The sequence below is a fragment of the Mobula birostris genome, chromosome 2 (genome assembly GCF_030028105.1).
Source record: "Mobula birostris isolate sMobBir1 chromosome 2, sMobBir1.hap1, whole genome shotgun sequence".
Taxonomy (NCBI): Eukaryota; Metazoa; Chordata; class Chondrichthyes; order Myliobatiformes; family Myliobatidae; genus Mobula; species Mobula birostris.
The window spans coordinates 168,652,227-169,563,945 of record NC_092371.1 but is presented as its reverse complement, the minus strand read 5'-3'; the positions used below and the strand labels follow the sequence as shown (position 1 = coordinate 169,563,945).

At 40.8% G+C, this 911,719-nt stretch overlaps 5 protein-coding genes and 1 long non-coding RNA gene across 13 annotated transcripts; 2 read left to right on the top strand and 4 right to left on the bottom strand.

The window, feature by feature from the left end:
- Positions 1-14,500: 14,500 nt before the first annotated feature.
- ntpcr (nucleoside-triphosphatase, cancer-related) lies at positions 14,501-29,078 on the bottom strand. Its single transcript, XM_072278198.1, has 5 exons — positions 28,945-29,078; positions 16,810-16,972; positions 16,611-16,716; positions 15,568-15,777; positions 14,501-15,110 (listed from the first exon to the last, which is right to left on the bottom strand). Exons 1-5 carry the CDS (start codon positions 28,976-28,978, stop codon positions 15,030-15,032), a joined length of 594 nt encoding a protein of 197 aa, XP_072134299.1. The 5' UTR covers positions 28,979-29,078; the 3' UTR covers positions 14,501-15,029.
- A 30,702-nt stretch (positions 29,079-59,780) lies between these two features.
- map10 (microtubule associated protein 10) lies at positions 59,781-64,582 on the bottom strand. The gene has a single exon (XM_072278183.1). It carries the CDS (start codon positions 64,338-64,340, stop codon positions 61,575-61,577), a length of 2,766 nt encoding a protein of 921 aa, XP_072134284.1. The 5' UTR covers positions 64,341-64,582; the 3' UTR covers positions 59,781-61,574.
- A 267-nt stretch (positions 64,583-64,849) lies between these two features.
- Positions 64,850-565,744, top strand: sipa1l2 (signal induced proliferation associated 1 like 2). 2 transcript variants are annotated; one of them, XM_072251068.1, is made up of 22 exons: positions 64,850-65,061; positions 114,229-114,368; positions 198,968-200,891; positions 241,610-241,743; positions 252,460-252,648; positions 305,385-305,559; positions 308,023-308,126; positions 327,971-328,128; positions 339,939-340,515; positions 400,361-400,635; positions 442,831-443,088; positions 463,645-463,797; positions 475,349-475,428; positions 477,459-477,556; positions 479,676-480,073; positions 489,601-489,825; positions 493,123-493,285; positions 519,309-519,528; positions 524,132-524,263; positions 538,460-538,583; positions 563,072-563,153; positions 564,710-565,744. In XM_072251068.1, exons 3-22 carry the CDS (start codon positions 199,382-199,384, stop codon positions 564,854-564,856), a joined length of 5,202 nt encoding a protein of 1,733 aa, XP_072107169.1. In that variant the 5' UTR covers positions 64,850-65,061; positions 114,229-114,368; positions 198,968-199,381; the 3' UTR covers positions 564,857-565,744. The 2 variants fall into 2 exon arrangements, with proteins under 2 accessions (XP_072107169.1, XP_072107168.1); XM_072251067.1 differs by having other exon boundaries at positions 475,349-475,455.
- disc1 (DISC1 scaffold protein) lies at positions 546,200-749,230 on the bottom strand. Of its 6 annotated transcripts, none has more exons than XR_011884993.1 (15): positions 748,955-749,229; positions 736,485-737,521; positions 732,875-732,944; positions 729,081-729,237; positions 719,814-719,934; positions 717,616-717,848; positions 715,137-715,191; positions 709,667-709,769; positions 689,567-689,755; positions 649,809-649,869; positions 648,873-649,131; positions 644,949-644,993; positions 585,820-585,943; positions 566,933-567,054; positions 546,200-546,314 (listed from the first exon to the last, which is right to left on the bottom strand). XR_011884993.1 is itself a non-coding variant. In XM_072251070.1 (14 exons), the coding sequence occupies exons 1-14, from the start codon at positions 749,067-749,069 to the stop codon at positions 629,594-629,596; spliced, it is 2,679 nt and encodes an 892-aa protein (XP_072107171.1). In that variant the 5' UTR covers positions 749,070-749,228; the 3' UTR covers positions 625,506-629,593. The 6 variants fall into 6 exon arrangements, 3 of the variants coding, with proteins under 3 accessions (XP_072107170.1, XP_072107171.1, XP_072107172.1); XR_011884992.1 differs by lacking the exons at positions 546,200-546,314; positions 566,933-567,054; positions 585,820-585,943 and adding exons at positions 625,511-625,577; positions 628,085-629,707; positions 637,362-637,481 and having other exon boundaries at positions 748,955-749,228; XM_072251070.1 differs by lacking the exons at positions 546,200-546,314; positions 566,933-567,054; positions 585,820-585,943 and adding exons at positions 625,506-629,707; positions 637,362-637,481 and having other exon boundaries at positions 748,955-749,228.
- Positions 649,980-658,257, top strand: LOC140193911 (uncharacterized). 2 transcript variants are annotated; one of them, XR_011884996.1, is made up of 3 exons: positions 649,980-650,117; positions 654,199-654,302; positions 658,137-658,257. It is a non-coding gene; the product is annotated as an uncharacterized lncRNA (long non-coding RNA). The 2 variants fall into 2 exon arrangements; XR_011884995.1 differs by lacking the exon at positions 658,137-658,257 and adding an exon at positions 655,808-656,444.
- A 25,429-nt stretch (positions 749,231-774,659) lies between the features above and the next one.
- Positions 774,660-856,080, bottom strand: tsnax (translin-associated factor X). Its single transcript, XM_072251066.1, has 6 exons — positions 855,764-856,080; positions 850,316-850,420; positions 846,939-847,053; positions 836,704-836,834; positions 789,528-789,655; positions 774,660-775,833 (listed from the first exon to the last, which is right to left on the bottom strand). Exons 1-6 carry the CDS (start codon positions 855,774-855,776, stop codon positions 775,447-775,449), a joined length of 879 nt encoding a protein of 292 aa, XP_072107167.1. The 5' UTR covers positions 855,777-856,080; the 3' UTR covers positions 774,660-775,446.
- Positions 856,081-911,719: the final 55,639 nt, after the last annotated feature.

Genomic DNA, 911,719 nt, shown 5'->3' with positions numbered 1-911,719 from the left:
GATATGATGTGAAGGGTGGCAATTTTTGTACTTGTACACAAAAATATAAATAACAGAAAACATCATATAACCAATTGTCACTCAGTTCTGGAGAAATTTTTGGAATTAATATTTGTGAAGTCAGTGATCAGATATGAAAAAATTCAATTTTGTCATAATTACAGTGTAAAAAATTACTTGTGAACAAAAACATTGAATTTCCTAAATTTACCAATTCACCAAATGCATCTAGATAGCTTGCCAAATATGGCCATGTAATTTATATATGCTGGATTAATGAGAGCACAGTAGGCGCTCTGGCGATGTAATGACCACTTTTAGAACTGATTCAATTAGTACATTTGTTCCAGGGAAAACATCCTGCCTGCCAGTGATACCAGTGCACAGATTTTCAAATAAATTTCACCTTATATTTTTTTGTAGCTATTACAACTAATGGTGCTCAAGGGAGATTGGCTATGTGGATCAAAGTACAGCTTGAGAACAGAAAGTATAAAGGAACAACGATTTTTCTTTTTGCATTTGTGTGTGGTGTTGTGGTCCAAGGATTACATTTTCAACTTGCATAATGATTTCAACATGTTCTTGGGAGGATGGCATGGAAATTTACTGTTGATCCTTTAGCAGCATGTGGAAACTATAAGAAGGAATGCTGGAGGACAAGGATAGGATAGCAGATAGCTGACAGATGTAATTGAATTCATAGAAGTGGGAAACTTATCCTAAATGTAAGACCTGTAGATGTCCAGAACTGGGCTGCAGCACAATGTTACCCGAGCTCTAATTTTAAAAAGCCAAAATGAAATAAAGACAATTAAGATTGGAATGTTTTAATGTATTGAATGCTGAAATAAGAAATAAAATTACCTTTAGTTATTAAACTGTCATAAACACACACTGGAACTTTTGGACAGATTTCAAAAGCAAGCAAGTTAGGATATAGCTTTTATCATTTAGACTGTCCCTGGGACTCTGCGTCCATTTCTGGGCACCAGATCTTAGAAAGGACGTCAAGGCTTTAGAGATGGTGAAATGACAAGAAACTAGGTGGCAGCGTTCTAAATCATGAAAATTTTGATCAATATAAAGGAAAAACTTTGAGTGACTGGATTGCTAGCCGAGAACACGGACGTTTACACAGTAAAAAGTAAAGGTCTGGAATAGCTTGTGTGAAAGGGTGCTGGAAGCACATTCAACAAAAAAAGGACAGGATATGATTGAAAAGTAAAAAGAATGCACTGCAGATACAAAGTGCAACTTAATTATGGAGATATGGGGAGATAACGTAGTAAAATGGACTGCTTCAGTTATAGCTAACTGTAATGGAAGTATAAAAGACTAAGCGCTCTTAATGCTGTATTTTCTGGCTGTGGGAAGGATATAAATATACTGTATCTGCTGAGTATACTACTTCTCAGAGATCAGTGGAGGGTGTGGCAAATGATTTTGCATTGACTGCTTGACTCCTTACTGAAACCAATTTCCATCTCCACAGTTATGCTCCCCCTTCCAGTGTGGTCATTTCTCATCGTTTATTCATTAACAGCATTATTTGCCCACTACTATGCCTATAAAAACAACTTTCTTTATATGGTGCTTTTAAAGTAGAAGCAGGTCCCAAGAGACTGAACAGAAGCATGATAGTAGAGCAATTCAACTTTCCTCAGGATTTTGGCTGATAAAAATTGATACCAATCTTATTCATTTGGCAAAATTATATTGTAGAACTGTAAAAAACTATGTCAGCTTATATTGTGTATCATGTGATGCACTGTGAAACAGACAAGTCACTTTCTGCTGGTGAATTAATACATTATTTCAAAGCACTGCATATAGCAACATAAATCAAAGTTGCTGGTGAACGCAGCAGGCCAGGCAGCATCTCTAGGAAGAGGTACAGTCGACGTTTCAGGCTGAGACCCTTTGTCAGGACTGACGAAGGGTCTCAGCCTGAAACGTCGACTGTACCTCTTCCTAGAGATGCTGCCTGGCCTGCTGTGTTCACCAGCAACTTTGATGTGTTTTGCTTGAATTTCCAGCATCTGCAGAATTCCTGTTGTTAGCAACATAAATGTTTGGAGTAAATATAAATGCTTGTATGTAATGCTTGGAGAGCAGAGAAAATTTACAAGGATGTTGCTGGGACTTCAGCACCTGAGTTTTTGGAAAAGGTTTTTTTTCCCTTTAAAAAAAGTTTTAAATCTTTTTTATTATTATTAAAGATCAACAAAAAATACATTAAGGTAATCAAGTCAGTATGTCAATAGGTACAATGAAGAATTAAATTAGCAAATAACTGATTAACAAAGCTAAGCAATATATCAATAATAAGAAGAAAAAATAAAGTGTTAAGAATATTTTTTGAAAGAAAAAAGAAAGAAAAGAAAAAGAACCCCTACTAACTAAAAAAAAACCCCGAAAAAAAACCCCATTGGGAGCACAACCCCGGAGCTCTACGTCATATAAGCTTCCATAAAAGAAAAATATCAATCCGCCAACTCAAATCCATTTAAACAAAAATTGGAAGGAAACTATATTAATTAACTCAAATCAAATGATTGATGTCTTTTGAGAAACTAGTAGCTAAATACTGTCTCTTCTATTCACATTTCCTGCAATATCTTCAGGTCAGACACTTCTTACAAGAATATTTAAGTAATTTTCCATATATACAGGGTTCTGACCTGTTAGATATTATTTTAAAAATGAACCCTTTAATGGAAGGTTTTATTGGGAAAATTTATAATTTATTGTTACAACAGCACAATTACCCTTTGCTTAAGATTAAGCAAGATTGGGAGAGAGAGCTTAACATGACCTTGATAACAGAGGATTGGTTGCGGATTTTGAAGTTGGTTAACTCTTCTTTGATCTGTGTCAGTCACTCTTTAATTCAATTTAAAATTATACGTCATTACTATTTGACAAAAGAGAGACTGTCTAAAATGTTTCCTAATGTTGATAGTGTGATAGATGTAAAACTGAGACAGCTATATTGACACACATGTTTTGGTCGTGTTCTGTATTGAAACATTTTTGGAAGTCTATTTTCTCTACAATTTCTAAAGTTTTAAAAATTAATTTACAACCTAATAAATTGACAGTTTCGTTTGGTATAATCCCTCAATATATTCATGGTATTTCTCTATCAGACCAATATGCAATTGCATTCGCAGACACGAGGAAATCTGCAGATGCTGGAAATTCAAGCAACACACACATAAGAGTTGCTGGTGAATGCAGCAGGCCAGGCAGCATCTATAGGAAGAGGTACAGTTGACATTTCGGGCCGGGACCCTTTGTCAGGACTAACTGAAAGAAGAGATAGTAAGAGATTTGAAAGTGGGAGGGGGAGATCCGAAATGATAGGAGAAGACAGGAGGGGAAGGGATGGATCTAAGAGCTGGAAAGTTGATTGGTAAAAGGGATACCAGGCTCTCCTATCATTTTGTAGATCCACCCCTCCCCTCCTCTCTTCTCCTATCATTTCGGTGGCCACACATTTTAATTCCACCTTCCATTCCCATTCTGATATGTCTATCCACAGCCTCCTCTACTGTCAAGATGAAGCCACGCTCAGGTTGGAGGAACAACACTTTATATTCTGTCTGGGTAGCCTCCAACCTGATGGCATGAACATCGACTTCTCTAACTTCCGCTAATGCCCCTTCTCCCCTTCACACCCCATCGCTTATTTATTTATTTAATATATCATATATTTTTTATTTCCCCCTCCTTTTTTTTCTCTTTTTCTCCTCTGTCCCTCTCACTATAACTCCTTGCCTGCTCTCCACCCTCCGGGTGCCCCTCCCCCCTTCTCTTTCTCCCCAGGCTTCTCGTCCCATGATCCTCTCCCTTCTCCAGCTCTTAGATCCACCCCTCCCCTCCTGTCTTCTCCTATCATTTCAGATTTCCCCCTCCCTCTCCCACTTTCAAATCTCTTACTATCTCTTCTTTCAGTTAGTCCTGACGAAGGGTCCCGGCCCAAAACGTTGACTCTACCTGTTCCTATAGATGCTGCCTGGCCTGCTGCATTCACCAGCATTTTTTGTGTGTGTTGCTTGTAATTGCATTCGTTACGTTATTGGCCGGAAGGGCTATTTTGTTGAAATGGAAAGATGCTTCTGCTCCCACTTTGATACAATGGTTCTCTCAGGTGATGCTATGTCTTAGTTTGGAGAAAATCAGAAGTCGAACTTTTGATCTTCGAATTGATTTCGAGTAAAGATGGGGTTCATTTGCCCGCTACTATCATTTGATTTGAGTTAATTAATAGGAAAAGGTTGAATAGGTTAGTACTTTACTCCCTAGAACGTATAAGGTAGAGGGGAGATTTGATAGAGATATACAAAATTATGAGGGGTAAGTTAAATATATGCAGGCTTCTTTCCCCTGAGATTGGGTGAGACTACAACTAGAGGCCATGGGTAAGGGGTAAAAGGTGAAATCTTTAAGGGGAACATCAGGGAGAACTTCTTCATTCAGAGGGTCATAAGAATGTGGAATAAGCTGCCAGGGCAAGTGGTCGATTCTGTTTTGATTTCAATACTTAAGAAAAATTTGGGTAGGTGCATAGTTGAGAGAAGTATGGAGGGCTGTGGCCCAGGTGCAAGTCGATGGGACTCGGCATGTTTATGGTTCAGCACAGACTAGATGAATCAAAGGGCTTGTTTCTGTGTTGCAGTATTCTGTGTCTATCTGAAATCGCTTTGCATGATACAAAAACAAAACACCTAATGTTTAATCGAGCAATTCTTCAGTAATTTTGCTCTAACTTTCTATCTGTGTTTAACAACAAGCAACTTGATAAATTATAAACACAAGAGATTCTGCAGATGCTGGATAAGTGATAAGATTCTTGTTGAATTCTGATAATGAGTTGCTATGGTACACTATGCAATTATATCAGTTAATCCTATTAGCCTTTTGCACTGTATTAGAATACAGAACAAGTTTAAAATCTGGCAATTTGAAAGATGGTCTGAATGCAAGCAATTAGCTCAAGGATGCCGTAACAGGTTTCAAATGCGAGGAATGTTGAAATCATTGACTATTTGTGCTAATCACTGTTACAGAAAAGTTACGAGTACCAGATGCTGAGTCATTGCATAGAAAATGTTGTTTTTTGTTTGTTATCATTCCTTCTAAAGTTGATCATAAAATTAACTTTTTAACTGCTTGATGGTAAATATTTTGGCTTGTTGCAGGAAGCATGTTTTGCTATATGATGGTACCAAATTACCACTTGAAATTAGTCATTATTGGTTGTAAAACTTTGACTAATTGCCTTTCCAAGGGTCATTAGAACTGCTTACAATATACTCTGCTTGGAATAATAGCAGTACTGTATATTATTGTGTCCTACTTGTTTTGAATGTAATACATTTATGCATTGCAATTTTACTTCTTGCAATATGAATCTTCTTGGAATATAATAATTATTTCTTTGAAATGTTGAAATGCAATTTTAATGTAAAACCAAAAATGATACATTTACTGTTATCCTTACAAAGATAGAAATGAAAGTTAAGAACTCTCCATTTCATAGTCTAATGATGCCTAGAAAAAAAAATTAATTGTGCTTTAGACTATTCACAGTTTCCCATATTAAATATAAGTGCATGAGGTTGCCTATGAAATATGCTAACCATAGGCTTATAAATTTACTGCCTTGTTAGGTTAAGTGCAAATTGAAGGCATGAAAATGTTTTAGAATTGAAAATAATGTAATGTTTAGAAAGATGATAAAAATGTAAAGAAAACTGCACTAAGGCTATATTCCTGAACCAAGTGTACACTCGTACACATACACATGGAAATATGCAATTTTAATATCAGATTTTGAACTTTATGCTAACTTAAAATGTATATACTTGTAGTGTTAATTCAATTGTCTTGGTATGTATGGGTACTTTAAATATTGGAGCATGATTCAGTATGGAATATTATTTCAGAAAATTAAAGTGCAATTTTTACTTTGTTTGCTGAAAGGATCATTATTTGTATATGAACACTACAGATATTGCTTTAACTTTTGGAGGTAGAGCAATTTTAATGTATTACTTAGAGATTTCTTTATAAATCTATCAAGGCAAAATTATTTTAGTGCCAAATGATGCTGTGGGTGAGGTTAGACTTTATCCTGACACCTCTCTCCCTTATCTCGATCTCTCTGTCTCCATCTCTGGAGACAAACTGTCCACTGATATTTTTTAGAGACCTACTGATTCTCATGACTATTTTGACTGTACCTCTTCCCACCCTGTCTCCTGTAAAAATGCCATTTCATTTCTTCAGTTCCTTCACCTCCATTGCATCTGTTCCCAGGATGAGGCTTTCCTTTCTAGGACATCAAAGATTGCCTCCTTCTTCAAAGAACAGGCTTACGCTTCTTCTGCCATTGATGCTGTCCTCACCCGCATCTCCACTATTTCTTAGGCATCCGCACTCACCCCATCTTCCTTCCACAACAGGAATAAAGTTCCTCTTGTCCGTAGCAACCACTCCATGAGCCTCCGGATCATTCCCCACAACTTCTTCCATCTTTAACAGGACGACCACAAAACACAACTTCACCTCCCTCTCCTCACCCAACATTCCGCTTTCCACAGGGATTCCTCCCTCCATGATTCTCTTGTCCATTCATCCCTTCACTCTAATGTCCCTGCTGCCACTTAACCCTGTAAGCGGCAGAAGTGCTACACCCGCCCATTCACCTACCCCCTCACTGCTATTCAGGACCCCAAACAGTCCTTCCAGATGAGGCAACACTTCACTTGCAAATATGTTGGGGCTGTCTCCTGTATCCAGTGCTCCTGATGTGGCCTCTTCTACATCAGAGACCCAACATAGATTGGAGGACTGCTTTGTCAAGCACCCCTGCTCCATCTGCAAAAAGCAGGATTTTCTGGAAGCCAACAGTTTAAATTCCTATCCCTATTCCTATTCTGACGTGTCAGTCGATGGCCTCCTCTTATACAGTGATGAGGCCACTCTTAGGTGGGAGAAGCAACACCTCATATTCCATCTGGGTAGCCTCCAACTTATACTAATTTTCCTCCTCCTCCTTCTCCCTGTTCCCTCTTCTTCAATTCACCACCTGGGCCTCTTACCTTTTCTCCTCACCTGCCTATTACATTTCTCTGGTGCATTTTCTCCTTCCCTTTCTCCCATGATCTACTCGCCTGTCCTATCAGATTCCTCCTTCTCCAGCCTTTTACTTTTCCACCTATTACCTCCCAGCTTCTTACTTCATTCCCCCCCCCCCAACCCACCTGGCTTCACCTATCATCTTCTACTTTGTCCTCCTTCCTCTCTCCCACCTTCCTATTCTGGGATCTTCCCCTTTCCTTTCCAGTCTTGAAGGGTAACAGATTGAAATAAGACTGCTTACTCAATTACAGAGATGGTGCCGTTTCCATAGTTGGGACAGCAGCACAGATGCAGCAGAAGTGTTCCTGTGCAGGTCTGTAGCGGAGCTTGACAAAGCAACCAGTTTTCAGTGGGAGTCTTTGATTGGATAGTGGCACAGACATAGTAGAAGTGTTCCCACACTGGTCGGCGAGAACAGGCAGAGGTGAGGTAAGTAGGTAAGTTTACTTTTTATTTCTTTTTCTATTTAACTCCTAAAAGAATAGGGGGTACATCTGCAAAGCTAGGGTTCTGTTCTGGGTGTCAGATGTGGAATTTCCAGGAGACTTCCAGCCTCCCCGTGGCCACACCTGCACCGGATGCATTGAGATGCAGCTCCTTAGAGACAGTGTTGAGGAACTGGAACTACAGCTTGAGAACCTTCGGCTTGTTAGGGAAAGTGAGGAGGTGATAGACAGGAGCTGCAGGGATGTAGTCTGCAGGAGACAGATAAATGAGTGACTGCCAGGAGAGGGAAGGGAGAACATTAGATAGTGGAGAGCACCCCTGTGGTCATCCCCCTCAACAACAAGAACTCCATTTTGAGTACTGTTGGAGGGAGGAGGGACCTACCTGGGGGAATCAGCAGCGGCCATGACTCTTGCACTGAGTGTGGCCCTATGGCTCAGAAGCTTAGGAAACTGAAGAGGATGACAGCAGTAATAGGGGATTCTGTAGTCAGGGGGACATATAGGCAATTCTATGGATGTGAAAAAGAAACACAGATGGTAGTTGCCTCCCAGGTGCCAAGGTCCGCATGTTTCTGAATGCCTCCACCATATCCTGAAAAGGGAGGGTGAGCAGCCAGAATTTGTGGTACAAACTGGTACCAACAACATAGGTGGAAAAAGAGAGGAGATCCTGAATACAGAATACAGGGAGTTAGGAAGGAAGTTGGGATGCAGGACCTCAAGGGTAGTAATCTTGGGATTGCTGCCTGTGCCATGCAACAGTGAGGATAGGAATTGAATGAGGTGGCAGATAAATGCATGGCTTTGGAATTGGAGCAGGAGGCAGGGATTCAGATTTCTGGATGATGGGGACCTCAATAACTCTACTGGCTGTTTTTTATAGACCACCCAATAGTAACAGGGACATCAAGGAGCAGATAGGGAGACAGATTCTGGAACGGTGCAATAATAACAGGATTGTTGTGATGGAAGATATTAATTTCCCCAATATTAATTGGCATTGCCCTAGAGCAAGGGGTTTAGATAGGGTGGAGTTTGTTAAGTGTGTTCAGGAAGGTTTCCTGACACAAGATGTAAATAAGCCTACAAGAGGAGAGGCTGTACTTGATCTGCTATTGGGAAATGAGCCTGGTCAGGTGTCAGGTTTCTCAGTGGGAGAGCATTTTGGAGATAGTGATCACAATTCTATCTCCTTTACCATAGCATTGGAGAGGGATAGGAACAGACAAGTCAGGAAAATGTTTAATTGGAGTAAGGGGAAATATGAAGCTATCAGGCAGGAACTCGGAAGCATAAATTGGGAGCAGATGTTCTCAGGGAAATAGAACATAGAACATAGAATAGTACAGCACAGTACAGGCCCTTCGGCCCACAATGTTGTACCGATCCTTAAACCCTGCATCCCATATAACCCCCCACCTTAAATTCTTCCATATATGTATGGCAGAAATGTGGCAAGTGTTCAGGGATATTTGTGTGACGTTCTGCATGGGTACGTTCCAATGAGACAGGGAAAGGATGGTAGGGTACAGGAACCATGGTGTACAAAGGCTTTTGAAAATCTAGTCAAGAAGAAAAGAAAAGCTTACAAAAGGTTCAAAAAACTAGGTAATGATAGAGATCTAGAAAATTACAAAGCTAGCAGGAAGGAGCTTAAGAATGAAATTAGGAGAACTAGAAGGGGCCGTGAGAAGGCCTTGGCGAGCAGGATTAAGGAAAACCCCAAGGCATTCTACAAGTATGTGAAGAGCAAGAGGATAAGATGTGAGAAAATAGGACCAATCAAGTGTGACAGTGGAAAAGTGTGTATGGAACTGGAGGAGGTAGCGGAGGTACTTAATGAATACTTTGCTTCAGTATTCACTATGGAAAAGGATTTTGGCAATTGTAGGGATGATTTGCAGTGGACTGAAAAGCTTGAGCATATAAACATTAAGGAAGAGGATGTGCTGGAGCTTTTGGAAAGCATCAAGTTCGATAATTTACCGGGACCAGATGAGCTATACCCCAGACTACTGTGGGAGGTGAGGGAGGAGATTGCTGAGCCTCTGGCAATGATCTTTGCATCATCAATGGGGATGGGATAAGTTCTGGAGGATTGGAGGGTGGCAGATGTTGTTCCCTTATTCAAGAAAAGGAGTAGAGATTGCCCAAGGAATTATAGACCAGTGAGTCTTACTTCAGTGGTTGGTAAGTTGATGGAGAGGCAGGATTTATGAACATTTGGAGAGGCATAATATGATTAGGAATAGTTAGCATGGCTTTGTCAAAGGCAGGTCGTGCCTTACAAGCCTGACTGGATTTTTTGAGGCTATGGCTAAACACATATGAAGGTAGAGCAGTAGATGTAGTGTGTATGGATTTTAGCAAGGCATTTGATGAGGTACCCCATGCAAGGCTTATTGAGAAAGTAAGGTGGAGGCATGGGATCCAAGGGGACATTGCTTTGTGGATCCAGAATTGGCTTGCCCACAGAAGGCAAAGAGTGGTTGTAGATGGGTCATATTCTTTATGGAGGTCAGTGACCAGTGGTGTGCCTCAGGGATCTGTTCTGGGACCCTTACTCTTCGTGATTTTTATAAATGACCTAGATGAGGAAGTGAGGGATAGGTTAGTAAATTTGCTGATGACACAAAGGTTGGGGGTGTTGTGGATAGTGTGGAGGGCTGTCAGAGGTTACAGCGGAACATCGATAGGATGCAAGACTGGGCTGAGAAGTGGCAGATGGAGTTCAACCCAGATAAGTGTGAGGTGGTTCATTTTGGTAGGTTAAATATGATGGCAGAATGTAGTATTAATGGTAAGACTCTTGGCAGTGTGAAGGAGCAGAGGGATCTTGGGGTCCTGTCCATAGGACACTCAAAGCTGTTGCACAGGTTGACTCTGTGGTTAAGAAGGCGTATGGTGCATTGGCCTTCATCAACCATGGGATTGAGCTCAAGAGCCGAGAGGTAATGTTACAGCTATATAGCACCCTGGTCAGACCCCAGTTGGAGTACTGTGCTCAGATCTGGTCACCTCACTACAGGAAGGATGTGGAAACTATAGAAAGGGTGCAGAGGAGACTTACAAGGATGTTGCCTGGATTGGGGAGCATGCCTTATGAGAATAGGTTGAGTGAAGCTGGCCTTTTTTCCTTGGAGCGATGGAGAATGAGAGGTGACCTGATAGAGATTGAAAAGGATGATGAGAGGCAGTGATCATGTGGATAGTCAGAGGCTTTTTCCCAGGGCTGAAATGGCTAATACGAGAGGACACAGTTTTAAGGTGCTTGGAAGTGGATACAGAGATGTTGGGGTAAGTTTTTACGCACAGAGTGTTGAGTGTGTCGAATGGGCTGCCAGGAACAGTGGTGGAGGCAGAAACAACAGGTTCTTTTAAGAGAGTCTTGGATAGGTACACAACGCTTAGAAAAATAGAGCGCTATGGGTAACTCTAGGTAATTTCTAAAGTAAGTATATGTTTGGAACAGCATTGTGGGCCGAAGGACCTGTATTGTGCTGTAGGTTTTCTGTTTCTATGAGAAAACAACAAGCAGAGTGGACAAAGGAGGGGCAGTGGATGTCACTTACTTGGATTTTCAGAAGGTGTTTGATAAAGTGTCACAAATGAGGCTACTTAACAAGATAAAAACCTATGGCATTATAGGAAAGATACTGGCATGTATAGAGGAATGGCTGACAGGCAGGAGGCAGTGAGTGGGAATAAAGGGGGCCTTTGCTGGTTGGCTGCTGGTGAGTAGTGGTGTTCCTCCAAGGTCAGTGGGACCACTACTTTTCACACTGTTCATCAATGATTTAGATTATAGAATTGATGGCTTTGTGGAAAAGTTTGCAGATGATATGACAGGTGGAAGGGTAGGTAGTGCGGAGGAAGCAATACAATTGCAGCATGACTTACACAAATTAGAAGAATGGGCAAAAAAGTGGCAGATGGAATACAGAGTTGGGAAATGTATGATAATGGATTTTGGTAAAAGTAACAAACGTGCAGACTAATCAGAGGTGCAAAGGGACTTTGGAGTCCTCGTGCAAGACTCTCAGAAGATTAATTTACAGGTTGAGTCTATGGTAAAGAAGGCAAATACAATATTGGCATTTATTTCAAGGGGAATAGATTATAAAAACAAGGAGATAATGATGAGGTTTTATAAGACACTAGCCAGGCCACACTTAAGAGTATAGTCAAGAGCTTTAGGCCCCATATCTCAGAAGGTATGTATTGTCATTGGAAAGTCCAGAGGAGGTTCACAAGGATGATTCCAGGAACGGAGGGGTTAACATACGAGGAGCATTTTACAGCTTTGGGCCTGTATTCATGAGAATTTGAAGAATGTGGGGATCTCAATGAATCCTACCCAATGTTGAAAAGACTAGATAAAGTGGATGTGGAGAGGATGTTTTCTATGGTGGGAGTGTCCAGAACACAACCTCAAAATTGAGGGGCGACCCTTTAGGCCAAGACTGTGAGTATATTTAAAGCAAAAATTGAGAATTTCCTGATTGGTCAGGGCATCAAAGGCTATGGCGAGAAGGCAGATGTATCAGGTTGAGTGGGATCCAGGATCAGCCATGATGGAATGGTGGGGCAGACTCGATGGGCTGAATGGCCTTACTCTGCTCCTATGTCTTCTGCTGCCTGACCTGATTTCCTCCAGCATTTTCTGTGTGCTACCCTGGATTTCCAGCATCTCTTGCATTTTGCATTTTATTTGGTCAGTAGGTAGTATATACAGAAGATTCAGATTCTGTACAGGTATTCATCATTACATCACTATCATGCAGTAAAGTGTAATTTAATTTTGACCTCCATCTCCATACCACTTAGCCTTTGCAGACATCCTTTCTTTGATAGAACTTCCTTTAAAACTTAACTACAAAATATGAGCATTATTTGGGGATAGGGTATTTGATTCACTTTTTTTTTTATCATCCCAGATAAAAAAAGAACTAGGTTTAAACCTGTAACAGTATGAAGACTTAACCTGCCATCAGTATAAAATGAACTGGCTGACTCCTTAGTTAATTTACTGAAGTATTCACACTCAACACCCATGATAGGATACCTGCACTAACTTAGGACTTTCCTGTTCTATCTGACAGAGAGTACATTCATCATATTGCAGACTACTATCGCTGATAGGTTCTTTATTCCAACATTGTAAGCACTTATATCACTCCAATGTGGGAGGGTTTACTGCTTTTCGGTGTGATTTCCTGGTTCCATTTGTTTTCACATGGTCCATAGGCTTCACATTTCAGTTAAGGTGGGCAGGACAGGTCTTTCTTCTGCACAAAAAGTAATGGTTGCCTCTGTCTATGGTGGTGGCAGTGGAGGCAAAATTCAAGAATGTTTAATGCTATTTCCAATGCACAAGTGCAAAGGAGAATGAAATAATTGTTACTCTGAATCCGATACAGCACAAAAAATTTTAAAAAACACAATAAATACAGTACTGTGCAAAAGTCTTAAGCACATATATATAGCTAGGGTGCCTATGATTTTTGGACAGTATTGTATTTGGCAACGTGGAGCAGAAAGCAAGTTTGTAAATCTGGCAGGAGCAAATGATGTTGGGAATGGCAGGATGCAGCACTGTGGAAGAGATGTGGGACAGATGGAAGAGGAGTACCGGGGCAGGGGGTGACACAAATGCAGACACACCCAGCTCTGAGACACCGTGCAAGGTCACTTGATTCCAGACAATTGGTTTACTGATCATTACAGAATGTCTCTCTGGTGCTTCCCGCTCCCTTCCCTTTTTCCCAAACATGATTCCCTCCTCCCTGCCCAGTTCCCACTCTCAGTCCACAATTGTGAACCATTATCAGACTCAGCTTTATCATCACTCGCATATATCATGAAATTTATGGGTGTTTTGTAGCAATACAGTGTAATACATAAATTTACTACAATACTGTGTAAAGTCTTAGGCAGGCTAGCTCTGTATACATTGTTAAGACTTTTGCACAGTACTGTATAAACATGCAACCTTTTACATTCCATGCATCAATTTTTTCACACACGAGTTCAGATGCGATTTTTTTCACGCACAAGTTGTTACAAGAATTGAAAGAGGGTACAAGAGTTGTATGGCATATCTGAACTCATGAGTGAAAAAATTGACGCATGGAATGTAAAAGGTTGGCCACCCCAATCTAGATTGATTAATTGTATGTCCATAAGGTGACACTAAGGACAGATGTGTCTGTACTAAAGTGATTCTAACAAGAAATGGTAAAGTAGTGGTGGTGCAGGGTGTTGGGGGGGTGTATGACTGCCTGGGAAAGTAACCATTTTAGAGTCTGGTGGTCATAGCATGGATGCTAAGTAGCCTCTTCCCTGATGGGAGAGGGATAAACAGTCCATGAGCTGGGTGTTAAGATGTTACTGGCCCTTTTCTGACACCTTTCTGTACATATCTCCTTGATGGCAGATGGGCTGGTGCTAATGATACACCGGACCATTGTACAGCATTATGACAGAGGAATTTAACAGGCTCTTATATAGGCACATGAGTATGGCGAGATTGAAAGGATACGGAGTGTAGGTAGAAACAATTAGATGTCATTAGTTTAATTAGTTTGGCACACCAGTGTAAGGCAAAGGGCCAATTCCTAATATATTATGTTCTAATCAGCCCTCTTGACCAATGCCTAGGGTTTGATGATGTTATAATAACTACAATTTTTCTTTGCAATTGTATCTCACTAAGTATAAAAATATAATGAAGATCTGGAATTTTACTAAATAGCAACATTTACAGAACAATTAAAGAGTGATTTTTGGTTTGCTTTTGTCTTATAGGATTATAAATTTCAATAGATTAACAATAGAGCAAAACCAAAACATATGCAGAATCAAACAGATATTTTAAATCAATAACTCAAACTACAAACTTTTGTACTTCCAGGAATTTATTCAAGATTGGGTGGAGGGAGCAACCTTAATACAGTATTCAAACAAGTTTCATTACCAAGACAAAAATAATTACCAGAGATACTGAAAACAAATGAACTTTCTAACATTTAGAAAATCTTCATTTTTAAATAATTTCCTGTTGAAGGACTAGCAATGCTCTCCCACAAACATATTCAGCACACTTTGAGATCCTTCACTATACAAAAAAGCAAATGCCAACACATTCTTCTAAGTATTCAGTGCAAAATTAAACACACACATAAATCAGGGGGTAAGTAAAAACAACCACTTTTATATACAAGAGCAAATTATCATATTATCTTGGAAACTGAAAGAGCAAGTTGAAGTATTTGAAATCCATAATCATTACTGAAGGTTGCTTTGAAAAAAAAAACAAAAATATCTAAAGCATAAAACAAAACTAAGGCCCATCAACACCTGTGCTGTTTACAGAGCACATACATCGTATAATTATCACAATCCAAATCTCAGATTCTTGATAACTCTTCAGTCTCCATTCAGCTTTCTGCAGTCTTGCACCGTTGCAATAATCTCTTTAACAATACTGTTCCTATTATCCTTTGTAATCTGGAAATAAAAAATAATGTTTAGTAGTTTTTTTATATATATATATATATATTACACTCTAAATTATTTTAAAACCTGGGAGTACATATGGAAAAGTTTGTATTAATCAAAATTTCTAGTAGTTATGTACTCCAGCATAGAGGTATATTTTGAAAATACTTATATTTTACTGCTTATTATTCAATAGTTTCCACAATACTGAAATCTGTCAGCTTTGCTATTAACCTACAGGAACTACAGAGAAAGAAGCACATTAGAGAGTTACCCTGTTAATCTATTGATTTCTCTGATGGCACTAACAATGTTCATATTTCCAAATAGAAAAATAGAGGGCTATAGGTAAGCCTAGTAATTTCTAAGGTAGCAACATGTTCAGCACAACTTTGTGGGCTGAAGGGCCTGTATTGTGCTGTATGTATTCTATGTTTCTATGAAATGTCAATATTCAAGTACTTACATTGAAGATTTTAACATCTCTTCTGCTTCTGATTTCTTCCACAAGTCCCAAAGGTTTTCCCTTAGGGACCGGAATAGTTCCAAGTATAGTGGCACCAGTTCCATCTAGGATTTGACGTACACCCTGGATAAAGGATTGACTAAAGAGCTCCATTTTCCCTATCTCGTCTATCACATATACCTTTTTTTCTTTGTCATCTTTGCCATTAACCTACAGGAATTATAGAGAAAGAAGCACATTAGAGTGTTACCCTGTTAACCTATTGATTTCTCTAATGGCACTAACAATGTTCATATTTCCAAATAGCAATTTTTTCTAACTGTCACAACTAGTCAGTAACGTCTTCTACTTTAATCTGAATCTTCATGAGAGTGAATTTATAAAGATTAGCTGTATTTATCATGTGCATATCAAAACATACAGTAGTGAAATGCGTCATCTGTGTCGAAGATGTACTGGGGGCAGCCTGCAAATATTGCCATGCTTCCAGCACCAACAAAACACTAACCCTAACTCATACGTCTTTGAAATGTAGGAAGAAACCAGAGCACCAGGCGGAAACCCACACGATCGGGGAGAATGTACAAATTCTTCTACAGACGACTGATGGAATTAAACACTGATCTTACAGCTGGCACAATAAAGTGTTAAGTGTTGCACCTCCACATAGTTAAAGATTAAAGAGATTAGCTTTATTTATCACATGTACATTGAAACATACAGTGAAATGCGTTGTTTGGGTCAGACCAAGCATATGCTGCGGACAGCCTGCTTCTGGCATCAACACATCATGCTGATAACTTACTGTCTTTAAGTCTTTGGTATGTGGGAGGAAACCAGAGCACCTGAGAAAACCCGCGCAGTCACAAGTAGAATGTACAAACTCCTAACAGTCAGCAACAGAAATTGAACCTTGGTCGCTGATGCTGTAAAGCATTATGCTAACCCCTACACTACCACGCTGCCCTCTTTCCCTTCGCTGCAACTGACGGGAAACAAATCCAGTAGCAGTGAATTATTCAAGATCAAAACTCACCACCTACTTTTGTGAGAAGTGGGAGAGCCAGGCACTCAAAGGATGGAATATCTACTACATATTGACCAACTCTGCACTCGCATCTTCCACTGCTCAAAGTACCTGTATCATCCCTTGGGGACAAGAAATCACAACTTTTAAAACTGAGTAAGCACGTTACCCCTTAGAAAAAACTTCAAAGATTTGTAGAATGAAAACAATTTTACCTAGTTCTGGACAAAGTTCCTCGCTCACCAGATACTGTAACAACATCAAATCCAATTCTTCTTCCATTTTTCCTGACTTCTTCAGTATAAAATCCATCAATAGGAACCCCATAAGATTTCAAGACATCTATGGTTTTGTGAATTAAGGTTGTTTTACCAACACCTAATGAAACATCAAACAGCATCTTCAGGTTAAATTGAATACATAACTAGTATTAGATGTGAAGTAGACTTTGTGGATTAAATTTAGACCATATGACATAGAACAGAATTAGGTCTGCTATGCCATTCCATCATAGCTGATTTATCAATCCTCTCAACCCCTTTCTCCAGCCTTCCCCATACCCCCCTCCCCCTGTAGCCTTTGCTGCCCTGACACCCATGAGACAGTCCTTGTCGGAGGATCAGAGGTAGAGGGTCAACAACTTTAAATTCCTTCGTTTTATCATTTCCGAGTGCTTGACCTGGGCCCAGTACATAAGTACAATTATGAAGAAAGCACAGCAACACCTCTACTTCCTTAGGAGTTTAACTCTGACAAACTTCTTCAGGTTTGTGGTGGACAGTATGTTGACTGACAACATCTACACAGAGCCTTGCCACAGGAAACCAGCATCCATCATCAGGCCATGCTCTCTTCTTGCTGCTGCCATCAGGAAGAAGGTACAGGAGCCTCTGGATTCACACCACCAGGTTTAAGAACAGTTATGACCCCTCAACTATCAGGTTCTTGAACCAAAGGGCATAACTTCACTCAATTTCACTGACCCCATCATTGAAATGTTCCACAACCTATGGACTCACTTTCAAGGACTCTTCATCTCATGTTCTTGATAATTATCACTTATTTATTTATTATAATTATTAGTAATTCTTTCTTTTTATATTTGCAAAATGTGTTGTCTTTTGCACACCGGTTGAACGCCCAAGTTGATTCGATTATGGTTATTATTCTAATATGGATTTATTGAGTATGTCCACAAGAAAATGAATATCAGGATTGTGAATGGTGACATATATGTACTTTGATATTAAATTCTTTTGGACTTTGAACTTTGACTAATCAAGAACCTATTAACCTAAACTTTAAATATACCCAATGACTTAACCTCCACAACTGTCTGTGGTGATGAATTCCAGATTCACCACCCTCTGGCTAAAGAAATACCTCCTCATTTGAGTTCTAAAAGGACAGCCTTCTATTCTTAGACTGTGCCCTTTGATCGTAAACTCCCCTCCTAAAGGAAACATCCTTTCCACATCCATTCCATAAGGTCTTTTCATTATTCAATAGGTTTCATTGAGATTTCCCCTCATTCTTCTAAAATTTTTACTGCATTTCTCATTCTTTAGATTTTCCTCTCCCTTGGCAACATCCCCAGTCCTTGGAAAACATTGTGTACTCAATGCCATTCTATAATTAAGTAGTTTTTTCCCCTTTTTTTTCAGTAACAGTGGTTTCTCCAGCACTCAATACCTTCCTTAGTGGCTCTGTGACATAAAGAATTCATCACATGAAAGCTTGTTTCCGTGAGAACACTAAATATAACACTGACACAGTTATTACAATTTCTGGTCGTGGTTTTTGAAAAGAAAAATCACACAAATTACAAGTGGATCATTTCCAATGAATAAAAATTAAACCTTCCTTAAAAAGGCAATAAGCTTTTACAGTCCACTCCATCATACATTAAACAATAAAATAATTAGCCGAGTTTAAAACATCAAAGATAAACATTAGCACCATTTCAATCATAGAGCACCTTCAAAGGAAAAGGTACATCCTGTAAAATACGCTATGACTAACATTTCCCTAATTAAAACCGAAAAGTACACTTTATTCTCCCAATTTCTCAAATAATTTACAGGATTCAAACAGCTAGCAGTGTATAAATACAGCATCAGGTTAACTAACTGCAAAAGAAATCCTTAGGTATAGATTTTCATTGATTTTTTAAAATCTTGCAGTGTATATTTTATAGTTAGATGTAAAGAAACTTACGACATTATTCACTCTCCAGATGTTTTACTAGTCTTACTAAGCTTTGCTTGCCAGTCTATTGTTTTTCTTTGGATCTGTATAAATTTTTGATTACACACAAGTAAAGAATCATGGGACAATTATGCGATATGTAAACAACATTTCTTTTTATTTATGATGAATAGTATCTTTTCAGGATTTTGAATATTTCTTACATATTCACTACCATGCTGTAGAAACTATAAAATCCTGAAACAAGTTTGATCAGCTAAGGAAATACATTCTCAGGGATTAGCCATATAACTGATTTCCTTACTTTTATTCCTTCAATAATAACTTGCACATACAGTACACAGACACAAACTGCTGGAGGAACTCAGCATGCCAGACAGCATCTAGGAAAAGAGTACAGTCAGCGTTTCAGGCCGACATTGACTATACTCTTGTCCTAGACGCTGCCTGGCCTGCTGAGTTCATCCAGCATTTTGTGTGAGTTACTCAGATTTCCAGCAACTGCAGATTTTCTCTTGTTTGTAATTGGAATACAGTACTTTTAATAGTGAAATATCTGAAAAATATGTAATGGGATTTTTACCAAAGTTTGAGACAAGCCACATCTTCCTCACTCAAAGATGTCGCATGTTTCAAACATTGGTACTCCTGCCACCAATCGTCGCAGCGCCATCGCCTGAGTGGACAAAGTCAGAGTAGTGATCTTAAAGCTTTAGCTCTTTGAGGCTTCCGCAGAGAGAAGCTTCACTCAGAGAAAACACAGGAAAGAAAAGCTCAAGTTTTTTTCCTTCCCTCCTTTATATTTGCTCAGCTAGGACAGTAGAGATGTCAGGCAGAATAGTAAGATGTTCCTCTTGCGGGATGTGGGAAGGCAGTGAGACCTCCAGTATCCCTAATCACTACAACTGCTAGAAGTGCAGCCAGCTGCGGCTTCTAACAAATTGCATTATGGAGCTGGAGCTGGAACTGGATGAACTGCTAATCATTCAGAAAGCTGAAGGGGTGATAGATTGGACAAATAGAGAGGCAACTACAGCCGAGGTGCAGGACACAGGAAACTGGGTGAAGAAGCCAATGCATAGCCCCCATGACCATCCGCCTCAACAACAGGTACATTACTGTGGAAACTGTCAGGAGAGGAGTCACTGTGGTCGGATCTCTGGCACTGAGTTTGCCTTTGTGACCCAGCAGGGAAGGGGGGGTATAAGCACAGAGTGGTGACAGGGGATTCGTTAGCTATGGAACAGACAGGCATGAGGTTCTGTGAGCAAGGATGAGATTCCCAGATGGTATGTTGCCTCCCAGATGCCAAGTCCGGGATATCTTGGATTGAGTCCTCAGCATTCTTAAGTGGGAGGATGAACAGCCAGAAGTCATGCTCCATGTAGCTACCAACGAGAGGGGTAGGACGAGTGACGAGGTTCTGCATAGGAAGTTCAGGGTGCTAGGTGCTAAGTTAAAGGACAGGACCTCCAGGGTTATGATCTCAGCATTGCTACCCATGCCACGTGCTAGTGAGGCTCAAATTTAATACGTGGTTAAGGAGCTGGTGTAGGAGGGAGGGCATAAGATTTTTGGGTCACTGAGCTCTCTTCCAAGGAAGGTGGGACCTGTACAGAAGGGGCAATTTCCACCTGAACTGAGGGGGACTAATATCCTAGCAAGGTTTATTAATGCTGCACAGTGGAGTTTAAACTAGAGTTGCAGGTGGTGGGAACCAGAGTGCCAGAACAATTAGTGGAAAGGTTGTGGAGGCAGATGTTAAAACCTCAGACAAAGTTAGGACTCAAAAGGTTAAGCATGGTGTGACCCGTGTCCTGAGCTGCCTGTACTTCAATGCAGGAAATATCTTAGAAAAGGTGGATAATAGTGCTGAAGATGAGGTACACTTTGACCACTGGGACCTGAGGAGTGCCGGATTAGTGAAAATGCCGAATTACAGAAGGATCGCATTAAGCATAATCAGTGCCGGATTATCGAAGGAACCGGATTACAGGTCGTCAGATTAGTGAAAGTCGACCTGTAGTTGGTTTACAAAGAGAGGCAATGTCCAGTTTGGAGAGGCTGTTGATAGGGCAAAATTGCAGTCAACAAGATGAGTTGCAATGTAAAGGACAGATAAAATCGAAAAGGGTGAATACAGGACCGATGGTGATGTATCTGAATGCACGCAGTATTTTAAAAAAAGGTAGATGAACTTGCAGCACAGATCTAGATCGGCAGGTATGATGTTGTAGGCATCACTGAATCATAGCTGAAAGATTATAGCTAGGAGCTTAATGTCCAAGGCTACACATCGTATCAAAAGGCTAGACAGTAAGGCAGATCTGTTGGTAAAAAAATGAATTCAGATAATTAGAAAGAGGTGACAGAGGGCTGGAAGATGTTGAATCATTGTGGATAGAGCTAAGGAAATGCAAAGGTAAAAAGACCCTGATGGGGTTTGCATACGGACCCCAAACAGTAGTAAGGATGTGGTTTACAAATTACAACGGGAGATAGAAAATGCATGCCAGAAAGGCAATATTACAACAGTCATGGGGGAATTTCAATATGTAGTTAGATTGGGAAAATCAGGTTGGTGGTAGATTACAGGAGGGGGAATTTCTAGAGTGCCTATGAAATGGCTTTTTAGAGCAGCTCGTGGTTGAGTCCATGGGAGGATCAGCTATTCTGGATTGGGTGTTGTGCAATGAACCAGAATTGATTAAAAGAACTTAAGGTAAAAGAACCCTTAGGGTGTTCATAATGTATCGTAATATGATTGATTTCACCCTGAAATTTGAGGAGGAGAAGCTAAAGTCAGATGTATCAGTGTAACAGTGGAGAAATGGGAATTACAGAGGCATGAGAGGAAGAGTTGGCCAGAATTGATTGGAAAAGAACAGTAGCAGGGATGATAGCAGAGCAGCAATGGCTTGAATTTCTAGAAGCAATTCGGAAGGCACAGGATATATATACATCCCAAAAAGGAAAAAGTATTTTAAAGGAAAGATGACACAACCATTAATAACAGAAGGAGTCAAAGCCAACATAAAAGCCAAAGAGAGGGTATGTAATGGAACAAAAAATAGTGGGAAGTTAGAAGATTGGGAAGCTTTCAAATACGAACAGAAGGCAACTAAAAAATCATTAAGAAGGTAAAGGAGGAATACAAAAGTAAGCTAGGCAATAATATTACTGAAGATACCAAAAATTTCTTCAGATGTATATATAGTGTAGCAGAGTGACGAGTGTGGATATCGCACCACTAGAAAACAATGCCGGAGAGGTAATAATGGGGACAAGAAAATGGCAGACGAACTGATTCAAGTATTTTGCATCAGTCTTCACTGTAGAAGACACTAGCAGTATGGAGGAAGTTCCAGGAGTCAGGGGTCATGAAATTACCATAACTAGAGAGAAGGTGAGATTACATTATTAGATTATGAGAACACTCAGTCCTCTTTTATTGTCATTTAGAAATGCATACATACATTAAGAAATGATACAATGTTCCTCCAGAGTGATATCACAGAAAACAGGACAAACCAAAGACTAACACTGACAGAACCACATAATTATAACATATAGTTACAGCAGAGCAAAACAATACCATAATTTGATAAAGAACAGACCATGGGCCTGGTAAAAAAAAGTCTCAAATCCCGATTGACTCCCAAGTCCCCGATAGCAGGCGTCAAAGGGAGAAACTCCCTGCCATAAGCCTCCAAGGCACCGACAACTGCTGATGCCTTGGAAGCAGCCGACCACAGCCAACACCGAGTCCGTCCATCCAAAAATTTCGAGCCCCTCCCACACAGCCTGCCGAACACCTTTGACCTAGCCCCGGCTGCCGAAACAAGCAACTCTGAGGATTCGGGGCCTTCTGCTCCGGAGATTCCGGTTACCATACAGTAGCAGCGGCAGCGAAGCCGGCATTTCAGAAGTTTCTCCAGATGTTCCTCCGTACTCTCACGTCTGTCTCCATCAAATCAGAATTGTGCACGGTACCCTACTTGACAGATAACAGATATCATTCACCGAAGAGGCCGCGTGTACTGCGTTGCGCCGCTACCTTCTCCTCCTCCTCCTTGGGAAACTGAAAAATTTGAAGGTAGATGGCACCTGGACCAGATGGTGTACACCACAGGGTTCTGAAAGAGGTGGCTGAAGAGATCATGGAGGCATCAGTAATGACCTTTCAAGAATCACTAGATTCTGGAATGGTTCTGGAAAATTCCAAATGTCACTCCACTCTTCAAGAAGGGACAGAGGAAGAAGAAAGGAAACTAAGTACAGTTAATCTGATCTCAGTGATTGGGAAGATGTTGAAGTCGATTATTAAGGATAAGATCTCAGGGTACTTGGAGGCACATGATAAAGTAGGCCATAGTCAGCATGGTTTTTTCAAGGGAAAATCTTGCCTGACTAATCTGTTGAAAATATAACAAGCAGAATAGACAAAGTAGAGTCAGGTGATGCTTTATACCTGGATTTTCAGAAGGCCTTTGACAAGGTGCCACACGAGGCTACTTTACAAGCTAGGAGCACATGGTATTATAAGAAAGATCCTAGTGTGGATAAAGCATTAGCTAATTGGCAGGAGACAAGGCGTAGGAATAAAGGGAGTCTTTTCTGGCTGGCTGCCAGTGACTAGTGGTGTTCCACAGGAGGGTCTGTGTTGGGACTGATTCTTTCTATGTTATATGTCAATGATTTGGATGATGAAATTGATGGCTTTGTTGAAAATTTTGCAGATGATGTAAAGATAGGTTGAGGGGCAGGTAGTTTTGAGGAAGTAGAGAGACTACAGGAGACAGATTAGGAGAATGGGCAAAGAAATGGCAGATGGAATCCAGCATCAAGAAGTGTATGGTCATGCAATTTGGTAGCAGAAATGAAAGGGTTGACTATTTTCTAAATGGAGAGAAAATACAAAAAACTGAAGCACAAAGGGACCTGGGAGTCCTTGTGCAGGATTCCCTAAAGGTTAATTTGCAGGCTGAGTCTGTGATGAGGAAGGCAAATGCAATGTTAGCATTCATTTCAAGAGGACTAGAATGTAATCTTGAAACTTGAGGCATCACTTGGAGTATTGTGAGCAGGTTTGGGCCCTTTATTTTAGGAATAATGTGCTGAAGCTGGAGAATATTCCAGGATTGAATGGCTTGTCATATGAAAAGCGTTTCGTGGCTCTGTGCCTCTATTCACTAGAATTCAGAAGAATGAGGGGTGACCTCACTGAAGGCTATCAAGTGGTGAAAAACCTTGACAGAGTTGATATGGAGAGGATGTTTCCTATAGTGGGAGAGTCTATGATCAAAGGACACAACCTCAGAATAGAGGGGCGTCCATTTTGAACAGAAATGAGGAGGAATTTCTTTAGCCAGAGAGTGGTGAATCTGTGGAATTCTTTGCCACAGGCAGCTGTGGATGCCAAGTCTTTACATTTATTTAAGGCAGAAGTTGATAAGATTCTTGCCTGATCAGGGCATGAAGGGATATGGGGAAAAGGAGGAGATTGGGGCTGAGAGAAAAATTAGATCAGCCATGATGAAATGGCAGAGCAGATGCGATGGGCCAAATAGCCTAATTCAGCTCCTATATCTCATGATCTTATGTTACATTTCTTCAATTGTTCACTGTTAAAAGTACTGTGTTCTGTAGGTCCAAGTTATTATGAAAGGAAAAAAAGAGCAGTTTGGTCAAAATGGTTGATTTTAAGGAGCAACTTAAAGATGAAAGGATGCAAAGTGATTTGACGAAGGGATTTTAGAGCTTTGGGGCTTAGGTAGCTAAGGGCGCAAACACAAGTACTGAAGTTATTAAAATTAAATATATACACGAGCCTAGATTTGAAGAAGTACCAAAGTTATTAAAATTAAATATATACACGAGCCTAGATTTGAAGAAGTGATCTTAAAACTCGCGGAACGGAGTTAGGGAGTTCCAGATCACAATTTCAACTATGTATTATCAGCATGTACTTCCAATTCCATCCTGCTGTTGGTATCTGCACATCTTTTAACGGAACAATGTAACTAACGTGACAGTAAGGTATTACATCGATTCCATTATACAAGTGGTTAAAGGCATTTAAAATGGAAACGTGAAACAAGAGTAGAATGAATGTATTTGACATCTGGACTGAATCATATTCCCAGCCCAAACACTCACTTGAATATTATATTTGGTTTTTGACTTAGACCATAAGACCTTAAGACTTAGGAGCAGAAATGGGCCATCTGGCCATCGAGTCTGCTCTGCCATTCAGTCATGGCTGATCCCCTTTTTCTTCCTCCTCAACCCCAGTTCCCAGCCTTCACCCCGTAACCTTCGATGCCATGTCCAATCAAGAACCTATCAGTCTCTGCCTTAAATACACTCAACGACCTAGCCTCCACAGCTGCATGTGGCAACAAATTCACCACCCTCTGGCTAAAGAAATTTCTTGCATCTCTCTTTTGAAAGGGCGCCCCTCTATCCTGAGGCTGTGCTCTCTTGCCCTAGACACTCCGACCATGGGAAACAACTTTTCCACATCTACTCTGTCTAGGCCTTTCAACATTCGAAAGGCTTCAATGAGAACCCCCCTCATCCTTCCGAACTCCAGCAAAAACAGTCCCAGAGCTATCAAACGTTCCTCGTATAATAACTCTTTCATTCCTGGAATCATCCTTGTGAACCTCTTCTGGACCCTCCCCAACGCCAGCACATCTTTTCTACGATGAGCAACCCAAAACTGTTCACAATACTCAAGGTGAGGCCTCACCAGTGCCTTATAAAGCCTCAGCATCACATCCTTGCTCCCGTATTCGAGACCTCTTGAAATTAATGCTAACATGGCATTTGCCTTCCTCACCACCAACTCAACCTGCACATTAACCTTCGGGATGTTCTGCACAAGGACTCTCAAGTCCCTCTGCATCTCAGATTTTTGGATTTTCTCTTTGTTTAGAAAATAGTCTACACGTTTATTTCTACTACCAAAGTGCATGACCATGCATTTTCCAACATCGTATTTCATTTTCACTTTCTTGCCCATTCTCCTTATCTAAGTCTTTCTGCATCCTACCTGTTTCCTCAACACTACCTGCCCTCCACCAATCTTCATATCATCTGCAAACTTGGCAACAAGCCCATCTATTCCATCAGCTAAATCATTTATATAGAGCATAAAAAGAAGTGGTCTCAACACTGACCCCTGCGGAATTCCACTAGTCAGACACCCAACCAGAAAAGGATCCTTTTATTCCCATCAGCCATTGCTCTAACCATGTAAGTAACTTTCCTGTAATACCATGGGCTTTTAACTTGGTAAGCAGCCTCATGTGTCGCACCTCGTCAAAGGCCTTCTGAAAGTCCAAATATACAACACCCACTGCATCCCTTTTATCTATCCTACGTGTAATCTCCTCAAAGAATTCCAACAGGTTCATCAGGCAGGATTTTCCCTGAAGCAAACCATGCTGACTTTGTAGTATCTTGTCCTGTGTCACCAAGTACTCCATCACCTCATCCTTAACAATGGACTCTGACTTCTTCCCAACCACTGAGGTCAGGCTAACTGGTCTATAACTTCCTTTCTGCTGCCTTCCTCCTTTCTTAAAGAGCACAGTAACATTTGCAATTTTCCAGTCCTCTGGCACCATGCTAGAGTCCAATGATTTTTGAAAGATCATTTCTAATGCCACCACCATCTCTAACGCTACCTCCTTCAGAACCCTAGGGTGCAGTTCCTCTGGTCCAGGTGACTTATGTACCTTTAGGTCTTTCAGCCTTTTGACCACCTTCTCTTGTAACAGTAACTGCACCCAATTCTCTTCCCCACACACTAACAACAGACTTCTAACAAAATAGATTTATGACATTTAAAGAGTTGCTACGTTTCCTGAAATAATGCATGATAATCTGATTAAAAGTGTGCATGCCTGCACAAAAACAACTGTAAATATAATTTATTCCATTTTTGTTTTGCTTTTTCAGGATGCAGGCAGAAATTGCCAGGGCTCTAGCAGAGATATTTTAATCACCCTGAGTGACAGGAGAGAAACCAGAGGATTGGAGGATAGCTAATGTTGTTTTGCTGTTTAAGAAAAGCTCTAAGCATAAACCAGGAAATTATAGGCCAGTGAGTTTGACATCAGTAGTGGGAAAGTTATTGGGGGGTTATTCCAAGGGACCAGATACATAAGTATTTGGATAGACACGGACTGATAAGTATAGTCAACACGGCTTCATGGTTGGTAGGTCATGTCTAACCAACCTTAATAGTTTTTGGAAGAAGTTGCCAGGAAAGTGGATAAAAGCAAGTCAGTGAATGTTGTCCACATGGACCTTAGCAAGGCCTTTGACAGAGTCCTGCATGGAAGATTGGTCAAGAAAGTTCAGTCGCTCAGTATTCAAGATGAGGTAGTTAATTGGATTAGACATTTGTCTTTGTGGGAGAAGCCAGAGAATGGTAGTAGACAGTTCCCTCTCTGACTGAAAGCCTGTGACTAGTACAGTGCCACAGGGAATGGTACTGGGTACATTGTTGTTTGTCATCTATATCAATGATCTGGATGATAAGGTGGTCAGTGGATCAGCAAATTTGCAGATGACACCAAGATTGTGGGTGCAGTGGACAGTGAGGAAGGCTATCATAGCTTGCTAACAGATCTGGATCAGCTGGAAAATAGGGCAGAAAATTGGCAGATGGAATTTAATGCAAACAAGTGCGAGGTGTTGCACTTTAGTAGGACCAACAAGGTTAGGTGTTATACAAGTGAACGATACGGCACTGAGGAGTGTGGGAGAACAACAGTATCTGGGAATGCAGGCCAACAATTTGTTGAAATTAGCATCACAGGTAGATAGGGTCGTCAAAAAAGTTTTTGGCACATTGGCCTTCATGTACTGAGTGCAGGAGATAGGATGTTATGTTGAAGTTGTATAAGGCGTGGGTGAGGCGTAATTTGGAGTATTGTGTGCAGTCTTGGTCACCTACCTACAGGAAAGATGTAAATAAGGTTGAAGGAGTACAAAAAAAATTACAAGGACGTTGCCAGGTCTGGAGGACCTGAGTTATAAGGAAAGATTGAATAGGTTACGACTTATGGGAACATCATGGGAAACTTCTTCACTCGGGATCGTGAGAGTGGGGAACAAGCTGCCAGCACAAGTGGTGCATTGAGCTTAATTTCAACATTTAAGCAAAGTTTGGATAGGTACATAGATGGCGGGGGTACGGAGGGCTATAGTCCCAGTGCAGGTCGATGTGAGTAGGCAGTTTAAATGGTTTCAGCATAGACTAGTTAGGCCAAAGGACCTTTTTCTGTGTTGTACGATGTGGACAATGATATGTAGGCTTTTATATGCAAAGCCTGCATTTTCTGTTCATTCGTAAGTGCCCTTTAAAACATGCAGTCAAATCAGAATAGACACGTGGTGAAAATGGAGTTAGAAGAGGGAAGAAAAATCTCTTCATATATACGTACATAAAAAAATAAAGTTTCATTTATCCTAGCATCTGCAGACTTTCCCTTGTTTTTCACTTATCCTCCCAATGTTTGTTTAAGTAGTTTCCTTTCTTGTCATATGCACCAATTAAATTCCTAGCTCATGTGAAACAGTAAACACTATACATAGTAAATAATAAACAATAATTACAGCAACAAGCGAACAACAGAATGGTGCAAGATAGTACTGTAATGCAAAAACAAATGCTTACGTGACGACAGATACTCCCCCCCTCCCCCAAAAAAACCTCGTGGAAAAGCAAATCGGTAAGATTAGCTATGACAAAGTGGAGCAAGTTCCGCCCTCTTCTCCTGGGATTATAACACTTGGGTTAAACTGAGTTTATCTCAATCTGTTCTCAAACAAGGGCTCTACTACAAATAGTATTGCCCGAGGTATGGAAAATGTTACCCAAGCTCGAATCTGGCGACATGGGTAATAATGTCATAAATATTACTCCCCCGCGTTCAAATTAAGTAAATTGATGATGTCTTGAAATGGGACGAAAATCACTACCGAGCCTGCTTGCATCAAAGACCCACGATCAGTAATAGAAAAGGGCTAGAAAAGGTACGGATTGGGAGCAGGCCGCTGCTCTGTTGTTTTCTTACACCAGACACGAACTGGAGCGCCGGGACTCGCTTTAAAGCGGAAAGTACCTGGCGGGCCCGTCAGGAAAACGTGGCGTCCCATCACCGGCACCCACCGTCACCTGGCCAACGACCGCGCAACGTCACCGAGCACCGCGCTGTCACCTGACTCCCGAGTCCGGCGTCTGACGTCACCCAACATGGTGGGACGGAGGTGATGGGGAGGGGGAGGGGAGTGCGCGTGCGCAGTTGTGGTCGCCAGCTTGGCCGCCAAAACTGCATGTGGTTGTAGTGCGTGCTTTACCCTGTAATGTATTACCAACGGGTCTCTCCACATCAATAGCTGTCTCATTCTTTCCCCCACACCGATCAGAATCAGGTTTAATATCACTGATATATATCACATATATGTCACACCGATCAGAATCAGGTTTAATATCACTGATTAATATCACATATATGTCATGAAGTGTATTATTTTGTGGCAGCTATACAGTGCAATACATAAAAAACCTGTAAGTGCCTTATGTTGATGGGAAAGACGTGGGCTGGAATGTCCGTTTCTCTCCATAGGTGCTACGTTACCTGCTGAGTTCCCCCAGCGTGTTGTGTGTTGGGACCAGAATCATTGACTACTTCAGGTATTTCAGACTAAGGAGCTGGTGGTAGACCTGAGGAGAGCTAAGGTACTGGTGACCCCTGTTTCCATCCAGGGGGTCAGTGTGGACATGGTGGAGGATTACAAATACCTGGGGGTACGAATTGACAATAAATTGGGCTGGTCAAAGAACACTGTGGCTGTCTACAAGAAGGGTCAGAGCCATCTCTATTTCCTGAGGAGACTGAGGTCCTTTAACATCTGTTGGACGATGCTGAGGATGTTCTACGAGTCTGTGGTGGCCAGTGCTATCATGTTTGCTGTTGTGTGCTGGGGCAGCAGGCTGAGGGTAGCAGACACCAACAGAATCAACAAACTCATTCGTAAGGCCAGTGATGTTGAGGGGATGGAACTGGACTCTCTCACGGTGGTGTCTGAAAAGAGGATCCTGTCCAAGTTGCATGCCATCTTGGACAGTGTTTCCCATCCACTACATAATGTACTGGTGGGCACAGGAGTACATTCAGCCAGAGACTCATTCCACCAAGATGCAACACAGAGCATCATAGGAGGTCATTCCTGCCTGTGGCCATCAAACTTTACAACTCCTCCCTTGGAGGGTCAGACACCCTGAGGCAATAGGCTGGTCCTGGACTTATTTCCTGGCATAATTTACATATTACTATTTAACTATTTATGGTTTTATTACTATTTAATTATTTCTGGTGCAACTGTAATGAAAACCAATTTCCCCCCGGATCAATAAAGTATGACTATGACTATAATTACTCCCCCTTTCCAGCCATGCTGGTAGGCCAAATCAAATGTAGTGAGGAATCAGCACATAGGAGGGAGATTGAAAATCTGGCTGAGTGGTGCTACAGCGACAACCTCTTACTCAATGTCAGCAAGACCATGGAGCTGATTATTGATCGCAGGAGGTGGCAACCTGAGGTCCATGAGCCTGTCCTCATGGGAGAATCAAATAGGCAGAGGGTCAATAACTTTAAATTGTGGAGTGTTATATTTTCAGAGTACCTGCTCTGGGCCTAGCATATAACTACAATTATGAAGAAAGCACGCCGGCGCTTCTACTTTCTTAGGAGTTTGCGAAGGTTTGGCATGCCAACTAAAACTGACAAATATCTACGGCTGTGTAGTGGAGAATATATTGACTGGCTGACTCATAGCCTGGTATGGAAATGCCAGTGCCCTTGAATGGAAAACCCAACAAAAAAGTGGTGGGTATGGCCCATTCCATCATGAGTAAAACCATTGAGCACATCTACATGAAGTGTTGTCACAGGAAAACATCATCCACCATCAGGTCCTCCACCACCCAGGTCATATTCCCTTTTTGCTGCTACCATCAAGAAGATACTACAGGAGACTCAGTACTCATGCCACCAGGTTCAGCGGCAGTTATTACCACTCAACCATCAGGCTCTTGAACCAAAGGCAATAACTTCACTTGCCACATCATTGAGATGTTCCCACAACCTGTGAACTCACTTGGTGACATATACACTGTGTACATCGATAACAAATTTACTTTGAACTTTGAACATTCTCTTCTGCACACTATCCACTCTTGCCATGAAGGGCATATCCAAGGAAAGCCAAATGTCACCAAGATGTAGGACCACTTCCCCAGCAGCTGATCGTGGGAGATCCTGTACAAAAACACAAATTAAGTTGATCAACATACAAGAGACCAGTGATGATTCGATCTGGAGCTGATTTAGTGCAATAGACCTGCGCTGTCAGGATCTCAATGCTGCAAGTTTCTGCAACTCCAGAAATCTGATTAAAATTGAGAAAGGTTAGTGTGTCCTTTGCTGAGGGAGACCAATCAATGTTGTCAGGTTGCCTAAATTCTTAGAAGGTTTTATGATTAATAACCCTTCAAACCCAGTGAATAAACTACTGTATAATCCTTACAGTAAATTCATAAAGACTATAAGACATAAGAGTGAATTAGGCCATTTACCTTCAAGTCTGTTCTGTCATTTGCTGATTTATTTTCCTTCTCAACCCCATTACCATGCCTTCTCTCTGTAACTATTGACAGCCTTACTAAGTAAGAACCTGTCAACCTTCACTTTAAATATACTCAAAGAGCTCAGCCATCCAGCATTGAATTCCAGATTCATCACGCTTGGCTAAAGAAATTCTCCTCATCTCTCTTCTAATGGGATTTTCTTTTATTCTGAGAATGTGCTGTCTGATCCTAGATTCTCTCACTATTGGAAATATCCTCTCCATATCCAACGTATCTATATTCAGTAGATTTCAATGAGATCCCCCTCATTCTTCTGAACTCCAGCGAATACTGGTTCAGAGCTATCAAATGCTCCTCATGCATTAACCCTTTCATTGCTAGGATCATTCTTGTAGACCTCCTCTGGACCCTTTCCAATGCTGGCACATCCTCTCTTAGATATGGGATCCAAAACTCTTCACTGTACTCCAAATGTAGTCTAACCAAAGCTGTATAAGTGAGATTAATTACAGTTTATAAAAATTCACAACTCTCAAAAATTGAAATTCTGTTCAAATATGCAATATTCAAAGTTAAAAGTACATTTATTATCAAAATATGTATATGTCACCATATACTACCCTGAGATTTGCTTTCTTGCAGGTGTTCACAGTAGAACAAAGAAATACAATAGAATAAATGAAAAACTACACACAAAGACTGGCAAACAACCAACATGCAAAAGAAGACAAACTGTAAATACCAAAAAAGATAAATAATAATAATAATAAACAAGTAAATAATTAATGCTGAGCACATGAGTTGTTGAGTCCTTGAAAGTGAAAGTGAGTTGAAATTGAGAATTGTAACCAGTTCTTAATTTTATTGGCCAATTTATTCTTAAAAGAGATTAGCCATCTGTAAAAAGCCTGTCTAGCATGCTGTTCATACAGATCAATTCATTACACAGTACATTGAGGCAATGCAAGGGAAAACCATAAAAGAAGGCAGGATAAAGTGTTGCAGATTCAGAAAAAGAGCAGTGCAGGTAAACATAAGATACAGGTTCGTAACAAGGTAGATTGTGAGGTAATGAGTCCACCTTGTACTAGGGAATCATTCAATAGTCTTATAGCCATGGGGTAGAAACGGTCTTTCACCTAGTGGTACATGCCTTCAAGCTTTTGTATCTTCTGCACAATGGAAAAGAGGGAGAAGAGAGAATGGCCAGGACGGGTGGTCTTTGATTCTGCTGGTTGCTTTATCAGGCAGTGAGAAGTGTAGACAGAGTTCATGTGTTCTCTGTCCTTTGGTCTGCATTGTCCAGTTGATCAGGAACTGAGATTGGAGGCAAATTTGAATGTATAGCTTGAAGTTTTTTTTTTGAAATTCATGACAGTCAAGTATTAAATACAAAGTATGTCAGTTGTAATAAACCAGATTCTGATTCTGAACTATTACATATCATTCTCTTCATACTATTTACCTGTTTTTCATTTTTTAAATCTCTTTGAAATTAACTTTTGTATGGTCAACCATGACTGAATACACTTACTAATTTTTCCTTTGAACAAAATTCTATTATGGACATTAATTTCTAAAGTTCCTTTTGCCTTTACTTTCCTTTTGGCCAGATTGTGTTGAAAGTTAGCTCTCTTTTCTTTGCAAGGAACTTTATAGAGCTCTGCTCCTTTGAACCATATCTGATTTGTTTCCCACACTCTCTTTAAACTCACTGATGTCTTGTCACCCACACTCCCTTTAAGTTTATTCACTGGAATATGTTTCATTGCTCTGTGTAGGTTTTAAATAAAAGTGAATTATATCTGTGATGATAGTCGAAAAGATCTTCTAGTCAAGCAGATCTAAAGTCCCAAGAAAACCCCATTAAATGATATTTAGCATATTCTGTTCCCTCATCCTCTTTGCCAAATACATTATCTCATACTTCTCTGAATTGATTTCCATTCACCAAATTGTGTCTGCCCATTGACAGCTTCCTGCAATTCTGAAACTGCTAATTTCATCAACAAGCTTCTTAGTTATGATCCCTACATTTAATTGATAAATGTTCACAAAAGGGAAGAGATCTGTTATTAAGTGCTTCAGAGCCAACTATGCACAGCTCTCCAGTCACTATAACTCCCTGCCTTTGCTTTCTTCTATTGAGCCAACTCATAATACAACTCACCTGAGCAACGCACACAAAATGCTGGAGGAACTCAGCAGGTCAAGCAGCACCTCTGGAAATTAATAAAGAGTGGACATTTCAGTCTGAGACTCTTTTTCAGGACTCGAAAGGAAGGGGGAAGATGTCAGAATAAGGGGGTGGAGGAAGGGGAAGGAGGATAGTTAGAAGGTGATAGATGAAGCCAGATGGGTAGGAAAAGTAAAGGGCTAATGAGAAAGGAATCTGATAGGAGAGAAGAGTGGACCATAGGAGAAAGGGAAGGAGGAGGTGACCCAGGGGGAGGTGATAGGTGGATAAGAAGAGGTAAGAGGCCAGAGTGGGAAACAGAAGAAGAGGGGAGGGGGAAGGAACTTTATTTTGTCAGAAGAAGAAATCAATATTCGTGCAATCAGGTGGGAGGCTACCCAGATGGAATGTAAAGTGCTGCTCCTCCACCCTGAGGGTGGCCACATTGCGGAACTAGAGGAGGCCATTGACTGACTTAGCGGAACAGGAACGTGAATCGGATTTAAAGTGTTTGGCCTCTGGAAAGTTCTGCTTTTGTCAGACAGAGTGTAGGTTCTTGATGAAGCAGTCCCCCAATTTACGATGTGTCTCACCAATGTAGAGGAGGCCACATTGGGAGCACCCGACACAATAGACGACCCCAGGAGATTCGCAGGTGAAGTGTTGCCTCACCTGGAAGAACTGTTTGGGGCCCTGAATGGAGGTGAGGGAGGAAATAAATGGGCTGCTTGCAGGAATAAGTGCCGGGAGGGAGATTAGTTGTGAGGGACAAATGGACAAGGGAATCACAGGGAATAAAAAGCGAATAAAAAAAGTGAGGGAAGGGGAAGGGGGATAGCTAGAAAGTGATAGGTGATGCCGGGTGGGTGGGGGAGGGGGTGAGTAAGAAGCTGGGAGATGATGAGTAGAAAAGGCAAAGAGCTGGAGAAGAAAGAACCTGATAGGAGAGGAAAGTGGATTATGGGAGAAAGGGAAGGAGGAGGGACATCGGGGGGGAAGTGATAGGTCGGCGAGGAAAAGAAGTAAGACGCCAGAGTGGGGAAATGAAGAAGAGGGAAGGAGGAAGGGGAAAGAAACAACTGGAAGTTGGAGGAATCAATGTTAATGCCATCAGGTTGGAGACAGAATATGAGGTTTTGCTCCTCCAACCTGAGAGTGAACTCTCCACTCTCCCTTATATCCTATGGTTGCTTTTGGATCGGGACTACAGAGCGTCGTGGGAGCTGAATTCCGAAGGAAGGCAGTTTTTTAAAAAACTTCGAGTGCAAGAAGGACAAGACTGCGCAGGTGCGTAATGTCAACAGAACAGCACAGAGAGTTTAAAAAGGAGACCACCCTATACAGCAGGCAGCGGAGTGAGTGGGAGCAGAGTGTAGGACTTTGGCTTCAACGGGCTTCGGCGGTAAACGGGAAGAGGTGAGAGCGCAGCACCAACTTATTTTTTCTCCTCCCCCCATTTCGCGAATCGGCCCGCACAGACAGGAACAGCAGGTGTCATACAGCTAACGGTACGAGCTAACGGTTTAAAAAAGTTTGCTTGTTTGGTGAGGTAAATGGGTGAATAGACTTATGTTTGCTGTTTCATTTCTGTAGAATTAGATAGCATGCCTACAGGGTTAGTGCTTTGTTCAGGGTGTCAGATGTGGGAATCCTGGGAGACCTCCAGCCTCCCTGATGGCCACATCTGCGCCAGGTGCACCGAGATGCAGCTCCCCAGAGACCGTGTTAGGAATCTGGAGCTGCAGCTTGATGACCTACTGCTTATCAGGGAAAGTGAAGGGGTGATAGACAGGAGCTACAGGGAGGTAGTCATTCCTAGGCTACAGGGGTCAGAAAACTGGGTCACTGTCAAGAGAGGGAAGGGAAATGCCCGGATAGTGGAGAGCACACCTGTGGTTGTCCCCCTCAGCAACAAACATCTTGTTCTGGATGCTGTTGAGGGGGATGACCTGACAGGGGATGCCACGGTGACCGGGTCTCTGGCACTGAGCCTGGCGCTGTTGTGCAGGAGGGAAGGAGGGAGAAGAGGAATGCGGTAGTCGTAGGGGATTCCATAGTCAGGGGAACGGACAGGAGATTCTGTGAGCCTGACAGAGATACCCACATGGTGTGTTGCCTCCCAGGTGCCAGGGTACGGGATGTCTCGGATCGGGTCCTGAATATTCTGAAGGGGGACGGTGAGCAGCCAGTTGTCTTTGTACATGTTGGTACCAATGACATAGATAGGACAAAGGAGGAGGTTCTGAAGAGAGATTTCCAGGAATTAGGAAGGAAGCTGAAAAGCAGGACCTCCAGGGTAGTAATCTCGGGATTGCTACCTGTGCCACGTGCTAGCGAGGGCAAGAATAGTAGGATCAGGCAGATGAATGCGTGGCTGAGAGACTGGTGTAGGGGGCAGGGCTTCAGATTCTTGGATAATTGGGATCTCTTCTGGGGGAAGTATGACCTGTTCAAAAAGGACAGGTTACACTTGAACCCGAAGGGGACCAATATCCTGGCGGGAAAGTTTAATAGAGCTGTTAGGGAGGGATTAAACTAATTTGGCAGGGGGATGGGAACCAGAATGACAGAGCGGAGGAAGGGGAAAACAGAAATAAATCTAAGATAGTGAGCAGTAAAGATGTCAGGAAAGACAGGCAGGTGATGGGGCAAATTTGTAGCCATTGGGATGAGTTGCAGTGCAATAAAGTTGCAGTGAAATCAAAGCGAAAAGTATCAAATACTGGTCTTAAGGTGTTATACTTAAATGCACGCAGCATAAGGAATAAGGTGGATGATCTTGTCGTACAGCTAAAGATTGGCAGGTGTGATATTGTGGCCATCACTGAGAACTGGCTAAAGGATGCATGTCTCTGGGAGCTGAACATCCAGGGATACACGGTGTATTGGAAGGATAGGAAGGTAGGCAGAGGGGGAGGCGTGGCTTTATTGGTAAGAAATGATATTAAATCATTAGAAAGAGGTGATATAGGATCGGAAGGTGCAGGATCTTTATGGGTTGAGCTAAGAAGTAGCAGGGGTAAAAGGACCCTGATGGCAGTTATTTATAGGCCTCCAAACAGCTGCAGGGATGTGGACTACAAATTACAACTGGAAATAGAAAAGGCTTGTCAGAAGGTTTGTCATGCTGCACACTACATGTTACTATGCATTTTGAATTATATTTTATGAATTTATTTATGGTAATATTTTGTTTTATCTGCTGTGTGTGATACTATACATGTTTTAAGGATGCACTGTGGTCCGGAGGAACATTGTTTTGTTTGGTCTTATATAGGAACAGTCAGATTACAATAAGCTTGAACTTGAACTTCCAAGACTGAGATACCCTACCAAAATAGGGCAAACTGATGTCAATCCACAATCACTGTAATTGTGTGCTGACACCTGTTTCCATACTTTGAGCTAATTTCTCGACTTCTCATATTGGTACCTAATAATGCAGCTTATGCCTTCATTCCTGTGATCTGGGTATTGTAACAGTATCTAGAATATGTAGTTATTCAGTGGCATGATTTATATCGTTCTTATAATATGAAAGCTGTTATGTGTCCCACTTATTCCTACTAGCCTAATTTGTTGTCTGACATGAAGAGACAGTGAGGCAGAGGTTTAATAGCCTCAGTAACTAGGATTCTGAAACATTACAGGATTATTCTAGCAAACTGCTTATGTATTCATTGTTATGGCTTTTATAGCATGGAATAAATTGTAGCAAGCATTTTGTTCATGTTACCATAAACCTGATGTATCTGTATATTTCTCACATCACATTGTATAGAGAAGGTTAAAATGCAGAAATGGGCTTTAATCTGGAAGTTTTCATCACATAAAGTGAAGTGATCATTAAAAGAACCTCAACTGCCATTCCTGGTAAGTCCATTAAAATAATGAACCCGGCTAGTAGTGCAGCAGTTGAGTTATTTCTCTTAATTACTGGTTTAGCTTCACTTGTAATATGGTACCACATATAATAATCAAGAACAGAATTAGCAGTTACCTGGCATAGTTTGGACTGATTAGTGAAAGCCAGCATGGATTTGCAAAAAAAACAAATCAAGTCTAACCAGCTTTGTAGAGTTATTGTTTTAATGCAGTAATAGAATGAATTAATGAGGAAATACAATCAGCATGGACCCCCAAAAGGCATTTGGAAAGCACCCATAAAATAAGTAAGCTTGTCATCAAGACTGAAGACTATAAAAGATTTGGTAGCAGCATGGATAGAAAATTGACTAGGTAATAGGAAACAAATAAGACATTCCCCAGGTTTCAGCAGGGTTCCATTCCTGAGAACTATTCATAACCCAAAATATATGTTGGAATTGCTGAAGGTAGCATAGCAGGGGTGGCATGGTAGTGTAACAGTTAGTGTAATGGTTTACAATGCCAGCTGTAAAAGCAAGGTTGAGTTTCTGCCGCCAACTGTAAAGAGTTTGCACGTTTTCCCATGACCACATGACTTTCCTCCGAGTGCTCTGGTTTCCTCCCTCATTCCAAAGATGTACAAATTAGGATTAGTAAATTATAGGCCTGCTATGTTGGCTTCGGAAGTGTATCAACAGATGCAGGCTGCCCCAAGCACAATTCTCATTGATTTGATTTGAAGCAAACAAAGCAGTTCTTTTTCTGTTTCAATGTACATGTGACAAGTAAAGCTAATCTTTATCTTTAGAAACAGTTTGTGGAAGGGAATCACAGAAACAGTTGTGATGGTAGAGCGAGCATGTGCAGAAAGAGCAGCCGCTAACCAGTCTCACTGACTTAATGAGTGAGCCTATTCAGTGCTCACAGCTCTACTTGAATCAAACCAGCCCCAATTTTTGTAGCTCTGTTCCAATCTGACAGAAACTGCCCTGTAAGTCCCAGCAAATTCATCCCCATCCATTCCACCAGTCTCCCACAAGCTCATTTGTACATATTATGTACTCATAAGTTGGGTGTTCATAACCTGAGAAGGACCTGTAGTTCTGCTTGGTGTGTCACGTTGGAGAGAGTAGTTCATAAGTTCTTACAAGATGCATTGCTTTTTATCATGTATATCGATGAAATAAATTTGGATTTGCAGGACACGGTTTCCAAATTTTTCAGAAGGGACTATGGGGAGGTTAAGTGTTGACTTCAAGAAGATACAGATAGGTTGGTGGAATGGACAGGTAGGTAGGTGGTTGATGAAAGTTGATACAATGAAAGGTAAAGAATTGCATCTTGCTTGGAAGAATGCAAAACAACATAAATTGGAGGGCAAAATTCTAAAGGGCTACGATTACAGAGAGATGTAAGTATTTGTATAATTTGTTAAAACTAGCAGGACAGGTTGAGAAAGTAATTTTAAGAAGCACATGGGATCCTGGACTTTATAAAGACTATAAAAACAAAGCAATCTTGATGAATATTTATAAAACACAAAGTTTGCCATAATCAGAATATTGTGTTGATTTTAGAGTGTCACACTTTGGGAAAAATGTAAAGGCTTTAAAGAAGTACTGAAGAGACTTACTAAAATGATTCCAGGGATTAAGGACTTTAGTTATGTAGATAGAATGATAAATCTGGGGTTGTTTTCCTTGGTATTGGGGAGATAGCAAGGGGATCATAGTTAGGTAGTGGTAAAATGTTCCAATTAGAGCAGCTAACTAGAATTAGGAAACTTTGAAAGAAAATAATTGGTAAAATTAAAATCTTACCCAAGTAGGTACTTATTTTACACAGCTAATGGCTAGGTATGGAATGCACTATTGAGGTAGTGATGTAGCCAAATTCAGTCCACCAGTCAAAATGAAGCTAATAAGTACTGTATCTGAAATGAATTGATGTTTGGCACAGAGGTGTATGGATAACTGGAGTGCTCTTGTGTAGAACTCGAATATGGTTGATGGTCCAAGTAGCCTCCTTTCATGCTCTAACCGCTCAGTGATTATATGATAAGCAGCAACTGCTCTGAGCATTTTCTAAGTTGAAAGAAAGGGACATTGTTGTGAAAAGATAATCAGCAGGGAATCTAAGATGTTTATGAATGATCTGCATTTTTGCTCTGTCTCTGACCTTGAACTGGTTGCTATGGATACTCTTCAACTGTTTCCTTTATCAGTCATTACCTTTTATTCACAGAATTCACATTTTCACAGGGAACATTGGCATGCTTTACATAATTCCTTTTAACAACTGATTTTTCAAGACATGGTGTTCCCTACCCTTTAACTTTTTGGTATAAAAGCACAAATCCCTCAATAGTTAAAGCAGATTTATACAGATTTTCTCTGCTTTCCCTAGCTCTTCACAATTTCCTCAATGTTTATCCTAATTTTATGTTGTATTCTTAATTCATATTTCATTAAGTCTGCAGTGAGACAATAAATTGACCTGCCTGAGCTGATAACTACATGAGCCTCCTTATCTGTCTTTATCCTTGTCATTTTTTTCTCCCCCGTACTGAACTAGCTTCTCCTAAATCTAAACTATCTGTTTCAACTGATTTTTATGGGTATAGCACATAGCACATTTTTATTACTATTTGCTCTCCTCAGAGATTTGTCCTGAATTTTCTAAGGTTTGACATTGAAAGCCTTTTGAAAATCAAAATATATTAAATATAGCAGATTATTCTTGTCTACTCTTTCTATTATGTCTTTGCAGAATTTAATAATTCATGGAATTCAATCATAACCATTCTTTTTGAAATACATGCTGGCTACATTTCATGATATTTTTGTTTCAATTACATCTTTGAATAAGGAATCCATTAGTTTTCTTATCATCTCCGTAAAGCTAGTGGGTCTATCGTTTCCTGAACATTTTCTGTCTCCATTTTCTAAGTGTCTGATTAGCATTGGCTATCCTCCAATCCTCTGGTACTTCTCCCTCATCACATTAAAAAATTTATTTATGTCATCGTATTTCAGTTAACTTTCCTCAAACTTACAATATTTGTGGATTTGGTCCATCCACGTCAGGGCTTTTATGTCCTCATTAGTTTCAAGTTTGTAAATTATTTATTGCCCTTTCTACCTTAAATGCTTTATATTTTTGATCTCTTATAATGTCACCTGTTAGACATCCTTTAAATACCAAGCTGAGATATCTTTTCAATATTTATGCAATATTCTTCCCATTATCTGTGAGTTTAGCTTGCCACCTGAAACACATCCTGACTTTTCTTGCCTTGTTGCATTTGTTATTTCATTTCATGTTCTATTATAATTTAACCTTGTAGTTTTTTTTATGCCTTTTTATATACTTTGTAAATCTCTTCATATTTCCTTTTGTCATTTTCACATAGGTACTCAGTATTCTGCCTTTATCCTGTTATTTATTCATGGTGTACCATTGTTGACTAGTTTGTCTTTCATTTAGACCATTTCCTTTGAAATTCATAGATAATTATTTTTAATATGTACCACTGCTGTCCTATCACTATTTTATTTCTGGTTTGAATTCCCTGATTCTTCTTCTTCTGAATTAGCTTGTTTACAATTTAAAATGCCAGAAGAACTCAGCAGGTCAGGTCAAGAGATATCCTTCCCATAGATGCTGCCTGACTGGCTGAGTTCCTCAAGCATTTTTGTATGTGTTACTCAGGATTTCCAGTATGTGCAGAATCTCTTGTGTTATTGTCTACAATCTATGATTTTATCTGATCTTCATTATGTATGTCTTTACCATCATTGCTTAAACGTTTACAATGTTGTGATTGCTGTAATCTGCACTTAACTATTCTTGTCCATATCCTTTACAAGAATCAAGCATGATACTCTTTTTAAAAAAATTAGGTAGCTATTTTAAAATTTTATTTGTTCATTTTACAGAATCTGATCCATGCCATACTGCAAGATCATTTCTAATAGCCTTGGAGAACCAGTTGTAGACACCTTCTAGAGTAGCTGCAGGCTCTTTGGTGACGCTACGCCCGCAATGCATTCAATAGGAAATTCCAAGGAATAGACCCAGCAAATATGAAGGCATGGTGACATGTTTACAAGGTGGGATCATGTGCAAATTGGAGTGGAATGTTCAGGTGATGATGTTCACCTGCACTTGAAGCCCTTGTCCTTCTTGGTGGTAGAGATCCTGGTTTTGGGAGATGCCGCCAGAATAACCTTGGTACAAAACTGCATTTTGCTGTTGGGCCACACCAAAGCCACAATGCACTGCTGGTGGACAGAATGAATGTTTAGGTTAGTATGTAGGATCCAAAGGGCTGTTACATCCATAGAACATTACAGCACAGTACAGGTCTTTTGGCCACGATGTTGTGCCGACCTTTCAACTTACTGTTATTCTGCCCAGTCCCATTGACCTGCACCCGGACAATAGCCCTCCATACCCCTCCCATCCATGTACTCATCCAAACTTCTCTTCAATGTAACAATTGAACACACATCAACCACTTCTGTACCACATTTGTACCACTCTCTGAGTAAAGGAATCCCCCCTCAGGCTTCCCTTCAACTTTCACCCTGGTGTGTATTTAATATTTCAGCAATATTTGACTAATGAAGAAGAAAAAGAAAGCCCTTAACTCTGAGTGGAGTCATTGGGACGCTGTCATGACTGCGTTTTTTTTTAAGCAGGCTTTCTTATTTTTATGAGACTGAGTTGCTAGCTCGACGCTCAACCCAGCACGATGGAAAACGTGCAAGAGACTGGCTGGATTCGAACTCGGGAGCCTTTGCTCTGAAGTCCGGCACTGATGCCACTACACCACCAGCCGGCTAATATTCGACTAATATTGTAAATATATTGTTTTATTAAGCATTCTTTGTTGATTAAATAATTCATTAAGGGTTATATGTAAAACTACGTGAATTGTATACTTCATTATACCACGACGTTATTCAAGAGTAAGAAATCCTTCACAGCAGTTAAATCTTTAGGCCAGAATGGGACATCTTAAAATTTACCATGCTGTTGATGTCTATATAGTAGTTGCACTATATAGTATACTGTGTATGCATCTCAACTTATACCAGATAAGTTGAGATACATTCTATATTGAGTTGGAGTTTATAGCTAAGCAGGAAGGGGTGTTGTGTATTTAATATTTAAGCAATATTTGAGAAATATTGTAAAAATATGTTTGATTAAGTATTCTTTGTTGATTAAATAATTCATTAGGAGTTATATGTAAAAATCTGTGGTTTGCATATGTCATGACACCACCATGGTATATGTGCGGGCCTCATTTAAAGTAAAAACAAAGCTAAACTTGCATTCCGGACTCCCTTGTTTTTCTTCCAAATAACTTTTAGGCTTTGGAGTTACAAAACATAACACACACTTAACCTATGACCTCTGGTTCTAGAGTGACTTTGTGGTAGTGGTAACTTTGACAGGCACTGGTAAAGCATGACCACCAGATTCCTGTAGATTATAAAAGTACCAGTTGTCCAAGCAAATGAAGTCTTAATTCAAGACCCTAAATTCAACAGCATAAATATCGAATATGTTGGTCTCATAGATCAGGACCCTAAAATATAGATCATCCATACAAATTTCCAAACTGATGAAAAAAAAATCCCTCAACGTAAACACGAGGAATTCTGCAGATGCTGGAAATTCAAGCAACACACATCAAAGTTGCTGGTGAACGCAGCAGGCCAGGCAGCATCTCTAGGAAGAGGTACAGTCGACATTTCGGGCCGAGACCCTTCGTCAGGACTAACTGAAGGAAGAGCTAGTAAGAGACTTGAAAGTGGGAGGGGGAGGGGGAGGGGGAGATCCAAAATGATAGGAGAAGACAGGAGGGGGAGGGATGGAGCCAAGAGCTGGACAGGTGATAGGCAAAAGGGATATGAGAGGATCATGGGACAGGAGGCCCAGGGAAAAGGAAAAGGGGGAGGGGGGAAAACCCAGAGGATGGGCAAGGGGTATAGTCAGAGGGACAGAGGGAGAAAGAGCAGAGAGAGAGGGAAAATGTGTACATATAAATAAATAACGGATGGGGTACGAGGGGGAGGTGGGGCATTAGCGAAAGTTAGAGAAGTCAATGTTCATGCTATCAGGTTGGAGGCTTCCCAGACGGAATATAAGGTGTTGTTCCTCAAACCTGGGTGTGGCTTCATCTTTACAGTAGAGGGGGCCGTGGGTGGACATATCAGAATGGGAATGGGATGTGGAATTAAAACGTGTGGCCACTGGGAGATCCTGCTTTCTCTGGCGGACAGAGCGCAGGTGTTCAGCAAAACGATCTCCCAGTCTGTGCTGGGTCTCGCCAATAAATAGAAGGCCACCTTCGGGAGCACCGGACGCAGTATATCACCCCAGCCGACTCACAGGTGAAGTGTTGCCTCACCTGGAAGGACTGTTTGGGGCCCTGAATAGTGGGAAGGGAGGAAGTGTAAGGGCATGTGTAGCACTTGTTCCGCTTACAGGGATAAGTGCCAGGAGGGGAACAGTGGGGAGGGATGGGGGGGAACGAATGGACAAGGGAGTCGCGTAGGGAGCGATCCCTGCGGAAAGCGGGGGGGGGGTGTAAGGGAAAGATGTGCTTAGTGGTGGGATCCCGTTGGAGGTGGTGGAAGTTACGGAGAATAATATGTTGGGCCCGGAGGCTGGTGGGGTGGTAGGTGAGGGAAAAAAATCCCTCATCAAGGTTACTATGAACAAACCTTTTCACAGATGCAGGTAGCTCTGAGGTGTTAGTATAGGTACATTTTGTTGCCAGATTTTCAACCTCTCAAAAGCCTTTCTGTCAGAAGTGTTTTCCAGGAAACTCATGGATCCAAGTAATATTGTGAAGGCAAATTAATATCCTGTCATTTAGCAATTAATACTTTGAAATTGACAGTCCTCCTGTCCCATCCATGGTTTCAAGCACAAAGTCTAATATCCTGTAGTTAAATACTGAAGTTGGTGGTTGGAGCAGTTTCTGGACAGTCTGTCAATTTCTCTGGTTTTAAACACTGACTGCTCCCAAAAGCATGTGCTCATGCACGTAAAATTCAACCCATTGTCTTCATCTAAATGCATTCCTTTCCAACGAAGTGTTTGTTATGTTTCCATTGTCTCTAATTAGTGCAGCCAGGTTACCATCCCCCCTTCCTTCCCTAACTTTTCTAAATCGTTACATCCTATCATATTTAACTTCAATCCTGCTCTCTAGTTAGTTCTGTTGCAGTTATTTCTACTGCATATTTTTACTTTCAAGGTTCTGCTTGCTTTATTTTTGTCCTGAACTATTATCTCCTTTACCCTGCCACACAGAAACCCAGTGTATGCATTGGATGACTTTTTCTTCTCTGCTAGTAAATTAAATTAAATTTATTTTTCATAGTCCAAACATTGCACACATTTTTGTTAGTTTTCCAAATCATTCAGATTTTCAGAATTTTTGGACAATATAATGTACAGCTACTTTTCAATGAGCAAATGGGGAAACAATTGTGACATTAAAATTATTTCCCTTTTCACTGTTGGTTGAAGTTATCGCTTCCAGAATGTTGAGGATGTAAGAATGTCAAAGGCTGTAAGTGGTATCTTGTGCAGTTCACATTCAATTGCTTTGCACTGGTAGCAGGAATCTGGCTGCAACATGGCTTCAATAAATTCTGCCCTAAAGGGGCTGCCAGCGTCGCACTGAATGATTACATACCTCACGTCCCCGAGTGGTTGAGCTACCTTATGGCAGAGGCGTTTCTTTCAACCTACTGAATTCTGATATCAAATTCTTCTTTCTATATTGATTTTAAAGGATAGTAGGATGGGGAAACTATAATAGAATTATTTATTCCTGAGGCTAGACAAATCTATATAGAACTTTCAATTAAAAGTAATTCTAATAGTCTCCTCTCCAGCATTCCAGAAGATTAAATCAAAAATAAAAGTTAATAGGTTTGTAAATATTTTAAAAAGCGTAGAAGCCAATGCAGAAGATTTCCATATGACAATTTTAATCCCTTGGGTTATTTGGGTTTAAAATGAAATAGTTCCCTATCAATTATTAATACAATAATACCATGAAATCTAAATAGTGGCTGTGCAATTTTCCTGTTGTCAAAACGACATTCAAAGTGGAAAACATAATGGACCAGTTTTAGCAATTTTATACACTATATGTAAGACTATCTTCATTAACATAGAAAAACACACACACACACACACATGCACACACACAGAGTTGAAGCCACAGGGAACAAGACAGCTAACATTTTTGAAGAGGGGACTGGAAGCAGGTAATTAAAACCAGAGGGAGTTATTTTTCTCTTTGACTGGTAGTGATAGCTCTTTACTTACTTACACTTAGATATAGAGCGAACAATAAATGATAACTGTTTTTAGTAAACAAAGCTATAACTGTCCACAGAAATATTAACATGGATATTTGCATAACAGAATACCTAATTAACAATTAAAATTTGATGTCTATTCACTTCAAAATACAAATTTGTTAAAAGTCTCCTTTTTAACTTTTTATATTGGCTGAAAGAGATGGATCATTCAGGTTGATAAAACACATCAACACATCAGATTCAGGTTTATTATCACTGATGTATGTAATGAAATTTGTTGTTTTGTGGCAGCAGTACATTGCAATCCATAAAAATTACCATAAGTAATAATGGACAGACAGACAGACCGAAAGAGGAATAGTGAATTCATGTTCACGGGTTTGGAATCAGGCGAGGATAACTTCAAACTCCATTACCTATGAACTGATGATATAATCTACAGACTCACTTCCAAGGACTCTTTACAACTCATGTTCTCAGTATTATCTTTACTTGCATAATATTTGTCTTTATTTGCACTTTGGTTGTTAGCCAATCTTTGTCTGCTTATGTATTTTTTTTGTAAATTCTATTTTTTTCCTGTAAATACCTGCAAGAAAATGAATCTTAAGGTAGTATATGGTAATATACAGTATATGTACTTCCATAATAAACTTACTTTGAACTTTGAGGTTTATCATTGACACATCTAGTGAAATTTGCAAGACATGAAAAAAAGTTAAATTACAATAAATAAATAAATAATGCAAAAAAGAGGTGGTGTTCTTGGGTTCATGGGCTGTTCAGCAATCTGATAAGCAGAAGAGATTCTTCAGATGCTGGAAATCCAGAGTATAGCACAGACAAAATGATGGAAGAACTCAGCAGGTCAGGTAACATCAATAGAAAGGAATAAAGAATCAGCATTCTGGGCCTACTTCAGGACCAAACACATTTTCCAGTGTGTTAGTTGTGAAGGCAAAAGATGCATTTCACTGTATGTTTCGATGTACACATGATAAATAAACTTGAATCTTGATTCTTGATGGGTTGAATGACCAACTTCTCCAACTTTTTAGATTGTGCAGTGACTCTATTTGTTTCAGGATCATGTTGACGTAGGAAAAATTACCTTGAACTACAGTAGTCAGGCAAAATATGTATCTGCTCCTATCCCATCAACTGCAAATAAAACATCGACAGTAGGGTTTTACAAAACATCTTTTATTTGCAAAAGTAAGCTTGAGGTAACTGTGAAATTGGCTCAATTCCTTGCAGCAAGGTTCCACATGTTGATACGGTCACCCTGCCACAAGATCATCAAATTCATGGTAACAAACAAGCTTTGCCATAAAAAAAGCTTAAATCATTGCTTTTGAAATGACATGTGTCCAGTTTTATATGATATGATAGTTGAATCACAACCAGAAAACATCCATCATTCTATCCTTGCAGTTGAAACTCTGACTTCTGGCAGACAACGCAGGAAGATGTCATTATATCTCTGAATACCATTCTTCAAGGAGATTTTGATGTTGTCATGGCACATTAGCAACTGTCTTCTCACAGATTACCAGAATCCCTGTGGCACAAGAAAGTGATGGTGACTCAGTAAAGCACAGATCTGCTTTTCAACATTAAGATGATTAGTTACAGAAGGAAGATAAGACGGGAAAATGTCATGGAAATATTTTTTTTAATATACTTACTCACTTGTGGGTGATGCTAGCTAAATCATCATTAATTGTTTGAGAAGGTGGTATGGGACTGCCTACTGACCTGAATGTGACCTAAACTGATAAGAATGCAATGATTCTTCACTGCCCTCTGGAAAGGCCCAGTAAGTCACTCAGTTCATGGAACATTTTGACATTCATATACTGTAGCAATGATCAAGATAGGCAACTTTCGCCGTAATGAATGCTCGTATGGAATGTAGCACCACACCATAACGTAGCAATTAGCATAATGTTTTACAACATCAGTAATTGTGATCAGAACAACCCAAAGAAACGTTCAAAATTATGAGAGGCATAGATACAGTACACAGTATGGAAATGCCAATGCCCTTGTATGGAAAAACCTACAAAAAGAAGTGGATATCACACAGTCCATCACGAGCAATGTCCTCCCAACCATTGAGCATATCTACATGGAGTGCTGTTGCAGGGAAAGCAACATCCATCATCAAGGATCCCCATGACCTATGCTCTCTTCTTGCTGCAGCCATCAGGAAGAAGGTAAAGGAGCCTCAGGACTCGCACCACCAGGTTCAAGAACAGTTATTACTACACGACTATCAGACTCTTGAACCAGAGGGGAGAACTTCACTTGCCTCAGCACTGAACTGTTTCACAACCTATGGACTCATTTTCAAGAACTCTTCATTGTATGTTTTTGATATTTATTGCTTATTTATTGTTTATGTATGTATGTATTTCTCTTTTCGTGTTTGCACAGTTTGTTGTCTGTTGCACACTGGTTGTTTGTCCATCATATTGGGTGCAGTCTTTCATTGATTTTATTGTGTTTCTTTGATTTACCGTTCATGTTCACAAGAAAACTAAGCTAAGGGTTTTATATGGTGACGTATATGTACTTTGCTAATAAATTTACTTTGAACTTTGGTAACAATCTTTTCCTGAAGGTAGTGGAGTCCACAACTAGGCAATATAGATTTCAAGTGAGAGGAAGAAGACTTAAAAGGAACCTGAGGGGCAACATTTTATGCAAAGAGTTGAAGAATGTATGGAATGAGATGCCAGAGGAAGTGGTTAAAGCAGGTACAATACTATCATTTAAGAAGCACTTGGGTAAGTACATTGAGGGGAGGGGCCAGGAAGGATATGGGCAGAATGCAAGAAATTGGGACTAGCTTGTTGGATAACATCATTGTAGTGTATATGGATTCCAGCAAGGCATTTGATAAGGTACCGCATGCAAGGCTTATTGAGACAGTAAGGAAGCAAAGGATCCAAGAGGACATTGCTTTGTGGATCCAGAACTGGCTTGCCCACAGAAGGCAAAGAGTGGTTGTAGATGGGTCATATTCTGTATGGAGGTCGGTGCCAGTGGTGTGCCTCAAGGATCTGCTCTGGGACCTCTACTCTTCGTGATTTTTATAAATAACCTGGATGAGGAAGTGGAGGGATGGGTAAGTAAGTTTGCTGATGACATGAACGTTGGAGGTGTTGTGGATAGTGTGGAGGGCTGTCAGAGGTTACAGTGGGACATTGATAGGATGCAAAACTGGGCTGAGAAGTGGCAGATGGAGTTCAATCCAGGTAAGTGTGAAGTGGTTCATTTTGGTAGGTCAAATATGATGGCAGAATATAGTATTAATGGTAAGACTCTTGGCAGTGTGGAGGATCAGAGGGATCTTGGGGTCCGAGTCCATAGGACACTCAAAGCAGCTGCGCAGGTTGACGCTGTGGTTAAGAAAGCATATGGTGTATTGGCCTTCATTAATCGTGGAATTGAATTTAGGAGCCGAGAGGTAATGTTGCAGATATATAGGACCCTGGTTAGACCCCACTTGGAGTACTGTGCTCAGTTCTGGTCGCCTCACTACAGGAAGGATGTGGAAACTATGGAAAGGGTGCAGAGGAGATTAACAAGGATGTTGCCTGGATTGGGGAGCATGCCTTATGAAAACCGATTAAGTGAACTCGGCCTTTTCTCCTTGGAGTGATGGAGGATGAGAGGTAACCTGATAGAGGTGTACAAGATAATGAGAGGCATTGATCGTGTGGGTAGTCAGAGGCTTTTTCCCAGGGCTGAAATGACTGCCACAAGAGGACACAGGTTTAAGGTGCTGGGGAGTAGGTACAGAGGAGATGTCAGGGGTAAGTTTTTTACTCAGAGAGTGGTGAGTACGTGGAATGGGCTGTCGGCAATGGTGGTGGAGTCAGATACAACAGGCTCTTTTAACAGACTTCTGGATACGTACATGGAGCTTAGAAAAATAGAGGGCTATGGGGAAGTATAGTAATTTTTAAGATATGGACATGTTCGGCACAACTTTGTGGGCTGAAGGGCCTGTATTGTGCTGTACGTTTTCTATGTTTCTAAACATGGTTGACAAGGACTCATTGGGCCGAAGGGCATATACCTGTGCTATGTTGCTCTGTGACTCTATGATTCACTGTAAGTTTGAAATTACCTGTAAGATTCAAGATTGATTAATGTAATTTCTAGTACACAAAGGTAAAGGACAACAAAATAATTGTTAATATAGAGCAACACACATAAAAGTTGCTGGTGAACGCAGCAGGCCAGGCAGCATCTATAGGAAGAGGTACAGTCCACATTTTGGGCCGAGACTAAGACCCTTCATCAGGACTAACTGAAAGAAGAGATAGTAAGAGATTTGAAAGTGGGAGGGGGAGCGAGAGATCCGAAATGATAGGAAAAGACAGGAGGGGGAGGGATGAAGCTAAGAGCTGGAAAGTTGATTGGCAAAAGGGATATGAAAGGATCATGGGACATACACATATCTTGCAAACCCTTCAGTAGTTGCATAGGCACCTGAAGAGCAGACTATCTGTTGGATGGAAGTGACCAACAACTCTGATAGAGGCAGATGCCAAGTTTTTAAGCTCACCAGTGGGAGGTGGTGCTTTAGCACTGCTGGCCCACCACCTCGAGGGAGTCTTGATCATAAGCGGGTGTAAACTCCTGAAGACAGGTGGCAGATCAACTGATGATCCCACTGGTGACAGCACAGGACAGTTAACATCTTAGTCCACGTGTATTTTTTAACTCTAATGTAATCTTCATTCCCCCTCCCCCACCCACCTACCTTCCCCCTCATAAGGCTTCACCTATCACCTTCCAGCTTGTACTCGTTTCCCTTCCCCCATCTTCTTATTCAAAGTTCAAAGTTCAAATTAATTATGCAAAGGCATATATTATATACAACCTTGAGATTCATCTTCTTGTAGGCAGCCACAAGACAAAGAAACGCAATAGAAGCCACAAAACAAAAACACAACAAGTATCGACAAACATCCAAAGTGCGAAAAATATCAAGAGATTGTGCAAATAATAAAAATGATAAACAAATAATACACAGACCATTATGCAGGGTCCCCAAAAGTGAGTCCACAGCCACGGAGCCAGTTCTGTACTGAGACAAGTGCCGATAGCTGCAGAGTCAATTCAGCACTGAGGTGAGTAAAGCCTCATGTTTTCTGGCTTATTTCCCCTCCTTTCCAGTCCTGATGAAAGGTCTCAGCCTGAAACATAGACCCTTTATTCCTTTCACAGACACTACCTGACCTGCTGAGTTCCTCCAACATTTTGTGCGTTACTCAAGATTTCCAGCATCTGCCTCGTGTTTAAGATATTGTAATGGTCCCTGGTTTCAATCATTAATGTCAATAGAACCAGATATTATACCTGGTTGTTTTTAGAACTCATATTCAAATATTGCAGGAAATGTATTATAACCAATCCATTACAGAGATGACTATATATTCAGAAAAAGTTAATAATTGTATTTCATTTGTTACCTTTTTCCCATTATAGCTTATAATCACTTAGATGCACATCTATCTTTCTTAGCTGAAGCAATAATATGTCTTCTTTTTATATTTCACCCAATAATTACTCACTCCCATTTTGACACTGGTAATGGACTTTTTATTGCACTTTCTTCTATAGGCTTTTCCCTTCAAGGTGCCACTTGCTCCCAATCCAATTTCCTCTCCCTGACTTGAATTAAGCAGACAGGGCAGTCAATGTTCCAGACATTACCAGAACTACCTTAGCTCCATGATTGAAGAACAAATTGAGATAATCAGTCAATTTTTTTTGCCATTTCTCTTACCCGAAAGGCAAATATTGTAATGGAATCATTCACTTGCATGGAGCATTTCATTTAACAGCTGGGATTCAAATCTCCAGCTGGAAATCTGCCATATATCTGTTTAAAATATTGGGCCACTTATCATTTATAGTATTATTTTTTCCCCTCACTCTTACATGCTGGAAATGCAATTAATTCTGGTGATAAAGGCGCATTGGTTTAATGATGATTTTCACAATTTTATCATTATGAAAATACTAAAACGCACTCCGCAGGTATGGACTCACATCCAGAAACTCTGCAATTCACGTTCCAAGTGTTCTTATTTACTTTTTTTCACTATTTGTGCAACTTGATCGAGGTGCTTCGGTGCAGAGCTAGCTCTGTGGTCGTGGCCTGCAGTCATGGACTGACTGACTGACTCATCGGCTCCTGGACTGGCTTCACTCATCTCAGCAGCATGCGGAGTGGACTCACTTTTGGGGACTCTGCAGTTTGTTGATTAATATTCTATGTGTTACTTGTTTGCTTTGTGTTATTTCCACAATTTGCATGTTGGGTGTTTGATGGTCTTTGTTTTGTGGCTGCCTGCAGGAAAACAAATCTCAAGGTTGAATACTGTTTACATACTTTGAAAATAAATGTTCTTTGAAACTTTAACTGTAATTATTGAATTAATACAGTATAATATCACAACATCAATCAAAGCACACTACTCAGCACCAGAAGCAAGTAGCTTCAGGAGTTTATGCAGGGCAAATCTCATTCATGATATTATAATTGTAACCACGGCCTCTGATGTTTGGGATTGATAATAGATGCTACGTCCTCGGTGTCTTAAGTCAATACAGGAGCCAGGGCAGTACAACATAGAGAGCAAGCTGTTGCCCATGCAGCAGACTCCCCCTCCCCACGCAGCTGATGAATCCAAAGAAACAGCAGAGACCGATACAATTTGGACCAGCAGTGTCACAGGAGTTGCCAGTAAGCATTGAACTCAATGTAGGACGGCCTTAGGGACTCCTGATTTTCCTCAGGGTTTACTCCGGAAGCATTCCCCATAAGTGTGTGTAGTCACAAGACAGCGGAGGTTTGAGGTCAGAGTTTTCCTTCTCCAAAAAAGAGGAAGTTTCCTTAATGAAACAAAAAGAGTGTAAAAGGGCTTTAAATGATCTGGATGATGGAATTTTGTGGTCATGTTAGTGGATGATACAAAGGTAGGTTGAGGAGGAAACAAAGATTCTGCAGAAGGACTTTGAACAAATTAGGAGAATGAGCAAAGAAGTGGCAGCTGGAATATGGTGCAGGGAAGTGTTTGGTCACACATTTCGGTAGGAGGAATAAACATGTAGACTATTTTCTAAACATGGAGCAAATTCAGAAATTGAAGGTGCAAAGCAGAGGTTAATAGATTCTTGAATAGTAAGGGCATTAAAGTTTACACAGAGAAGGCTGGAGAATGGGTTAAGAAGGGAAAAAAATCAGCTATGATTTATTTTGGAGCAGACCAGACAGGCTGGGTGGCCTAATTATGCTCCTATGCCTTATAATACTGTATTATGAAACATAGGAGAAATTATTTCAGCATGTATTAGAAATCCTGATGATCTTTATCAAATATTTTTACAACTGATTTATGGCAATAATGCTATAGTGCATTAATTCTATAGAGTATCTTTTAAAAATTTCAACCCAAAACATAACTGGAAACAACAACATGAAAATTAATACACAGATACAGTACAAGAAATAGTGGACAGTGTCAGCTGAGAATTTGCGATATTCTTCAGGCATGACTTGGTTAAATTAGTAGCTGTATGTTGCACAGGTCTTGAAAGGGGGGAGTCTGTACTTCAGTCTATGCTTACTGGCCTCACTACTATGCAGCTACACTGAATCATAGATTTTTGACTTCTAAGGGAATTGAATATGTATGTTTGTAATTGTAACAAGAAATGTTTTGGTTGTGTTAGACTAGTGATAATGAATGTAGGAGCTCTGCCTTACTCATCTTAAGTGAAATGCAAGCAAATTGAAAACATAGTCTTGTTTGTCTAACTGTCAGGCAGAAAAGTTTAATTGGATATCTTTTGTTTTCCTCAATTATATTTTCCTCCCTTTTGCTTTTTATCAATACCTATGTTTCTTCTAATTCACAACTACTATTATTGAGAAGAAATGGTGCATTGAGATTACGTTGTAAAATGGACAGTTTATAGACTTGTGTTGTTTTTTTTAAAAAGAGAATCTTTCCTCCTTCTGACATCACGCATGAATGCAAGGCTAGCAGCATGTTACTATTCCCAGAGGGTGGGTCTATAATGATTTTTTAAATAACATACATGAACTGCCGGAAGAATTCAGCAAATCAGGCAGCAGCTATGAAGGGGAATAAGGAGTTGACATTTTAGGGATGACCTATTTTTTAGAAATCCATGCTAGCTGTTCCTGGTCAAATAGAAATATCCAGTGAGAAGGGATCCACCAATCATAGTTCGGAAATAGGTATTGATTCGCCAAATAAAGATTCAAATCTTCCTTTGGAGAACAAAAAGAGCACTCTGCTCTTCCTGGCTGGCAAGATTCCCAGAAAAACCCCTTGGAACCAAAGGATCCCATATTCATCTTCCCTTGTAACATGCAGCTGTTTTTTAAATGTTCAGTGGGATTTTTTCTCATAAATGTTTGACTTCAGAAAGGCATACATGCATGTGTTGCAATCATTGGCATAAAAATGGTGACATACCTATACATGGCAGGTTACATGTTTCTAGATATATCTTTACCCATCTCTTCAGATGTTTGTTGTCATCCGTCTGTTTCAAAGGACAATGGGTGATGATGATCATCACAAACCTGCGCAGAAGGAATGGAGATCCTGAGATGTCTAGTTGTCAAGATCCCCCTCTTGGCCTCACCAGTGTAGTCCAAAGGAAAACTTATGAAGCAATATGTTTGGCACCAGCTTGGCTGCAGGAGCTGCTGGAAGGATGTTCAATGATGTCAAGCCGCCTTAGGGCTCCACTCTGGTTTTGCTGTCGGGGTTTTCTCCTGTAGACTTCTTCTGTCCTGAGGCTGCACACAAAGCAGTGAGGCTGTTTACCTACTGCTTGGGATCTGATTCACAAGCACCAGGACATGTCCTTGTGCTGGTGGGCCTGCGTGCTACATGTGCAGGGGCCAGACCTCCTCCCTGTCCTCTGAAGTTCAGCCTGCATCTGAAAGGAGTCAAGTTTCCATGTGTTGCCAGCGAGCAGGCTCCACACGAGGCTTGCTGTTGGAGAAGCTATGTATTGGCAGGCAGAGACTTACACATTCAGCTCTCCTTTTCATAACACTGCTAGCCAGTGGTGGAAGCTGAAAGGGAAAGCAACAAGCATTACCCACTCCACGACCACACTTCTCGTGATTTTTATTAATGACCTGGATGTGGGGGTAGAAGGGTGGGTTGGCAAATTTGCAGATGACGCAAAGGTTGGTGGTGTTGTAGATAGTGTAGAGGATTGTCGAAGATTGCAGAGAGACACTGCTAGGATGCAGAAGTGGGCTGAAAGGTGGCAGATGGAGTTCAGCCCGGAGTGTGGGGTGGTACACTTTGGAAGGACAAACTCCAAGGCAGAGTAGAAAGTAAATGGCAGGATACTTGGTAGTGTGGAGGAGCAGAGGGATCTGGGGGTACATGTCCACAGATCCCTGAAAGTTGCCTCACAGGTATATAGGGTAGTTAAGAAAGCTTATGGAGTGATAACTTTCATAAGTTGAGGGATAGAGATTAAGAGTCGCGATGTAATGATGCAGCTCTATAAAACTCTGGTTAGGCCACACTTGGAGTACTGTGTCCAGTTCTGGTCGGCTCACTATAGGAAGGATGTGGAAGCATTGGAAAGGGTACAGAGGAGATTTACCAGGATGCTGCCTGGTTTAGAGAGTATGAATTATGATCAGAGATTAAGGGATCTAGGGCTTTACTCTTTGGAGAGGAGGAGGATGAGAGGAGACATGATAGAGGTATACAAGATATTAAGAGGAATAGATAAAGTGGATACCAAGCGCCTCTTCCCCAGGGCATCACTGCTCGATACAAGAGGACAGGGCTTTAAGGTAAGGGGTAGGAAGTTTAAGCGGGATATTAGAGGAAGGTTTGTTACTCAGAGAGTGGTTGGTGCGTGGAATGCACTGCCTGAGTCAGTGGTGGAGGCAGATACACTAGTGAAATTTAAACAACTACTAGACAAGTATATGGAGGAACTTAAGGTGGGGAGGGGTTATATGGAAGGCAGGGTTTGAGGGTCGGCACAACGTTGTGGGTCGAAGGGCCTGTACTGTGCTGTACTATTCTATGTTTCTATGTTCTATGTTCTAGACGCATCACAACAACCATTTGTTGTCATGACTATTATCAATATGTAAATGGTGTCTGGGCTTGTAGGCACTTTTATCCATAAAGTATGCTGTCTGTAAGGACTTTTGTACGTTCTCCCCGTGATCGCTTGAGTTTCTTACGTGCTCCTGTTTCCTCCCACATTCCAAAGACGTACGGGTTAGGGTTAGTAAGCTGGGGCATGCTACCTGCTGAATTTAATCTTTCATCTGAAAAGATCTGTAAATCTCAAAGTATTGCATTTGCCTTTTCTGAAATATATTGTTTGACCATTGGAGGAAAGGGTGGTTCACTTCACTTGGGCCTGAATGCCTAAGTGAATACTTATATATATAATTTCTTAAAATGTTATAGTTTATTTTATGTATGGCCCTGTGCTGCTGTCACAAAACAACAAATTTCACGATATATATCCGTGACAATATACCTGATTTCGATTGCTGAGGTTAAATTAACTGGAAAGCAGTCATTGTTCAAACTGGTGCATTATGACCAACACAAAAGTACATTCTCCTTCAGTGGATGGAGAGAGCTTGAGGATCATTTTACCTTGAAGTGTTGTACTTCTTGTTTGGTGGGCATAAATGATGCCCTTAGTTCTGAAGATTCACTAAGCAAGTGATTTAACATCACTCTTTGAAGAACCATGTGGAGGTTGTAAATTAAAAAAAAACAGATACATAGTTTTCTTCTGATGCTGAAGCATAATTAATACTACATCTAAAATTAATGAGCTATATACATAATTCAATCTGCAGATTATAGAAGCAAAACCATTGACCTCTTTTGGACAATGGGCTCAGGTATTAAAGCATCTGCAGGTGAATCTTTTTTCCTCTAAACCTTTAAAAAAAAAACAAGTGATACTTCCTGTTTCTGTTTGCTTGACACACCTAGTTTGTGAAATGGTACCCACGTACTTAAGAAGGTACTACAGGGTCAGATGCAACAACAGATAAAGTTAGCAAGAACATACATTTATTCTCTTTTTTAAAGTTAAGTATAATACCAAATATTATCTCCAGACTTTCTGAGATTGTTTTAATGAATATCTGCAAATACTGTAACTTAAAGTCACCATGTTTTATTCAGAATGTCCTCAGGCTATAAATTTTGAAGACACACACTTCATGAAACGCAATAATCTATCCATAAAAATCCTGAATGAATGCACAGAGGGAAAATGCAATACATTAAGTCCCAAGTTCTGTAACTTATCACAATATATAAGAACTGTTGTGCAGTTTGCTTTTCTGAAATGAGTTTCTATTTGTGCCTTCACACCAATCGCTCAGATAATCAACCAAACAGAAAATCAGACACGAGGCACCGTGTGTATAATAAACTGAAAGTGATGGACTGTAAAAGAATGTATTATCACATGTCGAATGTCTTCCATGGTACATTTGGAATTTCTGCTGCGGAATAGGGTGACATTTCTGGGACTATAATAGCAAGGAGCACATCTGGCAATTACTAACACATTTCACAGAATTCTGCAGCTGCTTGTTGACAAAAATGTTAATATCTGTGTTTGCTACTCCAACTTAAAATAACAACGATAATCGGCACACACTTATTTCTTCATTTAAAGATGATTTGAAAGAAAACTAGAACAGACATTTATCATAAAAGTGTAAAAATGACGTTTGCTATAAACTCAGGACTAAGAATTTCAAGTAAATGAATATTGTGGCATGATAAACCTACATTTGCAAAATTTTGGGGATTGCAAATGTTAACCAGCAGGAAATTGAATGAGTTCAGTTTAATATCAGAGAAAATTTGAACTCATCCAATAAAAGATTTGAGGCCATATTAATCCTTGATTGCGCCACTATGAGTGACTCCTTTCAAGTTAAGGTCTACCTCTCTCAGGATTACTAATTGTAGTTGTTCTTGTTTCTACCGTGGAGTGTTTTACGTTAAACTATTTTAACATATGTGTTGCTTCATTCACAGATTCACCTTCTACAACTGACACCTCCACTTTGATAAGTATCAGGCATGCCATCAATGAACAAGAATGACTCTTGTTGCTCAATTAGGGGTATTTCCTTGACATCGGTATATATCATATACAACAAGTAGAAGTCCATATCAGGGTGAAATCAGGTAGCATTACAACACTGACAATGCATCAGAAGTACTTCATTAGTTGTGAAATTCTGAGTTCAAGAAGGTCTCGAAGGAGGCTATGTAAATATATCTTTCCCTGAGGATGTTAAAATTGTGAGTTTTACTGTTCAATGAAAAGCAATAACTTGAGGTTTGCCAAATCTCACCATATGAATGTCATCATAAAATGAAATATTCTCCTTTGATTGTCCTAAGTAGATTGACCAGAAATAACATATTGTTACTATACAGCATATATAATTTACAGCATGTTAATACTTACTTACTGAGCACATTCCAGCTTTTTGTTAACTGTTGTGAAAATTAAATGTTCCTTTCCTAGATTAAATAATTATGAAAAGTTTTTTATTATCTACTCTAATAATTTAATAATTGATGTTAGGTAACAAATTCTCTCCATATATTTTAATGCAAAGTTGCTTGAGATCTTTTTACACTACACTAAGATCAACATTCAAGTCTCTGCTGTTGTATAGTTAAATTATAAAGAAAAACTCAGAGGTTAATTGTTGGTGTGTTTAGATAGATGAGATGCATAGGAATTTCTTAATGGGCTGATTTGATTCACGTTGAACATCAATATCATTATTTGTCCCAGAGAATGTTTCAAGAGCCACTGCTAATGGTGCGAGAGCAAAATGGGTAAGTAAGTGGTATATAAAAAAGTAATCAGGTACAGTATATGTCCCTCTTCCCTAGATCCCTACCCATGTCACATCACTTGTGACCTCCAATTTGAAAAGGAGCTCAGGCAGAAATATATTAAGCTTTTTGAAGACAGTGCAATTTTTAATTGGATGTCAAAATATTTTGATAGTATAAGTTGTAATACCCATATTGTAATATTGATACAGTATATCTACCAGAACCACATTTTCTTCAGAAGCAGTAAAGGTTTCCACTGCATCAAACTGCAAGTTGTCAGTAATCAATACACGAACATCTATTTAGGTGCCAACAAATTGGTTCTGGAATTTGCTGCTGAGAAGAGATGGCTTGTGTAAAGTGCCAGTGACCCAGGTTCAATTCCACTGCTGTGAGGAGTTTGTATGTTCTCCCCATGATCATGTGGGTTTTCTCTGATGCTCCAATTTCCTCGCACATTCAACAAGATGTACAGGTTAATTGGTCACGTGGGTATAATTGTGCGGCACATACTTGTTGGACCAGAAGGGTCTGTTATCACACTGAATTTCTAAGTAAGTAAATGCAATCATGGTTCAGGACACCAAATGTAACCAGGACACAAAATGCAACCACCACTTCAGACGCCAGCCGCTGTCATGAAAAACAGTCTGATAATCAGACACATTAAGGATATTGGAAGTACCTGCTTGTACCAGCACAATGAAAATGAAAGAATATTTGTACTGATCTAGAGTTTCCGTTATGCTAAGTTGCCACGTATTAAACATTTGAAAAGGGTTATAGTGCGGCCAGACATGCAATTGTAAAATGACAATAAAATTACTTAAAAGTGTGTTCTGATATATTCAAACAAAAAGATAAAAGCTTACAAATCCTGTAAATCTGAAAATAAACATGAAACTATACACTAAGTCTAAATTTGTAAAGCAAAAGGTGAGATAGCTTTATTCACAATTGTATTCAGTTGATAAGAGCATAGTTTGGCTGTAATCATTCGTAAAAATACTATTTACACTTGAAGTATTAACATCTTTTTATCATGAACACAAAAACCAAAAAGAATTTCTGTTATTTTTATTGCATTTCATGTTATCCACAAAAATTGATTTCTCAGACAATTTTTGATACTTTCCCCAATCTACTGAAGTTATGCTGCCTGATATCACAATTCATTTTCAGTAGAAATTGCTAATTAAATTCTTTGGTAATGGGGACGTATGCGATACATATGACTCAAAGGTCAGCTTCGAATGGTGGGAGGAAGTGGAGAGAAAAATACAAGAGTCAGAATTTAGGTTATTGCAACATCTTAGTATTTGCTGTACTTACAGGTTATGGAAAAATTAAACATGAGGATACTATTTAATGTAGCTTGAACTTCTGAATAACTGTTTAGATAGTTCATTATGAACCAGAATGATACACAAGTGAGACATTATGTGGAACACAGCCTACTTGGAAGAGTTTGGATAAGATAAAGTTCATTGAGAGTGAGTGATAAAATGACGACTAGTCCAGAGAATAGAAGGATTAAATCTGAAAGCTTGATGAAAACATGTAAGGAGAATCCAGGACCACCAAATAAACTGAGTTAGGAGCAGAAGCAAGTGATGGAAATAAGAGAAATTTGTGTCAATGACACTAAAAGCCTGAGGCCATCTTGGCTCTGGGCCTGTATTTACCTGTTTAGTAGAATGAGGGGAGAACATTCGTTGAAAACTATTGAATATTGGAAGGCCTAGATTGAATAAACGTGATGAGGATGTTTCCTATAGTGGGGGAGTCTAGGACCAGAGGACACAGCTTCAGAATAGATGTCCCTTTAGAAAAGAGATGAGGAGGGTGGTGAATCTGTGGAATTCACTGTCACAGGTGGCTGTGGAAGCCAGGGCAATGGGTATATTTGAAGTAGAGGTTGATAGGTTCCTGATTAATGTGTCGAAGGTTATGGGGGCAAGGCAGGAAAATGGGGTTGAGTGGGATAATAAATCAGCCATGATTGAATAGCCTAATTCTGTTCCTATGTCTTATAGTCTTAAGGATGCAAAGTTTGATTCAGCTGGAATAGATCAAAGCTCAAAGTAAATTTATGATCGAAGTATATATGTCACCATATACAACCCTGAGATTCATTGTGGCAGAAGAGAGGAATGGAGTTGCAGAGAATTTGTGATGGGTGTGAAAACAATTGCTTTTCTTTCTCCAGTTGTAGAATTTTATGTTTAGGGTGGTTGTGAAACAAAGGTTTTACAACATAAGGAATAGCAGGCTCAAGAAAAATGCTGGCAGACATAGGCGGGGCTTGTTAACATGCAGTTCGAACCCAATCAAACAAGTAATGCTTGCAGGGGGCAGCACGTAGAGGATGAAATGAAGGGGCCCTCAGGAGAATTGAGGTCCAAGATTGGAAAGAGCAGGAATTGTTATAAATATTAATGCTACAATTGAATAAGTAGAAAACAAGGAAAGCATAAGAGTGGACAATGGAGGAAAGCATTTAAGAAGGAGGGTATTGTTTCCTGCATCAAAGTAGTCACAGAGGTTGAGAAATAGAATACTTTCAGATGAAGTCTGAGAATTCAATCTAGTATGAATTTAGTCACATACTGTACATGATACATAGTATATTTGCAGATAAAATGTTCCCAAGCATAACTGAAATATAACAAGTTAGAAGACACTTTTATGTTGCTGAGTACACATTCACATTCGTGGAAATCTCAAGAACTATGGTGATAGATCATAAAGTATATCCAGGAAGCTTGTTGGCTACTAGTTCAGAAATATGTCTGCATTCATTAACTATTCCTGTGCTTCCCAATTCACTAATTTCATCTGTTTGAATATCCTTTGCAGTTATGCCAAGTCCACTGCAGACGAGATCAAACTCACTGGATGGTGCGTAAGAGCTCACCTGAGATGTCCCCAAAGACTGGCTCTCCTCCAGTAACCTGTGACCATTCCTTGAACTTGAAAGTTGAAGGACCTCAGGGTTAGCTCGATTGATGTCAAATCCAGAATCTGACTGAATAATTGACTTAAGTTGTTTCTCAGTCTCTTGTTTGTTTGATGGGTTCAGTATTTTTTTCGGTTGATTTTCCTCTGTCAAGCTGGTTGCTTCTTCAGATAGATTTGAGGTTGTTGAAGACAATGTCATTCTCTGATGGTGACTACTCACAAGACTTGTACCTTTTAATGACTGAATTGGAGATTGCTTAGACAGTACCAGCAGTGGGACTGAATCATCTTCTGTCTCACTTTGAGCTGCCCCCTGATTGTCACTGGAATATTTGGAAAGGCTCGAATCCAATTCGTTGTTAGAATATCTGTGCTTCACCTTAATAGTTTCAGCTTCTGGACTGCTACCTAAAGTATCTGCATATCTATTTGTAGGTTCAGGACTGGTAAAATCTTCTGAGTTGCCAGTTGGTTCAGGGCTTGTGAAGTCCTCTGAATACTTGGGTTCATCACAACTACTGTAAGCAATCTGTGCATCAACATTTTCAACTATTATTGGATCACTAGTAATGCCAGGATTCATATTTGGAACATCCACTGCTTTACAATAAATCTCATTCACACTGTGGTCAGAATCATGGTTGATTATTTCAGGCAGTCTGACTTTTATATCTTTTTGGTAAAGGTTCCTGTCATTAGCCATCTGTAAATCTGAAATCTCCACATTGTAATCTAGTGGGCCTGGAAGTCGAACAGATGTCTTTCCTGTTCTAGTGGCGCTTCCCCGTCTCAAAGTTGCTTCAAAGCTATTGTTATCCATAAGCTTTCCATTTCTCTGGACATTTGAAGGATAAGCAGTGTCAGGTTTGATGCTGCTTTGAATCAATGTTTCAGCGTTTACTTTAGCTCTGCCACCAGAAAGTTGTTGGCCTTTTTGAAGAGTTGAAGAACTCCTTTCCCCTTTGCCTTCACGACATTTTTGACCAATCTTCTGTTTCAGTTGTTTCAATTGTCTTCTTCTGGACAACTCTTTCTGTTCATGCACTATCAACATGCCTGGATTTGTCTGTTGGAGCCTTAACCGTAATGTATTTGTTAACCCATACATCAACTTTCTTTTGGGATGTTCCAAATCTTTCTTTGCATTACATCGCCTTGGGTTATTTTCTTTATCAAAGTTTCTAGGAGATACAGGTTGCTTTTGAACTTCTTTCTGCTGCTTAAAATGTGAATTAGATTGTTGTATTGTTGATTTGGTTGGTTCATAAAATTCCAGTGAATCATGCTTCAAATTACTATAAAGCCAAGCAAGCTGAGGATGAACGACGAGAGGAATCTGCTGAGGTAACTGCTCATGATGTAGCAAAGAAAGTTCTAGTAGGAGTGCGTTCAGCAGAGGCAACTGTCTGATGGTATTACATGCATCAGAATTGGCAGGACTCTTTTGAACTTGTTTTTTTAATGTACCTGTTGCTTCTGAGTGACCTTTGGGCAACTTAAAATCACTTTGGTTCATGTGGAACAATTCTTCACTTTCATCTGAATCCAGCTCCTCAAGAAGAGCTGACTCTTCCTCAGGCTCCATTGTTTTCCACATTTCAGAGACCTTCTCTTTGGGCCCTTCCTTTGATTGGCTGTAGTACATAGGGGGTGGACAAAAAACATTGTCCACTTTGATATCCACAGTAGGTTCGAATTTCAGAACCTGTTGTTTAATCTTAGATGCTGCTTTTGCTAATGTGTTCAGCTTATGTTCCCCCTTTAAAACAGAAATAATAACAGGCTCTTTGATCTGTTCAAACTGTCTACCTTCAACAGCCTGGTCACCAGACATGTGGTTGGGGTACTTTTCAGAGTCAGTCGGAATGTGTCCAGTGCCTTGATCTGCCACCTTCTCATTCTCCCCTTGTTCTGGCACCTGTCCTTCACTGGGCAGGTGTGCAAAGTCCGTGTTTTGCATTTCAGCCTTCAGGACCTGGTTTTCTGGAATATGCGGCAGCAAACCAACTCCCAAACTCATAAGTCTATATCCTGCCGATATTTGGCCAATCTTGACACCCATCAGATTATAAAGAGGGTACAGGCCCCTCTTCCCTTGCATGGATGGTGTTGTAATGCCGCGTCCCTCTACATCCAATCTGATTTTCTCCACGGCATTCGCCATCGAGATCAGGCAACTTGCCACCAATTTGGGTACTTGCTGTGACACGTCTAGTAGCATGGCGTACAGAGGGGTGTTGGTCAGATGGCGGTGAAGGGTTGACATCCCCATCTTGAACAGGCAGGACTTGCCTTTATTGAAAGTGATGCCAGTGCGGGCCCCCGTTCGCACGGGTGCCTGTCTCTCCTGCCCACGCTCCCAGCTCCGCCGCAGGGCTTCCGCTCGCTGCGGCTCGGTCTGGTGGACCAAGAGGGTGGGGAAGTCCAGCAGTCTGAAGGCCACCGCCAGCAAAGGGCCGGGCTTAGGTTGGGTTTCAGGTCCAACGTTCACGTAGTCCACTAATAGTTCCAGGGAGAACAGCGTCTCCACTTTGGCGGCTGTATCCATGTTAGTTGCTTTGCCCCTGGTGGCACCGGCGTTGGCAGAACCGGTCCCTACAAACGGATTACATCGGACACCTTGGCAACACCGCACTACAAGTGAACGCGGTACTTTCAGCGCAATGAAGTCTGGGGGCTGTAGTCCTTCAGCGATGTTACCTTCATCTCTCTTTTGACTCCAACTCCCATCCTGCCTCTGGACTTCATCTTGTCCATTTGAGCAAAAGGAGTGGACGCGTGGACGGTGGCAGACGTTTGACCAAGAGAAAACCGTGGGTGGTGTCTCGTTACAGACATGTAGGATAGACCAATGCCGTGAGGGACAAAGCCGGCGGTTGACCAATGGGAGAGCACCAAAGCCAAAGGACAGCGAATAAAAAAAAGGAGTACTGACCAAAGGCAGCCAATAGGGAGGAGGGCAGGGCTAACGGTGGCCAATGGGTGGAGAGAAGGACCAAATTTCATCCAATCGAGGAAGAGTGAGGGGCCCAGAACAGCCAATGGGAGGAAGGAAGAGCCGGCGGGCGAGGGGGTGGAACATTGGTCGCCAGGTTGTGTTGAGGTGCGGGAGAATGTGAAAAGTTTCCAGCCTGCTGGCCGCAAGAGGTGGTGCTGCGAACCTGGCTTGCGAGCGGTAGCGGGATCTTTGATTCACTGTCTGTCCCATGGTGTGGATTGTGCAGAAGGTCTCCTCGCGTGCACATGCGGCTCGGCCCCGCGGCTGTCAGGTAAGAGAGGCGGTGGTAGTGGAGGGGGAGTGAGGAGCCCTGGGCTTGTTGACAAGTTGAAGGTCGTAGAGTCGGTGCTGGGTCTCAGGCTGTCCGTTAGTACACTTGCAGACCGTTGGAAGTATTTCCCTCCTTCACGCCATCCTGCTCTCCGACACAACTCGGACCCTCCCTCACCCCCACCATTTTAGTGCACCCCCCCGGCCCATCTTCAGCCCAAACTAACCACCGCCCACTCCCGAAAAATGCCCTCTCTTTCAATCCTTTCACCTCCCTTCTCTCAAATATCTGCCGAAATACCTCAGAACATGTTTGTACATCTCGTCTGCGCCTGCCATTCTTTAGTTGCCTCCCTGGCAAGGGATGCGACTTTCCTCTCTTTCCCCGAACCGTTCACCAATGCAACCCCCGTCTGAAAAATGCTTTCCTTTCTTCACACCCCCTTATCTCCCGGATCTGAGATAAAATTCCTAGCAATCATGTCTAATCCTTCTCGCCCCAAAAAATTGTTCAAATTCCGCCTCCCACCCCCATCTCCTCTCAAAAGGCAGTTCGCACCCTCCCCCACTGCAAAAATATCATTAGCAGATCAGCCTCCTCCTCTTCCCCCAAGGCAGGATAACAACCCGTCGTCTTGCGGGTGGTTGTGTTCTTGGTGAAGCCGAATGGGCTGCATGTTGCGATCGCGGGACCTTTCCGTGAAGCCGGCAGGCTTTGGGGTCAGGTGCTACTCTCGGTTCCGCAAGCAGACCGCAGCCGGCCAATTATGTTGTGTGTAAAATACTCCTCCTTTCTACTCTAAATGAAATCAAACTGGGAATGAACAAAAGGGTTTGTGCCCCGTTCTCTAAATCCAGAAGATTTGGGCTCCCCTCAATTACCTTCAAACTTCAGGATTTTGAGAATAAAAATCAAGTATATCATTGATTGTGTATGTGCAATAATATATTTAATTCGATGCCATTGTTCAAGGCGCGTGTACTACGGAGTTCTACTGAGAACCTAATTGCGCGTCCCTGTTTCTCTGGAAGTTGTAGCGATCGGTTGATTTGTTGTGGAATTGGATTTGTTGATTTCTTTTCTGTCTTCTAACTTTATCCGCTAGATGGCTTTGCATGACACAATGGTCAAGGATTTTGGGTTCACTTTGTACGGAAACACTTCCTACATATTTATTTGGTCTGAGCTGTTTACTTTTTTTTGAAGATTTTTAATATATTGCTTATATGTGTAAATCTACAATGAAGCTATGGCCATTTTCTGAAAGTTAGTTTCAATTATAAATGTTTTTGCAGCTCTAAGAGACGGGAAAGAATAAAACGAGCGCTGCAGTGCATTTCGTGTTGTTGATCAATACCCTCATCAAGTTTACCAGCTGTTTCAGTGAAAATATTAATATCGTATATCATCTTCACTGTTGTTTACTGGGATATATCAGTCTCCACAGTTAACTCATTGTAATATCTGGGACGAAAATATCCTCTTCCAGCTCGAAATTATAACGCTGTCACTGACTAAGAACAATGTAGTCGATTATTTTGGTTGTTCATTTACAATTTACACAAACAATGGCTCTGGAGGAAAATTTTAAAAAATCTAAGAATACAATGTGCCTGATTTCTGAGGTGTGTGATTTCGGAAATTGTGTTCGGCTCTTTCATTCTATGCAGTTACTACTGGCAGTGTTTGTCATGGTAACATTACAGAAGGTTTTTGCCTTCATAGAAGGGTATTGGTTAATAACCTTGTTTCTTGTGATTGATCACCTATTGTGATCATGTGTAATAAATTGGTAGGCATGAATTATGAGTTGAATATGAAAACTATTGCAGTGCTTTAGGTACTCTAAATAGTTTACCATCTGTATATATGACATTTGACATAGTTGTGCAAAAATTATTCTAGATAGAAGCAAATTACTTTATAATATTGTAATAAGGTTTTGTCCACTTTGGAGTGAATACATTTAACAAATTGCATTGCTGGAACCAAAATATTTGACACAATTTATACATGAACACGTGTAGCATGAAGGTAAATGGTCAGTCTCTGGAAGACAATGTAAATTGTTTGATTACTGACATTTTTGAACACGCTAAATAAAAAGGCACTCAAATATCAAAACTGTTCTTACATTAAAGAAAAAAACATTTATGTGACCTTGTTATTGTCTGGTAAAGCTGGTCTTACTGTGTGATGCTTCCTTATTTTAATACAACAGCTGTTGAAAAATTATTCCCAAGTGCTGAAGGCGAAAAGGTTATCCTTGATGTTCTGCTGGCCTAAGTAAGCTCAGTCTTTTGGATTTAGAAGTTGTCAGGGCAACGGTTGATTATCTCCAGTCTTCAATTGCTTCCATTCATTGAGTGTCTTGCTCAACAGCAGAGTTGCCAACGATGAGATCTATGACGATGGCTGTGTAAATGTGCCCTGTGACTAAAGAAATTCTTTCATTTGGTAGTATTGAAAAGTGATCTCAATTTTGCTTTATTTGAGTAAAATGTTTATGGTTAATGGTTCAATTTTTAAAAATGGCTAAAATAGTTCTTTCAACCCTGGGTACAGTAGAAAGTTTCTCCAGGCTTGGATTGTTCAAAGTAAGTATATTATCAAAGTACAGTATGTACCCTTAGATTAATTTTCTTGTGGGTATTCTCAGTAGATACAAAGAAGTACAATGGGTTCAGTGAAAAAAATGGACAAACAACTACTGAGCAAAAGAAGGTAAATGGTGCAAATAAAATAATAATAACTAATACTGGGAACATGAGTTGTGGAGTCTTTGAAAGTGAGTCCATAGGTTGTGGAATCAGTTCAGTGTGAAAGTGAGTGAAGTTATCCATGCTCGTTGCAGGGTAATAACTGTTCCTGAACCTGGTGTGTGGGACTAAGGCTCCTGTACTTCCTATCCACTGGCAGTAGCAAGAAGAGAGGAAGAGAGCATGGCCTGGAGTGTAGAGGTCTTTGAGGGATGTTGCTTTCTTGTGGCAGTGTTCCTTGTAGATGTGTTGAATGATGGAGTGGGGAGAGGGATTTTCCTGTGATGGACTGGACTGTATCCACTACTTTTTGTAGATGGTATCGTACTGCTTAATTTTTTCCTGAATAGCATGGGCACTGACTGAGCTTGTAACTGAATGAAACCTGTGATCTGAAGGAACTAATTGTATGCTGTGTATCAGAGCAAACCGAACAGACTGTTTTGCTACCAAGTCTAAACAATTATAAAAGTACATCAAAGAAAGAATGAGTATAACCTGTCCTCTTACTTAAGTGCAGGGTAGTGAATCATTGTAGAGTGCTGCAACTTAAACTGTAATTTTTAGTCATTGAGTAAGTCAGAGGGTGATTGGCAATGCAGATCGAAATTATGAAAAGCTGCTAGTTACTGAAATGAGTATTTTTGAAAGTTGTGGTAATGAATAAAGAATGTAACAAACTTTTTAATTGTCTAAAACTAAATAAAATTTTACACAACTGCAGTTTGATTTATGAAGTGAATAGACTGTGTTTCTTTGGAAGTAAGCTCTTTAGTTTTTAACTAAATTGAGTCCGACCTTTGATCATTCTATGATCAAAAGCAGAGTATCATGTGCGTAAAAGTGCTGATGATGCATTGGGAGTTTTTTTTTAATGTTCTTGCCTGAATCTGACTTAATAGATTTTCTAAAATAAATTATTTTCTTTTTATAGATGTGGGGATAATTATATTAGAAGAAAAATGTAGTTCTCAAGTATTTAGTTAAAATGACAGAGTGAAAGTGTAAACTGATGTCGGTATAAATTAAATTGAAGAACCACAGAAGATTAATGTTGGATCAATAGTTTTGTGATCAGTCAGATTTTGGTCAGGTTGGGGTATTTCAAAAAACATTCAAATGCAGCTGCCTTAAATATTAAATTTGTTTTCTTCCCTCCCTGGCCCCACCTAATTCCTAAGCTTTAATAATTATTATATATATTCAACTGTTGTATCTGATTCTAATTAGATAAATAAATTGTTCTTTCCCATAAACTTGGTGTGGATCTTTCTGAAATCATTCTGATTTAATCACTTATTCCCAAATGTGCTTGTTTTGAGATCAAAAATCTTGTGCAGTAATAATATAGAGCTTGGAAGGAGGGTTTTTCATTTATGTGGTGGCTCAAATGAATGATAGCTTCCCTATACACTGAAAATAGACCTAATGCATTATATATTATTTAAAAAAATCTATAAACAGAAGTTTTAAAATGTTATTGCTAAAACATCAAAGGATATACACTTCCAATCCTAAATGTTTGACATTTTTCATGAATTAGAATAATCCTTCCAAACCTCCAACTCATAGATCTGGTTTAAAAAAAGTTTTTGGTGTTTTGGTTAAAGACCTTTATTTGGTGAGAGGAAGAATGTGACATTGTACTTTTAAAAAGTCCAACTCTGGATCTTGTTCCCTCATTTCATTCCTAATTACCTTCAGAACATTTAAATAACTCTATCTATGCCTGCTAATGATCTTAAGCCTCTGGGATAATCATTGAAGCAGAGGCATCATTCTGCTGGATTGTGAGACCAGTTGTTGATGGATTGTGTGAACCATTTCAAAAAACTTGTACGTGAGGTCATCCCTATTCAGATTTCAGTGCAGTTGCAGTGTGCACATTGTGCTAATTTTATGCTGATGAGTTAATCATTAGGAGGGAGCTGAGCTTTTCCCAAGTGGGAACCAGCAGTCATTATGATACCTTCAATATTTTTTGGCTGGTATGTTGCTTGTTCCTTGAATGGGGGTAGGAATTTTAGAGAAGTTGCAGATGGTTTGGTCATGGTTTTTACTCCACCAATCCGAGAAGGCATTTGTACACTTTGGCTTATCCTGGAACACTGTTAGAATTTGCAGTTAATTAGCTGAATCAGGGTTTCATGTTGAAATGTGTCATGGGCAGATTGGAATAAAATGGTCCACTGCATTATACTTGCACAAATGATGATTAGCGAAATGTATTTGGGATGGGGGGGCAGTGGGAAGTAGATGGAGGGGAAAACTTAAACAGAAGAGATTCTGCAGATGCTGGAAATGGAGCAACACACACAAAATGCTGAAGGACCACAGCAAGTCAGGCAGCATCTGTGGGGGAAAGAAACAGTTGGTTCAGACTTTCAAGATATTGTTAAGGAAAAGGGGACTTTTCCTATTGAGAGGAGGGGACAAAAAGTAGCAGTGGGTCACTACAGGGAAAAAGAGTTTTGGCCAGCGGCCAACCTGGGCATCTGAGGTTTTGAGAGGAGGCAGACTTCAATTAGGTTCACTGCCCCAGTACAAAAGGCAGCAGCGGGTAGCTACAGCATAACAAGAGCCTTGACCAGTGACCAATTGGCATCTGGGATTGATTAGCAAGAGTAAGTTGATGGGAGGTGGGGCAAGCACAGCAGCTGTCCTCTGAGTGGACAGAGTCAAGAGTGGTGATCTTAAGGCTTAAGCTCTTTGAGGCTTTAGTGAAGAGAGGCATCAGTCAGAGAAAGCAAAGGAAAGAAAAGCTCAAGGTTTTTTTTTTCCCTTCTTTATATCTGGGATGTGGGAAGGCAGTGAGACCTCTGGTGTCCCTGATGACTACAACTGCAAGAAGTGTATCCAGCTGCAGCTTCTAACAAACTGTGTTAAGGAGTTGGAGCTGGAACTGCATGAATCTGAATCATCTAGGAGGCTGTGGGGGTGATAGATAGAACATGTAGAGAGGTAGTAACACTCAAGGTGCAGGACACAGGAAACTGGGTGACAGTCAGGAAAGGAAAAGAGGTTATGAAATCAGGGCAGAGTACTCCTATGGCCACCCCCCTCATCAATAGGTACATTAAATATTATTTTGGATACCATTTGGGGAGATGACCTAACAGAGGAAAGTCACAGTGCACTGAGTCTGCCCCTGACTCAGCAGGGAAGTGAGAAGAAGAGACACACTGTGGTGATAGGTGATTTGTTAGGGGAATGGACAGGAGGGTCTGTGCTTGAAAATGACAATCCTGGATGGTATTTTGCCTCCATATGCTAGTGGCCAGTGAGGCCAGAATTAGGAAGATTATACAGTTTAATACGTAGCTAAGGAATTGGTGTAGGAGGGAGGGCATAAGAATTTTGGATCATTGGGCTTTCTTCCAGGGAAGGGAGATTCTGTACAGAAGGGATGGCTTGCACCTGAACTGGATGGGTCTAATATCCAAGCAGGAAGGTTTGTTAATGCGGGAAGGTGGGGATTGGGAATATCTGGTTGGTGCTGGATTCCAGGAGGGGAACTTTCTGGAGTGCCCTCGAGATTGCCTTTTAGAGCAGCTTGTGGTTGATCCCAGCAGACGACCAGCTATTCTGCAGTGGCTGTTGAATAATGAACCAGAATTGATTAGAGGGCTTTAGGTAAAAGAACCCTTTGGTGAAAGTGATCATAGTATGATCAAATTAACCTTGAAATTTGAGAAGGAGAAGGTAAGGTCAGACGTATCAGTATTACAGTGGAGTAATGGGAATTGCAGAGGCATGAAAGAGGAGATGGCCAGAAATGATTGGGGAAAAAGAACTGCCAGGTATGGCGGTGGAGCAGCAGTGGCTAGAACTTCCAGAAGCAATTTGGAAGGCACAGGATATATACACCCCAAAGAGGAAGAAGTATTCTAAAGGAAAGATGATATAACTGTGGCTAACAATGAAGTTTCAGGGTACTTGGAGATATATGATAAAATAACCTGTAATCAGCATCATTTCCTCATGGGGAAATCTTGCCTGACAAATCTGTTGGAATTCTTTGGAGAAGTATCAAGCAGGATAGATAAAAGAGAATCTGTTGATGTCGTGTACTTGGATTTTCAGAAGGATTTTGAAAAGTTGCCACAACGTGAGGATGTTTATCAAGCTACAAGCCCATGGTGTTACAAGAAAGATTCTAGCATGGATAAAGCAGTGACTGATTGGCAGGAAGCAAAGAGTGGGAATAAAGCGAGCCTTTTCTGGTTGGCTGCCAGTGACTAGTGGTGTTCCACAGGGGTCTGTGTAGGGACTGATTCTCTTACATTTGTATGTTGATGGTTTGAACGGAATTGATGGTTTGTTGCAAAGTTTGCAGATGATGTGAGGATAAGTGGAGAGGCAGGTAGTTTTGAGGAAATAGAGCAGCTACAGAGTGGCTTAGATTGGGAAAATGGGCAAAGAAATGGCAAATGGAATACAGTGTCAGGAAGTGCATGGTCAGGAAGTTTGGTAGAAGGAATGAAAGAGTCAACTAGTTTCGAAATGGAGAGAAAATACTAAAAGCTGAGGCGCAAAATGACATGGGGGTCCTTGTGCAGGGTTCATTAAATATTAATTTGCAGCTTGAGTCTGTGGTAAGGAAGGCAAATGAAATGTTAGCATTCATTTCAAGGGGACTAAAACCAAGCATGTAATGTTGAAATTTTATAAAGTATTGGTGAGGCCTCACTTAGAGTATTGTGAGCAGTTTTGGGCCCCTTATCTCAGAAAGGATGTGCTGAAACTGGAGAGGGTTCAAAGGAGGTTCACAAAAATGATTCCAGGATTGAATGGCTTGTCATGTGAAGAGTATTTGATGGCTCTGGGCCTGTATTCATTAGAATTCAGAAGAATGAGGGGTGACCTGATTGAAACCTATCGAATGTTGAAAGGCCTTGGTGGAATGGATGTGGAAATGGTGGGAGAGCCTAAGACCAGAGGACACAGCCTCAGAATAGAGGGCTGTCCTTTTAGAACAGAGATGAGGAAGAAGTTCTTTAGCCAGAGAATGGTGAATATGTGAAATTCTTTGGCACAGGCAGCTGTGGAGGCCAAGTCATTATGTATATTTAAAGCAGAGATTGATAGATTTTTGATTGGTCAGGGCATGAAGAGATATGGGGAGAAAGCAGGAGACTGGGGCTGAGAGGAAAATTGGATCAGTTACGATGAAATGGCAGAGCAGACTTGATGGACCAAATGGCCTAATTCTGCTCCTGTACCTTATGGTTTTATACTCTTAAATTGTTTTTATCTAAGGTGGAAATTCCTAGGGATTAGAGGAGCAAATTGTTCATTGAACGCATGGGGAATATTTTATTTTACTCACAGATGCACGCAGTATTCTGTGTAACACTGTTAATTGCTGAATGTAAAGTTAAAGCTTGAAGCAAATATTTACCCTCTTGTTGTATGATTTTAAAATGCTTTGAGTGCATAGATATATTGATCTTTAAGCATGTTTGTATTTAACATTTTTAGAGGCATCACCAATTCAGTACAGGAACTTTTACATAGATCTAAATAGTTAAATCTGCTACTTCTCTTCCTAATTGTTCAGTGTCTTGGTTTGAACTTTGAGCTTTGAAAAAGTAGCTCTCAAAGATTGCTTCATAAACCTGTTTTTATTCCCCCCTTTGGTCACCACCTGATATTTCTTTCATGGCTTGTTGTCTGATTTTTTTTTTAACATATCTCATAACACTCCCATGAAATGCCTTGTATATCTTTGCTATGTTAACTATGAAAGGATGGAAATTCAAACTAACTTGGAATTGTGTTGTTTGAGATTAATTTTGATCATCAGTTAGTAGGACTTAATTTTTTCAAAGTTTGTCTCCTTGCATAAATTTATTATTTAGCTAAAACATTTTATCAAATGTTAGGAAAAACTTGTGGATCAAATGCATATGTTTAACCAAACTATTCCCAGTTTTGTGAGAGTTCATTATTTTAAGACAATTCTATTTCTATTGAAGACACTGAGAAGTTTGATATTTAGTGAGGACAGTACATTTTGGGCTGCTGGGCTGCTGGTCTGCTTTTGTTTTGCTGATTCAGAGGAGCTGTTACAATTTGACTGAGGATGAGGAACTTATCTTGGTTACACTGCCTTCAAAATTTCTGGTAGAAGGAGACAAAATGTTATACTCCTATAGTTATCTCCTGTGGAACTGCTTATTTGTGCATCATGACTACAGCTACCACCTCGTTTGAATCTGATTTGAAGTCTTACAAGCTCCATGGCAGATAAACCAAGGTAGCTTTGCCAGTAAAATCTTTTTATTCAGGGCTGTGGATTTTCCCATGCTACTACTCAGCCACTATACCAATATACCGTAAAGGTTTTCTGTGTATTTGTAGAATGATTTCTGATCTACCCCCTCCAGCCTGCACACCTGAGTTACCATTTCTGGTGGGTTTGACCTAGTCCTGGGACTAAATGTACAGTACCTGTAAATTGAAGTGGAGGAGCTTGAAACATAGTCCAACTTGCTGATGGTCTTAGGCTGTTGCTTGACTAGCTTGTGGGATAGCTTTTTCAGTTTGGGTACCTAACCCCTGATGTTTGTGACTTTGTCATGTTTAGAACATAGAAGACTTACAAAACTTTGATCTACAATATTTTCCCAACCCTTTAACCTATTCCAAGATCAATCTGACCCTTCCCTCCCACATCGCCCTTCATTTTTCTTTCATCCATAGACTTATCTGAGAGTTTCTTATATGCCCCTAATGTGTCTGCTTCTACCACCACCCCAACAACATATTCTATGCACTTGCCAATGTGTTTAAAAAGAAAAATATTACTTTGGAAATCTTCCTCCCTTTTTTTTCCTCCAAGCTTCTTAAAGTTAAGCCCCCTCATGTTAGCCATTTCTGACTTGGGGACTCTATCAAGTCACCTCTCATCATCCTTCACTCCAAAAAGAAAGGCCCTGGCTCTCTCACCCTATGCTCATTAGACATGCACTCTGGTAAACCTCCTCTGCATCCTTTTTAAAGCTTTGAAAATTTTGAATTTAATGCCTTGGTTAATGCCATGTTGTTGGTCCAGTTGTGTTTTATCATTAAAAATGTTGTAATAACTGTATAACTGAGGCCACTTCACAGTCTATTGAAGAGCCAAAATTTATGAAGTTGCAGATAGTGTAGAGGTCTTGGGTAAAGAAATGGACATTGGTGAACTAGATGTTTTTTTTGCCATGAGCTAGTAGTTTTCATGATTACCAATATTACATCTAATTGGAATATTCCCTTCTCCCAAATCCTAGATTTTCAAAACTATTTTTGAAAATAGTTTCAAAATATGAAATTGTGGTACTATTTTCTTTACACCAATCCTCTTGAAATAAAAACTAGTTTTCCATTAAGAGGTGGGGAGAGGGGAAGAAACACATTGTTTTCTGAAATAAAACCATTTTATGATACAGATGCCTAGAAATTCAATATTGTAGTGCTTCTTTTCCGATATTATTTGCAGTAAATCATTTCTGGATCCAGCTGTGCCAGTTGTGAAATTTGATGTGACATTTCCAGTCACTAGTTACTCTTGCATTCCCCCCATCACCATTATAACTCTTGTATGAAGAACAGACAGATGACATCATCCCCTGTGCAGCACTCCTTTTGGTGGGGGACAGCAGCAACATGAGGAGGATTGGGTGATGATTAAGGCAATTGGGTTATTTAGAATGACTTTATAGGAGTGAGACCATATTCTCTTTGGACAAAATAGCTTGAATATCCTTGCAACGGTTTTGCCTAAATTGTCAGTTACCCACTCCTCTCAGTGCTGTTGTTTCTCCACCTTCCTTATTACTTCATGATGCCACCCTCTAGCCTTTCTTCTTGAATGCAGCAGGCCAGGCAGCATCTCTAGGAGGAGGTCCTGACGAAGGGTCTCGGCCCAAAACGTCGACTGTACCTCTTCCTAGAGATGCTGCCTGGCCTGCTGTGTTCACCAGCAACTTTGATATGTGTTGCTTGAATTTCCAGTATCTGCAGAATTTCTCTTGTTAGCCTTTCTTCTTGTTATTTCTCTTCCCTGGATGAACACTGGAGAGTTTCTGTAACCTGGTGACAGTGGTGCAGTAGTCAACACTAGTTTATTGTAGCTTCTTATTGCTGTGAGTTCTCTAACTCTTCCCTCTCCTGCACCCTTCCCTACAGAAAAATTCACCTCGTGTTTCTCTTTTATCCTAATAAAGTTCAAAGTACATAAATGTCACCATATATAACCCTGTGATTTTTTTTTCTTGAGGAGGTCAATCAGCTTATTAAGTCAATGTTCACTTTCTGAATAATTCCATTGATCCTTCCTCACCAACATCTCCCCCACATTTCTCTATAACCTGGTGCCCATCCACTCCATATTAGTTCTCTTACCACTCCCCTAGTAATTAGCAGTAACCAATTTACTTACTAACCTGCAGATTAAAGATTAGTTTTATTGGTCATATGTATGTGTACATCAAAATATGTAGTGAAATACATTGTTTGTATCAATGACCAACACAGTCCAAGATGCACTGGCGGCAGCCCACAAGTGGCACCATGCTTCCAGCGGCAACATAGCATACCCACAATTTACTAACACTAACTCATCCATTTTTAGAATGTGGGAACAAACCAGAGTTCACGAAGACAACCCACGTGGTCATGGAGAGATTGCTAACTTCTTGAGGGTGGCAGGAATCGAACCCCGATCTTACAGTTGACACATGAAGCATTTTGCTAATTGCAGTGCTACTGTACCTCACCAAATGCTTTTGGAATATTGGCAGAAACAGGGTCCTGTCTAACCAATCTTAAGAGTTTTTTGAGGAGGTTTTGAGGAAGTTTGGTGTAGGAAAGGCTGTGGATGTTGTCAAAGCCCTTGCTGAAGGCCACATAGACAGTTCCACGTGGTAGGCTGGTCTGGAAGGGTATGTTGCTTGGCATTCAGGATGGTAAAATTGGATTCTGTATTGTCTTGGTGAGAGAAGATGGAGTATGGTGGGATGGTTGTGTCTGACTCGACGCCTGTGACTGGCGGTATGCCACGGATCGGTGCTGAGTCTGATGTTTATCATTTATATTAATGATTTAGATGATAATGTAGTAAACTGGATTAGCAAATTTGTGAGGAAGGTGGTCAAAGCTTGTAGTGTAATTTGGACCAGCTGGGAAAGTGTGCTGAAAAATGGTACATGGAATTTGATACATAGTGGTGTGGGGTGTTACACTTTGACAGAACAAACCAGGCTGGGAGGAACACACATAAAAGTTGCTGGTGAACGCAGCAGGCCAGGCAGCATCTCTAGGAAGAGGTACAGTCAACGTTTTGGGCCGAGACCCTTCGTCAGGGTGGGAGGAGTTAGTGTGAGGCACTGGAGTAGAATAGGGAGATCTGGGATTGTAAATCTATGGTCCTTTGAAAGTGCTGTTGCAGGTAGCTAGGGTCATGGGGAGAACTTTTGGCACATTGTCCTTCATAGATCAGAGCATTGAACGTAGAAGTTAGGATGCAGTCTTGGGGCATTGCTAAAGCTAAATTTGGAGTATTGTATGATGTTCAGGTCACTATATGCAGGAAAAATATCAGTGCACTGAGTTCAGAGAAAATTTTATTTCGAGTTACAGGACAGTAACAGGTCCTTCTAGCCCAGTGAGCTCACACCACCCAATTACCCCCATTTGACCATTTAACCTACTAATCTATACATGTTTTGGAATGTGGGAGGAAGCCCACGCAATAATGGGGAGAACATACAAACTCCTTACGGACAACAGCAGGAATTGAACCTGGATCACTGGTGCTGAATTGGTGTCATCCTACTATGCCCCCCCCCCCCCCCGCCCCCAACGTTTGCAGCAATGTTGCCAGAACTTGAGGATCTGAGTTAAGGAGCAGTTAAGAAGACTGGGACTTTACTTCCTCGTTAGGCAACACAGTCAGCATGGACCTGGAGGGCTAAAGGGTCTGTTTGCATGCTGTATAACCCAGGAAAAACCCATGTGGTCACAGGGCGCGCATGCAGATTTTCTGCCAATAGCCTCAGAGGTCACTGTTGAACTTTCATTGGAGCTGAAGCACCGGTGTGTCCTCAGTAACGTCTCACTCCTCAGTAACACACACACTGCCTCCTTCACTACACTACCATTCAGGGCTCCAAACAGTCCTTCCAGTTGAGGCGACATTTCACCTGCGAGTCTGTTGGGGTCATCTACTGTATCTGGTGCTCCTGGTGTCGTCTCCTGTATATCATGAGATCTGACGTAGGTTGGTCTCTACTGTTGCGATGAGGCTAGGCTAGACTCCGGTTGGAGGAACAACACCTTGCATCCCGTCTGGGTAGCCTCCAACCTGATGGCATGAAGATCGATTTATCAGACTTCCCATAATGCCCCCTCCATCACCAATCCCCATTTCCATTTCCCCTCTCTCACCTTATCTCCTTACCTGCTCATAACCTCCCTCTGGTGCTCCTCCCTCTTCCTTTTCTTTCATGTCTTTCGGTCCTCTCCTATCAGATTCCTCCTTCTGCAGTCCTTTATCTCTTACACTGATTGACCTTCCAGATCTTTACTTCACCCCTCCTCCTCTCCTGGTTTCATCTATCACCTACTACCTTGTACTTCTTCCTCCCCTACCCCAACCTTACTCGAACTTCTCATCTTTTTTTCTCCAGTTCTGATGAAGGGTCTCGGCCCAAAGTATTGACAGTTTACTCTTTTTCATAGATGCTGCCTGACCTGCTGAGTTCGTCCAGCATTTTGTGTGTGTTGCTCGGATTTCCAGCATCTGGAGATTTTCTCTTGTTTCTAAATTATAGACTGAAAATGTCTCTTGTTCTCTAACCTGCAAGCTTTCCTAATGAAATGTATTAAACCTGGGGTCCAGATTATGTTTACTTAAAAGTCTTAGACTTCCAACTTCAAAAAGCACACATTCTTAAACAAATTTAACAGCAGAATAATACCTGGTGCAAAACACTTTATTGCCAGTATAGTACTCCTTTTCATCCAGTTTACCATGAGAAACATCATAATAGATCGCAAACAACAGGAATTCTGCAGATGCTGGAAATTCAAGCAACACACATCAAAGTTGCTGGTGAACGCAGCAGGCCAGGCAGCATCTCTAGGAAGAGGTGCAGTCGACGTTTCAGGCTGAGACCCTTCGTCAAGACTAACTGAAGGAAGAGTGAGTAAGGGATTTGAAAGTTGGAGGGGGAGGGGGAGATCCAAAATGATAGGAGAAGACAGGAGGGGGAGGGATGGAGCCAAGAGCTGGACAGGTGATAGGCAAAAGGGGATAGGAGAGGATCATGGGACAGGAGGGCCGGGAAGAAAGACTGGGGGGGGGGGGACACCCAGAGGATGGGCAAGAGGTATATTCAGAGGGACAGAGGGAGAAAAAGGAGAATGAGAGAAAGAATGTGTGCATAAAAATAAGTAACAGATGGGGTACGAGGGGGAGGTGGGGCCTAGCGGAAGTTAGAGAAGTCGATGTTCATGTCATCAGGTTGGAGGCTACCCAGACGGAATATAAGGTGTTGTTCCTCCAACCTGAGTGTGGCTTCATCTTTACAGTAGAGGAGGCCGTGGATAGACATGTCAGAATGGGAATGGGATGTGGAATGATAGACATTTCAGAATGGGATCTCTTGTTTATGGTACAGTACCTTTTTCAGCTATCTATTTAATTTCATGCAATGTTGCAATTTAACCATGTGGTTCTAGAGATTGAGACTGCCCTTGATATGGATATAATTAATCTGCATAAAGTAATCTGTAATTTGTAGTTAATCTTGTTGCTGTAGATCCTTGAATATCCAAGTACAGTAAAGGACAATGTGCAAGTGATACCCCACTGTGAGTCATGTAGCAAATAGCACAGCATACATTAGGTTGGCTAAAGGTGTACTGTTTGGGAAATGTGAACATGATGTAGAGTAATTATTGGGCGGCAATGTAACCTTGGGAGGGTGAAACATGTGTCTTCAATGCCTTCTATTCAGCAGTAAAGAAGGCCGTTATTAAATTAGACAGTTTTGATCTGGTGTAACTGTTGACTCTAGCAATGAACATTTGAATAATCATTGTTTGAGATTTAGTTTAAGATTAAGTTTTGTTACATTGCTGTTTTCTATAGATAATTAGAGGTAAATTGAAAGGCTGTAACTTGATTATTGCGAGCCCAGATTATAAAGTACTTAAGTTTGGTTCTTGTTGAATGTTCAATTGTAGAGCTATTTATAGTGTAATTATACCATGATATTTGAGTAGAGATAAAAGCAATTTCCCTTTGACTATGAAGCTACTGTGCTTGGTGACATATTTACCACATCTATCCTTGCCAGTGTGATAATGCATAATAACTAGGGGATTCTGGTTCTATTCACTCCAGATTCTTTTCCATGCGGTTCCTGGTGTGGAATATATTTGTTATTTTAGGCTCTCTGCAGCATTGAAAATTTTGGAGAAGGAAGACACTGAAATAGTTATGAATGCAAATTTGTGTTGAGATTGCTTTGGTAGCCTCAGCATTCCATGTACAGGTTCTAAAAGAAAATCTGCATCATCCAGCACTGTTGTGAGGCCCAACCAAAATTTAAGGAACAGCACATTGAGTTCTGTTAGCGCATGTTGTAGCCTTTCAGGCTCCACATTGAATTCTGTAACTGTAGTCAATGAACTCTTTCTTACTATCTATATCAGTCTTGCCATTTCTACCAGTCATGCATCTGCAGCTTTGGCTCTGTTTTTCTCTCCTCCATCAGTTCAGTCTGGCTTGCTGTTCATGTGCCACAGCCTAGCTATTAGCAACCTGTAATGGACAAAGAAGTATAATGTGCTTCTAACTTCCACATGATGTAACCTTGGTCTCACCCTATCAGAGTTATTCCCATTTATTCTACTTCACCACCTCCTGTACTGCTGTTTTCTTTCTCAGTTTTGATGAAGGGAGATGTGAGATTGTAGATGCTGAATCTGGAATGTAAACATTGCTGGAAGAACTCAGCAGGTCAAGCAGAACCTGTGAATATAAAGGGATTGTCAGTGTTTTTCCTTTCAAGGAAGTCCCTTTAGAACAGATTAAGAGGAATTTCTTTAGCTAGAGAGTGGTGAATCTGTAGAATTCATTGCCACAGACAGCTGTGGAGGCCAAGTCATTGGGTATAGAGTGGATTCCAGTTAATTGGAACACATTGGGACCAGGACATTTTAGCCCAATTAAGTGGCTGCCCCAACTAGCTGAAGTTTCATGGAATAGTTAAAAAGTTATTTTTTAAAAAATTAAGTATTTAAAGGAAATGTAGAACAACTTGCAACACTACCAATACTACTCCAGTACTATAAAACTGTATTAGTTCCTGATACTTATTGATGTATTCATCTACAAGGGGTTCTTTTGACTGTAAATGTACAAAATCAAGACAGAGCTGGTACAGATAATGGTCTGCTTTCTACAATACTGTCGTCTATTGTATCCTACAAATCTTCATTTTTATTGTAACGTTCAAGATGATTGTCAATACCTTCAAATTTCTCATAGCTCCTCATTTGTTGAAGCAGTGAAATCATTTCATTTTCACTCTTAGCCATTTCTGGCATCTCCATTGCTGAATGCTTGAAAACACAGTGAGCAAAACAGTTCTGCGTTGTCTTGCTGCATGCTTTTTGAACATGAACACACATAACTGATGCTGTTTAAAAATTGTTTTGCTCTAAGCACGGTGTAGTGTCTAATGGCTATTCAAGCGCATGTGAATGACGCTAATTGGAAACTGTTTGGCAACAGTCTCCTGCCCCATTTAAGTAGCGTTGAGTCCCATTTTAATAAAAAAAAGGAAGGGAGCCCTGGCTGTTTTCTTGATAAGTTTTTGTTCTTTAAGAGTTGTCCCAAATAAGCAACTACCCCAGTTATGGTCCAAATAACCAGAATCAGCTAGACTAAGGGCTTCTCGGGCAATCTGAGCATAGTTGAATTCTTCGCTCGTCAGTGATCTTGAAGCAAATGCAATCAGACTTTCAGATTCGTCTTTTGTAGTGTGTGACAGAATGGCACCGATGCTATAAGGGGACGCATTGCACACCAGTCTAATGGGCTGAGATGGGTCATCATGGGTGAGTAGTCCATCTGATGTTGTTAGTCTCTTTGTTTCCTTAAATGCTCTTTCACATCTTTCTGACTGCTCCCACTTTGCTCCAGTCTTCAATATTGCATTCAATGGGTGTAGCACTGTAGCAAGATTATGAAGAAACCTGTGGTAGTAGTTTACAAGGCCCAAGTATGACCTGAGTTGTGACTCATTTCCGGTTTGGGTGCCTGCAGCACTGCTTCAGTCCTCTCTTGTGCCCTGTGTCAGAAGCATATGGACATCTGGGGTGGCATGGTAGCACAACACTTCATAGTATAGATGACCTGGGTTCAGTTCCCTCTGCTGCCTGTAAGGAGTTTGTACGTTCACTCCATAACCTTGTGGGTTTCCTTTGCGTGCTCTGGTTTCCTCCCTCAGTCCAAAAATGTACAGTTGGTAGTTTAATTGGCCATTGTAACATTGTCCTGTGATTGGGCTCAGGGGATTTCTGTGCAGTGTGGCTCGAAAGGCTGGAAGGGCATATTCCATGGTGTATCTAAATAAATAGGTAAGCCATGCTTGTCAATGACATGTCCACAATATGAGATTTCATTCTTGAAAAACTCACATTTGTCTCTTTGTGCATAGACTATACTCACTCAGCCTGCTAAGTACTTTACCAAGGTTCTGGAGGTGCTCGTCATCATTCTTGCCAGTCATGATGATGTCACCTAGGTGATATTGTGTTCCTGGGATATCTTGCAGCACTTGGTCCGTTGCTGTTTGACAAATTGCTGGAGCTGCTGTGAGACCAAAGATGAGATGATTATACTGGACCAGTCCCTTGTGAACTGTGATTGTGAGGTATTTCCTGCTTTACCTCTCAATCTTCATTTGCAGATAGGCTTGTGACAAATCAATCTTACAAAACCTCTCCCTGCCTGCTGAAGACGCAAAAATGTCTTTTATGCGTGGTAGGAAATGCCGCGTGGCAGGAAATGCCGCGTGGCACAGTATGCAGCACAGGGACTTCACCTTGAAGTCCCCATATATTGGAACAGCTGCAGCCTTCCCTTTCTTGATCACCGGTTCAATGGGCATGGCGGTAGCCTCTTTTGAGTGCTTTGATTATGCATCCCAGATACAAGCCTGTCCCTTTAATGCCTCAGAAGGTCCATCTCTAAAGTCACAGTACTAGGAAAGTTTGCACAGTTCTGCAATGTATTCAGAAATGCTTTCATGTTTTGACTGATTCCTTTTGTGAAATCTAAATCTCTTAGCTATTACTTGCGGTATTGGGTTCGTGATTTTGTAAAATTGCAACACTTTTGTCAAAGGTCTTGCTGGCTTTTCAGGAATTATTAAGTTGAGTAAGAGACTGTATGTTCTAGCATCCATTAAGTTAACCTCACCTTATCCACATTGTTAACAGTACAAAACATTCGACCTTTCCTATATACAATTCCCAGTCCTCTTTAGCACTATCAAATTTGTCAACTTTCCCAACTAAGGCCATCGTCATGTTCTTTTTACTTTAGCTTTGCTATTTGTGTGTTTCTCATTGTGTACTGTGCATTGTTACTCATGCACCTTTTCTAGCATCCATAACCATCTTCACCATATTGGTTCAGTTCACTCTTCCCTGTCCCTGTCTCTCTCCCTTCCTCCAAATTCTGTTGTCTTGTAACTTTTGGTACGGTTTGTGATATCTGCTAACATTCAGGTTTGTACTCATCGCCAATTTGTTGTGTGTCTACAACTACATATCAAACAGAGACAGATTTGGAGGAGAAGTTAACTGGTATAATCACTTTGCAGAGAGAGCAACAAATCAATGCACATGCATAAGTTGTCGGTGAATAATTAGTGCTAAGAGGAGTCCTCACATTATAGTCTCCTGTGTTTGTTAGTTTTCCACTGTTAAAGAATGGGTTGGGAATATGGCAAAAATATGTAGTTGGAGTCATGGTGTATGGAAACAGGCCCTTCAGCGCAAACACTTTACTCTGAACAAGTTTCTCATCTAAGTTAGTCTCATTTATCTGCATATAGTCCATATCACTCTGAAATTTTCTTATCCATGTACCTGTCCAAGTACTATTTAAGTATGGTTAATGTACCTGCTTCAGCCAATTCCTCTGGCAGCTTCTTCTGTATAGGGACTACCCTCTGAGTGGAAAAGATGCCCCTTATCCAGGTTTCACCCTAAACCTATATCCTCAAGTTCTTGATTTTTCCCAATTCTGGAAAAAAAGGCTGTGCAGACAGCCTATCAATGCCCCTCATGATTTTATACAATCTTATAATATAACCCTCTTTCTCCTATGTTTCACTGAATGAAGTCCCACCCTACTCAACCTTTCCCCTTTACAATTTCCGTGGGTACCAACAATATCCTTCCAAACATGAGGAAATCTGCAGATGCTGGAAATTCAAGCAACACACATCAAAGTTGCTGGTGAACACAGCAGGCCAGGCAGCATCTCTAGGAAGAGGTACAGTCGACGTTTTGGGCCGAGACCCTTCGTCAGGACTAACTGAAGGAAGAGCTAGTAAGAGACTTGAAAGTGGGAGGGGGAGGGGGAGATCCAAAATGATAGGAGAAGACAGGAGGGGGAGGGATGGAGCCAAGAGTTGGACAGTTGATTGGCAAAAGGGATATGAGAGGATCATGGGACAGGAGGCCTAGGGAGAAAGAAAAGTGTGGGGGGGAAACAGAGGATGGGCAAGGGGTATAGTGAGAGGGACAGATGGAGATAAAGGAGAGTGAGAAAAAGTATGTGTGTATATAAATAAATAACGGATGGGGTACGAGGGGGAGGTGAGGCATTAGCGGAAGTTTGAGAAGTCAATGTTCTTGCCATCAGGTTGGAGGCTACCCAGACAGAATATAAGGTGTAGTTCCTCCAACCTGAGAGACGGAATATATTCCATCTGGGTAGCCTCCAACCTGATGGCATGAGCATTGACTTCTCTAACTTCCGCTAATGCCCCACCTCCCCCTCGTACCCCATCTGTTACTTATTTATATACATTTTCTTTTTCTCTCTCTCTCTGTTTTCTCCCTCCGTCCCTCTCACTATACCCCTTGCCCATCTTCTGGGTTTTTCCCCCCTCCCCCTTTTCTTTCTCCCTAAGCCTCTTGCCCCATGATCCTCTCATATCCCTTTTGCCAATCAACTGTCCAGCTCTTGGCTCCATCCCTCCCCATCCTGTCTTCTCCTATCATTTTGGATCTCCCCCTCCCTCTCCCCCTCCCACTTTCAAATCTCTTACTAGCTCTTCCTTCAGTTAGTCCTGACGAAGGGTCTCGGCCCGAAACATCACCTGTACCTCTTCCTAGAGATGCCGCCTGGCCTGCTGCGTTCACCAGCAACTTTTGAGTATTCTTCCAAGTTTCTTTTGCACTCTTCCTAGCTTAAACGATATCTTACCTATCATGGGATGATCAAAACTGCATACAATATTGTAAATGTAGCATTTTGTACAACATAACATTCCAGCTCTATACTCAGTGTTATGATGAAGGTCAGCATGCCAGAAGTCAGCTTCACCACCATATATACCAGTGGAGCCACTTACACAGAACCACCTACTTGTACTTCTCGGTCTCTCTGTTTTACTATGTCCCACAGCCCTACCATAAACTCCGCAAGTCATGCCCTGATCTGTCTGCTAAAGTGCAATACCACCTCCTTATGTGAATTCGAACTCCATTTGCCATTCCTCAGCTCACTTTTTTTCTGCTAATGGACATGTCTCTGTGATTCCTGATAACCATGCCTTATGCATTCTTGTCCAGGTCATTGATATAGATAACAAATGGCAAAGGGCCTAGCATGAATCACTGGGGAATAGCATGAGTCATGGACTTTCTACTATCGGCATCTGCTTCCCACTATGAAGCCAATCGAGTATCCAATTGGATTGCTGTCCTTGGATCTCATATATTCAAACTTTCCATATCAGCTAACCACACAAAACCTTATCAAAGGACTTATTGAAGTCCATATAGACTGCATTTACCACTCTGCTCTCATCAATCTTCTTGGTTACTCCTTTTAAAAAAAAAACTCAAGCCGACATAGTCTCGTGCAAACAAAAAAGCAATGCTGAGTATCCTTAACCGCTGAGTATCCTTAACCGACCAATGTCTTTCCAAAGCTTGTTTATCGTACTTACTGGTTTATAGTTCCCAGATTGTTACTTACAGTCCTTCTTGAATAAATGTACAGCATTAAGTACCCTCTTTCGCACTTCTTCTGTCACTAACTATGATGCATATATTTCAGCTAGAGCTTCTGCAATGCCTTCTCTAGCTTTTCAGTGTTTTTTATATACCTGATCACACCCTGGAGATTAATCTGTCTTCATTGTTTTAAGACATCCAGCACCTCTTCTGCTGTAGTATGAATTATCCCCATTAACTATGTCAGATTCCAAAGTCCTCATGTCCATCTTCACAGTAAAAACAGAGAAGTATTCATTGAGGACCTAGCTGTCTCTTAATTTTCCACATGAAGATGTCTACTTTGGTCTTTGAGGGGACGTGCTCTCTCCAGTTGCTCTTTTTTCCCCTTAAATATACTTATTAAAATGTCTTTGGTTTCATGTTAATCATCTTTGCCAAAACTATTTCATGCCCCCTTTTTAGCTTTCTGATATCCTTAAGTATACTCCTGCATCTCTTATACCCTGGGGATTGACTTGATTTGAGCTGCCTGTGTCTGACCCATGTCTCTTTTTTCTAATTTCCTGACCAAAACCTTGGTATCCCTTGTCATCCAGGGTTTCCTACCCTTCACTCAACAGTACCTTGTGTAGTTCTTGAATTCTCATTATTTCACTTTTAAAATTCTTACAATTGTACCTTTGGGTCTATTTAAAGCAGAGTTTGATATGTTCTTGATTAGTGAGGATGTCTTAAAGGTTACTAGGAGAAGGCAGGAGAATAGGGTTGAGAGGGAAGATAAATCAGCCATGATTGAATAGCAGTGCGTTATGTTCCTGTGCCCTATGTTCTTTGCTTGCAAATGATCTCTGGTCCAATCAACTTCTGCAAGTTCCTGTCTTAAATTTCTCCAGGTCACCAATTCTTGTTTCTTCTCTTTCCTCATCACACCCCTTCCCCCACCCGGCCATAAATAGATAGCAAAAGGCATTGGACTCTTCATCCCATCTCATTCAATAAGATCATGGTTCATTTTCCATTTTGGTGCAACTTTCTTGTATTAACTCTATATCCCATGGTTTCCTAAATGTTTAGCCTTTACCTGTAGGTAAGACTGTTTTGTTAACAATGGGAATACTGTGCTGTAATCCTGCACAGTCTAATTAATCATACCTAATTTGTGATAGCACATCAGAAGAGAGATGTGAAACCACAATGGGTGTTGAATCCTTTTTATGGAAATTTATATTCCTTGAAGCACATTCATCACTGTTCTATTTTTTAAAATATCTAATTTTCATTTAATATTCTCTTCACATCCTAATTTCTGGATTTGAATAGTGTAGTTATTCTCTTTCTCAACCCATATTGCCACAAAGGTCTGGAAAATGTTTCATGAAAATTAATATATTTATGATACAGTTTTGTAAATTGATTATTGTAACTAATGATTTCAATTAAGGGGTGAGGTAACAATGTTTTATAAAAGCTTAAATTGAAAAATTCAAAGTTAATTTATTATCAAAGTACATATATGTCACCATATACAACCATGAGATTGATTTTCTTGTGGGCATACACAGTAAATTCAAGAAACACAATAGAATTAATGAAAGACCACACCCAACAGGAACAACCGATGCGCAAAAGACAGCAAACTGAATATACAAAGAAAATAAATAAATGAATAAGCAATACATATTGAGAACTTGAGATGAAGAGTCTTTGAAAGTGAATCCATAGGTTGTGGGAACAATTCAGTGAGAAGTTGAATGAAGTTACCCCCTCTGAGTGTTGATAACTGTTCCTGAATCTGGTGTTGCGGGTCCTGAGGCTCGTGTGCTACCTTCCTGCTGACAGCAGTGAGAAGGAAGCATGCATGGCCTTGATGGTTAGTTCCTTGATGATGGATGCAGCTTTCTTATGACAGTGGTCCATATAGATGCGCTCAATAGCGGGGAGGGCCTTATATATGATTTACTCGGCTGTATCCACTAATTTGTAGGATTTTCTGTTCAAGGGGATTAGTGTTTCCATACCAGGCTGTGATGCAACCAGTCAACATATTCAACAGCACTGTCGAAGTTTTAGAAATCATGCATAAATTTCACAAATCTTCAAAAACCACTAAGGAAGTAGAGCCACAGTGATGCCTTCTTCTTAATGGCATTTATGTACTGGGCCCAGGACAGATTATCTAAAATAATAACACCAAGGACTTTAAAGTTGCTGACCCTCTCCACTTCTGATCTCCTGATGAAGACTGGTTCATGCACCTCTGGTTTCTTCCTCTTGAAGTCAATGATCAGCTCCTTGACATTGAGTGAGAGGTTATTGTTGTAGCATCACTCAGCCAGATTTTCAGTCTCCGTCCTATATGCTGAAGTGTAATGTTAACATATGAACAATTTAAGTAAGATCCGTGTTCTGAATAATTTGAAGTAATAAGGAATTAATGTTCTACCCTTCATGCACAGGGTGCTCTTGTGGAAGATAACCTGCCCAGTTGATCTAGATCTCAGCAAGCTGCTGCTTGAATGCACTAGGTAGGGTGAATAATTCCAAACTGTTGGTGTTTAATTACTGCAATTACTTTGTGACTTTAACCATTAATTAGTTCATGACTTGAAGGAGTCAAGCACATTTGTACACAATTGCACTTCAGTGGCAGAACTGTGCTTGGATTACATGATAAAATGCTTCCACTCTTGTTAACGTTTCTGTTTAACCATAATACTGAGTGAGTAGGGATTTTTCTCATTGAACGTGGTGATCAGAAATGGCACAGGATTTGCTTATTGAGACTTGGGATTATTTCTTTACCAGATAAGTCATTCTAGTTTTTTTAAAAATAGTGTTTACTGCCGTGTTGCCCAGTCTCTTCCTTTTATCTTTGATACTTTGGACAAGTTGTATTGCACGTAGCTCCATTTTGACCCTTCAGTGAAAACTAATGTATATTTATTGCATTTTAAGTATACATTCTGCGTAGATTATTGAACAACGTTCTTGAGGGATCCTGTTTTGTTACTCTAGTTGTTGGATCTGATGATATTGTAATCCAGAGGTTCTTTGGAAGTGAAGTGTGAGGCATAAAACAACTTGGTTGTTACAGCTATTTATTGAGTGTTAAAAGAATGATCAAAGAAAGGAAAAGACAATGAAGTCCTGGTTATCTTAAAAACTAGCTAAAGAATTCTAGTGATAAGGACTAACAACCTATGAAATAATTGGGTTCAGTGGCATGACAAGCTGTTGAGAAACTTCTAGAAAAATACAGAATCGGCTAAACTATAAATACTGGAAATTCACTGAACATTTACACATAGGCGATTATATAAAAATTGTAAGCAAGCATTGGAAAATTAAACTACAAGGAAAATACAAAAATAATAATGCTACACCCTAATCCAATTCATCTAACCATACACTATTATGGAAAATCGTAACCCACTTCCTACCTGGGATATGCCTGATTTTTGTTCTGCATTTACTCAAAATCACCCTGCTTTTGGAGAAACACACAATCACTCAATTTTGGAGAAGCTGAGTTAGGTGATTCTTGTGAAGATGCATGTTGATTGAATATTAATTCCTTCTAGTGGGAATTGAACAAAATCCGTGGTTTTGGCTAGATAAACAACAATTTATTTTTTAAATTATTGAGTATGTTAAGGTTAAGCACTTTAATCTTGTGTTGTTAATTATTCAATAGTAATAGTTCTGTTTTCTTTGAGCAATGTTAAGTACAATAAACTTACAGTCTCTCTTTTGATATTGAAAGATCTATTGTGAGTAGGTCTTTTCATGAAGCCTATATACCTGGTAATTGTTCCTTTGAAGTTGAGGTGCTTTAAGTCACAACACTACATTAGGTAACTTTTTTTTCGTGTTACTAATTTATCAGTGGCATTCTGGATGAAAACTTATTTCCTGTTTCTTTGCATCCTCCATTATTTTCTCTGGAATACAGCTGAATGGTTAATTCATCTGTCAGGGCAGCCTTGCTATGTGAACTTGTCTAGTTATTTATTCATTCACTTGCCTAATAGTGTCTTGGCATGATAAAACTGGGTATCATGCCTACCACATTGATTCAATTGCAAAATAATTTTTTACAGAGCATGTTTTGGGACAACCTGAGATTTTGCAATTCTATATAAATGTAAATACATTCTTTAAAAATAGTTTGTCAATGTGATTTGTTAAAATGTTCTAAAGCTGAGCATAACTTGTGAACTATAGTATTTCTTCACTTCTCCATAACAACAGATCAAATAGTGAACATGGTTATAAGTTTCTGACCGATACTTTGTTTCTCCTGCTTTGGCGCAGCAAATTTCAGTGATCCAAATTCTGAATTAGAATTGTTCCTAACATGCCCACCCCAACTAAACCCACCTGTAAATGGTCAGAGAATTTTCATCCTGATTTTTCAATGTGCTTGTGTGATGATTATGTGGCATTTCTGGAAAGACGAAACACTTCACTCTGATATTACAGTTGGATGGTAAATGTGAGACAAATTGTTATAAAGGATCTTCAAAATTCCACTATAATATAAATTTGGTGCGACCAACATTGTATCTGCAATCTGACATTTATCATTTCCCTTGGTATAGATAAAAAAGAATGAAAATACTTGAGTACCAATTTAAAATTGGAGCACTCTGAAAATGGGTCATTTGAAATTGTTCTCTGTACTGTCTTCTGGCTTTAAAAATTCCTCTGTTGTGTTTGAGTGCTAAAACAGTATGTGTGGTATTCTGCTACTGTTAACCAGATTTCCAAATCTTCCAAAGCATTGTCAATTTCCTCAGCATAGCAGTGTGCTCTTTTTAAAACTTCAGCATGCTCACAGATTGATGTTATGCATTATTGCACAGATGAAACCTTGGGAGTTGAGCATCACATGTATCACTGCTAGACCACAAAACCTGATCTATTTTTCCTCTGGGTGACTGGTTCTTGCTGTATCAGGAAATAAGGTAGAATGTGCTTCCAGGTTCTTCACTGACGAACCTGTATTGATTGAAGATTACCCACAGTAGGGATGTCCTGTTTGTAAGGGGCTGTTCAATGATACAGTTAAGTAAATCTGGTAAATCTGCACAGGAGACCTCTGCGTTGTCATGTTACTAGGACTCTAGAAAATTGGCAGAACAATTTCAGATGTAGTATTTCTAGTTAATTGGGCCATCAATTAATCAGGGCAGCAGCTTATTTGGGGCAACTCTTAAAGAACAGTAACTAATGGAGAAAATAGCTTGGAATCCCTTTGTTTATTTGGTACACAATGCTGCTTAATTGGGATAGGTGATTATTGCCAGTTTCTAATTAGTATCAGTCACGTGTACTTGTGTACCCATTAGGTGCTACACCGTATTTAGAGCGAACAGTTTTTAAATAGTATCAGTTGCATGTGCTTATGTTCAAAAATCAATGACTTTTGTCATTGATAGTTGTCAAGTAATAAGCAGTAAGACAATTCAAAAATGTTTTGCTCGCTGTGGTTAAAGCATTCAAACTTGGAGATGCCAGAAACAGGAGTGAAAATTAAACAATTTCACTGCTTTAACAAGTTGGGAACTATGAAGAATTTAATGGATTTGAAGGTATCGACAATCATCTTGAATGTTACAATGAAGATGACGATTTAAGGGATGCAAACATCGACTGCATTGTGTGTAGCTAGTCCATTATCTGCACTAGGTTTCTATGCTGATTTTGTTCATTTACAGTTAAAAAAAAGTGTACACTGGATGAATTTCTCTGTCTAATACGCAGGAACTAATACACAATTTTATAGTACTGTAGTAATATTGGCAGTGTTATAATTTGTTCTGTATTTCATTGAAATACATTGTTACTCAGTTTGTCCTTTTTATATCATTTTAACTATTTCTATGAAACCATGGCTAATAGGTTCAGCCGTTTAATTGAGCCAAAATTACTGGTACTGATGCATCCCAATTAACCATAATCTACCGTAGATGCAGATAAGTGCTTGGCAGACTTAACACCTCTTAATAATATTTATAGCCTTTGGGTTTGGCTAATTTCACAATGCTGTTGTAAAATCAGCTAAGTAGTTTTTCTCCCACATACTGTATTTGCCACTTGCTCAAGAATATTGATACTAACTTTTCAATCTTACAATCACCTATTTTCCACTTGCATTCTTGTTTGCCAAACCCATTATCTTTGCTCACTGTTCCATGAATATAGCTTCCCCTTCTTACTAGCTCAGCCACTGACTACAGGCTTTGCTCAAACACACTTTGCACTCTAAATACTCACCGTGGCACATAATCTACAGAGGGTTTTGCTGTGCAGAAGCTGAGTATGTGAAAAGGATTGTAATATTTTCTTATTCTAAAGCCAGTAATAATAAAATCTATAACTCTGCCATGGAATGAGGCAATGTTTCTATAAGTAGAGTTACTTCCCATTCATTTTAGTTGGCTTTAAAAATCGGACAATCCCCTTCAGTGTCTTGCACTACAGGGTGTCAGACAACATAAGGGCATTGCATTCTTCATATCTTTTCATTTGTGAAATATCTATCACACAGTGGTACTCATTTATATATCTCCTTTTAAGCACATCTTTACAGAAATATGTTATCTTCTTTGGCGATAGATTATTATGCCATTATAAAACAAAGTGTAAGCTTTCTTCTGCAAAAGTTAGTGAATAGAAAGTGGCGATCTTTGAGGGATTTTACACTGCCTTCCAATGATGCCACAGGACTAATGTGCATTTTTTTCCTCAACTGAAAGATTTACCATTTGCATGTGATGCTTGAGCATGCTATTACATTTAGATGGGATTAGTAAATGCCCTTATGACCTCATTGATTAATCCTGCTGTTTTGCAGTGCATAGAAAACAGCAGATGATTATGCAGTATGAATGTCTGGCTGGTGGGGACTGGAGTGATGTAGGCAGTGAATCTCATTTTATTAAGACCCTTGTTATGGTCTTCGCTAAGCTCCCAGTAGTGCTTTACTTGTAGTGCTGTTCAAATGCATTTTCTGGAGCTTTTAGGAATGAGAAGCTTGCTACCTCATTATGTATATCCATCTTTTGGAGTAGTGCAGTCTCTGAAAGCTAGGTTGACCATCTTAAACCGAAGTTGGGGCATACAGTAGGGTGGGGGGAAAAGGGCCCCATGCCTGCATGGCTGATACTTCATTGCCATTTTCCTGCACAAGCTCCATATCTATTGAATCCCTCCTTGAATACCCAGAAACCTATTGAACTCTGTCTTGAATATATTCAGCAAATGAACCTTCATAGTCCTGTCTGGTGGAGAATTAAAATGATTCACTGGTTGTAGAAATTTCTTCCCGCCCCAGTTGTGAATGACCAACCTCTTTTAAGACTGTGACCTTTGCTTGCAGGAATTGATATCATCCATTTATGTAGTTAGTGTAGTACGAATTATATGTTTCTTAGTTATCTTCTCATTCTTGTAAACTCGGAGAGTTGACCCATTCTGCTAAATCTTTCCTCTTAAGACAAATATCACCCCCTAGTCCTGGACATCAATCTGTTGAACCTTCACTGTACTCCCTCTTGAAAATACATCATTGCTACCTTCTTGTACTCATCCTCTCACAGTGGAAGGTTGACTGGTTGATTTCTTAATGAACCTATATTTGAATTAACTTTATTTCTTACATCCTTCACATACACGAATAAAAATCTTTACTTTATGTCTCTGTCTGAATGTGCAATGTGCAAATTATAGTAATCTGTAATAAATAGTATGTACTGTAAGATACAACAAAACAGTCAATGTAGCTTAGAAATACAATTGTGTCAGCGTCATTTAATCAGCCTGATGCCCTGGTGGAAGAAGCTGTCCTGGAGCCTTTTGGTCCTGGCTTTAATGCTGCAGTACAGTTTCCTGGATGGTAGCAGCTGGAATAGTTTGTAGCTGGGGTGTCTCCAGTCCCCACTGATCCTTTGGGACCTTTTTACGCATTTGTCACTGTAAATGTCCTGAATAGTGGGAAGTTCACACCCACAGATGCGCTGGGCTGTTCGCACCACTCTCTTGTCCTGCGATTGAGGGAAGTACAGTTCCCATACCAGGCAGTGATGCAGTCAGTCAGGATGCTCTCAATTGTGTCCCTATAGAAAATCCTTAGGATTTGGGGGCCCATACCAAACTTCTTCAACTGTCCGAGGTGAAAGAGGCGCCGTTGTGCCTTTTTCACCACATAACCTGTATGTACAGACCACGTGAAATCCTTGGTGATGTTTATGCCAAGGAACCTAATCCTGTTCACCCTCTCAACCCCAAATCCATTGATGTCAATAGGGGCTAGTCTGCCTCCATTCCTCCTGTAGTCCACAGCCAGCCCCTTTGTTTTTGCAACATTGAGGGAGAGGTTGTTTTCTTGCCACCACTGTGTAGTCTGCCTCATTATTATTTAAGATAAGGCCAATCAATGTAGTATCATCTGCAAATATAATTAGCAGATTGAAGCTGTGGGTGATGACACAGTCCTGGGTGCACAGTGAGTAAAGGAGATTGCTTAGGACACAGCCCTTGGGGGGGCTCCTGTGTTGAAGGGCAGAGGTGAGGGAGCCTACTCTTGCCACCTGCTGGTGATCTGACAGGAAGTCCAGGATCCAGCTGCATAAGGCAGGGTGAACGCTGAGGTCTCTGAGCTTCTTGTCAAGCCTGGAGGGAGTTATGTTATTGAATGCTGAACTGTAGTCCAAGTACAGCATTCTCACATAAGCAATCCTCTCCTCCAGGTGTGTAGAGCTTTGGCTATTGTGACATCCCTCAATCGGTTGTGTCAGTAGGCAAATTGTAGGGGTCCAGTGTGGACGGTAGCATGCTTCAGATATAGTCCTTGACTGGCCTCTCAAAGCATTTGCTTATTATTGAAGTGACAGGACGCCAGTCATTCAGACCATGTTATCTTGGTCTTTTTAGGTACAGGGACAATGGTGGATATTTTGAAACAGGAGGGCACTCTACACTGGGAGAGATTGAAAATGTCTGCGCACACACACTGCGCATATTCCGAGTACCTGCCCTGGGATGCCGTCCGATCCTGCAGCCTTGACCCAAATCAAATCACATCAGGTTTGAGTGATTGTTTATTGATCTGTGTAGATGGAAATTTAGATATGGTTATGGATCCCGAAACACGCTGTATGGATAGCATTTAGTGATGAACTCTTCTGTGTCTCTTTTCATTGATCCTGCTCATGCCTGTGGTGTCTTTGTGTCTTCCAGCAACAGAGTGATACATTGGAAATAACTTAATGTGCCATAATATCACTGCCTGATGACTCTGACATTGGTCATCATGAAGTGTTTTGGGAAGCTGGTAATGGCACACATTAATTCCAGCCTCCCAGACAATCTCAACCTACTGCAGTTCACCTATAGGTCTTATGCTGACACCATTTCCCTGATCTTACTCTTATCTCTGGAGCATCTGGGTGATAAAATAGATTGTTTATTAACTACAACTCTGCTTTCAATTCTACAATTCCAAGCAAACTGATCCCCAAGCTCCTAGACCTAGGATATAAACCTCCCTTTGCAGCTGGATCTTTGGTCTCTTGATCAACTGACCATAATCAGTAAGGGTAGGCAGCAACAATTCTGTCACAATTATACTCTACAATGAGGTCCCACAAGGCTGTTTCTTCCGCTCCTACTCGACTCCCTATACACTCTCAACTGCTCGATCTACAAGTTTGCAGATGATACTGTTGTGAGCAGCACCTCAAATAATGATAATTCAGAGTACAGGAAGGAGGTAGAGAGCCAAGTTACATGTGTCATGATAACAATCTTTTCCTCAGTGCCAGCAAAACAAAAGAGCTGGTTACTCACTTCAGTAAAGAGGGTGGTGCAATGCTCCTGTTTATATCAACTTCTCTGAAGTTGAGCATTTTAGATTCATAAGATTGAACCCCCCCCCCCCCCCCCCATTAGCTTGTTTAGTACAACCAGATTGATGCCACTGCCAAGAAAGCTCACCAGCACCTCTGCTTCTCAGGAGGCTGAAGAAATTTGGCATGTTCCTTTGAAACGTCAACAATTTTTACTCAATGATCCACAGAAATCCTCCTATCCTGATGCATCACAGCTTGGTAAATGCGGAGAGTCGTGGATATAGTTCAGTACATTATGGAAACTCTGTTTATAATGCAAAGCAGCCTGCATAATCAAAGGCCCCACCTACCCACATTCTTTCTTCTCCTCTTTTTTTATAAAGGATACAAAAGCCTGAAAGCATGTACTACCAGGTTCAAGGACTGCTTCTCTTCTGCTGTAATAAAAATGTTTCCCTAGCATGATAAACTGGAGTCTTGATCTCAATATATCTCATTATGACCTTACACTCTATTGACTACCTGCACTGCAAGTTCTCTGCAACACTTATCTTACATTCTGTTGTTGAGGTGCCACAGTAGGATAGCCATTAGCACAGCACTATCACATCTTGAGGCATTGGAGTTTGGATTTAATTTCTGATACCGTCTGTAAGGAGTTTGGATATCCTCCCCGTTAATGTGTGGATTTCCTCTGGGTGCTCCGATTTCCTCCCATGTCCCAAAGACCTGCCGGTGGTAAGTTAATTGTCCTGTGATTAGGCTAGGGTTAAATAGGTAGTTTGCTGGGTAGTTTGGCTCATTGGACTGGAAGGGCCTGTTCTATGTTGCACCTCTAAATAAATAAATACAATAGTTTAACCTTGTACTATCTCAATATACTGTTATGAGTTGATCTGTACGAACAGTATGCAAGTTAAGTTTTTCACATGTACATGTGGCAATAATTAATTTACTGAATTGACCAGTTTACTAATGTGATGCTGTTGCTTGAGGTCTAAAGCAAGCCTGGAATTAAATGTGTGCAGTAAACCTGCAGAGTGCTGTAGAGCAGCTTGCAAAGAATGTTCACTGTGTGATACCCCTTTAAACAGCAGAGCTCCAGAGAAAGAGAGCTAGAAAATATGACTGGTCCTTGGTGTTAAATAGGCAAGTGGATGAGATGCCTTCACAGAAGAGAAGACAGTTCAAGGAAACAAAAGGAAGATATTTCAAAGGTGCTTCTGTGTCTCTTTCATTTCCCTCCAATACAGTAATCTTGACCTCAGTCCTCAATGACGGTCTTCATGGACTGCACATTTACTAACAAGATGCTGGATAGAGTGGGTCTTATCGCTCTGCATTTTAACGTGGCTTGGAGTCTCTCACCCCCCCCCCCCACTCGCTTCCAGCCATGGTGATGAACCTTTGTCTGTTTAAAGGTGCCGTATTTGCTTGCTTGAGAGTTAAGTCCCGCTGAGTCCATCGTAAGATCATGAAATCAGTCGATCATTAAGTCGCTTTAAAAGTACGTTGCTTAAAGGCAAATTGCATGCTGTAGGTTGCAGTGAGAGTAATTCAAAAGAAATATGTTTTGTGTGTGTTGCTTAAAAGTACATTATCCTTTTAGGTTTTAATCCATACAAAGTTAAAAGGATAAAGTAGGAACTATCCAGCAATAAACAGTGGTAATAGATTACTTAAATGTCAATATTAAGGTTCATGATTGACTATTCATCCTCTCTGATATTCACATTATTTAAACCACATTCCTTTCCTCTGGTGAAAAAATAACCTGGGTCTGCCAACCACCAATATAAATGTAAACCAGCCCTCAAAGATGTCTTACAGGCCACATAGAAATAAGATACTGGTTGTTAGCTTGAGACATTCTTGCTATATGAAAATCCATCACTCCAAATAAGTAAGACCATAAGACAGAGGAGTGGAATTAATCCATTCAGCCCAACAAGTCTGCTCTGCCAGTTCATCACGGCTGATTTATTTTCCTTCTCTCTCTCATTCTTTATTTGTATTAATAAATATTTAAGCTACCTAAGTTAAGTTTGACTTAAACTTCCAAAAGGACCCATTTTCAATGTTTCCTCAATAAGATTATTAGTATATTGTCAAATTTGAAACATTTCACTAGGTGTACTGAATTCTACTCATTTTTAAAATAAGCCTATATAGTTTTCCCTAAATTAAATAGGTGAAAACGCCATTCTAAATGAAGAAGAAACAGCAGAGCAGAGCTGAAGGACCCAGAATCATTACATCAGGGCCTCGGGCTACATGCACAATAGCTCAGAGCCCTGTGCATTACATGGTTCCAGTTCAATCCATCCTTTCTAAATAGCCCCAAATTAAAAAAAGGTTACTATCCCCAAAACAATGGACAATTTTATAAAATTCTATTTCCTTCCTACAATACAGTAAATATCCTGTAAACAAGTACAATTTCCACCAGCTACAACAAATCATTTTATGGGTAGACAGGAAAAGCTCAGGAATTAAAACATTTGCCTCCTCATTTTTAAGAGAACAAATGTTGGGTTCTATATCCTGATTTGCAGGTGGCTTCACAATACCACTGATCAAAACTTAACAGCCACGTAAGTCACACATTTCCTGGCTGAGGAACATATTGACATCTGTGCTAATAGTGAAAAGCATTCTTTATTTTCAATGATGCCCTATGATTCTTGCATAGAGAATCATTCTCTTATGGCTTCATTGTGCTCACATTCAAAGCAACAAGCTACCTTTAGCAAAAAAAAACATAACTCTCTTGTATCATAAGAAATCAGATCCTTTGCGTTATAATTTAAATACCAAAGAGAATTTTACTGCATGATTTCCTATGATTTTCACACAAATAGCAATTCACTCAATCTTCTTTACTCACCGTCCTACTTTTTCCATCTATCTTTTCATCTCTCCATAAATGACAGGCACTTCACCATTCCTCACTGTCATTTTATGCCTGCATTTTTTGTAGATAGTCAAAGGCTTAAGGAATATAGCACCACTGGATTCTTACTCAATATTGCAAGTGTTCATGAAGCGGTGTTGATCTTGGGATGCCTCAAATGGCAGTGGTATGCTAAAGGGAGCAAAGTAAAGGAAGGTTTGAATAAATTATTTCTTCATATCTGTGATCCTTGGTTTAATCATTTGTCTTTAAGGGTGGCAATTTATAGTCCTTCGACTGGGGAGAGTTGGAAGAACAGAACAAAGTTACAGGAGGCCAGGTATAATGGAAAAAGCCACCTTCAGAGATGCATGGGCTCTGTTGGCCCTTCTAAGGACAGCAGAGGGACAGGATGACTAGAGAAAGTGAAAGCCCTAATGAAGTGGGCAGGAGAAAGAAGAGGAAAATCTCATGCAAACTGAAGTGTAAATGGGTTAGGGGTAGCAGGGAGGGATTGGGCAGAAGTCTAATTCAGTAATTCAATGTATGTTAGTACTCAAGCTTAATACAGGTAAAGGCCTATCTACAAATCCTTTCAGAGATATGGCACTGCAAAAGTCATATTTTAACAATTTTAGTAATGCATATTTTGAGCTTTCACTGTTAATGACACTATTGGAATTCATTAAATTACTGAAATGACTTCAACGTTATTTCATCATCTTACTTAGTGCCACTAGGGATACATTTAGTTCATAACTATATGTTCAGTCCTTTTGTTTCAAATTGCATGGACAATTTCTGTTGTGATTCTTGCTGCTTGCATTTAATTTGGGTGTAATATATTTCTGCTTTCCTATTTCCCAAAAACAAGGTTAAATAAGATTGCATGAAAATATATTTTTACTGTTGATCAAGTCTCAGTAGTTATCCAGTGAATGACAAGATCAAATTGCTGTAGAGGGAACTGGACCGTTGTTAGAGATTGGAGATGCCAGTTTTCAGGCGGAATGTTAATCAGAAAACACCCCCAATTCCAGGTGGCAATAAAAGATTCCATTATCCTGCAGCAGAAAGCTCTCCTCACATCCTAGGCCAATAATCCCCACCATTAAAACATCACTAAACTGGCAGTCAGATTTTGCGCTTTACAAGTGTGTTTCCATCTCCATGTAATTGGTTGAATAGCATTTTAGGAATTCTTGAAGTACTGAAAGATTAAGATAGAATCATAACTTTATGACAGATAAAAATTATAACCATAATTGATTTACTGTTGGCAAGTGCCGGAGGTAATATTCAACAGAAGAATTCATGACATCCCTCTGTACCTCCAAATCTCCACAAAGGTTCAGAAAGGATTAACTCTCCATTACAAATGACTAAACTAGAGGGCAGGAATGTACAGAAATAATTTATTCAAACCTTCCTTTCTTTGGCTGTATCAGGTTTATAATACACCTTTCAGTTGTCACGTTCAATACAGGAGGTGTGTACAATTGTACTCCTGTCTCAAATCTCAAATCGGTGTTCTAACTTTGAAAGGTCATTTAACATTCAAACAGAAACAGCTTTCAACATCCTGAATGCACTCACACAGGACACATTCACTCTTCAGCCCTCAAAGTACTGCAGGTTTTAAAACTGCACAGCCAGATTCAATGTCTACAAGTAGTATTTCTACTTTCAATTGTGCAATTGAACAATTAGTTACAATTTGTATTGTATGCAGTTTTGCAGCAGCTGTAATGAACATAGCAACTGTTGATGGGGAATGTGATCAAAATTTAGTCTATCTGGAAAAACCTGGCAGGAGATTGATACACAGAAGTTTATTCAAGTTCCCATATCTTGCATCCTATGCAAGGGTGCTGCCTCATGTTGAAGTTGAAGAAGTTAGTCATTTGCGTTTGGTAATTCTGGCCATATTTGAAAACAAATTAGCATGTTTTTATATAGAACTCTTCACAATCTCAGATATTCCTAATGTGCTTTACAGCCTAAAAAGTACTTCCATGCTAATCAATATTCTAGTGCAAATTTAACCCATAAATAGTATATGTTTGTAACCAGAAAATTTATCTTTTATTGATAGCGATGACAAGAGTATAGTTGACATTTCAGGCTAAGATCCTTCAGCAGCTTCTGCTGAAGGGTCTTGACCCGAAACGTCGACTGTACTTTTTTGCATAGATGCTGCCTGGCCTTCTAAGTTCCTCCAGCATTTTGTGTGTTGGGATTTCCAGAATCTGCAGATTTTCTGTTGTTTGATATTGTGCTTTTAACTAACATGACTTGCCTGAGAAAAAGCTTAGTGATGAATACTTCAGAATATCTGGAACAGGAACAGATGCAGTCATGTTCTGCTTCTCTACTCATCACGCCTTCTCCTGCCCATCACCTCCCTCTGGTGCTCTTCCACCTTCCCTTTCTCTCATAATCCACTACTCTCCTCTCCAATTCCTTCTTCAGCCTTTCACCCCTTCCACCATCCACTGCAGCAGCTCATTTCATCCCCTCTCCTCTACCAACTCACTTTCCCCCTCGCCTGGTTTCACTTTTCATCTGCCAGCTTGTATTCTTCCAGCTCCTCACCATTTTATTCTGGCTTTTCCCTACTTCCTTTCTGGTCTGAAATATCAACTGTTTATTCTCCTTCGTATATGTTGCCTGACTCGCTGAGAACTTTGTGTGTTGTTCAAGATTCCCAGCATCTGTAATGTCTCCTATACCTAAGAAATACTTCTATTTGTTGGGGAGGTGTTAGGGGAAAAAGTATTGGTAATGCAGTATTTACTGTTACCTAGATGACAATGAGAAGTGGTGAGGGTGGAGTGCTTTGACAGCTATGCCTTCTCTTTGAAATAGTAATTGGAATCCTGCTGTTAGAGAAGGAGCTTACAGGACTGCTTTGAATCAATGGACTGGATCATATTCAGGGATTCATCTTTGGATCTGAATGAATATGCCACAATCATCACTGACTTCATCAAGATTCCATAGCTGCCTGAAAGTGGCTACATAGGTTGATAGGATGGTTAAGAAGGTGTATGGCATACTTGCCTTTATTAGTTGAGGCATTGAGTTCAAAAGTCAGGAAGTTATGTTGCAGCTTTATAAATGTCCTGTTAGGCTGCATCTAGAGTTTTGCATACAGTTCTGGTCACACAATAATAGAAAGAATGTTGAAGCTTTGGAGAGTGTGCAGAAGAGGTTTACCAGGATGTTGCCTGGATTAGAGGGCATGTACTGTAAAGAGGTTGAACAATAAATTTCACAAGGTGTCAGTGGTAACAAATCTGATTCTGGAAGCGGGGGGGGGTGCGGTGGGAGATGTGATTAGCTTTTTATCACTAGTGCAGATTTCATTAGGTCATACAAAATTTTGGAAGAATTTAACAGATGACTGACAAAGGGCTGTTTCCTTGAAACATAGAACCAAGAATTGTTGGGATATTTTGCCCAAGGTAAGTATTGGGCACAGCACTATAGTAAAGCAATGAGTGCATTACCTTACAGGGCCAGCAACTGGGTTCAGTTCCTGCCGCTATCTGGAAGGAGTTTGTATGTTCTCCCCATGACTGCATGGGTTTCCTCTAGGTGCTCTGGTTTTCTCCCATGGTCCAAAGACGTGCCGGCTAGTAGGTTAATTAATCACATGGGTGTAATTGGGTGATGCAGGCTTGTTAGGCCAGAGCAGCCTGTTACTATGCTGAATCTCTGAATAAATAAAAAGCTGACCACTTATCACCTGACTGGAGCAATTTCTTTAAAGGATTTCAGAATCATTGGATAATTTCTCTACCAAAGGGGCTGTAGTTGTTCAGTCACTGAATATATATGGCTGTGCCTGATTGTTCTTTTGAGAATAAAGGAACCTTTCAATTTGAAGTTTATTATCATTCAACTGCATGCATGTATACTACCAAATGAAACATCATTCCGCAAAACCAAGGTGCACAGCTCAGTGAATATAACTCACACACAACACTTAAAGTAGCATTTCCACAATGTTTGATAAAACAGTATTTTTACTTTGTTTGTTAGCTATTACTATTGAGCTGGTTGGCCATGATAACTAACTTTTGATCTAATGTGAAAGTACTTGATCAACATTCCACTGAATGTCACTAATGGAGTAAGGGACAAAGTAGAATGTGCTGCACAGAGCTGAATCTCGCAATATAACGTGTATATGTTACATGGGTGAACTAACTTCCCTTTTGTAGTCAATCCAGAATGACTAAATATGGATTAGACAGTGTGCCGAACAGATTTGCCTCTTTTTCTGGAGTATGTAAAAATTGTGTAATGCCTGGTATATCTGCCTATCTGATATAAATTATTTGGCGTGAGCTTGGACATTTTTATAAAATATGGCTGAAAGTTCAACCAGCAAAATCATTTTTTATCTAAAAGCTACTATTGTACTGTAGAAGTATATACAGTGCATTCTGGTTAATTGGGACAAATCAGGACCAGTATGTTTTAGCCTAATTAAGCAGCTGCCCCAATAAGTCGAAGTGTCACGGAAATAGTTAAAAACGTATTTAAAAAAAAAGACAAACTATTGTCTAACTGAGTAACAAGTTATGTATTTAAATAAAATACAGAACAAATGAGAACACCACCAGAACCTCTATTATAAAACTGTATAATTTCATAATACCGTAGTTATCAATGGAGGAATTCATCTGATTTACGCTGCCATGTATCAGTGTCCATAAAGGGGTAGCACCTCTGGTGAAGGAGCTTGTTGTGTCTGTTCTGGGCAGCTTACTCACCTTTGGTCCCCATCGGACATTCAGCTGTCAACCTGTGACAATGGCTACACCCTGGTACACTCCTTTGACAGTGGGCTAAACCAGGTTAGGGTAGCCGGTGGGCCACGTACCCCAGTGAAATAGGGACATGTCTGTTTTAGCATGTGAAATCAGCTCTGGTGGACTGGGCAGATGAGCTGAACATTGAGATCCAACGGCCAAGAAGGTGGTTCTGCAATACTTTCAGAATTGATAAGGCACTGAAGAAGTCATGGTTATCCACTGCAACCAAAGAAGACTCCACCTTGTTACAACTACTCGTACCACTGGAGTCAGCCTTCTAAGATTGAGAAAGTGGAGCTGTCCCAGTGCAATAGCTTTCCTACTTCAAAAACTCTCCTGCACAGATTTCACAGCCATGATTGGATATGATGGACAACCAACAAGCTGCCATGTTCTTTTGATTGACTGTAAATGAACAAAATCAGCACAGACACCTTAGTGCAGATAATAGACTGCCTTCATACAATGTTTTAGACCAGTGCATCCTCTAAATCTTAGTTTTCATTGTAACATTCAAGATGATTGTCAATACCTTCAAGTTCTTTATCATTCCTAACTTGTTGAAGTAGTGAAATTGTTTCATTTTTCACTCCCGGTTGTTTCTGGCATCTCCAAATCTGAATGCTTGAAACTGCTGTGAACAAAACAATTCTAAATTGTCTTGCTGCTTATTTCTCGCTATCAGTGACAAAAATCACTGCTTTTGAACACAAACACATGCAAATTGTGCTATTTAAAAACTGTTTACTTTCCGTGGTAGTCCAACAGCCACACAAGTTCATGCTACTGATGCTAGTTATAAACTGTTCAGCAACAGTCTCCTGTCCCAGAGAAGCGGCATAGTGTTCCAAATAACCAAATGGTCGTGTTCTCCACTTAGTTTTTGTTCTTTAAGAATTCTCCCAAATATGTGGCTCCCCTAATTAACCAACAGCCTAATTAGCCGGAATCCATTGTATTGAATTTGTGAAGTTCTCTATTGTAGCTGATTATTTAAAACCAGTAAAGTTTACTTGGCATAATCTATCAAATGTATTCATTCACCGAATTTTTATAACATGCTTCAAAATGTTTGTGAACAGATTGTACACTTCATACTATTTGAGTTAATGGACTATTTTATCATTCAAAATAACTGCCAATGCTCCTGTGACTTGTATTGCATGGCACTGACACAGCACAGCATGCCAGGCACAAGCAAAGGAGTGAAGTTTCATATTCCTCCTGTGTCCCTATTTGAAATACTTAAATATACAATTTGAAGAATGATTGAGGGTTGACCTGCCAAAAGAGAAGCATTCTGTTTGTGTGCAAAGCAGTGCTAATACAAGATATTTGCTTTAAAATGTAACGCAGAGTTGAGAATTATCTTTTCTGAATATGAATGTATGAAAGTCATGACCACAGTAAATAACAAGTTGATGCATTTAAGGAAAATTGAGATGGGTGTATTAGAGAGAAAGGAATAGAACTGGCAGTTGATAAGATTGGACAGAGAAATGTGGAAAAATGATTAAGCAACACACACAAGATGATGGAGGATCTCAGTGGGTTTGGCAGTATCTATGGAGGGGAAATAAACAGTTGTCATTTCAGGCTTCAGTAGTACTGAAAAGGAAGGGGATGGAAGACAGATTCAAAATGGAAAGAAGCTTGTGTCCAACATAGCAATACTAAGTGAGAAGTCTTGTATCATATATGAAAAATTGTAAATAGCTAAGTGTTGCATTGATTATTTATATTTTTATGAATTGGAGATTTCAAAGTTCATGGTAAATTTATAATCAGAGTATGTACAAGTCACCCTAGATTAATTTTATTGCAGGCATTTACAGGGTTGTATATGGTGATGTGTATGTATTTTGTCAGGCTCGCTAGTTAGATATTTGTATGTCATGTCGTAACGAGAGGACTGTACAACCTAATTTTCAGCCAAAGCTATGCGAGTCAAATGATTTGTCTCAAAACAAATTGGAGAGCTCAGTAATACCACAAAGGGCTGGTGCGTTTTCGCGGTTTCAGTGAGGCACTGTCATCGGACTCTAATGAGGGATGAAATGACCTTTTTTTTTCCTAATTGGAATAACAGCTGCAGCTGTACAGTCTATTAAACATAGTTGCAAAATATAATGTGCATGTGCAGATGGTGCTCTAGCAATGCAAGAATTTGCACTGTTTTGCTGTTTTTCTTATGTATTCAAATAATGAGAAAGATAGCATTCATTCTGTGATGGTGATAAGGCAGATCTTGCCTACAGATTAACTCTGTATGTCGTTGAGCTAGCACTATTTTTGTTTCTTCATTGTGGACCAGACATTCCACCTCTCCCGGAAGTTCCGGGAGTCTCCCGCGTATTGATAGTGGCTCCCTGATGCCCGTAAATTATATACAATATCCTGGAAATCAATTTTTTTGAGAGCGCGAGAGAGAGTGCGCCATGGCAGAGTGTTCCAAAAAAAAAACGTACGTCACCCTAGACTACACTAAAGTGTACCCCTGCCTAATAGGGGTCAACAATAATGACAGTGTTGCTCACTGCACTGTTTGCAACAGTGACTTTTCTATTGCCCATGGTGGGTTAAGACTGTAAAAGACATGTTGAGGTGAGTTTAATGAGTGTCATTCATTCATTAGCATAGCTAACGTTATTTAAACTAGCGGGCTAGCTGCTAAGGAGCTATTCTATTGCAGACATCCCACCTCTCCAGGAAGTTCTGGGAGTCTCCCGCAAATTGATGGTGCGACCTCCCTGAAATGAGTTTTTTCAGGGTGGGATGTCTGTTGTGGACCATCCAGTTCACTGCTTAGTTTGTGGAAACTGCCAGTATAAATGATCTTGAGGAATTCGGGGCACAATGTAAAATTTGTAAATTTAGCTGATTGATTAGGAAAGAAACAAAAACTACAAATTCTGATCTGGTGGCCTGAAACATTAACATATTCTCTCACCCATAGATGCAGCCTGACTGCTGAGTACTTTCAGTTCATTTTTATTTCAGTTTTCTAGCATGTGCCGTTTTTAATTCCCAGGCATAAATTCTGCTTGGCATTGATTGATTTCAGCAGGTTATTTGATCTTAGACCAGATAGTGCTTGCCTTCTGTCTTTGTATTTATTTATTTATGAGTGTGGATTAGGCCCTTCAGGCCCAACAAAGCACCAACCAGCAACCCACCAATTTAATGCTAGCCTAATCACAGGACAATTTAGAATGACCAATTAACCAACTAACTGGTACGCCTTTGGACTGTGGGAGGAAGCTGAAGCACCTGGAGGAAATGCACACAGCCGTGGGGAGAGCAGGCAGCATCAGGAATTGGAACTCCAAATCTGAAATGCTCCAAGCTGTAATAGTGTTGCGCTCACTGCTACACTACTGGGGCGCTCTGTTGACTGGCACCCAGTATTAACTTGGTATGTACTGTGTGCATAGAATAAAATTATAACAAAGCCATTTATAATGTGTGTATTTTAATTAGTGTATCAGTGTTTTCCCATCTCCTTATTACTGTACAACATCCCCATCCCTGCTCTAGCTACATTTTGTTCCTAAAATCTTAACTGAACTTGTGAAATTCCTTCCTAGGGCCTCTCAGACTTAACCTGTAGCATCTTTACTGTAGTAAAATGTTTCCATTCTACATTTTATTCCCAAAAAGTATCATGGAGACGTTTTCAAAGGTGCTATGTAAATTCACATTATAGTGCTGTCTTGTTGAATAAATGCAAAGTGAAGTTGAAATATGGGGACCAAAGCAAAACTCACTGGATGGCAAAGGAAACAAAAAGAATGGATGCAGCTGAATAATCCAAATGAGAACAAACAGACTTTCGCAAACTGAAAGGGAGGTGAATAGGAAAATAAAATTGGGCAAAGAGCAAAATGTGAACAGAATTAATGCAAAAAAAACTTTCAAAAAATTTCCCCATCCACTTGAATAGAAAGTGGATAATTGGGGGAGGGGTGAAATTTAATGACGATCCAACAGAATAATCTAATTAATGTTGCATTGCAGGGCCACAATGTTTTAAATGAGCCTTTATCTCAGAAACAGAATGTTGCTGGTAGAGGTTAAGAGATGAAAATTGATGAGGTTTTAGAAAGGCTGGGTGTGCTTGGATAAACCATTCACCTGGTCTGTGTGGGTTGATTATGGATGGCTGATGGAACTGGGGATGGAGATTGTAATAGGGCTGCTGTAAACTCCCAGTAGTCCCTGCATTATGGATAAGTTGTTCGGAAACTGGAGATTTACAGTTATGACATCCTTGTTTAAATTTTTTTAGTTGATGTAATGGCGAAGTTTGAGGAAGGAGATGGATTGTTTCACCTTTATATCTATGTAGAATGGATGGTTAGCAAAATTGAGGCTGGTGGAGTAAATGGATTAACTGGAGTAACAATTAGAAAAAAGTGATTGGAGGATGAATCAGAAAACAATGTTCCAGCCCTGTATTAATTAATTTGGGTGCGGATGTTAAAATTTGCAGGTGGCATCAAGCATGGAGGTATAGCAGACAGTGAGGAGGATAGCAATGGACTGCATAAAGATGCAAACTGATGGATAGGCAAACAAATGGCAGAGAAATTGTAGTATAGAAGTGCAAACTGTATTTTGGCAAAAAATGAGAGACTAAACAAGCTTAATGAGCCTATTGGTCATCAAGCATCTATTTACAGTAATTCAGTCTGTTAATATTTCTCACAGTTACCTAAATCACCAGCACACTCACACACCCATACACATATATGAGATTCTACCGTGTGTGTGTGTTCACTCTCACTCACTCTGCAGATGAGGATTGAATGTGGGTCACTAACTGTGATGCAGCTCCAATAACTGTGACACCATTCCTTGACAAGTACACTGACTTCTCAAAGGATCCAGCATTGTTCTTACTGAACAGCTTGCTGTGGAATGAGCTACCAGAGAAGTGGTTGAGGTTGATACAATAACATTTAAAAGATGGCTAGGTGAAAAGGAAAGTTTGAGGGATATCGGTCAAATGCAGGTATATAGGGCTGGTCTAAATGGGCACCTCTGTAAACACAAAGCTAAGGGGCCTGTTTCCATGGTGTATGACTCAATGGTGCTGATTATATGTGGCAACTGTACTGATGTAGCAATTACTGTAAGCTGAAAGTAGATGCTGTTTTCTTTGTGATAGATCTGTTTAAATACTACTTGCAATTCACAGCAGAATAGGCCATTCAGACTAACTGGTCCATGGTCCTTTTATCTCCTCTTTAACCACCTTAACCTGCAGTATATACCAGACACTTATTTTGAAAGAATAATGTGGCTTTGTATGAGACTTTAACACTGTTACTGTGAAATTGCAAGGGGCATGGTAGCATAGCAGATAGTGAAACGTTTTACAGCACCAGCAATCACCGATCAGGGTTCAACTCCCACCACTATCTGTAAGGAGTTTGTACATTCTCTCTGTGAACTCATGGGTTTCCTCCGGGTGCTTCAGTTTCCTCCCACATTCCAAAGATGTATGCTTAGGGTTAGTAAGTTGTGGGCACGCTATGTTGATGCTGGTAGCAGAGCAACACTTGTGAGCTGCCCCCAGCACAATCCTTGAACTGTATTGGTCATTGATGCAAAGGACGCATTTCACTCTGTGTTTAGATGTATATGTGACAAATAATTCGAAGAAGGAAGTCTGAGAGTCGGAGTGGGAATGCGGAGGAAGACGTCTTTGAATTTTTCGTTTTTTTTTCCGTCGGCGTTCAGAGAAGTGGGACTGTGCAGGCATGTGACGTCGGGCAGTAAAGCGCGGAAGATTTAAAAGGAACAGAGCCTCATACAGCGGGCAGCGTAGTTTGTGGGCTGCGGAGTGAGCCGGGAGCAGAGTGAAGGCTTAAGGGCTTCGGCTCAACGGGCTTAGGCGGAAACAGGTGAGGCGAGGAAGATTTGGTATTCATTTTTTGTTGTTATTTGAGGAGAGGGGCAGTATGAGTGTGAGGGCAGTTTGTTGTTCTCGGTGCCGGCTGTGGGAGGCCCTGGAGTCTTCAAGCCTCCTGGACGTCCACATCTGCGCCAGGTGCGCTGAGATGCAGCTCCTAAGGGACCACATTAGGGAACTGGAGCTGCAGCTCCATGACCTTCTTCTGGTCAGGGAGAGTGAGGAGTTGATAGAGAGGAGTTACAGGCAGGTGGTCACACTGGGGCCATGGGAGGCAGACCAGTAGGTCACGGTTAGGAGGGGGAAGGGGAAGAGTCAGGTAATAGAGAGTACCCCGGTGACTGTGCCCCTTGACAATAAGTACTCCTGTTTCAGTACTGTTGGGGGGGGACAGCTTACCTGGGGGAAGCGACAGTGGCCGTGCCTCCGGCACAGAGTCCGGCCCTGTAGCTCAGAAGGGTAGGGAAAGGAAGAGGAGGACAGTTGTAATAGGGGATTCGATAGTAAGGGGGTCCGACAGGCGATTCTGTGGACGCAGTCCAGAGACCCAGATGGTAGTTTGCCTCCCTGGTGCCAGGGTCCGGGATATTTCTGATCGTGTCCAAGATATCCTGAAGTGGGAGGGTGAGGAGCCAGAGGTCGTGGTACATATAGGTACCAGTGACATAGGTAGGAAAAGGGAAGAGGTCCTGAAAGGAGAATATAGGAAGCTAGGATGGGAGTTGAGAAAAAGGACCGCAAAGGTGGTAATCTCGGGATTACTGTCTGTGCCACGCGACAGTGAGAGTAGGAATGCAATGAGGTGGAGGATAAATGCATGGCTGAAGGATTGGAGCAGGGTGCAGGGATTCAAGTTTTTTGGATCATTGGGACCTCTTTTGGCACAGGCGTGACCTGTACAAAAAGGACGGGTTACACTTGAATCCTAGAGAGACCAATATCCTGGCAGGGAGATCAGCTAGGGCTACTGAGGTGACTTTAAACTAGAATGGTTGGAGGGTGGGAATCAAATTAAAGAGGCTAGGTGAGAGGAGGTTAGTTCACAACAGGGGGGATGGGAACCAGTGCAGAGAGACAGAGGGGTGTAAAATGAGGGTAGAAGCAAAAAGTAGTAAGGTGAAAAGTAAAAGTGGCAGGCCGACAAATCCAGGGCAAGCACCAAAAAGGGCCACTTTTCAACATAATTGTATAAGGGCTAAGAGAGTTGTAAAAGCGCGCCTGAAGGCTTTGTGTGTCAATGCAAGGAGCATTCGTAACAAGGTGGATGAATTAAAAGTGCAGATTGTTATTAATGAATATGATATAGTTGGGATCACAGAGACATGGCTCCAGGGTGACCAAGGATGGGAGCTCAACATTCAGGTATATTCAATATTCAGGAGGGATAGACATGAAAGAAAAGGAGGTGGGGTGGCATTGCTGGTTAGAGAGGAGATTAACGCAATAGAAAGGAAGGACATAAGCCGGGAAGATGTGGAATCGATATGGGTAGAGCTGCATAACACTAAGGGGCAGAAAACGCTGGTGGGAGTTGTGTACAGGCCACCTAACAGTAGTAGTGAGGTTGGGGATGGCATTAAACAGGAAATTAGAAATGTGTGCAATAAAGGAACAGCAGTTATAATGGGTGACTTCAATCTACATGTAGATTGGGTGAACCAAATTGGTAAGGGTGCTGAGGAAGAGGAATTCTTGGAATGTATGCGGGATGGTTTTTTGAACCAACATGTCGAGGAACCAACGAGAGAGCAGGCTATTCTAGACTGGGTATTGAGCAATGAGGAAGGGTTAATTAGCAATCTTGTCATGAGAGGCTCCTTGGGTAAGAGTGACCATAATATGGTGGAATTCTTCATTAAGATGGAATTCTTCATTAAGATGGAGAGTGACATAGTTAATTCAGAAACAAAGGTTCTGAACTTAAAGAAGGTATGAGACGTGAATTAGCTAAGATAGGCTGGCAAATGACACTTAAAGGGTTGACGGTGGATATGCAATGGCAAGCATTTAAAGATCGCATGGATGAACTACAACAATTGTTCATCCCAGTTTGGCAAAAGAATAAATCAAGGAAGGTAGTGCACCTGTGGCTGACAAGGGAAATTAGGGATAGTATCAATTCCAAAGAAGAAGCATACAAATTAGCCAGAAAAAGTGGCTCAGCTAGGACTGGGAGAAATTCAGAGTTCAGCAGAGGAGGACAAGGGGGTTAATTAGGAAGGGGAAAAAAGATTATGAGAGAAAACTGGCAGGGAACATAAAAACTGACTGTAAAAGCTTTTATAGATATGTGAAAAGAAAAAGATTGGTTAAGACAAATGTAGGTCCCCTACAGATAGAAACAGGTGAATTGGTTATGGGGAGCAAGGACATGGCAGACCAAATGAATAATTACTTTGGTTCTGTCTTCACTAAGGAGGACATAAATAATCTTCCAGAAATAGTAGTGGACAGAGGGTCCAGTGAGATGGAGGAACTGAGGGAAATACATGTTAGTAGGGAAGTGGTATTAGGTAAATTGAAGGGATTAAAGGCAGATAAATCCCCAGGGCCAGATGGTCTGCATTCCAGAGTGCTTAAGGAAGTAGCCCAAGAAATAGTGGATGCATTAGTGATAATTTTTCAAAACTCTTTAGATTCTGGACTAGTTCCTGAGGATTGGAGGGTGGCTAATGTAACCCCACTTTTTAAAAAAGGAGGGAGAGAGAAACCAGGGAATTATAGACCAGTTAGCCTAACATTGGTGGTGGGGAAACTGCTAGAGTCAGTTATCAAAGATGTGATAACAGCACATTTGGAAAGCGGTGAAATCATCGGACAAAGTCAGCATGGATTTGTGGAAGGAAAATCATGCCTGACAAATCTCATAGAATTTTTTGAGGATGTAACTAGTAGAGTGGATAGGGGAGAACCAGTGGATGTGGTATATTTGGATTTTCAAAGGGCTTTTGACAAGGTCCCACACAGGAGATTAGTGTGCAAACTTAAAGCACACGGTATTGGGGGTAAGGTATTGATGTGGATAGAGAATTGGTTGGCAGACAGGAAGCAAAGAGTGGGAATAAACGAGACCTTTTCAGAATGGCAGGCAGTGACTAGTGGGGTACTGCAAGGCTCAGTGCTGGGACCCCAGTTGTTTACAATATATATTAATGACTTGGATGAGGGAATTAAATGCAGCATCTCCAAGATTGCGGATGACATGAAGCTGGGCGTCAGTGTTAGCTGTGAGGAGGATGCTAAGAGGGTGCAGGGTGACTTGGATAGGTTAGGTGAGTGGGCAAATTCATGGCAGATGCAATTTAATGTGGATAAATGTGAAGTTATCCACTTTGGTGACAAAAACAGGAAAACAGATTATCATCTGAATGGTGGCCAATTAGGAAAGGGGAGGTGCAATGAGACCTGGGTGTCATTATACACCAGTCATTGAAAGTGGGCATGCAGGTACAGCAGGCGGTGAAAAAGGCGAATGGTATGCTGGCATTTATAGCAAGAGGATTCGAGTACAGGAGCAGGGAGGTACTACTGCAGTTGTACAAGGCCTTGGTGAGACCACACCTGGAGTATTGTGTGCAGTTTTGGTCCCCTAATCTGAGGAAAGACATCCTTGCCATAGAGGGAGTACAAAGAAGGTTCACCAGATTGATTCCTGGGATGGCAGGACTTTCATATGATGAAAGACTGGATGAACTAGGCTTATACTCGTTGGAATTTAGAAGATTGAATCCTAAAAGGATTGGACAGGCTAGATGCAGGAAGATTGTTCCCGATGTTGGGGAAGTCCAGAATGAGGGGTCACAGTTTAAAGATAAAGGGGAAGCCTTTTATGACCGAGAAGAGGAAAAACTTCTTCACACAGAGAGTGGTGAATCTGTGGAATTCTCTGCCACAGGAAACAGTTGAGGCCAATTCATTGGCTATATTTAAGAGGGAGTTAGATATGGCCTTTGTGGCTAAAGGGATCAGGGGGTATGGAGGGAAGGCTGGTGCAGAGTTCTGAGTTGGATGATCAGCCATGATCATACTGAATGGCAGTGCAGGCTTGAAGGGCCGAATGGCCTACTCCTGCACCTATTTTCTATGTTTCTATGTAAATAATGCTAATCTAATCTTACAGTCAGACAATCTACCTCATTAAAGGCACTATATAAATGAAGCTGTTCATCCATCCATATGTAGTTATAATACTAGCAGCATTTTTTTCCCCTATGTTTTGATTTCCTGAGCTTTCTGCTAAGTTTCCCTTTGACATTTTTAATCTGCATATTTCTGAGAATTGCATTCAATTCTTTCAATTTTATACTTGCTCTCACTAGTTAACAGTTCAAGTTGGAAGCATTGTTGCATCATTGGAATTGCTGTAGATGTGCACAGATTTTAAATGAAAATCTTTTAAGTAACAACTATTTGTCAAGTTTTATACAAAAGTGGAAATTGCAGGGTTTTGATGTAAAGTTGAGGTCTTCCATGAATACTACCTCACAACTTTTTTTATTTTCGTACTGCTTATTTAATTTAACTATTAAAAATATATATATTTACAGTAATTAAGTTTTTCCCTCTTATGTATTGTTCTGCACTGCTGTCGCAAGACAACAAATTTCACAATATATGCTGGCAATATTAAATCTGATTCTGATTCCTTTCTTTGCAGGGCTTATGCAAGTAGTGTTGCTACTTCCCTGGTGATCGAGACAGAATTATGACTTGTGCCTCCACTTTCAAGGAAACTGCTTCATCATGGACTATGGAAGGTGAAATCTGAACTGGTTTTCTGTGATTTCAGGTGAACAGGTGAGTACCTAGTGAGCAGCAAAAGCCATGTATGCTCCTGCTGCTGGCACCAATTGTTAATATTCCTCTTCTTTGTTCATTTGCTCTGAAGAGTCATTGAAAATGAGTCTCCAAACAAGATTGAAGTGTATTGCCTGAGCAGAAGTACAAAATATCCAGAGTGTTGATCTTTAATTTGTCTCTTTTACATTAACTTGGCAGTATCTTGGGAGATAAACAGAAATACATCTTCTGAATTCAGTTATTATGGTATCTTTGTTCATTAAATAAGACATAAATAGTTTTGTCCTTGTCTTTAAAAGAAAGTTACAAACTTCTTACTGAACTAGTGCTGCTGTCACTAGCAGTAAATTCAAAAGATCTGATACAACCTTTTGATGGGTGAATAGTTTGAAATAAAATGATATGAATAATAAAGATCTTTCTGTCTCAGCAAGTGTTTTTTTTAAATCATCCACACAGTCTATTCTGGTATAGACTGTGTGAACAGCATCCTGTACTATAGTAAATCCCTCAAGCACTTCATTGAGTGTGATAGAAAATTGATCAAATGTGAGGGCAAAGATTGGCAGTAAATAGTTATTTTTCAGACTGGATGACAATGTAGTGTTTCCATCTCTTAGATTTTTGTTTTTGTTTTTTTTATTTTACCTTTACTTCCAAGGTAAAATTTTAAAGGTTTGCAATAGCACAAAGCTTGGAGTGAAATGAACAACAGTGTTTAGTAGCAGAGTGGAAGAGAACATGGATGGACATTCTGAAATGTGGTAACTTAATTTTTCTTGTAAAGAGACATTGCAATGATATACTGTATATTGGTAGAATGAATAAGAAGATGCAGTGAAAGGTAGATTGTAAATTTTCTATGGGTGTTCACTTAAAGGACAAGCAGTTAGGTACTTACATAAACCACCAAAGGTAGCAGGAGAAGTTGATAAGAATGCATTTTATTAAAAGAGTAAACGAATACAACAAGATATAGATCAGATACAGATATGGGCAGAGAAGTGGCGAGGAGTTTAATCCAGGTAAATGTAAGGTTTTGCACTTTGTATATGAAAGGGGAAAATATACAGTTAATAGTAGGCCTCTTCATAGCATTGAGGCACAGAGGGATCTTGATGTCAAGGTGCATAATTCATTAAAAGAGGCTATGCGATTGGATAAAGTGGTAAGGAAGTCATGGGGCATGCTTGCCTTCATTGGTTGGAGCCTTGAGTGTAATAGTAAGGAAGTCATGCTGTAGCTTCAGTCAGACCACACTTGTATTATTGTATGTAGGTCTGATTGTCCCATTATATGAAGAATGTGGAGGGGGTTTGCCATAATGCTGCCTGAATTAGAGGATATGAGCTATAAGGTAAGGTTAGACAACCTTTGGTATTGTTCTCTCTTGAGCATCAGAGTCTGAGGGCAGGCATGATCGAGGTTTCTAAAATTATGAGAGGCTTAGATAGGATAACCAGTCAGAATCTTTTCCACAGTGTAGTAATGTTGAAAGCATTTAAGTTTGGGGGAGGAGGGAAGGCATTGGGAGTTTAAAGATGACATGAAGGGCAAGGTAGGTACCTGATGTGGATTACCAAAGGCAGGGGTAGTAGTGTACACAGGCAGTTGGGTAGAGTTTAAGAGGCTTTTAGACAAATACGTGAATATGAAGGGAATGGAGGGATACATATGATATACAGGAGGACACAGTATAAATTGGCAGCAAGATTGGCCAAATGGCTGTAGTGTTCCAGAGGTTTTAAAATTTCAACCTCATTTTGGGTGTTATAAATAGAAGGTATTGTACAAATTGAAGCTATAAAATGCTACCAAACTCTCAGCTAGTGTGTTTTGAGCAATTCTGATCATCAGACACTGGGTAGTAATGTTAAAGTATAGCAACTACAAAAGCTGAAATTGTTCTCCTTGTAAATAGTCATAGTCATAGTCATACTTTATTGATCCTGGGGGAAGTTGGTTTTCGTTAAAGTTGTACCATAAATAATAAATAGTAATAGAACCATAAATAGTTAAATAGTAATATGTAAATTATGCCAGTAAATTATGAAATAAGTCCAGAACCAGCCTATCGGCACAGGGTGTCTGACCTTCCAAGGGAGGAGTTGTAAAGTTTGATGGCCACAGGCAGGAATGACTTCCTATGACGCTCTGTGTTGCATCTCGGTGGAATGAGTCTCTGGCTGAATGTACTCCTGTGCCCACCCAGTACATTATGTAGTGGATGGGAGACATTGACCAAGATGGCATGCAACTTAGACAGCATCCTCTTTTCAGACACCACTGTGAGAGAGTCCAGTTCCATCCCCACAACATCACTGGCCTTACGAATAAGTTTGTTGATTCTGTTGGTGTCTGCTACCCTCAGCCTGCTGCCCCAGCACACAACAGCAAACATGATAGCACTGGCCACCACAGACTTGTAGAACATCCTCAGCATCGTCCGACAGATGTTAAAGGACCTCAGTCTCCTCAGGAAATAGAGATGGCTCTGACCCTTCTTGTAGACAGCCTCAGTGTTCTTTGACCAGTCCAGTTTATTGTCAATTTGTATCCCCAGGTATTTGTAATCCTCCACCATGTCCACACTGACCCCCTGGATGAAAACAGGGGTCACTGGTACCTTAGCTCTCCTCAGATCTACTACCAGCTCCTTAGTCTTTTTCACCTTAAGCTGCAGATAATTCTGCTCACACCATGTGACAAAGTTTCCTACAGTAGCCCTGTACTCGACCTCTTCTCCCTTGCTGATACATTCAACTATGGCAGAATCATCCGAAAACTTCTGAAGATGACAAGACTCTGTGCAGTAGTTGAAGTCTGAGGTGTAAATGGTGAAGCGAAAAGGAGACAAGACAGTCCCCTGTGGAGCCCCAGTGCTGCTGATCACTCTGTCGGACACAGTGTTGCAAGCACACGTACTGTGGTCTGCCAGTCAGGTAATCAAGAATCCATGACACCAGGGAAGCATCCACCTGCATCGCTGTCAGCTTCTCCCCCAGCAGAGCAGGGCGGATGGTGTTGAGCGCACTGGAGAAGTCAAAAAACATGACCCTCACAGTGCTCACTGGCTTGTCCAGGAGGGCGTAGACACGGTTCAGCAGGTAGACGATGGCATCCTCAACTCCTAGTTGGGGCTGGTAGGCGAACTGGAGGGGATCTAAGTGTGGCCTGACCATAGGCCAGAGCAGCTCCAGAACAAGTCTCTCCAGGGTCTTCATGATGTGGGAGGTCAATGCCACCGGTCTGTAGTCATTGAGGCCGCTGGGGCACGGCATCTTCGGCACAGGGACGAGACAGGACATCTTCCACAGTACAGGAACCCTCCGGAGCCTCAGGCTCAGGTTGAAGATATGGTGAAGTACTCCACATAGCTGAGGGGCACAGGCTTTGAGCACCGTGGTACTGACACCATCCGGTCCTGCAGCCTTGTTTGGGCTGAGACGTTTCAGCTGTCTTCTCACCTGTTCAGCCGTGAAGCCCACCGTGGTGGTTTTGTGTGGGGGAGGGGTATAGTCATGAGAGCAGGGTGGGGGACTGTGAGGAGGGGTAGGAGGGGAGAGTGGAATATGTGTTGGTTGGGGGCCGACAACAGATGGCTCATGTGGGGGATGGGCAGGGGTCACATGTTTCAAGAAGATTTGACAAAGGTATGGAAAATCATGAATGCTTTGATAGTATAGACAAAGGAAAAATGTTTCACTACTTAATGGTCCAGGAATTGAAGTTTATTTGCAGTGATGCCAGGAACAACATGAGAATATTTCTTTAAGGTAATGAGTAGCATTTTTGGGTTTAGAACATAGAACAGTACAGCACAGTACAGGCCCTTCGGCAAACAATGTTGTGCAGACCCTTAAACCCTGCTTCTCATATAACACCCCACCTTAAATTCCTCCGTATACCTGTCTAGTAGTCTCTTAACTTTCACTTGTGTATCTGCCTCCACCACTGACTCAGGCAGTGCATTCCACGCACCAACCACTCTCTGAGTAAAAAACTTCCTCTAATATCCCCCTTGAACTTCCCACCCCTTACCTTAAAGCCATGTCCTCTTGTATTGAGCAGTGGTGCCCTGGGGAAGAGGTGCTAGCTATCCACTCGATCTATTCCTCTTAATATCTTGTATACCTCTATCATGTCTCCCCTCAACCTCCTTCTCTCCAAAGAGTAAAGCCCTAGTTCCCTTAATCTCTGATCATAATGCATACTCTCTAAACTAGGCAGCATCCTGGTAAATTTCCTCGGTACCCTTTCCAATGTTTCCACATCCTTCCTATAGTGAGGCGACCAGAACTGGACACAGTACTCCCAAGTGTGGCCTAACCAGAGTTTTACCACCACGGTGGTAAAACTGTTTCTAAAACGGTAGTTCCAGCACAAACATTAATTAGCTTTGTAAGAACTGGCATGTAGAAATATAACCTTTGTTCTGGGTGATTATACAATAGTTGTCATCCTTAACTGATTAAAAGCAAATACAGTTGAACAAGTTTAATATTTGTTTAGACTCTTAATCCTATCATTCTAACCAGCCATGATGTGTTATTTACTGCTCAAGAATTAAGAATGTATCTGTGTTCTGGCCTCTAGAGGCACAGTTTGTTTTGTATGAACATCATTTCCTGTTCGTAAGCTGCTTTTTAAAATATCATTTCCTGCATGGGTTAATTTGGATTTCGACTTGAAGCATACAGTGTATAAAGACATCCATCTCTACCGCCTCTTTATTTGCCCTTGAAACAGCAATATCTTTTTATGAGTAAGTTCTCATTTAAAAACCCTGAAGACAGCTTCTGGCTTGGGTGACTTTTGAGAAGATGATTTTTAGCTCCCTGCTTAGCTTTGTACACACACACTGCGAGGGCAGTAGAAAATGGGTATTGACAGTTTCAACAGTTACAATGCTTACTGTGAAATATCATAGTTTATTATTGTTGGTTTATTAATGTCACATGAACCAATACAGTGAGAAATTTTAGTTTTGCATGCACCATCCATACAGATCATTTCATTACATCAGTGTGTTGAAATAGTACAAAGGCAAACAGTAACAATGCAGAATAAAAGTTTACAGGGAAAGTGCAGGCAGGTGATAGGTACAAGGGCGTAATAAGGTTGATTGTGAGGGCTATGTAAATCCAAGTTACTCTGAAGAGTACTCCGTAAATAAGGATAATGTAGAAATTCTTTGACACAGAAGGAAGCCTTTCTTGCCAAAAGAGCTACCTACCTAATGTTGCCTCACTAACCGAAATACGCAGGCAGGTGCTAGCTCTTTAAGTACACACTTCACAGATGTGGGGAGGAATGTTGTTCTACTGTATTTTCAAGCAGCATCTTCCAGACACCCACCACATTCTGGATGGAAAAATTTTCACACCTCTTGTCTAATCCTCGGCCAGTAATTTAAAATCAATACCTTTTGTTTATTTTTACCTTTTTCTAGCAAAGGAAAAGGATTAATTCTCTGTAGTGCCACTCAGAATTCTATGCATCTTAATGAATTGTCTCCTTAATCTCATCTGTTCCTGAAAAGAAAACACTAGTTTATATCAAAGTTCTGATCTTACAATTCCCTCAGTTTCCTTGTAAATCTGCATTCTCTCCAGTGCAAGTGCCTTTCTTCTGACTAGAAAATCAGTATCAGGTTTAATATCACTGGCACTTGTTCTGAAATTTGCTGTTTTGTAGACTAGAGTTGTGGTCTAACTGGAGTTATATACAGTTCTAGTATAACTATCTTAGTGCTTGGAATTTGTGCCTTCAGCAGTAAAGGAAAGCCATTCTATTTGTCTTGTGCATCTTACTGATCTGCACTTGCTGTCTGTTAAGTATCTGGGCACACAAATCCAAGGTCTTTTTGTACCTCCATGCCATTCAGCATTGCACCATTGTACATCTCCTTGTCTTGTATCTTGACAAATGCATTTCCTGACATTCTGGATTAGATGCCACTTTTCAGCCAACTAACTAGACCAGTTATATTCTCACTAAGTTTAAAAACTTTCCTCCTCACTGTTGACAACACATCTAAATTTTGTACCATCTGGTAAAATTCCTTATTAGCCTCCTTGCATTGAAGTAAGGACTGAGCACCGAGTCCCATGCATTCCCATTAGTGACAGCTGTGGAAGCTGACTCTTTGGTTCACCTTGTCCGTGCCGACCAAACCTGCATGGACAAGCTGGTCCCGCTTGCCTGCATTTGGCCCATATACCTCAACCTTTCCTGTTTTATGAACCTGTCCAAATGTCTTCAATGTCATAACTGCATCTACTCTAACACTTCCTCTGGCAGTTCATTCCATATACTCACCACTTCTGCATGGGAAAAATCACCCTTCAGGTCCCTCTGATCTTAAGCCTATGCTGTCTAGTTTAGCATAGCCCTGCCCTCAGGATGGCTCTTTGGCTATTCACTTTATCTGTGTTCCTCTGGATTTTATAAAACTATGAGATCACCCCTAAACTCCAGGGAAGATACTCCTAGTCTGTTCAGCCTCTCCATATAACTAAAGACCTTATTTCCGATAATATTCTCATAAATCTTCTTGTTTACCCTTTCCAGTTAAATGACATTATCCTTCCTGTTGTTGAGTACCCAGAACTGCATGCATTACTCCAAATATGGCCTTATTACGGCCGTATCAGGCCGCAAAGCACTCCAGCGGGTGGTGAAAACTGCCCAGCGGATTATTGGCACCCAATTGCCCACCATTGAGAACATCTACCATAAAAGCTGCCTGGGCAGGGCGAAAAGCATATTCAAGGATACATCTCACCCTAACCATGCACTTTTTACTCTCTTCCCATATGGTAGGCGCTACAGGAGCCTCTGCTCCCGCACCAGCAGCCTCAGGAAGAGCTTCTTCCCTGAGGCTGTGACCCTGATCAACCTCACATCACAGCGCTAAGCGGTATTGCATCCATATCGTACTGTCTCAGTACTTTTATATTTGTGTGCTGTAGCACTTTTTATTCGCAGTTATTTTGTAAATAATACTATTCTTTTGCACTTCTGGTCAGATGCTAATTGCATTTCATTGACTTTGTATCTGTACTCGGCACAATGACAATAAAGTTGAATCTAATCTAATCTAATTATGGTCTTGTATAACTTTTATGTGATGTCCCAATTCCTGTACTCTGTGTTCTGAGCAATGAAGCAAGCATGACAAACACTGCTGTCACCACCCTGTCCACCTGTGTCACTGTTGGATCCTTTTGGATTTTAATGTTGACTTTGTGAATTTGTGAAAATCTCTGCTTAATTCCCTGAGAACTATAGGGAAAGTGTTGTCCATGTCAAGTATCCACAAAAAACCAGCCAGGTTAGTGATATTCAGCCTTCTCTTAAAGCCATACTTACTAATTACTGTCAATCTCTTTGAAGGTCAATTTATGCCTTGGAATTGATTCCAATAATTAGTTCACCACTGAAGTTATCCTAACTGGTCTATAATGACACTTTGTTCTTTCCTCCTTTTTTAAACCTATGTGTTTGTTAGCAGTCCTCCAATATTCTGCCACAAATGCAGTAGCCAGGGAGGATTGAAATCTTGTGTTCAGGTAATGAAGACTTGGAAGGAGGGAGATTTAAGGAGCTATTTGATGCAATGATTGAAAATTATGATGAGTAGGAAAGTAAATGAAAAGTTTCCCTGATAGGTTTAGAACACAGGGACGTAAATCTCCCATATATAATTTAATACATTTATAATGGGATAATCTTTTTTTTAAAACACTGATTACAAAACTGTGGAAAACACTGATTGCAGCAGAAGCTATGTGAATATTTTTAACTTTTTATGACATTGAGGGGCATGTATTAAAACAAGATAGGAACACAGCAGACATGGGATCACCAATGTTGATAATGTGTACAATTAGCCAAACAATTTTTTTTTATATGTTAGTTACTATTCTTGAGAAATCCAGGATATCCTTTGTTCTTTCACTGCAAAACATGAGAAATAGGATCAGAAGTAGGCCATGTGGTCTCTTGACTGCTATACCATTCAACATGTTTGTGGGTGAACTTCAACCTCAAAACCTAATGTCCTGCCATATCTGAATATGATTCCTATAATATCCCAAAATATATCAATACCAGTTTTAAATAGAATCAATGCCTGAAGCTCCAGATCTTGGGTAGATGATTTCAAAGATTTATCATCCTTTGAAGACATTGCTTCCCATTTCAATTCCCACTTTGAAAGTATTAATGATGCATTTGCAGTTGAAGGCATTTATAAACTCATATGTCTTTACTGTTCTTGTCCAAACTCTGGAGTGCCAGCAATCATGTAAAGGTAGAATGTTTCAAAAAAAAAGGGAGAGAATGAATGCATCAAATCAAAATGTACTTACCAGCATGAGAGGGTAATCAGCAAGTATGCACATAGTCTGAGCAGTACTGTTTTCTCCAGTGGTTAAAGGCCTGTGGTGCTGCACACAAACTAACAAAAAATCTGTCTCTTGCCTGTCTGCGTCTGTCCTTGTTGTGTTCTGGAGAAGTGCAGTGCATAGTGGGTTTATGTTACGAGAGAAGTCCAACTGCTGATAATTGCAGACGGTATCCTGTTTGGGAAGGGTTTCGAGTGGAATACTTCAAGCTAAAGTAGGCTGCTTAAGCTCCGTGAACAAAAAGGCATGAATAAATATTATCTTTTCTATCCACAATCATTTGCTTTGCATTTGATTCAGTCCAATGGAAAGGAGGAAGGAGGCAGACACCCAAGCGAGACTGTGTTTTGGCAGCTGGCAAGGATATGACCGTATTTTAAAAAAAAGTGAGAAGCAGCACAGGCAAATGGAGCAAGTATCAGGCAGACCTCAAAGTCATCATTTGAAGACAAAAATTTCACAACAATTAACTGGGTTTCACCAGCTGAATGAAGAGGACGGTGAGCTATTTCAGAGAAGTGTTTCCATATTCTGGAAATACAGGTGAAAGTTAATGCTTACAGTTTCAACTTAAATCACAGTAGTTCAGAATAGCAGTTATGGAGAGGAGTCTGCACATGAAGAATATTCCTGCTGCATTGCTAACTATAAGGAAGATTATTGCGGCACAGAACATAAAGGCCACACATATTTTCGGGAATCTTCTACAAGGATGATTCTTGATGATGTTTACCAGGATGCTGTCTGGATTAGAGAGCACATCTGATGAGGAAAGACTGAGTGAGCGAGGGCCTTTCTCTTTGGAGCAAAGAAGGATGAGAGGTGACTTGATAGAGGTGCATAGGATGATAAGAGGTATAGATAGAGTGGATAGCCAGAGACTTTTCCCAGGGCAGAAATGGGTAATATGAGAAGACATAACTTTAAAGTGATTGGAGGGAAGTTTTGAGGGGGGGTTGTCAGAATAGTGTTTCTTTTTTATATTGGTGGGTGCATGAAATACTCAGCTGGGTTGGTGGTAGAAGTGGATACATTAAGGGCTTTTACGAGACTTTTAGATAGGCACATGGTTGAAAGAACAATGGAGAGCTATGTGGGCAGGAAGGCTTAAAATGATCTGGGACTTAAACTTAAAAGGTTAGCACAATATCATGGGCTGAAGGGCCAATATTGTGTGTTGTGTATTTAATATTTCAGTAAAATTGTTAATATTATTTGATTAAGCATTCATTGTTGTTTACATAATTCATTATGGGTTATATGTAAAAGTATATGAATGGCATATGTCACTATATCTTGTACGCGCTTTTCTAAAGTAAAATGAGCTAAGGACACGTGATCCCTGAGTTCGTGTTTTTCTTTTGATTAGTTTTATGTTTTGGAGTTGCATAACTGTGCTGTGTTTTATTATGTTATATGTTTTTAAGAAATCTTTAAGGGCCCTCAAGAAAGATTAATATGTTGCATTTGTTGAATCTGAGAATGCCCAAATGCAAACTTAGGTTGTACAGGCCAAAACCACATGCAGAGTCACCAAGGTAGATTACTAGGCTTGAGTGGGAGCATATCAATATTGTTATGGATTCCCAATATACATAAATGACATTGATATAAGTGGATTATGGTTGCTGTTGACATGGTGTCACCTGAGCAAAGCAGAACTGACTTGAGGGTGTTTTGTCAAAGACCAGAAGAGAAACAGTGTCAAAATCTGCAAAATGAAGCCTCAAAAGGAAATTGGTGAAGAGGACCAGAATAAGAATAGGAGAGCTTGAGCTTGATATAGCATGGAGTACAGGAAACACAAGAGTCAAGTCTGGGAGGTAGAGTGCTTTGGGTGTGGAGGGTTCTACAGGAGTTTATAAAGGCAAGTGTTTGCAGTGATTTCAAACAGATGTTGCATACGACTGCTGATCCAAGGTAAGAAGGTGGTGCAGGTCAAAGGAAAGCAGCAGAGGTGTCTGGAGCCTGGAATGTGTCAAGGGGTTGACATCATGTGCAGATTCAAGATACAAGATTGTTTAATGTAATTTCCTGTACACGTGTACAATGCATTGTTGAATGTAATTAGAGTTAAAACTTTATTTTTGTGTTGACTTGCGTTGATTGTAGAATTAAAGGTCCTCCTCCATTAACTGGCACAAAAGAGGAGTTGAGGCCAGTGTAAATTTGTCATGATTGTGTCCAATATTGAGAGTTAGCTTGAGGAGACTGGTGACTACTATTTTTTTCTTGTGTGTTCCTTTGCATTCTTTTATAGCTATCTGATGCACATTAATTCAAAAAAAGATAAAATCCATGTTTCTAAGACCAATACTCGGAAGTGTGATTTAACAACATATGGTAAACATTAAAGAGCTAAGGGTAATATTTTTTTGACAATTTGGCTAAATGTCAATTAGAAGGTGGTGATTTAGCTTCTTGAAATATCGGCTTCCTCACCAGGTCCCATATGTTCAGACTCTATTCACTGTTATATGATAACCTGATTCCTGATGAATATTTGATTAAATACCTGAATCTTTCTTTACACCTCCTCTTCGCACCATTCTGTTATCATTTTTCACAATGATACATGTTTTGACAGGGTTTCGTCGTAATTGTATTTTACTGGATAAATCAATACGTTCTATTTCAAGCATCCTTGTTATCATACAGCAGAAGCATGTTAATAGGAGCATTTTGTTTAAAAAGTATTAGTCCGGACCTTCATTTGTGACCTTGTATTTATAATATTAACAGTATTTGTATGCAGGCTATGTTTAACATCTGTAGAGTGCTCCTATTTAAAGGCACTTGTGTAATCTTGGCTTTGTTCAGACAAAACAAATTGAACAAAATATGTAATAGGTTCCTTAACTTCAGTTTGTTTTGTTTTTCTTTCCCTTTCTATCAATGGATCATTATTTACTGCACTGTCCCTTTAGTTTTTAATCCACCAACAGTGTCTAGTTACACAAGGTGTAAAGGTGCTGCTGATCCTGCAATTGTTTTCAATAGAATGATCCAGAAGCTCCTGCAAAGACCATGTAGCAATTAATCTAAAAATATTAACAAATGGAAATGCCCACTTGATTTGTACACTTCCTTCCTTGCGTCCTTAACTCCTGGTGGAGTCGTCGGGGCGCTGTCATGACAAGCTTTGCACCAGTCTGTTCCATCTGTTGCGGTTGTGTGCCAGAGCCTGGGTCACCGCAGATGTTTTCTCTGTCCATTCTTTAATGTTGTCCATCCATCTTTTCCTCTGTTTACCTCTCCTTCTTTTCCCCTCCACAGTTCCTTGTAGAACGGTCTTTGCAAGGCCACTGGATCTTGTTACGTGGCCGTACCATCTCAGCTTTCTTTTCTTCACTGTTGTGAGAAGGTCTTCATGGGAGCCAGTGTGGTGCTGGATGGTCTTGCGGACCTGCTCATTTGTGATGTGGTCCAAGTATGAGATGCCCAAGCTGTTGCAATAGCATCTCATTTCCAATGCCTGTATCTTCCTCTGTAGCTCTGCTGTGAGCGTCCATGTCTCACATGCGTACAGGAAGATGGAGAATACCAATGCACACAGGAGTCTGATCTTGTACTTCATGGTGATGTTGCTGTCCTTCCATATTGTCTTGAGTTTGGATAGTACAGTCATTGTCTGTACGGTTCTTGCCAGGACTTCTGGTCTTGATCCTTCATCACTGATGATTGACCCCAGGTACTTGAACTGCTGCACTGTCTCAAGTTTCCGACCATGGACTGAGATGTCTGTTGTGATGGCACCGTTGGCATTTGCCATAAGCTTGGTTTTCTCAGCACTTATTTTCCATTCCAAACTTTGTGGAGGCTCTGCCAAGGTGGCTGACCAGGTTGGCCAGTTCATCCTCTTTTCCTGCAAGTCCATCAATGTCATCAGCAAATCTTAGGTTTGTGATGTTCCTCCCTCCGATGCTGACTGTGCCCACATGATCTTCAAGGGCAACACTCATGATTCATTCCAGGAAGAAGTGAGGGAGAGGAGGCAGCCCTGACAGACTCCTACAGAGATATGGAACCACTCCCTGATGGTGCCCTGAGCGAGTACTGCACTGGTTGCCTTGGCGTAAAGCTGATGGATTGTATGAATCAGCTTCTGCCCCATGTCGAATTTCTTCATGGTGGCCCATAAGGCATCATGCCAGACTCTGTCAAACGCCGTCTTGAAGTCTATGAAGACGTGGTAGAACTCTCTCTGGTGCTGAAGGTGTTCCTCAAAGAGGGTGCAGAGGTTGAAAATCTGCTCAGTGGTGCTTCTGCCCTTACAGAAGCTCGCTTGTTCCTCGGCAATGATGTCTTCTGCCTGAGGTCTCAGTCTGTTCAAGATGATTCTGAGCATTACCTTGCTTACATGGCTGATCAAACTGATCGTATGGTAATTCTGGCAAAGCTGGAGATTGCCTTTCTTGATTTGCACACTGCATGTTAAAAGATTAGCTTTATTTGTTACATATATATATATCGAAACATACAGTGAAATACATTGTTTGCATCAATGACCAACACAGTTCAAGGATTATGCTGGGACAGCCCACAAGTGTCAGCCCAGTTCCGGTGCCTACATAGCATACCCACAACTTACAAACTCTGACGGTACGTCTTTGTAATATAGGTGGAAGCTGGAGAACTTGAAAGAAACCCACGTGGTCATGGGGAGAACGTACATGCTCCTTACAAGCAGCATCAGGAATTGGACCTGAATCGGTGATTGCAGGCTCTGTAAAGTGTTGCGCTAACCACTACCATGTAGAAAAATGTGTAGGATTGAGCACCAGGTTGTCTTCCTTGTCTGTTGCACAAGTGTGGACAGTTAATGTGCTATCAGTCCTAGTACACTAGGTTACTTTGTTTTTTTTAATTGCTCATTGTCTGGCCTGTGGGGTGCAATTATGTTGCTGTGGAGCAGTCAAGCTGACTCACCTCTGACTCGTGCTGTGTTTATAAAAACAAACGTGAAAAGTGAGTCGAAGGAAAATGAATAATTGGAGAGAAAAAAATCAATTAATCCATTTATATCTGGCTTGCTAATTTGATGGTTCTGTGTCAGTTATCTAGCAATTATGTCTCACTACTAAGATTTTTCTATGTTCTTGGCAGAGACATGTTGTCCTCCAGTTACAATAAATCTGCTACAGAAAAACATACAATATTACCTATAAATATTAGAGCTTCCCAATCATGATGCTAAAGATTTGTGGAGAACGAAATATTTCTATGCAATCACCAGAGTCTTTTATCCTCTCTGTGATGGATATGCTCATTAATCACAACTGAATGGGTTTTTAGTTGAATCCTGCATAATGAGCCACTGACTTAATTTTGCTAGAGCTCGCTCGTAGAAAAAGATAAGCACAGATTTGTCTTTGAAAATATTGCAGTTAGAGAGGGAACTGATGATACTGTTTAAATTTACTTGCTGGAAGCTGATTGCATAGATTCTTAATTTTTTTTCAGTTTTCTTAGATATCTGCATAGTATTTAACTTAAATGGGCTTTTGTCAGGTGGACTTTGTACAAAATTTTGCAATCGCCTTTTTACTACTTGGCCAGTCCCTCAGGTTTCCCAGTTTGAGAACCAGAATTGTTTATTATCACTGATTTGTACGTTGTGAACTTTGTTGTTTTCCAGTAGTAGTACAGTGCAAAGACATAAACTTACTACAAATTACAAATAAAATTCTATAAAAAAACAGAAGAAGTTCATGGGTTCATTGACCATTCAGAAATCTCATAGTGGATGGAAAGAAGCTGTTTCTCAATCATTGAGTGTTCGTCTTCAGTCTCCTGCATCTCTTCTCTGATGGTAATAAAGAGAAGAGGGCATATACGGATGGTGAGGATCCTTCGTGTTGGATCATGCCTTCCTGACCCACCACCTCTTGAAGATGTTCATGATAGTGGGGGAGTTGTGCCTGTGATCAATCTAGCAACATCTGCAGTCTCTTACAATCTTGTGCATTGACAACTCCATACCAGGCTATGATACAATCATTTTGAATGCTCTCCACTAAACATTTAGAAATTTACAAGAGTCTTTGGTGACATACCAAATCAACATAAACTCCTAACAAAGTAGAACTGCTGATGTGGCACCTTTGTGACTGCATCATTGTGTTAGGCCCAGGACAGATTCTCTGAGATGTTAACGTCCAGGAGCTTGAAGTTGCTCACCCTTTCCACTGCTGACCATTCAAAGAAGACTGGCATTTCCTCCTGATTTCTCCTTTTTGAAGTCTATAAACAGTTCGATGGTGTTGTTGATGTTTGTAGTGATGTTGTTGATGTTGATAGTGAAATTGTCATTGTGACATCACTCAACCAGCTGATCTATCACATGCCTCCTTGTCACCTTTTGAGATTCTGCCAGTGGTCAGTGGTGTCATTGGTGAATCTGACTTGGGTGGGGTGGAGTGGGGGGGGTGGGGGAGGGAAGAAAAATCTTGTGTCTTCAATCAGTAACCCCTGTATTTATTTTTCAGATTGTATCCCTAGATCTAGAATCTCCCACAAGGAGGAACATTATTTCTACATTCATCCTATTATTATCCCTCAGAATCTTTTATGTTCATGAAAACCCTTCTTCCTCCCTGAACTCCAGTGGAGTCCTACTTTTACTTTTCAGGCAAGCTGCCCATTTTGGCCATTAATCTAATTAACCATTCTGCTGGAACAAACAAGTTCACATTTTCCCAACATTGTTTATTTGCTGGACTTTTTCTTCTCTTTTCACTATTTTTTCCCCATATATTCTACTGTTTCTGAGGAACTGTGTGCTTGAGGGAATGTGTAGGGCACAGTGGTGAAATAATTAGCAGTGCTGCATCATAGCTCGAGGCACCTGGATTTGATCCTGGTTTAGAGTGCAGTTCATGCAGAATTAGCTTATTTTCTCTGTGACCATGTGGGCTTCTGTGGATGCTCTAGTCTTGGATATCTCAAAAATATGATTGTAGGTTAATTGGCCATGATAAATGGCTCCCTTGCTGTAGATTAATAAGTAATCAAAGGGGTAGATGGTGGCACGTAAGAAGAAGTGAGCTGCAGGGTTGCAGACAAGTACGAAGCAAGCAGTGAAGGGATTACTTGGTGCAGGCATGGAGGGATTCATCAGGTCAGGTAAGATATCTGGGCACTGGGCCTTTTGGGCAGAACTGGCTTTGGTCTGAGTCATTAGTCGGAACTTAAGTTGCTGCTGTCATTGTTGAAGCCTCTCGGTGCCACAATTTCTTTCAAGGAGCACTCTACGAATGACAACAATCTACTCATTGCTGGAAAATGTTGTTTTTCAATGCACCTTGGAAGTTTTGTACCCTGTGGAGCTCAAGTCTAATCTCCAGTATATTAATCAACTGTGGCCATACATAGAAGAATCAAAGTATTTTCAATTTATAGTACATTTTAATAAGTGATTAAAACCTGAGGGAATGGTGTTTCAGATCACCATTATGTGATAAAAATTGCACTATTTCCTTTTTACTTAAAATTTGCAAGTTTACTAAAGGGTTGATCGATCAAACATTGTCAGCCAGTAATCATGTTTTGTTTCTCGCACAATGATCTTTTTGATTGCTGGAGGATGGTAGTGTGCCAAACTAATTAATGAGAATTCAAAAATTAAAGTTTAACAGCATTTTTAAACATGATCATTATACTAGTGAGACAACTGTGATTTAATGAAGAAGGAAGTGGCCCAGAATTTGCATTTGTAACAATGGCAAAATAGTCAGCATTTGCTGCTGCTGCTCTTTAGAATTGACAACAACTTTTGACATCTGCTCACGTGTAATTAAATGCAGAACTCCAGAAATTTTTGTAGAGATGCCCTGCACCTCCGTGGGCTGAACCCTTTGCGGTATTTGCACATGCATTCTGCAAAGGATCAATCATTCTCGTCGTGAACTTCAATATTTTGTGGCACTCACAGAACATTTCAATGCATATTATATTATATCTATCTAGACAAGATGAAACTATGCTTTTGATTTCTCTGGTCTGATAAAGCAAATAGTTATAAGGGTTGTGTCATCTTTGCTGTCCCCATCCACTCGAAATAATATACTAAAATCAGTTTTAATTTTTGATCATCTCTGTTTCCACGGTAATCCCATATGCAAGTTTCTGTCTTATTTTGTTTTCAATAGTGATTTAAAAAGTGCATTATAATTCTAGTTTATTGTCTATGGATTCTTTAATCGAATGGGATGCTCAACCTGGATACCCTGTGCACGGTCCAGACTGGAAGGTTAGTAGAATGGAGGGATGGGAGAGGGGTGTAATCTGTGTTTGAGAGCACATTTAATCTTTCAGGGCGCCTTTATTGGCCTTTAAATCCATGAAATTCTGGCTGTTGATTTAGAATAGAAATCCGTCTGATATATTAAGTATGGTCTATGAACACCACCTCACTTTTTTGCTGTCCTTTTGCAGTATTTATTTTTATATACTTTTTATAATTTGTGATAATATTTTTCTGTATTGCACTCAATGTTCTCGCTAACATTTTTTACAGCTGTGTGGACCAACTATTGCTCTGAGCGTGAAATTTCCATGGCCTGAAAACTGCATGGCTCTTTAAATGGCTTTTTTTGTAATATGCATACTATGAATATTTAGGATGGAATTTGAAAAATCACATTTTTAAATTTTTAATTAAAGGGATAATGAAATACGGTACAACAAAGAAAGTCGTTAACGTTTTGTAAACTATTTCTCATCTGTCTTTATTACAAATCCATTGTCCATAAACACTGTTCAGATTAATTTCACATCCAGATGAAATATGCATCTTAATCCTCATTAGATCATCCAAATGTTCCACTTCTACTGTTTCTGGATTTGCATTTGATTGAATTCATCAGGGTAAATCCAAGGTTGCAGTCAGCACTAGAAGCTTGAAATGTTTCAACGATGTCAACAAGGATTGACAGTTCTTCAAATTCTTTATTTCTAAACAAAGTTGAAAACATAGTTCAAAATATCAGCAGATGTCTTAATTGAACCAATCTTAACTTTTTCAGAAATGACAAATTTGAAATCACAGTATCGCTGGATATTTTTGAGGTAATGCTTTCATTGTAGTTCATGGTAGTAGCTGAGTAAGAAAATTCCTGCTGCGCGGCAACAAAGGCTACGTGCGCGGGAGCATCTCAGTTACTGCGTGGCTGTGCACCCGCACAGTTTAGAGGGAACAGTGATTGCACTGTAATACTGCTACAAAAAGCAACAAATTTCACAACATATGTCAGTGATTTAAAAAAAACCTGATTCTGATTCAAAGGTGATCAGGGCCACATTATGTATTAAGCAACTTCAAACTTCAAAGATTTTTTTCAAGTTTCACAGAAGAAACTAGACTAACAATCTCTTTTAACAGCAATTAATGTTGCCCATATGGCACATCCATAATAAATATTCACATGCAGTGCTGGGAGTTAATCCGTACCAAGAGATAGCATGTGTTTTTGCTGCTTTGCATAGTAAGTGTCTGCTGCCAAAGCAACGGTGGTTTCCAGTGGAGTCTTTCAAGTTAAACTATGTATTTTTGACAATGCCAACACCTTCTTGTTGTTTTTGTTTATCATTAGAAACCAGTGTCTTGTAGCTCAATGTGCATCACCCAGTGTTGCCTTGTATTTACGCATCAGCATTTCATTTACAGACTGTACTAACTCTTTGGTTTCCTTTCCTAGTTAAGACCAAGCAATCTAAGTTTCTCAGGGAAGATTTAAAAGGAAGTTTGAGTCAAAATATTGCTTCAAAATGAACTTTGCTTTACTTCTGCCCTTTTCTGTTCCCTGATTTTTTTTTTCATTAATTGACATCCTTGGCACTGTGACTGAAATATTGCCAAAGTAGCAGTGAATGTTTTGAAACAGTGTCGAAGGAAAGAGAACACCAGTTATTTCCAGTTGACTTTCCAGTCCTCGAGATGACCTTGTCTTTCCTCTGCAGGAGTTGAGCAGCTGCCACACCAGAGAAACCTCTACCAATAGCAGGAATTATCAGGCAGTTGACGCACGGATGTACCTATTTAGATCGCTTCTGCCCAGTGAGTATCTGGTCAGTGGCCTTGAGCAACAATCCAGATTTTCAGCTAAATCTCATTTCTGTTCTCCTGACCCGAGTATATATCAATCATAAAGCATAGAAGAAACAACATAGAGCATAGAGTATGGAACAGTACAACACGGAACAGGCCCTTCAGCCCACAATATTGTGCCAAACCCAGTAAATTAGTATTCAAATTGCCAGCTACGTGAATCCCTTGTCCCTGTACAATGTCTTCACCCTTCCATTTTCCTCACAATCATATGCCTATTTAAACAGCTCTTAAATCATATCACATGATCAGGCAATATGAAGAAAAAATGGATATCAGAGAGCATGTTTGGTGTTCTAATTATCATATGGCATTCTATGTGTTTAATTTTAAATAAATGCCAATGAAAATTGCAAATTCTATCTCTAGTATTTAAAAGAAAAAACAACCCCAACTCATCTCTGTTCTAAAGGGATATCCTTCTATTCTGAGGCTATGCCCTTTGGTCCTGGGCTACTGCTGATCTCCTGGGATTTTCACGCACAACAGTCTCTAGAATTTACAGAGAATAATGCAAAAAACAAAAAAAAAACATCCATTGAGTGGCAGTTCTGTGGGGGAGAATCGCCTTGTTAATGAGAGGTCAGAGGAGAATGACCAGACTGTCTTAAGCTGACAGGAAGATGACAGTAACTCAAATAATCACACATTACAACAGTAGTGTGCAGAAGAGCATCTCTGAATGCACAACATGTTGAACCTTGATGTGGATGGGCTAAAGCAGCAGAAGACCACAAATGGGGTATCTAATAAAGGGGCCACTGAATGTATACTGTGAAGGGCATTGTGTTACAGTGGGGAAAAGTTAGCAGAGGACCTTGGCCTTGAATATGTTAACTGCAAATTGGTGTGATTGACTCTGAAATACACTTTTGAAATGCCCTGTCAAGCCACTCATTTGTACTATTGCTGCTCCTTTGAAGGACGCTTGCAGTGCCTTCAGAACAAGGACTGCTTTGTTTGAGGCCCTTGACATCACTGCAAAGGGCAATTAGGGATGGACAGTAAATGCTGGTCTTGTCAGCAATACCCAAGATTTACAAAAACTGAGAATATTAAATACATTTCAAGTCAAGTCTCTTTCATAGTTGTAAGAATATGACAAAATTTGCAACTTGTCATAGTTCCCAATAGAGGGAAGAGTTTATTCTGCACAGTATATATTGATGTAGCTTCCGATTCTTTATCAAAATGCTGTGGAAGGAGAGTGTTCTTGCTTCTACAGTTACTTTTCTATCTGTTATGTAACCGGCAACAATGAATATCGATTGAGACAGGTTATATAAAAACAACCAAACATTTATTAAACATGGATAAACAATAAAACACAAACAAAAAAAACCTTAACCAGAAGTTAACTGCTATGCAGCCGTTCAACAAATCGTCACTCGGCACTGGTTCTTAAAGTGTTAAATGCGAAAACAGTTCTTAAAACGGTAAAGTCAGATATAGTTCTTAAAATGGTAAATTTGAAAGTCCAACAGATTTATACGTTCAATTGGGAGAGACTTCTCTGGAGAAGGATTTCTTCATAGACGAGACTTTCCTGTTGGTTCTGTCCAAAGGATTCATGATGCAGGAAATAAGCAGTTTAAAACAACTGACCTTAAATTCTAGAGAGCACCTTGCATGAACTCTTTTCTCTTTTGACAAGAGTTATCTTCGTTGCAGGTCACTACTCCTTCAACGAAGACTCAATAAGGTCGATCCTTTGTTAAACTGCCAGTTGACGCCGACTCATCTCAATCCTTCGGGTCCTGTACTTCAATAAAGTCTTCACTCTCCAGTACTACTGCTGGAATAAGGTACATCAACACATCTAGCAAAAATTACCAGTCCAGCACTATTGTACCTTGCAACAGAATGTAACACTCCGTTTTAAAAATGAAACTGTGTCATAAAAGCAAATATGCAACAGAAACGGAGGCACATCAACGTTCTAGCTGGAAAATTAAAAACTAAAAACTAACTGCATCATCTGAGGTCTTCCCTTATATACCCGTGGTGCACATGTCATCACGTGACCTCACATCGGCGGGAAAATTACATCAGCTGACCTCCAAAAGACCATTACATCATTCTCACAAAAAAAAATCTCAGATCTCCTTGAGGTATGTAACATATCATAAACATGCCAATTGTTTTTCTTCACTTTTTAGACTTATAAAGATATTGCTGCTCATTCTGACTGGTCACACCACAGCCTGGTATACAGGCAACAATGCACAGGATCAGAAGAAGCTTCAGAGGGTTGTAGACTCAGCTAGTTTGATCACAGGCGCAACCTTCACCTAGCTTCAGTGACTTCTTGTACATCTAGATCTTCAATTTCCTCACTTGCAGACCTCAGTCGGTTTTGATTGTCATCAGTCACCATCAGTACAGTCGCACCAGTGCCATAGTTAAGTTTGCTGACTTTTTGTTGATCGAATCAAAGATGATGATGAATCAGACATAAGAGGGAGATTGAAAATCTGGCTGAATGGTGCCACGATAACAACCTCTCACTCAATGTCAGCTAAACCAACAAGCTGGTTATTGCCTACAGGAGGAAGAAACCAGAGGTCTAAAAGCCAGTCCTCAGGGGATCTGAATTGGAGGGGTTCAGCAACCTTAAGTTCCTCAGCATTATCATTTCAGAGTACTTGAGCCTGGATCCAGCACATAAATGCTATTATGAAGAAGGCATGTTCTTTGATGTTTGCAAAGATTTAGCATCTAAAGCTTCCATAGATGTGTGTTGGCACATACTGACTGGCTGCATCACCAGTATGGAGTCATTAATGCCCTTGAACAGAAAAGCCTGCAAAAAGTAGTGGACAGAGCTCAGTCCATCATGGGTCTAAATGAGGGTTTAAACTAATTTGGCAGGGTATAGGAACTGGAATGATGAGCATTTGATATACAAGTACATGTAGTGCGTAGTGAGACTGAGGAAGGGCAGACAGATGATAGGGCAAAATTGCAGTCAGTGGGATGAGGTGAAGTGTAACATGGGGCCAAAATAGAAAAGGGTGATGAATACAGGACTGAAGGTGTTGGTAGATGATCTTGTATCGCAGTTAGAAATTGGCAAGTACAATGTTGTGGCATTGTTGAGTCATGGCTGAAAGATCATAGTTGAGAGCTTAACATTCAAGATACATAAAACCATAGACCATAAGACAAAGGAGCAGAAGCCGGCCATTCGGCCCATCGAGTCTGCTCTGACATTTTATCATGAGCTGATCCATTCTCCCATTTAGTCCTACTGCTCCGCCTTCTCACCATAACCTTTGATGCCCTGGCTACTCAGATACCTATCAATCTCTGCCTTAAATACACCCAATGACTTGGCCTCCACTGCTGCCCATGGCAACAAATTCCATAGATTCACCACCCTCTGATTAAAAAAATTTCTTCGCATTTCTGTTCTGAATGAGTGCCCTTCAATCCTTAAGTCATGCCCTCTCGTACTGGACTCCCCCATCATGGGAAACAACTTTGCCACATCCACTCTGTCCATGCCTTTCAACATTCAAAATGTTTCTATGAGGTCTCCCCTCATTCTTCTAAACTCCAAGGAATACAGTCCAAGAGCAGACAAACGTTCCTCATACGTTAACCCTCTCATTCCCAGAATCATTCTAGTGAATCTTCTCTGTACCCTCTCCAAAGTCAGCACATCCTTTCTTAAATAAGGAGACCAAAACTGCCCACAGTACTCCAAGTGAGGTCTCACCAGCGCCTTATAGAGCCTCAACATCACATCCCTGCTCCTATACTCTATTCCTCTAGAAATGAATGCCAACATTGCATTTGCCTTCTTCACTACCAACTCAACCTGGAGGTTAACCTTAAGGGTATCCTGTACGATGGCTCCCAAGTCCCGTTGCATCTCAGAACTTTGAATTCTTTCCCCATTTAAATAATAGTCTGCCCGTTTATTTCTTCTGCCAAAGTGCATAGCCAAACACTTTCCAACATTGTATTTCATTTCCCACTTCTTTGCCCATTCTTCCAATCTATCCAAGTCTCTCTGCAGACTCTCTGTTTCCTCAGCACTACCGGCCCCTCCACCTATCTTCGTATCGTCAGCAAACTTAGCCACAAAGCCATCTATTCCATAATCCAAATCATTGATGTACAATGTAAAAAGAAGCGGCCCCAACATGGACCCCTGTGGAACACCACTGGTAACTGGCAGCCAACCAGAATAGGATCCCTTTATTCCCACTCTCTGTTTCCTGCCAATCAGCCAATGCTCTATCCACGTATGTAACTTTCCTGTAATTCCATGGGCTCTTACCTTGTTAAGTAGCCTCATGTATGGCACCTTGTCAAAGGCCTTCTGAAAATCCAAATATACAACATCCACTGCATCTCCCTTGTCTAGCCTACTGGTAATTTCCTCAAAAAAATTGCAATAGGTTTGTCAGGCAGGATTTTCCTTTAAGGAATCCATGCTGAGTTCTGCCTATCTTGTCATATGCCTCCAGGTACTCCATAACCTCATCCTTGACAATTGACTCCAACAGCTTCCCACCCACTGATGTCAAGCTAACAGGTCTATAATTTCCTTTTTGCTTCCTTGCCCCCTTCTTAAATAGCAGAGTGACATTTGCAATCTTCTAATCCTCTGGAACCATGCCAGAATCTATCAACTTTTGAAAGATCATCGCTAATGCCTCCGCAATCTCTACAGCTACTTACTTCAGAACACGCGGGTGCATTCCATCTGGTCCGGGAGATTTATCTACCTTTAGACTATTCAGCTTCCCAAGTACTTTCTCTGTCGTAATTGTGACTGTGCACACTTCTCTTCCCTGCCACCCTTGAGTGTCCAGTATACTGCTGATGTCTTCCTCAGTGAAGACTGATGCAAAATACTCGTTCAGTTCCCATTACAATTTCTCCAGCATCATTTTCTATCGGTCCTATATCTACTCTCACCGGAGTGACAAAGGAAATCAAAGACAACATAAAAGAAAAAGAGAGAATGTATAATATAGTAGAAGTTAGAGGATTGGGAAGCATATTGTATTGAAAGGACAGTCAAGTACACAGAGGGGGTTCAGTGGCTTTGTGGGTAAAAAATGAAATTAACTCCTTAGAATGAGGTGACATAGGATTGGAAAAATGTAGTATCCATGTGAGTAGAGTTAACAAACTGTAAGGGTAGAAAGACCCTGATGGGAGTTGTATACAAACCTCTGAACAGTAGCTAGGATATGCACTACAAATTACAACAGGAGATAGAAAAGATATGTTAAAAGTGCAGTGTTATAATAGCGAGGGAATGAATTTCAATATGCAAGTAGACTGAGAAAATCAGGTCAGTGCTGGATCCCAAGCGAGAAAATTTGTAGAATGCCGACGAGATGGCTTTTTAGAGCAGCTTGTGGTAGAGTACACTAAGGGAAAGGCTATTCTGAATTGGGTACTGTGTATTGAATCAAATTTGATTAGGAAACTTAGGGTAAAGGAAACCTTGGGAGGCGGTGATTATAATATGATAGAATTCACCCTGAGTCTGAGGGAAATAAGCTGAAATCGGATGTATTATTTTTACAGTGGAGACAATGGAATTATAGAGACATGAGAGAGGAGCTGGCCAAAGTTAATTGGAAGAGGGTACTAGCACAGATGATTCCAGAACAGCAATGACCAGGAAGGTGCAGGGTAGATGCATCCCAAAGATGAAGAAGCGTTCTAAATGGTGGATGAGGTCACTATGAATGACAAAGGAAATCAAAGCCAACATAAAAGAAAAAGAGAGGACGTATGATATAGTAGAAGTTAGAGGATTGGGAAGCTTTTAAAAACAAATAGACGGCAAGTAAAAAACCATAAGGAGAGAAAAGATGAAATATGAACATAAGCTAGCCAATACTATTAAGAAGGATAACAAAAGTTTATATGAAGAGTAAAAGAGAGGCAAACGTGAATATCTGATTGCTGGAAAATGATGCTGGAGAGGTAGTAATGGGGGACAAAGAAATGGTGTACAAATGTAATAAGTATTGTGTCTGTATTCTCTGTGGAAGACACTAGCAGTATGCCAGAAATTCGAGTGTGTTATGGGGCAAAAGTAAGTGTAGTTGTTATTACTAAAGAAGTTTGTGTGAAGCTGAAAGGTTTGGAGGTAGATAAGTCATCTGGACCTAATGTTTACACCCCAGGGTTCTGTAAGAGGTAGCTGAAGAGATTGTGAAGGCATTAGGAATGATCTTTCAAGAATCACTAGATTTTGGAATGGTTCCAAAGGATTGGAAAATTGCAAATGTTCACTCCACTCTTTCAGAAGGGAGGAAGGCTGAAGAAAAGAAATCAAAGGTCAGTTAGCCTGACTTCAGTGGTTGGGAAGATGTTGAAGTCCATTATTAAGGATGAGGTTTCAGGGTACTTGGTGGTTGTGGTTGGCATCAGTCTTTCTCGAAGGATAATGGGTGATGATAATCATTGCAAGCTTGGGCGGAAGGTATAGAGATCCTGAGATGCCCAATCATCAAGATCCCCCTCTTGGTCTCCAAAGAAAATCTTATGAAGCAATATGTTTGGCACCAGCTTGGCTGCAGGAGTTGCCGGAAGGATGTTCAATAACGTCCAGCCGCCTTAAGGGCTCCAATCTGGGTTTAATCCCATAGCCTTCGTCTCTCCAGAGACTGCCCACAAGGCAGTGGGGCATCTACCCAAAGCTGGGGATCTTGTTCATGAGCACTAGGATGCGTCCACACACTGGTGCGTCTGTGTGCTATGTCTGCAGGGGCCAGACCTCTTCCCCATCCTCTGTAGTTCAGCCCGAGTCCAAAAGGAGTTAAGTTTCCATGTGTCGCCAGCAAGGAGGCTCTGCATGAGGCTTGCTGTTGAAGAGGCTATGTACTGACAAGGAGAGACTTGCATATTCAGTTTTCCTTTTCGCAAGACAGCGGTGAAAGCTGAAAGTGAGAGCGACGAGCACTACCCACTACATTACCACACTAGATGCATCACAACGACCATTTTGGCACTAAGGTACTTGGAGATTCATGATAAAACAGGCCAAAGTCATCATGGTTTCCTGAGGGGGAAATCTTTCCTGACAAATCTGTTGGAATTCTTTGAGGAAATAACAGACAAGATGGACAAAAAAAACATTGGATGTTGCTTACTTTGATTTTCAGATGGCCTTTGACAAGGTGCTGCACATGAGGCTGCTTAAGACGATAAGCCACCATGATATTACAGGGAAGTTTTTAGGATGGATAGAGGATTAGCTGGTTGGCAGGAGACAAAGAGTGAGAACAATAGGATCCTTTTCTGGCTGGCTGCTTGTAAGTAGTGATATTCTACAGAGGTCAGTGTTGGGACTGCTTCTTTTCATATTGTATCTCAATGATTTGGATGATGGAGCTGATGGCCTAATAGCCAAGTTTGAGGAAGATACAAAGATAGGTGGAAGGGCAGGTAGTGTTGTGGAAGCAGGGAGTCTGCAGAAGGACTTTAGACAGATTGAGAGAATGACAAGGAAGTGACAGATGGAGTGTAGTGTAGGGAAGTGTATGTTCATGTACTTAGGTAGAAGGAATAAAGGTGTTTCTCTATAATTATTGCGAATGCCTGCAAGAAAATGGATCTCAGGTTAGTATATAGAGACATATATGTACTTTGATAATAAATTTACTCTTTGAACTTTGAATATCCACACTCAATATTTTAGGAACAGCTTCTTCCCATCTGCTATCAGATTTCTAAACAGTCAATTTAACAACACTACCTTGCTTTTCATTTTTTGCAGTATTTATATTTGGAACTTACTGTAATTTTTGGCTTGCACTGAATGGCTGCCATGAAGCAATAGGTTTTACAGCATATATCAATGATAATAAACCTGATTCTGAATCTAAAGAATGATGTACATATTGCAGTTCACATTTTCAGAACTTGTATAATTTTCATTATTTTCAAATTGAAATCCTATATTTTAATATCAGAATAGAACCAGGCCAGATATGTTGCCCTATGAATTTTTGGAAAGATAAAAGACTCCACAGATTGATTTTGAAATCGTATGCACAGTCACAAAATTGTAAATTTGGATTCTAGCTTTTACCAGCAGCTTCTTTCGCTTGTACCCGCTGTCATTTGATGTTTCTTCACTTGTCCAAACTATTGGTTTGTTTCAGACAATCAGTTGATTCTTTTATATTAACCAGAAAAGTCGAATGTTATGGTCCTTTACATATGTTAATTGTAAGCAGTTGGTCCTTTTTGTTTGACCATAGGTGGAAGAAATGGGGATTATAGATCAGCTGCTTGGATTTTCACTAATTGATTCCCAACGGTAGTCAAACTTTTCTTTTCACAACCCTGGGAATGTTCAGCGTTTGCACTTCCAAAGAAAACTTCACTGTCAGCACTAAATCATGCTGACAATATGTACAGGAAAAGTGGTGTACGGTGTAATGTTTTCAGAAATGAATACCATTGAGTCACACTAAGTGACACAAGGAACGCAAAAATGCAGGCAGATAATTCAGGAGACCCCTGAGAGCATCTTAGTCTCTAACTAGTGTTCAATTCTGAATATAGATAGAAGAGTTTCCCTGTGAGTGAAGCCAGAGCTAATAAAAAAGCACTAGAGAGAATATACTGGTGATAGTTAGCCTTCAAAGAAAGAATACACAAGTTTGAAAGAAATATATTCCCTTTTTAAAGCACAAAACCCCAAAAGGAAAAGTGATTGATCTGAGGCTGAGCAAACAAATTAAAGAAATTTATAAAGTTGCCAGAAGCAGCAGTAACTGAGAACTGAATGCCAACATGCAGGTATGGCAAGTGAATAGGAGGACAAATTATGTCTGAGTCTTTATTGAGGCAAGGATTTCATTACAGGAATAAATAAGCCTTATTACAGTTGTATGAGGCTTTGGTGGGACCTAATGTGTACAATTTTGGTTGCTTTGACCATGAGATCTTATATTTGCCATAGAGGGAATACATTGAAGATTCTTAGGTTGCTTCCAAAGATGATGATGGGTTTACTAAATGAGAGGTTCAGTAGAAGAGGTGTGTACGTTTTAGAGGGCTGAGAGAAGATTTCAATAAAGCTGATAAAATTCAAGTATTTTGATAGGCAAGATGTGGGAAAATTTTTCCCCGGTGAGTTTTGGACTAGAATCATAGTCATACAAAAAACTAAGTCATAGAGTAATAAAGCATGGGAACAGGCCCTCAGCCCAACTGCTCTGTGCCAATCACAACTTCCTCCCTGGTTGTCCCAGTGACTTGCATTTAGCCTATAACCCTCCAAGCCCTTTCCTCCCTTCCATGTACTCATCCAAATGCCTCTTAAATGTTGCAATTGTACCACCTCTCGATCACTTCCTCTGCTAGCTCATGCCAAATATTTTCTGCCTTCAATGTAAAGAAATTACATCTCAGGTCTGTTTTAAATCTTTCTCTACTTATTTTGTATCTACACCTTCTAGTTTTGGATTCCCCAACTCTGGTAAAAAGACTTTGACTGCCCCCCTCATAATTTTATGAATTTGAGGTCACTCCTCATTCTCCTGCAGTTGAGGGAATAAAGATCCAGAAAGACCAACCTCTCCCTATAATTTAGGTCCTCTAGTCCAGCAGGGTATAATCTGAGAATAAAAGTGACCTACTTAGGATGGAAATGAGGAGAAATGTGTTTAATTGGAGGGTGATGAATGTTTGGAATTCTTGACCCCGGATAACTGGAAAATTACCTTATGTCATTCAAAATAGAGATCAAGAAGTTTATGGACATTTAGGGAATCAAGAGATATGGGGATATCTGTTTCTTATGTTTCCATTGATGGGTCAGCTGTACTAGCAAGTATACAGAAAATTAAAAGTTCTATCATTATATGGGTTTTTGTCCCTGGAGAAACATTCCTGAAGTCACAGATGTAATTCTAGGACTGTCTGTTGTATCACACTGTCGAGAGGGTCAAGAATGTTACTCATTAAGACCATAATACAAAGAAGTGCAATTAGACGATTTGGCCCAATGAATCTGCTCCACCATTAAAGAAATTCCTTCTCATCTGTGTTGTAAAGGAATGTCCTTCTGTTCTGAAGGTCTCTCCTTTCATTTTAGACTCCCCACAATTGCATCCTTTCATTTTAGACTCTCCTGACAATTTTCCTGTCTACTGTCTCAAGGCCTTTCATTAATTAGCTGCAGGAATTTTTTGAGGGAGAGGGTAAAAAGACAAAAGATAGTTTTAGTGACATAGACCATAGAAATTTATAGCAAGGAAAAAAATGTTTGTGACTGGTGGACTTTATCACATCTCTGCTAGATCATTATAAAGCTAACCTCACTGTCATGGCCTTTACTCATGGAAATACACTGTTCACTGCTTCAAATACTCATGCCATTTTTTAAATCTTGAAAAGTAACTGTGTCTCAGTCACTTGTGTGTCAAAGCAACCTGTCCTTGTGTAAATCACATTTAATCTGGTTGCTGTGTGGCCATGTAAAATTAATGATCCATTGTTACTGATTCCATGGCCAGAGGAAATTGTCTTTCCAAAGTCATTCAATCAAATCTCCTTGTGCTATTTAAAACTTGTGCAATGTCCTGTATGCCTTCTCTGCAGAAATAGTAGCTGTATTAGGATCTTGAGTCTCACAGCATTATTGTATTCAGCCTCATTTTGGAAACACCAATGATTTGATATGTTTATCCCTTTGTATGTGTACTAGATACTCTTAAATATAACTTGATGCATTTTTAAAAATTCTATTATCATTACCCAGGTATTTTAAATTCTGATAATAGCATGCACTTTTAGTGAATTGTGTCTGTGGGTACTAGTAATGCATTCAAAGTAAATCCATTCTCAAAATATGTATACAGTGCCTTGTAAAAGTATTCAGCCCCAGTCCCTTTATTCACATAAATAAGTATTACAAACAGGGATTTTGATTAATTTAACTGAGATTTTTTATTTGTGAATCGCATGCTCCATTTTTCACAGTGAAACCCAAAAGACAGGGAAAATTGTAAGGCATGACAAACTAAAAATTCAAAAACTGAAACATCAGCAGTTCAAAAATATTCATCTTCCTTTCCTCAGTTGGTTGAACTACCTCTTGCATCTGTTTCAGCCAGTAATGTTTTTGGATAAGTCTCTGTTAGCTTTGCACAATGTGAAGGAGCAAGATTTGTGTATTCTTTCATTTGAAGCCACTCCATGGCACTGTGCTTTGGGTTGTTCTCCTGCTGAAAGACTAACTTTGTTCCCAGTTTAAGCTTTCTGGCAGAGGCTAGCGGGTTTTTTTTTATCCAGGATATCTCTGTATTTAGCAGCATTCATCTTCCCATCAATCCTGACCAGATTTGCAGTCCCTACTGCTAAAAAGTATCCCCATAGCATGATGCAACTTCCACCATACTTTATTGTAGGAATGGTGTTATCAGGCTGTTATGTGGTATTAGATTTGTACCACATGTACTGCTTAGTGTTGAGACCAAAAAGTTCCACTTTAGTCTCATCCATGCACAAGACCTCCTTCTACATCTTTACAGTATCTTCTGAGTAACACTTTGCAAAGTGTTTATGGGCAAGGGTATGTTTTTTTTTAAAGCTAGGGCTTCTTTCTTGCCACTCTTCCATAAATACCCTTTGTGCAAGGCTTTGGAGATTGTGGAGCCATGAACTTCATCTCCAGTTGCAGCCACTGACTTCTGCAGCCCACTCAGAGTGACTGTTGGCATCAGAGTAGCTTCTCATACAAGTGCCATTCTTCTCCGGCAACTAAATTTAGAGAGGCGGCATGACCCAGGCAGGTGGCTATGGTTTCATATTTTTTCCACTTTTTAACGATGGATTTCACTGAGCTCCGAGGTATGTTCAGTGCCTTTGAGATGATCTTATGCTCTTCCCCAAGTTTGTGCTCTCTATTATCACTGGCGAGAAGGGACAGTAAAACTTTATTTTTAGTGCAATCACTCCAGACCATTTTGTGCTACAACCTATTGAGGCTCTTGTCACTGACATTTTTTTTTGAATTTGCTTCTTCTATCATTAAATGTTGGCCACTGCCGAGTCACTAACTGATTCTGTAAAGAACCTGGTTGTATTATTAATCACTATAGAAGAAAGCATTTATAAAAGATGTTGTGTAGTGCTGGTGGTTACTTTTGGTAAATCCTATTAAAATTGTTCAGATTTGTGTCAGTCTGTAATGTTGCAGAGTGCTTTTGAACAATGACTGCTGATTATCCTAGTATTTTCTATTTTTCAAGCTTGATTTAGGTTTCTTATAACACGTGGTTACCTCAGAGTTACTGATATTACTTGAAGCAGAAGGTCTAACGTGCAGCTTCCACTCTCCAACTCCTTGAAGCACCTATTGTCCCATCTATCCCGAGCCCTGGCAAGATGTTTCTTGAAGGGCTTTTCACTTTGGAGCGAAGGAGGATGGGAGGTCACTGGATAGAGGTGTGCAAAGTCATAAGAGACATAAATAGAGTAGACAGCCGGAGACGACCCCCGCCGCCCCCCAGGGTGGGAATGGCTAATATGAGGGGGCTTAATTTTAAGGTGATTCAAGGTAAGTGTTTTTTACACAGTGGTGAGTGCGTGGAATGTGCTACAGGGGTGGTGGTAGTGGTAGAGGCAGAGGCAGATACATTAGGGGCATCTAAGAAACTCTTGGATAGGCACATGGATGATAGACAAATGGAGGGCTATGTGGGAGGGAGGGGTTAGATTGATCTTTGAGTACATTAAAAGGTCGACACAACATTATGTATGGAAGGACCTGTACTGTGATGTATTGTTCCATGTTTTATAATAAAGACAAAATTGTAAAATTGTTTATATTAGTAACTGCAATATACAGTGTCTTATAAAACTATTCAGCCCACAAACCCTTTGTTCACATAAATGAGTATTACAAACAGGGATGTTGATCGATTTAACTGAGAATTTTTATTTGTGAATCAGATGCGGCTTTTTTTCACAATAGAGCCGCAAAAAACAGGAAAAATTGTTAAGCATGAAAACTAAAAATTCAAAACGTCTGCAGTTCAAAAGTATTCATCCCTCTTTGCTCAGTACTTAGCTGAACCACATCTTGCAGCTATAACAGCCGGTAGTCTTTTTGGATAAGTCTCTGTTAGCTTTGCACAACATGATGGAGCAAGATTGGTCCATTCCTCTTTGCAAAATTGCTCAAGCTGCCAAATCAGTTGAGGAATGGCGGTGGACAGCAATCTTGTGGTCTTGCCAAAGATGTTCTGTTGAATGAAGGTAAGGACTCTGGCCAGTCCAGGACATCAATATTTGAAGCCACTCCATGGTTGCTCTGGCAGCACAATTTGAGTTCTTGTCCTGCTGAAGGACTATCTTCCTCCTCAGTTTAAGCTTTCTGGCAAAGGCTAGAAGGTTTTTATCTACATATACTGCTTAGTGTTTAGACCAAAAAGTTCCACTTTAGTCTCGCCCACCACAAAACCTTTTTCCACATCTGAACAGTATTCTCTAAGTGACGCTTTGCAAAGTCTTTACAGGAAAGCGTATGCTTCCTTGTCACTCTTCCTTAAATACCCTTTTTGTGCACAGCCTTAGAGATTGTGGAGCCATGAACTTCGTACCCAGTTGCTGCCACTGACTGCAGCTCACTCAGAGTAACAGTAGCCTCTCTTACAACTGCCATTCTTCTTATTTTGGTTTGGTCTGTTGTAAATCCACTATAATGTTGGACCTTACAAAACATTTATTTAAGTGATCCTCCAACTTTTTACATCAACAAATTGAGTAAGGTGGTCATGTAATAAATAGTATTGCAGCATAGGAATGTTAGTGTTATAATTAAAGGGGATAAATACCTTATCAGCCTCTCAAATTTTGGTTTTTAATTTTCAGTAAGTTGTTGACAGGTTTTTGATTTTTTTTTTCTTTTGATTTGACATGATGCACAATGTTTTGTAATTAGCTTAAAAATCTTACAACTTATGCAATGTCCTGTGTGCCTTCTCCACAGAAATATTATCTGTGTCAGGATCTTGAGTCTTAAGGCATCATTGTATTCAGCTAGAGAGTGGTTGTAGATGGTTGCGGCTGACTGGAGGCCTGTTACTAGTGCTGTGCCTCAGGGGTCTGTGTTGGGTCCATTGTTGTTTGTCATCTCTGTCAATGACCTGGATGATAACATGGTGAACTGGATCGGCAAATTTGCAGATGACACCAAGATTGGGAGTGTGGTGGATAGTGAGGAGACTATCAAAGCTTTGCAGCAAGATTTGGATCAGCTAGAAAAATGGGCTGAGAAATGACAGGTTTGGAATTTAGTACAGATTGGTGTGAGGTATTGCACTTTGGGAGGACAAATCAAGTTAGGTCTTACACAGCGACCAGTTGGGCACTGAGGTATGTGTGGTATGACAGAGGGATCTGGGAATACAGATCCATAATTCCTTATAAGTGGCAACACAGGTAGTTAGGGTTGCAAAGAAAGCTTTTGGCACATTGTCTTTCATAAATCAATGAATTAAATACAGGAGTTGGGATGTTACCTTGAAATTGTATAAGACATTGGTGAGGCCTAAGTTGGAGTATTGTGTGCAGTTTTGATCACCTGTCTACAGGAAAAATGCCAATAAGTGCAGAGGAAATTTACAAGGATGTAGCCACAACTTGAGGATCTGAGTTATAGGGAAAGGTTGCGTAGGTTAGGACTTTATTCCACAGAATATTAAAGATTGAGGGGAGATTTGATAGAGGTATGCAAAAATAATGAGTGTAGATAGGGTAAATGCCAGCAGACTTTTCCATTGAGATTGAGTAGGATTATACTTCGCGAGATGTAGGACAGCTGGTTCAGCAAGAAGGCCGATGAAATCCAGGGCTATGCAGACAGCCATGACATAAAGCGCTTCTATGATGCGCTTAAGGCTGTATACGGACCCGAGTCCTCCGGCTCCTCACCTCTCCTCAACGCAGATGAGACGCAGCTGCTGACAGAGAAGAAGCAGATTCTGGATCGGTGGGCTGAGCACTTTAACAACGTCCTTAACCGCCCTGCCGACATCAACGACGAGGCCATTGCCCGCCTGCCCCAGGTAGAGATCGACAAGAACCTCAACACCCTCTCCACAGTAGATGAAGTCAGGAAGGCAGTGAAGCAACTCTCCTGTGGCAAAGCGCCAGGACCCGAGGCAATCCCTGCTGAAGTATACAAAGCAGGAGGCCCTGTCATGATGGAAAAGCTGACTGTTCTCTTCTAGTCCATGTGGAAAAAGGGACAGGTCCCGCAACAGCTGAAAGATGCCAGCATAGCCCACATCTACAAGAGGAAAGGCAACCGCCAGTCTTGCGACAACCACCAAGGCATCTCCCTCTTGTCCATTGCGGGGAAGATTCTGGCCCGCGTCCTGCTCAACAGCCTTCTCCAACATCTTGAGCAAGGTCTGCTCCCAGAAAGCCAGTGCAGCTTCCGTGCTGAACGTGGGACCGCGGATATGATGTTTGCTGCGCGCCAACTCCAGGAAAAATGCCAGGAACAACACAGCGACCTCTTCGTGACCTTTGTCGATCTAACCAAGGCTTTCGATACGGTCAGCAGAGAAGGCTTGTGGAAGATCATGGAGAAGTTTGGCTGCCCCAGCAAGTTCATCACAATCGTCTGGCAGTTCCACAACGGTATGATGGTGAAAGTTCTGGATGACGGCGACGAGTCGGAGGCCTTCCCAGTGACAAATGGCGTCAAACAAGGCTGCGTTCTTGCCCCGACTCTGTTCAGTATGGTATTCTCTGTCATGCTGACAGATGCCTTCTGTAACTACGAAGAAGGAATCCACGTCAGATACAGGACTGACGGCAGGTTGTTCAACCTTAGGTGCCTGCAGGCAGTTACAAAGGTGCGAGAGACTGTCATCAGAGACTTGTTGTTTGCTGATGACTGCGCACTCAACGCCAGCACAGAGCAGGAGATGCAGCGTGAAATGGACTACTCCTCACAAGCCTGCGACAACTTCGGACTCACTATCAGCACCAAAAAGACCGAAGTTATGTACCAGCCTGCCCCAGGAAAGCCATACCAGGAGCCGCGCATCACGGTGAAGGGCCAGAACCTCCAGGCAGTCGACAACTTCACCTACCTGGGCAGCATACTCTCTCGCGCAGTGAATATAGACAATGAGGTCAGCAACAGGATTGCAAAAGCCAGCGCTGCCTTTGGGAGACTCCGTGAGAACGTCTGGGAGCGGAGAGGACTCAGCCTTACCACCAAGCTGAAGGTCTACTGTGCAGTGGTCCTTACCACCCTCCTTTACGCCAGCGAGACCTGGACCGTCTACAGCAGACACGCCAAACAACTCAACCACTTTCACCTGAGCTGTCTCCGCAGACTCCTCCACATCAGGTGGCAGGACAAAGTCCCCAACACGGAAATCCTGGAACGAGCTGGGCTCCGCAGCGTCTACACCCTCCTGCTGAAAGCCCAAGCCAGGTGGGCTGGACATGTGGTCAGAATGCCAGACAGCCGATTGCCTAAGCAGTTGCTGTACGGAGAACTGTGGCAGGGCAAGCGCTCAGTCGGGGGGCCAGAAGAAACGTTACAAAGACTGCCTCAAAGCGTCCCTCAAAGGCCTGGGTGTCGACATCAACACCTGGGAGACGCTTGCCCTCGACCGTCCAGCTTGGCGCAACAAGATCACCACAGGAGCCCGTGCAGCTGAAGTCAGGCGCATCATCGAGGTGCAACGAAAGCGTGCTGTGCGCAAGGCCCGAGCAGCATCCACTGCCACGACAGCACCCACCCACTTGTGTCCCACATGTGGGCGAGCCTTCAGGGCCCGGATTGGCCTCATCAGTCGCCTCCGGACCCACAGCCACCAATCTCCCATTTGGCTTTGAAGCCATGGTCATCTTCGACTACGAAGGACGAACAACAATTAGAGGTCATGGGTTAAGGGTGAAAGATGAAATATTTAAGGTGAACATGAGGAGGATCTTCTTCACTGAAAGGGTGGTGAGAGTGTGGAATGAGCTGCCGGCACAAGTGGTGCATATGGGGTTGATTTCAACATTTTAGAAAAAATTTGGATAGGTAGATGGATGTGAGGGTATGGAGGTTCTATGGTGTTTGTGCAGGTTGATGGACTAGGCAGGTTAATGGCTCATCACAGGCAAGATGTGCCAAGTGGGCTGTTTCTGTGCTGCATTGTTCTAAGACTTTGAGTATCAAATTAATTTGTTTATTAAGATGTGAAATGCTAGCTCTGGTAGTAACATGGAGGAGTCACATTGCTGATTCTCATTGTCTGAGATCTGCAGTTGTGAGGAAAGAATGGAGAGGTTAGGACACTTTAACTGGAGAGATAGTGTCAGAAATGAACTACAGTATCTGAGTTGGTATCATAAATCGTGGGAGGTGAGACTTGAGGACAGATGGAAACTAGCTGGTAATTTTGCTGTTATTGTGAAATTCACCAAATACTACAGGACTCCCAGAGTAATGGAGGTGAAAACATTGTCAGTTAAGGAATAATTACATGATGCAGTGAGAGAGAAAGTCTTTCTGAATGGCTGAATTAAGATGGACAAACAGCCTCCCCTCCGAATACCTTTCTAATGTTGTGCTTTTATTTGCACTTGGAACTTCAATTTGCCTGAAGCAAATACTTTCATCATCTTAAAACTTAAAAAAAATTAAAATTTCCATGACATGATTTCCTCTTTGGTGTCTTCTTTTTTGCTTTCATTATCCCCTTCACTCATGCCCAATCAATTTTTCCATGTTCTTTATCTTGGGAATTGTAGGGAGTGGAAGATTTGAATTGTTTTGGCATGTTAACTCACTCACCATCCTCTCTATTCCCTTCTCATATCCATCAAATGAGATTTAAACACTTCTGCATGTGTTGCTCGTCGGTTTGTTAGCTAAGATATACTGTCATAGATTATGTCTTTAAAACTGCTTTGATGTATTAAAAATAAGGCAAACTTATTTTCTGCTGTTGCCAGAATGGTTGCAAAGATGTCCATGCCTACTTCCAATCTGTTCTGCAAGTAGAAGAATGAATATTATAGGAAACTCTGTGTAAAAAGCTGTAAGAAACAAGACTACAGAAACAAAAGGTGAAAACTTTAAAGATTATTGAGTAATTGAGGTAAAAGTTTAATGACAGAGACAAATAGAAAATAAAACAGCTTTGACCAGCAACCAATCTGGACGTTGGAGGTATGAGAGGAGGAAAATTCACTCAGGTCCGTTGCCGGAATAGAAAAAGGAGCAGTGGGTCGCAGTGGTGTAATAGAGTTTGATCAGTGACCAGTTGCATTTGAGACTGATTAACAGGAGGAAATTAAAGGAAGGCAGGGGCAAGTGCAGTGGCCGTCGTCGAGTGGACAGAGTCAGAGTGGTGATCTTGAAGCTTTAGCTCTTTAAGGCTTCAGTACAGTGAGATTTCACTTCAGCTGCATCCAACTATAAGACCTTCTTCCACATCTTTGCAGTATCTTCTAAGTGGCACTTTGCAAAATGTTTACGGGCAAGGATATGCTTTTTTTTAGTCAGGGATTCCTTGTCACTCTTCCATAAATCCCTTTTTGTGCAGGGCCCTTAGAGTTATGAATTTCATCTCCAGTTGCTGCCATTGACTGCAGCCCACTCAGTGTAACTGTGGGTGTCTCAATAGCTTCTTTTATAAGTGCCGTTCTTTTCTGGCGACTAAGTTTAGAGGGACAGCCTGACATAGGCAGTGTGGTTGTGATTTCACACTTTTTCCACTTTTTCATGAGGGACTGCACTGAACTCCGAGGTAGTGTCGGTGTCTTTGAGATAGTCTTGTACTATTTCCCCAGATTTGTACTTTTCTATTATCATTTTCCTGACTACTTAATGCCATTTTGTCTTCATTTTGGTTTGGTCTGTTGAAAATCTACCATATTGTTGGACCTTACAGAGAGAGGTGGTACTTATTCAGGTGTTCCTTCAATATTCTACATGAAATTGGGTGAGTTGGTAAGGTAATATACTATATTGCACTGGAGGAAGCATTAGTGTAGTAATTACAAAGGGGAGGAATATATTTCAGCCTCTCAATTTTGGTTTTTAATTTTTAGTAAATTGTTGAACTTATCTTTTAATTTAACATGATGCACAAGGTTTTTTTTTAATCTTAGACCAGATGGTGCTTGCCTTCTGTTTTTGTGTGTGTGTGTTTATTTGTTTATCTGTCTGCCTGTCCATCTGTGTATCCATTGTAGGACAAGCCTTACTGGCCCAATGAGCTGTGCCGCCAGCAACCCATCTATTTAACACTAGCCTAATCACAGGATAATTTCTGATGACCAATTAACTTACTAACTGGTATGTCTTTGCACTGTAGGATGAAACCAGAACACCCGGAAAAAACCCATGCATTCACGGGGAGAACGTGCAAACTTACAGACAGCACCAGAATTGAACAAAGAATTCAGGCCCGAGGTGCAATGGTGCTAACTAATACACTACTGTGGCGCTATATTCAGAGGTCAGAATGGATGTGGAGTTCAGGCAGTCACACTTGTGATCTGTACAAACATGTTCCACAAAGCTGTGTTCCAATCTTTTGTTTTGTTGAGGTTTCTTCACTTACAGGGGAAAACACATTGTGAGCTTCAGATTCAATACACCAAATTGTAAGTGCAAGTAAATTGCTGTGTTGTGTGGGGAAAGGAAGACCTAAAAGGACAGGTGTATCTTCTGTTGTTATGTGGGAAATTGCTGTGAGAAGATTGTTTAGTGGAGATGTGAAGGGAGCAGTCCTTTAAAATGCAGAAAAGAGTAGAGAATTCTAGATTGTCCGGTTGAACTGAGGATTGAGAAACTTGAGAAAATGTGAAATGAGATTTTTGCATTCTATACACGAAGCAGCACCAGTATAGTTTTCAGTGTTCTGGAGAAAGAAGTGAGTGACCTGAAATGGATTGAGATGAAATTTGTTAACACATATATTTACTTTTCTCTTTGGATTGAAGGAAGATGAGAAGTGACTTGATAGAGGTATATATGATGATAGGAGACACATAGATAGAATGGAAATGGCAAATGCTAGGGGGCGTAATTATAAGGTGATTGGAGGAAAGTATAGGAGGGATGTTAGAGGTAAGTTTTTTTACACAGAGTGCCTTGTGCATGGAATACAATGTCAGTGGTGGTGGTAGAGGCAGAGACATTTGGGATATTTAAGAGATTCTTAGATGGCTACGTGGATGAATGAAAAATGAAGGGGCTATATTGGAGGGAAAGGTTAAACTGGATTTGAAGTAGATTAAAAGGTTATGTTCTAGTTCTATCCCATGAGGGAATGGACATAGCACTAACAAAGTAAATGGAATTAATGACAAGCTTGAATAGGTGGGAGGGATGTGAGGTCCGTCAGTATGATCATGGCTGATTTACCCCAGGCCTCAACTTCTCTATGCCAACTTTCCAGAGCCCTCAATCGCCCAATCTTTCAAAAATTATTTGCATTTTAAATGTGTGTACAGGGCTAGCCAGCATTATTCACTGTGGTGGAGAATTTTAGCAATTTCCTCTGAACTCAAACACCTCTCAATCATTTGACTTTTTTAAAAAAAAAAATCAGTTTGTTTTTATTTTTTCTCTACCAAGAGGATTTCCATATTTCTGTGACATCTGTATTTCATCTGCCACATACTCAGCCATACTCTCAAACCTGCTATAATTCCCCTGTAGTCCCTTTACAGTCTACCCCTGCTGCCACCAGCTTTGCATCATCAACAAACCTGGCCACATTACACTTAATCCCCTCAACTAAATTGATAATAAAGATTGTGAACAGCTGGGCCCTCAACACTGATCCTTAAAGCACCCCACTGGTCACTAGTTCCCAAGCTGAACATGACCTGTTTATTCCTTATGTTGTCTGTCTGTTAATTATCCCCCAGTCCACACCAGTAGCAAATGAGTTCCTCCAGCATTTGCACTTCCTTGTGCCTCGCACCAGTATTTTATTCCCAAATTCTGTGTTCTAATCTTGCTTAATGGCCACTTGTGTGAAGGCCTTCTGAAGGACAAAGTACATCACATCTACTGGTTCACCTTGCCTTTTCTACATTTTACAACTTTAAGATAAAGATTTGTCAAATGGTTTTTCTTTCCTAAATCCATAATGAGTCTTGCAACCTTAGTATATCTTTTAGCTAGGCTGTTACAACATCGAGATTCAAGCTTATTTGTCACATGTACATCTAAAGATACAGCAAAATATGTTGCTTATGTTGATAACCTACACATCCGAGGGTGGCCTGGGGCTGTCAGCAAGTGCCGCCATCCTTAAACAAGTCCTCGCATAAAACTATGGCTCCTGCAGGGTTGCTTCATCAGAATCAGAATCGAGTTTAATATCACTGGCATATGTCATGAAATATGTTGTTTTGCAGCAGCAGTAGATTGCAATATATAATTATATAAAAAACTATAAATCGCAAAAGAAAATAAATAATAAATTTTAAGTAAGTAGTTGAAAGAAAGCAAAAAAGGAAAAAACAATGAGGTGGTGTACATGGGATCATTGTTCATTCAGAAATCTGATGGTGGTGGGGAAGAAGCTGTTCCTGAAATGTTGAGTGTGTGTCTTCAGGCTCCTGTATTTCCTCCTTGATGGTAGCAATGGGAAGAAGGCATGTCCTGGGTAATGAAGATGTCCTCGATGCTGGGAGGTTAGTGCCCATAATGGAGCTGGCTGAGTTTGCAACTTTCTGCAGCTTTTTCCCATCCTGTGCAGTGATCCCTCCATTACAGACGGTGATGCAACCAGTTAGTACACCTGTAGAAATTTCCACAGTGTGACACATCTGGTCACACTTGCTAAATTCCCTTCACCCTCAAAGAGTGTCACCGGTATGTTTCTTCTTTGGCATAAAGATAAAGAAAAGTCCAGTTTATATTCCTGATCTTTCATGAACTATCCAGTGTTTGGGGAGATGGGAGTGTTATTGTGTCTCAGCATGTTGACTGCCAGCAGTATGGTAATTGGAATCCTGCCAATTTATCAATGCTCATCACTACAGTGAATCACTGATCAGTGTCGCTAGCATAGTTTGTCCTTGAATCTCTTAGTGTTTCCTATTTCTCTCCATTAGTCCATGTTTTTTCCCCCAACATGAGCAAAAGATACTCTATTCTATTGTGGCTGCACTGAGACAGTACTGCTAACAGGAGTCTGAATTGGAAGTGAGGAAATCTATTGATTTGCTCTGTTTGTAGTGCCAGCTTGTCATTTCAATAAGCAGTTATGAAAAAAGGTTCTACCCAGTCTACTAAACAACCTGGTTATACATTGACACATATTCTTTGTTTTCAGATTCTGCTTTCTGAAATACACTCAGTGGCCACTTTATTAGGTACAGGAGTGGAACCCGATGTTGTAACCTGCTGTAGCCCAATTACTTCAAAGTTCGACGTGTTGTGCGTTCAGGGTTGCTCTTCTGCACACCACTGTTGTAACACATGGTTATTTGAATTACTGTTGCTTTCTGACTGCTTGAAGCAGTTTGACCATTCTCCCCTGACCTCTCGTCCCAGAACTGCAGCTTACTGGATTTTTTTTTGCTTTTCGCACCATTCTCTGTAAACTCTAGAGACAGTTGTGTATGAATATCCCAGGAGATCAGCAGTTTCTTATCTACTCAAAACACCCCATCTGGCGCCAAGAACCATTCAACGATCAAAGTCACCTCAGTCACATTCCTTTCCCATTCTGATGTTTGGTCTGAACAACAACTGAACCTCTTGACCATGTTTGCATGCTTTTGTGCATTAAGTTGCTGCCATGTGATTGGCTGATTAGATATTTGTATTAATGGGCAGGTGTACATGTGTGTCTAATAAAGTGGCCACTTTGTATATATTGTTGTTAAAACAGAATTCAGGTTAAGATTTATTTATCACACGTACATTGAAACATACAGTGAAATGCATTGTTTGTGTTAACAACCAACACATGCAAAGATGTGCTGGGATAGCCCACAAATGTTGCTACACATTTTGATGCCAACATAATGTTCCCTCAAACAGTAGCTATCTGTTTGGTAAAACAGATACTGTAGTCCTTTACCCTTTGCACATTATGAATAACTTTTGTTTATTTGAATCTATAAAACACAACACTATGGTAATTAAGTGTGATCTTAAAGCAAAGATATAAAATAAAATCAGGGACTATAGCATAAATAAGTGACAAATAATGGCCAATGGTGTTATTAGTAAGTGTCCAGGGATTAGATCAAGGAATTAGATGAGCTCCAGAAAAATGGGATGCGACAATCCAGAGGAATATGCAGGAGTTTTGTTTGAAATCAAAGTTAGCATAGCCATTCAATTACTAAGAATGTCCTCCCATCAAAAGATATGCAGCTATTACTTACTGACAACAGCAATATAGAAATATTGCTCTAATTTTCCTTGCATAAAAAAGATCAAGGCTGATTAGTTAAAATATGATAGCCAGATTAATGTGTACTGAGGGGGGAATAAAAAGCTCAATTTTAACATGTATTCTTCAAGAGTACTGCATAATCTCTGCCAACCACTTCAATTTAACATATGTCTGGTAAAGTAGTGAAATGGAACTGGAACTACCAGGCTCCTACAGTTTCTCATCTGCACCATTAATGAAGATTCAGAAAACCACTGGCCCCAATTTTTTGGACAATAGAGGTGAACTCGACCTCACAATCTACCTCGTTGTGGCCCTCATATCTTAGTGCAGTGCAGGCAGACAATATGTATGTAATTACAACACTATATTCTGCATCCTGCAAATTGCTTTTTCCTTCTACTATGTTGACGTATATATGTTTTGGAATTATCTGTATGGATGGCATACATAAAATGTTCCTTTCGCTATATTTTGGTACACGTGACAATATTCAACCAATTACCAGTTAGTGAGCTGCAAACTACATAAACTCACTGGCTACCTACCTGCAATTCCCTCTCTTATCTGAAACGGGCATTAACTTCTGCCCAGGGTCTTTGTGATCATGAGTATCACATTCTACACATAGTATTATCTTAACAACCAGTTAAGCTATTACCAGCTGTGAGAGATTGAATGTTTATGAATCTGTGTCACTGCTAGAAAAATCTGCAGAGGATTATGGACTCAGTAAAGAAATATCACATCTCGCTCTTAAATGGCCAACCACTGATCCTGTACTATATGCTATAAAAACTATATTTGGGAAAAAAAGAGAAACAATAATACCACTAAATTCACTTCTCCCCAGCAATACTCTTTCGCAGACAAGAATGCTCTTAGAGGGTGCAGTAAAGTGAAGGTCACTTTATTTTAATCTCTAATTCCACTGCAGAAAAGTCTTCTAATTTTCTGCTTGATGGAACAGTAACTATGAGGTAAGGCAAGCAAAACTACATACTCACCAGTGATTGTATGTCCTCGTACTGTACAGGTTAGCTTTTCTGCCAATTTCTTGCCTGATGCTGACAACTGCAGTCTGTGGTCAAAGCCAAGATGTTATGCTTCTCATTTCTATCCACTAATCCGCTGGCTCTTCTTCTGATGGCCCACAGTACAAAGATCACCAGAGAACCTGGGCAGGATTCTGAACCGTGAAAGCAGTGAACAGATGAAAAGTAATTGTGTGATTGTGTGGTGTTTCTCATACAATGTAAGTCTTGAGTATTGTAACATTGCTGTAATTCACTATCAGCTCTCATAAGTGTGTACATATCCACTCCACCCAGTCTGTCTTAAGAGAGCTTGTTCTACCACAAGCATCCAAAGTTAGTTAGGATCTGTATTTTTTTGCAGTTTAGAAGAATGAAGGGTGATCTTATTAAAACGTACAAGATCCTAAAGGGGCATAACTGGGTGAATATTGGGAAATTTCCACTTGTGAAACATCCTAAACAAGGAGAAACAGTGATAAGATAATAAGGCCTCTCATTTTAAAAATAAGGTGCACAGGATTTTATTTTCTAGATGATGAACCTCTGGACTTCTCTACCCCAGAAGGCTATGGGGACTAAGCCATTCCAGGTATTGAAGAGAAGAGGTTTTTTTTTTGAAATATTGGAGAATTGGGTATATGAAACTGGCTCAATCAAATTGATTTACAGGGCAGGCTTAAAGGCCTACTCTTGCTCCTATTCTCTTGTGTTCTGTGTAGTAATTAATCACATAGCTGCTGCATCTTAGCACAGGTTTATTTTTGTGCTATAGGTAAAACAGAACATGAAGGGAAAATGCAGCAAGTCAGGCAGCATCTGGGGAAAAAGAAACAGTTAATGTTTTGAAAAATTTAGATTTTCAAATAATTTTTGTGACATTGTACTTCAAAAAAACCTGAAATCTTAAGTATTAGCAAGAGACTCATTAGATGAAAAAATAAGTGTGTGGCTGATAACCAGAGTAATGTCTTAAGTAGCATGTATTCCAGTAGCTAACATTATATTCCTACTGCACTTCAAACTGCTGCTTGAACAAGGAAGGGATTTCCCAGGAGGGTATTGATCATAGACTTTAGTTTACATTTCCATCTCAGTTTTTGCTCTTGCATGTATAGTCCTGCCAAGAACAGCAAATAAACCTTTGTCACTTACAAGTGCCTCTGGGTTTAGAAGCACACTGCAAGATTGAAACAGATACAAATGAAGCCCCACAGATCTTGCCTTTGTGTAGAGTTAAAATCATTGGACCACAGAATCAAATACAATGGGCAACAGCTGAATTAACCATGTGCAAATGGAACTTCCCCAGGGAGGAATGTGCCATTGATTATTCCACTACAGCTGTTAAAACACAAGTGAGGGAGTGTGTGTGCTGGTAGTGAGTGAAATAACCTCCTGTTATACAGACAACCCACCAAAGCTCTAAACTATTGTCCAAAAATTATTTAAAAATAAAACAAACCCTTTAAATAATAGCAAGCACCTCACTTCTAGAAAACTTTGCATGGATGTTACAAACTGCACTCGGGGCCTATTTTGTAGATACACCTGCTCATTTATGCAAATCTAATCAGCGAATCATGTGGCAGCAACTCAATGCATAAAAGCATGTAGACATAGTCAAGAGGTTCAGTTGTTGTTCAGACTAAATATCACAATGGGGAAGAAATGTGACTTAAGTGACTGTTTAATGATTGTTGCTGCCAGACAGGTGGTTTGAGTATCTCAGGGACTGCTGATTTCCTGGGATTTTCACACACAACAGTCTTGAGAGTTTACAGAAAATGGTGGGATAAACAAAACAAAACATCTAGTGAGGGGTAGTTCTGTGGGTGATGTTAATAAGGGAAGTCAGAGAAGAATGACCAGACTGGTTCAATCTGACAGTAACTCAATAAGCATGTGTTACATTGATGGTCTGCAAAACAGCATCTCTGAATGCACAGCACATGGAATCTTGAAGTGGGTGGGCTGTACCAAGTTCCAATCCTGTGCCCAATGAGTGTATGTTTCTTTCCATAAAGTTTCTTTGAATTGTGTATTAAATTTCACATCTTATTTTAGTCAGCCACGAACAAGATTTTAATTCATTCTAAATTCAGTTATTGTTTCCCCCCCCCCTTAGTTAACAAGGAAGGTAAAGCTCTGTAATATGCAGTACAGAATGCAAAGATATAATGACATTGCAGCATTTTGCAATGTTAAAGTGAATCTCTGTAAATGTGCACACAGTGAAACTGCTATTTGAGTTGAGTAAGGCAGAGTGATAAGGCTGCATTGACATTGCACTTTTAATGTAATAAATGACTCCCAAGGTGCGTTATCAAATTACATGTTTGATGCGGAATGGGACAAGGAGATAGTGAGCAGTTTATATGGATTTTAAGGGGTGTTCAGGAGTATCATGTGGGATAGACGTGGTTGGTAATAAAAATCCAGAGCTGTGGGCAGCTGAAAACACAGCTGTCAAAGATGAAGCTGTTAAATTTTAGAAGGTCTGAAATGGATAAACATAGAAATCTGAGGTTGGAAGTTGGAAGAAGATGGTTTAGGAAGAGACTTGATTTAGAGAAATTTGAAATCTCGGATGGAATTTTTCCAGTTGGGGTGCTGCTGAACTAGGAAGCCTGTGTAATGAACCAGCATAATGAACTGGTTGTGAGTTAGGATGCAGGCAGCAAAGGCTTGGTTGATCTGAACATTCAAATTCAGATTTAATTGATTATCAAAGTAAATACCACAAACAAGAAAAAATCTGCAGATGCTGGAAATCCAAGCAACACACTTGAAGGAACTTAGCAGGCCAGGCAGCGTCTATGTAAAAGTGTAATGACTTTTCAGGGTGAGACCCTTCATCAGGACTGGGAAGGAAAGGGGAAGATACCAGAATAAAAAGGTGGAGGGAGAGGAAGGAGGATAGTTAGAAGGTGGGTGAAGCCTATTAAGGTAAAAGGCTGGAGAAGAAGGAATCTGATGAGAGAGAAGAGTGGGCCAGGGAAGAAAGGGAAGAAGGATGCAGGACTGAAAAATACAGATCTGAATTATACAGGACTGAAAGTATTGTATTTGAATGCACACAGTATATGAAATAAGTTAGATGATCTTGCAGCGTAGTTAGAGATTGGCAAGTATAACATTGTGGGTATCACGGAGTCGTGGTTGAAAGAAGATTATAGTTGGGAGCTTAGTATCCGAGGATACATTATTAGTCCAAAGGACAGGCAGATAGGCAGAAGAGGAGGATGGCTCTGCTGGTAAAAAATGAAATTGAATCTTTAGAAAGAGGTGTCATAGGATCAGAAGATGTAGAATCCATCTGGGTAGAGTTAAACTGCAAGGGTAAGAAGACCTTGATGGGAGTTACTTACTGGCCTCCGAACAGTAGCCAGAATGTGGTCTTCAAATTAGATAGAAAAAGCGTGTTAAAAAGGCAATGTTACATTAGTCAGTGAGGATTTCAATATGCAGATAGATTGGGAAAATCAAATTGATGCTGGATCCCAAGAGAGACAATTTGTGGAGTGCCTCCAAGATGGCTTTTTAGAGCATCTTGTGGTTGAGCCCACTAGTGGATCAGCAATTTTGGATTTGGTGTTGTGTTATGAACCTGATATGATTAGGGAGCTTAAGGTAAAGGAACACTTAGGGAATAGTGATCATAATATGATAGAATTTACCCTGCACTTTGAGAGGGCAAATCGAAAGTTAGTGTGTGGAGTAAAGGGAATTATCAGAGGCATGAGCAAGGACCTGGCTGGGGTTGATTGGTAGAGGACACTAGTAGGGTGACGGCAGTGCAGCAGTGGCTGGAGTTTCTGGGAACAATTCAGAAGGTGCAGGTTAGATATGTATCAAAGAAGAGGAAATATTCAAAAGCAGGATGTGACTGACGGGAAGTTATAGCTAACATGAAAGCAAAAGAGAGGGCATATGATAGAGCAAAAATTAGTGGTAGGTTGGAGGGTTGGGAAATTTCTTAACAACTATCAGGAAGCAACAAAAAGCCATGGGGGGGGGGGGGAGATGAAATATGCAGTTAAGTTAGCCAATAATATAAAAAAATTACACCAAAAGTTTTTTCAATATATAGAGGGTAAAAGAGGCAGGAGTTGATACTGGACTGCTGGAAAATGACTTTGAAGAGGTAGTAACACACATCAAAGTTGCTGGTGAATGCAGTAGGCCAGGCAGCATCTCTAGGAAGAGGTACAGTGGACGTTTTGGGCCGAGACCCTTCGTTAGGACCCATGTCCTGACGAAGGGTCTGGGCCCGAAACGTCGACTCTCCCTCTTCCTAGAGATGCTGCCTGGCCTACTGCATTCACCAGCAACTTTGATGTGTGTTGCCTGAATTTCCAGCATCTGCAGAATTCCTCGTGTTGAAGAGATAGTAATGGGGAACAAGGAAATAGCAGATGAACTATATCATTCTTCACTGTGGAAGCACTATTAGTACACTGAAAGTTTGGGAATGTCAAGGGGCAGAAGTGAGTGAATTGCCATTACTAGGGAGAAGGTGCTTGGGAAACTGGAAGGTCTGAAGGGAGATAAGTCACCTGGACCAGATGGGTTACACGAAATGGTTCTGAAAGAGGTTGCTGAAGATATTGTGGAGACATTAGTAATGACCTTTCAAGAATCAGTAGATTCAGGCATGGTTCCAGAAGACAGGAACATTGCAAATGTCACTCCACTCTTCAAGAAGGGAGACAGGCAGAGTGAAAGGAAATTATAGGCCAGTTAGCCTGACTTAAGTGGTTGCAAAGATGTTTGAGTCAATTGTTCAGGATGAGATTTCAGAGTACTTGAAGGCACATGATTAAATAGGGTGTAGTCACCATGGTTTCCTTAAGGGAAAATCTTGCCTGACAAAATCTCTTGGAATTCTCTGAAGAAATAACAAGCAGGATAGACAAAGGAGAATTGGATGTTGTGTACATGGATTTTCAAAAGGACTTTGACAAGGTGCTGCACATGAGGCTGCCAAAAAGAACTCAGGATATTACAGGAAAGATAGTAGTATGGGTAGAGCATTGGCTGATTGGCAGGAGGCAGAGTGGGAATAAAGTGATCCTTTTCAGGTTGGCTTCCGGTGACTAGTGGTATTCTGCAGGGGTCCATGTTAGGACCCCTGCAGAACTTAATAGCTTTGTGGCCAAGTTTGCTATCAATATGAGGATAGGTGGAGGTATTATTGAGGAAACAGAAGGACTTAGACTGATTAGGAGAATAGGCAAAGAGGTGGTAGATGGAATACTGTGTCGGGGAGTGTATGTTCATGCACTTTGGTAAAAGGAATAAAAGACCATAAGGCAAAGGAGCAGAAGTCGGCCATTCGGCCGATCATGTCTGCTCCGCCATTCTATCATGTGCTGATCCAATCTCCCACTTAATCCCACTCCCCGCCTTCTCACCATAACCTTTGATGCCCTGGCTACTCAGATACCTATCAATCTCTGCCTTAATTACACCCAATGACTTGGCCTCCACTGCCGCCTGTGGCAACAAATTCCATAGATTCACCACCCTCTGGCTGAAAAAATTTCTTCGCATCTCTGTTCTGAATGGGCGCCCTTCAATCCTTAAGTCATACCCTCTCGTACTAGACCTCCCCCACCATGGGAAACAACTTTGCCACATCCACTCTGTCCATGCCTTTCAACATTGGAAATGTTTCTGTGAGGTCCCCTCTCATTCTTCTAAACTCCAAGGGGTACAGTCCAAGAGCAGTCAAATGTTCCTCATATGTTAACCTTCTCATTCCCGGAATCATTCTAGTGAATCTTCTCTGAACCCTCTCCAACGTCAGCACATCCTTTCTTAAATAAGGAGCCTGAAACTGCCCACAGTACTCTAAGTGAGGTCTTACTAGTGCCTTATAGAGCCTCAACATCACATCCCTGCTCCTATACTGTATTCCTCTAGAAATGAATGCCAACATTGCATTCGCCTTCTTCACTACTGACTCAACCTGGAGGTTAAACTTAAGCGTATCCTGCATGAGGACTCCCAAGTCCCGTTGCATCTCAGAACTTTGAATTCTCTCCCCATTTAAATAATAGTCTGCCTGTTTATTTCTTCTACCAAAGTGCATAACCATACACTTTCCAACATTGTATTTCATTTGCCACTTCTTTGCCCATTCTTCCAATCTATCCAAGTCTCTCTGTAGACTGTTTCCTCAGCACTACCGGCCCCTCCACCTATCTTTGTATCATCAGCAAACTTAGCCACAAAGCGATCTATTCCATAATCCAAATCGTTGATGTACAATGTAAAAAGAAGCGGCCCCAACATAGACCCCTGTGGAACACTGCTGGTAACTGGCAGCCAACCAGAATAGGATCCCTTTATTCCCACTCTCTGTTTCCTGCCAATCAGCCAACACTCCATCCACATATGTAACTTTCCCGTAATTCCATGGGCTCTTATCTTGTTTAGCAGCCTCACGTGCAGCATCTTGTCAAAGGCCTTCTGAAAATCCAAATACACAACATCCACTGCATCTCCCTTGTCTAACCTACATGTAATTTTCTCAAAAAAAAATTGCAATAGGTTTGTCAGGCAGGATTTTCCTTTAAGGAAACCATGCTGAGTTCTGCCTATCTTGTCATATGCCTCCAGGTACTCCATAACCTCATCCTTGACAATCGACTCCAACAACTTCCCACCCACTGATGTCAAGCTAACAGGTCTATAATTTCCTTTTTGCTTCCTTGCCCCCTTCTTAAATAGCAGAGTGACATTTGCAATCTTCCAGTCCTCCGGAACCATGCCAGAATCTATTGACTTTTGAAAGATCGTTGCCAATGCCTCCGCAATCTCCACAGCTACTTCCTTCAGAACACGAGGGTGTATTCCATCTGGTCCAGCAGATTTATCTACCCTTAGACTATTCAACTTCCTCTGTCGTAATTGTGACTGCGCACACTTCTCTTCCCTGACACCCTTGAGTGTCCGGCATACCACTGATGCCTTCCTCAGTGAAGGCTGATGCAAAATACTCGTTCAGTTCCTCCGCCATCTCCTTATCTCCCATTACAATTTCTCCAGCATCATTTTCTATCGGTCCTATATCTACTCTCACCTGTCTTTTACTCTTTATATACAGTCGGCCTTCCTTATCTATGAGGGATTGGTTCCAGGACCCCTTGCGGATACAAAAAAATGCGGATGCTCAAGTCCCTTATTCAACTTGTCTCAATGCGGTGGACCTCAGGACCCAGTGGAACCCCGGACCTTATTTAACCTGTCTCAGTGTGGTGGACATTAGGACCTGGCAGTGGAGCTGTGAATCCGCAGTGTTTCTGTTCACGAAAATAACCACGATCACTACTGAAAATAAAGTGGAAATAATAAAGCGATCGGAAAGAGGTGAGACGCCATCGTTCATTGGAAAAGTGTTAGGCTACAGTCGGTCAACGATTGGAACAATTTTAAAGGATGAAGTGAGAAAGGCCCTGCCCTGATGAAAGCTACAATTATTACTAAGCAACGCAGTTGTTTAATTATTGGGTTTTGGGTTTTTGATCCTCCACATCAACCAGCCATGGATGGAGAGCACGCTCAGGAATGGTCTGTCACTGGATTGAACTCGGGAAGTTCTGTTCCCAAGCCTGGCGCTGAAACATACATTTCTTATGTGTTTTATATGCTTAGAAAGATAAAATATATACTATATACTAAGACAAATGTTTGACTAACTGATGCTAAATAATACCGGATGTACCTGTTCCGACTTACTTAGTAAGAGAACTTCTGTTTTTTTTCCGATCTTGATCCATGATAACCTACGCACATCCTCCCGTATACTTTAAATCATCTCTAGTTTACATATAATACCTAATACAATGTAAATGCTATGTAAAATAGTTGTTATACTGCATTGTTTAGGGAATAATGACAAGAAAAAAAAGCCTGTAATGCTCGAACAAGTGCTGGAAGAACACTTCTGGGTTTTCTTGATTCGCGGTTTGGTTGAATTCGCACATGCAGAACTCGCGGATAAGGAGGGCCGACTGTACTTGAGAAAGCTTTTAGTATCCTCTTTGATATTATTTGCTAGCTTCCTTTCATAGTTCATCTTTTCCCTCTTAATGACCTTCTTAGTTTCCTTTTGCAAGCTTTTAAAAACTTCCCAATCTCTGACTTCCCACTAATTTTTGCTTCCTTGTATGCCCTCTCCTTTGCTTTAACTTTGGCTTTGACTTCTCTTGTTAGCCACGGTTGCATCCTTTTTCCATTAGAAAATCTTTTCTTTTTTGGAATATATCTGTCTTGCACCTTCCTCACTTCTCGCGTAAACTCCAGCCACTGCTGCTCTGCTGTCCTTCCCGCCAGTGTCCCTTTCCAGTCGACTTGGCCGGTTCCTCTCTCATGCCACTGTAATTTCCTTTACTCCAGTGAAATACTGACACATCGGATTTCAGCTTCTCTTTCTCAAATTTCACAGTGAACTCAATCATGTTATGATCACTGCCTCCTAAGGGTTCCTTCACCTCAATCTCGCTAATCATCTCTGGTTCATTACACAATACCCAGTCCAGTACAGCCGATGTCCTAGTGGGCTCAACAACAAGCTGTTCTAAAAAGCCATCTCGCAGACATTCTACAAATTCTCTCTCTTGAGATCCAGTGCCGACCTGATTTTCCCAATCCACTCACATGTTAAAATCTCCCACAATTATTATAACACTGCCCTTCTGACAAGCCTTTTCTACTTCCTGTTGTAATTTGTAGTCCACATCACGGCAACTCTTAGGAGGCCTGTATATAACTGCCATCAGGGTCCTTTTACCCCTGCGTTTTCTTAGCTCAGCCCATAAAGATTCTGCACCTTCAGATCCTATATCACCTCTTTCTAATGATTTAATATCATTTCTTACCAATAAAGCCACGCCACCCCCTCTGCCTATCTTCCTATCCTTCCGATACACCGTGTATCCTTGGACGTTCAGCTCCCAGAGACATGCATCCTTTAGCCACGTCTCCATGATGGCCACAATATCAAACCTGCCAATCTGTAGCTGTATGACAAGATCATCCACCTTATTCCTTATGCTACATGCATTTAAGTATAACACCTTAAGTCTAGTATTTGGTACCTTTTGCTTTGATTGCACTGCAACTCATCCCAATGGCTGCAAATTTGCCTCATCCCCTGCCTGTCCTTTGTGACATCTTTACTGCTCAATATCTTAGATTTATTTCTGTTTTCCCCTCCTCCACTGTATCATTCCGGTTCTCATCCCCCTGCCAAATTAGTTTAAACCCTCCCTAACAGCTCTATTAAACCTTCCCGCCAGGATATTGGTCCCCTTCAGGTTCAGGTGTAATCCATCCTTTTTGAACAGGTCATACTTCCCCCAAAGAGATCCCAGTGATCCAAGAATCTGAAGCCCTACCCCCTGCACCAGTCTCTCAGCCACGCATTCATCTGCCTGATCCTACTATTCTTGCTCTCACTAACACGTGGCACAGGTAGCAATCCTGAGATTACTACCCTGGAGGTCCTGCTTCTCAGCTTCCTTCCTAACTCCCAGAAATCTCTCTTCAGGACCTCCTCCCTTTTCCTATCTGTGTCATTGGTACCAATATATACCAAGACAGCTGGCTGCTCGTCCTCTCCCTTCAGAATATTCTGGAGCCGATCCGAGACACAGATTATTTTCTAAATGGGAAGAAAATTCAAAAATTTGAAGTGCATAGGAACTTGGGAGTCCTTGTACAGGGATCCCTAAAATTCATTTGTAGGTTGAGTCAGTGGTGAGGAAGGCAAATGCAACATTAGCATTTGTTTCAAGAGTACTAGAATACCAAAGTAAGGATGTAATATTGAGACTGTATTAGGGACTGGTGAGGCCTCACTTGGAATATTGTGAGCAGTTTTTGGGCACCTTACCTAAGAAAAGATAGGCTGACATTGGAGAGGCTTCAGAGGAGGTTCACAAGAATGATTTGGGAATGAAAGGGTTATTTTATGAGCAGCAAACAAAAGCTCTGGGCCTGTACTCACTGGAATTTTAAAGAATGAGGAAGGCTCTCATTGAAGCCTATTGAATATTTAAAGACTGAGATAGAGGGATGTGAAGCGGATGTTTCTGTTGGTGGGGGTGTCAAGGACCAGAGGGCACAGCCTCAAAATATAGATACATCCATCTAGAACAGAGATGAGGAATTTCTTCACCAGAATGTGGTGAATTGATGCCACAAGCAGCGAACACCGATCAGGCAACACACAAAATGCTGGAGGAACTCAGCAGGCCAGGCAGCATCTATGGAAAATAGTCCAGTGAATGTTTCGGCCGAGATCCTTCATCAGGGCTTGGCCCGTAACGTCGACTGTACTTTTTATCATAGATGTTGCTTGGCCTGCTGAGTTCCTTCGGCATTTTGTGTGTGTTGCTTGGATCCAGCATCTGCAAGTTTTCACTTGTTTGTGAACACTGATTGGGGTTTGATTCAATTCATCTGTAAGGGGTCCGTACGTTCTCCCCATGGGTTTCTCTGGGTGCTCCAGTTTTCTCCCACATTCTAAAGACGTACAGTTAGGGTTAGGGCTAGTCAGTCTATGTCAGCGCCGGAAGCATGGTGACACTTGTGGGGCTGCCTTCAGCACAATCCTTACTAATATAATTTGATGTAAATGACATATTTCACTGTGTTTTGATGTTTCATGTGACAAATAATCAAATCTAATCAATGATCTTCAATCCTCCCTGTCACTGTAAAGACGTTACACTCCATGTAAAGGCACAAGCTTCTTCATAAAGCCATTAAAAGAGTTAACATACTGTTGTTATTTGCCCCAAACTGTTGTCGTCTTGTGTCAAAAGCAATTAGATCCTGATCCTGATTTCCTTAGTCTTCTCCCAAGAAGAATGGGACTAGATATTAAGTTTTCAAAAAAGCAGGCTGTTACCATGTATTAGCAGAAGCTTCATTCATGGACTCTTCATGTAAATGTCAGATCGCATAAGCAGAGTCAAAAAGTTGAATATTTGAAGTTACCACACTGAGCAGCTTGGGTCTGGGGAATTGACTCTTTTATTCTGTGCCTCATTAAACCTTGTGTATGAGGCCCCATTGAGTTCAAAAAGGAATTGTAAGGGGAAGGATTAGGAGGCAAAGGGGAAGTTAGTTTTAATTATTTCTTTTTTTTTAGAATAATTTACATTTTTTAGTTAAGTTTATATTTTAGATGATTTACTTTTTAAGTATTTAAATACAATTTAAATGTCTGGTTTTTACAAACCATTAAAAGTCAGTTGCAGTTTTTTTCAGTTTGCTTCCACTACTGTCAGCTTTCAACGGCTTATGGAGATGATTCACATATGGAGTCCCTACACTCTGCAGCTGTTACTGTTCAAGCTTGCTGGTGGAGTCCTGGATGCAGAGGATCACAAGCTGATTCTTTTGTATCCAAATAAGTGTGGGGAGTAGTTCAATATCACCTCGAGATCACAGTTGGATGTGGTGACAGTGATTAGCAATCCTTGAACTGGTAACTGGGTTAGCAAGATCCAACCTATGATTCCTCAAAAGGAGAATTAATGAAATCACTTGTCCAAGAGGCTTGTAGCTGAATAATAATACCAGCTAAGTTTGAGAGATGATGCCTTAGAGAAATGCTTTGAGATAGCAATCTTAATTTTATGTGGAATAAAAATGAAAATACTGGATGTATTCAGCAGGTTAGAAACAGGGAGTTGATGCTTCAAATGAATAACCTTTAGTTTATAACTGAGAAATGTTAGAAATCCAAGTTTGTTTTAAGTTGTTCTGAAGAAGCAATCTGTGTCAAGAAAGTGGAGTCTAAGGAGAGTTTGAATGACACAAATAGTGATAGGTTCTGGCTGAGAGGAGGTGGTGTGTGTAAGTGCCGGATAGGGATGTTTACCGAAGGAAATAAATGAAAATACAGAAGAAAGAAAAAGAAGAAAACAGTGCTGGAACTGAGAGACTCAAACCAGAGAAGAAAAACTCAGGGAGGGGGGAATAGGAAATCTAAAGAGTGCTGAGAGTACTCAGCAGGTCACGAGGCAGATGTAGAGTGATGCTGCTTACAGTTTAAATTGTGGATCAACAATGATAAACTAAACTTAAAACGAGGATGTCACTTGCAAAATTTTGTATGGCATCTTATTTACAAAATGTACTGTGCCATAATTTGGCTCAAGTAATGTGTGATATTATTTTCTTTTTTGATATCATGGGAATATTTATGTCCAGTAAAGAGGGAAGAGAAACTCTTAACTTCGTACAAAAGTACTTCCATCTACTCTGTGTGTCTGGGATTGCTTTCTAGATTGTTAAACTGAACAGTGCAGCACAGGATCAGGCCCTGCGCCAACCATGATGCCAATTTAAGTTGCATGTATGTTTACAAGTGGTCCTTTTCCCTTCAATGTCTGCCTGTTCATGTGTATGTTTAAATGCCTTTAAAATGTCCTAAAGATTTGATCTCGTAACTAGGGTGAAAGTTATTGCTTGACACCTGACTTCTTCCTTACAGTCCAAAAACTCTTTATTTTGACATTGAATATATTTCATCTACAGCCCTATATGGATGGAGAATTGCTAAGCTTCATAACCCTCTGAGAGAAGAAGTAACTCACCTATATCCTCAGGGTATGCCTATCCTTCATCAAGGGAAACTCTGGCTATGTCCACACTACGCTAGATAATTTTGAAAATGCCTTTTCTCTTCGTTTTGACCTTCCATCCACACTGAAATGGTGTTTTCAGCCCCCGATAATGGAGATTTTCAAAAACGGTCTTCAGAGTGAATAAATCTGAAAACGCCTAATATCCATTGCAGTGTGTATGGGATAACCGGAGCTTTTTAAAACAGCTGTCATAACGTGCCGGAACAAATGGCGGCAGTGCGGCATTTCATTGTTTTCTTCTTCTTATTACTATTACTACTTTATTGTCACCAAACAATTGATACTAGAGCGTACAATCATCACAGCGATATTTGATTCTGCGCTTCGCAGAATCTAACAATTTCAGAACAGATGGCAATGAGACTGAAGCCAGAAGAGTTAGAAATGTACTCACCAAGTACTTTGACCCATAGCTTACTGAATAAATAGGTATATTCACTTTGCCCTGTTTTCTGTCCTTGCTTGTATGAAGGTGGTTTACCTATTTATGCAAGTACTTCTCTGACAATAGATGTGTAACAGCCTAATGTAACATTGTATGGAAATACAGGATAACACTGATGCAGACATGTTTTATACATTTAACAAGGTGCTTTATTAATGCAACAGAGTTGGTCAGTTTTTCAATGTTTGTCGTCAGCCGGGTCATACTGTCCGTGAACTCCCTGTTGGTTGCCTCCATACACTCCAGCATTTGTCTTTATTTTGTTTTAAGTCCTCCTGCGTGAGAGCCAAGAGCAATTCCTTTTAAGTTTTTCTACTCTGTAACTGTTGAAATAATATCAAAAATATCTTTCCAGAATTTTTCCCAGAGAGGGCAGGACCAGAACATATGAGTCAAAGAAGCCACATCAGAGTGACATCTGTCACAAATAGGGTTTATATGGGAATAAAAATGAGCTAATTTATCTTTAGACATGTGGGCCCTATGCATTACCTTAAGTTGTATCAGTGTATGTTTAGCACAAATAGAGGAAGCGCTAACTAATTGAAACATTTTTTCCCATTTCTCTATAGGTAGAGGAAGTTGAAGTTTTCTTTCCCATTCATTTTTAATTTTATCAGATATACCTGGCTGTAATTTCATAATTATATCATAAATAGTTGCTATTAATCCCTTATGATAAGGTTTTCCTGAGGAGACTGAGGTCCTTTAACATCTGCCGGACGATGCTGAGGATGTTCTACGAGTCTGTGGTGGCCAGTGCGATCATGTTTGCTGTTGTGTGCTGGGGCGGCAGGCTGAGGGTAGCAGGCAGCAACAGAATTAACAAACTCATTCGTAAGGCCAGTGATGTTGTGGGGATGGAACTGGACTCTCTCACGGTGGTGCCTGAAGAGAGGTTGCTGTCCAAGTTGCATGCCATCTTGGACAATGTCTCCCATCCACTACATAATGTACTGGTTGGGCACAGGAGGACATTCAGCCAGAGACTCATTCCACTGAGATGCAACACTGAGCGTCATAGGAAGTCATTCCTGCCTGTGGCCATCAAACTTTACATCTCCTGCCTTGGAGGGTCAGAAACCCTGAGCCAATAGGCTGGTCCTGGACTTATTTCCTGGCATAATTTACATATTACTATTTAACTATTTATGGTTTGATTACTATTTAATTATTTATGGTTTGCAACTGTAACAAAAACCAATTTCCCCCGGGATCAATAAAGTATGACTATGACTATTTAAACCTAAAATTTTATCCGTGATATCATTAGGGTGTGAAATCGGAAAGGTGGGCAGTGTGGTATTTAAAAAGTTTCTTATTTGAAAATATCTAAAAAAAGAAAAAAAAATGGGATCTGGGCAAATTATATTTATTATATAAATGTTCAAAAGACATGAAACAGTTATTCAGAAGTAAGTCATGGAAACATGTTATACCTTTCATTTTCCATATCAGAAAGGCTTGATCCATATCCGAGGGTTGGAAAAAAAAATTGGATATAATAGGGCTTGATAATATAAATTTGTTCAAACCAAAAAATTTACGAAATTGGAACCATATTCGCAATGCATGTTTAACTATCGGATTAACCATTTGTTTATTCAACTTAGAGAATACTAAAGGAAGTGAAGTTCCTAAGACGGAAACCAAAGAGAACCCTTGTACAGAGTAACCTTCAAGGTTTACTCATTGTGGTCTTGGAATTATATCCCAATCTTGTGACCAAAATATTAAATATCAAATATTAATTGCCCAGTAATAGAATCTTAGATTCGGCAATGCTAAAACCACTATCTTTCTTGGACTTCTGTAAATATTTTTTTACTTAACCTGGGATTTTTATTCTGCCATATATAAGAGGAAATTTTAGAATTAATAGTATCAAAAAAAGATTTAGGAATAAAATTGGTATTGCTTGGAGTAGATATAAAAATTTAGGTAGAATAATCATTTTAATAGCATTGATTCGGCCAATCAATGATAGAGACAATGGGGACCATTTAGTAATCAGTTGTTTAACCTGACTAATTAACGGTAAAAGATTGAGCTTGAATAAGTCCTTATGTTTCTTAGCAATTTTAACCCCCAAATAAGTAAAATAGTTAGTAATCAATCTGAATGGTGAACATCTATAAATGGGAACCCGTATATTTAATGGAAAAAGTTCACTCTTGCCAAGATTCAATTTGTAACCAGAAAAACTGCTAAACTGAGCAAGCAGAGATAATACTGTCGGAATGGATTTCTCAGGGTTAGAAATATATAACAGCAAATCATCTGCATATAGTGATAATTTATGTATCTCATTCCCACAGGTAATACCAAATATATTAGGAGAGTCACGAATAGCAATAGCTAATGGTTCCATGGCAATATCAAATAATAATGGACTAAGAGGGCAACCCTGCCGAGTACCACAGAATAACTGAAAAAAGGGAGATCTTTGATTATTAGTAAATACCGAAGCCAAAGGAGTAGGGTATATCAATTTAATCCAAGATATAAATATCAGACTAAAATTAAATTTTTCAAGCGTATTAAACAAATATGTCCATTCGACTCTATCAAAAGCTTTCTCAGCGTACAGTGAAATGATGCATTCTGGAGTTCTAGGTGAAGAAGTATAAACAATATTCATTAATCTCCTGATATTAAAGAAGGAGTAACGATTTTTAATAAATCCAGTCTGATCAACAGAAATAATTTGAGGCAATACATTCTCTGATCTCGTTACCAATATTTTAGAAAAAATCTTAGAATCCACATTCAGCAAGGGTATAGGCCTATAAGATGCACATTCAGTAGGATCCTTATCTTTTTTTAAGAATTAGGGAAATAGAAGCTCGATAAAAAGATTGTGGTAGTTTACCTATAGATACTGCATCCCTAAAGATTCTACATAACCAAGCAGAAAGTATAGTAGAGAAAAATTTTTTTAAAATTGTACTGTATAACGGTCTGGGCCAGGTGCTTTACCTGAATTCATCAAAGAAATAGCATTTTTTTTAAAATTTCTTCTATCGTAATAAGTACATCTAGTTTTAACATTCATTGAGTGATAATTTTGGAATATTCAATTTCTTTAAAAATTCATGCATTGTAGTGGAGTCATCAGGAAATTCTGATGGGTATAGAGAGGTACCTCTGACGTCTCTATACCATGTCAACCTCTTAAGCACACTTGAAATCTTAAGAAAATCTCAATGGGATCACCTTTCATTCTTGTACATCAGACAAGTTAGAACCAAAGAAATTGCCATGACAATGAAGGAGGCCATTTGGTCCATTGTGTTTGTGCCTTTACTGAAAGAGATGATCCTACCTTCTAGCATGAGGCCTTTCATTCTGCAGGTCATGGTTCTTTGTACATTTCCTAATGCATTTTAAATGTATCCTTACCTACCACTACACAAGCCTCTGAATCCAATGCCGCATTCTCCATAACTTCCACCATCTTCAACAGGATCCTACCACTAAACACATTCCACCCCCACCACTCTCCTTTTTCTGCAGGGATTGTTTGCTACATGATTCCCTTATCCACTTATCCCTCTCTACAGATTTCCCTGTTGGCACTTACCTCTGCAAATTGGACAAGTGCTACACCTTCCCCTACTCCCTTTCCCTCACCACCATTCGTGGCCCAAACAGTCCATCCTGGACAGGCGACACTTCTCTTGCGAGTCTGCTGGGGATTATTTACTGTATCTGGCGCTCCCTTTGCGACCTCCTCTCCATCAGTGAGACCACTTTGTTGAATATATTTGCTCAGTCTGCCACAACAGGTGAGATTTCCTGGTCATCATCCATTTTAATTCTACTTCTCATTCCCTTTTTAACATGTCAGTCCATGGTCTGTTTATGGTCCTGATGAGGCCATTCTCAGGTTGGAGAAGCAGCAGCTCAAATTCTGTCTGGGTAGCCTCCAACCTGTTCGCATGAACATTGATTTAGATTTAGATTATGAGGACACTCAGTAGTCGTTTATTGTCATTTAGAAATGCATACATGCATTAAGAAATGATACAATGTTCCTCCAGATATCACAGAAAAACAGGACAAACTAAAGACTAACACTGACAGAACCACATAATTATAACATATAGTTACAGTAGTGCAGAGCAATACCATAATTTGATAAAGAGCAGACCATGAACACGGTTTAAAAAAAAAGTCTCAAAGTCCCGATCGATTCCCGATAGTCCCCGATAGCAGGCGGCAAAAGGGGAGAAACTCCCTGCCATAAACCTCCAGGCACTGACAACTGTTGATGCATTGGAGGCACCTGACCACAGCCGACTCTGAGTCCGTCCGTCTGAAAACTTAGAGCCTCCGATCAGCCCCTCCGATACAGCCTCCCGAGCACCATCCTCTACCGAGCGTCTTCGACCTCGCCCCAGCCGCCGAAACAAGCAAAGCCCAGGATACGGTGCCTTCTCCGGAGATTCCGGACCACACAGTAGCAGCAGCAGCAGCGAAGCAGGCATTTCAGAAGTTTATCCAGATGTTCCTCCGTGCTCTCATGTCTATCTTCGTCAAATCAGAATTGTGCATGGTACCCTAATTGACACATAACAGATATCATTCAACGGAGTGGCCGCATGTGCTGCATCGCGCCGCCATTTTCTCCTCCTCTTAACTAGATTTCTCTAACTTCCAGTAATTTCTCCCCTCCCTATTCTAACTCTCCTCTTATCTCTTCTCCTGCCCATCGTTTCCCTCTGGTGCTCCACCTTCTTTCCTTTGTACTGTGGTCCACTGTCCTCTCCTGTCAAATTTCAATAGGAGGGTCTCGGTCTAAACCTACTGTTCATTTCTCTCCATAAATGCTGCCTGATCTGCTGAGTTTCTCCAGCATTTTATGTTTGTGTTGCTCTGGATTTCCAGCATCTGCAGAATATCTTGTGTTTATATCATGTTTTTAAGCCTCTGTCACATGTCATACCCTGTCAAGACAGTGTGGTTGAGACGTCAATCACTTTTAGATGATTTTTTTTCCCCAGCCTCTCCCTCTAATCCTTCTAATTAATTACTTTAAATCTATATTCCTTTCTTTAGCATCACTGCTAAGGTAAATTGATCCTTCCTGTTAACTGCAGGCACCCTATCATTTTATGCACTTCATTAAAGTTTTTCATGAACCTTCTCCTTTTGGAAAAGGAACAGTATTAGTTTATCTAATCTTTGCTGGTATCTACATTTCCCCTCTTCTGCCAATACCTTTTATAAATTTCTACTGAAAACAAGCTCTTAATCTTAGGAATTGATCACAAACTTTTTTGTCGCTGCTGCCAAGGTAATTATATCCTTAAATAACGATAATAAAATCATACATTGTATTTCCGGCTGGTCTTCCCAAAACCCTGCTGCAAGGGTGGCTAGGTTTATCCACTTTAGCACTCCATCCTAATTCCAATAAAGGCCAATGTTTTATTTACCTTCCGTATTACTTGTGCTAAGTGTTGGCCTTCTGCATTACCACTCAGGGTGACTATTCAGGGTGTCTGTCCTAACCATGTATACATTTCTTGAATGTAAGATCCAACTCTCTCTGAACATTATATCTCTAATGAACTAAACAATATTAAGCTTTACCATTTCCCTATCAAAGTAAATAATATCTCATTTCCCCTGATTATATTCTACCTGTAATTTATTGCCCAATAAATTGGGACGGCACAGTAGCACAGTGATAGGCGCGTTGTTTTTGCAGCGCCAGTGACCCGGTTCAATTCCTGCCGCAGTCTATAAGGAGTTTGTACATTCTCCCCGTGATCACATGGATTTCCTTCTGGTGCTCTGGATTTCCACCCACATTCTTAAGACGTGGGTTAGTAGATTGATTGGTCACATGGGTGTAATTGGGCTGGGAGGGCCTGTTGCCATGTGGTATCTCTAAATAAAATAAGTTTAGCCTTTTCTGTCCTTGGTAGATTTTATGTGTCCTCTATTTTGGAGTTTGGAGTTCAATTGCAGCACTGTTCTGTAAGGAGTGTCTGTATGTCCTCCCCGTGGAATGTGTGGGTATTCTGTAGGTCCTCCGGTTTCCTCCCGGTCCTCCGGTTTCCTCCCACAGTCCAAAGATATACTTGTTAGTAGGTTAATTGGTCATTGTAAATTCTCCTGTGGTTAGGTTAAAGTTAATTGGGTTTGTTGGGAGTTGTGGTGCAGGTAGGAAAACCTACTCTGTGCTGTATTGTGGAATAAAGTATAACTTCTCACCTCTTGTCAGTGAACTTGAATTCATCACACTCCTCCCCCTTGTTTAAGTCAGGTAGATTGTAAGTAATTGAGATACCAGCACTGATCACTGAGGCACTCCATTTGCCAAACTCAAAATGACTTCACTATCTCTACTGTTTCCTTTAAGTTAATTGACTCTTTATTTTTTTTTAAATAAATAGTATTCAACTCCCATGAGTTCTCTTCTGCAGAAGCATTTTGTGTGAATAAAGGCCATTTCTCATTATTTAGTCTTGATTTAAACTTAAAGCAATTTTCACTCTTATTTGCTTTTTTAGGATTCCACTTCTGTCTTCCCAATTTGTTGTTGCAGATATTCTCTGTTTCTCTGTCCCACCTTGCAATGATTTCTGTCCTTCCTTTCCTTGTCACTTGACCTCCACAATTTCCCTCTCATTTTAAAGATGAAAGAAGGCTCTTAGTACCTTGTTAAATCAGTGTTAGGGGCAAGTAAAAAATAAACCTTTGAAGAGCATTTTCGTCTTTGGATCCTACAGGGTGCCATTAACTTAATGATGGGTTGCTTTTCAAGGAATAATAAACCCAACATAGTTTTATTAACAGATTTTATCTGCAGAGGGAAGTTGGAATAAATAGTTATTGAAAGATTTATTTGTTAATCATGTTACATCAAAACATGCAGTGAGATGCGTCATTTACATTAACAACAAACAGAATTTGAGATTGTGCTGCTGCTGCCTGCAAGTGTCACTACACATTTCAGTGCCAGCATGGCATGCCCACAATATCTAGCCGAACAACATGCAGCTAACCTATGAAAAGTTATTGATGATATAAGAGAAAAGAAATGGTATTATCTTTGGAGGAAAGATCTGGATAGGTTATTTAAGGAAGCTTGCTGAGCTAGAAGACAGTGACAGCGTTTAAAAAAAGTAAGTAATCTAATTTCAGGTATGATAAATTCTCAAGTCTTATTTGGTTCCCTTCAAACATATTAAGACATTTGGGAAGGGACAATTGAGACATTCTCAAGCACTTATAAAAAGTCATTACCTAGTGAGACGGTGCCAAAAGACTGGAGGACAACTAATATATTTATAAAGCAACTTGGAGCAAGTACAGGGAACTACAGACTACTTAGCCTATCAGTGACAGGAGGGGTTATGGAATCTTTACTCAGTGTTATAGATAGACATCTAGAAATTGAAAATATAATTAAGAACAGGCAATATTAATCCTAAACCTTTGTGGAATATTAATCTCAAATTCTTTGTGGAAGTAACTGAGGGTCTGGGTCATAAAGTTGATGTAATAAAGAATGATTGATTTTTAAAAGCACTTCTGTGAAATACAACATATCGTACAAATGACTAAGGTCAGAGCATCTGGAATATGGCAAGCAGCAGATGGATAGAATACTGGTTACAAAACAGAACATAATTCAGTTGTGCAGGGTCATTACTCAAAGTGGTCCATATGGTTTGATATTGTTTCACAATGTATAAACAATTTGGATACAAATCTACAATTTTGATATTTACAATCATTCACAAAGTTTGGGACAGCATGAGAGGTATTGCTGAATGTTGGCTTAAATAACACTGACAGGAAGGCTTGGGTTTAGATAGCAAATTTCACAACTTTCCAATAGCTGAAAATAGATTGCATTTTGAAGTACAGCCCCTGTTGTAATGTAGGAACAGCAGCATCTTGTGTCCAGAGAAGGTTCCCTCAAATAGCCACATGATGTAACCAAGCAACACACACACAAAATGCTGGAGGAACTCAGCAGGCCAAGCAGCATCTATGGAAAAGGGTACTGTTGATTTTTTCGGCCAACACCCTTCAGCAGGATTGGAGAAAAAAATATCTGGCCTACTGAGTTCCTCTAGCATTTTGTGTGTGTTGCTTGGATTTCCAGCATCTGCAGATTTCCTCTTATGCATAATATAACCAGATATTTGTAATGATGAGAGCTGAGAAATAGATATCGACCACAACTCTCAGGGTAATCCCTCCCACCCACCTACCCTCCTGTTCCTTGTCAAACAGAGAGCAGATAGACCCTTAATTTAACATCTCATCTGTAAGAAAATGCCTTCAACAATGTGGCATTTCCTCAGTATTGAACTGGATTATCTGTCTAGATAGTTGTTCTGGAAACACTGGAGTGCTCTTGAGTTTGTAATCTTCTGAACCAAGAAGCAGGAACCAGAAAAGCTCCACAGAGGAAGATTCTTTAATTACAAGGCCATCAATAAGTTCATTTAATAAACTTGCATAATGGACATAAAATGGAAACTGTATAATTTAATTTGGATATGAATTGGTGTGCTTTCACAGGGGATGGTGGGGCCTACATATTCTGTGAAAGACAATAGTCTAAACAAGGTGGAGGAATGAAGTTCACCTAGATATCTGAAAGTAGTGACAAGCAGGCTAACAAGGACATAAATAATCCAAACCAAGCACTGCTGTCATTTCAGGAGCAATAGAATTGAACCTTTGAGAACTTGTATTAAATTTCTATAGAACCTTGGATTCCGTAAGATGAAAGTATTTTCCTGTACTGACAACTTGCAGTAATGTTACACCAACTATTATTTCCCATAATAATTCACTAGTAACAAAGCTTCACTTGTGAGGACTGGGGATGAAACATCATCTCCTCCTGTTACAGGTTATAATCAAATAGGATAGAGAAGAATCGGAATTTCCAAGGCAATGCACAATGATCTGGAATGAACATAAATGTGCTTCTTTCTAGGAATAAAAGCTGGCAATATATATTTGAACTTCTAGATGCCAAGGTCTTGTAGAATTACATGATATCTTTAACTTTTTTGCATTATGGCCAGTTTTCTTAGAATTGTACTAGTTTTAGACTGCAGAACTGCACTACAGCCACATATTCTGATATTTGTGGAGACCTGGAGTTGGAATTAAATCATTTTTGATGTTTTATAAACAAAAGCTAGTATCCAAAAGAGCTTTAGGATTTTCCTTTTTAAAAACTTGTTTCTAATTGTATGATTATGGAAATGACTTAATTATAATATTACTTTCCCAAACTTAGGAAAATAATTTAAGTAGATATTATTATTTTCTGTACAGATATCAATGTACACAGAAAATAATAATAGAATTGGATAGAATTAACAGTTGTATGAAAGGAAAATCGTATCTGATAAATCTTGGTGGGTGTTTGTTGTAGATCAGCTGAGAGGAAACAAACGGATGTGGGCAATTGGGCTTCCCAAATGCCCTCGATAAGGTGTCCTACAAGAGATTATTGAATAAAGTTATGTTGGATTGGGGGTAATAAACTAAGATGGATTGAGGATTAGTTACCAGATGGAAAAACAGAAGGAGTAAATAGGTATTTTTTAAAATTAGGCTATGACTAATGAGGCACCACAGTGAGAATTTCAAAATCTGTATCATTGATTTGGATGAGGGGCTTAAGTGTCCTGTATCCAGGTTGTTGGTCATAAAAGATTGTGTGGTAATACGGCTTGTGAGATAGATGCAATGGAAAAGTCTCATATAGAAACATTAAGTGAATGGAAGAATTTATTGTATTTTGAATGTACAGTAACTTTAAAAAATGTGAAGACATCCAATTTGAGCATTTTTAAATGGTGAGAGATTGAGAATCATTAGTATTCAGAGGGACTTGTGTATCCTAATACATAAACTCTAGGAAGTTATACAGGTAAAATAAGCATTTGGGAAGTGAAATAGCATGTTAGCTTTATTGTAACAGGATTTGAATACAAGGGTTGAGGTGTATTGCTTCAAATACATAGTGTCCTGATGAAACTGTATCAGGCATATTTTCACAGATCACATCATCTTACTTCTTCAAGAGGAAGACTCAACTAATCTAACCCCCTAAGCATTCACTCCCTCCATTACAAGTGCAACATGGCTGCAATGTGTATCCTCCACAAAATAGACTGTAGGTATTTTCTAGCAGAACCTTCCAAACCCACAATTGATAACAAGTACAAAGTTGGCACAGGAATAGTAATGCCTACAGATTCTCCAAAATGTACCCCAGTCACATTTGGAACTATATTATCATTCTTTCACAATCAATGGGTCCAAATCCCAACAGAATCAAGTGTACAATCCTAAATAGGGGTTTATCTTTTTTTAAAAAAAAGGGCTCACTGAGGGAAATTAGAGCATAATGACAGTGATGACCCCCTCCCAAATGAATAAGAAAAGGCTTTTTTGTAGGTGGAAGTACACCACTGATAGTTCTTCAAAAAGTTCAAAGAGTATGGGTAACCAAGACTAGTTTTCTTTTAGAATTGCTTTTCATGTTAAATGCTTTTGTTGGATATTTGATCTCCATGTTTAAGTTTTACATTTTGATCATTTTGCCAGGAATGTATTGTGTTTGCTGGGTCCATCATATCTTCTCAATTATGCTTGAATATGTACAGCAGTAGTTTGTTTTCAGTCTTCCGTTACTTTGTCAAAGATGATCAATTTTTTAATGCAATATCTTTCAGCACACTTGAATAAATATCACTTATTTCTGGGGATTTGATTAAACTGTCTTAAATATCATCACTCACCACCAAAGTAATTGATTTTGCTTTTGTTGTCTTTAGATATGAGATGTTGCTTTTTCTGCTCAGTAATCTGGAGAAAGTATTCATTCAAAATCTTTAAATTTCAGAGTCAGTAGTTTAATGCCTTTTTATTCCAATTATGATTTAATTTTCATCTATTTATCCATCACGTAATTTATCGTCCAATTCTAATTGCTCCTGACTTGCAAAGCTAACGCAATGAGGCTGTTGAGAATTGACCATAATCCAACTTCTGGTTTAAGATGGTGATGAAGCTCAGCGACTGCTTCACGAGCCAGACAAACAAAGGAAACAACTAAATACTTTTTCTGCTAAATGATCACTGCAAACAATAGGCTGTAACTTCCCTGTCAGAGTCGAGTTTTTGAACCGCCTGTACAACCTGACATTTTTACAGTGGGAGCTGAAGACTGGAAAGTCCAGGATGCTTGCAACATGGCATGTACAGGCTGAATGGAGATGGTGGGTTCCAGGCTGGAGGGTGTGGAATGAGCCAGTGTTTGGCTGGTGCAGAGTTGGAGGCAATTCAATTCAGCAGAACCGAGGCGAGGAGAGTGGAGATGATGCAGAATCAAGATGGTGGGGCCCGGACCTGCACCTGAGAGCGAGGAAAGACCTGAGGTTTGATCGATTTAAGTGCTGAGCAGAATTGAAAAGTTGGGTACAGGCCGAATTGAGGTGAGGGGCACTGGCCTGAGAGTGCATTGAAGTGGCAGGGTCCAGGTCCGAGAGCAAAATCTGGACAACTTAAGCACTGGCCAGATTGAAAAGGACAGGGTGTCAGGAATAGGCCGATTCATATTGCTGCTCTGTGAGTTTTACTTGACTTTGCACTGAACTTCTGCTAGTTGCTCAGTGAGGTTTTCTCATCTCTTTACCAAACTGTGACTGTGGCCTGCAACAACCACACTGTGGACTCCATTTTTGTGAACTGAATGCTATTTGCTCACTATTATTGTCTGCACATTGGGCGTTTGACAGTCTTCTTTCATTTTAATGGGTTCTGTTGGGTTTCTTTGTTTTGTAGCTGCCTATAAGAAGATAAAGCTCAAGGTTGTATAAAATATACATACCTCGATAGTAAATGTACTTTGACTTCGACTTTTGACTTTGGCTTGATATAGCAAGAAAAATTAAGATCAGCATGTTTCCTTTCCTGAAGTGGAAACAAGACTGCATTTTCTCATTCATTGCTCATATTGATACCAGAGTTTGCCTGCTTTTTCTACACAGAACTTTTGGTGCCTTGTGCTAGTGTTGTGGGCCAATGCAGGCAGCAGCATCTTCCTGCTCTGGCTCCATATCAGTGGACTCCCTGTTGTGGTGGGATTCAATGGGACAGTGCAAGCTCCATACAGAATCTGGGCAACTACAGAGTTGCAGCAACACAGCAAAGTTGCTGGTGAACGCAGCAGGCCAGGCAGCATCTCTAGGAAGAGGTACAGTCGACGTTTCGGGCCGAGACCCTTCGTCAGGACTAACTGAAAGAAGGGCTAGTAAGAGGTTTGAGAGGGGGAGGGGGGAGATCCAAAATGATAGGAGAAGACAGGAGGGGGAGGGATGGAGCCAAGAGCTGGACAGGTGATTGGTAAAAGGGATACGAGAGGATCATGGAACAGGAGGCCTAGGGAGAAAGAAAGGGGGAGGGGGGGGAACCCAGAGAATGGGCAAGGAGTATAATGAGAGGGACAGAGAGAGAAAAAGGAGAGAGAGGAAAAAAATTACTAATAATAAATAAATAACGGATGGGGTACGAAGGGGAGGTGGGGCATTAACGGAAGTTAGAGAAGTCGATGTTCATGCCATCAGCTTGGAGGCTACCCAGACGGAATGTCCTAGAATTTTATCTACTTCTGATATCGGGTGAATAGTTTCCTGTGGTCTATCTATACCTCTCATAATTTTACACACCTTAACCTCCTCCACTCCAGGGAGTACAGTCACAAGACTCCCCAGTCTCTCATCATAACCTTCCATCCCAATCAACTTCCTGGTTAATCTCAACATCTTTCCAGCACCATCAAATCTTCCCTAGAGCGCAGTTACCAAAATTGCACACTGTACTCCTGTCTGATCAATGTTTAATAAAGTTGGAGCCTAAATACCATCTTGTACTTGCTACCCTGACTAATTAAGGTCAGTATCTGATATGGCTTTCAAAACACAACATCTGCCTGTGCTACAGCCTTCAAGGGTTTTCATACGTCAAGGTCCCTCTGTTCCTCAATACTTCCTAGGACCTTGCTATTCATGGTTTATGTCCTAGCTTTATTAGTGCTCCCAGAATGCTGTAGCTCATGTTTATCTGGAATCAGCTCCATCTACAATTTTCAGCCTATATCACTCTTTAGCCTAAAACTATCCTCCACATTATCAACAACACCATCAATCTTTCTGTCAGAATCAGAATCAGGTTGTGACATGAAATTTGTTAACTTAGCAGCAGCAATTCAATGCAATACATAATGTAAAAGAAAAAAACCCAAAATATAATAATAATAAAAAATAAGTAAATCAATTACCGTATACGTATATTGAATAGATTAAAAATTGTGCAAAAAACAGTAATAATATATACTAAAAAAGTGAGGTAGTGTCCAAGGGTTCAATGTCCATTTAGGAATCGGATGGCAGAGTGGAAGAAGCTGTTCCTGAATCATCTGTAAACTTACTGATCATGTTTCTTGTATCCACTCGACAATCATTCGCATATATTACAAACAGCCAGAGACCCAGCACTGGCCTCTGTGGAACATCACTGTCCACCAAGATCCAATCAACCCTCCATCATCGTCTTCTTCACAGAGTTATCAGGGAGATGCTGCTATTTATAACTGTTGAAAACGTGCTTCTGGAGTGGCACCATTTTGTCTGCACAGAATTCAACCAAATGTAAAAATTGCATTAAGGATCAAATTGTAAGTATATGTCCAGCAAGATTTCAACATTAGAGGAAAATAAGTCACAGGAGATTTAGTGAGACAGAGAAATCTAAGGGTTGGTAAAGTTGTAGGAAAGCAATTTATTAAACTGGGATATCAACAGCTATGAGAATCCAGTACAACAAAGTATGTTTTAACTAATATTTCATCAGTTCTCTGCTGTTTCAACTTGTAAGGGGCTATTTACATCCACGTACTTATCTAAAATTCTCTTAAATGTTGAAATCAAACCTGCATCCACCACTTCTGCAGCAAATTGTTTCACACTCTCACCACACTCATGAGTGAAGTTCCCTGTCTAGACTGGCTGTATAGAGGCCTTCTAGGATCATTGGGCACCACAGAAGCTACAAAGCATCTTAGACAAAGATCGTTGTATTTTAATTTGATGATAATATAAATATAAAGAAATTTGTATAGATATGTGAATATACCTTGACTTTTTTTTAAAACTGAAGTATACCTTGCGCTTTTTAAAAGCAACCTAGCAATATCACTCAAGCTTAACTGCACATGCAATTGAGAAAATACAAGAATTTTAAAAGATTTAATTAAAGTTTCAGATTATATGTGAGAAGAGTAAATATAGACAGCAACTTTCAAGAGATTATTACAGTTTGATGACTTTATTACAATTGAGATATGTTTTATAGCAATAGAGATTAACTTTATTTGTCATGGTGTATATCGAAACATACAGTGAAATGTGTTGTTTGCGTCAACAGCCATCACAGTCCAAGATGTGCTGGGGACAGTCCACAAGTGTTGCCATGATCTGATGCCAAATAGCATGCAGATTATTAACCCTAACTTGTACGTTTTTGGAATATGGGAGGAATCTGGGGCACCCATAAGGATAGCCATGCAGTCATGGGGAGAACATACTGTACAAATTCCTTAAAATAGTGGCAGGAATTGAATTCCAATCTTATAACTGGTGCTATAAAAGTTATAGGTGGTACACAAACTGTTACGCCACTGAGCCACCCTAACTGTGAATGAAATATCATCAAAGTGAAACAACTATGGAGTATTATTAATTACTGCTATTAGAAGCTTTTTACATAATCCCTTCCTGCAGTCTCAATCAGCTGGAGGTCTTCTGCTGTTCATGGACCAGTTTGGAGCATAAAATCCTTGGGGGAAACTCGAGGCACTGTAGATGCTGGAATGTGGACCAACACACAAATAAAGTATTATTTATGTGTCATAAATCAAAGTATTTGATACAGCAGTTGGAGTGTTATGTTGAATTGGTGAGGCCTAATTTGAGTGTAGTTCCAGTCACTTACCTACAGGAAAAATATCAATAAGACTGAACAAGCACAAAGAAAATTTACAAGGAGGTTGCTGTGACTTAAGGGCCTGGGTTAGAGGGAAAGGCTGAATAAGTTAGGAATTTATTACCTGGAGTGTAGGAGAGTGGCGGGAGATTTGAGAGAGAATTAAAATTTTGAGGGTTACAGATAGGGTAAATGCAAGTACGCTTTTTCCACTAAGCTTGAGTAAGACTAGAACTAGAGATCATGGGTTAAGAGTGAATGGTGAAATGTTTAAGGGGAACATAAGGGGAACTTCGCTCAGAGGGTGGTGAGGGTGTAGAACGAGTTGCAGTAGAAGTGGTGGGTGCAGGATCGATTTCAACATAAAGAGAAGTTAAGATAAGTACATGGATGGGATAGGTATGGAGGGCTACGGTCCAGCTGCAGGTCGATGGGACTAGGCAGAATAATAGTTCAGTGTGGACTAGATGGCCAAAGGGCCTGTTTCCGTACTGTACTGTCCTATCTCTATCTTTTGATCAAACAGTCTGCTGGATGAATTCAGTGGGCTGAGCAGCATTGGTGGAAGGAGATCAATTGTCAATGTTCCGGATCAAAATTCTGCACTGGGAGGGTTTTGACCCAGAACATTGACAATTTTTTTCACCCCACAAGTTCTTGGTAGAGTTTGGTCTGTCAGAATAGGAGGAACTATGTAGTAGTTCCTAGTTCTCTAGTGAAGAGCCAGCTCATTGAGAGTGGGCGATTGGCAGTTCAATAATCTGCAAGGACTGCTGGTTCACCTTCCTTCCAACCAAAAACAAAGGCTTACTTCTCCACATGCTTGTGCTGTACTCTTTCAACTGTTCCTTGTCTTTGACTAGACTTCTTATTCCTTAAACCATGCTAGCTTGAACTTTTTTTTTTGTTGTTTCTTCACTTATTTGCCTTTTTTAAGGAGAATACTCTTCAATATCTTTAACCAAGTTACAAACTTGGCATTAGAATGCCTTGTGATTCATATTTGAGAAAAAAATGAAATTGGATGACTCAGTACGATTATATGAAACAATAGCAGTAATTTTTAGTTTATTTTAGCTGAAAAATTAAACTATTCAGTTGGATGATTTCTCTCATGACAAATCTATTAATATATTTATTTGCTTATAACCTGAAATTGTAAATTGGCATTTTCTGTACTGACAAAATAACAGTTTTAGAAACTGCTATAAGGGCAAAATGATTAAGGGACAAATATTTTCCATATTAGAAGCAGAGTCAAATCACCTGTGAGACATATCCCAAACCAAATTTAAATGAATAACATTACTTTTTTGCCTTGAGCTGGAGAGCTAACATGCAATCTGCTGCCTTTTCTCTGAGATTCACTCAGTATAACACCAGCTGCCTTCAGAGCCACTTCAGCAGAATGCAGGGTGACACGACTGATTTACCCTAGGCGGGCATCTCCAGCAGCATCAGCTGTTGGTTGGCAGGACTCCCCAGCCCAAATGAACCAGATTGCCAAACCATGCTATAAAATTTTTGTGCATCCCTCTGACACAATTTCCGTGGATTTATAAAATAACCACATGAACAGAGCAGCAAATGTTATTTGGTTCCAGCCTCCTGCATTTGCTGCCTCTTTTGTCTTCAAATGGTATCATTTATTAATTTGGAAAGTTGACTTTTAGTATCTTTTCATTGCTATCTATGAATGGAAATCTCCCAGTCTTTTTGTGTACGATGGCAATAGTCATGTCACTTCTTAGATCTTTGTTCGAGGTATTAGTTCTGCTCCAGCATTTAACAACACTCTTCTAAGGGCATATAAGGTAAGACAAGTATGTTATAAAAGAAAACCATTCCTTAGAATATAAGGAACAGAAATAGTTGTATATTATGACCCAACTCCTCAGAATTATAGGGAAATTGTTAAAATGTGACTCTGTCTGATCTTATAGATATAAAACTTCCCATGGTACTAGTCAAAAGAAATTCTATAAGAAATCACAGTGGGATTAGTCCATTTGGTCCTGGATACCTCATTGACTTTATCTCTGAATACAGCTCTGTAACAGCCTAACAAACTCATGCTATGCATTTACACCCATGTAACCAATTACCCTACTAACCTGTACATCTTTGGAATGTGGGAGGAAACTGGAGCACCCAGAGGAAACCCACACAGTCACAGGGAGAGCATACACACTCCTTATAGACAGCGATAGAATTGAACCAAGGTCACTAACGCACTAATAGAGGTATGCTAATTGTACCATGCCATGCCGCCCTGCAACATCGCATTCTTGCAGTGACCCCATTTCCTTTGATTGCTTTAATATCCAAACACAGTACCACTCCGATATTCCGCTATCTCACTATTTAGAAATCTAGATAGTTTGGCACCAGGATGAGTGGTATTACCCTTCCACCCATTGACATCCTCAGCACTCCGCTTCCTGCCCTGCTTTAAAAGTTGCCAGGTTCACTAGAAGATTTATCTTAATACTGTAAAGTCATAAAAATGAGATAATTCAAAGTGTGCTGGTGTATTAGAACAAAGAACATAGAAATCTACAGCACATTACAGGCCCTTTGGCCCCACAATGTTGTGCTAACCATGTAACCTACCGTTAATAGGAACAATATGCAATAATCCGGAATATCTGCCTGTCCAGCAGTGCTCAAGTCACAAGCATGCCAGATTAATGGAATTTTTTTTGTACCTTGATTATATTCAGTGACTGAAGGTTCCAAACATTTGCAGTCTCTAGATAAATAAAGTTCTTCATTTTATCCTGAGTGGCAGAGCCCATTTTTCGAAACTGGCAGCTCTCTGTTTTAGAATTTGCAGCCAGGAGTGATATCATCCCTGCATACACCATCTCGAAACTCTGTAATAATTATGTAGATTTCAATGAGTTTACCTCTGTCTTCTAAACTCTGGAACTTGTAGACTCATTTACTCATGGGAGAATTCCCATCTTCATTCCAGAGATCATTCTGGCAAATTAAAAGTTCTAAGTAAATAATTATCGAAGTGCATTTATATGTCACCATATATTCTGAGATTAATTTTCTTGTGGGCATATTCAGTAAGTCCAAGAATCATAATAAAATCAATGAAAGACCACACCCAACATGGCAGACAAAGAACCGATGTTAAAAAGCCAACAAACTGCAAATACAAAAGAAAATAATAATAAATAAATAAATAAACAAATAAGCAATAAATAAATATTGAGAACATGAGATGAAGAGTCCTTGAAAGTGGGTCCACTTTGAAAATCTTTGCAAGTATATACAACTTTAGTTTGGAAGATTAGTTCCATGCACCACTTTCAATGTGTAATCTCATCCAAACCTGATATAGTTGTGGCTGGATTCTTTAATTTTGTATTCAGTTCCTCTTGCAATAAAGAGCAGCATGCAATTTTCCTTCAGAATTGCTTGTTGTACCTGCATATTAATTTTTAGTGATTTGTGTGCAAGCGACCCAGCTGGTGGCATAGTGGCATCAGCGCCAGACTTTGGAACTTCCTGAGTTCGAATCCAGCCAGCTCCCCTGCACGCTTTCCATCCGTGCTGGGTTATGAGCTGGTGATCTCTTTGGAAACTCAGCCGGCAGAAGGCAATGGCAAACCTCTGCTGTAACTTGCCTCGTGCGCGGTTCCCCGCTACCTCAGAGAGGCGTGGAGGGAAATTGTCTGCTAACTGGAGAAACTCCAGATGCGGCATACCTTTCCTTGTTTGCAAGCACATAAAGTTCTTTCCAAACACCAATACCTTTCATTCTCTGATCGTTTAAAAATTACTTAGCATTTTTTATTTTGTTGCTATAAAACTGAAGCCCACATTTTTTGCATTATATTCCATCTGACATATCCTCATCTATTTACTTAGCCTGTGTATATCACAAAAGCCACTCCATTATCTTAACAGCTCTCACTGCCGTCAACTTACTACCATCAGCAAACTTGGATATTTATTCCTTTCATCGTTATCAGTAAATTGCTAATAGAAGGGGGCCTGTCAGTCGCAATCTCCCAATACAAAATTTATTCCAGTTGTTTTCCCTTTTGAGTCCTTGTCAATAGTAATCAGTCAACTAACACCAATAACAGATAATCCACATTTTTTTTGTGTGGGTGATTACACTTCAAATTTGCATTGGTGGTAGACTGTTTTACTTAGTAAGTAAAGCTAGTTACCACTTAGAACTTGGTACATGTCATGAAAGAGACAATATAGATGTGAGTGTCGTTTTTTAGGTAAATTTAGGAATGTTTGCCTTTGAGTTAAGTTCTTCTGTAACAGATACCAAGTGCAGGACATTTTGACAGTGAAATTTAATTGGATGAAGGGGAACTGGATCTGCTATCAGGGAATGTGACAAGGCAGGTGACAGCAGTTTGTGTAGGGGAACACTTTACATCCAGTGACCACAGTTTCATTAGTTTTAAGGTAAATATGCAAAAAAAAAATGTCTAGTTCGCCAGTTGAGATTCTAAATTGGAGAAAGGCTAATTTTGATGGTATCAGGAAATGATCTGGCAAGTGTACATTGGGACAGGCTATTTTCTGGCAAAGGTGTACTTGCAAATTGGGAGGCCTTCAAAAGTGAAGTTTTGAGAGTACAAAGCTTTTATATGCTGTCAGAATAAAAGGTAAAGGGAACAAGTGTAGGGAACTTTGGTTTTCAAGAGATATTGAGGCCCTGGTTAAGAGAAAAAGGGAGGTGCATGGCAGATATAGGCAAATAGGAACAAATGAGGTGCTTATGGAGTACAGGAAATGCAAGAGAACACTTAAGAAAGAAATCAGAAGGACTACAAAAAGGCATGAAGTTGTGCTAGGAGACAAGGTGAAGGAGAGTCCTAAGCTATTCTACAGGTATGTTAAGAGCAAAAGGATTTGCAAGGGACAAAATTGGTCCTCTGGAAGTCCAGAATGGCAATCCATGTGCGGCGCCAAAGCAGGTGGGGAGTCTTAAATGTATTCTTTGCATCTGTATTTAATCGGGAGGCAGATACGGAGTCTATAGAAGTGAGGCATAGTGGCATCAACTTCATGGATTCTATACAGATTATAGAGGAGGAGATGTTTACTACCCAGAGGCAAATCAGGGTGGATAAATCCCCAGGGCCTAATAAGGTGCTCCCTCGGACTCTATGGGAGACAAGTGCAGAAATTGGTGAGGCCCTAGCAGAGGTAACTTAAAACATCCAAAGTGACAGGGGAGGTGCTAGAGGATTGGGAGATGGCCAGTGTTGTTCTGCTGTTTAAAAAAAGTCTCTAAACGGAAACCAGGAAATTATAGGCCGGTGAATCTGACATCATTTGTGGGAAAGTTATTGGAAGTTATTCTAAGTGACCAGATATATAAGTATTTGGAGAAACATAGGCACGGTAGGTCATGTCTGACCATCTCAGAATTTTTCGAGAAAGTGACCAGGAAAGTAGATGAAGGCAAGGCAGTGGATGTTGTCTGCATGGACTTCAGTAAGACATTCGACAACGTCCTGCATGGGAGACAGGTCAATTGTTTGGCATTCTGAATGAGGTAATAATTGGATTAGACATTGGCTTTGTGGGAGAAGTCAGAGTGTGGTAGTAGTGTGTTGCCTCTCTGGCTGGAAGCCTATGACTAGTGGTCTGCTGTGTTGTTTGCATCTGTACCTGAACTGGATGATAATGTGGTTAACTGGTTCAGCAGATTTGGGGATGACACCAAAGTTGGGAATGTAGTGGACAGTGAGGAAGACTATTATGGCTTGCAGAGGGATCTGCATCAGTTGGAAAAATGGACTGAAAAATGGCAGATGGGACAATGCAGACAAGTGCAAAGTTTTGCACTTTGATAGGACCAACCAGAGAAGGTCACACAGTGAACGGTAGGGCATTGAGGAGTGTGATAGAAAAAAGGAATCTGGGATACAGGTCCATAATTCATTGAAAGTGGCATCACAGGTAGATGGGGTCGTAAAGGAAGCTTTTGACACATTGGCTTTCACAAATCAATGTATTGAGTACAGAAGATGGAATATTATGGTGAAGTTGTAGAAGATGTTGATGAGGCCTATTTAGGGGTATTGTGTGCAATTTTGGTTGCCTACCTACAGGAAAGAAGGTTGCAGAGAAAATTTATAAGGATGTTGCCAGGACTGGAGAGCTGAGTTATAAGGAACGATTGAATAGGTTAGGACTGTATTCTTTAGAGCATAGAAGATTGAGAGGAGATTTGATAGAGGTATACAAAATTATGAGGGGTATAGATCGGGTAAATGCAAGCAGGCCTTTTCCACTGAGGTTGGGTGGGATTACAACCAAAGGTCATGGCTTAAGGGTGAAAGGTGAGAAGCTTAAGGGGAACATAAAGGGAAACTTCACTCGGGTGGTTGTGAAAGTATGGAATGCGCCACCAAGATATGTAGTCCATGCGAGCTTAGTTTCAATGTTTAAGAGAAATTTGGATAGGTACATGAATTGTAGGGATATGGAGGTCTATTGTCCTGATGCAGGTTGATGGGAGGAGACAGTTTAAATGGTTTTGGCATAGACTAGATGGGCTGAAGTGCCTGTTTCTGTGCTGTACTTCCCTATGACTCTAAATCACCAAACACACAAACTCCATTTGCAGTACTGAGTAGGGCGTAAACAGTGCAGTAAGGCCAGTTCAAAGTAAATATATTATCAAAGAACCTATATGTCACGGTATACTACAATGAGACTACATACAATATAAAGATATACAACAGAATCAATGAAAAACTGCACACAAAAACTGACAAACAGCCAATGTGCAAAAGACGATGCACTTTGCAAATGTAAAGAAAAGTAAAAATAAATACATACATAAATACATGCATACTGACACTACTAGTGGCGCAACAGACCCAGTTCCCTGTTGTAAACTTGCTGCTTATCTTACCATTTATAGAAATTGCTTTCCACCCCACAACTCTACTTTTACTTAACTGTGCATGTAATTTTTAAAAAATTGGCAAATTCCCCTTTTTGTATTTTAAGACAGAAGAAACAGAATGGTGTTTAACAGCATTGGAGAAACCTTATCACAATTGTAAATTTCATAGCAACTTGACATTTGAAGTATAACAGTTCTATAAAACAGCAGATTGGATGTTTGCTGAGAAAATAAGAACCCCACAGTGCAAGCTGGTTTGTTTCAAATTACAAGATGACAATGTTTGAAAATGGTGTTAAATGACACAATACTAATGTGAGATGTGGTTTGTTTTATATTTTCTGCCAGGCATATGCAATCAAAATGCACTGTATTCTAGCTTAATAAAATATTGCACCTGCATTTTCACTGTTGAAAAAAGGTAGTTTTCTTTTTGTCAAGAATAATGTGAGCTGCCTTAATGACTATCACCTGGTAGCACTCATCTACAGTGATGAAATGCTTTGAGAGGTTGGTCATGACTAGACTGAACTCCTGCCTCAGCAAGGACCTGGACCCATTGCAATTTGCCTATCGCCACAATAGATCAGCGGCAGATGCAATCTCAATGGCTCTTCACACGGCCTTGGACCATCTGGACAACACAAACACCTCTGTCAGGATGCTGTTCATTGACTATAGCTCAGCATTTAACACCATCATTCCCACAATCCTGATTGAGAAGTTGCAGAACCTGAGCCTCTGTAACTCCCTCTGCAATTGGATCCTCGACTTCCTAACTGGAAGACCGCAATCTGCGCAAATTGGTGATAACATCTCCTCCTCACTGATGATCAACACTAGTGCACCTCAGGGGTGTGGGCTTAGCCCACTGCTCTACTTTCTGTATACACATGACTGTGTGGCTAGGCATGGCTCAAATACCATCTATAAATTTGCTGAGGATACAACCATTGTTGGTAGAATCTCAGATGGTGATGAGAGGGCGTACAGGAGCGAGATACGGAGTGGTGTCACAGCAACAACCTGGCGTTCAATATCAGTAAGATGAAAGGGCTGATTGTGGACTTCAGGAAGGGTAAGACGATGAAACACACACCAATCCTCATAGAGGGATGAGAAGTGGAGAGAGTGAGCAGCTTCAAGTTCCTGGGTGTCAAGATCTCTGAGGATCTAACCTTGTCCCAACCTATCAATGCAGTTATAAGGAAGGCAAGACAGTAACTATACTTCATTAGGAGTTTGAAGAGATTTGGTATGTCAACAGATCTACTCAAAAACTTCTATAGATGTACTGTGAAGAGCATTCTGACAGGCTGCATCACTGTCTGGTATGGGGCAGGGCTACTGCACAGGACCGAAAAAAGCTGCGGAGGGTTGTAAATTTAGTTGGCTCCATCTTGGGTACTAGCTTTCAAAGTACTCAGGACATCTTCAAAGAGTGGTGTCTCAGAAAGGTAGCGTCCACTATTAAGGACCTCCAGAACCCAGGGCATGCCCTTTTCTCACTGTTACATCAGGTAGGAGGTACAGAAGTCTGAAGGCACACACTCAGCGATTCAGGAACAGCTTCTTCCCCTCTACCATCCGGTCCTAAATGGACATTGAATCCTTGAACACTACCTCATTTTAAAAATATTTACTTTTTACATTTTTGCACGATTTTAAATCTTCCAATATACATATACAGTTCTGTATTTAGTTATTTTTTATTCAATATTATGCATTGCATTGAACTGCTGATAAATTACATATTTCAGAACACATGCCGGTGATAATAAACCTGATTCTGATTGTGATTCCAATAATAGTTGAGGTCATAGAAATTTAGTAAGTATGTAGTGGTCTGCCATTTGACAAGAAAACTCATTTTGGAATATGTGGCTAAGTCAGTTTACTTCTTAAGAGTCATAAATGCATTGTTAATTTTCTCTCTGTACAATGCCCTGTGGACAACATTAAAGATGTTACTGGCTTCACCTGATCTGATGTATATTGTATCACCTGAAATTGCTTTGTTTATATCTGTATTTTCCTGTTTTCTCGGATCTGACACAGTTCAGTTAGAGCTGGCTAGACCAATTTGGTATGTGAAAACTGGGACTTATTCAATACAGCAGCTTCTTATCCAAGCAACACACATCAAACTTGCTGGTGAACGCAGCAGACCAGGCAGCATCTGTAGGAAGAGGTGCAGTCGACGTTTCAGGCCGAGACCCTTCGTCAGGACTAACTGAAGGAAGAGTGAGTAAGGGATTTGAAAGTTGGAGGGGGAGGGGGAGATCCAAAATGATAGGAGAAGACAGGAGGGGGAGGGATAGAGCCAAGAGCTGGACATGTGATAGGCAAAAGGGGATACAAGAGGATCATGGGACAGGAAGTCCGGGAAGAAAGACAAGGGGGGGGGACCCAGAGGATGGGCAAGAGGTATATTCAGAGGGACAGAGGGAGAAAAAGGAGAGTGAGAGAAAGAATGTGTGCATAAAAATAAGTAACAGATGGGGTACAAGGGGGAGATGGGGCCTTAGCAGAAGTTAGAGAAGTCGATGTTCATGCCACCAGGTTGGAGGCTACCCAGACGGAATATAAGGTGTTGTTCCTCCAACCTGAGTGTGGCTTCATCTTTACAGTAGAGGAGGCCGTGGATAGACATGTCAGAATGGGATGTGGACCGTGGATAGACATGTCAGAATGGGAATGGGATGTGGTCCGTGGATAGACCTGACGCGGACTGGGAGACCGCTTTGCTGAACATCTACGCTCTGTCCGCCAGAGAAAGCAGGATCTCCCAGTGGCCACACATTTTTATTCCACATCCCATTCCCATTTACAGATTTTGCTTCCTGAATACCTTTAGGTGTATCTTATGAATTTTGGGCTACTGACCATGAAATTTCCCTATCACGCACCATTTTTTGAAATCACTTATGTTTATTATTTCCATTCATAATTCAAGTCAATTAAAATGTTGCCAACAATGTAAGCTGGAAGGTTTCCTATCTTGTCCAGGCATACTTAGGCGACACGGTTGCTGCATGTCAGGACAGGTTTTAGTAAATAGTTATTGGGTTCAGGACTATAAGGGTGGAATTTGCTATCACCAGGCACAAAAATTTCTATGAAAGATTTTGATATTTGAGACAGATGCTTCCCAGAATAACTGATGCCAAGATTAAGGAAAGAATTTTTGTTGGTCCACAAATCAAACAGGTCATCAATGGCAGGCAATTTGAAGAATTTCTAGTGGGACCGGAGAAAATCACATGGAAGGCATTCAAGAAAGTTGTCGAAATTTTTCTCGGCATCTACAGAGCATCAGACTACATGCAGCTGGTTGAAAGCATACTTCAAGCATATAAAACCATGAAATGCAACATGTCACCAAAGATTCATTTTCTGCATTCCCATTTAGACTTCTTCCCTGCAAATCTTGGTGCTGTTAGTGACGAGCATGGTGAAAGATCATTGTGGTCATGGAGAAAAGATACCAGGGCAACTGCAATCCATCAATACTGGCAAATTATTGTTGGACACTTAAGCGAGAAGCCTCAGACACTGAGTACAAATGAAAATCATTAACAAAATATTTTTAACTTAGTTGAACTATTGCATCAGTACCTTTATGCAATTAAACATATTATATTCAAAAAAAGTTAATTTGTTGTTTCTCCAAATTCCAACGTGATACAAGTAGTCTGAAATTTGTGTTCATCTTCAAGCAGTCTATCACAAACAAAAAAAATTCTGAGGAAGCAACACTTCTGAAAAAAATCTGTTGTCCAGTGTTATATGATGTGGTTTAAATTAGAAGCACAGGCCTATCGGAATGCTGGAGAATATAGGGGTGAGGCAAGACATAAAACGATTTGAAAATGGACACGATAATTTTAAATTAACACCAATACACGTTGAAGTATACAAGCAGCAGATATTGAAATACCTGATGTTTTAAATGGTGTAATTAGGGTGGGGTGGTTTGCCAAAGATTCATAATAAAATCATAAACTGAAGCAGGGCAGAATCACCTGCATCTGGGAGTAGTTTTAACGTTGAGACAGATAAATGGCCTAAGGCTTATCTTAGGATCAAAGATGACACCAAAATTACTGAGCTAATTGTTTAATTTGACTGATGCTTCATAAGAAACAAGACTTAAAGAATATGTGCTGCTAAACTTTTACCATTTTTATGTGTTTCTGTTACTCTTCAGAATGTTGGTTTTAAAATGGAGCTGCTTTTAATGGCCATAACTATGTCTACCTTTAAAATTGGTTGTAGAGTGTTGAAGGCAGAGTGAAAAAAACCTCAAATCAAAATGTAGTGCACTGTTACCTTGAATTGTGTTGATCATCTGGTTTGGTGTGTACACCTGATGATATTTGTTATTGCAGTTACTAAAGTGGCTGAAAAATATTTAGATAATTAAGAGAACTAAATAATATGCTTTGTAAGGAGGACATTTGGGACTAAAATACAGTATGTGCGGCTGGAGTTAATAAGCTACACGACTTGATTTGACCCAGTTTGCTTGAATTATTGTGCCCTGTGTGAATTTTCTTACTTAAAAAAACACAAAGTAATTTGGAATTTTTTTTTGCTAAATTTTAATCTTCTGAAAGAGAGGTAAATATTTGTTCTTGGCAATATTTGTTAATTGAAAAGCAACCTGATGTGTTGAAACATGTAGAAAATGCTAGAGGAGCTCAGCTGATCAGGCAGTATCTACGGAAATGAATAAACGGTCAACGTCTGAGGCCAAATGTTTCGGGAAAGATGTAAATAAGATTGAAAGAGTACAGAGAAAATTTACAAGGATGTTGCTGGGACTTGAGGACCTGAGTTATAGGTAAAGGCCATATAGGTTAGGACTTTATTCCCTGGAGAATAGGAGAATGAGAGGAGATTTGATGGAGGTATATAAAATTATGAAGGATATAGATTGAGTTAATGCAAGCAGGCTTGTTCCACTAAGGTTCAGTGAGACAAGAACTAAAGGTCATAGGTTAAGGATGAAAGGTGAAATAGTTGAGGGGAACAACTCAGGGTGGTGCACATGTGGAACAAGCTGCCAGTGGAAGTGGATGTGGGGTTGATTGCAATATTTAAGTGAAGATTGGGTTAAGTGGATGGATAGGATGGGTGTGTAGGGTTATGGTCAAGGTGGAGATCAATGAGACTATACAGGATAACTGTTCAGCATTGACTAGATGGGCCAAAGGGCTTGTTGCTGTGCTGTAGTACCATATGATTCTTCTGGCATTCCAAGTCACTCAGAGAACCAGTCAAGTGATACTCAATGCATTTTAACTGTACATAACCAGATACTGTAGATTCTTCTTGCATAAATGAAGATTCAGATTCTGGAATATATGAATCTAGTCAGCTTGTTACCAAATAATAATTATGTTGTGTTATATTTGACAATATAATCTGCTTGGAGTCACCAAAATTATTATAGTGCTTATCAAGCTGAGCCAAAGATGGGGTAAGCCATTTTGTACTGACAGGAGGATGAATTTTTGGTGAATCTTTGGAGTAATCGATCCCATAGATGTAGATTACCCAGCCAGCTTCTCCTAATTTCCTGCATTGAGCCCATATAACTCCAGGCCCTACTCTTCCATTTCCCTATTTGAGTGCTTCTTAAATTATACTAATGTACCTGTCTTTATCACTTCCTCTGCAGCTTATTCCATATACTTGCCTACCTCTGCATGAAAAATTTTCCCTCCGGTGCTTTTTAAAAATTTTCCCCTCTTACCCTAAATTGCTCTCTCCTAGTTTTGGACTCCCCTACCTTGAGGAACGGACTGTTATCATCCACATTAACTATGCCTCTCATAATTTTAAATATTTTTTATAAGGTCACCCTTATTCTCCTGCATTCCAAGGATCTGACTTGGCCAACCTATCCCTGTAGCTCAGGCCCTCTAGTCCTGACAACATCCTTGTAAATCTTTTCTGTACTCTTTACAGCTTAGTCACATATTTCCTATAAAAGAGTGAGCTGGTGTCAGCATAAAGTTAGAATGAATATGATTGAGGATCTTTCAGGATATTTGGCATTGCTAGGCCAGCATGAATGCCCTGAGACACAAGAGATTCTGCAGATGCCCAAAACATCAGTTGTTTATTTATCTACATAGATGCTGCCTGAGTTCCTCCAGCTTTTTGTGTGTGCTGCTCATGTGTGTCCTCAGACTGTCTTCGATTGTTATCCTAAACACTCCTGTGGAAACATTTTGAATCAGTGGTAAAGAAAATAGTACCAAAGAAGAAAATGTCAAATTATGCTGATGTTTTTTCTCTGTGTTCATAGTTTTCCTTTCAGCCTTGGTGGTTTTTTTCTCAAATTCTACCAATAGTTTTCAATAATAATGCCAACTCTTATCAAGGCTTGTGTATAGCTTAAATATCGTTAATTATGAAGAGTTTTAAAATATTACTAATAGTGAATTGCAGCCTGGAAACTCAGATTCAATTTCCAGTTTTCTGTAAATCAGTAGTTGCATATTTTGGCTTAAATTGTGTTTTTTTTAATTTCCCATGCAATTACTAATGATAATTTTATCTGTGTTTGTTTTGCAGATTCTTAATCAAAATCCACTTCTGAAACACTGGTGTAGCCCATCTCTGCATTGAGTCGCTGCCTCACTGCACGTTTTGATGCTATTGAGTTATTTGCAATTTGACAAACTGAACACTGATGCAAATAGGATACAGGATGCACAACTCTGACTGCAATTTTCCTTGATTTAATCCAGGTGCTGTTAGAATAATTCAGTGGTGAAGATGGTACACCTGAATGTTCAAATTCTGCAACAATATAGCTCTCTTCAAATTACAAATTAAATTTTTTATCTAAGTACATATGTGTCACAAAATACAACCCTGAGATTCATTTTCTTGTGGGCATTCCTCCCAGTGTTTATACATTGTTAGCACTTCACAACATTGACTGTATGGTGAAGTAGACTAGTGCCATGGTTGCTTGGTTTCTGGATGGATATGAATGACAAAAAGCTAGCACACGAAGAACAGCTTTGTTCCAGTGGTGCTCCAGGATTCTCGGTGGAATCTGTTAGAAGTATGCAGTCCGATGATTTATTTGCTAGGAAATACAAAGTCTTTAATGGTAACATGGGACCTCCCATTCCTTCTGGTACACCCTGCAAGTCAGACAGCAGTAGCCAGGTTAATGGAACACCTGCTGTACCGAAGATGGGTGTTAGGGCAAGGATCTCTGAGTGGCCTCCAAAGAAAGAATTTTCGAAGGAGGGAACAAATAGTAATCTGATGTCGTGGGATAGTAGATCATTGGCCAGTTATGATACCGTAACCATGATGCGAGCCAGTCAGAATGGACAGAATGATCAAACTATTGAAGGTCTAGCTGAAGAAACCACAGATATTACTGAGGACTTGGAATTTGCAGACACTGGATATATTTTTGGAGACCTCTTCACTCGGTCCCCACAAAGGGGACTTCACCCAATAAGACAGAGAAGCAACAGTGATGTTACGATTAGTGACATAGATTCTGAAGACATTCTTGATCAGAATGCAGTAAATCCTAACACAGGTGCTGCTCTTCATCGTGAGTATGGAAGCACTTCTTCAATTGACCGCCAAGGTATCACCGGTGACAGTTTTTTTGCCATGCTTAGAGGATACAGAAATGAGACTGTAGAACCAAGGAGCCCTGGCCCACTTGGGTTTAGTGACCTGTTGTGCTCAGACTCTGGAGTTTCGCCGAGCCTGCAGGCAGCAGCTCGTATTTCTCGAGCTGAATTTGTCAGAATTTCTGGATTTGATTATATTGATAGCCCACTTTTCTTTTGTAAGGACAAGGATAAGTCGTTCAAACGTAGGTTGAAACCTGAAACAATGGAGACATCTCTTTTTCGAAAATTGAGAACTGCGAAAAGTGAACATGATTCATTAAAGTTCTCTTTTGAGCAAGAAGAAAACAGATTGGAGAAAAACAGTCAATTGTGGATGTGTCATAAGTGCTTTGCACACTATGATGTCCAGAGCATCTTGTTTAATGTGAATGAAGCAATGGCAAACAGGGCTAACGTGGGGCAAAGAAAAAATACGACCACTGGGGCTTCTGCTGCTTCACAGCATCCGGTCCCGGGAGGTTACTCCACTAATTGTGAGTCACCTACAGGCAGCAAGGAGGAGCTGAATTCAAAGGACAGCCTGGATTCTGACGAAGGAGATGGCAAAAGCAATAACTTGGCTTTGGCTTGCCCTTACTTCAGGAATGAGATTGGAGGGGAAGGGGAGAGACGCATTGCACTTTCCAGGGCCAACTCCTGTTCATTTACTTGCAGTGAAAGTTGCTCCTTTGAATCTTCACTCAGCTCACATTGCACTAATGCAGGAGTGTCTGTTCTAGAGGTACCAAGAGAAAACCAAGCAATCCATCGAGAGAAAGTGAAGAGATACATCATTGAGCATATTGATCTTGGAGCATATTATTATCGCAAATACTTCTATGGAAAAGGTAAGAGGCATTTTGTTTTCAGGGTTGTCAGCTTTTACAGTATTTGACCTATTACTGAAAAGTTCACGTCCTTTAGTTATATTTATTGCTTCCACTTTCTTAATTCTTCCCAAGTTGGAGGTCCGCACTTGTCTTTGACTTCCTTTCATTCTGTTTCATATCCAATTTTTTTTGTATCTGTTCGTATTTCCTTTCCCTTCTTTGCTGTGATTTTTAAAAAGAGGGCATCATTAAATTAAAGCCATTTCAAGAAGTGACATCAGATGATGTTATTGGTAAAGGATGATAGAAATGATCAAGGAACACGCACAAAATGCTGGAGGAACTCAGCAGGCCAGGTAGCATCTATAAAAAAAAAAAGTACATTCAACATTTTGGGCTGAGACTGTTCGGCAGGACTGGAGAAAAAGGATGAGGAATAGAATCTACTCCTCATCTTTTTTTCTCCAGTCCTGCAGAAACATCAACTGTACTTTTTTTTACAGATGCTACCTAGCTTGCTGAATTCCTCCAACTTTTTGTGTATGTTGCTTGGATTTCCAGCATCTGCAGATTTTTTCTTGTATTTGTTAGAAATTATCAAGTTCTTTTTTCCCCAGTCTGCCCCAACCTAACCCACCATTAGAAAAATGAGGAATTTTCAGATGCTGGGTTCAACTGAAACTTCCAAGCTTGAGATGTGTAATTTTTTTCTAGTTGGATAAAGTGGTTAGAGATTAAAGCTAAACATGCATATATCTGCATTGAGGTCAGATCAATCATGATGTAATTGGATAGATGAACCGAAATAGTGCTGCTCTTAATGGCTGAGTAATAGTATTTAAAAGCTAATTAGCAAAAGTGTCATGACTTACCCACAAAGTTGTTCTCGCTAAATTTTAAAACACTTTTTTTCCTTTTAACTTTTTTTTTAAGAGCATATCTGGCAGAGCGGCCTTCCTGCTGTTTTGGAGTAGATCACATGCATTTCACAAGTATGTAGAATCAATGGGTGGGTGGTAAACTAGTGGTGAAGGTGGGTGGTGGGTGGGTGGATTACCAGTGGTGAAGGTGAAATATGATCTACTGAAGATGAAAATTAACTTGGTGGTTCAATTACCAATGAAGATTAAAAAATTTGCCTTTTTAGATAGAGTAAATCCCCATCAGTCCTGGAGTTTAGGCCTGAGGATCATTGAGTACCTCCTCTTCATCTGTGGGGATTTGCATTAAACTTTCATATAACACTTCACTGAATTCCCGAACTATGATGTTGAGATATGTCATGGTGGCCTCTGTGACTGTCCTGATGACTCTTTTCTTTGCAGCCCCCTTAATGCCAAGGAGAGAGTAGGTCCTGCAGAGCAACTAACCAGCAAAACTACACTCCACCTCTAAAGGCTCATGTTATGCGCTCTATCCCTGTCTCTGGCACTGCTCTACCAACTCTTGGTATTTAGTTTTCGTAGGTTTAAAGACTTCCTCAATCTGATCTTCCCAAGACACTGTCAGTTCTACCATGACAGTGGATCTGCTTTGAGGTTTCGGACAATGACCATGGCAGGCCTCAGTGATGATGATGCTGTTATGCCAGGGAACTTTAATTGTTTCCCAAGATCAGCTTTTAGTTGCCAGTCAGATACTGTGGCAAGCAAGCCTGTTGGTGATCTGGGCTAAGGCTGTGGTTGGTCTCCAGCTTTGACAAAAGCTATGAACTTTCTAGGTTGGTGGAGGTGCTTACTGTTGTTAATGGCTGAGGAGATATTTTCTGCCACCTGGTCATGGTGCCACTGGTAGTGGCCTTCTCCCAGGACTTTTGGGCAGCTTTTGAGGATGTGTTGAAAGGTCCCTCTGCCATGGCAGAGAAGACATTATGGTGCTTCACTCTTGCCCCAGTCATGAACTTGATGCACTGGGGTTCTACCTGCCAGATCTTGGACCAGGAGATCTTTAGCTTCAGCACACCTTCCAACCTTGTCTAAGTTCCCTGCCACCCTGTTCCTGCCATCCTGGTGGTACGCACTTCCTCGACAGCTGCTCACACCTCTTCCTTTTGGGTCTGTCTCTGCCCTGGTCCTTGTCAGAGCAGATGGAACAGAAGCTGTTCAGCCCCACCTCACCAGATGCCATTGTCCCTACTGTAATCCTATGCCTCAGATGTGACTTGGTCATCTCCACTGCTTCCTTGGCCTTCCACATTCTGCCTGTCTGTACCTCAGTGCCTGCTGCCGAGACTTTGGGGTTGTTTGAAATTCTGTCAGAGTCATAGAGAAGTATAGCATTGAAGCAGGTCCTTCGGCCCATCTAGTCCATGCTGAAAGCATTTAAATTGCCTACTTCCATTGACCTGCACCAGGACCATAGTCCTGCATACCTCTGCCATCCATGTACTTATCCAAATTTCTCTTCACATTGAAATCGAGCACGTATGCACCACTTGTGCTCCAGCTCATTCCACATTCTCAGTCCTAACCTGTTCAGTCTTTCCTTATAATTCAGGTCTTCCAGACCCAGCAACATCCTTGTAAATTTTCTCTGTACTCTTTCAACCTTGTTTACATCTTTCATGTAGGTAGGTGATCAAAACTGCTCACAATACTCCAAATTAGCCTCACCAGTGTCTTGTACAACTTCAATATAACATCTCATCTCCTATATCAGTGCATTGATCTGTGAAAGCCAATATGCCCAATGTTTTCTTTACAACCCTGGCTACCTGTGATGCCACCTTCAATGAATTATGGACCTGTATTCCCAAATCGCTTTGTTCTCCCACACTTCATGTAGTCCATGTAGACAACATTCACTGCCTTGTCTTCATATACTTTCCTGGTAACTTCTTCAAAGAACTCTAAGCTTGATTAGACATGACTTATCATGCACAAAGCCGTGCTGACTATCCTTAGTCAGTCCATATCTATCCAAATATTTGTATTTCTGGCCCCTTAGAATACCTTCTGATAACTTTTCCACAACTGTCTCACTGACCTATAATTTCCTGGTTTATGTTTTGAGCCTTTATTAAGCAGTGGAACAACATTGGCTCGTCTCCAGCTTTTGGGTACCTTTCCTGTACAGGGTCCATGAAGTTGATGCTGCTTTGCCTCTCTTCCATAGACTCTGTTTCCATCTCCTGAGTAAAACAGATGCAAAAAAAATTAAGATCTCTCCCATCTGTTTTGACTTCATACATGGATTACCATTCTGATCTTCTAGAGGACAAATCTTGTCCCTTGCAATCCTTTTGATCCCTTAGGATTCTCCCTCATGTTGTCTGCTGGAGCAACTTTATGCCTTCTTTTAGCTGATTTTTTCCAGTGTTGTCTTGTATTTCTTATAGACAACAAGCACCTCATTTGTGCCTACCTGCCTATACCGACCATGCATTTCCTTTTTTCTCTTAACCAGGGCCTTAATATCCCTTGAAAACCAAGGCACCCTACACTTGTTATTTTTACCTGTTATTCTGACAGACATGTATAAGCTTTGTACTTTCAAAACTTCACCTTTGAAGGCATTCCACTTACCAAGTACATCTTTGACTGAGAACAGCCTGTCCCAATCCACACTTCCCAGATCACTTTTGATACCATCAAAGTTGGCCTTACTCCAATTTAAGATTTCAACCTGTGGAACCAGACCTATTATTTTTCATATTTACTTTGAAATTAATGGCCTTGTGGTCACTAGTTGCAAAGTGTTCCCCTACACAAGCTTCTGTCACCTAACCTGTCTTATTCCCTTTTAGGAGATCCAGTATTGCACGCTCTGTTGTTGTGACTTCTATGTACTGATGAAGGAAACTTCTCTGAACACATTTGACAAACTCTATCCCACCTAGTCCTTTTACAGTATGGGATTCCCAGTAAATACGTGGAAAGTTAACATCACCTACTATAATAACTTTGTATTTGTTGTAACAGTCTGTGATCTCATTACAAATTTCTTCCTCTAAATCCCTAGGACTGTTGGGTGGTCAGTCCGTCCTGACAGAGCGCTGTCGTGACATTTTCCTGACAGGTAATGCCACCCCTCCTCCTTTAATCCCTCCCACTCTGTGATGTCTAAAACAATGGAACCCCAGAATATTGAGCTGTCAGTCCTGCCCCTCCTGCAACCAAGTCTCACTAATGACTGCAATATCATAATTCCAGGTGTTGATCCATGCCTTGAGCTCAACCGCCTTTCCTATGATACTTCTTGCATTAAAATATACTCAGCTCAGGACACTAGTCACACCATCCTCAATCTTTTGATTCCTAACTTTGTCTGAAGTCTTACCAATATCTGTCTCCACAACCTCTCCATTAACTGTTCTGGCACTTTGGTTCCTATCCCCTTGCAACTCTAGTTTAAACCCCACCATGCAGCATTAGCAAACCTTCTAGCTAGAATATTAGTCCCCCTCTAGTTCAGGTACAAACCTCCCCTTCTGTACAGATCCCAACTTTCCTGAAACAGAGCCCAATGATCCAAAAATTTTATGCCTTTCTTCGTACACCACCTCCTTAGCCACATGTTAAGCTGTATAATCTTACTAGTTCTGGCCTCACTAGTACGTGGCATGGGTAGTAATCCTGAGATCATAACCCTGGAAGTCCTGTGCTTTAAATTAGCATTTAACTCCCTGAACTCCCTACCCATGTCATTGGTACCTACATGGACCATGACCTATGCTGTTCCCCCTCCCATCTGAGTAAGCTGAAGACTACAACAGGAATTCTCATGTGCGGGAAACAATGAATTCCTTGTTCATATTTCTGCAGGAGGCTGATTTAGAATACTGATGAAAAGAATTCAAAGAATTCTTTGTTTTTATTTAGTACATATATTGCTACATAGAAAAGCTAGATAAACAAGATAAGGCAAGGTCAGAAGGAAGACAAGAACTACTCAAATCAATCCTCCTGAAGACAATTCAAGCATTTCCCAAGTTTAAATATTTTAAATTCATATTCTAGACAACATGAACTCTTTTCTCCTGAATGTCACCCTTGTTTACAATTCCTCGTGCTCAAATACTTAGACGTCAGGTTCTCAACTATATTGAGGCAGTTTCTCAGTGCTTATCTAGTGCTATAGCATGGTGTAGGCCTTTCTGGTCCTTCAAACAACACCATCCCAGCCCCGATTAACCGTAACGTAATGTGAGGTTGTCCACTTTGGTGGTAAGAATAGGAAAACAGATTATTATCTGAATGGTGGCCGATTAGGAAAAGGGGAGGTGCAACGAGACCTGGGTGTCATTATACACCAGTCATTGAAAGTAGGCATGCAGGTACAGCAGGCGGTGAAAAAGGCGAATGGTATGCTGGCATTCATAGCAAGAGGATTCAAGTACAGGAGCAGGGAGGTACTACTGCAGTTGTATAAGGCCTTGGTGAGACCACACCTGGAGTATTGTGTGCAGTTTTGGTCCCCTAATCTGAGGAAAGACATTCTTGCCATAGAGGCAGTACAAAGGAGGTTCACCACATTGATTTCTGGGATGGCAGGACTTTCATATGATGAAAGACTGGATCGACTAGGCTTATACTCGCTGGAATTTAGAGGATTGAGGGGAGTTCTTATTGAAACGTATAAAATCCTAAAGGGATTGGACAGGCTAGATGCAGGAGGATTGTTCCCGATGTTGGGGAAGTCCAGAACAAGGGGTCACAGTTTGATGATAAAGGGGAAGCCTTTTAGGACAGAGATTAGGAAAAACTTCTTCACACAGAGAGTGGTGAATCTGTGGAATTCTCTGCCACAGGAAACAGTTGAGGCCAGTTCATTGGCTATATTTAAGAGGGAGTTAGATATGGCCCTTGTGGCTAAAGGGATCAGGGGGTATGGAGAGAAGGCAGGTACAGGGTCCTGAGTTGGATGATCAGCCATGATCATACTGAATGGCGGTGCAGGCTCGAAGGGCTGAATGGCCTACTCCTGAACCTATTTTCTATGTTTCTAATCACAGGACATTTTAAAATGACCAGTGAACCTATCCAGTTCATCTTTGGACAGTGGGAGGAAACCACTTATCTGCTTTCTTCTTCAATCCATCTGCAACCACTTTACCCCATTCTCAGCATTCAGCTGGTGGCTCAGTACAATTTAATACACTGTTAGTGAGTTTGCCAGCTTGTGCTGTACTAAATAAAAACATAAAGACAATGTTCAGTACTTAAAGCTGGCTAGCTTTTGAAAATGGAGAAACATGATAATTCACAATAGATTTTAAGATAAACTAGTGAAGAGAGAAGGAAGTGCCTTTAATAGTTGATTGATAGCCAAGGAAGCTGCAAAATTATCACTGTCTTGGTGGATTAATCTGACTGAGTATTTTATAATAGAAAAATTCTTAATATACAGTAGGTAAATTCAACCTTCAGTTTTGTTTCAAAACCTCCCGAGGGAATAAGTTGGATTCTAACAGTGAAGGACACACCTTCAGTACTTGTGCTTAAGATATGTTAGGATATTCTAGATGCAGCTGAACTCAATGTATAAATTATGTGCTGGGAAATTTTACATATACTAAATCCAGTGATATGATTGAAAGTTTCAACTGTTAGGGAAAGTAAAGTCCAAATAAGAATGTTCTGATTGATCCAACTTTTAAAAAAAAACAACTGCCAAAGACTTCAATAGATAAATATAATTTTTAAATCTAATTTTTATTCATTTTCATTCCAGCTTAAATATATATTGCATTTCAGTTTTGAAAACTGCTGAACGATGTGATTGGCTTTACGAGGTTGAAAAGCTACAAGGTTTTCCCATTAGAGCATGTGGACATTGCATTTTTCACTTTTTGTCACACATGTCGGAGGACAAAAGTAAACTTCCTGTCCAGAAGGTTTACATTCTAAGTAGCATTTAATGTTTGTACAGAAAGTACATACATCCATGTGTGAAATATGATGGAAGGTGTGAAAGATGAGATGGAGTTAGCTCCAGGATTCTCTGTGGAATTTGTAGGAGTAGGCAGTTGTATTTGCTATATTTCCTTATAATAGAACTGCACTAAGTTTTTTTGTTCCAGGGTAAAATAAATTGAGAGAAATATTTTTGGTAGTAATTATCAACAAAGTATGTGTAATTTACTGGCTTAAGTGACTACAAAAAAAATCTTTAACAAAATATTTACAGAAGAACATTGTAATTCTTCATCCTATTCTGGGAATGTTCTTTAAAATAAATGTTTATTAATTTAACATTGAATTAAAACCCCAAGGCAAGATCCTTAAACTGTTCCTTACCAACTTTGTGACCTCTTGCTACAATGGCCTGTTAATTGTTTGGATCTGGTGGAGTGAAAATTGTTTTCTCCTGAGTATGAGCCAGAAATGAATTAAAAGCATTTTTTTATTCCAGATTTGAAATGATGCAGAGGTACAATCATAATTTACTCTCTTTTCCATCCCACCCCCCCATCACACCTCTAATCTTTGCTGCGTCATTAACATTCCCTCTGACCTTCCCCTCTCCGAGGCAAAATGTTCTGTCCTCAGCAAGGACCTTACCCTTCTCCCCCTTCATCCACACCTCAGTGAGTTCTGCATCTCCCACAAGGCCGAGCTCTTCTTCCATCGCCTCTGTCTCCAAGCCCATCCCTTTGGCAAGAATTCCACACCCATACTGTTGACCCTTCTCCCGTACCCAACCCTCCTCCTCTTCTTGGCCACCCAGCTGTGGTTCTCTGCCTGCTCCAGATCTTTTCATCTCATAATTGCCAACAAAACGTTAACCAGCTGAACTTAAGCATTCCTCACTCCTCTTCAAACCTTATCCCCTCCGAACGCAGCACCCTCTACTCTCTCCACACCAGTCCCAACCTTACCATAAAACTCGCAGAAAAAGGGGGCTCTGCTGTGGTATGGCAGATTGACTACCTTACTGAGGCCAGGCGGCAACTCTCAGATACCCCCTTATACCTACACCTTGAAGAAGACCTCATCGGACAATCAGAAAGCTATCTCCAACACCATCGGTGACCTCATCCACTGCCACCAAACTCACAGTTCCCTTACCCTGAACTGCTCGTTTCTACCTCTTACTCAGAACCACAGACCTGACTGTCCAGGTAAGCTTATTGTCTTTGCCTGCTCCTGCCCCACTGAACTTGTGTCCTCGTACCTCAACTCCATTCTATCCCCCTGGGTTCAGTCCCTTCCCTCCTATAACAACGACATGTTATTCTCATGTTCTCCATCTCCTCAGTAATTTTCAATTCCCTGGCCCTGACTCTGTCATTTTCACTATGGATGTCCAGTGTCTATGCACTTCTCTTCCACCATCAAGAAGGCCTTAAAGCTCTCCTGAACAAGAGAAAATCTGCAGATGCTGGAAATCCAAGTAACACACACAAAATGCAGGAGGAACTCTGCAGGCCAGGCAGCAACCATAGAAAATAATACAGTTGACGTTTCAGGCTGAAACCTGCTGTACTTTTTTCTATGGATGCTGCCCGGCCTGCTGAGTTCCTCCAGCATTTTGTGCGTGTTGCTTAAAGCTCTCCACTTCTTTCTTAATAAAAGAACCAACTAATTCCCCTCCACCACCACCCTCCTCCGTCTGGCTGAACTGGTCATCACCCTCAACGACATTTCGTTCGGCTCCTCCCATTTTCTCTAGACAAGGGGTAGCCATGGGCAACCGCAAGGGCCCTAGCAAAGCCTGCCTCTTCACTGGCTATGTAGAATAGTCCATGTTCCAAGCCTTCCCCGGTTAATGCTTCCCAACTCTTCCTCCAGTACATTGATGACTGCATAGGCATTGTTTCATGCACCCATTCTGAGCTGGTCAGTTTCATCAGCTTTGGCTCCATCTTCCACCCTGCCCTTAAGTTCACTTGGTCTATTTCTGACACCTCCCTCCCCTTTCTCAGTATTTCTGTCTCCATCTCTGAAGACAAACTGTCAACTGACATCTTTTATAAACCTGATTCCCACTGTAATCTTGACTATACCTCTTCCCACACTATTATAAAAATGCTATTCCCTTTTTTTTCAGTTCCTTCATCTCTGTCACATCTGTTCCCAGAATGTGGCTTACTTTTGCAGTGCATTAGAGATGTCCTCCTTCTTCAAAGAGTAGGATTTCCCTTCCACCACTACTGATGTTGTCATCACCCACATCCCTATTTCCTGAAAATGGTGCACATCCCTTCTTCCCTCCGCCTTACCAACCATCCCATGAGCCTGCACATCCAACACACCATCCACTGCAATTTCTGCCATCTCCAAAGGGTTCCTATGACTAAACATATCTTTACTTGCCACCACCCCCCTCCCCACTTTTCGCAGGAATTGTTCCTTCAGTGATTCCCTTGTTTATTCATCCCTCTTGACTAATCTCCCTCTCAGTACTTATCCCTGTAAGCGGTCTAAGTGCTACACCTGCCCATTCACCTCCTCCCTCACCTCCATTCAGAGCCCCAACCAGTTCTTCCAGATGAGATAACACATCCCCTGCGAATCTGCTAGGGTCATCTATCGCGTCCGGTGCTCCTGCTGTGGCCTCCTCAACACTGGTAAGGCCAGTCGTAAATCGTCGAACACCTCTGCTCCATCCGCCAAAAGTGGAACTTCCTGGTGGCCAAATATTTTAATTCTGATTCCCATTCCCATTCCGAAATGTTAGTTGATGGCCATGCCGTGCTGAGACCACTTTCAGAGTGGAGGAGAAACACCTTATATTCTGTCTGGGTAGCCTGCAACCTGGTAGTGTGAATTTTGATTTCTCCTTCTGGTAAAAGAAAAATCTATCCCCCTCTCCTCTTCTTCCCCGCTTTGCCCTCATGCCTCCTCTCACCTGCCTATCACCTCCCCCTGGGCACACCCCCCTACCTTCTATGTTCCACACTCCTCTCCTCTAGGATTCCTCCCTCTCCAGTTTTTTTAAATCTTTTCTGCAGGCCTTGCCTTGCCTGTCACCTTCTAGCTATCCACCTTCCTCTCTCCCCACCTTTTTATTCTGGCATCTTCCCCATTCCTTTCCGGTCCTGAGGAAGGGTCTCTGCTTGAAACATCGACTGTTTACTCTTTTCCATAGATGCTGCCTGACCTGCTGAGTTACTCCAGCATTTGTGTGTGTTGCTTTTCATAATTTACAGTTGCATTTAATTAGGCAATCTCATTCCAATAGTAGATTTCAGGATTCTAAATTCTTGGTCTATCTGTTGGTGTTTGATACATATAAGTTACTGCAAGAAGAGACCTCTTCTATGTGTTACCAGAAAGTGTAATTATAGGATTTAAATAGTAACTGGAAACTGTGCTAAAACTAGTATTTCCTTCCAACAGATTGCACTGAGATTTTCAGAATCAGGTTTAATGTTACTGGCGTATGTTGTGAAATTTGTTATGCGGCAGCAGTCCATTGCAATACTTAAAACTGTAAATTACAGTACTGTAAATTACAGTTTTATTTTGAATACTTATATATTTAAATGCTACGTTAAATAAGTAGTGCAAAAAGAGAAGAAAATACGAAGTCGTGAGGTAGTGTTCATAGGTTCAATGTCCATCAGAAATCTGATGGCTGAAGGGAAGAAGGTATTCCTGAAACACTGAGCGTGTGCCTTCAGGCTCCTGTACCTCCTCCCTAATATAGCAATGAGAAGAGGACATGTTCTGCGGAGGCTAATGCCCATGATGGAGCTGGCTGAGCTTACAACTTTCTGCAGCATATTTTGATCCTGTACAGGTCTAGGATAGATCTTCACAGATGTTGACATGCAGGAAATTGCTCACCCTTTCCACTTCTGATCCCTCAATGAGGACTGTTGTGTGCTCCCTTGTCATACCCTTCCTGATGTCTACAATCAATTCTTTGGTCTTATTGACTTTGACTTTGAGTTCAAGGTTGTTGCTATGACACCAGTCAACTAGCTGATCTATCTCGCTCCTGTATGCCTCACATCACCATCTGAAATTCTGCTAACAATACTTGTGTTGTTACCAAATTTATAGATGGCATTTGAGCTGTGCCAAGTCACATAGTCATTGGTATAGAGAGAGTAGAGCAGTGGACTAAGCGCACATCCTTGAGGTGTGCCAGTGTTGATTATCAGCGAGGTGGAGATGTTATTTCTGATCTGCACAGACTGTGATCTTCTGGTCAGGAAGATTGAGGATCCAGCTGCAGAACAAGGTACAGAGACCCAGGATTTGGAGCTTTTTGATCAGAACTATAGGAATGATTGTGTTAAATGCTGAGCTGTAGTCAATAAACTGGAGCCCGACGTAAGTATTTATTTTGTACAGCTGATCCAAGGCCACATTAGGAGCCAATGAGGTCACATCTGGTGTAGACCTATTGTGCGATAGGCAAATTACAGTGGGTCTAGATCCTCGCCTAGGCAGGAGTTGTTTCTAGACATAACCAATCTTTCAAAGCACTTAAGTGTGAGTACTGAGAGACGATAATCATTAAGGCAGCTCACCCTGCTCTGTGTGGGCACTGGCATGATTGTTGTAATCTTGAAGCAGGTGGGAACTTGAAACAAAGAGATTGAAAATGTTTTTGAACGCACCCGCCAGCTTGTTGGCACAGGTTTTCATAGCCCTACCAGGTACACCATCAGGGCCTGTTACCTTGCAAGGGTTCACCCGCTTGAAAGACGTTCTGACGTCAGCCTCTGAGACAGAGATCACAGGATCATCAGATGCTACTAGGATCCTCGTAGCTGTAGCTCTTATTCTTCCTTTCAAAGCATGCATAAAAGTTGTTGAGCTCATTTGGGAGTGAATCTTCACTACCATTCATGGTTAGGTTTTGGTTTGCAGGCAGTATTGTCTCCAATTCTGCCTCTAGCCTCAATTGGAATTGTTCTTTTGCTCTTGAGATAGCCCTCCGTAAATCATACCTGGCCTTTTATAGTGCAGGATCACCAGATTTGAATGCCACATATCTAGCCTTATATCTGGATAAAACAAAAGAAAATTTAGACATAAACATAGTTTGAAATTTTCAGGTTAAAGAAGTTTTTTTTAAAGTAGAAAATCGTTCCTAAAGGCTGACCTGAAAAATTTAATTTGTTTTAGTAGAGTAGAATACCATGTGGCTATAAGTGTCAACCATATGTCTTTTACACTTTCATTCATTTTATTTTAATAATGCTGCACATGGTTTTTAAATTGTTGCTACATCTGTTTGTGTGATAATCTTCAGGGGCATGGTGTGGTGAAAATAGTTGTAAAAGGACATGGAAATGGGTAATACACAAAATGTGTGGGGTGAAAGAAAATGAAGATATGATCACAAATATAAAGCAAAACCTGAAAAAATATAACATTGTTATTATCACTTTTGATTTAGTTGTACTTAATAAGGAAGTCAAGGCAGTTGTGATCATCTTTTACTTTAACAACTTAAATATATAATTTTGCTGAATACTTTTTTACGTTCCTTTTTGGATTTAGGCATCTCTGGCCTGACCCACATTTATAAACAGGAGATTCTGCAGATGTTGGAAATCCAGAGCAACACACACAAAATATTCGAGGAACTCAGCAGGTCAGGCGACATCTTTGGAAGGAATTAAACAGTTGACATTTCAGGCCAATGCTTTTCATTAGCACCTGATGAAGAGTCTCAGCCTGAAATGTTGACTGTTTCAGAATCAGAATCAGGTTTATTAGCATGTGACTGAATTTTGTTAACTTAGTAGAAGTAGTTCAGTGCAATACATAATATAGAAAAATAATAATAATAAATCTTAATCAATATACTTTATACAGCATACATATATTAAATAGATTAAAAATCCTGCAAAAAATAGAAATACTAAATCTTTAAAAAAAAAAGTGAGGTAGCGTCCAAGGGTTCAATGTTCATTGAGGAATTGGATGGCAGAGGGGAAGAAACTGTTCCTGAATCACCAAGTGTGTGCCTTCAGGCTTCTGTACCTCCTTCCCGATGGTAACAGTGAGAAAGGGACATGCCCTGGGTGCTAGAGATCCTTAATAATGGATGCTGCTTTCTGAGACACCGCTCCTTGAAGATGTCCTGAGTACTTTGTAGGCTAGTGCCCAAGATGAAGCTGACTAAATTTACAACCCTTTGCAGCTTCTTTCAGTCTTCTGCAGTAGCCTTGCCCCATACCAGACAGTGATGCAGCCTGTCAGAATGCTCTTCACAGTACATCTATAGAAGTTTTTGAGTGTATTTGTTGACATACCAAATCTCTTCAAACTCCTAATAAAGTATAGCCGCTGTCTTGCCTTCTTTGTAACTGCATCGATATGTTGGGACCAGGTTAGATCCTCGGAGATCTTGACAGAGATTTATTCCCTTCAATAGATGCTGACCAACATTTACATGCCCTTGAGATGGTAGTGTGTGTTAGTGCCTTGATTGTCTGCGTTTCTTCAGGTTAAGAAAGCACCGTTGGGCTGGGAATTCCAGGATTCAGACCTGCAGTGATGGCACCGGTGATATATTTACAAATGTGCACTGTGTGCAACTAGGAGAGATCCCCACTGGTGCTGATGTTCAAATCTTTCTGCTTGTCTTGCCTTTATTTGTTGTATGTAGATGGCATGGCTTTGGAATCTGCCGGCACAGTGGTGTGGACAGATTACACTGCATCTTGCAAATGGTACACACTGTAATCTCTAATCAACAGTGTTGGAAGTGAATATTTAGGTTGTTGATCAGGCTACTTTCACTTTGAGGCTAAAGTGATTAAAGATTAACTTTTATTTGTCACATGCACATTGAAACATACAGCGAAATGCATCGTTTGCGTCAACGACCAACACTCTGAGGGTGTGCTGGGGGCAGCCCACGAGTGCTGCCATGCTTCCAGCACCAACATCTTGAGAGTTGATGGAGCTGCACTTTTGCTTTATGCTTTGTAGGTACCAAAAGATTTTGGGTGTCAGCAGGTGAATTCTTGCCTTCTCCACTTTACCATAGGATACCAACTGATGACCTATTCTTCTACCCAGTATGCAATGTATATGCGGCTGGTCTAGTTGAATTTCTGGTCAATGGTGACGAATAAAAAAAAATATGATTTGAAATAAAAATAAAACATGAAGTTCAAAAGCTAGAAATAAGTAGCTCCTGAGCTGAAATGAGATGGTAGATACAGTACTAAAGTTGATATGAATGCTCACTGTTAAAGTATCCAATACTGAGCCTTGTGATCAATGGACTGAATTCAAAATGGTCAGATATGTCAATGTTTGTGTTTGGCTGGTATATATCTCCTTCGAATCACTAGCATCCTAAGTGACAGGTATGAATTTGAATTATATTTTTCTAATTCTGGTTTAACACTTGGCTGAATGATTATGATAATGAAGGGTCATAAATATTTTAAAAATTCTTGAACTTTTTAAAAAATATGTAGTATTAATTGCTACATAACTAGACATTGTCTTGTTACCCTTTTTCAGGACAGGTTTTTAAACTCTGAACAATGCCCCCAGTGTTTAAGATAGTCATTAAAACAGTTACCCATTTTCTATGAAATTTTCTTCAGCTTTCACTCTTGTTAGAAATCAGCTTGTACAAATTCTTTTATTGTGTGTGTGTGGCTACAAATTTCTCTGGTTTTAGAAACACAAATCTGGTGTTAACTGAACTGTGCTAGTAGGAATCAAAACATTGTGTACTGATAACTGGAATATATTGGCACAAAATTATGTAAAGTTAATATATTGCAAAAGAGTCTTGTGGTTATCTTCCTAGAATAGGCTCTCAAGCCTTGCTGTTCTTGGATATGGTCAGGGGGTGGGTGGTCGGTGTATGATACACATACATTCATATTGTCTCGCTCACACAAAGCAAGGCAGTGGGGAAACAAATTATTTACTGGTGGCTTGGCCTGCAGGATCGGGTGTGCTAATGGAATCAGGATGAAAAGGAATCATTACAGCATTATGTATAAAAGATGACAGTCTGCTTTGCCAGGAACTTTGCGCAAATCACTGTGCAGAGGCTGCTTGTGAGGACTGACTGTTGGCTATTCAGCACTGATGTGTGGATCTCTGACCTGCACCCTGGCCAACACAATTGAGTGTCTTGGAAGCTTCTCTCTTCCCTCCACTCCCCCCTTTGTTTATCTATACAGCTTTTTCCAGCCCAGAGGGCTTTCCATAATAAGTTCAACAGTTGACCCTAGAGGTTGATACTATAGAAAAGGGAGCTAAGCAGACATATAAAGATGGGAGGTGGCAACTTCCATCTCATTCCAACTGGAGGAGGGGGACCAAGGATGTGGGTATATTCTGTCAACACAAAGCAGCTACTGTTGATCCCTGGCATTGTTGATGCTCACTGTAACAGCTAGGGTGCAGCACTGAGCAGTATCACAGACCCACCCATCAATGGCCTTCAGTGGTAGCCACTCCAAACTGATACCTGGGCACTTCATTGATGGGAAAAGATAAAAACAATGTAAAGGATGTAAAACCCATGTTGGATTTGCTTTTCGTTGTAACAGATATTTAGTTGCATGTGCAATATATTGCATGAAGTATTAGATTAACTACATAGAAATTCCAATCAGAGTTATCTTAGAGAGCACTAATTTGTTGAGAGCATCTTTTCGCCCTTATAGTTCCAGTGACCTAGCTTTAATCCTGCCATCCAGGGCTACTTGTGCACTTTAGGATTGTGCCAACTTTGCACAATCTCTCAGTGACTTCAATTTCCTGCCACTTTTTAGATGTGCAAGTTGTAAATTAACAGGTACCAGCTCCCCTCCATAGATTCTGTCTTTACTTCTTACTGCCTCAGTAAATCAGAATCTGGGTACTGTAATTATCACCGGCTTTTGTCATACAATGCAATACATGATTAAACTAGAAAGAAAAAATATAAATAAGTAAATCAATTACAGTAAGTATGTATATGCATATTAAATAGATTAAAAATAGTGCAGAAATAATGTATTTTTTAAAAAAGTGAGGTAGTGATCATGGGTTCAATGTCCATTTAGGAATTGTATGACAGAGGGGAAGAAGCTGTTCCTATATCGCTGAGAGTGTGCCTTCAGGCTTCTGTACCTTCTTCCCGATGGTAACAATGAGAAGAGGGCATGTGCTGGGTGATGAGGATCCTTAATAATGGACACCGCCTTTCTGAGGCACTGCTTCTTGAAGTTGCCTTGGATACTGTGGAGACTAGTACCCAAGATGAAGCTGACTAATTTAATAATTTTCTGTAGCTTCTTTCAGTCCTGTGCAGTAGTCCCCACACCACCCTCATGCCTAATAATGATATAGCCAGTCAGAATGCTCTCCATGGTACATCACTAATGAAACATAGCTGCTGTCTTGCCTTCTTTATAGTAGCATCGATATGTTGGGACCAGGTTAGATCCTCAGAGATCTTGATACCCAGGAACGTGAAATTGCTCACTCTCTCCACTTCTGATCCCTGTATGAGGATTGGTTTGTATTCCCTTGTCTTGGCCTTCCTGAAGTCCACAATCAGCTCTTTCATTATACTGACATTGAGTGGAAGTTTGTTGCTACAACACCACTCACCTAGCTGGTATATCTTGCTCCTGTATACCCTCTCATCTCTATCTGTTGTATCATCAGCAAATTTATAGATGGTATTTGAGCTATGTCTCAATGGCCAAGCAGGGCCAGTGGACTAATTGGGAGAGCCTGGAAAAGAGGAAACTTAGCTGGCGTGACATCTGGGAGATGGAGGGATCTCAGCTAAGTTTTGTCATCAGAGCCACTTATGACCTCCTACCCACACCCCAGAACCTGAACCAGCGATGGGGAGAAGACCCTGCTTACTTTCTTTGTCAAGAACCTGCATCACTAAGGCACATTTTAACAGGATGCACCACGAGCCTCACCCAGGGGCAGTACACTTGGTGGCATAACCAAGTTCTCAGACAGCTGGCATCAATCTTAGAACAGAGGCAAATCACCACAAATGCTCTCCCACAAACATCGGCAGGAAATGTCCACGTCACACGATTTGTACCAGCAGGCCAACCTCCAGAGCACCATATAACATGAAAAGATGTAAGCATTCTGCAGGTTGCTCGGGATTGGAAAATGGGCGTGGACTTGGGGGAAAAAAAGCTTGTGTTTCCCCCAGACATTGCGGTTACAACACTCCGGCCAGACCTGGTCCTGTGGTCCACAACAGCCAAGCTGGCATATATTGTGGAATTGACAGTACCATGGGAAGATGGTGTCGAAGAAGCTTATGAGAGGAAAAAGACCAAGTACTCTGAACTGGCAACTGAAGCTGTCCAGAATGGCTGGAAGACCAAGATTTTCCCTGTAGAAGTGGGACGCATGGGATTCGTTGCTACATCTATGACCAGTCTATTGAAGAAGATGGGGGTGAGGGGTCACTCCCTCCAACAAGCAATCAAGTCCTTGTCAAAAGCAGCAATTGCATTTGGATTAAAAGGAAAGACAACAACTGGGCTGCGTGATGAAGACAGGAGGGTATGGAACTGAGGGGGTGTATCTGGGACGCCAGGTAGCACCGTTGAGCCCTCTGGAGACGTCGTGGGCTTATCAACGAAACATCAAAGAAGGAGAGTGCCCACCTGATGACCCAGATGAGGTACCTACCCTCCCTCCTTGTCACCACTCCAAGCCCACCGCCAACATCGAGAGTGCCAATTTACCACGGGGATTGAAACATCAAGTCCTAGTAGCTCTACTATACTACTATACCTAGCCACAGTCATGGGTATAGAGGGAGTAGAGCTTTGGGCTAAGCACACACCCCAGAGGTGTGCCAGTGTTGATTGTCAGCAAGGAGGAGAATTATCAGCAATCTGCACAGATTGTGGTCTTCCGGTTAGAAAGTCAAGGACCCAATTGCAGAGGGAGGTACAGAGGCCCAAGTTCTGTAGTTTATCGATCAGGGTCAAGCAGCCAGCATGATCAAAATCTTCATCCACCCCAGAGATTCTCTCTTCATCCTTCTCCCATCAAGCAGAAGGTACAAAAGCCTGAAAGTACGTGCCACCAGACCCAAGGACAGATTCTACCCACTATTATAAGACTACTGAATGGTTCCCCAGTGCGATAAGATGGACTAAATCTACCATGTTATGATCTTGCACCTTACTGTCTGACTGCATTACACTATTGATTTACCTTGTGCTACCTTAATACACTCTGATTTGTTCTGTATCAACAGATGCTTTTCACTGTACCTCCGTCCATGTGTCAATAATAAACCAATGCCAATTAGCCACTGCAAATTGCCCAAGTGTGTATGCTCAGATTCAGATTCATTTTATTTATCACCTGCACATCAAAACAGACACTGAAATGCATCATTTGTGTTAACAACCAAGGCACTTAAGAAATGTGTCGGGGGCAGCTCATAAGTGCTGAACTCTGGGGATAGTTGAGGGGAATATTGAGTTAACTAAAATAGAATTAGTATTGGATTAGTGTATTAGTGTAAGTGAGTGACGATTTGTGCAGATTCAATGTGTTGTAGGACCTGTTTCCATGCCATGTTACTCTATGACTGTTTCTCTTTATCTGTTGTTTGTACCTATTGTGATTTCCAAGGACAAAATCGTTTATAAGTAAAGCTGGATCTCTGTATTCCCTCTGAAGCCTTTGCATCTCTCCTAAAGCATGGCGACAATTAGAATTCAGCTTTTGGATTTGCTCTCCCTGTATGCACATGAAAAGACATTTCCCATATTCTGAGATTTATGTAATTATTGGTCTATATATTAGTTTCCTTCAGTTTTTAGCTGTTTTCTTTCTTGTGGAAGATTGGTGGGGAGGGTAATCTGTTAATTTTTCGTGTGTGGGGGTGGGATTAGGGTTTGGTGCTACTGTCACTATTCTTTAAGTGAGAGGTCGGGGATTGTTATGTGTAGACGGGTCGTTGATTGTTATTATAACTGTCTTTTGCTGTGGGTGAGGGGGATATTTTGGGGTCTGCGAGTTTTGTTTTTCTTTTTTGTGCCGTTGGGGGGAGTCGATAACTTTTTTTTCATCAAACACATGGTCTTTCTGTGCTTAATGGCTATGTGGAGTAGACAAATATCAATATTGTATTGTACATGCATACTTTGATAATAAAATGAACCTTTGAAACTTTGTATTTTGAGATACCCACTTGATTAAAAATTGCCAAGAGATAGCAGTTGTATTTTCTCAAAAGAGGTGAGATGCCACAATGTTGTAGATTTTGCTCAACTGATTTCTCCTGATAATATGGTGTGATCTGCACTTCAAGAACATTGAGTTTGTTAGATCTTTAGCTGTATAATTCGTCTTTTATCTCTCAGGTTCTCGTCTTTATCACAGTGGGGAATGTTATTTTATAGCATCTGCTTTATATGAATGTTTGCAGTGACTATTTAGTATGTCACTGCTTGTGAGATTTTGCTCACAGTAAATGAGCGTAACTGATCTCATCCAGAAAAATATTTCCAAGGATGTTGTAATGTATGCAGCTGAACTTCTCCACATTACCACACTGACCATCACAGGTTGCAGCTTTTATACAGAAATAAAATGGATTCCGCAATTGTTATACCGTTACGTGCTGCATGTAGTTGTATTGTGATCACTGAGTTGAGGGGTTGTCAATTAGTGGGTCCTCAGGTGGCTGTAGAGGCCAGTCTGGGATCCACATATTCTGGTGCAGTGTGGGCAAGAATAAATAGTGGCAGTGGTTAGTGGTTGTGTCTTTTGGTTGTTCTGTCTCTCCTTTTGCTGCTGCTGCTTGTTCAGTGCAAGACAGTGGTGGTTATTCTCATGTAGTGCTGCTCGTTGAACAGATTTCTTCAAGGTGTATCTATTAAGTTCAGCGTCTTCGCAGTTTTTAGATGTAATGTTAAACTTCTTTAGGCTGACTTTGATGTTATCTTTGAAGTGTTTCAAGTTCAAATTCAGGTTTAGTTTATTGTCATTTAGCTGTACACTGCCAAATGAGACAACATTCCTCTGGTCCAAGATGCAACAACACAGTACATATAACTCACACACATAACACATAAAGCAATATTACATCTGGTAAATTAATGAATGACAGTGTAACACATAATGAGACCTGGAAGGTGGCAGGGAGTTCGCTAATCTTATGGCCCAGGAAAAGAAGCTGTTTCCCATCCTAACAATTCTTGTCCTAATGCTGCTGTACCTCCTGCCTAATGATAGTGGGGCGGGGCAGGGAGGTGGGAGTCAGAGATTGTTGGACAGATGGGAGGGATCATTGACAATGCTAAGCACCCTGTGTATGCAGCACTCCTGGTAAGTATCACTGATGTGTGGAAGATGATTCTCTCAGCAGTTCTTGCAATTCTTTGTAGTGACTTGCAATTCCCATACCTGATGGTAATGTAACTGGTCAGGACTCTTGTGTGCAGTACAATGGGTACAGTAACAGTGCTACTGACACAATGTTAAAAATGAAATACACATTTTAAATAAATTCATTCATTCTACAAGTTAGTGTAATTGACAAAAAGCAGGTTAGCTGCACTTGTTTTTAGAAACGCAAACACGACGAATTCTGCAGATGCTGGAAATTCAAGCAACTTTGATGTGTGTAGCTGCACTTGTTGATGATTGGATTTAAATGAAAAGTGACAGAGCTGCAAAATTAGTGGATCATATCAAAGCTTTGCAGTCCTGTTGCATCTAGTCATAAATAGTGCTGGACAATTAAGTAGCTGACAAGAGAAGGAAGCTCTGAGATAACCCTCATCTTATCAACGTCCGGCATGTGAATGACAAACACGGGCAGGCATGTTTAGCCATTTATCCAGAACGGCTGTGTGGATAGTCTAACAAAGTTCAAAGTCAAGCACCTCTAGCATATCCTTGGGTGTGTTGGTTGTAAATGCAAATGATGCATTTCGCTGTATGCTTCAAAGTATGTGTGATAAATTTACTTCAGATTCGGATTTATTTATCATCAAGTATGTATATGTCACCGTATACTACCTTGAGATTCATTTTGTTACAGGCATTCACAGTAGAACAAAGAAATACAACAGAATCAATGAAAAACACATAAAGACTGAGAAACAACCAAAGGGAAAAAGGAGACAAATATGCAAATTAAAATAATACTGAGAATGTGGCTTCCTATTAAGGTAGCAACTAAGAAACTGTGACATGGCTTCCTGCTAAGTTGTAAGAGAACATAACTTTGGGTGATCTCAGTTAACAGTTATGAGAACTGGATATAATAAAGACCATGGAGCTATGGAAACAAACAATATCCTACTAATACAGAAAAGATACAAAAGATCAGTCTACATCTCTGACCTAGCTATTCCAGTACATTTACAATAAGGGCACTTAACTGACAATGTGAACGGCTCCTTAACACAAATCATAAATCCAGTCTGCCTAATTACTGCTCATTCGAACATCTCTTTCAATCTTCAGTAAAATGAAGGAAGGTTGCTTCAAAATTGATATTAAGTGGCACTTCCAGACCAGTAATTTAACCAGGACATTTGGCACCAGACCGCTCAACCTTGTTCAAGCACACATTAAAAAGCTGAGCTAGAGAATAAGGTGAGAACAATGCCTGTTGATTTCTGGGCAAAGGCTGACTGAGTTTAGCATCAATAAGCTCTTTAAAAATCTTCAGTTTAGTGAAAATACTCCAAATACTGGGAAGCATTTTCACATACAAAAGACAATGATCTGTTAGACAGATTGCTCTCTGTTTACCTTAAGACCAGAAGATACGGAATTAGGCCTTTTGGCCTGCCGAATCTGCTCTGCCATTTCATCATGGCTGATCCAATTTTCCTCTCAGCCCCAATCTCCTGCCTTCTCCCCATATCCCTTCATGCCCAAACCAATCAAGAATCTATCAACCTCTGCTTTTAATATACATGAAGGCTTGGCCTCCACAGCTGCCTGTGGCAAATAATTCCACAGATTCGCTACTCTATGGCTAAAGAAATTCCTCCTCATCTCTGTTCTAAAACGACACCCTTCTATTCTGAAGCTGTGTCTTCTGGTCTTAGACTCTCCCTCCATTGGAAACATCCTCTCCAAATCCACTGTATCAAGGCCTTTCACCATTTGTTAGGTTTTGAAGATGTCATTCCTCATGCTTCTGAATTCTAATGAATACAGGCCCAGAGCCATCAAATGCTCTTCGTATGACAAGCCTCAATCCTGGAATCATTTTCGTGAACCTCCTTTGAACATTCTGCAGTTTCAGCACATCCTTTCTGAGATAAAGGGCCCAAACTTGCTCGCAATACTCCAAGTGAGGCCTCACCAGTGCTTTATAAAGTTTCAACATTACATCCTTGCTTTTATAGAAACATAGAAAGCATAGAAAACCTACAGCACAATACAGGTCCTTCAGCCCACAATGCTGTGCCGAACGTGTACTTACTTTAGAAATTACCTAGGGTTATCCATAGCCCTTTATTTTTCTAAGAAACTTTCTATCCAGGAGTCTCTTAAAAGACCCTATTGTATCCGCTTCCACCACCGTTGCCAGCAGCCCATTCCACGCACTCACCACTCTCTGCGGGGAAAAAAAACTTACCCCTGACATCTCCTCTGTACCTACTTCCAAAGAAGAAACTATGTCTTCTCATGTTAGTCATTTCAGCCCTGGGAAAAAGCCTGTGACTATCCACACGATCACCTCGTCCACCGTCACTCTAAGGAGAAAAGGCCAAGTTCACTCAACCTATTCTCGTAAGGCATGCTCGCCAATCCAGGCAACATCCTTTAAATCTCCTCTGCACCTTTTTTATAGTTTCCATATCCTTCCTGTAGTGAGGTGACCAGAACTGAACACAGTTCTCCAAGTGGGGTCTGACCAGGGTCCTATATAGCTGTAATATTATGTTCTAGTCCTCTTGAAATAAATGTTAACATTGCATTTGCCTTCCTCACCACAGACTCAACTGCAAGTTAACCTTCAGAGAACCTACACAAGGACTCCCAACTCCCTTGCACTTCAGTTTTTTGTATTTTCTCTCCATTTAGAAAATAGTCAACCCTTTGATTTCTTCTACCAAAGTGCATGACCATACACTTCACAATATTATATTCCATCTGCCATTTCTTGCACATTCTCCTAATCTGTCTTAAGTCCTTCTGTGGTGCCTCTACTTCCTTAAAACCTGACATCAGTTAGCCTGAATTCTGTGGTTGGGATGTTGGTGGAATCGATTGTTAGGGATGAGATTATGGAGTACCTGAAGGCACATGACAAGATAGGCCAAAGACAGTATGGTTTCCTGAAAGGAAAATCCTGCCTGACTAACCTGCTGCAATTTTTTGAGGAAATTACAAGCTGGGTAGACAAAGGAGATGCAGTGGATGTGGTGTACTTGGATTTTCAGAAGGCCTTTGACAAGGTGCCGCACATGAGGTTGCTTAGCAAGTTAAGAGCCCGTGGAATTATAGGGAAGTTACTAGCATGGGTGGAACATTGGCTGATGGAATAAAGGAATCCTATTCTGGTTGGCTTCCGGTTACCAGTGGAGTTTCACAGGGTCAGTGTTGGGACGGCTGCTTTTTACAATGTATGTCAATGATTTGAACGATGGGGTTAATAGATTTGTGGTTAAGTTTGCCGATGATACAAAGATGGGTGGAGTTGTGGGCAGGGGCGTATCTACGGAAAATAGCGCCTATGGCAAGCACTGAAATTGCACCCCGTCCAAACATCTGACACCCATCTTTTAGATAACTTTGCCATAATATCAGCTGAAAAATACAAGTCAAGCTCGTTAATCTTTTAATTAACAAATTATGGCACTACTTGAAAATTATAACTGCACCTTCCTGGCTTTCACGGATGCAAATTGGTCTATGATGTGATCAAAGTCAGTTTTTTCCAGTTTCTTCTCTTACTACACTCAGCAGGGCAAGATCACGGAGTCTGCCTTGATCCATGGAGGCTCTCAAATATGAAAGTATTTGAGAGGCTCTCAAAACTTGCTGAATGATCTCTCACAACTGGCGATGGAAACTGAGATGGTTAGCATTATCTGAATAGCAATGCGAAGATTGGGGAAGACACTGTCATCTCCATACTGAACAATAAATTCAAGAAGCTCTTCAGGCCTTGATATTTTCATGTTGACCCACCTTGATAGCAACATTCTGCAATCCAAAATTTCTTCATATAGCTGCTGTCCATCAACATCAGAGCTGTACAATTCGCCCAAATTTTCACACTTCTTCTTTAGACGCCGTAACACAGTCCCTCGACATCGAGAAGGCACCCAAACTTGGCGTCAGTGTTGTGCAAACAAGCGAACCTTTCATCCATTTCTCTGTGAAGATGGTTGAGTGTTCCCTTCATGACTCTTTCCATTTCCTCCTTAGCTGTTAACCCAGCGTCTCTCGAGTTCTCATCAGCCATTCATTTCTTTAGTCTCTGATGTCTTTCAACTTCAATATTCCATTCTTGACAGAGACCGACTCCTTCTTCGAGTGACTCACTGACCAACACTTCTCTTTCATCATAAAAATGATCTCGGAGGGCTTTCAAATCCAGGGCAGCATCGTAGAAGTTGATACTAGGATTCTGCAGCCTCTTTTGAATGCGGTCAATGCGAATGAGTACTTTGTTCCAAAATCCTAGCAAAATCAGAAAATCGTAACTCAACATGCGGTTGTACAGCTGCCTTGTGTAAGTTCTTGTTTCACTGGTCTCATTTTCATTGTCTATCACATCCTGGAGAACTTGAAGTATCTCCTCAAGGTACTTGTTGACAGGCTTCACTGCTTCTGCCCTGCACTCCACTTGGTTTCAGACTCCAACTTAAAAACCACAGGCACGGTGTTTTTGAGTTTTTCCCAGTGCTGTTTTGAATGAGAGAAAAACACGTAGAGGTTCCAAAAAAATGTACCATCATTGCATCATGCTTGGCTGCATGTACACCCACCAAGTTGAATGAGTGATTGTCACAATTCACAAACACTGCCAGGTTGTTTTTCTCACTTATTCTTTGATGAACACCACTTCTGTGTCCAGCCATCACAGCAGCATTATCATAGCACTGTGACCGACAATCTTGTAGCCCTATTTTGTCCTTCTCTAGCTGTTTCAAGATGCCTTCAACCAAGCTCTCAGCATCCTTCTGGCTTATCTGGATAAAACCAAGGAAGGACTCTCTGACACGGACTGTTTTCCTCTCAAAATCAACTTCCACATACCTCACTACTTCTGACAACTGCTCACGGTGTGCCTGATCAGGAGTCGAGTCGAACAGGAGACTATAGTGCTTGGCTTTACGAAGGCTTCTCAGTAAACTCTGGCGAACAGTGGATGCCATCATGTGGATGTATTCATTCTGGACACCTGGGGAAAGGTAAGACGTGGATCCAGGATGACTTTCCAAATGAGTGACGTCTTCTTTTATGACAGGGTCAAAGATGGCCAGTAGTTTCAGTAAGTCAAGGAAATTTCCCACATTGGAGTCATCGACTAGCTGAAGTGACTCTCTGTGTCCTCGCAAAGCCAGGTCCTGAGTCACAAGGAATTTTATGCAGTGAAGGATTCTCGTCAAGATATCACACCACTTCTGCTTTTCCTTCTCAACCTATGTCAGTAATCCCTCTGTTTCCAGCTAAATTTCTTTCCACTGTGTGAAGCATTCCCGATGATTCTGGACATTTTCATGAACACCAATCCTTTCAGGTGCTTTCCACTGGTTGAATCCACTTTCCTGCTCCAATGAGGATTGATGGTCTGACAGGGAATAGAGAAGACAACAGATACAAAATGCAAACTTTTTAGAAGGGGGAATAGACCAGCCATGAGAGAGTCACTTCCTCACCACGACCACTTCCCAATTTCCTCTTGAATTAAGTTTTGTTCATTGAGTGGTTATTTGTTGGTAGGAAAGGCCCCTCATTGTTCTGGAAATACTTCGAACTCAGCTTTATTATTTCTGTTCTCACGCGTCAGGCAGAATTGCTTTTCCTTTATCCTTGTCGAACTTCAGAAGTCCAATGTCATGCTGTTCAATCACTTCTGGTATGACAGTTCGAGGCTCTTTGACAGCATCCACTTCACTAGGTTCAGAGTCGTCAGGTTCAATCTCGTCAGGTAAAATCTCATCAATAAACTCAACATCACCACCAGCACCATCATCTTCCCCTCCTGTCATATCCACGTTCTCTGTGGCAGCCTCACTCTCGTCATACTTGGATTTATCTGACTTTACTTCCTCCTCGGCTTTTGATGCATTTGTACTTGATTCATCTTCGGGTTCTAGCAAACTTGTAGCAAGTGCAGGCGACTCGATGGAATATGAAGAACTACTTGTTCCGGGCTTTTAAAGAAGGGCATGAAGAACTTGCTCGACTTATTGGCTTCCTCCACCTCCAACTTTCGTCTCTTCCGTCCTTCAGCTCCACTTTCCTTCTTCGTGAAGAAACGTTTCATGGTCTTCTTACACAATGCTCTGAAATAAGGCCATCCTAGTGCTTCTCACCCATGATAATCAAAGACATATCATACCTCTGAAGAAAATTGTTTTTTCACTCTCCGAGGATGGTTTGTCTGACTTTAATAGAAACTGCTCAGTGGCGCCCCCCTTCAAATGGTGCTCAGGGCACGTGCCATACCTGCCAGACCTTAGATACGCCACTGGTTGTGGGTAGTATTGAGGAAACAGACAGCCTGTAGAGAGTGCAGTCGACGTTTCAGGCCGAGACCCTTCGTCAGGACAAATAGGTTGAAATAGTGAAGAAGGCAAATGCAATGTTGGCATTCATTTCTAGAGGTATAGAATATAAGAGCAGGGATGTGATGTTGAGGCTCTGTAAGACACTCGTGTGACTACATTTGGAGTATTGTGTGCAGTTTTGGGCTCCTTATTTTAGAAAGGATATACTGATATTCGAGAGGGTTCAGAGAAGATTCATGAGAATGATTCTAGGAATGAAAGGGTTACTGTATGAGGAATGTCTGGCAGCTCTTGGACTGTATTCCCTGGAGTTCAGGAGAATGGGGGGGGGATCTCATAGAAACATTCCGAATTTTAAAAGGCCTGAACAGATTAGATATGACAAAGTTATTTCCATGGTAGGGGAGTCTAGAACAAGAGGGCATGACTTCAGGATTGAAGGACATCAATTTAGAACAATTTAGATGTGGAGAAATTACTTTAATCAGAGGGTGGTAAGTCTGTGGAATTTGTTGCCACGAGTGGCTGTGGAGGCCAAGTCATTGGGTGCAGTTAAGGCAGAGACAGATAGGTTCTTGATTAGCCAGGGTATCAAAGGGTATGGGGAAAAGGCAGGAGAATGGGGATGACGGGAAGAATTGGATCAGCCCATGATTGAATGGCAGAGCAGACTTGGTGGGCTGAATGGCCTACTTCTGCTCATATATCTTATGGTCTAAACCTATTTGCCTCTCCAGCTATCTTCACATCATCTGCAAACTTTGCAACAAAACCATCAATCCCATCCTCCAAATCATTGACATATAACGTAAAAAGAATCTGTTCCAACACAGATCCCTGTGGTACACTTCTTGTTACTGGCAGCCAGCCAGAAAAGGGTCCCTTTAATCCAACTTTTTGCCTCCCGTCTATCAGCCACTGTTTTATCCACCCAGAAGGGCGATGCTCCAACACAATTCAAGTCCGTTTCATTGCCATGCCATCTCAGCCATCATCCTGAACATTCACTCTCTTCTGCCTCATGAATACTGTGTACAATTAACAAAGTGCTCAGCATCTACTGAACTGGGCAATTCTGACAGTACCATCATAAACTATAGAGGAGAGGAAACTGCAAAATTATGAGAGGCATCGTTTGGATAGATGATCAGAATCTTTTCTCTGGGGAAATTGTCAAATATTAGAAGGCACGCCTTTAATCAAGTCAAGTCAAGTCAGTTTTTATTGTCATTTCGACCATAACTGCTGGCACAGTGCACAGTAAAAATGAGACAACGTTTTTCAGGACCATGGTGCTACATGAAACAACACACTGAACTACGTAAAACAGCACAAAAACTACACTGAACTATGTAAAACAACACAAAAACTACACTTGACTACAGACCTACCCAGGACTGCACAAAGTATGCAGAACAGTGCAGGCACTACAATAAATAATAAACAAGACAATAGGCACAGCGGAGGGCAGTAGGTTGGTAGTCCGATGGCTGGGGGGGAAAACCGTAACATAAATAAACAGCTGAACGGCGGCATCCAGGATCATGTCCGTTTCTGTACTCCTGCCGAGTATTTCGTTGGAGTCGGATGTAGTCCAATTTAATGTCCATTGGAGAGCAGAATGGACGGGAGAGCTGGCCGGCTAGGGCTTGCTTTCTTCCTGGCATGGACTCCTGCCTGCTCGCTTCGCTTCTGGTTCCTTGCACACTGCTTACGACGTCCCCACCTCTGGCCACTGGCATCAGGTGACTCCGAGGACTGCGGGCCCGATTTCCTCAGCAAGTGGACATTGGAGAGCAGAATGGACAGGAAAGCTGGCCGGCGAGAGCTTTGTGAGAGGCACGAAGCAAATGTTTTTACCTGGAACCAGAGTGGTGGTGAAAGCACCAATGATGATGGCATTGAAGAGGTTTTCCTGCACATGATTATGTAGGAAATGCAGGGATATGGATGAAGTGTGGCTAGAAGGGATTAGTTTAATTAGGCATTATATTTGGTACAGATGAATAGTCTGTTCCTGTGCTGTATAGTTCTAAGTGCACCACTCCCTAAGATAGGAAATAGATCACAATTACTAATCATCATTCTTTATAAATATTTAAACTCTCTACCCAGTGGCTCTCTGAAACTACTTTAATCAGAAGGGCAATTTCGGATGAACAGTACAAATAGACCATGGCAGCTTTAGCCACATCCCAAAAATTGTATTGAATGTTTTTCGATGAAGTTGGGAGAGAAGTGTGGGGAGAGAGGGTGAAATGGCATCAATGTACTTAAAAAAAAAAAAAGATCATTGTAAAATTCACTTTTTCACGGAAGAGGAAAACCATTATAGAATGCATATGGTGTACAGTCGACCTTCACTAATCCAACTACCTGTAGTTCGGTTCCTTCGATAATCCGGCACTGATTATGCTTAATGTGATCCTTATGTAATTAGGCATTTTCACTCATTTGGCACTCCTCAGGTCCCAATGGTGCCGGATTAGTGAAGGTCGACCTGTACTTAGAAAGTGGCAATGTACTGAGAGTCCTCCGTTGGTCGAGGTTGGCCATGGATTCTGTGTCCTCACTGTCTATATAATATGCAAGTCTGGACAGTACGATGTGGAGAGCAAGCTGTGCCCATGCAGCATGTTCCCCCTCTTCACACTGCCAATGAACCCAAATGAATGGCAGAGAACAGTACAGTTTGACAGCAGTGGCATTGCAGGAGTTGCTAGTCAGTGTTGAACTCAATGTAGGACTGCCTTAGCGAATCCAGCTCTGGATTTTTCCTCAGGGAAGGGGGAGGCTTCGGGGTTTGAGATCAGAGTTTTCTTTCTAGATGAGCTGCCAATGATGGCTGACAAGCCCCCATCTGCCTGAAGTAACTGGTTTTAAAGCTCTAGTAATGTGTCTTTGCCCCTTCTCCAGTCAGTAGAAATGGCTCCACCAGGGTTGGTAGCTAAGCCACATGTGAAGGCCAGGAGCTAGACCTCGTTGTCAAAAGCCAACACGTGGGTTGTGCTACAGTGGAATATGTGTCAGTGTTTAGTATAAATCCAATGTAGTAAATGAGTGATAACTTTTTAAAACAAAAACAGAAACTGCTGGAAGCACTCAGTAGTTGAAGCAGCATCCACAGGAAGACAAACAAAGACAATGTTTTTGATCAGGGATTCTTCATTGAATGAATGCTGCCAGCATTTTCTGTTTCTGTTTCAGAATGCCAGCATCAGTAATTTTTCTCTCAAATGCTGCATTAAATTGTTTTGCACTAATTAGAATATGATTCATTTCAATTTAGTTTTTCCACAATATTTTGCAAGGAGAAAGAAAAGAGCAATATTTATTTTGGGGGGGTGGGTTTAGATGGGGACAGACAGATGCTTAAGTGATTATGGATATTACCAGGAGGGAACATTCCTTCCTTGGAGCCAGAATCAAGGGTGGAGGAACAAGCTAGATATCTTGGAGCCACAGTCCATTCGGTAACCTACAATGAAGTTAGAAAGGTGTGTGGTCCTGTAGATAGAAATTGGGAAGCTTTGGAGAAGACTGATTGCAGAACCCTAAAGCTAGTAATAGTGGAATTAGGACCTGTGTTTTGTATTAGTGAGTGCAGGAAAAAAAGATGAAGCAGTGAATGCTTGATTGGAAATATAAGAGGGAAAACTAGATTCCTAAGGAATTTGGTCTCTTTCTAGTAAAAATGCCATTCAGGTTGTACCTTAACAGAAATGGGACCAATGGCTTTGCATGGGAGCTTACTATTTTTGGCAAGAAGTTGGGAGCCTGTCGAATATGTTAACAAAAAAAAAGTTAAGCTAGAAATGGAAGGTAGGGTTCAGATGAGGTGTGTTCAGAAAGGAAAAGGCAATATTGTGGTCAGGGAGACTGTATTGGGAAGGGCTAAGAAAAATATTTAACTTAAAAGCAAAAAAATAGGAGAAGAGGGGACAGTCCGTATATATTAGGTCAACATAAGGGTTTTGTTTGGGTCAGTGAAAAAGGAAATAACTATGTTTTGCGTTACCAAGCTTGTATGGGAATGTGCTGAGTGTGGTAAATAACTCTATGAATAGCAACTATGATGTGGCATTGATATCTTAAACTTGGCTGAAAAAGGGGGTGTACTATACATTAAATTTTCCTTAAGACACAGACCAACCCTGAGAGAGAGAACAACAGATGTACATGGAAATTTCAGAGCAGTTGCAAAACTGTAAAGCTATTACATAGGGTGAACTTAATGGGGGATGTTAATGTAATCTGGGAAAGTTATTATGTTGAGGTCTGAGATAGCGGGGGTGGGGCAGGGTGAAGGGGTGCCCAGGATAATTTTCTTGAACAATAGGTTACTGGAAATCTATGCGGAATTGCTGGATCTAGCTGTGGGGGCTGAGGTGGATCAAGTGCACTGTTTTGGTAGTGGAATGATCAGAAGATGATGGTCGTAACATCATAAGTTTTAGATTAACTTTACTACTGCTAGTGGTGAACCTGACCCCTCTGCTCATTAACTGTATGTCTGCTTCTGTTTATTGATTAAAATAGGAATTGTATAATGATTAGCAGCTGAGCTCCACTGTACCCACGTCAATCCCAATGATTGCTTTTAGTTACCGCATGTCAGAATCTCGGACATCTGACTGCCAGAACACTCAATCTCATATTGTTTAGAGGTACCCTGTAAATTATTTTTCTTTCTTCAGATACTGCTGATATTTAAGTACAACCTACCAAGGTACTTGGCTATTGTTCTGCTATTATATTTTGTGGAACAATGCTTACATAAGGCAAGTTGTGTAAGCAATGCCTAGTCTGAGAGGGCAACATTTCCATTTTCTTCTCTGTATATGCAGATATTAGCTATTGCAGTGTGAATACTGCCTCAGTTGAGTTATTAATGGCAACTGATCATAGTTATAGAACACTACAGTACAAAAACAGGCCCTTTTTCGTGTTTTATTATTCTGCCTATTCCCATCGATCCACACCCGGACAATAGCCCTCCAAACCCCTCCCATTCATGTACTTATTCAAATTTCTGTTAAATGTTGAAATTGAATCCCACATCCACGATTTCTACTGGCAGCTTGTTCCACACTCTCACCACCCTCTGAGTGAACAAATTTCCCCTCATGTTCCCTTTAAACATTACACCTTTCACCATAACCCATGAACTCTCATTCTAATCTCACCCAACCTCAGTGGAATAAAACCTGCTTGCATTTACCCTATCTCTACCCCTCAGGGTAGAACATTTTTGTGATTTGGGACAATTATCAATACAAGTTTGAAAGACCACAAACCATTACTGGTCATATTTTCCCCTCCCCGGCACTTTGCACCTACTATAGGGACCACCCTATCCATCACTTCCTGATCTGCTCATATCTCCCAATCCACTCCTCCCTTTACTCACACCTTTACTGCAACTGCAGTAGTGGCAGCACCTCCCTCACCATCATCCAGAGACTTAAACAGCCCTTCCAGGTAAGGCAGAGATCCACATGCACCTTCTCCAACCTTGTCTACTTCATTCCATCTCCACTCTTTGTCCTGATACAAGATCTTGACTGAAACATCAGCAACTCCTTTTCCCTTGGCTGATGCTGTTTGACCTGCTAAGTTCCTCCAGCAGTTTGTCTTTAGCTCCAGATTCCAACATTTGTAGTCTCTTGTGTCTGTATTGTTGTTCTGCTTTATATTTCTGTGTTTTCTAGAATAAAAGTTGTTTTGATGGCCTTTCACTCTTCTTTAGTCCACCAAGAAAGGATAAGCTGTAATATAAAAACAACACCAAGTTCACGTTCCCTTAAGAATATTTCAACAACGCTAGTTTAAATTCCTGACAATCTCTGTCTTATCTCATTGTAGTGATTGTGCTTTTGCACTGATTGCTGTGATTCAAGTGGAAGCCTCATCACCATTCCTACTATCTTCACATTATGCAACAACGATCAGTAATCATTCAGAATAAACATTGTACCCATCTCCTTCCCTATTCCTGCCTTGAAACAGATATTCTAAAATTCTGAAACTATTGTACAATCTTTTTGGATAAGCTCTTGTTTCTATTCAATAACTTGCCTCCGAGTTCCTTATTTTGCTACAGATAATAACTTTCTCTTACTTTTAGTTCCCATTAACAGGAATCACTGTCATACACATTAGTGATATCCTTAATGTAATTAAGGGACTGAAACCGCACATGATGTATTTGGAGAAATGCAGCAGGAAAAACTGGCTTTTGTTCCATGCTTTTGCTAATGTGCAACTCAATCTTATTTTACTTACCTTTCTTCTGAGATGAATAATGAAATACCATGCAGTTGCATTTGCAGGATTATCGGCACCCTGGTCTCCATTCTGTATTTCTGGCTTCATTTAGCATTTAAGACCAAATCTTACATCAATACTGCAAAATTATTTACAGAAGAATTTTATGCTGCTGGGATAAAACTTACATGATGAGCCTTATAATCTGATTCTTGAACAATACTGAGACACCCTCCCAGAAGGCTGAACATATAACCCCTGTGGCCTGGGTTATCCAAACTAATAGAGCTATTTGAAAGCTTAAAAATTCTTTTTTTTTTGTAATATAATTTTTATTGAATTTTCAAAAGGAATACAAGAAAAAAAAGAATCTACCCTCCCCCCTCCCCTTAACCCTCCCCCCCTCCAAATATAGTCCTACCTAAAAAGAAAGAAAGAAAAAAGAAAGAAAGGAAGAAAAGAGCCGCCTGGGTATTGGAAGGTTTCCACATGCTCCATGGGATTCAAAATAAATTTGGTATAATTATTTGTTACTTTCCCCAAGTGACCAAAGTCTTTATCGGAGCACTTAAATATGCCATCCTATCTTTTGTAAATAAGGGCGCCAAATATTCAAAAATGTTACATATTTGTCTCTTAAATTATAAGTAATTTTTTCGAGTGGAGTAGAACTAGCCATTTCATTATTCCAACGATCCATACTTAAATACGAATCAGATTTCCAAGTAACTGCTATAGTCTTCTTAGCTACTGCCAATGCAATTTTTATAAATTCTTTCTGATATTTATTCAATTTAAGTTTCGGTTTTATCCCTTCAATATCACCTAATAGAAATAATACAGGGTTATGTGGAAGTTGAGTTCCAGTAATTTGATCCAATAAGATTCTTAAATTTATCCAAAAAGGTTGAATTTTCAAACAAGACCAAGTAGAATGTAAAAAAGTACCAATTTCTTGATTACACCGAAAACATTTATCAGATAGATTTGAATTTAATCTATTTATTTTTTGCGGTGTAATATATAATTGGTGTAAAAAATTATATTGTACTAATCTAAGTCGAACATTTATTGTATTTGTCATACTGTCAAGACAAAGTCTTGACCAATTTGTTTCATCAATATTAATATTCAAATCTGTTTCCCATTTTTGCTTTGACTTATGGGTTCCTTGTTAAATTGTCTGTTCTTGAATCAAATTATACATACAAGAAATAAATTTTTTAATTTTCCCTTTTTGTATTAAAATTTCAATTTCATTAGGTTTTGGCAAAAACATTGTTTGACCCAGCTTACCTTTTAAGTAAGCCCTTAATTGAAAGTAACAAAAGAAAGTATTATTAGATATTTTATATTTATCCTTTAATTGTTCAAATGACATCAATATAAACTTAAAAATTCTTAAAACAAAGTTATAAGAAGTTGTTCATGGACTTTTCAGACATGAAAACATTCACTGGCAATTCTGATCTACCTATGCTGCTGTTAAAATGTGACTGAATAGTGTGATACCTGCTATAGTTTTAGATTGGGCATTCACCTAATGTGTCTGTCCTGTTTCATATATGTGACGTAATTCTGCTGTCTGTTCTGATATTCTTGGGGACTGCACTTTAAAATTTAAATAGTAGAAAAAAAATCTGTGCACTTGGTGGATGGAATGGCAAAATGCAGTCTTGCCAATGATTTACCAGTGATATGCAGTGAATCTGGGCATTTTATTATCATGGCCCTTAAGATAGTCTTGATGGTTAGTTGCCCTGTGATTCAGAGGTCAATAACAAACATTGAATAAGCATTATTTAAACAAATTGCTCGTCATCTGAATAGTGAAATGTTTGGGCATCCAGTTTATGCTCAAAATGTTGGTACATATCTGCATTTAAGAGAATATAAGACCATATATAAGATATAAGACTAGTCCTTGCTAGATTTGATCCAGTATAACTGTTCCTTTGGTGATTCCAATATTGTGACTACTTATCAGTGATCATTTTATGGAGTGGGCTTTCCCGTTTAGATGACATTTCAAGATTCTATCCTTTTATTTCTATAAGTCTTGAAAATATAGTGTGTTTCTTATATACAGTATTTCAGGAGATAACAGAATAGTTAGTTTCAACTGTGGTTGGAAACAAATTGATGCAATGCTGTAGATCTTGCTGCTTTATATGATATTGGAATAGCAATGTGAGAGGTCAGGGAATCCCATGGTCAACATCTGTGGAAAGTGCACCCAGCTGCAGTCCTGACAGATGGGGTTAAAAAACTGCAGCTGGAGGTGGATGTACTTCGGGTTCAATCGGGATGCTGACTGCATCCAAAGTACAGGCTTCTGATAGATAAGCGTCCACCAGGAAAAATAAGCGGTGAAGGCAGAGAGAGTAGGGTTTCCTGTGGTCGTTCCCCTAACTATCTTTGGATATTGTTGAAAGGAATGATCTTTCGGGAGTTAGCAGCAATGTGATTAGTTCTGAGGCTCAGAAGGAAAAGGTGCAGTCAGGCAAGGCAATGGTGATAGAGGACTTGATAGGTAGAGGGAACACACAGGAGATTCTGTGGCTACCCAAGAGATGCCAGGGTCAAGGTTGTCTTTGAGCAGGTGTTGAAAAGACCTTGTGCCAAATGAAAAACAAAGCCTCCAGGAATAAGTTCTTCGTGGAGGGGAACCTCAGTCACCAATCCACAATCTTATCTCCCACATCTGGGAAGATAAGGCTATGCCAGGGGCTTTGTTGACAAAATCAAAATTAAAGTAAAATTTATTATCAAAGTATGTATATGTTACTATATACTACCTTGAGATTCATTTTCTTGCAGGCATTTACAAAAAATGCAATAGAATTTATGAAAAACTTTACATAAGGACTGATGAACAACCAATGTGCAAAAGAAGACAAATTGTGCGTATAAAAAAATAATAAAGAGCATGAGTTATATAGTCCTTGGAAGTGAGTCTATAGGTTGTGGAATCAGTTCAAAGTTGTGGTGAGTGGAATTATTCAGGCCGGTACAGGAGCCTGATGGCTGAAGGATAATAACTGTTTCTGAACATGATAGTGTGGGACCTAAAAGGCTCCTGTACCTCCTGTCCAATGGTTGTAATGAGAAGAGAGCATGGCCTAAATGATGGGGGTTTTTGATGATGGATGCTGCTTTCTTGTGACAGTGCTCCATGTAAATGTGCTCAATAGTGGGGACAGCTTTGCCTGTGATGGACTTGGCTAGATCCACCACCAAGTATTGGGCTAAAAATTGAAGAATATGTCTAGTCATAGTCATAGTTGTACGTTATTGATCCCGAGGGAAATTGGTTTTCGTTACAGTTGCACCATAAATAATTAAATAGTAATAAAACCATAAATAATTAAATACTAATATGTAAAATATACCAGGAAATAAGTCCAGGACCAGCCTATTGGCTCAGGGTGTCTGACCCTCCAAGGGAGGAGTTGTAAAGTTTGATGGCCACAGGTAGGAATGACTTCCTATGATGCTCAGTGTTGCATCTCGGTGGAATGAGTCTCTGGCTGAATGTACTCCTGTGCCCAACCAGTCCATTATGTAGTGGATGGGAGACATTGTCCAAGATTGCATGCAACTTGGACAGCATCCTCTTTTCAGACACCACCGTCAGAGAGTCCAGTTCCATCCCCACAACATCACTGGCCTTACGAATGAGTTTGTTGATTCTGTTGGTGTCTGCTACCCTCAGCCTGCTGCCCCAGCACACAACAGCAAACATGATAGCACTGGCCACCACAGACTTGTAGAACATCCTCAGCATCGTCGGACAGATGTTAAAGGACCTCAGTCTCCTCAGGAAATAGAGACGGCTCTGACCCTTCTTGTAGACAGCCTCAGTGTTCTTTGACCAGTCCAGTTTATTGTCAATTCGTATCCCCAGGTATTTGTAATCCTCCACCATGTCCACACTGACCCCCTGGATGGAAACAGGGGTCACCAGTGCCTTAGCCCTCGTCAGGTCTACCACCAGCTCCTTAGTCTTTTTCACATTAAGCTGCAGATAATTCTGCTCACACCATGTGACAAAGTTTCCTACCATAGCCCTGTACTCAGCCTCATCTCCCTTGCTGATGCATCCAACTATGGCAGAGTCATCCGAAAACTTCTGAAGATGACAAGACTCTGTGCAGTAGTTGAAGTCCGAGGTGTAAATGGTGAAGAGAAAGGGAGACAAGACAGTCCCTTGTGGAGCCCCAGTGCTGCTGATCACTCTGTCGGACACACAGTGTTGCAAGCACACGTACTGTGGTCTGCCAGTCAGGTAATCAATAATCCATGACACCAGGAATGCCTCCATCTGCATCGCTGTCAGCTTCTCCCCCAGCAGAGCAGGGAGGATGGTGTTGAACGCACTGGAGAAGTCAAAAAACATGACCCTCACAATGCTCGCTGGCTTGTCCAGGTGGGCGTAGACACGGTTCAGCAGGTAGACGATGGCATCCTGAACTCCTAGTCGGGGCTGGTAGGCGAACTGGAGGAGATCTAAGTGTGGCCTAACCAAAGGCCGGAGCAGCTCCGGAACAAGTCTCTCCAGGGTCGTCATGATGTGGGAGGTCAATGCCACCGGTCTGTAGTCATTGTAGTCTAGATACTCTTTAAGTTGGGAATTTTTTTAGTTTGCATATACTGATCAATTTGAAGACACCCTTAATCTAACCATGTCATTTTGTAGGGGATCTGTATGTCTAATATATTGTAATTCATCTAGATAAAATACTTGAGCTTCATGACATGTATCTGTTAATGAACTTCGAGTCTTTGAAGCAGATTTAATTTTTCCGTTAGTATTAATGCAATTCATAACATTTGCCAAAGATATTAAGCTTACAATTCAGATAACAGTGCTGTATCCTGAAAGGTAGTCTGTAAATGAATTATGCAGCAAATCTTCAACTTATGCTGTTTGGCCAAGTTTCTGTGGTGATGGTTGGTTGTTGGTGCAGCAGTAATGCAAAATTTATCATTTGACTTGTTTGCTGTAGGAGAGCTTGATGCAGAGCTGCTAAAGAAGAAATACAGCCCTATCACAGAATAGGTTCATCGTTAAACAAATAGGTACACATGGATGATATCCTGCTATTTTCCAGGACAAAGCCTAAAGATAGCATCATCTTAAAAAGATTAGAAAATGTCAATAAAAAAGGAAATCAATAAAATATTCAAGTCATTTTAAAAATTATGAGCAATAATGCCTGTATAATAGTGAAAACACAAATTACAGAAAAGTAAAATTGGAATGGAGCTAGCTCATTTGTCCATGTTTGTATCAGAGAGAAGCTTCTTGTATTATCAGCATTTATTGGTTAATGATTTTAATGCTGTGTACTGACTTCTGTGATTGTTCAAGGAAATAGTTTATATTATATCAGTTTTGGAGTTGTCTTCAGTCGTGGTGTGCGCTTTGCTTTGTTAAATGCTCTATCATCTCAATCAGAAAATCATGGATTTTGTGAAAAACAAAGAATTGTAGATGCCGGAAATCTAAACCAAAAACAGTAAATGCTGAAAATACTCAGCAGGTCAGGCCACATCGCTGCTATCAGGATGGAAGTACAGGAGCTTTAGATCTCTCACCATCAGGTTCAGGAACAGGCTCCTGAACTAGCATGGATAACTTCACTCACCCCAACTCTGAAACGATTTCACAACCTATGGAGTCTCTTTCAAGTTTTTAGCTCTTATCTATCTATCCATCTATCTAGTATTTGCAGTTTGGCTTCTTTCGCACATTGGTTGTTTGTCAGTTTTTGTATGTAGCTTTTTATTGATTCTATTGTATTCCTTTGTTTTACTGTGGATACCCTCAAGAAAATGAATCTCAGGGCAGTATATGGTGACATATACATACTTTAATAATGAATTTGCTTTGAACTTTGAACATCAATATTTCAGGCTGAAGACTGTCAGAACTGGAAAAGATTGAAAAGCAGCTTGGTGAGAAGATGGGGTAAAACTAGGTGCCGGGTGATAGACTGAAAACAGTTTATCTAGTCACTGAATGGAAGGGACTAATTAAGCGAATTGAAATGTAGCATGTTGGAATTGTGGAATGCAGAGCTGGAGAATATGCCCAGCCGGTTAGGCTGGGAGGTCTTCAACTCCCAAAGATACTACGGAGCTATGAAAAGTAGGGATGTTCTCCACTATTTAGATACTACAAAACACTTTTTGGGTGAAGCTTTGCCATGCACAAATTAACTTCACTGTTTCCTATATGATGTTACAATGGTGACTGCCGTGCAGATAGGTGCATTAATGAATTGCACTCTGATGATCTGAGATTGTGAATGACATTAAATTAATCCAATTTGATTCTTTTCCTTTCTCATTCACCATCTGGCAAATCATTATGTGGTATGACTACAAGGATATTTAACCAGCTCAAATTATTTACTTAAGATTATTTTATTATTTGCATTTATTTGTTTCAAAGAGATGTTTTGCTTTGCTTCATCAAATATGGAAAGTTACTTGACACCAGGTCAGATCAGACTGTGGACAGTGAATAACAGTAATTCTAATTAGCTTTTTCCCTTTGGAATGGTAGTGTTATTACAGTACAGAAGGAGGCAAATCTGTTCAAGAGTTACATGTTAATGATCTGGATGACAGAATTGACGGCTTTGTGGATAATTTGTGGATGACACAAAGACAGATGGAGTGGCAGATAGGTTAAGGGAGCAGGGAGTTTGCAAAAGGGCTTGGACAGATTAGGAGAATGAGTAAAGAAGTGGCAAATAAAATACAGTGTAGGGAAGTGTATGGTCATGCACGCTGGTAGAACGAATAGAGGTGTAGCCTATTTTATAAGCAGGGAGTGAATTCAGAAATCAGAAGTGCAAAGGGACCCGGGAGTCCTAGTGCAGGATTCCCTAAAATTTAACTTGCAGGTTGAGTTGGTAAGTAGGTTAAATAAGGGAAGGCAAATGCAATGTTAGCATTCATCATAAGAGGACTAGAATATAACAGCAAGGATGTAATGCTGAGCCTTTATAAGTTATTGATCAGACTGCATTTGGAATACTGTAATGTGAGTAGGTTTGGACCCATATCTAAGGAAGAATGTGCTGCAGAGGAGGTTTAGGAAATGAAAAGGCTAGCATATGAGGAACATTTGATGGCTCTGGGCCTGTACTCACTGGAATTTAGAAGAATGAGGGGGATAAGACCAAAAGCATAGGAGCAGAGTTAGGCCATTTGGCCCACCAAATCTGCTCTGCCATTTCGTAATTACTAATTTATTATCCCTTTCAACCCCATACTCCTACCTTCTTCCCATAACCTTTGACACCCTTACTAATCTTATTGAAACTTACCAAATATTGAAAGGCCTAGATAGAGTGAGCTTGCAGAGAATATTTCCAATAGTGGGAGAGTCTAGGACCAGAGGACCCAGCCCCTGAATAGAAGGTCCCTTTAGAACTCATGAGGAATAACTTCTTGAGCCAGGGGGTGGTGAATCTGTGGAATTCATTGTCACACGCGGCAGTGGAGGCCAAGTCATTGAGTATATTGAAAATGGAAGACGAAAGGTACTTAATTAGTAAGGGTGTTGAAGGTTATGTGAACAAGGGAAGAGAATGGGGTTGAGGGGTATAATAAATCAGACATAATCAGTTTTGATAGACCAGACTTGATGAGTAAATTGCTTAATTTCTGCTCTGATGTCTTATGGTCTCATCCCATCCCATGCTATATTTTTTAATATAGCATTCTCGTTTTGAACTTTTCCAAGGTTAATTTCTCTGATCCTGTTTCTTCCCCCCCCCCCCACCCCGCCTTTAGTTCATTTACTCATGCACTCACAATTTGCTCTTCTGTTTCCCTCTCATATCTTGCATTTACACAGAGCACCAGAACTACTTCGGAACTGATGAAAGCTTGGGACCTGTGGCTGTCAGTATCCGGAGAGAGAAGCTAGATGAATCAAAGGAGAAAGAAGGTTTACAGTACAACTACCGGATAGCTTTCCGGACCAGTGAGGTGAGTTTGTAGTGTTGATGCTCTGTACTGTACTTTTATTTCTAAACCAGATTTCCCAGAAATTGACAAGAAAAGCTTAAAAGACCGGGCGTAAACCCTGAAATAAGAATGTAGCTGTGAAATTATTCTTGCGCCTTATTTGTCTTTTCTCATATGTTCAGCCTATATGTGCAGCTGGGATTTGCCAACATGTGAGGAAGGTAGAGAGGTTTTTTTTTTTACCATCCCTGAAGTGATTTGTTGGGTTACAAGCTTTCCCAGATCTAAAAAAAAGTAAGCCCAGGATTTTGTCACACAGCAACAGCAGCAATTTTCTCTGTTTTGACATACAGTATAAAAATATATTTTTAAACAGTGCAGTGTTTTTTTGTGCTGGAAAATTCAAGCTTTGTGATAAATTGCTTTTGTACCTCAGAAATCTTTAACTGTCTCACTTTTATGTTATTCTGAAATTTCTTTCAAAATGTGCTATTTTTATTACTTTGAACCTATTGCTCAATTATTGTGCTGTTTTTCACCAACAGATGTTGGCTATTGCATGAGACGGTGGTAGGGGGTGTCCTTTTTGACCAGCTAGTTGGTTATTTCTAGCTGATGTTTAGTGATGTTCATTTACCTTTTAGTCTGTATCAGTTTCCTGACAGGTGTTGAAAATTCTTTTCAGTTGGCTGATAGAATATCTGTTTGCATTACGTTTGCCTTTAGAATGCTCAAAAGTCTCCAAAAACAAGGTCTGATTCATGGAGACCATTATTTGCAACAAAAAAAGTTTTTAAGGACCCCTAAAGTTTCAAGTTTCCCAGGAACCACAAATCCAGGCAATACTCTCTGTCTTATACAATGCCAGCTGGATTGCAGAGATTTTCTTCAGCTGAATGCCAATCTATGTTGAGTATTATTCTTGATGTTTTAGAACTAAATCGGATAGAAAATAGCCATCTAATTCTTCAGCCAATGTTCAAATTACAGTCAGCCCTCCTTATCCATGAGTTCCGCATGCGTGGATTCAACCAACCGTGAATCGGGAAAACCTGGAAGTTCTCCCTCCAGCACTCGTTTGAGCATTTTTTCTTGTCATTATTCCCTTAACACTATAGTATAACAACTATTTACATAGCATTTACATTGTATTAGGTATTATAAGTAATCTAGAGATGATTTAAAGTATACGGAGGATGTGCATAGGTTATATGTAAATACTACGCCATTTTATATAATGGACATGAGCATCCGTGTTTTTTAGTATCCGCAGGGAGTTCCGGAACCAATCCCCCGTGGATAAGGAGGGCCGACTATATATCCTAATCTTGAGAATGATCTCAGTGCCATGCAGTTGAATTCCTTCTGCTGAAATTCATTACTGCAGCAAAACTTGATAGTTCAATACCCTTCAGTACTGTGGTGCTCCACCAGCAGGTTTTCCATATTATTGGATGTTGTTATTACCTAGACACGGTAATATTTTGCTTTGTTTTTATGCGTTACACAGTTGTATAATAAATTTTACATTGAATCTGCTGAGTTTAAAGGGAGGGTAAATAGAGCCTGGTGATTTTTAGTTTGTTTTAGATTGAACTCCGACTCAAGTTATACCCTAACTGGCCTTGCACAACTACAATTAAATGGTCTTTCCTGATGTCCTTACTCTGTTAATTATTTAGTTTCTTCGTATATTGAGATTTGTTTAAGTTTGATTATTGATGTTTGTGATTGAGACCGTTCTGCTAATTGTTGATTGCTCATGGCTGTTTACACTATTGTCTTGTAAATTGTTGATTGCTATTGTGTTGTCTGTTATGGTATTGTTCAGTGTTTAATGCTTGGCACAAAACCACAATTAATCCTGACATTAAAGTGATTCTGATTCTGAAAATGCAACAGCTTACACTTATCCAAATTAAATTTACCAAGCTGAACAAGATCTCCTTGTAATTTATGATAACATCTGCAAACATCTGTAGATTCCAGCCAAACACCCAGCCACAGTCTCAACACCTGCCCCAGCCATGGTCTTTACCCCGCCTCTAGCTAGGCATCTCATTCGTAATCCAGTAGCTGAACTCAAGAGTCTAGACTAATGATTGAGCCAGATACTGATCCATTAGGATCTCTGAACATTTGGACAGTGAATTATCAGAGTTTTATTGTAATTGAAAGAACTGGGTACAGCAAGAGCACCCATCTGAGTCCTTTCTGTCTGCTTGCGTTGACCTGTCTTCCTTTCTCACTGCTACCATTGTGTGGGAGGTGCAGGAGTCTTTGGTACTATGCCCCCAGGTTGGGAACAGGTCTTGCCCTGCAGCCATCAGGCTGCTTGACTGGCTTTGCTCACCTCAGCGCTGATCCCATCCGCAGCCTGTGGACTCACTTTGGCCGATTCTATAGGTCATGTTCTGCATATTATTTGTTTACTTTTATAAAATTATTTGCATGATTTGTTCTCTTTTCCACATTGGATGTTAGTTGGTCTTTGTTATGTGTGGTTTTTCATGGATTCTTTTGTATTTCCTTGCTTTCCTCTTTGTGCCTGCGAGGAAGTAAATCTCAGGGTTATGTATGGTATACATACATTAATGATAAATTTTCTTTCAACTTTGAACTTTGCTCTGTCTGGCCAATAAACCCCTGCCATAATCACATTCTAAAAACTGATCAAAATTCTGAATTGTGAAGACAAGTTGTAGTATTCTACTTCTTCTCCATCCTACATTTTCTTAACCCTACACAAGATTATTTGATGAATTTGATTCCTGTAAATTCTTCTTTTCCCTTGAATCTTGAGTAGGCTTTCTTTCCTGTGGAAAGCTAAAGTTCAAAGCAGAATCCAACTTGGGTTTGAATTTAGTGTCTGTAGTTACGACATCACCTTGTGTTGTCAACACTATTTTTAATTGCCTTGTAACACAATTAATGTTCGGTACTAAAATGTCCTAAAGAAACCAATTGCCTTGACTTATCAATGATTGCTCCTGTGCTCAAAATATATTTAATTGACCAGAACATTTTCTATATGAATAATTACAACAAAAAATTCTATTCAGCAGTAATGTGTACTATTGGTTCCATAAATTAGTCTCTGGAGATGAGCTAAAGAAGCTTGTTTCTCTAGTTTACTTTTTCTACACTCTGGTCCTTGGTTCCCTACTCCCAGTTAAATTTGTTCATGTCAAAGTGAAGATAATAAACTTCATTCAGTATGCAATGGCACTTAGAACAAGACAAGGGAGAATTAAACCATCAAACCTGTTTGACTATAGTTGATCTTATAAGTCGTCTGTCTCCTTTATATGCCTTAATTTTCCTTTTGTGCAAAATCTATCAGCTTCAGCCTTGAATACACTCAATAGCAACCATGCCAGGTTTCTGGGATATTAATTTCCAAAGATTTATAAACCTCTGAAATACCATATTATATCAGAATAAGAGGTCCTAAATATTCAACCTCTTAATCTAAGATAGCCTGTCAGTTCTTGCTATTAGAATCAGATTTATTATATCTAATATATTTTGTGCAATTTGTTGTTTCGCGGCAGTACATAAAAATTAAAATAAGTTACAATAAGAAATGTAAACAAAATAAATGGGTAGTAGAAAAAGGGAGGTAGTGTTTGTGGGTTCATGGTCCATTTGGAAATCTGATGGTAGAGGTGAAGAAGCTGTTCCTGAAACGTTAAATGCAAGTCTTCAGGCTCTTTACCTCCTCTTTAGCGTTAGCAATAAAAAGCCGGCATGTCCTGGATAGTGAGGGTCCTGAATGATGGATGCTGCCTTTTTGAAACACCACCTTTTGAAGATGTCCATGAAGAACTAGCCCCTCAGCATCTACTCTGTCATAATGTTGTATGTCAAAGATAGGGCACCTCTTGCTCTTAAACTCCAGTGAGTGTATGTCAATCTTCTATTAATCTTTCATAGGCCAACCCAATCATCCAAAGGACCAACCAAGTGAATGTGCACTTGCAAAGGATTATATCCTTTCTTGGCTCTGGAGATCAAAATTGTACACAATATTCCAGGTGTGATCTCTCAGTGACCTTTGTTATTGTAACAAAAGATCAGATTTTTACCCTTCAAATGTTTTTTCTTGAACACTCCTGTTGTACCCTAAAATCAATTAAATGTTTTTTTCCCCTCACACTAGGGTGTTATACGCTTGTAGTTACTAAAGCAACCTTCCAAACATTTAACTTGCTTTGTCCACAAGATTATTTCCATTGAAGATCACAGTCTCAGTTGGTCCTCACATTGCAGGAATACAATTCTTGATGTGTGCCTGAAGTTTGTCATGTAATGGGGAATGCATCAGTAGCTGTATGTAGATATTTTGTTAATGTTAATGGAGATGTGATAGTACTGGCCTCTGAGTTAAATTGACTTTAAAACATAAGAAAAAGCTAAGTCTGTTTTATTGATTTAAGATTGAGTGTTTAGACCCTTCGGTTAAATTTTCATTGTGGAGATAATTTAGACTGAAAAGTTGCAATTTTGCAAAGTCATTGGTCAGATTGAATTGTCAAAATTGTAAATAAGGATTTTTATTTGTTTTACTTGCTTTTGTTTCATGAACATATTTTTGTAACTTTTCCATGCAGACGTTATTTTAATGCTGTAAATTTGACATTTTAGAGATTACAAACATGGTGTTCTATTAGCCATTTTAAGAGTTTGCTAATCTATCAATGTGATGCTGAGACTTTATAAAGCACTGATGAGGCCTCACCTTGAGAATTGTAAACAGTTTTGGGCCCCTCATCTTAGAAAAGATGTGCTAGCATTGGAGAGGATCCAGAGGAGGTTTGCAAGGATGATTCCAATAACGAAAGTGTTATCATAAACAAGGAATGTTTGATGGCTCTGGGTCTCTACTCGCTGGAATTCAGAAGGATGAGGGGAGATCTAATTGAAACCTTTCAAATGTTGAAAGGCCTAGACAGAGTAGATGTGGAAAGGAGGTATCCCATGGTGAGAGAGTCTAGGACAACAGGGCACAGCCTCAGGGTAGAGGGACACCGTTTCAAAACAGAGATGCAGAGAAATTTCTTTAGCCAAAGGGTAGTGAATTTGGAATTTGTTGTCACATGCAGCTGTGGAGGCTAGTTTGTTGGGTGTATTTAAGGCAGAGATTGATAGGTTTTTGATTGGACATGGCATCAAAGGTTACAGGGAGAATGCCAGGAACTGGGGTTGAGGAGGAGATGAAAAAAAAAGGATCAGCCATGATTGAATGGCAGAGCAGACTCAATGGGCTAGATGGCCTAATTCTGCTCCTATGTCTTATGATCTTATGGTCTAATCTAGGTGAAATTTAACCTTCATTTTAAGACCATAAGACCATAAGAAAGAGGTCAGAATTAGGCGATTTGGCCCAATGAGTCTGCTCCGTCATTTCATCATGGCTGCCCCAATCTTCTGCCTTCTTTCCATCTCCCTATGTACCCTGACTAGTCAAGAATCTATCAACCTCTGCCTTAAATATATTTACAGACTTGGCCTCTGCAGTTGCCTGTGGTGAAGAATCCCACAGATTCACCACTCTCTGGCTCAAGAAATTCTTACTCATCTCCGTTCCAAAAGGACATCCTTCTATTCTGAGGCTATCTCCTCTGGCCATAGACTCTCCACCATAGGAAATAACCTCTCCACATCCAATCTGTCAAGGCCTTTCAACATTCGATAGGTTTCAATGAGGTCACCCCTTATTCTTCTGAAATCCAGTGAGTACAGGTCCAGAGCCATCAAACACTCTTCATATGACAAGCCATTCAATCCTGGAATAATTTTCGTGAACTTCCTTTGAACCCTCTCCAGTTTCAGCACATCCTTTCTAAGAGAAGGGGCCCAAAATTACTCACAATACTCTTGAGTGAGGTCTCACCAGTGCTTTATAAAGTCTCAGTGTTACTTCCTTGCTTTTATATTCTTGGCCTCTTGAAATGAATGCTAACATTGCATTTGCCTTCCTCACCACAGCCTCTACCTGCAAATTAACCTTCAGGGAATCCTGTACGAGGACTCCCAAGTCCCTTTGCACTTCAGTTTTTTGTATTTTCTCGCTATTTAGAAAATAATCAACCCTTTGATTTCTTCTACCAAAGCACATGACCAAACACTTTCTGACAATATATTCCATCTGCCATTTCTTTGCCCATTCTTCTAATCTGTCTAAGTCCTTATGTATCCTCTATTTCCTCAAAGCTACCTGCCCCTCCACCCATCTTCATATAATCTGCAAACTTTGGCATCATGCTGATCATTGACATATAATGTAAGAAGAATCTGTCCCAACACAGGCCCCTGTGGAACAACATTAGTCACCATCAGCCAGCCAGGAAAGGCACCTTTTATTCCCACTCTTTGCCTCCTGCCAATCAGCCACTGCTTTACCAATGCTAGAATGTTTCCTGTGATATCATAAGTACATAGCCTTCTGTGTGACACCTTGTCAAAGGCCTCGTGAAAATCCAAGTACACAACATCAACCAATTCTCCTTTGTTTTCCCTGCTTGTTATTTCTTCAAAGAATTCCAACAGATTTGTCAGACAGGACTTTCCCTTGAGGAAACCATGCTGACTATGGCCTATTATATGTCTCCAAGTACCCCGAAACCTCATCCTTAATAATAGACTCCAACATCTTCCCATCCACTGAGGTCAGACTAACTGGCCTATAGAGTCCTTTCTTTTGCCTCTCTCCCTTCTTGAAGAGTGGAGTGACATTTGCAATTTTCCAGTCTTTCGGAACCATTCCAGAATCTAGTGATCCTTGAAAGATCATTACTAATGCTTCCATGATCTCTTCAGCCACCTGTTCAGACCCTGGGATATACTCCATCTGGTTCAGGTAACTTATCTACCTTTAGGCCTTTTGGTATCCCAAGAACCCACCACCATACTGCTAGTGTCTTCCACAGTTAAGACTGATGCAAAATACTTATTCAGTTCGTCTGCCATTTCGTTGTCCCCATTACTACCTCTCCAGCTGTCCAATATCCACACTTCCCTCTCTTTTACACTTTATGTATCTGAAGAAACTTTTGGTACCCCTTTGATATTACTGGCTAGCTTACTTTTGTATTACATATTTATGTTCTAAGTAATTTTTTTGGTTGTCTTCTGTTGGTTTTTAAAAGCTCTAACTTCCCTCTAATTTTTGCTCTATTATATGCCATTCTTCGGCTTTTATGTTGGCTTTGACTTCTCTTATTAGACACAGTTGTCTCATTTTCCTTCCGAATACTACTACTTCTTTGGGATGTATATATCCTGTCCTTTCCAAATTGCTTCCAGAAATTCCAGTTATTGCTGCTCTGCTGCCATACTTGCCAACTCCTCTCTCATGCCTCTGTAATTCTCTTTACTCCATAGTAATACTGATATATCTGACTTCAGCATCTCCTCAGATTTCAGAGTGAATTTGATCCTATTACGATCTCTTGTTCCTAAGGGTTCTTTTATCTTAAGCTCTCTAGTCAATTCTGGTTCATTGCACAACACTCAGTCCAGAATAGCTGATTCTCTAGTGGGCTCAACCGTGAGCTGCTCTGAAAAGCCATCTCGTAGGCATTCTAGAAATTCCCTCTCCTCTAATCCAGCACCAACCTGATTTTCCCTTTCTACCTGCATATTGAAGTGCCCCATGATTATTGTAACATTACACTTTGGGCATGCAGTTTCTATCTCCTATTGTAATTTGTAGGCCACATCCTTACTACTGTTTGAGGGTCATCCTATCAACAGCCTCTCCTCACTACACATTTCTTCTGTTTGTAAACCAGTTACCTCATCTTCAGACACTATTATCCGCCTTTCCTTTGATACTTCTTGCTTTGAAATATATGCTGCTCACAACATTAGTTGCACCATACTCAACCTTTTGATTGTTTGAGGTCTTAACAACTTCTCTACTAACTGCTATGGCACTCTGGTTCCCATCCCCCTGCAACTCTAGTTTAAACCCCACTGTGCCCATGAACAAACCTTCCCGCAGGTTCCTCAAGTTCAGGTGCAAGCTGTCCCTTCTGTTCCACCTTCTCTGGAAGAGAACTCAATGATCCAAAAATCTTATTCCCCCCCCCCCCACACCAACACCTTAACCACGTATTAAATTATATAATCTTCCTAGTTCTGACCTCACTAGCATGTGACATAGGTAGCAATCCTAAGATCATAAGCCTGGAGTTCTTGCCCTTTAACCTAGCACCTTATGTCCTGAACTCCCGTTGCAGAACCTTGTCACTTGTCCTACCCTTATCATTGGTACTTATATGGACTAAGACTACTGGCTGTTCACCCTTCAATTTAATGCTAAGGACTCGATCTGAGATTTCCCGGACTCTGGCATCTGAGAGGCAACATACCATCTGGGAATCTCGTTCTTGCCCACAGAGCCTCCTGTCAGTTTCCCCAACTAACGAATCCCCCATTACCACAGTGTGTTCTTCTCCCCCCTTCCCTTCTGAATCACAGAGGCAGACTCAGTGCCAGAGACTCAACCACTGCAGCTTTCCTCTGTTAGGTCATCCCACACCCCCCATACCCCCATCCTGAGAGTATCCAAAGTGATATTCTGTTTTGAGGGGGATGGCCATAGGAATACTCTGCACTAGCTCCTTAACCCCTTTCCCTTTTCTGACTGTCACACTGTTACCGGTGCTCTGCACTTTGGGTGTAATTACCTCCATCACCCCTTCAGCCTCTGAATGATCCAGACTTTATCCAGTTCCAGCTTGAACTCCTTAACGTTTGTTAGAAGCTGCGGCTGGATGCACTTCCTGCAGTTGTAGTCGTCAGGGACACTGGAGGTCTCCCTGCCTTCCTACATCCCAAAAGACGAGCGTTCCACTATCCTGTTTGTCATCCCCACTGTCCTAGCTGTGGAAATATAAAGGAGAAAGTGAAAAAACAAGCTTTCTTTTCCTTTGTTTTCTCCGACTGAAACCTCTCTTCTCTCAAGCCTCAAGATCACGCTCTGACTATGTCATTTTGTATTTTCATACAAAGACAAGTCTTTGGAAGGGGTCTGTATGTTTCACAAGCCAATAAGAAGAAATAGGTCAAAATATTTGAATCTCTAATTTGTATAATTTTTGTTCATCAGTGCAGCTATCAGCTACTCACTTAATAAATTCCTGTCAGAGCAAATAGGTTGGATCCCACTGTTTTAGCTTGAAACTTCATTAATTCACAACTGGATTTCCTTATTAATGAAAAAAAATTTGATATGATAACGATGTTTAAACTGGTTTTCATAAATCTGAAAATTATAATATAATTTTAAGTTCTTGTAAAACTACATTTTTAACCCCCCCTAATTTTCTGCAAATATTACTGGAATGAGATGGCGAGGATCTGTAAAGAGATGGAGTGCTTATCGAGAGTACATATACCCCTTCCTAGAGATGCTGCCTGGCCTGCTGCGTTCACCAGCAACTTTTATGTGTGTTGCTTGAATTTCCAGCATCTGTAGAATTCCTGTTGTTTGTATTTTACTGCTGTCTTTTTTTGTGCTGTGTATGACTGTTGGTACTGTGTTTTGCACCTTGGCCCCAGAATAACACGGTTTCATTTGGCTGTATTCATGTGTATTCATGGTTTAATGACAAAATATTTACTGTTGAATGACAATTAAACTTGAACTTGTTTTAAACGTGAGAACAGGAAAATTGTCAAAGCCCATAAAGCGCATATACAACATAGTAAAGCTAAAACTGAAAGTCGTTTGTGGAAAATGATGGGGATGATCCTTGTCGATATATAATAAAGAGGGAGTCGATGAGTATCAGATGCTGTCAAACTCAAACTCCACAGAGAATGAATCATAAGGAAGAAAAATATAGAAAAATTTCTTTACTAAGAGGACAAAATATTTTCCCACAAGCAGTAGATTTGGCAAAGACCATTTAACTGAATTGCAGATAAAAAAATCTGGAATCGTTGATGTTCAGGGTCATGAGTTCGATGACAGGAATTTTCCACCAGAGAAATGAGTGGGATTTATTACAGATATTTTATGGTATGTTCGGATTTGTCTGTGATTGCTTTTGCACAGAGATCAAAGCAGTGGGATTAATCTGTATTTCCTCCAGAGACCTGGGCTGTAGGATTTTTCTGGGATTACCTAGGCAGAGAGTATTGGGCAGCAGGGTGAGTTTGGGATGGCCTAGAAGAAAGCATTGGGTAGTGGAATTAGTCTGGGATTGCTTATCTTGAGGGCCAGGCTGTGAGATTAGTATAGGATTGCCGTAACAGACCTTGGGCAGTAGGATCAGTTAGCTTTTGCTTTGGCAGAGAGCATTGGATAGTGGGATCAATATCACATTGCCCTACATTGCAGTAAATAGATGTTAATGGTGTAAAATTTTAATAAAGAAGTTGTTTTTTTAAAGAAAAACCTAGGGTCTCCTGTTCAAGCCCCAGCAATGTGTCAAAAATAAGGTCATCTTTCAGTTTCATTCTGACCTCAAAGAAGACATCTAACGGAACAAATGTTTCTAATATAACCAAATCCATTGTGACCAATCCATATATTTTCATACGTTTACAGAATGTATATCATTTTATCACATGCAAATCTGAATTTGTAGAAATAATTAAATTTTGTCTTGGCTGACTGTTAACTCTGGATGACAATGCATCATTGATATAAATGTTAGGTTTGCTAAGTAGAGCCTATTTTAATACATGTACAGTTACAGAAGGATATTTTTGTTAATTTAGCTTTCTACTCTGAGAGGAGCCATTTTGGAAGATGCTGTACCATCCACTGCTCGACATGGGACTGCTCGAGGTTTGCCCATAAAGGAGGTATTGGAGTATGTGATACCCGAATTGAACATCCAGTGCCTTAGGGTGGCTTCAAGTTCTCCCAAAGTAATGGAACAGCTACTGAAACTTGATGAGCAAGGGGTAAGTTTCTTTATGCTACATATCTATTTAGTGTGTGAACATTGGATTACCTTAAATATAATAATTTATATTAAAGGAATAAATATCCCTGTTAAATGCAAGCCAGAGAAACCAACAGATTGGAACTCTATGACTGAGCACCACCAGAAACTTAAATAATTCCAAAGAGAAGACACTAAATCTTGTAAAATAGTTTTTCTTCCATGTTGCTATTAAGTGGTCTTGATTGTCTTCAGCAAAATTTTCCCCACATATGTACCAACAACATTTTGCCACAGTTTAATGGTTATGTATGTTAGGGGCAATTGAAAATGGTAAGGGTGGCTGGTGTGTGCGTGTGTGTGTGTGTGCGCGTATTTCTGAACAGGAATTTGAAAAATAACTAGCAACAAAACAATACCTAGAACAGAAGGAAATCATTGTTGAATGATTGCTAAAATTATTTAGTCCAAAAAAGGTTCCAAAGCAGAGTTGATATGGCAAATGGCCTAATTCTGCTCTTATTTTTTGTGGCCTTATAGTTTAAAAATAGCAGGGAAACTCAAAGAAAGCAGAAATGTTTCACAAATTTTGTACTGAAAATGTAAACTTGAAGATGGGGCAGTAGCAGCATAATTATATCACAGGTTCACATCTGCTAGGTTTTTGATTCAAACCTAGAGACAGAATTAAATTCCTAAACTGCAAATGGAGAATTTAATTTCATTTAAATAAGTAATCTGTAACATAATGCTAAAAACCAACAGATTATAGCAGAAAGCCATATATGGTGCAGTAATAATCGTGCAGGCATAAAATCATACTCAGTCTTGTCTACGTGTAACTAAGGGCCCAATGCAATATAGCTGACCCTTAACTGCCTTCTAAAATGACCCAGAAGACTACACTATTGTCCCACTTTTCCACATCAACACATAATAAAAATGGGCAGACTACTGATGTTGATTTGAAAAAAAAATAGATTAAGAAGCATCAAAAGTACATCTAAATTGGGGAACTCTGATCTTCACATACAATTGGGATTAATTCCAAAATTGGAAGACCTGCGCAAAGATGAAGGAAACAGTCATTCTCTGAGAATTGTATCTGGCATTGTTGCCTCCTATGCATGTCCTGAACCACCGGCAAGACAGACTTAATAGGGATGGTGGGACTGGGAAGAAGGGCATCTCAGCATGGACAAGCCAGTATGCTCTTCACTGTTGCTTCTATTCAAGAAACATATATTCATCTGCGAACTGATGTGCAGTTTGTTTTTTGTCGGGTGTTCTTGGCCCCTGATCTTATTATTGACTTTAGTTCAGCATTCAATACTGTGATTCCCTCCAAGCTGATCACCAAACTTCGCCAGCTTGGTATCAGTTCATCCCTCTGCAATTGGACCTTGGACTTTCTGACTAACAGACCACAATCAGTTAAGTTAGACAACCTCTCCTCCTCCACTCTCACCCTGAACACCGGCGTGCCTCAAGGCTGTGTGCTGAGAACTTTTTTGTACTCCCATTTCACCTGTGACTGCATTCCTGTACACAGTTCTAACTCCATAATCAAGTTTGCAGATGACACAACGGTGGTTGGCCTGATCAGAGGGGATGATGAGACGGCCTACAGGGACGAGGTCCAGCACCTGATCGCATAGTATGCCAACAACAACCTGGCCCTTAACATCCAGAAGACCAAGGAGATCATTGTGGACTTCAGGCATGCTAGGAGCCACTCTGACGTCCCCACTTACATCAACAGAGCTGTAGTGGAGGGTGTATCAAGCTTCAAATACCTTGGTGTCCACATTTCCGAGGATCTCACCTGGTCCCTGAACTCCTCCATCCTGATCAAAAAGGTGCAACAGCGCCTTTATTTCCTGTGGAGCATCAAGAAAGCTCACCTCTGTCCCAGGATACTGACGGACTTTTACCGCTGTACCATTGAGAGCATACTCACCAACTGCATCTCAGTGTGGTATGGCAATTGTCCCGTATCGGACTGCAAAGCACTCGTGTGGTGAAAACTGCCCAGCGGATTGTCGGCACCCAATTGCCCACCACTGAGAACATCTACCATAAACGCTGCCTGGACAGGGTAAAAAGCATTATCAAGGATGCATCTCACCCTAACCGTGGACTTTTTACTCTCCTCCCATCCGGTAGGCGCTACAGGAGCCTCCGCTCCCGCACCAGCAGGCACAGGAAGAGCTTCTTCCCTGAGGCTGTGATCCTGCTGAACCTCTCATCACAGTGCTAAGCAGTATTGCACCCATATTGTACTGTCTCAGTACTTATATATTTGTGTGCTGCGGCACTTACTTTTTATTTGCGGTTATTTTGTAAATAACACTATTCTTTGCATTTCTGGTCAGATGCTAACTGCATTTCATTGGCTTTGTATCTGTACTCGGCACAATGACAATAAAGTTGTATCTAATCTAATCTAATAAAACCATAATATATAGGAGCAGAATTAGACCATTTGACACATTGAGGCTGCGTCATGGCTGATTTATTATCCCTCTGAAACTCATTCTCATGCTTTCTTTCATGAACTTTGTCGCCCGACTAATCAAGAACCTATTAACCCACTTTAAAGTTGGAAGTTCAAAGGAAAATTTACTATCAGAGTGCATACAATTCACCACACACAAACACAAAATACTCTGCAGATGCTGGGGTCAAAGCAACACTCACAACATGCTGGAGGAACTCAGCAGGTCTCTCACAACACGCTGGAGGGAACCCTGCTGATGAAGGGTTTCGGCCCGAAATGTTGACTGATAGTTTCCACGGATGCTGTCCAACCTGCTGAGTTCCTCCAGCGTGTTCTGAGTGTAACCATGCACAACCCTGAGATTCTTTTTCTCAAGGTTAGTATATCTATAGAACTGTACTTGTAAATGGGGGTCAATGAACAACAAACAGTGCAAATGCAAATATAAATAAATGAGAATAAATAATGAGTATGAAATAACACAAAGTGAAAGAGCATGAAACAACAAGATAAAGAACCCTTGAGAACTTTGGCTGTGGGAACAGCAGAAATAGAATGAGTGTAATTATCTCCTTTTGTTCAAGAGCCTGATGGTTGAGGAGTAGTAACTGTTCTTGAACCTGGTGGTGCAAAGCACATATACTTTCTATCTGATGGGCATAGCAAGAAAAGGATATTATGTAAACATACACAATGACTTGTCCTCCGCAGCTGCCCGCGGCAATGAATTTCGCCACCCTCTGGCTAAGGAATTTCCCCCTCATCTCTGTTCTAAATGGACATCCCTATTCTGAGGCTATTCCCTTTAGTCCTAGACTCACCTACTATAGGCTACATAGTCTCCACACACACTTTATTGAGACCTTTCAGTATTTAATAGGTTTCACTGAGGTTCCTCTCATTCTATTAAACTCCAGCGAGTACAAGCCCATAGCTATCAAATATTCCTCATACATTAACTCTTTCATTCCTGGAATCATTCTTGTGAACCTCCTTAGGACAGTGTCCAATGCCAGTGCATCTTTTCTTTGATAGGGTGCCCAAAATTGCTCACAACACTCATAATTACGGTCTGACTGTTACATTCTAGCCCTCTTGAAACATTGCATTTTCCTTCCTTACCACTGACTCAGCTTGAGAGTTAACCTTCAGGGAATGCTGCACAGTGATTTCCAAGTACCTTTGTACCTCTGACTTTTAAATTTTCTCCCTGTTTAGAAAATAGTCTATGTCTTTATTCCTTCTGCCAAAATGCATGATAATACACTTCCATGCACTATGTTCCACATGCCACTTCTTTGCACATTCTGCCAATCTGTCTGAGTACTTCTGCTCCCTCAACACTATCTGTCCCCTCAACACTATCTGCCCCTCCATCTAACCACCTATCTTTGAATCGTCTGCAAACTTGGGCACAAAACGATCAATTCTGTCATTCAGATCAGTGACACCTACTACTCACTAGCACCCAACCAGAATAGACCCCTTTATTCCTACTCATCCTTTATAATGGACTCCAACATCATCCAAACCACTGAAGTCAGGCTAACTGGCCTATAATTTCCTTTCTTCTGCTTCCCTCCTTTCTTAAAGCGTGGAGTGACATTTGCAATTTTCCAGTCGTTTATTTTCATGATTAGCTAGGGCATCAAAGGGTATGGAGTGAAAGCAGGGGGAGTGGGGATGACTGGATGAAGTGGATCAGCCCATGATTGAGTGGCCGAATGGCCTACTTCTGCTCCTAAATCTTACGGTCTAAGCTGTCCTCAATGTAACTCTTGTGAACAGGGACACCAAATTGAAACTGACCATTATATCCTTTGGGTTCAGCTGGATGTTGGTTATCATTTTGACAAAGCTGATTAAATTCGTGGTGTGATGCTCACAGCCCCCACAAAGGGAAACACCATGGCTGTTAAATGCTTAGCGAGATAGTGAGTTGAAGAATCTGTCACATTGATGATGGGCCTCAGGAGGAACACTCCCTGTGTATGTTAGGGAGCCTGTAAGGTCTTGGTGGTACTGGTACCTGAGTCTGAAATATTCCTCTGAGGATTCAGGACCGTTGTATTTCCTTGGTCCACTGGTAAAATCCTGATGGTTGGATTTCACAATAGTGCCTGGAAGGCCAGTCGCTTTCCTTTTATAATGTTCGGTTTTGGCAAAATGGCCCTCTTAAGGGCCATGCAGACCTCTATCCTTACCTGTTCCGCAGTATCCAGTGGTAGTCTTTAAATTGCTTGCTCTACTTTGCCAATGTAATCCCGATAAGTTATAACTCTGGAGACCGGAGCAAAGTTTAGCCCCATGTAATGACTGATCCAGTCGTCTCAACAATGCTTTGCCCAGTTTGATTGATGACATCCTTTCCTGGTCCAATGGGGGAATGGCTGCACTTTGTTTCAATAATTTGCTGTATTTCCTGACCTGCATTATGGTGTTCCTTTGTGAAAATAGTTCACTTAGGACAGTAGTAGACCAATCGCCAGGAGACAAGAGGGCTAACAATTCCAGGTGAAGAGACAGTTGTCTGTTCGTGTTGATATCCCTAATCAATGCTTGGCTAGCTTGTCGTAAAATGCATTTAGCTGCCGGAGAAAGCACTGTGGAATGCAACCTCACGAACTTTGGGATAGAAACCATAGAAAAACTACAGCACAGAAACAGGCCTTTTGGCCCTTCTTAGCTGTGCCGAACCATTTTCTGCCTAGTCCCACTGACCTGCACACGGACCATATCCCTCCATACACCTCCCATCCATGTATCTGTCCAATTTATTTTTAAATGTTAAAAAAGAACCCGCATTTACCACCTCATCTGGCAGCTCATTCCACACTTCCACCACTCCCTGTGTGAAGAAGCCTCCCCTAATGTTCCCTTTAAACTTTTCCCCCTTCACCCTTAACCCATGTCCTCTGGTTTTTTTCTCCCCTTGCCTCAGTGGAAAAAGCCTGCTTGCATTCACTCTATCTATACCCATCATAATTTTGTATACCTCTATCAAATCTCCCCTCATTCTTCTACGCTCCAGGGAATAAAGCCCTAACCTATTCAACCTTTCTCTGTAACTGAGTTTCTCAAGTCCTGGCAACATCCTTGTAAACCTTGCCTGCACTCTTTCAACCTTATTAATATCCTTCCTGTAATTTGGTGACCAAAACCGAACACAATACTCCAGATCCTGCCTCACCAATGCCTTATACAACCTCATCATAACATTCCAGCTCTTATATTCAATACTTAGATTAATAAAGGCCAATGTACCAAAGGCTCTCTTTATGACCCAATCTACCTGTGATGCCACTTTTAGGGAATTTTGTAACTGTATTCCCAGATCCCTCTGTTCTACTGCACTCCTCAGTGCCTTACCATTTACCCTGTATGTTCTACCTTGGTTTGTCCTTCCAAAGTGCAATAGCTTACACTTGTCTGTATTAAACTCCATCTGCCATTTTTTAGCCCATTTTTCCAGCTGGTCCAAATCCCTCTGCAAGCCTTGAAAACCTTCCTCACTGTCCACTACACCTCCAATCTTTGTATCATCAGCAAATTTGATGATCTAGTTTACCACATTATCATCCAGATCATTGATGTAGATGACAAATAACAGTGGACCCAGCACTGATCCCTGTGGCACACCACTAGTCACAGACCTCCACTCTGAGAAGCAATCCTCTACTACCACTCTTTGGATTCTTCCATTGAGCCAATGTCTAATCCAATTTACCATCTCTCCATGTATACCTAAAGACTGAATTTTCCTAACTAACCTCCCATGTGGGGCCTTGTCAACATCCACTGCCTTCCCTTCATCCACCTTCCTGGTAACCTCCTCGAAAAACTCCAATAGATTTGTCAAACATGACCTACCATGCACAAAGCCATGTTGACTCTCCCTAATAACTCCCTGTCTATCCAAATGCTTGTAGATTCTGTCTCTTAGTACTCCCTCCAATAACTTACCCACTACCGACGTCAAATTTACTGGCCTATAATTTCCCGGATTACTTTTCGATCCTTTTTCAAACAACGGAACAACATGAGCCATTCTCCAATCCTCCGGCACCTCACCCGTAGACACCAACATATTAAATATATCTGCCAAGGCCCCTGCAATTTCAACACTTGTCTCCTTCAAGGTTTGAGGGAATACCCTGTCAAGTCCTGGGGATTTATCCACTTTAATTTTCCTCAAGATCGCAAGCACCTCCTCCTTTTCAATCTGTACAGTTTCCATGATCTCACTACTTGTTTCCCTTAATTCTGTAGACTTCATGCTAGTTTCCTTAGTAAATACAGATACAAAAAACCCATTTAAGATCTCCCCCATTTCTTTTGGTTCCGCACATAGCCGACCACCCTGATCTTCAAGAGGACCAATTTTATCCCTTACAGTCCTTTTACTCTTAATATACCTATAAAAGCTCTTTGGAATATATTTCACTTCGTCTGCCAAGGCAACCTCATGTCTTCTTTTAGCCCTCCTGATTTCCTTCTTAAGTATTTTCTTGCACCTTTTATACTCCTCAAGCACCTTATTTACTCCCTGTTTCCTATATATGTCATACAACTCTCTCTTCTTTATCAGAGTTGCAATATCCCTTGAGAACCAAGGTTCCTTATCCCTATTCACTTTGGCTTTAATCCTGACAGGAACATACAAGCTCTGCACTCTCAAAATTCCTCCTTTGAAGGCTTCCCACTTACTGATCACATCCTTGCCAGAGAACAACCTGTCCCAATCCATGCTTTTTAGACCCTTTCTCATTTCTTCAAATTTGGCCTTCTTCCAGTTTAGAACCTCAACCCTAGGATCAGATCTATTTTTATCCATAATCAAGTTGAAACTAATGGTGTTATGATCACTGGAACCAAAGTGCTCCCCTGCACACACTTCCATCACTTGTCCTAACTCGTTTCCTAATAGAAGATCTAACATTGCATGCCTTCTAGTTGCTACCTCTATATATTGATTTAGAAAACTTGCCTGAACACATTTTACGAACTCTAACCCATCTAGATCCCTAACAGTATGGGAGTCCCAATCATATGTGGAAAATTAAAATCCCCTACCACCACAAACCTTATGTTTCCTGCAGTTGCCTGCTATCTCTCTGCAGATTTGATCCTCCAATTCTCGCTGACTATTGGGTGGTCTAAAATACAACCCCACTAATGTGGCCATACCTTTCCTGTTTCTTAGCTTCATCCATAAGGACTCAGTAGACAAGCCCTCTAATTTGTCTTGCCTGAGCACTGCTGTAACATTTTCCCTGACAAGCAATGCTACCCCTCGCCCCCCACCTTTCATTCCTCTGCCTCTATCACATCTGAAATATCGGAACCCTGAAATATTAAGCTGCCAGTCCTGCCCCTCCTGTAGCCAAGTTTCACTAGTTGCTATAATGTCATAATTCCATGTGTCAATCCATGCCCTCAACTCGTCTGCTTTCCTCGCAATACTCCTAGCATTGAAATATATACACCACTCACAACCTTTCTATTTGCGGCTTTGCTTGAACTTTTAACATCATTTATTTTCACCCCAGCCCCACTGTCAGCTCTGGCACTCTGGTTCCCATCCCCCTGCAAATCTAGTTTAAAGCCTCCCCAATAGCACTAACAAACCTCCCTGAAAGGATATTGGTCTCCCTGTAGTTCAAGTGTAACCCGTCTCTCTTGTACAGGTTCCACCTGCCCCAGAAGAGGTCCCAATGATCCTGAAATCTGAAACCCTGCCCCCTACACCAGTTCCTTAGCCACTTGTTCATCCTCCAGATCATCCTATTCTTACCCTCACTGGCACATAACACAGATAGCAATCCTGAGATTACCACCCTCAAGGTCCTGCTTTTCAACTTCCTACCAAGCTCTCTATACTCACTCTCCAGGACCTCCTCACTCTTCCTTGTTATGTCATTGGTACCGATGTGCACCACGACATCTGGCTGATCACCCTCCCACTTCAGAATGTCATGCAAGCGATCAGAGACATCCTTGACCCTGTCACCCGGGAGGCAACAAACCATCCTGGATTCTCTGTCACGACCACAGAACCTCCTATCTGCACCTCTAACTATTGAGTCCCCTATTACTACTGCTGTCCTTTTTTTCCACCTGCAGCTTGTCCCATGTAAGTCATCCCCCGCAACAGTATCCAATGCGGTATACTTGTTGTTGAGGGGAATGGCCACAGGGGAACCCTGCTCTGCCTGCCCTTTCCTCTTCCCTCACCTGAAAGTGACCCAGTTTCCTGTGGGCTCTGCTCCTTTGGCATAACTACCTCCCTGTAGCTACTATCTATAATCTTATTCTCCCAAGTGATCCGGAGGTCATCCAGCTCCTGCTCCAGTTCCCTAACGCAGTTCGTTAGGAGTTGCAGCTGGATACACTTCTTGAAGGTGTCATTGTCAGGGACACTGGAGGGCTCCCTGACTTCCCACATCCTGCAAGAGGAGCATTCCAACATCCTGCCTGGCATTCTCTCTACTCTAAACAAACTGGACAAAAAAAAAAACTTACTGGAACCTACCCTGGCCTTTGCCTGTTCTCGCCGAAGCCTGTTGAGCCAAAGCCATCCCACTCTGACTCAGTCCACTCTAACGATGGCCGCTGTATATGGTGGTCTGTTTTTAAACCTTGGCGCGCTATGTCACGCGCCTGCGCAGTGCAGACCCTTCTCCCTGGGATGATGTCTTTGTCCTGGCATTTCGAAGGAAGGCTAAAGAACAAAGAACCCCCGCCTTCTCTTTACGTAGTAATTCAAAGCAACAAATATTGCGATCAACTTTCTGCCATAGAAATAAGTGAGAAAGGATCAGTGCTTTTCTGGCTTATATGACAAAAAATCTCTTCTTTAGCTTCCGGCCATTCAGAATAGCTGATCCCCTAGTGATTCAGCCACACGCTGCTCTAAAAAGCCATTGTACTTTGACTGGAAGCCTGAGAAGAGTTTATTCATCATTGCAGTTCCTTCATTGTTACTTGGTCTAAATCATGGAATTCCTTAGCCAGCATGTGTGTGTGAATATTTTTACAAGGACTGCAGCACTCTTAAGATTGTTCAACACCTAGTTATGAAAATGGGCACCACTACCTGTCCATTTATTTGCTGGTCTTTCCTGTGGCATTTACACCCATACATCAGTGAACAAGTATTCGATATCTCTTGATGGTCTAGTTAGTTTATTTGCTAAAAACATAAATTCTTCTTCTAATGGAAAATGCTGGATATATTCAGTAGGAAGAGAAACAGAGCTAACATTTCAGGTTCCAGACCCTTTGTTGGAACTTCAGACAAAAGGTGTTTGACTTGAAATGTTACCCATTTCTCTTTCCACAAATGTGGCTTGCCTGCTGAGTATATTCAACATTTTTTGTTATTAATATAAATATATGAATTCCTCATGTTTACGTTTTTATATCCACCATTTTTTTGATTTTCATTTATTCTTCTAACCTTGATGACAAATTGGAAGGCAACCTATCTACACTCAGTGGCCACTTTATTAGAAACCTCCTGTAGTTAATTAAGTAGCCACTGAGTGTATGTTCGTGGTTTTCTACTGTTGTAACCTATCCACTTCAAGGTTTGATGTGTTGTATATTCAGCGATACTGTTTTACGTTCCACTGTTGCAATACATGGTTATTTGAGTTACTGTTGCCTTCCTGTCAGCTTGAACAAGTCTGGCCATTCTTCTCTGACTTCTCTCATTAACAAGTCATTTTCATTCACAGAACAGCTGCTCACTAGATGTTTTTTGTTTTTTGCACCATTCTCAGTAAATTCTGGAGAATTTACTCGAGAAAATCCCAGGAGATCGGCAGTTCCTGAGATACTCAATCCATCTCATCTGGCACCAACAATAATTCCATGGTCAAAGTCAATTAGATCACATTTCTCCCCCATTCTGATGTTTGGTCTGAACAACTTAACCTCTTCACCATATTCACAAGCTTTCTTGCATTGAGTTGCTGCCAAATGATTGGCTGATTAGATATCTGCATTAGTGAGTAGTGAGCAGTTGTACAGGCTTACTTGATAAAGTAGCCACTGAGTGTATACTGCCAGAACAAGTTTAAAAGGAAAATCTGCACTTAATGGTGTAACTGTAATATAGACGTTAGGTAACATGGATAGTTTGGTCTTTTTCCAGGGTAAAACTAGAAGCATAGGTTTCACATAAGAGAAAGATGTAAAGGGACCTACAATAAGAGGCAAATTTTTCCCTCACTGAGGTTTGGGGAGATATGGTATGAGCTACCAGATGAAACTGTAGAGGTTGGTTTATTTATAATCTTCAAAAGATACTTGGGCAGGTACATGGGTAGAAATGTTTTAGAGAGAAATGAATGAAATGCAGGCAGATGGGACTTGTTCAGAAAGATACTTAAGTTGGTGTGAACAAGTAGAAATGAACGAAATGCAGGCAGATGGGACTTGTTCAGAAAGATACTTAAGTTGGTGTGGACAAGTTGGACTGAAGGACCTGATTCCTTATGACTCCAATGGGTACATGAGTTTATTCAGTACAAGCTAGATAGGTAGATTCATTTTTACATTACATACAGCACATGCAGCATCCTTTCTTTAATTTGGTGGTCTGATATTGTGGGAATATGATGAAAAAACTGGAATAAGCCACCACACAAAGGGCCAATCTTTGCTTTCACAGCCAGAAACTGTCTTAGCGTGCTTTCAGTTTTTATCAGCACTTCCATGTGGTGACTTGCTCTGCCACACATCATGACGATATTTGTGTGAGAAGACCCAACTTCAGCGTTGGGTACTCATCAGTTAAGTTGCTTATGGCTTTGTCCTCAAGTTCTCCATGAATAGATAGGAAATGGAAACCTAATCAAAACATCAATGTAAGTTCCCTGCTGACTGAGTTAAAGCCCATATTAAAATTCTATTATCCCTGGTGCATTTACAATCTGTAATACCAGAAATTATAAAATTGCTCCTTATTTATTAATATAAGCTTGGCTCTAAATTTTCTTCATTATCATTTGGATACTCTGGATATAGTGAATCAAAATTTGTTGCCTATACCCATGAACCTGTGATTATTACTAACTTTGGTACTAAATGTGAGCTTGACTTTTTTTTTTGATCTGCCAGTGTTGATGTGCTGTCCAAAGACAAAGGCCATAAGATATAGGAGCAGAATTGGGTCATTTGGTCCATTGAGTCTACTCCACTATCTTGTCATAGCTGATCCATTTTCCTCTCAGCCCCAATCTCCTGCCTTCTCTCGGTATCCCTTCATGCCCTGACAAATCAAGAATCTATCAATCTCTGCCTTAAGTATACATAAAGACTTGATATGCACAGCAGCCTGTGAAAAATAATTCCACAGATTCACCACTGTCTGGCTAAACAAATTCCTTCTCATCTCAGTTCTAAAATGTCACCCCTCCATTCTGAAGCTGTGTCTTCTGGTCTTAGATTTTCTCAACATTGGAAGTACTCTCCACATCCGCTCTATCAAGGCCTATCACCATTCCATAGGTTTCAATGAGTTCGGCTCTCATTCTTCTGAATTCCAGTGAATACAGGCCCACAGCCATCAAACACTCTTCATATGACAAGCCTTTCAATCCTGGAATCATTTTCGTGAACTTCCTCTGAACCCTCTACAGATTCAGCACATCCTTTCTAAGGTAAGGGGTCCAAAACTGCTCTTAATTCCCCAAGTGAGGCCAGTGCTTTATAAAGTACATAAGATCCTTGCTCTTATAGTCTAGTCCTCTTGAAATGAATGCTAACATTGCATTTGCCTTCCTCACCACAGACTCAACCTGCAAATTAGCTTTTAGGGAATCCTGCACAAGGACTTCTAAGTTCCTTTGCAATTCAGTTTTTTTGTATTTTCTCTCCATTTAGAAAATAATTAACCCTTTCATTTCTTCCACCAAAGTGCTTGACCATACACTTCCTGACACTGTATTTCATCTGCCATTCTTTTGCCCATTCTCATAACCCTTCTAAGCCCTTCTGTAGCCTCTCTACCTCCTTAAAACTACCTCCCCCTCCACTTATCTTAACATCATCTGCAAATTTTGCAACATAGCTATTAATTCCAACAGGCAAATCGTTGACATATAACGTATATAGCCCTAACATATTTGCAATTTTCCAGTCTTCCAGAACCATTTCAAAATCTAATGATTCTTGAAACATCAGTACTGATGCTGCCACAATCTCTTTAGCCACCTCTTTCAGAACCCCCTTGGTATACACCATCTGGTCCAGATGACTTACTTAACATTCAGACCTTTCAGTGTCCCAAGATCCTGCTCTCTATTTATGGTAACTTCACACACTCATGGCCCCTAACACCTGGAACTTCGACTATACTGCTGGCGTTTTCTACAGTGAAGACTGAAGGAAAATACTTATTTCATTTTGTCCGCCATTTCGATGTCTCACCCCCCCACCCCATTACTACCTGACCAGCATTGTTTTCCAGCAGTCTGATATCCACTCTCACCTCTCTTTTACATTTTATGTATAGAAACCTAGAAAATCTACATCACTATACAGGCCCTTTGGTTCACAATGCTGTGCTGAACATGTACTTACTTTAGAAATTACCTGGGGTTACCCATAGCCTTCTAAGAAACTTTTGGTATCCTCTTTAATATTATTGGCTAGCTTACCTTTGTAATCCATCTTTATTCTGCTCGATTATACACCTTCTCTTTGGCTTTTATGTTGGCTTTGACTTCTCTTGTTATGTCTTTCTTTTAGAATACTTCTTCCTCTTTGGGGTGTATATATCCTGTGCCTTCCGAATTGCTTCCAGAAATTCCAGTCATTGCTGTTCTGCTGTCATCCCTGCCAGTGTTCTTTTCCAATCAATTCTGGCCAACTCCTCTCTCATGCCTCTGTAATTCCCTTTACTCTATTATAATACTGATACATCTGACCTTAGCTTCTCCTTCTCAAATTTCAGGGTGAATTCGATCCTATTATGATCTCTTGCTCTTAAGGGTTCTTTTACCTTAAGCCACTGATCAATTCTGGTTCATTGCACAACACCCAATTCAGAATAGCTGACCCTCTAGTGGGCTCAGTCACAAGCTGCTCTAAAAAAGCCATCTCATAGGCACTCTAGAAATTCCTCCTCCTGGAATCCAGCACCAACTTGATTTTACCAGTCTACTACTACTAGTCCTTACCACTATTTGGGGGGTCTGTATACAACTCCCATTAGGGTCTTTTTCTCTTGCTGTTTCTTAGCCCTATCTACAATGATTCAATATCTTCCATCCCTATTTCACCTCTTTCTAATGATCTGATTTCATATTTTTTTTACCAACAGAGCAACGCTGCTCACTCTGCCTTCCCATCTGTCCTTTTGATAGAATGTGTATCCTTGGACATTAAGCTCCCAGCTACAATCTTCTTTCAGCCATGATTCAGTGTGCTTACAACATCATACCTGTCAATCTGCAACTGTGCTGCAGGTTCATCTACTTTATTCCATATACTATGCACATTCAAATACAACACCTTCAGTCCTGTATTCACCCTTTTCAATTGTTCTGCCTTTTACACTGCATCTCATCCTGTTGACTGCAATTTTGACCTATCAGCAGCCTCTCCTCACTACACATTGCCGCTATTTGTAAACAGGCTGCCTCATCTTCAGCACTATTATCCCCCTCCTACGATACTTCTTACATTGAAATATATACAGCTCAGGACACTAGTCACACCATGCTCAACCTTTTGATTCCTAACTTTGACTGAGGTCTTACCAACATCTGCCTCCACACCCTCGCCACTAAATGTTCTGGCACTCTGGTTGCCATCTCTCTGCAACTCTAATTTAAATGCCACCGTGCAGCATTAATAAACCTTCCGGCTAGGATATTAGTCCCCCTCCAGTTCAGGTGCAAACCATCCCTTCTATACAGATCCTACCTTCCCTGGAAGAGAACTGAATGATATAAAAATCTTATGCACTCCTTCCTACACCAACTCCTTAGCCACGTATTAAATTATATAATATTCCTAGTTCTGGTCCTCACTAACATATGGCATGGGTGGCATTCTGGAGGTGCTGCCCTTTAACTTAGTACCTAACTCCCTGAATACCCTGTGCAGAACCTCATCACTCATCCTACCCATGTCATTAGTACCTACATAGACCACGGTTTTTGGCTGTTCACCCTCCCACTTATGAATGCTGAGGACTCGATCTGAGATATCCTGGACCCTGGCACCCAGGAAGCAACATACCATCTAGAAATCTTGTTCTTACCCACAGAACCTCCTGACCGTTCCCATACAAATGAACCCCTATCACCGCGGCATGCCTCTTCTCCCTACATAGTTACAGAGGCAGATCCACAGAGACCCGAACACTGTGACTTTGCTCTGTCAGGTCATCTCCCTACCCCCCCTACCCCCAACAATATCCAAAGTGCTATACCTATTGTTGAGGTGGAAGACCACAGGGGTACTCTTCCTGACTTTCACCCAGTTTCCTGTGTCCTGCAACTTAGGTGTAACAAACAACCTCTCTGCATGTCCGATCTATCACTCCCAGGCCACCCAAATGATCCGGAGTTCATCCAGTTCCTGCTCCAATCTAACTCCTTAACGTGGATTGTTAGAAGCTGCAGCTGGATACACTTCTCACAGTTGTGGCCGTTGGGGACACTGGAGGATTCCCTGCCTTCCCACATCCTGTAAGAGGAGCATTCAACTGTCCTGCCTGGCATCTCTTCAATCCTAGCTGAGCAGATACAAAGAAGTAGAGGAAAAAAAACTTGAGGTTTTCTTTTCTTTTGCTTTCTGTGACTGAAGCCTCAAGATCACTACTCGGACTCTGTCTACTCAGACGATAGTTGCTGCGGTTGCCCTGCATTCCTCTAATTTACTCTTGCTAATCAATCTCAAATGCCAATTGGCTGCTGGTTAAAGCTCTTTTTCGCTGTGGTGACCTGCTGCTGGTTTTTGTACTTGGGCAGCAGATCTCTCTTAAAATGACCGATGTCCGATTGTCTGGATATCTTCATCCAAAAACTGTCATAAAGACAATCAAACAAATCCATCAGATAAACTGCTGACAACACCTTGGCACCTTATTGTGCTGCAACCTGTGGTTTTGTTTGTTGTCAAAGATTTTGAATATGAGATATTCAGATGCATTTGAAAATAGTCAGGTGCTTTTGGAAATGTATGTTTCTTTAAAAAATATTTTGAATCATTGAAATAATTTTGAACACTTCATATCTCTTTTAACCAACTGAAAGCTGAAACAAAACACCCTTCAAAAATTTTGATTATATTATACCTCCCCTTCCTTGCAGCCATTCCTTTCTGTAGTTATAGTTTCTTCATCAGGTCCCACCCAGCATAGGTTCAGTGGGCTGATTCTCATAGCAAACACTGAACTTGGCATCAAACCAAGGAAGTTTTGGCAGTCCCAAGTAAGTTCCTACTTATTATTTAGAGAACTTAGTTTCAAGACTGCTTGCATAACCCATGATTACTTTAGACAGAAAAGTTGATGAATTTGTTTCTTACAATAAAATGACAGATCTTTTTCCAAGACTAGGCCTGAATCTTGTGGACCAAAAATCAGTAAAATTTAATGCAATTAAATGCTAACAATGTCAGAAAATTAAACTGAATGTCTCAGGTGTCAGAACATCTGCGGAGATCTGGAATATGTTTTCATAGGTCATAACCATCCAAAACAAGAAAAAATCATAAATAGTTTTTTTTTCTCAGCAGAGCGATTGGAAGATTCGTATTTGATGCACATAATCTTTGTAAAGTTCTTTGTGCGTAAGCAATCTCTATACTGCTTGGATCATCTGTAGTATAGCCTACCCATAACCAAAATCAATGACATACCAACTGCCATTTTTTTCAAATCCATATCTTGGTATTGCTGCCTTTGCTTGAGCCTGGAGACTGCAGATGCTGGAATCTGTATAAAAAAAAAATAGAAAGCCAGAGAACCCAGCAAGTCAAACAATATCTGTGGAGGAAGCAAACGGTATACTTACATTTAGGTTCAAGACCCTGCATCAAGACTGAAGAGGAAATACTATTAGTACATAGCAGTATGAGGGAGAGTTGAGACAGACTGGCAGTCATAAGTAAAACCTGTTGGAGGAGGATTGAATGGGCAGATTGAACAAGTGGGGGAAAGAGGGTAGGAAAGGTGACCAAAGGTAGAGGAACCTAGGTGAGTTGCTGGACAGGTGACTGTATGGGAGAATACCAAGGATGTGGTTTTCCTGAAATTGGAACATTTAATGTTCATTCTTTTGGGTTGTATGCTACCCAAATGGAATATAAGATGCTGTTCTTCCAGTTTGCATTTGGTCTCACCGTTACAATGGAGAAAGCTGAGGACTGACAGGTTGGTGTGGGAGTAGGAAGGAGAGTCAAAATGATGTGCAATTGGAAGCTTGAGATGTCTATTCCAACCTGGTCTACTGCATTAAGTGCAAAAGCAATTTTGGTTTGCCATCTCTCCCCGGAACAGTGAAGTGTCTTGCATTTGATAACACAGTGAAGGCCAGTTTTGCTTTATAGGAAACAGTGTAACTGCATGTTCTAGAGTTTTGAGATGCAACACATTAATGTATCCAACTGTTGTTTGATTATTCCAGCATTTTTATAGAAGAAATGGTAGCCATGGCTAAATTCATGAAAGAGTAAACTGTTGGACAAAGACAAGAGATTCTGCAGATGTTGGAAATCTTGAGCAAAGGGCACAAAATGCTGGGGAGCTCAGCAGGTCAGGCAGCATCAGTGAAGAACAGTCAACATTTTGGACTGAGATCTTTCAACAGTACACTTCATTCCTCTCCGTAAGTGCTGCCTGACCTGAATGCCTCCAGCATTTTGTGTGTGTTGTTGACACACACAACACACAAGGGAACACACAACACACAAGGGACTGCAAGGGAAATTAGATTCCACTGGACAATCTACAAATTTGAGAAAAAAATGAACGTTCTGTCAAATAGAATAATAACCTAGAGTTCAAGTGTTTTATTTCTTTAAAGTGATTGGCCTTGTTTCCTTCACTTAAAATAATATAAAACTATTCTCTTTATAGAGAAAAACAACAACTAAGACTTGTATTAACTAAAGGCATTGATGCAGCACATTTCAATATATGTTTCTTTTTCATTCAGTTTAATTTTTCATTCCTTAAATGGAACAGAATATGGTTAATTATTACCAGTCCTCTATTTGAAATTTGATACTTAGTAGTAATTGTTTTACTAGGGAAAATAAAATTTTCAGTTAGGATTCTTTTTGACGTTTGTCTTTTTTACAAGTAAAACTGCAAGTGAAATTGTGCTGTCTTTTGTTTATTGAAATACAGATACCTGGGGTCTTGGACTCCTTGTGGTAGCTTGTTCAGTGAGATCTGAAAATTATTATGATTATGATTATGAAGACACATAGTCCTCTTGTATTGTCATTTAGTAATGCATGCATTAAGAAATGATACATTATTTCCTCCAGTGTGATATCACAAAACACAGGACAAACTAAGACTGAAAAAACTGACAAAACCACATAATTATAACAAATAGTTACAAACAGTGTAACAATACCATAACTTGATGAAGAAGTCTGTGAGCACAGTAAAGTTCAAAGTTTCTCAGATGTCCCACATCTCACGCAGACGAGAGAAGGATGAAAAACTCTCGCTGCCGTGCCAACCACAATCCGACTGAGTCATCCAAAAACTTCGAGCTCCGATCAGCTCTCCAACACCAGGTACTGAGTGCCATCTCTGTCCGAACGATTCGACCTCCTTCTCGGTCGCCAAAAGCAGGCAAGGCTGGGGATTTTGAGGCCTACCCTCCAAAAGATTCCCGACCACACAGTAACGACAGCAGTGGACGGGCGTTTCAGAAATTTCTCCAGATGTTCCTCTGTGCTCTTACGTCCATTCTCCATCAAATCAGAACTGTCCACAGCCCCTATTTAACAGATACGATATCATTTTTCACCAGAGAGCTGCGCACACGCAGATGCGCCGCCATCTTCTCCTCCCATCTATCTGGAAATCCTAATCCTATCAGCTGAATGACATCAGATAATTCTTCACACAATGGGCAGGCTTATTTTTGTTTGCCAGAAAAAATGATTCATGATGAGGATGGTATAGTGGTTTTCTCGCTTCCCTCTTGTCTCCCTTCTTTCACTTCTGACCAGTCTGGATGATGGAAATAACAGTGTGTAGATTTTTAGACTCTGAAATTCAATTGGCAGGCAGTGACCTCTTTGGGCTGGTCTTTCTCAACAGACCAGAAGAGCTTAAGACCATAAGACATAGGAACAGAATTGGGCCATTTGGCCCATCTAGTCTGCTCCACCATTCAATCATGGCTGATCCGTTTTTCTCTCCCTCAATCCCACTCCCCAGCCTTCTCGCTGTAACTTTGATGCCATGTCTAATCAAGAACCTATCAGTTTCTGCCTTAAATACACCCAATGACCAGGCCTCCACTGCTGCCTGTGGTAGCCAATTCCACAAATTCGCCACCCTCTGGCTTAAGAAATTTCATGACATCTTAGTTTTAAATGGATGTCCCTCTTTTCTGAGGCTGTGGCCTCTTGTCCTAGATTCACCCACGATGAGAAACATCCTTTCCACATCTACACTCTCTAGGCCTTTTAACATTCCATAGGTTTCAGTGAGATTTCCACCCCCCATCCCATCCTTCCGAATCCCAGCGAGTACAGACTCAGAGTCATCAGACCTTCCTCCTATGATAACCCTTACATTCCTGGAATCATCCTTGTGAACCTCCTCTGAACCCTCTCCAATGCCGGCACATCTTTTCTTAGATAAGGAGCCCTGAACTGTTCACAATACTCAAGGTGAGGCATCACCAGTTCTTTATAAAGCCTCAGCATCACATCCATACTGTTGTATTCCAGACCTCTTGAAATGAACACTAACATTACATTTGACTTCCTCACCACCGACTCAACCTGCAAGTTAACCTTTAAGGTATTCTGTACAATGACCCCCAAGTCTCTTTGCATCTCAGTTTTTGGATTTTCTCCCCATTTGGAAAATAGTCTGCATATTTATTTCTATTGTCCAAGTGCACAACCATGCATTTTCCAACATTTTATTTCATTTGCCATTTTCTTGCCCATTCTCATTATCTGTGTAAGTCCTTCTGCAGCCTACCTGTTTCCTCAACACTGCATGCCCCTCCACCAATCTTCGTATCACCTGCAAACCTGGCAACAAAGCCATCTATTTCATCATCTAGATCATTAATATACAGCATAAAAAGAAGTGGTCCCAACACCGATACCTGCAGAACACCACTAGTCACTGGCAACCAACCAGAAAAGGATCCTTTTATTCCCACTCGCTACCTCCTACCAATCAGCAATATACTAACCGTGCCAATAACTTTCCTGTAATACCATGGGCTCTTAACTTGGTAAGCAGCCTCATGTGTGGTACCTTGTCAAAGGCCTTCTGAAAATCCAAATATACAACATCCAGAGCATCCCCTTTATTTATCCTACTTGTAATCTCAAAGAATTCCAACAGGTTCGCCAGGCAAGTTTTTCCCTTAAGGAAACTGTGCTGACTTTGTCCTGTTACCAAGTACTCCATAACCTCATCCTTAACAATTGACTCCAACAGTTTCCCAACCACTGAGATCAGGATAGCTTGTCTACAATTTCCTTTCTGCTGCCTTTCTTCTTTCTTAGGGTAGAGTGACATTTGCAGTTTTCCAGTTCTCGGAACTTTGCCAGAGTCCAGTGATTATAGAATATAGAATAGTACAGCACAGTACAGGTCCTTAGGCCTACATTGTTGAGCCAACCCTCAAACCCTGCCTCCCATGTAATCCCCCACCTTAAATTCCTCCATATACCTGTCCAGTAGCCTCTTAAATTTCACTAGTGTATCTACCTCCACCACTGACTCAGGCAGTGCATTCCACGCACCAACCACTCTCTGAGTAAAAAACCTTCCTCTAATATCCCCCTTGAACCTCCCACCCCTTACCTTAAAGCCACGTCCTCTTGTATTGAGCAGTGGTGCCCAGGGGAAGAGGTGCTGGCTCTCCACTCTATCTATTCCTCTTAATATCTTATATACCTCTATCATGTCTCCTCTCAGGCCTCCTTCTCTCCGAAGAGTAAAGCCCTAGCTCCCTTAATCTCTGTTCATAATCTATACTCTCCAAACCAGGCAGCATCCTGGTAAATTTCCTCTATACCCTTTCCAATGCTTCCACATCCTTCCTATAGTGAAGCAACCAGAACTGGCCTAACCAGAGTTTTATAGAGCTGCATCATTACATCGCGACTCTTAAGCTCTGTCCCTCGACTTCTGAAAGCTAATACCCCATAAACTTTCTTAACTACCCTATCTACCTGTGAGGCAACTTTCAGGGATCTGTGGACATGTACCCCCAGGTCCCTCTGCTCCTCCACACTACCAAGTATCCTGCCATTTACTTTGCACTCTGCCTTGGAGTTTGTCCTTCCAAAGTGTACCAGCTCATACTTCTCCAGGTTGAACTGCATCTGCCGCTTCTCAGCCCACTTCTGCAACCTATCAATGTCTCTCTGCAATTTTCGACAATCCTCTACACTATCTACAACATCACTAACCTTTGTGTTGTCTGCAAACTTGCCAACCCACCCTTCATCCAGGTCGTTAATAAAAATCATGAAAAGTAGAGGTCCCAGAACTGATCCTTGTGGGACACCACTAGTCACAACCCTTCAATCCGAATGTACTCCCTCTATTACGACCCTCTGCCTTCTGCAGGCAAGCCAATTCTGAATCCACCTGGCCAAACTTCCCTGGATCCCATACCTTCTGACTTTCTGAATAAGCCTACCATGTGGAACCTTGTCAAATGCCTTACTAAAATCCATATAGATCACATCCACTGCACTACCCTCATCTATATACCTGGTCACCTCCTCAAAGGACTCTATCAAGCTTGTTAGACTCAATCTGCCCTTCACAAAGCCATGCTGACTGTCCTTGATCAGACCATGATTCTCTAAATGCCCATAGATCCTATCTCTAGAATCTTTTCCAACAGCTTTCCCACCACAGACGTAAGACTCACTGGTCTATAATTACCTGGACTATCCCTACTACTTTTTTTGAACAAGGGGACAACATTGGCCTCCCCAGTCCTCCGGTACCATTCCCGTAGACAAAAAGAACATAAAGATCCTAGCCAGAGGCTCAGCAATCTCTTCCCTCGCCCCGTGGAGCAGCCTGGGGAATATTCCGTCAGGCCCCGGGGACTTATCCGTCCTAATGTATTTTAATAACTCCAACACCTCCTCTCCCTTAATATCAACATGCTCCAGACCATCAACCTCACTCATATTGTCCTCACCATCATCAAGTTCCCTCTCATTGGTGAATACCGAAGAGAAGTATTCATTGAGGTCCTCGCTCACTTCCACAGCCTCCAGGCACATCTTCCCACCTTTATCTCTTATCGGTCCTACCTTCACTCCTGTCATGCTTTTGTTCTTCACATAATTGAAGAATGCCTTGGGGTTTTCCTTTACCCTACTCGCCAAGGCCTTCTCATGCTGCCTTCTTGCTCTTTTCGGCCCTTTCTTAAGCTCCTTTCTTGCTACCCTATATTCCTCAGTAGACCCATCTGATCCTTGCTTCCTAAACCTCATGTGTGCTGCCTTCTTCCACCTGACGAGATTTTCCACCTCAGTTGTCACCCATGGTTCCTTCACCCTACCATTCTTTATCTTCCTCACTGGGACAAATTTATCCCTAACATCCTGCAAGAGATCTGTAAACATTGACCACATGTCCATAGTACATTTCCCTGCAAAAACATCATCCCAATTCACACCTGCAAGCTCTAGCCTTATAGCTTCATAATTTGCCCTTACCCAATTAAAAATTTTCCTGTCCTCTCTGATTCTGTCCTTTTCCATGATAATGCTAAATGCCAGGGAGTGGTGGTCACTGTCCCCCAGATGCTCACCCACTGAGAGATCTGTGACTTGACCCGGTTCGTTACCTAATCCTAGATCTAGTATGGCATTCCCCCTAGTCGGCCTGTCAACATACTGTGACAGGAATCCATCCTAGACACACTTAAACTCTGCCCCATCCAAACCCTTGGAACTAATCAGGTGCCAATCAATATTAGGGAAGTTAAAGTTACCCATGATAATAACCCTGTTATTTTTGCACCTTTCCAAAATCTGCCTCCCAATCTGCTCCTCGGTATCTCTGCTGCTACCAGGGGGCCTATAGAACACTCCCAATAGAGTAACTGCTCCCTTCCTGTTTCTGACTTCCACCCATACTGACTCAAAAGAAGATCCTGCTACATTACCCACCCTTTCTGTAGCTGTGATAGTATCCCTGACCAGTAATGCCACCCCTCCTCCCCTTCCCCCCCATCCCTTTTAAAGCACTGAAATCCAAGAGTATTGAGAATCCATTCTTGCCCTGGTGCCAGCCAAGTCTCTAATGGCCGCTACATCATAATTCCATGTATGTATCCAAGCTCTCAGTTCATCACCTTTGTCCCTGATGCTTCTTGCATTGAAGTACACGCACTTAAGCCCTTCTACCTTACTACCTTTACACCCTTTATTCTGCTTCTCTTTCCTCCAAGCCTCTCTATATGTTAGATCTGGCTTTACTCCATGCACTTCTTTCACTGCTCTATCACTCCGGGTGCCCTTGCAAATTAGTTTAAACCCTCCCAAACCATGCTAGCAAACCTACCTGCAAGGATATTGCTCCTCCTCAAGTTCAGGTACAACCCATCCAATCAGTACAGGTCCCACCTTCCCCAGAAGAATCCCAATTTTCCAAAAATCTAAAACCCTGCCCCCCGCACCAACTCCTCAGCCACACATTCAGCTGCCATCTCCTCCAATTTTTACCATCACTACCACATAACCCTGGCAGCAATCCTGAGAACGCCACTCTTGAGGTCCTGTTCTTCAGCCTTCTGCCTAGTTCCAGAAGCTCACACTTCAGGACCTCATCTCTCTTCCTGCCTATGTCGTTGGTGCCAACATGTATCACAACTTCTGGTTGTTTTCCCGCTCGTACCAGGATGTCGTGCACCCGGTCAGAGACATCCCGGATCTTGGCACCTGGGAGGCAACAAACTATGCGGGTGTCCTTCTCATGTCCACAAAATCTCCTGTCTGCTCCCCTGTCTATAGAGTCTCCCATGACGACAGCTCTCCTCTTCTCTGTCCCACCCTTCTGCACCACAGGGTCAGACTCAGTGCCAGAGGCCCTGCCACCATGGCTCACACCTGGTCGGTCGTCCCCGCCAACAGTATCCAGGATGGTAAGCTTATTATTCAGGGGAATGGCTACAGGGGTGCTCTGTACTACCTGGCTACTCACCTTTGCTTTCCCTCCTCTGACTGTCACCCAATGACCTGCTTCCAGCAGCCTAGGTGTGACTTCCTCCCTGTAGCTCTTATCTATGACTGCCTCTTTCTCCCTTATGAGTCGAAGGTCATCCAGCTGCTGCTCCAGATTCCTTACATGGTCTTCCAGATCGCCCAGCCACATGCATTTCTGGCAGATGTGACTCTGCGGGAGAGGGGAGTTCCCCCAAGACTGCCACATCTCACATGAGAGGCACATCACCGTCTCAGGAGGCATTGTAAAGACTAACTGGGAACAAGCTCGTCCTCCGCCTCTTCTCGTTGAAGTCTCTTGAGTCAAAGCCTCATGAAAGATCATTACTATAATCTCTACTGCTATCTTTTTCTGAACCAAAAGGTGCAGTTCATCTGATCCGAGTGACTTATGTACCTTTAGGTTTTTCAGCTTTTTGAGCACCTTCTCCCTTGTAATAGTAACTGCACTCACTTCTCTTCCCTCACACCCTGCAACATCTGGCACACTGCTGGTGTCTTCCACAGTGAAGAGTGAAGCAAAATTCATTTAGTTCACCTGCCATCTCCTTGTCCCTGTCATTATTTCTCCCACCACATTTTCTAGTGGTCCTATATCCACTCTCATCTCTCTCTTATTTTTTACATACTTGAAAAGGGAGCACCTTCTCCCTTGTAATAGTAACTGCACTCACTTCTCTTCCCTCACACCCTGCAACATCTGGCACACTGCTGGTGTCTTCCACAGTGAAGAGTGAAGCAAAATTCATTTAGTTCACCTGCCATCTCCTTGTCCCTGTCATTATTTCTCCCACCACATTTTCTAGTGGTCCTATATCCACTCTCATCTCTCTCTTATTTTTTACATACTTGAAAAAACTGTTACTATCCCATTTGATATCATTTGCTAGCTTGCTTTTTCTATTTCATCTTTTCTCTCCCAATGATTTTTTTTAGTTTCACTCTATACGTTTTTAAAAACTTTCCAATCCCCCATCTTCCCACTATTTATTGCTATGTTATATGGCCTCTCTCTTGCTTTTACAGTAGCATTGACTTCCTTTGTCAGCCATGATTGTACTGTTTTTCCATTTCAGTATTCCTTTGTTTTTGGAATACATGTATGCTCCAACTTCATTATTTTCCTCAGAAACTCATGCCATAGCTACTCTGCTGTCATTCCTGCCAGCATCTTCCTCCAATTTACTTTGGCCAACTCCTCTCACTCTCTAATTTCTTTACTCCACTGAAATACTGCTATGTCAGACTTTACTTTCTTTCTATTAAATTTCAAGTTGAACTCAATCATATTGTGATCACTGCCTCCTAACGGCTCTTTTATCTTAAGCTCCCTAATCGCCTCTGGTTCATTACATAACACCCAATCCAATATAACTGATCCCTTAGTAGGCTCAATGACAAACTGCTCTAAAATCCACTTCAACAAAAATATGGGAAAAATTTTTGAGCGTTCCCAGACCCAAAAAATAACCTACAAAATCATGCCAAATAACACATAAAACCTAAAATAACAGTAACATATAGTAAAAGCAGGAATCATATGATAAATACACAGCCTATATAAAGCAGGAATAATTTTCTGCAGCACTAGACGGCGCAGCGAAAATCTCGCGGAAGCGCTCTCGGCAGAAACACTCTCTCCAGTAACCTTTAAGCTACGAAGCTGCCAAATCATACCAAATAACACATAAAAATACACAGCCTATATAAAGTAGAAATAATGTATGTACAGTGTAGTTTCACTTACCAGAATTGGGAAGACTCCAATAAATTGCAGTTTCGTTACAGTTAAACACTTGCTTATACAAATAACCAACTGACGCAATCGGCAATCGCCTCTGATCTGGGCCGACATTTACGTGCCGGGCAGCACCTAATTAATTAACTTGATAATTTCGGCTTTTTTCTTAAAGATGTGTTGGGTGCGTTCTGACTACCACTGCACCACTGCATTCTTCTCGGCAATGTATCGGCCCGCAGCCCGGAGGTTGGGGACCGCTGCTTAAACTATGAAGCTCAGAAACCGATCAAACCACCCATGACTACCTTTAAATTCCACTTTTGCAACACTTTCATCACCATCGTCCAGTACTTTCTGTTTCAGCTTATTAAAGAGACTGACTGATTTCTCCTTAAGTATAAGAAAATTTAACAGAGCACCATGCTTTATACACCCATCAATCCACTCAAGCAATAGACTCTCCATTTTATCCATTATTGGATGCCGACTAAGACCACTTTGCTACGAGCAGAACCAACAGTAACGTTGGCAGCTTTCAAAATTCTTTCCCTCTGCGTATAAATAGTGCGAATGGTGGATGCAGGCAAATTCAACACGCGGACAATGTCCTTACTTCGTTCACCACGATCGAAACGCTTAATTATGTCTAGTTTTACGCTAAGTGTTACACCCTTACGAGCTCTTTTAGGCTTTTCTGATAGCTTAGAACTCACCTTGCTAATGGATGCACAAAATAAATCGAGATAAAGCACGTGCTTAAGCAATGCTGGCTAGAATGCAGTTCTCGGGGAGGAGCTTGGCTGTTCGGGCGCGCGCTGCCTTTTTTCATAACAGTGAAAACACCTTCTGTTAGTGAAAACAGGTAACTAATGTAGGTCTTTCGTAACAGCAAGGTGTCGTAAAGCGAACATTCGGAAAACAGGGGCCACCTGTATTGGTTTATTATTGTCATGTCTACCAAGATACCGTGAAAAGCTTGTCTTGTGTACTGTTTACACGGATCAAATACACAGTGTATTGAATTAGAATATGATGAAACAATAACAGTCGAGAATAAGGTGTGAAAGCTGCCAAAAAGTGCAGTGTAGGTAAATGATAACATGCAAGATCATAATAGATAGATACTTCATTGATCACAAAGAAAATTGCAGTGTCACAGTTGCATTACAAATGGACAGATATACAAATATTAGAATGGAAGTAAGGAAGAATAAAAAATAAGTTACCTCAAAAAATCCAAATGGACGGGTCATCACTTCCCAGGCTAAAGGTTGACTCATTAGAGAACCTAATAGCCGAGTGTAAGAATGTCCTCATATAGTACTTTTTAGAGCAGCGCAATTGTCTTAGTCTATTACTAAAAGTGCTCCTCTGTTCCGCCAAGGTGGCACGCAGAGGGTGAGAAACATTGTCCAGAATTGCCAGGATTTTCCGTAGGGTCTTTAGATCTACCACAGTCTCCAATGTGTCCAGTTCGACTCCTATTACAGAGCCAGCCTTTCTAATCAGTTTATTGAGCCTGTTGGCATCACGCGTTTTGATGCCATTGCCCCAGCACACCAGCACATAGAAGATGGTACTGGCAACAACAGACTGGTAGAACGTGCGAAGGGGAGGCCTGCATACTCCAAAGGACCTCAGTCTCCTTAGGAAGTAGAGACAATTGGTCCTTCTTGTATACAGCCTCTGTGTTGGTGCTCCACTCAAGTCTGTTATCCAGGTGCACCCCCAGTACTTGTAGATCCCCACTATCAATAATAACGGAGCAGTGCAGGTTTAGTCTGTCTAAAGTCCATCACCATCTCCTTTGTCTTACTGATGTTGAGCTGCAGATGATTCAGCTTGCACCATTTGGCAAGGTGTTTCACAAAGTTTATCCTCCTGTCCTCCCTTTATATACCATCAGAGAATTTCTGCAGATGACATGACTGTGTTGTATCTAAATTGTGGGGCCAACAGTACACCTTATTGTTGTCTGATAACAGTGGGACAGAAGCTTTTCTTGAGCCTATTGGTGTGTTATTTCCGGCTATTATATCCTTTGCCCAATAAAAGCGGGAAGAAGGGAGAATATCCTGGATGCTGTGGAGTCATTGATTAAGCTAGATACATTGCTGAGGCAGCAAGGTGTAGTCCATGTCCTGTCTGTCCTTTGGTCTGCATCCTCTCGAGTGATCAGGAACTGCGGTTGGGGGCAAATCTAGGAACTCTGTATTTGAATGTATAATTTGAGGCTTTTTTTTGAAATTAATGATGGTTAAGCATTCTTCTGGAGTAAGCACATTCAAAGTTGAAAGTAAATTTATTATTGAAGTACATATATCTCACCATGTAATACCCTGAGATTCATTTTCTTATGGCCATACTCAATAAATCCATAATAGAATAAGCATAATATAATCAATGAAAGACCACGCCAACTTGGGTGTTCAATCAGTGTTCAAAAGACAGCAAATTGTACAAATACAAAATAGATAAATAAACAAATATCAAAAACGTGAGATTTATGGTCCTTGAAAGTGAGTCCATAGGCTTGGGAACATTTCAATGATGGTGTATTTCAAGTGAAGATGGCACCATTTCAAGTGAAGTTGTGTGAAGTTATTCCTTTGGTTCAAGAGCCTGATGGTTGAGGGGTAAAAACTTTTACTAAATCTGAGGCTCCTGGGTGGTGGGCTGGAGTTCCTAATGGTGGATGCTGCTTTCCTGCAGCAACACTTCCGTGTAGATGTGTTCAATGGTGGGGAGGGCTTTAACTGTGATGGACTAGGCTGCATCCACTACTTTTTGTAGGATTTTCCATTGAAGGGCATTGGTGTTTTCATACTAGGCTGTGATGCAGCCATCAATATACTCTCCACTACACATTTATAGATGTATGTCGAAGTTTTAGATGTCATGCTAAGGAAATAGAGGTGGTGCCGTGCTTTTTTTTGTAATTGCACTTGTGTGTTGGGCCCAGGACATGTCCTCCAAACACCAAGGATTTAAAGTTGCTGACCCTCTCCACCTCTGATCCTCTGATGAGGACTGGCTCATGGACATCTGGTTTCCTCCTCCTGAAGTCAATAAGCTCTGTGATCTTACTGACACTGAGTTATGGCACCATTCAGCCAGATTTCAATCTCTTTTCTGGGTTTGGCTTGATGGTGAGAATGTTGCCAGGACACGAGTCCCTGAGTTATAGAGAAAGGTTACCCAAGGTAGGCCTTTATTCCTTAGAATTTAGGGGAATGACGAGTAACCTTGTAGAAGTGTTCAAAATTATGTAAAACATGGATAAGGTGGATGATAAGTCTTTTCCCCAGGGTAGGGGAATCCAAAACTATGGGGAATAAATTTATGGTGAGAGGGGAACAATTTAAAACAGACTTGCGGTAACATGATAGGTACATGGAGGAGTGGGGATTAGAGGGGTATGGATGGAATGCAGGAAATTGGAACTGGATGTGTGGGCAACATAGTTGGCATAGATGTATTGGGCTGTTGTGCCTGTTACATGTCAGTGAGGCAGGTAAAATAGTGTCATTTAAGATGCACTTGGGAATTAGAAGGTTATGAGCCAAACGTAAGAATTTGGTTGGCATGAACTTGTTGGGCTTAAGGGCCTGTATCTGTGCTGTATTGCTCTATGATCTATGACTGGAATTTTAGTTTCATAAAAATTATAGTGCCATTGAGGGAGCTTGACAATATACTAAGACATGTCACAATTGACAATTCACATACTTGTACATAGCAATATTTCAGTGGAGTAAGGGAAATTACAGTGGTATGAGAGAGGAGTTGGCCAAAGTAAATTGGAAGAAGCTGCTGACAGGATGTCAGCAGAACAGCAATGGTGTGCGTTTCTGGGAAAAATGAGGAAGGTACAGGACATATGTATTCCAAAAATGAAGAAATACTCAAATGGTAAAATAGTACAACCGCACTGACAAGGGAAGTCAAAGCTATTGCAAAAGCAAAAGAAAGGGTATACAACAAAGCAAAAATTAGTGGGAAGATGGAGGATTGGGAAGTTTTTAAAAGCCTACAGGGAGTAACTCAGAAAAATTATTAGAAGGGAAAAGATGAAATATGAAAGCAAGCTAGCAAATAATATCAAGGTGGATAGTGAAAGCTTTTTCAAGTATGTTAAAAATATAAGAGAAATGAGAGTTGGATATAGGACCGCTAGAAAATGAGGCAGGAGAAATAATAACGGGGAACAAGGAGACGGCTGATGAACTAAATGAGTATTTTGCGTCACTCTTCACTGTGGAAGACACAAGCAGTATGCCTGATGTTGGAGTGTGTGAGGAAGAGAAGTGGGTGCAGTTACTATTCCAAGAGAGAAGGTGCTCAAAAAGCTGAAAGACCTAAAAGTACATAAGTCACCTGAACCAAAGGAACTGCACCCTAGGGTTTTGAAAGAGATAGTGTTAAGAGATTCTGGTGGCATTTGAAATGATCTTTCAAAAATCATTGGACTTTGGCATGGTGCCAGAGGACTGGAAAATTGCAAATGTTACTCCACTCATTAAGAAAGAAGGAAGGCAGCAGAAAGGAATTTACAGACCAGATAGCCTGACCTTAGTGGTTGGGAAGATGTTACAGTCAATTGTTAAGGATGAGGTGATGGAGTAGTGGTGACACAGGACAAGATACTACAGTCAGCATGGTTGCCTTCAGGGAAATTCCTGCCTGACAAACCTGTTGGAATTCTTTGATGAGATTAGAATTAGGATGGATAAAGGGGGTGCAGTGGGTGTTGTATGTTTGGACTTTCAGAAGACCTTTGACAAGGTGCCACACATGAAGCTGTTTACCAAGTTAAGAGCCCATGGTATTCAGGAAAGTTACTGGCATGGTTAGAGCATTGGCTGATTGGTAGGAGGCAACGAGTGGGAATAAAAGGATCCTTGTCTGGTTGGCTGCCAGTGACTACTGGTGTTCCACAGGGGTCAGTGTTGGGACCACTTCTTTTTATGTTGTATATAAATGATTTAGATGATGCAATAGATAGCTTTGTTGCCAAGTTTACATATGATATGAAGATTGGTGGAGGGCAGGTAGTGGTGCAGAAGGACTTAGACAGATTAGGAGAATGGGCAAGAAAGTGGCAAATGAAATACAATGTTGGAAAATGCATGGCCATGCACTTTGGTAGTAGAAATAAATGAACAGAATATTTTCTAAACAGGGAGAAAATCCAGGAATCTGAGATGCAGAAGGACTTGGGAGTCCTTGTCCAGAACATCCTGAAGGTCATCTTGCAGGTTGAGTTGGTGGTGAGGAAGGTAGATGACATGTTAGCATTCATTTTAAGAGGTCTAGAATACAAGAAAAAGGATATGATGCTAAGGCTTTGTAAGGCACTGGTGAGGCTTCACCTTGAGTATTGTGAACAGTTTTGGGCCCCTCAACTTAGAAAAGATGTGCTGGCATTAGAGAGGGTCCAGAGGAGGTTCACAAGGATGATTCCAGGAATGAAAGGGTTATCATATGAGAAACGTTTGATGGCTTTGGGTTTGTACTTGCTGGAATTCAGAAAGATGAGGGGGATCTCATTGAAACCTTTCGGATGTTGAAAGGCCTAGACAGAGTAGACATGGAAAGGGTATTTTCCATGGTGGGAGAGTCTAGGACAGGAGCGCATTGCCTCAGGGTAGAAGGTCACCCTTTCAAAACATCGATGCGGAAAAATTTCTGTAGCCAAAGGGTGGTGAATTTGTGGAATTTATTGCCACATGCAGCTGTGGAGGCCAGATTGTTGAGTGTATTTAAGGCAGAGATTGATAGGTTCTTGATTGGGCACGGCATCAGAGGTTGTGGGTAGAAGGCCGGGAACTGAGGTTGAGGAGGGTATTTTTAAAAAAGAATCAGCCATGATTGAATGGCAGAGCAGACTCAATGGGCCAAATGGCTTAATTCTGCTCTATGTCTTATGGTCTTGTAGATCTTGGCTGAAACAAAGGAAAAGCTTTGGAGAAAGATCAAAGCTTTTGCAAGGTCTGTGAAGCACTGTAAACTTTTGATAATTGAGCTGCTGTTCTAAAATGCAAAGGTTGCTTTTTATCTTGAATAATTTAGCATTTCAATTTATAGAGATCCGTATTTCCGGTTTGGCTTTTGATTTGGGGAGTTTTATACGAATGGATTTTATATTGCCACATTTTTCCATCAGAAGAAAATGCTCAGCTTACAATGAGAGCTTCTTGAGCTGCATGTCTACACGTCATGTCTTTCTTATTAGGGATCTTCAAGAAGCTGACACTAGCGTGAATATTTCTAGTTTAACTGTGGGAAAACTTTGAATCTGAAAAATACTTCCAGCTCTGTAAAGAGACTTAGAGATGATAAATTTCTAAATCATGATCCTCAATGCTGGGCTTTTTGCTTATAATCCTTTTAACTCATTAGAATTATGTTCTGGTAATTTTGGCATATGGCTCAAACCCAAATAGGAGTCATAAATACGAGACATTCTGCAGATGCTGGAAATCCAGGCAACACACCCAAAGTGCTGGAGGAGCTCAGCAGGCCAAGCAGCATCTATGGAAAAAAAGCACAGTCGACGTTTCAGGCTAAGACCCTTTGGCAGGACTGGAGAATAAAGAATGAGGAGTAGATCTAAAAGATGGGGGAGGGGAGAGAGAAACACAAGGTGATAGGTGAAACTGGGAGGGGGAGGGATGAAATAAAGAGCTGGGAAGTTGATAGGTGAAAGATACAGTGCTGGAGAAGGGGGAGTTCAGTAGGAGAGAACAGAAGGCTATGAAAGGAAGAAAAGAGGGGAGGAGCAGCAGAGGGAGGTGATGGGCAGGCTAGGGGATAAAGTGAAAGAGGGGAAAAGGGGACAGGGAATGGTGAAGTGGGAGGGGCATTACCAAAAGTTCAAGAAATCCATGTTCATGCCATCTGGTTGGAGGCTACCCAAACGCAATGTAAGTTGTCATTCCTCCAACCTGAGTGTGGCCTCATCACAATAGTAGAGGAGGCCATGGATTGACATACTGGAAAGGGAAGTAGAATTAAAATGAGTGGCCACTGGGAGATCACGCTTCTTTTGGTGGACGGAGTGTAGATTCTTGGTGAAATAGTCTCCCAATCTACGTTGGGTCTCACCAATAAACAGGAGGTCACACCGGGAGCACCAGACACAGTATATGACCCCAGCAGGCTCACAGGTGAAGTGTCACCTCACCTGGAAGACTGGTGGCCACCCATTTTAATTCCACTTCCCATTCCCATTCCAATATGTCAATCCATGGCCTCTTCTACTGTCACTATGAGGCCACACTCAAGTTGGAAGAACAACACCTTGTATTCCTTGCCTGCCTCCCCCCTTTTCTTTCTTCCATGGTCTTCTGTTCTCTCCTATAGGACTCCCCCTTCTCCCGCCCGATATTTCTTTCACCAATCAACTTCCCAGCTCTTTACTTCATCCCTCCCCCTCCTGGTTTCACCTATCACCTTGTGTTTCTCTCTTCCCCTCCCCCATCTTTTAAAAGTACTCCTCAACTTTTTTTTCTCCAGTCCTGCTGAAGGGTTTCAGCCCAAAATGTCGTCTGTACTTTTTTCCATAGATGCTGCCTGGCCTGCTGAGTTCCTGCAGCATTGTGTGTGCGTTGTAGTGCAAATATTGAACTTAGCAATAGTCAGTGTGCAGCCAGAGTCACACTCTGGATCTTGAGTTAATGTCCCACTGGGATCTGGAAATGGATAGTTGTGTTCACAATTCTACTTTATTGCTTTAGTACTAGTCATTGGCTACCTGGCGCTGTGGATTGTGAGGATAAGTTAGAAGCTACTCAGTTTCCTCACAGTAGGGGTTCAGTAAATCAAAAGCAAAGCTGCACTTGTGAGAGATTGACTGGTGTGTATCATAGAACATAAAACAGTACAGCACAGTTCAGACCATTCAGCCCATGATGTTGTGCTGACCCTTTAACCCAGCGGTCCCCAACCACCGGGCTGTGGACTGGTGCCGGGCCGCAAAGCATATGCCGGGCTGCGAGAAAACGATATGATTTGGCGATATGAGTCAGCTGCACCTTTCCTCATTCCCTGTCACGCCCACTGTTGAGCTTGAACGCACGCGAGGTCATTATCCACGTGTCATCCATGTCAGCGCGGGAAGATCAACTCCTGGAGCTTGCAAATGACAGCAGGCTGAAAAGTATGTTTGACATAACATCTCTGCCGGCATTTGGATCAAAGTCAAGGCTAAATATCCTGAGATAGCCACGAAAGCACTGAAAACGTTGCTTCCATTTCCAACATATCTCTGCAATGAATGCGACGAAAACTAAATTGCGGAATAGACTGGACATAAGGAACCCCCTTCAAGTACCGCTGCCTCCCATCACCCCTTGATAGGACCGTCTTGTTGCAGGGAAACAAGCCCAGGGCTCTCACTGATTCAGCGATATTGGTCTGTTGCAATGATTTTATATGTTCATACGGGGAAAATATGTGCTGTGTGTTTAATATCCAAACATTACTTAAAATGTTATGATGCTATTGACTTGTACAGTAATTGACTTATCGCTACATTCATGTAAGGAAAACATGTGCTGTGTGTTTAATATTAAATTCGTTAGATAAACCCTTTTAGAAACGAAATTGCGTGTATTAGCCACTAAAAAGTGACTTATCGTTGACTGATCTTCTATATTCCGATCGTGATTAACATCCCCCCTCCCCCGAATAGAATCGCCAAAAACGATTTGTAGAAAAAAATCGGCACACAGGTGCCCGCACACGGCTTCATGGTAATTGTAGTCTTCTCAGGGTAAACACAATGTATTTGACGGTTACTGTTGTCCGTTGGCAACCCTACACCCCTCCCCCCAGTCGGCTGGTCTGCAAGAATATTGTCAATAATAAACCAGTCCGCGGTGCAAAAAAGGTTGGGGACCCCCGCTTTAACCTACCAAGATCAATCTAAACTTTTCCTTCACATGGCTCTTAATTTTTCTTTCGTCCTTGTCACCTAGGAGTCTCATAAGTATCTCTAATGTATCTGACTCCACCACCACCCCAGGCAGCGTGTTCTATGCACCTAGCACTACCGCTCTCTGTTTATCATTATAGCCTTGCTTTCATTGCCAGTGACCTAAGATGAATGTATAGGTGCTTTTTTTTGATATCTATAGGAAGACAAATAAAAAGGAACAAAAGTGGAGAGAGGAGAAACTAGCTCTGCCATTTGTAAGAGCAACCATATGTAAGCACATCCAGCTTTTGAATTTATTAATAAGACTGTTGGCACATGTATTGGACAGCTGCTTCAGAAGGACTTTCGACCAAGTGGAAGATACCAATGGTACAATACAGATTTTAGACTTGCTTTACAGTTCTGACCATTGAATAATTCTTCACTGCATTCAAATATCATTCAAAGCTGAGCTGTATCATAGTGAATTGCTGGAACTCTCAACAATGAAATTAACATTGACTGTTGTATTTCACAGTTGAGTTTTTCACTGTGATCCAGTCTGTAATATAGTTTGCATTAGAGTACTGGTACAAAAACTTAGGTCATTTTTGTTGTTTAACATAGCAGGGAGAAAAATTAGTTTGTAATTTATTCAAAAGTTAAATATTAAAAGATCATACTGGTTTTGAAAAGGTTAAGATGAAGTGACAAAATCCAGGGCTGTTGCCTTATGGATGGAATTAATGTTGCCATGACAACGTCATCATACACTGCCAATGACTGATGAATCTGTCTTCCAGAATGAATGAGGCGTCAAGAATGAAGCAAGGTAAAAAAAAATAGGTGTGTCAGATTCTGCTGACAATTAGTTGATCAGGACAGATACAATGGTGTCATTAAGCTCCAGTGGATGAGTAGAAAACCAGTGTAGTGCCTCATGCCTGAAATCCACTCAAAACGCAGGCCATTGTTCCACAGAACATTAACAAACATCAGAACGGTTCAAAGTGTAATAAATAATTCACAGCTGTCCATGCATTGTAAATATAGAGATTAATCTGACTTTCATAATCCCTATCCTGTTCATTTGTTGAATTGCTATTGATTCAATTCATAGCTCACAGAAGTTCACAGTTATGCATTTGTATCCAAATTAATATAATTATTTCAATATTTGAAAAAATTATGTATTAATCATAATACATTTCTACTAGGAATTCTGGTAATCTTGAAAACTATCCATATGAGGTAAATGTAATCCAGCATCAGAAGAGATGTAGGTGTTAGATGGTACAAGGGAGTTTGCTGCACATGGCAGATTACCACAATGTGTGAATATCATTTTGATTAGCATCTTAAAAATGCACTAACATGGAGTTCCAATGAAAGATTATTGATCTGAACAAACAATTCTTTCTTCCATTGATACGAAAAATTTTGATTTTTTTTTCAGATTTCCAGTATTTGCAGTTTTATGTTCTTGATTCTTTGTAGCACATGCATTCAACCTTGTTTTCAGCTTCTCAACTTTACATGGCTGAAATGTCAGAAATGTTAGGAATTGGCAATTTGTCCTGTGTTCTGGATTCCAAGTTGATGTGCATCACTGCCCCCATTCTGCCTCAGTAGGATACATTACTGGAGAAACCGATACGGATTTAATATTGCCTCTTCTCAGTTAGAATATGAATTGGCAATCCAGTTTTCTGATGGTTGTTAGTTATCAATACAATGCCTAATAGAATGTAACTTCAGAAACTTTATAGGCAAAGAATTTTTTTACTTGAACAGTCATCAGTTGAAAGACCTAACATCATGGATGAAGACCAGCAAAGACCAAAGATTTTAACTGGATGTCTTGTCTTTGCTGCAATTGTGGAACTTCATAAACATAGCAAAGGTAAGACTCAAGGTAAACTTTCTGGCAACACACATAAAAGTTGCTGGTGAACGCAGCAGGCCAGGCAGCATCTATAGGAAAAGGTACAGTCGACATTTCGGGTTGAGACCCTTCATCAGGACTAACTGAAAGAAGAGCTAGTAAGAGATTTGAAAGTGAGAGGGGGAGATCCTAAATGATAAGAGAAGACAGGAGGGGGAGGGATGGAGCCAAAAGCTGGACAGTTGATTGGCAAACTTTCTAATAGGGCAGACTGTTTTCACCAAAAAGTGCTAAACAGGTGACCCCTGTTTCCATCAAGGGGGTCAGTGTGGACATGGTGGAGGATTACAAATACCTGGGGATATGAATTGACAATAAACTGGACTGGTCAGAGAACACTGAGGCTGTCTACAAGAAGGGTCAGAGCCGTCTCTATTTCCTGAGGAGACTGAACGCCTTTGACATCTGTCGAACGATGCTGAGGATGTTCTACGAGTCTGTGGTGGCCAGTGCAATCATGTTTGCTGTTGTGTGCTGGGGCAGCAGGCTGAGGGTAGCAGACACCAACAGAATCAACAAACTCATTCGTAAGGCCAGTGATGTGGGGATGGAACTGGATTCTCTGACGGTGGTGTCTGAAAAGAGGATGCTGTCCAAGCTGCATGCCATCTTGGACAATGTCTCCCATCCACTACGTAATGTACTGGTTGGGCACAGGAGTACATTCAGCCAGAGACTCATGCTACTGAGATGCAACACAGAGCGTCATAGGAAGGCATTCCTGCCTGTGGCCATCAAACTTCATAACTCCTCCCCTGGAGGGTCAGACACCCTGACCCAATAGGCTGGTACTGAACTTATTTCCTGGCGTAATTTACATATTACTATTTAATTATTTATAGTTTTATTACTATTTAATTATTTATGGTGCAACTGTAACTAAAATCAATTTCCCCAGGATCAATAAAGTATGACTATGACTAAATAGCTCCATTGTTGAATATGATGAGCTTGCTAACATGATTGTTGCCCTGCTGTGAATACTTGTGAAATTGTATTCAGTAGATCTGTAACTTTTGGTTTGGCTACTTGACTAACAAAATGAGTAGGAAATCAGCTGGATTCTTGTACTGTACTAGCTCAGCAATGGAGGCAGTTTGGCACCCTTAAATAGCTTATGCATGACAGAACAAAAGAGATGTCCTCCATCTTCAAAGAAAGGGGCTTCACTTCCTCCACCATCACCGCTGCCCTCAACTGCATCTCTTCCATTTTGCGCACGTCTGCCCTCACCCCATCCTCCCACCACCCCTCCAGGGATAGGGTTCCTCTTGTGTTCACCTGCCACCCTACCAGCCTCTGCATCCAGCATGTAATTCTCTGTAACTTCAAACATCTCCAGCGAGATCTGACCACCAAGCACATCTTCCAACCTCCTCTCTCCCCGCCCCCCAACACTTTCTGCTTTCTGAAGGGATCGCTCCCTAGAAGACTCCCTTGTCCATTTGCCTCGCCACTGATCTCCCTCCTGGCACTTATCCTTGCAAGTGGAACAGAGATATACCTGCCCCAACACCTCTTCCCTCCCTACCATTTACGGCCCCAAACAGTTTTTTCAGGTGAAGTGACACTTCATTGTATCCGGTTCTCCAAGTGTGGCCTTCTTTATATCAGTGAGACCCAACGTAGAATGGGAGCACCTGGCCGAGCACCTATGCTACGTCTGCTCGAAAAAGCAGGATCTCCCAATGGCCACCCATTTTAATTCTACTTCCTATTCCCAAACTGACATGTCAATCCATGGCTTCCTCTGCTGCCGTGATGAGGCCACACTCAGGTTGGAGAAGCAACACCTTATATTCCGTCTGAGTGGCCTCCAACCTGATGACATGAACATTGATTTCTCAAACTTCCAGTAATGGCTACGCCCCCCTCCCACTTCACCATTCCCTATTCCCATTTCCCTCTCTCTCCTTATCTCCTCAATTGCTCATCATGTCCCTCTGGTGCTCTTCCCCTTCCCTTTCTTCTGTGGACCTCTGTCCTCTCCTGTCAGACTCTCCCTTCTCCAGCACATTATCTTTTTCACAAATTGACTTCCCAGCTTATTACTTCATCCCTCTCCCCCTTGGTTTCACCTATCTCCTTTTAATTCTTCCTCTCCTCCCCTACCTTTTTACCCTGACTTCTCATCTTCTTTCTTCAGTCCTGATGAAGGGTCTCTGCCTGAAATGTCGACTGCTTACTCTTTTCCATAGATGATGCCTGACCTGCAGAGTCCCTCCAGCATTTTGTGTGTGTTATTTATAACAGATTCCACATACAGTGCCTATAAATAGTATTTAACCCCTTGGAAGTTTTCTTGTTTTACGACATTGAATCACAGTGGATTTAATTTGGCTTTTTTGACACTGATCAACAGAAAAAGACTTTCATGTCAAAGTGAAAGCAGATCTCTATGAAGTGATCTAAATTAATTACAAATATAAAACACAAAATAATTGATTGCATAAGTATTCAACCCCCCCCCCTTTAATATGACTCTCCTAATCATCACTGATGCAACCAATTGGTTTTAGAAGTGACATAATTAGTTAAATGGAGATCTGTTTTTGGAGACTTGTGTGCAGATAAGGTGTTTCAATTGATTTAGTAAAAATATGCCGATATTTTGAGGGTCCAGCTGCTGGTGAATCAGTATCCTGGCAAAAACTACACGATGAAGACAAAAGAACGCTCCTAACAACTTCACGAAAAGGTTATTGAAAAGCACAAGTCAGGAGGTGGATGCAAGAAAATTTGCAAGTCACTGAATATCTCTTATAGTACAGTTAAGTCAATCATCAAAGAATGGAAAGATTATGACATAGCTGTAAATCTGCCTAGTGCAGGCCATCCTCAAAAACTGAGTGACCATGCAAGAAGAGGACTAGTGAGGGAGGCCACCAGGAGACCTATGACATCTCTGGAGGATTTACAAGCTTCATTGGCTGAGCTGGGAATCACTGTGCATGCAACAGCTGTTGCCCACATTCTTCACCAGTAGAAGCTTTATGGGAGCGAGGCAGAGAGAAAGCCACTGTTGAATGAAACTTACATGAAACCTTGGCCAGAAGGCATATGGGAGACTCTAAAGAAGGTTCTATGGTCTGAAGAAACCAAAATTGATCTTTTTGGCCATCAGACTAAACACTATGTTTGGCGTAAGCCAAAAACCACACGTCATCAAAAACACGCCATCCATAAGACATAGAGCAGAATTAAGCTGTCTGACCCATCAAGTCCATTCCACCATTCAATCATGGCTGATCCTTTTTTTCCCCTCCTCCTCAACCCCAGCTCCTGGCCTTCTCCCGTAACCTTTGATGCCATGTCCAATCAAGAACTATCAATCTCTGCCTTAACCCAATGATCTGACCTCCACAGCTGCATGTGGCAACAAATTCCACAAATCCACCACCCTTTGGCTAAAGAAATTCAGAATCAGAATCAGATTTATTATCACTGGCATGTGACGTGAAACTTGTTAACTTAGCAACAGCAGTTCAATGCAATACATAATCTAGCAGAGAGAAAAAATAATAAATAAAATTTTTAAAGAATAGTAAACAAGTAAATCAATTTATGTATATTGAATAGATTTTAAAAAGTGCAAAAACAGAAATACTGTATATTTTTTAAAAAAGTGAGGCAGTGTCCCAAGATTCAATGTCCCTTGAGGAATCAGATAGCAGAGGGGAAGAAGCTGTTCCTGAATCACCGAGTGTGTGTCTTCAGGCTTCTGTACCTCCTACCTGATGGTAACAGTGAGAAAAGGGCATGCCCTTGGTGCTAGAGGTCCTTAATAATAGACACCACTCCCTGAAGATGTCCTGAGTACTTTGTAGGCTAGTACCCAAGATGGAGCCGACTAGATTTACAACCTTCTGCAGCTTCTCTCGATCCTGTGCGGTAACCCCTCCATACCAGACAGTGATGCAGCCTGTCTGAATGCTGTCCACGGTACAACTATAGAAGTGTTTGAGTATATTTGTTGACATGCCAAATCTCTTCAAAATCTTAATAAAGCATAGCTGCTGTCTTGCCTTCTTTATAACTACATCGATATGTTGGGACCAGGTTAGATCCTCAGAGATCTTGATACCCAGGAACTTGAAACTGCTCACTCTCTCCATTTCTGATCCCTCTATGACAGTTGGAATGTGTTCCTTCATCTTACCCTTCTTGAGTCCGCAATCAGCTCTATCGTCTTACTGACGTCGAGTGCCAGGTTGTTGCTGCGGCACCACTCCACTAGTTAGCATATCTCACTCCTGTATGCCCTCTCATCACCACCTGAGATTCTACCAACAATGTTTGTATCATCAGCAAATTTATAGAGCTATGGTATTTATAGAGGTATTTGAGCTATGCCTAGCCATACAGTCATGTGTATATAGAGAGTAGAGCAGTGGGCTAAGCACACAACCCTGAGATGATTTCTCTGCATCTCTGTTTTGAAAGGGCACCCCTCTATCCTGAGGCTGTGCCCTCTTGTCCTAGACTCTCTCACCATGGGAAACATCCTTTCCACATCTACTCTGTCTAGGCCTTTCAATATTTGATGAAAGGTTTCAATGAGATCCCCTCTCCTCATCCTTCTGAACTTCAGCAAGTACAGTGCCAGAGCCATCAAACGTTCCTTGTATGATAACTCTTTCATTCCTGAATCATCCTTGTGAATGTCCTCTGGACCCTCTCCAATGCCAGCACATCTTTTCTAAGATGAGGAACCCAAAACTGTTCACAATACTTAAGGTGAGGCCTCACCGGTACCTTATAAAGCCTCAGCATCACATCCTTGCTCTTGTATAAATGAATGCTAACATGGCATTTGCCTTCCTCACCACTGACTCAACCTGCAAGTTAACCTTCAGGGTGTTCTGCATAAACACTTCCAAATTTCTTTGCATCTCAGATTTTTGAATTTTCTCCGTGTTTAGAGATTAGTCCTGTTATGTACCCCTAGAGTTCATATTTTCTGTGGACTGTCCCTTTAAAATGTCGGGAGAATGCAAATGACTTTTGGACACTGTTTGAGCTGTTACACAGAGAGAGAGAGAGAGGGATGAAGCCTGCCTTGAGATGGTGACCGAGGGCGGCGTTATGTGATGGACAGCTGGTGTTCAGCATGCTGAGATAAATACAAGGTCAGCTGATTGTTAGATACACAGACACACTTAGTTTTGGACACTGGCTGAGCTTTGTTGTACCCACAGAAAGGTGGATTTTTGGAGGATTGATCAGGAGAATTGATCAGTGGCTCTCGCAGTGTGGAAAGGGGGTGACCGGTCAGAAGTTATCAGTGTGTCCAACCCTTGCCTGGGTTGATAACTTAACCACGGAAGACGGTCTTCTTTTTGTGGTCACATTTGGTGACCTCTAAAGGATTTCGGAGGACAACGGAGGATCGACGGCATCGGCTTACCTGAAGAACTAAACACCTCTCTCTCTCCATCACTACTCAACTCAATACCACGAACTGATTTCATTTACCCATCATCGTAAGACTGTATTCATTTACCTCCTAAGCTTGAAGAAGCTTGGTTTTATATATTTTCACACTTATAAATGCATGAACTTTGCTAACCTGTTTGATTTATCTGGTTATATAGTACTGTATTGCGCAGTTACTAATGAAGTAGCTTTAGATAACAGCAATACCAGACTCCAACTGTTTTCCATTTCTGCTGGTTCTTTAACCTGTTATGGGGTGCGTAACAGTCCGCACATTTATTTCTACTACCAAAGTGAATGGCCATGCATTTTCCAACATCGTATTTCATTTGCCACTTTCTTGCCCATTCTCCTAATCTGTCTAAGTCCTTCTGCATCCTACCTGTTTCCTCAACACAATCTGCCCCTCCACCAATCTTCGTATCATCTGCAAACTTGGCAACAAAGCCATCTTATCCATCATCTAAATCATATACAATATAAAAAGAAGTAGTCCCAACACCGACCCCTGCGGAACACCGCTAGTCACTGGCAGTCAACCAGAAAATGATCCTTTTATTCCCACTCACTGCCTCCTACCAATCAGTCAATGCTCTAACCATGTTAGTAACTTTCCTGTAATACCATGGGCTCCACAGCATCCCTACTTTGAATCATGGTGGTGGCCGCATCATGCTGTTGGGATACTTCACTGCAGCAAGCCCTGGAAGGCTTGTAAAGGTAGAGAGTAAAATGAATGTTGCAAAATACAGGGAAATCCTGGAGGAAAACCTGATGCAGTCTGCAAGAGAACTGCAACTTGGGAGGAGATTTGTTTTCCAGCAAACAATGGCCCCAGCATAAAGCCAAAGCTACACAGGAATGGCTTAAAGACGATGAAGTTAATGTACTGGAGTGGCGAAGTCAGAATCCAGACAATTGAGAATTTGTGGCTGGACTTGAAAAAGGCTGTTCAAACATGATCCCCATGCAACCTGATCGAGCTTGAGCAGTTTTGTAAAGAATATTGGGGAGACATTGCCATGCCCAGATGTGCAAAGCTGATAGAGACCTAAAAACACAGACTCAAGCCTGTAATTGCTGCCAAAAGTACATCTACTAAATACTGATTTGAAGAGGTGAATAATTTGAAGAGGTGAGATCTATTTTCACTTTGATAGGAAGAAGTCTTTTTCTGTTGATCAGTGTCAAAAAAAAGCCAAAATGAATTCAGTGTGATTCACTATTGTAAACCAATAAAACATGAAAACGTCTGGGGGGGGGGGTGAATACTTTTTATATACACTGTATATGATTCCACTGAGAATTTTCATAGAATAACTAGGAATAGACTGCAGATACATGCAAGTCCCAAGAAAGAGAGAATGGCCACATGTATAACATTTTAGGTGGCACAAAACCTTTGCAGCTCAGATTCAGAGCGTTCCAGAGTTTGGAGTTCAATTCTGGTGCCATTCTGAAATGCATTTCTATACGTTCTCCCAGTGGAATGTGTGTGTTTTCCTGGATGCTCCAGTTTTCTCCCACAGTCCATTGGCATACTGGGTAGGTCAATTGGTCATTGTACATAGTCCCATGATTGAGTTAGGGTTAATCATGGTTGTGGAGTTGCTGGGATGGAGTAGCTCAAAAGGCGGTAAGAGCCTACTTCATGCTGTATCACTAAATAAATAAAATAATTATTTTTTGGGAATAACAGTAAACAAATATTTGTTTTAATGAAGAGAATTCTTGTGTATGAATATTTTGGTACTGCTTAATTAAATATCCCCTTTGTTTCAAATAAAATCCCAGCCTCGTACATCTAGTATTTGTCCAGCTCCAGCAACCTGGTAAATCTTCTCTAATGGTTTCACATCCTTTCTCTGTTGTAGTGATCAGAATCGTAAGTAATGCTCTGTTTTTGTCAAGACTTACGTATAATTCTAGTATACATAAAAGGGTCTTCCAGCTCTTTTATTCCATACCTCTATTTTATATAGAAGTAATTCTAGTATACATAAAAGGGTCTTCCAGCTCTTTTATTCCATACCTCTATTTTGACTCTTAAGGTATACACCTTCCATCTGTGAGATATTGTTAAACTGTATTCCTCTTGAAAAAGGATCTAATGCTTTTCTGCCATATATGACAAAAAAATGCTCCTTGGGCTTCCAGCTGGTGCAAGTATTGATTTTAACTGACATTTTGATGACAAACTCTGCCATCTTCATCAGGGAGGAAGAGCATCCATTACTCTTGTCTCATCCCATCATTTGTGCCATCATTACTTCTAGCATGACTGTTTTGCTGTTTTTATAGACAGATTTCTGTCATTAGTCCTTAATAATTATCTGTTTAAACAAAATTGTGTGCTGGTATCCTCATCTTGGACAACAGTATTCACCTATCTATCCTATATTTGCTAACTACATTGTATGTGAGCCTAGCATCATCTTAATTTTAAAATTTTCATCCTTTAATCAACCCTACCACAGCCTTGCCACTCCCTTCCTCAGCCATACAAATCCTGTATGCTCACTGGACGTTAAAGTCTTGCCTCTTGCTTATTAACTGATTTTAATTCATTACTACTGGTGGCCTTATGTTAAGTTGATAGGCTGTTTGCTCCTCCATCTCTTTCACCCATTCAGACTCTAAAATCTAACTATTTGAGCAAGCCAATGATCACCTGTCATGATGTTTCTTTCATATCTTTCCAAGGACTACCTTAGCTGGGTAAATCTGGCCTTGGTCTAAATGGGAATAATTCAGAAGATGTGTAGCCTGGGTGGTTGATGGTTGGGTTGAGCTGTTCTCAGATCTCAGCCATTTACTTGCAAACATTTTCATCACCAAGCAAGGGGGCATCGTCAGTCAGTATGCTGTTGATTCATAATCAACAGCATACTGACAATGTCTCCTCATATGGCGACGAAACACCTGCAAGTAAATTGCCAAGATTGGAGGATAACTCAGCTCAGCTAAATGGGAATGTTTCTTTCTGGTTCATCATTGTTACTTTCAATGAGTATGCTAAATCTAACCTAATTATGATACTCTCCACCAAATACTAACCATTGATATCTCTTCCATCTGCCAAGCTTCATTCTCTCATGGCAAGTACAGAGCTGCTTTCTTTTTTGATGGGCCTGGTATTTTTACAAAACTTCTTGCACACATCTGAAGAAGTGAGGATGATGTGCTGTACTGGTCTATATTCTTAAACCTTAAATCTAAAACTTTGCTGCTCTACGAACATTTCACTTGTTGATAAAAGTCTCAAAATATATTGACTGTCAAACAGTTATACTAGGAAGCTAATCATCACAGTAACACAATCAGTGCTGATAAAGCATCTCGACCTGAAATGTCGAGTGTCCATTTTCTTCCATAGATGCTGCTTGACCTGCTGTGTTCTTCCAACTCTGTATGTGTTGCTTCAGGTTTCCAGCATCCTTTGTCTCCAGCACAGTAATAATGCCTGATTTCCTGGTAGTTTGGTGAGGTTGACTACAGACAATCTAAAAAGGTTCTTGATATCAGAAGAATAGATATTGTTAAAATCTGCAAGCATTCTTGAATCTTGAATCTTTCATTTTGTCATGCCTCCACCAGATACCATAGTACCATAAGAGATAAGAGCAGAATTAGGCCATTTAGCCCATTGAATCTACTACACCATTCCATCTCGGCCGATTTATTATCCCTCTCAACCCCATTCTCCTGTTTTCACCCTGTAAACTTTGATGTTGGCTAATCAAGAACCTATCAACCTTGACTTTAAATATATTCAATGACTTGGCCTCCACAGCTGTCTGTAGCAATGAATTTCACAGATTCACCACCCTCTGGCTGAAGAAGTTCCTCCTCATCTGTTCTAAAGGGACATCCCTTTATTCTGAGGCTGTGCCCTCTGATCCTCGACTCCCTCCACCAATGAGATCACCTCTTATTTTTCTAAATTCCATTATGTACAGGCCCTGAGCCATCAAACACTCCTCACACATTAACCCTTTCTTTCCTGGAATCATTGTTGTAAACTTCCTCTGGACCCTTTCCAATATTAGCACATCCTTTAGATCAAGGGTCCAAAACTACTCTAATGCTTCAGGTGCGGTCTGACCAATGTCTTATAAAGCTTCTACATTATATCCTTGCTCTTGTATTCTAATCCTCTATGCCTTTATTCCTTCTACCAACACATGACCATATATTTCCCCCACAGCATTCCATTTGCCACATCCTTCCCCATTCTCCCAATCTGTCCTACTCTTTCTGCAGATTATCTGCTTCCTCAGCACTATCTGCCCCACTGTCTATCTTTGTATCGTCTGCAAACCTGGCCACAAAGTCATCAATTCAATTATCTAAATCGTTGACATATAACGTAGAAACTAGTGGTCCTGCAGGTCACCATTAGTCATCGGCAGACAACCAGAATAGCCCCCCTTTATTACCACTCTTTGCCTCCTGCTAGTCAGCAACTCTTCTATTCATGCTCGTATTCCTCTGAGTCACCTCGGGAAAGGCCTTCTGAAAATTCACTGATTCTCCTTTTTCTGTCCTGCTGGTATTTCCACAAGAAGTGTCAACAGATTTTTCAGGCAAGATTTGCTTTTAAGAAAATCATGCTGATTTTGATCTGTTTTATCATGTGCCTCCAAGTACCCCGAAACCTCATTCTTAATAATGGACTCCAACGACTTACCAGTCACTGAAATTGGGCTAAATGACCTATAATTTCCTTTCTTTTGCCTCCCTCCTTTCTTAAAGAATGGAGTGCCATTTGTAATTTTCCAGTCCTCTGGAACCACTCCAGAATCTAGTGATTCTTAAAAGATCATTACTAATCCTCCACAATCTCTTCAGCTACTTCTTAAAGAACCCTAGACTTTATTCCATCTGGCCCAGGTGACTTATCTACCTTCAGACCTTTTAACTTCTGCAGCACCTTCTCCTTAATAATAGCAACCACATTTACTTCTGTCCCGATACTCTCGAATTTCTGGCATACTACTAGGGACTCCCACAGTGAAAACTGATACGCAAAAACAAAAAAAAATCCAGTAAGCTGCAATTTTCCTGGTGAAAATGCCTTGTTAATGAGCGAACTCAGAGGAGAATGGCCATTCTGGTTCAAGGTGACATAAAGGTGACAGTAACTCAAATAACCATGCGTTACAACAGTGGTGTGTAGCAAAGCATCTCTGAAATCATATCATGTTGAACCTAGAAGAGGATGGACAACAGCAACTGAAGACCATGAACATTCACTCAATGGTCACCTTAGTAGGTATAGGGTGTGCCTAATAAAATGGCCACTTAATGTATGTGCTGCTGTCCGTGGCTGCATTAATGGCAAGGACAAAAACAAAGACAGTTTGTCCATTTGCTCCTTTATATTAATTGGCCAGTGGACAGCTTAATGGTTTTTGGTCGGGCGCCGGACGCTCGGAGAGATTCAGCGGGAGGCGGGCACCCGGCACTCGGCCGGGGGCCGTGGTCGAGTGGTTGGTGACTTTGGCTAGCTCCCCCACCTGACTTAGTCTGGACTAGCAGGACTAAAAAGAGACAAGACCTGACAAAGGGCGGATGAGCTCCTTGTGAGCAAACGGCCATCTTCCGTGGAAGAGATTAAAGCCTCACCATGTATCTACGAATCGTATGCTATGCACCTAGTTAGAAGAGACGTGATGAACTTGGGCGCTGCACCGTGTGCCTGGACCTGCCCAAGGCCTCCGCCTAAGGAAGGGCTGAGCTCGAAGACACGGCCGCAGCTGGAGGCCGATACGGCCTCAGGCTCGAGTTTGGTGGGGGTGGTGGCAGCCAGCAAGAACAAACTGGAGGAGAGGCTGTACTTGGTGCTGTCGCAAGATCGAAGAAGATAGAGGTGCATAGCCACCAACCCCAGATTCGGGACGACACCCACTGACTGGACAGCTTAATAAGTTCTCATTTTTAGTGATAGCTTGAAACAATTGTCATTGTCTTTATTCATTCCTTCCCTAATGTTTAATGGTCAGAATAGATTTTCATGAATTTGGACGTACAGTTTGCTGCACATAAACTTACAAACTGATATGGTCTTGTCCTAAGGGTAACATTGCTTAGCGTTTGAAAGATCAAAGGCTCAGACAGGCAATTGAAGCGTATAAAGGGAGCATTGCTCAGATAACTGAAGTATTTCATCTGAAGACTAAGCTTCGTGAGATTTTAATGCAGTTTTAACCCATTTTAGAACTTGAATGTGTTTCATGTATACACTTGCTGTAAATTACTTATAAATATTCATTGTGTTTCAAAAATTACTGATTTTGATTACTAAAGCCTCATGGTTTAAGTGTATGCAATATTACTATTTAGGTACATTTCTCATTTTTCCTTCATAGTTTTATTCAATTCCATGCTTTGAACACCATTTTCTTCTTTGACAATCCATTATTAAACCTTGTACACATGCAATACAGCATAATGCCGAGTTTTAATATGAACAGTTGTCATAATGAAGAATTGGAACAGTTTCTGAATAAGTTGAGAAAGATGCTTGTAAAATAAGTAAATTTTTTAAAATAAAATTAATCAACCCAAATACCTGGCATGCAGATATGGCATAAATTATTATTTAGAAGTACAGCGTGGAGCAGGCCCGCCCAATTAGCCACGCCACCCAGCAACCCACCTATTTAATATTAGCCTGATCATGGACAATTTCCAATGACCAATTAACCTACTAACGGGTATGTCTTTAGATTGTGGGAAGTAAATGGAACACCTGGAGAAAACCCTCATAGTCATGGGGTTTCCCATGTCAAACTCCATACAAATGGCGCCGGAATTGAACTCCGACCTCTGATATTCCAAGCTGTATAGCTAACCTCTACACTATTGTGGCAGTACGCTCAGTTGGAATGCAGACTGAGTATTTTATTGCAAGGCTATGGAGTACAAAAGGTAGGGATGTTTGATGCAACTTTATAGACATCAGTGAGACTGCAGCTGGAGTACTGTGCATGCATTTGGCCTCCATATTTGGTGACAGTACAGAGAAGGTTCATAGGATTGAAAGGGCAGGTGCGCAGATTGGGTCTATGTTCATCCTAATTTGGAAGTCTCACAGAGGACCTTATAAGGTTGAGAGGATTGATTGGGAGGGTGCTGAGAGAATGTTTCACACAGAGGGCATTAGGACCATGTAATATAAATTCAGAATAAGGGACCATGTATTAAGGACAAAGAAAGAAATTATTCTCTGGTAACTATTGATTCTGCACCCCAGGATGTTGTAGAGGTAGAGTGATCAAATATATTCAGGGTAGACATTGACATACATTTGAACTTAAAAAAAGTGGAAGGAAATGGCTGAAAAGGAAAATGCTATTGAGGCCAAGATCAGATGAGCCATGATTTTGCTGAATAGTGGAACAGGCTCGAGGGGCCAATCGTCCTGTTCCTATTTATTTTCTTACGTGTCTTCACCTGTAATGAGCTATATTAAAATGTCATTCCAATGAAAGGGACAGTAGGAACTTGGTGGATCTCACATTTGTCTAAAGAGAAGTCTATGTTTACTTTAAAACCTTATCTTCTCTGTCCATATATTTTTATGTCTCTTCTTCCAATTCAATAACATTGCAGTGTTTATATGATTAGATTGTTGGAGGGACAAAAGGAAGGTTTCACCATTTATTCACTAAAATAAATGCAAGTAGCAAGATACTTACCAGAGAATCTTGCAGTAAAAATGGTTTATGCTTTTAAGTATCTTTAGTGACCATAAGATGCTCTGAGATACTTTGCAAGCAATAAAGTGGCGTTTTGAAGTGCAATTCCTCTTGAAAGGTTTACGTGGCATGCTTTGAGAAACAATGAGATAGCAAGTAATCTTATTAGTAATATTTGAGTGGTAAATATTGGGAGGATAGACTGAGAACATTTATGAACTTCTCCAAATCAGACATAGCACATTTGACATTGCAGTAGTCCTTCACTTTGCATTTGAAGTCTTGCTCTAAATTATTGGAAAAATTCTAGTGAATGAGATTTAATCTTTTCACTTGGAGGTGAAACTTACAGATGCTGAGCCTTTTACAAAAGACATGGAACAAGTGTATTTTAAAATCTATAAGTGTTAAATTGTATCAAGAAGGGACTTGTTTTTGCTAATTTTGTGAATAATTATATAGCTGTTCAGTAAAATAAGACCGTAAGACATAGTAGAATTAGGCTATTCAGCTCATCAAGTCTGTTCCTCCATTCCATCATGGCTGATCCCGAATCCCATTCAACCCCACACACCTGCCTTCTCACCATATCCTTTGATGCCCTGACTAATCAGGAAACGATCAACTTCTCCCTCAAATATACCCACTGACTTAGCCTCCACCGCAGTCTGTGGCAGAGCATTCCACAGATTTACTATTCTCTGGCAAAAAAAAATTCGTCCTTACCTCTGTTTTAAATGGTCTCCCCTCCATTTTGAGGCTGGACCCTCTAGTTCTGGATGCCCCCACCATAGGAAACATCCTCTCCATATCCACCCTATCTTTCAACATTTGGTAGGTTTCAATTAGGTCTCCACCCTCCCCACCCCCCGCATTCTTCTAAATTCCAGTGAGTACAGGCCCAAGCTGCTAAACACTCCTTCATTCCTGGAATCATCCTCGTGAACCTCCTCTGGACTCTTTTCAATGACAACATATCCTTTCTGAGATATGGGGCCCAAAACTGTTGACGAAGCTCCAAGACTCATGTCTTATAAAGGTTCAGCATTATCTTGATTTTATATTCCATTCCTCTTGAAATAAATATCAACTTCTTTACCACAGACTCAACCTGTAAATTAAAATTCTGGGAGTCTGGCACGAGAACTCCTAAGTTCCTCTGCACCTCTGATATTTAAATAATAGTCCACACTATTGTTCCTTTTACCAAAATGCATTGTCATACACTTTCCAACACTATATTCCATCTGCCACTTTTTTGCCCATTCTTCCAATTTGTCTTAAGTCCTGCTGCAATCTCATTGCTTCCTCAGCACTACCTAAAGCTCCACCTACCTTTGTATCATCCACAAACTTTGGCACAAAGCCATCAATTCCATTATCCAAATCATTCAAGCATTGTAAAAAGTAACGGTCCCAATACTGACCTCTGAGGAACACCATTAGTCACTGGCAGCCAACCAGAAAAGGCCCCTTTTATTCCCACTCACTGCCTCCTGCCTGTCAGCTATTCTGCTATCCAAGCCAGTACTTTTCCTGTGATGCCATAGGACTTGACCTTGTTAAGCAGCCTCGGGTGTGACACCTTATCAAGCGTCTTCTGAAAATCCAACTAAATGACATCCACTGCCTTTCCTTTGTCCACCTTGCTTGTTACTTCCTCGAAGAACTCTAACAGATGTGTCAGGCAAGATTTCCCTTTGCAGAAACAATGCTGACTTTGGCTTATTTCATCATTAGTCTCCAAGTGCCCCGACACCTTGTCCTTATTAATGGACTCCAGCACTTTCCCAAACACTGAGATTAGGCTAACTGGCCTATAATTTCCTTTCTAAATAAACTACTGAGATCAGCAATTTTCAGAAGGAAGATGATAATGTCAGCAGCAGTCCTTCACTTTAAGTAAACTTAAGCATCAGCTATTAAAGTTCATTCAGTCTTTACTTATTCTATGAGTCAGCACTCCCTCCACCACCCAAATAGGGCTCTGCTGTAATATCACTGTAGAACAGATAGATCTAAATAAGTCTGAACAATGAAAATGTTGTTATTATATGAAAGCTTATATCCTTAAACTGCCAACTTCCTCGCCTTGGAGTAGATCTCAACACCCACGATTTGTACAGCTGTGAGGATGGATTTACAGAGATCCCTCTGAAATTCAGTTTATGCTCAGCTTTGCAAAATGGACATTAATGGCTGCAAATCTACTTTGTAGCATTGATTCTGAGAGTACCCACAAATACAATTATGGTAATATTGTACAGTAATCCTCCCGCTGGTGCAGTGGCATCTGCACTGGCCTTCGAGGTGAATGGTCGTGGGTTCGAAATTGGGCCGGCTCATTGCATGGTTACCGTTGTGCTAGGTTGAGTATCGAGCTATCAACTCAGCACGTTAAAAAAAAAACAGACAAAAATGCTAAAGAAACAGCAAGGTTGCCACCCAAACACAATTAAATTAACTACATTACTATTGGCCTGAGAATGCAGAAGCCAAACCAGGGCATTAGTGAACCAGAAAGGACTTTTTTAAATAATAATTTGATATGTTCATGTTTATTACTGTTTGGGCTAGTATTCTTCTGTTATTGCAGCTTTCTCTAATTATTTAAATTTACCTTCCCCAGCTGCTGTAATGGTGTTTAAGCCTATATGTTCAATAGCCTCCATCTCTTGATACTGAATTTAACCTTCATCTAGCATACCCTGATCATTGTGGGATCTCACTCTGCAGAAACTGGCTGATACGTTTTCTGCTTGAAGAGTGGTTGCATCTCAAAAGTACTTAATTGGCTAGAAACTATTGGGACTTCATCAGTTTGTGAAAGGCCTTGTATAATTGTAGGTTTATCTGCCTTTTCACATATTTTTCGGTAGTAAATTTACTTTGAAGAAGCTGATATGCTTGAAGGTGTTGATGGAAGCCTTGGATTGGCTTCCTCCAATTTATGGCATGGCAACTCCGAATTTTTGCGTAAAATAAATTCTGCAAGAGGAGAGATTGAGATTTAGTAATAATCCATGAAATCATGTATCTGGTAGTCATTTGTTAAAATGATGACTTCTGTTTCAGCTAAGCTTCCAGCATAAAGTTGGAGTCCTTTACTGTAAAGCAGGCCAAAGCACTGAGGAAGAGATGTACAACAATGAGACAGGAAGTCCGGTGTTTGAAGAGTTCCTTGATCTCCTTGGCCACAGGGTGAGACTAAAAGGCTTCAGCAAGTATAGAGCACAGCTGGACAACAAAAGTAAGCCAATTTTGCCTTCTGTTTGTTTGCAAAGTGATTTTTGTATATATTTTATTTTTTATCTTGGTTGAGAGAGGGAGCAAGAGGATTTTCCACAGAGGACTTCAAATCCTGATTTGTGCTTCAATCAATTTATCGAAAAGCACATTCAGGGATTAGCTTTACTTGCCACATGTATTTTGAAACATACTGTGATTTGTGTCAAATCAAGTCAGTGAGGATTTTGCTGGGCAGCCCATAATTATGGCCACACTTCACTCACCAACAGAGCAGCCCTACAACTCAGGAGCTGTAAAGAGTACTTGTAAGTGATTCTCTAGGTTGTGGAATCAGTTCAGATTAGTGGTGACTATGTGGTTGAGGAGCTTGAAAGTGCTGTGGGTTCTAAGGCTTCCGTACCTTCTGCTTGATGGTAGCATTGAGAAGAGGGCATAGGAAGACTCATTACAGGCAAATTGAGGACATTTATTTAAAAAAATGGAGTGGTAATGATGAGGGCTTCACCTATCCCAGTATAGAATTGGAAAGTAGTAGCATAATAGTAGAATGAGTGAGAAGTTCTTGAAGTGTATTCAAAGGTTGATAGTTAGATTTCTGGCCAGTGAGGAAAACGGCTTTGCAGAATTGGAGCACATCTCAAAAACAGCAACCATAATATAGCAACAGATACAGACAATGCCAAGCTAAAAATAGTCAATGCGGATGGACCAGTTTCAGTTGGGTAAGAACGCATCAACATCAGGTAAATCAAAATCAAGGTGTGACAGGCAAAATTATGATGAAACAATGGGAAGGATTTACTGTGTAGATGATTTGAGTACATTCTAAACATATTCCCATATGAGTAACAAAATTTAAGTCAGGACTCCATGGAAAAAGATAAAGTAGAGCATAGGACAGATGCTATGTTGTTAACAGAAACATAATTGATAAGCAAGTTACCGTATGCTACTTTGAGATTCATCATCTTGCAGGCATTTACAGGAATAAAAGAAATACCGTATAATTTAATGAAAACTATACATAAACAGACTAAGACTAACAAACAACCAATGTGCAAATAAAAATAATACTGAGAACATGAGTTATAAAGAGTCCTTGAAAGTGAGTGCAGAGTAGTAGTGAATTAAATTATCCAGGTTGGTTGAGGAGGCTTATGGTTGTAGGTTAACAACTGTTCCTCAATCTGGTGGTGGGTGTACCTCCTGTTTGAAGGTAGTAGTGAGAAGAGGGCATGACCTAGATGGTGGGGGCTTTGATGGACACAAGAAATTCTGCAGATGCTGGAAATTCTGCTAAAAGTGTAATTTCTCGGTGGCCAACTATATTAATTCCTATTCCCATTCCCAATCTGACCTGTTGGTCCACGGTCTCCTCTTGTGAGTGATGAGGCCACTCTCAAGGTGGAGGAGCTGCACCTAATATTCCGTATGTGTAGCCTCCAACCTGATGACATGAACACCAATTTCTCGTTCCGGATTAAACAAAAATCCCTCCCCCTTCCCTCATCGTCTTCAACATGAGAACATTTTTGAACAGGGTGAACCCTCACAAGAGGTCAGGCCCTGTTGGTGTACCTAGTAGAGCATTGAAAACCTGTGCAACAACTAGCAGGAGTGTTCAAGGACATCTTAATCTCTCACTGCTGCAGTCAGAGTTTCCCACATGCTTCAGAAGGGCGACAAAGATATCAATACCCAAGAAGAACAGGATGAGCTGCCTCAACAACTATTGCCCAGTTGCACTCACATTTAGTGTGTTAAATGCTTTGAGAGGTTAGTCATGGCAATTATCAATTTCTGCCTAATGAAGGACCTGGACCTGCTGCAATTTGCCTATCTCCACAATTGATCTATAGTGGATACAATCTTACTTGCTCTTCAGCCTTGGATCAGCTAGACAATACCAATACCAATATCAGCCTGCTGTTTATTGATTACAGCTCAGTGTTCAACACAATCAGCCTAAGTTCTAATCAACAAGCTCCAAGTTCTGGGCCTCTGTACCTCCCTATGCAACTGGATCCCTAACTTCCTCACTAGCAGGACCCAGTGGGTTCGAATCAGAAATAGCATCTCATTGACAATCAATACTGGTGCTCCTCAAAGATGCATGCTTAGTCCACTGCAGTTACTAGCAGTTACTTCAACAACTGTGGATTGAATAAAGAAAGCTGGCATGCTTTTTCCTAAGGGCACATATTGGCAAATTTACTATCTTTTAATGAAGTAGCAGAACGCCACATGCAGTTCATGTGTTCATATGTTATACAGGTATTTAGACTTTCTATTTGATAAACCACTTCATAATAGGATGGTCATCGAGATTGAAGGTCCTGGCATAAAAGGGGCTGGAGCAGCATGGCTAGGTCATGGAATGGGAGGGAACTGTGCACTGGAGATCTCCGTTGCCAGTACCATTTTCCAAACATTTTAAAATTGTCTTTTTATTTTCATATTTTAGCTGACTCCACGGGGACCCATTCTCTCTACACTACATATAAGGATTATGAAATCATGTTCCATGTGTCAACGATGCTTCCATACACACCCAACAACAGACAACAGGTACGTGAGTTACTAATGTCAGATGCAACATCAGTAGAAAAGTTCATAGTTTCAATTGCAAGATAAATTTTGTTCTTTTTTTTTAACCTACAACACTGTGTTACATTCTTGTATTTTAGAGATTGCAGCAATTGCAGTAGCCTTATTTTCTGCAGAGTTTTTAAAAATAAATTCTGAGGTGCCAATTCAACTTTGGTTGGTGCATTAAAATTGGTTCAAAATCCTGCAATATCTGTATTTTAAACTTATTTGGTGCTATAGTTTAACAACTGTATAACTTTGTTCTTTCCTGCAGAGCACCATAGATGAAGGTTTACTTTCAATGTTTGAGGCATGCTTTGTACTCAGTACTGTCACACTTTTATATTTTATCTAGTAACATATTTTACTTGATTACAGCACTGCTCTATAATGGAGGTTTGCTGCATGAAGGTGCAATCAAGATTTTACTTGTGTAATTGATTCACTATGAATCTTGTTTTTCCTGATGGCTCAGTTGATCAAAGCAAAATTCAATTAAACCATATAAAATCAATTTTATTTTTTACATAGACCTTGAAACGCACAATGAAATGTGTCATTTGTGTCAACGACTAACAGAGTCCAAGGATGTGCTGGGGCAGACCACAGGTGTCGTCATGCTTTCAGCACCAACATAGCATTCCCACAACTCACTAGCCCTAACCCTAACCCATACGTCTTTAGAACGTGGCAGGAAACCAGAGCACCCAGAGGAAGCCTATGGTCATGGGGAGAACATACACACTCCTTATAGCTAGCGGTGAGAACTGAACCCTGATCGGTAATCCCGAGCGCTGTAAAACAGTTATGCTAACCTCTACGCTACCTTGCCTCCCTATAATACAGAAAGTTGAGATTTGCTTCTTGTGGTTTAATCTGTTTGCTGTTTTCAACTGGCTTGGGTGGTTTTAAGGTGCTATATTCGCCAAAATTAAACCAGATGCTGTAGCTTTGGACTGCCGGAGTAGTGATAGGCAGAGTAACCTGAGTATCCTCTAGCTTGTTGGATTGAGCCAAAGGATCTGTTACCCATGAAGTAATAGCATATGTTCAGAAAATTACTTGGAGAGAATGTTTGACTCAAAAAATTAATACAAAATCTTTATAAAACATGATTTAGGTGCTATTTCTAGTTTTGCTCAGTACTAGGTAACGTTAATGATAAGTGCATCAAAGGCTTCTAAAACACTTGAGCAAATTTTGTAAAGCGTTGGAACTCTGGGCCTAAACTGATGCATTATTCATATTTGCTGGGTGACTGTTTTTAATTCAGATAGGTACTACTTAATTACCAAACTTTCTGCATAATCACTCAAAGAGTTGACCTGCATGTGCATGTAACGACGGCTGTATAACTCATCTTCTTCTACCGTAGGCCATGAACTTATCAATCACCCCTTGCTGTGGGCATTTACTGGAGTTCAAGATCCATATGCTCCACGACCGCTGGACTAAGTGTGTAAATGTAGGAGGGGGCTATCTTGAATATTTAATGTGCTAGGTTTTCTAAAATTGACTCCTTCTACCTTAGGCCATGAACTTATCAATCACCCCTTGTACTCCATTTAATTTTACTATTTATATTCCATTTGCATTTTTTGCTAACCAAGAAATAAGAAGGCAAGATAGCTCTTGGACTTTGCCATTCTTGCTCCTTAGGGTAACTAAGTAGTCTTCGATGTGGAGATGTACATTTTTTTTTCAAGATTTCTACCTCCTGTGTATCCCTGAACATTTTATAACCTAATATGCCTTCAGCTACAAAGGCCTTAACATCTAGATACTTTTTCCCTAAGTCGCTTTGCTTTTCTGTCCTCTAAGAGATTATCGCTAAAGTGGGTGAGCAGCTTTTGGTCCTTGTAGCTCTTTGTGTGACTTGGTGTCAAAATAAGTCAGTGCTGCACCACCACACCAGGTCTTTGTTGTGAGGTTGTTAAGCTGGTTGTCTCCTTGCAAGATTCTGCTGAGTAAATTTTCTGATTACAGATAGATAGGCTTTATTGCCACATGTACATCAAAATAGACAGTAAAAAGCATTATTTGCATCAAATCAAATCAATGAAGATTGTGCTAGGCAGTCCATGAGAGTCAACACACTTCCAGTGACAACACAGCTTGCTTACAACTCACTAAACATAGCTGTACATCCTTTCAAATGCGGGAGGAAACCAGAATACGTGGAGGAAACCTACGTGGTCACAGAGTGAATGTGGAAACTCCTTACACCGTCAGTTAGCACTCTCTAAAGTGTGGCACAAACTGCTGTGCTGCTGTGCCATCTTTCCATTTTGTCCTTCTGCTTGATTTTGGATTCTTGTTAAATCCAATATCTTATTCAACAGAAGAAGGTGAAAAGACTTTTGGAAAAAAAATGCCCCGCTCATTAGTATGTCAATAGAATCTTAAGTAATATATTTTCACTTGGAAATAAATTGCCTCTGCTGTTGAACCAAATATGGGTCAAAAGGGAATTGCATTTAAAACTTTTTTAGTGAGCTACTCTCTGAAATGATTGCAAATCAATTTTTAGTGGCTTTTTTTGTGTCTTTGATAGATGTACTGAAAGTGAATGCCACTGAGCAACATATCTATTTCAGGACATCAGTGGGAGGAAAATGATGTGCAACTAGAGTAATTCCTTTATTTAGTAATACAATTCAGAAGAGCATATAACTGAAATGAAGTAAGGTAGCTTTAAACTGACTAAACTGATAGATCTACCTAATTTGGAGAGAGTCTGTAGGCCATCAGCATGTAGGGCCCTACCGATCTACTGTATAGTACAATAAAGTAAACTAGTGTAGGCAGTCACAATCCAGTTGTTAATAGGTATGAGAGCAGATATCATGCTCAATTAGCTACCTCATACAAGGAGGCTCCACTGAGAAAGTGGGGGGGGGGGCAAACATTGCAATACTGTTTGTAGACTGGTTGTCCACCATATTGGTTGGGTCTTTCATTGATTCTATTATGCTTATTAGATTTCATTCAGCTCTGCCATTTGATCATGGCTGATTCATTTCCCTCTCAATGTCATTCTCCTGCCTTCTCCCATAAACTTTCACGCTCTAACATCAATAATCTGTCAACCTCAGCCTTAAATAACTCAATGACCTGGACTCCACAACTGCCTCTGGCCAAAGAAATTCATCCTCATCTTCTAAATGGATGTCCCTCTGTTTTGAGGTTGTGTCCTCTGGTTCTGGACTCCTCCACTATAGGAAACATCCACTCTATCCAGGCCTTTAAACATTTGATAGGTTTCAATGAGATCACTCCTCATTCTTCTAAGTTCCAGTGAGTACAGACAGGTGGTGGAGTGGAGGTATGTATCTAAAAAAGAGGTGTAAGGCGCTCCTTTCCTCCGCCAGCCCGCAGGTCACCGTTGGGCAAGATGCTGTACCTGCTTAGCCCCTGATCAGGGTCACGTGAAGCTATGGAAGCAGGTGGTAAGTGGTCTAATGCAAAATCAAAAAGGGTAGCAAGTACAATACTCAAAGTGTTTTATCTCAAAGTACAGTGAATAAGAAATAAGGTGGATGACCTTGTTGTACCATTACAGATTGTCACACATAAAGTTGTGGCCATCTCTGAATTGTGGCTGAAGGATGGTTGTAGTTGGGAGCAGAATGTCCAAGATTACACAGTGTATCAGAGGGACAGGAAGGTAGGCAGAGGGGGTGGTGTGACTCTGCTGGTAAAGAATGGCATCAACTCAGTAGAAAAACGTGACATCGGATTGTAAGATGTTGAATCCTTGCGTGTTAAGTTTAGAAATTGCAAGGGTAAAAGAACCCTGATGGCAGTTATATACAGGCCTCCCAGGAGCAGCTGGGTTATGAACCACAGATTACAACAGAAATAGAAAAGGCGTGTCAAAGGGCAAGATTACGATAGTCATCGGAGATTTCAACATGCAGGTTAATTGGAAAAATCAGGCTGGTAAAGGATCTCAAGAGTGAGTTTGTTGATTGCCTATGAGATGGGTTTTTAGAGCAGTTTGTCACTGAGCCAGCCTACAAGGGGATCAGCTATACTGGGTTGTGATGAACCAGAGGTGTTAAGGTAGAAGGATCCTTAGGAGGCAGTGATCACAAAATGATTGAGTTCAACTTGAAATTTGAAAGGAAGAAAGTAAAGTCTGACATAGCAGTATTTCTGTAAAGAAAATTACAGTGATATGAGAGAGAAGCTGGCCGAAATAAATTGGAAGGAGATGCTGGCAGGGATGGCAGCAGAGCAGCAGTGGCATAAGTTCCTGGGAAAAATGAAGGTGCAGGACATGTGTATCCAAAAATGAAGAAAATGAAGAAGGTGCAGGACATGTGTATCCAAAGATGAAATATGAAAGCAAGCTAGCAGACAATATCAAAGTGGATAGTAAAAACTTTTTCAAGAATGTAAAAATGGTTGGAAAGATGTTGGAGTCAATTGTTAAAGATGAGGTTATGGAGTAGTTGGTAACACAGGACAAGATAGGACAAAGTCAGTATGGTTTCCTTAAGGGAAAATCTTGCCTGACGAACCTGTTGGGATTCTTTGAGGAGATTACATGTAAGATAGATGAAGTGATGCAATGGATGTATATTTAGATTTTCAGAAGGCCTTTGACAAAGTGCCACACATGAGACTGCTTACCAAATTAAGAGCCTATGGAATTACAGTAAATTTACTGTCATGTTTAGAGCATTGGCTAATTGGAGGAGGCAGTGAGTGGGAATAAAAGGATCCTTTTCTGGTTGGCTGCCAGTGACTAGTGTGTTCCGTAGGGGTAGATGTTAGGACCATTTTTATGCTGTGTATCAATGCTTCAGATGATGGAATAGATGGCTTTGTTGCCAGGTTTGCTAACGTTACAAAGATTGGTGGAATGGCAGGTAGTGTTGAGGAAACAGGTAGGCTGCAGAAGGACTTAGGCAGATCAGGAGAATGGGAAAGAAAGTGGCAAATGAAATACAATGCTGGAAAATACATGGTCATGCACTTTGGTAGTAGAAATATATGTGCAGACTATTTTGTGAACAGGGAGAAAATTAAAAAATCTGAGGTGCAAAGGAACTTGGGAGACCTTGTGCAGAACACTCTAAAGGTTAACTTGCAGGTTGAGTCAGTGGTGAGGAAGGCAAATGCAATGTTAGCATTAATTTCAAGAGGCGCAGATTACAAGAGCAGGGATGTGATGCTGAGGCTTTATAAAGCACTGGTGGGGCCTCACCTTGAGTAATGTGAACAGTTTTGAGTTCCTCATCTAAGAAAAGATGTTCTGGCATTGGAGAGGATACAGAGGTGATTCACAGAGGATGATTTCAGGAATGAAGTATTCATCATACAAGGAATATTTCATGGTTTTGGGTCTGTACTCACTGGCATTTAGAAGGATGAGGGGGATCTCTTTGAAAACTTTTGAATGTTGAAAGGCTTAGATAAACTAGATGTGTAAAGGATGTTTCCCATGGTGGGGGAGTCTAGGACAAGAGGGCACAGCCTCAGGATAGAGGGGTGTCCATTTAAAACAGAGATGAGAAGAAATTTCTTTATCCAGTGTGTAGTGAATTTGTGGAATTTGTTACCACAAGCAGCTGTGGAGGCCAGGTCGTTGGGTGTATTTAAAGCAGAGCTTAATAGCTTCTTGATCGGACATGGCATCAAATGTTATGGGGAGAAGGCCAGGGAGTGGGGCTGAGGAGAGAAAAAAGAATCAGCCATGATTGAATGGCGAGGCAGACTCAATGTGCCAAATGGCCAATTTCTGCTCCTGGGTCTTATGGTCTAGGAGCAGCTGGTGCATATAACAAGTCCTGATTATGCAACCACTGACACAACGCAGACAATCTCTGAAGAGGATTGAATGGCTAAGGTCACCTGTCTTTACAACATGGCATGATGATGATGATGACAGGGCCAGAGCCATCAAATGTTCCTCATATGATATGTCTTTTAATCCCGGAATCATTATGAACCAACTTTGAACCTACTGCAACGTCAGCACAACCTTTCTTAGATAAAGGGCCCAAAACTGCTCAGAATGCTCTTAACTGAGGCCTCACCAGTGCCTTATAAAGGGTCAGCATTTCATCCTTGTTTTAACATTCTAGTACTCTCAAAATGAATGCTAACATCGGATTTGCCTTCCTCACCACCAGCTCAACGTGCAAATTAACCCTGAGGGCATTCTGTACGAGGACTCCCAAATCCCTCTTCACTTCAGATTTTTGAATTTTCTCCCTGTTCAAAAATAACTTACACTTTTATTCCTTCAAAGTGAATGACCATACACGTCCTGACACTATGTTCCATCTGCCATCTCTTTGCCCATTCTCCTAATCTATCCAAGTCCTTATGCAGCCTCCTTGCTTCCTCAGCACTACTTCCCTTTCCACTTACCTTTGTATTGTCTGCAAACCTCACCATAAAACTTTCAATTCCTTCATCCAAATCGTTGACATATAACATATAAAGAAGAGGTGCCAATACTGACCCTTGCAGAACACTAGTCACCAGCATCAATCAGAAGAGGCCTTCTTTATTTCCACTCTTTGCCTTCCAATGCTTTATCCATGCTGGTATATTTCCAATAATACCATAGGCTGTTTTCTTTGTAAGCAGCCTCATTTGTGGCACCTTGTCAAAGACCTTTTGAAAATCCAGGTACACAACATCACCGATTTTCCCTTGTCTAATCTGCTTGTTATTGCTCAAAGAATTCCAACAGATTTCTCAGGCAAGATCTTCCCTTAAGTAAACCATGCTGACTGGCCCATTTTATCGTGTGCCTCCAAGTATCCTGAGACCTCATCGTTAACAATTGACTTCAACATCTTCCCAACCATTGAAGTCAGGCTAACTGGCATATAATTTCCTTTCTTCTGCTTCCCTTCCTTGAAGAATGGAGTGACATTTTCAATTTTCCTGTCCTCTGGAACGACGTCAGAATCCCTTGAAAGAGATGTCTTGAAAGATCATTACGAAAGCCTCCACAATCTCTTCAGCTGCCTCTTTCAGAACCCTGGGGTGTAGTCCATCTACTCCAGGTGACTTATCTACCTTCAGACCTTTCAGCTCCCAAGCACCTTCTCCATAGTAATAGCATTCCCCTCTTCCCCCTTACACTCTCAAATATCTGGTATACTGCTAGTGAATTTCACAGCAAAGAATGATGCAGAGTACTTTTTCAGTTTGTACACCATTTCTTTGTCCCCCTTTACTGTCTCTCCAGCACCACTTTCCTGCAATCCAATATCTACTCTATTCTCTCTATTATTTTTTATATATCTGAAGACACTTTTGGTAGCCTCTTTGATATGATTGGCCAGCTTACCTTCATATTTCATTTTCCCTCCTTATGGCTTTTTTTAATTACCTTCTGTTGGTTTTTAAAAGCTTCCCCTATCCTCCAACTTCACACTAATTTTTGCTTTTTTATATACCGTCTCTTTTGCTTTTATGGTGTGTTTGACTTCCCTTGTCAGCCACGGTTGTGCCATCCTTGTTTCTTCTTCTTTCGGATGTATCTATCTTGTGCCTTCCGAATTGTTCCCAGAAACTCCAGTCACTGCTGCTCTGCCATCAACCCTGCTGGTGTTCCATTGCAGTCAACTTTGGCCAGCTCCTGTCACATGCCTGTGTCATTCCCTTTACTCCACTGTAAAGCTGATGCATCTAATTTTAGCTTCTCCTTCTCGAATTACAGGGTGAATGCCCATTTCACAGCAAAAGGGGAGACCAACAAACAGTCGCTGTTACGATGTTATAATATGCCGTGTTGCTTTTTATTTCAAGAGAGAGTGATCTCTCGATATCAGATCAGACCTCCCTTTTTCCATGATTACCATGAAACTAATGGCGTTACGATTACTAGATGCAAAATGTTCCCCTACACAAACTTCTGTCACCTGCCCTGTCTCTTTGCTTAGTATGTGATCAAGTATTGCACACCCTCTCATTGGGACTTCTATGTTCTGAAAGAGCATTTCAGAATGCACAATTTGAACATTGAAGTGAATGGACCACAGACATACACTCAGTGGCCACTTTATTAGGTACCTATTGGTCTATGTTCTAGAATTTTATTTCTTCTAGAGAGGAAGTTGTTCACTGAAGCTACATTTTTAACATATTGACAGCATTTGGATACATCAGTTTAGTTGTGTTCACTAGACTGCATCAACGCTAACTTATTCCACACGCATTCCATCTGTGCAGTTTGATCCTGAAATCATACATTGGTTTGAAAATATGAAATGCATATAATATTCCAAAGCAAAATAGAAATTTCCAAACTAAATGTAATAGATGCTTCCTGGTCTGCTGAGTTCCTCCAGCATTTTGTGTGTGGTGCTTAAATTTCCAGCATCTTCAGATTTTCTCTTGTTTATAATACACTGCTACTTTTATTTCTGTTATCCTACTGTAAAATTTTTGTGTTGCACCAACATTAACAGTAATTAGAAGAAAAGAGTTTAAAGTATTTTCTTTCTCCTGACGAAATAGTACCTTGTGAATCTTAGACTATTTTGCATCGATCTCTTTTATTACTGTTGCTGTTTTCAAATGCCAGTGGTGGTGGTGAGGCTAGGGAAGAGAAGATGTAAACTTCTCCAATTCAACTGGCTGATGTTATGTAAAAGCAAAACATCTGTAGGATGTCCTGTAGAAATGGAAATCTTCTGTTTCCATGTTCTCCGGCATCCAACAGATTTTGCTTTGACTAGTCTAGAGCATTTGAATAAATACATAATCTCTTTATGCTCCAGACAGTCATGAAGTTTCATCAGCCTATGGTCATCAAGCATTCCAAATTCGTATAGAGCTATGAAATTTGAAGTTCTACTTGACTTGGAATCTAGATAGCACCTATGAATGACTTTTTAATTAATACGCATCAACCTTTCCTGTATGACCCAGTCCATAACAGGTAAAACACTCTCAATCATTGAGCACATCTACATGGAATACTGTTGCAGGAAAGCAGCATCCATCATTAGGGACCCCTACCACCCAGAACATGCCCTCTTCTTGCTGCTGCCATCAGGAAGAAGGTACAAGAGCCTCAGGACTCACATCACCAAGTTCAGAAACAATTATTACTCCTCAGTCATCAGATTCTTGAACCAAAGGGGATAACTTCACTTGCCCCATCATTGAAATGTTCCTACAACCCGTGGACTCACTTTCAAGGATTCTTCATCTTATGTTCTTTATATTTATTGCTTATTTATTTATTATTATTATTATTGTTTCTTCTTTTTGTATTTGCATTTTATGTCTTCTGTCCTCTGGTTGAATGCCTAGTTGGGCAGTCTTTCATTGATTCTGTTATAGTTATTATTCTATAGATTTGTTGAGTATGTCAACAAGAAAATGAATCTCAGGGTTGTACATGATAATATAGAACATAGAACATACAACAGTACAGCACGTTACAGGCCCTTCGACCCACAATGCTGTGCCGACCCTCAAACCCTGCTTCCCATATAACCCCCCCCCACCTTAAATTCCTCCATATACCTGTCTAGTAGTCTCTTAAACTTCACCAGTGTATCTGCCTCCACTACTGACTCAGGCAGTGCATTCCACGCACCAACGACTCTTTGGGTAAAAAATCTTCGTCTAATATCCCCCTTGAACTTCCCACCCCTTACCTTAAAGCCATGTCCTCTTGAGCAGTGGTGCCCTGGGGAAGAGGCGCTGGCTATCCACTCTATCTATTCCTCTTATTATCTTGTACACCTCTATCATGTCTCCTCTTATCCTCTTTCTCTCCAAAGAGTAAAGCCCTAGCTCCCTTAATCTCTGATCATAATGCATACTTTCTAAACCAGGCAGCGTCCTGGTAAATCTCCTGTGTACCCTTTCCAATGCTTTCACATGCTTCCTATAGTGAGGCAACCAAAACTAGACACAGTACTCCAAGTGTGACCTAACCAGAGTTTTATAGAGCTGCATTATTACATCGCGACTCTTAAACTCTGTCCCTCGACTCATGAAAGCTAACACCCCATAAGCTTTCTTAACTACCCTATCTACCTGTGAGGCAACTTTCAGGGATCTGTGGACATGTACCCCCAGATCCCTCTGCTCCTCCACTCCACACTACCAAGTATCCTGCTATGTACTTCAATAAAATTTACTTTGAACTTTGAAGTTCAAGCTTCACTTCTGCCCATTTTGTCACAGACAAAGCTCTACCCACCATTGAGCATTTGAATAAAACACTGCCACAGGAAAGCAACATCCGTTATCGAGGATTCCACCCCCCCCCCCCCATCATTCAGGTCATGCTCTCTTCTCACTGCTACCATCAGGCAGGAGGTACGGGCGTTTTAGGTCCCACACCACATGGTTCAGGAGCAGTTATTACCCTACAACCATTAGGTTCCTGAACAAGCATGGATAATTTCACTCACCACAACTCTGAACTGATTCCACAGCCTTCAGCCTCACTTTCAAGGACTCAGTATGACTTGACTGAATAGAACACAAAAATCTGAGACACAAAGATCTGAGGGATAACTACCTTATTAAAGATTTCAAACTGGACATTAAGAGGAGGCCTTGTCTGTACTCAGCTGAATTCTGTACTGACTAGAAAGGAATTCCTAGTCAGTGCTGTATGTCAGCTTGAAGTTCTGCCTAATATCCTGAATGGTAGTTGCCAATCAATATTACTAAATTAGACTTCTGCAGATATTTCATTCCTATTTTAGAAAACTTGCTGTGTCAAAATTGGCTTCTGAATTTCCTATATTATAAAGATGATGTGAAAGGTATTTCATTTACTCTGAAGTGAACATTCTGAATGATTGTTGGATGCTTATATAAAGACAAACCATTCACTTTGAAGCTGTCAACAGCTGCTGACAGCTTCTCTCTCTGATGAATATGTCAACTGTAAAATAGCTTCTCAAATATTAAGGGATTTGCAACTTTTTCACATGTTTATCCACCATCCCCTTATTTGTTTCTGCCACTGCCTCAGTAGCAAGTTTTCATGACTCTTCAGGTAAGAAAAAATTGCGAATTCCTGAAGATTTCATGGTGCGTTATCTTGTTGGGCCAAATGGCCTAATTCTTCAAGATTGTCTATGGTCTTCTATGGCCTCTGTTGTGTTTGCCATCAGTGGAAACATTCTCTCAGCATCCATTATCACAATTTTTCATAGATAACATTCCTCCCTTCTTTTTCAATAGAAAATGGCCTCAGTATTTTCTTGATGCGTATGCTGTCACATGTAGAGCAACAAATGGTCCTTAGGATGAATCCAGCAGGTTGAGCAGCATCCGTGGGGGTTGGATAGAATTGTAGACGTATTATCACCCTCCATGTTTGCCCTAACCCCCTCGACCTCACTCCACCTGTCTTACCTTTTTTTCTCTCTTTGCTTCCATCCATCATCCTCCTGCCTCTGCCTTCTAACTTCACCCCTCTCCTCTTTACTTAGCTCAACCTTCCCATTGTCCTTCACCCCTCTTTAGTCCACTAATCATCCCAGGCTCCTGCAGATTGTTTGTTGCTCCAGATACTAGCATCTGCAGATTCTTCTGTCTCTCACATTTAGAATTCAGTCATGGAGTGGTTTCTTGAAGTGCAGAAGGTCTTGAATGTTCTGTTTTTGAGTGTATTAAAAACTATCCAACGGTTCTTGACATAGAGGAATTCAAAGGTTTTAATGGAGAGGACAGACAATTTGGGTCTATGTATAGTTTGGAAAAATGAAGATGAACTTTTTTGAACAAACAAGGCCTTATGGGGGCTTCACAGGATTGATGCTGAGATGTTCTCACTAGTGAGAAAATCAGGAACAAAGGACACAGCTGCATGATGAGTTTCCAGTCATTTACAACTGGGGGCATAGAAATTTTCTCAAATGGAAGCTCTACTCTTGAAGGTGGTGGAGGCCAGATCATGAGAAATATCTAAGTTCCTTTTAGATAAATATTAAAATGATTGAGGAATTAAGGCCTATGGGGTTCAAAGGGGGTCAGAATTTAGCATGATTTCTTTTGGTACACTGTGCTTTTCTGTTAATGAATGAAGGCATTGAAATCTGTTTTGCGAAATATGCTATTGCTGGCAGCTCTTTATTCATTCCTTTCCCCACAATTCACAGTGGACTTTCTGTATATGAACTTACTTATTGGCATAAGAAGTCTATGATTGAGCCTAAAATCTGATGTCCTCTTTGAACTAATAGGTTGTCTTCACCTAGCAAACTCTCCTATTATCTCCTAACAAGCAGAAACCATTTATAAGTTCTTAAAAATAAACTCATGTAAAGTAATATTCTGTCTCTCACTTGGCCCCTGATAGTCTATGATTGGAACTTAATGCTTCAAAGGATGTTGATCCCTTTTGGGTCCAATAGAACTCTCAGATAAGTGTGCAACCTGGATATTTTATTTAACTTCTCACTGATAATGATTCTAAGCACATCGATAATGAACCACATACCGGTGAATAGGGTCACCTTGTTCTTGCAAGTAAAGAAATCCTTAAAGTGTGTTTTACAAGAATGTATCATGAGAGTCACATGAGGGAGTAGAGGAGTGAAATCTGATCATAAATATTCAAATACACATTATTTGAAATAAATTCTAAAGCAGCTGATAATAAAATCATCACCTTTTCAGTTGGTATGATTTGTATCCCAGAATAGAAATAAAAGATGGAAAGGACACAGTAAGGTCACAGAACTTAACACAGAACAGGTTTTTTAAAGTCTGGAGTTGTACCAAAGAAGTTAATATTGTGAAATGCCACATTGGGAATGTAAATTAGGACAGATTTCTTATTTGTACAAGGTAAAATTAATGTGAACCCATTTACTACTTGCTATATGAAGGTTTTCTGAGTTACTCCCAGTTGTGTTGAAAAGATCCAGAACATTTTACACAACAGAAGTAAAGTAGTAGAAATAAAAGTCTACATCAGAATAGAAACTGATATAAAGTTGCTGGTCTATGAAACTGTACTTGTATTTTTTGGTTGTTTTGACCCACAAAGTACAGTACAAAATGAATGAACATGCTTCATATCAACTCACTTATAAAACGCATCATATTTAACTTATGTATTTGAATTTTTAAAAAGTTACAGTGTGTAAAGGAATAGATGGGATGTTTGCTTGACTTTTCTTAAGCTGATGAAAAGTGAAGAGCATGTACTAAGATGAGAGTAGTGATAGCTGGGGGACAGAGTGTATAACTTTTTTTCAGACTATTAGTTTGCTCTATTTTTGCCTCATAGTTTTATTTTTTTGTGTAATAATTCTATTTTTCACTTTTTTTATACATGGACCTTAACTGTTGTACCATTGAAAATCAAATATATAAGCACATTGAATAAAATCATTCAAGCTATATGAAGGTACCATAATAAAATGGAGAAATAAGGCTATTTCTCCATGTACCAGGGAATGGTAGATTGGAGATCGTAGTATGGAGGTATTCTCAAATCCATAACTAAAGAAATAGTATTGTAACTGAAGTAATCATGGAATAGAAGGATATGACAGAAATAGGATAAAAATATTGGGAATTCTTCACATTTTATGGTGGTTGCTTGACAGAGGACATTATAGATTGGGGCAGAATTCAATAGTTGGTTTACAGTTGAAAATAATCTTGAATTGCTGCTATTCTCTGTAATTATCTTGGAAAATGGACTCTTCTTACAGAACGTATAGTAGTGTCAAAGGAACCTAGTGTTTCCTTGAAAATATTACAGTGGACTTCTAGTCCAGTTTTCCTCCATTTTCTCTCAACTACTCTACATGATCTCTTGAGTTCACGGACAGAATTATTTATCCATAGTGACATTTCACTAAGCGATTTCTTTTTAACCCTCAGTGGGGTCACTGTTCAAGTTATTGTTGAAAGAATTAACAATTTCATTTACTGAGCAGCTTAAATCACATGGGTCAGAGAAGCTAACCAGCTCAGAGAATTTTAAGTTGTGTTGCAACATCAAGAAACCATTTTTTAACTGTAATTTCATATGGGAATTTGGTTAAAGGCAAGGGGGCATCAAAAAGTACATAAAATCAAATATATTTTAAGGGTCTCAAGTTGGTGTTTGTAAATCTTAAGGAAGAAATGCAAGTGCTAGAGGACAAAAATTAATTAAAATCTGTAAAGAGAAGTCATTACAGTTTCTTCGTTTATGTTCTAACGGATGTAGAATGCATTCTGTAAGTTAGAGGCTTGAGAGCAGGAGAGCACAATAGCTCATGTGATGGTTTAACCAAATAATGGTCTTATCATACTAGGATGAAATCCTTTGTTGAATGCAAAAAAGTTCACCAAGAAAATGTAGTGAGAAAACCATCCATTGTCCTCATCTAATACAATTTCATCAGTAACAAGTAGGGTTTAGTTTGTTAGTTGCAGGGCTAAGGTGGGGTAGTGTGTGGTGTGTGGGCTGTGATGGAGATGAAAGAGGCATGAGGGACTATTTATACTATGTGGTTCATTTTAATAAAGCAATTGATGTGAAAACTTGTAAATTAGTGTGAAGTGAAAGGTTTGTTTAGAATTGTACAAATAACAAATGGTGACCAATTGCACAGATTTTGCAAATATTAATCCAGATTCATGTTTTTGTTAATTTACAGTTAAATATTGCAAGAGAAAATTAGCTAAGTATTATTCATGAAGCAGCAGGAGAAAATCACATTCTCTTTCAAGAAAAGTGAGCAGAGTCTCAGAGGATGTGTGTGAAAGGTGTAGAGGGGCTTTATAAAATCTTCATACACAACTAAATTGAACCAGTTTGTTAAGAATTGCAACTACTTGATTTCTACAAACTTGTCATTTTATAATTTTGACAGTCAAGCACTTGTATATATCTGTATTTCTCTTTTATAACCAAACTAAAGCATAACCTCTGGGGATTATATAATGTCAGAGAAGGAATGTTTTAAAACTCATTCTGCATACAGACACCTTCACTATCAATCTAGGTCAATCACATTCAATGCAGCTGAACATTCTTCCTTGTGAGCACGAGGATACAGATGGTTATAAGACATAAGAGCAGAATTAGGATATTTGGCTCTGCCATTCCATCCTGGCTGATTCATTATCCCTTTTAACCCTTCTGCCTTCTCCCTATAACCTTTGACATCCTTACTAATTAAGAACTTGTCAACCACAGCTTTAAATATACCCAATGACCTGGCCTCCACAGCCATGTGTGGTAATGTATTGCACAAACTAAATCAATTCCTCCTCATCTCTGTTTGAAAAGGACGGCATTCTATTCTGAGACTGACCTCTGGGCCTAGTCACCCTCATCATAGGAAACATCCTCTTCACGTTCATTCTATCAAGGCCTTTAAATATTCAATAGGTTTTAATGAGATCCCTCCTTAATCTGCTGAACTCCAGTGAGTAGAATGTGAAAACTCCACACATACAGCCAGTGCTGGCAGCGGGATTTGAACCTGGGATATTGAACTTGTGAGGCAGCAGCTCTACCAACAGCACCACTCTGTTGTTCTTGATACATGTAAATGAATTAAATTGGTTATGATGCAGAATCAATTTATTCAGCTTAATAAGGCCTCATTCGTAAGGCCAGTGATGTTGTGGGGATGGAACTGAACTCTCTGACAGTGGTGTCTGAAAAGAGGATGCTGTCCAAGTTGCATGCCATCTTGGACAATGTCTCCCATCCACTACGTAATGTACTGGTTAGGCACAGGAGGACATTCAGCCAGAGACTCATTCCACCGAGATGCAACACAGAGCGTCATAGGAAGTCATTCCTGCCTGTGGCCATCAAACTTTACAACTCCTCCCTTGGAGGGTCAGACACCCTGAGCCAACAGGCTGGTCCTGGACTTATTTCCTGGCATAATTTACATATTACTATTTAACTATTTATGGTTTTATTGCTATTTATTATTTTTAGTGAACTGTAACGAAAACCAATTTCCCTCGGGATCAATAAAGTATGACTATGACTAATGCTTGATTGATCCAGAGTTATACAGAAGCAAATGTACAAATAACATAAACTATGACATCAAATAACCTCAGGCTCAGTGGGACATTGAATGTAGAGCTTATAACAAGGGAGACTTGGGGGGCAATGGATATCTTGGCAAAGCCTTAGCTAATACTTAGCTGTGTAAAACTGATTGGATCTGTTTTACCCTGAGAAGATAGCCATGCCCATTCAGATAAGAGTACAACATGATCATGTATTCTGCAACCTTCCACTCTGCACAGTGGCTGAGAAAATGAATCAAATGATGTTCTTTGGGTGGAATCTCAAAACTTCCCAGTATTTATAGTTCACTTGATAAATTTCCAAATATTCAAATAATTGTGGATGTAAACAATTTAATTCAAAAGTGGTTTACCTTCCTATTCATTTAGTTTCATATGGGATTGCTCAAATTTAGTTACAAATGTGGTTCACATTACTGAGAGGACTGTTTCCTGGATGCCAGAAGTAACCAGAGAATGTAATGACTGAAGTCAGAGTACACTCACTAATCCCTTAAAAGGCACCAGTAGACCAATATCCTGATTTATTGATAGTGTGAAGGCTATTCAGTTGCTTTTGTGTTCTGTTTAATTGCTAATTAACTTGGTAGATTGATGGTTTATTTTTATATGAAATACTTTTGGGTGTGGCGAAGCAAAGTATCTTTTCCATAAACATCAACCTAGAAACCTTTATAAAGTTGACTACCAAAAAGTATAAGTTTGCAAAGAAAGATCTATAACTGAAGAGTCTGAATAAGTGACCTTTGGATCAGTTTTCAGACCTTTTAGTTTACCCATCTGACATTAGTCTAATTTCTTAAGAACATAAGAAATAGGAGCAGGAGTAGGCCATCTGGCTCATCAAGCCTGCTCTGCCATTCAATAAGATCATGGCTAATCTGACCATGGACTCACCTCCACCTATCTGCCTTTTCTTCATAGCTCTTAGTTTCCCTACTATGCAAAAATCTATCCAAACTTGTCTTAAATATATTTACTGAATTAGCCTCCACTGCTTCATGGGGCAGAGAATTCCACAGATACACCATTCTTTGGAAAAGCAGTTCCTCCTCATCTCCATCCTAAATTTACTCCTCTGAATCTTGAGGCTATGTCTCCTAGTTCTAGACTCACCTACCAGTGGAAACAACTTTCCTGCCTCTAGTTTATCTATACCTTTCATAATTTTATATGTTTCTGAATTCCAGCAAGTACAGTCCCAAGTGACTCAGTTTCTCCTCGTAGTCTAACCCTCTCATCTCTGGATCAACCTGGTGAACCTCCTCTGTACCGCCTCCAAAGCCAGTATATCCTTCCTCAAGTAAGGAGACCAGAACTGCATGCAGTACTCTTCTGGATGTGGCCTCACCAGTACCCTACAGTTGCAGTATAACCTCCCTGCTCTTAAATTCAATCTCTCTAGCAATGAAGGCCAACATTCTATTTGCCTTCCAGAGAGCCTACTGCATCTGCAAACTAACCTCTTGTGATTCAAAAGTCTTTCTGCACAGCAGCATGCTGCAATCTTTTACCACTTAAATAATAATCTGACCTTCCACTTTTCATTCCAAAGTGGATGACCTCGCACTTACCTACATTGTACTCCATCTACCAGACCCCTGCCCACTCAGTGAACCTATCTATATCTCTCTGCAGCCTCACCGTATCCTCTGCACAATTTGCTTTTCCACTCAATTTAGTGGCATCAGCAAACTTAGATACACTGCACTGGGTTCCCTCTTCCAGATTGTTAATGTATATCATGAACAATTGCAAGCCCAACACCAACACCCGCAGCACATCGCTCACTACTGATTGCCAACCAGAGTAACACCTATGTTATCCCAACTCTCTGCTTTATATTGGTTAACCAATCTTCTATCCATGCTAATACATCACCCCCAACTCTATGCATCCTTATCTTATGGATAAGTCTTTTATGTGGCACCTTATCAATGCCTCCTGGAAATCCAAATAAATAACGTCCATCTGTTCCTCTCTATCCACTGCACTTGCTATATCCGCAAATGCATTTTTAATAATCAATATTGGGGTTGTCTGCTGATTGTTTCAATATTTAGCACCCATTCCTTTTAAAATAACCATGGCAACTGGAGTGCAGCACTTGTAGTGTTCAGCTCTGTATGGCTGGAATGTTATTTATCAACCTAATTGCTTGGAATTGATCATCTCTGAGAGAGAACTTCCTGGCCATTTTCCTTGCATTACCTTGGCAATGTTCTCAACTATAAGAACAAAAAAGATTGTAGCTGAAATTATCATTTTCCTCAACTCTACTTTCCATCAATGAGTTTGTGAACAAAAAACATGACTAGATCAACCATATCAGCAATCTAACTGTAGGCCACAGATGGGATACACTGTGAAGGTCCTCTTACCTGCTGATCACTCCAAAATTCTCTATTGGCAGAGATAATGAGTATATATAACCCTTGCTTGGGGCATAAGGATGTGATCCTGCTCAATGGATAACATGTTCAGTTCTCAGTCAAACACTTATGTGCCAGTCAGCTTCAATGAGTTGAGCACTAACATCTTGGCTGACTTTTCAGTGCAATGAAAAATATTACAAATATGCAGATGCTGGAAATCTGAAATGAAAACAGAAAATTCATCAAACATTCAGATCAAACAGCATTTATGGAAAGAGAAACAATTTAACATTTTCAGGACTGAGATTCTTCATCTGGACTGGGAAAGGAAGAAAACAGTTTTTGTTAGCAGAGGGGATGGATAGGAAAAGAATAATCTGAAAGCTTCTAATTCAATGTCCTAATATGGCAGTTAAGGAATTGTTGAGATCAGATTAAGCTTCTATTTGTAATGTGTGGTCACCTTCACTGAACTGATCATTGAACGCAATGTTTGGACTTTCTTTCAAGAACTCCACAACTCGTGTTCTCGGTTCTTCCCCCCCCCCCCCCCCCATCTATCTATCTATTTATTGTTGTTATTGTTATTCTTTTTCTATTTGCACATTTTGTCAGTGTTTGTGTGGTTTTCATTGATTGTATTATACTTCCTTGTTCGACTGCGAGTGCCTGCAAGAAAGTGTATCTCCGATTAGTATTTTGTGACATATATGTACCTTGATAATTTTTTTTAACTTTGTGCATTTGTGTTGTAATAGTAAGATAGTGGCATGTGCTAAGCAAGTCACATGAGGTAGTGAAAAAAAACTGAGCCAAAATAGAAAGAGTAAGTTACAAATATCAAATTCTGCAGGCTGCAATGTGCCCTAGGGAAGGTAAGGCATCGTTCCTCAAATTTGGTTGAGCATTATTGGACAGGTGGACACAGGTCTGAATGGCTGCTAATTGGATGTTTCAGATCACTGCTGCAAGCTTGAGTATAAGTGTTTCACAAAACGATTACCAAATCTGAGTTTGGCTTCTTCTGTGTAGAGTAGGCCACATTGTGAACGACTGATACACAACATTAGAAGTGCAAGTGAATCTCTGCTTCGTTTGGAATGATGTTTTATTTCAGTGTAGTATTAAGTATGTTATCCACTGTCTTGCATGTGAAATATTAAACTACAATTACACCTGCAGTCCAAGATCCCTTACAATTGGTAAAAATCCTGTTCATTGGATGACATATTTACATTTTCTGTTTTACTTATAAGAAACAAGTGTTACTCTACGTTGAAGAAAGGTTATAATTTAAGTGATTTATCCACTAATAAAATAAAGTTATTTCTAACAGTTAATTACATTTGAAGAGAGAATTAACTGGATTTAAGAAAACACCAAATTTGTTTCTCAGACATAGCTAATTAGACCTCTATTTCTGAACTTCCCTAGCTCTTAAGGAAGAGACACATAGGAAATGACATCGTTACAATTGTCTTTCAAGAGCCTGGAGCACTTCCATTTACTCCCAGAAACATCCGATCCCACTTCCAACATGTGTTTGTCATTGTCAGAGTTCATAATCCATGTACTGAAAATGTCTGCTACAGGTAAGTGATCAGTATCAATACTTTTAGATCCATCATTGATGTTTTGTAACCTTCTCTTTCACCATCTATGTTCTTTCCCAATGATACTTTATGTTACAATTAGGTTGTATTACTTCTCTTTTTTAGAAGGAACTTTACACAGAGTGGTAAAAAGATGAAACTCATTACCACAAGATATTGTTTCAGTGAGTAACAATGAGGTATTGAAGGGAAGATGGATAAATATGGTGGAGAAAGAAGTAGCGGGATATGTTAAACACAAGAGAGTCTGTAGATGCTTAAAAATCCAGAATAACACACATAAGTGCTGGAGGAACTCATCAGGTCAGGCAGCATCTATGGAGATGAATAAAGAGTCGACGTTTCAAACTGAGATACTTCATCAAGACTTGATCAAGGGGCTTGGCCCAAAACATTGTCTCTTTATTCCTCTCCATGGATGCTGCCTGGCCTGCTGAGTTCATGCAACATTTTGTTAGTGGGATATGTTGATCTGAGGCATGCGCGGGAGGTTTATAGAGGCTCTACAGTTCTGCACTAGAGCAATCTCACAGCTCCAGTGATCTGGGTTTGATCCTAACCTCTGGTGCTGTCTGTGCAGCGAGTTTACACACTCTCCCTATGAGTGTGTGGATTGCTTCAGATTCCAACCCCTGCCCCCAGATCATATTCCAAAAACAAACAGGTTGATAAATTAACTGGTCTCTATAAATTGTTCATGACAGAATGTCAGAATGTGGGAGGAGTTGAGGGAAATATGGAGAGATTACATAATGAGGGATATCAGTGGGGAAATGGGATTACTTTGTGAACTGTCATAGAAGAGCTTCAATGTCGTATGGAAATATGAATATAGATTTATTGGGCCAACTGACCTGTTCTTCTGCTATAACTTGTGTAATATGATTCTGTGATTGGACAGAGTTTAGAATAGAATGAATTGGCTTATGTTGAATGGGCTGTATCTAAACTTTCCTTGCACATAGTGTAAGACTATCAGAAATGGTTACAGCAATTTCAATCTTAAATGACGAAGGAGGAAGGCCACTGCTGTACACATCTGGATGTTAGGAAAATTTACAATGGATTGTAGGATCAGCTTTCCAAACAACTAGGTGGACCAGAAATATGAATGGAGCAAATACAGTACAGTGCAAGAGGATTGGCCTATTCCCAAGAAGAAATAGATCTTAGTGGAGTGGAGTGTCCCGAATTAGACCATAAAACATAGGAGCAGAAGTAGACCATTCAGCCTGTCGTATCTACAAACATTTGTACTCTAGCATTCCATCATAGCTGATTTCTTATCCTTCTCAGCTTCATTCTCCTGCTTTCTCCCCATATCCATTACTCATCAAAAAACTATCAATTGAATTTTAATATATCCAATGACTTGGCCTCTGCAGCCATCTGTGGCGATGAATTCCACAGATTCACCACTCTGTGGCTAAAGAAATTCCTATTTAGACTGCAGAAATGTTGTGGATAAAAAAAATTAAACTGATCCATAGAATAAAGGACTGATGTAGTGCTACAAAAGTGCTAAAAGGCAAAGTGAGGACTGATGTTGGAACGTAGTTTGTTTTAGCAAGAATGATACTTCGAATAGTCTTCTGCAAGTTCATGGAATATAATTAATTGTAAATTCAGAGATAGTTGGAGAATGTCAAATGTCTTCTGAGCTTAACTGCAGATAGAGTCATAGAAAAGTACAGCACAGAAACAGGCCCTATGGCCTACCTAGACCATGCTGAACCATTTAATCTGCCTATCCCCATCAACCTGCGCTGCAACCATAGCCCTCCATACCCCTACCATCCATGTACGTATCCAAACATCTCTTAAATGTTGAAATCGGGTTCACATGCACCGCTTGAGCTGGCAGCTCATTCCACATTCTCACGATCCTCTGAGTGAAGAAGTTTCCCCTCATGTTCCCCTTAAATTTTTTACCTTTCTGTCTTAACCCATGACCTCTAGTTGTAGACTCATCCAACCTCAGTGCAAAAAGCCTGCTTGCACTTACCATATCTACAGCCCTCATAAGTTTGCATACCTCTACCAAATCTCCTCTCAATCTTCTATGCTCCAAGGACTAAAGTCTTAACCTATTCAATCTTTCCTTATAATCAGGTCCTCCAGTCCCAACAAAATGTTGTAAATTTTCTCTGTATTCCTTTAACCTTATTTACATTTTTCCTGTAAGTAGATGACCAATACTGCCTCACCAACATCTTATGCAACCTCAACATAACATCCCATCTCCTGTACTCAGTACCTTAATTTATGAAGGTCAATGGGCCAAAAGCTTCCTTTATGACCCAATCTACCTATGACACCACCTTCAATGAATTTTGGACCTGTATTCTCTAAGAGTATTCTACTGTGCTGCTCAGTACCTACTGTTCACTGTGTAAGACCTACCCTAGTTGGTGCTACCAAAGTGTAACACCTCACATTTGTTTGCATTAAATTCCATCTGCCATTTTTCCAGCTGGTACAGATCTCACTGCAAGCTCTGATAGTCTTCCTCATGTCCACTACACCCCCAACTGCAAATTTGCTGATCCAGTTAACCACATTATCATCTAGATCATTGATATAGATGACAAACAACAATGGACCCAGCACCGAACCCTGTGGGACCCCACTAGTCATAGACCTCCAGTCAGAGAAGCAACTATCTACTACCACTTTCTGGCTTCTCTCACAAAACCAATGTGTAATTTACTACCTCACCTTGAATTCTGAGTGACTGAACCTTCTTGACTAACCTCCCATGTGGGAACTTGTTAAATGCCTTTCTAAAGTCTATATAGACAACATCCACTACCTTGCCTTCATCAACTTTCATGTAACTTTCTCAAAAATCTTTATGATTAATTTGACACAGCTTTCCAAGCTTGAAACCATGCTGATTATCTCTGATTAGTCCCTATCTATGCAAATGCTCATATATCCTGTCCCTTAGAATACCTTCTAATAACTTTTCCATTACTGATGTCAGGCTCACCGGCCTATAATTTCCTGGTTTATTTTTAGAGCCTTTCTGAAATAGCAGAACAACATTTGCTACCCTCCAGTCTTCCAGTACCTCACCTGTCACTAAGGATGATTTGAATACCTCTGCTAGGGCCCCTGCCATTTCTGCACTTGCCTCCCACAGGGTCCAAGGAAACACCTTATGAGGCCCTGAGGATTTATCCACCCTGCCTCAAGACAGCAAATATCTCCTCATTTGTAATATGTATAAGGTCCATGACCTCACTGCTGCTTTGTCTCACACCTCTGACTGTGTGGCTAAGTACAGTTCCAACACCATATATGTTTGTTGATGGCTATATTAAAGGGGGTGATGAATCAGCCTACAGGAGGGAGATTGAAATGGCTGAGGGGCTTAGTCTTCTCCTTCATCTTGTCTACTAAGGCAACCTTATACTTTCTTTTAACCCTCCTATTTCTTTCTTATGTGTTCTCTTGCATTTCTTATACTCCATATGTACCTTGTGTGTTCCTTCTTGCCTATACCTGATATGCATCTCCTTTTTTTCTTTAAAAAAAGACCTTGATATCACTTGAAAACTAAGGTTCCCTAAACCTGTTACACTTGCCCTTTATTCTGACAGGAACCTGCACTCCTTGTACTCTCAAAGTTTCACTTTTGAAGGCCTCCCACTTACCAAGTACACCTTTGCCAGAAACAGCCTATACCAATCCTCACTAGCAAGATCCTTTCTGAAACCTTCAAAATTGGCCTTTCTCCAGTTTAGAATCTCAACCCTGAGACCATACCTATCTTTTTCCATATTTACTTTGAAACTAATGGCATTATGATCACTAGATGTAAAGTGATCCTATACACCTGCAGGTGATTCTGTCACCTGCCCTGTCTCATTCCCTAATAACAGATCAAGTATCACACACTCTCATAGGGACTTCTGTGTACTGATTAAGGAAGTTTTCCTGAACACATTTGACAAATCTGTCCCATCTAGTTCTTTTACAGTATAGGAATTTGAGTCAATATGTGGAAAGTTAAAATCACCTACTACTACATTTCTCGCAGCGGTCTGCTACCTCTTTACAAATTTGTTTCTCTAAATACCGCAGATTGTTGGATGGTCTGGAATATAGCCCCATTAACGTGGTCATACCTTTCTTATTCCTCAATGGCACCCATAATGCCACACTAGATGAGTTCTCCAGTCTGTTCTGACTGAGCACTGACGTGATATTTTCCCTGACTAGTAACGCCTCCACTTCTCCTTTAATCCCTCCTGCTCTGTCGTGTCTAAAACAACGGAACCCCAGATTAATGAAGAATTTACCAGAGAGCATGGTCTTGCATGCATAGAATCATAAAGCCTAATCTAAATTCACAATTGTACTATAGATAATGCAGAGGACAATAGGGAGCTGCGTACAAGTTCAACTTATCAATCTATAGGGCATTAAATGTATATATAACAATCAATTTGATCAAGGTGCCAAATTTAATTTTCTATGAGTTATATCCTACTCATGAACCATGTGCCCTGCAGTATATTCCATCAGAAATAAAAGCCATTGATTTAAAGCAAGTGGAAGGAGTCATTGAAAGACTATTGCAGTAACTATGGAGATGTTTCCTGCTGCAACACACACAAAATGCTGGAGGAACTCAGCAGGTCAGGCAGCATCTATGGAAATGAATAAACAGTTGAAATTTTGGGCTGAGACTCTTTATCAGGACTGGAAAGGAAGGGGGAAGATGCCAGAATAAGAAGATAGGGGAGGGGAACGAGGACAAGCAAGATGATGATAGGTGAAACAGTGGGTGGGGGATGGGGGACGCAGGGAGGTGATAGTTGTCAAAGGCAAAGAGCTGGAGAAGACCATAAAACATAGTAGCAGAATTAGACCATTCAGCCCATCATTCCACTGTGACTGGTTTAGTGCCCCTCTCAACCCCATTCTCTTGCCTTCTCTCTGTAACCTTTCATGCCCTAAATAATCAAGAAGCTATCAACCTCCGCCTTAAAGACACCCAAAGACCTGGCCTCCATATCCGCCTGTGGTAACAAATTCCACGGATTCACCACCCTCTAGCTAAAGAAATTTCTCCTCATCTCCGTTCTAAATGCTCATCCTTCTGTTCTGAGACTGTGGCCTTTGGTCCTAGACTCCCCTACATCCATTCCCCATCCATTCTATTTCGGGCTTTCAAAATTCGATAGGTTTTAGTGCGATTCCTCTCTCATGCTTCCAAATTCCAGCGAGTAGCAGCCCAGAGCCATCAAATGCTCCTCATATGATAATAGTTTCATTCCCGGAATCATTCTCGTGAGCCTTCTCTGAACCCTCTGCAATGTCTCTGAGGTAAGGGGCCCAAAGCTCACAAAACTCCCTCCGAGTGAGGCCACACTAGTGCCTTATAAAGCCCCAGCATTACATCCTTGACTTTACATTCTAGTCTTTTCGAAATGAAAGCTAACATTGCATTTGTCTTTCTCACCACTGACTCAACCTGCAAGTTAACCATTATGGAATCCTGCATGAGGACTCCCAAGTCCCTTTGCACCTCAGAATTTTGAATTTCTTCCCATTTAGAAAATAGTCTACACTTTCATTCCTTGTAGCAAAGTGCATGACCGTACACTTCCTGACATTGTATTCTATTTGCTACTTCTTTACCCATTCTCCTAATCTGTCCAAGTCCTTTTGCAGCCTCCCTGTTTCCTGCCCTTTCCTTTATCTTCATATCATACGCCACAAAGCCATCAATTTCATCATCTAAATCATTGACATGTACTATAAAAAAAAGTGGTCCCAACACTGACTCCTGTCATCAGCAACCAACCAGAAAAGGCCCCCTTTATTCCCACTCTTTGTGTCATGCCAATTAACCCATCCTCTAACCATGCTAGTATCCTTCCTGTATTACCATCTTGTTAAGCAGCATTATGTGTGGCTCCTTGCCAAAGGCCTTCTGAAAATCTGAGTTTATAACATCCACCAATTCTCCTTTGTCTATCCTGCTTGTTATTTCCTGAAAGAATTCAAACAGATTTGTCAGTCAAGGTTTCCCCTTAAGGAAACAATGCTGACTTTGGCCTTTTTTTTTAATCATGTGCTTCCGAGTACCCTGAGACCTCATCCTTTACAATCAACTTTAGCATTTTCCCAGCCACTGAGGTCAGTCTAACTGGCCAATAATTTCCTTTGTTCTGCCTTCCTCCCTTCTTGAAGACTGCAGTGACATTTGCAATCTTTCAGTCTTCCAGAACCATGCCAAAATCAATTGATTCTTGAAAGATCATTACTAATGCCTCCACAATTTCTTCAGCTACCTCTTTCAGACCCAGGGTTGTTGTCTATCTGGTTCAGGTGATTTACCGAGCTTTAGACCTTTCAGTTTCCCAGGCAACCTTCTCCCTAGTAATAGCAACTGCCCCCTTACACTTTTGAACTTCCAGCATACTACAAGTGTCTTCCAGTTTAGACTGATGCGAAATACTTATTCAGTTCATCCTCCATTTCCTTGTTCCCCATTACGACCTCTCCAGCATCATTTTCCAGTGGTCCGATATCTACTCCCACTTCTATTTTATTCTTTGTATATCTGAAAAATCTTTTGATATCCTCTTTGATATTATTGGCTCGCTTACCTTCATATTTTATCTATTTCCTCCTTCGGACTTTTTTAGTTGTCTTCTGTTGTTTTTTAAAAATTTACCTATCCTCCAATTCCCACTAATGCTTGCTCTATTATATGCCCTCTCTTTTGCTTTTATGTTGTCTTTCACTTCCCTTTTCATCCACGGTTATGCCATCTTTCCTTTAGAATATTACTTCTTCTTTGGGATGTACCTATCCTGCACATTTTGAATTGCTCCCAGAAACTCCAGCCATTGCATTTCTGTCATTATTCCTACCAGTGATCCCTTCCAATCAACTTTGGTCATCTCCTCTCTCATGCCTCTATAATGCCCTTTACTCCACTGTAATACTGATATATCTGACTTTAGCTTCTCCTTCTCAAATAGCAGGGTGAATTCTAATATATTATGATCACTGCCTCACAAAAGTTTCTTTACCTTAAACTCACTAGTCAAATCCGGTTTATTATCTATCATCCAATTCAGAATAGCTTTTCCCCTATTAGTTTCAACCACAAACTGCTCTAAAAAGCTATCTTGTGAACATTGTATAAATACTCTCTCTTGGCATCCAGCACCAATCTGATTTTCCTAATGTATCTGCATATTGAAACCTCCTATGGCTATTGTAACATTGCCTTTTGACATGTGATTTCTATCTCCCTAAGTGGTTTGTACTCCTGATCCTGACTACTGTTTATAGGTCTTCATATAATTCCCCTCAGTTGCAATTTCTTTACTCTATCCACAAGGATACTACATCTCCCAATCCTATGTCACCTCTCTCTAAGGATTTAATTTCATTTCTTACCAAAAGAGCCACGCTGACCCCTCTGCCTTCCTGACTGTCCTTTCAATACAATGTGCATCCTTGGTTGTTAAGCTCCCAACATCTCCTGATCTTCTTTCAGCCACGATTTAGTGGTGTCCACAACATCATTCCTGCCAACTTCTAACTGCGCTACAAGATCATCTACCTTATTTTGTGTACTACATATCTGCATTGTTCAGGAAAAGAAGGAATCTGATAGGAGAGGAGAGTGTTATATGGGAGAAAGTGAAGGAGAAGGGGCACCGGGGGGAGGTGACAGGCACATGAGGAGAAGAGATAAGAGGCCAGTGTGGGGAATAGATGAACAGGTAAGGGGGAGGGTGAAAATTATTACAGGAAAGAGAAATTGAAGTTCATGCCATCAGGTTGGAGGCTGCTTAGGTAGAATATGAAGTGTTTCTCCTCTAACCTGAGAGTGGCTGTCTACCACAGGGAGAGGATTGTTCTCATTGTGTCCCAATGGCTGTCTGCTGAATTGCGGTGTAAATAGGTTCCAATCTAGAGACATAATCTTCATGCAGCAACACCGGGCAAGCACAAAGTGCAGCATCAACCACACTGCAAGATCTTTCTGAACTTGCAAAATCTTTAATTTCATCATTCGAGAGATACAGCTATAGAGCTGTAATTGGACCATAGTAATCTATACCCTTCCCATCCATGTATTTATCCAAGCTTCTCTTAAATGTTGAAATCGAACCATTACTTCCACTGGAGGTTCAATACACACTTTCACCATTCTCTAAGTGTAGAAGTTCCCTGCCATGTTTCCCTTAAATATTTCACCTTCCAACTTTAACACATGAGTTCAGTTCTAAATTCATCCAACCTCAGTTGAAAAAAGCCTGATTACATTTCCCCTATCTTTACTTCTCATAATTTTGTATACCTGTATCAAATCTCCCCTCATTCTTCTAGGCTCTGAGAAATGAAGTTCTAACCCTCAACCTTTTTCCTGTAACTCAGATCCTCAAGTCCTGGCTACAATCTTGAAAAATTTTTTTCTGTGCTCTTTCAGTCTTACTGATTATCTCTCCTGTAGGTAGGTGATCAGAACTGCACACAATACTCCAATGACATGAAAAATTCCTCAGAAATTTATCTGGATCCTTTGTATTAGCATAGAAGTTCTGAGAGCTTCACAAAATACCTCATTTCAAAGCATACTGGCGTCATAGGCTGAGAATTTTTCTATTGTTGCAGTATTGTATCTAATTTTCAAAAAAGTTCTGATGGAGTGGAACGAACTAACATGATAAATAAACGGTAAACTGTTAAACCTATGTTCCATACGTTCCAGAACAAAGATTACTCCAATCACAGAGGTTGACCTCAATACATGTGTACATGTTTGGATGTTGACCTCTGCACTAGGATAAGGGTGGAGATTGGGTGGGCACCTTTCAGTCCTCTTCTGTTTAAATTCAGGAAGGTTTGTGCTGTTGTGGGCAGTGCGGCACAAGTTTTACATTATGAAAAACAGATGTTGAAGGTGAGATTCACTGTTACCTGCAGAAAAGGATACTTGTGAAGTTCAAGATTTCAAACCTGGCGCAAAGTTTGGCCAGGCAGAAGTAATCCATGCAACCCTGTATGTTTGTGAAATAGTGGCACCCTCCAACCAGCACCTCAAAGGGTCAAGTTGTCAGGCTCGAGAGCAAATGATGCCAACTTAATTTTACTTTAATGGATTCTTTTCCATTCTTACTTTCAAAATGCTTTCCTTTTGTATATTACCTCTTTGAAGCAAGTCATTAAGTTTGCTTCTCTGTGTGCAGTCTTGAAAATCACATCTTGATTGTGAATGGAGTTACACTCGCGTGGATGGAGGTTTGGAGCCTCTCCTGCTGACTGAGTGTGTCATAGGTGTGGAGCCATGATCCAGTCATCCTTTCTGTATTATCCCCGAATAGGGCCAATAGGAAGAAAATGAAATTAACAAATACAAGTGGGCAGGCATGGAGACTGAATCCTGACACCATTTGTTATAGGTAGGGATCAAAGACTTGAATCCTCAATGACATCATGAGACATAGAGCAGAATTAGGCTATTCAGCCCATCAACTCTGTTCTGCCTTTCGATCATGCTGATTCATTTCCCACTCAACACCATTCTCCTTGTAACCTTTGATCCCGCCTTTACTAATCAAAACTTACCGACCTCTGTTTTAGTCATACATAGACTCATTACCCTCTAGCTGAAGAAATTCCTCCTCAACTCTGTTCTAAAGGGATGTCCTTATATTCTGGTCTTAGGCTCTCCCACTATTGGAATTGTTTTCTCCACATCCACTCTATCCAGACCTTCCAGCATTTGGTAGATTTCAATGAGATCTCTTCTTGTTCTTCTAAACCCAAGCAATTACAGATACAGAGCCATCAAGAACTGCTCAGATGTTAACCGTTTCACTGGTGAGATTATTAAGAGGAAGTGGAGACAGGATTGAACCTGAGGATCAATGAGAAGTACAAGTAGGAGAATTGGACCCAAAAACCAAAAAGAGGTTCCTCTTCAGCACTTCTCAGCTAAAGCTGCTCTTTCCTAATGAGTCCCTAATTAGCAGGGTCACAGGCCAGAGCCCTGTGGGCCTACGCATTAATCCAGAAAATCAAAATAATGTCACAGCATATAGAATATTAATAATATTAAAGGTGAGAAGTGGTTCATAAAATTAGTTATCAGATGTGCCAGTCTTTCAGTGATAATCACAATTTTCACAGAAAATGCTAATCAAGGATTCTGCTAGATCAGTGAAGTGCATGTCTCCAAGTGCACAGAATCATTATGAGATTTCTTCTTGTATGTTCAAATTTGAATTACAATACTGATGAAGCAAATTGGAATCAGGTTTAACATCACCAGTGTATGTCATGAAATTTTTTGTTTTGCAATACATAATAAAAGCTATAAATTACAATAAGAAGTACAATGCCTATAAAAAGTGTTCCGCCCCCTCCATGTTTTATTGTTTTACAACATTGAATTAATTGATTTAATTTGACTTTTTTGACACTGGTCAAAAGAAAAAAACTTTTGTGTCAGAGTGAAAACAGATCTCTACAAAGTGATATTAATTACAAATATAAACCACATAATTAATTGCATAAATATTCACCCCCTTCAAGTCAGTATTTAACAGATGCACCTTTAGCAACTTTTAAAAGCGTCCACGATACATCTGTAGACATTTGCTAGTGCTTTTGGTTATATCCCAATTCTCCTCAAATCCCAGATGAAATATAGTTGCTGATTCTTTGTAATTGCATCATTTTTTGGGCCCAGGATAGATCCTCTGAGATGCTGACACCCAGGAACATGAAACTGCTCACTCTGTCCACTTCTGATCCCTCAATGAGGACTGCTGTGTGTTCCCTTCACTTGCCCTTCTTGGTCCACAATCAATTACTTGATAGTAACCATGTTATTCAATATTATCCATTCACTTATAGTACAGCTAAGAGAAAAGCTTTACCCACTGTTGAATGAGTAATGATGAAGGAAAATGAAATTGAAGAACAATTGATTACTTTTCAACTGCTTTGAGGGAAAGGGCTAAGTAGATGCACTAAAATATGGCATGAAATCTCCAGCTGTTAACTAAAGAAGGGGAAGAAAAACACATGAGAAGCTATGAATGTATTAATAAAAGTCTGAGGCATCCGTTAGTCTTGCGAGACCATGGATCTGCGCCTGGAAAGTCTTCACTCTCCAGGGCGCAGGCCTGGGCAAGGGTGTATGGAAGACCAGCAGTTGCCCATGCTGCAAGTCTCCCCTCTCCATGACACCAATGTTGTCCAAGGGAAGGGCATTAGGACCCATACAGCTTGGCACCAGTGTCGTCGTGGAGCACTGTGTGATTAAGTGCCTTGCTCAAGGATACAACACGTTCCCTCGGCTGGGGCTCGAACTCACAACCTTCAAATCGCTAGTCGAATGTCCTAACCACTTGGCCACATTAATAAAAGTAAAAGTAAAGGATCAGTATATGCGTCAAATGGATCAATTAATGCTACTTTCAGAATTTGTTTAGCCATGTATGATAGTTTCAAGATCTTCTTGTCACTAGCAATTAGAAAGTCTTAGCTGATCCAAATCTAATTAATTTTGCTTGGAACTTGTGGAATGTGGAGACCAGCATTCCAGAACAAACAGATTAATTTACAAAATGTTTACCCCCTGATATTCTTAGCATTGAAACTTGGATTTATATAGACTTGGTATCATACCAGTTGTATGTATTTTCTCTACTCATGTTTTCCTTGATAAAATCAAAATGTACTTCCTGTATTTTGAAACTGTGATTACAAATCTGATGCATTGTCTGTTTAACCACACACAGTGTGGCTGTCTCCAGGTCTAAAGATGTACCACCATTTGGCCCACCCATTCCCAAAGGAGTCACCTTTCCCAAATCAGCAGTGTTCAGGGACTTCCTACTTGCCAAAGTTATCAACGCAGAAAATGCAGCACACAAATCAGAGAAGTTCCGGGCAATGGCCACCAGAACAAGGCAGGAGTATTTGAAGGATCTGGCAGAAAACTTTGTAACTACAGCTACAGTTGACTCTTCTGTGAAATTCAGCTTCATTACACTTGGGGCAAAGAAGAAAGAGAAGACAAAGCCCCGGAAGGATGCGCAGCTGTACAGCTTTGGAGCTATTGTGTGGAATGTTATTGCTCGGGACTTTGGCCAATCTAGTGATATTGAATGTCTTCTTGGAATCTCCAATGAATTCATTGTGCTTGTAGAGCAAGACTCCAAAAATGTAGTGTTTAATTGCTCATGCAGGGATGTAATTGGCTGGACCTCTGGATTAATGACTATAAAGATCTTTTATGAAAGAGGAGAATGCATCCTGCTGTCTGCCATGGAAAACTGTGCAGATGACATCAGGGAAATAGTACAGAGGCTTGAGGTAAGATGAATGCTTTCAATGCCATCTGCTAAATTTATTATGGGTTTCTGTTATGTGGTAAGTTTGGATGCATATTCTGGAAAAGATTTGGTGCCTTATAGTCTTTTAATACTAAAATAAGATTCAGTCTAAAATGTCGAGATAATTTGCAGTAATTAATTTATTTTGGGAAAATTGTTGATTTAACAAATTTTCTTTGGACCAACATATAGTTTCTAGCTTCAAATATTTTCAGTGAAAGAATATACACTTCATTGGAAGAGACAGGTTTTGCTCAATAGATTGCATTATTTTTCTCATCACCCCATTTTTGTGTTTGAGTCATAAATATTACCAGTGTTCATGTTAATTACAATCAGTCAAAAATTGCAAATGCTAATAGCAATATCTGCATCATTCCACAACCTTCTGTTTCCTGTTTTTAACTGCTTTTGCAATATATTGATTAGCTTACCTATTACAAATATTAGTGTCATTGTTTCAGGTATGAGATTTAAGAGAAGCTTGTACGTGTTTAGGACAGGTATAGGGGACTATGATCCAGATGCAGGTCGATGGGACAGGGCAGAATAATAGTTTTGCATGGACTGTATGAGCCATAGGGCAAAAGTCAATGTAATATAGAGTACACTCAAATCAGCGTGGGTTCGTCAGTCTGATGGCCTGGTGGAAGAAGTTGTCCCGGAGCCTGTTGGTCCTGGCTTTTATGCTACAGTACCAGATGGTAGCAGCTGGAATAGATTGTGGTTAGGATGACTTGGGTCCCTGATGATCCTACGGGCCCTTTTTACACACCTGCCCTTGTAAATGTCCTGAATCAAGGGAAGTTCACAACTACAGATGCGCTGGGTTGTCCGCACCACTCTCTGCAGAGTCCTGTGATTAAGGGAGGTACAGTTCCCATACCAGGCAGTGATAGAGCCAGTCAGGATGCTCTCAATTGTGCCCTTGTAGAAAGCTCTTAGGACTTGGGGGCCCATACCAAACTTCCTCAACCATCTGAGGCGAAAGAGGTGCTATTGTGCCTTTTTCACCACACAGCTGATGTGTACAGACCACCTGAGGTCCTCGGTGACATGGATGCCGAGAAACTTGAAGCTGTGTACCCTCTCAACCCCAGATCCATTGATGTCAGTAGGGGTTTGCCCATCTCTATTAACTCCTATAATCCTCAACCAGCTCCTTTGTTTTTGCAACACTGAGGGAGAGGTTGTTTTCTTGACACCACTGTGTCAGAGAGATGACTTCTTCCCTGTAGGCCACCTCGTTATTGTTTGAGATAAGGCCAATCAATGTAGTGTCGTTGGCAAATCTGTTTAGCAGATTGGGGCTGTGGGTAGCGATACAGTCATGTAGTGACTTCCTCACTACAGGAAACATCCACTATATCTAGGCCTTTCAATATTTGATAGATTTTAATGAGATTCTTCCCCCCCTCATTCATCTAAACTCCAGCAGGTACAGGTCCAGAACCATCAGACGCTTCTCATGTATTAACCCTTTCATTTTAGGGATCATTCTCATGAACTCCTCTGGACCCTCTCCAATGCCAGCACATCCTTTCCTAGATAAGGGGCTCAAAGTTGCTCGCAGTTCTCAGGGTACGGTGGAATCATGCCTTATAAAGCCTTAGTCTAGTGTTAAGTAAACAAAGATTGTTGGGTTGTTCGGCAAGAAGCACTTTAAGAAACTTCCCCAGCACCTTCTATTTACAGTGAGTGAATGAATGATTGATAGTTGATATCAGTAATTAATTTGATTGCTTCTGAGATATCCAAGGGGAATTTCCCAAAGCTTTTTATCTTGATTTTGCTGCAAGTTTTATTAGCTCTTGCTTTGGTTGATGAATGAAGTTATGTACCACCACTGATATCAAATAGCTTGATGATTTGTGTGGACAGCATCTCCTTAGTGTCATCAATCATTGAAATGAAAATTTAGAGAAATGTAAATGAGGATATATTAGCTTGGATCACAAGGGTCCTATTATTGCTTTCTCTATTTACACTTGCGTTATGTTGACAATATTAGGCAGTAAAGGCACATTCCTGAATAAGGCTGCTTGCATCATTTCAAAGTTTGCTTTGATGTACTTTTATTATTTAAAATGTATTTCTTACTAATTAACAACTTTCTCATTTATATTTTAAAATGTGCAAGTGCTTTTTGTCTGTGCCCTAGATTCAGATTCTTTGTTGTCTATTCTGGAAATGAGATCCACATTAAAGAAATATTGTTTCTGACAGGTCCCTCTGCAGACATTGTGACTTGGGTCACCAAAGATTGACGTGATGCTGTGAATCCTCTTAATGGGTGAATCTGTGTGCATCACAAATGAATCTGGGGGTGTTTTGAATTTAATTACCATTGGGGAAATAGTTACGGTATATAACTACCTCTGAATCTAGCAGCCAGTCTGACCATTTCATATTGAAGGAAACACTGCAGTGATCTTCTGGTTTGTTTACTGACATGTCAAGTCATTTATTTTTCAAGTATTGAATGGTTTTCCACAGAATACTGATTGCTTAGAGGCATTGCAAAGTATAATGTTTTATTGGTGTGTTTCTGAAACTTGTCTCTCAATCATTGATTTTGTGGCTTCTATATTTTCAGGTTTGCTATTTGCAATTAGCAGTTGTGATGCACTTTTCTTGGGGAACTGTCACAGCTTAATACTTGGGATGTCATACAACAACAGCTTGCGTTTATATAAATGTCTTCAAATTAAACGCATACCACAGATGGATATAAGGAATGCAGGCGTCAATTGAGTCAGAGATGGAGATGTTGAGGGAAGTGATTAAAGCTTAATGAAAGGCATAGACTTGTACACTTATTGAAAGCAGTAAAGCAGAATGTTTAGGAAAGGAGATCCAGAAAAATGGGATTTGACTGCTTAGGGGAATAGCTGCTGATGGTAGGAAAGAAGGAAGTAGAAAAGAGACGCGAGTCAAAGAATCAAAATCTTCAGTTGTGGGAATCACAAAGATTTGAGTAGAGACAGCTAAGGTGACAGTGGAAGGATGCAGAAACAAGAGTAATGAACTTCATTTACTGGGGGTGAAAAACTAATTAAACTCCTGGAGGGAAAAAAGACTAGTAACATCATGAAGGATCCTTCCCACCCTGCTCATGGACTGTTTGTCCCACTCCCCTCAGGGAAGAGATATGTAGCATCCATGCCAGGACCACCAGATTCAAAAACAGTTATTTCTCTAAGGCTGATCAACACCTCCACCCACTAGCCCTCCCAACTGCACCTCCGCCCCCCATCAACACTACTTCATAATTTCCTTTCAGGGTCATCTTATGTACAGATGCTCCTGTGCCTAGCATCACTTTATGCACACACTTTACAATCAATCTATGTATATACAGTAGGCTTTCTTATGTATTTATATTTATATATTTTTATTATTATTGTGTTTTGCATTTTTTGTGCTGTATCAGATCTGGAGTAGCAATTACTTTGTCTTCCTTTACGCGTATACTGGAAATGATGTTAAACAATCTTGAATCTTGATCTTGAAAAGGCTGAGTACACTGAACGCAATGCAGATCATACATAGAGTTGTATGTGAGTTCAGTTAATGGCGGGCAGAGGAAGGGAAAAGAGATGGCTTTAGATTATGAGGACACACAGTCCTCTTTTATTGTCATCTAGTAATGCATGCATTAAGAAATGATACAATGTTCCTACGGTGTGATATCACAGAAACACAAGACAGACCAAGACTGAAAAACTGACAAAAACCACATAATTATAACATATAGTTACGACAGTGCAAGCAATACCGTAACTTGAAGAAGAACAGGCCATGGGCACGGTAAAAAAAGTTCAAAGTCTCTTGAAAGTCCCATGATCTCACGCAGACAGGAGAAGGAAGAAAACTCTTCCTGTCCTGAGCCTTGCAGCGCCGCCAACATGCCGAAGCAGCATCCTGGAAGCCCCCGACTACAGTCCGACTCTGAGTCGTCCAAAAACTTTGAGCCTCCGACCAGCCCTCCGACACCAAGCACCATCTCTGCCGAGATGGTGCTCCAGCTCCTGCCACCAGCAACAGGCAAAGCCGAAGATTTGGGGCCTACCCTCCGGAGATTCTCGATCGTACAGTAGCAGCAGCAGCGAACCGGGCATTTCAGAAGTTTCTCCAGATGTTCCTCCGTACTTCTCACATCTGTCTCCATCAAATCAGAATTGTGCATGGCCCCCATTTAACAAATATGATATCATTTCACCGGAGAGGCCGCGTGCGCTGTGTCGCACCGCCATCTTCTCCTCCAGCCATAGAATAATCAAACCTAGAGTTCCAACTAAGGAAGTAAATGAGTTCCATGATGGAAAGGATATTTAATTCTATACATATACTTAAGTTCTACAGTTACCCAAAAGTTAGAGTTTGTGTTAAAATAAATGTAATCATCCAGTTATTTAAATTTTGATATGAATACAAGATGAGTGAGAATCTAGTGCAAAAAATGCAGTTGTAAATTGAAGGAAACACTGTGTAAGCAAGTGCAATGGCTGAACAAGGATCCTTATTTTATGCACTTTGTACACGTAGGAAAACAGTATGTTCAGAATATGTAGATAAATACAAGACGAAGTAGGATAAAGTTGCCACAGTAGCAAGGTTTCTTGTAATCTTAGGCCTCCAGCTTGGGAATCCCTATACAAGAAGAATTCAGGAACGTTAAAGCTTTAGTGCTGACTGCATAAGTGAAGTACAGGGGTTTTACTTGAACAAGTTTGAATGTTCTAAATGGAAAGTATGTTCTTGGATGCAGTGACCTGGCCTTCATCCATGAAATCCACAAGTCTGAATGAATGATCTATTTCATTCAACCCCAAGGTTATATATTTTTTTGGTAAGCTGATACTTGTAAATTATGCCTGATCTGTGTCATTTTTTATATATATTTAATTAAGTGTTCAGTGTTATAACTTAATGTAACAGCTCCCTGACAACCCTCCCAATCTACATTGGCAGGTGTTAAAAGTACGTAGTTGGTAACATGTTCAGTTCATCAACACTTGTCAATGAATTTATCCATGTGGCCGATTGCTGAATTTAGAGGTTGTATATGAGAGATTTTTTTAACGTGCTTTCTAGGCTAGGAGATTTAGTGGTGAAAGGAGGGTGGAATAACTTAAACTTGGCTAATACGATATCTATTGTCTAAAGCTCAGGAGAGAAAATTAATCAGCATGACAGAATGCTAATCTCAAATGTTCAAAGTTCAAAATAAAATGTCACCATATAAGAAGAAGAAGAAAGCCCTTTACTCCAAGTGGAGTCATCGGGACGCCGTCAAGACAGCGTTTTTTAGCAGGCTTTCTTATTTTTATGAGGCCGAGTTGCTAGCTCAATGCTCAAGCCAGCACGGATGGAAAGCATGCAAGGGACCCCGCTGGATTCGAACTCGGGAGTCTTTGCTCCGAAGTCTGGCGCTGATGCCACTATGCCACCAGCCAGCTATGTCACCATATACTCGCCTGAAATTCATCTTCTTGCAGGCATTCACAGTGGAACAAAGAAGTACAATAGTATCATTGGAAAACCTACACACAAATAAAGACTGACAAACAATGTGCAAAAGAAGATAACTTGGGCAAATGTGCAAATACATACAGTAGGGAGAGTGAGCAAATAATCAGAGTTACAGGGAAGTAGTCACCCTGAAGTTGCAGGAGGCAAGTAGCTGGATGATTGTTAGGAGAAATGGAAATATAAATAGGCAGTTAGAGCAGAGCTTCGCTGTGGCCATTCCCCTTAAAATCAAGGTTTTTAAGAATATGAATTAAATTTCCCTGATTTCTCCTTAAAAATTAGCCCTTAGAGTCTAGTAAATTTGGTAAATCTATTTTGCAGTTAGGCCTGTGCCAAAATAGGTTATAGGTGAGGAATTAATTCAAGTACAGGTTCAAGTTTATTCTCATCTGATTGTACAAATATAGACCAAATGGAACAATGTTCATCCGGATTATGGTGCAGCCACAAAACATATAGCACACACAGCACAAAACCCAGAAATAAGCTAATAAAATACAATTCAAAATGCATGTAGTCCAGTACAGTAAACAGCTTGCTGCCCTAATGACCAGACCTCTGTGGTAGCAGGATATTCATTAGCCTAACAGCCTGAGGGAAGAGGCTGTTACCCAGTCTGGCAGTCTAGTCCTGATGCTCCTGTACCTCATTCCTGGTGGTAGTGGGTTAAAGAGATTGTGGGATAGATGGCCTCCTCAACAATTCTTCAAGCCCTTTGTCTGCAACGTTCCCAGGAAATGTAACAGATAAAGGGGAGGATGACCCTCTATTTGTGACATTTACTGGGTGAGTTAGGAGTCCCTATGAGACTAAAGTTTGGGAGGGGGATTAAGGATATGGGTGGAGGGTAATTGGAGGAGTTGATCAAACATAGACCTCAGTGTGATTTAAACAAACAGAATGAAAAGGCCAGATGAATAGCATGGTCTAGGTTCTGGTCAAGGGCAAAGCCAATCCAAGTGTATGGGTTGGGAATTAATATGTAGCAAATCTTTCAGAGAATATGGGAGTATTGGGGCTGAGAACGTCAGAGATGGAGAACTCAGTTCCGATACCGAGGGAGGAAATTCATGAAAGTATTTTGATGAAAGCTTTTTTTAAAAAATTGTATTTGGGGTGGGATTTTAAGAATGAAGGTTTTAAGGATATTGGTAAAAAGGTGAAATGTTTAAAGGAGGCATTGGGATAGGGATGTAGCCAGGTTTGATGATTCAGTCAAGACCTCCTCCCCAAATTAGTTGGGGCAATACACGGCATTGAGACAGAAGTATGTATTTTGCTGAAAGGCAGGCCACTTGGGCCTTCAAGACTGTGCATCATTAAATATGATATAGAACTGTATAACACAGTACAGGCCCTTCAACCCACCATGTTGTTCCAACCATTTAACCTACCCCAAGATCAATCTAACACCTCATGCCCACATAGCCCACTATTTTGACTTATTTTCAGCCTCAATTTTGTGCCAGTTGCCATTATACTCAATTCCCTGATGTTATCTATTGTGTATTTAATATTTCAGTAATATTTGAGTAATATTGTAAATATATTGTTTAATTAAGCATTCTTTGTTGTTTACATAATTCATTATGGGTTATATGTTCTATGTAAAAGTATGTGAATGGCATACATCTTTACACCACCAGGTGATAGGGCATGCCTTGTAAAGTAAGAAGCATACATACTACCTGTTGAAGAGTATCAAGACATTCAAGTTTTTTTTAAAAATGCAGCTTGGTTTCTTCACAGGAGGAGAAAAACAGTTGAGTTTTTAAAAAATTGCAGCACATTTTTTCCTCTGAAGGGGAGAGAGATAGTTGAGTTAAGAAGAAAGGCAGAAAATGCGCAAATTCATGGGCTCATAAACTGAGTACCAGGTGATAATAATCACAATTTTTTTTTAAAAAGCAGAAATAGCTGCTACATCAGAAAGATAGGCTCATTTGATTTCACATTGGGTAATGTATACTGGGTGAATTGAACAGTATTTTAAAGTAGATAGAATAGCCAATGAGAAACAAGTGCCAATTTTGCTGAGTGCAATTGGTGGAAGAGCATACAGCTTGCTTCGAAGTTTGACTGCTCCAACCAAGCCAGCCAAAATGAGCTTTGCTGATATCATGAATGTAATGTAGGAGTATTTAAAATCAAAACTATTGTTGACTGCAGAAAGCTTTAGGTTTCTTAGGTGGAATCAAAAGGCAAGGGAGTCCATTTGAGCTGAATTGAAGAGATTGTCCGAGCATTGCCAATTCAGAGATGGGTTTAATGATGCACTGAAAGATCAGTTAGTTTGTGTGAACCTACAAGAAAGCATTCAAAAACAGCTCCTAACTGAAATGAAACTCACATTTAAAAGAGAACTTGAAATTGCTATATCAATGGAAACAGCAGCCAGAAGTGTAATTGAATTCCAGTCTAGAATAAAAGTGAGCATGAACAAAATTGCAGTGACTAGATGGAGGCCTACATGGCTAAATAAATTGGGTTACTGTTGTGGCAGGTGTTCACATACATCAGACCAATACAAGAAAATACAACAAAGTAGGACACCTACTATACAAAGAGCATGTTGGACAGATAAAAATAAGTGCTTGTCTCACTAAAGTAAAAATGGAGTTTATACCAGCCTCCTGTGTTTTCCTTTCAATTAGTTTTGGAGTTACAAAACATAACATTATCTATCTTCTGTTTCCCCCTTGTTAGATTTCAATTTACTTTTCCCAAAATTATTTTCTGTCTACTGAAATTGGCACACCTCCAATAAAGATTTTCTTTTAATTCAGTGTTGCTTTTCTGCAGCTTATTTAAATCCATTGTTCCCAAATGTTCCCCCTGTTAGATCCCAGAACCATATTCAACAATGCTGCTTCCTCAATGGATGGAAAATGTCACTCCTCTATAGTTCTTATATTGCTGAGTAAATATGTTCCTCTATATCCTTCCCACCAGTTGGTAACAAACAGAATATACTCAATAGGGCTCTTAATTGAAAATTTTCAACTTGTTCAGTCACTCTTTCCTTAATTATAAGTTTTAGTAATTTCTTAACAACAGATGTTAGGCTAATTGATCTATAATTTCCTGGTTCCTCTTTCTGAAATAGCTAAGTGGCATACACTATTTTCTACATCTAAAGGACCAATTTCGGAACTGAGAAACTAGTGGAAGTTTATAGTTAGGGCACCAATCATGTTTATTTTAAAAACTCATTCTCAACTGTTCATTTTAAATGCTGAGGTAAGAGCTGTCTACTTCTTGGACCTGTGTCACTCTTCACTGCATTCTATTTTCTTTTATTGTGTAATATTATTATTAGTAAGCTTATTAACTAGTTCATATTGGTGAACTCTATCACACTGAAAATACTGGAATAAACTTAACATGTCAACTGTAGCCTAATTTTAATTTGCAACATTGTCAATGACAGTTTTAAAGATTGTATGTTACTCCTGACTACCCTCTTTTTCAAAATAGAATTTCTATGTTGATTTTGAAAATTTTTTGTTAGTTTCTTATTTCATTTTGGTTAATTTTTTTATTAGCTCTTGTTCTGTTCACTCATCACCATTAAGACCTCTACTCATTTATGACTTAACTGTTTTCCTTTCAGTTTAATGTTGTTTAACACTTTTTCCAATTAGTTTAATAAGACCATAACATATACCCATTCAGCCCATCAAATCCACTCCGCTGTTTTATCATGGCTGATCCTGGATCCCATTCAACCCCATACACCTGCCGTCCCACCATATCCCTTAATGCTCCAACCAATCAGCAATCTATCAACTTGCGCTTTAAATATACCCACGGACTTGGCCTCAACTGCACTCTGTGGCAGAGCATTCCACAGATTCACTGCTCTTTGGCTAAAAAATTTCCTCCATACTTCTGTTCTAAAATGTCACCCTTCAATTTCAAGGCTGTGCCCTCTAGTTCCGGATACCTCCACCATAGGAAACATCCTCTCCACATCCATCTTATCTAGTCTTTTCAACATTCAGTAAGTTTCAATGAGATCCCCACGCATTCTTCTAAATTCCAATGAGTACAGGCCCAAAGCTGCCAAACGCTCCTCATACATTAACTCCTTCATTCCTGGAATTATCCTTGTGAACTTCCTCTGGATTCTCTCCAATGACAACACATCCTTTCTGAGATATGGCGCCCAAAAGTGTTGACAGTACTCCAAGTGTGGTCTGACTTGTGTCTTGTAAAGCTCAGCATTATCTCCTTGTTTTTATATTCTATTCCCCATTACATAAATGCCAACATTGCATTTGCGTTCTTTACCACAGACTCAACCTGTGAATTAACCTTCTGGGAGTCTTGCACGAGGACTCCTAAGTCCCTTTGCACCTCTGATGTTTGGATTTTCTCCCCATTTAGATAATAGTCTGCACTAACAGTCAGTCAGGAAAGGCAGGCAGTTGATGGGACAAAATTGCAGCCAGTGCATTAGGGATGCAGAATCAAAAAGGGTAGTAAATACAATACTCAAAGTGTTATATCTCAATGCAGGGAGCACAAGAAATAAGGTGGATGATCTTGTTGCACTTCTACAAATTGTCAGATATGATGTTATGGCCACCACTGAATCGTGGCTGAAGGATGGTTGTAGTTGGGAACTGAATGTCCAAGTTTACACGTCGTATCAGAGGGATAGGAACGTAGGCAGAGAGGGTGCCTTGGCTCTGCTGGTAAAGAATAGCATCAAATCAGTACAAAGATGTAACATCGGATAGGAAGATGTTAAATCCTTTTGGGTTGATTTAAGAAAGTGCAAGGGTAAAGGGACCTTGGTGTCAATTTTATACAGGCCTCCCAGCAGTAGCTGGGATGTGGACCACAGGTTATAACAGAAATAGAGAAGTCGTGTCAAAAGACCAATGCTATGATAGTCATAGGAGATTTTAACATGCAGGTCGATTAGGAAAATCAGGTTGGTAATGGATCTCAAGAAAGGGAGTTTGTTGAATGCCTTTGAGATGGCTTTTTAGGGCAGTTTATTGATGGACATAGTAGGGGATCAGCTATACTGCATTGGGTGTTATGTAATAAACTAGAGGCATTTAGGGAGCTTAAGATAAAGAACCCTTAGGTGACAGTGATCATAATATGATTTAATTCAACTTGAAATTTAATAGGGAGAAAGTAAAGTCTGATGTAGCAGTATTTCAGTGGAATAAAGGAAATTACAGTGGTATAAGAGAGGAGTTGGCCAAAGTAAATTGGAGGGAGATGCTGGCAGGGATGACAACAGAGCAGCAATGGCATGAGTTTCTGGGGAAAATGAGGAAGGTGCAGAATAGATGTATTCCAAAAACAAAGAAATACTCAGATGGCAAAATAGTACAACCATGGCTGACGAGGAAAGCCAAGCCAATGTAAAACCAAAAGAGATGTCATACAACAAAGCAAAAATTAGCAGGAAGATAGAGGTTTGGGAAGCTTTTAAATACCTACAGAAAGCAACTAAGAGAATCATTAGGAGGGAAAAGATGTAATATGAAAGCAAGCTAGCAAACAAGATCAAAGTAGATAGTAAAAGGTTTTTGGAAGTATGGAAATATGTAAAAAATAAAAGAGAGGTGAGAGTGGATATAGGGCCACAAGAAAATGAGGCTGGAAAAATAATAACGGGAGGGGGCGGTCAAGGGGATGGCAGATAAACTAAATGAGTTTTTTTGCATCCATCTTCACTGTGGAAGACACTAGCAGTATGCCAGAGGTCCATGAGTGTCAGGGAGCAGGAGTGCCAGGTGTTGAAGGATATGAATGCAGTTACTATTACAAGAGAGAAAGTGCTCAAAAAACTGAAAGACTTAAAGATACATAAGTCAGCTGGACTAGATGAACTGCACCCTAGGGTTCTGAAAGAGGTATCAGTAGAGATTATGGACCCATTAGTAATGATTTTTCAATAATCACTGGATTCTGGAATGGTTCCAGAGAACTGGAAAATTGCAAATATCACTCCACTCTTTAAGAAAGAAGGAAGGCAGCGAAAGGAAATTATAGACCAGTTAGCCTGACCTCAGTGGTTGGGAATATGTTGGAGTTATTTGTGAAGGATGAAGTTATGGAGTAGTTGGTGACACAGGACAAGATAGGACAAAGTCAGCATAGTTTCTATAAGGGAAGATCTTGCCTGACAAAGCTGTTAGGATTCTTTGAGGAGATTACAAGTAGGACAGATAAAGGGGATGCAGTGGATGTTGTATATTTGGATTTTCAGAAGGGCTTTGACAAGGTGCCACACGTGAGGTTGCATATGCAGTTAAGAGCCCATGGTTTCACAGGAAAGTTACTGACATGTTTAGTGCATTGGCTGTTTTGTAGGAGACAGCGAGCAGGAATGAAAGGGTCCTTTTCTGTGACTGCCAGTGACTAGCGGTGTTCTGCGGGGGTTGGTGTTGAAACTGCTTCTTTTTATGTTGTAGATCAATGATTTAGATGGTAGAATAGATGGCTTTGTTGCCAAGTTTGCAGATGATACAAAGTTTGGTGGAGTGGCAGGTAGTGTTGAGGAAACAGGAAGGCTTCAGAAAGACAGACAGATTAGGAGAGTGGGCAAGAAAGTGGCAAATGAAATACAATGTTGGAAAATGCATGATCATGCACTTTAGTAGAAGAAGTAAATGTGCTGGCATTGGAGGTTCAGAGGAGGATCACGAGGATGATTCTGGGAATCAAATGGTTATCATATGAGGAATGTTTGATGGCTCTGGGCCTGTACTTGGTGGAATTTAGAAGGATATGGGGTGGGGCAGATCTCATTGAAACTTCTCGAATGTTGAAAGGCCTTAGCAGAGTAGATGCGGAAAGGATATTTCCCATGGTGGGGGAGTCAAGGACACAAGTGCACAGCCTCAGGATAGAGGGGAATCCACTTAAAACAGATTCAGAGAAATTGCTTTAGCTAGAGAGTGGTTAATCTGTGGAATTTGTTACCACTGGCAGCTGTGGAGGCCAGGCTGTTGAGTATATTTAAGGCAGAGATTGATAGGCTCTTGACTGGCCATGGCATCAAAGGTTACGGGGAGAAGGCTGTGAAGTGGAAAAAAAGAAAAAGAAATAAAACCATTGAAACCATAGAAACTACAGCACAGAAACAGGCCCTTTGGCCCTTCTTGGCTGTGCCAAACCATTTTCTGCCTAGTCCCACTGACCTGCACACGGAACATATCCTTCCATACACCTCCCATCCATGTATCTGTCCAATTTATTCTTAAATGTTAAAAAAGAACCCGCATTTACCACCTCGTCTGGCAGCTCATTCCATACTCCCACCAGTCTCTGTGTGAAGAAGCCCCCCCTAATGTTCCCTTTAAACTTTTCCCCCCTCACCCTTAACCCATGTCCTCTGGTTTTTTTTCTCCCCTTGCCTCAGTGGAAAAAGCCTGCTTGCATTCACTCTATCTATACCCATCATAATTTTATATACCGCTATCAAATCTCCCCGCATTCTTCTACGCTCCAGGGAATAAAGTCCTAACCTATTCAACCTTTCTCTGTAACTGAGTTTCTCAAGTCCCGGCAACATCCTTGTAAACCTTCTCTGCACTCTTTCAACCTTATTTATATCCTTCCTGTAATTTGGTGACCAAAACTGAACACAATACTCCAGATTCGGCCTCACGAATGCCTTATACAACCTCATCATAACATTCCAGCTCTTATACTCAATACTTTGATTAATAAAGGCCAATGTACCAAAAGCTCTCTTTACGACCCTATCTACCTGTGACGACACTTTTAGGGAATTTTGTATCTGTATTCCCAGATCCCTCTGTTCCACTGCACTCCTCAGTGCCTTACCATTAACCCTGAATGTTCTACGTTGGTTTGTCCTTCCAATGTGCAATACCTCACACTTGTCAGTATTAAACTCCATCTGCCATTTTTCAGCCCATTTTTCCAGCTGGTCCAAGTTCCTCTGCAGGCCCTGAAAACCTTCCTCACTGTCTACTACACCTCCAATCTTTGTATCATCAGCAAACTTGCTGATCCAATTTACCACATTATCATCCAGATCATTGATATAGATGACAAATAACAATGGACCCAGCACTGATCCCTGTGGCACACCACTAGTCACAGGCCTCCACTCAGAGAAGCCATTCTCTACCACCACTCTCTGGCTTCTTCCATCGAGCCAATGTCTAATCCAATTTACCACCTCTCCATGTATACCTAGTGACTGAATTTTCCTAACTAACCTCCCATGCGGGACCTTGTCAAAGGCCTTACTGAAGTCCATGTAGACAATATCCACTGCCTTCCCTTCATCCACTTTCCTGGTAACCTCCTCGAAAAACTCCAACAGATTGGTCAAACATGACCTACCACGCACAAAGCCATGTTGACTCTCCCTAATAAGCCCGTCTATCCAAATGCTTGTAGATTCTGTCTCTTAGTACTCCCTCCAATAACTTACCTACTGCTGACGTTAAACTCACCGGCCTATAATTTCCCGAATTACTTTTCGATCCTTTTTTAAACAACGGAACAACATGAGCCACTCTCCAATCCTCCGGCACTTCACCCGTAGACAGCGACATTTTAAATATTTCTGCCAGGGCCCCTGCAACTTCAACACTAGTCTCCTTCAAGGTCTGAGGGAACACTCTGTCAGGTCCCAGGGATTTATCCACTTTAATTTTCCTCAAGACAGCAAGCACCTCCTCCTTTTAAATCTGTACAGTTTCCATGATCTCACTACTTGATTCCCTCAATTCCATAGATTTCATGCCAGCTTCCTTAGTAAATACAGACGCAAAAAACCTATTTAAGATCTCCCCCATTTCTTTTGGTTCCGCACAAAGCCGACCACTCTGATCTTCAAGAGGACCAATTTTATGCCTTACAATCCTTTTGCTCTTAATATACTTGTAAAAGCTCTTTGGATTATCCTTCACTTTGACTGCCAAGGCAACCTCATGTCTTCTTTTAGCCCTCCTGATTTCTTTCTTAAGTATTTTCTTGCACTTCTTATACTCCTCAAGCACCTGATTTACCCCCTGTTTCCTATACATTTCATACAACTCCCTCTTCTTCTTTATCAGCGTTGCAATATCCCTTGAGAACCAAGGTTCCTTATTCCTATTCAATTTGCCTTTAATCCTGACAGGAACATACAAACCCTGCACTCTCAAAATTTCCCCTTTGAAGGCTTCCCACCTACCAATCACATCTTTGCCAGAGAACAACCTGTCCCAATCCACGCTTTTTAGATCCTTTCTCATTTCTTCAAATTTGGCCTTCTTCCAGTTCAGAACCTCAGCCCTAGGACCAGGTCTATCCTTGTCCGTGATCAAATTGAAACTAATGGTGTTATGATCACTGGAACCAAAGTGCTCCCCTACACAGACTTCTGTCACTTGCCCTAATTCATTTCCTAACAGGAAATCCAATATTGCATCCCCTCTAGTTGGTCCCTCTATATATTGATTTAGAAAACTTTCCTGAACACATTTTACAAACTCTAAACCATCTAGACCCCTAAAAGTATGGGAGTCCCAATCAATGTATGGAAAATTAAAATCCCCTACCACCACAGCTTTATGTTTCCTGCAGTTGCCTGCTATCTCTCTGCAGATTTGCTCTTCCAAGTCTCGTTGACTATGGGGTGGTCTGTAATACAATCCCACTAATGTGGCCATACCTTTCCTGTTTCTCAGCTCCACCCATAAGGACTCAGTAGACAAGCCCTCTAATCTGTCCTGCCTGAGCACTGCTGTAATATTTTCCCTAACAAGCAATGCTACTCCCCCACCTTTCATAGGAATGATTGAATGGCAGAGCAGACTTGTTGGACCAAATTGCCTAATTCTGCTCCTATGTCTCATGGTCTTATAAAATTATTTACACCTTATTAAACGTGACTAAATTTGGCTCAATATTGATAAGCCAAGTACAGTAAATGGATGGGAGAGTTACGGTTACAGTCAGACCAACTTTGAGTCGCAAGGCAAGCTCGCAAGGCCTGATTCTAATTTGTATATTCATGAGTAGGCAAAGAGGATTTGAGTACAAAGGTGGCAACATCTTGCTCCAATTACATAAGGGGCTCTGCTGAAACTGCATCTGAAAAATGTATGTGGAACAGGTTTGTTTCCTAAGTAAGTATATAGTTATTGATTGATGGAGAGATACTGTCCGAAAACAGGTCTGTCAGCCCACCAATTTCATACCAGGAGGCCGTGCCCTCTGGTCCTAGACTCTCACACTATCGGAAATATCCTTTTCATGTCCATACTATCTAGGCCTTTCAGTATCTGTTAGGCCGGTAGTCATGGTATCAAATTACGAGGTCACACTTTGGGAACCGAAAGGAGAAGAAATATATTTATCCTGAGGGTAGTGAATCTTGGAATTTTCTAAGAGGGCTGTAAACGTTCATTCACTTAGTACATTAAAGATGGTGATTGATAGATTTAAATATTATGGATACCAAAAATTTTAGGTTCATTGCAGGAAAAAATAAGTTAAATACCCTGCCTACTCTTGCTACTTCCTGCGGTACTCTTTCCTAGTCGAGTACAGGGCTACTGTAGGAAACTTTGTCACATGGTGTGAGCAGAATTATCTGCAACTTAATGTGAAAAAGACTAAGGAGCTGGTGGTAGACCTGAGGAGAGCTAAGGTACTGGTGACCCCTGTTTTCATCCAGGGGGTCAGTGTGGACATGGTGGAGGATTACAAATACCTGAGGATACGAATTGACAATAAACTGGACTGGTCAAAGAACACTGAGGCTGTCTACAAGAAAGGTCAGAGCTGTCTCTATTTCCTGAGGAGACTGAGGTCCTTTAACATCTGCCGGACGATGCTGAGGATGTTCTATGAGTCTGTGGTGGCCAGTGTGATCATGTTTGCTGTTGTGTGCTGGGGCAGCAGGCTGAGGGTGGCAGACACCAACAGAATCAACAAACTTATTCGAAAGGCCAGTGATGTTGTAGGGATGGAACTGGACTCTCTCACGGCAGTGTCTGAAAAGAGGATGCTGTCTAAGTTGCATGCCATCCTGGTCAATGTCTCCCATCCACTACATAATGTACTGGGTGAGCACAGGAGTACATTCAGCCAGAGACTCATTCCTCCAAGATGCAGCACAGAGCGTCATAGGAAGTCATTCCTGCCTGTGGCCATCAAACTTTACAACTCCTCCCTTGGAGGGTCTGACACCCTGTGCCGATAGACTGGTCCTGGACTTATTTCATAATTTACTGGCATAATTTACATATTACTATTTAACTATTTATGGTTCTATTACTATTTATTATTTATGGTGCAACTGTAAATTATGTAAACCAATTTCCCCCTGGGATCAATAAAGTATGACTATGACTATGTTATAAGCAGCCAACTCAGGGTTAAGATTATCCACATTTAAGATTAACTCAGATTTTCTCTCTCCATTGATGCTAGCTGAGGATTTTCATCTTTATTTATTAATTTCAGAGTTCCTCCAGCTGCTTTATGGTCACATTTGTGGCATGTTTTTCTTTCTTTTTTCCAAAACTTCACTCAGTTTCCTCTGTTTACACTCTTGCAGGCAGATTAACTATGATGAAGTATCATCTATTTCCCAAACACCAAAACTTTGGTCACCACTCTATCACAGAGATTTTTTCCCTCTGTGCAACTTGAAGTGTGTTTGTTTTCTCACTTAACATGGGGGAATCTGGAACTGAGGAGCATAGTTTCAAAATAAGGGGTTGCCCATTTAAGATGTAGTTGAGGTGGCAGTTCCTCTAAAGGACGCTGGTGAATCTTTGTAACTCCTAAAACAATGGAGGTGGAGCCATTGAATACGTTCAAGGTTCAGAGAGAGTTTTGGATGAGTTGAGTTATGGAAACTAGTAGGAATGTAAATTTAAAGCCAAGGTCTGATCTGGCATCAGTGAATGGTGACACACATCAAAGTTGCTGGTGAACGCAGCAGGCCAGGCAGCATCTGTAGGAAGGGGTGCAGTCGACGTTTCAGGCCGAGACCCTTCGTCAGGACTAACTGAAGGAAGAGTGAGTAAGGGATTTGAAAGTTGGAGGGGGAGGGGGAGATCCAAAATGATAGGAGAAGACAGGAGGGGGAGGGATAGAGCCAAGAGCTGGACAGGTGATAGGCAAAAGGGGATACGAGAGGATCATGGGACAGGAGGTCCGGGAAGAAAGACAAGGGGGGGGGGAACCCAGAGGATGGGCAAGGGGTATATTCAGAGGGACAGAGGGAGAAAAAGGAGAGTGAGAGAAAGAATGTGTGCATAAAAATAAGTAACAGATGGGGTACGAGGGGGAGGTGGGGCCTTAGCGGAAGTTAGAGGAGTCAATGTTCATGCCATCAGGTTGGAGGCTACCCAGACGGAATATAAGGTGTTGTTCCTCCAACCTGAGTGTGGCTTCATCTTTACAGTAGAGGAAGCCGTGGATAGACATGTCAGAATGGGAATGGGATGTGGAATTAAAATGTGTGGCCACTGGGAGATCCTGCTTTCTCTGGCGGACAGAGCATAGATGTTCAGCAAAGCGGTCTCCCAGTCTGCGTCGGGTCTCGCCAATATATAAAAGGCCCCATCGGGAGCACCGGACGCAGTATATCACCCCAGTTGACTCACAGGTGAAGTGTTGCCTCACCTGGAAGGACTGTTTGGGGCCCTGAATGGTGGTAAGGGAGGAAGTGTAAGGGCATGTATAGCACTTGTTCCGCTTACACGGATAAGTGCCAGGAGGGAGATCAGTGGGGAGGGATGGGGGGGACGAATGGACAAGGGAGTTGCGTAGGGAGCGATCCCTGTGGAATGCAGAGAGAGGTGGGGAGGGAAAGATGTGCTTAGTGGTGGGATCCCGTTGGAGGTGGTGGAAGTTACGGAGAATAATATGTTGGCTGGTGGGGTGGTAGGCGAGGACCAGGGGAATCCTATTCCTAGTGGGGTGGCAGGGGGATGGAGTGAGAGCAGATGTACGTGAAATGGGGAAGATGCGTTTAAGAGCAGAGTTGGTAGTGGCGGAAGGGAAGCCCCTTTCTTTAAAAAAGGAAGACATCTCCCTCGTCCTAGGATGAAAAGCGTCATCCTGAGAGCAGATGCGGTGGAGGCGGAGGAATTGCGAGAAGGGGATGGTGTTTTTGCAAGAGACAGGGTGAGAAGAGGAATAGTCCAGATAGCTGTGAGAGTCAGTAGGCTTATAGTAGACATCAGTGGATAAGCTGTCTCCAGAGACAGAGACAGAAAGATCTAGAAAGGAGAGGGAGGTGAATGGTGAAGCAGGCTTCTTCCTACTTAGTTCTTAAGTTCCATGCTTTCTTACCCGGCTTCATTGAAAGGTTGTTGTTTGTGGCTTCAGGCTGTCACAAAGGTCTGGTCTTTGACTTGTTCAATGTTCAAATTTCAAAGTACATTTATTATCAAAGTATGCATATCATATACAAACTGGAGTTTCATTTTTTGCAAGCAATCACAAATCAAAGAAACAGTAGAATCTATGAAAAACCCACACAACAAAAACTGACACACATCTAATGTGCGAAAAAAATTTTAAAAATTGTGCATATATAGAACATAGAACAGTACAGCACAGTACAGGCCCTTCGGCCCACAATGTTGTGCTGACCCTTAAACCCTGCCTCCCATATAACCCCCCACTTTAAATTCTTTCATATACCTGTCTAGTAGTCTCTTAACTTTCACTAGTGTATCTGCCTCCACCACTGACTCAGGCAGTGCATTCCACGCACCAACCACTCTCTGAGTAAAAAACCTTCCTCTAATATCCCCCTTGAACTTCCCACCCCTTACCTTACCTTTACCTTACCTTAAAGCTAACAATAAATAGTAAACAAATAATGTAAATAGCATGAACTGCAGTGTTCCCAAAAGTGAGTCCACAGCCACGGGGTCAGTTCAGCACTGAGGTGAGTGCCTCTAGTTCAGGAACCCAATGGCTACAGAGCAGCAACTACTCCCAAACCTGGCAGCATGGAACCCAAGACCCCTCCACTACCTACCCAATGGTAGCTGCTCGAAGAGAGAGATTATATTCTTAATCTTATCTGTAAGAGATTGTATTATTATTTTTAGTTAGTGAGTTCTGCAATTTAACTTTTTCATCTTCAAGCTTATGCAGTTAGCAGAAGTTCCCCATGGATAAACTGAGCCACAGTGTTAGTATGACACTTTGTCCAGAGAGGTGAGTGATTTCCTCCTCTTCCCCCAAAGGATATCACGAAAACAGCGATTTGACTTTATCTCAGACAATGACATTATTATAAAATGCTGTTTTCTATTGTGCCAGCTCTAGAGGCAGCTGTGGCCATCGTAGTATCTTTGTTCAAGGTTAGGGAGGAAATCAGTGGAGTTTAACTGGAATGGAATCTTTTCAAATCAGTTATCACTTTTTCTTTGATGTGTCCAGTGGGCTATTTTTGAGTAAACAGTGTGCTTTTCAATATTTTATGAGATGCTTTTATTTGCTGATGAAAAGTGAAGTCACAGAGTACAGAAGTCAGCAAAGTCACTACAATGAACTAAACACTACAGGGTAGTATTTCTGCCTTTGGATGTTTGCACCCAAAATGCACTTGAACCGTAACTTAACAAGTGCTGTTTCAAATTTCTCCCTGAAAAGAATGATTAACTTAATTACAAACATGATATTTTCCATGATCCAGTGCAATTGGACAGCTATAATAAAACTGAACTGACCTTTTAGTAAGCAAAAATATTCCTTGATGTATTTAGAACTGCCAGCATGATTTATTAATGTGGTTGAACAATTTTGTTACCAAAAAAATGAATATTTAGTTAGTCACCTAATTAGATTTTTAATGAAAATCTTCAAAACCATTTGAAAGGCTAATTTCATTACTTTTACCAGATTTTGAATAAGCTAAATAACCTTTAATATGAGAAACTTTTAAAGGGTCCCACAATTTCCTGTTTATTGGAATTCATGTACCTTGAAGTGCATGAAGTTACTAACACAGTCAGTGGAATCTTGCAGTTCCAACCCTGGGCCCCAATGTTTGAGACTGGACCAGCCTTGTCTTAATTTTAGACAAAATAAATCTTGAACTCATGTAAAAGAACACAAAATATTTGATTTTAAGCTTTCTGAGCTCAAATCTGTTGTATTTTAAATGTATTCTAGTTTGCTAATGCAGCACAAAAATGTACTTCAGAACCTTGCACCAGCTTGGCCTAGTGATGTGTCATGGTTTCTCAGTAGTTTACTTTTCAGCTTCAAACCAATGGAGATTGAGGTGGTGTCTGTGCAGAGTTCGTACATTCTCTGGGTGTTCTGATTTCCTCCCACATCCCATAGAAGAATGCATTTTGTAGGTGAAATGAACACTGTAAATTGCCCCTTATTGTAAATATGTGGCAAAACCTTGGGCCTCTTGTCTAAGAAAGGATGTGCTGCCACTGGAGTGTGTCCAGAGGAAGTTCATAAGAATGAACCCGGGAATGAAAAGGGTTAATATATGAGGAGCGCTTGATGGCTCTGGACCTATACTTGCTGGAGTTTAGAAAAATGAGGGAGGATCTCATTGAAGCTGATCAAATATTAAAAGGGCTAGATAGAGTGGATGTGGAGAAGATGATTCCTATAGTGTGGGAGATTTAGGCCAGAGAGAACAGTCTCAGAATACAAGGATTTCCTTTTAGAACAGAGATGAGGAGGAATTTCTTTAGGCAGAAGAATCTGCAGAATTCGTTGTCACAGGTGGCTCTGGAGACATTGGATATAATTAAAGCGAAGGTTGATAGGTTCTTGATTAGTCAGGGTGTCAAAGGTTATGTGGAGAAGGCAGGAGAATGGGATTGAGGGGGATAACAAATCAGCCATGGTGGAATGGTTGAGCAGACTTGATGGGCCAAATGGCCTGATTCTGCTCCTATATCTTATGGTCTTAAAACAGTCAAAGGCAAGTTGTTGGACATGTGAGAAAGAATAAGATGTAAGGCTACAGCGAAATAAGGAAAGGGGGAATAGGACTAATGGAACTAATGTGCAAGCATGGACCAATGGGCTGAATGGCCTTCTCCTGTGACTGATAGTTACAACATTAGGTTATTCATACATAGATCTCTATTGTACGTTTATGCCATTGCACTGAACTATATGCAGTGAGCATAATCTAGGTTTCCTATCACTTTCAAAATAATGCCACAGCTGAACTACCAGACACTTTCACGTAACAATCCATTAGGTGCAATCAATTGCAGACGAAGTTGCAAGTTGCTGAAATCTCTCTTTAATAAACCCTGACACTTTAAAATAAAAGATAAACAATCCACTAATAATCTGAATAAACTGCTTCCCTTGGTTCTGAGCTAAGCAAATCCATCAGAATGCATTCTTGTTTGTTAGCCTTGATGATGGGCATTGCATATTGAACAGGTAAATGCAAATAAGGAAAACTGCAGATGCTGGATATGTCAAATAACAGAAAATTCTAGAATTGTTTAGTCAGTCGTGCTCTTGCCCTACCATACATGCTTCTTCCAGCCCCTTTCCACTTGTATCTGTGATACATCTTAAACCCCCTACTACTGAAAGCAAACCCATTTATCTTTACTATGGACGTACAATCCCTTTACACAATCGCATGTCAGGATAAACTGAGGGCCCTCTACTTCTTCCTTGAGTGGATGCCATTTACTATGGCTATTAGACCTATCAACCCATAGGCCTATGGGATGTGGGAGGAAATTAGAGCATCCACAGGGAAACCATCTAGTTAAACCCATGTATAAACTACAGATAGAGAGCCGCTGAGGTCGGGTCGGAACCCAGGTCTCTGACAATGTGAGGCATCAGTTCTACTAGCTCTGTCGCTGTTCCACCCTGATTATTTTTATAATTACGCCGAAGAGGCTCGTTTCTGGGCATGATCCAATGTTAATAATGTAAGGAGGTCAGGACAGTCAACATGGTTTTGTGCAAGGCACATCATGCAGGATAGGGATCAGTTATAGATCGATTTTAGGGCCTCAGTTCTTCTTCCCTGCTAGTCCTAAAAGCCCTTTAAATATCCCACCGATCTACCCACAGCCCTCAGAGAATTCCACAGGCTTGTTCACCACACTCTGCTATAAAAAATACCTGTACTTAGTGTTAAGTGACCATGCCCTAATCTCGTAACTATGCCTCTTGTGTGGAAACATCTTAACATCAGCCCTCTCATGCTGTTTTAGGATCTTAGATGTTTCAATAAGATCACCCCCTCATTCTTCTAAACAACAAAGAAAACTGATTCAACTTCTTCAGTTTCTTGTGAGTGGACAATCCCCTTGTTTTGAAATTAGCTTGGTGACTTTCTATTGGACAACGTATCCTTAAGTAAGGGGACCAAAACCATGCACACTATTCTGGATAAGTGTTCATGACTATTTACAACAATTTTTTCCAGTTTTTAAACTCTAAATCTCTTGTATAAAAGATCTATTTAGCATTTATATTCCCTAATTCCTTAGGTTCTTTGTAGCTGAATTAAGGCTGCCAGTGGTGAAGTGACTAAATGCAGTGATGGGAAAGAGGCCAGCATGAGAGAAGCACAGATATCTCTGTGGCTTCTAGAGTTGGATACGATAGCAGAGATAGCATCATACATGGGCTTGAAAAACAAGGATGAGAACTTTTAGAAGCATTACTAGGCTGAGAGCCAGTGCAAGGCACCAGATGTGGGGACAATAGTTGAATGGATTTAATATAGTTTAGAATTTGATCATTGATGTTTTGGATGAGCTAACATTAAGTGTAGGGTTGGATTTCTACAGTTGTGTACTTCTATGCAATTGAATCTTGGTATCCAAAGCAAAATACTGCACGTGTGATCCCTGGCCTGCCCAGCATAGCCAATTGAATGTAACTAAGTCTTCAAAGCTACAGGTGTTGGCCTAGAAGAAGATACATTAGTTTAAAGTCAGGAGAGATTCTGCAGATGCTGGAAATTAAAGTGAGACATGCATGATGGAACTCAGCAGGTTGGGCAGCATCTATGGAGAGGAATAACCAGGAACTTAGTATTCAAATACACTTTACCTCAAAATATTAAAAACTGTGCTGATGCATTGAAAGAAATGGTGAAATTCATCTTCAATCTCTGCTTTCTCTAGGAAGCTCTGACATTTGGAGGAGCCTTTACAATGTTGATACTTTCAGTCCATATGTCCAGAGTACACACTTCATCTGTGTAAATTAGTTTATTATCATCACATGACTCTCCCAACATGGGGAACATCCTTACCACATCTACTCTGTCTCGGCCTTTCAACATTTGAAAGCTTTCAATAAGATCCACCCTCATCCCTCTGAATTCAAGTGAGAACAGACACAGAGCCATCAAATGTTCCTCGTATGATCACACTTTAATTCCTGGAATCATCCTTGTGAATCTCCTCTGGACCCTCTCCAAATCTTGCATTTTGCCGTTCCAATATCATATAAAGCATCAAGAATCTACAGCATTACATCATTTTGTTTCCAGCCAAAGTTGAAACCAGCTATTCTATTACCTCCTGAAATACTGTACGTAGAACATAAAATAGTACAGCACATTACAGGCCCTTCGGCCCACAATGTTGTGCTGACCCTCAAACCCTGCCTCCCATATAACCCTCCCACCTTAAATTCCTCCATATACCTGTCTAGTAGTCTCTTAAATTTCACTAGTGTGTCTGCCTCTACCACTGACTCAGGCAGCGCATTCCACGCACCAACCACCCTCTGAGTAAAAAACCTTCCTCTAATAACCCCCTTGAACTTCCCACCCCTTATCTTAAAGCCATGTCCTCTTGTATTGAGCAGTGGTGCCCTGGGGAAGAGGCGCTGGCTATCCACTCTATCTATTCCTCTTAATATCTTGTACACCTCTGTCATGTCTCCTCTCATCCTCGTTCTCTCCAAAGAGTAAAGCCCTAGCTCCCTTAATCTCTGATCATAATGCATACTCTCTAAACCAGACAGCATCCTGGTAAATCTCCTCTGTACCCTTTCCAATGCTTCCACATCCTTCCTATAGTGAGGCAACCAGAACTGGACACAGTACTCTAAGTGTGGCCTAACCAGAGTTTTATAGAGCTGCATCATTACATCGCGACTCTTAAACTCTATCCCTCGACTCATGAAAGCTTACACCCCATAAGCTTTCTTAACTACTCTATCTACATGTGAGGCAACTTTCAGTGATCTGTGGACATGTACCCCCAGGTCCCTCTGCTCCTCCACACTACCAAGTATCCTGTCATTTACTTTGTACTCTGCCTTGGAGTTTGTCCTTCCAAAGTGTACCATCTCACACTTCTCCGGATTAACTCCATCTGCCACTTCTCAGCCCTCTTCTGCATTCTATCAATGTCTCTCTGCAATCTTTTACAATCCTCTACACAATCTACAACACCACCAACCATTGTCATCTGCAAACTTGCCAACCCACCCTTCTACCCCCACATCCAGGTCGTTAATAAAAATCACGAAGAGTAGAGGTCCCAGAACAGATCCTTGTGGGACACCACTAGTCACAACCCTCCAATCTGAATGTACTCCCTCCACCACGACCCTCTGCCTTCTGCAGCCAAGCCAATTCTGAATCCACCTGGCCAAACATCCCTGGATCCCATACCTTCTGACTTTCTGACTAAGCCTACTGTGTGGAACCTTGTCAAATGCCTTACTAAAATCCATGTAGATCACATCCTCTGCACTACCCTCATCTATATGCTTGGTCACCTCCTCAAAGAACTCTATCAGGCTTGTTAGACACAATCTGCCCTTCACAAAGCCATGCTGACTGTCCTTGATCAGACCATGATTCTCTAAATGCCCATAGATCCTATCTCTAGGAATCTTTTCCAACAGCTTTCCCACCACAGACGTAAGGCTCACTGGTCTATAATTACCCGGACTATCCCTACTACCTTTTTTGAACAAGGGGACAACATTTGCCTCCCTCCAATCCTCTGGTACCATTCCTGTGGACAACGAGGACATAAAGATCCTAGCCAGAGGCTCAGCAATCTCTTCCCTCGCCTCGTGGAGCAGCCTGGGGAATATTCCGTCAAGCCCCGGGAATTTATCTGTCCTAATGTATTTTAACAACTCCAACACCTCCTCTCCCTTAAAATCTTGTATATAACAAACACACTATACTTTCAAGACTTGTAGAAATAAAAGGATAGAATCTTGAAATATCATCTAAAGAGGGTTGCCCATCTGTAAAATGATCACTGATAAGTAGTCTCAATATTGAAATCACCAAAGGAACAGTTATGCTGGATCAAATCTAGCAAGAACTAGTCTTATATCTTATATATGGTCTTATGTTCTCTTAAATGCAGATATGTACCAACATTTTGAGCATAATCTGCAAGCTCAAACATTTCACATTCAAATAACCACCAACTTATTTAAAAAATGCTTATTCACATGTTTGTCATTGACCCCTGAATCACAGGGGAACTAACCATCAAGACTATCTTAAGGGCCATGATAATAAAATGCCCAGTATCACTGAATATCACTGGTAAATTATGATATAGACATTGGCAGGACTGCATTTGCCATTCCCTTCCACTAACTGCGTGTTATATTTTAAATGCACAGATTTTTTCTACTATTTATACTTTCTATACTTTATACTTTATTATACTTTATTGTCGCCAAACAATTGATACTAGAATGTACAATCATCACAGCGATATTTGATTCTGCGCTTTCCGCTCCCTGGATTACAAATATTAAATATTAAAAATAGTAAAATTAGTAAATATTAAAAATTTAAATTATAAATCATAAATGGAAAATAGAAAAATGGGAAGTAAGGTAGTGCAAAAAAACCGAGAGGCAGGTCCATATATTTGGAGGGTACGGCCTAGATCCGGGTCAGAGTCAGGTTATTTAAATTTTAAAATGAGATTCCCAGGAGTATCAGAACAGACAGCAGGATTATGTCACACATATGAAATAGGACAACCACGATAAATGAATGCCCAATCTAAAACTGTAGAAGGTATCACACTATTCAGGCACATTTTAATAGCAGCATAGGTAGAGATCAGAATTGCCAGTGAATGTTTTGATGTTTGAAAACTCAATGAACAACTTCTCATAACTTTGTTTTAAGAATTTTTAAGCTTTCAAATAGCACTACTAGTTTGGATAACCCAGGCCACAGTGGTTATGTTCAGCCTTCTGGGAGAGTGTCTCAGTATTGCTGAAGAGTCAGATTATAAGGCACATCATGCAAGTTTTATCCCTGCAGCATCAGGTGCAAGGGCACAATGAGGTAGACTTTAAGGTCAAGGGTCCATCTTATCATACTAAGAGATTGTTCAATAGCCTTATAAAAGCAGCACAGAGGCTGTCTGTAAGCCTTCTGGTATGTGCTTTCAGGTTTTTCTATCATCTGCCCAATAGTTGGGGGGTGAGCATGGAGGTTGGGGTGAAAGAAGAGAGGTTGTCTGGGGTGGGTGGGGACTCTGATTAAGTGGCAGAAGGAACACACCATCTCACAAACTATTCACAACAAACTGGCAGATTTTCCTGCCCCGCAGTGAATGAGTCTGCATTTCATACCTTATCCTCATTAGTCACCTCAGAACCCACCAATCCTCAATACCGATGGCAGCATTTGCTGGAAATTTGAAATATAAAGAGAGAAAAAAAAAGTTTAACTTTTCTGGTCATTGGCTTTTCAGGAAGAAAGGTATCTCAGCTGATTGGTTAACTCTTATTGTGGGCATCATATGTTGGCACTAGGATTTATAGCGACACTTGAGAGCTGCCCCCAGCATGTCGTGCTGTTTGTCAATGCTAGTGGTGCGTTTCACTGTATGTTTATATATATATGTGATAAATAAGTGAATCTGAATCAGGGTCTGAATCCTTCTGCATATGCCTCCTGAACTGCTCAATATTTCTAGCATTTTGTGTTTTTATTTGGATCTTGACCTGTTCTTGCTGTTCAGTTGGGACATTTCTTCATTGTGATAATATGAGGCCGGAATTTAGCAGTAAAATTTCTCACGGTGATTGATTTTCACCTTTCTTGTTCTTCCAGTTCTTCTTGATCTCCATTCCTCATTTGCATGTCTCCTGTCTAGTGCCATTAATTTGTTTATCAACAGTTGGTGTTATATTAATTTTAATAAAAATTCAGCACTTCACTGCAAGACTAAATAATAAATGAGGGATAGAAATTAAAATATGCATCATACGCTCATTTGAAATATGAAAAACATGGAAAGATGTCAGTTTTACACATGTTCTTTTAGTGCTCATCGAATCTGGTGAATACAAATTACGACCATCCCAAGAAAGCCATTATATTTGTGAATCTGTTAGATTCACAGTGCTTGGTCATATGTATTTTTGCTCTTAATCCCTTTCCCTCTAGTTTCATTTCTCATTGCCCTTGAGGATAGAGGTGGGAAACTGGAATTCTGGTTCCCTGGAATTCAAGTTAAGAGAAAACATGAAATAAGTTTCACTTGTTTTCATTCTGAAGTTGGAGACTTCCAGGTGATCAAAATGATATTTCAAGATTATGAATAATTTCTATAATTGTTCCCTCTGATGAAAAGTTTTGAGCCCTAGAGATGCAAGTTGGAAATAAGTGAATCGGGCGTAACTTTTTCATCAAAGGATAATGGACCTGTGGCTTACATTACCAAAGGAGGGCTTTGAAGTAGGTTATTGAAGTAGTTTGTGTTCAAGAGATAATTGGATTTGTTTCTGAAGAGTGATACAATGACAAAGCAGTTCTGTAGGGTTAATACATCAGACCACAATTTGAATGAAAAGTTAAGCTAGTAACCTTTCATGCTTCTAACATTCTGTTATTCATATACACCTCTACCAAATGTATAAACAAACAAAGTGAAAGAATACAACCCTTAAATAAATGTGTGCACTTAAGTTCCTACTGAGCTTTTCATCCAGTTGAGTCTGCACTGACCATCAAGCATCAATGTACATTAATTCTACACTGGTCCCATTTTTCTTCATTCCCTTAAGTATCTGCCAGACCCACACTCTAAGAACAACTTTCAATTTCCAATTAACTTACCAGCCTTAGAATGTGAGATGAAACTGGAACACCTGTCACAGAAAATGTGCAAACACCACATGAACAGCATTAGAGGTCAAAATTAAATCCAGGTTGCAGAAGCTATGATAATCACAGTGAAGACAGATAACCAAGATTAAAGAACCTACATTAAAGTTCCACACAAGCAGAAAAATTCAACAATTTGAATGTTTGACATTTTTTGATGTTTTGGAGATTAGGCAGAATTGGGTCTGAGACCTGGGAACTTAGAACCATTGACAGGGATTGTGGGATTTGGGAATGTAGAACTTCGACGAACAAAAGGATTCAAATATATATTGGAATACTGGAGACTGATAGAATTTGTCAGTATTTGGAGGGAAGGAAATAGAATAGTTCAATTCTACCTCTTCAAAAGCTCTTTGGTGATCTCCAGAATCCAGTAACACTTTTACAGTTAATCACACTTTGGTCCTAAGTAATTAAAGCAGAAATGTACTGCTTGTTATTAAGACTAATGAATGGAAAATCATGGAAGGGGGAGTGCAGTTTCCTGAACTCTTCCAGATTGCGTCAGAAATCTATAAATAGAGTTAACTGACTTACAGTCTTTAAAATACAGAAATAAGATCAAAATGAAACCAAACATTTATCCATTATCAACTTTTGTATTCAATAAAACTTGAAAGCTTTTCAAACCATTTGAAATTCTATTGTTCTATAGTTGTGAAAGTCGAAAAAACTACAGACACTGGAAATGTAGAATATCCCGGAAATACTCATCAGGTCAAGTTTCATCCATGGAAAGAGGAACAGAGTTAATGCTTCACTTCCAAGAAGCATCCTGCTTCTTGTAATTCCATTCATCCGGCTTCTCCACCTCATCACTGAGAGAATATTCAAAATCTCACTAAAAGAGTTCCAAATTTGCAATCACTTTTCTACTCTCAAGGTAAACTAAATGACCGCAGTAAAGGCCATTGCGTTCTTTGCACAAGTCAATTAAATTTTTTTTAAGATGTATGATTGATGCAAAGAATAAATCTTTTCCTGGAAAATTTCCCTATATCAAGTCCAAGTTCAAGTTTATTGTTATTCAATTGTACACATATATACAGCTAGACGAAACAACATTCCTCTGGAACCAAGAGACAAAACACAGTACACATTTCACATATAGCATATAAAATAATATTAGAACATAGAATAGTTCGGCCCACAATGTTGTGCCAACCCTCAAACCCTGCCTCCCATATAACCCCCCACCTTAAATTCCTCCATATACCTGTCTAGTAGTCTCTTAAATTTCACTAGTGTATCTGCCTCCACCACTGACTCAGGCAGTGCATTCCACGCACCAACCACTCTCTGAGTAAAAAAACCTTCCTCTAATATCCCCCTTGAACTTCCCACCCCTTACCTTAAAGCCACGTCCTCTTGTATTGAGCAGTGGTGCCCTGGGGCAGAGGAGCTGGCTATCCATTCTATCTATTCCTCTTAATATCTTGTATACCTCTATCATGTCTCCTCTCATCCTCCTTCTCTCCAAAGAGTAAAGCCCTAGCTCCCTTAATCTCTGATCATAATGTATACTCTCTAAACCAGACAGCATCCTGGTAAATCTCCTCTGTACCCTTTCCAATGCATCCACATCCTTCCTATAGTGAGGCGACCAGAACTGGACACAGTACTCCAAGTGTGGCCTAACTAGAGTTTTATAGAGCTGTATCATTACCTTGCAACTCTTAAACTCTATCCTCGACTTATAACAGCTAACACCCCATAAGCTTTCTTAACTACCCTATCTACCTGTGAGGCAACTTTTTTAGGGATCTCTGTACCCCCAGGTCCCTCTGCTCCTCCACACTACCAAGTATCCTGCAATTTACTTTGTACTCTGCTTGGAGTTTGTCCTTCCAAAGTGTACCACCTCACACTCCACTGGGTCGAACTCCATCTGCCACTTCTCAGCCCACTTCTGCATCCTATCAATGTCTCTCTACAATCTTCGACAATCCTCTACACTATCTACAACACCACCAACCTTTGTGTCATCTGCAAACTTGCCAACTCACCCTTCTACCCCCACATCCAGGTCGTTAATAAAAATCACGAGAAGTAGAGGTCCCAGACCCTTTGTCACAACCCTCCAATCCGGATGTACTCCTTCCACCACGACTCTCTGCCGTGTGGAACCCTGACAAATGCCTTACTAAAATCCATATAAATCACATCCACTGAACTACCCTCATCTATATGCCTGGTCACCTCCTCAAAGAACTCTATCAGGCTTGTTAGACACGATCTGCCCTTCACAAAGCCGTGCTGACTGTCCCTGATCAGACCATGATTCTCTAAATGCCCATAGATCCTATCTCTAAGGATCTTTTCCAACAGCTTTCCCACCACAGACGTAAGGCTCACTGGTCTATAATTACCCGGACTATCCCTACTACCTTTTTTGAACAAGGGGACAACATTCGCCTCCCTCTAATCTTCTGGTACCATTCCCGTGGACAACGAGGACATAAAGATCCTAGCCGGAGGCTCAGCAATCTCTTCCCTCGCCTCATGGAGCAGCCTGGGGAATATTGCGTCAGGCCCCAGGGACTTAACAACTCCAGCACCTCCTCCCCTTTAATATCAACATGCTACAGAACATGAACCTCACTCACATTGTCCTCACCGTCATCAAGTTCCCTCTCAATGGTGAATACTGAAGAGAAGTATTCATTGAGGACCTTGCTCACTTCCACAGCTTCCAGGCACATCTTCTCACCTTTATCTCTAATCGGTCCTACCTTCATTCCTGTCATCCTTTTGTTCTTCACATAATTGAAGAATGCCTTGGGGTTTTCCTTCACCCTACTCGCCAAGGCCTTCTCATGCCCCCTTCTTGCTCTTTTCAGCCCCTTCTTAAGCTCCTTGCTTGCTACCCTATATTCCTCAATAGACCCATCTGATCCTTGCTTCCTAAACCTCATATATACTGCCTTCTTCCACCTGACTAGATTTTCCAACTCACTTGTCACCCATGGTTCCTTCGCCCTGCCATTCTTTATCTTCCTCACCGGGACAAATTTATCCCTAACATCCTACAAGAGATCCCTAAACATCGACCGCATGTCCATAGTACATTTCCCTGCAAAAACGTCATCCCAATTCACACCCACAAGTTCTAGCTTTATAGCCTCATAATTTGCCCTTCCCCAATTAAAAATTTTCCTGTCCTCTCTGATCTTAAGCTTTTCCATGATAATGCTAAAGGCCAGGGAGTGGTAGTCACTGTCCTCCAGATGCTCACCCACTGAGAGATCTGTGACCTGACCCAGTTCGTTACCTAACACTAGATCTAGTATGGCGTTCCCCTAGTCCCCCTAGTCCCCCTATTCGGCCTACCACAAAAATATTAACAGAGAATAGAAAAATATTCTGTAGATGTACAAGTTGACATAAAGTGCATATACACATATAGTTAAATATACAACAGTATACTGCTACTGACACTGTAATAAATAATGTGGTACTAGATGGTAGCAGGGTCTTCAGAGGTCCCAGAGCCTGGGGAAAAAGCTGTTACTCAGTATAACAATCCTTGTTCCTGTACTGTGGTAACCTTTTGTCTGATGACAGGTCATGGCGATCGTGGAGTGGATTGCAAATGCTGAAGTCTCTGCAAACCATGATTATTCTCTCAGTACTGCTCGCAAGATCTTACAGTCGGAAGCCTTACAATTCTCATACAGTGATACAATTGGTCGTGACACTCAATCAATTCAACTAAACAATATCGACAACTGTATTTTTTATTTGTATGTTACCTTCTTTCTTTCTTTTCAAATCTTTATTATTATTATTATTCAAAAATAACATGAGTACATCGAAGTAAGCAACACTTACAATGTCTCAAGGAAAAAAAATATTATTTTAAAGCTTGAAAAGTTTTGGTGATTGTATGTTACCTTTAATGCACCAAAAACTTTAAAGTTCAAAGTAAATTTATTATCAAAGTACACTTATGTCACCATTTCATTTTCTGTGGGGAATCTCATAAACAGATTAGAATCAATAAAAGCAACCCACACGAAATGCCAGAGGAACTGAGCAGGCCAGGCAGCATCTATGGAAAAGAGTAAATAGCCCACATTTTGGCCGAGACCCTTCATCTGGACTGGGGAAAAAGATGAGAAGTCAGAGCAAGAAGGTGGGGGGAGGAGTGGGAGAAGTACAAGGTGATAGGTGAAACTGTGAGAGGGGCAGGGGTGAAGTAAAGAGCTGGGAAGTTGATGGGTGAAAGGGATAAAGAGCTGTTGAAGGGGGAATCTAGGAGAGGGTAGAAGACCATGGAAGAAAGGGAAGGGGGGAGGAGCACAGAGGGAGGTGATGGACAGGTAAGGAGATGAGATGAGAGAGGGAAATGGGAATGGGGTAATGGTGAAGTGGGGGCTGCAATTACTGGAAATTCAAAAGATCAATGTTCATGCCATCAGGTTGGAGGCTACTCAAACAGAATATAAGGTGTTACTCCTCCAACCTGAGTGTGGCTTCATCACAGCATAGACTAACATTTCGGAATGGGAATGGGAAGTAGAATTGAAATGGGTGGCCTCTGGGAGATCCTGCTTTTTCTGTTGAATGAAGCATAGGTGCTCAGCGAAGCGGTCCCCCATCTATGTTGTGTCTCACCAATATACAGGAGGCCACACCAGTAGATTACCCCAATAGAATCACAGGAGAAGTGTTGCCTTACCTGGAAGGATTGTTTGGGGCCCTGAATGGTAGTGAGGGAGGAGTTGTAGGGGCAGGTGTGGCACTTTGTCCGCTTGCAAGAATTAATGGAAGACCATATTTAGCAGAGCAAACAGCAACCAATGTGCAAAAAAAACCCCAGCAAACTATGCAAATACAAAACTAATGGGAGACAATGAAAAATAATAATAATAAAGAAATAAGTAAGCAATAAATATTGAGAACATGAGATGAAAATTCTTTAAAGGTGATTCTGTAGGTTGTGGGAAGAGTTCTGTGATGGGGTGAGTGAAGTTACCTCCTCTGGCTCAAGAGTCTGATAGTTGAGGGATAATAACTGTTCATGAACCTAGTGGTGAGAGTCTTAATGTTCCTGTGCCACCTTCCTGATGGTGGCAGCAAGAAGGGAGCGTGGTCTTGATGGTGGGGTCCTTGATAATGGATGCTGCTTTCCTGCGACATCTCTATATATATGTTTGTATGTGCTCAATGATGGAGAGGGCTTTACCCATGATGGACTGGGACATATCCACTACTTTTTGTAGGCTTTTCTGTACAAGAACGTTGGTATTTCCATACCAGGCTGTGATGCGACCAGTCAATATACTCTCCACCACACATCTGGAGATGTTTGTTGAAGTTTTAGATAACCTGCCAAATCTTCGCAAACTTATAAGAAATTGAAGTGCTGCTGTGCTTTCTTCATAATGGCACTTGGGTGCTGGATTCTGAAGTGATAACACTGAGGAATTTAAGGTTGCTGACCCTCTTCACCTCTGATCCCCAGATGAGGACTGGCTCATGGACCTCCTGTTTCCTCCTCCTCAGTTTTGCTGACATTGACTAAGAGATGGTGTTATGGCACTAGCCAGATTTTCGATTCCCCCTCCAAGATGGTGATTCATCAGCACTTTTGATTCAGCCAATAACTGGTGTTAACAGCAATCTTAAGTATGCCACTGGAGCTGTACTTAGCCTCACAGTCATAAGTATAAAGTAAGTAGACCAGGGGCTAAGCACACAGCCTTGTGGTGCAGCTGTGCTGACGGAGATTGTGGAGGAGATGTTGTTGCCAATCCAAACTGACTGGGATCGGCAAATGAGGAAATCAAGGATCTAGTTGCACAAGGAAGTGTTGAGGCTTAGGATGAAGTTTATGAATTAGTGTTTCAATAACATTTAAGAAGAGGGGTAGCATGCAAAAACTGACACCTAGCTATTATTAGTTGATATTAGGGGAGATGATCAAAGCTTTGTTGAAGGGAACCATTCTTGTCTACCCAGAGTGTTTTAGGGGAGCTAGTCTTCAAGATGGGTGCTTTGTATCTTTTGTGGAACTTTCCTTACTAGGGTCTTGAACACATAATATCAAAGGTGCCACCTCTCAGAGGAGAAACTAGACACATGTTGAAACTTTCTGGTAGATTGAATTGCCTCGGAGAGCTTTTGGAAGAAGAGTGGAGAGATCCCCTGTTACATTAAGTACAATATTTATCTCTCAAGCAGCAGAAGTAAAGGAGATTATCCAGATACCATTTCATTGTTACATGTGACAACTTCCTATGTACCAATTTTGCATTCCAAAAATCCTATGGTGGCTTGACTATATAGAGTATTTAATTGACCATGAGCTTTCTGCATGTCCTGAACTTGTGAAAGATGTCACTAGAAAATTGCAAATTCTTGCATGCCTTTCCAAATTCACTGGAGAGCATTTTGTGCTACTGAAATAAACCCAATCACTTTTATTGCCCAAGGCTACTAGAGCCCATGTTTTACTTATCAGAGTTTAATTTCATCAAAATCATTAAAGTGGTTTACAGGCTACAGATTTTCCAAATAGAAATTAACGGAACCTCAGAAATGTGCTTAACATAAAAGAAGAATTACAGAATCAGAAAAACAGCAGTCTGCCCCAAATATATCCATTTCTAAATTATAAATGAAGTAGAAAAAAATGAGAAAATCATTACTGACAAACTGGTGTGTACAGCTAGCCCTTGAAACTAACTGCATCGTAACTATCCAGTTTTGAAGCAATGCAATGATTTTTAGCAGCTTCTGGTGTGCTGACTGTGGCCTCGTCTGCATTTTTCAAACAAGGTTCACTCAAAGTCACCAATTTGAATTTCAAAATAAAGAACAACAAACTTTCATTTATATTACACTTTTAACATTCTCATCATGTCCCAAAGTGCTGCAAGAGCAATGAAAGAAGAGAGACTTGCATTTACTCAGTGTCTTTCATGACCTCAGGATGTCTCAAAGTGCCTCAAAAAAGATTTAGTTAGTTTTAGGGGGTAGTCCTAGTAACGTAAGAATTATTTGTGTGTTTAAGGGCAAAAATATCCATCACCAAGATCAAACATGTGGCTTACAGATGAATAACTGGGTCAATGTGTTTTGGTGATATTGTATGAGATAACAAAGTTAACACTACAATAAAAACAATGGTCCCATGGGGATCTTTCCCTTCCACCTAAACAGATGGAAGAATATTTCATTCAATAGTTTATTACAATCATAGCACAGACTACACAACATTCCCCTCAGGTCTGTTTTGAAGGTACGTTTTGCTTTGGATTTGGCGTACAAAAATTAGCAACATCAGAAGCTAATGAATCAGTGAATTCGAAAGACAAACTACTGAGGTAAATGAAGTCATGTCAACTCAAGTCAAGTCAAGTTTACTGTCATTTAACTATAGACATGTATGTAACATATACAATGATATAATATATGTAGAAACAAGACAATGTTTCTTCAAATCAGCGTGTAATTAGGCCCTTGTGGCTAAAGGGATCAGGGGGTATGGAGAGAAGGCAGGTACAGGGTTCTGAGTTGGATGATCAGCCATGATTGTACTGAATGGTGGTGCAGGCTCGAAGAGCCAAATGGCCTACTCCTGCACCTATTTTCTATGTGTCTATGTTTCTAAAGCACAGTACACATAACACCCGAAAACTTATGAAGGTAAGGATAAAATCTACAGATGAATCACATACAAATAACAAACTTAAGAGTATTAATATTAAATATTGTAAGATATGGAACAGATTAATCAGTGACACTTCAAATATGACGCAGCAGGTAGTTCAGAGGTCTAAAGGCCTGGGGGAAGAAACTGTTCCTCATCCTGACCGTTCTTGTTGTTATAGAACCATAGAAAACTACAGCACAGAAAACAGGCCATTCGGCCCTTCAAGTCTGTGCTGAAATATTATTCCGCTAGTCCCATTGACCTGTATCCAGTCCATAACTCTCCAGACCTCTCCCATCCATGTACCTATACAATTTATTCTCAAAACTTAAGAATGAGCCCACATTTACCATGTCAGATGGCAGCTCGTTCCACACTCCCACCACTCTGAGTGAAGAAGCTCCCCCTAATGTTCCCCCTAAACCTTTCCCCTTTCACCCTAAAGCCATGTCCTCGTGCTTATCTCTCCTAATCTAAGTGGAAAGAGCTTATTCACATTTACTCTGCCTATACCCCTCAAAATTTTATAAACCTCTATCAAATCTCCCCTCATTCTTCTACGCTCCGAGGAATAAAGTCCTAACCTGTTCAATCTTTCCTTGTAACTCATTGTAGTCTTCTGCCTGATGGTAGAAAGTCAAAGAGGATGCTGGGTGGATGGGTGGAATCCTTAATAATATGCAGCGCTCCTGATAAATGTCCCCACTGGATGGTAGGGAGACCCCTATGGTCCCCTCAGCCATTCTCACAGTCCTTTGTAGGGACTTCTGGTCCAATGCTCGGATGCTCAAATACTAGATGGAGATGGAACTTATCAGGGCACTCTCAATGGTGCTTCTGTAAAACGCAGTTAAGAAGGTGGTGGTGGGAGCCTTGCTTTCCTCAGACTTGTTAGGAAGTGGAGGCGCTGCTGTGCCTTCTTGTATAGGGAGGTGATATTAAGGGACCAGGTGAGGTCATTCATGGTGTGAACTCCCAGGCACTTGGTGCAGTTAACTCTCTCTATGGAAGAGCCATGTATTCGCAGAGGAGGATGGTTCATCTGCACCTTCCTGAAGTCCACAATGATTTCCTTTGTCTTCTCCATGTTCAAACTTAAGGTTGTTCTTTTCACACCAGTGCACCAGCCACTCCACTTCCTCTCTATACTCTGTCTCATCATTATTCTTGGTAAGGCCAACCAGTATTGTGTCATCCACAAACCTGATGATGTGATTTGAACTGGATCGTGTGATACAGTCATGCGTCAGCAGTGTGAACAGCAGCAGACTGAGCACGTAGCCTTGGGGAGTGCCAGTGCTCAGTGTAATGGGACAAGAGACGCTGCTCCCAGGGAGACTGACTGTGACCTTACTGTTAAGAAGTCCAGTATCTAATTGCAGAGAGAGATGTTGAAACCCAGCAGGAACAGGTTCCCCATCAGTTTCTGGAGTATGATGGTGTTGAAAGCCAAACTGAAGTGTATAAGTCTATAGGAGTCAGGCATATGAGATCCTATTTTCCAAGATTTTCCAAGCTTGGGCCCAAGGGGTCACATTGAAAAGACCTTTTGGTAATTTGCAGGCTGCACTATGCATGGTGCCTACAAATGACCAAAGGGGCTTTTCCATGTGGTTCCCTGGGCCCATGCACCATCTACGGTGTTGAGAATCCTTTTTCACATTTGCTCAGCTTTGGGTATCATATTGGATGCCATTCCATTCTGTTTCAATAACTGTCTAATATTTACAATTTCCATCTTTGCCATGTTGTGTTAAATAATTGTTGATTTCTGTTATGACAGTGTTTCATGCACAAATATAGGTCAACTAGCAGTAAAAGTGAACATAGAACACAGAGCATTACAGAACAGTATAGACTTTGTAGCCAACTCTAAGATCAGTCTTTTCCTTCCACAGAGCCCTCTATTTTTCTATCACCCATGTGCCTATCTAAAGATTTCTTAAATGTCTCTAATGTATTTGCCTCTACCACCACCCCCGGCAGGGCGTTCCACGCGCCCACCATGCTGTGTAAAAAAAAACACTTACCTCTGACATACTGTCCTCATACTGTCCTGCAATTCCCTCCAGAAGTATGTACCCTCATATTAGCCAAGTGGTTTCCCCTTGTTCTGCGTAGTACCACTGAAGTGGTTCACCAAATTAATGTGTTGAGAATTAAGGAAATAAATATAAAGATAAATGGTTTCAATAGTCAATTAAATGCTGTAATTCCCAAGCATGCTTCACACTTGAACATTGTGACAATATGCATCTGCTCATGGTAAATGATACGTTGTAGGATTACAATGTTGTTCACCAGAAATTGGTGTTAAGGTTATTAGATGTCTTTGATCTATGTTAGTGACCTTGACTTGGCAGCAGGGCATAAACAGGCCAGTGGAACAGGCAAATACACGACAATTAAGTTTAATGTAGAGAAGTTTGGGAAGCTGCATAGGAAGAATGAGGAGTTGCAATATATGCGACTATTTTTCATACGGTCACAGGGAGAACATACAGGCTCCTCACAGACAGCCGCAAATTGGACCCTGATCAGTAATTGCACAAGCTGTAATAATGTGACACAAACCTCTATCCTAAACCTTTATAAAACATTGGTCTGCATCAGCTGGTTTATTGTATTCAATTCTGTTTGCTGTGTAGAGAAATCATGTGAAGACATTAGAAAGCGTCCACTGGAGACTTATGATGTTGTTTCTTGGTATTATGGACTAATGTTATAAGAATAGTTTGGAGAGACTGGGACCTATTTTCTTTAGAGAGGGCTGAAGGGAGATTTGATGGAGGCATGTACAGTGATGAGGAGTTGAGCAAGGTGGATGGGGGGAGAATGTTCCTGATGACAGAAGGGTTGGTGATGAGAGGTCACAGATGTACAATAAAGGAGAAAAGAATGATGTGAGGAAATTACTTTTTTTTAACATGTGATTGAGATTTAGAATGCAATTCCGGTAGATGTGATGAAAATGTTCCATTGTGGCCTTCCAGGGTTAAATATACAATGCAATAAATGATTTGCAACGCAAGAGAGGATTTACAGAGGAGGAATGGCTCGTAGCTGGAACAAGAGAGTTGTTCCCAATGAGAGCTAGTGCAGACATGACTGATAGAATGAATTCATGCTGTGACCATTCTATCACTTGGGTGAAAGTCCATACTCAAGTAATTAAGAGAAGTCTGTGTCCACTTGCATGGAGTTCTTTGGGATCATTTTGGGAGCAGTTTACATTCCACCTCAGGCCAATGTCAAGCAGGCTTAAGATAATGTGAGCGATGGGATCAACATGCATGAAACAGCACAACCTAATGCCTTCCCCATTGTTTTGGGAGATTTTAACCAGGCCAGTCTGAAAAAATCATGAAGCAACTACCACCAACAGATCACTTGCAATACTAGAGGAAACAACACACTGGACCATTGCTACACCACCATCAAGAATGCCTACAGTGCAGTTCCACGCCCTCACTTTGGGAAGTCTGTTCATCTGGCTGTACTTCTACTCCCTGAGTATAGACAGAGACTAAAGACTGCAGCACCAGCAGTGAGGACCAAGAAGGTACGGACAAGGGGAACACAGGAGCGCCTGCAGGAATTCTCTGAATCGGTGGACTGAACTGTATTCAGGGATTCATCTTCAAACCTGGATGAGTATGCTGCAGTTGTTACCGACTTCATTAAAACCTGGGTGGATAAGTGTGTGCCCATAAAGACTTACTGTACATTCCCAAACCAAAAGCTTGGATGAAACAGGAGGTACATTGTCTGCTGAAGGCTAGATCCGTGGCATTCAATTCTGGTGACCCAGGCCTGTACCAGAAAACCAGGTATGATTTGCGGAGGACTATTTCAAGGGTGAAGAGACAATTTCAAGTGAGGTTGGAAGCGACACTGAATGCACAGCAACTCTGGCAGGATCTGCAAGACATTTCTTCCTACAAAGTGAAACCCAATAGCATGAATGGCAGCGATGCTTCACTACCAGTTGAACTCAACGCATTCTATGCACGCTTTGAAAGGGAGAACACAACTACAGCTGTGAAGATCCCTTGCTGCACCTGATAACCCTGTGATCTCCGTCTCAGAGGCCGATGTTAGGCTGACTTTAAAGAGAGTGAACCCTCGCAAAGCGCAAGGTCCCTATGGAGTACCTGGTAAGGCTCTGAAAACCCGTGCCAACCAACTAGCGGGAGTACTCAAGGACATTTTCAACCTCTCACTGCAACGGGCGTAAGTTCCCACTTTCTTCAAAAAGGCAACAATTATACCAGTGCCTAAGAAGAATAATGTGGGCTGCCTAAATGACTATCGCCCGGTAGCACTCACATCGATGGTGATGAAATACTTTGAGAGGTTGGTCATGACTAGACTGAACTGCTGCTTCAGCAAGGACCTGGACCCATTGAAATTTGCCTATCGCCATAATAGGTCGTAACCTCAGTGGCTCTTCACACAGCTTTAGACCACCTGGACAACACAAACACCTAAGTCAGGATGCTGTTTATTGACTATAGCTCAGCATTTAATACCATCATTCCCACAATCCTGATTAAGAAGTTGCAGAACCAGGGCCTCTGTACCTGCCTCTGCAATTGGATCCTCAACTTCTTAACTGGAAGACCACAATTTGCGTGGATTGCTGACGGTCCACACTGGTGCGCCTCAGGGATGTGTGCTTAGCCCACTGCTCTATTCTTTATATACACATGATTGTGTGGCTAGGCATAATTCAAATACCATCTATAAATTTGCTGATGATAGAACCATTGTTAGTATAATCTCAAGTGGCTACGAGAGGGCGTACAGGATTGAGATATGCCAACAGTGGAGTGGTGCCACAGCAACAACCTGGCACTGAACATCAGTAAGATGAAAGAGCTGATTTTGGACTTCAGGAAGGGTAAGACAAAGGAACACATACCAATCGTCATAGAGAGATCAGAAGTGGAGAGAGTGAGCAGATTCAAGTTCCTGGGTCTCAAGATCTCTGAGGATCTAACCTGGTCCCAACCTAACGATGTAGTTATAAAGAAGGCAAGACGGTGGCTATACCTTATTAGGAATTTGAAGAGATTAGGCAGGTCAACAAATATACTCAAAAACTTCTATAGTTGTACCATGGAGAGCATTCTGACAGGCTGCATCACTGTCTGGTATGGAGGGGCTACTGTACAGGACCGAAAGAAGCTGCAGGAGGTTGTAAATTTAGTCAGCTCCATCTTGGGTACTAGCTTACAAAGTACCCAGGACATTTTTAAGGAGTGGTGTCTCAGAAAGGCCATGTCTGTTATTAAGGACCTCCAGCACCCAGGGCATGCCCTTTTCTCACTGTTACCATCAGGTAGGAGATACGGAAGTCTGAAGGCACACACTCAGTGATTCAGGAACAGCTTCTTCCCCTCTGCCAACCGATTCCTAAATGGACATTGAATCTTTGGACATTACCCACTTTTTAAAAAATATATAGTACTTCTGTATTTGCACATTTTAAAAATCTATTCAATATACATAATTGATTTACTAGTTTATTATTATTTTTATTTTATTTGTTATTATTATTTTTTTCTCTGCTAGTTTATGTATTGCATTGAACTGCTGCTGCTAAGTTAACAAATTTCACATCACATGCCGGTGATAATAAATCTGATTCTGATATAATCCAGGTCTTAGAAAGTCAGTCATTCCTTCACCTTATATCTTTAATAAAGAAAAGTTTCCCTGGTTATATCAGAAATGGTATCTAGTGGACAATAGCAGATGTCAGGGCATGTGAATAAAGGCATGGAGAAATAAGTAGCATCTTATGGAACGAGAAAGATGGCACGATTTAGGGAGGAAATTCCATACAGATTTAGGTAGGTAAGGATGTAGCCACTAGTTCGATTTCTTCATGTATCTCGCTGTCTCAGTGAACCAACAAAGTGCTTCGTTTGTAGTCTGTCACTTTTGTAAACATATTTAATGTTTATATTTAAATAAGGGAACTTCCTTTCAATGGGTGTAACCCCTTGAGCTTTTCTTTATTTTGTTCCTGTTTGAAGAAGACTGGTCGGCTGGGTATAATTCAGCCTTGGCTCATCCTTAACCAACTGTCAAGGTTGTCATTTGTAAAGTCGGAGAGGATGAAGCTTTCCAGGCTACAATATGCAAATATATTCTCATTGGAAGTTAATAAACCTTGTATCAATCAGTCTGGACAGTGGTTGGGTTCTGAGCAGTGGGTTCTGAGGTTGTTATTATCCATTGACAATCAGGCTCTTGAAACAGAGAGGATAACTTAAGTTACTCCATCACTAAACTGTTCCCACAACCCTTTATTCACTTGCAAGGACTCTTAATTTTATTGCTTATTTATTTATTTTTTCTTTTTGTATTTGCATCATTGGTTGTCTTTTGCACATTGATTGTTTGCCCTATTGGAGGCAAACTTTCATTGATTCTGTTGTGTTTCTTGTACTTACTGTGAATTTCTTGTACTTACTGTGAATGCCTGCAAGAAAATGAACCTCAGCTTTGTATATGATGACCTATACAGTATGTACTTTGATAATAAATTTAAGTTGAACTTTGTCCTATAAATTTAAACCATGGTGAGTTCACTTCAACTTTGAAAGTAATACTGTCACCTGACCCAAGACCATTTCACATCTTGGTCAAAATCCATAATCCTTGTATTTTAGCCCCTGAAGGATGTCCATATTTGTGAAAAGCAGAAGATTTCCAGCTCTGGAACAAATTTATGCTAACTTTATTTTATTTTATTTGGAAACACTTCATGCTAACAATCCCTTCCAGCCCAGTTATCCAATTTTTGCCGTGTGACCTATTAACCTACTAACCTATACCCTTGGAATCTGGGAGGAAACCAGAGCACCTGGTCATGGGGAGAAAGTATAGACTCCTTACAGATAATGGCAGGAATTGAACCAGGTCGTTGGCGCTGTAGTTGTTTTACATTAACCACTAGGCCACCGTGCCTCCCCATAGGAGAACATTTAATGAACAAGTGTATAGGGAACTGATTAATAGAAAAAGTAGGCTGTGATTGGTACTGTACAACTACCAATTGACTCCTAGTGCTGTTGTCTACTTGTAATCTATTTCCCGTGCTCCACAATCTGGTGGGGTGTCCATTTTGACAGAACAAATTGGTCTCAGTTTTCTGTTCATGTGGTGTTCAATCCAACTGCTTCATTATAATAACCCTAACCAAAGTTACTCAGCTTTGCTGGAGCTAACTAGCTTAATACTATGAAGTGTAGAATCTAAGCCTGTGAAATGCTATGTATTGGTGTGACAGGAAACTTAATGAAATACTTACAAGTTCTTGGAGCCCTGCCCCAACTGTCATTGGATCCTGGCCACTTAAAAGTGTATGGAAGCCTTCTTTGGGAGAAATGAAGGGGCCTAGGAGATATAGGTGACCTTCTCTTGGCCTAGTACCTGGAAACAGTCAGCTTTATTGAGCTGAACCTTTTCCTTCCCGTGAAGGATAACAACGGTGACAAAAGGATGCAGTTCTTTTGCTGCTACATTCTTGTTGTCTTTGGTAATCCTTTGTCTATTTAATGACATCCTTGAGCACCGATGGATGCAGTGAGCCCATTTTAATAACCAGAAATGCAACCCAGCATAATCAAACCCATCTTTCAAGTGACATTTCCTCAGCAGGTTCACATATCCACATTTGACCATTTAAAGTAGAAAATATTGTATTACAAAAGAACAAAAAGTGCATGACGCTGCTTTTTCTTAGTTAGATGGTGAGTGTTAGATTGCATCACTTATAAATATGCAATACGTTGTCCTTTGAAGTTGAAGTACAAGGGGTGATTGATAAGTTTGTGGCCTAAGGTAGAAGGAGTCAATTTTAGGAGACCTAGCACATTTATTTTTCAACATAGTCCCCGCCTACATTTACACACTTAGTCCAGCGGTCGTGGAGCATACAAATCCCTTCTTTGTAGAAGTCAGCGTCTTGGACCTCCAGAAAGTGGTCCACAGCTGGGGTGATTGATACGTTCGTGGCCTAATATAGAAGGCGATGAGTTATACAGCACTCGTTACATGCACTTGCAGTTTAACTCCTTGAGTGATTATGCAGAAAGTTGGAAGTTTCATCTCCTTCTGTCTTAGGCCACGAACGTATCAATCACCCCTGCTGTGGACCACTTTCTGGAGGTCTAAGACGCTGACTTCTACAAAGAAGGGATCCGTATGGTCCACAACCACTGGACTAAGTGTGTAAATGTAGGAGGGGACTATGTTGAAAAATAAATGTGCTAGGTTTCCTAAAATTGACTCCCCCTACCTTAGGCCACGAACTTATCAATCACCCATGGTAGATAGATAGATGGATGCTTTATTGATCCCAAAGGAAATTACAGTGTCAAAGTAGTGTTGCAAGTAAAAAGGAATAAAAAATAAATTACCTCAAACAATCCTACAGGAGAGGGTCATCACTTCCCAGCTGTAGGTTGACTCATTATAGAACATAATGGCCAAGAATAAGAATGACCTCATATAGCGCTCTTTGGAGCAGCACAGTTGTCTAAGTCTGTTACTAAAAGTGCTCCTCTGTTCAGCCAAGGTGGCATGCAGAGGGTGAGAAACATTGTCCAGAATTGTCAGGTTTTTCCATAGGATCCTTTGTTCTACCACAGCCTCCTTTCTAATCAGTTTATTGAGCCTGTTGGCATCACCCATGTTGATGTCATTGCCCCAGCACGTCACTGCATGGAAGTTTGTACTGGTGACAACAGATTGGTTGAACAGGTGAAGGACAGGCTTGCATACTCCAAAGGACCTCAGTCTCCTCAGCAAGTAGAGGTGACTCTGGCCCTTCTTGTACACAGCCCGTGTGTTGATGTTTCACTCAAGTCTGACATGCAGGTGCATCCCAAGGTACTTGTAGGTCCTAGCCACATCCATATCCTCACCATCAATGATAACAGGGAGCAGTGCAGGCTTCGCCTTCCTAACATCCATTACCAAATCCTTTGTCTTACTGATGCTGAACTGCAGATGATTCAGCTTGCACCATTTGATAAAGTCCTCCACCAGGGCCCTGTATTCATCCTTCCGACCTCCCTTGATACACCCAACTATTGCTGAATCATCAGAAAATTTCTGCAGATAGCATGACTCAGTGTTGTATCTAAAGTCCGAGGTATGCAGGGTAAACAGGAAGGGAGCCAATACAGTCCTCTGTGGGGTCCCAGTGCTGCTTATAGCCATGTCTGACTACACAGCTCTGAAGTCACACAAACTGTAGTCTGCCAGTCAGGTAGTTCATTATCCAGGATGCAATGGAAGTGCTATCCTGCATTCAACGGAGCTTTTCCCCCAGCAGTGAGGGCTGTATGGTTTTGAAGGCACTTGAGAAATCAAATAACATGATCCTCACAGTGCTGCCCTGCTTATCCAAACGTAGGTAGCTGTGTTCAACAGATAGATGACAGCGTCGTCAATTCCATTCTGCTCCTGGTAGGCAACTTGCAGGGGATCGAGGGCTGACCTGATCAGGGATTGGAGGTGCACCAGGATCAGCCTCTCTAGGGTCTTCATGATGTGTGAGGTCAGGGCTACTGGATACTGAGGCATGAAGGTGTATCGTTAAAATTCTTCTTCTTAATATTGAACTGTGTTCTTTCTCTTCATCTGTATATGTTTCTTTTTCCTCCCAAATTGTTCATCTGTCCACTAATCTTTTAACATACTGTAGTGAATAATAATTTTACCGAGACAGTAGTTGGTGCAAAATACTGGAAGCAATCACCAGATCACAAGATAAAAAAAACTTAATGCTTAAATCTTGTTGATCTCAACACAGAAATGGGGATAGATTAGCTGGATTATTTCCCTTGTCTTCTGAATTTAATCGATGGCTTGGATTGTACATTCCATACTGTATGTGTGCATGTAATTTGGTGTTGACGTTGATAAACAAAATTAAAGAAATTTTGAAAAATTATAGTAGAGGGAGATCAATTGAACAAAACCCTTCTTTATTTCCAGTCATGCAATAGACTGTTGATACAAATTACAAGGCAGTATGAAGTTGTGTGGAAAATAAAAGGTCACCCAGTAGTTATAAAATTGGCCTGTTAATGAGAGCTTCAAATGAAGCATCAATAACAACAATGACTTCTCAGTAGTTGCTGATTTCATCAGATTACTCCCTTGGAAATCCAACCTTGCTATGTTGTTTCCCTGCTGTAGATTGAAGATAATCAAATAGTTAAAGCATTGTTCTGCCCCACTTTTAAATGTAATTACACTGATCTGGTCACTTGGCTTTTCTAGTTTGTTAGTCAATAGCTGAGCACATGCATGGGATTGCTTATAAAAACTGTTTGCACAATGCTGTACAGTGCCAGCTGTCACCAATTCCCACCTCTATCTGTAAGGAGTTTGTACCTTCTCCCTGTGACGGTGTGGGTTTTCTCTGTGTGCTTCAGTTTCCTCCCCCATTCCAAAATGTACAGTTAGTAAGGTTGCGGGCATGGTGATGCCAGAAGTGAGGCGACACTTGCAGGCTGCTCCCAGCACATCCTCGGACTGCATTGGTTGTTGACACAAATGATACATTTCACTATTCGTTTATATACATACATCTGACAAATAAAGCTAATCTTTATCTTTAAAACTTACTGGCAATGTCTATTGAGAAATAACTGATCACAGAGAAGAATCCTTTGTGGCTGACAAACACAGAATGGTCACAATGGTTTGTAGTTGCCCTGGGTAAATAACTAACTGAGATAAGGATTTCATATATAGTACATTTCCTTTGGGGAAGTTTTATTAAGTTATTGTATGTGTTTTTCAAATATTTAATGTTGTTGTAGACTAATATCATTGCTGCCGTAACTATTGATTTTTGTGAAGCAATTTTAAAAGACATGTTAATGGGAATTATAGATTAGCACAGATAAAAGATTCCATTTACCACCAAAACTTTGCACTATCATCTCTCACTTTGTTACTGTTTCCAGTTACTGTTACTGTTGGGAGCTTCAACTGAAAGTACAATTTCACGTCTTCTCAAGCCACGGGAAAGTATTTGCAAATCTTGGAACCAGTCTTATCCTCCAGCAACTTTCTCCTACAGTTGACATTTTAACCTGAAATAGTATCTTGTGAATAGTTACTAAGGTCCCCTGTCATTCATGATGGAGGAAGCTTAGATGGGGCAGAAGTTGTCACGTGTATCCAGGACTGTTTCTTGATACAGTATACAGGTGATCCAAACAAAGATGGGGCCGTATTAGAAATTGTTGGGAAATGAGCCTGGCCAGGTGATCAGAATTTCAGTGAGAGAGCATTGAGAACAATTACCGTAACTCCTTAAATTTTAAGAGAAGTCTGGAACTTGAGTTAAAGTGGTAAATTGAGGAAAGGCAAATGACAATATTATTAGACAGGAATAAAATGCACAAAATGCTGGAGGAACTCAGTAGGTCGGGCAGCATCTATGAAAGGAATGAAGAGTCAATGTTTCTGATCAGGTCCCGACGAAGGGTCTCAGACCTTAGTTCCTTCAGCATTTTGTGTGTGTTACTTTGGATTTCGAGCATCTGTACAATCCCTTGTCTTTATTATTAGATAGCACCAGTGATTGGGATTCAGGTTTCCTTCAGGTGCTCCAGTTTCCTCCCATATTCCAACGGCGTACAGGTTAGTAAAGGTTAGTAAGTTGTGGGCACGCTCTGTTGGCATTGGAAGCATGATGAGACTTGTGGGCTGTCCTGAGCACAACTTCATCAAGTTTACATGCAGAGGTTCTATTTCATTACAGATAGAGTATCACAGGAGCATTAGCAAATAAAGCTTCCCCTTAACTCCTGTAAGGAGCCATTAGGGTGGATGACTGTAAAAGATAATATTTATGAAGAATCTAAACAATGAAAGAGAATATGAAGCATTACAGGTTTAGGAAGATAATTGCAAAGATTAGGACCAGGAGAAATGAAAATGCCACTGTCAGTAACAGAGCAATTACATCTGTGGATGCTTAATATGCCAGGATTTGAACACAGTTAACTCAGCAGAAAATTTAATAGGTGGTGAAGAAAAAGAGGATAACCTCCTGTATATAGGTGAGACCTGACGTAGATTGGGATATAACCTCCTGTATATAAGACCATAAGACAAAGGAGCAGAAGTCGGCCATTCGGCCCATCAAGCCTGCTCCGCCATTTTATCATGACCTGATCCATTCTCCCATTTAGTCCCACTCCTCCGCCTTCTCACCATAACCTTTGATGCCCTGGCTACTCAGATACCTATCAATCTCTGCCTTAAATACACCCAATGACTTGGCCTCCACTGCCGCCTGTGGCAACAAATTCCGTAGATTCACCACCCTCTGGCTAAAAAAATTTCTTCGAATCTCTGTTCTGAATGGGCGCCCTTCAATCCTTAAGTCATGCCCTCTCGTACTAGACTCCCCCACCGTGGGAAACAACTTTGCAACATCCACTCTGTCCATGCCTTTCAATATTCGAAATGTTTCTATGAGGTCCCCCCCTGTATATCTGTGTATTTCTGTATATCAGTGAGACCTGACATAGGTTGGGATATAACCTCCTGTATATCAGTGAGATCTGATGTAGATTGGGATATAACTTCTTGTATATAGGTGAGACCTGACGTAGATTGGGAGACTATTTTGCTGAGTCTGCCAGAAAAAGCAGGATCTCCTGGCGGCCACCCACTTCAATTGTACTTTCCAATCCTGTTCCGACATGTCAGTCCATAGCCTCCTCTACTGCCGCGATGAGGCCGCACTCAGGTTGCAGGAGTAACACCTTGTATTCTGTCAAGATAGCTTCCAACCTGACGGCATGGACATCGATTTCCCAAACTTCCAGTAATTGCCACCCCCCTCACCGTTCCACCATTCCCGTTTCCCTCTGTAACCTTTACTCCTTCCTTATCTGCCCATCACCTCCCTCTGGTGCTTCTCTCCTTCCCTTTCTTCCATGGTCTTCAAACCTTTCCTATCAGATTCCCCCTTCAACAGCCCTTTATCTCTTTCACCTATTATCTTCCCAGCTCTTTACTTCACCCCTTTCCCTTTCCTGGTTTCACCTATCGCTTACCATCTTGTACTGCTTCCTCCCCTCCCCCACCTTCTTGTTCTAACTTCTCATCTTTTTTTCTAGTCCTGATGAAGTGGCACGGCCCAAAATGTGACTTTTCCTCCTTTCCATAGATGTTGCCTAGCCTGCTGAGTTTCTCTAGCATTTTGTGTGAATTGCTTAAATTTAAAGTCCAGTCCACTAAAGTCCCATCCACTGCTTCTGTTATTTCCATCCTGTGGTGTACATAACCTAGCATGTAATTTCAGGTGTTGAAGGTTGACACACATTTCATATGGTGCTTCTAAATGGTGCTGCAAGCTAGATCAGTTAAAAGGACCGTTCCGTAAAGCAAAGGAACACCATGACTTTGGCATTGCTTAAAACCAAACTGAGAAAGTAATCTTGCTGCAGTAAAGAGGCCTATCAGTATTTCAATAGCTCAGCAAGCCATTTGGTCCTTATGTGCATATAGAGGCCTACTGTTCATGGTACCAATTCTTCAGTTTTACATTCAGTTCTTGCATCTGGAGCTGTTTCATTCTCTCCTGCCTACCCTGTAAACCTTGCTGTTATCCACACATATACCGGAAAGCATGAGCAGCCCTGCAGTGTGGATATTAACATAATTCTTATCTTTGTAATTATAATTTTAGTGCAGTACAATTTAGAATGTGGCCCTTAAATGTCACTTTTGAAGCTGTCTGTAATGCACAGTGCCCCTGGGTCACACTGTTTCTGACAGCTCAATTTTCACTCAAGACGACTGCCTATCAAGTCCAAGAATGGTAACCATGGCGACATCAGTCCCGGTAGTAGGGACTCCTTTATCTTACACCTGGTGAGGTTGTTTCCTGAAGATGTCATCTTTTCATGCAGCGTGGATCAGTCTGAAAGGGAAGCCAGCCAGACAGCCTCTACTTCGCTGACTATTTCTACTTCTAAATCTGGCTGCGTAACCAGTACTCCAAAATTTTATAATCTTCCGCAATTAAATCATTATTTCCTTTTCCTTTTCTGGAGCCAGAGTCTGGATAGAAAATTTAGAGCTTTAATATATTTACTTAGTTTATACAGTGCCTAATGATGTGTTGTGACAGGTGTAATACTTGCTGAACTTAAGGGTTCAGTGTTGTTTGCTCCAAGCCAGGACAAAGGGTTAAACATGTTGCATTGTGCCAGGGAATGATAAGTACATGCCTTTGCCAGAAGCGTAATTCTGATTGGCACTGTCAATGGGCATAGAAGAGCCGCAGGTGTACCAATCCCACTTCATCCTTTTGTCTTCTGGTATCCAGCCAACCACATTGGATTAAAGGTGCTTTTTTTTAAAACATGAAATCTGTTCCTTGCAGATGATGGTAAACAATGGAAAGGTAATTGCGAAGGTTTAGGACATTCTGCAGTAAGATAGATTAGATTCATATGGCTACTGCGCATGCCCAGTTATGTATTTACTTAATTAGAGATACAGCATGAATAGGCCTTTGCAGTCCTTCGAGCCAAACCACCAGTAACCCACTGATTTAACCCTAGCCTAATCACAGGACAAATTACAATGACCATTTAACTTACTAACTACTATGGCTTTCAACTGTGGGAGGAAACTGGAGTACCTGGAGGAAATCCTCGTGCTCATCGGGAGGATTTTGTATAATTTTGTCACTGATACCATTAGGCAAACTTGTATTAAGTGAAGTTTTCTCTGAATGAAATTGTGTCACCTTAAAGCACCTTTTCTCCAGGTTGTGCCTAATTACTAAAAACAACTAAGACAATGGATTTTTTTTAAATAAAAAAGAGAAAAATCTATACAAACTTAGTAAGTTGGGCAGACATACAGTTAACTTTCCAGGTTTAAGTCCTTTCATTGAGATTGAGAGAGAAAACAAGTTAGTCTAGGCATCAGAAAAATGTCAGGTTATATACCATACCAGACTAGTACAATATCTAATTGTAGTTTTCAAGGACGGAATGAATGTTTTAATGAGGTTATGGACAGCAGTTTTAAAAGCAAAGGCAACAGTACAAGAGGAGGGGACAGCAATTACAATATGAGCTAGTAGGAACAGAAGGAAAAGAAACAGTATGGAACTTGTGTTGATATTAGTTTAATATTTTTATTAAGAAAAACCCAGGAAACATATTGCTTACAAGAAAGAAAACCAGACGCTTGGGTATGAGAAGAGAATTGTATGTAATTTTTTGGATAACCTTAAGATAGTTGCTTTTAATTTTTGTGTAATACTTTACCTTTATTTAAAGTTAACCATGCCAGGACTTAATATCTTTCCTTATTTACACCTGAACTAATAAGGCAACAAAATACCTTACATTTCAGTCTTAATTTGGCTACACTTTTAATTAAAGTGACAAACCTATGGGCATGATATACATTGAACACACAGTACAGATTGGTTGATCAAAAATAAAATGCACTCCAAAGGATCGAGACAGAACTAACAGTGGAGACAGTTGTTTAGGATTTGGATGGGTTAGACGTATTGCAAATGAATCTAACAAGTCTCAAAAAGAACACTTGCATTCTACTGTATTTGTTGCAACTACTTTAAAGAGTACTAATGCACAATATGCAGCTGACATTCCATGTAGATACTTAACTGTGCTATTAAGGACTGAATGGAGTTCACCCGCTGAAGTTCTCAGTCCTAATTGATTCGGGCTGTTCTTGCATAACTTGTAAAGGTCAACAAGGAGCAGGGGCTGTTGCATTTGAACATGATGTGAAAATTCGTTATCATAATAAATGAATAAATAATTGGAGGTGACTAAGAACTGAAAAGAACATAAGTTAACACTTTATAACTTGTAATAACATTTGTTGCCTGTAGGGAAAGATTATCAAGTTTCATCTTGTGTGTAATTCACACTTATCATTATCCTACACCCTTTCCTCTGACATGTTCTAATTAAAATAATTTTATAAAGGACAATTTAATCGTGCACTATTGTCTATTTAAATTCTTTCATTTCCCTTGTGTTGCACATCTGTCTACAATTTCACTTACACTTTATCTGGTAATGGACCATAGTCTGCATCACATGCCTGACTGAGATCATATTGCATTGAGCTTGGGTATCCCATGGAAGCATAATCCAAGCAAATCCTAACTTGCCTCAATACCCTTAAATTTATCAGGTAAATGATGAATCTTCCTCTAGGCAGTCTTGAGATCACATTGTCACAAAAATTAGGAGCAAAGATGGCCAGCCCCTCAAGCCTGTCTTGCCATTCAATATGATCATGGCCTAAACTCCCCTCTGTGCCTCTTCCTCATATCCCTCAATTCCTTGATCTTTCAAATATTTATTGATCTCCACCTTAAATATAAGAGGGGGTTGTGTCCTAAGCCCCCTCCTTTATTCTCTGTATACCCATGACTATGTCACTACCCATTGCTCCGATCTGCTCATTAAATTTGCTGATGATACTACACTGATTGGCCTAATCTCAAATAACAATGAGGCAGCCTACAGAGAGGAAGTCATCACCCTGACACAGTGGTGTCAAGAAAAGAACCTCTCCCTCATTGTCACAAAAACAAAGGAGCTGGTTGTGGGCTACAGGAGGAATGGAGACAGGCTAACCCCCATTGATATCAATGGATCTGGGATTGAGAGGGAGAACAGCTTTAAGTTCTTCGGCATACGCATCACCGAGAATCTCACGTGGTCTGTACATACCGGCTATGTGGTGGAAAAAGCACAACAGCGCCTCTTTCACCTCAGACGGTTGAGGAAGTTTGGTATGGGCCCTCAAATCCTAAGAACTTTCTACCGGGGCACAATTCAGAGCATCCTGACTGGCTGCATCACTGCCTGGTATGGGAATTGCACTTCCCTCAATTGAAGAACTCTGCAGAGAGTGGTGCGAACAGCCCAGCGCATCTGTAGATATGAACTTCACACTGTTCGGGATATTTACAAAGACAGGTGTGTAAATAGGGCCCAAAGGAACATTGGGGACCCGAGTCACCTCAACCACAAACTGTTCCAGCTCTATCATCCGGGAAACAAACAGTATGGCAGCATAAAAGCCAGGACCAACAGCCTCCAGGACAGCTTCTTCCACCAGGCCATCAGACTGATTAATTCATGCTGATACAATTATATTTCTATGTTATATTGACTGTCCTGTTGTACATACTATTTATAATATATTGCACATTTAGATGGAGGCATAACGTAAAGACTTTTACTCCTCATGTTTATGAAGGATGTGAGAAACATAGAAAACCTACAGCACAATACAGGCCTTTCGGCCCACAAAGTTGTGCCAAACATGTCCCTACCTTAGAAATTACTAGGCTTACCTATAGCCCTCTATTTTTCTAAGCTCGATGTACCCATCCAAAAGTCTCTTAAAAGACCTAATCATATCCACCTCCACAACCGTTGCCAACAGCCCAATCCACATACTCACCACTCTCTGAGTAAAAAACTTACCCCTGACATCTCCTCTGTACCTACTCCCCAGCACCTTAAACCTGTGTCCTCTTGTGGCAACTATTTCAGCCCTGGGAAAAAGCCTCTAACTATCCACATAAAGTAATATAGTTGATTCAATTCAATTCAATTCAAATGATCAGGGCTGTACCACCCTCGGGCCCAGAGAATTCTAGAGATTCTTTGCCCCCTGAGGTAAGAAATTTCTAGCCATCTCAAGCAAAAGCAAAAAAGTGTTGGAGGGACTCGGCAAGTCAGGCAGTATCTATGGAGGAAAATCAATGGTTTGGACCAAGAACCTTCATCAGGACTGGATGAAGGGTCCTGAAGTGAAACATTGATTGTTCATTTCCCTTCATAGATGCTGCCTATCCTGCTGAGTTCCTCAAGCATTTTGTGTGTGTTGCTCAAGACTTGCAGCATCTGCAGAATCTCATGTGATTTCTGTCCATCTCAGTTTTAAATATTTAGTTGCTGAGCTGATGTAGAACCCACTGACTCTGCTATAGATGAAGTAAATGCTTGACTGACTGAGTGGGTAGATTGGCAAATGGTACTTTCTTTCTACCATTCACACTGGGCTCCTGACAAAGGAACTCACTTCTCAGTGCCACAATGAATGCTCTTCCTCCATTTTGAGAATTCACAAGGGTAAGGCTTCCCACAAATTGGCAATTTTCCATGGAGGAATTGAAAACTTTCTGGAATAGTCTTCTCTGACACACCTCCCTGGGTCTAATCATAAAACTGGCTGTTAATTTGGAAAATATTTTAAATATATTGTATCAGATATTAAAAAAGGAGCAACCAATCTGTTAGTTGGACATAGGCAATTGAGAAAATTCCAGAATAAATTATATGATGTCAAGACAGAAAGTAATAATTTTACTGAAGAAGGTCAACATAGATTTATGAAAATGAGATCATCTTTGACTAATTTATTAAGGTTTATTTTTAACAATTATTCTTATGTGCAGTAGATAAGAGAGAACCAGTGGATGTACTGTATTTGGATTTTCAGAAGCACTTTGATAAAGTCACAGAGAGGAGGATGGTAAATAAGGTTGCACCACATGGAATTGGGGTGGTGGTTAACAGTTAGAAAATTTAAAGTAGGAATAAATTTATTCTGAGGTTAATGGGCCATGAATCCTGAATTCTCACAAAGATCAACATTTGCTGCCCTGATCGTTCTAAATTTGCATCGGTGATTTGGCTGATATAATGCCACTGTTTATTGATGACCACAAACTAAATGGGTTGAGACTTTAACAAATGAGAAAATCTGCAAATGCTGGAAAGCCAAGCAACACACACAAAATGCTGGAGGAACTCAGCAGGCCAAGCAGGATCTATGAGAAAAAGTACAGTCAACATTTTGGGCTGAGACCCTTTGGCAGGACTGGAGAAAAAAAGATGAGGAGTAGATTTAAAAGGTGGGCGAGGGAGAGAGAAACACCAGGTGATAGATGAAACTGGGAAGGGGAAGGATGAAGTAAAGAGCTGGGAAGTTGATTGGTGAAAGAGATACAAGGCTGGAGAAGGGGGAGTTATATAGGAGAGAAGACTATGGAAGAAAGAAAAGGGAAGGAGGAGCACCAGAGGGAGGCAATGGGCAGGCAAGGAGATACGGTAAGAGAAGGAAAAGGAGATGGAGACTGGTGAAGAAGAGAGCAGTAATGGGGGTGGGGTAGCTGTTACTGGAAGTTTCAGAAATTGGTGTTCATGCCATCAGACTGGAGGCTACCCAGATGGAATATAAAGTGTTGTTCCTCCAAGCTGATTGTGGCTTCATTGCAATGGAAGAGGAGGCCAAGGGTTGACATACCGGAATAGGAATGGGAAGTCGAATTAAACTGGGTGGCCACTGGGAGATTCTGCTTCTCCTGCCACTTCGCTGAGCACCTTTTATCCGCCAGAAAAAGCTTCAGGAGAATATATATAAAGTTAGATGTGAGGGCATCAACTTGGAAAATGGAGCCACACTGTAGGGAAAAAATATGAGATGGTCCGCTTTGTGCGGTAAAACACAAATGCCGATTACTTTTTAAACAGAGACAGATTTGAGTAATATTGATGTTCAGATAAACCTTGATGTTCTTGTGTACAAGTAGGTATGGCAGGCAATTAGAAAGGCAAATGTAGCCTTTATTACAAGAGAAATTGAGTACAAGGATAATGAAAACTTGCTGCAATTATGTGGGATCTTGATGAGAGCGCTCCTGGGGTGCTGTATACAGTTATAATCTCCTTGCCTAAAATAGGCTATATTTGCTATAAAGGATGAGTAAGAAGGTAGACTGGTTCCTGGAATGGTGCATCTATTATTAGAGGGAAAATTGAGTAGTCTAGGCCTGCATTTTTAAGAGTCTAGAAGAATGAGAGATGACATTTAAATATATGTATTTTTTAAAGTTACCAACAGAAGGAATGTTTAATAGTAAAGCAAAGGGTAATTTACTTTACTTTCCCCAAGCAGTAAGGCTGATCAAGACCTCCACCCAGTAACCCATCCCTCCACACACCCCCTACTAACACTACTTCATCATTTCCTGTTAGTCACCTATGTGTTGACACTCAAGTGCCTAGCATCACTTTATAGACATACAATCAATCTGTTTATATAAGCAGTCTTATGTATTTTATTTATTGTGTTCTTTATCTTATTGGGCTTTTTTGTGCTGTATCTGATCCAGAGTAACAGTTATTTTATCTCTTTTACATTTGTGTACTGGAAATGACATTAAACAATCTTGAATCCTGAGTTGGTGTTACCACACCAGGTAATAAGACTGTTTCCCTCTAGGTCAGGTGGTTTGAAAGACAGAAGCAACAAAGATATTTTAGTGAGACCTATTGATCCAAATAATAAAAACAAAATGAGGGCTCCCATAAAACTGCCCATGTGTACCAAAATAACTTCTATGCCCACTTGAGAGGTTAGATGATTTCTTGGTTTAATATTTTATCTGAAAGGTTGTTCCTCTCTCTCTGCAGTACTTACTCAGTCAATACCGCTGTGTCAGTCTAGATTAGTTGTTTAAGTTTCTGGGTCAGAGCCTGAATCCACATGTACATCAGAGACCAGAGTGCTATCACATAGTTGACACTTAGCTGTTTTCAGGTTAGGGATATAAAGACAGTTTAAATGAATCCCAGTAGCTGTCATTCATCAAAATGACACTCACATTGGCACTAGTTTTTACGAATACCAGTACTTAATGGACCTTTTCACTTTAGAGACCTAAGCTCCAGGCGAACCATTATAAGGGAAGTTCTTTGAAGGCATTTGTAACACTATAATTAATTTAATGGCTAACTTTAGGATTTGGTTTAAAAATTCTGTAATTTATTTTGTATGTAGTTATTTTTTGCAGCTACACATTTTACAATTCCATGAATGCAAAAGTAAAGACAATATTGAAGCAGCAGGCTCTCATTTGCACATGTCTTCCCAATTTCTGTGGAATAAATTGCTGACTTCTCATATATTTTAGACTGTTAAAAGCTTTGATCAGGAGATCTTATTTCCATTCCTGATGTGAACAGCAGAATCAGATTCAGCTGTTTGTTACTCGAGTTTGAACTATTATTCATTGATTTATGAAGAACTCCTTATACATGGCTTTTTCACCAAATCCCTTAAATATCTTTGATTATTCAAAATATTTTCATATCAGTTCTAACATTAACAGTTGGCTTACTGCCGTTCGCTATGTTTAAGAAGTGTATAGAAGTGGACTAGGAATCAAGGATGAGGAAATAGTAGTTTCTGTCTTCATTCAGGGAAAGGATCAGTTACTGAAAAATGAATTAAATACCAGCTTCCAGAGTAGCACCCACTTTTCTATTTCATGATTTGACATCCTACTTGGCAAATGAGATATTTCATATAAAGAAATCCCATTGTGCATTTGTTTTAATTATGTCTAAAATGATAGACACTGAGGAAAAACTGGGTAGTATTCCTCAACCCAGGAGATTGAACTATTTGTTTCTAGAAGAAAAAAAGTCAAGACTAATTTGCTGACTAGGTCTCATTTCTCCTGACGTGTGTTTAAATGTGATTGTTGGAGCTTGGCACATAATCTCGAATACAATTATTTTGGTACAGTTGCGTTAGTTGTTTCTAGATGGTTTTCAAAATATAGATTTGCTATTACTCCCAAATTATGCTTGCAGTTCCCATAATTACTGCACGAATATTGCTGGAGAAAAAAAAGCGCAAGTATCTTTCTTTTCTCTTGTTCCTTCTGACTCACAACTGGTGTCAATTACAAAACACTCAAGATGTAATAGTCCTAGAACACCCTCTGGTTAAAGAAGTTCCTTCTCATCTCTGTTCTAAAATGTCATCCTTCTGGTCCTCTGGTCCTAGTCTGTCCTGTTATTGGAAGCATCCACTGCACATCCACTCTATCTAGGCCTTTCAATATTGGGTGGGGTTCAATAAGATTCCCCTCATTTTTCTAAACTCCAGCAAGTACAGGCTCAGAGCCATCAAGCACTCTTTGTATGTTAATCCTTTCATTCCCAGAATTATTCTCATAAACCTCTGAATGTCCATGCCTAAGAAAGAATATTTGCAATATTTTCAGTCAGTGATTCTATTAAAGACAGAATTTTCAATATCATAAGATATAAGATTGGTGTAGGAAAGTGATGCTCAGGTTAAAAAGAAGCCATGATTTTCATGAATGTTGAAACGGGCACAAGGGGATGAATGATCTACTTCTGTTTTAGTTTTCCATGTACTTAGTCACTTCTTGGTCTCTACATTATTTCTAATTTGCCAGATAGCTTATCCAACCAGTTTTGGATAAGCAGAAGTTTCGGCAAACTAAACAGTGGGAATACAAGCTCTGTTCCTTAAACATTAATTCTGTTTGGTATCCCTGACAACTGTCACATGATACTTCAGGTTATTTGCTGTTTTGGTGCCACATTTGACCTCTTGAGTTCTAGATCACAGATTTCACTATGACTAAGACTACCTATTTTCTCCTGTTTAACAATGCCTAACTGCAACCATTCCCTCAGCTTATGTTTGGCTGAAGTCTTCATCTATTTCTTTATTTCCTCTTTACGTTTCCATGCCTTGCTGGTCACCCTTCCATATTCTAACCCTGCTAAAATCTGAGCTCATCTAACACTCTGCTGCCTTTGTCCTAGCTCTCACCAATCTACTTGTCCATATTTTTATGCTCACTGTCTCAATTTTAAAGGTTTAATATTATTTATTAATCCCTCCATGACTAAACTCTTTCTCTGCCTAATCTTCTGCAGTTCCAGAAGCCTCCAAGATACCTGCATTATCTATTCGAATTCCCCAAATATGCTCCTTAAGTGTCTTTGCCTCTCCTATTTCTATTTCCTCCTCCAAGACATTCCTTAAAGCATACCGCTCTTATCAATGTTCTAATCGCCTCCACTAATATGACTTTATGTGGCTGGTGTGAGATTTTGTTTAGTAACACGTCTGTCAAGTGTTTAGTTCCTTTTTTTGTCCCCAGTGAGGCACTATATATTGCCAAATTGTTGCATTTGTTTGAAAATCTATTGTATCTTCACATTTGTTTAAACCTGTTAGATGTTGAATATAGAAGAATGCAAGTCAACAATTACCTATCCACATTCAAGTTCTTATTTGTTCCCTCTGAGACAGATGTTGAGAGATTGAATTTTGAAGAGTGTAATGTTCTTCCTCAAATTTCCATTTGATTCTCAGGCAGACAGACAGGTGCTTAGCTCTGTATACAGTTGCAAAGAATAAGGCTATCACAATCCACCCCTGTTACAAGGACTCTCACTTTTTGCTCTTCCAGGCATATTGTTTACAATTCAAATACTTTGAAAATAACAAATGAGTTTGGTGAAGTAATTTGAGATGTGTTCTTGTCTGTGTAAAAATAATCAGATGGAGCAATTATTAAACAATGTGATTCTTTTTATCCAGTTAGTGACCAGAGGCTGTGAAACAACAGAAATGACTCTGAGGAGAAATGGCCTTGGACAGCTAGGATTCCATGTTAACTTTGAAGGTATTGTGGCGGACGTTGAGCCATTTGGCTTTGCGTGGAAAGCTGGCCTGAGGCAAGGGAGTCGACTGGTTGAGATTTGCAAAGTAGCTGTGGCAACCTTGACCCACGAGCAGATGATAGACCTCTTACGAACATCCGTGACAGTAAAAGTGGTGATTATTCAACCGCATGAAGATGGAGCTCCAAGAAGGTAAAGAAATTGGCTTTCTGCAATTTGTTTAGTGATTCATGGTGTATGTCTTTTGACAGATGCTTTAAAAAAGTTTAGACATGACCCAAAAGCATTGAGAATATCTTTATCCTGTTTGCAAACTACAGCAAGGTGAACCAATGTCATTACTGTCTATAAATAATTAATTTTGGTAAAACAAAGCTTTTAAAAATATGACCTAATAAGACTATGAAATGTGCTTAAATCATTCTGCTAGGGCCATGCACATTATCTATGACTGGCATATTGTTTAAAAATAGGCAAATACGATGATTTAATAAGCTTTAAAAAGAATTATAATGGAACCTCCCCATATCAAAACCTGGACAATTTATGAAGAATTGCACCTGGAGCAATGCCTGTGGGTCACACTTGCATCACACTGCTTTTGCTTTAACTTTACTGCAAAGGTGTTAAAATTGACACCTCTTCAATCACAAATACCATACAGAAGTAAGCTGTGGTTTCCTCTGTATAAATCTATAAAAGGAAATATCATATCTGGGCTAATTATGTGAGAATAAGTTCACGCATACTGAGAAAAGCTAGGAGCAGCTTCTTCCTTTCTGCCATCAAGTTCCTGAACAGTCTGTGAATCCATGAACACTACCTCACTATTTTTCCTCTCATATATACACGAATGTATGTGTATATATGGATGTGTGTGTATATATAAGTGTGTGTATGTGTACATATATATAATTCCGTCAGACAGCATGCTAGAAGCAGCCAATGAAGCACTACTCAGAATTGCAACCTCCCACATAACTGAGACCAATAACCTGATCTATGCTTCGGCAGCAGCAAATCTAGAAAAGCTGGGCTACAAAATGAAATATGGTGGAGAATACTGTCATAACCCCCTGGAGATGATGATTGGAAGCCAAGATGAAAATCACAAGGGCAGAGGTCATCAGACTAACTGAGCAGCAGAACAGTGTGAAAATCAAAGACTCATCTTGGCTACTAAGGAAGTACAGAGGTATGTCCATAGCTGAAGCCCTGGAAACTGCCAAGCAGCAATTAACAGCTCTGGCTACTAGACTACAGGAGTACACTATTGACGCAGAGCCCAAGTGAATGAATGCACTCTTCTCCAAAGAACCAGGAAAAGTGCTCACAGATCTGGAATAACAAAATGTCAAAACAGCAACTGAGGAGTACTGGAAGAGTACATGGGAGAAAGAAGCATCACATAACACTAGTGTCCAATGGCTGGAAGACCTACAAGCAAACTTCTGCAACCTTCCAGAAGAAGAACCAGTCACCATCACACAAGTAGATGGCCAGCAACAGATAGCAAGTATGAAGAACTGGACATCACCAGGACCTGACATGATCCACGCCTATTGGCTGAAGAAACTAACAGCATTACATACACGGCTGGCAGCTCAAATGAACCAGCTGCTTGAAACAGGCTCCCACCCTGACTGGCTAACTCAAGGAAGGGCAATACTCTTAATGAAGAATCCTCACAGAGCAGCAACACCATCAAACTACCAACCTATAACCTGCCTATCAACAACATGGAAGCTCCTATCAGTCATCATAGCCACCAAGCTGAAGGAACGTGTGTGTAAATTCCTGAGCCCTGTTCAGAAGGGGATTAGTAATGGAACCAGAGGCTGCAAGCACCAACTACTGGTAGACAAAGCAGTTATGTGACACTCCAAAACTAAGCAAACCAACCTAAGCACAACCTGGCTCGTCTACCAGAAAGCATATGACTCATTGCCCCACATATGGATCCTGGAATGTCGGTCTCTATACAAGTTTGACAAAACACTAAAGACCTTCATCAAGAACTCATTGGGCTGTTGGAGGACAATGCTAGAAGTTATCGCAAAGCTAATAGCACAAGTGTCCATCAGATGTGGAATATACTAGGGTGATGCATTATTCCCCACTGCTTTTGTGCATAGGCTTGAACCCCCTCAGCCAGATCATCTCAAGGAGTGAATATGGGTAGTGACCATCAGCCACCTCCTGTACATGGATGACATCAAGCTATGTGCCAGAAATGAAAGAGACATTGACTCACTAATCCACTTGACAAAGGTGCACAGCAGAGACATTGGAATGCCACTTGAACTGGAAAAGTACAGCTGAATGGTAATGAAAAGAGGCAAGCTCATCAAGACTGAAGGATTCAAGTTACCTGAAGGTCACATACCAGGTGTACAGCACAGGATGTGGAAGGTTAAAGTCCCAGTGATGATAGGAGCACTTGGAGCTGTGACACCTGAACTGGGAGAGTGGCTCGAACAAATCTTGGGAACACCAGCTGAGACCTCAGTCCAGAAGAGCACACTACTAGGAATAGCAAGGATACTGTGCTGAACCCCCACGCTCCCAGGCCTTGGGTAGAGGACTTATGATTGAGGGGGAAAAACACATACACATACCACCCATATAGGGTGAGAAATATACATACATACATACATACACACACACATACACACATATATATATATATATACACACATACACACACATACATACATATGTGTATGTGTATATAATAGAGAGAGAGAGAGAAATTTATAGTATATTTTTTGTATTGCACTTTATGGTGAAAAGGGACAATGCACTTTCCTAATCTACGCTATTGTGAAGGCGATGTCAGATGGTAAGGCTGAATGGTCAGGATGCAGGTATGGGAGGATGTGGGTAGTGGTTTTAATTAACTCACTGGAATTCTGTAGTGTGATTGCAACCCCTGAGCAACTCTTTTTCCAGCTATTAATTTCCTGTTGTACTTGAATGTTCTTTGTAGATTTTGTGCTTTTATTGTCAGTCAACCCTCCCACCTATCCCTGCTACTGGATGAAAAGGAACAGCCTTGCACTTGAAAATTAACATGTGAGCAGACAATCACTTTGCTATTCTGCTAGAGTGTACTGAATTCCCTGGTCTCCTCTTAAAACCAGTTGCTAGCCATGTTTCTAGCTCAGTCATTGTTCTGCATGGATCTTTATGAATAACCTTTTGCACCTTTTATTAACGACCTGGATGAGGGGGTAGAAGGGTGGGTTGGCAAGTTTGCAGACGACACAAAGGTTGGTGGTGTTGTAGATAGTGTAGAGGATTGTCAAAGATTCCAGAGAGACAGATGCAGGAATAGGCTGAGAAGTGGCAGATGGAGTTCAACCCGGAGAAGTGTGAGGTGGTACACTTTGGAAGGACAAACTCCAAGGCAGAGTACAAAGTAAATGGCAGGATACTTGGTAGTGTGGAGGAGCAGAGGGATCTGGGGGTACATGTCCACAGATCCCTGAAAGTTGCCTCACAGGTGGATACGGTAGTTAAGAAAGCTTATGGGGTGTTAGCTTTCATAAGCCGAGGGATAGAGTTTAAGAGTCGTGATGTAATGATGCAGCTCTATAAAACTCTGGTTAGGTCACACTTGGAGTACTGTGTCCAGTTCTGGTCACCTCACTATAGGAAGAATGTGGAAGCATTGGAAAGGGTACAGAGGAGGTTTACCAGGATGCTGCCTGGTTTAGAAAGTATGCATTATGATCAGAGATTAAGGGAGCTAGGGCTTTACTCTTTGGAGAGAAGGAGAATGAGAGGAGACATGATAGAGGTGTACAAGATAATAAGAGGAATAGATAGAGTGGATATCCAGCCCCTCTTCCCCAGGGCACCACTGCTCAATACAAGAGGACATGGCTTTAAGGTAAGGGGTGGGAAGTTCAAGGGGGATATTAGAGGAAGATTTTTTACTCAGAGAGTGGTTGGTGCGTGGAATGCCTGCCTGAGTCAGTGGTGGAGGCAGATACACTAGTGAAGTTTAAGAGACTACTAGACAGGTATATGGAGGAATTTAAGGTGGGGGCTTATATGGGAGGCAGGGTTTGAGGGTCGGCACAACATCGTGGGCCGAAGGGCCTGTACTGCGCTGTACTATTCTATGTTCTTTGTTCTATCTCGCTGCTTCCACATTGGGGCTGGTGCTCTGGGCAGTTTTGCTGGCTTGTGATTTCAGATGTGCTAAGATGCCAACTGTGGCTACAGGTCCATGACACAATTTCCACCCTTGATTGCTCATGAGTTAGTGTAATTCGCAATAATTCCCTCCTAACTATGTCAGCAATTTTTTTTAAATGGCCATCTGCTTCAAAATCCTGGGTAATTGATTTGAATCCCATGTTTGTTGCTGGTGCTGCATTGAGATCGGTGATGAACAGTAAAGTTAGGCATTGTGGGATGGCCGCTGATGTGCCATTCAGTTTGTGTACACTTGTAATAGGCAACCTTTTATTTCCCAAATTAAAGTGTTCTGTGCATTGTAGCATTTAGAAAGAAAATGCTGCCACCCGCAATTTACCAATCAACAAAGCACTGGAATGAGGGTGTCTTCAGCACAATGCACGATGTTTACCACTGCAAATTACCTTTGTGTCTGTAAAAGCAATAAGACTGAGAAAATCTGGATTTGTAATTTATATAACTCCAAGGCACACAGGAAGGTGAACAAGTAATAAAAAGGGTGTACCATACCTATAAAAATTTACAATTTTGTTAAATACCATGTGTGCCCTGTCACTGTCGTGCTCTTTCTGTGGTCCTTAAACTGCACAACTGATTTTTTTATGTAGAGATGCAGTGCAGAACAAGCTGTTCTTGATGTCCCTGCAGTATTTTCTTGACGGTGAATCAGTATCAAAATATATTTGTGTGCTTTTTATGAAGCCAATTGGTGTTTCTTAAGAGATACAGCATTGTAAAGGGCCTTCTGGCCCAGGAGCACAAGGTGTCCAATTACAGTGCCTATAAAAAGTATTCACCCCCCCCCCCCACCCCCCCCCCCCAGAAGTTTTAATGTTTTATTGTTTTACAACATTGAATCACAGTGGATTTAATTGGGCTTTTTTGACACTGACCAACAGAAAAAGACACATTTGTGTCAAAATGAAAACAGATCTCGACAAAGTAATCTAAATTAATTACAAATATAAAACACAAAATAATTGATTGCATAAGTATTCACCCCCTTCAAGTCAGTATTTAGTAGATGCGCCTTTGGAAGAGTTTCAGCTAAAGGGTTTGTGGAAGAAATGTCGACTGTACTCTTTTCCATAGACTGTACTCTTTGTCCGGCCTGCTGAGTTCCTCCAGTATTTTGTGTGTGTTGCATGGATGTTCAGCATCTGCAGACCTTCCCTTGTTTGCGTTGAGTACAGGGATGTTATATTGAATTTGTATAATATGTTGGTGAGGCCTAATTTGGAGTATGATCTGGTCACTTACCTACAGGAAAGATATCACTAAGATTGAAAGAGTGCAGAGAGGAAATTTACAAGGAAGTTACTGGGACTTGACACAAGTTATAGGGAAAGGTTGAACAGGTTACGACTTTATTCCCTAGAGCACAGGAGAATGAGAAGAGATTTGATAGAGGTATACAAAATTATGAGGGGTGTAGATAGGGTAATGTAATCAGGCTTTTTCCACGGAGGTTGGGTGAGTCTAGAACTAGAGGTCGTGGGTTAAGGGTGAAAGGTGAAATGTTTAAGGGTGAAATGTTAAATGAGGGGGGACTTCCTCACTCAGAACATAGTGAGAGTGTGGAACAAGCTGCCTCATTGTGGATGTAGGTTCAATTTCAATATTTAAGAGAAATTTGGGTAAGTACATGGATAGGAAGGGTATGGAGTTCTGTGGTCCAGGTGCAGGTCGATGGGATTAGGCATTTTAATAGTTCAGCATGGACTAAAGGGCCTATTTCTGTGCTGTAGTGTTCTATGACTCTATGGTAGAAAGTGTGGTCAGGTAAGGTTTGGAAGAGAGCAAAACAACATAGCAGTGTGTAATCAGCAATAAAAATTGGAAATGCGTATGTATGCACATTTGGAGAGTCAAGTAGTCATGTTCTCAAAGTGTGAGTTTGGGTTCATTAGGCCATATGGGTTATCCAAAAAGAATGTCACATTGAGGAATAAAGACTTAATGAATTTGAATGAATTACTGGCTAGATGTAACACCTGTGCAGCACCAGTCTTATCATGTATGACTAGTTGCCGCACTCTTTAGAGAAAATCAAACTGCACTAGGTACTAATAGGCCATCAGAAGAATCCATTCAGGGCTCCTCCACCAACTTACAACAGATCCAGGGGAAGATGAGCAACACAGATAAATTAGAATCATCTTCTAAATGATGACGCCCACCTTTCCCTTACGAAAAAAACACGCAAAGTCTGGCTGACAGGCCTGACTGCAGCTAAGAAGATTGTAGTCCACCATTGGAAACCTCCCCATGATACTTCAAATACTCACTGGCTTCAGGGCTTTTTGGACATTTCTTACCTGGAACTTTCATCAGCAAGAGTAAATGATGCACGACCAAACACAATCTCAATGTGGACAAATTTGTTATCTAACTTAAAAGATCTTTTGTTAAAATAGGAATGCTTTGTCTGTGTATGCACTACTATTCAGTTGGTTGGTGGAGGGGGGGGAGAGAGGGCTGGAGGGGGGATGGTGATGAAGGTTGGGGGGTGGTTGGGTTAAACAGTCAAAATGTAATTGGGAATTGGTTGTACTGAATGTAATTTGTTGGTGTTGCAATAAAAATTAGTAATAAAAAAAAGAAGAATCTAGGTATTAGAAGGAGGCAGTGAATAGAAACCACACACTTCTGGAAATAAGGTTTTGTTTATAAGAAAAAAAACAATATGTACAAAGTATTTACATGAGCGAGAACAATTCAAAATTCAAACATTCTGTTTAGGTTCCAAATCTTAGATATCAACAAAAGCCAAATTCCTGTTTAGTTAGAATCGGTGATATTCATTAGGATAACCTTTATTACTCCAGTTTCTCTAACTAATTAGAACTAGTGTTATTCCCTATTTAAAAGTTGACAGACTAAACTTTCCTTTTTACTTATCCCTAGGTGGTTAGAAAACCAAATATAATTCCTATTCTCAAGTAGTATAGTTAACTTCAGTTTCAGTTCCGGGCAGTATATCTACAAATTTAAATTCAAACTCAAAAATTATATTTACACAGTTTAACACCCTTCACAACAATTATCCAACATCACAACTCCTAAACAAAGTAAATCTCATTCAGTAACATCAAAGTCTTTGCAAAAATAATTAGTTCTTGCGGAAAATCAAATTCAGATTCTTCGGATGAAAATAAACTTACACATCCAACCGTATTAAATCCTCTGCGTCATTACATGTTTTGTTCTGGCACTGGTTCTTCATCCTGGGTGGCTCGCCATCGTGTTTCTTGGTTCGTTGGAATGAAATAGTTGATCATCCACAGAAAGTCAATTCACAAACTTGTACAAAACTTGACCAACTGCCTTGGTATGATTTTGCAGAACTAATTCTCGACTGCACAGTAGGGATTTTGGACACTGGTCTCTGCCGATGTTGTCTCGTTATAGCCGTAGCTTCAATAAATCTTTTATCGCTATTGTCTCTTCTCCAGGGGTTTCACCCTGAGGGTTTCACATTAGTAGGGTAAAGATACTCACTACTAATTCCTCTCTTAACAGTTAATGTCTTCAGATCCTAATCATTGCTGTGTTTCTCTCCTTGTCCGTCAAATGTCCAGCCCGCCCTGCCCTCATACAGCGTTTTTTTCCCATATTTTTAAAAAATCGGTAAACCTTGTTTTCATCCCTCCGCAAGTAGAACTTTCTAACATTACAATTTTGGGTTTAATTAGCCTAGGTTACATAGAACACAATACTATGCATAGTGTTGGGTGTCCTGAAACACAAAAAAACGTTAAAGATACTATGAACTATGTCATGGCCAGGATACATATAAGAGAGCTCAAATGCAGTCTCACCATCTTACATTGGTTCACCTGATCAGTTGGTAGTCTAATGAATTGAAGCTCAGAGCAGAAAGTGCAGATAGGTACAGTCTTTCTCCCAGGGTACAGGAGTCTGAAATGGGTGGGCATAGATCTAAGGGGAGAGGGGTCAGATTTAAAGGGGATCTGAGGAGCAAGTTTTTCAAAAAGAGCATAATGGCTGGATGGAATAGGCTGTCAGAGGATCTATCTGTACATGAAGTTACAATTGCAACGTTTATGCACTTAGGTACATGAATAGGTAAGGTTAAAGGGAATGGGTTATGGGTTAAACTCAGGCAAATGTGGTTAGCTTTGATAAGCATCTTTATTGGCATGGACTTTGTACCACAGGACCATTTCCCTGCTGTATAAATCTTCCTCTAGGATTACTTTCTATCTTTGGTGAAAACAGACTCGGGGAAGAATATTAGAATCATCTAGTGTTGCAATGGAGAATGATGCCATTTGTCCTATCATTTCTGTTATATATAAGGTAGTGTTCATGGGTTCAATGTCCATTTAGAAATCAGATGGCAGAGGGGAAGAACCTGTTCCTGAATTGCTGAGTATGTGCCTTCAGGCTTCTGTACCTCCTTCCCGATGGTAACAGTGAGAAGAGGGAATGTCCTAGGTGATGGGAAGAGGGGGATGCCACAGAGGCTAGTACTCAAGATGGAGCTGACTAATTTTACAACTTTCTGTAACGTCTTTCAGTCTTGTGCAGTAGCGCCCCCCCCCCGAGAGAGATGCAGCCTGTCAGAGTGCTCTCCACAGTACATCTTTAGAAGATTTTGAGTGATTTTGGTGCCAAACCAAATCTCTTCAAACTCTTGATGAAATATAGCCACTGTCTTGCCTTCTTTATAGCTGCTTCAAAATGTTGGGACAAGCTTAGATCCTCAGATATTTTGACACCCAGGAACTTGAAATTGTTCATTTGTGATTAGTTCATGTTTCCTCATCTCACCCTTCCTGAAGTCCACAATGAGCTCTCTCGTTTCACTGACATTGAGTGCAAGGTTGTTGCTGCGACACCACACAACTAGTTAGTAAATCCTGCTCCCGTTTGCCCTCTCATCTCCATCTGAAATTCTACCAATAATAGTGTATCATCCGCAAATTTATAGATGGCATTTGAGCTATACATAACCACACAGTCATGGGTATATAGGGAATAGAGCAGTGGGCTAAGCACACACCCTTGAGGTGCACCAGTGTTGATTGCCAGTGAGGAGGAGATATTATCACCAATCCGCATAGAATTGAATACACAGTCAACATTTTGGGCAGAGACCTTCATCGGAACTGGAAAGAAAAGGGGAAAATGTCAGAGTAAGGAGGTGACTTATTCTTGTCCACCTTCTTATTCTGGCATCTTCCCCCTTCACAGTTCTAATGAAGGGTCTCGGCCCGAAACATTGACTATTTGTTTATTTCTATAGATGCTGCCTGAACTGCAGAGTTCCCGCAGCATTTTCTCTGTGTTGCTCTGGATTTCAAGCATCTGCAGATTCTCTTGTGTTTATCAATTATTACCACTCTCTTAATCCTTCTACATATTCCTGTATCATTTTCTGCTTCAAGTACTGCATTTTACTTCCACCACGTTGCTTAATGATATAATCCAAGCATAAAAACAAGGTTTTTCCTCATTTTGCCTCTTGATTTTTTTGGCAATCTCCTTATCCCTGTGTTCTCCAGTTACTGATTCTTCCGTCATTGGAATTAGTACCTCTGCACTTACACTTCAAGATTTTAAACATCTCCTATCTCTTCTTAGCTTTTCCTGCTTTAAGAAGGATAACCTCAGGTTATCCACTTTTTCATTGTGACAGTAATTTTGCTCTGACATAATCTTTTATGGCCTTCCAAAGCCTTATATTCTCTCAAAAGCAATAGAGCTTCCTGTCTTTCGTCTTTTTTCTGTTTATGAAACCCAGAAACACATATGTTTTTAAACTTGTCTTCGTACATAAAAATTCCCTTATTCCTGCACCCACTTCAAAATTAAAAGGTTTATTAATATTCTGCAGAATGACTGGGAAAAAATATTTCCTCTGATTGCAAAGATAATGAAAGGTGTTGCCAGTTTACAAGAGCTATTGACAGTGAAGGAAGAGTTTAGCAGAAATTTTAGATGCATGAGAGGTTTATTGAAGCATGCAAGAAAAGGGAACCATCACCTCTTTTAAAGAAAGTAAACAAATACTAAAAGGAAGAGCAAAGCACAATATAATTATTTGCAGAGTCAGCATAGACATTAAGGGCCAAATGGCCTCCATCCATGCTATAAATCTGATTGTTTTGTTCCCAGGTCATTGAGTGGACTATACTGTTCATTTGCCAGAATGCTTTCTTAACCATGGGGTAAGGTTTCACAAAGTATTTTATTGCTTTAGTCTTCTATCATAAAATAACTAAACCACCATCAAAATAGAGAAGGACTTTTTTTTAATATAATTTGTGATGTGAAGCAATTGCTTTCAATTCTGTTCGTAACTTGATTGTAGAGATATGACAAAAGTCCAGTTTATGGAGATCTGGCAGCTGTGTAATGATGCCCAGACCTGGGTACTTGGGGGGGGGGGGGAACAAAGTCATTTGCAAGGGATTTTCATTAAATATTTAACAGCATGATGTCATACCCTGCAGTGTTAATCTTAAATTGTATGTGCTCCAACCATAATACCTGAATGAAAAAAAAATTGAAAATCACTTTCTTCCAATATTAAGTTTGTGTGGCAGTAGTTTCTTCTGAAAATGGGAAATCAATATAGGCTTTTATTATTTAGATTTGAGTTTTCTACTGAAGCAGATCTTTTAATAAATATGCAGGGAGCAGAGACCAAGACTAATTAAAGTATTACTTTAACTATAAAAAACATATTTTGATCTCAAAGTGTCAGAAAGACTGGAAGCCTGTGTTCTCACTTAAAGAAAAGATACTTTCACATTATTGCCATAAGTTGGTTCCAAGGATAGAGGAGGTAATGTAACAAGTACCCTCTTTGTTATTATATTTCCAAAATTTTTGTGTAAAATGTATCTGTACCTAGATCCTTTGTACACTTACGTACATGTTTTTGCTGTGTGTGTTAATTGTTTTGTGTCACTTGTGCATGGACACCACCTACCTGCAAACTGCCTTTTTCCAAAAGCTCCCTTATAGAAAGCGCTATGGGGTTATTAAAACAAAAACTTCACACCATCTTAAAAGGTCCCCCCCCCAGGCAGTTAATCTGTTCAATCATTCTAATTAGCCTTCCCCCATCACAAGTCTATCTGTTCCCCTTACATAGTAAATACTTTAAACCATTTTATATTGTAAATACATGCTGGTATTTATGTATTTATCTACATTTTATTCCATATCTGTAATATAACCTCTATCTTTATATTTTATATAATTATTTATTCTTTATAATTGTTGTTGTTTTTATTCCATGTTGTGCCCTGACACTACACACTACAGCAAATTCCTAATACATGTAAGTGTATATGGTGAATAGAGTTGATCCTTGATTCTTCATCCACCTGACCGGATTTACCCACATGAACTGAACTGTTTTACTATCTATCCCCAGTCCTATTGACTGTTTGCTCTTAGGTATAACTGTTATCTTTAGAAACATTAGTAAAGGCACATCTAATGCAAATATAAAGAGATTGGGCATGGACTTCGTGAGTAATTATGAAGGATTTAGAAATGAAGAAAGAAAAGGAGATTAAGAAAGGGGTTGGAATTAAAATTAAAAGCAGCACAAAAATAGGTGCAACAAATAAACAATTTTATTCAGTCATTATTCTGATTCCAGTTACTCAGACCCATAAATACCATTTCTGGGAAGCATGTTTGGTCAGAATTGAGCCACTCCAGTTTCATAATTATTTTCCTCAACATTGTGTGCTATCGTTACACTGTTTTTTTAAAAATATTGAGATCCTTCATACCAAAGTCCTCAGAACAAGTTTTCAGGGTTTCACCTGTACTATTACAGTGTTCGCACAGCTGCTGGTTCTAAGCCTTGCAGTTGCGGCCTCAGGATTCAGCCATTGAAGAGATGGGCCCCCAAAGCATCCAGCTTATTGTTTCAGGGTAGGTTCTTCCATTATAGTGCAAGGCATGAAGAGTGTTCCCAAGGGCCCTGAGGACTTACCTGGCCTGGTGGAGAAAGCTGCTCACTGTAGGCACATTCTTTATGCAGGGAAGGTCACAGAAACGCTTGGACTATGAACACAAGAGGTTCTGCAGATGCTAGAAATTTAGAGCGACACATACGAATGCTGAAGGAGCTCTGCATACTAGATCATACTAGAGACAAATTGGCACTGCACTATTACTGACAGCCTTTGGACAAGTTTTACTCGGGTTCTTATGCAAGTGAAAGTTATACAAGAAAATTGGGGTGACATTTTGCATTAGGTACCAGGAGGCCCAGAAATGGGTGCAATATAGCCTATTCCTAATTAAACCTATTTTCAATCACTGTATGTCTATTCTACAGCTTTCCAAGGGAAAAAAATAGTCATCTATATCAAGTCCTCTGAGGAAATGGGGTGTAGTCGGGTTTATATACTGCACACTTTATTTTGCAATTTCCTTGTTCAGTGTTTAACAGCTGATAATATTCAGAGCAGCTGAACAGATTGTTTTGCACTTAACCAGTGCTCCATTTGTTCATTTCTTAGTATGACACCATGTTCTACACACCTTTGAATAATAAATATATATATGTTTTCACTATCAAGCATGATTCAGTATGGCAATTCCAAACCACTTATTATTTTCCTTGTTTGAGGGTTTAGATTAATCTAAAATATAATGTAATAATCTTGTATATGGAGGCATTTCTAATGTACAACCTTTATTTCTTATTGTCTCTTCTTTGTGGGTATGACTATATTTTCTGTGTTTATTCTTTCATTTGTAAAATGTACCTACTTTTATTCTATGTTTCACCATGTCACTTCATACCATCATGGTTTGTTGATTACAAGATGAATGACTCAAATACTTAATCAGATTATTATCACTCACCATTATAATACCCAGTTCACGATTCTTCTCAAAAGATACAAACTTTGACAAAAGCACTCTAATTAAATTGAAGAAAACAAAGAAGGTATCAATGAGCGAGATTAAATTACAATGCAAAGTTTTATAATTGCACCATGAAACCTTACCAAAGATGTAGAAAACATAACTAATGCAAGTAATAGCAAATTATTCTAGATAATGGAAGGGAAACAACAGTTCCAAATTGGGCACCTAGAAAATTTGTGACTCACATTTAGAGTATTAAGTATGCATTCATATTAAATTATTATATTTATACTCCCACATTTTAAAGTTGTGCAGGTTAGTAGGTTAATTGGTCACATGAGTACAATTGGGCTGGAAGGTCCTGTTACTGTGCTATATATATATATATATATATAAATAAATTAATATACAAATGTTTGTATATGTGTGTGCATATATTTAATATCCTAAATATGAGCGGCATACTGTTCTAACTATTACATAACTTTTGGCTGCACAGTAGCATAGCAGTTAGCATAATACTATTACAGTGCTAACGACCTGCATTCAACTTCTGCTGCTGTGTGTAGAGGTTTGTGCAGTCTCCCCATCATTACATGGGTTTCCTCTGAGGTGCTCTGGTTTCCTCCCACACTTCAAAGATGTACAGGTTAGAAGGTTAGTTGGTTACATGGGTGTATTTGGGTGGCACAGGCTCGTTGGGCCGTAAGGTCCTGTTATCATGCTGTATCTCTCAATTAAACAAGTAAGTGTATCTATTGAATTGTCTTTTAAGATGATGATTTGCTTTTCAGAAACTTTCAGTAGGTATGTGGATTCTGCTTGCTTGGAGACTTTTTATTGTATATTTGGTGCAAAAATTCAAATTTGAATTTCATTTTTGAAATTATCAGTCCACAGTTTATTAATTGTATGACTTTCCTTCTGTGAGAAAATAACAATGATAGTGAATGTTCTTTTGAATGGTTGCTGTTCGGACCCAGACCATCAACTGCAAATAATCTCCCAACACAATGTTAACATTATCCTCTTAGGGTCATCACTGTTTCAGGAAAATTGCTATGTAAGGCTGGGTTTGTCATGGAAAATGCTTCTTGTTTTTTAAAGGTGATCTATGCATAAAGATGATTGTTGGTTTGGAACTTACTCTTGGATTTATATCCTTCCATTTTTCTTCCTCCTTTTTGTAAGTCTGTGTATGTATAGCATGCCTCTCTTCCCAGTGATTCAGACCTTGCATTTGTGCCACAAGTCTGGGAGTCCTAACGCTGCACAAAATGAATTATATGCACATAATAGTGATCTAGTAGAAAAACATTTACTATGTGAATGTACAGAGAAGCTGAGTGACACAGTCCTCTCTTAACTGACTGCATTTGCTGCGAGATGTTTGTCTTTGGCAAAGCTACTTGCAAGAAAGACTGGTGGCTTCACTATGGTTCATTTGGTTACATGGAGAATTTTAAACTATTTCATTAGTCAATTGATAGACCTGTGGAAGGAAATAGTTGCTGTTTTGAAAACATAATCTGAAAGGCAATTATGATTAGTGCTGTGTACTGAGAGGGAAAGTATCTTAACCTTGTGGTTCAGTTCATTTTACATCTGTCTTTGTATGCAGGCCATAACATTAGATATATAGTTCATTCTGTTCCTTTACAGTTTAAGGAATTGTTTTCCTAAGGGAACTGGAAGGTACACACACAGCATTAGTACAGGGTCAAAGCAGTGTTCAGCTGAGAGATAGTACTTAGTAGACTTTATGTATACTATTCTCTTTAAATTTATGAATATCTGCAGCATGGTAAGCATTTTTATTGCATTCCTGTAATTTTCATGCTAACTAACCCATTATGAAGAAACAAAACTTTCCATGACACAAACCTTCACCGCATTGATGAATTCCCAACCTACAAAGAAATGCCCCAACCTCTTGTTAAGTAATATGTAAAAGATTCCATACATTGTGATTCAGAGAAAAAATTAGAAAATTGAAGTCTTAATAAATATATATTGGAACATGGAGAATACCATGGAGAGCATTCTAATTGGTTGCATTATTGTCTGGAATGGAGGGGGTTGGGGTTACTGCACAGAATTGGACAAAGATGCAGAGGGTTGAAAACTCAGCCAGCTCCATCATGGGCACTAGCCTCCCCAGCATTGAAGATATCTTCAAAAGATAATACCTCAAGAAGGCGGCATCCTTAAGGACCCCATCACCCAGAACATTCCCTCTTCTCATTGCCACCATTGGGGAGGAGTTACAGGAGCCTGAAGACACTTACTCAGCATTTTAGGAACAGCTTCTTCCCCTCCACCATCAGATTTCTGAAGAACCAACCCTTGAGCACTACCTCACTATGTTTGCTCTTTTATATATATACTGTATGTTTCTATTGTTATTTATAGTTGGTAATTTATAGTATTTTATGTTTTGCACTGTACTGCTGCTGCAAATCAACAAATTTCATAACGTATGTCAGTGATATTAAATGTGATTCTGATTCTGACAAAAGAACAATGAAAAACAATTCAGTTCTGCGTTGATTGAAGGATTGTGCCATGTCCAAATAACTATTAAATTTCATACCAGGATCACACTACAAAAAGAAACTGATCATCACAAGGTGGTTTGGAAGATCCTGTGAATGTAAAATTATGCAAGAGCAAGCTCGATGTCTCTAAAACTGTTAGGGAGGAACGTATAAGATTTCTCTTCATACAAAGGATAATTAGAATATGGATTGTTATACCCAAGAGTTTATTAAAACAGACAGGACCCGTGGTATTTAAGAGCTAATTAAAATGCCAAAGAAAAATAATACCCTGTGGAGGAGGAACAGGGAAATATGATTCACCTGATTGGCTTTGAAGTGATGCTTCTCCATTACAGTCAGTAAGGCCAAATAGCTCCACTGAGCAATAAATTGTTAATAATGGCTAAATCTTTACATTTGCTAATAGTCAAACTGACCATCTAGAATAGCTAAAAAGCAACATTCACAGTACAGCAAAGCTTTTGGGAATGATTTACAAAAAAATAATGGCGTCTTGGCCTCCAGTGAAGTTTGTGGAGCGGGTAGGAGGATATCAGCAAGTTAAGAGAGAAGTAGGCTCCAGTGAATTGAATTCATAGAATTCTGTACAACAATAAATTAATACAGCATCAGACATGGATGAATTAGTAGAGGCAGTCACGTAGCAAGAAAGTTAATGAATAAATTAATAAGGAATGAATAACTACAGCAGCAGACAGGAGTGTGGCAATCAATTATTAGAGTCATAGGTCGCACCAGCAAATGAATAGAGAAAACAGCCACATGAATCCATTCGGCCTGCTGTTGATCTAAGATTGGGGTGAGGTTTCTATGGCGGCAATGGTCAGGAGAGCAGAATGGCAACTTTGGCGTTGATAGACATGGGAAATGTAAAGGCAGCCTGAGTGTTGGAAGATTTAAAAGTGAGGTGTAATCTCTTCAGCACAGTATTTGGAAAGCATGTACAAAGTAGATTAGAGTCACAGAGTTTTACAGCACAGAAACAGATCCTTTGATCCACCACATTCATGCCAATCCTATGCCCTGTTTACTTGAACTAGATCCATATGCCTTGCATATTTAATGTCTGCCTAAATGTCTCTTTATCATAGTGATTGTGTCTGATTCCACCACCCCCTCTGTATATAAGCATGCATATACTTTCTTCACTGTCCTCTTTGCCTGCGTTTCTACTTTTAGAGAGCTGTGGACTTCAGCTCCAAGATCCTTATCAACATTCCTTAGCACCCTAACATTTTCTGCATAAATTTCTGCATTCTATCCCCATCTGATTTCTAAAAATGCATTCACCTTCCAACCTTCACCTGTTGGGATGCAATTCCATCTACCAAGCTCTGCATAACTTTCCATTTGTTTCCATCTATACCCTTCTGGGGCATCAGCCATACTAGTTAAATCTCCTACACTTGTATTCACATCATCGATATATCACACACAGTGAGAGTCCTAGTCTTGATTCCTGCAGTACACCAGTTGTCACCAATTTTATTTCTTGAAACTTATGGGACTGTGACCACCATTTTCAAATCATTACCCAAAATAAGATCAACTACTGCCTTGTCTTGAAATGGACACTGTATATTGTCTCAAAAAAAGAATTTCTTAGATACACTTGACAAATTCTGCCCCACCTAAGGCCCTTACACTAAGACAATCGCAGTCAATAGGGAGCATTAAAAACCTTCCATTGCTTTAACTCTATTGCTTTTACATATTTCTGCAGTTTGTTTACATATTTGTACGTCTAATTCCCACTGACTATTGTGAGGCCTGTGGTCTAATCTCAGCTAAGCAACCTACCCATGTATAGGTGATCAGTTGAGGATATCCCCTCTGAGTATTACCATTGTTGTTGCTCCGTCAATCACCTTGTGGCGCATCGGGTGGCATTTTTGCCGCTTCTGTAGTATTTGAATTTATTTTATGAGGCCAAGTAGCTAGTTTGATGCTCAACCCAACACGGATGGAAAGTGTGTAAGGAGTTGGCTGGATTCAAACTCAAAACCATTCGCCTTGAAGTTCAGTGCTGATGCCACTACACTAATGGCCAGCAATCATTGCCATTAAGTTCTCCATAACTGGCCAGCAATCATTGCCATTAAGTTCTCCATAACTGGCCAGCAATCATCGCCATTAAGTTCTCCATAACTGGTATTATGACTTCCCTTCTGTCACATATGAAATCTTTTGTACCCTGGAACATTAAAATGCCAGTCCTCCCCTTCCCTTAACCATGCTTCCATGATTGCAATAACATCATAACCCCAAGTGCTGATCCATGCACTAAAATTATCTGACTCAACTGTAAGTCTCGTTTGTTTAAAGTAAATGTATTTGATCTTTTCTGCCCTCCAGTGCTCCCTAGCCTGACTCAGTCTACTCTGCCCCTGGACTTGAATAATTGCTTCTCTTTATTTTTACTTAATAAAAGACATTTGCAGTTTATTTAAGAAGAAGTTTGACTACAGAACTATTCTAAACATGTAAATTCCTGCAAATTTTGCAGGATAATAATACTATGCCCCTCTGTTGGTGCTAGAAATTTATTCCCCTCCTTTCTCTACCCAAAGAGCATGCTGTTTTTTTGACTCCTTGTATGCAGTAGATGATGATTTTAAAGAAACTGATCTGGCTCAACAGAGAGCAGGAAAATCAAAATGGTACTATATCTGGGAAAAATTATCTCAACACAGAGCACCTGGTAACTAAATTGTGCAATTACAGCATGATGTTTACGTAAGGTTTGCTGTCATTAAACAATACTGTCCAAAAGATAAGGATTGGCTTTATTTGTCACATGTACATCGAAATATTGAAACATGTGGTGAAATGGGTTGTTTGCATCAACAACCAACACAGTCCGAGGATGTGCTGGGGACAGTGTCACCATGCTTCCAACATTCACACAACTTACTAACTCTAACCCATATATCTCTGGAATGTGGAAAGAAACTGGAGCGCCCAGGGGAATTCCATGCAGTCATGGTTAGAACGTGCAAACTCCTTACAGACAGTGGCGGGAATTGAACCACAACCTCTTTCTTACAGCTGGTACTGAGAAGCAGAATCAGAATGAAATACATGATATATAAATATAGAGAAAAAAACTGAATTACAGTAAGTGTATATATATATGTGTCTATTAAATCATTATTTTAAAATAAGTGGTTAAAATAACAGAAATAAAAATGTCATGTGCATGGGTTCAATGTCCGTTTAGAAATCGGATGGCAGAGGGGAAGAAGCTGTTCCTGAAATGCTGAGTATATGTACCTTCAGGCTTCTGTACCTCCTTCCCAACAGTAACCGTGTGAAGAGGGCATGTCCTGAGCAGTGGGGATCCTGAATGATGGATGCTGACCTCCTAAGGAACTGCTCCTTGAGGAGTCTTGGATACTATGGAGGCTGGTACCTGTGATGAAGCTGACTAATTTTACAAGTTTCTGCAACTTATTTCGATTGTGCAGTAGCACCCCTCTCCCCCATACCACCATATCAGATGGTGATGCAGCCAGTCAGAATGCTCTCCATGGTATATCTGTAGAAGTTTTGGAGTGTCTTAGATGACAAACCAAATCTTCGCAAACTCCTGATGAAATATAGCCGCTGTCTTGCCTTCTTTATAGTTGCGTCAATATGTTGCATCCAGGTTATAATCTCGGAGATACTGACACCCAGAAACTTGAAAATGCACACTCTCTCCACCTGATCCCTCTATGATGATTGGTTTGTGTTCCTTCGTCTTACCAATCAGCTCTCTGGTCTTGCTGACATTGAGTGCAAGGTTGTTACTGCAACACCACTCAACTAACTGCTATATCTCGCTTTTGTACACCCCTTCATCACCATCTAAAACAGGGGTCCCCAACCTTTGTCACACTGCGGACCGGCTGACCCGGGACCCGGGGGGGCGGGGGGGGGTGGTAGGGTTGCCGACAGACAAGAGTAGCGGTCAAATACGTTGTGTTTACCCCAGAAAGACTACAATGACCATGAAGCCTTGCACGGGCACCTGTTGTGCATGCGTGTACCTGAAGATTTTTTTCTAAAAATTGTTTTAGGCGATTCTGTTCGGGGGGGGGGCTGTTAATCACGAACGGAATATAGGTGATAAGTGGCTAATACAATCAATTTCATTTCTAAAAGGGTTTTTCCAACAAATTTAATATTAAACTCAGCGCATATTTTCCTCGCATGAATCTAGTGATAAGCCAATTATCAGGGGAGGACAGGGGCTTGAAGTAAGTGTTGAACAAACTTCCAGCAGAAGTGGTAGAGGCAGGTTTGATATTATCATTTAAAGAAAAATTGGATAGATATATGGACAGGAAAGGAATGGAGGGTTATGGGCTGAGTGCAGGTCGGTGGGACTAGGTGAGAGTAGCGTTTGGCACGGACTAGCAGGGCAGAGATGGCCCATTTCCATGCTGTAATTGCTATATGGTTATATAAGTCACTTATAATCAATTTCATCATAACATTTTAAGTAAATTTTGGATATTAAACACACAGCACATATTTTCCTCGTATGAACATATAAAATCATTGCAACACACTAATATCGTTGAATCAGTGGGAGCACTGGGCTTGTTTCCCTGCAACGAGACGGTCCTATCGAAGGGTGATGGGAGACAGCGATACTCGAAGGGGGTTCCTTATGTCCAGTCTATTCCGCAATTTAGTTTTCGTTGCACTCATTGCAGAAAACTCTGCTTCGCAGCAAAATGTTGGAAATGGAAGCAACATTTTCAGTGCTTTCGTGGCTACCTCACGATATTTAGCCTTGACTTTGATCCAGAATGCCGGCAGAGATGTTATATCAAACAAACTTTTCAGCCCGCCGTCATTTGCAAGCTCGAGGAGTTGGTCTCCTTCCCGCACTGACATGGATGACTACGCGTGCGTTCAAGCTCAACAGTGCCTGACAGGGAATGAGGAAAGGTGCAGCTGACTCATATCGCCAAATCACATCGTTTCCTCGCGGCCCAGTAGTGCATGCTTTGCGGCCCGGTACTGGTCCGTGGCCCAGTGGTTGGCGACCGCTGATCTCAAATTCTGCCAATAAATGGCTGTATCTTCAACTAATTTATGCCTAACCACATAGTCATGGGTGTAGAGAGAGTAGAGCTGTGAACTATGTACACATCACTGTGGAGTGCCAGTGCTAGTTGTCAGTGAGGTGGAGATGTTATTTCCAATCCACACAGATTGTGGTCTTCCGGTTAGGAAGTTAAAGATCCAGTTGCAGAGGAAGGTACAGAGGCCCAGGTTCTGTAGCTTTTTAATCAGTACTGTAGGAATGATGGTGCTAAATGTTGAACTGTAGTCAATGAATAGCATCCTGACATAGATACTCACATTGTCCAGGTGATCCAAGGCTGCGTGGAGAGCCATTGAGATTGCGTTTGCTGTAGACCTATTGTGGCATTCCGCTAATGCTATGTAATCACGCCATAGACACAGAATACATCAGACACTGAGTACTTTATGAGAAGTGACTCATTTCCTAACACTGCAAAACATTTCCACAATCAGCAGGACACAAAACAGGAGTATGATGGAATTCTTTCCAATAACCTAGATGAGTGCGGTTCCAGAAACTCTCAGAAAGCTCAACACCCTCCAGGACAAAAAAAAATGGTATCCTGTTAACCACCCTAAACAATAAATTCCTCTACCACCAGCACACAGTGGTTGCAGTGTGCACCATCTACAAAATGAATTGCTGTCAATTGTCGGGGCCACCCACATAGCACCTATCAAACCTAAGACCTCAACCACTAGGCACGGGAAGATCCTGTTCCCATCCAAGTTACATACTCTTCTGAGTCGGTAGGTAACACTGTCATTGTAGTACAGGTAGGCTCTGCCCAGTTCTTTTTCTCTGGTCTTGATGAAACTGACCAAGTGAATGTTTGTTTTCCAGACTGAAAAGACTCAAGGCTTCACCTTGAAAGCCCAAGCTGCTTTTATATCCTAAATGCAAAATAACAGCTCAGGAGATCTGTGCTAAATGCAAATCTCTGGTTTACATCATGTGAATTGCACTGGATCAGAAAGAAACACATTGTTTTATCATAGAGGTCAAATTAGAAGGAGGATAGGTCTATGAATCAATAAATGGTGAAGGGGGGGTGGAGAGGGAATGTGGTGAATAGTGTCAGGAAATAAGGCTTTGAATAAGGCCTAACTGGGTTGTTACCTCAGCCTTTTACCGACCTAGCTTGTAGTCTCTGAATTACTTGGTGTGGTAGGTAATTATTTTACTGTGCCTTGTACCAGTGCCAGTGATCAGGGCTCCACTGCTATAAGGAGTTTGTACATTTCTTCTGAATGCTTCCACATTCTCAAGATGTATGGCTTAGTAAGATGTAAGAATGCTATGCTAGTACCGGAAGCATGGCAAGACTTGCGGTCTGCCCCCAGCACATTCTCTATCTGTGTTGGTCATTGACTTTATGTTTCAATGTACATGTGACAAATAAAGCTAATCTTTAATCTTATCGCACAGAAGGAGGCCATCCAATCCTCCATGTTTGTGCCAGTTCTCAGAGGTATCTCTCTGTCCCATTCCCATTTATTTTCTGCAACCTAGTGTCTCTTGCTTGCCATCAACTTCTGCTGATTATTCTACCACCTACTTCCACTTGATGCACTTCCCAGTTAACCAACCAACACAAATAAAATGATGGAGGAACACAGCAGGTCAGGCAGCATCTATGGAGGGAAATGAAGTGTGACATTTTGCGCCAAGATACTTCATCAGGACTGGAAAGGAACAGGGCAGAAACCAGAATAAAAGAGTGAGGGCAAGGGTAGAACACAAGCCGACGGGTGGTTGGTGAGTCCAGGTGAGAGGGGGAAGGAAAGAAGATGGGAGAAAGATATGGAAGGGAATGTTGTGAGAAGCTAGGAGATGAAAGGTGAAAGAGGCAAAGGGCTGAATAAGAAGGAATCTGATAAGAGAAGACCTAACAACACATCTCTGGAACATGGGAGAAAAGTGGAGCGCCTGGGGGGAAACTCATATTGCCATAGAGAGAGTGCAAGCTCCACACAGGTGGCTTACGGGGTCAGGATCAAATCCAGGTTTGAGCTCACCCATCACTATCCAGCCACGAATGACCATTGACATTTTGAAAGTGTATTTGCCCATTTGCAGGAATTGTTTTGAGATCTGCAGAGTTGCCAGGCTTACCCAGATGTGAGTGGCAATTTAGTTCCTGACATGTCAACTAAACAACAGAGTACAAGATTGAAATCGGGGAGGCTAAATCTGATGTATATAGATTATATACATTTATTAATTATTGATTCATGATTTCCAGTCAGACAATCTTGTATTGGTCGGTTAAGATCTGACCTTTTATCTTGAGTGTTCATGTTTACTTAATTCCAAATAACTGGCTTTGTAGGATATTCTTAAGACTCTATAAGTTTTATGATGAGCTCTATTGTACCATATGTGTATAATTCCTTACTTTTTAGATTAGGTAAGCCCACCATCTGTAAGCTATCAATATCCAGACCATACTTTGCTCTGTGCTCCGCTGTCTGATTTGGCTGGGGATTGACCAAGGAGTTTTCAGTCATTTTGTTCAAAATGAAGCATAAGCTTTGTACATCCATCTCCTGGAGTTGTCATTGCAATCAATGTATTTGATTTTCAGAAATACAAGCATGTAGCCCCTTTTTACCAATGAGAGTTGTGAGCTTCCATGTAAGGCTTCACACTGAAAATCTGAGCTCTTTTTATATCCTCAAGGCAAAAGGGCAGCAGAGTTGATCTATGCCAAATGTAGAGTTTCTGGTTTAGATCATATGAATTGCACAGGATAAGGAGGAAACTTAGAATTTGCTAATTTATCCTAAAAATGAATGAGTATAAATTAACCATTGTATGGAGTAATTTCCACAGGGTTATAGAGATTCTGAGCTGTACAGGTAATCATTTAGTTTCTTTTATATTTTGTGGTTTATTAAATTTAATGATGGAGTATGGTCACGGCTTTTAACTCAGAAATGTGGCTCATTTCATGTTTTCCCTGAGGCATGTAAGGATCACAAGTGTTAGAATTCCTGTGCAACACCCATCTTTTTATAAATTATAGAACTCAAGATTTGATTCCCCTACACATCTAAGATTGTCCACAATATCAGAGATGGAGACCAGACAGATGTTTCACTGGCTGCATCCCAGTCCTGCTGCTGATGCTGGATATTTACTGCTCTGCTCTCAGCAGTTTGACTTGGTCAACCCATGATAATGGGATTGTGTATTAAAAGATTCTTTAAAAATAGTAACCAAGCACATCAGGAAAAAATTCTTTTTTAAAAGTGGAAAATGTTAGACCTTGAAATAATCAGGCAGGAGAGGAAAAGTGACCACATAATGTTTGAAAATGGATACTGGGCACTCCCTTTCCTTTCTTTCCTTCCACCATTCCCCCACCCAAAAAACTGATTGAGTTACGACTGCAAATGCACATGGACATCAGTGAGTTAGACCAATGGGAAGAATTTAAAAAGAAGACAGTTTAATAGAGGGGGCATTGGAGGAGCGGGCGATGGAGTAGAGGGAGTTAGAGTATAGGCTCAACGGGACTTCGACGTTAACGGGTCAAGGCGAGGTAAGTTACTTGTGAAGAATAGAAATAGGAAGTATGTCTGTATTGGGTATCAGATATGGGATGTCTGGGAGACTCCCAGCCTCCCGGATGGCCGATTCTGTGCCAGGTGTTTCAAGCTGCTGCTCCTTAGGCACTGGGTTAGGGAACTGGAGATGCAGCTCGATGACCTTCGTCTGGTCAGGGAAAGTGAGGAGGTGATAGAGAGGAGCTATAGGCAATTAGTCACACGGGGGCCTTAGGGACAGATAAGTGGGTAACAGGAGAGGGAAGGGCAAGAGTCAGTTACTAGAGAGTACCCCTGTGGCTGTCCCCCTTAACAATAAGTACTGCTGTTTGAGTGCTGTTGTGGGGGACAACCTACCTGGGGGAAGCAACAGTGGCCGCGCCTCTGGCACAGGAGTCTGGCCCTGTGGCTCAGAAGGGTAGGGAAAGGAAGAGGATGGCAGCAGTGATAGGGGACTCTAGAGTTAGGGGGGCAGACATGCAATTCTGTGGACGCAGGAAGGAAACACAGATGGTAGTTTGCCTCCCAGGTTCCAGGGTCTGGGATGTTTCTGATCACGTCCACAATATCCTGAAGTGTGAAAGTGAACAGCCCGAGGTTGTAGTACGTATTGGTACCAACTACACAGGTAGGAAAAAGAAGAAGGTCCTGAAAACAGACAACAGGGAGTTAGGAAATAAGCTGAAAAGCAGGAGCTCAAAGGTAGTAATCTCGGGATTACTGCCTGTGCCACGCAACAGAGAGTGTAGGAATAGAGTGAGGTGGAGGATAAATGCGTGGGTGAGGGATTGGAGCGGGGTCAAGAAGAAAAGAAAAGCTTGCAAAAGGTTTTTAAAAAACTAGGTAATGATAGAGATCTAGAAAATTATAAGGCTAGCAGGAAGGAGCTTAAGAATGAAATTAGGAGAGTCAGAGGGGGCCATGAGGAGACCTTGGTGAGCAGGATTAAGGAAAACTCCAAGGCATTCTAGAAGTATGTGAAATGCAAGGGGATAAGACTCGAGAGAATAGGACAATCAAGTGTGACAGTGGAAAAGTGTGTATAGAACCGGAGGAGGTAGCGGAGGTACTTAATGAATACTTTGCTTCAGTATTCGCTACAGAAAGGGACCTTGGCGATTGTGGGGATGACTTACAGCAGACTGAAAAGCTTGAGCATATAGACATTAAGAAAGGTGATGTGCTGGAGCTTTTGGAAAGCATCAAGTTGGATAAGTCACCAGGACCAGACGAGATATACCCCAGGCTAATGTTGGAAGCGAGGGAGGAGATCGCTGAGCCTCTGGCAATGATCTTTGCATCATCAGTGGGGACAGGAGACATTCCAGAGGATTGGAGGGTTGCAGATGTTGTTCCCTTATTCAAGGAAGGGAGTAAAGATAGCCCAAGAAATTATAGACCAGTGAGACTTACTTCAGTGGTTGGTTAGTTGATAGAGAAGATCTTGAGAGGCAGGATTTATGAACACTTGGAGAGGCATAATATGATTAGTTTAATGAGCCACATCACAAAAATTCTACTTAGAATCATCATGCTCAGAATAAGAAACAAAATTAAACCAGAGATCAGTGAAGAACAATGCGGCTTTGTCGAAGGCAAGGGAACATCAAACACCACTTACATTCTCAGGAATATTATCGAAAGGTCAATAGAAGTACAAGACCTATACTTCTGTTTCATTGACTACACAAAAGCCTTTGACACAGTGAAACACCAAGTCATCATGAAAATGCTTAAAGATATTAATATCGACAGAAAAGATCTAAGAATAATCAGGAATCTCTACCGGCAACAAAGTGCAGCCATACGGATAGACAACGAGATTGGTGAATATCAGCCAATAAAGCGAGGAGTCAGACAGGGTTGTGTTCTATCACCAGACCTGTTCTCCCTGTACAGTGAAAACATAATGAGAACCATACAAAACCTACCTGGAATAAGTAAAGGAGGATACAATATCAACAGCCTCTGCTATGTGGATGATACAGTACTGATAGCAAACAGTGAAGTAAATTTACAGAAGCTAGTATCTACCATCAACACAAAGAGCGAAAGACTTGGCCTAACCTTAAACAAAAAGAAAACTGAAGTAATGGTAATATCAAAGAAACCTGGTATCCCAAACTGTAGGATCGTATTGGGAAATGAAATCCTGAAACAAGTTCACAACTTCAAGTACCTCGGATCATGGGTAACATCTGATGGCAAATGCGAAACAGATGTAAAAGCAAGAATAGCAATGGCAAGAACAGCATTTACAGAAATGAGAAACATCCTAACAATCAAGAAAATGGCAATTGACATAAGCCTTAGAACTCTCAGCTGCTACATCCTTCCTATATTGGTGAATGGCTGAGAGTCATGGACCATCACAAATGCAATGGAAAAAAGAATCAATGCTACAGAGATGTGGTTCCTCAAAAAATGCTATGCATATCATATACGGAGAGGATAACCAATGAAGAAGTTCTACAGAGATCGAAAACAAAACATACATTACTTAAAAAAAATCAGAAAACAGCAATCAAAATCCTTTGGACACATCATGCGAAGAGAGACATTAGAACATTTAGTTACAACTGGAAAGCTGGAAGGAAAAAGAAGCAGAGGCAGACAGAGAATGAAAATGATAGATGGAATAACATCATGGTTAGAAACAGGGGAGGCAACAACTACAATTCAGAGGGTCAGGGACCGTGATGGATGGAGAGACATGATCACCCACGCCGAACGGCAAGGCACCTGAATGATGATGATGAATATGATTGGGAATCGTCAGCATGGCTTTGTCAAAGGCAAGTCATGCCTTACGAGCCTAATTGAACTTTTTGAGGATGTGACTAAATATGTTGATGAAGGTAGAGCAGTAGATGTAGCATATATGGATTTCAGTAAGGCATTTGATAAGTTATCCCATGCAGGGCTTATTAAGAAAAAAAGAAGGCATGGGACCGAAGGGGACCTTGCTTTGTGGATCCAGAATTGGCTTGCCCACAGAAGGCAAAGTGTGATTGTAGTCGGGTCACATTCTGCATGGAGGTCAGTGACCAGTGGTGTGCCTCAGGGATCTGTTCTGGGACCCCTTCTCTTCGTGATTTTTATAAATGAACTGGATGAGGAAGTGGAGGGATGGGTTTTTAAATTTGCTAATGACACAAAAATTGGGGGTGTTGTGGATAGTGTGGAGGGCTGTCAGAGGTTACAGCAGGACATCGATAAGATGCAAAACTGGGCTGAGAAGTGGCAGATGGAGTTTAACCCAGATAAGTGTGAAGTCATTCGTTTTGGTAGGTCAAATATGATGGCAGAATATAGTATTAATGGTAAGACTCTTGGCAGTGTGGAGGATCAGTGGAATCTTGTGGTCCGAGTCCATAGGACACTCAAAGCTGCTGCGCAGGTTGACTGTGTGGTTAAGCAGGCATTCAGTGTGTTAGCCTTCATCAACCATGGGATTGAGTTCAAGAGCCAAAAGGTAATGTTACAGCTATATAGGACCTTGGTCAGACCCCACTTGGAGTACTGTGCTCAGTTCTTGTCACCTCACTACAGGAAGGACGTGGAAACTATAGAAAGGGTGCAGAGGAGGTTTACAAAAATGTTGCCTGGATTGGGGAGCATGCCTTATGAGGATAGGTCAAGTGAACTTGGCCTTTTCTCCTTGGAGCGACGGAGGATGAGCGGTGACCTGATAAAGGTGTATAAGATTATGAGAGGCATTGATCGTGTGGATAGTCAGAGGCTTTTCCCCAGGGCCGAAATGGCTAGCATGAGAGGGCACAGTTTTAAGGTGCTTGGAAGTAGGTTCAGAGGAGATGTCAGGGGTAAGTTTTTTACACAGAGAGTGGTGAGTACGTGGAATGGGCTGCCAGTGACAGCGGTGGAGGCAGATACAATAGGGTCTTTTAAGAGACTCCTGGATAGGTACATGGACCTTAGAAAAATATAGGGCTCTGGGAAACCCATGGTAATTTCTAAACTAAGTACATGTTCAGCATAGCACTGTGGGCCGAAGGGACTGTATTGTTCTGTAGGTTTTCTATGTTTCTAAACTGCCCCTCCAATTCCACTCTGATGTTGCTGAAAGTGATGATAGTGGCAGGGATGCTTCCCTGCTACTGCATACTTGCCATAAACTCAGAATGGGAACCAAGGGTTTGAAACTTCAGATTCATTTATTTGTCATAAGTACATTGAAACACACAGTGAAGCGCTTTGTTTGCTTTAACAACCAACAGAACAACTCTGTGTTGGAACACTATGTCACCAACATAGCATTCCCATAATGTTCAGTGGAACAACACAGAACACAACATAACAGAGCATGTCAAGCAAGAAAAACAAGAGAAAATCAAGCCCCTTTCCTCCCTCCCTTCACCCGCCCACCCACTCCTACACACAGACAGTCCTCCAACCGGAGGACAGGCCTCTGGGCCTTCAGCAGACTTACAGACTCTCAGACAATGGGCCTCCAACTACAACAGTAGTCTCTCAAGATTTGTAGATCCAGGGCTTTGACAATCGAGCTTCGACTTCCGATTGACCTTCAGGCTTTGATCTTTGGTATCGACTCCAATGACTTAATGAACTTGTTTTCCTTTAAAACTGTAAGATGGGGGAGATTGTCTGAGAGTTGTTTGATAAACTGTCTCGCCTAATTAGCTCCCTGCAATGGTGTTGGATCCTAGGAACTTCAGCTCATTTCCTCAGCATAGTGCCTGTCTTTTTCACACTAGTGTTTGGCTTAGGTATAAAATTATATAAAATTAAACCCCAAATCAATCCCATTTGACCTGAGCCTGAAGTCTTGTCCAAAATGACCTGATCCTGGCACATATACTTGGTTTCGTACCACACTTGATTCAAGCAATTGTGCTCTTTTTAATGGCTGACACAAGAGAATGCTTGTATTGGAAGATACACCAAAAGCTCCCCTTTCTTTACTCTTCCTGTTTCTTCACACAACTTTTGAACTATGCTAAACTGTACCCAAGAAAAGAGTTAAGATTTACATACATTATTCAGTGCAAGAACAAAAGAGCATTGAAGTTTTTCAGGCTGCCCTCTCTTTCACACGTTTCAAACTCCTTTGAATAACTTGTGTTGGGTTTAGAAATCCCAGTGTAGCTACAAAATGTTTCATACAATCACTTCCAGAAAGGTCTCCTGAGTTGATTCCATACCAGCAATCACTATGTGCCGAGTTTTGGTACATTTGGTTTTTGTAAATCCAAAATTAAAATGTGGTGTAATATATTTTGAATTTCTGGCTTTGATATGACGCTATAATTTTTCTAAAGGTTTGTTTCCTCAAAGTGTTTGAAAGAATATCCAATGCTGTTTTGGCTCTTCCTACTGAGTTAAAAGGAATCTACAATGGAATATTTTTTATTCTAATTCAAGAGATATTTTGTTGAAACTGTTTTTGTGAATTGTAAAATTCCTTTTCTCTTCATGGAAATGATTCTCACTCGGCTGTTGTACTATTCTGCCATTGAATAGTTGACCTTTCTCTTTCACCCCAATCAGCCACATCCCCTATTTCCCACAGCAGCAACAAGAACAAATTCAGTACCCTTGTTAAAGCAAAATATCTCCTGGTGTCATTAGTGTTATCAAGCAATATTTGCTGAACCACGCAAAACATTAGAACTGAGGCCCAAAAGCTCAGCAAAGAGGTGAGCTCAAAGTCAAATATATTATCAACATACATATATACTGCTATATATGATCTTGATATTCATTTTCTTATGAATTTATGAACACTATACATAACAAAGACTGACAAACAACCAATGGCAAAAGAAGACAAATTGTGCAAATAAAAATAAGTAAATAATACTGAGAACATGAGTTGCAAGGTCCTTGAAAGTGAATCTGAAGGTTGTGGAATTATATACTTATGGTAACATATATGTACTTTAATAATAAATATTACTTTTGGGGAACAGTAAAAGAGGAAAGGGAGCCAAAGTCATTCAGCAAAGGAATTCCTGTACTTCAGGCACTCACTGACAGCTGGAGAAACATTATCCAGTGGTGGAGCTATAAAATTCATGAAGATAAAGATCAGCTTTATTTATCAAATGTACTTTGAAACATATGGTGAAATGTGTCATTTGTGTTAAAGCAAATCAGCGAGGATTGTGCTGGACAGCCCGCGTGTCCCCCTGTTTCTGGTGCCGACATAACATCTGCCCCTATCTCACTGACTCCATGCCTTTGGAATGTGGGAGGAAACTGGAGCATCCGGTAGAAACCCCGTGGTCACAGGGAAAACGTATGAACTCCTCACTGATGACGGCGGATGTCAAACACCAATGTTATGGCCAGTGCTGTAAAGTGTTGTGCTATCTGCTATGCTGTCGTGCTATCCAGTTGCTCAGATAGTTGAACTGGAGGACAGAGTTTTAAGTGATCCTGAACTGTAATGTGAATTCAATAAAATAGCGAAGCCTAGAGGTAACAAAGCATGAATGAGTTAAGCAATGGGGAAACCGGAGGAAGTTAGAGAGGCACAAACAAATGGCATTGGTAATGGTGCAGATGTAGGTATTGAAGTTAATTTCAAGGTCAAATACAGCAAACCAGCTTGAAAATAGTCCAGTTCAATTTCAGACAGAATTATCCTCCCTCCCTCCCTCCCTCTCTCTCTCTGTCTGTATCTATATATATATATATATATATATATATATATACACACACACACACACACACATACATATATATATATATATATATATATATATATATATATATATATATATCACCATATACTATCCTGGGATTCATTTTCTTGAAAGTATTCACAGTAGAACAGAGAAATACAATAGAATCAATGAAAAACTGCACACAAAAATTGACAAACAAATGTGCAAAGCAAACTCTGCAAATACAAGAAATAAATAATTAGATGATACTGAGAACATGGGTTGTAGAATCTTTGAAAGTGAGTCCATTGATTGTGGAATAAGTTCAGTATTGAGGTTAGTGAAGTTATCCATACTGATTCAGGAACCTGGTGGTAGTAGGGTAATCTGGTGATATGGAACATAAGGCTCCTGTACCTCCTTCCCGATGGCAGCAGTGAGAACAGATACAGATGAAGTACAACGCAGGAGACAAGAGGACAAGGCTAATCCTTTGAGAGAATAGAGATGGTAACGAGGCAGTTACAGGAAGAGACTCCTTTGCAGATAATTCTCTTGCTACGGCTAGATAGATGAGGGATTAATACAAGGTGAGGAAATAAAAGAATCAATGTTAATCCCAATTGATATCATGAATGATTGTAAATACCAAATTGGTTCTGAGCCATGGTTGACATTTAATTAAGGAAATTTTAGGAGTTGGACATGAGATAGTTTTCATGGGTGGATGGTTGAAGGGTTTTTTGTTTTTAAGGATCGTTGAAAGTAAAATATTGAAAGTTGAAGGTGGGAGCAAACGCATGAAGGCAGAGAGACAATAGTCATACCATTTATCACTGGACCCTGGAAGGAAAGTTGGGTGGTCACAAATTAACTGAGAATAAGATCCCTGTTTGCTCAACTCCCCACCCAATATATCTATCACTTTCAACATCTGTCCTCTGGTTACCAACCCTTCTGTCACTGGAAGGTTTTCCCCTGTATTCATGATTATTGAACATCTCTATCAAATTTCCTCTGATCTCTTTCTGCCTCAGCTTCACTCTCATCAATAGTTTTCAGTTGTCATAACAGCTGTTTGTACTTTGTCACCTTCAAAGACTTGTGTAGGTATTCTGCCTAGTGTTCCCAAGAATCCCCTGTGGAATTTTACTGTATGGTTCATATTCTTTTTCCTTCTTTTTCCTACTACAACGGAACTCTTCACACTTCCCAACCTTAACTTTACACTGCTTCATCAGGCTGAATATGTTAGACCAGTCTATTACTTTTCTCCTCACTTCTAGGCTTTCTTTAAACTCCAAAATTATTCTTTGTACAACACTAGGTTGGTGGTAAATATTTTTAAAAAAAACAATTTAGGGAACATTTCTATATGTTTGATTCTCACTCTAAAAAGTAAGTCATCTCTACTCTATGCTTTTTGTTCCTTCACTAATTTCGTATGCATCCTGCCAACATCCCTAATCTAATGGCTGCAGTTGCTAATGTCTATTTTGAAGTACTTATCAAAAACCTTCTAAAATACCAAAGTCTCAAAACTTGTTTGCATACAAGACCTAACACACACTGAATTTCTTGGTGCCTGTGGTTCAACTCCTAAACCTCTATTCCATTGTAAAGTTTCCCCGGTGGCTGTCAATGGAAGAGCAACATACAAAATTCAGCCGCAGTGAGCTCTTCAACTTGAATGGTCTGATAAACAACTCGTTCATGTGTACTCTCAGAGTCACCAAGCTTTTCTTGCTGTTTGCCCTAAAGCCATGCTATTTAGCGGGTCAGCCCTCCATCTGCACTCTTAATCATCTCCAAGTTCTATAGTCCCCTGCGACCACAGGCACACACATGTGCCTGCCTGACTGACTTGCCTTTAGATGTCAAGGTCACCGTCACTCGCATTTCTCTCACTAGGGGATTGTTTCACGCTGCTGCTAACTCAAACACATCTCAGTTTGCTCATCACAACTGGAAAGGAAGTCCACACAACTGCTAACTTGGAGTGAAACAGAAACCTAACCATCTCCTTCTTCAGCCCACTGGAACAGGCAGAGCGAGAGTTTGCCTGCAGTCAGAATCAGAATCAAGTTTATTATTGCTGATTTACACAATGTGTATTAAAACTTGTTGCTTATCGATCCCAGTACAGTGCAAAACATAAAAATGATTATAAATTACAAAATAAATAGTGCAATGAAAAGGAATTAACCTAGCAGTTCATGGGCCATTCAGAAATATGATAGTGGAGGGGAAGAAACTGTTTCTAAATCAGGCTCCTATACCTCCACCTTGATGGTAGTAACGAGAAGGGGGAACTTCCCCAATGTGCAGCCAGTCATAAACAACACTCGTATCTTTATCAACTTCCATGGTAATCTCATCTAGGAGCACTTAGCTGCAGACTTAGAAGACCTCTTTGACTCCCAAAGTCAAAGTCAAGTTTGTTGTCATACATTGAAGTAATAATACCTAATGTATTGGGCCCAAGATAAATCCTCTAAGATATTGATACCCAGGAACTTAGAGCTTCTCACCCTTTCCACTGCTCACCCATCAATGAGGGCTGGTGCATAATCTCTCAAATTCCCCTTCCTGAAGCCCATAATCAATTCGTTGGTCTTGTCAATATTGAGTGTGAGGTGGTTGTAGTGATGCCACTCAAACCAGCTGATCTATCTCACTCCCGTGCACCATTTCATTGCCATCAGCGACACCAACAACAGTGGTGTCATCTGCAAAGTTATAGATGGCATTTGAGCTATGCTTAGCTACGTAGTCATGAGTGTAGAGAGAGTCAAGCAGTGGGCTAAAAACATGTCCTCGAGCTGCACCTGTGTTGATTATCAGCAGGGAGAGATGAAATTACCAAACGTACTGACTGTGGTCTCCTGATGAGAAAGTTAAGGACCTAAAAGGTTGACAGGTCATTTCCCTCCATCAATGCTGCCTGACCTACTGAGTTCCTCCAATCTTTGTATGTTACTGCAATGTCAGCCTAGTATATATGGTATCACCTTGGAGTGGGACTTGAATCCACAATCTTGCAGCTCAGACAGAAGTTCTAATTACACCGAATAATCTTCCAGTATCTATTTCGCATCAGCATGCATTTTTATGTGCTCTTCTACAGTAATTGGTAGCAGGGGGAATGTTCATTGCAAACATAGACTCAGTGCTGTTATTGATGGTTGACCTGCCAACATAAAGATGTTTCATAGTTCATAAAATTAAGTTTTAAAATAGTTTACTGATATATTCTGTGTTCAAAAGGAAGACAAGTGCTGAGATTTGTAATTAGAAAACATAAGCATTCATATTTTTCCCCAGACGTCTAGTCCAATGATTCAATTATAGGTGATCTGTGCAAAAAAAAATGCAAGCAGTTTTCTGCTATGCTTGCATGTTTTATTGGTTCCTAGCTGTGCAGCACGGTACCTCTTAGCCAATGAATTTGGAGTTGTGTTCAAAAAATAGAGTAATGTGATCAGTGAAAGCTTTAGAGAGGGTGCAGGGGAATTTTATCAAGATGAATATAGAATATGTTTTATAAGGAAAGGTGGAGCAGGCTAGGGTTTTTTATCTTTGGAGTGAAGGAGGAATGGTGGCGACTTGATAGTGGTGTATAAGATTATAAGAGCGAAAGATAGAGTAGGCAGCCAGTGCCTTTTTCTCAACGCAGCAATGGCTAATTCCAGAGAACACCCTTTTAAGGTGAGTAGAGGAAGGTTTAGGGAAGATGTCAGAGGTAGGTTTTTTTACGGAGAGTGGTAAATGTCCGGAAGGCACTGCCAGTGGCAGCGTTAGGGCTGATACATTAGGGGTATATATGAGAGTACTGAATAGACACATGAATGGTAAAAACTGGAGGGTCATGGGCTGTGTAGGGGGAAAAGGTTAGATTAATTGTCGAGGATGTTAAAAGGTCAGCACACATCATTTGCTGAAGGGCCAGTACTGTGATTTACTGTTCTATGTTATAAAGTGTCTGAAATTTTAAAGATCTTCTGTATAGATACTGTATCTGTGTTTCATGCTTATCACTTTTACATTACATCACAAGCAAAAACACTCAAATTTCGAGTAAAGTACGTTAGTGATTCAGTTGTTAAATCATGAGAGTCGCAGTCATGAAAAAATAATAAAAGGAGTTCACAGTAAATCTAGAAATGTTTGAAAGGCTTCCTAATCACTGCTAATAGAAATTGAGTCACATTCATCACCCAGTGGCTTCAGATGACTGTTCTTATGTTTGATATTCTTTAGTTGTGCTTTCACAGAAGCTGAAAGATTGACACCTATATTATCCATTCATTCTTCTGGGATTTGCTTATTTGGGGCTTTTTCTTTTCTGAACCCAGGATCATATTTGTCTGAGTTGAGTGCTGAACTATGTTGAAAATGTAACCATAAATCTAACTCTCTCTGATTTTCCCTCCCCCTGCTCTCTTTCACTCATCTTCTCTGCCACTGTTTCCCACCTGTACTAATTTTATTTTACTCTCTCGCCATCCCTCCCTGCGCTCCCCTCTCCCTGTCTCTGCATCTCTCTTCCTCTCTCTCCCTTCCTCTCTCCTCCCCCCCATCCATCTCTAAAACATTCACTATTTCCCTCACTAACCCTTCTCTTTTAATTTTGCTGTGAAACTATTTTTTGTATTTTGAATTGAATGCCATCAGTCTGTTAATGATCAGAAGGAATTCTATCCCTCTTCCTCTCCAAGACTACTTTTAGAAATCAAATTGTTTACAACTATACTTAGCCCTGAATTTCTAATTGAAACACTCAGACTTTCGGAACAAAATCGTAATTATTTAATCAGAACTTTGGTTTGGAAGGCTAACCAGCTCCAACAATGAAGAGGAACTATTGATCCAAGGTATTTTCAGTATCACTTGCAAATCAGTCCTGCCAGAGTGCTTAAATTCATTGCCACTGCAAATGGTACGGCCCTCACTGTTTTTCAAATTTTTTTTTACCCTTTTCTAAAAGGGAAAATTATGGTGAACTTCTCTCAGTTGTATTTTATGGGTTTCAACAAGAATGATAGCTACATATGATGCTCATAATTTTCCATGGGACCAGCCCCCAGCCTTAGTCTAACTAATGGAATAGACAAGGCACAGAGCAGGGTAGCATCTCTCAAAAGCAAAGCCCTCAGATATTTTATGATTTTGTGGCAGCTAAGCAGAACAAGCGGTGAGCTAGTAGCCTACACAGTACCCAGGACATCTTCAGGGAGCAGTGTCTCAGGAAAGCAGCGTCCATTATTAAGGACCTCTAACACCCAGGACATGTCCTTTTCTCACTGCTACCATCAGGTAGGAGGTACAGAAGCCTGAAGGCACACACTCAGCAATTCAGGAACAGCTTCTTCCCCTCTGCCATCCAATTCCTAAGTGGACATTGAACCCTTGGACACTACCTCACTTTTTTTTAAATATACAGCATTTCTGTTTTTTGCACTTTTTAAAATCTATTCAATATACGTATACTGTAATTGATTTACTTGTTTATTTATTATTATTATCTTTATTTTATTTTTTTCTCTCTTCTAGATATGTATTGCATTGAACTGCTGCTGCTAAGTTAATAAATTTCACGTCACATGCTGGTGATAATAAATCTGATTCTGATCCTGAAGTTAGAAGTTGAGGATTTGAAGAAGAGAATAGGTCAATCATTCTTTTATGTTCAGGAAATGTAATCACAAAGAAAAATCAGCAGAACTTGCAATATTTTGATTCTGATTTTTAAAATTATGAAGGATTTAGATGGAGAAGGTAGAAATATTGCTACTAGTGATCTGTTTCCATGAATGAATAATGAGGTATATTCAGAGCACCGTTCACATACAGGAGATTTTACACAGCAAGCAGAGAAACTATTCTACACAAATGTATGTGACACTGTGAAGTGTCTACTAAAAATAATTATGGTCACATAAGTTAGTTAGAAAGTGTAAGCACAGGAGATTTAAGAGAAAGTTTTGCAGCATTTGGGAAAAGACCAGAGTGTAATGGAAAGGATGGTAAGGTGAAAGAACCATGGTGTACAAAGGATGTAGAAAAGCTAGTTAAGATGACAAGAAAAGCTTACGAAAGGTTCAATAAACTAGGTACTGTTAGAGCTCTAGAAAATTACAAGGGTGCCAGAAAGGAATTCAAGAATGAAATTAAGAAAGGAAGCCATGAAAAGGCCTTGACGAGCAGGATTAAGGAAAACCCCAAGGCATTCTACAAGTATGTGAAGAGCAAGAGAATGAACCATGTGGGAATAGGACCAATCAAGAGCAATAGTGGAAACATGTGCATAGAGACGGAGGAAGTAGCAGAGGTACTTAATGAATACTTTGCTTCAGTATTTACCAGTGAAAAGGACCTTGGCAATTGTGGGAATGACTTACAGCAGACTGAAACGCTTGAGTATATAGACATTAAGAAAGAGGATGTGTTGGAGCTTTTGAAAGGTATTAAGTTAGATAAGTTGTTGGGACCGGATGAGATATATCCCAGGCTACTGTGGGAAGCGAGGGAGGAGGTTGCTGAGCCCCTGGCGATGATCTTTACATCATCAATAGGGATGGGAGTTGTATGACATGTATAGGAAGCAGGGAGTAAGTAAGGTGCTTGAGGAGTATAAGAAGTGCAAGAAAATACTTAAGAAAGAAATCAGGAGGGATAAAAGAAGACATGAGGTTGCCTTGGCAGTCAAAGTGAAGGATAATCCAAAGAGCTTTTACAGGTATATTAAGAGCAAAAGGATTGTAAGGGATAAAATTGGTCCTCCTGAAGATCAGAGTGGTCGGCTATGTGCGGAACCAAAGGAAATGGGGGAGATCTTAAATAGGTTTTTTGCATCTGTATTTACTAAGGAATCTGGCATGAAGTCTATGGAATTAAGGGAAACAAGTAGTGAGATCATGGAAACTGTACAGATCGAAAAGGAGGAGGTCCTTGCTGTCTTGAGGAAAATTAAAGTGGATAAATCCTCGGGACCTGACAGGGTGTTCCCTCGGACCTTGAGGGAGACTAGTGCTGAAATTGCAGGGGCCCTGGCAGAAATATTTAAAATGTCGCTGTCTACAGGTGAGGTGCCGGAGGATTGGAGAGTGGCTCATGTTGTTCCGTTGTTTAAAAAAGGATCAAAAAGTAATCCAGGAAATTATAGGCCAGTAAGTTTAACGTCGGTAGTGGGTAAGTTATTGGAGGGAGTACTAAGAGACAGAATCTACAAGCATTTGGATAGACAGGGACTTATTAGGGAGAGTCAACATGGCTTTGTGTGTGGTGGGTCATGTTTGACCAATCTATTGGAGTTTTTCGAGGAGGTTACAGGAAAGTGGATGAAGGGAAGGCAGTGGATATTGTCTACATGGACTTCAGTAAGGCCTTTGACAAGGTCCCGCATGGGAGGTTAGTTAGGAAAATTCAATCGCTAGGTATACATGGAGAGGTGGTAAATTGGATTAGACATTTGCTCAATGGAAGAAGCCAAAGAGTCGTAGTAGAGAATTGCTTCTCTGAGTGGAGGCCTGTGACTAGTGGTGTGCCACAGGGATCAGTGCTGGGTCCATTGTTATTTGTCATCTATATCAATGATCTGGATGATAATGTGGTAAATTGGATCAGCAAATTTGCTGATGATACAAAGATTGGAGGTGTAGTAGACAGTGAGGAAGGTTTTCAGAGCCTGCAGAGGGATTTGGACCAGCTGGGAAAATGGGCTGAAAAATGGCAGATGGAGTTTAATACAGACAAGTTTTGTGGTATTGCACGTTGGAAGGACAAACCAACGTAGAACATGCAGGGTTAATGGTAAGGCACTGAGGAGTGCAGTGGAACAGAGGGATCTGGGAATACAGATACAAAATTCCCTAAAAGTGGCATCACAGGTAGATAGTGTCGTAAAGAGAACTTTTGGTACATTGGCCTTTATTAATCAAAGTATTGAGTATAAGAGCTGGGATGTTATGATGAGGTTGTATAAGGCATTGGTGAGGCCGAATCTGGAGTATTGTGTTCAGTTTTGGTCACCAAGTTACAGGAAGGATATAAATAAGGTTGAAAGAGTGCAGACAACAGGAATTCTGCAGATGCTGGAAATTCAAGCAACACACATCAAAGTTGCTGATGAACGCAGCAGGCCAGGCAGCATCTGTAGGAAGAGGTGCAGTCGACGTTTCAGGCCGAGACCCTTCGTCAGGACTAACTGAAGGAAGAGTGAGTAAGGGATTTGAAAGTTGGAGGGGGAGGGGGAGATCCAAAATGATAGGAGAAGACAGGAGGGGGAGGGATAGAACCAAGAGCTGGACAGGCGATAGGCAAAAGGGGATGCAAGAGGATCATGGGACTGGAGGTCCGGGAAGAAAGACAAGGGGGGGGGGGGTCCTGTCCAGCTCTTGGCTCTATCCCTCCCCCTCCTGTCTTCTCCTATCATTTTGGATCTCCCCCTCCCCCTCCAACTTCCAAATGCCTTACTCACTCTTCCTTCAGTTAGTCCTGACGAAGGGTCTCGGCCTGAAACGTCGACTGCACCTCTTCCTACAGATGCTGCCTGGCCTGCTGCGTTCACCAGCAACTTTGATGTGTGTTGCTTGAAAGAGTGCAGAGAAGGTTTACAAGGATGTTGCCGAGACTTGAGAAACTCAGTTACAGAGAAAGGTTGAATAGGTTAGGACTTTATTCCTTGGAGCTTAGAAGAATGAGGGGAGATTTGATAGAGGTGTATAAAATTATGATGAGTATAGATAGAGTGAATGCAAGCAGGCTTTTTCCACTGAGGCAAGGGGAGAAAAAAACCAGAGGACATGGGTTAAGGGTGAGGGGGGAAAAGTTTAAAGGGAACATTAGGGGGGCTTCTTCACACAGAGAGTGGTGGGAGTATGGAATGAGCTGCCAGACGAGGTGGTAAATGCGGGTTCTTTTTTAACATTTAAGAATAAATTGGACAGATACATGGATGGGAGGTGTATGGAGGGATATGGTCCGTGTGCAGGTCAGTGGGACTAGGCAGAAAATGGTTCGGCACAGCCAAGAAAGGCCAAAAGGCCTGTTTCTGTGCTGTAGTTTTCTATGGTTTCTATGGGAGAGGTACCAGAAGATTGGAAGGTTGCAAATGCTGTTCCCTTGTTCAAGAAAGGGAGTAGAGATAACCCAGGAAATTATAGGCCAGTGAGTCTTACTTCAGTGGTGGGCAAGTTGTTGGAGAAGATCCTGAGAGGCAAGATTTGTGAGCATTTGTTAAGACTCTTGGCAGTGTGGAGGATCAGTGAGATCTTGGGGTCCATGTCCATAAGATACTCAAAGCTGCTGCGCAGGTTGACACTGTTGTTAAGAAGGCATATGGTGTGATGACCTTCATCAACCATGGGATTGAGTTCAAGAGCCGTGAGGTAATGTTACAGCTATATAAGACATTGGTCAGACCCCACTTGGAGTACTGTGTTCATTGCTGGTCACCTCACTACAAGAAGGATGTGGATACTGTAGAGAGAGTGCAAAGGGGATTTACAAGGATGTTGCCTGGATTAGGGAAAATACCTTATGAGAATAGGTTGAGTGAACTTGGTCTTTTCTCCTTGGAGTGACGGAGGTTGAGAGGCGACCTGATAGAGTTGTAGAAGATGATGAGAGGCATTGACCGTGTGGATAGCCAGAGGGTTTTTCCCAGGGCTGAAATGGCTAACATGAGGGGGCATAGTTTTAAGGTTCTTGGAATTAGGTACAACAGAGATCTCAGAAGTACGTTTTGCACACAGAGAGTGGTAGGTGCATGGAATGCATTGCAATGCAATAGGGTCTTTGAAAAAACTCTTAGATAGGTACATGGAACTTAGAAAAATAGAGGGCTATGCGGTAGGGAAATTCTAGGCAGATCCTAGAGTAGGTTACATGGTTAACACAACTTTGTGGGCTGAAGAGCCTGTATCGTGCTGTAGATTTATATGTTCTATGTTCAAACTGGACCCAGTCATTTTGTAAGCATGTATGGGAATGATGAACTCAAGGGCCTTCATCCGTAATGTATTCCACCCTACATACTGACACCCCATTTCTTCTGTTTTGATGTGGTTAGTCATATATAAGAAACATCTTCACATTTTTGTAGAACATTTTCACACCAGCGATAAGAATTCGCATGAATATATGTTATATATGCAGTACAAAGCAGATCGGCATTTTCTCAATAAAAATTGAGTTCACCACTTTATATGGCTGTCATGTTTAAATTGGTGGACACACTGCCCAGTATTAACATTTGAGTAGTTTGGATTTTGCAAGATCTAAGTTGGAGGAGAGTGCACTAACTCATAACTCCATTATGTGCCAGCAACTTTGTAGTTATCTGGTTTAACAGCAGTAGGGACTAGAGCAGATTTCACCATCATTTCTTTGACGCTGCTTCCAGGAGTTTTGTCAAAGGTTTGCAGATCCTTATAGTGAGGAATGGGAGATATGATTGATAAGCTTTATATGTCACATGTACATCGAGACATACAGTGAAATGCATCATTTGTGTCGTGTCAAACCAGCAAAGATTTTGCTAGGCATCCTACAAGTATCCCTGCTTTTCTGGCACCAACTTAGCATGCCCTCAACTCGCTAACCTTAACTGTATGTTTTGGAATGTGGGAGGAAACTGGAGCACCAGAGGAAATCCATGCCGTCATGGGGGTAACATACAAACTCCTTACAGACAGTGGCAGGAGTTGAACCCTGATCTTACAGCTGGCTGCTATAATACATTGCACTAGTCGCTGTGCTACCATGCCGTGAGTGAGTGCATTAACTACAGCTTGCTTGAGCCTAGCTGGCTCACGTTCTGTGAGGGGTTACAATTTTTCAGATGGTAAGCATATTTACTTCCATCATGCCTGTGCTAAAAATATATTTCTGAAACAGCTGTGGTATCTTGTGTTATTCACATGTCGCATATGGTAACCCTAACCTCCCCCTTCCCCAACACCCAACATCCCATTTAGCTCATGTCAATGAGAGTACAGAAGTGTAAGTTATAAATGAGGCCTAAGCTCATTCATTAATTGAACATATGTTTTAGATTGATGGGAGAGAGTAAATAGACCAACACATTCAGATCTCTACTTCTGACACTCAGTTATTTTCAACTCTGGTCTTCGTAGAAACTCAATGAAGAATGATGAAGAATATCTATATTCTGTACACCTGGACTTATTTTGCATTATTCAGAGGATTAAGTGGTGCTACATGAACACCCCCAGTATGTTCAGTCCAGCCAGCTGCATCTCTACAGGTTGTGAAGTCTGCTTTAATCATAAGAAACAAGGTCATCCCTACTGGACAGCAATGTCATTTGTATTTTGTGTTTCATTATTGTAACTCTATTCTTTTTTTCTGACACTGGGTGGAAGGAAGGGGAGGCTGTTTTCTACTCAAGGTTATTGTACCCTCATCTAACAAACCAACTATTCTTTGTGTGGCAGAGGCTGCTCTGAACTATATAGGATACCGATGGTTGAATACAAAGTGGACAATGAAGGCACACCTTGCGAGTTCAAGACCCCCTTCAGAAGAAACACCACATGGCATCGAGTAGCCACACCTGCAGGGCAACCAGTCTCCAGGTCCTCCCCCATACAAGGAGCAGCTGACAGACTCCAATCTCAGCAAATGTTGCAGCAGATCCACACAGCTATCCCTCGCAGTACTTCCTTTGACAGAAAGCTGCCAGATGGAATGAGGTAGTGTTCTTCTTAATTTTTATTGTACTGCTGGAATTTTGCCTCTCTAGTACCACAGACGACACGAAGGGCTGCAAATAAAGCTCACTTGCTAATTGCATGCAACACTGAATGGTGCACAAAGCTTTGAGGGTGAATTTAATACAGAAACCCCACTACCCTAGCAACCAAAATGAGTGTGGTCTGAAGGAGAGACAGCTGTGAATTGTCTAACGGCAGACTAACTTTAGGGGGGAAGCAAAGGTAAATCTTGACAGCAGTTGCACTGATGATTTACTTAGCTATTTGTATTCCATTGAAGAATTTCAAGTGTTCTCAGATGTTTTCTGTATTCATTTATGAATGTGCTTGTAAGTGAACTTGCAAGGGTAAATATTTATCTCAGTAGAATGATGTTCATATCTCTCTAAGGCCCCTGTTTGTCAGAAGAGACAAATATATTTAAAAAATACCAGCTCCAATCCAGATGTACTAACTGTAGTTTGGGCCAAGGGAGAGAGAGAATACAAACTTTGCCGCAACCCCTTAATTTTCCATCTTACACACTTGTTTGCAGAGTCAGATGTAACTGTTAGAAGGCAAGGTAGAGGATGTCTCTTTCCTTTGGAATCAACATTGCTTTTGACCACTGGTACTGGAGGGAAATATTTGTGTGAGAACAGTTCCCACTTATTACAAGCAGCATTCAGAATTACTGTCATTAGAATTTGGGACACTGCTGAAGGCCGAAAATAAAGAACTTGCATTTATGTAGTGTCCCATTGCTTTTCAAAGTTCAAAGTAAATTTATTATCAAAATGTGTACATCTCATCATATACTGCTCTGAGGTTCATTTTCTTGCAAGCATTCACAGTAGAACAAAGAAATACAGTAGAACCAATGAAAAAACACACAAAGACTGGCAATCAACCGATGTGGAAAAGAAGACAATCTGTGCAAATAGATGGGTGGATGGATAAATAAACAAACAAACAGACAGGCAAACAATGCTGAGAACATGAGTTTTAAAGTCCTTGAAAGTGAGTCTATAGGTTGCGTGAGTGAAGTTATCCCTTCTGGTTCAGGAGCTTGATGAAAACGAGCAGCCATTTGGTACACAAAAAAATCTCATAATCAGCTGGGCAGTATGGAGGGCCAGCCTTTTGGGGGATGTGAATAAAAGCTATGTATTGTTCGATCCCAATAACAAATTTACAATGAAATGTCTGCTGTCGAATGTAAACAAAAACTCTCCCCAAGATGATTCATAAATGGATATTATGGATGTTGACTCTGCCAGGAAAGAGAAATTCAAATTGAGCAGTGTCTACTGAGGAGGAATTAAAATTGGTTTATTATTGTTGCATGTTCCAAGGTACAGAATGCTTGTCTTGCATTCTGTTCATGCAGCTTAATTCATTCACAGGCATTGAGGTAGCACGAGGTAAAGCAATAACAGAATGCAGGATAGTGTTACAGCTACAGAGGAAGGCGTATCAGCCTGGTGCTGAATTTGTTAAAGTTTGTTAATATATTGGTTTTGGTTTATTATTGTCACATTTACTAAGGTACGCTGAAAAGTTTGTCTTGCATACTTTTCATACAGATCAAATCATTACACAGTGTATTGAGCTAGAATAAAGAAAGACAATAAAAAATGCAGAACAAAGTGTAAGAGCTACAAGAGAAGTGCAATGCAGGTAGGCAAAGTGTGAGATCATAATGAAACAGACTGTCAAGAGTCTTACTGTTCGAAGGAACCATTCAGTGGCTTTATAACAGTGGAGCAGAAGCTGTCCTTGAGCCTGGTCCTACCATTTTTCAGGCATTTGTATTTCCATCTGATGGGAGAGGGGAAAAGAGAGAATGTCCGGGGTGGGTGGGATCTTTAATTAAGTTGCTTTACTTAGGGAGCAAGAAGTCCAATGTACATTACGTCTTTGGGTAGCTATCCAATTATTTTTCCCTCTCTTCTCACTAGCTTCTTGACTGGGGTAGCATAACCAAACTTTCTGGCACTTATCTATGTTCACGCCAATTCTCAACAGGATCTGCACAGAGTGCGAGCGTTGAAACTTCGCAGGCTGCATTTTTAGCCTGTGAAACTCATGCCGGCCCTGTTGTTGCTTCATATTCCCTCCAGTTTAAATGCAAGGTAATCTGCGCTGATACTGTGATGCAGTGTGCGGGAAGCAGTGAGAATTCGCTGTTTTGCCCTCTAGTCCCACTGCAGTCCTCCTGCCTTTGAGCAGCCTTTAGCAACTATTTCACAAGGGGCATTGCTTGCTTAATTAACTTTAAAAAGTGCATACACTGCAATGTGTGAGTCTTTTGAAATAAATGTAAAGAAGAAACCCATTAACATTCCTTTATTTATTCAATCCTTATACTAATAAAATTGGATCACGTTGACATAAACCCAGAATAATCTTGTCATCAAATGAATAGGATGCAGAAATCAAAATGGAGATCTTAAATTGCAATTTAAATTGATGACTTTTATTGATTGAGCTAGCTTGTAAAGCAATGCAGTTAATTTCTGATTGATTTCTTTTCATTCTGTCCTGTTTGCTCTGCACCACTTCCCCTACCTAACCAGCCTTTGAGCTATTCGTGTTAATTATTCCCTTTGGACTGTTAGAGATGTGAACCCTGTGGACAGCAGTGATGCTTGCAGAGATGGAGAATGCAATTAAAAACTGTTCAGCCTGCTTTCCCTACCCCACCCCCAAAAAAAAATAAAGTGGGCATCTGCAGTTGGATATAACACTTACTTCCTGGTGTGAAATTCTTAATCTTGTTTTTAGATAAGAAATAAACTGTCTGAAAACAAAATTATAAACTCGAGATTGTGCAGATGCTGGAAATCCAGAGAAACACATACAAGATGCTGCTGTAGCTCAGCAGGTCAGGCAGCTTCTATGGAAAGAAATAACCAATCAATGTTTCGAGCTGAGACCCTTCATTGGGACTGCGTTTAGCCAGCATTTTGTATGTGTTACTCTAATAAAATTATAATCTCTCACACATAACTCATAAGAAGTTAAATGCAAAGGATTAAAATTCTCTTGTCAAAACAAGCTGTGTCATATTTCCAAAATATGGTTGAGTACCTTATTTTGGGAATCTACTGCCTACAATCTGTCAAAAAATGTGTGTAGTGGTGAAATAAGAGAAACACTAAATCCTTTCTCCCACACTAGTTTGGCGAATGACCTAATGAAATCCATTGCTGTTAAACTGCAGACTGACTGCATATTTTAGCTCAGCTGCAGAGAATAAATATCAGATCTGTCACTTGACCTGACCTGGATGTAGGGTGGAGCTGACGGGTTTGAGATATATTGTATTGTTTATTCTATTTAACAAAGTAGATATATTATATTCTTCCCATTTATTAAACCCATGTGAAGGCACAAAAATAGTTTAATACATAGGAAAATTACATAAATAGTATTGGTTAATTATTTTCAATGGTGTCCAGTAAGTTGTTATAATATTATTTCAATTGTAAATCAGAAGCAAATGTAACAAAGTGCAGGAACAATTGCTAAAATCCTGCCATGAGGAAGGAATATAAATAATTTATAGAAATGACTTCAGAGTCAAAATCAATCTTGGGTATTATTTGGGAAGTGATAAAATGCACCACAGCATTAAGCAGAGCAATAAAATGCAAAGAAATGCAGATTATTGAAAGAGAAATGTATGGAAATATTTAAATTTGGGTTTTACAAATCCAAGCTTTACCTCTGCTAAGCATTGATTTCACAAAACAAGTGAGAAAGCAATTTAACAATTAAGACAGGATCTAAATGATTGCTGTAAATGGTGGACAACATGTAAGCTTTATCAACAATCTTGTGAAAGACCCATGAAAAAAGACCACACAAACATCATTTGCCATGCAGCAAGTTCATTTTTGATCCATATGTATGGTGAGGAAAGGCAGGAGGCAATAATATAACAGTTGAGGAAATTTTAGTGAAATGCTACCAGATTGGAAGCGATGCTTTAAGCCATGCTGTGAAGATACAGAGTGATACTGTAGTGTGATCAGTTTTAAGGATGAGCCAGGGCTGCATGGTTAGAATAACACTATTATAGTGCCAGCGGCCCAGATTCAATTTTGCCACTGTCTGCAAAGAGTTTGTATGTTTTCCCTGTGATCATGAGGGTTTCCTCGGGGTGCTTCAGTTTCCTCTCACATTCCAAAGCCATATGGGTGAGTAGGTTAATTGGTAACATGGGTGTAATCAGGCAGTACAGGCTCATTGGGCTGACACCATGCTGTATCTCTAAATAAATAAATAATTTTTTGGCAGCATAGTGTTGGCATTGAGGATTAGTGCAGATAGTACTTGGTGGCTGATACAGGTTTAGTGGGCCAAAGGGCCTACTTCTTGGTATGCTTTTTGTCTATTAGAAAGGGAAGATGGTGACTTGAATTTCTAACAAGGAATCACTATTAAAGTGCCTGTCAATCTTATGCGCTCAAGGCTCAGGTGTAGGACTTTCAGACTTTGAGGCAACAATGTTGGCAGTCTTGGTCCATCAAAAAAAATTAGTGCAATATGATCACTGGTGACAAGACAACCAAAATAAGGGTACAGCAAGTGTTACCTACTGAGCCAAGTGCCAAGCCGTAGGGATCCATGCAACACATCATAGAGATCGGGATCCAGGTGAGGGGTCTCATATCTATTGGCCAAGAGAGTAACTCGAATGTAGAGCTGATGAAGACACTATTAGAGGTACTCTCGTGATGCAGGGTTTTCACTGTCTCCTCATCATGACATCCATACCTTTCTACAACCACACCCCCACCCCACTGAGATATCAGAGCCTGTCAGTCCCTCTAAGATACCCACACTCTTCTACCACACGTTCAGCTATCTGCACCCTTCAAGCCTTTGCTTCAATATCTGCCCCCTTCTGTTCCTGTCAACATAACCGGACCCTTCTACCATCCTTCAAGATATATCTGCTCTACTACCCCCCCATCGAGATATCTGCTCCCTTCTACCCCTCAGCTACTCACACCCTTTTACAACTTTTGCTGCAATATCCATGTCTGCCAGCTCCCCTCCAGTTATCTGCACCCTCCACCCTCAATAAATCTCCACTCTTCTACCCCTTAGTGAGGTATTTGCATCCAAATACCCCCACCTCCATTTATCTGCAGCTTTTACTCCACTGAGGTACTCCCACTCTCCCAGTCTCATTATCATCCTGAATTGAACTAATGGTATCAAAGAATTGAAAGTTGTTGTTAATGCTGAGCTGGATGAGTTGGAGTTAGTCATGCATTCTGCTTTGTCCTTTTTTTGTTGTTTGTGGAGTTGTTATCTTTCAAGCCCCGGGAGAGTATTCCATTCCTTTCTTGGCCCTTGCCTTGATGTTAGTATAGTGTACATTGTAGCCACAGTACAGAGAACACTGAAACAGACTTAGATACAGATGTGATACAGGAAGGCAGTGGGTGTCATTTACTTAGATTTTCAGAAGGCCCATGAGGCTGCTTAACAAGATAAAACTCTATGGTGTTACAGGAAAATATACTGACATGGATGGAGGAATAGCTGGCTGCAGGAGGCAGCGAGTGGGGGGGAAAGGGGGGCCTTTTCTGGTTGGCTGCCAGTGACTGGTAGTGTTCTCAGGGAGTCAGTATTGGGACGGCATTTATTTCAAGGGGAATAGAATATAAAACAAAAAGATCATGCTGAAGCTTTACAAGACACTACTAAGGCCACACTTGGAGTTTTGTCAACAGTTTTGGGCCCCTTATCTCAGAAAGGATGTATTATCATTGGAGAGAGTCTAGAGGAGGTTCACAAGCATGTTTCTGGGAATGAAGGGGTTAACATATGAGGAATGTTTGGCAGCTTTGGGCCTGTACTCAGTGGAATTTAGGAGAATGTTGGGGGGGGTTCTCACTGAAACTTACTGAATGTTGAAAGGACTAGATAAGGTGGACATGCAGAGGATGTTCTATCTGGTTGGGGTATCCAGATCTAGAGGGCACAACCTCAAAATTGAGGGGAGACCTATTAGAACAGAATGAAGGAGGAATTTTTTAAGCCAAAGACCGGTGAATCTGTGGAATGCTTTGCCACAGACTGCAGTGGAGACCAAGTATGTGGGAATTTTTAAGCCAAAGTTGATAGATTCCTGATTGGTCAGGGCATCGAGAGATATGGTGAAAGGACAGGTGTGTGGAGTTGAATAGGATCCAGGATCAGCTATGATGAAATGGTGAAGTGGACCTGATGGGCTGATTCTGCTCCTGTGTTTTGTGGTCTTATGTGAAGTGACAGGGTGACGTAAAACTGTATCTAGATAAAGACGAGATTCTGCAGATGCTGAAAATCCAGAGCAATACACACATAATCTTGGAGGGACTCAATAGGCCCTGAAGAAGGGTCTTGGCCCAAAACTTCGACTGCTTATTCACTTCCATAGGTGCATCAAGAAGGCAGGTGTATGGAGTTGAGTGGGATCAGGGATCAGCCATGATGAAATAGTGGAGCAGACTCGATGGGCTGAATAGCCTGATTCTGTTTCTATGTCTTATGGTATGACCTGCTGAATTCCTCCAGCATTTTCTGTGTGTTGATCTAAATAAAGACTTCAAATGTAAATCATCATAGCCTGTATTTGAACTATTTAATTACATGCTATTCTGAGAATCCAATACTTCACCAACAGGGCTTTAAGAATTGGTTTTATTTGAAATTATATGAAAGTGGAATTTTGTTTTGCGATGTTTCCTAAACCTATGCTTTTCTCCATCTTGGTGAAAATGAAACAGTTCCCCTAGTAGCCAGCTACTCATTAGCAGTCGTCCACGTAGGACTTCCCATTAATTTTGCTTCCCCTGAGCTTTCCACTCCAGAGATCAGAACACATAATTCACGATAATGCTCCAGTTTACAATACTGTTTGAGTGATGCATACTGAGCTGCTGCTTTCCTGATGAACTGAGGCTCCGTCTATTCCTGTAGGTGTAAAAGATCCTGTCTGAAGGAAAAGCATTAGAGTCTCCTGGTGCCCTAGCACAAACCATAAAAGGCAAATTCAAGATTCGAGATTGTTTATTGTCCTCCTTCAGTGCACAAGTGTAAAGAAGAACAAAATGATTTAGTTGGGATCAGATGCAGCATAAAAATACAGTAAATATGAATATAAAATCAATCTTATAAAACAATGTACAAGTAAGTGTTCAGCGTGACTTTATATACAGCAGATTTTCTTATATACATGGACTGGCTGTATGTACAGTGCCTATAGAAAATATTCACCTCCCCTTAGAAGTTTTTATGTTTTATTGTTTTACAACATTGAATCACAGTGGATTTAATTTGGCTTTTTTTATACTGATCAACAGAAAAAGACTATCAAAGTGAAAACAGATCTCTACAAAGTTACCTAAATTAATTACAAATATAAAATAGAAAATAATTGATTGCATTAGTATTCACCCCATTTAAGTCAGTATTTAGTAGGTGTACCTTTGGCAGCAATTATAGCCTTGGGTCTGTGTGGATGGGTCGCTATCAGCTTTGCAGATCTAGACACTGCAATTTTCCCCCATTATTCTTTACAAAACTGCTCAGGTTCTGTCAGATTGAATGAGGATTGTGGGTGAACAGCATATTTCAAGTCCAGCCACAGAATCTCAATTAAATTGAGGTCTGAACTCTGACTTGGCCACTCCAGGACATAAGCTTTGTTGTTTCTAAGCTATTTCTGTGTAGCTTTGGCTTTATGCTTGGGGTCATTGTCTTGTTGGAAAACAAATGTTCTCTGAAGTCACAGTTCTCTTGCAAACTGCATCAGCATTTCCCTGTATTTGGCTGCATTCATTTTACCATCTACCTTTACAAGCCTTCCAGAGTCTGCTGCAGTGAAGTGTCCCCACAGCATGATGCAGCCACCACCATGCTTCACAGTAGAAATAGTGTGTTTTGATGATGTGCGGTGGTCCGGCTTATGCCAAACATAGTGTTTAGTCTGATGGCCAAAAAGCTTAATTTTGGTTTCATCAGACCATAGAAACATCTTCCTGCTGACTCCAAAGTCCCCCACATGCCTTCTGGCAAGCTCCAGCTGGGATTTTATATGAGTTTTTTCAACAGTGGCTTTCTGTTTGCCACTTTCCCACTTTCCAGTGGTGAAGCACCCTGGCAATAGCTGTTATATGTGCAGTCTCTCCCATCTCAGCCACTGAAGCTTGTAACTGCTCCGGAGTTACCATAGATCTCTTGGTAGCCTCCCTCACTAGTCTCTTTCTTGCACGGTCGCTCAGTTTTTGAGGACAGCTTGCTCTAGACAGATTTAAAACTGTGCCATATTCTTTCTATTTCTTGATGATTGACTTAACCGTACTCCAAGGGATATTCAGTGACTTCAAACCTTCCAGATACAGGTGTATTTTTACTGCAATCAATTGAAATACCCTGACTGCACACGGTGATCTACATTTAATGAATTATGTCACTTCTAAAACCAGTTGGCTACACCAGTGATGATTTGGTGTGTCATATTAAAGGGGGTGAATACTTATGCAAGCAATTATTTTGTGATTTATATTTGTAATTAATTTAGATCACTTTGTAAAGATCTATTTTTAGAGTCTTTTTCTGTTGATTAGTGTCAAAAAAAGACAAATTATATCCACTGTGATTCAATGTTGTAAAACAATAAAACTTGAAAACTTCCAAAGGGGGGGAAGGAATATTTTTATAGGCACTGTATGTGCATAAGTAATATTAAGTGCAGGAATATCTGAACATAACGTGACTCTGACAGGAAATGATAAAGTAACATGATAAATGGACTGTAGCCCTTCATTGCAAGAAAGATGAATTATAAGAGGAAGGAAGTTTTACTACAATAGTATTGGGCTTTTTTGAGATTACATCTGGAATGTTTGTCTTGAGGCAGGATATATTTGTCCAGGTGATGGCATGGGTGGCAAGGTATTGTAGTATAATGCTTTACAGAGCCAGCAATTGCAATTCATTTTCCTCTCTGCCTCTAAGGAGTTTGTGTGTCCTCCCTGTGACTGGTTTCCTCTCACGTTCCAAAGATTGATATTAGGGTAGTAATTTGCAGGCCTGCATGCTAATACTTGCAGGCTGCTCCCAGCATATCTTTGGACTGTGTTGGTCATTGACACAAATAACGCATTTCACTTTATCCTTCAATGTACATGTGACTGGTCAAAGAACACTGAGGCTGTCTACAAGAAGGGCCAGAGCCGTCTCTATTTCCTGAGGAGACTGAGGTCCTTTAACATCTGCCGGACAATGCTGAGGATGTTCTACGAGTCTGTGGTGGCCAGTGCTATCATGTTTGCTCTTGTGTGCTGGGGCAGCAGGCTGAGGGTGGCAGACACCAACAGAATCAACAAACTCATTCGTAAGGCCAGTGATGTTGTGGGGATGGAACTGGACTCTCTCACGGTGGTGTCTGAAAAGAGGATGCTGTCTAAGTTGCATGCCATCTTGATCAATGTCTCCCATCCACTACATAATGTACTGGGTGGGCACAGGAGTACATTCAGCCAGAGACTCATTCGACCAAGATGCAGCACAGAGCGTCACAGGAAGTCATTCCTGCCTGTGGCCATCAAACTTTACAACTCCTCCCTTGGAGGGTCAGACACCCTAAACCGATAGGCTGATCCTGGACTTATTTCATAATTTACTGGTATAATTTGCATATTACTATTTAACTATGGTTCTATTACTAGTTATTATTTATGGAGCAACTGTAACGAAAACCAATCTCCCCCGGGATTAATAAAGTATGACTATGACGAATACAGCTAATCTCTTTAGAATGTTTGTGAGATTGAAGATGGAAAATGGAGCAGAGTTGGCAGATACTCTCTGGAACTCTAAGAGTTTTACAGCACAGAAAAAACCTCTTTTGTCCGTGTACATTCTTCCCATTTGCTTACATTAGGTCCATATCCTTCCATGCATTGCCTATTTCATTGGATTTCTAAATGCTTTTAAGCATATTGATTGTATCTGATTCCCTCACCTCTTCTAGCTGTGAGTTCCAGATATCAACCACACTCTATGAAGAAGAGCTTCCCCCCCCCCCAATACCCTTTAATACTTCTTCATCCCACCTTAACCTATGCCATCTTGGCTTTGATACCGCCACCACAGGAAAAAAGATTTTGACCATCAACCCAATTTTATACTTTCATCAGGTTGCTGCTCAGTTTCCTTCATCCCAGGGAAAACAAGATACATAAAATTAACAAGTGTCACAGTACCAGTCTCTGTGGTGCACCACTGGTCATAGTCCTGTGATCAGAAAAGCATCATTCTACCATTCACTTTGTCTCCTATCACTAAGCCAGTGTTGGAACCATTTGGGCAACTTCCCTTGGATCCTATGTGTTAAAGCCTTTTGTTCTACCACGTACAACCATGTCATATTTTTTACTGGTCTATATAGGCAATGCCTTTTTAGTTACCTTAAAAGAAACTCTATAAAATTTATCAATTTATTGTTTCCCTGCACAAACCCATGCTGAACATCTTCTCTACAGGCTCTAATCTCATCATGCCTCAACCCCGCTTCTATCTCTTACCCAAGATCCACAAACAGGACTGTCCTAGTAAACTCATTGTTTCTGCCTGCTCCTGCCCCACCAAACTTACTTCTTCATGTCTGAAATCCTTCCTGTCCTTCTGTGTCCAGTCTCTTCTCACCTACATATGGGACATCTCGCATGTCCTCCACCATTCCAATTTCCCACTCCCCAATGCCTCATCTTCACTATGGATGTCCAATCTTTATACACCTTCATACCCCATCAGGAAAGTATAAAAGCCCTTTATTTCTTTCTGCACCAATTATTCAGCCCCACCACCTACACTCTCATCTGCCTGGTTGAACTTGTTCTTACCTTAAACAACTCTTTTGACTCCTGTCACTTTCTACAAATCAGAGGTGTAGCTATAGTCTCCAGCAATGTCTGTTTTTTGTTGACTATGTGAAACAATTCCTGTTCCAAACCTTCCCTGGTATTACTTCCAACACTTTCTTCATTATGTTAGTGACTGCATTGGTGCTGCTTCTTGCACCTGTGAAAAACTCATCAATTTTATCACCTTGGCACCGCACTCAAGTTCACATTTTTGACATTTCTCTCCTTTTTCTAGATCTGTCTCCATCTCAAGAGACAAACTAGCCACTGATATTTATTATATGCCCACCGTTATTGAGGCCACACTTGTTCCTATTCTGTTTCTTGTAAACATTGCACTCCTTTCTCACAGTTTCTTTATCTCCACCACATCTGCTCTCAAGATGAGGCTTTCTGTTGAAGGACATCTAAAATGTGCTTTTTCAGGACACTTGGCTTTCCTTCTATTGTGGTTTATGGAGTTCTGCCAATTGTCATTCACTTCTCTTTTCTTCTCTAATGGTTCCCATTCTCACCCCCTTTACTTACCTGAAACCTGCTCTGGTAGCGCTTTGTGTTCCTGCTTATCTCCTTCCAGCAGCTGTCCCCCATCTTCACACTCCCCTTATCCCATCCTGCTCCATCTGTTTTTTTTTTCTTTTTCCTGTCTCTCTTTATCTGCCTCCTTCTATCATTCACCTGCCACAATCTTTCAACTCCACCCACACTCACCTCCCTTATCTGGGGCACTATCTGCCTGCCATTTTACACTCTCTTTGGTCTCCCAATCACCTCAGAGTCATTACTCACCACTCCCCTTCCTACCTCTATGATGGCCATCTGACCTCTCCACTCTCAGTCCTGATGCTGGATCTCAACTCCAAATGTCGACAGTTCCTTTCACAAATGCTGCTCAACCCGCTGAATTCCTCCAGCAGATTGTGTGTTACTCCAGATTACAGACACTGTAGTCCCTTGGGTCTCCATTCTTAAATTGTTCTTCCTTTTCCAAATGTATGTAGATTTTATCCCTTAGGATCTTCTCTATTTACCTATCACTGATATAAGGCTCACTGGCCAGTTACCTAGTTTATCCCTGATGTCCATCTTAAATAAAGAAGCAGCATAATCTTTTTGCCCTTTTCTGTGGATAATGAAGATGCAGCCATCTCTATCAGGGCCCCTGTTATCTCCTCCCTTGCTTCCTATTACATCAATCCACATTGCTTATTCAACTGTTACGTACCTATGATAACTAACGCTTTTTCCTTCCTAATACTGACCTTCAGATAAGACACACAACCCTCCCTGAATTCCTTATCTTCCACATATTTATCCTTGACAAATATAGATAAGAAGTATTGATTTAGAATGAAATGCTTTGAAATCCATAAGATTTTGAGGAAGTTTGGTATGGTAAAAGTGCAGTTTTTCCACAAGTGGGAAGGTCTGGAACCAGGGAATAGGAGTCAACCACAAGAGAAATGAGGAGGAGTTTCTCCTCTGAGGGCTATGATTCTTTAGAATTTTCATACCAGCGAGCTGAGAGCACTGAGCATTTTGGCATTTTTAAGGCTGAGTTAGTTTTCAGAATGTACGAGAATTGAAGGATAGCACAACACCTGTGATCAGCGATCATCAGTCGGGGTTCCATTATCGTTGCTGTCTGCAAGGAGTACATTCTTCCTACGAGCTCATGGGTTTCTCAAGGTGCTCCGGTTTCCTCCCGTCTTCCAAAAACATACAGTTAGGGTGAGAGAGTTATGGATATGCTATGTTGGTAACGGAAGCATGGTGACACTTGTGGGTTGCCCAGAATAATTCTTGTTAATTTGATTTGATCCAATACGACACATTTCACTGTTTGTTTCGACGTATATCTGCAGATTCACTTAAAAAACTGTTTTTTTTGGGGAGTTTTGCCAGTGTAAGATAATGAAGTGCATTGTGTAAAAATAAGTCTTTAGTAGTCAGTGCCTTTCTACAGTATAAAATAGACACACCACAGATGGAGAATTTCAAAGAAATAGTCAATAGCTTATTCAGACACACCTTCATCCCATAACTGAGACATGAGGATTAGTCACTCACTGACAACAGTGATGGTTACACGATCGAAGTAATAACAAATACACCACTTTAATCATTCATTTCTCCTTTGACCTTGAAAGTTCCTTCAATGCTTTGGGTAACATCGGTTCTCTAGGGCCATCAGCATTCCAAAAGGTCTCTTGCCTTAAGTATTATGTGTCAGATTTCATATTGGGATTCTGCATTTGTCTGATCAGCGATACAGAGAGATGCAATTTACTTTTTCTATTAATAGGATTAGACCATCTGCTGCAAGGCAGGTGTGGAATATCAGTTTCATTTGGAGGTGAAAAACTCTAATTGTGTTTATGAAATGCTTGCAGAAATGTAATGCTCAAATCAACCAAGTATTATCCATATGTATCTAATTTCAGAAGTATTTGTTGTGTTTCTTAAGTTATCTGTTACAAATATTAATATGTGACAAAGCATATATAATAGAAATAGCAAGCTACACAGTAAGATTGGTCTTACATAGCCCCAGTAACTCTTCAGTAATAAAATTGACACCAGAAGCATGCATGGTTTCTGGCGATTTTAGCATTTTACTTATGCACTACTAAACTTCAGCTATTCAAGATATTATGTCAACATTTTGAACTGAGTTCTTTATAGTATAGTAAATAATTATATTTCTATTACCCCTTTCATGACCCTTGACTTTTCAAAGGTATTTAGTGTCATTTGAGTAATTTTGACATAGTCAGTTTTGGGAAATGAGGCAACTGATCTTGTCAAAGCAATTGCTCACAAACAATAATGATTCACATTTTGTATGGAAATGTCCAGAGTTCTCCCCTTAACTGCTGCTGTTTATCCAAAAGACTAACAACTTAAAAATATTAGTGCAAATGTGGATGTCTGAAAGTTGCACTGTAGTTTTGCTGGATATTCTTGTTGTGTAGTTAATAGAAACTTAGAAAACCTACAGCACAATACAGGCCCATCGGCCCACAAAGCTGTGCTGAACATGTCCTTACCTTAGAAATTACTGAGGGTTACCCATAGCCCTCTATTTTTCTGAGCTCCATATACCTGTCCAGGAGTCTCTTAAAAGACGCTATCGTATCCGCCTCCACCACTGTTGCCGGCAGCCCATTCCACGCACTAACCAATGTCTGTGTAAAAAACTTACCCCTGACATCTCCTCTGTACCTACTTCCAAGCACCTTAAAACTGTGCCCTCTTGTGCTAACCATTTCAGCTCTTGGAAAATGCCTCTGACTATCCACATGATCAATGCCTCTCATCATCTTATACACCTTTATCGGGTCACCTCTCATCCTCTGTCACTCCAAGGAAAAAAGGCCGTGTTCACTCAACCTTTCTCATAAGGCATGCTCCTCAATCCAGGCAACATCGATGTAAATCTCCTCTGCACCCTTTCTATGATTTCCACATCCTTCCTGTAGTAAGGCAACCAGAACTGAGCACAGTCCTCCAAGTGGGGTCTGACCAGGGTCCTATATAGCTGCAACATTACCTCTCGGCCTCCTAAACTCAATCCCACGATTGATGAAGGCCAATGCACCATATGCTTTCTTAATCACAGAGTCAACCTATACTTATACTTTATTGTCACCAAACAATTGGTACTAGAACGTACAATCATCACAGTGATATTTGATTCTGCGCTTCCCACTCTCTGGATTACAAACATTAAATATTAAAAATAGTTAAAATTAGTAAATATTAAAAATTTAAATTATAAATCATAAATAGAAATTAGAAAAATGTAAAGTAAGGTAGTGCAAAAAAACCAAGAGGCAGGTCCGGATATTTGGAGGGTACAGCCCAGATCCGGGTCAGGATCTGTTCAGCAGTCTTATCACAGTTGGAAAGAAGCTGTTCCCAAATCTGGCCGTACGAGTCTTCAAGCTCCTGAGCCTTCTCCTGGAGGGAAGAGGGAGAAAAAGTGTGTTGGCTGGGTGGGTCGTGTCCTTGATTATCCCGGCAGCACTGCTCCAACAGCGTGCGGTGTAAAGTGAGTCCACGGACAGAAGATTGGTTTGTGTGATGTGCTGTGCCGTGTTCACGATCTTCTGCAGATCCTTTCGGTCTTGGACAGGACAACTTCCATACCAGGTTGTGATACACCCAAGAAGAATGCTTTCTACGGTGCATCTATAAAAATTAGTGAGGGTTTTAGGGGACAGGCCAAATTTCTTTAGCTTTCTCAGGAAGTAAAGGTGCTGGTGGGCCTTCTTGGCAGTGAACTCTGCTTGGTTGGACCAAGTCAGGTCATTTGTGATATTGACCCCAAGGAACTTAAAGCTTTTGACCTGTTCCACTTGCGCACCACCAATGTAAATTGGGTTGTGCAGTCCACTACTCCTTCTGAAGACAACAACCAATTCCTTTGTCTTGCTGACGTTGAGGGATAGGTTATTGTCTTCGCACCATGCCACCAGGTTCTTAATTTCCTCTCTGTACTCAAACTCATCATTACCTACGCAGCAGCTTTGAGTATCCTATGGACCCAAGATCCCTCTGATCCTCCACACTGCCAAGAATCTTACCATTAATGCTATATTCTGCCATCATACCAAAATGAACCACCTCACACTTTTATCTGGGTTGAACTCCATCTGCCACTTCTCAGCCCAGTTTTGCATCTTATCAATGTCCCACTGTGACCTCTGACAGCCCTCCACACTATCCACAACACCCCCAACCTTTGTGTCATCAGCAAATTTACTAACCCATCCCTCCACTTCCTCATCCAGGTCAGTTATAAAAATCACAAAGAGTAGGGGTCCCAGAACAGATCCCTGAGGCACACCACTGGTCACCGACCTCTATGCAGAATATGACCCGTCTACAACCACTCCTTGCCTTCTGTGGGCAAGCCAGTTCTAGATCCACAAAGCAATGTCCCCTTGGATCCCATAACTCCTTACTTTCTCAATAAGCCTAGCATAAGGTACCTTGTCAAATGCCTTGCTAAAATCTATATACACTACATCTACTGCTCTACCTTCATCAATGTGTTCTATTGATGCAGAAAAAGGACAAAATTCATGGGTTTTATAAATAATGAGTACTGGGTGATAATAAATTTTTAAAAAGCAGAAATGGCAGGCTACATTGGAAAGATAAACTCGTTGGATTGCACAACGAAAACTAGGTATTGTATTCTGAATGAACTATGCAGTCTTTTGAAGCAAATGAAATAGTCAATGGAAAGCCAGTGCCAGTGTTGCTGAGTGTAATAGGTGGAAAGGCATACAGTTTGCTTAGAAGTTTAGCTGCTCCAACCAAACCAGCCAAAATTAGCTTTGCTGATACAAGAATAACTGAAGCCATTGTTGATTGCAGAATACCTTATATTTCATAGGCAGAATCAAAAGGAGGGGGAGTCTACTTCAGCTTACGTGGCTGAACTGAAGGAATTGTCTGATAATTACCAGTTTAGTAATGGGCATAATGATGCACTGAGAAATTGTTTGGTTTGTGGAATCTTACAAGAAAGCATTCAAAAATGGTCCCTAACTGAAGCACAACTCACATTTAGATATGCAGTTGAAATCATTGTATCAATGGAAACAGCAGAGACGCAATTAAGTTGCAGTCAGGAATGATGGTGAGCGTGAACAAAATTGCAACGTCTGAACGGAAACTGGCCTGGCCAAACAAATTGTGTTACCATTGTGGCAAGGGCTCACAGACACCAGACCAATGCAGGTTTGAAGGTGAAACTTGCTGAAAATGCAACAAAGTATGAAATCGCAGGGACTGCAGCGGTTCAAGAAGGCAGTTTATCACACCTTCTCAAAGGCAGCTAGGGATGGACAATAAAAGCTGGTTTAGCTGCCGACGCCCACATCCCATAAGTGAACAAATAAAAGAAAACATACATTGAGCATTTTAGGCAGACAAAAATAAATAGACTGCACAGGGAAGAGACAAAGATTTAAAAAAAACAATTAGCAGTTTCAAAAAGAGCACTAATCTGCATCCTGTTGGTAAAAAGTCTGATAATGATGGGAGTGACACAGGACATAAGGTTGAAAGAATACAGCGAAAATTTACAAGGATATTGCCAGGTCTGAAAGATCTGAATTATAAGGAAAGATTGAATAGGTTAGGACTTTATTCCTTAGAACATAGAAGATTGAAAGGCGATTTGATAGCGGTATCCAAAATGATGAGGTGTTTAGATAGGGCAAACAAGCAGGCTTTTTCCACTCAGGTTTGGTGGAATGGCAACCAGAGGTGATGGGTTAAGGGTGAAAGGTGAAAAGTCTGAGGGAACATGAAGGGAAACTTCTTCAATGCAAGTAGTGCATGCAAGCTCGATTTCAACAATTAAGATAAGTTTGGATAGGTACATTGATGGGGATGGGTATGGGTATGGAGGGCTATGATTCCAGTGCAGTTCAATGGGAGTAGGCAATTTCAAAGTTTTCAGCATGGACTAGATGGATCAAAGGGCCTGTTTCTGTGCTGTACTTTTCTTTTACTCTATGACTGAGCAGTCTTGAGATTTACAATGTGAAAACTAAAAGGAGACAAGCAATATGGCTTTCATCAGAAGTGAATGGCAAATTGATTAAAATGTAATTAGACACTGGCTCGGCTGTTTCATTTGTTCCACAAAATGAGTTTGAACAGCATTTCAAAGATACTGAAGTGAAGCCTGCAGATATCCAACTATGAACTTATACTGGAGAAAAGATGACTCCCATAGGAATGACATTTGTAACAGTGAAATACAACAACCAATAAGCCACATTGGACTTGTACGTGGTAAAAGCAGGAGGACCAGAACTGTGGGGACATATTTGGCTGAGACAACCACAAGTTGATGGGAGATCCATTCACCATTTTCATGATACATACCCTGCAATAGAGTCAACCGGAAGTGAATTTAAAAAGGTATTGGATGATGCCACAGCAGTGTATACAGATGACATTGGAAAACTCAAGCATATCGAGACTAAGATAGTGTTAAATAAAAATGCCACACCCAAGTTTTACAAAGCTCAGAGATCCTTATACCATCTGTGATAAAGTAGCCAATGAACTAGATCTCGTGGAGACTGAACGAATTCTTTCCAAGGTTGTGTGGAGCATGTGGACAATGCCAGTAGTCCTAGCAGCCAAGAAGAATGGGTCTGTCAGGATCAATGGTGATTTTAGTGTCACCAGCAGCCTGGTATTCAAAGTAGATCAATACTCTCTGCCCAGGATAGAGGATATCTTTGCAAATCTTTCTGGAGGAAAACACTTTAGCACTGTGGACTTAGCTGAGGCCTACCTCCAGATGGAGATGGAAGGAGAGTCCAAAGAATTTTTCACCTAAACACTCACAGAGGGTTTTATCATGATTAAAAGCTTATTTTTGGAGTAGGATGTGCATCTGCACTGGCAAGAATCTATGGAACAGGTGCTGTAAGACTGCCCAGGCACTCAGTGTACCTGACTGACATAATTGTTACCAGTGAGGATGACAAAGTACATCTCCAAAATCTCAAGACAGTGTTATAAAGATTAGAAGGTTATGGGCTCAGAACATGATGCAACAAGTGTGAATTATGTAAACCAAGCATCACTTACTGTGGTCACACCATTAACATACAAGTTTTACTAAAGTGTGCTGAGAAAATTCAAGCAGTGAATTTCCCCAAGGTCAATGGATGTGTCACAGTTGTGGTCTTTTTTAGTATTTGTCAATTACTATAACAGGTTCCTGCGCCAAACCTGGCTACTGTGCTTCACCCCTTGAATTCATTACTACAGATCTAGAAGAAATGGCAACAGGCAAAGGAGTGTGAGGTGGCTTTCAAAAAGGTAAAGAAAATGATAATGTCAGACACAGTACTCACATATTACCATCCACGTCATCCAGTGAAACTTGCCTGTGACTCACCTTATGGTATAGATGCAGTCATGTCACATGTCATGAGTGATGAAAGTGAACACCCCAGAGCCTTTGCATTGTGTTCCCTTACCACTGCAGAGAAAAAAATTATGCACAGATTAACAGAGGGGTCTTGAGTCTGGTTTGGGGTGTAAAAAGTTTCAATTTGTTGGGAAGAATTTGCCTGGAGATAACTCATGTACTTCATTCTTCACTGTGGTGGCATAATGTCATATGCCACTTTTACATAAAACCCGAATTGAATATGTAAACAACAAAGAATGTTAATCAAATAATATTACTGAAATATTAAATACACAACTTACTTCCCTGCTTAGCTATAAACTCTAACTCAATATAGAATGCATCTCATCTCAAATATATATATATGTGTGTGTGTATGTGTATATATACATATATATGTATATGTATAGATAGGGAGAGCGACACACACACACACACACACACAGGGTATATGATGTAATACAACTACTATATAGACATCTACGGCATAGAAAATTTTAAATTGTCCCATTCAGGCCTAAAGGTGTATAAGTATTCACCCCTTCAAGTCAGTATTTAGTAGATGCACCTTTGACAGCAATTACCGCCTTGAGTCTGTGTAGATAGGTCTCTTTCAGCTTTGCACATCTGACACTGCAATTTTTCCCCATTCTTCATACAAACCTGCTCAAGTTCTGTCAGATTGCATGGTGATCGTAAGTGAACAGCCCTTTTCAAGCCCAACCACAAATTCTCAATTGGATTAAGGTATGGACTCTGACTTGGCCACTCCAGACATAACTTTGTTGTTTTTAAGCTATTCCGGTGTATCTCATTTTCCTGTGACCATGTGGGTTTCCTCTGTGTACTCCAGTTTCCTCTCACATCCTAAAGACATACGGGTTAGGGATAGTAAGTTGTTGGCACGTTATGTTGGCACTGTAAATGTGCAACACTTGCAGGCTGCCCCCAGCACCTTCTGTGTTGGATGTTGACACAAATAACGCATTTCACTGTATGTATCGTTGTTTGATGTACACGTGATAAATAAAGGTAACCTCCAATCTTTGCCGTTGACACTGCTGGACCAAGCAGGTTTTGGTGATTAAAAGTGTGGATGAAGTCAGAAGGGATAACATATACAAACAGCAAATAAAGTTGATTAATGACAGTAGAGGGAAATGAAGCATTTGGTTTACAGGTAGCTCAGTAAGGAAAGGTGAAATCAAACAGAGGCCTGATATTTGTGAGTCTAAGAGTCCGGGGACAAGACTGGAGGCAGTTGTCTATGTGTGCAAGTGAGTGGGTGGATGAGGAGGGCTGGAGCAGGTCCTGCTTTCTTGTTACTGTCGTGCTTTGCTTTTGTTGTTGTTGTTGCTGCATGTGTTGTTCTGCTGAAAATTGTGGGTATGCGATCTTGGCATAGGAAGTGTGACAACGTTTGCAGGCTGCCTCAGCACATTCTTGGGTGTGTTGGTTGTTGACGCAATTAACGCATTTCGATGTATCTGTGATAGGTAGTCTGAATCTGCATCTGAATCAGAAGTTAGAGAAGGGTTCCGTGGATCATAAGCACTATCATGGCCAATTTGGCAGAATATTAATGCATAATAAACATTGGTTGTATCTTCAATTCACTGTTCTCTTTTACCAAACTCTGAAAGCATTTGTTTGTCTGTTTTGCAGATCTATGCAAGACGTGGAAAATGTTCAACTCTCACAGTCCAATGTTGGTGATTCTAGTCAACATTACAGAAGCTCTCCTAGCAACCAGTCATCTTCCAGTGATCCAGGACCAAGTGGCAGTAGTCATTGGAGGCAACAGTCTGGATATGATGGGTATGTAAAACTTCTGGATTTATTTATAGAAAGCTGAGTTCAGTCTCCCGGATTCCACCACTGTACATTAGAGATAGATGTCAAACGTCTGAAATATAACTTAGGTGAAAAGCATCTTTGGTGACATTACCATTTCATTAATGATTAGACGATTATATCAAGTATGGTAACCCATTAAAATTTAAACAGTTATATTTTCTGGAAAATAGCTACTACTGAGAAAGTGTTAAAACTACACCAGTTTAAAATAAATACAAAACATTCTGCAGATGTTGGGAATCCAAAATAACACATACAAAATGCTGGAGGAACTCAGCAGGTCAGGCATTATCAATTGAAAAGAATAAGCAGTCGATATTTTGGGCCAAGACCCTTCAGCAGTGCCTGATGAAGGGATCCCAGCCCAAAACATCAAATGTTTATTCCTTTCCACAGCTGCTGCCTACCTGTTGAGTTTGTCCAGCATTTTGTATGTGTTATTCCAGTTTAAAATAACTGTAACACAAGATGGGGCTTCAATGAATGAAATGTACATCAGGAGAGGGAACTTTGAATAAAGTTGACATTGGTCGTCATGAATGAGTTGGGCCAGAGGGTCTGCTTCCATGTGGAATAATTATGATTCTCTGATGAATGCCCTGAGCTTAGGGTACATATTCAGAGATGGACAGGATGTTTTTTTGATTGATTTCAGGAAAATACTTGAGATTTCCTTGTTACTATAGGTAGATAAGTAAGTACAGTCATTAATTTTTTTGTGCATTTAATTTGAAAGAGCAATCCTCTACTGCTAATCTAATTGAAGTGTGCTTTATATTATAGTGCAGACCAAGAATAATTCTTTACATGAAAACTTTATGATATTCAATAATTTGAAAGGAGTTTTAGCTTGTTCCGTGAGTTGTCAAGTCTAGTGTTCAGTAGACATATCTTTTGAGATTATATATGCCAGAACATGCTGGAAGATGCTTCTCGCTAGTTTGACTTAAAAACGAAGCATGAATCTACTCCAAGCCTATTTTCCTAAAAATGAGAGCTTATTATAATCAAAGAATCCTTCGCAGCAAGCAGAGAATTTTTTGAAAAGCTTTACTTTAAAGTTGGCCATAGACAGATAGTCATAGAAAAATACAGCATGGATTCAGGCCATTCAGCTCAATAAGTCCATGCTGACCACTGCTTGTCCCAATATCCTGCATTTGGACCACGTCCCTATAAACCCTGTCCACTCATGTACCTATTCAAATGTACCTGCCTGAACCATTCCATCTGACAGCTTGGTCCATATACTCACCAGCCCCTACATGAAAAGATTTCCCTTCTGGTCCCTTTTAAATTTTTCCCCTCTCTACCTGAATCTATGTCCCCTAATTCTGCTAACATCCATGCCTTGTATAATTTTAAATGTGTCTCTCAGGTCGTCCCTCATGCTCCTGCATTCCTAGAAAAATCAACTTAGCCTGGTCAACCTCTCTTTGTAATTCTGATAAAATCCTTGTGAGTATTTTTGTACTCTTTCCAGTTTAATTGCATCTTTCCAAAAGCAAGGTGACCAAAACTATACACGGTACTCCAAGTGTGACCTCACCAATGACTTATACAATTGCTGTGTCCCAAATCCTATACTCAGTGTTCTGACTGATGAAGGCCAGATTGCTAACTGCCTTTTCATCACCATGTCTGTCTGTGACTCTGCTTTCAACAATCTATGCACTTATACTCCTAGGTACCTCTGTTCCATTACACTCCTACCATTCATAATACAAGTTCTACACATTGGTCATATAGAAAAATGGCAAAAAGTATGTCCTACAGCCCAAATATTCTTAACAATGATTAAGCACCCCCCCTCCCATTTTAACAATTATTCTATTTTATACACGTTAATTCACATCAACTCCAGCTAATCTTTAAAGATGGGATTTCTCCTCATGAACAGGGATGGTCACAGCAAATGTACAGCACACATTACAAAGAGTTCATTCAAAACTATGGGTGTCAGTGGTGCATCTAACAGACACTCTGTCGCTCTGTGTCGGTGATCTAGGTTCAATCCAGGCGTCGGGTGCTATCTGTGTGGAGTTTGCAGGCTTTCTCTCTTGTGTTCAGGTTTCCTCATACACACTGAAAATGGGTGGTTGGTAAATTAATTTGCTACTATAAATTTCCCCAAGAATTTAATGGGTGTCAGAAGCATCGGAGTTGATGTAAATAGACATAAAACATAAAACACTACAATACAGTACAAGTCCTTCAGCCCATTATGTTGTACTGACCTTTTAATCAACATTGAATAAATTGAACTATTTAACAATGGATTATTTTTGACCAGTTATAAACAAAATACTTATTTGTGACAAACTATTAGTGCTACATATATTTATGCAGTTACACATACCGTCGAACTCTTCCTTAAAATTCTCAGATCACTTGCTAAAACATTCCACAATATCTACAGTTAACACATCAACTGATAGTTCATTTTTCTATTTCTAAAAATTCACACAAAGCAAATGAGCAAATTAACTATGTAAATATTAGACCATACTTGTAACAACCATTGGCTTTTTCAATATCACCCTCAGATTCATAAATCTGTAATGAAGGAGTATAAAATAGGTAAGGGTCAAATATATTATGTATGCTCAGAACAAGAACAACAATGGAGTAGTATGATTAAATATTTTTACTGAGTCATGTTAGTAATGGTACACACTGGACAGCTTACAGCTTGGGAGCAACGAGCTAGGCCTGCCAAGAGGAAAGGATGTGAACGCAAAAGCCCATGCCAAAAGAGAGTGCCTTCCACACTTAGGAGGCCCAACTGATTTGCTGCGTGATCAATCAGCCGTGTGCGCATTTGTCACATTCTCACAATCAATCTGATGCGATATAGAATAGTTGTGAAGAAATGTGGAGGGGTGGGGGAAGAGAGGTGTGTGTGTGTTATGCACTCAAAAGTTAATGAAGGATAACTTGCTTAAATACTGACCTAGAAGTACCAAAATATTTCACAGTATTTTTTCTTTTTTTCTCCTTTCTTTTTCAATCTTTTTATTAAGTTTCAAGATTAATAAATGTAACAATAATAGTAGTGATACATAGAGATCGGGATTACAATAATCACAGTTAACATGTACAAGCACAATTCCAAGTAACAAATATAGTTTAACCTCCCAATCTCATAGTAACTGACCATGAAGAAGATATTTTATAAATAAAGAAAAAAGAAACCCCCTAAAACTAAAAAAAGTAAACTTAAAAAAAGGAACAAAGCTTTGGCTGTCATATTACATCGGCTAAAATTATTATTTGTCGTTAACTCCGCTCCTCTATACTTGAACAAAAAATTACTACAAAGGGTTTAGAAAGTGTCAACTTACATCATATGAAAATATTGCACAAATGGCCTCCAAGTTTCTTCAAATTTAACCAAAGGATCCACAGTACCACTCCTAATTTTTTCCAAGTTTAGGCATGCTATCATTTGGGAAAACCATTGAAATGTAGTGGGGGGATTACAATCTTTCCATTTAAATAAAATGGATCTTCTGGCTATTAATGTAACAAATGCAACTGTCACTGGTAGACCAAAAATTGTAGTAATAGGATGAGGTTGAAGATCAATATGCAGAACTGCTGAAATAATATCAAAAATATCTTTCCAATATTTTTCTAGAAGAGGACAAGACCTGAACATATGTGTCAAGGAAGCTACCTCAGAATTCCATCTATCACAAACAGGATTTATGTGGCAATAAAAACGAGCTAACTTATCCTTGGACATATGAGCCCTGTGAACCACCTTAAATTGTATCAAGGCGTGTCTGGCACACATTGAGGAAGTATTGACTAATTGAAGGATTTTTTCCTATTTCTCTGTAGATAAAGATATTTGAAGTTCTCTTTCCCACTCATACTTAATTTTATCTGATGTACCTAGATGTATTTTTGTAATCAAATCATAAATAATTGCTATTAAACTCTTCTGATAGGGGCTTAAACCTAAAATTTTTTCTGTAACTTCAATTTGATGCGATATCGGAAAGGTCGATAAAGTAGCATTCAGAAAGTTTCTAATCTGTAAATATCTGAAAAAGTGTGATCTAGGCAAATTATATTTATTAGACAACTGTTCAAAAGACATAAAACAATCATCCATGAATAAATCACAAATACATGTTATTCCCTTTGTTTTCCATAGAATAAAAGCTTGATCAATTCTAGATGGTTGAAAGAAAAAATTAGATATAATAGAACTTGACAGGATAAATTTGTTCAATCCAAATAATTTATGAAATTGAAACCATATTCATATATTTAATTATTGGATTTATCATTTGTTTATTCAATTTAGTAAATGCAAAGGGAAGCGCAGCTCCTAGAATAGAAGCCAGTGAAAAACCCTGTACAGACTCCCGCTGGAGGGTCATCCATCGTGGACGTTGAGTTTCATCCAATTCTTGTGTCCAAAATGTTAAATATCAAATGTTGATTGCCTAGTAGTAAAACCTAAAGTTCAGCAAAGTCAAACCGTCTTCTTTTTTTGATTTCTGTAAATATTTCTTACTTAACCTGGGATTTCTATCCTGCCGTAAAAATGAAGAAATTTTAGAATCAATAATATCAAAAAAAGATTTAGGGATAAAAATTGATACTGCCTAAAATAGATAATCATCTTTATAGTATTAATTCAACCAATCAAAGATAAGGACAATGGGGGCCATTTAGTAAACAGTTGTTTAACATGATCAATTCAGGTTAAAAAATTAACTTTAAATAGATCCTTATGCTTCTTAGTAATTTTAACACCCAAATAAGTAAAATAATCAGTAACTAATCTAAATGGTGATTGTCTATAAATTGGAACTTGTATATTTAATGGGAAAAGCACACTCTTATCAAGATTCAGTTTATAACCAGAAAAACTACTAAACTGAGCAAATAGTGTTATTACTGCAGGTAAACACGAGGAATTCTGCAGATGCTGGAAATTCAAGCAACACACATCAAAGTTGCTGGAACGCAGCAGGCCAGGCAGCATCTCTAGGAAGAGGTACAGTCAACGTTTCGGGCCGAGACCCTTCGTCAGGACTAACTGAAGGAAGAGCTAGTAAGAGATTTGAAAGTGGGAGGAGGAGGGGGAGGTCCAAAATGATAGGAGAAGACAGGAGGGGGAGGGATGAAGCCAAGAGCTGGACAGGTGATTGGCAAAGGGGATATGAGAGGATCATGGGACAGGAGGCCCAGGGAGAAGGAAAAGGGTGGGGGGGAAACCCAGAGGATGGGCAAAGGGTATAGTCAGAGGGACAGAGGGAGAAAAAGGAGAGAGAGAGAAAGAATGTGTGTATATAAATGAATAACAGATGGGGTACGAGGGGGAGGTGGGGCATTAGCGGAATGTTCATGCCATCAGGTTAGAGGCTACCCAGACAGAATATAAGATGTTGTAACACCTACGCTCTGTCCACCAGAGAAAGCAGGATCTCCCAGTGGCCACACATTTTAATTCCACATCCCATTCCCATTCTGATATGTCTATCCATGGCCTCCTCTCCTATAAAGATGAAGCCACACTCTGGTTGGAGGAACAACACCTTATATTCCGTCTGGGTAGCCTCCAACCTGATGGCATGAACATTGACTTCTCTAACTTCCGCTAATGCTCCACCTCCCCCCTCGTACCCCATCCATTATTTATTTATATACACACATTCTTTCTCTCTCTCCCCTTTTTCTCCCTCTGCCCCTCTGACTATACCCCTCGCCCATCTTCTGGGTTTTCCCCCCTCCCCCTTTTCCTTCTCCCTGGGCCTCCTGTCCCATGATCCTCTCATATCCTTTTTGCCAATCACCTGTCCAGCTCTTGGCTCCATCCCTCCCCCTCCTGTCTTCTCCTATCATTTTGGATCTCCCCCTCCCCCTGCCACTTTCAAATCTCTTACTAGCTCTTCCTTCAGTTAGTCCTGACGAAGGGTCTCGGCCTGAAATGTCGACTGTACCTCTTCCTAGAGATGCTGCCTGGCCTGCTGCGTTCACCAGCAACTTTGATGTGTGTTGCTTATTACTGCAGGGATGGATTTCTCTGGGTTAGAGGTATATAGTAATAGGTCATCTGCATATAGTGATACTTTATGTGTCCCATTCCCACGAATAATGCCAAATATAATAGGTGAGTCATGAATAGCAATTGCCAAGGGCTCCAGGGCAATATCAAAAAGTAAAGGGCTTAAAGGACAGCCCTGTCTAGTACCTCAGAAAAGCCTAAAAAACAGGGATCTCTGATTATTGGTAAATACAGCAGCCAGAGGTTTACGATATATCAGTTGAATCCAGGATATAAATTTTGAGCTGAAATTAAATTTCTCAAGTATATCAAATAAATATTCCCATTCAAGTCTGCCAAATGCCTTCTCGGCGTCAAGCGAAATAACACATTCCGGAGTTTTAACTGAAGTAGTGTATACAATGTTCATTAGCCTCCTAACATTAAAATGTGAGAAACGATTTTTAATAAATCCTGTCTGATCTTTGGAGTCCATTTGTGGTAGTACCTTCTCTATTCTAATTGCTAATATTTTGGGGAAGATTTTAGAATTCACATTCAACAAAGATATAGGTCTATATGATGCACATTCAGTGGAATCTTTATCTTTTTTAGGAATTAACGAGATAGATGATTCATAAAAGGATTGTGGTAATTTACCTACAGATATGGCATCTTTGAAAATTCTACATAGCCAGGGAGAAAGTACATCTGAAAAAGATTTATAAAATTCATCTGTATAGCCATCCGGGCCAGGTGCTTTACCAGAATTCATCGAAAAAATTGCTTTGCTTATTTCCTCTTCAGTAATGGGCGCATCTAATGTTAAATGTTCATTGGCTGGTAATTTCAGAATATTTAGTTTCCTTAAAAATTCATGCATTATGGTAGGATCATCAGGAAATTCTGATTGATATAAATTGGTATAAAATTCTTGAAAAGATTTATTAATTTCATCATGGTCAAGTGTCAAATTACCATCCCCATCTACGAAGTTTATTAATCTGACGTTTCGCCAATGCAGCTTTCAATTGATTAGCCAGTAATTTACCTGATTTATCACCATTAATATAAAATTGACTTTTAGTTTTAGATTATGAAGACACGTAGTCCCCTTTTATTGTCATTTAGTAATGCATGCATTAAGAAATGATATATTATTCCCTCCGGTGTGATATCACAAAACACAGGACAAACCAAGACTGAAAAAACTGACAAAACCACATAATTATACATATAGTTACAAACAGTGTAACAATACCATAACTTGATGAAGAAAGTCCATGAGCACAGTAAAGTTCAAAGTTTCTCAAATGTCCCACATCTCACGCAGATGGGAGAAGGAAGAAAATCTCTCCCTGCCATGCCGACCACAATCCAACTCTGAGTCATCCGAAAACTTCGAGCACTTATCAGCTGTCCCACACCAAGTACTGAGCGGCATCTCTGCCGAACAATTCGACCTCCTTCTCCGTCGCCAAAAGCAGACAAGGCCGGGGATTTTGAGGCCTTCCCACCAAAAGATCCCCGACCACACAGTAACAACAGCAGCAAATGGGCATTTCAGGAATCTCTCCAGATGTTCCTCTGTACTTTCACGTCCATCCTCCATCAAATCAGAATTGTCCATGGCCCCTATTTAACAGATATGACATCATTTTTCACTGGAGAGCTGCACACGCGCAGCGCTGCCATCTTCTCCACCTGCCAAGTAAAATCATTTAAATTGATTTTCAATTGGGTCTGTTAATAACAAACTGTGTTACATCTGAAGTTCAACTCTCTCTTTATAAAGTTCCAAATTAGAAGCAATAGAATTTTCTTTATCAATTTCTTTAATCTTATCAGCTAATGTACATATTTCACTATTAATACATGTTTTCGCTCCAGCAGAGTATGAAATAATTTGCCCACGAATATATACTTTAAAGGTATCCCATCATATCCCACTGAAAATTTCTTCCTTTGAGATAGGTGGAAAGAAAAAAGCAATCTATTATTTAATAAGATCATCAAAATTTAAATCCTGAAGCAAAATAGTATTGAACCGCCATTGTCTAGTACTAAAAATGGCATCCCTAAATTTAATTGACAATTTCAAAGGCGCATGGTCAGAAATGGCGATTGTATCATACTCACAGGTAGTGACAAATGAAACTAATCGAGAATCAGTAAAAAAGTAATCAATTCTAGAGTAATTATGATATACATGAGAAAAGAAAGAGAACTCTTTATCATTAGGATCTAAAAACCTCCAAGTGTCTAAAATTCCCGAGTCAACTAAAAAGGAATTAATAAAAATAGCAGATTTGTTTGGGAGTGCCTGGTTAGGCGCAGACCTATCCATCATAGGATCCAAACAACAATTAAAATCACCGCCCAATATTAACATATATTCATTTAGATTAGGCAAAGATACAAATAAATGCTTAAAGAATTCAGGATAATCAATATTTGGTGCATAAACATTAAGTAAACCAGTAATTAATAGAAATCTACCATATGGGTCTGAGATTATATCATAATGAACAAATGAGATCAAAGAATCTATAAAAATGGAAACACCTTTCACTTTGGTCAATGAGTTTCAATGAAATTGTTGTTCCTTCCAAAACCTAAAAAAACACTGATTATCCTCCTTCCTCACATGAGTCTCCTGTGCAAAAATAATCTGAGCATTCAATCTATGAAAAACTTCAAAAATCTTCTTCCATTTAATTGGATGATTCAAACCATTCATGCTCCATGAAACAAAGTTAATAATACTATCTATTTTCCTTAAATAAACCATATGGTAAACAAAGGGTTAACCAAATTGCACAGGAAACTCACGAATCAGGAAGAGGAACAGAAGTTTAAAGAGGAACCAGAAGTTACGACAATACAGACATTTTTGTAGTTTCAAGTCAGCCCAAGTGAAAAAAAACTAAAGTAAAAGTAAGCTGCTTCCCCTCCCACAGAGCCCTGAAACCTGGCCAATAGTCAGCCAGTAAACTAGCTTAGAGCCACCCAATTCCCATCTCCCTTGACAGCAAATCTCCAGTTCTTAAAAAATAAAAACCACCCATAGTCTACACATTGCAAATGGAATTTCAAACACAGTTAGATGAAAAAAAAACAACCCTTTACAGACCATTTTAAAAGACCTGGTCTTAAGAAATAAAACAGAGTACAATCTTAATAATATTTCAAGAAAAATTAAATGATCACCTAGTCAGAGTCTTAATAATTTTCTAAAGTGGACATTTAAAAATAAAAGAAAAATAAAATAATCAAGGAAAAGAAAAGGGATACAAAGTTCTACAAAATGTAAAATGTCCGAATCTATATGCTGGTTATTAACTAATAAACTAGGTGTATACAAACTCAAAAGAACGGTAAATTAACTAAACATCCGAGCTCAAGGAATGTTCTTCGAGAAATTGTTGTGTGTCATCCACTGATTTAAACCATTTAAACGAATCATCGGGTAAAATATCTCTTAAGCGGGCGGGGTATAACAGCGCCGGTTGGAAAATTCCTTTGATATAGATCTGACATCACTGATTTAAAACACAATCTTTCTTGGAATACCTCAGGGCAATAATCTTTAACCAAACAAAACGTAAGATTTTGATGAACAATAATTCCTTTCCGACGAGCAATTCAAATTGTGCTCCTTAGTACTCACATAGTGAAACCGGAGAATTACAGAACGCGGATGTAACTCTTTCGAGGGTTTTGGTTTTAATGATCGATGCGCGTGATCGAGTACCGGAGGAGAAGAGAAGACCTCCGAACCGAGGACTTCCATTAAGAATTGAGAGACAAATTTAGTAAAGTCCCCGCTCTCAACGTCTTCACTGAGTCCTATTATTCGCAAATTCTGTCTGTGACTACGACTCTCCAAATCAATAATGGCTTTATACTGCTCCAATATACGAGTAGTCAAATTTAATTTCTTTTCCAGAGAGTTCATTCTGGAGTCCCTCTGTTTCCCCGCTTCAGTAAGTTCTGAAATTCGCCGTTGCTGTTTTTCGCTCGCTTTTCAAAGTGCTATCAATTTACTTTGATTCTCCTTCAACATTACTTCCGATGTAGTGAATCTGTTGTCGAGTTTTTCATCCAATAAATTCGAGATAGCTTGCAAAGTAAGTTGAGGCTGTTTAGGTTTTTCGAAAGTACCTTCATTCTTCCTGTTTCCATAATTAGTTTCTTTGCCTTCGGCTAACGCCTTTCTTAGTCTAGACATTTCCATCAATTGAAATTCAAAATTCAAACATATAAAGGTGTTAAAGACACTTTGATATATATAATAGAAGGGTGATAGAAAAATTGAAAAATGTCCGGAGCCCAGCCAAAAATGACCTACTCCATCTAGCGCCACCAAGAGAGTCCTGCAGTATTACTTTTGAACTATAGATTCTGTTGTAATAAGACATAGGAGCAGAATTAGATTCAGCCCATCAAGTCTGCTCCATCATTCCAACATGGCCAATTTATTATCCATTTGAACTTCATTCTCCTGCCTTCTTTCTGTAACCTTTGATGCTCTGACTAATCAAGAACCTATTAATCTCCACTTTAAATATATCCAATGATTTGGCCTCCGTAGCCATCTGTGGCAAAGAATTCCACAGATTTACTACCCTTTGGTGAAAGAAATTTACCTTCATCTCTGTTCTAAATGGATGTCCCTCTATTCCAAGTGTTCCTAACTTTTTTTTGTGCCATGGACCCCAGGTTGGGAACCCTTGCTTCTGAGGCTTTGCCCTCTGGTCCTAGACTCCGCCATGAAAGGAAACATCCGCTCCATATCCACTCCATCTAACACTTACAATATTCGATAAGTTTTAATGAGAACTTTTTCCCCCTCCACCCCACACCCTGCATTCTTCTAAACTGTACAGAGCTATCAAATGCTCCTCATACATTAACCTTTTCATTCCAGGAATCAGTCTCGTGAACCTCCTCTGGATCCACTCCAGTGCTAGCACATCTTTTCTTACATGAGGAGCCAATGTAATGCCATGTAATTAATGATATTGTCAATTCAGGATGGATAACAGGAATTTTGCTTGTTTCAGATTCTGAAAATCTTGTAGGTCCTCAGAGAGAATTATTGATCAATGCAGTCTCTCAGCTGCAATGTCAACTCCAAACTTGCTTACCTCTTTAGGTGGTTGTGAAAAGAATCCTTGTGGTGTCCTATTCATCCCTTGAGCATGTTCACTTCACTTTATTGCTACAGGGACCTTGTTCTCTTACGATAAAGAAAATGACTGCTTCAAAGATGAAGTGATGAAATGTTTGTAAATGCAAATTTGGTTCTTGCTCCATTCAAATAGTAGACCTTGGATCATTTAAGATGTTTTAAAGGGCGATCCAGTGACAGCATGCAGCATTGGCTTTGTGTAGATAAACTTATCTTTCTTAAACTGAGGTCAGTAGCAAATGAAAATTGCCTCTTTATTTGATAAATAGCGTGGTATTAATAGTAAAAATAGTTCTGCTTGTAATTAAAAGGTGCCAATCTCCCGTCCTACATGATCATCAAGGTTCTACAAGTGCTCTGACGGAGTATGATGGGCCAAGAGAAAGAGATGGTACGTTAGAACGGGCCAGAAGCGTTGGTAAGCCTTGCGTTTAGAATCAATTTATTAAAATGGAGCAATTATGCATTTAAAATGTCCCTGATCATTGCAGTGTTACAATTGTTGCTAATTCAACATTTGCCTGGCTTACTAAATTGATCAACATTTTGACTTGTATCACAGAAAGTTATGTGTCTTACAGCTCAGAAATTGATTTTTCAGGCCACCACATCTATGCTGATGCCTTTAGCTAATTACAGTACACTAATCCCATTTTCCTGCGTTACCATCAGTTCCTTCTTGCCAATCCCCACAAATTATCAGTGGATATTTTATCATATTCAACCAGAGCTATTAACTGAGTTGGTAGCCAACCCGATACTGTACTGGTAGCGGTTAGCACTACGCTTTACAGTGCCAGTAGTAAGAAGATTGGTGTTCAGTTCCTGCTGCTTTCTGTAAGGAGTTTGTACAATCTCCTCCAGTGGGTGGTTTGATTTCCACCCACATTTAAAAAACATACAGGTTAGGGAGGCTAAGTTATGGGCATGCTATGTTGGCATCAGAAGCATGGCAACACTTGCAGGCCTCCCTCAGTACACCCTTGGACTGTTAGTCGCTGATGCAAGCAGAGCATTACACTGTATGTTTAGATGTACGTGTGACAAATAAAAGTTTATCTTTTTCTTTAAACAGGAATACTTTTCTTCCGCAATATGAAGGGCTAACCGCCAAGTATGCTGAGGTTGTTGACAGAAGTAAAACAAAAAGGACCACTTGCATTTATATTGCATTTCTTGTTTAGAATATTCCAATGATCTTTGTGGCTCCTAAGTATTTTTGATATGTGGCTGCTGTTGCAATTTGGGAAATAAAGCATCCAATTTGTGCTTGGTAAACTTGTTCAAATATAAGTGCTGCCTTGACCCAATCCATCTGTTTTATGTTGACTGAGAAATAAATATTGGAAAGGATATGTGGGATAACTTGTTCTCCCTTGAAGTTGTGCCATGGGAACTCTCATGTCAACTGAAAGAGCAAGTACAGCTTTAATGTTTCATCAGAAAGGCAGTATCTGCAATAATATAGCACACCCTCCGTTCTACACTGAATGTCAGCCTACCACTGGGGAGGAGGTACACAATCCTGAAGACCCACTTTCAACAATTTGGAATCAGTTTTTTCCCTTCTGCTATCAGATTTCTGAATAGTCCATTAACACGATCTCATTATTCCTTTTTTAACAATATTTATAACAATTTTAAATATAAAGATCAAATGATTAGCTTTATTTATCACATGTACCTCAAAACATACATGAAGTGTGTCATGCAAACACGAGGAAATTTGCAGATGCTGGAATTTCAAGCAACACACATAAAAGTTGCTGGTGAACGCAGCAGGCCAGGCAGCATCTCTAGGAAGAGATACAGTCGGCGTTTCGGCCCGAAATGTCAAATGTACCTCTTCCTAGAGATGCTGCCTGGCCTGCTGCGTTCACTACAACAACTTTTATGAAGTGTGTCATTTATGCCAACAATCAACATAATCTGAGGATGTGCTGGGGAGCAGCCCATAAAGTGTTGCATGCTTCTTATACCAAAATAGCATGCCCACAACTTCACGAACTTGTATCTGTTTGTAATGTGGGAGGAGACTGGAGCACACAGAGGAAACTCGCATGGTTATGGGGAAAACGTATGAACTCCTCATAGACAGTGGCAGGAATTGAAACCCAGTCACTGGAGCTGTAACTTTAATCTTGCACTGTACAACAAATTTCTCATCATCTAAGTCAGTGATGTGATAAGTCTGATTCTGATTCAACTTGGTGCTCAAGTCTCTTGTGGCTTTTCAATCCAGAACCTTTTGACTCCAAAGCAGCCACAACCAACAAAGTAAAGAAAATCATTGGAAAGTGAAAAAAGGTCAAATTGTGAACTGAAATGTTGCCAGTAATTTAGAGTGCTGTATCATGCTTTAATCTCTGACCAAAAAAGGAACAGATTTGCATCAATAAAGACAACTCTGCTCTCTTTCAGAGGCAAGATGGCATGTTCCTTCAACGAAAATGCTGAGCTCTTATAAAGGACTGCAAAGGGAAACCATTGGCAAAGAGTCTCCAAATAAAATTTTACATGTAAGAGTCACACATTATTGCTTAACACATTATCGTGTTTGTTTTATTTTTCTCGTTCAAGCATGCATTAGCACTGCTGCGATCTCCGTACCATATATGGTTAAGTTGTCATCTGACATTTGCCTTACAAGGGCCCATGTAGTATAGTCTGTTTCCTTATCAATAGGCGAGGATGAGTGAATTATGGAACCTTGAAGGGAAGAGACGAAGACCTCTGGCTCAGGCTGTGATTGTTAAAATGGAGAATATCTCCTTACAGCTTATTTATTTAAACAAAATAATATTCATAGGCATACACACTCATAATATACAAAAAGTACAGCAGTCATGACAGTAGAAAAGATCATTGGTTGCAGTCCACCATCATTGCAGGACTTGTATGTATTTGGGGCAAAGAAGCAGCAGGAAAAATCATTGTGGACACTACCCACCCAACAAAGTGTCTTTTCCAAAAGCTCCCTTAAAAGTTTCTTCCCCCAAGCAGTTAATCTGATCAGCCATTCTAGTTGGACCTATGCCCCTTCTTTCTATTACCTCAGTCACTGTAAACACTTTAAACCATTTTTTATTATGCTGTTTACATTTTAAATACATTCTGCTATTTATGCATGATTTATAACGTATCTGTACTTCTGAGTTTGTTTTAATTCTTTATAGTTGTTGAATATTGCTTTTTGTTGCTTGTGATGTTAGCACAGCACAGAAAATTGCTAATACATGTAAATATATATGGTGAATGAAGTTGATCCTTGATATCACATTTATAACAAGCCTGTGCCTCCTGCTGTGCTGAACTCGCAGTACCTGTAACCCTAGTTAAATACTCTATTCTGCAGTGACCTCCACTTCTTTGCAACTTTGTGTTGAGCCTCCATTATATTTGCTTAATGTTCTTCCTTGATGTGCTCCATGCCAAGTCTATACATAGTGCAAATCTCCAGTTGATCACATTTTATATCTTGAAAGAGGAACGTTGCAAGTGGTCCCTTGCTCACACTGAGAACATCAAGTGACATTGTATTACCTGACAGAATCTCCTTTGCCACCCCGCCACAAGGCAAAGTTAGCGATGTGAATTTTATTTCTCTAGTATTGTATGAAATTTATCATGAAACCTGTCCATTCAGTATAGAATCAACGATTATCCATTGTACTCCTGCTCATTCTTGACTTCTGCTCCCACCCCTTGGGGCCTGATGTTGGGTCAGAGCAACATTTGCACTTGTAGCAGTGGGTGTTGAGAAAGAAATGCTCTGTCTGCTATGCACAATAAAATCATGAAACCACGAATCATTTCCAATTTCTCATCACATATTGACAAGAGCAATTCGTCCTTTAATGAGGTAAATATTGCTCTGCTCAAGATAATTATATTTAATATTTAATTGCTTCAGAATCAAAATTATGTGTGGAGCAAATTGGATGTGTATTCTAACCCAGCCATTGGGCATTTTTTCACAGTCTTTTTCAATTTAATTAGAAACAATTAGCATAAGTGGCTTCACTTTCTCATTGGTGTTCAGTGAAAGCATTAGAGCCAACAAAGCGAACCTCAATCAATCTCATGCACCCTTTGTGTCAAAGGTGGCCATGTTCATGAATGCAATTATTGAACTTGATGATGAATTATCCCTTTGTGAAATTAGTGTGGGAAAGGCAATAGAAACTTATTAATCTAGATTTGAACCAATCACTTGTTTTGCATACACTTCAATGCAGCTTTTTTGTAAGTTCGCATGTCTACAGACTGAACCTGAAGCACTTGGGTTCCTCTTGGGTACATCAAGTTGAAATACCAACATATAAAGCCAATGTTTATTCTTATACACTAAATGGGATTTATAATGCAATCACACCACAATATATGTTTGTAACCTGCTTCCACAAAATCAGAATAAATATTTTTCCAATAAATGGCATATCCATTTGTGCATTGTGAATGTTTTTATTTATATCAATGGAAAATTAAAATGTGTTATTAATCTTGTCACAGGAATGTGATTCAGATTTGGCACTAGAACAAAGGGTAAAATCATAGATAAGTACATTTAAATGCATGACCACATTGGAAAATACTGAATATTATTGGGTTATGTATCAACTTTTTCATTATTCTTAGATTACAGATAATAACTGCTCAAGCCATTCCAGCAGTAACACTCTGTCCAGCAATGCATCCAGCAATAGTGATGACAAGCAGTTTGGTTCAGGTGACTTGATGGATCCAGAATTGCTGGGGTTGACGTACATTAAAGGGGCCTCTACTGACAGTGGGATCGACACAGCTCCCTGCATTCCAGCACCATTGATGGCAACAGTTCATTTGACTGGAAGCAGGTCAGCTGTGCAGAGCAGAGCGGAGCAGATGGTGCAGTGGGTGGAGCACTCTGAAGATGGAGGGCCTGAAGATGGACAGGCTAAGTCTTATGCTGTCCACAACTATACAGCTGCCATTTCTGCTGGCCTTGCCGCCCAAGGAAGTACCGGTGACCTAAGTGAGATCTCATCACACTCCAGGTACGGTAAACTTTAATTATTGCAGCCATCCAGTGCCCCTTATACACCATGGATAGATACTATGAAGGAGACTACACAAATGGATGCCTCTGATCAGAGTATAAGTATGTACAGTATCATAAATTACTTGAACAACAGGTCGCTTTTAACTGATAAATGGGGGACAGCATCTTATCATGAAACTCTCAGAATGGTGTAGAAATCTAAACTGGAAAGCATAACATAAACCATGAGAATCCTTGTGTTTTATAACCCACAACAGAGCCATTAATTGACCCATCATATTGGTGCCAGGAAAATTCAGATCAAGGTTGTTAATGCTCCCACCAGCCATGGATGAATCCAAAATCATTTCCTCTGATCCTTGCATAATTCTAAAATCCAATATCTGTCAAAACTCTGCAGCCTTAAATTCGCCCTTCCCCACTCTGTTCCCAGCCCTTTACTATAATCACATTATTTTACTGTAAATGTGACCTTCTGACATAACTTATTCCACTGACCTGCTCTGCCCTTAAGCTTGCTCCTTGTTCTATTACAAATATTTATCTGGTTCCATCTTGAAAGATATAATGGTTGGTGGTTCGATCTCACCCCACACCCCCTCCCCCCCACCGTGGCAAGCATACCATGTACCAAAAGTCAATCAGATCAATACTTAATAAAATACACCAAGAATAGTAATTTTCCTGAGGACTTACTGATCGATTTCAAAATTGAGAGTTTTAAAAGACACTCGGGAGTTCAATTAATTATCAGGACTAGAGCACTATCTTCCTGTTCTACCGAAAGTTTACAGGAAATTTTCATCCTTATAGAATCTTATAAAGTAGACCATTTAGTTCATTGTTCCCATGTCTGTTCTCTGAAAGATGTGTATAACTATTCACTCTCCTTTCTTTTCCTATGTTCCAGTGATTTGTTTTCCTTTTCCCACACTCCCTCCGCCCTCACCTCTTCAAGCATAAATTCAGTTCTTCTTTGAATGCAAGTGTTGAGTCTGCTCCAACCACAGTTTCCACAAATTTAAACAGAGCATCTGAACTTATAGCAATCTCCTACCTAATTTCTCTTGCCTTCCTCAGTGAGTTTGCCTATTATTGTTCTATTAATACACTCATGTATCTACACAGAACTTAGTTCTTCTGTTTTGTAATACCTGTCTATGTGAAATAGTATTTTTCAATTTTTAAAATGCCATCTGGATAGATTAATAATTTTCAGTTTATCACAGTGCAATATGTTCTCTATGAACTAATAGTCCAATTTGTGCAATACTCTGGATAAACAACACTGAATCTGAAGAATTAATACTGATTAATTGCTACAGTATACCTTTAATGGAAAGTATCTGGTATAATTTTTGGAGTTATGTACTCTATCAAGGCCGTTGAAACCATCAAATTTGTTTTGTTAAAAAATAAGGAGCAATGTAATGTTGTTTCCTATCACCGAAGTACCTTTCGAAAGCAACATCCTATGGTCAATAATACTTGGTTCTGAACTGAATAGACCAATAGATTCAATGAAATGTGCAGGAAATGCTGGAAGAGCTCAGCAGGTCAAGCAGCATCCATGGAGAGGAACAAATGTTTCAGGTCCTGATGCAGGATCACAACACAAAATGCTGACTGTTTATTCTTCTCCATGGATATTACCTGACCTACTGAGTTATACCATAAGACATAGGAGCAGAAATAGGCCATTTGGCCCATCAAGTCTGCCCCCCCATTAATCATGGCTGATCTTCTTTAGTCCTTCTCAACCCCACTTCCCAGCCCTCTCCCCATAACCTTTGATGTCAATTCCAATCAAGAACCTATCAATCTCTGCGCCTTAAATACACCCAATGACCAGGCCTCCACAGCTACCTGTGGTAACAAATTCCACAAATTCACCACCCTCTGGCTGAAGAAATTTAGCAACCATAGAAACTACAGCACAGAAACAGGCCTTTTGGCCCTTCTTGGCTGTGCCGAACCATTTTCTGCCTAGTCCCATTGACCTGCACACGGACCATATCCCTCCATACACCTCCCATCCATGTATCTGTCCAATTTATTCTTAAATGTTAATAAAGAACCCGCATTTACCACCTCATCTGGCAGCTCATTCCATACTCTCGACGCTCTCTGTATGAAGAAGCCCCCCCTAATGTTCCCTTTAAACTTTTCCCCCCTCACCCTTAACCCATGTCCTCTGGTTTTTTTCTCCCCTTGCCTCAGTGGAAAAAGCCTGCTTGCATTCACTCTATCTATACCCATCATAATTTTATATACCTCTATCAAATCTCCCCTGATTCTTCTATGCTCCAGGGAATAAAGTCCTAACCTATTCAACCTTTCTCTGTAACTGAGTTTCTCAAGTCCTGGCAACATCCTTGTAAACCTTCTTTGCACTCTTTCAACCTTATTTATATCCTTCCTGTAATTTGGTGACCAAAACTGAACACAATTCTCCAGATTCGGCCTCACCAATGCCTTATACAACCTCATCATAACATTCCAGCTCTTATACTCAATACTTTGATTAATAAAGGTCAATGTACCAAAAGCTCTCTTTACGACCCTATCTACTTGTGACGCCACTTTTAGGGAATTTTGTATCTGTATTCCCAGATCCCTCTGTTCTACTGCACTCCTCAGTGCCTTACCATTAACCCTGTATGTCCTACCTTGGTTTGTCCTTCCAACGTGCAATACCTCACACTTGTCTGTATTAAACTCCATCTGCCATTTTTCAGCCCATTTTTCTGGCTGGTCCAAGTCCCTCTGCGGGCTCTGAAAACCTTCCTCACTGTCTACTACACCTCCAATCTTTGTATCATTAGCAAATTTGCTGATCCAATTTACCACATTATCATCCAGATCATTGATATAGATGACAAATAACAATGGACCCAGCACTGATCCCTGTGGCACACCACTAGTCACAGGCCTCCACTCAGAGAAGCAATTCTCTACCACCACTCTTTGGCTTCTTCCATTGAGCCAATGTCTAATCCAATTTACCACCTCTCCATGTATACCTAGTGACTGAATTTTCCTAACTAACCTCCCATGTGGGACCTTGTCAAAGGCCTTACTGAAATCCATGTAGACAATATCCACTGCCTTCCCTTCATCCACTTTCCTGGTAACCTCCTCGAAAAACTCCAATAGATTGGTCAAACATGACCTACCACGCACAAAGCCATGTTGACTCTCCCTAATAAGTCCCTGTCTATCCAAATGCTTGTAGATTCTGTCCTTAGTACTCCCTCCAATAACTTACCTACTACTGACGTTAAACTCACCAGCCTATAATTTCCCGGATTACTTTTCGATCCTTTTTTAAACAACGGAACAACATGAGCCACTCTCCAATCCTCCGGCACCTCACCCATAGACAGCGACATTTTAAATATTTCTGCCAGGGCCCCCGCAATTTCAACACTAGTCTCCTTCAAGGTCCGAGGGAACACTCTGCAGGTCCCGGGGATTTATCCACTTCAATTTTCCTCAAGATAGCAAGCACCTCCTCCTTTTCAATCTGTACCGTTTCCATGATCTCACTACTTGATTCCCTCAATTCCATAGACTTCATGCCAGTTTCCTTAGTAAATACAGACGCAAAAAACCTATTTAAGATCTCCCCCATTTCCTTTGGTTCCGCACATAGCCAACCACTCTGATCTTCAAGAGGACCAATTTTATGCCTTACAATCCTTTTGCTCTTAATATACTTGTAAAAGCTCTTTGGATTATCCTTCACTTTGACTGCCAAGGCAACCTCATGTTTTCTTTTAGCCCTCCTGATTACTTTCTTAAGTATTTTCTTGCACTTCTTATACTCCTCAAGCACCTGATTTACTCCCTGTTTCCTATACATTTCATACAACTCTCTCTTCTTCTTTATCAGAGTTGCAATATCCCTTGAGAACCAAGGTTCCTTATTCCTATTCAATTTGCCTTTAATCCTGACAGGAACATACAAACTCTGCACTCTCAAAATTTCCCCTTTGAAGGCTTCCCATCTACCAATCACATCTTTGCCAGAGAACAACCTGTCCCAATCCACGCTTTTTAGATCCTTTCTCATTTCTTCAAATTTGGCCTTCTTCCAGTTCAGAACCTCAACCCTAGGACCAGAGCTATCCTTGTCCATGATCAAATTGAAACTAATGGTGTTAAGATCGCTGGAACCAAAGTGCTCCCCTACACAGACTTCCGTCACTTGTCCTAACTCGTTTCCTAACAGGAGATCCAATATTGCATCCCCTCTGGTTGGTCCCTCTATATATTGATTTAGAAAACTTTCCTGAATACATTTTATAAACTCTAAACCATCTAGACCCCTAACAGTATGGGAGTCCCAATCAATGTATGGAAAATTAAAATACCCTACCACCACAACTTTATGTTTCCTGCAGTTGCCTGCTATCTCTCTGCAGATTTGCTCTTCCAAGTCTCGTTGACTATTGAGTGGTCTGTAATACAATCCCATTAATGTGGCCATACCCTTCCTGTTTCTCAGCTCCACCCATAAGGACAATAGACAAACCCTCTAATCTGTTCTGCCTGAGCACTGCTGTAACATTTTCCCTGACAAGCAATGCTACCCCCCCGCCCCTTGCCCACCTTTCATTCCTCTGCCTCTATCACATCTGAAACATTGGAACCCTGGAATATTAAGCTGCCAGTCCTGCCCCTCCTGTAGCCAAGTTTCACTAATTGCTATAATCTCATAATTCCATGTGTCAATCCACGCCCTCAACTCATCTGCCTTCCCCGCAATACTGCTAGCATTGAAATATATACACCTCAGAAGATTTTTACCACCACTCACAACCTTTCTATCAGCGGATTTGCTTGAACTTTTAACATCATTTATTTTCACCCAGCCACACTGTCAGCTCTGGCACTCTAGTTCCCATCCCCCTGCAAATCTAGTTTAAAGCCTCCCCAATAGTACTAACAAACCTCCCTGAAAGGATATTGGTCCCCCTGTAGTTCAAATGTAACCCATCTCTCTTGTACAGGTCCCACCTGCCCCAGAAGAGGTCCCAATGATCCTGAAATCTGAAACCCTGCCCTCCTACACCAGTTCCTCAGCCACTTGTTCATCCTCCAGAGCATCCTATTCCTACCCTCACTGGCACCTAGCACAGGTAGCAATCCTGAGATTACCACCCTTGAGGTCCTGCTTTTCAACTTCCTACCAAGCTCTCTATACTCACTGTCCAGGACCTCCTCACTCTTCCTTGCTATGTCATTGGTACCGATGTGCACCACGACATCTGGCTGGTCACCCTCCCACTTCAGAATGTCATGCAATCGATCAGAGACATCCTTGACCCTAGCACCCGGGAGGCAACAAACCATCCTGGATTCTCTGTCACGACCACAGAACCTCCTATCTGCACCTCTAACTATCGAATCCCCTATCACTACCGCTTTCCTCTTTTTGTCTGCTTCTTGGTTTTATATGGACATCCCTCTATCCTGAAGCAGTGCACTCTTGTTCTGGACTACCCCACCATGAGAAACACCCTTTCTACATCTATTCTGTCTAGGCCTTTCAACGTTCGGAAGGTTTCAATGAGTTTCCCCCCTCATCCTCCCAAATTTCAGCGAGTACAGACCCAGAGCCATCAAACGTTCTCCTGTGATAACCCTTACATTCCCAAAATCATGTTCCCAAAACCTTCTCTGAACCTTCTCCAATGCAAACACATCTTTTCTTAGATGAGGAGCCCAAAACTGTTCACAATGCTCAAGGTGGGGCCTCACCATCACATCCTTGCTTTTGTATTCCAGACCTCTTGAAATGAATGCTAACGTTGCATTTGCCTTCCTCACCACCAACTCAACCTGCAAGTTAACCTTTAGGGTGTTCTACACAAGGACTCCTGCGTCTCTTTGCATCCAGGTTTTTGGATTTTCTCCCCGTTTAGAAAATAGTCCGCACATTTATTTCTGCTATCAAAGTGCATGACTATGCATTTTCCAACCTACCTATTTCTTCAACACTGCCTGTTCCTCCCCTTATCTTCAAATCACCTGCAAACTTAGCAACAAAGCCATCTATTCCATCATCTAAATCATTGATATACAGCATAAAAAGAAGTGGTTCCAACACCAGACCCTGCAGAACACCACTAGTCCCTGGCAGCCAACCAGAAAAAGATCCTTTTATTCCCACTCATTGCCTCCTACCAATCAGCCAATGCTCTAACTCTGCCAGTAACTTTCCTGTAATGCCATGGGCACTTAACTTGATAAGCAGCCTCATGTGTGGCATCTTGTCAAAAGCCTTCTGAAAGTCCAAATATACAACATCCACTACATCCCCCATATCTATCTCCTCAAAGAATTCCAACAGGTTTGTAAGGCAAGATTTTCCCTTAAGGAAACCATGCCAACTTTGTCCTATCTTGTCTTGTGTCACCAAGTACTCCATAACCTCATCCTTAACAATTGACTCCAACATTTTCTCAACCACTGAGGTTAGGCTGACTGGTCTATAATTTCCTATCTGCTGCCTTCCTCCTAGTGGTTCTATATCCTCTCTCATCTCTCTTTTATTTTTTACATACTTGAAAAAACTTTTACTATCCACTTTGATAATGTCTGCTAACTTGCTTTTATATTTCAGTTTTTCCCTCCTAATGATTCTCTGTAGGTTTTTAAAAGTTTCCCAATCCTCTATCCTCCTGATAATTTTTGGTTTGTTGTATGCCCTGTCTTTTGCTTTTACATTAGCTTTGACTTTTCTTGTCAGCCACAGTTGTACTATTTTGCCATTTGAGTATTTCTTGATTTTTGGAATACATCTATCCTGCACCTTCCTCATTTTTCCCGGAAACTCATGCCATTGCTGCTCTGCTGTCATCCCTGCCAGCATCTCCCTCCAATTTACTTAGGGCAACTACTCTCTTATACCTGCTGTAATTTCCTTTACTCCACTGAAATACTGCTACGTCAGAATTTACTTCCTCCCTATGAAATTTCAAGTTGAACTTAATCATATTGTGATCACTGCCTCTAAGTGTTTCTTTACTCTAGGCTCCCTAATCACCTCTGGTTCATTACATAACACCCAATGCAGTATAGTTGATCCCCTAATAGACTCAGCAACAAACTGCTCTGAAAACCATGCTCGTAGGTGTTCAACAAACTTACTCTCTTGAGATCCATTACCAACCTGATTTTCCTAATTAACCTGCATGTTAAGATCTCTAATGACTATTATAACATTACCCTTTCAACACACCTTTTCTATTTCCCATTATAATCTGTGGTCCACATCCCAGCTACTGTTGGGAGGCCTATATGTAACTGCCATCAGGGTACTTTTATCTCTGCATTTCTTGACTCAACCCACAAGGATTCAACATCTTCTGATTCTGTGTCACATCTTTCTACTGATTTGATGCCATTCTGAACCAGTAGAGCCATGCCACCCCTCTGCCTACCTTCCTATCCCTCCGATACAACTTGAAATCTTGAACATTCAGTTCCCAACTACAAAGTACAATCATCTGTCAGCCATGATTCATTTATGGCCTCAATATCATAGCTGACAATCTGCAATAATGCAACAAGATCATCCATCTTATTTCTTATACTCCATGCATTGAAATATAACAGTACTGTATTTGCTACCCTTTTTGATTCTGCATCCCTAATGCACAGATACTCACCCTGCTGGCTGCAATTTTGTTCTGTCATCTGCCAGTCATTCCCGACAGTCTGACTGCGCATATCTTTGTTTTTTAACTATCCATCCTATCCTTCACTCCGGTTCCCACCCTGCCCCCCACCCCCCGCCCCTCAACCAGCATTTTGTGTGTATAACTCTGGGTTCCAGCATCTACAGAATTTCTTGTGTTTAATATCAATGAAACATTTCTCATAATTTAATAATAAATGTTAAAGTTCGTAAGTTCAAAGTAAATTTATTATGGAATTATGTACATGTCAACATACACTACCCTGAGATTCATTTTCTTGCAGGCATTCACAGTCAAACAAAGAAATACAATAGAATCAATGAAAAACTACACACAAAGACTGACAAACAATCAATGTGCATACTGAGGACATGAAGTGCAGAGTCCTTGAAATTTACTTTGAAACCATTAGATTAATCATATCTAGAAATAATGAAGTGAGGGTTTCAGCAAAAATGAGTAGAAGAGGTACAAGTAGGTAGTCTTAATGATGGAAATAATATGTGCTTAGACTCTGACCTTGGAGATACCCGTGATACATGATTGTCAGCAGTCTTCCTGAGCTACAGATCATTGTGAGGGATGAGAATGCCACCACTGAACAAGGTTTCTGGTGAGGATAGAGTCAGTCCCTGCAATATTAGGAGCAAATTTTAGATCACCTAATAGTGGATGTTGAAGCAAGAGTGTTTCAGATCAGTGGAGAGTCAAATGAGATAACGGTGAGACAGGGCTGAGTGTTGTCAACATTCATATTGAGTCTGATGTGTTTTCAGAGGGAATTGCCAAGGTTTAAACATATAGGTGTGAGTGGGGGCTTGTAGGTGAATGCAAAAGCAGGTCTTCAGGCAAATTTCAGAGGTGGTGTCCAGGTGTGGGTAGGAGCAGCCATCGTGGGTGTTCCTCTGGCTGCATTCTGATGGGTCAGAACAGTACTGGACTAAGGCAGTTCTATGCGGCAAATCAGTGGAGGACTTGTATTAGAGGAGGATAATGTAGTGAAATGTGCCAAAGTTGGGAGTTAATTTTAAAGGTGCAGGGAGGGATAGCTTACTTGCACAAACCTGTCATTTATGGCTTACATAGCACACATAAAATGCTGGAGGAATTCAGCAAATCAAGCAGTATCTATGGACCAGAGTAAACAGTCATTGGTTTAGGCCAAGACCCTTCATCGGGAATTTTTCCAGCATCTGCGGAATCTCTTGTAAGATTTCCAATGTAATGACAGTGCTGGATAAGAGAGAGAGAGAAAGACATTTAATGAGCTGCAGTTTTGAGGGTGAAAATTCCTTGTTAACGAGGGAGGTCAGACTGGTGAAAGCTGACAGGAAGGTGATGGTATGTTACAACAGTGGTGTACAGAAGAGCATCTCTGAACACACAACACATTGAACCTTGAAGTAGATAGGCTATAGCAAAAGAAGATCACGCTGTGTTTCACTCCTGTATCTAACAAAAGTGGCTACTGAGTGTATATCTTACTCTCCTGTTGCATCATGCATCTGAGTTGTGGCTATGCAGTTAATAGGGAATGAAAGATCAATCACACCCTATTCATTTTTCAATCATTCTAAGGATTTTGCTTTAAATCTGAAACCATTCCATTGCTCTTTGTCAGAAAAGTCTCCCCATATTAGTCTGAAGTACGACTTCTGGTAGTTTTATTTTAAAACTATTATTATCTGGTTCAAATATTATGTGATCAAGATTTAAGAGGACTTTAAGCAATGCTGTAGCGCAAGACTGTGTACTAATTGTAAACTCTGTGACCTCTCTCTTCCACCGTTCCCACAAACCTTTGTCTCTTTAGTGGCTCACATCATTCTGGAAGCCCAGCACCTCGTGTTTCTAAAACCAGTGGATCACTTGATGCATCCAAAGTCTACATAGTATCTCAGAACAGCAGTCAACCACTGCTGGGGTCATTATCAGGATCATATCATCGCCAGGGTACTGCCAACAAATATGTCATTGGCTGGAAAAAGTTAGACAGAAGCCCTACACCTGAGGAGTCTGAAATGGCAGATTGTAGAAGGTTAGTGACCCAGCTGAAAGAAATAATATTATCCGCTTGCTATATCTGAAGTCTGGTGCTTATGTTCTCTCAGAACTATTGGCATTGCTGTGGTTTTCAAGTTGTGGTAACGTTTATACCCTTCTCTGAATTAACCCTGCTTTTAATAATTTCTGCGTGGCACCATGCAAAAAGAAATAACTATTAAATATTTCCAAGCTTGCCAGTGTGATTCCAAACAAAAATAATTCACATTATTTATGTAATGGAGACATTTCAGGATATTCAGCATTGGAAATAATGTTTTTTAAAATTGTTTGATGTGTACATAATTGTAATACAATTAAGCAAGCCATGTCCTACCCTGACAAATGAACTTGAGACAACTACTGCAAATTTAGCGTAGGCTGTTGGAGAACATTGAGGTGCACTGTATATTGTGGAAGGCAACAGGTTTGTCCATATGGCATATTTAACTTAATTTGTGTCGTGAAGGAAGGTGCCAGATGAAAATAAGTTTGTGAGTGCAGCAACTGATCAATGCAAGTTGTTCCTGCATGTCTTCTGGTTCTCGCCGCACAGATGGGGGGTTCAGGGTGCAGTGTTCCTAGAACTGGGAAACAGGCACCAAGAGGAAATTAGATATTCTGTTATTTTAAATATTATTAGGACCTTTCTTTAAAAAATGTGCATTTTAACAACTTTAGTATGCACACAATTCTTTATAATAATTAAAGTATGTGTTTAAAAGTTGTACTCACAGCCTCACCACTCTTATTATTAAATGTAATTGTTAAGAGAAGTTTATAATCAGTTGGATTTAATTCTAGTGATATTAGAGATAAGGCTTCAATATTGAATATATTTTCACTGCCACACTTTTAACTGGAGCAGACCATTCAGCCCCTCAAACTTAACTCATCATTCAGAAAGGTCTTATCTGTAGGTTCATCAACAACAGTGCCTGGCTTAATTATGTTACCATACCCTTTACAAACAAACCTATCTAATTCGATTTTGACACATTATGAATTTTAATTGGCCTCCATTCTCAATGGGCTTTGGAGGAGAAAATTCTGAATTTCCACTGCTCTCTGAGTGAAGTGATACTTGACATCACCTTTCCTCTCTTTCTGAGATTCTGTAATTGATTGTTCTAGATTCATCCACACACAACAATTTGCCTTAATGTTGCACCCTAATATATTGAAAAGTCCAAATTTCTCCACAGGAGCACTATCAAATCAAAATGTGACATTAGGCTAAAAGTTATTACTGTGTTAGATAACCAGAGTTTCAGTCAAGTATCTATATTTTCTGCAGCAGACTGAGGGATGAGAGGTTTAGAATTAGATCATGTTTATTATCACTGACAATAGTTGTGAAATTTGTTCTTCTTGCGGCATCAGTATAATGCAGGCATGGCAAATTACTGTAAGTAACAATAATAAAAAATAAATGATGCAAAAGAGGAATAGAGAGGTATTTTTTATGGGTTCGTGGATCACTCAGAAATCTGATGGCGCATGGGAAGAAACTGTTCCTAAAACACTGAGTGTGGGTCTTCAGGCTTCTGTACACACAACTTTATTTTCGATTGGAGGTGAGAAGCTGGTCAGGAGAGCATTGGAATCTAAAAGTAACAAAAATGTAGTTGGGTGTTTCAGTGGCAAATGAGTTAATATAGAACCCTGCCCACTACCACCACCTTTGCAAGGCTCCTCAAAGCTTCTCTTTCCATCTAAGCTTTCTGTACTGTTAAACTGCACTTCTATGGAATGTGGCATTAATCAAATCACAGAGTTATACAGCATTGAAACAGGTCTTTCATATCTGTCCAGATGCCCCTTCAATGTTTTTACTGTTTTTTTACCTCCACCACCTTCTCTGACAGCTCGCTCCAGATACCAACTACAATTGGTGTAAAATATTTGCCCCTCAGATCCCCTTTAAACCTCCTTCCTCTCACATTAAACCAATGCCTTCTGTTTTCGACATCCTTGTTAAATAAATCACTCAAGATGTAAACTATACTTGAAGTGGGTTTTCCTCCTGGTGTTCTGGTTTCATCCCACAGTCCAAAGATGTACCAGTTCGTCGATCAATTGGTCACTGTAAATTGTCCTGTGATTAGGACGGTACTGAGGGGATGGATGTCAAGGGTTACTGGTAGTTTTTCACACAGAGTGGTGGGTGCTTGGAATGTACTGCCAGCAGCAGTGGTGAAAGCAGATGCAATAGGGTCTTTTACAGGCCTCTTAGATAGGTACGTGGAGCTTAGAAAAATAGAAGGCTATGTGCTAGGGAAATCCTAGGCAGTCTCTAGAGTAGGTTGCATGGTTGGCACAACATTGTGGACCAAAGGGCCTGTAATGTGCTGTAGATTTCTATGTTCTATGATGGGGTTAAGTAGGTGGGTTGCTGGACAGTGCGGCTTACTGGGTTGGAAGGGCCTATTATGCACTGTATCCCTAAATAATAACAAATAAAACAAAAGGAATCTCAACAGAGATGTTTACAGGGAATACAGTGATTAAAATCCTGTGAACTGAAAACAACCATTTTCCCCATTGTTAAAGCAGTCATTGAATGCCTTTGTTAAATAAATCTTCCAACTTGTGAACCTCTTTATAAGTATGCATTAGTTCTAAAATTTCCACTTATATTTGTGATGTTAACTGTACCTTTGCAGATATATTTTGAGGCTGATGCTGTCAACATGAGGAGGAATTTCTTTAACCAGAGGGTGGTGACTCTGTGGAATTCATTGCCACAGACATTTCTGAAAGCCACATCATTGGGTATATTTAAAGTGGAGGTTGATAAGTTTGTGATCAGTAAGAGTGTCAAAGGTTCTGGGGAGAAGGCCGGAGAATGGTGTTGAGAGGGATAATAAATCAACCATAATGGAATGGCAGAGCAGATTCAATGGCTAAATGGCCTAATTCTAATCCTATGTTTTATGGTCTAACACCACAAATATATTAGGAGATTGTTGCAGGTTTTTATTGTCTAAATAGTTTATAACCATATAATAACCATATAACAATACAGCACGGAAACAGGCCATCTTGGCCCTTCTTTATCTAATAGTTCAGAACATTAAACAGTTAAAACCCCAGATATACATATTTGAAAAAAGTTATATTTCAAGTTCGTGATTTCTGCAAAAGTAACAAATTGAATGTGCTGAATTTAATTCATTGATTAGATAAACCACAGCAATGATATATGTTCAAAATCTGCAGTCACTGAGCACCAGTATCAATTGATGTGTTGCTTTTTGCCATATCCTCATTCCATTTTTTATTTCTCCAGGAGGTTGTACGGTGATGTAACAGAAATAAGCAATTCCAGTCAACATCAGGACTTGGTGCAGGAATTGAGCCCTGTCAGTAAATCCCAGCAAACCTTCACCAAAGAAGAGTTTCTGAAACTGATGCTGCCAGACAGCCCTCCTTTGGAACAGAGGAGGAGGAAGGTTAGTCTGTACACCTGTCAGAGTTAATTCATGAGATGTGTCCACTGGTATTTTAACAAAACTCCAACTGACAGAGAACAAAAAGCTGAACCTCCCCAGGTAGAGCAGTGAGTGCTCTTCTAGAAACAGTCCCAATGGGACAGTCAGGTTGCAACCCCAGCATGCCAGCAAATCCAGTACTGTAGATTGAAGTTAATAGGGGACAACAGCTATTTGAAATTACTTTCTACTCAATGACTGTGATAGGATAGCACCTTCTCTGTTGTGCTGCGCATATTGGATATGTGGGATAGTTTACCAAAGCTTGCAAATTACAGCCCTCCTTTAACATAATATTAAAAATCCTCAGAATAAGAATCAGGTTTATTATCACTAATGTATGTCGTGAAATGTGTTGATTTCATGTACTGGTGCCACAAAGTATACTGTAAATTACTATAAGAAATATATATATAATTTTTTAAAGTAAATTACATTAAATAAGTAGTGCCCTAAGGAGCATGTGGAGACAAAAAAAAATTAATAGCTGAAGCTATTTTGGCAGATGCTAAGTGAGAAAAGAAAGATGGAAAGTTTAGGAGAAGTGTTTCAAGAATTTGGAGCCAAGATAAAAAAGAGAAAAATGATTACACAAAATGTCTTATTTAGAGGAGAGGATGTGATAACTTAATGGCCAGTTTTCTGATGTAAAGATTTTATCCTTTGCCAGAACAACTGAAAAATATAAATTCATTCAATTAAAACAAAATCTGGAATAAAAGCCAGGTGTCAGTTCTGGTAACCATATAAACTTAGCACAGCACAGGAATAGGATGAAGGAATCAAAACAGCTCTCTAAGTGAAATATCAAGCCCTTTCCAAGTAATTGACGGTTTGGTCTGGAGTTCCTTTGGTAGCCAGATGAGAGAGGTTGATGACAACTTACACCCGTGGAACTTGTATCAGAAACCCTAGGAACTTGTTCATTCAGCTCCCTTCTTCAGTAATGAAGTTATATTAGCCATTGATTGCACGGCGAATCAGTTGGGCCCTCAAAGCGCAAAAGGCTCTCTTTTAGTGTGCCACATTTTCGCAATTCATCTAATGGAGTGCAGTAAGATCTGGTATTCGTTGTAACCACAGAGCATTTCAAGATGATTTAAACCAATTAAGTTCTTCTCATGTAGGAATGTAGGAAGGGTGAGTTGTGTTGTGCACACTCAAGAATGAAATAGTAAACAAATAATTTGTTTTATGTGTTGATGATGATCAGGGCACTCTGTATTTTCTGCTCCGGTATCTAGATCAGGGCATAAGCCTTTAACCTCTGATTCAGCAGGGAAAATGTAACCACAAAAGTAGAGGTTTTGACTCATCATCAGAGTAATATGAAGCCAGTGGAAGCATCGGACATCTACTTCTGCAAATAGTTTCAAGCTCCTGAGAGTGCACATCTCGCACAATTTCTCTTGGTCCTAGAACACGTTCTGCACAATCATGAAAGCTCACCAACTTTCTCTATTTTCTGAGGAGGCTCAAGAGAACTGGACTATGCACATTAATACTCACGTCATTCTACAGACGCACAGTAGAGAGCATCCTAACAAGCTGCATCACTACATGGTACAGAATCTGCACTGCGGTGTATAGGAATTCTTTACAACAAGTAGTCATTGCATCACTGGCACACCAGCCTACCTGCCATCAAGGACATATATACAGAAAAGTGCCAGAAATGGGCCAGTAACATCATGAAGGATCCCACCCACCCTGCTCATGAAGTGTTTGTTCCACTCCCATCAGACAGGCTACGTAGCATCCATGCCAGGACCACCAGGCTCAAAAGCAGTTACTTTCACCAAGCTGTAAGGCCAGTCAACATCTCCACCCACTAAACATCCCCTCCACCACCACTACTTCATCATTTCCTGTCAGTCACCTATGTACAGACACTCCTGTGCCTAGCGTCACTTTATGGACATATAATCAATCTATGTAAACAAGCTCTCTTATGTATTTATATTTATTGTGGTGTTTTTTTGTTATTCTGTTCTTTATCTTATTGTGTTTTTTTGATGCTACATCAGATCCAGAGTAACAATTACTTTGTTCTCCTTTCCACTTGCATTAAACAATTTTGAATCTTAAATATTGAATCTTAACTGGCATTATCGTAACTATATCTTCAGTGGCAAAAACTGAAATTCAGCGAAGGGAGAGAGGATCATTATAAAAGGAAATCTAGGGAGGAAAAAGGGAAAAAAAAGGTGACTTTTGAACTACACCAAGCCTGGGTTTTAGAGAGGTCTGGAGGCAGGAAGACTGTCATCACTGTTATTGCCAGCAAGCACATCTTAATGATCTGACCCTGTGGCCTGGCGCCATTTGCATTCCATGTGGAGACAGCTTAATGACTGTCTGCAAGACCTTTAGCAAATTGCAAAACACGGTCATACACAAAAATCATAAAATCACATGAAATAAACAGCCACTTAATTCCTTATTGCTTAGTTGTATATTTTCTTCAATAACGACACATAAATTGAAGTAAATATCAGCATGGAATACACTGCAAGAATGCATCACAATTTCACTGAAACCAAAAATTGTTTTCTCTACACACAGGAAAAAGTCCCAAGTTCTGCTGCTTGTTTCACTTAGGGTTTTTTTTTAGATGAGGAAATATTTTTGTATAAGAAAAGAAAATTGTTTAATTTTATATTTGTATTTACAGAGTACCATAATTCCTAGAAATTAACATTTTAGCAAAATAGGAGTTCATTTGTCTATGCTGATAGTGAATTAAAGCATCAAGATAATGAGTTTGGTAGTTAATTTCACAAGGCTTCCATCGCACTTTACAAAGGTGCCTGGTAGTCTCTTTTTGAAAGTATGCTGTGCATATATTGAGATCACCACCCCTTGTTATTCCTTTGGCCTATCCCTACTTTTCCCCTTGCACATGCTCACCTTTTTGTCAGCTACCTGGAATTATAAGTCATTTGCAAATGTGTAACCTTCAGCCAGCAGTTTTTGTCATGAACATTCTGTGGACGTTTTCAATCAATATTCATTTAATCAACACACATCAAAGTTGCTGGTGAACGCAGCAGGCCAAGCAGCATCTGTAGGAAGAGGTGCAGTCGACGTTTCAGGCCCTCCTGTCTTCTCCTATCATTTTGGATCTCCCCCTCCCCCTCCAACTTTCAAATCCCTTACTCACTCTTCCTTCAGTTAGTCCTGACGAAGGGTCTCGGCCTGAAACGTCGACTGCACCTCTTCCTACAGATGCTGCTTGGCCTGCTGCGTTCACCAGCAACTTTGATGTGTGTTGCTTGAATTTCCAGCATCTGCAGAATTCCTGTTGTTTGCGTTTAATATTCAGTTAATGTTTTTTTTATTAACATTGCTTTATTTGGATATATTTCTGCAGCTGATGTAATGGACATGACATTGTATTTCCCCTTCCCATGTTTTCAAATGAAACCAAAGATGGTAACAAATGGAGTTAAGCTTAAAGACCAATAGATTTTAGCAATAAATACAAAGAAGGATTTGTATTTCTATAACATCCCTCATGACGATCCAATCTATCTTGCAGTTAGTGAAGCATTTATTTTAATGAGCAGTCACTGTAGAAAATACCACTGTTAGTTTTATTTTTTATTTGTTCAAGGAGCATCATTGTTAGATAAAACTAAGCTAAGATTGGCTTTGCCACATGTACATTGAAATGTGTCAGTAAAATATTAGCACCTACTGCCCCTTCCTAATTGTTCCTGAACTGAGGAGTTGGTTAAGTGGTCCACATCATTAGTCAGTACGGAGTCACATTGTTGAAGAGTTCACTCCCCTCAATTACCAGTTTTGTAGTGCATTCAAAGTCAAATTAGTTGATACCTCTGTACTTGCAGCCTAATGCCCCATCTCAAAATTCCCTTTCCTCTCAAAGTTCTTGAACCTTCTCTAGCCTCCCAAATCATTCTCAGATTTCTCAGGGCACCAATCTCAAATACCTCTAAACATACAATCAGTGGCCACTTTAGTATCTTCTGTATCTAATAAAGTGGCCACTGAGTGTGCATTTGTGATCTTTTGCTGTTGTAGCCCATCCACTTCGAGGTTTAATGAGCTGTGCATTCAGAGATGCTCTTCTACACACCGCTGTTGTAATGCATGGTTATTTGAGTTACTGTTGCCTTCCTGTCAGCTTGAAACAATCTGGCCATTCTCCTCTGACCTCTCTTATTAATACAGCATTTTCTCCCACAGAACTGCCACGCATTGGATGTTTTTTTTGTCTTTCACACCACTTTCTGTCAATTCTAGAGACTGTTGTGCGTAAAAATCCCAGGAGATCAGCAGTTACTGAGATACTCAGAACACTCTATTTGGCATCAACAATCGTTCCATGGACAAAGTAACTTAGATCATATTTATTCCCCATTCTAATGTTTGGTCTGAACAAAACTGAACCTCTTGACCCTGTTTGCATGCTTCAAAGCATTGAGCTGCTGCCGCATGATTGGTTGATTATATATTTGCATTAATGACCAGATGTACCTAATAAAGTGGCCACTGAGTGGAGGCCAGACTGGAGAGGGTGGGTGGTCTGCCTACCCTCTTCTGTCTGACTTTTATGTACTCCATACTGACCAATGATGTAGACACTTAACTAACTTCCCAGTGAAATTTGTGATGTTTGAATGATAACAGTTTGAGAACTATTGTCAATTATTTTGTGTAGTGTTTGAGTTTAATGTTAATTGTGGCGGCTCGCCCACGCGGCAAGCGAACCGGCTCCAGCAGTCGTGGGCGAGTCCGCAGCCAGCGGCAACCGAGAGGGCTCTGAGTGCGGGGCAGACCTCGGCCCGAAAGCCGACGTCACTTCCGCCCCACAAAGAGCGGAGGTTGCTGGGAGCAGGCACTTAAGTGCGCGCGGATTGAAACAGTAAATAGATCAACCAGACCCTACTCGACTCAGTGTGTTGCTTTCACTCATTGCGTATCAGCGCGACCAAATTGGTGACCCCGGAGGTCCAATGGCATTTGGACCCAGCATGAACGACTCAGCTCTGCAGAATGCAGTTTCCCTTAAACTGCCAGCCTTCTGGACCACTCAACCCCTGGTCTGGTTCGAGCAAGCAGAGGCCCAATTCCAGGTCAGGCAAATTGTCTCAGACACCACCAAGTATTACTAAGTGGTGGGCGCCCTCAAGAGGAGCGAGATACCTTTTCACCATGGTGGACAGGTTCACGAGGTGGCCAGAAGCTATCCCACTTGCTGACACGGCCACGGAGACATGCGCCAGAGCCCTGATTACCACCTGGGTGGCACGGTTCGGACTCCCAGCCCACGTAACTTCAGACAGGGGTGTGCAGTTCACATCGGCTTTGTAGTCTGCACTGGCACAACTCCTCGGAACCCAGCTCCACCGAACGACTGCTTACCACCCACAGTCCAACGGTGGAACGTTTCCACAGGCACTTGAAGTCAGCCCTGATGGCACGCCTCTGAGGGCCAGACTGGGTTGATGAACTCCCCTGGGTGCTGCTTGGTATCCGCATGGCACCCAAGGAGGACCTGGCCGCATCATCGGCCGAACTTGTTTACGGTGCCCAGCTCACAGTTCTTGATGAGTTTGTGCCAGCACCCCATGGCCAGGAGGACACACCTACGGCGGTCCTAACTAAACTCCAGGAGCGGATTGGAACACTTGCCCCAGTCCCACAACACGCTGGAGGAACTCAGCAGGTCAGGCAGCATCCGTGGAAACGATCAGTCAACGTTTCGGGCCGGTACCCTTCGTCGGGACTGTAGAGGGAAGGGGCAGAGGCCCTAACAGAGCGAGTATGTTTTTGTTCGCCGAGGCGTGCACAGACCACCCCTGCAGCAACCATACAAAGGACCTTACAAGGTGGTGCACCATAATGGGACGACCTGTGTTCTCAACATTGGCGGTCGTGAAGAGACTTTTACCATTGACTGTCTCAAACCGGCACATCTGGGCCTTGAACACACGGTTGCGGTTCCACCCTCACAACAACGAGGCCGGCCACCTAAAAGAGCTAACAGCGTGCAGGCTGTGGACTCTGCACCTCCTAGCGCCGGTTCTGGGGTGGGGGGTGTCATGTGGCGGCTCGCCCACGCGGCAAGCAAACCGGCTCCAGCAGTCGCGGGCGAGTCCGCAGCCAGCGGCAACCGAGAGGGCTCTGAGTGCGGGGCAGACCTCGGCCCGGAAGCCAATGTCACTTCCGCCCCGCAAAGAGCGGGGGATGCTGGGAGCGGGCACTTAAGCGCGCACACATTTAAACAGTAAACAGTTCAACCAGACCCTGCTCGACTCAGTGTGTTGCTTTCACTCTTTGCATATCAGTGTGACTACAACTTTTATTTTTCTCCCTCCACTGTTTAACTGAGTTGGGGAGTGAGTAGGTGTTGGTGTCACTTTAATTGATTAGCGTTTTTGTTTGATAATGGACACTAAGAGGTTATGATGGTTGTCAGTTCTGCCTCAGTGACAGCTTTCTCACTATCATTTTCAAAAGATCATTGATCCAAGTCCTAAGTCCCACCCAGAAACTGATTTTTTCTCTCAGAAATAAATTTTATGAATTAAATATGCAAATATCACTCCAATTCTATTTATATGAGGCATTCCTCTGTTGCTATCCTCAGTATAGACCCCATCATTTCATTTACATTATGTACAAAAAACGCCATTTTCCTTTGCCATGCAGTTGATGACAAATAGTCCAGATACGTGGTGCACAGATTCCAGATCCTCAGTATGCAGTGGTGGGAGGGCCTTAAACTGCGGCCTTTCCCCACACAACCTTTGTGGCAGCTGCACAGAGTTTCACACCATTTGTCAGCACGTAGTTCCTGACCTTGGGATGTGAATTCCGGAATATTTTGTCAGAGACAGCCCTTTGTACTGAAAGACCAACATGTTTCAGGCTAATTGGGCCATGTTCTAAGCCATTGATGTTTGTCTTAGCACGTTTCTATAAGAACAGTCATTAGAGCACAGAATTATGCATCAGATAAACCACAACAAAGACCACAGCACCCCCTTTCCAGATCTTGGCAATCATCTGATTCAGAAGGAAATGAATAATGGTTTCACCAACACAAAATAATCTGCAGATGCTGGGGTCAAAGGAACACTCACAACATGCTGGAGGAACTCAGCAGGTCGGGCAGCATCGGTGGAAATTACTGCATTGGTGCTGCTTCCTGCATCCATGCTGAGCTCATCAACTTCATCGACTTTATTTCTAACTTCCACCCAGCCCTCAAATTCACTTGGTCTATCTCGGACACTTCTCTCCCCTTTCTCGATCTCTCGGTCTCCATCTCTGGAGTCAGACTGTCCACTGACATCTTCTAGAAGCCCACTGACTCTCATAACTACCTCGACTATACCTCTTCCCACCCCGCCACATGCAAAAATGCCATTCCCTATTCCCAGTTCCTCTGTCTCCACTGCATCTGCACCAACGATGAGGTTTTCCATTCCAGGACATCTCAAGTGTCCTCTTTCTTTAAGGATCGTGGTTTCCCTTCTGCCGTCATCAATGATGCCCTCACCCGCATCTCCTCCATTTCCTGCACTTCGGCCCTCACCCCATCCTCCCACCACCACAACAGGGACAGAGTTCCCCTTACCTACCACCCCACCAGCCTCCGGATCCAGCACATTATCCTCTGCAACTTCCGCCACCTTCAACAGGACCCCACCACGAAGCACATCTTTCCCTCTCCACCCCTCTCCGCTTTCCACAGGGATGGGTCCCTCCGCGACTCCCTGATCCACACGTCCCTGCCCACGGATCTCCCACCCGGCACTTATCCCTGTAAGCGCAAGTGCTACACCTGTCCCTACACCTCCTCTCTTGCCACCATTCAGGGCCCCAAACAGTCCTTCCAAGTGAGGCAACACTTCACTTGTGAGTCTGTTGGGGTCATCTATTGCATCCGGTGCTCCCGGTGCGGCCTCCTCTACATCCGTTCGTAAAGCACCTCCGCTCCGTCCACCACAACAGACAGGATCTCCCAGTTGCTACCCACTTCAACTCTGCTTCCCATTCCCATTCAGATATGTCCACACATAGCCTCCTCTACTGCCATGATGAGGCTAAACTCAGGTTGGAGGAGCAACACCTCATATACCGTCTAAGTAGTCTCCAGCCCCTTGGTATGAACGTTGAATTCTCCAGCTTCCGGTAATTCCCTCCCCCTTCCTTCCCCTATCCCTATGTCACTCTGCCCCTTCCCCCAGCTGCCTATAACCTCCCTCATGGTTCCGCCTCCTTCTACTACCCATTGTGTTTTCCCCTATTCTTTCTTCACCTTTCCTGCCTATCACCTCCCTGCTTCCCCTCCCCCACCCCTTTATCTTTCCCCTTACTGGTTTTTCACCTGGAACCTACCAGCCTTCTCCTTCCCACCCTCCTCCCACCTTCTTTATAGGGCCTCTGCCCCTTCCCTCTACAGTCCTGACAAAGGGTTCCGGCCGGAAACGTCAACTCATCGTTTCCACGGATGCTGCCCGACCTGCTGAGTTCCTCCAGCGTGTTGTGAGTAATGGTTTCACCGCTAGCACAGTTTCTGAAGAACAGCTGCAGTGGTGCTGAGACTCCATCCGTGCTGGGAGAATCTGACAAAGCAGGGCCCTTCTCACCATCAACTCAAGCAAATCTTGTCTTAAGTTCTGGTACTGCCAGCTTTTTTCCAAAAATAAGACCAGAGACATAGGAGTAGAATTAGGCCATTTGGCCCATTCGATTGTGGTTGATCTATTCTCAACCTCATTCTCCTGCCTTCTCCTCTAACTTTTTGATGGGCTTCCTAATCAAGAACCTATCAACCTTCTGTTTAAATATACCCAATGATATGGCCTCCACAGCAGTTTAGAACCATAGAACCATAGAAACTACAGCACGGAAACAGGCCCTTTGGCCCTTCTTGGCTGTGCCGAACCATTTTCTGCCTAGTCCCACTGACCTGCACACGGACCATATCCCTCTGTACACTTCCCATCCATGTATCTGTCCAATTTATTCTTAAATGTTAAAAAAGAACCCGCATTTACCACCTCGTCTGGCAGCTCATTCCATACTCCCACCACTCTCTGTGTGAAGAAGCCCCCCCTAATGTTCCCTTTAAACTTTTCCCCCCTCACCCTTAACCCATGTCCTCTGGTTTTTTTCTCCCCTTGCCTCAGTGGAAGAAGCCTGCTTGCATTCACTCTATCTATACCCATCATAATTTTATATACCTCTATCAAATCTCCCCTCATTCTTCTACGCTGCAGGGAATAAAGTCCTAACCTATTCAACCTTTCTCTGTAACTGAGTTTCTCAAGTCCCGGCAACATCCTTGTAAACCTTCTCTGCACTCTTTCAACCTTATTTATATCCTTCCTGTAATTTGGTGACCAAAACTGAACACAATACTCTAGATTCGGCCTCACCAATGCCTTATACAACCTCATCATAACATTCCAGCTCTTATACTCAATACTTCGATTAGTAAAGGCCAATGTACCAAAAGCTCTCTTTACGACCCTATCTACCTGTGACGCCACTTTTAGGGAATTTTGTATCTGTATTCCCAGATCCCTCTGTTCCACTGCACTCCTCAGTGCCTTACCATTAACCCTGTATGTTCTATGTTGGTTTGTCCTTCCAACGTGCAATACCTCACACTTGTCAGTATTAAACTCCATCTGCCATTTTTCAGCCCATTTTTCCAGCTGGTCCAAGTCCCTCTGCAGGCTCTGAAAACCTTCCTCACTGTCTACTACACCTCCAATCTTCGTATCATCAGCAAACTTGCTGATCCAATTTAGCACATTATCATCCAGATCATTGATATAGATGACAAATAACAATGGACCCAGCACTGATCCCTGTGGCACACCACTAGTCACAGGCCTCCACTCAGAGAAGCAATTCTCTACCACCACTCTCTGGCTTCTTCCATCGAGCCAATGTCTAATCCAATTTACCACCTCTCCATGTATACCTAGCGATTGAATTTTCCTAACTAACCTCCCATGCGGGACCTTGTCAAAGGCCTTACTGAAGTCCATGTAGACAATATCCACTGCCTTCCCTTCATCCACTTTCCTGGTAACCTCCTCGAAAAACTCCAACAGATTGGTCAAACATGACCTACCACGCACAAAGCCATGTTGACTCTCCCTAATAAGCCCCTGTCTATCCAAATGCTTGTAGATTCTGTCTCTTAGTACTCCCTCCAATAACTTACCTACTACTGACGTTAAACTCACCGGCCTATAATTTCCCGGATTACTTTTTGATCCTTTTTTAAACAACGGAACAACATGAGCCACTCTCCAATCCTCCGGCACCTCACCCGTAGACAGCGACATTTTAAATATTTCTGCCAGGGCCCCCGCAATTTCAACACTAGTCTCCTTCAAGGTCCAAGGGAACACTCTATCAGGTCCCGGGGATTTATCCACTTTAATTTTCCTCAAGACAGCAAGCACCTCCTCCTTTTCAATCTGTACAGTTTCCATGGTCTCACTACTTGATTCCCTCAATTCCATAGATCTCATGCCAGCTTCCTTAGTAAATACAGACGCAAAAAACCTATTTAAGATCTCCCCCATTTCCTTTGGTTCCGCACAAAGCTGACCACTCTGATCTTCAAGAGGACCAATTTTATGCCTTACAATCCTTTTGCTCTTAATATACTTGTAAAAGCTCTTTGGATTATCCTTCACTTTGACTGCCAAGGCAACCTCATGTCTTCTTTTTGCCCTCCTGATTTCTTTCTTAAGTATTTTCTTGCACTTCTTATACTCCTCAAGCACCTGATTTACCCCGTTTCCTATACATTTCATACAACTCCCTCTTCTTTATAAGAGTTGCAATATCCCTTGAGAACCAAGGTTCCTTATTCCTATTCAATTTGCCTTTAATCCTGACAGGAACATACAAACTCTGTACTCTCAAAATTTCCCCTTTGAAGTTTGTGGCAATTAATTCCATAAATAGATTCACCAACCTCTGGCTGAAGAAATTCTTCCTCATCTCTGTTCTAAAGGGATGTCCTTGTATTCTGAGGCTGTGTTTCCTGACCCAAAATTCTTCCACTAATGGTAACATCCTCTCCATGTACACTCTATCTAGGCCTTTTACTAAACTTTATTCATTAAAATATGCAGTAATACAAGCAGGACACTTATTCACCTTCATTCCCTGTATCAGGCTTACTCCTAACATGCCAATTTCACTGATGTTTAATCTCGAAGTGTTCCATCAGTGAAGTGTTTGAGATGCTGTTATACACAGTCCTTCGGTGTCCAACAGCAGCAAGACCCTACACTGTGGTCTTTCCCCACAGAGACTCTGCAGTGACCACACCAAGCTTCAGTGTGTCCTTCAGCATGTACTGCAACTTGAGATGTGTCAGTTGGCAGCATTCACTTCCAGATACCTCCTGGCACTGGAAGACCAATGGACAGAATTTCAGACAATTGTCTTTGTGTGCCTCATTGTGTATTCCAGGGAACGGCCTGCAGAGCACCAAAGTCGTACCTTATACAGAACTTAGGATGAACCTAAACAAACACCACTGCATCCTTTTCCAGATGTTGGCAAAAACATCACCCACAAAGAGCAACACACACACAATGCTGGAGGAACTCCACAAAATGCTGCAGCATAGAAAACCATAGAAACCATAGAAACTACAGCACAGAAACAGGCCTATTGGCCCTTCCTGGCTGTGCCGAATCATTTTCTGCCTAGTCCTACTATGCCTAGCATCTATGGAAGGGAATGCAGTGAACATTTCAGGCTGAAACCCTTCACCTGAAATGCTAACGATTTATTTTCTCTCTAAATGCTGTCTGACTTGCTGAGGTCAGTATTTTGTGTGTGTTGCTCCAGATTCCAGCATTTGTAGTCTCTTGTATCAACTGAATGGAGCATTGTGTGGCCTTTCCCTCTCATTACCAGGGATGGGTAGTTTCAAATGCAGTGTTGTTTGCTACTTACTTATTCAGGCTCTAATGTTGCCATATACAAAGATGGCCGTTGGAATGAGGAGTCCATGGGGTATACCCTGACCCTTCCCCCACCCTGCCACCTTTCTCTGGCTATCTCGACATCATTTCCAATGAACACAATCCATTGTTTAATTTCAAAAGTATATACAGATAATACAATATTCATGCCTGGTTTCGTACTCACATTGGGGCCAGCACAGCAGCAAAGAAGTTGACGTAGTATTAATAAAGCACCAGCGATCACCATTCGGGATTCGATTCCTGCCACTATCTGTAAGGAAGTTGTATGTTCTGCCTGTGACCCTATAGCTTTCTTCTGGGTTTTCCAGTTTCCTCCCACGTTCCAAAGGCGTGTGGTTAGGGATTGTAAGTTGTGGGCGGGCTACGTTGGCACCAGAAGTGTGACGACATTTACAGGTTGCCCAGCTCAAACCTTGCTGATTTGATAAAAACGATGCATTTCACTGTGTGTTTCGATGTACATGTGACAAATAAAGCTAATTTATGTTTTTGAATCAATACTTCCTCTTGCAAAGCACCAATGTGTCAATATTTTCCCTCTTTAAACAAGCACTCGATGAAATGTTTATGAGGCTATCACACAGGCTCTATACCATGGCCCTTCCCACAGAGTCTTGGCATTGGCTGCACCGAGCTTCAGCGCATCCCTCAGCACATACTCCCTAACCCGAGAATGTAGCATTTCAATGCAATCCACTTTTCCCTTCCTCCTATTCCAGTGCATTGTTGCGGCAGTGTTGAACTAAGGAATTGTACATTTGGATAACAACTTGTGAATACTGTTTCAAAGAAGAGTGGGAGAGTTATCATTAGTGTCCGTGGCAATTTCTGTCTCAGCTAGCATCACTGAAACACAGTAACTGGTTATTTAACCTGTACTGATGAAGGGTCTTGGCCCGAAATATTTACCGTACTCTTTTCCACAGATGCTGCCTGGCCTGCTGAATTCCTCCAGCATTTTGTGTGTGTTGCTTGGACACTTAATTGACGGTTTTCTGTTAACCTTGCATTATGCAAATTAAATGTAATGGGAAATACTCTTCAAAAGTACTCTAATCTCTGTAAAGCTTTTTGGAATATCCTCAGGCCATGAAGTACACTTATTATGCAACTTCTTTCTCTTTCAAATTTCATTTCTTCATTTGAGCCTTTTTTAAATGTGCCCTTGATTTTTTGGTATTCATACTGAGCAGTCAGTATTAGCCAGTTTCCCTGCAGCTTTGGAGAATATGCTCAATGGGCAGGCTGTTCACCAGCTTCCTGCTCACTGCCCAAGTTTGATTCTGTGATTCTATTCCATCTGTCTTCAGATGGGGAGGTTGGTAAAGCTGATATCATTTTGGATGCTAATAAGATTCTCAACCTCAGACTGAAGTACCCAGGGAGGATCCCAAAGAAGTAGGTTATCGCACGTTCTCTGTAAATCAGAGAACAGTTGGCTCATCATAGAATTATAATAAAAATTCCACTATTCTTACAGCATAATATGTCTATATTCCTCATTTCTCTCCAATCTTCTGTTCCACTGTTGCCAGCCAGGAATCGTGGGTCTGAAAATAGTTCCTAAAACCTCTGCAGCTCTCCTGAAAGCTCATAATACTTCTCCCAACATAACCATGTCAAATCAAAATCAGCATCAGATTTATTATCACAGCTATAAATACATCATCATGGCTTGGCTTCGCGAACAAAGATTTAGGAAGGGGGCTGCCCACGTCTGCTGCAGGCTCACTGGTGGCTGACGAGGCCAATACGGGACAGGCAGGCCCGGCCACAGCGGTTGCAAATGAAATTCTGTTCTGGGTTTGGTGCTGCTGTGTCACAGTTCTTCCTCCTTCTCCTTTTGTCCTCAATGCCAGCCCTGCGTGCAGTCAGGCCTCGCGATCGGAGGCTAGATTAGACCACTGGAGATGGTCAATGTGACAGGCACCAAGGGATTTCTTCAGAGAGTCCCTGTACCTCTTCTTCGGTGCCCCTCCATCATGGTGGCCAGTGGAGAGTTCGCCATACAGCACAATCTTGGGCAGGCGATGATCCTCCATCCTGGAGATGTGCCCTGCCCAGCGCAGCTGCGTCTTCAACAACATGGCCTCGATGCTGGTGACCTCCGTCTGTTCGAGAACTTCGGTGTTGGTGACGAAGCCACTGCAGTGGATGTTGAGGATGGTGTGGAGGCAATGTTGGTGTAAACGCTCAAGGAGTCGTAGGTAGTGATGGTAGGTGACCCACGACTCGGAGCCGTACAGGAGGGTGGTGAGCACAACAGCTCTGTACTCGCTGATCTTTGTGCCTTTCTTCAAATGCTTGTTGTTCCAGACTCTTTTGTACAGCCTGCCGAATGCGCTGTTTGCCTTTGTTGTCAATCTCTTTGTCGATCTTGGCATCTGACGAGGTGGTGCATCCCAGGTAGCTGAACTGGTGGACTGTCTTCAGCTCTACCTCACCGATGGTGATGCAGGGAGGGTGGTAATCTTCCTGAGGTGCGGGCTGATGGAGAACTTCTGTCTTCTTCAAGCTGACTTCCAGTCCGAAGAACTCGGTACACATACACACACACACACACACACACACACACACACACACACATTCGATAGTTAAGGGGACAGATAAGAGGTTCTGTGGGAGGTCATTTCTTCGGTAGTTTGAACGACTGCGCAAGCACATGAAAGTCGGCCTGTGAGACAGCAGGAGAGTTTAAAACGAGCAGATTGAGAAGGGGAGGTAATTTCTTCAGCAGTTTGAACGGGGCATGACTGCGCAAGTGCGTGAAGGTCGGCCTGTGAGACAGCAGGAGAGCTTAAAAAGTGAGCAGGTTAACAGAGTGGGAGTCGTAGGAGCAGGCGATGGAGTAGTGGGAAGGCTTAACTCCAGAGGCTTTGGCGAGCAGAGGCTGAGGTCAAGCTTGCTCCCAGTGAGGTGAGGCCAGATAAGTTCCTTTAATTAATCTAATTAATTTAGGAGTAGGTAATGGAGGCAGCAGTTAGGGCAGTTGAGTGCTCCTTTTGCAGGATGTGGGAAGTCAGGGCGAGCACAATTGTCCCTGATAACTACACCTGTAAAAGGTGCTTCCAGCTGCAGCTCCTGACAAACTGAGTTAGGAAACTGGATGAACTTTGGATCATTCGTGAGGCAGAGGCAGAAATAGACACAAAATAATCTGCAGATGCTGGGATCAAAGCAACACTTACAGTACACTGGAGGAACTCAGCAAGTCGGGCAGCATCAGTGGAAATGATGAGTCATTACAGTACAGCGTACTGTAAGGGCAGAAATAGACAGGAGTTTCAGGGAGTTAGTCACCCTTTAAAGTCAGGAGACAGGTAGCTGGGTGACTGTCAGAAGAGGGAAGGGGAATAGACAGAAAGAGCAGAGCACCCCTGTTGCCATTCCCATCAACAATAAGTACATCGTTTTGGATACTGTTGGTGGGGACGACCTACCAGGGACAAGTTGCAGTGGTCGCGTCTCTGACACCGAGACTGGACCCTCAGCTCAGAAGGGAAGGAGGGAAAAGAAGAGAGCAGAAGTGATAGGGGATTCGATACTTAGGGGGACAGATAAGAGCTTTTTTGGGAGAGATCGAGAGTCCCGGATGGTCTGTTGCCTCCCTGGTGCCAGAGTCCGCGATATCTCGGATCAAGTTCTCAGTATTCTCAAGAGGGAGGGTGAGCAGCCATGTTGTCCATGTAGGGACCAATGACGTGGATAGGAAGGAGGAGGAGGTCCTGCAAAGAGAGTTTAGGGAGTTAGGTGCAAAGTTGAAGGACAGGACCTCCAGGGTTGCAATCACAGGATTGCTACCCGTGCCATGTGCTAGTGAAGGTAGAAATAGGAAGATAATGCAGCTAAATACGTGGCTAAGGAGTTGGTGCAGGAGGGAGGGCTTCATGTTTCTGGACAATTGGGCCTTGTTCCAGAGAAGGTGGGACCTGTTCCGACGGGATGGGTTGCACCTGAACTGGAGGGGGACTAACATCCTTGCGGGAAGGTTTGCTAGTGCTGCTCCAGGGGGTTTAAGCTAGATTTTCAGGGGGAGGGGAACCAGAGAGTTAGAGCAGATACTGAGGTGGTGGAGGATAAAGGTCATGCAAGAACTGCAAGTATAGTGCATGGAGTAAAGCCAGATCTAACATTTAAAGAGGCTTTGAGGAAAGAGAGGCAGAACAAAGGGTGTAAAGGTAGTAAGGTAGAAGGGTTAAAGTGCGAGAAGCATCAGGAACAAAGGTGATGAACTGAGAGCTTGGGTACATACATGGAATTATGATGCAGTGGCCGTTACAGAGAAACACGCACAACACGCTGGAGGAACTCAGCAGGTCGGGCAGCATCCGTGGAAACAATCAGTCAACGTTTCGGGCCTTGACAAAGGGTTCCGGCCCAAAATGTTAACCGACCATTTCCACGGATGCCGCCCGACCTGCTGAGTTCCTCCAGCGTGTTGTGCGTGTTGCTTTGAACCCAGCATCTGCAGGGTATTTTGTGTTTACGGACCATTACACGGACTTGGCAGGCACCAGGGCAGGAATGGATTCTCAATATTCCTGGATTTCAGTGCTTTAAAAGTGATGGGGTGGGGGAGAGGAGGAGGGGTGGGGGAGAGGAGGAGGGGTGGCATTACTGGTCAGGGATACTATTACAGCTACAGAAAGGGTGGGTAATGTAGCAGGATCCTCTTTTGAGTCAGTATGGGTGGAAGTCAGGAACAGGAAGGAAGCAGTTACTCTATTGGGAGTGTTCTATAGGCCCCCTGGTAGCAGCAGAGATACAGAGGAGCGGATTGGGAGGCAGATTTTGGAAAGGTGCAAAAATAACAGGGTTATTATCATGGGTAACTTTAATTTCCCTAATAGTGATTGGCACCTGATTAGTTCCAATGGTTTAGACAGGACAGAGTTTGTTAAGTGTGTCCAGGATGGATTCCTGTCACAGTATGTTGACAGGCCGACTTGAGGGAATGCCATAATAAATCTAGTATTAGGTAACGAACTGGGTCAGGTCACAGATCTCTCAGTGGGTGAGCATCTGGGGGACAGTGACCACCGCACCCTGGCCTTTAACTTTATCATGGAAAAGGATAGAATCAGAGAGGACAGGAAAATTTTTAATTGGGGAAGGGCAAATTATGAGGCTATAAGGCTAGAACTTGTGGGTGTGAATTGGGATGATGTTTTTGGAGGGAAATGTACTATGGACATGTGGTCGATGTTTAGAGATCTCTTGCAGGATGTTAGGGATAAATTTGACCCGGTGAGGAAGATAAAGAATGGTAGGGTGAAGGAACCATGGGTGACAAGTGAAGTGGAAAATCTAGTCCGGTGGAAGAAGGCAGCATACATGAGGTTTAGGAAGCAAGGATCAGATGGGACTATTGAGGAATATAGGGAAGCAAGAAAGGAGCTTAAGAAGGGGCTGAAAAGAGCAAGAAGGGGGCATGAGAAGGCCTTGGCAAGTAGGGTAAAGGAAAACCCCAAGGCATTCTTCAATTATGTGAAGGGTAAAAGAATGACAGGAGTGAAGATAGAATCGATTAGAGATAAAGGTGGGAAGATGTGCCTGGAGGCTGTGGAAGTGAGCGAGGTCCTCAATGAATACTTCTCTTCAATATTCATCAGTGAGAGGGAACTTGACGCTGTTGAGGACAATATGAGTGAGGTTGATGTTCTGGAGCATGTTGACATTGAGGGACAGGAGGTGTTGGAGTTGTTAAAATACATTATGACGGATAAGTCCCTGAGGCCTGGTGAAATATTCCCCAGGCTGCTCCACGAGACGAGGGAAGAGATTGCTGATCCTCTGGCTAGGATCTTTATGTCCTCGCTGTCCACGGGAATGGTACCGGAGGATTGGAGGGAGGCAAATGTTGTCCCCTTGTTCAAAAAAGGTAGTAGGGATAGTCCAGGTAATTATAGACCAGTGAGCCTTACGTCTGTGGTGGGAAAGCTGTTGGAAAAGATTCTTAGAGATAGGATCTGTGGACATTTAGAGAATCATGGTCTGATCAGGGACAGTCAGCATGGCTTTGTGAAGGGCAGATCATGTCTAACAAGCCTGATAGAGTTCTTTGAGAAAGTGACCAGGCATATAGATGAGGGTAGTTTAGTGGACGTGATCTACATGGATTTTGGTAAGGCATTTGACAAGGTTCCACACAGTAGGCTTATTCAGAAAGTCAGAAGGCATGGGATCCAGGGGAGTTTGGCCAGGTGGATTCAGAATTGGCTTGCCTGCAGAAAGCAGAGCGTCGTGGTGGAGGGAGTACATTCAGATTGGAGGGTTGTGACTAGTGGTGTCCCACAAGGATCTGTTCTGGGACCTCAACTTTTCGTGATTTTTATTAACGACGTGGATGTGGGGGTAGAAGGGTGGGTTGGCAAGTTTGCAGATGACACAGAGGTTGATGGTGTTGTGGATAGTGTAGAGGATTGTCGAAGATTGCAGAGAGACATTGATAAGATGCAGAAGTGGGCTGAGAAGTGGCAGATGGAGTTCAACCTGGAGAAGTGTGAGGTGGTACACTTTGGAAAGACAAACTCCAAGCAGAGTACAAAGTAAATGGCAGGATACTTGGTAGTGAAGAGGAGCAGAGGGACCTGGGGGTACATGTCCACAGATCCCTGAAAGATGCCTCACAAGTGGATAGGGTAGTTAAGAAAGCTTATGGGGTGTTAGCTTTCATAAGTCGAGGTATAGAGTTTAAGAGTCACGATGTAATGATGCAGCTCTATAAAACTCTGGTTAGGCCACACTTGGAGTACTGTGTCCAGTTCTGGTCGCCTCACTATAGGAAGGATGTGGAAGCATTAGAAAGGGTACAGAGGAGATTTACCAGGATGCTGCCTGGTTTAGAGAGTATGCATTATGATCAGAGATTAAGGGAGCTAGGGCTTTACTCTTTGGAGAGAAGGAGGCTGAGTGGAGACAGGATAAAGGTATACAAGATATTAAAAGGAATAGATAGAGTGGACAGCCAGTGCCTCTTCCCCAGGGCACCACTGCTGAATACAAGAGGACATGGCTTTAAGGTAGGGGGTGAGAAGTTCAAGGGGGATATTAGAGGAAGGTTTTTTACTCAGAGAGTGGTTGGTGCATAGAATGCACTGCCTGAGTCAGTGGTGGAGGCAGATACACTAGTGAAATTTAAGAGACTACTAGACAGGTATATGGAGGAATTTCATAGTTTCATAGAAGTAGTTAAAAGGGTATAAAAAGACAACCATGATTTAACTGAGCAACAAATCATGTATGTAAATGAAATGCAGAACAGATTAGAACATTGTCAATGCTACCACAGTACTATAAATCTGTTCCTATTAGTTATCGAGAGAGGATCAGGGTTTATTTCCTGCCACTGTCTGTAAGGAGCTCATACATTCTCCATGTGACTGCCTGCGTTTCTTCTGGGTGCTTTGGTTTCCTTCCACATTCCAAAAAGATGTACAGTTAAGGTTAGTAAGTTGTGGGCGTGCAATGTTGGAGCTGGAAGTGTGGGAATCCTCACTGATTTGAATTGATGCAAAATGCACATTTCACTGTAAGTTTCAGTGTGCATATGACAAAATAAAGCTGATCTTTATCTTTAGTCTTTACTGTTTGGAATGTTATATAAACAATAAAACCCCCAAACTGTGTGGCCAACTTTCCTTTCCCCGTCTAAGGAACATAAAGAAAGCCCTTCTTGGTCAAACGAGTGGGATGTGAACAAACAATACAACATACACATCTGGTTTTCATTTTAGAAAACATTGCTGTGCAATGAAGTCCCACTAACCCCTTCGCTTAGCACAGGAATAACAATATTATACACACACACGCGCACACTCAACTGAATACCACTCCACTCCCTTTGCAATTTTTGCTCGTTTCTTTCTCAATTCCTGCTAAAACACTGTTTACATTGTTTACATTTACATTTACATCATTTATTTTTGTAATTTGTCCTTTACTGTGCCTATTGTCTTGTTTATTAATTATTGTACTGTCTTGCACTGTTTTGTGCACTTTATGTAGTCCCGTGTAGGCCTGAAGTCTAGTGTAGTTTTGTGTTGTTTCATGTAGCACCATGGTCCTGGAGGATTGTTGTTTCATTTTTACTGTGTACTGTACCAGCAGTTATGGTGGAAATGACAATAAAGACGACTTGACTTGACTTCTTCACTTACCAACCTAAGCTATGCCTCCCCAGTAAAATTATAAACAGACACAGTTGTTTTTTTTCCCTGCAAGAGGTGAGCCCCATGGTGGAGGGAGCTAAGCTCCCCATATGATTCTGGCACCTCCTTATGATTGGCCAGCAGAGGTATTCATGTTCCATTGTATTAGAATGGGATTTAGGAAAAAGCTGAGAGAAAACATTTCAATAGGCAAATCTTCACTCCCTGTAAGTGCTGGTGGGAAGGGGATTGTTTCTTGCAATATCTGATAATATAACTTGTCAAAGCTTTATTAAAACATTTACTGCTGATGAAGATTTGAAACATTAACTTTGGTTCTCTTTTCACGGGTGCTGCCTGACCTACTGAGTGTTTTATAATTACCATTTCAGCTTATCTGATATATTAAACTTTTCCCTTCTGTCTGCTAGATTTCAAAGAGTTTCCCGACAACAAGTTTTATCTGGCATCAGTAGTTTGAGACCTTGGCATCTGCAGACCTATAAGGATTACTGCCTTGGGAATATGTTCCTTTGGATAAATATGAAATTTTCCTTCAAATTCAATTTAAAACAGAGCTTTAGATGGGAAGAACAAACTTCCATTTATTTGGGTTAAATTTACATCTCACAACTGTGTCAGAATCATTTCTGGGACAAATTTGGTTCTGTTGTGCTCTGTAAATGGATGGAAACATCCTCTTGATTTATAGTGCAATCTTAATAGATTACGTTCAGAACAAGGCCCACGGCTAAAGACAGCTGATGTTCTGACTTGCGCAACACATATCTCATTCATTACTGGAATATTGTTCAACCTTTGGAGGGGATGTCTTATCCTAAATAAAAGGCAAACCTGGACTTAAGTCCAAAACTATCATCGTGGAAAAATATTCATAAATGGACTTGGGGAGAATAAAACATCTGAGAACTGGCATGCAATACCGTCCCTCAATTCTTTAAACTTCACCCATAATAAAAAAAAGACATAATGATTATCATACTGCCAAATGAAGCAGTGAATGATTTTTACAACTAGAAGGGGAGAGAAAACTTCCAAAAGTTGGAGAGTCTAGGTCCAGAGGCCAAAACCTCAGAATACAAGGATGGCCTTTTAGAGCAGAGAGAAGGAGGAATTTCTTTAGCCAGGGAGTGGTGAACCTGTGGAATTCATTGCCACCATTGGAGGCATTTAAAGTGGAAGTTGGTAGGTTTTTGATTGGTAAGGATGTCAAAGATTCTGGGCAGAAGGCAGAAGAATAGGGTTGAGATGGAAAATAAATCTGCTATGATTGAGAGGCAGAGCAGTGAGGTGGTTTCACAGGAAATATCTCACACTGGCTTGACTTCACCTAGATGGTTACAAGAGCATGTGACATTGGATGATATGTTTTGAAATCCTTACAGACGACATGTGCACATTAATATTTGTATAGCAAATGATTACAATAACAATACTATTTATAAATGATGTTGTTTTTCATATTAATAATTTTTGAACAGGTTTTCTATAATGCTTCATTTATTTCAATCTGTTTCTGTTATACATTTATTAATTGTAAAATGATGAATATATGTAAATAACAGGACTCATCCTTTTTTCCTTAAAAAAGCTCATAATTATTGTTACTAATTCATTAATCAAAGATAATCTCTGCTGACAATTATCATGACACACAAAAGAATATTTTTTTAAAGATTTTCACCTGTTTGGGCATACTCTGTTCACCATGCCTGTCCTAGATGATGCTGGCCTTTCAACTTCCCATAAAACAAAGCATAAAATCAAATGGAAAATGCTGGAAGGACTCAGTGAGCTGGGTAGGTGACCTACCTCCTTCAAGCGTTAGCCAGTTCCATTATGGGCACTAGTCTCCCCATCATCAAGGACAATGAACCAACCCATACATGCTACCTCACTATTTTTGCTCCCTTTTTGCACTACTTATTGAATTCTTCCACACACACAGACATTTTTTTGACATGCATAAGCACACTCAGAGGACCTGATGAATGATCTCAACTCAAACCATTAACTGTTTATTCCTGTCCTTTGACGCTGCTTGAGCTGTTGAGTTCCTCTAGCATTTTGGTTGTGTTGCTCTGGATTTCCAGCATCTGCAGAATCTCTTCTGTTTATTATTTATTTTAAGTTATATGATTAATAGGTAGAAGAAAGGCAGTAAATGGGATTAGAGTGGAAACCCCTGCTCCATGCTTCTGTCAAACATTCAACTGAAGTTCTGAGCTGTAACTTCAATTTCAGTTACCTAAATCCTGGTTGAGAACATCACTTGGCGATTCTATTTTTGTAGATTTGATGCTAGCAAAAACAGAACACCTGATAAAAGTTAATTTATCCTCCTGGCAAACCTGGTCTGATGACAGAACATGTCATCACATGAAATTACACCTGGGTGGAGTTCAAGTGTTGAATGATTCCACTGCAGAGGGTCATGTTGTCAACTGTTTAGTCGTATTTACATTTCCTGTGTGTTGGTTGCAGTGATACGGTGGCATCCTGAGACCTCCATTTCTGTACTGCCTGTGGACCTGCAGATGATGAGTTACAGTATAGGGGAGAGAGAGAGAAACAGAGCAGACCTGTAAACTTTCACACTTTTCACTTGAATTGCAAACCATTTTCCAAAGGGAGGGGAACTGCAATATGTGCAGATCTTGTGCTGTATGTTTTTCATTTTATTCCTTTAGGCAGATTTCCATTGTCAGAGAGGTGCAAGGTCATTAATATTTTGAATGGTTCCCATGTACAATATGATGGACTCTTGAGCCCACAATCTAACATATTATGATCTTGTACCCTATTGTTTTCCTGCCCTGCACTTTCCCTGCAGCTGTGCATTTTACTCTGCATTCTGTTGCCTTGTATTACTTCCCATTAATTAATTTATTTATCACATGTATATCAAAACATATAGTTTGGATACAGTGAAATGTGCAATTTGCATTGACAACCAATACAACCTAAGGATGTATTTGAGGCAGCCTGCAAGTGTTCCCACACTTTCTAGTACCGACATAGCATGCCTATAATGCTCATCAGAAGAACACAAGCAGCAGCAACAAAAGCTACAAAACAACCCATTCATACATACAGACAGGCCTCAGTGTACTGTGCAACAATTTGATGTGTATGAACACAGTATGCAGGACAGGTTTTTCACTGTACCTTGGTATATGTGAAATAATCAACCAATTCTAGTTCCAATACTTTGAAACTAACTCTATACACAAAGTTGTTTGCCTATTCTGTCTGCAGTGTGTGTACTGGACAAAAATAAAGGAAATACATGATTAATTTGACCTTGCTTCGCTTACCGTGCAGGTGGAATAAAACTTAATGGTCCATGTTCAGCCCCTTCACAGAGGCAGGGAATAGAGCTTTTGTGTGGTATGTGCTTCTGACCTCAAGTGAGTCCTGTTCTCCTACTGATTAGGGCAGTGCGACATTTACACGATAAGACATAGGAGCAGAATTAGGCCATTTGACTCCTCGTGTCTGCTTTGCCATTCTATCATGACCCTCAAAGACTTTGACCATGTGGGTGATCAGAAAGGTAGTACCCTTGTATTCGGGGACAGAATGGAGCAGAACACTGGAATTAGCTTGTTATTGCAAAACAGCAAGTAGTCCCTCATGGTGGCTTCATCCCAGACCACTTCCATGCCTGAGAGTGTTGCTTGTCAGTTAAATGAGCAACCGGTGATGGTAGTGATAGTGAGAGGCAAATGGGAACTTCACTAAAGTGCTACTCCTGCCGGGCAGTGACAAACAGAAAGAATTTCTGTTAGTCATGGGTTGGTGGGAGAACTAATTATTTCTTGTGGAGGAAGGATTGGAAACTGGCAGTAGAAAGAACCATAAAATAAGATAATAAAAGGGAAATATGGAAATGTTTTATTTTTTTAAGTGCAGAATGCCTAACTAAATATAGAAAAATCCAGTCACAGTGGGGTAGTATAGTTGAAATGCTAACAGCCTACACTGATAGAGCATCCTCTCCTTTGCAAAATCCTTGATGCTTTGTTATCTAAATGAAGCTGTACATCACATGCCGTTAATCAATGCAGAAAGGCATGATATTAAAATAGTCATTTCATATTAAAATCATGCAGGGCAATAGATATCCTTTTAATAAATACTGCCAGGGCAGCAGGCCTCACATCTTCCTGAGAGCCATCACTGTCATTAGGTTAGAAAAGCTTTATTTGATTTTTATCTAGATTTCAGTGGCTGTGTAAGATATATTTGAAATCTGCCATTAGACATTGTGTTGAGCATTTCTCAAGATAAGTAGTCAGCTTGTCAATCAGCACATCTCTTCTCTCATCTCCACCTCCCCATCTCCAAATTTCAGGTGTCACTAATGATTACCATGCTGTTCAGTGATTGCAAGGTAACTTGAAGGCTGACTGTTCTGTTTAAATTATACAGTGCAGTGTATACTGCACAGAGCTGATATAAGAAGTCTAGATGGTGTAGATTTCATGGCCATTGTTAACCTATGCGCTTCTGGATTTTTTCATGTGGCGAAGTAGTCCTATAAATGCTAAATTAAAAAATGAAATGTTGGAAATATTCAGAAGGTTAGGCAGTATCTGTGACATAACATCCACAGACATTGCTTTAGATCAGAGGCCTTTCATGAGGATTGGAAAATATCCTGATGAATGGTCTGAAAAGTCAGCTGTTCACTTCTCTCCATAAAAGCAGCCTGACCAGCTGAGTTCCTCCAGCACTTTGTATTTGTTCCTCTGGATTTCCAGCATCTGCAGAATCTCTTGTGTTAATGGTTGCTACGTTACTTTTTGACTAAGTTCAGACCCAAGAAAGAGGGAAGAATTTTTAATGAATTCCTTGGCTTTGCACTTGCATAAAACTATTAAAATACTCATCATCTTAATATTAACCACAGTTATTTGGTGAGTGAGCTTGTAACTAAACAGCTTCATCAGCTTTGCTTTCAATGGCACTAGCAATCCCTGTAAAAGCACCATTCTGATTGGAATCAATTTTATTTTAACAGCTTTCCAAACTATTGTTAAAATATTTCTATAGCTTGTGCTTCAAAACCTGATAATGTATTTCACAGCCTCTTTAGGATGCAACTGGACATATCCCAGAAATGGAGGCTGATGAAAAAGTGCTGATGTATGTGACTATATGAGCAACCACTGAGAACTTGTTACAGTGTCCCCATGGTCTTGATATCTCCTAATATCCCCTCACTGGGATAGTCTGATTACATGCATATACATGATTATGGATTGGGCCTTAAATCTTTTGCCTGCTGATTACAGAGTGAGATCCTTGTTGATCTTTAACTTGGGGAAACTATATGTAGTTATCAGTATTAACACTCTAAATGCTGCAGGTCAGGCAACATCTGTATCTGAAAATGAGCAGTTGATATTTTGGTCAAGACCATTCATCAGGACTGGAAAGAAAGAGAAAAGATAGCCAGCATAAAGCCAGTATGTGTTTTTTTATCAAAAGGATAATCATACAGAGCCCATCATAAAAGGTGTTACCATGTAAGGTGGCACATGGTTGATAGAAAAATGGAGGGCACTGTAGGAAGGAAGGATTAAACTGACCGTAGTAGGTTTAAAGGTGGACACAACATTGTGGGCTGAAAGGCCTGTACTGTGCTGTAGTGTTCTATGTTTGAAGTTCTTTTTCCAATGTAAATGAAATAATGCTACACTCCATATACAACTTTTCAATGCTGTTTTATTGTAAAGTCAAGTTTAAGAATACAGGTTGTTTAATTTTACTGCTTCTTTTCCCCTTGACACAAAGATTTCAGTTTCTGGGAACTTGTCACCAAGGAAATCCTTGTATCGCACACTCTCTGATGAAAGTATATGCAGCAACCGGCGAGGCTCTTCATACAACAGCTCCCGGAGCTCGATGCTTGAACAAGCACTGCCAAATGACATCCTATTCAGCACCACCCCACCATACCACTGCACTCTGCCCCCACGTGCCTCACTGAGTCCCTCCGCCTCTGGTCTACGAAGTAAGTATATAGCAGCAAAACCTTATCATAGAATATTCAGTGTAACATAGTGCTTTACCTTCTTTGGAGATACTGCATTCCTAACGGTGAATGTGAAATTATTAGAAACTACTTCTGGATCTAAATGTTACAATAATTTCAGGAAAACCTGTAGCACAAGAACATATATGTACGGACCTTTAATCATATCTCTCCTGATGAAAGGTCTTGGCCTGAAACATCAACTGTTTATTCCTTTCCACAGATACAGCGTGATCTGCTGAGTTCCTCCAGCATTTTGTATGCATTACTCTAGATTTCCAGATTTATGCACATCTGCTCTCACTCCATCCTCCCGCCACCCCACTAGGAATAGGGTTCCCCTGAACCTCACCTACCACCCCACCAACCTCCAGGTGCAACATATTATTCTCCGTAACTTCCGCCACCACCAACGGGACCCCACCACTAAGCACATCTTTCCCTCCCCACCTCTCTCTGCTTTCCGCAGGGATCGCTCCCTACGCGACTCCCTTGTCCATTCGTTCCCCCCCCATCCCTCCTCACTGATCTCCCTCCGGGCACTTATCCTTGTAAGCGGAACAAGTGCTACACATGCCCTTACACTTCCTCCCTTACCACCATTCAGGGCCCCAGACAGTCCTTCCAGATGAGGCGACACTTCACCTGTGAGTCGGCTGGGGTGATATACTGCGTCCGGTGCTCCCGATGTGGCCTTCTATATATTGGCGAGACCCAACGCAGACTGAAAGATCGTTTTGCTGAACACCTACGCTCTGTCCACCAGAGAAAGCAGGATCTCCCAGTGGCCACACATTTTAATTCCACATCCCATTCCCATTCTGATATGTCTATCCACAACCTCCTCTACTGTAAAGATGAAGCCACACCCAGGTTGGAGGAACAACACCTTATATTCCGTCTGCGTGGCCTCCAACCTGATGGCATGAACATTGACTTCTCTAACTTCCGCTAATGCCCCACCTCCCCCTCGTACCCCATCCGTTATTTATATACACACATTCTTTTTCTGTTTCTTTCTCTCTCTCTCTCCTTTTTCTCCTTCTGTCCCTCTGACTATACCCCTTGCCCATCTTCTGGGTTTTTCCCCCCCTCCCCCTTTTCCTTCTCCCTGGGCCTCCTGTCCCATGATCCTGTCATATCCCTTTTGCCAATCACCTGTCCAGCTCTTGGCTCCATCCCTCCCCCTCCTGTCTTCTTCTATCATTTTGGATCTCCCCCTCCTACTTTCAAATCTCTTACCAGCTCTTCTTTCAGTTAGTCCTGACGAAGGGTCTCGGCCCAAAATGTCGACTGTACCTCTTCCTAGAGATGCTGCCTGGCCTTCTGCGTTCACCAGCAACTTTGATGTGTGTTGCTTAAATTTCCAGCATCTGCAGAATTCCTCGTATCTGCAGAATCTCTTGTGTTTAACTTATCAGAAGGATTACAAGCAGCCAACATGACTTCAGATTCTGTTCCAACATTTATGGCTGACCATTCACACCAAATCTGCATCATCTTCCACCCTAGCAGTCCTTAAAAACTGGATTCTCTTTTGGTCTAAAAATCACAGCTGTACTCAGAAGGGATATAATGGAGGGCTCACCCACTGAGTCTGTTTGGGTAGAACTCAAGAATAAGAAAGGTGTCAGCACTCTCATGGGATTGTATTACAAACTCCCCCGATAACCACCAGGACGTTGAGAACAGATACTCAGGCAGGGTGGCACAGTAGCGTAACAGTTGTCACCGTAATACTATTACACTATAATACTATAGCATAATACTATTACAGGACGAGACAGGATGGATGTGGAGAGGATGTTTCCTATGTGGGGGGGGTGGGGGGGGAGAGGTATCCAGAACTAGAGGGCACAGCTTTACAATTGAGGGGTGACCTTGTAGAACAGAGGTAAGGAGGATTTTTTTTAGCCAGAGAGCAGTGAATCTGTGGAATGCTCTGCCACAGGCTGTGGTGGAGGCCAAGTCCATGGGTATATTTAAGGCAGAAGTTGATCGTTTCCTGATCCATCAGGGCATCAAAGGAGGTGTATGAGGTTGAGTCGTATCTGGGATCAGCCATGATGGAATGGCCTAATTCTACTCTTATGTCGTAGGATCTTATGGTCTACAATGTCAGCAACTGGGACTCAATTCCTGCTGCTTTCTGTAAGGAATTTGTATTTTCTCCCCGTGACTGCGTGGGTTTCTTCCAGTGCTGCTGTTTCTTCCCACATTCCAAAAGGTGTATTGGTTAGACTGAGTAAGATGTGGACATGCTACATTGGCCCTGGAAGCATGGTAACAATAGCTGGTTGCCCCAGTACCCATTCGGACTGTGTTGGTCATTGACACGATTCGCTGTATGTTTTGTTTTGATGTACAGTACCCGTGACAAATAAAGTTAATCTTTATTCTTTCTTTCTATCCTTCTATCTTTCCTTCTAGATAAGGGAAAGGTGTAAAAACAACAAAGTTGTTGCCCTGGGTGACTTCAACTTTCCCAATATACACAGGATGGAATCTCCCTAATTCAAGAGGTTTACATTGGGCAGAATTTGTTACATGCCTCCAGTAGGGTTTCTTAAGTCAATATGTAGATAGTCCAATAAGAGGAAGGGCCATTCTGTACCTGGTGATGGGAAATGAGCCTCGGCAAGTGACTGACCTTTCAGTGGAAGAACATCAAGGGAACAATGATCACATATTCTTAATTTTAAGATGAAGACCAGATTTCCAGCACCAATCTGGGTGCTCCTCAGGCAGATTTCCTATTCATAGTGAATGCCTGCTCTAGCAGGATTGGTTGACAAATATCACATGTGTGACTTAAAACAGGCCAGACATATTAATGCACTGAGAGCACGTGTCAAGTGCTTTCAGTGCATTAATACATTAGCCATGTACAGAACTGAGAAAACCACCAAACTTGTGATTTTTGTTCAAGATCAGTTTGTTTTGATCATATGGTTTGTAGAAACATTCCATTACCGTCTAATAACCAGTTGTGTGATGGTTTATAACAATGAAATCAGTTGTGCTAAACGTTGTACCCCGTTGTGTTTCTGTAGTCCTCTAACCTGCCAAGACAAGAATGGTTCTAAATTAGCAAGCTAATTCATTTTCTGAATAATTTATAGAGTAGAGTAGCAATTACATGAAATCCTTTTTGACTTATTCTTAGTGAAATAAATACTCTACCAGTGAATGCTCTGAAATGTTGAAGGAATTCAGCAAGTCAGACAGCATCTATGGACCAGAATAAGCAGTCGACTGTTCGGGCTGAGAACCATCATCAGGACACATCTCTTGTGTTTATGACACTGCGACTGAGAAGGCAGCCTTGTCTGCAAACTCTACCTTTCTCCCTTTGTTAGGAAGATGGTAAAGCCTTTCAAATCTTTATGTCCAAAAACTGGTCAACTGATCTGCCAGTCAGAATATGTTGCATCTTCTTGGCAAAGTTCTTATTCCTACTGGCCCTGCCCCCCCCCACCCCCAACTGGGCACTCATGAATGAAGCCATTCTGGGCTTACTTCCATTGCCAATGCCAAGAACATTTTAGTGATCTTTATGTTTTCTTTTTCCAATATAACTGCCTTGGTGTATGATACAGAATCATATTCATTTATTTGTCACATATACATGAAAACATACAGTGAAATGCATTGTTTGCATTAAGAATGGACACAATTTAAGGATTATCTGGGGGCAGCCCACAAGTGTCACCACACATTCTGGTGGCAACATGATATGTCATAGTACACACATGCAATAACAACTATAACAGTAACAACACAACAGCAAAACAACCCCCTTACCTCCTTCCCACCCACTAGTCTATGTCCACATGGTAAAATTAGCACAGAATATTTTACCTGAGAAATTTTATGTGTCCAGTCATTCAATGAGAAGCAGAGTTAACTATCCTGAACAGTATAGTGCAGACTCAAGTGAGTAAGTGGCTGTTCCTGCTCCTGTTGTGTTTAGAATATGTGGGGCTATATCATATTAGGAATCATTGGACAGGATAATTTTTTTTATTGACAAATGCAATCTGAACTTCATTTAAAATAATGAATTTTAAATGAGCAAATCCATTCCCTGAAGCACACAGTAAAACCTAGTTTCAGTTGTGTACTGTTCTGTTAAAGTGGTACTGAAAAGAGCTACTGTTCCAAGGACACAGTTCATTGATGGGAGTGTGCCATCTGTCACTGGTGACGAGGACGTATTGCCTAAGGGTGCCTTGGTACCATCATGGTTAGTGTGACGCTATTATGGTTCAGGGCATTGGAGTTCATTTCTGGTGCCATCTGTAAGTTTATAGGTTTCCCCCATGACCACGTGGGTTTCCTCCCACAGTACAAAGATGTGGTTAGTTTAAGGTTAGTTGGTCATTGTAAATTGTCCTGTGATTAGTCTAGTGTTAAATACGTGGATTACTGTGTGATGCAGCTTGTTGGTCCAGCTTCAGCTGTATCTTTAGCTAAAATAAATAAAAAAACAGTAGTGGTAATAAATTCTTAAAAATTTAAGAATACAGATTGCAAGTATGTGTTATAATATGGCACATTTTTTTTCCCTGTCCCTCTGCAGCGGAATTCTGGTTTTCTGATGGGTCCCTGGTGAATAAATCGAGGTTCACCGATCCTGGCTTGATGCCTCTTCCTGATACTGCTTCTGGCTTAGATTGGTCAAACCTCGTAGATGCTGCGCGAGCTTTCGAAGGTAAGAATGAAAATCTGTGCCCCCTTTCAGTGAGTCTGAGGAATCTTTAACTTTAATCCAAGGCATTTACAACACTAGCCTAGATAGATTTTCCATTTTACAAATCATAGTACATAAAAAGCGGCCATGTCTACATGGGAATGCATGCAAAATCAGATTGGGATTGTACCATTTAGATAATGTGGAAATTGTTCTGTTTCCTAGAACATAATCACAAATCTAACTTCTACAACAAGTCTTTACAGTATCGCAGGTTTTAAATTTGGAGCATCAACTTAGAATATAGGAACCTCTGTCACAAACTGGTATCAAGCGCAAAATAATTGGATGGATTTTGTAGTGAAGGTGCCATCAAGTAGAAAAGACCTGCCAGCCCTGTTACACAGAAACCAGGCCCCACCTAAATTTCATCCAATTTTAGTAAGATAGCCTTCTGTTGAATCCTTCATTGTGATTTACCAGTTTTGGATAAATGTGTGTGTATATATATATATCACCTCAGTCTTTTTCATGTGGTTACAAGTTTCATAATCTCTCTTTTCGCTGGAGGAAGAGGCTTTTTTCTGTTTAATTTTGTTGGTGATGATGCTTTAATTATGATGTCTAGTAACTCCCAAAAGTAGAAATATTTCTCTATAAGTTCCCTATCTAACCTTTTCATTAAAATAAAGATCTCTGTCATGACTTTGAGTATTTGGAGGCCTAATGTTCAAACTTTCCTGGGAAGTGTTTGGTCTTAGATTGTTGAGAAGGCATATGGTGTGTTGGATTTCATTAGTGGACTAGATTGAGTTCAAGAGCCATAAGGTAATGTTGCAGCTCTATAAAACCCGAGTTATACCACACTTAGAATATTCCCGGTTCTGGTCACCTCATTAAAGGAAAGATGTGCAAGCTTTAAAGAGGTGCACAGGAGATTTATCAGGATGCTGCCTGGACCAGAGAGCACGTCATATGAGGATAGGCTGAGTGGGCTGGGAGTTTTCAGTTTGAAGTGAAGGAGATGAGAGGTGACAGTAGAGATGTACAAGTTGATTAGAGGCATAGATCAAGTGGAAAGCCAGAGAATTTTTCCCAGCTGGCAATAGCTAATACCAGGGCCATCATTTTAAGGTGATTGGAGGAAGGTATAGGGGGATGTGAGAGGTAAGTTGCTTACATCGGGAGTGGTGAGTGCTTGGAATGCTCTACCAGGGATGGTGCTAGATGTAGATACATCAGGGGCATTTAAAAAATTCTTAGATAGGCACATAGATGATAGAAACGGAGGGCTGTGTGGAAGGGAAGGGTTAGAATCACTGTTCCTGGCCTAATGCCTCTGCCTGATACTGCTCCTTGCTTAGATTGGTCAAATCTTGTAGATGCTGCACGAGAATTTGAATGTAAAAACAAAAGGCTATCAGTGCCACTTTCATTGGATCTGATGGGTGTTTAATTCTGCCCTGAGGAATTTACCACTGCCTTTTGGCAGGGCATTCCACACATCCACCACTCTCTGTGTAAAATAACTTACCTCTGACATCCCCCTCTTCTTTCCACCTGACACCTTAAAATTAATTCCCCTCATTAGCCATATCCATCTGGGAAAAAGTCTCTGGCTGTCCACTTGGTCTGTGCTTCTTATCATCTTGTATGCCTCTGTTACATCATATCTCATCCTCCTTTGCTCCAAACAGAAAAGCTCTAGCTTGCTGAGCATCTCCTCATAAGACATGCTCCCTAATCCAGGCAGCATCTTGGTAAATCTCCTCTGCACCCTCTCTAAAGCTTCTACATCCTTCCTATAATAATGTGATCAGAACTAAACACAATATTCCAAGTGTGATCTAACCAGAGTTTTATAGAGCTGAAACATTCCCCCAGCTAATGAAGATCAACACATCATATGCACATTGATAAGGTTCCCCGTGCAAGGCTTATCGAGAAAGTAAGGAGGCATGGGATCCAAGGGGACATTGCTCTGTGGATCCAGATTTAGCTTCCCACAGAAGGCAAAGTGTGGTTTTAGATGGGTCATATTCTGCATGGAGGTTCGTGACCAGTGGTGTGTCTCAGGGGTCTTTTCTAGGACCCCTTCTCTTCATGATTTTTATAAATGACCTGGATGAAGAAGTGAAGGGATGGGTTAGTAAATTTGCTGATGACACAAAGGTTGGGGGTGTTGTGGATAGTGTGGAGGGCTGTCAGAGGTTACAGTGGGACATTGATAAGATGCAAAACTGGGCTGAGAAGTGGCAGATGGAGTTCAACCTAGATAACTGTGAGGTGGTTCATTTTGGTAGGTCAAATATGATGGCAAAATATAGTGTTAATGGTAAGATTCTTGGCAGTGTGGAGGATCAGAGGGATCTTGGGGTCCGAGTCCATAGGACACTCAAAGCTGCTGTGCAGGTTGACTGTGTGGTTAAGAAGGCATATGGTGCATTGGCCTTCATCAACTGTGGGATTGAGTTTAAGAGCCAAGAGGTAATGTTACAGCTTTATAGGACCCTGGTCAGACCCCACTTGGAGTACTATGCTCAGTTCTGGTCACTTCACTACAGGAAGGATGTGGAAACTATAGAAAGGGTGCAGAGAGATTTACAAGGGTGTTGCCTGGATTGGGGAGCATGCTGTATGAGAATAGGGTGAGTGAACTTGGCCTTTTCTCTTTGGAGTGACGGAGGATGAGAGGTGACCTGATAGAGGTATATGAAATGATGAGAGGCAGTGATCATGTGGATAGTCAGAGGCTTTTTCCCAGGGCTGAGATGGCTAGCACAAGAGGGCACAGTTTTAAGGTGCTTGGAAGTAGGTACAGAGAAGATGTCGGGGCAAGTTTTTTCAGAGGGTGGTGAGTGTGTGGAATGGCTGCCGGCGACGGTGGTGGATATGAATATGATAGGGTGGTTTAAGAGACTTCTGGATAGGTACATGGAGCTTAGAAAATATAGAGGGCTGTGGGTAACCCTAGGTAATTTCTAAAATAAGTACATGTTCGGCACGGCACCGCAGGCCGAAGGGCCTATATTGTGCTGTAGGTTTTCTATGTTTCTATATGCCTTTTTAACAACCCTATCAACTTTGCGGGATCTGTGGACGTGGACTCCAAAATCCTTCTGTTCCCCTGCCATTAACTCAAAGATCAAGGTAAAATTTATTATCAGGTACTTACATGTCACCACGTATAACCCTGAGATTCTCTTCCTGCGGGCATACTTAGCAAATCTATAGAACAGTAACTGTAAACAGGATTAATGAACAACAAACTGTGCAAGTGCAAATTTAAATAAATAGCAATAAATAACGAGCATGAAATAAGAAGGTAAAGAGTCCTTAAAGAGAAACCATCGGTTGTGGGAACACCAGTAGAATGAGTGTAGTTATCCCCTTTTGTTCAGGAGCCTGATGGTTAAGGGGAAGTAACTGTTCTTGAACATGGTGGTGTGAGTCCTGAGGTACTCGTACCTTCTACCTGATGGCAACAGCAAGAAAAGAGCATGCCCTGGGTGGTGAGGATCTTTGATGATGGATGCTGCTTTTCTATGCAACATTTCATGTGGATGTGCTCAATGGTTGGGAGGATTTTGCCTTGATGTACTGGGCCGAATCCTCTCCCTTTTATTTTCTAACATGAGAAAATCTGCAGATGCTGAAAATCCAGAGTTATATGTTGTGTGTGTAGCTCTATATTCTGCCCTTAACTTCGACCTTCCAAAGTGAATCACTTCACACTGTTGTCTTCCTTATCTTTCCCACCAGAATACATTGCCTTACGTCTAACTGTGCAATCACTTTGTCAAGCCATCTGGAGAAATGCATCTCTTTCATCATCTCTCAGTAGAATTGCCAACTCCGAACTGATGTATTCCTTGAGGCAACATCATTAACCTCATATCCCACAACACTCATGTATCCTTTTCCCCTTCGATATTTTTGTATGCGCAAAAAGTATTTCAGGAAAATAAAGAAAATGAATGCCTCCATGAAGTTCTAAGATGCTTGCAGCAATGTCCAGGAGATTAATTGTGAATTCCTGGAGATTCCAGAGTGATGCTGTGTCTGTCAAGTGTGCTTCTGGGATCTGTCCAATGATTATACATTGCACAGAATTTATCTTGTGTTCAGTCAATGAGAGAACTATCATTCAGAACGAAGGAGCCAAAAATAGGCTAGTTAATTTATATGAAACTAATGAGAACGTACACTCACTTTATTAGGGACACCTCTTCCCTTGCAAATATCTAGTCAGCTAATCATGTGACAGCAACCTCACTGCATTAATGAGAACGTACACTCACTTTATTAGGGACACCTCTTCCCTTGCAAATATCTAGTCAGCTAATCATGTGACAGCAACCTCATTGCATTAAGAATATGTAGACATGGTCAAGAGGTTCAGTTGTTGTTCAGACCAAACATCAAAATGGGGAAGAAATGTGATCGAATGTTTGTTGTTGCCAGACAGGATGGTTTGAGAATCTCAGAAGCTGCTGGGATTTTCACAGACAACAGTCTCTAGAGTTTACAGAGTATGGAATAAAAACAAAAAACACCTTATAAGCGGCTGTATTGTGGGCAAAAACGCATTGTTAATGAGAGGTCAGAGGAGAATAGCCAGACTGGTTCAAGATGACAGGAAGGCGATTGTAACTCAAATAAAGACACATTATAACAGTTGTGTGCAAAGGAGCATCTCTGAACGCACAATATATTGAAGTGGATGAGTTACAGCTGCAGAAGACCAGGAAAATACACTTAGTGGCCACGTTATTAGGTACATGAGGTACTAAATAAAGTGGCCACTTAGTGTATATGGAATATACATTAATTTTCCAGGAGCCAATTCAAAAGGGATTTAAAGTAATGTGCCGGTGTGGGAAGTGAATGGTGTCAGTTTTGCTTCCATTGGGAGCACTCTTGCCTCTGAGCTCATGTTCCACTCAATAGACACAAGCTCAAAAGTCAATGTTGTCATTGGCTCCATTGCAGTGTAATGGAATACTGCATTGTCCAACATGCAGTTCCTGGATTAAAACACTGCCTTCTCACTCAGCTGCATATAACAGATTGCATGTTATCATTTTCAATGAAGTATAGGAATTTGTACCAGATTTCTGGGTGCCGTAGTAGTGTAGCAGTTAGTGCAACACTATTACAGCTCGGGGAATCAGAGTTCAATTCTTGCATCCTTTGTATAGAGTCTCTGTATGCCCTCCCCGTGGAATGTGTGGGTTTTTCCTCGGTGCTTTGGTTTACTCCCAGAGCTCAAAGACGTGGTTAGCATAGCTTAATTGGTCATTTTAAATTGTTCGGTGATTAGGTCAGGGTTAAAATGGGTCCCTTTCAGCATGGCAGGAGGTGACTAGTGGGGTACTGCAAGGCTTGGTGCTGGGACCACAGCTATTTACAATATACATTAATGATTTAGATGAAGGGATTAAAAGTAACATTAGCAAATTTGCAGATGACACAAAGCTGGGTGGCAGTGTGAAATGTGCGGAGGATGTTGAGATAATGCAGGATGACTTGGACAGGTTGGGTGAGTGGGCAGATGCAGTTTAATGTGGATAAATGTGAGGTTATCCACTTTGATGGCAAGAACAGGAAGGCAGATTACTATTTGAATGGTGTCAAGTTAGAAAAAGGGGAAGTACAATGAGATCTTTGTGTCCTTGTTCATCAGTCACTGAAAGTAAGCATGCAGGTACAGCAGGCAGTGAAGAAAGCTAATGGCATGTTAGCCTTCATAACAAGAGGAGTTGAGTATAGGAGCAAAAAGGTCCTTCTGCAGTTGTACAGGGCCCTGGTGAGACCACACCTGGAGTATTGTGTACAGTTTTGGTCTCCAAATTTGAGGAAGGACATTCTTACTGTTGAGGGAGTGCAGCATAGGTTCACGAGGTTAATTCCCAGGATGGCGGGACTGTCATATGTTGAAAGATTGGAGCGACTGGGATTGTATACACTGGAATTTAGAAGGATGAGAGGGGATCTGATTGAAACATATAAGATTATTAAGGGATTGGACACGCTAGAGGCAGGAAACATGTTCCCGATGTTGGGGGAGTCCAGAACCAGAGGCCACAATTTGAGAATAAGGGGTAGGCCATTTAGAATGGAGTTGAGGAAAAACTTTTTCACCAAGAGAGTTGTGGATCTGTGGAATGCTCTGCCTCAGAAGGCAGTGGAGGCCAATTCTCTGGATGCTTTCAAGAAAGAGTTAGATAGAGCTCTTAAAGATAGCGGAGTCAAGGGATATGGAGAGAAGGAGGAACGGGGTACTGATTGTGGATGATCAGCCATTATCACAGTGAATAATGGTGCTGGCTTGAAGGGCCGAATGGCCTACTCCTGCACCTATTGTCTATTGTCTAAAACGGGGTCATCGAGGGCTGCTGGGTTGGGGTGGCTTGAAGGGCCTACTCCACACTGTATTACTAAATAAAAATAAATAAATACTTAAATAAATAGAATTATCCCTCAAATTCTCATCTGGTTATAATCATTTTATTTTCTGCTCAGCCTTGGTGTGCCTGATTTGCTCCCATATATAACAACATACCCGGCTGGTGGCGCAGTGACATCAGCGCCGGACTCCAGAGCGAAGGTTCCCAAGTTCGAATCCAGTTGGGCCGCTCCCGGGCACACTTTCCATCTGTGCCAGGTTGAGTGTCGAGCTCGCAACTCGGCCTCGTAAACAAAAAAAACTGCGCTGTGAGAAGGATGTGGGGGACCACTCACAGAATCTTTCCTCCAAGACAACCACTTGAAAAGTGGTTACCGGGGCTCTGGCAGAGTATGGGCACACAAAAAAAAAAGACAACAACAGTGGCCGTACTTCACAGAATTTTCATGAGCCATAAAGTGCTTTTGTGGTGTTTAGGGGTTGTGAATAGCACTATATAGTTTTTTCTTTCCATGTGAAGCTCTGGATATATTCAGATTGTCAAGTCAGATTACCTAACACTTGACTACATGCAGTCTAGGGCTTTATTTTCATTGTTGCCATGGATAAGTAATATACTCCAGCTTATTTCATTGCACATAATTGAAAAGAAGCTTAAGTGAGGAGCATTTACAGTGGCACGACTGGGTTTTTGTCCACCTTGGATCACAATGTTAAAAATAAAACCAAAATTGGCACTATCAAAGAGCCTTGAGCTGTAAGGGTCAGTTGTCAGGTGAACATTACAATAGATGACTTCAGAAATATGCTTTCCATAAAGATATCTGACAGGCTAGTACATACAGACCTTGATAATGGAATAACAGGCTGCAGGTACAATGTTCGTTAAATGTTTTTACTTTTTTATTTCATTACAACATCTTCCAAATCTTAAAGTCAAAAGAACAGATGGAAGGCTCTGGAATGTGGCAGGTATATATAAGTAAATGCCCACATATCTTCACCCTGTTTCACATCAGCTGTTATTGGTCCCTGCTTCTCTTCCTGTACCTATAGGACAGGCAGAGAAGGCAAAATATTCTGCAGCTAATTCGGGAAAATAATTATAAATTTCTCTTCCAACCCCACAAAATTTGTGCCAGAGAGCCTCAAATTTATTGATTATTTCCGAAGGTTAGTTCCACAGTATTTGAGCCTTCAGCATTAAGCTGAAACTCATGCAGTGTTGTAACCTTGTTTTTAGCAATTCTTCTCAAGAAAAGTAACATACTTACTAGTTTAACTTCAGATCCTACCCGGCCATCTCTGCTGTGGGTCCTCCAGAACAACCAGTGATGTTGGATGTGAGCTTCTCTTATTGTAAACTTGGGATAAATCTTTTAATGATGATGTCCCAATAGTCTACACTGCAGATTCTCCAGTTACAAAATCAGATATGTCCATTCATGTTAATGACCAAGATCAGCCAAATGCTCGGGAAGAACTTTAATGCACTTCCCATCCACCACCACTGAAAGGATTATATCTCCCATTACATAGCACCACTTCTACCTCACATCACATTGACAGTCCTAATTAAGGTTTAAACTCGCAAGCTTCTGATGTTAAAGCACCAATGTCAGACAGGAATTCACTTTCTCATCTAAAGGTTAGTTATATTTGTCACTGTACATCAAAACATTCAGTGAAATGCATTGTCTGTGTCAATGACCAACACAGACACACTTTCACTGCCAACATCGCATGCCCACAGCTCACTAACCTTTACCAATCTCTATCTTTGGAATCTGGGAGGAAGCTTCCACACTTTATTCTGCATCGTTATTATTTTACCTTATTCTAGCTCAATATACTGTGGATTTGTATGAACAGCATGCAAGACAAACTTTTTACTGTATCAATCATAAACCAACACCAAGTCAAGCGGTATGTGTGGAGAATTCAATACTTAACTATTGCCTGTCAATTTAATTCTCCACTCTGATCTGTCTGTTCCTGATCTCTTAACACTACTCCAGTAAAGCCCAAAGCTCAATGAACAGTGTCTTATCTTCCAGTCAGGCACTCATAGCCCTCAGGCCTCAATTCAAATTCAACAATTTCAGATAATCATTGGAGCCTACTGTATGTCCAAACATCGACAGAAGAGCTGAATTTCAGAAAAGATGTGAAAGTGGCAACCCTTAACATCCATGCAGCACTTAACCACTTGGTAGGGACAAGTTATATTTCTCATCCCAAGCCTGAATATGGCACAGGCCTTGGAACCGGAATTGGTTTATTATTGCCAAATGTACTGAGGTATAGTGAAAATCTTCAGTGGTGGATACCTTACGGTTGACAGCCCAGAGTTCATACCTAGGGCCACATGAAGGCCACAATCTGATTTTCAGTGGTAGAGGGGCAGGCTGATGTTCCATAGGTAACACAGCATTGATTAGTAGATGCCTATATACTCTGTAGTAGGTATGAGCCTGGAAGAATTTTCATAGGGGTCAGTGATGAGCTGTTTGTTGGAGGTAGATATCTTAATGGAAAGCATTATTTTTAAAGTAATCTATTATAATGCTTGCCTGACAATTGCCCCTTAAGGCACTTTGATAATATCTCTTGACTATTGTTAACGTGCAGACCCAAGGTGAGTAGAATCTACAGGTATGCCACTGCTGCTCTTTTTTCAATTGTGTGCAACTAAACAAGCTGCCGCTCACTGACAAAACTGTGACTGACATAATCCCATGGGGACCTTCCCAACTGGGGCCATCGTGAATTGCATTGTGAATTGGATTTTGTATTTTCTGTGTTCTGAGATCTGTGCTTATGTAGTTGTTGCATTGTTCAGGTAGATGAGATCTCTAGAGAAGACAAATAAAGCAAATCTTCTCATCTCTGTGTCCTGAACACATATTTTGAGATTTGTGAACCCTGGTTCTAGACACAGGATTCTGACAAAATTAAAATCATCCTTGGATTGACCCTGTCAAGCCCTGTATTAAATTTGCATGTTCCAACCTGTTAAACATGAGAGTGTAGCCCACAGATATCTCATTATGAAGATGTTTCATTGGCACCTTTCCAAAGGCAGGCAATAAATTCTTTGGCAGCAATGTCCACATGCCCTTATATAATAAAGCTTAAAGTTGAGAGGCCCAAAAAGAAACTTGAATGGACTGATTCAGCATGAATAATAAATTGTATTGCAGCTGTTCAGTGACACACTGTGAGCCCCTTTGTGTAATGCTCATTTATGCATATTGTGTTATGCCTTAGTTTTATACCATGTTCTGTAGAAGTGTGACGTGCATTTTTTTCCACGACTGGAAAAGAATGAGAAAGTATTGTCTGATGTAGTGTGAAAGTACCTGTTGCTGAACCATAAACTCAATTCAGATTTCTGTGATGATCCAGATCTTTCCCCTGGTTTTTGATATTGGGGATGGATAAACCACAAGGCACATAATGTACTGTAATTGAGGCAAGGCATTACAGTTTTGGATACTTATCAATATGTCTTTTGACAACACACACAAAAGGCTAGAGGAACTCAGCAGGTCTGGCAGCATCTATGGAGGGGAATAAACAGTCAAGATTTTGGACCTTAAAGGAAGGGAGCCGAGACCAGAATAAGAAGGTGGACGAAGGAGGGAGGAGTACAAACTGGCACAAAATGCTGGAGAAACACATCTTTCAATATCAGTTTTCTCCCTTTTGTGTCAAAGCTGGGTGGTCCGAAGTACACTTCCACATGTTTCGTAACTCTATGTACTTTATTGAAGTGCCGAGTCTTTACTTAGAAAGATTAGCTTAATAAAGTTAATCTTTCTATTACTGTGGTTATTAGAAGGTAATTAACTGTGAAAATCATTACAACCTACCTGGCTTTTTGCGCAAAATACACCCCCTGAATGTCTTCACTTGACTTATTTTCCCTAGTTAATTAAAAAACAATAAATGCTGCTCATTTCCATTGAGGATAATTGAAGTGATCATTAGTTTTGCCCAAATCAAGCATTATTTGTAGAACTATCTTGATATTATTGAGAAATGCATTAACTACATAGCATGGAGGGATTGTAAGCTTTCACTGAATATTAAAACAATTCAAATTCTCTTTAAAATATTCCACTTTGCTTAAGCATTGAAAATAGCCTCCAGCTAGCAAAGTAGCATTGAAACAGAAACTGTTTATTTGAAAACTAGAAGCATCCCAGACTTGTGTTCCTTCTTAAGAGTCACACATGTCTTGTGTTTGATACGGGGATGACGGTCCTTTGTTAGATCAGCGGCCTGTTACTTAATTTGTTTTAGTTCCATCAAGCCCTGTTGTGCCTAGAATAATCAGTTCTAATCCTTTTTTTAACTCTGCATATTTCACATTCATTCTGTCAACAAAGATCATCTCCCAGGATATGACTTCTGACCTTTCTGGCATTCCATGCATGAAGCTGCATTTTTATTTTCAGTCACTTTGCTGTATACTATTTCTTATGGTCGCAAAGGTAATGATGAACCTAGGCAAAATTCTGCTGTAAAGATCATTAATTCTGGATTAATTTAGCAAGTTCCAGCTAGCAGAAACATATTGTTTGTGTGTTGATTCTAAATCCTTTCCACATTGTTATATGTCAGACTATAAAGTTTATTAAGGTAAAGGTATAAAGATTAGCTCTATTTGTCACATGTATATTGAAACATACAGTCAAATGTGTCATTTTGTGTCAATGACCAACACAGTCCAACGATATGCTGGGGAGAGCACATAAGTGTCACCATGCCTCTGGCATCAACAACTCACTAATCCTAACCCATACGTGTTTGAAATGTGAGAGGAAACCCACGCAGTCACAGGAAGAGCATGCAGTCTCCTTACAGATGGCAGCAGAAATCAAACCCTGATTGCTGGGGCTGGAAAGCATTATACTAACTGATATGCTACCATGTTGACCATCGTAATCCTTAGATTTTTCACAAAACCTTCTGTGGTAATCTGCTCCTATCATTTGTGTTGGTTGAAATGAGTAGGGTGTAAGGGATTAATGTTTACTGTATACTAATCACAATTGAGTTTGAATATATAATCTCCTTTTACTGTATTAAATAATGAGATTCAGGATAGACTCATATGAAATTCCTTTTGAATTATACATTTCCACTAGACCTAAGCCAATTCCCTCACGTTGTCACTTTATATAATTCATAGGTTAAATATTACTGAATTTTACATTTATGCCACAATTACTGTAGTAGTTGTGGAGAAGTGGAAGATGCCCAGAGGTGGACTGGACCATGGGGCTAGGTCTGGATAAGTCAGGGACAGAAGACAGTTTAACAATGATGTGAAGTGTTTTACGGGTAGGCAGAAAACAAGTTAGCTGCAGGGGGCAAAAGCCATGTAGAGTCAAGTCCCAGGGTTGTCTTGCAGGGAAGTGGTAGTGGAAGAATGGGTCAAGGTCAAGTTTATTGTTATATGCACAAGTACACAGGGCAATGAAAAACTTACGACAGTATCACAGGTACGTAACATCATGCAAGCAGCATTCACAAGAAAAACATAAATGATACACATTGTTTAACAAGGAAGCAATTAGAACAAATAAAAGTCAATTTTAGTGCAAAGTAGTTCAGTCCATTGATGGATTTGTAAAAAAAAACAGACAGAACTTGTATAGCGAATTGATGTCATTCATTGAGGCAAGTAGTGATGGAGGAGTAATGTTGGTGCGGGACAAGATGTGGAAGTTTGGTTAGCTGAGTTTGTGTTCAGGTGGATGCCTAGGATGGAGCTCAAATGTCTGTGAGAGATCTGTTGTTAGGTCTTGGGGATGGGGGGGAATTTAGGCAGTGAAAAGGCTAAATGAGGAAATGTGCAAAATCCAAGAAAACTGTGAGAGCATCACCAGGTCCCCGAGGCTAGGCACCATTGTAGCGTAACACAAGTGATCACTGATCAGGATTCAGTTCCTGCCACTTTTGTAAGGAGTTTGTATGTCCACATGACCCCATGGGCTTCCTCCGGGTGCTATGGTTTCCACCCACATTTCAAAGATGTATGATTAGGTTTAGAAATTTGTGGCCATCCTATATTGGCGCAGAGGCATGGTGACACTTGCAGGCTCCCCAGAATCGACAAACGCCTTTCATTGTAAGTTTCAATGTACAAGTAACAAATAAAATTAATCTGATCTAACCTAATGCTCAGTAGTGAGATCAATGAGGAAACTGTAAAGGGATAGCAGTAAATCTGTGAGGAAACTGTAGGAGGGACAATGGGAAGTCCACAAGGAGACTGTAGGAGGGTGTACGGGAGGTTTGTGTGAGGGAGTTTGATCAGTGATAACTCTGTAAGAGGTAAAGAATATGATTACAAATTTATCTTATTGGCCACAATTCTCAGAGGCAGTAGAAGAATTCTGGCTTAATCATTTTTAAGTGAGTTTTGATAGTTTGCTTTAGGCTAAATTGCTAAATGATTGATTTTTGTCGGCTATGTGATGATATTTTCAACTGTTTATGCTTCCTAATTTCAAGATAGCTTGTTTGCAACCAACTTGGGTCGATCAACCTCCTGGTATAATTAGGTGACCCTGAGGGCATCTTATTATGAAGCTAAAGAGCCTTTCATTGGAAATGCTGTCATACTTGAACTGCATAATCAGGAATGTTCCTTTGTGTGTATGTGTAAACAGAAGTCTGTGGGTGCCATGGGAAAGGGCATAGGGGTTGCTTTAACTTTAGTTTCAATCTTTAACCCCATCAAAGATGTCAGGCCTGTTCACTTTCACATGTCATGGGCATGTCTTGGGACTTAGCAGTTTTTTGTGACATGAATATGGTGCCAGTTTTGTGGCTGAACAGTGTGGTTAGATGAAGTAAAAGGACAGTTCTGTCTAAAATGTCTATCCAGATTCTGATGGGCTTTGGAGGCTTGAGTAAGAACAGCCTCGGTTTCCAATTAGAAACAGCTGATCAGAATGGATATGTCAGTTATCTCTGATATGTGTGGACACATGAACTCGGAGCTAGCCTCTGGATGTAACTGTCAAAAAGCAAGTGAGCTTTTAAGAGTTTTGATGTCCACTGCTTTATCTTATAGCATTTGATGCAAAATCCTTGAGTTCTTGGAGTGATTTGAATTGAATGTTTTGTGAATGTCACTAGCCTGCCTTTGGCATTCACAGAATAAGAACATAAAACAATAGGAGCAGAATTAGGCCATTTGGCCCATTGAGTCTGCTCTGCCACTACATCATGGCTGATTTATTACCCCTCTCAACCCCATTCTCCTGCCTTCTCCCTTTCTGATGCCCTTACTAATCAAGAATCTAATAACCTTCACATTAAATATATCCATCTGTGGCAATGGATTCTACAGATTCACATACCCTGGCTAAAGAAATTCCTCCTCATCTCTGTTCTAAAGGAACATCCTTGTATTCTGAGGCAGTAGCCTCTGGTCTTTGACTCCCCCATTATAGGAAACATCCTCTCTACATCCACTCTATCTAGGCCTTTCAATATTCAAGAGGTTTCAATGAGACCCCCCCCCCTTCATTCTTTTGAACTTCAGTAAGTACAGGTTCAGAACTATCATACGCTGCTCATACATTAACATTTTCATTCCCAAAATGATTCTTGTACACCTCTTCTGGACCTTCTCCAAAGCCAACACATCCGATAAGGAGAAGTAATGCTGAATGTGCGGAACCTACATGGTTTGCTGTCCTGCTTGACTGAGCTGCTGTAGCACTAAGGTCTTTTGTTTCTCTCTGAATGTGACACTCTAACTATCCCTGTTTCTATACCGACAGACCAGAGAGTGGCCTCCTTCTGCACACTGAATGACATGCAGTCAGCACAAAGCATGGAGGGAGGTGAGGAATTATCTCTGCACATTGGCCAAACAGACAGGAAGGACCACGCTGATGATACAGGGTAAGTACAACCCAAGATAGTCATCTTCTCGTTAACTACAGCAATCTTGCTTGAAGCTTTGATGAACTAGAGCCACAGGTCTGATGCATTCTTCTCTTGCTTTATATAAAATAAGGGCAGCACGGTAACGAAGCAGTTAGTGTAACATTTTACAGTGTAAGCTGTAACACTGGGGATCAATTCTGTATATAAGGAGTTTGTACCTTCTCCCTGTGACCATGTGGGTCTCCTCCCACATTCCAAAGATGTACGGGTTTGGGTTAATAAGTTGTAGGCATGTAATGTTGGTGCCAGAAGCATGGTGACATTTGCAGGTTCAGCACATCCTCGGACTGTTTTGGTCATTGATGCAAACAACACATTTCAGTGTTTAAATGTTTCAATGAACATGTGACAAATAAAGATTATCTAATCTAATCAAGCATTTAGATTAAGTGTGGAAGAAAGCTAGAAAAAGATTTACACCTTATACTCAATAAGACCATAAGACATAGGAGCAAAAAAATTGGCCATTTGGCCTGTCAAGTCTGCTCCACCAGTCCATCATGGCTGATTTATTATCCCTTCCAACCCCATTCTCCAGCCTTCCTCTTGTAATTTTTGACTCCCCGACTAATCAAGAACCTATCAACCTCCATTTAAATATACCCAATGACTTAGCCTCCACAGCCATTGGTGGCAATGAATTCCACAGATTCACCATCGTCTGTCTAAAGAAATTCCTCCTCATTGCTATTTAAAAGGGATGTACTTCTATTCTGATACTGTGGCCCCTGATCCTAAACTCCCGGACTATAGGAAATATCCTGTCCACGTCTACTCTGTCTAAAGTTTTCAATATTCAATAGGTTTTAATGAAATCTACCTCCCCCCACCATTCTTCTAAACTCCAATGAGTACAGGCCCAGTGCTATCAAACATCACTAATTCTATTTGCCCACATTCTCCAATGTCTTGCTTATTCAAGTCTCTGCCTGCGCCTCTTTAATGCAGCAGTTGTATCTGATTCCACCCATTTCCTCAGGCAAAATGCTCCAGTAATCGACCACTCCATGTGCAAAAAAAAAAATCTGCAGACGCTGGAAATCCAGAGCAACACACACAAAATGCTGGAGGAACTCCGCAGGTCAGGCAGCATCTATGGAAAGGAATAAAGAGTCAACGTTTTGGGCAAAGGCCGTTCATCAGAACTCAGAGCAACAGAACTTAACTAAAAAGGCAATACGGGGAGAAAAAATGAGGTATGAACGCAAGCTAGCTAGGAATATAAAGGAGGATAGCAAAAGTTTTTTAGGTATGTGAAGAGAAGGAAGATAGTTCAGAACAATGTTGGGCCCTTGAAGAATGAATTGGGAGAAATTGTTATGGGAAACAGAGAAATGGCAGACGAATTTAGTAAGTACTTTGGATCTGTCTTCACTAGGGAAGACACAAGCAATCTCCCAGATGTATGGATGGGCCAAGGACATAGGGTAACAGAGGAACTGAAACAGATTGACATTAGGAAGGAAACGGTGATGAGTAGACTGATGGGACTGAAGGCTAACAAATCCCCAGGTCCAGATGGTCTGCATCCTAGGGTAATAAAGGAGGTGGCTCTGGAAATTGCGGATGCATTGGTGATCATTTTCCAATGTTCCTTAGATTCAGGATCAGTTCCTGAGGATTAGCGAATGGCTAATGTTATCCCACTTTTTAAGAAAGGAGGGAGGGAGAAAACAGAGAACTATCACCCTGTTAGCCTAACATCAGTAGTGGGGAAGATGCTAGAGTCCATTATTAAAGATGAAATAGTGGCATATCTTGATAGCAGTGATAGGATTGGGCCGAGCCAGCATGAACTTACCAAGGGCAAATCATGCTTGACTAATCTATTGGAGTTTTTCGAGGATGTAACCAGGAAGATAGACGCGGGAGATCCAGTGGATGTGGTGTACCTTGACTTTCAGAAGGCATTTGATAAGGTACCACATAGGAGGTTGGTGGGTAAAATCAGAGCTCATGGCATTGGGGGGAGGATATTAACATGGATAGGAAACTGGTTGGCAGATAGAAAGCAAAGGGTAGCAGTGAATGGGTGTTTCTCAGAATGGCAGGTGGTGACTAGTGGGGTGCCACAGGGCTCGGTATTGGGACCACAGCTGTTTACGATTTACGTCAATGATTTAGAGGAAGGCATTGTGAATAACATCAGCAAGTTTGCTGATGATACTAAGCTGGGTGGCAGTGTGACATGTGATGAGGATGTTAGGAGAATTCAAGGTGACTTGGATAGGCTGGGTGAGTGGGCAGAAACTTGGCAGATGGCATTTAATGTGAATAAGTGTGAGGTTATTCACTTTGGGAGCAAGAACAGGAAGGCAGATTATTATTTGAACGGTGTGGAGTTAGGTAAGGGTGAAATACAAAGAGATCTAGGAGTACTTGTTCATCAGTCTCTGAAGGTGAATGAGCAAGTGCAGCAGGCAGTGAAGAAGGCTAATGGAATGTTGGCCTTTATTACAAAGGGAATTGAGTACAAGAGCAAGGAAATCCTTTTTGCATTTGTACAGGGCCCTGGTGAAACCACACCTGGAGTATTGTGTGCAATTTTGGTCTCCAGGGTTAAGGAAGGACATCCTGGCTGTGGAGGAGGTGCAGCGTAGGTTCACTAGGTTAATTCCTGAGATGTCCGGACTGTCTTACGCAGAGAGGTTAGAGAGACTGGGCTTGTACATGCTGGAATTAAGGAGATTGAGGGGGGATCTGATTGAGACATATAAGATTATTAAGGGATTGGACAAGATAGAGGCAGAAAATATGTTCCAGATGCTGGGAGAGTCCAGTACCAGAGGGTATGTAAGAATAAGGGGTAAGTCATTTAGGACGGAGTTGAGGAGGAACTTCTTCTCCCAGAGAGTTGTGGAGGTGTGGAATGTGCTGCCTCAGAAGGCAGTGGAGGCCAGTTCTCTGGATGCTTTCAAGAAGGAGCTAGATAGGTATCTTATGGATGGGGGAATCAAGGGTTATGGGGACAAGGCATGAACCGGGTATTGATAGTAAATGATCAGCCGTGATCTCAGAATGGTGGTGCAGGCTTGAAGGGCTGAATGGTCTACTTCTGCACCTATTGTCTATTGCCTATTGAGTTCCTCCAGCATTTTGTGTGTGCCTCCTCTCACTCATTTCTTCTTGTTTTTGATATCCCCATCATAGAAAAAAATATTTTGAACATCTTCCCTATCCATAATCTTATATATTCCAATCTCACTACATATATTGCTTCATATTTGTGCTAACTCAGTGCTCTTGATTGGCTTTACTGTATTTTCAAGAGTGTGATGTTTGCATTTTTTTGTTTAATGGTGTTTTCTGACTCTTTCATATCCTCAAAAGACAGTCTTAAGTGATCTGCTCTTTGGCATTGACCCAACATTGAGGGATCCAACAGAAGTCAGATAGAAAAGGGCACATTGCCAATTCATGCTGAAGCTGGCTGTAATGTTGGTTTTGTGTCACAATAATTCATCTATCAATGGTATCAGACAGTTGCGCTTTTAACACTGAAACATATTGACAGATGCCTTTGTTTGTGTGGTACTTGAGCAGATCATAACAAGCTTGTGGTTGAATTTTCTGCAATCATTCAGTTACTCATAGTTTTTCATTTATTTTGACCTTGATTCAGTAAATAGCTTATTGATTTGGATTTAATTTTAAACCTATAGTAATGCATCGACTCTTCATCAAGAGCTATTTTAGGTTTGTATGTAGCTCTGGTGAATGTTGCCCTAATTTCTAAAATACATATTCTTTTAAAATTGGGTCCTCAGTTTGAACTATGTGTAAGTGTCAACAAAGGCCTGTGTAACTGTTGATATTTGTAAATTTTACTAGACATCTATTGTACTGAGGAGATGTGGGTAGTGGGTTATGCAGAGTGATTATGTAAACTAAGTACATTTCACTAGAAGAGGTTGAGGGGTAAAATAATTAATGCTATTTAGATTTGAAAAAGACTGGATATGGTCAACTAGAGCAAGCAATTTGACCTCATCCAGAACAGTGGAGTGAAAGGACACAGACTGCAGTTGAAGTGGGAGGCAGAATTAAGACTAATCAGCAAATACAGTAATTTAGTGAATGAATAACCGAGGAACAGACTCCCTACAGAGATGGTGGAAACAGTATTGATTTGTTCAATGAGATCCATTATAGGAATAATTTGAAACATGACGTTGTCCATGCTCGAGGAAGCACAAGAGACTGTGGATATCTGGTTCCCACAAATTTTCACCACTTGGGTTTTCCCCTCTCCATGTCGTGACTGTTCTGCACTAATTAAAAGAGCTTGATTGTTGCAATCAGTCAATGTCTCCACTGTTTCTGTAACATGCAACCAATGAGTTTAGAACATAGAACAATACAATCACAATGTTGTGGCATCCTTTTAGCCTCCTCCAAGTTCGATCTAACTCTTCCCTCTCAAATAGCTCTCCAATTTTCTTTTGTACATGTGCCTATCTAAGAGTCTTAAATGTATGAATGTATCTGCTTCTACCATAACACCCAGAAAGGCATTCTACACATCCATCATTCTCTGTATTTTAAAAAAAACTTACCTCTGATGTTACCCTTAAACTTCACTCCACTCACCTTAAAATTTTGCCTTCTTGTATTAGCCATTTCCATCATGGGCAAATCGTGCTGGGTGTCCACTCTATCAATGCCTCTTATCATTTTCTACGCCTCTATCAACTCACCTCTCATCCTCCTTTGTTCCAAAGTAAAAAGCCCTAACTTGTTTAACTTTTCGCCATAAAACATGCTCTCTAATGCAGGCAGCATTCTGGTAAATCTCTTCTGCACCCTCTCTAAAGCTTCCACATCCTCCTATAATGAAGTAAGTAGAACTGAACACAATACTCCAAGTGTGGTATAACCAGAGTTTAAAGAGCTTCAATGTTACTTCACAGCTCTTGAATTCAATACCCCGACTAATGAAGGCCAACACACCATATGCCTTCTTAACCACCTATCAACTTGTGTTGCAACTTTGAGGGATCTACGTATTCTCCACACTGCTAAGAACTCAGTCATCAACCTTGTACTCTGCCTTCAGTCTTCAATTATTCAGAGTGCATCCACAGTTTTCTGGATTGAAGTCCACCTGCCACTTCTCAGCCAAGTTCTGCATCCTATCAATGTCCCGTTGTAACCTAAGACAATCTTTCACACTATCCACAACACCACCAATTTTTGTGTCATCTGCAACCTTACTAATCCACCTTTCCACTTCCTCATCCAAGTCATTTATGAAAATCACATAGAGCAGGGGTCCCAGAACAGATCTGTCAAGAACACCACTAGTCACAGACCTCCAGGTAGAGTACACCCCCAGCAGCTACTGCTCTCTGCCTTCTAAGGGCAAGCCAGTCCTGAATGTACACAGCCAAATTTCCCTGGATCCCATGTCTCCTGACTTTCTGAATGAGCTTATCATAGGTTTGGTCCTTTACAATTTTCTTGAGCTTGGTTCAAAGTTTAAAGTAAATTTATTATCAAAGTACTGTACATATTTGTCACCATATACAGCCCTGTATTCATTTTATTGTGGGCATTCACAGTAAATACAGAAAACACCATGGAATTAATGAAAGACTGCACCCAACAGCACGGACAAACAACCAATGTGCCAAAGAAAACAAACTGTGCAAATATCAAATCAGTTAATTAATTAATAGATAAATAAGCAAGCATGCAATAAATATTCGAGAACATGAGATGAAAAGTCCATGAAAGTAAGACCATAGTTCAGTGATGGGGTGAGTGAAATTGAGTGAAGTTATCCCCTCTGGTTAAAGAGCCTGTTGGTTGAGGAGTAAAAGCTGTTCCATGACCTGGTGGTGTGAGTCCTGAGGCTCCTGTACCTTCTTCCTGATGGCAGCAGCAAGAAGGGAGAGTGGCCTGGATGGTGGAGCTCTTGATGATGGAAGCTGCTTTCCTGCAACAGCACTCCATTGGATGTGTTCAGTGGTGGGGAAGGCTTTACCCATAATGGACTGGGCCGTATCCACTACTTTTTGTAGGCTTTTCCATTCAAGGGCATTGGTGTTTCTATACCAAGTGGTGATGCAATCAGTCAATGTACTCTCCACCCCACACCTATAAAAGTTTGTCAAAGTTTTAGATGACACGTCAACTCTTCGCAAACTTCTAAGAAAGTAGAAGCGCCACCGTGCTTTCTTCATAATGACCCTTATGTGCTGGACCCTGGACAGGTCCTCTGAAATGATAACACTGAGGAATTTAAAGTTGGTGGTAGGTGAGCGGGAATAACCCTGTCTTATTTATGTCCATCAATCTCTATATTCCTGTTCTCACTCCCCTCGCTTGCTCTGGCTTTTTTTAAACACACATTTAAACTCATGACATTTTTTGTCTGCCACACTTTATACATCATTGCTTCAAAATGTCAAAAATATATTTTAACAGAAGCAGTCATTTCATGCTTTCTTTTTTTAAACCTGACGCAGAAAATTTACAACACCTACCAACTTACAAACTTCTGACCCATAATATTTAACCTTCAATTGACTTCACAATATGTTTAATCAGAAATGCAACATTAAAAGGAAGACAAGCTAACTGAGTGTGTAAGTACAATGGTGCATGTTTCATTACATGGCACAATTATCCTGTTGCAAAACAGTGAATCAGCTGACCAAGGAAGAGTCACCAGATCCAGCAGTTTTTCCTTCATTATCCACTACTAATTCATAACTGTCAAATATGTGAACAAAATAACTTGGTTTATTCCTTGGGCAAGCAATGTCATTCCTGTTGGGTTTAGGCTATATGGTGGGATGATTTGAAAAGAAATCTTCCACCTTACAAAATAGTATGCCGGAGCTAAATATTTCCATTCTTGAAAGGTAAACTAAAAAGAGTCTACACCAGAGAGGGTCCCCTCTGCTGGCCACAAAGAGGACAATTGCAATGTTGTCCTTTATGGTCACTGATCTGCACTTAATTTGGCAGACATATCAGATGAACAATATTAGGTTGGTTGTTGTGAGAATTAGAAAAACAAGAATTATGTCTACTATGAAGGGGCATTATTTTAAGATGATTGGAGGAAAGTATAGGAGGATTTCAGAGCTAACTTATTTTCCACAGAGAATGGTAAATACATGAAATACCTTGCCAGGAGTGGTGATATAGGCAGATGCATTAGGGGTGTGGAAGAAACTCTTAGATAGACTCATGCATGATAGTAAATGGAGGGCTATGTAGGAGGGAAGGGATAACTGATTATAGAGTCAGTTAAAGTCTGGTACAACATTGTGGGCCAAAGGGTCTGGACTGTACTGTAATGTTCTATGTTCTAATGCGATAGTTCTGTAGGACTACTTTCTGATAGGTATATGAAGGAATTTAAGGTGGGGGGTTATGTGGGAGGCAGGGTTTGAGGGTTCACACAACAAAGTGGGCTGAAGGGCCTGTACTGTGCTGTACTATTCTATGTTCTGTGTTCTATGTAATCATGAAGAGAATTGCACTGATTTGGCATGCCTGCTAAGTAGAATGTTTTCATTTTCACCAGTTTCATTTACCTTACTAATAGAATTTTTAAGTCTTCTCCAGTGAATGTTGCCAGTTTCTTTATCTACAAACACGAGAAAATCTGCAGATGCTGGAAATCCAAGTAACACACAAAATGTTGGAGGAACTCAACCAGTCAGGCAGCATCTATGGAAAAGAGTAAACAGTCAATGTTTCATGCTTTATCCTTAAAGTTGTCCTTTCCAAAGGGGAAAAAATCTTTTTGTTATATTTGGATACAAGTCATTCTGATGACATTTATTCGAAACATTCTTGAGTATATAGTTTGATCCCTTTGAGGAAAAAAATACTTTAGATGCATTAGAGATGCCGTTATAAAAACTAGTTTATCTTTAATGTTCACTCAGAATAGATTATTCAGTGGCAGTGTTCAGCAGATTTGAGAACAGATTCGGTTTGAACACCATGTACTTTAGGACTGTTGTGTAGTTTTTATACTTGGACCTTGCAAATGATTCCTAATACTAGAGGAGCACCTTGGTTCCCAGAAAAATGGTGGACTATAGATTCTTAGTTATTAAGTTAAAGTTTCTATCTTGATTTTACTACCTTGATAATAATCTATTTACTTTTAATTGTGAGTACATGATAATGTGAGCACACACAGAAGCTTGCCCAAATAGAAACTGAAGAATTTCAGACCCATATGCGATTAGTCAACTCTTTTGAATATCCGGTGTAGTACAAAAAGAAATCACAAATAGACCAAACTGTCAAACAAAATTTGAGTTACTGATACCAGCTCGGGCAATTGGACACTGGTTGGATGGCTGCAGTCTGTGGTGGCATGGACAATGTTGATGGGAAAAACTGATGCTGTAGTTACCAGGCAGGCAGAATGGGTTCAACCTGTTGTTGGGTTTGGTTATTAACTGGCTCTTTGTCACTTAGCATCATAGGCTTCAGTATTATCCAGTTTCTATAGTATGCAAAGGTAAGCTACCTTGATTTAGTGAAGAAGCTAGGAATAGAGTTGTTTTTTAGAATTATCAGCGAATAGTTTCAGTCCAGCACTGTAAAAGAGGGAAGTTCATTAACAGCAATGATGCCACTCTGCATTAAGAACAGATTGGATTCCACAATATTGGTGTCAAATGTGACTTTAATCCTCTGATGGGGTTTCCTCAAATCTAGAACATAGAACCTTACAGCACAGTACAGGCCCTTCAGCCCACTATGTTGTACCAACCTTTTACCCTACTCCATAATCAACCTAAGTTCTTCTCTCCCGCATAGCCCTCCATTTTTCTTTCATCTATGTGCCTGTCTAATGTCCCTAATGTAATTGCCTCTACTGCCATCCATTGCTGTGTGTTCTACGTACCTACCACTCTGTGTTTACCTAGTTGATGTATTTGGTGACACTCTCAAATAATGGCAGTTGAGTAGATTTGCAAAGCTGCCTTGATATAACTAGTTTGAAAATCAATCATTTAAAATGTGTACAATTTGATCAGTCAGTAACAACAACAATGTGCCTAAAGCCTCGAATGTTAGAACCAAAAGAATTGGTAGAAATAACTCATGAAAATCCATGATTAGCCTTTTCAGAACTAAACTCTTATAAAGAGTGAAAATGGGTAGTTTGACATGGGAATTTGCCAATTCTTTAAGATAAATTGATGCATGCATATTAATTGAATAATAAATGCTGTTTTATGCTTTATCTAATAAACACCCTTCATGAAATCCCCATTCTGTTCTAATTAAGATTAACTGTTGCTAAAACTAATTTTGATGGCCAGTGCCAAAGGCACACGAAATGCAAGTGTATTAATTTGATGACTTTAAATGCTCACCATTTAAAGTAAATTGGAAGCATTTAAACTAATTATTTCATGGATTTTACTGAAATGGTGTGCAAAATTATTTGTTAAAACACAATTGAATCTGATTTAAAATCAAGGTGTTATTTAATCAAGAACCACTGTAGGATATTAAACACAGGGTAATGAACCAAAAAGACTTGTCCTATTAGGGTATGGGCAGAAGACTTTCTGGTGGATGCCTGGTTTTACATATCCGAAGACACAATGCAGAGGTAATGAAGCTGTGGATGAATGGTGTAAATAGAGCCAAGGTATCTGAGCCCCAGCCGAAGCAACGTGTTGTGTCCTTGAGCAAGGCACTTAATCACACCTTGGTCTGCAACGACACTGGTGCCAAGCTGTATGGGTCCTAATGCCCTTCCCTTGGACAACATTGGTGTCGTGGAGAGGGGAGATTTGCAGCATGGGCAACTGCAGGTCTTCCATACAACCTTGCCCAGGCCTGCACCCTGGAGAGTGAAGACTTTCCAGGCGCAGATCCATGGTCTCGCAAGACTAACGGATCTGAAGGATGTGTAAAGGTGGTAGTAATATTTTCATTATTATCAGTGTTTAAACTTTTTTTAATTTTGAATTTTGTTTATCTGAGAAAGTGTTTTCCTTGATCAACCTGATATGACCTTGACAACAGAAGACAAGACAATCTATATGCTCAAAGTTTGAACAGCCAGCGGCAGCTGTGACAGAGGCAGCAATGACTAACACAGATGAAAACCTCAGCAAAAAATAAATCCAGATTTTAAGAGTGGAAGTAAAACATAGAAAACCTACAGCACAATACAGGCCATTCGGCCCACAATGCTGTGCCGAACATGTACTTACTTTAAAAATTACCTAGGGTTACCCATAGCCCTCTATTTTTCTAAGCTCCATGTACCTATCCAGGAGTCTCTTAAAAGACCCTATTGTTTCCGCCTCCATCACCGGCAGCCCATTGCATGCACCCACCACTCTCTGCATAAAAAAACTTAACTCTGACATCTCCTCTGTACCTACTTCCAAGCACTTAAAATTGTGCCCTTTTGTGTTAGCCGTTTCAGCCCTGGGAAAAAGCCTCTGACTGTGCACATGATCAATGCCTCTCATACAGTGGCATGCAAAAGTTTGGGCACCCCTGGTCAAAATTTCTGTTACTGTGAAGCGAGTAAAAGATGACCTGATTTCCAAAAGGCATAAAGTTAAAGATGACACATTTCTTTAATATTTTCAGCAAATTTACTTTTTTATTTCCATCTTTTACAGTTTCAAAATAACAAAAAAGGAAAAGGGCCCAAAGCAAAAGTTTGGGCACCCTGCATGGTCAGTACTTAGTAACACCCCCTTTGGCAAGTATCACAGGTTGTAAGCGCTTTCTGTAGCCAGCTAAGAGTCTTTCAATTCTTGTTTGGGAGATTTTTGCCCATTCTTCCTTGCAAAAGGCCTCTAGTTCTGTGAGATTCTTGGGCCATCTTGCATGCACTGCTCTTTTGAGGTCTATCCACAGATTTTCGATGATGTTTAGGTCGGGGGACTCTGAGGGCCATGGCAAAACCTTCAGCTTACGCCTCTTGAGGTAGTCCATTGTGGATTTTGAGGTGTGTTTGGGATCATTGTCCTGTTATGGAAGCCATCCACTTTTCATTTTCAACATTTTTACAGATGGTGTGATGTTTGCTTCCAGAATTTGCTGGTATTTAAATGAAATCATTCTTCCCTCTACCAGTGAAATGTTCCCCGTGCCACTGGCTGCAACACAAGCTCAAAACATGATCGATCCACCCTTGTGCTTAACAGTTGGAGAGGTGTTCTTTTCATGAAATTCTGCTCCCTTTTTTCTCCAAACATGCCTTTGCTCATTGCGGCCAAAAAGTTTATTTTAACTTCATCAGTCCACGGGACTTGTTTCCAAAATGCATCAGGCTTGTTTAGATGTTCCTTTGCAAACTTCTGACGCTGAATTTTGTGGTGAGGACGCAGGAAAGGTTTTCTTCTGATGACTCTTCCATGAAGGTCATATTTGAGTAGGTGTCGCTGCACAATAGAACAATGCACCACCACTCCAGAGTCTGCTAAATCTTCCTGAAGGTCTTTTGCAGTCAAACGGGAGTTCTGATTTGCCTTTCTAGCAATCCTGCGAGCAGTCCTCTTGGAAAGTTTTCATGGTCTTCCAGACCTCAACTTGACCTCCACCATTCCTGTTAACTGCCATTTCTTAATTACATTACGAACTGAGGAAATGGCTACCTGAAAACGCTTTGCTATCTGCTTATAGCCTTCTCCTGCTTTGTGGGCATCATTTATTTTAATTTTCAGAGTGCTAGGCAGCTGCTTAGAGGAGCCCATGGCTGCTGATTGTTGGGACAAGGTTTGAGGAGTCAAGGTATTTATAAAGCTTTGAAATTTGCATCACCTGGCCTTTCCTAATGATGACTGTGAACAAGCCACAGCCCTAACAAGCTAGTTAAGGTCTGAGACCTTGGTAAAAGTTATCTGAGAGCTCACATCTCTTGGGGTGCCCAAACTTTTGCATGGTGCTTCCTTCCTTTTTTTCACTCTAAAATTGTACAAAACAAAAATAATACACTAATCTTGCTTAAAATGTTGAAAAGAATGTTTCATAGAAACATAGAAAATAGGTGCAGGAGTAGGCCATTTGGCCCTTCGAGCCTGCACCGCCATTTATTATGATCATGGCTGATCATCCAACTCAGAACCCCGCCCCAGCCTTCCCTCCATACCCCCTGACCCCCGTAGCCACAAGGGCCATATCTAACTCCCTCTTACGTATAGCCAATGTACTGGCCTCAGCTGCTTCCTGTGGCAGAGAATTCCACAGATTCACCACTCTCTGAGTGAAGAAGTTTTTCCTAATCTTGGTCCTAAAAGGCTTCCCCTTTATCCTCAAACTGTGACCCCTTGTTCTGGACTTCCCCAACATCGGGAACAATCTTCCTGCATCTAGCCTGTCCAATCCCTTTAGGATTTTATACGTTTCAATCAGATCCCCCCTCAATCTTCTAAATTCCAACGAGTACAAGCCCAGTTCATCCAGTCTTTCTTCATATGAAAGTCCTGCCATCCCAGGAATCAATCTGGTGAACCTTCTTTGTACTTCCTCTATGGCAAGGATGTCTTTCCTCAGATTAGGGGACCAAAACTGCACACAATACTCCAGGTGTGGTCTCACCAAGGCCTTGTACAACTGCAGTAGTACCTCCCTGCTCCTGTACTCAAATCCTCTCGCTATAAATGCCAGCATACCATTCGCCTTTTTCACCGCCTGCTGTACCTGCATGCCCACTTTCAATGACTGGTGTATAATGACACCCAGGTCTCGTTGCACCTCCCCTTTTCCTAATCGGCCATCATTCAGATAATAATCTGTTTTCCTATTTTTGCTACCAAAGTGGATAACTTCACATTTATCCACATTAAATTGCATCTGCCATGAATTTGCCCTCTTCGCATCCTCCTCACAGCTAACACTGCCACCCAGCTTCGTGTCATCCGCAAACTTGGAGATGCTGCATTTAATTCCCTCATCCAAGTCATTAATATATATTGTAAACAACTGGGGTCCCAGCACTGAGCCTTGCGGTACCCCACTAGTCACCGCCTGCCATTCTGAAAAGGTCCCATTTATTCCCACTCTTTGCTTCCTGTCTGCTAACCAATTCTCCATCCACATCAATACCTTACCCCCAATACCATGTGCTTTAAGTTTGCACACTAATCTCCTGTGTGGGACCTTGTCAAAAGCCTTTTGAAAATCCAAATATACCACATCCACTGGTTCGCCCCTATCCACTCTACTAGTTACATCCTCAAAAAATTCAATGAGATTCGTCAGACATGATTTTCCCTTCACAAATCCATGTTGACTTTGTCCGATGATTTCACCGCTTTCCAAATGTGCTGTTATGACATCTTTGATAACTGACTCCAGCAGTTTCCCCACCACCGACGTTAGGCTAACCGGTCTATAATTCCCCGGTTTCTCTCTCACTCCTTTTTTAAAAAGTGGGGTTACATTAGCCACCCTCCAATCCTCAGGAACTAGTCCAGAATCTAACGAGTTTTGAAAAATTATCACTAATGCATCCACTATTTCTTGGGCTACTTCCTTAAGCACTCTGGGATGCAGACCATCTGGCCCTGGGGATTTATCTGCCTTCAATCCCTTCAATTTACCTAACACCACTTCCCTACTAACAAGTATTTCGCTCAGTTCCTCCATCTCACTGGACCCTCTGTCCACTACTATTTCTGGAAGATTATTTATGTCCTCCTTAGTGAAGACAGAACCAAAGTAATTATTCAATTGGTCTGCCATGTCCTTGCTCCCCATAATCAATTCACCTGTTTCTGTCTGTAGGGGACCTACCTTTGTATTTACCAGTCTTTTCCTTTTTACATACCTATAAAAGCTTTTACAGTCAGTTTTTATGTTCCCTGCCAGTTTTCTCTCATAATCTTTTTTCCCCTTCCTAATTAAGCCCTTTGTCCTCCTCTGCTGAACTCTGAATTTCTCCCAGTCCTCAGGTGAGCCACTTTCTCTGGCTAATTTGTATGCTGCTTCTTTGGAATTGATACTATCCCTAATTTCTCTTGTCAGCCACAGGTGCACTACCTTCCTTGATTTATTCTCTAACTTTATGACTTTTGGAGATCAGCTCACCTTCTACTCACTTAACTATTCATAGTAACAGAAATTTTGACCAGGGATGCCCAAACTTTTGCATGCCACTGTACATCTCTATCAGGTCCACTCTCATCCTCCGTTGCTCCAAGGAGAAAAGACCTGTTCACTCAACCTATTCTCATAAAGCATGCTCCCCTATCCAGGTATCATCCTTATAAATCTCCTCTGCACCCTTTATATAGTTTCCACATCCTTCCTGTAGTGAGGTGACCAGAACTGAGCACAGTGCTACAAATGGGGCCTGATCAGGGTTCTATATAGCTGCAGCATTACCTCTCGGCTCTTGAATTCAATCCCATGGTTGATGAAGGCCAATGCACCTCATGCTTTCTTAACCACACAGTCAACCTGCGCAGCAGCTTTGAGTGTCCTATGGACTCGGACCCCAAAATCCCTCTGATCCTCCTCACTGTCAAGAGTCTTATCATTAGTGCTATATTCTGCCATCATATTTGACCTACCAAAATGAACCACCTCACTATTATCTGGGTTGAACTCCCTCTGCCACTTCTCAGCCCAGTTTTGCATCCTGTCAATGTCCCACTGTAACCTCTGACAGCCCTCCACACTATCCACAACACCCCCAACCTTTGTGTCATCAGCAAATTTACTAACCCATCCCTCCACTTCCTCATCCAGGTCATTTATAAAAATCATGAAGAGAAAGGATCTCAGAACAGATCCCTAAGACACACCACTGATCACCAACCTCCATGCAGAATATGACCCATCTACAACTACCCTTTGCCTTCTGTGAACAAGCCAATTCCGGATCCACAAAGCAAGGTCCCCTTGGATCCCATGCCTCCTTACTTTCTCAATAAGCCTTGCATGGGGTACCTTATCAAATGCCTTGCTGAAATCCATATACACTACATCTACTGCTCTATCTTCATCAATGTGTTTAGTCACACCCTCAAAAAATTCAATCAGGCTCCTAAAGCACAACCTGCCTTTGACAAAGCTATGCTGACTATTCCTAATCATATTATGCCTCTCAATGTTCTTAAATCCTGCCTCTCATGATCTTCTCCATCAACTTACCAACCACTGAAGTAAGACTCAACGGTCTATAATTTCCTGGGCTATCTGTATGTCATCCCTACAATCGCCAAGGTCCTTTTCCATAGCGAATATTGAAGCAAAGTATTCATTCTGTACGTCAGCTATCTCCTCCAGTTCCATACACACTTTTCCACTGTCACACTTGATTGGTCCTATTCTCTCACGTATTCTCCTCTTGCTCTTCACATAATTGTAGAATGCCTTGGGGTTTTCCTTTATCCTGCTCACCAAGGCCTTCTCATGGCCCCTTCTCGCTCTCCTAATTTCATTCTTAAGCTCCTTCCTGCTAGCTTTATAATTTTCTAGATCTCTATCAATACCTAGTTTTTTGAACCTTTTGTAAGCTTTTCTTTTCTTCTTGACTAGATTTTCAGAAGCCTTTGTACACCATGGTTCCTTGTACTCTACCATCCTTTCCCTATCTCACTGGCATGTACCTATGCAGAACACCATGTAAATATCCCCTGAACATTTGCCACATTTGTGCCATACATTTCCTGATAACATCTGTTCCCGATTTATACTTCCAAGTTCCAGCCTGATAGCTTCATATTTCCCCTTACTCCAATTAAACGCTTTCCTAACTTGTCTGTTCCTATTCCTCTCCAATGCTATAGTAAAGGAGATACAATTGTGATCACTATCTCCAAAATGCTCTCCCACTGAGAGACCTGACACTTGACCAGGTTTATTTCCCAATACCAGATCAAGTACACCCTCTCCTCTTGTAGGCTTATCCACATATTGTGTCAAAAACCTTCCTGAACACACCTAACAAATTCCTCCCCATCTGAACCCCTTGCTCTAGGGCAATGCCAGTTAATATTGGGGAAATTAAAATCTCCCATCACAACAATCCTGTTATTACTGCACTGTTCCAGAATCTGTCTCCCTATCTGCTCCTCGATGTCCCTGTTATTATTGGGTGGTCTATAAAAAACACACAGTAGATTTATTGACCCCCTTCCTGTTTCTAACTTCCACCCACAGAGACTCAGTAGACAATCCCTCCATGACTTCCTCCTTTTCTGCAGCCATGACACTATGTCTGATCAGCAATGCCACACCCCAACCTCTTTTGCCTCCCTCCTTGTCCTTTCTGAAACATCTAAAGCCTGGCACTCTAAGTAGCCATTCCTGCCCCTGAGCCATCCAAGTCTCTGTAATGGCCACAATATCATAGCTCCAAGTACCTATCCGTGCTCTAAGCTCATCCTCTTTGTTCATGATACTCCTTGCGTTAAAATAGACATATCTCAAATCATCAGTCTGAGCACTTCCCTTTTCTATCACCTGCCTCTTCCCCCTCTCACACTGTCTACAAGCTTTCTCAATTTGTGAGCCAACCGCCCCTTCCTCCATCTCTTCAGTTTGCTTCCCACCCCCAGCAATTCTATTTTTAAACTTTCCCCAGTCGCCTTAGCAAACCTCCCCGCCAGGATATTGGTCCCCCTCAGGTTCAAGTGCAACCCGTCCTTTTTGTACAGGTCACGCCTGCCCGAAAAGAGATCCCAATGATCCAGAAATCTGAATCCCTACCCCCTGTTCCAATCCCTCAGCCATGCATTTTTCCTCCACCCCACTCTATTCCTACACTCACTGTCACGTGGCACAGGCAGTAATCCCAAAATTACTGCCTTTGAAGTCCTGCTTCTCGGCTTCCTTCCTAACTTCCTGTAGTCTGTTTTCAGGGCCTGCTCCCTTTTCCTACCAATATGTACCATGACCTCTGGCTATTAACCTTCCCACTTCTGGATATCGTGGATGTGATCAGAAACATTCCGGACCCTGGCACCTGAGAGGCAAACTGCCATCCGTGTTTCTTTCCTGCATCCTGACCCCTTAACTCTAGAGTCCCCTATCACTGCTGCCATCCTCTTCCCTACCCTTCTGAGCCACAGGGCCAGACCCTGTGCCAGAGGTGCGGCCACTGTTGCTTCCCCCAGGTAGTTTGTCCCCCCCCCCCAAACAGTACTCAAACAGGAGTACTTATTGTTAAAGGGGATAGCCACTGGGTACTCTCTAGTATCTGACTCTTCCCTCTCCTGACTGTTACCCACTTATCTGTCTCCCGAGGCCCCAGTGTGACTACTTGCTTATAGCTCTTCTCTATCACCTCCTCACTTCCGCTGACCAGACAAAGGTCATCGAGCTGCATCTCCAGTTCTCTAAGGAGCTGCAGCTAAGTAGAGGATATGAAGTGCCTCCACTGAGATTGAATACCTAGATGGATGTAGCTTTTTTTTTTTATTTTCACCAAAAAAATTGTTTCCTTTGACTCAGAGCTACCCTCATAAGACATCAGGCCCCGACGTTGTACCCAGTAGGTACTGAAAACCTGTGCCAGCCAACTGGCGGAGGTATTTAAAAACATGTTCAACCCCTCTGTGCTGCAGTCGGAGGTTTGATCTGCTTCAGATGAGTATCAATCATACCAGTGCCCAAGCAGAGCAGGGTGAGCTGCCTCAACAAATATCACCCAGTAGCAGTCACGTCTAGTATAATAAAGTGCTTTGAGAGGTTGGTAATGGCTAGAGTTAACTCCTGCCTGAGCAAGAACCTAGACCCACTGCAGTTTGCCTACCCCTGCAAGTCTGCAGTGGATGCAATCTCACTGGCTGTCCTCTCTACCTTGGACAATAGTCATACCTACATCAGGCTAGTGCTTATTGATTATAGCTCAGCATACAACACCACATTCCTCTCAGTATTAATCAACAAGCTTCAAAACCTGGGCCTTTGTACCTCCATCTTTGAGTTTTGATTTCCTCATCAGGAGACCACAGTTCAGTATGAATCTTTAATAACATCTCCTCACTGGCAATCAACACAGATGCCCCTTAAGGATGTGAGCTTAGCTCACTGCTGAACTCTCTTACACTTGTGACTGTGTAGCTAGGCACAGCTTAAATGCCATCTATAAATTCACACATGACACCACTGTTGTTGGCAGAATTTCTGATGGTAATATGGAAGCTTACAGGAGTGAAATATATCATCTAATCGAGTGTTGATGCAGCAACAACCTTGCACTCAACATCAGCAAGACCAGGACATTGATCGTGGACATCAGGAAGAAGTTGAGGGAATACACACCAGTCTTCATTGAGGGGTCAGCAGTGGAAAGGGTGAGCAGTTTCAAGTTCCTGGGTGTCAGCATCTCAAAGGATCTATCCTGGGCCCAACATATTGTCGCAGGCATGTCAGTGGTTATACTTCATTAGGTGTTTGAGGAGATTTGATATGTCAACATTGAATGCAGCAAATTTCTACAGATGTACTGTGGAGGCCATTCTGATTGGTTGCATCACAACCTAACAAGAAGGGGCTAATGTACAGGATAGTAAGAGTTGGGCTGGACTGGAACCAATGTCCTAGGGGGAGCGTTTGCTTCTGTTGTTCAGGAGGATTTAAACTAATGTGGCAGGGGGATGGGAACAAGTGCAGAGAGACAGAGGGGTGTAAAATGAGGGTAGAAGCAAGAAGTAGGAAGGTGAAAAGTAAAAGTGGCAGGCAGGCAAATCCAGGGCAAAAATCAAAAAAGGCCACTTTTCAACATAATTGTATAAGGGCTAAGAGTGTTGTAAAAACAAACCTGAAGACTTTGTGTGTCAAGGCAAGGAGCATTCGTAACAAGGTGGATGAATTGAATGTGCAGATAGTTATTAATGAATATGATATAGTTGGTATCACAGAGACATGGCTCCAGGGTGTCCAAGGATGGGAGCTCAACATTCAGGAGTATTCAATATTCAGGAGGGATAGATATGAAAGAAAAGGAGGTGGGGTGGCATTGTTGGTTAGAGAGGAGATTAACGCAATAGAAAAGAAGGACATTAGCCGGGACGATGTGGAATCGATATGGGTAGAGCTGCATAACACTAAGGGGCAGAAAACACTGGTGGGAGTTGTGTACAGGCCACCTAACAGTAGTAGTGAGGTTGGGGATGGCATTAAACAGGAAATTAGAAATGAGTGCAATAAAGGAACAGCAGTTATAATGGGTGACTTCAATCTACATATAGATTGGGTGAACCAAATTGGTAAGGGTGCTGAGGAAGAGGATTTCTTGGAATGTATGTGGTATGGTTTTCTGAACCAACATGTCAAGGAACCAACTAGAGAGCAGGCCATTCTAGACTGGGTATTGAGCAATGAGGAAGGGTTCATTAGCAATCTTGTCATGAGAGGCCCCTTGGGTAAGAGTGACCATAATATGGTGGAATTCTTTATTAAGATGGAGAGTGATATAGTTAATTCAGAAACAAAGGTTCTGAACTTAAAGAAGGGTAACTTTGAAGGTATGAGACGTGAATTAGCTAAGATAGACTGGCAAATGATACTTAAAGGGTTGACATTGGATATGCAATGGCAAGCATTTAAAGATTGCGTGGACGAACTACAACAATTGTTCATCCCAGTTTGGCAAAAGAATAAACCAGGGAAGGTAGTGCACCTGTGGCTGACAAGAGAAATTAGGGATAGTATCAATTGCAAAGAAGAAACGTACAGATTAGCCAGAAAAAGCAGCACACCTGAGGGTTGGGAGAAATTCAGAGTCCAGCAGATGAGGACAAAGGGCTTAATCAGGAAAGGGATAAAAGATTGTGAGAGAAAGCTGGCAGGGAACATAAAAACTGGCTGTAAAAGCTTTTATAGATATGTGAAAAGAAAAAGATTGGTTAAGACAAATGTAGGTCCCTTACAGTCAGAAACAGGTGAATTGATCATGGGGAACAAGGACATGGCAGACCAATTGAATAACTACTTTGGTTCTGTCTTCACTAAGGAGGACATAAATAATCTTCTGGAAATAGTAGGGGACTGAGGGTCTAGTGAGATGGAGGAACTGAGCGAAATACATGTTAGTAGGGAAGTGGTGTTAGGTAAATTGAAGGGATTAAAGGCAGATAAATCCCCAGGGCCAGATGGTCTGCATCCCAGAGTGCTTAAGGAAGTAGCCCAAGAAATAGTGGATGCATTAGTGATAATTTTTCAAAACTCTTTAGATTCTGGATTAGTTCCTGAGGATTGGAGGGTGGCTAATGTAAACTCACTTTTTAAAAAAGGAGGGAGAGAGAAACCGGGGAATTATAGACCGGTTAGCCTGACGTCGGTGGTGGGGAAAATGCTAGAGTCAGTTATCAAAGATGTGATAACAGCACATTTGGAAAGCGGTGAAATCATTAGACAAAGTCAGCATGGATTTGTGAAAAGAAAATCATGTCTGACGAACATCACAGAATTTTTTTGAGGATGTAACTAGTAGAGTGGATAGGGGAGAACCAGTGGATGTGGTATATTTGGATTTTCAAAAGGCTTTTGACAAGGCCCCACACAGGAGATTAGTGTGCAAACTTAAAGCACACGGTATTGGGGGTATGGTATTGATGTGGATAGAGAATTGGTTAGCAGACAGGAAGCAAGGAGTGGGAATAAACGGGACCTTTTCAGAATGGCAGGCAGTGCCTAGTGGGGTACTGCAAGGCTCAGTGCTGGGACCCCAGTTGTTTACGATATATATTAATGACTTACCGATGAGGGAAATAAATGCAGCATCTCCAAGTTTGCGGACGACACGAAGCTGGGCAGCAGTGTTAGCTGTGAGGAGGATGCTAAGAGGATGCAGGGTGACTTGGATAGGTTAGGTGAGTGGGCAAATTCATGGCAGATGCAATTTAATGTGGATCAATGTGAGGTTATTCACTTTGGTGGCAAGAACAGGAAAACAGATTATTATCTGAATGGTGGCCGATTAGGAAAAGGGGAGGTGCAACGAGACCTGGGTGTCATTGTACACCCGTCATTGAAAGTGGGCATGCAGGTACAGCAGGTGGTGAAAAAGGCGAATGGTATGCTGGCATTCATAGCAAGAGGATTCGAGTACAGGAGCAGGGAGGTACTACTGCAGTTGTACAAGGCCTTAGTGAGACCACACCTGGAGTATTGTGTGCAGTTTTGGCCCCCTAATCTGAGGAAAGACATCCTTGCCATAGAGAGAGTACAAAGAAGGTTCACCAGATTGATTCCTGGGATGGCAGGACTTTCATATGATGAAAGACTGGATCGACTAGGCTTATACTCTCTGGAATTTAGAAGATTGAGGGGGGATCTGATTGAAACATATAAAATTCTAAAGGGATTGGACAGGCTAGATGCAGGAAGATTGTTCCCGATGTTGAGGAAGTCCAGAACGAGGGGTCACCGTTTGAGGATAAAGGGGAAGCCCTTGAGGACCGAGATGAGGAAAAACTTCTTCACACAGAGAGTGGTGAATCTGTGGAATTCTCTGCCACAGGAAACAGTTGAGGCCAGTTCATTGGCTCTATTTAAGAGGGAGTTAGATAAGGCCCTTGTGGCTAAAGGGATCAGGGGGTATGGAGAGAAGGCAGGTACAGGGTTCTGAGTTGGATGATCAGCCATGATCATACTGAATGGCAGTGCAGGCTCGAAGGGCCGAATGGCCTACTCCTGCACCTATTTTCTATGTTTCTATGAGCCTTCAGAGACTTGTAAACTAAGCCAGCTCCCCTCCCACCATCGAGGACATCTTCCAAAGGTGGCGCATTCCACCATTACGAACCCTCACCATTTGGAACCTGCCCTCTTCTCATTACTACCATCACAGAGGAGGTACAGGGGCCTGAAGACCTGCACTCAATGTTTTAGGAACAGCTTCTCACCCTCTACCATCTGATTTCTGAATGATCCATGAACACCACACTACCTTCATCATCGTATATATTTATTTTTGTTGTAACTTTGTTATGCCTGTACTGTACGGCTACCACAAATAACAAATTTCACAACATATCTCAGTGATAATAAACCTGATTCAGATTATACTAAATTATTCCATTCTACAATGTGCCTGAGTGAGGCTGCATTAACTGTGTACTGTATATAGATGGCCATGTGATACTGCTTTCTTGAGCATGTCTGAGATGATCTTTGCATGTATGAATGTGTCCATGTGCAGATATGATTATCCAGTTATGCAGTGTGCATGTATGGACGGATGGCTGTGTTAGATTATGTATAAAGGTATGTGTCTGGATGAGACTGTGGTTGCACTCTGACTTTGTGGCTTTGTCAGATTGAATGTGCTTTCTTAAGTTTATGTTTAAGTCTTTGCATAAATGTCTGTATGCAACTAGCTGTGTGAAACTCCATCTTTGTGTATACATTTATGGGTAGGAGGTTTTTGCATCAGTCTTGCTGACACAGCAGTTCATGGAACGTTCCACTCACTATAAATAAATACAGATTAAACAGGATTGATTGAAACTTTTAAATTCTGCATCCTGCCAGCAGGATCTGTGAAATTGATGACTTTACATTCGTCTCGTGTAATGTGATTCCTCTTAAACTCCCAAGTGAAGTAAAAATGCTGCCATCTGTTCTCATTAGCAGCTTGTTTAAGATGAGTTTGCTCTGAATACCAACCATGTTTAAAAGTTTTATGTAACGAAAGCAGTATTCCATTGCTGAATTGTTTTATTCCCCTGCTCACAATTATTTGCAATGGTTTTATTCAATAATCTCAGTATCGCCCTCTAGCACCACTATGAGTGAGTTTAGTAATAAATTATAACAACTTTAATTATATGGCATTCTATAAGAAGAGGTAGTAAAGAGCTAGTATTTCTGCTTTTAAAGAGGAAGAAGACTGAATCTATACTTATTCTTAAATTAATTACTTAAACTTAAGAATTCTGTGCCTAACCGTATCTGAAATAATTAATCTAACAGAACATCTAACAATGTTAAAACACTAAATGAAAACTGCATGAAGAAAATCAGAGTATTAATTGAAGTAACACACACAAAATGTTGGAGAAACTCAGTAAGCCAGGGCAGCATCTATGGAAAAGAGTACAGTCAACGTTTCAGGCTGAAACCCTTCAGCAGTACTGGAGATTAATTGAAGCTACTACGTTATACAAACCCAAGTGGCTTGCTGATGTTAGTCAAGATGGGAATTAAGTTATATCTCTGGCCTTCCACCCATCTGCCCTGTTCAGATTCTACCCAAGGAATATTGCTCGTCAGTTGGCATCACTGGCTGCCACGCCCAACACAGTATCATCCAGAAGGTTGAACCCCTTGGGTATTATCTTGTCCTCTGTGTTATTTATAAATGTAAACAGAAGCACAAATACTGACCTTATTCCTAGGCAGTACCTCAGGGTTGAGGCTGACTTGGTTCAATTCCAGTCAATCACATCAGATCATCTTCATGTCCGTTGTTGATATTTTTGTACATTTAAATTCTTTAGAAATATACAGTCAAATTTCAATTTCTGGATGATTGTATTTGAGATTCTGTTATCAGCATAGAGTGTGGTCACTACCCAAATCAGTGCTTTCAGGAGACAGTAATGCACTTTGTAGCCCTTTTATTTTCATATTCCATCTGAGTAGCCTCCAACCTGACTACATGAACATCAATTTATCTAACTTCTGGTAATTTCCTCCCCCCCCCCCCCCCCCCACTTCTCTGTTTTTCCACTAACCCATTCAGACTCCCCTCTTACCCCTTCTCCTCACCAGCCCATCACTTCCCTCTAATTCCCCTCCATCCCTTTCTTCCATGATCTACTGTCATCTCCTATCACATTCCTTTTTTCAGCTCTTTATCTCTTCCACCTATCACCTCCCAGTTTCTCACTTAATTCATCCATAACCCTCACCTGGTTTCAATTATTATCTGCCAGCTTGTACTCCTTTCCCTATTCCCATCTTCATGTTTTGGCCTCTGCCCCCTTCCTTTCCAGTCCCTACGAAGGATCTTGGCCTGAAGTGTGAACTGTTTATTCCTTTTCCATAGATGCTGCCTGGCCTGCTGAGTCCCTCCAGCATTTTGTGTGCGTTGCTCTGGATTTCCAGCATCTACAAAATCTGTTGTATTTGGTGTAATAGCACTCCCTTTGCATACGCACCCCACTTCCTGCTACTGCTCCCCCTCCTTCCACAGAAGCTTTCCAGGACAATTCACATCTAACCCCTGGGAAACCGCATTTCATTCAGAGCTCCCAGTTACACTGGGGAAAAGTCTTTGCTATATTTTAAGATGGATAAGCTACCATAGGCCAAATTTCTATTCTCATCTTTCATGCCATTCCTGTGATTACAACTAAATTATTAATCTGGTACTGATGGTCTCGGATTGCTTGCATGTCCCGTATTTAGTTTCTTAGAGACTGCTTTTTTTTCCCACTTTCTATCTTTCTCTAAGGTAGGTATGAACAAATGATAGTTTGTGAAGTATTTAAAAGTAATTTATCTCCCTTGATGCTTTCATCTAGGGGAAATACTGCAAACACCATTACTGGGAAAGTGAATCAGCTGGAGACAATTCTCATTCAACTTCAGGATGACCTTCGAAAGGTACCAACTCTTAACTATTTGTTTCTTTCATCCACTTCACCTTTTAAAATATTTATGAGTTGTAATAAAACCCACTCTTCCTTTACAACCTCCCTTCATCCCATGCCAAATCCTCTCCTGTCTCCATCATTCATTTCATTCTACTTTCTACCATTCTTCTTGCACTCTTATGATCCTTCTTCAAAGATCCCCAAACAAATGGGCCTTAGCTGAGTATCTTCCCTTTCACACCTTATCTTCTCCTACATTCTCCCAGTCTTATTCCTTTCTCCAGACATGTTCCATTACTACACAACTACACATGATAGATATGAAGCACTTATGTAATAGACTTAGGATATATGAGACATTGTACCTTCCCCATCATTCAACAATGGGTTATGAGATCTTTGGTCTCAACACCACCTGATTATCATACCTTTGGCTATCCTGCAAGCAAAACATCTCCCTGTCTCAGTTTTCAAAGACTAAATACCTACAGCTCTGTGAGACTAAAAAAAAAATCCAAATTCATACGCCACAGAAAAGACATCCCTCCTCAGATCATCTGTAAGTGACCAACCCTTTATCTTGAAACTATGTCACCTTATTTTTAAGACCGTAAGACGTAGGAGCAACCTTAGGCTATTTGGCTCAATGGGTCTGCTCTGTTATTCCAATATGGCTGATTTATTATTCCTCTCAATCCCATTTTCCTACTTTCTTCTCATAACCTTTGATGCCCTTACTAATCAAGAAACTATCAACTTCCACTTCAAATATATCCAATAACTTGGCCTCCACAGTTGTCTGTGGCAATGAATTCCCCAGATTCACCACTGTCTGGCTAAAGAAAAAAATTCCTCATCTCTGTTCTCTTTACAGCTTTTTGAGATTAAAATAAATCCTGATTCACATGCTTCAAAATAGAAATTGCTCCTCAGCTCAGCTATAAGAGAGCACCTACTTATCCTGAAACTATGGCCCCTTGTTTATACAGCATCTCCCCTTTCGAGCCCTTATGTTTCATTCATTCACCTTTCACTCTTCTAAACAAGGCTGTAGACCGATTCGACTCAATGCTTTCTCATAAAATAATCTCCTCAGCTCACAAACCAAACTAATATACCTTTGCTACCTCACCCCCATGCTTCCTTTAATGAGGCCAGAATTGTCCACAAAACTCATCTCATTTCATCTCACTCAGAGTTGTAAAATAACTCTACAAAATCTCATCTGGAGTGTAGCACATAATATTTGATGGAATAACATTTCACAAAACTACAAAAAAAATTGCACAATTATAGTACGTCACTTTGCTACGTGAATAGTTTGATTTTTTTTTCTGAAGGAAATGTAAAAATCTGTTCACATTCCTGTTAATTAACCAAGCTGGGTGACCAACTTAATTAAGTGAAGCCTCATCACTTCAATTAGAAAGGTGTAGTCATGTATCACAGCTATTGATGAAACTACAAATTGCAAAAAAAGCACATTGTGCAAGATCTAATTTGCCAAGTCTCTCAGCGTGCAGTGGGATGTAACTTGTGCTTATCCTGTAATAATTGTCTGGTCAGGAAAAGGAAGACAAAGCGATGCTTCAGGCTGAGGTTCACCACCTGCGACATGACAACCTACGCCTTCAAGAGGAGTCCCAAACCGCAGCTGCACAGTTACGGAAATTTACCGAATGGTTCTTCAACACCATCGACAAGAAGTCCTGATGTACTGACAATGCGAACCATGATCAAAAAGCCCTAGCCGAAAGATTCATTAATTCCTAGAATGTTATACTAATCTGTTCAGAAATAAGTATAGGTGTTGTAGGTATTATTTGTCTGGTTCTGTTCACTCAAATACACCACTGACAAAAATCCAGTTAAACCTAGCGGTTGAACTAGCTAAGGGCTTCACAGCCTCGTATTGTAAAATAGAAACTTGAGATGGTAACTTCAATGTAAAAGGTGCTCTATCTTTTGTAATTAGTTTCTTTCCATTGTTGCAGTGTTATAGCAATAAGACTTTAGTAATATCCCGCAGGGCTTTGTTTGGAATTTAGCACTAGTCTGATCAAGCAGGTTTAGATACATTTACTATAGGGAAATGTTCATTTGCTGGAATAAACATTGGTGCCTGAAACAAGCAGTGTTCTGATGTTTAAAACTACCCTTGCCTTTTGAATGGCTCACTTGACTCTACAACTTCACTGATTTTTGTACAGTTCACTTAAAGGCTGTCAGATCAATGGTACACTATTCTACAAGGAGTGTGTGTACACAGTGAGTCGGCAAGCCACTTGTACAATGCCAAATTTGTTTATCTTTGTACAGAAGCTCTAAAATGAAAAGTGTCTTGTATTTAACAATTATTTAAAATTATTTAACTTTAAATTGTTAACTTTAAGTTTGGTTTATCTGCACTATGGAAAAAAACAGTTTGCTGTAAATGGTGTTGTCTGTAGCTTGTGAGTACAAAGACAGTCATGGTGTGTAGTAAATCAAACACTTGGATGCTGCTAGTATATAATATTACATGGTTTGTACGCTTCGAGAAATGTGTTCTTTTTAAACAACTTCATTTGAAATGTGACATACAGTTGCTTTTTTAATAAATGTAGGACAAAGTTAGTTGCTCAATTTTTTAAAAATCTTTTTGCTCCTTTTATATTTTAAGCTATAGGCTTACTTACTTAAGCCCATCACCCCTACTGGGGCATAGGCTGCCAACAGTTCCTTCCTCTTTCAGGGATGCGGTCTTTGGAGCGACTGTGATATTTCTGTATCACTGGATGGGGTTGCTAGCCCCATGCCCAACTTTCCTCCTTTTGCAGCTGGCCTTGGAACTGCCCATGGCAGAGTAATTTTAAGCAATGTGCTATGACATTAAATTTAGTCTCAGCTTTTTCTAAAGTTACTTAATCCTGCAGATACAGTGCTCTACATGAATGCACACAGAACATGAGGTTCTAATGAATTGCATTAATTCAGGTGCAATTAGAACACTGTGTCCAGTTGTGCATGATGCACTCTAGAATGGATCCTTTACAATAGATATAACCAAAGTCCCTCAGTCCCATAACCATTCTTATGATTGGATAAAATTGAATTGTTCTTAGAGCAGAGTTTGGGAGTTGATGTGATGATGTTCAAAATAAGACCATAAGGCTTAGAGGCAGAAATAGGCTATTTTGGCCCATCGAGTCTGCTCCACCATTTCATCATGGCTGATTTATTATCCCTCTCAACACCATTCTCTTGCCTTCGCCCCATAACCTTTGATGTCTTTACTAATCAAGAATCTATCAACCTGCTTCAAATATACCCAACGACAGCCTCCATTGGCAATGAATTCCACAGATTCACCACCCTCTGGCTAAAGAAATCCCTCCTCATCTTTGTTCTAAAGCATGGGTTCCCAACTTGGGGTCCACAGACCCCTTGCTTAATGGCATTGGTCCATGGCATGAAAAATTTGGGAACCCCTGTTCTAAAGAGACATACTTTAGAATGTCTAATCGTGATTTCTCTTGGCAAAATAAATAAAAGGAACATTTCCATTGGTGGAATAAATGAGATTACTAGAAGGGGATTAGCAAAATAGGCAAAGGCACTATAAAGAATGAGTTTTTCAATTCAGCAAATATAATTTGAGTTTCACTGCCTGAAGGACAGTGAGACCAACTTCAATGATGGGATTCACAAAGGAATTGAGCACTGGACAGTGAATAGGATTAACTAGATTTTCATTGTAAAATAAAAATGCCTTTGAGGGCTACATCTATGTACAAAAGTACCACTCACCAGATGGTCAGAAGTGAGATTCATTCACAACCCTTGCAACTCATCTTTCTTCCCCGACTCAATTATCCATCTGAAGTGTCTTCCATGTTTAAAGATCTTGCCGTAGTCACTTCTCGCTGCACCTGTTTTATGAAGAGAGGAAAGAACCTAACATTTCTGGTCAGTGATCTTTCATCAGAATTCTTGCTGATGAAAGATCGTCAAACTGAAACATTAACTGTGCTTTCCCTTCACAGATGCTGCCTGATCTGTTGATTAAGTGTTCTCTTCACTGGGATTCAGGACTGACTAAATGGCAAAAAGGATGAGGCAGTGGAAATAAGAAAGAAGGGTTTGGAGGAGGTGCAGACAGCTACAGGCAAACATTAATAACATCTTGTTCATCAAATATTTTCCAACTTGCAAATTATAGACAGATTGAAGTGCAATATGCTTGTTCCTTGGAGTAGCTTATATCAACACTATTACCAGGTACCATCGATCATCTCCCCCTACCACAGGACCTCTGATTGGTTGTCTGTCATACCAATGATGACACTTAGATTTGTGCCACTCTTCTGTGATGATGTGAACTGCACAAAACAAAACCTGTGTGGGAGAGTTTTTAAAGTGAAAAAGCAGATGCGCTGGAGCAGTTTCTCTCTCGTCTTTGGAAGTTCAGGCCCAGTGATACAAGTAGTAGTCGCAAACTGGGGTCTTCCTTGGTGGCAGTGGATGACCATGACTACTTCTGCACCTTGTCATGCCCGTTGCTTTCCATGAAGCGTTGTAGAATCGCCTTCCTGGTCATCGGATCTCACCCTTGATGTCATCCACACAGTCCACTGGAGCTGACAGGCATGTCCCTATCTCAGCAGGGCACAAAGCCTGCTGGCTACCTTCACCTGGTTTAGTCCACTTGTCGAAGCAAGTGTACTAGTGTGTGACCACTTTTGCATGCAAACACCTACAGTACTGTGCAAAAGTTTTAGGCACATATATATAACTAGGAAGTCTAAGACTTTTGCATTGTAGTAATTTTATGTACTGCACTGTACTGCTGCAAAAAAAAATAAATTTCATGACATATGTAAGTGATGATAAAACTGATTCTGATATAGGTCTCTAATGTGAACTGACAGTGCAAGAGGGGAATCATGGTTGGGAAGAGGGGAGAGGCAAGAAGCACCAGGGAGACATGCTGTAATGTCAATAAACCAATTATTTGTAATCAAATTACCTTGCCTGGTGTCTCACGGCTGGGTGTGTCTCCCCTTGCCCCTGGCATTCCTTCTGTGCTACATGTCCCATACCTCTCCCACGGTTCCCTACCCTCACCAAGTCCAACATCCTTTGCTCCCACCAGATTAGCTTCACTTGTCACATGTATGTACATTGAAACACAGTGAAATGCGTCATTTGCATCAATGGCCAACACAGTCCAAGGATGTGCTGGAGGCAGCCCACATGTGTCACCACACTTTTGGCACCAATATAGCATACCCACAACTTACTAACCCAAACCTGTATGTCTTTGGAATGTGGGAGGAAACTGGAGCACCCGGAGGAAGCCCATACAGTCACAGGGAGAACGTACAAACTCCTTGCAGACAGTAGTAGAATTGAACCCAGATCAATTAAAAAATTTCAAGGTTTGACATTTAATGAAATAAAAGGAAGCCATTAGGCTTCATCAGTGTATGCTGATAAATAAGGTCAACACTCACTTCACATTTGTACCTTACACAGCCAGTCCTGTGAATACACACTCAATGCCCACTTTATCAGGTACACCTATACAACTGCTCGATAATCTAAATATCCAATCAGCCAATCGTGTGGCAGGAACTCAATGTATAAAAAAAATGCAGAAAAAAAATCATGTGGACTGCAAGACCCTACAGAGGATAGTAAAAACCGCCAAGAGGTTCATTGGAATCCCCCAGTTGTGACACTTACCAGGAGCATTGCAGATGAAGGGCTGAAAGCATAGTTGAGAATCCTTACTACCCATCCCACTATCTCTTTGACCCACTACCATCAGGATGGAGGTACAGAATGATCAGGACTAGGACTGCCGGTCTGGGTAGCAGCTTCTTTCTTCAGGCAGTGAGACTAATCAATACTCTGCCACCACCAAGGTCTCATCTCCAGGTCAGCAAGCTGCTTACTGTTTAGCTATGCTGCACAATACGTGTATTAGGGATTATATTTTTGTTTATGTGCTGTGTGATGCAAGTTTTGTGGGTGCACTGTGATCCGAAGGAATGGTGTATTGTTTAGTTGTGTACACGTACAGTCAGATGACAATAAACTTGAACTTGAATGGTCAAGAGATTCAGTTGTTGTTCAGACCAAACATCAGAATGGGGGAGAAATGTGATCTAAGTGATTTTGACTGATAGTTGGTGCCAGATGGGGTGGTTTGAACATCTCAGAAAATGATGATCTCTTGGGATTTTCATGACAACAGTCTGTTAGAGTTTACGGATAATGCTGCGAAAAACAAAATAAAACATCCAGTGAGTGGCAGTTCTGTGGACAAAAACATCCTGCTCATTTACTTTATTTGGAGATACAGCACAGTAACAGGTCCTTCTCTGCCCAATGAGTCCATGTGACCAATTAACCAACTAACCCACATGTCTTTGGAATATGAAGGAAACCGGAGCACCCAGAGGAAACCGACGCGGACACGGCAAGAACATACAACTCCTTACAGGCATTGGCGGAAATTGAACCAAGTCAATGGCACTGTAAAGTGATGCGCTAAGCGCTACACTATTGTGCTGCGTCCATGATAAATGAACTAATGAAAGAGGTTAGAGGAGAATGGCCAGTCTGGTTGAAGCTTACAGAATGTCAACACATGTTACAACAGTAGCGGCAGAAGAGCATCTCCGAATGCACCAATACATTGAAGTGGGTGGACTACAGCAGCAGAAGACCTCACCGGGTTCCACTCCTGTACCGAATAAAGTGGGCACTGAGTGTACATCTGAGAACCTTGCAGTTTAATTTACTTTCCCATGTGCCAAACCAATAGACAGGTCAAGCCAAAGAAATAAACAAATCATTTAATTGCTGGTTTGCCTCAGGCTTTAATGGAGATCTTGCATTTCCTTGTTCTATATGCCCCAGATACAGATCGTTAAATTTAGATTGCGAAGATTGGATTTTCAATGTCAGTGGAACATTTTGGAATCTAAAAGCAATTATAAAAATTCCTGAGGAGGCAGAATCGCATTCCAGTAGCATACAATCACTGCCACACACCGCCTGCAACCCTCCCTCCAACAGAAAAGCTTGCCTGAAGCAAGATTGGAAACAATTCTCACATCTGTTGTGCTTGAGTCCTATAATTACCAAGTACCTGCAGTTCAGCTTCACCAGTGGAAACGGACTGATCAAAGTTACAAGGACTGTCACTTCAATGAAAGATCATTTAATGTATCAAAACAAAATTAACAAACCGTCTAGACGTAAACACGAGATTTTGCAGATACTGGAAATCCAGAGTAAATTACACACAAAATGCTGGAGGGACTCAGCACCTATGGAAATGAATTAAAAGTCAATATTTTGGGCCAAGACCCTTTTGGAGGTGCAGAATGAAAGTAGGAGCCAAAAATCACCATGGAATTATACAAAACTAAGAAAGTAAAGAGGGCTAGAAATCAACCATGTGTTGTTTAAATGATTAGTTGGAAGAATAGTGTTGTGAGGTGCAATTTTGTATTGGAACACTACACTAGTGGCCACTATATTACGTACAGGAATGACATGCTTCAAGGTTTGACATGCTGTGTACTCAGAGTTGCTCTTCCGCACACCATCGTTGTAACGCCTGGTTATTTGATTTACTGTTTCCTCCCCGTCAGCTTGAACCAGTTTGGCCATTGTCCTCTGACCCCTCTCATTAACAGGGTGTTTTCATATTCAGAACTGCCACTCATGGAATTTTTTAAAGTTTATTTGCACCATTCTCTGTAAACTCTAGACACTGTTGTGCGTGAAAAACCCAGATCAGCCAACAGTTTTTGAGATACTCAAACCACCCTGTCTGGCACCAACATCATTTCACATCAATGTCACTTAGGTCACTTTTCTTCCCCATTCTGATGTTTGATTTGACCAACAACTGAACCTCTTGACCATGTCTACATATTTCTATACATTGAATTGCTGCCACGATTGGCTGATGAGATATTTGCATTAACGAGCAGGTATACAGGGTGCACCTGATAAAGTGGCCACTATCTTGGTGTATTTACAGTTTTGTGCAAGAGGATGGGTGGTTAATATCAGTTAAATGTTATTGATTGACTTACTTAAGGAAGAGCTTCAAAATACTGATTTATTGTTAGATCTTCTTCATGATTCTTGGCAGGTGACAAATTAATTCCAGTATTTTCCACATTCTAAATGTTAGAGGTAAGTTATAAGGCTCTGAAAACTGGACAGCCAAGCATTATTTCAGTGGTCTTCCCCTGCATTTATTTGCCACATTGGTGTGGCAGGTTCTCCATGGAGAATTGCTTCCATGTAGTTTTTTTTAAAAAAAATACAGTTCTTCCATTGATATTTCTGTTATATGACAATGAGTCCATCTTTATTGTATTAATGCACTCCCTGACCATAGCAGATCTGAAACCTAATCCAAAGAACATTGGGTTTTAAATGTTACAAATATTGATTCAGACCTCTAGCTGCCCCATGGCTTAATGAAAGGACAGTGAATTTATTTCCATTAGTGGGGGAAATGTGATCCATATCCTGATTGTAATAACCTGCTTATCTTTGGTACCTTTTACCTTCTCAGGATGTCCTAAAGTGCTTTACAGACAAAAAAGTTCTCCTCAATGCCGGAAATGTCCCTGAGTATTTCATCCACCAGGTTTTTCAGCCTGGTCTAATTAAGGCTTTTCTGTTTTCTTCTTTTGTAAATTTGGTGTTAAATAGCAAAAATGAATTACATGACATTTTGGACGCACAGGAATCATTAAATTTCACCAGTAATCACTACATGGTTAAACTGGGATGAATCCACTTATATTTTCTTGTCCTCTTTAGTTGGATTTATGTCACATAATCTCCAGTGTTAGTTGACCAAAATACAATGATTCAGGTGATTGGTCAATTATGACAGGTTTAATACCCACAGTCCATTGCTCCCTAGAAGCTCCTCTCCATTTGCACATTTAACATTGTTGTACTGCAACCTACACGTAATACAACCCTTCAGTTTGTATGTAGCATTTAGTCTAGAAAACAAGTGGATATTTTAAAAGCACATATGAGATTCAAGATTCAAGATTGTTTAATGTCATTTCCTGTTCACGAGTGTAAGGAGAATGAAATAATTGTTACTCTGGATCCAAGACAGAAGAAAAAAAACACAAAAGATAAAAAACAGTAATAACAATATTGGTAAACAACATGCAATAAATATAAATACATAGATTGATTGCATGCCTATAAAGTGACACTAGGTGGTACTGTACCTGAGGTCTAGGTCCTTAGCTGAACAGAGCTCAACCCTAGGTATTCAAAGACCAGACCTAGAGCACTGGCTGCAGTATTGGGAACCACGCCTAAGGAGGGATATGTTGACCTTCGAGAGAAAACAGTGTCGATATCTGGATTGATAAATATAATAGTTATAGAACACCACAGCCAGTCTAATCGGTGCCGAACAATAATCTGTCTAGTTCCATCGACTTGCACCCAGACAATAGTCTTCCATACCCCTTTCATCCATATTCCTATCCAAATTTCTGTTAAATGTTGAAGTCAACCCTGCACCCACCACGTGCACTGGGAGCTCGTTCCACATTCATACCACTTTCTAAGCAAAGAAGGTCCCCCCTCATGTTCCCCTTAAACTTTTCACCTTTCAACCCTAACCCAGGATCTCTAGTTCTAGTCTCACCCAACCTCAGTGGAAAACGCCTGCTTGCATTTACCCTGTCTATAACCCTCATAATTTTGTATACCTCCATCAAATCTCCCCTCAATCATTTACCTTCTCGGGAATAAAGTCCTAGCCTATTCAACCTTTCCCTATAACTCAGGTCTTCAAGACCCGGCAACATCCTTGTAAATTTTCTCTGCACACTTTCAGTCTTACTTACAGTTTTCCTGTAGGTCAGTAACCAAAACTGGACACAATACTCCAAATTAGGCTTTACCAACATCTAATACAATTTCAACATAACATCGCAACTCCTGTACTCAATACATTGATTTATGAAGGCCAATGTGCCAAAAGATCTCTTTATGATCCCATCTACCCATGATGCCACTTTCAAGGAATTACAGATCTGTATTCCCAGATCCCTCTGTTCTATCGCACTCCTCGGTGCCCTGCCATTCACCATGTAAGACCTACCCTGGTTGGTCCTCCCAAAGTGCAGCACCTCATATTTGTCTGCATTAAATTCCATCTGCCATTTTTCAGCCCACTTCACCAGATGAAACACATACAGGAGTAAGTCTATGATCTGTTAAATCTGCTCCATCATTCATCAAGACCATTGCTGATTTTATAGCTCAATATTTACATATAATTCCACCCCCCCCCCCCCATTTCCCTGAAAACCCTTAATTTCCAGGATTTCTTTAATTTCTATTTTGGTTTTGCATGAACTCAGCAGAAGTCCAAAAGCTGCCCCAACAGAGAACGTGACACCCATTCCCACCTTTCACCCCAGTAATCTCTTCATCAGGCATATAATCTTTCGCCATTTCCACTAGCAGCATTGAGATCAGCTCACATCTTCCCCACTCCACTTCCTTCTGTTTCCACTCTCTCTGTTAGAACATGATGCTGTGTCAATCATAGACTATTCTAAGGTCAACATAATCCTTCCCTCCATTTTTCAATCATCCATGTGCCAATCTAAAAGTTTCTTAAATGTCATCCCCCATGTATCTGCTTCTACCACCACCCTTGGCAGCGTGTTCCGTGTACCCACCAATCTCTGTGTAAAAAAACATACCTCTGTTACTCCTGATCCACTCATCCCCCCTCACCAACCCCTCCCTGGCCCTTGACACTTTCCGATACTCACTTCTACTCCTCCTCCCTCATCTCCAATAAGGGAGCTAAAGAGCCATCCCAGATAGAGGCAGACTCACAGCACCTGGTCCAGCTTAGTCTACTGCACTCAATGCTTGATGCATTGGTGCATCAGTGGGCCCTAGTGTAAACCAGGCAAACATCTTGCAAGCCAGTTCAAATTGCCACCCTCTTCCCACATCAGCTTCTCTACTGACACATAAACTTGATAAATAACACCTTTTCTTCCACTCGGGTAGCAGTCAAATTTTACAAATATTGAACTTTACAATTTCAGTTAACTCACCTCATGTAACTTTCCCATTCTCACTGGCCTAGCTAGGCTCTCACCCCCTTTGTCACCATTTTCATACCACCTTTATCTAGTGTTACTTCCCTCACCTAGTTCCCTCTGTGAAAGAGTGTCCGAGGGAAAAATGCAAGAGGGAGAGCATAAGAGCGAGCACGAGTGAGTGTAAGTGTCACAGTGACTGAAGATCAGAGTAATGAGAGGATGGGAGAGAGAGGAGGGGGAGGAAAGTGGGAAAGGACTGAAGGGGAAGTGGGAGAAAGAGACAGGAAAGGAGAGAGTAAGAACTGGGGAGAGAGGGCTGGGGGAGGGAAAGATGGAGGGAGAGAGGATTGCTGCCCTCTGTAAGCAAAGAGCTACCACCTCTGGCCCCTAACAGTGGCCCACATTGTGAGTTTCACATCTTGGTGCAGAACAGCTGCAGCAACTACAATAGCCAACCCAACACCACGTTCGTAGGTACCTTGCCACACCAGGCTGAGGGGTGATTTATTGCTGGGTCAGTTTCAACAGAAGTTGGAGATTTGCACCCAGTTCCAGGCACAGCAGTGCATGGCAACGAGATGCCTGGCTCTGGACACAGCACCACACAGCAAAGTGGTCACAGGATACTCTTAAAGCATTTTGGGGGACGTACCTATGAATGTTCATGGTGGAGGACTAAGAACACTATAACAGAAGGGTGCTAAGTGCGGCATTAATATAGCTACACTACCATAGATTTACTTCATATCACCAGTCACTGATTGCAATCAAGGCAGGAACTCAAAATGATTTATTTGCTTCTAGTCTGGTGTTTCTTTTGCTGCCTGTACCAGCAATAGCAAATGTAGTTTCTTCCTGCATTTCTAAATTTGCAGCAGACAATATATCAGGAGGAATGATGAAGGGGAACTATTTAATAGTTATAATTGAATTTATCATCTCCCGGGGGTACTTTGAGAAATCAGACGCATTCCAGTGTTCCTAAACTGGGAGATATTGTGCTGTGCTTCATTTATCCGTTAGATCACTCTTGTCAGTGGGGGGGCAAAAGTCTGCAATGTGTGGGTGACTAGCTCTCATAAAACTAATGTTTTCCCAACAAGTCTGAGAGTAAAAACTCTGCCAAAAGCACAATGGCAAACATTAAACGCAGTTGCATTAAACATAGAACATAGAAACCTACAGCACATTACAGGCCCTTCAGCCCACAATGTTGTGCCAACCATGTGACCGACTCTAGAAACTGTCTAGAATTTCCCTACTGCATAACCCTCTATTTTTCTAATCTCCATGTACCTATCTAAGAGTCTCTTAAAGGACCCTATTGTATCCACTTCCACCACCATTGCTGGCAGTGCATTCCATGCACCCACCACTCTCTGTGTGGAAAAACTTAATCCCTGTCATCCCCTCGGTACCTATTTTCAAGCACCTTAAAACTATGCTCCCTCATTTTAGTCATTTCAGTATTGGGAAAAAGCCTCTGGCTGTCCACAGGATCAATACCCCTCATAACCTTATACATCTCTATCAGGTCACCTCTCGGCCTTGGTCACTCCAAGGAGAAAAGGCCAAGTTCACTCAACCTATTCTCATAATATACGCCCTTCAATCCAGGCAACATCTTTGTAAATCTCCTCTGCATTCTCTCTATAGTATCCACATCCTTCCTATAATAAGGTGGCCAGAACTGAACACAGTACTCAAAGTGGAGTCTGACCAAGGTCTTATATAACCGTAACATTACCTCACAGCTCTTAAACTTAATCCCAGGGTTGATGAAGGCCAGCACACCATTCACCTTCTTTACAACACTGTCAACCTATGCAGCAATTTTGAGTGTCCTACCGACACAGACCCCAAGGTCTCTCAGATCCTCCACACTGCCAAGAGTCTTGCCATTAATATTATATTCTATCTTCAAATTAGACCTAGCAAAATGAACCACTTGACACTTATTTGGGTTGAAGTCCATCTATCACTTCTTAGCCCAGTTCTGCATCCTATCGATGTCCCACTGTAACCTCTAGCAACCCTCCAGACTATCCACAACACCCCCAACCTTTGTGTTATCAGCAAACTTACTAACCCACCCTTCTACATCTTCATCCAAGTCATTTATAAAAATCACAAAGAGGAGGGGTCCCAGAACAGATCCCTGTGGAACACCACTGGTCACCAATCTCCATGTAGAATACGAACCATCTATAACCATCCTTTGCTTTCTGTGGGTAAGCCATTTCTGGGTCCACAAAGTAAGGTCTCCTTGGATCCTATGCCTCCTTACTTTCTGAACGAGCCTTGCATGGGGAACCTTATCAAATGCCTTACTGATCCATATACACTCCTTCCACTGCTCTACCTTCATCAATGTATTTTGTTACATCCTCAAAGAATTCAATCAGGCTCATAAGGCACGACCTGCCCTTGACAAAGCCATGCTGACTATCCCCAATCAGATTATGTCTCTCCAAATACTCATAAATCCTGCCTCTCAGGATCTCCTCCAAAAACTTGCCCACCACTGAAATCAGACGCACTGGTCTATTATTTCCTGGGTTTTCTCTACTCCCTTTATTGAACAAGGGAACAACATCTGCAACCTTCCAATCCTCCGGCACTTCTCCCATCCCTATTTATGATGTAAAGATCATCACAAGAGACTCAGCAATCTGCCAGTGACTTATCTAACTTAATGCTTTTCAAAAGCTCCAGCACTTCCTCTTTCATAATGACTATATGCTCAAACATTTCAGCGCTGTAAGTCATCCCCACAATGGCCAAGGTCTTTTCCCCGGTGAAACCATTCATCATTTTAGGTCTACATTTCAACATTTCATCAAATAAATCTACTCCGATTCCATACAACACCTCCCGATCCCTTCCAAAAATGTTTCATACAAAGGCAGAAGAGGGGAGTGTGGTAGTGATAGGGACTCAATGGTCAAAGGAACAAACAGGAGATTCTGTGGACCTGAACGGGACACCCAGATGGTATGTTGCCTCCAAGGTGCCAGGGTCAGGGATGTCTTGAATCGCATCCTCAGCATTCTGGAGGTGGAGGGAGAGCAGTTAGATGTCTTGGTATATATTGGTACCAATGGCATAGGAAGGAAAAGTAAAGAAGCCCTGAAGAGAGAATTTAGAGAGCCAGGCAGAAAGCTGAGAAGCAGGACTTCCAGAGTAGTAATTTCTGGATTGCAGCCTGTGGTATGAGCCAGGGAGGGTAGATACAGGATGATTTGGCAGAAAAATACGTGGTTGAGATGCTGATGCAGGGGGCAGGGCTTCAAGTTCTTGGATCATTGGGATCTCTTCTGGGGGAGGTACGACCTGTACCAAAGTGACAGATTGCACCTGAAACTAAGGGAGACGGCTTAAACTAATTTTGCGGGGCGGGGGGGGGGGGTAGGAACTGGAGTGAAGAGACTCGGGATAGGACAGATGGTAAAAAGCAATGATAGCGTGCAGTCAGACTATCAGGAAGGGCAGGCAGATGACAAGACAAAATTGCAGCCAGCGGGGTGAGTATCAGTATATTAGGGATGCAGAATCAAAAAGGGAACCAAATACAGTACTCAAAGTGTTATATCTCAATGCATGAAGTTTAAGAAATAAGGTGGATGATTTGTTGCACTATTACAGATTGTCAGGTATGATGTTGTGGCCATCACTGAAACGTGGCTGAAGGATGGTTGTAGTTGGGAGCTGATTGTCCAAGGTTACACGTTGTATCAGAGGGATAGGAAGGTAGGCAGAGGGGGTGGTGTGGCCCTACTGGTAAAGAATGGCATCAAATCAGTAAAAAGATGTGACATAGGATCGGAAGATGTTGAATCCTTGTGGGTTGACTTAAGAAATGCAAGGGTAACAGGACCCTGATGGCAGTTATATACAGCTGTGATGTGGACCACAGATTACAACAGGAAATAAAAAGGAGTGTCAAAGGGTAATGGGAGATTTCAACATGCAGGTCGATTGGGAAAATTAGGTTGTTAATGGATCTCAAGAGAGTGAGTTTGTTGAATGCCTAAGAGATGGCTCTTTAGAGCACTTTGTCATTGATTAGTAGTATTTCAGTGGTGTAAAGGAAATTACAGTGATATGAAAGAGGAGTTGGCCAAAATAAATTGGAAGGAGATGCTGGCAGGGATGACAGCAGAGCAACAATTGTGTGAGTTTCTGGGAAAAATGTGGAAGGTGCAGGATATATTTCAAAAACAAAGAAATACTCAAATGGCAAAATTGTACAACTGTGGCTGACAAGGGAAGTCAAAGCTAATGTAAAAGCAAAGGAGAGGGCATACAACAAAGCAACAATTAGCAGGAAGATAGAGGATTGGGAAGCTTTTAAAAACCTATTGAGAATAAGAGGGAAAAGATGAAATATGAAAGCAAGCTAGCAAACAATATCAAAGTGGATAGTTAAAGCTTTTAGAAGTTGGAGGCAATTGTTAAGGATGAATTATGGAGTACTTGGTGACACAGGACAAGATAGGACAAAGTCAACATGGTTTCCTTAAGGGAAACTCCTGCCTGATGAACCTGTTGGAATTCTTTGAGGAGATTACAAGTAGGATAAATAAAGGGAATGCAGTGAATCTTGTATATTTGGACTTTCAGAAGGCCTTTGACAAGGTACCACACATGAGGCTGCTTACCAAGATAAGAGCCCATGGTATTACAGGAACGTTACTGGCATGGTTTGAGCATTGGCTGATTGGTAGGAGGCATTGAGTGGGAATAAAAGGATCCTTTTCTGGTCGGCCAGTGACTAGTGGTGTTCTGCAGTGGTCGGTGTTGGAACCACTTCTTTTTATGCTGTATATCAATGATTCAGATGATGGAATAGATGATTTTGTTGCCCAGTTTGCAGATGATATGAAGATTGGTGGAGGGATAGGTAGTGTTGAGGAAATAGGAAGGCTGCAGAAGATTAGGAGAATGGGTAAGAAAGTGGCAAATGAAATATAATGTTGGAAAATGCATGGTCATGCACTTTTATAGAAGAAATAAATATACAGACTATTTTCTAAATGGAGAGAAAATCCAAAAATCTGAGATGCAAAGGGACTTGGGAGTCCTTATGCAGAACACCCTAAATGTTACCTTGGAGGTTGAGTCAATGGTGAAGAAGGCAAATGCAATGTTAGCATTTATTTCAAGAGGTTTGGATTACAAGAGTAGGGATGTGATGCTGAGGCTTTATAAGACACTGGTGAGGTCTCACCTTGAGTATTGTTTTGGACTACTCATCTAAGAAAAGATTAGAGAGGTTTCAGAGGAGGTTCACAAGGATGATTCCGGGAATGAAAGGGTTATCGTATGATGGTCGTTTGATGGCTCTGGGTCTGTACTCACTGCAATTTAGAAGTATAAGGGGGGGATCTCATTGAAACCTTCCGAATGTTGAAAAGCCTAGACAGAGTAGATGTGGAAAAGATGTTTCCCTTGGTGGGGGAGTCTAGGACAAGAGGGCACAACCTCAGGATAGAGAAGCGTCCATCTAAAACTGAGATGCAGAGAAATTTCTTTATCCAGAGTAGCTAAAGAGCCTGTTTGGCATTTTCTTCGCAGTCATGCTGAAGCACGCCTTTGGAACATCAACTGATGGTGTCTACCTCCACACCAGATCGGACGGGAGGCTGTTCAGTCTGTCCCGTCTGAGGGCAAAAACCAAGGTTTGTGAAGTACTCATCAGGGACATGTTGTCTGCAGATGATGCGGCTCTGGCAACACACTCTGAAGAGCAACTGCAACGCCTCATGGACAGCTTCTCAAGAGCCTGCCAGGACTTCAGCTTGACCATCAGCCTGAAGAAGACCAACGTGTTGGGCCAAGGTGTTGAGCACCCCCCTGCCATTACCATCAACAACTACAGGCTGGAGGTAGTTCACGAGTTTACATACCTTGGCTCCACCATCACGGACAGCCTCTCCCTTGACCCTGAGATCAACAGACGGATCAGATGAGCAGCCTCAACATTTGCCAGGCTGACGAAGAGAGTCTGAGAGAACAGAAAGCCGATGATGCACGCCAAAGTTGCAGTCTACAGGGTCTGCGTCCTCGGCACACTGCTTTACGGCAGCGAGACCCGGAGCCTCTACTATAGACGAGAGCGGCGTCTCAACGCCTTCCACCTTCGCAGCCTGAGACGCATCCTGGACATCACGTAGACTAACTGAGTCACCAACAATGAGGTCCTGGCCTGCGCCCAGATACCCAGCCTCTTCACCCTGCTCCAACAATGCTGTCTCCGCTGGCTGGGCCACATACACCGCATGTCAGACGGGAGGATCCCGAAAGACCTGCTGTACGGGGAAATGGCCTCTGGCAAGAGAGCACAAGGGCAGCCTTATCTTCGTTTCAAAGACGTTTGCAAGAGAGACATGAAGTCACTGAAAATGAAGGTCGAGAGGTGGGAGGACATCGCAAGCGATCGCTCTCACTGGAGGCTGGAACTACGCAGAGGTCTAAAGAGAGGAGAAGAGAAGCTGAGGCTTGCTGCTGAAGAAAATCACACTCGTCGGAAAAACAGCACCAAGACAACACTGGAGGACAGTGCCTTCAAGTGCAGTCGCTGCAGCCGAGACTGTCACTCCTGTGTGGGACTCTACAACCACAACAGACGCTGCTCTAACACAGACTGAAGCAAGACTTTCCAGGCGCAGATCCATGGTCTCACGAGACTAACAGATGCCACCAATAAAGAGATTATTTAGGCATTAGTAATGATCTTGCAAGAATCAATGGATTCCGGTTTTGTTCCGGAGAACCGGAAAATTGTAAATGTCACTCCATTCTTCAAGAAGGGAGAGAGGCAGAAGAAAGGAAGTTACAGGCCAGTTAGTCTGACCTCAATGGTTGGGAAGATGTTGGAGTTGACTGTTAAGGATGTAGTTTCAGGGTACTTGGAGGCACATGACAAAATAGGCTAAAGTCAGCATGGTTTTCTTAAGGGAAATCTTTGGCTGACAAATCTTTTGGAATTCTTTAAAGAAATAATAAGCAGGAAAGACAAAGGAGAATCAATGGAAGCTGTGTATTTGGATTTTCAGAAGGCCTTTGACAAGGTGCCCCACATGAGGCTGCTTAACAAGTTAAGAGACCATGGTATTACAAGAAAGGATAGAACATTGGCTGATTGACAGGAAGCAAAGAGTGGGAATAAAGGGTGCCTTTTCTGTTTGGCTACCGATGACGAGTGGTGTTCTATAGGGGTCTGTGTTGGAACTGATTCTTTTTACATTATATGTCAATGATTTGGATAATGGAATTGATAGCTTTGTGGCTAAGTATGCAGACATTACAAAGGTAGGTGGAGTGGCAGATAGTGTTGAGGAAGCAGAAGGATTTAGACAGATTAGGAGAAGGACGAAGAAGTGAAAGATGGAATACAGTGTTGGGAAGTGTATGGTCATGCACTTTGGTAGAAGAAATAAAAGTAAAGACTATTCAAAAAATTCAAAAATCTGAGGTGCAAAGGGTCCTGTGCAGGATTCCCTAAAGGTTAATTTGCAGGTTGAGTCAGTGGTGAGGAAGGTAAATGCAATGTTAGCATTCATTTCAAGAGGTTTAGAATACAGTACAAAAGCAAGGATGTAATGCTGAGGCTTTATAAGGCACTGGTGAGGCCTCACTTGGAGAATTGGGAGCAAGTTTGTACCCCTTATCTAAGAAAGGATGTGCTGCCATTGAAGAGGGTTCAAAGGAGGTTCACAAATATGATTCTGGGATTGAAAAGTTTATCATATGAGGAGCATTTGAAGGCTTCGGGCCTGTACTTACTGAAATTCAGAAGAATGAAGGTGGATCTCATTGAAACCTATCGAATGTTGAAAGGCCTCGATAGAGTGGATGTGGAGAGGATGTTTCCTATGGGGGGGGTGTCTAGGACCAGAGGACACAGCCTCAGAATAGAGGGACATCCATTTAGAACAGAGATGAGGAGGAAGAGTGGTGAATCTGTGGAATTCATTGCCACAGGTCCCTATGGAGGCCAAGTGATCGAGTATACTTAAGGCAGAGGCTGATAGGTTCTTGATTAGTCAGGGCATGAAGGGATACGGGGAGAAGGCAGAAGATTGATGCTGAGAGGGAAAGTGGATCAGCCACAATGAAATGGCAGATCAGACTTGATGGGCCAAATGGCCTAATTCTGCTTCTTTCTCTTATGGTCTTATAATAATATAAATGAGAAATTGATTGTGTATCCATAAAGTAACGTTAGGCAAAGGAGTATCTGCACATAAGGTGACTGACAGGAAATAATAAAGTAGTGGTGGTTAGGGGTATAGAGGATTTGGTTAGTGGGTGGAGGTGTTGATCAGCCTTACTATGAGGGAAGAAACTGCTTTGAGTCTGGTGGCCCTGGTGAGGATGCTCTATAGCCTCGTGCCTGATGGGAGTGGAACAAACAGTCCATGAGCAGTGTATGGAGGGGGATCCATCATGATGTTACTGGACATTTTTCTGAACAGCACACATGCCCTTGATGATGGGTAAGCCAGTGCTGGTGATACATTGGACAGTTAGTTGCTAAATTAATGTTAAGGAAAATATCTAATCAACCATGTGACAGCAACTCAATGCAAAAAAACATGTAGGCGTAGTCAAGAAGTTACATTGTCATTCAGACCAAACATCAGAATGCGGAAGAAATTTGATCTAAGTGATTTCAGCTGTGGAATGATCGTTGCTGCCAGACGGGTGGTCTGGGTATCTCAGATACGGCTGATCTCCCAGAATTTTCACACTAAGGTCTACAGAGAATGGTGCGAAAAACAAAAAAATTCAGTTAGCTGAGTTCTGTGGCTGAAAATGCCTTGTTAATGAGAGAGGTGAAAGGAAAATGGCCAGACTGGTTCAAGCTGACAGGAAGGCAACAGTAACCCAAATAACCACACGTTATAACAGAGGTGTGCAGAAGAAAATCTCCGAATGCACAACATATCGAGCCTTGAAGTGGAGGGGCTACAGCAGCAGAAGACCTCACTGAGCTCCACTCCTGTATCTAATAAAGTGGCCACTGAGTGGAGACAGGGTAGGTTGTTAGTCCTTTCCCCCAGGGTGGAAATGTCAAAGGCTAGAGTGCACAGGTTTAAGGTGAGGGGGGAAAGTTTAAAGGAGTGTTATGACATGAGGTTTTCAGTTTACACACCCATGGTGCCTAGAAGGTGCTGCCAGGTTGGCTGGTGGAACCGGATTTGATGGCAATGATTATGAGGCATTTAGACAGGGACATGAACAGGCAGGGAATAGCGGGTAATAGATCACATACAGACAGATGAGATTTGTTCAAATTAGCATCATTAAAGGGACCCAATCCTAGTTCTGTACCATTCTACATTTCATGTTCCTGGCTGTTGCCCATTGTCTGTAACAACATGACAGAAATATTTAACAGAACCTGGATGAGACAATGTAATTTTTAATATTCAACCGGTCCTGAACATCCAGAGGCAAAACCAAGAGACAGTTATACCATTTCTCAGAGAGTTTATGATGGGAAGCTCACAGACTCCCTATGGAATTTGAGAGTGTCTGCGTGGGATGGTTTTATATCCTTTGGACATCTATGAGAGAGGAAATCAATGTGGGTTGGGGTGTGGGGGGTGGTATGTAAATCTGAGGAAGAGTCAAAGGAAATTAAACACTGTGTGTGAGGAGTGGAAGGCAGGGGCCGAGAGAGCAGCAGAGAGGGAGAGGAGTGTGTGTGCGCTTGAGAGCGAGCTGCTTGTTTTGGGGGTGATATCTGAGTGAATAATTGAGTTAGTAAGCAAGTCACAATAAAAACAGCAAGATATAATCACTGAACTTTGTTATTTCCCTGTGAGAAGAATAGAAACCTATGTTGTGGCAAGTACAAATAGCTTGTCTGTACTTCTAATAGCACATCATTCATGAGTGTACTAAACACTGTATGGCAAACAAGGACTTACTGTCTCGACTGTGCATGTCTGAAAGCATACACAATATAACCCACACGTTTGTGTCTTACATTTTAAATAAGGCTCTGGAAACAACTGTAGCAGCAATCTGGTGAGCTCACTTTGAAAGAATGATACAAGACAAAAAAAAGTCAACATTCATATGACTGACATGTACTTGCCAACCAAGCTGCTGAATGTCAGGAAGTTCAAGCCATCTTTACTGAGCAAAATACACTCAGTGTCCACTTCACTAATGATACTGTACACTTGCTCATTAATGCTAATATCGTATCAGGCAATCATGTGACAGCAACCTCACTGCATAAAAACATGCAGACATGGTCAAGAGGTTCAGTTGTTGTTCAGACTGGAGAAGGAATGTGATCTAAGTGAGTCTGGCTGTGGAATAATTGTTGGTGCCAGATAGGGTGGTTTGAGCATCTCAGAAACTGCAGATCTCCTGGGATTTTCATACACAACAGTCTCTAGAGTTTACAGAGAATGGTGCAAAAAACAAAAAAAAAACATCCAGCGAGTGGCAGCTCTGTGGGTGAAAACGCCTTGTTAATGAGAGAGGTCACAGGAGAATGGCCAGACCGGTTCAAGCTGACAGGAAGGCGACAGTAGCTCAAATAATCACACATTACAACAGTGGTGTGCAGTAAAGCATCTCTGAACACACGTTGAACCTTAGAGCGGATGGGCTACAGCAACAGAAGACCTCTTTGGGTTCTACTCCTGTACCTAATAAAGTGTCCACTGAGTGTATATCCTCCACAAGACATCACATTTTCCAACTCAATTGAAGAGTGAATTTTCTAATATCATGTAACTTTATGGATGATAGAAAAATGGAGGGAGAGAAGGGTTAGGTTGACCTTACAGTAGGTTAAAAAGTCAGCACAACATCATGGGTCAAAGGGCCTATTCTGTCCTATGTTCAGTTTCCATGGTCCTCTCCCACTCCCACCACCAGTCCATCCTGCTAAAGCGCAAGATGTAACTATATGTTCTGTGTGTGATCATAGGTACCTCAGCCCCGGAGCTGTATGATTGAATGACAATGAACTTGAACTTGAAGCAAATTGATACACCGTACTTATACCATGAAGACCAAGATGGTATGGAATTCAACCCAATCCATGCGACAACTGATAAAACAGAATAATAGCAACAACACCTACAGCAAAAGCCTTGTTAGTGACAGAGGTCAGAGGAGAATGGCCAGACTGGTTCAAGCTGACAGGAAGGTGACAGTAGCTCAAATAACCACATTACAACAGTGGTGTGCAGAAAGCATCTCTGAATGCACAACATATCAAACCTTGAAGTGAATGGGCCACAGCAGCAGAAACATGTAGTAATTTCTACAATCAGAGTTGCATCACCAATACCACAGACAACTTCAATTCATTCAGGGGTGACTATATCCATGTTTACATACTGGAGATTCATTATCTGTGAGATGTTGTGAATAATGCTTAAGGAAATGTTGCAATTAATAAAATTGAGGATTGAAGATAGATCACCAAAGTTAAAGTTATAAGAAAACATAAGTATGTTTTAAAGGGGCAATATAATTGCCCACAGTGTTATAGGGACAAGTACAAGTACTACTTACCTGTACGTTATGCACTGTATCGCTCACAGTAGACTTCATCGTGTTCCTCGTCTACTCACACGTCCCGGTTTGCATAATGAGTTGCTGGGGCATCGATTTTATCGAAAGCCTTTTTTGAAATGGCCTGTGGTTTGAAAATGATCATAATGTTAGGCACAGATTTAAACTTCACAGTGCAAGAAAGAGAACAAGCTGATTGCTCTGGAGAAACCCCTGAAAAAAGAACAAGCAGAAATTTTAAAGATTAGCTTTATTTGTCACATGTACAAGAAAACATTGCCCCTGTCATGCCCAAGAGGGCAAACCGCAATTGCAGCCATGCTTTCACCACCAACGTGGCATGCCCACAACTTAATACCCCTAACCCGTACCTCTTTGGACTGTGGGAGGAAACCCACACAGTCACGGGGAGAACGCACAAACTCCTTACAGACAGAGGCAGGAATTGAACTCCGATGCCTAGCACTGTAAAGCGTTAACCTAACCGTAGCACTACCATGCCACCACCCACCGCTGCTTCAGCTTCTGACCACTGTCGACTCCTTTCTTCAATGAAGCATCTTGCCCTGTTCTCCTGCGAGGTTACAAGCATCAGATGAAGTGTTACATGAGTGCCCTCTGCAGCCCAAACTCTTACCAAATGACCTGACTGCATGGGGTTTTGAATGATCGTTTTCTGTGAAGCCCTTTGGTCCTTCAGTTTCTTTCAACTTCACGTGGGATTCAATTCCTCTGGTCACCAAAGACACTTGGATGGGCATAGGAGATGATTGGGTGATATTTAATTCAATCTATTTCATGAAGCAAAGGAGGAGAAGTAGAGGCAATAGTTGATCTTTAAATTGCAGCCTTCCTGTTACTGGAGCTATTACTGTTATCAAACCCATGAGTAACACTATTACATTAATAAAACATCACATTGAGGCAGTTACCGAAATCTGTGGTTCTGCCTCATCAGCTTGCTACTTCCATGATATGAAACCTCAGGGCTTCTAGACGGTAAATAAATCATAGGGTCTTTGTACTTTCAGTTACTGCGCTGGAAAAGGCAGATCGTTGTGTTTGTATTCAGGAGTAGTGAAGAAAGCCCTGCACTTGACAATTCGATATCTGCTCCTTCTGCACCAGATCTCAGTCAGCAGAATATTCAGGCAGCGTTCTTTCCGCTTGAAGATGGTGAAAACTGCCCCTGGATGCGACAAACATGATTTCTATGGATTGCCAGAGCAGACTAATATCTTACCATTCAGCAGAAGGCTCCAGTAAAATTAGAAGAGGAGGTAACAGTAAGGTACCAATAAACTTGAAGGAGTGCAGAGAAAATTTACAAGGACGTTGGAGTGACTGGAAGATCCAAGTTATAAACCAGGGTAGGACCTGTAGAGTGAATGGTAGGGTACTAGGGTGTGCTGTAGAACAAAGGGATCTGGGAAAACAGTATAGCTCTATAATTCCTTGAAAGATCATAAAGAGACTTTTGGCACATTGGCTTCATAAATCAGAACATTGCGTATGGGAGTTGGGATGTTACTTTGAAGTTGTATGAGACATTGGCGAAGCTGAATTTGGCATATTGTGTGCAGCTGTAATTTCAACAAAATATCAATTCAAAAGATATCAATAACCTTTAAAGAGTGCAGAGAAAATTTACCAGGGTGTTGCCAGGACTTGAGGACCTGAGATACAGGGAAAGGTTGAACAGGTTAGGGCTTTATTCCATCGAGTGTAGGAGAATGAGGGGAGATCTTTTTGAGGTATATAAAATTATTATGAGTATAGATAGGGTATATTAATGTTTTTTTCCCTTCAGGTTGAATGAAACTAGAACTGGAGGTCATAGGTTAGGGTGAAAGGTGAAATGTTTAAGGTGAATCTGAGGGGGACTTCCTTCACTCAGAGAGGAGTCCAACTGTGAAGAGAACTGCCAGCAGAAATGTAAATGTGGGTTCAATTGCAACAGTTAACAGAAGCTTGGATAAGTACATGGATGAGAGGGATTTGGGATTTGAAGGATGATGGTCTGGGTGCAGGTAAAGAGACTAGGTTGAGGAGTAGTTCAGCATGGACTAAATGGGACAAAAGGCCTGCTTCTGTGCTGTGGTACTCTATTACTCTATGACAGCGGTCCCCAACCACCGGGCCACAAAGCATGTGTTACCAGGCTGCGAGGAAACGATATGAGTCAGCTGCACCTTTCCTCATTCCCTGTCACGCACTGTTGAACTTGAACATAGGGTTGCCAACTGTCCCGTATTTGCCAGGACATCCGGTATATTGGGCTAAATTGGTCTGTCCCATAAGGGACCGCCCATGTCCCGTATTTCCCCCGCTAAGGTAGAGTGTTCCTATGAAACATTTCGTGCCGAAATGGCATAAAGCGAAGAAGCAATTACCATTAATTTATATGGGAAAATTTTTGAGCGTTCGCAGACCCAAAAAATAACCTACCAAATCACTTCAAATAACACATAAAACCTAAAATAACACCAACATATAGTAAAAGCAGGAATGATATGATAAATATATGGCCTATATAAAGTAGAAATAATGTATGTACAGTGTAGTCGGGAAGATCAAGTCAAAACCGATTTGTGGGGAAAAAAATCAGCACATCACACATGCGCACACAGGTGCCCGCGCAAGGCTTCATAGTCATGGCATTCTTTCTCGGGGTAAACACTGTCCCATATTTGACTGCTACTTTTGTCCCTTATTTGGGAGTGAGAAAGTTGGCAACCCTAACTGTAAAAGACATGTTGAGGTGAGTTTAACCCTACTTGAACACCCCCCCCCCACCCCCTGGGTCAGCCGGTCTGCAAGAATATTGTCAATATTAAACCAGTCCACGGTGCAAAAAAGGTTGGGGACCCCTGCTCTATGATTTTAAAAAAAGGCACATAATCAGATCACCTTCATTTTACCTCTGCTGTTATTCACATTGTGATATTGTGAATTATAGAAGGATTAACTATATTTCTTTCCATCTTTTGATCAACTGTCCATTGCTCAATTTAATGTACTCAGAGCATCCAACGAACAGATTACAGGAACAGATCTATTGCAAATTGTAGACTGTTGTTTGAGTGATTGTCCGTTGAAATCAGCATTCTCATCTGCAGCTACCCACAAGTTAGGTCACAGTCAAAGTCTCTATATTATCATTAGCAGAAGGGTATTAAGCTCATGGGAGCTTGTAAAGACACCATTAGTCCTTGTTCCCTTATTCACCATTCATTAGTCAGATCAATGCTATTAAAACCGATTTTTCCAAGCATTTGATCACAGGTCAGACACTCTCCATCAACTGGTTTGCCTTACATTAGTCAAAATAAAGTAAGTACAGCTTGTGCTCTGAAATTCTTCTGTTGGCCCTCCAAGTCATTAAAGTGAGGGCTCCTTCAGGAAATTGCAAAAAACATTATCTTTTTTGAAACATTTCTTTTTAAAGGACAAATTTTATTTCAAGTATTTCTACCAGTGGCATCATCTTCCCAGTGATGATCAAGGTCATTTTGTTGGCACAATATCTGGAAAATAGGGCTCTGAAATCCTACCTTCACTCAGACGAGTCTCACTCCAGACTCAAGTACCTAATCCAGACTAACACTCATACTGTCGTGAGGGAGTGCTGGCACATCTCTCAGGGGCCCAACTGGCCTTTCATCAGGTATATGTTAAAGATCCCACTGAGACAGTTAAAGTAGAGCAGGGCTGTTTGCCGCAGTATCCTTTTCAATATTTTGCAAACAACTACACAAAAATGCTTCTGTTTGAAGTATTTAGCTGCAAGACATTTTCAGGTGAATTCCTGATAATGCAAGCGATTTTTTTAAACCTTTCTTTTAATACTTTACAAGACCATAAGACAGAGGAGCAGAATTAGGCCATTCGGCCCATTATTGCTGTTCTGCTATTCCACCATGGCGGGATCTCAACACCATTCTCCTGCCTTCTTTCCGTAACCTTTGATGCCCTGACTAATCAAGAACCTGTCAACCTCCACTTTAAATTTATTCAATGACTTGGCCTTTACAGCCATCCATGGCTGTGAATTCCACAAATTCACCACCCGCTGGCTAAAGAAATTCCTCCTCAACTCTGTTCTAAACAACTGCTCCTCTATTCTGAGGCTGTGCCCTCTAGTCCTAGACTCACCAGTATAGGAACCATCCTCTCCACATCCTCTCTATCTAGGCCTTTCAATATTTGTTTGGTTTCATTGAGATCCCCCCTCATTCTTCTAAACACTACCGAGTACAGGACCAGAGCCATCAAACACTCCTCACATGTTAACTCTTTCATTCCTGAAATCATTCTCACAAACCCTCTCTGGACCCTCTCAAATGCCATCTTATCTTTTCTTAGATAAGATGCCCAAATCTGCTCACAATACTCCAACTATGGTCTGATCAATGCCTTATAAAGCCTCAGCATCATATCCTTGCTTTTATGTTCTAGTCCTCTCAAAATGAATGCTAACATTGCATTTGCCTTCCTCACTACTGACTCAACTTGCAAGTTAACTTTAGTGAATCCTGCACAAGGACTCCAAAGTCCCTTTGCTCCTCTTATCCTTAAGTTCTCTTCCTGAATTCTCCCCAGATCTCTCTGACCCAATCACACTTCTTAAAGGGCTTTCATTAGATGACTAGTGAGAAAAAGAAGGGAGGGCAGGGGAGGTGAGAGAGAGACAGAAAGATAGAGGGAGAGTCAGAGACAGCGAAACAGACAGACAGAGAGACAGAGTCTGGCTGCTTGAAGGCATTCGTAACACAGTGGATCATGCTCTTAATTGAGACAGGAGGTCTTGGGTATAAGCACTCCAGGGATCTGAACTTATAATATGACGCTGGTTTTTTGCAGCTACAAAATGTTCATTGCATGGAAAATGTTGGAACAATCCCATGCCCTGTGAGCTTGCAATGGACAAATAGCACAAGAACCAGACATTTGACTATTTTTTATTGGCACTGAATCAAGTGCAAGGTTCATTGCACTGAGAGCAGACACGATACTTTCCTTACAGATACATGAACTGACACATCACAGCTTTTCTCTGTCCCAAAATTTGAATTTTTGGGTGATGGTGGTAACACTGCTATCATTACATTGCAGTGAAATCTGCTTGCAGGCAATTACTAGCTTTCTGTATGTATTCAATTTCAGTCTGCTCTAACTTGCTTCTCAAGAATATTGTTGCCTGCTGGCTAAATTTTACACCACGCTTAATCCAGAATATGGAATTTGTATATTGATTGTGAAATACAAGAGGGTCTTTGTTTATCATGTTGTTTCTCATTTCTCTTCCAGATATGTAGTGTCACACATTATTTTCTCTCCCATAGCCATCAGCTCTATTTCCCTCATTACTTACATTTGTGTAAGGCCAGATTTTGACATTGGTTTTACAGCATCCTTTAGAGCTGTGTATTGAAGTGAAGTTGGAACGAAGGAAAGCTTGCAGCATTTGAGCTGATTAAAAGCATAAGACATAGGAGCAGAATTATGCCATTCAGCCCATCGAGTCATGGCTGATTTATTATCTCTCTCAATCTCATTCTCCTGCCTTCTCTCCGCTCCAGAATAGGAGAAGAAAGAGGTGGTCACAGGAGGCAGAGGTGTGGCTAGGGGATTGCTTCAAGTCAGTTCATTGGGCCACGTTCAAGGATTCATCTGTGGATCTAAATGAATACACCATGGTTGTCACAAACTTTATTGAAACAGCTGTAAATGAATGCATCCCCACAAATCATTCAGAAGCTTTCCCATTGAGAAGCCTTGGATAAACCACAACATCCATAATCTGCTGACGACCAGATCAGAAGCATTCAAGTCTAGTGACCAAGAGAGTTACAAGAGGTACAGCTACATTCTCCAGATAGCCATCTCACGGGTGAAGTTGCAATTCCGGACTAAACCTGAATCAATGAAGGATGCTTGACAGGGCTTGAACACTATTACCTCTTATAAAGTTAAATCAAGCAACATAGGCGACAAGCAATCTGGACCAGACAGCATGAACATTGACTTCTCTAACTTCCGCTAATGCCCCACCTCCCCCTCGTACCCCATCTGTTATTTATTTATATACACACATTCTTTCCCTCTCTCTCCTTTTTCTCCCTCTGTCCCTCTGACTATACCCTTTGCCCATCCTCTGGGTTTTATCTCCCCCTCCACTTTTTCCTTCTCCCTGGGCCTCCTGTCCCATGATCCTCTCGCATCCCTTTTGCCAATCACCTGTCCAGCTCTTGGCTCCATCCCTCCCCCTCCTGTCTTCTCCTATCATTTTGGATCTCCTCCTCCCCCTCCCACTTTCAAATCTTTTACTAGCTCTTCCTTCAGTTAGTCCTGACAAAGGGTCTCAGCCCGTAACGTCGACTGTAACTCTTCCTAGAGATGCTGCCTGGCCTGCTGCGTTCACCAGCAACTTTGATGTGTGTTGCAGATGGTGTACACCGCAGGTTTCTGAAAGAGGTGGCAGGAGAGATTGTGGAGGCATTAGTAGAGATCTTTCAAGAATCACTAGATTCTGGAATGGTTCTGGAAAACTAGAAAATTACAAATGTCATTCCATTCTTCAAGAAGGGAGGGAGGCAGAAGAAAGCCAACTATAGGCCAGTTATCCTGACCTCAGTTGTTGGGAAGATGTTGGAGTTGATTATTAAGCTTGAGGTCTCAGGGTATTTGGAGGCACATGATAAAATAGGCTGTAGTCAGCATGGTTTCCTCAAGGGAAAGTCTTGTCTGACAAATCTGTTTGAATTCTTTGAAGAAATAACAAGCAGGATAGACAAAGGAGAATCAGTTGATGTTGTGTACTTGGATTTTCAGAAGGCCTTTGACAAGGTGCCACACATGAGGCTGCTTAACAAGTTACGAGCCCATGGTATTACAGGAAATATTCTAGCACGGATAAAGCAGTGGCTGATTGGCAGGAGGAAAACAGTGGGAATAAAGCACTCTTCTGGCTGGCTGCCAGTGACTGGTCGTGGTCCAGAGGCGTCTATATTTGGACCGATTCTTTTTACATTATACCTCAATGATTTGGATGATGGAATTGATGGCTTTGTTGCAAAGTGTGCTGAAGATATGAAGATAGGTGCAGAGGCAGGTAGTTTTAGATTAGACTTGGATAGATTGGAAGAATGGGCAAAGAAGTGGCAAATGAAATACAATGTTGGAAAGTGTATGGTTATACACTTTGGCAGAAGAAATAAACAGGCAGACTATTATTTAAATGGGGAGAGAATTCAAAGTTCTGAGATGCAATGAGACTTGGGAGTCCTCGTGAAGGATACCCTTAAGGTTAACCTCCAGGTTGAGTCGGTGGCGAAGAAGGCGAATGCAATGTTGGCATTCATTTCTAGAGGAATAGAGTATAGAAGCAGGGATGTGATGTTGAGGCTTTATAAGGCACTGGTAAGACCTCACTTGGAGTACTGTGGGCAGTTCTGGGCTCCTTATTTAAGAAAGGATGTGCTGACGTTGGAGAGGGTACAGAGAAGATTCACTATAATAATTCCAGGAATGAGAGGGTTAACATATGAGGAACGTTTGTCCGCTCTTGGACTGTATTCCTTGGAGTTTAGAAGAATGAGGGGGGACCTCATAGGAACATTTCAAATGTTGAAAGGCATGGACAGAGTGGATGTGGCAAAGTTGTTTCCCATGATGAGGGAGTCTAGTACAAGAGGGCATGACTTAAGGATTGAAGGGCACCCATTCAGAACAGAAATGCAAAGAAATTTTTTTAGTCAGAGGGTGGTGAATCTATGGAATTTGTTGCCACAGGCAGCAGTGGAGGCCAAGTCATTGGGTGTATTTAAGGCAGAGATTGATAGGTATCTGAATAGCCAGGGCATCAAAGGTTATGGTGAAAAGGCAGGGGAGTGGGACTAAATGGGAGAATGGATCAGCTCATGATAAAATGGCGGAGCAGACTCGATGGACCGAATGGCTGACTTCTGCTCCTTTGTCTTATGGTCTTATCTTAGAAAGAATGTGCTGAAACTAGAGAGGGTTCAAAGGACATACACAAAAACTGATTCCAGGATTGAAGGGGTTGTTATATAAAGAGTGTTTGATGGCTCTGGGCCTGTATTCACTGGAATTTAGAAGAATGAGGGGTGGCCTCATTGAAACCTATCAAATGGTGAAAGGCCTTGACAGAGTAGATGTGGAAAGAATGTTTCCTGTGGTGAGAGGGTCTGAGACCAGAGGACACAGCCTCAGTGTAAAGGGGGTATCCTTTTAGAAAGGAGATGAGGTGGAACTTCTTTTGCCAGAGACTGGTGAATCAGTGGAATTCTTTGCTCAGGCAGCTGTGGAGGCCAAGTCCTTATGCATTTTTAAGGCAGAGATTGATAGATTCTTGTTTGGTCAGGGCATGAAGGGATACGGGGAGAAGGCAGGAGACTGGGTCTGAGAGGTGAAATGTATCAGTCATGATGAAATGGCAGAGCTGACTTGTTGGGCCAAATGGCCTAATTCTGCTCCTATGTCTTATGGTCTTATGATCTAAACTGATTCCACTAGTTCTCAGTACTATATAGTTGCTTGTTTATTATTTGTTCTTTTTTACAGATTCAGTTTGCCTTCTTTTGCACATTGGTTATTTGTAAGATTTTCTTTGTGTGTATTTTTATTAACTCTATTGTATTTCTTTGTTCTACTGTGAATGCCTATAAGAAATTGAATACATGTACTTTAAATTTAACAAACAAGAGAAAATCTGATGACGGGGCTTGACCCAAAACACCAACTGTACTCTTTTCCATAGATGCTGCCTGGCCTGCTGAGTTCCTCCAGCATTTTGTGTGTGTGTTGCTCAGATTTCCAGCCTCTGCAGATTTTCTCTTGTTTGTCTTTTGAAATGAATGCTAACATTGCATTGCCTTCTTCACCACTGAGTCAACCTTCTGCACAAGGACTCCCAAGGCCACTTGCATCTCAGATTTTTGATTTTCTTCCCCATTTGGGAAATAGTCTGCACATTTATTTCTTCTACCAAAGTGCATGGCCATGCATTTTCCAATATTGTATTTCATTTGTCACCTTCTTGCCCATTCTCCTAATCTGTCTTAAGTCCTTCTGCAGTCTGCCTATTTCCTCAGCACCACCTGTTCCACCACCAATCTTCCTGTCATCTGCAAACTTGGCAACACAGCCATCTATTCCATCATTGATATACAGCGTAAAAAGAAGCGGTCTCAACACCGACCCCTGAGGAACACCACTAGTCACTGGCATCCAAACAGAAAAAGATCCTTTTATTCCCCCTCGCTTCCTTCCATCAATCAGCCAATGCTCTAACCATGCCCGTAACATTCCTGTAATACCATGGGCTCTTAACTTGATAAGCAGCCTCAGGTGTGGCACTTGTCAAAGGCCTTCTCAAAGTCCAAATATTCAACATCCACTCATGTATATATTCTACCTGTAATCTCCTCAAAGAATTCCAACAGGTACATCAGGCAAGATTTTCCCATGCTGACTTTGTCCTATCTTGTCCTGTGTCACTAAGTACTCCATAATCTCATCCTTAATAATCGTCTCCAACATCTTCCCATCCCAAGGGCAGGCTAACTGGTCTACAACTTCCATTCTGCTGCCTCCCTCCTTTCTGAAGGAGTGGAGTGACATTTGCAATTTTCCAGTCCTCTGGCACCATGCCAGACTCCAATGATTCTTGAAAGGTCATTAGTAATGCCTCCACAATCTCTACCGCTGCCTCCTACAGAACCCAAGGGTGCAGCTCATCTGGTCCGGGTGACTTGTGCACCTTTAGATCTTTCAACTTCTCTGCATCTTATCCGTTGTAACATTAACTGCACTTACTTCTCTTCCCTCACACACTTCAATACCTGGCACACTGCTTGTGGTTCCACCATGAAGACTGATGCAAAATACTCATTTAGTTCATCTGCCATCTCCTTGTCCCACATTATTCTTGTCCCAGCCTCATTTTCTAGCAATCCTATATTCACTTCCATCTCTTTTTTTTATATACTTGAAAAAGTATTTTTCTATCCACCTTGATATTGCTTACTACCTTGCTTTCACATTTAATCTTTTCTCTCCTAATGACTCTTATAGTTGCTTTCCATAAGTTTTTAAAAGCTTCCCAGTCCTCTATTTTTGCTTTGTTGTATACCCCTCTCTATTGCTTTTACATTAGCTTTGACTTCCCTTGTCAGCCACAGTGGTACTATTTTGCCATTCGAGTATTTCTTTGTTTTTAGAATGCACATTCCTCATTTTTCCCCCAGATACTCAAGCTATTGCTGCTCTGATGTCATCCCTGTCAGCATCTCCCTCTAATTTACTTTGGCCAAGTCCTCTCTTATACCACTGTAATTTCCTTTGCTCCACTGAAATACTGCTACAGCAGACTTTACTTTCTCCCTGTTAAATTTCAAGTTGAACATATTGTGATCACGGCCTCCTAAGGGTTCCTCTATCTTAAGCTGCCTAATTGCCTCCAGTTCATTATATAACAGTATAGCTGATGCCCTAGTAGGCTCAACGACAAACTTTTCTAAAAAGCCATCTTGTAGGCATTCAACAAATTCACTCTCGAGATCCATTCCCAACCTGATTTTCCCCTTCACATCTCTTTTGAAATTACCCCCTCTCACCTTAAATTCATGACCTCTAGTATTGTACATCTCCACCCTGGAAAAAAGATTCCGTCTGTCTATTTTATCTATCCATTACCCTCCATTCACTCTTAAACATCATACCATTTCCACCACTACCCCTGGGATTTTATGAATCACTTTTTAATTTTAAAAATCACTTTTTAAAACAAAAATCATTGAAAACATACTGTATGTCAGCTGTTGCACTTATAGTACATACTTAATCATTCCTGAATTGAGAATTGAGGCTCCAGAACTGATAAAGATCCCTGTCTGAAAGACATCAGTGAATGATGGTATTTATTTTAAAGACAGTACAGTAGTTTCATGGTTACTGTTTGTGAGACTAATTTTTTTTTAAATTAATTCTGAATTCATTAAATATCTTCGATTTAAATACCTCAGGTGTTATAGTGGGACTGGAACTCATGACTCAGGATCAGTGGTTTAGAATTCTGCCACCAATAATCATTCTTTATAAACTTTGTAAACTCTTCCTTGTAAGCAATGTTTTATAAGGGCATTGATCAGACAGCACTTGGAGCATTGTGGGTAGTTTTGTGTCCCTTATCTAAGAAAGGATGTGCTGGAATTGGAGAGAGTCCAGAGACGGCTCACGAGAATGATCATAGGCATGAAAGGGATAACATATGAGGTGTGTTAGATGGTTCTGGGCCTGTACTAGCTGGAGCTTAGAAGGATGAAAGAGAATCTCAGTGAAAGCTATCAGACATTGAAAGCCATAGACAGAGTGGACATGGGGAGGATGCTTTCCATTGTGGGGGCATCCAGAACTAGAGGGCATAGCCTCAGAATACAAGGACATCCCTTTAGAACAGAGATGAAGAGGAATTTCTTCAAGTAGATGGTGGTGAATCTATGGAATTCATTGCCACAGATGGCTGCGGAGGCCAAGTCATTGGGTATACTTAAAGCAGAGATTTAAGAGTTACAGGGAGAAGGCAGGAGAATGGGGTTGAATTAACCATGATGGAATGGTGGAGCAGACTGAATGGCCCAATTCTGCTACTATGTCTTATGGTCTTATTCAGTGTGCTGCCATGTGTAGCATTCACAGAACTGAGACTGGATGTCACATTGCAAGCTGTCTACTCACTACCCTAACTGGGGGGCATGGTGAGTGGTGAACACAAGTGATTCTGAGGTCTGAGTTTCTGTTCTCCAACAAAAACAATGAAACACATCATATTTTCAGCAGGAGAATTTAGAGTAACGATAAATGCTGGGAATACTGCCATAATCCTAAAGTTGGTGGCCCTTGAGTGTATTTTCTGACAATAGTTTTTATGTGGTGTTGAGTACAAAGTATTATTTTTGACCTGGTTCTTCAAAAATTGCGAGCATGTAGTAAAGCCCTTTTTGCTCTGCACTGCTCTCTCTTGGTAAATTATTTTTACTTGGTGATAGATTTACTTAAATTCTGCACTGTGATGCTATTCAATGTGTCAAGGTATTGTTCTATTGTATGAAAATACATTTTTGACAGAAAAAAACCTGCAATTTTTTTGATAACAATAAGATATTAATAGCTTGCAGTCTACACCTATGCTTGTTCAGCACGAGCATTGCTGGCTGTATACACACGATAGGCTGCAAAGTGATGCTGTCCTATAGGATAATTACAATCCTGGCGCTTTAATTATAATGCACTTTATTCAATGGATTCTTTAACTCTTTTGATTTTCTCCAATTGTCCCATTCTATTTAGAATACATTTTCAGATTAATGTCTTTCACACCAGGTTGTTTAATTTAAAAATTAGGTTTAATTGCAAATATTTCACTTGCCGTCTGTGAGAACAAGTTGAATGCAATTCCTTTTTCCAATACAGCTGTCCCTCACCAAGAGAAAGATGCTTGTAGGAGTTTGTAAAAGCGCTGAATTGCATCCCTTGTTTCACTAATACATGACTCAGTCCTAGCTCTTAAAGAAAAACACGTGCAGTCATGATAAACTACTGCAGTCCTTGATCTTGTCCTCCATATCGACAGAGTGTGGGAAGGAAAATAGCAAGTCTAAAACTGCTGATAAAGATGGTCTGACACGTTGCACCATCTGATGAAGAAACAGCACAGAAACTATCTAGTTGGATTCCTGTTCCTGCTGTTTCTTGTTATGTGTGCCCCATGTCAAAGTCATATCAAGATATTAATCAGTGTTTTGCAGCACGCAGACCAAGATAAATGGAAAACAAAAATAAAAAAGACATTTTTTACTCCTTAAATTTATGCTTAGACTGATATGAGCGTATTTACATGTGCAGATCTACATGCTCAGGTATCGATGAAGATGTCATGTTTTGCAAGTTAAAGTAAATATATAAAACTATATCTGGCATTAACTGTTCAAGATCCAAGATTTAAGACTGTTGATTGTCATTCTTCAGTACATGAGTGCAAAGGAGAACAAAATGATTGTCACTCCAATTTCGATGTAGCATAAAAAACACAATAAATATAAAGAGCACAATAAAACACAACAAATATAAAAGCAATCCTATAAAACACTATGCACAAGTAATTATTTGAGTGTGGTCACAAATACATATACTATTTATAATTAGCCAGCGACTGGTATCCAAATTAGGAGAAGTGTCCACAGATTAATCAGCCCAAAGCCTAATAGAATCATACATTGTAACCAATGTGCCAGATTCTTCCATCAAAGTTCCACAGAATAAAAACTGAAAACATTGGAAACAATCAACAAATATGGAGCATCTTTCATGGGACATAGAACAGTACAGCACAGGAACAGGGATTCAGCCCACAATGTTGTGCCGAATTAGCTAAAAAGTAAATCAATAATGTGCAAACACTGATCCCTACTACCTACAGAATGTCTATATCCCTCCATGTGCCTATCCAAATGTCTCTTAAAAAGTCTCTAATGTATTTGCATCTACCATTATACCAGGCAGTGTATTCTAGGTATCCACCACTCTCTGAATAAAAAACTTACCCCTCACATACCCCTGCAACCAACTCCCTCTCAATTTCTGGCACTTGGGTGCTTCTACCCTGGGAAACAGATACTCCCTGTCATCTCCATCTATGCTTCTCATAATCTTATAAACTTCTATCAAATCTCCCCTCAGCCCCCAGGGCTCCAGAGGAAACAACCAAGTTTATCCAGCCTCTCATGATTATACAGGCCCTCTAAACCAGGCATCACCCCACTAAACCTCTTCTGCACCATGTCCAAAGCCTCAATACCTTTCCTATAGTGGGACAACCAGAACTGCATGCAATACTCCAGATGTGGCCTAACCAGATTTTTATAAATTTGCAACATAACCTCTTGACTTTTGAACTCAATGCTGCGACTAATAAAAGCCAGCGCTCCATAAGCCTTATCGTAGTTACTTTCAAGGAGCTATGAACTTGGATCCCAACATCTCTCTGTCCAGCAACACTGTTAAGGATCTTGCCCTACCATGCATTTGTCCTACTAAGGCGCAACACCTCACATTTGTCTGGATTAAACTCCATCTGCCATTTCTACAACTGATCTATATCGCACTGTATTCTTTGCCAGTTTTCTACACTATCCACAACTCCACCAATCCTGGTATCATCTGCAAATGTACTAACCCACCCATCTACATTTTCAAGCAAGTCATTTATATACATTACAAACAGCAGAGATCCCAGCACAGATCCCTACAGAACTCCATTAATTACAGACCTCCAACTCAAATAAGTCCCTTCAACCAAATACCCTCTGTCTTCTATGTGCAAGCCAGTTCTGAATCCGAACAGCCAATTTGCCACAGATCATCTTAATCTTCTGGATTAGCTTCTCATGAGTAATTTTGTCAAGTGCCGTACTAAAACCCACATAGACAACATCCACTGCCCAACCTTCACTGATCTCTCTCATCACCTTGTCAAAAAACTCAGTCAAGTTGGTAAGGCATAACCTACCAAGCACAAAGCTATGTTGGCTCTATCTAATTAGGCCACAGATTTCCAAATGCCCATATATTCTATCCTGAAGAATCTTCTCCAGCAATTTTCCTACTGCTGATGTGACACTCACCAGTCTATAGTTCTCAGGATTTTTGCGTTTCCTTCTTAAGTAGAGATACAACATAAACCACTCACCAGTCCTCTGGGACCTCATCTAAGGCTAGAGAGGATACAAAGGTACCAACCAAAGGCCCAGCAATTTCATTTCTTGCCTCCTTCAATAACCTGGGGTATATTCTATCAGGTCCTAGGGACTTAACCATCTTAACATTCATTAGGAAGCTCAACTCTTCCTCCTCCTTGATCTCTAAATGCCCCAAAATATTGTTCTCTAGCACTGATCTCCTAGCGCTCACATTCTCTGTATCCAAGCAAATATTTTTCCATTTATCTTTGAGTGGTTCCACCCTCTCCCTAGTTATCCTCTTGCTCTTGATGTACATATAGAATGCCTTGGGATTCACTTTAATTCTACTTACCAAGGACTTTTCATGGCCCCTCCTGCCTTTCCCAATTCCCTCTTTCAGTTCTTTTCTGGCTTCTTCGTATTCCTCATGTGTTTCATTTGATCTTAACTTCCGAGGCTTTACGTACTTTTCCTTCTTGACTAAATTCATCACCTCTCTGGGCATCCAAGGTACTCTTATCTTTCCATTCCCATCCTTCCTTCTAAGAGGAACATAACTCTCCTGTGTTCTGTGCAATTAATCTTTAAACACCTCCACATGTTTTATGTGGACTTGCCATAGAAAAGGTGTTCCCAATTAACACTTCTTAGTTCCTGCCTAATGCCCTCATAATTTGCCGTATTCCTATTTAAAACTTTCCCACAAGGACCATACCTATCCTTATCTATAGCTATCCTGAAAGTTAAGGAGTTGTGGTCACTGTTCTCTAACTGTTCACCCACCGAAGGTCAGTCAGCTGGCCAAGCTCATTACTCAATACCAGGTCCTTTCGGGGTCTTTGAAACTTTAACTCTATTTCTCTCTCCTGAGGTGTTGCCTGTCCTGTTGACCTGAGTATCTCCTGAATTCATGGTTCACAATTGGGGGTGTCAGGAGAATTTAATCAATCACAGTCTATAACCGTGTGACACACATAAAAGTTGCTGGTGAACACAGCAGGCCAGGCAGCATCTCTAGGAAGAGGTACAGTTGACGTTTCGGGCTGAGACTCTTCATCAGGACTAACTGAAAGAAGAGCTAGTAAGAGATTTGAAAGTAGGAGGGGGAGGAGGAGATCCAAAATGATAGGAGAAGACAGGAGGGGGAGGGATGGGGCCAAGAGCTGGACAGGTGATTGGCAAAAGGGATATGAGAGGATCATGGGACAGGAGGCCCAGGGAGAAAGAAAAGGGGGAGGGAGGGAAAAACCCAGAGGATGGGCAAGGGGTATAGTCAGAGGAACAGAGGGAGAAAAAGGAGAGAGACAGAAAGAATGTGTGTATATAAATAAATAACGGATGGGGTACAAGGGGGAGGTGGGGCATTAGCAGAAGTTAGAGAAATCAATGTTCATGCCATCAGGTTGGAGGCTACCCAGACAGAATATAAGGTGTTGTTCCTCCAACCTGAGTGTGGCTTCACCTTTACAGTTGAGGAGACCGTGGATAGACATATCAGAATGGGAACGGGATGTGGAATTAAAATGTGTGGCCACTGGGAGATCCTGCTTTCTCTGGTGGACAGAATGTAGGTGTTCAGCAAAACGATCTCCCAGTCTGCGTCGGGTCTCGCCAATATATAGAAGGCCACATCGGGAGCACCGGACGCAGTATATCACCCCAGCCGACTCACAGGTGAAGTGTCACCTCATCTGGAAGGACTGTCTGGGGCCCTGAATGGTGGTAAGGGAGGAAGTGTAAGGGCATGTGTAGCACTTGTTCCGCTTACAAGGATAAGTGCCAGGAGGGAGATCAGTGGGGAGGGTACAGTATATCCTTCACTCTGCCTTTATATCCATGCCTCAGGTTCAATGTGAAGTACAGAGAGCACGCTGGGAGTAGCATCAGGAGCACCTGAAAGTGAAATACGAATCTAGCAGAGCTATAACTTCGCCCCGTTCAATTGCTAAGTAGCAAATACAGAATGGAACAGGCAGAGCTAGGGATGTTACTGAGGTAGAAGTGGGGGGTGAAGTTACTGAGAAGAAAATGGGAGTTATATCATTGAAATACAGATAGACCGAAGGAAGGTTAAGGTAAACAGAAGTCTTCTACAGATATTAAATCACATTCACCTGTAAGTTTATTGGGTTGCTTTTTCCATAATGAATTTCCACATTCACATCTAAAATGTGAACTGCCTTTGTACACTTATCACACAAGCAAGCAATGTAGCACCACTGATAAGAGAATGTTTTTGTTACTTCAATAACTGTTAATCTATAGACCACAATCCTGACCAACAGACTATGATCTGTAAGGTTAGGCAGCAAAACCTCCACCACAATTCGTAACACTGGTGCCTCACAAGACTGTATCCTTAGCCTCCTCCTTTACTCCCCTACACTCACGAATGTATTCCCATATTCTGCTCCAACTTCATCTTCTACAAGTTTACAGATGATATCACCAGAGTCGACTGATTCTCAAATAACAATAAGTCAGAGTACAGGAAGGAGATAGAGAGCCTAGTGACTGAATGTCATGACAACAATCTTTCCTGAAGAGCTTTCATTGACTTCAGGAAGGAAGGTAGTGCATAAGCTCCTGTTTACATCAACGGAGCTGAGGTTGAAAGAGTTCAGAGCTTCAAGTTCCTAGGAAATGCCTCTACTCCCTCAGGAAGCTAAAGAAATTTAGCACATCCCCTTTGACACTCACCACTCTTTATCAATGTACAATAGAAGCACGCTACCTGGATGCAGCATTGCTTGATGTAGAAACTGCTTTGTCTGTAACCACAAGAAACTTGAGTGTTGAGGACACACCTCAGCACATCATGGAAACCAGCCTCCCCCCTGTGGATTCCATCTACACTTCTTGCTGCCTTGGTAAAGCTGCCAGCATGACTAAAGACCCCCACACTCTGGGGATTCTCTCTTCTCACCCCTCCCATTTGGAAGAAGATACAGAAGTCTGAAAGTTCGTACCACCAGACACAAGCACAGCTTCCAATCCTTCGTTATACAATTAGTTAAAGATTCCCTAGTATAGCAAGATAGATCTTTCACCTCACAATCTACCTCATTATGACTTTGCATCTTATTGTCTACCTGCACTGCACTCTGTAACTGTGGCACTTTATTCTACATTCTGTTTTTGTTTTTCTGATACTACTGCAATGTAAAGGCATCCGTTAGTCTTGCGAGACCATGGATCTGCGCCTGGAAAGTCTTCACTCTCCAGGGCGCAGGCCTGGGCAAGGTTGTATGGAAGACCAGCAGTTGCCCATGCTGCAAGTCTCCCCTCTCCACGACACCAATGTTGTCCAAGAGAAGGGCATTAGGACCCATACAGCTTGGCACCAGTGTCGTCGCAGAGCAATGTGTGATTAAGTGCCTTGCTCAAGGACACAACACGTTGCCTCGGCTGGGGCTCGAACTCACGACCTTCAGGTCGCTAGTCCAATGCCTTAACCACTTGGCCACGTGCCCACAACTCTACTGCAATTTAGAGTTGTAACAAATAGATCTGTACCAATGATATGCAAGAAAATTTTTTTCAATGTACATGTAACAATAATAAACCAATAATAAAAGGTAGGGTAACCAAACTGTGACTTAAGTGGGAATGTTGTGTGAATGAAGTTCTGACATTTATGCTAATCAAATTCTTTGGAGCTATGACTTAGCCAGACATTTACCGGAGTCTAGGGCTGAATACCTATAACCGCAGCAGACGGGCAAGGGTCAGAGGGATACAACATCAGATGGTCACAGGTGAAATTCTGGTGAACACACTTGAATATTTCAGTAGAATACAAGCTGAGTTCACATTAGATTTAAGTGTTAGCAATCTTGCAGTAATTTCATGAACGCCAATGACATCAGCAAAATGTAAGAAAGTGAAGTATTAAGGCAGAATGAGGTTATTTTATATTCACTGTTAAAAATGGTAAACATCTGGAGAGGGGCGGGGGGCTCACAAACAGCAAGTATCTTGCCTCACTAAGATTTGGTCTTCTTATCAGAGGAAAGATGTCCATGGTAAGAGGACAAAAGTTCACAGTACTAATTTCTGGCATGGCAGAACAGACAAGATGATACAAAAATTGGGCCAGTTAACCCTGTGTTCATTTGAGTATAAAAGAATGGAAGGGAATCTCAATGCTCGGGATGTCTGAAGGGCCCAGAGCCAGGGATCATGGCTCAAGGTAAGTTATTTACCAATTACTATTTTCAGGTATGGTGAACCTATGGAATACCATAGAAGGCCAGTTCCAAATTTCTCAATGTCAAAATGATCAAGAGAATTGGGAAGAAAGTAGGAATAGGATACTGAAGTGGATGATCTGTCATGAACTTGTTAAATGATGAAACAGGCTTAATGGGTGAGATAGCCAGCTCCTGCTTTCCTATTTTTCCATGTAATCAACTGTAACAGAACACAAACAGGCCAGCAGAATGGGCAGAAAAATGCTAGATGAAACTTAATACAAAGAAAGGCACTTGAATAGCCAAGGCATAGAGGGATATGGACTTAATGTGGCCAGAGAGGATTAGTGTAATTGGGCAAAGGGTTGTTTCAAAGGGCCAGTTTCTATGCAGTACAACACTAAACGTGACAAGATTCATAATGGCAATATGGAGAAGAAGAGGCAACAACCACATAATAATAATTGTAAGGAGTGCACAGAAATAGAGGATACTAAATGATTGCCTAAGGTATTATCATTGAGAGAATAGCCAACAACTTCAATCATCATCTGCAAGTTTTCATCTGAATATCCACCTGGATCAAAATTGTCAGGTCAAGTCAGCAAAAAGGCACCTATTTCTGCTTTTAGTGAAAAAAGACAAAACAATCAAAGCTAGTTTTGTTATTTCATAAAGCTCATATTAAACATTGAAATGGAGAATTTGTTCAGAATAATGTAAATGTAGTTGTAACTTTAGTTCCAAGGAGCAAAAACTCAGTAACTAACCAGCCAAATTTCTACAAGATCTTAAGTGCAGCCACTATAAAGCAGGTGTTTAAGTAGATTTCTATAAATTCTATCGGATATCACAACACAAAATGAAAAAAAAAGAATTCAGCAAAGATAGAAGAAACATAGAAAACCTACAGCACAATACAAGCCCTTCGGCCCTCAGTGCTGTGCCAAACATGTACTTACTTTAGAAATTACCCAGGGTTACCCATAGCCCTCTATTTTTCTAAGCTCCACATACCTATCCAGGAGCCTTCTAAAAGACCCTATTGTATCCACCTCCACCACAGTTGCCGGCAGCCTATTCCACGTACTCACCACTCTCTGTGTAAAAAACTTACCCTTGACATCTCCTCTCAGGCAGCATCTATGGAGAGGAATAACAGTTGACTTTTTAGGCCGAGACCCTTCATCGGGACTGGAAAGGAAGGGGGTAGGAACTCGAATAAGGTGGGGTGTGTGGAGGGCAAGGAATACAAACTGGCAGATAATGTGAGAGCAGGTGGGGGGGGTGGGGGGAAGGTGGGTTGTGGGTTTGGGGAATGAAGAAAGAACTGTGAGGGGACAGGTGGAAGAGATAAAGGGGTGAAGGAGGAATCTGGTAGGAAAGCACAATGGATCATGGAAGAAAGGGAAGGAGAAGGAGAATCAGAAGGATGTGAGGAGAAGGGCTGAGGGGGTAACCTTTCATTTTTTCCCCTCACCTGCCCATTAGGTGAATGGAAAAAGAGAGAAGAGTGACAAGAAATTACCGGAAATTGGAGAAATCGATGGTTCATGCTATCAGGTCGGAGGCCACTCAGTCGGAATACGAGGAGTTGCTCCTCCAGTCTGAGTTTGGCCTCACCTACACATTTATTATGTGGATATCTTACCAATAAAAATGCATCTATAAAAATTGTGCCTCACTTGAATATTACTACATGCAGCTGCAAAGGTCAAAATCTTTGGTCACATGACTGTAGAGGCTAAAGCTATTCCTAATTCAATTTTTTTTGGTCTGCAAATCAGTTTTTAAGCATCATTTTCTCTTTGTGCTGTTTACTTAGATTAAAATTGTTGGGCAATTATTTTCTTCACCATTTTAAATAAAATCAAATGTAGAGTGTGCTTTAATTTTTAAAAAATTGAATTAAAGATGCATCTGCAAATTTGTCACAGCTGAATCTCCTACAGCTCTTCTGTCTCTGCGTTGAAATTAAAAGTCTATAATTGATTACTCAGATGCTTAGATGATAAAATCTTTTTCTTCAGGGTTCCTTGAAGTTAAGGATAGCTTTTTTCCTCTCCAGTTGTGCATTTTGATATGGCCAATAAGATAAACATGCAATCTTCAGTGTCATTATAGGTTGAACAAAGGGTGCTTGATGGGGAGGTGGTGGGGTTCATCTGCTATTTTTGAGTGTTCTGGTTGTTCCAGAAAAGACTACAGGTTCTCAGTTTCATCCCAGATGTTCCTTTCATTGAGGTTAGGAATTTAACTAACACACTGAGGATTTACATTTTTCCCTAAAAAGAATACTAATAAATCAGAGTAGTGAGCCCATTTCAGGAATATGATGTTGGGCGAGGAGAATATTTCCTTGTATACGAAGTGTTGCAACCAGGAGTAAAGCAAGCTTGAGAATGGTGACACCACCTTGCTTAGCCTCAGGCTAGAGAGGGACTAAGTCCATTGACCATCTACCATTTAGAATCTTAGCCTGTTTGTTATGGTGCAGCAGATATAGAATAAACACAGATCTGCAACTACAGCCAAATTTGGGAAGGCTTCTTCACAGTCCCATTCAACTGACAAGAGCCACAAGCCTTTGCAAGGTCAAGTAAAACCACATATAGTGCTTGGTGCTACAGGGTTTGATGGGGAAAATATTTCACTGTCCTTATGTACCCAATGGGCAACCAAACTAAATGGAATTTCAAGCTGTTGTTCATTTTTAAAATGTTATTAACACCCTAAGTATAAAGTTTGCAACCATCTCCCCCTTTAGTTATTGGTCAACTGCTGGACTGCCAACTTAAACATATCAGTGGCTCAATATTAGTACTGTAATTGAATTCAATTGGCAATTGGCTTCAAGGGTCGAAAGGTCACATTCCTCAGAACAGCTTAATTTTGATGTTTGCATTTGCTATTTTTGGATCTATGATTCTGCCTTCCAGTGACATATTTGATAAGCATCATTCTGATGAGTTCACAGGTCTGAAAGCATTATCTGTCACATTATAACTGCCTATTTTATAAAATAATTAAAGCTGGTGTCAGTCAGCAAGAAATAACTTAGAATTTACCTAAAGCTATTTTGCTTCCATTTTGTCTATAATTATTTCATTTGCTGAATACTGAAGCTTTTAGCATTATGTTTCATTTTTCAAAACAAAAGTAATGTGAGGTTACTTACAATGTTGTTTGTAAAAAACCTGAGAGGAAACATTGTTCTTAAACTCATTAGCCTTTTGAAGTTACCTTCCTGTGGTGCAATTTTCCGTGATTTGACAACCTTTTGTCCTAAACCTTTTGTTCTTAACCTTGCTTTGCATCTCCTTGGAGACATCATCATCGGGAGGAACTTATGCCCATCTACAACAACCTATTAATTTTAAGCATTTCAATTCAATATAATCACACAATCATCTTCTCTGTGCTAATAAAACATCTCAAGTTTACAAATCTCACCTTGTATTTTTACTCTGTCATGTGAGGCAGAATCCCAGCACCTCATTGCCAAAACATATACTGTGTGGAGATTATGAACACACATTCCAACTAAGATCTTACATGGGTTCAGTATTACATCTGACAGCAACCAACATGGAAAGAGACAACTTGCTTTAGAAATTGCTAGTTTATGAACATTCAATATTGGTTGCACCAACTTCATTATTGTCTTCAATTTCCAGACCAACATCTTGTGCCCCAAATCCCTCTGCTTTTTCACATACACCAGTAGCACTCCACCATATTACATCACATTATTTTTACCTAAATACATCACCTCATTTTTATTAAATTCTACTGCTGTTCTGGTTGTTTTTAATATGACATCAATAGCAGCCTCTCTTGGTTTATTTCATACAACTGCAATCATTTCCAAACTTGAACACAACCAACACGTTCTAGTCCTATATAGAAGTTATTGATCTCAACAATTCTTTCACTACGTTAGAATGTAAAACAATCATAACACTTTAAAACTGGGAACCATATTACCAAGATGCTTCTAGTGGGCCCTAACCAAAACTTTATATCACAAAAATATAACTTACTTTAATCAATTATTTTACAAATAAATCTTTTGCACCCACTTGTATGGCTATCACATCACTATAATAACTGTGATCCTTAGAGAGATACAAATTAGAAGGTCCAAATCATTCTTTCTTTAGTGCATTACATGGCTTAAACACATACATTTCAGATATAATAATTAAGTTACATAACGTATCTAATAGCACTTACAAGTAACAAGCCCATTCTCTCAACCATCATCTGTAGTCCTGACTCTGGCACAAGTCTGGATATCTGCATTCCCTTTACACTTTATACATAGATCATTAAAAAGTAATGAACAGCAGAAGTCCCCCGCACCCCCCCCCCCCCCCCCCGCAAATGGTGCAATAAGCCAGTTAGGATGGATGTGGTTTCCAGGCATATCTAATTCTTCTTCAATTACTTCTCACCTGCAAGCACCTAGTCAGTTCCAAGTCCATCAAAGCAGATTGTTATTAGAAATGAGGCTTTTATTTTGTGAAGCCTTCTAAGACATGTTCCTTCATATTTCTGAAAATCTAGATGGATAATAGCTACTGGTTTTACATGGTCTGTTTTTTAAACAATGTAATGACATGAGTAAGCCTTTTTGAAGACTTGTTGGGTATCCTTATTACATTCTTATCTTTTCAACTATTATTCCCAAACAATCCAAACACTATTGAAGTATACACGAGGAATTCTGCAGATGCTGGAAATTCAAGCAACACACATCGAAGTTGCTGGTGAACACAGCAGGCCAGGCAGCATCCTAGGAAGAGGTACAGTCAACGTTTCGGGCCGAGATCCTTCGTCAGGACTAATGAAGGGTCTCGGCCCGAAACGTCGACTGTACCTCTTCCTAGAGATGCTGCCTGGCCTGCTGCATTCGCCAGCAATTTTGATGTGTGTTACTATTGAAGTATATGAACTTAAACAAAATTATCAAATAAAACTTCCAATGATATTCATTATTGAGAAAACTGGTGTGAATGGTAAACAAAGTGAAATTCTGAGATGTTGACATGTGAATAAAACACAAATATGGTTAAGTTGAAAAAAAATCTCTGAGAGAAGGCAGGAAGTGGGTGGTGCAAGTGTGGAACAAGATGCCAGAGGAAGTGGAGGATGCAGGTTAGGTTGCAACGTTTAAGACCAAATTGGATAAGTACATGGATGGGAGGGGTATGAAGGGCTATGGTCCAGGTGTGGGTTGATGGGACTAGGCAGAATAACACTTCAGCATGGACTAAGTGGGCTGGTGGGTTGAAAGGCCTGTTTCTAAGCTGTAGTACTTTATCACTAGATATCCAAATTAGTTATGCTTTCAGATCATCAGGGTTAATGCTGATGAGAAACAAATTGAAGTAGAGTGGCAGGGAGGAGACAGTTTAAAAAAATCAGTTTCACTCTACCACTTAAGAAATAGACTTTTTAGAGGTTTTTTTTAATACATAAAAGGAAAATATTACATACAGAAGTTATAAATAATTATAAAGTTACAAAATTTGCTGGAAACACTCAGCTGAGCAAGCAGTATCTAAGGAGAGAGAAACAGAATTAATATTTCAGGTTGAAGACTCCATCAGAACTGGAAAAGTGAGAAAACAAGTTGGTTTAAAGTTGCAAAGAGGGTGTAGGATGAATAAATGGGATGAAGAGGATATCTCTGACACTATACGGTCAGGCTTACCCAGGTGATCTTACATATTAACAAGTCATTCTAGTTAACAGATTAATAAGGACTGTGTAAAAGATGTAGCCATGGGAACTTGCATGAGCCCACACTGCACCTGTTTTGACCCTCTTCTGTATCAATGAATGCACTGATTGTGCTTTCTACAGTCACACAGAATTTGAAAATCATAACTTTTGCTGACAATATCCACCAGCCCTCACTTACACATTTCATCTCTTACTCTTCTCTTCCCTTTTTGACTGTCCCACCCTCAGAAGATAGGCTATTGGCAAATACTCATTACATGTTTACAGACTCCCATATTTATAAAGACTATTCTTGCTCCCACCCTGCTCTCTGTAAGGACTCCATTCATTCATATCTGCTCTGACGTCAAGACTTCCCACATGGATACCGCTTTTCCTTAACTGTAGCTTGTCTTCTACCTTGTCCGAGCATTCAATCATATCTTTATATCCCATGCCTCTGCTTTCACCCTTCAACTCCAGAGTAGAACAAGGATAGGATTCCTTTGGTTTTCACCTTTCACCACACCAGCCTTTACAATCAACAAATTATTCTTCACAGCTTCCATTGTTTTTATAGAGATTCTGCCAACTGACTCATTTTCCTCTCCCCTCCTCCTGTCATTATTCTGAATGGATCAGTCCGTTTTGAATTCCTGATCCACTCTTCTGGCTCCACCAACCACTTATCTTTTCAGAACATTTTCCATGGAGATTCAACATCTGCCCTTGTACCCCAATCTGTCCCACCATTCAGGGATGCAAGTAATCCTTCAAAATGAAGCAGCAATTTACTGGAACTACTTCCAATCTAGTATATTGCATTTAGTTCTCACAATGGTATCTCCTTTACACTGCAGAAACTAAATGAGTGACCATTGTGAAGAACTCTTTTCAGTTCTGTCCAATTATCTGTCACTCAATTCCCCATCCATCTCCCACTCTGGCCGATATGTGTGTGGCCTCCAACACTGTTGCAATAAAGCTCAAAGTAAACTTGAAAACCAGCACCTTATCTTCCATCTAAGCGCAGTACAGCCTTCTGGACTAATAGTCAAAATCAACAATTTCAGATCTCTCTTGTTCAGCTTAAATCAGAATAGGCTAGTTCCTTTGCAAGGTTATCCATCCTTAATATTCACTCAGTTTTTCTCTCTCCATAGTCACTGACTGATCTGCTAAGTATTTCCAATTCTTTTGGTTTCAGATTTATCAAAAAAAAACCACTGACCTTAGCCTAGGTAAAAGATTCCTTTATCCTATCCATCCCCTCCCAGAATCTCTGCAATTTAACACAGAACATAGAAATCTACAGCATGTTAGAGGCCCTTCAACCCACAATGTTGTGCTGAGCGCGTAACTTACTCTAGAAACTGCCTAGAATTTCCCTACTGCATAGCCCTCTATTTTACTAAGCTCCATGTACTTATCTAAGGGTCTTGTAAAAGACCCCATTGTATCTACCTCCACCACCATTGCTGGCAGTGCATTCCATGCACCCCACCATTCTCTGTGTGAAAAAACCTACCTCTGACATCCCCCTTGTACCTACTTCCAAGCTCCTTAAAACTACGCCCTTTGTGTTAGCCATTTCAGCCCTGGGAAAAAAAGACTCTGGCTATCCACACGATCACTGCCCTTCGTCATCTTATACACCTCATCCTCTGTTGCTTCAAGGAGAAAAGGCCAAGTTCACTCAACCTATTCTCATAAGGCATGCTCTCCAATCCAGGTAACATCCTTGTAAATCTCTTCTGCACTCTCTCGATAGTATCCACATCCTTCCTGTAGTGAGGTGACCAGAACTGAATATAGTACTCCAAGTGGGGCCTAACTAAAGTCTTACATAGCTGCAACATTACCTCACGACTATGGAACTCAATCCCATGGTTGATGAAGGCCAACATACCATACATCTTCTTAACAACACCGTCAACTGCACAGCAGCTTTGGGTGTCCTATGGACACAGACCCCAAGATTTCATTGATCCTCCACACTGCCAAGAGCCTTACCATTAATATTACATTCTGTCTTCAAATTTGACCTACCAAAATGAACCACTTCACACTTATCTGGCTTGAACTCCATCTGCCACTTCTCAGCCCAGTTCTGCATCCTATCAATGTCCCGCTGTAACCTCTGACAACCCTCCAGACTATCTACAACACCCCCAACTTTTGTGTCATCAACAAACTTACTAACCCACCCTTCTACTTCCTCATCCAGGTCATTTATAAAGATCACAAAGAGGAGGGGTCCCAGAACAGATGCCTGCGGAACACCACTGGTCATCAGTCTCCATGCAGAATATCAACCATCCACAACAACTTTCCATGGGCAAGCCAATTCTGGATCCACAAAGCAATGTCTGCTTGGATCCCATGCTTCCTTACTTTCTAAGTGAGCCTCACATGGGGAACCTTACTGAAATCCATATACACTACATCCACTGCTCTACCTTCATCAATGTGCTTTGTTACATCCTCAAAGAATTCAATCAGGTTCGTAAGGCATGACCTGCCCTTGACAAGCCATGCTGACTATCCCTAATCAGATTATGTCTCTCCAAACGCCCATAAATTCTACCTTTCAGGATCTTCTCCTCCAACCTGATGGCATGAAAATCAATTTCTCAAACTTCTGGTAATACCCCCAACCCCTACTTCTCCATTTCCCACCCCATTTACCCTCTCACCTTATCTCCTTGCCCACACATTGCCTCCCTTTGGTGCTCCTCTCCCCTTCTTTCTTTCTTCCATAGGCTTCTGTCTCTTTCACCACCAACTTCCCAGCTCTTTACTTCATCCCTCCCCCTCTAGATTTCACCAATCACCTGGTGGTTCTCTTTGCTCTCCCTCACCTTTTAAATCTGCTCCTCGGCTTTTTTCTCCAGTCCTGCTGAAGGGTTTCAGCCTGAAATGCCGACTATGCTTTTTTCCACAGATGCTGCCTTGCCTGCTGAGTTCTTCCAGCATTTGTGTGTGTTGCCCACAATTGCCAAGGTCCTTTTCACTGGGAATACTGAAGCAAAATATTCATCAAGTACCTCCGCTACCTCCTCCAGCTCCATGCATGTTTCCAGTATTGCTCCTGATTGGTCCTATTCTCACACAGCTCAGCCTCTTGCTCTTCACATACTGATAGAATACCTTGGGGATATCCTTAATCCTGCTCGCCAAGCCTTCTCTTGGTCCTTTCTAGCTCTTCTAATTTCATTCTTGAACTCCTTCCTGGCACCCTTGGAATTTTCTAGAACTCTGACAGTACCTAGTTTCTTGAACTTTTTGTAAGCTTTTCTTTTCTACTTAACTAGATTTTCTACATCCTTTGTACGCTATGGTTCGTTTACCCTACCATCCTTTCCTTGCCTCAATGGAACATACCTATGCAGAACGCCATGAAAATGTTCCCTGAATACTTGCCACATTCTGCTGCGCATTTCCCTGAGAAAATCTGCTCTAATTTATGTTCCCAAGTTCCTGCCTAATAGCATCATATTTCCCCCACCCCAATTAAATGATTTCCCAAATTGTCTGCTCCTATCCCTCTCCAGTGCTATGGTAAATGAGACAGAGTTGTGATCACTACCTCCAAAATGTTCTCCCACCGAGAGATCTGACACTTGACCAGGTTCACTTCCAAATACCAGATCAAGTACAGTCTCTCCTCTAATTGGCTTATTTTCATATTGCATCAGGAAATCCTTCTGAACATGCCTAACAAACTCCACCCCATCTAAACCCCTTGCTTTAAGGAGATTCCAGTCAATATTATGAAAGTTAAAATCACCCATCACAACCACCCTATTATTATTGCACCATTCCAGAATCTGCCTCCCTATCTGCTCCTCGATGTCTCTGTTACTATTTGGGGGGCGGCGGGGGGGGAAGGGTCTATAAAAACATCTAGTACAGTCATTAACCCCTTCCTGTTTCTGACTGCCACCCACAATGACTCAGTAGACTATCATTCCATGACTTCCTCCATTTCTGGAGCTGTGATACAATCCTTGATTAGCAGTGCCACCTCCCCTATCTCTTTTGCCTCCCTCCCTGTCCCTTTTGAAACATCTAAAGCCTGGCACACTCTGCGGCCATTCCAGCCCCTGAGACATCCAAGTCTTTGTAATGGTCATAACATCAAGGTTCCACATTTTGATCCACGCTCTAAGTACATCCACCTTGCTCGTGATATTCCTTGAATTAAAATAGACACATCTCAAACCATCTGGCTGAGTGCTTCTTTGCTCTATCATCTGCATATCCTTCCTCATAAACTCCCTACAAGCTGTCACTACTTGTGCACCAACCACCACATCCTCTGCCTCTTCACTTCAGTTCCCACCCCCCTGCAAATCTAGTTTAAACTCTCCCCAAGGTCATTAGCAAACCTCCCTCCCAAGATATTGGTTCCTCTCCAGTTCAGGTGCAACCCATCCCACTTGTACAGGTCACCCCTTCCCCAGAAAAGGTTCCAATGATATACAAACTTGAAACTCTGCCCCCTGCAGCTTCTCCTCAGCCACTTGTTTCTGTGCTATCTTCCTGTTCTGACCATTCCTAGCTTGTGGCACAGGGAGTAATCCGGAGATTACCACCTTGGAGGTCCTGCTTTTCAGCCTCCTTCCTAACTCCCTAAACTTACTACACAGAACATCTACCCCTCTCCTGCCTATGTCATTGGTACCAACATGAATCACGCCCTCCCCTGCAACTATTCTGCAACTGTTCAGAAACATCCTGCACCCTAGCACCCAGGAGGCAACATATTATCCTGGCATCTCCTTTGTTGTCACAGAATCTCCTATCTGTCCCCCTAACTGTCAAATCCCGTATGACTATTGCTCTGCCTGAGTTCACCCTGCCCTTCTGAGGCTCAGAGCTGACCACAGTGCTATGGTCTGGCTGCTGCTGCCTTGCCCAGATAGGTCATCCCACTCAGCTGTATCCAAAGGGGTATCCCTGTTGCTGAGGGGGATGGCCACAGGCTATGGAATAGCACTGACTTCCTTCTCCCTTTACCTCCCTCGGTGTTCACCCATCTACTCCCCGAATTCTGCACTCTGGGTCTAACCACCTGCTTAAAAGTTACATCTATCAATTGCTCTGCCTCCAGGATGATCCCAAGTTCATCCACTCAAGCTCCAGTTCCAGCTCCTTAATGCGGTCTTTCATGAGATGGAGTTGTCTGCACTTCCCGCAGGCATAGTCATCAGGGAGACCATCAAGTTCCATAAATTCCCACATCCTACTGGAGGTGCATTCCACTGCCATATCTGCCATCCTGCCTGCACTGTACAATGGGCAACCAAGACCAGATCTTCTAATCTGTGTCTTTGGCTTCAGCTTCTTCTCGTCAAAGCATGATGCTCCTACTCTCACCACTGGCCTACTCCTAACAATAGCTGCCCCGCTTGCCCCTTCTGTACTTTTATTTAATTCACAGTGCTCTGCTCCTGATGCTGACTGGGCCTCTGGAATGTCCGAATGCCCGTGAAGCTCTTTTTTATACAAGCTTGGCCGACCTGCAAGTAACCTTTTCAAAGTGCTCTGTTCCCAATGCTGATTAGGCTTCCAGAAGGTCTGAAAGCCCGTAAAGCTCTCCTTTCATACAAGCTTCACCAACTTGCAAGTAACCTCTTCAAAGTGCTCTGTTCCTGACGCTGATTGGGTTTCCCGAAATAAATCTCACTTTTCCACTCCTGACAAAGTTTGACCCTGAAATGTTAACTCTGTTTCTCCTTTCATGGATGCTGCCCAACCTGCTGAGTTTTTTCAGCATTTTCTAGTTATTAGTCATAGAAAAATACAGTACAGAAACAGGCCCTTCAGCCCCTCTAGTCCATGCTGAGCCATTTAAACTACCTAGTCCCATAGACCTGCACTGGAACCATTGATGTACCAATCCAAACTTCTCTTAAACGATGAAATTGAGTTTGCATTGCACTACTTGTGCTGGCAGCTGGTTCCACATTTTCACAACCCCGAGTGAAGAAGTTTCCCCTCATGCTTCCTTTAAAATGTTCACCTTTCAAACCTTAACCGATGACATCTAGTTGTAGGCCCACCCAACCTCAGTGTAAAATGCCTGCTTGCATTGACCCTATCTATACCCCTCATAATTTAGTATTCCTCTATCAAATCTCCCCTTGATTCTATACGTTCCAAGGAATAAAGTCCTAACTTATTCAATATTCCCTCATAACTCAGGTCCTCCAGTCCTGGCAACATCTTTGTAAATTTTCTCTGTACTCTTTCAACCTTATTCATACCTTTCCTGTAGGTAGGTGACCAAAACTGCACACAAAGCTCCAAATTAGGGCTTGCCTATGATGTACACAACTTCAACATAACATGCCATCACCCATACTCAATACTTTGATTTATGAAGGCCAATGTGCCAAAAGCTTTCTTTGCAACCCTATTCTGCCACTTTCAATGACTTACAGACCTGTATTCCCAGATCCCTTTGTTCTACAGCTCTCTTCACTGCCCTACCGTTTGCTGTGTAAGACCTATCCTGGTTGTCCTACATCTTGCGCTAGACTGCATTAAGTTCCATTCAGTCTATTTTTCCAACTGCAAGCTATGATAGTCTTCCCCACTGTCCACTACACCCCCAATCTTGGTGTCATTCGCAAATTTGCTGATCTAATTAACCATATTATAACCTAGATCATTGATATAGATGACAAACAGCCACGGACCCAGCACTGATCCCTGCAGCACTCCAGAGAGGCAACCATCTACTAACAGTCTCTGGCTTCTCTCACAAAGCCAATGTCTAATCCAATTTACTACCTCATCTTGAAAGCTAAGTGACTAACCTCCCATGTGGGACCATGTTAAGTGTCTTACTAATGTAGATAATATTCACTGCCTTGCCTTCATCAACTTTCCTGGAAACCTCTTTGAAAAACTCTGTAAGATTGGTTAGACTAGAACTACCATGCACAAAGCCATTCATGTCTAACCAAATACTCATACATCCTGTTCCTTAGAATACCTTCCAATAGCTTTCCCACTATTGATATCAGGCTCACCAGCCTTCAATTTCCTGGTTTGTTTTTGGAGCCTTTCTTAAACTGCAGAACATTAGCTATCCTCCAATCCTCCTGTACCTCACCTGTCACTAAGGATGATTTAAACATCTCTGCTAGGGACCCTGTAATTACTGCATTTGTCTCCCACAAAGTCTGAGGGAACACCTTATCAGGCCCTGGGGATTTGCCCACCTTAATTTGCCTCAAGACAGTAAACACCTCCTCCTCTGTCATCTGTATGGGGGTCAATGATGTCGATGTTGTTTTGCCTCACTTCTATAAACTCTATCTCCTGAGTAAATGCAATGCAAAAAAATCCATTTAAGATCTCCCCCATCTCTTTTGACTCCATGCATGAATTACCATTCTGATCTTCCAGAGGACCAATTTTGTCCCTTGCAATCCTTTTGTTCTTAACCTATCTGTGGAATCCCTTTGGATTCTCCTTCACCTTGTTTGCCAAAGCAACCTCATGCCTTCTTTTAACCCTTCTGATTTATTTCTCAAGTCTTCTCTTGCATTTCTTATACTCCTTAAGTACCTCAATTGTTCCTACTGTTTATACCTGCTATGCACCTTCCTAACCGGAGCCTCACTTTCTCTTGAAAACCAAGGTTCCCTAAATTTGTTATCTTTAACTTTTATTCTATCAGGCACATACAAGCTTTGTACTCTCAAAATCTCACTTTTGAAGGCCTCCCACTTACCAAGTACACCTTTGGCAGAAAATAGTTCATCTTCATTCACACTTGGCCAGATTTTTTCCGATACCATCAAAATTGGCCTTTCTCAAATTTAGAATCTCAACCCATGGACCAGACTTATCTTTTTCCACATTGGTGCCAGTGAGGGTAAGGATGCTATGGAGGATGAACAAGTGGTTGAGGAACTGGTGTAGGGGGCAGGGTTTCAGATTTCAGGATCATTGGGACCTCTTCTGGGGCAGGTGGGACCTGTACAACAGAGACGAGTTACACCTGAACTACAAGGGGACAAATATCCTTTCAGGGAGGTTTGTTAGTGCTATTGGGGAGGCTTTAAACTAGATGTACAGGGGGATGGGAATTAGAGTGCCAGAGCTGACAGTGAGGCTGGGGTGAAAATAAATGATGTTAAAAGCTCAAGCAAAGCCGCAAATAGAAAGGTTGTGAGTGGTGTATATATTTCAATGCTAGCAGTATTGCTGGGAAGGCAGACGAGTTGAGGGCATGGATTGACACATGGAATGATGACATTATAGCAATTAGTGAAACTTGGCTACAGGAGGGGCAGGACTGGCAGCTTAATATCCCAGGGTTCCAATGTTTCAGATGTGATAGAGGCAGAGGAATGAAAGGTGGGGGGGGGGTGCGGGGGGTAGCATTGCTTGTCAGGGAAAATGTTACAGCAGTGCTCAGGCAGGACAGATTAGAGGGTTTGTCTACTGAGTCCTTACGGGTGGAGCTGAGAAACAGGAAAGGTATGGCCACATTAGTGGGGTTGTATTATAGACCACCCAATAGTCAGCGAGAATTGGAGGAGCAAATCTGCAGAGAGATAGCAGGCAACTGCAGGAAACATAAAGTTGTGGTGGTAGGGGATTTAAATTTTCCACATATTGATTGGGACTCCCATACTGTTAGGGGTCTAGATGGGTTAGAGTTTGTAAAATGTGTTCAGGAAAGTTTTCTAAATCAATATATAGAGGTACCAACTACAGGGGATGCAATATTAGATCTCCTATTAGGAAGTGAGTTAGGACAAGTGTTGGAAGTGTGTGCAGGGGAGCACTTTGGTTCCAGTGATCATAACACCATTAGTTTCAACTTGATCATGGATAAAGATAGATCTGGTCCTAGGGTTGAGGTTCTAAACTGGAAGAAGGCCAAATTAGAAGAAATGAAAAAGGATCTAAAAAGCGTGGATTGGGACAGGTTGCTCTCTGGCAAGGATGTGATAGGTAAGTGGGAAGCCTTCAAAGGAGAAATTTTGAGAGTGCAGAGCTTGTATGTTCCTGTCAGGATTAAAGGCAAAGTGAATAGGAATAAGGAACCTTGGTTCTCAAGGGATATTGCAACTCTGATAAAGAAGAAGATGACATGTATAGGAAACGGGTAGTAAATAAGGTGCTTGAGGAGTATAAAAAGTGCAATAAAATACTTAAGAAGGAAATCAGGAGGGCTAAAAGAAGACATGAGGTTGCCTTGGCAGTCAAAGTGAAGGATAATCCAAAGAGCTTTTATACGTATATTAAGAGTAAAAGGACTGTAAGGGATAAAATTGGTCCTCTTGAAGATCAGAGTGGCTGGCTATGTGCGGAACCAAAAGAAATGGGGGAGATCTTAAGTGGTTTTTTTGTGTCTGTATTTACTAAGGAAACTGGCACGAAGTCTATGGAATTAAGGGAAACAAGTAGTGAGATCATGGAATCTGTACAGATTGAAAAGGACGAGGTGCTTGCTATCCTGAGGCAAATTAAATAAATCCCCAGGACCTGACAGGGTATTCCCTCGGATCTTGAAGGAGACTAGTGTTGAAATTGCAGGAGCCTTGGCAGATATATTTAAAATGTCGGTGTCTACGGGTGAGGTGCCAGAGGATTGGAGAATGGCTCATGTTGTTCCATTGTTTAAAAAAGGATCAAAAAGTAATCCAGGAAATTATAGGCCGATAAGTTTGATGTCGGTAGTGGGTAAGTTATTGGAGGGAGTACTACGAGACAGAATCTACAAGCATTTGGATAGACAGGGACCTATTAGGGAGAGTCAGCATGGCTTTATGAGTGGTAGGTCATGTTTGACCAATCTATTGGAATTTTTCGAGGAGGTTACCAGGAATGTGGATGAAGGGAAGGCAGTGGATTTGTCTACCTGGACTTCAGTAAGGCCTTTGACAAGGTCCCATATGGGAGATTAGTTAGGAAAATTCAGTAGCTAGGTATACATGGAAAGGTGGTAAATTGGATCAGACATTGGCTCAATGGAAGAAGCCAAAGAGTGGTAGTAGAGGATTGCTCCTCAGAGTGGAGGCCTGTGACTAGTGGTGTGCCACAGGGATCAGTGCTGGGTCCACTGTTATTTGTCATCTATATCAATGATCTGGATGATAATGTGGTAAATTGGATCAGCAAATTTGCTGATGATACAAAGATTGGAGCTGTAGTGGACAGTGAGGAAGGTTTTCAAAGCTTGTAGAGGGATTTGGACCAGCTGGAAAAATGGCAGATGGAGTTTAATACAGACAAGTGTGAGGTATTGCACTTTGAAAGGACAAACCAAGGTAGAACATACAGGGTAAATGGTAGGGCACTGAGGAGTGCAGTAGAACAGAGGGATCTGGGAATACAGATACAAAGTTTCCTAAAAGTGGCATCACAGGTAGATAGGGTCGTAAAGAGAACTTTTGGTACATTGGCCTTTATTAATCAAAGTATTGAGTATAAGAGCTGGGATGTTATGATGAGGTTGTATAAGGCATTGGTGAGGCCGAATCTGGAGTATTGTGTTCAGTTTTGGTCACCAAATTACAGGAAGGATATAAATAAGGTTGAAAGAGTGCAGAGAAGGTTTACAAGGATGTTGCCGGGACTTGAGAAACTCAGCTACAGAGAAAGGTTGAATAGGTTAGAACTTTATTCCCTGGAGCGTAGAAGAATGCGGGGAGATTTGATAGAGGTATATAAAATTATGAAGGGTATAAATAGAGTGAAGGCAAGCAGGCTTTTTCCACTGAGGCAAGGGGAGAAAAAAACCAGAGGACATGGGTTAAGGGTGAGGGGGGAAAAGTTTAAAGGAAACATTGGGGGGGGCTTCTTCACACAGAGAGTGGTGGGAGTGTGGAATGAGCTGCCAGACGAGGCGGTAAATGCGGGTTCTTTTTTAACATTTAAGAATAAATTGGACAGATACATGGATGGGAGGTGTATGGAGGGATATGGTCCGTGTGCAGATCAATGGGACTAGGCAGAAAATGGTTCGGCACAGCCAAGAAGGGCCAAAAGGCCTGTTTCTGTGCTGTAGTTTTTCTATGGTTTCTATTAACATGGTCATACCTTTCTTATTCCTGAGTTCCACCCTTAATGCCTCACAAGAGAAGATGTCCAGTTTGTCCTGACTGAGCACTGCCATGACATTTTCTCTGACTAGCAATGCTATCCCTCCACTCCGTCGCATCTAAAGCAACAGTACCCTGGAAAATTGAGCTGCCAGTTCAGCTCTACCCGCAACTAAGTCTCACCAATGACTACAATTTCATAATTTCATGTATCGATCTGCCTTTCCTACAATACTTCTTGCACTGAAATATATGCAGCTCAGGATATTGGTTGCACCATGCTCAGCCTTTTGATTCATGATTTTGTCTGAGCTCTTAACATGTTTCCACACCACTCTACTAGCTGTTCTGGCACCCTGGCTCCCACCCACCGCAACTTTAGTTTAAACCCACTGTGCAGCACTAGCAAACCTTCCAGTTACAATATTAGCCCCCTCCTGTTCAGGTGCAAATCATCTCTTTGGTACACGTCCCACTTAAACTGGAAGAGAGCCCAATGATTCAAAAATCTGTCACCCTCCCTCATACACCAACTCCTCAGCCACGTGTTAAACTGTACAATCTTCCTATTTCTGGCCTCACTAACACATGGCATGGGTAGCAACCCTGAGATCACAAACTTGGAGGTCCTTCCTTTTAACTTTACACTTAACTGCCAGAAACACACACAAAATGCTGGAGGAACTCAGCAGGCCAGGCAGCATCTATGGAAAAAGAGTACAGTCAAAGTTTCGGGCCAAGACCCTTCATAAGGTCTGGGGAGAAAAAGATGAGAAGTCTTTATCTAACAATTATCTAACAATCAAACAAATTTAGAAATCCATGAAAGCTTTGATAGAAAATGAAAACAGAATTTCTTACTTTCCAAGCATACAAGCTGATATATTAAAATCCACTTTGATAAATTACACCAAGCAACTTATTTTTATATAATTTATTGTCAATTAATTACATTGTTAAAATTCTAAATCTGTATAATATATACAACTTTGTAAATGCACCCTGGTTATTCAAAACATTGGCATGCTAAACTTCACCATGTATAAAAGACAGTAAATTATATGGTTATTCTTGAGCTGCCTACATTACCATGGTCATTGAGATTCACAATAAAGTATGTGCAATAGATTTTTAAATACTTTTGTTCATGGTAATACCTATTTTGTTTACATGCAGTTCTTAAAATAAACTACAAGTCCTCCAAAGAATAAAATATTCATGTATTCAACTTTAAAAGCCACAATGGAGCTAAATAATAAGTTAAATTACTGGCAATTGTAATGGAACTAGAAACCTCAATGACCCAGTTTTACTTTATTCATTTTCATAATGCATCGTTCATTCTCAACCTCCCTGAAGGCAGTGGGCCCTCAATCCACTGCAGTAGTTGTGTAGTTTGCTAGCACTGGCCAAATGAATACAAATAAGTGGGATATTAAGTCAGTCCAAACGACAGCAAAAACATTCAAATATATCTGAAGTCATACAAATGTCAGACCAGAAAAATGTTTCCACCCCTGAAGAGCACCAGTGAACCACTCTTTAAACCAAAGTAAGATAGGTACTACTTGACCTAGTTTAACCAGATTTACAGAAAAAATTATTAAAGGTTGAGAGAATACAATGCATCGACATTCCTTGACTTTATATTTAGAAATGTAAGAGGTTCTTCTGAGTGTGGCAGAGTGTGAATGTACCAAAAATAAACTCTAGTGAAACCTTGACCAAATGTGCTCTAATTTTCTCTGTTAAGTTACATAAGGAAGGCAGAGGCTGGGTGAAATAGTCAATATAAAATACACCCTTCAAAGGAACTGCATTTCCTGTCTACTTGAAAAGCTGTAACAATTAATCGACAACTTACAGTACAATCCATTTCTCCTTTACCGATGATCTTGTTCTTTTTCAAAAGAACTGGGGTAACTATAAGATTCAAGTTAAATGCCTGTTAAGGAAGAAGTATGATTACATGTTTTGACAATGACATTAAGATTCTCTTGCAGCTGACAAAAAAGGGTCAATAATGCCTCCAACAAGAGAATAAAAATGGCAAATTCAGTGAATCAAATGCATAGCAACAGCAGCCAGAAAGTAATAAATCCCAGCTACATAATACTGTGAAGGGCAAAATTTAATAACTGCACCAGAAAGGGCAAGAAAGGCCTTTAATTGTATACTTTGCATTCCCTCTGCTGATGAGTAGATGACAATTGCTGCAGTAACAATTATAAAATCATTTTGTTAGATAACAATCTCTTTGTTAGATACCTATAAATTCAAGATTCATTCCTTTGAAGCCTTGGAGGCTAGAGGTGATTGCATTTCAGGAAAGAATCTATTGTAAAGTCACAAATTATTGGGAGCCTTTTACAAAAAGGCAACTTGAAATTCCATCAATGCTCTTTGGACACAATAATGTTGCCCAATGCTTGCAGCTTAAAGCATTGCACGAAGCTTCAGAATCTCTACGGAATGAATGTTAATTGTGTAAGTAGCTCCCTGAAATGCCCTGTTCAAAACATCTGTGGTGGCCATTGCTGCACAGATAAAGATTATAGAGTGCTCTTCAGGACTTGAGAAACCTCCCGCATTGTGGCTATTAGGCATTTCCTACTTGTCAATCATCTCTCAAATGTTTCTTTTGACCATCAATGATCCATAGTAATAGTTATTCTTAAGATTGTACTTTGACCTGATCCTTGGGCATTTAACCTTGGCAAACTGCTTCTTCTCAAACACATAGAAACACCACCCTCCTTTTCTTCAATCATTGAAGGACACAGCTTCACACAACTTCTTTCAATAACTCTATGAGGGAAAATACGGGCACACAAAGTTGAGGAGCACATATAGGAAAGACAATAGTAAACCTTTCCCCATAGGAGAGGTGATTAAAACTAGAAAGCATAGGTTCAGAATAAGTAGTAATGAGTTTAGTGTGGCTCTCGGGAAGGACTTTTCTACCAGCAGGCAGAAATCTGGAGCACACTACCTAAGTGAGAGATGGAGTTAGGTACTCTCACAACATTTGTTTCTAGACAAGCACTTAAATCATCAAGGCACAGATGGACAGGTCCTGATCAATGTGATTAGTTAGATGTATACTTGGTTGGTATGGACACGGTAGGCCTTAGGATTTGTTTCTTTCCTCTATGACTTCAAAGGTTTCAAAAGTACATTTAATGTCAGAGAAATATATACAATATACATCCTGAAATTCTTTTCTTCACAACCATCCACAAAAACAGAGAAATGTCCCAAAGAATGAATGATGGTTAAACGTTAGAACCCCAAAGTCCCCCCTTCAGCTCCCCCCACCCACGCTTAAGCAGCAGCAAAGCAACAACCACCTTTCCCCCACCAGCAAAAAAAGCATTGGTGCCCCTCACCAAGCACTCAAGCATGCAGCAAAGCATCAATAAAGGCACAGACTTGCAGGACCCCAAAGACTACTCATTCACCCAGTAATTCAACATACCACAGGCTATCTCCCCCCCTCCCCTCCAGTAAGGGAAAAAGAGATGTCCCTGTTTCACAGCGAGAGGGAAGAGACAAAACAACTCGCTGATTTATAGTGTTAAAAGACTGTTGCATCACTTTTTCCGAGCTCTGTGCCCAAAGAACTCGGGTCTCTGAGCACACAGCCAGCAGCCAGCTTGCTGCTTTCAATCTTCTGTGTACTCCCACGACACACCAATTTCCTGTGGAAGCACCGACCTCAAGTCCACCCGCCTCCAGAGCCACGAAATCCTGGAACCCTGAAGGCGTGTTAGTCTTCTAGGCCGCATCCCTGACATTTTGAAGAGCGGTGTTGCATACTGAAAGTGAAAGAATGTAAAATCTATACAATAGAACTGTGCAGCAAACACGAGGAGATCTGCAGATGCTGGAAATGTAAGCAACACACACAAAATGCTGGTGGAACGCAGCAGGCCAGACAGCATCCATAGGAAGAAGCACAGTCGACGCTTCGGGCTAAGACCATTCGTCAGGACTAACTGAAAGAAGAGATAGTAAGAGATTAGAAAGTGAGGAGGAGGGGGAGGGGGAGGGGGAGGGGGAGATCTGAAATGATAGGCAAAAACAGGAGGGGTGTACTGTTATAAATATCATCCTCACAAATTCTCTTCCAGCACTATCTGCAATATTTCTAGTATCTTCACCTATCCTTCCCTAATTAATCGTTATTAAAACAAATTATCTTGCCGTTATCTCAATGGTGTCTAAGGTGAGTTTTCAGTTGTAATGTAAATATATCTGAGACATTACTTAAGTTCATGTTCTGGAAGCATATTGCCAGTAAAGTTCATTCTGCCCATTGCTGAACAGTGTAAAAAATCCAAATCATTTTCCATCTCTTTAAAAGGGAAAACACCTAGAAATTTTATTGTACTGTACCTCAACAAGTGCCTGAAAAGAATCAGTGATTATCAAGAGATTTATATCAGAGATTTCACTTTCAGTGAATGAAATGTTTATTCTGTTCACACCATTCACTTACTCTACATTACATATTTTACAGATGAAATACCAAATCTTCATGGACCTTTATTTTTTTTTGGATGTAATCAGTCGAATCAGCTGTAACCAACACTACCTTGATACTACTTCCAAAAGGAACTCCATTCTAAAGCTCATTACAACAAATTACTTATATGGTTTGAAGATGAGTGAATGATGATACCCTATATTCAGTGTGAGACCACGGTGTAACCTGAAATTACATGGAAATTGCATTACACTTTTAAAATTACCAACTTAATTTTTCATTAACTCTTCACTGGCCTTAACCTTTAGACCATATACATTCACAAAGATTATCTACTTTTATACTGTGCCATAGCAATGTTAGGCAATATCAATGAAGTCCCTCTGATGGAAACATTGACCTGTTCAGAAGTTCACAGGCCATTCACTGCATACCAATTGTACCCTTAGAGCTCTTTACTACATTGTCCATAAATGTCAGCTACCAGCAGAACTGTACTCCTGCATTTTCTGGTGAGTTCCACAGGCTCTTATGTCAGAATTTCTGCTTGATAATTGGGGAAATCCTGTGTTGTTACTTTCTAGGAAAAGGTCCAAGGCAATTCACAAAAAGGCAAATTTAAAAATATTTAATGCAATGCATTATTCAAGTTCTGAATGTAATCAAACTAAGGAACACACCATCCAAAATGCAATGAAAGTTTGCTTATGATGCCTGGTGACTTGAATAAAACATTCATTTATGGATGCATACTGTTATTATGGGAATTCTGGTGTCACTGTTAGATCTAAGAGAAGCAGTTTATATCAGTGACTTACTTTAACAATGAACTTTGGTTTTATTGAATATCACCCCATTTTGATGGGAAATACTAATCTCTGGCACCAAGCAGTAATCTAGACACAGTCTACATTATCCGGGGTGATGGAGGCATCACCATTTGCTTTAAGTAAAAATACTTAGCTTGCTTCAAGACCAGAATAAGACCAAGTCTATCCTATAAAACAATTGGTTGAAGTACAATTTGAGGCAATTAAATGTGTGCTTCAGAATTGGAACATTGTGATCCAAGTAACAAACTAATCAATAACTCCCAAAGATTTTTCTTCAGGCAGTTATAAGGAAAAAACTTTGATTTGCTAGTCTCCCTGACAGATAAACGCCATCTAAGGAACTTCAGGAAATACTCTACTTCGGAATTATTCCATTTAAATTGTATTCTACAGCAAAGCAGAGAAATAGACCAAGATGCTGGGACTGTATCATGAAATACTGTTTTCAGTTCTGGTCACCTCACTACAGGAAGGATGTGGAAACCATAAAAAGGGTGCAGAGATTTACAAGGATGTTGCCTGGATTGGGGAGAATGCCTTATGAGAATAGGTTGAGTGAACTTGGCCTTTTCTCCTTTGAGCGACGGAGGATGAGAGGTGACCTGATAGAGATGTGTAAGATGATGAGTTGCATTGATCATGTGGATAGTCAGAAGCTTTTTCCCCAAGGGCTGAAATGGCTAACACGAGAGGGCGCAGTTTTAAGGTACTGTAAGTAGGTACAGAGGAGATATCAGGGGTAAGTTTTTTTTTAAAACGCAGAGTGATGAGTGCGTGGAATGGGCTGCCGGCGACTGTGGGAAGCAGATACAATAGAGTCTTTTAAGAGGCTCCTGGATAGGTATGTGGAGCTTAGAAAAATAGAGGGCTATGGGTAACCCTAGGTAACTTCTAAAGTAAGTACATGTTCGGCACAGCATTGTGGGCCAAAAGGCCTGTATTGTGCTGCAGGTTTTCTATGTTTCTAAATACACTGGGCCTCTAATGGTATTTACTTTTGCCTCAATTGCCACTTCCTACTTTTTACGGCAAACTAGGGAACTGGCTCCACTAATTCTTAAAGAATCACGTCTGGTCTTACTGAATGTTAGAAAACAAATTTTGCATTTGATTTGTGAATAAGGAAGTTCATCTGACCAAATGATTTATGCTAAACAGAGTTCACTGTTTCAGTTTAACGTACATTTATTATCAATGTATGCAGTATATAACCCTGAGATTTGCCTTCCCCACAGAGAGCCACGAAACAAAGGATTCCTAGTAGAATTCTCAGATATTCTTCGTAGAAAATGCCCCATTGATCATCTTCCTTATGAACAATGAAAAAATCAGAAATGTTCAAATAACGTAGTGGAGAAAATATTGAGAATTTGAATTACAGAAGTGCTATCTTTTAGGTGTGAAATATTTTAAACTTCTTTTTTACTAAACATGTGAAGTTGCACTGACTTTTGTTTCTAGTATTTTCTGTGAAACAGGAGTAAGATTCACATTAATTCTGACATTAAAAGCGAATATTAATATAAGATAATATTACCAGATTAAATTTAAACCCTGGATCTAAATCAAGTGCTTATTATTGATTACAACCAACACACATCAAAGTTGCTGGTGAACGCAGCAGGCCAGGCAGCATCTCTAGGAAGAGGTACAGTCGACGTTTTGGGCCGAGACCCTTCGTCAGGACTAACTGAAAGAAGAGCTAGTAACAGATTTGAAAGTGGGAGGGGGAGGGGGAGATCCAAAATGATAGGAAAAGACAGGAGGGGGAGGAACGGAGCCAAGAGCTGGACAGTTGATTGGCAAAAAGGATATGAGAGGATCATGGGCCAGGAGGCCTAGGGAAAAAGAAAAGAGGGGGGGGGAGCCCAGAGGATGAGCAAGGGGTATACTGAGAGGGACAAATGAAGAAAAAGGAGAGAGAGAAAACAGAATGTGTGTATATAAATAAATAACGGATGGGGTACGACGGGGAGGTGGGGCATTAGCCAAAGTTTGAGAAGTCAATGTTCATGCCATCAGGTTGGAGGCTACCCAGACGGAATATAAGGTGTTGTTCCTCCAACCTGAGTGTGGCTTCATCTTTACAGTAGAGGAGGCCGTGGATAGACATATCAGAATGGGAATGGGATGTGGAATTAAAATGTGTGGCCACTGGGAGATCCTGCTTTCTCTGGTGGACAGAGCATAGGTATTCAGCAAAACGATCTCCCAGTCTGCGTCGGGTCTTGCCAATATATAGAAGGCCACATCGGGAGCACCAGACGCAGTATATCACCCCAGCTGACTCACAGGTGAAGTGTCGCCTCACCTGGAAGGACTGTCTGGGACCCTGAATGGTGGTGAGGGAGGAAGTGTAAGGGCATGTGTAGCACTTGTTCCGCTTACAAGGATAAGTGCCAGGAGGGAGATCGCTGGGGAGGGATGGGAGGGGAACAAATGGACAAAGGAGTCAAGTAGGGAGCGATCCCTGCAGAAAGTGGGGGGGGGGGGGGGAGGGAAAGATGTGCTTAGTGGTGGGATTCCATTGGAGGTGGCGGAAGTTACGGAGAATTATATGTTGGTTGTCATTATTGATTGTCATTTTTGTACAGCAATTATTAAAACTCTCTCTAAAATATTACAGATAACAAAAGTGGAATGTTACAAGTCAACATCAGGTGAATTTGCCTTCTAGCAATTCCTTCTTTAGTCACCAGATGTTAACTACAAAGTCTTCTGTCGTATCCTCTTCCAAAGACAAAAGCTGTTTCAACATTGCCTGCAGTGCTTCTTTTACCGTCTGGGTTTCTCCTTGTAGATACTGTGAACATTTATTAAGGATAAAACATGAGAATGCTTAGCTGTTGTTGTCTTCAGGATTGATTAGTTACCAAGTGTGTTGACTATTAAAATACAGGCCAGGCAAACTTTGAAACAAAAAGCTTATTTTGTTCAATTTAATCTTAACTATTTTATTAATAAAAATGAACTGAAGATGGCTGGGCTATCTGAACTCTGAACAACCACGGTAGTGTAATGGTCATGGTCAGCATGACGCTATTACAGCTCAAGGCATTTCTGAGTTTAGAATTCAATTATAGACAATAGGTGCAGGAGTAGGCCATTCGGCCCTTCGAGCCAGCACCACCATTCATGGTGATCATGGCTGATCATCCACTATCAGTATCCAGTTCCTGCCTTATCCCCACAACCTTTGATTCCGCTATCTTTAAGAGCTCTATCCATCTCTTTCTTGAAAGCATCCAGAGACTTGGCCTCCACAGCCTTCTGGGGCAAAGCATTCCATATATCCACCACTCTCTGGGTGAAAAAGTTTTTCCTCAACTCCGTTCTAAATGGCCTACCCCTAATTCTTAAACTGTGGCCTCTGGTTCTGGACTCACCCATCAGCGCGAACATGCTTCCTGCTGCAGCGTGTCCAATCCCTTAATAATCTTATATGTTTCAATAAGATCCCCTCTCAGCCTTCTAAATTCCAGAGTATACAAGCCCAGTCGCTCCAATCTTTCGACATATGACAGTCCCGCCATCCCGGGAATTAACCTTGTGAACCTACGCTGCACTCCCTCAATAGCAAGAATGTCCTTTCTCAAATTTGGAGACCAAAACTGCACACAGTACTCCAGGTGTGGTCTCACCAGGGCCCTGTACAGCTGCAGAAGAACCTCTTTGCTCTTATACTCAATTCCCCTTGTTATGAAGGCCAGCATGCCATTAGCTTTCTTCACTGCCTGCTGTACTTGCATGCTTGCTTTCAGTGACTGATGTACAAGAACACTTAGATCTCATTGTGCTTCCCCTTTTCCTAACTTCACTCCATTTAGATAATAATCTGCCTTCCCGTTCTTACCACCAAAGTGGATAACCTCACATTTATCCACATTAAGCTGCATCTGCCATGCATCTGCCCACTCACCCAGCCTGTCCAAGTCACCCTGCATTCTCATAACATCCTCACATTTCACACTGCCACCCAGCTTTATGTCATCGGCAGATTTGCTAATGTTACTTTTAATTCCCTCATCTAAATCATTAATACATATTGTGAACAGCTGTGGTCCCAGCACTGAACCCTGCAGTACCCCACTGGTCACTGCCTGCCATTCCGAAAGGGACCCGTTAATCGCTATTCTTTGTTTTCTGTCAGCCAGCCAATTTTCAATCCATGTCAGTACTCTGCCCCCAATACCATGTGCCCTAATTTTGCCCACTAATCTCCTATGTGGGACTTTATCAATGGCTTTCTGAAAGTCCAGGTACACTACATCCACTGGCTCTCCCTTGTCTATTTTCATAGTTACATCCTCAAAAAATTCCAGAAGATTAGTCAAGCATGATTTCCCCTTCGTAAATCCATGCTGACTCGGACCAATCCTGTTACTACTATCCAGATGTGTTGTAATTTCATCTTTTATAATTGACTCCAGCATCTTTCCCACCACCGACGTCAGGCTAACCGGTCTATAATTCCGTTTTCTCTCTTCCTCCCTTCTTGAAGACAGGGACAACATTAGCCACCCTCCAATCCACAGGAACTGATCCTGAATCTATAGAACATTGGAAAATGATTACTAATGCGTCCACGATTTCTAAAGCCACCTCCTTAAGTACCCTGGGATGCAGACCATCAGGTCCCGGAGACTTATCAGCCTTCAGACCCAACAGCTTATCCAACACCATTTCCTGCCTAAAATAAATTTCCTTCAATTCATCCATTACCTGAGGTCCTTTGGCCACTATTACATCTGGGAGATTGTTTGTGTCTTCCCTAGTGAAGACAGATCCAAAGTACCTGTTCAACTCATCTGCCATTTCCTTGTTCCCCATAATAAATTCACCCGCTTCTGTCTTCAAGGGCCCAATTTTGGTCTTAACTATTTTTTTTCCTTTTCACATACCTAAAGAAGCTTTTACTATCCTCCTTTATATTCTTAGCTAGCTTACCTTTGTACCTCATTTTTTCTCTGCGTATTGCCTTCTTAGTTACCTTCTGTTGCTCTTTAAAAGTTTCCCAATCCTCCGGCTTCCCACTTATCTTTGCTGTTATACTTCTCCTCTTTTATTTTTATACTGTCCATTACTTCCCTTGTCAGCCACGGCCTCCCCTTACTTCCCTTAGGATCTTTCTTCCTCTTTGGAACGAACTGATCCTGCACCTTCCGCATTATTCCCAGAAACACTTGCCATTGCTGTTCCACTGTCATCCCTGCTAGGGTATTGTTCCATTGAACTTTGGCCAGCTCCTCCCTCATAGCCCCATAGTTCCCTTTGTTCAACTGTAATACTGACACTTCCGAGTTTCCCTTCTCCCTCTCAAATTGTAGATCAAAACTTATCATATTATGGTCACTACCTCCCAATGGCTCCTTTACCTCGAGGTCCCTGATCAAATCCGGTTCATTGCACAACACTAAATCTAGAATTGCGTTCTCTCTGGTAGGCTCCAGTATAAGCTGTTCTAAGAATCCATCTCGGAGGGACTCCCTTTCTTGGGGTCCAGTACCAACCTGATTCCTCCAGTCTACCTGCATGTTGAAGTCCCCCATAACAACTGTAGCATTACCTTTGCGACATGCCAATTTTAACTCTCAATTCAACTTACACCCTACATCCAGACTACTGTTTGGGGGCCTGGTGATAACTCCCATTAGGGTCTTTCTACCCTTAGAATTTCTCAGTTCTATCCATACTGACTCTACGCCTCCTGATTCTATGTAAGGGACTGAATATCATTCCTCACCAACAGAGCCACTCCACCCCCTCTGCCCATCAGTCTGTCCTTTTGATAGGACATATACCCTTGAATATTCATTTCCCAGGCCCTGTCCACTTGAAGCCATGTCTCTATTATTTCCACAACATCATACTTACCAATTTCCAACTGTGCCTCAAGCCCATCTACTTTATTTCGTGCATTCATATACAATACTTTTAATTCATTACTCCCCTCACCTCCCATATCAATTCCTATTTCACTTGGCCATACTGTACGATCCCTTCTTGAGCTTTTTCAGCTCTGTTGATTCTGCTGTCATTCTTAACTTTTCTTATTCTCACTTCCCCTTTATCTCCATCCTTATGTTTCCAGTTTGTCCCCTCCCCCCACTACTTAGTTTAAACACACCCGTGTTGCAGAGGCAAACCTGGCTGCCAGAATGCAGGTGCCCCATTTATTAAGGTGTAACTCGCCCCTTTTGTACAATTCATCCTTACCCCAAAACATACCCCAGTGGTCCAAGAATGTAAATCCTTGCTTCTTGCACTAGTTCTTCAGCCACACATTCAGATCCATTATCTCCCTGTTCTTGACCACTCCAGCACAGGGAACTGGAAGCAAACCGGAGATAACCACCCTGGAAGTCCTGCTTTTCAGCCTTCTTCTGAGTTCTCTGAAGTCGCACTGTAGAATGTCTTTCCTCTTCTTCCCCACATCAGTTGCCGATATGCACCACCACTTCCGGATGTTCACCTTCACTCTTGAGGATTCCCTGCAATCGGTCCGTGACATCCTGGATCCCGGCACCAGGGAGGCAACACACCATCCTTAAATCTCACCTGTTGCCACAGAAACCCCTTTCTGTACCTCTCTCTATGGAGTCCCCTACTACCACGACTCTGCCTGATGTCTGTCTCCTCGACTTTGCCTCAGCGCCAATTGTTGACTCGCAGACCCATCCACCTCTCAGACTGGCACTGTCTTCTGTCCTGACAGCTTCCAAGAGGGAGAACCTGTTTACGAGAGGCACATCTCCCGGGGTCTCCTGTACTTCAAGCATCTTTTCCTTGCTTATCATCGTCCTCCTTCTCCCTTCCTGTATCCTGGGTGTAACGACCTCACTGTAGGTCCTGTCCAGAAAACTCTCGTTCTCCAGGATTAACCTAACGTCATCCAGTTGCCTCTGCACTGCTGCAACACGGTCCTTCAGAAGCTGAATCTGGACACATTTTCCGCAGGTGTAGGATCCACAGGCACTATCAGTGTCCCTGACCTCCCATATCATGCACGCAGCACACTCAATCAGCCTAGCGGTCATCTCTTCTCCACTTCTCACCCTCTCCAACTGTGGCGTAGTCTCTACTCTCAGCCTCCTCGCCAAAGACTCGCACTTCCCTCGACAAGGCCGCTCCTGGGAAGTAAGGAGTTTGTAAGTTCTACCTGTAAACCATGTGGGTTTCCTCCCACAGTCCAAAGGCGTACCAGTTAGCAGGTTAGTTGGTCATTGTAAACTGTCCTGTGATTAGGGTAGTGTTAAATAGGTGGGTTGCTGGGCCGGAAGGGCCTGTTCTGTGCTGTATCTCTAAATAAGTAAAACAAAACTCCTGCAATAATGACCCGGGGGTGGAATGACTGAACTGCAACAACATAATCACCTTTTGTGCAAAATATGACTCCATCCCTTGGTAAACAACAGGAATTCTGCAGATGCTGGAAATTCAAGCAACACACATCAAAGTTGCTGGTGAACGCAGCAGGCCAGGCAGCATCTGTAGGAAGAGGTGCAGTCGACGTTTCAGGCCGAGACCCTTCGTCAGGACGAAGGGTCTCAGCCTGAAACGTCGACTGCACCTCTCCATCCCTTGGTGTTCACTCCTTCTTCATGTGTGTTAACATGTTTTGTTCCAGGATTCCTCAATGCACCAAGGCTAAAATGAGATCTAGAGTTCGTGGTCCAGACAAAAGCTAACCTAATTATCTGTGAGCAAGTTATAGAACTATCAACAATATTATACCTCACTAATACAGATCGTTAGGTGTAAGCTGACCATGCAATAGTTAACTGATTTGGATCTTAACTGCTTTTGTGACTCGGGCTTAATTGGGCAATTATCCACATCGCTGGGTTAGATGCCAGCTCACCCAAAGGCACAGCTAGTTCTGAAGCACTAGTCTTCAGTAGCACTGCTATCACTATATCTATTTCTTCATATCCCATAATGGAAATTGAATTTACAAACACGAGGAAATCTGCAGATGCTGGAATTTCAAGCAACACACATAAAAGTTGCTGTGAACGCAGCAGGCCAGGCAGCATTTCTAGGAAGAGGTACAGTCGACGTTTCGGGCCGAGACCCTTCGACAGGACTAACTGAAAGAAGAGCTAGTAACAGATTTGAAAGTGGGAGGGGGAGGGGGAGATTCAAAATGATAGGAGAAGACAGGAGGGGGAGGGATGGAGCCAAGAACTGGACAGGTGATTGGCAAAAGGGATATGAGAAGATCATGGGACAGGAGGCCTAGGAAGAAAGAAAAGGGGGAGGGGGGAAAAACAGAGGATGGGCAAAGGGTATAGTGAGGGGGACAGAGGGAGAAAAAGAGAGAAAAAAAATGTGTGTATATAAATAAATAATGGATGGGGTACAAGGTGTTATTCCTCCAACCTGAGTGTGGCTTCAACTTTATAGTTCATGCCATCAGGTTGGAGGCTACCCAGACGGAGATACTGGCGAAACCCGATGCAGATTGGGAGATCGTTTTGCTGAACACCTACGCTCTGTCCACCAGAGAAAGCAGGATCTTCCAGTGGCCACACATTTTAATTCCATGTCTCATTCCCATTCTGATACGTCTATCCACGGCCTCCTCTACTGTAAAGATGAAGCCACACCCAGGTTGGAGGAACAACACCTTATATTCCATCTGGGTAGCTTCCAACCTGATGGCATGAACATTGACTTCTCAAACTTCTGCTAATGCCCCACCTCCCCCTCGTACCCCATCCGTTATTTATTTATATGCATTCTTTTTCTCTCTCTGTCCCTCTGACTGTACCCCTTGCCCATCCTCTGTTTCCCCCCCTCCCCCTTTTCTTTCTCCCTAGGCCTCCTGTCCCATGATCCTCTCATATCCCTTTTGCCAATCAACTGTCCAGCTCTTGGCTCCATCCCTCCCCCTCCTGTCTTCTCCTATCATTTCAGATCTCCCCCTCCCCCTCCCACTTTCAAATCTCTTACTAGCTCTTCTTTCAGTTAGTCCTGACGAAGGGTCTCGGCCCAAAATGTCAACTGTACATCTTCCTAGAGATGCTGCCTGGCCTGCTGCGTTCACCAGCAACTTTTATGTGTGTTGATGGAAATTGAATTGACTGAAGAGTGACTACTGTGATGGAGTGGATCCAGGTGATCCCAATTCATATTTGAAAAAATGAAATCTCCTCTGACAATAATTATTTTTATATTATCTATGATTTGTCTACATACATGCTCCTCTATCCCTTACTGACTTTAAGTATGCCTGTACTATACCCTACCTGAGTCATTACCTGTTTTGGCTTCTATTCCAAAATTTTGCTAGTTTTGCCGTTCTGTCAACAACGTTGCTGTGATAGCACAAATATCAAATTCCTATGCACTGATCAGGCTTCAAGGTTAGATTATGATAATGTACTCATCTTCTGCTGAGTTGTGAACTACTATATCTATTCTGTACCTATCCAATTATGCACGATCATAACTGAAAGTGAGTATTCATCTCCGCAAGGACTATACCCTTAGCATTTATTCAATAAATTTAATTAATTACACAGAATAACTCATTAGCCATAAGGTCATAGAACAATTCACTGCAGATACAGGCCACTTAACACAACGTGTCCATGATGACCATGGTGCTCAGCCACTAGCCTCAGAACCCACACCACCTACACCACACACCCACACAGGAACATCTATTACTCTTCAGCTATCAGACTTTTGAACCAGAGGGCATTAACTTCACTCAACTTCCCATCACTGAACTGTTCCCATAAGATATGGACTTACTTTCAAGGACTCTTCATCTCATGTTCCTGATATTTATTGCTTATTTATTATTATTTTTTCTTTTTGTATTTGCACAGTTTGTTGTCTTTTACACATTGATTGTTTGTCCATCCTGTTGGGTGTAGTCTTTCATTGGTTCTATTGTGTTTCTTGTATTTACCGTGAATGACTGCAAGAAAACGAATCTCAAGGTTGTATATGGTGACACATATGTACTTTGATAATAAATTTAACTTGAACTTTGAACTTACGATTTCCTGCATTCTGCCCATATGCCTAAAACCCCCAAACCTTCTACATACCCATTCAAGTGATTCTTAAATAATATTGTTGTACCAGCCTCAACTACTTCCAAATATATACTCACTACCATCAGAGAGTCACGTTAAACAAAGCCCTTATTTCATAGTCAGAGCAATACAATGACAATGAAGGAAAAATATAGACAAGGTTGTGATCTGGAACGCATACATAGTTTGCTACGCCCTATTGTTCTTCAACTAGAAATACAAACTGCAATTTAAAAATTTCTCTTTGGACAAAACTCCATTAAGCTTGGAAGAAGCTACCCCCGGCAAATACAATTTCAAAAGACTTTAAAATCTTGCAAATTTAATACCTCCAACAGGATCAAAGACTGGTAACCACTTGCTGCAAAGCCTTAAGTAAGATCTGCAATTCCAACATGAAAGGATATGAGTAAGACTGTCATCCTGATTGTTTATTGCCACTTGCAGCTGCTCTTCCAAATGTACCAGCTTGTCACTAATATTTTCACATTGTTCTTCTATTTTCAATGCAGAACCTTTACAGGCAACCTGCAAAAAAAACCCCAGAAAACAACACCCTGAACATACTGGATTACTTTTACAAGTGCTCTTTGAAGCATATAAAAAATGCAAACTTTAAAATTGCCTCTGCTCTATAATATTTTTGTCTAATTACTGTTTGTCATGATGGAGAGGCTTGCAGAAGTGATTATGGCTGATTACGTAGTCTTACTGGCAATAGTTCAGATGCAGGAGTGAAGTCCCTTGTGTATTGGTACTTGGCTCAGTATTGTTGCACACAGGGCTGATTCATTATAGTGCTCTTGGTCTTCCAGCCCAAATACTCACATCTATGTATCCACTTGTATTTTAAAAATGATATGTTCTCTGGCTGCTGTGTGCAGTTTTGCCTGGCAGTTGGTGTAAATTTCTATCCTCCCTCGACTGGTACAGTGTGGAGAGGTTGCTTCTGATGGATGGTGCTGTGTAACTTGGAGGTGGAGGGAGGTGCTGCTGTTCAGTGCTGTAGCATACTGGTCAGGAGATGATGGTGTGAGGGAATCCCTGCCAACACAGTAAGTGTGGGACATTGCTGGGACTGGGCAGCAATAAAGACCAACACACACAAAATGCTGGAGGAACTCAGCATGCCAGGAAGCATCCTCACTGATTTCCCTCCTGGCACTTATCCCTATAAACTGGACAAGTGTGACACTTGCCCCAATACATCCTCCCTCACCACCAATCAGGGCCTCAAACAGTCCTGTTAGGTGAGATGATACTTCACCTGCGAGACTGTCAGGGTCATCTGGGCCCGAAAAGAAAATTTAAGAGCAACACATACAAAATGCTGGAAGAACTTAGCAGGTCAGGCAGCATCTATGGAGAGGAATAAACAGTTGAATTTCAGGTTGAGACCCTTCATCAGGATGGGAAATGAAGGGAGGATAAGCCAGAATAAGAAGGTAGGAGGAGTACAAACTGGCAGGTCATACGTAAAACCTGATGAGTGGGAAAGTGGGTGGGTGGAGGAGGGGGGGATGAAGTGAGAAAGTGGGAGGTGATAGGTGAATGAGATAGAAGGCTACAAGGAGGAGGAATCAGATAGGAGAGAAGAATGGACCGTGGGATAAATGGAAGTAGGAGGGAACTGGGGGAGATGATGGGCAGGTTGCGAGAAGAAAAAGGGTAAGAGGGGAGCACCAGAATGGGAGACAGAGAAAGAAGGAAGGGGGAGGAAGCAGAAATTAATGGAACGTGGAAAAAACAATACTTTTGCCATCGTGTTAAAGGTTACCCAGACAGAATATAAGGTGTTGCTTCTCCAGTGTGAGAGTGGCATCATCATGGAAATAGGTCTCATTGATGTAGAGGAGGCCACACTGGGAGCAAATGATCTAATTATGTCCGTTAGTATGTTCTTTGTAATCTCTTGTCCCTAAAGCAAATTATGTATTGTTAGTAACCATTGTTCTTTGACATCTCTTGTTCCTAGAGCTAATTGTGTATTACACTGACATGACCTCCATTTGCAGATGAAATAGATACAGTTGAAATTGTCAATGTATTGGGAAATAATATCACCCAAATAATCAAACCTTCCATGAATTTAAGATTAAGTTTTACCTTTGGCTTAAATTGTGAAAACTATTGTTTTTTGCTCTATTGCTAAATCTATCAGAGATATTCAATGATAGTGAGGCTGCAACCTCAGTTGTGCTAGTGCTAAGACCAACAGTGATTTCCATGACTAAACTTGCCTTACTTTGTGGATTAATTGAGAGACAGTCAATTTGAATGGGCCATCTTTGACGTCTTCAGTCCAGGACTTTTATAGGAAGCCAAATGCTTTGGAGCTGATCACCGTTATCAAAGGGATGCACTAAGAACATTGATGGAGGCCATTTAACCCACAAATGTGCCAGCTTTCACAGTAATCCATTTCTGTCATTTATCTCTTTGCGGTCCATTCTGTCTGCCATTCCCATCAACCCAACCTGATTCTTCTACCACCCCTATGCACTATGGGCAGTTTGCAGTGGCCAGTTCAGTTTCCTTTTCCCTTTGCTCTTTCCTCTTTAAGTCAAATTCTCTGGTTTTCCATCCCTACACCTCCATAGTCCAAGTCACATATCCTAAGATCTTACAGACTCTTTCAGGGACTCATATTTCTATATCATACTTCTAGCTGGATACACTTGCTTTGAAAGCAGTCCACATCCCAGGAAAAATTGCTATATAGTACCTGCAAAGTGACCAAGTACTTGGTGCTGAGCTATAAAGAACAAAGCCAGTCTGACCTAGGTCTGAGGATCGACAGCATTTATATTTGATCTGAACCCAGCATAAGGTATTACATTTCTTTGGTCTGGAGTTCTGTCATGAGGCTGTGCATTCAAGGAATCTTTAAAGGGCTTTTTTTTCTCATCATCAGTTGGAGATGTAACGACATGAAATTTGTAACTGATGAAAGTGGGGGCTAATATAGACTACTACAAATAAGGAGGTTAAGCATTAAAGTAATTTAGTAGACATCTTGAGGATAACTTCACACTTCCATGCTGGGAAGGCTGTGCACTTAGTCTGAGCAACTGGTCTTACTTAGTGTTTGACAAGGTACCCTATAGCTGAGATGTATCGAAAACATGCACACATTGAGATTTTTTGAGGGGCTAGGAACTGCAAGAGCTAAATGACAATCATTTCTCAATAACTATTCTGAGACTACATTGTTTGGAAAGTGCATTTTCACAGAAGACTTTTGTTGCTGTGTGCATGACACAAAGAACAATTTGAACCTCAGCACTGTCTATTGATTTTCTTGCATCTGTGAGATTGTGCAAACTATGAGAAGTTGCTGAAATATAATCAAGCATAATTCTTTTATTTTTCTTTAGTATAACCAAGCTTTTCTTGATTGCTGTTTCATATTTATTACCATAGAAACCATAAAAACTACAGCACAGAAACAGGCCTTTTGGGCCTTCTTGGCTGTGCCGAACCATTTTCGGCCTAGTCCCACTAACCTGCACACGGACCATATTCCTCCATACACCTCCCACCCATGTATCTGTCCAATTTATTCTTAAATGTTAAAACAGAAACCGCATTTACCACCTCGTCTGGCAGCTCATTCCATACTCCCACCACTCTCTGTGTGAAGAAGCCCCCCCCCAATGTTCCCTTTAAACTTTTCCCCCCTCACCCTAAACCCATGCCCTCTGGTTTTTTTCTCCCCTTGCCTCAGTGGAAAAAGTCTGCTTGCATTCACTCTATCTATACCCATCATAATTTTATATACCTCTATCAAATCTCCCCTCATTCTTCTACGCTCCAGGGAATAAAGTCCTAACCTATTCAACCTTTCTCTGTAACTGAGTTTCTCAAGTCCCAGCAACATCCTTGTAAACCTTCTCTGCACTCTTTCAACCTTATTTATATCCTTCCTGTAATTTGGTGACCAAAACTGAACACAATACTCCAGATTCGGCCTCACGAATGCCTTATACAACCTCATCATAACATCCCAGCTCTTATACTCAATACTTTGATTAATAAAGGCCAATGTACCAAAAGTTCTCTTTACGACCCTATCTACCTGTGATGCCACTTTTAGGAAACTTTGTATCTGTATTCCCAGATCCCTCTGTTCCACTGCACTCCTCAGTGCCTTACCATTAACCCTGTATGTTCTACATTGGATTGTCCTTCCAACGTGCAATACCTCACACTTGTCAGTATTAAACTCCATCTGCCATTTTTTAGCCCATTTTTCCAGCTGGTCCAAGTCCCTCTGCAGGCTCTGAAAACCTTCCTCACTGTCTACTACACCTCCAATCTTTGTATCATCAGCAAACTTGCTGATCCAATTTACCACATTATCATCCAGATCATTGATATAGATGACAAATAACAATGGACCCAGCACTGATCCCTGTGGCACATCACTAGTCACAGGCCTCCACTCAGAGAAGCAGTTCTCTACCACCACTCTTTGGCTTCTTCCATCGAGCCAATGTCTAATCCAATTACCACCTCTCCATGTATACCTAGCGACTGAATTTTCCTAACTAACCTCCCATGCCGGACCTTGTCAAAGGCCTTACTGAAGTCCATGTAGACAATATCCACTGCCTTCCCTTCATCCACTTTCCTGGTAACCTCCTCGAAAAACTCCAATAGATTGGTCAAACATGACCTACCACGCACAAAGCCATGTTGACTCTCCCTAATAAGTCCCAGTCTATCCAAATGCTTGTAGATTCTGTCTCTTAGTACTCCCTCCAATAATTTATCTACTACCAACGTTAAACTTACTGGCCTATAATTTCCTGGATTACTTTTCGATCCTTTTTTAAACAACGGAATAACATGAGCCACTCTCCAATCCTCCGGCACCTCACCTGTAGACAGCGACATTTTAAATATTTCAGCCAGAGTCCCTGCAATTTCAACACTAGTCTCCTTCAAGGTCTGAGGGAAAATCCTGTCAGGTCCCAGGGATTTATCCACTTTAATTTTCCTCAAGACAGCAAGGACCTCCTCCTTTTCGATCTGTACAGTTTCCATGATCTCACTACTTGTTTCCCTTAATTCCATAGACTTCATGCCAGTTTCCTTAGTAAACACAGACACAAAAAACCTATTTAAGATCTCCCCCATTTCCTTTGGTTCCGCACATAGCCGACCACTCTGATCTTCAAGAGGACCAATTTTATCCCTTATAATCCTTTTGCTCTTAATATACCTGTAAAAGCTCTTTGGATTATCCTTCACTTTGACTGCCAAGGCAACCTCATGTCTTCTTTTAGCCCTCCTGATTTCTTTCTTAAGTATTTTCTTGCACTTCTTATACTCCTCAAGCACCTTATTTACTCCCTGCTTCCTATACACGTCATACAACTCCCTCTTCTTCTTTATCAGAGTTGCAATATCCCTTGAGAACTAAGGTTCCTTATTCCTATCCACCTTGCCTTTAATCCTGACAGGAACATACAAATTCTGCACTCTCAAAATTTCTGCTTTGAAGGCTTCCCACCTACCAATCACATCCATGCCAGAGAACAACCTGTCCCAATCCACGCTTTTTAGATCCTTTCTCATTTCTTCAAATGTGGCATTCTTCCAGTTAAGAACCTCAACCCTAGGACCATATCTATCCTTGTCCATGATCAAGTAGAAACTAATGGTGTTATGATCACTGGAACGAAAGTGCTCCCCTACACAGACTTCTGTCACTTGTCCTAACTTGTTTCCTAACAGGAGATCCAATATTGCATCCTCTCTCGTTGGTCCCTCTATATATTGATTAAGAAAACTTTTCTGAATACATTTTACAAACTCTAAACCATCTAGACCCCTAACAGTATGGGAGACCCAATCAATATATGGAAAATTAAAATCCTCTACCACCACAACTTTATGTTTCCTGCAGTTGCCTGCTATCTCTCTGCAGATTAGTTTACTTCTATAGTGTAATTTTGTTAAAATAGGTTTATTGCTATGTGAACCTGGTAAAAGGTGAATATCAAATTGAGCTAACTTTTTAAGGTTATGACTTGGGGCATTAAGCACAGACCTTGGAAGTAGGTACAGAGGAGATGTCGGAGCAAGTGTTTTTTTTTTAAAGCAGAGAGTGGTGAGTGCGTGGAATGGGTTGCCGACGACGGTGGTGGAGGCAGATATGATAGGATCTTTTAAGGAACTCCTGGATAGGTACATAAAGCTTAGAAAAATAGAGGGCTATGGGTAACCCTGGATCATTTCTAAGGCAAGGACATGTTCAGCATAGCCTTGTGGGCCAAAGGGCCTGTACTGTGGGGTAGGTTTTTCTGTTTCTATATTAAAATTAGGAGAACACATGCAAAATGTTATTCAAAAATAAAAGGTTCGTACAAGCTCTCTTGATGACCATACGACTTGTGCTGGTAACTGAATGAAAAATGCCGCAGTTCAATATTTTGAAGTATAATCTGACAGTGTTGGTCATTCTCAGTACAGAAGTGTCCAAAAATACATCAATCTCAGTTTTGTATAGGTTTGATCACCTGGCATCTACTGTGCCCTCGAGTAAACAGTTTTAAATTCATAGCTTTTTCAGTGAAGAAATTTCTCTTTGTCTTGACTATGCTATGCTATCAGTTCAAGGCTCTCCAGCCATTGAAAGTAGCCCTCCAGCATAAAGTTTGTCTGTTCCTCACGGTATCTTTAATATTTCCATAACATCCACTCCTTAAGCACCAATAGACTGACTTTATTCTAGCTCTTAGCTAATAAATCAATCCTGCAAACTTTAGAAATAAGAGAAATAAAATACATGCTTAGAAGTGCTTGATCAATTAGGTGGTATTTATGAAGAGATGGAATGAGTTCATGTTTGAGATTGTTACACCACATCCAAGGTAAGCTTGACCCTCCAGAGACCAAAACTGCACAGTTTTCCTGTACTCCTCTCCAAAACCACATACAGTTGCAGCAAGATTGTCTTGTCATCCCCTTGCATATTATTTGCCTTCATCATTCTTTGCTGTACATTCTTTGGCATGCATGATTACTGAATTTTAAAAGAGCTGGGTATGGAAATAATGAATGCTCTGGTTGTCATCTTCTAACACTGATGATTCTGGAACGGTTCTTTCAAATTGCAGAGCAACTGCAGCAGATAGTTATGAAGGCAAAGGACATGTTTATTCACAAACATGAGAAAATCCAAGCAACACACACAAAATGCTAGAAGAACTGAGCACATATGGAAATGAACAAACAGTCAACGTTTTAGGCTGAGACCCTTCTTTCTTCTTCAAGAAGGGGGAAGACACCCTTTAGTCTACTTCCCATCACTTACTTAACTGCAGAAGACCATTTCTGATCATTCACATTCATAATTGATGCAGTATTTAGATGGGAAGTGGTTCTTTTTATAATTGTTAAGATTTATTTTTGAATAAATTGTTGATAGTAGCTTTTAGTGGGATCACTACTGAAAATGAGCTATATTTGGATCTATAAGAGACAAGAGTGTGGCACGTGGCCAAGTGATTGGGGCATTGGACTAACGATCTGAAGGTCGTGAGTTCAAGCCCCAGCTGAGGCAGCCTGTTGTGTCCTTGGTCCTTGAGCAAGGCACTTAACCACACACTGCTCCAGTCCACCCAGCTGAAAATGAGTACCAGCAAAATGCTGGGGGTTAACCTCGCGATAGACTGGCGTCCTATCCCCGGGGGGGGAGTCTCATACTTTCAGTCGCTTCATGCCATGGAAACTGGCATAAGCACCGGCCTGATGAGCCTGTAAGGCTCAGGACAGACTTTAACTAACTTTAAGAGACAAGACTACATACTGGAACTGCGACCAAACACTAGATCTTAAATTTAAAATATGGAGCTATTGCTCCATATATAGGAAAGAGAGCAAAGGGTACTGGGAAAAGGCAGGAGTACACAAGGTGAAACTGTACAAGCCTTTGTTTGTGCTAGTCACACACAAACACTAGAAATTTAAATTCTAAATACTCACCTTTGACTGCGAACCTTTGATGCTGAGAAAACATTTCACTGATACCTAAGAAATGAACAGATAAAATATTATGAGCACATTGAAGGCACTGAAACTAGTTCATATGAGCTATCATCAAACAATCTGTATCTATAAGACCGATAAGGAAAACAAGATACCAAATTTAATGTGAGTGCAAGAATAGCCAAAGGAAAGGCATGGTAAGCTTAGAATCTCTGTAAGTAGTACATATAAAATAGTGAGTATCATGAAGAACAACAATTTTATCCCCACATGACAAATTAGTTTTGCTTTGCAACGGTTGTGGTAATGAAATCCATTAAATTTCATTCTGTGGCAGATAAAACTATCAACATCATTTTATGCTCAAATCATTAATGGCAGAATGCATGAGAGATTCTCAGATAATTTTTCTAAACTATAACAGAACAACAAGTTGATAAAATCTATGAAGCAATGTAATTTATGGGTGAATTCCCAGAATGTAGCTTTCCACATTGTATTTATCTATTATGTTCAATAAAACTAAAGTACATCTGCTTTACAACTCCTTCTTAATTTGTTCAGGTCTAAATACTTCCCAAACCTATAGCATTTATTAGGGAGATATTCCTTCACTTTAATAGTGACATCCTTTTATACATTTTCAGAAAATATAACTCATATTGAATAGTCTCAATCAGTCAATAACATTAACAGTCTCAATAGAATCAATAAAATTATGTACAGTGGCTAACTATCCTTTCTAACAAGCTTATCACTTTTAATAAAAATGGGCAAAGACCAGAGGGGCAAACACTTGTAGATTCAAGATTCGTGATTGTTTAATCTCAATTCCAGTACACAAATGTAAAGGATAACGAAATAATTGTTACTTCAGATCAGATGCAGCATATATATAAAAACACATAATAAGATAAGGAACACAATGAATACAAAAACATAAGATAATTTATATACACAAATTAATTACATATACGTAAAATGAAACTAGGTTCAGGAGTGTATGTGTGTATGTACATAAGGTGAGGTGACTGACTGGAGTCAGAGACATATCAAATTATTCTATATCAATTTCCAGTCAATGCTTCTAACATATTGTTTCTCCACTGGAAGTGCAGAATCAGATATCCTCCAAATTTATAAAATAACACAAATTCATAATCCATTTTAAAGACAGCAGTCTACTATAAAAATACTGGATAGTATTTGTATTACCTTTGACTGTTTCTCACCTTCACTGATTTGGAATCTAGTAGGTTACTGGGAAGGTCAGCGTCTCCTTCAAAGGGATAGAAAAGGTAAACTGCACAGCATGCAGGGCATAGAAAGAGGTCAGGAAGTTAAAAAGCAAGTTTCAGGTATTTATCATATACTTCTAAATAAGTTCAAGAGAAGAATCAAAATTAGATCCAATTACAAAGCTGCTAACCTTCATGCAAAATGTAAACTGAGAATTGGCATGCAATAGTGCATAATATGAGCAAGGCTGTTAATTAAGTCAGTAGAAAGAAGAGAAAGGACTATAGTCAAACACATATAAACCCCATTTTAGCTAAAATGCAGTAAGTGTTGCTTTCCAAAAACATACACAACAAAGCTCTGATAAGCTAGTAACCTTGAAACTTCGCTGGTGCCAGACTGGCAAATTTTCTGTACTATTAGATATTATTCATATTAATACCATAACATACTTTTAACTTATATTTTAGATGCCCCATATTATTATAATAAATTATAGGCCAGTGAGTTGAAAGGGAGTGCAGGAACTGGGAACCACTGCTGAACCACTGGGAATTCAGAATCTTGCTCTCTTTTAGGACTACTTTGGAAGTGAGTTATTTTTAAGTATGCCATATGGACACAAAATTAGTTCATGTTATTTTATTTATTAAAGTAGCCAAAAAAAAGACAAAAGTAACAAGAGTAGCAAATGAAAAATAAGAGCAAGCTTTGACCACGGAAGCTTTGTGACTGGTTATCAAATCTATCCATACTATCCTTTGGCCTTAACAGTCACATACTAACAGAAACTGATTGCAACGTTTCAACAGTAAACCCACCCATCTTCCTCAGGCACAAGCTAGTCAAATGACAAGTCTCCTAGACACACCTCCTTATATACCCACTCAAGTGAACAGGGCATGGGCCAGAGGGTATATAAGGAGGTGTCTCTAGGGGGACTTGTCATTTGACTAACTTGTGCCTGAGGAAGATGGTTGGGTTTACCATTGAAACACTGCAATCAGTATCCGTAAGTATGTGAATGTTAAGGCCAAATGATAGTAAGAAAGAGCAAGCTTTGTATAAAAAAAACCCTAAATTACTACCTTTTTGTTCTCTCAATTTGATTTGTGTGCTATTTTCATGAATTTGTTTCCTGAAGCTTCTAAACAAGAATTAAATACTCACGAATATATTTCCCTTTCACCTATTATGTATTTTCAATCGCCAAGTCTGTTAAAGCAAGGTTAGGGAACAGATTTCTGGTAAGTTTCCAGCTCTGCATGCCACCTTGGTTGACCAGAGGAGTATTTTTAGTAATAGACTAAGACAACTGTGTTGCTCCAAAGAGCGCTGTATGAGGTCATTCTCACCCTTGGCCATTAGGCTCTATAATGAGTCAACCAATAATTGGGTAAGTGATGATTCCACCCCCCCCCCCACCCCCATTTACTGTTTGAGATAACTTATTTTTATTCTTTCTTACTTCTCTTCTAATATTTATATCTGTCCACTTGTAATGCTAGTGTGACACTGTAATTTCCTTTGGGATCAATCTATTTATTCTATTCCCCCTTTTATTATCCTTTTAATCTATTCTCTCTACATTGGCCATCAACTTCCCTCTAATTCTCTTTGCCACGTCAGCACTGGAGGGTAACTTGCAGTAAACAATTAACTAACCTGCATTCCAATATTTTGTTTTCATTCTTTGGGGTGAATACATTTTCAGACACTTAGTGGTGAAGTATGTGGATATGCATCTTTCTAAAGGTGAGTAACTGATTTAAAGTTTCCAATGATATTTGTTACCTCCTTAGCTTTTCATTCAGTGCTTCCAACAAACGGGTAGAGATGCATTTAATTTCAGCTAAGCAAATTTGAAACATTCCAATCAGATTGGTGCTTGAAAAGTTGGCTTTGAGCTAAGGTAGTAATCAAAACTTACATACACATATTATTTCTGTAAAAGGCAATTCAATTAAGATTATTCTGAAAATAACTATAAATTTCTTCTTTTAAATAATTTTGCTTCAAAATAAAAAAGCAAAATATGAGCATAAATTTCACTACTGGAATTCACTCAAAACATTATCCTGCTCCTTTCACATATACACCAACACAATGCCATCAGTCGATTCCCTTGTTTTAAAGGCCATTGAAAATCATGTTTTTATCCAAGAAAAGATACTAGTCTGATATGTGATTCTATTTCTCCTTAGTCTGAGTATATAGCTAATGAACAAAAACATACATTAAAAGTTCAATCATTCTTGGCCTTTTCTTTGAAGTTATGCAACAAGTCAAAGCATTCTTTATGCATAAGTAACAAACAGTAAGTATGTAAGTAGTAAATTTGGAATTAAAATAGAATGTGTGCACGTAATCTATACATTATGCTGTTTTAAAACTAGATGAAAAAATTCTGCAAAGCAAGACATGCATCGAGAATTTGAAACAAATTTCTTTTGGGGAAACTATCAAAAATTGTTTAATGAAACAATCATACATCAGTAATTAGTCAGCATACCCACAAATACAAGGGAACTGTTAAGGACCAGATTTCCAAGCAAGGGTAGGGAACAGATTTCTGGTAAATTTCCTGCTCTTAAATTGATCATCTTTTACTGAATGTAACAGGAGCACCATATTGTCAACTGTCAACAAAATATCAAATAGAATACAGAGAACACTAGTTACCTCACTTGAATCAGTTTCTTTTTGTTCAGGACCAAAGAACTGTATTGTACGCCAATCTTGTTTACTTGGAAAGAAATAATCTCCCATTTCTTTAATATCTGAACATGAATCTTCAATGGCTTCATCATTATCTCCTGCTTTGTACTCTTCTCTCTCACATGCACTGTAACTGGACTCCTTCAAGCGCAAACCACTAATAAAGAGTTGACAGGTCTCTAAGTCTGCTTCCCACACTTTCTCAAATAAATGGGTTCTACAACTGAAACAAAAACCAAGTTAGAGGTTGGAAAAAATCTTCTTCTATTATTGTTTAAATAAATTATTCAGTTTTCTCTCATCAAAATTGTACATTACAAACATACTTCAGAATCTGCAAATGATCTACTTATTGTTCAAAATAATCAAGTCAAATGAATTTTTTCTGCTTATTTAATCAGTTAAATGATATAATAAAACAACCATTTCTTAAAAAATATACATAAATTTCTGTTGAAAATGAAGTAGGCTGAAGTATTCAAAAACATAAGCTTGTACTACTGCAGAAGATTTTAACAACTATTTAATATTAACAATATTCTTTTTTTATGATATCTCATCACTTATGTGCTCTGCAAAAGGAATGTTTTCCCATTCATTACACTAGATGGAAATAACTGATTATTCCATACTAGCTATTTGTTTCAAAAACCGAGCATGTGTTGTGTTAAGATCGGTTAAAATATCTTTTGAATATTCCTGAATGTCAAAGACATTTTACAATTTCTGTTCAGTTTCACAATTCAACTTAATTCGGCTGTCAATTGCAAATGTATAAAAATAGTTAAATTTAGATTTTTACTGTGAATATGGAATAAATGTAGATGGCAGAAATAAAAATGTGTTTAAATCTAAACTTCAGTCTGAAAATGTATTCAAATATCTGATATAAAGCCTTACCTATGAAGTTTGTCTTCCAAGACTCCCATATATTTAATAATGTTTTCTCTCTGGTCATTCTCTGCAATTGAAAACAAAGTATGCATATAATATTTATTGGCATTTAATAGATCCTTGGCAAACTACTAATAATACAGAATAGTTTTATTTGTTGACTCAAAGCAGGCAATAATGATTCATAGCAAGAATCACTACAGTTGACTTCTGGGGTGCCAAGGAGCGACTCGAATAGCAGCAGTACTCTCAATGGATATGATTAAATATTCTTGTTTCAGCCTGATACAGCTAAAAAGCACAACTGCTTCCAAGGTCAGTACAGTCAACAAAGATGTCCTAATGCATTTAAATGAAATATCGCTGCTTAAAATTGACAGAAACAACACTGATGGTGGACATAAGGGTTCATGTAGGAAACGTGATTACAGGTCGGGGATACAAGTGTGTTTAAGGAAACGGGGTTTTAATACTGAGTATCTTGCTGGCAAACGTGCAGGCTCTGGTGAATAAAATCGATGATCTCAGAGCTAGGGTGCTGAATCAGAGAGACATTAGGACCATGTGCGTCCTTTGTTTCACAGAATCCTGGTTAACCCCTTCCATACCAGATGCAGTAATTCAGATTGACGGGTTTACCATACACCATCAGGATAGATCTATAGAGTCTCTCAAAAGCAGAGGTGGAGGAGTATGCCTCACGATCAACTCTCCTCGGTGCACAAATATATCTGTGCTGTCCCAATTTTGCTCGCCAGACCTGGAATATCTAGCAGTGAAGTGCCATCCTTTTTACCTACCACAAGAGTTCCCTGGGGTCATTTTGGTAGTAGTATACATTCCAACTCAGGCCAATCTCAATCAGGCTTTTGATGATCTGAGCAATGGGATCAACACACACAAAACAGTGCACCCTAACACCTTCATAATCATTTTGAGATATTTTAACAAGGACAGTCTGAAAAAAATCACTAAGGAATTACCATCAACAAATCACTTGCAATACCAGAGGAAACAATACACTGCTACACCACCATCAAGAATGCCTGCTGTGCTATTCCATGCCCTCACTTTGGGAAGTCTGATCACCTGGCTGTACTTCTACTCCCTGAGTATAGGCAGAGACCGAAGACTGCAGCACCTGTAGTGAGGACCAAGGAGGTTTGGACAAGGGAAGCACAGGACTGCTTTGAATCGGTGGACTGGACTGTATTCAGGGATTCATCTTTGAACCTGGATGAGTATGCTGCAGTTGTTAAGGACTTCATTAAAACCTGTGTGGATGAGTGTGTGCCTCCAAAGACTTACTGTACATTCCCAAACCAAAAGCCGTGGATGAACCAGGAGGAACGTCACCCACAGTCAATCTTAGTCTCAGATGGAGTTTGCATGTTCTCCCCATGACTGTAAAGGCTTATTCTAGGTACCGCAGTATCATCTCACATTAGAAAAACATACAGATGGGTAGGCTAATTGATTATTGAAATTTGCGTGCAATGGGAGATTTAAAATCTAGAGGGTGTATTTAATGGGAACATAGAGAGAATACAACGAGTTAGTGTAAAATTCATGAAAAAAATGAATGCTTGATGCTAGTGTGTTAAAGGGTTTGTTTCTATGCTATACCCCTCTATGACTCCAAAAGGATTAAAAGGGGAAGCAAGTAAAAGCTGAGAACCGACAGTCATTCAGCAAAGCAATATGCATTTGTTCTCCAAGGACTCTCAACAAAATGACACAGTTCAAATGACACAACCACCTTTGCAAGAACAATTATGAATGGACCAAAAAAAAAAGTCTTACCAGTGATGGCTGCATCCCAAAAAAAATGAAGAAATGATATTATAATCAGTGAAAAGAATATAATGCTATCTTTGAAGACTTTACAATAAATCCATGCTAGCTATTCAGAAAAGACCCAAAAATATTGTAAAGATGCACAGCATAATGTAGACCATAATTTTGCAGCAGGAACTGGAGTTGGTTCAAGAAAATTGTTAAGTACCTAGCTAGAGAAAAATAGTCTACATTGACAATAAAATCAGTTTCCTCTTCTTAAATGGGAAAATGTTTTCCAGTGATACAAGGTAGCTTGACAACTTGACCAAGCAACTTCAATGCAAGGCAGAAGTGGTGGATCATTTATTGATTCTAATTTAACTGGAATTTCTCGAAGTTTTATTTGTAATTGAGATTTTAACTCCTGGTGAGACATTGAGATGCAAAAAATATCATGGTTACTTAAGCGGTTAAATGGACCAGCAGGAATATCTGCTGGTCCATCTAACTTCTTACATAACCATGAATGTTTCTAGCATTTTTTATTAACATTTCAGATTTCCAGTATCTGCCGCTTTTTAAGATTTTCAGTTCTTTCACTGCATCATTTATCTTCAAAATCCAGAGAACAGAATATACACACGCAGCCTTGGAACAAGTAGTTGTGCTGTACCAGTGAAATACTGCTGACAGAAGAAGAAATAATGCTAGCTTTTAGGAACAGCTTTTTCTCCTTTACTTTCAGTTTTCTGAACAATCCACGTACCCATGAATACTACCTTACTATTTTTCTCTCTTTTAGCACTATTTATTTTTTATCTACAGTAATTTTTATTGTAGCTTATAGCAATGTTTATGTATTGTACTGAACTGCTGAGCAAACCAAATTTCACAACAAAAGTCCATGATAAAAAACCTGATCTTGATCTTTATGTTTACATTGTTGTTGTACAAAGCGCTATCTGAAACTTCACTCTCTTCTGAAAAAATATATCTTCTTGAATGGAGACTGTCATTTCTGAGAGCTTTAGTACTTTTGTTTTTGTAATGGAATCTACCACACGATATACAAACAGACTGAGTCAGAGGTAGGTTAAACTATACAGTATGATGTTGCCGAGATCCACATCAATGCACTAAACCTCCAACTACACTGAAGGGAATAAATATCAGGATAGACTACCTGAAATCTTACAAAGTAGTAGCAGATGAAAACAGATTAATCTCAGTGCACAGAACAGAGTTAAAGGGGTTACTTGTTTCCAAGAACTCAGCATAGATAATGAACTACTCTCAAATACTTGACTGATAACAAATTTCAATCTCATCTCAGAGACTGCAACAAGAAATCCTAGAGATATTAATGCTTAATATTGAATAACCATTAACTATTTTTCCAACTCAGAGGTTTTATTCCCATGCTTAAAAATTAACATTGTATTTGAACAAGAGATTCATACAGAGAAAACATACAGATTGGTGGAGGAACTCAGCAGTTCAGGCAGCATCTAAGGAAAGGAATAAAAAAGTCAATGTTTCAGGCCGTGTCCCGATGAAGGGTCTTGGCCCGAAATGTCGACTGTTTCTCCAGCACTTTCTACATGTTACATTGTATTTGAAGTTTTGTTACCTATATAACTCTAAAGTGAGCTTCTACACATTTATGAAAAAGTGTCAGAAGGATTGATAATGAGTGAACAGTAATTCACATTTATGACGTACCTACTTATAGGATAAATGGAAACAATTAACCACATCATCAATTAATCCTTAGGCTTTTAAAATGCTGATGTTCAAAAGAATTCTATATTGTGGTCTATTACTTCCAAGGGAGTGTTATGCAAATTGTTTTCCAAGGTATTAGTTATCTGCCCTGTGCAGACTGACTTTCCCCACTAACGCTCTAGAATTAAGAATGAGTTCAAAGCAAAACTGTTAAAGATCATTGTGAATTTGAATGTTATCGCCAGTGTCACTTTCATCTTGAGTGGCTGCATGTCTTCACAAAGCACGCTGCACAGCTTTGTCTCTGCTTTTCTGATGAAATAAAGCTTGAAAACCAATACTTCTCTGCAAGAGCCAGATAAATTAAATACAACAGCATCAATTGTAAAGAGAAGATTCTGTCAGACAATGAGCAAATACAATTCAGTGAAGTTAGGGGCAATAGATCAATAGGATGTGATAGGCAAGGACAATAAACAAAGTTTGATGTCTGAAGTTTATAGTAGTTGATGGACAAGAATGGCTAGGCCCATTGTAAAAATCATAGTAGGAGGTGACAAAGGATTAAAGGGAAAGAAGCAGAAGAGCAGACAAAATGATATTTTCAGAAAGACAAGATGACATTATTGAAGGGAATATGGATCTGGAGATTCAATTGGTAATGAAACAGAATAATTAGCTTACAATGGAGTTTAATTTTAACCTCCAGTGTTCCAGTCATGGTGCAGTCCTAAACTGTTTAATTTTATTTTACACACTGCAATTATAAAATTGGAATGAAAAGATTGTATGTTGAATTTTGGCTGTTTTGGAAACCCTATAAATGTAACCGCAACTTAACATCAAACAAAAGGTCTGATGAAAGGTCAATTTGAATTATTTTTCATTCTAGATACTGCATGGCCTGGTTAGTATCTAACACAAACAAGAGAAAATCTGCAGATGTTGAACATCCAAGCAACACACACAAGATGCTGGAGGAACTCAGCGGGCCAGGTAGCATTTATGGAAAATAGTAAACATCGATGTTTTACACGGAGACCCTTCATCAGGTCTGGAGAAAAAAGATGAGAAGTTATAGTAAGAAGGTGGGGAGGGGAGGAAGAAATACAAGGTAGTAGGTGAAGGCGGAGTGGTGAAATAAAGACCTGGTAAGTTGATTGGTTAAAGAGATGAAGGGCTGAAGAAGGGGAGAATCTGACAAGAGAGCACAGAAGGCGATGGAAGAAAGGGAGGGAGAAGGAGCACCAGAGGAAGGTGATGGGCAGGTAAGGAGATAAGGTGAGAGAAGGGAATGGAAATGGGGAATGGTGAAGGGGTCTGGGGCATTACCAGAAGTTTGAGAAATCGATGTTCATGTCATCAGGTTGGAGGCTACACAGACAGAATATAAGGTGTTGCTCCTCCAACGTGAGTGTGGCCTCATCACAGCTGTAGAGGAGGTGATGGACTGACATGTCGGATACCTAACATTTCTGTTTTTGTTAAAGACAAATCTCCTCTAAGTGCCATTTTCATAATCTTTGTAACGAGTGGTCATAAAAACAAAAAGGTGCCAGCTTTAACTGGTAAACTATCTGAAGGAAAATTAAAACCAATTGTACCAATAAACCATTGGCAAAAGAAATGCGCTTGAAGGAATCTTTCCCTGCGTATATATGATGAAAATCATTAATTATAACATTTGATGTGCATGCTACAGGAATGAAATTAGAATTTTTTTCCCTCAATTTGTCTTAAAACAAAACTAAGTTTTAAATAAATTTACAGTAGGAACCGATGGCCCATATACTTGCTTTAATAATTTTAGCAATGATTAAGCAACACTAACAAAATTAAATCCAAAACTTTTTCAAATTTCATCTCAAACTGACAATCAAACATTTACGTTTTAAGATCCCACCTAGAGAAAAAAACTTCAAGAAATTTTAGAAGAAATAAAAAGGCTTATATCAATAGTGATCAGTCTAATCTAATCAAATATATACCAAAAGGCACATACAGGTTTCCCCCGCTATGGGAAGGTACAGTGTTCCTATGAAATGGTTTGTAAGCCAGAATGTCGTAAAGTGAATAAGCAATTACCATTTATTAATAAGGAAAAATTTTTTGAGCGTTCCCAGACCCAAAAAATAACCTACAAAATCATGCCAAATAACACATAAAACATAAAATAACAGTAACATATAGTAAAAGCAGGAATTTTATGATAAATACACAGTATTTCTACTTTATATAGGCTTTTCTACAGCACTGTCTAGGGCAGCAAAAATCTCACGGCAACACTCTCGGCAGAAGCGCTCTCAGCAGAAACACTCTCTCCAGTAATCTTTAAGCTATGAAGCTGCCAAATCATATCAAATAACACATAAAAATACACAGCCTATATAAAGTAGGAATAGTGTATGTACAATGTAGTTTCACTTACCAGAATTGGGAAGACTCCAACAAATTGCAGTTTCATCATATGAATAACCACCTTCTGTAATTATTTTCTTCAGTTCTGCTGGGAACTTTACGGCAGCTTCAGTATCAGCCGAAGCACTCTCTCCGGTAAACGTTAAACTATGAAGCTGCCCTCGCCTCAGAAACCGATCAAACCACCCATGACGACGTTTAAGTTCCACTTTCACAACACTTTCATCACCATCGTCCAGTGGTTTCTGTTTCAGCTTATTAAAAAGACTGACTGATTTCTCCTTAAGTATAAAAAAAACTTAACAGAACACCACGCTTTGTACACCCATCAATCTACTCAAGCAATAGACTTTCCAGTTTATCCATTATTGGATGCCGACTAAGAGAGACCACTTTGCTACCAACAGAACCAACAGTAACACTGGAAGCTTTCAAGATTCTTTCTCTCTGCATATAAACAGAGCGAATGGTGGACGCGGGCAAGTTCAACGCGCGGACAATGTCCTTACTTCATTCACCACAATCAAAACGCTTAATTATGTCTAGTTTTATGCTAAGTGTAACACCCTTATGAGCTCTTTTAGGCTTTTCCGATACCTTAGAACTCAGCTTGCTAACGGATGCACAAAATAAATCGAGTTAAAGCACATGTTTAAGCAATGGCGGCTAGAATGCAGTTCCAGGGGAGGAGCTTGGCTGTTTGGGCGTGTGCTGCTTCTTTTCTTAACAGTGAAAACACCTTCTGTTAGCGAAAACAGGTAACTAATGTAGGTCTTTTGGAACAGCAAGGTATCATAAAGCAAATCTTCGGAAAACAGGGGCCACCTGTATCTAATTTCTAATAAATCTAAATGAAAAATTTTCAAGAATGTAATCAATTTTATTCACTAACTTTATACACACTCAAATATTAGACCTACATTTGCAGTTGGTCTTGTAGAACATCCTAAGTGCCAACTTGCTTTCTAATTAATAATGTAGCAGAACATTAAAAAAAACAATGCATTATACATTTAACTAGTTTCTGCTTGGAATACTGAGACAATAGGTCTCATATTAGCTGTTTGAGCTGCTAATTTGTCTGACAGGTAGCTAATTCTGAATTCAGATGCGGCTAAATTAAGTCCAAACTAATAAATAAAAATGACAAGCAGATGACATTGTTAGTCAGAAGCTCAATATTAATATGGCATATAGATAACCTATTAAAAACAAACTTGTAAATAAAGATGAATAATTGTATATGCTTTTTTGAAAGGCAAATACAGCAACACACACAAAATGCTGGAGGAACTCAGCAGGTCAGGCAGACTGTATGCGCAAGAGTAAACAGTCGACGCTTCAGCTGAAGACCCTTCATCAGGACCAAGGAGGAAAGGAGAAGATACCAGAATAAAATGATGGGGGGGAGGGGCAAGAGGCTAACTGGAAGGTGTTGGGTGAAACCAGGTAGGCGGCAGAGGTCAAGGACTAGGGAAAGAAGAATCTGAAAGGAGAGAACAGTGGACCATAGGAGAAAAGGGGGAGTGCTGGAGGGGATCCAGGGGGAAATAATAGGCAGCTGAGAGGAAGGGAAAAGGTCAGAGTGGGGAATAGATGAGGCGGGGGGGGGATGGGGGAATTTGTTCACCAGAAGGAGAATCTATATTCATGCCATCAGGTTGGAGGGTACCCTGAGGATGGCCTCATCTTGGCACAAGAGGAGGCCATGGATCAACATGTTGGAACGGGAATGGGAATCAGAATTAAAATGATTGGCCACCAGGAAGTCCCGCTTGTGGCACGTACAGCATTTCCTCATTGAATGATGTGCTGATATGTTAAAACATTCCATTCATGCACTGCAGCTCAAGACTTCAGAATTACACAAAGCTAATTCAAGACAAGAATTTTTTTTTTACAAGAATCTGACATTAATTGATTTTTGCAAATTAATAAATAATTATTACTTTCCTGCAATTTTTTTTTGGAAATTCACCTTGCAAATTAGATACTGTCTTACAAATACAAGTGCATGCAAAACTGTAGCTACTGTACACTTGTGGCTAACTAGCAATTTCTATTGGACAAAAGTAAGCCAAACCTAGAATTATGTAGTATCCATCACACTGATAGAAATCATGTGGTGACATTAATCATTAAAACAACTCCTTGTCCACCAACAATTACTTTCCCACCCTGGAAACTCTAGAGAATTTCCTTCTCCACATGAACCCGTCAAGCCTCACTTTAAGTATAACAATACTATGTCACTTTCTAGCTTCCGGTCAAGATGGCGCCAGTGAACAACAATACTTGGGCAACATCTTTCAGATAGCCTATCTCTTCAATTGTTTTTACTTTTCTACACCTCCTCCTTGTTCTTTTTGTTTTTATTATATTTCGGAAACTGCTGGAACCTGTGACATGCAGTTTGGAGTTTAATCGAATCATCCAGCATTCTGCTATCCTTGGAGAGGACTGTGAGCATGAGCTGCCTTGTGTATTGGGCGTGGGGTCATGATCGACACCATTTCAAAGCACCGAGGAAAACTGAAGCGTCGAGGTGAATGCGGGGGAGGTCATCAGTTGCTCTCCATGTATGCCACGGGTCAACAGTGGTTGGTAGCCAGGTTGGCAGTGTTCAGAAGCTGCAGGGCAGCAGCCACTCTTCATGGAAGAACTAAGTTCAAGCAACAGCCCTTCTCAATTTGAAATTCTAAGATTTATGTGACTATTGGACTATAGTTTATAATGTTCTCCTTTAGTTTTTTGTGTGAGGGAGGGTTTGGGGATTTGAGGTCTGATGTTCTTGTTGCTTTTCCTGTGTGGGTGATCTGCTAGTTTTTGAGTTTAAGAGAGAGGGTTGGGGGTTTAATGCTATTGTCGCTATTTTTGGCAAGGGAGGTGGTTGGGGGTTTGATGCTATTGTTGCTGGTTTTTTTTCCAAGGGAGGGAGTTGGAGACTTGGGGTTTGGATGTATTACCTCACAAAGATCAGTGTTGGGGCCTCTGTTGGTTGTGATTATATATTAATGATTGTGGTGGAAATGTAAGTGGTCCATGTCATGATTTTGCAGATGGCACAGTTATTAGTGGAAATGCAGATAGTGGAAATGATGGCCAAAGGTTACAGAAGGATATTTGTTTTGCGCGCAGAAATTGTAGACAAAATTTAAACCAGACAAGTATGAAGCAGTGCATTTTGGGAAGTCAAAGAGGAAAGTATGCTCACCCTTTAGTAGCAGTGAATTCCAGAGAGATCTATGGGTATAAGTCTATTGCTCCCTAAAAGCGGCAACACTAGTGGGTAGGGTGGTAATGGAGGTGTACAGCATGCTTGCCTTCATCAGTCAGGGCATTCTATATAAAAGTTGGCAAGTTATGTCATAGTTGTGTAATACTCCGCTTAAGCCACATTTCATGTATGGTCTGCAATTCTGGTCACTATACTATAGAAATAATGCGTTGGCTTTGGAAAGGGTGCAGAATATTACTTGGATTCAAAGTATTAACTGTATAAAGAGGGTGGATAAACTTGGATAACGTTCGCTGGAGTGCCAGAAGCTGAAAGGAGGCCTGAGAGAAGTACGTAAAATTTTGAGAGGCATAGATAGGATAGATGATCAGATAATTTTTCCCAGGATAGAAAGAGGGTATGTTAAAGGGGACAGGAGTAAAGGAGATTTATGAGGAAAGATTTGTATTTTTTGTCCGTTGGCGGTCTGCACCAAGAATGCATTCCAAAATTTATAGTAAAAGCAGATACTATAGAAGCATTTATAAAGCACTAAGACACATAAGCAGAAAGGGTAAAGGGATATAGACTTTGTGCAAGAATATGGAATTAGATTAGACTGGCAGAGACAGCTCAATCATCGTGAGCTGAAGAGCCTGTTCCTGTGCTGCACTCTTCAATGCTCTATATGCAGTCTCCATGATAACAAAAGTGGTATTGGTCAACCCTATCCACATCTCTAGTTCACCTCACATGCATTGTTCATGGTCCTTCTAATTTTCTATGCCCGGTTGCTTCCAATATACAAGTCTTCTCTATCACTACTGTTCTTAGCAGCAATTTAACTGACATGACGCAATTTGGCCAATGAGGGCCTAACCCAGACTGTCAAGATGGCTTTAGTTATATTCAAAAATAGTTAAATGTACATGTCATTAATTTGAATGGGGTTTTCAACTTGCCCAGAAAAGGTAAATTGTTTTTTAAAGTATTGTTTTAATGAACTTGCATGTTAGATAAGTATCTAATTGGCTTTTCTCTTCTATAAAAATAACAACTTTTTTTTCTATCATTTAAATGTAGTTCAACCATTTTTCTGCATAAAAACTCATTCATCTAAAGAATTTTGCAAATAAATTGGTGTTTGGCAACATTCAAATGAATCAAGAAATAATCTAAGATCAAAGTTTAAGATAAATTCCGAGGAAAACTAAACTAATACCCAAATTATAGCTGTTAACATATTTTCCATATTACTCAATATATGTGGAATCATCAATACTGAAGTACCCTATAAAGGAAATTTTAGGTTTTAAAAGCAGAGAAAATATATCTGTATCCCTTTCCACAGATGATGCCTAATCTGCAGAACATTTTTCCATCATTTTTTGTGTTTAAAACTTCTAATATCTGATGCATTTTGTACCTGACTTCAAAATAAATTAACTTGTTCACAGTCAATTTATGGCCTAATGCAGGATGTCACACCTGTGGATAGTTTACTTTATCAAATATTTTTCTATACAGATGATCTGGACGTTTCTCAACCATACACTGAGAAAAGATTAGTGGGTTTTAAAGGAATGAATTTCAAACTGAGCAGGAGTTGCTGAAATTAGAGAATCTGTAAAAATGAACCAATCAGAAGTATTCTTCTGAATAAACAGTGCTTTGGACACATGGGAACTATGTCTTTTCAAAGTTAAAAGTAAATTTATTATCAACATTCATACATGTCACCATATATAACGCTGTGGACATACTCAACAAATCCATAGAATAATAACCATAACAGAACAGAACCACTGAAAGACTGCACCAGCTTGGGTGTTCAACCAGTGTGCAAAGTACAAAATACTGTGCAAATACAAAAAGATATAATAATAAAAAACAAATAAGCAATAAATGTCAAGAACATGAGATGAAAAGTCCTTGAAAGTGAAGGTTGTGGGAACATTTCAATGATGGGGCAAATGAATTTGAATGAAGTTATCCCCTTTGGTTCAAGATCCTGATGACTGAGGGGTAATAACTGTTCCTGAACCTGATGGTGTGGGTCCTGAGACTTCCTGATGGCAGCAGCGAGAAGAAAGCATGTCCTGGGTGGTGGGGCGTTCCTGATGCTGGATGCTGCTTTTTGCGACAATGTTTCATGTAGTTCAAGTTTAATTGTCATTCAACCATACACGAATACTGTACTCACAAATATAGCCAAATGACACAACGTTACTCCGGGGCCAAGGTGCAAAATATAGCACCAACAGTCACACACAAAGCACATACAGCACATAAGATATCAGTAAAATATAGTCACACAAAAAAAATATAGTCTAAGATCCTGAGTTCATGAATGTTCCAGAAATCTGCAATCAAACATAATGCAGCTTGTTTTCTGCTGAGTGAACACTCAAGGGCAGGGGGGTGGGTGGCAGCACCAAATACAGCTTGGATACCGTACCACACCACCTCCACAGAAGCACATCAACTCTGATGCCTCTCTCCTGAGCAGCTGTAAACTGGTGACACTGCAGCTTGAGGCCTACTCCTTGCTACAAACAAGGCCACACAGCTTGTTCACTGTCTGCCCCTGCTGTCTGCCAATAAATCAGTGAATTGAACTTGCAGCGTTCCACATTAACGATGTCCAACAGGACCTTGTGAAGACAAGAAAAGTGACTAAGATAATCACTCATTGTTAGACTGCACAATTCCTTCACGCACTGGCGCCTCTCAGATGCAAGCAACACCCAACCAAGCTCCTTCAGTTTCACCGCCAATGAGCAACTCGCTGATGGGGTAGACCAGCAGTTCTTAATGCCCAGCAGAGTCTTGCAATCGTAAAAAATACATTTAAAAAGGCCAATAATGCCTTTGGTTGAGCCCATAGAAGCTGCTGCAATCAAATATGCTACCATCTTACGGGATGGTAGATGTGTGCAGTGGTGAGGAAGGCTCTACCCGTGATAAAATGGGTTTTTATCCACTACGTTTTGGAGGATTTTCTGTTCAAGGGCACTGGTGTCTCGATACCAGGCTGTGATGCAGCCAGTCAATAAACTATCCACTACACATCTATAGAAGTTTGGCAAAATTTTAGATATCATGCCGAATCTTCGCAAACTCCTAAAAATGTGGAGGCATTGCCGTGCTTTCTTTGTAATTGCATTTACATGCTGGGCCCAAGATAAGTCCTCCAAAATGATAACACCAAGAAATTTAAAGTTACTGATACTCTTCACTTCTGATGAGAACTAGCTCATGGACCACTAGATTCCTTCTCTTGAGTTAATAATCAGCTCCTCTATCTTGCTGATATTGAGTAAGATTGTTGTGGTGCACCACTCAGCCAGATTTTCAATCTCCCCCCTTTATGCTGACTCACCAGACCTGGAATATCTTGCGATTAAGTGCTGCAGGAAATTTTTGTGATCATGCCTTCACCATCATTTTGGGGATTTTAGCTAGGACAGCTTGAAAAAGTCACCAAATAATTACCATCAATAAATCACTTGTTGTATCAGAAGATACATCACACTGGATCACTGTTACACCACCATCAAGAATGCCTACCATGCTATTCCAAGCCCACATTTTGGAAAGTCTAATCACCTGGGTGTAACTCTACTCAATGAGTACAGGGGCAGAGACTGAAGATACAGCACCAGTAGTGAGGACCAAGAAGGCATGGAGAAGCGAAACACAGGACTGCTCTGAATTGATGGAATGGACTGTATTCAGGGATTCATCTTTGAATCTGGATAAATATGCCGCTGTTGTTACCGACTTCATTAAAACTTGTGTGGAGGAGGTTTGTCATCTGTTGAGGACTAGACTGGTGGTTTGTAAGTTTGGAGACTCAGGTCTGTACAAGAAAACCAGGTATGACTTGGAGGTTTATTTCAAGAGTGAAGAAAAGATTCTGAGCAAGTTGGAGGCGACATCAGGTGTACGTCAATTCTGGCTGGGTCTACTTCCTACAAAATGAAACACAGTAGCATGAATGGTAGTGATGCTTCACTACCAATTGAGCTCAATACTTTCTATGCCCGCTTTGAAAGGGAGAATATAACTACAGCTGTGAAGATCCCTGCTGCACTCAGTGACCCTGTGATATCTGTCCCGGAGGCAGATATCAGGCTGTCTTTGAGGAGGGAGAACCCCTATTATGCGGCAGGTCCTGACTGAATACCTGGTAAGGCTCCGAAAATGTCTGGCAACCAACTGGCAAGAGAATTCAAGGACATTTTCAACCTCTCACTGCTACGATTAGAAGCTCCCACCTGCTTCAAAAAGGCAACAATTATACCAGTGTCCAACAAGAGTAGTTTGAGCTCCCTTAATGTCTATCATCCAGTTGCACTCACATCTATGGTGATGAAATGCTTTGAGAGGTTGGTCATGGCTCGAGTAAACTCCTGCCTCAGCAAGGACCTGGACCCATTGCAATATGCCTATCACCATAATAGGTCTACAGCAGACACAATCTCAATGGCTCTGCACATGGCTTTAGATCACCTGAACAATACAAACACCTATATCAGGATTCTGTTCGTTGATTATAGCTTAGCATTTAACATCATCATCCCCACAATCCTAATCAATAAGCTATAGAACCTGTGCCTCTGTACCTCCCTCTGCAATTGGATCTTCAACTTCCTAACTGGAAAACCACAATCTGTGTGGATTGGTGATAATATCTCCTCCTCGCTGATGAACAGCACTGGTGCATCTCAGGTGTATGTGCTTCACCCTCTGTTCTACTCCCTCTATACCCATGACTGTGTGGCTAGATATAGAGCTCAGATACCATTTTTTGTAGAATCTCAGATGGAGATAAGAGGGCATACGGGAGCGAGATATACCAGCTGGTTGAGTGGTGTCAAAGCAACAACCTTGCACTCAATATCAGTACGACAAAAGAGCTGACAGTGGACTTCAGGAAGGGTAAGATGAGAGAACACAAACCAATCCTCATAAAGGGATCAGACGTGGACAGAGTGAGCAATTCCATGTTCCTGGGTCTTTGAGGATCTCGCCTGGTCACAACATATCGATACAGCTACAAAGAAGGCCAAACAACAGCTATATTTCATTAGGAGTTCTACTTCTACAGATATACCATGGAAAGCATTCTGATTGGCCGTATCACTGTCTGGTTGGGAGTGGGGGGTACTACTGCACAGGACCAAAAGAAGCCACAGAAAGTAGTAAAATTAGTCAGCTCCATCTTGGGTACTAGACTCTGTAGTATCCAAGACATCTTCACGAAGTGGTACCTCAGAAAGGCGACGTCCACTATTAAGGACTCCCATCACTCAGGGCATACTTCTTCTCTTTGTTACAATCAGGCAGGAGGTACAGAAGCCTGAAAGCATGCACTCAGCAATTCAGGAACAGCTTCTTCCCCTCTGCCAAACAATTCCTAAATGGACACTGAACCCATGAGCACTACCTCACTTTTTAAAAAAATATATTATTTCTGTTTTGCACTATTTTAAAAATTTATAATTTATATATATACACACACACACAAATGCACACTTACTGTATTTGATTTACTTTTTTTTTCTTTTTTTTCCTATAGCATCATGTATTGAATTGTACTGCATCTGCTAGGTTAATAACTTTCACAACACCTGCTAGTGATAATAAACCTGATTCAGATTCATCACCATCTGTGATGACAGCAGTGTCGATAAAAACCCTGAATATCCACTGAAGCTTTGCATAGCCACAAAGTCATAAGAGTAAAGAGAGTGAAGCAGGTGCCTAAGCACACAGCCTTATGGTGCACCTGTTCTGATGGAGATTATGGAGGAGATGCTCTTGCCAATCCATACTGACTGGGGTCTACAAGTGAGGAAACTGAGGATCCAATTGAACAAGGAAGAATTGAGAGCAAGGTATTTAAGCTTATTGATTAGTTGAGGGGATGATGTTATTGAATACTGAGATGTTGTTGATAAAGAGCATCCTGAAGTACACATCTTCGCTGTCAAGATGTTCCAGGGTTGAGTGAAGAACCAATGGGATGGCATCTGCTATGGACCGGTTGCTCTGGTAAGCAAACTGGAGAGGATTCAGGTCACTTCTCAGGAAGGAGTTGATATGTTTTATCTCCAACCTCTCAAAACACTTCAATGTGGATGCAAGTGCTACTGGACGATAGTCATTGAGGCAGATTACCACATTCTTCTTAGGCACCGGTATAAATGAAGTCTGAATGAAGCAGATGAATACCTCAGATTGCCGATGTCAGAGGTTAAAGATCTCAGTGAACACTCCAGCCAGTTGATCAGCACAAGTCTTTAGTTCTTGGCCAGAGACCCCACTGGGCTGGACGCTTTTCGTAGGATCACCCTCTTAAAGGTTGCTGGCACGTCAGCCTCAGAAACTGAAATCACAGGATCATCAGTGACTATAAGAGTTTGCAATAGTCCCTCCATGTTATGATGGTCAAAGTGAGCATAGAAGGTATTGATCTCGTCTGGAAGCAAAGCCCTGTTATCGCCTTTGTTGCTTGATTTATCATTACAATAGGTGATAGCATTCAAGCCCTTTTCTGGCAAAGGTAGATTAATGTTGGTAAATAACTTTAGAAATGGCAACTACACTCTGTCAAACACTTGGTTTTATGATCTTAAAACAGAAATGGCACAGAACATTGCTCAACTCCCAAGTTAACTCACTGCTGATGTAACTGCTGACCATCAGCAGCTTTTTCTTGTGAGAAAGATGAAATACTGTGTTTTTCAGCACACTAGCAGGAACCAATGAAGCACAAGAAGCCATCAGGGCATGGTTTAATCTCAGTTAGTGTTTGAGTTGAGGTGTAATTAGTCTCAAGTTATAAATATGTTAATTTGTTCAGTTGATCCATCTAATTTTATCAAGGTTTAAAAGAAAATGTCTGGCATGTAATGGGCATCTGAAATCTGCACTGTGGCAATGTGTGATCCAATAACATCCAGATGTTTAAGTGGCCTCAGACCAAATGTTTGAAAATTTCCCCCCTTTTGCTTGACTTTGCAGCTCTGAGCATAGAAAGCAGCAGTGGGTTTAAGAGCTTTTGGAATGCTGTAGGCAGATAGTCTGTTGATAAATTTGTGCAAGGCAATGAACTTTCAGAGTACTGTACTGTTGTTTTTAATGCCATATTAAAAGGGAGTGAATCCAGATACTGTGCCAAAACAAACTTACCCATCCTTGTATCATCTCATGGATCTATTTGTTTCTAACTACTATACCTGTGCACAAAAATGGAAAAGTCAGAGTCTTCTACCCCAGCACATTGGAAAAACACAAATGTCCTGAGCTGACAGGCCAGATTAGACAATAAGACATAGGAGCAGAATTAGGCCATTCAGCCCATCAAGACTGCTCCACCATTCCATTATGGCTGATCCTGGATCCCAATCAACACCATACACTTGCCTTCTCGCCATATCCTTTCATGCCCTGACCAATCAGGAAAATATCTACTTCCCTTTTAAATGTACCCATGGACTTGGCCTACACTGGTGTCTTTGGCAGAGCATTCCACAGATTCAGTACTCTCTGGCAAAAAAATATTTCTCCTTACCTTTGTTCTAAAAGGTTGCCCCTCAATTTTGAGGCTGTGCCCTCCATTTCGGGATACCCATGTTATAGGAAACATCCTCTCCACATCCACGTTATCTTGTCCTTTCAATATTCAGTAGGTTTCAATGAGATCCCCAGCATTCTTCTAACTTCCAGTGAGTACAGGCTCAAACCTGCCAAACGTTTCTCATACGTTATCCCCCTTCATTCCCAGAATCACCCTCATGAACCTCCTCTGGACTCTCTCCAATAATAACACATCCTTTCTGAGATATGGGGTCCAAAATTGTTGAGAATACTCCAAGTGCAGGTTGACTAGAGTCTTATAAAGCCTCAGCATTATCTCTTTGCTTTTATATTCTATTCTCCTCGAAATAAATGCCAACATTGCATTTGCCTTCTTTACCACAGCCTCAACCTGTAAATTAACCTCCTGAGTCTTGCATGAGGATTCCCAAGTCCCTTTGCATCTCAGATGTTTGAATCTTCTCCGCACTTGAGGGGGATTTACCTGGTGGCCGCTGATGGAGTAACAGCTCTCTGCTGGTGCTCCTAGCTTACTTACTTTTGTTTCCAACCTTTTGAATTATTACTGTTAGACGGGTTATTATATTACTATGATTACCAAAGCAGCTGTGGAAGCTATTCAAAAGCTCACTGAGGAGTTTCAACAATTTCGAAAAGAAGCGTCGGCTGACTCGCAACAAATCAGTGCTGAAATTAAACAAATAGGTATGAAATTAGATGATATTCAAGCAACTCTAACCGAGCTTGATAAGAAGATAAAGGAACATGAAGAGGTTATTACTATACTGGACGAGAGAATGGATGATTTGCAAAAGCTGTATGAAAAACAATCCAAGTCCAACGAAATAGTGAGACAGAAGATTATTGATTTGGAAAACAGAAGTAGGAGGAACAACTTTATGAATCTTGGGACTTAAAGAGCAAATGGAAGGAGATAATCCTAAAGAATTTTTTGCAAACCTTTTGATGGAATTATTCCCTAATATTATAAAGTTTCTGCCTTTTATTAATCGTGCTCACAGATTGCCTACCTACGGATCAACTTCAAAATCAAATCCAAGATCAGTCATTATATGTCAAGTTGTCACTTTTTATTGTCATTTCATCCATAACTGCTGGTACAGTACACAGTAAAAACAAGATATTTTTCAGGACCATGGTGCTACATGAACAATACAAAAACTACACTGAACTACGTAAAACACAAAACTACACTAGACTACAGACCTACCCAGGACTGCATAAAGTGCACAAAACAGTGCAGGCATTACAATAAATAATAAACAAGACAATATGCATAGTAGAGGGCAGTAGGTTGGTGTCAGTCCAGGCTCTGGGTATTGAGGAGTCTGATGGCTTGGGGGAAGAAACTGTTACATAGTCTGGTCCTGAGTGGTCTGGTATGTTTCCATGAATTTCAAATAAAAGACCGTCTGATTCATGATGTCCATGGAAAAGGTATGATTGACTACCAAGGTCAGAAGATTCGTATTGTTGAAGATTTTTCATCAGAAGTTATGACAGAATGTATCAAGTTTAAAAAAGGTTATGGCGGAGTTATACAGCCAAAATTTTAAGTCTTCTCTTCATTTTCCGGCTCAACTGAGAATCACAATGGAAGATGGATCACTTAAGTGGTTTTGTACGAAGGACCAGGCTCAAGAGTTTTTAGTCTCAAAAAAATGACTATATATATATATATATATATATATATATATATATATATATATATGTATGTGTGTGTGTGTGTGTGTGTGTGTGTGTGTGTGTATTGAATAGATTAAAAATCTTGCAGAAACAGAAATACTATATATTAAAAAAATGACTGTTTAATATTTTTCAGTCTGAATAATTGCTCTTTCTGTTTGATAAGCCTGTCTGAGCTTGTTTTTTTTTACTGTATATTATTTAGTCTTAGTTGGAACAGTAAATAACCTTGAATTCTTTGGAGCGGTTCCAACAGGCTTCCTAAGGGGATGTTTTCAGTGGGGGTAGATAGTGGTTGCTCTTTGACCAATTTTCTCTCTTTGGGAGGAGGGAGGGAGATGGGGAGTTCTTTTTTTCTTGAAGTTGATTTTGGAATCTAGTCAATTCTGTTGCTTAGCTAATATATCTCAAGGTATATTATTTGGGTTCAATATCCATTTCTCTGATTGCTATAATCTTTCTTATAAATAGTTTTAAAATGGATCAAAGTATTAATTTACTTAGTTTTAATGTGAAAGGGCTAAATCACCCCATGAAAAGAAATAAGATTTTTGTCTATATGTTTTCCTTCAAGAAACCCATGTACATAAGTGTGACAATTCACGCTTTTTTAATCGATGGAGATAATCTCATTTCCATTCCTCGTTCAGGCCAAAGCCAGAGGGGTTTCAATTCTTATAGATAATAATGTTACCTTTGTTCAACATAAAGTAATTTCTGATACTAATGGGCATTTTGTTATAGTATCAGGTAAACTAAATAACAAACTAATGGTATTTGCCAATGTGTATGCTCCAAATATAGATGACCCAGGTTTCTTTGAGCATTTTTTTTTTCATTTTTGCCAGATCTAAGTCTGTACTCATTGGTGATGGGTGGAGACTTTAATTGTTGCCTAGATCCAGCTTTAGATCGTTCATCTTCTAAACTAATGATACCAAATAAATCAACTGTGTTTATTAAATCTTTTTTAATGAGATGTGGTATCGTTAACGCTTGGTGTTTTTTTCATCCAGTAGACAAGAAATATTCATTTCTCTCATGTCCATCATACATTTTGCAGGACTGATTTTTTTTTATTGATAGCCAAATGATTCAATCTGTTCAATCCTATGAATATAAAGAGATTGCTGTCTCAGATCACGCTCCTGTGCTCCTATCTTTAAATCTCACTGGTCTTCTTCAAACAAATAGGTTTTGGTGATTTAATTTAACTTTGTCATCTGATAAAGATTTTTTAAAGTTTATGGAGAGACAAATTACTTTTTCTTTTGAAGAGAATACATTAGAGGAGACTACTAGTCTTATCAGATGGGATGCCATTAAGGCGTATATTAGGAGACAAATTATTTCTTATACTGCAAGTATTAGGAAAAAAGCTGATAAAGAGAGAAGTGATTTAGCAGAGTATGCCTTGGCTCCAGAACCTGCCTTATATAAAAGACATGTTGGAACTAAAACTAAATATGATCTCCTTTTAACCTATCTAATTGAAACCCAACTCCTAAACAATAAAAGTCAATTTTATATTCATGGAGATAAAACAGGTAAATTATTGGCTGATTAAATTAAAACCTTTATAGCTAAACAGCAGACTAAAGAAATATGCAAATCTAATGGTGATAAAACAACTGATTATTTAGAAATAAATGATACTTTTAGAGAATTTTATTCTAGACTCGATACAGGTTTCCCCTGCTATCCAAAGGTAGAGCGTTCCTATGAAACGGTTCATAAGCCGGAATGTCGTAAAGTGAATAAGCAATTACCATTTATTAATATAGGAAAAATTTTTGAGCGTTCCCAGACCCAAAAACTAACCTACAAAATCATGCCAAATAACACATAAAACCTAAAATAACAGTACCATATAGTAAAATCAGGAATGATATGATAAATACACAGCTTATATAAAGTAGAAATACTTTTCTGCAGCACTGTCTAGCGCAGCGAAAATCTTGCGGAAGCACTTGGCAAAAACACGGCGCAAGCGCTCTCAGCAGAAACACTCTCTCCAGTAACCTTTAAGCTATGAAGCTGCCAAATCATACCAAACAACACATAAAAATACACAGCCTAAATAAAGTAGAAATAATGTATGTACAGTATAGTTCACTTACCGGAATCGGGAAGACTCCAATAAATTGCAGTTTCATCACAGTTAAACACTTACTTATACGAATAAGCACCTGACGCAATCGGCAATCCCCTCTGATCTGGGCCGACATTTATGTGCCGGGCGGCACCTAATTAATTAGCTTGTTTATTTCGGCTTTTTCCTTAAAGATGTGCTGGGTGCGTTCCGACTACCATTGCATTCTTCGCGGCGATGTATCAGTCAGCAGCCCGCAGGTTGGGGACCACTGCTTAAACTATGAAGCTGCCCTCGCCTCAGAAACCGATCAAACCATCCATGACTAACCTTAAATTCCACTTTCGCAACACTTTCATCACCATCGTCCAGTGCTTTCTGTTTCTGCTTATTAAAAAAACTGACTGATTTCTCCTTAAGTATAAGAAAACTTAACAGAACACCATGCTTTGTACACCTATCAATCCACTCAAGCAATAGACTTTTCATTTTATCCATCATTGGATGCCAACTAAGAGAGACCACTTTACTACGAGCAGAACCAACAGTAGCATCGGCAGCTTTCAAAATTCTCTCTCTCTGCGTATAAATAGCACGAATGGTGGAGGCAGGCAAGTCCAACGCGCAGACAATGTCCTTACTTCGTTCACCACGATCGAAACACTTAATTATGTGTAGTTTTACGCTAAGTGTAACATCCTTACGAGCTCTTTTAGGCTTTTCCGATACCTTAGAACTCATCTTGCTAACCGGTGAACAAAATAAATTGAGATAAAGCATGTATTTAAGCAATGGCGGCTAGAATGCAGTTCCGGGGGAGGAGCATGGCTGTTCGGGCATGCGCTGCCTTTTTTCGTAACAGTGAACACCTTTTGTTAGCCAAACAGTTAACTAATGTAGGTCTTTCGTAACAGCGAGGTGTCGTAAAGCGAACGTTCGGAAAACGGGGGCCAGCTGTAGTTCTGAATCGTCTAAGGATAACACTGTAATGAACAATTTTTTAGAACAACTAAACATTTCTACAATTCCTGCCAACAACAGAAAGTTGTTGGAACAAAAACAACAGGAATTCTGCAGATGCTGTAAATTTAAGCAACACTCGGCCTGAAACGTCGACTGCACCTCTTCCTAGAGATGCTGCCTGGCCTGCTGCGTTCACCAGCAACTTTTATGTGTGTTGTTGGAACAACCTATTTTTTTTTTGAGGAAATTGTTGAGGCTGTGCGCTCATTACATTTGAGGGAAGCTCCGGGTCCAGATGGATTTTCTGGAGAGTTTTACAAGATCTTTTCCTCACTGCTTATACCTCATTTATGTTCAGTTTTTTTGGATTCATTCAAATCGGGCAGACTCCCTCGATCTTTTTATGAGGCTTCCATTTCGCCTATCCTTAAAAAGAATAAGAATCCAACTGAATGCTCTTCTTATAGACCAATTTCTTTAATGTCGATACTAAGGTTCTTTCCTTTTCCAATGTTTTTATTATTATTATCCAAAATTAACAAGAGTACATCGAAGAAAGCAACACTTACAATGTCTCAAGAAAAAAAAACATTGTTTTAAAGATTGAAAAAAATTTTGGTGACAAAAAAAAGAGAAAAAAAAACCATTAGCTGTTCAACCCCGGAGACATGCGTCATACAAAAAGCTTCCAAAAAGAAACATCAAACTGCCAGCAAGAAAAAAAAGTACCAAAAATTTACAATTAGATTGTGGAGGAAATCTATCAATTAACTTAAATGACAGTAACGAACAAATGAAAAACCCATCTTTTCTCAAAATCAAACATAGGTTTAGAGGTTCGACTTCTAATTTTCTCCAAACTAAGACATAGCATCACTTGAGAGAACCATTGTGACAAAATGGGAGCCGACGTATCCTTCCACTTCAACAAAATGGCCCACCTAGCTATCAATGTAACAAATGCAATAACATGTTGGTTAGACAAAGAGATACCACGGATATTTTGAGAAATTATTCCAAAAAGCACAGTTAATTTGTTCGGTTGTAAGTTCATTCTAAGTGCTTTAGAAATTGTAGAAAAAACTGACTTCCAGAACTGTTCCAGTATAGAACAGGACCAAAACGTGTGTGTCAGTGTAGCTGTCTCAGTTTTACATCTATCACAATAACTATCTATATCAGGAAACATTTTAGACAATCTCTCCTTCAACAAATAGTAATGATGTACAATTTTAAATTGAAGCAGTGAATGACTAGCACAGATTGAAGAAGAGTTAACCAACTTCAGCATCCAGGTCCAGTCCTCCGTCATAAAAGTCAAATTAAGTTTCTTTTCCCAATCTTGTTTAATCTTAAATAAAGGACGCTTATCCTATTGTAATAGTAAATTATAAATTCTTCCAATGGAACCCTTCATCAAAGGGTTCATACTCGTAATAATATCTAACAGGTCAGCATTGAATATGTAAGGAAAATTACTTAAATATCTTTGTAAGAAATGTCTAACTTGAAGGTCTTGTAAAAAGTGTGAGTATGAAAGAGAATATTTATCAATTAATTGTTCAAAAGACATCAGTCTACCTTCTTTAAATAAATCCAAAAAATTAATACATTTATTTTTCCAAAGTAAAAAAAAATTGGATCAAAGAAGGCTTAAAAAAGTAATTTCGATAAATTAAACTACAAAGTTTAAATTTTTTGAGATTAAAAAAATTACGGAACTGAAGCCAAGTTTGTAAAGAATGCTTAATCACAGGGTATAAATTTAAATTAGCAACTTCAGCTAATTGTATAGGTAAAGCAGCTCCCAATAACGAGGTTAAATAAAACTGTTCAACAGCTTTCAATTCCAAGTCTACCCAAATCGGCCGATCGTTCTTATCAAGCCAGTGTAACCAAAAGGACATGTATCACACATTAACAGCCCAGTAATACATTCTTAAATTAGGCAAAGCGAGACCTCCATCCTTTTTCAACTTTTGTAAGTGACATTTCCTCACTGCTCATTTATGTTCAGTTTTTTCGGATTCATTCAAGTCGGGCAGACTCCCTCGATCTTTTTATGAGGCTTCCATTTCACTTATCCTTAAAAAGAATAAGGGTCCAACTGAACGTTCTTCTTATAGATCAATTTCTTTACTTAATGTTGATACTAAGATTCTATCTAAAGTTTTGGCCCATAGGATTGAAAATATTTTACCATCTGTCATTTCCAATAACCAAACTGGATTTATCAAAAATCGATATTCTCTCTTTAATATTTGTTGGTTATTAAATGTTATTTATTTTCATTCTAACATGATATCGGAATGTGTGGTATCCCTAGATGCTGAGAAAGCTTTTGACAGAGTTAAATGGAATTATTTATTTAAAACCTTAAAAAAATTAAATTTTGGACCCGTTTTCATTCAATGGATTAAATTACTTTATTTAGCTCCTTCTGCTCGGGTTATCACTAATTCTCATAGTTCCAAACCATTTAAGCTTCAACGTGGCACTAGACAAGGCTGACTGTTGAGCCCTTTGCTTTTTGATCTGGCCTTAGAACCTTCAGCCATTGCCTTTCGAGAATCTAATGATATCACCAGTATTTTAAGGACAGACACTATTCACAAAGTTTCACTGTACGCTGATGATCTGCTGCTGTTTATTTCCAATGTTGAGACTTCGTTACCCCATGCACTTTCTTTACTCTCCTGTTTTAGCCAGTTCTCAGGTTATAAATTAAACCTACATAAAAGTGAACTTTTCCCTTTGAATAATTTGATACCAACAAATTCTAACCTTCCTTTTAAAACTGTAAGAAAACAATTTACCTACTTAGGTGTAACAATTACTAAAAACTATAAGCGTCTACTTAAAGAAAATTTTCTTACACTATTGAATCACGTAAAATGGATACTATTAAATTGGTCACCTCTTTCGTTATCGCTGATTGGCCGAATTAACTCTATTAGAATAAATATATCACCTAAATTTATATATCGTTCTCAGGCATTGCCTGTTTTTATTCCTAAATCTTTCTTTGATTCTCTTGACTCTATTATATCTTCTTATATATGGAAGAATAAGCATTCTAGATTAAATACAAATTCATCTTCAGGAAGATAAAAAGAATGGAGGATTAGCCTTACCAAACTGAAGATTTTATTATTGGGCAGTTAATATAAGAAATCTTACATCTTGGTTATATTACATTAATCATGAGGATTGCCCGATGTGGGCGTTTTTGGAAGCTAACTCTGTTAATAAATTTTCTATTATTTCTCTCCCTGGATCCTTACTTCCTTTGTCTCTGAGTAAGTTAACTGATAATCTGGTAGTTAAACACACTATGAGAATTTGGATACAATTCCGAAAATACTTTGGCTTATTGAGATTTTCTCTTTCAAGTCCCATTTTTTCTAATTATTTTTTAAACCCTCTATGATTGATGTGGCTTTTAAAGAATGGGATAGATTAGGTATTAAATGCTTTCAGGACTTGTTTGTAGAGGTAAGTCTCTTTTCGTTTGAACAACTGTCAACTAAATATAGTTTACCTAAAATTCATTTTCTTCGATACCTACAAAGAAGAGATTTTTTTAACGGTCTCAAATAAGTACATTTCCTAAAAGACCTGATAAGAATCTACTAGATGTAATTTTTAATTTGAAACCTTTTTATAATGGATCTATATCTAATATTTATAATATGCTGTTGGGAATGAGAAGTGTTCCTTTAGATAAAATTAAAAATCTTTGGGAACAAGATTTACAGACTTCAATTTCTGTGGAAACTTGGAATCAAATTTTTAAATTGGTTAACACTTCATCGTTATGTGCCTGCCACTCTCTCCTACAATTTGTGGTGCGGCTGCTGCATGGCAGGACAGGTTTTTGTAATAATTATTGGGTTCAGGACTGTAAAGATGGAATTTGCTATCACCAGGCACAAAAATTTCTATGAAGGATTTTGATATTTGAGACAGATGCTTCCCAGAATAACTGATGCCAAGATTAAGGAAAGCATTTTGTTGGTCCACAAATCAAACAGGTCATCAACGACAGGCAATTCGAAAAATTTATAGTGGGACCGGAGAAAATCACATGGAAGGCATTCAAGGAAGTTGTTGAAAAATTTCAACAACTCGGCATCCACAGAGCACCAAACTACATGCATCTGGTTGAAAGCATGCTTCAAGCATATAAAACCATGAAATGCAACATGTCACCAAAGATTCATTTTCTGCATTCCCATTTAGACTTCTTCCCCGCAAATCTTGGTGCTGTTAGTGACGAGCATGGTGAAAGGTCATTGCAGTCATGGAGAAAAGATACCAGGGGAACTGGAATCCATCAATACTGGTGAATTATTGTTAGACACTTAAGCGAGAAGCCTCAGACACTGAGCACAAATGAAAATCATTAACAAAATATTTTTAACTTAGTTGAACTATTGCAAAGCATCAGCACCATTATGCAATTAAACACATTATATTCAATATAAGTTAATTTGTTGTTTCTCCAAGTTCCTATGTGATACAAGTAGTCTGAAATTATATTCGTGTTCATCTTCAAGCAGTCTATCATAAACCAAAAAAAATTCTGAGGAAGCAACACTTTTAAAAAAATTTGTTGTCCAGTGTTATCACCAATAAATTCAAGCAACACACACAAAATGCCGGAGGAACTCAGCAAGCCAGGCAGCATCTAAGAAAAAAAAGTCTATGTTTTGGGCCAAAATCCTTTGGCAGGACTGGGAAAAAAAAAGCTAAGGAGTACATTTGAAAGGTGGGGGGATGGAGAGAGAAGTGCTAGGTGAAAGGTGAAACTTGGAGGGGGAGGGATGAAGCAAAGAGCTCGGAAGTTGATTGGTGAAAGAAACAGAAGGCCACGGAAGAAAGAAAAAAATGGGGGAGGAGCATCAGAGGAAGGCGATGGGCAGGCAAGGAGATAACATGAGAGAGGAACAAAGGGTTGGGAAATGATGAAGGGAATGGGTGGGGGGGGGGGAAGGCATTACTGGAAATTTGTGATATTGATGTTCATGCTATCAGGTTGGAGGCTACCCAAAAAGAATATAAGGATTTGTTTCTCCAACCTTATCCTAACAGTGGAGGAGGCCATCGATAGACATGTCAGAATGGAAAGTGGAATTAAAATGGATGGCACTGGGAGATCCTGCTCGTTCTGGCGGATGGAGCGTAGATGCTCGGCAAAGCAGTCTCCCAATCTACGTCGGGACTCACCGACATACAAGCGGCCACACTGGGAGCATCAAACATAGTATATGACCCCAACAGACTCACAGGTGAAGTGTCGCCTCACCAGGAAGGACTATTCGGGGCCCTGAATGGTAGTGAGGGAGGAGGTGTAGGGCCAGGTATAGCACTTGTTCCACTTGCAAGGATAGGTGCCAGGATGGAGATCAGAGGGGAGGGATGAATGGATAAGGGAGTCACGTACGGAGCAATCCCTATGGACAGCAGAAAGTGGGGAGAGGGGGAAAGATGTGTTTGGTGGTGGGATCCAGTTGGAGGTGGTGGGAGTTTCGGAGAATTATGTGCTAGACACGGAGGCTGGTGGGGTGGTAGGTGAGAACAAGAAGAACCCTATCCCTGGTAGCGTGGCGGGAGGATGGTGGAACAGCAGACGTGGGTGAAATGGAAGAGATGCGGTTGAGGGCAGCATTGGTGGTGGAGGAAGGGAAGCCCCTTTCTTTGAAAAGGGAGAACATCTCCTTTGTTCTAGAATGAAAAACCTCATCTTGAGAGCAGATGCCGTAGAGACGGAGGAATTGAGAGAAGGGGATGGCATTTTTGCAAGTTGCAGGGTGGGACAAGATATAGTCCAGGTAGCTGTGAGAGTCCATTGGTTTATAACAGACATTGGTGGATGAGCTATCTTTGGAAATAGAAACAGTGAGATTGAGAAAGGGAAGAGAAGCATCGGAAATAGACCCGTTGAATTTGAAGGCAGGGGTAGAAGTTGGAGGCAAAGTGGATGAAATCGATGAGTTCAGCACAGGTGCAGGAAGCAGCACCGATGCAGTTGTCACTGTAGAGTCTGGAAAGTGCGGGACGGTCACCAGTGTAGGCTTGGACAGACACTGTTCCATGTAGCCAACAAACAGGCAAGCACAGCTGGGACCCTGCGAGTGCCCATGACTACCCCTTCTGTTTGAAGGAGATGGGCGGGCCCAAAGGAGAAATTATTTAGAGTAAGGACAAGTTCTGCTAGGCAGAGGAGACTGGTGGTGGAGGGAAACTGATTGGGTCTGGTGTCCAGAAAGAAACAGAGAGCTTTGAGGCCTTCTTGGTGGGTGATGGAGGTATGACTGGACATCCATAGTGAAAATAAGATGATGGGGCCAGGGAACCCGAAATTCATGAAAAGATCAAGAACCTGTGAGGTATCATGGATGTAGGTGGGAAGGGACTGAACCAGAGGGAATAAAACAGAGTCGAGGTATGCAGATAAGAGTTCAGTGAGGCAGCAACAGGCTGAAACAATGGGTCTATCTGGATAAGCAGGTTTGTGGATTCTGGGTAGGAGGTAGAAAGGGAGGTGCGGGGTGCAGGAACTATGAGGTTGGTGGCAGTGGATGGGAAATCGCCAGAGTCAGTCAGGTTGGTGATGGTGTGGGAGGCAATGGCCTGGTGTTTCTTAGTGGGGTCCTGTTTGAGGAACAAGTACGAGGAGCTGTCTGAGAATTGGCGCTGGGCCTCAGCAAGGTAGAGGTCAGTTTGCCAGACTACCACAGCACCTCCCTTATCCGCGGGTTTGATGGTGAGGTTGGGATCAGTGCGGACGGTGTGGAGAGCCAAGCATTTGGAAGGAGTGAGGTTGGAATAGGACAGAGGAGTCGAGATGGTTAATACCCTGTCAGCAGCTGGAAATAAAAAGGTCCAGAGCAGGCAGAAAACATGGGCAGGATGTCCAGGAAGAAGAGGGTTGAAAACGGGAAAAGGGGCCATTGGTGTGGGGTGGAGAGCCTTTGACAAAAAAACAGGCTTGGAGACGGAGGCAGTGGAAGAAGAACTCAGTGTCATGGTGGGCAAAGAACTCACTGAGGTGTGGACACAGGGGAACAAATGTGAGGCCCTTACTGAGGACAGAACGTTCTGTCTCATACAGGGGAAGATCAGAGGGAATGGTGAAAACCCGTCATGGATAAGAGCTGGGATCGGGGGCGGGGGGGGGGGGGGAGAAGAAGGTTGGTGGTGTCTGAGGTTTCCTCCACCATCAACACCGCCCTCAATCACACCTCTTTCATTTCACGCACATCTGCTCCTACCCCATCCTCCCGCCACACTACCAGGGGTAGAGTTCCTTTTGTCCTCACTTACCACCCCAACAGCCTCTGGGTCAAGCATATAATTCTCGAAACGTCTGCCACCTCCAACTGGATCCCACCAAACACATCCTTCCCTCCCCATCACTTTCTGCTTTCCACAGGGATTGCTCCCTATGCAACTCCCTTGTCCATTTATCCCTCCCCACTGATCTCTATCCTGGCACTTACCTTTGCAAGCGGAACAAGTGCTACACCTGCCCCTACACCTCCTCCCTCACTACTATTCAGGGCCCCAAACAGTCCCTCCAGGTGAGGCGACACTTCACCTGTGAGTCTGTAGTGTTCATATACTGTGATCAGTCCTCCCAGTGTGGCCTCTTGTATATCGGTGAGACCCGACGTAGACTGAGAGACCGCTTCACTGGGCATCTACGCTCCATCTGCCAAAACAAGCAAGATCTCCCAGTGGGATCCAGTGGTCACCCATTTTAATTCCACTTCCCATTTGTCCATCCATTGCCTCCCCCGCTGTTGGGATAAGGCCATACTGAGGTTGGAGGAACAACACCTTATGTTCTGTTTGGGTACCCTCCAACCTGATAGCATGAACAGTTTTTCAAACTTTCAGTAATGCCTCCCCCCTTCACCATTTCCCATCCCTCTGTCCCTCTCTCATGTTATCTCCTTGCCCACCCATCGCCTTCCTCTGCTGCTCCTTCCCCCCCTCAACTTTTTTTCTCTTTCTTCCATGGCCTTCTGTCTCTTTCACCAATCAACTTCCTAGCTCTTTGCATCATCCCTTCCCCTCTACGTTTCACCTGTCACCTGGCATATCTCTCTCCCCTCCCCCCACCTTTCAAACCTACTCCTCAGCCTTTTTTCTCCAGTCCTGCCGAATGGTTACAGCCCAAAACATTGACTGTACTTTTTCCATAGATGCTGCCTGATCTGCTGAGTTTCTCCAGCATTTTGTGTGTGTTGCTCAGATTTCCAGCACCTGCAGATTTTCTCTTGTTGTGATCACCAATAAATTTACTTCTTTGATATTCGACTAAGCCACTTAATGATCAACCAGCTTCACCACCCCATACTTCTCCCAGCAGCTGCACTGGATGAATCAATCTGGAGGTCTGGTTGAACAAAGCACAGCAGGCCTGAACTTCGACTAGGCCACAGGCTACATCCTGTAACTCCGGACCCAACCCCAAACATAGTGTTGACTCATTGTAGCTTATCATGATGAAAGAGCTTTAAATATTTTAAATACTTTCAATATTAAGAAAGAATTTTAACATGATAGAGCTCCCAGTAGACAAGGAATGGCCAGGGAATGTACCCTGCCAATCAAGTGCCTTTATCAACCGGCCTCCACCAAAATCAATGACATGGGGGCAAGCCTGCTGCTGGCGAGAAGCTCTCTAGAATATAGCCAGTTTAAAATGGAATGCTAGGATTTGAAGTTCTGAATTTTTGTTCTGGCTCAAAGCAGTTTAATTCAATATTCTATGAAAGGCACTGTGATAGGCATGATGTATATTAATAGACATTTTGCCTAAGAACTTGGTTGTGCTCAGGAACTGTCCAAGGCTACTTTTAATGCCACAGGAGCAATTGATGGTCCACTTCTTCTGTTCCCCACTGGGCACTGCTTAGCTTCTGCACAGCATTTCTCCTGGCAGATTCACAGGAACCCTGTCATCTAGTGAGCTGAATGGTAATGGAATCTGGGTACAGCTCTGTGGACTTCGTATGCCAGTCAACTGGACCCTCACCTTGCTTTAAAACCTGCCTTTAAAGTGTCACACCCTTTGCTTTGAGGTTATGCAGTGAGGGAAATGAACTATAGACATGTTACACAAAAATGATTCTGGATACCTGAAGCTCCAGTCCTGGAAAATTGACCAGAGCAAGGTATGACTTGATAGAGTAGTACCAGATGATAAAAGGCACAGATTGAGTGGATATCCAGCACCTTTCTTCCCCAAGGCTGAAATGTCTAATAAAAGGCCGTATAATTTAAGGTGATTGGAGGAAAGTATGGGGGGGGGGGATGTCAGGGGTAAGTGTTTTTTTTTAATGCAGAAAGTTGTGAGTAGGTAGAATACCCTGCCAAGAGTAGCAGCAGAGGTAGAAACATCAGGAGCATTTAAGAAACTCTTGGAAAGACACACGGATGATTGAAAAATGAAGAGCTATGGGGAGGGAAGGTGAGATTGATCTTAGAGTAGGTTCAAAGGTCGGCACAATATTGTGGGCCAAAGGGCCTGCACTGTGTTATAACGTTCTATAATCATAAGCATTTAGAACAGTTTAAGTATATTTAACTGATTATGAAACACAAATCGATGAAGATAAATTTTATTTTAAAAACATCTTCAATAGTAAAAATTAATTAAAGGCAAAGTAAAATATAGAAAAAATAAACAAACCATTTAACTTTCTAATCAAGGTACAAGGTTAGGAACAAGAATGTGGCTCAGCACCAAATCCAATGCCCCATCACCTGAACTCTGACTTCTATATTTCAATGCATTCTTGCCTCTTTCAGGGACAAAATGACACACAAGGAGGATGTTAGCAATTCCATTTGGAGTAACTGGCTAGTGGCAAGTATGCCCTGGTTCTTTATTTACTTAACACATGTTAACAATTATAGCTGATTACAGGACTAAGAACCTGTCCCATACATGTTTTTTTCTGAAATACATTTTTCATTAACCGATAAAAACGCTGACAAAATAGACTTAAGGCTTGTTTCTAGAAATTACTACAGAACTGCTTTGAATGTATAATCCTACAATGGCATTCCATTATGATCAACACTAACTACAGATTTAAAAGTTAGATTTTAATTTTTTTTGTGACATCGGAATTTCCCATGATTTCAAAGTTGGTAATGAGCAAGAACGTTTTCTAGTTTGCTGAAATCTACTTCTAATTTAATAGATCATTTGGAATAGTATTCGTGTTTGTGAATACACTCTTTCTGTTCAAATTTAAAATCACATGAATGTTTTTTTTGCATCTATAAATTGATTACAATATTTGTGTTTAAAATCGTGCATAAGCTAGTAGATTAAGGTGCATAAGGTGACCTGATAGAGGTGTATAAGATGATGAGAGGCATTGATTGTGTGGCTAGCCAGAGGCTTTTTCCCAGGGCTGAAATGGCTAACACAAGTGGGCATAAGGTGCTTCGAAATAGGTACAAGGGGAAGTCACAGATAAGTTTTGCACACAGAGAATGGTGGTGTTTGGAATGCACTACCAGCAATGGTAGTAGAGACGATATAATAGGATCTTCTAAGACTCTTAGAGAGGTACATGGAGCTTAGAAAAATAGAGGGCTATGATGTAGGGAAATTCTTGGCAATTTCTAGAGTAGGTTACATAGTTGGCACAACATTGTGGGCCAAAGGGCCTATAATGTGCTGTAGATTTCTATGTTTCTACGTAAGCTATTTGAGTTATTTTCACTTTCCGCTTCGTGTTCTTCAAATGACCAAAGTATCTTGTTCTCAGTGTTGCTTTTATTTGTAGTTTGTCTTTAGCACATTGATTTTTTTTCAGTTTTTGTCTACATATGAAGTGTTTCTCATAGAATTCTAATGCATTTCTTTTTTCTTGTAAATGCCTGCAAAAAATGAATCTTAAGGTAGTAAATAGTAACATAGAAACATAGAAAATAGGTACAGGAGTAGGCCATTCGAGCCTGCACCGCCATCCAGTATGATCATGGCTGATCATCCAACTCAGAACCCTGTACCTGCCTTCTCTCCATACCCCCTGATCCTTTTAGCCACAAGGGCCATATCTAATTCCCTCTTAAATATAGCCAATGAACTGGCCTCAACGGTTTCCTGTGGCAGAGAATTCCACAGATTCACCATTCTCTGTGTGAAGAAGTTTTTCCTCATCTCGGTCCTAAAAGGCTTCCTCTTTATTCTTAAATTGTGACCCTTCATTCTGGACTTCCCCAACATTGGGAACAATCTTCCTTCATCTAGCCTGTCCAATCCCTTTAGAATCTTATATATTTCAATAAGATTCCCCCTCAATCTTCTAAATTCCAGGGAGTATAAGCCTAGTCGATCCAGTCTTTCATCATATGAAAGTCCTGCCATCCCAGGAATCAATCTGGTGAACCTTCTTTGTACTCCCTCTATGGCAAGAATGTCTTTCCTCAGATTAGGGGACCAAAACTGCACACAATACTCCAGGTGTGATCTCACCAAGGCCTTATACAACTGCAGTAGAACCTCCCTGCTCCTGTACTCGAATCCTCTTGCTATGAATGCCAGCATACCATTCGCCTTCTTCACCGCCTGCTGTACCTGCATGCCCACTTTCAATAACTGGTGTACAATGACACCCAGGTCTCATTGCACCTCTCCTTTTCCTCATCGGCCACCATTCAGATAATAATCTGTTTTCCTGTTCTTGCCACCAAAGTGGATAATCTCATTTATCCACATTAAATTGCATCTGCCATGAATTTGCTCACTCACCTAACCTATCCAAGTCACCCTGCATCCTCCTCACAGCTAACACTGCTGCCCAGCTTCGTGTCATCCGCAAACTTGGAGATGCTGCATTTAATTCCCTCATCTAAATCATTAATATATATTGTAAACAACTGGGGCCCCAGCACTGAGCCTTGCGGTACCCCACTAGTCACTGCCTGCAATTCTGAAAAGGTCCTGTTTATTCCCACTCTTTGCTTCCTGTCTGCCAACCAATTCTCTATCCACATCAATACCATACCCCCAATACCGTGTGCTTTAAGTTTGCACACTAATCTCCTGTGTGGGACCTTGTCAAAAGCCTTTTGAAAATCCAAATATACCACATCCACTGATTCTCCCCTATCCACTCTACTAGTTACATCCTCAAAAAATTCTAAGATTCATCAGACATGATTTTCCTTTAACAAATCCATGCTGACTTTGTCCGATGATTTTACCGCTTTCCAAATCTTTGATAACTGACTCTAGCATTTTCCCAACCACTGATGTCAGGCTAACCAGTCTATAGTTCCCCGGTTTCTCCCTCACTCCTTTTTTAAAAAGCGGGGTTATATTAGCCACCCTCCAATTCTCAGGAACTAATCCAGAATCTAAAGAGTTTTGAAAAATGATCACTAACACATCTACTATTTCTTGGGCTACTTCCTTAAGCACTCTAGGATGCAGACCATCTGGCCCTGGGGAGTTATCTGCCTTTAATCCCTTCAATTTACCTAACACCACTTCCCTACTAACATGTATTTCCCTCAGTTCCTCCATCTCACTAGACCCTCGGTCCCCTACTATTTCCGGAAGATTATTTATGTCCTCCTTAGTGAAGACAGAACCAAAGTAGTTATTCAATTGGTCTGCCATGTCCTTGTTCCCCATGATCAATTCACCTGTTTCTGACTGTAAGGGACCTACATTTGTATTAACCAATCTTTTTTCTTTTCACATATCTGTAAAAGCTTTTACAGTCAGTTTTTATGTTCCCTGCCAGCTTTCTCTCATAATCTTTTTTCCCTTTCCTAATTAAGCCCTTTGTCCTCCTCTGCTGGACTCTGAATTTCTCCCAGTCCTCAGGTGTGCTGCTTTTTCTGGCTAATTTGTATGTTTCTTCTTTGGAATTGATACTACCCTAATTTCCCTTGTCAGCCACTGGTGCATTACCTTCCCTGGTTTATTCTTTTGCCAAACTGGGATGAACAATTGTTGTAGTTCATCCATGCGATCTTTAAATGCTTCCATTGCATATCCACCGTCAACCCTTTAAGTATCATTTGCCAGTCTATCTTAGCTAATTCACATCTCATACCTTCAAAGTTACCCTTCTTTAAGTTCAGAACCTTCGTTTCTGATTAAATGTCACTCTCCATCTTAATGAAGAATTCCACCATATTATGGTCACTCTTACTCAAGGGGCCTTGCACGACAAGATTGCTAACTAACCCTTCCTCATTGCTCAATACCCAGTCTAGAATGGCCTGCTCTCTAGTTGGTTCCTCAACATGTTGGTTCAGAAAAACATCCCGCATACATTCCAAGAAATCCTCTTCCTCAGCACCCTTAACAATTTGGTGCACCCAATCTATATGTAGATTGAAGTCACCCATTATAACTGCTGTTCCTTTATTGCACGCATTTCTAATTTCCTGTTTAATATCATCCCCAACCTCACTATTACTGTTAGGTGGCCTGTACACAACTCCCACCAGCATTTTCTGCCCCTTAGTGTTATGCAGCTCTACCCATATCGATTCCACATCCTCCAGGCTAATGTCCTTCCTTCCTATTGCATTAATTTCCTCTCTAACCAGCAACGCTACCCCACCTCCTTTTCTTTCATGTCTATCCCTCCTGAATATTGAATATTCCTGAATGTTGAGCTCCCATCCTTGGTCACCCTGGAGCCATGTCTCTGTGATCCCAACTATATCATATTCATTAATAACTATCTGCACATTCAATTCATCTACCTTCTTATGAATGCTCTTTGCACTGACACACAAAGTCTTCAGGCTTGTTTATACAACACTCTTAGCCCTTATACAATTATGTTGAAAAGTAGCCCTTTTTGATTTTTGCCCTGGATTTGCCTGCCTGCCACTTTTACTTTTCATCTTCCTACTTCTTACTTCTACCCTCATTTTACACCCCTCTGTCTCTCTGCACTTGTTTCCATCCCCCTGCCACATTAGTTTAAATCCTCCTGAACAACAGTAGCAAACGCTCCCCCTAGGACATTGGTTCCAGTCAAGGCCAGGTGCAGACCGTCCTGTTGTATTGGTCCCACCTCCTCCAGAACTGGTTCCAATGCACCAGAAATTTGAATCCCTCCCCTTTGCACCATTTTTCAAGCCACGTATTCATCTGATATATCCTCCTATTTCTACTCTGACTAGCACGTGGCACTGGTAGTAACCCAGAGATTATTACCTTTGTGGTCCTACTTTTTAGTTTATCTCCTAACTCCCTAAATTCACCTTGTAGGACATCATCCTGTTTTTTACCTATATCATTGGTACCTGTGTGCACCAAGACCACTGGCTGTTCACCCTCCCACTCCAGAATGTCCTGCAGCCGCTCAGAGACATCCTTGACCCTTGCACCATGAAGGCAACTTACCCTCCTGGAGTCTCGTTTGTGGCCGTAGAAACGCCTATCTATTCCCCTTACAATCGAATCCCCTATCACTATAGTTCTCCCACTCCTTTTCCTTCCCTCTTGTGCCGCAGAGCCACCCATGGTGCCATGAACTCGGCTGCTGCTGCCTTCCCCTGATGAGACGTCAGTATCCAAAACAGTATAGCTGTTTAGGAGGGAGATGACCTCAGGAGACTCCTGCACTACCTGCCCACTGCTACGCTGTCTAGTGGCCACCCATTCCCTTTCTGCCTGTGTAGCCTTTACCTGTGGTGTGGAAAACTCACTGAACGTGCTATTCACGACTTTCTCAGCATCGCGGATGCTCCAGTATATGAATCCAATCACAGCTCCAGCCGCTCAGTGCGGTCTACCAGAAGCTGCAGCTGGACACATTTCCTGCACACATAGTCATCAGGGACACTGGAAGTATCCCTGATTTCCCACATGCTGCAGGATGAACAAACCACAGGGCCAATCACAGCTGTCATGACCTACCCAATATGTTGCCTCAACTTTTGAAATGTGGACGTGGAACGTTGCCGACTGCCTACGGGGTGGTATGGGCCTCACTGGGAGCAAGCTCCTCCTCAGCCTCCGCTCACTTGAGCCAAAGCCCTTTCACTCTGCTACCACTCACTCTGCTGCCTGCTTTATACTTAATAATTAATTTACTTTGAACTCGATTAAATCTACTTTCAGTCTTCTCTGTTTCAAAGAAAATACATCCAACAGAACTGGTCAGAACTCATAACGATAATTCTCTAGCCCCAATATGCTCATAATTCTCCTTTGTGTTCTCACCAATCACTTCACATCCTTCTTAAACTATACATTGTACAGTCATAATTCCTCTCTTCTTCTAAGCCTTAGACAATGAAGACATATCCCAAATGCAACATACAAAAAATGCTGGAGGAACTCAGCAGGTCAGGCAGCATCCATGGAAATGAGTAAACAGTCGACGTTTTGGATTGAGACCCTTCATCAGGACTGGAAAGCTAAAAGGTAATATATGAAGTCAGGTGGGTGAGAAAGGTAAAGGCCGGAGAAGAAGGAATCTGATAGAAGAGACAAGTGGACCATGGGAGAAAAGGAAGAAGAAGGGCACTGGCAGGTTTGATGTTGAGGCAGGTTCGTTGTTGTCATTTAAAGTTAAATTAGATAGCTATATGGACAGGAAAGGAATGGAGGGTTATGGGTTGAGTGCAGGTCGGTGGGACTAGGTGAGAGTAAGAGTTCGGCACAGACTAGAAGGGCTGAGGTGGCCTGTTCCCGTGCTGTAATTGTTATATGGTATTATATGGCTATATGGCAGAGGTGGTAGGCAGGTGAGGAAAAGAGCTAAGAGACAAGAGTGGGAAATAGAGGAAAAGGGAAGAAGGGTAAAGGAAAAGGGAATTCTAAAAAGTTACTGGAAGGAGAAATTGATGTTCCTGCCATCAGGTTGGAGGCGAACTAAACGGAATATGAGGTGATGCTTCTCCACCCTGAAAGTGGCTTTATCGCAGCAGAAGAGGAATCCATGGACCAACATGTCCAAACGGGAATGGGGATAGGAATTAAAACGGTTGGCACCATGAAATTCTGCTTTCGGCCAATAAAGTGGAGGTGCTCTTCAAAACGGTCCTCCAATTTATGTCAGGTCTCACCAATGTAGCAGAGGCCGCATCAGGAGCGCCGGAAACAATAGACTACCCAGCAGATTTGCAGGTGAAGTGTGGCCTCACCTGGAAGGACTGAATGGAGCTGAGAGAGGACATGAATGGGCAGCGGCAGCATTTCTGTCACTTGCAGGGATATGTGCCAGGTGGGAGATTAGTGGAGAGGGGCAACTGGACAAGGGATTCATGAAGGGAGCAACCCCACAGAAAGTGGAGGGGGGGGGTAAGGAAGTAAAGATGTGTTTGGCAGTAGGATCGCATTGAAGATGACAGGAGAATAATATGTTAGATGCTGAGACTCATGGGGTGGTAGTTAAGGACAAGAGAAACTCTACTCTTGTTAAGGGGGCAGGAAGATAAGGTGAACTCTGATGTCTGAGAAATGAAGGAGTTGCAAGTGAGGGCAGTATCAATGCTGGAGGAAGGGAAACCTTGTAATTTGAAGAGGGAGGACATCTCTAATGTCCTGGAAAGGAAAGCCTCTTCCTAGGAACAGATGCAACAGAGCAGGAACTCAGAAAAGGGAATAGCATTTTTACAGGAGACAGGGTGAAAAGAGTTATAGTCAAGATAGCATTGGAAATTGGTAGATTTACAGAAGATGTCAGTAGAAAGCTGTCTCCAGAAATGGAGACAGAGAGGTTGAAAAAGGGGAGAGAGGTGTCAGAAATGGATCAAGTGAAATTAAGGGGCAGGGTGGAAGTTGGAGGCAAACGGTGAAGTCGACGAGCTCCACATGGGCGCATGAAGCAGCATCAATCCAGTCACCAATGGAGCACAGGAAGAGATGGGGAATATTACCAGGGAAGGCTTTGAACATAGATTAGTTCACATGGCCAACGAAAAGGCAGGCATTGCTGAAGCCCATGCAGGTGCACATGGCTATCCCTTGAGTTTGGATGAAGTGTGAGCAGCCAAAGGAGAAATTGCTGAGGATGAGCAGTTCTGCCAGACAGAGGAGGTTGATGGTGGATGGGAACTGGTTGGGTCTTATGTCAAGTAAGAAGTAGAGAGCTTTAAGGTTTTCTTGATAGGGTATTGAAGTGTATAGGGGCTGGACATCCATGATGAAAACAACATGGTCAGGGCCAGGGAATTGAAAGTCGTTGAGGAGATCAAGAGCATGTGAAGTTTTGAGGATGTAGGTGGAAAGCATCTCATCTGGAGGGGACAAAATAGAGCCAAGATATGTGGACACAAATTCAATGGGGCAGCAGCAGGCAGTGACAATGGGCCTAGTCAGGTTTGTGGGTCTTGGAAAGGAGGTAGAAACAAGCAGTGCAGAGTAAGGCAACTATGAGCTTGGTGGCAGTGGATGGGAGATCTCCAGAGATGGTGATGTTAATGATGGTGCAGGAGACAGTGGGCTGATGGTTCAGAATGGGGTCCTTTTCAAGGAGTAACTAAGAGGTGTCAGAGACCTGCTACTTGACCTCAGCAAGGTAGAGGTCAGTCTGCCACACTTACCTCTATATCCCAAATGCCTTCTTACCTACTAGTATTTTCAAGAATTTATGGATATTCAGTACAAGAGCTCTGTTTTTCTACATTTTTTCTACCATTTTTACACTTTTTCATCTTGTTTTACCCTTCTCAGGTGCATTATCTCAGATTTCTCCAAACTGAATTCTAAAGTAGCACATTAGGATGATGGGAAGAGAGGTACAAGCAGGGCAAAGCAATACAAATGAATGGTAGGATATTTACTAATCCATTTTAACAGCTCAACACATACGCACACCTATTTCATTAGAGTGCTCCATTCAAATGAAAACAGAATAAAATAACTGCCATTACACCTACAGTATAACCAGAAGAACAACAGTTCGTCTTGTGTTCTCATCTAGCCACTTCCAGAGAAGGTAAACACATTGTACCTAGCATTTCAGAGATCTAAAGAATGAAAATTCTCCTATATTTATACCAATGAATTTTAACAAAATATTCTGCTGCAAAGCATGTATTTGGCCCAGTAATTTGTGACTTCTTGTTTCTTTGCTGAAAATTGTTGCAAAGGTTTTAAAAGCAGCTGCATTTATAAATGGTTTATATTGAGAAGAAATATATAACCACATTTTATACCTCTTTATTTATACGTTCCAATTACAGAAGTTTAAAAATAAGCAACTGGAAAACTGCTATCAAAAAGCAATTGGAACTTACCAAAGAGCCTTTCTTCCTGTTCCAGTTCAGTTTTCAATTTGTTGTAATCATCCTTGATAGCCTCCAGCTGCTGACCATTTCTAATGATTAAACACTGCAAGTTGCTGATAATTTCTTCAAGTCTACCTTTATCAGATGTCAAACATTTAATCTCCTCAGCACAATCCTTTGCAGTTGAAAATTCATTGCCTGCAGAAACGAAAGCACCCAGAATTCAGTGTTAATAATTAAACTCAAGAAACAAAACTATCTTCCAATTGATGATGATATATTAGTATACTTTATTCCAAATGCAAGTTCGTGCAATGTTTCAGAGCCGAAAAGGTTGTTTTGAGGCCAGGATAACCAGAAGTGTGCAATGCACCATGGAGAGCATTCTGACTGGCTGCAATACTAGGAGAAGGCTCCAATGCAAAGCAAAAATTAGTGGGAAGATAGAGGATTGGGAAGTTTTTAAAAACGTACAAAGAGCAACTAAAAAAAGCATTAGAAGGGAAATGATGAAATATGAAAGCAAGCTAGCAAATAATATCAAAGTGGATAGTAATTTTTCCAAGCATGTTAAAAATAAAAGAGAAATGAGAGTGGATATAGAACCACCATAAAATGAGGCAGGAGAAATAACGGGGGGCAAGGAGATGCCTGATGAACTAAATGCGTATTTTGTGTCAGTCTTCACCGTGGAAGACACTAGCAGTATGCCTGATGTTGTAGTGTGTGAAGGAAGAGAAGTAGGTGCAGTTACTGTTACAAGATAGAAGGTGCTCAAAAAGCTGAAAGACCTAAAGGTACACAAGTCACTCAGACAAGAGAAACTGCACCAAAAGGTTCTGAAAGAGGTAGTGTTAGAGATTGTGGTGGCATTAGAAATGATCTTTCAAAAATCATTGGACTCTAGCATGGTACCAGAGGACTGGAAAATTGCAAATGTCACTCCACTCTATAAGGAGGAAGGCAGCAGAAATGAAATTATAGACCAGCTAGCCTGACCTCAGTAGTTGGGATAGTACAAAGTCAGCATGGTGTCCTTCAAGGAAAATCCTGCCTGACTAACCTGTTGGTGTTCTTTGAGAGTACAAGTAGGATAGATAAAGGGGATGCAGTGGATGTTGTATATTAGGACTTTTAGAAGGCCTTTGACAAGGTGCCACACATGAGGCTGCTTACCAAGTTAAGAGCCCATGGTATTACAAGGAAGTTACTAATGTGGTTAGAGCATTGGCTGATTGGTAGGAGGCAGCAAGTGAGAATAAAAGGATCCTTTTCTGGTTGGCTGCCAGTGACTACTGGTGTTCTGTGGGGGTCAGTGTTGGGACCACTTCTTTTATGCTGTATATAAATGATTTAGATGATGGAATAGATGGGTTTGTTGCCAAGTTTGCAGATGATATGAAGATTGGTGAAGTGGCAGGTAGTGTTGAGGAAACAGGTAGGATGAGAAAGGACTTAAGACAGATTCCTGGATTTTCTCCACGTCTGGAAAATAGTCTGCACATTTATTTCTACCATCAAAGTGCATAACAATGCATTTTCCAACATTGTATTTCATTTGCCACTTTCTTGCCCATTCTCCTAAATGGGGAGAAAATCCAGGAATCTGAAATGCAGAGGGACTTGGGAGTCCTCTGGCAAAACACCCTGAAGATTAACTTGCCGGTTGAGTCAGTGGTGAGGAAGGCAAATGCCATGTTAGCATTCATTTCAAGAGGTCTAGAATACGGGAGCAAGGATATGATGCTGAGGCTTTATAAGGCACTGGTGAGGCCTCACCTTGAGTATTGTGAACAATTTTGGGCCCCTCATCTTAGAACAGATGTGTTGACATTAGAGAGGGTGTACAGCAGGCTCACAAGGATGATTCCAGGAATGAAAGGGTTATCATACGAGGAACGTTTGATGGCTCTGGGTCTGTACTCACTGAAATTCAGAAGGATGAGGGGGGGATCTCATTGAAATCTTTCGAATGTTGAAAGGTCTTGACAGAGTAGATGTGGAAAGGATCTTTCCTATGGTGGGAGAGTCTAGGACAAGAGGGCACAGCTCAGGATAGAGGGGTGCCCTTTCAAAACAGAGATGCGGAGAAATTCCTTTAGCCAAAGGGTGGTGAATTTGCGTAAGTTGTTGCCACATGCAGCTGTGGAGGCCAGGTCGGTGGGTGTATTTAAGGCAGAGATTGAGATTGATAGGTTCTTAAATGGATATGGCATCAAAGGTTACGGGGAGACGGCCGGGAACTGGGGTTGAGGAGGACATAGAAAAAAAAAGGATCAGCCATGATTGAATGGTGGAGCAGACTCGATGGGCCAGATGGCCTAATTCTTATGGACTTACAAGAGGGTGCAAAGGGTTGTACTCTCAGCCATTTTCATCAAGAGTCCAAACCTCCCCACCATCAAACACATCTTCATAAGACGATGCCTCAAGAAGGTGGTTTCCATCATTACGGACTTCACCATCTGGAACATGCCCTTTCTTCATTACTACCATCAGAGCCTGAAGACCCACATTCAACATTCTAGGGGCAGTTTCTTCCCCTCCACTATCAGACTTCTGAACAGTCCACAAACCTACAAACATTACCTCACTATTTCTCTTTTGCACAATTTATTTGTTTTATTTTATTACTATAACAGTGATCTTTATGTCTTGTTGCCACAAAAACAACAAATTTCACAACACACGTTAGTGATAATAAGCCTAATTCTGGGTCTGAGATCATTACACTCATCTTTTTTGCAGATTTGACTCACCTGAAGGCAACCTGACTAGTCTGCAACTAAGGAAAGATATTTGGTAAGATGAGTCAAAACTATTAGAGGTCAAGAGGTTAACCAGAAGTTATTGGAAATAGGTATTCACTGGTAGAGGAAGAAGTGCATGGGGAAACATGGGAGTTTACTGACGAGCTTGCTGGCCAGAGTAAAGAGCTCATACTTGCAGCAGATCAATTACTTTATTGGTTCAGCACATCTTAGACCTAATAAGCTTATCACAAGTAAAGAAAAGATCTGGGGAAATTTTGGACCAGAAAGAAATGGGCCAGAAGAGATACATGGAAATTAGTATTCAACCACTATTATTAATATTTTTATAACAACTATTATCATGATTTAGTTTAATACAGTGGAATTACAATTGCATATAAACATCTATTTGAGTGCCTAATTATTTTCTATATTATCTCAATGTGCGCTTGTGAATGTACAAATTAATATAGATTTACTCACATAAAAAATGGAAAAGGTTATATATGTAAAAAAAAGTTTGTGTATTACTTGTGAATACCTTAACCAAATAAAAATAAAAAATTTTGGGAAAAAAACCTAATAAGCTTATCAAGACTTGGGAAATCCAACCAATATAAATTTAAATTTTAAATCTGAGATTGGCAGTGGTCACTCATCCCTTTCCCACAATTTATTTAAAATTTAGAAACAAAGAAACTTACAGCACAGTACAGGGCCTTCAGCCCACAATGCTGTGCCAAACATGTACTTACTTAGAAATTACCTAAGGTTACCCATAGCCCTCTATTTTTCTCAGCTCCATGTATCTATCCAGGAGTCTCTTAAAACACCCTATCGTATCCACCTCCACCACCGTCGCCGGCAGCCCATTCCACACACTCACCACCCTCTGCGTAAAAAAACTGCGCAGGTATGTCTCCTCCGTACCTACTTTCAAGCACCTTAAAACTGTGCCCATTTCAGCCCTGGGAAAAAGCCTGTCACTATCCACACAATCAATTCCTCTCATCATCTTACACACCTCTGTCAGGTCACCTCTCATCCTCTGCTGCTCCAAGGAGAAAAGGCCAAGTTCACTCAACCTATTCTCATAAGGCATGCTCCCCAATCCAGGCAATATCCTTGTAAATCTCCTCTGCACCCTTTCTATGGTTTCCACATCCTTCCTGTAGTGAGGTGACCAGAACTGAGCACAGTGCTCCAAGTGGGGACTGACCAGGGTCCTATAAAGCTGTAACATTACCTCTCGGCTCTTAAACTCAATCCCACGGTTGATGAAGACCAATGCACCGTATGCCTTCTTAACCACACAGTCAACCTGCGCAGCAGTTTTGAGGGTCCTATGGACTCGGACCCCAAGATCCCTCTGATCCTCCACACTGCCAAGAGTCTTACCATTAATACCATATTCTGCCATCATATTTAACCTACCAAAATTAACCACCTTACACTTATTTGGGTTGAACTCCATCTGACACCTCTCAGCCCAGTTTTGCATCCTATCGATGTCCCGTTGTAACCTCTGACAGCCCTCCACACTATCCACAACACCTCCAATCTTTGTGTCATCAGCAAATTTACTAACCCATCCCTCCACTTCCTCATCCAGATCATTTATAAAAATCATGAAGAGAAGAGGTCCCAGAACAGATCCCTGAGTCACACCAGTGGTCACTGACCTCAATGCAGAACATGTGAAAAGTATTAAGAATAGATTACATTCTGCATCATTAACCTTTAATTTTAGGCTCTGCTGAACCACACCCATTTTGGGACATTAAGATTCACCCCAATGAACCTGTCAAGTACACTGAGAAGACCAGGTATGTTGCATTTAAGTAATTTCCCTGATTGACTATCATCACCCTACTATCAAGATACAAGTCATACCTCGGCTGCTAACATCATCCTTGTCTAATGCAAAGAACACGGGCCTCCAAACAGCAGCCGGGATGTGGATTACAAATTACAGCAGGAGATAGAAAAGGCATGTCAGAAGGACAATGTCATGATAATTGTTGGGGATTTTAACATGAAAGTGGATTGGGAAAACCAGGCCAGTAATGGATCTCAAGAGAGAGAAACTGTAGAATGTCTAAAGGATGGCTTTTCAGAACAGCTTGTTGTTGAGCCCACCAGGGGATTGGTTCTGGTGATTTGGGTGCTGTGCAATGACCCGGAGGTGATAAGTGAGCTTAAGGTTAAGGAACCCTTAGGGAACAGTGATCACAATATGATCGAGTTCACTTAGGAATTTGAGAAGGAGAAACTAAATTCCAATTTGTCGGTATTTCAGTGGAATAAAAGAAATTAAAATGGCATGAGAGGGGAACTGGCCAAGGTTGACTAGAAAGGGATACTAGCAGGAAGGACAGCAGAGCAGCAATGGCTGGAGTTTCTGCAAAAACTGAGGAAAGTGCAAGACAGGAAAATTCCAAATAAGAAGAAATTTTCAAATGGAAGAGGGACATAGCTGACAAGTAAAGTCAGAGCCAAAGTAAAAGCATAAGAGAGGACATAGAAGGAAGCAAAAGCTAGTGGGAAGATAGAGGAATGGGAAGCTTTTAAAAACCTGCAGAAGGAAACTAAGAAGGTCATTAGGAAGGAAAAGATGAATTATGAGAGGAAGCTGGCGACGAATGTCAAAGAAGATACTGAAAGCTTTTTTAACTATAGAAAGGGTAAAAGAGAGTTGAGGGTAGATATAGGACCAACGGAAAATGACGCTGGAGATATTGTAATGAGAGACACAGAGATGGCAGGGGAATTGAATGCATATTTTGCATCAGTCTTCACAGTGAAAGACGTGCAGTACAGGTTTCCCCCACCATCCGAAGCTACAGCGTTCCTATAAAATGGTTCAGAAGCCGGAATGTCATAAAGTGAAGAAGCATTTATTTATTACCATTTATTTATATGGGAAAAATTTGTGAGCGTTCACAGACCCAAAAAATAACCTACCAAATCATGCCAAATAACACATAAAACCTAAAATAACAGTAACATATAGTAAAAGCAGGAATGATATGATTAATACACGGCTTATATAAAGTAGAAATACTTTTCTACAATCATTGCCACACTGTTCTCCATAGCGAAAATCTCACGCAAGCGCTTTCGGCAGAAACACTCTCTCCAGTAACCCTTAAGCTATGAAGCTGCCAAATCATACCAAATAACCCATAAAAATACACAGCCTGTATAAAGTAGAAATAATGTATGTACAGTGTAGTATCAATTACCGGAATTGGGAAGACAGCGCTGAGCACACAGATAATGGTGTGTTAGGCTGAGTCATCAGAGGTTGGGGTGGTACAGTGATCCCTAACCTCCAGGCAGCGAACTGATACTGATCCACGGAGAATGCAGCGGTAGCCGGGATGTACCCAGCACATCTTTAAGAAAAAAGCCAAAATGAACAAGCTAATTAATTAGGTGCCACCCTGCATGTAAATGTCGGCCCAGATCAGAGGCGACGCAATCGGCAATCGCCTCTGATCTGGGCTGACATTTACGTGCCGGGTGGCACCTAATTAATTAGTTCGTTTATTTTGGCTTTTTTCTTAAAGATGTACTGGGTGCGTCCCAGCTTCTGCTGCACCACTGCATGCTTCACGGCAATGTATCGGTCCACGGCCCGGAGGTTGGGACCACTGGGGTGGTGGGACACTGAGGTGTTATCTCATCGTCGTCTGTTTCCAACAGGGCAGGCAGATCATCTTCTATCTCTGCCTGCCTCGATGTCGAAGGTCGAGGTTCATCGTCTGCTGTGGCTGATGTGGAAGGCTTGAAAAATGACAGTATACTTGACTGCTTAGCCTCGCGCATTTTTCTATCATACAGTTCTTTGCAAGCACTCAAACCATCTTGCAAATATGCCCTAAATCAACGTACCCTTTCAAAATTAAAGTCGTACTTTTCTGCAATTATTGCAGCGAAAATCTCACGCAGTTGCTTCACTTTCAGTCCATTCACTACTGCATTTAGTTTTGTTATCCTTTCCTCTTCCAATTGCATCAACTCTTCATCTATCAGTTCTTGGTCATGGGATGCCAAAACCTCTTCAACATCATCTTCGTCAGCTTCCACAAGCCAATTTCACTTTGTCCTTCCTTCGTTCACCACAATCGAAACGCTTAATTATGTCTAGTTTTACGCTAAGTTTAACACCCTTACGAGCTCTTTCAGGCTTTTCCAACACCATAGAACTCATCTTGCAAACGACTGCTCACAGGCTCGTGTTAAAGTAATGCTGGCGAGAATGCCGTTCCGAATCCGGGGAGAGCGGCTGCTCGGGGTGCGCGCTGCTTTTTATCGCACGCTGAATTTTTTTCATAACAGTGAAAGCACCTTCTGAAAGCGAAAACAAGGTACTAATGTAGATCTTTCGTAACAGTGAGGTTTCATAAAGCGAACGTTCGAGAAGCGGGGGACACCTGTAGCGAGGTTTCGTGAAGTGAACGTTCAAAAAGCGGGGGACACCTGTATACCAGACATTCAAGAGTGTCATGGAAGTGAAGCATGTGCAGTGAAAATTACGACTGAGAAGTTGCTCAGAATGTCTAATGGCCTAACGGTGGATAAATCTCTTGGACCTGATGGAATACACCCTCAGGTTCTGAAGGAAGTAGCCGGAGAGATTGCACAGGCAATAACAATGATCTTTCAAGAATCAACAGATTCTGGCATTGTACTGGATGACTGGAAAATTGCAAATGTTACTCCGCTATTTAAGAAGGGTGGGAGGCAGCAGAAAGGAAACTATAGACCTGTTAGCCCGACATCAGTGGTTGGAAAGTTTTTGGAATCGATTGTTAGGGATGAGATTACGGAGTACCTGGAGGCACACGACAAGATAGGCCAAAGCCAGCATGGTTTCCTGAAAGGAAAATCTTGCCTGACTAACCTACTGCAATCTTTTGAGGAAATTACAAGCAGGGTAGACAAAGGAGATGCAGTAGATGTAGTGTACTTGGATTTTCAAAAGGCCTTTGACAAGGTGCAACACATGAGTCTGCTTAGCAAGATAAGAGCTCATGAAATTACAGGGGAGTTACTAGCACGGGTGGAGCATTGGCTGACTGGCAGAAAACAGAGGGTGGGAATAAAGGAATCCTATTCTGGCTGGCTGCTGGTTACCAGTGGAGTTTCACAGGGGTCAGTGTTGGGACCACAACTTTTTACAATGTATGTTAATGATTTGGACTACGGTATTAAGGGATTTGTGGCTAATTTTGCCAATGATACAAAGATAGGTGGAGGAGCGGGTGGTGTTGAGGAAACAGAGAGCCTGCAGGGAGACTTAGATAGTTTAGGGGAATGGGCAAAGAAGTGGCAAATGAAATACAATGTTGGAAAGTGTATGGTCATGCACTTTGGTGGAAGAAGTAAACGGGCAGACTATTATTTAGATGGGGAGAGAATTCAAAATGCAGAGATGCAAAGGGACTTGGGAGTCCTTGTGCAAGATACCCTAAAGGTTAACCTCTAGGTTGAGTCGGTGGTGAAGAAGACAAATGCAATGTTGGCATTCATTTCTAGAGGTATAAAATATAGGAGCAGGGATGTGATGTTGAGGCTCTGAAAGGCACTCGTGAGACCATACTTGGAATATTGTGTGCAGTTTTGGACACCTTATTTTAGAAAGGTTATACTAACATTGGAGAGGGTTCAGAGAAGATTCACGAGAATGATTCCAGGAATGAAAGGGTTACCGTATGAGGAACATCTGGCATCTCTTGAGTTGTATTCCCTGGAGTTCAGAAGAATGAGGGGGTATCTCATAGAAACATTCCAAAAAGGCCCGAACAGATTAGATATGGCAAAGTTATTTCCCATGGTAGGGGAGTTCAGGACAAGACTGAAGGATGTCCATTTAGAACAGAGATGTGGAGAAATTACTTTAGTCAGAGCGTGGTAAATCTGTGGAATTTATTACCATGAGTGGCTATGTCAGGCAAGTCACTGGGTGCATTTAAGACAAAGATAGATAGGTTCTTGATTAGCCAGGACATCAAAGGGTATGGGGAGATGGCAGGGGAGTGGGGATGACTGGAAGAATTGGATCAGCCTATAACTGAATGGCGGAGCAGACTCAATGGGCCAAATGGCCTACTTCTGCTCTTACAGACTCCTAGACTGGGTATTGAGCAATGAGGAAGGGTTAATTAGCAATCTTGTCATGAGAGGCCCCTTGGGTAAGAGTGACCATAACATGGTGGAATTCTTTATTAAGATGGAGAGTGACATAGTTAATTCAGAAACAAAGGTTCTGAACTTAAAGAAGGGTAAATTCAAATGTATGAAACATGAATTAGCTAAGATAGACTGGCAAATGATACTTAAAGGATTGACGGTGGATATGCAATGGCAAGAATTTAAAGATCGCATGGATAAACTACAACAATCGTTCATCCCAGTTTGGCAAAAGAATAAATCAGGGAAGGTAGTGCACCCGTGGCTGACAAGGGAATTTAGGGATAGTATCAATTCCAAAGAAGAAACATATAAATTAGCCAGAAAAAGTGGCTCACCTGAGGACTGGGAGAAATTCAGAGTCCAGCAGAGGAGGACAAAGGGCTTAATCAGGAAAGGGAAAAAAGATTACGAGAGAAAACTGGAAGGGAACATAAAAACCAACTGTAAAAGCTTTTATAGATATGTGAAAAGAAAACGATTGGTTAAGACAAATGTGGGTCCCTTACAGACAGAAACAGGTGAATTGATTATGGGGAACAAGGACATGGCAGACCAAATGAATAACTACTTTGGTTCTGTCTTCACTAAGGAGGACATAAATAATCTTCCAGAAATAGTAGGGGACAGAGGGTCCAGTGAGATGGAGGAACTGAGGGAAATACATATTAGTAGGGAAGTGGTGTTAGGTAAATTGAAGGGATTAAAGGCAGATAAATCCCCAGGGCCAGATGGTCTGCATCCCAGAGTGCTTAAGGAAGTAGCCCAAGAAATAGTGGATGCATTAGTGATAATTTTTCAAAACTCTTTAGATTCTGGACTAGTTCCTGAGAATTGGAGGGTGGCTAATGTAACCCCGCTTTTTAAAAAAAGAGGGAGAGAAACTGGGGAATTATAGACCGGTTAGCCTAACATCGGTGGTGGGGAAACTGCTGGAGTCAGTTATCAAAGATGTGATAACAGCACATTTGGAAAGCGGTGAAATCATCGGACAAAGTCAGCATGGATTTGTGAAAGGAAAATCATGTCTGACGAATCTCATAGTATTTTTTGAGGATGTAACTAGTAGAGTGAATAGGGGAGAACCAGTGGATATGGTATATTTGGATTTTCAAAAGGCTTTTGAAAAGGTCCCACACAGGAGATTAGTGTGCAAACTTAAAGCACACGGTATTGGGGGTATGGTATTGATGTGGATAGAGAATTGGTTGGCAGACAGGAAGCAAAGAGTGGGAATAAACGGGACCTTTTCAGAATGGCAGGCAGTGACTAGTGGGGTACCACAAGGCTCAGTGCTGGGACCCCAGTAGTTTACAATATATATTAATGACTTAGATGAGGGAATTAAATGCAGCATCTCCAAGTTTGCGGATGACACGAAACTGGGCGGCAGTGTCAGCTGTGAGGAGGATGCAGGGTGACTTGGATAGGTTAGGTGAGTGAGCAAATTCATGGCAGATGCAATTTAATGTGGATAAATGTGAGGTTATCCACTTTGGTGGCAAAAACAGGAAAACAGATTATTATCTGAATGGTGGCCGATTAGGAAAAGGGGAGGTGCAACGAGACCTGGGTGTCATTATACACCAGTCATTGAAAGTGGGCATGCAGGCGGTGAAAAAGGCGAATGGTATGCTGGCATTCATAGCAAGAGGATTCGAGTACAGGAGCAGGGAGGTTCTACTGCAGTTGTACAAGGCCTTGGTGAGACCACGCCTGGAGTATTGTGTGCAGTTTTAGTCCCCTAATCTGAGGAAAGACATTCTTGCCATAGAGGGAGTACAAAGAAGGTTCACCAGATTGATTCCTGGGATGGCAGGACTTCCATATGATGAAAGACTAGATCGACTAGGCTTATACACGTTGGAATTCAGAAGATTGAGGGGGAATCTTATCGAAACATATAAAATCCTAAAGGGATTGGACAGGCTAGATGCAGGAAGATTGTTCCCGATGTTGGGGAAGTCCAGAACAAGGGGTCACAGTTTGAGGATAAAGGGGAAGCCTTTTAGGACTGAGATTAGGAAAAACTTCTTCACACAGAGAGTGGTGAATCTGTGGAATTCTCTACCACAGGAAACAGTTGAGACCAGTTCATTGGTTATATTTAAGAGGGAGTTAGATATGGCCCTTGTGGCTAAAGGGATCAGGGGATATGGAGAGAAGGCAGGTACAGGGTTCTGAGTTGGATGATCAGCCATGATCATACTGAATGGTGGTGCAGGCTCAAAGGGCTGAATGGCCTACTCCTGCACCTATTTTCTATGTTTCTATATCTTATGGTCTTAATGTAGGCTCAAGGACTTCCTCTTCCAAAAATATACTTTATTCAGCATCTACCTGCTGAACAGAGCCTACTCCCATTTGGATAAGCAGGGAGGCACTGTGAGAATCATGTTTTTTGATTTCTCAAGTGCTTTATGCCATACAGCCCTCATTGCTGGGGGAAAAGCTCTATTCCAATGCAGGTTGGCAATTCCCTTGTATCATCTGGATAATGGACTACCTAACTGGTAGACCAGTTTGTGCCGCTTTAGAGCTGTGTGTCAGACATGGCTGTAAGCAGCACTGGGACCCCACGGGGGGGCTGTATTGGGTCCCTTCCTGTTTACTCTGTATACCTTGAGGTTTAGATACAACACTGAGTCATGTCATCTGTAGAAATTCTCTGATGACTCAGCAATAGTTGGGTATATAAAGGAGGACAAGAAGATGAATACAGGGCCCTGGAGGAGGACCCTGAATGGTGCAACCTGAATCATCTGCATCTCACTAAAAGTAAGTCAAAGGAGATAGTGTTGCACTTTAGGAAGACTAATCCTGCACTGTTCCCTGTTACTATTGATGGTGAGGATGTGGATGTGGTGAGGACCTACAAGTACCTGGGGATGCACCTGGATGACTGATTTGAGTGGAGCACCAACACTGAGGCTTTGTACAACATGGGTCAACATCGTCTCTACTTTCTGAGGAAACTGAGGTCCTTCACACTTTCTACCCCCAGTCTGTTGTCACCAGTGCAATCTTCTATGCAGTGGTGTGCTGGGGCAATGGCAACAACATGGGTGATGCCACCAGGCTCAATAAACTGATTAGAAAGGCTAGGAGTGAAACTGGACTCACTAGAGGCTGTGGAAGAACAACGGACCCTACAGAAAATCCTGGCAATTCTGGACAATGTTTCTTGTATGCCACCTTGGCTGAACAGAGGTGTACTTTTAGTAACAAACTAAGACAACTGCACTGCTCCAAAGGTCACTCTTACCCTTGTCTATTAGACTTTATAATGAGTCAACCTATAGCCAGGGAAGTGATGACCCCCTCCTGTTAGACTGTTTGAATTAATTTACATTTGATTCTTTCTTACTTCTCTTCTAATATTTGTATATCTTTGCACTTGTAATACTACCGTGACACTGTAATTTCCTTTGGAATCAATAAAGTATCTACCAATCTAAATCAAGGGTCCCCAACCTTTTTTGTACTGCGGTCCGGTTTAATATTGACAATATTCTTGTGGACCGGCTGACCGGGGGGTGAGGGTTGTTCAAATAGGGTTAAACTCACCTCAACATGTCTTTTACAGTTAGGGTTGCCAACTTTCTCAGTCCCAAATAAGGGACAAAAGTAGCAGTCAAATCCCAGGACACTTTACCCCAGGAAAGACTATCATAACCATGAAGCCTTGTGCGGGCACCTGTGTGCGCATGCGTGATGTGCACATGCACTTACGTGCCGATTTCCCCCCCCCCCCCAGAAATCGGTTTTGCCTTCATCTTCCCGACTATACTGTACATACATTATTCCTACAAGCCCCATTTCCAGAAAAGTTGGGATATTTTCCAAAATGTAATAAAAACAAAAATCTGTGATATGTTAACAACAGGAATTCTGCAGATGCTGGAAATTCAAGCAAACACATAAAAGTTGCTGGTGAACGCAACAGGCCAGGCAGCATCTCTAGGAAGAGGTGCAGTTGACGTTTCAGGCCGAGGCCCTTTGTCAGGACTTGACGATATGACGATATGTGATATGTTAATTCACGTGAACCTTTATTTAACTGACAAAAGTACAAAGAAAAGATTTTCAATAGTTTTACTGACCAACTTAATGGTATTTTGTAAATATACACAAATTTAGAATTTGATGGCTGCAACACACTCAACAAAAGTTGGGACAGAGTTAAAATAAGATTGAAAAGTGCACAGAATATTCAAGTAACACCAGTTTGGAAAACTCCATATTAAGCAGGCTAATTGGTAGCAGGTGCGGTATCATGACTGGGTGTAAAAGTAGTGTCCATGAAAGGCTCAGTCTTTGCAAGCAAGGATGGGTCGTGGCTCACCCCTTTGTGCCAAAGTTTGTGAGAGAATTGTTCGTCAGTTCAAAAGGAACATTTCTCAATGCAAGATTGCAGAGAATTTAGGTCTTTCAACATCTACAGTACATAATATTGTGAAAAGATTCAGAGAATTCAGAGACATCTCAGTGCGTAAAGGGCAAGGTCGGAAACCACTGATGAATGTGCGTGATCTTCGAGCCCTCAGGCGGCACTGCCTAAGAAACCGTCATGCTACTGTGACAATTATAGCCACCTGGGCTCCGGAGTACTTCGGAAAACCATTGTCCCTCAACACAGTCTCACTCAATTGCATCCAGAAATGCAACTTGAAACTGTATTACACAAGGAGGAAGCCATACATCAACTCTATGCAGAAACGCCAGCGAGTTCTCTGGGCCCGAGCTCATCTCAGATGGACCGAAAGACTGTGGAACCGTGTGCTGTGGTCAGATGAGTCCACATTTCAGCTACTTTTCAGAAAAAATGGGTATCTCCATGCCAAAGATGAAAACGACCATCCAGATTGTTAACAGTGAAAGGTGCAAAAGCCAGCATCTGTGATGGTATGGGGGTGCATCAGTGCCCAGGGCATGGGTGAGTTGCATGTATGTGAAGGTACCATTGACTCTGAGGCGTATATTAGGATTTTAGAGAGACATACGTTGCCATCAAGGCCACGTCTCTTCCCGGGACGTCCATGCTTATTTCAGCAGGACAATGTCAGACAACATTCTGCACAGGCTACAACAGCGTGGCTTTGTAGACACAGAGTGCGTGTGCTTGACTGGCCTGGTGCCAGTCCAGATCTATCTCCTATTGAAAATGTATGGTGCATCATGAAGAGGAGAATCAGACAACGGAGACCACGGACTGTTGAGCAGCTGAAGTCTTATATCAAGCAAGAATGGACAAAATTCCCAATTGCAAATCTACTACAATTAGTATCCTCAGTTCCAAAAACAATTAAAAAGTGTTACTAAATGGAAAGGAGATGTAACGCAATGGTAAACATGCCTCTGTCCCAACTTTTGTTGAGTGTGTTGCAGCCATCAAATTCTAAATTTGTGTATGTTTACAAAATACAATTAAGTTGGTCAGTAAAACTATTGAAAATCTTTTCTTTGTACTTCTGTCAATTAAATAAAGGTTCACGTGAATTAACATATCACAGATTTTTGTTTTTATTGCATTTTGGAAAATATCCCAACTTTTCTGGAAATGGGGTTTGTACTTTATATAGGCTGTGTATTTATCATATCATTCCTGCTTTTACTATATGTTAGTGTTATTTATTTTAGGTTTATGTATTATTTAGTATGATTTGGTAGGTTATTTTTTGGGTCTGGGAACGCTCAAAAAATTTTCCCATATAAATTAATGGTAATTGCTTCTTCGCTTTACGCCATTTTGGCATGAAAGGTTTCATAGGAACGCTCTACCTTAGCGGGGGAAATACAGGACAAACCAATTTAGCCCAATATACCGGATGTCCTGGCAAATACGGGACAGTTGGCAACCCTATGTTCAAGTTCAACAGTGCATGACAGGGAATGAGGAAAAACTCATATCGTTTCCTCGCGGCCCGGTAGGACATGCTTTGCTGCCCGGTACCGGTCCGCGGCCCAGTAGTTGGGAACCGCTGATCTAAATAACTAACTCATACTATATATTCAGTCTCAACAAGTGTCTTATTTGATCATCCTCTCAATCACTACATTCTCAATCCTACCATTAGCAAACCCCTTTCTTATCGCCAAATTAAAAGCCTCTTTTCTCTTATAGCCATGCCTATTTTTCCCTATTTGGCCCTCTTCTTGCAAGTCATTTCTGCTGGCTGCTTTACAAGCATATTAAAATGCTGGTAAAGCAGCCAGCAATATCAAGTTGAATAGATAATATGACCAACTCATTAAAAGCTGAATAAGAGAAATTCTGTTACTCCTAGTAGAACCCATACCAGATGTACAATCCTTATCATAATCATTGGAATTGAAATTACCATTAATGTTGTCTAAGACATTCTACTGGTGCACACGTCACTATAATAAACATTAGCAGCCATGGTATCTATATCACTATCTGCACTGCTATCTTTCCTAAAATCAGCAATATTTTCTAAATGAAATAGATCTCTGTTCCAGTGTCACATACCTCCTGATATAATCAGCCATCCAACACTAGTCAGAAATCTGTTTATTCAGAGCAGTTTTAAGTTCAGTAATAATCAAAACATTGATGTTTTTCTCAACTATAGTCAAATTACAAAGGCCCTTCTCTTTCAGCCCCTGCCTGAGGAGATGAAGGTCTTTTCCATGGCTTTTTTGTTTCCCTGCAGCATCCTGCCACCCTTTTAAGATCACTAAACATAAAGGTGCTGTGCCATTCATGCTGGACTAGCCATAATTTTGAAGAAAATTCCATTATGCAATATAACTACACCTGACACCCTTCTACATCTACCAAATTGCACCCCTCAACATAACTATGTTTTCTTTCATATTGCATCTGAAAAGCATAGAAAGCAAACACATCACTGCACACAAAATCAAAACCTGGAGAATTTTAAAACTTATTAAAATGCTTAAACTACTCCCAGGCTATCCAAAGGTGCACTCAACCAGAGCTATCCTTTTCTTCCTCATCCTCATAATCTACCACCTCAAAACCTTCATAACAAAGTAGAAGTGTCCTGTGAGCTAAAACTCTTTCATTTAAAATTAAGTAATCTGTAGTAGTTTGAACTCCCAACATTACAAGCAGCCTTGATAGGCTTAAGAAGGTCTGTCCACATTTAGTGCATTTTTGTTGGAGACTTCTGTAGCAGTAATATTTCCCAACATTTAGCACATCTACCCAAAGCATTCTCACAGGAAAGCAGCATCCATCATCAGGGACCTCCAACACCCAAGATATGCTCTCTGCTTGCTGCTGCTATCAGGAAGAAGGTACAGGAGCCTCAGACTCGCACCACCAGGCTTTGGAATAGTTATTATCCCTCAACCAACAGGTTCTTGAACAAAAGGAAATAACTTCATCCCACTTGCCCCATCATTGAAATATTCCCACAACCATTGGACTCACTTTTAAGGACTCTATCTCATGTCCTCAATATTAATTGTTTATTTATTATTATTAGAAACATAGAAAACCTACAGCACAATACAGGCACTTTGGCCCACAAAGCTGTGCCGAATCTGTCCCTACCTTAGAACCACCTAGGCTTTACCCATAGCCCTCTATTTTTCTAAGCTCCACGTAGCCATCCAGGAGTCTCTTAAAAGACCCTATCGTTTCTGCCTCCACCACCGCCACCTTCCGCCTCCACCACCGCCACCCCATTCCACGCACTCACCACTCTCTGCATAAAAATCTTACCCAACATCTCCTCTGTACTTACTTCCAAGCACCTTAAAACTATGCCCTCTCATGCTAGCCATTTCAGCCCTGGGGAAAATCCTCTGACTATCCACACAATCAGCACCTCTCATTATCTTGTACACCTCTATCAGGTCACCACTCACCCTCCATCGCTCCAAGGAGAAAAGGCCGAGTTCACTCAACCTATTCTCATAAGGCATGCTCCCCAATCCAGGTAACATCCTTGTAAATCTCCTCTGTACCCTTTCTATGGTTTCCACGTCCCTCCTGTAGTGAGGGAACCAGAATTGAGCACAGTACTCCAAGTGGGGTCCGACCAGGGTCCTATATAGCTGCAACATTACCTCTCGGCTCTATCATTATTTCTTTCTTTTTGTATTTGTACAGTTTGTTCTTTTTTTTCATGTGGGTTGAATGCTGAAGTTGGTGCAGTTTTTCATTGATTCAGTTCTATTATGGATTATTGAGTATGCCAGCAACAAAATGAATCTCAGGATTTGATAATAAATTTACTTCAAACTTTGAATAAATGTTACTTTGAACTATAATTACTCCCCAAACACGAATGCTCCACAAAGGGCACCACTTAGAAATGTTTTCTTAATATTTACTTGTAAAACATATCTTCTCAGCAAGCTCTTGCAGGTCAACTTAATCTAGAAAGCCCACGAGGTACACTGTGTAGGGGTTGGGACTGTATGGTAATGAGGTGCGGTTTGCTATGACTAACTAGCTGTAATCAGTGCCTAACATCTACCAATCTAGTTATGAGAACATGATTTTTTTTTAAATTCAAGTGAATAATGTAAAATCTGTGTGCCCCATGTGAAATCCTCTTCTTTTTCTCGTGACCAACACTTGGGAGTTGAGCCAAGAACAAACAATCTGATTTATTTTATAGCTAATAAATGATTCAAAGCTCTAAATCCTGAAATTTAACTTTCATAAACTTTCCATGACATTTTAAATAACTATTTTCATCACACCATTACTTCAAGCCTACTACAGAAGAATATTTTCAGCTATTTACTTTACAATAATCATTTGGCCCTCTTCTTCCAGAATGAAATGTTCCTTGCTAGTTAGGAAAGGGCTTTTATGTTTTTTTATTACAGGTGTCCCCCACTTTTCAAACGTTCGCTTTACGAAACCTCAATGTTACGAAAGACCGACATTAGTTACCTGTTTTCGCTAACAGAAGGTGCTTTCACTGTTACGAGAAAAGGCAGCCACTCTCCCTGAGCAGCCGCTCTCCCCAGGAACAGCATTCTAGCCGGCATTGCTTAAACACGTGCCTGTGAGCATCCGTTTGCAAGATGAGTTCTAAGGTATCGGAAAAGCCTAAAAGAGCTCATAAAGGTGTTACACTTAGCGTAAAACTAGACATAATTAAGCATTTTGATGGTGGTGAACGAAGTAAGGACAAAGTGAGTTTGGCTTGTGGAAGTTGACAAAGATGATGTTGAAGAGGTTTTGGCTTCCCATGACCAAGAACTGATAGATGAAGAGCTGATGCAATTGGAAAAGGAAAGGATAACAATCGAAACCGAATGTAGTTGCGAACGGACCGAAAGTGAAGTTGTCCAAGAACTGAATGTGAACAACTGCGTGAGATTTTCGCTGCAATGGTAAAGTACGACTTTAATTTTGAAAGGGCATGTCAGTTTAGGGCATATTTGCAAGATGGTTTGAGTGCTTACAAAGAACTGTATGATTGAAAAATGTGCAAGGCTCAGCAGTCAAGCATACTGTCGTTTTTCAAGCCTTCCACATCAGCCACAGCAGACGACGAACCTTGACCTTCGACATCGAGGCGGGCAGTCATAGGAGAAGATGACCTGCCTGCCCTGATGGAAACAGATGACGATGAGATGACACCCCAGTGTCACACCATCCCAACACCCAGGCCGCGGACAGATACCTATTCATGGAGAATGCAGCGGTAGCCAGGAGGCACACAGCACATCTGTAAGAAAAAAGCTAAAATAATCATGCTAATTCATTAGGTGCCGCCCGGCACGTAATTGTCGGCCCAGATCAGAGGTGATGCAATCAGCAATCGCCTCTGATCTGAGCCGACAATTACGTGCCGGGCGGCACCTAATTAATTAGCTTGTTTATTTCAGCTTTTTTCTTAAAGATGTGCTGGGTGCGTCCCGGCTACCACTGAACCCCTGCATGTTTCACGGATTGGTATCGGTTGGCAGCCCGGAGAGTGGGGGCCACTGCACCACCCCAACCTCCGACAACTCAGCCTAACACACCATCGTCAGTGTGCTCGGTGCTGTCTTCCCGATTCCCGTAAGTGATATTACACTGTACATACATTATTTCTACTTTATATCGGCTGTGTACTTTTACGTGTTATTTGGTATGATTTGGCAGCTTCATAGCTTAAAGGTTACTGGAGAGATTTTTGCCAACACCACTTGCGTGAAATCTTCTGCCGAGAGCGCTTGCGTGAGATTTTCGCTACGGAGATCTATGCGGGCAATGATTGTGGAAAAGTATTTCTACTTTACATAGGGTGTGTATTTATCATATCATTCCAGCTTTTATTATATGTTACTGTTATTTTAGGTTTTATGTGTTATTTGGCATGATTTAGTAGGTTATTTTTGGGTCTACGAACGCTCACAAGTTTTTCCCATATAAATAAATGGTAATTGCTTCTTCACTTTACGACATTCCGGCTTACGAACCGCTTCATAGGAACGCTCTACCTTCAGATGGCGGGGGAAACCTGTAGTTCTATTAAAAGTAGCTCAGCCCCCATTATACTTCTTGTCAAGTGTTTGGCATTAAGGAAATTGGTAAAAATCCCCTAATAGCCTCCTAGGTGATCACTTCCTAGGAATTATAAATGTTTTACCTGTTACTTCAATAATCAACTGTCCTGATGAGAGTGATTTATTGAGCCTAATAAAGTTATTCAGAAGCTAACCTTACATAAATCTATCTTACCTTTTTTTTTTAACATCCTTCAGCTTCCTCAACCTTAACCTTGTTTTAGTCTGCTTTGGGGCATTTTAATCTACTACAAATTAAAAATGAATAGTAACCTATTGATAATATGACTCTGCATAACATAATATTTGTTGTTGTTGTTTCTCTCTGCATCTTGCGGCGCATGGGGCACAACCTTGCCGGTTCTTTAGCATTTGTCTGCTTTTCACAAGGCTGAGTTGCTAACCTGATGCTCAACCCAGCACAGATGGAAAGTGTGCAAGGAGCTGGCTAGATTCGAACCTGCGATCTCTCGTCTCAAAGTCTGGTGCAGATGCCACTACACCACCAGCAGGCTAACATAATATTTAGAGATTCCATAACAGATTTAAAAAAAGGAATTAATAAGCTATTCAAAATCTTTTATGGATGTTAAACTTATTTAAAAAAAGTTAAATTGTTTGATTTTTGATTACATAACACACAACTTACCAGATATGGCTAATACTTTGGCTTCCAAGAGAGTTGGAAGTTGTTTTTCAATATCACTCAGTTTTTTGCTGAAGTTACTGCACAACTTTTGACTGCTGCAGACCTGAATGTTTAAAATATAATGAATATTTATGAACCATAATTAGATTTATTAGAATCAGGTTTATTATCATTGACATATGTCGTACAATTTGAAATTTGAAAGTTGAGTTGTAGTCAGAAGTTTTAGAAAATCTACATTACAGTTTCTAAAATAACCAAAAAGTAATAACATTCCACAATATCAGAAAAATACAAGGACTGTGATATTTAAAGTAGTGTGGGAAGGGTACTGAAAGTGTGCAAAAAGGTCAAGAAAAGTGATGCCACTTTTAAGATAGGATCTCATTATATCCTATCAAAAGAGTGACCATATTTCCAGTCTGAAATAAAAGAAAATGCTGGAAAGATTTGGGTCAAGCAACATACCATTAGGGGATAGAAACATACCAGGTCAATGACCCACTCACACGGACTTATACCTCAACAATAACAGCCATCATCACTTCCTACTTTGATTAACCGTGCGAAAACTATTTTAGACCTGGAGAGTCTCCACAAGGAGATATGACAATTACACATCATGATCCTACAGAATGGCTGCAAAGTGAAGCCAACTCGGCCCTTAAAAGGGCCAACAGAAATACCTGGAAACTTAACAACGAGGAGGAACCCATTGCCTATATGGGTATGCCTATAATGAAGAGGAACCTGTCTTCCCTATATTTCCACTGCTCCTCGAAGGATCACCAGGATCCTGAAGAAATAATGGATTAATACCATCCACAAATCCATAAGGAAGCTCAAGTCACAGCTTATGCAGGTCAAGGATGACCTGGGACTCAGATTGGCTGGCATTTGCAGGATTCCCTGTGAACACGGAGCAGCGTATATCAACCAGATGGGATGCATGGTGGAATCCTCCATCAAGAAGCACATGAAGTGTATCTGTTTGGGTTACCTGAAGAAATCGGCGGTAGCAGAACACTGTATTCACAATGGCCATAGGATTGACTTCAATGGCACAAAACTACTATGCCACACCAATGGTTTTAGGGACCACCTGGTAAACGAAGCCATTGAAATACAACTAGAGGAAAAGAATTTTAACAAACACAAAGGTCTCGCTCCAAGTAAGGGCTGGAATTCAATTGTAAACAAGGTGGGGGAGCAAAAACTTGATTGGATGAGGACTAACCAATCAGGAGGGATGGACTATGTGTATAAATACTACTGGACTAGACATGCCCATACATCACCCTGAAGATGGCAGAGTTTGTCATTGAAGCGCATGTTATAATCAATACTCGTACCAGCCTGGAAACCCGCAAACAGTTTATTCGTCATATGTGCTGGGAAAGCACTAGATCTTTTTTTAAGAAATTGACAGGTAAACAAGAGAGAATGAAAAAAAAACATCAAGGCCATGGCTAGTAACTCAGAAGGCTTTAAAGAAGGATGATGTGAGATCATGGCTTGATTAGGTGTGTAAAGAGAATGAGGAATAAATGATAGGATAAAATTCAGCAGAAATACTCAAAGAATGCAATGAAGAAAATGAATAAAAGATGAGGAAAAAAAGAAGAGAGAAAGAGAATGAGCAACAGAGCAAGCGAGGGGGAAAAAAAAGAGGACAGTGAAAGCTTGAAATCAACCAATGGGTGTCTAAAGTTTTCTTCTATAGGTTGGAGAGCATGCTTGCTCCACTAGGCAAACAAGAATTGCTGTTACATTAGAGCTGGACATTCCTGCCTACTTTATTTTGTCAGATTTCTCAAGGCCCAGGAAACCCAAGTCAGTAACATGAATTTTAAAATTGGACCTCATATTTGACATGGAGAGCTGTTAATATATCAGCACTTCTGCTCATATGTGTAATTAAAATCATAGTATTTTCATTCAAATGCCAGTTTACATATTTATCCCATGCATCATACAGATATACGAACCCATTTATCCCATGCAGCAAGTACACCAACTGCTGAATGCTGTGGTTATTACGACTAACAAATGGCATTTTTTGCCTCCCCTTAAAACATTCAATACACAGAAAGCTAATGAAATGAACTTGTTTATGGAAACAGTGAAATTCAAAATTAAGGAAAGAGACAATGCAAATCACAGCTCTTCTAAAAAAACCAATTAATTAGTCCTTCATCCCTGCTCTTTACCTATAGCGTACAAGTTTCTCTTTCAAAGCTCACGTATGAATTTGCTTCTAATATCCCGAGAGATGAAGCAACGCAATTAAGAAAAACATGCTGCCTATAAAAAAAATCCAAATTCCTTTTAGTGTCTTACCATCCTGTTCGTGGTAACAAATTTGTCTTATTAAAATCATTTTTGAATAAGTACATGCAAGACATTACCAGCAAAATTTTGATAATCTGGCACCCTTAGGACTTCATGCCATAATGGCAGAAATTATCAGACAAAGGGTTATAGTACCCAAATATGACTTTACTTCACCTCCTTTAGTTGAGTGGTGCCGTAGCAACAACTTTGCGCTCAGCATCAGTAAGACTTAAAAGCTGATTGTGGACTTCAGAAAGGGCAAGATAAGGGAACACAAACCAATCCTCATAGAGGGATCAGAAGTGGAGTAAGCAATTTCAAGTTCAAGGTTGTCAGTATCTCTGAGGATCTAATCTGACCCAACATATTGATGCAGCTATAAAGAAGGCACGACAGCAGCTATATTTCATTCAGAGTTTGAGGAGAATTAGTTTATCACCTAAAACACTTCAAAACTTCTACAGGTTACCACGGAAAGCATTCTGACTGGCTGCATCACCATCTGGTATGGTGGGGGGGGGCGGAGGCTACTGTTTAGCATCAAAGTAAACTACAGAGAGTGGTAAAATTAGTCAGCTCCATCATGGGTACTAGCATCCATGGTATCCAAGACATCTTCAATGAGTGGTGCCTCAGAAAGGCAGCGTCCCATCATTAAGGACCCCTTTGGAGCCCCAGCTCACATTCAGACTAATGATCAAGTCGAAGTTTTACTCTACATTCTTTATATGTATTTTTTTAAAAACCAAACTGAAGTTAAATGAATTAGACCTTTAGTTTTATTTTCTTTAAAAGGCAAGGACATTGCGAGCAGGCTAATAATTATTTTCCAAAACTAATTGACCAAAAGGAGTGAGATGCCTTGCTGATCTATGACAATCAATCCAATCTCTCGTAGAATTTTCAGGATTTAGTCCAAACAATGCTGAAGTGGTAATGCACTCCACATGAAGAAGGGTGAGTGACTCGCAGACAAACCTGCAGGTGGCAGCATTACCATGCATCTGCAACTGGACCTTGACAATGGAGGTCTTTGCAGTAGTACTGCTGGTCAAATAATTGCATTCTGCTGATTGTATACACTGCAGCCTTAATGCACTGGTGATAGAGTGAATGCTTAGAACACCAGACTGGGTAATGATAAAGAGAGCCACTTTGTTTTAAGTTTAAGCTACAGAGTGCAGTTGCAGCTACTTTCATCCAGGTAAGTGGAGTATTCTTTTACACTCCAAACTTGTGACTTACAAATAGTGGAAATTTTTTGGAGAGCATCATGGCACCAGAAGGTACATCTGTAGTAATATCTTGGGGCCTAGGCAAGTTATTTTCAACAAGCATTGTTCTCTGTGCAAGGTACAAATGCACCTGTTGAGAGTTTTCTCATTTCCATTTACATCTGTCAAAGTATGTCTTGATGTTAAGGACAGTCCAAAATTAATTTTGAAACACAGCTCTTTTTTGCCATTTCCATTGAGCTGCTGAGAGACCATGAATCAGTTGGCTTTATAACAAATATGAAGATTGGTGAGAAGATTATTAATATGAAAGTGTCATTTTATATAGTATAGTACCATTGCTTTGCTGATGATTAGGAATGGACAACTATGGGTGACAGTCTGCTGGACAATCAGGACTGAAGAAGGGTCTCGGCCCGAAACGTCGACTGTACCTCTTCCTAGGGATGCTGCCTGGCCTGCTGCGTTCACCAGCAACTTTTATGTGTGTTGCTTGAAATTCCAGCATCTGCAGATTTCCTCATGTTTGCGAAGCCAAATACTAGGGTTTATTTCAATGACAGAATTGATTAATAGAGAAATAATGCGAATATTACATGAAGAAATCAGTACTGGAGTACGCACAAACTAGATTTACAAAAGATGGGTAAAATCCTACAAAAAAAAACCCAAGAATGAACAAACAGCCTGGCCAACTTCTCGACTGGAAGAGGAAGGTTGAAGGCTAGCCCAACAACACGTGTTAAAATTATGCAAGATGTAAACAGCAAGACTAGATATCGTACAATAAATCTGATTATACATGGAAATCGAAGAATGTCAAATTCTATCCCACAATTGGATATTGAGGCAAGCAGTAAATATATACATTTAAGGAAAAACCTAACAAGTACTCGGGAGAGTGGACTTGACATATAATGAATAATGGATAGATACTTGAGTGGTGCAAAACTAGCAGTGTGGATTGGTTAAATCAAATGTATGCTGCATAATCCACATAATACTAGTCTTCACAATCATGGTAAATTCTTTACTCTAACAAGAACAAATCAGTATCTCCGGTCCTCCACTTAATTGAAATACCTCATCCTGGTAATTGGTATCCTAGCCAAATCTGATGGAAAAGGTGAATTAAACCAAGCTTTATAAATATTATGAATTTGGTATTTTCAAAGTATGCATTGTGAATAAAAGCTCATTATAATACCATCTGGAGGTATGACTGACAGGCACAAAAAAAAGTTAATAATGACATTTCCAAAGGAAATGTTTTTCAGTGACCCTTGTCTGATTGAAAGGTTTCCCACTTTCAGATTGTGACAGGAATTTAGCTAACCCCTCATGTTCGGCTTAAAAAGATTTACTTTCTTAACATTAAAAGCTATCAGTGGCTAACATTGTAGAATGATTTTGGAAGACAAGGAATCTTTTACCATCCCATATTGTCTCACAGGCTGCATACTAGCACCTTTCATCAAGTATCACCCTAGTGACTTTTGGGTTAAGGGAGCTTAAGTGCAGAAGTAATAAGTTAGAATTTAACAATTTAAGGCCGAGCATTATCCCATCGCACATTGCAATTCCTTCACTCTGTTGATGATTTTTTTGTTGGTAACTAATGGGAGCACTCAGTTCCACCACAACAGCAACCAGCATCACTTAATACATACATTTCAATATGTAGCATCTTTATAGTCAAGGCATTCCGGATTAGATATATCAGCTGCTGCACCTCTCAAAATCATTCAGTGAAATACATCAAATTTGTTACTTATTTATCTTTAAAATGTATTTTTCTTTACAGAAAGAAACCACATAACTAAAAATATTATCAACTGGTAGGGGAAATTGTAGGAGAAAAAGTAAAACTTTGCACAAGGAGATTTTATTAATGTACTTGCCTTTGCAGCAGCTGTCTTTATAGCCATACTTAGCAGCTGTTCTTTTCTCTGAAGCCTTTTAAAAAAAACAAATTTACTGGTTACACAATTCAGTTATTATTTTTTATTCATGAGAATGTGTTTTCATGCTTCATGAATCCAGCACTCACCAAGGTTACTCATTACTGGCAAAAACAGGTTTGGACATTAAAAGCTTTTCTGGGAGAGAAAAGTCAAGGAATAGATGATCAAATTCATCATTTCTACCAGTTTTAAGATTCAAAATATTTAAGCCTATCAATTCCATTGCACCTTGTTCTTTCTCACTACATTGAGGACCCTTACCTCAGCTATTTCCAAAACTGGTTACAAATCCCAACCCCATCATCTTCCTGAACTTTACAATTGTCTCATTAACATCTTCTCCTACACTCCTGATCTTTCTCCCAACAACTGATTATGCAACAACAAATTATGGAATTCGTAAGATTCTCTCAAAGTCCCTAGTCTTTCTTTCAACCACTCTGTATTCCCCATGATTCCCTCTATACATAGTTTACTCCCCAGGAAGTTTTACACTGCAGCCTCTACAAAGGATAGAAATTAACCAAGTGGAATTTAAGTGTACAAGACTCATTCAATTCTGTTTACCTTGTGGTTTACGTGTGAAGCATCAGCATACAGAATCAGATCATCTCTGGAGTAATCAATGTAGCTTATAAGAGTCTTTTTTATATGCCACATGACTAAAAATTGATATTTTCCATACAGATCTCAAAAATGTAGATATCATGAAAGAGCAGTATAATTAACAACAAGGCCAGCAAATGATTGCTCTCATTATCTGTTCATGCAAAATCCACTGCAAAAATTGATGACTATATACAATTTTGAGAGTCCATCCCTTTTTATGAACAAATATTTTAAAAGAAACTTGCCTGTTACACAGACATTTCCCATTTCAGTTGAGAAATCTGGAAATTATTTCATCTAAAGTGCAAAATTAACACTTAACCAAAAGCAGGAAGAAAAGCAGAATATTTGTGCTCTAAATCATATCAGGCAACAATATTAGCTAATCATATAAATACTTGAATTATCTATAAGCAATATAGCTTTTCTTTCAGCATGCCTTCATCCCTCAATATGCTAGCAGTTAATAATCACATTAGGCTTTTAAGGGTCTCAGTAAAGGGTCAGGACCACAGGTCATGATGTAGCCTGCACTTTCAGTGATTGGCTTGAGAGAAGTCGGTCACCTTCAAAAGGACATTTCAGACTCAGAAAACCTACAATTGAAGTATACCAGTGGAGCTCCTTGAAACTAATTACATTTTCCCAATGATTTGCAAATTCTCTGCTGCTGAAGAGTAGCAATCTGATCTTCTGTTTGGAAGTCATCTGTTTGAGTGACACCTGTCTGTTTTAGAAGAGTAATGTGCTCCATACGGAGTGGACAGAGAACAGGGAGACAGTAAAACATTTTGGATGCATTTTACCACTTAAGATAGCAAGAGGCTCTTCACTGTAAGTTAAAAAGATCATGATAATTTATCCCTCTTTACACTCTAGCTCTTTCTACACATTATTGGCAGATTCCAACCCATTCATCAAATCATAAACACAAGTGATTCTTCAGACACTGAAAGTTCAGAGCAGCACATTCAAAATGCTGAAGGAACTCAGCATTTCTACGGAAATGAATAAACAGTTGATGTTTGGGCTGAGACCCTTCATTGGAACTCATTTGTTATTATCTCCCTTTTGGGGCAAACAGGTTTCTCATCATTATATTTAAGTTCATCCATACCCTCACTTTTTAAAACTCTTCTTCCCCTGATCATTTGTGTAAACCCTTCTCTCCCTTCTCAGTCAAAAAAGTTATAACTTCTCTTCATCATCTAGTGCCCATTTTGAAAGCCTTTCTCTCCTCCTGGTTTACTACTGAAGCCTTTCATAACCACCCCACTGAAGGGCTTCTGGTCAGCTTTAACCTTTCTTTCTTATCCTGCCAAATTTTTTCCTCCCTTACACTGCTACAAAATATCTTTTAAGTTATTAATTTTTAATTTAAAGTTAGTCATGTAAGTTGTTGCTGCCATCCTCTTATGAACTTCCTCCTCTACACTCTTAAAAAAATGTCAAAATGAACTAAAATCGCCTATACTACACTAAGAATTTGACAGATTATATACTATTATTCAAATGAAAATGAAATATTCCCAGTGGCTTGGCCAATAATTTTTCCCTGGTGAACATCTCCACAGGAAAATTAATTTGATAATGAAGGAGTTCTGGGTCTTTGCTCTGCACAAAATGATTGTCTTATATACACACATACTGTACTGTACAATTCAGTTCAAGGTATTTCACTGAATGAGGGGTATTAGGAATGTCACAGAGAATCTCAATAGAACTGCATAAGATTTTCATTTATAAGACTTTTGGTGTTAGGAGATCAACTTGACTTACAAGCAAAAACAAGTAAAGATCATTTTACCTTTTTATATGTTCAGGGAGCTCTTCATTGAGGAGGACTTTATTTCTTAATGGTAGAATATCCTGTAGTGTTTTACGCAGATCATGTAATTCACTTGCTGATGTGGTTGGTAAAGAAGTAAGTTCACAGTCATGTGATTCTGTTAGTCTGTTTCCTTCTTCTATTTCTATACTCAGCTGATAGTCCCTGGCTTCCAACAATGCAAGTCGTTCCTTAATTTCAGCAATTTCTTTCTGGTATTGTATTAAATAAAATTATTAAGTTAAATAACAATAAGTGAACTACAAACTTAATTTCACAGTAATATCCATGGACAAAAATACCAAAAATTTTATATTTCAGATTAGAATTCAGATTGGTTGAGTTATTTTAGTCTGACTTTGCCATATGTTTTATTGTTCATTATTAGCCTCCTCCATTTCACAATTTTGTTTTATAAACAATTTCTGGTAAGTGTAAGTAGCAGTGGTTATGCTGGCGAGATTGCTTGCAAATAGAGGGCATTACCTTATGAATCCACAGTGACACATGTTCTGACACCTGACACTGATCAAGAAGCTATGAATGAGAAGTTTCACTTTACCTGCATATTTATTTCTCTGTTCCTGCTGCACTCTTCTTTTAAAGCTGATGTGTTACCACTGTTTTGTTTTGTCACTACACCTAACAGGAAATCTACCAAGTAACTGCAGCTAAGTTGTTTAAGATCTAATAATGTACATCATGTTCTTAAACCTCTCTGCATAGGTTCTGCACATCCAACTCCTACAAGTGCAAAGAAACCATGAATATTTTTGCTAGTAAGGTAGAGCTAAGTCGTTTTCTTCTATCCAGCTGAACTTCTGAACATAAGCCCCTACGTATCCATTAAGTTTCTCAAGGTTACGATAATATGAAATTCCTGACCTTGCAATCTACTGTGCACCTGCACTGCATTTTCTCTGTACTGTAACACATTACTCTTCACTCTGTTATTGTTTTCCCTTGTACCACCTCAATGCACCTTTGCAATGAATTGATCTATTTGGACAGTACACAAGATACATTTTTTTACTATACTTAGGTACATATAACAATGATAAACTAATCTACAGACTTACATCCCCTCATACTCTCACAAAACAAGTTTGGTTCAAAAAATTAATTGTCTACTCATTTTACTAGAGTGCAACCAATCCCTTTTGTGTTCTCATTGTTGAAGAGCTCTCTCTCCTCAATTACCATCTCTTGTAGTGTGTTACTTCAAAGTAAAAACAATTAACACCTCTGTTCTTGCAAGTTAATGTCCTATATCGAAGTTCCCATTCCTCTCCTAGTCCTTGAACCTACTCTAGTCTTCCAGATCATTCTCAGATTTGGCAAGTCATTAATCCCAAATATCTTCTAACATATTTCAAATACTGTCTGGTGAAAAAACATTAAAGACCACAGATAACAGCCGGTGTTTCTGTGACCAAAGTAGGTTGTTCCTTCTCATCCTTCTGAAACTGCCTGCAGATTCTAACGTGGTTGACCACATGTTCCTCCGCTGTCCACTGTCTAATGGAATTTGACCCTGTCATTACTTCTATGTCAGTGATAAGACTGCATACATCCACTGTATCTCTATCGCTTCAACCACCTCTGCTACTGCTTTAGCACCCCCAGACTTTATTGCTTCCAGCCATATTTATTCAAACGAGTGCTTAGCTAGTACTCTAGTATCATCTCCATAAAGTTGAGCTAATTTAAAAGTTTGCTGCCCTTAACCAAAATTCAACCAAGATCCATTCACGTATCATTAATATTATAAATGTTATTATCTTTCAGCCACTCTTTACATAGTAGTCCAAATTGTTCCAAGGAAACAGTTTCTTAATCTTCCTTAAGGCAAATTAGGACATTTAGAATACTACCTAAACATAAATTGCTTAACTTATGAAGAGTCTTACATGAGATGTGAGAAAAAGTTAGAGCATGCCTGCATTAAGCACACAATTTTCAGATGACAAATACAAACCAATCAGCATTTCACTTTTCACACATTTAAATTTACAATCTCAATGTCTGCATTATGGACACATCTGTGCAAATCAGATTTTTTCTAATTATGTTTGCAGGTTTTATAATTTTTTTTTAGAAATGCTCTGCAGGAAAACATATGTTTATTTAGTCATAATATACAATTAAAAATAAGACATGAAGCGTGCATCACAAACCTGCAACTTTTGTCTATCTTGAATAAGCTGATTTCTCCTTGACCACAAAATAGGTAGTTTATCTGGGTTTAAATCTGAATATCCATGTTCATTACTTTTCAGAAAGAAACTCCCTCCATTCCTGAATATGCAATTTAAACATATATGACATAAACATAAGCATACTTTTGACCCTAAACATGATTTCCAGCAAAGACTGATTACGTTTAAATATCAGCTACTGAGTTCTATTGTTGACGCCTAAATTTTACCATAGCAGCTAGAAAGAACAATGAAAACATTTCAACTGAAGATAGTTAACAGCATTAAAACAGTCTGTAATTTCGTCTGCCTTGGTGCATCTTGTGGATCATGGACAAAGTTAAAATAAATATACCTACTTACTGAGATTGTAATCTCTGAGGCCAACGTATCTAGTTAGTTTCATAAATAAAATAGGGGAGGGATTTGCAATATAAACTACAAATCCAACTGCAATTCCTTAGCAGAAGCTAGAAACTGGAATGCGTAACTTTAAGGTAAAAGGTAGGAACTAGGCGTACTAGAAGAAAAATTTTCACTTGAAGAGTGCTGGGCATCTGGAATTTATTGTGTGAAAAATGATGGAAACAGAAATCATTGTATTCATAGAGTATAAGCCATAACCTACATCATTCTAGCCTGAGAGCGGAAAGTAAGGACTAGATTAATTATTTTGGTCATCTTGGAGACAGTGGGCTGAAAAGCTGCCTTCAATACTGTAAATTTCTATCCTTCTAGCATTAAATGTAGTAGTCCTTTGTGTTTAGACACACCAATATTAAAACTGGACAGACCAAGACAAACAGATAAAAATAAAAGAAACACTATTAATTTTTAGCTTAACTGCCAGATTGTAAATGGGACCCTCTGTTGGTCAGGGTCAACTATGGATATTGCATCTTAGCTGTCTATGTGATATGCAAGGCAGGGCAGTCTGATATAGGGAGCAAGCTGTTGTCTTTGCAGCAGGCTGCCCCTCTCCATACAGCTGATGAACCCAAAAGAACAGCAGAGACCAATACAGCTGGCACTAGCAGCATCACAGGACGTGCCAATCAGTGTTGAACTCAACACAGGACTGCCTTAGGAACTTCAGCTCTGGATTTTCCCTTGGGGTTTACACCTGAAGCCTTCCCTATGAGTGGGTATAGTTGCAAGGGAGCTGAAGTTTGAGATCAGAGTTTTTCTTCTCCTAGATGAGCTACCAACTGTGGCTGACAAGCCCCATCTGCCCAAAGCAACTAGTTTAAGGTGCCAATAATACACCTTTGCCCCTTCTCCAGCCAGTGGAAACGTTTCCACCAGGTTTAGTGATTAAGCCACACATGAAGGTCAGGAGCTAGACAGTTGTCAGAGGCTATTTGAGATGCATGCCATTGGGAGAATTTAATAGGTATTGGGAGCTTATCCACATTACCACCCCCAGCTATAACAAACTTAAAGAACCCAGTTTGTAATAAGTGATTTTAAGTTAACACAAATGTAATTAAATTTATACCATCCACACACAACACAATAAAAATCTGTTCTTGTATGAGATATCTCATAGCACTTAATCAGCCAACATGCCATCTCCCTTTTGTGTTTGTCAATCTCCTAGCCAAAAATCTGGAAATCCGGTCTATCTCACAGAAGTATTTTTGGGGACTTTTGGAAGCAGAAACTAGCTGTTGTACTTCCTATGTTAGAACAGTGATTATATTTCAAAAACATTTCACATTGTATAATACTTCAGGGCATCCCAAAAAAATCAAATTTCACAAAAAAGGCCTAGTTTTTTTATGTGTCTTTTAAATGCAATTTACTTGTCTCTCACAGAACATGACTTTTAACTAAACTAGAAATCTAGGAGCTTTTTGCCCTCTTAAGCTACTTAAATAAAGATAGAGCCAATGCGCCTGTTCATGTGTAGATATAGTCCCCTTTTCCTTTCATTAGGTACTTACATAATTTAAATTAGACCTCTGCAAATTCAGGAAGCAGAATAATATTAGTATCCACTGTTTTGGATCCAAATTATTAGTTAGAAATGGTATTGGTCAATATATGCCATCAATTGCAATGGAGCTGCTCTGGGATCCAAATACTTGTAATCAAAGACACTATATAATTCCAGAAGAGTAGGAAAGTCAAAGCCCTGCTGGCAGCTGATGGGGTAAAATCTTTTTGAACTTGCTCCTATCTTACCTATCTTTTTGTTTCCTACAAGTTTTTTGAGACCTTATTATAAATCTCAATATTGCTCTATTACGTCTTTGAGAAAGACTAAAGCCTCTGCAAAAGAAAAAGAAGATGATTCTCCATCCACTTTGGAATCAATTGGAGATTTCCTTAAAAAAGCAAAGAACAGAACTTTCTGAGGAATTTCAAGATCTTAACGTCAAGTTGGACACTATTCAACAAACTCTAATTGAACATGATAAGCAAATTAAGGAGAATAAAGAAACTTTGTCGATACTGGAAGCAGACTTAGAGGACATGAGTAAGCTCTGCAAAAAAAATCATTAACTAATGAAAAATTAACAAAGAAGATTACCAACCTGGAAAGCAGAAGCAGAGGGAACAATCTACGTATTCTGGGTCTTGAAGAATCAATTGAAGGTGCCCACCCCACGGAGTTCTTTGCAAACTTTCTGAAGCAGCTATTCCCTGATTTACTGTCGTCTGTGCCTAAGTTGGACCGCTCCCACCGGTCACTGGCCCCAAAACCAAAGTCGGGGGAGTGACCTAGGTCGGTTATTTTAGGTTTTCATGAATTTCATACTAAGGAGCTTTTAATCCGCCACACCCGTCGAGTAGGAATGATTGATTACAACGGGAAGACAATCAGATTCATGGAAGATTATACACCGGAGGTTATGGCTGAAGCGCCAAATATGAAGAGGTTATGTCATTATTTTCCTACAAGAAACGCACGTACGTAGTTGTGACAACGCACGCCTTTTTAAATCGGTAGAGGGGTTTACAATTTCATTCTTCATTCAGAGCAAAATCTCGAGGGGGTCTCAATTTTTATAGACAATACAATTTCTTTTGTTCAACATAAAGTTGTCTCTGACCCTAATGAGCAATTTATCATAGTGTCAGGGAAACTGGATAATAAATTAATTGTATTTGCTAATGTGTATGCCCCCAATGTGGATGACCCAGGATTTTTTGAGCATTTCTTTTCATTCCTGCCAGATTTGAGGCTTTATTCTTTAGTGATGGGAGATTTTAATTGTTGTCTACACGTAGTATTAGATCGTTCTCCTCCTAAATCAGCCACACCTAATAAATCAGCTTTATTTATTCAATCCTTTCTAATGAAATGTGATATTGTTGATGTCTGGCGTTTTTTTTCACCCGACAGCAAGGGAGTATTCATTCTTCTGTCATGTCCATCATTCCCATACCAGGATTGATTTTTTTTATTGATAGTCACATGATTCCATTAGTTCGATCCATTGAATATAAAGAAATAGCTGTATCCAACCATTCTCCTGTATTTCTATCTTTAAATCTTCCTGGTTTCACTCCTATGAACAGATCCTGGTGGTTTAATTTAACTACGTTATCTGATAAGGATTTTCTATAATCTCTGGTGAATCAAATTACTCTTTTTTTGAAGAAAATGCATTGGAAGAGACTTCTAGTCTTATCATTTGGGGCACTTTTAAGGCATATATTAGAGGACAAATTATCTCCTATACTGCATACACTGAGAAAAAGCTAATGAAGAGAGAACTGACTTAGTTAATCAATTAAAACAATTAGACCAGAAATATGCTTTGGCACCAGACCCTGAACTATACAAAAGACGTATTGAAATTAACACTAAATATGATCTTCTTATAATGTATCCAATCGAAAGCCAACTTTGAAAAGATAGAAGCCAATTCTATATACATGGAGAAAAAAAACTGGTAAACTATTGGCTAATCGATTGAAGATCTTCATAGCTAAACGGCAAATTAAAGGAATTCCCAAAACCAATGGTGATTTGAAAACTTAAACATGAGGAATTCTGCAGATGCTGGAAATTCAAGCAACACACATCAAAGTTGCTGGTGAACGCAGCAGGCCAAGCAGCATCTCTAGGAAGAGGTACTGTCGACATTTCGGGCCGAGACCCTGTGTCAGGACTAACTGAAGGAAGAGCTAGTAAGAGATTTGAAAGTGGGAGGGGGAGGGGAGATCCAAAATCATAGGAGAAGACAGGAGGGGGAGGGATGGAGCCAAGAGCTGGACAGGTGATTGGCAAAAGGGATATGAGAGGATCACGGGACAGGAGGCCCAGGGAGAAGGAAGAGGAGGAGGGGGGAAAAAACCCAGAGGATGGGCAAGGGGTATAGTCAGAGGGACAGAGGGAGAAAAAGGAGAGAGAGAGAAAGAATGTGTGTATATAAATGAATAACGGATGGGGTACGAGGGGGAGGTGGGGCATTAGCGGAAGTTAGAGAAGTCAATGTACTCCTCCCACTTCCTCCAAACTAAAGGTGTAGCTATGGGCACCCGTATGGGTCCTAGCTATGCCTGCCTTTTTGTTGGCTTTGTGGAACGATCTATGTTCCAAACCTATTCTGGTATCTGTCCCCCACTTTTCCTTCGCTACATCGACGACTGCATTGGCACTGCTTCCTGCATGCATGCTGAGCTCGTTGACTTCATTAACTTTGCCTCCAATTTTCACCTTGCCCTCAAGTTTACCTGGTCCATTTCCGACACCTCCTTCCCCTTTCTAGATCTTTCTGTCTCTATCTCTGGAGACAGTTTATCTACTGATGTCTACTATAAGCCTACTGACTCTCACAGCTATCTGGACTATTCCTCTTCTCACCCTGTCTCTTGAAAATAATGCCATCCCCTTCTCTCAATTCTTCCGTCTCTGCCGCATCTGCTCTCAGAATGAGGCTTTTCATTCCAGGAGGGAGATGTCCTCCTTTTTTAAAGAAAGGGGTTTCTCTTCCTCCACCATCAACTCTGCTCTCAAACGCATCTCCCCCATTTCACGCACATCTGCTCTCACTCCATCCTCCTGCCACGCCACTAGGAATAGGGTTCCCCTGGTCCTCACCTACCACCCCACCAGCCTCCGGGTCCAACATATTATTCTCCGTAACTTTCGCCACCTCCAACGGGATCCCACCACTAAGCACATCTTTCCCTCCACCCCCGCCCCCGCTTTCCACAGGGGTCACTCCCTACGCGACTCCCTTGTCCATTCGTCGTCCCCCCATCCCTCCCCACTGATCTCCCTCCTGGCACTTATCCTTGTAAGTGGAATAAGTGCTACACATGCCCTTACACTTCCTCCCTTACCACCAGTCAGGGCCCAGACAGTCCTTCCAGGTGAGGCGACACTTCACCTGTGAGTCGGCTGGGGTGATATACTGGTCCAGTGCTCCCGATGTGGTCTTCTATATATTGGTAAGACCCGACGCAGACTGGGAGATCGTTTTGCTGAACACCTACACTTTGTCCACCAGAGAAAGCAGGATCTCCCAGTGGCCACACATTTTAATTCCACATCCCATTCCCATTCTGATATGTCTATCCACGGCCTCCTCTACTGTAAAGATGAAGCCACACTCAGGTTGGAGGAACAACACCTTATATTATGTCTGGGTAGCCTCCAACCTGATGGCATGAACATTGACTTCTCTAACTTCCGCTAATGCCCCACCTCCCCCTCGTACCCCATCCATTATTTATTTATATACACACATTCTTTCTCTCTCTCTCTCTCTCTCTCCTTTTTCTCCCTCTGTCCCTTTGACTATACCCCCTGCCCATCCTCTGGGTTTTCCCCCTCCCTCCCTTCTCCCTGGGCCTCCTGTCCCATGATCCTCTCATGTCCCTTTTGTCAATCACCTGTCCAGCTCTTGGCTCCATTCCTCCCCTTCCTGTCTTCTCCTATCATTTTAGATCTCCCCCTCCCCCTTCCACTTTCAAATCTCTTACTAGCTCTTCCTTCAGTTAGTCCTGACGAAGGGTCTCGGCCCGAAACATCGACTGTACCTCTTCCTAGAGATGCTGCCTGGCCGGCTGTGTTCACCAGCAACTTTGATGTGATTTGAAAACTAACCATTTTGAAATAAACGACACTTTTAGAGAATTTTATTCTAAACTGCATAGTTCTGATTTTGTTAAAGATAATACTGCAATGAACAATTTTTAGACCAATTAAATATTCCTGGACTTTCAGTTGATAATCGAAAGCAGTTGGATCAACCTATTCCTCAGGAGGAAATCACTGAGGCTATACGTTCATTGCATTCTGGGAAATCTCCAGGACCTGACGGATTCTCTGGAGAATTTTATAAGGCTTTTTCTTCATTGCTTATACCTTATTTATGTTCTACCCTTACTGATTCCTTCAAGGTGGGTAGGTTGCCAGAGTCTTTTTATGAAGCTTGCATTTCGCTTATTCTTAAAAAGAATAAGAATCCTACTGAATGCTCTTCATATAGACCAATCTCTTTCCTCAATGTTGATGCTAAGATCCTATCTAAAGTTTTAGCCCACACACTCGAGAATATTATACCTTCTATAATATCTGATGATCAGACAAGATTTATTAAAAATCAATATTCCTATTTTAATATACAGCGATTGTTAAATGTTATGTATTCTCCATCCAAGGAAATATCCGAATGTGTGATTTCTCTGGATGCAGAGAAGGCTTTTGACGAGTTGAATGGAATTACCTATTTAAAACATTAGAAAAATTTAATTTTGGGACCAATTTTATTCTTTGGATTAAATTACTTTACTTATCTCCCTCCACTCGGGTCCTTACTAACTTTCAGAATTCTAAAACAATTAAACTCCAAAGTGGAACCAGACAAGGATATCCATTGAGCCCTTTGCTTTTTGATTTGAAATTAGAACCTTTAGCAATTGCCTTTCGAGAGTCTAAAGATATCGCCAGTATCTAAAGGAAAGGTACTATTCAACAAGTTTCGCTTTATGCTGATAACCTGTTGCTTTTTATATCTAATGTTACAACTTCCTTACCCTCTACATTTCTTCTACTGACTAATTTTAGTCAGTTTTCAGGATATAAATTGAATTTACATAAGAGTGAATTGTTTCCTTTAAATAATTTGATCCCATTCGATATTAACCTTCCTTTTAAAACTGTAAGAAAAGAATTTACATATTTGGGTGTAACAATCACTAAGAATTATAAAGATCTATTCAAAGAAAATTTTCTAACCTTAATGAATTATGTGAAAAAGTCACTTTCTAATTGGTCGCCTCTCTCTTTCTCATTGATTGGTCGAATTAATTCTATTAAAATGAATATTTTACCTAAATTTATACACCCTTTTCAAGCCGTACCTGTTTTTATTCCTAAGTCTTTTTTTGATTCTTTAAATTCAATTCTTTCTTCCTATATATGGAAGCACAGAAAACCCCGACTAAATAAAGACCACCTTCAAAAAAATTAAAAAGAATGGAGGCCTTGCACTACCCAATTTTAGGTTGTATTACTGGGCAATTAACATACAAAATCTCACATTCTGGTTATATTATATTAATCATGAGGATTGTCCAATATGGGTCTTTTTGGAAGCCAACTTTGTTGCGAAATTTTCTATTATTTCTCTTCTCCAATCCTCTCTTCCTTTATCTTTAAATAAATTAACTGACAGTTTGGTGATTAAACACACTTTGAGGATCTGGCTACAGCTTAGAAAACATTTCGGTTTATTGAGATTTTCTCTTTCTAGTCCTATTTTTTCTAATTTTTTTTAAAACCATCTACAACCGATCTGGTTTTTAGAGAATGGGATAGATTAGGCATTAAACGATTTCAGGATCTGTTTGTTGGAGGGCATCTTTCTTCTTTCAGCAGCTCTCAATGAAATATAACTTATCAAATACCCACTTTTTTCGATATCTACAGATTAGAGATTTTGTAAGATCTAAACTATATATATTTCCTACCAGTCCAGAAAAGAACATAATAGATGTAATTTTTAATTTGAAACCTTTTGATAATGCCTCAATATCTTATATTTATGGTCTGTTGTTGGAACTGAGAATGGCTCCTTTAGACAAAATTAAAAAAAGATTAGGAAAAGGATTTACAGACTTCATTATCTGATGAGACCTGGAGGGCTATTTTCAAAATGGTTAGTTCTTCATCATTATGTGCTTGTCATTCCTTCCTACAATTTAAAGTGGTACATAGGGCTCATATGTCTAAGGACAAGCTCTCTCGTTTTTTTGCAGATATATCTCCGTATTGTCACAGATGTAATAATGGAGAGGCTTCATCAATTCATATGTTTTGGTCATGTTCGAGCCTTGAAAAATATTGCAAGGATGTATTCCAAACTTTTTTTGTACATTTTAAAGTTAATTTTAAGCCCAATCCTTTGACTGCCTTATTTGGTATTGTTGAAGAAAGAGCTATAATTTTGGAGCCTTCTCATTTGCGAGTACTGGTTATTTCTCTTATGGCTAGGAGGGCGATCGTGCTTAAATGGAAGAAGGTTGCCCCCCCCCCACACATGCTCAATGGTTATGTGATGTTACATCATGTTTAAATTTAGAGAAGATTTGTTATTCCATTTCTGATTCTAATCAAGATTTTCAAACGTTATGGGGACCCTTTCTGAACTATTTTGAAAATCTTTGAATTGTTATAGAAACATAGAAAATAGGTGCAGGAGTAGGCCATTCGGCCCTTCGAGCCTGCACCGCCATTTATTATGATCATGGCTGATCATCCAACTCAGAACACCGCCCCAGCCTTCCCTCCATACCCCCTGACCCCCGTAGCCACAAGGGCCAGTTATTGTTAGTAAAATATAGATCTGGGCTATTATTATAAAACACTATATGGTACTCTTTTTTTTAAACCAACCAGCTTTGTCTTGGTAGTGGGTGTAGACTTTTTATAATATAATTAACTATATTATTGTATTTCATAATTCAATTTTATTTGATTGATCATGAATATGGGATACCGTGATTGTATCAGTGTGATTTAAAAACAGTGCATTTTGTGCTACCTTATTTTGATTTATAATAAGCATCCTTATGAATTCTGCATTTGTCTATATGAAATTTAATAAAAATATTGGAAAAAGAAAGAAAGAGAAGTGGAACTCAGTCATAACAAAATATAGAGCTACAATATCTTGGAGATTTCTGGTGTACTGTAATTAAATTCTTCCATAAAAAGCCACTCTCTCTATTTCAATTGACTGGAAGATTTTATTTATATCCATTTTATGGAAATGTACTTACTTATTTAAAAAACAATTATGCTGGTGCTCAGCAACTTGTAGATGAAGTTCACAATTTTGCAGAACCATCATAATACAAGGATGGTGGGAAGGCAGCTGGAATTTTAAAGAACTTTGCTCTTTCTTCAGTTCCGCTAACTTCCTGTTGAACTTGTCAGCTTTAACAAAATGAAAACAATTAGTAATATTTGTTATCTTTCTTAATTAAAAATATGATAATTACACAATTGGTGAAACCATAAAATAAAGGGCAGCACATATTCCACCTGTCTTTTCCGCCTGATGCTTGGTACTCTTTGATACTGCACTAGTCCAAAACTCCATCCATTATAGTCTTAAATATCCTAAAAAATTTCAGCTCTGGAGGAAAGCATTCCAAAAGTTCACTGCCCACAAAATAAATTCCTTGTCATATTGTGTGTTTTTTTTAAATGGTTGACCATTAACCTGACGCTATGCCACAAGGAAAATATCCTGTCAGCATTTACCCTGTCATGTTCCCTCAGAAATTGTTTTGATAAAGATTGTCACTGTTAAATTCCAGAGTCTAGGCTCAACTACAAAACAAAATTGAATTTCACTGTGAACACAGAAAAGAAGAAACACCAAGAGTAACAAGAGCACAGTATGTACTGTGAGTCAAACCCCTCAAAGTCCATCACTAGGAGTGGCTCAGCACAAACAGTTGCCAGGCTAGTTCGATTCTGAAGATCTCTCATAAATAGGGCCTTGAGCCAGTGATGAGGAAACCATGTAAAAAATGTCCCTGTCCCTGGATGCCCATGTCTTCTCACAGAAAGGAAGGACTATTTGGGGCCCTGAATGGTAGTGAGGGAGAAGATGGGGTAGGGGCAGGTGTAGCACTTGTTCCGCTTGCCAGGAGGGAAATCGGTGGGGAGAGGTGAATGGACAAGCAAGTCATGTAGGAAGCGATCCCTGTGGAAAGCAGAAAAATGGGGAGGAGGGAAAGGTATGCTTGGTGGTGGGACCCCTTTGGAAATTGCGGAAGTTACGGAGGATTATGCGCTGGATGCTGAGGCTGGTGGGGTAGTAGGTGAGGACAAAAGAAACCCTATCCCTGGTAGGGTGACAGATGGTTGGGGTGAAGGCAGACATGCATAAAATGGAAGAGAAGTGGTTGAGGGCAGTGTTGATGGTGGAAGCCCCTTTCTTTGAAGGAGGAGGACATCTCCTTCATCCTAGGATGAAAAGCCACATTTTGAGAGCAGATGCGGCAAAGACGAAGGAATTAAGAGAAGAGAATTGCATTTTTACAAGTAACAGGGCGAGAAGAGGCATAGTCCAGGTAGCTGTGAGAGACAGTGGTTTTATAATAGACATCAGCATCCACCCCACCAGCCTCTACATCCAGCACACAATTCTCCATAATCTCCGCCATCTGCAACAGGATCCCACCACCACGCATATCTTTCCCTCCCTCCCACTTCCTGCTTTCCACAGGGATTGCTCCCTACGCGACTCCCTTGTCCATTTGTCCCTCCCCACTGATCTCCCTCCTGGCACTTATCCTTGCAAGCGAAAGAAAGTGCGATATCTACCTCTACACCTCCCCCCTTCAATCCTTTTCAAGGCCCCAAATAGTCCTTCCAGGTGAGGTAACACTTCACCTGTAAGTCTGCAAGTATCCAGTGCAGTCTCCTGTATATCAGTGAAACCCCATGTAGATTGGAAGACCGCTTCTCCGAGCACCAAAAGAGCACTCGATAAAGCAGGATCTCCCAATAGCCACCATTTCAATTCTACTTTCCATTCCCATTCCAACATGTCAGTTTCTGGCCTCCTCTGCTGCCATGATGATGCCACACTCAAGTTGGAGGAGCAACATCTTATATTCTGTCTGAGGAGCCTCCAACCTGATGGCATGAACATCAATTTCTCGAACTTCCAGTAATTGCTTCTCCCCACCTTTACCATTCCCTTTCTCATTTCCCTTTCTCACTTTATCTCCTTAACTGCCCATCACCTCCCTCTGGTGCTCCTCCCCCTTCCCTTTCTTCCATGGTCTTCTACCCTCTCCTATCAGATTCTCCCTTCTCCAGCCTTGTATCTCTTCCACCTATCAACTTCCCAGCTCTTTACTTCACCCCTTCCCCCTTCCCAGTTTCACCTATCACCTACTACCTTGTACTTCTTCCTCCCCCTCCCCGCCACCTTCTTGCTCTAACTTCTGAATCTTTTTTCCAGTCCTGATGAAGGGTCTCGGCCCGCCACATTGACTGTTTACTCCCTTCCATAGATGCTACCTGGCCTGCTGAGTTCCTCCAGCATTTTGTGCATGTTGCATACAAATACATTTATTGCCATGAAATTTCTCAAATATTAAATAAATGAAAACTGAAATTGACAATGTCACTTACTACCTACTCCAATTAAGTTTCACCTTTATAAACCAGCTCCAGCCTTCACCCCAAAATGGGAAAAAGAGCTATATTTCATAAGTAAGGTAAGAGTGGCCACCCTTAGTAGAAAGTCAATATTTAACCATTTTGAAGGAATCCTGGTAAGTTCAAGTTCAAGTTTGTCGTACATACTGCATATATTGTATAACAAAAGTTAAAATGTTCCTCTGGACCATGGCGCACCCACAAAACACATATCATACACAGCACATAAAACAAAATATTACCACAAATAAGTTATTAAAATATAAATGTTATTAAAAGTCTGTGAAAGTTAAAGAGAATATTTTTCCACTGGTTGGAGACATTACTTTCACAGAGGAAGACAGCAATAGTTGTTTAAGGTGATTAATTTCATCCCTAAGAAATTCCTGCAACAGTTGTTGAAGAGAATGCAATTCTTCAACTGCTTTGCCAAAAACTTCATTCTATCATAAAGGTAGATGTAAGGATGTTCACCATTAAGTAGAATTCATCATAATTTAGGAGGTTAAATATTCAGTTTCGGGCTTAACTCTTCAGTACCAAGCCAGGAGAGAGTCGAGGCCCATTGTTTCTTTACATCACATGGGGTGGACCTTATTGCCCGAAAATGAGCTTTCATAATACTGGGGTACAGTACTCAGATGAAGAATAATCTATGTACAGATTCATGTATCAAAAACTAGACAAAATTCGAAGCATAGCAAGGGACATTCATTCCAAACATATTAGGAATATTAGGAATGACCATGCCAATAAGAACATTTAACTATCTCCCTTTGATATTCAAAGGCAATATCAATATCCAAATATCAACAAGCCATCATCACCACTGGGCAAAAACATAAATGGGCCTGCCTCATAAATATAATGGATAAAGAAACATGTTGGGAGAGTAAATCACCACCCTACTTTCCAAAGTCTTTCCACTATCTTTAATGTACTTTAGATTAATGAAGTAATATTCATCTGGGTAAATGTTTAACACACTTCAATGTAAAGCAATCTATAAGAATAGTACTCCATCTACTACCCTAAATAGCTCCTCCTTAGCCAGTGTACTATAGTAAAGTGCCAAGGCTTTTGGGTAGTACAACAAAGAAATAAATACAAACTCAAATAAAATTAGAACTAAAATAAATCAATTGTTAATAAAGAAATCCACCAGGTCTATGTTTTTCCATTGATGGATAGCTATTATTATATAGTGGATCATCGAAAGCACACATCACAGTTTCTCTCTCAGTATATCCTCAGCCTATTTGTAGTCCAATATAAATGGACACTGAGCTTGCCTTCCATATCACTCTGGTGAAATTTCATATATACAAAAGGAAGCAGGTCAATACAAAATTTTAGAAAATGCAATTTTAAAAATCCAGCACAAGCTTACCTTTCTCATAATCATCATTCTGTACAGCATTCTTCTGAAGTTTCTGTAGCTTTAAGATCAAGGTTTGAAGCTACAATTATCAAAATAAAAATACATAAGCTAAAAGACAGATCAAATGCAGATTTAAAAGTTCAAAATACATTTATCAAAGTAATAACAAGAGAACACTGTGCATTCAGAGGAGTCTTTAATCTACATATATAGCCTGGGCAAACCAAATCAGTACAAACAGCACAGAGAATAAATTATTCTCTATTAGTATATTAAAGAACTAACAAGGAAACATTTATTTACATCTATTCCTTAAAAGAAGAAATATTTCATAAAAACAAGTTCTTTCCAAGGGGCGCTCTTACAGTAAAGGATCATCTGGGAAACAGAGGCTAGAATAAGATGCATGTTATATTAAATCTGAAGTGATGTAATTCAATCTGATATCAGGACTTTCAATCTAAAGCAACCATGACAGGGTGAGAGGCAGATTGGTTTGACAGATTAGAAAACTCTGTTGAAGAATATGCCAGTGGACAGGTATTGAGCAACGTTACCAAAAAAAAGTGATACATATACATTCTAAGGCTCAAAGAGAAACAAGAAGAAATGAGATAACAGGAGAAATTAAATCTTAAAGTTAAAAGCAAGCCAGAAAAAGCAACAAACCTGAAAATCAGGAAAATTTTGAGATTTCTAAGGATAATTGATATGAAAAGGAAAATATACAAATGTGAGAGTAAACAGGCAAGAAAGGGTTCTGTAGATATGTAAAAACAAAATGAGTAGCAAGGACAAATCAGATCCCCAACAGATAAATAAGAGAGAAATTATGAAGGAACAATAAGGAAATGGCAAACAAGTGCTTTGTGACCATATCCACAGATGAAGAATTAAAAAGCCGCCCAAAAAGCTTGGAGAACTAAAGGTTCACTGGTGTTAGTAAAGAAAAACTATTAGGAATTAATAGGAGACAAAACTGATAAGGTCCACGCTACCAGTGCCTCAAAATCTTTAAAGAACTAGCAATACAGATAGCTCTGATTACTGATGTCTAAGATTGTAATCTAAATTAAAAGTTTGATGTGAAGAATGATTGATCAATCTGAGATTCTCTGAAATTACATCTATCAGAGGGGATAAGAACCAACGGAAGTAAATTATTTGGATTTTCAGAAGGGTTTCAATAAGGTCTTACAGAGGAGGTTGCTGAACAAATTTGAAGGCCAGTCTAGTGGGGGTAATACAATATGTACTGAGAATTGATTAACAGATAAAAATTATAGGGCCATAATAAATTAATATTGGGATTGGTGGGCTTAAGCTTATTAAATAGCAGAGGTCACTCATGGGTATGAACAGTCATGCCCTGCTCCTATTTCTAATAAGAAAAGATATAAATATATTCAGAACACATGACTCTAACAAGTGAGACAATTCACCATTTGCATTACTTTAAACAGAAGATAGGTCAGTCATCAGTATTGAAAAGGTGCATAATTTTCAGTTTTATGAAGATACTCAAATGAAACCAAAAGTTCTGCTTATTTGTTCCTTAATGGGCTGTCACAAAAATTTGAATAATGTAACTATTACTTTCTATGATAAAACTCAACTGACCCTCACAATCAACACCTGACAAAATTATAAATAGGATGAGGGTTGATTCACCTCTGATGTAATGATATTAAGTTACTGTTCATTACAGCTCAAGTACTCTTTCGCCTTTTGTCCAAAAGTCATTCTTAAAAATCAAAATTTTTATACATTTCCATATTCAAATTCTCCTTTTTTCACAATGTGCTGGCACTGAATGCCTTAAATAATCCTGAATACGTCATCACTTAGTTTATCGATATTCATGATTGTATTTATCATATAAACCTCACGACAGATTATTTTTGAAACCAAATTAAACATTAGTTTATTCAAAAAAATCTACAAGCTATGGTAAGATTGATGGATACCCAAGAAATGGAATTTCTATTGGATATAATAAGAATCCACAGGAAATAAAACCAATTGGTATTTAGGCATTGGTGTTTGATTACAGCTTGGTTGAAGAATTCTCATTTTTTGAGTTACTTAAAACATGTTAAATCACTTCGTACTACTGAGATTTATCAAAACCAGACAAAGTGCAGAATTACACAGCTATTTTTTTTGAAGACAAGTATTTTATACTGTATTTGTTTCAAAAAAAAAGACAAAAGTGAACAAAATCTAATGGCAAAATTTCAAAGTAATAGTATTGAAAAGTTGAGTCACAACTGTGGGCAAAGTGAAACTTGTGTGGTCTACAAGCAACTTCTCATTTTACATGACTGCCAATAGGCAATCTACTATTTTTAGCAAGTGACAGGACATTTGGATAAAGTCTCAAACAATATTATAGAGAGAATAGATGACATTTTCTTAAACAAGAAATTCTGTAGATGCTGGAAATTCAAAGTAACATACATAAGAGGCTGGAGGAACTCAGTAGGTAAGGCAGCATCTATGGAAGTAAACGAACAGTTGATGTTTTGGGCCAAGACCCTCTTCAAGACTGGAAAGGAAGGGGAAAGACACTTGAAGAAAAAGGTGGGGAGAGGGGAAGGAGGACAGCTGGAAAGTGATATGCAAAGCTACGTAAGTAGGAAAGGTACAGGAGATGAGAGTGGACCATAGGAGAAAGGAGGAGCTGATAGGCAGGTAGAGAAGAGGTAAGAGGTCAGAGTAGGGAATAGAAGTGGGGGGGGAGCATGGAATTTACTGGAAGAAGAAATTGATATTCATGCCATTAAGTCGGAGGCAACCCAGACGGAACATAAGGCGTTGCTCCTCCGCCCTGAGAGTAGCCTTATCCTCAGGGTGGAAAGCTAAACTTTCAAAGAATTTTAAATGCATAATGCCTTGCAACATATTATTTCAACAATTTATCTAATTAGTTTTAGACAACAAGGACTGGCCAATGGAATCAATGAGCAAATATGGTGTGGATGTAAACGCTTTATAATTAAGACAACTGGCTTTATAATTGGTGAATGCAGCATGATAATTATTCACATCATTGTGTAAGCCCATCTTGCTGTAATGCGAGCAGCAGTGGAACTATTAAACAATACTTATAGCCTCAAATTCACATATTTCAATAATTTACAGCAGTGTTAGCAAGCAGTGAACATTTGATTGCCACTCACCAATATGACATTTCTAAGCAAGAAACAAAAGTAAACTTCAACCTAAAGATCCTTTTGTATAATGCAACAACACAAAATACAAATGAAGAAAATCATTAAACTGCAACAAAGATTGAGAATCTGAAGCACCAATTATTTTTCTCACTGACATAGTAGAATGTACACAGATACGCATTGCATTGTAGTTCCTATTTTTTCAGTACTGCATTCCAAAAATTAAACAAAACTTTTTTGAAATCTGTTTACAGTTATACCTAGTTATACAGTTCAAAGCAGTTTAGAAAATTCTGAAAGCCTTACCATTTTAAGTTCTTTCAAGAACGATAGTGTATACATACAGACATCCATAGACATTTTATGTCAGAACATAATACTGCATTTATAACACGTTATAAATACAACTGAACATTAACCAAGATATTTAAGTAAATACTAGCCTTCAACTTTATTCTGTTTTCATGGAGGCAATCTTGAAGAATTGGTTCATATTTCCTCATTAAAGAATGACATTTCTGGTCAAGTATGGTGATGCTGCTCTCATACCCTGATGTTACAGATGAACCAGCAGAAGAACCATCAGAAGTATCAGCTGAACATGCACAAATATCTGTATCTAGTGAGAGCAAGTCATAGTCCTGATGACTGTTCTCTGACTTTGCATCAGTACCACATTTAATGCCAACATTTTGACATGCGTGCAAAGAATTGGTGTTAAAATCCTTCCATAAAGATTTGGAGCAGAACTGATTTGTTATGAATGTATTTGTATCATGGCATCGCATTTCTAGTTCAGCATCGTGACGCGGTAAAACAAGGCTATTCTGCTGTGATTCATCTTTATTGCCAATAATACTGCTGTTACAATTTGACGACATCTGTATGAAATTAAAGCTGGAAATAAAAGTGCTAGCTGAATCCATTTCTCTATCAATGTCCCAAAGCTGCTGTCTTTGCAAATTTTCACTGTCTGCTTGTTTATTTGGACTAGTAATAGCTTGTGACTTGCTAACATCAATACTTCTTTCCTTTTTATATTGTTTAAGGCAAGCATCTTTCTTCTGCAGATTGCCTGTCAACAAATGCTTGGAATAAGTATTAACCCCAGTATAAAAGGAACATTCTTGACTGTCAATGCTACACGGACAGTTAGAACCAAGAATGTGCTGAACACTTTCTGACCCAATCATATCTGCAACCACAGGACTTCTGGCAGACAACCGATCAGAAACAGTATTCTGATAATCTACATATTTGTCTTCCCTTGTGTGTTTATTGTTTAATCTGTGCTTCTCCTGTTTATTAATGTCAAAAGACAAGCCTGTACGACTATTTGTTTCTTTTCCAGTATGTTGTGAATCCAAATGAATACCAGTAGGTGTGGGATGGCTTAACCTTTGTTCAACATTCTTCCACATATACCCCGGCCTCTTTGAGAGCTTTCTTTTGCAGGAGGTGACTCCAGTCAGTACTGAACCTGGAAAAAAAAAGGGAAAAAAACACTCCTGAAAAATAAAATCAGATACATTGAGCAATTATTCACAATCAATTCTGCTCTTACAATCACTAACTATTACTTCCTCTCTTTTGCTCTGATTTGGAAGAAAGTTGCAGGGATGTTACCATGTATCCAATTCCCTTTTTGAAGCTATAATCTGATTTCACCTCAATTTGGGCAGTGCATTGTAGACCATAACAATCAGAATGAAAAAAATCTTTTCCCTCGTTTGGTTCTTTATTTTAAATTACTTTAAATCTGTCGTCTTCTAGTAGCAAACTCTTCTGTCAAAAAAGTCAAAAGACTGTAACACATAGAACAGAATTAGGCCATTTAGCCTGTTGAGTCTGCTCCACTATTTGATCATGGCTGATCCATTTTCTCTTAAGCAACACACACAAAATGCTGGAGGAATTCAGCAGGCCAGGCAGCATCTATGGAATAAAAGCACAGTCGATATTTCGGGCCAAAACCCTTCTGAAGGACTGGAGAAAAAAAGCTGAGGAGTACATTTCCTCTTCACTCCATTCTCCTGTCTTCTCCCTATAATCTTTTATGCCCCGACTCATCAAGAATTTATCAACCTGCACCTTAAATACACCCAATAGACTGGCCTCCTGTGGCAATGAATTCCACAGAATCACCACCCTCTGGCTGAAGAAATTCCTCCTCATCTCCATTCTAAATGGATGTCCCTCTAATCTGAGATCAGGCGAACTTGCCTATAATTTTGTTTCTTCTACCTCCCTCCCTCCCTTCTTGAAGAATGGATTGACATTTGGAATCTTCCAGTCCATCGGAACCATGCCAGAAATTAGTAGTTCTTGAAAGAATGCTTCCACAAACTCTTCAGCTACCTTTTTCAGAAACCTGGGGTGGGGTCAATCTGGTACAGGTGACTTACCCATCTTCAGAACTTTTAGTTTCCTTAGCACCTTCTCCTTAGTAATGGCAAATTCACAAACTTCTGCACCCCCCCCCCCCCCGCCCGGCACTCTCAAACTTCCTGCATACTACTAGTGTCTTCCACAGTGAAGACTGATGTAAAATTATTATTTTGTTCATCTGCTATTTTCTTGTCTTCCATTACTACCTCTCCAGCATCATATTCCAGTGGTCCAATACCTACTCTTGTCCCTCTTTTCTTCTTTAAAAATCTGAAAAAAATTGTATCCTATTTGATATTATTGGCTAGCTTACCTTCATATTTTATCTTTTCCCTCCTTATGGCTTTTTTAGTTGCCTTCTGTTGCTTTTTAAAGGCTCCCCAATCCTCCAATTATCCAATAATTTTTGCTCTATGAGATGCCCTCTTTTGCTTTTATGTTGGCTTTACCTTCCTTTTTCAGCCACACCCGTGTCATCCTGCCTTTAGAATACTACTTCTTCTTTGGGTTGTATCTATCCTGTCTCTTCTGAATCTCCAGCCATTGCTGCTCTGCTGTTGTCTCTTCTAGTGTCCTCTTCCAATCAGCTTCTGCCAGCAGCTCTCTCATGCGTCTGTAATTCCCTTTGCTCCACAGTAATACTGATACATTTGACTTTAGCTTCTCCCTCTCAAACTGCAGGGTGAATGTTATCATTTTTTGATCACTGTCTCCTAATGGTTCCTTTACCTTAAGCTCCCTAATCAAATCCGGGTCATTATACAACACCCAATCCAGAATAGCTGATCCCCTTGTGGGCTCAACCTCAAGCTGCTCTAAAAAGCCATTTCAAAGGCTCTCTACAAATGTTCTCTCTTGGGATCTCAAATCAGCACCAACCTGATTTTCCCAATCTACCCGCATATTGAAAATCCCTCATGACGATTATAACATTGTCCTTTTGACATGCATTTTCTTTCTCCTGTTGTAATTTGTAGCCCACATCCTGGCTGCTGATCAAAGGCCTGTATGTTACACCCATCGAGTTTTAACCCTTGCAGTTCCTTAACTCTACCCACACTGATTCAACATCTTGCAATCCTATGTTACCTCTTCCTACAGATTGGATTTCATATTTTATTAACAGAACTCACTACCCCCTCTGACTACCTGCCTGTCATTTCGAGACAACGTGTATCCTTGGATGTTAAGCTCCAAACTATAATCTTCTATCACCAATGACTCAGTGATGATCACATCATATCTGTCAATCTCTGAATGCACAAGATCATCTACCTTATTCTGTATACTGTGTGCATTCAAATATAACACCTTCAGTCCTGTATTCATCACCCTTTTTGATTTTGTCCCTGTTACACTGCAACTCATTGTACTGACTGCAATTTTGCCCTTTCATCTGGCTGTCCTTCTTGACTTTTTTATTAAACACTGCCTCTCTTTGTATCCCAACTGCCCCATCCTCAGCCCTATCACTGTTTTCTATTCCCCTGCCAAATTAACTTAAAACCTCCCCAACAGCTGTAGCAAACCTGACTGCAAGGGCATTGGACCCGTTGGGTTCAGGTGTGAACCATCCCTTTTGCACCAGACATACCTTCCCCAGAAGAGATCCCAATGATTAAGAAGAAATCTGAAACCTTGCCCCCTGCATCAGTTCCTCAGCCATACATCCATCTGCCAAATCATCCTATTCTTGCCCTCACTGGCACATGGCACAGGCAGCAATCTAAAGATTACCATACTGCAAGTCCTGCTTTCCAACTCCCAAAATTCTCTTTTCAGGACAGTGCCAATATGCACCAAGACTTCTGGCTGCTCACCCTCCCCCCTTAGAATGCTGTGGACCTGATCTGAGACATCCCGGACCCTGGCACCTGGGAGGCAACATACCATCTAGGCGTCTTTATCATCTCCTCTTTTCCCTCCTTTCCCTCCGAGTCACAGCACCAGACTCAGTGCCAGAAACCCAGTAGCTACATCTCCCCCTTGGTAGGTCATCCCTCCACCAACAGTACTCAAAACGGTATACTTATTATTGAGGGGAATTGCCACAGAGGTACTCTGCACTGGCTGCCATTTCCCTTTCCTCTGCTGACAGCCAGCCAGGTACCTGCCTCCTGCAACTTCAGAGTGGTTACCACTCTGCAGCTCCAATCTATCACCTCCTCAGTTTCTCATATGGCCCGAAAGTCATTGAGCTGCTGCTCTAGTTCTTTAACACATTCTCTGAGGAGCTGCAGTTCAGTGCATATGGCATAGATGTGGTTATCCAGGAGGCTGGAGGTCTCCCAGAATTCCCACGTCTCACACAAAGAATACAACACAGTCCCTGGAGCCATTCTCACTGCACCAACTATGCATTAACAGACAAAGAACGAAGAACGAATAAGTAGTAAGTTACCAGACATGTACCTCGCCTAAGCCTGTTATCTTATAAATCCTATCAAAACCTTGTTTAATTTTATACTAATCTATTAAATCGACTGTTTTCTGCTCCAAGGAGACTGAGCCCAGTTTCCCTCATCTCCACCCGCCTGCGGGTCCCTCATCCCAGATTTCAAGGCTTTGAAAGCTTTCATAATCTGGTAACTCAAAACTGCACAGATCTAATTAGTTGGATGTCAGTTTTATCATTTGCTTTCTCTACCCCAATCTGCTTTCATTCCCCTGTTCCTCCCCATTGTTTACATTCTTTTTTGCATTAACAGTGGCTGTATTTTAATCCTAACTACATGTTGAAATTACAAATATACATCACCAAGAACCTATCTCCCAATCACCAGTTTCGTCAATCAAAACCTGGCTTTCGCTGCAATGAAGACTCAATACACTTGGCTCCAATTTACTAGCCTGTTTTAAGATAAACTTTTCCAGCCTGTTGTCAACCATCTACTGTTGTTGTTCTACTTGATGGCTCTACTGCTTTTATAGCTTCGATTTTGCTAGAATGCTCCTTGTCAAGAAAATCACATGCCTGGGTCCAAGTCCACTTCATGTCCTTACTAATCTTGGTGATCCTCAATTTTTGTTTCATTGTTTTTGTGCCCCATAATCAATTATACACTTCAATCCTATGCTATTATGAAATACTATAGTGATGCATCCTCCCGCATTCATAAACTACCTTCTGGATTTACTCTCTTTCCACATTAATCAACAAACCTGAATGTCAGGATATCAATATTTCAGAATCAATTCCACCATAGATCAACTGCATCACACCAAAGCATTTCTGAAAATATTTCTGAACTTCATCTGACTATTTTCAACTACTCACAAACAAGAGAAAATCTGCAGATGCTGGAGATCCGAGCAATATACATAAAATGCTGGAGGAACTCAGCAGGCCAGGCAGCATCTGTGGAAAAAAGTGCGGTCAATACTTCTGGCCGAAACCCTTTGGCAGGACTGGAGAAAAAAAGCTGAGGAATAGATTTAAAAGGTGGGGGGAGGGGAGAGAGAACCACCAGGTTATAGGTGAAACCTGGAGGGGGAGGGATGAAGTAAAGAGCTGGGAAGTTGTTTGGCGAAAGAGACAGAAGGTCATGGAAGAAAGAAAATGGGAGAAGGAGCACCAAAGGAAGGTGATGAGGTGAGAGAGGGAAAAGGGGATGGGAAATGCAGAGGGAAGGGAGGTTAGGGGGTATTACTGGAAGTTCGAGAAATTGATGTTCATTTTATCAGGTGGGAGACTACCAAACAGAATACAAGGTGTTGTTCCTTCAACCTAAGCGTGGCCTCATGACAACAGTGAACAAGGCCATGGATGGACATATCGGAATGGGAATGTTAAGTGAATTAAAATGGGTGGCCACTGGGAAATCCCGCTTGTTCTGGCGGATGGAGCGTAGATGCTCAGGTCCCACCTACATACAGGAGGCCACACCGGGAGCACCTGACCCCAAAAGACTCATAGGTGAAGTGTCGCCTCACCTGGAAGGATTGTTTAGGGCTGTACTCTCTTCCATAGATGCTGCCTGGCCTGCTAAGTTCTTCCAACATTTTGTGTGGGTTGAATGTCAGGTATGGAAGCATATTACCCAAAAGAAGAAAACTGAGAAGTGGTATGATCACAGGAAAGAGATGTCTGGGAGATGTAAAGAGAAAAGAGAGGAAAAATACATTGGACATTTGGGAAATGTTATGAGGTGCTGAGTATAGTCATGGAAAAAAGCCACTCAGCCCAGCTGGTCCATAATAACTAAGATTCCCATCTAGGCCAGCCTCATTTGCCGTGCTTGGTCCATAACGAAAGAATGAAGATTAAATGGTCTTGGCCCAAAATGTTAACTCTTTATTCCTTTCCATAGATGCTGCCTAACCTGCTGAGTTCTGCCAGCTTTTTGAGTGTGTTACTCTGGATTTGCAGCATCTGCAGAATCTTGTGTTTAAGATTAAATGTAGACAGAGTAATAGTCATGGAAAAGTACAGCACAAAAACAAGCCCTTCAGTCCATCTACTCCCATCGACCTGCACCGGGACCATAGCCCTCCATACCCCGAACATCCAAGTACCTATCCAAACTGCTCTGAAATTGACCTTACATGCACCACTTGCGGCTCATTTCACAACCTTCTGACCCTCTGAATGAAGTTTCCTCTCATGTTCCTCTTAAACTTTTCACCTTTCAGCCTTAATCCATGACTTCTAGTTGTAGTCCCACCCAACTTCAGTGGAAAAAGCTGATTGTATTTACCCTATCTATATCCTTCATAACAATGGACAATAAAGATTTTGCTTCCTGTATACCTTTAGGTGTATCTTATGAATTTTGGGCTAGTGATCATGAAAATCACCATGAAATTTCCCTATCACGCACCATTTTTTGAAATCACTTATGTTTGTTATTTCAATTCATAATTCAAGTCAATTAACATGTTGCCTACAATGTAAGCCGGAAAGTTTCCTATCTTGTCCAGGTATGCTAGGCCATGCTTAGGCGGTGCGGCTGCTGCATGGCAGGACAGGTTTTAGTAATAATTACTGGGTTCAGGACTGTAAAGATGGAATTTGCTATCACCAGGCACAAAAATTTCTATGAAGGATTTTGATATTTGAGACAGATGCTTCCCAGAATAACTGATGCCAAGATTAAGGAAAGCATTTTTGTTGGTCCACAAATCAAACAGGTCATCAACGACAGGTTTGAAGAATTTATAGTGGGACCGGAGAAAATCATATAGAAAGCGTTCAAGGAAGTTGTTGAAATTCTTCTCGGCATCTAGAGCACCGAACTACATGCAGCTGGTTGAAAGCATGCTTCAAGCATATAAAACCATGAAATGCAACATGTCACTAAAGATTCATTTTCTGCCTTCCCATTTAGACTTCTTCCCCGCAATTCTTGGTGCTGTTAGTGATGAGCATGGTGAAAGGTTTCACCAGGACATCGCGGTCATGGAGAAAAGTTACCAGGGCAACTGGAATCCATCAATACTGGTGAATTATTGTTGGACACTTAAGTGAGAAGCCTCAGACACTGAGTACAAATGAAAACCATTAACAAAATATTTTTAACTTAGTTAAACTATTGCAAAGCATCAGCACCATTATGCAATTAAACACATTATATTCAATAAAAGTTAATTTGTTGTTTCTCCAAATTCCTACGTGATACAAGTAGTCGCAAATTATATTTGTGTTCATCTTCAAGCAGTCTATCATAAACCAAAAAAAATTCTGAGGAAGCCACAGTTTTGAAAAAATTTGTTGTCCAGTGAAATTTGATATACCTCTATCAAATCTCCTCTCAACCTTCTGCGTTCCTAGGGACAAAGTCCTAACCTATTCAATCTTTCCATATAAATCAGTTTCTCCAGTACTGGCAACATTTGTAAATTTTCTCTGTATTCTTTCAACCTTATTCAAAAAAAATCTTTGGAAACATTTTCTAAAAAGAGGAAGTTAGTTTTTGAATGATGAGAGAGTTCAGAGTTATGGGGAATTTTTATGAAAGATGGAAGATTTCAGAGCTATGGGGAACTGGCACAGGAATTTTCAAATTGATCATCCATCAGCAGGCTCGAAGGACAAGGTGGTTTACTTCTGTATGTTCTGAAAGAGAACATCATTCTGTTGGTGTTTTCATTGTTCAGACAATAGTAATCAAATGAAAGCTAACAGTTTGGCAGAAAATGTTTAAATAATCATGATTTGGGAGCCAATATACTGTATACATCATAAATAAAAAAATTTTAATATATTTCTTTTGATAATCAGAAAGTGAATTTACCTGTAAGACTTTTATAAACATTGGTTAAAATGAGAACCTCTATGAAACAGAAACTGCTCAGAGAAGCAGCATTTCCTTACAGTAATTCTTGACAATGTTCTAAAAATGGTTTGGTGCACAAGAAAGCACAGAACACCTCATTACATGTTTTTAAAAAGATAAAAATTACATTAAATTTTCCACAGTATTTATCTACTTCAACTTAGTCAAAAATGCTAAAATCTAATTTCCAAGACTGTAAAGGTATCAGATCCTAATGCCTTACACTCAATGTGGTTTTAATTTTCAAATTGTAATTCAAATCTTGAACAATTATATATTATTTATTATCCATTGTCTATTCAACCACACAGCATTTGGAAAGGATGTTGTTTTGACCATTGTGTTAAACTTACTGAAAAAAGTGTCTCTTAGTATCCCAGTATACCAAAATACATTCCAAATTTTGAAATTGGGTGGCTCAAATTGTTTAAATTTAGCAGGTATCACAATATGAAAGATAATTTTTCAGATTTACATGGGTATTTCAATTTGCCTTCTAGACATTGTTCAATTACAAATTTCTTTACATAGATAATAAGACAGATTTGTAATTTTGACTCAGTAAAAACTTGTGTTTGTTAAGAGAAATTAGAAATATTTTAAAAGCCCAGCCTGCACTACAATAACTGAACTCACTCAACCTAAAAGTGAGAGATGATTGGAAATGGTTTCTACACAAGTAGATTCCTAACCTCTCTCATTATTGGGTATCCCCAGATGTAAATATCCACTGAGAGTCAGGACCCACATAAAACTATCTGAACAGACAACCAACAATGATAAAAGGAAAGCAGATGAAATAAACTAAGTATCAAAATCATATAGCACAGAAGCTGATCCACTACACGGTGTTGCTCTTTGAAATTATTGCACTATTTTACATCATTAACTTTCATGCAAGTCATGTTGTATCTGATATAATTTAACAGACATGTTAAAATCTTTGGAGGAATTTTTCAGTAGCATTGATTTTTCACCAGCTTAACTATTCAGAGTTAGAGAAGGGATCATATTTGATGCTCTGTGGTTCAGATTTGCCCAGGAACTTGGTGGAGTGGATCATATCCTTTATTTTGAATCCTTCCCTGCATCAATAATTCACTGGTGAAAGAAAGAGACCTCCATCACTCAATCATTTGCTTACAGTTTATAAAAATTCTCATTTTGTATTGTACAAATGAAAAGCATTACACAATGCTGTTCAATAGAAAATAAATTACTGTGTTACTGGGATTTATAACAACTTGTTACCAACTTGTACAAAATGCAGCCATGTGTGCACTTCTTATAACTGATATTCTTTTGCAAATAATTACTCATCGTAATACATTACATACGAATGCACGAATTTGACACAGTAGGCCATTTAACCCAAAAGCATATTCTACCAAGTAGTGATATCATAGCTACACAAAGTAGATTTATTATCTCATTATGTATACATTATACAACCTTGAGATTCATCTTCTTACAAATAGCCTCAAAACAAAGAAACCCAAATGAACCCAGAGAAAAAGACAGACAAACACCCAATGTGGAGAGAAAAAAAAAACAAATCATGCAAGCAGTAAGAGTAGCATTTAGAATGAAAGTGAGTCCTCAAACACGAAGCCTGGAGCAGCCGGAGCAGGCCACAGCCACAGCCACAGGCTCAGCATCAGTGTCAATTCAGCCCATAACAAAGTAAATGTCGCGGAGCCTGCAGACACGGAGCCTGGAGCAGGCCATGGCCTCAGTCTCAGTGTAGTGAAGAGCACAGTAAACGTCCTGGAGCAACAAGCAGAACTGTCCTGACCCTCACCTCTGGTCACAACACCCTACTTTTTCAATCCATCTGGCCCAACGTTTAAATCGTCCAAACATCGTGTTGTTCCTCTCTTTAGGACCCGGGCTCTGTCACATCGATATGCTTTGGACCTGGACCCTGCCGCCATGTTTCAGCCTGTACCGAACCATTCCAAACCGGCCTGGTGCTGAGATCGATCAAGCCTCACTCTCAGCTTAGGTGGATGAGCCTCAAACTGCCTCTCCTCTGCTCCAATTTTGTTGACTCTACTTGCTCTGGGTTTTCTTTGAATATGCCTGGAACTCGCCACAACTTTGCCTCACTCACCCCACATGCTTCGACCCTCAACTGAGACTCACCTTTGCCTCCGTTGTTTGCAATGATCGCTTACCATAGTTTTTTTTTTAAACGGAAAAAGTGTAATTAATGAAATATTTCGTTGTATTTCTTGTTTTGGTAACCAACATTAAGTTGTCATTCACCTTAAACCAGAAGTTTTTTTTCCTTTATTTTAAATTAGGGTAATTTTGCTTAAGTCTTGGTTTCCCTAGTATCCTGAACTATAGACTCTGCCTTTATCAATCTCAGTGACTGAACTTCCAAAGTCCTTTGGTAAATTGGTTCATTATAATCACATGTATCAAGGTACAGCCAAAAATTTGGCTTGTATACCATGTGTATACATTAATTCATTACAACAATGCATTGAGGTAGTACAAAGTAAAATAGAGTGCAAAACAAAGTGTTAAAGTTGCACAATAAGGGCAGTGCAGATAGACAATAAAGTGCAAGGTCAAAACAAGGTAGATTTTGATGTCAAGAGTCTATTCTTATCATACCAGGGAACTGTTCAATAGTCTGAGAGCAGCAGGACCAAAGCTATCTTTGAGCCTGTTGGTACATGCTTTCAGGCTTTTGTATTTTCTGCCCAACAGGAGGGGGAAGAAGAGAGAATGTCTAGATGGGGGAGAAAAAAAAATACAATGATTCACTCCCTTCTGGGTGAAAAAAAGTCTTCTCGTTTTGGTCTGAATGACAGTTATGAGTTTGTGACTTTCTAGATTTACTCTATCAAACACCACTAGAATTCTGTGTAATTCAGAGATCACCTATAGTCCAGAGAGAGTAGACCCAATTTGTTTAATCTCATGTTTCAAACCAAAACTGGAAATTTTTTTTTCACATTATGTTCCATGTACATGCCCTTGCCCGTTCATATAGCTCCTGAGATCTCACAGCCACCCAAATTTGTACCACCAAACCTGAATATATTACATATAACAGACCCTGTGAACAGCTGAGACCCTAGCATTCATTTCCATGACATTTCACCCATCGCGCTTATTTTTGCCCACTCTTAAACCATGTTATTGCATCCCACTGTGTTCAGTTCTGGTCATCTCACTACAGGAAACAGTGGATACTATAAAAAGAGTGCAGAGGAGATTCATAAGAATGATGCCTGGATTGGAGAGCATGCCTTATGAGAATAGGTTGAGTGAACTTGGCCTTTTCTCCTTGGAGTAACGGTGGATGAGAGGTGACTTGTCAGAGGTGTATAAGATGATGAGAGGCATTAATCATGTGGATACCCAGAGGCTTCTCCCCAGGGCCGAAATGGCTAACATGCGGAGGCAGTTTTAAGATGCTTGGAAGTAGGTACAGGGGGGATATTAGGAGTAAGTTTTTCCACACAGAGAGTGGTGGGTGTAGAATGCACTGCTAGTGGTGGTGGTTGAAGCAGGTATAATAGGGTTTTTTAAGAGACTCTTAGATAGGTTCATGGAACTTAGAAAAATATAGGGCTATGCAGTAGGGTAATTCTAGGCAGTTTCTAGAGTAGGTTACATGATTGGTTCAACATTGTGGACCGAGGTGTCTATAATGGGCTGTAGATTTCTATGTTCTAGATGATAGTTAACACAGACCAAATGGGCCAAAAGCCCTGTTTTTGTGCTGTAGTGTTCCATGACTCCACTATATCCTTCATTGGTATGCAGGTCATGAAATAGAGGGGATTGTTCAGCTCCAGTCCCATTATTTTCACCAATACTACTTATTTCATTCTGGTGCTAATTTCTTTCATCTCATTCACTCTTGACCTGATGTTCTTCACTGTTTCTGGGTGGAAAACTCGTCTGTGGCAGGTGCAAGAGAACACAAGGGCTAAAGACAGAGCTCAGGTCCCGTATATTTGATTAAATCACTCAAATCCGCCAGTTTTAAAATATGAATTGCAAGTATCAATAATTATGAAAAACGCCAAAATACACTGGATGTCACTATCCCTATTGTAAACGGGGAAGGCTCATTAGTCACGCTTGTAAGATTTAGGATCAACACTGAAAAGGGTGTGGCTGAACCGAAGAAGCCAAGTGCTGAGCCCTTGCACCAATTGACCGCGGTTATTACCATTATAACCTCAGCCCTGCGCCGATGCCCAGCCCGTTAATAGTAATTTTACCTCGTTCCTGCGGCCGTTGTTCTCGAGGCCCACCGCCGCTGCCGGGAACGGAGGCCAATCGAGAGGGAAATGTCGGCGAATCCCGGACGGTCATGACGTTCATACCGGCGAACATCCTCGCCGTGCGGCCCGGGCTAGGCGCGAGCTCCCTCACCCCCGCGGCCACTCGCGCGCTGCACCCCGTTAGGTTTGAATTCTTGCGCCGTGCGCTGTGGTCCGCTCCATCCGATTCTCGGGCGCTCCATCCGGTCAATCAAACCTGACTCCCCTCCTCTTCCCCCGACCGGATCGCATCCCCGGCCCGCACACGCTCTCTGAGGCAGCAAGTCTACTCTGCTCAGGCTCGTGTTCTTAATATTATTCATTATTATTTATTGTATTTGCATACTTTGTCTTCTTTTGCACATGTGTTATCTGTCCGTCTTTGTGTTTAATTCAGTATTATCAGAGTACGTATATGATGGCATATACGTACTTTGATAAATTTACTTTGAACATTAGGTCTGTGATTTTGGAGGGTTAAAGTCAGCATCGACTGTAGTAATTACATGTATTTACAGTTTTGCACCTTTAATGTTGAAAACTGAGGACATTTCCGTCAAAAATTTGGACAGTTTCATTTTAGATCAAGTTTAATTCGTGATTTGGTATCCCACAATTATATCATGTGCACTACCTTAATCCTGCTTTCATTATTAACCTAAATTTCTTATAGAAGAATATGGTGTACAGCACATTACAGGCCATTTGGCCCATAAAAATGCTGATTTTTTTTAACCTACCTCAAGATCAATCCAAACCTCTCCTTCTACATAGTCCTCCATTTTTCCTTCATCCTGTGCCCATTTTAGAGTGTCTTAAATGTTCCTAATATATTTGCTCCACTGCCACTTTTGGCCGCACATTCCAAGCACCCAAGTTTCTTCTAACACCCCCTCCCTAATTATAACCCCTGACATTAGTCATTTTCACCTGGGGTAAAAGTCTCTCGCTCGCCAAACAATCTTATCATCTTGCACATCTCTATTAAGTGTCCTCTCATCCTCTTTCACTCCAAAGAGAAAAGCCCTAGCTCACTCAGCCCTTCCTCATAAGACGTGCTGTCTTAGACTAACATTATAGCATTTAACTTCTGAACAGGAATTTTTCTTTTACTGAATTGGATGTGATGTGATAACTCTACCTGATGAATCTTATTCAAGACATGAGAATTGAGGACTCTAGGGTCCCGAAAGTGGGAGTCACTGTTACCAGTTCTGTGAGCAATTTTTTTAAAAATTCAGCGATGAAACCTTGGTGAAGTACTTCAAGTAGAGTTTATTGATGTCCCAAAACCTGTATGCATAACTGGTTCTATAATTATTCTGTATTCAGAAAGTATTTAGTACACTTTGGTAAAATCTGATGTATTGATATCAATCATATGACCTCAATAAGAGACATACCCGCAGATACTAAAGAGATGTGTGATGAAAATTCATTCCTTAGATCATCATATAATTAACTACTGTTGGAAGAGTCACAGAACAGCAGTGAGCTAAGCCAAGAGGTTGTCAGTTTTCCAACTGAGGAGCAAAATCAAAATTGGAGGTAGGCACACAGCTAAGGAAGTCAAACTAACCAAGCAGGCTAGTCAACAGATAAAAGTGTAATGACTGTACATTTACACACATATATTTTCAAAGAGGTAAAATAGTTTAGTGTGCTTATGTGTAATATATAATGATCATATGGGTACAGAACAAAATAATGATGCATGCAAATACCATTTTCTGAGATGCCTCCCGAATCAGGATAAATTGGCATAATCCTTTTGAAGCTCTTGGTATTCTGTAGTAGCATTTACCACCATTCTCAGCCTAGTGCAAGGTCCAGCATAACATATACACTCAGTAGCTACCTCCTGTACCTCATAGCATGATCACTGTTATGTTTGTGATCGTTGGCTTCAAGGTTCAACATATTCAGAGATGTTCTTCTGCACACCACTGTTGTAATACATGGTTATTACTGTTACTGTCACTTTCCTGTGAGCTTGAACCAGACTGGCCATTCTCTTATTAATAAAACACTTTTGCCCAAAGAACTGCTACCCACTGGATGATTTTTTTAGTTTTTGCATCATTCTGTCTAAACTCTGGAGTAGGGGTTCCCAACATTTTTATGTCATGGACCAATACCATTAAGCAAGGGGTCCATGTCTCTAGAGTTTAGAGACGTGTGTAAAAATCCCAGGAGATCAGCAGTTTCTAAGATACTCAAATCACTCGTCTGGCACCAACAAGCATTCCATGGTCAAAGTCGCCTTGATCACATTTTTTCCCCATTCTGATGTTTGGTCTGAATGAGAATTGAACTGCTTGACCATTTTTGCATGCATTTATTCATTGAGTTGCTGCCACATACTCAGTTTCCTTTTGAAAGACATTCTTCAATCTATTCTCATCAGACAGACTAGATACGAGAGCAGATCTGGGGCGATCTCACATGAGCCTTAAAATATAATTAATAATCAGCAAGTCAGACAATACACCTGGGGAAGGAGGAGTTTGTTTCTGAGAGAAAATCCTGTTTCTCTCTCTACATATGCTGTCCCAGCTGCTGAGTACTTGCAGCATTTTCTGTTTTTATTTCAGATTTCCAATATCTGAGGTTTTTTTTATATTGTCATGTGCCAGTGATAATAAACCTGATTCTGATTCCGCTTTTGTTTTTCAATCAGTTCAGCCCCTATCTTTAAAGACAGTGCAAGTTTGAGAGGCCAAATGGTCGAGTTCTGTCCCTATTTCTTAGGCTGGTTTTAGTCAACGGTACATATTGTGTTATTTGTTCAAATGTGTGCTTCATTGAAATCCTAGTCTTTTAACCATCTTTCCCACAGAAACTATGGGAAAGATTATTCCAGTCAGTGATGTACTCTCACTTTATTGATGAGGATGCGCATTGTCAGAAATTCTATGTTTCAAATTCTATTTCAGTTCCTTTCTGTTCATAGAAACATAGAAAACATAGAAAACCTACAGCACAATACAGGCCATTGTGCCCACAAAGTTGTGTGGAAAATGTCCCTACCTTAGAAATTACTAGGCTTACCTATAGCCCTCTATTTTTCTAAGCTCCATGTACCCATCCAAATGTCTCTTAAAAGACCTATTGTATCCGCCTCCACCACCATTGCCGGCAGCCCATTCCATGCACTCTCCACTCCCTGAGTAAAAAACTTACCCCTGGCCTCTCCTCTGTACCTACTCCCCAGCACCTTAAACCTGTGTCCTCTTGAGACAACCATTTCAGCCCTGGGAAAAAGCCTCTGACTATCCACATGATCAATGCCTCTCATCATTTTGTACACCTCTAACAGGTCACCTCTCATCCTCCGTCGCTCCAAGGAGAAAAGGCCAAGTTCACTCAACTTATTCTCATAAGGCATGCTCCCCAATCCAGGCAACATCCTTGTAAATCTCCTCTGCACCCTTTCTATGGCTTCCACATCCTTCCTGTAGTGAGGCAACCAGAACTGAGCACAGTACTCCAAGTGGGGTCTGACGAGGGTCTGATATAACTACAACATTACCTCTCGGCTCCTAAATTCAATTCCACGATTGATGAAGGCCAATACACCGTACGCGTACTTAACCACAGAGTCAACCTGTGCAGTTGCTTTGAGTATCCTGTGGACTTGGACCTCAAGATCCCTCTGATCCTCCACACTGCCAAGAGTCTTACCATTAATACTATATTCTGCCATCATATTTGACCTACCAAAATGAACCACCTCATACTTATCTGGGTTGAACTCCATCTGCCACTTCTCAGCCCAGCTTTGCATCTTATCAATGTCCCGCTGTAACCTCTGACAACCCTCCACACTATCCATAACACCTCCAACCTTTGTGTCATCAGCAAACTTACTAACCCATCCCTCCACTTCCTCATCCAGGTCATTTATAAAAATCACAAAGAGTAGGGGGTCCCAGAACAGATCCCTGAGGCACACTACTGGTGACCGACCTCCTTACAGAATATGACCCGTCTACAACCACTCTTTGCCTTCTGTGGGCAAGCCAGTTCTGGGTCCACAAAGCAATGTTCCCTTGGATTCCATGACTCCTTATTTTTTCAATGAGCCTTGCATGGGGTACCTTATCAAATGCCTTGCTGAAATCCATATACACTACATCTACTGCTCTTCCTTCATCAATGTGTTTAGTGACATCCTCAGAATCTTCAATCAGGCTCATAAGGCACGACCTTCCCTGGACAAAGCCATGCTGACTATTCCTAATCATATTATACCTCTCCAAATGTTCATAAATCCTGCCTCTCAGGATCTTCTCCATCAGCTTATCAACCACTGAAGTAAGACTCACTGGTCTATAATTTCCTAGGCTACCTTTACTCCCTTTCTTGAATAAAGGAACAATATCCGCAACCCTCCAATACTCTGGAACCTCTCCTGTCCCCATTGATGATGCAAAGATTATCACCAGAGGCTCAGCAATCTTCTCCCTCGCCTGGGGTACATCATATCCAGTCCCAGTGACTTATCCAACTTTATGCTTTCCAAAAGCTCCGGCACATCCTCCTTCTTAATATCTACACACTTTTTCAGTTCTGCCCACAAATTTTCCAACAGATTGAGATCAGGGCTTTGTGATGGCCACTCCAATACCTTGACTTTGTTGTCCTTAAGCAATTTTGCTACAACTTTGGAGGTATGCTTGGGGTCATTGTCCATTTGGAAGACCCATTTGCAACCGAGCTTTAACTTCCTGGCTGATGTCTTGAGACATAATTTTCCTTCCTCATGATGCCATCTATTTTGTGAAGTGCACCAGTCCAACCTGCAGCAAAGCACCCCCACAACATGATGCTGCCATCCCCATGCTTCATGGTTGTGATGGTGTTCTTTGGCTTGCAAGCCTCACCCTTTTTCCTCCAAACATAACGATGGTCATTATGGCCAAAAAAATTCAATTTTTGTTTCATCAGACCAGAGGACATTTCTCCAAAAAGTAAGATCTTTGTCCCCATGTGCATTTGCAAACTGTGGTCTGGCTTTTTAATGGCAGTTTTGGAGCAGTGGCTTCTTCCTTGCTGAGCAGCTTTTCAGGTTATGTCGACATAGGACTCGTTTTACTGTGGATATAGATACTTGTCTACCTGTTTCCTCCAGCATCTTCACAAGGTCCTTTGTTTTTGTTCTGGGACTGATTTGCACTTTTCGCGCCAAAGTACGTTCATCTCTAGGAGACAGAATGTGTCTCCTTCCTGAGCAGTATGATGGCTGCGTGGTCCTATGGTGTTTATACTAGCGTACTATTGTTTGTACAGATGAAAGTTGCACCTTCAGGCATTTGGAAATTGCTCCCAAGGATGAACCAGATTTGACATCATTTTCTGACCTCAATCCGATAGAAGGTTTGTGGGCAGAACTGAAAAAGTATGCGCGAGCAAGGAGGCCTACAAACCTGACTCAGTTACACCAGTTCTGTCTGGAGGAATGGAACAAAATTCCAGCAACTTACTGTGAGAAGCTTGTGGAAGGCTGCCCAAAATATTTGACCTAAGTTAAACAATTTAAAGGCAATGCTACCAAATACTAAAAAGTGTATGTAGACTTCTGACCTACTGGGAAAGTGATGAAAGAAATGAAAGTTGAAATAAATCATTCTTTCTACTATTATTCTGACATTTCACATTCTTAAAATAAAGTAGTGATCCTAACTGACCTAAGACGGAATGTTTTCTAGGATTAAATGTCAGGAATTGTGAAAAACAGAGTTTAAATGTATTTGGCTAAGGTGTATGTAAACTTCTGACTTCAACTGTACATGCTTAAGCTTTTCAGTCTGCTGCAAGTCATCACTACAATTACCAAGATCCTTTTCCATAATGAATACTGAAGTAAAGTATTCATTAAGTACCTCTGCTATCTCCTCCGGTTTCAGAAACACTTTCCCAGTGTCACACTTGATAGGTCCTATTCTTTCACATCTTATCCTCTTGCTTGTCACATAGATAGAACACCTTGGGATTTTCCTTAATCCTGCCCAGCAAGGCCTTCTCATGGCCCCTTCTGGCTCTCCAAATATCCTTCTTAAGCTCCTTCCTATTAGCCTTATAATCTTCTAGATCTCTAACATTACCTACCTCTCTGAGCTTTTTGTAAGCTTTTCTTTTCTTCTTGACTAGATTTATTACAGCCTTTGTACACCACAGTTCCTGTACCCTACCATAACTTCCCTGTCTCATTGGAACATACCTATGCAGAACTCCACACAAATATCCCCTGAACATTTGCCACATTTCTCTGAGAATATCTGTTTCCAATTTAAGCTTCCAATTTCCTGACTGATAGCCTCATAATTCTCCTTGCTCCAATTAAATGCTTTTCTAACTTGTCTGTTTCTATCCCTCTCTTCAATGCTATTGTAAAGGATATAGAATTATGATCACTATCTCCAAAATGCTGTCCCACTGAGAGATCTGACACCTGACCAGGTTCATTTCCCAATACCAAATCAAGTACAGTCTCTCCTCTTGTAGGCTTATCTACATATTGTGTCAAGAAACCTTCCTGAACACACCTAACAAACTCCATCCCATCTAAACCCCTTGCTCTAGGGAGATGCCAATCAATATTTGGGAAATTAAAATCTCCATCATGACAACTCTGTTATTATTACACCTTTCCAGGATCTGTTTTCCTATCTGCTCCTCGATATCCCTGTTACTATTGGGTGGCCTATAAAAAACACCCGGTAAAGTTATTGACCCCTTCCTGTTCCTAACCTCCATCCACAGAGACTCCGTAGACAATCCCTCCATGGTATCTACCTTTTCTGCAGCCATGACACTATCTCTGATCAACAGTGCCACGCTCCCACCTCTTTTTCCTCCTTCCCTGTCCTTTCTGAAACATCTAAAACTGAGCGCTTGAAATAACCATTCCTGTCCCTGAGCCATCCAAGTCTCTGTAATGGCCACCACATCATAGCTCCAAGTACTGATCCATGCTCTAAGCTCATCCGCCTTGTTCACAACACTTTTTGCGTTAAAATAGACACATCTCAAACCTTCGGTCTGAGCGAGTCCCTTCTCTATCACCTGCCTATCCTCCCTCTCGCATTGTCTACAAGCTTTCTCTATTTGTGAGCCAACCTCCTTTTCCCCAGTGTCTTCAGTTTGGTTCCCATCCCTCAACAATTCTAGTTTAAACTCTCCCCAGTAGCCTTAGCAAACCTCCCCGCCAGGATGTTGGTCCCCCTGGGATTCAAGTGCAACCCATCCTTTCCTTTCTTCTGTTTCAGTGAATGTAAGATTCCAGACTCTACCAGTATTTCCTCAAATGCCATTAAAATCTGATTATGGTTGCCATCATTTTTATTGCTATCTTGACAATCCTGATGTGCACAAGTTGTCTTCATTAAAGGAGTGTCTAAACTCCCATGCAGTTCATTGTACAGGCTATTCTCAAGGAACAAACAGGTTCCAAATTTTTAAAGTACCTTTAATGTTGATTTTGTCTGTCAGTTGGAAAATCACTATTGATGCTGACCATTCCTCCACCATATTGTAATGAATGGCATCAAGTCACATTGTTCAAAGTTCAAAGTAAATTTATTATCAAAATCACCACATACTACCCTGCAATTAATTTTCTTACAGGCATTCACAGTAGAACAACTAAATTCAACAGAATCAATGAAAATTACACGCAAGCAAAGACTGACAAACAATATGCAAAAGACAAACTGTGCAATTAAAAAAGACAAATCAAAAAAAAAACGGTAAGACTAATAAGAAAGAAATGTGAAGAAACTAGTTCTGCAAGTCATAAGATGAACATTAATAACTTGAGAATGATCTGCCTGTGAAATGTTTTGGAACATTTCGTGAACAAGGGCAAGGTATGGTGTGTTGGCATTCATCAACCATGGAACTGAGTTCAAGAGCCGTGAGGTAATGTTACAGTTAGACGGGACCTTGGTCAGACCCCATTTGGAGTACTGTGTTCAGTTCTGGTCACCTCACTACAGGAAGGATGTGGATACTGTAGAGAGAGTGCAGAGGAGATTTACAGGGATGTTGCCTGGAATGGAGGGCATACCTTATGAAAATAGGTTCAGTGAACTTGGTGTTTTCTCCTTGGAGCAACGGAGTATGAGAGGTGACCTGATAGAGGTGTATAAGATGATGAGGGGCATTGATCATGTGGATAGTCAGAGGCTTTTCCCCAGGGCTGAAATGGATAACATGAGGTGGCACAGTTTTAAGGTGCTTGAAAGTAGGTATAGAGGATATGTCAGGGGTAAGTTTTTCACACAGAGAGTGGTGGGTGCGTGGAATGCACTGCCGGCAGCGGCGGTGGAAGCGGATACAGTAGGGTCTTTCAAGAGCCTATTAGATAGGTACATGGAGCTTATAAAAATAGAGGGCTGTGCGCTAGGGAAATTCTAGACAGTTTCTAGAGTAGGTTACATGGTGGGCTGAAGGGCCTGTAATGTGCTATAGATTTCTATTTTCTATTGAAGAGTAAGGGTTAAATCATTCTCATCCAAAAGGTGCCTGTATTTACCAGTTTTAGACACCGGATGTCACTATTCAAAATGATGAATGCACTATCCATTCTGTGTCCTATTATAATGTCTCACTCCAGAAACTATTGTGCAGAAATTCTGCTTTTAGTTTTATTTTCTCATTGTCAGTCTGTACTGATTTAAAGTTGCTTTTCATTGAAACCACAGTCCCTTGACTACATTTTAGCCAAGACTTTATCTTCATTAATGAACACGAGATTCTGCAGATGCTGGAAGTCTTGAGCAAACGCTCGGAGAACTCAGGAGGTCAGGCAGCAACTACGGAGGGGAATAAACAGTGGATGTTTTGGGCCAGGACCCTTAATCTGTTTTGATAAGAGTGTTGCATTTTCAAAGATCCTTTCTTTCAGAAGAGATGACAGCAAATCCATACTGATTGAACAATTTTACCATACTTAACCAAATGAGGTTACCATGTTGGTGCAGCATCAGCATGTGTGGCTAGTATCACTGTGGTTTTCCGTCCACATCCCTTACTCTTGAGTTTTTAACCTACAGCTGCAGAGCCATGAGGAAATCAGTTGTTCCCTCAAAGGAAAGATATGTCATCTAGTTTCTGTAATTACTAGTGGCTAGCATAAGTGAACATAAAGGGTGGATACACCCATCTATAGTCATTGCCTGCACTGAAGAATGAAGAGGCAACAATGTTACCAACTGAGTAAAGACCAGTATGCGGAAGTTACTACCAGTGATGGAAACCACAAAACCAGTTACAGGCTCTTAGAACAGAACTGAACTACAGCACAGAACTGGCCCCTTGGCCCATATAGTCTGTGTCAAACTATTAATCCACCTCATCCCATGACCTCTACCGGACCATAGTTCTCTATACCCTTATCATCCATGTACTGATCCGAATTTCTGTTAAGTGTTGAAATCGAAACCACTTCTGCTGGTAGCTCGCCCCACGCTCACACCACCCTTCGAGTGAAGAAGTTCCCCTTTAACATTTCACCTTTCACCCTCAACCCACGACCTTCTAGTTCTAGTCTCACCCAACCTCAGTGAGAAAAGCCTGTTTGCATTTATCCTATCTATACCCCTCATAATTTTCTATACTTCTGTCAAATCTTCTCTTATTCTCCCTTGCTCCAGGGAATAAAGTTTAACCTTTTCCCTATAACTCAGATCCTCAAGTCCCAGCAATGTCCTTGTAATTTTTCTCTGCATTCTTCTAATCTTATTGATATCTTTCCTGTAGGGGGTGACAACTTCAATAATCATCTAATTTACTGACAAAATAAAATTGCTGTCCCTACCTAATCTCTTCTAAGGTCACCTCACAACTACAACTTCGAAAGGTCTACCAATAAATAGAATAGGGTTGAGCAATAAATGTTGGCTTCACTGTTTATACAAAACCCCGTTGGAGAAGGGGGTGGTGTATGCACAAATATTAAAAATCTAATTGTCTCCTGCTTGACCCCACTACTTTTCTGACACTTCATCATTTCAATGATACTTTTCAGATTCTACCCACTCTTGGCTTCTGCATTTCTTGGCCCTCAGCATTGTTAAGGATCTCACCCATCTGTCCAACAATCTCTTTGCCCCTCTACCATCAGGCAGGAAGTACCCTGTAGCATTAGGATAAGGACTGTTAGGATGGGAAACAGCTTCTTCCCACAGGCCAATAGACTACTGAACTCCCTGCCACCACCCAGGTCTCATCACTTGTGAAGCGCCAGTAGCATTATACTGTTTACATTTTAACATGTGGTATAAACACACCTTATACAAAATGACAATTTTCCAGAATATATTTTATTATTTGTTAATTTATTTGTGGTAATACAGTGGATTCCAGTTAACTGTGCCGTTGGTTAATCAGGATAGCTGCTTATTTGGGATAACTCTTAAGAACAAAAACTAACCAAGGAAATAGCCGGGATTCTCTTCTTTTATTTGCAGCACTATGCCGCTTAATTGGTACAGGAGACAGTTGCCAAACAGTTTCTAACTAGCATCAGTCACATGCACTACAATGTGCTTAGAGCAACCAATTTTTAAATAGTTTCAGTTGTGTGTGTATTGTGTTCAAGAAACAATGATTTGTTTCACTGATAGTTGGAAAGAAATAAGCAGTAAGACAATTCAGAACTGTTTTGCTCACTGTGGTTTCAGCATTCAGGCCTAGTTTGCCAGAAACGGCCTGGAGTGAAAATGAAATTATTTCCCTACTTAAGCACGTTAGGAACTATGAAGAATTTAAAGGTATCAACAAGCATCTTGAATGTTACAATGAAAATGAAGATTTGGAGGATTTAATCGTTAAAAGCATTGTATGAAGGCAGTCCATTATCTACACTTGGTGCCTGCTCTGAATTTGTTCATTTACAGTCAATCAGAAGAACACAGCAGCATACACTGCATTAATTCCTCCATTGATAACTCTTAAGAACTAATACACCTTTTTAATACTGTAGCAGTATCAATTGTGTTCTAATTTGTTCTGTTTTTTTATTTAAATACCTAAGTTGTTATTCAGTTCAATGGTGGTAATAAATTGTCTTTATTATACCTTTTAAACTATTTCCATGAAACTTCAGATAATTGGGGCAGCTGCTTAACTGGGCCAAAAGTTACTGGTCCCAATGTGCCCAAATTAATAGGAATCCACTGTATTACTATTTGTGTTGAGTGTGAGTTACAGTATATATGTATTGTGTTGCACAATTTGGTCCAGAGGAAAGTTGTTTCATTTGGCGGGATACATGTATAAGGTTGAATGACAATGAACTTGAACTTGAATAATAGTCACATTTAAGAAATAATTCTTTAATTGTAAATTATTTTAGGATGTTCTTAGGATATGTGTTTAGCAAAATGGTTCAAATGATTTTGTTCCTAAATACTAACATAACTTTCACACAGCTGAATAACTTTATTTCTGTTACAAACTTGTTGATGAATGAAAACCATATCCACTTGTGCTTATTTTTATAAGCCCTAGACCACTATGAACTAGGAACTCTGGCAAGCCGCTGTTGGTGGCCTAAGCCCCAGCAGGGGTGATGGGCTTAAGAAGAAGAGGAGTGCAAAGGTGAGAACTCCCCTGCTCACCATCAAGTGCCATTTGAGTGGGCACCAAAGAGAATTAACTACAAAAGGGAAGGATCAAAATAATGTGCAGCTTTTTAAAATGTTTTATTTACTAGAGAATCAAAGCAAGTTTAACTGACAAACGCAAGGGCTTGTGATGATCTGTAAGACCCTACATAATTTTCTGCGCCATGGTCTATCCTCAGCTTCATTCATTCCAAACAAATCAACCTCAGGCTACCCCAGTCTTCTAGGGTGTCCTTATTAATTTTCTCTGCTTCCCCTCGTACAATCACTTGTTTTCCAAAGAGCTGATTATTGACTACAAGAAGAATCCAGAGGTCCATGAGCCAGTCATCATCAGGGATCAGAGGTGGAGAGGGTCAGTAACTTTTATTCCTCAGTGTTATTATTTCAGAGGATCTGTATTACATCCAGCACGCAAGAAATAATTACAGAGAAGGCATGGCAGTGCCTCTACTTTCTGAGAAGCTTGTGAAGATTTGGCAAGTCATCTAAAATTCAGACAAACTTCTATAGATGCACAGTGGAGAGTATCCTGACTCATTGCATTACAGCCTGGTATGGAAACACCAATGCCCTTGAACAGAAATGCCTAGAAGAGGTAGTAGTTGCAGCCCAGTCCATCACAACCAAAGCCCCTCCCACCATTGAGTACATCTACAAGGAATGCTGCCACGCAGAAACACCACCATCAACAAGGTCCCCCACCCCCACAATCCAAGCCATGCTCTCATCTCATTGCTGCCACTGAGCAGGAGGTACAGGAGCTTTAGGTCTCACATTACCACATTCAGAAACAGCTATCCTTCAACCATCAGGCCCCTGAACCAGTGTGGAAAACTTCACTCACCCTGACAATGAACTGATTCCACAGCCAGTGGACTAACTTTTTCAAGGATTCTACAACTCATGTTCTCAGTATTATTTACTGATCCATTTATCTAACTGTAGTTTCCTTTGGGGCCAATAAAGTATCAATCTTTATATCTACCATTGAAGTTTCACTGATCTGTAATTACTATTTTTTGCTTCCTCTCATTGTCAACAAGAAGGCATTAATACTCCTCAAATCCTCCAGCAAAATTTGAAAATACTCAACATTATTACTCAGCGTTAATGCAAATATCTAATGAGCCAATCAATGATTAAAAGCACAGGGACATGGTTGAGAGGCTCAGTTGTTGTTCAGATCAAATGTTAGAATGGGGGAGGAAATGACAAAATGACTTTAACTGTGGAATGATTGTCGATGCCAGAGGGGGTGGCTTGAGCATCTCAGAATCTGCTGATCTTCTGGAGTTTTCACACACAACAGTCTTTAGAGTTTATACTTAATGGTGTGAAAACAACAAAAAAAGTCTGTATCAGTTCTGTGGGCAAAAAAAAAACCCACTTTGTTAATGAGAGAGGACAGGGGAGAATGGCCAGACTGGATAAAACTGCCAGGAAGGTGACAGTAGTTCAAATAACCACACATTACAACAGTGGAGCAACTCTGAACACGCAACACATCAAACCTTGAAGTGGTTGGGCTACAGCAGTGGAAGGCCACAGACATACTCTCATTGGCCACTTTATTCGGTTCAGGGGGAACCTAGTAAAGTGACCACCGAGCGTATTTTCTCAATTGTATTTGCTTTGGTCATTAAATAATAGTACAGTGGGTAGTTTAGTGAAACACGAGAGGGCGTGCTTGTGTACTACATTTGGTCAAAATCCATTGTTCATTTTAGTGAAGTAATAATTCCATTTCCTAATGAACAGCTGCATCTTGGGCCACGGCCTGGTGTTGATCATAGTTGTGAGATTCACCCTATTGGTATCTGGATCAGGAAAATACATTGTAAAAATACAAAAGTTTTGAAATTCTCATTTCTCATCTCACCAGTAGCCTCCAGCTTTCCAGAGAAACTAGAAGATACTTCAGATTAGATTTAGATTTATTTATCTGATATATGTACATTGAAACATACAGTGAAATATGTGATTTGTGTTAGCAACCAAAACACCTAGACTTACGTTGGTGTCATACACATTCTGCTGCCAACATACCATGCTTGGCAGAACAAGACAGAACACAACAAGCAACGAAACAACAACTGCAAAACAATCTCCTTTCCTCCCTCCCACACACATGGACAGTCCTCCAACTCCAAAACAGGCCTCCAGGCTTCAGCGGTCAGCCTTTGACTTTTGGACTTCCAATCCAAACCTTGGGCTTCGATCTTCATCACCTGCCACATCACTGGCCAGCGGGCACCAAACGGATTCCCAAACTCTGGATGTCCTTCATCACATGTCCACAGGAGGCTAGTTAAATTAAAATACTGAAATGTTAACACAAGGAAGAAATTAGGTCCATTAAAAATATAGCAACAACCAATACATTGACTTCATTATACCTGGTAGAATAATGAGAAATATATATTAAGGATTTTACTTCTCTCATAATCTCACTCGAGTCATTAGTTTGCATAGTCAGGTATCATTATCTGTCTTTTTTGAATCACTCAATGTGATTAACTAAACCGCAAACATTGTGCCCTGAAACCATCTCGACTTCTACCAGTATTTCCATTTGAGCATTTGAAGCAATTAAGCAGTAGAAGGATTATTAGTTTGTCTGCTTTTATTATGTCATGGTAATTATGGTGTGACTCTGACATTATGAAGATGTTAACATGACTATAATGTTCCCAGAGTTAGAAAGTTGGTTATCAGCAGTGACAATGAAAAGACAATATTGTACGGTTATTAAATTATTGTGTTAATAAGTTTATTTTGTTTTTTTAATGCCGCAACAGATCCAGAGTAACAATAATTTTGTTCTCCTTTACAAGTTCAAGTTTAGTTGTCATTCAACCATACATGAATACCCAAGAATACAGCTTGTGTGCTGAAGTAAAACAATAAACAGTCCTGAATCTTGAATTTTGAAACTGTTTGACAATGCTTAGTAACATTCCCTGAGGGTTGATTGAGGTATTTGTTGTGCATTTGTTTATTTAAATGTTTCCCTTTAGATTACATTTAAAATCCATCGAACTCCAGAGGGCATACCCCCATGTAACAATGGATAGATAGTCTCTACTCTAGAGCACTCATTCACTTCAATTCCTATTGATGTAGCTCTAATGTTCTGAGCCAATTAGGATGATGTCAGGCTAAACTATATTATTTCCAAGGTGTTGCTTTTTATCTTTATACATTCTGATTTTATAAAAATTTTGACCTTAAAGATATTTAAGACATTTTCAATTGTTTCTAATTTTGCATAAATTTGCTATTTGAAAAATAACCTTTCCGTCCGTACATCTCTACATTGATACTTATTCTCTAATATAAAACCATAAAACAGAATTAGGCCATTCAGCCAATCAAGTCTGCTCCACCTTTCCTTATTGGCTGATTTATTATCCCTGTCAACCCCATTCTCCTGCCTTCTCTTTAAAACCTTTGACTCCCTTACTAATCAAGAATAAGCAAACTGTCCTAATCAATCCTGCTTTGAAAACTTCTAGTAACTTGTCCAATCTAATTTTTAAAAGTGGGTTTAACTGCTTAATCTGGGAGGCAGTTCCATGGCCTTGCTACACGTAATATAAAGAAGATTATCCTACTTTTTTACACAATTCGAATCCCTAGACGAATAGAAAATGCACTGTTTCTATTCCACACATGAAGGAAAGTGCTGCAATAGTATATAATTAGAATTGTCTTTTTTGTTACATATACCGAGGTACCCTGAAAACCTTGCTTGTACACTGTTCATATAGATCAATTCTTTACACAGTGTATTGAGGTAATACAATGTAAAACAATTACAGAATGTAGAATCAAGGAACAACTACGGCCTCTCGTCACCACCCGAGATTCTACCAACAATGGTTGTATTGTCAGCAAATTTATAGATGGTATTTGAGCTATGCCTAGTCACACAGTCATGTGTATATAGAGAGTAGAGCAGTGGGCTAAGCACGGACCCCTGAGGTGCACCAGTGTTGCAAGAAGTAAAGGCAGAGTTCATGGACAGGTGGCTGGTTTCTGTAATGTGCTGAGCTGTGTCCAGAACTCTCTGCAGTTTCTTGTGGTCATGGCCAGAGTAGTTGCCATACCAAGCCACGATGGATCCAGGTTTGATGCTTTCTATAGTACATTGATAAAAATTGGTCAGGGTTGACGGTGACATGCCAATTTCTTTATTAAATTTCTTTTGACTCCTGATGAAGGAGGGACCTTGGTAAGCTGTCTTGGCCATGGTGTCGACATGGTTGAACAGGACAGGCTATTGGTGATGTTCAGTCTGAGAAACTTAGAACTTCCAATGCTCTCTACCTCAACACCCTTGATGTAGTTAGGGACCTGTACACCACCCCCAGCCCACTTCATGAATTCAACAACTAGCTCTTTTAGTTTGCTGACATTGAGGGAAAGGTTGTTGTTAGTGGCACCATGTTACTAACCTCTCTATCTCTTTCCTGTACTCCACCTCATCATTATTTGAAACTTGGCCAAGTACTGTAATACCATCTGCAAACTTGTATATGGAGTTAGATCAGAATCTGGCCACAATGAAGAGTGTACAGAGAGCAGAGTTGGGGGCAAGCGATGTAATCTTATGGGGCACCAGTGTTGGAAATAATTGTGGTGGAGGTATTGCTACCTAGCCTTACTGATTATGGTCTGTTGGTCAGGAAGTCCAGTTGCAGAAAGAAGTGTTGAGTACAAAGTCTCAGAGTTTGGTGAAGAGTTTGCTTGAGCATTATAGTATTAAAGGCAGAGTTGTTGTCCTGAGCCCTGTTGCTTGCCATAGAGCGTTGGGCTTCTAGGTTTCTCAAGCATCTGTATTTACTGATTGTTGTCCTAACTAGAGTCACTAAACTCTTGTGCTTTCTGTTAAATCTTATCAAGGTCATTGTGACTGGTACAGATTTCCCGCATTCTATGATTATTTAAAGTATGCTTTCATTTAGTGCATTGTGGGGTCCTTGTGTTGACAAACATTTGTCTCGTGCTGTTACTCAGTCGTACCACCAATGCTCTGTTGATATTCCCATGTAGAACCTCTTGTTTCCTGCTCTACGTGGGAGTCTGCTGTTCCTCCGTACATGGGTTCAGCCATTGCCAGCGTGCACAGCTGTAGTCAATAAACAATAGTCTAACATTGGTGTTGTTACTGACCAGACACTCCAGAGATGAGTGTCAAACCAGGGAGATGATGTCCACCATAGAGCTGTTTCAGCAGTAGGCAAATTGCAATAGGGAGATTGTCTGATTGAAATACGACAACATTCTTACAGACCTTTATGCTTCCCCTGTTAGGGTGTCTTGAACCAGGAGTAAGAATTCAAAATAGGGGGTTGGCAATTCAAGACTGGGATGAGCAGAAATTTCTTCAAAAAGGACAAAGAATGTTGTGTTGACCTTTGCTGATCCTACAGTGTGTATGTTTTTCAAAAGGGGTAACTAAAACACAAAGGAGCTACAGTATAAGATTTATATGGAGAATTTACTTAGAATTTTTAATAACATTGAAGCAATGCATAGTAAGTACTCTTTTGTTCTCTTGGATGCACAAGTTTGGTTTTAAAAGAACAAAATTTCAAGTTAAGAAAAATTTAACCATGATTTGTACTGTCCACTGAAAAGTGCACAAAATTCCTTACTTACTGCTGGGTGCCACAGTAGCACAGCAGTTAGCATGATGCTGTTACAGTTCAGGGCATTGTAGAGTTTGGAGTTCCATCACCATCTGTAGGGAATCTGTACACTGTCCCTGTGATCACGTCGGTTTCCTCCGGGTGCTCTGCTTTCCTTCCACATTCCAAAGAATTATGGATTAGTAGGTTAATTGGTCATTGTAAATTGCCTTGTGATTAGGCCAGTGCTAAATAGGTAGGTTGCTGGCAGTGTGGCTTGTTGGGCCAGAAGGGCCTATCCACGCCGTATCTCTGAATAAGAAAAAACTGATCATACAAATTGTGTGCAGGAATATGCCACTATATTCCTTAAGCCTGTTGGGCCATTTAATAAGTTCATGGATGTGTCGAATGTAACCTTAGTCCTGCTTTCCTGCTCTGATCTTTCACATCCCTTCCCACCGCTCCACTTATCAAGAATTTATCTATTGTGCCTTAAAAAGTCAAAGAATGTTGTAAACTATTCCTTGAGGTATACAGTGTTCCAAAGATTCATAATCCTTTGATAGAAAGCAAAAACTTCATTTTCTATTAAATGGATATGTTTCTATTTCCCCGTTTCTAAAACAGTGGTCCCTAGTTCGAGTGTCCCCCACAAGACAAAACATCTACTCTACATCTACTGTATCAAGATTTTTCAGTATCATAAATTAAATCTGCTCCCACTCCTCTGAAATCCAGCAGATATAAGCATGGCCTGTTCACTCCTTTCTCATTAAACAACCCATTTATACCATGTATTAGTAAGTTGATCTTCGACTTTCCTTAAATAAGAGCACCAATATGATGCACTCCAGATGCAATCTCCCCAATGTTCTATATAAATGAAGCATATTTTGTATTCAATTCCCCAGCAAAGCTCTGTGTATTTAATATTTCAGTAACATTTGAGTGATCTTGAAAGTACATTGTTGATTAAGCATTCACATTCATTTAAATAATTCATTGTGGGTTTTAAGTAAAAATATGCTAATTGCCTATATCATTGAGCTACCACGTGATACATGCACGCCTTGCTTGAAGTAAACTCAAAGCTGGACCCAACAGTTTGGACTCCCGTGTCTTCGTTAGTTTAATATTTTAAAGTTATAAAACACAACAAAAACAATCACATTTTGTTTGCTGCCCTAATTACTTGCACTAGCTTCATAGTAGTTAGAAATAGAGAAACATAGAAAACCTACAGCACAATACAGGCTCTTTGGCCCTCAAAGCTATGCCAAACATGTCCTTACCTTAGAAATTACCTAGGGTTACCCATAGCCCTCTATTTTTCTAAGCTCCAAGTACCTATCCAGGAGTCTCTTAAAAGACTCTATCGTATCCACCTCCACCACCATCGCCAGCAGCCCATTCCACACACTCACCACTCTCTGCATAAAAAAAACTTACACCTGACATCTCCTCTGTACCTACTTCCAAGCACCTTAAAACTGTGCTCTCTTGTGCTAGCCATTTCAGCCCTGGGAAAAGCCTCTGACTATCCACACAATCAATGACTCTCATAGCAAATTGCGCACTATGAAACACAGATTTCTCGGGAGTTCAGACTATGCAGATAATAAGCTTTTCTAAATTTTTCTGCCAAGTTGGACAATTCCACATTTCCCCACATTACACTTCATTTACCAGATGATCATATCATCGGCCAATGCAAAGTTATGTAGAGAGAGATGAGACCTAATAAAAGGACTTTTTGGATGAAGAGTTTTTAAGAACAAAACTACATGCAGAGGATTGCCAACTTATGAATGATTTGACTTATGGAAATCCAACTTTCTGCAAATTTTCCCATATTTTTAAAAACATTTTTGAACTTGCTATTTCATGGAATTCTTTAATGAAAGGATGCATTCTATTTGCTTAATTATGGACAGACTTGGGGAATATTCAATGAAATGAATGAATTATAGCAAATGGATATAAAGCAATTTGCTAATGGGTTGCTATAAAAAAAATAGACATTTATGATTCATGGAGAAATTGGCTTACAAGCAGTTCTCAGGAATAGACCCCTTACACAAACTGGTGTTTACCTGTATGGATAAACATCTTTAAAAACTTCACAATATATGAAGTTGGTGTGTATACTGTTTGCAGTTTTGTTGGTTATAATGGCTTTTGTGGTCCTCCTGTAGCACAAAAAGGTCACGGATCCTGAGGGAGGAGGCAGAAAGGAACTTTTGTTTGAAGATCTAATCTTTACAATGACACATGCCCACCTAACAACCCTTGGAGAGTCCATTTTTAATCAGTGAGTTGCATCTTGGATGGAGGGCTATTCTCCCCTTCTTATTGGCACATAATGTCACATAAGTACCACCAGATTATGGTGGGGTATCCTTCAGCCTTCTCCAGATGAGATTCTGCTGTCTATACCATCCCAGTATACTCCAAATTGATCGGTGTCCCTTGCTGCGTCGTGTCCCGTACAACATTACCAATAAGAGGACTCAGCTCTCGAAATGCAAGAGGTTTATCAAAAGAAGGAAGAGGTCTGTAATAAACACCATATTTATATTTATAAATAAATTGAGTCCCTGATACCAATTTCCGCAGTGTATTTGTTACACCTTCCCAACCAGAGGAAAAATGTTCATGCCGAATGTTTCCTGTTATAAAGCCAATCAACTATCTATTCCTTGGTGGTAATTGCTACACCTTGAGCTTTTATTTTCCATGTGCTAACTCTTCTTGCCTTTCTGATTACCAAGAAATTTTCAAAGTGCCCTCCCACATTGTCTTTAATAATAGCTTCTAACAAATTCCCTATGATAGATGTTAACCTAAATATCACATAGTTTCCCTCTTTCTGTCTCCTTCCTGCTTTGAATAATTGTCACATTTGTATTTTCATATCAAATGAATCAATTAAGAGAATTCTGGAAAATTACAGCTAATACATTGGCTTTCTCACAGGCATAATCTTTTATAACCTAGGGCAAAGTTAACCTGAACCTGGAGACCTGTTCATCTGCTGTACTGTCAAATTTGCTCCGTACCATATTGATGACATCTGTCCCACATTTCTTCTCCCTTGTAGTTCAAAGTTCAAAGAAGATTTTTTATCAAAGTACGTATATCTCACCATACACAACCCATGAGATTCATTTTCTTGCAGGCATTCTCAGTAAGTACAAAGAGAAAATAATAATAATAATAATAATAATTAAGCAATATCAAGATCATGAGATGAAGAACCCTTGAAAGTGAATCCACAGGTTGTGGGAATAGATCAGTGTGAGGGTGAGTGAAGTTGAGTGAGGTTATCCCCGCTGGTTCAAGAGCCTGATGGTTGAGGGGTAATAACTGTTCCTGAACCTGGTGGTGTGGGTCCAGAGACTCCTGTACCTCATTCCTAATGGCAGCAGCAAGAAGACGGCATGGCCTGTACGGTGGGGGTCCCAGATGATAGATACTGCTTTCCTGCAACAGCACTCCATGTAGATCTGCTCAATGGTGGGGAGGGCTTTACACATGATGGACTGGGCTGTATACATTACTTTTTGTAGGCTTTTCTGTTGAGGGGCATAGGTGTTTCCATACCAGGCCATGATGTAGCCAGTCAATATACTCTCCACTGCACAGCTAGAGAAGTTTGTCAAAGTTTTAGATGACATGCCAAGTATTTGTAAATATCTGAGAAAGTAGAAGCACTGCATGCTTACTTCATAATGGCCCTTATGTGCTGGAACCCAGGACAGATCCTTTGAAACGATCACACTGAGGAATTTAAAGTTGCTGACCCTCTCCACCTCTGAATCCCTGTAGGGAACTGGCTCATAGACCTTCAGTTTCCTACTCCTAAAGTCAATAATCACCTTTTTGGTCTTGCTGACATTGAGTGAGAGGTTGTTATTGTGGTACCACCCAGCTAGATTTTAAAGCTCCCTCCTATATGCTGATTTGTCACCACCTTTGATTCAGCCAACAACAGTGGTGTCATCAGCGAACTTATATAAATATGGCATTGGAGCTATGCTTAGCCTCACAGTCACAAGTATAAAGTGAGTTGAGCAGGGGGCTAAGTCCGTGTTCCTTGACAGACAACCAATGTAAAAAGGACAACAAACTCTGCAAATACAACATGAAAGAGAAAAAAAAGTAATAATATACAATATATAATAATAATAACTATCTGGATATAATAATACAGAATAAATCAGCAAGAACAACTTACTTAATATATATAGCCATTCCAAACACACATAATTTAGGAGAAATCAATAAGTGAAGAACACCAGAAATATGCTGAATTAACAGAGGAAATTGAAAGACTTCAGAACATGAATAAGGTATACAATGTTCTGATATTAATATCTACAACTGGTGTCATCCCAAAGGTAATGCCCAATAGCATTAAACATTTAGGGCTACACAGTAATATCTATGTAACTCTTCAGAAAGCACCACTAGAATAGTCCCAAAGTTCCTAGCAACTGACAAATGAATGTGCTTGGCTATGCCTGTTCCTCAGGTTTTACCAGACTGAGCTGAGACAGAGAGAAAAAAAACAAAAGTTTCAAGATCAAAGTAAAATTTATTTTCTGGGTACATACATGTCATCACATACAACCCTGAGATTCTTTTTCCTGTGGGCATACTTAGCAAATCTATAGAGCAGTAACTGTAAACAGGATCAGTGAACAACAAGCTGTGCAAATGCAAATATTAAAAGAAGCATTAAATAACAAGAGCATGAAGTAACAAGACTGGCTGGCTGGTGGTGCAGTGGCATCAGCGCTGGACTTCGGAGCGAAGGCTCCCGAGTTTGAATCCAAGTCGGGCCACCCCCCAAGCATGCTTTCCATCCGTGCTAGGTTGAGCGTCGAGCTAGCCACTGGGCCTCGTAAAAAAAAAGGGTCGAGTCAGGAATGTTCATATCGTGACCTGGTTAATCTGAAAGGAGACCAATTCTGACACCACGTGCCAGTCAAGAATGGCTGACTGGTGCGAGATACTAGGAGGAAGGAATAACAAGATATAAAGTCCTTAAAGTGAGACCATCTTTTGATGGTTGTGGGATAGCAACTGTTCTTCAACCTGGTGGTGTGAGTCCTGAGATACTTGTACCTTCTACCTGATGGCAGTAGAAAGAAAAGAGTATGGCCTGGGTGGTGAGGATCTTTGATGCTGGATGCTGCTGCTTTTCAACAGTAACGTAGATGTTTTCAATAGTTGGGAGGGCTTTACCCATGATGTACTGGGCCGAATCCACTGCCTTTTGTAATATTTTCTGCTCAAAAGCATTGGTGTTCCTGTACCAGGCCGTCATGCAGCCAGTCAGCGCACTTTCCACCACACATTTATAGAAGTTTGCCAAGGTTTTTGATGACATGCCGAATCTCCAGACTCCTGAACAAGTAGAGGTGCTGTCGTGCTTTCTTTGCAATTACGTTTATACAATGTGTCCAGGACAAATCCTCTGTGATAGTGACACCCAGGAATTTAATCTCTGATCCTCCGATGAGTACTGGCTCATGGACTTTGGTTTCACTCTCCTGAAGTCTACAAGTAGTTCCTTGCAACACACATAAAAATTGCTGGTGAACGCAGCAGGCCAGACAGCATCTATAGGAAGAGGCACAGTCGACCTCTCAGCCCAAAACGTCAACTGTACCTCTTCCTAGAGATGCTGCCTGGCCTGCTGCGTTCACCAGCAATTTTTATGTGCGTTGCTTGAAATTCCAGCATCTGCAGATTTCCTCGTGTTTGTGTTTTTTGGTTCCTTGGTCTTGTTGACATTGAGTGAAAAGTTGTTATTACACCACTCAGCCAAATTTTCAATCTCTTCCTGTATGCTGATTCATCACCCCTTTTGATACGACCCACAACAGTGGTGTCATCAGCGAACTTGTTTATGGTGTTGGAGCTGTACTGAGCCACAGTCATAGGTGTAAAGCGAGTAGAGCAGGGAGCTAAGCACACATTCCTGTGGTGCACCTTTGCTGATGGAGATCATGGAGGAGATATTTTTGCCAATCTGAACTGACTGGGGTCTGCAAGTGAGGAAACCCCGGATAAAATTGCATAAGGGGTATTGAGGTTCATGTTGTGGATAATGGTATAAATGCTGAGCTGTAATCAATAAAAAGCATCCAGATGTATGCACTTTTGCTGCCCAGATGTTCCAGGGTTGTGTGAAGAGCCAATGAGATGGCATCTGCTGTGGACCTGTTGTTTCGGTTGGCAAATTGGAGTGGATCCAAGTCGCCACTCAGACAGGGACTGATATGTTTCAACACCAGCCTCTCAAAGTACTTCAAAACTGTGGATGTAAGCGCCACTGGGCAACAGTCATTGAGGTAGGTTACCATGCTCTTCTTAGACACTGGTATGATTGAAGTCTGCTTGAAGCCAGAGTGAGGGGTATCTGTGATCAACCCTGAGATTCATTTTCTTGCAGGCTTTCACAGTAAGTACAAAGAGAAATAATAATAAGTAAGTCATAAATATCGAGAATGTGAGATGAAGAGTCTACAGGTTGTGGGAACAGTTCAGAGTTGGGGTGAGTGAAGTTGAGTGAATTTATCCCATCTGGTTCAATAGACTGATCATTGAACTGAATCCTCGACTTCCTAACCGGAATGTGTGGATTGGAAATAACATCTCCACCTCACTGATAATCAATACTGGTACACCAAAGGGATGTGTGCTTAGCCTATTGCTCCACTCTCTCTACACCCATGACTGTGTGGCTATGCATGGCTCAAATGCTATATATACATTTGCCAATGATACAACCATTGTTGGCAGAATCTAAGATGGTGCTGAGAGGGCATACAGGAGTGAGATATACCAGCTAATTGAGTGGAATTGAGGGAACAACCTTGCACTCAACGTTAGTAAGACCAAAGAGTTGATTGTGGACTTCAGAAAGGGTAGAATGAGGGAACACAAACTAATCCTTATGGAAGGATCAGAAGTGGATAGAGTGAGCAGCTTCAAGTTCCTGGGTGTCAATATCTCTGAAGACCAAACCTGGTTGCAACATATTGATGTAACTATACAGAAGGCAAGACAGTGGCTATACTTCATTAGGAGTTTGAAGACATTTGGCATGTCAACAAATACACTCAAAAACTTCTATTGCTGAACTGTGGAGAGCATTCTGACAGGCTGCATCACTGTCTGGTATGGAGGGGCTACTGCACAGGACCAAGAGAAGCTGCAGAAGGTTGTAAATCTAGTCAGCTCCATCTTGGGTACTAGCCTACAAAGTACCCAGGACATCTTTAGGGAGTGGTGTCTCAGAAAGGTAGTGTTCATTATTAAGGACCTCCAGCACCCAAGGCATGCCCTTTTAACACTGGTACCATCAGGTAGGAGGTACAGAAGCCTGAAGGCACACACTCAGCGATTCAGGAACAGCTTCTTCCCCTCTGCCAACCAATTCCTAAATGGACATTGAAGCTTTGGACACTGCCTCACTTTTTTAAAAAATATATAGTATTTGCACATTTTTAAAAAATCTATTCAACATACATCATTGATTTACTTGTTTATTTATTATGTTTTATTTTATTTATTATTATTTCTCTGCTAGATTATGTATTGAATTGAACTGCTGCTGCTAGGTTAACAAATTTCATGTCACATGCCACTGATAATAAACCTGATTCTGAATTCTGAGTACTAGCCTTTATAGTATCCAAGACATCTTCAAGGAGCAGTGCCTCAGGAAGGCAGCATCCATCATTAAGGATCCCCACCACCCAGCACATGCCCTCTTATTGTTACTGTCCGGAAGGAGATACAGAAGCCTAAAGGCACCCACTCAGTGATTCAAGAACAGTTTCTTCCCCTCTAGCACCCAATTTCTAAATGGACACTGAACCCATGAACACCACCTCACTACTTTTTTTTTTTTTTTTTTTTAAATCATTTATTTCTGTTTTTTGCACTACTAATGTTAACTTAACTATTTAATATAAATATTTAATATATGATTATTGTAATTCAGTTTTTTTCTGGATTTCTCATGTATTGCATTGTACTGCTGCCACAAAGTTAACAAATTTCACAACATATGCTGGTGATGTGGGTCCCAAGCTCCTATGCCTCTTTCCCAATGGCAGCAGCAAGAAAGCACGGCCTGGAATGTGAGGGTCTTTCATAATGAATGCCGCTTTCCTGTGACAGTGCCCCATGTAGGTGTGCTCAATGGTCCAGCCTTTATTGTATACACTATTTTTGTTTTCTTTAAGTACTGTTCTGAGTTTAAAACCATAACATTTTTAGAGACTTAACAACATTATCTTACTGTGTAATGCCTTGTTTTTTCATTTAGTTGGGGAAATGAAAACTCAGGAGTCTTCTCTTTTAGAGTAGTCAAATGAATTTATTTTTGGGTAAATAAGTGTGGAAGAACAGTTTCCTGCAAAAATATTGTAAATTAAGCTGTTACATATTTACAATGATAATCCAAGGTAAATCCATCTTTTATACAAAAAGAAGTTCAAACCCAGAAGTAAAAATAACCATAGTTTAGTTTCATATCAAGAGTGCATTTTGTAGCTATCTGGTCAAAATAATGCAAAAAAACACAAAGAATATGTTCTATTGGCATAAACATTGGAAGCCCATTCAACAGAAATTAATCTTCAGCAGTCAGGTGGAACTTTGAATTATGAACAAAACTTTACACCTCAACATAAAAGGGTGTAGCATTTAAAATGAAAGCATTCAATAAGGTAGCCAGAATAGAGTGGTGAAACTTTATAAAATTGGGTTATTAATCAATGATCTACTTAAATAATTAGGTTTACTGTCATTGTCAGATATGATGGACAACCACCATTTAAAGAAACAATATTGTTCTGTCATATTCATAGATTTTTTTTTACTGAAAATACATATCAAATGTGCAGCCTTTGACGGAATAAAACTTGTTTCAAACATCACATTAAACTTTTTTTGAAATCTGTGGGAATAAAAAATCCCTAGTTCCTGTGCACAGATTACAACCAAATATGTTTTGAAGTAGTACAAACACATTTCATAACAGTGGTTGCAATTCATGTGAAACAAATTCATATTACTATATTTGTATTATATCAAGCTAATTCACTAATTTGCATATATCAAAAGACCGAAGTGCTCTCATGAAATATTTCATTAACTATACACCTTCCACATGTTCAATCATGGATGATTTAGAACTCAGAACATCAGCAAGCACATGTTTTGGAATTTCAGAGCCCCTCACAGTCAACATGTAACAGGCATCTTCTACTTTCCCTAAACTTTGTTTCAATGTGTAAAGCTTCTTGGAAACTTCATATGGTCCAGTATTGCCTATGTAGGTAAACCCATCGTAGACAGCACGTAGAAACTGGCTTACTTCAAAGGGTGTTTCAGTATCTCCATTTCCTACACTGGTGATACACAAGCGCATCAATTCTCCAGTCAGATCTGCAATACCCAAGAGGTAGTCTGTGGGAGTTACTTGCAGAGAGAGAGGTTGCTGTTGTTGTTTTTGATCTTGAGAACACGACAGGGTTGAGTCCTAAATAGTAAAAAGCAGAATTAAAAGTTGAAAATATGCACATTAAGAATTGCCTATCTACAAAATAGGAACTTTAAGCTGTTAACAAGCAGAAAAAGATATTGTGACTAAAATCTTTAATGTGTCTGATCCCTGATTCCACTGTAAAGTAGTTCTTTGTGTGTCTATCTCATAAAATGTAAAATTTTTTGGAACCATGCCCTTTCCCCAAAATCACTGACTCTGTATCTGGGAGTCAGGTGGCAAGTAGGTCTCAGCAGAGGAATGCTGGGTCTTTTTATTAAGATGGTGCTGGTGAAATAGCGTGACAGTTTGCCAGCAGCTTACAGAGCTTCTAAATATACTTCTGAACTACTCTCAATGCAATCTGCAGCCTGTAATTTCCCTTTAGGAAAAGTACTTATGAACCATCTTAACGAACTAGTGATTCTTGATATTTATTGCTTATTTATTATTATTAATTTTTTTTGTTTCTTTGTATTTACAATGAACGTCTGCAAGAAAATGAACCTCAGGACTGTATATGGTGACATATATGACCTTTGATAATAAATTTAGATCATAAGACCATAAAACATAGGAGCAGAATTAGGCCACTCGGCCCATCGGGTCATTCTGGTATTTTCATCATGGCTGATTTATTATCCCTCTCAGTCACATTCTCCCCATAACCTTTGACACCCTGACTAGCAAAGAACCTATCAACATCTGCTTTAAATATACTCAACGATCTGGCATCTACAGTATCTGTGGCAATGAATTCCACAGATTCTCCATCCTCTGGCCAAAGAAATTCCTCCTTATCTCTGTTCTAAATGGACATTCCTTTATTCTGAGGCTGAGCACTCTGGTCCTAGACTCACTCATGATAGGAACCATCCTCTCCACATCCACTCTGTCTAGGTCTTTCAATATTCAATAGTTTTCAATATGATTCTCCCTCATTATTCTAAGTCCTAGTGAACACAGGCCCAAGAACCATCAAAGAGGATACTAAAAGCTTTTTCAAGTATATAGAGTAAAAGACAGGTGAGAGTAGATATAGGACCGATAGAAAATGATGCTGGAGAAATTGTAATGGGAGATAAGGAGATGGCAGAGGAACTGAATGAGTATTTTGCATCAGTCTTCGCTGAGGAAGACATCAGCAGTATACCAGACACTCAAGGGTGGCAGGGAAGAGAAGTGTGCTCAGTCACAATTACGACAGAGAAAGTACTCAGGAAGCTGAATAGGCTAAAGGTAGATAAATCTCCTGGACCAGATGGAATGCACCCTCGTGTTCTGAAGGAAGTAGCTGTGGAGATTGCGGAGGCATTAGCGATGATCTTTCAAAAGTCGATAGATTCTGGCATGGTTCCGGAAGACTGGAAGATTGCAAATGTCACTCCGCTATTTAAGAAGGGGGCAAGGAAGCAAAAAGGAAATTATAGACCTGTTAGCTTGACGTCGGTGGTTGGGAAGTTGTTGGAGTCGATTGTCAAGGATGAGGTGACAGAGTACCTGGAGGCATATGACAAGATAGGCAGAACTCAGCATGGATTCCTTAAAGGAAAATCCTGCCTGACAAACCTATTACAATTTTTTGAGGAAATTACCAGTAGGCTAGACAAGGGAGATGCAGTGGATGTTGTATATTTGGATTTTCAGAAGGCCTTTGACAAGGTGCCACACATGAGGCTACTTAACAAGATAAGAGCCCATGGAATTACGGGAAAGTTACATATGTGGATATAGCGTTGGCTGAGTGGCAGGAAACAGAGAGTGGGAATAAAGGGATCCTATTCTGGTTGGCTGCCGGTTACCAGTGGTGTTCTACAGGGATCAGTGTTAGGGCCGCTTCTTTTTACATTGTACATCAACGATTTGGATTATGGAATATGGCTTTGTGGCTAAGTTTGCTGACGATATGAAGGTAGGTGGAGGAGCCGATAGTGCTGAGGAAACGGACAGTCTGCAGAGAGACTTGGATAGATTGGAAGAATGGGCAGAGAAGTGGCAAATGAAGTACAATGTTGGAAAGTGTATGGTTATGCCCTTTGGCAGAAAAAATAAACAGGCAGACTATTATTTAAATGGGGAAAGAACTCAAAGTTCTGAGATGCAACGGGACTTGGGAGTCCTCGTACAGGATACCCTTAAAGTTAACCTCCAGGTTGAGTCAGTAGTGAAGGCGGCGAATGCAATGTTGGCATTCATTTCTAGAGGAATAGAGTATAGGAGCAGGGATGTGATGTTGAGGCTCTATAAGGTGCTGGTGAGACCTCACTTGGAGTACTGTGGGCAGTTTTGGTCTCCTTATTTAAGAAAGGATGTGCTGACGTTGGAGAGGGTACAGAGAAGATTCACTAGAATGATTCCCGGAATGAGAGGGTTAACATATGAGGAACATTTGTCCACTCTTGGACTCTATTCCTTGGAGTTTAGAAGAATGAGGGGAGACCTCAGAAACATTTTGAATGTTAAAAGGCATGGACAGAGTGGATGTGGCAAAGTTGTTTCCCATGATGGGGGAGTCTAGTACGAGAGGGCAGGATTTAAGGATTGAAGGGCGCCCATTCAGAACAGAAATGCGAAGAAATTTTTTTTAGTCAGAGGGTGGTGAATCTATGGAATTTGTTGCCACAGTCAGCAGTGGAGGCCAAGTCATTGGGTGTATTTAAGGCAGAGACTGATAGGTATCTGAGTAGCCAGGGCATCAAAGGTTATGGTGAGAAGGCGAGGGAGTGGGACTAAATAGGAGAATGGATCAGCTCATGATAAAATGGCGGAGCAGACTCGATGGACCGAATGGCCTACTTCTGCTCCTTTGTCTTATGGTCTTATATGCTCCTCATACATTAATCCCTTCATTCTCAATCATTCTTCTGAACCTCTCCAACGTTAGCACATCTTTTAGAGAAGGATCACAATACCCCAAGTGTGGTCTGACCAATGCCTTAAAAAGTTTCAGCATCACACCCTTGCCCTTCGGTTCCCATCCTCTTGAAATGAATGCTAACATTGCAATTGTCTTCCTTACCAATGGTTCAACCTGCAAGTTAAACTTTAGGGAATTCTGCACAAAGATTCCCAAGTCTCTTTGCACTTCTGATTTTTGAATTTTCTCCCTGCTTAGAAAATAGTCTACGCCAGCGGCCCCCAACCACCGGGCCGCAAAGCATGCGCTACCGGGCCGCGAGGAAGCTATATGATTTGGTGATATGAGTCAGCTGCACCTTCCCTCATTCCCTGTCATGCCTACTGTTGAGCCATCACGCATGTGAGGTCATTACCCGCGCGTCATCCATGTCAGTGCGGGAAAGAGATCAACTTCTCGAGCTTGCAAGTGACGGCAGGCTGAAAAGTATGTTTGACATAACATCTCTGCCGGCATTCTGGATCAAAGTCAAGGCTAAATATCCTGAGATAGCCACGAAAGCACTGAAAACGTTGCTTCCATTTCCAACATATCTCTGCAATGAATGCAATGAAAACTAAACTGCGGAACAGACTGGACATAAGGAACCCCGTTCAAGTATCGCTGTCTCCCGTCACCCTTTGATAGGACCGTGTTGTTGCAGGAAAATAAGCCCAGGGCTCCCACTGATTCAGCGATATTGGTGTGTTTCAATGATTTTATATGTTCATACGGGAAAAACGTGCTGTGTGTTTAATATCCAAACGTTACTTAAAATGTTATGATGCTATTGACTTATATAACCATATAACAATTACAGCACGGAAACAGGCCATCTCTCCCCTTTCCGTCCATGCCAAATGCTACGCTCACCTACTCTAATTTTAATGCTACTCTAATTTTTCTTTGAATGATAATATCGAACCTGCCTCTACCACTTCTACCGGAAGTTTGTTCAACACTTACTTCAAGCTCCCCTGATAATTGACTTATCACTATATTTATGCAAGGAAAATATGCACTGTGTGTTTAGTATTAAATTCGTTAGATAAACCCTTTTAGAAAAGAAATTGGGTGTATTAGCCACTTATCACTGATATTCCGGTCATAAATAAGACCCCCTCCGAACAGAATTGCCAAAAACGATTTGTAGAAAAAAATCATACACACATGCCAAATCACGAATGCGCACTGGTGCCCACGCAAGGCTTCATGGTCATTGTAGTCTATCTTGGGGAAAACCTAGCGTATTTGACTGCTACTCTTGTCCGTTGGCAAACCCCCCACCACCCCGGTCGGCCGGTCCGCAAGAATATTCTCAATATGAAGCCGGTCCGCAGTGTGAAAAAGGATGGGAATCCCTGGTCTACGCCTTTATTCCTTCTACCAAAGTGCATGATTGTACACTTCACGACACTATATTCCATCTACCACTTCTTTGCCCATTCTCCTAATCTATCAAAGTCCTTCTGCAGACTCCCTGCTTCCTCAATACTATCTGTCCCTTTAGCTATCTTTCTATTGTCTGCAAACTGAGCCACAAAGCCATCAATTCCATCATCCAAGCAACACACACGAAATGCTGGAGGAATTCAGCAGGCCAAGCAGCAGCTATGGAAAAGAATAAACAGTTGACATTTCCGGCTGAGACCCTTCATCGGGACTGGAAAAAAAGATGGGAGGTAGAGTAAGAAGGTGGGGGAAGGGAGGAAGAAGTACAAGTTGAAACCAGGAGAGGGGGAGGGGTGAAATAAAGAACTGGGGAGCTGTTAAGTGAAAGAGATAAAGGGCTGGAGAATGGGGAATCCAAATTGTTGACATATAACATGAAAAGAAGCGGTCCCAACGCTGACTGCCGCAGAACACCTTTTGTCACCTTGTCAGGTCCTGGGGATTTGTCCATCCTAATTTCCTTCAAAATGGCAAACATCCTTTCCACTCTAATCTGTATAGGGTCCATGACCTCGAAGCTACATTTCCTCATATCTATAAAATCTGTGTTCATCTCCTGAGTAAATACAGGTGCAAAAAATCCATGAGAACTCCCCCCATCTCTTTTTGCTCCATACATAGAATACCACTCTAATCTTCCAGAGGACTAATTTTGTACTTTGTAATCCTTTTGCTTGTAATATATCTGTAGAAGCCCTTGGGATTCTCTCTCACCTAGTCTTCCAGAGGAAACTCATGTCTTCTTTTAGCAATGCTGATTTCCTTCTTCAGAATTAAAAGAAATGCAAGAGCATTGGGACCGAACGGTGTGAACCCCAAGGTCCTGAAGGAGTGTGCTGAGCAGTTGTGTGGTCCCAGCACCCAAGGGCCAATCGAAAGTCTTGAATGACTACCATCCAGTGGCCCTGACCTCATACATCATGAAGACCCTCAAAAGGCTGGTCCTGGCTCACCTCTGAACCTAGTCAGATCAGCCCTCAATCCCCTGCAGTTTGCCCACCAGAAGCACACTGGAGTCGATGATGCTGTCACCTACCTGCTGAACAGAGCCTACTCCCATTTGGATAAGCACAGCAGCTCTGTGAGGATCATGTTTTTTCATTTCTCAAGTGCCTTCAATACCATACAGCCCTCATTGCTGGGGGAAAGCTCCATTCAATGCAGACTGGCGCTTCCATTGTATCCTGGATAATGGACTACCTGACAGACAAACTACAGTTGGTGTGGCTTCAGAGCTGTGTGTCAGACATGGCTATAAGCAGCACTGGAGCCCCAGAGGGGACAGTACTGGCTTCCTTCCTGTTTACCCTGTATACCTTGGATTTTAGATACAACACTTCGAGTCATGTCATCTGCAGAAATTTCTGATGACTCAACAATAGCTGGGTGTAATGGAGGAGATAGCAGTTGAATGCATGGCTGAGGAGTTGGTGCAGGGAGCAGGGTTTTAGATTTTTGGATCATTGGGATCTCTTCTGGGGAAGGTGGGACCTGTACAGATTGGATGGGTTGCACCTGAACCCAAGGGGGAGCAATATCCTTGCAGGTAGGTTTGCTAGCATGGTTCGGGAGGGTTTAAACTAATTTGCAAGGGGGATGGGACCCGGAGCGATAGAGCAGTGAAAGAAGTGCATGGAGTAAAGCCAGATCTCACATACAGAGAGGCTTTGAGGAAAGAGAAGCAGAATAAATGGTGTAAAGGTAGTAAGGCAGAAGCGCTGAAGTGTGTGTATCTCAATGCAAGAAGCATCAGGAACAAAGGTGATGAACTGAGAGCTTGGATACATACATGGAATTATGATGTAGTGGCCATTACAGAGACTTGGCTGGCACCAGGGCAGGAATGGGGGGAGGGGAGGAGGGGTGGGTAATGTAGCAAGATCCTCTTTTGAGTCAGTATGGGTGGAAGTCAGGAACAGGAAGGGAGCAGTTACTCTATTGGTGGTATTCTATAGGCCCCCTGGTAGCAGCAGACATACAGAGCAGATTGGGAGGCAGATTTTGGAAAGGTGCAAAAATAACAAGGTTGTTATCATGGATGACGAACTTGAGACTCTGGCGCTTGGGAAGCAACAAACTATCCAGGCATCTCGTTCTCATCCACAGAATCTCCTTTCTGTTCCTCTAACCAGTGAATCCCTTATCACTACATCTCAGCTTTTCTCCCCTCTTCCCTTCTGAGCCACAGACCCAGACTTAGTGCTAGAGATCTACTCACCGCAGGTCATTCCACCCCCACCCCCTTTGGACAGTATCCAAAGCAATACACTTGTTTTGAAGGGTATTCTGCAGCGGCTGCCTATTCCCTTTCTCTCTCCCTCTCTGACAGTCACCCATGCACCTGCTTCCTGCATTTTTGGGGTGACTACCTCCCTGTAGTTCTTATCTATCACCAACTCATTCTCCTATACAAGCTGAAGGTCATCAAGCTGTAGCTCCAGTTCCTTAACAAAATCTCTAAGGAGCTACAGCCCAGTGTACTTTGTGCAGCTGTAGTTATCAGGGAGACTGGCAGTCTCCCAAAGTTCCCACATCTCACACAAGGAACATACTCTGGACCCTTTCTCAGTGCACTAGGTATAGTATGTACTAACAGAAAAATCAACTTACTGCAGACTTACAGTAAAGAGTTTGCGCTTATGCTTGTCCAAGCCTGTAGTTGCATAAGCTATTGAGCTAAGGCCAAACCGCTCTAATACTGTCCACCTTACACAATGGCCACTCCAACAATGGCTGCAGCAACCTGAAAAGCATTTGGTATCTACTTTTATATTTGGTTAGCTAACCTTCAGATTTGATCTTTTCTCTCTTATGATTTTATTAGTTGCATTCTATAAGTTTTTAAAAGCTTCCCAATCCTCTAAACCCACAAATTTTTGCTATATGATAGGTCATCTTTTTTACTTTTATTCTGTCTTTGACTATCCTGGTCACCCACAGTTGCCTCATCCTCCCTTTAAAATATATCTTCATCTTTGAGATGTATCTATCCAATGCCTTCCAAATTGTCCCCAGAAACTCCAGGCATTTCTGTTCTGCCATCATCCATGCTATTGTCCTGCTCTGTAATTCCATTTACTCTACTGTAAAACTGAAACATGTGACTTTATCCTCTCTCTTTCAAATTGCAGGGGGGATTCTACACATTATGATCACTGCCTCCCAATGGTTCCTTTACCTTAAGCTCCCTAGTAAAATCTGGTTTATTACACAACCATCCAATCCAGAATTGCCTTTCCCACAATGGGCTCAACCACAAGCTGCTCTAAAAAGCCATCTTATAGACTTTTTAAAAAAAACCCTCTCTTGGGATCCAGCACAAACATGATTTTCCCAATCTACTTGCATATTGAAATCCCCCTTGACTATCATAACATTGCCCATATTACATACCTTTACTATTTCCCATTGAAATTTATATCACACATCCTAGCTGCTGTTCGAGCATTTGTATATAGACTCCCATCAGGATCTTTTTACCCTTGTAGTTTCTTAACCCTACCCACAAGAATTCTTCATCTTCTGATCTTATGTCACATCAAAGGATTTTATTTCATTTTCTATCAACAGAGCCACCCCACCCCCTTCGCCCAACTGCCTGTCCTTTCGATACAAGGTGTATTCTTGGATGTTGAGCTCCCAACTTTGATCTTCTTTCAGCCACATCTCACTGATGCCTACAGCATCATACCTGCCAATCTCTAACTGTGCTAGAAGATCACCTACCTTATTCCACATACTGCATGCATTCAAATACAACACCTTCAGTCTCGTATTCATCACCCCTTTGGATTTTACCCCCATATTACACTTCATCTCATCCCACTGTCTGTTGATCCTCACAGTCTAACTACACACTGCATTGACTTGTACACCAACTGCCCCATCCTCAGCTGTATCAATCCAGTCCCAGCCCCCACCAATTTAGTTTAAACCCTCCCCAACAGCTCTAATAAACCTATCCACAAAGATATTAGTCCCCCTTGGGTTCAGGTATAACTTGTCCTTTTTGTACCCAGAAGTGATCCCAATGATCCAGAGATATGGCTAACTGCCCCCTGCACCACTTCCTCAGCCACTCATTCATCTGTATCATATTCGTATTCCTGCCCTGACTGTCACGTGGCATTGGGAGGCCCTGTTTTACAGCCTTTTTTCAAACTCCCTATACTCACTGAGCAGGACTCTTTTTGCCTTTCACCTATGTCATTGGTACCAATGTACACCATGGCCTCTGGCTGCTCATCCTCCCTCTTTAGAATCTTCTGGAGCCGCTCTGAGACATCCTGTACCCTAGTTTTTCTTTCGCAGCCACAGAATCTCCTATCCATACCCCTACGTATCAAGTCTCCTATCCCCAACACTTTGCCTGACTTCACCCTTCCCTGCTGAGCCTCAAAGCTGGCCACAGTGCCACTGGTCTGGCTGCTGCTGCTGTGCCTGATAGGTCATTCCCCCTCCAGCAGTATCGAAAGGGGTACTCTCGTTGCTGAGGTGAATGGCCACAGGGGAACCTTGCACTGATTGCTTTGACTTTGAAATGGATTTCATACAAGGTAAAGCTGGGATTGTGGCTTTGTTAACGTTTTAAATGTTATAGTCAGTCATTTAAAAATTTAACAGTAATGTGAATTATTTTAAATGAACTTTATAAATTAGATTGATTAAGATGGTTTCACTACATATATCAACAGTAACCATAAAACTCCACCGGCTGGTGGCGTAGTGGCATCAGCACCGGACTTCGGGGCGAAGGCTCCCGAGTTCGAATCCAGCCAGCTCCCTTGCATGCTTTCCATCCATGCTGGGTTGAGCGTCGAGCTAGCAACTTGGCCTCGTAAAAATAAGAAAGCCTGCTTAAAAAAAATGCCGTCAGGACAGCCTCCCGATGACTCCACTCAGAGTTAAAGAAAGAAGAAGAACCATAAAACTAAAGAAAAACAACTCCACATTCTCAAGACTGAGAGTCACCCATTCATATGAATGGAGTCTCTGATACCATGTCAGGCCTGATACAGAGCAGGATTCAGTAATTTCCAGAAATTCTTACTGTAATTTTCAGTTAAAAATAAGAAATATTTAAAGACAGCAGCATTGAAACTGGATTCTCTCCATAACACCTCATAATTGCCACATTCACTGCAATGAGGAGCTTAATAATGGCTCTGAGCCTGTACTTGCTGGAGTTTAGAAGAATGAGGAGGAATTTCATTGAAACCCATCAAATATTGAAAGGCCTAAACAGAATGGGTATGGAGAGAATGGTTCCTATTGTGAGTGATTCTAGGACCAGAGGGCACAGTGTCAGAATAGAAAGACATCTCTTTAGAACAGATATGAAGAGGAATTTCTTAAACCAGACAGTAGTGAATCTTTGGAATTCATTGCCACAGACAGCTGTGGAGGCCACATCAATGGGTATATTTAAAGCAGAGGATGATAAGTTCTTTGTTGGTCAAGGCATCAAAGGTAACAGGGAGGATGGGGTTGAGAGCAATAATAAATCAGCCACGATGGAATGATGGAGCAGATTTGATGGACCAAATGGGCTAATTCTGCTCTATGGCTTATGGACTAAATCACCAGTACTTTGATTGCTATCTCGTTCCTTCACAATTTGCATGCCTTGAACATGTGCGGAATACATAGGATGAGAAGATTTGAGGTCTCAGAATCAAAATAATTAACAGAAAAACAAATGACCTTGATCCTTGGAGGTTAAGAAAAAGATGAAGTCAAGAACTTCACAACTAAGCAAAACCTTAAGTTAAAAATAAAGGAGGCATGTCTGATGAGAACCATAAAAAAAGGTGGACGATTTTATGTCAATTAAACAGCTTTTACACAAAGTAGAGTATAAATCATTTAAAAAGCCCAAATTGATAGGGAAACCATCAGAGAGGCTACAATGGAAGTGCTGGGGTGGGAGACTCAATGAAAATGTATTGGAACTGATCTTAGGGGGTTTCCAATCTATTTCCAACAGGAGAGGTACTCTTAGACATGGATGCTTAAGTAACTAGTGCTAGGTCAAATTACTTGTGTGAAGCAAAGAATCTTTTTATCAGCACAACTGGCTTGTAAGCACCATGAATGACTGAACTGGTTAAGCAAACCCACATAAGAACCTATTTTTGAATCAGAGTTAGAATCAGGTTTAATATCACTGGCATATATTGTGAAATTTAATTGGTTTGCAGTAGCTATACATTGCAATACCTAATTGTTATGTTTTGTAATTCCAAAACATAGAACTAATTAAAAGCAAAAACAGAACCGGGAATGACCTGTCTAGTTTCATTTTTACTTTAAGCAAGGTGCGCACATATGATGTGGTGGCGTGACAACATACGCCTTTTCCAATCTTACTTCCAAGAATTTTGTACGATACAAATCATCAGTTCACATTCTCCAAATGCTTCCACCCCTTCCCAATACCCCACCAAATTTATTCTCCCCACATTCTCTCCCAAAGTTTCAAACACATGACTTTCATTTCCAGCTCCCCCAACCATACTTCCACTGAACAGAAAATTGTCCAACTTCACTTATGGACACACAGATCAGCTGAGAAAAGGAAAAAAATCATCTATCTTCTTGGGTACAGTTCTCAACTACTTAAAATTTGCTGTTATCACCCTTCCTGTCAGAAAAGCAAAGTTTAATTCCTCTATTTTGAGAGCTGTTGTCCCGCCTGCAATTTCCCTTTCCTCTTAAGTGCTTGAAAATATTACATTCCAGATCTGTTCCCATATTTCCCATAATACTATTTTAAGCTTTGAATCATCACAGTGCAAAATAGCCCATAGCACAACAAATAACATCTGACACAAATAAGACTGTGATAATTTATCCCTCTTTAATCTTGATCAGTTTCCAACCTTTGACAACACTCAATAGTAAATCTCATCCATATTTTAAATGCCAACATACCCTCTCTACTTTCGCTATAACCTTAACTCTGACCAACCTAATCTTTTTCAGTGTTACAACCTTCCAACATTCTATTCTCCTACAGTTCTAATCACTAGGGCATTCTCAATTTTCATCGTTCCGCTAGTAGAGCTATCATTTTATCAGCACAACTGTCTTGTTAGCACCATACATAACCAAACTGGTTGAGCAAACTAACATGAGAGATAAACTGATTTCTGAATCAGATTCAGGTTTAATATCACTAGCATACAATTGCAAGAAAAAGTTTGTGAACCCTTTGCAATTACCTAGTTTTCTGCATTAATTACTCATAAAATGTGTGTAGGTAGGTGAGCAGAATTGCACACCACACTATAAAATTAGGCATCACCAACATTCTATACAACTCCAATATAATATCCAAACTCCTGTACTCCTTAATTGTGATTTATGAAGGCCAGTGTGCCAAAATCTCTTTTTACGATCCTGTCTACCACACTCCTCAATGTCCTGGCACTCAGGGTGCAAGTCCTACCCTGGTTTGTCCTCCCAAAGTGCAACAGCTCACACTTGTCTGCATTAAATTCCACCTGCCATTTGCTGCCCACTTTTTCAGCTGGTCCAGATTCCACTGCAAGCTTTGATAGCCTTCCTTGTTTCTAGTATGCCCCCAATCTAGATCTCACCCACATATCTGTTGGGCCATGTGGGAAAGATGCTAACTTGGCAGCTTAAAATGGGCTGATCTAAAAACAGCAACAGAAATGTACAATCATATCTCTTAAGATGTAACTGCACTGGAAAGAGTGCACAGATTTCTGAGGATGTTTCCAAGTTGCAAACCAGCTATTATGTGGGAGGATTGGAAAAGCCAAGCCATTTTCTTTGGAACAAAAGTGGCTATAGGGAGACTTAACAGAGCTGCACAGAATTATGAAAGTCTTAAAAAAGAAATAGAAGGGATCCATTTTTCTTTCAGGGGATTAAAACAAATGAAGGACTAAAATTTAAAGTATTGAGTAGAAAGATTAAAAGGGACAGATGAGCAATGATGCTTTAACTCAGAGACAGAGTGGAGGCTAGAATTAACAGCTAAGAAGATAACAGAGACAGAAACTCCCATCACATTTTTAAAGTACTTGGATATGAACTTAAAGAGTTATGACTTGCAGAGCTCAGGACTTAGTGCTGGAAGGTAGGGTTAGGCTAGATAGTTCTTTTTTTTTTGAACTGGCACATACACAGGTTGTAGCATGATTTTACCATTGCTTCCAAGAGAGGAGATCAGTCCTGGTTCCCTAAGGAGTTGAAGAAACAGTCAACATTTCGGGCTGAGACCCTTCATCAGGACTGATCAAAGCTCAGTAGTCTTGAGAACATAAACAACAGTATAGGCCATTTGATCCATTCAAGCCTGCTTGACTATTCAACATAAGACCACAAGACATAAGATACAGAATTAGGCTATTCAGCCCATCAAGTCTGCTCTGCCTTTCCATCATGGCTGACTTATTACCCCTCTCAATTCCATTCTCCTGCCTTCTCCCCGCAACCCTTGACACCCTTAATAATCAAGAGTTTATCAACTCCTGCTTTAAATACACCCATTTACTTGGCCTCTGATGAGACAATAAATTCCACAGATTCTCTACCCTCTGGCTATCGAAATTCCTCCTCCTGTCTGATCTAAAGGAATGTCCTGGTACTCTAAGCCTGTGCCCTTTAATCCTAGACTTGCCCAATATAGGAAATGTCCTCTTCACATCCAAACTTTCTAGGTCTTTCAATATTCTATAGGTTTCAATGAGATTAACCACGCCCCCCCCACCCCCCACCCCATTCTTCTAAACTACAGCAAGTACAGGCACAGAGACATCAAATGCTCCTCATACATTAACTCTTTCATTCCTGGGATCATTCTCATGAACCTCCTCTGGATCTACATCAATGCCAGCACATCCTTTCTTAGAGGGGCCCCAAGATTTGCTCTCATTTACCATTCCTGTAACCACTCTGTAATGCTTCAGATAATAGATAATCTTAGTGCCATCTTCCTGTGAAAATCTCAAATTCCTCAATTCTCTTATTATATAATAAAATCAGTCTCTGTACTAAAAACACTTAGTGAGTGAGCCTATACAGTCCACATGAGTGGAGAATTCTGAAGGTTCACTATCCCCAGGGTGAAGATTTCTTCTCTATTTTCTTCCTTTTTTGCATCAACTTTGATCATTGTGTTAATATTCTACAGTTTTATTTTTACATTTTATCCCAATCCATAAAATCAAAAACGAATTAGATTTCTTTTTCTGGAATTGTGCTATACAGTGCAAATCAAGTTTTTCTAACTTTATTTCAAATGATCCAGTGATAATAAAACATGAATAAACAAATTCAAACATCTTTAAATTCAGAAAATAAATCTCACCTCAGTATGCTCTGCTTCCCCTGCCTTTGGAGGGAAGATTAATTGCTTATTGATCTCATCAAGGCTAATCAGAGTTCGAGTCTTTATGAAGTGTTGAAATGAAACAGCTTCCACATACTCCTGTAAACCTAAATTAAAAACAAAGACTACTGAAATAAAGACCCTCGGAATTTTAATATTTATCACAGTAAAGTCTACCTTCAAAATTATCTACATATCTAAACCATAAGATATAGGAGCAGAATTAGGCCATTCGGTTCATCGAGTATGCTCTGCCATTCCATTATGGCTGATTTACCATCCCTCTCAACCCCTTTCTCCTGCCTTCTTCCTGTAATCTTTGACACCCTAACTTTAAATATAACCAGTGACTTGGCCTCTACAGCCAACTGTGGTAATGAATTCCATAGATTCACCACCCTGTCGCTGAAGAAATTCCTCCTCATCTCTGCTCTAAGGGACATCCTTGTATTCTGAGGCTGTGATCCTGTAGTCCCTCACTATAGGAATCACTTAGAATGAGGTTAACAACACAAGCTCCAAATGTAAAAAAACAGCTCTGAACAAATACTCATTACCAAACCCTAAGATGAATATATAAATTAAATTCTTTATCATTTTATTTTTAAAGAATGATAGAAGGTCCTACAAAGTGAAACCAAGTGACATAGGTGATAATGAAGTTTCACTTCCAGATGAGATCAATGCCTTTTATGCTCACTTGGACTGTCAAAACACAGAGGCACCTTCAGGAATTCCCACAGCCCCCAATGAACATGATAGGGAGGATCTGGCTGAGCCCTGAACACTTGTGCTGATTACCTAACTGGAGTGTTCACTGATATCTTTAACCTCTCCCTTCAGCATTTCTCACATACCCAACTGCTTCAAGCAGGCTTCAATTATACCAGTGCCTAAAGAAGAACGTGGTAACCTGCCTCAATGTCTATCATCCAGTCACACTTACATCCATTGTGATGAAGTGCTTTGAGAGGTAGGTGATGAAACATATCAACTCCTGCTTGAGAAGCAACTTGGTTCCACTCCAATTTGTCTACTGTTACAACAGGTCAAGGGCAGTTGCCATTTCATCGACTCAATCCTGGAACAACTGGATAGCAAAGATGCAAACATCAGGATACACTTCATTGATTACAGCTCAGCATTCAATACTATCATCCCCTCAAAAGTAATCAACGAGCTTCAAGACCTTGGCCTCAATACCTCCTTGTGCAATGAATCAGATCCTAGTCAGTTCAGGTTGGCAACATCTCCTCCACAATCACCTTCTGCACAGGTGCACAAGGACATGCTTAACCCCTTGCTCTACACATTTTATACTTATGAATGACTGTGAGGCTAAGCATAGCTCCAATCCATATTTAAATTTGCTGATGACATTTTAGGTCATTGGCCTAATCAAAGACAGTGACAAATCAGCATAAAGGAGGTTGATTAAAAATCTGGCTGAGTGGAGCCACAACAACCACCTCTCACTCAATGTTAGCAAGACAAAGGAGTTGAATATTGATTTCAGGAGGAAGAAATTGAAGGTCCATGAGCCAGTCCCCTATTGGGTAAAATCAGAGGTGGAGAGGGTCAGCAACTTCAAATTCCTTAATGTTGTCATTGCAAAGGTTCAATCCCAGCTGCAGCATATAAATCCCATTAGGAAAAAAGCATGGCAGTGCCTCTACCTTAGTTTATAAAGATTCAGCATGTCACCTAAACTTCAATAAACCCCTATAAAAGTACAGTGGATAGTATGACTGGCTGCATCTTGGCCTGGTATGGAAACACCAATGCTCTTGTATAAGACCATAAAATTTAGCAGCAGAATTAGCCACTTGGCCCATCAAGTCTGCTCCGCCATTTCATCGTGGCTGATCCAATTTTCCTCTCAGCCCCAGTCTCCTCCCTTTTTCCCATATTGCTTCATGCCCTGACCAATCGAGAATCTATCAACCTCTGGCTTAAATATACATAAAGACTTGGCCTCCACAGCTGCCTGTGGCAAAGAGTTCCACTGATTCACTGCTCTCTGGCTACATGGAGCACTGTCACAGGAAAGCAGTATCCATCAATGACCTTCACCAGCCAGGCCATGCTCTTTTCTCATCATTGCCACCAGGATGGTACAGGAGCCTCAGAGCCTGAATCACCAAGTTCAGGAACAGTTATTAACCTTCAACCATCAGGCTATCGAATCAGAGGGGATAATTTCACTCAATTTCACTTATCCGTTCCCATAACCTATGAATTCATTTTCAAGAATTCTTCATCACATGTACTTGATATTTATTATGTATTCATTATTAGTATTACTATTTCTCTTTGTGCTTACTGTGAATGACTGCAAGAATTTTAAAAATTTTATTTATTTCTTTATGTATTTGCACATTTGGTTGTCTTTTGCATATTTGTTTGTTTGTCTGTCCTGCTGGGTGCAGTCTTTCATTGATTCTATTGTGTTTCTTATATTTAGTTAAATGCCTGCAAGAAAATTAATCTCAGGGTTGTATATGGTGACATACAAATATTTTGACAATAAATTTATGTTGTACTTTTGTAGTTGAATTAATGATGAAAAGTGACAGTGGCAAATATAAGAAGCATTTGTGACTGGAATTCCAGTCAAGATGGTGCCTGCTTACAATGCTTCCATGGTCGACATCTTCTGGATAGACCATGAAACCATATGTCGCACTTCTTTTATGTCATTAACTTTTGTTTTTTTATCTTGAACATGATTCTGGAACTGTTGGAGCCTGTCATTTCCAGTGCATCATTGGGATGTTCCAGTGCTCGGCAGTCTCCAAATGGATTCCAGGAGACAGAGGCAGTGTGCGCGAACCTTGTTGCAGGACGGGGTGCGAGGCAATTTTCAACTCCATTTTACTGATCAAAGCTTCCATTGTCTGCCATTAAAGTGACAAGGTCCAAGTGTCTTTTTTTTTCCAGTCAGACGAAACATTGTTCCCCAGCAAGACTAGTATCAACAAATCAAAATTTAAGTATGATTTAATTAAAAAGCTTTGATTGCATCATTATTGTGTTAAGAATTAAAGATGTCAGCACTTACCAATGCTATCACTATTAAACAGGTCAGCAAATTTAAAATATGATAGTAACAGTTAGTTGGAACACAGGAAATACCATCCCAAGTTATCCTTTACCAGTACTCTCAAACTGCAGCACTGACTTTCAATTCTTTCAAATGAAAGATGTACATGCTAACCTTGATTAACTTGGGGATTTACTTTTTGGAGAGCTTTTCAACTGGAGAAAGATATACAGAGGTGAGAGTTGCCAACACAATTTATAAAGAAATTTATATCAAGCCTAAAGGTTATTGATAAAATAGGATTGGTAAAATTTATAACGCACGCAGCCAAGTTTTGTATAATTTAATGAGGTGCAGAGATGGGCATCATTACAAAAGGTGCAAGATAGTGTTTTTGTCATTAAGGAACCTCCTCTCTTCAAACTACTAGCATCAGAGAGGAGCCACACCTCACTGTTTTAGGAACAGCTTCTTCCTCGCCACGATCAGAATTCTGAACCAACAACAAACCAACTCACGAACTTCAGTACTTCAATATTTTTGCTTTCTTTTCACACTACTTATTTAATTTAATTTTTCACATATACTTCTTATTGTAAATTATACCATTCTTTATGTATTGCACTGTACTGCTGCCACAAAACAACTTTCATGACATACTGTATGCCAGCAATCTTAAACCTGACTCTGATTTTGTGATGCTACTGATATACTCAAAAATCATAAGACTATTAGATATAGGAGTAGGACGAGTAGAATTAAACAGTTCCCCCATTAAGCCTGCTCTACCATTCAACCAAGCAGGCAGCACCTAGGAAAAGAATACAGTCGATGTTTTGGACTGAAACCTTTCGGCAGGACTGGAGAAAAAAGCTGAGGAGTAGATTTAAAAGGTGGGGAGAGAAAAACACAAGGTGATAGGTGAAACCTGGAGTGGGAAGGATGAAGTACTTAAACATTCAATCATGGCTAATTATTATCCCTCTCAACTCCATTCTCCTACCACTTCCCCATAACCTTTCGTATCCTTACTAATGAAGAACCTATCAGCCACCGTTTTAAATATACCCAATGACTTGGCCTCTACATCCATCTGTGGCAATGAATTCCACAGATTCCCCACCCTCCAGCTGAAGAAATTACATCTCTTCTCTGTCCAGAATGGATGTCCTTCTATTCTGTGGCCATGCCCTCTGGTTGCAGGCACTTTCGGAAACATCCTCTCCATGTCCACTCTATCAATACCTTCCAATATTTAATAGGTATCAATGAGATCCCTCCTCATTCTTCTAAACTCCAGTGATTATTGGCCCAGGGTCATCAAATGCTCCTCATATATTAACCCTCTGATTCCCAGGATCATTCTCGTGAATCTCCACTGAACCTTCTCTAATGCCACTCTTGGGGGAATCACTGAGTATTATCAAACCATTGGATAAAGAACCACATTGACCCAATCAGATACAATACGATGCTTTGTGGAGGAAACCAATTAGATCAAATGCCCAATGACTATGCCATCACTCACTACCATTGAATGAAGGCCAGTTTGATGATGACAGGCACGTAGCATACAATGCAGGATAAATTATATTATTGCAGATGTGGGGATATGTTCCTTTAAATCCAAAGTTTTAATTAGTTCAAAGTCTTAACAACCATATAGACTCCCAGTTAAGCAAATCAAATTAAAAGTTCTCACCCATGTTACACTGTAAGATATAGGAGCAGAATTAGCCCATTCAGCCCATTAAGTCTGCTTTCCCATTGCATCATGGCTGATTTATTATCTCTTTCAATCCCATTCTCCTGCCATCTCTTTGTAACCTCTGACGCCCATACTAATCAAGAACCCATCAACCTCCACTTCAAAAATACCCAATGAATTGGCCTTCCACAGATTCACCCTCTGGCTAAAGAAACTCCTCTTGTCTCTGTTCTAAAGGTATGCCCTTCTATTGTGAGGCTGTGCCCTTTGATCCTAGACTCCCCAACTATAGGAAACATCCTCTCCACATCCACTCTATCAAGGCCATTCAATATTCGACAGGTTTCAATAAGATCCTCCCTCATTCTTCTAAACTCTAGCAAGCTGGTCCAGAGTCATCAAGCACTCCTCATATTTTAATCTTTTCATTCCTGTGATCATTCTTGTGAACCTCCTCTTTGGATCTTTGCTTCCAAAGATCCCCGATTGTACTAACCAACATACCTGTCTCCGTATTTGATCATTCTAAGTGTAATGATTTGGCTACGTCATTCTCCTGTAAAACCCTCTGTGGCATTTTCTCATGATTAAAGGGTTTATCTGAGGGGTTCTCAACCTGGGGCCCACAGACCTCAGGTAATGGTAGGGTCAATGGCGTAAAAAAGGTTAGGAACCTCTGGGCTAAATAAATAAAACTTGTTACTGACAGTTACTCAGACCTTTCATAACCGCATATAGTCCAGAAACATTTCATGATGAAATCACTTGAAGGGCAACACTGGCTGCTTGGCTTTTCCCTACGATTCTTTTAATACCTTTGGTGGTAGTGCATTATTCATGCTTTCAGGTAGGAAAAATATTTTCCTGAATTCACTTATCATTGATGCTGCATAAATTCTACTAAAACATTCTTACTCAAGGATTACTCCACTGGAAGTACCATACCTACATATTCTTTTGTTGTTTCTAAGCCTCATTAAAATAATTTCTTCTCCAGAAATACAACATCATTGTTCAGTGCCTTCATTTCAGGTATTATTCTGATGATTCATTATTGAATCTCTCTGGGGCCAGTACATTCTTCCTACAAAAGGGTGCCTAAATTAAATATAATATCTTAAGTGATCTCTGACCAGCGCCCTGTATAATTGCAGCGTCATTTCCTTGCTTTTCTCTTTAAATCTTTTAAAAGTCTGACTGCTTTTTGAAGCCATTACAAGTTTGCAATAATCTAATGGACCTTAAACCCCTTCATCTAGAGTTTCTTTCCCAAAACATTCTTCTTTATTTGCACAATTACCTTGAAATTTTTAAAGCTATAGTCACTGTTTGCCCAATGACACATAAACTACCTGCCCAGATTCACTCCCTAGGAATAGATGTCACACTATCTAATCCCTAGTAGGACTACTTATGTAACTGGCACAAGAGGATTCTCCTGCATGCACTTCAGAACTTCCACACTAAGACAATTCTTGTTAATAATAGGAAAGATGAAATCTCTAACTGTTATTTCATTTCAGAGCATATTCTAAGGAGTGATGGTTTAGCTTGTCTCCTCACTCTCATGTGGAGAGGGTCAGCAACTTTAAATCCTTCAATGTTATCATTTCAGAGGAACTGCCCTGGGTCCAGCATGCAAGCACATTACGAAGAAAGCAAAGCAGTGCCTCTACTTTCCTAGATGTTTGCGAAGATTTGGCATGTCGTCAAAAACATTGTCAAAGTTCCATTGATGTGTGGTGGAGAGCATATTAACTGTTTGCTTCATGGCCTGGTATGGAAATACCAATGCCCTTGTACAGAAAAGCTGACAAATAGTAGTGGATACAGACCAGCCCATCATGGGTAAAGACCTCCACCTCCCCATCCCACCATTGAGCACATCTGTATGGAGCGCTGGCACAGGAAAGCACCATCCATCTAGGACCCCCTCACCCAGGCCATGCTCCTTCCTCACTGATGCTATCAGGAAGAAGGTACAGGAGCCTAAGGACCCACATAATCAGGTTCAGTAACAGTTATTACCCCTCAACCATCAGGCTCTTGAACCAGAAGGGATAACTTCACCCAACTTCACTCATCTCATCACTGTACTGTTCCCACAACCTATAGAATCACTTTCAAGGACCCTTCCTTTCATCTTCACGATATTTATTATTTTTTATTTGTTATTTTTTTTCTTTTTTTCTCTTAGTTTTTGTACTTGCATAGTTTTTACTTTGGTTGTTGTCCATCCTGTTGAGTGCGGTCTTTCATTGATTCTATTATGGTTCTTGTATTTAATGTGATTGCCCGCAAGAGAAAGAATATGGTTTGTGGGATCGTTGTAATCATTGAGGGAACAATAAATCTACTTTCAGAAGACTTTAGAAGAAAAATTGTAGAGAAGCACGAAGCTGGAAAAGGATACAATATCTGAGTATTCATCAGTCCACAGTAAGAGAAATTGTCTACAAATGGAGGAAATTCAGTACTGTTGCTATTCTCCCTAGGAGTGGGTGTCCTGCAAAGATCACATCAAGAACACAATGTATAATGCTAAAGAAGATGAAAAGGAACCCAAGGGTAACAGCAATAGACCTGTAGAAATTTCTACAACTGGCTAAAATCTCTGTTAATGTGTCCACCATAAGAAAAACACTGAACAAGAATGGTGAAAGGTAACACAGAGGAAACCACTGCTCTCCAAAAATACACATAGCTGCATATCTCATGTTTGACCACCTGGATGTTCTACAAAGCTTCTGTGACAATGTTGAGACAGAAGCTGAACATTTTGGCACAAATGCACTCTGCTATATTTGGAGGGAAAAGGGCAATGCACACCAACACCAAAACCTCAGCCCAACTGTGAGGCATGGTAGAAGGAGCACCATGGTTTAGGGTTGCTTTGCTGCCCCAGGACCTGGACAGCTTGTAATCATTGAGGGAACAATGAATTCAAAATTATATCAAAACAATTTACAGGAGAATATCAGGGTAGTAGTCCATCACCTGAGGCTTAATAGAAATTGGATGATGCAACAAGATATGATCCAAAACACAAGAATAAATCAACAACAGAATGGATTAAAAAGAAGAAATTTTGTGTTTTGGAATGACCAAGTCAGAGTCTAGACCTTAACCCAATTGAGATGCTGTGGCATGACCCGAAGAGAGCTGTTCATGCAACATATCCCAGAAATATTGATGAACTGGAACAGTTTTGCATGGAGGAATGATCTACAATTCCTGCTTGTCATTGTGCAAGTCTGATCAGCAGCTACAGGAAACTTTTGGTGGAGGTTGTTGCTGCTAAAGGAGGTTCTAACAGTTATTAAATAAAAGAGTTCACATACTTTTTCCAGCCTGGACTGTAAATGATTAAACAATGTGTTCAATAAAGACATGAAAAGTACAAATGTTTCATTGTTATTAGTTTAAGCAGATTGTGTTTGTTTATTATTGTGACTTAGATGAAGATCAGACCACATTTTATGAGCAATTAACGTAGAAAACAAGGTAATTGCAAAGGGTTCACAAACTTTTTCTTGCAACTGCATGTACTTTGATAATAAATTTACTTTGAACTTTGATGTAAACTGATATTGACAATTCCCTCTTCTGAGGTACTGTCTCCTTACATTTTAAACTGCTTTTATGACAATCCACCTCAAAAAGGCCTAGATGAGTGGATGTTGAAAGTATGTTTCCTATTGCTGAGGTATCTAGGATCAGAAGACACAACCCCAGAATAGAAGGACGGACGTCCCTTTTAGAACCGAAATGAGGAGAAACTTCTTTAGCCAGAGGGTGGTGAATCTATCTGTTGAATTCATTCCCACATATAGCTTTGAAGGCCAAGCCATTGGTTAAATGGAGGTTGATAGGTTTTTGACTGGTAAAGGCATCAAAGATCATAGGGAGACAGCATAAGAGAAAGGGATTAGAGGATTAATAAACCAGCCATGATGAAATGGTGGAAAAGACTCGAGCTGGATGGTCTAATTCTGCTCCTATGTCTTATACTCTACAAAGTATTTTAATCCCATTTCTGTGTGCAAATAGCTGCCCATCTCCAACTTTATCTTCTTATCCATGATTCTTTAACATGTGGTTATTTCGCAAGCCCAAGGCTATTTTTTTCACAACACCTTGTCTGTTCATTCCAATCAGATTTCTCCCTAACAAGCATACTGAACTGTGTAAATGCAATTATGATAAATATTCCTCTAGCTTTCTCAGCTCTCTATAGCTTACAATTTAGTTAATCATACCATCCCTCAACACTTCTGCTCTGTCATCCAGCTGAGTGGAACTGAAGTTGCCTTGTTGCATTTTTACAAACTTGAAAAAATCTGCAGATGCTGGAAATCCAAAGAAACACACACAAAATGCTGGAGGAACTCAGGAGGTCAGGCAACATCTATGGAATAGAGTGAACAGTCGACGTTTCGGGACAAGACCCTTCTTCTGCAAGCAATTTCAAACTCCTGGGGGTGCACGTCATACACAACCTCTCATGGTTCCAGAATACATTCTACACAGTCAAGAAAGCTCACCAATACCTATATTTTTCTGAGGAGGCTGAAGACGGCAGGAGTTTGCCCATCCATATTCATGTCATTCTACAGATGCATAGTTGAGAGCATCTTGTAGAGCCGCAACACTGCTTGGCATGGAAATTGCACTGCTTCGAAGAGGAACACTCTATCACAGGCAGTCAAAACTACCTAACATATCACCAGCACCAGCCTATCCACCATCAAGGACATATACAGAAAGGTGCTGGAAAAGGACCTGTAACGTCATGAAGGACCCCCACCCACACTATCCACGCTAGGACCACCAGACTCAAAAACAACTACTTCCCACAAGCAACAAGACTATTCAACAGCTCCAGCCACTAACTCCACCACTACTTTACTATTTCCTGTCACTCACCTGATGTACAGCTCAGTATCACTTTAGGGACATACAATAAATCTGCACGTAAGCTTTCTTATATACTTATACTTACTGTGTTTTTTTATTATTATTGTGTTCTTTATCTTTGTAGGTAATTTTGTGCAGCACTGGATCTGGAATAACAATTATTTCATTCTCCTTTACACTTGTGTACTTGAAATGACATTAAACAATCATAAATCTGCAGAACTTGTTCCCAGTTTTAAGCATTCCTCTTTCTACATGATTACTTCAGGTTTCCACCAAGAAACTATACCTAACTCCCCATTTTTCATTTATACAACAACATTAACTAAAAATCTGATGTGCATTGATGACATCTGTCTTGTCTCAGAACAAAACTCCTTTAACACTTTACACGAGGAATTCTGCAGATGCTGGAAATTCAAGCAACACACATCAAAGTTGCTGGTGAACGCAGCAGGCCAGGCAGCATCTCTAGGAAGAGGTACAGTCGACGTTTCGGGCCGAGACCCTGTTAGTCCTGACGAAGGGTCTCGGCCCGAAACGTCGACTGTACCTCTTCCTAGAGATGCTGCCTGGCCTGCTGCGTTCATCCTTAACATTTTCTCTGATTAGTCACGCATCTGACACTCAAAGCAGAAATTTCCTCTAACCAAACACAGAAAAGTTATAACTGTTTTGTAATTCTGCAGTCTTACCATACAATGAAGAGGTCTAAATGCATCAGCCGCTGAATACCTATAAACTTGTCTCCATTTTGTACTGTTTAATAAATGGTGCAAAAATCAACAACTAAAGTTCAAATTTGTTTTTGCAACCTTTTACAAATACTTTTCCATCAGATTCGATGCCTGCCAACTTTTAAAGGAAATGCTAATGTTCAAACTATTTCATGCAGTTATCTAAGAACCTTGAAATTACTGGTAAACAAAATCATGAAGTTAATTTTTTTAAAAATCACAGTGAGAATGATTAGCTGTTCCCATAAGAAATCATTCTGCTGAGAGGTTCCTACTAACCTTTAAATAATCTTTTACTCAGGAATCTTAATGGCATCAGAAATAACACCCGTTTTTATAATGAAATCAATTATCATTTACTAGTCTGGAAATGGACACAGTGATAATATTCGAGCAGAAACAGTTTCAATTTCTAAACTGATCTGGGAGCATAGATTGGAATCACAAAACAGTTTAAAGGCTTAGATAATAAACGTAGTGGAAGATACTTAAATGCAGAGAATACCATGCTTGTTTATATTTCAGATCAGCACATAAGCAATGATCCTGATACAAGCAGGAGGAATGTAGGGGTACTAAAGGCAGCATTGATCGACTTGATACAATCTGCTACGGGGTCACTAGTAGCTAGTTAATGTTTTTATTACTCTTTTTTTATTTAGTGCTTTTTTTCTATTTTATAATAATCTCCATTTTGCATGTACAACTGTAAATATTGTTAACCTAGTAACTTAAGCAATCTTACCTCCTCATTGCAAAATGGTTGCCCCTTATCCTATTATACAATTTCCTTCTATTGTGAAATTTCTGTCAAAGAGGTTTCCAGGAACACCTCCTCTTTATATTGAGGTAGCAGTATGCACAATTTTGAGATGATATGTCCTCAGAGTGATTGCCCTGTGCATCTCTATATTTAGTAACAATTTGAATAAGAGACTGAGTTGTCATAAAATAAACATTGTTGTACCATAACAGCAGTGTCAGTAGTGCATTATATTAAGTAAAACACCAACTATATAAAATGGATTTGTCATAGAAAAGAACAAAAGATCTGCCAAAATATAATAACTATAGTAGGCATGAGTATTCTTTCTATCACTCTTCCTGTGTCGCATGCTAATTTCTTTTCATATTTTCACTCAACGAGCTACTTATTTTTTATTCAATTAAAGTCATAGCTTTAGCGATTGCAATTATGGAAACATTATCAATAAAAGCAGAGATGGAACAAAAGTCTGTTTTTAGAAATGATCTTGGAAATGAGGCCGGGCAAGTGGTGTTTATATAAGTGGGAAAGCATTTTGAGATCAGTCACCCTAATTCTATTAGTTTCTTGATTGTCATGGAAAAAGATAGAACTGGCCCTCATTCAAGTTCTAATTTGGTGCAAAGCTCTCTTCAATTGCATCAGACAGAAATGCTCAAAAGTTGATTGGGAGAATTTTTTTTTGCAAGAAAAGGGATGTCTGTTAAGTAAGAGACTTTTACAAGATGAGATAAAAAGAGCTCATGGTCAGCACATTCCTGTTAAGAGTGAAGGGCAAAGCTGGCAACATTAGGAAACCTTGGTTGATGATGGATATTGAGGGTCTAGTCGGGAAAAAGGAGGCATATGTTAGGTGTAGGCAGCTGTCATCAAATTGGTCACTTGAAGGGTATAAGGGACATAGGAGTATACTTAAAGAAAAAATGTTAAGGGCAAATCGGGGCTATGCTTTAGTATGTCCAGGTGCAGCCTGGAGTCAGGTGACTTCGGGGCCTTGCTTGGCCCTCTGGCCAAATTCTCACTGATGTTGCAAACTGAAGCGTAGTGGGAGCTGAAACATCAAAGACAGCTTGAGTGGCTGTCGGAGGGCTCTACATTCGAGATGTATATATCTCCTCCTTCCCCCCGAGTTGGGGAACTCAAAAACATCGAAGTAGCGACTGTTTGTCTTCCCCTCTCACTGTGGAAGGAGTGATATCTGTGGTGCGAGTGCGAGTGAGAGTGAGAAAACTAACCTGTGAGATGTCGAAATGTTGGAGTGAACAGTTAGTTTTCGATGCACTGTAGACCATGGTCTCTCTTTGGGAACTTTGCTGTTACTTGCATGGTGGGTGGCGGGAATGCTGATGCTTTATATTAGAATAAGTGGGGGAGGGGACGAGTTGATGCTTTTGCTGCTGCTTGTCGTGGGAGGGGAACAGGGAGATTGTTCTTTTTTCTGTTATTCATTCTTTGGGTGTTTTCTGGTTCAAGGGTGTCTGCAGAGAGTAATAATTTCAGGCTGTATATTGTATACATTCTCTGATATTAAATAGAACAATTGAACTATTGAGGCGTCCTGGCAGATAAAGAAGAATCTTAAGATACCATAATTATATTGTGTAATAAATATCAGGGGAAAGATCGATTTCAGGATCAATGGAGCAATCTATTTCTGGAGCCATGGGAAGTGGGTGGAGTCCTAAATAATTACTCTTGTCTGTGTCTACTGTGTAGAAGAATGGAAGCAAGTGAGTAAAGCAAGGGAAAATGGTGATACTTTGTAATAGTGATATTCCAATGAACACAGGAAGAATGAACATGAACTCAAACATGACAAGAGCAGATGACAAAAGCATAGAAAATTAGGTATATTTTAAAGGGTGTCTTGAAAGAGGAAATTTAGGGAAGGCAATTCCAGAGAGAGGTTCTAGCCTACTGAAGGCATGACCACCAGTGGTGGCTGAATAAAGCCACCAATGATTATACAAATTTTGATTGGATTCACTGTGGAGATTATTCTAACTAGTTGCATCACCATCTGGTAATGGAGGTGCCACTGCACAGGATTGGAAAAACCTGCAGAGGGTTGAAAACTCAGCTGGCTCTGTTTTGGGCATTAACCTCCCCAGCATCAAAAGGTGTTGCCTCAAGAAGACAGCAACCATCATTAAGGACCTCCATCTCCCAGGTCATGCTTTCTTCTTATTACTACCAACTGAGAAGAGGTACAGGAGCCAAAAGACACACACTCAGCATTTTAGGTACAGCTTCTTCCTCTCCACCATCAGATTTCTGAATGGACAATTGAACAGTACCTCACTATTTTTGTTCTCTTTTTGTGCTACTTATTTAATTTTTATGTATATTTATTGTTGTAATTTAGAATATTTTTATGTATTGCACTGTACTGCTGCTGCAAAATAACACATTTTGTGACATATGTCAATGACGTTAAACCTGATTCTGATAAAAGCACAAGGATGCACAAGGCCAGAACTATAGTGCAGTCAGTGGGTTTTACTCCAGGGTCAAATTTGACACACTGGTTGTGAATGCCTGTTCATCCTCAAGCAGCAGCCATAAAAAAGGAGATGCAGTGTGGACAAAAGGCAATGGCTTCCAAATTCCCAGTTTTTATATGAAAAAGATTCCAGATCAAATGAGCTTGAATGTAGAACAGTCAACAACACCCAAGAGCTATGATGAGCCAGTTACCATATTCCATATATCACAAGAGATTGCTCACCTCCATCTCCTCCTCTCTGATCCATAGTCTCAGGCTACGTCCACACTATGCCTGATAATTTTGAAAACGAAGCTTTTTCTCTTCGTTTTGACCTTCTGTCCACACTAAAACGGTGTTTTCATCCCCCGGAAACGGAGATTTTCAGAAACGGTCTCCAGAGTGAATAAATCTGAAAACGCCTAATATCCACTGCAGTGTGTACGGGGTAACCAGAGCTTTTTAAAACCGCTGTCATGACGTACCACAACAGATGGCGGCAGCGCGGCATTTCATTGTTTTCTTATTATTATTATTATTACTACTTTATTGTCACCAAACAATTGATACTAGAGTGTACAATCATCACAGCGATATTTGATTCTGCGCTTCGCAGAACCTAACAATTCAGAACAGACGGCAACGAGACTGAAGCCAAAAGAGTTAGAAATGTACTCACCAAATACTTTGACCCATAGCTTACTCACTTTGCCGTTTTCTGTCCTTGCTTCTATGAAGATTAGGACAGAAAACACCCTCCACCATCTCCAGTTTAAATTCCATGCGGAATATTTTGGAGGATCAAGAACCAAGAACCAAGATGGTTTACCTATTTATGCAAGTACTTCTCTGACAATAGATGTGTAACAGCCTAATGTAACATTGTATGGAAATACAAGATAACACTGATGCAGACATGTTTTATACATTTAACAAGGTGCTTTATTAATGCAACAGAGTTGGTCAAATTTTCAATGTTCGTCGTCAGCCGGGTCATACTGTTCGTGAACTCCCCGTCGGTTGCCTCCATACGATCCAGTATTTGTTTTCCTCAGTTTTAAGTCCTCCTGCGCGAGAGCCAAAAGAGCAATTCCTTTAAAGTTTTTCTAGTCTGTAACTGGACAAACGTGCACCAAGTATACCGTTTCCTCTTCGCTTGTTTTCTGTGTGTCCTGCGCATGCCCAGTAGGAGGAGATTCGCCCAAATATCTGTCTAATGTGGACAGAGATATTTTGAAAAATGCTTAGTGTGGACACCTGTCGTCTTTACTCGAAACCGGCATTTTCAAAATTATCTGGCGTAGTGTGGATGTAGTCTCAGTTGTAAAAGATCCTAATATACATTCTTCAAAAGATGTGTTAATCATAGGTCAACAACTGCTATTCAGTGGCACTGCAGGTCTGCACTGGCAGCTCACCAGTGTTTTCCTGTAATTTACAATTCAGGCAGGGAGCAGCTACTACCTCCCATCAGCGACAATTGAATGATTAATTCGTAGGATTTTGAAAACAAATGACAATGATCCCCTGGACATTGCTATTTCCAGAAAAAATTTGTGGTAGCCAGATTAAACCGGCTGCCAGATGGGATAACTATTTGAACCAGATCCAAGAGGAAGTAACACAGAAAATGACACTACTGTCTTTGTTCTGCCTATCACAAATAAATCTGAAATAATGTCAAGTATGCAACTGTGATCTATTACTAAAAATCTGGGTCACTGTACATGATCTCATCCTTCCGAAATATGAGCATACCGAATCAAATACCTTCTTTTTATGCCACATTCTGTATTACTTCAAAAATAAATATTCATAACACTGTTTTACATCTCATCCATTTGAAACAGATCCTTCATCAGCTTTCTAGAAGCTTCCACTTTACCATTCTCACCAGTATACAGCACTTGGGGCAATTTTAGCAATGTTTAAATATTTCTCTGGATATTTCTATATATCATGAACTTTTTCCCAGGGCAGAAATGGTTAATGCAAGGGAGCATAACTTTAAGGTGTTTGAAGGAAAATATAGCAGGGGATAACGGAGGCTGTTTTTTTAATTTTACACAGAGAGCACTGGGTGCGTGGAATGCACTGCCAGGAATGGCGGTAGAGGCAGATGCATTAGAGGCATTTTAGAGACTCAGAGATTGGCACTTTGATGGAAAAAAAAATGGAGGTTTATGTGGGAGGGAAGGATAAGATTGACCTTAGAGTAGGTTAAAGAATCAGTGCAACACTCTGTACCAGAGGTGCACTGTTCTAGTTTCTATGATCAATGTTCTATGAATGAAAGCAAAATTAAGTAATTCTATTTGGTTCAACATTTAATAACTTAAAAAGCAATTTGGAACAACAAATTGCTTTTTATTCATTTCTTATTTCTATTTAAGACCATAAGATATAGGAGCAGAAGTAGGCCATTCAGCCTGTCGAGTCTGCTCCACCATTCAATCATGGGCTGATCTAATTCTTCCAGTCATTCCCACTCCCCTGCCTTGTCCCCATACCCCTTGATGCCCTGGCTAATCAAGAACCTGGCTATCTCTGCCTTAAATGCACCCAATGACTTAGCCTCCACGGCCATTCGTGGCAACAAATTCCACAGATTTACCACCCTCTGACTGAAGTAATTTATCCGTGTCTGTGTTCTAAATGGATATCCTTCAATCCTGAAGTCGTGCCCTCTTGTCCTGGACTCCCCTACCATGGAAAATAACTTTGCCATATCTGATCTGTTCAGGCCTTTTAACATTTGGTCTGTTTCTATGAGATCTCCCCTCATTCTCCTGAACTCCAGGGACTACAGCCCAAGAGCTGCCAGGCATTCCTCACACGGTAACCCTTTCAGCCCTGGAATCATTCTCATGAATCTTCTCTGAATCCTCTTGAATGTCAGTATATCCTTTCTAAAATAAGGAGCCCAAAACTGTACACAATACTCTAAGTGTGGTCTCATGAGTGCCTTACAGAGCCTCAAAATCACACCACTGCTCTTATATTCTATACCTCTAGAAATCAATGCCAACATTGCAACAGTGGTTAAAAACGGATATCTTATGGCCCATAAAAAGTGCATCATAAAAAACAGTACCAATCCAAAAAAGCTCTGCACATCCTACCGAACTATTTCTAAACTAAATACTAGAAATCAAGTGCACCTTGGAGGCTAATTTTTATACACCTTAATTATTGAGTACAGAGAGGAAATTAAGAACCTGGTGGCATGGTGTGAAGACAATAACCTATCCCTCAACGTCAGCAAGACGAAGGAATTGGTTGTTGACTTCAGAAGGAGTAGCGGACCGCACGACCCAATTTACATCGGTGGTGTGCAGGTGGAACAGGTCAAAAGCTTTAAGTTCCTCGGGGTCAATATCACAAATGACCTGACTTGGTCCAACCAAGCAGAGTCCACTGCCAAGAAGGCCCACCAGCCCCTTTACTTCCTGAGAAAACTAAAGAAATTTGGCCTGTCCCCTAAAACCCTCACTAATTTTTATAGGTGCACCATAGAAAGCATTCTTTTAGGGTGCATCACAACCTGGTATGGAAGTTCTCCTGTCCAAGACCGGAAGAAGCTGCAGAAGATCGCGAACACAGCGCAGCACATCACACAAACCAATCTTCCGTCCTTGGACTCACTCTACACCGCACGCTGTCAGACCAGTGCTGCCAGGATAATCAAGGACACGACCCACCCAGCCAACACACTTTTCATCCCTCTTCCCTCCGGGAGAAGGCTCAGGAGCTTGAAGACTCATACGGCCAGATTTGGGAACAGCTTCTTTCCAACTGTGATAAGACTGCTGAACGGATCCTGACCCGGATCTGGGCCGTACCCTCCAAATATCCGGACCTGCCTCTCGTTTTTCTTTGTACTACCTTACTTTCTATTTTTCTATTTTCTATTTATGATTTATAATTTAAATTTTTAATATTTACTATCGATTTGTAATCCAGGGAGCAGGAAGCGCAGAATCAAATATCGCTGTGATGATTGTACGTTCTAGTATCAATTGCTTGGCGACAATAAAGTATAAAGTATTTAGCCAATGCAAAGCTGAATCAATTTACAAACTGTAGATAATAAAAATAATGAGATTCTGCAGATACTGGAAATCCAGAGTAACACATAAAATGCTAGAGGGACTCAGCAGGTCAGGCAGCATCTATGGAGAGGAATAAATAGTGGATGTTTTCAACTGAGACCTTTCATCAGGACAATTTAGATCAAACTGTTTCCAAATATTGTCTTGAAATTACTGTCAAGACAACCATATTTTTATCTGTATGTTGGCTCTGGCACTCTTTGCATCTGAATATAGTTCTCTTGTCTGGTGCCTGAGCATTTACACATAAGCATGAAAGTAGTGCATTCCACTATTTTGTACTTTCTGTAGTTCAATGTTGTTCTTTACTCGCAGTGACAGAGGATTTGACAGCTTTTCTTGTGCAAGAATAGATCATCATTGATTCCTGCTGTGAATATATCTCACCTAACCAAGATGTATCCTTAACTCAAGCAAACTTTCTGATTCTGTGCATAGAATTGAATTGAAAAATCTGGATGCTCAATATTGGCAGGATATCTAGTCAGTAACAATAGTAGCCAAGTTAAAGGTTCAATTGTCAAGCTTCTGGGTTTTTGCTCACGGTTTTAATCATTGGATTATGTTTCCTCTGTGATCCAAAAGGCATTAAAGTCTGTTAAACCAGTGGTCCCCAACCACCGGGCTGTGGACCGGTACCGGGCCACAAAGCATGTGCTACTAGGCCGCGAGGAAATGATATGAGTCAACTGCACCTTTCCTCATTCCCTGTCACGCCCACTGTTGAACTTGAGTCCACGCGAGGACATCAGTCGGTCATTAACCTACAACTACTCGATGAGTAAAAAACGTCGCTTGAGAGTTTCTTTGGAAGACATGGTAGGGGGCATAAAAGGCCTAACGTTGATGATAACGCAGAGGCAGCCGAGTCCGAGACTGCAAAAAAAAAGAAAACTTCCTTCAACAGAAAATACGATGAGTCGTACATAAAATATGGCTTTATTGCGACCGGTGACTCGCACGTTCCAAGCCCCTTGTGTATGATATATGGAGACAAGCTGTCTAATGAGGCACTGAAGCCCTCAAAACTGCTTCGGCACCTTGAGTTCAAACCCGCACTTAAAGACAAACCCGTTGAGTTTTTTGAGTGGAAAAAGCGTGAGCAAGTGGGGCAGAAGCAAGTGCTGAGAGCCACCACCTCCACAAATGCTGCTGCTCTGAGAGCATCGTACTTAGTGGCTAGCCGTATTGCTAAGGTTAAGAAGCCTTTCAACTGTTGGTGAAGAATTAATTCTGCCTGTTGCCAAGGACATGTGCCGTGAACTGTTGGGAGAAGCTGCAGCTAACAAGATGGCACAGGTTTCTCTTTCAGCTACCACAGATTCAAGGAGAATCGATGACATAGCGGAGGACATCGAAGCACAGCTGTTGGAACAGCTTAACGAGTCTGGTTTCACTACCCGAGTCAAAGAGGTTACTCCGGAATGCCACTGTGTCACACACAGGGAAATGCTGGCTAGCCAAAAAATGTCACCTGATCTTAACAGCATATTGAGTGACGTTGTTGAAGTTATCAATCACATCAAAGCAAAAGCCCTTAACTCACATCTGTTTGAGCAGCTTTGCGAGGAAATGGATGCAGAGCACAAACGCTTTCTTTTACACACTGAAGTCAGGTGGCTATCAAGGGGGAGAGCCCTGGCCAGGGTTTTTGAGTTAAGAGAGCAGCTATAGAGATTTCTTTCAGGAAAAAAGTCACCACTGGCAGCACACTTCAGTGATGAGGAGTGGATAGCAAAACTCGCTTATCTGTGTGACATCTTCAACCTGCTCAATGAACTCAACTTGTCACTTCAGGGGAGAATGGCAACTGTCTTCAAGTCGGCAGATAAAGTGTCTGCTTTCACAGCCAAACTGGAACTGTGGGGACAGCGAGTGGACAGAGGCATATGTGACATGTTCTCAACATTAGCTCAGATTTTGGGAGAAACTGAGCCTGCACCGTCCTCCTCACAGCTGGTGTGCAAACATCTATCTTCGCTGTCGACAGAATTCGATCGTTACTTCCCAACCGCACATGACCCAAGACGTGCAAAGGAATGGGTCCATCAGCCATTTGTGAATGTCCCCGGTGAATCATCCATGTCAGCGCGGGAAGAAGATCAACTCCTTGAGCTTGCAAATGACAGTGGGCTGAAAAGTATGTTTGACATAACATCTCTGCCGGCACTCTGGATCAAAGTCACGGCTGAATATCATGAGATAGCCATGAAAGCACTGAAAATGTTGCTTCCATTTCCAACATCGTATCTCTGCAAAGCGGAGTTTTCTGCAATGAATACAACAAAAACTAAATTGCGGAATAGACTGGACATAAGGAACCCCCTTATGACTTATAATTATCACTATATTCATGCGAGGAAAATATGCACTGTGTGTTTAATATTAAATTCATTAGACAAACCCTTTTAGAAACAAAGTTGAGTGTATTAGCCACTGATAAGTGACTTATAGTTGACTTGTCACCAATATTCTGGTTGTGATTAACAACACCTCCCACCCCCCCCAGTCCGCAAGAATATTGTCAATATTAAAATGGTCCGCGGTGCAAAGAAGGTTGGGGACCCCTGTGTTAAACAAATGGTATATCACAGCTGTCACTGAGGTGCAGTCAATGAGCCATTAGCTGTTAAATAAATGTTATCACTTCTGTCATTGCCTCACAAATATGGAATTCTTGTCCTTAGGATCAGAATGGCTGAAGTGAATCAAAAAACCTAATCATGTATTTAAAATTACACTTTTGAATGTTTTGAATAGTGGTTAAAGAAAGTGTTGAATGAAAAATCTAGTTTAAGTTAAATAGTCAATGCATTAAATGAGCTATTTTACTTCTAGCTTGCACGTGAATTGTTTGCATCCCTCTTCATTCAATTTGTCTCAAGTAAATATAGTTTAGGCCGGCTGGTGGCGTAGTGGCATCAGCACTGGACTTTGGAGTAAAAGGTCCCGAGTTCAAGTCCAGCCGCCCTCATTAAGAGCTGGTGATCTCTTTTGAAAAAAACCTCACCCGGCAGAAGGCAATGGCAAACCACTGCTGTAACTTGCCTAGTTCGCGATTTCCCAATATGTCAGAGCGGCATGGAAGGGAATCGTCCGCTACCTGGAAATAATTCCGGATGTGACATACCTTAAATATAGTTTTATTGAGCAAGATCTGATCACTCCTTTTACTTTCAGATGAATGAGGGTTGACCTAATTGAAACCTATCGAATGTTGAAAGGCCTTGATAGAGAGGATGTGGAGAGGATGTTTCCGATGGTGGGAGAGTCTAAGACCAGAGGGCAAAACCTCAGAATACAGGGACGTCCTTTTAGAATGGAGATGAGGAGGAATTTCTTTAGCCAAAGAGTGGATACCTGTGGAATTCTTTGCCACAGGAGGCTGTGGAAGCCTCTGTGGAGGTAGAGGGTTATTGATTCTTGATTAGTCAGGGCATGAAGGGATACGAAGGGAGGCAGGAGCCTGGGGCTGACAGGAAAAGTGGATCAGACATGATGAAATGGCAGAGCAACTCAAAGGGCCAAATGGGTATTTACTCGATGGGTACTTAGCATGCTGAGCTTCCTCAATCAGGGCATTGAGTATAGGTGTAACAATTGTATAAGATGTTGTGAGGCCACATTTGGTGAATTGTGTATAGTTTTTGGTCACCCTGTCATAGGAAAGGCACTTTCAAGCTGGAGATTGTGCAGAAGAACTTTAGGCAGATGCTGCCTGGATAGGAAAGGCCTGAGTTATGCAGAGTGGTTGGCCATGCTGGATCTGTATTCCCTGAAGTGCAGGAGACTGAGAAGTTACCTTATTGAAAATTCACAAAATCATGAGGGGGTATGGATTATTTATTTTTGTACTTGTTTAAACATGCTTATTATATCTTGAATAGCTCAGTTTCAAGAATGCAATTTTCATTTAAGATTTAGCTGGAGACAATATATTTTTTTCTCTGAGAGGCTCTTTTCTCAGAAATGCTACAAAGGTTTTGCATTCTAATGAAACAATCTTGCTGTATCTGATAACTCCTTGGCAACTAGTCCCAGAATGGTGTGGTTCAATGAATGAAAGCTTAAGGCTGAAATGAAGTCAATAAATTCAGTTAAAACCTTAAAACTTACTATCAGAACTAATGCAGCTATGCTATGTGGAATTGTATCTGAAAGAAATCTAATGACTATAATTAATAACAATCTATATAAACACATATGAGAAATTCTGTACCTTATGCACTGTTAAGCATTTTTTAGCAAAAGTAACCAAAAGCAGGCTGTGTGACACATTAATCTATCGGAACCCCTTCTAAAAACAGAATTTCAAATCTTTAAGAGACATACAAATTTTCACAGTCATGGAACTGTTTTGTCCTGCAGTCCATGAAGAAAGTTATGCCAGCCCAATATGGCTGTATAGCTGTATATATTAATAACATATGCCGACATCCCACCTCTCCCGGAACTTCCGGGAGTCTCCCGCACATTAATAGTGGCTCCCTGATGCCCGCAAATTATATACAATATCACGGAAATCAATTGTTTTGAGAGCGAGCGAGAGAAAAGCAAGAGAGAGCGCGAGAGCGACCACGAGAGACAGCGCGCGCGCCAGAGAAGGCAAGCGAGTGAGAAAGAGAGCGAGAGCGAAAGCAAGCGAGAGCGCACGAGTGAGAGAGGGAGAGAGAGCAAGAGAAAGCGAGAGCGCTTGAGAGCGCGCGAGCGACTACGAGAGACAGAGCACGAGCGAGAGCGCGCCATGGCAGAGTGTTCCAAAAAATTATAAAACGTACGTCACCCCAGACTACCCTAAAGTGTACCCCTGCCTAATAGGGGTCAAAATAATGACAGTGTTGCTTGCTGCACTGTTTGCAACAGTGACTTTTCTATTGCCCATGGTGGGTTAAGACTGTGAAAGACATGTTGAGGTGAGTTTAACAGGTGTCATTCGTTCATTAGCATAGCTAACGTTATTTAAACTAGCTGGCCAGCTGCTAAGGAGCTACTTTATTGCAAACATCCCACGTCTCCCGCAAATTGATGGTGCTACCTCCCTGAAATGAGTTTTTGCAGGGTGGGATGTCTGCATATGGGGAAAAACATGTTAGTTTGTTTGTTAAAACATCTGTGAATAGTCATGGGGTTTGCCTAGACTGTGGCATGAAAATGCCATGACTTAATGTCTTTATGTGATTACTCTTACTTTTCCAAACTAACTGAGATACTCCGCTACTTTTGTCAATTCTTGATAGTAGGCAAATAGCAATTTGATGGAACTCCTGCTTTAAAGAATCCTAGAGTGCAATTTCAGAGATTCTACACAAAATGCAAAGCTTATGAATTAGGTTTTTAATTTCTCTCACAACACAGCATTAATTGTGCAAAGTTGAAAAGTAAGTAGCATTTTACTACCGTCAAAGACATACTGTTTGGTATTCAAGATGGCTTTCAGTTATAATCAATCATTTCTCACTGTTGCCACCACCAATGAAGTAAATACAGAAGAGTCCATGTTAACAAAGCAGAGGTTCCGTGCAGATAACTTTTTGCAGGTGCAACCCAACCATGGAGACATTTTCTAATCATTCCCAATAAAATTATGCATTTAGGAAATATGCACAAGGGTCTCCTTTCAACTGAGGAAACTAAACTAAACATGGAAATGAAACACAGCTGACCTCTTTTTTATTGTAGTCAAAAGGGCACCAAACATCTTGCGACTGAGATTCTAGAGACACAAATCACAAGCATCTGTATTACAGTTGGGTATTTAGATCAAAGGTTTCTACTTTTTAAGGCCCAGTTGGATTAGAAAAATCTCACAAGACTAAATCAGGGTGTTCCCATAAAGTGATTTTTAAAAATTATCCACTGTCATGATCTAAGCATTGCCCTGATTGGCACCATCACTGTCTGGTATGGGAACTGTACTTCCCTCAATCGTAGGACTCTGCAGAGAGTGTTGCAGACAGCCCAGCACATCTGTAGATGTAAACGTCCACTATTCAGGACATTTTCAAAGACAGGCTCCAGGACAGCTTCTTCCACCAGGCCATCAGACTGCTTAATTCATAGTCATAGTCATACTTTATTGATCCCGGGGGAAATTGGTTTTCGTTACAGTTGCACCATAATTAATTAAATAGTAATAAAACCATAAATAATTAAATAGTAATATGTAAATTATGCTAGGAAATAAGTCCAGGGCCAGCCTATTGGCTCAGGGTGTCTGACCCTCCAAGGGAGTTGTAATAAAGTTTGATGGCCACAGGCAGGAATGACTTCCTGTGACTCTCTGTGTTGCATCTTGGTGGAATGAATCTCTGGCTGAATGTACTCCTGTGCCCAACCAGTACATTATGTAGTGGATGGGAGACATTGTCCAAGATGGCATGCAACTTGGACAGCATCCTCTTTTCAGACACCACCATCAGAGAGTCCAGTTCCATCCCCACAACATCACTGGCCTTACGAATGAGTTTGTTGATTCTGTTGGGTGTCTGCTACCCTCAGCCTGCTGCCCCAGCACACAACAGCAAATGTCATCATGCTGACGCAACTGTATTTCTATGTTATATTGACTATCTTGTTGTACATAATATTCATTATAAATTATTATAATTGCATATTTGAAAGGAGACGTAATGTAAAGATTTCTACTCCTCATGTATATGAAGGACGTAAGTGATAAAGTCAATTCAATTCAATGTTTATTGCTCCTTCCTAAATGTTCTTGAGAAGATGGTCGCGAGTCACTTTGTGGGTGTGTGCAGTCTCTCTGGTGAAGGTGCTCCCATAATGCTGTTTAGTTAAGACTTCCAGGATACAGGCCTAGTGAAGACAAACAACTAACAATATATTTCCAAGTCACCTGTTCTCCTACGATGTATGTCATGCTCTCTTCTCACTACTGCCATTGGGAAGGGGGCACAGGAGGAGCTTCAGGTCTCACTGCACCAGGTTCAGAAACAGTTATGAGCCTTCAACCACCAAGCTCCTGAACCAGCATGGATAAGTTCACTCATCTCAACACCAAGCTAATTCTACAGCCAACTCACTTTCAAGAACTTTCAGTATTATTTATTCACTACTTATTTATTTTGTATTAATACAGTTTGTCTTCTACACATCGGTTGTTTGTCAGTCTCCATTTCTGTGTAGTTTTTCATTGATTCTAATGTATTTCTTTGATCTCTGGTGAATGCCGACAAGAAAATGAATCTCAAGGTCCTATATGGTGACCTACATTACTCTGAACTTTGAAGTCAGCACGTTGCACAGCTTGGAGAGGAACCTTCAGGTAGTATTCCCAAGTGCCTGGCATCCTTGGCCTTCTTTAGGGTAGTCATTGTAGTTCTGAGACAAACTATCTCAGTAACTTCGGCTAAAGACTACAGTGCATTTTGTAGGCAGAACATTGTACAGCCACTGTGCACCAGTGGAGGGAACTAATATTTGGTGCAGCTTATGGGTGCCAATCAAGCCAGGTGGCAATGTCCTGGATGACATGGAGCTTTTTGACAGTTGTTGGTTCTGCAGTTTTTGCTGGCTCAGCAATTCTACAGTATCACATCATATTTATGATTTATGCCCAGTTGATTCTGGAAAGGCTTTGGGGTGAAGATAGGCAAGTTTTTCCCTCAGGGTTCTAATCCTCTGAACCTATTCTTGTAACCATAGTATTTATGTTAGGGGTTGCCAACCCATCGATCACGATCGACTGGTCGATCTTTGAGCCTTTCCCAGTAGATCCCAAAAAAAATCAAAAATAAATACAGAAATACCGTTGTAATGTGAGCATTATAAAAGTAAGTAATATTAATTAGGATAATGGTAATATAGCAATATCTTCGTTACAAAGCTGTTTGTAAAGAGAGATTGTTTCTGGGTTGCAGGGTTTTAGTTCCATTCTTTCTGCCCAGTGCACATGTGTGTAGTTCCCCCGCCATGCACCGTGTTTTCAGTGTAGCTTGTGCTGCATCAAAGTGACCAATCAGATTAAATAAGAGTACAGACTGTCGCAAACATCAATATATGGCAGTGTCTCCAACCTCCGGGCCACGAAGAATGCAGTGGTGAAGTGGTAGTCGGAACGCACACAGCACATCTTTAAGAAAAAAAGCCGAAATAAACAAGCTAATTAATTAGGTGCCGCCCGGCACATAAATGTCGGCCCAGATCAGAGGTCACGCAATCGGCAATTGCTCGTGATATCCTGATAGCATGGCGGAGGCTCCATGAAAGAAGGCGAAAACATACAAATTCCATCCAGAATGGGAAGAGGCATTTTTATTTACCTTCATGAAAGACAAGTGTGTATGTATCACTCACAACACGCTGGAGGAACTCAGCAGGTCGGGCAGCGTCCGCGCAAAAGATCGGTCGACGTTTCAGGCCGGAACCCTTCCTCAGGACTGTAGAGGGAAGGGGCAGAGGCCCTATAAAGAAGGTGGGGGGAGGGTGGGGAAGGAGAAGGCTGGTAGGTTCCAGGTGAAAAACCAGTAAGGGGAAAGATAAAGGGGTGGGGGAGGGGAGGCAGGGAGGTGACAGGCAGGATAGGTGAAGAAAGAATAGGGGAAAACACAATGGGTAGTAGAAGGAGGTGGAACCATGAGGGAGGTTATAGGCAGCTGGAGGAGGGGACAGAGTGACATAGGGATAGGGGAAGGGAGGGGGAGGGAATTACCAGAAGTTGGAGAATTCTATGTTCATACCAAGGGGCTGGAGACTACCTAGATGGTATATGAGGTGTTGCTCCTCCAACCTGAGTTTAGCCTCATCATGGCAGTAGAGGAGGCCATGTATGGACATATCTGAATGAGAGTGGGAAGCAGAGTTGAAGTGGGTGGCTACTGGGAGATCCTGTCTGTTTTGGCGGACGGAGCGGAAGTGCTCGACGAAGCGGTCCCCCAATCTGCGTCGAGGGTCGGGTTTCACCGATGTAGAGGAGACCGCACCGGGAGCACCAGATGCAATAGATGACCCCAACAGACTCACAAGTGAAGTATTGCCTTGACCCCAGCATCTGCAGATTATTTTGTGTTTAAGTGTGTATGTATGTTGTGCCACCAAACACAAGCACTGACTAAAAGAGGGTATCTAGAGTGGCACCGCAATACCAACCACCAGGAATTTAAAGACACCTACCCCCCAAAGAGTGCAATTCGTGCCAGGAAAGTTGAGAAGCTGAAATTGGGGTTGAAGTCCCAGCAATCGTTTTTCACAAAACATGCTGCTCAAAATAAGGCTGCTATTAAAGCATCATTTCGTGTAAGTCACCTTTTGGCTAAACACAAGAAGCCTTTACAGATGGCAATTTACTCAAGGAAGCAATGGCCATTACGGCAGAGACTTTTTAATGACTTTAAAAACAAAAATGGCATCACAACCGCAATACATAATATACCGCTTGGCCCTGCAACAGTAACAAGGAGGGTAGAGTCACTGTCAGAGGATGTGGATCGACAAGTGTTAAAGGACTTGCCACTCTGTGAATATTTTTCAATACAGTTCGATGAATCCCTGGATGTAATGCAAACAGCTCAGCATGTTGTATTTGTCAGAATGGCTTTCCAGGATTTTACAACAAAGGAGGACTTCCTCACTCTTTTGTAATTACAGGAAAGAATGAGAGGTGAGGATATCTACAATGAGTTTAGAAAATGACACCCCCATTCATAAACTGGTGGCAATTACTACTGATTACCAGCAATGCGTGGTGTGTGCGTTGGTTTCATAGCACTAAAAGTCAGTGCCTACTTTGGGTCAACCTATCTATGAGAAATTGCATTTTCACAGATGAAAATTATTAAATCTAAGTACAGGAGCTGACTTACTGACAGACACCTCACTAGGGTTGCCAACTTTCTCACTCCCAAATAAGGGACAAAAGTAGCAGTCAAATCCCCGGACATTTGTGTTCACCCCGAGAAAGACTACCATGACCATGAAGCCTTGCACGGGCACCTGTGTGCGCATGTGCGTACGTGTCAATTTTTTTACCCCACGAATCGGTTTTGGCTTAATCTTCATTATTTATACTTTATATAGGCTGTGTATTTATCATATCATTCCTGCTTTTACTATATGTTAGTGTTATTTTAGGTTTTATGTGTTATTTGGTAGGATTTGGTAGGTTATTTTTTTGGGTCTGGGAACGCTCAAAATTTTTTTTCCATATAAATTAATGGTAATTGCTTCTTCAGCGTAAAGCATTTCCACACAAAAGGTTTCATAGGAACACTCTACCTTAGCGAGGGAAATACGGGATAGTTGGCAACCCTACACCTCACAGACTGTCTCAGACTGGCTGTCTGTAGTTATGAGCCAAATTTCAGGGAATTAGCAGAAAGTATTCAGCCCCAGTCATCACATTGAGTGCAACACTTAATTTTTATTCATTTATTTTTCGTGTTGAAATAAAATTAAATAATAAAACTTAGAATTAAAGGTGTGAAGTATTGTAATATTCTTAAAGAAAGACAGCTATGGCCTGTTTGATATGCTAGCTACAGTGTTTTCTTGTTTGAATTAATTTGAAAGTGACAGAAGTATTTTGTGTAACTCAAATACAATTAGTTCTAATAAAAGGCCTCAAATTGGAAGTACAATCTGAGCTGTTTTTTCTCTAAACGTAGGTAGATCTTGCCTTTCACTAAGGTCGAGGTAGGGGATCTTGGGTTTAAAAAGGTTGGTGACCACTAATTTGTGTGGTGGTCGAGTTGAATTTCTGATCCAAGGTAACCCTCTGGATATTGCTGAAGATAGATGATAGTCATGGCTTTGTGTAGCATGAATGTTCCTTGGGCCACGCATGAAGAGTTTGGATATGAAGAAGTGTAGCTAATTCTGGAGCAAATATATTCAGTATTACAAGCAAGAATGAGCAAGAACCCTTGCAGGTGCTACCATTCCGGGTCAGAGCGGCCCTGGGAGTTGTCCTGGGTATGACTCTAAGCTGCAAACCGGTGATGAGGCTCTGATTGGGGACTTTCAGAGCTTTGGGGAAAGTGGAGTTACCCCTTAGTCATCCACTGCTCCCAGGGCCGCTCTGACCCGGAACAGTAGCACCTGCAAGGGCTCCTGCTCAGGATACGAGTGAAGGCCAACAACAGATCCGGCAGGTTCAGTAACTGAAGGCAGAGAAGGCGGATGAGCTAGGACCTCAAATGTCAATGGCTATAGTACAGGCAGATGAACATTTGGGAAAAGAAATGGAGATTTCTTTAGTTCGCCCAACGGTAGGCAATAGCAAACCACTGTTGCTAGATACTAGGTTTCCTAGAATCTATATGCTAAGAAAACCATGGTCAAACTCACAAAATGTATCACACAACAACAGCGTCAAGAGGATCTTCAAGATAATTCTGAAGATGCTTCGCTTGGTAGGGTTGATTCTGGTCAGCAGGGGATCCCTGACTGTCATCAAGCTACTGCTCATAAAATTCAAGTCACACAAAAAGAAAATCATTGCCACTTGGAATGTAAGAACCCTATATCAAGCAGGAAGATTGCACAATGTGATAAATGAAATGGAAAGACTAAAAATTAACATCATGGGAATTAGCGAAGTTTGTTGGATAGGTGCTGAAACACGTCAGAATAGAAATAAAACACTAATTTATTCTTGTGGAACATCCCATACTAATGGAGTAGGAATTCTCATGGATGAAAACATGGCAAAAAGTGTTTTAGGGTATTGGGCAATATCAGAAAGAGTGCTCCTTGTTAGATTCAGAGGACAACTATTTGATTTAGCAATTATACAGGTATATGCACCAACAGATGGAACAAATGAGGATATAGATAAATTCTGTGAAGAGCTTGAACAAGCAAAGAATGGATGCAAATCTCAAGATATTGTTATTATCATGGGAGATCTAAGTGCTAAAGTAGGACAAGGTACTGATGGAAATACCATAGGAAAATTTGGACTAGGGGAAAGAAGTGAAAGAGGTGAGAAATGGGTAGAATGGTGCAAGATGAATAATCAGGTCATTATGAATACCTACTTTAAAAACCATCCAAGACGCTTGTGGACCTGGAAAAGTCCAGGTGATAACACTAGAAATCAAATTGACTTTATTACTATAAACCAAAGATTCAGAAACTCAGTGACTCAATGCAAAACATATCCAGGTGCAGACTGTAATAGTGACCATAACCCAGTAGTATGTCATGTAGAAGTAAAACTTAAAAAACTAAAGAAGCAAAAACCTGAACAATCCTTTGACAACTTGCAATTAAAGAAAACTTAAGACAAAAATTTACAATTGAAGTAAGGAATAGATTTCAAAGTCTAGAAATAGAATCTGTTGAAGATGATAGCAATCATGTAGAAATGAAATTTAACTCTCTAAGGATGCCTTGGTAGAATCAGCAAAGTCAGCAATTCCTAAAAAAGAAAAAAGCACAAAGAATAAATGCATGACAGATGAAATCAAAAATCTAATGGAAGAAAGGAGACGAAAGAAAGCAAATCCTATAGAATGTAAGTCCTTAGATAAAAAAGTTAAAAGCTTATGTCAAAAAGCCAAAGAAGACTGGTTAAACCAGGAATGTGAGCAAATAGAAAGAATCCCTATTACTGATCCAAAAAGGTTACATCAACAAATCAAGAATATCACTAATATCACTGGCAAAAAGCTCCTCTGTTCTTCAGGTGGATGTTTGAAAGCAAAGGACAGTACCATTATCATGGAAAAAGATGAGATTATGAACAGATGGACTCAGTATATTCAAGAATTGTTTGAAGACGACCGAGGCGAAAAACCAGAAATTAAGAAAAACATTGAAGGTCCAAGTATTTTAAAATCTAAAGTGCGTAATGCAATAAATAAGATGAAGAAAGGAAGGACAGCAGATTCTGATGAATTAGTAATAGAATAAATTATCGCCCTTGAAGATTACGGAATTGTAAAAACTTACTGATTTAATCAATGGCATTTATGAGACTGGAATAATACCAAAAGAGATGAAAAAAAAAATTACTATCCAGTTATGTTATATGGCTCAGAATGTTGGACAATATCTAGTAACACGAGGAAACAAATTGAAGCAGCAGAGATGTGGTTTTTGAGGAGGATGTAAAGAATATCATGGACGAAACGAATATCTATTGAGGATGTCATGAACAGAACAAACACAAAAAGAGAAAGAATGTAAGAGATCATGAAAAGGCAACGTGACTTCATTGGACTTGATTAGGAAAGAGGAGTTAGAGTGCACGGTAATTATTGGAAAGATTGAAGGGAAGAAAGCAAGAGGAAGACAAAGACAAATGATAATGGAGACAGCAGCCAAAGAACTGGAAATGAACACCAATGAATTGATCCACTTGACCCGAAACAGGAGTGCGTGGGCAATGGCAGTCAAAGCTCAAACTGGGCATGGCACCTGATGATGATTATGTATCGAATACTCTCAACCATTTCTTGATATTGTATGGAGTGAAATGAATTGAATGAAGACTGGATTCTGAAATGGACACCTCCCAAATCACCTGTGGCCAAGTGTGCAAGTACTATACCTGCCTCATCAGAACACAGAGAATTAGAATACAAACAATTAACTGTCATCTCTAAAGCACTGCTTAAGCCAAAGAGAGTCAACCAGAGGTTTCGTAGCCAATTTGAATTTCAGCTGCTAGCCATAGACAGAATAGATCTAGAAATGTTCCATATTCTCATCTGGAATTTTTGCAATTATTGGATGCAAGGCCCATGCTCCTGTGTGCGTTAGTAAGTGGAATAACGATCACTGGGAGATCACCACAGTAGTGTAGCACCAACTGCAAGATTTGGGCTCAGTTTGGCTGCTGTCTGTCGGGAGCTTGCACATACTCCCTGTGACCGTACGAATTTCTTCTGAGAGTTCTGGTTTCCTCCCACATTCCACAGACATATGGGTTAAGGTTAGTAAGTTGTGGGCCTACTACGTTGGCACTAGAAGCATAGTGACATTTGCAGGCTGCCCCAAGAACATCTTAGACTGTGTTGGTTGTTGACGCAAACAGTGCATTTCACTCTGTTTTAATGTACATGTGACAAATAAATCCAATCAAATAATCAAATTCTCTGTATTCTGCAGGTCATTGTCTAAATTCTGATGATCTTTGTTCTGGAATAGAGGAAATGTAGGTTGAACTGTTTGCAAGTAATCCTGTATATTTTTTCTGGCGGCCCAATTAAATCGAGAAAGGAGGCTACACACAGGTCGGGACAAGAAATTTTAAAAAGGAGCTTTTGTGGGCTTTCGGCTTTTTCCATAAGCCCAATTGAATTGCGATTCATAAGCAAGGGCAAATAAAAATTGTGTGAGAGAACCAGTTTTAGAGCCGGGTGGCTTTGGCTCAACAGGCTTGGGCAAGATAAGTTTCTGCCGAGTTTCTTCTTCTGCATTCTTCATCAGTTAATGCTATGAGAATGGCTCCAGAAGCTGTGATGTGTTGTGTGAGATGTGGGACTTCTGGGAGACCTCCAACATCCCGGACAATCACATTTGCACCATGTGCACTGGGATGCAGCTCCTCAGAGAAAGTGTTAAGGAACTAAAGCTGCATCTCGGGGCACATGGTGACCTGCGGCTCATGAAGGAAACTGAGGAGGTAATAGATGAGAGCTACAGGGAGGTAGTCACCCCGAAGGAGCAAGAGGCAAGTACCTGGGTTAATGTCAGAAGAGGGAAAAAAAATGGGCAGCAAGTGCAGAGTACCCCTCTGCCCATTCCTCTTGATGACACTGTTAAAGGAACAACCTACTGGGAGTAGTTGCTGTGACTGGGTGTCTGGTACTGTAGCTCAGAAGGGAAGGGAGGAGACGAGGACAGCAACAGAGATAGTAATAGGGGGTTACATAGTTAGAGGAGTAGACATGAGATCCTGTGGATGCGATAGACCCACCCGGATGGTATGTTGCCTCTAAGGTGTTGGGGTCAGGGATGTTTCAGATCGTGTCCGTGGCATTCTAAAGGGGCGAGGGTGAGCAACCAAAACTCTTGGTACATATTGGCACCAGTGACTTAGGAAGGAAAAAAGAGGAGATACTGAAGAGAGAATTTATTGAGTTAGGTAGAAAGCTGAAAAGCAAGCCCTCCAGAATAGTAATCTCTGGATGGTTGCCTGTGCCATATGCCAGTGAGGTTAAGAATAGGGTGATTTAGCAGATAAATGTGTGGCTGAGGAACTGGTGAAGGAGGCAGGGCTTCAGATTTCTATATCATTGGGATCTCTTCTGGGGAAGGTATGACCTGTAAAAAAAAAAAGGTTCAGGTTACACCTAAACCCGCAAAGGACCAATATCCTTGTGGGCAGATTTGCTCGAGCTGTTCGGGAGGATTGAACTAAATTGGCAGGCAGAAGAGAACCATCGGGCTAGGTCTGAGGATGGCACAGTAGGTGCAGTGTGCAATGAGACCGTCAGGAAGTATTGTCAGATGATAGGGCAAAATTGCAGTCAGTGTAACATGGCAACGAAATAAAAAAGGATGACAAATACAGGACTGAAGGCGTTATATTTGAATACAGGTGTCCCCCGCTTTTCGAACGTTCGCTTTACGAAACCTCACTGTTACGAAAGACCTACATTAGTACCCTGTTTTCGCTTTCAGAAGGTGTTTTCACCGTTACAAAAAAAAAATTCAGCGCGCAAAAAAGTCAGTGCACGATAAAAGGCAGCACGCCCCGAGCAGCCGCTCTCCCCCGGATTCGGAACTGCTTTGCTTTAACATGTGCCTGTGAGCAGCCGTTTGCAAGATGAGTTCTATGGTATCGGAAAAGCCTGAAAGAGCTCGTAAGGGTGTTATACTTACGGTAAAACTAGGCATAATTATGCGTTCTGATCGTGGTGAACGAAGTAAGGACAACGTGAGTTTGGCTTGTGGAAGCTGACGAACATGATGTTGAAGAGGTTTTGGCATCCCATTACCAAGAACTGACAGATGAAGAGCTGATGCAATTGGAAGAAAAATGGATAACAATCGAAATCGAATGAGTAATGATAAAGTACAACTTTAATTTTGAAAGGGTACGTCATTTTAGGGGATATTTGCAGGATGGTTTGAGTCCTTATTAAAGAACTGTGTGATAGAAAAATGCGCGAGGCTCAGCAGTCAAGCAAGCCTTCCACATCAGCCACAGCAGAAGAAGAACCTCGACCTTCGACATCGAGGCGGGCAGAGATAGAAGATGATGAGCTGCCTGCTCTAATGGAAACAGGCAACGAGATGACACCCCAGTGTCCCACCACCCCAACCCCCAGGCCACGGACAGATACCGATTCGTGGAGAGTGCAAAGGTAGCCGGGAGGCACACAGCATATCTTTAAGAAAAAAGCCGAAATAAACATGCTAATTAATTAGGTGCCGCGGACATGTAATTGTCGGCCCAGATCAGAGACGACGCAATGGGAAATCAGCATGGATCTGGGCTGACAATTACGGGCGGTACCTAATTAATTAGCATGTATGATTCGGCTTTTTTCTTAAAGTTGCGCTGTGTACCTCCCGGCTACCGCTGGACCCCTGCATTCTTCGCAGCAATGTATCGCTCAGCGGCCCGGAGGGTGGGGGCCACTGCACCACCCAAACTCCGACAAGTCTAACACACCATCGTGTGCTCGGCACTGTCTTCCCGATTCCCATAAGTGATACTACACTGTACATACATTATTTCTACTTTATATCGGCTGTGTATTTTTATGTGTTATTTGGTATGATTTGGCAGCTTCATAGCTTAAAGGTTACTGGAGAGAGTGTTCTTGCCAACAGCGCTTGCGTGAGATTTTCTGCCGACGGCGCTTGCGTGAGATTTTCGCTTCAGCGAACAGTTCAGTAATGATTGTGGAAAAGTATTTCTACTTTATATAGGCTGTGTATTTATCATATCATTCCTGCTTTTACTATATGTTACTGTTACTTTAGGTTTTATGTGTTATTTGGCATGATTTGGTAGGTTATTTTTGGGTCTGCGAACGCTCACAAAATTTTCCCATATAAATAAATGGTAATTGCTTCTTCGCTTTACAACATTTCGGCTTACGAACCGTTTCACAGGAATGCTCTACCTTCGGATGGCGGGGAATCCTGTACATGAAGTATATGGAATAAAATAAATCAGTGGTCACCAACCACTGGGCCGCACAGCATGTGCTACCGGGCCACAAGGAAATGATATGATTTGGCGATATGAAATGATATGAGTCAGCTGCACCTTTCCTCATTCCCTGTCACGCCCACTGTTGAACTGGAATGCATGTGAGGTCATCAGTGACCCAAGACATGCAAAGGAATGGGTCCGTGGCCCATTTGTGAATGTCCCCAGTGAATCATCCATGTCAGCGTGGGAAAAAGATCAACTCCTCGAGCTTGCAAATGACCCTGGGTTGAAAAGTATGTTTTACATAACATCTCTGCCAGCATTCTGGATCAAAGTCAAGGTTGAATATCCTGAGATAGCCACGAAAGCACTGAAAACGTTGCTTCCATTTCCAACATCATATTGCTGCGAAGCAGAGTTTTCTGCAATCAATGCAACGAAAACTAAATTGCGGAATAGACTGGACATAAGGAACCCCCTTCGAGTATCGCTGTCTCCCATCACCCTTCGATAGGACCGTCTCGTTGCAGGGAAACAAGCCCAGGGCTCCCACTGATTCAGCGATATTGGTGTTTTGCAATGATTCTATATGTTCATACGAGGAAAATATGTGTTGTGTGTTTAATATCTAAACGTTACTTAAAATGTTATGATGCTATTGACTTATAAGTGACTCATAATTCATGGTCCCCAACCTCCGGGCCGTGGACCGACACAATGCCGCGATTCTCGATTGCATCACCTCTGACCTGGGCCGACATTTACATGCCAGGCAGCACCTAATTAATTAGCTTGTTTATTTCGGCTTTTTTCTTAAAGATGTGCTTGGTGCGTTCCGGCCACTGCTGCACCACTGCATGCTTTGCGGCAACGTATCGGTCCGCGTCCTGGAGGTTGGGAACCACTGTTATAATTGACTTATCACTATATTCATGCGAGGAAAATATGCATTGTGTTTAATATTAAATTCATTAGATAAACCCCTTTTAGAAACAAAATTGAGAGTATTAGCCACTTATAAGTGACTTATAGTTGACTTATCACCTATAGTCCGGTCGTGATTAACACTCCCCCGCCCCCCGGTCGGCCGATCTGCAAGAATATTGTCAATATTAAACTGGTCCACGGTGCAGAAAAGGTTGGGGACCCCTGAGATAAATGATCTTGTAACACATTTAGAGATGGATAGGCATACCGTTGTGGACAACACTGAGTTGTGGCTGAGAGCTTAACATCCAATGATACACATTGTATCGAAAGGACAGACAGGTAGGCAGAGGGGGAGAGATGGTCTTGTTGGTAACAAATGAAATCAAATCCTAAGGAAGAGATGACATGGGACCAGAAGATGTACAATCCTTGTAGGTAGAGTTAAGAAAATGCAAGGGTAAAAATACCCTGATCTTAGTTATATACAGGCCTCCAAACAGTAGCAAAGATGTGGGCTACAAATTAAAATGGGAGATAGAAAACACATGTCAAAAGGGCAATGTTACAACAGTATAATATGCAGGTAGATTGGAAAAATCACTTTGGTGCTGGTTCCCAAGAGAGAGAATTTGAAGAATACCCATGAGATGGATTTTTAGAGTAGCTTGTGGTTGAGCTGATTAGGGGAAAGGCTATTCTGTATTGGGTGCTGGGCAACAAATTGGATTTGATTAGGGAGCTTAAGGCAAGGGAACCCTTAGAAGATAGTAATCTCACCCTGCAATTTGAGAGGGAGGTGAAGGTCAGATGTATCAGTATTACAATGGAGTAATGGGAATTATAGAGGCATAAGTAAGGAGCTGGCCAAAGCTGATTGGAAGGGGACAAAGCTCTCAAAAAGAGCTTTGACCAACAGCCAATCCAGACATCTGGTCCACTGTCCAAGTATAAAAGGCAGCAGTGGGTAGCTACAGTGTTTGGGATTGATTAGCAAGAGCAAATTAATGGAAGGCAGAAGTAAACACAGTGGCTGTCACCTGAGAGACAAGAGTCAGAGTGCCGATCTTGAGGCTTTAGCTCTTCAAGGCTTCCGCAAAGAGAGGCTTCAGTCAGAGAAAGCAAAGGAAAGAAAAGCTCAAGGTTAAGTTTATTTTTCTTCTTCCCTTCTTTATAACTACTCAGCTAGGACATCAGAGTTGAATGCTCCTCTTGCAGGATGTGGGAAAGCAGGGAGTCTTCCAATGTCCCTGATGACTAAAACTGCAAGAAATGCATCCATCTACAGCTTTTAACAAACCACGTTAAGGAGTTGGAGCTGGAACTGGATGTACTCTGGATCATTCGGGAGGCTGAGTGGGTGATATAGAAAGGTAGTTACATCTAAGGTGTAGGACACGGGAAACAGTCAGGAAAGGGGAAAGGGGTTAAGGAGCCAGTACGGAGTACCCCTGTGGCCATCCCACTCAACAACAGGTATATCATTTTGAATACTGTCAGGGCGGGGGGTTGGAATGACCTAATAGAGGAAAGTCACAGTGTTCGGGTGTCTGGCACTGTGCTCCGTGACTCAGAGGTAAGGGTGGGGGGGGGGCGGTGGAGAAGAAGAGGCACGCTGTGGTGTGGCGATAGGGGATTTGTTAGTTAGGGGAACATACAGGAGGTTCTGTGGGTAAGAACAAGATTCCCAGATTTACGCTGCCTCCTGGATGCCAGGGTAGGCACTGATGACATGGGTAGGATGAGTGATGAAGTTCTGCATAGGGAGTTCAGGTGGTAAGTTAAGAGGTAGGACCTCTACACTTGTGACCTCAGGATTGCTACCCATGCCATGTGCTAGAGAGGCCAGAACTAAAAAGATTATACTGTTTAATATGAGGCTAAGGAGTTGGTGTAAGAGGGGGGCATAAGATTTTTGAATAATTGGGCTCTCTTCCAGGGAAGGTGGAACCTGCACAGAATGGGTGGTTTGCACCTGAAATGGAGGGGGTTGAATATTCTAGCGGGAAAGTTTGTTAATGCTACACGGTGGGGTTTAAACAAGAGTTGCAGGATGATGGGAACCAGAGTGCTAGAACAATTAGCAGAGAGGTTGTGGAGCCAAATGTTGCTGAGACCTCAGACAAAGTTAGGAATCAAAATGTTGAGCACAGTGTGACTCGTCTCCTGAGGTGCATATATTTCAATGCAAAAGTATTGTAGGAAAGACAGATGATAGTGCTGAAGAAGAGGAGGTAATGTGTAGTGAGGAGAGTCTGTTCATAGAGCAAAACTGCAGTCAACAGGATGAGTTACAATGTAAAAGGTGGTCAAAACTGAAGAGTGAACATAGGCCTAAAGGTGATACATTTGAATGCGCGGAGTATACGGAATAAGGTAGATGAACTTGTAGCACAGTTACTAATTGGCGTACATGATGTTGTAGGCATCACTGAATTATGGCTGAAAGGAAATTATAGCTGGGAGCTTAATGTCCAAGAATACACACTGTAAAAAAGAACAAGCAGGAAGGTGGAAGGGGTGGTGTTGCTCTATTGGTAAAAGAATGAAATCAAACCATTGGAAAGATGATTTGCCATAGGATCGGAAGGTGTTGAATCATTGTCGATAGAGCTAAGAAACTGCAAGTGCAAAAAGACCCTGATGGGAGTTGTATACAGACCCCTAAACAGTAGTAAGGATGTGGCCTACCAATTACAATGGGAGACAGAAAACGCATGCCAAAAGGGCAATGTTACAATAGTCATGGGGGATTTCAATATGCAGATAGATAGGGAAAATCAGGTCGGTGCTTGATTCCAAGAAAGGGAATTTCTAGAATGTCTACGAGAAGGCTTTTCAGAGCAGCTTGTGGTTGAGCCTACGAGGGAATCACCTATTCTGAATTGGGTGTTGTGCAATGAACAAGAATAAATTAGAGAGCTTAAGGTCAAACAACCCTTCCGGGAAAGTGATAATATGATCAAATTCACCCTGAAATTTGAGAAGGAGAAGCTAAAGTCAGATGGATAACAGTGGAGTAATGGGAATTACAGAGGCATAAGAGGGGAGTTGTAAACACAAAATACTCTGCAGATGCTGGGGTCAAAGCAACACGCACAACACGCTGGAGGAACTGAGCAGGTCAGGCAGCATCTGTGGAAACGCTGGAGAGGTAGTAATGTGGAACAACGAAATGGCGTATGAACTGAATAAGTACTTTGCGTCATTCTTCACTGTGGAAGACACTAGCTGTATGGTGGAAGTTCCGGGCATCAGGGTCATAAAGTGTGAGAAGTTACCATAACTAGAGAGAAGGTTCTTGGGAAACTGAAAGGTCTGAAGGTAGACAAGTCACCTGTAACAGCTGGTGCACAGCCCAGGGTTCAGAAAGAGGTGGCTGAAGTGATCGTTGAGACATTAGTAATGATCTTTCAAGAATCACTTGATTCTGGAATAGTACTGGAAGACTGGAAAATTGCAAATGTCTCTCCCTTCTTGAAGAGTGAAATGAAGTAGACAAAAGGAAATTATAGGCCAGTTAGTCTGACCTCAGTGGTTGAGAAGTTGTTGGAGTTCATTGTTAAGGATGAAGTCCCATATGTAATTTAAGTCTCCCAATCTCTTAATAACTAAACATGAAAAAGATTCAAAAAGTTTTATACAAAGAAAAAGTCCCCCTACACTAAAAAAACAAAACAAAACAAAGGCTGGGCTGCCATGTTTCATCGGTTAAAATCATTATTTGTCATTAACTCCGCTCCTCTATACACAAACAAAAAGTTATTGAAAAGGATTCGGAAAAGGTCAGCTTACATCATATGAAAATGTTGAATAAATGGCCTCCAAGTACCACTCCTGATTTTTTCCAAGTTTAGGCATGCTATCGTTTGGGAAAACCATTGAAATGTAGTGAGAGGATTAGAATCTTTCCATTTAAATAAAATGGATCTTCTGGCTATTAATGTAACAAATGCAAACAAACGGCAAACTGAATGGCAAAAATGACTACAGACCATCACTGGTAATCCAAAAATTGCAGTAATAGGATGAGGTTGTAAATCAATACGCAAAGCTACTGAAATAATATCAAAAAAGTCTTTCCAATATTTTTCCAAAAGAGGGCAAGAGCAGAACATGTGTGTCAAGGAAGCTACCTCAGAATTACATCTGTTACAGACAGGGTTTATATAGCAATAAAAACGAGCTAACTTATCCTTAGACCTATGGGCCCTATGAACTACCTCAAATTGTATCGAAGCGTGTCTAGCACACATTGGAGAAGTATTAACTAGTTGGAGAATTTTCTCCCATTTCTCTCTAGGTAAAGATACCTGAAGTTCTCTTTCCCATTCATTCTTAATTTTATCAGATGTACCTAGACATATTTTTGTAATTAAATCATAGATAATTGCTATTAAACTCTTCTGATAAGGATTTAAACCTAAAATTTTTTCTGTAATTTCAGTTTGATGTGGTATCGGAAAAGTAGGTTAAATAACATTCAAAAAGTTTCTAATCTGTAAGTATCTGAAAAAATGTGAGATAGGCAAATTATATTTATTAGACAACTGCTCGAAAGACATGAGACAATTATCCATGAATAAATTACAAAAACATGTTATTCCCTTCATTTTCCATAAAAGAAAAGATTGATCAGTTCTGGATGGTTGGAAGAAAATGTTGGATATAATAGGACTTGATAGGATAAATTTATTCAATCCAAAAAATTTACGAAATTGAAACCATATACATATTGTATGTTTAGTTATTGGAGTAATCGCTTGTTTATTCAGTCTAGTAAGTGCAAAGGGAAGTGAAGCCCCTAAAATAGAAGCCAATGAGAACCCCTATACAGACTCGCACTTGAGGTTCACCCATCGTGGACATTGAATTTCATCCAAATCTTGTGTCCAGAATGTTAGATATTGAATATTAATTGCCCAATAATAGAACCATAGAACCATAGAAACTACAGCACAGAAACAGGCCCTTTGCCCTTCTTGGCTGTGCCGAACCATTTTCTGCCTAGTCCCACTGACCTGCACACGGACCATATCCCTCCATACACCTCCCATCCATGTATCTGTCCAATTTATTCTTAAATGTTAAAAAAAGAACTCGCATTTACCACCTCGTCTGGCAGCTCATTCCATACTCCCACCACTCTCTGTGTGAAGAAGCTCCCCCTAATGTTCCCTTTAAACTTTTCCCCCCTCACCCTTAACCCATGTCCTCTAGTTTTTTCCTCCCCTTGCCTCAGTGGAAAAAGCCTGCTTGCATTCACTCTATCTATACCCATCATAATTTTATATACCTCTATCAAATCTCCCCGCATTCTTCTACGCTCCAGGGAATAAAGTCCTAACCTATTCAACCTTTCTCTGTAACTGAGTTTCTCAAGTCCCGGCAACATCCTTGTAAACCTTCCCTGCACTCTTTCAACCTTATTTATATCCTTCCTGTAATTTGGTGACCAAAACTGAACACAATACTCCAGATTCGGCCTCACCAATGCCTTATACAACCTCATCATAACATTCCAGCTCTTATACTCAATACTTCGATTAATAAAGGCCAATGTACCAAAAGCTCTCTTTACGACCCTATCTACCTGTGACGACACTTTTAGGGAATTTTGTATCTGTATTCCCAGATCCCTCTGTTCCACTGCACTCCTCAGTGCCTTACTATTAACCCTGCATGTTCTACGTTGGTTTGTCCTTCCAACGTGCAATACCTCACACTTGTCAGTATTAAACTCCATCTGCCATTTTTCAGCCCATTTTTCCAGCTGGTCCAAGTCCCTCTGCAGGCTCTGAAAACCTTCCTCACTGTCTACTACACCTCCAATCTTTGTATCATCAGCAAACGTGCTGATCCAATTTACCACATTATCATCCAGATCATTGATATAGATGACAAATAACAATGGACCCAGCACTGATCCCTGTGGCACACCACTAGTCACAGGCCTCCACTCAGAGAAGCAATTCTCTACCACCACTCTCTGGCTTCTTCCATTGAGCCAATGTCTAATCCAATTTATCACCTCTCCATGTATACCTAGCGACTGAATTTTCCTAACTAACCTCCCATGCGAGACTTTGTCAAAGGCCTTACTGAAGTCCATGTAGACAATATCCACTGCCTTTCCTTCATCCACTTTCCTGGTAACCTCCTCGAAAAACTCCAGCAGATTGGTCAAACATGTCCTACCACGCACAAAGCCACGTTGACTCTCCCTAATAAGCCCCTGTCTATCCAAATGCTTGTAGATTCTATCTCTTAGTACTCCCTCCAATAACTTACCTACTACTGACATTAAACTCACCAGCCTATAATTTCCCGGATTACTTTTCGATCCTTTTTTAAACAACGGAACAACATGAGCCACTCTCCAATCCTCCGGCACTTCACCCGTAGACAGCGACACTTTAAATATTTCTGCCAGAGCCCCCGCAATTTCAACACTAGTCTCCTTCAAGGTCCGAGGGAACACTCTGTCAGGTCCCAGGGATTTATCCACTTTAATTTTCCTCAAGACAGCAAGCACCTCCTCCTTTTCAATCTGTACAGTTTCCATGGTCTCACTACTTGATTCCCTCAATTCCATGGATTTCATGCCAGCTTTCTTAGTAAATACAGACGCAAAAAACCTATTTAAGATCTCCCCCATTTCCTTTGGTTCCGCATAAAGCCAACCACTCTGATCTTCAAGAGGATCAATTTTATTCCTTACAATCCTTTTGCTCTTAATATACTTGTAAAAGCTCTTTGGATTATCCTTCACTTTGACTGCCAAGGCAACCTCATGTCTTCTTTTAGCCCTCCTGATTTCTTTCTTAAGTATTTTCTTGCACTTCTTATACTCCTCAAGCACCTGATTTACCCCGTTTCCTATACATTTCATACAACTCCCTCTTCTTCTTTATCAGAGTTGCAATATCCCTTGAGAACCAAGGTTCCTTATTCCTATTCAATTTGCCTTTAATTCTGACAGGAACATACAAACTCTGCACTCTCAAAATTTCCCCTTTGAAGGCTTCCCACCTACCAATCACATCTTTGCCAGAGAACAACCTGTCCCAATCCACGCTTTTTAGATCCTTTCTCATTTCTTCAAATTTGACCTTCTTCCAGTTCAGAACCTCAACCCTAGGACCAGATCTATCCTTGTCCATGATCAAATTGAAACTAATGGTGTTATGATCACTGGAACCAAAGTGCTCCCCTACACAGACTTCTGTCACTTGCCCTAATTCGTTTCCTAACAGGAGATCCAATATTGCATCCCCTCTAGTTGGTCCCTCTATATACTGATTTAGAAAACTTTCCTGAACACATTTTACAAACTCTAAACCATCTAGACCCCTAACACCTAATATCTAAAGTTCAGCAATGCCAAACCACCATCCTTTTTTGATTTCTGTAAATATTTCTTACTTAACCTAGGATTTTTATTCTGCCATACATATGAAGAAATTTTAAAATCAATAATATCAAAAAAACAATTTAGAGATGAAGATTGGTACCACCTGAAATAGATACAGAAATTTAGGTAAAATAATCATCTTAATAGTATTAATTCAACCAGTCAATGATAAGGACAATGGGGACCACTTAGTAAGCAGTTGTTTAACATGATCAATTAAGGGTAAAAAGTTAACTTTAAATAGATCCTGATCTTTCAAGAATCATTGCTGGTATGATTCCGAAGGACTGCAGAATTGCAAATGTCACTGTACTCCTCAAGAAGGGAGGGAGGCAGAAGAAAGGAAAGTATAGACCAGTTAGTCTGACCTCAGTGGTTGTGAAGATATTGGAGTCTATTGTTAAGGATGAGGGCTTGGGGTACTTAGAAGCACATGATAAAAAGGATATAGCATGGTTTCCTCAAGGGAAAATCTTGCCTGACAAATCTATTGGATTTCTTTGAGGAAGTAACAAGCAGGATGGAGAAAGGAGAATCAATGGATGTTGTGCATTTGGATTTTCAGATTGCCTTTGACAAGGTGCTGCACATGAGGCTGCTTAACAAGAGCCCATGGTAGTATAGGAAAGATACTAGCAAGAACAGAGCATTGGCTGATTGGCAGGAAGCAAAGAAGGAATAAACTTTTTCTGGTTGGCTGCCGGTGAACAGTGGTATTCCACAGGGGCTTATGTTACACGTCAATGATTTAGATTATGAAACTGACGGCTTTGTAGCTATGTTAGTGAATGACACGAAGTTAGGTACAGGAGCAGGTAGTGTTTAAGCAAGCAGAGAAGCTGCAGAAGGACTGAAACAGATTAGGAGAATGGGCAATTAAATGGCAGATGGAATACATTGTCAGGAAGTGTAGTGTCATACACTTTGCTAAAAGGAACAAAAGCACAGACTATTTTCTAAAGGGCAGCAAGTTCGAAATTCCAAAGTGCAAAGTGACTTGGGAGTCCTCCTGCAGGGTTTCCTAAAGGTAAACCTGCAGCTTGAGTCAGTGATGAAGAAGGCAAATGCACTGTTACCGTTCATCTCAAGTGAACTAAATATAAAAACAAAGACATAATGCTGAGGCTTTATAAGGCACTGCTGAGGCCTCACTTAGAATAGTGAGAGTAGCTTTGGGTCCCTTATGTAAGAAAGGATGTGCTGACATTGGAGAGGGTTCGGGAGAATGATTCTGGGAATGGAAAGGTTATTACATGAGGAATGTTTGATGGCTCTGGGCCTGTACTCTCTGAAACTTATAAGAATTGTTGGGGGCGGGGGGTGTGAAGGAGGATCGCATTGAAACTTATCGAACGTTGAAAGGCCCAGAGGGCACAGCCAGTTAGAAAGGGGAGGAGGAGGAATAGAGAAACATCCATCTAGAACGGGGTGGAGGAGGGATTTTGTTAACCAGAGGGTGGTGAATCTGTGCAATTCGTCACTACAGGAGCCGTGGAGACCAGGTCATTGAGTGTATTCAAGGCAAAAATTGATAGGTTCTTGATTAGTCAGGATGTGAAAGGGTACAGGAAGAATGGAGTTGATAGGGAAAATGGATGAGCCATGATGAAATGACGAAGCTAACTTTACAGGCTGAATGGCCTAATTCTATTCCTCTCTCTTATGGTCTATATTAGCTCCACAGACAAATGACCTGTTCCTGGTTGACATTAATCTGCGCAAGGATTTGCTTTGTGCCAGACCCATTAGTTAAGATCGTAGTGTATGTCTTTATGTTATTGATAAACAAATTTCTGCAGTAACGAGATTTGAAAAATGCTCAGATATCTTCCTTGATAGTTGTATTTAGACTTCTGCAAACTCAAAGGACCATAGGTAGTCCATTTCTTTTAGAAGATTATTGCAAATGTGCCGCTTGATGACAGAATTTGCTCTGCACTTTTCAGAGCAACTGTGTAGCCACTGGGAGTTAATGGCTGAGGAAGGCTTTGGCAAGGACATTCCCTGTGGATACCTCTCTTTACTTACTGCAGTTTCGTTGTTTCTTTTCTGGATGGTCATGATTATGGCATCTCTGGGGCCCTGCGGTATATCATTGTGCTAGATTGGGGAAATTAGGTTGCAACTGTAATTCCAAAATTCCATTCTGCCAAGTTTTAGAAGATAAGCAAAGATACTGTCTTTTCTGGACACTTTGATTTTCAGTTGGAATTTGGACTTTATGACCTCATCAGCCTGGAGCATCAATAAGTCTGGACTAATTTATGGAACAGCTCTCCTGATTCAGTAACACAAAGAATGAATGTGAAAGTAAAAGTTTGGTGCAGCACTATTTAGGTTTGAGTATACAACATGATTGTTGACTATATTTTGCTGTCACATTGGGAAATGGAATGGCAATGACCATCTTCAGATAGGAAATCTAACAATAGGCCAGGATGGTAAACAAGTTGTTTACTATCTGTTGTAAAGTGAAACAATCTTATTTCTGAATGTCTTTTTTAAAGTAACACATTACATGGTAATAAATCATTTAGTACAGCAGGAACTACCTTAAAAGACCTTGAAATTTCCACAACATGTACAGGAAATTCAGAATGAAAAGATCATTGGAAGTTATAATTATAATCAGGGACCAATGGAGTGTTTGTGTTTACTTTGCTACACGTTTGTAGCTTAAAGACATTTGTAGCATGGGTTTGATCAAACACAAAAACATTAACATTTTGAGTGTCAAATTTTAATCTTCTTTAATTATTCCATTAGATAAGAGAGGCAAGTGAAGAGATTGCTGGAGCCTTGACAGAGATCTCCGCATCCTCTTTAGCCAAACGCAAGTTCCCAAGGAACTGAAGAATAGACAATGTGGTTCCATTGTTTAAGAAAAGCAATAGAGACAAACCAAGAAACTATAGGCAGATGACCCTTACATCATTGATAAGGATTTAATTGAAGAATATTCTAAAGGAAGGTACCTACTCACATCTGGAAAAGCATATACATTAGGGAGACATTATGGAATTTATTAAAGTGTTCAAAAAGGTTTCCCATGGTAGGATCATTCAGAAAGTCAGGATGCATGGAATATAAGGAAATTTGGCTACATGGATTCAGAATTGTCTTGCCCACAGAAGGGTGGAACAAGGTAGAGCACATTCTACCTGGAGGTCTGTGACCAGTGTTCCCAAGAGATCTGTTATGGGACCCCTGCTCATTGTGATTTTTATAAATGACTTGGATAAGGTTGAGAAAGTGGTAGTGTGGGTTAGTAAGTTTGCAGATAACACAAAGATTACGGATGGCATAGAAGGTTGTTGTAGGTTACAACAGGACATTGACAGATGGAATTCAATCCAGAAAAGTGTTAAATGATATACTTTGGAAGGTCCAACTTAAAGGTAAAATACAAGGTTAATGGCAGGATTCTTAGAAATGTGAAGGAACAGAGGGATCTTGGAGTTCATGTCCATAGATACAACAAAGTTGCAAGTTAATAGGGTGGTGGTGTGTTGGCCTTCATTAGCTGGGGGAGTGAATTCAAGAGCCACAGCATAATATTGCAGCTCACACTTAAGAGTACTGTGCTTATTTGTGGAAGCCTCATTTTAGGAATATGGGAGCTTTAGGGAGGGTGCAAAGAAGTTTTTTTTTGGGGGGGGGCAGGAAGAAGCCTAAAGATGGTGGGAAGGTCAAATGAAGTAAGAAGCTGGGAAAAGATAGGTGGAAAAGGTAAAGGGCTGAAGGAGAAGGAATCTAATAGGAGAGGAGAGTGGACTATGGGAGAAAGGGGAAGGAGGAAGGACTCCAGAGGGAGGCGCTAAGCAGGTGAGGAGAAGAAAAAAAAGTAAGGCAGAGATAGAGTGTAGTCTACTACAAGACAGATTCAAGTTACTTAGAAACATATAAATGAAATACGGGCATTAGGTTTAAGCTCTAAAAGTTTAAAATATATTTAAATTAGTTTCCTACCTGGAGAAAATGCTCGATGAAATTGGCACACATCTTCACCAATCAGTTCTTGAGCAATCTGCTGGATCTTTAATCTAATATCAGCGAACTTTATCTCAGATTCACTCAGTAATTCACCAACATCACCAACACTATGAAGGGAAACATTTATATAAGTTTGTATAACTTTATACAATTTTAAGGGAAACATTTAATTCAAAAATTCTATCTGAATTTCAATCACAAATATGTCGTTTCATTTTCATTTCTGTTTTATTCAATTATTTGTTATTCTTGGTAGAAGATATAAGCTTTTAATATATGACATTTACATTGCAACACTAAACATATTAAAATTTCCAACTGAACTGCAACACTATCAAACTAAAACATAACTCTTAGCCACAAAAAAATATCAGGACAAATAAACAAAATCTTGATCCAAGTTAGTTGTTAAAGAATATGTTAATGAAAGAAAGTCTGGGAGATTTTATACTGAGTCTCAGCCCTTTGGGACAAAACGGCTGAAACCATCACCAGCAACAGCAGTGCGATTAAAATCAAGAAACCACTGGAAGCAAGGATCAAAGCTGGTGGTGGCTTGATAATGATGATAGCAGCAGAATAATTTGAAGGCTAAGATGAGGATCTTAAAACTCCAAAGGAGTTAACGTGCATCAGAAAGTTTATGTGCAATGAGCAAATGAGATGAGTGGCAAGTTAAGATAACCATGTAACCATATAACAATTACAGCACGGAAACAGGCCATCTCGGCCCTTCTAGTCCATGCCGAACGCTTACTCTCACCTAGTCCCACCGACCTGCACTCAGCCCATAACCCTCCATTCCTTTCCTGTCCATATACCTATCCAATTTTTCTTTAAATGACAATATCGAAACTGCCTCTACCACTTCTACTGGAAGCTCGTTCCACATAGCCACCACTCTCTCAGTAAAGAAGTTCTCCCTCATGTTACCCCTAAACTTTTACCCCCTAACTCTCAACTCATGTGCTCTTGTTTGAATCTCCCCCACTCTCAATGGAAAAAGCCTATCCACATCAACTCTATCTATCCCTCTCATAATTTTAAATACCTCTATCAAGTCCCCCCTCAATCTTCTACGCTCCAAAGGATAAAGACCTAACTTGTTCAACCTTTCTCTGTAACTCAGGTGCTGAAACCCAGGTAACATTCTAGTAAATCTTCTCTGTACTCTCTCTATTTTGTTGACATCTTTCCTATAATTCGGTGACCAGAACTGTACACAATACTCCAAATTTGGCCTTACCAATGCCTTGTCCAATTTTAACATTACATCCCAACTCCTATACTCAATGCTCTGATTTATAAAGGCCAGCATACCAAAAGCTTTCTTCACCATGCTATCCACATGAGATTCCACCTTCAGGGAACTATGCACCATTATTCCTAGATCCCTCTGTTCTACAGCATTCTTCAATGTCCTACCATTTACCATGTATGTCCTATTTTGATTAGTCCTACCAAAACGTAGCATCTCACACTTATCAGCATTAAACTCCATCTGCCATCTTTCAGCCCACTCTTCTAACTGGCCTAAATCCCTCTGCAAGCTTTGAAAACCTGCTTCATTATCCACAATGCCACCTACCTTAGTATCATCTGCATACTTACTAATCCAATTTACCACCCCATCATCTAGATCATTAATGTATATGACAAACCCAAAATAAAACCAGCAGAATTTTGGAGGAGGACAGTTATGTTGATATGGAAAATGAGTGGAACGCCAAAATAGTTTGAAATGTTGGGGAAGTATGGAGGTAGGATTATGAATGAGATAGAAGTAGACTTGGAGAACAGAGGTAGTAATACGCTGCCTGAGCATGATAAACACAGACTAAGTACTCTGTTAAATACAATACCAAGAATGGTTTGACTTATATCCTTATACAACTTTTATCCTTATATCAACTTAAATCCTACACGTTGCCACAGTGTTGTTGACCTGATTCAATTCACAAATCCTGAGCAAATGAAGCAATCCACACATGCATTTAGAAAGATGTAAATAATGCACATGAATATAAATAACAAGTAACAAGCATGCTAGGTAAAGGCTCAATAAGGAAGATGGTCATTGCCTGGCATTCATGATATTGAATGGCATTACCATCACACAGTACACCACCATCAACATCCATAGGGTCATCAATGGCCAAATTCTCAACTGGACCAGCCACATAACTACCTCTGTGACAGGAGCAGTTTGGAAGCTGGGTTTTCTGCAAGTCACTTACTGCTTGACACTCCAGAGGGTTTCCACCATCTAAATGGCACAGTCAGTAATAAGTTGGGATATTCATATCTATTTGAATGGGTCAGTACTACTTTACTCTAAAGAAGCTCAACAACATTGGTTGAGTGAGCTAGTTTTCCTCTTTGGAGTGAAGAATAATGACAGGTGACTTAACAGAGGTGTACAAGGTGATAAGAGGCATGGATCAAGTGGATAGCTAGAGACTTTTTCACAGGGCATAAATGACTAACACGAGGGGGCACAATTTTAAGATGATTGGAGGAAAGTATGGGGGATGTCAGAGGTGTGTTTTGTACAGAGGGGTGTATGCATGGAACACTCTGCTAAGGGTGGTGATAGAAGCAGATATTAAAAAGTAGGAGGAGTTTAGGAGGATGATGGCAAGTCGTTTGCTTGCATCTTCGGAAACAGCTCTATATCTACCATTAATATCTCTATTTTTCCCTTTCAGGGTTTTATTGAAGACCCTGACCCGGAGTTACACACTGACTTCAGTTCTTTGCAGGAATGGGACCCGCTCTTGGGGTCTCACGATTGGCCGCTATTCGATATAACAAGGATGCGGCCTAGTGCACCTTCAGGGTTCTGGGATTTCATGCCCTGGAGGCGGGCGGACTCCAGGTCAGTGCCTCCACAGGAAATTGGTGTGTCGTGGGAGATGGAAGATTGAAAGTAGCAAGCTGGCTGCTGGGTGTGTGTCCAGAGACCCGAGTTCCTTGGACTCGGAAAAAGCGATGCAACAGACTTTTAACATCGTAAATCAGCCAGTCGTTCGTTATGTCTCCCCGGTTACTGTGAAACGGGGACACCTCTTTTTCCCCTATTAGAGAGAGAGAGAGCCTGTGGTATATCGAATTACCAGGTGAACGAGTAGTCTTTGGGGTACTGCAAGTCTGTGTCTTTATCGATGCTTTGCTGCACGTTTGAGTACTCGGTGGGGGTGCCGATGCGTTTTTTGCTGGTGGGGGAGGGGTGGTTGTTGCTTTGCTGCTACTTATGTGGAGAAGGGGGGAGCTGGGGGGCTTTGGGGTTCTAACATTTAACTGGCATTCATTCTTTGGGGCACTCCTCTGCTGCAAAGAAAAAGAATTTCAGGATGTATATCGTATATATTTCTCTGACATTAAATGTACCTTTGAAACCTTGAAACATTAGAGACATTTAATAAACTATTAGATAGGCACATGGATGATAGTAAACTGTAAGGCGATGTAAGAAGGAAAGTTAAATTGACCTTAGAGTAGGGTAAAAGGTTGGCACAACATCATGAGCTGAAGAGCCTGTGCTGTGAAGTGTTCTATGTTTTATTAACCACATTCTGGGACAAAGTTTGCCACCCAAATGGCACTCCATTAACCACCCTCAACATCCACTCTCTCCAGCACAAAGTGAATCAGTATCTATCTATACCATTGTAACACCCTGGGAAAGGTTTCACTTTTAATGTAATGGTCTTTCTGTAGAAGCAGCATTTGGGTTATGGTTAGTGATAACGGGTGCTTTGGAATGTGAGCTGTCCAATGAAGGTAGTGTGTTTTCGTGCTGTGTGCCGGACACCGAGGTGATCTGGGTCTTTTGCTTGGCAGGAAATGGAGAGAGAAGACGCTAGGAAGGAGTGGACTTGGAGTGCGGCCGGGAGTTGATGAAGCCCTGGGAAATCGATGGAGGATTGGGGAAAGGGAAACCGTGAGCTCCAACTTGTGTACATTAGACTGTTTCATCAATATGGGCCCTTTTGTTTTGTTTTTTCTTTACTAACTCTTTAGTCAAATTAAGAATTATAAAGCTGAATTGTTTAATCGTATATGATGTACGTCTGTCTGTTGTTTTGTGGTACTGATTTGTAACAGGGTAACAAATCATGCAGCATCCACACAAACAAGGAGTTTCGGGGTTTTGAACCTCAATCTCACACATTTGGCGGGGCCAGAGAATGCCTTCCCTAGACTTATGCAGCCTACAGAACCCGAGTGTTACAATCGTGGGGGCTCGTCCAGAATCGATTTCGTTGGATGCTGTGTGATTGCCCTGAGCACTGAACCAGTGGGTTGTGTATCTAAGTCTGTGCTAAACTATTGTCCCGTAAAGTGATTACGGTATGTGGTTATGGATACTGCAGGGGTGGAGTGGTGGTGCAAATCCACGGGGTGACTGGTAACGAATGCGCATGTGTTCAGTGGGATAGATATTTGTATTCCTGACGAATTGTTAACTCGACTTTTAAGCACTGTTAAAGCTGTCAGCAAAGTTATGATTGTGGGGCAGAGGTTCGATAAAATGGTAGGCAAAGACATAGTTTTTGGTGGAATGGTGGAACTGCCTGGTACTATTGGGGCCCCAGCAGAGGGGCAGTCCGTACTTTCCAGGAAAAGGACAATGTAGGGGAGCAGGCCAAATTGCAAGTCAAGTCTTCCGCACTGGGGGCAGAGACTTCAAAGACAGGGTTCGTTCATTTCTGCAGAGCGAAGGGAAGGAGTGGTCTGATTTGGAATATCTAATGAATCCCCATCCCGCAGTGAAGAGTGAGAATTCTGAGTTAGTATCAGCCCTTACCTCTCTAGCGAATAAATGGCCCAGTGTACAGGCAGAGGGTGTTGCTATCGAAAGCTGAGAATGTTCTCTGAGATGAAGCCCACTCCCAAGGGGGAAGAGGAGTATGAGACTTGGGCGGAGCAGACCTCTCAGTTATCAGATGAGTGACAATGCTCTGATGACGTAAAGAGACAGAGATTGGCTGAGAGTTTGAGGGGGCAGGCTGCTGACGTTGTGAAAGCCTTAAAATCACAGTACCTCCTTGCCACCTCTGCGGCTTATATGCAGACACTGGAAAAGGCATTTGGCATGACAAGAAATCCAACATAGCTTATGACGGGGTTTCAGAATTTGTGTCAGAAGGGGGAGAAGCTTTCTGCCTACAGCTTTCGGCTAGAGAGGCAGCTAAGTTTCTTGTGGAGCAGAGGGGCCATTCAGGCAGCTGAGATGGATCAGTTAAGATTGGGCCAAATAGTGAAAGGTGCCCAGTCCCAGGACCTATCGCTTGGGGTGTACAACTGTCTCATAAGACGCGTCCCCCTCGTTTATTGAGCTCATCAGAGAAGTACCGGAGGAGGAGAACATGTCAGAGATGCGGGCGGGGGGGGGTGGTGAGGGCTCTGTCAGCAGGGTACAGTCCTCGGTAGTAGCCCCTTGTGGTGTAGTGACCACAGATAGCCCAACCTGGGGAGTGGTAAAGGAGATCATCGCAGAGTTGAGAACTGAGATGTCCTGGTTGTTATCAGCAGCAGTTGCCTGTTGCGCCCCCCCCCCCCCCATACAATGGAACCGATAGGGAGGCCGACCCCCTAAGGGGACGGACAACGCAGAGGGCTGCTGGTGGCCGGGGTCTCACGAGAAGGGGAGCGGTCGGTGCTGTGGTGAAGAGTGACACTGCAGGCGGAAGTGTGAATGACGGGAAACCCCTCAGAGAGTGAGCCCCCCGGGTACCCAATCAGAGAGAGACGTCAGGAAACTTAGGAGACCCAATGAGGGAATGGCTTGGTGTCTCGGGGGGGGGGGGGGGGGGACATGTTCCCAGCAACATATCAAAGAACACTCGAAAGCAAAAAATCCTGTTCCTGAAGGCTTCGTGGGGCCAAGCTCCTACGTATCACTACGGATAGAGGATATTTATGCTAGAGCCATACTCAACACAGGGTCATAGGTCACCTTGCTGCACCATTTGTTTTACAACCAGTATCTGATGCATTTACCATTGAGGCCACTCAGTGCACTAGAGATCTGGGGTCTTAGTGTGGGTGATTATCCATACGATGCTTATTTGTCAGTGAAGCTGGAGCTTTTGGAGGCCGAAGTGGGAGTGTCTGGGGTTCTTGATACATTAGTGATGGTTTGTCCAGAACCCGTTGAGAAGGGCGGTGTTTCAATTCTTGTGGGGATCAACACCCCTATAGTGAGGAGATTCATGGGAGCCTGCAAGGAGAAAGCTGGAGAGAGCTTTCTGAGAACATCCTCCCTTCACCCAGTGTTTTGAGCTGCTTCTGAGGAAGTGCGTGGCTGCACTGTGCCAGATAACAAGTTCAGACGAGGGACTGTATGGTTTACCCAGTCAAAGCCAATCGTGTTACGGCCCAGGTAAGTGAGAGTAACAGGAAACACCAAATTTCCTGGAATGCCTGAGGGAGAGGCCCTCTTAGCGGATGCTCCAGAAGACCACTAAGAGGAGTCGGGATTATCTGCTGCAGTACTGGTGAGGCCCGAACTGCAGAAGCCCTCGGTTGTACAGGCAAACAGGATGGCAGTGATAGTCAGGAACACAACAAAGAGGGAGGTCACCTTCAAGTGGGGGATGCCCCAGCGCATTCTCTTCCCAGTGACGTTAACGTCTACTATCCCTGTGAGACAAGCCGGGGAGAAACTATCTGCAAAGGGGTGAAAGTTGACCACTGAATCATTCAACTTTGGTTACACCCCAGTACCTGCAGATTGGAAGAGGAGGTTGATAGAGAAGATGTTGAAACTGGAAGGTGTCTTTTCCACTGACAAGTTTGATGTGGGTTGTTCCAAGAGCACTTGTCACACTATCCAGGTGACCAAGGACACCCCGTTTAGATAAAGATCCTGGCCACTGGCCCCTGCAGAGGTGGAAGACGTTTGGCAGCGTTCAAGTTGAAGGAAGCGGGGATCATCACTGAGTCCAGAAGCCCCTATGCGTTCCCAGTAGTAGTGGCCAGGAAGAAGAACGGTAAAATACAGATGTGTGTGGACTATAGGACTCTAAACAGGCATACTGTCCCCAACCAGTATACAGTTCCAAGGATCGAAGATGCGCTGTCCTGTCTGAGTGATGCGAAGTGGTTCAGAGTGCTGGATCTGAGGAGTGGATAACCTCAGGGCATATTGGGCACCCCTGCAATCTTCCAGCATGTCATGGAGAAAATGGTGGGGGATATGAACTTGCTTGAAGTATTGGTGTACCTAGATGACCTCAGTGTTTGGGTCCACCATACAGGAACATGAAACGCGGCTACCGAAGGTGATGGGCCACCTGAAAGCTGAAGGGTTAAAACTTTCCCTGGACAACTCCAGTTCTGCAAGCCATCTGTCAGTTATGTTGGGCACATTGTCTCATGGGATGGAGTAGTTACGGATCTATCTAAGGTAGAGGTGGTGACCACATGGCCAAGGCCCCAGACTGCGAGCACCTTGTGCTCATTCCTTTGGCTCTGTCCTGATGAAGGGTCTCGGCCTGAAACGTTGACTGTGCTTCTTCCTATGGATGCTGCCTGGCCTGCTGCGTTCCATCAGCATTTTGTGTGTGTTGCTTAATCCAATAACTGTGCTTCTGTTTATTTAACATTAATGCTTTGATCTTTTAAAGCACAGGGCAAACTCAACAAGAAGTACAATCAGTGGCCATTTTATTAGATAAAGAAGTGCAACCCAGTGTGGCCCTCTGCAGCCGAGCCCCTCTTCAAGGTTCGATGGTTTGTGCATTGAGAGATGCTCTTCTGCACATCGCTGTTGTAACGCATGGTTATTTGTGTTACAGTCACCTTCCTGTCAGCTTGAAGCAGTCTGGCCATTCTCCTCTGACCTCTGTCATTAACAAGGCGTTTTTACCCATAGAAATGCTGGTCACAGGATTTTCTTTTATTTTTCGCACCATTCTCTGTAAACTCTAGAGACTGTTATGCATCGAAATCCCAGGAGATCTGCAGTTTTGAGATGCCCAAACCACCCTGTCTGGCACCAACAATCATTCCATGGAGACTTACAGTATCTTGAAGCAGTATTCAGCCCCCAACTCTTTGTTCACATGAATGAGTATTACAACCAGGGATTTTGATCAATTTAACTGAGAATTTTTATTTGTGAATCACAAGCTCCCTTTTTCACAGTAGAGCACAAAAAATACAGGGAAAATAGTAAAACATGAAAAACTACAAATGTAAAAACTGAAATGTCAACAGTTCAATAGTATTCATCCTGTTTGCTCAGAACTTAGTTGAACCACCTACAGCCAATAGCCTTTTTAGGTTTGCACAACATGATGGAGCAAGATTTGCCCGTCCCTCCTTGCAAAATTGTTCAAACTGTGCAAGGTTAGTTGGGGAGCAGCAGTGGACAACAACCTTTGAGGTCTTGCCAGAGATAATCAATTGGCTTAATTGAATTGACTTTATTTCTTACATCTATCACATAAGTGAGGAGCAAAAATCTTTATGTTACATCTCCATCAAAATGTGCAAATTTTAGTAGCTTGTAATAAATAGTATGTACAGCAAGATATACAACAAAACAGTCAATATAGCTTAGAAATACAATTGTGTCAGTGTGAATTAATCAGTCTGATGGCCTGGTGGAAGAAGCTGCCCCGGAGCCTGTTGGTCCTGGCTTTAATGCTGTGGTACCGTTTCCTGGATGGTCGCAGCTGGAACAGTTTGTGATTGGGGTGACTCAGGTTCCCAATGATCCTTCAGGCCCTTTTTATGCACCTATCCTATATATAAATATCCTGGATACTGGTGTTAAGGCCAAGACTCTGACTGGGCCAATCAAGGACATTAATTTGCTTCATTTAAAGCCACTCCATGGTTGCTCTGGCAGTGTGCTTTGGGCCATTATCCTGGTGAAAAATTAACTTCCTTCCTAGTTTAAGTTTTCTGGCAGAAGCAAGCAGGTTTTTATCCAAGATCTCTCTATATTTAGCAGCATTCATCTTCCCATGAATCCAAACCTGATTTCCAGTCTCTGCTGCTGAAAAGCATCCCCAGAGAATGATGCTACCTCCACCTGGCTGATGCGCAGTATTAGATTTATGTCACACATACCACTCAGTGTTGAGGCCAGAAAGTTCCATTTCAATCTCGCCCAACCACAAGACCTTCTTCCACATCTTTACAGTATCTTCTAAGTGACTCTTTGCAGGCAAGGATATGCTTTTTCTATCAGTCAGGGCTTCTCCCTTGCCACTTTTCCATAAATCCCCTTTCAGTGCAAAGCCTTAGAGATTGTGGAGCCATAAACTTAATCTCCAGTTGCACCAACTGACCTCTGCAGCTCATTCGAGACTGACTGGTGGCATCAAGTGCCATTCTTCTTCAGCATCTGAGTTCAGAAGGGCAGCCTGACCTAGGCAGTGTGGCCATTGTTTCAGTTTTTTTCACTTTTTCATGATGGACTGAGTTCAGTGCCTTTGATATGGTCTTGTACCCTTATCCAGATTTGTACTTCTCTATTATCATTTCCCTGTTAAGTTTCAAATGTTCTTTTGTCTTCCTTTTGCCCTGGTCTGTTGAAAATCTACCATACTGTTGGACCTTTTAGAGAAAGAGGGTATTTATTCAGGTGATCCTCCAACTTTCTACATCAACAAATTGGGTGAATTAGTAAGGTAATTTTATATTGCACCTGAGGAAAGTTAGCGCCGTAATTACAAAGAAGATGAATAATTTTTCAGCCTCAAAATTCTGGTTTTTAATTTTTAGTAAATTGTTGACAGGTTTTGGAAGTTTTTGTTTGATTTGACATAATGCACAATGTTTTGTAGATCAGCTCAAAAAATCCAACTTCAATATATTTTACGTTTAGAAAATGACACAGTAAAGTATGAAATTACTTGTGGGAGCTGAATACTTTTTCAAGGCATTGTAGATAACATTTCTTCCCCTTTTCTGATATTTGGTCTGAACAACAACTGAACCTCTTATCTATGTCTGCATGCTTTTACACATTGAGTTGCTGACACATGGTTGAATGATTGGATTATGCATAACGCGCAAGTGTACAGGTGTACCTAATAAAGTGGCCACTGAGTGTATGTACTCAGGTCTTTATTAAACAGTCATCAAAATTCATGTCAGCAACATTGAGACATATCTGCTTTGGAAATATAACAGCAATTTCAATGTATTAAATATTAAAAAATCAAATAAGTTCAATGAAGATCTCATACCTGATTACCCTGTGAAGAAGAAAAATAGTGCGTTTGCTGTCAATGGTAACATCCCGACTGAGTTTAACCAGCCTCTCGTGTTTATCATGCTTTGCATCAAGTTCTTTTTGAAAAGCTGATCAAAATGAGGGCAATAGTTAATATTAATAAACACAATTTAGTGAGAATCCCATGGCTCATTCACTGCAAATAATATGTCATTCTTAGCGAACAATAGAAACTGATGCATATTTCACTTCTGTTAACGTTGAAGAGCACTTCCTGAGAAATCCCTGAGGGAGAGACTGAAACCCAAGGTAACCTCCACAGCAGTGATTTACTTAAGCTATTTATAAAACAACAGTTAACCTAGAAAAAGCTTTACAACATTAAACACTCAGTTTCTGAGAGAGGTCATTCAGATTTTAATTCCAAATGTTGCATAAATATACTGTATATCTATTTTTAAAAAACTGAAATTTCAAAGAGTGAGGAATTATTATTAGATGATGTAATTGGTGCTACAGTCTAATTGCCTTTACCTATGAAAACGAATGAACAATTGCAAATATACGAGAAAATACAATGAAAGGATAAATGTAAATAATTAACGCTTTCTCATTCTTTAATAAGAATTACTTAATTAAATTATTTCATTGTTAATTAATTACTTGTGAAATAATTATACTTATGTGGGTGAATGCAGCAAACAATTAACACATACAAAATACTTCCATAAGCAAATCATTTCAAATGATTTACTATTTTTTTCTGAAAGAGGAAGATTGGCCAAAATGAATTTCTTTCTTTTCCGTAAATAGCACCAAGGACTTTTCACGATTCAGCTAAAATGATATCCAAAGTTTGTCACCCCCTTAGTACTTCATTGAAGGTCAATTTGAATTATTTGTTCTCATTTGAACCCACGTCATTCTGAATCACAGGCTAGCATGTTACTAGCTGAGCAGTGAAACAGGTAAAAGGACAACTGTGAATATGCAAGTGATATATACAGTTGCAATAAAAAGCTTGTGAACCCTTCTTAATCACCCTGCTTTCAGCATTAATTACTCATAAAATGTGGTCTGATCTTCATCTAAGTCATAATAATAGACAAACATAATCTGCCTAAATTAATAACTCGGAAACAATTGTACTTACCATGTCTTTATTGAACATATTGTTTAATTCACAGTCTGGGCTGGAAAAAGTGTGTGAACCCTTGTATTTAATAACTGATAAAACATCCTTTAGCAGCAATAACCTCTATCAAATGTTTCCTGTAGCTCAGACAATTTTAGACCATTTCTCTATACAAAGCTGTTTCAGTTCATCAATATTTCTGGGATACCTTACAGGAACAGCCCTCTTCAGGTCATGCCACAGCATATCAATTGGGTTATGGTCTGGACTCTAACTAGACCATTGCAAAATATGAATTTTCTTTTATTTTTAAACTATTCTACTGTTTATTCACTCTTCTGTTTTGGATCATTGTCTTGTTGCATCATCCAACTGCTATTAAGCTTCAGGTGATGGACTGCTACCCTGACATTCTCCTGTAAAATGTGTTAAACAATTTTGAATTCAATGTTTCCTTAATGATTACAAGCTGTCCAGGCCCTGAGGCAGCAAAGCAGGCCCAAACCATGATGTTTCTTCCACCATGCTTCACAGTTGAGATAAGGTCTTGGTGTTGTTGTGCCATGCCCTTTTTCTTCCAAATATATCAGTGCGTATTTCTGTCAAAAAGTCCAAATTTTGTCTCATCTATTCACAGAACGTTGTGGAACATCCAGGTGGCCTTTTGCGAACTTGATATGTGTAGCAATTTTTTTTGGACAGCGCTGGTGTCCTTCCATGAACACCATCCTTGTTCAGTGTTTTTCTTATAGTGGATACATAAACAGAAACTTTAGAAAGTTCTAGCGATTCTGCAGGTCTTTTGCTGGGTTCTTTTTTCACCTCCTTCAGTATTGCATGTTGTGCTCTTGAGGTGATCTTTGAACAATGCCCACTCCTAGGAAAAGTAGCAACAGTACTGAATTTCCTCCATTTGTAGCCAATTTCTCTTACTGTAAACTGATGAACTCTCAGGTCTTTAGAAATGCTTTTGTAGCCTTCTCCAGTTTCATGTATCTCTACAATTCTTCTTCTAAGGTCCTCTGAAAGTAGTTTTGATCAAGGTACGGTGCATGATGCCCATAAAAAGAACTTTCTTGAGAAGCACGGGCTGTCAGTAGCCTAACTTTGTGTGTGTGTTTTATAGGGTAGGACAACTCTACAACCCATACTTCCAATCTCATCTCATTGATGGGAACACCCAACTCCAAATAGCTTTTGAAGAGGGCATTCCCCCAGAGATTCATGTACTTTTATGAACCTAGACTGTGCTTGTTTTAATGGTGAACTCAGTATTGACAAGAAGTAGTACAACTCTTTGTGTGTTATTAGTTTAGGCAGATTGTGTTTGTATATTATCGCGACTTACATGAAGATCAGAAAACCAAGTAAATGCAAAGGGTTCACAGACTTTTTCTTGCAACTGTGTATGTACTTTGAACTTTGAAAATGTGGAATAACAAGTCAAAATCAGAGACCATGCATAGCAGGGAAAGACAAGAGCTACATTTGTGGAGTGCCTTTGGCTCTGTCAAGAAGGGAAATTATTGACAGCACACTCATATTATAAAGTGTCATTGCATCAACTGTCAATATTCCCATAGCAGGTATGTGCTTTTGAAAATAATCAACACTGGGCTGCTGGGTGTTGAGGCTCATAGGGCCAGAAGGGCCCAATCCACATTGTATCTCTAAATGAATAAAACTATAAAGGAACATTTTTGAATTTAGCTGACTTGACGCAGAATAAATCAGCATTCTTACTCAGAATCAGACATCCAGAATTTTTACATAGAATGTGGATTTAAGTCAAGATAGGACTGGACTCCGTTCTAATGTTGCTGTGGTTGTACAGCTTCTGATACTCACTGTCAAACCTGTCACTTGAGTGAAGTATTAATTGGTGGAGGAGCACATAAAAATCTCAACAACTCATACCTTCAATAAGATTGAGGTAAAATTTTTTTGGAAGAAATTATCTCAGAGAATAATGGCAGTGAAATAAGATTGATAATATAACAATGCTTATTTGGCTTGGATTTTATTGATCTTTGAACATTATTTTTGCTTAAATGCTATTTTTGAATTTTCATTATCATATTGTTTCCTTGCATCCTTCTTAGCAATCCTATTTATCAAGCTCTCTGTCGTTTTCTCCAGTGTTGACCCCAACGTGTTAGTCCAATGTTAGCACAAAATTGATCTTGATTGGTGCTGAGCACGAAGAATTTGATGCAAGTAACAATAAAAATTGAGGATCAATAAAACACACTTACACTCAAAAGATAACAGCACAGGTGACAATGGGTTTACTTTACTCTGTCCTTCCTCTTTTTGATTTCGAGGCTGCAGGTTGTCATGCTTTCTCTTTCGAAATCTACCTGAGCTCAAAGGAAAATATAAAAATTACATTGTGTCTTTTACAGATACAAAAATTATTCTATTTCTATACATCATTATCAATATTCTAAACAAATTTTGCAATGTTTCATAAGTGTTCTAACCAGCAAAAAAAATCAGACTATGTACTGCCCTGATGAAGCATTAAGATTATAGTGTCATATTATTGATTTGAATCATATAGATGGTAGGTATTTCAACATAAAATTTATTCAAATTAGAAATCTTTGATTTTACAGCAAGAATAGCTTTAGAAATCATTTAAAGGTGCACAATGACAAACAGTAAAGTTACTTTGATTGGTATAATTGGCATTTATCTAAAATCAGTCAGGGTTATAGTTGATGCACACTTAATCAACGTTCCTACTCCCTGAAAATTTGAAACAAATGTGCTTTTAAGACTGATCGAATTTCTTTCATATGTTCCTGACTAATGTAACATGAAGAGCTATGTGCATTCTTGAATAGTAAAAATGACTTCAAAGTGGTTAAAAGCTATCTAGTACCTAACATGAAGAACAGTTTTAGAACACAGTTTAATAATTAGGAACTTGCACAGGTCAGGCATGTAATTTGAGAGGTGGTGCAGGCCTTCCATTTTTTTTTTACACTGGGATTCTGTGTGTTCTCTATTTATGGAGTCCAGGCTCTCCATGAAATCCCAAATGCTTCTTCTCTTGATACAGGGTTTATGGGCTAAGGGTACCATAGGTCAATGAGCTGTAACGCCTATTCAAAAAGGATTTGAAATAATTATTCCATTTTTTCTTCTATTGATTACTTGCCAGAACAAAAAGTTTTAAAAAGTATGGTCGACATTCTAACTACTTGGCTGACCCACTGAGCAGAACTGGGGCTTCAGCACTGAGGACATTAGCTGGAAAAGCACACTTTTGTTCACCTGCTTATCCTGCCACTAAATTTGGAACATCGTGACAACATTAGTAGCAGTATTATAGTACTTTGAGAAGGCTATTGTAGGGCAGTCCATATCTCAGAAGCTCAGGATGGCAAGGTAAAGATGACTATCTTTGCATCTATGAGCTTTGAGTCAGCTTCAGCTACAAACACTGAGTTTCAGCTACGAACACTCATTTCCTCAGAAAGACAAAAACTCTGTTTGTGCACTGAAAGTCAAAGGTAATATTTGCTTTCACTCAGAAGTGGCTCCCAAAATTTATAAAGTTGTCTGAGTTTTCTAGATTCTTTGGGTGGATGTTTATTGGATGGGAAGCAGTATTTATTGTACAGCTAGCTACTACAGGTCGACCTTCACTAATCCGGCACCATTGGGACCTGAGGAGTGCCAGATTAGTGAAAATGCCAAATTACAGAAGGATCACATACAGAAGCATAATCAGTGCTGGATTATCGAAGGAACTGGATTACAGGTAGTCAGATTAGTGAAGGTCGACCTGTATAGGATTTTTTATTTCTAATTGCCTTTACTCCCCCCCACCCACTCCAACCACAACATCTCCAAACATGCAGAGCTCTGTTCCCTCCTTTCCAACCCAAACTCATCATCAAACCCACAGACAAGGGCAATGCTATTGTTTTCTGGTCAACTGATCTCTGTAGACTGCAGCTCTCCGATATCTCTTCATACCTATTACTGGACCAAAACCCCACCAAAGGACTTCAGGCTGCTATCTCCTGTACCATCATAGATCTGACCACTTCAGGAAATCTCCCCTCCACAACCTCCAACCTGATAATTCCACAAATCCATACTCCCCATTTCTATCTCCTACTGAGGATTCACAAACAGGATTACCTTGGTAGTCCCATTGTTTCTTACTGCTCTCATCCAACTAAACTCATCTCTTCATAACTTGACCATCTCATTCCACCTTGTCCAAAATCCATCTGGAATATATTGCACACTCGCCACCATTTTAACCACTTCCAATTCCTTGGGCCCCCATCACCTCATGTTTACTATTGACATCCAGGCACTAAATACCACCACTCCCTAAGCAGGAAGGCCATAGGCATTCTGGGGCAGCAAAATGCAATTACAAGAGATTCTGCAGATGCTGAAAATCCAGGGCAACACACAAAATGTTAGATGAACTCAGGTCAGGCAGCACCTATAGAAATGAATAAACATTGACATTTCGGGCTGAGACCCTTCATCAAGACCCTGGACACTGAAGTTCTCTTCTGATTCCTCACACTTTCAACAAATCAAAGTTGTAGCAAAGAGCACTTGCATGGGCCCTAACCATGCTTACCTTTTTTGTTGGCTATATGGAGCAAAGTCCTAATTAGAAAGTCTTGGCCCGAAATAGCAACTGTTTATTCCACTCCATGGACAATGACTGACTTGCTGAGTTCCTCCAGCACTCTGTCTGTGTTGCTGCAGATTTACAGTAGCTGCAGAATCTCCTGTTACTACTCCTAAGGTAGTTCCTGATATGCTCAAAATCTACATCTTTGATTAAGCTCATGTTTATCCCCTTCAATGGTTCAGCATCAAATATTGTTTGATATACTGCAGTAAAGTACACTGGAAAATGGTGCTTTAATATAATATACAAATAATTTGTATTATTTGGCGTGGCCAAGTGGTTAAGGCGTTCGTCTAGTGACTTGAAGGTCCCTAGTTCGAGCCGGCAGAGGCAGCATGTGTGTCCTTGAGCAAGGCAATTAACCATACATGGCTCTGCAACGACACCGGTGCCAAGCTGTATGGGTCCTAATGCCCTTCCCTTGGACAACATCGGTGGTGTGGAGAGGGGAGACTTGCAGCATGGGCAACTGCTGGTCTTCCATACAACCTTGACCAGGCCTGCGACCTGGAAACCTTCCAAGGAGCAAATACATGGTCTCATGAGACTAACGGATGTCTATATAATAAATACAAATAAAAGTTGCTGGCTGACGATGGATGGAAATAAATTGCCAGTGTTAACATTCAGTTTATTTAAATACTCTCAGTTATGACTTAATGGTAAATGATGATTCAGAGCAGGACACAAAGCAATAACTAATGGATTGTGCTTGTGGTAAACAGGAATAATATTCTGTAAAGTCAGCCAGATCAATGCTGTAACAAATCTAGATAGCACAAGCACAGGTAGAAGAGATGAGCACAAAAAATCCAGCTGATACCATCAGTACAGTACTGAAAACACACAATATCACAGAACTGATATCGTCAAAAGGATAATCTAGTCTCCCAGCCAGCCAAAGAGGTGTCAGAACATTACTCCAAAAACATCAAAGATGATACATATTCTGATTAACTTGCCCAATATTTATCTCCCAAAGTAGTACCATAAACAATTGATCTGTCATACTGGGTTACAATATAATTCATAAGAACTTGCTGTTAACAGGTTTTAAACTCTGTTGGAAGCACAAAACAGGAGTAGAGGATGTGAACCTTCAAGCCTGCTCCATGATTCAATACAATCATGGCCTATCCTTTCAACCATGGATTCCCAACCTGGGGTCCACAGGCCTCTTGCTTAATGGTATTGGTCCATGGCATAACAAAGTTTGGGAGCCCCTGCTCTTAACTCTAGAGGCATCAAGTTTTATAGGAATATGGTCCTGAGGCAGAGATCTACCTTCTTTCAAAAAATAATTATTCTCAACAATTTGGCATCCACAACTTTCTTTGGCAGAGAATTCTGCATATTTCCCACAATGCAGACATTTCTCTAAATCAAACTCCAAAATGTCTTAGCCCATATCTTAAGACTGCCCAATATTTATCTCCTAAAACACTACCATAAGCAGTTGCTCTGCCATACTGGATTACATTATAAGAACTTGTTAACAAGTTCTGAGTACCACCCCACCTCCAAACCAAGGGAACCAACCTCCTTGTCATCCAATGTGTTGAGCCCAGCCAAAATTAGCTAACGTTTCAATAAGATCTCATCGCATTATTCTAAACTTTGCAAATACAAACCAAGTTGATCTAATTTCTATTGTATGACAACCCCACCATTGCAGAAATCAGTCTTTTTAACTTTTGCTACACACCTTCTACAGCAACTATTTTCTTCAGTGAGGACAAGAGAACTGCATACAATACTCCAGGTGTGGTTCACCACAAGCACTCTTGTACTCAAAAGATCTTGCAGTGAAGACCAACGTATCATTTGCTTCTTGACTAGTTGCTTCTCCTGCATGTTTGCTTTCTGTGACCGGTGCAGAAAGACATCAATATTCCTACATACATTAACATTTCACAGTCTATCACTATATGCCTTTGTTTTTCCAAATGAATTGGATAATTTCACATTTATATACTGCAACGTACTGACCCACTCACTCAACTTTCTAAATTGCTTCAAATCCTCTTTGCAACCTCTCCATATCCTACTCACAGCCATTTTTGTATACTCAGCAAGCTTGAAATATTAGATTGTTTCCTCATTTAAAATATTGGCCAATATGTGGAGAGTTGGGCCATAAGCAAGGTTAGCTAATTCAATGACTATCAACTAGCAGCAGTCTACCATAATGAAGTGCTTCAAGAGGTTTGCAATGGCTCAAAATAACTAGCCTGGAACCACTGCAATTCGTCGAATGCCACAACAGGTCAACAATGGACACAATCTCACTACATAGCATGATCCTCTTTTATAAATCACCGAACTTCTAAACACGTACCTCTGACTTCCTCAAAGGGATACCAGAGTACCGAACAGTGTAAAGTTTCTTTGCTAACAATCAAACACAGGTGCACTTCAAGGATGCATGTTAAGCCTATTGCCATTCTCTTCATGACTGTGTGGCTAAACACAGCTCAAACACTATTACAACTTTCCGGTTGACACCACTACCATTGGTAAAATCTCAACAATGATAACAAGGAGGCATACAAGGTGGAACTGCTGGTTGACTGGCGTTGCAACAACAATCTCAATTATCAGCAAAACCAAGGACTTCGGGAAGGGGCAGTCCTCATCGAGGAGTAAGTGGTAGAAAGGATGAGCAGTTTCTAGTTTCTGGGCATCAAAATCCCAGATTCTCTCTCTTGGGCTCAACATCATCTGGAACATGGCAAACTACTTGAATTGCAGCGCATTATTCAAATACCTAAAAACGTATTATCTACGCGAATGGTGTACAGTGCATACTGAAGAACGGCAAAGATTTTCCAATTCGTTTCTAATACTTGTTCCACGAACGAACGTCAACCTAATTTTATGATGTTCGCTCACAAGAACCACCAACCCAACCAAAAAGCTATCATCTCAAATTAAATCTAACCGATCACCAAACACGCTGAGCCAAACTTGGACTGTTCAGCGTAAGTTACGCGCTGAAGTCTTGGACCAAAGGCAACAGCTAAAGTACCTTCCTTGCTCATCTTGCCTGCGTCCGAGAGTCAGAGAGGCTCTTGCACTGGTCCCGTCCCGAGAGTCAGACTGAGATGCAGGCCTAGCTCCCGTTTGCTTGGTCTGGATAAAGCTCGGTCTCGCCTGGATTTTGCCTGGCACCGGTTCGGATTCAGCCTGACTATGAACCGAGCTCAGTCTATGTTTAGATCAATACCGGCCAGACCTACTGATTTTATAATCCTAGACCCATAAAGTAGTAGAACTGTTGGAGCACCCAAACAAGTCGGACTGTTGCAGCACCAGGACCCCGCCGGTGTGTAACCACCCATTATCCTGAACCGCCTTCGATTCCAAAACACATTTTGATTTTATTTTTAACGTACGGAAGTTAAAACTAAATTATTGCAAGGCTGCGACGCGATAACGTGTAGTCGGATTGGTTTACTCATTGACGACAAATCAGGCCAGAGCGAGGGCCACCTCCAGCAGTTCGACTGCGGCGATGTAACACTGTCAACCTGCTGCGTCTGGCCGCTGTTAAAATTACAGTAAACACCACGGAATTCGGCCCAGAGGATACAGGTTCGCAGTATCCGTTTCTCCCAGCTCGCTTCACCTCAATTTATTGGGCAAACATATTCCTTTCTCTGGGGGCACAAAAGATTGCATTTACTTTCTCAGTCATATCCATATGTTAATTACAGAACGGAAGCAGACTTTTTGGCCCGTCCGGTCTATCCTGGCTTTAAATGAGAACAATTGAACTAGTTACGGTCACTCCGGCCCTCTCCTCATAATCTAACAAATATCTTAGATACTAAATGCAGTATCCTATTTACTATTACATTTAAATCGACCTCCAGAGTCTAAAACATTCCAATACACTCACAGACATCCCACCCTGCAAAAACTCATTTCAGGGACGTATCACCCCCGCCCCCCGCAACCCCGTATCACCATTCTCCCCCGCCCCCGGTCGACCTCCAAGGGTGTATGTAATACTTTGTTTAGTGATTTTGTCTAATCTGTAAACCAAGTTGGGTATATGCAGCAAATGTGACATTAAAGTATGTACTTTATCATCATGTTTATTCTGTTACAACTTTAAGCACGTCTACAGGGAGTTTGGCCTCATCACGTAGGGCATCAATAGCGTAGCTCCTTGGCAGCCTGCCAGCTAGTTTAAATCAGGGGTCCCCAACCTTTTTTGCACCGCGGACCGGTTTAATATTAACAATATTCTTGCGGATCGGCCGACCCGGCGGGGGGGGGGGGCGTGTTAAACGCGGCCAGAATATAGGTGGTAAATCAACTATAAGTCACTTGTAAGTGGCTAATACATTCAATTTTGTTTCTAAAGAGGTTTATCTAATGAATGTAATATTAAACACACAGCGCATATTTTCCTCGCATGAATGTAGTGATAAGTCAATTATAACAGTGGTCCCAAACCTCCGGGCCGCGAAGAATACAGCGGTAGCCAGAACACACCCAGCACACCTTTAAGAAAAAAGCTGAAATAAACAAGCTGATTGATTAGGTGCCGCCCGGCACGTAAATGTCAGCCCAGATCAAAGACGACGCAATCGGCAATTGTGTATCCCACTCCAATAGTCTTTGATAACAGGGCATTCCCAGAAAATATGATAATGGTTTGCATTTTGATTTCCACAATTTCTCCAACAAACGGGGGGTTACTATTAATGGGATTTCTGAGAGGGTGTAATAAAATATCTTATCAAGGTTTTCCACCTGAACTCGCTCCATTTCTGTGAACTGGTACACTTCCATTGATACCTCCATATTATTGTCCATTCTTCCTCAGATATTATTATCCCTCTTTCCTTCTCCCATTTTGATTTAATATATGAAGTCGAATGTGTTTTAAGATTTGACAACCCCTTATAAATGCTTGAAATTATTCTACTACCATTGTCTGAATTATATGCTTTTCTAAATAGCTCTATCAGACATGTACTTGCCTTGGTTACATTTTTAACCGTCCTATTAACATACTGTCGCATCTGTAAATACTGATAAAAGTCCTGTTTTTCTAATAAGTGTTTTTGAGCATTTCAAAACTGAACAGTGTTCCTTCTTTCATTCTATTGCAGATAGCTGTTATTCCTTTAGCTGTCCGGTCCTTAAATCTAGCATCCAGTTTATTCGGCGTAAAATCCAAGTCATATGCACACCATTTAAGAATTGGAATGTCTCTCTCTGGTTTATATTCTTTTATAATAGTTTTCCATATCTTAAGAGTCCATTTCACCCATGGATTGTCAATATTATTTATGTAACTTTATAGGTTGTTATCAGCCAAAATTGCCTGTATGGGGATGGAAAGTATCCTCTCCTCAATGTTTTTCCATTGAACGTCATATGATGGATTGCACCAGCATATCACGGCTCTCAACTGTGCTGCAAAATAATAATCTCTAAGAGAAGGTAGGCCCCATCCCCCCTTTTCCTTGGCTAATTGCAAAGTTTTGAGACGAACCCTAGGCCTTTTACCTTGCCATATATATCCTGATAGCATCTTGTTCCATTCATTGAATTGACTTTGGTTAATCTCTATTGGTAGGGTCTGAAAGAGATTTTAGTAGTCTGGGCAGTATATTCATTTTAATAGATTCAATCCTTGAACTGAGACCAAGAAAAGGAATTAGGTTCCGTCTTGTTATATCTTCCTTAATTTTTTTTAATATACAGTATAGGCTGATAATTGCATTCTGATAATTTTGCCAAATCTTTTGGCATAATAATGCCCAAATATTTGACGATTCTGTTTGCCATACCCAAGGATATCTACTTTCAATTTCTCTTGGCGGGCTATAGTTATATGAAAGTAGTTGGATTTTATCTATGTTGATCCTGTATCCTGATAATTGGCCATATTGTTCAAAGGATTGCATCAATTTAGGTAAAGAGTATGTTGGTTGCCCGAGATAGATCAAAATATCATCTGCATAACAGGCCAATTTATGCTCTGTCCCTTTAATAGTAATTCCCCTGATACCTTCATTTTGTCTGATGTATTGAGCTAATGGTTCCAGATATAATGCGAAGAGTAGTGGTGACCATGCACAACCATGTCTCATGCCCCTTCCTAGGGTAAAACTATTAGATAAATATCCATTGATTTTAATCCTGGCAGTAGGATTGTCGTATAGTGCCTGTATTGTTTTAATAATTGTGTCATGTAGACCAAATCTATGTAAAACTCTGTAAAGAAAATTCCAATTAACTGAATCAAATGCCTTTTCAGCGTCCACACTTATCACTATTGCTTCAATTTCATTTTTTTAAATATGATCCATAATGTGAAGTGTCCTTCGTATATTGTCTTGTGTTTGCTGTTGTTGTATAAAACTTGTCTGATCATTATGTATCAGTGTGGACAGAAACTTTTCTAATCGTTTGGCCACGATGGAGGTAAATATTCTATAATCCACATTAAGAACAGATACTGGTCTAAATGACCCACATTCCATTTTATCCTTGCCTTCTTTCAGTATAGCTGAGATTATCGCCTCCTTCCAGCTGGGTGGCATTTGCGCCTTTCTTAGGGCCCAGTTCAGTGTGGGGAGTAAAACAGGAATTAACTCACTTCGAAACTCTTTATACCACTCTGCTGTATATCCATCTGATCCTGGTGACTTGCTTAATTTAAGCCCAATAATTGCCGTTTTTAGTTCAGCTTCAGTTATGTTAGCAGTCATCATTCTATTTTGTTCTTTGCTTAAAGTGGGTAACTCTAGAGAATTCAGGAAGGTGTCAGTTTGGGTTATGCTTCCCCCTGGAACTTTGGAATATAGAGTTTTGTAAAACATTTCAAAATCTTCTTGAATTTCACTTAGCTTATTTTTTAATCACTTTTGTTCTTGGATCCCTTTTTCTGTGAATTGTATTTTCTGCTATCTTTTTTTTTCAGTTTCCACGCCAGTATTTTCATAGATTTAGATCCACTTTCAAAGTGTCTCTGTTTCAGAAACACTAAATTTTTTCTAATTTCTTGTGCAGCCAAACTATTAATTTCATTCCTAATTTTTTAAATTTCCTCTAGTGTATCCTGTGCCAAACTCAATATGTGTTTTTTTTCTAGTTCCTTCAGCTTATTTTGTAATTCCTCTAATGTTCTATTTCTTATTTTTTTCTTATGTGAAGATATCGCTATAATTTTTCCTCTTAAGACAGCCTTCAGAGTATCCCATAGAATGGGAGGTGAAACCTCTCCATTATCATTAAATTCTAAGTAAAGACCAATTCCATTTTTAATTTGTTCCTTAAAATAAGGATCATTGAGTAGACTTGAATTTAGTTTCCAGATAATATTCTTTGGTTGTAGGTCAAAATCAACCAATAGATATATAGGTACACAGTCACTTACATTATCTATTGTCCCAATTCCACAGTTGATTACTTTGTCTCTATCTTTTCCAAATGTTATGAAATAGTCTATTCTTGTATATACGGAATGGGGGGCAGAATAATGACCGTAATCCCTTCTGTCAGGGAAAAGGTCCCTTCATATATCAATTAGACCAACATCCTCAAAAGGAGTGTTAATTTTCTTATGTAAGGACTTTGTTTAAAAACTACAGCACAGATTCAGGCCTTTTGGCCCTTCTTGGCTGTGCTGAACCATTTTCTGCCTAGTCCCACTGACCTGCACATGGACCATATCCCTCCATACACCTCCCATCCATGTATCTGTCCAATTTATTCTTAAGTGTAAAAAAGAACCCGCATTTACCACCTCGTCTGGCAGCTCATTCCACACTGCCACCACTCTCTGTGTGAAGAAGCCCCCCCGATGTTTCCTTTAAACTTTTCCCCCTCACCCTTAACCCATGTCCTCTGGTTTTTTTCTCCCCTTGCCTCAGTGGAAAAAGCCTGCTTGTATTCACTCTATCTATACACATCATAATTTTATATACCTCTATCAAATCTCCCCGCATTCTTCTACGCTCCAGGGAATAAAGTCCTAACCTTTCTCTGTAACTGAGTTTCTCAAGTCCCAGCAACATCCTTGTAAACCCTCTCTGCACTCTTTCAACCTTATTAATTTCCTTCTTGTAATTTGGTGACCAAAACTGAACACAATATTCCAGATTCGGCCTCACCAATGCCTTATACAACCTCATCATAACATTCCGGCTCTTATACTCAATACTTTAATTAATAAAGGCTAATGTACCAAAAGCTCTCTTCACGACCCTATCTACCTGTGACGCCACTTTTAGGGAATTTTGTATCTGTATTCCCAGATCCTTCTGTTCTACTGCACTCCTCAGTGCCTTACCATTTACTCTGTATGTTCTACCTTGGTTTGTCCTTCCAAAGTGCAATACTTCACACTTGTCTGTATTAAACTCCATCTACCATTTCTCAGCCCATTGTTCCAGCTGGTCCAAGTCCCTCTGCAAGCTTTGAAAACCTTCCGCACTTTCCACTACACCTCCAGTCTTTGTATCATCAGCAAATTTGCAATATACCACATTATCATCCAGATCATTGATATAGATGACAAATAACACTGGACCCAGCTCTGATCCTTGTGGCACACCACTAGTCACAGGCCTCCACTCTGAGAAGCAATTCTCCACTACCACTCTTTGGCTTCTTCCATTGAGCCAATGTCTAATCCAATTTACCACCTCTCCATGTATACCTAGCGACTGAATTTTCCTAACTAACCTCCCATGCGGGGACCTTGTCAAAGGCCTTACTGAAGTCCATGTAGACAACATCCACTGCCTTCCCTTCATCCACTTTCCTGGTAACCTCCTCGAAAAACTTCAATAGATTGGTCAAACATGACCTACCATGCACAAAGCCATGTTGACTCTCCCTAATAAGTCTCTGTCTATCCAAATGCTTGTGGATTTTGTCTCTTAGTACTCCCTCCAATAACTTACCCACTACCGATGTCAAACTTACCGGCCTATAATTTCTTGGATTACTTTTCGATCCTTTTTTAAACAACGGAACAACATGAGCCATTCTCCAATCCTCCAGCACCTCACCCGTAGGCACTGACATTTTAAATATATCTGCCAGGGCCCCTGCAATTTCAACACTAGTCTCCTTCAAGGTCCGAGGGAATACCCTGTCAGGTCCTGGGGATTTATCCACTTTAATTTACCTCAAGATAGCAAGCATCTCCTCCATTTTAATCTGTACAGTTTCCATGATCTCACTACTTGTTTCCCTTAATTCCATAGACTTCATGCCAATTTCCCTAGTCAATGCAGATGCAAAAAAACCCATTTAAGATCTCCCCCATTTCTTTTGGTTCCGCACATAGTCGACCTCTCTGATCTTCAAGAGGACCAATTTTATCCCTTACAATCCTTTTGCTGCTAATACACCTGTAAAAGCTCTTTGGATTATCCTTCACTTTGACTGCCAAGGCAAACTCATGACTTCTTTTAGCCCTCCTGATTTCCTTATTAAGTATTTTCTTGCACTTTTTATACTCCTCAAGCACCTTATTTACTCCCTGTTTCCTATACATGTCATACAACTCTGTTCTTCTTTATCAGAGTTGCAATATCCCTTGAGAACCAAGGTTCCTTATTCCTATTCACTTTACCTTTAATCCTGACAGGAACATACAAGCTCTGCACTCTCAAAATTTCTCCTTTGAAGGCTTCCCACTTACTGATCACATCCTTGTCAGAGAACAACCTGTCCCAATCCACACTTTTTAGATCCTTTCTCATTTCTTCAAATTTGGCCTTCTTCCAGTTCAGAACCTCAGCCGTAGGACCAGATCTATCCTTGTCCATGATCAAGTTGAAACTAATGGTATTATGATCACTGGAACCAAACTTCCGTCACATGTCCTAACTCGTTTCCTAATAGGAGATCCAATATTGCATCCCCTCTAGTTGGTACCTCTATATATTGATTCAGAAAACTTTCCTGAACACATTTTACAAACTATAAACCATCTAGACTTCTAACAGAATGGGAGTCCCAATCAATATGTGGGAAATTAAAATCCCCTACCACCACAACTTTATGTTTCCTGCAGTTGCCTGCTATCTCTCTGCAGATTTGCTCCTCCAATTCTCGCTGACTATTGGGTTGTCTATAATACAACCCCACAAGATAGAGGAGGACCACAGTGAACGAGGCTCTGGCATTCTGCACAGTGCCGAAATCAAGAGAGCAAAAGGAAATGCGGTAGTTATAGGGGAATCCATCGTAGGGGGACAGACAAGAGATTCTGCGAGCCGGACAAGGATACCCGGATGGTGTGTTGCCTCCCTGGTGCCAAGGTACGGGATATCTCAGATCGAGTCCAGGGTATTCTGAGGAGAGAGGGCGTGCAACCGGAAGTCTTGGTACATGTTGGTACCAATGACATAGACAGAAAAAGTGAGGAGGTCCTGAAGAAAGATTACCAGGAGCTAGGAGGAAAATTGAAAAGCCAGACCTCCAGAGTAATAATCTCAGGATTACTGCCTGAGCCACGTGCTAATGATGGTAAGAATAGCAGAATTAAGCAGATGAATGTGTGGCTAAGTAACTGATGCAGGGAGCAGGGCTTCAAATTCTTGAATCATTGGGATCTATTTTGGGGAAGGTATGACTTATACAAAAAAGGATGGATTACACCTGAACTCAAAAGGTACTAATATCCTCACAGGATTGTTTAATATAGCTGTTAGGGAGGGTTTAAACTAAATTGGCAAGGGGAAGGAAACCAAGGTTTTAGGGTCAAGGAAAAGGAAAATAGAAATAAGTCAAAAATACTGTGCGGCAAAGATGGCAAGAAGGACAGGCCGGTGAATATACAGGATAATTTGCTGCAAAATAGAAATATAGCAAAATCGGCAACAGATACTGATCTAAATGTACTGTACTTAAATACACGCAGCATTAGAAATAAAGTGGATAACCTTGCTGCACAGCTGCAGGTTAAAAGATATGACATTGTGGCCATCACAGAGTCATGGCTAAATGATGGATGTGATTGGGAGCTGAATATCCAAGGATACACAGTGTATAGGAAAGATAGGAAGGTAGTTAATGGGGGCGGCGTGGCCCTGATGGTAAGTAACAATATCAAATCAATAGAAAGAAGGGACATGGGATCAGAAGAGGTAGACTCCTTATGGGTAGAATTAAGAAATGGCAAGGGTAAAAAGACACTAATGGCAGTTATATACAGGCCTCCAAACAGCAGCCGGGATGTGGACTACAAGTTGCAGCTGAAAATAGAAAAAGCGTGTCAGAAGGAAAATGTCAAGATAATTATGGGGGATTTTAATATGAAAGTGGATTGGGAAAGTCAGAAACGTAATAGATCTCAGGAGGGGGAGTTTGTAGGATGCCTACAGGATGGCTTTTTGGAGGAGCTTCTCCAGAAGCCCACCAGGGGACCTGCTGTTTTGGATTGGGGGCTGTGTAACGAACCTGAGGCGATTAGGGAGCTGGAGGTAAAGTAACTCCTTGGAAGTAGTGATCATAATATGATTGAGTTCAGTTTCAAATTTGAAAAGGAGAAGCTGGTATCAGGTGTATCGATATCAGTGGAACAGGGGAAATTACAGTGGTATGAGAGAGGAACTGGCCCAAGTCGGTTGGAAAAGTAAGCTAAATGGAGGGACAGCAGAGCAGAATTGGATGAAATTCCTACAAGAAATAAGGAAAATGCAGGAAAAATATATTCCAAGAAAAAAGAAAATCATGAATGGAAAAATGGCACAAATGTGGCTAATGAGAGAGGTTAAGGCAAAAATAAAAGCAAAAGAAACGGCGTACAAGGAAGCAAAAATTAGTGGGAAAAATGAGGACTGGAAGACTTTTAAAAACTTACAGAAGGAAACTAAGAAAGTCATTAGGAAAGAAAAGATGAATTATGAAAGGAAGTTGGCGATTAACATAAAAAAGGATACTAAGAGTTTTTTTAAATATATGACGAGTAAAGAGTGACAAGGGTAGATATGGGACCGATTGAAAATGATGCTGGAAAAATTATAATGGATAACAAAGAGATGGCGGAGGAACTGAATGAGTATTTTGCATCAGTCTTCACAGTGGAAGACATGAGCAATATACCTGATAGCCAGAGGTATCAGGGAATAGAATTAGGTACAGTCAAGATTACTAGAGAGAAAGTGTTTGGGAAGCTAAGTGGAGAATATATAAGTCTCCCGGTCCGGATGAGGTGCACCCAAGGGTTCTGAAGGAGGTGGCTTTGGAGATTGTGGAAGCATTGGAAATAATCTTCCAGGAATCAATAGACTCTGGCATGGTTCCGGAGGACTGGAAGGTCGCAAACGTAGTTCCGTTATTTAAGAAAGGAAGGAGGCAGCGAAAAGAAAATTACAGACCTATTAGTCTGACATCGGTATTTGGAAAGATATTGGAGTCAATCCTCAAGGACGAGGTTATGAAATACCTCGAGGTGCATGACAAGATAGGCCGAAGCCAGCATGGTTTCATGAAGGGAAGATCCTGTCTCACCAACCTATTGGAATTTTTTGAGGTAATCTCGAATAAAATTGACAAGGGAGAGGCTGTGGATGTTGTATATTTGGATTTTCAAAAGGCCTTCGATAAGATAGGCCGCATATGAGGCTGCTTAATAAGATGAGAGCCCATGGAGTTATAGGAAAGATATTGAAATGGGTGGAGCATTGGCTGATAGGCAGAAAGCAAAGGGTGGGAATAAAGGGATCATATTCTGATTGGTTGCCGGTTACTAGTGGTGTTCCGCAGGGGTCGGTGTTGGGGCCACTTCTTTTTACGATGTGTATCAATGATTTGGATTATGGATTAAATGGATTTGTAGCTAAGTTTGCAGATGACACCAAGATAGGTGGAGGAACAGGAAATATTGAAGAAACGGAAAGGTTGCAGAGAGACTTAGTCAGTTTAGGAGAGTGGGCAAAGAAATGGCAGATGAGATACAACGTAGACAAATATACGGTTGTACATTTTGGAAGAAGAAATAATTGGGCAGATTATTATTTAGATGGGGAGAAAATTCAAAAATCGGAAGTGCAAAGGGACTTGGGGGTCCTCGTGCAGGATACCCTAAAGGTTAACCACCAAGTTGGATCAGCTGTAAGGAAAGCGAATGCTATGTTGGCATTCATTTCAAGAGGTATAGTGTATAAGAGTAAGGAGGTGTTGATGAGGCTCTATGGGGCATTAGTGAGACCTCATTTGGAATACTGTGTGCAGTTTTGGGCACCCTATCTTCGAAAGGATGTACTGATGTTGGAGAGAGTTCAGAGAAGGCTTACGAGGATGATTCCTGGAATGCAGAGGCTAACATAGGAGGAGCGTTTGTCAGCTCTTGGATTGTATTCATTAGAGTATAGAAGAATGAGAGGGGATCTCATAGAAACATTTCGAATGTTGAAAGGGTTGGACAGAGTAGATGTGGAAAGGTTGTTTCCCTTGGTGGGTGAGTCCAGGACAAGAGGCCATAGTCTTAGAATTAGAGGGTACCCAGTTAAAACAGAGATGAGGAGAAATTTTTTTAGCCAGAGGGTCGTGGATTTGTAGAATTCGTTGCCACATACAGCTGTGGAGGCCCGATCATTGACAGTGTTTAAGGAGGAGATTGACAGGTATCTAATTAGTCAGGGTATCTAGGGATATGGGGAAAAAGCTGGAAGTTGGAACCAGATGGGTGAATAGTTTAGCTCATGGGGGAGCTGCGGAGCAGACTTGATGGGCCGAATGGCCTACTTCTGCTCCTTTGTCTTGTGATCTTGTGAAATCTAGTTTAAAGCCTCCCCAATAGCACTAACAAACCTCCCTGAAAAGATATTGGTTCCCTTGTAGTTCAAGTGTAACCCGTCTTTCTTGTACAGATCCCACCTACCCCAGAAGAGGTCCCAATGATCCTGAAATCTGAAACCCTGCCCCCTACACCAGTTCCTCAGCCACTTGTTCATCCTCCAGAGCATCCTATTCTTACCCTCACTGGCACGTAGCACAGGTAGCAATCCTGAGATTACCACCCTCGAGGTCCTTCTTTTCAACTTCCTACCAAGCTCTCTATACTCACTCTCCAGGACCTCCTCACTCTCCCTTGCTATGTCATTGGTACCGATGTGCACCACAACATCTGGCTGATCACCCTCCCACTTCAGAAGGTCATGCAAGCGATTAGAGACATCCTTGACCCTGGCACCCGGGAGGCAACAAACCATCCTGGATTCTCTTTCACATAGTCATAGTCATACTTTGTTGATCCCGGGGGAAATTGGTTTTCCTTACAGTTGCACCATAAATAATTAAATAGTAATAAAACCATAAATAATTAAATAGTATTATGTAAATTACGCCAGGAAATAAGTCCAGGACCAGCCTATTGGCTCCAAGGGAGGAGTTGTAAAATTTGATGGCCACAGGCAGGAATGACTTCCTATGACGCTCTGTGTTGCATCTCGGTGGAATGAGTCTCTGCCCAACCAGTACATTATGTAGTGGATGGGAGACATTGTCCAAGATGGCATGCAACTTGGACAACATCCTCTTTTCAGACACCACTGTCAGAGAGTCCAGTTCCATCCCCACGACCACAGAACCTCCTATCTGTACCTCTAACTATCGAGTCCCGTATCACTACCGCTCTCCTCTTTTTCCACCCTCCCTTCTGCACTGCAGAACCAGAGTCTGTGCCAGAGATCTGGCTGCTGCAGCTTGTCCCAGGTAAGTCATCCCTCCCAACAGTATCCAGTGCGGTATACTTGTTGTTGAGGGGAATGGCCACAGGGGAACCCTGCTCTGCCTGCCCTTTCCTCTTCCCTCGCCTGACAGTGACCCAATTTCCTGTGCTCTGCTCCTTTGGTGTAACCACGTCCCTGTAGCTGCTATCTATAATCTCCTCATTCTCCCAAATGATCCGGAGGTCATCCAGCTCCTGCTCCAGTTCCCTAACGCGGTTTGTCAGGAGCTACAGCTGGATGCACTTATTGCAGGTGTCGTTGTCGGACACCGGAGGGCTTCCTGACTTCCCACGTCCTGCAAGAGGAGCATTCCAACATCCTGCCTGGCATTCTCTCTACTCTAAACAAACTGGACAAAAAAACACTTACCGGAACCTACCCTGGCCTCTGCCTGTTCTTGCCGAAGCCTGTTGAGCCAAAGCCGTCCCACTCTTCTCCCTCTCACTCCGCTGCCCACTGTATATGGTGGTCTCTTTTTAAACCTTGGCGCGCTACGTCACGCGCTTGTGCAGTGCAGACCCTTCTCCCCGAGCAGTGTTTAAAAAAAAAGACTTTTTGCACCCAATTTCTTCACTCCCATCTTCTCAGCTGCTTGCTTCGACTGAAACAAGTTTCATAAGTTTTTCTATTGGAGGAGTCTAACTTTGGTTGTAATTGTAAATTTGTCTCCCCCACATATCAAAAGACCTTCTGTTTCCGTTACTATAATATTCGTAATTTTCTGGAAGAAACTAATATCACTTCCTGGGGGTATGTATATATTCAAGAAAGTAATTGGATTTCCATCTATATTCCCCCCTACCAGAATATATCTGCCCTCCTTATCTCCCATTTCAAATACTTTTTCAAAAATTTAGCTTACTTGAGATGAGAATAGCAACTCCTCTTCTATGTCCTGATTTATATGAGAAGAAAAACATATTAGTGAAGCCCATTCTCTTTAATTTTCCATGCTCATTATCACTTAAGTGAGTTTCCTGTAAATATACTACATGGGCTTGTTCTTTTTTCATTTTTGATAGAATTTTACTGCGCTTGACTGGATTCAACAGCCCATTGACGTTAAAAGAAATGAATTTTTACTTTGTCCTTAGCCATGTGCATTTATCTGTTGGTATATCATTGAAATTTGCAGAATATAACTTAATCGATCTACTCTCTGAACAAATAAGAGCCAAGAGATGTGAATAATAAAAAAAAAGGTAAGGAAGGTGTGATTCCAAGGCTGGGGTCTCCAGATGACCCTGGGTTGGGCTAGAAGAAAAGTCTAGCTGTGGGGGATAGCCCCTCCTACCTGTGAGTTGAGGGCCCCCGCTGCAGTACCTATAAAAGTAAGTAAAAAAATCTATGTCCATTACACAGAAATGATTTCCCTGTGTATTCCTCTCATGTATATATTCTCCTTTAGGTGGGGAAAAAGGAAGGAATAAATGAATTTTTAAAAATTAAGTAAATAAAATCCACATTATAATACATATTTCTCGAGATCGGTATATCACCGTCTATTTTTGCTTCCGTTTAGTTTATTGGCACTTTTAAAGTTAGCCAAACCTTATGGTTCTTCTGGAGGAGGTGAGGGCTGCCCTCGGAGAACTGACAGTCTCTTCCTAAAATCCTTCTTTCGTCCTGTTCCCATTCCCTGCTTTTTAGGTTCTCTTACTATTTCCCAAGCAGTTCGGGACAACTGCTCAGCCAGACTTTCCCTTGGTTTGACCACTGTTCTTCATGTCTGTAGTCGCCTCCTCCACCGTCTGGTACAGTCGCATCCCTTCTTGGTAAAATACCCTCAGTTTAGCAGGGTACAAGGTTTGGAATTTAATCTTTTCTTGCTTTAATATTCGTTTCGCTTCGGAATATTCCTTCCGTTTCTGTAGGACCACCGGCGGGGCGGGGGGGGGGGCATAATCATGATCGAAGTATATTAACTTCCCGTTCCAAAAAAACCCTCTTCTTACCCCAGGCCCTGTGGGGAATCTCCGCCTTGCTCTTGAATCGAAGGAATTTAAGAACTATCAAGCACTGTTTACTTTCTCTGTCTCTGGAGGGCCTCAGGACGAGCAAACGATCTGCCCTCTCAATTTCAACCTCCATAGCTGGGGAATCTCCAGCGCTTCCTGCAGCTTGTCTACAAAGTCCATCATCGACAATCCCTCCGCTCCTTCGGGAACATTATAAATCCTGATATTTTTCCGTCGCGATCTTCCCTCCTGGTCAAGCAATTTACTTTCCTGTTGATTTAATATTTTAATCATCTTACTTAGTATCTGTTCCATGCTTTGCACACGATCTTCCACTTTCTCAATTTGAGTCTCTGCCACCGCTATTTTCTGATTGACGTTGGCGATCTCCGACTTTATATCATTGAGTTGCTGCTTTATATCTTTTTGGTCTTCCCTTATCTCTTCCAGAATCCTTATCGTCTTTGCTGCTTTGTCTGCACGAGGCCCAGCATCAGCTTCACCGCCACGTGCACGTGTAGGAGAGCCGTGCGCTGGACCTCTCTCTTCCATAGGTTCCGCAGTGGTGCTTTTTTAATCTCCATTCTTTCTCCCCTTATCAATTCAAATATTTTCGAAAGATCTTATACTTGATGGATTAACGGGGCAATATATGCATTTTTCCGGAGGAGCTGTTGATTTAAGCTGCCATTCTGAACGATGATGTCACCGGACTCCTTAACCAATATCTTCTATTTCCAGTTTAGCTTCCCTTCCTTCCTATTCTACCCTTAGGTTCCAATTCAAACTGTCTCTTGCAGACTCCTCCCTAAAATCATAAGTGAATGTTCCCATCTGCCCCATGAGGATATTGATCGTCATTGTGGTACAATTCCTCTGGCTTGTAGAAATTCCATCTTACCAGAAACTACTTCAATAATTCTGGAATATATAGCACTACTTCCTATACTATCTCCTAAGCCAATATTCAATTGCTCTGGTTTCCTTTTTATCAAATACATTATACTGGTAGCAATTTGGAGATCACTAACTTTGAGGTCCTGCTTCTTAACCTATTTCCAAGGTCCCTAAATTTTGCCTGCAGGGATTCATCCCTCTTTTTACCAAGTCCTTGGTACTGATATTGATCACACCCACTTAGTTATTCATCCTTATACTTCAGGTTATTCCAGTGCTGTTCAGTGATATCTATAATCCTGACACAAGAACTGTACAATGTCATTGAAATGACTGTCTGCCCCACTAACTATTGAATCACCTATAATTAGTGATCTTACTCTTTTTCCTCCCCTTCTACGCAGCAAAGCCATTCATGGTAGCATGCTCCTGGCCTTGGCTGTAATTCCCCAAGGAACTGGAATTGGTGTATTAATTGGATCAAATCATTACACAGCACATTGAGGTAGAACAAGGTGAATTAACAATGCAGAATAAAGTGTTACAGCTACAGAGAAAGTGCAGTGCAGGTAAACAATAAGGTGCAAGATCATAACAAGGTAGATTTTAAGGTCATGAGTCCAGCTTATCATACCAAGCAAACGTGTAATAGTCCTATAACAACAGAGTAGAAGCTATCCCTCAGCCAAGTCATAGGGTCATAAAAAAATACACCACAGAAACAGGCCTTTAGGTCCATCTAGTTCATGCCAAACACTACCTGTGCCGCCACTTTCAACGAATTATAGACCTGTATTCCCAGATCCCTTTGTTCTACCTCACTCCTCAGTGCCCTATCATACGCTGCATGATCTACCCTGGTTGACCCTACCAAAGTGCAACATTTTCCACTTCACTGCATTAAGTTTCACCTACCAATTTTCAGCCCACTTTCCCAGCTGGCCCAAACCCTGCCGCAAGTTTTGATAGTCTTCCTTTCTGTCAACTACACCCACAATCTTGGTGTCATCCACAAATCTGCTGATCCAGTTAATCACATTATCATCCAGATCATTGATATAAGTGACAAACAACAACGGAGCCAACACTGATCCCTGCGGTACTTGTCACTGGCCTCCAGTCAAAGAGGCAACCATCTACTACTGCTCTCTGGCTTTTCCCACAAAGCCAATGTCTAATCCAATTTACTACCTCATCTTGAATGCCAAGCTGCTGAACCTTCTTGACCAAACTCCCACATGTCCATGTGGACAACATCCACTGTCTTGACTTCATCAACTTTCCTGGTAACTTATTCAAAAAACTCTATAAGAACGACCTATCACACATAAAGCCATGCTGACTATCCCTAATCATGTCCATGTCTATCCAAATATTCATATATCTGGTCCCTTAGTAAACCTTCCAATAACTTCCCACTACTGATGTCATGATCAACAGCCCATAACTTCCTGTTTTTTTCAGAGCCTTCCTTAAACAGTAGAACAACATTAGCTATCTTCCAGTCCCTCACCTATCACTAAGGATGATTTAAATATCTCTGCTAGAGCCCTGAAATTTCCGCACTTCCCTCCCACAGGATCCCAGGGGACACCTTGTCAGGCCTTGCTGATTTATCCACCCTAACTTGCCTCAAGATATCAAACACCTCCTCCTCTGTAACCTGCATACCTCACTGCTGCTTTGCCTTATTTTTATAAGTCACTGTGTCCATCTCCAGAGTTAATACAGATGCAAAAAATCCATTTAAGGTCTCCTCCATCTCTTTTAGCTCCACGCATAGATTTCCATTCTAATCTGCCAGAAGACCAATCTTGTCCCTTGAGATCCTTTTGCTCTTAACTTATCTTTAGAATCCTATAGGATTTTCACTTAACTTGTCTGCTTGAGCAACCTCATGCCTTCTTTTAGCCCTCTTGATTTCTTTCTTGTGTTCTTTTACAGTTGTTATATTCTATAAACACCTCATTTGTTCCTACCTGCCTGTACCTGCCATGCACCTCCTTTTTTTCCCTAACTAGGACCTCAATATCTCTTGAAAACCAAGGTTCCCTAAACCTGTTATCTTTATCTTTTATTCTAAGGTGCATACAAGTTTTGTACTCTCAAAATTTCACTTTTGAAGGCCTCCCACTTACCAAGTACACCTTTTCCAGAAAACAGCCAGTCCCAATCCACACTTGCCGGATAATTTCTGATACATAGAAACATACCATTGAAATTGGCCTTTCTCCTATTGAGAATTTCAACCCATGGACCAGACTTATCTTTTTCCATATTTAGTTTGAAACTAATGGCATTATGATCACTAGATGCAAAGTGTTCCCATACACAGACTTCTTTCTTTTCAAATCTTTTTATTGTATATATAGGAAAAATAACATGAGTACATCGAAGTAACAACACTTACAATGCCTCAAAAAAACCCATCATCTTAAAGATTGAAAACAAGATTTTGTGAAAACAAAAATAAAACCTACTGAGCAGAAAAGTGAGAAAAAAAAAAGAGAACCCATTGGGTGTACAACCCCGGAGCCATGCGTCATACAAAAAGCTTCTAAAAATAAACATCAAACCGCCAGCAAGAAAAAAATTAACTCAAATTAACTCAAAAAAAATTTACAATTAGATCGTGGAAAAATTATATCAATTAACTCAAATGATAATAACGAGCAAATGAGCCCCATCTTTTCTCAAAATCAAATAAAGGTTCAAAGGTTCGACTTCTAATTTTCTCCAAACTAAGACATAGCATCACTTGAGAGAACCATTGTGACAAAGTGAGAGCTGATGTATCCTTCCACTTCAACAAAATGGCCCTCCTAGCTATCAATGTAACAAATGCAATAACATGTTGGTTAGACACAGAAATACTGTGAATATTTTGAGGAACTATTCCAAAAATCACAGTTAATTTATTAGGTTGTAAATTAATTTTAAGTGCTTTAGAAATTGTTGAGAAAACCGACTACCAGAACTGTTCCAATATAGAACAAGACCAAAACATATGTGTCAGTGTAGCTATCTCAGTTTTACATCTATCACAATGACTATCAACATTAGGAAAGATTTGAGAAAGTCTCTGCTTTGTCAAATGATAACGATGTATAATTTTAAATTGAATCAATGAATGGCTAGCACAAATTGAAGAAGAGTTAACCAACTTCAATATCCGCATCCAATCCTCCGTCATAAAAGTCAAATTAAGTTCCTTTTCCCAATCCTGTTTAATCTTAGACAAAGGACGCTTATCCCATTGTAGTAGTAAATTATAAATTCTTCTAATAGAACCCTTAATCAAAGGATTCATACTCATAATAGTATCTAACAGGTCAGCCTCCAATATGTAAGGGAAATTACTTAAATATTTTTGTAAAAAATGTCTAACTTGAAGGTATTGCAGAAAGTGTGAGTATGAAAGAGAATATTTATCAATTAATTGTTCAAAGGACATCAATCTATCTTCTTTAAATAAATCCAAAAAAGAATTAATACCTTTATTTTTCCAAAGTAGAAAAATTGGATCACTCAAAGAAGGCTTAAAAAAGTAATTTCGGTAAATTAAATTACAAAGTTTAAATTTTTTAAGATTAAAAAAATTGCGGAACTGGAGCCAAATTTGTAAAGAATACTTAATCACAGGATATAGGTTTAAATTAACAACTTTACCTAATTGCATAGGTAAAGGAGCCCCCAATAATGAGGTTAAATAAAACTGTTTTACAACTTTTAGTTCCAGGTCTACCCAAATTGGCCGATCACTCTTATCAACCCAGTATAACCAAAAAGACATATATCGCAGATTAACAGCCCAATAATACATTCTAAAATTAGGCAAAGCAAGACCTCCATCCTTTTTCAATTTTTGTAAATGCCATTTACTAATTCTTGGTCTTTTATTATTCCAAATAAAAGATAAAATAGTAGAATCAATCTGAACAAAAAACTTCCTAGTCAAAAAAATAGGAATATTCTAAAATAAATATAAAAATTTCGGTAGAATCATCATTTTAACTATATGAATATGACCAACAAGTGAAAATGTAAGTGGACTCCATCTACGAAATAAATACTTCATAGAGTCTACTAAGGGAACAAAATTAGCTTTATAAAGATCCTTATACCTTTTAGTAATTATAATACCTAAATATCTAAAAGAGTCTAAAACTTTAAAAGGAGTATTATCATATATAGAAACAGAATCATTTAAAGGAAACAATTCACTTCTACTAAAATTAATTTTATATCCTGAAAAACCTCCGAATTCATTAAATAATTTTAGCAGGGCAGGAATGGATTCGTCAGGGTTAGATATATAAACCAATAAATCATCAGCATAAAGAGAGACCTTATGCATGGTCTCATTCACAAAGATCCCATGGATATTTTTAGCCTCACGAAGAGCAACAGCAAGGGGTTCTAATATTAAATTAAACAACAAAGGACTTAATGGACAGCCTTGCCTTGTCCCCCGTGAAAGCTGAAAAAAAGGAGACCTACAACTGTTAGTGACACAGTAGCAATAGGGGCTTTATATATCATTTTAATCCAATTTTTAAAATTAACACCAAAGCCAAATTTCTCTAAAACATTGAATAACTATTTCCATTCGACTCGGTCGAACGCTTTTTCAGTATCCAAAGACACAACACATTGTGGAATTTTAGAAGAGGATGACTATATAATGTTAAATAGTCTCTGAACATTTGAAAAGGAATAGTGACCCTTTATAAAGCCTGTTTGATCTTTAAAAATAATTTTACCCAAAATATTCTCCAATCGATTGGCTATTATCTATGACAAAATCTTAGCGTCAACATTCAGGAATGAAATAGGTCTATATGAAGCACAATCAGTAGGATCTCTATCTTTTTTAAGAATTAAAGAAATAGAGGCCTCATAAAAAGTAGAGGGTAAGTCACCTTTCATAAAAGAATCCTTAAACATTTCCAACATATACGGAGAGAGCAACTTTCCAAATTTTTTATAAAATTCTATGGGATAGCCATCAAGTCCTGGGGATTTACCAGATTGCATTGAAAAAATAGTTTTATGAATTTCCGCTTCAGTAATTTGAGCATCGAGAATCTTTCGATCCTCAGCCGAGATTTTAGGAAAAACAATCTTTTGTAAAAAAGCATTCATTTCAGAGGAATCTAATGGACATTGAGATTTATATAGCTCAGCATAAAAGTCTTGAAAAATCTTATTAATTTCCTCATATTCCTGAGCTAGACAGACTTCTGTCACCTACCCTGTCTCGTTCCTTAATAGCAGATCAAGTATCGCACACTTTCATTGGGACCTCTATGTATTGATTAAGGCAACTTCCATGAACATATTAGACAAACTTTTATAGTATGGGAGTCCCAGTTAATATGTAGAAAGTTAACATCACTATAACAACTTATGTTTCTTGCAAGTCTGCGACCTTGCTACAAATTTGTCGCTCTAAATCCCGCGGACTGTGTAGTGGTCTATAATATGGCCCCATTAACGTGGTCAAACATTCTTATTCCTCAGTTCCACCCATAAAATCTCACTAGGCAAGCTGTCCAGTCTGTCCTCATTGAGCAATGCCAGTACATTTCCCTGATTAGTAACACCACCCCTCCCCCTTTAATCCTACCCACTTTGTTGTGTCTAGAACAGTGGAACCCTGGAATATGAAGCTGTCAGTCATGCCTCTCCTGCAACTAAATCTAACTTATGGCTACAATATCATAAACTTATTTGTTGATCCATGTTCTGAGCTCATCTGCCTTTCCAACAATACTTCTTGCATTGAAATATGCTCAGCTCTGGACATTAATTCCACCATGCTCAATCTTTTGATCCCTTACTTTGTCTGAGGTCTTAGCAACATGTCACCACAACCTCTCCGCTATCTTTTCTGGCACTCTGGTTCCCAACTCTAGTTTAAACCCCTCTGTGCAGCACCAGCAAACCTTTCTGCTGGGATATTAGTTCCCCTACAGTTCAGGTGTTAAAATGCTTTCAGGCCTGTGTACCTTCTACCAAATGGAAGAGGGGGAAAGAGAATTCTGGCGTAGGGTAGGATCTCTGATTATACTGGCTGCTTTATTGAGGCAGTGAGAGGTACATGGAGGGGAGGCTGGTTTCCATGACATGCTGAGCTGTATCCACAACTCTCTGCAGTTTCTTGCGGTCACCTGTAGAAAAACTGACATACCAAGTTGTGGTGTATCTAGACAGAATGCTTCCAATGATACATTGATAAGAATTGGTAAGGGTTAAAGGGAACATGCAAGCTTCTTTAGCCTCCTGAGGAGTACAGGTATTGGTGAGCTTTCTTGGGTGTGGTGTCTACGTGTTTGGATCAGGACAGGCTGTTAGTGATGTTCACTTTCAGGAACATTGTAGCTCTCAACTCCAACACTGTTCATGTAGACAGGAGCAGGTTCACTGACCCCTTCCTCAAATCAATGATCACCTCTTTTGTTTTGCTGATACAGTATTGAAGAAAAAGTTGTTGTCATGACACCATGTTACTAAGCTCTCTGTCTCCTTCTTGTACTTGGACTCCATATAACCATATAACAATTACAGCACGGAAACAGGCCATCTCTGCCCTTCTAGTCTGTGCTAAACTCTTACTCTCACCTAGTCCCACCGACCTGCACTCAGCCCATAACCCTCCACTCCCTTCCTGTCCATATAGCTGTCCAGTTTAACTTTAAATGACAACATTGAACCAACCTCAACCACTTCTGCTGGAAGCTTGTTCCACACAGCCACCAGTCTCTGAGTAAGGAAGTTTCCCCTCATGTTACCCCTAAACTTTTGCCCTTTAACTCTCAAATCATGTCCTCTTGTTTGAATCTCCCCCACTCTCAATGGAAAAAGCCTATCCACGTCAACTCTATCTATCCCTCTCATAATTTTAAATACCTCTATCAAGTCCCCCCTCAACCTTCTACGTTCCAAAGAATAAAGACCCAACTTGTTCAACCTTTCTCTGTAACTCAGGTGATGAAACCCTGGTAACATTCTAGTAAATCTTCTCTGTACTCTCTCTATTTTGTTGACATCTTTCCTATAATCCGGTGACCAGAACTGTACACAATACTCCAAATTTGGCCTCACCAATGCCTTGTACAATTTCAACTTTACATCCCAACTCCTATACTCAGTGTTCTGATTAATAAAGGTCAGCATACCAAAAGCTTTCATCACCACCCTATCTACATGAGATTCCACCTTCAGGGAACTATGCACCATTATTCCTAGATCCCTCTGTTCTACTGCATTCTTCAATGCCCTACCATTTACCATGTTTGTCCTATTTTGATTAGTCCTACCAAAGTGTAGCACCTCACATTTATCAGCATTAAACTCCATCTGCCATTTTTCAGCCCACTCTTCTAACTGGCCTAAATCTCTCTGCAAGCTTTCCTGTCACAGTATGTGGACAGGCCGACTAGGGGGAATGCCCTACTAGATCTGGTACTAGGTAATGAACCGGGTCAGGTCACAGATCTCTCAGTGGGTGACCACTGCTCCCTGGCATTTAGCATTATCATGGAAAAGGATAGAAGCAGAGAGGACAGGAAAATTTTTAATTGGGGAAGGGCAAGTTATGAGGCTATAAGGCTAGAACTTGCGGGTGTGAATTGGGATGATGTTTTTGCAGGGAAATGTACTATGGACATGTGGTCGATGTTTAGAGATCCCTTGCAGGATGTTAGGGATAAATTTGTCCCGGTGAGGAAGATAAAGAATGATAGGGTGAAGGAACCATGGGTGAGAAGTGAGGTGGAAAATCTCGTCAGGTGGAAGAAGGCAGCAAACATGAGGTTTAGGAAGCAAGGATCAGATGGGTCTACTGAGGAATATAGGGAAGCAAGAAAGGAGCTTAAGAAGGGGCTGAGAAGAGCAAGAAGGGGGCATGAGAAGGCCTTGGCGAGTAGGGTAAAGAAAAACCCCAAGGCATTCTTCAATTATGTAAAGAACAAAAGGATGACAGGAGTGAAGGTAGGACTGATTAGAGACAAAGGTGGGAAGATGTGCCTGGAGGCTGTGGAAGTGAGCGAGGTCCTCAATGAATACTTCTCTTCAGTATTCACCAATAAGAGGGAACGATGCTGGCGAGGACAACATGAGTGAGGTTGATGTTCTGGAGCATGCTGATATTAAGGGAGAGGAGGTGTTGGCGTTGTTAAAATACATCAGGATAGATAAATCCCTGGGGCCTGATGGAGTATTCCCCAGGCTGCTCTACGAGGCGAGGGAAGAGATTGCTGAGCCTCTGGCTAGGATCTTTATGTCCTCATTGTCCACGGGAATGGTACCGGAGGATTGGAGGGAGGCGAATGTTATCACCTTGTTCAAAAAAGGTAGTAGGGATAGTCCGGGTAATTATAGACCAGTGAGCCTTACGTCTGTGGTGGGAAAGCTGTTGGAAAAGGTTCTTAGAGATAGGATCTATGGGCATCTAGAGAATCATCGTCTAATCAGGGACAGTCAGCATGGCTTTGTGAAGGGCAGATTGTGTCTAACAAGCCTGATAGAGTTCTTTGAGGAGGTGACCAGGCATCTAGATGAGGGTAGTGCAGTGGATGTGATCTATATGGATTTTAGTAAGGCATTTGACAAGGTTCCACATGGTAGGCTTATTCAGAAGGTCAGGAGGCATGGGATCCAGGGAAGTTTGGCCAGGTGGATTTAGAATTGGCTTGCCTGCAGAAGGCAGAGGGTTGTGGTGGAGGGAGTACATTCAGATTGGAGGATTGTGATTAGTGGTGTCCCACAAGGATCTGTTCTGGGACCTCTACTTTTCATGATTTTTATTAATGACCTGCATGTAGGGGTAGAAGGGTGGGTTGGCATGTTTGCAGACGACACAAAGGTTGGTGGTGTTGTAGATAGTGTAGAGGATAGTCGAAGATTGCAGAGAGACATTGATAGGATGCAGAAGTGGGCTGAGAAGTGGTAGATGGAGTTCAACCCGGCAAAGTGTGAGGTGGTACACTTTGGAAGGACAAACTCCAAGGCAGAGTACAAAGTAAATGGCAGGATACTTGGTAATATGGAGGAGCAGAGGGATCTGGGGGTACATGTCCACAGATCCCTGAAAGTTGCCTCACAGGTAGATAGCGTGGTTAAGAAAGCTTATGGGGTGTTAGCTTTCATAAGTCAAGGGATAGAGTTTAAGAGTCGCAATGTAATGATGCAGCTCTATAAAACTCTGGTTAGGCCACACTTGGAGTACTGTGTCCAGTTCTGGTCACCTCACTATAGGAAGAATGTGGAAGCATTGGAAAGGGTACAGAGGAGATCTACCAGGATGCTGCCTGGTTTAGAGAGTATGCATTATGATCAAAGATTAAGGGAGCTAGGGCTTTACTCTTTGGAGAGAAGGAGGATGAGAGGAGACATGATCGAGGTGTACAAGATAATAAGAGGAATAGATAGAGTGGATAGCCAGCGCCTCATCCCCAGGGCACCACTGCTCAATACAAGAGGACATGGCTTTAAGGTAAGGGGTGGGAAGTTCAAGGGGGATATTAGAGGAAGGTTTTTTACTCAGAGGGTGGTTGGTGCGTGGAATGCACTGCCTGAGTCAGTGGTGGAGGCAGATACACTAGTGAAGTTTAAGAGACTACTAGACAGGTATATGGAGGAATTTAAGGTGGGGGCTTATATGGGAGGCAGGGTTTGAGGGTCGGCACAACATTGTGGGCCGAAGGGCCTGTAATGTGCTGTACTATTCTATGTTCGAAGCTTTGAAAACCTACTTCATTATCCACAACTCCACCTATCTTGGTATCATCTGCATACTTACTCTTTCAATTCACCACCCCATCATCCAGATCATTAATGTATATGACAAATAACATTGGACCCAGTACAGATCCCTGAGGCACAGCACTAGTCACCGGCCTCCAATCTGACAAACAGTTTTCCACCACCACTCTCTGGCATCTCCCATCCGGCCACTGCTGAATCCATTTTACTACTTCAATATTAATAGCTAATGATTGAACCTTCCTAACCAACCTTCCGTGTGGAACCTTGTCAAAGGCCTTACTGAAGTCCATATAGACAACATCCACGGCTTTACCCTTGTCAACATTCCTAGTAACCTCTTCAAAAAATTCAGTAAGATTTGTCAAACATGACCATCCACGCACAAATACATGTTGACTGTTCCTAATCAGACCCTGTCTACCCAGATAATTATATATACCATCTCTAAGAATACTTTCCATCAATTTACCCACCACTGACGTCAAACTCACAGACCGATAATTGCTAGGTTTACTCTTAGAACCCTTTTTAAACAATGGAACAACATGAGCAATACGCAAATCCTCCGGCACCATCCCCATTTCTAATGACATTTGAAATATTTCTGTCAGAGCCCCTGCTATTTCCACACTAACTTCCCACAATGTCCTAGGGAATATCCTGTCAGGACCCGGAGACTTATCCACTTTTATGTTCCTTAAAAGCTCCAGGACTACTTCTTCTTTAATCATCCCTACCCGTTTCCCTTATCTTACACAATTCAATATCCTTCTCCTTAGTGAATACCAAAGATATCCTGAGATAGCGATGAAAGCACTGAAAATGTTGCTTCCATTTCCAACAGATCTCTGCAATGAATGCAACGAAAACTAAATTGTGGAATAGACTGGATATAAGGAACCCCCTTCGAGTACCGCTGTCTTCCGTCACCCTTCGATGCACCGTCTTGTTGCAGGGAAACAAGTATTCAGCCCAGGGCTCCCACTGATTCAGCGATATTGGTGTGTTGCAATAATTTTATATGTTCATATGGGGAAAATATGTGCTGTGTGTTTAATATCCAAACGTTACTTAAAATGTTATGATGTTATTGACTTATAAGTGACTTATATAACCACATAACAATTTCAGCACAGAAACGGGCCATCTCTGCCCTTCTAGTCTGTGCCGAATGCTACTCTCACCTAGTCCCACCGACCTGCACTCAGCCCATAACCCTCCATTCCTTTCCTGTCCATATAGCTATCCAATTTTTCTTTAAATGATAATATCGAACCTGCCTCTACCACTTCTACTGGAAGTTCGTTGAACACTTGCTTCAAGCTCCCCTGTCCTCCCTGATAATTGACTTATCACTATTTTCATGCGAGGAAAATGTGCACTGTGTGTTTAATATTAAATTCGTTAAATAAACACTTTTAGAAACAAAATTGAGTGTATTAGCCACTTATCACCTATATTCCGGTCGTGATTAACACCCCCCCCCCAAACATAATCATCAAAAACAATTTGTAGGAAAAAAATTGGCACGTACACACATACACACTGGTGCCCGCGCAAGGTTTCATGGTCATTGTAGTCTTTCTCGGGATAAACACAACGTATTTGACTGCTACTCTTATCCATTGGCAGCCCTACACCCCACCACCTCCCAGGTCGGCCGGTCCGCAAGAACATTGTCAATAATAAACCGGTCCGCAGTGTAAAAAAGGTTGGCGACCCATGGTCTAGGAAACTAGAAGTATCCAAATATGATATAATGCCAGGCTTGCACTGTTTTTAACTTCATGGGACTTCTGATTCCTTGTTTTTATACACAAGGCCTCTGATTCCACACCCACCTGCCCCTGCCTGTTTCTTGCTGGGCCCCATGAGCCTGCAGTTTTTAACCTCTATTCTTGCTGTATATTTTCAAGCTTCTGTTCCCACTGTTTTTAAAATCACTGGGCCTTTGTTCCTGCTCTTATTAAATCATAAGGGACAAAGGAGGATCAGAGTTAATAAAATTTGTAATAATCTATAGAAAGGTATAGATCATTACAAAAATAAAAATAGTCACTTGGTAAAGGACCAGTTTCAGTGGGATGTGCACAGATCTTTTCTCTGGGCAGGGTGAATCGGTAACAAATCTGGCAGGCCAAACCGTAATTGAACTTGAAAAAAGTAGATATTTTAGCAGAGTCTTTGTTATATTACCATGAGAGAGAAGGCGGTAAAATTAGAGCCAGTGCACTACGGATGATTAGGAAGATGGAGACTGTAATAGGGCAGTAAAAGAAAGTATAGTTTCTTAACAAAATGGGAACCAGGCTGATTACAGAAAGTTCAGATAGAAAGTTAAAAAAGGTAATGTGAGACAGAGAGAGTGAGACAGAGAGAGAGAGACAGAGACAGAGAGAGAGAGAGAGAGAGAGAGAGAGAGAGAATGAATGAGTAAAAACTGGCAGTGGACATAAAAGGGAAACCAAAAAGTTTGCACACATCAGTAAAAAAAAAGTTGTAAGAGAAATGGGACTGATCAGAAACCAAAAGGGCAAGTTATTTATGGATACAGTGTATGATTGAGGTACTAGGAAATTGGATTAATTTCAATATATATCTTATCATCTGTCAGCTTGTACTTCTCCCCCTCCTCCCACTTTGTTATTCTAGCTTCTTTCCCCTTCCTTTCCAGTCCAGATGAAGGCCTCTGCCCAAAATATCGACTGTTTATTTCCCTCCACAGATGCTGTCTAACTTGCCGTGTTCCTTCAGCATTTTATATTTGTTGTGTTAGATTATCAGCATCTGCAAAATTGCAAAGGTCTTTCTACCATGCTATATGACTCTATGACTATAACTCCTTATTTTTAAATAGCGACTCTCTAGTTTTAAATTTCCCCTACAAAAGGAGAACTTTTTCTCCATCCACCCCATCAAGAGCCCTTAGGACCATAAGTGCTTCAATACAGTGCTCTTTGACTTTTGAACCTCAAGCCTGATAGTACAACATTTCCTCATAAAATAACTTGCCCATTTTAGGTATGAGTTAAGTAAGCTCTTTCACAAAACCATGTTGCCTTTAATGATTTTATTGAGTTCTTCTAAGTGTCATGCTAAAGTTTTTAAGAATATTCTCCAGGAGTCAGTAATGGGACCACTACTTTTCTTAACAAATAATAATAACAACTTGAACATTGATCCACAGGGCACATTTTTAAAATCTGCAGATGACAGAAAACCTGGGGGCAAAATGTGCAAAAGAAATATGGGCAGGCAAGTGGAGAAGAAAGATAATCGGCAGATTAAAGTTAGTATTGAGAAATTATACTTTTGATATAAAATATAGAAAGAGACAACATCCCTTTTAGAGTTCAATTTAAAAATGTTATAAGAACCACAAGATTTGTGGTTATAGATGCATAAATAATTGAAATTGGCACTGCAAGTTATGAAAATAGTTAGGAAAACATAAAGGAGCTTTTATTTATAAATGAGCATAGAAGGCATGATAAAACTTTTGTAATACATTGGTTCTACAAAAGTATAATACTGCCCTGTTCTGAGCACCGATTGTTGATATCATGTGGAATACCCAAATTGGTTGAAAATGGGGATCTTAAAAGAAGCTGAGTTGGGTCATTTACAGTATTTAGCATTTTTTTTTACTGAATATGCCTGCAAATGTTTCACTCTTTTTCATCACTCACATGTGCGTTCCTTCCATTGTTGAAGATGGGGCTATTCCTGGACCATTCTCTGTTTAGCTATCCAACATTGTTCGTGTTTACATGCAATAGGGTAGCAATTCTTCAACCTAATCCATAAATTAAGAAATTGCTTAGTTGTTTCTAACTCCGCCATGGATGATCCCAAGCACAACTGCAATAGAAGGATGACTGGGCATGGGACTAGCAACGTCACCCTTTAAAAACCCAGAGCTACAAAAAAATGCCCACAAAAGCTCCAGTGATCTCATCCCTGGAAGGGGAAGGATCTTTGAAGATGGGCTACACCTGGGAAAAACCTGAAAGATTAGCTCAGGGCAGAGGACGCTGGTGATCTTTGGTCAGCAGCCTTTGCCCAGTAGGGGTGATAGACTAAATAGGTAAGTTGTGTCTTTTGAATAGTTTTAGTGTGCAGTATGCATATGTTGCAATTTCAGCAGGCTTATACCTTATGTTTTTTTTTGATAATTGTCAAGGGCCAAATCATAAGGATATAGATTTTAGTGGTATACTTTCTGCCATTGCTGATGTTTCACAGTACTTCATCCAATTTTGATCTGCTGTATCTATTCTATGGTTTTTCCATCCAGCACATTTATAGTGGCCACAATACAGGAAATTGTATTTTATCTTCATAAGGACTTGTGTGGTAATAATTTCTACTCATGCTATCATTAGATACTTACATATGCAACAGGTAGATTGTGGAGGAAGTCATGTAGGTTTATCTGTTACTCCAGTTCACATTCTACCTGCTGTATCCTTAGTTTGTAATTGTGCTACTAAGTCACTCTTGGCAATGGATGTTAAACTTCATTCACTCTGTCACTTCCCTTTGGACTTGGAAGCAATCTGATGTGGCAGAACTGAGGCAAGGCAATTGATCCATTGCCATGAGTAAGAAAGACAATAGGTTTGATTGATTTAAGTGTTGGGCCAAATTGGAAAGATTGGGTACAGGCTGATTCGAGGCAGTGAGGATATTCGAAGCAACTGAATCAAATGTTTCAATGAAGATTTAAGCACCGGCCAAATTGAAAAAATCAGGTACAGGCCAAATTGAGGTGGTGGGGCCCAGGTCCCAGAGCACATCAAGGTGACTGAACCATGATTGTTGATTTAGTCGGTGGGCCAGATTGTAAAGGCCAGGGTGTCGGGGCCCAAGGCAAAGGACAGGGCAGTTCAGCTTGCTGCTCTGCAACACTTCCTCAGCTCTGCGCTGAACTATGAGTCTCGGACTCTTTTTGGGGACTTTAGTTCAGAATGCTATTTGTTTGCGGTTATTGTTTGCATAATTTGTTTTTTTTTTCTCTCTGCACGTTGGGTGTTTGACCGTCTTTTTTTTAAAAAAAAGTTTCTTTTGGGTTTCTTTGTTTTGCTGCTGCCTGATAGGAGATGAATCTCAAGATTGTATAATATGTGCATACTTTAATATAAATGTACTTTGAACTTTTAAAGTTTGAACTCAGAGTATATTCTATATGCTTATTTCTTCCAGTACTTCTTCTGAACATCACCCGGGGGTGCAGCTTGCTGACAGGCTTGAGTGTAGCAGCAACACAGAGGCTGTGTACAAGAAGGGCCAGAGCTGCCTCTACTTCCGGAGGAGACTGAGGTTCTTTGGAGTCTGCAGGCCTCCACTTCACATGTTCTATCAGTCTGTTGTCACCAGTACAATCTTCTATGTGGTAGTGTACTGGGGCAATGGCATCAACATAGATGATGGCAACAGGCTCAACAAACTGATCAGAAAGGCTGGCTCTGTTGTAGGAGTCAAACTGGACACACTGGAGGCAATGATAGAATGAAGGACCCTCCAGAAAATCCTGGCAATTCTGGACAATGTTTCTCATCTGTGCATGTCACCCTGGCTGAACAGAGGAGCACTGTTAGTAATAGATTAAGACATCTACACTGCTCCAAAGAGTGTGATATGAGGTTATTCTTACCCTTGGCCAATAGGCTCTATAATAAGTTAACCTGTAGCCAGGGAAGCGATGACCCCTCTCCTGTTAGACTGTTTGAGGCAACTTATTTTTTATTCTTTCTTACTTCTCTTCTAATATTCCTTTCTTTCTTTTTCAATCTTTTTATTAAGTTTTGAATTAATAAACATAACAATAATAATGATACAAAGAGATCAGGATCACATTAATAACGGTTAATGTATACAGACACAAATTCCAAGTGAGATGTGTAATTTAAGCCTCCCAATCTCTTAATAATTGAACATGAAAAATAATTTTTAAGCAAAAAAAACCCTAAACAAAAAAAAACCAAAAACAGAACAAAACAAAACAAAGACTGTACTGTCATGTTCCATCGGTTAAAATCATTGTTTGTCATTAATCCACACCCCTATACATAAAAAAAAGGTTGTTGAAAAGGATTTGGAAAGGGCCAGATTACATCATATGAAAATGTTGAACAAATAGCCTCCAAGTTTCTTCAAACTTAACTGAAGGGTCAATAGTCCCACTCCTGATTTTTTTCAAGTTTAAACATGTTATAGTTTGGGAAAACCATTGAAATGTAGTAGGGAGATCAGAATCTTTCCATTTAAATAAAATGAATCTTCTGGCTATTAATGTAACAAATGCAATCAAACGGCAAGCTGAATGGGATGAATGACTTGCATCTATCACTGGTAATCCAAAAATTGTTTTAAATTAATATGCAAAACCTCTGAAATAATATCAAAGATGTCTTTCCAGTATTTATCTAAAAGAGGGCAAGGCCAAAACCTATGTGTCAAAGAGGCTACCTCAGAATTACATCTGTCACAAGCAGAATTTATATGGCCATAAAAACGAGCTAATTTATCCTTGGACATATGGGCCCTATGAACTATTTTAGATTGTATCAAAGCGTGTCTAGCACACATTGAAAAAGTTTTAACTAGTTGGAGAACTTTCTCCCATTTCTCTATAGGTAAGGATACCTGAAGTTCTCTTTCCCATTCATTCTTAATTTTATCAGATGTACCTGGACGTATTTTCATAATTAAGTCATAAACAATTGCTATCAAATGTTTCTGATAGGGGTTTAACCTTAGAATTTTTTTCTGTAATACCAGTTTGATGTGGTATCAGAAAAAAAGGTAAAATAACATTCAAAAAATTTCTAATCTGTAAATATCTGAAAAAATGAAAGGGAAGTGATGACCCTTCTCCTCTTCTAATATTCCTATATCTGTGCACTTGTAATGCTACTGTAACACTGTAATTCCTTTGGGATCGATAAAGTATCTATCTTCTAAACATGGAATTTTCTCATCTGTTGAGAAGGGACTATAGGAGGCAATCATGCCCAGTGAAATTCAAAGGCTACTCCTTTCTGCTCATCTCCCTATGTTTCACCACCTTCAGTAGATCTGACTTGTCGGATGGAAAAGATGTACCCAGGGATTGTAATGGAGAAGGTAAAGTTTAAAAGGTGTTACTGGTCTGTGAGCCAGCTTACTAGTTCCAAATGTTTGTGAGGAGGACCTAGCCAGGTTTGGAATCAAAGTGATTTGAGAATGTTAGATTTTAGTATCTAGATCAATGCCAGGAATTCTAGTTTCATGAAGAGGGTTACATGATAATCCTGTCTTGTGCCCTGTATATATTGGCAAGATTCTAGAGTACAAGGAAATGAAGAATTTGCTGTGCAATACACAGTCTCCAACCTGCTGCAAAATGTCCAGTACAAAGCACAATGTAATGCAGGGATCAGCAATTTTTTGTGCTTTGGGACAGAATCACGTTGTACAATATACTCAGTCTAGCAAGTGTACAACCACCAAGAAGGATAAAACTAGAAAGTGTAATGGAAACCCACTATTTGTAGGTCCCTTTCCTTTCAAACCACACATACTCCAGATTAGGGAATATTTTGAATTCCATATCTATGGTACATCCTAGAACATCCTACCCACAAGACCTTAGGGGTACTTTTACAAGAAAACCTGCAATGATTCAAGAAGAGAACTTAACTCCACCACCTCAGGAAACATCCACAGCTTTGCTGGTGATACCAATTGTCAACATTTACCAATTATTATTTCCAAAGGACTCTCCACTCTGTCCTGAATCTATGAGATCTGTCCAAAATGGCACAAACACATAATTAAATACCTGGAAGGAAAAATTACCAAGTCATCCAAACAATGCACAGTTTTTGCAGTTAACAAGACCCATTTATACAAGGAAAAATGCTTAATTTCAGGCTTCTGCCTCAATGCAGTTAGTGACACAAAACAGAATTGCTTGACGAGTTACTTCCTGTATCTTGACTTCCTCTATCATCATCTTGGTCGTACTCTACCAAGCAAAATCCATGGAGTCCTAAACTCAATGGAAAATCCAACTGGTCATGGAACCTAATTAAACATTAAAAGGTATTTGTTGAAAGTGGCAACAGTTACATTAAGCATATGAAGTGAAAGCATTCAAATAATAGAATAACATCCTCCTCTGGGGTCTTGATGAAGGGTTCCGGCCCGCGACGTCGACTGATCTTTTCCACGGATACTGCCCGACCTGCTGAGTTCCTCCAGCGTGTTGTGAGTGATGATTGGAAGTCCAGAAGTTTAGGCCCAATGGCCAAAGTTCAAAGACTGTAAATCTCTGCAAGTTTGCTGAGGAAGTTGAAGTCCCAATATGTGCAAATTGAGTGGAGGCTGGAGACAAAAGAAAACCTGCCCTGAGGGTTAGAGGACTATGTATGTGCACGGGTGGATGGCAGAGGGAAACAGGGCTTCATTTGCTGTTGTTGCTTTGTCGATTGGTATGCTCTGTTTTGCTTTGCTGAGCATGATGGGCACCTCACATTGGCGCCGGAATATGTGGTGACACTTGCAGACTGCCCCAGTATTCTTGGGTGTGTTGGTTGTTCATGCAAATTATGTATTTCACTATATGTTTTGATGTAGGTGTGATAAATAAATCTGAATCTAACACAAGTGGATGCAATTTGCTCCATTGGAATTCTTCTAGCTTTTTCAGAGAGCTTGTTGGTCCTAACAACTTGCTGTTTCCCCAAATCCCTGAATATTTTCCTCTAAATGAAAATATTGATATTTTCCTCTACGAAGAATTGCAATGGCCGTGAATGATGAAAAATAGAATAATGAACTCTACCAGACCACATATCACAGAATCTCTGAGATAAGGCAACAGTAATCAGCTAGTAAAGATAACAACAAAGGCAAAAAAATGAGGAGCTAAGCACAACTTATTTTAGTTATATTTGTTTTCCACTGTGCATAAATTAATTGAATTGTATCACAATTTGAGTACTACACTTGCCTTGTGACATCTCACCTGTCGATCCCTTCTATTTACATACATGTCAGCATATATTGCATTTTGCATTGGTTTGTTACACAGTGTATCAATAACCTAAATTAGGAAGGATTGTTGTAGATTTTCAGGGGATTTTGATCAGTTAGTGAAGTGAGCTGAAGAGTGGCAAATGGATTTTAATACGGAAAAGCATGAAACAATGCATTTTGAAAAGTCAAACCAGCGGAGGATTTATACAATGAATGGAAGGGTATAAGAGAGTGTAAAATGACTTAGAAGTACAAGTGCATAATTAGTCATAGTCATAGTAGTCATAGTCATACTTTATTGATCCCGGGGGAAATTGGTTTTCGTTACAGTTGCACCATAAATAATTAAATAGTAATAAAACCATAAGTAGTTAAATAGTAATATGTAAATTATGCCAGGAAATAAGTCCAGGACCTGCCTATTGGCTCAGGGTGTCTGACCCTCCAAGAGAGGAGTTGTAAAGTTTGATGGCTACAGGCAGGAATGACCTCCTATGACGCTCTGTGTTGCATCTCGGTGGAATGAGTCTCTGGCTGAATGTACTCCTGTGCCCAACCAGTCCATTATGTAGTGGATGGGAGACATTGTCCAAGATGGCATGCGTCCTCTTTTCAGACACCACCGTCAGAGAGTCCAGTTCCATCCCCACAACATCACTGGCCTTACGAATGAGTTTGTTGATTCTGTTGGTGTCTGCTACCCTCAGCCTGCTGCCCCAGCACACAACAGCAAACATGATCGCACTGGCCACCACAGACTCGTAGAACATCCTCAGCATCATCCGGCAGATATTATGTCCAGCAATTGAAAATGTCTTAACAGTAGACTGGTGGTGAAAAAGGTGTAAAGGCCTTCATCAGTCAGAGGACTGAGCACCAGTGTCAGGACATTAGGGAAGTGGTACAGGATCCTGAAGACACATACTGAACATTTTAGGAACAGCTTCTTCCCCTTTACCATCAGATTTCTGAACAGTCCATGAACCCTAAGAATATATGTATAGTATATTTTATGTATTGCACAGTTCTGCTGTCACAAAACAACAAATTTCACAAACTATGTCAGAAATAAGATACCTGATTCAGATATCTTTATTCCTTGGCGAGTAGGAGAATGAAGAACAATTTTATATAAATGTTTAAAATTATAAGAGGCATAGATAAAGTCCTTTTCCCAGGGTAGGGGAGACAAAAGCTAAGGGGTATAGTTTTAGGGTAAGGGGGAAAGATATATCAGAGAACTAACTGAGGGGGAACCTCTTCATGCAAAGGTGGTGAGTATAAAGAATCAGCTGCCACAGGAAGTGGCCGAGGCAGATACAATAGTATCATTTAAGAAGCATTTGGATAGGTACATAGAGGGGTGGGACTTAGAAGGATATGGGACAAACACAATAAATTATGACCAGGTGGGTGGGCATCATGTCAGCATGGATTTATTGGGGCAAAGAGTTTATATCCAAGCTGTATTGCTCTATGGCCAACCCTTGAATTGTTCATTGATTTAGTTAAGTCTGACTCATATGTCTTCCATAAAGGAAGACTTGCTTTGCACAAATCCACATAAGAATCATCCTAAGGATATCTTACCATCTCCTGACCTACAATTATATCATCATCGTTGTCACTATATTAGAGAGAATCACTGACCATCCCAAAATAGTAGCCATGTGAGCAGGTGAGAAGCAAGGTACTCTATAGTCAGTGTCACCTTTTCACTCTTCTATAAGTCAATACATTATTTCAGCCAGCATGTGAGCAAATAAGAAATTCAATCCTGTCTGCTTTCACAATAATATTTAAGCTCAAAAACTCCAGAATGCTGGCTACAAATTCCATACCAGGCTCAAAATCTATCTACTCTATCACTGCTGAAATCCATCACTCATTCATACAATTTATTTAATAATCTCATCCTATAATTTCCATAAAACAACACTGTCAATGTTGATGGAACAATATCCATTCCACAATAAAAATCAAAAAATTTAGGAAATAATCAACATATCAGGCAGCATCTGTGAAGAGAAAAAGAGTTAAATATAGGTGAATTTACATCATTATAGTTCATCAATACATAAAACCATATAATATAGGAGCAGAATTAGGCTATTCAGCCTATCGAGTCTGCTGCACCATTCCATCATGGCTGATCCTGGATCCCACCCAACCCCATACACCTGCCTTATCGCTATATCCTTTGATGCCCTGACCGATCAAACAACGATCCACTTCGGCTTTAAATATATGCATGGCCATGGCCTCCACTGCCGTCAGTGGCAAAGCATTTGACAGATTTATTACTCTCTGGCTAGAACAATTCCTCCTGACCTCTGTTCTGAAGGGTTGACCCTCAATTTTGAGACTGTTCCCTCTAGTTCTGGATACTCCAACCATAGGAAACATCCTCTCCACATCCACCTTGTCTAGACCTTTCAACATTCGGTAGGTTTCAATGAGATCTCCCCGCATTCTTCTAAATTCCAATGAGTACAGGCCCAAAGCTACCAAACGCATCTCATATGTTAACCCCTTCATCCCTGGAATCATCCTCGTGAACTTCCTCTGGACTCTTTCCAATGACAACACATCCTTTCTGAGATATGGGGTCAAAAACTGTTGACAATATTCCAAGTGCAGCCTGACTAGTGACTTATAAAGGCTCAACATTATCTCCTTGCTTTTATATTCTATTCCCCTTGAAATAAATGCCAACATTGCATTTGCCTTCTTTACCACAGACTCAACCTGTAAATCAACCTTCTGGGAGTCTTGCACAAGGACTCCTAAGTCCATCTGCACCTCTGATGTTTGAACCTTCTCCCCATCTAGTTAATAGTCCGCACTATTGTTCCTTCCACGAAAATGCATTATCATACATTTCCCAACACTGTATTCCATCTGCCACTTCTTTTTGCCTACTCTTCCAATTTGTCTAACTCCTGCTACTATCACATCGCTTTCTCAGCACTGCCTACCTCTCCACCTATCTTCATATCGTCTGCAAATTTTGCCACAAAGTCATCAATTCCATTATCTAAATCATTGACGATGTGAAAAGTAGCAGTCCCAATACTGACCCCTGATGATAACTACTAGTCACTTGCAGCCATCCAGAAAAAGCCCCCTTTATTCCCACTTGCTGCCTCCTGCCTGTCAGTCATTCCACTATCCATGCCATTATCTTTCCTGTAATGTCATAAGATTTTATCTTGTTAAATGGCCAGCTGGTGGCACAATGGGATCAGCGCCGGACTCCGGAGTGAAGGCTCCCGAGTTTGAATCCAAGTCGGGCCGGGTTGAGCATCGAGCTAGCCACTCAGACTCGTAAAAAAAAAGGGTCGAGTCAGGAACATTCATATCGTGACCCGGTTAATCCGAAAGCAGACCAATCCTGACACCACGCGCCAGACAAGAATGGCTGACTGTCTGGTGCGACACGCTAAAAAAAAATCATGTTAAGCAGGCTCATGTGTGGCATCTTATCAAATGCCTTTAGAAATCCAAGTAAATGACATCCGGTGATTCTCCTTTGTCCACCCTGCTTGTTACTTCCTCGAAGAGCTCTACAACAGATTTGTCAGACAAGACTTCCCTTTACAGAAACAATGCTGACTTTGACTTATTTTATTATTAGTCTCCAAGTATCTCAAAATCTCATCCTTAATAATAGGCTCCAACACTTTCCTAACCACCGAGGTTAGGCTAAGTGGCCTATAATTTCCTTTCTTTTGTCTTCCTCCCTTCTTGAAGAGTGGAGTGACATTTGCAACCTCTTAGTCCTCTAGAACCATGCCAGGATTGTGATTCTTGAAAGATCATGACCAATGCATCCATTATTTCTTCAGCAACCTCTCTCAGGACTCTAGGATGTAGTCCATCTGGTCCAGGTGACTTATCCACCTTAAGACCTTTGAGTTTGCCTTGCATTTTTTCCCTTTGTAATAGCATCAACATCAACAGGAATTAGCTGTTTTTTTCATTGCCTTTGGTCAGAACTGTAGAATTCCCTATCTAATGCAGCTCAGTACAAGGATAGTGGCAGTTAAAGCATTGAGTCCCTGGAGCAACTAGGAACAGGCATAACTAACACCTAGGTGTTTTTCTTGGAATTTTACAACATTCTCATACGTTTCAATTATCAGCACATTATAAAATTCAAAGTAAAATCCATAAAAATTCTGTCAGGAACAAAATAACCTTGTTCCATTTTTGGGATATTTCTGCATGGAATACAGGTTATATGTATAAATATGTGAATTGCATTCATCACCATGCTACCTTTGTAATACGTGTGCGCTCAGTTAAAAGGAAACACAAAAGTAGGCTCACATTTTGGACTCCCAAGACAGCTACTAACCCATTGAAGTGTATAAGGAGTGAGTACTAGATGACAATAATCATTAAAAAATTCAAAAATGTCTAGCTACGTCGGAATGATAAGCGTCCACAAGAGAAAACAGGCTCATGTATACTGAGTTAATTGAAAAGTATTTTGAAGCAAATGAAATAGCCAATGAGAAGCATGTGCCAATTTTGCTGAGTGCTTTGGGTTTAAAGGCATAACAGTTTGCTTTTAAGTTTGGAGCAGTCAAATTTTGAAGCAAACTATATGCTTTTAAACCAAATGCATTGCAGAAATGAGCAATACTGATTGAATTGAATTGACAAACATGAGGTGTAAAAAACTTTGTTACTTCTCCATTGAAAGTGCAATCAGAGTAATTTATAATAAGTTATAATAAATAGAACAGTCAATGTAACATAGAAATACACTCAAATCAGCGCGAGTTAATCAGTCTGATGGCCTGGTGAAAGAAGCTGTCCTGGAGCCTGGCTTTTATGCTGCGGTACTGTTTCCTGGATGGTCCTGGCTTTTATGCTGCGGTACTGTTTCCTGGATGGTAGCAGATGGAATAGATTGTGGTTTGGGTGACTCAGGTCCCCAATGATCCTTCAGTCCTTTTTCTCACACTTGTCTTTGCAAATGTCCTGAATCATGGGAAGTTCACAACTACAGATGTGCTGGGCTGTCCACACCACTCTCTGCAGAATCCTGCGATTAAGGGAGGTACAGTTCCCATACCAGGTAGTGATGCAGCCAGTCAGGATGCTCTCAATTGTGCCCCTGTAGAAAGTTCTTAGGATTTGGGGCCCCATACCAAACTTCCTCAACCGTCTGAAGTGAAAGAGGCGCTGTTGTGCCTTTTTCATCACACAGCTGGTGTGTACAGACCACGTGAGGTCCTCGGTGATGTGGATGCCAAGGAACTTAAAGCTGTTTACCCTCTCAGCCCCAGATCTATTGATGTCAATAGGGGTTAGCCCATCTCCATTAACTCCTGTAATCCACAACCAGCTCCTTTGTTTTTGCGACATTGAGGGAGAGGTTGTTTTCTTGACACCACTGTGTCAGAGAGATGACTTCTTTCCTGTAGGCCACCTCGTTATTGTTTGAGATTAGGCCAATCAATGTAGTGTCAAAGTAATGCAAGAACATGTAGAACCAAAGCCATTATTGACTGCAGGATACTTTATGTTTCAGAAATGGAATCAAAAAGAAGGGGAGTCCATTTCAGCATATGTGGCTGAACTGAAGAGGTTGTCTAAACATTGTCATTTTGGTGCACTGAGAGATCATTTAGCTTGTGGAATCTTACAAGACAGCATTTAAAAATGGCTTACATTTAAAACAGCAGTTGAAAATGTGTTTCAATGGAACCAGAGACGTAATTGCAGTGTTCACTCGGATGGAGACAAGCTCTGTTGTGGTCTTCTGCAGACTTTAGTTCCACTCAGTGGAGGTAGGGCCTCAAGCCAGTGGGTTGCCTATTTACAGCTGTCAAGAGAGAAGCACCTGAGCTGATGCGTTCCACATGGGGCAGCATGGTGCGTAACCTGTACTGGAGTTGGTGCTGCCTTCCACCCCCCCCACCCCACCCCACCCCAGTGTTCACTCAAAATACAAGCTCAATTGTGGTTGACTGAAGATTTCACTGGACTGAAGGGTCTGGACTATACACATATATATTTTGTCTGGCTATATTTTACTGATGTTCAATATCATTGCTTGTTATCTTGTATATGTGAGGACTAGGCCACAAGCTGTGGTGTCACCCAAAAGATGCAATGGATCCATTGCACTCCACCGGGAGCGGTGTAGCACGGTGTCTCGGCCAGAACGGATGCTGCCCCATCTTGTTCGCTTAGCAAAAGATGAGCTCTATTGTGGTCGACTTAAGATTTCAATGGACTGAAGGGTCTGGACCATACACATATGTATTTTGCATGGTTGTATTTTACTGATATTCTATATGTGCTTGCTAACTTGTATGTGCGAGGACTAGGACCCAAGCCATGGTGTTGTCTGAGAGAGGCATCAGAGCGGTTGCAATCCCCAGGAGCAGTGTTGCGTGCCATCCAAGTTGGAGTCAGTGCTGACCCCACCACCACTAGTGCTGGCTCGGTAGGAGACAAACTCTATCTCTATTGTGGTCGACTGTAGATTGATGGCACGAGTTTTGGACTCTTTTATTATGTGACTGTGATACCATTTGTGTTTGCTATCTTGTGTGTGCTTTGTGTTGTGTATGACTGTTGGTACTGTACCGTGTTTAGCACTTCGACCCCGGAGTAACACTGTTTCTCTGGGTATTCATGGGTGTTCATGTATGGTTGAATGACAATTAAACTTAAATTGAATTGAGTTGCAGTCAGGAATTAAAGTGAGCATAAACAAAATTGCAACTTTTGAATTGAAAATGTCCAGACCTAACTCTCCAACAAAGAACTTACAGTGGAGAAAAGCATACTCCTGTGGGAATGATATTGTTGACAATGAAATACAACAACCAACAAGCTACATTGAGATTGTATGTGGTAAAAATCAGAAGGACATGCATTGTGGGGACATGAGTGGCTGAGACAATTACAACTTGTTTGGAGATCCATCCATCATTTTGCATGCCGCATCCCTTGCAATACAGTCTGAAAGCAAATTAAGAAAGGTATTGGATGATGCTATAACTGTCTGTATGCTGTACACCATGAACCGTTACCCAACAGAGGGCAAACAGATGTTGGTGCCAAACTCTGTGCCTCTGGTTGGAAAGCATATTGGACCAAGGAAACACCACGCTGCTCAGAGGAATTGTAAAAGTGACAAAAGCAGTGGTCCAACTACAACAGGTTTTGCAGGCAACATGTCTGAGAAAGCTCCTGATATGTTAATCAGGTAATTATTTCAAAGGTTAAAAGGTCCAATTTAATGTCAGAGAAATGTTTTTCAACATACATCTTGAAATGCTTTTTCTTCACAAACATCCACGAAAAACAGAGGAGTGCCCCAAAATGTTAGAACCCTCAAGTGCCCCCCCCCAGTTCCCCTCCCTCCTGTGCGTAAGCAACAATCCCTCCCCCATCGGGAAAAAAAAGCATCAGCACCTGCCACCAGGCGCTCAAGCATGAGCAAAGCAATAGCAAAGACACAGACTTGCAATATACCCAAAGACTTCGCGTTTCACCCGGTATACGACATACCACAGGCTCTCTCTCCCTAATAAGGGAAAAGGAGGTGTCTCTGTTTTCCCATCGAGCGGGGAGACATAACAAGCAACTCGCTGGTTTACAATGTTAAAAGTCTGTTATGTTGCCTTTTTCAAGCTCTGTGCCTGAAGATCTCAAAGACCCCGGGTCTCCAGGCATGCAGCCATAGGTATTTCGACTTCCCCGACGACACACGGGTCTGCTGCCATGACACCGACCCTCGATCCGCCTATCTCCAGAGCCCCGAGATGCTAGGATTACAAATCCGAGCTGGACTCTTAGGCCGAGCCCTTGGCATGCCAAACAATGGCCAGTTTGAAACCCTAACAGCGGGTCCTATTCCTGCAAAGAACCGAATTCAGCGTGTAACTCCAGGTCAGGTCTTCAAAAGAACCCTGAAAGGGAGAAATAAAGATATTAAAGATGGAAATAGAATAGTTTCCAAAGATGCAAGCAAAGGAGTTGCTGTTTTGCGCCATCATTACTCCGCTCCACTTCCAGAGTAATAATTTCATTATTTGTGAAAGGTGGCTTAGTTTTAGGCTGGAAGAGAGTTCAAGGAGCATCAGGAAAGTTGCAAGTATTTGGCTTTTGTGAGTGTAAAGAACCAGAATCTACTCTGCAAGCATTAAGGTTATTCCATGAACTTCAGGTGGGAGACAAAAAAGCTGCTTATAAAACTAGATGCAAAGATCAGAGCCCAGCAGGACGAATGGAAGGGCAAAAAGAAACGAGTCAATGGAGAAATTAAATTAGAGGATTTCTATATACCAGATGATGTAGTGGATGAGGAAAGATCAGATCATAAAGGGAGCAATAGAAAGATTAATAAGAGACTACTTCAGTGAGCTAAGTGCACCTTCCGAAGATCAAGATGCATGAACTGGTAGAAGAAAAAGGAAGAAGAAAGGCAACCAGAGCTGTCAGAACCACTTTTGTAGTGTCAGAGTCACCTCCTACAACCACCACTGTGGAGGCCCTAGAACCTAAGGTTGTTTTCATAGCCACAAGTCTCATCTGCCAAGCAGTGATTCCCCTTGTCAGAAAAGACGTTATCCCACAAGAGTATGAAATCCTTCACAGCGATTAAATCTTTAGTCCTGAATGGGCCTAAGTTGTGGATGTCTGTATACAGTAGTTGTATTCTAAAGTATAGGGTGTATATAGTTGAGATGCATTATCTATTTAGGGAATTTATAGCTAAGCTTGGAGAAATGTTGTGTACTTAATATTTCAGTAATATTTGAGTTTTATATATATATGTGTGTGTGTGTGTGTGTGTGTGTGTGTGTGTGTTAGTTGATTAAGCATTCTTATTCTTTCAATAATTAATTACAGGTTATATATATACAAAAACGCGTGAATTATATACATCGCATTACCATGTGATATCTGCATGCCTTCAAAACATTAAGTTAGATTCACATTTTAGGCTCCCATGGCTTCTTTTGAATTAGCTTAATGTTTTGAAGTTAAAAAACATAACATCTATAATACAGTAAAGTATCCCAAGGAACTTCAGGAAAGTGTTTTAAAACTGTTTTTAAAAAAGTAGTCACCCATTTAGGATAGGTGAGATGAAATCAGATGACGATATGAATCTTTCTCAAAAGATGGTGGAAGCAGGTGGATAAATAGATAAGAAGGGTTTCAGATGGTAACACTTGTTTGTTTCTGTTAGCATTTTCTATGTTTGAAATTTGTGAGAAATGCTGTTAAGGTTGGAAACGGTGCTCGGTGTCGGAGAGCTGGTTGGAGGCTCGGAGTTTTCAGACGGACTCGGAGTCGGACTGTGGTCTGATGCTTCCAGGATGCTGCATCGGTGAGTTTGCGGCGCTGGAGGTTCACCGTCTGTGTGACATGATGGGACTTCCGAGAGACTTTGAGATTTTTTTACAGTGCCCATGGTCTGTTCTTTACCAAATTATGGTATTGCTTTACACTGTTGTAACTATATGTTATAATTATGTGGTTTTTGTCAGTTTTTCCAGTTGGTTTGTCATGTGTTTCTGTGATATCAGTCTGGAGAAACATTGTATCATTTCTTAATGCATGCATTACTAAATGACAATAAAAGAGTACTGCGTGTCCTCTTAATCTAATCTATCACCCTCCTTACATGGTGTTATAGGATAAAATTATGGCAAAAAGCAAATCAAATAGAAATGTAGCTGTTCAAAATCTATGATATTGCTCCACAAGATGCAAGTCCAAGAACTAAATCAGAAAGAAAATGCGTCACTCTTTCAAAAGCAGGCTTTTGTGGTGTTTTAGGCACATTTGCGAAGACCTCCCACCTGCTGTCTGAGCTTCAGCAAATACTAACAACAAATGGTATGCCTTGCATGGTTCTTCTGCCAGTAGGCTGATCCGTGAATCTAATCATAATGGTTCCTGGTCAAATGTTCATGGATAGCTTCTATACTACTGCAATTAGACTCTTGAATGAATCTCTTATCAAATGAAGGTGAATACTTGATTGCTCAGTCGACCTGTTGTGTCACTTTCATCTTATTTGTCTACCTGCATTGCACTTTTTCTGTAGCTCTATATTCTGTATTGTATTATTATTTTCCTTTTATACTACTAAAACTATCACTGACATATGTTGTTAAATTTGTTGTAAAACAATGAATTTCACAACATATATCAGTGATGATAAATCTGATTCTGATACCTCAATGTATGAAATGATCTGTCCAAATAACATGTAAACAAAGGCTTTACAATGTATTTCGGTACGTGACAATAATAAAACAATTACCAGATGCCTCAGCTGTACATGTATCAATAATGTCATTTAAAATTTTTATGTATAAAATTTTGCAGAACCTCTACAGCATCTGTGTATTTCAAAATCTATCAAAAATCTATCAAAATTGGTGATATTGTAACTTCACAAAGAATTCTATAACAAACTACAAGCATGTACATTGGAATCCAGTTAATTGAGACACCAGCTCCAATATATTTCGGCCCGACTAAGCAGATACACAAATTAGCTAAATTTTCATGGAAATAGTTAAAAAGGTATACAAAAAAAAAGACAAACCACAGTAGATGACCCCAGCAGACTCACAGGTGAAGTGATGTCCCATCCTCCCACCACCCCATGAGGGATAGTGCTCACCTACCACCCCAACAGCCTCCACGTCCAGCACATAATCTTCCATAATTTCCACCATCTCCAACAGGATCCCACCACCAAAAACATCTCTCCCTCCCCCCTCACCCACTTTCTGCTTTCCACAGAGATTGCTCCCTACATGACTCCTTTGTCCATTCAACCCTCCCCACTGATCTCCCTCCTGGCACTTAATCTTGCAAGTGGAACAAGTGCTACACCTGCCTCTACACTTCTTCCCTCACTACCATTCAGGGCCCCAGTCTTTCCAGCTGAGGCGATACTTCATCTGAGAGTCTGTTGGGATCTCCTATTGTAGCCGGTGCTCTCTGTGTGGCCTCCTTGAGACCTGATATCATTGAGACCTGATATAGATTGGGAGACCGCTTTGCTGAGCACCTACTCTCCATTTGCCAAGAAAAGACAGATCTCCCAGTGGCCACCTATTTTAATTTCACTTCGTATTACCATTCCAATGTGCCAGTCCATGGCCTCCTCTACTGTAGCAATGAGGCCACACTCAGATTGAAGGAGCAACACCTTATATTCCTAATGGTAGCCTCCAACCTGATGGCATGAACATCAATTTCTCGATTTCAATTTCATCAATTTCTTCCAGTAATGTCCCTTCACCATTCCTTATTCGCATTTTTCCATTCTCACCTTATCTCCTTACCTGTCCATCACCTCCCTCTGGTGCTCCTCACCCTTTTCTTCCTTCCATGGCCTTTGGTCCTCTCCAATCAGATTCTCCCTTCTCCAGCCCTATATCTCTTTTACCTATCAATTTCCTAGCCCTTTACTTCACACCCACACCACCAACTTTCCAGTTTCACCTATTACCTTGTGTTTCTTCCTCCCCTCCCCCCCAGCTTACTCTGACTTCTCACCTTCCTTTCTCTAGTCCTGATGAAGGTTCTCGGCTCAAAACATCGACTGTACTTTTCTTCATAGATTCTGCCTGGTGTGCTAAGTTCCTCCTGCACTTTTTGTGTGTTGCATAAGTTTCTTCTTTATCATTTAAATTAATACTAATTTCTTTAAATTATTATAGTATATATTCAAATTTAAACTAACCACATTTCCTTAAATTGCCAGTTTAGCCAATGCAATGAACTTCTTCCATTAAAGTTAAAACTGCGAGGTCAGAGTTGTATATTTAATATTTCAATAATATTGTAAATATATTGTTTGATAAGCATTCTTTGTTGTTTACATAATGCATTGCAGGTTATATGTAAGAAGCACGTGAATGGCATATGTTATTACGCCACATCATACATGCGTGTCTCGCTTAATGCTAAACCATGAACGGATACAAGTTGTCCCAGCTCTGTGTTTCCTTTCAAATCATTTTTATGTTCTTATATTTTGGAGTTACTATATATAACAATGGCGACAAGGAAGTTTTAAACAAACTCGAGAATACTACCTACCTGACGAAGTATAGTGAGACGTTCAAATTAGAAAAAAGGCAGAATTGGACTAATTCACTGGTTCATAAACAGTGAAAACTGGGTGATAAATATTCATATATGAAAAAAAGAGAAATAGCTGGCTACATCAGAAAAATAGACATGTTTGATTGCACAAGAGATAAATGGAATATGTATACTGAGCAAATTGAGCTGTACTTTGAAGCAAATGAAATAGCCGATGAGAAGTAAGTGCCAGTTTTGCTGAGTGCATTGGATTTAAAGGTACACAGTTTACATAGAAGTTCAACAGCTTCAAGAAAACCAGCTGATATCATGAAAGTAATGCAGGAACATTTATAACTGATGCCATTGTTGATTGCAGAATTCTTTACGTTTCATAAGCAGAATCAAAAGGAAGGGGAGTCTATTTCAGCATACATGGCTGAGGTGAAGAGATTAACTAAGCAGTGTCAATTCAGTGATAGGAACAATGATACACTGAGAAATTGTTTAGTTTGTGGAATCTTAAAGGTGGCTCCTAACTGAAGCACAGCTTACATTGAAAAGAACAGTTGAAACAGCTATATCAATGGAAACAACAGACAGAGACACAATTGAATTGCAGCCAGGAAAGAAAATTTCTGAGAACAAATTTATAGTGTCTAAACAGAAACCGGCCTGTTGAACAAATTGTGTTACTGTTCTGACAGGGGCCCACATACACCAGACCAATGTAGGTTTAAAAAGTGGAACTTACAGATAATGCCACGAAGTAGAGCACACAAAAAGCATGTTGGGTGGACAAAAATAAATGGTCTGCACAGGGAAGAGAAAAGATAAAATCTTTTATAAAAAGAAAAAGATAGAATTTCTAAGGCTAAACACATAAACAAACAGAGAATCAACTAGTATTTCAACTCCTCGGACCCCCAGCTCATGTGGCATGGCATACAGGTCATTACAGACTTCAAACCACCCGGTACTGTGCCCCCTTCCAGCTCTGCTTCCCTCCCTGATGAGCTCAATTACTTCTACGCTCTCTTTGACCAAGAGAACAAGGAGGTCACCCTCAAAGCTGATCTCCCACCTGGCGAACTGCCTCTCTCACTTTCCACCTCTGATGTTTGCGCCACCCTGAGCAGGGTGAATGTACAGAAGGCAGCTGGTCCGGATGGAATACCTGGCCGTGTGCTCAGAGTCTGTGCAGGGCAGTTGGTCGGGGTCTTCATGGACGTTTTTAATCTGTCCCTGGCCCAGGCAGTTGTCCCCACAAGCTTCAAGATCGCCACCATCGTGCCACTGCTGAAGCATTCCATTGCCACGGGCCTGAATGACTTCCGTCCAGTTGCACTTACCCCCATCATTGCAAAGTGCTTTGAGAGACTGGTTCTATCACATCTGAAATCCTGTCTGCCCACTACCCTGGACCCCCATCAATTTGCCTATCGCACCAACAGGTCAACAGAGGATGCCATCTCCACGGCACTTCACTCTGCCCTGACCCACCTGGACAGCCCCAACTCTTACATCAGAATGCTGTTCATTGACTTTAGTTCGGCATTCAATACTGTGATCCCCTCCAAGCTGATCGCCAAACTTCACCAGCTTGGTATCAGCTCATCCCTCTGCAATTGGACCTTGGACTTTCTGACTAACAGACCCCAATCAGTTAAGTTAGACAAACTCTTCTCCTCCATTCTCACCCTGAACACCGGCGTGTCCCAAGGCTGTGTGCTGAGCCCTCTTCTGCACTCACTTTTCACCCATGACTGCGTTTCTGTACATAGATCTAACTCCATAATCAAGTTCACAGACGACACCACAGTGGTTGGCCTGATCAGAGGGGATGGTGAGACGGCCTACAGGGACAAGGTCCAACACCTGGCCACATGGTGTGCCGACAACAATCTGGTCCTTAACACCCAGGAGATCATTGTGGACTTCAGCTATGCTAGGAGCCACACTCACGTCCCCACCTACATCAACGGAGCTGTAGTGGAGCGTGTATCAGGCATCAAATTCTTTGGGGTCCACATTTCTGAGGATCTCACCTGGTCCCTGAACCCCTCCATCCTGATCAAAAAGGTGCAACAGCGCCTTTATTTCCTGCAGAGCATGAAGAAAGCTCACCTCTGTCCCAGGATACTGACGGACTTTTACCACTGTACCATTGAGAGCATTCTCACCAACTGTATCTCAGTGTGGTATGGCAATTGTCCCATATCGGACCACAAAGCACTCCAGCGAATGGTGAAAACTGCCCAGTGGATTATCGGCACTCAATTGCCCACCATTGAGAACATCTGCTATAAACGCTGCTTGGGAAGGGCGAAAAGCATTATCAAGGATGCATCTCACCCTAACCATGGACTTTTTACTCTCCTGCCATCCGGTAGGCACTACAGGAGCCTCCGCTCCCGCACCAGCAGGCACAGGAAGAGCTTCTTCCCTGAGGCTGTGACCCTGATCAACCTCACATCACAGCGCTAAGCAGTATTGCACCCATATTGTACTGTCTCAGTACTTTTATATTTGTGTGCTGTAGCACTTACTTTTTATTTGCAGTTATTTTGTAAGTAACACTATTCTTTGCATTTCTGGTCAGATGCTAACTGCATTTCATTGGCTTTGTATCTGTTACTCGGCACAATGACAATAAAGTTGAATCTAATCATCTAATAAAAAGTCAAGTTGCAGTTTCAAAAAGAGTACTAAACTGCATGCTGTTGATGAAAAGTCTGATATTGATGAGAATGACATGGGACTGTGTAGCTTGAGATTTATAATGTGAAAACTAACAATAGTAGAAGCATTTCCACACAGGTTCAGAGCGGAGCTTGAAAAAGAAATCAGTTTTCAGAGGGAGCCCTTGATTGGACCGTGGCGTAGACGTAGCAGAAGTGTTCCCGCACAGATCCAGAGCGGAGCTTGAAAACCCCAGGCTCCAGAAAAGAGAGGTACTGTCTAGAGGAGTGGTCATTGTTGGAGTGGTCTGAGTCAGAGTGGAAAGACTTGAACCAACAAGTTTCAGTGAAAACAGGCAGAGGAGAGGTAAGTAGGTGAGCTTATTTCTCATTTAACTCTTAAAAGAATAGGTGGTACATCTGCAGGGCCAATGTTCTGTTCTGGGTGCCAGATGTGGGATTTCCAGGAGACTTCCAGCTTCCCTGAAGGCCACATCTGCACTGGGTGCTTTGAGATGCAGCTCCTTAGAGACTGTGTTAGAGACTGGAGCCACGGCTCAATGACCTTCGGCTTGTTAGGGAAAGTGAGGAAGTGATAGACAGGAGCTACAGGGAGGTAGTCACCCCAAGGCTACAGGAGACAAGAGAGGGAAGGGAAAACATCAGATAGTGGAGAGCACCCCTATGGCTATCCCCTTCAATAACAAGTACTCCATTTTGAGTACTGCTGGTGGGTAGGAAATGACCTACCAGGGAGAAGCAACTTTGTCTGGCCCTGTGACTCATAAGGGTAGAGAACTGAAGAGGATGGCAGAGTAACAGGGACTCTATAGTTAGGGAGACAGATAGGTGATTCTGTGGACGCAAAAAAACACAGATACTAGTTTGCCTCCCAGGTGGCAAAGTCCGCAATGTTTTTGAACGTGTCCACAATATCCTGAAATGGGAGGGTAAGTAGCCAGAAGTCATGGTACAGATTGTTACCAATGACATGATCAGAAAATGCAAGAAGGTCCTGAAAACAGAATACAGGGAGTTAGGAAGGAAGTTGAGAAACAGGATCTCAAGGATAGTAATCTCGGGATTGTTGCATATGCCATGTGATAGTGAGGATAGGAATAGAATGAGGTGGCAGATAAATGCATGGCTGAAGGATTGGAGAAGGGGGCAGGGATTCAGATTTCTGGATAATTGGGGCCTCCTCTGGGGTAGGTGTGACCTGTACAAAAGTGACAGGTTGCACTTGAATCCAAGGGAAACCAACATCCATCAAAGTTGCTAGTGAATGCAGCAGGCCAGGCAGCATCACTAGGAAGGCTGGCCTGCTGTGTTCACCAGCAACTTTGATGTGTGTTGCTTGATTTTCCAGCATCTGCAGAATTCCTGTTGTTTGAAACCAACATCCATGTGGGCAGGTTTGCTAGAGCTGTTGGAAGTAGTTTAAATTAATATGGGAGGGGGGTGAGAACAAGTATGATAGAGCTGAGTATGAGCCAGTAGGCTTACCAGTAGATGATGGGTGTAATATGAATGTAAGGCAGGATAAGCAGTATGCATTTGGGTACAAATGCAGACAGTGCAAATAGTCGACATGTACCACAGAGGCAAAATTCAAAAGGGTGAAGAGTGCAGGACTGAAGGTGCTGTATTTAAATACACATTGTATTCAAAATAAGGTGGATAAATTTGGGTGGCACAATTAGAGATTTGTCTGTATGACATTGTGGGAATCACTGAGTTGTGGCTGAAAGGAGGTCAAAATTGGGAGCTTAATATCAAAGGATATACTTTATATTGAAAGGACAGACATGAAGGCATAGGTGGTGGTGAAGCTCTGTTGATAAGGGATGGAATTACTTCTTCAGAAAGAGGTGACATAGGGTCAGAGAATGTTGAATCTTTGTGGGGTGGTGTTAAGAACTGCAAGGGTTAAAAAAACCATTATGGGAATCATATGTAGTACCCGGGGACGTGGCCAAGTGGTTAAGGCATTGGACTAGCGACCTGAAGGTCGTGAATTCGAGCCCCTGCTGAAGCAACGTGTTGTGTCCTTGAGCAAGGCACTTAATCACACATTGCTCTGCGACGACACTGGTGCCAAGCTGTAGGCCCTAATGCCCTTCCCTCAGACAACATTAGTGTCGTGGAGAGGAGAGACTTGCAGCATGGGCAACTGCTGGTCTTCCATACAACCTTGCCCAGGTCTGCCTGCGCCCTGGAAAGTGAAGACTTTCCAGGCACAGATCCATGGTCTCGCAAGACTAACGGGTGCCTTAAATGTAGTACCCGGGGTGGAAAGGGGATGTAATAAGGATAATATCACACTTGTAATGGGGGACTTCAATATGGAAGGGGATTGAGTGATCATAATATGATTGAATTCATGCTGCAATTTGACATGGAGAAGCACAAGGCAGTTGTATCAGTATTGCAATAGAATAAAGGGAATTACAGAGACATGAGAGAGGAGCTTAGGTGGATTTAAAAGAGAGCAGAGGTGGCTGAAGTTTCTGTGAATAGTTCACAGAAGTAGTTCTCAAATGGAAAGGGTAAGTAACCGTGGCTGACAATGAAAGTTCGGGACTGCATAAAAGCCAAAGAAAGGCCATATAAGGTAGCAAAAGTGAGTGGCAAGTTGGACGATTAGGAAACTTAAAATCCAACAAAAGGCAACTAAAAAAGCCATAAGGAGGGAAAAGATAAAACGTGAGGGCAAACTAGCTAATAATATAGAACAGGATACGAAAAGCTTTTTCAGATATATAAAGAGTAAAAGAGAGGTGAGAGTTGATATTGGACCACTGGAAAATGATGCTGGTGCGATAGTAATGGGGGACAATGAAATGGCGGATGAACTTACTAAGTACTTTGCATCAGTCTTCACTGTGGAAGACACAAGCAGTGTACCAGAGGTCCGTGAATGTCAGGAAGCAGGAGTGAGTGCCATTGCTATTGCAAAGGAAAAAGTGCTAAGCACACTGAAAGGTCTTAAGTGGATAAGTCACCTGAATCAGATGGACTACATCCTAGAGTTCTGAAAGAGGTTTCTGAAGTGATAGCAGGTGCATTGGTCATGATCTTTCAAGAAACACTTGATTCTGGCATGGTCCTGAAGGACTGTAAAATTGCAAATATCACTCCATTCTTTAAGAGGGGAGGAAGGCAAAGGAATGGAAATTATAGGCCCAAACAACAGGAATTCTGCAGATGCTGGAAATTCAAGCAACACACATAAAAGTTGCTGGTGAAAGCAGCAGGCCAGGCAGCATCTCTAGGAAGAGGTGCAGTCGATGTTTCAGGCCGAGACCCTTCATCAGGACTAACTGAAGGAAGAGTGAGTAAGGGATTTGAAAGTTGGAGGGGGAGGGGGAGATCCAAAATGATAGGAGAAGACAGGAGGGGGAGGGATGGAGCCAAGAGCTGGACATGTGATAGGCAAAAGGGACACGAGAGGACCATGGGACAGGAGGTCCGGGAAGAAAGACAAGGTGGGGGGGGACCCAGAGGACGGGCAAGGGGCACCTTCAGAGGGACAGAGGGAGAAAAAGGAGAGTGAGAGAAAGAATGCGTGCATAAAAATAAGTAACAGATGGGGTACGAGGGGGAGGTGGGGCACCAGTGGAAGTCAGAGAAGTCGATGTTCATGCCATCAGGTTGGAGGCTACCCAGACGGAACACAAGGCGTTGTTCCTCCAACCTGAGCGCGGCTCCACCTTTACAGTAGAGGAGGCCGTGGACAGACACGTCAGAATGGGAATGGGACGCGGAACCAAAATGTGTGGCCACTGGGAGATCCTGCTTTCTCCGGCGGCTGGGGTGGTGTACTGCGTCCGGTGCTCCTGATGTGGCCTTTTATATGTTGGCGAGACCCGACGCAGACTGGTAGGCCGCTTTGCTCTGTCCGCCAGAGAAAGCAGGATCTCCCAGTGGCCACACATTTTGGTTCTGCGTCCCATTCCCATTCTGACGTGTCTGTCCACGGCCTCCTCTACTGTAAAGGTGGAGCCGCGCTCAGGTTGGAGGAACAACGCCTTGTGTTCCATCTGGGTAGCCTCCAACCTGATGGCATGAACATCGACTTCTCTGACTTCCGCTGGTGCCCCACCTCCTCCTCGTACCCCATCTGTTACTTATTCTTATGCACGCATTCTTTCTCTCACTCTCCTTTTTCTCCATCTGTCCCTCTGAATGTGCCCCCTGCCCGTCCTCTGGGTCCCCCCCCCCCTTGTCTTTCTTCCCGGGACTCCTGTCCCATGGTCCTCTCGTGTCCCTTTTGCCTATCACCTGTCCAGCTCTTGGCTCCATCCCTCCCCCTCCTGTCTTCTTTCATTTTGGATCTCCCCCTCCCACTTTCAAATCCCTTACTCACTCTTCCTTCAGTTAGTCCTTACGAAGGGTCTCGGCCTGAAACGTCGACTGCACCTCTTCCTAGAGATGCTGCCTGGCCTGCTGCGTTCACCAGAAATTATAGGCCCGTTAGGTTAACCTCAGTGGTTGGGAATGTGTTGGAGTTCATTATTAAGAATGAGGTCTCGGGGTACTTGGACAATAATGATTAAAAAAAAAGTCAAAGTCAGCATGGTTTCTGTAAAGGGAAATCTTGCCTGACAAATCTGTTAAAAGAGTTCTTCAAGAAAGTAACAAGCAGGGTGGACAAAGGCGAGGCAGTGGATGTCATTTACTTGGATTTTCAGAAGGCATCTGATAAGGTGCCACACATGAGGCTGCTTAATAAGATAAAATCCCATGGCATTGCAGGAAAAATACTGGCATGGATAGAGATATGGCTGACAGGCGGGAGGCAATGAGTGGGAATAAGGGGGGCTTTTTCTGGGTGGCTGCCAATGACTAAGAGTTCCTCAGTGGTCAGTACTGGGACCACAATACTTTTCATATGGTTTGTCAATGATTTAGGAAATGGAATTGATGGCTTTGTGACAAAGTTTGAGGATTTATCATGTTAATAGCCAGAGGCTTTTTTCCTGGGCTGAAATGGCTAACATGAGGGGGCATAGTTTTAAGGTGCTTGGAAATAGGTACCAAGGGGATGTCAGGGGTAAGTTTTTCACACAAAGAGTGGTGGGTGCATGGAATGCATAGGGTCTTTTAAAAGCCTCTCAGATTGGTATATCGAGCTCAGAAAAATAGAGGGCTATACGCTAGGGAAATTGCAGGCAGTTTCTAGAGTAGGTTACATGGTTGGCACAACATTGTGGGCCGAAGGGCCTGTAACGTGCTGTAGATTTCTATGTTCTATGATACGTAGGGGTAGGTAGTTCTGTGAAAGCAATGCAATTACAGAAGGATTGGAAGAATGGGCAAAAAAGTAGCAAACGGAAGACAATGTTGGGAAATGTATGATAATGCATTTTGGTATAAGAAACAAAAGTGCAGACTGTTATCTAAATTGGGAGAAAATTCAAACTTTAGAGGTGTAAAGGGACTTAGGAGATCTCATGGAAGTCTCCAGTAAATTAATTTACAGGTTGAGTCTGTGGTAATAAAGGCAAATGCAATGTTGGCATTCATTTCAAGGGCAATAGAGTATAAAAACAAGGATATAATGCTGAGATTTTATAAGACACTGGTCAGGCTGCACTTGGAGTACTGTCAACAGTTTTGGGCCCCATATCCCAGAAAGGCTGTCACTGGAAAGAAGCCAGAGGCAGCTCACGAGGATGATTCTGGGAATGAAGGGGTTAACATACTTGAAGCATTTGGCAGCTTTGGGTTTGTAATCACTGGAATATAGAAGAATGTGGAGGGATCTCATTGAAACATGCCGAATGTTGAAAGGACTAAATGTGGTGGATGTGGAGAGGATGTTTCCTATGGTGGGGTGTCCAGAACTAGAGGGCGCAGCCTCAAAATTGAGGGGCGACCCTTCAGAACAGAGGTAAGGAAGAATTTTTTAGCCATAGGGTAGTGAATCTGTGGAATGCTCTGCCACAGACAGCTGTGGAGGCCAAGACTGTGGGTATATTTAAAGCAAAAATTGATAGCTTCCCGATTGGTCAGGGCATCAAAGGTTATGGCCAGAAGGCAGGTGTATAGGGTTGAGTGGGATCCAGGATCAGCCATGATGGAATGGCAGAACAGACTGGAGGGCCTGAATGGCCTAATTCTGCTCCTATGTCTTATAGTCTAATAGACAAACAAGAAATTAATTAAAATGGAATTGACCACTGGCTTGGCTGTTTCAGTCATTCCACAAAATGAGCTTGAATGGCATTTCAAAGATGCTGAACTGAAGACTGCAGGTAACCAATTAAGAACTTATTTAGGAGAAAATGTAACCTTTGTGGGAATGACATTTCTAACAACGAGATACCGCATTGAGCTTGCATGTGGTAAAATCTGTGGCCAGCATTGGGGACATGAGTGGCTGCGATAATTATTATGTGATTGGAGATCCATCCACTATTCGCATGCCATATACCCTGCTAGAGTTAACTGAAAGTAAATTAAGAAAGGTGCGAGATGGTGTTGCTGCACTGTTCAAGGATAGCACGGGAAAACTTAAACATATCAAGGGTAAAATAGTGCTATATGATAATGCCACACCCCAAGTTTCGTAAAGCCTATTTGGTTCCTTATCTGTGATAAAGTAACCAGAAAGCTAGATCGCATGGAAGCTGAAGAAATTATTTCCAAGGTTGAGTGGAGACTATGGGCAATGCTAGTTGTCCCAGAAGCCAAGGAGAATCAGACTTTCAGGATCTGTGGTGATTTCAAGGTCACCGTCAACCCAGTACCAGAAGTAGATCAATACCTTCTGCCCAGGATATAGGATATCTTTGCAAACCTTTCTGGAGGAAAATCCTTCAGTAAAGTGAACCTACCTGAGGCCAACATACAGATGGAGATGGAAGAAGAGCCAAAGTGCTTCTCACTGTGAACACTCACAAAGGGCTTTATCACCATAACGTGCTTATCTTTAGAATAGCATCTGCACCTGCTATGGACCAGGGTCAGTGTTACCTGGATGACATTATTGTTATTGGTAAGGAACATCTCCAAGATCTCACGACTGTTAAAAAGATAAGAAAATTTTGGGCTCAGAGCAGAACAAAACAAGTGCATACTCTTTAAACCAAGCATCACTTACTATGGTCACACTATTGACACACAAGGATTTACAAATGTGCTGAGAAAATTCAAGCAGTGCTGGATGCTCCAGGGCCAAAAGACAAGTCACAGTTGGGGTCCTTTTTAGGATTTGCCAATTACTACAACAGATTCCTGACAAACTTGGCTACTGTGCTCCACCCCCTGAACTCAGTACTACAGATCGGGAAGAAATTGCAATGGACAAAGCAGTGCGAGGTGGCTTTCAAAAAGGTAGAGGAAATGATAACATCAGACACAGTATTTACATATTATGATCCACGTTGTCCAGTGAAGCTTGCCAAGCACTGTCCAGGATGCCAACACATCCAGAAGAAAGATATCCATTGCTGTCAAAACCACTTCCTGCATTCCTAGAGTCAACTCCTTCAACCACCACGGAGGCAGCTCCAGATCCTAAGATTGGTTCACACCCACAATTCTCTCCTGCCAAGCAGAGTGATCCCCCTTGTCAGGAAAGGTGCTATCCCACAAGAGTTAGAAATCAAATCTTTAGACCTGAAATTGGCAATTTAAAATGTACTGTGCTGTGGATGTCTATATAGTAGTTGTACTATATAATATTCTATATATAAGTTGAGATGCATTCTGTATTGAGTTGGAGTTTATAGCTAAGCAGAGAGGTGTGTATGTAATATTTCAGTAATAGTTGAGTAGTATTGTAAACATTGTTTAAATATCCTTTGTTTAAATAATGTATTGTGGGTTATATGTAAGA

Bases quoted from the DNA above. Each gene is read 5' to 3' on its own strand.
- ntpcr (XM_072278198.1), bottom strand. From the start codon at position 28,978: ATGGGACGCCACGTTTTCCTGACGGGCCCGCCAG. The intron at 16,717-16,809 runs GTAAAATTGTTT...CTTGTCCCCAAG, and splicing joins GGAACTTTGTCCAGAACTAG to GGATGATACAGGTACTTTGA. The intron at 15,111-15,567 runs GTAAGTACTTGA...TTTTATTTCCAG, and splicing joins GAGATGTTAAAATCTTCAAT to ATTACAAAGGATAATAGGAA.
- tsnax (XM_072251066.1), bottom strand. The intron at 847,054-850,315 runs GTAAGTGTGTTT...CATTTTGATCAG, and splicing joins TGTGCTGTTATCTTTTGAGT to CTTTTCAAAAAGAACTTGAT. The intron at 775,834-789,527 runs GTGAGATTTATT...TTTACTATTTAG, and splicing joins GGGAAGCAGAGCATACTGAG to GACTCAACCCTGTCGTGTTC.
- sipa1l2 (XM_072251067.1), top strand. From the start codon at position 199,382: ATGGATATGAATGACAAAAAGCTAGCACACGAAGAACAGCTTTGTTCC. The intron at 241,744-252,459 runs GTGAGTTTGTAG...TTGTTAATTTAG, and splicing joins TAGCTTTCCGGACCAGTGAG to CTTTCTACTCTGAGAGGAGC. The intron at 524,264-538,459 runs GTAAGAATGAAA...CTATACCGACAG, and splicing joins TGCTGCGCGAGCTTTCGAAG to ACCAGAGAGTGGCCTCCTTC.
- disc1 (XM_072251069.1), bottom strand. From the start codon at position 749,069: ATGTTCGCCGGTATGAACGTCATGACCGTCCGGGATTCGCCGACATTT. The intron at 719,935-729,080 runs GTAAGTACATTT...TTGCATATTCAG, and splicing joins CATAATTGTTTTTTAAATAA to GAATGGAGGGAGTTTCTTTC. The intron at 644,994-648,872 runs GTAACTAGTGTT...TTCATTTCTTAG, and splicing joins AAGAAACTGATTCAAGTGAG to GTATCAGTGAAATGTTTTCT.
- map10 (XM_072278183.1), bottom strand. From the start codon at position 64,340: ATGGATACAGCCGCCAAAGTGGAGACGCTGTTCTCCCTGGAACTATTA.